The following is a 998,744-nucleotide window of genomic DNA, read 5'->3' on the forward strand; positions in this document are numbered from 1 at the left end:
TGGAGCAATTACAAAATTGAGGCTACCTGAATTACTTTAAAAAAATGGAACTGCTGTATAGCAGGTTCTAAAATACAGTGGTACCTTGGGTTAAGAACTTAATTCATTACGGAGGTCCGTTCTTAACCTGAAACGGTTCTTAACCTGAGGTACCACTTTAGCTAATGGGGCCTCCCGCTGCTGCCACACGATTTCTGTTCTCATCTTGAAGCAAAGTTCTTAACCCGAGGTACTATTTCTGGGTTAGCAGAGTCTGTAACCTAAAGCACCTGTAACCTGAAGCGTCTGTAACCCGAGGTACCACTGTAGGTCTAACCAAATCTGAGTGGATGGCTTTCGCTCAGTATGGAAAAGACAGTTAATGCTAAGTTAGCAAGTACTTGTTTAATTCCATGTGTGGAAGCACCAATAAGATCTCTACCCACAATACAAAATAAGGGAACTGAGCATTCTATGTTCTTGTTTATATTATATATTTTAATGCTTTGAGCTGCCCTGAGATCTAGGTGTATACAAATCTAGGCAGTATACAACTGCATTTAATAAATAATAAAAATGTTGTTGTTGTTTTCCCAGGACAGGTTACAGCAATTTAAATTCCAGTATTGAAAACAAATTACACTCAGAGGCATAGGGTGGGTCCTGAAAACAGGGCAGCCGGGTGTATCTTCATCAGTGCTGAATGATGAGGTCCTCTCCTGGGCTGCCAGCACCACACAATTCTGAGGGCACCAAGATCTGCTGATCTTAATGAACTGAGCATCACTAAAGCCCAGCTGAGTTTAAACCAACAGTTGACTCAATGAATAAAACACTAAATACAGCACAACCAGTTACACACCCAAATTTAAAATTCCATTATGCCAGTTTCTATTTTTAGTTTTCATAACTATAACAAAGCATATAAAAATAAAAACAACGTAAGTGAAACAATCCAGTCTCTCCAACAGAATTCTTACACTGATCTTATAAAATTCCACACATGCCTTGACTAGTGTTATTAGGAAGGTAACAGCTCTTTTCAATCTTATTATTATTTACCCGACCTTCAACCAGATGTCCCAAGATGGATTACAATCTAAGCACAATACTAAAACATTTTAAAACAACTTGCTGCTGGCATCATCCATCCGCCTTGAGGGACAATGGGGCACCCCTCCCAGGGCAAAGTCAAACCACCAGAGAATCACAGCACCCGCTGCGGCTGTAGAGACCGGCAACTCATAACTGCTGCCTCCGGTTTTTGCACTGTAGTGACTTCTCTGGGGTGCAAGTCTGGGCCCTGTGTCTGGAGGTCCTGGGCTGCCCAGATGACAAGTCCCCTGGCCTTGCAAAGCAGAGCAAGATGTTTGGCACCCACTTGGAGGCAAGAGTTGCTGGAAGGGGGCATATAAGGCGCCACCCAACCACTCCACTCCAGATCTGTGTAGGTTTTACTCCTTAGCCTTTTCTTCTTGAGTGCCAAAGACCAGGGCACAGAGCTGTGCCTTCAGCATTTCCTGGGAGCCATATAGTGAAGATGCTACACAGACCTCTGTGGAGAGTGGAACTCACAATTTAGGAGGCACCACAGAGAAGGCCCTCTCCAGGGCCAGCCCCCAGCCTCCGAGGGGGGAGGAACTACCAAGAGGACCCCCTCGGTCCGTCTTTGTACCCCAAAAGGTCTGTAAGACTATCTTGATATCCTTATTAAACAGCAAACAAGAGGACTATACCATATGCATTTAGTAAGACAGGAGGTTTCCCCCCTCTGGTTGCTGTAGAAAAGACTGTTTTATCATTCATATAATAAACATGATCAATGCATCAAAAGCAAGGTTTCAAATCCACAAATGCTGCAGACAATCATCTCTTTCTGCCCTTCAGCACAAAACCATGAAAAGTAGAGAAATTACTATTAAATCCTGCCTGTTCTTCCATGAAGATATTATTTTCCTCATCATATTTGATTTTAACCTCAGCTTCTTGTCATATCAAACAAAATGATCAATTATTCACTGCCATACATTCACTTTCCCCCCTCCAAAAACGAAGGGGAAATGTGTGTGTGTGTCCTATGGGGCGAATGCAGGCTTTTGCTGAACCCTGGAGAGCGAGAGGGGTCAGTGCGTACGGACCCCTCTCGCTCTCCAGGCTTCAGGAAGCTATCCACAAGCCTGGGGAGCCCCAGATAGCAGCCTGCATCCCGATTGGTGCAGATATCGGGCAGCCCCACAAGCTCGGGGGACAGCGGGGAGGCGAAGCGCCGCCACCCCGCTATTCCCCGACCTGGTCTGGAGGCTGATGGTGGGGAGAAGCAAGCTTGCTTCTCCCCATCGCCAGCCCCACAAGCTCCGGGGACAGCAGGGCAAGCCGTTGCCCCACGGAGGCTAGGGAGGCTGTCCCTGAAGGCGGAAGAGGGAGACGGAGCGCTCCGTCTCCCTCTTCTAGCTTGGGGATGGCTGCGCAAACCTGGGGGGGAAAATAAAATTTCCCCCTTAATTTCCCCCCCCCCAAAAAAACTAGGTGCGTCCTATGGGCCGGTGCGTCGTATAGGGCGAAAAATACGGTATATTGCAAAGGAAAAATAATTCTAGTTAATAGTTCCATCTTTAAAGCTACAATTTTGCCTTAATCTTATATTCCATTCTATCATTTCAGCTGTTGTAGTACTTCATCCTTAATGAAAAATACTATTCTCAAATATTTTATAGCTAATCAGAAATCTAGATATTTCTACCAGTCATTTTATTTCTAATTATGATCTTTACATCCAATATTGTCAATTCTTCCAAAACCTTTCAGACAGTTTAAAAAAATTATTCTGCATTAATCTATGTTACAGTCACAGATCTCGATTTCTTGGTCTTACATCTTCTGTCCTAATCTTTTACTATTATTTCTTCCTGTTAAAAATGGTTCTAAATATAAATCAGTTAAGCAGAGGAATGAGCAAATGAACTTTTGCTGTGAAGGGTTCCATTTACACTGCTATGAAGGAAAGCATGGCAAAGAGACAGAATACTTTTTCATTATATTCATTAATTTATACTGTGAATGCTACCTCCCCTCAAGTTGTCGTGTGTGTGTGTGTGTGTGTGTGTGTGTGTGTGTGTGTACAGAAAGAGAGAGATTTCTATGCCACAGTCACACATCTTGACAGATAGTGCTGCCTGCTATGTGCATGATTCACAAATGTTTTGGTTCAAGTTCGAAGAAGGGTCGTTCTGTCCACTGTTGTGTGTCTACTCAGAATTCAGTTCCACCCTGTTAACTTCCCAGGCAGTAGGAACAGAACTGTAGCTGGATGGACACTGTCTGGTGCATTCAACAAATTTTAGGGTTCTTCCAGGGAAGGAAAAGCAAATCTGTTTTGAGCTGCCCAGCTGCCTCCGTTTTTCTCCTCTACCAGACGATACACTCTCTATTCTCTTCTCAGGTGTTCCACATTAGTCACAGATAATGTTTATTGAAAATTTAGCACCAAGTAGTGATGTATTATTATATATTTTCTGACTGATGCAGTTCGCAGAGGAAAGATGACAACAGGGCCTCTGTCTCAGTCTCAAGGGCTTCTATCCCCATCTGGAGGCAGCCTGGAACAGCAAAAACACGGAATGAAAAGGTCAGCCAGCTCTATTGTGATGTCAATATAAACACAGAAACAAACCCTGAAATGCAATATTCCTTTATTATCATATCCTACATTTCAGTTTATTTCCTGTTAATTTTTTATTCTTGGTTCAGTGAAGGAGAGCTTGCAATGGCTGATGATGAGGCTCCTGTGAATTGCTTGGAAATTGCTTTAAAACTCCCAGGACTTCAAAATGGCATGCGTTTTGTAAGCAGAACTCTGAGAGGTGCACCTAAGGGAGGACAACTCCACATAGAAAGAATTGGAGCATGTTTATAATATATTGGTAGGTGCAGTAGAAGTAATTTATTAAAGTCACACACACACACACACACACACACACACACACACACCCTTCTCCCCCCCCCCTTTATCACCCAAGTCATCTACTGCAGACAAGAGAGCCCTCCTCTTTCCTCCTCTCCCGCCTCCAGCCTTGGGCAGGATCTTGGGCAGGGCCGTCTTAAGTATATCCGGGGCTGTGGTGCAAAGATCCCTCTGCCCCCCCCCCCCATTTCCCAAAGTTGTTGACCTTTTTAAGGAAAGGAACAACTCTCCCCAGAGTTGTTGACCTTTGTTTTGGGAGCAGACACCATGCTTACACATTATCTTGAACAAGCCCTTAGAACAAAATAAAATGAAAAGGCAGAAGAAAATCTAATGAAGTCCTCAATTCCAAAGCAAGACTCATTCGAGACTCAGCAGTTCTTCTAATTCATCCTCATGATTCAAATCACCACATATCAAAAAGTTAAAGCAATCACCAGTTTGTTGTTCTTTAAATAAATCAATAAAGACACAGACAATGAAGTTCCCGGGCAATTTGTGTTTAAGTACAAAGCTGACGTTTTCAAATGTTGTGTGTTTGTGTGTGTGTAAAGCAGTGGCATCCTGAACCTAAAAAGGACCCAATACTTGGGTCACAAAGGCTGCAGCCCTAACTGCACTTACCTGAGAGTAAGCCCTGGTGAATCTAATAGGGCCTTACTTCTGAGTAGACAGTAGCAAGACTGCAGCAAGAAACACAGTTGGGAATTAGGGCTGTTTTAAGTCTCAGCCACAGGAAAATATAATATTGGAGATTAGGGAGAAAGGAATATGAATAGACTGGGGGAAGGGGCTGACGAGAGACCAAAAACCACAGGTAGCAAGATAAGGCACACTTTCTGGGGAGCAAGTCTCACACACAGTTGCTTGGGGCGAGGACTGCAGAGGGACCACAGTTGTGCGTGTGTGTTTTTCAGAAAAATGTAGAATTGGAAGAGACCCTGCGGGTCATCTAGCCCAACCCCCTGCAATGCTTTTTAGCTTGCATTGATCTCAAAAACCATCAGTGCCTTTTTGTTTTTTTAGTCGGATAGGCAATTAACAGGCTTGTTTCACAAATAAGGGAGAAGGAGGGTTGCTGGCTTGGTTTGGTTTGCCTTTGTTCTAGTTTCTAGCACGTGCTTAGTACCGTAATTTCAGGCTGTGAGCTGCCCTGATATCTATGGGGGGAGGGCAGTAGTAGTAGTAGTAGTAGTAGTAGTAGTAATAGTAATAGTAATAGTAATAGTAATAGTAATAGTAATAGTAATAGTAATAGTAATAGTAATGGTGATGATATTTTTCGCAGGACTTGGAGTGGGTGATGGCCAGCTGCTGGGATGAATGGGGCCGGTGCTAAATGGTCTGGCTTGCTTTACAACCCCTAGGGACCCTGTTGGTGGTGGTGGGGCACAGAAGGAGCCCACCCCCCAAGAAGTAGTAGTAGAAGAAGAAGAGCGATGGGAGGAGGCTTCCCTTCCCCGGGATAGAGTTGCCCATAACATTAAACACAGGGCAAAATTCCAGGGAGAGAGAGAAACCAGGGCAGCAGCTGGGTAAGGGGACCCTGCAAGCAGAGCTGCAAACCCAGGAGGAAGAAAGGGGGCAAGTGGGGGCACACCTCTCTTCTTCTTCTTCTTCTTCTTCTTCTTCTTCTTCTTCTTCTTCTTCTTCTTCCTCCCTCCTTCTCCTCGCGCTCCGCTTCCCCCTCGCCATTGCCCGCCTCCCTCTTCCCACAGGGCAGGCGAGAGAGAGAGAGAGAGAAAGAGAGCGCTGCACACCAGCCAGCCATATAGTTGGCGGGTGCAGGGAAAGGGGAGGCACAGCTCCCCCACTCGCTGGGGCGCCCGAGAGGCCAGCACCCTGGCACAAGGCACCAGTAAGCCCAATAGGAAAGACGGCTCTGATCTTGGGAAACAGCCAATAAAAGCAGTGCAATGACAGACTAGTGCAAATTTAGTATAGAGAGCTTCTTTTGTACACTCACTCACACACACACTTAAATATTTTACTTATTATTCTTATAATAACTTTATGAGAATTAGAAACAAATTCACAACAGCAAGGGAAATATTGAGCCAGCCGTGGGGTTGTACAGCCGTGGAGGGCTACAGCAGAGAATTTTTTAAGTTTGTAAACAATTAAAGGGAAGTTCACAAAAAGCACAACAGGAATGGATTTGGGAGAAGTATGTAGTTTCTTAGGAATGAAATATTGCAGTGACACCAGACTTAAAGGAAATATTGGTACTTCATCTGGAAGAAATGTCCCCTTTTCGCAAAAAACTAATTCATGTGGAAAGACTTGGAAAGGACTAGTTGTGCCTTTCTAATAGTGGCCATTTGCGTATCACACTGTGGATTCAACGGCATGAGCAGCAGGGAAGCCCGCAGAACCTAAAAATATGGAAGGGATCATAACATTCTGTATAAACCTTCTGCGGTTCAAATTATTTACAATGGACACTTTGCACCAGTAGGTGGTGGCCACGTAGCAAATCTAGAGCATTAGCACCTCTCTGGTGTCTCATCCTGGGAAAAGTCTGGTTTTAGCCAATGGCTGCTTAAAAAGTGGGCAGGGGGCAGTTCTTTTCAGCTGCAGTAGCCTCTGACCAGCTATGGGCCTCCCTGATCCCCATGCCAGCACAAAGTCCCTTTTCTCTTTTCCTTCTGTCCAGGCCCAGGGGGCTTGTGTGGATTCCCTGCCGGAGAGGAGCAGGACAGCCGTGGCAGGGCTCCATCATAAATGGTTGCAGTGCCCCTCAGCAAAATGGCATGGCTACTGAGCCCTGTGGGAAATTACAGAGGTGGCTGCTATATAGCTGCAAATAAAATGTTTTAAATGTGAACAAGAACGTCAAATACATGGAGTAGGCTTTGCTATCAAAAATGATCTTGGGAAGCTCTTGTCAGAAGTCCCTACCAGCATTAATGAACGACTCTCAACCCTTCAAATAAAGCTCACCAAAAGCCAACAGGCTATTATTCTAAGCGCTTATGCACCAATACTGGGTGCCGATGAAGACATTACAGAAAAAAATTACTCTCAGCTGGATACCATCCTATCAGAGACGCCTAAGGAGGATAAAATTATCCTCCCGGATGATTTTAATGCAAGAGTTAGATGAGATTCCGATCTGTGGCCTAAGACTTTTGTGAAAGAAGGAATTGGCAATAGCAGCCAGAACGGAATCTTACTTTTGATGATATGTGCAGCACACAACCTTGTTATTACCAACACACTCTTTCGACAGAATTTTTTTAAAAAAAACTTCATGGAGGCATCCTCGGTCAAACCACTGGCACCTCTTAGACTATGTACCGTATTTTTTGCACCACAACACTCACTTTTTTCCTCCTAGAAAGTAAGGGGAAATGTCTGTGCGTGTTATGGAGCGAATGCCTGCGGTTGGCAGGGGGGATCTGCTGCAGTCGTGAGCAGAGGATCCATGGTTCCCCTTCCTCCCTCCTCCGTGGTTACAAAGCATAGATCCACATGGATCCTCAGGATTTTTGCATTGGGCTACTCCAAACTCACTCAGATCACATGTCTGTGGCCACAGCATGAACCACAAAAATCATATATCCACCATTTCGTTTAGAATTTTTTTTCTTGTTTTCCTCCTCTAAAAACTACGTGCGTGTTATGGTCTGGTGTGTGTTATAGAGCGAAAAATACGGTAATTGTCTGAGCTGAAGATTGCTGTGATGTGCTCCTTACCACAGCTATGACGAGTGCTGATGATTGCTGGACATATCAGTGATTAATACACTCCACGGTGGCTATCAGGATTATACATCAATGCAGGGTTCAAGGAAGGAAACCAAGGCACAAAATGAACACTCAAGCCCTTCAAGATCCTATTAAGCGGGACTGCTTCCCAACAACTCTTAAGGGCCATCTGCTTTTGGAATTCCCTGATAGCATCAAGGGACACAGGACCAAGCTAAAAACATCCATTATTGCAGCCTGTGAACAAACTATTGGATACCAAACCAAGAAACCCCAGGACTGGTTTGATGAGAATGACTGTGAGATTGAACGCATGATTGGCAAGAAAAGGAAGGCCTTTCAGAACTGGCAAAGAGACAGAAACTGTGCCACTAAGAAAAAAACCTATGCCAACGCTAAAGCTGAGGTTCAGAGAAGAACCAGAGAACTAAAGAACACCTGGTGAATAAAAAAAGCTCCAGAGATCCAGCACTTAACCGACACTCATGATGCACAGAGTTTCTTTAAAGCCACAAAGACCATCTATGGGCCAATAAATCATGGCAGATGCCCCCTCTGCTCAACAGATGGTATCACACTTCTAAAAGATAAAGAAGCTATTGCACTGCACTGGAAAGAACATTACCAGCATCTCCTTAACTGCAACTCCCCCGTAGATGCTGAGATACTATCACAAAGTCCGCAGAAACAAATTAGAGATGTGCTTGCAGTATCTCCAAATCTGAGAGAGTTGTGTACACCTATTAACTAAATGAAAAATGTTAAGTTGTGGGTGAACATATCAGACGACACAGCGATTCTTCAACAGCTCTTGTTTATTCAGAGGCCAGAATAGAACTGAACTGCAGGCAGTCAGCTTGCTTATATAGAGCTCCAGAACAATGTAACTGCTGTTGCAACTTTCTAAAACTATCCAATCACTGAACGTCACTTTTGATCCTTCATTTGCATACAAACTATCCAATCACTGAACGTCACTTTCAATCCTTCATTTGCATAACTATCTACAGTATCCCCCTGCTGGCCCAAGGTGAGAACTTCAGTACATAACACCCCTCCCCACCGAGATAAGGCGTTAGTTACAATCGTAATGGTTTCCTTATATACAGCACTACACGTAATGGTTCAATTAGGCATAAAGCATATCGGTTACATTTCCCATACTTAGACCAACAGTGATATATGTCCAACAACATAGTCCTTTAAATAAGTTGGGTGCTTGGAAACTCTGCCAGACCGCCGGGGACTGGTAGCCAAGTCCGGGGGGACACCCAATTCTTGCTGAGGCTGTGGTGCATCCCTAGGTGGCGTTGGAACCAAATCCCCTGGATTCGCTGCTGTGGGTGGAACCTCCACAAGTGGAGTGGTCTGAGTCTGTGGTAAGTCTGGCAGACCCTCTGAAGAGGCTTGGTTCGGCTCCACGCCAGCAGTTTGCGAGAGAGGTGTAGGTGGAGCCTCACCATCTGTAAGTGTCTCTTCCGGAGCTACGAGTGCGGTTGGGGGCACCACGGTCGTGTCCAAGTCCCCAACCCTGTGCCTAAGCTGGTCTATGTGCCGGCGCCACAAACATCCATTTTTGAGTGCCACCTGATACGAAAGAGGTCCAGTGACTCCCACTACTGTGGCTGGCACCCAAGGAATGTCCCCCACAAAGTTCCGGGCAAAAACCTGGTTTCCTGGAACAAATGACCGTGGCGTGTTGGCACAGCCCGGGGGTTCAGCCACGGCAAAGTCCAGGTGCAGCCGGTCGAGCAGAGATCTGAGGCAGCGGCCCATAAGCAGTTCAGCAGGACTCCGCCCTGTGGCCGCATGAGGGGTGATGTGTTGTACGAACAAGTATATGGCGACCCGCTTGTGCCAGTCTCCCCGGGCCTCTTTTGCCGAGCGCACCATTCTCTCGGCTTGCCCGTTGCTGGATGGATGAAATGGTGCCGTTAGGGCATGGCGGATGCCCAGTCCCAAAAGGTACCGCTCAAAAGTGCCTGATGTGAACTGTGGTCTGTTGTCGGAGACAAGGACATCAGGACACCCATACGTCGCAAAGAGGCCTCGCAGCACCCGGATGACGGCCTCGGTAGTGGTGGAGGGCATCAGGGCCACCTCCAGCTGGCAAAATTATTGCAAGGATCTTAGCAAACCGTCTCTTAACAATATCCGAGGTGACCCTTCCTGAATCCCAGAATGGTTTCCGGCCTTCTAGGGGGAAGTGGACATAATTTTCACCACTCAACAGCTTCAAGAAAAATGCAGAGAGCAAAACCAATCCCTGTATATGGTGTTTATTGACCTGACTAAGGCTTTCAACACTGTAAATCGTAATGCCCTGTGGACTGTCCTTCTGAAAATTGGCTGCCCAGATAAATTTGTGAACATTATTCACTCCTCCGTGATAATACGACAGCAACAGTCACGAATAAGAATGGCTCTCAATGTGAACCATTCACAGGGTTGCGTTATTGCCCCAACTCTATTCATTATTTTCATTGCCATGATCCTACCCTTTGTCAAAGGGAAACTCCCCTCCGGAAAAGAAATCATATATCAAACAGATGAAAAGCTCTTCAATCTGAGCAGGCTGAAAGCAAAGAGTAAGGTTACCGTAACTTCTGTCATAGAGCTTCATTATGCTGATGACAACGTAGTGTGCGCACACTCAGAGGATGACCTCCAAACCATCCTAAATATCATCGCAGAAGCTTACGAAAAGCTTGGCCTGTCACTCAACATCCAAAAAACCAAAGTGCTGCACCAACAAGCACAAAACAATCTCTCTGCAGTGCCACAAATGCAACTCAATGGAGTAACATTGGAAAATACTTCTCCTACCTGGTCAGTTACCTTTCCACATGGGCCAACATTGATGTCAAAATCCAAAATTGCCTGAGCTCTGTGAGTACAGCTTCCTCCTGATTGAAGTGTTGAAGCAATGATTCTTCAACATCAACTTCATTGGACTGGTCATGTTGTGCGGATTCCTGATTATCGTCTTCCAAAGCAACTACTCTACTCTGAACTTAAAAGTGGAAAGCATAATGTTGATGGTCAACAAAAGAGGTTCAAAGACTCTCTCAAGGCAAATCTTTAAAAATGTAGTATAAACACCGACAACTGGGAAACACTGCTTGCGAGTGCTCCAGTTGGAGAGCAGCCTTTACCAAAGGTGTCATGGGTTTTGAAGATGCTCGAACTCAGGACGAAAAGGGAGAAATGCGCTAAGGGGAAGGCACACTTGGCAAAACCATACCGTGTTCATCTCCCACCCGGAAACCTATGTCCCCACTGTGGAAGGACGTGTGGATCTAGAATTGGCCTCTACAGTCACAGACTCACTGTTAAAACCGTGTTCATGAAAGACAATCTCACTTGGCTATGAGTGATCGCCAAAGAAGAAAGTGCAATACAAATGTGACACTAGATGGTGACAGTGAGCTAGGCAAAAATTCAATGTATTTTTCAATTTATTTATTTTTATAAAACATATGTGTGTAGATTCTGCCAACGATTCCAAGGGAGCACAAGGCAGTGGTGTGCCCGCAGCAGCTGCCCACTTGCTGACCCTGGAGTGGATGAGCAGTTCTTCAAACCCCTGGAGCGTCTGAATTGAACAGGAAAATATGAGCACCATGCAGCCAACATGAAGCATCTTTAAAGTCTCCCTGGCAAAAGGGAGTCAGTCTGACGCTGCATTTTCCCACTGAGGTCAATAGAACTTAAGGACAGGATTCACCGATCACATCCATAGGCGCCGACTCCATGGGGCCTGAGGGGGCCCGAGCCCCCTCAAAAATTCGTTTGGGGGGGCTCTGCCCCCCCAATAATTTAAGAAAATTATTAGGCACCTTGCCAAAAACCGCGCAGGGGACTCCGGCGCGCGCCTCCCAAAGTGGTCCTAGAAGTCCTGGCAAACAAAATAAGATCAACATCTGACATTCGAGGGATCAAAATAGGATCAAGGGAGTTTAAACTAAAGGCCTACGCAGACGACTTGATGCTATCCTTAGAAGAACCACAAAGAAGTACCGAGAAGGCGCTGGAAATACTAGAAGAATATGGCAGACTAGCAGGATTTAAGTTGAATAGATCAAAGACTAAGATATTAACAAAGAACTTGAGAAACGAGATAAAAGAAAAATTAGTGAGACAACATGGAATAGAAGTAACTAAAAAAATAAAATATTTAGGCATTTGGCTCACACCTAAAAATATAAATCTAATTGAAGAAAATTATACAACGACTTGGAACAAAGTTAAAAAAGACCTGGATGTCTGGAGCAGAATAAACCTTTCGTGGCTTGGTAGGATGGAGGCAATAAAAATGAATATTCTTCCCAGGATGTTGTTCCTCTTTCAAAACATCCCGGTTATTAGAGGAACTAAAATATTCAAAGATTGGCAGAAAGTCCTCTCAAGGTTTATATGGCAGGGAAGACGGCCAAGGATTAGATACAAACTACTTACAGACCGAAAGGAGAGAGGAGGACTGGCGGTCCCTAACCTAAGATTGTACTACGAAGCTGCCTGCTTATGCTGGGCAAAAGATTGGATAACTTTGGAAAACAAGGACTTATTGGAACTCGAGGGGGTAGAAAACAGGTCTGGCTGGCATGCCTACCTCTGGTCAAGCAAAGGAAAAGTTCATAAGAGTTTTTTGAGCCATATTATCAGAGGTCCGATATATGAAGTTTGGGAAAGAAACAAAAAACTGCTAGAACCCAAAACACCCTGGTGGCTATCTCCAACAGATATCCTATCATTTAAAAAAACAAATTTGGAGGAACAAAGCTTAACATATGAAGATCTACTGACAAGCTCCTATGAAGGTTGGAAGTTAAGACCGTATGAGGAGTTGAAAGAAAAGTTGAAGGGTTGGCTACATTACCACCAAATTAATGCAAGATGGACGGAAGATAAGAAAGTAGGAATGAGTGAAAAGAAATCAAAATTCCAAATTGAAATAATTGAAAGTAAATCTAAATTACTATCCAAAATGTATAATATTTTACTAGAATGGGACACAAAAGATGTAGAAATTAAAGAAGTTACGGTAAAGTGGGCAAGAGACTTGGGACATAACATAGAACATGAGAAATGGCTAAAATTATGGAATGAGGGAATAAAATTTACAGCAAGTGTTGCAATCAGAGAGAACCTAGAGAAAATGATATACAGATGGTATTTAACCCCAGAAAAATTAAATAGGATGTATAAGACCGGCAACAAGGCCTGCTGGAAATGCAAAACAAACGAAGGGAACTTCATACATAGGTGGTGGATGTGTGAGGGAATAAAAAAATTTTGGAATCAGATATACGATGAACTAAAAAAATTTTTTAGATACACATTCCCCAAAAAACCAGAGGCCTTTTTACTGGGGATGGTGGGAAAAGAAATACCAGAAAAAGATAAAACCCTGTTCCAATACGCAACAGCCGCGGCTAGAATGTTAATTGCTCAAAATTGGAAAAACTCAACTTTACCAACGGTGAAAGATTGGCAACTGAAACTTTATGGCTTTATAGAAATGGCAAAAATGACACAAAGAATTAGAAATCAAAAAAATACAAAGTTAAAAGAAGATTGGAATAAATTTATGGTATATATCGAAGGCAATTTTAGTAACTTACCAACTACAGTAGGTTTGACCTAAATCTTCCAATGTTACAAACTAAAAATCAACACCAGCTGTATGACGAAATCTTTAAAGGTAGAAATCCGAAATCAGGAGGGAGGGAAGTTGATGTTAGCAAACTGTCGGTGCGTGTTTTTTCCCTTTTTTCTTTTTTTTTCTTTTTTCTCTTTTCTTTTTTTTCTAAATTTTCTTTCCTTTTTTAATGCCTTTTTAAAATGTTATGTTTTCCTTTGGCTGTGTACTTTGGATGTGTATGATGAAAAAACTCAATAAAAAGTATTTATAAAAAAAAAACAACAAAGTGACCGGGAGCTCCTGAGAAGGGACGGGCAGGTCGGTCAGTCAGAAGAAGACCCCCAGCGGCGGGACTTTAGAAAGGAATGGAGCCGCGGGGCCGAGGAACGGCGTATTCGTCGCCGGCGAGGGACCGGGGTGAGGGGAGAATGGAGGGGACGGGAGTTCCCGCCGCCGGAGCGGGGCTTTTTTTCTGGGTTCGGCTAAGGTGACGTTGGTAGGAGGGGGTGGCTGCCTCCCGGCGCAAAGCCTGGGGAGGGCAGGCCGGTTCTTGCATGCAAAAGCACCACTGCCATCCTGCCGCCAGTATGGACCCCGGTATGGGCCCCCCCAATATTTTTTATAAGTCGGCGCCCCTGATCACATCCCATCAACGGAAGCCCTCATCTTCTCCTGCTCTGCCCTCTGCAATAGGCTCTGGGCGGCAGGAGAACCCCAAGAACAGCACACAAGGAAAGGGGGGGGTTGTAATTCTTTTGCAAGCAGAACAATCAAAATAGAGCAGCTGTTACGTCCCCTCTAAGAGTGCTTAAGCCATGCTTAGGAGATTCTGACTTAAGATTAGGTGCCCACTTTAAAGCTATTTCCTTTTCTCCCAGTTTTGGGAAGAGTTGGTTGACACAGACTTTTCATTACTAAAAAAGTTTGTAGTCTTTTGTTTTTAAATAACACCAGCAGCTTCTCTGGGTGACTTTTAGAAGACATCTGAAGGCAGCCCTGTATAGTGAAATTTTTAATGTTTGATGTTTTAATTTGTTGGAAGCTGCTCAGAGTGGTTGGGGCAAACCAGTCAGATGGGTGACATATAAATAAATTATTATTATTATTATTATTATTATTATTATTATTATTATTATCATTATCATTATCATTATCATTATCATTATTATTTTACAGATTCCCTGCAGACAGAATCTGAAGGAAACAGATTGGGTTGCATAACAATGATGAATGACATGGAAGGAAGAAGAATGCTCTGTGGGACAAACCCCTGTCAAAGGAAATGAAACTGTCACTTGTTTGCTAAATGTTGGCTACCAAGTGTATATAAAACTGAATTAAAAGTGACAGAATGAGTTTCATCTCCAGTACAGTATATTGGATTTATTTTTTTTGCTCAATCTCAGAGTCCAGTGCGTTCTCAATAGTTGCTCAGTCAGTTGCTAAGAAGGGGGAAATAAATAATCACTCTAGCTGTTATAGTTTTCATAAAAAGGCTAAAACCTGCAATCTATGGGCATGAAAAAAAAATGTTCCTGTTGGCTGATGTGATTCTGCAGTGCAGTATATCTTCTGTTGGCCTTGCACTTCTCCTTAGTCTTTCAGGTCCAACTCTAACTGCAGAGGATATTGTGCCTGAAACAAGCAAAGCCTCTGTCTTCTTTTCACAGGAAGTCCCTGTCCCTCACCCAAGTGGAGAAGTGAAGTCAATTTTGTAAACAAGAGTCTCCCATGGAACCTTGTCAAAACCCTTGCTGGTATGCTATTTAAAAAGCATTCCTTGATCTACCAGATCTAGTTGCTAAAAGAGAGAGAAGACTGGGCTGACATGACTTGTGATAGAGAAACCCAGACAATGTTGTATCCATGTAGTATGAGGACAACAAAAACCACAGGACAACAAAAATGGCCATGAAAAATGGCCCAGAAGACCTTAATACCTTTGCTGCAGTTGAGCACATTTTCTTTTAATTTTGTTATTTTAAGCTGACACCATTTTAATTATCTCTTTTGCTGCTGTTTCACTTTAACATTTAATTGCTGCTCATTTTATTGCCTTTTGATTGCTATTAGCCGCCTTGATCATTGCTTTGGTAAGTGGGAAGGCAAGATAGTTTTATTTCCCTGGGCCCAGGATCCTTAAGGCCGAATCCTGAGGATTCCCAAGGGCAGCAGGAAGCCAAGGGAGGACAAATGCCTGGAGAGAACTCCTCTGATTTCCTCAACTGCGAAGCAACCGTTGCACTCATCCAAGCTACAAAAATCATTTACCTTCTTTAATGTAATAACCGGGCCTGGAAAGGAATGGGAAAAAATCCCGTCTGGTCTGAAACGGACAACAGTTAATTCCATGGAAGCAGAGGAAGCAGGTTTTCCTATGACAGGAAGAGCTCTCAGAAATAATAAAGAGCAAGTTGTCGTGCTCACCTAGGAGTGCGTGTCTGGAATGTGGAATGGCAAATTCTTGACATTGTATAAACATCAAGGTGGCGCATTCCTGCCCTTCAGATTCTGGCGTGACATCCTGGCCTCTCAACAGTCCTTGTAATACTGTTCCTGTAACCAAAACTGAAAGTCAGCATTTGCACCCAGAGGGTGTGTCATTTTAGGGGGTGAAACTTAGTTTTTGCAATTTTTTTTCAGTGAGAGGTCTTAAAAAGATGGTTTGGGGTGTGAGTAATTCAAATCTGCTATTATTTTTGTGATTGGACAACATTTAGCTTAGTAAATCTATGTTTGATGTTTGATTAAAAAGCACATAAATGGCTTTCAGAAAACCAAATAATTTTAAGTTTCCCTCCTGAAAATGTCAGGTAATGCTATTTTAAACATTTTCTTTCTCTATATAAAACATATCCTACTAAGCACACAACATTAACTTGCAATCATAAAACAACATTAGAAAGTAATGACATCAGTTATTAAGAAATTTAAACAAGTTTAATCAAGTCTTGTTTTGATATCAGCCTCCAACTTGCTTCTTGGCCTCTGATGTAGCCCTCACATTTCTCATGCGTTGCCCTGAAGATATTCAATATCCACAGGGCAGTGGAAAGATCTGTTTGTTTGTTTGTTTGTTTGTTTGTTTGTTTGCTTGCTAATAATAATAATAATAATAATAATAATAATAATAATAATAATAATAATAATAATAATTTATTTATACCCCACCCATCTGGCTGGGTTTCCCCAGCCACTCTGTGCAGCTTCCAACAAAACACTAAAATACAATAACCTATTAAACATTAAAAGCTTCCCTAAACAGGGCTGCCTTCAAATGTCTTCTAAAAGTCTGGTAGTTGTTGTTCTCTTTGACATCTCCTGGGAGGGCGTTCCACAGGGCGGGCGCCACCACCAAGAAGGCCCTCTGCCTGGTTCCCTGTAACTTGGCTTCTCGCAGTGAGGGAACCGCCAGAAGGCCCTCGGAGCTGGACCTTGTTTGTTTCACAGACTTAAACATTGAAATAGTCCACAGCAAGACAAAAATGAGATAAAATACGAAAAGACAGATTCTGAAAACAATAAAACCAGTCCCACAACCACTAAAAACAATAGCACCATTTCTACATCATCATCATCATCATTAACCCACCTTTTTCCCTGACAGGAACGCAAGGACTTAATGTGAAAGGAAAAGAAAAAGTTACTGACATTTTTAGATTATTCATTATCTTTTTTGATTAAACTGATTTGCATTTGGACTCCAATAATGAATTGACACAAAGTGACTGTCGGTGGGTTTTTTTTGTATCTTCAAGGGCTATGCCATGGCAATGTTAGCAATATTCCTATATTTCATTGGACTACAACTTTTGCACTCAGTGCCAAGTCTAAACTATGCAGTAACTTCCCACGCCCAGGATTTTGCCCCACTTTCCTCCTCTGAACAAGCGAAGAAGATAAAACAAGAGCAGAGCAGAACTGGCTTATTGACACCTCATGCTAATGCATGTAAATTCCTTTTCTTGTTTCCTTCCCTTTGGGATTATCTCTTCTGGCAATTGTTTTAAGGTTAATGCTGCTGAATGAGACTCTTTCTTTATACTCCATTCAACCAGAAATATGACACTTTTTAAAGAAAGTCAGCGGACATAATTAAAAGGTAAGGAAGAACAGATTTTGGGATCCAGGCCCAGCGTCCCGAAGGCCCTTGCGGTGCCTTTTTAGATCACTCTCTCTTTGCGCTTGACATAAGCCTGTGACACAAGAGCAATGCAAGTCTTAATGGGCCAGCATCATATGCTATATTGCTGGAGGGCTTTTGTCATTCTGGGTGGGATTCAACTGATAAGTCCCACTAGTGGGAGCCCACACAAGGACTTCTGCTAGCATAAGGGGGCTCCTGTACCCCCTGAAATTGGCTCTGGTGGGGTTGGGGGGGGGAGGAGCCCATTCCCTCTGGAATGCCAAAAAGCTTGCACTGACAGAACAATATGACAGATGAATATATGAATTCAGTTACCTGAAAACTCTTGCCATTAGTTTGGGGCAGCCATGGGGCTTTTGTCCTTTGGCTTGTCAAAGAGCAGCCCAGCCCAGCCCTGGCCCAGCCCCTGGGTGCCCCTGAAGCAAGCTCTCCCAAACGGGAACTGGGTTTGGGAAGATAGGAAAGCTCTGTGGTGACTCATCAGTGGTGGCCATTTCTCCCATCATTATTTGATATTGCTGCCATTTCATAGTAAAAATGCATGTGTTCCCTAAAGAACATTTCTCTCCTTATGGGATGGCATGCTATAAAGCCAATAACACAAAAATTCTTTCCCTATTGTTGGCTGGAGGAACCAACAAATAAAATAATTTCTTTTTGTCATTTATAGCTGACTAATTTCCCCCAATTAGGAGAATAACTTTGTTAAGACCAGCAGAAATGTCACAAAATAGCTTTTATGAGTTCTCCAGAATTGTATATTTTTTTCTTTCTTTAAAGGCCAACGTTTTGCCTAATTTTCCTGTCACAGCAGTAACAGGGAACCGTAATGGGCATCCTATACCTGCCCCTTACTATTGCAAGCTGGAACCTGAATTAAGGTGGGGGGTGAACTCCTGCGCTGTTCCTGCGGCCACTTCAGCTGATGACCAGCCTCCACATTTCATTGGCTTTGTTTACTCCATTTCACTCGTGAGATTCCTGCTGACCACAGGAAAAGGGCGGTGGGGTTAGGAAGTGGTCTTTTGTTCTGTTGAATGTTTTATGTTTCGCACACTTGAAAACTTGAAGCTATGCTCTCTGATCACAGCTTTCAAAATATTTGACCCTTTTCCCTGGACCTGTATTGAATGTAGAAGAGAATCCGATGTGCCTTCTTGATTTCAGGGGGTTTTGCAGGGAAGGTGGGGAAAACCAGGCAGCACACAGAGCCGAGAGATGCACAGCGGCAGGAACGTCCCACAGCCTGCAAAAGAAAGAATAGAGATCCATTAGCTGGGACCTCCGTGAAAGCGGCCTTGGCATTTCTTTCAGGTAAGGATTAATGGAGCAACAACTGTAAATATCATTCAAATCACAATAAAAGGAGGCAACTCTCCCAAAGACCTAGAAACGTCCCACTATCAGCTAATTGTTCTAGGTTAATCCTTGATGAATCCAGTTTTAAAGGAAGAGAGGCCAACACTCCGGCTTCTCCTTTCCCTCCCTCTTCTGTTTTTATAGCTGAGAACAGATAACGCCATCCAGACTCTCTGCACATGTGCTGGGACACATTGTTCTTTTCGTTGTTCCATACAGGCCAGGTTAGTGTCTGGGAAGTACTGAGTGAGAATCTCATGTGGAAGGCACAAGGCAAGATCTGCTGATGTGGTCCTCACTCCCCCCCCCCAAAAAAAGAATCTGGTTTTTTAAAAACAGGATGTGGTTTCTTTGGTTTAAAATAAAGCCCTCTGCACATACCCTTATGTGAAAAAGAGGGGTGATCATTTCATCTGGCGAGCTCTTTGGGGTGTGACCCAAAGGGAAAGGCCCTTAGGCTGACTAATCCCCTCCCCCCGGGGGTGGAGTCATGGACGTTTGTGATGAGTTTGTGGGTGCCGGACTCCTCTCTTCTCTGGATCCAGCAAGTGCTCAAAGCTAATCCAGCCAGGCTGATCCTGAACAAAGGAAAGGGGCCTCTGTGTAGGGTTGCCATGTGTCCAGGAAAACCCAGACATGTCCTCTTTGGGGGGGGGGTTCAACATGCCCACCTGGGCAGATTTTTACATTTTAAAGGAAATGTCTAGGTTTTGGAGTTGGTGGGCTTGGGCTGCTCTGCAGCCACTGCCAGCCTGAGCCAGGGAAAGAAGGGCCTGGGCGCTTGGGCTGGCAGTGACTTAGGCTGCCCCTTTTTTTGCTCTTCAACAGGGGCACCAACTATAGGGGGCTCTGGGTGCCTGAGCATCCACAAAAATGTTGTGGGTGCTCATCACCCACACTGCAGGGCCCCTGGCACAACTCTGGAGATGCTTTCAGAGGTCTCGGAACCCGACTTGCAATGCCACCGGATGTCAGGTGCCAAGGCTGGGTGGCACAGGCTTGACATCATGACATCACATGCACGGGCACCCATAACCGGGGGCCAAGCTCTTCCAGATATGGCAGCCCCACCTGCGTGCCAGATGCCAAATGAGTGGGGTCCCTCCTTTAACTCTCAGACAGTTTGAAAAACAAAGCCTGAGTTTTAAAGCACGGTTTGCAGGGATGTGACCTAAAAAAAGCAAATCAGCAAGCAGAGGATCAGAGAGCAAAGGCTTGATTTCTGTGTGACTCCAAGTCTGCAGTTATGGGAGAAGCGGATGCCGTGCCCTCCTCCCTCGTAGGCTCAGGCTGTATAGATGTGTCCATAAACCATAAGGACATCACTGTCTCTGCTGTGCCTCATTCCCAAAGGAAGTGCTTGGAAGCCCCGGCCTCTCGCACAGCTCAGAGACTGGGGTGGCTGGCAACAAGAAGAAGAACCTGCTGCTTCAGACCAATGGCCCGCCTAGTCCAGCGTCCGGTTCTCACAGTGGCCACCCAGATCATAGAATCATAGAGTTGGAAGGGACCCCGAGGGTCATCTAGTCCAACCCCCTAAAGGGCAGGAATCTCAGCTCAAGAATCCATGATCTACTGGTAGATCCCTGGCTGATCCTAGTAGATCGCGGGATCCTTATTGTGTGGAAAAAGTTATGGGAATAAAGCTAAAAAACTGTGCAATCACCCCCCAAAGAAGCTCAACAACTCTGGGCAATCCCCCCCCCCCCCGCTCCTCCTCCCTCCAGTGACAAGGGGTAGATCACTGCCAGTTTTTTTATGCCAGGAGTAGATCGCAGTCTCTTGGGAGCTGGACAGGCCTGCTCTGAAACAATGACAGAAGTGGAGGTTTGCCTCCTTATTTCGCAGTGAAGATGGCTGGGCATCTGTAGCACCCAAACTGTTCCATGGCGTATCCTTTTATTTTTTTAAATTTTTATTTTAAAAATGTTCAAATAGCTGTAATGTATACAGATAGTTATCCTATCCAGGATCCCCCCCCCAACTTGTTTGGCTCTTTCTGTAAACATATCTGATATGAGTTTAAGAAAACCATTTTCTAATGTCTGAAGTAGAGGCGTGGGAAATTCCTCAAATAAGGCTGAGCTTCCTTTGATTGTTAAAGCACAAAGGAAAAGGCTGGAACTGCAGTCAAGTTCCTGTCTCTCTTTAACCCATTCATCTAGATTGGAAAAACAGGCCCCAGCATCATGGCTGCTTTGGGGTGCAGAAAAATATTTTTGTTAGAGAAATTACAAATCAAGGTCCAGGCAGTGAAGTAATAGCAAGGAGCGGCATATAAGGAGTCAGTGAGAAGATTTCATGAGCAAAGCTAGGAGGCTAAAAGGTTCAGAGAAAGTGCCTATGGGTGTGTTCTGTATATAATGCATATTGTAACAGGTAAAAAAGCATGAGCTGTTGAATAGTGTAGAATATAATCCAATTTTGGAGATATATGCATAGTTCATGATTAATATTTTTATTTATTGTTTTTTCGATAGTGGCTTGTTGCTGATTTTTTTCTCTGGATCTACTTTTTATATTTTATGAATATATCAGGGGAAAAAATAATTGAGACAAAAACCTCATTAAAAATATGTTTTAAAAAACAATATTTAAGAAACATGGTATATAGACGTCCACACAGGGTTCCCTGTCTTTACTTTTCAAAATGAATGTGCTCAGCTTTGCTTTATTTGATAGTTTCAAAGCAACATGAGGCCACTTTTAAATTTCCTTGTTTTCCCCACTGCTTGAATGAATGCAGAATGTGTGATGTGACCATGTTTGCGAAGGATGGCGATTCCCAGGCCTCTGACCAATCTCCTTCTGGCTTATCCCTGCCTGCCCAAATCCTTCCTCCCACTGTGATACGGAATCTGACAGATGGAAGGAGCTCAGCTTGTCTAGCACCAATCTCTCGACAGGATATCCGGTGTCTAATTTTCTTGTCCGGAGGCTGTTTCCGTATCGCTGTAGGATTCAGATCATGGAAATATAGCGGCATCTTCTTAAGAATCACCTGAAGGAAGGGGCCAGTGAATAGATCCCTGACCAAATAGTAGGGGTTTGGACAGACCCCCAGAGTCAGCCTGTCTCCAGCCCTTTAGAGAATTCCACTCTGCCTTCTGAGCGCCTCTGCTCTCTCCACTCGGACCTTACCTTTGGCAATGGCCCACTCTGCCAGATGCTGCAGCAGCCACACACAGGAGAAGCAGAGGCCAGGCACGGACCTCTGGATCTCTCATTCTGCTGCACTTACTGCACGCTTGGTGTCTGAGGTGGGCTAAAATTCTTCTTCAGTCCCTTCCACACTAGAGGATGCATCACTCTCATCCTCATCACTCTCATCAGGACGTTACACCACCACAACTCAAATGAAACAATAAAAACAAACATAGAATAACTGCCCAAACTTTCCCCATGCGAGGGTGAAAGATGGGTAATCCTTGGGAGCAGGACCAACACGCAAGTCCACAGCAGAATAACTGAATTGCCATTTCAATGGGTTGGATTCAGAGTCATGCTGAGAGGTGACTCACTGAGGAGACTTGTCCCATTCTTTTCAATGGGCCTCTTCTCGGTGCTTAGCCACACTTCCTCTTGTTCTTCTGCTTTCCCCCTGGGGAATCAGCTCTTGAGTGCTCAATCAGAGCAAACAGCAATTTGGGTTTTCTCTGGATTGACAGGCCTGTCCACACTGCCGCTTGTCCTGTGCCTAGAAAGTGTGGGTCTGACCAGTTTCCCCCTTGCCCCAATGCTTTCCCAGGGAAAACCCACACTTTAGTGCTAAATCAGAACAAATGTCAATCCAGAGGAAACACGAATTGCTCTTTGCTCTGATTGAGCACTAAAGAGCGGCTTTCCTCGAGGGGAAACAGGGATGAGAGGAAGGGTGGATGAGTGCCCACTATTTAGGTCCAGTTACTATTGTCCCCCGGGTTGTCGTATAAATGGCCTTCAAACCAGGGCCAACTGTATATGATGCTTATGCTTATACAAAAATATTTTCCTTTCCTTTTAGATTTTTTATATATGGAGGTGGGATGGATGTTTGGGTGGGCTTGGGAATTTGTTAGATTTTGATGAATTTGTAATTTTTGCAGTTTTATTTGTATTGTTTTATTGCTTTCTGGGTTGTTTTTGTTTTATTGTTTTAAGGTTTTATTGTTTTAGGCTGCGAAAGAATAACATTAATTGCCATCAATGGAGGCCACTATGAGGCCTGGGATTGCTACCGTGGAGGGGCGAGGGAGGTATGGCGGTGGGGGCAGATGTTATAGGCGAAGGGGATCGAGATATGGATACGCTCGTACCCCTTCCAATCTGCGCCCCATCCCGAGGGACGAGGGTAGGGTGAGCAAGGATTACTCACCTCCGTCACTGGTGCTGTGCAATGCCAGGTCTATAGGCAATAAAACCGCCACGCTGTGAGATTTCTTTATCTCGCAGGGGGTCGACCTGGCTTGTGTGACGGAGACCTGGGTGCGCGAAGGGGCAACAGTTACCTTACGAGAGATGGCGCCCCCGGGTTTCTCCGTCCTCCACCAGTCGCGGACTGTGGGCCGGGGGGGAGGGGTGGCATTATTAATCCGGGAAGATTGTCCTTTCAGGGCTCTACCATCGCCATCGATCCCCGGCATTGAATGTGTTGGCCTAGTGTGGGGCTCCGAGGAGAGCTTGGCTGTCTGGCTGGTGTACCGGCCACCTAGCGCACCAGCAGCCACCCTGTCAGGCCTATTGGAGGCGGTGGCCGGCTGGGCCTTGGAGTTCCCTAACCTATTGGTACTGGGGGACTTCAACATCCATGCTGATGCCACTCCCTCCTCACAGGCTCTGGACCTGGTGTCTTCCATGGCGACACTAGGGCTCTCCCAGTTTGTTTCGGGCCCCACGCATCAAGCAGGCCACACGCTGGATTTGATCTTTGGCGTAGGTATAGATGTGATCATGTCTCCTTCGATGAAGGTGCCATGGTCTGATCACTACGCTCTGAAAGCCAGGATTGACTTTCCGCCCCCACCCTGCTTAGGTGGCAAGCCAATTTGGGCTCGCCCGCGGAGGCTGATGGACCCTGATAGATTCCGTCAGGCCTTGCGGGACCTTGCTCCCCCTGGCGACTCATTGACTGAGCTTGTTGAGGGCTGGAATATCCAGCTCCTGGCAGCCATCGATGAGATCGCACCTAAGCGCCCTCTGCGACCCCGCAAAAACCGGGCTCCCTGGTTTACCGAGGAGCTCCGGAAAATGAAGCGGGACCTCAGACGGCTAGAGCGAGTATGGCGGGGTGCCCGTGACAGAGCCTCAAGAACATCTTATAGGGCTTTTATGAAAACCTACGAGATGGCGGTGAAGGCTGCTAAGAAGTCATACTTCTCGGCCTCCATTGCATCCGCTAGCTCTCGCCCAGCGCAATTATTTAGTATAATCAGGTCTTTAACGTCCCTTGTGGGACAGCCAAATTTAAATAACAATTTGACACTTAGCTGTGAGGCATTTGCGAGCTTTTTTGCGGAGAAGGTCTTGTTGCTCCGCCATGACCTCCCTGCCAATTTGGATACAATAAAGGAACTGGAGGCCCCTCGACTGTCCTCGGGTCCAGTATTGGACCACTTCGACCGGATATCCCCAGCCGATGTGGACAGACTCCTCCGAGCTGGAAAGCCCACCACCTGTCCTCTCGACCCGTGCCCGTCTTGGCTGATTAGAGCGTGTCCAGACGAGGTGCGGGCCCTCCTGGGGGATATCATCAATTTGTCCCTTGGCACGGGGACATTCCCAGGGGAACTGAAGGAGGCAGTGGTGCGCCTGCTCTTAAAGAAAACATCATTAGATCCTTTAGATCTATCCAATTACCGCCCGGTTTCGAATCTTCCGTTCCTGGGTAAGGTGATTGAGAGAGCGGTTGCCGAACAGCTTGGTGGGTTTCTGGATGAAACATCGGCTTTGGATCCATTCCAGTCCGGCTTCCGCACTGGTCATGGGACCGAGACGGCTCTGGTCGCCCTAACAGATGATCTTCGTAGACAGCTGGATCGAGGCGGGTCGGGGCTGCTGATTCTTCTAGATCTATCAGCAGCTTTCGACATGGTCGATCACGAACTTCTGGACCACCGCCTTGCCGACGTGGGGATCCAGGGCACAGTCCTTCAATGGCTGCGCTCGTTTCTCTCTGGTCGGGGACAGAGGGTGGCGCTTGGGGGGGAATTGTCATCGCGCCACTCCTTGGTGTGTGGAGTACCTCAGGGTGCGATACTCTCCCCGATGCTTTTCAACATCTTTATGCGCCCCCTCGCCCAGCTTGTTCGGAGTTTTGGGCTGGGTTGCCATCAGTATGCCGATGACACCCAACTCTATCTGTTGATGGATGGCCATCCTGACTCGGCCCCAGACACACTGACCAGATGTTTGGAAGCTGTGGCTGGATGGTTACGTGGGAGCCGGTTGAAGCTAAATCCTTCGAAGACAGAGGTCCTGTGGCTAGGGCGGGGCGATATGGGATTGGGGGGGCAACTCCCATCTCTTGCGGGGGCGCAATTAGTGCCAGCACCGTCTGTTAAGAGTTTGGGTGTAATCTTCGACGCCTCCCTTTCCATGGAGGCGCAGATTGCAGCTATAACAAAGGCGGCATTTTTCCATCTCCGCCAAGCTAAGCAGTTGGCTCCTTACCTCTCTCGCCCTGACCTAGCCACTGTGATCCACGCGACGGTCACCTCCAGATTGGATTATTGTAACTCGCTCTACGTGGGGCTGCCCTTGAGACTGACCCAGAAACTCCAGCGGGTGCAGAATGCCGCGGCGAGACTCCTTATGGGGTCTTCGCTGCGAGATCACATTCATCCGGTGCTACACCAGCTGCACTGGCTCCCGGTGGAGTACAGGATCAGATTTAAGGTGCTGGTTTTAACCTTTAAAGCCCTATACGGCCTAGGACCCTCGTACCTACGGGACCGCCTCTCCTGGTATGCCCCACAGAGAAACTTACGGTCTTCAAATAAAAACATCTTGAAGGTCCCAGGCCACAGAGAAGTTAGGCTGGCCTCAACTAGAGCCAGGGCTTTTTCGGCTGTGGCTCCGATCTGGTGGAACACTCTGTCACAAGAGACTAGGGCCCTGCGGGACTTGACATCTTTCCGCAGGGCCTGCAAGACAGAGTTGTTCCGCCAGGCCTTTGGCCAGGGCACAGCCTGACTCCCTCCCTCGGCAATCTTCACGGAGCTCTGGCCCAATGGTTGCCAGTGGCCTGAATTAATTAATTTTACAATGAATGATTTTAGAGTGTTGTTTATATTATACTTTTATACTGTTTTATTGTTGTTAGCCGCCCTGAGCCCGGCTTCGGCTGGGGAGGGCGGGATATAAATAAAATTTATTATTATTATTATTATTATTACAAGCTTTCTAAAAGGCTGCCTAAGCTGGACAGTTTTATTTGGAGGTCTCCCCTGCCCTTGTTGCAATAAACTGCTGTAATCCTATATATGTTTGCCTGGGAGTAAGCCTCATTAACTCATGCCTGATACTTGTCAGGAACTGCACGCTAATTTGTTCTCGGATAATGTGGTTTCTAGGTGTGGCAGGAATAAGGTTTGTCGAGGAAACTGCTTCAGTCTCTGCTGTTTGAGTTATGTAAATGTGGAACAATCCACACCTGCACGACCCGCTTCCTCCAAGGCCTGGCTGCCTTGATGTCTTTTCAGCAACTTTGCCGACAATAACAGGAAAAGGGTTTTTGAAAGGTTAATGAGCTGCAATGAGTAGGAAGCATCCTGCCATTGGACTTTCTAGGACTCCAGTGCTTAGCCAAGTATCCAGCTTTCACTTGCCCTAGGAACCTGGTGGACACGCTTTTTCTGTGACTGATGACGTGCAGCTTACGAGTGCAATTTCAGGGCAGGCAGAGTCCCAGGGAGTCTCCAAGGGGCAGAGTGAAGGAACTGGGTCTTTGTCTCAGTTCTGGAAAAGGGAAAATGGGGTGTCTTCCCTCCCATCTCCTGCCTCCCTCAGCATGGGAGCCGCTGGGAGGAGGGTAAGGGAGAAGGACTGAGTGAGTAGATCTAAGATCTGCAGGATGTTCAAGGGGTGCTTGCTGACCCACTTATTCAATATTATATGGTCTCCAAAACAATGTGCTTTAAAAGCATATGTAATAATAATAATAATAATAATAATAATAATAATAATAATAATGCTGCATAGTAACTTTTGGTCGTGGCTACAATGGGGCCAGGGCCAGCTGTTCCCTTACCGCCCCTGCCTCCTAAGGCGCCTTCCTTTCTCCCCAGCTATAGCTCAGTCCTAAGGCCAAGTGACATGATTTGGGAGGGAGTGCTATTCCAGTGCTATTCCCCCACCCCCAACCGCTGCTAGGAGTGCTTCAAACATCAAAGAAATTCGAGGGCATGTGCTTGTAAAATAAATATTAGGGAAAGAGAAGGTTGGTTTTTCTGTTTCTAATTATTCTAATCTTAAGCTCAGTTCTCCTCATTTCTGCATCACTTTGTGCATTTTCATGCACATTTCTTCCTAATACACAATTTTGTATTATATATAATATTTGAAAGTGATTTCCCCTATTAATCTGCAATTTTGTGTTTTGTTTCCAAAAATATATGCATCTTTATGTGCAGTTCCCACAATATACATGTATTTGTACACAAAAATGTGCATATTCTTTCAAGCCCCCCCCCTAAAAAATGCTCCTGGTATTTGTTTAGCAAATGCATGAAAGTTTCCCTTTTTTATTTTTAACCTGAACTTGTGTAAAGACATTCCCCTGTAGTCCACTCTTGTGCATGAGTGGGGAACCCGTGGCCACTCAGACACCAACAGTCCCCAACCCCCAATATCCCTGACCATTGGCCATGCTGGCCATTAAGAAGGGGGGGTACATGCATTATAAATAACAAATGGCAATGGCACCTCAAAATGCACTGTTTTTGGAACTTAACAGTACCATCCTGTCCATTCCTACTCAGAAGCAAGCTCCATTTAACTCAGCAAGACTTACTCCCTGGTTAGTGTACACAGCAGGGGTAAGTAACCTTCTGGTATGACATGGGTGGGCGTGCCTTTGATTGTGAGAGCCTTGCACAAACAAACGTCCCCCTCCCCATAAATGATTTGTGCAAGTATGAAGGGAAGAGTTTATAGCGGACTCAGCTACACTGGCAAAGAAAAAGCGCTTTATAGGCGTTGTTCATGCATTCTAACACTATGACACCAAATGGCGCTGTGGAGTTCCGTTTTTGCCAACCCAATTTCTCATACTGTACAAAGTTTGCAATGTGATTAACTTAAATGCTTCTTTGCTGTGTCTAGATCCAGCCGGCCTCCTCTCCACTCATCCAAAGCCAGATCTGATGAGCAGGGAGGGACTTCTTTGCATCTGCATCTAAACCTCCCCCCTCCAAGCACTGGGTCTTTCTTTTTTCTTTTTGCTCCGGCTGCTGCCCCAAACCATGGAGTTTTGGGTAGTCAGAAAAGTTTGCAGGGTGTGTGTGTGTGTGTGTGTGTGTGTGTGTGTGTGCATCAGGCACTGGGCATTCCCTCTAAATCTGAAATTGCATTCCTAACCCTGTGTGTGTGTCAAAGCCCCAAGTGAAAGCAACTCAGTCCATGTGCAGAGAAGTCACTGCTGTGCCCCATGCAAAGGGCAGAACAACTGAGCTGCTGTTTCTGCCGTGTCTGGAACTGGAGTCTCCCACTGACGACTGCTCTCCTGTTCCAGCACACTGAAGCAGGAAATACGTCAATGCCTGCTTTTTAACCTCTAAATCCTTATCACTGCAAAAGTTGACACTTCAATCCTTAATAATTTTTGCTGTTGCTGTTTATATTAAGCTGCTTTATCTGTAAAGGTCAGCGCAGATTTGCTCTCATTCTCACAGCTTCTCCCCTTGATTCTTGCTTTGTGTAGGGTTTTGTTTCTTACAAGTCATAATAAGCTGTATCATACCCTCCAACATTCCTCAGATGAAAACAGGGACATTTCTCACTCCCCCTCCCAACTGATCCTCTTCAACCCCCTGTTTTGTGCCCCTTCCTCCCACAGAGCATTTCCTATCAGAAGAAGGGTGAGTGCCCCCATCCCGATATCAAGGGGACACGGGACACAGGCCCTCCACCATCCTGAGAAAAACCCATAATCCCAATTTTATTTTATTTTATTCTTTGGTAGATTGACAAAAAGAAAAACACACACCAATAAGCAACTTTTAGAAAGGGGCAAGATTAGATGTGGATGCACACATTTATTTTTAGATCAAGACTCCTTCCACTCCTCTCTGCCCCCTTTCTTCCTGCCTAAGGGGGGGCCTGCCCTCTGTCTGCCCCTCAGAGCCCCCTGCTTGGGGGGGGGGTGTCCTGCATTGGACTCACAGCTGCCTGATGACCAAGCGCCACAGAAAAGTGAGGGGCCAGGAAACAGCCTCTTCCCTTGCCTTGCAAGTGCCTCAGGACCACAAGACCTCAATAACTGCCTCTCCCCTTCTTTGTTTCCCTCCTCCACGTGAGGTCCGGAGGGGGGCAACACGAGAACGGGGCCTTCTCTGCAGTGGCTCCCTGATTGTGGAGTGTTCTCCCCAGGGAGGTTCGCCTGGTGCCTTCCTTATACAGTGGTGCCTCGCAAGACGAAATTAGTCCGTTCCGCGAGTCTCTTCGTCTAGCGGTTTTTTCGTCTTGCGAAGCAACCCTATTAGCGGCTTAGCGCTATTAGCAGTTTAGCGGTTTATTAAAGGCTTAGCGGCTTAGCGGCTTAGAAAAAGGGGGGGGAAGCGAAAAAAATCACAAGACTCGCAAGACTTTTTCGTTTTGTGAAGCAAGCCCATAGGGAAATTCGTCTTGCGAAGCGCATCGAAAAACGGAAAACCCTTTCGTCTAGCGGGTTTTTCGTCTTGCGGGGCACCACTGTATATGCTTAGGCGCCAGGCAAAAATGGGATTGTGTCTGCAAGAGAGTTCTGTGCAGGGAGCGCTCTCTCTCTCACCCCACTGTGCAGCAGCTGATGACAGAGTTCCTGCTTCGCACAACGCGACAGAAAGTTATCAGGCGCGTTGAAAGCTGTGCAAGAGACCTTTGCAGGCCTCCCAATCCGCAGGGCCTACAAAGTCCCTTTACGCCAAGCCCTGCCCTTTCCTGCCCACACCTGACGTTGTGCATGGCATCAAGTGTGGGCTGGGTGGGTGTGGCCTGCCCAGAATGACCTCTGGGGCCAGATGGGGAGCTTCCCCGTGGACTGGAGGTTCCTGACCTCTGGTAACACCTAAAATAATGATTTTTTAAAAAGTAACTTAACTGAAATTTTGGGCATTATATTTGGATTTGTTTTCATTTCTTCCTCTGGTTGTTGTATAATTTTTAAATATTGCTCCATCCTTATTCTGAACTAGAATTAATTTGAACCATTTTTATGTATCTGTGATTGTCCTTATTGCTCAATTAAAATGCCTTACTTTTGTGAGAAATATATTGTGCTTTAATAGTACATGGGAATTATTTTAATCATAGGAAACTAATCTGTTGATATTTTGATACTGGAGTGAAACTATCGGCTATTATTACTCAACCAATTAATAGTGCCATTGACAGAACAACCCTATGCCTGTGTAAGCAGAAGTAACCCCAAACGATTTCAGTGAAACTTTCCGCAGCTAAGTGTGTGCAGGATTGCAGCCTCATAGTTTGTTCATAGGAAATACAATCCTGACCTACAATACAATCAATAATATTTATCATCCTTTTATCTCAGTTTCAGCATAGCATTTACTCACAAAGGAATGAATATGGAAAAAATGTTTGCAGGAAAATCTGAACTGGAGCCAACAAATGTATCCCAGATCTAATCAGATCTTTCCTGTAAAATTCCCAAGAATATGTAATTCCATTGAATCTAGTTTCCATATGCATTCCTGTTGGGGAAACAAAGTATGTATCATTGACAACAAAATATGTCTGGTTTTTTTTGTTCTCATGTTTTAATTTTGTTTAAATCTGCCCCAAGAACCATTTTAATGAAAGAGAGAACAATGATCACACAATTTCCACTAGTCCAGTTGTGAATTTTTTTTTAAGAATGAAAGAAAGACGGAGAGAATACTGAAAGCAAAGGGAGCCCCATGATTCCATCTCTGCTACTTACTGATGACACAACCATCTCCATACGAGTTGGCAGTGAGGGCCGTCAGCTTCACGGAGTGGTGCACAGAAGTCAGCCCCACCACCCACGGGGGGAGGCCAGAGCTCTCCCCTCTCCCCAGAGGGAGTGGCCACCGGTTCTTTCTAACCAATGAAAGACACAGTCATTTTTATTTTGTTTTTATTGCCTGGTAGGTCATATTTCCCAGGTAAGCATCCTAAGGCACCTTGGGGCTTTGAAGACTTGGTGGGAGATACCTGAGATACAGGATTCCTTGGCTTGCAGGAAATGGTGGTGGCAGGAGACCAGTGCCCCGTCTTGCAGGGCTCACCGGATCAAATGCTTCTGGCTACAAAAAATGCCCTGGACACTGAACACTGGCATGTTGGGGAGAAGACGAGGCTTGACACTTTATCCCTGACTAAACAGCTGCAGCGACTGCTAAGTACATGGAGGGGGTTGTCAGGGTTGGGTTCCCCATTATTTTAATTCTTGGCCTTGGAAAAGGGTCTGGAGGTGGGAAAGCTGCAGCGACCGCCCAATGACCCAGGCCAGGAAGGCTTCTAGGGGCAGCTTTCTGGAAAGGGTTACAATACACACAGGTTCTGCTAGATGAACACAATGCGTTCTCAGGAAATGGTTTGTTAGGCGAGCAGTCACATAACAAGTCAATGATTTCCATTCATTCCTATGGGGAAATTTCTAATGCATTCCTGACCCCAAATTTTGACGCCAAAGGACAGAAACCCTGCCCAGAAAACTCCGGGAAAACCCCCTGAAACCCTGCAGAAGGCAAACAAGGAAGGAAAAAAAAAATTGTCTAATCTCTTCCCCCACCCCCAGTTTCTGGCAAAACAGCTGTCACGGATGAGTAAAACATAAAAAGTAAGGCTTGTTGAAGGCTGCTTGTTTTTTGTTTTTGTGTTTTTTACAGTACTACACGCACACCTGACTTTCTGGAGATCTGAATCTGTGGTGCGCAAGGTGAGGTTTGGGTGCTACTTCCTTGTGTTTGGATAAGGGACTTTCCATATAGCAAGTGCTAGTGGGACCCTTGTGCTCAGTCCTGCTTCCCTCTCTGCCTGCACTAAATGACAGGGCTTTAACAGCAGCTTTAAAAAAGAAATGCTGCTATATATTATTGTGCCTTCCCCATTGCTGTAAGAGAATTAAATATATTATTGTGCCTCCCGTTGCTGTGAGAGAATTAAACTATTCAACAATATATTAGTTCTTAATTTAAATATTTGGCATCATGCTTAGAAGCAAATCTGGCAGTAGAAGTCCTCTTTAGCTATGCTTGGAGGCAAGGCAAGGCTGAAGCTTTTCTGCTGGCGTTTTCTCATCCATTTCATTGGTAACAAAAACCCCAAACAAACAAACATGACAAATGCATCTCTCAGAAGTCAAATGCCTGTGGAACATGTTCGCCTGCTTGCTCAGATAAAATAAACTGAAAAGCTTAGATCAGGTGAATGGCATCAGGAAATAACTTTGCCAATCCCACTGAACAGACAGTGAAATTCAACTTCCTCCCTTGCCCAGATCCTGCCTGCGCAGCAACGCGCAGCTCACTTTCTTTAACTTGCTGCCTTGGGCATGACTTCCCTTCAGTAACCAGCAAAGCAAGAGCCCCGGACTGCGCAGGGAAGGAGATGTCCACAGACCCCAGATCTGCCTAGGAGGGCTGCGTCCAGAGAAAGCTGATCAGGTAAAAAAGCAGGACTGTATCTTATGTGCCTTGGGAAGGAGGAATGACATCAGATTGAGGGCAACCCAAGAGACAGCTGTAGCATCACTTTACTAGGCTCTCTCCAGGAGGAAAGGTGAAAAGTCTGAGTAGTGTCTGAATAGAGTATTTGCTCATTGGGAACCATTTGTCAACCCCAGGTCACGGAGTCTGAAATCTACGACAAACGAACTTACCTAGGAATAAGTCTCACTGAACTTAATGGCACTTGTCTGGGCAGCCAAGCCTAGACTTGCTCTGAGATTGTTTGCTTTATAAGAGGAGCTGGATTAAGGAGGAGCAATAGTCTTGTCTTTCTCCGTGAATGAATCCAAAACCAACTTTGAAGACACAGCTAGTACAGTTTTTGGAGAGGAGACACTGCTTTGAATGGTATGTTTTGGGGGGAAAGAGGAAAGGCCAACATTAATTCCATGAAAACATCAATCTACATACCCATTTTTCATTTTCATATATAGTTAAAGTGTTGTGTATCATTTTAAACAAAATATATATATGGCAACAGATTTTCAAAATGGCAATTTACACATGAGTAAAACAATCAGAAGTATGACACACAAGATAACTCAGAACTTCTCTAATTGTTTTCTAAAGTTCAGTTAAAGACCTCTCCAGGAAAACAGATAATAGGTTAATGACACTTTATTGTTTTGATAATATTTCTCATTTGGTGAAATGACAATAAATTTTATCCTAGGAGCAGAATAAGAAGACCTTCAGATAACAAAATTTATGTTGGGCATGCCTGTTACATTGGTCACAAAAAAATGCACCTCCTCTGCCAACGAATGAAAAGAAAAATCTACATGATTTAATTTTATTTAAGATTCATAACCTTAAGCAAATATGATAAGATGTTACCTGAAACTTTTTTACATGCGCCATTTCTTGTGACCAACATAACAACACAATGAGCAACTTGAGTAGCATAAATGTTCTATCGAGTGTGTTCACCACATGCCAGAAATCAAGAAGCCAGGATTCTTGTTGCTCAAAAATGAAAATCACAGGAAATTCCAACAGTATCGGACTGGCAAGTTAAACTTTTTTGAGTATATAGAATTGGCCAAAATGACCTATAAAATCCGAGATCAAAAAGGGTCAAAGTTTGAGGAAGAATGGGGGAAATTTGTTGCTTATATAAAGATAAATTGCAGAAGTTTAAAAACTGTAGCGGGTCTGACATAAATCATGTGATGTGCACAAAAAGGGAATAAGAATAAGGATCTGTAGGAGAAGATATGTATTAAGAAAGCTGATGCAGGGGGGGAGGGAAGTCAAGGCGTGAGTATGCGCTTTGTAAAGAAGACGGTACAAAATGTTGATTTTAAAAGATTGCTTTATTTCTCTTTTTGTTTTTATAATTTGTATCTTATGTTTTTCTTTATTCTCTTTTGTTTGTGAAAATTAATAAAAATATTTTTTTTTAAAGAGAGTGTGATAATATAAACTGTGGCAGGAGGTGGCGGCCGCGGCAGCAGCAGCAGCAGCAAGCCCTGCCATTCCTCCAGAGAGCTTCGGTGCCCTTCAATATTGCAGGAAGGGAGAGCAAAAGGGCTTCTGGACTTCTTTGTGAGGATTATGCTGAACTTAATTCAGCAAATGAAACTAGTGGAGGAGAGGGGTTTCCGGTCACAGTCTTTCCCCCCAAATCAGATCTGCCTCCTGTGCTTTGAGCATCACTTGAGCCCAGACTCTTACCTACTGAGGCCTCATCCCCACTGACCTTTTGCCCCCTGCTTCCGAGGCACAGCTCCACACTTTCCCAGCCTGTGTCTGAGCGCCTCTCGCCAGGGGCGTAGGAAGGGGTGTGTGGTCCGCCCCGGGTGTCACCCTTGGGGGGGGCACTTACTGAGGGGTTTGGCCTGCAGTGCTCCTGAGCCACACGTCTCTCCTGGGAGTGACGCAGTGGCTTGGGGCCCTGCGCTGTCCTCATGCTCAGATTGCCCCGTCCCCGCCCCACCGGTTGCCAGAGCAGCTAGGTATGCCCCTGCTTCCTGCCCCACCCTGGTTTCCCCAGGAAAACCCGCTCTTTAATGCTGAATTGGGACAAACAGCAATTCAGGGTTTCTGTGGAATTGTTTTCAGTGGTAAAAAGTGGGATTTCGCAGGGAAAGTGCTGTGGGGAAGTGATCAGATGCAGAGCTTTAAAGCGTGGACCTGTGCCTAGAAACATGGCTCAAAAGGACGTCTGGAAGAGCCCCGGGGAGGAGCCACAAGTGTCCCACAAGCACCAATTAGTTCCTGTATTGCAACAATTACAGTTAAGCACGTGCTGCAGCTCCAGGCGACATGTCAGTTAGGCTCAGAAGTGGATGTAGAGGAGCGTGAACTGTTTGGTCTCACGGGGTGCAGAGCCTCACGGGTGCCAAACTATGTTGTAGAATGGGAGGTGGGGGGGCGCTGCATTTTGGTGTTGTCCAGGGCGCTGCTAAAATGTGAGAGCCCAAGGTCCACCACTGTCAGGCTGCTTTGCAGAGAGAGATATGGGGCTCCCTCATCATCACAGGGCACTACTGGTCTCCTCCACTGACTGGCTTTCTTTCCCTCCTCCGCTTGCATCACACTAGTTTTCTAGAGCCACTTCAGTCTGTTTTCTGGCCTGGTTTTGGCATCAAAATGCCTTACACCAGACAAGAGGCAGTGTCCCTGTGAGCTCTTCTGGACCTCTTGGTGGCTTGCAATACCATTGACCATGGTCTTCTGCCCGACTGGCTCTCGGAGGCTGGTGGCAGTGAGTTGCAGGGGTGCTGTTTCTCCCTGGGCTGATGGGATCCAGAAGGGGGCTCTGGGGTGCCTTGAGTTAATGCTATGGGATCCTGTCCCCCATGTTGGAAGACTTTAAAGGAAAGAAGGATTACAAACAGGAAGATTGTAAAATAAGAAAAGGAATTTGCCACAGAACAGCAGCAGCAACAGCATAATGAAGGAACAGTGTGTATATAGGATTCTTAAAAAACAAACGTGCTAACTTTCTCTACAGCCTATTCTTCATAGGACTGACTCTTTAGAAGGGAAACTATGTTAATTTTATTTTAAAATAATAGTAGTATATCATATTTTGATTTCCTTGTAGGTTCTACAGCAACAAAACACGGGGAAAATGCTGCCTTGGAAGATAACAATGTTCTGTACCCTCATAGTTGTCAGCACAGCTTACCAAAATTTTAATTTTGGCTCGTTCATCCATTCACCTGTGAGTAATGTTTTCTGCGTGTAGCTTCACAGTTATCTATGAGCACAGGGCTGTTCTTTCAATGCAGAGACACTCTGGAAAGCATGGCAGGGTGGGCCAGAGCTATCCTCCTGTGGCTACACTGCTGAAGCCAGCCATACCACAGGGGGAAGGGGCGGAAGAGCCCCTGCAGAAACCGTATCAGGACTTGAGGTGGCCACCCCAATTCACCCCTGTGGCTTTCTGACTCCTACTTTAGAGAGCTCTGAAAAGGCTCTTCAGATCTTGCTTCTTTCTGAGCACACTCTGACTTTCGAGACTATCGGTTCACTAGGGATGAGTGGGTTTAGCTCTTCTTGGAACCCCTTCCCCCCATTGTATTGCTCTTAACCAATTTTCCTAATGTTGTGATGTTGTGGGTGCATCTCTTTCAGATTTACAGCAAAGGTAACGGAGGAGAGGAAGAGAGAGAGCTGCACAGGCAGAAACGGCAGGGTACGTTAATACTTCTCAACAGTGTGTTTTGCTTGAAGGCAGAATCTTTGTTCTTAGATATGCAGTCAGGGTACTCTGGCCTGAGCACAAGAAATCCTTTTCATCATGAAAGTATTCAGATGAACTGTTTGCTAAGAGCATAGTACAATTCAGGCGGAAGAATGGAAGCATCAAAGATGAACAGGTTTATGCGTGGTTATTTTAACTTTATTTTAACTTTCCACCAGTTTCCCCCAAACAGACACTGAGCTGACTGACTTGTAATTTCCAGGATCCCCTCTGGATCCCCTAAAAAAAAAAAAGGTGCTCCATTGGCCACTTTCCAGATCTAGAACTGTCATTCGCTTTGTCATGCCTGGATTGTTGGGGGGAAAGTGGGGTTTAATACCCAACCCACAACAGTTGGACCTCGGGTTACATACACTTTAGGTTACAGACTCTGCTAACGCAGAAATATTACCTCGGGTTAAGAACTTTGTTTCAGGATGAGAACAGAAATCGCACGGTGGTGGCACAGCGGCAGCAGCAGCGGGAGGCCCCATTAGCTAAAGTGGTGCTTCAGGTTAAGAACAGACCTCCAGAACGAATTAAGTTCTTAACCTGAGGTATTACTGTATGGACAGCTAATAGGATCCAGACTCCAACTGTCAGTCAAAAGGACATTTATATGGGCATTGCAAGTCAATGTGAGACAACCTCAACCAGCAAGTAGCTGAGGGGTGAAGCCCTTACAACTTCTCCAACAGGAACACCTCTGTAGCCAGTCTCTGTGAGGATACCAGGTAACGCCACCCAATACCACAACATTTCCTCCTTTGGACATTTCCTTGATTTCATTTATCATCTCAATATCCCCCAGCATTTTCATCAAGAGGATGACAGCATGTCCTCGTTACTAAATAATTATCACCCAAACTGATTCTGTGACGGAGTCTGCCTTGGGGGATTCCTGGCTTGCTGGACTCACTGTCCTCTTTGACATCCAGAGAGATATGTCCTTCTCTGTCCTTCCTATAGCGCTTATATCCAGAGATAACGGTGTCCTACTGGTTGTCTCCATTTTCCGTTGTGTCCACTATGTCAATGTCATCCTCTAAGACCAAGCACTCCAGTTCACCCATCTGGGCTCAGCGTCTTCTAGCATTAGCGTACAGTGTCTTTGGCACTTGTGTTTTGGCCGCAGGTATTTTGGCCTCTCTAAATTGCTATCCTGTGCCTCTGCAATCATTATTTTCATGGGGCTTTCATGGGATTTTTATGCCTCCCTCATTTGAATCATCATTTTAGAAATCTTCATCCAAGGGCTGAAGGATCTTGGCTCGCCCACATGAGAGAGAGAGAGGGAGAATGAGAATGGAAATGAACACATTCAGGCTCAAAACCGTGGAAATTTGTTGGGACAAGGAGAAAGCCAGCAGCCCCCTGGTCCACAAATGTATTCTCAGGCGAGGCCTCCTTGTTCCTGATCCTGAGGCTGTCTTACGTAGAGAGAGATATAAACGATTTGTGAGAAGGAAACGGAGTTTGTGATTGGTAATTATAACATGCCTAACTTATCAAATTGTTTTCCAGATGTGACATTAGGCATCTCACCTGTAGAATACACGATTGCTGTTGAGATAAGTCTTCCAGATTCCTCCCTCCTGGAGGCCTTCAGAAGTTATTTAAACAGCCTTAGCTTCCCAGTCTCAGTAAATGCTTCTGATCCAGCTGTGAACATTTCAAGCATTGATGTCACCACAGGTGGGTTATATGTCACTAGTTTCCACTTTTTAAATTGGCTTTCTCTGGTTTTAGGTTATTGTTTTGTTTTTAAGAAAAGGGGGGAAAGTCCAATGAGAAGAGGCTAGATTTAAAAAATATCTGAATTAGACTAAATGTAGCTGGCATTTTGTGATATTTCCAGAGAAATTTACAGCTGTACTGTAAGGTTTTCTACATTGTAAAAAGAGATGGCGAGCTCTGCTACTACAGTTTTAGCCAATATTAGAGAAACTGTCCAACTGTCTGGTCAAATAATGTTGACAACTTTCAAAGAACTATTTGTGCAGTGTGAATGTCATGCACAGAGGGAATTATAATTAGGAAGCAGACATTGCTCAGCAAAATACCCTGTCTCACCTGCAGCCTTCTTGTTTCATGCTTTAGTGTGCAGCTCAGGTGGCCCCCAGGGCACCCACTGCTCTTGTGAGTCGGGCTATGAATGGCCGGCCAGCGCATGCAGAGCTACTCCAGCTTGTTCCAGTGCTGCGCCGGCAGGAGAGAGCTGCACCTGCCTTGCACAGCGGCCTCTGCAGGGGACCTACTGTCAACCGCAATCTGCAGGTAGGAGGGGGGGAATGGGCAGTAAATGAGGACAACCATACTATAGCAGCTAGGTGGGAAAAGGAGTATTTCACATTATGACATCTGATTTTGACGTCAGCAGAATTTGAAATTTGCTGGATTTTGACATTTCATTGAAAACACTTTTATCCCTTTCCCCAAGGAATTCAGGGCAGGGCCATCTCATGAAATTCCATTTCAGCTTTAGAATTCAAACTTTGCTTCCCAGTGCTTTTTGTAACATTTGAACCCCTCACTTGTCACACATTTACCATGTGAATTATCTCAAAGATTGACTGCAATCCTATACTCGCTGACCAGGAGTAAACCCTGAATTCAGTGGAACTTGCTTCTTAAAGATAGCCCGGCAACGACTCTGGTCTCTCTTGCCTGCACCATGGATTAGGGAACTCCTTCCTGAGAGAGGTCTTCCGCAGGACTTGCCTCTCCTTTTCCCTGCCCTCCTTTATTCTTATTGCTACACTCTCTGAGGTCTCCTCCCCGATTTTATTTACAATCTTATTCCTGCAGCCAAGCTGCTCTTCCTCTACATGCAATTCCATGTGCTTCCAGTGCTGCGGTTTAGTCTAAGGCAGGGGTGTCAAACTCAAATTCATCGGGGGCCGCATCAGCAGTTTGGTCACCCTCAAAGGGCCGGATGACACCCCCTTTATGCACAAGGAGGAAGATGGTAGCTAAAATATAACTCATTCTCTTTGAAGGCATGCAGGCATAGATGGAAGGGGGTACTAGTTCTCCGCAAAGGTCGAGGACCCCAACATACACTCATGTAAGAAAACTTTTAGGTGAAGCTGCCCCCCATTGAGAGGAACAAGCGTCCTTTCACTATGTACAACCTCCCTCGATTTCCCACTCCTACTTAAACATCAGCCCACAGCCCCACATAAAGGCAAACCACTCTTTAACATTCAAGTGTGTGTGATTAAAAGAAGCAATTTGCTATCATTCCCCTCCACACACACACTTTGTAAATATGGGGAACAGATAAATGACGTCTAAGGGTTAGGTTTCATCCTTTATTCCCCAAGGAGGAGGGACGTAAATACTTAAAATAGGGAGGCGCCTTTTCTCTCTGTGTGTTTCTTTTCTTTTCTTTTCCCTTTTTGGCAGGCGATAGAGCAAGTAGGTCTTAGGGAGTGGGTGGGGTCGGGCTTGACTTCCACACCTGCGAAGGTAAACGGAGGGAGATAACGGGGTGAGACGCGGGGGGGGGGGGGCGTGGAGAAGAAGATATGAGGTTGGAGGGAAAGAAACCTTGCAGCCCAACCAAAGCAGATAAACGTGCTAAGCCTCCAGCTTGCCCACAAAGACGACTCCTCTTCCTCCTCTGGTGTGTGTGTTGCTGCTGCTGCGACACGGCTACTACTTACCCCTTAGGGAATCGGTTGATAAAATGCACATTTCTATGCCACTGAATTCATAAAATCTGTACGGTGGCGGAACCAAAGAATGTAAAAGGAAGGAAAGAGTCTCTCTCTCTCTCTCCTCCCCACCCCCCACCCCCACTTCCTCACCTGGGCACGCAGCTGGGCGAGCTCCGGTCCACCTCCCAAGTGGCGTAAAGGTTCATCTGGACCGGGCGCCCCCCTGCCGTCGCCGCGCCTGACCCGGGAGCCCCCGAGCCGCCTCCCCCCGGGGCCAGAGAGCCTCCTCCGGGGCCGAGAGCGGCCGGCTGAGACAACGAAGGCGCCGCCGCCGCCGCCGCCGGAGGAGCAGGAGGAGGCGCCAGCTGCTGCTGCTGCTGTAGCACCGGCGGCGGCGGCGGCGGCGTCGGCTGCCCTGAAAGGCTCTGTGCAGCCGGGGACGCCGAAGAAGCTGAGGCGCTGGAGGCCGGCGGGTGCAGCGAAGGCGTGAGCGAGCCCCGCTGGCCGCCGAGCGCCCCTCTCTCCGCCATAGCTGAGGAGGAGGAGGAGGAGGACGACGACGACGACGACGACGAGAGTCTCCCTCAATCCCCGCTAGCGCCTCAGCCGCCGCCGCCGCCGCCTTTCCCCTTCAGCCGCGCGAGAATAAAAGGTGGCGGCCGGCGGCCGGCGGCGGCGGCGGCTACACGGGCCACATGATGAGGTCTGGCGGGCCTTGTGCTTGACAGCCGTGGTCAAAGGTCTCTCTTCTTTGCTGTGTGCAAAACAACAAGACAGGAACAGATATTTAAGATTTGAGGACAGATTGAAAGAATTTTATGGTGATTTTTTAAAAACAAAATTTATCGCTGTGTAGTAATCAGCAGTAGTTGCTACTACTAGTAATACTACTTTTCCGGTTCTTTTCTGCACTAGGTGTTCCGTTTATATACATTATAAAAATGTCTGTCCGGCTTGACAAAGACTTTGAAGATGATCTGAGAAATCTGTCCTCTAGCATGTTTAAGCGATACAAAAGTGATTTGGAGAAAGCGGTATGTTTGAGCTGGTTCTGCATGTGGCAGAGATATATTGCATTTCTGTTATTATTACAAGATCACAGGGCAGTTTACAATATAAAAACCCAAAAATACATTGTTGCAAACAAAATGATTCCCCTCCCCCACCACCGTTAAAATGGCCATAGATTGTTTAATTAGTCAAAGGCCTGGGAGAAGAGGAATGTTTTTGCCTGGTGCCTAGAAATAGGTAATGATGGTGCCTGGCGAGCCTCCCTGGGGAGAGCATTCCGCAAACGGGGAGCCACCACAGAGAAGGCCTGTTCTTGTCCTGCCACCCTCTGGGCATCCCACAGAGGAGCCACACAAAGAAGGGCCACAGCCAGTGACTGCAGGGTCTGGGTTGGTTCATATGAGGAGATGCATGTGCGAGATTAGCAGCCAAACCTAACAAACACATATTCTTGCTAGCTAGCATACGGTAAAGGTAAAGGACCCCTGAGACTTAAGTTCAGTCACGAATGACTCTGGGGTTGCGGTGCTCTTCTCGCTTTACTGGCCGAGGGAGCCAGCGTTTGTCCACAGACAGCTTCCGGGTCATGTGGCCAGCATGACTAAGCTGCTTCTGGCGAACCAGAGCAATGCACAGAAACACCATTTACCTTCCCACTGGAGAGGTACCTATTTATCTACTTGCGCTTTGATGTGCTTTTGAACTGCTATGTTGGGAGGAGCTGAGACCGAGGAATGGGAGCTCACCCCGTCACGAGGATTCAAACCGCCGACCTTCCGATCGGCAAGCCCAAGAGGCTCCGTGATTTAGACCACAGTGCCACCCGTGCCCCTTGCTAGTTAGCATAAGAAGGGGCTAATACTACAGAGCTATATTGCTGATAGGCAGCTACTCAGACTACAGAAAATGTACTTGGCAGAGAGGGCTCTATGTGATGTCATTTCCCCTCTTCCCTTCCCTCCCCCTCCCTCCTCTCTCCTCAGCCAGCCATGAGGACAGACGTGTCCTGCACTTGCTCCAGTTCCAGGCACAAGCCTGAGACTGTTTTTACTGTAAATATAAGTATTTCCCCTGCATAGTTTTTACTGATGCTGTAGCTGAAAACTAATGCAATACTATTGAGTAAATAAATCATATTTTGAGCTTACTTGCCAGTTGTCCAATTAAATCTTAAGCAGTGCAATAAAGGGGGAAGCCAGCTTGATTTGTAGCTGGACTTAATTAAAAGAAGGCACCACTTACTGCCAATTCTGACAGGCCTCCATGTTGCTGCCGAGGATGGGACTTCTAAAACTCTGTTCAGCCCATGCATGTGAGACCTGGAGAGGTAAATTGCAATTCATATATCCTCTCCCAGCTATTAAAATACCTCCTACAAGGTGATCCTTGAGGTATGGCAGTCCTGAGGTTTTCATAGGTCAAAACTTCATGGTACATGTTATAGTGCAACATACCTGCTGAGATTATTCTAATAGCTATCTGCAGAAGATAGATTTAATATCTTCAAAAAATATCTTAAGGGATCCTTACATGGGCTGCTTTGGAAAACTGCTCAAAAACTGATTAGTGCAAAATGCAGCTGCCATGTTATTGACTGGGCGCTATTATCATGTTACAGCAGCACTGTGCCAACTGCACTGATTCCGAGGGTGTTTTGGATGCCCTTAAACGGGGCACATTTAGTGAGTTGAGGTGGGTGAAGGTTATCCATTCCAAAATGGTTTGGAAAGGGTCCAAAAACTATTGAGCCCCCAACATACTCCTGATGGTGAGACTGGGATCCTGATATGGCCTGGCGGCCTTGCTGATTTGGAAATGATTTAATTAAGAAAGAGCAGAAGCTGAGTGGAAGTATTTTTAATCTTTAATGGATCATTTCCAAATTGGGTGCAGGTGGGCCATCCATAAACAGATTAATAAAATCAGTAACAGAGTAATAAAGTAATGTAATAGATTCATTTCATTTCATGCATGAAGTAGGCATGTTCAAAGTCTACCAGGTGAAATAAAACAGTCCAGTTTCCTATGAGGTTTTAATTGTCTCATAAAGATGTCATAATTTATATTGTTGGTTTTTTTTCCAGTTTACCAAGGGATACAAATCATTGCCAGGCTTCAGAAGTGTAAAAGTTGCAGGATTCAGGTATAGAAAACATTCACCTTCTTTGCACTCACATGGATTACAGGAGAAAATTAAAAAAATGCTTTGATCTTTGTACATTAGTCAAATTATTGAATTTAAATGTTTTAGAAAAGCACTTCTGAGAAAGAAGTGCAATTTGGAATGGGCTTCCTCAGAAGGTGGTGGACTCACTGGAGGTTTCAAAGCAGAGGCTGGATGGCCATCTGTCACGGAAGCTTGAGCAGAGATTTCTCAGTTGGGGGGACTTGGACTAGATGCCCTCAAGGTCCCTTTGAATTCGACAATTCTATGATTCTGTGGCTGTGTGGCCATTCCAAGTGCTGCCCATCTGCAAAGAGCCCGACACCCTGCGAGTGACCACAGGGCTTTCTTAAAGGATTTCATCTGGACACCTTGTTAATTTTAAAAGGTAGGCGCAGCACACACAAAGACATGCCTGCTCCCACCACATGTCTCTTGACCCCCCTTCCCCTTTTGGGAGGAGGCACCTTCGTTTTGCCTCCACCCCCTCAAGCAGTTGACATTAAGGGTGTTTTTACACTTCTGTTTATTGTATGCTCACTGCATTTCCAGTGCTTACTTTTAAATCCATGTTAATACAATGTTATCCAAAATGCAAGTGAATCCTGCACTTTGTTATGAAATACTGCTCTTGGATGGTGCTGTTCATCATACCAGTTTCACACCAAATGGAGTCCTGCTTGGTCTCTAGCCACAGTGTGAACACCTTTGCATGTAGGTGCAAAGCCAAAGCAAAACATAATATTTATTTGAGTGTAAAATAACCTCAGCACCTACAAATTTTATTCCACATCCTGGTTAGCATGAGGTTGGGATGCCAGAGCCTAATTAAAATAGCTTCTGGCAGGGGCTGCAACTTGCCCATCATCAGTATCAATACAAAAATGCGAATATTTACTAGCATTTAAAATAGGATACGGACAATTTTATTTCAGTTTTAAAGCCTTTTATGTTTTTAATATTTTGCTTTCCTCTCCATTGGCCAGGTGGATAAGGTGACAAAGAAGCTGTAGCTGAAACTAGTTTCTCCTTTTCCTTCCCAATATCTATAAAAATCTTTTTAAAATGTTAAAAACATCATTAATTTTTTCATTATTTATTACATAGAATCCTAGAATTATAGAGTTGGAAGGGACCTGAGGGTCATCTAGTCCAACCCCCTGCATTGCATGAAGACAGATGCAAAGTTTATCAGTTCCACCTTCTCTCTGTCACCCAATCGTATTTCTCTGTCTTCTCCATGCAGAGAACCTGCCACTGGCTTGTTCTTCCTCTTGCTTCAAGCATAGCCAAAGAAACCTTTAAAAAATTGTTTTTAACCTCTCTTGCAAGCCTGAGTTCATCCTTAGCTGGACCCAGCTAACCTGCTCCTTGCAACTGTTTGCTCCTCCTTTGTGATTTCCCCTTTCTTCTCTTTCTTATACATGCCCTTCTTACATCTCAGCTCATCTGTAAGCTCCTTAGATGCCTCCCACTTTTCTTGCTTGTTGGTATTGTCTGCATTTGGGCCTTCAATATTTCTCCTTTAAGAAACTCCCATCGATCTTGGACTCCCTTCTTTTTGAGTATTTCTGACAATATAATAATAATAATAATTTATTATTTATACCCTGCCCATCTGGCTGGGTTTCCCCAGCCACTCTGGGCAGCTTCCAACCAAATATTAAAAACAATACAGCATCAAACATTAAAAAACTTCCCTAAACAGGGCTGCCTTTAGTTGTCTTTTAAAAGTAAAATAGTTGCTTATTGCCTTGACCTCTGCTGGGAGGGCGTTCCACAGGGCAGGGGCCACCACCGAGAAGGCCCTCTGCCTGGTTCCCTGTAACCTCAGTTTTTGCAATGAGGGAACTGCCAGAAGACCCTTGGTGCTGGATCTCAGTGTCCTGGCTGAACGATGGGGGTGGAGACGCTCCTTCAGGTATACAGGATTGAGGCCGTTTAGGGCTTTAAAGGTCAGCACCAACACTGTGCCCAGAAATGTACTGGGAGCCAATGTAGCTCTTACAGGACCAGTGTTATGTGGTCTCGGCGACCACTCCCAGTCACCAGTCTAGCTGCCGCATTTTGGATTAATTGCAGTTTCCGAGTCACCTTCAAAGGTAGCCCTACGTAGAGCGCATTGCAGTAGTCCAAGCGGGAGATAACTAGAGCATGCACCACTCTGGCAAGACCCTGGCAGGTAGGGTCTCAGCCTGCGTATCATGGGATCTCTCATACAGTGATGCTTAAGCTTTTTGAAATTGGCGCTCTTAAAGTTCAGAGTGCATACACTCATTGTTCTCTTGCCTATGTAACATGAAACCCAAGAGGACAGGATCACTTCCTCCCAAGTTTCCGAGTACTTCCACTTGGTCAATTAGTTCCTCCCTGTTGGTGAGGATCAGGTCCAAAATAAATGATCCCATTGTTGTTTCTTCCACCTTCTGAGAAGTGAAATTGTCAGCAAGGCAATGGAGGAATTTGTTGGACCTTTCATTCTTGGCAGAGTTTGAGTTCCAACAGGTATTTGGGTAGTTTTAGTCTCCCATGACTACTATATCTCTTCTTTTTCGAAAGTTGGTAATCTGCTCTAGGAAGGCATAATCTAAGTCTTCAGTCTGGCTTGGCATTCTATAGCAGACCCCCACAGTAAGGTCACTGTTGTTTTCCCACTCTTATCTTACAATTTATAGCCATATACTAATAATGAATCTGAAATAATCAGGTATGATATCCTTTTTGCATAGACCTGGAAGCGTCATGGTTCAATATGAATTAACATCAGCAGTGAATATGCCGCCTGAAAGTGCAAATACAGATGCAGCGGAAGCCTTAGATCGTTCCTACAAGATTGTGCCCACATCATTTGCGGTGTCTTCAGTGGAAGTGCATGGTAATGTCAAAAGCCTGCTTACTGAGATGTATATTATCATTTTAATGGTAGAAATGCCATTTTTCTCCCACACATATAAAACACCCTCCAGACCACCACATTTTGATTATGGAAGGGAGAAGCTGAGCCCCCTCACACTCTGCCTTTAAAGCACATTCCAAGCACATTCTCTCCCTCAAAGACTTTGGATCCCTGCAGTCGGCTAAAGAGTTGCTGGTAATAGTAGCACCCTGAGGAGGAAGCAGCAGAGCCCAGAATCATCTGAGGGGAAAGTGTGCTTCAAAGTTACAGCATGTGTACAGCCTGTGTCCCGGGTGCTCAGTAGCCTCTGGCGTGCTGCAGGGTGTCTTAGGAACTTTTTGGTGGAAGCTTCATGTTCTGGTTTCACAGAGCTCTCCAAATAGTTTTATGCAAGGAACTTGTCGTTCTGTTGTGTGTGCAGACTGATGCACCTTCCCCAATATACGTTTATGAATACATCTGCACTCCAAGGAGGAAAGTTTAACCTTGCTAGGCCAGAAGGATCCTGCCATCTAAAGCTCTGTGTACTCTGCACCATGGCTTCTGGCTGTGGAAGGGGTCTTCCCTGCATCCACACAACAGTAAGAATCAAGTCAAATCTACCTGTCTTTGGTGGACGGGTTTTTAATAGTCATTAGTCAATGGGACGCAGGCGGCGCTGTGGGTTAAACCACTGAGTCTAGGGCTTGCTGATCAGAAGGTTGGCGCTTCGAATCCCCGCAATGGGGTGAGCTCCTGTTGCTTGGACCCTGCTCCTGCCCACCGAGCAGTTCGAAAGCACATCAAAGTGCAAGTAGATAAATAGGTACCGCTCCAGCGGGAAGGTAAACGGTGTTTCCGTGCGCTGCTCTGGTTCGCCAGAAGCGGCTTAGTCATGCTGGCCACATGACTGTACGCCGGCTCCCTCGGCCAGTAAAGCAAGATGGGCGCCCCAACCCCAGAGTCGGTCACGACTGGACCTAATGGTCTGGGGTCCCTTTCCCTTTCCCTAGTCAATGGGTATTAACTGCTGATGTGGGAAAAGCAGGGCTCTAGCTGCTGGTGGAGGAAGGGATAAACTCAGCTTCCTGTCAAAGAGCAATGTTGCCAGCATCATACATGGTTGTCAGTGTATCACATTAGGAATATGTATTTGGGTTGCAATTGCAGCTGATACTCTGCCAGTGAAAAATGGGAATAGAGATTCCTCATTTGCCCTGGAAGGTGGGAAGCACAACTGCCCTTTGGTGCTGCTTTCATTCTAAACATGGAGAGTTTAAACCCACTCAGCTAAACGGCCATTGGTCACTTTGGAAAATCCCACTTATAAAACTCCATGACAGGAAAGCAAGACATGTTCACTTTTGCTGCAACCACCTTTGGTCAAGGCCTTGTCTAGACTCTGCAAACTTTTCCAAAGCTTTCCTGGGCGCGTTCAGAACAACAGCAAGTGAAGCTGTGAAATGAATAGTTGATGCATTAGGTGAGTGGCACTCTGTATATGTAGCAAGAAATAAAGCTTTCTTTTCGTTGGTTTTGAGAACTTCTCTTTTTGCCTTGCAGGTGGAACAAACATCTCCATTTCTCCTGATGACATTTTTGAGGGTGATACAGTAACAATGACATGCGAGTCAAATTCTTCTTCGGGGGCAATCTGGCACTTCCCAGAAACTTTTAGCCGTGGCAGGGAGCTTCTTAAAAATGACACTATAGATGGAAAGTCAACATCAACACTGAAAATTACAAACATTAAATTGGAAGATGCCGGTAATTCTAAATAGAAAAGTATTTAAGTCAAGAGTGTAATAATTGCTATACTGAGCAATTCTATACTGCTATACTGAGTCAGACCTGGGCTTTACAGTCACCTCCTACCAAAGTGAGGACAGGGGAAGTAGTCTGTCACTAGGGAACATGGGGAACAAATACAGATTATTACCCTCTGTAAGACAGTACTCCAAAGAATAAAACCACATCAAGCAAACACTGCAATATTCTGCATCAAACAAGGCTGGGAGTGAATTGGGTGGCCTGCAGTGACCATCATATTCGACAACAATGACCATCATATTCTAGGATTGTAACATACAGAGTGACATGCAATGGAAACGTAGATTCAGAGAAGGGACGCAGCCATGACTGGGGCTCCACAGCTTTCTCTGTGTCTTGTTAAATCAATTCTGCAGGTGTTCTTGCCCTTCTCAAGAGTCATGCACATCTAGTTGTCTGACCATAAAATAGGTGTGTCCCCCGGGATCTCAGGTGTACCAGGAGGGGTCATGCGACCTGATTATCTCTCATGATTAGGGTAGAATTAGAATAGAGATTAGAATAGAGAGGAACCAAAGCTTGGAAACCATTAATGCAGCCTAAAATTGCCCTTTCAGGGGAGCTGCTCCACGCACAAAACAGCTGACTGTTATGCAGATCCTTTGCACATTCAGATCACCGGTGTAAATGTAAAGGTTTTGCTACTCCTTTAATGCTTTGATTCAATTGAGTTAATTTTATCATGGAGATGAGACAAGCTGGAAGGTTCACAGTTGGATCTGGAAATGTTTGAGCACATTGCTTTATGGAGCTAAATACCAGATTTTTGTCTTTTTTGCAGGTTATTACCGTTGCAGCTTTATGGAATGGATTAATAATGTGTCAGTCATACATGTTACTGGGACTAATATAACAGTCTCTCCAATCAAAATTGTGCCCTCAGAGGACGTTGTGATTGTATGCAATGGTGACACTAAAGAACTGAGTTGCTGCACAGACAGAGATATGCAGTTGTTCACATATTACTGGAAAACAAATGGAGCAATAAATATTTCAGGTATGAAGTGCAAGAATCTCTCTTGGCTCCTAAGTGTGCCTAAAATGTTTTCTTTGCCCAACTCCACACATGCGTCTCTCTCACAACATTTGCAAAGCACAAGGAGACCTGTCAAGAGTCAGGCTCTTTCTCCTGCGCTGTCATTGCCGGCTCCACAGAGTGGTGAATCACAGCAGTGGTGGACTTTGGGCTTTAAAATTCCAGCAGCACCCCCACCCTGGCCACTCACCTTCCATTGCTTGTCATTGTGGCTCCCAGTGCAGGTGAATTGGTCCTGTTCCCCTAAATCCGCCTCAGATTGCAGGCAGCGCCACAGAAGCCTCTGGAGTCAGCCAGGAGGGCCAAGGCGATGCTGCTGCCATTCACTGCTGGTATCCCTTTGCCTCCTTCACAAGGAGAGGCCCTTTTTTCCTTGTGAGGAGGGTGGGGGGGGGGAGAGAAAACTGCAAGGGGGAGGGGGGTTATTGATTTGTTTTTGTTCTTGTTTTTATTATGTATTTTGTGTTTTCTATATTGTATTTTTATGTTGTGCTCTGCCCTGAGATCTACAGATGAAGGGCAGCTACAAATTTAATAAATAATAATGATAATAACACTTTGGTTTTGTAAGCATTCCTTGTGAGTCCTTGCAAAACACTTTGAGGGTTTTTGTTTGTTTGCTAGTGTATGCAAGAAATGACCACAAAGCGAACAGCTTTTGATGGGAACTGGGGGTGTTCATTCATTCCTAGTCACAAATTCCTGCTGCCTCTCCTTGTCTTCCAGTGGCTCAGTCAGTAGAGCAGGAGACTCTTCATCTCTGGGTCGTAGGTTTGAGGCCCACGTTGGGCAAAAGATTCCTGCAAAGCAGGGGGTTGGTCCCTTCCAGCTCTACAGTTCTGTGATTCTAAGTGTGGTATCTTTGGCCTAGAGCAGCTTTGGATATGGCCGGGAGCAATTGTCTGGCATGTCCCTGAAAACATCCTTCTGGAATTAAACAGGCCGCTTTGGATAAGTTTGTAGGACATGTTAGACCCAAAGTCTCTACTGGGAATAGGAGCTGATAACATACTGGCCAACTTCTAAATGGGGGTGACATCGTACTCTGACCACCCACCGACACTGACACTGAAGCAACTCTTCAGCTTTGCCTTGAGTCAAGGTGTTGACCAGTTTTCAGCCTCAGTTGCAGGTAGTGCTTTGACCTCTTCTAACTCATTTCCCTTCCTTGCAGGGACCACCACTGCCACTCACAACTGTACCACGTACCTCCTTCAGGCTAATGAATCTCAATGCCCAGCAGACAAGTCTGGAACCAAAACGGATTACACATGTGAGCTGAACACTACCAATGGTGCCTGCAAACACAAAGTTATCAGTGTTACATATTTTCGAGTGGGTAAGCATCTCTTTGGGAAGGACTTTCCTCTTTTGATTTCTTTGTGTGTGTGCTATTCTGATGTTTATGTTTCTGCTATTTTACCGTAAGCCATGTTGAGACAATGTGCAAAGTGGGAGACAATCTCCCTAAATAAACAAAATAATGAACTCACAATCAAATTCCCAATGTTTATGTTTCACCAGCAAAGGTGAGCATATCTTCTAGAACAAGTGGCAAGGTTTCTGAGGGACAACATTTCTCTCTAAGCTGCAACAGTGATGTGAGCAACTTTGACAGCGTCACCTGGCAAATCCAAAGTGGAAGCTCTACTAAGCAGGTTGACAGCGTGTGGTACACCACCAGGCAGAGCGGAAAGGGGGCAGAGTCTGTGCTGACTGTCGGCAGTGCTAATCTGGACTGGGCTGGTGAGTGAATTGCATCCCCACTGTCAGAACCAAAAACAAATAAAGCAATGAAAACCACCTTCACAATACAATTTCCACCATGTGTGTACCTGTATTGTGTTTAATAATAATAATAATAATAATTTATACACTGCCCATCTGACTGGGTTTCCCCAACCACTCTGGGTGGCTCCCAACAGAGGACTAAAAACAGAATAAAGCTTCAAACATTAAACTTCCCTAAATGCGCTGCTGTGGCTGCTGGTGCTAATTTAGAAAGATCTTAGTTAGTTACTTGCTTGCTTGTGCTGTTGGCTAAAGAGCATCTGGTTTGATTGTTTTTAGGCAACTATACCTGCACCTTTTCCCAAAGATTTCTGAACAGCTCTGCACACATGCAAATCGACGTGTTTCCTTTGCCACTGAAAAAAGACATTATAACAGATCCCATAAATGCATCCATCCCTTGTCCAGGGACTCAGGTTCTAAGGTGTTGTACAAGCAAGACAGAAAATTACACCGTGAAGTTCTCTGTTCAACAAAGGCTTCCCTTTGTTCAGGCAGGTAAGCAACCACTGGCTGGGTGGCAACCTGAATGGCAGTGGCGTGACAAAGGTGCGCTCTGGACAGAGGGGCCAGTGGACAACCAGAGGTTCTAGAGCTAGAATTATTTTAATGTTTTCTCTTCAGTCCAGACTTAACTTTTCAAGACAGTCAGTGAAGAGCTTAGAGACCAACTTGCTCAGAGGTTTAACGTGGGTTTTGGGTTAACATAGAGCGGCTTTTTGTAGGGCAGAAAAACTTGTTGATCTACTGAATACCACTGGAAGGCAATGAGAAAACAGGAGGCGACAATAGCAGGCAGCAGCTGCCTCCAGTTTTTTTGCATAGCAGCTTCTGAGCAGGAGTTTACCTGAGAAACGGAAACTTGGATTTTCAGCAGGAGCTCCCTTAAACCATCCTTCAGTGCTGATCCGTTTTGAGTTAGTGCCCTGCCTTGGGCACAGAAAGGACTAGTGAGAGCACATGCCATGTGTGCAGGAGGGAGAAGGTAATTTTGTATTATTTTAAATGGACCACCTCAGCATCACTTGTGCTCACACTGTCACCTTAGTTTTGCCCTGCACCATTCAAAAACGTAAATCAAGCCAATGGCTCTATTTATGTTTACAATATTTAGTGGCAGCTCCTCATTCCAAGCTCCCAAAGCAGTTCACAGAGAAAAAACAGTTACATTTCTGACACAAAAGCCGTCTCTCACTAATTCTACTTGCTGTCTGAATTTACCTCATTCTATACAAAAGCTTTTCCTACAGAAAGAAGAGAAAAAGGCTGCTATCAACACACAGTAAATTTCAAAGAAGGTGACTGCAATTCTAGGGAGCACATTGTGCATTGTGAGTTCAGGAACCAAATTGATGGGCATGTTCAAAGTTCACCAATGGTCCTAAAACTTTTACTAGGTAAGGAGAAAATGTGGGCAATGGTATATGATATCTTTAGAGTTGCCATAGCCCAGTTATATTTGCAAATTGTGCAAAATGTTTACTAATGATGCAAATAAAGTATATTAATTTGGGCATTTTCTGTCAGTTAATTTTATTTATTTACTGTATTTCTATCCCACTCTTCAGACAAGTATTGTCTCTCAAAGTGTCTCACATCAATAAAAAAGGGAAAAGGAAGAGAGACACTTTGCATTTGTAGACGGCTGGTGTCCTTTCTTGGTATTAATTTTGTATTTCAACTGAACAAAAAAAGTAACAATAAAATAAAAAGTGCAGAGGAAAGTATACTCTATGGCTACGTATATATGCAAATCTTATTATTATCCGTGTGTGTGTTTATTTGCAGCTTACTATATTTTGTATCAATGTGATCCAAATGTCCTTATACTTGTCCATACATGACACTTGTCTACACTGTGTGGTGTCCTGATGTTTCAAGAGATAAAACAACATCTCTTCTCCTTTCTTTCACAGCAAAGAAGGTAGCATGCAATTCTTCAGAGATTGGCACCGGAGAGGATGGAGCTGAGCTCACAAGGCCTTGCAGGAACGCGGCAAACCACCCTGTCAGAGGAAGTATCACCTATAAGTGCAAACATAATTTGTGGGAAATCGTGGGAAATAGCTGCCTAGCTGTCCCAGTAGACAACCTTCTCAGCTCTGCAGAGGTAAAAGCATCCCTTTGTCTGGAGCACAGCTTGCCTCCAGACTATTCAGAGAAATAGATTTTTAAAACTAAACATTATACACTGCAACAACTCAAATTAGCAGCTTTGTGCAAAATGAGTTGAGCACATGTGTAAACAGAACATTGCTGGGATATATCAGCATGTTTAATAGCTTTTAAAATGGTGACAGAGAGGGCACAAAGTATGAAGCATTCATTTGGAGGGAACACATAGGAGTAGAACAACAACAACAACAACAATTTATTATTATTTATAACCTGCCCATCTGGCTGGGTTTCCCCAGCCACTCTAGGCAGCTCCCAACAGAATATTATTGTGATAAAACATCAAACATTAAAATATATCAAAATATATTAAAATATAAATAATATAATATATTGTGATAAAACATCAAACATTAAAAACTTCCCTAAACAGGGGTGCCTTCAGATGTCTTTTATAGAGAAGATAGCTGCTTATTTCCTTCACATCTGAAGGGAGGTCGTTCCACAGGGCGGGCGCCACCACTGAGAAGGCCCTCTGCCTGGTTCCCTGTAGCTTGGCTTCTCGCAATGAGGGAACCGCCAGAAGGCCCTCGGCGCTGGACCTCAGTGTCCGGGTAGAACGATGGGGGTGGAGACGCTCCTTCAGATATACTGGACCAAGGCCGTTTAGGGCTTTAAAGGTCAGCACCAACACTTTGAATTGTGCTTGGAAATGTATGGGAGCCAATGTAGGTCTTTCAAGACCGGTGTTATGTGGTCTCGGCGGCCGCTCCCAGTCACCAGTCTAGCTGCCGCATTCTGGATTAATTGCAGTTTCTGGGTCACCTTCAAAGGTAGCCCCACATAGAGCTCATTGCAGTAGTCCAAGCAGGAGATAACCAGAGCATGCACCACTCTGGCCAGACAGTCTGCCACTCTTGCCGCCTCTGCCAACTGGTCCTGCTGCCATGCCCCCCACTGCCACCCTCCACGCTGCCTCTGCCACCTGCAGGGGAAGTGCCTTGGGGGCTTCTGCTGCCCAAGATGCCTCGGCCGGGCTGCCCTGTACCTCTGGCAGGATGAGTGCTTGTTATTTTATTAGTAGTCCAACATGTTTTGTCTCTGGTAAGCTTTCTCAGTGGCTGATCTCACTTATTTTTGTAAGCTCTTCAAAGACTTCAAGGGCTGTATATACCGGGTTATCTCCACTTTATGAGAAATTGAAGACACCTGAGTGAGTTTGATTGCAAGTATAGCATTTTGGGGTTTTGTGTAAGTCATAGCTGTCAACTTTTCCCTTTTCTTGTGAGGAATCCTATTCGGAATAAGGGAATTTCCCTTTAAAAAAGGGAAACGTTGACAGCTATGGTGTAGGCTCTTTAGAAGCTTTGCGCTGTCCCTTAAAACATGGTCTTTGAACAGCTTGCAAAGAAATTAGTGAGATAAGCCCAGGAACAGGTTTGTTTGTTTGTTTGTTTGTTTATATCATTAATATAATAATAAGCATCTATCCTTTCCCACATCTCCCATGACTGTTCAGTGGGGGGGGGGGGAGCCAGAATCATGGGGGAGGGGGTCTTTATTCCTTCGCTGCCATCGCAGTCCCTGAGCTTCTGTGAGAACAGGGCAAAGGGCAGCCTCCAGCTCTGTCCGGGGCTCACGGAGAAGAGTTTCTTGTGGGGCTGCTGCTGCTCATGCATTGGAATGTGGGCTTTGTTTTGCTGTCATAGCAGCCACACAACCTTGTCTGCATCAAAGTCCCAAACTGCTTTTTTTTTTTGCATTGAACCTGGGTTTTCCCTTTCAGCAGAAAATCTAACAAGTTAAAAAGACCTCAGCTTGTGGTATCTGAACAACCCACTTGCAATATTAACCCCCCTTCGGGAAGCCCCCAGAGTGGCAATGGAGCCAACACATTAGGCAGCTGCATTAGCACAAAACTGCCCACCTGATGTGATCTCCAGCTACGGATGTTATGGAAATGAATTTGGCAGTGGGGCTGTATCTACTCTGACCGGTTTTAACGTTATTAGAATGATATTAGATCTATCGTTCTAAAATGTCCCAGGGCATACTTATACTTAAAAATGGTTTATTTATTACTTGCTCTGCAGCGCCCTCTGGTGTCACATTTTAATAACAAATTAAGAATGTTAAAAGCAACAAGTCATTTGTCCCTTTGCGTTATCACAACTCTTCCTTAACCTTTCCTAACATTAAAAACACAAGTGTAGATGTGCCCCAAGTTGCATACTGCTGATTAGTGTTTCCACCTCTCTGTAGCAAGGCTCCCAGGGCATCCAAAGCTTTTCGAACAGAAATCCACTTTCCTCCCCCAGCTCCATCCTATTTCATTGAACAAAGAAACACCAAGAGAATCCTGGCCTGTTCACTGTGTCTCTATCATTTAGCTGCTGAAGCCGCGGGAGCCAAAGCAGGGAAAGATGGTTGTGCCACAAGTGACGGTCACCTAGGAAATCAGGAAATTGCACTTTTGTGAATCAAGATTCCCTTCTTGAATTAATTTCACAACATTCTGTGCCTCTTCCAGCTGGCTGAAGAGAATATGTGGGCTTTCTATTTAATAACAAGCCTTAAGTGCAATTTACTCTGTGTTTAACACATTTAACTTTAATTCTAGTCTTTGGTGTCTAGTCCTGAGCAAAAGAAGAATTTGCCTGAATTCCTCAGCCACCTGAACCGTACTATCAAGCAACAGCAGCAAAGTATGAAAGCTGTTGCAAACCTGAAAGCTGTTGTGGAAATTTTGAATATGGTTTCAGTCGTGCCGGTAGCTGCTGAGCAGGAAACAATGGAAGTAAGTTACAGAAGACTTTGCAGAAGTTGAGAACTCCTTTCTTTTCATCTGCACTCATTGGATATGCTTAGCCTGGAAAAGAGGAGACTGAGAGCAATCTTCAAATATCTAAAGGGCTGTCACACGGAAGATGACGCAAGCTTGTTTTCTCCTTCAACTAGTTTTGTTATGCATTTGAATTCATCCCAGAATTTCTGCCTGCTTCTCACCTTGCCCATCTTGCAAATTAAATGTTTGCATGAAAGTCATCTTAGTGGGCTGTGGCTGAACTGGCTATCTTTTGTCTGCTGACTCCCATTCAGGAGTTGAATAGACAGCTTGATTTATGCAAGGTTTGAGGGTGTTTCTCAGAGTGCCTTTAGGACATGTTTTGAGATGAGGCTGGTATCAGGTTTGTACCAAGGTCAAGGAAGGTTCGTGGTGGAGAATCTCATGTCATATTTCAGTTATGTCAAGCTTTTATTTCAATGCTATTAGATAAACCATAGGAATAAGTTCAGATTCACACACCTATTCACAAGAGCATGACGGAGTAGATCAGGAAAGAAGAAAATGAGAAAGCATCAGGATCAATGTGGAAATATCAAGAGTTTGTTCCAATAATTCTTACAGAAGTTAAATCAAGAACTATACTTTTCCTAAATAATAATGAGCAAACTGAGTCAAAGTTTCAGTTTCTACCATGAAACAAATACCTGTGCAGGACCTCAGACTCTTCTAGAGCACAGCCTCATGGCTTGCTGTGGATGTTCTAGGTTGATTGACTGTTGGATATGACAGCATCACAATATGATAAAATCAGTATCTGTATCTAATAATGTATTTGAAATATGAGAGGAGCTTGAGCTTTCAACCATTTGACCTTCCAAATGGCTAGTGAAACAATCTATGGCCTTTAAAACGAGAGGGTGGGTGGCTGGGTTATTCTTATGTTATGTATTTTGGGATTTATATATTGTAAACTACCCTGTGAACTTTGAATGAAGGGTGATATATAAATTCAATTAATAAGAATAAGAATAAGAATAATAAGAAAAGTTGGTAGGTGGATTAGTGTTAAATGAAAAAAATGAAAAGGGATTGGAATTTCTAATGCACACTGATAATTTTGTTACTGGACTTTAGTAATATCTCTTTATTCTCTTATTATTGCAGAATTTTTTATCCACAGTAGACACGGTTATCAGCAGTCCAACAAAAACTTGGAAGGATTTTGCGAATGGAACTTCTCAATTACTGGCTTCAGTGGAGCAATTTTCTGACTCCCTTCAACCTATTAACAATTCTATTCCTTCCATCAGCTATGACAACCTCCAGCTCAAGGGTGTGGTCATTGACAAAAGCAAGGTTTCAGACTACGACGAGAGCTTTACATTCTCCAAGCCCTCAAACCTCAGTGGTAGAGTGCTAATTAACAAAGCAAAAAATAAAACTGGAGACTCCATCTCCACCATCATCAGTGTGGCTTACTCATCTTTGGGGCCTATTATTCCACAGTATAAGAAGATGGATGCATTCATAGTAAATGGTTTGGTGATGACAACACTAATCAATGCCAACAGCAAACTAAGTGAAGATTTCAGGATCATTATGACATTTACGAAGGATAACAAGACCCTGAAAAATCCTCGATGTGTATTTTGGAATTTCAGCTTCTCAGAAGATGGTGGAGGTTGGGACGTTACTGGCTGTGAAAGCACAGAGAATGGGGACAATGTCACTTGCTCCTGTAATCACTTGACTTCATTCTCCATTTTGATGTCTCCCGGTCACGATCCATGGGACGCGTTGGATTACATGTCTTACATTGGTGTGAGCATTTCTATATTGAGCCTGGTGGCCTGCATTGGCATAGAATTTGTCGTGTGGAAATCAGTGACCAAAGCAAGAATATCCTACATGCGCCATGTTTGCATACTGAACATAGTGATTTCTCTCCTGATTGCAGACGTCTGGTTCATTGTGGTAGCAGCAATGCATGACACAAACACAAAAATGGACCAGGCCTGGCTCTGCATAACAGCAGCATTCTTTGTTCAGTTTTTCTACCTCTGTGTCTTCTTTTGGATGCTAACCTTGGGCCTCATGGTGTTCTACCACATAGTCTTTATCGTACATAATGCAAGCAAGACCATCATGAAAGCTCTTAGCTTCTGCTTGGGATACTTTTGCCCACTAGCTATATCTGCTATCACCGTAAGCAGCACCCACCCACATTACACAAGAAAAAAGGTCTGTTTACTCAACTGGGATGAGAGTAGAGCTCTCTTGGCCTTAGTCATTCCTGCCATGATCATTGTCGCTGTCAATGTGATTGTTACCATTGTGGTCATAGCAAAAATGCAAAGACGTTCCATCGGCGAAAAATCAATAAATAAAGAAAAGAGCTCATTGTATCGCATCACCAAGTGTATCGGTGTTCTGACATCACTCTTAGGCCTCACCTGGTTATTTGGTCTTGCTACAGTTATCCCTGGAAGCCCTAGAGCATTCCACTACTTATTTACTCTTTTCAATGCTTTTCAGGTAAGTAGATAAAAGATACTACCTGTTTGCTATGCTTAACTTTTAATAAAAATATTGTCAGCATTTCTTGGGACTCCTCAGTACCAGTGTACACACGAGGAGGTGATTCATGTAGTTACTTTTCATGCGGTAAGAGTCTAGCGATGTCACTGAATTTGGACTTCTCAGCTAAGCCTGGCCCCATTCTCCTCTTGCCCATCCTAGAGAGGAAATGGCCAAAATCTGGTGGAATACTGTGATAGTGAGCCGTTAACTGAGCCTGGCCCTATCTTTGTTGCTCTATGTCTTAGACTGCTACCCCCCTTACCTTGCCCCCCCCTTCAGGAGTTTGAATAGACTTTGCTAGCAATGTAAGTGCAGGTTCACACACTCCTGTTGACACAACCCAGGAGGAGTGAAGGGGCTGCAGTCTCCTTTCCTAGAGCCTGTGCCATCACATGACCTATGACCCAGGCCTGTTTCTCCTGGGCATATTCCTATTAAACTTACTATAAGTATATATTTCCTGACCTGAGAAATGCTGAGATCAAGGCACTGTAGTGCCAGCCCTGATCCTAAATTAACACCTGTGACTGTGAGTTCAAAGTCACCTCTAGATGGAATCCAGAATTGCATGCGGAGCAAATGTTTGTGAAAGATTCCTTGTTCCATTATATATGTGTTTGTTTGTTTGTTTTTGTTTGTTTAATATACTGCCCTATACCTGGGGAGGTCTCATTCCAGGATCAAATCAGAAACTGGAACTGACCCTGGAAAAATAGGGGTACTTGGAGGGTCTGTTATACTACAATTCTGATCCCACTTAACAGGGACTAAGTCTCATTGAACTCAGTAGGAAACGCATAGGATTGCAATGTGAGGTCTCTTCCCCAGTATGTTGCTTGTTGACCTTTTGAAGCTTGTTATCAGGATTAGTTTGTAATCCCCAGAATGTTATCCAAACCTTCTCGCTTATTTTTCTCCTAGGCTCCATGTTTTCCCCCATACACTTTGGCAATCAGTGTTCAGAAATGCTGATCTTTCTTTGGAATTACATTAGAGATCCTTTGGCCTTTAGATTCAGGCATCTAGGGTGCCGTTTTACAAATGTGTATAATATTAATATGAAAATATTTTGCAGGGATTATTCATTCTGCTGCTTGGAATCCTCTCAGATAGAACGGTAGGAAATGAATTTTAAAATATTAAAGCTTTATTTTATTATATTGAATTGCAGAGATTATTTGATATTGGCTTTCCTCTGTTTCAAATGTGCAGGTATGGGAAGCTCTGTGGAAAAAGTGTTCCCTCTCCAGCTGGAGTTCACAACACACAAAGGTAGTATTATTTCCAGGAATAAATAGTGGGTTGGAGCCAAAGGTGCCCTTCTAATTGCAGAAGATATCCACTGCTAATGGAAGCACTGTACTCTGCCTAATTTTTAATAGACTCTCTCTGATTTTAATCCCTCAACAATGAATGAGAAAACCTTTATTTTATCAACCTTTATAAACAGTATGTGTTTGAAACTGTTCACAATAAGGAAAAGGGAGGGAATGAGGGAATGGAAAAAACATATCACCATCACCACCATCCTCATCAAACAGGATTTTGTAATGGACTGTCTTTCTTATGTTTAAGGCATAATGGTTTACAGCAGGGGCTGCTAACCTTTTTGAATCAGTGGCAACATTTGGATGGCTCCTGTGCGGGCATGGCATAACACACGATTAGACAGAGTACTGTCATGGAGAAACATTTCTCATAGTTGTATTTCCTTACTAAAAAAGGCTTGATCTGTTGAATTTCTGCCTGCCATACAGCCGCTAAAAGCATAAGAACCCAATTCCCCCGCCCCATGCTACCCCTAAACCAAAGGCTAGGCTACTATTCAGCATCCCTGAGTAAACACGCATGCCATTGCACTGTGAGTTACCTATATGGTGAATTCTTAATTTAGCTCCTACATAGCAGGACCTAACAGAAGCAGAAGACATCAAGAAGAGGTGGCAAGAATACACAAAGGAATCTATACCAGAAAGATATGGATGGCTCGCACACCCCAGGTAGCGTGGTTGCTGACCTTGAGCCAGACATCCTGGAGAGTGAAGTCCAATGGGCCTTAGAAAGCACTGCAGATAACAAGGCCAGTGGAAGTGATGGTATTCCAGCTGAACTATTTAAAATTTTAAAAGATGATGCTGTTAAGGTGCTACACTCAATATGCCAGCAAGTTTGGAAAACTCAGCAGTGGCCAGAGGATTGGAGAAGATCAGTCTACATCCCAATCCCAAAGAAGGGCAGTGCCAAAGAATGCTCCAACTACTGCACAATTGCACTCATTTCACACGCTAGCAAGGTTATGCTTAAAATTCTACAAGGCAGGCTCAAGCAGTATGTGGACCGAGAACTCCCAGAAGTGCAAGCTGGATTTCGCAGAGGCAGAGGAACCAGTGATCAAATTGCAAACATGCGCTGGATTATGGAGAAAGCTAGAGAGTTCCAGAAAAACATCTACATCTGCTTCATTGACTATGCAAAAGCCTTTGATTGTGTCGACCACAGCAAACTATGGCAAGTTCTTAAAGAAATGGGAGTGCCTGATCACCTCATCTGTCTCCTGAGAAATCTCTATGTGGGACAAGAAGAAACAATTAGAACTGAATATGGAACAACTGATTGGTTCAAAATTGGGAAAGGGGTACGACAAGGCTGTATATTGTCTCCCTGCTTATTTAACTTATATGCAGAATTCATCATGCGAAAGGCTGGGCTGGATGAATCCCTAGCCAGAATTAAGATTGCTGGAAGTAATATCAACACCCTCAGATATGCAGATGAAACAACTTTGATGGCAGAAAGTGAGGAGGAATTAAAGAACCTCTTATTGAGGGTGAAAGAGGGGAGTGCAAAATATGGTCTGAAGCTCAACATCAAAAAAACGAAGATCATGGCCACCTCCTGGGGGAAGAAATGGAGGCAGTGAGAGATTTTACTTTCTTGGGCTCCATGATCACTGCAGATGGTGACAACAGTCACGAAATTAAAAGACACCTGCTTCTTGGGAGAAAAGCAATGACAAACCTAGCATCTTTAAAAGCAGAGACAGCACCTTGCCAACAAAGGTCCGTATAGTTAAAGCCATGGTTTTCCCAGTAGTGATGTATGGAAGTGAGAGCTGGACCATAAGGAAGGCTGATCGCCGAAGAATGGATGCTTTTGAATTATGGTGCTGGAGGAGACTCTTGAGAGTCCCATGGACTGCAAGAAGATCAAACACATCCATTCTTAAGGAAATCAGCCCTGAGTGCTCACTGGAAGGACAGATTGTGAAGCTGAGACTCCAATACTTTGGCCACCTCATGAGAAGAGAAGACTCCCTGGAAAAGACCCTGATGTTGGGAAAGATGGAGGGCGCAAGGAGAAGGGGATGACAGAGGACGAGATGGTTGGACAGTGTTCTCGAAGCTACCAGCATGAGGGAGGCAGTGGAAGACAGGAGTGCCTGGCGTGCTCTGGTCCAGGGGGTCACAAAGAGTCGGACATGACTAAACAACTAAACAACAACAAAGCAGGAGATGTGCCTTAGCATTTTTTGTAAAGTATTTACATTTGTTGGGGGGTGGGGGAAGGGTGATTATTCAGCATTCATTCACACTTATTGTGTAGCAGTTCTTGCAGGAAATAACTCCTAGGGACTACCTGATCTCAGAGAAACCCACTCCATGGAAGATGCATCCTAGCATCTAGGGGAAAGGAAGGGCAAGCAATGTAGGGTCCAAGAACTTGAAAGTAAGACAAAAGCAGGAAGCGTTCACTACAGATGGGGAGAAATTAGCGGCTCTTGAGGACTCTTGAGCAACTTATCAATTGGAGCAGCCAGCCTGTCTCATTTCACAGAAATTGCCTTGAAGAGGACCTGCAAGTTTTGTTTGATAACTTCCTAAGATTGCTAAATACTTAAAAGAAAGCTAGCAAGCTCAGAGTGGCCCTCCTGCCCTGGGGTGCCAATGAAGGCCTTTCTGAGCACCACGACACCTTTAAATGCCCTGTTGGCAGCCCCCAGTGTGCTTTCAGACAATGTTGGATCCTTTTTCTTTGGTTGTATAGAAAGCTCTGTGTGCAAATTCCTGTTTGTGTGCTGGGGCTGCATGTGAATAAGACCCTTGGACTTTGTCAGGCTACATATGCACCATGGGGAATAGTTAAAGGGAGGAACACAAAGTTTGGGGTGGGACTAAAAGGGCAGCTGCCCTCGGTGGTCCATGTGGCTCTGCCATACATACTCTGGTGCAAGGGACATGTTTGCTATCTCCAACACTTTTCTATCTGTGCTTATGGTTTGCACTAGGACTGTGCAAGGGCCCCCTGATTTGGTTCAGGGCTCAATTTGACAATCCTTAGTTTTAAGTTAGTTAACTTAGTTTTAAGTTTGAGGTTTTTTACAATTGCCAGATTAAAGCTAAGACGAAATAAAAGCCTGTCCTATAGAAAATGCTGCTTGCTCTTCACTAATATGTGCTTGTGTCTTACAGTCAACATCCCAAGGCATGTCAGCGCCTATGCTTTCCATCAGTTCTCCATTCTCAAAAACTTTAAACAACTGGTTTGGCAAAACAGGTACAGTATGTAATCAGCAACCAACTTCCTTGTACAATTTCAAATGTCCTTCTGTATGTTGGGCCTTCAGATTCATGCCATTTCAAGGCACTGCAAGGCCAATTGCTGTGCTAAAACATCAAGAAGCCGGATATGCCGTAGAAGCCAGATGCGCAAAGCATTGCTTGCTGGAAGTGATGCCCTGATGGTGCAGTTCATTAAGAGGGGAAGGCGCTTTCCAAGCATGGTTACCATCAGCCTCCAAAAGCAGTTGGGGGCCTCTGCGATAACAGTGCCTAAAAGGCTGCACTTCAGCAATGGAGACCCACGTACAACATTGTCTTGGATGGCCTTCAACAGCTCAGAATTAGGGTGCAATCCAAACTCCCACCCTTAGAGGGCACCACTGCAGTGGCAGCAGACAGTGAGGAAGGGGAGGGGGCCTGGGCTCTAAACAGACCCCAATGGCCGCATGAGCTTGAGTCTGGGCACAGATCAGGTCAAATGCTGCCACTCAACAGCAGCGAGACAGACTTGCAATCCAGCATATCCTAGGCTGGATCAGCGCCATCCTCTCTCTACCCCAAGACCTGCCCCCCATTTCAGGGTCTTCCTGTGGCTGCGGGGACCCTGGCCCCATTCCAGAGTTGAGCAGAGGGACAGCTCTGCCTTAATCGAAGCCGCCCTTCAGCCAGGCATAAGGTGGGAGTCTGCTGGATGAGGCCCTGCCCAGCTAGACCAGCATCCTATTGCCACGTGGCCAACTAGATGCCTGTGGGAAACCAGGGAGCAAAACATGAGCCCAAGAGCAGCTCCCTCCCCTCTCATGGTTTCCAGCAAGTGGTGAGCAGGAGCATTGCTGTCTCCATCTGTGCAGGCAGAGCCGAGCCATCCTGGCTAGGGGGCCGCTGATAGCCCCCTCCTCTGTGAATATGGCTTTGGAGGATAGAAAGGACAAAGCATACTGTACACGGCAAGGAAACCGATGGTGACTGCAGTACAATTGAATGTGGTTTATTCCTGCACACTGTTCAAGCAGTAATGTTTAACTTTATGCTGTGTTCTCTTAAACAAGCAAGAAGAGCGCTTTCTGGCAACAGCCAGCCACATTGACAGTGGCAGAGCAGGGGTTTGTGTGTGTGATTTACATGTCCAATAATGAAACAACATTTTTTGAACATTACTTTGCCTTTGTGTCCTGCAGGAAAATATCAGGTCTCTTCTACAGAACCAGCATCTTCTTCAGCTTCTGAAAGCACTTCAAAGGCATATTCTTTGCTAAACTGAGAAGCTTGGAAGACCTCCGGGCTCTTTCCCCTGATGTGGCAATAAGCATGGAAATAATTGGTGGATAATGGAAGCATGGACTTCGTATAGGCTGTAAAGAACTGTGGCGTATTAGTTTAACAAAATATTTCTTCGCTATACCATGCACTGTCTGGAAAGTTAATTATAATATCTGCTTGATGCTAGAAGAAATTCAGTGATGAGGGTCCCAACGCCGTAAGAATCTGAATGCCGTCTTGTGCCAGAGCCCTGCTAATCCTTCAGCACATGTCATGTTTTCCCCAGCCCTGTTGCAGTCATGGGACCAGGAGATGTGCCAGAGCAACTGGGCACTCTGGCGTTCAGGGCAGAGTGAGAGATACAGCACAGCAAAGTAGGTATCCAGGACACTCAGACGAGTTCCTTGCTGGATTGTAGCATTTCTGGGTGGGTTTGTTTTTTGTGCTTTTTGCAATGATTGAAGTAAGACCGCCCAAACTTTTCATACATACAAACTTTTCATAGGCACATCTGGAAAATCAGAAAAACTGTTGTGGGCCCTCCTACAAAATGGTGGTTTGAGGACCTTGCTAGTACAAAGCACAAGTAAATTGCTCAAGAAGCTAACACAGTTAAGTTTGAGCCAAACAATGCATTTGTTCTCAAAAAGCACAATAAAATACCAACTTCACTGGAAGAAAACTGATGTTCAGATACGCATGTGGAAACACGGACACACCACAGACAAACCCCAGCAATTTGCATTGCAACAGCCAATTGAAAAATGCGAAACATGTTCTGACTGAAATGAACTGGGCTGCTTTCAGCACTGAATGGCAGGCCCAAGGGGCTGATGTGCATCAGGACCCTCATATGTGGGGCATAATGTGTTTTCACCTTTTGCTCCCTGTTGGAGTCTCAGTCTGGATTGTAATTTGCACTACCATTAAGCCCCCCCCCCCACCACACAGTGTAGAGCCCCCTGCAGTGGCATTTTATGGAAAAGAAATTCCCCCTGGGCTCTGTGGCTTCCCCTCTTCCCCTCCCCAGCTCATCCCCTCTCTCCTCACTCCCTCCGGTTTCCAAAGGTGCTGGGCAGCACAGGCTTTGTCTCCTGAAGGCCGCTGGGGGGCTCCGCTTCCAGGAGCAGCCCAAGGCCAAGCAAAGCGTGGCAGGTGGACAGGAGAAGAAGAGTTTGGACTTGATATCCCGCTTTATCACTACCCGAAGGAGTCTCAAAGCGGCTCCCATTCTCCTTTCCCTTCCTCCCCCACAACAGACACTCTGTGAGGTGAGTGGGGCTGAGAGACTTCAGAGAAGTGGGACTGGCCCAAGGTCACCCAGCAGCTGCATGTGGAGGAGCGGAGACACGAACCCGGTTCCCCAGATTACGAGTCCACCGCTCTTAACCACTACACCACACTGGCTTTGAGGCCTTGAGGGGGCGAGGGAGGGGATTCCTGTAGCGCCCACAAGGGCCGATGGGACACCAGGAGACAAGGCTACACTGACTGCACAGGAAAGAGTGAAGCTGAATGAAGTAGGACTTCTGCTTAAGAAAGAGTACTGGGACTAGCAAGTCAGTTGTGTAAACTGCCCTCTATAAAGCACTTTACTTTTATAGTAGAGAACAATTTCCAGTTATACACCTTGCTTTACTAAAATGAAGGGGAAATTTCTAATTTTTCTGTAAACATGTAAATATATATTTATTTATGGTCATACTTAATAAAAGGTGCTTGCACCATGCTTAAACAAACACCTTGCCCTCCGTTAACCATTTCTTTTAAAACAGCAACTATAGATAGTTGCTGAATTGCTGCTTGCCAGCTTTTGTTTCATGCCAGCAGTTTCCCCTTGAGGTACGCAGTCCACAGGAGAAGCTGCTTCAGGTGGTTCCGTTCTACATGCCACAGCAGTCAGTTCCACAGATAAATTCAGAGATGGCTCTTAACTGGCACTAGACAAGACGGAGTAGGAGTCCAGAAAACATTATTATTCTACTCTGTATTCCTGGTCCAAACTGGAGGCGTACTGGAAACACTGTGTGACTTCTATCTCTTTGTGAACGTTTCTCATGCCAGAACGTCCAGGGCCTCCACGACAGCCGCTCAGGCAGCTTATTTCTAAGTGGGTCACACCCACGTCGCAAAGGTTAAGGTTTGAGAAGAGGCCTTCTTTTGAGAAGCAGAGTGTGTTTTTAAGCAAACCAAACCAGAAACAAAACAAGCTTTTTAAAGGATGAAAACCTAAAAAAGGTGCCTTTAACTTATGAATCCATTTCTGTAATGATAGGAAGCTGCCTTCTAATGAGTCAGACCACTGGTCCGTACTGCCCAGTGCTGTCCACATGGACTGGCAGCAGCTCTCTGGGGTTTCAGGCAAGGGTCTCACCTTGCTCTGCTTAGAGATGCTGTGGCGATGAAGCCTTCGACATGCAGAGTAGAAGTTCTACCGCTGAGTTAGGCACCTTTTTCATCCCTAGTACTCAGTTTGAAACTCAGTTTCATTCCTTTGGCATTCTATAGATAACTATTGTACCACACATTGTGTCACAACTTTAATCTGGAGTTAACAGTAATTCACAAGTAACCTTTCCGCATTGTCTTTGGTGCTGAGGACTACACACCCATAAAAACCAACAGCAAAGCATTTTAGGAGGAAAGGAGAAAGGGTGCTGCAACATTCCTATGCCTGGAATAGAACTCTGCAGTGCAAACGCTCTAAGGATGCAAAGCCAACTTTGAAGAGGTCTCCTCCGCCTTTTAAACCAGGCACATAATATCTGCTCGCATCTCCACAGACTCTGCTTGCACAAGGAAATCAACAGAACTCCAACAGAGGCCATAGTCATGTTTAATGCTCCATTGAGATTCTAAGGGCAGTTATCTGTTATGTCAAGTTAAACCAAGACAAGGAGTCGGGACCTTCTATCACTTCCCTGTTTGGCCTCCAGTTTTGGAGCACATGACTGAGGTGACAGGAGGTGATCATGTTATCACTTTCACATAATTCAGACGATCGAGTTCAGGTGAGTTGGAATTACAACAAAATTCATGGAAAGTATGAAATCACTGTAAAACTACACTCTGGGAAAAGGAAGACTATTGTCTAACTAATAAGGAAATCGTAACTATGGTTAGTGCTACAGCTCCAGCAGCTAACAGACCAAGGGTGTTCCAGTGGACATGTGTCACCTGGCATCTCACTCCTGTGTAGAAGAAGAGGCAGCTTGTAGCACACCTGTAAACAGAAGAAGGGAAAATGTCTATTTTGGAGCTTGGGTTGTAAACAGGAGGCTTCTTTGAACATTGATGTGAGTTCAGGAATTCCCAGTGGAAGGTAGTTTGGAGCTGCTTCGTTGCCTCAAGGAAAGGTTAGCCTCCCTGCCCCTTATTAGTCTTAAAGCCCAGCCCAGAAAATGTGTCACCACCATAATCCCAATATGAGCTGTGACCCAATGCATGTCTCCATGTTCAGAGCAACCAGACTGCCATTGCCCATGTTGGCCCGCTTCAAAGACTGCCAAGATTTTAGGGACAGAGGTAAATGCTAAATTAAGAGCTTGAAGGATGGTGTTCTGGGGCCTTTAATAGCTGCATGCTATTTATTATTGTTATTGTTTATTAAATTTATATACCACCCTTCATCCGTAGATCTCAGGTAGGAGAAAATTCAACAGGTGTAGCTTCTGTTGACATTGCTTCATGGAGAAAAGCTGTACCTATGCTCCCAAAGCACACACAGAGTAGCCTTCCTCTGCATGGGGGGGGGGGGCTAACTGGCACCCCAGGGGCTGTAACTGAGCCCCCGCCAAGTCTTTTGGTGTGTTTGCAAAGACCCCCATAAATTTGTAATTAAGAAACCCCCTTAAATGATTGACTGTTCCTGTGATGCCACAAAGTTTTATGTACCACCCCCATGGTCCCTGCAATTCTTTTTTTTTAACAGGCTGCTCCAATAGATCCCCTTTGTGATACTAAAAGGAGTTTTGGGACTCTTCCTTCGTTCCTTAATAAAAAATTAAAAAACAATTAAATTAATTGTTGCTTTTTACTGACCATGCGTCCCCTACTGCAGTACAAATGGCTTTTGTGCCCAAATTTTCTGCCCAAATTTGTATAGTAGTAGTAGTAGTAGTAATAGTAGTAGTAGTAGTAGTAGTAGTAGTAATAATAATAATAATAATAATAATAATAATAATAATAATAATAATAATAATAATAATAAATTTCTTTTGGCCATGCTCACTTTTACACTTTGGCTGTGCCCACTTGACCTGCAGCTCTTGGCGAGAGGTCCATGGCTCAGTGCAGCCCTCAAAGAAAGGTGAGGCACAAAGTCCCTTCCCTATCCAAGTGCAACATCAATGGGCTGGAATTTTTGCAAGAAAAGCAAAGGCAAAACAGATGATGATGATGATATAATATTATTTATACCCTGTCCATCTGGCTGGGTTTCCACAGTTACTCTGGCTAGCTCCCAACAGAAAACACAAGAAAACATCAAACATTAAAAACTTCCCTAAACAGGGCTGCCTTCAGATGTCTTCTGAAAGTCAGGTAGTTGTTTATTTCCTTGACATCTGATGGGGGGGCGTACCACAGGGAGGGTGCCACTACCGAGAAGGCCCTCTGCCTGGTTCCCTGTAACCTCACTTCTCGCAGTGAGGGAACCGCCAGAAGGCCCTCAGAGCTGGACCTCAGTGAACAATGGGGGTGGAGACGCTCCTTCAGATATACTGGACCAAGGCCGTTTAGGGCTTTAAAGATCAGAACCAACACTTTGAATTGTGCTCGGAAATGTAATGGGAGCCAATGTAGATCTTTCTAGACCAGTGTTATGTGGTCTCGGCAGCCGCTCCCAGTCACCAGTCTAGCTGCCGCATTCTGGATTAGTTGTAGTTTCTGGGTCACCTTCAAAGGTAGCCCCACATTCAGCGCATTGCAGTAGTCCAAGAGGGAGATAACCAGAGCATGCACCACTCTAGCCAGACAGTCTGCGGGCAGGGAGGGTCTCAGCCTGCGTACCAGGTGGAGCTGAGAGACAGCTGCCCTGGACACAGAATTGGCCTGTGCCTCCATGGACAGCTGTGAGTCCAAAATGACTCCCAGGCTGCGCACCTGGTCCTTCAGGGGCACAGTTACCGCATTCAGGACCAGGGAATCCTCCACACCTGCCCACCCCTTGTCCCCGCAAAACAGTACTTCTGTCTTGTCAGGATTCAACCTCAATCTGTTAGCCACCATCCATCCTCCAACCGCCTCCAGGCACTCACACAGGACCTTCACTGCCTTCACTGGTTCTGATTTAAAGGAGAGGTAGAGCTGGGTGTCATCTGCATACTGATGAACACCCAGCCCAAACCTCCTGATGATCTCTCCCAGCGGCTGCATGTAAATGTTGAAAAGCATGGGGGAGAGGACAGAACCCTGAGGCACCCCACAAGTGAGAGCCCAGGGGTCTGAACACTCATCCCCCACCACCACTTTCTGAACACGGCCCAGGAGGAAGGAGCGGAACCACTGTATAACAGTGCCCCCAGCTCCCAGCCCCTATAGATGGTCCAGAAGGATGTTATGGTTGATGGTATCAAAGGCCGCTGAGAGATCCAGAACTAGGAAATAGCTTTCACCCTTGTCCCTAGCCTGCTGAAGTTCATCGACCAGTGCTACCAAGGCAGTTTCAGTCCCATGATGAGGCCTGAATCCTGACTGGAAGGGATCCAAATGGTCCGCATCCTCCAGGCGTGCTTGGAGTTGTTCGGCAACCACCCGCTCAATCACCTTGCCCAAGAATGGAAGATTTGAGACTGGGCGATAGTTGGCCAAATTGGCTGGTTCTAAAGATGTTTTTTTAAGAAGCGGTTTAATGACCGCCTCTTTCAGCGGATCTGGGAAGGCTCCCTCACAGAGAAAAGCATTCACCACCCCACGAAGCCCATCGCCCAGCCCTTCCCGGCTTGCTTTTATAAGCCAAGGGCAAGGAACAAGGAGACAGGTGGTCAGTTTCACTCGTCCAAGCAGCCTGTCCACATCCTTGGAGGTAACAGATTGGAATGCAACTTGAGTAGACAGGACTCTAGCACTCTCCCACCCTGGCCCTGCTCCCATGGTGTAGTCTACCTTTGAAGTTGTTGTTGTGATCTAATCATGTGGCACATAAATGAGAAAGGGAAAAAAATGCCATGAAAGCATAGGATACCTGCAGCTTGTTTTTCCTTTTAGTTTTACACAAATGCCATCATTTTGGCACGGATTTGGGTCACACTGTTCTCTCAGGTAGGACTGCCAGTCTTCCAGAGAGGCTGATCTTTTTTTCCGTTCCAGGGAGTCATTCTGTTCCACAGGCCGTTTTTCTGGGAAAATGTGTTCCGTCTTCTTGAGATGTGTTAAATCTTACTCAGAAAGAGAGAAAGGACTGGTCCAAACAAATGTGGCACATATTTTTTTCAACCAAAATTGAAATGAAAACTTACACCTACTAATTTATTTAATTTTATTTAAAGCAGCAGCAAAAAACCAGAATGCATAGGTTACAGTAGGTTAAAATGAAATGAAATGAAATGAAAATTGTAACTAGGCTGAGCAATGCAGACTAAAATTAAACGTCTTTGTCAAATGTTGCACTAAAAAGAAGTAAATAACCTTTATACACAATTGTAATTTTCTCATAAAATACTAGGTGGCTGTTTGTAAGAATCCTAGTCCTCGGTTGTGGAGGGTGGGTGGAGAGAAACCCAAACATATTGAGAAGCTGGAGCCATTTGTTATATATAATACACACTCTATTGGATAAAAATCTATCTATATAAATGAGAACAGTGGTGCACATTGCTTAATTTCTAAAAATGAGTGTTGTATTGCGTTACCCCTCATTGCGAGAAGTGAGGTTACAGGGAACTAGGCAGAGGGCCTTCTCGGTGGTGGCGCCTGCCCTGCGGAACGCCCTCCCAGCAGGTGCCAGCAGGTGCCAAGAAAATAAGCAACTATCTGACTTTTAGAAGACACCTGTTTAGGGAAGTTTTTCCCTAAACAGGGAAGTTTTTCCCTGTTTAGGGAAGTTTTTAATATTTAATGCTGTATTGTTTTTAACACTCGATTGGGAGCTGCTCAGAATGGCTGGGGAAACTCAACCAGATAGGTAGGCAGGGTATAAAAAATAAATTATTATTATTATTATTATTATTATTATTATTATTATTATTATTATTATTATTATTATTATTATTCCCTTGAGGTTCTTTCTGCTAATTCCAGATGTGTGGCTACTCAGTGATGAATGAAAAACATTATGTACTTATTCACTAACACTTTCTTACTATTACTCTTCAGAGTAAATCCCAGGAACTGAATGCTAGGTTTTGTAGAATCTTAGCTCAAATGGAGCCCCAATATTACTTTACTGTTATTTCCTTTTCCTTACTTAAGAAAAAATAACTTTTTGTTCTTTGTTTTTAATAAGTCAAAACTGAAAAGACTCTGCTTTCCATCTTCTAATAGAATCTTTTTCCATACCGTCAAACTCTGCAAAGATAATAAGATCATCATTTTTCAGATAATTCCTTCTTCTTAGGTGTGCATGGGACACAAAATTGCTCCATCCTCGATCTATGCTCCGGTGGCATTTGCATGAAGGATCAAATTTCCCCAGAAGAGAAGGCTTTCCCCATCGGGAAGAATTGTTTTTTTCTACAAAATAGTACAAATTACGCAGTAACACTGTTTGCTCTCTGCACACAAATTCTAAATTAAGTCGGCGATCCTATGACTGACTATAGTCGTGATGATTGTATCCAGGACTTTTCCCTCCCCAGGCTTCCTGTCTTGCTCCCTCCCTCAGAGGCTTCCTATCAAATGTGACTTGGAAGGCGGGGGGGGGGAGCAACCTCTGCCTTTTAAGCTGCCAACGTGCACATACCCTACTTTGCACTACTGCAATGCTGCCTGCGCAGGCCTTGAAGAGCATTCAGAAACTTCAGTCGGTCCAGGAGGCATCAGCCCAACAGCTGACAGTCTGAGAGACCATGTGATCCACTCTGTGAGGAGCTGCAAGGATTGCAGCTTAGATTCTAGGCTGACGTGGAAGTGCTGCTTTGACACTTAAAGCCCAAAAGTAATCTGGGTCCTGGATACTTGAGGCCTTGCCACGAGTGCCCAGGACACCAGAAATTTGGCGGGCCTTCTGTTTGAGTGCCTTCCCTGTGACACCAGAAGCCAGCTCACTTTCAAAAGGAAACACATGACAACCACTAACAGTTTTTCAAAGCAGAGCTGTCCTGCATTCCCATCTTCGCAGGCTCATACCCTAAGGGTACCAGATTTTTTTCAATAAATCCGGGGACACTTTTCAACTTCCTGCTAAATAGATGGATTTTGTCAGCGGATGGGGGCCACTAGGGGGTGCACTGGAAGATGGCCAGCAATACCATCTCTCCAGACCACATGGGGTAATTAAGAGGCTGTGATGGGAGTAGGCAGCCTTCCTTGTTGCCCCAAGGGGATGGGGAACACTGCCCTTGCCTGCTGTGCTCATAAATCACCCCCAAATTCGAAAGAAGGGGGTGAGGGCACTAGGCAGAATGCCCCCGTGAGGACTTCGGCTCTCCTGGATGCTGTCTCTGATCGCGCACTAGCTGCAGCAATTTGGAATAATTAATTACAAAAGAAGCAAATGCACATATTTCAAGTGAAGAAGGGGAGTGAAGACTGCTAATTGAAGGGACCTCTGTGAAAAGAAGACGACGGGTTGGAGCAACAGGAATATTTTACGAAGAAGATACATCAAAGGCTGGGTATATCGGCAACGGGACTGAATGGGGGCGGGGCGGGAAAACCTTTTATACTTTTCTTCTATGTGATTAACCAAAAACCCCTCCTCATTAGAACCGTTGGTCTAACTGACCCAAGCAGGATGAATAAGTATGCTTTATGGAGATCGAGTAGGAACAAGAGCTTTTGGAATGGCACAGCAATTAATTCAGAGACGCCATCTTGCCGAAGGATTTATAGCCGGGAGGAAGAATGGACTTGTTTTCAGACTGCATTCCTGGTGAATCTCCTTAGAGGTTTGAGAAAGGCGACAGGTTTGTGAAGATTAATGACGCTAAGACTGTTTTGATTTATGGAAGTGATGTTATACGGAAAACATCTGGATATGGCTACTGGATTAAAAAAAAAAAATCCACACAGGATTACAAACTGTTTTAACCCGCTTGGGGAGACTATCAGAGGTCACAAAGAGAAAGGAAAAATATATGAAAATAATAAGAAGAGATGTGGAAAAACAACAAGAAAGGACTGGATAGTACTGTGAACATCATATTGTCAGATTTGTGGACATTAAAACAGCAGCAAGAGGACTTCTGGGGTGGCGCCTCCAGTGATGGCGGACTCCCTCTGAACTGAATAAGAGCCCACTCAGGAAGTAAAACAGGAGCGTGCCATGACAGAACAACTGAGAGAAGAGGATTTTGTTGAATCTAGGGCGCCAGAGACGGAGGGAGCCGCGACCCAGCAGGATTACAAACTTTTGGACTTAGTAAATGAACTTGGAAAAAATCAGACTTGGAAAGGAAAAATCTGGTTTGGTTTGGAAATGGGGGGCTGGATAGACCCCCCACCACAGGGAGATTGGACTTTTCAAGTCTGGAAAGGGGTCGTCAGATGTCTGGAGCTGTGTGGGCCCCTAACTTTGAAGGGAATCTGGAATATGCTTGTAAATTTTACATCGAGTTTGGATTGGACTATGGAAAAGGGATTGTTTTCTTGAAGAAGGTCAAAAACATTATTAAGCTGGAGTTCTCACGAATAAAAGGGAAATATAAAGAAGAGCTATGGAAGGGACATGGAAGTGTCTTAAGAGCCTCGGATATAAGGTTGCCAGGTTAATGTGCTAGATTAACAGGACAAAAAGGACTGACAAACCCGGGACCAGGAGAAAAGGACGTTGGATGAAGACTGGATTCTTTTCTTTTTCTTTTTATTATTAGGACTGTTTTATAAAATTGATGAATGTTAGCAAAATGTTGAAATGAAATTATTTGGCTCTTATAAAAATGTTATAAGAATTAGGCAAGAAGACTAGGGTTTAGGAGAAGTTGATAAAAAATTAAGATTTAAGTTTTAAACCTTAAGGTGTTTTTTTATAAGATAATATGATATCAGACTAAGGTAATGTTATGATAGAATACTATGAATTATGGAAAGGATTTGCTGTTACTGTTATAAAACAAGATACAGGAAAAGGGAGGAGGAGGAGGTCAAGGAAAGAAGGTATTGAAAGTAGAGAATTTGAAAATGATGGTTTCTTTTTTACTTTTTATTTTTATCTTTTTCTTTTTTTGTATAAAATCTTTTTAAAAATCCTTTTTTCAATAAATATCATTTAAAAAAAACAGCAGCAAGAAGCAAGAAGATGATTGGACCCCCTTCGGAACTTGAAATATGGGTACCCCCAACAAAAATTTAAAATTCGGCTGTGTAATTTGGAATTTATGTAATTTGGTTTGATTTGATGTGATTGGCCGGTTAATAAAAATTATTCTTATAAATAGATCTTGCCAGGGGATTGATTTGTAAATCCGGGGACTGTGCCTGGGAAACGGGGACGTCTGGCAACCTTATCATACGCCACTTAGCACTATGTTGAATTCCAGGTAGAGTTTTCTAGCTGGGAGAAAAAAATACCCTTCCTTTGTTAAGCCGTTGTGTTGGTTTTAACTTTAGCATGCTGCCTTGAGAACAAATTTGGTGGGAAAGCTGCAGGAGATGAATCAGATGAAAGAATGAGTGAGGCATTGCAGAGGGAAGCTCTGGCACCAAGAGCAGAATCTCAGCCCCCGCTAGTCCCTCATGGCTTCCTCCTTGCTGCTTTTGCTACTTTTCCAACTGCCCCCTCAGAGCATGTCAAGAGAGAGGAGGAGCAGCAGCAGCAGCTCCCTCCTTTGATTTGCTATATTGCTTTCAGTTGCTTTATGTCCTTCAAATGTCATAGTATTATTATTACCTGAAGGTATCAATGTGCCTTAAAGGGAGCATTTTACACCAAAGATTTGTTCCAGTTACAAACTTGTTTCTGTGACGGGTTTTTTAAAATCACAGTTTATGCTTCATTCCCTGTCTCCCTGGATTGTTAAAGAGCAAATTCGTCCTTTGCTGAATTAACAGCACACAAATAAAGAATTTTACTCTCAGCATCTTCTGTGACATTTGCTTGTAATCTTGAGCAAAGGCTCCGGCATTTTGTATTCCAGCATCTCAGGGAGGCAAAAACCTTGAACCACTCACTCCCCTCTTGCCTTAGCAGGCAGAAGCTACCTACCTGGCAGAACCTGGGATTCATCTGTTGTGAAACTCCTCTCGATGGACCTCCTTTCCTTGATATTGGTGTGCTGGTCCAGCACCTTGATGGTCACCTGCCTGTTCAGAGCTGGCCACTCGAGGACACCATCGTTTTCTCCACTAGCCAGGTGAAAAGAAATCCTTGTGTAGTTTGCCGAAACAGAATCACTCTGGCCTCTGGGATACAACGTTATGCCAAAACCATAGCCTTCAGAGCTATAAAACCGGGGACTGAGCATGGCATAGTCTTCGGGGGCAGTTCTAAGAAGATGAGAGAAGTTGCGAATAAGCCAGACAGCACTGGGGCACCGCGTTTCACTCAGGGTGATGTCATCAATGAAAATTCCTCCAGATGAGTCATCGGGATTGCCTTTTAGGCCATGGAAGAGATACCTGAATTTTATTTTATTTTTCAGAGTCACTTGGGCAATTTTCCAGTTATGGTCGCTGTCTCCTATGGGAAGTAAAGACAGACACTGTGACTTCTGTGTTGGCATATGAGAAAGATGACCATGTTGGCGCTCATATCAGAGTTTTATGTGGAATTCTTCTTAAAAAAACAAAAACTAAACACCTGCACATTATTGCTGAAATTGGACAAAAGAGACTCCAGCCCCCCAAAATATGCAGAAGTGGAATGACCCAGAAATTATCTGAATCATTTATCCCTAAAACCTGCTGTATCTGCTGATAGAAAAAAATGCCATCAATTGTAAAAGCATAACTTATTTCCTGGAACCCAGTGCTGCTTGACTCCAGCTCTTAGTAATGCTGTATTAACCTAGAATAATTCACACATGTGCCACTAACAGAGGCAGTAAACTGATGAGGGGACAGCAGGAAGAAGCAGCTTGCCTCTGTGGCCAAATGGAAGGTGGTTATCTGATGCAGGGTTCTGTGCATTTTAGAACCCTGGAAAATCTGGTGAAACAGACACTTGCACAGTCTGCATAAAGGATGTTGCTCATATTTCCTACATCTTTTTCCTGTGCAGGAGTTATTCGTGAGTGAGAATCTGCTCCAAATATATGACCACCAAAGTCCTTGGCCATTGCAGTCACTGCCAAAATGATATACAATCTTGCTGTGGTCTTAAAACAAGGTACACTGGTACCTCGGGTTACAGATGCTTCAGGTTATAGACGCTTTGGGTTACAAACTCCGGTAACCAGGAAGTGGTTGCTCCAGGTTAAGAACTTTGCCCCAGGATAAGAATGGAAATCGCATGCCAGTGGCAGCAGGAGTCCCCATTAGCACGCCTCAGGTTATGAACCGTTTCAGGTTAAGAACGGACCTCTGGAACGAATTAAGTTCTTAACCCAAGGTATCACTGCATGCTTAGAACACTCCAAAAATCTTTTACTGGTTTTCAACATTACCTTGAAATGTTTTGGCTTTAACCAGCCTGCGGACTTCTCCGGTGCCGTCATCCTTGACCACCTGGATGAAAAGCCTGTCCCAGAGGCTTCCTGTCATTTTGAAGAAGAACTGGAGACACTGGTTTCTCCTCTTTGGGTACAGAATACGGGATTCTAAAATCGCTGTTTCGCCTCTCTTCCCAAAACTGGTGTTAAAGTACATGAAATAGCCGGCATCTGTGGAGAAGAAGCTAGCACTACTGAAGGCGTATCAAGCATTATTATGCATATGCTACCTCTTAGAACCACAGAATAATAGAACTGGAAGGGACCACAAGGGTCATCTAGTCCAACCCCTGCAATACAGGAATCATTTGCCCAACGTGGGGCTTGAACCAGCGACTCCAAGATTAAGAGTCTCATGCTCTACCCAATGAGCTATGTACAACCTGAATCACAATGTCTGTAATTTTTTATAACTTACAAATACTGAGAATTTTATTTTCGCTGGGTTCCAAAATTTTGAAAAAACTGAGCACTTAGGGGCATATCTGCTTCATGGTATTAAAATGGCTGAGCAGTCATTGGCTTTCCTAAGAGTCCTGGTATTATGGCTCTTCGAGGGGCTAAGGGTCTCTGTTAGATTCTTCTTACCAAGCGAAGGCTTCCAAGGCCCTCATTCACTTCAGTTATCAAACGGAATGGAACGAATATTGGCAAGTTATGTGTTTTTTCCTTCTTCTTAAATTGTATGCAATGAAGGCTGCAGCCCTAAAGCCAGCCAAGGGCTGTTGGGTGTGACAAAAGGGCTGCTTTGCTGGCAGAAAGGCAGTGACTTGGCCCTGGTCCCACTTGCAGAGGGAACCAAAGAGGTCAGGTCGGGGGTGTGTGTGTTTGTGTGTGTTGAGGAATAGTAGAGGATCTACCGAATCCTCATCCCCCGGCCACTCCTGCTAAATGGTTCCTCAACTATGCCAACCCTCAAGCTGATGTGGTGAATTCTGACCTACTGGCTGCAATGTGAGGGGGTGAACTGGGAGACAGGGGAGTAAAGGCCCACCCCCCCACCTCACCACTGGCAGGGCTTAAGCCACTGGCTAGGCTCCAGAAGCAGAAGTAGCCCCACAGATCTGAAGTTCAGTGAATTCTACCAAATGGAGGAGGCAGATGCTTCCCCGTTTTCCCTTCTCCAGTATCATCTGGTGCAGCACTGGGGTCACCCAGAATGGAGTCCTTCTGCAAGACGGTTCTCTCCCTGGCATCTCTTTTGTGGAGTCAGGTTTCTGTCCTTTTATTCTTTTGCACACAAATTCTATGCAAAACAATAAATTGATGCAAATCTTGCATCAAGGAGTCAAATTCTTTCACTTGGGGGTTGAACAGGACACTCTGCTGCTGACACAAATGTGGTCCTTCTCCAACACCACAAAAACTTCATGGCATTAAAGCTGCCGGAGTCCAGCTCCTTAAGTGGCCTCACTCAATTCCCTTTCACTTGAATGATGGACACAACAAATCTAGGATCATAGAAGTGCAGAACTGGAAGCAATTGCTCCTGTTGCAAATGCTCCTTACGTTAGTTTTGCACACTTTAATTGACTAGTCTCAGACTATTCTTAGAAGTATAAAATGTAACTACTGGAACCGCTGTCTGGATTAAAGACTCATTTGGCATGTCTTCCACTTCACTTTGGGCCAAGATGATCGGAAGCTCAGGAAAATGGCAAAGCCAAGAGCTGTGACAGACTTTCCACTGAGTCAACAGGAGATGACACAGTGACCAAGAAGCAAAGAACTGGTCCCATGAAAGAAGGAGGGGATTGTCCCCAGTGTACCTTTGCAGCGTCCAGAGAGGGTATGGTCTTGGCCACTCTTCTTACGAATCCAGTTGGTATCTCCACTGGTTTTCTCAACCAGGCCACATATATCAGCTGACTCAAAATCACATTGGTCCAAAAGGGTGACAGTTCTCGCTGGGGCAGGAGTGAGGGGAGAGTAAAAATACAGAAAGAAATATTTAAAAACTAAAGAGAAGTGCCTTTCCCATTTCCATTTAACAAAACCATTTAATCAGTTTTATTCAAAGGCAATGGATTCAGTTTCACTCTGCAAACTTCACTGTCTCATCATGACTTACTGCAGTTGTACATTCGATTGAGTCTTTCCAGGTCAGAAGCGCTGAAATCCAAGCGTTGGCCAATAATGTTATTAAATTCTGGTATTTTCGTAGTAATTGTTTTTAAGCTTTCATTTTTACTAAATGAAGATGGACCATAGTGCATGATGGACTCGTAATCATAAGGAGTATTCAAGTCTGTTATATCGTCATCAACCACTTTCTTAAAGTTGTACTCTTGATCTGCATGCAGAATAAACACCACACAGTTACTTTCTGGAAGTGCTCGGAAAGGGCTTGCAATCCACGCTCTGCCAGCAGACTTGATTATGGAACAGGATGCCATGATTTCATCAGGGCCATGGCTGCCACCTTCGACTCGTAAGATGACTTGGGGGGGGGGGGTCACGCTCTGAACAAATATGTGTAGAAAAATTATGACCTCAACTAATGTGTGCTAGTTAAGAGCATGAACTATGTTGCTAGAGTTCACAGTTTCAAATCTCTCATCAACCATCAACTCACTGCTGTTACCTCTTACGAGAAAGCACTGTTTTTCAACTGCAGAGAAATATGCATGAAAATGTCACGCCAGAACGTTTAAAAAAGTGCACATGGCTTTTACAAGAAAAAACATATAAACAGGAATCTAATACACAGCAGCCTATATTTTTACCATGGTTTAGGGGTTTTCCAAATCTTCTTTCTGATTGCCCAAGAGTTTGGTTGTTTGTGGCAATGAACATTCAGTTACAAGTGGCCTTGGACTACTGAAGGGAGCCAAGCTTCTACTTCTACGAAGCTTGGCTCCCTTCAACAGTCCAGGGCCACTTGTAACTGAATGTTCAGTGCCACAAACAACCAAACTCTTGGACAATTTAGAAAGACCCTCCCACTAATGGGCATGCTCAAAAGGTCTGAGAATTTTGATTCCCCAAAGAATTTTGATTCCTGTTTCGGGAAGCTTTTAATGTTTGATGTATTATAGTATTTTAATATTCTTTTGGAAGCCGCCCAGAGTGGCTGGGGAAGCCCAGCCAGATGGGCGGGGTATAAATAATAAATAATAATAATAATAATAATAATAATAATTATTATTATTATTATTATTATTATTATTATTATTATTATTAATTCCATTGTCCACAATCTCCCACTGTCCAACAGCTCTGACTGCCAGAAAGTTCTTCCTGATATTTAGTCAGAATCTCCTTCCTTGTAACTGGAAGCCATTGTTGGGTCCTACCCTCCAGAGCAGGAGAAAGCAAGCCTTCATTTTGATCTATAATGTATGTTTCCTTGCACACCTGGCTCAAATACAAACCAGGTTTAAATGGCTCTCTCTTCAGGTAGAGGCTTGGGCAAAGTCAAGATTTAGGGGGGGGGGGAGAACAGTTGGTCAGTTAGTTAAATATTTTTATTTATTTACTTGATTTGCTTATTTTTAGCTGTCAGCCACCTTGAGTCCTGACAGGGAAAAAGGCGAGGTGTAAATAAACAATATTTTGAAACAGGGACCGCCAACATGGTGCCCTCCAGCTGCTGTGGGCTACAACTCCCATGGTGGCCAATAGCCAGGAATTAAAAATATGGATCACTTACTTTTCAATAATGATTCCAGGATAATGAAAAGTTGACATTTTTAATTGTCACTAGCCAAGGCATGAATGTACTTTAATTAAGCTAAATGGGATTAATTGTGTTGCAAATGTCAGACTGTTCTTCATGCTAATAATAATAATTGTATACCACTCTTCATCTGAAGATCCTAGGGCCATTCAATTTTGTTTTTAATTTAATTTTTGGTAATTGGTTATGGCTAATGACTAAACTTTTTTTAAAAAATTGACCACGAAAGTAACAAATTAGTTCTTGAAAACATGTGCATCATACATATATAATAATCAGAGAATTGGGATTGTCTGTTGAGTTATACTTAGTAGAAAGCCTGGTTTTGTGGGCATATAATGTGTGAATATTACAGTATATTTAGGGATATATGAAATTAAAGGCGTTTACAAAATATTTAATATTGTATTTTTACATTGTTGTAACCAATCTTGGATAATAATAAGAATAAGAATAAGAATACTACCACTTAGGAAGATGGACAATTGTAAAGCCATTTCAGTAGCTTCAAATTTCTTGACAATAAACCATTTCAATTGTTCTAACTCAGGCATAGGCAAACTCAGCCCTCCCGATGTTTTGGGACTACAACTCCCATGACCCCTAGCTGACAGGACCAGTGGTCAGGGATGATGGGAGTTGTACTCCCAGAAACATCGGGAGGGCCGAGTTTGCCTATGCCTGTTCTAACTGCTGAGCATGCATATGTATATTCTCTTGAATGAATGTTTTGCATAAGGCAGAGGAATAAGACATAGCACCAGAGGCGAGATCAGTCACCCATCTGTTCTCCAAAGGACTTTCCCCCATTTCCCCGGCATCTGCAGGAGGAGAAACAAGGCAGCTGCAATGTCCACATCCCAACCCATTTCAAGAGCCTGAACACCAACCTGGAAGCACGTGATCCCACCAGATCTCGACATAATCATCTCGGTCTGGCCGTGTCTGCTCATGGATACGTCCCAAAGCATGCAAGATCTCATGAGATATGATGCCTTTGGTGTCACATCCTGCACCAACAGAAAGGTTCTGGCCTCCTTTCACATCTCCAATTTTAGACCAACATCTGAAAAACGCAAATGAAAAGTAAAGGTGCTTGACAGAGATAAACTTTCAGCTTTTCATTTTGGACAACATTCTTTATATGTGGAAACCAATAACAATTTGTAACTGAAATATACTTAGAGTCGCAAAGTGATTTCATGCTCTTTATTCAGCTCATAGTGGTGAGGAGGAATGAATGAAAGTCCCCTCAAAGTATCTGCTTTATATACATTATTTACACAATGGGCTGCACATGATTGGCTAATTCTGGAATTCTACTGTAAGCCAATCAGGTTGTGGATTTACTTATATCTGGAGCATGACTGGGTGGTTCCTGCCAACCAATCATACTGCTGCATTGTTCTAGGACCAATCAGACTGCTGCATTCTGAATCCTATTGTTCTAGGACCAGACTGCTGCAATTTGGATCCTATTGTTCTAGGACCAATCAGACTGCTGCAGTTTGGATCCTATTCAACTCAGTACATAACACCCCTCCCCTCTAAGTTCCAGTCCTGCCCGGGAGGTCGCATTCATAGTCCTTGAGGTACGCCGGTGGCCTACGTGTGCGTTGTGGCCTGGGGTGTTCCCTGGTCCGGGGTTCAGGTTCTGGCTCGTGTTCCAAGCATGCTGGCTGTGATGGGCCTGTTTGGTCTGGCGCAACCGGCTCGCTCAGTCGTGGTTCTGGTTCCGGTGTCCTTTCGGCCTCGCGGGTCCTCTCTGTATTTACTGACTCTGCCTCTCCTGCTGGCCCCTCCTGCTCTATGGGCCTCACTGCCCCTCTGTTCCCTTGGGACTCCTCTGACCTTTCCTCCTCCTGGTTTTCTCCCGGGAATCGTCGCCATATCTGGTCGCAGTGGCAGCACCAGCATTGCCCCCCATCCGTTAGCACCTTGTACGACACGGGGCCAGTGACCCTGGTGACTGTGGCGGGTACCCATGCTGGGCCTGCCCCAAAATTCTTTGCGTACACTGGGTCCTGGACCTCGAAGGTCCGGGGGTTCCTGCCTTCCCCCACCACTACCTCATCCTGAGCTCTATCGGGGTGAAGGCGGTCCAATCTGATTGCAAGGCACCGACCCATTAGTAGTTCAGCGGGGCTCCGGCCAGTCGTTGAGCTGGGGGTGCTGTGCTGTGCTAGGAGGAATGTGGCAAGGTGGTACTCCCAATCCCCTTGTGTCATGCAGCGAAGGGTGTCCTTGGTGGTCTGCACCATGCGTTCTGCTTGGCCATTGGTGGCAGGGTGGAACGGCGCCGAACGGATGTGGCGGATGGCGTTCTGTGCTGTGAAGGTTTGGAATTCTCCTGACGTAAATGCAGTCCCGTTGTCTGAGACGAGAGTGTCAGGGAGCCTGTGGGTTGCAAACAGCCTGCGTAGTACCCGGATGGCTGCGGATGTGGAAGTGGACGGTACCAGTGCGACTTCCAGCCATTTGGTGTAGGAGTCCACCACTATGAAGAATGTTTTCCCCTGAAAGGGGCCAGCGAAGTCCACATGCAAGCGTGACCATGGTGCTCGGGCGGACTCCCAGGACTGGACTGGGGCCCTTGGGGGATCTGGGCGGGATTCTTGGCAGGCCTGGCAGTGTTTGACCCAGGCCTCTATCTCTCCGTCGATCCCCGGCCACCACACATAACTCCTGGCCAGGACCTTCATTCTTACTACCCCTGGGTGTGTCTCATGTAGGGCTGTGAGGACCCTTTTGCGGAGGGGCTGGGGAACAACAACCCTGCTTCACCTTGAGACCCGCCGTCTGGAAACGGTGCAGAACGGTGCGGAGGCGGTCCTCAAACTCTGGTGTGGGCCCGGCAATCAACACATCATCGACGAAGGGGGTGACGCTATGAATCCCTTTATGGAGCGAGTCCATTAGATTCTGGAATATGCCTGGTGCCACACTGACACCGAATTGCAGCCGCTTTACCCTGAACGCTCCTCTGTGCATCACAATCGTCTGTGCCTCTGCTGTGGCCTCATCTACTGGCAGCTGTTGATATGCTTGGGCCAAGTCCAGCTTGCCAAAAAATTTTGACCCAGCCAGGGTGGCAAGGACATGGCTGACCACTGGCACTGGGTATGCATGGGCCGTGAGGGCCTTGTTTATGGTACATTTGTAGTCTGCGCAGATGCGGACCGAACCATTAGGCTTGACGAGTGTGACGATTGGGGTTTCCCAGGGGGCATTAGGCACCGGCTCCAGCACTCCTTGCTCCACAAGCCGGTCCAATTCCTCGTCTATACGGGGTTTCAGGGTAAACGGGACCCAGCGGGCCTTGAGCCTGACCGGTCGTACTGCGGGGTCAAGCTGTAGGGCAATGGGGGGGCCGTATACTGTCCCAATTTCCCATCGAAAACCCCTGGAAATTCCTTGCATATGGCATCCACGTCCACTTGTAAGGTAGTGTGGTTCACCCCGTGATGGCTAGCCCCAGTGGTCCAAACCATGCCAATCCCAGTAAGCTAATGTAGGGGCCCTTGACCACAAGCAAGTCCAGTTGGCGCGTCCACCCTCAGTATTGCACCCTGAAGGTCCCCACCCCCATTGTGGGGACCTTACGTTTCTGGAAGTCCCGGAGGGTGAATGGGGCCGGCCTGAGTTTGGGACCCCCAGTAGGACACAGTTTCCTTAAGGTCCTTGCCGAGATTATGGATAGAGTTGAACCCGTGTGAAGCTCCATGCGGCATGGGGCCCCCTCTATCTGTACCTCTACATAAATTTTCTCTACGTTGGGGTGGGGCAACTGGTATACCTGGAAGTCCGTGAGCTCCGTCGAGTTGCCTTGGTGCGTTTGGCCCCGGGACCTGGGGCTCTTGGATTGGTCATCTGATGCCTGGCGTCGGGTGGGCTAAGCTCAACACACCCGGGTGATGTGTCCCGATTTTCTGCACTGCCTGCACTCTGCGTTGCGGAAACGACAGGTCCTCCTCTCGTGACTTTCCCCGCAGCTTGCGCAGTTTCCTCCTTCTCGTCGAGGCAGCTGTGGTATGTGGGCTGCTTGAGTGCGCTGCTGTACTCGGTGCACCTCCTCCCTGTCAGATCCTGAGTCGTCGGTGAGGTCTTCGTGGTGGACCCTCGGTTGGGATGGCAGGCTCGGCCGTGCCTCTTGCGTCGACCTCTTGGCAGCTTCCGTTGCCAGGGCCTCCTCCAGAGCGACCTGGAACGTTAGGTCCTTCTTAGCGTAGAGGCGTCGTTGCAGCTTCTCATCCTTCAGGCCACCGACGAGGCGGTCACGAAGCATGTTCTCCAGCTCTGAGAAGTTGCAGAACCGGGCGGCTTGGCGGAGAGAGGTCACAAACCCAGTTATGGTTTCCCCAGGGGCTTGCCGCTTTGCGTAGAAGGCATTTCGCCGAGCCACCACTGAGGGCTGCGGCAAAAAGTGCCCCTTCAGCTGTTCCATTATTGTTTTGTATGGAACAGTAGCGACGTCTTCAGGTGCAAGGAAAGCCCGGGCGATTTCAAACGTCTCCTCTCCGCAGACGCTGAAGAATATTGCCCTCTTCTTGGCGTCTTCTTCATCGGTGACCCCTTTGGCTTCTAGGAGGAAGGTGAAACGGGAGGCGTACGCTTCCCAGTCTCCAGATGCTGGGTTGAACGGCAAGAAGCTGCTGTCGGTTGCCATTCTGAGTTCCTTGTGTCCCGGAGCTGAAGCCTGGATACACGGTGCGAGTCAGCGGTGCGGAGGTGGCGGTGCTGCGGTGCTGTGTGTGGCAGTCAGCTCAGCGGGATCCCATCCTCGTCGCCAGTGAAATATACTCAGAGTCGCAAAGTGATTTCATGCTCTTTATTCAGCTCATAGTGGTGAGGAGGAATGAAGTATCTGCTTTATATACATTATTTACACAATGGGCTGCACATGATTGGCTAATTCTGGAATTCTACTGTAAGCCAATCAGGTTGTGGATTCACTTATATCTGGAGCATGATTGGGTGGTTCCTGCCAACCAATCATACTGCTGCATTGTTCTAGGACCAGTCAGACTGCTGCATTCTGAATCCCATTGTTCTAGGACCAGACTGCTGCAATTTGGATCCTATTGTTCTAGGACCAATCAGACTGCTGCAGTTTGGATCCTATTCAACTCAGTACATAACAGTAACTATTTTTGACTACACCTTTTAAATTAATTTTAATTATTCCTTTGCCTTCCGGTTCCCTCTTCTTTTTGTATTCAGCATTCATAGGGCCAAACTGCATGTAAAATACAGTTTTTAAAAGAAAAGAAAAGAAAAGAAAAGAAAAGAAAAGAAAAGAAAAGAAAAGAAAAGAAAAGAAAAGAAAAGAAAAGAAATAGTGATGGGCTGTATCAAGGCCAGCTCCTGTCATCTGGTTTTGTTGAATCATAGAATTGTAGAGCAGGACACGGGTCCCAGGGTCATCTAGACCAACCCCCTGCAATACAGATGCAGTAGCTCAATAACCTCTGACATGCGGAGCCCTGTTTGGCCGGATCCAGCAGCCAGACTCTTCCCATGTTCCTTTTTCCTCTGGACCACACTTCCTCCCACCATCCGCACGTCCCCTTCATGGCAAAGTATCTGAAGGGGTGGAGAGTCCTCCTTATGTCCTCTGCAAACTCACTCTCTGGCCCTCCTTCTGCCTCTGTCCTCTTATCATTCCTCTCCATTTTTCTTTTTCCATGAGGCTGCGAGCACACAAGATCCACCCCACCCCCAACACATTCACCTTATCTGCACAACTAGAAGGGTGATGGTACAGCTGGAAATCTTCATTCCACACAAGGCGAGAGGCAGAGGAGGAAGGACCAAAGCAGGTTCAGGAAGGTGGAAGGAAGTACAGGAAGAGGCTTTTTGGTTGTGTTCTGGTGCAGCGCCTCAGGGATCAAGCCAGCATGACCAGCCAAAGCACAGCTACCTTTCAGATTTTGCACTTCTCCAGACAGAAAATGCTTTTGTATATTAGGGGGAAGAGCACACAAAAAAGCAAATACGTGTGAAAATATCATTCAAGCAGCTTCATAGGGGAGCTGCTGGGGGGAGCTGCTTGCAAAAGTGCCTCTATTAGACAAAGGTACATACAAAAAGTGTACAAATTTTCATGCAACTTAAACAAACAACCTCGCTGCTGAAGTTAGATGAATTGAGAGAAAATGAAATTCACAGGTTGCCTATCTCTACAAGATTGTCCAAACAAGAGAGTACTTGAGCAATGATTCACAGCCAAGATTTCATAAGCTTCCATCTCTTTGGAAGAAACTAGAACAATATGATTCACTGCCCCTTACCTAAATGTCTCTGGAAAATGAGGTGATCATTCTGTGGTTTTATGGCAGTGCAACCTTTGAATAAATGTGTTTTTAATTTTAAAAATTAAAAAAGAAAAACCCCAAGCACCAATGTGTTTTTACTTACCCTTCTAACTTCTGAAATATTATATACGACTGCTCCCCATTATATGGTTTGAAATCCACACAGGATTTTAACTGGAATCCTTCAAGCGTTCTAAGAATTACCCCTTTGGCATTCAGATCTTTAAAAAAAAGCAGTTCATGAGAAATCTATGAGAATCAATGAGAAATTGATTGACTGCCACTATCAATCAATCAATCAGTCATTTTTATTGTTTTTAGCCAATGGCCATCACAATACAATATGAGCACAAATCACGCAGCTACAAAACAAAACATGCACCAGACCAGGACAAATCTACTGAGAGGAATGGCCTTAGCTCAGGAGCAGGGCATGTGCTTGGAATGCAGAAGGTCCCAGGCCCAACCCCGAGTGGCATCCCCAGGTGGGGATGAGGCCCACTGCCTGAAACCTGGGGGAGCCATTGCTGCCACTCAGTGTGCAATACTGAGCTCAATGGACCTGCCTAGGACAGGGGTCGGCAAGGTTTATCTTGCCTGAGACGGATCGGTCCCGTGGAGATCCCTCCGTGGACTGGATCGCGCTGGATTGCATGCGCGCATGCACAAGCGAGCGTGCCCATTATTTCTGGCGCTGCAGAAGTGAGTTCCCACTGCACCAGTTTAGTGCAGCGCACCGGGACTCGCTGAGCGGGCAGCTCGGTTCTGGGGTGGCTTGTGGGCCGGTTAAACGGCCTCCATGGGCTGCTTCCGGCCCATGGGCTGCACGTTGCCGATCCCTGGCCTAGGATGTAAGACAGCTCCCCATGTTCCTATGATTACTGCAGTTTAAAGAGGGACATCAGATTACCTTTACGTAAAAGGCAGGGAATTGTTCAGAGGAACTGCTTAACAGGTTGAGTTATTTATTTGTGCAGGACAGGGATCTTCATAGAATAAAAGGATTGTAGTGTTGGAAAGGACCCCAAGAGTCATCTAGTCCACCCCCCTGTGCAATGCAGGAGGCACAGCTAGAGGAATCACAACAGGATCAGATTTTAACCTCGGCAGTATTGTAGTGATACAAAGGCTGTATTACCCAGGCTGTCACCCAGAATGAATGGAATAGGGAACTGCCATCGGTAAGCCTCATCTTTGAGCGCACTACGGCTTCTCTATTGAAAATGGAGAAAGGTTAAGATTAGATGCTTTACCTTTGGGCACACAAATAAGAAGAAAAAATGTATGACCTAAAACAACACCAAGACTTACAGGCAGTACAATATCCCCCTGGAAGAGGGTGAGTCCAGCAGCTGGAAGAAAATTAAAAAAAGATGGCATAATCAAAATGCAAAAGATGATTCATCAGATATTTAAAATAATGTGTTCACTCTTTGAATATGCTTACTATAAAGACTCACAACATGACTAACAATTCTATTCAAAGCGCACCAAACTAATATCTGCAACATGGCCATATGCGTTTAGCAACACCACTCTAAATTCACATATGGCTTCTAACGGGGCCTCTCTTCCTTCCGAGGCAACCTTCCCTGCCAGGTCCTGACTGCTTCGCATTTCCTTCCAAAAAGAAAGTCTTAACTGGAAATGCCATTTCTGTGCGTGTTCATAATCTTCATTTCCTACTCAGAGTACCACTCTTCCTTTCAAAGGTAAGTGGTTTTGTTTTGCTTTGTTTTGATTTGATTTTGCTTAAGAAGGGGGCGTGGGAAACACACACAGACAACTTTTGTTGAAAAGCTCAAAAATATTTGAAGTTTTTTTAAAACTTGGGAGAAAAGAAACACATTCAGAGGAGAGCTGAAAGGAGTTAACCCACGGCTAAAAGAAAATGTCCACTAGGTAAACTTCTTGAATTCTGTTGAGAATATTCCCTTTGGATTCTTTGCAAAGTTTTATCCGAACAGTTAAATTATCTCTTGGCCAGCAAGAACATTTATCCAAGGGGCAGGGAGAGAATACGGTTTCAGCTCTTGGATCTTGGGAGTGTTACCCCAACACACACGTCAAACTGCACACCACAAACCCAAAGAATGCCAAAGAAAGGAGCAGAGCAAAGTGCCAAAATCTTCATAGAGCCAACTTTATTTGAAAAAGAAAAGTTTTTTGGGGTTGGGAGTATGTTTATCCAAGTGTTAACTGTCTCACTGCAACCCACCTGAATTTATTTCAGGGATGTCCTTTCTCAGTTCACCAGCATCGGCATCAGCATCAGCATCTAATCAATACAAGCAATAATATTAAGTTTCAGACACAAAGCGTAAACGAAATAAAAAATGTTTTACTCTGAGCGTCTTAATGAGTTCCAGCATCCTACCATCATCCGGTAGTAAGCGGTCGACCTAAAAAAGAAGGAAAATTATTCATTGTGTTTAGCAATCACCGAAAGAGGCAACGAAGAGGGAGGAGTGTCGCTGGATCGAAACTTACTGAAAATGAGGTGCAATGTGCAAAAAGCACAGTGAGACTGAAAAACTGGAAAGCTGTACTAGAAGCCATGGCAGAAAGAAACAGACCTTCTAATCCCTTCTTGTCAATGCACAAAGCAGCTTGTCGCAGAAACACTTTTAAATGAGGCTTGGAGCTTATCCTCCCACCCCTCATTGAACATTAACAAAACCAGAGGCAGAAACATCTCAGCAAAGCAGCTGAGATGTCAAGGCTTCTCTGCGCTGCTTTGCAGAACCTAGGTGAGGTATGCTAAAAGCAAGCAGAGTTCAGTTAGAATCCATCCTGAAAAAGCCAGCCAAAATATGTTCTGACTATTGCTGCCATCTGCCTGCCTGTCAGTCCCTATTCCACAAAATCAATGGAATTAAAATCTTGTTTTATAGAAGAGAATCCCCTACAAAAAGACTCTGATTACAGCGGTCCTCTTTCACAGAATCATAGAATCGTAGAGTTGGAAGGTCCACCCATGTTAGTAAGTAATAGTGAGTTCAAAGAAGCTAATGAGGACCTTTTAGATGCATGTATAGTTATTGGCTGCCTGGTGCGTTTTACTTGTTTCATTTTGAACTTCTTGCAAAATCAAAATTCAATTAATACTGTAATTACAACACAGAAGCAAACAGAATCCTATAAGATTAAATCTGAACTCAGTGTCCATTGTCGACCTCCAGTGCACTAGATGTCCTGTGAAACGTGATTACACTGGCTGAGTGGGCAGAGCGTCCCACACACTATGTCAGCGAGTTCCTTCTTGATAGTAGGAGAGGGACTAACAGAGAGAGCAATCTCCTCAGGGAGCTTGTTAATAACTACCCTGGAGCTTAAAATCGGGCTCCATTAACCACAGTGCTAAATATATAGTCCAGCTGGGGGTTTAGCTTTCCTTTATGTATCTTCAGGATCCTGATATTCCTCTGAAATGCTTTCTCGGGCTCAGTGCCTCCACGGTCGGCCCTTCTGCATCCTTCGTGCACCTTCCTTCTCCTTAAAAAGTAACAGGAACAACACGGCCCAGTGCTGCCTGCATTTCTCTCCCTCTCTCTTCCCCTTCAACAAGACACGGTTGAGTGATTTGTCCATGGGGGGGGGGGGATCTTTGAAGACACCCATATCTCTATACTTGGGAGTCTGTGGGATCTTGCTATTTCCCCCTGTAATTGATGCATCCTAGCTAGGCTCAAGATTCTGAAAATCAGAAAATCACAGTGACAGTGGGTGTGAAAGTGCCCCATCTGCTCAAGGCTGCACGCTAACATCACAGGCAGCATCTAGCAAGTTAGCTGAATGACTAACAATTAAGGCCGGCATAATACATGCAAGTCCTGCTATCCAAACTCTTGTGGTATGAAACCTTGCCATACAGATACCCAAACAGTCGGACCTGTGTGTGTAAAAGAATAAGAGCCTTAAACAACCTTTTTGTGAATTGCTGGTCCACAGCAGCCAGTCTTCCAGAAACCAGAAGGGAGTGGGGAGGAAGGGGGTGGAGAGATTGGAGCAATAATACAACATTTTTTCCCTCCCTTGTCTGCCTTTTTGAAGGTTGCAGAGGGTTTCCCCAATGTTTCTTTTGTCATCTTGGGGTTAAAATTCTGTGGTCAGGAATGCATTATAAATTTTCCCATAGGATTCAATGGAAAACATTACCTAACAATTTCCTGAGAATGCATTGTGTTCAGATAGTGGGATCTGCATGTACTGTATTATTAGAGCACTGAGGCTGATCTGAATGTATCATTCCTGAAACATGACATATCACAAATCTCTGCTTTAAAACCTCCATGGAGGTCCACCACCTCTCCTGGGAGTCAAGCAGCTCTTACTGTGAGAAAGTTCTTCCTCCATGTGACAGCATTTTAGATATCTGAAGATGGCTCTCATATCTCCTCTCAGCCTCCTCTTTCCCAGGCTACACATGCCCAGCATCCTCAACCGTTCCTCATCAGGCTTGCTTTCCAGACCCTTGACCATCTTGATGGTCCTCCTCCACACACTTTCCAGCTTGTCAACATCCCTCCAAAATTGTGGCACCCAGAACTGGACACAGTATTCCAGGTGTGGTCTGGAATAGAGTGGTACTCCAAACTGCGGGAGGCAGTGGAAGACAGGAGTGCCTGGCGTGCTCTGGTCCAGGGGGTCACAAAGAGGCGGATACGACTAAACGACCAAACAACAACATATCTTGAAAGCTTATATTTAGTTGATCTTTAAGGTGGCACTGGAATTATTTAAAAAGATTTTTTCATCTTTCATCAAGGGAAGGGAGGCAGCAGGCAAGGGAGGCAGAACTAGTAAGGCCAGGGGTGACCCCCAAGGCTGAGCGGCCACAGGAACCAGACCCATGACTCAGCAGACCGGCGGCGCCCGACCAAAAGGCCCCGTCGCAGCCGGCAACCAGAGCCAGAACCAGAAACCCCCGCCGAGGGACACCCCTGAGCACAAGGCATATGTAGGCACCCGGCGTACCTTGGCGACTATGAATGCTAACTCCCGGGTGCCAGGGGGACATAGAGGGGAGGGGTGTTATGGACTGAGCTTGGATCCTAGAACAAGAGGCAGGTAGGATCCTAGAATGCAACACCTGACTGGCCTGCAGGAGAAGACCAATCAGGCTCCAGGAGGGAAGCAGAATCAGCCAATCAGAAGGAACCCATTGTGTAAATAATGTTTATAAAGCCTGAGGTGGGGGGGGGCATGCATTCACTGTTTTAGGAGCTGCAATAAAGAGCATGAAATCACTGTGCAACTGAGTATATTTCACCCTCCCTTAAAGAATCCTGTCTACGCCGATGCCTGCTACTAACAGTTTTTTTCCTTGCCATATTTTCCTCTTGCTCTATATAGGACTCAGAATTTGTTACTCAGGATTTGAATGTAGAGCGGATAAATTAAACTTTTGAACATCACACTTTCTGGTTGCTCAGCAATTTTTGTTCTCACGAACTTGCTTTGAGCCTGCAAATCTGCTTGGGATGCTGGAAGGGATCGGTGCGGGGAGCGTGTTTTTTTTTTTGGGGGGGGGGGGCACTGGCGGAGGAAGAGGAGTGCGGGGGGGGGAGCACCCCGGCCCAGCAGCGCGAACCCGGCCGGCGCCATCGCGGCTGCCTCCCCCCCCCGGGCGGGGGCTCCTCTGGAAAAGAGAGCTCGGCGGCTGCGAATCTCCCCGGGTCTCTGCAAAGGGTTCCTTCGCAATTCCAGAACACGCGGCGCACGTTGGTGTCCTTTGTTTCGAGCTTCTTCCGTGCCCCCCCCCCGGCAACGACTAACCTTGCCTTCCCCCTTCCTCTCTTCTGCAGCCTTGCTTTGGCTCCCCCCGCCCCGCTCTGCGCTTCTCCTGCATCCTCTTCCTCCCGCACAAGGAAGCTCCCTTTCCGCGCAGGCATGAAGCCCCCTCCCTTCCTCCCCTGCGATGCTTCCAACTCTTCCTCTCCCCGGATCCCACCTTCGGCTGCCTCCCCATCATCGTGCCTCCCACTCCTCCTTTGGGGCCGCCCCTCGCACCCCTTTCCCGTCTCCGCTCCTCCTCGCTTTCCTCCATTCGCCCTGCACTCCGATCAGCCCCATTTCTGCGCCTTTCCCTCTCTCTGGCTCAGAGCCCCTGGGGCGCACAGACGCCCTTCACCTCCTCCTTCCTCCTCCTCCTCCCGAGTCCCCCTTGTGTGCAGATGCCCCACTTCCATCCCGCCTCTTCATTCCCTCTTTGTGCGCACTCCCAGGCGAATACATGTTGCTGTAGCTTTAAAATGAACAAACTCTTCCGGGCAAGGCTGTCGGCTTCTTCACTTTGAGAAAGTTCAGTTCAGTTGATGGGCATTGTATGTGTATGAGTGTGTGCTTGTTAATAAAATAGATATTTTAAATTACTACGTTGAATCTGGAATTTCTCATGGAAGACGACACATGGAACCAAAAATGGAATACACTGTGGGAAGGTATGATGGAAGAAGAATAACAGCCACCCCAGCCCCCTTTTTAGAAGTGTTTTCAAATATTTTCATGTTTCAGAAGCTGCCCTGGATAAAACATGTTCCCATTCTGCCTTTCGCTGGATGTTGGAAGCTGCCCTAATCTGTGCACAGAAATGCCATCTGAAAGGCAGCCTGAGCTACGCCACTACCCGGCAGCAAATCAAAGCAAATTAAACTTGTGACTGTAATGGAATATTTCCCACATTTACATGCGTAGTGATGCTAAATGTGGACTAAGAAAACAAATATTCACTCATACAAATACTAGAAATACTGTTTTCCATACCCAGCCTACTGGGTAAAAGCGTTATCACTGGATATTTCTTCTGTTCTGTTCTGTTCTGATGTTGATTTAGGAAATTTGGAACAATAGGGGGAAATGTATCACTATACACTGGTCACAACACAATAAACATTTCTGCAATTTCTAAGGTGAAAGGGGATGCCCAGATGCTTTTCTCATATTTATACTGCTGTCAAACCAGATGTCCCCTATCCTATAGTTGTCTGTCTGATTATCCCTGCCTAAGTGTAGAATCTACATTTGCCCCTATTAAAATTCATTTTGTTTCGTTTGGGCCCAGTTCTCCAAACTGTTAAGGTCATCTGTCTTCAGCGGCATCTGTCTTCAGCATCATCTATCTTCAGCGGCATTAGCTACCCCTCCCAGTTTGGAGTCCTCCACAAATTGTACGAGTATCTCCTCAATTCCTTCATAAAGAGAATCCTGCACTTGTCCCTTTCATCCAGGATAATGAAGAACCATCGGTGAACACTTTTGGGGTCGTGCCAGTCAACCAGCTACAAATCCACTTAATAGCAACCTCATCTAGCATGACTAAAGCCTTTGAACTCCAGAAGCTGTAAGTGATTATTCCAGTCTAATTTACCCAAGCTGAAATGTCTGCTAACAGCAACTATTAGATTCAAGAGCTGGGGGGGGGGGGGATCTACCATTCCACTCTCTAAAAACTTCCATTCATGGCATATAAGGCTGTCCCTTTCTCCTTCTGTGCATCACTCTTGTCAGCCTTGCCTTCCTCCTTCACTCTTGAACTATGCAGAAAGTCAGCCAGGGCACTTGAGGACATCTGGGAGCAGCCTGAGAAGTTTCAGCTGGAAAACTGGTGCAGAAGATGTGCCTCTGGAGTGTTTCCTGGCATAGGCTGGTGTCAAAGCTCTCCCCTGTGGAAAGAGGTCTGAGTGCACCCTTAAAGTCAAAGCCACAGCTCTAAGGAATGGTTTGGCAGCAACCTAGCTCTACCAGCATCACTAAATATTAGGTTACACTTCCCTCTGATATTTGCCTAGGGTTTCATACTATTCTTTAGCAAGAAATAATAGGTGCAAATTGTCCATCATTTTCAAGTCCTGCAGAAATGCATCAGTCTCAGATAAAAATAGAATGCATCTCTACATAACCTTGAAAACAAATGCTCTGGGGATTGTGAGTAAATGTCATGTAAATCATTGCTTTTTTGCCACAAGCTCTTGGCAAAAGAGTTGGTTGTTCTGCACCCCATGAAAAAAAGAATGCAAATCAGAGTGCAATAGGTGCCCTATGACAGCATCACTTCTCAATTTCATGGATAATAAAGCATGTGCTATCCAAAAGTTAAAGACTACAGCCTTTTCAGACTGTGTATCTGGAAGAATGGAAGACCAAGGGTGCAACTATCAAAGAGCGGAGCGTTTTCCACTCCCAGTTATACTCTACATAGTTTGCTCATCAATTGAGGCTGTTGTTGGGATGTCGTTGAATGCTTTCATTGCTGTAGTGAATTGCATTGATGGGATGAGAAATGGACACCTGAAATCCATTGATAAAATCTTGACTGCTTTTGGTGTCTCCAGATGTTTCTACATGTGCTTGATAGTTATCAAGATTTTCTGGATAGCATTCTTTCCTTCGATACTTGAAGAAACAAGTTTATACCAAACATACAAAGCTACAACGTGGTTTCTAAATTGTACCAACCTCTGCTTCACTGCCTGCCTGTGTACATTTTACTGTGCAAAGATTGCTAACTTCCAGCACTACATTTTCTTCCTCCTGAAGACGAGAATCTCCAGATTGGTACCCTGGATGCTTCTGGCTTCTTTGCTTGGATCATTGGCAACTACGTCACCTTTCTTCAAAGAAATTTACATCTTTACATGCCAAAACAATAGTAGTTTTGATATATTAGGAAATGTCACGCTTGAAGGCTTTACAGTAGAAACAGATTTGGTTCCTTTGTTTCTGTGGTGTGGTCTGGGATTCACAGTGGCTTTCTTCATCTCAACCACATCAACTTTTCTCTTACTCTTTTCTCTGTGGAGACACACCCAGCAGATGCAGAACAGTTCAGCCAGTTTCAGCAGCCCAAGCATGGCTGCCCATTTTCAGGCTGTGAAAATAATCATTTCTCTCTTGGTCATAAATGTCATTAATTTTGTGTCTTTGATGGTCCTTCTGTCCAATATATTTCCAGACAGCAGTCTTGCAAGCCGGTTTTGCGCCATCATTCTAAATGCATGCCCTTCCGCGCAATCTAGCCTCTTGATTTGGGGAAATCCTAAACTGGAAAGGGAATTCGGTAGAGTTGTGCATTATATCAGGCACATGTTCTTATTTGGAAAAGGTGTGATGAGAGATGCATTCTGTCTTCCATCAAAAATGATTGGAAGCGTGAGCTGCATCCCAAACACCCATTCATATTCGTGTAATCCAGAAGTGAGACAAGTGACACATGAGGAACTGCATTAAATTAAAATCCTGTGGACGGAGAAGATGATAAAGCAGTTTTGTTGATTGACTGAGCCTGTATTCTAGCCTGATTTGCCTGCTGTGTACTTAAAAAAATCTTGAAAATAAAATTGTGTCCCTATAGAATAAAATGATAGTGGAGTCTTTCGATGAAGTAGTGAGCCAACTGAATCTTTCTGTGTAGAGACAGATTCTTGAACTATGCATAACCTTTCCACTACAGTATAGAATGAGTGAAAATATGCATTACAATTAGCCTATTAAAGAAAACACCAATCATTATGATGGACTGGATGAAAGGGCAAGAAAATTAAGAATATTTGTGTCTGTATGAGGGAGCCTGCCAGGAGCAGAGAGTCAATCTTGTCTGAAAACCTTGGGCCCTCTTGCATAGAAGTTCTTCTTTCGTCCACAGATGTGCAGAGGATAATGGACTTTTAGTCAGTGGCACTCTACTCATGTGAAATCACACACATTCCTGAATAAGTGCTGTGCAAGTCTTCCTTTGATGAAAGCAAAAAGCCCCAAGTAGTCAAAGTGTTATGAGCTGCCACTGACTAGAATATGGGGTCGCACCTATTTAAGCTACTTTGCCACTGTTTCTCCCAGGCTTTGTAATACATACTTCTGCAGTAGCAAGTATATATATTACTAACTTTTGGAATAACATTTTGAGAAAACTGTTTTTCAGAGAATAATTCTTCAGATTATAATGAAAAGAATTCTTCATCTTAACTGGATCATTTAAAAAAAATGACAATTCAATTTACAATTAAAGAACAAATTTAAGAATAACATTCAATAAATAAATATATTGGGGGCTGCTAGGGGCGCATTGGAAGATGGCCGACAATACCATCTCTCCAGCTCACACGAGGTAATTAAGAGGCTAATATGGGAGTAATTAGCCTCCCATGGTTTTCCCAGGGAATTGGGAAAACACTGCCCTCGCCTGTGGCTGCCAATAAATCACTCCCGAGTTCGAAAGAAGGAGGGGGTGAGGGCACTAGGTGCACAGCTCTCGTGTGGGGTTTTTTTTCGCTCTCCCGGACGCCATCTCTGATCGCATGACCTGGTTGCGGGAGCTCAAAATAAACAATTAGAGACCCTTTCTTGAGTGAAGAAAGGGAGTTAATTAAAGTGACCTCTGTGAAGCTGAGCGATGGGCTGGATTCAACAGGAAAATAAATCAAGAAGAAGATACATCAAAGATGTCGGTATGTCGGAACGGGACGGAAAGGGGGGGGAACTTTTCTTTTTTTCTCTATGTGATTACCTAACAACCCCCCCCCAAAGAAGAACCATTGCAACAATTGATAATAAGCAGGATGCTTATGAACTGTGTGTGGAAATGAATTATTAACCAAAGGATTTGTTTGTGGAAGATCTGGAAAGCAATGGAAGGCCTTTGGAATGGCGCAGTTGTAAAAAGAGATTCACCATGACAGTTGCAGGATTGACGATCAAGAGGGGGAGGAAGCCGTGGCTTTGTTATTATATTGGACTCTGTGTCTGACCTGGCAGAACCCCCTGAAAAGATCGAGGTGGGAGTGACAAGCCTGCGAAGATTAATGAGCAGACGCTAAGCCTGTTTTCTATGGAAGTGCTGGAATGGCGTCTGCTGTGTGAATATGACCTTTGGATTAATGCGAAAACACATACAGGACTATAACAATGTTTGTTTTCAACTCACTTGTGGAGTCTATCAGAGGTTACAAAGAAAGGAAAAATATACGATAACAACAAGAAGAGATGAGGAAATAATAGAGAGAGGAATGGACAGAACTGTGAATACTAATTGGATAGAACTATGAACATCAAAGCAGCAGCAATAAAGATGATTGGATCCCTTTCGGAGCTCAAAGCATGGGTACCCCCACAAAAAATTTAAAATTCGGTTTTGTAATTTGGAATTAATGTGATTTGATTGGTCTGTTAATAAAAATTATTTTTAAAAAAACCAATAAATAAATATATTGGGCTGGAGCCAAATAAGTTGTTGAGGTAACAGAAGCCAGTGCAATGACCCCCCCCCGTCTCTTCACATGCCTCTGCACCCTCCTCAAATTGGCTCAGAACCATTGGGAGAACCCCCGAAAAGTGTGTGGCCATGTGGAGTAGCGGTGAGAGTATTGGACTAAGACCTAGGAGACCACGGTCCAAACCCCTGATCAGACATGAAAGTCAGTGGGTGACCTTGGGCCAGTCACTTTCTCTCACAGGGTTGCTGTGAGGATAAAATGATGAGGAATACCCAAGAGGCCCATGTGTGCCACCCTGAGCTCTGGGAGGAAAGGTGGAATGAATAAATAAATATATAAAATAGTGTGAGGAGGGAGAGGAAAGAGGAGAAAACATTCCTTCTAGAAAGCAGAAATGCTTGTGCTTCTGGAACAGTCACCTTAGCACAGAGGTTGTCAACCTGTTTTGGGTCCACAGCTCCCTTGACCAACTACATTCTTTCTGCAGCACCCCTGTGGGGCGCAGGACGGAGCCCAGTTACCGGCATGTCCCCCCTTGCCTGCAGAACTGGCAGCCCCTCAACCCTTTTCGAACACCCTCCCTTGTGGAGTGTTCCCTCTCCTTGGGAGTCCTCTGGGCAGCCGCTGCTGCTGCCCCTGGTCTTTGGGTGCCCCCCTGCCCCAAAGAGAGGCACCATTCGCCTGGGGAGCTTATAGCCAGGGCTGCTGCAATAAACAGCTGTGCAAGCCTTTGAGAATCAGAGAGGCGAGAGGGCATCAGAGGAGGGAGGGACAGAAAGAGGGACAGAGGGTCTACCTCTCCTTCAAATCAGAATCAGTGAGGGCTGTGAAGGTCCTGTGTGAGTGCCTGGAGGCAGCTGGTGGATGGAAGGTGGCTAACGGATTGAGGTTGAATCCTGACAAGACAGAAGTCCTGTTTTGGGGGGACAGGAGGCGGGTGGGTGTGGAGGACTCCCTGGTCCTGAATGGGGTAACTATGCCCCTGAAGGACCAGGTGTGCAGTCTGGGAGTCATTTTGGACTCACAGCTGTCCATGGAGGCACAGGTTAATTCTGTGTCCAGGGCAGCTGTCTACCAGCTCCACCTGGTATGCAGGATGAGACCCTACCTGCCCACAGACTGTCTCGCCAGAGTGGTGCATGCTCTAGTTATCTCCCGCATGACTCTACCTTTGAAGGTGACCTGGAAACTACAACTACAGTAATCCAGAATGTGGCAGCTAGATTGGTGACTGGGAGCGGCCGCTGGGACCATATAACACTGGTCCTGAAAGACCTACATTGACTTCCTAGTACATTTCCGAGCACAATTCAAAGTGTTGGTTCTGACCTTTAAAGCCCTAAATGGCCTCAGCCCAGCATACCACCTCCATCGTTCTGCCTGGACACTGAGGTCCAGCTCCAAGGGCCTTCTGGTGGTTCCCTCACTGCAAGAAGTGAGGTTACAGGGAACCAGGCAGAGGGCCTTCTCGGTAGTGGCGCCTGCCCTGTGCAACCCCCCCCCCATCAGATGTCAAGGGAGAAAAAAACTATGACTTTTAGAAGACATCTGAAGGCAACCATGTATCAAGACGTTTTTAATGCTTGATGTTTTAGTATGTTCTTATATATGCTGTGAGCTGCCAAAAGTGGCTGGGGAAATATTATATTATATTATATTATATTATATTATATTATATTATATTATATTATATTATATTATTAATATTATATTAAAGGCGCCCCAGGGTGCCATGGCATACTGGTTGAAAACCACTGTCTTAGCATGATGTAGGATTCCACACTTTAATTTAAGCTTCAATCCACTGTTACTTATTATTTCTATTTATATTTCTGAATATTTATAAACTGCCCTCTCATGAAAATAACATCACTAAAACATCGTAACACTATAAGATTATAAAACGAAGAGAAATGACCAACATTGAATCAAATTAATTATCCTAAAATGCTTGGTGGAAAAAGAACATTTTCAGCAGGTGACAAAAGGTTAGAATGGCAGCTTCCTGTTTGGCTTCCAGAGGAAGTCTTCCAAAGGTGCCACCAGCTGACCTGCCTGTTGGTGTAAAAACGAAGGGCTCGTCCACACTTCCCTTTCTCCAAGGAAAACCCATGACATAGCGCTGAATTGGAACAAACGGCCAGGGGTTTTTCCGCAGATAGCTGTTGGTTCCGAATGAGTGCTGAAGAGTGGGTTTTCAGGGGAAAGAGGCCGGGCCAAGGCCACAGGGCTTGGACAGGTGGGAAACCGCTCAGACACTTGCTGCTTTCTAGGCACAGGGCAGCAAAAGATGAGCCCTAATAGAAGTCAGGAGGCCTTCTCTCAAGGATCCCAGGGATCCGATACACCATTCTGGATGGTGCATAAGGGACATGGGAGTCCTTCAGGTTAAGACTTTTAAAAGCAACCCTTTAATGAGGCAGTTTCATTCTTTTGCTTTTCTGTCATTTTTCTTTCCTCCCCTTCTATATTGCCAATGGAAGGGATCCCCCCTGCCCCCCAGTGGAGCAGAAATGAAATTGAAGAAGAATAGGAGGAAGGAATCCTTTGTTTAGAAAGACTTCCCCCATTGTCTCACTGCAGCTCTGAGGGAAAGGGTCTACTTCTTGAAACTCCTAGGTCACATCCACAACATACATTTTAATCACATTTAAAGCAAAAGGCTAAAGAATCAAGGAAACCAAGCTACGATTTCCAGTAACCTTAGCAAACTGTGGTTCCAAGGATTGTTTAGGGGAAGTCAAGTGTGTCCAGAATATATCTAAATGATGTATCAAAATGTCCACAAACTTTTGAATATATTTGCTACCAAACTAATTCAGATGGTGAGTCCAATATCAGTTTAATGGTAGCAGGGAATTAAGAAGATTGACTTATTCATATATATTTTCAAAACAACAACAAAAACAATTTTAAACTGTGTGAAGCATAGCAAGATAAGTTTTTGTTTATTATAGCATCTGGAACTCCAACCTTCAGGTTTCCACAGAGTTAATGAAACTCACCATGTTTCTCATATGGTTTTTAAATGCTGTTATCCATGGTACTTCGCTTTTCTACATAAGCATGCAAAACTGAGCATATGACACCATGCCTGTGAAAAGAATACTCTCCATATTTACATTTCTCAGAAACCTGGAGCTTCATTATGATGGATAGAACTCAGTGGGTTTGTTTTCTCTGGACAAGTCTGAAAGCTCAGTGGCTGTTCATCCAACTTCCATTTTCTAAGGATGTGGCATGAAGATTTTCCTCCTGAGTGGAAAAGCTGTTTTAAGGGATAACAGTTGTCAGGAGCTGGACTGAGGAGGAATGATGGGAGCCCACCCCCCTTTTTCTGAACCTTCCCAAGGGCAGGAGGACAGTATTGATTTAGAACAGTGGTTTGCAGAGGGACATAGTCCAGAGGGAAAAGCTGGGAAATACTGAGGGAGGAACAGCTAGAAGAGGAAACGCCAAGAGAGCTGGCAGATTCAGTGTCCTTGGACAGCATTCCTGACCCCCTTCGCCTAAGACCAGACGGGCTCTGAGAGTGATAGAACAGAGAGCTCAGCAGCAACAAGCTCAGATTACCGAACATAGGAGTGACGTAGATTAATGGGGACGGAGGGGTGAAACTTTACTAGGAGCAACGCCATTTTTTAGAGAGATATGCATTCCTTTGTCTCTTGCTGTGATCATTAAATAACTTATTTGGTAAGAACGCTCCTTTCGTTTTATCTGCTTGTTTGCTGCCACAGGGGGAGGGATCCAATCCCCCAAAGTCTGACAACAGTCCATTGTTGCAGTTTTCTAAATTTTGGGCATTGGCACAACCATTGCATTGCTCGTACTTGGAAGTCAAACTATAATTGGAGACACTTGGATTCAGAAAATAAAATATGGGCTGTTACAGCAATCTACATGTTTCTTGCAAAGCTATACAAATTGCACAAAGGTGATCTGATTCTGGACCTGCTTTACAAGCTCTAACCATGTCAATAATCCAGTGCTATACTCTGGTTTTCCGTTGTTCTGACCTCCGATTTGCTGTTTGCTTGAGCATTTCCACAGTGGGAAGGTTTGCAAACTTCAGTCCCTTCCTTTACATTCACCTCCTGGATTCTTTATCTCTGATCACCAGCATCTCTTTCTTCAGTGTGATTTATCCAGCAATGTGTTATCTCCTGTTGCTAGAATTCTAGGGTCCCAAATATAAAATAAATGTTCATAAATGTACATGGCAAACACATACATAAGTATATAAACCTTGTGTCTGGAACATCACCACCCCAGGCACCAACCTCTTGGCATCCTGCACCAGCCGCTCCGGTTTCACCTCTAATTTTTACTAGATATGCCCAGTAAATGGTTTGCATCGAACCAAAAGATGCTGTAAGCGCTGCTCAAAAAGGAAGGTGTCCGTGTCGCTTAGCTAAGGCAGCTGGGCTGCATCTATAGAGCTCTGCTCATTACTTACTCTAGGAGTTGGATCGTCGTCTTTCCCCACATGCTTTTTTGTGGGTTTCTTTTGTGTGTAGGCTTTATTTTTCAAAGTTTCTGCCTTTTTACACTCCCAATCTTCGTCCTCCAGGTCCAGCTGAGTCCCCTTTAATTTTGCTCTCTGACAGAACTCCCTACACTCTACCTCTGCCCTAGATGAAAGAGAAAGGATGGTCATCTTCACCAAATTCAACAAAACCTCTCAAGCCATCTGGAATTGATATGGCATATTTATTCAATAGGGGACGTGGGTAGCGCTGTGGGCTAAAGCCTAGGACTTGCCGATCAGAAGGTTAGCGGTTTGAATCCCCGCGCCGGGGTGAGCGCCCGTTGCTCGGTCCCTGCTCCTGCCAACCTAGCAGTTCGAAAGCACGTCAAAGTGCAAGTCGATAAATAGGTACCGCTCCGGCGGGAAGGTAAACGGCATTTCTGTGAACTGCTCTGGTTCGCCAGAAGCGGCTTAGTCATGCTGGCCACATGACCCGCAAGCTGTATGCCGGCTCCCTCGGCCAGTAAAGTGAGATGAGCACCACAGCACCAGAGTCAGCCATGATTGGACCTAATGGTCAGGGGTCCCTTTACCTTTACCTTTAATTTATTCAATAAAATATAATATTCTTAGTGTGCTGATTGGTTCTTTTCAATCAGTAACCTAAACCACTTATTTCTATATTACATTTTGTTTGTCCAGGACACCAATGGGTTGGGATCTACTTTTTGCTCTGGTGTGGACAAGCCCCTGGTTGGAGTGGGGGTGGACTTAAAATCCTTGATTCAGATCTAGGATGCCAGGAAGGGGAGGCAGGCCATTGCAGAGCTTATGTGAGGCCGGGGTGCGAGTCTTGCTCTTTACATGACAGCAGAGGTCCGGCAGGCCTGGGGGGGGGGGGCGCTGAAAGGAGTCCTGGCCAGGTTAGCTCTCCAAGGCCTGGGGCAAGCGTACCTGGCTGCCTCCCCCCCCCCCCCCGCAGGCCAGAGAGGCATAGTGGAGCCCACCAGGACAGCTGTGTGGATCAACAGCTGGCTTAACTATGGGCCAACCAGCCCTCATGGCAATGCACCCCCCCTATATGTTGCCTGGCCAGTCCGTCCTCCTGGCTGGCACCCCCAGGACTCCTTGACACTCGCCTTCAGCCGTGCACAGCCAGGGCAGCATTACTGAACTCCCCTGGGGGTCCTGAGGCACCTGCACAGGTTGTGGCACTGGAGCTTTGGAATATCCCTCCAGGGGGGATTTGGCTGCCTCTTTATTGCCACTCAAACACTGTTATTTTTAGAGCCTCGTCTTCTTAATCTGATTTTTATACTAATCCCTGCTTTAAATTGCATTCTTTTAACTTGATTTTTTAAAATAACAACTTTTTAATTTTGTTTTGAATGATGTAGTTTCTCTGCTCCACCAGCTGAGGAGTGGGATATAAATCTAGCTAATAATAATTGATTTATCTGTTAACAATTTGTTGATACTCACACCTCTAAGAACGTGACACAATCTTTGTGTCCGTAGATCTCTGCGATCCTCTTTGGTGTGTCCCCATAGAGATCTGCAGCATCAATAGGCGCATGCAGAGAATGAAGGGTTCTCAGCACTCCTAGTTTCCCTGATTCAGCCCCAAAATGAGCTGCAGTCCATCCTGCTTCAGTTCTCAAGCACAGGCGAGCACCATGATCCACAAGTAGTTTTATTATCTTTGAGTGCCCTGTAGAAATACAAGCATGGGAGCAAAGTGGGTGAAATGGATCACAGTGGAATTTCTTCATTATAGACAAGTTCCAGTTGCAGCCACCTGCTACCTGAGGCAAATCACAAAATAGTGTCCCCCTCCCTGCCAGGTAAGAAGGGTGAGGGAAGATGTACAACAGGAACAAGGGCGGAGGAGAAAATAAAGATCTCTATCAGGACCTGCTGCCCGTGGATCCTGCCACCCTTGCCTCGTGAGTGGGCCGGCCTCGGTTGCTGCAAATATGCCCAAGTCTCTGTGGCACCTTAAGGGGTGTGTGTGTGTGTAGTGTTAAATGGTGGCTACCCACATGCTGGCTCTCATCCACCATTCCTGGCCCTCAACCAGGCTGGCTGGGGCTGATGGGAGTTGGAGTCAAAGACCTGGAGGGCCACACGTTCCCCCCACCAGCCTTTAAAACGAACCGATTTATTGTAAGCTAAGCTAAGCTTTCATGGCTCAAAACCATTTCATCAAATGAACAAAGTGTAATGCTGTGTTGATGTGTAGACATGCGCATGAAAAGACAAGAATTGCAAGCAATGCTGTTAAATGGCCAAGATAGGCAACAGATGAGATTTGGGGCAATTCAGTAAATACAGTGACCATTTACAAAAGCAGTAATTGGTCATAGTGCAGTCATCTTAACACTGTTACGTTATTTCCTACTCCTAGTGGAAAAGGAAACCAACAACTCACATAAGGCCGATGTGAACAGAAACTAACCTCTCAATGAGCCGTCATTTGTCGCTTTTCAGGTCAGGTCAGCAGCAGAGAATCTTAGGAGACTGAAATGTTCTATTTGTTTCTGAATTCTGCTGTTTTCTTCTGTGAGATTAGTACCCTCTTTGTGAATGCAGTAGAAGAGATTTATTACTCACCTTTTGCTGCAGCCCAGTGCAGTGGTGTTCTGTCACTCCAATAAATATCTTTGCAATTTGGGTCACACAGCCCTGTCTTGAGAATCTCACCCACCAAGTCACAATTGCCCAATGCTACAGCTTCGTGGAGCTCTGTCATGCTGTTAAACATTAAGCTCTGTGCAAGACAAAACAAAAACAAAAAACTGAAAACCCAAATCCTGCATGATTTTGTACTTTTTTATCCAAATGAGACACAGTTATTAGTGGTACAGTGGTACCTTGGGTTACATATGCTTCAGGTTACAGACTCCGCTAACCCAGAAATAGTGCTTCAGGTTAAGAACTTTGCTTCAGGATGAGAACAGAAATCGTGCTCTGGTGGCGTGGCAGCAGCAGGAGGACCCATTAGTTAAAGTGGTGGTTCAGGTTAAGAACAGTTTCAGGTTAAGAACGGACCTCTGGAACGAATTAAATACTTAACCCAAGGTACCACTGTAGTAAGAAAGAAAATATTTACAGGCAGTCTTTGCTGAAAATGAATCACATGCCTACCGTCTGTGCTCATGCTCCAATCCTATGTCCCCTTGTTTGGGCTTAAGTCCCACTGACATTAGGAGAGAAAGACAACATGAGATTTTGCCCCTGCAATAAAGAAAGCAAAGTCTGTCTGCTGATGACAAAATCCCCCCCCCCCCTCTGTTGTTACTTACTCTCTATGGGAACTGGCTCCTCCCTTGTTAAAGCTGCAGAGCTTTAAAGGAGAAATCTTTACAGGAATGTTTTCAGCAGATGCATGTCACACAGGCTTAGGCATTGAATTTTAGACAGCCTGTGCAAATAAGGTAAAGGTTCAATATTGCACAATAAGAGAATTGGGTTGAAAGGTTTCGTGATGCTGCAGATTTATTAAATATTTTAAGGAAGGCATCTTTTCCAACTGCTCTTCCCTATCTGAAAAAAGGATGGCCTGAACTCTTTTGAAGGATGCTTCCAGATGGGTAGCACCTGAGGCTTCCCAATTGTTGCTCTTCTCTTGCAAGCGGCAAGCGGAATTGCAAGCAACTCTCCATACCAATGAGCATATTGTGCTTTTTAAAATGTGTACAGTCTGCTATGTTCAGTCCTACGCACCAGCAGGCTTGACACGGCTGCTGTCTATGTCAAAGGGAAGGTCCCAGTTGACCTGAGCTGCCCTTGACTCTAAGCCCACATTTGCTGTTGAATGGTTTCTTTAAATGTAAAGGTTCATCATTGTTCCACCTGATGTGTATGTCTTTAAGGGGCCAGAGCAAAATAAGGAGACCCAGCTTTACAGCTGTGAAACATAGCAGGTGCTGCTGAGTTGTATTGATTAAGCTGTGTCAGCAATTGGGTGTAGTATATAAGGAGCAGCACCTAGCTCTCCCATTACCCTGGGAGATGGGTTGGTGGTTGGGTCTGGTTTGTTGTTGGTGTATTTAGTGTAAAATGAGTTTTTGTTTTTGTTATTAAACCTTGTTTAAGTTATTTTTGAGTCCCTTTTTAATGCATGGTCTCCCCAGCAAGCTCTCTGCAGCGCTACCATACTGCAAATAGCCAACATCTGCTACAGTGGCTGTTGTTTTATCAGACATTGGGGTTTTTAATCAATCTTTTAATTAACACAAAATGCTTTTTTAGTTATAATTTTTTTTAATGATATTTATTAAGTTTTCAAAGAAAAAAGTTACATAAGTAAAAAAAATTAAACAAAAAGACAACAATAAGAAAAGAAAAAAGAAAAATACAAAATACAGAAAAAAGATAAAAAAACATTTGAAAAAGAAGAAAAAACACATCAATCTTTCCATATCATATATTCATATCCTTGCTTCCCTGACCTCCTCACACCTCCCTTTTTTGTATTCCAGTTCAGTTAGTTAATTCAGCAGTTTCTTTCCCTCTTTATTTTTGTCTTAATCCTTTAACTTAATATAATATAACTTTGAGTTCTCACCTATTATTAATCCATATTTCATATACCTTTAAAACATTGCTGCTTAAACCGCTTAACTTCATTCTGACATCATTCTAACATTCATTAATTTTGCAATATTTCTGTAAGTAGTCTTTAAATTTCTTCCAATCATCTTCCACCGACTCTTCTCCCTGGTCTCGGATTCTGCCAGTCATTTCCGCCAGTTCCATGTAGTCCATCACCTTCATCTGCCATTCTTCCAGAGTGGGTAGATCTTGCGTCTTCCAATACTTTGCAATAAGTATTCTTGTTGCTGTTGTGGCGTACATAAAGAAAGTTCTGTCCTCCTTTGGCACCATTTGGCCGACCATGCCCAGGAGAAAGGCCTCTGGTTTCTTCAGAAAGGTATATTTAAATACCCTTTTCAGTTCATTATAAATCATCTCCCAGAAAGCCTTAATCCTTGGGCACATTCACCAAAGGTGAAAGAATGTACCTTCAGTTTCCTTACATTGCCAACATTTATTATCGGGCAAATGGTAGATTTTTGCAAGCTTAACTGGTGTCATGTACCACCTGTATATCATTTTCATAATATTCTCTCTTAAGGCATTGCATGCCGTAAACTTCATACCTGTGGTCCATAACTGTTCCCAGTCAGCCATCATTATGTTATGTCCAACATCTTGTGCCCATTTAATCATAGCAGATTTCACCGTTTCATCCTGTGTGTTCCATTTCAACAGCACGTTATACATCTTTGACAAAATCTTAGTTTTGGGTTCTAACAGTTCTGTTTCTAATTTTGATTTTTCCACCTGGAAGCCAATTTTCTTGTCCAAATTATATGCCTCCATTATGTGATAATAATGAAGCCAGTCTCGCACTTTGTTTTTTAATTTCTCAAAACTCTGCAATTTCAATCTATCTCCCTCTTGTTCCAAAATTTCCCAATATTTCGGCCATCTAACCTTCATATTAAGCTTTTTCTGAGCTTTTGCTTCCATTGGTGACAGCCACCTTGGGGTTTTGTTTTCCAATAAGTCCTTATATCTTATCCAGACTGTTTAGTTATAATTTTAAGAATGTTTTAAAATATGGAAATGACATTTAAATGAAAGTATAGAGCTGTAACACTATAATGCTAATTCTGAAAAGAAGGGGGGACTTTCTGGTCACCACCACCTTACAAAGGTAATAAATGACGATGAGAGAAATGGCTTTTTAACAAACATTTTTATAATAGCATAATATCATCATACTTTAATGCTGCAACACTTTCATTTAAGTGGTATTTAACTAATTTTTTAATATTAAAAATTATAACCAGTAATGCACCAGTAATGAAAAGATAGATTAAAATGAACAATACAGTATAAAATGGCGCCCACTGGAAATATTATGGTGAGTGTGCTCTGTGATCGTTCACCTGCCTGATACATTATTGCGCTTCTTCAAACCATGGACTTCAAAAAACACACCTGTGCAGTTAGTGCTGCTCTTCTGAAAAAGGGAGGACTTTTTGTTGCCAGAGGAAAGACAGGAAAAAGTCCAGGATTGCAATGATTGGATGTTGTGTGAGTATCCCATAATAACTGAGCAAATTCTGCACTAAATGCCTAGTGTACAAGATCTGCTTAACTATTGTTGACTGTTGGCTGTTATGTTTTTATGGTGTGCTGCTACTATAAGTTGTCATTTTATTACAGTATTTGTTTTTAATATTAGTTTCAAATAAAGTATGACTATCTTTCTGAAATTTGAAACTGTTGCTTAATCTAATAAAATAAAAGACAACTTCCCTGGATGTCTAGATCCAGGTTTGGGGCTAGTATTTGATGATGATTTAAAATCACAAAACATGCAGCAAAGCATGAGAATATAGGCTGTTAGACCTCTAAAACAGACTATTCTAAGTTAATCCCGAAGCTCTCCAGTTCCCTTAGCATAGAAAGAAACCACACATTTAGTAAGGAACCAGGAGAACAAAAACTTTTAAAAAGAATGGGGAAAATTATAAGTTACCTGGGAGACCACTGTAAGCAGATGGAAACATTAGCAGGATTTTAATTCCACTTATTCTACAAGGAAGGCGCAAGCAAGGTTATGCTTAAAATTCCACGAGGCAGGCTTAAGCAGTATGTGGACCGAGAACTCCCAGAAGTGCAAACTGGATTTCGAAGGGGCAGAGGAGCCAGAGACCAAATTGCAAACATGCGCTGGATTATGGAGAAAGCTAGAGAGTTCCAGAAAGACATCTACTTCTGCTTCATTGACTACGCAAAAGCCTTTGATTGTGTTGACCACAGCAAACTATGGCAAGTTCTTAAAGAAATGGGAGTGCCTGATCACCTCATCTGTCTCCTGAGAAATCTCTGTGTGGGACAAGAAGCTACAGTTAGAACTGGATATGGAACAACTGATTGGTTCAAAATTGGGAAAGGAGTACGACAAGGCTGTATATTGCCTCCCTGCTTATTTAACTTATATGCAGAATTCATCATGCGAAAGGCTGAGCTAGATGAATCCCAAACCGGAATTAAGATTGCCGGAAGAAATATCAACAACCTCAGATATGCAGATGACACAACCCTGATGTCAGAAAGTGAGGATGAATTAAAGAACCTTTCAATGAGGGTGAAAGAGGAGAGCGCAAAATATGGTCTGAAGCTCAACATCAAAAAAACGAAGATCATGGCCACTGGGTCCATCACCTCCTGGCAAATAGAAGGGGAAGAAATGGAGACAGGGAGAGATTTTACTTTCTTGGGCTCCATGATCACTGCAGATGGTGACAGCAGTCACGAAATTAAAAGATGCCTGCTCCTTGGGAGAAAAGCGATGGCAAACCTAGACAGCATCTTAAAAAGCAGAGACATCACCTTGCCAACAAAGGTCCGTATAGTTAAAGCCATGGCTTTCCCAGTAGTGATGTAAGGAAATCAGAGCTGGACCATAAAGAAGGCTGATCGCAGTCCCATGGATTGCAAGAATATCAAACCTCTCCATTCTTAAGGAAATCAGCCCTGAGTGCTCACTGGAAGGACCGATCGTGAAGCTGAGGCTCCAAATACTTTGGCCACCTCATGAGAAGAGAAGACTCCCTGGAAAAGACCCTGATGTTGGGAAAGATGGAGGGCACAAGGAGAAGGGGACGACAGAGGACAAGATGGTGGGACAGTGTTCTCAAAGCCACCAGCATGAGTTTGACCAAACTGCGGGAGGCAGTGGAAGACAGGAGTGCCTGGCGTGCTCTGGTCCAGGGGGTCATGAACAGTCGGACACGACTAAACAACTAAACAACAACAATTCCACTTGTAATGTAACAAATACTATGGATAATATGGATTAATATAAAATTTAGAATATGGAAGAATATGCAGTTGTAAGTGTTGAAAATAGGACCCCATGGGGAGGGGGTCGTGAGATTGAGAGTAATCTCAATATATAGATATGTATGTGGATTGTTGCCTTTGTCTGTTCAAGATCTGTTCCAGAAAATTGGAGATATGAAAGTAACATTTCATACAAAGATTACCATAATAAAAGTGGAAAGGACCTAAAAGAAGCAGAAGACATCATGAGAAGAGAAGACTCCCTGGAAAAGACTCTGATGTTGGGAAAGATGGAGGGCACAAGGAGAAGGGGATGACAGAGGACGAGATGGTTGGACAGTGTTCTCGAAGCTACTAACATGAGTCTGACCAAACTGCGGGAGACAGTGGAAGACAGGAGTGCCTGGCCTGCTCTGGTCCATGGGGTCATGAAGAGTCGGACACGACTAAACAACAATGTGGATTGTTATAATTTCATAATTGTAAAATCAAATAAAAATGTTCTGGGTTGTTTTTTTAAAGGTTTTCAACTCTTCAAAGGTCAAACTCTTCAAAGGTCAAATTTATGTGCTTTTCCATACAGCAGTCTGAAAATGCAGGCAGTAAAACTTAGGTTCCAAAGTGGTGAATGTTTCTAGATTATTTGTATAGAAACACAAGATGGCTTGCTTAAGCCACACTGTCTAAGCTTGGAGCACCCTGCTTAAACCTCCTTACTGGTGGAATCACATGGTGGAATGGCTTGATAACCTTTCCTCCCAAGGCGAGGGGCAGTGACTTAGCTAAGGCTGGCAGGACAGCTTACTTTATGGTCTTAACCCCTTCATGCATTAATTAGTGTTAAGCATGTTGGTTATATGAGGCTGATTTACCCCACAGAAAGGATAACAGTCCATAAAAGTTTTTAAAAAATATGTTGACCATTTAACTAGGGTTGGACAATTTCATCTATTTCACTATTTCATCTCGGGGCTGCTAGATTCTCCTGCTTTTGACATGTACTTTAGCAATCCTTGCATCTGTTGTCAGTACCACTAGGTTTTCACATAAAATATAAGCGAGGGAGGGGGGGAACAACCCTGGGAAATAAGTGTGGACTGCTGTTTACTCCAAGGTTGTTAGTGGCTACATCAGGATGACATCACAATGCTTATGTAAGGGCTTGACTTCCTTCTGTTGAACTGACACCCACAAGGTATTTATAAGAATGATGTGCACATAGGGATAGGGAGCTACTCTTAGCTTACGTATATTTAAATGTAGCAACTTACTGCAGTAAAGTTAGTAGACAAAACAGCTGCAAATATGACACAGGATAAACGGGGGAAGCTTGGTGCCAGAACAAATTATACCTCAGCAAAGTCAAAAACCTGTGATCAAAGGGCCAAGAAGAAACTTTCTGCCACTCTGCTGTAAGTCCAGCATCTTTACTTCTAAGCTGAGGGCAGAGATGGGCCCCACAGCTCTCGGTCCTCGTTGTGTTTCATCTGACCCAAGAACACGGCCTGATCAGAAGCTTGCCACGCTTTCTTTTGGCTCTGACAGCTGTTTCAGTCACATTGTCCAACCCTAGTTAAATGGTCAACACATTTTTAAAAAACTTGCGGTATATATGACTTTTATAACAGAAGCTGCATGAAAAGTCCAAAATCCACACTTGGACAATACTTTTATTAGGACCAACAAGTAAGATGTTACACAAATTGGGAGGGGAGAAGGAAAAACACTAATCCCCCAACCAAAATACATAAATTAGGCTGGATGTAGGAGCTATGAGGTCCTCAGATTGTAATCATCATCTTAAATAAGAACTGCAGATCATTGGCATTATTCCTTTTATCAATCTCCAAACACAGATTAGAAATCAATAGAAAATGTCAAAAATTGTGTGCTGGTTACCTCAATCCCCATCCATTGCCATTTTGTTATGGCTGCACCCTGGCACCTCCATCTTCTGTTGTGTTTTGCTCTCTCAAGTGAGTCCTAGGGATAGGAAGTTTGAGAACCCCTGAACTAGGACACCTGGGGAATGGCAAGTAAAAGAGAAATTCCCTAACCCAGGAGATCTAGGCCAAAGGGGGGCAAGATGTGGCCCTTCAAACGTTGCTGTGCTCCAACTCCCATCAGCCTCAGCCACCATGGCCCATGTGGTCAGGGGTGATGGAGGGCCACAAGGGCCACAACACTAATGTATCCCATCTATAGAATAGTGTGACCAGAAAATAAAAAAATAAACATGTTAAACCAGGCCACTAATATCATTCTGATGGCGGTGGTAAACAGGATGATAGCATTTATTTATTTATTGGAAGGCATTTTATAATTGATTTTGATGTTTTAAGTTGGTTTTGCTGGTATTTCTGTTGGGCATTTTATATTTGACTTTTAGAATTGCCTTTTAAATTGTTGCTATATTTTAATCTTTCTTTTAGCTACTTAACTTATTTGAAAACTGGGGTATATATTATTTAAATACATATCTCTGTTCCTTGCAGGAGCCTTTTGGACACTGAGGATGACCTCTCTAATATCCAGTGGGGATCAGTGCCTTTAGAAGTACAGGACTGGCTGACTGTTACCTTCGCAAGGAAAAAAGAGGCGTACAGTATCAAACCTGAGGATCAGCCAAGCATTCGAACTATTTCATATGCAGTCCAGGCTAGTGTTTTGGTAAAAAGGTAAGCATGGGCCACAGAACAAGTAATGAGCCTAAACTCTGTAGCTCATGACTGGCGGAATTAAAGGTGCATCTAACGCAGTCCCTTCAAGATATGTTACATCCGGAATCTCATTCACCAATTTACACATACATGTGTTCATTATAAGACCATAAACACAGGGAGTCTGGGGGGCCCAGGAGGCCCAGGACCAGATGTGAAGCAGCACCAGCAAGCTCACCCAGCGGGGGCTGGAGTGGTCCTCTGCTTCCTGCTCACTCCAGCAGTGGTCAGACCAGGGTGGTCTGAGCTGGGGCTGCGGGGAAAGGCGCTGCTTCTTCCCATTAAACAAAGGATTTGCAGAGGGAATTATGGCAGGTGTCACTGTGACTGAGAAGATATTCTCTGTGGCACACTTAATGGAATATGCAAAATAAGGTCCGATCGAGAGCTGGTTGTTAACGGCATAATGCAGGGGTGGGGAACATCCCCTCCCACACCAAGAGCCACCAGCACCCGCACATCCGTTGGCATCAGAATCATCACAACCCTAAACCCGTTCTCTATGAAGAGCGAGCGCGGGAGATGGGAGATTTAGGTGAGGCAAGGTGAGGTGACTGCCTCAGGCAGCAGGATCCAGCAGGGCAGCAGATCCCCAGGTCTGTCTATCTTCCCCACTTGCCTCTGATGCAGGACAAGGAGTTGGGGCTTTTGTCTCCATCTCACTGCTCACCTTTCCTGAAGGCAAAGGCTCCAATGCGCCCCACATTCGCCCCACTTTCCCAGCCCAGTGAGAACAAGGAGCCCTGAAGTCACAACACACACCAGCATTAGGCTGGGGAAAAAGCTTCTGCTGCCTCAAGGCTTCTTGCCAGACCCATTCACTGGGAGGAGGGGTGGCAGGACCATGCAAGCTTCTCAGCAGCCTGAGAAATGGCCCAGGGGCAATTAGCTGTCTATAACGCTTGACGGAGCAGCCCTGTCCAGTTGGGGGGGGGGCAACATTTAGAGATCATCCAGTGAACTTCATAGCCATGTGGGGATTTCTACCAGGGTTGCCTCATCAGCCCTAGTCCAACCCTCTTCCTGCTTTGCCACATAGAGTCCCCCCACTACTTGACTTGACCTACTCTAAGGGTCTTCTTAGAAAATAATCTATGGCTTACATATATTTCATTTGTTCTCCTAGGATGTTCCGTACTCCCACCAGTGCAAGTGGTTTGGCTTATCCAGAGAAAGTAATTGCAGCTTTTAAGGTGAAAGTGTTTTTTTTAAAAATAATAAAATAAAACGGTCTCCTCGGGAGGTGGTGGACTCTCCTTCCTTGGAGGTTTTTAAGCAGAGGTTGGATGACCACCTGTCAGAGTTGCTTCATTTTTTAAATCAAAGAAAGAAAGAAAGAAAGAAAGAAAGAAAGAAGCCATTTGTATTGATGGCAGAAGTCATTGGCCAAGAGAGCCTTGTTGGAAGGATGTGAGGATCTTCTCAAGGGAGCCAGGGGGCCTGCTGTGGCTGGGTGTCCAGAGAAGGAGGAGGTCATTTGGTTGAGGGAGTTCATCTCTCTGCATCTCTGGCTTGTAGGTCTGAGGCCCTTCCTGCTCTGAAATAGGGGTTTCGTTTCTTGTGTGCCTTGAATCCCGTGAGTCTCCTCGGCATAGTTAGTGGTGGTGGGTCTGAGAACTTTGCAGCCATAAAATGAAGATCTGTAATAAACTATTATGACCAGCCATAAGAACACCTAATAAATTGCTCTTTTGATCTCTGTAAACTCCCATATCTATAAGCCAAATGTGACAAACAGGTTGACTTTATTTAATGGAAACTGCAGTTGGAGGAAGAGCAGTTTATTATCTACACGCTTTCAATAATCTGTCATAACTACATTCATTGGTATTACATTTTTTCTCACGTGACTTGGGAAACGAAAATGTTTGCATTTATATTTTTACATTTTACGTACATTTTATATGTTGTCCAGGAACCTAGATTAAGAAATAAAAGTGCTTTTTTGTGTGTTTTCAATTACCAACAGGACATTGATAAATGGGATTTTGATGTATTTGCCTTAAATGAAACTTGTGAAGGGCACAGCTTAAAATACCTGATGTGTGATCTGTTCAACAAGTATGATCTTCTGAGACAATTCAAGGTCAGGAACTTATCTAGTTAAATCTTAATATGTTAACAATTCAGTGTTTCCAGACTTTCTTTTAACAGAGCAAATTCCATGTTCTTGAAGGGCAAATTATAATACAGCAGTATCTAAGCAAATGAGAAAAAATTATGATAGGTGTGAAATAAAGCACATAGTGAAGCAAAGGGGCGTGTTCACAGAGTGAGTGTGTGGCTGCACTGGGAGAACGGGGGGGGGGGGGTTGCCCTGCAGAGAAGTTCCCCTTTCCAGATTATCCCAGATTGGGAAAATCCAAGTTTTGTGTTGGAAAGCTGTGGGCTGCCAGTTGGATGGATGATACCTAAAAAATCAATGCACATGGAGCTTCCAATCTACATTAAACTCCCATGTGGACGAGCCCTAATTCTTGCCTTCATCTGTCCATTCCATGCCATGGTGCCACCACGGATGTTTCACTTGCTTCTGTGCATCTGCACCGTCCCCAAATCTGCTCTGGAGGGTTGCTGGAAAGCTAGAAGAGATCAGGGACGGGGCAGGGGGGGGGGAGAGGGGAAGTCCTATTGTGAGTGTGGCTGTTGCTTTCCATGCACAATGGTTTGGTTGGAAACAACCCAGGAACATCTCATTTGACCCCTGAATGTCTGGACCTAAATCTTAAGTCTCCTCTGTCATGTCCGAATGATAATTTCAGAAGGGTGTTTGTCATACAACTGGTCTTGCCAATGGTTGCAATAAAAATGTTTATTTCCAGTTCTAAGCATGTCCTAATTCTTGCCTTCCATAGATCCCAATTACCTGCCTGATTTCATTTGCAAGTGCTCTGGAAGTTGGCTACAGCAAGCACCAAAATCCATATCACAATGTGATCCATGCTACAGATGTTACCCAAACTGTGCATTGCATAATGCTTCACACTGGTATGATGGTAAGAAATGCCCTACAGTGAAGGAAAAGAGCATTTGGGATTCTTAGGTCCTCCTTTTCTTGACCTAGGAAAGCCTTTTGTTGGAATAATTTTAGAAACTCACATATTATAGTTCTTTACTAAGGTCTATATTCATTATTTACTAACACATCAGTAGCCATTTCACTCATAGGATATAGCTGACCCAGAATCATAGAATCACAGAAGTGTAGAGCTAGACAGGGACCCCGAGTGTCACCAACCCCCTGCAAGGCAGGAAATAGAATCTGGGAACCAGTGAATTATACATGGTGTTGCCATGCTATTAAAAAAATGCATTGACTCATGAGATCAATGGAAAAGCTAAGGCAGATGAACTTGTGTTAGTGCACAGGATTCAGAAAGGCTGGCATAAGATTTAGGAGGAACCCTAAGTATACATTACTCAGGAGCGTCAGGCATAGACTCCACCATTGACCCCAGTATTGTGAGAGGAAGCGGAAGCTGCTTGGCCCACAGGACAAAATGTGCACCGTGATCCCAAATAACCCCCCACCCTGGCAGCTGCTATTGCCACTTAAAAAAGAAAAACTACTAGAGGAGATTGTAGTCGTAGACCATTCTGCATCATGTCTAATTGTTAGTTGCATGCAGGACATGACTGACTTTTAATTCTTCTCACTAGCATTGGTTCACTGACCTGGAGATATTAGCAATTCTTTTCAGCACCTCAATCCATGATTATGAACATACTGGAACCACAAACCATTTCCATGTTAGGACAAGGTAAGTCTCTTTTGTCATTTTCCAGTGTGACCATTGCAGCTCCACCTCAACTGAAATGGTAGAACTACCGTAAGTGGCTGAAACAGAAGCCGCTCGGGAGAGCTAGCATTGCCCATCTCTCCCTCTGCTGGAACCAGTGGAGTGCTTGCTAACAGGTGTCAGATCCCCAGAGCACAGTGTGAAAACCAGTACTCTAAAAAGTCAACATTTCCACCCTAAAAATGGTATATTTTCATCTCTGGGGATGACCTGGCACCAGGAAAAAGACTGTGCAGCCCTTCCTAGGTCTGTTCTGGGTAATATGGCTAGTTTTTGTTTTATTCTAGGTCAGAAATGGCACTTTTGTACAATGATAAATCAGTTCTTGAAAACCATCATGTGAGTGCTGTTTACCAACTCATGCAAAATGAAGATATGAACATCTTGGTCAATTTAACCAACGAGGAATGGAGGTGAGATAATATAGGGGTGCTACATAAGGTGTAGTGATGCTTGTGCAGTTACAGGCCTTTCAAGAGTCACTCAACAATGCTATGATTCTATAAGTAAGGATTGCCTTTACAAGCACTCCAGAGTTAACAGGGAGACTTTACTAATTTCCACCTTTGCAGCTATGGCTTATAGGCCACAAATGACAAATACAGTTTTGTATGTGGGTGGCTTTCCTTCTCAGGGTAGCAGACAGCTTAATTCAGATAACTTTGGGCTCTGAAGGAGGGCAGAATGCATGGAAATCCTTGTTTTAGAGAACTCACAGAACTCGCTGTTAAGATGTGGGTGAACATATCAGACAACACAGTGATTCTTCAAACAGCTCTTCTTTATTCTGAGGCCAGAACTGAATTGAACTGAAGGGCTCAGTCAGCCTGCTTATATAGCGCTCCAGTACCTTGTTACTGTAACAACTTTCTAAAACTATCCAATCACTGAACGTCACTTTCGATCCTTCATTTGCATACAAACTATCCAATCACTGAACGTCGCTTTCGATCCTTCATTTGCATAACTATCTACAGTATCCCCCTGCTGGCCCAGGGTGAGAACTTCAGTACATAACACCCCTCCCCACCGAGATAAGGTGTTAGTTACAATCGTAATGGTTTCCTTATATACAGCACTACACATAATGGTTCAATTAGGCACAAAAGCATATCGGTTACATTTCACATACTTCCACATACTTAGACCAACAGTGTTACATGTCCAACAACATAGTCTTTTAAATAAGTTGGGAGCTTGGAAACTCTGCCAGACTGCCAGGGAGCAGTACCCTGGTCCAGTGGGCTGCCCGATTCTTGCTGAGGCTGTGGCGCGACCCTAGGTGGCGTTGAAACCAAGTCCCCTGGATCCGCTGCTGTGGGGGAACCTCCGTGAGTGAAGTTGGCGGAATGTCAGGTACGGCAGTGGTCTGAGTCTGTGGGAAGTCCGGCAGACCCTCTGAAGTGGCTTGGTTCGGCTCAATGCCCGCAATTTGCGAGAGAGGTGTAGGTGGAGCCTCGCCATCTGTAAGTGTCTGTTCTGGAGCCACAAGCGTAGTTGGGGGCACCACGGTAGTGTCCAAGTATCCAAGTCCGTCTTCGAGTGCCACCTGGTACGAGCGAGGTCCAGTGACTCCCACTACTGTGGCTGGCACCCAAGGAATGTCCCCCACATAGTTCCGGGCAAAGACCTGGTTTCCTGGAACAAATGACCGTGGCGCGTTGGCACAGCCTGGGGGTTCAGCCACGGCAAAGTCCGGGTGCAGCCGGTCGAGCGGGGACCTGAGGCGGTGGCCCATAAGCAGTTCGGCAGGACTCTGCCCTGTGTCCGCATGAGGGGTGATGTGCTGCATGAACAAGTATTTGGCGACCCGCTCATGCCAGTCTCCCCGGTCCAGGCGCCCCAGTGCCTCTTTTGCCGAGCGCACCATTCTCTCTGCTTGCCCATTGCTGGATGGATGAAATGGTGCCGTTAGGGCATGGCGTATGCCCAGTCCCAAAAGGTACTGCCCAAAAGTGCCTGACGTGAACTGCGGTCTGTTGTCGGAGACAAGGACATCAGGACACCCATGCGTCGCAAAGAGGCCTTGCAGCACCCAGATGACGGCCTCGGTAGTGGTGGAGGGCATCAGGGCCACCTCCAGCCATTTGGAATAGGCGTCCACCACTACCATAAAGGTCCGGCTGCGAAAGGGGCCGGCCAGATAGATGTGCACCCTCGACCAGGGTGTCTTAGGCATCTCCCAGGTGCATCCCTTAGCTGCCGGTGGCGCAGGCCTTGATTCTTGGCATGCTTGACAGGCAGTGATGGCATCGTCCATGTTAGGCCACCAGACGTAACACCGAGCCAACGCCTTCATTTTGACGATTCCCGGGTGGCCAACGTGCAGAGCCTCCAGGACGCGTTGACGGAGTTTTGGGGGAATCACGACGCAATCTCCCCACAGCACACAGCCGTGATGAGCCGAGAGTTTGTGTTGCCTGGTTGCGAAGGGCTGGAACTCTGATGCAAAAGGCCCTTGTGGCCACCCCCTCCACACCCAGTTGAGCACACGGCTGATGGTGCGATCCTGGGCAGATGCGGAGGCCACCGTGGCAGCCAATACAGGCGCTGCTGGAAGATCCTCAATCAGGAGGAGCGATTACGCAGGAGCCTGGTCTTCCACAAATGCTGGAAGATGGCAACGGCTGAGGGCATCGGCATGGCCCATCGATTTCCCCGGGCGATGGACGAGCCGGTAGTGGTAGGGAGCCAGGAAAACAGTCCATTGCAGCATGCGCGGCGAGAGGACCGGTGGAGTTGGTCGATCACCGGCGAGGAGGCCCAGGAGTGGCTTGTGGTCGGTGATGAGGTCGAAAGTTCTGCCGTAGAGGTATTCATGGAACCTCTTCACCCCAGCCACAAGTGCCAATGCCTCCTTGTCGAGCTGGCTGTAATTCCGTTCAGTCAGAGATAGCGTCCTGGAAAAGTAGGCAAGCAGTGCTTCTCTTCTGTCTGGAAAACGGTGACTGAGGACAGTTCCGATGCCAAAAGGTGAGGCGTCACAGGCAAGGACCAGCGGCCTGGCTTCACTGTACTGTACCAGCACACTGTCCGATGAAAGGAGAGCCTTGACTGCGTTGAAGGCCGCCGTCTCCCGATGACCCCAGGACCAAGGTGTCTTCGTGCTGAGAAGTCGGTGAAGAGGCTCAGCCACCATGGCTTTGTGGGGCAGGAACATGTTATAAAAGTTCAGCAGCCCCAGGAACGCCTGCAACTCCTATATAAAAGGATGTCATATAGAGGAGGGAGAAAGGTTGTTTTCTGCTGCTCCAGAGAAGCGGACACGGAGCAATGGAGCCAAACTACAAGAAAGAAGATTCCACCTAAACATTAGGAAGAACTTCCTGACAGTAAGAGCTGTTCGACAGTGGACTTTGCTGCCAAGGAGTGTGGTGGAGTCTCCTTCTATGGAGGTCTTTAAGCAGAGGCTTGACAACCATATGTCAGGAGTGCTCTGATGGTGTTTCCTGCTTGGCAGGGGGTTGGACTCGATGGCCCTTGTGGTCTCTTCCAACTCTATGATTCTATGATTCTATGATTCTTCTATGATTCCGTCTTGTTCTTTTGGATGGGGGTCTGCTGGATAGCGTGGATCTTGGATGTGGTCGGGTGAAGGCCAGAGGTATTGATAAGATAGCCCAGGAACTCCACCTGTGGAATGGCAATCTGGCACTTCTCCCTCTTTACCTTGAGCCCGGCCTCCTGGAATCTGGTCAGCACAGCATGGAGGCGCTCAAACAGCTGCTGTTGTGAGTCTGCAGACACCAAGACGTCATCAAAATATGGTACAACGCCTGGAAGCCCTTGCAGGAGACGCTCCATAAGGCTTTGGAAGATGCCAGGAGCCACACTCCCCACCGAACTGCAAATGGCGGCAACGGAATGCCCCTTGGTGGGTGACGATCGTCTAGGCTTCAGCAGTGGCATCATCAATGGGCAGTTATTGATAGGCTTGGGCAAGGTCCAGCTTAGCAAAGACCTTACCCTCACCCAAGGAATGCAGCAGGTGTTGAACAACAGGAACCGGGTAAGCGTGCTGCTGAAGTGCCTTGTTGATCGTGCACTTGTAGTCGGCACAGATTCTCACCGACCCGTCTGGCTTGACAGGCGTGACGATGGGGGTTTCCCACTTGGCGTGGACAACCGGCTCCAAAACTCCTTGGGCGATCAGCTTGTCCAGTTGTTCGTCCACCTTAGCCTTGAGAGCAAAAGGAACCCGGCGTGGCTTTAGCTTGATGGGGGCAACTTGTGGATCAAGGCTAAAGGAGATGGGCGTACCTGTATATTGCCCCAAAGTGCCGTCAAAAACCTCGGCAAAGTCTTTGACCAGACCCTCAGTCTCTGCGTTAGAGATGCAGTTGATGCCGGTGACTTCCAGGCCAAGGGCATCAAACGAGTCTAGCCCTAGGAGGCTTGGCCGCTGACCTTCAACCACCACCAGTCGGAGCAGACCCGAAAAACCCTTGAAGGCGATCCGGAACTGGCCAACGCCTACCACGAGAATGTCGTTTCCCTGGTAGTCTCTCAGGTGTACACGGTGAGAGTCGAGTTGCCTTTTGGACACTCTCGGTACCAGTCTTTTGATGGTGCTCCAAGACACGATGGACAGAGCAGACCCGGTGTCGATCTCCATGTCATATGGAGCTCCTTCAATGAGCACCATGACGTTCAGCCTGCGTCGCGTAGGCGAGTCGGTTTGGCCAATCGTGGTTCCAGACGGGCAGCGGCAGTTGGTGAGAGCGAAATAGCTTTCCTTGGCGGACTGGAATGAAGACTTGGACTTGCGAGTCGGTGAAGGGGGGGTGTCAGACGGAGCCGATCGGCAGACCTTAGCGATGTGGCCCCTTCTGAGGTCTGGCCTGGCGAGGAGACGCCGTTGCAGACGGATGTCCTGGACCCCGCAGACGATTCGATCCATCATGGCATCGTCTAAGTCTTGGAACTCGCAATGCATTGCAGCCTGTTGGAGGGCGGTGGTGTAGTTGTTGATTGACTCCCCCTCTGCCTGGTTCTGGTAGTAGAACGCATGGTGGGCAGCAATCTTGGACGGCTTTGGTGCATAGTGGTTGCGGAGCTTCTCTTGGATCGTGTCCCACGGTGTTGCCTGGACTGCTACAGGCGCAACCAATGCTTGGGCTGTCTCGAACACCTCAGGCCCACAGAGGCTGAGGAATAGGCCCTGCTTCCGCTCCTGTGATACTTGCGTCAGATTGTTGGCTTGGAGGTAGCAGTCGAACGGAGCGAGGTAGGAGTCCCATGATTCAGAGGCTGGGGCAAACGGCGGTTGAGGCACAAGTGAAGCCATGATTCCGATGCCAGTGTAGAGGGTGATGGATGGAACACTGTGCTCTAGCCAGAAGAGTCAGCTCTGAATTGGTTCTGTTCAGTGATTTTGCTCAGTTATTCAGCTCAGCTTAGAGGGTAGCTGCATCTGGCTGTGCTCTGATGTCCATCGATTCCACCTTCGTCACCAGTGTTAAGTTGTGGGTGAACATATCAGACGACACAGCGATTCTTCAAACAGCTCTTCTTTATTCTGAGGCCAGAACTGAACTGAAGGGCTCAGTCAGCCTGCTTATATAGCGCTCCAGTACCTTGTTACTGTAACAACTTTCTAAAACTATCCAATCACTGAACGTCACTTTCAATCCTTCATTTGCATACAAACTATCCAATCACTGAACGTCACTTTTGATCCTTCATTTGTATAACTATCTACAGTATCCCCCTGCTGGCCCAGGGTGAGAACTTCAGTACATAACACTCACCATGAACAAATTATTTATTTGCCTTCAGGGAACTGCGCCGGCTGGTCATTGAGATGATTTTAGCTACGGACATGTCACATCATTTCCAGCAAATGAAATATCTGAAACACGTTCTGAAATGCCTTCAGCATGTAAAAAGGTTGGTTGTATTGGGAAGGGTGTGTGCGTGTTGGAAATCTGAATTTTTGTTGGTGGTATGAATTCTTTAAATCATCTCTCATGATTTAATTCTGAAGTAATTCAATAATGCCCTACATTTGACAGGACAGATAGAGATAAACTCATGTCCATGATTGTCCATGCAGCTGACATAAGTCATCCATCAAAGCCCTGGAAATTGCATCAGCAATGGGCAAATGCACTAATGGATGAATTCTTCAAGCAGGTACCATTTTCAAAACTTCATTGGTAGGCTAGATTCCTTTGCATGTTTGAGATAGATATTAAATTCATATCTTACCTGCCCAGAAAATCCCAAATGGCCTAAAACCTTTATAAAAAATATGCAAGCAAACATGCATAAGATAACACTTGGCATTTATTGTTGTATGTAATGTAACATAACATACCCTTGTTTCTTGCACCCATCGTCACAAGAAACCACTGTGAAGCGCTGTCTCAATTCACATGTAGTACTAAACCAAATCATGGCTAAGTGGGAACAAGGCAGCGCACACAGAGCGGACATGGAAGCCACTTCCCTCTTCCCCCTCCCAGAGCTGCTGCCGCTGCCTCATTACTCAGGATGCACCATGGTTTGGCTTAGCATTACATCTGAATCCAGGCTTGTGGTTTGTCTCATGCCAAATAAATTACAAGCTGTTTGCTTTGGGCTTACTGAGCATGGTTTCTCTGAGGAGGGACAAACCCGTTTATGTAATGCCAAGCCAACTCATGCCTTAGCAGTGGGTAGCAGCAGGACTAGGGAGGAGTGTTTTTTTGTTCTGTGCATGCTTCCTCGGTCATGCTAAACCATAGTTGAGTTTAGGGTTCTGTGCAAACCAGGCCAGTGAGTAGCTCCGGCTTCTCAGTCCAAGCCATTGAATGTCAGGCCTGAACGGGAATTAGAGCTGCAGTCTCTCTGGTCCAACATGTTATCTGATTCACCACACTGCTTCCCAAAAACCTTTCCTAAGGAAAAAGGGGCACTTCTCTCCAAATTGGGACACACACGTCCTCAAGAGCTTTATACATACAGTGGTACCTCTGGTTACGGACGCTTCTGGTTACAAATGCTTCTGGTTATGAACACTTCAGGTTACGAATGTTTCAGGTTATGAGCTCTGCTAACTTGGAAGTAGCTGCTGGTTGAGAACTTTGCCCCAGGATGCAAATGGAAATCGCGCGCTGGAAGGCCCCATTAGCAAAAGTGCGCCTCAGGATAAGATCAGTTTCAGCTTAAGAATGGACCTCTGGAACAAATTAAGTTCGTAACCAGAGGCACCACTGTATTACAAAGCTGAATAATCTGGCTAATTATAGTTGTTCTAAAGCTTCTTCTGCCAACAGGCGAAGCAGCATCCACTGTAAGCAAGCAGGACAGGTCTCTCCTGCTGTGCTGCATACTAGTAGCAACCCCATTGGAATGCATTGCTCCCAAATAGCAGGCTCTGTTGTGGCTAAAATATCTTCAGGAGGACTGATAGGTGTGCCCCCATCCCTGTATCTGTATACTTGAGGATCCCTTCTGTTGTGTTTTAAGGATAAATAGGTGTGATTAACAGCTTGGTATGAAAGATTAACACCCACATGTTTCAAACTCTCTGTCAGAATTTGAAAATGTTGCTTTTCAAGATGATTGGAGGAGCAGAATTTTCAACTCTTAGGTTTTTGCTTCACACACTTGCAGGTTGACAATAGGAAGGCACAAACAGTCCCACATTGTGCTTCATATTAAGAATTTGGGGCATGTTCAGCTCAAGGTCAAGTAACAGCTGCAGTGATTCCATTCTGGCAGTGAAGCCAACAATAGACAATTGCAATGATTGCAATGATTTATGAGATTCACCTGCATTCCCCACCCCTGCTGTATGTGGGGACTGGAGGTTTTTTTTACTGATATTGTGACTGGAGAGAAAAGGCTTAAGCAGCACACACTGCGCTCCTGAGGACAATCGTCCTGTGCCTTTATCAAATCCATGGCGTGGTTGCTGATTGTGTCATTTATATTATGTTTCATTTGGCCCTATGTCTCTGAAAACAGGAGTATCTGTTATGTTAGAGGTTCTCAGACTGTGATCTGCAGAACATCGCTGGTCTGTTGAGCTTCATTCAGGTGGTCCATGATTTGTCTGTAGAAAAATAACTAAAAATAATGTGTCATCTAGTGCAGCGCATGACAATTGCTACGGCAAGCAGAACAAAAATATTAAGTGGTCAACCAAGACCCTCAGCAATTTTCAGGTGGCTTTGTGGTAAGGAAAGTTTGGGATCCATTGCATTATGTTATACCAAATACTGTAATGTGTTTAAATAAGGAAAACACCTTGAAATAAAGGTTGTTATTTATTTCTTATTGGGACTTGGTAGAATCTTTGAAATTCCGAGTGGAGGGCTCACACTGCACTCTTATAAATAGTGTCTCTTTTTACACAATTATAAATAAACACACACTTATCTTTTCATATTACATACATTCTCAGAGTGTAAGGGGTGATTCAGATGCAACAATCTTGTATAGCCCATGGTTTTATTAAGTCAGAAATGACTATTGAGCCTACACTCTCCCCTCTCATTTCTCCCTCCCATGTACGAGCTTTAAAGCTTTTATGTTGGTATCTTTAAGCCAAGGTTGCCCATTATGTCTGAAACAATAAACTGTGGTTTAATGCTGGTTTTCTAAGCGGTAGGAAACCTGTGGGCCTCCAGCTGCTGCTAAACTGCAATACCCATCAGCCTCAGCAAGCAGGCGAAAGATGATGGGTTCAGCAACATCTGGAGGGGAATCAGTTCCCCACACCTGTTCTAAGCTGCTTCATAGAATCATAGATTTGGAAGGGACCCCAGGGGTCATCTAGTCCAACCCCCTGCAATGCAGGAATCTCAGCTAAAAGCATCCAGGACAAGATGGCCATCCAACATCTGCTTGAAAACCTCCAAGGGGGGAGAGTTCACCGTCTTGCGGGAGTTTGTTCCACTGTTGAACAGCTCTGTCAGAAACTTTTTCCGAATGTTTAGTCGGAACCTCCTTTTTTGCTCCTTGAAGCCATAGGTTCGAGTCCTACCCTCCAGAACGGGAGAAAACAAGCATGTTCCCTCTCTTCCATGTGACAGCCCTTCAGATATTTGAAGATGGCTCTCATATCTCCTCTGTCTCTTCTTTTCCAGGCTAAATATACCCAGCTCCTTCAAGCGCTCCTCGTAAGCCTTAGTTTCAAGAGTTTCATATCAAAATAGAAGTGAATTTATTGGATATTGTTCACACTGTCTTATATCTCTGTGCATTCTTTCCCCTCCAACTCAGGGAGATAAGGAGGCTGAATTAGGATTGCCTATTTCTCCACTCTGTGATCGTGGGACTACCAATATTGCTGAAACTCAAATAGGTAATGTGAGGGAGGGAGCCAATCTTTAGTCCTTCCTCTCAATCCTTTTCTTTTTGAAAATCAGATGTATGCTTTTCCCCCTGCCCTTTTTAAAAAATATTTTTTATTAAGTTTTCCATTTAACAATACAATCATATCACATTAGTTAATCCGAATTATGCCAATACATATCATAAAATCCAAATATTTTGCCGAATTTTTTAAATTTTTGTTGGGGGTACCCATGCTTCGAGTTCAGTAAGGGTCCAATCATCTCATATTTCTGCTGCTTTAAAGATGTATGCTTTTCTTTCTCACCACAGCAAAACAAAAAACAAAAACAAACAAATATGCCATAGGTGCTAGAAAATGTCCTGGCTGGATCACCATTTCCTGAAGCTCAAAAGCAGATCCAGAAATCACATTGATCACATTATTATTATTATTATTATTATTATTATTATTCAGTGCTATGTCCCTTTCACCACCAAACCACCTGACTCGTTGTCAAATTCCCCCACTGCACTGCTTTGTGACGTTTTTATAACCCCTTGCAAGCCATGTGAATGCCTTTGAGTGCCATGTGAATGCTTCATTTGGGTCTTGCCTTTCTTTCAGTTCTAAGCAGTGCAGATTACTCAGCAGTTTCCAAGCCTACACTACTTCACCATTTTAAAAAATAATAAATTTTGGCTACTGGTAAACTATTTTTTGAGGGAGTTAATTCCATAGTTAAATTATGCACTGTGTGAAAAAGTATTTTCTTTTGTCTGTCCTAATCTTCCAACATTCAACTTTTTTGATGTCCACAAGCTCTCGTGTTATGAAAGGAGAAACTTATCTCTGCCCACTTTCTCCACTGTTTTCATGTATGTGCTCTTTGAATTCTTTAAGGCATCCCTTATTGCCTGGCTGTATTTATTTTGCCAAAGTTTATGTTCCTTTTGGTTCTCCTCATCTGCACAAGTTTCTAAAGGAAACTTCCTTGCCTCTGATGAGTTCTTTGACTCTACAGTGGTACCTCGGGTTAAGAACTTTATTCGTTCTGGAGGGCCATACTTCTGTTCTTAACCTGAAGCACCACTTTAGCTAATGAGGCCTCTTGCTGCTGCCGCACCGCTGGAACACAATTTCTGTTCTCATCCTGAAGCAAAGTTCTTAACCCGAGGTAATATTTTGGGTTAGCGGAGTCTGTAACCTGAAGCGTCTGTAACCCGAGGTACCACTTACTCATTACAGCACCCTCTTGGCGCTGATTGTACCTTTCTTAACCTGTGGTATAAACGCTTATGAGATAAATGCTTAAATGATATGCACTTACTGTTTATCCTTTTATTACAACTGTTGTTAATTTTTTACATCATCAGATACGGGGTTGCACATTTCATGTTGCTTGCTGTGTGCCTGCATTGTCTAATAGATGCTCACTGGGCTGTGCTTCTCGCCAAATGCCAAACCTGTTCTGGCAGAGCTGCACTTCTACCAGTTTTCTGCGCCTCACCCACCAGGTCCCCTGCTTGTGGCCTCCATGCTGGCCTTCGCCACCAAGCTCAACATTTCCACTCAAGGCCTGAGCACCCCAGGCCTTGTCCTGTGCTGACTACTGCAGGGTGACTTGGCCTGCCTCTAAAGTGAACTGGGAGCTACTACTGGGGTTGCAAGCTGTAGGCTGAGCTTTGCCATGTCTGAATCCTATGAATAGGTATTGGTGCTTCAAGGATATGCTGAGGGTTTATGCAAGACATTCTCGCCACTCTCTCATTACTTTGGGAGACCAGGCCTCCGCCAGGAGAAAACTGGAATGGCTGTGGCAAGACCAGCTGAACTTACCATATTGCCCTGGTGCTGACATGCTAAGCCAAACTTGGACTTAGTGAGCTTGTGGAGAGGAGCTCACATCCACTTTGCTGCTCCCAGGATCCCCAAGCTAAGCTAACGTTTGGCTTAGGGTGCTGTCCAAACCGGAACTTGTGGTTAAGCTCCATCCTTATTAGCCATGATGTCTTAGGTCAGTATGGAAGCAAAAAAGAAATGGGAGGAGGCAGGCAGCTGCAAGCTCCTCCCCAGGAACCTGCATGTTCACATGGACTCAGGGCCTGATTCACACATGACCCTAAACCATGTTTATTAAACCATAGCTTAGTGTACTACCACTAGAAATAATAATAGTAATAATAATATTAATAATTTAACTTTTTTTTGGGGGGGGAAACTTGCCTCTTTAGAATCCTTTCCAGATATATCATAGTTTTAGCCAAAATATCTGCACTCATCTCAGACCAGGGCTGGATCTACACAGCTATAAAAATGCTATGAAAAAAAAATATTAAAGCTCACAATGGAAATGATCATTGACTTTGTATTTCAGCTCTACAGAGCTATCTGATGTCACATTGTTATAACACATTTATAACGTTATAAGTACACTAATGTAGCTGAGTCCTAGACCCATAAGCTCTGTACTGAAGAATGTTTCTTCATCTAGGACAAGAAATTGAAGAATTATGTCTGGATGTTTTCTTCTTTTCAGGCTTTATTGATGTCATAGTGAAACCAATTTTTTCTCTTATAATTGAAGCAGCTGAGAAAATTGTTGAGCCTCTTATATATGAAGCTTTTGAAACTGGATGTTCCTCTAGCAGAGATTCTGGGTATTTTTCCGGGTATGACTGTTCTTCTTGCTTTTTTTTTGTTAATGTTATCCTTATTTTTTTACAAATTGCTCTTGTCACCATGGTCTTTGATACTGGCAAGATATTAACTCATTTTCAGTTTTGTTTCAATAATTGTTCTTCATTTAACTCCCCAACCTTTCATTTTTTCATTTTTTTATTTTTTTGTTCTGTTCAGAGCCCCGTACTTCATCTCGGCATTTCTTCTCTTTTCTCCTCCAGGGCTTCCCGATAGCCCAATGAGGAATTTTAAGTTAAGACTGTGAGTTTACTGCATTCCAGTAACTTTCATGTTTTTGTAATGTGAGATTAGTTTTTAAAATGTTGAAGTGGAGTAAAATTTTGATATCAATATTTCACTTTTCTTTCCAGTGAAAGGGTGAATTGGACTCCACTAGCAGATTGATAGGTCTTTAAAAAGTCCCGCAATAGCTGCATTTGATTGTCCCAGTGTTCGTTTCTGTTCCTGAAAAAGAGGGCATTGATTTTTCTCTCATTATTATACTATATATATTTTCTGGTGTTTTAAAATATATGCTTGTATACGTTTGAGGAAAGACGCAAACCCCCAAACCCAAGAAATTAATGTATGCCAGATTCTAACTAATATTTGGGATAGGAAGGGGAAATGCAAGCTGCCAAATTCATGCAAAGCAGCCTGGCCAGGCTAATTAAGTGTAGCTCCATTAAGAACCATTGGCAATGCAAGAGAACTGTCTTTTCCAGCAGGAGAAATGGCAGGTTACCAAGGTGAACTATTAGGAAATAGTGTCTTAACATAAGGTTAGGGTTTTTGGTGAGAGATTTACTGGGGGGGGGGGGAGGACAAGGGCAGAATGATCTTGGCTGCTGACTGGAGAGGTTGCAACCCAGAGACTGGGGAGCCTGGCTGGCTGCTCTGGACTCCAGCCGGCTGGTGCTCTGAGAGAAGCCCAGGGAGATGTGCAGCTGCATATTGGTGTAAAATAAATGCTACAGCCTCTGCCCTAGCCTGAATTCAGAATGGAAACATGACCCTGGGGGAAGCCCTGGAACCCCTGGGTCATGCTACTGCTTGGTACAGATTGGGGTGCCATGTAGCAATCGGTGCTTTTTTCCATGCCAATTTTAGATGTCAGTTGCTTCTCCAGAACTCTAAAAACCTTAAAAATTACTTCAACAATTTGAGCCTGACTCATTACTTATGGTTTTCTTTCCTTTTGTAAAGATCAGGGTCAATTGAAGATGAAAATAAACCAAAACTTAGTGGGAACAGTTTTGAAGAGGAAGAAAACTTTAGTCAGGGAAGCGTCAAAAGTGAAAGCGGGACTTGCACAGAGAGAAATCTCTTAATTTCATTGGATATAGCAAGCTTTGAAGAACACTTGGTGCATAATATTGAAGCAAACAGGAAAAAGTGGAAAGAGAGCCAGGCGCCCAAGAGCAAAGGTAGGAGGATCCATTTCTGCAGACTCTGAGCCCGCCATACACTGCAATAACCATTTCCCACATTTGTGTCCACGCCATTCTTGCTGCTCTCAACAAAGTCCTTTTCAGAAGGAAGAGACTGTTTTCTGGAGCAGAACAGATTGCAATTTATATTTTCCTTCAATAAAAATGTCTTACTATTATTAAAAACAATGACAAGGTCTTAATTTGGCATTTCAATTCTCCTAGACTAGCCCTAACCCTCTGTCCAATTAAACAGAATCAATACTGGGAACAATCTCAGCTCATTGCTATTCTTATATGTACAACTATGGGCTGCTCCCGAGCTCCCTCCCCTCACCCCCCATCCCATAGAGCTCCCCCTTCCCACCCCATGCAGCTAACTACTAACCTTACTTTTTACCTTCCCAGCCCCATTTCTGAAGTCACTTCTTTCTCCTCTTCTGCAGCACTGCTTTGCACCCAGTTTCACCTTCACCACGTTTAGGGAAGTTTTTAATGTTTGATGTTTTATCGTTTTTTAATATTCTGTTGGGAGCCGCCCAGTTAGATGGGAGGCATACAAATATTATTCTTATTCTGATGTCCGTGCCTCCTCCCTCTTTTTGTGCAAGTTGCCTTCACAAGCCACACCTCGGTAACCTCCCACATCTTCCTCCTCCCACACATTGCAACTACTCGGAACACTTGTCACCATTTTTTCTTATTCTTCAGACCCTGCCATGCTCTTGCTTTCATCTCCAGCCCCAGTCCTATGTCTCATACATCCTTGTTTTTTGCAACCGTCTTTAGACCCCTTTTTTCACCTTCACTTTCACCTTCACTTTCCTTTTTCCTTCATCTTCCTCCTCTTCTCAACGCATCACCCCCATTTCCATGCCTTTTCCTCTTCTTTTGTGCAGCCCTCTTTGCACAGGCACACAGTTAATCACCTTCCCTTCCTTCTTCCAACTCTCTTGCATACAAACTGACCCTATCTCCATGCTGCCTCCTCTCTTATTCTGCAGCTCTCTTTGCATGCACACCCCCCATGCTGACACATGCAAATTTATCTTTCAGATGCATTTGCATTAAGAGCAAGCCTGTCAGTTCACCTGTTCAGTTAGAGAAGGTTCGGTTCCCACTGTATCCAAACAACAAAAGTTTGGGTGGGCGGATTCCCCTTAAAGTCTTGGGTACCAGTTTCTCTCCCATAATTTGAGTTAGCAGAAGTAGGAGATGACTAAAAGCTTGAAGTCTTCACCCAGGTGCGAGACAGCTTAGCCGTGTACAAAGGCTGATTCTGATACTTTTGTACATGTAAAAAACAAGAATGAAAGCCTAAAACGAGTGGTCCACAAAGTAGTTGTGCATAAGCCACATTTTTTAAAAAATGAATATTGGGAAATGTTTCATAAATATTTATCTGTCTTTCTACAGATGAAATTATTTTAAGGGGAATATCTTACATTTCCTTTGTTTTTAGAATCACCAATGAAAGAAAGTAACAAGGCCAAAGACAAAGTAAGTAAAGATAAAAAAGAGGGGGAGAAACCCCAGAAAACATCAAAGCCCAAACACCATCCTTCAAAGTCCAATAAACTTTGTATTGCACCACAAAGTCCTACCGTTTGCGATTGTGAGCTTTGCCACAACAGAGCATTTGAACCAATGGATGTCAGCTTCATCGTTTACAACGCAGGGGCATCAGAACTGTTTCAGCCACAGCCAGATGATGAGGTCATGGATGTCACAGAATCATATGGTATTCAAAATAACTTTTCTATCCAGATTGTTGTCTTCATAGATCCATTATTTTTATTTTGCACAAAAATGCATTCAATCTATCTTTAGGTAGTGCGCTCTCTCTCTCTCTCTCTTTCTCTCTCTCTCGCTCTCTCTCCTGTATATCACTCCCCAACCAATTTTCCTTGCATCCTTTCCCCACATTTAACAAATTCCAGTTCTGCAAAACCTCAGATTTTGCAGCACCAAATTAAGAGTTTTGTAATTTGCATTCATTCACTCATTAATAGAGATAAAAGGATTTGTCAGTTTTGGTCCTCTTAGGTTTTGATTTTTCTGATCTTAATTTTGCCACATTTCTGCAGCAATTTGAAAATGAATCAGCATTCTAGTGCAAGTGTTATCTAATAAATACATTTTTGTAATCTATTTTTATTAATGTACATATTTTTGCAAGCAATGTCTCCTAATATAATGCATTTTCATTAATATATGCATTTTTAATGCACACTTTTACCTAAATATGCATTTTTGTAAACATTCGTTGATTGGAGAACTGCATTTCAGTATTCAGAAAAATACAAATTTTTAAGGATGGTTATGTTTTGATTCTCATATTGTTTCAGAAAAGGCAAATTTGAGAAATTCGGCTTTAAATGCAAACTGAATTTTACTTCTCCCCCATCTCTATTCATTTCAGTAACAGAACCTGTTATTTTCTGTTTACAAAAGTGTAGCAGGAACTGATGTAGAAATCTAGACATACCGTCTGCAGTTTCCAGATGAGTGTTGCTTCCTTGAAAAATTGAGTTCCTGAATTGGATTCATATTTTCATGCAGGTTGTCTACAAAGGCACTTGAGATAAGGGAGGGTAGATCTGCATTGATTAAGCCTCAAATAAGCCAAAATTGCAGGCAGTTCCAAACAATGTTCATATGCTTCACAAGTAATTACAAGAACCCAGTGCTTTTGATCAAAGACGACAGTGCATGAATGTAATACCTTATTTTTAACACATCACAGTAATTTAGGAGACAAATATTTTATGGGAGTGGAGTATTAGGATCAAGTTCCTAGCACATGAGCAGCAAGCTGGTTAGATATTTCCAGTTATGTTTCTACTTTAATATTTTTGCTGGTCTCTTCTAGGGAACTAGTTTAAGGAGTTCCTTGTAATGCAAATCCTAAGTTTTTAATTTTTATCAAAAGTTGTCTAGATTACAAGAATGTAAGCAGAAGTGGCATTTTCATTTGAGAAATAGAATTTTTCATTTGAGAAGATTTAGCTGACTGTCCCTCTTTTTGCTTATTTGTTTTGTAGAGGAATTGGTGGATAATAAAAGTTCCTGGAGGAAAGCTGCTGGCCAGGATACAGATAAAAACATTAACGAGATGAGAGGCATGGTTCCAAAAACAAAACCTCTGCGTCCTAATGAAAGCGATGATGTGATCATTGAGGAGTTCATACCAGATGATCCTGAGCCCCCAAAAGAAAGTGAACACCCTGCCGTCCCTGATCACAATGGTGCCCAGCTGTCACCTGGTCTTGGCTTTATGTCAGAGCTAACCAAAAGTGAAGTCAATTTCTTTTCCCTGTGGAACGGTAATTGGCCATTTCTGCTCAGGCTTCAGTGATGATTAATAGGTAGTTTTAGCACAAACCTCAATGAACCTTCAACATTTCACAGATGAAAATGGTCACTTATTGGCTGGTGCCATTGGTGAACTGTGACAAGCCAACATCATACAGGTGGTGGAGGAAATAGCGGTGCCAACACAACCCAGGCACTGTGTGCCACAAATAGAGATGGCAAAAGCAATACATTGCACTTATACAGTGGTACCTGAACCTTAAACCGTTCTGGAAGTCTGTTCTTAACCTGAAACTTCTTAACCTGAGGTACCATAGAATCATAGAGTTGGAAGAGACCACAAGGGCCATCGAGTCCAACCCCCTGCCAAGCAGGAAACACCATCAGAGCACTCCTGACATATGGTTGTCAAGCCTCTGCTTGTGGTCAACCAAGACTCCTAGATCCTTTTCACATGTACTGCTCTCAAGCCAGGTGTCACCCATCTTGTATTTGTGCCTCTCATTTAGCTAATGGGCCTACCGCTGCCGCACGATTTCTGTTCTCATCCTGAAGCAAAGTTCTTAACCCGAGGTACTACTTCTGAGTTAGCAGAGTCTGTAACCCAAGGTACCACTGTAATCTCATTTTACAGTCAAGGAAGACCATCTGGTGACACAGAATTCTTAGGAGAAACAATAATAGAGTACCTCCCAGCCTATACAGAGTTCCTTCCACTTGCCAAAATGACGACAGCTTCTCCCTCCCCTATGCATTCCTTCCTGGTTTAAGGTATGCCCTCATCCGGACTCAGCCTAGAGTTTCAATGCCAAGACTGAAAGTCCTGGAAAATAGCAGTCCAATTATCTGATTATGTGACTTTCATCACCACTGAATAACTGCAGTTTCTTGCTTCCCCTCAGAATTCAGAAGGATGTTGCCTTTCAGCACATGCATGGCAACAAAATTAGAATTTTTGATCATTTTTGACAGTCCTTTCCCTCCACAAATTCTACAACTGGTTCCCCCTTTTCCCATCCCTTCTTCTATCAGTACAACAGACGCGTTGACAAAATAAAGGTGTGTTTTAATGACTTTTAAACATGCTGGAAAAGTATGTTTTTTAAATTTTTTATGTTCAACTTAATGTTTTATCAATGAGCTAAAAAGCAAAATTTGGAAATTGAATAGCTCATTATCGTATGAAAAAGAATAACGGAGAAAGTTAAAAAAAACCTGAACTGAAATCCTTTCTTCAAAGTGGGATACATGTAAAGCTTGAGGATGTTCATAAGTATTTATGGATTATTCATACTTTCAGTAATTTAGTAAGTCAAGGCAACAACAGAAAAATACAAGGACAAAATGAATTTGATTTTGAAATGAAACGTAAGGAAACAGAATCTAAGGAACTTTTTCGCAAGTTTTTAAGAGCAAAACAAAAACTGCAAACAGTAGATACTTATAAAACGTGTAAAAACATGTGCATACTAAACAGAAATGCTTTGAAATAGTAGTAAAAACAGGCAGACTACATGACCTACAATATATATATATATATATATATACACACACCCACACGCCCACACACCCACACCCACCAGATATTGGCACTCGAAAGAAACAATGGTGGCGTACACCCTCAGATCAGGACCGGCCCACCCATGAGGCAAGATCCACTGGGGCAGCAGATCCTGACATCGATCTTTCTTCCCTCTTGTTCCTGTTGTTGATCTTCCCTCACCCCTTTTTCTCTGGCGAAGAGAGGGGTACCATTTGACGTCCGTCTCGGGTGCCATAATGCCTTGGCCCAGCCCTCCCTCAGGTTCACTATATCATTATACCTCTCAAGCCCCAGAACTAGGACAAATAACACATTTTTTTAGAAAAGTCTGAAATTCTGAAATTAATATATGACGATGGAATGTTTCTTGATGACCCTGACTTGAAACAAGTGATATTAGAGACTAATAATTTCCTAAAAGTCAGTTGCGTGTTGAGGTCCCCAGGGCCACCCCAATAACTCACACATCACAATGAATTTTTTGTTTAAGGTTTTTTGGCATAATTTTGGCCACAACTTTATTAAAATACAAAAATGTGAGTGGTTGCTTAGGCATTGGTTGCGACTATCTGCCCCCACCATGGGGACAGACTGACATTCCGCACGCATGCGAAAGTCAGAAAAGGGGAATACACTTGGGGGTAGCGACGGAGCAGGGAACCTGCCCTCAGCCCTCCCCAAATGCAACCAGGAGCTCATTGCTATGGCCCGAGCCCCCTTGACAGAGTGGACAAGCAACAGTTAGCCCCCAATTCCTTTAACGGAATCCCTTGCAGCAGCAGCATTAGAGGGGCAGGCACAGCCAATCCATGCCCCTCAACCAACCAAACCATAAACCAATGCCTAACCACAACCTTACAAGTTGTAACGATTTGCTACGCAGTAGGCAAAAACCAAATGGCCCCAGCCAATCAGCCAGATGGACAAAATTCCTACCGGGCCCCTGCCCCAAGAGCAGACAACCCCATGACAAGCATAGCAAGGTCAAAGCGAACAACCCTAATTCTAGGGAGGGGGGGACGGGCAATCCGATGCACGGGCGATTTCGCCCTAGCCTCGTGCAAGGAGTTTTAGCATTTCTGGCTGTCAATCAACAAATGGCAACATTAACTTCTTCCAACAACAAGGGAAGCCCCAATCGCATCAGTGGCCAATGATCAATTAGCCCGCCCCCAACTTTGGAGTGTCCTGGTGGCCCCCACCGCAACACGTGCTCTCCATGAAGGAGAACACGCTTTGCCACAATTCAACACACAGAAGGATGAGCAGATCTCAGCCTTTAAAGCAGAGCTCAAACATTGAGTTGGGTGAGGATAAAAAATGATGGCATTGCTAAATAGTATGAAAAAACAAAAATAAACTTTAATCCCACATAAAAATGTTGAAAAGTAACAATAAATTTATTAAAATTTAACATTAAATGGACTCATCTATCCAGCTCAATGCCTGGTCAACAAACTAATGTGATAAATACTGGTAATTAATAAATTATGTGTATGAGAAGAGAGAAAAAGCTACATGTGGATCATCTTTTTAAATGGCATATACAGAACCTTCATCAGCACATGTACATGCAATGAAATATGTTTATGTGGACTTGTCAAACATGGATGCTTTCACACATTTCCAATATGCTGTGATTCACAAACTCTAAGCATGGTTTTTCCACTATGTTTTACTCAGAATAGACCTAATTTAAGTCATGTTTGTTAATGTTAATAGATCTACTCTGAGTAACACTTAGTTAAATACCACCCTCAATCAGGCAAAATGCATGCAAACATAGTAATATATTCTCTAACAATATACTTTTTTCTCCCTCTCTGCAGAAGAAATTATGAGACGTGCTGCGGAGCAGCAGAAACAAGACCAAAGCAGAATGGCTGCTGACGCTGCGTTACAGGTGGCAATATCAGCAAAACAAAACGAGGGTTGTCAAGCAAACTCAGCTGATCAAAACTTTGTTCTACAAGTAATCTCTATTGACACCCCTATTGTAACAAACAGGACAGAATCAGGACAACATTGTGACCCATCCCAGGAGGAAGTTGCCAATACTTCTGCCCTAAAGCAAGATATCACCACGCCATCAAATGCATGCCAACAAAATGAAACAACCCCACGTGGAGCTGCAGCTGCAGCTGTATCTGTCACATCCTTGAGCTATGGGGTATTTAAAATTCCCCAGTAGATTATTGATCTAACTGGTAGGCTAAGATTGCACTGTCTTCAAGCTTAACAGAAACCAAGACCTGATCAAATACAAGGCACCTGACTCAAACATAGAACTTATGATTGCTGAATGTTCAAAAGTTAAGGGGGAAATGCTTATTGTGAGATCAGTTGACAGAAATCTGAAACACACATTGGTCGCTACAGAATAGGTAGAGGTAATTCTTAATAAACCTTCTTATTGGTGGAAATGAAACCCACCTCTTCCCCTTCCCCTGAAGATTTTGAGTCTGTGGGACTTTTCAGGAGGCTGAAATTGAAGTGTGAGAGAAAATATACAAGGAGAAGAAAGGCATGTCTATGGGATGGAATTAGTAGCAGTATTGTGTGCTAAAGAAACAGATGTTAAATATTTATCTTGATACCATTTTTAGTCAGACTACAGAGTTTGTGTTTGGGATAGAAGAATGGTGAAGGGGCATAGAAGGGGTATAAAGATTGCACATATGGTCTTGAAGAGGGAAAAAACAACCTTTTCAGGAGCACTTTGAGACTTCCTAGCCATCATGCACACTAGGGACCCATCTCAGGATCTGGCAAAATACACGTGGCAGAGAGAGCACACTCTCAATCCGGTGTTTTGTTAGGGAATGTGATATGTTGGGGGAGCTCTTACTTGTTCCTTTGAGATGGACAGATCATTGCCTGGTCATTCCCAGTGCTGGTGAGAAACATAGAATCATAGAGTTGGAAGAGACCACAAGGGCCATCGAGTCCAACCCCCTGCCAAGCAGGAAACACCATCAGAGCACTCCTGACATATGGTTGTCAAGCCTCTGCTTAAAGACCTCCAAAGTAGGAGACTCCACCACACTCCTTGGCAGCAAATTCCACTGTCCAACAGCTCTTACTGTCAGGAAGTTCTTCCTAATGTTTAGGTGGAATCTTCTTTCTTGTAGTTTGGATCCATTGCTCCGTGTCCGCTTCTCTGGAGCAGCAGAAAACAACCTTTCTCCCTCCTCTATATGACATCCTTTTATATGGAAGAACATGGAAGAACTCTCCCAGATCAATTGACTTACAACTTTTCTAATTTCCTGTGACTCTCAAATGGTGGCTGTTTCTGTTCCTCTTACACAGCAAAAAACAAACAAACACAAATATCTATTTTCAGACACTGAGATGTAGGGTGCGGACTTTGTAAGCCTAGCCTATCAGTGCAGTAAAATCCTGCATCCTTAAAAAAAGTCCTCTTAAGGTTTAAATGTTATGTTAACTTTGCAGGAAGGGTGTGGTATACTATTTTTGTCCATAGTAATTTACTATGGAATTGCTATGTTCCTACATCACAAAGCATCAAACTATGTAAAATATGAAACATAAAAGTCAAAATTCTGCTATGCTCATCTAGAACGACTATTGTTACATCCTAGAGGAATCAGTCTTGAGTAGACAGTTTTCAAATCCATGTGTTCTTTTGAACAGCAATGCCTGGCCATAGTAACTTTCTCAAGTTGCAGTGTCCTCCAAACTAACAAGGACAACTTCATAAATATTTTTCCTACATGGAAAACATATCAATCAGCCTAAGAAAATCTGTGCAACCTGCATGTAATCAGCCATGTGTGGCAATCAGTCGGGATTCGCTTTTACTTAGTGTCCAATCCAGTCGGGATTCAGGCCTCATCACGGGACTGAAACTGCCTTGGTCGCGCTGGTTGATGATCTCCGGCGGACTAGGGACAAGGGTGAAAGCTGTTTCCCAGTTCTGCTGGATCTCTCAGCAGCGTTTGATACCATCAACCATAACATCCTTCTGGACCGTCTTGAGGAGCTGGGAGCACAGTGGTTCTGCTCCTTTCTCCTGGGCCGTGTCCAGAAAGTGGTGTTGGGGGATGAGTGTTCAGACCCCTGGGCTCTCACTTGTGGGGTGCCTCAGGGCTCAGTCCTCTCCCCCATGCTTTTTAATATCTATATGAAGCCGCTGGGAGAAATCATCAGGGGGTTTGGGCTGGGTGTTTACCAGTATGCGGATGATACCCAGCTCTACCTCTCTTTCAAATCAGAACCAGTGAAGGCGGTAAAGGTCCTGTGTGAGTGTCTGGAGGCGGTTGGAGGATGGATGGTGGCCAACAGATTGAGGTTGAATCCTGACAAGACTGAAGTACTGTTTTGGGGGGACAGGGTGTGGGTTGGTGTAGGGGACTCCCTGGTCCTGAATGGAGTAACTGTGCCCCTGAAGGACCAGGTACGCAGCCTGGGAGTCATTTTGGACTCACAGCTGTCCATGGAGGCCTGTGTCCAGGGCAGCTGTCTACTAGCTCCACCTGGTACACAGGCTAAGAGCCTACCTGCCCGCAGACTGTCTTGCCAGAGTGGTGCATGCTCTAGTTATCTCCTGCTTGGACTACTGCAATGTGCTCTATGTGGGGCTACCTTTGAAGGTGACTCAGAAACTGTAGAATCCAGAATGCGGCAGCTAGACTGGTGACTGGGAGCGGCCGCAGAGACCATATAACATCGGTCCTGAGAGATCTGCATTGGCTCCCAGTATGTTTCCAAGCACAATTCAAAGTGTTGGTGCTGACCTTTAAAGCCCTAAACGGCCTCGGTCCTGTATACCTGAAGGAGCGTCTCCACCTCCATTGTTCAAGCCTTGACACTGAGGTCCAGCGCCGAGGGCCTTCTGGCGGTTCCCTCATTGCGAGAAGATAAGTTGTAGTGGCACCAGCCCTGCGGAAGGCCATCCCACCAGATGTCAAAGAGAACTACCAGACATCTGAAGGCAGCCCTCTTTAGGGAAGCTTTTAATGTTTGATGTATTACAGTATTTTAATATTTTTGGGGGGGAAGCCACCCAGAGTGGCTGGGGCGGGGTATAAATAAATTATTATTATTATTATTATTATTATTATTATTATTATTAATCATTCTTTTGAAGAAGAGAAAATTGCCTTTTTATTATATATCCTCAGTTCTCCCTTTTTCATAGTGGCGTTTTTTGTTATAAAGAAAAGACTACCAAACATGAAGGGTGGGGAGGCAGCCCCGGCCCCCTCACTCGCGGCCACTTCAGTCCTTCCTTGGCTGCCTTTCCTGTCAGGAAAAAGGTGGGGCAGAAGCCGAGGAATAAAAGAGGATCCCGCCTGTCCTCTCTGCCTGAGGCGACCAGACCCGGAGCGGCGCCTCCCTCCCACAGGCCCCGGCGGACGCTGCTGGCCCGAGCCCCGGGCGGAGGAAGGAGGAGGAGGAGGAAAGGTCGCTTGCTTCGCAGCAAGACTGCTACGCATTGGTATTCTTCCTTTTCATTTTTATTCTGCGCCTCTGCCGAGGGCGGCGGGGGGGGGGGAGCCGCGAAGGCGGCAGCAGAAGCCGGTGTCCCCCTTCCCCCGGGCAGAGGAGGAGAGGCGGGTCGGGGCCTCTGCTTCGCCTTCGCCGCCGCCCTCCTCCTCCTCCTCCTCCTCAGCCCCGTCCCCGGCGGCGCCTCTGTCCCGGGCTGGGAAGGGCCGGCGGAGAGGGAGGCCGAGGAGGCGAGGCCGGCTGGGCCGGGAGTCCCTCTGGGAGCCGGCCGGCCGCCCTTCCGCGGAACCGAGAGGGTCGCCGGGGGAGGAGGAGGAGCCCCTTTCTGGGTCCCCACATGCCCCGAGGCAGCCCAGAGCCATTGCAAAGCCAGGCCAGTGGAAGATGCCCGAAGGGCTCCGGGATCCGGTGGTCCCTCTTCCCTCCGGGAGGCAGAGCAGCCAAGCCCAGGGGATGAAAAGCGCCCTTGCCCGGCCTGGAAGGAGGGCGTTTCACACCATCCTGTCGTCATTTCAAAACTTAACAGTCAACGTTTGTGATTTAAAAGAAAAAAGTAGCCTTGTGAAATGAAAGGGTAGGATGATAAAGATCATAGTTAAAAGTTATCTAAAATATCTAAAAGTTAAAATAATTTATTTCTTTGTAACTAGCACACTTAATACAAGAGACAATTGGGCAAATAAAGCATAATGCCCTTTTGGCACAGAAGGTATTTAGGATGATTTTTTTTTAGTACTGAGGACATTAATATAAATGTTAAATCCTCTCTTTATTTGAGATGATGCTCACTTTAAAAAATTCATATGTAGAACAGTGGGTGCATTGTCTTGTACAAAACATGGTGCATGTATTCAAGATTCCGCTTAAAAATATGTAAATGTGAGTGACTTTTCTATTTGTTATAATCTTGTCTCATGTGTCTCTGTATGTAGTCAAATTTCTCACAAAGGAAACCGTAGTGCTGCGACTTATGCAACCAAGCTTAGGTCAGGACACAGCCTAGTTTAGGGGGGGGGCATCACTTATTAGCAGAAAAGCACCAGTATACGGAGTTTATTGGTGGGGTTTATTCTGATATGGCTGTGTGCTGTTTGTTATATTGTTATTCTTAGAAGGAAAGGGAATCTGGTCTAGTATCGCTTCCAAGGTCCTGTGTACATTATTCATCCATGTATGCATGAAAAAGGAAATATCAGACCCAGAGACATACCTAGACACCCCCACATCTCCTCCCCTCAAAAAAACACCACACACCCCGGGATGTAATTCATAATCACAAATGACTCTTAAACTGGGTGTTTAAAAGCACACACCTGTAAATGTCTACACATAAGTAAAGCCCACCAAGTTCAATGGGGCTTACCATATTTTTCGCTCCGTAAGACGCACCTGACTATAAGACGCACCTAGTTTTTAGAGGAGGAAAACGGGGGGAAAATATTCTGAACGAAACAGTGGATGTATGATTTTTGTGGTTCATGCTGTAGCCATGGACATGCTATGTGATCTGATGGTGAATTTGGGGTAACCCAATGCAAAAATCCTGAGGATCCATGTGGATCCGTGCTTTGTAACCATGTTTTTGCGCCATTGTGGTCCCAAGAAACAGTGGGTGCATGATTTTTTTGGTGCAGGCTATAGCCATGGACGTGCTATGTGATCTGATGGTGAATTTGGGGTGACCCAATGCAAAAATCCTGAGGATCCATGTGCTTTTACCTTCCCCCTCCCAGGCAGCCTCCTTTATCACTAGCCTCCCTTATCTCCCTCATGTTGCTTGCCGATCAGCTGCTCAGCAGCTTAGCAGCTTGCTTTCAACACCCCCTTCCCTCTTGTTTGCCTTAGCGTCTTTTCCTTAGCTAGAGCAGTTTTTTGCTCCCCCTTTTCTTCTAATTTCTCTCCTCATTGCTTGTTTTAGTATTCCTGTCTCCTCTCCTTGCAGGTTCGCTGTCTTTACCTGCCCCCCTCCCCTAGCAGCCTCCTTTACCCGCAGCCTTATCTCCCTCCCGATCGCTTGCCAATCACAGCTTCGTTTCAATACCCCCTTCCCTCTTTCTAAAAAAAAAAGAAAAAAAGAGCACGATCTGTTTTTTGCCCCTGGGCAATTCGGCTCCAGGGACCATGCATTCGTTCCATAAGACACACAGACATAGAACTAGTCTAAGTCCGGCAGGAACTTTTGACAATACCCTGCTTGTCTGTGCATGACTTTCAACAAGGCGCCAGCAGAAAGGCACTAACTTGAAGGTTGTGCCCCAGAGTTCACTTTACTTAGAAGTAAGCCCTGCTTCAGTCAGTGGCCCTTGCTCTCTGGGGTAAGCATGCAGCGGCATGTGTGCTGAACATTGGTTGAGGCAGGAGAGAAACCAGGGGAAAGCTTGGCTGTCTAGATTAAGAAGCGCCTTGCCTGACACATCAGCTGAAAGGCTGCTCTGGGGCAAGCAGGGGGAGTGGAGGGTGGGGAGTTAAAAAGCTGTGATGTGCACAGGTTGCCCTCTGAATCCTAGCCAAAATGCTCGAGTTCTAAAGTTTCAAGAATTCTCAGCAGAATCAGACTGCTTCACACAGGTTTGCTGCATGTCATGCAAAGCCAAACTAAATGTGTGGTTTTCCAGAAATGTATTGAATTGGAAAATGAGCCATGAAAGTAAATGTCATTCTTGAATTGAGCATCTTTCTCTTCACCTATGAAGAACGTTAAGGATAGTGTTCTCAACACTTTAAATTCTCATATTTCAAAGAATTGGTCAGAATAATAATTTGTGGAGTTAATAATCTCATGAGCTTCCTGTGGAATTTGTTTGGCATAACTTCATTTTCTTTGTGACAGGTTATGATCGATTTTGGAACTGTTGGTGGCTAAAAAATTGTCTTTATTTTTATCAATTCAACATTTGCAGACCTAAGGGGAGATGTAGGGAGATGCTTCCCTGCTGACTTGCTGTGGCCAGGTTGGGAGGTGAAACAAGTTTTTCTTCTTCTAATGTGTGGAGGGTTTTTTTTAAGTCCCAGGAAATTTATCCAGGGATTGTTGGGAGAGTGAGCAGGCTTTGGAACAAGCAGATCCAATTCCATGCCAACACCCAGAGAGGAGGAGAATTAAGCATTCTGTTTTGTTCCTTTCCCATCTCTCCTGGTCTCGTCTCCCTTTTCTTTCTTTCTGCTTCCCTGCCTTCCTTTCCAGTCACAGTGTTTTCTGAACTTTGCCTGGAAAATGAGAGAACTGAAAGAGGAAGGGGGAAGGAGCAACAGGCCTCCTGACAAAGGAGACAGTGAGGGGCAAGGAATGCAGATGCTCCATGGGTGCCACATGGGGGGCACTAGGCCTAGAGGCATGCCTTAAGCGATGGGCACTAAGGAAGTGTATGTATTTGAGGGGTTCCCCGTGCCTTGTCTTTTATCTAGGCCATTGTCGTGGGTTGTTTCCCCCCTGCAGAGATGCTTGTTTGTGTTTTTGTTCGTATTCTGGCCCAGCCCCAAGGTCACCAAAGCAGCAACAGTAGTCCCCTGGAGAAGGAGCTGAAGAACTGTTGGCAGTCACCCAAGGAGCTGGTTTCCAAAGCACAGAGGGCAAAGTTTCAAGAGTACGCCATTCCTAACTCTACAAAAACCAGTAGTGTTGCTGTGGGAAGGGCATGAGGGATGCAATGCATATTCAAAATGTCTCCCAAAACCAAATCAAGGGTGTTGCACATTCACCTCTGAAGTAAGGCCCTTGGTAGCAGGCGAGAGAGGCAAGAATTCTTTAAAAATGGTGTCTTTCCCCAACCAGTTCTCAGTGTGACAAAGACAATGAACATTAGGAATAATCTACGTTGTTAATGTTGTTATTTTAGACCAACTTTCAATTTGAAGTTCCCAGAACACTAGAATAATTGCAGTTAAATATCAGAGCCACATTAAATTTGTAAGATTATCAAGACGCACAAAACTTCAACAAGATTTAAGCAGTGCATGATGCACCGCAAATAGAACTGCTCAGCCATCTTGACGGTCAACTGAGGGCAAATGGAGGAAGGAGGTCAGGGGTCAGCAACCTAAGGCCCATGGGCTGGAAGTGGCCCACAGAGGTCGTTTGACCTTTCCCTGAGCTGCCCCCAAACTAAGTTGCCCGCACACACCACACACACACACACTGCGCTAAACTGGCACAGCACGGTGTGGGGACTCGCTTCTGCGCCCCGGAAATCATGTCTGTACATGCAGACGCTGCAAATTGCATCTGTGCAGACGCAGGAAATCGCAGGTGCACGTGCGCACGCAGTCCGATGTGCCCCAGGCAAGTTAAACCTTCCAACCCCTGAAGTAGGTCTTCAGCAGCTCCTGACTAGAGTAGATATTCTGTGGGCTATATTATCGCTTTGAAGTCCTTTTCAGTTTCAGTAGCACTTTATATTGTTTTGGAGAATCTTTACTGATTTTAAATGTTCAGTTCAGCATAATTAGTTATTAATATTTACTAGCTGCATGGCCTATTTCTTTCAATTGAATGGAAGACAGCGTATTTAGACTATGTCCAGACACTGACTGACCAAGCCTCTTTAGTTTCCGCATGGTTGACAATTTTCTTGTAAACTGCTTTGAGGTGGTTGGTTTTTTATAATCAAGTGGTATATAGATTTTATGAAATAAATCAATAATATGCCTTTGCAACATACCCATAGTTATACCCACACACTCGTAAGATTATCTTGCTTTTCAGACTTGCCTGTCAAAGTGCCAAGGAAATGGGGAGCAACCTTGAGAGGATTCCTGAAGGGAAAGGCCCTTACTCAGTTGGATGCACAGATCTTATGACCGGCCACAGCATTCAGGTATCTGCAGCTGTTAAATCACCAGATTTTCTTTTAGCACCCAAAGCAGCTTACGCAAAACAAAATGAAGGTGATCCAAAGTACAAGTTAATAGATTTAACAGCTATATATGTAGAATTATGTATAGTGCCCCACAGTCACATTTCAAAGGTAGCCTCTCAGTTAACAATGTATACTTGGGGCCCCTCAGCTGAAGGGCCCCTTAAGTCTACACATATTATGCATACCTATATATCTGCCACTGCATTCTTCTCTTTTAAAACTTTTGAAAGCAGCTTTGAATAACTTGATTTTCTTATTCATTGCTAGGGAAGTTTTTTGCGTCTCTATTACCCATCCCAAATTGGTACAAGTGATGAAGAAACAATATGGATTCCCAATAAAGAATATTATTATGGACTATCTGATTTTCTGAACATAAATCGGACATTAGGAGGGTTCTTTTTCACATGCAACTTTGGTAAGTTTTGAAGGACATTTTTAATACAGTTGGACTCAATGAAGAGCATGTTTTACTGCATCCCTTGTGTTTCAGTTCCTTTCTTTCAAGGGAATGCATGTCAGGGATTGAAACTGGGACATTCCACATGGCTTTACCCCTGAACTATGGTCCCTTCTCGGGTCTTCTTCTGAGAAAATAATTTCATGCATTCATTAACATATGTAAGGCCTGAGTTATAATTTCATTTATTTTGATGACATTGTTCTGAAAATTCATATAATAGTATTCTTGTGATCACCATATCTCCTATCAGACGAGTTTGCTTATTTCACTTAATATTTCAAACTTAACTGTAGGGCAGGTTCTTTTATCATAGAATCATAGAATCATAGAGTTGGAAGAGACCACAAGGGCCATCGAGTCCAACCCCCTGCCAAGCAGGAAACACCATCAGAGCACTCCTGACATATGGTTGTCAAGCCTCTGCTTAAAGACCTCCAAAGCAGGAGACTCCACCACACTCCGTGGCAGCAAATTCCACTGTCGAACAGCTCTTACTGTCAGGAAGTTCTTCCTAATGTTTAGGTGGCATCTTCTTTCTTGTAGTTTGGATCCATTGCTCCGTGTCCGCTTCTCTGGAGCAGCAGAAAACAACCTTTCTCCCTCCTCTATATGACATCCTTTTATATATTTGAACATGGCTATCATATCACCCCTTGACCTCCTCTTCTCCAGGCTAAACATGCCCAGCTCCATTAGCCGTTCCTCATAAGGCATCGTTTCCAGGCCTTTGACCATTTTGGTTGCCCTCCTCTGGACACGTTTGTCAGTGTCCTCCTTGAACTGTGGTGCCCAGAACTGGACACAGTACTCCAGGTGAGATCTGACCAGAGCAGAATACGGTGGCACTATTACTTCCCTTGATCTAGATGCTATCTTTAATTCCTTTCAGTGACTCCTGTCCTAGATGCTAAACTCCAGACACAACAGGTTCAGTTGATTTCCCCCCCGTCCGAAACGAATTTGTGCAAGATGTTACAGCACCTATCAGTCTTCTTACTTGAAGTAAACATACTGTAAATAACTGCGGTGACAGCTTCATGTCACACTGCCCAGACTCCTTACTCCACAAACAAATGCAGCTCTTCAACATTTATGATAACAGCTAGCAAGCCATATCTGAAAAACGCACAAGTCTAGTGTCCAGATCAAAGGAAGTCATAGTACCATTCTATTCTCCCTTGGTCAAACTGCACCTGGAATATTGTTTTATTTAGGTAGGAATAAAGGCAAACTCATTTTCATAAACAGATATATATTATAACTCTAGCCAAAGATCCCAAACCTCTTGCAGGTTTGTGTATATGAATACGTGAGTTCTGGACATGCATGTGGCTTCAGATACATACTGTCACAACTGCTGCTACAGGCTCAAACATGTATGAGCTACTGTTTGGGGTGGTTGAGGAAGAGCAATTTCAGGTGTGAAGTACTATTTGCATGAGAGCAACAAATTGACATTTCCCAAATTCATAATACATACAAACGCATATTCTATTCAATTTAGGCTCAGTGACATGTCCTGCAAAATGGAACGCTGCATTCAAGCTTGGAGAAAAATACCCCCTAATTATTTTCTCCCACGGACTTGGAGCTTTCAGGTAGTGTTGCATTTTGGTAGTAGAGTGTTTTCTAATACAGTGGTGCCTCGCAAGACTAAAAGAATCCGTTCTTGTGATTCTCTTCGTCTAGCGGTTTTTTTCGTCTTGCGAAGCAAGCCCATTGACGGATTAGTGGATTAGCACTATTAGCGGCTTTTATCGGCTTATCGGATCAGCTGATAAGCGGCTTAGCGGCTTAGAAAAAGGGGGGGGGGAGGAAAAAAACCCCACAGGAACTCGCAAGACATTTTCGTCTTGCGAAGCAAGCCCATAGGAGATTCGTTTTGCGAAGCACCTCCAAAATGGAAAACTCTTTCGTCTAGCGAGTTTTCCGTCTTGCGAGGCATTCGTCTTGTGGGGCATCACTGTACAGTGGTACCTCGGGTTACATACGCTTCAGGTTACAGACTCTGCTAACCCAGAAATAGTGCCTCAGGTTAAGAACTTTGCTTCAGGATGAGAACAGAAATCGTGCTTCGGCAGCGCAGCGGAAGCAGGAGGCCCCATTAGCTAAAGTGGTGCTTCAGGTTAAGTACGGACCTCCGGAACGAATTAAGTACTTAACCCGAGGTACCACTGTATAGATGATTGCATTTAAGCAACATAATATATCCAAATATGTGTTTCATGAAGTTGACAGTCCTCAATAATGGTTTCAGCCTACAAAAATTATTACTACCTGACTGGGATGTGACTACGAATTGCTGCCATCCAACCCCACCCCAGTTGCTCACCCTCCATCAGTTGGAGAGCGCAGCCTGAAGTGCAGAGCCCACTCTGCCCATGGAGGCTCCCGACATGCGGTGACTAGATCCCTGCAGAACTGGGGTTCTAAAGCATGTGGGGAGCCTCCGTGAATGAAACAGGGGCTCTCCTTCAGACTTTACCTTAAGTTCATTTGTCCCCTGCTCACTGTGCTCACATGTAGGATTTACCTGCAAGTGGAACAATTGGGTTTTTAAATTCTGTGTACAGCATCTAAAAAACTTCATCATCATCAAGATGTAGTATGCACATGAATTATAAATCCTGTCAGGACTGAACTAGTCTGTATAACTAATTTGTCATGTTTTTATTTACAGAACTCTGTATTCAGCAATTTGCACTGAAATGGCATCTCAGGGTTTTGTTGTTGCTGCTGTTGAGCATAGGTATGCTGACTACACATCTTGAGTTTTGTATTAGCTGAAGAAGAAGCATGTACACAAATATCTGATTAAGTACTAACTAGAAACACAGTAAATAAAGAAGATGTATGGACTAGATTTAGAAAGTAGAAAATAGGCACTTTAGAATTAGATTTTAGAAAGCTTAATTTTACTACACAGACTTCCTTTTTCTTTGCGGGTGTTGAATGATACTCAGAGGTGTGGACAGCATGACATCAGAACTGAACATCTTCATGGATCTTTTAGGAATGAGTGGCACTCTAGTTATTTGAGTATTCTCCAAAACGGTTGGCCTAATAACTCCTGGTCAACAGCAGCATGGGCATGCATGTTTGCCTCAAGTGTGCTGAGTTGACTTATGGCCTATAGATCTAATTTGTTTGCTTTTTAACTAGAACCTCAGGATCTACCAGTGAGAGCCAGGTGCAAAGCACATACATTTAGGAACCAAGATTAAGGTGCCTTTGAGCATATTCTGAGCCTGGGATTTGTATTCAGTAGCAAGACTGAACTGAGCTCACTGTCATTTCACATACAGTGGTGCCTCGCAAGACTAAAAGAATCCGTTCTGTGATTAGCGGCTTTTAGCAGCTTATCGGATCAGCTGATAAGCGGCTTAGAAAAAGGGGGGGAGGAAAAAAACCCCGCAGGAACTCGCAAGACATCTTCATCTTGCGAAGCAAGCCCATAGGAGAACCCGGCGAGCTATAGACCAATCAGCCTTCTGCCCATACCCAGCAAACTATATGCCAAACATCTTTATATTAAGCTAACCAGCTGGCTGGAAACTGAAGCTATTTTAGCGGAAGAGCAGGCGGGTTTTAGGCAAGGCAGATCCACCATAGACCATTGCTTCACCCTAGCCTACCTAATTGACAAATATGCCAAAAAATCCCGTGGGGTGCTATACGCAGCCTTTATCGATCTAAAGGCTGCCTTCGATTCAATTCCACGTGCAAGACTCTGGGACAAATTGAGCGCATCAAGTATAGACAAAAGACTATTATTTTTGATCAGCTGTTTATATAAAGACACGGTGTTGTATGTAAGAACTTCGTTAAATGGCCATCTTATAGGACCAGTTCCTGTCAGCAAGGGGGTCAAGCAAGGTTGCATCCTGGCCCCAGTTCTATTCAACTTTTACATCAATGATATGGTTAACTGCTTGTCATCTCCGGACTTCCATGCCCCCAAACTGGCTGACAAATCAATATCCGTGCTTTTGTATGCTGATGATGCGATACTTCTATCTCGAACAAGAATAGGCTTAAATAGGCTCATAGGTGAATTTTCAGCATACTGTAGGAGAGAGCAACTGGTAATAAACTATCAGAAAACCAAAATCATGGTTTTTGGAAGGAAATGCAGACAGTATAGCTGGAGGATGGATAACCAGACAATCGAACAGGTTAAAGCCTTTAAATATCTGGGTATCGTCTTCCAGTCGACCGGGTCCTGGGATGTCCATCAAAAATATGCCAAAGAAAAAGCAGCTCAAAGCATTAAGATGCTGTCGCGCTTCTTTTACACGAAGGGGGGCAGATATATCCCAGCAGCCTTTGAAGTCTTTCAGGCAAAACCTCTGGCGCAGTTACTGTATGGGGCACAAATCTGGACGGGGAACCACTGCTCAAGTCTTGAAACTGTTCAGTCTAAATTCCTAAGGCAAATATTCGGTGTCCCCTCCTGTGTCCCAAACGCAGCTTTACGACTCGAGGCCTGCCTCCCATCTGTAGAAACTCAGACCTGGCAAAGAACTCTCAACTATTGGCTTCGCCTTAATCTAAATCCACCCGGTCTACTGCCTCTAGTAATGCAAGACCCCCATAAAAGCATGTGGTTCAAAACTGTGCATCAAAAACTCCTTACATGCGGTCTGCATTCGCAATCCCTACTATCAATGGGCCTTAGTAAAGCAAAGAGCCTAATAGGCCAGCGCCTGAAAGACATTGAACGGCAAAACAACCTGACTATTCTAAAGAAAATGTGTCCATGGTATACTTACTTTCCCCCTGCCCACTTTGACTTCCCAGCTTCATATTTGTCTAAATTAACCATCCCAAAATACAGACGCGCCTTTACATTGGCTAGATGGGATGTTCTTCCCTCTGCCGTACTCGAAGGTCGTTACCAAAAGACTCCATTTGAAAAACGACTCTGCCCATGCAGAGATGGCAACACGGAAACAGTGTCCCACGTCCTCCTATCCTGCCCCCTTTATAAAGACCTAAGGAATGAGATTATTACTCCACTCATTCTCTCCAACCCCGGCCGTCCACAAGACATTATACTGTTCTTTCTCTTATCTGATACGGACAGTCAGACAACAGAGAAGGTCGCAAGGTACATCGAGAGAGCTGTGAAATTGAGGGCCACCATCTGAGTGACAGACGTGTTCATCTGACGGACCTCCTTTTGTTTGTTTTTATCCCCTCTTTATGTTTATTTTATTTTATTTTTAATTCTTGTATAGCTGTGGCCTGTTGGCTTTGCTAATAAAGTTCTGATTGACATGCCCATAGGAGATTCGTTTTGCGAAGCACCTCCAAAACGGAAAACTCTTTCGTCTAGCGAGTTTTCCGTCTTGCGAGGCATTCGTCTTGCGGGGCACCACTGTAGATTTCCACTCCTTGTTAGCTTTCCTTATTTCAGAAGCCAAATTTAGGTGGGGAAAGTTGCTTGTGAATCAAAACTCCATACCTATATCCTCCAGAGGTCTACCAGTGTGTCCCAATCTATCATCTGACCACCACCATTCTACACTGGCTGGTAGCAGCTCTCCAATGTTTCAGAAGCCTTTCCCAGCCCTGCCTGGAGTTGCCAGAGATTGAACAGGGGACCTTCTGCATGCAAAGTAGAATAACAACCATTTTTAATAGAAGTTTCCTTCAGTACTATAATTCTTCAAGGTAAATTGCGAATTGGTTTTTCAGTATTTCTACTTGAACATAAAGGCAGAATATGGTGCTTGAGAGGAAAGGAGTACAGCTATCTCAAAAGGGAACTCCAGAGGCTTCAGAACAGCATTTTTCTTTTTATTAGAGACCAGTCATCTTCAGCTACATATTACCTGAATGCGAAACCTGCTTTAGGAGCAAAGGGAGAAGCCTCAGAACTGCACAAGGAGTGGATCTATTACAGGAAATTAAAAGCAGGTGAAGATGAAGTTGCTTTACGTCAACAACAGGTATTTGTTTGAAGAAGTTCTCTATCTTGGAGCAGTATGCTTTTGTGGCAGTAGAGAGTTCTCAAGAAGGTTGAAGATGACATGAGAGAATCATTGGCTGTGGTGATTATGTTTGCTTCCCTTGTCCTGGAAAAGGACAAGCTCCTTTTCCAGGTTTTTTTTAGCATTTTAAAAAGGGAAATGTGAACTTACATTAAATGGGGTCTCTGGGGTTTGGGATAGAGCAGTCTTGGAAGCACTTCCTTTTGGTTGACAGGCAGGGCTCTCTGGTAATAATTTACCCCAGAGGAAGGAACCTTTCCACAGATCCCAGAGCAATTCCAGGGCTTTTTTCTTTACTTGGGGGGGGGGGGGGACACTCATTAGTCCTAGAAAGTGAAAATCATGTAAGAAAAACAAGAACAAAAACCAGCCGTGCTAAGTGCCGTAAGTGGTGCACACTGGATAGAAGGAAACAGGAGGAGCTTCTTCTGGATTCAGAATATCTGAGTTGGATGCTGAGAAATTCATATATCCAAGAACAAGTCAGAGGCCGTGGACTCTTGCTTCTGCCTCTGAATGTCAGGTTTTCTTTTCTTATAAAATAGGGTGGGGGGAAGAGTGCCCCACTCGAGACCACATGAGAAGAGAAATTTAAATCAAGCTCAAGGGTTCATTTCTGCAGCAGTTCTAGAGGGGTGACAGTCATTATTTCTGGGATTTTTTAAAAAAACACCCCACATCCATACACCCAGTGAGACTATCATCTTTCATTTGCTAGATAGAACCTTTTGGAGGATGTGGAGAATCCTGTGAACTGTAGTTTGTTTAGGGCGCTGGGAATTGTAGCTCTGCAAGGTCAGTTCCCAGGACTCTCCATGACTGATGAAGTGGCATTATACATGAAAAAGTGTAATATTTCTTTTCATGTATGGTGTGCGTGTGACCTAATTGTGAGGTTCTGGGACTAATGGAAACTAGATTGGAAGTACTGTACCTCTGCGGAGTGATCTGACACTTGCAGTTCTAATGTCAATTAACAAAGTCGACTGTTTCTATAGATGAAGTCCAGTACTTGGTTTAAAAAAGCTTTTGACCACATTTCTTAGGTTCTGTTGATGTCAGACCATAGATTCATAGGAAATTTCCTCTGCTTATCAAATCAGCGTCTTGGTGCATTGGCTGTTTTAAGTCCAAAAGGATAATGATTTATGTTTGCTTTTTGTGTAGGTGCAACAAAGAGCTGATGAGTGTGCTAGAGCCCTTGACCTCATGCTTGATATTAATTCCGGAAAACAAATAGTGAATGTGCTGCCAATGAACTTTAACTGGGCGCTTTTAAAGGTAAAGAAACTTGTGGGCTCCTAATACAAATTGAGTAACTACATGGGCTAAGCTGTTTGCTACAGACTTTCCAATTTCTTTCTTTGTGCTGTTTGCTACACTTCCCAGCTGTTGAAACATGGCGGAACTGCCTTTGTACATGGCACAAATGCTCATTTTTTCAGTCTGCAATGAAGCTGGTTTTGTAGAGCTCTTCAGCAGTGTGTCAAGTAATACCCAGAAGCTGAAACTAGTGCTAGCAGTTCAGCCACCACCACAAGAGAGCTGCGTTGTGTTTTGAGGTGACTGTCAGAGGCACCTACTGGTTTTTGCTCCTTTTAAGTATGGCGATTCACTCCTCTTTTCAGTTACCAACTCTCGGTGCCCTATAAAGAGAAGTGCAGTGCTGCCTGCCTCTCACAGCAATGTCCCACCATTGAAGATTCTTTCTTGACTTTCCCTTAGGAATGAAGACTAAAAGCTGGTTATTGACTCACAATCCTCCTCACATAGGTAAAAGGTAAAGGGACCCCTGACCATTAGGTCCAGTCGTGGCCGACTCTGGGGTTGCAGTGCTCATCTCGCTTTAGTGGCCGAGGGAGCTGTTTGTTCCACAGACAGCTTCCGGGTCATGTGGCCAGCATGACTAAGCTGCTTCTGGTGCACCAGAGCAGCGCACGGAAACGCCATTTACCTTCCCGCCAGAGCGGTACCTATTTATCTACTTGCACTTTGATGTGCTTTCGAACTGCTAGGTTGGCAGGAGCAGGGACCAAGCAACGGGAGCTCACCCCGTCACGGGGATTCGAACCGCCGACCTTCTGATCGGCAAGTCCTAGGCTCTGTGGTTTAACTCACAGCGCCACCTGTGTCCTCCTCACATACCTTTGTACAAATACCAGGGTACTAATACCTCATGATCAGTGCCACAGCAGTTAAGGGAAACTGCTCCCATTGTTTCCTAGAAATTATAATCTATAATCAGCTTTAATAGGGTCAGAGCCAGCTCCCAGCAGGAGTCACCATTCTGAGACCCCATGATTAGCCAAGGGGGTGGAGGCAGAACTGAAGGGGGACTGGACAGGCTCATCTTCTTCTGCAGGCAAGATTCCAGATGTTGTTGGACTTCAGTTCTTCTTCTTCTTAGGATGATGTTGTTGTTGTTGTTGTTGTTGTTGTTGTTGTTGTTGTTACTAAATTTATATTCAACACTTCATCATAAGATATCAGGGCGGCTCCCAGAATAAAGTACAAGATAAAAACACAAGTAAATAATTAAAACAAAACAGTGAAACAATAACCCCCCCCCCTTTCCACAGCCACATATTAAAAAAGGCTGTACAATATTAATCAGCCAAAGGTCTGGTTGAAAAGGAACATTGGGCATTTAAGAGTTGTATGTATTAGCCTCCTGGTTTCTGTAAGTCTAAGCATGTTTAACTCTCAGGGTATAAGGACTAAATTGTTGTTGTTGTTGTTGTTGTTGTTAACCAGCTAGAAGAGCAACAGTTTTTCTTATCTTTTGTATTTTTAGGATTCTATTGATGTACAGAAAATAGCTGTGATGGGACACTCTTTTGGTGCTGCTACAACTATTGAGGCCCTTAGCAAAAATGTCCAGTTCAAGTAAGAACTGTCATCTTAAAAGCCTGTGAATGTTTTCTGATCCCCACCCCCTGCATTAACAACCAAACTCTGTTCAAAAGGTAGGGCTTAACCCCGTGGCACCAAGAGCACACACTGGAAGCGCTAATGGTGACATGTGCCATAGCATCTGGTAAAATCTGTGTAAAAAGCCATTATGGAACTTAAGAACCGGTACCAGGCTTTATATCACTTTTATTATTGTGCGCCTTAGGATTATAAAACTGTGGGGAGAGGTTGTCTTGTTTTTTATATCACTTCAGTGCCTAGAAGATTGAAGGCACTTTATAAAATAAAAACACAACTACTAATACTGGGAGGAATTCAGTGATGCACTCTTCTGATGGTTCTGTGGTGCAAGCATTTCAGTTTGCCAGACAGAACAATCCCTCTCCCCCCCCCCCGCATATTGTTCCCAGGGTTCTTCTGACTGCCCCCCACCCTGGCTGCAGGGCCAATTTCAAGGGGCACACAGAGGGAGGAGGAAGCCCTGTTGCATAAGCAGAAGCCCCTGTTCAGAGCTTTCATGGATAGGACTCATTAAAAATATATATATATATATTTATATCCCGCCCTTCCCAGCCGAAGCCGGGCTCAGGGCGGCTAACAACAATAAAATAGTACAAGATTCTAAAAACATTTCATTATAAAAATTAATTAAAATCAAATTGTTGGCAACCATCAAGCTAAAGTTCTGTGGAGATTGCCAAAGGAGGCAGTCAGGCTGTGCCCTGGCCAGAGGCCTGGTGGAACAGCTCTGTCTTACAGGCCCTGCGGAAAGATGTCAAGTCCCGCAGGGCCCTAGTCTCTTGTGACAGAGCGTTCCACCAGATTGGAGCCGCAGCCAAAAAAGCCCTGGCTCTAGTTGAGGCCAGCCTAGCCTCTCTGTGGCCTGGGACCTTCAGGATGTTTTTATTTGAAGACCGTAAGCTCCTCTGTGGGACATACCAGGAGAGGCGGTCCCGTAGGTACGAGGGTCCTAGGCCGTATAGGGCTTTAAAGTTAAAACCAGCACCTTAAACCTGATCCTGTACTCCACCGGGAGCCAGAGCAGCTGGTATAGTACCGGGTGAATGTGATCTTGCAGTGAAAGCCCCGTAAGGAGTGTCGCAGCGGCATTCTGCACCCGCTGGAGTTTCTGGGTCAGTCTCAAGGGCAGCCCCATGTAGAGTGAGTTACAATAATCCAGTCTGGAGGTGACCGTCACGTGGATCACAGTGGCTAGGTCAGGGCGAGAGAGGTAAGGAGCCAACTGCTTAGCTTGGCGGAGATGAAAAAATGCCGCCTTTGTTATAGCTGTAATCTGCACCTCCATGGAGAGGGAGGTATCGAAGATTACACCCAGACTCTTAACGGACGATGCTGGCACTAATTGCGCCCCTGCAAGAGATGGGAGTTGCCCCCCCCCAACCCCATATCGTCCCAACCCAGCCAAAGGACCTCTGTCTTCGAAGGATTTAACTTCAACCGGCTCCCACGTAACCATCCAGCCACAGCTTCCAAACATCTGGTCAGTGTGTCTGGGGCTGAGTCAGGATGGCCATCCATCAACAGATAGAGTTGGGTGTCATCGGCATACTGATGGCAGCCCAGCCCCAAAACTCCGGACAAGCTGGGCAAGGGGGCGCATAAAGATGTTGAAAAGCATCGGGGAGAGTATCGCACCCTGAGGCACTCCACACACCAAGGAGTGGCGTGATGACAATTCTCCCCAAGCGCCACCCTCTGTCCCCGACCAGAGAGAAACGAGCGCAGCCATTGAAGGACTGTGCCCTGGATCCCCACGTCGGCAAGGCAGTGGTCCAGGAGTTCGTGATCGACCATGTCAAAGGCTGCTGACAGGTCATGAGTTGAATCCCACTCATTGGAACAAGATGTGGCTTTGAACAGAACATCTTCCTAAAGCTTGTATTTGTAACATCTCTGAGAAACCTGTGGAAAAGCTGAATGAGGTGCAGTATATATAGAACTAGTGTCCCACGTCCTCTGCAGATCTCAGAATATAGTCTCACCAAAAGTAAAGAATAGACCTTGTGCAACTAATACCAACATGCCCCCACACTTGCACTTTCCCCCCGTACAGGTGTGGCATTGCCCTTGATGCATGGATGCTACCCCTTTGTGAAGAAGTGTATCCTAGAGTTCGTCAGCCATTGCTGTTTATTAATTCAGAAAAATTCCAATGGGCTTTAAACATTCTAGAAATAAAGAAACTTAACTACAAAGACAGAGAGAGAAAAATGATCACTATCAAGTAAGTGCTAAATTGCAACAGTATTAGTTTATTTTCAGAGGAACTGGAATTGTCTGTGCATGTTGTGAAGGCAGCAAGCTATTGCAGGAAGAAAACAGCACTTTGCTAGATCACATAGCTGATTCATCTTCAAATTCTATTTCAGTCCTACCTGTCCTGTGGCAAAATGGTTCTATCAGACTAGCCCATGCGACAAGGCAGCCTGTGACTATCCAGGCTCTAGCATGCCCTCCAAAAGAGCAGGAAAACTACCGTAAATTTCGCTCCAAAACACGCACTTTTTTGCTCCGAGAAAGTAAGGGAAAATGCCTGTGCGTGTTAAGGAGCGAATGCACGGATCAGAGCCATGGCTGCCGTCAGTCAGGCAAAGCGGGAGCCACTTACACGCTCTACGAGGCTCTCACTTTGCTTTCTTTAAAGCGACCTGGAGCCAGGAAGGAGGGAGGGAAGGAGAGCCATAGCAGCAAAGCCGGCAGCAGCCGCTTACACGGGAGGGAGAGACGCTTGCAAAGGTCTGCGCGCTCTCTAAACAGAGCAATGAGGCTGCAGAGAGACGGCAGGAAAGATAAAATTTAAGCAACCAGCAGCAAAATAAAACCAACCTCTAGCTCTGAGCCACGCAGTGAAAACCAGGAAGTAAAAAAAAAAGGCTGGGGAGGGCATGAGGGAGAGGGGAAAACTTCGCAAATCCCCCGAGTCTCAGCTGATCGGCTGGGATGGAGCAGCTTGTTTTCAGGCAGGATAGATTTGAGCATTGTCTGGGTCCTAGTGCCCCTACCGCTTTTTTGTGCTCCATTCTATTGCTGCTGCTGGTGGCTGCTTACCATTCAGGCTGCAAGGAGGAGCACTTTTACACAGCTAATGGCAAATCCCCTGCAATCCCAAGTCCTCCTCACTTGCTCAAATCTATTCCGCCTCAAAACAAGGAGCGGAAGGAAAAGGCTGCAAACTGTTAAATGGAAAAAAAAACCCAGGCACAGGGCAAATACCTTAAGTATACCTTTAAAGCAACAGTGCTCTTTCCCTCCCTCCTCCCCGCGGAAAAGCTCCTTGTCCCTTGAGTTCTTTTCCTTCCCTCCCCACTTAAAATGTGGTTACAAAGCACGGATCCACATGGATCCTCAGGATTTTTGCATTGGGCTACCCCAAACTCACTGTCAGATCACATGTCTGTGGCCACAGCATGAACCATAAAAATCATACATCCACTGTTTCATTTAGAATATTTTTTCCTCGTTTTCCTCCTCTAAAAACTACATGCGTGTTATGGTCAGATGCGTGTTATAGAGCGAAAAATACGGTACATGTGATGTTAAATGTATAGTTGCATTTATAATGCGCAGGTTCTTAAAAATGTGAATAGTTCTTAGCCCCCACTCCAAGATTTAAGCAGTTTCCTGGAAAGAAATCAATTATTTATTTCCCTGCTGCAGCCCCAAGCAAAACTCTGAAGCTGCGTTGAGAGGAAATTTTCACCCATGGAGCATTTTCTCCTCTCTCTATAAATAAATGCTTCAGATGATGGGTTTTCATCAGGACCACAAGGGCAGAGGAGAGGGAGAGAAAGACTTAAACTCTCCCTATTTTTGCTTCTTTCCTAATAATGATCAGTCCCCTGCTCCAGGTGTTACTATCTGCTTTTAAAAAACCTGCATGTTTCAAAAAACAGAACCAGCAAACTGGAGGGAAAGGGAAACTTTCTTCTGAATGCAAAATTTTGCAAGTTCTGAAGATTCTCAGCACGACAGCAAAACCTAAATAGTGGGCTCACCCTTCTCCTGTCCCTAGAAAATGTTCATGAAAAAGCTCCCATCCACTTCATTCTGTATCCCAGTTTCCGTTGTGTCAGTCTGCAGCGACTTACAGAAAAGAAAGAGTAAAGATTTTAAAGCAAATCCTTTTCAGTATCTGCCTGTCATCCATTGATGAGCAACACATAAGGGCAAAAAGATACAGCAAATTACTAATCTGTAATTTGGGACGCATATTCGCTTGAATAAAATGTTTTGATTGGTGGGGCAAAGATGTCAGGTGACGCTGCTTTTGCACAGCACTGTGCACTGCAACCCTCACTATCATCTGTATGCAGCTGTAATTGATTAAAATTAACCTTATTAGCCTACTTAGATTTAATTGGGTGAGAATCACATGCAGTTGTGATAAGAGGTGCTCCTTTGCCATCCTAAGGAAAAAACCATTATGCTTTACTTTTAACAAAAAAACTTAATTTTTAAAGATGTTGCTTATAACTGTACAATTACCCTTTTGTGGCTGTAATGTAGTTGGGAAATATATTTGCTATTTGCAGAGGAACGGTACATCAGAGTTTTCCAGACTTTACATTTTTGACTGGCAACATTGTTGGAAAGATGTTTGGACTGAAGGGACAATTAAATCCTAATACAGCCATTGATGTTAGCAACAAAGCTTCATTAGCCTTCTTACAGAAACATTTAGGTAAGTTACTACATTTGCTACATGATTTTTATATGTGATTTGTTGTCTACCCCATCCGAATGGTAATATCTGAAAGTCATAAGATGGAATTCAACATCAAGCCATGATGAATGTTCCATCTGCACAAGTATTTCATCTTACCAGGCGGAATGATTCCCCCCCCCCCCGTGCACTGTTCTGAGGTCTCTCCTGACCCCCAACCCTCATAAGCCATTTGGGGTGTCTGTGCAGGAGAAGGGGGGAGCCCCATTGCAGAATCTGAAATCCTTGGGCAGGCGCTGAGGGGGCCTGTTAGCTGAACGTGTAATTCCATTCTCCTGAAGGGGAGAATTGGGATCCATGATGTGGGTTGTCTCCACCCATCTTACCACTGGCAGGAAGTCTTGGGGGGGGGGGAACCTGAGGAATTCTTCAGGGGAGAGACGGGGAAAGCATGGAACTGCCTGGAAAGCATAGGGCAAAAAGTAAGTGTGGAGAAGCCCATTTGGACTTCTTGCCCTTCTGGCTGTTCTAGCCATTCTATACTATTTATTAATATGCGCAGCAGATTGAAAATTTAAAATAAATTTCAACCCCCAACCTAACATTGATAAAAGTCTTAAAATAACTGGTAGGAGCAGAATGTCAGACATCTAAAAGAAGATTAGTTTTAATATAATGCAACTCCAACATGTCACAAAAGCTTGATATTAAAAGGTAACACTGATATGTTATTTCACCATATCTGATTTTAATCATTCTTCTGCCCTGAGATATGTTTTCATTTGATTTACGCCTCTGTTCTGTAGGTCTCAATAAAGATTTTGACCAGTGGGACTCTCTCTTAGAAGGCAAAGGGCATGATGTCATTCCAGGCACCAACATTGATCTACCTCCAATGCCACCTCAGTCCAAACAATAAAGACAGAATGGAAATTGTGGACCCTTTAACAATTGACAAGGAGCTCTTGATTGTTGACTATCTGCAAATTGAGAGCTTGAAGAATAGTTTTGTAACATGAAGGCAACTGTGCAGCAAATTATAATTGGTTTATTGTTACAACAGCAGTATATGAAGGTGCCACCACTCTGCTAATTTACTTTCCAGAGCCAAGAAATATACCAAGTAAACATCAGTTAATAACGTGCCTTCTGTTGCCTGAAGATGCCTTTGTGTAGAACAGATCAGATCAAGGTCTGTGTTCCTAATGTGCACAAACATTGGGGTGGGGAGCTAAACATGAGATTAGGAGGCCTCCATTTCAGTTATTGATAGCACATTTTTTGCCACTCATATGTAATGCAGGTTTTGATACTGTGCAGTTTAAGTCTTTAAAGGACATTATCTCTACTGTATGAAAAACAAAAACAGGCATCGCTATAACACCCACTTCCACACAAGTGGAATGCTTGACTAGGTGGGCTGCAGGCTTCATCCAGCCTCATCATCTTAGGCTCTCTTTATGTTAGCATGTTAGGAGTCCCAGTAGAAGAATCAGACCTATTACGTGAAGTTCAGTGTCACTGTGGAGTACACTACCATGGGCTCTTTCTTCCCACTGCCATCAAGCTGGATCTGCCCAGGAAGGCCTGTATTCCTAGCCAATAAAATTGCATTCCTAGCCAGTGAAGCCTCCTGGGCTTCAAGGAGTAGCCCCAAGCAACAAGCCTCCTCTTTGCAGAGGAAAGTCATGACATCCAGAACAGGTGCACTCACTTCCCAAACTCAACTACCCACAATGGCTCGCATGAAGCTCATTACTTTCCCCAGGTAGTGGTCCAACACCTCAACAGCCTCTCCTGATTCAGATGGCACAGGTAGAGTTGCATGCCAGCAACATACTAGCGTAACATTCTAAAACCCCAGTGGCTTCATACAGATGTTGAACAGCATGAGGGACAAGATTGACTTCTGGGAGACACAACTCCCATGATGTAGCAGTCCCCCACTACTACTCTATGGAAATGATTCCTAAGGTAAGAGAGACATCACTGCAGCACATTGCCTTCCCATTTCCAACGCCCAGCTGCTCCAAGAAGCTACTATGGTTCATGTTACTTGTGCTTGAACTCGTCACTGGTGTCATGAGTGCTGAGGTGGGACCAGGCTCGGGCATGGAATAGGAGGTTGAGAAGAATGAGGGAAGGGCTGAGATAGGGCAACAGAGCCTGGAGATAGTGGGTGCTTCTCCCTTGCAGAAGATGGCTGTCTCAGCTGGGGGAAAGAGCACGGGAATGGAATCTGAGGGGCGGGGGAGAACCAGACGTAGCCTCAACACATGCTCTACCATCTCACAAGTGAGCCAGCCTTGCCTCTTCTTAAAAGTGAGTGCAGCTACCAACCCTCTGGAATGGCACCACTGCTTCTGTGCAGTTGTGAGCTCCTTGCCCTAATCTTGGGACTCCATAAACTTGGATCGCTGCTTCTAGTCTGGCTAGCCTTTTCTTTCCTATTGCCAAACTTGATCATGATGGCTGCTGGGACACATTACCTGTTGCTAAGCCTCTCTCTGTCATGGTGGCCTGGACAAGAGCCAAGAAAAATCACTTCTCCTGCTGGTGGCAGAGGTGCTGGGCCTGGTGTGGGATAAGCATCCTGCTTCCTACTGGGAGATCCCCTTGAGAAAGAGTGGGCCAGATCCTGATTACCTCCAACCCCAAAGACCACTTCAACAGATGGGAAAGGGCTGCACACCTGCCAATTACCTAATGTTAGCTGAAGTGTTTTCCTTTGCCTGTGTTGTGGCACAAGCTTGGCTGCAAACTTTGTTTCCTTTGGCCACAAAGTCTGAAATCAAACCATGTGGGCAGAGGAAGTGCAGCCATCCATCACCAACAATGAGCTAATTGAGCTGCCTAGTGATTGGTGTCACACAGGGCAGGGAACCAAACTTGGCAAGCTGTAACTAACAAAGCTGTAACTGTTATAAACCCACTGCAAACTGGGCAGACTGATCCCCACCTACCATACCCCTAACTCTGCATTGTTGTACAAAAATCCTATACAGTGGTACCTCGGGTTACATACGCTTCAGGTTACAGACTCCTCTAACCCAGAAATAGTACCTCGGGTTAAGAACTTTGCTTCAGGATGAGAACAGAAATCATGCTCCGGCAGCGCGGCAGCAGCAGGAGGCCCCATTAGCTAAAGTGGTGCTTCAGGTTAAGAACAGTTTCAGGTTAAGTACAGACCTCTGGACTGAATTAAGTACTTAACCTGAGGTACCACTGTATACAGTATTATAAGTTATATTACAAGGTTTAGCATAGTTCCACATCTCTGTGTACGGTCAATCATGCATGTAGCCTATTTATAATGGCTGAGATCACACACCATCCGTGAAGCAGGAAAAAGAAACGGCAAGAATGAATACTACCCACACTATAAACTTTATTCTTGTTTCATTAAACAAAACAAAAAAGTAACAAAACACAAAGCCTTTCATACAGCTAAGGCTTAAAAAAAAAATGGTTTGAATGGAAGTGCACTCAAAATACGCAAGGAAGAGTATTTCTCTTACAAAGATGCTCCAAAGCTTAAACAAACTTTAACATTAAAGATAATGAACACATATTTGAGGTTTGCCAAAGGGTACCGTTAGAAAATGAACATACTTGAGTGGAACATATTTTAAAGACTCAGAAGTGGCATTCTGGTTGGAAGAGGACATGCCCATTAAACGCTTGTCATCAATGCCAAAAACAAAAGAGCCTTGTGTGCAAGACTCCTCCATCTCTCAGGTGCAATTTAGTGCAATATCCACAAAGCAGGAAGATCAGCACTGCCATCTGAAACGCCACTCACTTCCTCCACTGTAGGATACACAGGCAAGTTAACTGTTTATGCCATAGAGGGTTGTGTGTGCTCTCAAGTGTATTAAATACACATTTCCTTTACAGGCGTTAATCTGTCAGTAGCAACAGCTGTAAAGAGACAATTTTTCTGATATCAGTTGTCATTGAAATAATGAGGGACTTTATTCACATGACCAGTTCCAATAAATTTAATTCTACTGATCTGAAACTCCAGCAAAATTGAGAGTGGGAGAGAACTCTCGTTCACAAGTTCCACAGCTAACAGAATAGTACCCGAGAATGACAAGGCAACAATCAAGACTGAGCAGAGATGAAAGCAAAGAAACAAAAGCACAGGGGAGACGTAGACCTTGGCCTCCCTGCCAACTGCTTCACAGTTCTGACAACAGCACTTCTCCCCACTCCAATTGATGGGCGAGCGAAGCAAATCCTCCCCACCCCCTGCAGAAAATTAATTTATCATGCTGAATCCCACATTCTATTTTCCTGCAACAGAGGAGGGGCTCCTTGGATGGGATATATCACTGTGGTCCCTTTATAATGGGAGGGACAACTCATCCAGGGATCTTCTCCTCTGCTCCAGGAAAATGAGTGCCAGGCCGATGCAGGCTGCTCCAAAGTTTATGCTTTGCTTCTCTCCTCCTCTTTTTTCTGCCTCAGGAGGTGCAGTGCATTGCCTCTCGAGACAGACAGCTGCCAACCATAAGCTTCCTCAGGTGTCTTTGGGTAAGGTATTTTCTCAAAAGCTTTTAGGCATTCCAGGTATGCTGTGTCAACTGGATCGTCTCTATGTTCTTGTTGACACTCTCAAAGAACTCTTAATAGGTTCGTGAGACAGGATGTCCCTTGCAAAGCCATGCTTCACATCCCACACCTGAGGTGTTTGGGAGGCCCTGTGAATCTAAATACAACCAGACAGTTGAAATTATATGATAAAGGGGCCATGCACTGCCCTTCCATAGCCAGGCAGCCATCATCCCAGCCAGGACAAAACAAAGCACTAGCTCCAAAGTATGTGCTACATGAATGGGGTTCAGTCCCACATGGAGGCCATGGTATCCTGGGCCTCTCAGCCATGGAAACTCAGCCTGAATGCTGAAATCACCCAGTTCAACCAAACTGGGAGACTGAAACATGACATGCAAGACCACAATGGCCAGCCAGCTCCAGTAAGGACACTGTTGAGCAGCAGAGGGGTTGGTGCACCAAGGAGCCACTATTTTGCTCTGACCCCTCACTCTCAAGAACACTCAAAACTTGAAGTATGCTGAATGCACACTTGGTCAAGGAGGAGGAATCCTCACAGACTACAGCAACCCTTGGCTAATGATGCATAACAAACTGTGGCAGGCAAAGCTGGGAGAGGATCACACCAGGTCCATCTGCTGCGGACGCTTGCCCTCCAAAGGACGAAGGGAGGCAGGGCTGGCAGCACGAGAGGCTGCAGCTAGCTAGCAATCCTCACTCTTCCCTCACAGAATTCTAGCTGCATGAAAAGAAGACTTGCAAAAGGACTAATCAGCAGCAAGAGGGAGCGGAAGTGAGGCAAGGATTAAATATACGATACACATAGAAGATTAGATATTATTTCGTACAAGTTACAAATTCAAACATTTTCCAAATATCTTACCTTCTGTGCCAACAGGTGGCTTGACAGTTGAATGCACAGTATCCCTTTTGTTGTCTAATATCTGTAGTGAAAGGAAGGGGAAATAATTATCTCAAGAACAAAATAATATTTTGATAGCTGTTTCCAATGTATTGCTTAATGGTATTGTAAGATAGTACTGAACTACAATTCACTGACAAGTGCAAAATATAGAGAGTGCTCCTCATTTTACTCATTTACGCAAGGGCTTCTGTTACAGGAGAGAACTTGCAGTAAGCCTTTATTAGAAACCAGCATTCAGCAACAAAAATGTTCTTCCTAAACTCTGAATCAGTTTCCTAAACAAAACTTACTTCAAAAGAACTTTACTGAAATCATAGAATCATAGAGTTGGAATAGACCACAAGGGCCATCGAGTCCAACCCCCTGCCAAGCAGGAAACACCATCAGAGCACTCCTGACATATGGTTGTCAAGCCTCTGCTTAAAGACCTCCAAAGTAGGAGACTCCACCACACTCCTTGGCAGCAAATTCCACTGTCCAACAGCTCTTACTGTCAGGAAGTTCTTCCTAATGTTTAGGTGGAATCTTCTTTCTTGTAGTTTGGATCCATTGCTCCGCTTCTCTGGAGCAGCAGAAAACCTTTCTCCCTCCTCTATATGACATCCTTTTATATATTTGAACATGGCTATCACCCCTTGACCTCCTCTTCTCCAGGCTAAACATGCCCAGCTCCCTTAGCCGTTCCTCATAAGGCATCGTTTCCAGGCCTTTGACCATTTTGGTTGCCCTCCTCTGGACACGTTCCAGTTTGTCATTGTCCTTCTTGAACTGTGGTGCCCAGAACTGGACACAGTACTCTAGGTGAGGTCTGACCAGAGCAGAATACAGTGGCACTATTATTTCCCTTGATCTAGATGCTATACTCCTATTGATGCAGCCCAGAATTGCATTGGCTTTTTTAGCTGCCACGTCACACTGTTGGCTCATGCCAAGTTTGTGGTCAACCAAGACTCCTAGATCCTTAGCACATGTACTGCTCTCAAGCCAGGTGTCGCCCATCTTGTATTTGTGCCTCTCATTTTTTTTACCCAAGTGCAATACTTTACATTTCTCCCTGTTAAAATTCATCTTGTTTGTTTTTGCCCAGTTCTCTAATCTGTCAAGGTTGTTTTGAAGTGTGATCCTGTCCTCTGGGGTGTTAGCCACCCCTCCCAGTTTGGTGTCATCTGCAAATTTGATCAGGATGCCCTTGAGTCCATCATCCAAGTCGTTGATAAAGATGTTGAATAAGACCGGGCCCAAGACAGAACCCTGTGGCACCCCACTAGTCACTCTTCTCCAGGATGAAGAGGAACCATTGATGAGCACCCTTTGGGTTTGGTCAGTCAGCCAGTTACAAATCCACTGGCTGGATAACAAGGAACAAGCTCAAGTCTTTTCAATTAACAAATAATGTACATTATTGAATAAGGTTCTAGTTTTTCACACAACAAGTAGTTATATTACAACACCAACACACTTCACAATTCTAAAAACACTTACAGAGAAGCAATATCCTATTTATTATTGCAGAAGCCATGTTAATTCTTCATCAGCAAGGCTATTCCAAATGCTTAATTCCAGGATAGACATTAAGGGTATAGATTAGGGCAGAAAGAAGAGAAGCATCTGAGAAGGAAAATGGGATAAAATATAGATAGAAACAAGTTTTTACCCTCAGCATTCAATGCCCAGGTCATGTTTTCCTTACACCACTGTGCAAGATAGTGAGAAAGCAAGAAAAAGGGTTCTGCTACTTTCACGTCATCCTGCCTCTATAATGAACTCTCTTAGCCTCACCCCTGCTAGCGCAGAAAAAAGGAGGAATTATTGCTGGACATGAGTGAGAGGAGAAATGAGTACGAGGTGTGAGCTACTGCTAACATGGGGCAACTTTGTTGGATAAAATTATATTAATGCAAGGACTTCTGCTTGCACAACTGAACATCCCCATCCTCTCTCTACAGCCCCCCCCCATCTACTGCAGAGGATTGGGGAGCTCCCAAAACAAATCTGGTGGCACACGGAGGAGAGAAAGGGAAAATTAGGTTACACAAGAAGGTCCTTGTGCTAATGAAACAATTTTGTTGGCTACAACCCACCATTCTGCTTGGTCTAGGCAGTGGAGCATTCTTACTGCAAAAGATAGCCACTAGTTTGAGGGAGGAAGAGGAAAAGGATTTGAAATGGAAATATGGGGCAGAGGACATTCAGGCTGAGAGCCAGAGTGCAAAGCCAAGCAGGAGACTTACAATACTTGTAGATGGTACTCTTTGTTGGCTCTAACAGTGTCCTATGCTCTAATAGGTTCACTGCATGCTTCAGAAGCATAGCACACTTGCACCTTCCTGCTCCCTGGTGGAGTCAGAAGTCAAAAAAAGAGCCTGCAGGAGGGCCTGCCTATTTCTGGCCCAATGCACATCACAGCGGGGAAGACCAATTCTATGCCCCAAACAAAAGCGGTCAAGATACCTGGGATTATCTCAGGCTATCAATAATAATAATAATAATAATAATAATAATAATAATAATAATATTTATATCCCACCCAGCTGGCTGAGTTTCCCCAGCCACTCTGGGAGGCTCTCAATCGAATATTAAAAACAATACAGCATTAAATATTAAAAACTTCCCTAAACAGGGCTGCCTTCAAATGTCTTTTAAAAATAGGATAGTTGCTGATTTCCTTGACATCTGATGTGAGGGCGTACCACAGGGTGGGCACCACTACTGAGAAGGCCCTCTGCCTGGTTCCCTGTAACCTAACTTCTCGCAATGAGGGAACCGCCAGAAGGCCCTTGGAGCTGGACCTCAGTGTCAAGGCTTGAACGATGAGGGTGGAGACGCTCCTTCAGGTATACAGGACTGAGGCCGTTTAGGGCTTTAAAGGTCAGCACCAACACTTTGAATTGTGCTTGGAAATGTACTGGGAGCCAATGCAGATCTCTCAGGACCGATGTTATATGGTCCCAGCGGCCACTCCCAGTCACCAGTCTAGCTGCCGCATTCTGGATTCTACAGTTTCTGAGTCACCTTCAAAGGTAGCCCCACATAGAGCACATTGCAGTAGTCCAAGCAGGAGATAACTAGAGCATGCACCACTCTGGCCAGACAGTCTGCGGGCAGGTAGGCTCTTAGCCTGCGTACCAGGTGGAGTTGGTAGACAGCTGACCTGGACACAGAATTGACCTGTGACTCCGTGGACAGCTGTGAGTCCAAAATGACTCCCAGGCTGCATACCTGGTCCTTCAGGGGCACAGTTACCCCATTCAGGACCAGGGAGTCCCCCACACCCGCCCGCCCCCTGTCCCTCCTAAACAGTACTTCTGTCTTGCCAGGATTCAACCTCAATCTGTTCGCCGCCATCCTTAAAGGCTATCTATAAGAAACCAGATCTAAATAATCAGGTCTAACCTAACCAACAGGGGTAGATTGAGGATATGCCAGTTGTCTGAACAACTTAAAAACCATTTGAGCCTCATCATTTTATCAGCTGATTCACTTGTGTTAGAGAAAAAGGGAGACACACAGGAGCAGAGAGAGACAGTCAAATCCTATTTCATTTGAATAGGATTTGGTCTACCAAATCCTTTGGTTTGCAATTTCAGCACATGTGAGAAAATACACTATAAAAGTGATCGGCTTCTTACCCTGACACATGACACAGGCAAGCTCTCTGCCTTCTGGTGTGGCCGGACTGAATGGTGGACTTACAAGCATTTGTGGCAGGACTGTAACTATGTTCATAAATTTGGGGTTTCAATAGTGCAGGGAATTTGACAGTTTACAGGAGAAAGGTTAATGATGGACCCCAGTTTATATTTACTTTCTACGTTTGTCAATGAAAATGTTAATGCAATTTGTAAACTTCTATTTTGGTTGCCGCCATCTGGTAATGGCTCAGGGTTGGAAGGATGTCTCAACTTTTTCTCTGGACACTTGGCTCAAAAATCTTTCTATATTGCCATATCTCATCATCTGTGAGCCATTGGGGGGGGGGAGGCTGACCCACAAGACTTTGCAGCCACTTGGTGGCTTTTTGAGACTTAGATGACAAGACCAACATATGGTTGCACAAAGTAGGATTTTATTTGGAGAGATGTGTAACTTTATTTATTATGTACTACTGTCTTTTTCTTTTTTAAAAAAATAATTTTTATTAACAGGCCAATCACATCACATTATCCAAATCACATTAGTTCCAAATTATACAGCCAAATTTTAAATTTTGTTGCGGGTACCCATACATCAAGCTCCGCACGAGTCCAAACATCACTTATATTACTGCTTTGATTAGACAGTTCTATCCAGTTCAATCCAGATAGTCCTTTATTACTTTCTTTCTCTTCTTGTTGTTATCGTATATTCCTTTCTTTGCGATCTCTGATAATTTTCACAAGAAGATTGAAAACAGGCATCCTCTGTGTGGGTTTTGTACTCTCCAAAGATCATATCGCTCAGGGACAGCCTCTGTTCAACGCTTCCATAAAAAAAATCAAAAAAAATCTTCGGTCTGTCCTTTACTTTTCTCAGGCTTGCCAAATAAATCAAATGAGTCAGGAGGCTCTGTCAGGTCAAGCTTGCGTTCCAACATTCCTTCTCTTTCGAATGAACCTGATTCTCCTCCCCCTGTCCTTCTTTCTCCAGCAAGCCTGTCTTGGCGAGACGCCATTTTTTAACTGCGTCATAAAAATTTTCCTCTTTCTCACCGTTCACCAATCCTCTCTCCTGTTATAATCCATCCCACACAGTTCTTGAATTCCTGCTTGTGATTAGTAAAAACGCAATGATCTTATTTCTATCTGGGGTGAAGGGTTATTAATATCACATCGTGCAAAGAAAAAAAAGAGTTTTTTCCTCCACCCCCCTTCGTTCCAAACATACAGTCTCCTAGTGGTGATTCATCAGAAGATTTACTTATCTATCCGTCACTCCCGGTCACAGAGATCCATTAATCAGCAGTCTTATCTCTCGAACATTACTTGATGTGTGTGCTTCAGCTTCATTCCGATCGTATGTTTCCAATTATAATTCCGAGCTGAAGCTAACCAGCACACGCTAATTGGAATCGGCGTCAGGAAGATCTGACTTCACCGAGGGCTCGTGCCAAGTGTTTGGCACCCCCATCTCTCGGATCAGGGGGTGCATTGTGAACACCGCTGGCAAGGCGGTGGAAGGAAGGACTGGGGGGGGGGTAGGAAGACTGCATACTTCCCATAGCAGCCCCTTAATTACCTCGTATGGGTCAGAGAGATGTTATTGTCGGCCATCTTCCAACGCGCCACCTGGTGGCCCCTGTACTACTGTCTTTTTCAACAATGATATTCGTTTTGCTCTGTGTAACTTTTTGCACAACCCCAGTAGTAGGTCTGGATTTTCTCTATTATTATTATTATTTTTATTGACTACCTTTGGATTTAACAATTCCATTGTTTTGGTTTGTATTATACCGTACAATTCTTTCTGGGTTTTGTGTCTTACTGCTCTTGGGTTCTAATGAAAATGTTTTTAAATAATTAAAATAAAGCAACTTGGAATTTTAGAAAATACTTTACCTCAGTTGGACTTGCATCCTGTTCAGGAATCCGATTCCAAACATTGATAGGACTTACTACCTCTTCATTTCCACTTGAAAGATTCAAAACCTTTATGTAAAAAGAATGCAATCTTTACAGACGTAACTTTTATAGGGCACCTTAATGGACAAGTATCATTGACATAACAAGATCCAGTTACATGTGGCAAATTCATTCACCATGTTCAAGCTGACTTACCTTTGTACCTTCAGCAGATACGCCTAAAATCTGAGCCTTGTACCAATGAATGCCAGACCACACCATGCATTTGGAACCAATATCAAAGCCATTTAAGTTGCAAGTAGTTTCATTTTTTTCTGAAACAGAGAATGTGCACTATTTTTCTAAGATGTCACACTGCAAGGCATAAGCAATTTAAAATGAAGCTCTAGGGTTCCCGATTGCAGTCCAAAGCTATGACAACTCCCAAGCAGTATTGCCAGATTTCAAGGCTTCCCTCCATGTTGTCTTTTTTACAGCTGACTCAATCTATGAACAGACAATTTACTACGTTGAAGGCAGCTTGCTTTTTCAGTATTCCACTGCAACACCTGACCACTAGTCAACAGTCTGAAGTTATCTTAGTTAACAGTTGAAGTTAGGGCAATTTATAATATGCCTGTTGGGCATTTTCTTCCTAACAGAAAAATGGTCACCGCTAGACTGATCAACCGCTGAAAGAAAAAGAAACCAGCAGTGTGGGTGTGGGGCGTGTGCAAGGAAGAGTGAGAGAAGTCCTACTGCTGCATGCGTATGCAAGGAACATGAGCACTGCTCACGTTATCTCTAACTACTGTGCATAAATGTTTTCTCATTCTAAATGGTACTATGCAATCCATAATTTTATTTGCTTCTTAAGCATCTGCTCTGGAATCCAGGCTGTGGAGCTCCTTGTCCTGCAAGACTGGTCTACCTCCACTTGTGTTATTGCTTTAGCCACTTATCTGTTTAGGCGGGCATTTCATGTTGGCTGGCTGGCTAGTCTCTGCAGGACCCCAGAAGTGTTTTTAAGGGGAAGGGAGACAAAAGGCAAACAGGGCATGAATAACACTGCCAGCTTTGGAGGTATATTTTTATGACATCTCTTTTCTGGCATTTCATAACCCCACAGTGAAAGCCTATTCTTTATTATCACTATAGATTTCAAACATCATGCTAGGAGATGAGACAGGACTTCACCCTCTTCTCTTCTCCCTCACCCAGAACTCCCTATCTGCTCCGGAGGCCGACTGCAGAAGGAAGGGAAGGGAAGGGAAGTCCAGTGTTTGTGAGAAGGAATCTGCTGCACAAGTGGAAACACTGCAACTGGATACCATCCTATGGAGCTAGAACTGCTTGTGCAGTTACAAGCCTATTTCTACTTGTTAAAGTTTATCAATGCCAACCCAAAAGAGCCCTGATGATGTTGAAGTGCACAGAAATGAAGCATGCACTTCATAGGTCCAGAGAAGAGTTAAAAACAAAGAAAGCATTAAACAATGCTGCTGTGGATATTGCTATGGATGGAACAGGGAGTAACTCTTGCTTCTTGGTGCACAGACAGAAGAACTTCAGTGGATGCACCTTTTCCCACCACCGTGGTAAAGCTACTGCTGCTGACCTTCTATCTACCTGCAATAATAAAAAAAGGAAGAGCCCTACACAACATTCTATTCAACAACTTTAGCTAGAGCCCACCAAGAGATGACAAATATGAATGGGCCTTTCCCTTAATGCATGTTTTGCATTGTCAAGAATTCCTGTTTTCCAGAAGGGAGCAGCACACCATGTGACTAGAAATGTTACAACAGGTGTATCTCAAAAAGCCAATTTTTTCTTTTACTTCAGTATATATCTATACAGTATTTACTAACCAGCACATTTATCTGAGCCCAACAATTTTACAATGTTTTGTAAAAGGAAAATAATGTCATTACTCATTCTATATTCAATAATACATTTCAGTTTTGACAAATAGTACTCCTAAGTGGTGGTGATTGCAATCCTTGAAACAATTTTTGCATTCATTTCTTTCTGTACAATTCCTCCTCCTAGCGACCACTTATTACAGTATTCTTACATAACAAAACCTGCAAAGTAAGAGTAACTCTCTTCAGCGAGAGACACCATATGCACCACAGGTCACCTGCAACACTTAAAAGTAAGCAATGTAAAAACAAGCACTGTCTTACCTGTACTGTGACTTGGAATGTCAACTGCTTCTTCATCTAGCAGTGTGCTTCTCAAAGAATCCTCTCCAACCAAATTGCTCTCTTTAAATCTTTCACCCGCATCATGGCTCATCTGTGTTTCAATGTGGTTCTTCAGCAGAGTTTGCCTTGCTAGACAACAGTAACCTTCGCTTTCTTGTCCTGTTTCACACACCTCCACAATGTCCTCACGGCAAAAGAAGTCTTGCAGTTTGAATCCAGTTTCTGAAAATGGTAACTGGATTTCATTATCCGCAGGCAGCTCCAACAACATATCCTCCCTGATTTCACCAGCTTGTAAAAGATACACTTCAGGTGTAACAGGTTCCAGCAGTAAACAGTCACTTTTATCCTTTAGTGAAGAGCGCTGTTCTAACTCCCCTTCTGCATGTGTCATGTCAAGCAAGTCCAATTCTGCTCTCTCTCGTGTTTCCTCACACAGGGGAGGGCTCACTTCAACTGTCTCCAGATCCAGTGTGTCTCCAAATGGGTGCATCTTCAGTTGAAAAGGCAGCTGATTTGAATCTGATAAAGTCACCACCTCAACAGGCACCAAATCTGACACACACAGTGTTTCATCCACAGCTAAATGTCCTTCACGTGTATCCAGTGTTAACATTTCTGCTTGGCCTTCAGTCTCTTTCAGAGTTTCAAACAAATCTAGTTCTAACACCTTAGATTCACCACCATTAGGAAGCTGTGTTTCAGTAACATCTGCAAAATTTGGTATATCACTTTCTTTTGCAAATGCAGAATAGTCAGTTCCCTTTTTAAATGTTTCAGACACAGTGTGTTGGTCTCCAATGTCAAGTACTTCAGAAGTGGTTTGGTGGTGCTTGGTTTGAGATTTGGGTGAAGAAGTTGGGGAAAATGCTCCAAATGAATTACCACTCCCTGTAGCAACTAAACACTTATCTGCCGGTTGGAATGCCTCTGAACAACGTAACAGATCTTCTGAAGGCATTAGTGCACAGGCAGATACTTTGGTTTCATTTATAACCACCTTTGAACTATCTGTCCCTACATCTTTAATCTGTTCTTCGGGTTTGTGAATACTATTCGTCAAAGTTAAGGCACAGTCTTCAACAACAGGCTTCCAAAAGGGTTTCATTTGTTCATTGATGCTGATTTTTTGACATTCCAATTGAACAACAAATAAGGGGATTTCAAAAGGGTCATCATTTTGTTTTTCCATGATGGTAGTGTCTAATAGAGAGTCTGCCGTGACATCACAGAAGATCTTATTTATTCCTTCAGCCCACAAACCTTCAGCAGAGTTAAAGCCAAACAAACAACAAAGAAATGCTTGAGGTGGTATTACCAGCAGGTCATCAGGAATTTGCCTGATCATCTCTGCACTGGTAAGTTCCTCGGTTCCATGGTCAATATGAATGAGACTCAAGGTTTCCCCCTCTACACTGCTAATAACTGCTCGGTAAAAGGTATTATCTTCGCTATTCTTTGCTAGACAGGGACAGCCACTTTTTATATCCTCAACATCTATGCCCATAAGCTCTCCAGCTTCCTGAAGCTTTGTTTCAATTAAACCAATATCATCTGAGTCAGCAAACTGGCACCAAAAATATCCTGGGCTCTTTGCAACTATCAAAAAGGTTTTCAAAGTTTGACCCACCTTCGGAATCTTCCAGAGGAAGGATTTGGTGTTTGACATATTGAAAGGTTTGCTATACTTATCAGGAACAGCAACTTCACACAGGTTTATCAGATCAGTGTCACTCTCCATTTTGTCAGATGTTTCCCCCAAAGGAGGTTGTTTGTACTCAAGGAAATTATTAACCAAATCCACTGCTATATTACCATCTTTGTCACAGAGATGAATGTTCCATTTGCTTTCAGTTTTCTCCACAAATTCGCCATTTAGCTGAGTATCACTTGTCCTTTGGGAGAAATACAGCACTGCTTCCTGTGTCCATTCTGAAAGCTCTGTGGTCTTAACTCCATACAATGAACAATGAATGCTCATCACTGGGACTGATGAACAGTCTTCAAGGAGTCTACCTGTTTTGCAGATGCTAACCAGTGCAGTATTGCCATAATCAATATACTGCACCCGCACCAGTTTACCAGAGGGTTTTTCAATAACTGCAGCTCGATACCATAAGCCATCTTCTGAAAACAATGCACACATTATGTCTCCTATGTGAAGCTGTTGCCCATTCAGGCTCTCAATATTTTCAGATTCATTTAGTTTCTCTGAAATGCTGTCAAGCAAGGGCTCATCTTCTACTAGGTGAACATAGAAGTCGGATGGATTATTTATATGAGAAACATACACCAAAGTTTTAAGACCAAGGCTTATGATTTTTTGAGGTAAAGCACAAATATTTTTAAGTGAAAAGTGTGTATTAGTTTCAGATTGATTTCTGCTTTTCATGTTATCAGGGGGAGTTTCTCTGCTTAGCATGGAATCTCTATGACTCCTATCTGTTACAGGATCATTTCCATTATTTTTCCCCCCTGGTCCAGGAAGCTTAATTGTCACCTCTCTTTTTGTTTTCTGCTGAATTGTCACCTCTCTTTTTGTTTTCTGCTGAAATTGTCTTACTTCTCTACATACAACAGTGTGTTTGCTACTGCCTACTATATCCAAATTTTCATTGTTCCACGTCTTGTCCTCAAAAGTTGGTTTATCCATTTCTGTCAAAGATAGCCTTTTTTCAGTGTTTTGTTCCCTGGTGAGCAGATATCTGGATGCTGAAGCTCCATTTTTTGTATATTTGGCCGTCCCTCTGCTGTACTGCAAACTCTCTTTCAGTTTTGCATTGATCTGCATCTTACCATCATATAGTTCAATGATCAGTTTTCCATCAGGTTCTTTTGCTACAATTAAAGCCTTTAAGGGCTTATCTAGTACTGCTTTTTCAAACCACGCAGAAGCTTCTTTTGGAACATCAACAACATCAGATAGAGAGCATTTTATGGCTTGCATTGGCAAAAGCAGTAACTCATAAGCATCATTTGGTACTAGGACCAAGTCTCCATTCTTTAGCAACTGCCTATTCCCAAAATCCACAAAGAAAACTTCTTTGGTATCTTTTGCTGAAGTTACTACTGCCCTGTACCAGCAGCCATCCATATACTTTGCAAGATACACATTTCCAGGGCCCTGTGATGTTTCCAAATTGTACTGCATTTTGCTGAGTTTAGCAATACTAGTAGTTAACTGCCCAATAACATTTGCATTTCTAGCAAGATGGCAGTAAAAGTGACAGGGATCATTAACATGTGTGATATAAACCACCTCTTCACTTCCTATTTTAATGTCATGTGTAGAATAATAGTATGACAGAAGATGAACAGAAGATATTAGAGGTTTTTGAGGCTGCACACATCTGGCTAGACCCTTCTTTGTTAAAAAATGGCACACACTTTCAAAAGGGGTAATCAAGTCCACAATATTGATGAAATCTGTATTGTTTAATGCTGCAAAAGCAAATATGGTGCATTTCAGTTCTAATGTGCTTGCTGAATCCACAAATTCATGAAACGCTTCAGTGGCTTTTTCATCCCACACAAACGGATCCTGACCATTTGGCTGAATTAAGTTGTAAAGGCTACATCTGAAAGCTTGAGCTTTCAACGTCAGAAACTCTGTCTTAGTTGCACGGACATTCTTTAGTGAAACACGCTCTTTGTTCCCATAGTCAACATATGCAACTTCCACCTCTTCAGCACAACATACTTTACTAGTAATAAGAGCTCTGTACCACTTCTCATCCTCAGAATACTTAGCCAAACATACAGAATTTGGCCATTCACGGGGTTGTGCTGAATGCATACAATAATCTTGAATTTTAGCCATAAGTGCTCTCAGGTCTTGGGAACTTTTAGCTAGCTGACACCAGAAGAGACTAGGACTTTCTGTATAAGATACTACCACATCTACTGTATTTCCAACTTCCAGATGCCCTTCACTAGAAAACCCTGGCTTTATTTCAGAGTAGTTTTGCATAACATAGAGTGAAGGGGTTGGGGCAATGCTAGAATCCTCTTTTGCAAATGCTTTGCATGACAAATAGCAACTACCTTCACTGGACTGCTGCTTGACGATCAAAGTTTCGGTAGGATAAGGGGCTGAACTGTGACGTTGTGGCGAGGGTTCATTTTCATCTTTGGGGAAAATTTTTCTCACAGGCTTCTGCCCTATGCCCTCTATTCCAGACGTGCTCCTCAATGGCTCCTTGGTCACTTTCTGGAGATTCTCTAATTCCTCACCCTTATGATGCTCAGCATACTTCTGTTGAGACATAATTTTGCCCAAGTTTTTTTCTCCTGCTAGTGAATGATCAAAAAGTTCCACTATGTACATGTCCCCTTGCATGCCTAAGACCTTGATTACCAGCTCCTTGTTTAGCACGGCTTTCCTGAAATAGTCTACAGCATCTGGGCTCCATGACTGGCCCGGTGGGAAAGGATTAGCCAATGCACATCTGAGTGCTGCAGCAGGAAGTTCTCTGAACTGGGGAAGCAATTCCTTCACCTTATGCAAGTCAATAATTTCAGTGTTTCCTCTGTCTACCAGATAAACTTCAATTCCTTTCCCCAGCATCTTGGTGACAACAGCACGGTGATAGCAGTTCTCCTTCAATGCGACACAGCACAGGGATCCTGGTTTGGGCTGAATCAGAATGCCCTCTAGTTTTTTACTCTGAGAATAGAAGTCACTTAAGTTCTGTATGAGGCAACGGAGGGGTTGGCGGTGCTCCTGCAGGCACACCCAGAAGTCTGTGGGATCCTGGAGGAAGGACACTTGAGCATTGTGGTACTCACCAGCCTTCAAACGCACAACAGGAAGTGGGTCAGCAGCAAGCATGGACTGAACTCCCAACAGAGAGGCACGTTCTTCCTTGGCTGTGGCACCTACCTTCTTTAGTTCAGCCATTAAGTCAGAGGAATGCTCTTGACTGCTGTGAAGGAGGCTCTGCTCCAGACAATGGGCCTGGACCCCATAGAGGCAGTTAAGGTTCAGGCCATCTTCTCCATAGAGAGTAACATAGTAGAGGTGCTCAAAGGGACAGTAGGCTTCAATGTGGGCTTGCACCACCTTGCTCAACAGCAATGTTTTAAGCTGACTTATCTGAGAGCGGGTCCAGCCACAGCCTCCATCGGTAATACCTTGCAATGAACAAGGATAGGTCACCACCGGCATTCGGAAACACTCAGCAGGCAAATTGCGCAGGTTTTGCTTTGTCACAAATTCCTTCCTCCCATAATCCACACAGATCACCTGCGCCACCTCTCCAAGCTGCTCCTCCGGGCCACCCAGAGGATCTACTTTCAGCAGCAGGGCCCGGTACCAGCAGCCATCGATGCCCCGTGCGGCGCAAGGGGATCCTGGGGCCGGCAGGGGGTCCTGCAAGTCTTTCCCAGCGGAGGCCTCGAAAGCCTGGCGCATGGCGTCCGAGAGCAGCTGGATCTCTCTGGAGAGGCTGCGCAGTTGACAATATATCCTGCTGGGGTCGGATACCTGGGTCACCAGCATGGGCTCCGTCACTCTCATCTGCAGCTGCGGGTAGAAGTAGTCCAGGGCGGTGGGGTCCTCCTGGGTGCGGGGAGCGGCAGGGCCCCCGGGCGCCGGCTGGGGTGGGGCGCTGGGGGCCCCGAGGGAGGTGGCGAGCAGGCCGGCGAAGGTGCTGGGGGAGAGGTGGCCGGCGAGCCCCAGGTGGCGCATCTGGGCCAGCAGCCAGGGCAGCTCCAGCACCACCATGTGCTGCGCCACCAGCACGTCCCTCACCAGGCCCGACACCTCCTGGCCCTGCAGGCGGCCCAGGAACTCGGCGGCGGCCGGCGTCCAGCTGCGGCGCTGGGGCGGCGCCAGGTCGGCCAGGACGCAGCCCAGCACCTCGGAGGGCAGCTGGAAGAGCTCGGCGGGGCCGCGCGCCAGGGCCTGGGCGCCGGCGCTGAGCGTGCGGCCCTCGTCCAGCAGGAAGACGCGGTAGGCGGGCGCGGGGCCGGCGCGGAGGAGGCCCAGCACCCGGCCGCGCCGCCAGCGCCCGCCCGCCTCCGCCAGGCACAGCTCGCCCGCCGCCAGGGGCCCCGCGCCCGGCAGCGCCGCCAGCCGGGGCCCCGCCCGCGCCTGCACCTCCTCGGCCAGCCGCAGGTACTCCTCGCGCCGCTCGCCGCGGAGGCCCCACAGCCGCACCAGCGGAGCCTCCGCGTGGAGCTCCACGAAGGACACGCGCAGGGACAGGCAGCTGCCCGGGCTCGGCAGCGAAGAGCACATGGCGGGCCGGCGGGCGGGCGGAGGGAAGGCGGGCGGCGGGCGGGCGGGCGGACAGCGGCGCCCTCACGCGGCAGGGCCAACGGCGGCGGAGGAGGAGGAGGGGGAGGGGGAGGGGAGGAGCCCGTTCCTCGCCCCGCCCACCCGCGCGCGCCCGCGCCCCTCCCTGCGGGAACGAGCCGAGTTACCTCACGGAATCCCTCCGGCGCTTCGGGAAGGCCGTGGCCGGGACAGGGAGGGTCCCGCCAGTCCAGCTGCCGAGGGCGGCCTGCCGGAGCAGCCGAGCTTGTTTGGCCCGCTTGTTTCCGCCCGCCATCCTCCCACCCGCCCCCCGGGCCGGTCTCCTCCAGGGCCGGAGCAGAAGGTGTCCGTCGCCTTCCTCCGGGAAGGAGCGAGCCTTCATTGCCCCCCAGACAACACCTCGGAGAAGTTGGGCAGGCGCTCCCTGCTTTTGTTGCTGAGCTGCCTTCAGAGGGAGCTGACATTTGGGTTGCCAGCAGAAATCAGTCTGTCACGTTGAGGCAAGGAGAGGAGGCTTCATGGGGCCAGGTCACAGGCAGGCTGCAAATGCCCTTTACCCTAAGGGGCAGGAATCTTCGCTGAAGCATCCAGGACAGATGGCCTTCCCTCCAAGGAAACCTCCCAAGGAGACCATTCCGCTGTTGAACAGCTCCTGAAGTTTACTTGGAATCTCCTTCCCTGTGATATGAAAGCATTGGTTCAAAGCCTGCCCTCCAGAGCAGGAGAAAAGAAGCCATGGGACTGCGCTTGAGAGAGCTGAAGATAGCTATCATATCTCAACCTTCTCCTTCCCTGGCTCCTTCAACTGTTCCTCATAGAGCTTGGTTTCCAGACCCTGGATCATCTTGGGTGCCCCCACTTCACATGTACCAGCTTGTCAATAACTTTACATTTTTGTGCCCAAAATTGGACGCAGTATTCCATGTATGGTCTGGCCAAGGCAGAATAGAGTGATACGATGACTTCCCTTGATTTGGACATACTTATCTTGATGCAGCCTAGGGTAGTGTTAGGCTTTTCTGCTGCTGCATGACACTGTCAACTCGTGTTAAGCTTGTGGTCCACCAAGGTCCCTAGATCCTTTTCACATGTAAGCCAGGTGTCCCCCATCTTATATTTATGCTCTTCCTGCCTACTAAGTACAGAACCGTACATGTGTCCCTATTAAGATCCGTTTTGTTAGTTTGGGCCCAGTTCTCCAATCTGTTAATGTCATGTTGATTCCTGATTCTTCTTCTGCGGCATTAGCTACCCCTCCCAGTTTGGTGTCATCTGCAAATTGGATGTGCATCCCCTCAATTCCTTCATCCAAGTCGCTTATAAAGACACTGAACAACAACGGGCCCAGGAGAACTCTGCAGCACCCCATGTGTCACTTTCCCCCAGGATGACGAGGAACCATTAATGAGTACTTTGGGTTTGGTCTGCCAACCAGCTACAAATCTAACAGTTGCCTCATTCAACCCACATTTTACCAAGTTCCTCACAAGAATATCATGGGGGACTTTGTCAAAAGCCTTACTGAAATCAAGATACACTATGTCCACAACATTCCCCTGATCCACCAAGCTTGTAACTCCATCAAAATGTAATGAGATTCATCGGAATGACTTATTTCTGAGAAACCCACAATGGGTCTTAGTAATCAGAGGCTGGCAAAGCATGTAGGACGACATTGCATGGAGGATTCCCCATTGCAGAGATCATGAGAGGGGAAACAGTATTTCTGAAGTTTCATGGAGGAATTATAGAAAAATTAGCTGAAGGCAGATGTGCAGAAGAGGGACCGATAGAGGAAAAGAGAGGGAGGGGCTAAGAAGGGTGGCTGGAAGAAAAAGAACCCAAGAGACCACAAGTAAGTAAAACGGAGAATGGGGCAAGGAAGTTGCATCAAAGGGAGTTTATACCAGTTTGGTTTTTAATTGAAATATTGTCTGGTGTGTGTGTTTTTAAATTGTATTATACCAAATTTTTGGGATTTTAAAATTTACTCATAAGTTTGATAAATGTATTATAAGCAAGGAACAGTGGCGTAGCGTGGGTTGTCAGCACCCGGGGCAAGGCAAGTAATTTGCGCCCCCTAACCTGTGGATTTGCGCCCCCTAACCCTAACCCCCAGATGTTCCGCCCGGTGCGGCCGGGCCCCCCTGCACCCCCCACGCTACGCCACTGGCAAGGACAACAAACAGCATCACATTTAGTAAGCAGACAAATGTTTTGTGAAAAAAATGTAGCATATACTCATTAATGATTAAATAGCCTATAGTGTAGCTTGATTCAAAGGTCATGTCTTATCACCAAACCTTGCTAGGTCAGCATGATACTAACAATCAGCTCACTTTGGGAAGCTCAACTATTCTAAGATGAATCCAGTATTTTTTCAAGATTGCCTATGAATGTAACAACAGTACTTGGATATTATAGCTCCATCTACATGTATGACAGCTTGGAAGATAAACAGATATTTTACTCAGTTCATGGTCAGTTTATTTATATACCACGTTTCCCACAAATATGTATGTGCTGAAAGCAGTTCACATAAAAATGTTTTAAGTACATTATTGAGATGTAATAAAAAATATAATCTCATTACAAAAGAATCCAGCATTAGCATACATTAAAATTTAAGTGAACATAAGTTCACCAATATTAAAAGCAAGGCTTTCCAATAACTTCCTATCCAAAAGTAGCCCAAAAGCTGATGATGCTAGTACCTGGCACCCCTCAACCTGTGCCTCAAACCAAAAGCCCAGGAAGCCCATGGGCGTAGCCAGGATTTATTTTAGGGTGGGCAGGCATTTTGGGGGGGGGTGCAGAATGAGTTATATGCGACGCAGTCAGATAGTTAAGTATTTTTATTTATTTACTTGATGGGGGGATAGCTGCCCCCCGCCCTCCCCGGCTACAGAATTCTTCTGGGAGGCTCTCAGGCCTGGAGCGTGGGGCAAGGCAGACAAAAGCAGTCATTGCCAAATGGCACACACAGAGTTTTTCTCCCCTCACAGTTCTGGAAGCAGGTCCCTCATGAAACACAAGTAGAAACACAAGTGCAAGTGTAAATGGCGAGTGGGATTGCCAAAGTCTTTCCCCCCACAGCCCATCCATTTCTGTCCTCTTTAAAGAATAAAAATTTAAAAATAAAATTTTGCCAAGGGCATAAAGCTGAATGCGCACAAGTTAAATGTGCATGAGTTGCAGGTTTACTGTACACCACGTAGAAAATCTGAATATTAAAAAGTATATAAAGACCTAGATAAATAAATGAGCAAGCCAGCTGCTAGAATCCCTGAATACAGAGACCCAGAGCTCTTTATGAGTACACACTGCTCTTTTCAGCCCCAAAATACAAGGGGAAGAAAAGGGGAATCTTCCAAATATCTCCCGTGGCTGGACACCTGCAGATAAAATGTGGAGAAAAAGCTGAAAGAGCTCAAGTCATCACAGCTAGTCATGTGGTGAGCTTCTCCATAGTCTATGTGATGGTGGATGTGAGGAAAGTCCTGTCCTGTTGAACTACTGGAGTGCACAGAGAGAGACAGAAATGAGTAATGATCAGCAGTTGTGACACATTGCTCCTGGACCTGTATGCATTGTGTCTGTTCCAAAATGTCTGTAAATACCAAATGCGCTCAGGCTCAGGCTCTGTGGCTCCAAAACTATAATACTGTCTATTGATATAAAAAAAAATCAAGGCAATGTATGCACAGTTAAATAACAAAGGATCTATTTTCATTATTTGGAACAGAATAGCTTACAACAGTTAATATTGAATAAGTTCATTGTGCAGAAAGTGGGAGAAGCAACAAGAGGAACAGCCATTTTAGATCTGGCCCTAACCAATGTTGATGACCTGGTTAGTGGGGTAGAAGTGGAAGGATCATTAGGCGCGAGTGATCATGCTTTTCTGAAGTTTAGTATACAGCGGAAAGGAGCAGCCAAGCATACTAGGACTCAATTTCTTGACTTTATTAAGGGAAGTAATAGTGCCACTGTATTCTGCTCTGGTCAGACCTCACCTGGAGTACTGTGTCCAGTTCTGGGCACCACAGTTCAAGAAGGACACTGACAAACTGGAACATGTCCAGAGGAGGGCAACCAAAATGGTCAAAGGCCTGGAAACGATGCCTTATGAGGAACGGCTAAGGGAGCTGGGCATGTTTAGCCTGGAGAAGAGGAAGTTAAGGGGTGATATGATAGCCATGTTCAAATATATACAGTGGTGCCTCACAAGACAAAATTAATCCATTCTGCAAGTCTCTTCGTCTAGCGGTTTTTTCGTCTTGCAAAGCAATCCTATTAGTGGCTTAGCGGATTAGCGCTATTAGCGGTTTAGCGGCTATTAAAGGCTTAGCGGCTTAGTGGCTAAAAGGCTATTAGCAGCTTAGCGGCTTAGAAAAAGGGGGGGCGAAAAAATCGCAAGACTTTTTCGTTTTGTGAAGCAAGCCCATAGGGAAATTCGTCTTGCGAAGCGCATCGAAAAACAGAAAACCCTTTCGTCTAGCGGGTTTTTTTGTCTTGCGAGGCATTTGTCTTGCGGGGCACCACTGTAAAAGGATGTCACATAGAGGAGGGAGAAAGGTTGTTTTCTGCTGCTCCAGAGAAGCGGACACGGAGCAATGGATCCAAACTACAAGAAAGAAGATTCCACCTAAACATTAGGAAGAACTTCCTGACAGAGCTGTTCAACAGTGGAATTTGCTGCCAAGGAGTGTGGTGGAGTCTCCGACTTTGGAGGTCTTTAAGCAGAGGCTTGACAACCATATGTCAGGAGTGCTCTGATGGTGTTTCCTGCTTGGCAGGGGGTTGGACTCGATGGCCCTTGTGGTCTCTTCCAACTCTATGATTCTATGATTCTAAGAAGGAAAATGAAATATGGCTTCATGTTTCAGAGTACAGAGAGAAGAGAAGTCCTGAGTTTGCAGGGCAGCAGTTGAAGAAGGAGCAAAAAGGGTTTTCTTGTGTGTGTGTGTTTCTTTGTGGCTGATTAGCTGTTTTCCCTGTGTAAAGGTCAGAGGGGGCAGGGTTTCTGTTGAGGCAGGGGATTAGCTGTGGGAGGAGCTTATCAGAGTTTGCAGGGCAGCGGCGCGCGCCGCTAGGCGCGCGCAGTTATACCCATCTTTTAGATCTAGGGGAGCTAGTCTCAAACGTTTGTTGGGGGAGACCTAGGTGTTTTTTTGTGGGGGAAGTTATTTGTCCTGTCTTCAAGCTTTTTATGATGGAGGACCTCTGTAGCCACCCCCAACGATACGATCTCAAGATGGAAGGGGAGGGAACAGCTGCAGTCGCCTGCGATTCCTGCGCAATGTTTGCCATCTTGCCAAAGGTTGCAGGCAGCTTTACCTGCAGCAATTGCATGTTGATTGCCCTTTTAAAAGACAAAGTCCAGCAACTGGAGGAACGTGTAGCTACGCTCCAAAGAATTAGAGAGCTGGAGCTCTTCTTGGAAGCAACAGAGCACACCGTCACCACCAAGGAGGAGACAGGGGACTCCCCTGAGACGGAGGATAGTTCACCAACACAGGAGCCAGATATATGGAGAAACGTGACTCAAAGAAGTAGGAGGCCCAGGGTTCACTCTGATTGTTTAGAAATACACAATCGCTTTGAGGTCCTCTCCCCTAGCATGGAAGACGAAGAGCAGACTCCATTTGAGGATCTCTCCCTCATTACAGTCGATCAGGTATATGAAGACGAGCAGCAAAGTCAGTCCTCAGGGAATGTGCAGGCGACCTTGGAACGGACAGCTCACGGAAGAACCCCGACCAAACCCAAGAGGAGGCGTGTAGTGGTGATAGGGGATTCCCTACTGAGGGGAACAGAAGCAGTGATCTGTGGGCCTGACAAGATGTCTCGGGAAGTGTGCTGTCTCCCCGGGGCTAAGATCCAAGATGTAACTGAACGACTGCAAGGAATCATAAAACCCACTGACAAATACCCCTTCCTCTTGGTTCATGTGGGAACCAATGACACTGCAAGCAATAGCCTCCAGAAGATCAAAAGAGACTACGAGGCTCTCGGCAGGAAATTGAAGCAACTAAATGCACAAATTGTCATCTCGTCTGTCCTCCCAGTTGAACAACGTGGTCCAGGGAGAGAGGGGAAAATAGTGGAAGTGAACAGCTGGCTTCGCAAATGGTGTAAACAGGAACGGTTTGGATTCTTAGATCACGGACTGCAGTTTCTTGAAGATGGACTTCTGGCAAGTGATGGGCTGCACCTCACAACGGTTGGGAGAAATGTTTTTGCCAAAAATCTCAGAAACCTCATCAGGAGGGCTTCAAACTGACTAATGTGGGGGAGGGAGACAGTGCTCCTGAAGGTAGGAGTCTATCAATTAATGAAGATGATCATCCAAATGTCATAGACCAAATGGAGCAAACAGCACGTGGACCTAGTGGTGGGAGGAAAAAATCCTTAAATAAGAGACACGGGGAAATGATTAATGGACTTCAATGTCTGTACACTAATGCGCAAAGCATGGGAAATAAACAAGATGAGCTTGAGCTCTTGGTACAGCAAACTAAATATGACATAATAGGCATCACTGAAACCTGGTGGGATAAGTCCCAAGATTGGAATGTAATAATGGGGGGATACAATCTATTTCAGAGAAACAGACCAGACAAGAAAGGAGGAGGAGTGGCGTTATATGTCAGGGATGTGTATACCTGTGAAGAGATCCAAGATTTAGAACCTCAAAGCCAAAGTGAGAGCATTTGGGTCAAAATTAAGGGAGAGAAGAATAACAGAGACCTCATTGTGGGAGTTTACTATAGATCCCCAAGCCAAACGGAGGACATAGATGATGCCTTCCTGGAACAGATGGCCAAGCATGCAAAACGAAGGGAGATAGTAGTAATGGGGGACTTCAATTACCCGGATATTTGTTGGACGTCAAACTCAGCCAAGAGCATAAGGTCAAACAGATTCCTCACTGGCCTTGCAGACAACTTCATTGTCCAGAAAGTGGGAGAAGCAACAAGAGGAACAGCCATTTTAGATCTGGTCCTAACCAATGTTGATGACCTGGTTAGTGGGGTAGATGTGGAAGGATCATTAGGCGCGAGTGATCATGCTCTTCTGAAGTTTACTATACAGCGGAAAGGAGCAGCCAAGCATACTAGGACTCAATTTCTTGACTTTAAGAAAGCCGACTTCATAAAACTTAGGGAAGTGCTGGGTGAGATCCCATGGACAGCAATACTAAAAGGAAAGGGAGTTCATGATGGCTGGGAGTTTGTTAAGAGGGAGATAGTAAAAGCACAACGTCAGGCAATACCAATGAGACGGAAACATGGAAGGTGCCTAAAGAAGCCAGGGTGGCTATCTAAAGAACTTTTAACTGAATTAACATTAAAAAAGGATGTGTACAAAAAATGGAAAAGGGGGGAAACCACCAAAGAGGAATTCAAACAAATAGCCAGCACGTGTAGACACAAAGTCAGAAAAGCTAAAGCACAGAATGAACTCAGGCTTGCTAGAGAGGTTAAAAGCAACAAAAAAGGCTTTTATGGGTATGTTCGTAGCAAAAGGAAGAACAAAGAAACAGTGGGGTCACTCAGAGGAGAAGATGGTGAAATGCAAACAGGGGACACAGAAAGGGCTGAACTCCTCAATTCCTTCTTTGCCTCAGTCTTCTCCGATAAAGAAAACAATGCCCGACCTGAAGAATTTGGAGCAAATGATTCAGCAAAGGAAACACAGCCCAGAATAACTAAGGAGATAGTACAAGAATACTTGGCTAGTTTAGATGTATTCAAGTCTCCAGGGCCAGATGAACTGCATCCAAGAGTATTAAAAGAACTGGCAGATGTGATCTCAGAACCACTGGCAGTCATCTTTGAGAATTCCTGGAGAACAGGCGAAGTCCCGGCAGACTGGAGGAGGGCAAATGTTGTCCCTATTTTCAAAAAGGGGAAAAGAGAGGACCCAAATAATTACCGCCCAGTCAGTCTGACATCAATACCAGGGAAGATTCTGGAGCAGATCATTAAGCAAACAGTCTGTGAGCACCTAGAAAGGAATGCTGTGATCACAAATAGTCAGCATGGATTTCTGAAAAATAAGTCATGTCAGACTAACCTGATCTCATTTTTTGACAGAATTACAAGCCTGGTAGATGAAGGGAACGCAGTGGATGTAGCCTACCTTGATTTCAGCAAGGCATTTGACAAGGTGCCCCATGATATTCTTGTAAAGAAGCTGGTAAAATGCGGTCTTGACTATGCTACCACTCAGTGGATTTGTAACTGGCTGACTGACCGAACCCAAAGGGTGCTCATCAATGGTTCCTCTTCATCCTGGAGAAGAGTGACTAGTGGGGTGCCACAGGGTTCTGTCTTGGGCCCGGTCTTATTCAACATCTTTATCAACGACTTGGATGATGGACTCAAGGGCATCCTGATCAAATTTGCAGATGACACCAAACTGGGAGGGGTGGCTAACACCCCAGAGGACAGGATTACACTTCAAAACGACCTTGACAGATTAGAGAACTGGGCAAAAACAAACAAGATGAATTTTAACAGGGAGAAATGTAAAGTATTGCACTTGGGCAAAAAAAATGAGAGGCACAAATACAAGATGGGTGACACCTGGCTTGAGAGCAGTACATGTGAAAAGGATCTAGGAGTCTTGGTTGACCACAAACTAGACATGAGCCAACAGTGTGACGCGACAGCTAAAAAAGCCAATGCAATTCTGGGCTGCATCAATAGGAGTATAGCATCTAGATCAAGGGAAGTAATAGTGCCCCTGTATTCTGCTCTGGTCAGACCACACCTGGAGTACTGTGTCCAGTTCTGGGCACCACAATTCAAGAAGGACACTGACAAACTGGAACGTGTCCAGAGGAGGGCAACCAAAATGGTCCAAGGCCTGGAAACGATGCCTTATGAGGAACGGCTAAGGGAGCTGGGCATGTTTAGCCTGGAGAAGAGGAGGTTAAGGGGTGATATGATAGCCATGTTCAAATATATAAAAGGATGTCACATAGAGGAGGGAGAAAGGTTGTTTTCTGCTGCTCCAGAGAAGCGGACACGGAGCAATGGATCCAAACTACAAGAAAGAAGATTCCACCTAAACATTAGGAAGAACTTCCTGACAGTAAGAGCTGTTCGACAGTGGAATTTGCTGCCAAGGAGTGTGGTGGAGTCTCCTACTTTGGAGGTCTTTAAGCAGAGGCTTGACAACCATATGTCAGAAGTGCTCTGATGGTGTTTCCTGCTTGGCAGGGGGTTGGACTCGATGGCCCTTGTGGTCTCTTCCAACTCTATGATTCTATGATTCTATGATTCCATTTTGAGGGTCAGTTAGAAAGTAAAACTAGCCTCTCCCAGAGACAAGCTGAACTATGTAATAAACTTGTCTTTTATCATAGCATCCACAAGAAGGCAGCAGTACAAACAAGATTTTTTTGAATACTATCCTGAAGTAACCCCTAGCAGCATTATATCTTACAGCGGCAGCCTGTGTCAGAAAAGCAACTGCTACAGAGGAAAGAAGATGGAAATCATTTTGGCTCTCCTGTTTACAGTGGTTCTAGGTTTTGTTGTCAAGCATATTTTCTTTCCATTCAGAAACGTCAATGAGCCGCCTTGTATCCATGGCTGCATCCCTTGGTTCGGAGCTGCCTTCAAATTTGGGAAAGCTCCTCTGGAATTCATCGAACAAGCGAGAATCAAGGTAATAACTGTGGGAGCCAGGGATGGGGAGGGAGAATGAATGAATGAAACCATTTAGTACAGTCACAGACCAAAGATCGGGGAGGGAGAGGATGAAAAGGCTTGAGCTTGAGCTGAACAAGCCAGGTTTCTAACTTACCGTATTTTTTGCTCTATAAGACTCACTTTTTCTTGCTGTTCTGGCTTCTGAGATTCAGAATTCTTTTTCTCTTGTTTTCCTCCTCCAAAAACTAGGTGCTTCTTGTGATCTGGTGCGTCTTATAGAGCGAAAAATACGGTACTTTGCTTTTTACAATTTAATATGCTTTGTGTTAGCTGACTGTTATCAAACAATTTATATAGTCTGAATTACTATGATAGAATAACATGCTGAGAGAAATGCTAAAACACGTATTTGCTCTCTCTCTCTCTAGCTTTAGGGCCCTGTTCAGAACAATCTGGCTGTTCTTGTCTAACAGGACAGTTCCCCTTGAACAAGCCAAGTGTTAGGTTACTAAAGTTCATGTGTGCTTTTCAAGCTGTCCTGAAAGCTACTCAGTATTGAAAGAATGCATTAAAATAGAATTCTATGAGAGTCTTATAAAATGAGTATTTTCAAGCACTATGTATACAAATGTGTTTTTTATAATAAATTTTGCAACTTCATTGTAATGCAGTCTGCTTTTTTCCCCTTTCACAACAGTATTGATAAGAGATTTTAGATAATACTGTTTTCTGCATTTTCAATGCAGCCTTCAGTGCTGATGGCATAAGTAGGCAGAATAACACCGGACATGTAAAAGTGGGAGGTCTCTCTCTTTCTCTCTGTACTCAGGTGATCCCCAAATTAGCAAAAAATGAAACCTAATAGGGAAAGTTAGAACTGTGCATATGTTCCCACATGCAGGAAAGAGTATAAACCACATTCATAGTGTGGGAAAGATTGTGCATAAGGAGGAAGGAGGAGGAGTAGCAGAAACGCAGAGTGAAACTGGGTAGGAGAGGCAAGCAAGGACAGAGACCAGAGAGGAATTGAGGTTTGTGTGGACCACAAAGCACTTTTAAATCAGAGCCATGTAGGGGAAAGGCGGTGTGCTCGCAGCCCAGCAAGGAATGAATGGCTGTGGCTGCCCGTTTGTCTTACTCTATTTCATCACAACAACCACACTTAGCATTTTGTTTTTTGTATATCTCCCACCCCAACTATTATCCTGCTGATCTTCAGAAATGGGTAACAGGGTGGAGATACCTTATGGGTGCATTGCCTCGCCCTTGTTCAAAATCCATTCCCTAGAACAATGTTTCTCAGCCTGTGTGCCATGGTATGTTGGGGTGCCTTGAATGATAGTCAGGTGTACTGCAGGCAACACTGGCCTCTATCCCTGTTTCCTCCCCTCCCTCCTCTGATGCCCTCTTGTGTCTCTGCCTCCCAAAGGCTTGTGTGGCTGTTTGTTGCAGCAGCCCTGCCTATAAGCTCCCCAGGGCTGGCCTCCTCTGGGGCTGGCCAGGAGGTGCTGGTTGCCAGGAACTGAGGCAGCCTTGGAGTAAGCAAGCAAGCAATTGGGTGAGGCAGCCCAGCCAGCCGGTCTACCAGCCCTTGCTGTTGGGAATACAGTGGTGCCTCGCAAGACGAAAATAATTCATTCCGCGAGTCTTTTCGTCTTGCGATGTTTTTCGTCTTGCGAAGCACGGTCCGTCGCAACTGTGCCTCTTCAAGCGGCTTTAAAAAAAACAGCGCAAGACGTTTTCGTCTTGCGAAGCAAGCCGATAGGGAAATTCGTCTAGCGAAGCAATGCAAAACCGAAAAACCCTTTCGTCTAGCGAGTTTTTCGTCTTGCGAGGCATTCGTCTTGCGGGGCACCACTGTAGATGGAAAAGTGGAACGCTGGGCATGCAGGCAGGTGCTATGATTGCTTTTCTTGTGCTTGCTGTGTGCAATGTCTGCCTGGGAGCTGAGTTTCTGGTGCCAAAGGAGAGCCAATGGGCAGGACCCAATGGCTCCCCCTAAATGTAGTTGTATTAAACTACTTAACTTTTTTATTATAAAAATTACATACCGGTATTTTTATATATAAAAGATTACATATAATCACATTACGTAACATCGTACCCCCTTATTTTATCTCTTTGGCTCAACTGAGCCTAATGACTTCCCTCCCTCTCGTCTGATGGTTTACAGAATTAAACTTTACATCTTTACATTTCGCTTCGTTTCCTATCCTTGTTGTATCAGTACCTAAAATATTATATTACTCAACCTGCATAGGTAGCAATTTCACCTTACAGATCTTCAGATAACCCTGCCAGTGATGTTAACTGCTTACAGTTGTCTTTCAAATATAATATAAATTTGTTCCAGTCCTTTTGGAATGCTTGGTCTCGCTGGTTCCGGATTCTTCCTGGCAGTTCGCCAGTTCTGCAAAGTCCATCCGCTTCATCTGCCGCTCTTCTTTTGTTGGTAACTCCTGTTGTTTCCATCTTTGGACTAACAAAATTCTTGCTGCAGTTGTTAACTTTTTTAACACTATATTTTTCAGTATGGACCAGTATTCACAGTGTATATGCTGGGAAAACGATACACATTTGTAACTGATGAAGAAGGTTTTCAAGCATTTTGTACATCTAAAGATGTGGATTTTGAGCAGGCAGTGCAACAGTCTGTCCAGCGTACAGGTAGGTAAATGATATTTAATTTCAGTGGGGAAATGATTTCTTTCTATTTTAGTTGATAAAGGGTTGAAACATGTTGTCAGGGCTGCCGCCCAGTCCCAGCTCACATAGGACCAAGTCAGCCAGCGTTCAGTTTCAAAGAGTCTTTATTGGATTACAGGTTCCATTTCCAAACTGCAATGTGCAGCCCTACTTCTTCTAGGTCAGAACGACGAAGACCCGTCTGAGTCTCCGCCTCTAGCGCACCAGCTTAATACCCTAGCCTTGCTCCACCTCCTGCGCCTTTCCTTCCGTCTCTGGGTCCTTCTGCCCCCCTGGGTCTCTCCCTTCCTACTCTCTTCAGACGCGGACCCCCCTGACCCTTCCGCCTCCTTGCGGCGGGCTTTGGGACCCGGCTCACTCTCTGGGCTGCTGACTGCGCCAGCTTCCGCTACATTTGAACTTGGCGCGTGCGCCCAACTCTCCACTTTCCTCTTGATCGTTTCATCGCTCCCCGAGGTGGGCGTGACTACTCCTGACTCATGCCCTCCCTCTTTCTGAAAGTCTCCGGAACCCGATATCTGGTCCCCTTTCTCCCCGCTGCTCCCGGCTGGGCACGTGGGTCCCGATCTCCAACTGCTGCTTTCTGATCCCTCTCTGGACCCTTCTTCCTGGGGTGTCCCCCTGCTCTCCCCCCTTGCTCTGGCTGCTGGCGCTCCCTTCTGGGAATCCTCGGACTCGCTAGACAGGCTCGGTGATCTCGGGTCGTCATCCCCGCTCATCCTTCCTTCGTATTCCTCCCCCTCGCTCTCTGTCTCCTCCCTTCTCTGCGTCTCTGCTCCTGAACCCCTGACATCCATCCCCCCCTCGAAGCCCCCCCTTCCCCCCTCCCCGCTCTCAAGGGTGGTTGGTGGGTGCTCCGTCATCACGGGAGTGAATGTCGGATACAGTTCGCTCCCCGTTGCTGGCCGCCAACTGAAGACCTCCGAGTCTTCCTCCCCGCGTTCGTCAACGGTGATCTCCTCCGCCTCCATTTCGGTGCCGCCGTGCTCGAAACCAAGATCCTCCCCGCAAACGTCCATGTCAGTCTCTGCGTCTGTCGCTGGACCTGGTATCTCCTGCCACTTCCGGCGCCACTGCTCCTCTGGCCGATCGTCCCACCAATACGAGTTGTCGGACGCCGAACCCTCCGGTGACCCCTCTGGGGAACGTGTGCGCGGTGCGGGTTCCCCTTCCGAGTCGAAGCCATGGAACGTGCTGGAGGAAAGCGTGGGCGTGAACAACCAGTCGTCGAAGAAGCCCGCTGGCATAGGTCTGTGTGGGAAAAGGGCATGAAACTCGTCCTTGAGCAGGGGTTCCTCCAAGGCGTAGTCCGGCACCCAGCTATTAGCACTGGCCCGGGTGCCCTCCCTTGCAAGGAGATATTCTACTCCGTCTTCCCCCCATCTGGAGTCCAAAATCTCCGTGACTTCGTTGATGGGGTCCTGCTGTGGCAATCTTCCCGCCTCCGTCCGCTCCGGAGACTGACTCGGTGCCGTTCCTGGTTCCTGGAACCTGTGCGGTGCCCTGTAGGGAGTGAGCACCGACCTGTGGAACACCGGATGCATCCTGGAACCCTCCGGTAGCACCAGCCGGAAAGCCACCGGGTTGATCTGCGCTTCGACTCGGTATGGACCGAGTTGCTTGTGCCCCAGCTTCCTCTTGGCTAACGATCGGGTCGGCACCGCGTGGGCTGCCAACCAGACCCAGTCTCCCACTCGGATCTCCTCGCCCACTCGCCTGTGCTTGTCAGCTTGGACTTTGTATGCGTGCTTCGCTAGCTCCAGCTGCCGTCTGAGTTGATCGTGGACCTCTTGCAACTCAGATGCGAAAGCGTCCGCCGTCTGCGGTTCCCCTTCCCCCACTCTGTCCAGTCCCGGGAAGGTTCTGGGATTCCTCCCATTGTTGGCGAAGAACGGCGTCACCCCTGTGGATACGTGTTTCGTGTTGTTGTAGGCGAATTCGGCGAGCGGCAGGTAATCCACCCACGTCGCAGGCTGTTGATTGGCATAGCATCTCAGGTACTGCTGCATGATGGCATTGACCCTCTCCGCTTGCCCGTTGGTCTGCGGGTGTCTTGCTGATGTCAGGTTGATCTTGACGTTCAGGAAGCCCATCAGCTTTTGCCAGAAATTCGAGATGAACTGGCGTCCGCGGTCGGACAGTATAGACCGCGGCAGCCCGTGCACTTTGAACACGTGATCTATGAACAGTTTGGCTGTTTGTTCTGCCGTGGCCACCTTCGCACACGGTATGAAATGTGCCATCTTGGTGAACAAGTCCACCACCACTAGTACAGCTGTCTTGCCTCTCGAGCTGGGTAGATCCGTGACAAAGTCCAGGGCCACTCTCTCCCATGGTTCAAACGGCGTTTGCAGCGGTTCCAGCAGTCCCGCCGGTGGTTTGTGCACCGGCTTGGCCCTCTGGCAGGTGTCGCACCTCGCGACGTAGTCCGCGACTTCCCCCCTCAGTTTGGGCCACCAAAAGTCTCTTGCGACCAATTCCACCGTTTTTTCTGTGCCAAAGTGCCCGGCCGTGGGTGCGTCGTGCAGCTGCTGCAGTACCCGGGCGCGAAGTTCGTCTCCCGGCACGTAGATGGCCCCTTTACGTAAGAGCAAGCCGTCTCGTATCTGGAACTCGTCGCCCTTCGCCGTGCCCTTGTGCACCTCTGCCATCTTCGCCTGCGCGAATGAGTCGTCCTGCAACGCCCGTCGCACCGCATCCAGGTCTACTGTGGCTGAAGCGCACGCCCACGCTGTTGGCGCGAAGATGTGCATGGCTGCCGCTGGCGTCACCTCTTCGAGGTATTGCGGTTTTCGGGACAGTGCATCCGCCATGATGTTGGTGTCGCCCGGGACGTACTCAATTCGGAAATTGAAGTCAGCAAAGAACTCCGCCCAACGTATCTGCCTCTGGTTCAGGAACCGAGCCGTGCGCCAGTGCTCCAGATTCTTGTGGTCCGTGCAGACCTGCACCGTGTGCTTGGCGCCGATCAGGAAGTGCCTCCACGCCTTGAAAGCTGCATGAATGGCAAGCAACTCCCTATCCCAGATGGTGTAGTTCTGCTCCGACTTGCTGAGCTTTCTGGAGTAGAACGCCCCCGGCCTCCAGACCCCCTGTGGGTCCCTCTGCAGCAGGACCGCTCCCACTGCTCTATCGGACGCGTCTGTCTCTACCCGCAGCGGTCTGCTGGGGTCGATATGCAGCAGTTGCTCTTCCGACGCGAAGAGACGCCTGAGTGTCTGAAAGGACCGCTCCGCCTGCTCCGTCCAGATGAATTTCTTTTTCTTGGAGCTTAGCGTGTCCGTAATAGCTGCCGTCTGCATCGCGAACCCCTTGATAAACTTGCGATAGAAATTGGCGAATCCGACAAACCTCTGGACCTCTTTCCGGTTGCGCGGGCTCTTCCAATCCAACACCGCACGAACCTTGGCGCTGTCCATGGCTAGCCCCTTGTCCGACAGCTTGTAACCCAAGAAATCCACCTCCGTCGTGTCGAACTGGCACTTCTCCAGTTTGGCGTACAGTCTATGCTGCTGCAGCCTCTTCAGCACCTCCCGAACGTCCTGGTCGTGTGCTTGCTGCGAGTCAGAGAATATCAGGATGTCATCCAGAAAGCAGACGCACTTCTTGTAGAGGAGTCCCGCCAACACGTGATGCATGAAAGCTTGAAAACAGTGAGAACCGTTTTGCAAACCAAACGGCATCACTCTGTATTCGTAGGTGCCCAGAGGCGTGAACATGGCTGTCTTCCACTCATCGCCCTCCCTCATGCGGATGAGATTGTACGCTCCTCGCAGGTCCAACTTGGTGAACACGCGTCCCTTGCGCACCGTCGCCAGCAGGTCGTCAATCCTGGGCATGGGGAAATCGGAGGGCTTGGTCATCCTGTTTAAGAGGCGGTAATCCACGACCAATCTTTTTTGGGGCGTGTCCTTCTTCTTCACGAAGAAAACAGGACTGCCCCCTACTGCGCTGGACTCCCGGATGAAACCGCGCTGCAAATTGTGATCTATGAACTGTTTGAGTTCCTGTAGTTCGTCCTCAGACATGGAATATAGCTTCCCCTTCGGCAGCGTCGCCCCTGGCAGGAGGTCAATCTTGCAGTCATATTGCCTGTGCGGTGGTAGCTTGTCCGCCTCTTTCTCGCAGAAGACCTCCAGAAAGTCCGCGTATTTGTGGGGGACTGCTTGCAACGTTCCCAACTGCAGTTGTGAGTCCTCCTCCTCCCCCTCCTGTCTGGGCAGGATGCAGTGTTCTGCGCAGTAAGAGGAGCCGAAGATCAGCTGTCTCTGGTACCAAGCCAGCGTTGGACTGTGCCTGTCCAGCCAACTCATGCCCAACACAATGGGCGTGTCCGACAGTCGGGTGACATTAAAACTGATGACTTCCCTGTGGTTACCAAGTTGCATCACCATTGGTGGCGTCTGCTTCACCACCTGCCCCCCTAGCAACTCTCTGCCATCTACTGTGACGACTTGCAGGGGCAGAGTGGCAGGCAGTAGCTTTATAGCGTGCTGCTCCACAAAATCCTGTGCTATAAAGTCTGCGTTGCTTCCAGAATCCACAGAAAGCGGCACTTCGATAGTGACGCCATTGGGTAGCTGGAGAGACGCTGTGAGCTGCACTACTGGTTTGGGTGGGAGGGGGTCCGTGGGTTGCAATATCGCTGGGGACTGCTTCACTGATGCGTCTGGCTGGGCCCCAGTGCCTCTGTCTCCAGCCAGACATCGTCGTTTCCCTGCTGGGCTTCGCTGCATTGCGTGGCCGCTTTCACCGTTGCGGAGGCTGCAGTGTGCTTGGAGCTCCTCTGGGGACACTCTTTCGCCAAGTGTTGAGGGCTGTCGCATATGTAACACTTCCTGGTCCCTCTAGGAGGTTTAGTCTTGACTGCCGTCGGTGCAGAGGCTCTGGTAGCTGACTGAGCCCTGGCGCCTCCCACCTCCATCGGTTCCACCCCCCCTCCTGGCGGAGGTGTGGATTGCGCACGCGCTGCTTCCCTTGGAACGAAAGAGAAACTTCTCGCTGCTTCGCGCCCTCCACGTCCTTCATCTCTGCACCATGGACGTTCTTCCAGCCTCACCCCCACAGTCAGCGCCCTTTGGACCACTTCCTGCGTGCTTCGGGGCCTCTCCCCCCTCGCAATTTCATCCTTCACAGCAGAGCTTAGACCCTCCCAGAACAGGTCCCTGACTGGGGGCGAATCCCGGTCCCATTCCAATGCACTGACCAGCGCAAAAAAGCGGGCGTGGTACTGCCGGACGCTCGCCCTCCCTTGTTTCAGTCCATGAATCTCCCGTCGGGCAAGATCCACATCAATGGTAGACAAAAAACACGCATCCATCGCTTTGATGAAGGCATCTGCACTCTGAAGCGCCGGATCTTTATCCCTCCACAAATTGCGTAGCCACGCTTTAGCTTCCCCATGCAAATGGGATAGTATAAACCCCACTTTCTCTTCCTCATCTCTAAAGTCTTTTGCCAGCAGTTGCAGTGCGCACATTACATCTGCTCGAAAATTGGGGTACTGTTGTAAATTCCCATCGAAGTGAGCCACAAGCCCTCCTGCTCTCCGTGCCAACCCAACCCCCTCCGGTCTGGGTCCTGGCTGCCTGTGCTTAACCCATGCTTCAAACCTGGCGTGGAGATCTCGGTAGGCGGCTGCCGCATCCTCCTCCCTTTTCTTGGATGCCAGTACCTCCGCATTCAATTGGGTAACTGCCTGTTGCAGCGCTGAAACTTTCTCTGCTTCCGTCATCTCTGCCAACCGTTGTGAGCTTGCTCCCAAACACCGATCCCCTCCTCCAGCTGCTTCTGTCTCCGCTGCGAGGTATCAGGTGTCAGAAGCTTCTGAGACGGGTCTTACTGTCAGGGCTGCCGCCCAGTCCCAGCTCACATAGGACCAAGTCAGCCAGCGTTCAGTTTCAAAGAGTCTTTATTGGATTACAGGTTCCATTTCCAAACTGCAATGTGCAGCCCTACTTCTTCTAGGTCAGAACGACGAAGACCCGTCTGAGTCTCCGCCTCTAGCGCACCAGCTTAATACCCTAGCCTTGCTCCACCTCCTGCGCCTTTCCTTCCGTCTCTGGGTCCTCCTGCCCCCCTGGGTCTCTCCCTTCCTACTCTCTTCTGACGCGGACCCCCCTGACCCTTCCGCCTCCTTGCGGCGGGCTTTGGGACCCGGTTCACTCTCTGGGCTGCTGACTGCGCCAGCTTCCGTTACATTTGAACTTGGCGCGCGCGCCCAACTCTCCACTTTCCTCTTGATCGTTTCCTCGCTCCCCGAGGTGGGCGTGACTACTCCTGACTCATGCCCTCCCTCTTTCTGAAAGTCTCCGGAACCCGATATCTGGTCCCCTTTCCCCCCGCTGCTCCCGGCTGGGCACGTGGGTCCCGATCTCCAACTGCTGCTTTCTGATCCCTCTCTGGACCCTTCTTCCTGGGGTGTCCCCCTGCTCTCCCCCCTTGCTCTGGCTGCTGGCGCTCCCTTCTGGGAATCCTCGGACTCGCTAGACAGGCTCGGTGATCTCGGGTCGTCATCCCCGCTCATCCTTCCTTCGTATTCCTCCCCCTCGCTCTCTGTCTCCTCCCTTCTCTGCGTCTCTGCTCCTGAACCCCTGACACATGTGAAGTGGGATATCTTTTTACTTTAATGTAGCTTTGGGGACTCCAATTTTGACTGGAGCAATGTGCTGAGGGAGCAAGTATTTCTCTCTCTCTCACACACACACTCATTTTTTAAAAAAAATATTTAATCATTTTTTCAATATAAAGAGCAACCACAAAAAACACATTCAACAAAAACCACAATAACACTAATAACACAATTTAACAATTCAGATTTGGATACACTGATATACCTATGACTACACCTTTTTAACAATATTTCCCCACCTCTCCTCCCGCTACTTCCCACCACTGTCTGCCTTACCGCTTAAGTATTCCTTCCAGATTTCTTCATAATTATCCATTCTTAATTTGTGTCAATATGCAATTTATTCATATGTCGCTAGTCTGTCCATATTGTCAATCCATGTGCTCAATGGAATCTTTTTGCGGCTCTTCCAATTCATCAAAACAAGGTTTTTTTGCTTCTAATATGGCACGATACATCCATTTTTTTTGACCCCTTGTAATCTCCCACGTTTCTGGTATATAATTTAGAATTAAATTCAAATCCCCTAAATTACAATTTCTTTTTATTACTCTTGCTATATATATCCTCACCTCGCACCAAAATGATGCTATCATCGGGCAGTTAATCATCATATGTACTAAATTCGCATTTTTACTTCCACATCTCCAGCAGTTGTCTGCATTTGTTATTTTCTTCTGGTAAAGTTTTGCTGGAGTCCAGTGGACGCTGAATATTATTTTCTGCTGAATAAGTCTTAAATCCATAGAAGCTATTTCTGTTGATTTTATACTTGACTCCCATTTATCATTTGTTATCTGTACCCCTAACTCTTCACTCCATTTTTGTCTATCATATTCTAAATCATATTTCTTTTTGTTGAGTAGGGTTTTATATAGTGCAAGTATAGAGTTCTTTGTTTTTGTTGCTGAAATTAAATCTTGTAGGTGTTTCCGATACTGCTATAGCATCAGTAACAAACTGCCTTTCCAACATATGTTTCAATTGGATGTATTGCCATTGTGTTTCACTGGTTAATCCATACTTTACTCGCAAGGTCTTATATCCCACAAATTTGTAATTTTCATCAATTAATTGATTCAATGTCAAAATACATTTTTTCATCCAATTTTGCCACATTATTACTTGATTTCCAATTTTTAATTTTGGGTTAGCCCATATTGTTAATTTCTCATGCTGAAAGGGGTCATCCTTATTATTTTTATTTATATTCATCCAATTTTTTATAGGTGCTTTAATAGTCTCCAGGATAATAGGATATTTCATAAAATTGGAGCCCAGTTTAGTCCACCCTACAAGAGGTTCAAAGAAACTATATTTGAGAGTAGCCCAGTTGGGATTCCTGCTAGCTCTCCAGTCGTTAGTCTTACTCAGCAGGTAGGCCTGGCGATATAGTTCCAGATTTGGGAGACCAAAGCCACCTTCCTTAGTTGGAAATTGCATTTTATGTAGTAATATTTTTGGTGGCTTTGTACCCCACAGGCACGATCTAAATAGCTGATTTATTTTTTGGAAATAAAATTTGGGAATATGTATTGGTAATCCTCTGAGAATGTATAAAAGCTTTGGAACAACATTCATTTTGAGGACATTAACCTTTCCCCAAAGGGAAAGGTTTAGAGGTCCCCACCTTTCAATATATATATAAAAAAATCTCATTTATAATTTGATTCAAATTTAATTTTACAATTTGGTCTATATCCAATGAAATCATTATACCCAAATATTTAATAAAGTCTTTGCACATCCGAAATTGATGGTTTCTATACAATGTAGCCCTTGGCCCAATTAGTAAAATCTCTGATTTTGTCCAATTTATAGAATATCCCGATATTCTGCCAAAGGTTTTAATTTTCTCCATAATTTTTGGAATTGTATCTTCTGGTTTTGTAATAAATAAAAGGATATCATCCACAAATAATACAATTTTGTAATTATCTTTGTTGTGTTTTACACCCTTGATATGCTCATCCTGAATTATTGCTCTTGTCAATGGTTCCAGGCACAGATTAAATAATAACGGAGAAAGAGGACATCCTTGTCTCGTTCCTCGATTTAAACTAATCAAATTTGAAATTCTTCCATTTGTAACGACCCGGGACGTTGGGTTTTTATAAATCATTTTAATCCAATTACAGTATTCTATAGGGAAACCAAATCTACATAACACACTCATGTTTTTCACTTCAAAATTATCCTCCCTCAGAGATGTTGTTAGCCTTACTAAAGACAGTTCCAGTAATACAGGCACTATACAGGTAGTGATGTAAGAAGGCAACAACTTCCATTCTCGTCTGTGTTCATAAACATTAGCACTGCTTCCATTCCACAGCAGCTTGTTTCCACTAAATTTGTTGTTGTTGTTTAGTCATTTAGTTGTGTCCGACTCTTTGTGACCCCATGGACCAGAGCACACCAGACTAATGTCTTCCACTGTCTCCCGCAGTTTTGTCAAATTCATGTTGGTAGTTTCAAGAACACTGTCCAACCATCTCATCCTCTGTCGTCCCCTTCTCCCTGTGCCCTCTATCTTTCTCAACATTAGGATCTTTGTGTAGACAGGCAGAGTCCCCCCAACCCCAGGCGACCCCTGAGTGGAATAATGACTTAAGAAATGTGCTATAGGAATAAAATTGGCCACAACTTTATTAAGTTTTAGATGTAGGGAGACCTTGGCTCAGGCATTGCACATTTATCCTTCTCAGTCCCCAGCCGGGGATCTGGGAGACTTCAGGGTTATCCAGAATGTGTGGGGATTGGGCTGGCTCTGGAAAACATATGTTCAAGCAGAGAGCCCGCCCCCTGTTTTGCCGCCTTCGCAGGGGAAAGCAATGACAACCTCTTGGCGTATGGCTAATGCCTCTCCTCAAGACTCCTTTAATGGGGAACCCTGGGATCACTGCCGCAAGGGGGGCTTGGGACACCGCTTCACGCCCCCCCCCCATTTAGGAAGATAGACTAAAGGATTCCACCCAAGGCCTGAAACCGCCAAAGTTGTGGCATTTTTGCTACGGGAAAGGCAAAACCTGCCAATGCAGGAAAATTCCCTTCAACAGTGACCCTGACGTAGCAGCGCCCACGTACCTGTGGAGAAGAGGTTAACCTGCAAAAGAAGGCTTAACTGAGGGAGGGCAGGATGGGAGAAGCTCTGGAGCCAACTGACGCTTCACAGGTATAAGATTCACTTTCTGTTGTGTGGGCAGGACGGTCCCTCCCCCTACCTGGCCGATCCCCTGGCAATGCCTCCCTAGGCAGGATTGGGCGATTGGCTGAGGTAGGCAGAGATCTCCAGGTATCCAGTCTGGGGAGGGTGAAGCCAGCCCATACTACCGGGAGCCTCACTGGGATCCGGGGGCTGCACGCAACCACACAAAAGGCATGTTGGGAGCGATCATTTCCAGGGAGTCTTCTTTTCTCATGAGGTGGCCAAAGTATTGGAGCCTCAGCTTCAGGATCTGTCCTTCCAGTGAGCACTCAGGGCTGATTTCCCGAAGAATGGATAGGTTTGATCTTCTTGCAGTCCATGGGACTCTCAAGAGTCTCCTCCAGCACCATAATTCAAAAGCATCAATTCTTCAGCGATCAGCCTTCTTTATGCATGTGACATGATCCATGCGACGGTCACCTCCAGGCTTGCGGGACTGCCCTTGAAACTGTCCCAGAAACTCCAGCAGGTGCAGAATGCTGCAGCGAGGCTCCTCACGGGGTCCTTGCCATGGGAGCATATTCACTCAGTGCTTTACCAGCTGCACTGGCTCCTGGTGGAGTATAGTTTAAGGTGCTGGTTTTAACCTTTAAAGCCCTATGCAGCCTAGGACCCTTGTACTTACGGGACTGCCTCTCCTGGTACGTTCCGCAGAGGACCCTAAGGTCCATGAATAATAATAGCTTTAAGGTCCCGGGCCCTAAGGAAGCCAGACTATCCTCCGTCACTTTTTCAGTGATGGCTCCGACCTGGTGGAATGCTCTGTCCCACGAGACTAGGGCCCTGCAGGACTTGAGCTCCTTCCACAGGGCCTGTAAGACAGAGCTATTCCACCTGGCCTTCAGTTTGAATTAGCCTGAACCTCTATTCCCTTTTTCCTTTCCTCTTCTATGAAAAACCCCTTCTGGGACCCCACGTTTAAATTCTTCCCTGGTCTCCTTGCTGGCCCTTGTAGGACCAACTTGGCCAGTTAACCCTGGTGATCATTTGATGTCTCCTGACCGGGTTCCCCCCCCAAAAAAAATGACTCCTGAATTTTTGAATTTTATTGATATTGATGCTGTATTTTATGTTGTATTTTATGCTGTTTTAAAGTCGCATTTTAATCAATGTTTTATATTTGCTGTTAGCCGCCCTGAGCCCGGTTTTTAAACCGGGAAGGGTGGGGTATAAATAGAATTATTATTATTATTATTATTATTATTATTATTATTATTATTATTATTATTATTATCCCAGCTCTCACTTCCATACATCACTACTGGGAACTAACTAACTAACTGGGAACTACTTACCTAACTCCCACATGCCGCCTAACCCTGTGGAAAGCAGGATTTAACCCCCACCTATCAACTGATCACTATCTTCCCCACCCCAATGTAAAGGAAACATGATGAACATGCCATTAAATACTTATTGTTTGTGGACTTAACACACACTCCACAACAATGAATTCTGATCCTATTCACTTTACTGGTTCTAGAACACAGATTAATATGCAAACTACAGCAATATGCACTTCCATGTACACTTCCATGACATACAGGTACCTGTATTTTTCCACTGGGGGGGCATGAAATTTAGATGGAAGAAACAGTGTGGGAGTGCCATGGCATCAGACTCGGAGGAGTCTGCCATTCCTATATATGCCATTAAGAAATTCTCAGTTGCTTATTCACGCTATAATGAAGACATATTTAGTGAAGACAAGGAAGCACCCAACTTTACCAGAGCACATTATGTCAAGATTCTGTATCTACACATTTTTTATGTCTAATCAGAAAGAATTGCCTATTTTGAAAGACAACACAACATGAACTATAGAAACAAAAGTGTTCATGATGCCTGCACAGATTCTAGGGTATTTTAAGTAAAACTTTACAGCTTATTCTGACTGATGTTATTTTTCCCACTTGGATTTTGAAGCTTCAATTCCTGAAGAAATATTTTACAAGAATAGGAGCAGGTTATATATCATGATGAAGGGAAGACTGAGTACATCTAATCTGCAGCATATGCCTAGGAGTCTCTGTCAGGAACTTCAGAAACACATGGAGGACTTGGGTCACGAGGGGACTGGGGAGCTCAGAGATCTTGTAAGGTAGGTGATTTTGCAAACCAGCCAGAATGGCACAGGTCTCCATTCATTTCATTAAATAAAATTAATATCTAGAATAAGCCATAAATGTTGTATTTTAGAAGAAAATAAAATATAGTTTAAACACTACAAGAGAAAGCAGAAGGGTAGGGCACTGGTGGAGTTGCCATAAACCCATTTTACTATTGGATAGGATATTCTTGTGAAGCCAACAGTAGCATCATCCTTGGTATGTAATAGCAAGGGAGTGTGATAAATATACTCTTTGAGGCTAATTTCATAGAATCATAGAATAGAGCTGGTGGGGACCCCAAGGAGCATCCCCTTCAACCCCCTGCAGTGCAGGACTAGGCAGATGGCCATGCAGGGATCAAAGCATAATGCATACTTGTACATGGGAACAATTTGACTCTGGATCAGCTTTGGATCCATTCCAGTCTGGTTTTCGCTCTGGTCATGGGACCGAGACGGCTCTGGTCGCCATAACAGATGACTTCCGTAGGCAGCTGGATTGAGGCGGGTTGGGGCTGTTGATTCTTTTAGATCTGTCAGCAGCCTTTGACATGGCCGACCACCACCTCACCTATGAGGGGATTCAGGGTGCAGTCCTTCAATGGCTGCACTCATTTCTCTCTGGTTGGGGACAGAGGGTGGCACAGGGGGGGAGGGAGTTGTCGCCATGCTACTCCTTTGTGTTTGGAGTACTGCAGGGTGCAATTCTCTCCCTGATGCTTTTTAACATCTATATGCGCCCCCTTGTCCAGCTTGTCCGGAATTTTGGTTTGGGAGAATTGGATTCTAACATTACAGTGGTACCTCGGGTTACATATGCTTCAGGTTACATACGCTTCAGATTACATACGCTTCAGGTTACACACTCCGCTAACCCTGAAATAGTGCTTCAGGTTAAGAACTTTGCTTCAGAATGAGAACAGAAATCGTGCTTTGGTGGTGCGGCGGCAGTAGGAGGCCCCATTAGCTAAAGTGGTGCTTCAGGTTAAGAACAGTTTCAGGTTAAGTACGGACCTCTGGAACGAATTAAGTACTTAACCCGAGGTACCACTGTATTAGAATGACATATCCTGATGACATCCAGCTTTATCTGTTAATGGACGGCCACCCTGACTCGGCCCCAGACACACTGTTCAGATATCTGGAAGCCATGGCTGGATGGCTACATGGGAGCTGGGTAAAGTTAAATCCTTCAAAGACAGAGGTCCTTTGACTGGGTCGAGATGATATGGGGTTGTGGGGCCAACTCCCATCCCTTGCAGGGGCGCAACTAGTGCCAGCGCCTTCCGTCAAGAGTTTGGGTGTAATTTTCGACACCTCCCTTTCTAGGGAGGCCCAGGTTACAGCTACAACAAAGACAGCATTTTTTCATCTCCGCCGAGCTAAGCAGTTGGTCCCTTACCTCTCTCGCCTTGACCTCGCCACTGTGATCCATGTGATGGTCACCTCCAGGCTTGATTATTGTAACTCACTCTATGTGGGGCTGCCCTTGAAACTGATCCAGCAGACTTCCGGGTTAGCGCCATCGGCGAATGGCGGAGTTCCTCCGACCGGAGGAACTGGCTCCGTGGAAACTGGGTCTTCCCGCCACGGCGAAGGTGGGGACCCGCTAGAAATCCCAGGCGGAGGAAGCCTGGGAACGTGGGGTTCGGCAGGGTGCCAGGAGCGCCCCCTACTCACGGGGAACCCCATTTCGGATTGAAGTGGGGTGAGCAGCGCGGTGCTGCAAACTGATTGCTACTTTCACGGAGTGAAGCCGCATAGCCATTGCCGGAGAGCGCTGACTTTTTCCTGTGGACAATTGGATTTAAAACAAGTACCCATGAGTAGAAACGGAAAATTGGATCAAGAAATATCTTAATTTGGCACCGAAGCGGGAAGGTTCAAAACAGGAAGTCCGCTTTCCACTTTTTGTACATAGACTGAAGCAAAAACCTTGTAAGTTAAAGCCTGGAAAGTCGTTTAAAAAGTCTAAATTTCCTTCATTTATAACTACTGAAACCCCCTTGGAAGCAGGAGAAAGGGGGGGGGACTCTGAAACTATTAATAATTTATTTTTTTTAAAGAAACTGATCCAGCAACTCCAGCGGGTGCAGAATGCCGCAGCGAGACTCCTTATGGGATCTTCACTGTGGGATCACATTTACCCAGTGCTATACTAGCTGCACTGGCCCCTGGTGGAGTACAGGATCAGGTTTAAGGTGCTGGTTTTAACCTTTAAAGCCCTATACAGCAGAGGTTTATCCACTACAATCTATTTCACCTATTTTTACTTTTTACAGCTGACCATTCCAAGTGGATTCTAACATTATCTTCCTTCAGTCCACAACTATACCTTTTCTCCCATTGCAGGCACATCATGTTCCCATCAACAGTGAACACCCTGTTTGGAAAAGACATATTTTTGACCACCAGGGATAATGTCAAGGAGTTTGAGGAGCACTATCAGAACTTTGATGATGATTTTGAATATGCTACCCAACTTCCAAAATATTTTTTGAAGTAAGGGAGTAGTGTTTCTGTTTGACAATATAAATTTATCCAGAAATTCACGTTCTAGCTTAGACTGTCCACAGATTCCTGTTGCTTATGTCTACAATATTATGGGTGTAATCCATAGACATTTTACCGTATATGATGGCATGCTTTCCCTCCAACTGGCATACTCCTGTAGTCATTGGATCCAAGACTGCTTGCAGTAGCTAGTTGGGGAGCCTAACTAGTGTTCGCAAAGTTCACTTTTGATTTGCTAGATTTACACTACAACAAAGAGGGGACCCTGCATTCTGTGAAGAGGTGTGAGCCACAGAGTCAGCTTAGTGTGATGTTATGGAACAGGGGCAGTGCAACCTGTTTTACCCCTGGAGGAGAAACGTAAATGTGCCACCTTGCTGCCCCACCTCTGATTACGCTCCTCTCCCCCGCCACTGCTGAAGCCTGCCTTACCCGCATTGCACAGCGGCACTCACAAAGCACCAGCAGTTGTGCTGGCTTCTGGCGAGATCTCACTGAAATCTCACAAGTTCTCATGTGCTATGTGAGATCTTTGCAGAAACCATTGCTGCTCTGGGTGCCGCTTCTCCAGAGGTAGCAGGACTCCACTGGGCACTGCCTGGTGGGCTTCTGCCGCTCAAGGCGAGCTTGCCTCATGGCCCTGCTATGGAACCTGCTTGAATGGGAGCAAATTTAGGCCAAGTGCAGTTTTGGCTATCTGGAAACAGATGCTAAACATTTTTCAAAAAATAATTGTGGTCATTTAATCCTCACCTCAATGAAAATAGAGATAGGTAGTAAGGGAAATCCTGGTTAACCTTAACTGCATCATGAGTTGACAAATTGCCTGAGCAGAGTGGAAGGATGTTCCAAAGATGGCTCTTTCTTTCCTGGGAGTTAGCTGTGAGCCAGTCTGCAGTAGCTCACCATGTATTTAGAAGTGCTTTTGTATCCCTAAGAAATCCTTTAGATCCTGGCCTGCAGCAAGCCCTTATTGGGTCTTCCCCCTTCTTGTAAGGTGCTATGTATTTAGTGGTCTGTGTTTGTCTGAGCTTGAGTCTGGACTAAGGATTCTGAGCTCCTGTATTCTGATTCGATACATGATGTCCAATCACAGAACATTTCAGGATTTGGGCCTCTGTCATTGGCCCTTGAACTCTGAGTCATGATTTGCAGTTTGGAAGTTTAGACATCCAATCACGTTGAGAGTGGGAATGGCCCAGGCTTTCAGGAATGTATATACGCAGTTTCTTTGCCCCTGTTTCCCAGTTATGTAGTTCAATAAAGGTTCTTGCTGTTCTCACTGCATCTTGCCTTGTTATCACTGCATCTTGCCTTGTTATCACTGCATCTTGCCTTGTGGGCACCCACCTACACTTCATAAGGCTCTTCTGAGAAATCCTGCAGGGCTTCTCATAAAAGTGAAAGTACTCGCCCTGTGATCAGAGTTGGGATTAGAAGTGGTTCTGCCTCAAGCAGAAAGCCTTCCCTGATTCTGCTGGCAATTCTCCAGGGGCAGTGGTAGTACTATTCCTCCTTTTTCAACGCACCCTGTTCATGAAGGCCAGCATGGCAGGTCCTTTCAATCTTACTGACCAGCATGAACTGGGAGCATCTTTCTTTCTCCTCCTGTGGGGTGCAATGGCTCCATTAATTATTGTGAGGAAAGGGAAAACCCCAGTGGGAATGAAAGAGAATGGGGGGGGGGGAGAGGTGTATTTCTTTTTCCTTTACATATCGTAAAAACATTTAAGTGGTTTACAACAACAGTATCTATATACAATAAAACCACATAAAAATTAAAATTGAGAGACTACCCTCTGAATTTGTCCCCCTAGAGTTTTATTCCTTATATTCACTGACAGGACATCACCACTCTTTCTTCTGGCAGCACGCTCTCTTTATGCCAGCCAGTTAGGAGAAGAACCATTCTTCCTAGCCAGAATAAACAGAAAACAGCACCTTAATGTGGTGGCTTGAACTGTGAGCAGATTTGGTTGCTCAAGGGCTCATCCACACTCAACTTTTGCCCTGATCTTTCCAGGCATAGGTCCACACTTTAAAGCCTGAGTGTTGGATTTTTTGCCCCAGAGTTTTCCCCACAAAACCGCACTGTTTAGTGCTTAATCTGAGCAAATGTCAATTTGGGTTTTCCACCAGTTGCCATTTGCTCCAATTGAACTTTGAAGAGCAGGTTTTGCCTGGAAAGGCTCTAGAGCCAAAAATAAAATGGCACTTGGACATGGGGCTTTAAAGCGTGGGATGAGCCTGGAAAGAACAGAGCAAAGGTCAGTGTTGCTGAGCCCTTATTGCTCAAAAGCAGGGCAAGCACCTGCCACTGCGATCTGCTGAACTTCTGCAACTGAGCATTACTTGAAAGTTAAAAAAATGATGGGAAAATTGTTTAGAATTATTTCCTGAGTACAGATAATCATATATATTTCATAAGGGTTTTTTTTTCCTTTTTGCTTCCTAGAAAATGGTCTAAATCAAAGAAGTGGCTCCTAAAAAGTTTTGAAAAAGTTGTCTTGCATGCAGAGGAAACTAATCCTTCAGATGACAGTTCTAAGGTAAACCTTCCATATGGCTTTTCATGTTAATATTATTATTTATAAAATACTAAGCCAGGTGCTGCGCAAGTCAATGAAGTGTCAAACCTTTTGGCAAAATTTTGGGCAGTTTTGGGAGGGCTGGGATTGAAGTGAGGAGACTGGAGAATGGGAGGACTTTTGAGAAATGTCACAGAGTGGGAGTGAGGCGTTGCTTTGACGCCAGAGAGGGAAAGGGAGCCTGTGGTCTTCCAGCTGGAGTCCAACAGAATCCCTCATCATTGCCTAACAGGCTGTGGGGGGGGCAGTCCCATGGGCCACCTGTCATCTACAACCTGAGGCGTCTTCCTAGACTACAAGGTGGTAACAGGGGTGCCTTTTTTCCTTTTTTTCTACTGGCTCTTCTGTGAGTTTATCTATAATAGCCTGTAAAAAATAAGTTGGTGAAGGCTATACTCCTGTGTGTGTGTGTGTGTGTGTGTGTGTGTGTAAGACTAAACTTGAGCACAGTGGGATTTCCTTCTAAGTAGAAGAGATAGGAGCATGAGAGATATGAGCATGAGCAATTGTACCAATGTTTTAGGGTTCCAGAAGTTTCACTTAAACAGCTATCTGATGTAGGAGCAAGGGGTCCATCTGATGTTATCTTCCTTGCCTCTGCCCCACCAGTCCTAATGGGAAGCAGTCACCACGACTTGGGCATCGGACAAGCTGATAATTAGGCAACCTATAATTAGTAACTCCCCAAGTTACTATTAGTTGGGCAACTAAATAACACTGTGGCTATATGTAAAAGAAGCATATACCATGCATAGCTAAACTAGCTAGGAGCCTGACCCTGCTATCTGTAACCCACAAAGTTCCCCCGCTGTGGTTATATATGAAAAGCAACAGCTGAGGTGATGCCAGTTGGAACTCAGAGCACTGACATCAGGATGAAAGCACCCTTGTGATCTCAAAGGCAGGCCTTACTTCTGAAGGTATAATCCTGCTCTTCCTATTGGCAGCAGCCTGCAAGCATGAAATAAAAACCACAGTCAATATCTAATTCTGGTGACCTCGCTGTAGCTTGGTGGTTAACTCTAATGCCAAAGCAAAAGGAAACTTGGGAATTGCAAGAGCAGAGATGGAGTTTGCTCTTCATAGGGTCAGCCTTATGTGGCGACTAGTGGAATCAAGGTCGACCAAACATTTAATAATAATAATAATAAATAATAATAATTTAATAAGATAATTTCATTTATACAGTGAAAAAAAGGAGGAAAGAAAAAAGTGAGAGAGAATATTAAAAAATACTGTTATATTACTATACATATACCATGCAGATATGTATATTATTATTATCCTAATACACATATATTCGTCAATAACCTAATATATTCTGTGCAAAGTTGCAAACTCATTCGAAATATCATTGTATCTATTCAAAAAAAGTCTGCGTCTATAAGCTGTCTGTTCATATGTTGCCATGTTGTCAAGCCATTGATTAAGGAGGATCGTATCTGTATTCTTCCAATTCATAAGTATCAGTCTAGCTCAACCAACCGTGGGAGCAGCTGACTGTAAGCCTAGTTTATCAGGAGCAACTGGCTGAAGGCTTCACTTTTCTGGCTGCTCTGCCCACCAAACAATGCTCTGGGGATCAGCAGGCTGTCACTATTTCGGCAGAATGCCAGATAGGCCACTAGCCATTCTGCTAACAGAGATATGTTGGTGGAGCAAATGAAGGGGTTGAGCTATGGGAAGCATGCGGGTGAGAAATATGGGGAGGAACACATTTGAATCTAATGCTATGCCCTCATTCCATTGCCACATACCCCATCAATTGCAGAACATTGCACAAGCTCCAGAGCTGCCATAAGACATTTTCCTCACATGGTTTTTGTATGTTGCAGAATCATAGCAGAATCATAGCACTGTGTATTTCCCCATTCCAAGACTCAGCATGTACTGGATCAAGGGTTCTTTCTAGCAATGTCGCAGTGGTGTTTCTTTAGTTTTGGCATAACGAGAGCACAGATTTACTGTACTTTTCCATGTATTAGACGAGGGTTTTTTACTCCAAAATAGTGTTTAAAAACAGAGCTCGTCTAATACACGGGCAGTACATTGGGGGACCGGGTGATTGGTTGCAGCCGCAAGCTGCAGCTTGTAAATGGCGATTTGGTGAGTGATTGGTTGCTGCGTCAAGGCCTGCCTTGGCTTGGCTGCCGCTGCGGCAATTGGGTGTTTGGTTTCCAGCTTGTGTTTGCAAATGGGCAGGTGCTTGTCGGCTTCTGCGACGCGAGCAATTCTGAGCTCTTGTCTTTAGGGTTAGTGATTGCCCCCCATGGGCAATCCCCCCAAAAGCCCAACAACTCTGCACAATCCTTCCCAAAAGCAATCCCCCCCCCCAAGACTCAGCAACTGTAGGCAATCCCCCCCCCCAAAAAGCTCAGCAACTCTGGTAATATAGCCATCTCCCCCCATTTTCTTAAATTATAGCACCCCAAAATAGGGGGTGTCGTATACATGGGGACATCCTATAGATGCAAAAGTACGGTACTCTGTCTGGCAATTAAAAGCAGCTAGCAGCAATAAAACATACAATGACAATAAACAAGGGCGTGTGGGGTGTACACATTTCTTCCCTACTGTCATCTTGAAGATGTAAAATGTACCTATTTCCATTTAACAAATATTTAGAAGCATGGAATCATAAAAAATAACTCTTGTGCTTGGGCTTCTTTGTGGTCTGACCATCAGTGCCTATCTCTCCCACCTGGGTTGCAGTTAGGGATGAAAGAATAGGTCAGTTTCTGAATCAGTTCCCAATCAGTTCAGAATCATTTTGCTTAAGGAAAAAAGTCCTCATGGAAAACAGCCAAGCTTTTAGTGCAAATTTGTTCAAATACATACATGCATGCGATTTTGCCCACTCTAAACATTTCCCCCCAAGAGATCCATAATAATAATAATAATAGTCAATGCATTTTAGTACAATAATATTTTATATGTTATTTTCACTAATATATGCATTTTTATGCACCCCTTCCCTTAATATACACATTTCTGTACACATTATTTGACTGGAGAACTGCGTCACACAATTCAGAGAATTTTTACAAAATTTGAAGGTTAACTGTGTTTTGGCTTGGCTATTGTTTCTTAAAGTGTGGATCAGGCAGGGCTCACATTAAAATCCAAATGAAATTGGTGATGAGCAGAGCACGGGGAAATACCAGCTAGCATGAGGCAACAGATTTGACACTTTTGTATCTTTCCCCATCATCTGTACCTGAAGGAAGTGTGGTCACTTGGGCATTCTAGAAAATGGTGTAAGGAAGGAAGCTTGTGTGTGTGCAGAGCCTCACACCTCTGCAAGAGAAGGCAGGGCCACCTCTTCCCTAGTAAACCTTGCAGTGCATGGGGGAACAGCCACGCACACATCTTCCTCCTCATCCCCTGCCCCATGAAATTTCTCTCACCTTCCCAGCAAAAGAGGCCTTAAAATAGCCTCTTTCACAAGGAGGAAAGATTGTCATTAAAGTTTCATATAAATTGGTTAGAGCATGGTGCACCATGATAACAGGTTCGATCCCTGCCTGGGACAGCTGCCTGTTCCTGCCTTGCAGGGGGTTGGACTAGATGATCCTCAGGGTCCCTTCCAACTCCATGATTCTACAATTCTACAAAATTTAAAATAAAAAGCACTCGATTGCCAGTGGCTGGTGTAAGTCAGCTTGTTATAGAAATAGCTTGGGTTCAAAGTAAAATATGGCTGCTCTGTGAGAATGACTTGTTACCCCATTAGTGTATGCTATTTTTATTTGGTCTGTGTTCTTCTGATTTTTATTTGGTCTGTGTTCTTCTGATTTTAACAGACACTTTGGCAACATGTCCTAGACACTTTGCAAGGAAAGACCTTCAGTGCTAATTATGGCCTCTTACTCCTTTGGGCATCTCAAGCTAATGCAATTCCTGTAAGTATGAGATAGAAAGTATGCTTCCTTCAGTGAGTAAAGTGAATCAAGGAGCCACTGGCAGGCAATTTTCTGAGCCTTCAGTTTCTTAGAAAAGTACCGTATTTTTTGCCCTATAGGACACACTTTTCCTCCTCCAAAAACGAAGGGGAAATGTGTGTGTGTCCTATGGGGCGAATGCAGGCTTTTGCTGAAGCCTGGAGAGCAAGAGGGATCGGTGCGCACCGACCCCTCTCGCTCTCCAGGCTTCAGGAAGCTATCCACAAGCCTTGGGAGCCCGTGGGAGTTCCCGCCGGTCTCCCCCAGCTTGCGCAGAGATGCCTCTTATCCCGAAGCCCCATCGTGCTGAGCAGTCGCGCCGGGGCTTCGGGTAGCTCTGTGCAAGCTGCGGGAGGTCTCCCACGGCTTGCGGAGCACAGCCTGTTCCGGGGGCTGGGGTTTGGGGAAGCTCGGGCTTCCCCCGCCCCAACCTCGCGCCTGGGGGGGGGACAAAAAAAATTCTTTATCCCCCCCCCTTATGGGCCGGAGCGCCCTATGGTGCGAAATATACGGTAAGTCTCTAGCCCTTCCAGGAAGAAAGTTATGAAACAATGTGCAATTTCTATGTATTTTCTTTCAAATGACCTGGGCTAGCTGCTCCTGTGTTGATGTTTATAGCCAGTGAGTGAAGTCAGGCATGTGACTGATAAGGTGATTTGTTTGAACACCAGGAAATCAGAATAATTGCACCAGGGCCCATGCCAGCAACCGGGGCCCCAGACTCTGAGGTCGCATTTTTTAAAAGAGTAAGTCTCTTGTCCTTATAGAAAGAAAGGTATTAAGCAGCCTTCTAAGTTGGGGTCTGATAAAAGCAGAGACTGGTGTAACTTTTTCTCACTCTGTTTTTTTAAAAAAATGATATTTATTGAGAATTTAAAATTACAAAAAAGAGAAGAAAAAAAGAAAAAGGAAAAAAGATAGACAAAAAAAAGGAATTCAACAATACAAGTCAATAAAAAGAAAAAAGGGAAAAAACAAAACACACAATACATCAAAACCAAAAACAAAAGCAGACAAAAAATTTAAAAACCAAATCCAATATTCCCAAATCTTTATCTTTCATTAACTTGTTTCATCGACCTCCTCACACCTTCCTCACACCTTCCTTTTTTGTATTCTAGTTATTAATTATCTCAGCAAATCCTTTCCATCTTTCACTATATTCTGTCATTAAATTACCTTAATTTATTTTAACCTTATCTTACCATAAAAAGCGCTAAACTTAAAACTTAAAACTTATTTATACATAATTCCTTAAAGCATTTCTACTAAAGCCAAATAGTTTCATTCCAACATTTTTTCTAACACTCATTAATTTTACAAAAATTCTCTAAATGAATTTTGTAAACTTTCTTCTAATCTTCATCCATCGTCTCTTCTTCCTGGTCTCGGGTTTTGTCAGTCTTTTCTATCCCTTCCATCTAGTCCATCAACCTGGTGACCTTCTATCCGAGGCTCTTAAGTCTTTTCCATGTCCCTTCTGCAGGTCTTCTTCATGTTTATACCTGCACTTTACTTTGTCTTCTGCTGATCTTATTCTTAATTTCCTTCCTTTCTCACTGAGGGGTAGATCTCGGGGAGACTCCAACTTGACAGTATCTTTATCCCTTCTCGACAGGTCAGCCCATTCTCCATATTCAGCACTGAAATCCAAAAGATATTTGAAGGCATATTTCAAAGTCCCTCCAAGGTTAAGGGCCCCTACAACTCCAAACTCCCCCTGGCCCAAAATCAGATCCCAAATGTCAAAACATCCCTGCATAGGGGGGTCTATCCAACTTCCCATCTCCAAACCAAACAGTACTCCGTCTCCCCAAATTTGACTTTTTCCAGGTTCAGTCGTCAGAAACAACAACTTATGTTCCTGCAAGGCCGCAACTCTCTCCATTTCTGTTACTTGAGGTTCAGCAACAACCTCCTCCTTTGTCTTCTGCACAACTTGCTCCATTTCTATTACTTGAGGTTCAGCAACAACCTCCTCCTTTGTCTCCTGCACAACTTGCCCTGTCAAAGCAAATTCCTGGATTGGTTCCTGCTTGGTTTCTATATAGGTATTCACTGTTTGTCCAAAATTGCTAACTGCAACAGTCATCAAATCCATCTTCTCGTGTAGCTGTTCCAGTAAAGCGCTTGTCTTGCAAAAAGCAAGCACTAAAACTTCTTCTGCGCACATTCTTATTCAAGGTCAAATGTCTGGTTCTCACGATCTTTAATCTCCACAGCTGTAGAATTCCCCAGATCGACTCCGGCAACAGTTTCACAAGCTCCCTCTAGAGGAAACAATTTCTGTTTGTATCCGTCTTTTTAAAAGCAGATCCAGCAACAAAGTTCCTTTCGTTTTTCAGATATTTTGTTCCTTTTAAGTGCAAAAGGAAACATTGGAATCAATATGTTTCTCTTTTTTAACCATTTTTCAAAACACGTTTTCTTCACAGTCAATGAACTTCCCCAAAGCGTCTGTCTCTGACACCCCGTTCCCAGGTTCAAGACGGTGGAAATTTATCTTTCTTTACTCTCTCTCCTGCAGGTTTAAACAGTCTAGGGTTTCCCCCCTCTTCTCCTGCTTCCAAGGGGGGTTGGTAGTTTTAAATGATGGAAATTTAGTCCTTTACAAACGACTTTCCAGACTTTAGCTTGCAATGTCTTTGCTTCAATCTATTTACAAAAAAGGAAGGCGGACTTCCTGTTTAGACCTTCCCGCTTCGGTACCAAATTAAGATGTTTCATAGTCCAATTTTCCGTTCTACTCACGGGCAGTTGTTTAAAATCCAATTGTCCACAGGAAAAGGTCAGCACTCTCCGGCAACAGCAATGCGGCTTCACTCCATGAAAAGAGCAGTCAATTCGAAGCACCGCGCCGCTCACCCCACGTTGCTCCGGATCCCCAAAACCGGGTTTCCCCGCGAGTAGGGGAGGCGCAAAAGGTGCCGGCCGAATCCCACGTCCACAGGCTTCTCCCGCCTGTGGTTTTTAGTGGGTCTCCACCTCGCCGTGGCGGTCCAGACCCTAGTTTCACGAAGCGGATTCCTCCCGGTCAGAGGAAATCCGCCATTGCCGGAGGTGCTAACCTGGAAGTCCAAAAACAGTCGAGTCTAATAAAAATTACATTTGGCTAGATCACGTACATACTGCTGCCAGAACACCAGATATAGTAAACTACTCCCCTCAGGAGGAGATGGGATGGGGGATATCAAATTTAGAATTTTATTATGAAGTGTTCCAGTTGAAATATTTAATAGATATTGTTTATAATGATAAGATCAAATGGTTAGGATGGAGATTGAAATAAATAATGGAATAGGAAGAGAGGGGATCTTTATCAGAGATATACAGATGGCATGTAAGAAGACGACAGGACCTAGGAAAATAGCTCCAGCAATTTGGAAGAAGTGGAATAAGAAATGGATGCCTATATATTCAAAGTGAGCTCCATTAAAATATATAGATAAGAGTGATACTGATTCTGGATGGTGGAAGAAATTAGAAGAACATGGATTTAATAAATTAAAAGATGTGTTAGATGAAGACGGGAAGTTAAGGACAAAAAATAGCATTTTGGAGAAAGTAGGAAAACAATATTGGTTGGAAGTGCAAGGGCTATATAAATTAATAGAAGGGGGGGAAATAGAGGATATGATGAGGTCAGGATCCGTAACTGATGAAATACTTAACAGAGAAAGGGATAGCAAGCATGGTATATAAATTAATGATGAGAAGTAAGGAAAGGATGATAAGGATAATTCAGAATAAATGGGAGCGGGAAGGGCTGTTTCATTTGAATACGGTCCAAGAGATGATGAAGAGTACAGATAAAATAAAAAGAATAAGATAAATATAAAGAATTAAGTAGGAAATTCCTATTGAAATGGTATAGAACCCCGGTGCAACTGGCATATATAGTTAAAGGATTGAGTCCTAAGTGTTGGCATTGTGGTCAAGAGTTAGGGTATATGCACATATGTGATGGGAGTGCATTTGTGTAAAGGAATATTGGCAAAAGATTATATAGGTTATTTCTGATGTATTTCAGGTTAAAATAGAAGTCAATAGAGAAATGCTTATCTCAGGAATACTGGAGAATAGTAAAATAGAAAGAAAAGAGCAAGATTGGTATAAAATTATGATCTTAGCTGGTATGCTTGTTATTGTATTAGGATGGAAAGAAAATGATAAATGGACAATGGAAAAATGGAATGACTATGTTTTTGAATATATACAATCTGATATATTTGAACAGGTAATGACGGAAGATACATGGGAAAACAAATGTCAAAAGATTTTGGATAAAAGGACAAGTTATAGGAACTGGATAGCACGGGGGGAAGCCAACCCAAGCATCCAAATTAGAATGAATAATCTGTGCACATGGTTAAAGATATGAAGAAAGAACAAGTTTTGGGGGGAGGGGTAAAGGGGAGGGAGGAAGGGGGGATAAAAAAAATAGGATAAATGAGTAGGGACAAAAGTATATACTGTTATGTATAACTAATAGGAGGATGGTTTTGATGCATGTTATTGTTAGATTTTCAACTGAATGATTTTTTTTGTAAATTATTCGACATCCCTAGATGAAAGTGTGATCATAAAGAATGGGGGGAAATAATAATAATAAGAAGAACTTTAAAAACAAACAAATGTACATACTGTTTAATCATTAGGAAGAGAATAAGAGGAGTCCTGGCTGTCTAGTCCCATCGTGTACAATGAGATGCTCCTGAAAGCCCACTAGAAGGACATGAGGGTTATAGCCGCTGATATTCAGAGCCTTGCTACCTCTAAATATAGCAGGTTAGCCACTTAGACTAGGAGCCATTGATAAACGCATTCCATGTGAATCTGTCCAATCCCACTTTAAAGACATCTGAGGTAGTGGCTGTCAGCACTCACAGTGACAAATTCTATGGGTTAATGTGTAATTTCCTCAGGTCATTCTATGACCATTTCCTCTGGTCTTTCTTTAGGTTTCATTCTGGACACTAGCATTTATTCTCTCTCAACCTTCTGTTTACAAAAAAGTCATGGATGAACTAGAACCGGTTTATAGAAAATCAGGTGAATATGCCAAAATGCCTTACTATGACATCGGAACTGTTTGGGACAGTCTGCATATCTGCATCTATGTGCATCTATCATAGGCTTTGATCTGAAGGATTTCACCAAATTAATTTAGACATAGCAGTAAGCAGTGAATTGGTATTGGATGCAATCTGAGGATCACAACATGCTTATTGTTTTAGTGTTGAGACATATGCCCCAGGTACTTCTTGATATTGAAGTAGACATTTTTATAACTACACTTATGTTCAAACTGCGATTAATCTACGCACATATCTTAGTTTTGGGTTTTTTTAATCACATGGGGATTGGCCAGAAGAATACGCTTGTGAAGAAGTGTCAAATCCTGCCTATTATTAAACATACATGTCTATTGGAAAACCTTGTGTATGAACTTGTCACCCAAGTATCCCTTTAAACACACCTTGAGAGGAGGGGGAACTTTTGGTAGAGATGAACCAGGCACTGTCCTTGAATGGGTCTGAATAGTTTGTGTGTAACCCAAGAATGTAGGTCCAGACCTGACTAAAGCAAAACTTTCTTTTAGTGCAAGAAAAGAGAGAAACAAAATTATTTGGGTGCGTGGCAGCATTAATTATGAATATTGTAATCTATTCATAACTCTAAACTAAGACATAAAAGGTCCCTACTCCTACAAGAAGTAACAGGTGCCAGAAATTATATCTTCTAGACTGAAGAGTGTAGGGAGTGGTATACAGTAGCATCTGTGAAGAATATACCATATTTTTTCATGAATAAGATGCCCCCATGTATAAGGCGCCCCCTATTTTGGGGGACTCCAAATTAATAAAACACCCCTCAGCACTGTGTATAAGACATGCTCCAATTTTAAACCTTGTTTTTTTGGTAAAAAAAACCCTAGTCTTATACACAGAAAAATATGGTACTTTCTAACACTATAGGCCAATGACTTGTTCTGCTATCTTGAACAATGGGATTTTCCTGCCAAGCATGAGGGAAGCTGCCAAGGAGATAAGATAAAAACTCTTGTCATGAACTCATTGTATTTTGGGGAACTCACAAATTTATTAATTAATTTATTGCAAGTTGAAATGCCTGAATCCTTGTCATGTCAAATGAGTGAAACCCACAGTGGGTAAAAAAAGGAGAAGGGTGCCTGTTATGAACCAAGTGCTGCAAATGAACCAAGTGCTGGTCTGCCAAAGGCATCCACCTAGCACTGCCTTGCACTTTCTAAGCAAGCAAGCAAGGCCCAACCCTCTACTGCAGTTTACAACCCACTTGTTGAGTAAGATTATAGGGCACTTGATATGGTAGGGCTGCCAGAGAGGAGAGTGAATCAATATTGTTTCAACTGTTTAACATTTGTAACTTCTCCTCCAAAATTTGATCGTAGTCACACCATCTTTCTCTCATTATACTTAACCTGAGTTCTACTGCTCTCATTAAGAGTTCCCACTCTTGCATGACTGTGAATTCACATAAAGATATGGGAAAGCTTGCAGTGTTTCAGTAACTGGACTTTTGTATGTGACTTTTGCAGGTAAAGAAAACATCCAGTTATCTGAAGATGACCTAAAAAAGTTCCCATTTATCAAGTGGTGTATTTTGGAAACAATACGATTAAGGGCACCAGGTGCCATCATCAAGAAAGTGATCGCTCCAATGACAATTCAAGTAAGGTTTTCTTAATGACGGTAATAGTGTACCACAGTTCTTCATTCAATAATCTTCAAAATGAATATGTTGTTGAATGTATGAAACATACAGATACACATAGAAATTCCTGTCAAGTCATCTATTTAGCACAAAGGACACCCTCTCCAGCCTCTTTCCCTGTCTTGAAGATAATGAGGGATGCTGAAATTTATGTGAGATTCTACTCCAATGAAGGCATCATAGAGAAAAGCTAGCAAGTACAGTACATCTTCGTGTTTAGGGTCCGGCTAACTATCAATTATTACCTAAGTGCATCACTTTATTAGTGACCTCATATAGACAGGATTATCTGCTGTGTTCTTGTGAAATAATTATGTTTATAAATGACTGGCTTTGTTGGAACAGAGTTTGAAGTGTGCATTAGGCAGCCCAGTTTAGGGAAGTTTTTAATGTTTGATGTTTTATTGTATTTTTAATATTTTGTTGGAAGCTGCCTAGAGTAGCTGGGGAAACTGCCTAGAGTAGCTGCCTAGAGTAGCTGGGTGGAGTATAAATAAATATATTGTTGTTATTGTTGTTGTTGTTGTTGTTGTTGTTGTTGTTGTTAAGAGCATGTTCTTCTGCTTTTAGAATTTTGTTATCCCTGCTGGTGACCTGCTGGCCTTGTCTCCATATTGGATTCATAGAAACCCCAAATATTTTCCTGAGCCCAATACTTTTAAACCAGTAAGTTATAACATGGGAGCCGTTTGTTTTTCTCTTTTCTCACTAGCTGATGTGGAGTGTAGTATGTATGTATGTATGTATGTATGTATGTATGTATGTATGTATTTGATGCTGGTTGCATTTTTAGCCCACCTTTGCCAAAAAACTTAAGCAACCCTGTGAGGGAGGTTAGGCTGAGTGGCTGTGTGTGGTGACATCGCCCCTTTAAGACTGGTTTATGGGAATGGGTTAGGGGCTTCCAATCCCGCCTGCCTTAATGGAGGCAGCCCCCCCCCGACAGCAGGCAAACAAAAAACAAGGATGACAGAGGGCAAATCTTCCTTGCAAATTACCCCAAGGGACGGGGGAATGGACTTCACTTGCAGTTCATCTCAGTACCTGGCTCTCGGTCCAGCATGGAATGTGGGAGGCAGGGAGGCACTGAGTGCAAAAGTACTTCTCCTGGCAAAACCCCTCCCACGCTGCCGTGAAGAAGCAGAGGTTCTCGGTTTCCGGCCACACCCACGATTCATGGCGCTAGCTCTCCTCTGCCCTCTGGGGAAAGCAGGGGAAAGCCAGGATTTATGAGGCAAAATTCCTGGCAATGCTCCTGGGGGGTTCTGGGGAGTTCACTGCATCCTGCGGTGCCGCTTATTCACATCTCTGCCTGGAGTGTGTCCCTGCCATGGACGAGCCGCCATCCATCAGCAGCATGATTGGAGAATGGTTCCTCAAGAATTCAGAATATTGGCATTAATTATGGGGCGCTCCTGAAGCGGCATATGATAATGGGCTGCAACTAACCAGCTACCGAATGGACTGGACGTGAGCTATGAAGGTATCTGAATGACTTTGAACAAGCACGAAATTTCTTACAACAGTAAGGAACAATGATTGGGGGGGGCAATGTTTGCTTTCGTGTTTTTTTAAGGGTCTTTTATTTTCTGACCACCTCCCCACAAAATGGAAGAATCGTGTGCAGGCGTTATGATGTTATCTGATATCAAGAAATGTGGGAGCCATTGATTTATGCTCTATAAAGGGTTTTACAATGCTTTTCTATACCCTCCCCTCTCGAACGTATGGATTTTATATAAATTATTCTTGGACTTGATCTGTAGTGAGATGAGATTTGCAAGGATGAGGGTCTGCTAATTGCACTGGGGCGGGGGATTTTATATGTGTCTTTGATTTTTAACTGTGGGCTGTGGAAAATAATCCCCAGAGTTTTAATGACGGAATGGTCATCTTGTCGGGGATTTATTTATGGCTCAGTGTGTCCTTGAAGAACGGAAGGACTGCTTTCAAAGGAGTCCTTAAAGGAGTAGAATGTGAATGGACAATGAATTATGGCAGTTAATCCCTCTACACACCAGACGTGAGAAAAGAGTGCCTGAAGGGCTGCACATGGGAAATGGACTTTTATGTGTTTGGGAAACAACAGAAGAACTGACTGCAAGGCAACAAGAGCAGATAGCTATATAAATGGATTAAAACGAATAGAAGGATGAAAAGATGATTAAATAAGAACAATGAAGCAGCAACATCAGGAAGAATTGGACATATTTGCAACAGGAGCTGGAAGCCTTTTTTTTAATGTTTAAATAATTTGGATTGATTTGTTAAAATTTGGAAAACAAGTTTAAAAATTTAAAAAGAAGCAGAGGTTCTCCATTTAATTGGATCTTTAATTGGCTTTAAAGTACAGTGGTACATCTGGTTACGTACTTAATTCGTTCCGGAGGTCTGTTCTTAACCTGAAACTGTTCTTAACCTGAAGCAGCACTTTATCTAATGGGGCCTCCCGCTGCCACCATGCGATTTTTGCTCTCATCCTGAAGCAAAGTTCTTAACCCAAGGTACTATTTCTGGGTTAGCGGAGTCTGTAACCTGAAGCGTCTGTAACCTGAAGCGTATGTAACCCGAGGTACCACTGTACCAGCATGTGATGGAAAAGGGTTGCAACAACATACTGCTGAATATACTAACTACAGGGATCAAAGGTTTGAATTAAGATTTTCTGTGGCATGAGAGTCGGTTGGAGAGAAGGAAGCATTTATATATTTATGATCTGGCAACCCTTTGTGTGTGCTACTGACGGAATGTAATCTAAGATGAAGTTTAATTGAGCCATAAATCTCTTGCTGGAAGGAAAAGAATTTAGGAACTGTGATAAGAACACTGCAGAGATTCTGGGAGCTGGAAAGGAGTATTAAATCTTCAGCACATTCGAAAACTGCTCACCTTTTCCGAGGCTGAGGGGGAAATGGCAAAGATCTGTGGCATGTTTTACTAGTGAGACAGAATGGTTTCTAGCAGACTGCTGCCTGTTCCGAGACATCGAAGCAAGGGACGGAGAGATAAGACCTCTGAGAAACTTGGAGATTCAGTTCTGCCCAAAGCCATGATGGGAGAAAACAACAGCTAAGAAGTGAAAGAGACAACATCATATATGGACAGAAGAAATATCCATGGATATAACAGTTTTCACACACAGGGCAGAATAAAGATAATAGTTTGAGTTCCTCACTTGAAGCTTTATAAATTTATATATTACAACATCAAAAATGGAAACCATTAATTATGTAGCTGTTGACTAAGGGATTATTATTATAACTGAAATGTAATTGACAATTAAGTTTATGGGACGCAGTGATATAGGATTGGAAATGCACCCAAACCACCATGCGGGGAACCACTTTAACTAAAATGTATTAATTGGAAGTTGATTGGCACTTTGATAATTGTATAATTTGGGATTTAATTGTTATTATTATAATTTGGCTATTATTGGGGGTATATTGGAAAACTAATTAAAAAATGATTCTTTAAAAATTATATGGAAATGAGTTAGAACCTCAGAGATAATGAGCTTAGATACAGCTGTTTCCCGTTAAGGCTTCAAGACCGGTGTCACAAGGTAATTGGGTGGAAGAGGTGAATGCCCTTGGTCTAAGTCCCCATAAAACCTGGGTTGGTGGGAGCTCTTGGCAGCCAGCCAAGCAGAGGCTGGGCTTCTGACAGCATCTTGTTCCGTTGCTCAGCCTACTGAGATTTAAGTGTGTTTATGTTAATTAGCTGGATAAGTTAGTGTTTGTTGTTTTCTTACCTTTTGAGCTATTTGGAGTTTCTCTCTTTCATAGGGTTTTGTTTTAGTAAAACCTGTGGATGATTTTATGAAATTTGGTCTGGTCTGAACTCCTGAACCCTTTAATTTTGACCATGTTTTTTGGAGCAAGGGTCATCCACCACACCGTGACTGACCCAAGGGAGCCAGGGAGCTTCATGGTTGACTGGGAATTTGAACACTGGTCTTCCAGCTTGTAGTCCAACATGAATGACTACAAGGCACTGACTTTCTGTGTGGACATGGTTCTCATGGAGCAGGCATTTCCAACACACTGATCACGATTGACTTGGGAATCACTGACCAATTTTCATCAGTCGCAGGCTGAGAAAGAAAAGCCTTTCTCTGCAGCCTGGGACGCAGCAGCAGCCGCTGCTACTGTCAGTCTCATGCAAGCCTCAGCTCCTCCTCCTCCTCCTCCTCCTCCTCCTCCTCCAGCCATGGAAGTAGGCTTGCCTTCCTTCCCCAATGCCTGCTCTGCACTGTGCTCGGGGGGGGGGGGGTAGAGCGCCAGTGGTGGTGTGAGGGGGACGCAGTGCCCTGAGGGAGGGCTGGGATGTTTGTGGGGGCAGGGTGATCCTGTGGGGTACTAACTTAGGGGTGGGTGCAATAACATGATTGAATGAAAAGCTCCAGAAGCAGAAAGACTGAGGTGGAGGGAGAGAGTGAGGATGCTGTGTGTGTGGGAGGCAGGGGGAGGGAGGGAGAACAGGGAGGGAGGGAGGGAGGGAGGGAGGGAGGGAGGGAGGGAGGGAAAGAGTTAACACAGAGAGAGAGAAGCTGGTTCCTCAGATCTGTGCAAACTAATATAAAAATACAGTTTGACTTTTCTCACTTGCTTAGTTACGGTACTTGTTCATATTTAATAAACTTAAATGACTTTGGAGGGTGGTAGATCACTGCCAGTTTTTGAGACTTGTTGGTAGACTGCAGCCTACTTGAGGTTGGACTTGCCTACCATAGAGGAACTTGAATGCTTCTCCTTAGGCACGGCTAAAGGTCATAACAGCTTGTACCCCATAATAGTTTGTACTGAGGAAAGTATTGGGGAGAGGAGAATTATTTAAAAAATAACCACAACCATGGGTATTGAAAGTACACCTTTTATTCAAATGAGAGCCAAGTTCTTGTTTACATTGCTATCACAAGGATTCTTGGGATTCTAAGAGAAGCTTTTGAGCGTTAAAACATCTGCAGCCGCACTTGCTGCACTTTAAGCTTCCCTGCTATCTCTCTTCCGGATCTAGAATTTATGAATGTTTAAAATAAACTCACAAAAGTAGCTTCTTACTCCATGCTTAGCCAAATAGAAGGTCATGTTTGTTATTAAGCTTATTTACCACAAAGTTGATTTTGAGAAAGGGAATTTTCATCACACAGGATCGCTGGAAAGAAGCAAATTTAGAGAAAAATGTTTCCTTGGAAGGTTTTGTGGCATTTGGAGGAGGAGGACACCAGTGTCCAGGAAGGTCAGTAAAACAGCTGGAGTTTATTTCTTAAACTCTTTAGAGAGCGACTCTACTCCTATAACTTCATTCCCTCTTAACAACAAAGCTGCACAGATGATTTTGTTTTTTCAAAAAGGATTGAAAAGTTTATTACTGTTACAAGCTATTACAGCAGATACCTTGATGGAGGTCTTCCAAAGTTGAATGGTAAAGGCAATGCTGGATAATGTGGCATGTAGGAATGTCTTGCAGTTTCTCTGAATTTACAGTTTCCTTGCCACCTTCTGAAGCTGTGTAAAGTTAATTTCAGTTGCTCCATACAGTGGTACCTCGGTTTAAGAACAGTCCTGTTTATGAACTATTCGGTTTACGAACTCCGCAAAACTGGAAGTAGTGTCCCAGTTTGTGAACTTTACCTCGGTCTAAGAATGGAATCCGAACGGTGGAAGGGTATGGATTGGCGGGAGGCCTCATTAGGGAAAGCGCACTTCAGTTTAAGAACAGATTCGGTTTAAGAACGGAGTTCCAGAACAGATTAAGTTCGTAAACCGAGGTACCACTGTATACTTATTTCAATATTTGGTCACAATGCATTCTGTTGATGTTGCAGGGCGCAATGTTAAACATTAGCTGAAACAATAGCTTTTGCATCCATTTGTATAGGTGTAAACCAATTTTCTCACAAAGTGCACTGTGTCAACATTCTGTTGTTGATGGCTTTCACTTCTAAGAATTAGAATACAACCAACATTCCATGATGTAACAGTATCTTTTTAAAAATTGTGGGAAAGCTTGCAAAGTTAAATTGCAAAAAAGATGCAACCTTTTTTTTCAAGTTTGAAATTTGAATGTATCCAAGAGCAGGCCTAAGAAACTTACTGAATTTTACTTCTAGTACGCCGGCTCCCTTGGCCAATAAAGCAAGATGAGCGCCGCAGCCCCAGAGTCGGTCACGACTGGACCTAATGGTCTGGGGTCACTTTACCTTTTAGTACAAAACAAGCACTCAGATAAACACACTACTCCTTTTTTTATAAATAATTTTTATTGAGATTTAAGATCACCTACCAACACCAGTAAAACATCAAATCTTATTACATATATCCTACTTTATGCTCCATAGAGTTGTTGACTTCTGTCCTTCCCTTCCATCAGTTTTCCTATTCTATTCTATAGTTCACAGTTTCTTTGATTAGATATTACAACATGACATAAGATTTACTTCAATCCTGCCAAAGTTTTCAAATTTGTACAGTTCTCACTTATATAGATCAAAAATTTACACCATTCTTTTTGGTACTTTGTCTCCTCCTGATTGCGAATTCTGTGTGTCAATTTAGCCATCTCAGTGTATTCAACCATTCTCCTATTGTCGGCATCTCCTGTTGCTTCCACTTTTGAGCTGTCAGAACTCTAGCTGCTGTTGTTGCGTACAAATATAATCTTTGATCAGTCTTCTTAATATCTTCTCCCACCAAACCTAGCAAGAATTCTTCCGGCTTTTGGGGAAAGCTATACTTAAACATCTTTTTTAACTCGTTATAAATCGATTCCCAGAACTCTTTTAATTTATTACATGACCACCACATATGAAAGAAATCGCCATCCTTTTCCTTGCATTTCCAGCAAGTTTTACTAGTTCTGTACATTTTTGCCAATTTGGTGGGAGTAAGATACCAACGATAGACCATCTTCATAACATTCTCTTTTAAGGCAGAACAAGCGGTGAATTTTATACTCTCATTCCAGAGTTTGGCCCATACATCATAGTCTATGTTGTGTCCTAGATCAATAGCCCATTTTATCATAGCCTCTTTTATAAGTTCGTCTTTTGTATTCCATTCTAATAGGAGATTATACATTTTTGAAAGTAGTTTAGACTTACTTTCTATAATGTCTATTTGAAATTTCGATTTTTTTGTCTTCAAATCCTAATTTTTTGTCCTCTTTAAAAACATCATTGTCTTGATGGTATTGCAACCATCCTGTCAATTTTCCAGCAATACAGTCATAAGGCTTCAATTTCCAACCTTTTTCGGCCTTCATCAGAATCTCCTCATAGGTGGCCCCTCTCCCTTCTATGTTCAGTTTTTTAACTGTTAACATATCAATTGGTGACACCCACCACGGTGTTTTCCTTTCCAACAAATTCTTGTTTCTGTCCCAGACTTCAAATAGAGCACCCCTTATCACATGACTTGTAAACCCTTTATGCACTTTTGCCTTACCATACCAAAGATAGGAGTGCCATCCAAATCTATTGTTGTGCACCTCCAAATCTAACAAATCTGGGTTCTCCTGGGTTATCCACTCCTTTATCCAACATAAACACGCTGCTTCATAATAGAGTTTCAGATCAGGTACAGCAAACCCCCTCTTTCTTTCTTATCTGTCAGTATTTTAAATTTGATCCTTGGTCTTCTCCCTTGCCATATAAAACGCGAGAGAGTCTTTTGCCACTCTTTAAATTGTCTTAAACCTCTTATTATCGGGATTGTCTGGAACAAAAATACCATTTTCGGTAATAAGTTCACTTTGATCGCTGACATTCTTCCAGTCATTGACAGCTTTAGTCTGTCCCATATAGAATCATAGAATCATAGAATCATAGAATCATAGAGTTGGAAGAGACCACAAGGGCCATCGAGTCCAACCCCCTGCCAAGCAGGAAACACCATCAGAGCACTCCTGACATATGGTTGTCAAGCCTCTGCTTAAAGACCTCCAAAGTAGGAGACTCCACCACACTCCTTGGCAGCAAATTCCACTGTCGAACAGCTCTTACTGTCAGGAAGTTCTTCCTAATGTTTAGGTGGAATCTTCTTTCTTGTAGTTTGGATCCATTGCTCCGTGTCCGCTTCTCTGGAGCAGCAGAAAACAACCTTTCTCCCTCCTCTATGTGACATCCTTTTATATATTTGAACATGGCTATCATATCACCCCTTAACCTCCTCTTCTCCAGGCTAAACATGCCCAGCTCCCTTAGCCGTTCCTCATAAGGCATCGTTTCCAGGCCTTTGACCATTATGGTTGCCCTCCTCTGGACATGTTCCAGTTTGTCAGTGTCCTTCTTGAACTGTGGTGCCCAGAACTGGACACAGTACTCCAGGTGAGGTCTGACCAGAGCAGAATACAGTGGCACTATTACTTCCCTTGATCTAGATGCTATACTCCTATTGATGCAGCCCAGAATTGCATTGGCTTTTTTAGCTGCCGCGTCACACTGTTGGCTCATGTCAAGTTTGTGGTCAACCAAGACTCCTAGATCCTTTTCACATGTACTGCTCTCAAGCCAGGTGTCACCCATCTTGTATTTGTGCCTCTCATTTTTTTTGCCCAAGTGCAATACTTTACATTTCTCCCTGTTAAAATTCATCTTGTTTGCTTTTGCCCAGTTCTCTAATCTGTCAAGGTCGTTTTGAAGTGTGATCCTGTCCTCTGGGGTGTTAGCCACCCCTCCCAGTTTGGTGTCATCTGCAAATTTGATCAGGATGCCCTTGAGTCCATCATCCAAGTCGTTGATAAAGATGTTGAATAAGACCGGGCCCAAGACAGAACCCTGTGGCACCCCACTAGTCACTCTTCTCCAGGATGAAGAGGAACCATTGATGAGCACCCTTTGGGTTCGGTCAGTCAGCCAGTTACAAATCCACTGAGTGGTAGCATAGTCAAGACCGCATTTTACCAGCTTCTTTACAAGAATATCATGGGGCACCTTGTCAAATGCCTTGCTGAAATCAAGGTAGGCTACATCCACTGCGTTCCCTTCATCTACCAGGCTTGTAATTCTGTCAAAAAACGAGATCAGGTTAGTCTGACATGACTTATTTTTCAGAAATCCATGCTGACTATTGGTGATCACAGCATTCCTTTCTAGGTGCTCACAGACTGTTTGCTTAATGATCTGTTCCAGAATCTTCCCTGCTATTGATGTCAGACTGACTGGGCGGTAATTATTTGGGTCCTCTCTTTTCCCCTTTTTGAAAATAGGGACAACATTTGCCCTCCTCCAGTCTGCCGGGACTTCGCCTGTTCTCCAGGAATTCTCAAAGATGACTGCCAGTGGTTCTGAGATCACATCTGCCAGTTCTTTTAATACTCTTGGATGCAGTTCATCTGGCCCTGGAGACTTGAATACATCTAATCTAGCCAAATATTCTTGTACTATCTCCTTAGTTATTCTGGGCTGTGTTTCCTTTGCTGAATCATTTGCTCCAAATTCTTCAGGTCGGGCATTGTTTTCTTTATCGGAGAAGACTGAGGCAAAGAAGGCATTGAGGAGTTCAGCCCTTTCTGTGTCCCCTGTTTGCATTTCACCATCTTCTCCTCTGAGTGACCCCACTGTTTCTTTGTTCTTCCTTTTGCTACGAACATACCCATAAAAGCCTTTTTTGTTGCTTTTAACCTCTCTAGCAAGCTTGAGTTCATTCTGTGCTTTAGCTTTTCTGACTTTGTGTCTACACGTGCTGACTATTTGTTTGAATTCCTCTTTGGTGGTTTCCCCCCTTTTCCATTTTTTGTACACATCCTTTTTTAATCTTAATTCAGTTAAAAGTTCTTTAGATAGCCACCCTGGTTTCTTTAGGCACCTTCCATGTTTTCGTCTCATTGGTATTGCCTGACGTTGTGCTTTTACTATCTCCCTCTTAACAAACTCCCAGCCATCATGAATTCCCTTTCCTTTTAGTATTGCTGTCCATGGGATCTCACCCAGCACTTCCCTAAGTTTTATGAAGTCGGCTTTCTTAAAGTCAAGAAATTGAGTCCTAGTATGCTTGGCTGCTACTTTCCGCTGTATAGTAAACTTCAGAAGAGCATGATCACTCGCGCCTAATGATCCTTCCACATCTACCCCACTAACCAGGTCATCAACATTGGTTAGGACCAGATCTAAAATGGCTGTTCCTCTTGTTGCTTCTCCCACTTTCTGGACAATGAAGTTGTCTGCAAGGCCAGTGAGGAATCTGTTTGACCTTATGCTCTTGGCTGAGTTTGACGTCCAACAAATATCCGGGTAATTGAAGTCCCCCATTACTACTATCTCCCTTCCTTTTGCATGCTTGGCCATCTGTTCCAGGAAGGCATCATCTATGTCCTCCGTTTGGCTTGGGGCTCTATAGTAAACTCCCACAATGAGGTCTCTGTTATTCTTCTCTCCCTTAATTTTGACCCAAATGCTCTCACTTTGGCTTTGAGGTTCTAAATCTTGGATCTCTTCACAGGTATACACATCCCTGACATATAACGCCACTCCTCCTCCTTTCTTGTCTGGTCTGTTTCTCTGAAATAGATTGTATCCCCCCATTATTACATTCCAATCGTGGGACTTATCCCACCAGGTTTCAGTGATGCCTATTATGTCATATTTAGTTTGCTGTACCAAGAGCTCAAGCTCATCTTGTTTATTTCCCATGCTTTGCGCATTAGTGTACAGACATTGAAGTCCATTAATCATTCCCCCGTGTCTCTTATTTAAGGATTTTTTCCTCCCTCCACTAGGTCCGCGTGCTGTTTGCTCCATTTGGTCTATGACATTTGGATGATCATCTTCATTAATTGATAGACTCCTACCTTCAGGAGCACTGTCTCCCTCCCCCACATTAGTCAGTTTAAAGCCCTCCTGATGAGGTTTCTGAGATTTTTGGCAAAAACATTTCTCCCAACCGTTGTGAGGTGCAGCCCATCACTTGCCAGAAGTCCATCTTCAAGAAACTGCAGTCCGTGATCTAAGAATCCAAACCGTTCCTGTTTACACCATTTGCGAAGCCAGCTGTTCACTTCCACTATTTTCCCCTCTCTCCCTGGGCCACGTCGTTCAACTGGGAGGACAGACGAGATGACAATTTGTGCATTTAGTTGCTTCAATTTCCTGCCGAGAGCCTCGTAGTCTCTTTTGATCTTCTGGAGGCTATTGTTTGCAGTGTCATTGGTTCCCACATGAACCAAGAGGAAGGGGTATTCGTCAGTGGGTTTTATGATTTTTTGCAGTCGTTCAGTTACATCTTGGATCTTAGCCCCGGGGAGACAGCACACTTCCCGAGACATCTTGTCAGGCCCACAGATCACTGCTTCTGTTCCCCTCAGTAGGGAAATTTCTAAATCTCTTTTAATCTCCTTCCAGACTGGTTGGTAATTGTCACTGAATAAGTTTATGTTCTTTGCCGACATCCAAATTCCCAAATATTTAACTTTTTTGACCACCTTGATTTCAGTTTCTTGTTCTAACCTTTCTACTTCACTTTTTTCTAAATTTTTGCCTAACATCTTCGTCTTTGTCTTATTCAGTTTAAATCCTGCCAGTTGCCCAAATTTTCCCATTTCTTCCAATGCTATTTTTACACTTTCTTGAGGTTCTTCTAAGGTTAATACCAAGTCATCTCCATAGGCCTTAAGTTTGAATTCTTTGGCGCCTATTTTGACCCCTTTTATCTCTGTTCTTCCTCTCAGGCAATTTATTAGTACTTCTAATACACTGATAAAAAGCAGCGGAGATAGTGGGCAGCCTTGTCTGGTACCCTTTGTAATGTTAAATGAGTCTGTTAAGGTGTTGTTCACAATTAATTTTGCTTTCTGCTCTGAGTAAATTTCCTCAATTCCTCTTAAAAAGGTGCCACAGATCCCCATCTTTTCTATACTCTTCTTCATAAATGACCAGGATACATTATCAAATGCTTTTTCAGCATTGATGAACATCAGTATGGCTGGCTTATCATTTCTTACTTCCAGGTATTCCAATATATTAATAATATGTCTCACATTATCCTTCAATTGCCTACCTGGCAAGAAACCTCCCTCGTCTTTATGAATTAAATCATTTAATATTGTCTTCAATCTGTTGGCCAAGATGTCCGCAAAAAGTTTATAGTCATTGTTTAACAATGATATCGGTCTGAAATTTTTAACACTCTGATGGTCCGTATCTTGTTTGGGGATCAACGTTATGTAAGCCTCCAGGAGTTTGGTATTTTCCCTTTTCCTTGTAAAATAGCATTCATTACTTCCCCTAGAACCGGTACTAGCTGCTCACCAAGTGATTTATAATACTTAGAGGTTAACCCATCCGGTCCTGGGGCTTTACCTTGTTTCATCTTCTTTATTGACTTTTGGATTTCTTGATTGGTTATTGGGGCATTTAATTGTTCTCTTTCCTCCAATGATATCTGTTTTCCTTTGTAAATTTCCAGATATATTTCTATCTTTTTTATATCTTCTTTTTCTTTCCTGTAAAGTTCCTTATAGAATCCTTGAAAGGCTCTTCTTATTTCTTTTGGATCTTCCGTCAGCTGTTCCCCTATCATGATTTTATTAATTAAATTTTGACTTTGATGTTTTCTCAGCTGCCATGCCAGAAGCTTCCCAGTTTTATTTGCCGATTCAAAGATTTTTTGTCTCATTAACTTTACTTTCCATTCCACTTCTTGATTCACCAACATGGAATACTGAGTTTGTAGCAGATAAATACACTACTCCTAATACAAACTGGGCTAATGTTTGTATTACTCAGGTTTTGAAACTATCCCATCATTGACAAAACTGTCTTACCCATGAAATGAGCCTAGACTACCCCCCTCCCACATTGTGCAACCAAAGGGGGCATTGTGCAAATGGTTATCTACACACAAGTGGCTGGAAACATCTGCTTTAAGATAAATCAAGTCTACTGTATATTTTGGAAAGTTGTTTCTTTGCTATATGCCTCTTTAAAAATTGGGGAGGGGTATTTTTTATTATTGTTATGTTATGCATTTTGTGTTTTTATGTTGTAAACTGCCCTGTGATCTTTGGATGAAGGGTGGTGTAAAAAAATTAACAAAGAATGAAGCATTGTAACAGAATTTTAGATGATGTTTCCTGAGATCAAGTCAGTTTTTATCTACTTGTACTGTTTGCATTTTAGATGGTTTGCTATCATGGAGATTCAAATTCTAGTAGCCATGTTGCTTTGCAAATATGAATGCCATCTTTTGGATCCACTACCAAAGGAGGTAACATATTCATAATGAAAATTAAAGTTCATAGTATGTAACTTTAATTATCTTTCATCTCCTCTGTTAAGCTTTTGTAACTTTTCTAACTAGATAAAAGTTCACCATGTAGTGCCTTTTCTTATGCAGCAGTTTTTTTAAGTGGAGAAACAGACATGAAAAACATTGCAACAGATGTCAACCAATACAGATTTTTGATTTCAGTCTGTTGCTTGTGTATCTTTCCAAAGTCACAGAAAAACATATCACTTGGGACAAGTGCTCCACAATAAGGACTCAGCTTAATCGATTATCAAGCTGATAAGATAAAACAAGATATATAGTCAACATCTATTTCCGGCTGAAATGGTTACATTTCAGTGAGAATACATACATCATATATTAGCTGCACAGTGAAGTCTTAGTAGTAAACAAGCAATAGCTTAGAAAACTGGACAAATCTATAAAGATACAACAAAATGACAATATTATTAGTCTAATTGCAAAATGGTGGGAAGAAACTCTGAGTTTACTGGAACATTGTTTGGGTGTTGATTTACAAGTTGATGTTACTTCTATCAAATACATGAGGTATTGTAAAGAAAAAGATTACGTCTCTGTTGTCTGCTTGTCTGTACTCCTTATTGTTCTTGGTGATATATTTTTCTGTAACTTTGCATTCTGCTGTTATATCACCATCCTCTGTATTGTCTGTTGTGTATCTTTTCTGCAAGATTCTTATGGATTAGGAATTTGAATGTAATAATTTTTCACATATACTCCTCCATAGGTATTTGTCAGTGGAATATTAAGTTGAAGCTGGCACCCTAGTTACTTTAAATGGAAGTTAAATATGCTTACCTGAGTTCTGGGTTGCAGCCATAGGCTACAGGCCTGCATCCAATTAGTCCATGCTACAGTAAATTCTCTTGAAACCTCCACATTTACTAGGTGCAGCCTTATAATCATAGTGGACGGTCTAGCTTCATGGAACTAACAGGAATTTTTTCATGCTCTTTTATTATTTGAACCAACATGCAGCAACCTTGTGATGTCAATGAAGTTACTGTACTGTTTTAACATCCCCTATTATGTTATAACAGACTTTTCTTCCCATAGTTTTTTGAAAGATCCTTAAAAGTATATGTTCATAAAAATTCCACTAAATATAGATAATCTCTATTTAGATCTCTACGTCTCCCTTACAGTTCATGATTAGATAATCTGAAATGTAATCCTTGTTTTAAAATGTGAAAGCTTGTATATGCTCCACTTTTGAATAACTAGCATCCCAGATTGTTAGCTGTGTCCCTTGTTAAAATATTTATGAAAAACATTTAATTCCACTTTTCTGTCCCATTATGAGGCATAGAATCAGAGAATCATAGAGTTGGAATAGACCACAAGGGCCATCGAGTCCAACCCCCTGCCAAGCAGGAAACACCATCAGAGCACTCCTGACATATGGTTGTCAAGCCTCTGCTTAAAGACCTCCAAAAAAGGAGACTCCACCGCACTCCTTGGCAGCAAATTCCACTGTCGAACAGCTCTTACTGTCAGGAAGTTCTTCCTAATGTTTAGGTGGAATCTTCTTTCTTGTAGTTTGGATCCATTGCTCCGTGTCCGCTTCTCTGGAGCAGCAGAAAACAATCTTTCTCCCTCCTCTATGTGACATCCTTTTATATATTTGAACATTGCTATCATATCACCCCTTAACCTCCTCTTCTCCAGGCTAAACATGCTCAGCTCCCTTAGCCGTTCCTCCAGGCCTTTGACCATTTTGGTTGCCCTCCTCTGGACACGTTCCAGTTTGTCAGTGTCCTTCTTGAACTGTGGTGCCCAGAACTGGACACAGTACTCCAGGTGAGGTCTGACCAGAGCAGAATACAGTGGCACTATTACTTCCCTTGATCTAGATGCTATACTCCTATTGATGCAGCCCAGAATTGCATTGGCTTTTTTAGCTGCCGCGTCACACTGTTGGCTCATGTCAAGTTTGTGGTCAACCAAGACTCCTAGATCCTTTTCACATGTACTGCTCTCAAGCCAGGTGTCACCCATCTTGTATTTGTGCTTCTCATTTTTTTTTTTTTTTTTTTGCCCAAGTGCAATACTTTACATTTCTCCCTGTTAAAGTTCATCTTGTTTGTTTTGGCCCAGTTCTCTAATCTGTCAAGGTCGTTTTGAAGTGTGATCCTGTCCTCTGGGGTGTTAGCCACCCCTCCCAGTTTGGTGTCATCTGCAAATTTGATCAGGATGCCCTTGAGTCCATCATCCAAGTCGTTGATAAAGATGTTGAATAAGACCGGGCCCAAGACAGAACCCTGTGGCACCCCACTAGTCACTCTTCTCCAGGATGAAGAGGAACCATTGATAAGCACCCTTTGGGTTCGGTCAGTCAGCCAGTTACAAATCCACTGAGTGGTAGCATAGTCAAGACCGCATTTTACCAGCTTATTTACAAGAATATCACGGGGCACCTTGTCAAATGCCTTGCTGAAATCAAGGTAGGCTACATCCACTGCGTTCCCTTCATCTACCAGGCTTGTAATTCTGTCAAAAAACGAGATCAGGTTAGTCTGACATGACTTATTTTTCAGAAATCCATGCTGACTATTGGTGATCACAGCATTCCTTTCTAGGTGCTCACAGACTGTTTGCTTAATGATCTGCTCCAGAATCTTCCCTGGTATTGATGTCAGACTGACTGGGTGATAATTATTTGGGTCCTCTCTTTTCCCCTTTTTGAAAATAGGGACAACATTTGCCCTCCTCCAGTCTGCCGGGACTTCGCCTGTTCTCCAGGAATTCTCAAAGATGACTGCCAGTGGTTCTGAGATCACATCTGCCAGTTCTTTTAATACTCTTGGATGCAGTTCATCTGGCCCTGGAGACTTGAATACATCTAAACTAGCCAAGTATTCTTGTACTATCTCCTTAGTTATTCTGGGCTGTGTTTCCTCTGCTGAATCATTTGCTCCAAATTCTTCAGGTCGGGCATTGTTTTCTTTATCGGAGAAGACTTAGGCAAAGAAGGCATTGAGGAGTTCAACCCTTTCTGTGTCCCCTGTTTGCATTTCACCATCTTCTCCTCTGAGTGACCCCACTGTTTCTTTGTTCTTCCTTTTGCTACGAACATACCCATAAAAGCCTTTTTTGTTGCTTTTAACTTCTCTAGCAAGCCTGAGTTCATTCTGTGCTTTAGCTTTTCTGACTTTGTGTCTACACGTGCTGGCTATTTGTTTGAATTCCTCTTTCGTGGTTTCCCCCCTTTTCCATTTTTTGTACACATCCTTTTTTAATCTTAACTCAGTTAAAAGTTCTTTAGATAGCCACCCTGGCTTCTTTAGGCACCTTCCATGTTTCCGTCTCATTGGTATTGCCTGAAGTTGTGCTTTTACTATCTCCCTCTTAACAAACTCCCAGCCATCATGAACTCCCTTTCCTTTTAGTATTACTGTCCATGGGATCTCACCCAGCACTTCCCTAAGTTTTATGAAGTCGGCTTTCTTAAAGTCAAGAAATTGAGTCCTAGTATGCTTGGCTGCTACTTTCCGCTGTATAGTAAACTTCAGAAGAGCATGATCACTCGCGCCTAATGATCCTTCCACTTCTACCCCACTAACCAGGTCATCAACATTGGTTAGGACCAGATCTAAAATGGCTGTTCCTCTTGTTGCTTCTCCCACTTTCTGGACAATGAAGTTGTCTGCAAGGCCAGTGAGGAATCTGTTTGACCTTATGCTCTTGGCTGAGTTTGACATCCAACAAATATCCGGGTAATTGAAGTCCCCCATTACTACTATCTCCCTTCCTTTTGCATGCTTGGCCATCTGTTCCAGGAAGGCATCATCTATGTCCTCCGTTTGGCTTGGGGATCCATAGTAAACTCCCACAATGAGGTCTCTGTTACTCTTCTCTCCCTTAATTTTGACCCAAATGCTCTCACTTTGGCTTTGAGGTTCTAAATCTTGGATCTCTTCACAGGTATACACATCCCTGACATATAACGCCACTCTTCCTCCTTTCTTGTCTGGTCTGTTTCTCTGAAATAGATTGTATCCCTCCATTATTACATTCAGTGATGCCTATTATGTCATATTTAGTTTGCTGTACCAAGAGCTCAAGCTCATCTTGTTTATTTCCCATGCTTTGCGCATTAGTGTACAGACATTGAAGTCCATTAATCATTCCCCCGTGTCTCTTATTTAAGGATTTTTTCCTCCCACCACTAGGTCTGCGTGCTGTTTGCTCCATTTGGTCTATGACATTTGGATGATCATCTTCATCAATTGATAGACTCCTACCTTCAGGAGCACTGTCTCCTTCCCCCACATTAGTCAGTTTAAAGCCCTCCCGATGAGGTTTCTGAGATTTTTGGCAAAAACATTCCTCCCAACCGTTGTGAGGTGCAGCCCATCGCTTGCCAGAAGTCCATCTTCAAGAAACTGCAGTCTATGATCTAAGAATCCAAACCGTTCCTGTTTACACCATTTGCGAAGCCAGCTGTTCACTTCCACTATTTTTCCCTCTCTCCCTGGGCCATGTCGTTCAACTGGGAGGACAGATGAGATGACAATTTGTGCATTTAGTTGCTTCAGTTTCCTGCCGAATGCCTCGTAGTCTCTTTTGATCTTCTGGAGGCTATTGCTTGCAGTGTCATTGGTTCCCACATGAACCAAGAGGAAGGGGTATTTGTCAGTGGGTTTTATGATTCCTTGCAGTCGTTCAGTAACGGCATGATAAGATCAATTACAGGCAAAAGAGAAAAAAGCATGCATGAATAAAAACACTTAAAAAACCCAGATTATTCATAAAGTGCAAAAAATAGACAACATCAGTCAAGGAATAAGGGTGATGGTTTGTAGCACACCTTTCCAGTTACAACTGCCCAATATCTACAACCTCAGCCCTCCTACCATGTGAGCCTGCCTTCTTCCTCTGCCCAATATCTACAACCTCGTTTACTTAGGTTTTATCTTGTCAGAAAGTAGAATTCAACATCACTCTCTTCCAGTTGTTCTATCTGTGCAAACATTATGGCTTGCCAGATAGAAAACCCCCTTCTCCTCCCACACACTGTTCTGGGGATTCTCCCAAACTACCCCCCCAGTTAATTTTGGGGAGCGGGGGAAGGAGCCCTGTCACACAAGCAAAAGTCCTTTGGCAGGGCCTCTGTTGACAGGACTGGCTATGTGAGACTTGCCCACAGAGTTTAATTCTAAACTGCTTTGGAGACCGATTCTGGCTCAAAATAATGAACATTTGGGGGGGGATATACTTAATTGTTGGTAAAATTCTTGTTTCAATTACACTTATATTATCACTTGTATTATCACCTGAAGTGTCTGCTTGTAACTTCTTTTCTGTTTTTGCAGAGCCTTCTCCACTTGGTCGGGACACAGCAGCCTGAGGGACCATGCCGAATTCAGTATAAGCTGAGAATATGAAGCTGAGCATTGGTGCCCATCCCGATTCCTTAACTGTCAGACTGAGAATCAGAATTGGAAGGGACTCCAGGGGCATCTAGCCCAAACCCCGCAATGCCGGATGGATCGGCTCCATTCCTTTTTTTAATTTTTTTAAAAATATTTTTTATTAAGTTTCATATTACCAAATTAAACACATCAAATCAATTAATCCAAATTATAACAATACATATCATGTAATCCAATTGTTTTCCAAATTAAATTTTTTTGTGGGGGGTACCCATGCTTCTCGATCGGCAAGAGTCCAATCCTTGAATATTTGTGCTGCTTTCATCTTAAGAATGATATTTCCAGTCCCGTCTTCTCAATCCTTGTCATTCCTCATTTTCCTTTTCATTCACCTCCAAGTTGCTCCGCAAGTGGGTTGGGAAAAAAACAGTCTTATTTGTGTTTCTATGTGGGCTTTGTACTGCTCTCTCGTAAATCGCTCTCATCCAATAATCCAGGCATTTCTGCTCGATCAAGGAATCGCCATTTTGTCATTCCGATGAAATACAGTCTAAAAGCTCGCTCTTTAACTTTCCCGACCTGTTGCATCGTAAATTAGTCGTTTTCCAGGAGGGCTGCCCCTTCCAGATCACAATCTCCTTGTAAGTAATAAATCTTCGGCTCGCCCTCCCCAAGACCAAACCTCTGCAACACAGGTCTCGTATCAAATCTCCATTCTTACCATGTCACAAGAGAGCCCTTCTTCTTTCCAAATCCTTCACAGAGTAAAACCTTTAAGTTCAAATTATTCCCCCACAATTCACATTTAGTCCCATTTGCAATTAGTTGCTGTGACGGATCTTCTAAGAGGGAGGGTTATTAGTTAATCACATAGAGCAAAAAAAATAAAAAGTCATTCCCCCCCCCTTTCAGTTCCGTCGCATTCCATTCCAGATACCATGTCTGTTGTACTTTGATGTAATCTTCCATCTCAGTCTTCTTCATTTCAGTGGTAAAATTGTTAGCAGATAAGAACCTCCTGCCTCTCTTGAAGCATGTGCGTTATCTTTCACCAATTTTTTCCTTTTTAGTAACGCAACTAGTTTCGTACCTGGAAGCAGCTTCGGAGAAGTTCTGAGGCCCGCCGAGGGTTGTGCACCCAGTGCCTCACCCCCTCCTTCTTCCGAACTCGGGGGTGATTTATGGCAACAGCGGGTGAAAACTGCATCTCTCCCCCCAGGAGAGATGAAGGGAGACTGATTTACTCCCCATAATCAGCCTCTAATTACCTCGTGCGGGCTGGATAGATGCTAATATCCGCCATCTTCCAAGGCGCCCCTAGTGCCCCCCCCCTGGATCGGCTCCATTCCAATGTGTCCTGCATTCTCTGTTACCACCTTTGATCATCAGAGGTTTAAATATACCACACAATCCACTTCAATCCACTTCAATTGTTTTTATAGGATGCCAATTATACTTCCAGTTTTGGGCTAGGCTGTCAGGGAGAGGCAAACGGGAAAAGATGAAAGGACAGAAACCAGCAGTTATAGAGAGCCTAAAGAGATCATCATCAGCTTGTTGTCTGACAGTCAGTCTGACGTAGAGGGGGAGGAGGATGAGCCTGGGACAAGTCATGCTGTACACAGAGGAAGTAAGGGGAGGAGTTTTTGCAGAATTGCATGCTGGATGCGGAAAAGGAGGAAGTAACTTTAGAGGGAGCAACTGCGCTCAAGGGGAAGGAGGTTAATGGAAACGCTGGAGATGTACGTTTGAACTTTGTCAAATAAATCAATTGTTTGGAACTGGCTGGGAGCCCGGAGTCTTATCTATGGCCAGCTGGACAGCACTAAGCCTCTGACATTGGCTATCCAGAGAACTGCCAACTTCTTTTAAGTAGACACATTTTATCGTCATTGAAATACCCAGTTAATTAGAAACCCCCACAACCAAGCAAGTTAACTGAGGGCAAATGATTTCTCTCAGCCAAACAGAGTTCCTTTTAAATATACTGTAGGTTGATTAGTTCTTGTTCTTCAGCTGCATGAACGCTGATAAAATTAAGGGGGTGTCAAATACTACCAAAATTTGAAGGGAAATATTTGCTTTGTTAGGTGCAGGGCATTGGTAAATTAGCCTACACCTTCTGTGAGCTGACTGAGTATGATCATTTAGCACAACTAAATGAAAACATATAGTGAACTGCCCCGTGTTTTCTCCTGAACACTGTGTCTTGTAGTGGCATCACTCACCCAAATTCTGGATTGCGTCCATCTTGGTGAGTGGGTATTCTTGTAATGCAGCTTCATCTTTCCACATTGTACAGTCGTACCTTGGAAGTCGAATGGAATCCATTCCGGAAGTCCATTAAACTTTCAAAACATTTGAAAACCAAATCACAGTTTCTGATTGGCTGCAGGAAGTTCCTGCAGCCAATCGGAAACTGTCGAAGCCCTGTCGGACATTCGGGTTCCAAAAGAACATTGGCAAACTGGAACAATCACTTCCAGGTTTGCCGCACTCAGGAGCCAAAATGTCCAAGTTCCAGGGCATTTGGGATGCAAAGTATGACTGTCCTTGGAAACTCACTGCACAGAGCTCTTGTGAGAGACCCTCTAGGCTAATTTCTAGAATACTCTCTGTGGGCATTCCGCCCATCTGGATCTCTTTCTTCAAGAATCAAGTTTCTTACAGCCCACTCTTAAGCATCTTTGTAGAAGTTAAGTGACACTTTGTTCTCTTGAACTTGCTCTTCATGTACACATTTTGGCATAGCTGAGAGGGACCAGCAGAATGTCCACCCAGAATGGGATAGTCTGCCTCCCTTGAGCTGGCCAGGTTGTGCTAACTTGGCAGGAAGCATCTCTTACCTGTGCCTCTTATGCAGGGCTGAATGACAAAGTAAGGTCTCAAGCAGCTGAGGGCAGCAGTATTCCAAGCCCTTTCAAGGGTATGCTGCTGCTTTGCAGCATCTCAAGTTGCAGAAAACTGCACAGCCATACTCAGTACTCAGTACCACTCAGTACCACTAAGAATCTGACAGGAATACACACACACACACACACACACACACACACACACCACAACCATGTATGTTCCAGATAGAAAGCATTCCAGTTAGTTTTTTACAATTACATTTTTTTTTAACCGCAGGTACATTAAAGCCACAAGCAACACGTAAGTAGTGTGTGGAAGTTATACACACAACATTTAGGAACATGTTTCTCTTTTTAGATTGGAACATTACTGTGGTAGCTGGTGCCTCATCCCCAAAGTCTACCATCTGACCTACCTATGCAACTACTTCAAATAAGGAAGTTTAATTTGGCAGATATCTGCACAGCAGCTTTGTGGCTGTGAAACATGACAAGTATGGAAATGGATTAAGGTAGAACAGATTACACACACACACACACACACACACACCAGTATACCTTTATCTCCAGAACATGGAAAACTTAAAAATCACCAGTCCATCAGTTTCCTCAAAACTGAAAATGGAACACCACCAGATTTGGTCATTGAGCAGGAAAACTAAAGGCAGAGTTTGGATTTTATCTTGCCCAGATTATCTGGAAATCATTTTACTGATGGAACAGCTGACTGAAATATTTTATATAACAAGTCATTAAAATAAGGAAAACAGAGACTTGATGCAGGAAAAAGTCTGCAAGGATGTTCTGGTGGTACCAGTACTTGAATATTTAACAGAATAATCACCTAAAGCTGAAGAATAGTTGCATTGACAGATATAAATGGGGATATAGCTAAAGAAATGGACAAGAAAATAATAAAATGATTTGCAGAACTTCCAAATATATTTAATTTAAACACATGGACACAATTAGAGAAATAAGTACCAAGCAAACAACTGATTAAACTATTGAGTCAACCCTTTAGAGATTCCCCTTCATTGCAAAATCTAGCAGCATTTAAGAAGATTCAAATTGTGGTTACACCCAACATCCTTGTCTAGACTTCAGCTTATTTTTCCAAAAACAAAATAAATTACTTCATACTATTCAAATACTATTTCGAACAGAAAATACTATAGTATGTAGGCCAGCAAGTGGAATAACATTTGTGCTGGATGGGGGCAGAGGGGAGCTCTTCTACATGGGATCCAATGAAACTAACCATATTCAGCCATCTTGGAATAGTATTCTACTTAAGTGTACAAAAATATGTGTGCACATGTTGCCCAAGAACTACAATCGTGCTTGATGGATATACTAATACCAATGATCTCCCCAGGTTTTGTCCCTCAACACTGGATAGGCTGGCTGGGGATGTAGTCCAACCACCTATGGGGATGCAGGGTTGACAAAACACTGCAGTACAGTATCAAGGACATGTTGTATAGCAGAAGAGAAGGTCGAGAAATCATATTCACGGACAAAATACAGATTCACAAATTGTTTTCATGCAAGTCAAAAGAAACAATGACCCATCAGTGCACTGACAACAAGCAGTTTACAGTAGCTCAGGCTAATGGTGGTGCTGGTGTTTTGTTTTTCCCAGCAGCTGTCAAGCTAGCTCAGTCCACCAACACTACAGTTGCATGGGAGATGACACCAACCTGTTTCCCCTGCTTTGTTTTCATGTTGCCAGTCTAGCAAGGCATTGTGTTTTTCTGCAGAGCCACCGAAGGGAGGGGAACCAAAGGTATTGAACATTAAAAGTGTCCGGCAGCAGTTTAGTGAAAGAACCTCCAGGGTTTATGGATCTGGGAAAGGATTTCATGTGAGCACATTCATGTACAGTAGTGAATTAATAAACAAAATGAGACAGGCAGGGCTGTTTCTTAGCCACAACACAGCACTAAGGCAAAGTATGTAAAGCCAGAGGCAGTTTGTTGGAATACTAACAAGGGAACTGTGATTAAGTCAGAACATTACGACGATCACTGCTGATATAAAAGAGTGTTAAAACTAAATGCTGATTTAACAAAGCTGGATGTCACAACTTTTAGTATGCAGTTTCTTATGTTAGTCTATTGTTCTCTCTCAAAATAAAATACTTCTGCAGGAATTTTACAGTTTAGCCTTATTTTTACAGGACCATAAACAGTATTGCTTTGAATAAAAAATTGTCCAGTGGCAACCTAGAGACCAACTAAATTTGTACTGGTTATAAGCTTTCGTGTGCATGCACACTTCTTCAGATACACTGAGACAGAAGTATCTGAACTGGACAATTTTTTATTTATTTAGACTTTGTCAGACCAACACAGCTATCTACCTGAATCTAGTATTGCTTTGGTTACTGTTTAAAATTTTTTACAGGAAAATGAACATTTCTGTATATTGATAGGGAAATTATTTTGGTACTTGAATGATTGGCAGAAAGATGGAATAAGATAAAACATATGAGAGCTGGATTCTTAAGTAAAATTGCAACAGAGGTTGCAATGTCATAGTTTCTTTTTTATTGTGTGTGTTCTACTTAAAGTTTGAAATGCTTTTTGGTTTTTCAGTTCTTTTTCAGGATCCAATTGAAGGGCGGTTCAGTAATGATGTGTGCTCCATGGTGTCTGTGCTGTAGCCTAAGCAAAAGAAACAGGAATCTACACTTCAGTTTTATAGTGTCAGATTCATTTTGCTGATGCTGCCGAACCAAAATCTTTGTGCTCCTAAGTGCAACATCAGCATTATGGAGCATGAAAGAGAACAATTGAACCCATCTCCCTGAGCTACTCTCAGTTTGCATTTTATTTTTAATCCCATTGGTCAAAAGGCTTTGAGGACAACCAAGGCACATTCTGACAGACATTTCTGTGCTATAAGAAAGCTGAACGTTTACTATTCATTCTATTACTAAATTCAAGGGCAACTAAGGTATAGAATGATGGACTTTGCAAGTCAAACGAGTCTTGCTTTCAAAAGACAAAGCCTGCAGCATGTGTGTGTTTGTATGAAATATCCTATATTCTACTGTAAATCCTAAAACCTAATAATTAAATTCCTAGTATTTCTAGAGGAGCTGGGTTGTTGTTGTTTTTCAAGACTAGAGACAGGCTATGAAAAGGCTCAGTCATCAATTCAGTAAAATTTATGATGGAAGTACATGACTGGATATAAACACTGCTGTTTATTTGCTGTGAAAATTAATGTTTTCTAGCCTAGAAAGTACTGGATTTGGCCATAACATACAGAGCAATCCTATACTTCTATAACACCAGGATCAGAGATACGCTGCCACTACATTGCCACATCCAGTGCAGGCTCAGGCGAGGAGGGGAGAAGAAAACGCTCAATTGGAACATACAGAAGCAGAGTAAAGATGGCAGACCCACATCCCTGGAAAGGCCCACCTCTCAGGAACTCTTCAGAGACTGCCTGGGAAACCAACCAGGGGGAAAAAGAAGGGCAGGTGTGCAAAGTGGAAGTAAGGAAGAAAAAGGAGTGAGTGGAGTGGCGTCCTTTGTATCTGTTGCAAGCTGTACAGAGCGGCTGGTCCTGTTGCAAGTGCCCGGCCTCAGCCTAAGACTACAGAGCTACATGGGCTACATGGCCGTCCGGGAAGGCATCCAGGTAGTAGCTCATGTTGTCTCCCTGAGCTGATGGTTTCCTCTGCCCCGAGTCCCAGAGCAGCCTGTGACAGGAGCCTGCCTGGTCTGAGGTAAGCCTGTCTTTTGCAGTAGCAGCTTCCTGGGGGCAAGTTTGTAGAAGAGGGTAATTGATCTGAGGCATGGCCCTGCTTTACAAGCATTCAGTGCAATGCCCACCTCTCTTATTCTCCATGATAGCAGAGAAACTTTTGGCATTATCGTAGGACCATCCAACCATATTGCTGAGGAGCTCTCATCTGTCACCACTGGCTCTTTCAGATTCTCCTGGTCAGCCATGTTGGCCACCTGGAAGGGAACCTGGAAGAGGGTTAGGGAGGACTCGTGGGGTCTGTGCATGGGATCCATTTAATTAGGTCATCAGGACATGAAAGCATTCCCAAACGCTTATGGAGATTTGTCTTCTGTGTACCATTATTCTGCCACCATTAATTCTGGTTCAACTTTAATTGCTATGTTGCAGGGAGATGAATATGTTCCAAGCATTGGGGGGGGGGGGATTGCTGAATTTCATGCAGCTATTAAAGACACAGGAATTATGTTGAGGGAAAGTGGTGGCAACTGACAACCCTATCAAAGGGGGATCAGTAGCAGCGTTGCTGCATCACAGGTTGTGGCTGGGACAAAAGATGGGATGTTGGCTTTTAACAATGGCTGAGGGTTCTAGTGAGTATCCAGAAAAGCAAAATACCTTGGAGGACGTTCGTGTTTTGCCAACACAAACTATGATGATTCCGTTGCCAGCCTGTGCTGCCTACATTGATTTAGTCTGGGTTTGTTATAATCATATTCTGTTTGCTTCAGTGTGCTGCCTGGAGTTGATAAAACGTGCGAGTTGGGGGTGAGGTAGCTTGTGTCAGTCCTTGTGGTGATGTAATTGCAATGCGAAATGGAACAGCAGCGCTTGCATAGCTGGAAGTTGTGTTGGAGGCTAGAAACAGCTCAGGCGAGAATTTGCATCTGTGTTTCCTCCACTTTAAAGCCGCTGCCTTTAGCCCTGGAGGAGCCTCCGGAGCAATTAGGAGGCATCAGCTCCGAGGCTGCGAAGCTCCTTCCAGACTGACACCGGGGGAGGGGGGCATGGACTGTGCGGCCGCCTCTCTGGCTGCCTGCGCTCTGGACCTTGAGGTTTTTGCCATCCAAGATGTGAAGGTATGGACCTGCCCCTCCGGGGGAGAGGGGACGGAGGGCAATGGGAGTTACTGAAGGGCTGCAATAAAGCAGATAAGATGCTGGCATTCTAAGCACAACAACTGGAGCGCGTAGGTCTGCTTATATGAAGAGAATATGGGGCTGTTCCTTAGTATGAGCTTTTAAAAACATAGCTTTTGAATTACCTTTGTGAGAGTAACAAAATTTTTTTGCATCTTAATGGGAAGCTGATTTCTTAGCAAAATGTCCTTGTTCTTTATTTACCAGTCTTTTAGCATAAACAAAATTATCTTTGGTTACTCTGCATTTTTTGGACAGCATGATAAGGAAATGAATAGCAAATGCCACGTGAGTCCAGGAGAGTGGGTGGGTCCTCTGGATTTTCTTCCATTATGCCAACTGTTCTAAGCGCCTGGAGCCCTCACTTGGAAAAACCCGTAACGCTGACTAAAAATTATCAATTGTAAAGGGCTAGGTTTTCTGTTTAACCCTGGCGATTGAACCATTATCAACTTAAATATAATTTCCCTTTTTTTCTTGAGCTGCTAAAAAAGCAATCCTAAAAATAAAGATCAATTTTGTGAAAATGTATAATTTTAAAAGGCAGTGAGATAAGCCTTCATTTAAAGAATAGTTACAAATGGCATAATTTGGACCAATGAAGCATCCCGGATGCAGCGAGAGGCGACACAGGGCTGAGGGCGCGAGTGAGTGTGACAGCCCCCCCCCCCCGGTGGGTGGTCACCATCGTATTTGGAGTAAGTAGACCACTATGGGGTATCTTGTGATTTTTACTATTTTATATTATTTTGAAGATTGTCACTGCATTTATTGTACTTTTATTGCACCCTTCTTTGAATTGATATACTGTTCACCTCTTTGGGCCAAAAAGGTAAATATGTAAATGAATCCTTAATGTAGCATATGTTGTGCCCCACATCCCACATTTTGTGATGGAAGAAGAGGCAAAAAGAAAAACGTTGTTGGCTTATTCACATCCTGTGGGTGCTGCACAGTACAGGGAGTCTGTAAGTCAGTCTTTAATATTTTCACCATAGTGTACAACAGAGGATAAAAACAATTAACAATAATTACAAAAAATGATATTCAAAAATCTTATGTACTAATCACATTATGTACAACACAAGTAGAAATTTGGCTTAAACTTTGGCAGCTGCCAAAGCAGATCTTACGGCAGCTTACGGTTGCTTGGTTACAAGATGCCACAGCAGAGGAAGCATGAAGTTTAGAATCTGTCTCTTTAAAGCTTTCCAGTTGAATCTGAGCTGCAGTTCTGAGACTAGTAACAAGCAGAGCCCAGCCAAACTCCAAGGCAGGGTGAGTCAGTGGGGCCCCTCCAGGCGCTGCAGGACCCCCACTCCCATCAACCCCAGCCAAAATGACCAATGGTCAAGGACGATGGGAATTGTCCAACAACATCTGGAAGGAGGCACATTGGTTGCCCCTGTTCCAGGGCATGTGCAGAGTTCAAGCTAAGTGTCTCAGTAACACACAAACACAGTCTTTCCCATTCATTCATGTATATATTGTGTCCAATATCTTGGGCCCAACTTCTCATGACAGCTTTCAGCTCCTCCTCTTTTACTTCCCAATTGAGGAGGAGGTACTTCCGGGTTAGCGCCTCCGGCAATGGCGGATTTCCTCTGATCGGGAGGAATCCGCTCAGTGGAAATCAGGGTCTGGACCGCCACGGCGAGGCGGAGACCCACCAAAAACCAAAGGCGGGAGAAGCCTGTGGACGTGGGATTCTAGGCTGCATCAATAGGAGTATAGCATCTAGATCAAGGGAAGTAATAGTGCCACTGTATTCTGCTCTGGTCAGACCTCTCCCTTTGCTAAGGGAGCTGGGCATGTTTAGCCTGGAGAAGAGGAGGTCAAGGGGTGATATGATAGCCATGTTCAAATATATAAAAGGATGTCACATAGAGGAGGGAGAAAGGTTGTTTTCTGCTGCTCCAGAGAAGCGGACACGGAGCAATGGATCCAAACTACAAGAAAGAAGATTCCACCTAAACATTAGGAAGAACTTCCTGACAGTAAGAGCTGTTCGACAGTGGAATTTGCTGCCAAGGAGTGTGGTGGAGTCTCCTTGTTTGGAGGTCTTTAAGCAGAGGCTTGACAACCATATGTCAGGAGTGCTCTGATGGTGTTTCCTGCTTGGCAGGGGGTTGGACTCGATGGCCCTTGGGGTCTCTTCCAACTCTATGATTCTATGATTCTATGTGAGACCACACATAATCAGGTCAAGGAATTGGCTACACTCACTTACCCAGCAGCAGGCCCTGTTCAGTAGGCCTTAGTTCTGACTAGGCATGTTTTGGGTTGCATCCTTAAGATTGCGCTCCATTGAACTTGGCATGCATGTATAAGATTGCTCTCTGTATACACCTTTGAACAACTGAAACTTGCAGGTTTCCTGTGAAAGTGCAATGCACAGCGTTGCTGGGTGTTTGCTTGGGGTGCTGAATGGAATGTTTAGCACAAACATATTGAATCATACCTAGAATATTCTATTGGTGTTTTAATAAATTTTGACTTGCAGAAATGAAGTCTTAGAACAATATGAAGCTGCTTTTTCATATGCACCTTATTCAGATTTTGTTCCATAGAAAAACAACATCAACAATAACAGCCAAGAGTGATGAGGTACATACTTTTGCTTATGTTGTAAATTAACTGGTATCCATGTTAATCATAATGTTTTTCATTACATTCCAAGTATTTTGAAGAGTTCAAGAGGGTAAGTAGTAAGGCTGCAGGAGTATAGTCATTGCAGTTCATGATGTAGACACTCTCTGCATAAGATTTAAACATAATGTGGCTGTATAACTGAGGTAAATAAAGTGCACTATTGCATAAATGTCTTCAAGATCTTACAAGTAATTCTTATTTAAAGAAAGGGTTTTAAAAATCCCTTTAATCCCTACTAAGGTTAAGAAGGTTTAATTTTCTCTATAGTAGATTCAAGCATGCACACCTATCTTTTAATAAATATTTCACCTCCAGGGCCTTGAAAAATATTTATTAAATGAACATTTAATACACAGAAACCTTGACACAACTGGGGGGGATGGTTAAACTTATAGTTAAACACACAACCCAGTGACTGCTAGAAGTCTACCACCTATTTCCCATCTCTTCAGATACCAACCATAACAGAAATCTTTTTAACCATGATTCATCTCTGGTGGAGAACCGCTTTGGTCCAGAGAGTGCACCAAAAGTGCACCAAGGGAGCGCAATGTGTTGGATCATACTGCTTTCAGTCAGTGTTCATTATTGTGCTTTACATTTCTATGTTTATATTGTACTGTTTTATTTTTCACGTTGTAAACGGTTCATGGGCATATTGGCTGAAGAGGGAGGGAAAGAAATAATAAGTGAATTATTTTATCATTTATTATTATGAAATTACTCTTGTATAATGTTATGCTGACTTAACTAGAATCATATGTCAGTGTATCTTCAAGACCACAGTAGGACTTAATCTTGATCCAATACCTTCCAGCTGCCATAACTGGAGTATAGGATAACCAAAGAAAATCCTAGGCTCCTGTTTGCATTCAGGACAGAGACAGGGGGGAATGATGGGCAGATAAGGGAGATGGCTGGAAGGGATCAGACATGTAGAAAGAAGTAAAAAAGGATAGTGGGACAAACTGGACAACATCTCACTACTACATTTCTCAGCTTCCAGAGAGACTTATCACAAAATGTGGGGTTTCCATTCCTCCCCCCCCCATTTTATGCAATGAACTTCTGAAAAGTGGCTCCACTTAATGGTCATTGGGTGCCAACAAACTCAGTTGGTAGCAGCCCAGCAAAATTCAATATCAATGATATTCTGAAAATGGCATGATATACTGCATTGCTAGCACTTATTGCCAAAGTGCTGTCTTCTCTTCTTTAAAATAAAAAAATTCCTTCCAGTAGCACCTTAAAGACCAACTAAGTTAGTTCTTGGTATGAGCTTTCGTGTGCATGCACACTTCTTCAGTATCTTCTTCAGTTAGTACCAAGAACTACCGTATTTTTTGCACCATAACACTCACTTTTTTCCTCCTAAAAAGTAAGGGGAAATGTCTGTGCGTGTTATGGAGGGAATGCCTACGGGTGGCATGCCTACGGATTTTCCTCCTCTAAAAACTACGTGTGTGTTATGGTTGAGTGCGTGTTATAGAGCGAAAAATACGGTAACTTAGTTGGTCTTTAAGGTGCTACTGGAAGGAATTTTTTTATTTTGACTATGGCAGACCAACACGGCTACCTATCTGTAACTTCTCTTCTTTAGTGAGACTCTTTCTTTCATCCATGTAAAGGTCCGGAGTTCTGAGATCGAAGGGGACAAACTGCATTTGGCTCCAGCACCCCAGCCATCAAAGCAGTTTCTTATCTCTCCTCCAGCCTCTCCTCCTGTAGGTTGGCACCCAATGAATGATGCAACACCTGCTGCTAACTATGACCTCCTTTATGCAGTTTCTAAATGGGAATCAGGTAGGTATTCTGAAATTTCAGGTATTTGAGTTTAAGAAGAGAAGATGAACTGAGCCAATAGAGACATGAATACCTAAATTCTATCTATCGTTAAGTTCACCAAAGTTCTCTTTTTAATCACTTGTGTGCAAATCTTGGGTAGGTATTGTAATAAATCTATATGGATAGCTTCAGTTTCAGCTTGAGGACATTTTCTGTGTGCTCCAAGGACATAAGTTTTCCTACTTCTTGTTCTGAGAGTAGTTCTGAAACTGAAACATGTACAGCATCACAGAACTTAACACCTGCATTTCATGAGTTTTTCTTATCTAAATGAAAAACGTGATGTATGGTTGCATGCTGCAGTTTTCAAGAGAAGTAACCACTGACCGTATTTCTCCATGAGACCTCGACTTGGTCTGAGATCTATAGCATTTCTACTTATATCCACATTTTTTCACAACCAAGGACAACTAGAAAGGTGGCTTAAAAACCCCCAAAAGCTCAGGTTTTGAGGCACCATGTTCTGTACTCTGTTGCATGGCATGATTGTGACTAGAACCACCAGCAGGATCTTTTATGATTAGCTGTGCCCCTTCTGGAATCCTTCCATGCACCCACACAAATAAATGGAGCAAAGCAACCATACTAAACACCTTCAGCAAGTAGCCCAGTGATCTATGCATAAGATCAGCTCATGGCTGCTGTCTGAATGACCACTGGAGAAGTTGAGGAGCTGGGCTGTTGTGTTCTGGAGGAGGGCACAGTTCTTTCTGCTAAGAAACATCTGGCCACCTTTCTTCCCATCTACTGTATTCTATGACATATCCTCAAATACATAGGTGTTTGTGCGCTTAATTAACAGCTAAGAGGATGTGATGGCCAAGTAATGAACCAACTTGCAGAGCAATCCTAACCATGTCTATTTTGAAGTTAAGTCCTGTTGAATTCAGTGGGGCTTTCTGCCAGGTAAATAGGGTTAGGATTGCAACTGTTAAAACAAAATGAATCTCAGTATAAAGGTGCTGTATCTTGGGGGTAGACAACTATGTCGACAGACTCAAACAATTTGCTGTGCGTGTGTGGACCTTTGTTGCAGAGCAGCAGGCATTGACCACCAAGGCCTTGGAGCTGACCAACAGTCATCTCAAATCAGCTGATGCCTGCAGGCAAATAAGCACTTGTAATTTCTCCCTTTGTATTTTATCCTGTCAACAAGCCCATTACTGTTTTATTACACATGAATTAGTAGATAGCAATCCCAAGATATTCTTAAATTTCAAATTTAATATAGGCACTGTGATAAAACTCATCAGGAAGATAGATTTATAGACACTGTCGGCAAAGCTTGCTAATCAAGTTTCCTCCCATCTGCTACACTGAGAGCTGCCTCTTTCTGTTTGAGAATGATCTCTGTTTGGGAATGATCTCTACTTTATAGTACAAAGGGCAACCTAGTATTGCGCAGCAGGTACACAGAGCAGGCATCTCTCGTATTGCCCAAGCGCGCTCTCTCTTCTAAAGGCTTTTACAGTGAAGGAGAAAACACACGCACATGGAACAGCACAAAGGCCACTTGAACTGGTTGCCAGTTTACAGCCAAATATGGCGAGTGCATTTGTGCAAAATGCTCCTCCACAAACTAAACAATCACACACTGCCCCCTGGGGAGAGGTTAGGCAACAGCATGTTCAATTACAGTTTGTGTCCCAAATGGGATACTTAAACAATAGTGGCATCATGAAGGTCTTGAGTCAATGTCCAAAATCCATTCATGCCATTTTTGCATTTATATCCTACATTTTCATTTGATTCTCACCCTCCTCATTTAATTCCCACAACCACCCTGTGAGGTAGGCTAGGCTGAGAGGCAGCAACTGATCCAAGGTCACACAATGAGCTCCATGGCTCAGTGGGGATTTGAACCCTGGTCTCCTACGTCTTATTCCAACACTGTAACCGTGACGCCCCTCTTGACTGTCCAGTTGAGCAGTAATGTATTCTAGTGGGGCTCTATGATGCTAAATAGCATTTAGTCTAAATGTTTGTCTTTGCTTGCAGGTGAGAAATACGAGCTGCACGCGGGTACAGAGTCCACCCCAAGTGTCGTGGTGCATGTCTGTGACACGGATGCAGCAGAAGAGGGAGACCCAAACAATTCACCCAAGCCCAAAATTGTTCAAACTCGACGTCCTGATGTGCCATCTTCTGTGTCTAACTGATTTTCTCCAACAAGAGCACCTCTTTTTTATTCCACTTCTGTAGTCTTCCCATGCATTTTAATTTCTATTGGCTCTGTTTGTCTGGTAAAAATATATTGTGTGTTTCTGAATATTTACCTTATTGGAATACACTCTTTGCTGCAATGAAATCTTACCAAAGAGTATATGTTGTTGTTGTTGTTTGTGGGGGGCTACAGCAATCATATTGCACAGAACAATTGGCATGGGTCAGATAATGCAAGGCTGGTAAGTTAAGTTGACTAGGCAATATTTCATTGCTCACTTGAATGTCAAGCATTGTTCAATGAACAGTACCAGTGATTTGCAATTCAGGATCCACAAGTTAGTCTTCCAAGTAAGCTTCCTTTTCAAACAGGATCCCCATATGCCCGGCTTAACTACACGGCTTATGTTGACTTACAGAAGCCATATGCACGGCTTATGTTGATTTACAGAAGGCAATGGCTTGACAGCCTTTGCGGAGCAGGGAACAAGTTACATTCAACACTATCTAATCATTTCCCCTTCCGATATATCTAGTCCTATCTAAACCTTCAGTTTTGGGTCTAAGGTGGGAGGTGCCGCCACGCAGTGAAAGAACACGAAAAGATGCTATTAGAGGCAACAAAGCTTCCCTTAGGAAAACGGAAGTCTTGTCCAAATGAGAACAAAAGAACTGCAGGTAATTGCAGACAATAAGAGATGCAACAGTAACAAGGACAAAAATCTGAGCAGCACAACGCTAAAAATATTAAGATCAACAGTAAAACAAAAAACAAAACAAAAAACTTTAGATAAATTAGAAGCAGGAATCTAGCTGGACCTTTGGATGACAAAAGCGAGCTAAGGGACAAAAAGGAGATTAATAATGTACTTATTTATTTATACAAATATTTAAAGACCACACCTTCATATAAAATATCAAATACAACCATACATCAAATACCGTAAAAACTAGAAAATAATTATAAAAATGACGGATTCTTCTTGAAAAAGTTTAAACAACTTAATAATTTGCTCTTTTGGCATAAAAATCTTTAAGAGATGCCTGAAAGCTAGCAGCTAAGATGGCCTGCAGAATCTCTGCTGGAAGAGTATTCCACAACATGGGACCATAGAACCAAAGAATTGTGGAGTTGGAAGGGATCCCAGGGGTTGTCTAGTCCAACACTCTGCAATACAGGGCCACTAAATGCTCTACTTTTAGCTGAAGCCCGTTGAGCTTCCGAGTCACGGGGGGTGGCGGGTGGAATGATAGCACTGATTTCAGTGACTTAGCTGGGATGTATGAGCTCAGCTGGCCCTTAAGGTACGGTCACCAGACGTCCCCGTTTCCCGGGGACAGTCCCCAGATTTGTGAATAAGTCCTCGGACAAATTCCATCCCCAGAATGTCCCTGGATTTCATCAAATGTCCCTGGGAAATGCAGCAGCGGCAGTCTCAGCAGCCCGGAGCAGTTGGCTCTGGCTGGCTTCAGGAGCTGCTCAGAAGTCCCCATATGATGGTGGTGCAGGGGCTCAAAGACGCAGCTTCCAGGCTGTCTCCACCTTCCCTGACCCCAGCAACTCAGCTGTGAAGGGAGGCTTCATGCTGCCTATCGGAGCAGCCTCCCAACTCCTACTTGTGTGCAAGCAGGAGTGGGGCGGGGATCTTAGCTGTGAAGGGAGGCTTCACGCTGTCTTTCAGAGCTTGCGTGCAAGCAGGAGGGGGCAGGGATCTCTCAGGAAACGGGAAACCTCCCTTCCCAGCTGAGGGATCCCCACCGCTCCTGCTTGCACGCAGGTAGGAATGGGATTGGGGCTGCTCTGATGGGAAGGGAGGCATTGGGCTGCTGAGCCTTGCTGCCGCTCTTGGACCTCCTTCTCCGCCTTCCACGCCTGACCTGCCGCACCGCTTCCCCACCACCACCAAAGAACCAACAACTCAGGGGCTGCCCAGGCTCATGGAGAAAGGAGATAGAAGCCTCGGAGGAAGGGGAAACGTGGTGGTTGAGGTCAAGGCGGCAGCTGCCCCTCTGCCACCGCCATCACTGCAGCATCAACATCCCAAACGTGTAGTATGTATGTATGTATGTATGTATGTATTTATTTATTTATTTATTTAAAGTGTCCCCGGATTCATTGAAAAAAATATGGTTACTTTACCTTAAGGAATCTGCCTGGCTTGTGCTCTCCCCAAAGCTGCTCTGGCAGGTTAGGGGGGAATGCAGAACAGACTTAGTGGGAGGGGAAAGTCCCATTGCTCAAGTTGACATGGCAGTTACTTAACACTGCAGTAGATGCAGCTGGACACCAGTTGTTCAGGGCTTTATATATAGAAACCTTTAGCCTGGCCTGGTTGCATATAGGCAGGCAGTACAGAAGTTTTAGCAGAGGTGTTCCCTATTGTCGGCTAGCTGGAGCTTCGAGGCAAGGCCAAGGTTCAGCCCCATGTAGAACACTTTGCATTAATCCAGTCTTGAGGTTGCCCATGCACAATCCAGATGCAGATGTAGCTGGCATATACTGTAACAGGCAAAGGTGGTAAAAGGCACTCCTAGCCAGTGTAGTCACAAAGCTGTATCTGGGAGTCATCCCATTCCCTCAAGCTTTCTTTCTTTCTTTCTTTCTTTCTTTCTTTCTTTCTTTCTTTCTTTCTTTCTTTCTTTCTTTCTTTCTTTCTTATACTCTGCCCATCTGGCTGGGTTCCACAGGGCAGGCGCCACTACCGAGAAGGCCCTCTGCCTGGTTCCCTGTAAACTCCCTTCTCACAGGGAGGGAACCGCCAGAAAGCCTTTGGAGCACACACACACACACACACACACACACACACACACACACCCGTCCTGGTGGAACCTGCCCCAGCCAGGAAACAGCCTGCCTGCAATTTTTTATGTTAAGTAGTTGTTATTAATTTTCAATTACAAAAATCCAATATGCGCCAAATTATATTAATACCAAATAACAATACCAATTCAAATACAAATAAATTACATAGCCAATTATACATTTTGTATGGCTTACCATGCGCTGTACTTCAGGTTCTGATTCCCTTTACCATAATTCTGCCTCCAGACTGTTGCTCAAACCAAATACAATTCATTCTTTTTTTTTTTTAAAGTGTTTATTAATTTTCCAATAAGAGCATCCAATTAACATATCAAATCAAATCCAATAAAAAATAAATAAATTTTAAAAAGTCCAATTGTCTTCCAAATAGTAATCTTATTTTTTTTTTACTTCCCACGGTCTGAATTCCGAAGCATTTTCCACATTGTAGTGTGATAGGAATTTTGAGGTCTTAGATATATAGCAATGTTTATAACCGCACGTACATAGATCAGCACAGGAAGACCGACCTGAAGCCATTTTGATTCCTAAGCTGAGCAAATGTTTTCTCTGCATGGTCAAAGTGGAAAAGCCTCCCCATTGTCTTTTCCTTCACAAATCCTGTCTTAAGGGTATGTCTGTGTTTGAATAGGGTGTGAGCCTGTGACCTGGCCCAGGAACTAAGTACAGTATTTATCACTACAAAAGAATGGCCAGGCTCCCCAGGCAATCCAATCAAATAACCTGCCAGACAGGAGATAAACAACAACAGGAGAAAAACAATATTCAAATGTACTGTTTTAGACTGCCTTTTTTGTGATGTAAGTGTGATGTATCTGAGGGGTGGTCTTAGGTTATGCCCCTTCGGTGAGGTATGTATGATGTTTCTGGGGGTGGTCTTGATCTACAGGGTGACAATTTCAAAAGTCTTTATAAGGCCTTGCATGCCTCGATGGCCCTTGTGGTCTATTCCAACTCTATGATTCTATGATTCTACGCCATTTTTCTGGTTCCCTCCTCTCTCCTGTGTGTGAGGAGAGCACCCTGTTGCAACAGATCAATAAAGATCAAGCTTACTAGCTACTTTGCTTCTCAATATTCTCTGGTTGGCCTCTGTTATTCTCTCCTACCAATAGGGAACCTATGTAAGGACTCTATGTGGGCTCTTGGATACCCCATAAGGGAAAAGGGCAATTTTTATTTACAACAGTAGTCCTGCCTTTCATCATCAGTGTTTTCATAATTCCATACCATGATTTTATCCTCCACGTTTGTCTCTGGCTCTGTGATCCTCATAAATACAATCCATTCTTGATAAAACCCCTTATACTACAGCTACAATGATTAACTTCAGTTCACATTAACACATATAGTAATTTGTAAATTCACAAATGAAGTTCTCCTTTCTTCTTCCTGTATGAGGTTTTAATTTCCATCAATTGTTCCTTTGCTCTTTTATCAAATATTATGTCCCCATTAATTATTCCTGATCTCATCTCTTGACTCAGAGTTACTCTGGAGAGGTCTCTCTCTTTCTTCTCAACTTTTCTGATGCAGCTGTAAAATTCCACTTTCAATTTCAAACAGGGAGTCACCCAGCATCCTGCCAAAGTCCTTGCAGGCCTCCAAGTTCTCCTCTCCACATCCATTCAAAGCAATTAATTATAATTATTCGTAGCAGAATGATTGGTGCCCCGCCAGAGCCCTGGCAAGTCTTAAAAGTCCAGTCCCTCCTCCCCTCAATGAGGGGTAAGTGAAAAAATTAACTCCGCAGAGGCTCCAAGCCCTTTTTGTAATTATTCCAAACATTAATTTTTCACTCACACAGTCCCATTTGTCATTATGATCCATATTAGTACTCCCATCTCTTTTCTTCTTCATTAGGTTTAAAGAACAATTTTTTTGGCATTGTCAGGCATTCTTAGGGGTGGGGTGTGCCCAGCGGCGTAGCGTGAGTTGTCAGCACCCGGGGCAACGCAAGTAATTTGCGCCCCCTAACCCGGGGCAAGGCAAGTTATTTGCGCCCCCCCCAACCCCTAACCTGCGAGTTGCCGCTGGCGCTGCTGCTCAAACGACGCCGCTTGCCCGGAGGAGGAGGGGGGCAGAGAGGCGAGGAAAATTCAACGGCCCAGCAGCTGCTGCAGCAGCGGCGGAGGCGGGGCTGTGAGGAGGGGCTGCCTGGCGCGTCCTCCGCGGCGAGCGCTGAGAGCCGCTGCCTGCCGGGCGCCTTCAGCCGGGCGCCGCGAGACATGCGGCTCTGCTACAGCCTGCGCCCGAGGCTCTTCGGCGACTCCGGAGGCAGCGAGCGCGCCCCCTCAGATGTTGCGCCCGGTGCGGCTGGCACCCCTGGCACCCCCCACGCTACGCCACTGGGTGTGCCAAGTCATTGATGTAACAAAAGATTTATAATGAAGCAATTGGCTCCCCCCCCCCCAACACATACCTTCTCTTTTTGGCTTGAATGAAGTCATATTTCCAATTTAAATCTGTGCAGCCTTGTAACTGTTTCAATTTGGCAGTCCTTAATCTTGTCCTGTCATTACCAACACGTTTCTGTGCATTAATTTTAATTAATCCTTTAATGAACAGAAGCACCACTGCTCTCAATGGCAGCATTGGGGGGTTACCGAGAGGCGAAGTGCTTTGCACCCAGCGTCTCCCTGGTTCCCACCTCCATGTAGGAGCAAAAGCCGAGCACTGAGACGATCTGTGAGTGTAGCTCACTCCCCCCAGGCCCTGGGGGGAGTTTACAAAGATATTTACCCTCTTTCACCTTTGTTTATTGCTTCATCCACAGTCTATGCTGTCGTGGGAGCCGTGCCATTAAGGCAACCGGAAACTGGAAGCCCAGCCTGCCTACAAATTGTGCATCCTTACTGCAGGAGATAAAGGTCAGATTCCTATGAGTTACTACGGTAACTTTCTCAGAGACAAGGTTCTAGGCCTTGTTGACAAATTAATGAATTTCTAGACGCATATGGCATCCAACTGAGAGTTCCTAAAAAACTGAATGTGAAATTTCTGATCTTCTAAGAAAAACATGTGACTTATTCCTAGCAACAGCCACCATACCTGAGGACTAGGAAGTAGCTAATGTAACACCATTTTTTAAAGGGGGCTGTTGTTGTTTAGTCGTTTAGTTGTGTCCGACTCTTCGTGACCCCCTGGACCAGAGCACGCCAGGCACTCCTGTCTTCCACTGCCTCCCGCACTTTGGTCAGACTCATGTTTGTAGCTTCGAAGACACTATCCAACCATCTTGTCCTCTGTCGTCCCCTTCTCCTTGTGCCCTCCATCTTTCCCAACATCAGGGTCTTTTCCAGGGAGTCTTCTCTTCTCATGAGGTGGCCAAAGTATTGGAGCCTCAGCTTCACGAGCTGTCCTTCCAGTGAGCACTCAGGGCTGATTTCCTTCAGAATGGAGAGGTTTGATCTTCTTGCAGTCCATGGGACTCTCAAGAGTCTCCTCCAGCACCAGAATTCAAACGCATCAATTTTTCGGCGATCAGCCTTCTGCATGGTCCAGCTCTCACTTCCATACATCACTACTGGGAAAACCATGGCTTTAACTATACAGACCTTTGTTGGCAAGGTGATGTCTCTGCTTTTTAAGATGCTGTCTAGGTTTGTCATTGCTTTTCTCCCAAGAAGCAGGCGTCTTTTAATTTCGTGACTGCTGTCACCATCTGCAGTGATCATGGAGCCCAAGAAAGTAAAATCTCTCCCTGTCTCCATTTCTTCTCCTTCTATTTGCCAGGAGGTGATGGGACCAGTGGCCATGATCTTTGTTTTTTTGATGTTGAGCTTCAGACCATATTTTGCACTCCCCTCTTTCACCATCAATAAGAGGTTCTTTAATTCCTCCTCACTTTCTGCCATCAAGGTTGTGTCATCTGCATATCTGAGGTTGTTGATATTTCTTCCGGCAATCTTAATTCCGGCTAGGGATTCATCCAGCCCAGCCGTTCGCATGATGAATTCTGCATATAAGTTAAATAAGCAGGGAGACAATATACAGCCTTGTCGTACCCCTTTCCCAATTTTGAACCAATCAGTTGTTCCATATCCAGTTCTAACTGTAGCTTCTTGTCCCACATAGAGATTTCTCAGGAGACAGATGAGGTGATCAGGCACTCCCATTTCTTTAAGAACTTGCCATAGTTTGCTGTGGTTGACACAGTCAAAGGCTTTTGCATAGTCAATGAAGCAGAAGTAGATGCCTTTCTGGAACTCTCTAGCTTTCTCCATAATCCAGCGCATGTTTGCAATTTGGTCTCTGGTTCCTCTGCCTCTTATAAATCCAGCTTGCACTTCTGGGAGTTCTCGGTCCACATCCTGCTTGAGCCTACCTTGTAGAATTTTAAGCATAACCTTGTGCTCCTTGCTATTTTTTGGAAATCTGCATTCAATTTCCTGTATCTTTCTCTATCTCCCTCGCATTTTGCTTGCCTTCTCTCCCCCGCTATTTGTAAGGCCTCGTTGGACAGCCACTTTGCTTTCTTGCATTTCCTTTTCATTGGGATGGTTTTTGTTGCTGCCTCCTGTATAATGTTGCAAGCCTCCATCCATAGTTCTTCAGGCACTCTGTCTAGCAAATCTAAATCTTTAAACCTGTTCCTCACTTCCACTGTGTATTCATAAGGGATTTGATTTAGATTGTATCTTACCGGCCCAGTGGTTTTTCCTACTTTCTTCAGTTTAAGCTTGAATTTTGCTATAAGAAGCTGATGATCTGAGCCACAGTCAGCTCCAGGGCTTGTTTTTGCTGACTGTATTGAGCTTCTCCATCTTTGGCTGCAGAGAATATAATCAATCTGATTTCGATGCTGCCCATCTGGTGATGTCCACATGTAGAGTCGTCTATTGTGTTGTTGGAAAAGCGTGTTTGTGATGACCAGCTTGTTCTCTTGACAGAACTCTATTAGCCTTTGCCCTGCTTCATTTTGAACTCCAAGGCCAAACTTGCCAGTTGTTCCTTTTATCTCTTGATTCCCTACTTTAGCATTCCAATCCCCTATAATGAGAAGAACATCCTTCTCTGGTGTCACTTCTATAAGGTGTTATAAGTCTTCATAGAATTGGTCAATTTCAGTTTCTTCAGCACCAGTAGCTGGTACATAAACTTGGATTACTGTTATGTTAAAAGGTCTGCCTTGGATTCGTATTGTGATCATTCTATCATTTTTGAGATTGCATCCCAGTACTGCTTTCGCCACTCTTTTGTTGACTATGAGGGCCACTCCATTTCTTTTGCGGGTTTCTTGCCCACAGTAGTTCACTGATGCCCAGGATGTCAATATTTATTCTTGCCATCTCATTTTTGACCACATCCAACTTACCCAGGCTCATGGTTCTTACATTCCAGGTTCCTATGCAATATTTTTCTTTACAGCATTGGACTTTCCTTTCGCTTCCAGGCATATCCGCAACTGAGCGTCCTTTCGGCTTTGGCCCAGCTGCTTCATCAGCTCTGGATCTACTTGTACTTGTTCTCCGCTCTTCCTCAGTAGCATGTTGGACGCCTTCCGACCTGAGGGGCTCATCTTCCAGCGTCATAACTTTTATATGCCTGTTGTCTTTGTCCATGGAGTTTTCTTGGCAGGGATACTGGAGTGGCTTGCCGGTTCCTCCTCCAGGTGGATCACGTTTGGTCAAAACTCTCCACTGTGACCTGTTCATCTTGGGTGCCCTGCTCGGCATAGTTCATAGCTTCTTTGAGTTCTTCAAGCCCCTTCGCCACGGCGAGGCAGTGAACCATGAAGGGGAAGGGGGCTGTTACCAGAATTTTTATAAAGGTTAGGGGGCGAGGTTGTTTCCAGTTAAATGGGACACTGCACCCCCAGACCATCCCCCCAAACCAACACCATTCAATATTGTAAATATCCCCATAAAACCCACCAGTTTTGCCACATTGTATCTTGTTCAAAGTTACATGGTATTCATCTTCCCTTGTGCAGCAAAACACCATCCCAGCTTCATTTTACTCAGGGAACAAAGGACTGCCAAAGGGGGGACTTGGGAAAACTGGTAAAGACAGCCATACTCCCTGCAACTTGGGATCCTGTACACAGCAGTCTCTTGCAGAAGAGATAATCACTGGCATCCAGGCAGATGGGTGCCAGACGGGTAGCCAGCACACGGACAATAGCAAACCATCCAAGAATGGACTGTGCTTTCGGTCAGGACAAAGAGGTGTGATTACCTGACTGGGAAAACCAGGAACTTTTAAATATTTCCTTTGTATCACTTAATGGATGTAAGATAGAGGGCAAGGGAGGGTTGGGGGCAAAACCTGATAAATTGATTTCTGCCAGAGACCCCTCCCTCATACATACATACATACCCCATATGTATGATGTATCTATGATGTGTGCATGATGCGTCACCAAAGATGTTTATGGGGAAAAGGGAAAATTTATAAGAGAAGGAGCCATCCTTTCTTCAGGACTACTTCCTGCTTCTTCTATGGGGTGGGTGGAAGTCCTGTTGCAACAGTCTTGAATAAAGATCAGGCCTACTGGCTGCTGTTTTGCTCCTATATTCCTGGCTGGTGTCTTTGTTTGGCAATCCAAGTGAGCCCAAGGATTTTCCTTTAACAGGGTCCAGGGAATTACAGACTTCACATCTGTTCTGGGGAAAGCAGTGGAAAGTGTTATAAAATATATGATGACTGATCACATGAAAGAACAAGTTTTGCAGAAGAAGAATCAGCATGGCTTTTGCAAAGGAATGTCCTGGTTAGCTAACCATTCTATGAGAGCACCAACAAGGATGATGTAAACAGGTGATCCAGTTTACATGGTGGCCTTCGATTGTCAAAATAGTTTTTGACCATGGCTATGAACACATAGGGACGTGGGTGGCGCTGTGGGTTAAACCACAGAGCCTAGGACTTGCTGATCAGAAGAAGAGAAGAGTAGAAGAGTTTGGATTTGATATCCCGCTTTATCACTACCCAAAGGAGTTTCAAAGCGGCTAACATGCTCCTTTCCCTTCCTCCCCCACAACAAACACTCTGTGAGGTGAGTGGGGCTGAGAGACTTCAGAGAAGTGTGACTGGCCCAAGGTCACCCAGCAGCTGCATGTGGAGGAGCAGAGACACGAACCCAGTTCACCAGATTACGAGTCCACTCCTCTTAACCACTACACTGCACTGACTCTCACAAGGTCAGAAGCTCAGAAGGTCGGTGGTTCAAATCCCCGCAACGGGGTGAGCTCCCGTTGCTCGGTCCCTGCTCCTGCCCACCTAGCAGTTTCGAAAGCACCTCAAAGTGCAAGTAGATAAATAGGTACCACTCCAGCGGGAAGGTAAATGGCATTTCCATGCGCTGCTCTGGTTCGCCAGAAGCGGCTTAGTCATGCTGGCCACATGACCCGGAAGCTGTACGCCGGCTCCCTCGGCCAATAAAACGAGATGAGCGCCGCAACCCCAGAGTCGGCCACGATCAGGGGTCCCTTTACCTTTACCTTTTATGAACACATGAGCATTTCCAATTGAATTCTGTCTCAGTGTTTCCTGTCCACACTAGTAGGCAGCACTTGATGCATCCTCACCGTTGTCTCTCACCTCTGCAAGGACCTCCCTACCCTCCCCACACCGTAGGGACCTGAGGTCCACGTGTGTGAGAGGTATTTGTTTACATGTGTCCTAGGCCATTTTTAAAAGGAAGCTTTGAGATAACATGTTTTCTGATATACCAGACTTGCACCAAACAGTGGGTTACCTAAAACAGGTGTGTGGTGCCTGGCACTATCACTAGCCCTGGAAACAGCAGGCCAGGGTGGCCATGGGCACAGCCTTCTTTACTAAATTGCTTATTCAAAATAACAGGTGATTAAGCTGAGTTTCTGGCAATTGTGTCTCCATATTCCTTGAAGACGTGCTCCTGTTTCTTAATATGCTTTACAACTGGCATGTCCAACTTGGAGTAGGCTGTGATCTACTATCCAATATCAAAAACTGGCAGTGATCTACCACCCTCCAAAGTCATTTAAGTTTATTAAATAAAGAAATAAATGGATCTTGTGGGATGGCGTCATCGGCTAATGGCGGAGTTCCTCTGACCGGAGGAATCCGCTCCGTGAGAACTGGGTCTCCCGCCGTGGCGAAGGTGGGGACCCCTTTAAAAATCCCAGGTGGAGGTAGCCTGGGAACGTGGGATTCGGCGGGCACCAAGAGCGCCTCCCCTACTCGTGGGGAATCCCATTCTGGGGCTCCGGAGCGAAGTGGGGTGAGCGGTGCGGTGCTTCGAACTGACTGCTACTTTCACGGAGTAAAGCCGCACAGCCGTTGCCGGAGAGCGCTGACTTTTTCCTGTGGACAATTGGCTTAAAAATAATTACCCGTGAGTAAAGTGAAGAATTGGAGTTTTAAAAGCTGAATTTGACAACGAAAGGGGGGAGGTTTAAAACAGGAAGTCCGCCTTCCTCCTTTTGTAAATAATCGGAAGCAAACAGATTTAAGCTAAAGCCTGGAAAAGTCTACTTTAAACGTCTAAATTTCCAGCACAAAAATAGCGAGCCCCCCTTGGAAGCAGGGGAAGGGGGGGAGCTTTTGGATGTTAGTTGCCTGCTAAAAGAGAGCAAGAAGCTAAATTTCCATCGCTCGGAACCTGGGAACGGCAGCCATTAAAACTGCTGCATTTCGGAGCTCCGCACAGACTGTGAACAGACTATTTATTTTGACTGTCAGTGAAGTGAGAGTGATACATTGTTTCAACTACCTTTGCCTGACTCAAAAGTTTCAACTACCTTCTCATGATCTAAAAGTCGAGATTTGATACTAAATATAATGGTGCAATTGTAACTTTCAAAAAAAGGGGGGGCATTTTGGGTTAACTTAATATAAACAGTAACCACTTCCCTCTAGAGGAGGACTTTGAAATTGCTACAAGGAGTGGAATTTTCCAACTTCAAAGATAAGACTCTGGGACTGTATTTGACCTTGAAGGGCTTAAGTGTTATGGCAGATGGGAAAGAAAAAATAGATCCCCCAATCCAAGAAAAAACAAGATCTGGGAAGTCTTGGAGAAGAGCCTCTACATCCGACCCTCCTTCCTCATCTGCAGCTGCATTAATGCATTCTAAACCAAAAGGAATGATTTCAGAAGAAGCTCTGACACTTGCTCTGAGCAAAATTAATGATTCTTTGGAACAAATGAATAAAAAAATGGATCAAAATACACAAAGCATAAATAGTTTGGGACAAAAAGTTAACTCCAATACAGAAGCTATTGAGAAATTGGTCAAGGAGTCCAATTCAACCCGACAGATTGCAGAGGAAGTTAAGGAAAAGGTGGTTACTGTGGAAGCAAAGGTAACCCAACTGGAAACAGAGAGAGTTCCAGACCTGCAGAAGCAACTGGAGGACCATAAGCTGGCGCTTTCTATGATTGAGCTTAAGGAGAAACAGACAAACCTGAGGATTAGAGCTGTACCTGAACTAGAAAAAGACTCTCTGGTAGATTATCTTACGGAGGAATTTACAGTCCACTGGGACTTGGATTTGGGAACAGAAGAGTTTAAAATTGTGAGGGCCTTTAGACTCGGAAGAGGAGGGAAGAAGGAGAAGAATAGAATAAGAGACTGTTTGATTACCCTCCGATCTAAAGAAGAGAGGGATAAAATTTTGGGCTGGCACTACGAGAAGACCTTGGTAATACATCAGTCAAGAGTGGAAATATTCAAGGACATCCCAAAACACCTTCTGGACCTCAGGTTCAATTTTGGAGATCTAGTTGTTTTGCTGAGAAGGAACAAAATTAACTTTAGGTGGGAATTCCCTCAAGGCCTATCATTCAGTTTTAAAGGAAGGAAAATAAAAATAAGATCTGTAGAAGATAAAGTAAAGTTTCTGTACAACCACGAAGAAGATCTACAGAAGGGAATTGGAAAAGAGCCGACAACATTGGACAGAGGATCACTAGGCAGAGGACCAGAGCAAAGTGCAGTGGAGAGAACATCACCAAATAGGGGAACGTTGGACATATTAACATTATCTTTTGGACTGGACCCCCCAGTGAACATGACAACATCATTACCAACAGAAGAGGAGCAAGCTTTGGGGGCAGTGGGGGGGGCACAAAAGTAACTACACGATGGCACTGCAGGTTCTGACTTGGAATGTTAATGGACTGAACAGCCCAGAAAACAGGCGGAGAGTATGTCATTTATTGAAAAAAGAGCATTTGGACTTGATTTGTTTACAAGAAACACATGTGACACGGTCACATAGGAAGTTATTGAATAACAAAAGACTAGGCCAAGAATTTATCTCATCGGATAAAGTTAAAAAAAGAAGAGTGGTCCTCTACACAAAGGAGAATCTAGCACCAAAATTTAAATTTAAAGATGATCAAGGAAGATTTGTAGCAATTGAAATTCAAACGCAAGGAGAAAAATTCCAGATAATAGGCATTTATGCACCAAATGAAGGAAAATCGGAATTCTTAAAAAAACTACATGAGACCTTGATGGACTATATGGACTATAATATGAACTTGATGGGAGACATGAATGGCGTAGTCTCTACGAATATGGATAAGGAACAAAGACAGACACTTACCAAGGATGGAAGACTACCAAAAACTTTCTTTGACATGACTGAAAATATGGACTTAGTTGATATCTGGAGAATGAAGAACCCTTTGGGAAGAGAGGGAACTTTCTTCTCCGAGGCTAAAATGACATGGACAAGAATTGACCAAATTTGGGTAACTAGAGGACTGGCCCCGAAGATTAGCAAAGTTGAAATCTGTCCCAAAACCTGCTCTGATCATAATGCTGTGAAGATGGAAATGAAATTGATGCCAATTGGTTCCTTTAGATGGAGGATGAATGACTCTTTGTTTAGGAATGAAGAATTTATTAAGAAGGCCCAAAAAACTTTGAGAGACTATTTCAAGATAAATATGAACACTACTGTGGAAAAAAGAATAATCTAGGATGCACGTAAAGCTGTTATGAGAGGATTTTTGATACAACAGAATGCAATTAAGAAGAGAATGCAAAATGAGAAAAAAGATAAAATCCTGGAAAAAATAAAGGAAGGTGAGAAGAAATTGAGGGTGAAACCAAAGTCCCAGGAGATCTTGAAAGAGATAAAGTTATATCAAGTACAATACATGAAAATGATGAACCAGGAAATAGAATGGAAGATTAAACAGATGAGACAAAAGACATTTGAATCAGCAAATAAGTGTGGGAAACTGTTGGCTTGGCAAATGAAAAAAAGACAAAAACTTAATACTATCACGAATTTGGAAGTGGAAGGTAAGAATATACAGAACCCAGTGGAAATAAGAAAGTGCTTCCAGAGGTTTTTTAAACAACTTTATACACAGGGGAAGCAGAAAGAAATGGACATTGATAAATTTTTGAAAATCAATGGACTACAAAAAATTTCACAAGAAAATAAATTAATGCTGAATTACAAAATAACAGAACAGGAAGTAGAAGGGGCCATTCAGAACATGCAACTGGGTAAATCTCCAGGACCGGATGGACTGACTTCTAGATATTACAGATCTTTGAAAGAATGGTTAATACAACCTTTAAAGGAAGTCTGTAATGAAATACTGGAAGGGAAAAGGGCACCAGAGTCGTGGAAGGAAGCGTACATCACACTTATACTGAAAACAGAGACTGAAAAGACGCAGCTTAAGAACTACCGCCCCATATCATTGCTTAATGTGGATTATAAAATCTTTGCAGACATTTTGGCAAAAAGATTAAAAAAGGTGCTAACAGAAGTAATTCATAAAGATCAAGTGGGCTTTCTCCCGGGCAGACACTTGTCTGACAATACGAGGAATATAATTAATATCTTAGAAAAACTACAAGTGAAGATCAATACCAAAGCAGTTTTGATATTTGTGGACGCGGAGAAAGCTTTCGACAACATTTCCTGGAGTTTTATGAAAAAGAATTTACTGGGGATGGGGGTTGGTCAAGGTTTTGGAAACGGTATAGGTGCAATTTATTCAGAACAGAAGGCTAAATTAATTGTGAACAACGTAGTGACGGAAGAATTTAAGATTGAGAAAGGAACACAACAAGGTTGCCCAATCTCTCCATTGCTTTTTATCTCGGTCTTGGAGGTTTTGCTAAATATGATTAGAAGGGACCAATTGGTAAAAGGTATACAAGTGGGAGTCAAACAGTACAAATTGAAAGCATTTGCTGATGACTTGGTATTGACTTTACAGGAACCAGAATCAAGCACCAAAAGAGTACTAGAACTGATTCAAGAATTTGGTCACTTAGCAGGATTTAAGCTGAATAAGATGAAAACTAAAGTCTTAGAGAAAAATTTAACTGAAATGGAGAGAGATAAGTTTCAGAAAGAGACAGGATTATCACTGGTTAAGAAAGTAAAATACCTAGGGGTTAACATGACTGCCAAGAATGTGAATTTATTTAAGGATAATTATGAAAAATGCTGGGTTGAAGTGAAAAAGGATCTAGAAATATGGTCAAATTTGAAGTTATCATTGTTAGGCCAAATTGCTGCGATAAAAATGAACATATTGCCAAGAATGCTGTTTTTGTTTCAAACTTTGCAAATCCTGGATAAAATGGACTGTTTCAAGAAGTGGCAGAGAGATATCTCTAGATTTGTCTGGCAGGGCAAGAAACCTCGAATAAAATTTAAGATATCAACAGATGCCAAAGAAAGAGGTGGATTTGCCCTGCCAGACCTTAAACTTTATTATGAATCAGCCGCATTTTGCTGGCTGAGAGAATGGATGCTCCTTGAAAACACGGATGTGCTGGATTTGGAAGGTTTCAACAATGTATTTGGTTGGCATGCATATCTGTGGTATGATAAGGTTAAAGCACACAAAGCGTTTAAAAACCATATTGTCAGAAAAACATTGTTTAATGTTTGGATAAGATATAAGGACTTGTTAGAAAATAAAACCCCGGAAGACACAAGATCTACCCACTTTGGAAGAATGGCAGATGAAGCTGATTGACTGTATGGGACTGGCAGAAATGACTGGCAGAATCCGTGACCAGGGAGAAGAGTCGGCAGAAGAAGACTGGAAAAAAATTAAGGACTATTTACAAAAATACTGTAAAATTAAGGAATGTTGAATGATGCTGGATCGAAATTAAGTGGTTTCAAGCTGTAATTATGATAAAATGGCTTTCTTTTTATAAGTAAGAATTTAAAGTTTATAATAATTTAAGATGTTGGAGAGAAAATAAGGTGTTTCTTTTTTCTTTTTAAGCTGTAATGCTTTGAGATAAGGATTTGCTGTATAAACAATTTAAACTGGATATACAAGAAGGGGAGGTACGAGGAGGTCGGGGAAATAAGTTATGAGAAAATAAGCTGTGAAATTTATGTGTTTTTAATATTTTTATGTTTGCTTTTTCTTTTTGTTTGTAAAAAAATGGAAACTCTAATAAATATCTTTTAAAAAAGAAAGAAAGAAAATAAAACCCCAAGATGGTTGTCACCAATGGAAGCAAAGGCACAGAAAAAACTCAATATGGAGGCCAAATGGCCGAAGTATTGGGAAATTCTGGAACAAGAGGGAGTCAGATTAAAATTGCAGAGTTTTGAAAAACTAAAAAATAGAGTACGAGATTGGCTCCACTATTATCAAATAATGGAGGCATACAATTTGGATAAAAAATTAGGCTTCCAGGTGGAAAAATCAAAATTGGAAACAGAATTGTTAGACCCTAAAGTTAAGAATTTGTCAAGAATGTATAACTTGCTGTTGAAATGGAATACTCAGGATGAAACGGTGAAATCTGCTATGATTAAATGGGCACAAGATGTTGGACATAATATCATGATGGCTGACTGGGAACAGTTATGGACCACTGGTATGAAGTTTACGGCATGTAATGCCTTAAAAGAGAATTTAATGAAAATGATTTACAGGTGGTACATAACACCAGTCAAGCTTGCAAAAATTTATCATCTGCCCGATAATAAATGTTGGAAATGTAATGAAACTGAAGGTACATTCTTTCACCTTTGGTGGACATGCCCAAAAATTAAGGCATTCTGGGAGATGATCTATAATGAAATGAAAAAGGTATTTAAATATACCTTCCTGAAGAAACCAGAGGCCTTTCTCCTGGGCATGGTCGGCCAATTGGTGCTAAGGAAAGATAGGATTTTTTTTATGTACGCCACAACAGCAGCAAGAATACTTATTGCAAAGTAGTGGAAGACACAAGATCTACCCACCAGGGAAGAATGGCAGATGAAGCTGATGGACTACATGGAATTGGCGGAAATGACTGGCAGAATCCGAGACCAGGGAGAAGAGTCGGTGGAAGAAGATTGGAAAAAATTTAAAGTATATTTACAAAAACATTGCAAAATTAATGAATGTTAGAAGGATGTTGGAATGAAGCTATATGGTTTTAGCAGAAATGTAATAAAGAACTAAGTAAAAGCTAATTGATAATGGGCCAAAAAAAATTAAGGTTAGACCGTTAAGATAAATTATAGAACAAAAATTGAGAAAGATGGAAAGAATTTGCTGAAATAGTTAATTGAACTAGAATACAAAAAGGGAGGTGTGAGGAGGTCGATGAAACAAGAAAATGAAAGGTAAAGATATGGAATATCGGATGTGTTTTAATGTTTTTTTCTTTTTTGTTGTATTGCTGTATTGTTTTTATTTTAAGTTTTTTCTTTTCTTTTTATATGTATTGTGATGTATGTTTTGTTAATTTTTTATTGTTTTTTCTTTTTCTGCTTTTTGTAATTCTTAAACTCTTAATAAATATCTTTTTTTTAAAAATAGAAAAGAAGAAGAAGAAATAAATGGATCTTTATTTCACAGATACAGTAGTTATGTTTGGATATCATCATGACAGATCCAAATAGTTATTAGATGGACATGTAACTAAACAAGTGAGAAAAGTCAAACTATATTTTTATATTAGTTTACACAGATCTGAGGAGCCAGTCAGAGTGCACCAGGCTTCTCCATCTTTCTAATACTGTTCCTTTAAATCGCAGTTGACTTTGGGTCAGCACCCCCATCCCTCCCCCCCCTTTCCCCTGCTGTTGCATTAAAGCCTTTCCCTCCCTCAAACTCATGGAGTACTAAGGGGGCTTTCTCCATGTGCTTTGTTCTTTGCCTTCCTCACTGCTGGTGGAGGGGGCGCGCTCCTTTCTTACTCGTTTCTTTGCATTTGAATTTGCATTTGAACTAGCGGGTGAGCAAGTGCAGAGCTTTTCGTTTCCTTCCATATTTTTGTACAAATACATTAGTTCTGTACTTCAGTGGAAAAGCAATATTGAAGTTTGGTGGGAGTGATGATTCTTGTCTACGCTCTACTCCTCATATTATTTTATGCATTCATAATGTTTGTAAGAACGCCTAGGCACTTTGGAAAAATGATCTATACAGGGAATTGTTATGTACTAAAGTTCTCACCCTGGGCCAGTAGGGGGACACTGTAGATAGTTTTCACGCAGGTCCACATATGCAAATAAGGGATGGAAAGTGACGTTCAGTGATTGGATAGTTACAGAAAGTTGTTACTGTTGTGTTGTAGTGGAGCTCTATATAAGCAGGCTGGCTGAACCCTTCAGTTCAGTTCTGTTCTGGCCTGTGAATAAACAAGAGCTGTTTGAAGAACCGCTGTGCCGTCTGATATGTTCACCCACAACTTAATAGGAATGCTGCCCCCCCATCCTGCATCATGAATTCCCTTTTTGTATTGGGCATCCACCACCTTCTCCGCTATAGAGATGGCTGCTTCTTCTTTCTATACAGGAGTCACTGTGCCAGGCGAGAGGAGGCTCTACTAAGGAGGCCGGATTCCATCGCATGAAGCTAGGAGACAAGATGGGGGGAAAGGTGCCATAAAGCACAGCCCCCCCCCCCACGATCCTGGGCTGCGGTGACACTTCCATGGGTGTAGCCAGGATTTTTGTTGGGGGGGCAGAACCTCAGATTTGTATTGATTAGGGGGCAGCTGTTCCCTGCCCCCCGGCTATGCCCATGGGCACTTCTGGGGGGGGGCATAGCACCCAAAATGCCTGAAAGGGCACCCCCCAGCCAGGCAGGGGCCCCAGACTCTGAGCTTTCCTTTACAAGAAAGAAAAAAGAGAGGAGCGGGGGGGGGGCTGAATCACGGGGCAAACTGCCTCCCTCCAGGATGAGACGGGGGGGGGCTGCTGCGTCCCTGCGTAGGGGGGGACACACACACACCCTGTCTTCTCTGTTCAGCATCCCAGCCTTTGCACGCCTTCACGACTGGCTGCGAACTTTCCTCCGCTTTCCTCGCTTCCTGGTTTCGCGAGCTTCTCCCGCAGTCAAGCGCGGGACGCGAACTCGGCCAGGCGAGGGGGGGGCTCCTTCACCGCGCAGGCGCGCTCAGAGGAAAGAGGGGGCCTCCCGGGCGAGGCTCGGGCCCCCAGAGGCCCCGGAGCTTCGCGGGCCGGATCCCGGGCAAGAGGCTTGCAGGAAAGGGCCTGGCGGGCCACGAGCAGCAGGTGGGGCGGGCGCCTCCGGGGCTGAGCGGGGTCGGAGCTGAAGAGAGCCGCCTTGGGGGGCTCCCGGAGCGCCCGTGGCCGCCGAAGGGCTCCGTCCCGGAAGGACAGAGTCGCGGGACTTGGTCGGGATGGAGAGCAGAATGACCAGCCCTTCGCCTGATGCAGCTGTTTCACCAGAAGGAGGCACGAAATGACCATGGCAGAGCATCAGGATCATTTCAAAACCCGTAAGGAATGATTGGATGCAGCATTTTATCTAGAATTAAAAGAACACCTCTTAAAATATTGCAGTTGGGCTAGAAGCTTAATAATAATAATTCATTTATAGCTTTTCAAACTGACTTGTTCAGCAGATTACAGGGAAATTGTTTTGGAACGTTATAGTAACTAGAGCAGTGTCGGGATATTTCGGTGAGAGCCACAAGTATTGCTCGTTTCGAGATTCTCTTCAAAAATCTTAGCAGTGATGTTCATATTTCTGTGGGGGCCATAAGGAATAAGCAAAACTGAGCCCATACCGACTTGGAAAGTGCGTGCCTGCAATTCAGCCATAATCTAGTCCTGCCTTCCCCAATGTGGTGCCCATGGGTGCCACAGCAAAGTCTTCTGCCCCACCAGATTTTTTTTAATTAAAAAAAATAGTGCAGTTTGTGGGACTCCAACCCCCCCCGCTTGCTTTCCCACTTGGGCCATGAGGCATTCTTGGGGAATTGGGGCGGCAGGCAGCTGAAGCCTCTCCAGCACTTTGCTTTGAAGCACGTTCACCTGGCTGCAACAAGTGTTCCCACCCCCTGGCCCCTTGTAAGAAATTAAATAGTGACACTCCCTGCCCCCCCCACCTGTGTTTCATCCGCTTTGCAGAGTGTGGAGGGCAGCGGGTGCCACTGACTTGCTCAGGCTGGGAAATAAGAGTGCATTTGCCTGTGTCGTCCTTGCAGGATGTGTCGCCTGCAGAAAGCAGCTGGCTCCATTCCATGAAGATTGTGCACTTGTAATGCACTTTGAGCTCTTTACCTTTCCCAGCCTAAGCGTAATCCTAAACCTACCCTAAACCAGGGGTCAGCAACCTTTTTCAGCAGGGGGCCGGTCCACTGTCCCTCAGGCCTTGTGGGGGGCCGGACTTTATTTTGAAAGAAAAAAAATGAATGAATTTCTATGCCCCACAAATAACCCAGAGATGCATTTGAAATAAAAGCACACATTCTACTCATGTAAAAACATGCTGATTCCCGGACCATCCGCAGGCTGGATTTAGAAGGCAATTGGGCCAGATCCAGTCCCCGGGGCTTAGTTTGCCTACCCATGCCCTAAACTTAATCTTGAGCATGACTTTCATTTCAAAACAGAAGTAGGGCAGTGCTGGAACACTGTGCATGAAGTGGGCCATCTTTTCCAGTCAGTGTTTTTTTTTTTTTGTTGTGAAGAGAGCACAAGTTTTCTTTCCGTCTGAGTTGGTGACTGAGGAGCAGGCTGACTGCAGCTGTTTTGGCAGAAATGAAAGTCTGGTGACCATGGTAGGCTTGGTCCCTTTAAAGACCAACTCCCTCTTATCAGACGCCAGAGATTGGTCATGGAAGTGAGTGGTGATGGCGTAATGAAGGGAAAGAAGACCTTCTAGGTCTTGGCACCTTCTAGGCACCTGGGGGGAATGGTGAGCTAGTCTTGGCTGGGCTCTGGCACCTGGAAGGATTTCTACCCCTCCCCCAACTAGCAGCACTTCTTCCTCTCGCCCCATGTGTGCGCTTTATACTGGTTGGGGACCCTTGAACTAGTCCATTATTACTACCTGAGAAATACTCGCCTAAGGCTTAACTGGGATACTGGGAGCATGCAACTAGTAATTGTATATGGGTGGCCTGGAATTGCATTTAAAGGGCTCTGAACCTATGCGCCAATATGTATGTTCACAGAATTTACATGCCCCACAGTAAGGCGGGGAACTGGTGTGACATGTAAATGCTGCATACATACAGGCCTGTGTTTATGTAAAAAACCTTACCTATGATGTGTTCTGCTCATCACTTGTCTTGTTTAAATTCAGCTTGAGTTGCGGTTGGTATATCATACCATGAACTGGCCTTACATATTATGTTTATTGTGACACTTCGCTTTATAGCATAAAGCTGTAGCTGCTTAACACTTTATGCATCTGATGAAGTGAGCATTACAGGGGAAAACTGTATAGGTCAACTCAGAAAAAAGCCACATTGAATTCAGTGGTGTTTACTTCCAGGTAAGTGCATGTAGGATTGAAGACTTGGACTATGAAAGCTCATGCCACAATAGATTAATTGGTCTTTACAGTGTTACAAGACTATGCACGTGTGCTTAATATATTATGGTTGCAATGGTTGTCAAGTTGGGCTGCTTAAAATCCTATTGAAATCTGGGAGAACAGCAAGCAACTGACCACAGTCTTGCAGTAGGTGCATTTGTTTATCTATTAGCTACACATTTCTTGACCACCAGCTTCTTCTTTGTGCGTGTAAACCAAACAATTTCTCAGGATCCTTCTATTAAAGCCTTCTTTTTGGATTTTATCTGAAGGGAAATTTGCTGAAGTATAAAATGCATTAGCCAATGTTCATCCTCACATGCGTGTTGATAAGAAGGAGGATATCCCAAGTAGACTGCATTTCCAACACAGCTGTAGAATTCAACCCATTTTAGCAGTTGCTATGAAGGATGGGAAATCTTGCAAAATAAATCTGAATTTGTATGTAAGTATTCTTTCATTCACCTTTGAACCTGCTTTGTGGAAAGAAAAAAAAAGACACCAAACTCACAATTGAAAACCAGTGTGATTCAGTAACTATAGTATGTTGTGCTTAGCCAGAGTTAGGTTATCCCACTTTACCCTACAGTGTTACAGATTGAGGTTGAATCCTGACAAGACAGAAGTACTGTTTTTGGGGGACAGGGCGGGCTGGTGTGGACGACTCCCTGGTCCTGAATCGGGTACCGTATTTTTCGCTCTATAGGACACACTTTTTCCCCTCCAAAAATTAAGGGGAAATGTGTGTGCGTCCTATGGAGTGAATGCAGGCTCCTTGGCTTCAGCGATAGCAACGCGAAGCCTCTGAAGCTTCGCGCTGCTTTCGCTGAAGCCTGGAGAGCGAGAGAGGTCGCCTGAAGCCTTTGGAGTGCAGCGGGACCTCGCGCTGCGCTCTGAAGGCTTCGGGTTCCTTTTGCTGAAGCCGGGAGAGCAAGACTCTCCTGGCTTCAGCAGAGAGGGAGAACTGCGCAGCGCCCCTTCAGCGAAGCAGGAGGAGAAGTGGAAGGGGCTCCGTTCTCTTGCCGCTTCGCTGAAGGGGCGCTGAGCAGAGAGGGGAGAGAATCCCCCCCCCTGTTCTCCCCCTCTTATTGTCCGGTGCGTCCTATAGAGCAAAAAATACGGTAACTGTGCCCTTAAAGGACCAGATGCGGAGGCTGAGAGTCATTTTGGACTCACAGCTGTCCATGGAAGTGCAGGTCAATTCTGTGTCCAGGGCAACTGTCTACCAGCTCCATCTGGTACACAGCTCCATCTGAGACCCTACCTGTCTGCAGACTGTCTGGCCAGAGTGGTGCATGCTCTAGTTATCTCCTGTTTGGACTACTGCAATGTGTTCTATGTGGGGCTACCTTTGAATGTGACCCAGAAACTACAACTAATCCAGAATGTGGCAGCTAGTCTGGTGACTGTGAGTGGCCGCTGAGACCATATAACACCACTCCTGAAAGACTTACATTGGCTCCCATACATTTCCAAGCACAATTCTGTTGGTGCTGACCTTTAAAGCCCTAAACAACCTCGACCCAGTATACTTGAAGGAGCGTCTCCACTCCCATAGTTCAGCCCGGACACAGAGGTCCAGCTCCGAGGATCTTCTGGCGGTTCCCTCACTGCGAGAAGTGAGGTTACAGGGAACCAGGCAGAGGGCCTTCTCAGTAGTGGCACCTGCCCTGTGCAACACCCTCCCATCAGATGTCAAGGAAATAAACAACTATCTGACTTTTAGAAGACATCTGAAGGCAGCCCTGTTTAGGGAAGTTTTTAATGTTTGATGTTTTATTGTGTTTTAAATATTCTGTTGGGAGCCGCCCAGAGTGGCTGGGGAGGCCCGGTCAGATGGGCGGGGTATAAGGTACACCTCAATACAGTGGTACCTTGGGTTACATACGCTTCAGGTTACATACGCTTCAGGTTACAGACTCCGCTAACCGAGAAATAGTACCTCAGGTTAAGAACTTTGCTTCAGGATAAGAACAGAAATTCTGCTCCAGTGGGAGGCCCCATTAGCTAAAGTGGTGCTTCATGTTAAGAACAGTTTCAGGTTAAGAACGGACCTCCGGAACGAATTAAGTACTTAACCCAAGGTACCACTGTACTATAATTGTTCATCCTTCTATTCCCCTGCTAATAATGTAACATTGCTGTAAATTAATGTTCAGAAATGAACTTTGAGAACATGGGACTCTGACTGCAAATGAGATCTTTGGTTATCAACTTGCTAATGTTTCATTAAAAAAGCAAAGTGCCAAGATACACACCTGGCAGCCATGGTAGTAATGTCCAAATAAGCTCTCAGAAGGTTTCTGTTGCTTCAGGAAGCTTTGCAATGCTTCATACTCTAATAATTCTTAGAAATGTGTTGTGCTTTTGTAGAGAAACCCAACAGTGGCCTTGTCTGCCTCTGGAAATATGTAAATTGGTAAATGTTTCACATGTATCTTGTGCCATAGGATTTTATCAGTCATCTTAATCAGTTCAAACTTAATAGCCACATTAAAGTCCTCATATTGTGCCAGTTCAATAACTCCTAGTCATAGTGACACATAGTGAGTTAGTGTGGTATAGAATGGTAGACTAGGACATGTGGAGACCGGGGTTCAAATCCCTCCTCAGCCGTGGATCTCACTGGTGGCCTGGGCCAGTCACAGTTCTCAGTCTAACCGACCTCACAGGGTTGTTGTGAGGTTAAAGTGGGGAGAAATAGAACCATGTACTTGGTGGGTTATAATAAATAACTAAATAATAAAATCTTGATGTCTGAGAAGTTTGGGGACTAAAAACCCAAACATATCTATAGAAGTATATCTGTTATTACTGATATAACCGAGGTCATATGACTGCATGTTCCAGCAGTTGTTGTTTTTCTGGGAAAGAGGTCTAAAGAGTCTAATAGTCTCTTGAAACATAGCTGTATACATATGAATGTCAAAAGATGGCAGTAAATGAGAATTTGTTTGTTCTTTTTCAAGTGAGTAACCACGGATGTGACAATGTGCTACCAGATACGCAGCCTATCTTCTTAGCTCATGGGCCTGCCTTTAGAAAGAACCTCACCAAGCAAGCTATGAATCCCACAGATTATATCCCCTTTTGTGTCATCTCTTGGATATTACTCCACTGCCCAACAATGGGTCGCTTGACAATGTGAAGGATCAGCTTGTTAGTGCCGTCCCAAAAGAGCCACAACATATAAACTCTCAGCAAGAATCATATGCCTGTTTTATTGGAGTTTTTCTTGGCAGCATACTTGTCTTTGTCTTTCTTCTAGTGTTCATAAAACATTTAATCCACAGTGACTTGCCAGGTCTGTGGGTACAAAATGCTGAAATAATTGAGCCATTGCTTCAGACTTAATGCTTTCTTAAAATAAAAGTATTGCTCATAAGAAGCCTTCTTAAAAATTGTATATGTGTATGAACAAGAGCAATACCATGTGAAATCTCCTGTTCAGCTGGGGTAGACAGCAGAACATTTGTGGGAAGGGTTAAAAGCTTTTATAGAGAAACATGGAAGGCTAAGTCACTGGAAATCTGAGATGGAAATAATCTTAAATGCGCTTTAAGCTTCCAGTCTTCTAACTTAATCAAATAATTAATTTTATAACTTGCAGTTCTGCAAGTTGTAAAAAGTGGAAATCACACGTTCTATATCATGCATGCACAGATTGGTTTAAATTGCTATGTATAAGAATTTTTAGGGGACGCGGGTGGCGCTGTGGGTAAAACCTCAGCGCCTAGGACTTGCCGATCGCATGGTCGGCGGTTCGAATCCCCGCGGCGGGGTGCACTCCTGTCGTTCGGTCCCAGCGCCTGCCAACCTAGCAGTTCGAAAGCACCCCCGGGTGCAAGTAGATAAATAGGGACCGCTTGCCAGTGGGAAGGTAAATGGCGTTCCGTGTGCTGCGCTGGCTCGCCAGATGCAGCTTGTCACGCTGGCCACGTGACCCGGAAGTGTCTGCGGACAGCGCTGGCTCCCGGCCTCTAGACTGAGATGAGCGCACAACCCTAGAGTCTGGCAAGACTGGCCCGTACGGGCAGGGGTACCTTTACCTTTACTTAAGAATTTTTATTTTAAAAAATTCTCTTACAAAACGCTAAGGGTTGAGCTATGTAGCAATTGCATATGCTTTAATAAGATCTAAATGAAAATAAAGGCAAACTTTATGTTAAGTTATTGAAGAAATGTGATGGCTTAATCTAATATAAGCAGCAAATTTTCCATTTACTGATTCAAAATTATTTTGTCACAATCCTCTTCCTAGTGTATATACAGCAGAGGAACTAGCAGTAGACTCAGCATATACCGGTAGTTAAAATTTCTAGATCTACTCTCTCCTACATGGTCTCTGCGTTAGAGTACACAAATAGGTGTTTTACTTAATACCTATTATTATACTCTAACTAATTTCCTTCCTGTAAAGCTTGAATGATCACATTCCTAAACAAAGTTATTTCCAAGGAAGTGTCTTCTGATAGTTTCCTCTATCTTCAGTGCATGCTAAAACAAGGAAAAGTGAGTGCCAAATCATATCCATATCAGTTTGAATTTCACAATTTTTTGTGTAAAGCTTTGTATGTACCGGTATATATGTGTGTATATTTAAATGCATTCTAGAGTCTGCTACATTTTGGTTTATGCTGCAGGCTGTCTTTCAGGTTTCAGTCCTGAGCTGCCTAGAGCTTTTTATGTCAAAATGTGAACTATAAATGTGCTTCAGTAGTGCTACTGAAGTCAGTTGGCAGTCAGTTCAGAGCTTTCAACACCTGCATTGTTTGTGAGGTGTCCCCAAAAGTGTTCTACACCAACTGCAGCTTCTGAGCCAGACCTTAAGGCAGCCTTGTAGAGGGAATTGTGCTGATTTCAGCCATGAAATCACCAATAGTAGCCAGACACGGCCTGTTCAGGGACAGCCATACGGGGAGCCAGCCAAAGCTGGTGAAAGGCACTCAGCTGTGGTTTCCACCTGGACTTGCACCAGCATAGTTTTCTCAAACTCTACCCACAGTCTACAAGGGGGAGTGCAGTATCATAGAGAACAGTCCCCAGTTCTTAGAAAAGGGAGTAACCCACCAAGGCTCTGTCTTTTCAAGATTCAGGTTTAGCTTATTCACCATCACCGAGCCCACCACTATCCAGGCACCAAAAAGCTGCACAGTCTCTCCCAACTCAGAGAAAGCTGTGTGTTATCAAAACATCTCAATTGTGATTCTGTTCCCCCCCCACCCCTATCATATGAATGTACCCCAGTCCTAATTGTTTGGGAATGTTTGTAAGAGTCCTCGTGTTTGTCTTACAAACTTGGTTAATGCAGTTTTTCTTGCACACTTGTGGAACACCGTCCCATCAGATGTCAAGGAGATAAAAAACCATGGAACTTTTAGAAGACATCTGAAGGGAGCCCTGTAGTGGGTAGTTTTTAATGTTTGATGTTTTATTATGTACTGGAAGCCACCCAGAGTGGCTGGGTATAAATAAAACTATTATCATCTGAGACTGGCGTGATACTGGGTCCCTACAATGAGATGACAAGGGAATTCATCCTATATCCAGAACAGAAAACAACCCAGCAAACATTTGCTGCTGCTTCTTTCAGTCTTCAAATGGTAAAAGTGTGTGTGTGTTTTGATAGATAAGAGTTCAGTCCCAACAAAACCAGGTGAAAATAATTACATTTTATTAGTCCTCCCATTTTTACAAAAACCATGATGTAAAAATAGAACATTAAATTATTTTGAGAATCGTGTGTAGGTACTTTGAACAGTGCAAGGGTTAAAGGGGAGCAAGTCAGGAGAGTGTTGATTTAAAGCTGTCTGTAAATGATTGCTGGTAATCTGTCACGTGTAACAATGCATTCAGAAAGTATACCACAAACATTGCTTACTCTCACTGTTTATCTGTCACGGTTGCCAAGTTAGTTCCAAGTCTCAGAGATCACCGAAGCAGCTGATTTAACTAACTGCCCAGCATGGAAAATGTGGGAAACACAGAGAATGCTAGGCTGTGTGGAATTCCAAATTCAGAGGAAGCGGAACAAGTTTATGATCAAATCCGTGAAGACCTAGCATGCCTTTCTTTTAAGGCTGTGGCAGACTGCAAGGACATGAGAAGTGGAGAGAGCCTGGAAAATAGCTATGTGGATTCTCTGTCATCTCAGTATAGCTGCAATGGGAAAGAAGAACGAAATTCCTTTCAGAGAGAGATTTTTGCTCTGGAAGGTCAGCAACATCAGGAGGAGGTGCAGCTGCTTAGCTCCTCTGCAAATAAAGCGTCTTCAACCGATCACATTCTAAAGAAGATCCACAGCATGGCCAGAAATGCTCAAAATACCATCAGATTGCCCAGCAATAATAATTCAGAAGAAAACAACTTTCAGAAAGAGGATCTTCAGCTTTTCCTCATCATTAAGGCAGGTTCTTTTTCCAAGTATATACACAATTATGTGAATGAGACTAAGATTTCCCTAACTGGAGGGGGGGCTGGACACGGGGGGAGGGGAGAATGTCTGTATTAGATTTGCTTGTTTCCTTGCTGTTTTGTCTGATGAAATCTTTTTGTAACTCAAAAGCAAGCTACTCAACAATTGCCCATTGCTAACTGGTTTGGACAGTTGATCAACCTGTAAACTACCATAATAATTGTGATCATCTTTGAGCTATTGGAGGACTTGTGCTTTGCAGAAGAAAATAACACACTTTAGAGCTTGTGCTTTCCTACAGTATAACTTCAAATTATGTAGTAGTTATTAGTTATATTAAGTATGTGCATGATTTGTCCTTGTGAATTGCTCAGCCCAGCTTGGAGACGGGTCTTAGGCAGTCTTCTGTCCAGGCAGTTTGCACAGCCAGACCTGATTGGCTTCAGCCGTAGAACTGTACCTGTGTGATTTCAGACTGTCCCTCTGCTCTTTCATGGCTATTCCCAGGGTCACTTTGCTGACAATGCTCTCTTGAGAAAAGCTTATACTTTGCTATGTTTGCCTGGTGTCTGGGCAGAAGTGCTTTCGGGCCATTGTGCATGAATTGAGAAGCCATGGGCTGTGCTGGCTTCCTAAGTGATGCCTCTGTTGCAATCATTCATGGTGAGGGAATGGGCAAAACACTTCACAGATCCCTGATGAAGAGCCTTCTCTCTATCAGAAGACAGAATGCGCAAGGAATCCCCTTCTCCCTCCTTTGAGCACTAGGTAGATTACCACGTAACACTTGCAGGGGCAGGATCCATTGGTGCATATATCACATATAACAGAGTAATCCAAACTATAGGAAATTCTTTTCAGTGGATTACACTGGGGTAAATGATGCAACTTCAAACTTCATTCAGGAGAAGGGCTGCTGCTGAGCAGGGCTGGCCCAATACATTTTGGCACCCGAGACAAACAACAAAATGGCTTTGGCTTCCCTCACCAGGGAAGGAGGAGGGAGTAAAGATCTACATTGGGAGCAAGCAGGGAGTCAAATAAGCCTTAGCTGACAGCTGAAGTGGGAAGCAAAGCCATGGGGGGGGGGGGCTCTCTGAATCGTGCTGGGCAGGTGCAGACCCTAGGAGACCCCAGAGGGCAGCCCCTGCCTTTTCTTGCCTAGTGGTGGAAGGAGACCCACAGCAGCTCCTATTCGCCGAGAGGCTGCTGTGGAGATGGCACTGGGGGCAAGGATGGCAAGGAGGCAGCAGATCTGGGCGCCAAAGAACATTCTGCAGCAGGCAATGCATTCATTGGAGGCCAGCTGTGTTGCCCCTGTGAGTCCTGCCGCCTGAGGCAGTTGCCTCACCTTGCCTTATGGGAGAGCCAGCCCTGTCGCTAAGCCTAGCAGAGGGAAAGCAAGCCTTTAGACACCGCTCTTTTGCCAGTGCACCTTCTGCTGGGTTGCTAGATCGTGTCACCAAGCTGAACAAAGTTTGGAACAGGGGTCTGTCTGCCCCATCCCATCCATGCCCCCTTTTCAGCATTTATCCTGCCCTCGGCTCAGCCTTCTTTTCTGGAAGGAGGACTTATACTGATGCGTCTCTGGCTGAGGATGCAGAACTTCATCCGGATGAGCCCCTTCTGAGCCCAACCAGAGATGTGCCTGTTCCGAACTCCACACATCCTGCTTGATCTGATTTGGATTGCTCCCTTACTTCTTTACTGAAAGGAAAATGTATACTAACAGAAAAAATAGTTTTAAAGCATGCCTATTGTGTTTACTAATGAGAAAAAGTGTTAGGGGAACCTAAGCTAGGATTGTTCATGAAATGTAAAATAAATAAAGACAACAGCACCAACCTGTCGCACTGCTGTCCATTTGTGTACTTAATGGGGACAGAGTGATGGAGCCTTAAGGGGTGGTGCTGGTTCCCCAGCAAGGGGAAAACACCTCCACCAGTGAGCTCTGTCCAACATCTGAAAGCCATGCGCCTTGTGAATGCTTCCTGGGAGATGCACTGTGCTCATTAGTGAACTGGCATGTTGGCAGCTCCCAGTGCCACTCCGACAGAAAATGTATTTTTATTTTGTAGCCGATAAGAGTGCTCTCGACACTACTGAACAGATATGATAATATTGGCAGAGCACCTAAGAGATAATAATGCAAATGCTAATTCACACCAATCATTACAGAAAATCCCTGAAAGTTCTGTGGGCATCACATGCACATACCTGAGATACACTTTTAAATATTTTATATGTAGTGATTAGCAATGTTTACTTTCAAAGTTATTTTATTTATTTAGCATATTTATATGCTACCAAACATCCACAGATCAGAACGGGAAACAATAAAATTCCATAAAACCAAGCTCTTAAAACACATCATTAAAGTGCAATAGAAACAGCAGTTTAACTATTCTCAAATAATAATGGCACTATTGACCTCACTCAGTAGCTTCATATAGTTGTTAAGTAGCATTGGGACAGAATAGAGCCCTGAAGGATCCATAAATCAACTGCCATGGGGGGAGGGGGTCAAACAGAAGTCTCCCAGTGCTACTCTCTAGCACCAGTCTGGTGTACTTCCCTAATAAAACAGGATAGTGAAAGATACATTTTACAAGGAGAAAACTCACTAGGCAATCAAGATTGATGGACCTTGATATACAGATATTTGCATGCGAAGCCTATGCATGTTTACTTGGCAGTAACTTCTGCTCTGTTCATTGGTGCTTACTCCCTGAATGTAGGATTGCAGCCTATGATACCAGTTGTTGAGGGTGGGAAGGATGCCCCTGTGAACATCTCCCCCCACAATATAAGCCTGGCCATTTAATGGCCATTTTTAGCTGACTTGATTTATGGTTCCATAATTTTAACACTGTGTCCCACACACAGGCCTGTCCCATATCACACTAGTTTGCTTTACAAAGACTGTTTCGGGAGAAACCCACAAAGCTAACAAATAGTTTCTGAGTGTTTGTGGCATGTCTGAACTTGCAGAGAATGAACAAAGGTTTCCATGGGGTGTGTTTTATACACAAAATCAAGTGATTTGCAAATCTCTCTATGCTTGCGGATCAGACCTTACATTTTCTCTCACCGGCTCTTATGCATATCATATTTTATGACGGTATGACCACTTTTAATTGTGAGCCACAAGTTTGTATATTGAGCCAGGGTAGGTATTATAAAAATAGTAAAAATTGCTTATGGTGGGTTGTTTACATTAAGCTGCATGCATATTAAGAGCATTGCAGCACTGCCGCATTGTTTCTGCCTGGAGAAGAGTTTTGCAACAGTCTTCTTCTTTGGCGATCACTTGTAGTCGAGTCAGATTGTCTTCCATGAACATGGTTTTAACAGTGAGTCCATAAGTGACTGTGAGGGCCAATTCTGAATCCACATGTCCTTCCACAGTGGGGACATAGGTTTCTGGGTGGGAATTGATCATGGTGAGGGTTTGCCAAACATGCCTTCCTCTTAGCACGTTTCTCCTTTTCATCCTGAGTTCGAGCATCTTCAAAACCCATGACACCTTTGGTAAAGGCTGTTCTCCAATTGGAGCACTTGCAGGCCAGTGTTTCCCAGTTCTCAGTGTTTATACTACTACTTTTTTTTAAGAATTGCCTTGAGAGAGTCTTTAAACCTCTTTTGTTGACCACCAGCATTACGCTTTTCATTCTTAAGCTGGGAATAGAGTAGTTGCTTTGGAAGATGATAGTCAGGCATACAAACATTATGACCAGTCCAATGAAGTTGATGTTGAAGCATCATCGATTCCACACGGGTGATCTTTGCTTCTTCCAGTACACTGGCATTAGTTTGCCTATCTTCCCAAGTGATGTGTAAAAATTTTTGGAGACACCATTGATGGAATCTTTTGAGGAGTTGGAGATTGTGTTTATAAGTGGTCCATGTTTCACAAGCATACAGTAAGGTTGGTAGTACAATAGCTTTGTAAACAAGCATTTTGATTTCCCTCCTCAAACTCTCTGCCCTTCAGTCGGGAAAAGCTGCATTCACAGAACTCTGGCAATGCTGGATTTCGGCATCAATGTTGGCCCTTGTGGAAACATAACTGCCCATGTAGGAGAAGTGATCAACACTTTTGAACGTTACACCATTGAGTTGGATTTGCAGAGGGGTTGTTTTGTGCTTGTTGGTGCAGCACTTTGGTTTTTTGGATGTTGAGCAATAGGCCAAGCTTTCCTTAAGCTGTGAATATATTTAGGATGGTTTGGAGGTCACCCTCTGAGTGTCCACACACTACGTTGTCCAACTGCGTTGGAAGTTATGGTAACCTTACTCTTTGCTTTCAGCCTGCTCAGATTAAGGAGCTTTGATTTCTACCGCAGTGGGGAGTTTCCCTTCGACAGTTGTAGGATCATGCCAATGAAAAAAATAGAGTTTGGGCAATAACACAACCCCATTTAACACCTGATCCCACTGTAAATGGTTCACTTTGAGAGCCATTGTTATCTGTGATTGTTGCTGTCATATTATCATGCAGGAGCTGAATGATGTTCACAAATTTATCTGGGCAGCCAGTTTTCAGAAGGACAGTCCACAGGGCATTACAAGTTACAGTGTCGAAGGCCTTAGTCAGGGCAATAAACGCCATATACATAACCAAGTCTTGACTGTGTAATTGCTTACTCAGAAGAAACATTGAAAGTTCTGAGGAACTATGCTCATTCAGCATAAAGTATTATTTAAATGGCCGCTTCATTGCTTTCACTGCCATTTTGAGGTGCTATATCCTTCCTTCTCATAAACTTGAAGCACACTGAGATGGCAGTAAAGCATGCAGCAGTTTGATCAGAAGCAACTAATTCCTCCGATAAGAGCAATTAATTTCACATATTCATTCCTCTGAACATTGCATTGCTGTTGATTCAGCTGGTGTCCATGATAGGTCTAATTACTGACGACTGTAGCAATAAAGCCTTTTCTTTGGCTCCTTTCTCCGCTGGCTCTGAAAAACAGTTGAGCAGGGAGCAAAGTTTCTCTCAGGCCTCAAGAGCTGATTGGCTGTGTGCTCGATGCTTGATAATATCTCAGAATAGCAAGAGTATAAAAGCTCCAAGCACAGCAAATCAGGGAACTTGTTCAGGCATTGGGTGCTCCTGCGATGACACTCACACGAGAGGAAGCATGAGGCTTCACTTGCTGGCCTTGGTCCGTCACCCCACCCTCGCCTTCCTCGCCCCCCGCTCCACCCCCCACATGGTGTGTGTGTGTAAAGCTCTGCAGAAGGGAGCCTGCTGTGCACGTTGAGGCTTCCTGTGTGATTCTGCGCCCTTGTCAGGGTTCTCCACCATGTGGGGAGTCCCTCTGTCTGCCCACTTCAGAGCATCCACTCCAAAACAGGACCCGGCCAATGGGGCTGTGACAGAGGAGGCCAGCTAGTGAGCCTGGTGCTGCTGTCCACCTCATGTGAGCGCAGTTGTGTGAGCACTGAAAGGTGCTTTTTCAAACATATTGCCAGTTGCATTGTGCTTACTTCATGTCAGGATGCACCCAGGAGTGATGAGCCCACGCTGGAACTGCATCCATCCCATTTTGGGCAGGCCTCAACTGCCTCCATCTTCCAGCTCTGGGGATGCCAGGGGCTGTGGGAATTGGTGGACAGCTGGTCTTTGTGGCAAGCAGTGTGCTGCAGACTGGCCACTGGACCCTCCTGGACAGGAAAGCTCTCCTGTTCCCATTGAGTTGTGATTGAGCAACAAGGTCTTCTTCTCGCCCTGCAAGTTCCTCTTCCATCCTGACTGCTGGCTTTCGGTTTCCAACCTCTGGCTAATCTCGGACTGCTGCCCATGGCTCAGCCTTGACAGTAGAAACCTGTTATTCCTTCCTGAAGCTAAAGGGCTCTGCACTAAGTGGCCTGTGTGAAAGGCCTCTTTCCCCTGTCACTCACTTCCTGAGAAGAAATGACTGTGCTGACTCCCAGAGAGGAACTTGTAGTGTCCAAACCTTCGGCTCACATTTAAGCTCTCTCCTCCATAACCATGACCTCTTATCTTGGCTACAGTTGATGGGACCTTCACCACAATCCTGGGGTCAAACTGCATACTAAGCCAAACCTTGACTTAGCTGCTGCTGCACCTAAAAGGCTCAGTGAGGAGCAGAGTGCCTGCAGTCTCCTCTTCCTTTGGAGCCAGCAGGTTCATGAGTTATTGTTAAGCCATGATTTGGACATGCAAACGCGGCCACAGTCCCTCACAATTGCTACAACAGTCAGAAACATCATTAAGTGGTCCACCAAGACCCTCAATGGTTTTCAAGTGGTCCACATGAGGGGTTGGAGTTAGGGAACCATGGTTTCAGATTGCTTTAAAATGATATGTGAAAAAAGGACTAATTAGACTGGCAAAGTTTGTGGAAACTTTAGCACAAAAGTATCAAGGTGTGACATTAAAAATGAATAAGGGCAGCAGATCTCGAAGGAGAGCAAGAGAGTGATACTCCTCACTAGGTCAGCAGTCAGGATATTATTCATTTATGGAAGGTATGCAGCACTGCCAGCACAATGCCAGTCAAACCCCTGAGCTCGTCATGCTCACTGAGCAGGCTCAGTCCTTACTGGGCTGTCAGGGGTTCCCCTCCTTCGCAGGACTTTCCCTGCTGCGCTTCTGCAAACACCCCAGTTCTCCAAAGGCTACTGGTGCCTCTTCTTCTGGATGGTTGATTCTATTTTGGCCACCAGAGGATCCATACTTGGTCAATGAGTCCTCTTTTAGTATATAGGACCCTGTACACTGGCTCTTCTCCCTCTGTTGGATCTGTGCTGGAAGGAATTGTGAAAGAAGCAGGAGATGACCATTTCTGATCTGCATGGATGTCGATGGTCATGTGATACTTGCACAGACTGGGATAGGCACAAGCCAGGAACTTCAATGTAGCGTTATGTACGTAAGAGAATGCAATGGACTCAATGCTTCTGACTCAAAGGCTGCAGTCCAAGATTGTCGTGTCCATCAGCCAGATCTCTAGTGCTATGCAGATTAGTGCAGTCGTGTGTCATGGAACTGATTGCCTAGTGGGGTAGCTTCTCTTTGTCAACGGCAGTCAGTCCTACGGGACCGCCTCTCCTGGTGTGCCCCACAGAGGACCTTAAGGTCCACAAATAACAACACTCTGGAGGTCCCGAGCCGCAAGGTGGTTAGATTGGTCTCAACTAGGGCCAGGGCCTTTTCAGCACTGGCCTCGACTTGGTGGAACGCTCTGTCACAAGAGACCAGGGCCCTGCGGGACTTGACTTCTTTCCTCGGGGCCTGCAAGACAGAGCTGTTCCGCCTGCCTTTGGTTTGGACTCAGTCTGACCCTTATGTTTCCCTCCCCTTATGGTTTTGATTTATGGGCTACTACTAAAATGAGGCCGCATTTTAAATTGTATTTTAACCCATATTTTAATTAACGTTTTTTCCCTTTTCTTCCTATTATGTTTTATTGTAACTTCATTGGTGTTAGCCACCCTGAGCCAGGGAGGGCAGGGTATTATTATTATTATTATTATTATTATTATTATTATTATATGATAGGACTGGCACTATATGCCTGGCATCCTACTGGGTTCAGATTTCTTCTGTGCTTTTAGTACCCGCCCTTAACATGGGGGGGGGGGGGTTTCAGAAGAAGACGAACTCAGGTGTGGAAATGTACTTCTGTGCCCAAACCATTTTAAACTAGAGGCTCATCCAGACTTCCTTTTGCACGTACTTTCCAAATAAAACTCTGTATCTCTGCCCTTAACACCCCGTTTTCTAAGTGGATCCTTCCTGGAGGGTATTTGGGGGAGCATTCAGTCAAGTCAGCATTCAATCCAAAATAATACATCCCTGCTGCAGGTGAACCACCAGCCCATATTATATGAAAGATTTGCAAAGTTTGTCATCAGGTTTCTTTTCCTTTTCATTCATTCGGGTTTTTGGGCCACTGGTATAAAACAGCAAAATAGCGCCCTCTGGAAGCTGTAACAGGAAACAGCAGGAGTGAAATGAAGACTTGCTGCAGTGCTATTTAAATGCATGTGTATACAGTTAGGTTCTAAATACCGGTAATCACATTAGTAGGTTTCCCAATACATGAACTACAATCTTGTGGCTTCTATATATCATAGAATCATAGAACCGTAGAGTTGGAAGGGACCTTAGGGGTCATCTAGTCCAACCCCCTGCAAGGCAGGAATCTCAGCTAAAGCATCCATGAGAGATGGCCATCCAGCCTCTGCTTGAAAACCTCCAAGGAAGGAGAGGCCACTACCTCGCGAGGGAGGCTGCTCCACTGTCCAACAGCTCTTACTGTCAGAAAGTTCTTCCTGATGTTGAGTTGCAACCTCCTTTCTTGTCACTTGCAGCCATTGCTTTGAGTCCTGCCCTCCAGAGCAGGAGAAAACAAGCCTGCTCCCTCCTCCATGGGACAGCCCTTGAGATACCTAAGACGGCTCTCATATCTCCTCTCAGTCTCCTCTTTTCCAGACCAAGCAAACCCAGCTCCTTCAACCGTTCCTCATAAGGCCTCATATATACTGAGATTCACATGAGCAGAGCCTCTGTCCACACATGCAGAGTGTTTTTCTCTTTCATAGCTGTCAACGCTCCCCCTTTTTAAAGGGAAATTCCCTTATTCCGAATAGGATTCCTCGCAAGAAAAGGGAAAAGTTGACAGCTATGTTCATAGTAGAGAATGGAGAGCCCTTGCGTATATTAGGAGGTCTGTGTGTGCCCCAAGTTACAAGGAGAAGTGGAAAACTCTCAGTATTTGCTAGGCAGGTTTTGCTGCTAACAAGGCATTTACAGACAAACGAGCTTCTGAGAGGCTTGAGAGGTGAGATTTCCCCCTTTCTTTCCTTTTGTTGAAATTGGGCAGGCTTCATCCCCTCAGAAGGGGTAACTATTTGTGTGAATTGCATCCAAATTCTGCAAAAAAAAATCAAAAAGTTATATAGACTTTAGTTTTACTTTTTTAAAAAAATTGAAGGTTCCCTGCACCTGAAGACTTGGAAAGGTTTAATCCATTCTGAAGGGGTGCGTGTTTCATGCACTTTGGCCCCAAAGGGAAAAGCCTCCTTTAGCATCTCCATTATGATGAATAGGTAACACTGAAGCTTGTTTTACATAGAACAGCTTGGAAGCAGAGAGTGGTAAAGAGAGAATTATTTTTTAAATGTGCAGATACAAGGTGAATGGGGGTGGGAGGGCTGTGCTCACTTCATCATATACAGGACTTTAGGTAGTAGTTACGCAACTGCTGAAAAGCTTTAATAGTTTTCTTTACAGTACAGCAAGCACTAAGTGGAGCTGGCCATTTAATCTGGTTTCCCCCTAGTGACCATTGCATGATAACCAGCCCTTGGCCTTGTTTTTAACAACTGGCCAAGGGCTTCTTTTACTGCAGCTTTCCTATCTGTTCTCTGTGAGCAGATACTAGAGCTGACCAGGCTCCCTCCAGGGCTGCCTGCTCCCTTGCTGAGCTGCCGCTTGGTGAATGGGCTCCAGGAAGAAAGGGGTCCACATGGCCCTGCCAGGGCCCCCTGCCAACCCTGCCAGGGCCACTCTTTGCTGTGGCTGCCTCTCCAGCTGCTCTCCCCAAGCAATGAGCAGGGAGAAGAAGCAGTCGCCTCGCCTCCTTTCCCTCTTCCACGGGGCAACGCAGCAGAGGTGCTGGTGGGCTCCATGCACCCTTTGCGTAGAACCCCCAAGCTAAAGGTGGTTGCTCTTTTTTAAAAAAAGAATTTTGTTGTGCAGTGATGTGCTTTATGCTCGGCCTTGCGCTCACCTTATCAAAAGTCTTTGCTGTGAAGTCGTACTTAGCTCAGGCCTATGAAAGATGATCACACCTTAAAGATGAAGTACAATGAAGTTTTCTTGCACAGAATGTGATTATTCCATTTCTTGAGCAGCCTTCCTGTTTTATTAATGTGGTGACATGATCATATTCTGCTGTGTACTTCATAAGGGCAAATGCCGAAGCCCTTGCGGAGCTGAGTTTATATTCATTTATATTGTGTAATCTGAAACCTGGATTGGTATAATAACTAATTGGCCTTGCTCACCAGCCTTTTCTGATGCAGTAAGATGAGCATGCACTAATATTTGTTTCTTAGTAGATTATTCTGAATGCATTATCAAAAGAAAAAATGGTCACCAATAAGACAGATGTGACCGAAGTTTCATCCCTTTGACCCTTGTCCATCTTGGCTGCTTAATGAGTAACTCCTAGGCTTATTTGTTGCAATTTTTAATGTCTTAACATATTTTGCACTTGCTGCCCCTAGGCTTGTGTTTTACTTTGTTTTAAGGGTTAACTGTATTTTGCTATTGCTTTTAGAAATTACTGCATTGCATTTTTAATGCATTACATTATTTGGCTTTATTATTATTGTAGCACCCTGCTTGTGGTTAACGCTTAGCTGGAATGAAATATTCAACGCAGCAATAGAGAATTTAAAATAATTATTTATTTGTCAGACAAATAAATGAGAGGCACAGTGGTATATGGTTACCAAGCTCTGGCCTGGCCTCCTGCCATTATGGCCAGCCCTTATATTCCCTTAATCCAGCCCCCTTTGCTCCTCCTGTGGCTGCCTCTGTCCAATCATCCTGGTTGGATTTCCTATTGGCTGACTGCTAGAACCAATCACAAAAAGATACACCCATATCCTTCTGTCCTTATATGGAAGACAAACAGCTATATATTGTTACATCTATAAATGACAAATAAGTAGTAATATATCTTACATGTGTCTCAACAAGGAATCTTAATTACCAGCTCACCTCTTGCCCTCCTTGCCCTATTGCCTTCTAAAACAAATGGTTAATCTTAAATTTTTATCTTAAACATATGTCAAGGATCTTGAGTTTCACATCAACATTGAAAGATATCCTTCATTTGAAGGTTTCTAAACAAATGTCTGACAGCTAATATATCAGGACAGCATTTGATGGCGTCTTCTTGTCTGGCAAGAGGCTGGACTGGTGGCTGACTTAATTTCAAGATAAATACAACTCTTCTAGCATTTGTTAAATCCTTTGCATAATTACATTTAAGCCAACATATTTAATACACAACACAGATAGCCTCTTAAAAGGAATAAGGCCTTTTTAAAGTAGAGAGAGAAAGAAAGAAAAGGACTCAGTTTAAAACAGTTTCAGAAGAAGCCTCCTCCCCTTCAGCAAGCTGCTTTCCCCATTATCTGTTTAAGGAAGAAACAGCTTTAAAAAGACTTCCCAGCTAGATGCTTTAAAAAGACTTCCCAGCTAGATGCTTTTTTTCTCCCATTTGCCTCTGGCCTTAGAAAATACAGCTCAAGGTTTAAGAGAGGCCCATGGTATCATTTTACTATTTGCCCATTCCTAATTATGTTTATCTCTGCCTTTTTTTTTTATCTTCTGTAACATGTAGGGTCAATGTCCTGCTTTTAGTCTGTAATTTCAGCTTTTATGACTTTGAGAATTGTTTTCTGCTATAAATCAAAAGGGGCCCCTTGTCTTAGGAGAATGGCCAAGGTTTTCTCTGCCTGGCATTGAAACATTTGAAAATCTTTTAGGCTCTCTCTAATATACAAGTCCTGATCAAACATTAATAAAATGCAGGCTTATGCCTGATGCCTCATTATATTCTATGCTGCTCTTCAGTAGAAGTCAAGCCTTGGTTGTCGAATGTAAACAGTTCCAGAAGCCCATTCAGCTTCCAAAGCGTTTGACAACCAAGGCGTGGCTTCCAATTGGTTGCAAGAGCTTCCTGCACTCAAGCGGAAGCTGCGTTGGACGTTCAGCTTCCGAAAAATGTTCAAAACCAGAGCGTTTACTTCCAGGTTTTCGGCGTTTGGGAGCCGAAATGTTTGAAAACGGAGCTGTTCAGGAACTGAGGTTTGACTGTATAAATAAACTGTTGCTCTTAAGTTTAACTGACATTTAAGTGATTCATGGTTGTAATATGACAACACTTGGGCTATCTTCATAGACCGGTCAGGGCTGTCTATGAAGTGTTGTGTACATCACACGGGAGTTGGGATAGCAAAAATGGGACAAAAGAGCTAAGATTTGGATGTTTGTTCCAATTAAGAGTTGTCACCAGACGTCATTCAAAGCAATTTTACCCTATTCTTCAGCTAGAAGTACTCCCAGAGTGGCTTACAGATTAATGAAAACAACACACCTGAAAGCACCTGAAGCAAAAATGTTAACATAAATTAGGAAGTTCCTACTCAGACTATTTGAGTTTTTTGATGTAAGCCAAAAGAGTTTCAACAAGGTTAGGAATATTTCTTAGTAGGGGTCTGCATAGCTCTAGTTAAAATGGGTTTCAGTCTGACAAGGGAAGAGGGCAGGCTTCATGGGGGGGGGTGCCTCAGGTGCCTCCACATTGGCAAAATTATTCTTCTACACCAAACCTTTATCAGGCAATACAAATGTAAGTTATCATAAAACATCCATATATAAATGTTTAGAATATATACAAATAAACAGCCATGTAAAAATATGTAATGAGGATTTTCATTGGACTTTCTTCCCACTAAATAGTGCCATTCACCACTCTAAGAGATACAAATGATATAAACTCTTATTGGCAAAATTCAGGAAAACTTCCATTCAAGCCCTCCACCAATGCACAAAACTGAACAGACAAATGATGTTAAATTATTTGGAAGTAAACAAAATATATGTGTAAACATAGTTATGATTGAGCTGTTAATATGTGGTGTTAAGTATAACTTGAAAGTAAGTTTTTAATACTTTGTATTCATTTATACAATTATTTGGGTGCTGCTTTGGGTGCATAGTCTTCCCCGGGCAACTCACAATATTGTAAAGGCACCGTGAATACAATAATATCAAATAACCAAAAATAACAAAAGCAGCAACATTGACAGGGCCAGTTAAAACAATTAACAGAGCCTGTTAGACCAACTAAGCAGAGCTATAGGCTGTAACATAGCGCTGTAGGAAAAGCTGCACTCAAGAAAAGGTGGTGGTCTTTTTAAAGGTGGGGTTGGAGGCCAGACCCCCCTCTGGGAAGAAAGCCTGGCCTGCTCAAGCTCTGTTGAAACAGGTGGGGCTTTCTTCCAAGTTAATTGTGGCACGAATGGCATTCTTCTGAATATGTTATCTTACAGAGAGGCACCTGATAGCTGTTTCCATTAAGGCTCCATGGAGGGAGGATCCTGGCGTTTCATTATGGCGTTTAGATAACTCCTAGCATTTGAACAACAACACCTTCCAAATGAGCATTACTGTTAAATTAAAAGTCTTTCCAAAAGAAACCGATGCCCCGCAGGAGCATTTTGTCCCCCACGCTTCAGTTATTGGGATTTTGTTGTTCTTGTTAGAAGCAATGGCAGTGAAACATAGTTCAGATTTGTTCAGCCCCAATTCAGATGAGCTCTGCGTTGACATACACAGAGGAGGTGACAGAGAAGGTCGGGGGCTGGAAGAGACCTTGTGTTGACCAGAACAGGCTCACTGACGGGACTTCTAGGCAGAAGAGTTCTCATTCGGCAGGTTTGTACTTCGCACTTGTCTCCTTGTCTCCTTGTCTCTGGCCCTGGTGGTCCCTCTTCCACTTCTTGCTGCCCATCCACACGGCTCTCCAGGTGTTGAGGAAGAGGTCTAAGTGTGGGGCCTGGAAGCTTCCCTGTGACTTCAAACCTGAGGGAGGAGGCAGAGCTTAACCAGCGTGGTGTTGTCATTCACCTTCACTGAACCCTATAACTCTTTGAAGGAAGACTGTGTGAGACGGGGATCATAGATCCACAGAACTGCGCATTGGAAGGGAACATGAGGCTCATGTAGCCTAACCCCCACAATGCAGGGATTTTTCAGCCCACGTGGGGCTCAAACAGACAACCCAGAGATTAAGAGTCTCAATCTACATTTTTCATATGTATACACCCAGAGGACTGCAGGTCACCCATCCCTGCTTTAAATGAATGGGAATAGCCAATTTATACATTCCAGTTGTTTTTCTGTAAAAATGCAGAACACAGGATGAAGTAAGAACAGTATAGGAAAAAACCATTATAGTTGAAATGTAATACCTAAAAAAGATGGATTATGCTCTTATTGCTAAATAAAGTTCAACTAGTAATATGCAATATAAATGGCTTGCAGCCTCTTCCCACCACCACCCGAGAATTCTAATAAATCAATATATCAGTGCAGTTTTGAAAGCTTCGATCTCAAAATGTAAGACAAAAAACTGCAGGAAGATTCCTTGCCCACCTTCCCACTCCCCACTTCATACACACATTCTATGTTCCCCAAGTGGTCTCCTCTTCCCTGCTGCATTGCATTTTATGCATATGTCACATTACTCTATGAGTTTGCAGAGACCCTCTCTATAGCCAGCCTCTGAATAGGAGAATGAATGAAAGGCAGAGAATGACATGTTTTGTTTTTAGCTCTGTGAGCCAGCAAAATGAGCAGCGTCGGCAGGAACCTTGGGGTGCACGTCTTTAGGTCCCCTCGAAATGTGGATAATGGAAATAATATGCTTTGGAAGATAACATTGAGATTTAAGGCAACACTCTGATATCATTTTGTAAAAACTGTGGCAGAGGGAAACACATGGGGGATGGATTTCCATATAATGCTGAGAAGAAACTATTTGTCCTGAGGTACCAATAGCTCTCTGCTCTCCTGTGAGCTAACTCCACCCTCTTCTCTGGCACGGGGCTATTTTGGGCTGGCTGTGTGAGCCAGAGCTCTGACAGATGAGCACTCTGAAACACAACGCAGCACAGTTAGCACTTGTTGCTCCTGTGAACCATTAAACCGTAGCAGAGTCTTCTGATAAGTCCTTTCTCAGCTAGGAAATTTATTTTCTCTGGTAAGAGAAGTTTCAGAAACAGCAAAGAGATGGTTTAGAGGAGGGGAAGAGAGCATTGCAAGCCTTCTCTTTTCCCCCTTATTATAAAAGGAAGCATAGCTGTTGTGGAGCTGGAACCTTTATTGCTTTGTGGCGTAAGCAGAACACCTCCTAGCTTGGGGGGTGGGGGGGTAAAAAATGACAGACTCATCTCCTGCAAATGGAGAAGGAAAGGACCCTGAAATCGAGCTCTTTGTGAAGGTAGGTGAGACATGGAAATGTTTTAACTCTCTTGTCAGCTGGGCTTCCACTGAATGCAGTGAACTCTCCGGCTGCTGCCTGGCAGGGCTGACTTTGACAGCTCGGTGTTCCCTTGGAGGTGTTTCAGTTTTGTGCTTCTGTTCTCTTGCTTGTTCTTTTGTGTGCTGTTTGCCTTCCTTCCTGCTTATTGCACTAGTCTTTGTTGTCTACGGTGCCACGATCTCCTCACTCGCGTGGGCCAGGCATGCCACAAAGAGCCACAAAGAGCCTTGCTTCCGTCTTTTGAATTCTGCATTAGTGTGAGAGAGAACGTGTCCCTCTGAGGAAACAGGAGGGAGGGTCTCGTCCCAGAAACCCCTTTGTCACTGCACACATCTGCATGTGAAAAACTCTGTGAACCCTCTCCCCTTCAATATATATGTGCAGTGTTACCACTGTCCATGCAGAAGTAAAAATATAGGCAGGTTTTGTTATTGTGTGGAACCAGTTCACGCTGCTCGAGTGTTTTGGTCATAGCTTGGTTCCACTTGTGTGAACTTCACTGAAAATGGTACTGACTGGGACAAAATGAAAGCTTTTGTGGCTTTTTATATGTGAAGTATTTTCACACATGTTAAGTCACTACATGTACCTCAGGCAGGTAGAAGAGCAGAAGTTCATCAAGCCGCTCAGCTTGGAAGCAGCAGACACAAGACACCTGCAGGCAGACAGGAGCAGCATGTTCCTCACCCTCCGTCTCCGCGCTGAGTAGGGTTGCACTTGTCACACAGCTTGCAGTCACGGGGCCTGCAGAGAAATGCTACTGGTCAAACCGTGTGCTCCCATGTGGTCTGGGCAAGTGGTGCTGCCCCTTTTGCTGCTAGACAGGGCCCTGGAGAGCAAAGGGAGAGCAGGAAGGCAGCATCAGAAAGCAACCAGCAGTGGCTGCAGCACATGGAGGAGGCGATGGGTAGAGAGTTCTGCCACTTGAGTGCTCTTTCCGTTTCCCTGCCTCAGCCTTCCTCCCTTGGAGCCTTCCCTGAAGAAGGTGGAGTGTGTCTTGGGACTGCTCTGTTCTGTGGGCCCAAAGCAAATGTCTCCAGTCGTTGCAATGGCAGGAGGGGAGGTGCTGTTGTTTACCCGCAGGTGAGAGCACCTGCTTAGCCTTGTGTCTGATGCCTGGGAGACCCCAGTCCCAGCTGTTGGGGGCAGGGCACAGTTTTCACACATGGCAAAGGAAGGGGGACACATCTGCAGCAGTTCTGCTTTGTAGCGTAGCTCCCCCTCTTCCCTTGCATACCTGTGTGGGGTGATTTTTCTTTGACCCCCCACTTATAGGAACGGGGGGGGGGGTCGTGTGTTGGATACAAGGTATCCATAAGCATTCTGGAAGGAGAAATGTTATCAATATGCTCTTATAGGTACAGTGGTACCTCGGGTTACAGACGCTTCAGGTTACAGACTCCGCTAACCCAGAAATAGTACTTCGGGTTAAGAACTTTGCTTCAGGATGAGAACAGAAATCATGCTCCGGCGGTGCAGTGGCAGCAGGAGGCCCCATTAGCGAAAGTGGCACCTCAGGTTAAGAACAGTTTCAGGTTAAGAACGGACCTCCAGAAGGAATTAAGTTCGTAGCCGAGGTACCCCTGTATGTCACGAGACCAGGCTGCTTCTGTCCAGTGCCCTTCTGGTTGCCCCCACCCATGTCTCCCCTTGCGTGGTCAGTGTGCAAGTGAGAGGCCAGAGAGAGATGGGCTCATGCCATGCACTCCGTCCTGCTGTTGATGTACTTTGGTTGGTTTTAGAGTTTGTCTGAATCCTGACAGCGTGGGCAGGGGAGGAGGCAGTGGGTAGCACTATTGAGTTTTTTACCTTTACCACATCCAAAATCAGTGTAATGCCATGCCAAGAATCGGGGCAGGACCAAGGTCTGGTGAAATACAGGAATAGGCTCACGTTGACCCTCATCCTGGCATGTTCTGGCCACTCTGGGTTGGCCTGGTGGTCCACAGTGTGACCTGGCACCAGGGCATTTCTGCTGGTGGGGGCATCTCTAGAGGGGGGTTTTATTGCAGGGCTGCCACCAGCTAGCACTGAGACTTTGGACCCCCTTCCTGGGGAAATATGGCTGGTCCCCCTCATTTCCCTGCTATTCTTCAAGAACCACTTAAGATCTATTTATTCACTTGGGTCTTTTGAGAATTAAATATATCGGGGATCCAGCAACTGTAAATTTGACACTGTCGTTTTTAAGAATTGATGCATTTTTAATTTTTTTGTTATTGTGAAACATTTTGTAATAGTGTTTTAAATACATTGTACACCATCCTGAGCTCCTGTTTGGGAGGAAGGATGGCATAGAATGAAAATAAATCTGGGGTATAGGATTGCACCCACAGTTTCCTGACTCTGCAGTGTGAGCGCAAATCTGTAACTGATATAAAATTAGGGCCGAGACAGAAGTTCTTCTGTCTCCAGTATGGGAGGATCAAAACCGTGCACGCTCCATGGCCTACTTTTTCCACAGTGGCATGTTTTGTGGGCCTGGGGGTGCTGCTGTTCCTGGAGCCCGATGAGCCTGGGAAAACACCAGTGCTTTTTTCTGATTGTACTCAGGGGTAAGCAGTATTGGCACCTTCTTTTTCTAGATGAAAAGCAGTGGAAAACACCATTTTGTTTTCTTCCCAGCAGCCTCCAGAGTGAAGGGAGAATGCTTCCTGTCCTCATTCTGTAGTCTGCTGGAGAGAAAAAATGAGGGTTGCCTCCTGCTACTGAGACGCTGAGGAGAGCAGTAACTGCTGGTGGTACGTTTGGAGCACCTCCCATGATGGCAGCAGGGGAAAGCATGGCTCAGTTTGGGGAGGCATTTCAGCTCATCAGCCCTATTTAAGGTAGGCTCTTTTTAACTGCCCCATCCATCAGTGTGTGAGAGAGGAAAGGGGGTGGGGGGGGGGAGAGGATAATGGTGAGTACCAGCAATGTTTTTTCTAGAAAAGAAGCACTGCAAATACATGTTATGATTCATAGTGCAAGTGATGCTGAAAGGTGCTTTAAACATCATTCGTGGAAATTCTCATATACACTTATCTAGATATTTTGTATGAATGGAGAATGTTTTGGCAGAAACAATAGTAAAATAATCCACCTAGTTTGGGAGACAGATCTGTACAATTGTATATTAAGGCCATTATGACAAACTCCCCCATTGTATTATTGCAGAAAAGCTGCTAAAATGTGGGCAAGACTGTTAGGTGGATTTGTACCGGTAGCTGGTTAACTGACCAAACCCAAAGAGTACAATGGTACCTTGGTTGTTGAACTTAATCTATTCCGGGAGTTCGTTCGACTCCCGGAACTGTTTGAAAACCAAGGCACGGCTTCCGATTGGTTGCAGGAGCTCCTTGGACTCAATCGGAAGCCGTGGAAGCTGCATCGGACATTCAACTTCCCAAAAACATTCACAAACCGGAACACTTACTTCCGGGTTTGCAGTGTTCGGAAGCCGATTTGTTCGGGAGCCAAGCCATTTGAGAACCAAGGTACCGATGAATGGTTCCTTATCATCCTAGGAAAAGTGACCTGTGGAGTGCCGCAAGGTTCTGTTATGGGGCCATTGTTGTTCAACGTCTTTATAAATGACACGGATGAAAGAATTGTGGGGATGCTCATCCAATTTGCAGATGGCACCAAACTGAGAAGGGTTGCTAATGCTGCAGAAGACAGAATCAGAATGCAAAATGATCTTAACAGATTGGAGAAATGGGTCCAAGCTAACAAAATGAATTTCAATAGGGACAAATGTCAGGTTCTGCACGTAGGTAGGAAGAACCAGATGCATAAATATAAAATGGGGTACACTTGGCTTACTAGCAGGACATGTGAAAAGGATCTAGGGATCTTAGTGGACCACAAGCTTAATATGAGTCAACAGTGTGATACAGCAGCATAAAGAGAGAGAGAGAGAGAGAGAGAGAGAGAGAGAGAGAGAGAGAGAGAAAGAAAGAAAGAAAGAAAGAAAGAAAGAAAGAAAGCTAATGCTATTCTAGGCTGCATCAACAGAAGTCTATTGTCTTGATGAAGGTAAGTAATAGTCCCGCTCTATTCTGCCTTGGTCAGATCACACCTGAAACACTGGGTCCTGTTCTGGGTCCCACCATTTAAGAAGAATATTGGCAAGCTGGAACGTATATCATAGAATCATAGAATCATAGAGTTGGAAGAGACCACAAGGGCCATCGAGTCCACCCCCTGCCAAGCAGGAAACACCATCAGAGCACTCCTGACATATGGTTGTCAAGCCTCTGCTTAAAGACCTCCAAAGGAGGAGACTCCACCACACTCCTTGGCAGCAAATTCCACTGTCGAACAGCTCTTACTGTCAGGAAGTTCTTCCTAATGTTTAGGTGGAATCTTCTTTCTTGTAGTTTGGATCCATTGCTCCGTGTCCGCTTCTCTGGAGCAGCAGAAAACAACCTTTCTCCCTCCTCTATGTGACATCCTTTTATATATTTGAACATGGCTATCATATCACCCCTTAACCTCCTCTTCTCCAGGCTAAACATGCCCAGCTCCCTTAGCCGTTCCTCATAAGGCATCGTTTCCAGGCCTCTGACCATTTTGATTGCCCTCCTCTGGACACGTTCCAGTTTGTCAGTGTCCTTCTTGAATTGTGGTGCCCAGAACTGGACACAGTACTCCAGGTGAGGTCTGACCAGAGCAGAATACAGTGGCACTATTACTTCCCTTGATCTAGATGCTATACTCCTATTGATGCAGCCCAGAATTGCATTGGCTTTTTTAGATGCCACGTCACACTGTTGGCTCATGCCAAGTTTGTGGTCAACCAAGACTCCTAGGTCCTTTTCACATGTACTGCTCTCAAGCCAGGTGTCACCCATCTTGTATTTGTGCCTCTCATTTTTTTTTGCCCAAGTGCAATACTTTATATTTCTCCCTGTTAAAATTCATCTTGTTTGTTTTGGCCCAGTTCTCTAATCTGTCAAGGTCATTTTGACGCGGAGAGCGACCAAGATTATCAAGGGCCTGATGAGTAATGGTTGAGGGAATTGCATAGGTTTAGTCTGGACAAGCGGAGACTGAGAGGTGGCACGAGAGCAATCTTCAAGTATCTCAAGGGCTGTCACAAGGAAGACGGAGCAAGCTTGCTTTCTCCTGCTCTAGAAGGTAGGACTCAAACCAAGGGCTTCAAGTTACAAGACAGGAAATGCTGACTAAACACCAGGAATAACTTTCTGATGATAAGAGTCATTTGACAGAGGAACAGACTCCCTCAGAAAGTGGTGGGCTCTCCTTCCTTGGAGGGTTTTAAACAGGTTGGATGGCCACCTGCCATGGATTCTTTATGGAGATTCCTGCATTGCCGGGGGTTCTCACTATGAAGCAAAAGACTTGTAAACATGGCATGGGAAAACTCAGGGCCATGCGATGAAGCAGAATGTTGTGAGATTCAGGAGAGAGGGAGACTTGGGAATGTATGAAGAAGCTATGAATTGCAAGCAGATTGGTAAAGAGGCACCTTTAAAATTTGAAGTTGGGAGAAATTGGCCATGTATTTTAAAGAGCAGCTTCTTACTGCTACGTTCAAGAAAGATAATGGTCCCTTCATATGGGATGCATTTAGCCTTTCCTATGAGGCATTGACATTTTACTATGGTGTGAAAACAGAATTGCCCCTATTGTAATGTTAGAAACTGTTGGGTTATGGGCAGCTGGTGCTCAAGGAAAAGTCAGTAACAATGTTCCTAACATTTGGCTTTTAAATGGCATATAAAAGGCCTGCACAATTTGTGGCCCACGAATTCTAAAAGCATTCTGACAGATATTTATAGGAGCCCAGCAGAAATTCCTCTTGCTGCTCCCCTGGTACTGCAGAAACATGGGCTTGTGTAAGGGATGCTTTCAAGCCATCTGCAGGCCACAGGACAGGGATATCGAGCTTTCTTTCGATTGATGTGCCACGCATTTTACAGACATGCCCCCATCCTGAAGTTGTATACACCAGAGTTCACAAGCCTCTTTTGCTTGACAAGCCCCTCTCCCAATGCAGGAACAAACTCCCAGTGGCTGCATTTCGTTGTGACTGTTTCACCTCCTCTTTCAGAAGCCTCTGCAGGCTGGTTGCTGGGAATCCCAAGTGGGGAGAGTGTTGCTGCACTCGTGGGCGTCTGGTTGGCCACCGTGCGCTGGACTTCCAGAGGCCTTGGCCTGGTCCAGCAGCGCTCTTCTTGTGCTCTTACGTTAAGTGTGTGGCTACTTCTGAAGTGTACACTTAGAGACAAGGCACTTCAGTGCCCCCCAGATGTCGCCCCTAACAATTGCCCTCACTGCCTGGGGCTGATGGAAGGGAAGAAGGGTGGGGGAGGCTGGTCTAGTGGTTAGAGTCCAGGACCAAGGGAGACTCAGGTTCAAATCTTCACAATGCTCATTAACCTTGGACCTGCCACTTTGGCAGCCTGTGTCCTCTGGCTCTCCCCCCCCCCCTCCGGGTTTGGAGATGCCTAAAGAGGATATTATTTCCTTTCCTGTTAAAACACTTCCTACCAACTCTAATTTTTTGCTAATTATAACTGCTTTAATAAAAGCAATAAAATATAGAGGGAATGAATAGGTGTGTAATATCCAGTTGTTTTGAATGAAAACAGCACATCTTCCGCTCATTTCCAACAAATATTGCTGATTTGAATATATGTGGTTTGCCAGTTTTAGTAGAGTCATGCATCAAACAATACAAAATAATGTGGAAATTCTCTTTTAAAGTAATGCATAGATAGATATTTGGCCCATTACAAAAAAATTGTTTCCATTGAGAAATAGAATCTGAAATTTCTGTACCTTGCAGTTTCACTATCTTGAGCTAAATTGGTTAGCCGATCATTCAACATCCCATCCTTGTCTAATGATTTTTCCCTCCCCAACAAAATCATTTCCCAACATTTCTAGCTCTTAAATCTTTATACCTGAAACTCTTTCACTGGTAATACTCTCATTTAACCTACCAGTTAAGTCATTATTATTACTTTTACTTAAGTTTATTATGTCAATGGGCTTGTAATCTTAGTTAACCAAGGTTGTAGTTTTACTTTTGGCCTGAGAACTGAACATTTAAAAGTCATCTCAATGAGTCCTTTGGTCCTAACCCAGTAATGGTTACAGGCTGTGGCTATTTAAGATCTCAGGCGCTGGTTTTTCGTAGCTTTGCTTCCTGTTATCTTTTAACTGAAGAAGCAAGTGACTGAACCAGAGACCTTCTGCACACAGAGTACATGATCTGCCCACTTGAAACCCCGTCCTTGTTCTTGCTGTCCCCTAACTCTCCTGGTATCACTATCTGCCCTAAATCTTATTTGCCTGTTTTGCCGCTAGCCTTCCTCTCTTGCCTAAATATACAGGCCTCCAGTGAAATATTTATAGACCACTTTGGTCATTCTTTTTGGTGTATAATTCAACCAAATTAATAAATAAAGTCTTGCTGGCCAGAGCAGACGGAAGGGAAGGGTTTACAAGGGGACTAGAGAAAGAATGATGGAGGAGGCTCAGCAGCCTCAGGGGGCTGACCTGTGTAAGCAGCATCACTGGACGGGGAACTGGCTTCCCTAGCAGGAGACATTCAGAAGACTTTCATCCAGGCAATCTATTGGTTGTTTTCTTGTAGTGAGAATTACACAGTCAAACCTCGGCTCCTGAACATCTCCGTTGTCGTACGTTTTGGCTCCTGAACACCGAAAACCCAGAATTAACTGCTCCAGTTTTTGAATGATTTTCGGAAGCTGAATGGCTTCCGGAGAGTTTTTTCTTTTTTTCTCCATTGACTTTGCCGACCGCCCTTTGATCCTCGGTTGTCAAATGTTTTGGAAGTTGAACAGTCTTCCGGAATGGATTATGTTCAGCAACCGAGGTTTGACTGTAGTAGTGCAAAGGACAGGTATTTGGCTTTGGATGCAAAGGTTTCAAGACATGGAGAGGTTCCATCCTACTATTGCAATTGCTGCAATCATTCACAGTAGTTTCCAGCAATTTTACTTTTTCTGTGCACACTTGTGCTTGCGTGGTGTCTGTGTCCCTGCTATCTGCATGCTTCTAAACTGTAGTGCCGGTTTTTGTGTCATGATGCTGTAATGGAAGTGAAGCTCCTGGAACTGTAAGAGTCTAAGGAGAAGGCAGAGGTCATTCCACAACAGTAAATGTCACAGGGATCATTTGACATTGCATCCCAAAAATATACTGGGGGGATTTTGCAGAAGGTCAGCAGAAAGCACTCTTTCTCATGATAGGAAGTTCACAGTCACTGTCAGTTTTGTTGACAATTACATGGTCATTTGGTGAGTGGACTACTCTGAAGTAAATGGCAAATGTTTCCTTTGGCTTCAAGTGAATCTCCGGTTCAGCAAATATGCCAGGGGAGAACATTGCTTCTTAACATGCACTTTTCACTAAAAAAACATAGAAAACATTGCTGTTTTATTGCTATAGTGTAGTATGTTTGGCAGACCTGATTTTGCAGACGCTGTCGTAATCTGCAAGGGATTCCCACATGACAGGGTTCATGTTGCTAGCCTTCATGTCACGTTTGCAGACATCTTTGCAATACAGGCTGTGCAGGACTAGCAGGATGCTGGCAAGTGTGCCCTGGGGGAAGGGGGGCTGGAGTCTGACTTGGGAGAGGGGGCCAGGGAATTGTGGGTACCTGTACTAGCCAGGAGGCAAGAGAGAGGCAGGGGAAGCTTCAGAGTTGGAGGATGGAGCCCAGGAGGGGTCAGAAGAAGAGGAGGAAGAGGCAAGTCAGGCTGGGTGCTGTCTCCCAGAACCAGGAGGGGATTGAAGGGGGAGGAGCAGAGGGAACTTCCACGCAGGGGTAGTCTCTGGCTAAGTGCACACAGCCTGCCTGCGGCAGATACATAAACTGGTGGAGGGGAAGTGGCCCCCTGTTGCTGCAACTGCTCCATAGAGCGCAGACCCGGGAATAGCTGCCTAGATGCTCGACGTGTGTGTGTGTTGGGGAGGGGTGTTTGGAGCCATAGGAAATGTCCCCTTTTGGCTATCTGCTGAGTGCATTCCTTTGGCTGGGCAGTGGCTGTGGCTCAGAGTTGGCCTGCCAAGAGGCCTGGTGCCTGAAGCAGCTCCCCATTCAAAGGACATGACCAAAGTAGCACTGGCATCACTGAGACAAGAATGTGAACATGCTGGGAATGTGGGCTTGGGACAAGAGATGGATCTTCAGGGTGAGATTTGGAAGCTGCAGTATCCAGGCAAGATTGATCAGCACCTCTTCTTTCAAAAATTAAGCAAGGATACACTGTGGCAGTGACTTCTCTAGCAGTATTTCGGAAATAAGTGTAATTGCCAACAGCAAAACCTTCATTTCTGAATCCATTGTTGTAAACCATATTTCTTCTGGAGTTACAACTTTCAACACTGCTCTGCACTGTATTGATATATACTGTGCAATTAACAAAGTTCCCGTTACTGTGGTGACAGCTGGTAATGAATGATATATCTTGCAAGGACTCCATGGGAATCCAGTGCATTTATTTATTGTTTATGGGGAAGTCCCATAGTTCATTTCATACAAAAGGTCCCAGATTTGATCCCTGACACCTCCAGGAAGAGCAGGGAGTGTCCCTGTGATGAAACTCTGGAAAGGCCTGGTTAAAGAGGACCATTAAAACCAGCCCTTTGAATTGGGCCGGAAACTACAGTGGTACCTCGGGTTAAGAACTTAATTCGTTCTGGAGGTCCATTCTTAACCTGAAACTGTTCTTAACCTGAGGCACCACTTTCACTAATGGCCCCCCCCCTGCTACCGCCACACTGCCAGAGCACAATTTCTGTTCTCATCCTGAAGCAGAGTTCTTAACCCGAGGTACTATTTCTGGGTTAGCAGAGTCTGTAACCTGAAGAGTCTGTAACCCGAGGTACCACTGTAATGGGCAGCCAGGGCAGTCAGGTCAGGATCAGTGCAATATGCTCAAACAATCTTGCTCCAGTGAGCATTCAGAACAACAGCTGAGTTTACCGCATTTTCCCATGTATGAGACGACCCCTATTTTTGTGAACCCCAAATTAAGAAAGTAATATTTTTAAACATCCACAGAACAACTTTTATATTTTACTAAATATTCAAAGCCCTGGCACAGGCGTAGCAGCCCCTGCAGGCGCCCGAGGTGGGTTGTGTGTGTGCACACGGGGGCAGCAGCAGAGCAGGCCCCACAAACACCTGAGATCGCCCAAAGTTCTGGAAGGACAGTGGCTCCACGCCCCGCAGCCCACCTGCCACTTGGTCACACACACACACACACACACCCTGCCTTCTTATGCTAATGAGCCCCAGTATATTTAGTGGTAAGTGTGATGATTGGCGGTTCCAGCCCCCATGTGCATTCACCATCCGTGTATAAGACAACCCCCATTTTTGACTAATTTTTTTTAGCAAAAACCATTGTCTTATACATGTACAAATATGCCACTTTATCAGAAGCTGAAAGTGGCCAAGGAGATGATGGACTATTAGGTGACAAATGGAAGCTACAGGAGAAGAGAGCAATGGCGTGTGCTTCTTGGGGGTCCATCTGCCCTTACCTGTGCATTGTAAGCGGGCTGCATTCCTCCCTAGAGGCTGACCTTGGACAGAAATGCTGCTATTGTTTGCCCCTGTTTTTCTAGTTCCCTGTTCCTTTTGTGATGGACAACAGGCATGTGGTGCGAATGTTTTCCTTTTTGCTGCTGAAAGGGCAGATTACTTCACACAGATGTGGACGCATATCAAAAGAATAAATATTCCCCCCTCTGTCTGTTGTAATGAGCCATTGTTAGAGATTATTATGCAAACTGGGTTCATTTGGTGTTTTAGTCATAGTGGCTGATCATTTGACACCTGAATAGAAAAGAGATGCACTGTAGAAAATTCTCACAGGTTGTGGGAGCCCCAGGAAAGCGAGTTTCAGTATTTTTATTAATCTCTACTTTCTTTTCAGAACATCATCTCCTGATCATTGCACAGTCAACATCTTTTACCTCTCACTGTATATCTGCCTATTCTCTATTCTACTAAGCTTTGGCTTCAAGCAAACACTAGCTGAGTAAAAGAAATTCGTTTTCCACCAACTTCTGTCCCAACACAAAATGTCATTTCTGGAAGAGGGGGGAGGAGAATCACAGAATCATAGAATTGGAAGGGACTTGTGAGGGCCATCTAGTCCAACCCCCTGCAATGCAGGAATCTCAGCTGAAGCATCCATGACAGATGGCCATCCAACCTCTGCTTTAAAACCTCCAAGGGAGTCCACAACCTCCCAAGGGAGACCGTTCCACTGTCTAAAAGCTCTTACTGCCAGAAAGTTCTTAATGATGTTTAATTGGAATCTCCTTCCTTGTAACTTGAAGCCCTTGGTTCAAGTCCTACACTCCAGAGCAGGAGAAAACAAGCTTGCTCCATCTTCCACGTGACAGCCCTTAAGATATTTTAAGATGGCTATCATACACCGTCTCAGTCGCCTCCTTTCCAGGCTAAACATACCCAGCTCCTTCAACCTTTCCTCGTAAGTCTTGCTTTTCAGACCTGTGACTATATTGGTTGCCGCCCTCTGTGCATGTTCCAGCTTGTCAATATCATTCTTAAACTGTGGTGCCCAGAACTGGACACAGGACTTCAGGTTTGGTCTGACCATGGCAGAATAGAGTGGTATTATTTCTTCCTTTGATCTGGACACTAGACTTCTGTAGATGCAGCCTAGAATAGCATTAGCTTTTTTTTTTGTTCTTGCATCACACTGTTGACTCATGTTAGGCTTGTGGTCCACCAAGACCCTTAGATCCCTTTCACATGTACTACTACTACTAATAATAATAATTTATTATTTGTACCCCGCCCATCTGGCTGGGCAGAACGATGGGGGTGGAGACACTCCTTCAGGTATACTGGACCGAGGCTGTTTAGGGCTTTAAAGGTTAACACCAGCACTTTGAATTGTGCTCGGAAACGTACTGGGACCCAATGTAGGTCTTTGAAGACCGGTGTTATGTGGTCTCGGCAGCCGCCCCCAGTCACCAGTCTAGCTGCCGCATTCTAGATTAGTTGTACTTTCCGCGTCACCTTCAAAGGTAGCCCCACGTAGAGCGCATTGCAGTAGTCCAAGCGGGAGATAACTAGAGCATGCACCACTCTGGCGAGACAGTCTGCGGGCAGGTAGGGTCTCAGCCTGTGTACCAGGTGGAGTTGGTAGACAGCTGCCCTGGATACAGAATTGACCTGCGCCTCCATGGACAGCTGTGAGTCCAAAATGACTCCCAGGCTGCGCACCTGGTCCTTCAGGGGCACAGTTACCCTATTCAGGACCAGGGAATCCTCCACACCAGCCCGCCCCCTGTCCCCCAAAAACAGTACTTCTGTCTTGTCAGGATTCAACTTCAATCCATTAGCCGCCATCCATCCTCCAGCCGCCTCCAGGCACTCACACAGGACCTTCACTGCCTTCACTGGTTCTGATTTGAAAGAGAGGTAGAGCTGGGTATCATCTGCATATTGATGGACACCCAGTCCAAACCCCCTGATGATCTCTCCCAGCGGCTTCATATAGATGAGGACTCCCTGGTCCTCACAGCTGTCCATGGAGCAACAATGGGCCCAGGACTATGGTCCCTGCACATGTCACTTTCCCCCATGATGACTAGGAACCATTAATGAGTCCTCTTTGGGTTTGGTCAGTCAATCAGCTACAAATCCACCTAAAAGTTACCTCATTCAACCCACATTTTATCAGCTTCCTTGCAAGAATATAATGCAAATTTTTGTCAAAAGCCTTACTGAAATCACTATGTCCACAATATTCCCCTGATCAATGAAGCTGGTGACTCTTATCAAAAAAAGAAATGAGATTTGTCTAGCACAGGGGTAGTCAACCTTTTTATACCTACCACCCACTAATGCATCTTTCTTGATGGTAGAATTTCTTTACCGCCCCCCAGTGCTCGATGGAAGGAGGATTCAGCTTGTGGCGTAGAACCCCCTACCGCCCACCCAGAATCCTGAAACGCCCACTAGTGGGCAGTAGGAACCAGGTTGACAACCCCTGGTCTGGCATAACTTATTTTTGAGACACCCATGCTGAGTCTTGGTAATCACAGCATCCTTTTCTAAATGCTCACAGCTATTGAATTATCTGTTCTAGGATCTACCCTGGTATCAATGTCAAGCTCACCGGTCCATAGGTACCTGGGTCTTCTCTCCCCCCCCCCCTTTTGAAGATAGAGACAACACTTGCCTGCCTCCAGTCTGCAGATCCTCACTTGTTCTCCAAGAATTTTCAAAGATCATAGACAAAGTCTCTGACATTACATCCACAAGCTCCTTTAGTCCCCTTGGATGCAGCTCATCAGGCCCTGGAGATTTGAATTTATTTAAAGTAGTGAGGTGTTGCCTTACTGCCTCTTTTCCTATTCTGGGCTGCAGCTCCCTCCTTCCATCATTTATTCTGTTATCACCAGGTTGGGCATTGCTTTCCTTTTGGGTGAAACAAAATAAAAAAAATTCCTTCCAGTAGCACCTTAGAGACCAACTAAGTTTGTTATTGGTATGAGCTTTCATGTGCATGCACACTTCTTTCATGTCTAAACCACAGAGCCTAGGACTTGCCGATCAGAAGGTCGGTGGTCCGAATCCCCACGACGGGGTGAGCTCCCATTGCTCAGTCCCTGCTCCTGCCAACCTAGCAGTTTGAAAGCACATCAAAGTGCAAGTAGATAGATAGGTACTGCTCCGTCGGGAAGGTAAACGGCGTTTTTGTGTGCTGCTCTGGTTCGCCAGAAGCGGCTTAGTCATGCTGGCCACATGACCTGGAAACTGTCTGTGGACAAACAGCTCCCTCGGCCAGTAAAGCTATAGATCCCAGTCTATAGATGAGCGCCACAACTCCAGAGTCGTCCGTGGCTGGACTTAATGGTCAGGGATCCCTTTACCTAAGACACACTTAGGCTGTGTACACGCTACCAACTGGAATCCAGATTTTCCTGAAGGAGCCTCCACGAGCTCCTTCAGACAGTCACAAGGGTGATGGGGATGACAGCTGGAGTGCTTGTTTCTGCACCCTCTCCCTCATGTGTAATAGTTCTGGATTCATAGAATGCCTGAGGGCTGTTGTGTGCAAAGGTTTGGCCATCCTCTAAGGGAGCCTATGTGACATAGCCTCCTGCTGCACAGCCTCTCCTGCGAGGGATGGCCTCATGGTGGGGCTTCCATGTTGCTAGAAATAGGATAGCAAAAGACAACCCCTGCCTGGACACAGCACCCAAGTTATTTTGGCTCCTGAGGCAGAAAATCCCATGAGACTTCTCTGTGGGAGTAAAACTACAACCACAAGACTAAATTAAATAACCAACCATTTGCTGACCTTCATGGCACAGGCCTCAGACAGCTGCCCCGCTGGCTAGGACTGTGTCCAGAATTGTGCCAAACCCTGCTTTGTCATGGTGACAATGAGGGGAGATGGGGCAGTGGGTTTTCAGAACTGTTTCCACCCTTGCTCCATTGAGCTCAGTGAGTGAAATGTGCCTTTTGCCTGACCTGTGGTGGTGTGGTCAGGAGCTCAAGGGGAGTGTGCATACATGCAGCCATCATTTTATTTGTGTGCCGCATTCCCACAGTCAAAACCATGCTCAGGGTGGCTTATAACAAGGGGGAAAATGCATTTCAAAACACAACTAGCCATAAACAATAAATAAAACATCAAAAAGTACACAACCAAACTGAACAATTTCCACATAAATCATAATATACTAAAAATTAATATCAATAACAGCAACACCCCCTCCTCAAACACACCCACCCCACCAGCAATACCCAAGCCCAAGATTCTCTTGAGTGACCTCAGCCTTTGTAGCTGGAGTCAGTCAGGGCAGCCCCTGCCCAAGCCAGCAAGGCAGGGAGGAGATCTTCCAGGACTCACAGCCAAGGTGGGTGTAAGATCTGGGGCAAATCTCCTCCTCCTCCTCTGCTCCATCCACATCTCTGGCCACCAGTGCAGATGTGCTCCCGTGTATCTCCAGTGGTGGTGGGGGGTCTCTCAAGTGCCGCCCACACAATAGGAATCCTATATTCCCCCAGCCAGTTCATCTTTATAGGCATGCACTCTTAGGCTTCAATCCTAAAGATATTACTTGGATGTAAATCCCATTGAAATCAGTTGGACATATTTCTCAGGAAATGTTTCTGACTGGAGTGCCAGAGTCTGTGCTTGTTTCTCCCATGAGCAAAAGGTTCTTGCTCAGTATTTGCACTAGCTGCAGATTCACCCGGCTTCTAATACGGCAAGTAATGTAATGGAATTTCAATAAATAATTCAAGCTTATCTCCAGTTACATTTTCAGGGTTAACTTTCAGCACCTGACTGCCATTATTTTTTGCTAGCTGAATTTTGTGCTTAGAGGTATGGAAATTTGGCTGAGGGTCACCAACATTTATGAGGCTACAGGCATAACCAGATTACTGATCCCAGTCTATAGATTTTAAAGAGAAATTTGAATTCCAGATGTGGATAGCTTTCTATTTTGCATAAACTCAGTTGAAATTATCTTGCAGTAAGTTTTAGCTCCTTGGTATATTGGTATTATTCATGTTTTATGCACCTGGCTTTTTGTGTTTTTACTTGGTGTTTTATTGCTGTTTTACTGTATTGTATTCACAATATGGCTGCAAGGGGCCTTGAGACCATTTAATAAACAAATAAACAAACAAATTATAGCATCTCATTTCCAGAAACTTATCTTAGATTTGTAGCTGTACTTCAATGAAAAATACTGTACTCTTCTTATCATCTGACGATGTCAATTTGCCACATCTCCCATAACAGTAGTTCAATTTCCAAGCAACTGGGCAGTATTCAACTAAATTAATGTGCAAGCAAAATGAGTTCTGCTTGTGCAGTGAGACTTCCCTTCCTTCTTACTGTGCTCACTTGGTACCATTTCCAAATCTGCTGGGGGTGGGGCAGGGAGAGAGGGGGGGGGAGTGTCCTCTTGCACAAATCAAAGTTGTTCCAATTGCACAAACTGCTACTTAACACTATGTTAAGTGTTTAACCTTGGCTTTGAATTGGAAGCATTTAATCAGAAAAAGTTGCTCAGATTTGTTGGTGGGTTGGTGGGGTGGCAGGGAAGGCCAGATCCCTGTGAAGAAGAGACTTAGTGAAAGCTATGGAGAAGATCGTGTTGAGATGAGAAACCTTTGGGAGGGCCAGGAAAGCCAATTTTCTTAAGGAGACACAAATACATGTGTTTAAGAGTCCTGGGGGACTTCTATGCAGAGCCAAATTCACTTCACTGGCCTTGGTCTATGTCTGGAGACTTGCCCAGGACTGCAGACTCAGCTGCCAAGCAACTGGCAAACTGTGTATGTGGCTGGTGGGCGACCTTCACCTGGCAGGGTCACAAGTTGTGCAGGTTCTGCTGTAGTTCCCAACTGTGTAGGGAAGCCAAGGAGCCCCATATTCCCAAAACAATCTGCGTTTGCAGTGGGAGAGTGAAAAGATAAGTCTCTCACCCTTGTGTGTTGCCTTCCCAGTAAGAATGACACCCGCCATGTAATTATTTAAAGAAAAAGAAGACCCAAAGCTGCCATGTCCAGTTTGGCCCTGAAAAACAAAGTACGAGAAGTCTGGGAACAAAGTGGAGCTGAGCTGCTAGGAGGTGGATGGAGATGGAATCAGCAGCTTGGAAGAACTTGACAAGGATTTTGGGTGGACTCAAACTGGCATTGTGATGCTTGCAGTGATAGGAAAAATACACCTCCAGATAATTTTCTTCTCTATTTCTTATTTCCTCTAGGCTGGTGTAGATGGTGAAAGCATTGGGAACTGCCCTTTTTCACAGCGTCTCTTCATGATACTTTGGCTCAAAGGGGTTGTGTTCAATGTCACCACAGTTGACCTGAAGAGGTAAAGGATCTTGATAAAAAATATTTGATGAGACACAATGGCGTTTGTGTTTTCTTGTGTTTATTTATAAGAAATATAATAAGCCTGCCTTTCACCAAAGAATTATGTAAACCTGCCTTTCACCAAATGGTTCTACACCTGGGTAAAATTTAAAGACAGTATGAACAGCCACAAAAACCATGAACCATAAAATTATCAGCATTTAAAGCCCGCTGAACCAGAACTGACTGGCAGACTATTGCTCTGCCAGCAAAACCTTAACAGCCCCACCTCAGAGGAGAGGTCATTCCAGGGAAGTTTGTAATGGTTGATGTTTTCTTGCATTTTAATAGTGGCTGGGGCAACCCAGTTAGATGGGTGGCATATAAATAACAAATTTATTGCTATTGTTATTAAATGGGGCTTTGCCACCCGGGAAGCCCTCTCCGCTGGTGGAGGGAGCAGCAGCAGAGCTCTCTCAGCTGGTCTTAATGCATGGGCAGGTCTGTGAGGGAGGAGATGTTCTTCAGAGAGCTGTACTCTTAAGTCACTTAGGGCTTTGTATGTTAACACCAAAACCTTGAGTTGGGCTTGGAGCATATTTGCAAACAGTGCAATTATTCAAGACCAGTGTCATCCAATTGGCCATACCAGTTAACATTCTGGCCACTGCAATAAGTTCCAGCTGCAGTTTTCAAACCGTCTTCAAGGGCAGTCCCACGTAGAACGCGTTACAGTAGTCTGATCTGGAGGTCACTAGAGCATGGGTTACTGTGACCACATTTATTTCTGACCACAAATGGCACCAGGTTCACAAATGGTGAACCTGTTAGAGCTGGAAACCAGCACTCCTGACCACTGAAGGCACCTGAGCTTCAAGTGTGGGAGGTGGCTCTATGCACCTGCTCCTTCAAGGGGAGTGCAACCCCACCTAGAGCAGGACCCCTTTCTTCTCTCACCTCAGATGGAACAGAGAAGCAGAGTTGAATGTCATCCACATACTGATGACACCTCACCTGAAAGCTCCTGATGAATTCTCCCAACAGCTTGATATTCCTTCTGATCACTTTATTTGGATTTTCTGTTGGGAACTTTAATATTTCTCATACAGACAGCGAATCCTACTTTGCTTATTATTCTGCACTCATATGCACATGAGCAACTACCGATGCAGGCACCGCGTTTGCCTTGGAGTACAACCCTTGCATAAATGGAGAGAGGCCTGTATATCCTATATGTAGCTTAGAAAGCAAAGGGCTAGTTTTCTCAGTAGTACAAAACCAATGGGACTTCCATGGCATATATGATTAGTAATTTATTGAACTTTCTTTTTGTTTCCACAGAAAGCCAGCTGATTTACATAATTTAGCTCCTGGGAGCCACCCACCATTCCTGACGTTCAATGGGGAAGTCAAGACAGATATCAACAAAATTGAAGAATTTTTGGAGGAAACGCTTTCACCTCCAAAGTAAAAAATAAGAGTTTTTTAGAATTATGGTGTAGTTACCACATGAAATGGGTAAAAGTAAAGGGCAAATTGATACCTGCTTTGTGTTACACTGAGCCTGCTTGCCTCTTAGCTAGTCAACCTAGAAAAACACATATTTCTAAAACTTGCCTCTCCTCCTCCTTAGCATGAGCTAAGGACTTTTAACCATGGGACCTGATTTCATGACACCCCCCCCCCTTGTATAGCCCACAATTTGTTCTTTCCTCTCTCCATATTTCCCATCCCGCAAAGTATAACTTCTTAAATGCAGCACTTAAGTTGTACTATATCAGGCTTCCACAACCTTGGCCCTCCAGATGTTTTGAGACTACAATTCCCATCATCCCTGACCACTGGTCCTGCTAGCTAGGGATCATGGGAGTTGTAGGCCAAAAACGTCTGGAGGGCTGAGGTTGAGGAAGCCTGTACTAAATCCTTGTACCTGTAAATATAATTTGTATGACTCTGGGTTGCAGGACTCCCTGCCTGCCCCGCTTTGAATGCAGTGTAACAAGAGGAGGGAATACTATGGGATGGCCTCACCTTCTGTAGCAGGTTTGCCCAACATGTGATCCACTAAACTGAACCCAGCTTGCCAGCCTTGTGTTGAGGTTCGTCAGGTCCTTGACGCCTCCCTCCAGGGTTGTTGCTTTAAGGTAGGGCAGACCCAAACGTGCAGAGGTTCTGATGGGCTGGCTAAAACCTCCCATGGCAATGGATGTGTGGGGAGGTTGCAAGGCAGGGGGAGAATGTTCTGCTTGGGGGGCGGTTACAATTGGACGAGTGGGCTGGGTGGCCTTCCTCCTCACCCATAAGGGAAAAAAATAAGTGTAGACAAGGCGCTGTTCTCTGCAGCTGGCTGCCAGTTACTTTTAAATTTGTTTTTTAAAATAGCCAGGGAGACAGCCATCTTCTTTTTGGTACAGCGTGTTTGGGAACCGTGCCATATACAGTAGTACCTCGGGTTAAGTACTTAATTCTTTCTGGAGGTCCCTTCTTAACCTGAAACTGTTCCTAACCTGAGGTACCACTTTAGCTAATGAGGCCTCCTGCTGCCGCCGCGGCACAATTTCTGTTCTCATCCTGAAGCAAAGTTCTTAGCCCAAGGTACTATTTCTGGGTTAGCAGAGTCTGTAACCTGAAGCGTCTGTAACCCGAGGTACCACTGTAAATATAGCATCAGTCCCAGCACCAACCTTAACGGCCTGCTACTGAGCAGAGCAGCTTGCTGTTGTTTAAAGGGAAAGAGGCGTGTGTCTGTGGGGAGGCAGCCTGGGGGGCTCATCAAATGGTAAGCAACCCCCTGCCCGACGGTGCTGTGGTCTTTGCCAGCTCACAGAAGGTCTCCTTGCCCATTGCTACAGGGTGGAAGTGGTGGTGGCCGAGGGGGTTGTGCCCAGCCCTGGCGCTGAGGCTGGTAAGCAGCTTTCTGCTTCAGGGTCACGGGTTGCCCAGGGCTGTTACACGGCCGTGGTGTTTCCTTATTGCTGGAGGAAGGCATTTTGATTGGACGGACCCCTTGAGGTCCCGACTCACAGAAAACAGAAACCTTTCCAAGAAGCACAATACACTTTTCAGCAGCCTGCACGGATTCATTGTTGCATTTCAGCTCCGTATAGACTCCTTTTCGCCAAGTACCTCTTTATATGTGCCATTATATCCTGGAATGGTTTTCTCCAAAGGCCACCATTCACACAGTGAAGAGAAGCAGCTGCTGCTGCCAAACGCCTCTGCATCTTTTGAAAACATATGACTAGTTCTGATTTAAGGATGCTGTTTCTCGGTTCCTTTCACATTAAGCCCCGGAACAATTAACCTTGTCATAAAACCATCATTGTGTAACTTTTTAAAATTCTTGGCTCCCCACAGTGGTAGCAGTATTCAGTTAGGGTCCTGAGAGGCTGACATGCTGAGATAAGAGACAGTTTTAAAAGCAGTACTTGATCTGCAAGAATTTTGCTTTGTGTTACAAACAGCACTAGAAGTGAGCAACATATGCCTTTTTGTGGTATTTGTGTGCAATTTCTTTGCTTTTAAATTTCCGCAGAGGCCTCCTTTTTAAAACCACTCTTCTGTTTTTGCAGGTATCCCAAGCTAGCTGCCAAGCACCGTGAATCAAATGCTGCAGGCATAGATATCTTCTCCAAATTCTCTGCGTTTATCAAAAACACAAAGCAGCAGGACAATGCGAGTAAGTTTGTGGGTGGTGTGGCTACTCTTCCAGTACATCCCCTTCCTTTGTGGGTGCTGGGAATGGGAGCACTCTGCAGGGGAAAGGGTTAAAGACTGTCTCACCGGGTCCCTAATCAGAAGTGTAGCTGACAGAGGCATAGACCACTTGAGTCAAGTCTGCAGATATATTTGTTTGGGAGGAGGGTTGTATTGCTCTCTGCTGGCCATTATGAAATGTACAGATCAGGGATGGGGAGAATGTGGCCCCCAGGTGCTGCAGGGCTACGACTTGCACCCTTTCCTAGTGCTACTCATGTCAGGAGTTGGAGGCCACAGGTTCCCCACCTTAGGCATTAAAGGAAATAGCCTGAATATTCAGAAGAAGGTTGTGAACTGTAGAAGACATGCATCACACACACCTCACAGGTACACAGGGAACTGCCTCAGAACCCTGGCCCACCTAGCTCATTAATGCTTGTTGTTTTTTGAGCTTAGAAAAGGCTTGTTTCCTTAGATACCTCATTTTATTGCTCCTTACGAGGAGGAGGATGCATCTGCTGGCAGCCTGGCCACTTCCAGGGAAAGGAAGCCCCACCCCTCCCCTGGCCACAGGAGTGGCGCTGGCTAGGGCAGGAGCCAGAGGAGGCCTGGCTTAATAGTCTGCAGTATAGTGACTTTTATATCCACAGGGAAACGAAAACCATTTATGTGATGCGCTTTATAGCCATATTTGCTTTATTGCGGTGGTCTAGAACCTGAAATATACAACCAACCACACTCACTGGTGACTCCACTCCAGTGTTTGGGACAGGGAATGTTTCCATCCCTACCTGGAGACACCTGAGATTGAACCTGGGACCTTCCACATGCACTGAGTTCCAGCCCTTCCTCTCTCCTTCATATTCTGGGCAGGTTATATATATATGGCAGTGGCAAATGTCTTTTGCTCACTTTACCTGAATAGTAATTTATATCCCCATCCCCTGCGCTTTTGGTCCTTTTCTCCCATTCGTTTGGCTAGCTTTCCTGCCTTGAACATATGAAAGGTTTGCAGCAGGCTAGTTGGGGCTGTAAGCCCAGAAGCAAACACATTTCTTCCATATCAAAGTTCCACAACTTTTAAGCATCTTGAAAGAGAAGGAATTGATTCCAGATTCTCAGGATGTGGCAAGCTGTGTTTGAAGAAAGTGTGCATATTTATTATTTCATGCCAGTTCAATTACAGCCAACTTGATTCCTTCTACCCCCAACATCAGCCAAATCATTTTAATAACAGGCTTTCCTCGAGGCGTGATCTTCGCCACGTCCCATCTCAGCACGTAGCGTGACTCTACGCTTCGACTTTTTCCTGCAAAGTCCTAGTACTGTGGTTGACATAGCTAGAATTTAATTTCCTCACATCTGATATAAGAACAAAGAACACAGAGAAGATACAAATGAGAAGGATCTTGACATCCGTTTCCTAGAATCAGCTCTTTGAATTCCTGTCTGATGGAGGCATATCTACACACAGACTAAAATTGACTTAACGGGTATTTCCTCTCCCCTGGGAACCATGGGAACTGTAGCTCTGGAAAGAAGGAAGGAGATTGCCAGCAGGTTTCTCAGCGACCCCTGCAAAATGAAATAAAAGACTTGGGATGCGTTACAGGAAGCCATGGGCAATAAAAACGGCATTAAACTGCTAATACATGTAATGAGGTTGTGTCCATTTCACAGGAGTTATGCAGACTTCTCTGCAGGTTCTGGGCTACTGAAGGTCGACTCTTTATTACATGGCATGGGCCGAGACCAATCTAGTTCTCTGAGGGTGTGATGTCCTGGCCCATCGCTTGCCAGCCCACAAAGAAAGAGGAGCATGGAGGGAGGGGTAGCTCCATGGTGGGGAGAAAGATTAGACCATGGGTAGGCAAACTAAGGCCCAGGGGCTGGATCTGGCCCAATCGCCTTCTCAGTTTGGCCCGTGGACGGTCGAGGAATCAGCATGTTTTTACTTGAGCAGAATGTGCCCTTTTATTTAAAATGCATCTCTGGGTTATTTGTGGGGCACAGGAATTTGTTCATTCCCCCCCCCCCCAAAAAAATAGACTGGCCCCCCACAAGGTCTGAGGGACAGTCTGAGGCCCCCTGCTAACAAAGTTTGCTGACCCCTGGATTAGGGCCTTGCCCCACCTAACGTCTGCTTCTTCCTCAGAAAAGCAGCTTGTTAATCAGAAATTAGAGCCATTTGATATCCTCAGTATACCTGATCCCCCTAGTCCAAATTGGCAAATGCAAAGAATCCAACTGATTTCTGACAATTGCACAGGAGATGCAGGTAAAAGCAGGCATTTATGTGCCAATGATCAGCTGAGTACTCAGGTGCTCCCCGCCCCACACCCCCGGCTGTTTATTTGCTGCTGAAGGAGATGGTGTAGAGAGCAACTAGCTGTTTGCAGCTGACTAATCTTTCCTAAAATTGTACTCACCTTGACTGAGAGAATGAGCCCTTTGATTTCATATGAGGGTTGTTTTTTTAAATTTGTACTGAATTGAATATTTAATGGTGCTCCGTGTTGGTGGCCACCTTCCTTAAGGTGTTCCAATGTTCTGCTCTTCGCTGAGCTGTGAGACCACCAGCATCGATTTCATTCCGTGGAATTTCCAGCCGTCTGCCCAGAGGAATCCACTGGTCTGGCCTGGATTCAGATCAAGGCCCTAAAAATAAAAGAACATTATATCATTAATTTACATATGATTAACCCCCTCCCCCCTCCCCGTTGCTGCATCATGTGGTTAGGTAAGAGAGGCGGGAAATGCCTATTGGCTATATATAGCAAAGAGTATGATGCCAGAAGTCTCTGTTGGATACGATTCCCAGGAATACCTGCATCAGTTTGACTCTAGCTTAGCAGTACTGACGTTGGCACATTTGCAGGAAGGCAAGTGGTGATTTACAGTGCTTGTCGTGTGCGTTTAAGTGTGCTCTTTCCTTTATCAAGCAACCACCAATTTCTGAAAGAATTTGTATTACTTGGAAAGTAGAGTTAACAGGTCTAGCTAGACCTGAAGAGGAAACCTTTGCGTTGAAGAGTTACAGTGCATGGCATGGAGAATTCTCTCAAGTACAACTTCTCCTGTCACTGTGATGGGAAGAACTGTGCAGCACAGGACAGAGCTTAGACATGGGAACCTGACTAGGAAGCAGATGTGCACTTGAAGATGGTCAGAACCTGGTCGTTTATTATTTAAGGAAAAGGTTTAAAGTTACAAGGGATTTGATTTCAGGCTTTGCAAAAAGGAATTGGGTAATTGAAATACAAACACATTTTTCTCAAATACTTTTCAGGGATTTTGTTGTTTCATGTTTCTGAGGATTCTGTGGGAAACTGAGGATTTATTCAGAGGCAGAAGTTGTCACTGTCTGTCAAGCATGGAAATTAATGCTGTGCCTGGAGGCTGCTAGTCAAACTCGGCCAGCACTGATCCTGCCAAATCCAAGGTGAAGGGAATAGAGGAGAGAGGGCAGGCAGGACGGGCCCAAAGAGGGACCACAGCGCAGCATCTCCATCCCAGCTGCGACCTTTCCATGGCTGGATCTTTCACCTTGCTTTGAAAGACGTAAAGGATCGGTACCCCCCCCCCCGTTATATGGCTGAAAACAAGATATGAAGCAAAACTAATGACAAGAAAAGTACAGTGGTACCTCGGGTTAAGAACTTAATTTGTTCCGGAGGTCCGTACTTAACCTGAAACTGTTCTTAACCTGAAGCACCACTTAAGCTAATGGGGCCTCCCACTGCCGCCACACATTTTCTGTTCTCATCCTGAAGCAAAGTTCTAATTCTGGGTTAGCGGAGTCTGTAACCTGAAGCGTGTGTAACCCGAGGTAATAAGTGTTTCTAGTTGGGCTGTCAGCTTAGCCCTGCCTCTAGGATTTTGAAAACAGGCCGATGTGGAGAAATTAACAGAGGAAACTGGCCTGTCATGATGGGGCAAACTTGGAATGCAGAAAGTTTAGAATCAGAGCTCCCCACGCCCGCCCCCCCCCCATTGATGCCATTCACAAATCTTCACCCCATTTCGATTTGGGTCTGGACTGCTTTGAGTCTGGATCTGGCTCAAGTGGGTCTAACCTTCCTCAGTCACCCTTTCCTTACCATTTCAACTGGCTTGTCAGTCAGGGCCTGTATTTAGGCGAAGCCATTTCTTCCTAGTGGACAGAATTGAACTGGGAGGCAGGAAAAACTGGACATGCCACAATCCCAAGATGGCAGTAACCCGTATTGATGGGGCCCCCTCAGGAATGTCATTTCTAAGGGCAGGTCCCACGGGACCTCTGGGGTGTCTTTCTAGCCCTCCCTGTTGCTGACTACACGCCTGCACAGGAAGAAGGTTTTGTTGCCTGGGAAGGAAAGGGACTGGACAAGGTACGCAGGCCATTGGGACTTCTTCACCATCCCTGCCAAATGCTCAAAGCAGCCAAACGGTTTTTTGGGTGTGCCACGGATGGTAGGTGTGTTGGCCTTGTCTCCATGGCAGATCTGCTTAATTTGTGTTTCAGGCTTCTGTTAAAAGACATAGAGAAAAAGGCAAGAAAACATAGCAGGGCTAGTTTCCAGAAATGTACTGTGATATATATATATTTAAGCTTTTAAGGTACAGTGGTGCTGCCTGCCCACCCCATACTTTTTGTGCCTGTCTTTTGGTTTGTGGTCTGAGAGCTGATCCGTATTTTCTCTCATCCCTCTGCGCTCCCGCTGGAAGAAAACCGTTCTTTGGTGCTCAGTCGGAGCAAACAGCACCCTTTGCTCCAATTAAGAGTTGAAGAGCTGGTTTTCCCTGAGAAAAGAGCCAGGCAAGAGGGAAACCACTTGGACCTGTACCTAGAAAGCGTGGGTCAGCAGACGTGGGGGTCAAGCCCTGACTGTATGTGTGCGTATGCCCCCTCCAGCGCAGCATGGTCAAGGCCGACTGGTCATGACTCTCCAGGGGGCAATGGAGCGTTTTGGTTTTGGGTCTCGCTCATGTACTTTTTTCAGTTTTATTCCAGTACAAATCAAAAGCAATTTATAGAGATATCAGTGGTGGTTAAAAAAGTAAGTGATATGAAAGAAGAGAATTTTGTGTCGTCATGAGGAATATTAAGAAATACATTCCGGTAACTGCTGAGTCTGTGTAAGACCTTGCACATACATTTGACTTTTGTTCTTTTTGCAGTTGCATTCTTCTTCAGTGTGTACACAAAATGTGTCTTGTGTCTAGTAATGTGTCATCAGAAATCGTAAGCTAGCGTGTGACATGAAGCCAGTGACAGGATGCTCCCCATGTGTCAAATGTGGTAGTTTTCTGGCATGGGGAATGCAGCAACAGCAAAGCCATCCGCTAAAATATGGAGTTTCCTTTATCAGAAATGGATTCTTTATCAGTTTGCACATAAGCATAAAATAGAATATAAGAAGATGAAACCAATGGGACCTTCTTTTTGCAAATTGTTAATTGTTCTCTAGAACTCCAGGGGGCACTGTAGTCCAGGCCAAGCACACTAGAAGATATTCCATTTTCCTGTGGCCATGGCCTAACACGTTTAGTAAAAATCTGAAATTACTTTGGGATGCCTGGTTTTCGAGGTATCTCCCGCTGCTCTTTGATCATTTAAATTGCACTGCACAGCCTGTGTAAACACACAGCAGCTTAATTTGGAATGCTGTAATGATCATCTTTCATTTATAAAATGTGGCTTTACATTTAGGTCTTGATTTTTCTCTTGCAGCATTAGCAGTCGGTATGTGGTGTAAAGACATTTTTAAAGGAGGCAGATAAAGGGCCTTATCTACTAAGCACAGTTTCTTTCCAGAAAAGAAGCAGCAGTGCTTGCTGGCCCTGAGCATGTGGCTGCTAGAGAAATTCAAAGATTTGCACGAGATGCCTTACTCACTTGTTCCCCTCTGTTTCTGGCCCAGTTTCTGGCCCAGTGGCAGTCCTCACACGAACACGGTACAAGCACAGGAAGGCACTGCTTGTTTGAGGTGGGGCCTCCATGAGGGGGCTGTGCTTCAATGTGGGGTATAAAGTCCTTTTCTACTCATGGTTTTGTTGTTGTTTAGTCGTTTAGTCGTGTCCGCCTCTTCGTGACCCCATGGACCAGAGCACGCCAGGCACTCCTGTCTTCCACTGCCTCCCGCAGTTTGGTCAATCTCATGCTGGTAGCTTCGAGAACACTATCCAACCATCTCGTCCTCTGTTGTCCCCTTCTCCTTGCACCCTCCATCTTTCCCATCATCAGGGTCTTTTCCAGGGAGTCTTCTCTTCTCATGAGGTGGCCAAAGTCTTGGAGCCTCAGCTTCAGGATCTGTCCTTCCATTGAGCCCTCAGGGCTGATTTCCTTCAGAATGGAGAGGTTTGATCTTCTTGCAGTCCATGGGACTCTCCAGAGTCTCCTCCAGCACCAGAATTCAAAAGCATCAATTCTTTGGCAATCAGCCTTCTTTATGGTCCAGCTCTCACTTCCATACATCGCTACTGGGAAAACCAGAGCTTGAACTATACGGACCTTTGTCGGCAAGGTGATGTCTCTGCTTTTTAAGATGCTGTCTAGGTTTGTCATTGCTTTTCTATTTGTTCCTCAGAGTACTTTTTCTGCTTCAGATGAGCCAGTAGAGGAAGTGAGCTAGACTAGGGGAATGGATGGAGGTAGGGCAGGTGGGGGTGTCTGCTTCAGACAGGTAAATAGTAGTGGGAGGGTTCAGCTTCCCCTACCTGCATGTGCTTTAGCTACCCTGTATAATAATGTACCTCCACCTGCTTTATATGTGGGTCAGCCAAACTAAGGTTAAGCAAATGGGACCGTTACATCAATTTGGTCCTAAAAGTCTATAAATTGTATCCCAGATATTGCTTCACCCTGCACATTTTAGGATCTCAGTAATTTCACCCACAATTATATTACCTACATGGAAACTTTTAAGAATTTGATAAATGCCTCTAATGGAAGTATCTTTTCATGTCTGATTTAGTAAGGGCTTTTTCCCCCAGCTGGAACTCAGTTGGGTGCCATTGTCATTATAAGAGAACAAGGGTTCATGGTGAGTTTTGGCACCTCTTTTTCTAGAAAAATATCAGATGATTTAATGTTTGAAAATTATAATTATTTGATTCAATTCTACCTGCATGCAAGGAGGAAAATAAATTTCAGAGCAGTTTGTAAGGAGCAATTGTTATATTTTATTATTACAACTTTATTTATATGTTGCCCTATACTCAAAAGGCTCAGTGTGACTTACAAAGTAAAAAAAAAAAAAAGGTTAAAAACTTACAACAGCAATAACAATTAAAATAACCATTGAAAGTGATCACAAGGAGTATACTTTTCCTGGTTACCATTCTGAGGCGAGCGCTGGACTAGGTGGGTCTTAGATCTCAGTTATATTTATATGTACGGATTACTCGGTTGAGGAGTGGAAAGAGGGGAAGAAACCCCCAAGTAAATCAAGGTGTGTCTGTGCACATGTGCTCCGTAACGGAAGCGCTTTCTGCTGGGTCCTGGTGCCAACTTACTTCTCAAGCTGACTTCTCATGGTCTCCACTCGAGATCTGCACGGCTTCAGCACAGAGACTCCTGAAGCTGCCATCCAAAGCAAGATTAGCCAAGGGTACAAAACCTGCCCCAGGGCAAAAACAATATCTAGACAAGCAGTTTACTTGCTGAAGATGAATTCATAAAGAAAACTAAGGGGGTTGAAATTTGCATTAGGGTATTACTTGTCCAGATTATGTGAAGTTTAACTAAGATGTGGTCTTTAAATCAGACTGCCTAATGAAGCGGAATGGTTTGATTTTGTTGTATTTTACCTTAATTTTCTGTTCCAAAGTAGTGGGAAGAAACCAGAAAAATGCAATAGACCTCATGCAATACTCTATGAATCTGGAAGTGATCAAGAAAGGTGGTGTGTGTGTGTGTGTTCTAAGGAAAAATAAATCTCAGATTGTTTGTGTGAGACTGAATATTTATGTACAGTTTCCCCTTTTCACTCATTGCATATTTCATCCAATTCATTTGTGTGTGTTATGGGATAAATCTTGTGTGGGTGGAAAAGAGCAGTAAAAAGAAAAGGCATCAATCAGTGGCCAAAGGTAGCAGCAGTCACGATTCATTTTGTACACAGGTCATAGTTTGTTAAACATGCCTCCGCGTGACAATTAAGCAGCTTGCAGGTTTACAGAGGTCATTTTGGGGTGGCTTCATATTGCAGCCTGAAAGGAAGTCTGCTTGCCTTAGGAAAAAAGAGAGCTCTGAAGCGTTGTCAGGAGGGCTTCAGCCATTCCCATATGTGGCTGCATGAACTACTTTCCCTCATAACTAGTAAGGAGTTACACAACGGAGGCAGAAGAACTCGCCCTCATTTGTTTGAAAAGTGGCTTCTGTTCTCAAGAATTGTTGGGTCATTGCCTGGAAAGGTATTCTTGTTGGTCCATGATGCTTCCATCCAGCCCTGTCAATCAAATGGTTAACACGGAGGTCCAGACCCTCAAGGCAATGAGTAGCTTTGGGCCAGTTATTCTCTCTCACCCTCTCTTGCCTCACAAGGTTATTGTGAAGATAAAATGAATTGTATGGGTAGGCCCCTGTTGTGCACGCTGCCCTGAGGAAAGGGTTGAATAGAAAATAAAAGAATGGATCAGGCTCAAGGCCCGTCGGAACAAAAACACCTTTGGCTGCTTCTGGAAGGTCTTCAGGCTAAAAAGAGAGGCCTCTCTGGCAAGGAGCTCTGGCCACCGAGAAGTCCTGAAGATCCTCAAATTGGGCTCATAGGACGGAATGTGGTCTTTCAGGGAACCTGCTCTCAAGCCATTTGGGGCTTTGTAGGTTATACCTAGTTATTTGGATTGTACCTAGAAACAGATGGGTAGGAAGGCTGCCGTGCTGGAGTCAGGCGCGTCCTAAGACCGTCCCAGGCAGTTGATGGTGGCAGCGTTCTGAAATTTCTGGACATTCTTCAGACATTCAGACAGAGTGTGTTACAGTCCAAATAAGATGCAATTAAGTTGTATTGCCTCACCATAGCCAGATCGGACATTTCTATACCACTGCTCCCACACTGCCAGTTTGTTTCATTTCTTCCTCCCATAACAGCGTCCCTTTCTTATCCCATTCCTCTCTCTCTCTCTCTCTCTCTCTCTCTCTCTCTCTAATAAATGTTCCCCTTTTATGTCCAATTTCCTTTAACAAGTCCTCCAGCCTTCCCTCCCCCCCCCAAAGGCTATGGCAAAACTAGGGGGGGCAGGCAAGCAAGGGAGAGAGTCCCTGGGCAGACTGTGGGGTCCTGGGTGCTGCTGCCCCCCCCAAAGTGGCCCAAGGTTCAGTGGCAGGGATGCACTGCTCTATCCTGCGTGATTTGGGGGGGGGGAATATGCACCTGTCTTATGCAAATGTCTGAATAGCTGTGCAAGATGCAGTTAATATAATTGGAGGCTTGGTATCTAGTTCCCGGGATAGTGTTGCCATCATAAAAACACTGCTGTTTCTCTAAAATGGGAGTGGCCAGTTGGCGACACGGGGCCAGACTCATCTCCAAAAGCAAATTTTATCTGCCTCTTCAGTGGCACACCAAATTGTGAAAATTATGAAATCTTTACATTTTGAAAAAAGTTACTCACCGGCAGTATTCCTCTTCTGGATTTTATATGCAACGCGTGAGCAGGTGTGCCCCATAGCTTTAGAAACCTTGAGCGCTGGGTGGTTTCATCTCTATTGTGGAGCCAGAGAACAGGTGAGGGCGAAGGAGTCAGACTTGCGTGGAGAAATTTGCACCGTCAGGAGATCAGAGAGGCTCCCAAGAAGGCAGGTGCTGGCCATGCTTGTTCTAGGAGACAGAATATAAGCCGTGCTCTCCATTTCCTCTCCACCACCTCCTCAAATGGGAAATAGGAAGCAGATGGGCAAGTGCAGGCAAGCCTATCTGAAGACGGCCACCACTGAAAAATAGATGGTTGAGCCAGGATTTCAAAAATCCAATTGAGTTAAATTAAGTAAATAACTTGATTTTGATGGGACAGTAAAACAATATTATTCTTTGCTTACCATGCAAGGAAAACCTTTTATTCAATAGGTGTTAATAGGTTCGAAAAATTAAAGGGAATTCTCCATATTTCCAGGGCTGCCCTAATAATAGTGTTCTATGCCCCTGCCAATATTGTCATTTCAGTGTGGCTTGCATAGAAAAACGCAGCCAAAGTAGATTAATCGGGCAGTAGAATATCAAGTGCAAAAATTAAATTTAGGGTTTATTAAATTAGAGATAGTAACACTTTTGTCTGAGAAATGGCAATACTTCAATCACTTTATATCACTGCTTTAAAAAATGATAAATGGGCCCTTGTTCTGGTGTGTGTTATAGTTCCTTAAAAGGCCTGCCTTTGTGCATGGCTCCTTGCCAGCCTTGAACACAAGCCTTGCAGAGTTGCCCAAGTCAGAGGGGGAGATGTTCCAGGAGGGGGGGATGTGGAAAAGACCCTTTCCCACCACCACCTCCAGGAAGACAAAGCTGACAGCCCAATGGCACCTCCTGGGGGAAGAACTTTCATAGGGCACTGGACCGGCCGGTTCACCCTAATGCCTTTGAAGACCTGAAGAAATAGGTTTTTGTCACACACCCCTTTGTACTTGTGCACCTTCCCTGACAGGTTAAGGCCAGGAGATGTCATTGAATCCCATGGAATTCAATTGTGACATGGATTGATTCCTCAACCTGATTCCACCAATATATGATTCATTTCCGGTCATTGGGATACAGAGTTTCATTCACAATTTTTCCAAAATGCTCCCCCTTGCCCATCCCTGGTCTTCCCTGTCATCTCTCTCAGCCCTGAAGGATAAATATTTACAATTTAAATCTAAAAGAAGAACATGGTAAGAGATCATGTGTTGTAGTAGGAAACGGGTTGCTGGGCATTTTCATTAAAGTGATTTCAGCAGAACCAATGCAAAGGGGCAACTTTGGAAGTAGGAAAAGTAGAGCCATTGAGCAGAAACAACATATTCTCAAATTTTAGAAATGGAAAAGAGAAGAGAGTTGTGATGACAGGCAGCTTGGGAATAAGGATCTAATGACAGCTTATTTAAGGCAGGTAATATCATAGAATCATAGAGTTGGAAGAGACCACAAGGGCCATCGAGTCCAACCCCCTGCCAAGCAGGAAACACCATCAGAGCACTCCTGACATATGGTTGTCAAGCCTCTGCTTAAAGACCTCCAAAGAAGGAGACTCCACCACACTCCTTGGCAGCAAATTCCACTGTCAAACAGCTCTTACTGTCAGGAAGTTCTTCCGAATGTTTAGGTGGAATCTTCTTTCATGTAGTTTGGATCCATTGCTCCGTGTCCGCTTCTCTGGAGCAGCAGAAAACAACTTTTCTCCCTCCTCAATGTGACATCCTTTTATATATTTGAACATGGCTATCATATCACCCCTTAACCTCCTCTTCTCCAGGCTAAACATGCCCAGCTCCCTTAGCCGTTCCTCATAAGGCATCGTTTCCAGGCCTTTGACCATTTTGGTTGCCCTCCTCTGGACACGTTCCAGTTTGTCAGTGTCCTTCTTGAATTGCGGTGCCCAGAACTGGACACAGTACTCCAGGTGAGGTCTGACCAGAGCAGAATACAGTGGCACTATTACTTCCCTTGATCTAGATGCTATACTCCTATTGATGCAGCCCAGAATTGCATTGGCTTTTTTAGATGCCGCGTCACACTATTGGCTCATGTCAAGTTTGTGGTCAACCAAGACTCCTAGATCCTTTTCACATGTACTGCTCTCAAGCCAGGTGTCCCCCATCTTGTATTTGTGCCTCTCATTTTTTTTGCCCAAGTGCAATACTTTACATTTCTCCCTGTTAAAGTTCATCTTGTTTGTTTTGGCCCAGTTCTCTAATCTGTCAAGGTCGTTTTGAAGTGTGATCCTGTCCTCTGGGGTGTTAGCCACCCCTCCCAGTTTGGTGTCATCTGCAAATTTGATCAGGATGCCCTTGAGTCCATCATCCAAGTCGTTGATAAAGACGACGGTCAGTCCCTTATATCTTCTAAAAAAATTGTCGACTTCATCCGGTTTTGTCAGTCTGTGCCTTTTCCCTTTATAAGTAAATGCAACACCTTCTGGAAACTCCCATCTGAATTCAATGTTGTTTCTCCTCAACACTTGTACTATCTGTTTGTATTGGTCTCGTTTTTCAAAAGCCTCAGTGGCACATCTTTAAAAATAATTATGAAACTCCCATCTATATTTAGGCGTTTTTCTCTATTTTTTTGCAAAATTAGATTTCTCATTTCTATGTTCTTAAAAACAATTAAACAGTCTCCTGGGAATTTCTTCACTTTAGTCGTCTTTGTTTTAATCCGAAAAGCATTTTGGATCATTTTTTCCACATTCTCTAACCATTGGGCAATCTCCGCCATCAACTTCTCTTTAATCTTTTCACCCTGAACCTCCGGCACAGACCTGAACCTCAGATTCGTTTCCTTTTGTCGAAGTTCATTCATTGCAAACGCGTCCCACAGCTCCTCTTGCGTCTTGTTCACCTCTGACACATCTGCTCTAATTTTTTTTCTCCTCCTTTCGGACCTCTCTCATTTCTAATTTCGTTCTCTTCATTCCTTCTTCCAGATTCTGCGTTCTTTTAGAAATCTCTTTCATCTGTCCTTTTAACTCATTCACTGTAGTATCTATTTTTTTGTTCACTTGTTCCAATTTAGTCTCCATTTGGCCTAATTTGCTCTCAATATTTTTCTCACTGCTCTTTATATCTGTTTTTAATTCTGTTTTTAAATCTGCAAACATCTTTGCTATATCTGTTTTCCAGTCTGGTTCCTGTCTTGAACCCCTTCTTTCCCCCGGTGTTACACCTTCACTCTTTTTCTGCAAATGAGTCGTTTTTAACAATTTTTACTGTTCTTCTCCCACTTACTTTACCAACAGTTGTTGTCTCCCCAATATAAAATACAAAGAAAAGAGAACCAAATTTTACAAATTTAAATTATAGACTTCACTATTATTAAAATCAGATCCTAATTCAATAATAATTTCAACTCTTTTTAAATTCAAACAACCCAGTGAAATACAAAAAAAGAAGTAACAAAATACTCCCCAATTATCTTTAAACTCCAAAATAAAAAAGAGAGAGAAGGGGAAAAGGGGAAGGGGGGCTTCAAAATTTTCAGCTTTAAGCCAAAATAATAACAAATTAAGAGCTGTAAAGTTTACTCCTTTAACAATGAAGGTATAAATATATATATATATATAAAAATACCAAGTGCAGTAATGGTGCCAAAAAAAATTTAAATGCAATAGGAGCTTCAAAAACCACCAAAGTCTTCAATGCTCACTTAATTTTAACTCCCTCAAAAACTTCCAGCCACTTGCATGGCTAAATCCACTTTATCAGTTACGAAATAATCCATCAAACCTAAAGGTTTGAGATTTCTTTTGTCCTGCGGAATCCTCTATACTTTAAGTTAAAAAAAATCAAAAAAATAAAAATAGGATGAAGGAAAAACCCAGAGCTCCAAAAGAGGAATAATCCAGTTAACCACAAGAAGGGGATTCAGTTCAATATTTCCACTAGTTGTTTCTAAATGTAACAGTATTCAGCAACAAGAAGCGAGAGGAGAAGCAACTCCGCCAGTGGCAACAAGGTGGCACATTGTATCTCTCCCTTATAGTCTCAGGTGGGGCGGAATTTAAACCTCCAGAAAGCAAGAGTTTTTGTAGCGTTACAAATCTCTTAAACAAAAACTCCAATTAAGGCAAAGCAATTTGGTACATCCAAAATTAAGTTTCTATTCTTTTTATTGAGTCATACCGTTATTTTAACTTTTCCTCCTTGTCTTAACCCCGATAACTTCTATTGCGCAGTTCTTTTGTTCAAAAGCGAAAGTAATCCGTCCCGGTTTCTCCAACAATCACCCCGATGCGGCCAGCCGATCCTCTGAGACCGTTTAAAAAATGCTTTTCATCTAGTTTTTTTCTCCCCTAAATATAATTCTGGAAATATTCTTGTGAAAAGCCTTTAAAAGAAATAAGTCTTTTGGTATATCCACTAGAACTCCCCGTTTGCCGTCACTTACGATTTTTTCTGTTCCGCGAATTATTCTTGTGTCCAAATATAAATTCCCAGCAAGGCTGACCTCCTTTTTCCCACCTTACCGCCATGAATTAGTTCCAATTAAATCTGTAAATTTATACTTTAAAGTTCCAATTCGTTTTCTTCTTTTTGAGAACAGATCGCTTAGTGCGCAAGCCTGGAGCTTCGCTATAGAGAGCTAGAAATGGCTTCCCGCTGCCAACGTCTTAACCCCGCCACACTCGTCACCTCCAAAAAGGAGGTTACTTGGTGGCTGGAGGAGTGTTAAAATGGCAAAGCTGGGACCCCTGCCTCTCAGATCCCCTTCTGAGAGTATTTGGGGGGCTGCGGTGCTCTTGCAAACCCCCCTTTTGGCTCTCTAAAGCTGGATACGCTCGCACCCGAGTGATCCCGCTTGCATTCCACTTTCGCGATCCACCGGAAGTCCGTATATGGCCATGAACTTTATTGGAAATTCTGTTTTATTTATCTTCTCTTTATTTGTTTCTTGACACAGGCCTGGAGAGAGGTTTAACAAAGGCTTTGAAGAAACTGGATGACTATCTGAGAAATCCTTTACCTGAAGAGATAGATGCAAGTAGCACAGAGGTGGAGAAGGTGTCGAAACGCAAGTTCCTGGATGGGGATGAGCTGACTCTTGCCGACTGCAACCTTCTGCCCAAACTTCATGTTGTCAAGGTGAAAAGAACAGGCACCTCTTTGCCACCATTCCTCTCATGGTTTTACATGCTTTGCATTTGCCTGAGCAGTGAGAAGCCTAGGAGAATGAGCCCTACATAAACCTTTGGATGAGAGGGAGATCACTGCAGCCTTTGGTGACTTGTCTTATTTACAAAAGTCCCAGCAGAGCACACTGCAAACATGGCAGATTGCTCAAGCTGGCAGCATAACTGCTAAACCTGCATGAGATCCCCAGGTTCCCTGCCCAAGATTCACAGGTGGGGACCTCCAAGCCACCTCCGGACATGCTAAGTTCACAGCTGATGCTGCTCAAATTCAGTAAGCAGCCTACATGACTTCTGCCTACACAGCAGACTGCACCCTGCAGGAAGATTTCCCCTTGAGAAAATATCTTCACCATTGAGCCCATTAAGGAATATCAGCTGATCGCTCTTGATAATTAACAAGCAATCAGCTTAGCAAAGGATGGTCAGCAGTTCCTTGGTGCTCTGACCACACTTATCTTTCAGTGTCTACTACTCTGCAGTATCTTTTCAATCAGCAGGATCAGTAGAAACCCAATACAATTATGGTACTCGGGGTCAGGTCAAAACTTTGATGCCAGCAACATAAAAACCAAAAGGGCACTTCTAACTGAATCAACATGGCACGCAGTCTAAACATATCCAGCTCCCTCAGAAGTCTTGGTTTCCAGACCCTTGACCATCTTGATCGCCCTTGTTTCAGCTTGTCAGTATCCTTCTTAAATTGTGGTGCCGAGAACTGGACATAGCATTCCAGGTGTGGTGTGGTCTGGCTGCAGCAGAATAAAGTGGCACTATGACTTCCCTTGATCTGGACACTAGACTTCTGTAGATGCAGCCTAGAATAGCATTAGCTCCCCCCCCTTTTTTTTTCTTTTGCTGCATCACACTGTTGACTCATGTTAAGCTTGTGGTCCACCAAGACCCCTAGATCCTTTTCACATGTACTGCTAGTAAGCCAGCTGTAAGCCACATTAAGCCTTATATTTGTGCATCTAGTTCTTCATACCTAAGCGCATAACCTGACATTTGTCCCCACTGAAATTCCGTTTTTTAGTTTGGGCCTGGTTCTGCAACCTGTTAAGCATTAGTTGCTTCTCCTAGGTTTGTGTTGTCTGCAAATTTGATGAGCATCCCCTCAATTCCAAATCCACCTAACAGTTTCCTCATTCAACCAACATTTTTCCAGCTTCCTCGTATGATGGAACTTGCTTGTTCTTCCTCTTGCTTTGAACATAGCCAAAGAAAGCTTTAAAAAAAAAATCTCTCTTGCAAGTGGGACCTTGTTTTGAGCTTTGGCCCACCTGAGCTCCCCACCGCAACTGTTGGCTTCTTGTGTATACTCCTCCTTTGTGATTTCCCCTTTCTTCCATTTCATATAGACACCCTTCTTAAATCTAAGCTCATCTATAAGCTCCTTATACATCCACACTGGTTTCTTTAGATGCCTCCCACTTTTCTTTCTTGTTGGAATTATCTGTATTTAGGCCTTCAATATTTCTCCTTTAAGAAACTCCCATCCATCTTGGACCTCCTTCTCTTTGAGTATTTCTGACCATGGGATCTCACCCAGTAGCTCCTTCAGCTTTTTGAAATTGGTCTTCTTAAATTCTTTTCTCCTGCCTCTGTATCATGAAACCCAGGAGGACATGATCACTTCCTCCCAAGTTTCCCAGTACTTCCACTTGCATGGCAAGGCTCCGGGTCCCACAGTTCCCTTATATAATAAACACACATGGACATGGATAATTTAGGTTAATGGGCTAAAATAGGGCACAACTTTATTGGTTACAGATGTGAGCAATTTGACTTAGGCATTGGGTAAGACCAGGCTATATCCTGACTCCTGTCCATCTGCAAGGAGTCACACTAAGGGTAGACATACGTCAAATCGCGGCGTCCCCAATGGGTCATGGCATGGTGGCCCTAGCCCATGGATCCTTTTAACAGGATGCCCTTATTGAGAAGGGGCAGGCAGAGGTTACAGCCTCCCCTCCCATCACAAAGGCTTACCTCACAAAGTTGTGACAATTGCTACGAGGTAGGTGAAACCCAAATGGCTGGTGCCAATTTGCCAAGTGGAAAAATTCCTACCTGGCCCCAACAACATGGCAGCCAACCTTAGTCCATAGCAAAGTCGATGTCATAGCAACGCATAAAAAGAAGGTGGGTGGCCTGGGAAATCCGGCAAGGAGGTGGAAGGACACACCCCCCGGCCATGCCGCAGTTTAAACGGCAAGTGGTCACCCCCCCAGCTGTGCCAATTGGTCAGCTGCGGGGCGTGGCACGACCGGGAGTCACAGTGACGCGGGCAGCATCCCTCCACCCTCCTGGCGGGTCACTGGGAGGTCCCGGGTGCCCTCCTGCAACACCGCCCCCCAGGGAAGGGGAGCGGACTTCTCCAATTAGTTCTTCTGTTTGTGAGGACCAGGTCCAAACTAAATGATCCCCTTGATGCTTCTTCCACCTTCTGGGAAATGAAATTGTCAGCAAGACAATGGAGGAATTTGTTGGACCTTTCATTCTTGGCAGAGTTTGCGTTCCAACAGATATTGGTTAAAGTCTCCCATGACTATTTTATCTTGTAGGGCCATCCAAGATCTCCCTATCTCACAAGATCTTGGACAGCGGGGGGGGGGGGCAGTTTTGTCCATATGTTACAAAACGTATTAATAATATTCAAGTATTAAAAGCAGGTTTTGGGGGGGGGGTCTTCATTCTAGATTGTAACGAAGAAATATCGAAACTATGAGTTTCCAGCAGAAATGACGGGACTTTGGCGATACCTGAAAAATGCTTATGCTCGGGATGAATTCATCAACACTTGTGCTGCGGACAAAGAAATTGAAATAGCTTATGCTGATGTAGCCAAACGGCTCAGCAAATTCTAATCAAAATGTATTTCACTGGATGGCTGGAAATAAACTTGTCTGTTCCCTAGAGAAAATGCAAGGTGGCAATGCAGAAGAGGAAACATTACTTCTGAAATGTGTAATAATTCGCTGGAACAAATTTTATCATTTATGACCAGTGTTTTGAAATCACCATGTTTGATTAAATAGCCTCCTGCTAACAGTACATTCTATAGCTAGAAATTTCAAAGTTAAGTAGAACATGAATGTAAAGAATTATTTGGGTTTGTGGTATTTCTACCTTTTTTCATGGACCCTTGATGTGTTCTATTTAAAAATACACCGTCAATAGCATTGGAGGGAAAATAGGACTGACAGTAAGAAAGGGGGACATTGTCGTGCGGGGAGCATAACTTTAGGGAATTGGAAGCATCTTTCGAAGCATGTCCTGCCCTCCTAGAGCAAGGAGAAGTTCTGAGAGGAGTCTCGTGCTTGTGGGGAAGCCTGAGTGAATGCGGGCGTAGGACGCAGATTTGCTCAGCAGAGGCCCCAGCAGTGGGGAAATAGTGAATGCAATAACTTTGTCTACAGATATGATTCAAGGATATTTGGAGGAGCAATAGTAATACAAAAACAGCGTAGGTAATATTGAAAAGAAACTCGGATAATACTGAGATGGAATTTAGATATATATATATATTGAACGGCTCTTCACAGCTAACTCACAATCTATAGTATCCTTTCGAACATCTCAGCATGTTAAGAAAAAAAGAGAGCATGCAACAGAAATCTGATTCCTCATATGAATGGATAAGAAATGGAGTTCTTTGTCTATTCCTAAGTCGTCATTTGGTCTAGAAATCCTGAAAACAGCAGTTTGTTTTTTAAAAAAGTTATTCCCCACTGCCAATACTAGCTTGAAGTTTGGCAGGTATATAACTGCTTCTGAGAGTTGGTGGGTTTCTTTGTGCTGACAGAGGGTAACATCCAATTGTAACTTCCCACTGGGCAGCAGATTCTGTATCCACAAACAGGAATTCCCTTACATTCTCTCCTACAGCTCCCTGCGTGCTCTTAAAAACTATTGTGGGGCTGAAGGGCCCCCCCAGAGCAGATGGGGGGGACAGGGGTGAGGGGGTGAGAAGCAGGGTTCAGAGGAAGGGAAATTCTGCTGTGTCTGTTGGCATGAAGTTGGACTTCACCTAAACTGATTTTATGAAATGGATTATTCTGTGCTCAATCTAGCCTTTGTATTAAGAGTTCTGCTTGAAGCCAATGGATATTTTGTTCCATAAATTACTTTAAAACATTGATTGATTGATTGATTGATTGATTGAAATTTAGGTGTTTTAGCTCATATTTCCTAACATTTTCGAAGGCAAAAGGTTTGGCTCTGAATCATACAGAACAAGTCTGCAAGTAGGTTCAACAGTGTTGCTGTTCTGCCTTTTTCTCCACTGCAGTTCCTTAAAGCTACACCTTTTTAAAAAGAAAGAAAAGGACACCCGGTGCTTGCAAAGAGAAGGCAAATGTCACATTTTGCGATCGGGGTTCTTTAGCATTCCCTGGATCTATTTTGCAGAAATTGGGTTTGCATGGTGAGGTCCCAAACCATCCCGAGATGTAAGAATGAAACCAGTATTTTAGGTTAATGGGCTAAAAAAGGCCACAACTTTATTGGTTACAGAATGTGAGTGATATTGGCTTAGGCACTGGAAGCGAACCAACTATACCTGACTCCTGCCCGCCTGCAGGGAGTCTCAGAAGGGTTAACCTCCAAGAGGGGGCGCCCTGCTGATGCACATCAACTAGGAACTCCCCCAGGGTCACCGCTAGGGGTCGTGCCATGGCCCTAGCCTCCCGCCTGGGGTTCAGACAGAGACCACACCCCTCGGATTCCTTTAACGGAATACCCTTGAATTAGGAGGGGTAGGTGATGGCCACTACCTCCCCTCACTTCCAACCAAATACTCCAATGCCTAACCGCCAAACCTTACAAAGTTGTGGCGATTTGCGGGACTTCCGGGTTAGCGCCACCGGCAATGGCAGATTTCCTCTGATCGGGAGGAATCCGCTCCGTGGAAATTAGGGTCTGGACCACAGCGAGGCGGAGACCTATTAAAAACCACAGGCGGGAGAAGCCTGTGGACGTGGGATTCGGCTGGCACCTTTTGCGCCTCCCCTACTCGCGGGGAAACCCAGTTTCGGGGATCCGGAGTGACGTGGGGTGAGCGGCGCAGTGCTTCGAATCGACTGCTTCTTTCACGGAGTGAAGCCGCATTGCTGTTGCCGGAGAGCGCTGACTTTTTCCTGTGGACAATTGGACTCTAAACAACTACCCGTGAGTAGAACGGAAAATTGGATCTCTAAACATCTTAATTTGGCATCGAAACGGGAAGGTTTCAAACAGGAAGTCCGCCTTCCTCTTTAAAGCAAAGACGTTGCAAGCTAAAGTCTGGAAAGTCTTTTGTAAAGGATTAAATCTCCATCGGCTAAAATTACTAAACCCCCCTTGGAAGCAGGAGAAGAGGGGGGAAATTTTAGATCGTTTATGCCTGCAGGAGAGAGAGTGAAGAAAGATAAATTACCACCGTTTTGAACCTGGGAACGGGCTGCCAGTAAGATTGACGTTTTGGGAAAGTTCATTGACTGTGAATAAAACGTATGTTGACAGATAGTTAAAAAAGAGAAATATATTGTTTCCATTGTTTCCTTTTGCACTTAAAAAGGAGCAAAAAACTAACTGAAAATCGAAACTAACTTTGTTGCTAGATCTGCGTTTAAAAGGATGGATACAAATAGAAATTGTTTCCTATAGATGGAGCTTTTGAAACTGTTGCAGGAGTGGAGCTGGGGAATTTTCTGGAGAGATTAAAGACCGTGAGAATCAGAAATTGACCTTGGACAAGACTGTTGACAGAAGAAGCCTTAGTGATTGCATTTTGCAAGACAAGTGCTTTATTGGAACAGCTTCATGAGAAGACGGATGTGATGATTACAGTGGTGCCCCGCAAGACGAATGCCTCGCAAGACAAAAAACTCGCTAGACGAAAGGGTTTTGCGGTTTTTGAGCTGCTTTGCAAGACGAATTTCCCTATGGGCTTGCTTCGCAAGACGAAAACGTCTTGCGTTTTTTGCAAGTTTGTTTCCTTTTTCTTAACACCCTTAATACAGTTGCGACTTGACTTCGAGGAGCAACTCATAGAACGCGGTGTGGTAGCCTTTTTTGAGGTTTTTGGCGATTTTTGAAGCTTTCCCAAAACTTTTCCGACACCGTGCTTCACAAGACGAAAAATTCGCTAGACGAAAAAACTCGCGGAACGAATTAATTTTGTCTTGTGAGGCACCACTGTACTAAAATTGACAATTTGGGACAAAAAATGACTGATTTGGGACAAAAAATGAATACCTATACAGAAACTACTCAGGAATTGATTCAGCAATCTGTTTTGACATGGCAAGCTGTGGAGAAGACGAAGGAGAAAGTTGTTGTTGAACCTCAAGTAATTCAAGTGGAGAGAGCCCCGGCCTTACAGAAGCAATTTGATGAACATAAGCTGTTGCCTTTTACGATCGAATCTAGAGAATGCCAGATTTGGTGGGATGGAGCCCTGCTTGGATTGGAGAAGGAAAGTTGGATAGATCCCCTTATGCAGGGATGTTCTGGCCTTTGGGATCTGGATTTGGGTCAGGGGGAGATTGGAGTTGTGGGGGCCTTTAGCTTTGGAGGGACTCTGAAACACGCTCTGAAATATCTTTTGGACTTTAGTTCTGACTATGGAGAATGGGCTGACCTGTCGAGAAGGAATTGTTAGGTTGGAGTTTCCCCGAGATCTACTCCTCAGTGCCAAAGGAAGGAAATTAAGAATAAGATCAGCAGAAGATAAAGTAAAGTGCATGTATAAATATGAAGAAGACCTGCAGAAGGGACATGGAAGAGAGTTAAGAGCCTCGGACAGAAGGTCACCAGGTTGATGGACCATATGGTATTGATAGAAAGGTCTGACAGAATCTGGGACCAGGGTGAAGAGACGGTGGAAGAAGATTGGGAAAAAAGTTTTTTAAAAAAAATTATTTAGAGAAATGTTGCAAAATTAATGAGTGTTAGAAAAATGTTGGAATGAAATTATATGGCTTTAGTAGAAATGTTATAAGGAGTTAAGTATAAATAAGTTTTAGGGTTTTAATGGTAAGATAAGGTTAAAATAAATTAAGATAATTAAATGACAGAAAACAGTGAAAGTTGGAAAGGATTTGCTGAAATAATTAATAACTAGAACACAAAAAGGGAGGTGTGAGGAGGTCGATGAAACAAGTTAATGAAAGATAAAGATATGGAAATATTGGATGTGCTTTTAATTGTTTTTGCTTTTGTTTTGATGTATCATGTTTTTTGTTTCTTTTTCTTTTATATGTACTGTATTTGTATTGTTTACTTTTACTTTTTACTTTTTACTTCTTTCTTTAATTCTTAAACTTTTAATAAATATTATTTTTTTTAAAAAAAAAAAACAAAGTTGTGGCGATTTGCTATGAGGTAGGTGAAAAACCAAATGGCCGGTGCCAATTTGCCAAGTGGAAAAAATTCCTACCAGGCCCCTTCAACAGGCGACCAACCGAATCCATAGTAAGGTCAAGGGATAAGGAGCCTGACCTTAGGGAGGGAGGGTGGCAGAACTGCGCAAGCAGGAAGCAAAAGGGGACAAGTGCTTGACCGCATTGGTCAGTCCAAGGGATGATGTGGCCGAGGACTCCAGGGGTGCAGAGGCTATCCCGCCTTGTGACCAGCCTGCAACGACATCTCCCCGACACAGGAAATGGCTTTGTTGATAGCCATGCTAGCTGCTGCTATTCACGCAAGAATATATATAGTCTGCCTATTTCCTTGTGATCTTATACTGTTCAAACTCCACTTCTTGTTATTTTTTGCAAATCCAACTATAGCATTTAAGTGGCACTACAGTTTTGGACCAAAACCTCTCATTCTCCTCCTTTCTAGCCTATGTCTTCCTCACTTTCAGAGCTTTCTTTCCTGAGAAATACTGAGGCCAATGTGCTTGCACTTTCATTTCCTTGGACACTTTCCCAACTTTGCCCACTAGCTGAAGCTTCTGACCACTTTACTTCCTTGTCTCGGCATAATGCCTGCACCCTTTCCAACACTGCATCAAATTTGTTGAGAGAATGGTAACAATTGTGTGATGCAATCCCACTAATTCAGCTTGCAGCTTGAAAAGCACTGGGTGAATATGCTCCCATGGCAGAGACCCTGTGAGGAGCCTAGCTGCAGCATTCTGCACCCGCTGGAGCTTCTGGGACAGCTTCAAGGGCAGCCCCGCGTAGAGCGAATTACAGTAGTCAAGCCTGGAGGTGGCCGTCGCATGGATCACTGTGGCCAGGTCGGGGCGGGAAAGGTAAGGGTGATGTAAAACAATCAGGGTGATGTACAGCAATATTAAAACACAGGGACTATTGAAAAGCAGTGCAGCAGTGAAAGCAGCAATGCGTGGGGAGGGGGGCACAACCAACACACCTTGGCATCCAGGGATGGGGCTGGTCCAGCAGTGCACAAGAAGCTTTTCACGCATTTACATGGGACGCCTGGAAGAAGGCTGTTGCTGGGAAAGGACTTGGATCCTGGTGTCTCTAGCTGTCTCCAGACCTGGCTGCAAGACTGCACTTGTCGCGAGCAGGCACTTTCTGCCAGCACAGTAGCTAAGCCAGCCATAGCTCCAGCCCCGTTACTTCAGCACTGTATATTATAATATACAGAGACGCGAGTGGCACTGCGGTCTAAACCACTGAGCCTCTTGGGCTTGACAATCAGAAGGTTGGCAGTTCGAATCCCCGTGACGGGAGGAGCTCCCGTTGCTCTGTCCCGGCTTCTGCCAACCTAGCAGTTTGAAAGCATGCCAGGGCATGTAGAAAAATAGGTACCACTGCGGTGGGAAGGCAAATGGCATTTCGGTGCACTCTGGTTTCTGTCACAGTGCTCCATGTGCCAGAAGTGGTTTAGTCCTGCTGGCCGCATGACACAGAAAGCTGTCTTTGGACAAACGCCGGGTTCCTGGGCCTGAAGCGAGATGAGTGCCGCAACCCCTAGTCGCCTTTGACTGGACGGTTAAGTCCAGGGGTCCTTTACCTTTATTATTATTATAATAATATAGATTGTATATTGCATATTTTGTGTGCTTTGAAATGGAATAGGATATGATAACTTAATATTTTCACTTTTTTCCTGCTTCTAGATTAGAGCAAAGGTACTAAAAATGGGAATAAACAGTTACTTCTGGTTGGGAGCTGGATTTCTTAAGAGCGACCTACTGAATTCAGTAGGCCTCTGAGGCTTGATAAATAATGGGAAAATCCCTAATGTGTGCTTATTGTCAACTTCAAATGGACTTCAGTCAGAATTTCTTTCTGTTCCATTCTGAATGTGAAGTGTTGTTGTTGTTTAGTCGTTTAGTCGTGTCCGCCTCTTCGTGACCCCCTGGACCAGAGCACGCCAGGCATGCCTGTCTTCCACTGCCTCCCGCAGTTTGGTCAGACTCATGTTCGTAGCTGTCCAACCATCTCGTCCTCTGTCGTCCCCTTCTCCTTGTGCCCTCAATCTTGTGTTAATCATGCTGAACATAGTTTATCTACTTTGGCAAAGTGATTTTTTAAAAAGAACTTAAATGACAAGACAGACAGTATGGATTAGCAATAACTTTGTTCATAAATTTCTCACAAGATGTAAAGAAAGAGGCAGATCAGAAGGAAAAGTAGCCAACAATGTGGATTTAATCATTGATGTTTCAGAAAATGCAGACCAAATGTCTGTAAAAATGTCCATTGTAGTCAAACATTTCTGAGATATTTCTTTCAAAGACACCAGTACTTCACTAAGTACTTCATTCCTATCCGAGATCCACATTGATTTCCCTCTTAATATTAATTTAGAAACTGCTAAAGGCACCTTTTTCTAATAGAGTACTTGAGCTGTTGACAATCCGGTGTATCTGTAAAGCCAAGAAGTTACTAGGATTTTTTAATTGGAACCGTAGCAAACACCTCAAGGATTTCCAGAGGTCATAGCAAAAACAACAGATGCCTCTGATGAAGTAGAGACCACAGAATCCGAGAGCTGGAGGGGTCCTGAGGGTCATCTAGTCCAGCCCCCTGCAAGGCAGGAATGTGCAGCTGGCCCAAATGGGGATCGAACCTGAAACCTTGGCATTATCAGCACCACACTCTATCCAACGGAGCTCCCACAGACTTATCAGAAACTCCATCGTACACCTGTAAAGTCTTTGAAAACCTGCCAGATCCACTTCTACTTCTGCAAGGTGGCCCCTCTGAATTCCCATTTCCCTGCCCCATTGCTGCCTCTGATGCTCCACCCCACTGGCACAGCTCTCCCCACTGCTCTGGGCCAGTGGCTTTGCAGAGAGAATCTCTGCTGTATCATTGAACAGTAGACATTGCTTTGCTTTCTTGGATTTATTCGAAAAACGATGAAAGGAAAGTGTTACAAACTGATGACATATGTAGAGTGATTATGAAAATATGGGACAAATGTTGATTATAACTTGTCCCTGAAATATTACCCATATACTCTGTTATATACTATATACTTGCAATTTAATATTGCAAGAAATGATTGAGTCTTTGGACTTTAACAAATGCTTAGGATAAGAGATTTATCTAAAAACAGTACAATAACAATGTGTTATGCATGAAATTGCCTTCAAAATCTGGATTAATAAGACCCCCTTTCAGTACTTGCAAATCAGAATTCTTTTATTAGAATGGAATAGAAGTGAAAATGCTTATAGGGCACTGGCAACTTTTGAAAATGTATTTTCAGGCAAGATATCACAAAAAGGGTTACCATGGAAAATATGTCATGTGGTTCCATCACTAAGGGCCATGAACTCTAGTTAGAAAAGAAAGCAGTAAGAAGAATCCAGTTGGAATTTATTTGGCAAAAACTTGTCAGAAATATGCACAAATGCAACGAAGAAGTTGCTAGATGTTAGATCTATTGGACATGCGATCTAGCATGCACCTCAAAATGGTAGTTTAAAAAATACACGGTTTTAAGTTAACTCAAGTTGTTGGCAATGTATACAAGCATAACTCAGAGATCTTGCAGGTTCTGCTCCAGACCACCACAATAAAAGTGAATATCGCATTAAAACCTGTCACACAATTTTTTTGGTTTCCCAGTGCATATAAAAGTTATGCAGTCTATTAACCCCGCCCTGCCCCGCCCCCGGCTGCAGGGGTGTGAGGGGTGAAGCCCAGCTCCACTCCTGTGGCAGCGGCTGGGGGGCTTCCTTCCCCTGAAGGGGCCTGGCTGCCTGCAGCTGCACCCGCCTCCTCGTGAGGAGCAATATCTGTGAAGCCCAATAAAGCAAAAAGCAATAAAACAATGTGTGTCTGTAGAGGCTTTGCACATATTTGGTGGTCATGTAAATATGTAATAGCTTTATGGAAACTTATTGTCATAACTATCAAACGGATTATAGGGGAAATCATGTGTTTTAAACCAGAAGGCGGGAGGGGGGGAGCTCGGATTCTTTTAATGATCTGTTAAAAAAAGAACATTGGTGTTTAGTAAACAATTTGTTAGTCTGTATTATAACTGGAAAAAATGGAAGAAACCAAATTACCTTCTGTGGAGAATTGGCTTCAAAATGCTTTGCAAACTTTGGAGATAATAAAAGCTACTCATAAAAGACTTTGGGGACACAGACATTGTAACTCACAGGCACATGGGGACCATTCCTGCACTTGGGAAAATAATTAATCAATAAATACTAAATTCCCAAGAAATACCAAATATTGTGTGACAGGTTTTCTAGCTGGAGGAAGAGAGATCGCCTGACAGTCGTTTGAACAGAGGGTCAGAGGCAATTGTGAGTACGCTTTCGGAGGGGTCTGCATTTATTACTGTTGTTTTTAAAAAGATACCGGTAATTTAGAAACCTCATTTTCCCTCCTATTAAGCACATAAGCACTGGAGTATTTTCTTTATTTGGCACCTGTGGGAACAGCTCTAATGTAGCCTGTCGCGCGATGCCAAGCAGGCTGCCCCAGGTAAATTTCCAGCCCTCCTTATTGCCAACACATGTGCAACTTGGGCTACTGTAGAGCATTGTAAAATCTTACTTAGAAACAAAGTACTGCAGACTGACTACCCGTGAGTCAGACCCCATACGGCTGCAGCAGCCAGCCCCTAAATTGGCCTGACATCAGAAACCGCAGGGTGAGAACAGCAGCTCTGAAGTGATGTTTTTGTCACCAGTCATTTTCTATTTATAACAACAGCATAATCCCATTTTATAAGAACACAATAAAGCACAACAGGAGCAGGCATTGTTCTGCTCAAATCGCTTTTCTCATGCGGGTACATTTAAAGCACTTACCCTTTGGCCTCTTGTCTCACTGCACACACCCCACACAAGCAATTAAGGGGCAACAATGCACACCCTGTTGTGTCTGAATGCACAAAACCCACTTGAGGAACAATCTTCTACTAAACATTTTTAGAACATACTGAATTTTTTGCCTGCGGTGGTCTGCACTCCACCTTTGCAGCCCCTTTGCTAAATTCGCTTGATATTAAGAAAATGGGGGGGGGGCATATTTTGGAGATCATGTCCCATTGTCACTGGGGGGAGAGGATGAGTGGCTATAGTATTTCTTAATTATTGAAAAGTGTGTGCCTTTGATAAATAGTTTTAACGGCTTTAAGCTTGACTGTACGCGGAGGTGTCTTGAGATGCCATTCAAACCAGAAAAGAGAACCTTGAAGCCCAGCATGTTTGCTTCTGTGAGAATTTCTTGTAGGCCCAGTATTTGGGTGTAAGAAATGTCCCTTTCAGTTAAGCATAGGGTTCTCTGCTTTTGTGGGCTACACATTTGAGCAAAAAGGTAATTTGCTGACATTTCAACTACTTGGAAGAAAAGTTCGAATTAATCAAAATGCAGTCTGAAAAGATAGTATTTATTTCATTGCTGAATCATAAAGATAAAATAAGACGGGCATCTTTCGATTTGACCAGGAGCTCCTTGCATGGATGGTCACTGTGCTGCTGCCTCCAAAGTCCAGCTCTGGGTGCAATAGTATTGCTTCACCAGGTGGTAATATGACGTCCCTTCAGGAAGAGGACGGGGCAGCTTTGACACTTGCCTCAGAAGGGGGTAGATGTTCAGTTTAGAGCAGCATGTAAATAGTGAAACATTGAAACTGCAACCTACATTCAGTGCTGTGCTTTTCAGGGAAACGCATAGGAATAAGGAAACAATAATTTATTCATTTTATCTGTGTGCCCATGATATAATACAAGTTCAAGTAGCCACACGCCTAACTAGATTGTTTAAAGCCAAGTGGGTTTTGCTCCTATTAGGCAATTCTGCCTTGTCAGGACAGTAAAGCCTTTGATTTTTAAGTGATCCAGAGTTGTCTTTAAAATTAATAATACATATTTGTATTTTTGAACTCAGTGTAAGCGTGTGACAATGGCAAATAGTCCAATAATAAAACAATACTAAGATTTTTATATTAAGACTTGTCACTTTGTAAGTAAATCTGTTCTTTTGAAGAGCTTTGAATTTTAAAAAGGAGGCAATATTTTTAAAGTATTAATATTTACAAAAAGGGACGCGGGTGGCGCTGTGGGTAAAACCTCAGTGCCTAGGGCTTGCCGATTGTATGGTCGGCGGTTCGAATCCCCGCGGCAGGGTGCGCTCCCGTCGTTCGGTCCCAGCGCCTGCCCACCTAGCAGTTCGAAAGCACCCCCGGGTGCAAGTAGATAAATAGGGACCGCTTACCAGCGGGAAGGTAAACGGCGTTCCGTGTGCTGCGCTGGTGCCGGCTTGCCAGAGCAGCTTCATCACGCTGGCCACGTGACCCAGAAGTGTCTCCTGACAGCGCTGGCCCCCAGCCTCTTAAGCGAGATGGGCGCGCAACCCCAGAGTTGGTCAAGACTGGCCCATACGGGCAGGGACACCTTTACCTTTACCTATTAATATTTACAGACGTTTGAAAGACACAACAGAACTTTCCAAAGTTGAGATATTTTATAACACTTCTCTTGTTCTTGAATAGCACCTGCTGATTTTAATAAAAAGGGGTTTATTGTCTCGTATTAACTAAACAACTGTCTTATTTAAGCTATTTTTTAAAGTCACGTGTAGCTTTCTTGTTCATTAAACCAGAGTAAAAAATGCCATCCTGCTTTTGTGACAACGTTCATAGGCCATGAAGACTTTGGGGGGGGGGGAGGTTGCAGAAACTGCATTTTAAGAATGGCTGTAGGAGGAGGAGCATTGTTTAAACAAACAAACAAACAAACAAACAAACAAACAAACAGCACCTTTCTTTAACTCAGTTTCTCCATTCACCATAACTGGTAATGGATTTTGCAGCATCTGGTGGGCTGCAAGTTTATTCCGAAATGAGGGTCTGTTGTAACCAAAGGAAGGAATAGTGGCCTATTGACTGCTAATCATTAGAGAGTAGTAATAAAGCAATTGTCTTAAAGGAAGTATTATTATTTTTAAGACAGCATGGTAGACACTTTCCTAGTAAGTCACTTATTCCCTGAAAAGCTATTTCATTTTTATCCTGCAGTCTCTTTCTTTTCAGCCCACTACTGTTGCTTTTTCAGATAATGCCTTTGACCTAGCTTTAAGAAAAATGATTGTAGTTTGGAGTTCTTATTAGCAAATCTTTAAAAAGGGTACACTAAACTGAAGAAGTCAGGAGTTAGATCATGCGGACTATTAAAAGAGACCATTCTGCCATTACAGCACCAGAGTTGTCATCTGCTTAGTGGACTTTGTCCTGTGTGCTCCTGGGAAAGAGCTATCCTAGTTCTACCAATCTTCTACAGCCACTTGGAAATTTGAGGTGGATTCATGAGGCTTAATTATGGCCTCCGTGCAGTTCCATTTGACTACAAAGTAAAATATTGTGCTGCTACCTTGTGGCTTTCAGGCATCTGAATCCATCCTTGAAATGCAAATGGGATAGAAAGGGGCATACAATGTATAGTTCATACTGACTTAAAGACAAAATATGACAACTCGGTATCAGAAGTATATTGGAACCAAAGTTCTGGTCAAATCCATCCTTCATATTTTGTGCATGCCTTTACCAGCAGATGCCTTTAATTGCTAGCTACTTCTGCAGGCTTTTTAAAAAAGTAGCCAGGGAACTTTGGAGTCCCTTTGGCATCTGATGAATCAAAGGGGCCCAGCACTGTTATGACACTTCTTGGCAGGGAACTTAGTTCTGGGAAGAACAGAGTCCTACCTCCCTTTAGATAAGCACAGAAATCTTAAGCAGATGCTTGAGAGAGAGAAATGGATGTTCTGGGCCATGGAAGCTGCTGACACTTCTTCCCAAAAGTTACATTTTGCACTTGATGCTTAGTGTTAATGAAATAATAAAAGTCCACTTCCTCTAGCGCTGCTTTCCAACTTCTAGACTCCTGAATGTGTCTGCCTATTCACATCAGTCAGGGTTTGACTTCACCCACAGAGGTGCACTCCATTGTCACAAGAACAGCATGACATTAGTATGTGAGTCGGAAAAGTAGACTTGCAGGAAGGCATAAGCCTTTCTGAGGAACTGATGGTCCAAAGAGTAGGCACACCCTGAGCTGCTGCTTTTTTCTCTTTCTCTTTTTGCCTAGAAAAACTTATTTCATAAGGAATCACATATATTTATTTGTTTCACTAAGTTTCTTTAAAACGTGTGCTACCCATTTGTCATTGCAGCAGGGTGAGGTACATATGAATATTAGAATACAACACAAAGAAAGTAAAAATGTATATAACCTAACATAGCAAAAAACCCTGACAGGCTCAGGCATTGAAGTTCAGTAAATTCCTCAGCAAACATATGTGTCTTCAACTGGCACTGAAAGCTCCTAAGGGTGCTCAGATATCCTAATAGATATGGAGGGTAAGGCCTGTTTGGGCACATGGAGAAGCTGGGCCACCAAGCGGCTGCCCGTTTCACACAAGGCTACCATTCTGCAGGAGCTACTTGAGGTGAACCAGTAATCTGACCCTTCTCTGAAGCCCACCCAACACTTTCAGAGATGAGGCTGGAGAAGGGGACTTTCCAGTAGGGGCCCTCTGGCATGTCCAGGACATTGGCCAAGCACCAAGCTTTTTGACACTTTTTGCAAGCCTTTGTCCCATACTGACTTTTGTATACTTCAATTGGTCCTCACAATGTTTTATTACTCTTCTTTTATACTTATACTGTAGGCTGCTCTGAGAATCCTAACAGATGAAGGAGCAGGGTCTAAAATTATATAAATACAACAAACAGATAATCTGCCAAATCCCTTTAAAGCCCTGATTCAGCCAGGACAGCCTTTTCCCGAGCCCTTTCTTTAAGGAAAAGACCACCATCCAACTGCAATATTGCCAAACTCCAGTCCTGTTTGTTGCAATTCCTTCAGATTGCAATTTTCGTAGAAGCTTTACTTGGTTTGCACCCCCACTGCTTTTAAGCTTTCAGCTTCTCTTTGGGCACTGTATAATATTTGCTCCTACATTCTCATGAACAGAGATCACAGTGGGCAAGTTCAACACTGCGCAATACTTATAGCAACTGAGTTTGAAAAGACTGCAGCCTTGGCTTTTCATTTTCTGGGGATGTCTTCCAGGACTGCTTCCATTCATGGAACACTTCAGAACCTACTGTCACCATGCCTACATTTAGCTTTTATTTCCTCCAGTTTGCAGGGGAGGCGGGGTCCTCATCCGAGTTAAGACATTGTTAATTTTGGCATGTGAGAGTGCAGAGCTGTCATCCTGCAAAGGGGAGCATAATTCAGAAGGAAGGTTGCATGTACATCACTTTCCCAAGTGTTAAGAAGTCCTAGAGAGAGTGCTAAGGGAATCAGCTTCCGCTGAATGAAAGAACATGGAAGTTGGGGCTGGCTCCAGGATTGCATGAGTCTTTGGGCATGCCATCTCCCCATGCCTGTTCCTTTCTCCACCATGCCATGGGCAATGGGTGACGCCAGGCCCTCTCTCTCATCTCCAACCCATTTGTCCTATGACAGTGGTGCTACCAGTGGTGCTACCAGTGGAGGAGGAAGCATGGACGCAGGGCTAAGTTACCAGCATCTGACCAATCATGCTTCCATAGAATCATAGAATCATAGAGTTGGAAGAGACCATAAGGGCCATCGAGTCCAACCCCCTGCCAAGCAGGAAACACCATCAGAGCACTCCTGACATATGGTTGTCAAGCCTCTGCTTAAAGACCTCCAAAGAAGGAGACTCCACCACACTCCTTGGCAGCAAATTCCACTGTCGAACAGCTCTTACTGTCCTGTTGCTTTATTTATAAATACACAAGCAGATAATACATGGAGGAGTTAAAGAGATATCAGATGATCAGAAGGAGGTGCTGGACTGCCTGCCTCTGTCTCTATTGCAAACTGCTTTTTTTTCACACACACAAAGCTGTCCTCTGCCCTTTGCTGTGTGTGATCTTCCCCAAGCTCTGCCTCCTTCAATACCCTCAATAAAGAGGAATCCAGGAGGAATCAGGAGGACACCTCCTAACAATTACCTGTCCTTGGACAACCCTTCTTAGCTGCTAACCCGCCATCTGCCCCATGAATGGTGCTGGAAGCCACAACGTTCTTCAGCGGTACAAATGACCATGATGTCAGTCTGGAACAGCTTTCATATTTGTCGCCTTTGGGTTCACATCTTGACAAACAAAGTTGAAGCTACAACGCCAGTTGCAACCACTCAATTATTCTGGAAGAGTAGAGGAGGATATGCTGGGATGGGAAGAGAAGGATTTGTGGGAATATTGCAGCGTTACACACTTGCTGTTTCCACCACTTGCTGTCAGTTAGGTCTTTCTGTTAGTTACCTTTACCATTATGGATACATTTTAAGATTCAGACTTCCAAAATACATAACTTTAAATCATTAACATCCTTCATAGCCTATGATTTGCTAGTTCCATATGTAGCCTTTTGGCTCATTCATCTGGCTCAGATTCAAGGCTTGTCCTGCCTTCGGTCTAGGGTTTTCCTTCTTTGATGAGAGAGAAAGAGAAATTCACAACAGTTTTTAACTCTGAGTTGAAACTGGTGTGTTATTTAGGATAACAGTGACAACCCAGTCTCCACTTCAAATCACATATAGTGATTCCTCAGGAATACCCGTGGCTCATCTTGGATCAAGGGCAGAACTTTGAACCTTTTGGGAAGATTTCTGCCCGTGACACTCTCTCTCTCTCTCTCTCTCTCTCTCTCTCTCTCTCTCTCTCACACACACACACACACACACACACACACACACACACACAAATACACTCTCACACATACCAGACTTGGCACCTTTTTGTTGTCACCTTGGCTTTGAGGGCATCAGCCATTGTGTGTGTCGGCTTTGAGGTAAACTAAACTACACAATGGCAACAGTAGCCGAATTCAAGTCTGAAGGCTGCTTTAAATACAAACTGCAGCCTGTGGAGAACCCCAGCCTGTGTCCATCTCTGTCCTGACATGTCACTTCCATATGACTATTCCCCCTCATCCCCTCCTCCCTTTCCTTCGATGACCTCTGTCCTCTAACTGCCCCCCTTAAGCTTTTCAGTACGTTTGTGTAGAGTCAGCTGTCTTAAATTTGAGTCTCTTTTGTGATTTACCAGGGCTGCTGATGTGCACCCAGGTGATTTAGTGCTGCAAAAATAGCCAGGAATGCAAGGCAAGGCAATCTCCGCATTATTAATAACAATAATAATAAAACTAAATGTCCCCTCTCAGAGCTTTCAGTGGACATGCCACTCAATTTAGCATTTTAACAGTGGCATGTGGCCTCTACATGGCACCTGATTAGAGCTGATGGATTTGAGCAGGCAAAGAAAAGGTTATTTGTCAAGCCTTCCATGGCAACTGTGTGCTGTTTGGAAAGCTCCAGGTCAGAGCAGCTCCAGCTGCATTCCTGCCCATGACACGGAACGAGACTGAACTTTGTCACATTATTAAGCTGTCAGCGGGGCCAGGGTGTCAGCCAGATTTCTGGTGGGAACTCCATGCGTATGCTGAGGGACCTGGAGCAGAATTATATCAACACTATTGTAAAACAGGCAGAAATGAACTGTGCCATAATTGCCACCTTAAAATCTCCACCAGGAAGACGAGTGGAAATATCCGATAAACACCAATGTTAGGCATCTACCAGGATGTTTATCGACAAGGCAATGCAGCCATGGACAAGAGCTTCAAAGGGAACAGCATTTCCTGGGGGACTTCACTTCCTGGGCCGGCCATTCCGAGTGAGGCAACCAAGCGTCCTATTTTATCACTTTCTAATAAGAGATGTAAAACATTAAGCAAGGTTTTGAAAGAAGTTCATAGAATGATTCATGGAATGATGCCTAGCTATATGAAAGCCAATAGGGGAACATTTTTCTCCCTCTGTCCTAATGCTAGAATTTGTAGACGTCCAATAAGGCTGAATGTTGGAAGATTCAGGATAGATACAAGAAATAACTTCTTCACACAGCTCATTGCTAAACTAGGGCACTCCCTCCCTCCCTCCCTCCCTCCCACAGGAAGCATTGGTGGCCACTAATCTAGATGGCTTTGAAAGAGTTTTCGACAAATTTGTGGAGGAGGAGGCTATTGATGGTTAGTAGCTACAATAGCTCTGTTCCACTGCCACTCCCAGAGCAGGATGACCCTGAACTCCAGGGAGTTGCTGGGAATTGCGGGTGGGCAAAGCACTGCTGGGCTCAATTCCTGCTTGCAGGCTTCCTGCTGGCACCTGGTTGGCCACTGTGAGAACAGGATGCTGGATGGGCCTGATTCTGGGGCCCCTCAGCTATGCCAGCCTAGAGCCTCTCTGCCCACACTTGAGCCAGCCAAACAGTTCTGTGGCACAACTGGGCTCCGGGGATGTGTGTGCTGGGCTAAGGCCCACAGAGGAATGAGAGCAAGAGGGCAGTTTCCGTGGGGCAGGGCCTCCTGCAGTCCAGGGCCTTTGGCCAATGCCCCAGCAGGCTGCGCAATGACACTGGGCCCAAGGGGCAGATGCTGTTTTCTGCCGTGTCCACAGCTCTGCTCATGCCACTTGGCAACCACTTTCACAAAGGGATAAATCCATGATTAATATCACATTTCTCTATCTTAGGGCTAGACACATTTGTCTAAACTATTAAGGAAAGAAATAAAAATATAACGAATTTCAGTAACCAGTATATATATGGGGAGGAACATAAACATAGTCTGGCTGTCTCCATGGCCTTTGATCACATTTGCTACATTCTTATTTGTCTTATACGGGACTATGCACCGATTTGCAGCAAGAGATTTCCACGCGTCTTTCATCCTCTTTTGTTCTTAGGGATATAATATCCTAAAAATATATCCGATAAAACAATGTTAAGTATCTAGATAAATCCAAATTTTAAAGCATCTTTTGAATTCACTGAATAGGAGAAACACCCCAAAACTACTGTGCTGTTCATAATATTGAAGCATTGTAATTTTTATTATCTATCTTGTATCCCAGATGCATTGCTAATGATATTATTCAGAAATCTAAATGTATCCAAATGGAGCCATTCTCCTTATCGCTCACACTTATGTCTTGTAAAGGGTACAACAAATGCAAAATGAAAGTATAGAAATTATAGTTTGCTTTATTGTATTTATGCTTTGCTCACTGGGTGACCCCTTGTATAAGATCTAGTTCTCTGCTCATTCTGCAGGTTCTACACAATGAATGACTACTACTATAAAAAATTCAAAAAGAGGGAAATTCTTGGTCTATAATAATAAAAAATTAAAAATGGAAACCCACGATTCTGCATCTGGTGAGAGTTTGGGAAATGAATTTGGAAGGAGGCAACAGACATTAAAATGGATTGCAGCAAGAAGGATAACACTAGCTAACTACTAATCTCTGGAAAAAGAAGGGATGACTATAACCCAAGCCTGCCTCCATTCTTAGGGGAAACACGCAGATTCGCTGACAGGTAGAAAAAAGGAATATAGAGAAACTTGGTAGTCTCTTGTGATAGAAAGGTGGAAAATATTTTTATGGTAGTGTGTTAAGAGAAGCCAAATTGGGTAGCTTTGCCTAGCAGTTGGAAGGTATGTTTCACTAGAGAAGAAAGTCACATCTTCAGCGGCTGTCAAATCCACCTCCTTTGCTTTGTATTCCAAACTGAACTACCATGCAGAAGTGGGATCCTATACAAAGACAATCACAACAACCTGCCCTGACTGTACCGTGATTTTGCTTCCTTTTCCGCTATGAACTAAGTTCAGTGCTGGGGAAGGGAGGAGGTGAGCAGAGATCAGGTTTTAGGACAGGGAATGTGCTATTTTTCAATCAGCAACAAAATAAACAGAAATAGTTCTTTACAGTGATGGTACATCAGCTTTCCAGAGATTAGACTTTAGAGGCTGCACTTAAAGCAGATGCAGCAGATGTTCAGAGTCTGATGCTGCTGCGTTTAGGATCAGGTAGGGAATTGCCCCAGGCCAGATTGGCTACAGGCTGATGACCGGGGTGGTGATGGGCGGAGACCCTGGGGCACTTGCTGCCCATTGAATTGCTCCAGTTTTTCTCTGCTTATGGAACAATGTTGATTGGTGGCAGGAGGAGGCATAGGTATGCTTTCACCTTTGATGATGGTAGGGCTGGACCTAAATAGTATTTTGGATAGATTTAAAAGCCAGCTAAGCGCTTAAGTGACAACATCTATCCTCTAAAATAGGCTTGGTGTAAGGATTTTCCTTCTGTTCCATCTTTTCTGTATCATTTCTTCATTTCATACATTACTGGAGCAGTGCAGGATACACCCACAGGGAGGGAGGGCTCAAACGCAAGCCGCTTTCCACCCCTCTATCCTCCCTGCCCATGTGGAGAACATGGCAGTGGTTTTATATTGTCTAAGGCTGACTCAATGGAAGGCGCCCTTTTGTCATCAACACTGGAAGCAGAATTTTGCTTTCACGGTAAAAGCCAAACAATCCTTAAAAGGCATAGGAGGGAAATCCGGGTTACAGATGTCAAACAACATTTAACAACCTCTTGTAGCACTGCTGAAGTGAAGCCACAAACCCCTGGTGTCGCACGCAGACTTCTTTAGGAGAGGTCGTGGCTAACGGGGCTCCTTTGGATTTCAAATTGTTCAGTCCCAATTCACTGGCTACTGTTCTCTGCACTGAATTGTATTAGTTAGGTATCAATAAACAGCTGCAAAGTCAAATTAGTACTGTTTACTGTCAAATTAACATGGAAAGCGATATGTTGTGCGTTGTGTTTATAGCTTCTGCACAGGCTGCTCCAGCAACAAAGTGACTAAATGAGAATGGACAACTTCCAGTGCTAGATGCTCTTTGAGATCAAACAGAAGGCAAATGTTGTTTGTCTTATAAAATAAACAGTATCTTTTCAGGTTCATGTGCTCAGAATAACAGCTATTATATTTCGCCAGCTGTTTTTTATTTTCCAACTAATTGTATGTCTCGTTCTCCAGTCGACTTCCAGACCATTGTTTCCATTCTATTGCTGATTCAGGGAAAGAGAGAAGGAATGCGTGCCTATGGATGTAGAGGTACCACTGGGGGGGGGGTAGAGTGGCACACACTCCTCTGTCTGCGGTATGCTGAGGGGCTGAGGACATACCCTGGCTTCTCAACTCTCTCTCTCTGGGGGAGGGGATGTTTTAATTTTTGGAAGAAATTGTCTACAGTTAGATTTCCAGTGCCTGCTTGGTGTCAGGGACTGGCTGGATGACTAAGAGTGGGGGCGGGGAGGGAGACGCCCACCCAGGAATCCCCCAGGGATGAAACAGAGGAAGAAGACTTCGAGCCAGGACAGCGGTGGTGGGACACTGACGATTGGTCTGTGGAAGAGGCAAGCTGGGAGGTGATTGAAGCAGGAGGTTTGCGTGAATGTGGGGAGTCAGAAGAAGAAAACTAATTTGAATTCAGAAGGACCCATTCTACCTCTCTCCTAACTGGTCTATCAAGACTCCCATTGCTGCTGCTTCAACAAACACAAACTATTCAGCCAAAACAGTGTCCTAGACACCAATATGTCATCAAAGACACCTAAATAATGTTGGAAGTGTCAGAGTGCAACACAACTCACATTGCAGCTGCTGTATCTGCATGTGGAAGGGTGGTGGTGGAGAGAGGAACCTCCACATTTCCTAGACTGTCTTTCTTCTGCTGGCATGTTGATCTTCCTTCAGGTTGGACTGATAATTTTCAGGTTGCTGACCCATGTCCTGTTCCCCTTCCTCCTCCTTCTCCAGGCTTCCCCAATGAGAGCAGATATACTTGGAGCCCTTCCTCTTGAGAGGCAAAAGCAAGAGCAGCTAACTGCATCTCCACCTTAGCCAGATAGAACTATATCTTCTATCCTACTGGAATATGTGATATTAAAGCATCTCCATAGCTCTCTGGTGTTCCTGATGCCACAGCTGCTGCCTTTAGTGGCCTGTGGTGAGCCCAGGGGAAACAGCTCTTCTCTAGCTGAAGTAATTCTATCGACCTTATTCACACAATATATAGCCCATCACGTATGCCATTTTCTCTGACAGTGGCCATGCCTCATAGTGTCCTGAGCTTCAACAGTTCCCCCACCTGAAGAGAAAAAAGGTTGACTGAAAGTCAAAGGGAGGGAGCATGGAAGCTACGTTTTAGGTGAAGCTCTTGAACATTTACTGTTTACATGGCACAGAAGTTAAGGTGGGTGTCTTAACTTACAATTTTCATGCTTTGGGGTGCATGAATGAGTTAGTAAGCACCTTAACTCTTTTATTAAAATAGGGCTCTTTAGTTCTAGAATTTCTTTTCATTTTGGATGGAGACAGCTTCAATTACTCAGATTGTTCTTTGGCTCTGAGCATCCAGCTCAGTCCCTGATGTTGGCAAGCTCAAACCTGGTTTGGCTACATCTTCCTACTTTCACATTAGCTCAAAGCTATTACATTTAGAGTGAATATTCAATGTTTTCAGCCTGCATTTTCTCCCCTGGACATTTAATGTTATAAAACTGTAATGGGAGGTGGGGTGCTGATAAACTTACATGAAGTCTTACTGAACTGTTTCATTCCGGGGGGGGGGGATTATTCACTCTTTGGGGCAACTGAAAGTTTCATATATACATTTCAAAAAGTATATCAGTAGTAAAAAAAAGGTGGTTGAACATTTCCAATCCATCATAGCAATACAATTTTTACACTTTTGTTTCTTAAACATTTTTTCATTGCTTTAGAATCCATGTTGTAGTGTTTCCAGTACATCTGTGGGTTACACTATTCTGAAGACGTTTGGTATTCAGCTTTTGTGAGGTACAGGCTTCCGTGAGCCAGTCCTGTTAAGATCCCCCAATCTCAAACTAATTGGAGCCATACTTCACTATTCGTGCTGATTTCAAAAAGGGTATAACGATACCAGCCAGAACTGTTTGCTCAGTGTCAGTCTGAATTTAACTCCACACTATTTTGTTTTGCTTTAATTTGACATTATTTTTGTGTTTATTTTACCTAATACGTGAATCATATAACTGTAAAAGACTCATTCTGGAAGGTTAAGGATGGATTTCAAGAATGGGTGAAACTTGGAATAACCACTGACCTACTCAATTATATTGCAGTACTGTGTGAACAATGATGTCACTGCAACAGACTTGTTGCGATAAATAGACCTGCCACTCTACTCTTGGTGGAACCAAAATCTCCATATTAGCCACTTCATGAGGAGGAGTAAGAGTGAGCAAGCTCGTGATGGAATGAAGATTGTACTGATTCCATTTTCATTTTGGAAAAAGGGGTTAGTAAAGAAGATGGAAGATTTAAATCCCTATATAAAAATTGTTTAACAAGCTGTTACAAAATGAAGAATAAAGGTACCCCTGCCCGTACGGGCCAGTCGTGTCCAACTCTAGGGTTGTGTGCCCATCTCACTTAAGAGGCCGGGGGCCAGCGCTGTCCGGGTCACGTGTCCAGGTCACGTGGCCAGCGTGACAAGCTGCATCTGGTGAGCCAGCGCAGCACACGGAAACGTCGTTTACCTTCCCGCTAGTAAGCGGTCCCTATTTATCTACTTGCACCCGGGGTGCTTTCGAACTGCTAGGTTGGCAGGCGCTGGGAGCGAGCAACGGGAGCGCACCCCGCCCCTGGGATTCGAACTGCCGACCTGACAATCGGCAAGTCCTAGGCGCTGAGGTTTTACCCACAGCGCCACCCGTGTCCCCAAAATGAAGAATAGTCCCATCCCATATGCTAAAAAGATATTCATAAGATATTAGATGTTGAGAAGAATTTTCCCTGGGAGGTTTCAGCTAGGAATGGGGGAAGATTCAATTCAGTTCACATTTAAAAGTGAATTTAGATAACCTGCACTTTCTGAAACATACACAAACCAAAGCACAGCCATCTTTCAAAATTTCTGAATTTTGCATTGTGCTTCTTCAGCCCAGTAATGTATACAAAAATGCATATAGAACTGTATACATTAGTGAAAATGCCTCATATTGTGGGAAAGTGTTTTGCAAATGTGTATCTTAAGGAAAATTTAAAATGTGCATATTAAAAGAAATCTGCATAAAAATGCTGATGGTTTTTTAAAAATTGCAAACGGTTGTAGAAATGTGAAGAACTGAAGACAGGAAAAATGAGAAACTGAGAGAAACCAATTGACAGATTTGCCCATCCCTATTTATAACATTATCCCAAATATAAGATGCCATTTAATAATAATAATAATAATAATAATAATAATAATAATAATAATAATAATATCCAATTATAAACAACATGAATCTGCACATCAAGAAGAAGTTGATTGAACAGAGATCCATTTTTCTAATATGTACAAATATGCCTTTTCCTTGTAGAAAAGTTGGGTGGGTGACTCATCCCCTTATAAGATGACCTGAATTCGGTTACATTTGTTTTTCACGTAGTGATGTTGCCTTGAATTGTCAACAATGCTACACCACAGTAATCTGATTCACAGACATTTCAGAACTGGATATTGGCAGTCAGTCTCACAGTACATGGTGCAGTCCTAGACAATTCTGAAAAATATATCTTTGTGGTTGTAGAAAGAGCATATTACCACATGAAGTTTGAAGGAAGACATTTCTGTGGAGAAATGGACATGACTGCGGTAAACATAGTGAGTTCCTCTAACTCTGAAGACTAGCATGCCTGTTAACAAATAATAATACCCACTTCCTTATGCCTTACTAAATTTGCTCATTGGGCTGTCTGGAGACCCAACAGATAAGCCTCCTCACCGGAAGATTAGCAAGAGACATGCCACAAAATTGGATGTGCCAATATTTATACTGGCCTTTTGTGGGTGTAAAGAAAATATGGCTCTTTATTTTTAAATTATATATATTTTTTCCTAAATATTTTTTGGTTATTTGTTCTCTATGTATTCACTGTAAAGTTATTATCATGTGGGAAACTGTCTTACATGGAATGAAGCCACTGGTTTGATGACCCTGTTTTTATATCACGGGCTTTATTCCCTCAGGGCAAATCTCATGGGAGCTGCAAAAGTGGCCAGGGTCATTTTTATTCATGACTACATTTTGGGTTTGATGGTACACATTTAGTATTTAGAACATCATATATCTAATTACAGGTAGCACACATATAGGTATGTAAGAGCTGGTGGTGACAAAGAGGACCCAACTTATGCCTGGTTTTATTTGTACTTGTAGCAATGATATCTGAGAAATCAATAAATTTCCAGAGGGGTCCCCAATCCTTCATAGCAGATTTTGGGGGTGAATAGAGGTCTGCATGGGGGTGGAGAGCAAGGGGAAATCTATTGTGCAAATGGACTGACACCATTGGTTGGCACCCTGACAAATTCATTATGGAATAAATGTTCATGAACTGCACACAGGCTCTTAAACAGATTCCTGTATGTGCCCAGAGTAATTGAGAGAAGCTGCCCAATAAACTACATTTGCTCTTCAGGACTGATCTGCTGCCTTGACAGTAAATAAAATCCTTGTTACCAGGTTCCAAATTATCAGGGTCCTTCCATCAACCATCCACCAACTTCTTGTGTGTGTAATCCTTGGGCTCAGAGCAGAGGACGCCAAAGGAAAACAGAAGGGGGGAAGGGGGAGGGGGAGAGAGAGAGAGAGAGAGAGAGAGAGAGAGAGAGAGAGAGAGAGAGAGAAGAAAATAAAAAAGGGAAGGGAAGGGAGGAAGAAAAAAGAAAAAGAGAAATAAAAAGGACTTCCATTTTTTTTGTCTGTATGTAAAACATTCACTCCTGGATGACATCCTATTCCGCTTTCCATAAAGTAGCATTTTTCCAATCTTCAAACCCAAATGTCTGAAATTCATTCATTTTCCTTTTCGAACAGAAAGTCCAGAAAGGGTTCTTCTATTATTATTATTATTATTATTATTATTATTATTATTATTAATTAGTCAGCAATGGTTTTTCTCCAATCAAACATATCTATTTTGCCTCCAATAATTTCAGCAACCATGCCTCTATATTAAACAATAATAAGTCTTCTCACCTTTGTCCATATAATAGTCCCTATGCTATGATCATATATTGAAATAGTATTCCATAGTTCTTTTCTTGCTATATATTCCTTAAGTTGCACCCAATTCTGTATCTTCCGTTTCCATTTTCTGTTGTATTTACCATAGTTTCCCAACTTTTTTTCTTTTTTAAAATTACCCCTTCTGCCATTCTTTTTCCAAGAAAAGCACCAGAGATTTGATAGCTTTTTCCTGTAGGTTCATACCAGGTTGTAAACAGAGTTCTTTCTTTATCAGTGCCAGATCAGGATGTATCTCCATCTCTATATCCATGGCTTAAAACCTCTTCTCCAGCATCACAGCTCCACCATTTGGCTGTTTTGTTCCTTCAAACACCTATGTGAAGGATTTTTCCATTTCACCATCTGTTTCATTCAGCTCTACCATTTTACTCTCCTGTTCTGGCAATCCTTTATTGATATTGTTCTTCAAAGCCTCTTTAATTCCATTTTCCATTTCATCCTTCTCTTTGGTCTGTTTTCAATCATCATTTTATCAATTTCAGATCTAATCTCTTTTAATTGCTCATCCAATAATTGCTGTAAGATGTCAACAGTCAATGGAATGTCCAGCAATGTATTTGCCATACTGAATGTTCTTGGTCTTATTAACTGGTTCAGTCTCCAGCTTAATATCTTCACCGACTCCAGCTTAAAATCTTCAATCTCCTGTCTCCCTTTATTGTTCCAAAATTAATTATGAAATGAAGGTGTTTGCAGTCTTACTGTCCATAATAGGATTGCAGCATAGTTTGGGCAATATGATGTCCTCGATTTCTAGTTGCTTCAACTCACAAGAAGAAGAAGAGTTTGGATTTGATATCCCGCTTTATCACTACCCGAAGGAGTCTCAAAGTGGCTAACATTCTCCTTTCCCTTCCTCCCCGATAACAAACACTCTGTGAGGTGAGTGGGGCTGAGAGACTTCATAGAAGTGTAACTAGCCCAAGGTCACCCAGCAGCTGCATGTGGAGGAGCAGAGATGTGAACCCGGTTCCCCAGATTACAAATCTACCGCTCTTAACCACTGCACCACACTGGCTCTTTCAAAGTAATAAGAGCAACTTTCAAAGGAAAAAGAGGTTAATCCTTTCATTTCAACTTCTTCTTTGAAGTGAAAGTTGACAGTAAAACATATGTTTGTCTATCATCAAAACCTACGCTGCAATCTCCGTTGACAAGGAGCCAATAAAAGACCTTGGAACTGTCATGATTCCCTCAATACAAGTGGCCCTTCCTTTTAGCAAGGAGTACTCCCAAAGATAAGAAAGTCTTAGGGACCCTGACATGTGATCCATGCAGGCATGAGTAATGTACTAGTTAGCTTGCTCAGCAAGCTATGAGAGTTGGAAGCACTGTCACGGAGAACCCAGCATAGACCAGGAGAACCCAGGCTGGTGCTAGGTGTCATCTAGCTCTAGGTAGAAGGAGTTCATCTAAGGGTTCCCTGACAGATGAAGTAGTCTGGAGCACAGTATGCAGTGCGTGCTCAGTAGTCTGCCTTGCTTCACTTGATTAGGCTCTGGGTAGGTTTATTGTCTAATACTTGCTGTGCAACCAATAAAACCCATAGTCTTCACCCTTAGCTGTGCTTATTGTCTCCGACTCTACAAAGAATGGCTGCCCTGGGCATAACACTGTGGCCAGACCTTTATGTGTGGCAGAGTCAATAATATTTCAGTCTGTCATCTTCACGTAGTAGACATTTCTTTCTTCAGGGGTTTTTCCTTACACCATTATTTGTAACTGATCCCCTTTCTCCTTAGTACCTGCAGCAGCAGAAATTTCCTTAACAAATGAAATATGGATAATTAATCACACAATAGAAATATAGGAAGCTTCCTCGCCCAGGGAGAGCATTGGTCTTCCTCACTCTGTCTGGTCTACACTGGCTGGCCATGAATCTCCAGGGTTTTTGACAGAAGTCTTTCCCTCCTTTCCCAAGAGATGTCAGGGACGTTCTGCATGCAGAGCAGATGCTCTTCTCCTGAGCTATTCCCCCTCCCCTTCCAAAGACCTCAAATTCATGTAGTGAGGTCATCAAAATGAGTTTTGGCATTGTGTGTTCATCCAGATCCCAGCTTGTTTGAGGCCAAAGCATCTTAAAGTTATGTGAAAGTTTTAGACTTCCAGGCTGCAGATGTGTATTGCAGCCAAACACAACTATGTATTTTGGTAAGCATGATAATGACAGGATGCAGATATGAAGCAACCACGGCTGAAATCACAAGTCATAGTTTTATGAGAATAGAAGACACATGTTTGGGGCTACTTTTATGAGAAATGAAGAGCTGAAGTGGGTCTTGCACTTTCTTGGTGCCAGGAATGACTTATTCCTTGTAAACAGTTTTGTTCAAGTGGGGCATCCAATTACTGCAGAATTTTCTTTGGTATGAAAGCTAACTGTATAGAGAAGTATTGCCTTAGCAAGGGTTAACACGTTGTCAACCCAAACATGTGGCCAAGCATGAATTCCACAGCTCAGAATATATTTGAGGTGCTAAAAAACATCAAAATGTCAAGAGAAGATTATAGTCGTTGCCCCCAGCAAGTCATGGCAACAGGGGCATGTCCAATACAAGCACAATGTGAAAACTGAAGTGCCAGGAAGGAAGGAGCACAAGAGCTACTCTGCCTTCAGAAGTGAAAGCTTGCCTTTGGCGGTGAACCCTAGAAAAGCACCCTTGATGCAACGGCCCGCCCCTCCGGCCCCCAATGTGCAGCCCAGCACATTTTCTCACAGCCTCCTCTGCTGCTTTCTATTTGAGAAACAATCTATAACAGCATAGTATTCTTTTTCCAAATGAGAACTTCCAGTAACTTTTAAAGGAGAAAGTGAGTTTGCATGCATTACACAAAGACTGCTCTTAGCATACCTCAGATATTTTTGAAAGTATGGAAACATTTAACAATTGTGGAATGAAGGGAATTGGCTCCAGTGAAATGTGTATCAAATGAAACATAGAGGAATTAATAATGTTGCTGTTTCAATTTTTAATCCTTTCCTCAGAAACTTGTAACATGCATAATTTGAAATTAGGTGGTTAATGTAGTGGGATTACAGAAAATACATTGAAATTACCTATTTATTCACAGGAGCTTATTCATATATATTCTTGCAAAACTTCATATGTGTGCCTGTCTTCCTCTGATGTTATCAGATTCCATTAAAAAACCAGTAAGCAAACACAGAGAGTTTTATTGTGGCAAAAGTTTTCAGGCAGATGAGCTTGCCAGTTGTGTTGTCGTTACCATAAAAGATGTAGGAAGTTTTGCAGTCCTTCTAGAACTATAGTCTTAACTTCAGTGTAACAGGCACTTTATCCATTTTATATCAAATTGCTTTTAGAATATGCTAGCCTGTCAATTGTTTATTTTAGATGTCACCAAGACAATTGCCCATTGTTTGTTTTTCTTTTATTATAGGTCCCCCCCCCATTTTGTACTTTTAAAAGACTGTGCTGTCCACAAGAAACTAATGATTATAATGATTTATTACAGTAAGTTTGCTTTTATGTCATTAACTTAATCGAACCCTACAAATCCCCCTTCAGTCTTTTTTTCTTTTTTTCTTTTTCTTCCATCTCTGTTTCTCTTTCCAGTTTCCACTCGGTCTCTTCAATTATTTTCCGCAATAGTGGAGAGCCTCTCTTCTCCCTTTCCCCATGTCAACAGCAGGTGGCAGCCTGAATATCTTTTGAACATATCAGCCCCCTTTCTTGTACTATGGGCTTAGTCAACTGTTTTATTTCCAACTACACTAGGACATTCTGTTTCCAGCCCAGGGGATTTTGAGAAAGTGCATTGAACATTGTCACTAAATGGGTGTATTGAAAATTTACTACTGCACCTATTTCACAGAAGGCAAACCAGTGACCCTTAGAGACAAGAAACTCACCTGAGAACAAGCCAAAAGTGACATTTGAGTCCCAATAAACAAAGATACTCCTTTTAACCCACCATTTTCTGCTCCAGCAGTACAAGGATTTCACAGCAGGGAAGCAAAACTGTTTTCCTCAAATAACCTCTAAATTTCTCTAACATTAATTTATACCACCAAATAAACATGAGTTATGCCTCCAAATCCATCCTTTCAGATTCGTTACACACCTGTCTGCCCCCGACTTCCTCTTTAATTTTCAGACCATTCATTTCCACTCTGCCATCTCCTCTAACTTCAGTCTCTCCACCATACAGCAATCCTGCCTCTATCTATTTGTCTGTCTATCTATCTATCTATCTATCTATCTAGTGGTTTCAGCTGTCATCCGCTGGATGGTTAAGATGAACAACTGAACTCATCCAGATGGTTGAAAGTTGAATCACACCATATGTACATTATATTTATTTATATTAATATTTCTAGGCCTCTTCTCTGTCTGTGGGCCTTCAAAGTATAACACAAAAGTTAAAATATATGTAAGAAATGCAATGCCATGACAGTAAAGTAGAATAAAAACAACCCAAAGCAGCAGAAAAATAAGCACACCAACAATCCACTCCCTATACAAAATCAAATAGGGAGCCAGGAGAGTAAATCAGTCACGTCCAAAGCCCTAATAAAACAAGTGAACAGCCCATAGCAGAGGCTGGATGAAGTTCCAAGGGGAGGGCTTTCTACAACCTCCGTGCCACTGCTGGGCAGGTCCTGTCCCATGGCATTGCCAGCTGCACTTCTGATGGTGGCAGGCAGGGCACCAAGCCGGGCATTTCGCCAAAAGTTTGTGTTTGGCCAGGTGAGATGGGGTATGTTCCAGCAGCTGCGCACAGGGGAAGCAGGGGGCAGAGGACGGCACATTCCTGTTTTGCCTCAGGTGGCAAAACGGGATGGGTCACCATATCTTTCTATATGAGAAACATAAATAAATTGAGGGATATAAGTGAAGCAAATGAATTTGTGACCTGAAATGAGCAGCTCATATTGCCACAGATATGGGCATGAGATTATATGCCATTTATGACATCAGCAAACAGTGCTTTTGTAGCTTTGTCATAATTTGCTTTCACCTTCTTCATCTCAAGGCACTTCCCACCTATAGCCACTAATATATTTGTAAAGGGGTGACAGTACATCGAAATCCTTCTCCTCTTCTCTAAGCCTAGCACTGGCCTTGTGGGAGGATTTGAGGTAATCTTCCCTGGCTGCTTCTCTGCCCAGTTCAAATACAGCACAAGAAATTTCATATGCTCCAGGCCTCTTGCAAGACCTCTGGGATCTCCTGTGGCTACTGCTTTGTCTCATTTTTGTTGTGGCAACTGCTCTTTGGCTTGCAGATGTGCCACCATTTCATGTCTGCATGTTGGGAGCTCCAGCAGACTTCTCTACAAGGAGACTCCACAAGGAGCTCATACTTTCTATGCATGCCTACTTAGAAGTAAGCCCCATTGAGTTCAATGGGACTGACTCCCACGTACAAATGTATAGGATTGTAGCTTTAAAGTATGGTCTCTAGCACCATAGTGCAGAGCCACGGAGAAGCATTTTCACATGCCTGATAGTTCAAGAATTTAATTCGAGAACAACATTTCATACAGCTTGGACTATAGATAAAATGTGTTTGCATCACAACCCCTTGTAAAACCAAGTGTCTTACCACATAGTGTCTGTCAAATTTTGAGAGTGAATTTCAGAAACCATCTGGAGGAAGATTACTTTTTCACAAGTAACTTGTTTAATAAAAGTAAAAATTCTCCTACATTTCTGACACAAAACTATAATCATTCTACCCTAACATGCTTTGTCATACTCAACTCGATGAAGTAAGAGGAAATTGTAGACATTTATCATGTCTGGGTTTCTCTGGATTGATTATGACTCACTGCTTTTATCTTCCAAACAGTCACTAAATCTAATTGCCTTGTTGTAATGGATTAACCTTTGCGGTTCTCAGTAGCGTTCATGTTATGTTCAAAGAAAATGGCAAGAGACTTGAGAGATTTCGTAGCTATGTGCTTTTATGACTTACAATTGCTCCTATGATACAATTCATCCAATTACAGAAAGCCGGCAGATGATCTAAGCAGAACCTCAAATAAAGGTTTAAGCAGAACATTAATGCTCTGTAGGCTCAGTGGCAGCTCTGTTCAGGCATTCTATATAGTTGTTAATGTTTCCAACTTTGGCTGGCAATACACTGGAGAACATTGCAGAACTCTTGGCTTTAATGAGCAACTCAGGAACTTTTTGAACTTCCAGGAATATTACTGGTAGCAACCTGTGACTTGAGAAAACAGTTTCCAACCATCTGATTCCAAGCAATGAGATGGAAGAGGCCAATCTACACCGTGCAGCCTGTAGTTTGGCTTGAAGGCTCTAGATGCTTCTACAAATGTGCATCCAGGAACATGTACCAAGTGGGCAGTTCTTTTGAGCAACCCTGGACTGAAACTTGTGGTTCCTAGAATCTGAGGTGACATGTAAGTGTTGTTGAATCAACTGAAAAGTGCTATCAATTCCTATATGCCGAAGAAATCCAATAAAGTCACAGGAACATGTAAGTTGTTTTTGCCTCTGCATAATGGCCTCTTCCTTGCCAACACTGTCACAAACAGGTTTGTAAGCTTTTATTTGTGCTTGGTCAGATTCGCTACAAAATCTCAGATGCCTGTCCCCTTGCCTGGCTGGTGAGCCTGCTTTCGCTCACCTCAGTTGGACTCCAAAATGAAGCAAGTTACATTGAAAAAGCAAGAATGATTTGCTTCATATTTCAAGCCTATCCAAAACTATAAAGAAATAACCAAGCATGTTTCCCCTTAGTAGAACAACACAGCGTCCACTGGAGAGGCCAGCTTGGCCCCCAACACATTTTCCTTGGGGTAGGAGTTGCCAAGCGGGGCAGAATGCTTCAGCCTGGAATTTTCCCTCTGTTTGGATCAAGATGGAGAAGAATGTGAGTACATCGGATGCCTACCTCGAGTTAGGAAATTTCTGAATCAACTGAATCAACTTAAGATGTAATATATAGCAATGTATATTACTTCTCATATTTGGAATGGCTGCTCTGCTCATTCTGTTGAATGGGGTAGTGAATTTCTGCCCTCTAAGTCCTGCCATCATAACACCACTGCTCCCATCTTTTTTGGAGGTGAGCAATAGTCAACTCCCAAAGCTTACTTCTAGGCCAGAGCCCAATGAATGTTGCCAACATTTCTTTTGAGAACAGAACACCAAGTCCACAGCATGTGTTGGGCCAATAATACATGGAGAGGATGTGCCTCAGGGTTGTCATGATAGCCATAAAATCCCATACAAAGCAGCTTCAGCATAGATGTTCAGGTCTCCAGAACCACAGGGCTGGCAGCAACACTACCTTGTCAGTTCAGGCAGGAAGACCATTAGTCGGCAGGGTGGTCTGTACATTCACAGAATCCTTAATCGGTTTTGAATACTCAGCATCAAGCACAGTTGCTCAAAACTGTGGCTCAGCCAGATAGGAACTCTGGGAGATGAGCACCCTAAAGACCACAGCAATATACCACCAGCAAGACCATGTTGCTACATTGGGAAACCAGATGGACATCACTGAGACAGCTATGTTCTTCCCAGTTTACCAAGACTTGGTAATGCAAGTCAATTTGCTGACCCAACCCAGGATCAAAACAGGATCGTGTGTTGTTGTTGTTGTTGTTAACTTAAATGTCTCCCTAGTTTTGCTTCTCTGTATTTATGCTCATCCTCAGAACCTTCGTTCTACTGATACTCTAATCACATACAAGACTTCCTTCTGCATTCCCCTCTTGCATCCCTCTTATTTTTTTTTACAGCTCCCTACCACTGGAATGCCCTTTCACCCAACTTCTATTCCTCTCTTGCTGTAATGTCCTTAAGACACGTATATCACCCCTGGCTTAAAATTTTGCTGTTGTAATGGCAACAACAGCAATAATTAAAATGCAGATTATGGTAGACTCATGGGCTGCTAGCTGGTTAGCCATTGTTCATTTCAGATTATGAAGAATAGGGAATTCTGTAGTCTTTCAAGAGGAATGAAATATTTGGAAAGAATGGTCATCTTTCTACATTTGAGAATTGCCAAAGAACAGTTTTGGCAGGCAGACCTATGCCCAGATGAATAAGTGCAGTTGCGGGAAATTAATTGGTTAGCAGAGGGAGACATACCACAGTGGTTCCAGTTTTTCCAGCTCACAAACTTTCTTACCCAGAATATAAGGAGAGGAGATGCACTTACTTACTAACTGGCAGTTTGCAAAGCTGGTTTATATGAGAATGTAACTGGGAGGGGGTCATCTCAGTTTTTTTATTTATTTTAAAAAATAGATTAGATTATGAGTCTGTGATACACGAAAGCATGCACATGAAAGCTCATACCAAGAACTAACTTAGTTGGTCTTTAAGGTGCTACTGGAAGGAAAAAATTTTTTATTTTGACTATGGCAGACCAACACGGCTACCTATCTGTAAAAGGAAAGGACTAGACCTTAATAACTAATGGTTCAGGAATTCATCCTTAAGAACTAATGGGATGAGAAAACATCCTAGAGAATGGCACTGAATTAAAGTGATCCAAACCCCTGATAGAGAGAAATTATCAGGCCAGATGAGCTAAACTAAACTGGAATAGCTAAGAATGTAACCCTTTTGGTGGAAGATTGTATGATTAGATTAACAGGAGCAGCGAAAAGCTTTTTCTTTTTTCTTTAACAAGCTGAAACCAGCCCACGCTATTTCAAGGTCAAATTAGGAGATGGGAACATCAGACTTAGTAATATATAGACTTATTCATCTGTCACTAGCTCTAGGACTTTTGTCCCTATATATAGTATTTTTAGGTTAATAGGGCTATGCTGAGGGACATATTATGAATGTGGGTAGAACTAAAACATTTCTGTAATCAACAAAATTATCTTATCTAGGACAGGCTTAACTGTACTCCTCACAATCAGCATTACAAAACTGTTTATAGATGTGGATAGTGGGAGAAAAACATTTAGACAGATATGCTCCAGGACCCTCTGCATCACACAAAGTCTGGGTTAAATAAGTTCACGACCTTTTAAGGCACATTTCCCGGTTCTCTGACATGTTGTGCTTTTCTCCAAAAATAAATGAATGACAAATGCTTTATGCCGATGAACATCAACTTATATGTTTTCTCCTGCTCCAGAGGGCAGGACATGAACTCATGGCTTCAAGTTACAAGAAAGGAGATTCCAGCTCAACATCAGGAGGAATTTTCTGACTGTAAGAGCCCTTCAACAGTGAATGGTCTTCTCAGGAGGTGGTGGGCTCTCCTCCCTTGGAGGTTTTTGAGCAGAGGTTGGATGGCCAGCTGTCATGGATGCTTCAGTTGAGGTTGGAGTAGATGGCCCTCATGGTCCCTTCCAACTCTACAGTGCTGTGATTCCAGGAACCCATTGTGATTGTTCTTAGTTGAGCAGCTGGCTATTCATGCCATGGGATTCACCAGCAGGTTGAACTTGGTTGCTTCAAAATTTATGATGCTTCTTTCCTACTCCCAATTTCCTACTGCAGGGGGTTGGACTAGATGACCCTTGGGGTCCTGTCCAACTTTACAATCCTTTGATTCTTAAAATATCCTTGTTTAAAGAATGTAGCTGCCAGGATTCATGTTTTGCTGGACGAGTAAGAGGAATAGCAGGGCCATCTGAGGGTGGAGTCATTCCCTCACACCTCTGTAGTGTTCTCAGATTCCCCACCCCTCAGTTGCTAGAGAAAAAAAAATGTGTCATGCATGCATGCATGCATGGATAGATAGATAGATAGATAGATAGATAGATAGATAGATGATAGATAGATAGATAGATAGATAGATAGATAGATAGATAGATAGATGATAGATAGATAGATGATAGATAGATAGATAGATAGATAGATAGATAGATAGATGATAGATAGATAGATAGATAGATAGATAGATAGATGATAGATAGATAGATGATAGATAGATGATAAGATGATAGATAGATATAGATATAGATGATATAGATATAGATATAGATACAGATATAGATAGATAGATGATGCTAGATAGATAGATAGATAGATAGATAGATAGATAGATAGATGATAGATAGATGATAGGTAGATAGATAGATAGATAGATGATAGATAGATATAGATAGATGATAGATAGATGATAGATAGATAGATAGATAGATAGATAATAGATATAGATAGATGATAGATGATAGATGATAGATGATAGATGATAGATGATAGATGATAGATAGATAGATAGATGATAGACACAGCATTACTTGTTCTAATGGAGATCTTTTTATTTTTTTTAAAAAAAAACAAAACAAAACCCAATAAAGGTTCAAAAGATCCACATGGAAAACATAAAAAAGATTAAAAGAGGAAAGACGGAGGATTTTTTAGCAGGGGTCAGCAATTTGAGGATGCAAGTAATTTGGATGTTACACTGAAACTTTTATGAACTGTACAAACATATATTTATACTGAGGTTATTGCAGTTAGAACTTTTTATCTGGGATGTTTGATGCAGCAACCCCGATGAGTAATTGATGTGTAGGAGATCACATGAATCAGATGACCATAAGGAATCAATACATTTCTAAAAATTCTTCAGATTTCATGGACACTTTTACGGGATTAAATGTAATTTTGTTTCTCAGCATTTATGCTTAAAGTTTTTGTTTCCTTTCCAAAACAGAGATGTTTCCCCAGATGCTTTCATCATTATTTTTAGCTGTCTCAGGTTTTTTATGGACTCAAACTATACTTATTATCAATAAAGCTGCTGCTTAGGAAACGTCTCAAATGTAAACTTTTTACTCAAATTTCTTTTTAAAAGCATGCCCCTAATCAGTTCAGTTTCCAGCTTTTGAAAACTGGAGTAAAACAGTTCTTTATCCTTTTCTCTTCTGAAATCATTTTTGCATTCAAAACAATTTACTCATGGTACAGGCTTTGAGTCTTTCTTCTTAGTTTCTAGCCGTGCCCTTAAGACTGATTAATGCTGCTTCACTATGGCAATAAATTCTCATAAAAGATATTTAATAATATGTCTATGGTAACTAATCTCACACAGCCACTCTGTCATCTGACAGTAACAACTGTCAAATGGTAAACTGTGGCAATGTCAATCAGCCCACTTGATTATGTTCTCAGTTGACTTTGAGCCTTCAGGAAGAGTTTTTCTGGACTGCAGGTGAGATTCAGTCAATGAGTCCCATCAGCAGAAGCCCAGGCGAGGACTTCCACTTGTGCAATGGGGCTTTCCTCAAATTGGCTCAGGGGGTGTTGAGAGAACCCTCAGAACAGAATGTAGCAGCAAGTCACAAAGCTAGGTTTTTCCACAATGACTACTATGAAAACTAATATTTCATGAAAACTAATCTTAACCGTTGGTTAGTGATGATGGTGGATGCTTCTGTGATCAGCAACTTAATGGGATGAACTAGAATGTCATAAGAAGTCCATGGACTAATTATCATCATCTTATGTTCTTAATTTTATTCTGTAATCTGTTTAGAGAGTTTTGTGAGAAAGCTCTATAAATCTTTCTAAATATCAACCAGTCAGTGGTCATATGGCATTTCTTTAACTCTCTTTAATCTTAAGAAAAATGTCACTTGAACATGAATGCTTCACAGACACATTCTACCCTTAAAATGGAACTGGTTGCTGGATGCTTTCTTGGGGGAGAGCTGCCTTTTAGTGGCTATTCTGAACAGCTACTAAGGTAGCTTGCCTCTGAATGACACCCAGGGGCAACCCGTCCTGTTTCACTGCCTGAAGCAAAACGGGAAGGTACTGCCTCACCAAGCTCCCCCCACCTCCAAAGTCTCACTTACCCCTGGTAAGCACCGCAGCAGCTTCATTCAGGATCTTGCGTCACTCTCACAGGATGTTGGCAGAAACTGCTGCTGCCACTTCTCCTCACTTCTCTGGTGGCAGCAGCAGGGGTAAGCAGGCATCCTGCCACCCAAGGCGGCTGCCTCAGTCCACCTCATGGGTGGGCCAGCCCTGTTAAGCAGCAGCAGACAGAGCATGAAAGCTAGCTCTGCTTGTCAATTTCCCAAAAGTATTTGTCTTCTGAAAGCAAAAGGCAAGGCTAGCCTGAACCAGCAAGGCAATTCCTGTTTTTGCAGCCCGTTCTTATGCATGTTTATTTACAAAGTCCCACTATATTCAATAAGGGTTATTTCCAAGGAAGTGCATGCGGAGTATTTAATCTGCTTGTTTCTTAGATATTTAGTGTCCTGCCCTTCAACAAAATGCCCAGGACAGTTAACAAATTTGGTGGTGGTTGTTGTTGTTGTTGTTGTTGTTACCCCACCCATCTGGCTGGGTTTCCCCAGCCACTCTGGGTGGCTCCCAACAGAATATTAAAAACACAATAAAACATCAAACATTAAAAACTTCCCTAAACACACAAACTTCAGAGCTTAATGTGAAAGTGTTCATAGTAAGATGTGAAAATAAATGACAGAATACAAGAAAGTTCTACAACCATCAATTGTAACAAGCAATTCTCCTTCTCAGAACTAAACAGCCTAAACTTTTCTAGAATTTCTCCTCACATTTGTTAGCCTTGTGGGTCCAGGAGCTGGACAGTGAATCTGTGGAAAGATGCCCCCTGCTCCAGCTGGAGCTGTGAACTGTATACACTCTGGGCTTGTCAGTATCTTTTAATTAATAAAGCGCACATGTTACGGATTCCTCCGATCCTTCCTTCATTCTGTTCCAACACGTTTCATTCATTTGAAACCTGTGCCCTCTGCCAAACAGGCCTAAATTTGTGGAAGGGAAGGGAAGGCCTGTCAAAACTACAAACGACTCTCTGTTCTGCTTAATTCAGTTTGGTGGAATTTCAGTTTGTCAAATGACAAGATTCTGTATTTTGACAGTTGCCTATTTATGCTAAACTGGAGGCATAATAAAATCAGTTTGGCGTCTGGCTTGCTCTGTCTGTAGCTTTTACTTAGGAACGTGATGCTCCTCTCAACAATTTGACTGACGTTGGCATTTCAGTTCTGCTTTTCATTTTTAGCAAAACTCCGAGACTGGTAGTAGTTTTTGAGCTGCTCATTTCCAGCTGCACACATGAAGAATGAATATAAACATAAATGGCAGTCTTTTCTTCCTGTTTTATGATTAAAGTTTCATAAAGTGAAGAGCTGAAGACTGCTAAGAAAAGAAAGAAAGAAAGAAAGAAAGAAAGAAAGAAAGAAAGAAAGAAAGAAAGAACATATATTGCATTTCTCTAAGGAAAGCACCAGTTGCCTGGATTTCATCACGCTCTAGAATTACCAAGAAATGGAATCCATAGTGGGACTGTGCAGAGGACGGGTGGGGCATTCAGATTATAGCTTGCTCAGTTTTCAGTGGTCCCCACTGAGAACTGATGCCAGGTGTGCAAAAATCTCTTACCCACATATTTATTCTGTGTACTTGGCATTAGAACAGATATGGACAACTCTGCATATTTCTAGTCTGCGTCCCTTTAATGTATTTTTATCCATAATTCCATTCTGTTTCATTTACACATTGATCTGTTAAGTATTTTAAAAACAAACATTCTTCTCAAAATGCATATTTAAATGGATATTTACTCTCTGAATAATATTTAAATCATAACTTGGTAATTTTTAAACGGTCGAAAACTGCATCTCAGTGTTTGGAGAAGAGAGAGAGAGAAGAGAGAGAGAGAGAGAGAGAGAGAGAGAGAGAGAGAGAGAGAAAGAAAGAAAGAAAGAAAGAAAGAAAGAAAGAAAGAAAGAAAGAGAAAGGAAGGAAGGAAGGAAGGAAGGAAGGAAGGAAGGAAGGAAGGAAGGAAGGAAGGAAGGAAGGCTGATAGCAAAAATCCAATGTTCATATTAATGCAATAAGCACAGATTAGGTCATTTTGTATCAGGATTCTCAAAGACTGAATTCTTTAAGGGTCGCATTCAAACTGGATTTCCAGCACCTGTTTGTTTGCTGCTGACATCACTCAAGTGGCGCATTCTGAGCTACGGATCCCTGGCCTCTTAATGTGTAGGGACCAGGTTGATTCATTCATTTATTCAGTATGTTTATGCCCTATATTAGGGGTAGTCAACCTTTTTATACCTACCACCCACTAATGCGTCTTTCTTGATGGTAAAATTTCCTTACCGCCCCCCAGTGCTCGATGGAAGGAGGATTCAGATTGTGCCGCAGAACCCCCTGCCGCCCACCCAGAATCCTGAAACGCCCACTAGTGGGCAGTAGGGACCAGGTTGGCAACCCCTGGCCTATATCATCAAGAGACTTTTCAAGGCTGGTTACAATAATAAAATAAATACAACAAAAGGTAAAAACAAGAGGCTATTAACAATGAAAACTAAACACTAAAGCAGCAACAGATTAAACAGTCCAGGATAGGGTACTAAAAATGCCCAAAGCAACAGTCAGCACAGGACGCCGCTGAAATTTGAGACTCCAAGGTCTGCCACTGCACTGGCTGTAAGCTAAGAACAAACCTTGGTTACAGCTCATGGTTTATTTGGAAAGAGGCAAGCCACCATGATCCTGGCTTTGGATGTAACACAGTAGTAGACAGTGGCATAGTGTGGGTTGCTGGGACCCCCTCCACCTCTGTGAGGTAGGCTGAGATATAATGAACAGCCTGAAGTCACCTAGTGAGGGAAGTGGGGAGGTGAACAAAGGTTTCCTTAGTCCTAGTCTGAAACTCATTACACTCCGCTGGCATTAAAATATGGGGCACTTAGGAAACTGGAGCATTGGCAAAAGACGGGTGCTGCTGCAGCTTGCTTCCTTCTTTTTACCGTAGCCCAGTGTTTCCCAACCACTGTTCCGCGGCACACTAGTGTTCCGCGAGGTGTTGCCTGGTGTGCCGCGGGAAAAATTAAAAAATTTGAAAGATAGCTTCATATCCGGAGAGGCGGCCTTCAGGCGAGTTTTAATTTTAATTTTCCTTCTCCCACTTAATGCCCCACGCTCGCCCGAGCAGCTTGCAGTCCTCGGTAACCACGGCGACCCGAGGGAGGGGAGGGAACAGGGAAGTCGAGGGCGGCGGCGAGCCGCGATGACGTCAGTGGGCCGCGCCGCCTCGCCCTGGCACGGTGTGAGAGCCCCGGCTAGTGGCGCGAGCTTCGGAATAAGTGGGATCCGCGTGCGCGAGACCGAGATCGCGGGTAAGGAGCTCAGCCCTGGGCAGGAGGAAGCGGGGCCGCGCGTGCGGGCCACATCCCCACAGAGAGCGAGCCTCCCCCGGCCCACCACTTCGGGCAGGTCCACTCGCATGAGGGGGCGGCGATGGCGACGGCTGGCAGCTTGCCTGCAATGCCATCCCTCGAGCAGGCGAGGAGCCCGGAGGCTACCAGATGCGAGTCCTCTTTCCCACCCTGCTCGGGAGTCCAGAGCACTTGGTCGCATTCAGGGTCTAGAGTGGGGAAGCGGGGCTTGTGTCTGGGCTGGACACATTGGGCTGCCTGTGCCGCTCGACCTGCGGGGAGAAATCAGGGTGAGAGTCACGACCGTGAGGCAGGGCTGCCAAGTGTGGCAGAAGAGGACACGGCCGTCGCACCTGTCCTTAGGTAGGAGCTTCTTCCGTGTCGACCTGGTGCCCTAAAGTCTTGGCTTTTTTCTTGGCTTTTTGGCGGTTGGCACAGAAGGAAGGCAAGGGGGAGGGGAAAAAATTGAAACTTACACTTTCGTGTGTCCCTCCCGGCGTGGCGCTGCGCGCTGACGTCACGGGGCTGTAATGGTGGTGTGCCTTGAGATTTTTTTCATGAAACAAGTGTGCCTTTGCCCCAAAAGGTTGGGAAACACTGCCGTAGCCTATGCTTTCTGACTCAGCCATTTCTGCTAAGAATCACAGTAGGCAAGACAAAAACATCTCATTTCCCAGCCTTCAATGTCGAGCCACTAGAGGGTTCCTAGAGCCATTTAGAAATCCCATCCTAGCCAGTCTTTATGAAGCACTGCCAGTTGTAGTTCTTCAACCCAGGTTGAGGGTTGGAGAGATTAACAGGGTGTGAGCTGTTAAATTGGTATATATTAATGAAAGAGAGTTGCTCTGTCTAAACCCATTGAGTTCATAATTAGCTGAAACTGTACAGATAATAATAGAAACAAGGGTCTTTTCAGGTGCTTGTTTTTAAAAGAACTGGGAAGTGGTAAAAAGTTTGGTGTAGGGTGATTTTTAAAAACAAATAACATTAGCTTAGCCATTCTTTATCCACACCTTTCCCTAACAATAGCAAATTTATAATGTTATTACCTTTTACAAGACAGTAATCTTAAAGTGTTAATGCTGAGAGAGCTTAGCCAAGCTAATGACATGCGCACAGTGAAGTCTCACTTTTCTGAAGCTCTACTTGCAGCACATAACCCCAATTTTCTTCCCCAGCAGGTTGCCCATTCCCTTAGCACCTGCAGCACAGAAGGGTTAACCTCAGTGAAGGCTGAGAGGGAGCCTTCAGGTTTGCACATTCAGACCCTCCAACATTTCTCCAAAGAAAATAGGGACGTCCCATTCCATAATGATAATTTTACTATTTATACCCCACACATCTTACTGGGTTTCCCCAACCACTCTGGGCAGCTTCCAACATATAAAAAAACATAATAAAACATTAAACATAAAAACCCTTCCTTATACAGAATTGCCTTCAGGTAGCTCGGGGATTGCATAACTCCATAGCCTCCAACAATTCTCCAATGAAAATAGGGACGTCCTAAGGAAAAGTGGGACATTCTGGAATCAAATCAGAAACTGGGGCGGCTTCTCTAAATCGGGACGTCCCTGGAACACAGGGACACTTGGAGAGTCTGCACATTAATAACCCTTATCTTCTTGGAGCCCAGATATGTCCTCTGCCTCCAGACTCTGGACATGAAGAGAGTCCTGCTCTCTTCCTTCAACTGACTGGGGGTGCAAAATCAACTCCTTCAGCCAAACGCTCATGTCAAGAAGGAATGGCTGGAGGGGATTTTTCCTGCTTTTGCTCTGGCTGACATATTGTGAACATTCTGATCTGGCTTTTTTGTTTTAAACTTGCAAAATCCTTTCTTTTTAAAAACTTCCATTTCCTGGCCAGCTCATTTTCACCCCTACTTTACACACAAAGAGTTGCATTTTAAAGGAGGTGCTCTTTATTGGGATTTCTTGGTCCAGCTGCAAGTACAATACTCTAACTAGGGGTCAGCAGCTGGAAGCCTCTTAGCCAAAGCTGGCCCCCAAAAGGGTATCCTCTAAAAGGGATGTGGAAAGAGAAGCAGCTGTAGCAACAGACCTTTGCTTATCTTGCCCATATTTACACAGAAACAAGCCCCTTCTATTCAAGTGGACTTGCTCTCAAATACAAGTTGAACACTAGTTGTGGATCAGGGAACTAGCCACTACTGTACTGTACATCTTAACATTGTTCTCTAGTAGGCATCAACACCATCATCATCTAGACATGAGCTCTTGGCCGAAGACTTACAGCAGAAAGACGAAATTGCAGCAAATCCATCACATTAAGTTTGCAAGAGGACTGAGGGGTGATGTTGAGTTTCATGCTACTGTATGAAAAGCCAGCTGACAAAAAATGTGAACATTGTATGCCAAATATATGGAAAGATAAGTTAACTCTAGTTCTCCAAGCTAACCCCCACCAAAAAAAAAGAAAGAGAAAGAGAAACGAGAAAGAATGGAAGCCATGGCCTCATTTATTCCCTTACTCCAGCCAGAATAAAAAAAAAAGAGTCTTGACTCAAATATCAACAGTTTTCTTATCAGTCCAAAGAAAATTAGACATGAGAACCTGCTCACGATAGTGTAAGGCGCATGGAATTCTGATGATTAAATGCACACCAAGTTATAACTAAAAGCTTAAGGCATAAAACTCCTGAATTTAATGTACCAAGCTTGCTTTTCAAAGTTGTTTAGAAACAGTGGCAGCTGTTGATGAAAGCCAGACTTTAGGTAACCAAATGTAGAGGGAAAGCAACTTAGAATGACAGCTTTGTTGAGATCTTTTGTCTTTGAATAATTCAGCCTTGATCTCAGAGTCTCCTTTGCATCATATTCACGTCTGATTAGTGTGTTCTTTGGTGAGGTGAAAAGGCCACCCCGATCTAATTCATTAGGTCTGTATAGCATCAGACAAAATATTAACCATGTCCTGAAGAACAATCAAGTCCATTGGGACTACTTTGTGAGAGATATAATTCTGACAAAAGGTTCACCAAGATCCCAGGAAGTCAACCTTGGGGTCAGAAATCAGGCAGATGTACCACAGACAGAGGTGCCAATTGGCGCCCAACATTGGGGGGGGGGGGTGTTGCACACACGTGACATTACACACATTTGTGCATCCTGAATTTGAGAAATAAGCTGTGAGTGTCAGATGAAAAAGGCGGCTTCATCCAGAGCTGAGCAAATTTCACAGAAAATGTTTTCTGACAAATTTCATGGGGTGCAGGCAGACATTTCTGAAAAAAGGTTTTCTGAGAAAAATCTGTTGGGAGAACTTCACCTCCCTGGCAAAATAGTGGCCATTTTCATAGCCCTTGTTTTATGAGCTGCTCTCCTGTGTCCCTGGAGGGTTGTTGTGATGTCAGGCCAAAAGGTCAGGCCCGTGCCAGCTCCCTTGGGCTCAGCCCAGCACTCCATGTCAGGCCAAAATTCCCCTGAGCAGGCAAAGCGCGCACTTTCTTATTGCTAGCCCCTGACAGCAGCAACTCGAGGGGGGTGGGAGAATAGGTTCCAGATTAGAGGGTGTTGTTTTCAGATAGACTTGAGTCCCAGCACCTTGCCCCACTAGAAATTTGACACTGTTTTGAAAGCCCCACTCCTTTTAACACTAAAGCTGTCTCTTCTCCTTTCAACACTAAAGCTGTTTAATCAGCACATGTCCTTTCCTTAAACAAGAAAGAGTGTCAGTATACAATTGTTGCATGCAAATGAGCATAATGTCGATTTTAATTTGCCCTGCAGCTGGATGAGACCAAAGGCTCATCTGGGCAGCCAATGGCCAACCACAGGTCCCAATGGAAAGCGCATGCTTGGGGGACGCGCAGCCCCTGACCCTGGGGGCAGGAGCCACGACCAGTAGCCATGCATGAAGTGATTGCGCAGGATTTGTTATCAAGTGCTCATTGCTGCTTTAAGAAGCCTTATCCCTTTCCACTCTGCTAACTCCTTTTGTTAACCAAAAATAGAGCCACATGATTGTATCTTCCAGCACCCAATAGGAAGCAGATGTAAAGCATCTTGATTTTGGAGTTCTTTCCAAGGGCCTGTTATAAGTTTTGGCATGTATGTCAGCATGAGTCAACATGTTACTTTTTAGTGACAGGTTAGCTTGGTTTCCGATTTAGTACTGGTTGAAATTGAAATGCCGTAAATCTGTTTGGTCACAGAACACTGAATCCTTACAGAAAAATATTCTTTAAAAGTACGAGTGAAATTTTCCAATCCATTTTATGTGTCTTCTCCCAATTTCCTCAAAATTGCAGTGAAAAGGAATTTTGTGATCAAAGTGACTAAGACTGGCAGGGCATGAATCAAGACAAAACAAATGAAGATCCCAATTTTAGTCTGTTTTGATTAAATCCATACATTGATTCTAATTACATTTTCTGTCTGTGAGCTGAAGCTGAACATATCATTTCCCCTTTACTCTACAAAATGACAGTGGTACCTGTCCACTTAAGTGCTGGCAGGTCAGCATTAATTGTAATATTATAAATTTATTGGCTCAGGACAGGTCTTGTTTTCTCATTCAGAACGGAAGCCTTTGAGGGCAAAATCACTCCATTATTAAGCAGAAACTCCATGCACAGCTATACAGTGGTACCTCGGGTTAAGAACTTAATTTGTCCTGGAGGTCTGTTCTTAACCTGAAACTGTTCTTAACCTGAAGCACCACTTTAGCTAATGGGGCCTCCCACTGCTGCCGCGTGATTTCTGTTCTCATCCTGAAGCAAAGTTCTTAACCCAAGGTACTATTTCTGGGTTAGCTGAGTCTGTAACCTGAAGCATATGTAACCCAAGGTACCACTGTACACATTTGACTCATTGAGACTTAAAATAATTTGCTAGAAGGCCTTCTAGAAAAGGACAACAAATTCACAGCACAGCATTCTGGAACCCAGCTATCTTTTTCAAATATGCATTTCTCATTCAGAGAGATGGCATTTTCCCGGCACTCAAGACAACAGTCACTGCAATTGTGATACCGCTGAAGAACAGGCTTCTGCTCATTAATCCTTGACTGGATAAAAAGCACTTACACAAATGGGTGCTGGCTGAGAATCTCTATTCCCAAACTAGGGGCTTGCCGACACTTCCCCTGGGAAAAGCTGCTCTTTACTGCTGGATCAAAGCAAATGTCAACTGGGTTTTCCACAGATTGATGTTTGTTCCAATTAAGCAGTAAAGAGCAGGTTTTCCCAGGGGAAAGTGGCAAGACAAGTGGAAAACCGCTCAGACCCATGCTTTCTATGCATGGGACAAGCGGAATTGTGGACAAGCCCTGGCTACTGGTGGGGCTATATGCATGCACAGTCCTGGTCAGAAAAGCTGCAGTCATGCCAATCAGCTGTTCAGGATGAGGCATGGGCATGATTTGTTCCTGCTCCCTCTTCCCCACCATTCAGCTGATGGGTGAGATTGATCCAGCTGCTGCACACTCTGCACTGGCACCAGGGATGCCTTCTCATTCTTTTATATTCGCACTGGGATCTGCAGGACTTTTCTGAAAAGGACAAAAATGCCCCTGGAGCAAGTTTCGACTGATTGCCTTGATAAACTAAAAATGCTTTCATTGACATTCTATTAAGGAAAGCATTCGACCTAAACAACGAGAAGCCAAATGTAGTTCTTTTGCCTTTCTTTCAATGATTCCTAGGGAGCCAGATCTAATGAACTTCAAAAACTATAATCCTACTTTGAATGCATCCAGTGTGAAAAGTATCTAGGCAGAGGTTCTGCAGAACAAAGATCTGGAAGTTACTCCATTTCCTGGAGCCATTCTTCATAGCTTTTCAGGGTAGAATATTTTTATGACATTCCTCACTGTTTGTTCAAGAAGCTGTTTTTAAGAAATGTGATCACCTCTCAGGAACATGGGGTGTTCAGTAAAGCTAGTCGTAATTCCAGGAGAGGTGCCTTTCTAAAAAAAGGAAAAATAAAGGCAAAGATCCACTACCAGCAAAAACATTTTAGTCTACATGTACAGTTCAGACATTTTCATTCATCCAGATACATCAATGGAGACATTATTTTCTTATCTGTTAAGTATCATAATACACTACTCCTTTGCATAATAACCTTTTCATGCACACCAAAGAGAAGATTTGCTTTGGCAACAATAATAGCTGCATTTGTCCCTCAGTGCCATATAACTGTCTGCTTATTGGGAACTACAAGTAAGGCTCCAATCCTATGCATATTTACTTTGGAGTAAGTAAATTCAGTTGGACTTACCTCTGGGTAAACACACATAGGATTGGGCTGTAAATGTGTTTATAATCAGGATTCAAACTATTTCCCCCTAAGCTAATGCAAACATTAACATTCAATTTGAGCCAAATCCTAAATCACGGCCTTTCAAACAGGGCACACCAATAGTTGTTTTTTTAACCAGTTAAAATTTAGTATAGCTTGATTGAAGCATGTGACTATCAAGGTCTGAAATGTTTTTTTGAGAATCAGTTTTTAATTGGCCCCAGTTGGAAGCAAACCAGATACCGTCAAAAGCTAACAAAATGGGACACTGTGCAAGAGGGACTATCCTGCCGGGGGCAGGAGGAGAAATCTATGGAAATGGGAAGGCTGTGAAAAGGAAAATATCGAGTATAAGTTAAAGGAAAAGATTGTGTATAAGTTAAACTGGTGCAAAAGATAATCAGAAATTTGTTAAACAAGCTTTTGAAGTGAAAAACAGAATATATAAATTCCTAATTTACGGCTATTTTCTTTTCTTTTTCTGTTTGGATGAGAAACTTCAAAAACCCATGTCAGAGTATTGATTCCAACAGGGCCACTGCTCTGATCCAAATTAAGGCACAACTAGTAAAAAGGTAAAGGGACCCCTGACCATTAGGTCCAGTCGTGGCCGACTCTGGGGTTGCGGCGCTCATCTCGCTTTATTGGCCAAGGGAGCCAGCATAGAGCTTCTGGGTTATGTGGCCAGCATGACTAAGCCGCTTCTGGTGAACCAGAGGAGCACACAGAAACGCCGTTTACCTTCCCGCTGCAGCGGTACTTATTTATCTACTTGCACTTTGACATGCTTTTGAACTGCTAGGTTGGCAGGAGCAGGGACTGAGCAACGGGAGCTCACCCCATCGCGGGGATTCGAACCGCCGACCTTCTGATCGGCAAGCCCTAGGCTCTGTGGTTTAACCCACAGTGCCACCTGCATCTCTTGGCACAACTAGTACTATTTGCTAGAAATTTAAATAAATGGAAGATCTAGAGTTAGGAGTGAGCAGTGAGGTGGCCAAGTTTGCTCAAGGCACTAAATTGTCCAGAGTCATTAAAACAAAAAGTGATCACAAAGAGCTCCGAAAGGCCTCTCCAAACTGAATGAACGGGCAGTTAAATGGCAAAAGCACACCAGTGTTAACAAGTGTCAAGTAATGCATGTTGGGGCAAAAAAACCGCCTTACTTTCATGTACATGTTCATGAGGTCTGAACTGGACGTGACAGACCTTGGGGTCATAGTCAATGGCTTGATGAAGACCTTGACCCAGTGTGCAGCAGTGGTGAGGGGGAAAAGTAAATTCCCTGCTAGGGATCATTAGGAAAGAAATTGAAAATAAAACTGCCAATATTCAAATTTATGGTGTGACCACATTTGGAGTACTTATAAACAATTTTCATCACTTCACCTTAAAAAGGATATTTTAGAGTGGGAAAAGGATCAGGAAAGGGCCACCAAACTGATGAAGGGGGTGGAGTGACGCTCCTGAGACGAGAGCTGGCAGCGTTCAGAACTTTTTAGTTTAGAGAAAAGGTGAGAAAGTGGTGACATGACAGTTTATAAAGTTATACATCACCTGGAGAAAGTGGCTAGAGAAAAGGAAAGTCCTTCTTCATGCAGTGCATAGTCCATCTGTGGAACTCCCCCCCAGGAGGCAGGGAAGGCCAACTTGGATGGCTCCTAAAGAGGATTAGGCATGTTCATGGAGCTGGAGGAGGAGGAGGAGGAGGGGAGGGCCATCCAGGGCTACCAGCCACAATAGCTATGCTCTGCTTGCACATCTGGAGGCAGCCATGCTTCTGAGTCCCAGTTGCTGGAAACCACGGGAGGGGAGAGTTGCTCTTGGGCTCATGTTCTGCTCCCTGGTTTCCCTGTGAAAACATGATGCTGGGCTAGATGGGGCGTTGGCCTGATCCAGCAGGCTCCTCTTATATTCTTGTATGTTCTACGGTCCAGTCATGCATTTCCAGTAGATCCATCCATTCATTCTCCTCTCCATATGAAGAGGGAATGGAGCCAATGGATCTTTCCCCCCCCCCCCTGTGCATCCAGGGCCATCTTTACCTGGGGGTGCAAGGGGTGAGGGGCACCCAGGTGCTGAATTCTGGGGGGCGCCCGGCACCCACCACTGAAGCCACCTAAGCTCTTAACGATCTACCTGTTATGAAATAATAAATAATTTTGATCAAGCTAAAAAAAATAATACATATATACCTAGGTATTACCGAAATGTATACCTACTCTTTCACTCAAGGACTTTCGACTTTGTGTGCTCATTTACCAAAGACGCACCACGCCAGCGGCGGTGCTTTTAATTCACAAAAGCGCAATGCACACAAAATTAACTCTTACACCAAAAGATTATGTTACTGCTATGAGCTGCTGTGCGGAGGCGGGGGCAGCGGCACCTTTGACACGACTGATGCTTCTCCTAAGTAGGTGCCCAAACAATACGTGTAAGTTTAAGTGTGGTGTTGTGAGGATAAAATAGGGGTGGGGGGATAAGCCACCATTGAGCTCTGTGGAGGAACGGCAGAATGAAGCTGTAATAAATAATGATTATTTTGGATCTCCTCTCTCCTTGAAACATGATATTGATTTAATATTGTGATAACATTAGCAGGCATATATGCTTGTAGCCACTGCATGAAAGAAGATGCATGTACAAAGCAAATAAATGTCCTGGGGAACCACAGTGAAGCAGCCATGGGTCTCTGCAGGATTTTATCCAGTTTCAAAACCTATACCTGATCTGGCTCTCTGCGTAGCTGTCAACTCCCCCCCCCCTTTTTAAGGGAAATCCTATTCGGAAGAAGGGAATTTTCCTTAAAAAATGGGAAACTTTGACAGCTATGGCTCTCTGGAGCTTGTCTTCATGCTGTTCATGCAGTGAAAAATAGACAAGGGTTTTCTTCAGATAGCATGGGGCAGAAGTAGGGGCATCACAGCATTTTAAAATGTACCTGAAAATGCACCTCTAATCACAGAAATATGAAGTAACATAAAGGGTCCAGAGTTTCTGTTGCCAGAGTAGTGCAAAAGGGCTTTAGCTGACAGAATCCTTAAATGAGAGTTGGACTGCCTTTAGATTTTTCTTCCCCTATTATTTTCAAGGTCACAGTGGTTCAGGTAATTGAGTCATAATTTCTCAAACACAGCAGAAGCTTTCCCCTATGACCTTGGTTGCAGAAGGCTCAGGACTTTTTGGTGGCTAAATGAATGGAATTCAAGGCTCAATCATGTGCCAAGCCGAATCCCTCACACGGATCCCATTTGGAGCCTCAGACATGGGCAGGCGTTGAGGAAACAAGAAAATTCATTGCTGCACTCTTTAAGCTGGCATCCCATGATAGCTCCTGGCTTGGACTGGCAGAGTCCCCACAAGGGAAGCCTTGCAGAGGGGCCTGGAACAGGGATGCTTAGCTGAAGGCAGAGGCAAGAACCACCAGGGCTGGGTGGAAATGAGGCCACAGCCAAGGAGTGAGGAAGTAAAGATTAAAGTGTTTAATGCTTCTCAAATGTATATTCATTACAGAGAGGGAAAATGTCAGGCACACAGAAGTCTAGCAGCAAAAGCACAGCTAATCAGATATAGGTTGTAATAATCATTCAAGAGGTTTGCAGAAATAGCCCGGGTATATTAAAACCCATAGGTTCCTGGTAGGCTTTTGCACAGGCCCTATAAGGACAGGCAGTTCTGTATTCATTGCAAGTATATGTAAGCCTGGCACAGGGCAAGCAGCATATAAGGGCAGATAGACATTATGCCAGCAAGTGTACTCTAGTTTGATAATAACACCAGAAAAGAAATTGCCCTACTTTGGGCTGTAGCCCAGGACTTATTGCTACTGCTGCTGCTCTGTGCACCCAGTGCTCTGATAAGTGGCTGGCATTTTAATTCCCCACAGTGCCCTGCAGCAAGCATTTCAGTGATGGCCTCCTCATACTCTCCAGAGGTACTTCACCACCATTATCCTCCTCCTTTTTCTCTGTTGTTGATATTGTCACTAGGTCCTACTCACCTCTCTTTTGCTTCAGGCATGGGGGCGTGTGGGTTGGGTGAGTATTCACGCCATTCACAGGTCCTTATGTCAATGGTCCCCTTGGCCCTGGAGCCAGCCCAGGGGGCCGGTTATGTAGGTTTGCCATCTTATAACCTGACAAGTTACAGACACTTCAAAAACAGTCTTCAGTAGGCACAGAGAGGACAAGAGTGATGGCACCTGGGAAGGGGAGTGTGGCCAGGACACCAGCAGCAGCCCTGGGCAGTTGCAGCTGCACTAAGCAGGCACAGGAAAGGGGCATGAAGGAGCAGCATGGACATGTATGGTAGCTCTGCAACCTCTGGGTTCAAAAATGCACAAAAAGCTTCCATGGCTGCAAAGGCTGCCTGCTTCGGACTGTCGCCTTCCATGAGGTGGGAGGTAACATAAATGTCTGTGGGGGCAGAGCTAGCACGCTCCTTGATGCTGCTCCCTTTCATAGGTTTATCGTTGCCACTTAGTAATGGCCAAAGCTCTCTCAACATACTGTACTTGCTGAGCTGCAATGTGCGAAGCTGTGGGTCACATGGACGGGGCCACACGAGACCCTCCTCCCCACACAATCAGCATCCTACATGGGGAAAGGCCATGTTTGCAAGAGGCGCCATTGCATGGGATCTGCCAAGGGGCCTCGTGTTATCCAAGCCACACAACAAGGAGTCTCGCTGCGGCAAGTTCCCATGCTTCAAACGTAAGAAACCTCCCCCCGCCAATAAATCACGAGGTGTTCTATATTGTGTAAACTGAACACAACATGATGAAAACTACTGACCTGAGTTACTGAATCTGAAAGAGACACAACCTTTAGTTGTAAGTAAAAATTAGAGAGCCCAACAAGCTTTTTGCCTGAAGCCAACTTACTGAATCGTAATTAATCCCTGATTCAAAGGTATATTATCAAATGTTAATGTGTGTATTTTTTTTTCCTTGGAGATTTTTTTCACTTTCCTTTCCAATCACCTCTTGCCCTTCTTTGGCTCATTTTGAAACTATATTTCTGCCCAAGCAGTCAAAAATGCTGAGTGCCTGAAGCAAACTAGTAGAATGAGCCTGTCTCTCTACTGTTCCCTGGCAGGCCTTCCAGCCCAAGCCCTGCTTTAAATTAAAGCACATGTGGCTTGAGTTTAGCATTATCATGAAAATGAAATTACCACTTTAGAAAAGTCAAGTTATTTTGGAAGTGAAAACTGCAGGTCAGAGCCCACCAAAATCCCCCCCAAACTTGTTCGAGAAACATCTTGCTGAACATTCAGGGCTGCTGGAGCAGATGCTACATCCCTTCTTCTGCGCAGTGATTTATGAAGAGTGCCCCCCCCCCGGTGCCTGTTTCCTACATTTGTTACATCTTTTAAGTTGAAAGGGGGGGGGGGACACCTCCCTTTGAAAATCTCTGTTGCCACTCCAGCTCTGTCTACAACAGAACTCATAGAAAGAAAGGAGTTTAAAGATGTCATTTAAATAGACTGAGGCTCAGTATTTGAGAAACTGGCCAGGCAGCAGTAACTAAAACAGCGCCGTGGTTGATTTCCTCTTGAAGCCTTTCTAAGAAGCAAACCGTGTTGTTGTTGCTCCACACATGTTGTTCTCAGTGTAATGATTCCTTTGCTGTTGCTGTTTTAGCTAATACCCCTTTTGGGTTAAATATTGATTTGCGCTATTATCAGTGCTTTCTGGGGGGACACAGGGGGGGCATACCCCTAAACATTTTGTGAATCTCTGTACTTTTGTCCATTTACTGTATTTATTTTTCCCAATTTGAACTATAAAATGGTGATTTTCTTGAGTCTAAGTGGGACTACCCCTAAACATTTGTTTAGAAAAAAGCACTGGCACAATGTTGGTGAAAATGGACACCAGATGACTCACTATAGTTAGTATCAAAATGTGGTCGGAATCAAGGATGGACTATGCACTCTACCTGAGCGGCTGCAGCATAAACAGCAAAGTGCACTTATTCTGCAACATTCACTTTTTCTATCATGTGACTCACTCATTTATGTGTAAAGTGGGTGGTGCTATGAAAAATGACTAGGGAATTATGGAGGGTAATTATGACAGGTGAAAATTGGAACAGAAGAAGAACATAAGAACCTGCTAGCCCAGCTGGCCTCCTGGTCTCACAGGAAGCTGACCGGCCAGGACCCGAGACCAAGAGCCCGCCCCCCCCCCCACTTTGGCTCCCCTGCGAGGGCTTGTCAGAGGCAACAACATTCATTTATTTAATTTCTATACCGCATTCGTCCAAGGATCACAGGGCAGTTGAGAGTATAAAAACACAAATATGCATAACGTAATGAAAAACAACACACACAGTTTAAAAGGCCATAAACCGTTTAATCTGCCAACAGCCTGGGAGAAGAAGAATTATTTTCACCTGGAGCCTGAATATATGTGGGGAAGGCACCAGGCAAGCCTTTCTGCGGACAGCAGGTTTTTATTTAATCATTTGCTACCATTTACTCTTTGAGTCTTCCCCAGTCGAAGAAGCCCCAGTAGCTGTCGGGACTAGCAGCCATTGACCGCTTTAACTTCAATGAATGAGTCCAATCCTCTCTTAAAACTGTGCTGGGGACTGTCAGCCCATCTTGCAATGGGAAACTCCACAGCTGCACAGCTGCGCATGGTGCAACGACCTTCCCCTCACCAGTCCCGGATCTTGCACTAGTTTCACTGGGATGACCCTGAGTTCTAGTATCAGGACACACAGAAAACAACTTCCCTCTCTCTACCTTCTTCACAACATACATAATTTTATATACCTCAGTCATATCTTATCTTATTTTTAGAATTCACATTGAAAATCGGATTTGATTAATGCTTGAATAACAGCCTTAGCAAAGGTTGAAAAAATAATTTGCTTAATTTGAAATTCATGTGTCATGCTAGTAAGTTAAAAATATTTTTCCCTGAACAGTTTGTGCATGGATGTAAATGGTGTATATACTGAAATAACAAATGATGGAAAAGTAAGAATTCACATAATTCTTGACAGAGAATAACACAACAAATAATAATCAATTCTGAGTTACACACAGATGAGCAGAAGTCAATAAACAGACTGGGCTCTTCAGTTTCAACATCAATCAGGAAGAGGCAAGAGCAATATAGGCAATTATTATATGTTTTGCTTAGTCTGTTAATTCTCTTTTCTTTTCTGGGAAGCCTGTTTGTCAGGCAGAAAAGGTGGGATATTGTTGTTTTAAATAATTTAATAAAATCAGTTGATTTTTTGTTGGAAATTTGTATTGTACTTTTGCACAATATGCTCGGAAGTTGCTTGGGCCCCCAGCTCCGTGCCATTCTCCTTTGGCCCATGGGAAGCCACCTGGCTCTCACATTCGTTGGAGGTGGTCTACTAAACAATCCAAGTATATCTAGCAGTATTTTAATATGAACGGTTAAACAAGTCTGAAATATTTTACAATGAGCTTTGGCTAGTTATTGCCTTTACTTTACGCTGCTTTGGATTTGCAATTGCAAGAGAGAATCAGGCATCTATAGGCTCACTGGAGAAGGCCTGCTATTTGGGGAATGTCCTATAAGCATTTAAGCAAGTCTTTGGTGGCCTTCCACATTGGGATTGGTTAAGCTGTTTAACACACTTTATTGCTGCTGTGATTTATTGTCTGATGAGGACACTCAAACAAGGCTGAGAGCCTCTCTGGGACTCACTGAGCTGGTACATATTTTATGCTGGTTTCAAATAAATCAGTGTCTGCTGCAGCCTAAAAAACAGGAGCGTTGGAAAGAACATTGTGGAGAACTATTTCCGGAGCTTTGTGTTCTGCTTCACACAGAAAGCAAGAGAACTTCATTAGCCTGGAAGCATCTGCAGGGTGAACCTTTAAGCTCTTTATTAATCATTTTGGTGACTAATGCTGGGAGCCCTGTGATTCCCAAATGCTTCCTAAAAGAAGCCATATTTGTGCGATGTTTCCTCAAAGTAGTGACAAGCTTTTGTTTAACAATTTCACTTCTTCACTGAATGGATACCCATTCTGCAAGCATAGGGAACCGTATAAATTACCCAGCCGACACATTAGGGCTTGGGGAGTGGGAAGGGCGTTGGTCACCCTCCAGGTGTCTTGCCGCGCCAGCACTCACTCGTTGGCAGTGGGGGGGGGAGTGTAGAGGGGGAAGGTCACCCTCATCGCCCCCCCCCCACCATGCGCGTGCCGGCCTGGTGGCAAGGGCTGGACAAGTGTGCTCTGGCCCTGCCTGGGGCGCATGTGCATGCACTTGCCTTGGGCTCTGGCGAGCTGCGCTGGCACCTGACCTCAGCATCTGAAGTAGGCTGTTGCCTAGGAAAGCTCATGACCACTTATAATACACATGCTTAATTCAAAGATAGTCTCAAGGTGCCATTAAACACATTTATCATAAAATAAGTCAAGGCAAAACTAGCTTTTGTTTACAAAGTCAGATTCTTTAATGAATAAATTTTATTTATTTAATTATGTTTTAGAAGATAGGTCTTTTGACTAGGTAGCTTGGAGTGTGGGACAGTTTATGGAATGTACTTTTTGAATATATTATGGCCCTTTTCCATCATGGGTGATTTTGTTTGCTTTTCCCCCAAACACCCTCAATATCATCGTAAAATGCCTAATACAATTTTGAAGGATTTAGTTGGTTTCTCAGTACAGCAGTAAGAATATGAGATTTTATGTTCTGAAGGCTTCCTGAGGGATGCTCCGGGGGTAGTATATTACACTCTTCCTCCAGTATTGCTTGAGAGAAACTGCCTGTCACTTCCACCCAAACTATTGTTCCCAAACACAGGGAGGCAAACAGACCGCTCTTTCATACAAAATAGCAGGATTTTGTGGTAACTGGCACTTTTAGGACCACTTAGGTGAGTAGCAAGCAGGGACAGAATATTGTGCTTTCGGCATCAATATATTTAGTTTGCAAAGGGTTCTCAAGATGAAATGTAGCAATTATGGTAGTCTAAGAGTACACTGGACTACTAGTAAACACTTGAAACTCCATGCCAACAGAAGATGCCTCCAATACGTAAAAGCCCGAGTTTGTGTTTTGTTTTAGGACAAAATGTTCCCATTTAGAATCAGAATCCGTTTTCCTTTCCTTTGGGTTGCAAAACTGCAGGAGGACTTGCCAGCAACAAGGCAAACAAAATGAACAACACCATGGATTTAAAATATTTAATCAAGTTCTTGGTGATCACAAATCTTGCAACACATTCCAAAATGATGAAAACGCATGCTATACAGAAACCAGCTGAGCCAATATTTAAAGCACTTTTAATTTAACAGAACCCATTTTTACAGTATTCAGGATATGTTGTTGGCTTAACTGCCTGTCACATGATCTCCTGTCCAGATGTGCTGGTGTGTCTCGAGGAACGGACGAGCCAAACCACAGCACTTTCCCATTGCTTGTAGCTGACACCTCTCAGTTACAGAAGCACTACAAGAATATGAGGTAGAACAATAATAATAATATAGGAGGTGGATTAAGTTAACCATAATATTAGTTTGTTTCTAAAAATAAAAATGAAAAATGAAACTGCCCAGCTCAGACAGATTAATTTGTCAGCCCAAGAAAACCCATCAGATATAAAAACTCCCAAGGATGTAGGCTTGCTTCACAACTTGCACTCCTCCCCCTCAACTGCAACTGAAACCCTTTGCTAAACACGGAAAGCTTCCTTCAGTTTTGGTCAGCAAAGCCGCTAGCCCATTTGTTTAAATCTCAGGATTACAGTACAGAATCATAAAATGTCGCTTTCAGAGGCAATGTGTTTGGCTTCCTTTTGCACAGAATGAAATGGGCACTACACTTCCGTTCCTATCATGAGCATCATTCTCGTGCGCAGTGGTCTGTGACAGAAGACCAAGTGCACTTTTTTTAAAAAAAAAAAAGTTTTTTCCCCTTAAATTACAGGAGACCACCTGGGATTCTAACAAACAGCAACAACAAATTCACAAAGAAGAAGTGTTATACTTCATAATACAAATGTATTCTGCAGGTTAGTGTGAGTGCAGGCACCCCGTCATAGAGAAGGGCTTTCCCAGCCATTTTCTGTCTAGGTCTTCAGGCAGCGATGGACTGGGAGCCAGTGAAATTATTTCAGTAGTGAGCAAAGCACGTTCTCAACATCTGGTCCTAGTCAACAGTTTGATGCCTGCATTTTGAACTAACTGAAGTATCTAAACAGTCTCCAAACAGTCTTCACGTACAAATCATTACAGCAGTACAGTAGTGAAACATCTAACTTGTTTCACTACTGTAGTGAAACATCTAACTTGGCCCAAGCCAAAGGACAAGCCACAGCTGGAACAGCAACCAAAGATGGTCAAATACACTCCTTGCTCCAAAGGCCACCTGGGTTTCTTGTGACAAAGCTGATTCTTGGAGGACTTTGAGCCTTTAGAGGAAGGCAGAGAAATAGAGCTGGATGTCATCAACATCCCTCAAGGACTTCTCCCAGCAGTTTCATTGAGATTTTAAACAGCACAGGTCACACTTCTCTAAGTCCCCAAGTCTATGTCCTCAGACAACAATAGCTGAAAATCATCCAGCAAGCCGTGACTCGATGGAGCTCTGGACACATCACCTGAGTTCACTGCAAAATGTAGAGTTGGAAGGAACCCCAAGGTCATGAGACCCATCCCTGCCAATGCATCCCTGATAGGTCTAGCCTTTGTTCACAGCCTTGTGCTGAGATGAGTCAACACCTGCATCTAGGAATGGGCCTATTTGAAACAAGCTCATCTGATCTCAGTCCAAATCACGAACAAATGGCTTTAAGCAAGCCCATTGTGAACTGAACCTAGAGAACTTTGCCCCAAACATTTTGGAGGCTCAAAAGAATAATATCTAGTATTTTAAAATGAAGGTAGCTTACACTCAGTTATACAACTACAAATTAAACGTTTTAAGTGTGTTGTAAAATGCATTATACAAAAGTGACACTAGAGGGCGATAGTGAGCTATGGAAAATTCAATATATTTTTCAAAATGTTTCTTATATGTGTCTAGATTCCATCTCAGTCAACAAAGGGTAACAGAGAATTTAAAATATTAAGCAGTTTATATAGGCTTTTAACCAGTGCTTTTTTATGGGGGGACGCAGACCTTTAAACATTTTGTGAATCTAACAGGAGAAGAAACTCATTTTTTATTTTTTCTTCTCTAGAATGGTGAATCGTCAGTTCCGTTGGTACCCCTGATGGCAGCTTCATTTCCTGTCATGGTGTTTCCTGAGTCTCAGACAGAAGTGTTTAATGTGTGGAACAGTGTGGAATGTGGATGTTTTACTGACGAAAGTTTGGCCTCATTGAGGGGCAGTATTTCAGTATAGGTAGTGCATGTTCTTTGTACAGTGGAACCTCGTGTTACGGACGGGATCCATTCTGGAGGCTGTTGTGTATTGAGTCAAAGGATTTTATATCTGTATTATTATTGTCTGTATTTGCATTAGGGTAAAGTAACTGCCTTTTGGTTCCAGAGGGTACAGCTACTATTGGTTCATTTAAGCTGCTGTATTTGGATCCTCTGTCTTATTGGTTTCCTCCAAAAGGCAGGACTGTGATTGCCTGATATTGTTCCCTCCAAAATGTATCCTTTCTTGCTAGTTCCCTGTCCCTATAAATGTAGCTTTCCTCTCTCCAGTCTTTAGTCTTGTTGCTTTAATAAAGAAGTGTTACTAGAGAACTGTCTCCAGCATGTTATATCAAGAGAGCTGAAATCACAAACCCCACGTCACAACAGAGGCCCATTCGTAACACAGAACTGAGGCAAGCCAAAGTGCTGCACGGTGTGATTTAGTGCTTCTACGCATGCGCGAGTGGCGAAACCCAGAAGTAACCCCTTCCGGTACTTCCGGGTTGCCATGGGACGCAACACGAAAATGTGTAACCTGAAGCAGATGCAACATGAGGTATGCCTGTACTTTTGTCCATTTGCTTTATTTATTTTTCCCAATTTGAACTATAAAATGCTGATTTTCTTGAGTCAAAATGAGAGTACAGTAGTACCTCGATTTAAGAACAGTCTGGTTTAAGAACAATTCGGTTTGCAAACTATACCTTGGTCTACAAATGGAAGCCGAACAGTGGAAGGGCACCAGCGCCGGGATTCGGTTTAAGAACCGAGGTACCACTGCACCCCTAAACATTTTTTTAGGAAAAAAAGCACTGCTTTTGACTAACTAAACTAGTCTCAAAAATCCCACACTTCTATTTCCCCAAGCTGATACAGAGATTGTGTACTGGATCCTTTAATAACTGGCTGCCTTTGTGGATTTCCAGAGCTGAGTCCAAATCTTTCATCTGAGGGTGGGAGCCAGGATACTTGGTGCATGTTAATTTGTGAAAAGCATTATATATTTGTATCTTGCTTTTCCTCTCAGAAGCTCGTTTGTGTATCCTCCCTTCCTCCCCTTTTACCTTTGCAACAACCCTGAGAGGAAGGCTAGGCTAACTTAATATATGTACTTAAGCATCTTGAAATTAGATTGCCTGGGTGTGCAGAGGCCCCCATCAGACAGTGTGCCAGGCCCAAGAAACCCTGTTGGCACATCAGCTTGATTATGAATAATGAAAAATTTACATCCCTAATTTTCTGTGAGAAAGAATTCACAAGAAAGTATTTTTTTCTAGACAATAGTTACAGACAAGTAATGTTTTTTTCAGATTAAAACTGAAAAAGTATTGTTTCCAGACAGCGTTTATACCAAAGTGTTGTAGGTTTTATATTAAAACTGCATTATTCCCTAGCTACATCGTCTTCTACTCAAACCTATTCTAACACACACACACAGGAAACCTTCTGAGTACAGGATCTAGTTGCAGATAAAAATGAGTCCTGTTGACCGTAAATTTTTATAGCAGCAAGAGATTTCCTAAAAAAAGAAAAGGAAAAAAATACTCAGTTTTGAGCCTTCATTAGAGGTTAAAAGTAATTGTTTTTGAACCCACAAACACATCACAAATCACAGAACAAATGCAGGCTAAGGAATGTTTCTAACCAGTAAAGAATTATTAGGTGTCCTTGAATAATAAGGAGGGTTTTTATATTAATGATTGTTTGGTGTTGAAAGTACTATATAAAAATGAAATCTGAGAGCTAATTTAGATGTTATTTGTTATCAGGAAGAGCAGATGCAAATATTGCACACCCTCTGCTAAAAGTTCAAATCAACAACACAAGAAGCTTGTGTATTTCTTGTCTTGCCTCTTGAATTCAGGCTCCACACAGGTGCTGGTAACTGATTTATTTACAAGGTTATATGTTACTCCCTTTCAAGTCTGCATCAAGATTTCTTCTCGTATATGTGAGGAAAGGGACTGTGGGGTGGGGTGGGGGATCCTGGAGAAAAGATGGCTTGTCCTTATGGGACGGGGCACACGTAATTCACTCTGCCTGAACGCAACACCCTCCAGGATTCATCTCAGGGCAGCCTCTTAATTGATGCAGCAATAACTTCTTTTATGTAACTGACAGACGAAAAATGGGAAGTCCTTTTTATCCACACACACCCCTCTTTTTCCTCTCCTATTTTTTGGTTTTCATTCACTGTTTTCTTTTCTCCTTCTATGTTTTTGTTTTGATTTAAATTAGTTCCTTTTATCTTGTTATATTAGGAAAAAGCTTTAATAAAATCTTGTTTTAAAAGGGAGTGTGAGAGAAAAATCCCTCTTCTTGCCTGATAACTTGAAGTGTGGCTCAGTGGACCTCAAGTTGCTCTCGGCCTTCTCTTCCAGCAAGGCAGCCATCTTGCAGTTGCTGCAGGTGTAGACTTGCACATTCTCAGGCAGCAGATCTTGCAGGTCACAGCAGCAGCAGCAGCTAAAAAGAACTGCTTCTGGCTGCCCTCTCCTCCCGCAACTCTCGTCCTCCTGCAGCCTGGCTTCCTCTCAGCAGTAGCCCCTTCCCCTCAGACCATGGGCAGAGGAGATGACCCCATGCACAAAAAACAACTCTCAATCAAGCCTCCAGACCAGCAGCCAGCCTTCATCCAAGAGACACCGTCTTTTCAGTCTCCTCCGCCAATTCCTCGCAAACAACCCTGCTTACAAGTCCCGATCACAAATCCTGGTCATTTACACCCTTTGTTTACTTCTTGGGATAATCTTTGGATTGCGAGTAGATCTATTAACAAGGTTAAAACAAATTGGAAGTGTGTGTGTTGCAGAAAGAGAAACCCAGTATAGTTAATTATCATTAGCGTGTCCCATTAACATTCCTTAGAAAGTTGTGACTCTTCTCTGTGCTATGATCTTTCTTCAGCTTACTAATATTGCATGCTTTTTCTGGACAATACAGGCTAACCAACAGTATCATGTCTCCTGCATAATATATGCTGTTAAGAGCACGGGTTGCGTGCCTCAGGTTGACTGCAGGGCATATCTCTGCATATCAGAATGCTGATCACTAAACCTAGGTTAACATGTGTATGGAAGGTTTTGGAGAGAAGGACCATTTGTTTGTGCCAATCGCAGCAGTGACTTTGTCAAGGGCAAGAAGGGGAATTTGGAAATGGAGCCAGTGCAGCATGGAGATGAGGGTGTCGGATTAGGAATGGGAAAGGCTAGCAACTTCCCACTTAGTCATGAAGCTCACATGGAGCAAGTCAAATGTTTCTCAACTGAACCTATATCACAAAATTGATGGAAGGGTAAAACAGCAAACGGGGAGCTCTGTTTGTGCTGTCCTATGGAAGGGCAGGATAAGCATGTAATAATGATCCATCTTTAGTAGTAGCTCCCAGAAGGGAGCTCAGAAAAGACTGGATGTGACCCACAGGTCATACGTTTCAAGGTCCACTGTGATGCAAAAGTGCTGGAACGTGATTAGGTGTTAGACCAGTGCAGCTGAAATAAATTTGTCCAGCATGTCTTTTGTAGGTAATGTTTGGTACCTTCCTCCAAAATGGTCATTTTGCAATATTAGAAGCATATCTTTATTATGTTGCATCTTTAGAAGAGAATCCAGCAGAGGGAGGCATTACATGATACATTTCAGCCACAGGTAGCACTGTCTTGTGATTATAGGCAATAATCTGAGTTCAGTTCATAAATAAGTATGTCATACTATCTTACTTTCTTAAAATCTGGTCTGAGTAAGATTTCTGATATGAAAGAAAGCTAGCTATTTTCAATCTCTTTTATTGCTGCATTCAGTCTAGTAAGACATTATTCTAGTAGATAAATCTGAGGAACGGATTCCCCCCCTGCCAAAAGAGATTCCTCCTATAGCAAGAATAATCTCACTATATTGGCCACATTGTCATCTGTTTTTTACAGAGACTGTTGAATGTACTGCTAATAGCCCACCACTCTGCTCCCAAAGGTGACCAAGCTGTTTCAAAACGCACATAGCTTTGAGAGCACATAGACTGCAGAAAAAACACACAGGACCCAAAGAGGACTCATTAATGGTTCCACGTCATCCTGGAAAGAAGAGACCAGTGGGCCTCACTAGAAGAGCTTCTCATGTCTTGTGTTTCACACAAAATAACAGAACTGGTAGGGATGGGGAGTACATTTAAAGGTGAACCTACTTAATTCACACTGGAACGAACTCCCTTGGGAGGTTGTGGACTCTTTTTAAGGCTGGGTGTCCTGGATGCTTTCACTGAGTTTCCTGCACTGCAGGGGGTTGGACTAGATGACCCTCAGGGTTCCCTTCCAACAGTATGAATTGATGATTCTATGAAATTCTCACATCTCTGAGTTTGCAATGCAATCTCTAGGAGAGTAATGTGCACAAAAATGCACACACTAGTATAAGGTGTGCATAATAATGCTTTTATTGATTAAAATTAAAATAATATACAAAAATGGATTATGTTTGGGAAAACTGATTTGCAAAAATGTGACTATTGGGCAAAAATGCATATGTATAGATTAGGAGAGATTCACACTGAAATGCTGACGAATTTTCATAAAGAACGTTTTTAATTAAGATAACAAACTCTTTGAAAATATGGAGAACAGAACTTAAGAGTGGAAAATTGAGAAACTGAAATGGGCAGATTCACCAGCAGCACTTTTTAGGGGGAACTCACTGGAACTCAGTACTGGCACCTCTCAGGCAGGTGCCAGTGTCATTCTAAGAGGAAAAGGGAGGCATTCTTGGTGAGTTCCAGCACCTCTTTTTCTTGAAAAATAGCACTGTTCACCATTCCCTAGGAATTGGGATCTTAAATATCAACATGCAATGTAAACCAACTCATCTGGGACACCACAGATTTGCAAAATGATTTTATTTTGTTTTTTTTATTTTATTTTATCAGGATGAGGGGCAGGTAAATTATCTACTCGCCTTTGCTTGAATCAGATCTCTTCAGGAAGTCTTTGCCTCTTCTGTTATGTAAAGAGTTGAAGTTTGGCCCTGAGGCTGTGGAGGCTGCAACACTCTCATGTGGGTGGTCTAACCACTTGTCAGACCCCTGAAACCGGAGAGACCCTTTGGCCTGGGTTCTGATGAAGGCATGCAAGACACAGGACTTTGTGGGCTGAGGGAAGACTTGACAGGCACATCTGCAGACTCTATCTGAACTAACAAAGGAAAACACGCTGCAGAGCCCCTTAGCCCAAGTCAGGAACCTGCTTCCTGCTAGTTTCCAGCAATGCTAATGCTAGAGGAAAGTGTCCCCAGGCATCTTCCAGATTCTGTTGATTCTTTGGTCACCTTCTTGAGTTGCAGTCAGCTGTATCATATATAGGCCTCTTGTCACCTAAGCTGTTATGGGTAGTTGAGTGGCACATTAAGCAAAGGCATCGTAAATTTTAATGTTTTCAGAAACTAAGGCTGAACAAGAAAGGAAAGGCACAGAACAACCATAACCTCTACCCATCTTTAGTGGTTTTACATGCTTCTTTACATTTTCTTCCAAGGTAGCATGCTTTGGACATAGCCTCTCAGGGCTGATTTCAGAGTTCAAATGTGCTTGTGAAACTCCTCCAGTGTCTGATGTCCACCTGTACCTGGCATGGGCTTCTGTTTACACTAATTATTGCATAATGTTAGTATTCCCATCCTCCAAGTTGCTCAGAGTTTTGCGCATTTTCACCCATCCTGGAAGATAGAGCTCCAGGTCAAGGACTGAGCCACATGGTGCAGCAGAGATTTCTCTGCTCAGAACAGGAATACAGGACTACACTCTCAGAAGCAACATGTGTGCTCCTCATTGCTTGGTTTCCCTGGATTCATTTCTGCCACTTGGTTTTGCTGACAACGGGGACTTGAGCTGGCATGTGAAACTCAAAGCAACGTTCCTTCTGTTTGCTTTGCAGAGGGCAGTTGTGGGAGGACTGGTCACTCCCTTTCCCAAGAACATGCCCCATCCTTCAGCAAATTCAGCTGCAGATAAAGGCAGAACAGGAGGTCAAGCTGCTTTTTCTGTTTTTTTTTTATAATAGTTTTTTTATTGCTTTTTTCCAAGGTCAGAATACATCATCAATAAGACAACAAAAGCGGTTTTACAGAAAAAAGAAGAAATTATAAAGAAAAAATTCACTTTTTCAAGTCTATTTTCATAGTCAACTGGACTTCCCCACGTCTTCCATCCCCTGCTTTCTTCACAATAAAAATAACAGCAAATTGATACCTTATTTTGTGTGTTTTTGTACTTTCATTTAGTTATATAACCTATAATTTATACTTTTCAAAATTTTAACTTAATTTTCATCATTTACAAATCTCAATACCGAAGTATGTTTTTTCCCGAAAACTTAGCAAATTCTCAACATTCATATAACTTATAATGTTTTTGTAGATAGTCCTTAAATTTTTTCCAGTCCTCTTCCACTGCCTCTTCTCCCAGATCTCGGATTCTGCCGGTCATTTCAGCTAATTCCATGTAGTCTATCAGCTGCGAATGCCATTCTTCCAGTGTGGGTAACTCCTGTGCCTTCCAGTATTTAGCTAAAAGGATTCTTGCTGCTGTAGTTGCATATAAAAAGAAAGTTCTATCTTTTTTTGGCACTCTCTGGCCTACAATGCCCAGGAGGAAGGCCTCTGGTTTCTTATAAAAGGTGTACTTAAACACCTTTTTCAACTCATTGTAAATCATTTCCCAGAAAGCCTTCACCCTCGGGCATGTCCACCAGAGGTGAAAGAATGTTCCTTCAGCCTCCTTGCATTTCCAACATTTATTGTCAGACAAATGATATATCTTTGCAAGTTTGACTGGGGTCATGTACCACCTGTATACCATTTTCATAATGTTTTCTTTTAAGGCACTACATGCCGTGAATTTCATACCGGTGGTCCATAACCTTTCCCAGTCTTCAGACATAATGTTGTACCCAATATCTTGTGCCCATTTTATCATAGCTGATTTAACTGTCTCATCTTGAGTATTCCATTTAAGCAACAAGTTATACATCCTTGAAAGCACTTTCGTCTTAGGTTCAAGTAATTCTGTCTCTAATTTTGATTTTTCCACCTGGAAACCAATTTTTTTGTCCTTTTTAAAGATCTCTGAAATTTGGGCATAATGAAACCAATCTCGCACCTTTCCTTTCAGTTTTTCGAAACTTTGCAACCTCCAGGTATCACCAACTCTTTCTATTATCTCGCAGTATTTTACCCAGCCACTCTCCATGTTACGTAGTTTTATGGCCTTAGCCTCCGTCGGTGATAGCCACCTCGGAGTCTTACTTTCGAGTAAGTCCTTATATTTAGTCCAGACAATAAATAGAGCTTTCCTGACAATATGGTTTTTAAACAATTTATGAAGCTTTATCTTGTCGTACCACAGGTATGCATGCCATCCAAAAGCATTGTTAAACCCTTCCAGATCTAGGACATCAGTGTTTTCTAGCAAAAACCAATCTTTCATCCAGCAGAAGGATGCAGCTTCATAATACAATCTTAAGTCCGGCAGGGCAAACCCCCCTCTTTCCTTTGCATCTGTTAATATTTTAAATTTTATTCGGGGCTTTTTGCCCTGCCAGACAAACTTCGCAATGTCCCTCTGCCACTTTCCAAAACATTCCACTCTGTCCACGATCTGAAGGGTTTGAAACAAAAACAACATTCTTGGCAATACATTCATCTTAACCGCTGCAATTCTTCCCGACAAGGAAAGTTTCAATCTTGACCAAATTTCTAAGTCTTTTTTAATTTCCGACCAACATTTTTCATAATTATCTTTGAACAAATTCAAATTTCTCCCAGTCAGATTGACCCCCAGGTATTTCACTTTTGTAACCACATTTAATTCTGTTTCCTTCTGAAACCCATCTATTTCTGAAGGTGTCAAGTTTTTTGCCAAAACCTTGGTTTTTTGTTTGTTTAGCTTGAATCCCGCCACCCGACCAAACTCAGAGATTAGTTCTAAAGCTCTTTTTGTGCTAGCTTCTGGCTCCTGTAATGTCAAAACCAAATCGTCTGCAAAGGCCTTCAGTTTATATTGTTTTTCTCCGACCTGTATTCCTTCCACCAGCTGATCCCTCCTAATCATGTTCAGCAACACCTCCAGGACAGAGATAAATAACAAGGGTGATAAGGGGCACCCCTGTCGTGTCCCTTTTTCAATTTTAAACTCCTCTGTCACCACATTGTTTACTATCAATTTAGCTTTTTGCTCTGAATAAATTGCTTCAATACCATTTTGGAACGCCCTTCCCACTCCCATCCCTTCCAAATTTTTCTTCATAAATTTCCAAGATATGTTATCAAAGGCTTTCTCGGCGTCTATAAAGATCAAAGCTGCTTTCGTGTTCAAATTTGTCTGTAATAACTCCAAAACATCAATGATATTCCTAGTGTTGTCAGACAGGTGCCTGCCAGGGAGAAAGCCTGCTTGGTCTTTATGAATTACTTCATTTAAAACTTTTTTCAATCTGTTTGCCAGAATGTCAGCAAAAATTTTGTAATCCACATTTAGGAGTGAGATGGGGCGGTAGTTCCGAAGTTGAGTCTTTTCAGATTCCAGTTTTGGTATCAAGGTGATGAATGCCTCTTTCCACGATTCGGGTGCCCCCTTCCCTTCCATGATTTGATTACATACCTCCATTAATGGCTGGACCAAATATTCCTTCAATGTCTTATAATATTTGGAGGTAAGTCCATCTGGGCCTGGGGATTTGCCTAATTGCATGTTCTGAATGGCACTTTCAATTTCCTGTTGTGTTATTTTGTAATTCAGGGCTGTTTGCTTGTCTTGTGTTAGTTTTTGCAGGCCATAGCTTTTTAGAAAGTTATTTATCTCAGTCTCTACTTGGGGTCCTTGAGTGAACAGTTTTTTAAAATATCTCTGGAAACACTTTCTGATATCTTCTGGTTTCTGAATACATTCTCCTTCAACCTCCAGATTGGTAACAAAGTTCAATTTTTGTCTCTTTTTCAGCTGCCATGCCAGCAGCTTCCCACATTTATTTGCAGATTCGAACGATCTTTGTTTCATCTGTTTAATTTTCCATTCGACTTCTTGATTTATCAGTTTCGCATATTGTGCTTGATGGAATTTAATTTCTCTTAAAACTTCTTTTGATTTTGGGTTTAATCTCAACTTTTTCTCTCCGTCTCTTATCTTCTCCAAAATCTTGTCCTTTTTACCATTCCAGAGTTTTTTCTTGATAGAGTTCTGCTGTATCAGGAACCCTCTCATAACAGCTTTACTTGCGTCCCAGATTGTTTTCTTTTCCACCAAAGTATTCAAATTTATTTCAAAATAATCTTTCAGCGTTTTTTGGGCCTTCTTCACAATCTCCTGATCTCTGAACAAATAGTCATTCATTCTCCATCTGAAGGATCCAGCTGGTGTAAGTCTTAAGTCTATTTTCAAAGCGTTATGGTCGGAGCAGGTTTTAGGGCAGGTCTCTACTTTTTTTGTCTTAGGTGCCAGTCCTCTAGATACCCAAATTTGGTCGATTCTTGTCCACGAAAGATGGGCCTCAGAAAAGAATGTTCCTTCTTTACCTAGAGGGTTCTTTGTCCTCCAGATATCAATCAAATCCATATTGTCTGTAAGTTCAAAAAAAGTCTTTGGGAGTCTGCCATCTTTGGTCAAGTTCTGATTTTGTGACTTATCCATGTATGTGGAGACAACTCCATTCATATCACCCATCAAAATGATGTTAGTATAGTCAATATAGTCCAACATTGTCTCATGCAGCTTCTTATAGAATTCCGATTTCCCATCGTTTGGTGCATAAATTCCTACAATCAAAAATTTTTCTCCTTGTGCTTGAATTTCAATCGCCAGAATTCTTCCTTGTTCATCTTTAAAAATCAATTTTGGTACTAGGGTCTCCTTTGCATAAATCACTACTCCTCTTTTTTTAACCTTATCTGATGAAATAAATTCTTGGCCTAGTCTCTTGTTGGTTAACACTCTCCTATGGAGCCTAGTCACATGTGTTTCTTGAAGGCAAATGATGTCTAATTGTTCTTTTCTCAAAATATGAAAAATCTTTTTCCTTTTTTCGGGAGAATTTGCGCCATTAATGTTCCAACTGAGAAGCTGTAGAGACATCTCGGACTAGTTATTGGCCTGCTGGGATGTCTCCTTTGTTGTTTTTGTCTGGAGGTGGAACCGGGTTCAATCCAAACGAAGGAGGTGGCCAGACGCCTGCTATTCCTTTCCGAAGGTCCTCCCCGTGGTCGTTTAGGAACTTTTCTTCAAGCTGCTTTTTCTGATCAGTTGTCATTTTTGTTAATGCCTTAAACTCCTGGGAAAAGGTATCTTCCTATATTAATTGCACAATATACAGCCTTTTGAGAAAACAATGGTTTACATAGCAGTTTCCTGTTTGTTTCTTTCTTTCTTTGTTTGTTTGTTTGTTTTTGTTTGTTTTCTTCTTAACCCACCTGCTCATGTCACTCCTTCTTCAAACCCTCCCCCCCCCACTTTATGACGCTCTTCGGAAGGAGCAGCCTCTCAGTCTTGGTCCCAGGTAGCTTCCATGGCAAAGAACTTTGCACCCTTTCCTGCACTTGGCCACTGAGACTCATGCGCTAGTAATCTCCATTTATACTTAAATACTTATTTAAAAACCTATCTTAGCCCAAGATATAAACTGAGCTACTACTAGGGCTGCCACACGTCCGGAATTTCCCAGACATAGCCGGAATTTGACAGTCGTAAACAGTGTCCAGGCAAAAATCGCTGAAATGTCCAGGAAAGTGGACAAAACTAGAAAAGCTCAAAAACTTTTGTGTCTGGATATTCACTTTTGAAATACAGCAACCCTAACTACTACATATTTATAAATGTAGGTTGCACTAAAACATGTATTAGCTTACTCCTTTGGGTAGTTCTTTTGAGCCAAGAACTGTATTGCAAAATTTGGAGAAATGGGCAATCTGAAGACTCATTCTGTTCCAGCCTATGTCTTAGTCCAGGCGATGTGGCTTCACTCTGCTCCCTCCTCCCCCTCTCCACCATCCCCTGGGTCAGATGTGTCTTGCAGGTCACAGAGCCAAGTGGGATATACCCTTTCTTTATTTGCATGGGATTGGGGAACCTTATTTGCTAAGTTTCCATTCTTTCTTTCATTGGCAAGCCTGCCATACTCTCACACACACACACACACACACACACACACACACACAAAACACCTCTCAGCTAACCAATGACTGAAGGAATTTCACTCCTGTGGGAAGATCAAAATAGACTCTGTGAGCTGAAATAGAGGGAAAACTTCCTTTTCGTCTGGAGAGAGTTTCCAGCTGGCATTTCTAACTGTGGAATGAACTTCCTGTTTCTTCGTGGCTTCTTTGTTCTGAGAGAACATATGGCTGACTCTAGTTTGAAATATGGTTATCAAAGGACTGCTGGATTTCACGTAAGGCTATAGCACCCTGCAAACCATAAACCATCTAAGGCCACGCTGGGAGATCGGGAACTTTGCCAAATTAAACTTTAGTTCTACACGTTTTATGCTTTTGTCGTTACTGGTTTTCTGCCCTTTTCTTTTAAATCCCATGTAAACTCTTATTTTCTTACACAAATGACTTTTTGCTGTTAAACTGCACGCTGTGCCTTGTAGGTTCTGATTCTGACTCCCTGGAGAGTTAAGGAGTTCTTCTGACTCTTTTAAAATATGGGAATACAGTAGTGGGGCATCATCAATGGGCTATTGGAATAAAAATGGAATGATGCTGGTAGATGGAGTTCTTGTTTTGAAAAAAACAAACAGTTTTTGGCCATGTGCACTGCAAATGCACTGGGAGCAAGAACAGGAAGCTGAAGCAGTAACTCCGCCCCACGCTCGGTTCAGGGTCGTCTCTACAATCTCAGGATTGTAGGGGGGGGGTCCTCTTGGCCATTACTATTAATTTTGGAATAGGCACTTGCAATACAGTGTTGCTACTAGATCTGGCAGGGGGAACAAAAACTGGTGTGGAAATGTGGAGAAGTAAACTTTATAGTGGAAAAACGAGAAACCGAATGGGAGATTCATCCATCCCTAATCCTGACAAATGTAAAGTTGTAAAATTTAAATGTTACTGTCAGAGGCTGCCTCAGGTCTCAGCTCACAAAAGACCAACGCCAAGCTCTTCTTATATACAAGGATGTTTATTGCAGTTCATTAATGGTTCCACAACCGAGGCGCGCAGCCCCGCGTCTCTTAACGTTAGACATTTGAAGTCCCCTCTGAGTCGGTCCCGCCTCTACACCAGCTTAAGCGGCTTGTGCTAGACCACCTCTTCCTGTCTTTCCTTTTCCGCAGGGTCTTTCTGCCCCCCTGTGTTCCTTCCCTCCTGCTCTCTCCTGAAGCGGATTCCTCAGATGCCTGTTCCCCCCTCCTTCGTGCTTTGGGGCTAGGCTCCTCCTCCGGGCTTTCTCCATTTCCGCGCGCCTCCACATTTGAACTTGGCGCGCGTTCGCTACCCCTGACCTTCCTCTTGACACTTACACTACTCCCTGTACTACTCTCCGCCTCTTCCGGCAGGACGTCCTGCCCCGATCTCCTTCCCCTGTCTCTTTCCTGCTCCGCTCCGTGTCTCACACTGGGAACTCCCCTCTCTTCACTTCGTTCCTGCTGGGAAGCCCGCCCCGATCTCCCACTCCCACTCGGGGTTTCCCTGCTGCTTCCCTGCTCCTGGCAGGTCCCCCTTGTGACCCCCCTTGTCCTGACTAGGGGCGCCCCCTCCTGAGAATCCTCCGATTCACTTGAGAGACTCATGGAAGACCTCAAGTCATTGTCATCCTCTTCCTCACTGTCCTGGGATTCTTCCTCATCGCTCTCCGTCTCCCCCCTCACCTGTGCCTCTGTCTCTGAACCCCTGACAGTTACATACTAATTTTAACAGGCTCTTTGTGTGTTCATGTATCATTCCTTTTCATTTGAAAAATAAAAGAAATATTCATTCTGAGATAATTCTGCTGCTTGAGGCTCTTCATGTGATCCACTTCCCAATTAAATTAAAAAGAAAACAAAGCACAGCAATATTTGATTGGCCAGCCTGTTCACACAGGGGCTTCTGGGGACGCCACCCATGTTCAGGGCCGGCCTTATCATGAGGTGGCCTGTGGCGGCTGCCTCAGGCGGTAGGATTCTGCTGGAGTCCAGAGGTGACATGTCCTGTCGCCACACCCACTGCTGAAGACGCAGCTTGGGAGATGCTGCTCAGGGGGGTGGCTTGGGGGTGAACTGGTCACCAAGGCACCCTCTAAAATGGTGCCGAAGCCGCTGCCAAGGCCTGTTGGCTCCTGATGAAGTGCCCATTGGTGGCCCACCAGCCTTGCCACCATTTTGGAAGGGCCTCAGCAGCCACTTCCTTGCCAAACCACAAGCTGTGAAATAGGACAAGCCATGCCTGCCTGTGGCCTGCGCATTTTTTGCTGGCCATGAGAGGTTGGGGGAGCCAAGTAAAAGTGACAATGGTCAGCTGTGTGTGGTTATGGGGCTGGCTGAGACCTGCTTGGGCTCACTGCTGCTGCACCACCAGCTGAAACCTCAAAGGCCCCACTGGGGAGGGGAGCGAAGGGTTGTGCCCAACCAAGTTATACTCCATCACAGCATTAAAGTTAATGAACCTAAGTTAGTAATGTGCCTTAATCTCTGTGGCTCTGCTCTGAGTTAATTCATGTGAGGGGTGGGGGGGGGGGGGATTTGGTTAAGGACACTAGTAGAAACAAAGCTATCAGATCCACACTTTCTGAAGCCATACAGGAACTGAAAGGCAGCCATCCTTTGAAATGTGTCCCCCTCTGAAATTTACAGCACAATTCCAAAACCAAGCAATGTATACCCAAAAAAAGTATACTTGGAGGTGAAATGTACATTAAAATGCATATTTATGTGAAAATAACATCACGAGTTCTAATAGGGGAAACTGGTTAGCAGAAATGTGCATATTAGACAAAATTGCATGCAAGCATGTGTTCCTTAGGATACACTCAGATGCTGATGGATTTTTATGGGGACTTAAAAAAAACACCCTCAAACGAATATGGAAATGTGGAGATTAGAAAACTGAGAAACAGAGAAAAACTGAAGTTGACAGATTTGACTATCCTTAGTTGTTGGTAATGCTAGCCTCCATTATGTTTTCCCAGGTTTTATTCTCTGGGAAAAGCTGCTTTTCACAAAACTGGGTTTACTACCCATTCATTAGAAGGGCGCGGGTGGCGCTGTGGTTTAAACCACAGAGCCTAGGACTTGCCGATCAGAAGGTCGGCGGTTCGAATCCCCGCGACGGGGTGAGCTCCCATTTTTCGGTCCCTGCTCCTGCCATCCCAGCAGTTCAAAAGCATGTCAAAGTGCAAGTAGATAAATAGGTACTGCTCCGACGGGAAGGTAAACGGCGTTTTCATGCGCTGCTCTCGTTCGCCAGAAGCGGCTTAGTCATGCTGGCTCCCTCAGCCAATAAAGCAAGATGAGCGCCGCAACCCCAGAGTTGGTCACGACTGGACCTAATGACCAGGGGTCCCTTTACCTTTTTTAGCCATTCATAAATTCCTCTCTTAAGATTCCTGTATGTTTATGTTCCTATATGGCAGAACATCAAGTGTACCTTGGTGAACTTAGACATGGTGCTGCCTCCCTTTTAGCCTCATGCCACTGTAACTTTTAGCAAATATATGTAACCCCATGGAAAAAGCACTCCAGTTTATTTTGGATGCCCACCAAGCCATTTGGACAAACTGAGCAGTGTTATAATTTAGGATTAGAAGATACTGTAAAGATACTTTCAGCGTGACTACATAATGTTGTTCATAAATTTCAGCCGGTATCTACAGACATTTAAACACACTTTTTATTGGGTTTATTTAATAATAGGGTGCACTCATTCAGTGTAGCCAATCCCAGTAGCTTTGGGTCTGGGTTTTCAGCCTTTTCTGGTTCTATGTGCATGACTGAGGGGGCTGTTGTCAACATGGTCAGGGGATCTTTTACAACCCTCGGCTAACTCCACAAAGACCATTAGAAGGACTCTTGTGTGGTGTAGTGGTTAAGAGCAGTGGATTCGTAATCTGGGGAACCGGGTTCGCGTCTCCGCTCCTCCACCTGCAGCTGCTGGGTGACCTTGGGCCAGTCACACTTCTCTGAAGTCTCTCAGCCCCACTCACCTCATAGAGGGTTTGTTGTGGGGGAGGAAGGGAAAGGAGAATGTGAGCCGCTTTGAGACTCCTTTGGGTAGTAATAAAGCAGGGTATCAAGTCCAAACTCTTCTTCTTCTTTTTCTTCTTCCTGTATTTCTGTGTGAGCCCTGAAGAGTGTGGTCAAGAGTTGTAATATGGATATTAATGGCACTACACAAGTTACGGATAAATAAATAAAAATGAAATCCTTGAAGTGCAAGACCTTCACACCTCCATTCCCTGTGAGCAGTGGGGCAGGCAGCTTGAGCTGTGAGAGGGGCCTCTTCGCAACCGGCCGTGGGGTCTGGGGAAGCCCTGTTCTCTTCTTCAATGGGGTTGTTTCACGACAGACCGCTACACCTTTGCAACATCTGTGCTACTGACTCACAAACTTGGGAATTGTTCCAGTTACAGATAGGTAGCTGTGTTGGTCTGCCATAGTCAAAATAAAAAAAACTGGAAGGAATTTTTTTATTTTGGGAATTGTTGAAATATATACAACCAAAAATTAATCTGTTTGAGTCGTGCAACTCAAAGTGGGTCTACTGGACTCAAAGTTTTTAAGCAGTTTGAGGTAAAGTTGGTTCTGAGGTCCCTCCAGGATGAGCGACCCTGAAGCTTAAGCTTCATTTGTTTAATAGTAGAGCCACCCTTGACTGTGATTTATTTATTTATTATGCATTTTCCAATTTCCCTGTTTACACAACATATTTCACCATCCAACATAATTTCTATACCGACTTCCCAACCTAACCTTCCATGGCATTCTTGGTAGTCCTAGCTAAGCTGCATATCAGTTTATTAATCCACCCTGCTGTTCTCCTTGTTGTCCCACCTTGTAGCACCCTTGACTCTGATTGCAGAGAAAACTTTCTATATGCATGAGTCTCCTTCACTGGATTGGAATTTACCTTTTCTTGTGGACAAGTAACTACCCACCCCCACAAAAAACAAAAAAACCACTCCTAGGGGAGTCCAATTAAGCCAGTCGGGCATGTTCAATCTGAACAAACTCTTCATAGTGAATGCTTTGGGTTTTTGCTTTTGTAAAGATGGAAAGAAAGAGAAATACTACAAGTTACAGATACAGACTTTATAGATGTTGATACAGTTTTCACATCTGCATTCCAACAGAAGTAAGAAAAGAAATTGAGGAAGCAAGGACATCACCATGACCATTACATTTCTAATGGCATCTCTTTCAAACTCTCCCACATGTATATTATTTGCTTTCCCAATAAAAGTATGTGGCAGACTTTGTCCAAGGAAAAGGTCTGGAAGAGTTCCTCTCTTACAAAGCTGGCGTATTGGTAGACTCCTGCTGGGATGCTAAGGCTGAGGTAAGCTGGCTAAGAGCCCTTGCAATGACAGAAAGGTGGTTGTTCATGGTCTTCAGCTCTGCCAGGATGTCCCCTAGAGTTGCAGGTGCCTGCTCAGAAGGTGGGGGAATGGCCGGGAATGACGGTGGAGGTGAGAAAACGGATTCAGGAGGCTGCTGCTTGATGAACCCTGCCTGGACACTTCCTCCTTCACTAAGGGCAGGCAGATAGGTGCTTCCACTCCTCTTCACATGCTCCGTCCCTGTGGGTGGCTGCTCTTCCTCCTTCCCCCGCTTTGTGCTGGTCATCACTGAAGCGAGGTATGGAAGCCAGTCAATAAGGTGAGGAGCAGGGCTGGGTGAAATGGCTGCCCCCGCAGGGGAGCAAAGGCTCGGTTGCAGAGCTGAAGCAGAGACAGCTGGTGGTGCAGTGTAAGAAAGCCCAGGATTCGGGGAGGAGGTGGAAGCAGAGGTTGGGTTCAGCGTGGCAGAAGCTGTTGTTCGCAGTGGCATTTCAGGATTTAGGGCCATGGTACAGGTGGACAGTGGTGGTGAGAACATGGAGGCCTCGCAGCCATAGGGAGGGGATGGTGAGGGAGGAGCTGTGAGAGTTGCAGGATCTTCAGAAGATGATGGTGAGGCAGTGGCAGAGGGGGTGTCAGGGGTGCAAGGTTCTGAGTCTGTAAGAGAAACAACAATAACCATGCAAGAAAAACAATCATGACCATGCAGGGTAAACAGAGGTGGGGAGGGATGCCGTTGGCTGGATGGAAATAGAAAATCTGAGGTGTATGTTCCTAATATCCTAGCCTATCTCTTTCTAGTTCCATTCCCCTTCCCTTAAATGTGCTCCCCTTGCTAAATTCCTTGTTGCTAAAAAGGACTGCAGCAGCTTATCAGAACTAGGAATAGATGTGCAAGTCTATATATGGTCTGTTTCAGTTTTGCATGTTTCCATTCTATCCCATTTCTGCATTAATATAAGTTATTAAAATAAATCATGTATTTTATCTCAGTGTCTGCAGTTTAAAACACGTTTTATTTTAAAATGCTAATTTTATGTTGTTGTTGTTTTTACTTTTTAGAGTCAATAACCAAATTCTAAAATGTGTACAAAATTCAAAGGATAATTATGTTCTGATCCATAGTAAGGTGTGACTTAAAAATTGTACCTATCCCTAGGACAAAATTCAGCAGGTGTGAGGCTCTCCCTCACCTCTGCCCTCATTAAATGCTGATTAGAAAGTTGAACACCACACCTTTACGTAGAGAGCAATGAAAAGTAGAGGGTGCCACTGTGAGGGGACGTGGTGTGACCATAATGAAGAAATCCTGCACTTTTGAATTTGCCATTACAGTGGTACCTCGCAAGACGAATGCCTCGGAAGACGAAAAACTCGCAAGACAAAAGAGTTTTTCGTTTTTTGAGTTGCTTCGCAAGACGAATTTCCCTATGGGCTTGCTTCACAAGACGAAAAGGTCTTGCAAGTTTGTTTCCTTTTTCTTAAAACCGCTTGAAGAGGTGCAGTTGCGACTTGACTGTGCTTCGCAAGACGAAAAAACTCACAGAACGAATTAATTTCGTCTTGCGAGGCACCACTGTACTCTACTGTGTAAAGTGAATACTGCATAAGGAAAGCACATAGCCCCAAGGAATCCTTGCCTCACATTTTCAAATATAACCCCACTAGTTTCTAGCTATGCAAAACCCTGCTTGCTTAGGATTCAGCTTCACTGACTTCTCCTTGTTTTGTGTCCCATCTATGGTTTGGAACCTGGTGGTTGAAATGTAGAAATTTTACTATTTCTCTCCCTTTGCATATTCTTTTTCAAGGTCTGGCATTGCTGTGAACACCATTCCTGTGAACATTGCACAAGGAAGGAGACAAGCTGGACTTGCTTGGGCCAGGCCAGGCCATCAGCTTCCATTTGACCAGTCCAACCATTCTGGGCACAGGGAATATGCACAAGTGTCCAGTCCAAATTGGCAAAAGGTGGATAAAGGGTAGAAATCAAAAGAAAAAAGAGAGCAAGGGGCAGAATTAAGAAGAAGAGGAAGGATGAGCTACTTAAAAATAATAACTGATTTAACGAAGCTGTAATTTGAAGAATGATAGGAACAGCAACAACAAGCCTCTTATCCTGAAAGGGTTAATTTGTTGTGTGCTGTTCTCAGCTTCTCCTGATAGGTTGAAAAGCTGGTCCTTTGCACTCCAGACCAGCACAGAGGCAGGAATCCCAGTTCCAACAAAGGCATAGTGAACCACACACTATTGGATTTCGTTCATCCATCACTAAAAGCAGCCTTCTGCCTGAATTTTAACTCTTGATCTGTTGGGACTTAATGTTTTGGTCGGCCTGCTTTCATTGCATCATTAATTTTATCTAGCCTGAAGTCAAATCACCTACAGCTGCAGTCTGTGCATATCCACGAATGAGCTCTGGCAGAAAGAGGCCCTTGCATAAAATGTTGGGAGTTGGGACATACTGTGGACTTGCTATCTTGACAGTAGCAAGGCACAAATTCAGAAATAGAGGTTTTTTCATTATTGTTGCTCGTTGCTATTACAATGCAATAATTTTGGAGCACACACTCAAAAATACGTACATTAATTTGCACATATTACTGTATGGTTAGGAAGAATCATCAAACAAATGCAGTGTTACCATTTTGTACCTGCAAGCATTAAACTGAGTAACTGCTCACTCTACAAAGCTTACTACACACAAAGTAGGAGATGCTCACAAACAGGTGTTTTATGCTTCTTCTTCTTAAGTTCAAAGCTCAATGTCACTGTTATAAAAACTGTCATGACAGCTACTAGGAAACTGTGTTGGCCCAAGAGAAATAAGCAAAGAGTATCATCTATTTTCAGCAACCCTTCCGCTGATAGCAGGTTAAAGTCTGCCCCCTTTCTATGTGCTGAAGACCCCTCTGCAACTGTAGGTACCACTGTGAACTGCAAAGGGGGTAGTAGAGGCCCAGGTGGAGAGTCCTCAAGTCATGTCCAGTCAAAGGGGCAGGTTCTGCAGACATAGTAGACGGCGACTGCTGCAGAGAAGCCATATAGGAAGTTATGTTCTTTTTCTATGCTACTAGCAGCAAAGTCCAGCAGAAACCCATCACGGTGTCACTGTTACCCTTTCAGGTGAGAGACATCGCCCTGCAGCTAGGGGCTCTTCAGCTTATCCTGCCACTTTCCCCTGGAGAAACCTGTTGTTTACTACGCTTTCTAGGTGGCAGTTGTAGATGAGCTCTGAGTCTTGATCAAGCATTATTCCTAGTGAGCCCTTGTGGAAGGACTGCTATCAGTTGTTAAACTATTTTTTATTTTTTATTTTTAAAGGTTTCTCCAAAAGCCACTGTGGCTGCTCCACTTGTCCAGGTAAGTCCCCCCACCCACCAAAAAAACTCCTCAACATTCCCCCCCATCCCTGCCCCCCCCAACTATGGTGGACAAGTGATCCTGATTCAGCCAAAGCTAGCGTACCAGATTGTCAGGGAAGTGCCATCGGTTCAGGAGGGAGAGAGCATAAGCCGAAAGGATTCTAGAGAGCCTCCAGGGATCGTGGGAAGTAGCTCCTCCTCAATAGAGGAGAGTAAACATGGAGAGGAGGTGCAGGAGTCGGAAGTGGCGAGGAGGTCCCAGGATTCCTTGCCTGGGAGAAGCGGGGAGGAAAGGGGTCCTCCGCTCCCCACGTCCTCCTTGCACAGAAAGCATCCGCGCAGAGAGGGGAGGTGCAGACTGGGCGTCAAGAAGCTGCTTTGCTGGGGAAAGTTTAGGAACCGCCCACTCACGAATTCTGCTAGCGAGACGAGTGGGGCTCCAGACAGATAAGGTTTATTTTGGCAGCAAGAACAAGGCTTCACAGCCAAGCATGGAGATATTTGCCTGCTTGCTCTCGAGCAACCCCTTGGAAACATAACACAGATGAAGCTGGCAAAAGTAATTTCTAATCATAAAGGTCACTTGGGTCTCTGATGACAAAGATGCGTCTAGGAGTACCCGCAGGTTATGCACTTCCTCCCTTAGGAGGAACCCCATCCAGAACAGGCAATTGGTCTCTCCTCTGGATATGGCAATCCTATACACACAGAATGTCTATCTTCCCAGGGTTCAAATTTGGTTTATTGGCCCTCACCCAGTCCACCACAGCATTAAGGCACTGGTCCAGGGCTTGCACAGCCTCTCCCAATTCCATCATCGTTCTGGAAATACTGAGCTACGTGTCATTAGCATACTGATGGCAGCATGCTGCAAAACTTCTAATGACTGCTCCCAGTAGCTCCATACAGATATAAAGTACCACCACTGTGATGAAATGGTTAGAGGGTTGGACTGTGACCTGGGTTCAAGGTTCAAGTCCTTACCCTGCAGAGCCCCATAGCACAGGTGATGGGGGTCGAAGAGAACTCCCCCAGTGTGACTCTCCAGACTTGACCATGCAGATAGGAAAGGAGTCCTTGTAGTGCAGTGTTTCTGATACCCATCCAATTCAGTCCAGAAGGAGACCATGGCCAATAGTATCAAAAGTGGCTGAGAGGCCAAGTAAGAGAAGCAGTGTTGCACATCCCTTGTCTCTCTCCTGATACAAGTCATCCATCAGGGTGACTAAGGCAAATTCAGGCTTGAAACCAGGCCTAAACCCATACTGAATTGAATCTAGATCAGTCGTTCCCAACTGGTGGGTCTGCATAACCCACCCAGGGTGTCCGTGGCACCAGGCACATAAAAAGAACTACCGTAGAGATATCAACATTTTCATAAGTGGGGGTCCATGACTTGGCTTTTGAAACATCAGTGTCATCCAGGAACAGTAGCATTTGCTGTGCTGCCACCCTGTCTACTGCCTCACCCCCCAAAAGGGTATTGGCAAATGGCCATGGTTATTGGGTCTGGGGGGGGGGGATTTTAAAGAGTAGCTTCACCACCTCCACGTGAAGGGCAGTTGACACCACCCCATCATGCAGTGATGGGCACAAAACACCCTGGGCCCACCCCAGCTGGGGAAGGCTGGGGGAGACAAACCAACCTATGTAGCCAGGAAGGGAAAGGGATGAGATTCTTCCATATGCAAAAAAAAGCATCAAAAAGCATCCAGCTCGCCCAGGAGAGTGTTTTCTTGGTCTGATGGCACAAATTCCCCCCTTCTCACCATTCTGCCAATAGTTATGGCAAACTCCAGTCAGTGCCACCATTTCAGATTCCAGACTGCAAATCTGCAAAGATTTAAGGATCCAGTCGATGGGAGGACTTATGAATCCACCTGTCACTCAGTACGTTTGGCCTGCAAGTGCTTCTACCCCCTGCATTGATACTGAAAGCAAAATAAAAGCTTGTGAACCCCATGCTGCCCTTTTAGGGGTCAAACTGTCTCCCAAATTGTGCAAGGATTAAGTGTTATCCACAAGAATGCTGCTTGCTGTTGAACATCTATTCTGTCCATATGATTGATTTCCTTCACCACTGTCTAGTCTGGCTGAAGGTGATTCCTTCTAAATGAAGATGCCCAAGTCCACGAAAAACACAATCTTTTTCAGATTACCTTGAGCAAGGTGACCGGCTGTTGTTTTATGGAAAGTGTATTGCAGATCAAGACTACATACCACCTAACAATCCTGTCTGAATTATACCCTTAGGCATATATGAGGCCACCACAGAGAATTTCTTCATGATCTTAGGAAATATTTCTAGGAGGAGAGAGTAAAAATCAAGTTGCTTAAAATAGGCATCAGAATATGAGCTCAGGTATCCTATGGAGTGAGAAGGAAAAATACAACTCTATTTTAGTGACCACCATTATTGAAGCAGCAGTCAAACCCCTGATTCAAATCTGAAAGAAAAAGCAATGACTCAACATGGAAATGTTTTCTGCTAATTAATTCTATGAACTACATTTTATAAAGTGATGGATAAGAGAGATCCATAGAGCTGAGGTCAAGCTGGGCAAATTTTATTTTATTTTTATTTAAAATAAGAATGTACAGAACATGTTTTTGAGTCCCACTTAGAATGATTTTTTTAAAAACACACACACACACACACCCCAAAAAACCCCAGAAGGGCCTAAAGTGTGTTATGTGGAACATGAGGTGAGACTAGGATTGCTCAAGTCCGTCTAGGTTTGAGTTTGCTTTTAGGTTTGCTGCAAACAAATTACTTTCCTCTGCCACTTGAACTCTTAGTCACATATCAGCCAACTAACTGGCTGTTCACATTTCATTACAATGTTGTGCCTAAACAAATAAGACATGAGATCAAATTTTTAAAATGACAAGCCCAGATATGTGCCCAGAGTTTGCACACAACATTCAGGCTGGTTTCTGGTTTGGATGCATCTCTAAAAGAACTTCATATTTATTAAAGAAAGGCAAACACCTTGCGAGGCCTGGCTCTAATAGAAGTTTCTCCATTTTCATTGCTTTACCACATTGCCTGAAGAGTAGCAGGGAAGAGTCATTTTGGCAGTTGGAGAGGGAGGGGGGAGGCCTCAGGGTCACCTCTCTTGAAAAAGGATGGCTGCCTGATTAAATCTATGAAACGAAACAGCTGTAATAAGGTAGCATTCTGCCTGGGAGCCAGGAGCTGGGCCAGCTGGGCACGCTTTCAAACTCCCAAGGTCAGAAAAGGTTGGGACACCACCAGGAATGTGAGGAGAGACAGTCTGACGATGAGGAAGAACTGAGGTGCAACTTTCTATTTCCATAAATGAGTCAACAGATGGATGAGGTCACCATTGGGTTTTAGAGAAGGAAACGTCTACTAAGGCAAGAAATAATGGATATTGCCCTGTATCTGATTTTATATATATATATATATATACACACACACACACACACACACACACACACACACACACACACACACAGTTGTACCTTGGTTTTTGAACAGATTGCATTCTGGGAGTCAAAGGAACTATTCAAAAACCAAAGTGCAGCTTCTGATTGGCTGCAGGAGCTTGGAAATTGTGGGGACCCTTTGCCAAGTCCCAGGTGGAATATATAAAAAAATTTTAAAAATTGTCCAGTAGCACCTTAGAGACCAACTAAGTTTGTTTTTTATTTTTTTATATATTTTGACTGCATCAGACCAACACGGCTACCTACCTGAATCTAGATCCCAGGTGGAAGTTCCACTTCTCGATGGGTGCTGCCTGGCTTTGAGCCCACGGCAGTCCCTGCACATGCCCAATGGGTTGGCAAAAAGGCTGTAGCAATTGTCAAAGGATGCTGGAATTTTATTTGCAATAATGCAATGAATGGTCAATAATGCAATGAATAATGCAATGAATAAAGCCTGAATGGTCTTGGGAAAATGATATCATGCTAACTAACATTTGAGGCACACATTAAATTGTTGGTATTTACGGTGGGGTTTCCCCCCACAAAACAGTTTCTTTTAAATGATATGAGAAAACTGATAAAATAGATTGATATCTATTCACAAATCTGTCAGGTGCTCTCCTAGATTATTCTATCAAAAAAAAATTCCTAACAAGCCTTTTGTGGAGATTTTTTTTTTTTAAGCTATTGACCAATGGAACTATTTTTAGAAGAAATAAAGTCTTCCAAGTTTTAAAAAACAAAGTTTTGCTGGAAATTTACTGATCCATCCTCCTAATTATGATGGCTCCAAAGGAGGCCAGAGGGTATTCTGTTGCTATTAAAATAAACAAAAACCTCAAAGGAAAAACCCACAATAAATTTATTTTTAAAAATATAGCATAAAGCGGCAACACAAGACAGCATAATCTAGGATTTTTTGAGATGAAAGTAGGATCCTCACATTGTGGGAGATATTGTGACCTTCCCAATGAGCCCTCTTTTTTGTTACATTTGCCTATTTGTGCTTTAAAAATTCATGCAAGCAAAGTGGTCAAAAAATAGCTGATGTTCCAAGCCTTTATAATGGAAGCAGTGGGAAACATGAAACCCATATCAAGCAAATTTATTTGGTGTTCTCTAGAGTTCATGTGACATCTCTTCTGATTTTTCTGATGTTCTGATACATTTTCTGGCTGCACTTAAAAATGTAGAGAGTGAAAAAAGCTCCACAGAGCACTAGATGTCCCACAAGTCGCATCCACCAATCTTGTAACATCCCAACTGTTATGTACTGAGCTAGGATCCTAGAACAATAGGCACGTAGGATCCTAGAGCACAACAACCAGATTGGCCTGCAGGTCCCAGGAGGAAGCTAACCAGCCTATTAGGTCTGGAGGATCATGGAATGCAACAACTGATTGGCCTGCAGGAGCAGACCAGTCAGGCCCCAGAAGGGAGTCAGCCAATCACAGGACCCAATTCAATGTTTACAAGCTGCAAGAAAGAGCATGAAATCACCACGCAACTCCGAGTATATTTCACTAACACAAGTGAGCAGCGTCACAGGCCCTTCTGCGATGACATTCATATTTCCACAGTAAAAAAGGAAGGAGATACAGAGAAGGAGCCAACATCGTGGACCCTCAGGAAACTCTGCCTAAGAGTAGATTATTAACTAGCTCGTGGAAGTGGAGCTGTTGTCAGATTACGCTGCCACCCTAGGAGAGGAATACAGATTTCATTTACTATAGCCTGCTTACTTTGTGCCGTCCCACAGAAGTGCAGACACCTGCCCCTGGGGCTGATGTTTCCAAACACATTTCCTCAACAGGCCACCATAAACCAATGCCTTTCACCACTGTTGACCTGAGGTACATTCAGACTGTTGACATGGAGTCTGCAAGATCCTTTGATTTTTTAAAATGTTATCTTATGTCCCATTTAAATGAAAAACTAAATATGGTAGGGTAACTACTTTCAACTGCAAGGGGGAGATACATAAAACATGCCTTGCTTGTACTGCTCTTCCATGCTTATCCCAGGCGGGCAAAAACATTTGACCTGGGCTGTTCCAGCCACAATGACAACCACATGCCTTAGAGGTGGCTGCAGTTAGGTGGATACACATCAATCGGACTGATCCATGTTTGCAAAGTGCTTTTATATCCTGAGATGAAAAGGCCATCTGTAAAAGCCATCCCTTATTAAGGCTACTACTGCCCACAGGTTCAGAAAGGGGGATTCCTTTTCTACTGAAAGACCACATAAAGAATTCTCTATTTCTCTTTTTCATCTAATATCAAGGAAGTTGTTGGGATTCTGAACTGGTGCCTGAAGGGCTGGGTGGACGCAAGCAAACTGAAGCTCAATCCAAACAAGGCAGATGTGCTCCAGGCCAGGAGGGAGATGACTTCTTTCATTGGGTAAAAACTCTGAAACGTGACAGCAGGCTAGTTTCTCACAAAGCAAATGGGGAGAAAAGTTCCTGCCCATTTTGTCTCATATCTCAGGTTATGTTCAGAAGAACTGAAAAGTGTTAAGTCAACACTCCTTGCTTGACTGAGGAAGTTTGAGTTCCTGAACAGAAGGGATCTCACACAACAGGCACTGCAAAATGTTCTTCCAGTCCCAACTAATATTAGGGGAGGATGTAGCAGACCAGCAATCTCAGATTACTACACCTGTGGAAAATAGAATTTGATTCTATCCTGCACAACACATTAGATATTCCAGAAATTGCTAACACTGAAGTGTCCACTCACCACACATTCCCATTAGAAATATTACCACTAGCTTTTACTTCAAGTGCAAAGCATGTCGTTTCACATGTAAGAAAAACTCAGCTGCAACTAACTAGCAAACCAACAAAACAATCCTCTACTACGTAAATGTCAAAACCAATAGCTTCAGCTCCGTCAGTCCTGTGGTCCACAGACACGCGTCCCCCTGAGGAGTAGATGCAGAAAAGAGTCATACATGGGGATGTCACTCGCATTACTTAGAGCACTGTTGGAAGAGCATTCATTTCTCATGATAGACCGTGAAGAACCTGACTAAAACAGAAATGGCTGCGCTGGTTCATCTACTGTATATTTAAGTGCTTTGGCATTTATCCTTTATATTTCCAAATAGCTTGTAAGACTTTTTTTGTAGATCATAATGATTTTAAAGAAATTTCAAGTGAATGGAGATCAGGCTGCCTTTGAAAATAAAAAATAAACTGACTTTTTTTAAATGCACATGTGACCAGAATACTTAACTGACAATAATAATCATTCCCAGGTACCAATGTTATTTCAGAACAGATGATACAGAGAGGCAGACTAAACTTCTGTGCACCTAACAGAGGAAATCAAAACTATGATAATTAAAGGCAAATAGGCCTAGAGCAAAAATGCCTCTGTAAGATAAGCGAAAATATATTTCTATCATCTATACTTCATTTGTTTTTCTTGAAGACATTTAATTTATTTTTAAGCTAATAGATTAAACATTCTTCTCACAGTTCCTACAACTTTCTTAAATATGTGAGGAATACCCACCAGGCTAGGACCACCAGCAAATTTTTATGATTTCTTTACACTACAAATATTTGGCAGAACTCAAATTACCCAATAAAATAAACCTGTGGATTCATCTGCAGTTTTAGCTCCCAAGTATTTTTGGGCTTCTTCCCAAAATAACTGATGCCCATCATAGTCCAATATCAAAAGAAAATACATCTCAATTTTCATTTCATGGCCACCATCTGTTATTTAAAAACAAGAGTACACACCATAGCTGTCAAGGTGAATTGAAAGCATCTTATACTGAGTCAAGAATCCAGTTCAGTCAACTTTGACGGGCAGCATCTCTCCATGGTCTGAGCCAGACGTCTCTCCTAACACTGCAGCCTGAGTCTCTTTTAACCAGAGATGACAAGCCCGTAACAGGAGCCCATCACATGAGCTATTGCCCCTAGGAAGGAGTGAATCCATGTAGTCACCCAACAGTCTTTGGTTCCCACAATCCCTCAAACTAGCGAGGTACAAAATTTTGCAAAGTTAGTATTTTGCAGCAACAGGTAATAGAACAGGCTGCTTCATCAAATCACTGCTTCTTTTGGGCTGATAACCCAAAAAGTCATTGGACTCACATTTGGAAAATGTTGATTCAGGAGAGTAGCACAATAATGCCAAACAACTTAATTAAAGTTACCGTCTAGCCTTTTGGGCAAGATATATTGAGTGGAATCTGATTTTTTAAAAGCCCTGTGCTCTTGTATTTTAACTGCAATCGGTATGCTGAGTGCAACATTGATTGCCATTAATTCCCTAAAATGTGTCTCTAAACTGTCCAGTCTGGGATGAAACATTGGCATCATAGAATGCATCTGCGGCCTGGTTCAGCTCTCACTGGAACCAAAGAATTTCCCCCCACCGATTTCAATGAGCTGCCTTTGAATTAAAGTCTTTGCACTTCAGCTCCACAGTTGTGCAGGATTTTCCAGCATAGAAAGCCACAAAAAGGTCAACAGTAAAAATGCTTCTCCTCCTCTGATGACTTTATTTCTAAAACTAGCTGAAACCTGTGGGGAAGGGCTCTCTTAATACCACCTTCAACAATCAGAACTGGCTTTTCTTTCTGTCATTGCCCAGTCAAATCAGATTAGAAAGCTCACCATGAATAGAACTTGACTGAGATCAAGCCAGAAGTTCCAGGATTCACAAAAGCCTTTCCATCCCAAAACCTTGTATTTTTTTTTAAAAAAAAGTTTTTCATACTTTTTACAAATCTCATAAACTACTCATAGGCCATGTCCACTTTGCATAGTTGCCAACAGACAGGAATGTGGCATTTGTTTCCAATTTCAGACTTACAACTTCAAGGCTGCCTTGTTTGATTCTGTGTCATATTATACCTAGGAAGGCTGAGGCTGGATCTACATTGATCGTCTAAACGTTATTGAATGTCCTATAAGTTTCAGTGGCAGTTTCTCATTGTTGGTGGCTCGCAGCCTTCTGGTGTCACATTTTAATACCACATTTTAACATTATAAATGACAAGTGTAGATCCATCCCGTGATTGTCTTATACCATATTTAGGCAAGACTGAAGACCCTGATGAAGAGAAGAAGAAGAAGAGTTTGGATTTCACATCCCGCTTTATCACTACCCGAAGGAGTCTCAAAGTGGCTAACAATCGCCTTTCCCCTCCTCCCCCACAACAAACACTCTGTGAGGTGAGTGGGGCTGAGAGGCTTCAGAGAAATGTGACTAATGGAAACATTGGATGAGCCAAAGAGCTGTAGCTAATCTGACCATTTTGAACCCATGCAATAAACAGTAGCAACCACTGCTGCTGACTGCTATGTGGCATTGGGTGTATGTGACAACAATATTGCCTATTTCAGCATCTGTCAAGATGTGGTGGTAGAGGCAACAGGTGTCTCACCACCATGCAAAAGCACCTGGTGTTAGTCTCCTGGTGATGACAGGCAAGGCGGGTTTTCTCCACCCCTTGGAGTTGCCCTTTAGCAGCAATCAGCAATTCCTGCCAATGAACTGCTTCACTCCCACCATGGAATAACTGGCCTAATCTGCATATCGTTTTGCATGACAACAGTTCATGTCAACTTAGTGATGGCGGAATTGTGGTCTTTATGGCGTGGTGTTCATCATCAGGCACACAGGACGTTTTTAAAATATACAAAGTGTGGGAAAGCTCAAAACTCCCCCACCTAGAATCATAGAATCCTAGAGTTGGAAGAGACCACAAGGGCCATCAAGTCCAACCCCCTGCCAAGCAGGAAACACCATCAGAGCACTCCTGACATATGGTTGTCAAGCCTCTGCTTAAAGACTTCCAAAGAAGGAGACTCCACCACACTCCGTGGCAGCAAATTCCACTGTCGAACAGCTCTTACTGTCACGAAGTTCTTCCTAATGTTTAGGTGGAATCTTCTTTCTTGTAGTTTGGATCCATTGCTCCGTGTCCGCTTCTCTGGAGCAGCAGAAAACAACCTTTCTCCCTCCTCTATATGACATCCTTTTATATATTTGAACATGGCTATCATATCACCCCTTAACCTCCTCTTCTCCAGGCTAAACATGCCCAGCTCCCTTAGCCGTTCCTCATAAGGCATCGTTTCCAGGCCTTTGACCATTTTGGTTGCCCTCCTCTGGACACGTTCCAGTTTGTCAGTGTCCTTCTTGAACTGTGGTGCCCAGAACTGGACACAGTACTCCAGGTGAGGTCTGACCAGAGCAGAATACAGTGGCACTATTACTTCCCTTGATCTAGATGCTATACTCCTATTGATGCAGCCCAGAATTGCATTGGCTTTTTTAGCTGCTGCGTCACACTGTTGGCTCATGTTAAGTTTGTGATCAACCAAGACTCCTAGATCCTTTTCACATGTACTGCTCTCAAGCCAGGTGTCACCCATCTTGTATTTGTGCCTCTCATTTTTTTTGCCCAAGTGCAATACTTTACATTTCTCCCTGTTAAAGTTTATCTTGTTTGTTTTGGCCCAGTTCTCTAATCTGTCAAGGTCGTTTTGAAGTGTGATCCTGTCCTCTGGGGTGTTAGCCACCCCTCCCAGTTTGGTGTCATCTGCAAATTTGATCAGGATGCCCTTGAGTCCATCATCCAAGTCGTTGATAAAGATGTTGAATAAGACCGGGCCCAAGACAGAACCCTGTGGCACCCCACTAGTCACTCTTCTCCAGGATGAAGAGGAACCATTGATGAGCACCCTTTGGGTTCGGTCAGTCAGCCAGTTACAAATCCACTGAGTGGTAGCATAGTCAAGACCGCATTTTACCAGCTTCTTTACAAGAATATCATGGGGCACCTTGTCAAATGCCTCGCTGAAATCAAGGGAGGCTACATCCACTGCGTTCCCTTCATCTACCAGGCTTGTAATTCTGTCAAAAAACGAGATCAGGTTAGTCTGACATGACTTATTTTTCAGAAATCCATGCTGACTATTGGTGATCACAGCATTCCTTTCTAGGTGCTCACAGACTGTTTGCTTAATGATCTGCTCCAGAATCTTCCCTGGTATTGATGTCAGACTGACTGGGCGGTAATTATTTGGGTCCTCTCTTTTCCCCTTTTTGAAAATAGGGACAACATTTGCCCTCCTCCAGTCTGCCGGGACTTCGCCTGTTCTCCAGGAATTCTCAAAGATGACTGCCAGTGGTTCTGAGATCACACCTGCCAGTTCTTTTAATACTCTTGGATGCAGTTCATCTGCCCCTGGAGACTTGAATACATCTAAACTAGCCAAGTATTCTTGTACTATCTCCTTAGTTATTCTGGGCTGTGTTTCCTTTGCTGAATCATTTGCTCCAAATTCTTCAGGTCGGGCATTGTTTTCTTTATCGGAGAAGACTGAGGCAAAGAAGGCATTGAGGAGTTCAGCCCTTTCAGTGTCCCCTGTTTGCATTTCACCATCTTCTCCTCTGAGTGACCCCACTGTTTCTTTGTTCTTCCTTTTGCTACGAACATACCCATAAAAGCCTTTTTTGTTGCTTTTAACCTCTCTAGCAAGCCTGAGTTCATTCTGTGCTTTAGCTTTTCTGACTTGGTGTCTACACGTGCTGGCTATTTGTTTGAATTCCTCTTTGGTGGTTTCCCCCCTTTTCCATTTTTTGTACACATCCTTTTTTAATCTTAACTCAGTTAAAAGTTCTTTAGATAGCCACCCTGGCTTCTTTAGGTACCTTCCATGTTTCCGTCTCATTGGTATTGCCTGAAGTTGTGCTTTTACTATCTCCCTCTTAACAAACTCCCAGCCATCATGAACTCCCTTTCCTTTTAGTATTACTGTCCATGGGATCTCACCCAGCATTTCCCTAAGTTTTATGAAGTCGGCTTTCTTAAAGTCAAGAAATTGAGTCCTAGTATGCTTGGCTGCTCCTTTCCGCTGTATAGTAAACTTCAGAAGAGCATGATCACTCGCGCCTAATGATCCTTCCACTTCTACCCCACTAACCAGGTCATCAACATTGGTTAGGACCAGATCTAAAATGGCTGTTCCTCTTGTTGCTTCTCCCACTTTCTGGACAATGAAGTTGTCTGCAAGGCCAGTGAGGAATCTGTTTGACCTTATGCTCTTGGCTGAGTTTGACATCCAACAAATATCCGGGTAATTGAAGTCCCCCATTACTACTATCTCCCTTCCTTTTGCATGCTTGGCCATCTGTTCCAGGAAGGCATCATCTATGTCCTCCGTTTGACTTGGGGATCTATAGTAAACTCCCACAATAGGTCTCTGTTATTCTTCTCTCCCTTAATTTTGACCCAAATGCTCTCACTTTGGCTTTGAGGTTCTAAATCTTGGATCTCTTCACAGGTATACACATCCCTGACATATAACGCCACTCCTTCTCCTTTCTTGTCTGGTCTGTTTCTCTGAAATAGATTGTATCCCTTCATTATTACATTCCAGTCGTGGGACTTATCCCACCAGGTTTCAGTGATGCCTATTATGTCATATTTAGTTTGCTGTACCAAGAGCTCAAGCTCACCTTGTTTATTTCCCATGCTTTCCATGGGAAATAATCACCTGATCACCTGAAATGCCCTTTGAATTCTGCTTGGCCTGGGTTTGGATGCGGGGAAATTAAAATGCAGATTTATATGCTGCTCATGTTGTCCTGATTCATCATACTCTTTAAAACAAAACCTGTAGCTATGTAACCCATGTACGGCTTCATTAGATCTGCTTCTTGGAGGAGATTCAAGGCTTTCAAGCTTGTATGCAGACTGGGAAGGGAATCCAGAGAATGATTCCACGGTGTTTGAAGCTGTTTTGATAAAGAGCTACAGGAGGAATAAAGGGCAGCGCAGACCCAGCCCTGGAGGAGGAGCTATTATCCTCAACTCCGCTATTATTAGGATGGGGCCTCTCAAATCCATACTCTCAAATGGAGCAGACTTGGCATAGGTTTGTGAGTCAGGAGCTCCAGTTCCCATCAGGCTCACCTGCTGAGACTATTCTGCTTTCCTAGCAATCCTGCCTTGGGGGGGGGGGGGAGAATAGCAGCTCAAGGCTTTGGCTCATGGAAGTCTGTTCCTCTTTGGGACTTTCCCTGTTGGAGCTTTAGAAGCCTTCATTGAAGGAAGTTTGAAACCTTGAGCCTACAAAGGGCTTGCTACTTTTTGCAGACTACAGCTTAGATGCCCAGAGGCTCAGTTGCCAGATAGGAGGTTTTGCTACTCTCTGTAATTGGCAATGTAACAGCTGATTAATATGAGGCATAAGACGGTAGTTGCCAAGGAACCCCTGCTTGCCCACAAGGAAACTAGTGTCAGAATAAGGGGCTCTTCTACAGATGGAACTGAGGGGAAATGTAACTGCTTTAAATACATACATACATACATACATACATACATACATACTCAATTCCCCTAGTTCATCACCCACAACTGGCAATTGGCACAAGAAGTTCAGATCAGGACGCTGGCGGAAACCTAGTGCAGGGCAAAGTCCAGGAATCCAGGGCATGCTGCTGTTTAAGTTATTTAGAAAGTGGTATTTCAGTGAGTTGTGCAATGCCAAGTATAATGGATTCAATTCTAAAACTCAGCTTGGCAGGAAGATATTACCCACTTTATAAGGTTCCTGAACTGTTTGTGGATATTAAATAAGTCCTTTCTTACTTCTACTACTTCTTACTTCTTCTACTAAACATGTGAAACAGCTGAGAGCTGATCCATGTAACATGGGTATAGAAGTAAAGCATTACAACAAGATAAAAATAATAGAGTGAAACTCAACGGCATGATGACCACAGCATTCACTATGCAAAGCCGATCATCATTTGTCTGCAGTCTCTTGTCAAGATGTCTTGCAGGATTGCAGCTTCCAGCCCATGAGTGCTGCTGAGTGTTGCATAAAGTACAGCAATCTAAGTGAACCAGCATCCCTGCTCACAAAGCTCCCCAGAGAGAGGGGATAACTGATGTGTCCCACTTGCTTCTCAGATGGGGTAGCAGGAAGCTAAATGTGTATCTTTCTTTGTTTTGTCTTTTTGGGTGAAGGGTGAAACAAAGTAATCTGGGAGGCAGTTCTAAAAAGTTGTTTTCACTCACATTCTTCAGTGGTTCAGAGAGTGAGGGCTATATGTTTAAAAGTAAGCATAGGCAGAAGTTGTCACCATGTTTTTCCTGCAGCGAGCTGTTAACAAAAATGTGGAGATTTTTGCTTGGAATTTTGAAGAAAGAATTGGAGGATCACCAAAGGAATTTAGAGGGGAGATTTCAGATAGTAAAGCTCCATGTGCCACCACATTTCACTTAAAGAAAAATATCACTGTAAATCTGGAGACTCCAAAATATCTAAGGAACTTTAGGGAAGAGATTGGTGGTTGCTAAGACTCCTCAGCTTGGAATATTAGGAGAGAAACCTTCCTAAACCTTTGGGTTGCCATGATAGAAACGTGGGTCTGTCTATCCCTACCCCAGCTGGGCTAGAGAAGTAGAGCTGGATGAGAAGCATAACCACCAGATTTAATTTAATTTTGATTTTTTTAGTGGTATCAGCTGCTACCAAGGAGATGATCAGCTTTTTCCTGAATTGGCTTAAGATGGCACAACAGTCGCTATAAAGACAATTCTGCCAGTGAACACTTTTGCAATATGTGCCATTAAATCTGAGTTCTGGGCACAACTAGAATGACAGCAGTCTCATCTACTCTTAACAAGGAAGCATTTCAACTCGTAACTGGAGAGTGTGCGCAGCCATTATGGACAAGCAAGACTGTTTACATGCTGCAGAGCGCAGAAGGAAAGAAAGCCAACTGCTGTGTAGGTCGAGATGCTACAGAGTTAAGCACATTGCCCCTGGCCACACAGGGAGTTCGCAGCTATGATAGGAGCTCATATATTCCTGGCTCATGGTTCTAATAACTGTTCTGCCACTCCTAAAAATACAGTGGACTGGAACCATTTCATCAGAATTTGATCAACTTTTGAAGTAAAGTGTGATTTCCCCTTCCTCTCACCTTAAAACAGCAACAACAACTGGATCAACATTAGAGGTATCTGTTTGCAAACTAATTTTTCTTCAGGGTTTTTTTGTGTGTGTATGCATTCATAAATATCTTGCTTTTAAAAGAAAAATCTTCCTACCAGATTCAATATAAATGCCAAGTTTTAGCCCATAACGTTTTGCATTTTCCCCTATTCCCTGCTTTCTTGGCAATGTTTTTAACCCCCGAAAATAGAGGTTTATTGTGGAAATGCTGACAGCTTGTTAAGCAGAGCATCACATTTGCAACACTATAATTATGTCTCCTTCCAACCAATCCAAAGAAAACATGAATTTCTTGTTCAAACAAATCTTTGAATGGTTTTATCCCCAGATTTAAATCATTTGGACCAAAAGGACGACCTCATCATGTATTCTAAACCAGCTCTGTAGTGTGGAGATGTGCAAGAAGATAAATGGAGACTGACTTGACTATTTTTGTGTAACTGGAGCCACGTCTCTGTCTACGCTGGAGAAGTAAAAGCCAGATTAGAATCATTATGAGTATTCCACATATACTTTAGAAGTGATTGAGAAGCTTCATGTGAAAGCGTGTGGGGTTGTCTTTCTGCTCCCCACCACCTTACTCAAACACATCACCCTACTCCACCCTGTAAATCAAATATTAGTTCAATGTCAATTTATCATGTAGTTCTTTATGAATAAAAATTTCCACCTTGATTATATGTATGCATGTTGCATTTTTTCCTTACAGAAAACTCACTCGTCGGGTTTTCCATGGCCTTGGAGATGGTTATGGCTCAGGGCACGAGGCATTGGACTTGCAGAGTAATTATTATTACAGGGTATGTTTCCTGTGAAAATGTTTTCCTATCCAGAAAGATTTCCTGGCGCAAATAAAATGTAAAAATGTAACCTAACGTGTGAGTTACGTTCTGCAAAGACTCCTGGTCGCACAAAACAACCCCGAGGGAAGTAATTCTCTTACCTTTGCATTCTGCATTCCCATTTCCCAATCTCTAAGTGGGGTTAAAAAAAGCAGGGTTCACTCTCTGTTTCTTCAGCATTTGGGTACAAAAGACACGAGAAGAATTTGTGCGCCCGCCCTGTGGAACAACTTCCCTTCAGATGTCCAGAAGATAAAGAACTACGTAACTTTTAGAAGACATCTGAAGTTTTTAATGTTTTAAGTTTTGTTATGTTTTATTTATGCTGTAGGCTACTCAGAGCGGCTGGGGAAACCCAGCCAGATGGGCGGGGTATAAATAATAAAATTATTGTTGTTGTTGTTGTTGTTGTTGTTGTTGTTGTTGTTGTTGTTGTTGTTGTTGTTGTTATTCCATTTTACAGCCCACACCTTCATTTTTCCAATCCTCTTCTGATGTCAACAGAAAAAAGTGAGGACCTGTTTATTTTAGTCTATGCTTCACACTCTCAGACATCCAGATAAACAGCACAGACGCGCACACACACACACATTTCTTTGTGGGGGGCAGTGGGGGGCGTAGCTCAGGAGTAGAGCACCAGACTTGTATGCAGAAGGTGGCTGGTTCCATCTCTGGCATCCTGGAGCAAGTCTGAGGACGTTCTGTGCCTGAGGCCAGCCTGGGGTGGCAGCCCTGACTTGCGTGGTTCAGTATAAGGGAGCTTCCTGCGTCTCCTTTTTAAGGGAATATCCTATGGAACATTCTTGGTGTAACTCAGAATACCATGGCAGCTGGCAGCTGATTTTTTAAAAAAACAAAACAAAACATGAAAATAGTAAAGTGTGTTCTCCCTCATGGAGAGCACAGGTTGCGGGCGGGGCTGACAAGACACCTCACTGTTACTAGGCAAATGGTTTGGCCATCCTGTAAGCAGGAAATTTAGATGTTGCCAATTAGTGATTGACAGCCCTATTTGTTAAATACAAGGCACGCAGCAATGGACGTCCTCTTTCGCTGCGTGCTTCGGATCACCAGGAGCCCTTGGACCGTGGAGTTATCTTCTCATTGTCTGGTTACATTTCTTTATTTCCCCCTTCTCTTTAATCCTCTCTAGTCCCTTAATTAATTTAATTCCACCCCTTTTCTTTTCCTCTTTGATTTCCCACCCCACCCCTTACCCTGCCCTTTGAGAAGATTCTCCCTGTACCTGTGAGCGCTGCCTGTGCATCCTCCTCCTGGGCTTGCCTTTCCAAATAGGGAGAGAGCCCCCGTGAGGGGCTTTCTTTCATAAAAAGGTTTCCCTCATTTCTCCTGTTGTTACTTGTGGGGCTAGTCAGGACTGTTCCCAGCCTAGCTGGAATCACTTTTGTTTATAGTATCCCCAAAGGTGATCCCTACCACTGAACACGCCTCATTCCTTCCGAATAGGGCTGCTGCAAAGGCTGCACACTGGGGGCCTGTCAGTAGACAGGATTGTGAATATGGGTCATTGGAAGGCTGATGCTGACAAGGGTTACATCAGGAAGTGTCACCAATGATCTCTGTGCTGATGCCTGTCTGTTATTTCCTTTTTTCATAGGAGCAGCTGTGCACATTTAGATTGGCGGTTGAGCAGGCCAGAAAGCATGTTAATAAGGCGGTGGAAAATAAATAAAATAAAATAAAATAAAATAAAATAAAATAAATAATAAAAATAAAGCATTGTACACTGGGCTGGCAAGCGCGCTGACGAGTCTGGACTGGGGTGCCATCTCAGTCTTCCTGCCCAAGTGAACATATACTGGGTGTCCAGATGGGGAATGCTTTGGGAGGAGTTCCTTCCTTTGGTGTGGTCGAGTGTGACCTGTACAGGTCTTCCCGCAGTGCTAGTGGTGCAGCTGGATGAGAATGACTTGCCGTCTTCTTACAGCATAAGTTTGTGTTCCTGCATGCAGGAGGACTTGGATGAGTTGATGGCAGCTCTCCCTGGACTCAAAATAATTTAAGGCATTGATTCAAGGTAATCTGGAAGGGGGGTCGGAGCACCTGTCCCCTCCAATGCGCAAAGGTAATCCTTTAAAGGAATCCAAGGATTCGCCATGATTTTGTCGACCCCTTTCAAGGGCTAGGGCCATGCAAGGGTCCCTGGAGCATTTGGGGTGCGCTTGAGTCTGATCCTGGTTCATTGCTCCCCCACGATGTTTGCTTGTACTGACGATATGGTGGGGCCCAGTCGTCAGTGCTGCCCTGCTGAGGTCAGGTGCAGATAGTCGGAACCAATGCCTAGACAAACTACCACCGAGCAGGCCAGAAAGCATGTTAATAAGGCGTTGGAAAATAAAATAAAATAAATAAAATAAAATAAAATATATATAAATAAGTAAATAAAACAAAATAACAGTGGTTCTGTGATATTGCACCCTGCTATTTCCTTCAAGGCTGTTGCCCTCTTTAGGGCAGATGGGGTGCATCTTTCCCCTATGGGGAACGACACCTGTCTGGATGCGGTTGCTTTGGGATTGAAGGAAGGGTTGCATTTGTGAGTGGTTTGGCGGTGAGCTTCAGTGCTCAGTTGGCGGTTAGGCATTGGTCTGGAATTGGTTGCTGGGGGGTATGGATTCGGCTGTCCCTGCCCCTCCAAAATGCTGCTGCTGCTGCTTCAAGGGTTTTTCGTTAAAGGGGCTCCCCCATGCTTTTGTCCGAAACCCCCTGGCAAAGGGCTAGGGCCACGCAAGCCCCTGGGAGCATTCTGGGGAGAGGTGAGGCATGGTTCCCAGTTCCGTCTCTCTCCCCAGGTGACTTACCCTTCCTGACTTTGCGGGGGGTGCGAATGTCAGAGCTGTCCCCGTGCGGGGGCAATTAGTGCTACCAATGCCTAAGCAACCACTCACATTGCTGTATTTGAATAAAGTTGTGGCCAAAATTATGCCAAAAACCTTAAACAAAAATTAAGTGTCAATTGTGTTTTTCTTGGGGGGGGGGTGTATTGGGGACCTCGATGCGCAAAACAGCATTTGTAAAAAAAGTAGTAAACCTGATTTTCAAAAATCCACACTTCCTCAGCCTGGTGCCCTCCAGATGTTGTTCCCTGAGCCCCACCCAGCAGGGCCCAAAGGTCAGGGGTGATGGGAGTTGTAGTCCCGCATCTGGAGGGACCCAGGCTGGGGAAGATGGCCGTGAGCTGCACCATCGCCTTAGAAGCAAAGAGTCACAAATGCTGTTATGTGTGTTGTTTTTAAGAAAAGTGCAAAACATTCGAAAACCATAACGGAGAACAGCTTTTCTCAAACTAGCAAGCCTGATAGGTAGTGGTAGGGTGTTGAGAGAGTTAGCCTCTGCTGCCCACCACAATTCTGCGGCAGAAATGAAGTCAAGGTGTCTGATTTTTTTAGCACCTCTGATTTGTCACAACACCCCATCTTTAAATTACAACATCCTATGAAGCCACCCACATCCAGCCTGGTGTCAAAATTGGAGTTGGTTTCTAACTGGGTGGCACTTGCCCCATTCATCCTTCTTCAAGTCTAAGCCCTGAGATCTACGAATGAAGGGCGGTATACAAATTTAATTAATTAATAATCCTAATTATAATCAGGATGTACCAGGAACTTTCATGTGCTGCTGACAGTATCTACTTAATTATATCTACTTAGTTTTGCTGTCCTATTTGCTAATAGCAGATGGGCTTTATTAATAACACTCAAAGTTAACATATTACCACCGATAATGTTACCAACAGCCTATTGTACGTCACTTAATATTGTATATCACTTAAGCAATATTCTTTCTCTTGGCCAGCATCATTTCACAAGGTAGAGCAGAGCAGTAGTCCAGTTGACTGTGGACACCAAAATTGTCCATTCTGAAATATTTCTTGACTACATACCAATATTCCTCCCTGGAATCTCTGAAAATAAGCAACTACACTAAGTAAACCAAAGCAGCAAATTCTCACAGCGAAGTTGCCAAAGAGCAAGATTTATTTTTGTCTCATGAATTGGTGGTTGTTCAGTCATTTCAATTATAAATTAAGGGGAAGGGCAAAAAGAATAGAAAAAATAAGCATGAGGCAGACAAGAGCAGCATTAATGAAGTCAAACATAGCATTCTGGTGTATTGTCTAATTCTAGTTACATTCTTGCTCAAATAAATCATTTTGGATGTTAGTGGAAATTAGAGCATGGAAAGGCACTATAGCATGATGCAAGTAAAACTGAACAGTTGCACAAGTGCAAAACAACTTACAAACCTCAGGAAAATTATGGAGAACCATTAGAATGCAACTCCCTTGTATTGTCAGACCACTCCTCTGGCCTAGCCAGTGTGGTGCAGTGACCTTTCCAGGTGAGATCCCTTTCTCACACCCTTTTTCTTCCTAATGTAACCCTAATGTCTCAACAAATGAAACTGACCTATGGAAAATGTAACTAGAAAAAAGAGACATTGCACATACCTTTGTAACCCGAGAAAACTTTAATAAAATAGAGAGAGAGAGAGAGAGAGAGAGAGAGAGAGAGAGAGAGGTCCCAAACAAAGGGTGTTACACTGCTAAACAAAAAACAAACATCATGCACCTGAATAAATCATGAAATAATGTCATTTTGTAGTGCAATGCCTCTTTGGGCTCTGCGTGGAGTCATGTTAAATGAGCTGAAGGCTTTAACTCACTAGGGGAGGCAAGATGATATCCAAATAAATAAAGAGAAGAGATGGAGAATTATAAAGAAAGGAAGCCCGTGAGTTCCCTCAGTCTGATAACTCTGTCCCTCCCCACCTTGCTTCAGGCTCTGCACCTTCCGGGGTTTGTAGGTGGTCTGCAGGACTTCCTGTCTCTGGCAGCTTCCCTGTAGCTCATGCAAGGCCAGCCAAAGTCCTCTTCCTGGACCAAGCAGCTCTGGCGTTGCAACTCTGCTTCCCACTGAGTGCTGCTCCACCAGGAAGAGAGAAAAAGGTGTGCTGATTCTTAAAGGGCCCAACACTTTCCCCCTTCCAGACGTCTTGGGCCACTGTAGCCACATTTCAAGGAACAACAGTGGATGGTGAGAGGTGAGACACTCCCAAACAGTGCTTAGCTCTGCTGTTGTATCCAACCCATCATGGACTCAAGAGGTGGAAGCAACCAAAACGCCATCTAGCTCCATCTCCCTGGTGTGAATTCTTCTCAGGCAGATTGACCCAAGGGGTCCAAACTGCCTGTTGCCAAAAGGAAAGAGTAGCTATGCAACAGAATAAAAACAAGAACAACCCCCCCCCCCAAGTCCCCAACAAAAATGCCAGACGAACCAGCCAAGTTATATGTTGAAGGGGGTGCCACTCATGTGATACCACAGTTCCTGTTTAAAAAAGATGGTTTACTTAATATTTGTACCACCGTATTCCCTCTGTGCTGGATCAAAAGGTGAGTGTAAATACTGAGGTTTGGGTTGGAAAATCTATACATTCCGACATCCCCACCCCCTTATTCAGCTCCTAAAGGCACAGCATAAATCTGACCAGCAGTATTTATGTGGCAAAGGGCATGCACAACCTCAATGACCCTCAAGGACTGCCAGTCCAGGCCCTCATTAGAAGGTGACAGTTTCCCATAAGCCACTGCAGCTAAAGCAGCACAACATACACAGAAACACCTTTAGGGAGCAGTATAAGACCATTGTATATCTTGTTGGGGCTGCTTGCATTGTAATAATTTACTTAAACCATGCATTGTTAGTATACATGAATGCAAAGTCAAGGTTTCTAAGGCAACTTGACGCTGCTTGAAAATTTTAGCCATCTTGAAATAAAATAAAATATTCTATGTAAATGCAATAACAATTTCAGTGGGGCGAGTCTGCAGCAGGACTTCGTGCCAAGAGCAATTCTGTTCCCAGCTCAAGGGGCCGTACGCTTTTAATTATCACTGGATTCATCTTTCCTCTCACTATAACAGAACTGTTTCAAGAAATATTTAGAGCAGTTCATTTGCTTTATTAGCATGCCTTGGCATTGTGAATACTCTTGTCTGTACTGCCACCAGCACCGCCTCCTTGTGGAGTCCTCTTGTCTGAACAGTAAGTTGTCAAGATTGGTTTCCCCTCGTGATCACACAGTATGCTATTTTACAAGAAGCATGATTAGAGCGTGAGACGTTTGCAAATTAAATAAGGTCAAAGTAGCAGGACGCCTAAAGCAAACTCCTGGAAAAGGAACAAAGGAGTCAACAGCAACCAGGGGAATAAAAGGATCCGCCCAAGATGCATGAATCAGGTGGGAATTATCCTCCCTCAGCCATTTCTTCAGCTGTGCTGAATGAGTGAATGACTTTTGAAGTGAATCTCAGAATTGGAGAATGTTTGGTACACCTCTAGTATTGAATCATTAAATGTGTGCCTGAAATGCTGAACATAAATCTTACCATCAGATGGTGCCAGCTAGCAGGGGCTGAGGGAAATTTTCAAGGAGGGGGCCTGGCCCACTCAGTGTCCCATGGCAACATGTGCATGCCATACACACGTGCTGCATGATGTGCCCATGTCACGTGTGCATGCTGCGTGGTTTGTGCACATGACATGAGCACATCGCATGGCGCTGGCTCCATAAATCACAAGGACAAGCCAGTGTACCTGAAGCTCTCTGACATATTGCAGGAGAAGCTACCTAATCCTTTCCACACCCTACAAAAGATCAAGGCTAAGTAAATTCTTTCATTCTCTGTCATTGTTTGTTTACATATTTCTTTACATTTATAGAAATATTTATAGACCGGTATTTCATAAAGAATGATAAAGCGGTTTACAACAAAAATGCATTAAACCATATAGTAAATGCATGTTAAAAAGTTTTAAAAAGACATCAATGAAACATTGTGGGAAGACACATCCTTCCTTTGCTGCTTAGGGCTGGTGGAATAGAGAAGTTGCCCCCTGAGTATCGTATTTTTTGCTCTATAAGACTCACCAGACCACAAGACGCACCTAGTTTTTGGAGGAGGAAAACAAGAAAAAAATAATTCTGAATCTCAGAAGCCAGAACAGCAAGAGGGATCGCTGCGCAGTTAAAGCAGCAATCCCTCTTGCTGTTCTGGCTTCTGGGATAGCTGCGCAGCCTGCATTCGCTCCATAAGACACACACACATTTCCCCTTACTTTTTAGGAGAGAAAACGTGAGTCTTATAGAGCAAAAAATACGGTAATTCCTGGGGGCACCTTCTGTGCAAAAAGCTGTTCGTGTTTCTTCTGGTGACAGTCCAAACAGAGGTGGCACATCACTGAAAAACTAGAGCAGATGGTTTGCCAGGAAGCTCTTGGGAAGCAGGGATTCTTCAGCTGTGATTCCTTTCTTGCAGGGTTGGACCCTCAGGACCCCTTCCAACTCTACCATCTTATGATGCTGTGATCCAATGTACGGGGGAAATTTAGGAAGATGTCAAAATGGGTGGGAGGTTGTTTTAGGAAGGTGGATATGACAAGATGCCACACCTCTGCCACTGAACACCACCAGCCTCGCTCTGTGGGAGTCCCAGAGGCCTCTGCAGGGAAAACTGAGGAGCGGGGAGGACTTGGCTGGGCTGCAACTTCTGTGCAACCAAGACAGGCATTTGGAAAGAGTTTGGCTTTCTTTACAGAGCATGGTGGTAAGTTCTTCCTGGTGGAACTGAGGCTTTCCTTTGGAACATTCTCAACAGTAGGCTTTTGCTAAGGATGAAATGCCAAAGCAGACCACAGGGAAGACAATGCCAAACATGAATTAAAGAAAAACCCCATGAATCTGATATATATCCTCTCAGTATAAAGGATTTCATATCTAGGAATACTGCAATGGTATGGCGCAACCATGGCTGCCAATTTCACTTTTCTCATCTTTCAGTAGTTGTTTTGTTTTGTGACCCGAGGAAAGTGAATTTGGGGTTACTGCCTCTGATTATGGTGTAACTGTATGGTGACTGTAACAAAAGAAATGGAAAAGTGCATGGTGCATTAAAATAGTCCAATGATATAATAATAATAATAATAATAATAATAATAATAATAATAATAATAATACAACAACATTGTTTTGAAGATGTGTTTAAAATGAACTGCTCAGAACCTTCAGCTGCCTAACAATGAGCATGTTTTAAACATTTACCTCTTTCTTTAGCCACAGGTGGAATGTTCTCCTGTCTGAAAAATCTGCTTGATAGTCACATTGCTTAATGTTAAACAACATGGCATAACTGGTAGGAAGATGTTTGCGTCCTCAAACAAAGGTTGTCTGTATCATGTATGCTGTACACCGTAAGTTGCTTGGGTATTTTCAGTGTTATTAAGTAGATCATGCTACTTCTCAAATCATACATTTAAAGCACATGGCACCCCCCAAAGAATCCTGGGAATTGTAGTTTGTTAAGGGTGCTGGGGATTGTAGCTCTGCTTGGGTGAAACTGCAATTCCCAGGATTCTTTGCGGGAAAGTCAAGTGCCCTAAAAGTATGTCCATTGGCACAACAATGGAAAATGCACTAGAAGCTACCACCACTTTCTTAACATGACCACACTGGAGGAAACCAAGTAGGCAAGACAGGAATAAAGAAATCGAATTTGGTTAAACACCAGAAATATGAAGTACTTAAGGATGAAGCTAGCAAATCCAGAGGTGCAGTATTTAGAAAGAGAAGCAAGAGAGAGAGAGATAAATAAATATGGACAGACACCATTTGGGGAAGAGTCAGGATGGGGCTAACTTCCATGAAAATGTGGTTAGAATTAGAGTATTAAGAATGCAAAGAACATGTCATTGTTCTTTTTATTTCTTTGTTTCACATTTTTACAACATTTTCCAGGGGCCCGTGAACAGCAGGAGATATTCACCAGCCTTACTTGCTGACTAGTACCATAAATCAGACTTACAACTCTCCCCTGCCTCCCACTTTGTCAATGAGGTGGCACACTAGAGAGTTAGAATTCACATCTCATGGAACACAGCGTGTACTTTCCTAATGCAAAATGTACCTGAACAGTCAGTGAGTCGTGCTTTTCTCTGTGTCTGTGTGAACACACACAGCTAATCTTTAACATGTGTTAAACATTGACTATGTGGGCTCACCTACAAATTATAAATTGCTCAGGTATATTTTAAATGTATGAATTAGTGTGGGAAGCAATATTCAGTTTGGAAGGGAAAAAAGATTATAGCTAATGTGCTACACACATACTGGAGATGAATATTAATTTCCCTTAAAGAAACAAAACTGAAGCAGGCACGTGTTTCACCTGGCAACCATTCTGAAATCATGGGGCTTGTTCCAAGAACATTCTGAATAATCCTTGCCTCCCTTTTCACCTCTAGGAAACTTCCTTTAAATGGAAATGAAAAAAGGAAACAACCCTCCTTCCTTCCTTCCTTCCTTCCTTCCTTCCTTCCTTCCTTCCTTCCTTCCTTCCTTCCTTCCTTCCTTCCCCGCCTGCCGCTTTCAAGGCTGCGGTGAAGTGGAAAAGCAGCAGCAGAAGTGGTGGCTTCTCCCAACTGGAAGCAGGAAACCTTGTCAGAAAAAGGCAGGCTCCCCTTTCCCCTGCGCCCCCCCCCCCCGTCAGACGGGCTTTTTAAATGATGGGCTTAATAAGCTTCCTTTCCCCCTTTGTTGCTTTTAATTTCTTTCCACTGCTTTTGGGTGACATCTCTACAGGGAAGAGATTACGGAGCTGAAAAGGGGGGGGGGAGAGAATAAGTAAATAATGAACAACAACAACTAAATCTTTTCCTTCTCAATGTAATAGTGAATGTATAGGAAGCTTTAAACTGCAGCAGTATTTTGACACTGTGCATAGAACTCCCCCCCCCCGGCTGCCCCATATTCCTTTGAGGTTCATCTTTCAGACCACAGCTCTGTTCTGCTGCCAACTCGTTGGAAGTGTTTAGTGACTGGAGAACTGTTGCCTGCTCTCTTCAGAACTTCACACTTCATTTTTCCAGGTTCCTGCAAGCAGCAGCAAATATTTCACCATCCTGGTTTGCTGGCTACTACCATTAATCAGACTTAGAAACCCCCTCCAAAAAAATCCAGTCCTGACAGGGCATTAAGCTTTTCTTTTCAGGCTGGATCCAGTAGTAAATGGGGGCTTGTATTCCCCTCCCCTGTAAAACTGCAAAAGGGTTTTTAAGGATTGGCAGCATTTGGATGATACAATGCAAAGTGTGACAGGGTGGAAAAGATTGAAGAAGTCTTAAGCATGAAAAATGTTAGTTCTGACCAATGTTTCACAATGCAATGGGAAGCTGCACTTAATTTCCACAAAGAATATGGGAGGGGCATCATGTGTTTGTCCCAAAGACTCACCCAGTTAGAAAGGTGATCCCTTATGCTAGACTAAAACAAATTGGTCCAATTAAGCACCCACAATCCTCTTACCCAAAACCCAATTAAAGGACTTTTATCCTTTAACTTTTATCTGATGGTGGAAGTCAGAGGTCAAACCTTGTCTGGCCCATCTGTATGTAGCAGATGATGATGAAAATGATGATAATTTATTACTTATACCCTGCCCATCTGGCTGGGTTTCCCCAGCCACTCTGAGTGGCTTCCAACAGGAGATTAAAAATGCATTAAAACATCAGTCGTTAAAAAACTTCCCTAAACAGGGCTGCCTTCAGATGTCTTCTAAACATCACATAGTTGTTTATTTCTTTGACATCTGATGGTAGGGCGTTCCACAGGGTGGGAGGCTACCAAGAAGGCCCTCTGCCTGATTCCCTGTAACCTCACTGTCCGCAGTGAGGGAACTGCCAGAAGCCCCTCGGAGCTGGACCTCAGTGTCCAGGCTGAACGATGGGGGTGGGGATGCTCCTTCAGGTATACTGGACCGAGGCCATTTAGGGCTTTAAAGGTCATCACCAGCACTTTGAATTGTGCTTGGAAACATACTGGGAGCCAATGTAGGTCTTTAAGGACCAGTGTAATATGGTCTCAGCGGCCGCCCCCAGTCACCAGTCTGGCTGCCGTGTTCTGGATTAGTTGTAGTTTCTGGGTCATCTTCAAAGGTAGCCCCATGTAGAACACGTTGTAGTAGTCCAAGCGGGAAATAACTAGAACATGCACCACTCTGACAAGGCAGTCTGCAGGCGGATAGGGTCTCAGCCTACGTACCAGATGGAGCTGGTAGACAGCTGCCCTGGACACAGAATTAACCTGTGCCTCCATGGACAGCTGTGAGTCCAAAATGACTCCCAGGCTGTGCACCTGCTCCTTCAGAGGCATAGTTACCCCATTCAGGACCAGGGAGTCCCCCACACCCACCTGCCCCCTGTCCCCCCAAAACAGTACTTCTGTCTTGTCAGGATTCAACCTCAATCTGTTAGCTGCCATCCATCCTCCAACCACCTCCAGACACTCACACAGGACCTTCACTGCCTTCACTGGTTCTGATTTGAAAGAGAGGTAGAGCTGGGTGTCATCCGCATACTGGTAAACACCCAGCCCAAAGCCCCTGATGATCTCTCCCAGTGGCTTCATGTAGATGTTGAAAAGCTTGGGGGAGAGGACAGAGCCCTGAGGCACCCCACAAGTGAGAGCCCATGGGTCTGAACACTCATCCCCCCAACACCACTTTCTGAACACGACGCAGGAGGAAGGAGCGGAACCACTGTATAACAGTGCCCCCAGCTCCCAGCTCCTCTAGACAATGGACTTTGTGAGTCTTTTATAAAGCTGTGGTATTACACACGGATAGCTACCTGTCACCACATCTATTTTGGCTTTTGCAATACAGGGTGATCAATAAGTGAAATGCTAGAAAAGAGTTTTGCCATTTCTTCCAGCCACTTTAAAACATTTCTCATCTTTCTTCCATACACAGAAGATGCAACAACAAAAATAATTCAGATGAATTTCTAGTTATGGTTCTGGGTTGACATCGAGGTGGGGAGTTAATAGTATTTCTACCCAATATTTGAATAGAGATGTTTCTGAGAGTTTATATTAAAAAATTCGGGTTTGTTACTATAATTCCTTGGTGTTTCACTGGTTATACTCTGGAGGTGGGGAGGAGAAGTGTCTGCCTCAGGAATTGGCTTATATCTTATTGTGAAAGCTGGCAAATTTCTCTAGTTACCTAGGCAGGATAGGAAGAGGTCATTCTCTGCTATTTAGCATGGCAGGGTAAATAATGCTTCATATTGTGAATTTTGGCTATCAGCACAAAGTGAATGCAAAAGAAGTGTCTAAAGTGTTACTAAATCACTCCACCCCTTGGTTGGTAAACAACACATAGGGCAGTTTGTATTTTGTCACACATTGCTACAAGAGGCTAGTTTAATGAATAGAAGTAACTATAAAAAGCAGCTGCAGTTTCACTGAGCGTGTTCAGAATACTTTTCACCTCTGATAAAGGCTGTGTTTATTGACGCACACGTCTTCCCCCAGAGAATCCTGGGAACTCCTAGAGATGTAATTCCCAGGATACTTTGAGGGCAATTGTGTGCTTTGAACACACACGGTGTGTGCAGCATGGCAGGGAAGGAGCACTGTGGCAGGGACTGGCACAGTCTTCCCTCAGAGTGGGAGAGGTATGAAAGCTAGTGGTTTTTATGGTAGTGTGGTGGAGAGAAGCAGCTTGCTTGTTGCAGTCCAGGTGTGCACCATATTCCATTTTCCACCCCATCTTTTGTTTTTCATGAGAGAAGCCTCTTCAGTCAATCATCAACTGGTTCCTGTTCTCTCCATCCCTTCACTCTTTTAAAAAATAATTATTCAAGTGAGGAGGCAACTGAGCAGCAATATATATGCCCTCATTACAAACAACAGTTGAAAGAAAATGGTAATAAAGAAATTGGGAGGAAAGCATTGTCATAATTTTAGTAGAATTATAGTTATGCAGTAAACAACTACTCCCCCCTCACTGCCTCATTCTTACTAAACATTTAATTAATTAATTTACTTGCAATATTTAGAGACTGCCTGTCACCTGAAGGTCCAAAGGAAACTAATAAAATTAAAACCAAAATTAAACACTAATATTAAAACAAGCTAACATAAATTCCATACAAATAAAACAGCAGCAGCAATAACAACCCAAATGTTCACGACTGTACGTGATAAACCGTTGTTCTCTGCCGTGGAGACCCCAGCGAGCAGCAAAGGAACTTTTCATTGAGGCAGCCACCTAAAAGCTCACCTAAAAACAAGGGCACCCTTTTGTACTGTCAAGTCTTGGATTCTCCACTCTTCTGAAATAATTTCTCCTCTCCTCAAGGAGAGCAAATGTCAATGGGAGTTAAATGTTTCTGGATTCCTCTTGTTATTCTGTACCCATCCTGCTTGAGTGGGAGAGTAAATTGTGTGCACTGAGAAGTGTGTACAGAGAACTGCACCCATTGTGGACTTGCTTGAGTGAAAGGATAGCACTGAGGTGATGGGAAGTGGCCAAGAGAGAAATCTGGTGGGCTCTTTTTTGCTCCTTGGCATTTAAAGGCAACCCAGATAAGACACAAGAAGGGAACCACAGGCAGCACCCAGGGCAGGTACTGAAGCACTGGAACAAAGGCTGTGTGGATCAAAAACAGAAAACTTGACAGAATATGCATGCATTTAGAAAAATGCAGGGCTTTTCTTTAGAAAGAAATTTCTATGAACTGATTTGAAAGTAGTAACTTTAGCACAACTCCTATTACACCATAAGTATAAATTCTGGAAGCTTCCTGGAACGCATAAACAAATACCTGCATGCCTTGTCTATATTAGACACAGTACAACACATCCCACCATTCATGCATAATAACTTCTCCAATTCCTCCCAGAATTCATGCAGCAACATGGTTTCAAAGAACGACAATGGCGTGAAGAATGTACACTTCAGAGAAAACGAAGATGTTGTCCTGTGGGACACTGCCACCCACACAAGACTTTTCACAGATTAATCATCGGATAAACCCAGAAGCAACTTCTACAAAGTCAGCCTAACTGTGTAAGTGCTATGGGGGGGGGGTGCCCAAGTGGCAGATGGCAAAGTTGATGGAAGAGAGGGAGAAGCTTCAACACAGGGTGCTTTGGGGAGGGGGAGCAATAAAAACAACCACTACTGTACACATTCTATTGTGAAAGGATTTCTGCACAAAGGCAAGGAAAGGCACAGCCTGAAACCATCCTGAGTGACGGCAGATGTATATACAGTGAGGTACCATAAATCCTTCCAAGATGTAGCTCAGAATAACACCAATTTCCCAGTCCCAGTCCCAAACCAGAACACTTACTTCCTTGTTTGCAGTGTTTGGGTTCCATGTTGTTTGAGTACCAAGGCGTTTGAGAACCAAGGTACCACTGTAGTTCTGTTAAATATACTTCAGAGTTCCTTTTAGGAAACTTCTGCTTTGCATTTGTGGAATACACTACACTACACGTGATTAGACAAGCCTTGTCTCCACAAGGTTTTAAGTTAAGGTTACCAGACGTTCCCGGGGACAGTCCACAGATTTACAAATCAGTCTGTATACAAAATCCATTGAAGTTGAAAAGTGTCCCCAGATTCATTGAAAAATATCTGGTAACCTTATTTTAAGTGGTCTTTGAAGACTCATCTCTTCTCTGCAGCCTGATGCGGCTCATCCACCTAGGAAGATCAACCATCTAAGGAATGGAAACACTGATCCTAAACCTCCACTGCCTTGTGGGATATCTTTGGGAGAAGAAAAACTATTGAGTAAACCCTACACAAATAGTGGAGTCCCTAAGACAGTTGAATGATGTCTTGTATGCCTCCTTCTGGCAACTCCTGTAGCCAAGCTGGTGCCAAATGTTTTGCTCTGCTTTCCTTTGGACCACATCAGCGAGGCCGAGAAGGGGGTCTTGTTGTTTGGGCAGCTCAGGCTTGCACCCTGGGAAGGTCACTTTGGCTCTGATAATGCAATGGTTTGACTTCAACCCCAGAGGCGCACTCCATTGTCTGTTGAGACAGATGGATGCCAACAACAAATGGGAGACAAATTTAGTGAATTCAATTCCATTTGTCTTCCTTTACCACTCACCCAGAAACTGGACACTAGACTTTGTAGGGATGCTTTAAAGCCAGAGGCCATGGAAGCATGAGTGACCAGATGTGATTAAGGACTCTGGGGCTTTTAATAGTTGTCTGCTTCACTAGAGGAGGGTGGAGCTTTTCTCACCTCCACATAAGCTGCACCTAGCAAAATTCCATCTTCTGCATGAAAGTCCACTTCTCCTCTACATAGTCTACATTCAGCATAAGAGAAAACTCTACCAATGGTCCTCTACTAGAATGATGCAAACGTTAGGTTAACAATAGTTTAAGTCCTAGGTTTTCAATCAGTGTGCTATGGCACCCTAGGGTGACTTGAATGATGGTCAGAGGCGCCACAAACAGCACTGTCCCCCTTCCTTCCTTCCTTCCTTCCTTCCTTCCTTCCTTCCTTCCTTCCTTCCTTCCTTCCTTCCTCCCTCCCTCCTTCCCTCCCTCCCTCCCTCCTCTGATTAGAAAAAACCCATGGGTTCCAGCACAAAGCTGGAAACTCTCTACTCAAACAGACAAATGAGATGTGATTCTTTACTTTTTCATGTATGACTGTGCTATGTGATGCTGGTCAGTTTTGAAAGACTGCTGCCTCTCTAGCTCATCACAGCTGCTGGTGGGGGGGGGACAAGAGGGGAGCCTGTGAGGAGGAGAGGAGAGGAGGGAAGCAGACGGTTCATGGAGCCTGTGTGGGTTCTACTCTTGAGTAGGACTTTGCTGGGCAAAGCTCATCTTCATCTTCATCATTATTGGATTGTAGGTAGTGTTGGGTCTTGCTTGAAATAGGTGGTTAATAGATGGGCAATGAACTGTAATAGTAGTAATAATAATAATAATAACATCCAAGAGGAGACCTACTGAAATTGGGGGTCACTAGCCTCCAATGGGTCTTCCCTGAGTAAGATAACCCATTTATATTGGGTTGTAGCCAGTGCTAATCTTACTCAGTCTGGGGCCCATTGAAATTGATGGCTATGACTGACGATGTCATTGATTTCCAGTGAAGCCAGTCGGGGTTTAGAATGTAGCAAGATGGAGCTTCTCAGCAACCTTCAAAACTAATTAAGGAAGGGGGGTGTTCCGGTGATGCACACGTAGCCCCAAATGGAGCTTCCATGTAAGTGGGTGTTCTTCTGTATCCCACCATGGAGCCACAGAAACAATGTCGTTGGTCAAGGGAGTCATGGACTCAAAAAGGCTGAGAGCCGTTTGCAAGTAAAAAAGTGTTTTAGTCTCAATATGGTTTCCCCAAGTACATGGCAATTAAGGTTGCCAACTAGGCAACATTTTATTGGTCTAACCTGCAATACTGTGATCTGCTATGCTGGCTAAAGAAACTGGAAAACTCCAGGTTCTGCCAAGCTCTGCCCATAATCTGTCTGGCTCTGACCCTCACCTGCCATAACCTGTATTGGCTCCACTGTGGGCCTGTCAGGATCTGACTCTACCTATTATCTTGACCAGTAAGCTAGTTTCTTTTTAAAACAAAAATTAGCAGCCTTGTGCAAGATCTAAAATGTGACCCCAAAGTGGTTTCAATTATCCTTCACAAGACACCGCTTTCTCATTATTATAGGAGCTGCTTCAAACTCCAGTGCATTCTGTTAGTGAGGATGGTAGAAACCAGATGGGTGCCATTTCCACCTGACTTTGAAATTTTGCAGTAAGAACATGTTGATTCAAAAAGTTCACTTTCAACAGGGTGCAAGGACAATTCAACAGGTAGACACCCGTGAAAAATAAGAAGATCCTCATGAGAGGGCAGACAAGCATCAGAGAAAAGCAAGGCTGGCTTCCCCAGGCACTTCCACAGAGAAGGCCCTCTCCGGAGTCCCTCAGATGCTGGTCCTCTTCGCATGCCTCCTCCTGGCTCACTTTGGCCACACAACATAGTAAAATCCTTCTTCTCCAGGAAAATATGCTTGCTTTGTTGCTTTGGGATTGCTTGGAGAACATATTATGGCAAAGCTCTAGCTCCTGTTCTATGCATACTTACCTGAGAGTAAATCATTTTGAATAAAGTGGCTCTCTTTCTGAGTACACATGAATAGGTCTGTGCTCATATTTAAAGAAGTATTTGAACTGAAAATTACATTTTAATTAACACAGACTACCACTGTGCAATTTACATGACAACACTCCATTGAAATCAGTGCATTCCTTTTGTAAATAATTCTGTATATTCATAAATTCTCTATACACTATGGTTAGTAAAAGAGGAGTGAAATATCAAGTAAATTATGTTCAGTTGTAGGGGTAAAGTCAGTTCCTAGCAAATGGAGAATCAATGTGTTGCATGAGAACAGCATAAGTGATGTTCAGGTTTATTGTTGTTGTTTTTTAAATAGAATAAATGCCGAGGGAGGTCTTTTGCAGAGCAGATGGCATGTCTGTGAGGAAGCTACATAATTTAAGAATTCTTTACATGGTATGAAAGTAAAGAGGTCATTTGCTGGATTCGCTATCTTTATTGCATAAGCAGGTGAAAGCGAGTAGTAACTATAGTTATGGTCGGATCTCTTTTATTAAGCTGGTGGCACTGTCAATAAGAGATCCCCTTTCAGACTCCATTTTGTGATTTCAGTCAACACAAAAATACAACACAAAATACTCCTGGAAGACTATTTCCTCCCTTTTGCTTGTTCTATGTGAACACATTCCTTTTACAGTGCCATCTGTTTACATCTGCCCATATTCCACACTGTTTCATAGAATGGTAGAATTGGGGGCAGGGACCCAGAGAATCATGTAGTTAACCCCCTGCAATGCAGGAATCTCAACTAAAGCACCCATTTCCTTATTCCTTTGCTCCTTGCAAAATTTTCCGTGTCTTCTGACCCTTTTCAAAAGTGCATCTTGTGTGTTCTACAGTAGGCTCTGAAGAAAATACTGGTAATTTACCAAATTATAGCTAACTTAGCAAGCATTCATGAAAGACGGGGAGGCAATGTTCACTGATCCCCCCCCCCCCAGTTCTCTGCACCACTTCACAAGCTTCTCTAGATGGTCCCCCAGCCCCCAGGGCAAATCCGGGGCGGGGGCAGAGAGGTGCAAGAGGCCACAGGGGAAAAGTAAACCATTGGAAATGCCAACCCCACTTTCCACTGGTGGAAAACTCTTTCCATAAACAAAACTCTGTTCACAATAGCATTGTGTGTGGTTCACAATAGCATTGTGTGAAATGTATTTTTCAAAGCTTTCTTTTAAAAAGCATTTTCACAGTGTGTTTTTATATGTGTGTAGATTCCACCACAGACACAGACAGACAGATGTGTGTAGGCATCTCCCTCTGAGACAGAACTTTAAAATCCTTTCCATAGACTTGAATGGGGGTGAGGTTGTTGCTGTTGTTTAGTCGTTTAGTCGTGTCCGACTCTTCGTGACCCCATGGACCAGAGCACGCCAGGCACTCCTGCCTTCCACTGCCTCCCGCAGTTTGGTCAAACTCATGTTTGTAGCTTCGAGAACACAGTCCAACCATCTCGTCCTCTCTCGTCCCCTTCTCCTTGTGGCCTCCATCTTTCCCAACATCAGGGTCTTTCCCAGGGAGTCTTGTCTTCTCATGCGGTGGCCAAAGTATTGGAGCCTCAGCTTCAGGATCTGTCCTTCCAGTGAGCACTCAGGGCTGATTTCCTGAAGAATGGCTAGGTTTGATCTTCTTGCAGTCCATGGGACTCTCAAGAGTCTCCTCCAGCACCAGAATTCAAAAGCATCAATTCTTTGGCAATCAGCCTTCTTTATGGTCCAGCTCTCACTTCCATACATTACTACTGGGATATATATACATCCAGTTCCTATTTAAGCAAATGCAAAGATGCAGCCTGGCAGAAGTTCAGTTTCATTCACTGGTGTGCTTTTTTCATACATTGATTTAATGTCTCATTTGGTTGGTTCACTTGGTTGATGACTGAAACTACAATCTAACACAGATGTTTGTCTCTATCCAACACAGTTAAGCAGTGCGGTGAAACATGCTTATTACTGTGTTGGATTGTGGGCATAATGTCTTGCGGGTGATGAACACTTCCTTGACATTCTCAAGAAGTGCTTTCAGCAATGGTGATACTTTTCAGATTGCAAAACGCTAGAGCTGGTGAATGGGTCTTGAGCAAAATGAGACTAGGCAAACAGCATTTTCTCTATTATATAATTATTCAGTGAGTCCCAAACTTACCAGTAATTAATCCACAAAGTAGCAGTTAAGAATGAAATCTGTGAGCCAGGAACCCACAAACTTACAAAGTAGCCCCAGTGGAGCCACTCACTCTCAGGACACCCCTCTGAAATAAGGAGGATAATTATGTAAGGGATATTGAAATACTGAAGAGAGAAGCAGGGATACCTGCAGCCCTGCTTGCATACGTGACAATAATCGCATGGCAGAAGCCCCTGCTGAGCTCAGCCCCCTCTGGCAGCTCACAGTGGCCTTTCTTTCCAGTCCTGCATGCATTGGGGGCAAATGTTTGCATCTACCGAACCAGGGTTATAAGTTGTGCGGGGATCATGCTCCATCACCCAACTCATGGAGGGCTGGCAGGGGGGAGGCTAGTGGTGTGCCTGGGGGAGCAGGGCTTGGTGGCACATTTCTGCACATCCCTGCTCTCCATCACATGACTGCTGTTGCACCTACAAATAGAGCAGAGCCTAAACAAAACTTGCACGTGAAGCCCTCGCAACACATGAAATGGGCTATATAAATTCTATTAGTTCACATCCCCTTTCAGTTTAATCTGAAATACTTGATCTGTTTTTATTCCTCTTATTTCTGCTTTAGAACAAGAAATCTCTGAATTCAATAAGCCTGTCTCTACAGCTTGGCTTTTAATAATTTGCGTAATTTATGATGCCTCACTTTGTACACTTTCCTTCCACTGACTCTCAGCTGTTCAGGTATCATCACTCAATAAGCATACTGTGACTGTAATGCTTCTCACATGGATTGAATTGGATTTTATTGATGGCAAATGCTGTTTAATGTGCTTTCATGTAAAGAAGAAAAGAAGAAAAAGAAGCTTTTTACTGTGTGCTGCCTGGGAAGCCTTTGCACTGCATTACACTCTTTAATGTTTACACTCGTATGAAGCAGGGCCAGCATTTACAGATACGTGGCGGGGTAGGAGCCACAAAGGGGGCGTTACCATCTCTGATTTGGATGATAAATTCTAATAATCTTGTTGGAATCAAAAGTCCACCACCCTTTCCCAAGAGAGTAATTCCCTAGTGTAAGAAGATGCTCCCAGGTGGACGTTTCAATGGCATTGGATGAGGAGATGCTCTCTCAGTTTATGTCTTTGCACAGACATCATTGCAGAGGTGGGGAGGTGAAAAACTAGACCAGGGGTCAGCAAACCTTGGGCCGGTGTCTCCAGCGCCAATCGTGCGGAGGAGCGTGTGCCCATACGTGTGCGCACACGCTATTTCCGGTGCACGTCCAGGTCAGAGGAGCACCGGAAATAGCTTGTGCACATGTGCACAGGCCTCCTCCAACCCGGATGTGCACCGGAAATAACGCTTGTGCATGCACAAATAATGCTATTTCCAGTGCTCCTCCAACCCAGAATTGGGCAGCCGCACAGCGCCGGTAAGAGCGGGCAGTGGCAGCGGGTGGCGGGGGTCACCGCAGGCTGGATAAACGAGTCCCTCGGGCCTTATCCAGCCTGCGGACCTTAGTTTGAGGACCCCTGAACTAGACCAAATGCAACCAGTGACATTTTCATTTGCACAAAGTGGCATTTTTTGCGGGGAGGGGGGAGGTGTGCTGTCACTACAGACACTCTAAACTTAGACACCCCTTCCTTCCTTTACATGCACCTTTCCCGGCATTGTTGCAACTGCCTCCATTCAGCTTTAAGCTGAGTTTGGCTTCCAGCTGGTATGCTAACAAACCATGCAAAACGATGGGTGTCTCAAGTTAGGACCTCTCATAAGGTGTCACTTACGTGGTTTGTAAGCAAACCATGAAGCTGCACCACCTTTGCAGAAGTCTTTGCGTGTATCAGCATGGAAGCAACTGTAGAAGCAACTATGCTGGAAAATATACAAGTGAAAGTGTCCTTGGGGAAAAGTAGCTGTTTGCCAGGAGCTTTCTCAGCTTAAAGCCTTTTCCCAGGTGTTTGTAGATAGGTAAGAGTTTATAGGCATTCATGTCTTTAAAAATGCTTAGAGAAGCAATTAATGCATTTCACGGCATGATAATTATGTTTTATCAAATCATTGTTGCATTTACACAAGGCTGAAATTTACAGACAGTTCAGCTAGCTTTGTCGTTTTGCAATACAGTGGTGCCCCGCAAGACGAATGCCTCGCAATACGGAAAACTCGCTAGACGAAAGAGTTTTCCGTTTTGGAGGTGCTTCGCAAAACAAATTTCCTATGGGCTTGCTTCGCAAGACGACAATGCCTTGCGAGTTCCTGCGGGTTTTTTTCCCTCCCCCCCCTTTTTCTTAGCCGCTAGGCCGCTTATCAGCTGATCCGATCAGCAGATAAGTCGCTAAAAGCCGCTAAAAGCCGCTAAAAGCCGCTAAAAGCCGCTAATAGCGCTAATAGCGCTAATCTGCTAATCCGTCAATGGGCTTGCTTCGCAAGACAAAAAAACCGCTAGACGAAGGAGAATCACAGAACGGATTCTTTTCGTCTTGCAATGCACCACTGTAATCATTGCTGGGAGCCAGTGTGGTGTAGTGGTTAAGAGCACTAGTCTCTTAATCTGGTGAACCGGGTTCGCGTCTCCGCTCCTCCACATGCAGCTGCTGGGTGACCTTGGGCCAGTCACACTTCTCTGAAGTCTCTTAGCCCCACTCACCTCACAGAGGGTTTGTTATGGGGGAGGAAGGGAAAGGGGAATGTGTGCCACTTTGAGATTCCTTCGGGTACTGATAAAGCGGGATATCAAATCCAAACATTTCTTCTTTTTCTTCTTCTGACCTGTTTTCACCTAAAAGGAGCTTGCTTCTAGTATGCCATCTTATTTTTGAAAAACACTGGGTCTCATTCCCAGAACTCCATCCCATTTCCCTTATCTCCGAAAAGTAGCCGGAGGTCACATATTTCACTAAGAAAGACTGATTTGTTATCAAAATCTGTAGTGTAGTCAGTTGCTATTTAACAACCAAATGCAATTCTTAGATTACAGTCTTGGACAGCTGACTTGGAATTGTGAGGATATACTGAGTGAAACCAATTAACAACAACCAATATTTCAATGAGGACTTATGGCCACATGATATGCATGTACTTACATAATGGATAGAGGGACACGGGTGGCGCTGTGGGTTAAACCACAGAGCCTAGGACTTGCCGATCAGAAGGTCGGCGGTTCGAATCCCCGTGACGGGGTGAGCTCCCGTTGCTCAGTCCCTGCTCCTGCCCACCTAGCAGTTCGAAAGCACGTCAAAGTGCAAGTAGATAAATAGGTACCGCTCCGGCGGGAAGGTAAACAGCGTTTCTGTGCGCTGCTCTGGTTCGCCAGAAGTGGCTTAGTCATGCTGGCCACATGACCCGGAAGCTGCACGCCGGCTTCCTTCGGCCAATAAAGAGAGATGAGCACCGCAACCCCAGAGTCGGTCACGACTGGACCTAATGGTCAGTGGTCCTTTTACCTTTACATAATGGATATATTTGCGAACACATTTGTTTACCTTTTTATGCATAAGGCTATGTCAAAACATCACATGTGTATGCCCAAAATTGGATAGAGCAATGTGTCCTCCAGAGACCACGTGTTCTGCATACACAAAGGCCAGATTGTTCTCTTTTTCCCCGTGGGGAGCTCCGAAAAATTAATAAATATAATTTGGATTATAATTTGGTCTTTTTTATTTTAGTTTTAATTGAAGTATTATGATTGGATATATTAACTGGATGTTTCTTACTGAAAAATCAATTAAAATGATTCTAAAAAATAAATAAATGCCAGATTGTCCTGAAGGCACCAGGAGGACACCACTTGCCAAAACTCAGCCAGACTGGGTTGGGTCCGTCTTGGGAGAGGCAACTGCCTGCATTGGGTTCCATGACATATGAAAGGTGTAAAAAATAAAATGATACCCTGATTTAGCTCACGGAAAAAGGCAGCTACCTCAAGGTAAAAAATTTCCCTTTAAAGTTCCTGTGGATGAGAACATTTTCAGTCCAGAGATGCCGGACTGTTTGGTACTTTTTCACAGTTTGAACTATTGAGACAGATTCTTGCACCCTGTCACTGTGTTTGAAGTTGGTATTTTATGTTATTTGATAAGTTGGTGAACTATCCCTGGCCAGGAGCCCACAATCAGCAAAGTGCAAGGCTTAACTGGGATATCCTGTAAAAAAATCTCTTTCATAGAGAAATATATTGCCTTAAAAACTGAATATACCCTGTTAACTAATCTTGTAAAATGTCCTAATAATTGGAAACATATGTAGATGTTCAAATTTTGACTGAAAGGCACCTTAAGAAATGTCCTGGCAAAAAAATAAGTACACCTACTGTGTTTTGTGAACATTAATGGTAATTTATATTCAGGAGAATGTTTATATCTGTAACTACCTCCAAGATTCTAAAATGGTGTCTTTTGTGTATTCAGTGGTCTGTGTTTGCCTGAGCTTGAGTCTGGACTAAGGATTCTGAGCTCCTGTGCTCTGATATCCAATCACAGAACATTTCAGGATTTGGGCCTCTGCCATTGGCCCTTAAAGTATGAGTCATGATTTGCAGCTTGGAAGTTTAGACAGCCAATCACATGGGGGGTGGGAGTGGCCCAGGCCTTCAGAAATGTATATAAGCAGTTGCTTTGCCCGTTGTCCAGTTCTGTTAGTTCAATAAAGGTTCTTGCTGTTATCACTGCGTCTTGCCTCATGAGAACCCACCGACACTTCAGTGTCTCTTAGATACTCCTTAGCTAAGACCCCTACTCTAAGGGAAAGAAGGGCCAAGCGCTGGGAGATCCATAAGAAGATCTCCCACATAGGGACTGGGTTTTTCCCCTCATGGCATTTTTCTGACCCATATCTCTCACTTCTTTCTCTCTCAAACACAAACCAAAGAAGCACTTTTCTTTTGCTTAACAAACTTTATATACCACTTGATTGTAATAAACCTCCAAGCAGTTCCCTCCTATCAAGGGAGCCGCTTCCCCTGACGCCCGATGTGTGCGATGGAAGTCAGGAAGCCACGTCACATGTTGACATCAGCCGGGTTCACTACACAATGTGCTGACGTGTCGCATGCATGCTGCATGGCATGTGCAAGTGAGGTGAAGCACAGTGACTGCAGAATTCTGAGGGGCCTAGACCCTGCCTTGAAACTTTTTTTGGTCCCTCAGCCTCCCTAGATGGCACTCCTACCTCCTATTGAGAGAAACATACAAATAAAAACGGGCAATTTCTATGGGATTTTGACACTGGCTATAAGGCTACAAGCAGAGGGCACAGTCCCGAGAAGACATGTGCCCGTCTCATGGACATGGGCATGAACCATGCAAGACCAGGGTGCCTGCAGTTCTTGTGCATGCCCCACAGAAATGTGCTAACAAAACAAGCTGGCTCATTTTTAAAAGCCATGTGCTTCAGAACTAGGCAAAATAAGCCAAATGTCACTTGTAGGAATGCTCAGGTGTCAGTCAGATGTGACACACAAGCAAGATCTATCCACTGAGTTGCCACAAAATGAATTGCTATTGCATGTAATGCCATAATAATCAACATCCTATCACCAGGAATGCCATTTAAGGAGAGGTTTGGGCATTTCCCACCTCCACCCCCACCCTGTTTCATGCCACAAACGAGTATTTCTCTGGAACAGGAACACCTGTCTGTCCAACATCCTGACCAGACACTGCAAACTTGTTCCTGCAGAGTGTGTGCAGTGTAGTCTAAAGCAAAATGAACACCTCTAATCTGAGTAGATGAGCCCCTCGCCAGCAGCACCTCCGGGGACTTGAACTTCAGTTCTGCCAGTAGCTTCTGTGGCATAGCAACTGAAACACAACTTTTCCTGCTGCTCCTGCCGCTACCCTGCCTTGCCAGAGGTACTCTGGGAATAGCGCTAGCATTCTGCTATTATGTCCACAATAGCAGAATGACACCAGTGTCTCCATGCAGGTAGGAGGGCAGGTGCCTCAGCTCCACTCAGTGCCACCAGCAGAGCCTGTGGCTTCTAAACTGTATAATGAAGGAAGGGGGGAATGAAGAAGCCCACTACCTCTAATATTGGGAGCCCACTCCCCTAATGGTGTTCCCCTTCCTTCCTCTCCCCCTTCTTCTTGAGGAATCATCTCCACATCCATTTGTCTACTGAAGGACCCATAAATCTCAGCTACAGAATTTCTGTGAAGATTAATCGCTAGGTATGTTCTCTCACACCCAAGAGCTGGAAACACGGACCGTCGGTTGCATATTGCCAGGAAAGACTGTTGTTCTTATCTGCCAATGGTATCTTCTAACACGTGATTGGTTTCTGCTTCTCTTCCCCTCCCCAGGGGAGGGTCTACTGCCTCTTCCAGTTGTGAGGAAGCGGGAGGTAAGGTGGCCTTGTCAAGGGAAATACAACAAACCAGGTGGAGAGGAATTGGGGGTGATCTGGCCATGTCAACAAAATGTTTTCAGAAAAATGTTGGCCATGTCAACAAAATATTTTTAGAAAAAATGGAGAGCAGCAGTCATTCAAGACTTGGAAGGCTTTAAAAACAATATCTTACAGGTCATTAATAAATTATTGGAAATAGTGTTCTAAAGAAACAGAAACCTCTGCATTCAAAATTTTTATAGCCACTTATTTTCAAGGATGATATATTAAAATGTTTATTTTTAAGCTAACCTGATCTCACATTGTTACTGTCAGCCAGTAACTTGAACTCTGATGCAAATAGTGCATTTACACCAGTCTGCAGTAGAGCCAAGAAAAAACAGCACTCCTCTGCTGAAATTCTACCCTCCTTAATACCGCCCCCTCAATTTTAGAAGTTTGATTTCACTCAAAACAGAAGGCAAACCAAAGAAGCGGAGAGAAAAGGTAAAAGTAGTTATTTTAAGAAGAGCTGGGTGAGATCCAAAGGGCTTTTCCGCATGCAGAAGGTGTCTTCTGCTCAGGAAATGTTGTTTTACGCCAAACACTAACTTTGTGTGAAGACGAGTGAAAGGAAACCTAATGTTTTTCCACTTGTGCAAGCTCTTCCATCGCCTCTCACACAAGTGGAAAAATGAATGCTGCTCAGTAATGTACCTGTTGTGTAAGGCTTTGTGAATTCTTCTGGAAGCTCTTGTGCAAGCCTTTGTGAAATGTGCCAGGGCTGCTAATGTTTTGCTCAGAGTTCTTTGGCTCTTGTGGGCTTTAATGTTTGTACAGTCAGCATGTGACTTGTGAAGTGATGCTTTAAAAAAAACCATACAGATTCACAAAACCTAGGTGTCAAGGGCAGAAAACATAAAGGAAAATCATGAGGCTAAGAACTGTGTGGACTATGTGGGGGATGGAGGGGGGCAGGGACACTCTGAAAGCCGAGGTCTCCACTCAGCAACTAGTTCAAGCCGGGATAGGAGCAGCAATGCCGTGCGCTAGGTTTTGCGTCTGGATGCTCTGATCTTGCTGCCAAACAGGGGTTTATAAAGCACAGGCCTCTGGAGATTTCTCATACTTTCTGGCTTATTCTCTTGGTGTTCATCTTAACTGAAGTCAGCTGTTCCCCTTTCTCACTTATCCAGGGTTTAGCAGTGAAGTGTTTAGCATCTGGTCTGGCTATTATTATAAAGAGAGAACATCCTGCTCTGCTGGGAGAACACCACCATTGGCAGCAAAAGGACACAGACCCATTGCAGCCGCCAGGATTCCCAAGACTGGCCTGCATTCAGGTCTCCCACTGGCTTCCCCTCAGCAGACCCAAGAGGCACTCCACGCTCGCCTTAACGGGCCAGAATTTCGTTTTACTTGCATTATTATGCCCTTTATTCAGCTCTCAGACAACGAAAATGTGTAGTCAACATTCGTTTGCTAGAGTATGATGAAATCCAGCAAACCAAGGACAGTAGAAGTTTGTTTTCTGTTTTTATTCCTGACCACTGTGGAAATGAAAAAGGAAACAAAGCTCATGCCTGCATCAGCGTCCGGCCTCTCTCTAAAAACAACCACCACGACCAAGGCCAGATTAAGAAGGATGACACCAACAGGCAAAGGCTGCAAGTCCCACTGAACTTTATGGCGCTTACAGCTGTGCAGGGTTGCCAACCTGAATGGGGGGGGGGGCAGGTAAGCTCTGCCCCACAGAATTGATCACATGACATAGCATACCATTTGACTGCCCATCAATTTTGTTGGGGGGCCAAAGGGACCTTGTTGGCTCCTATGCATCTGGGTGGACATATGTAAGCTTGCACTACAAAAGTGGAGGCCACTTTTCACCTGAAAGAGCTGTTATCCTCATAGAATCAGGGTAAGAGTAGTCAAAACAACAATAACTTTGTTTATGCTTTTATTAAAATCTCATGATTTTGAAACCATTTCCACCTTTTAAAGGAAATGTCCTTAAAATAGCGTTTTTTGCTTTGCCTTGTACTTTCACAAGGACGAAATTAGCTTTCTCTTTGTATTATAACCTGGTTCCATGCACATTTACAGAGAAAAAGGTCCATCAGCTGAACTATATTCCTAATTTAAGTGTTCATAAGATTGTAACCTAAGGAACTGAATGTTGCTTTAAGGGGGGAAAGGTTGCTACCCTCAGTTGTAGGATTGTTACTTCCCCCTTATTCCTTTTAAGCACAGAATGATTAAGAAGGATTGTCTCTCCAGTCTAATTCTAATTCCTTCCTTTTATATAAGCAAGCACCCAATATCTGGACAGCAGTTTGGGCCCTTGAAGCTTCGTGAGATGTGCACCATGCATCAGGATTAGTAGGGGTCTCATGCAACTGTGGTTAACATTTTGACAATCCTATTTTAAAATAGTAGCTTCTATCCTTCAAAAGCAGAAGGCACTCTCAGCCAAAGCGTGGTATGACATTTCAGAGCACACTGGCTCCAGTCAGCTCCAAGTCTATTTACAAATATAAACTAGATAATTATGGAGATGTGGCAGAAGACAAAGAAGCAGGGAACAACATTAACAAAAAAGCAATTTTATTGAAAATGAGATTCAAACCTCAAAATTAATATTACAATCATGAGAGAATGCCAAACAAATTCAATTTACAGTTGCAACATACAATACAAATAATCCCTTTGAAGATAAAGTAAACCCTTCCACAATCGCTGTCTGCAGCACAAAGAAGAATGTGTTTGTACAATATGTGCATAAAAAGCAAATCTTGGGCAACAGCAATTGGAGAAAAAAATGAAAGAAATTAAAGCTTGTATTTACAGGAAATGCTACAAATATCATTTTGTTCCAGCAGAAATTCAAGACTGGTAAAACATATTTAAGTAAAAATAATGTGGAATGTTGCTTAGTGTACCTATGAAACAAAAATTACCGTAAAGATATGGTTTCTGACTGTTCTGTTTAAAAGAATTGCAACAAAAACAAAGCAAGTAATTAAATGTAAACAGGCAAAATGTCAGGTAGAACATGCTGAAATGAAATGTATCTCAGACTTTTAAGATATTAGAAAACTTGGTTTTCTTTTAATCTTTCCTCATTACTTGTATAGGTTTAAATTATTGCTTTTGTTCATGGCTTTTCTGTGATTCCTGATCAATTACTTCACCAGGACTCAAATGGCAGGCCCCAACAAAAAGATGGAGCAGTATTCCGGTAAACTAGACAGTGCAAAATATTCCCCTCTGGAGCAAAGCGTGGGGAGGCAGAGCGGGAGAGGAGGACAAGGAAATCCATGCTCAGGGGGGCTGCCTCTGGGCAGGGCAGAAATCAGTGGGGCGCCTGCACCATTTCCAAGGGCTCCAAGGTGCTGGTGCCCAAGTAACTTTGGCTGCAATCCGACACACTTACACCGAAGTAACTCCAACTTCACTCAGTGGAGATTATGAGATCTAATCCCAACCCTTCGATCAGCCTCATCTAAGGAAGGAGTTTGGAATTAAATTCTTTATTTATCTTTGGTATACTCTTTGAAAAAGCTTTGCACAAGCAGTTTAATACAATGGACTCCACAAACTGGACCAGCATTTCCACTTCTCAAAGAAGTAACTCCCATCCTAGAGATACTAAACACAGCCCCAAGGATCCCATGTTATGAATCGTCACACATTCCCATCCTGAATCACAAGAGAATGCAATTTGCAGGAGGGGTTTTGGGGGGTGGGGGTGAGATATTAAAATGTGTGATATACATGAATAATTGCCAGTTCAAAACAAATGCAGAGTTAGGAGCAAAGATCATTTTGAACTTATTTATTTGTTTTCTTATTTATATTGTGTCATCAAGGAATCAGGTACCATCCAAGACTGAATACGAAGTTCCCTGCTGAGAGCTTAGGTCTAAAAAAAGAAAAGCATACTAAATTAAAATGTGAGAGACCACAGAGAAGGGCCTTGTGCTTATCAAAGATGCTTGTGAATATTTTCCGCTGCCACCCCTTCAATTATAATTAATTCAGATTTGTAAAATGAACCAGTTTTTTTCTGTGCAGTCATAATCACAGGGCATGAAATGGGCATATTTTGGGGCAAGCATAACTGCACACCTGAGTGACGTGGAGTTTCAATCCCAAATGATCCAGTTTTAAAACGTGATGATACAGAAATATTACTGTAGGTACAGAACAAAGCAGGAAAATGATCTGTGCTGGATTAAATCCAGGAATATAAATCAGAATTTTAATTGTACAAGAACATCTTTCTTGCTTTCTTGCTTTTAAAATGTCTTTGGGTTGCTGCCTGCAGCCCCTGTAACAACACAAAAATATCCCTACAAAATTACTTAAGATGCATATAGTAAATCTTTAAAAAAGCCCCCTTTCAGCAATAAAAATAATGTACAAATATAGTACCTTTATTAAATATACAACAGCTTTTGCACTGGAAGTTCATTTTCTTTTCTTTTTCTGGTTTAATAAACGACAACCAGAAACCCACAAAACTTGAAATGTGTAACCAGACACTGGCTCTTTTAAGTGCTGCTGAAATGAACAAACTTATCTTACAGATACAAATAAATTGACAAGGGTATGCTTCAAGCTACCACAAATAATAAATAGGATCAATAATAGCTCCCGTCTTTGAAGGAAAAGTACACATCAGGAAAGTGTCTCTAACTGACAAAAAGGGTACTTGATATATAACCTTTAGAAGGTAAGTATTATTTTTTTCTAAAGAGCAAATGATTCATACCAAATTTTAAGGAATAATCCAGGGGAATGTGGAGTCTCTCTAATGACCATATGTCAGGAGTGCTCTGATGGTGTTCCTGCTTGGCAGGGGGTTGGACTCGATGGCCCTTGTGGTCTCTTCCAACTCTATGATTCTATGATTCTATGATTCTAATGGGCTGCCTTAGCAATCAGCAGATGATGAGTCTGAAACTGTCCAATTATATTACGACTTTGCATAAGTATTTCACCATTTCTTATTGTTGGGTTGGCCAAAACGTAGCCCATACTTATCATTAGTTTCAGCAGCACTGCAGTCCAAAGAAAATTATGTTTGCTGAATGCAGTTGAGGCTAAAAGCAGTGCAAATGAGAACATGGAAAAGGCTAGAGAGACAATGCATTCTGGAAAGCTGGCACTTCCTTTTAAAGGAGTCAAGCCGCAAATGGCTCTGCTTCATCCACAGTCCCACATCCTGCTTCAATTAAGCATGTGCATAAATCGGTTTCTGGAATCGAGTCTAAGGTGCCCAATGAGCTTACTGTCCTCTGAAGTTTAAATAAGAATTCTCCAAACACTTCAGAATGTGCTGGATCTCAGGCACTTGTCAAGTAGCTAATCCTGCTTGTCATTCTGGCAAAAAAAGAGTTTGGAAGTGATGGATGGATGGATGGATGGATGGATGGATGGATGGATGATGAGTCCCAGGTGTAAATGGGAACATGGCCTTAAGAGGACTTTCATTATCCATATTCACATTTGAACAATCAAATATTGATGCAAGCTGGCCCTGCTGAATTTAGATCTGCTTTGCAGTGGTTCATTTGTGCTTATTCTTTTGTAACCTGATGGTTAAAATATCAATTGATATACAGTATATGCATCATAACTAGTATTTGATACTAGATAAGACCATAAGATTGGTCATTAATTTTGCTGGCATTTCATTTGGGATTTTATCCAGAATGCGTTGCCTGGGATCTAAGCATGGAGTACAGGAGTAAGACATCTGGCAGCAGCCCTCACAAAACAACCCCCAGCCTTGGGGAGGGGCTGCAGCAGGGAGAGTGGAGACAAAGACCTTGCACATGAGAGCACCACACACGGCGCATAGGTCCCCACCCATTCAATTTTGAGAAATGCTTTTCACTCATTCTGCTTCTCTTTCCAGTTCATTTCTGACAGATTAAAAAGGCAAAAGGCAACCAAATAACCAATAACATTTAAAACAGTATTTCCTTCATAAATTAAAACAATGTCCTATATCAAAGTTTCTTTGAGATGGAAGCATTTTTTTATATAAAAAAAATTACATTGCATCTGGTTTATATTGGAACTGCCTTTCAGAGTTCAGGCATAGCCTTGAGATTTTGTACCGCTAAAAGTCTGTCAGTATTTTTAAAAAAACAAACATTTTTAGAGACCTAAGTCATCATATCATTACATTAAGAAAACTTTAAAGGGATCAAATATCATTAAATAATTATAAATATTTCTTTAAAATTATATGACAATTCATTTTTTTGCAAATAACCTCAATTTTTACATATTTATAACTTAATAAAATAAAACAAGATAGCCAGACACACATACTACCTAAACTGTTTTGGTTTGAGTAAGATATATTGCCATTATCTTTTGCTTCTTGCATAAGAAATTAGATTTCATTTTATTTTAGGGGGTCTCCCCCAATATATATATATTTTGGTTAACTGATCTAAGGCCAAAAAAAAAAATCACCTAAATGAATAGCACAAAGTAAACAAGGCTGCCTTAGTACCTTGTCGGCTGCTCTTTCAGTACAAAATAAGCCGTGCATCTTAAAAGTTCTTTCATCTGCTGCAAGGCTTTGATAATATGGTTGAAGAGCTACTGTAATCAGAAGATATTTCGGTATAAATAGGAGCACAAACACAAGTAGTGATAAGCACTGTGCATGCATAGGGGCCCTGCATATTGTATGGTTGCAACTGTACCTGAATGGTTTTTGTTTGTTCCAAAAAAGAAAAAAGCACGGGCTTTGTCTTGAAAATTGGCAGGAGTCCATTTCTTCCCTCTTGGCAAAATAACTCACTAATTATTATTTTTTAAAATGTTTTACAAGAGTCTAGACATGGGCATCTTTCTGCACTGGAGTCACTATTTTTTAATATATAAAACTCAGATAAATGTTTCCAAGAGGACAGTAAAATGTGCTTTGATCTACATTGATTGGAACTATGATGCTGGAAGGTCATTCTAACGTTGTATGCATGTACTAAGCTGTTATAACATCCCAGCTGCACAGTTGTACATATCAAGAGAATCTATTCAAAGGAAAAGGAAAAAAACAGGCACTTTATAATTAGCTGACTTTCTTTCTTTCTTTCTTTTTGGCTCACTGACTTTAGGCCGTGCAATAAACTTTCAGTATGGCCTCCAAACGGATTCATCCATTCTGCCACTAGAATTCAAGACTGTGGGGGAACTGCTGTGGCTTCCATCAGCCTCCACACCCTCATTCTGGTTTGGCAAGTTAGGGTTTAAGAGTGCGCTGCCGCCGTTGGAGGTGGTGGTACAGGGAGGCAGCATTCTGGAGGGGGAGCGATCTCCTCCTGGCACCATGGGGAACTGGTATGATCCTGACGATGTGCCGTAGTAGAGATAGGGAGTGCTGCTGGTCTGGAATGGTCCACTTTGATTTTGGGAGGAGCCTGGGTAAGGTGGTGGCAAGTAGGTGTGGTAATGAGTTGTGGATGACATACCCAATGACATGCCTGAGGTGACTGGCGGCGCATAAGTGAAGGTGCCTGGATAGTGCATTCGCGGGTTGGAGAAGCGGCTCTCAGTGAGGGATGAAAGGCTGGCAAACTGCCTGGGATCTGAAAATGGGCCCAGCTCGGAAGCACCTAAAAAATTATAACAAGACATGGGGGAAAGAAGGCTGTAAATATCCAATTTCTTTTTTTTCCCTCTGAAAAGTGATGATATAACTTTTTTAAAAGAAAGAAAGAAAGAAACCCATTTCTATTCTTGTTCCCCACAAGAATAGCAAATCATTCTATAGAAGCACTGCAAGGAACACTTCGCGCCTTTTATTTCCAGTCTGTGGTCATGAGAGTCCACTGTGACCAAATAGAGGTGCTCTCCATGGACAGATTTTTAATATTTATCAATGTAGTAAATTTCCTTCCACTACACTTCTGGTCAAAATGCACACAAACCTCAATAGGTATCCATGAGAAATCTTGCAAATACTGAGTTGGTACCTACCGCTGCCCGTGGCACTCCCAGCCTTCCCCTGCTATAGACCTGGACTGCCCCAAAGTATTTTTATAAACAGACTGTGGTGTACAAGTCCATGTCATCCTCATATCTTAGCATTTATTATAGAGGGTAAACACAGTTTTGTCTGTGTGATGGAAACTGAGCATGAGTAAAGTAATTTTGGGCTCCTTTGAAATGGAAGGTTAAGTGCAATGGATATGGATTCTAGTTAGGAAACTGTCAGCAGCTGTTAACAGGCCGTTAACAGGGTTAAAATTCGGTGAAAAACCACCATGGGTCATTTCATGTGATACAATGTGCAGATGTGATGTTTTTCATTCCTTAACCATAGTTAAAGGGTCAGAAAAGAGTCACGAGTCTGTGTGTTCTTTCCACGTTCATGCAGATATTCTCCTTTATTGTAGTTTGCTATTATGTGTGCCATCAACATTAACTATGGTTAACAGCAACCAGGTTGCGGTAATCCAGCATTTGAAACCCAGGTTCAAATCTCGTTATGAAGTGAGGAGCACCTTGGTTTAGTCATAGTCAACAATGTAATGAACTGTGCTTAAGAGGGTGAAGGCTGGAAAGCTATCCAGGAGGGAGAATGTAGGGAGAAGGAACATAAGATCATTGACCCTCACACAGTGGAGGGGTAGAGTTTTATTTCTGTACTAGCCCACCATAGGAGAAAAACAAGGCCAAAAGGGCAAGAGGGCAAGTGTTTCATGAAAAACTATCAATATAGGTAAATTGTGTAGAAAATCACTGGCTAGTACCAATATCAAGAAGCTAAAAGAAGATTAAGAGAAAAATAAATTCAAATAGGCTATCTTTAAACTCTTGGTAAAAAAAAAAGTATTTTTCAGGATACTTCAGGGTTATTTCCCCACCATCAAAATAAAAAGGCAATGCAATATGTCTGATCGACCATCTTAGACACAAGGGTCCAACTTTGCAGCTAGGAAGGTGGAACTTTCAATTAGTCAAAGAATACAATGTCAATAATTCTTGGCTTCATGGAATAATTTACTGTGGTCAAACAAGAAGCAGTCATTCAGTCAATCATTTTATCGGTTAACTGACTGCTATCCCAACTGTGGTAGGTTTCTCTGTGGTAGTGCCGTCGAGTGAAAAGTGTTTTCAAGGTTCACTCCTTGTCTGCCACTGTGGTGGAAGCTGGAGCATTTGAATGGCTTGTTAGATAGAGCTGTCATGGGCAGTTATGTAGTGAAGACAGGCTAGGCTAGCGGACTAATCTAGTGGCTGCCCAGTCTAAATTCATGCCTGGTCCTTAAACCTGGGGGCAGGAACACAGAGGATCAGACCGTATAGAAATGGTTTTCTTCAGGGGGTGGGGGAAATGGGTATTGAGGGTTAATCAGTTACAGGGGCATTCAAGTGAGGAATGCAGATGGGGAAATGGAACCCATATAGTGAGAATCAGTTTGGTAGAATCTGGATAGAAAATTACACTGGTTTGAGATCTGGGAGGAAAACTAGTATTTGAGGATAAATTAATTTAAGGGGAATGGATTAGGGTTTGAGGCTCGAATCTCAGCTCTGCACCATGTTTGCTTCTTGCCTTGTGTGGGTCATTTGTCATTCTGCCTCACTCGTTTTCTTTCTTCAAAATGCATGTTGTGGCAGCAAATGTGTGGTCAAAGAAGGGTTTTGGTGTTTGTGGCTTTGATTCCACTTCTTTCTTGCACCTGTATACATGTAATTCAACATCCTACTACCAAGAGGGGCCAAAAGAGTGTTACAAGCAGGACAAAAGGGCAACAGCCCTCTCCATTTGCAGATTCTGGTGTTCAGAAATAGGGTACATCCTCTGAAAGGTGGAAGTTCCAATCTGACTGAAGGGCTTTAGAAGGGATGGTTGGACAGGCAAGGAAGAGCTTTAGGTGGGTAGAGGCAAGGGAAAGGGAAATAAGAGCGGCATAGCAGAGTACTGCCCACTTTTTGAAGATTTGAGCCATCTTTGCTACCTGGCTACTTGCAATGTGGGAGAAACATCTAGTTCATAAACAGGTATTGTTTAATGCAGAAAACAGCAACCAGTTCACCTCAGCAAACAGTCATCAAAACCTGAGGGTTTTGTGACTGTTCTTCCCAACGGCCTTGCTTGACAGTGGCATGAGATCATTACCAAGAGATATTGCCCTGAGAGTGGCAGCAGAGGATACATAGAGAACTATATCGTGGGACAATAATTAAATATAAATAGTAATAAATAAATAATACTCTGATGCCTGCTGAAATAACTTTGCCATCAGACTTTAAATGCCAATCCAAATGTAAAACCTACACTGCTTTCAATATGTAATGATATCTCTCCATATTCTCTGTCACATCACCAGGATCCACATGAGGCAGGAAAGGAGAGTCTCAAATGATGATCCCAGTGACACACATGAAAAGTGTCCCGCCTCCTTTGACTTCTAAGCTACTGTAGGTGGTTTGCTGCTGCTTGGTTCTATAACGTCCTGGACATTCTGGTTTGGCCCAGTAAATACTTTAAGGCACTTAACCTTTTAGCAGACAAGAAGTAGGACTTCAACAGGCAAAATGGAAAATATACGTAGTCGTGTCATTAGCTACAGTGCATTTAGGCATAAGAAAATGGGCATCATCCAGTCTGAATCTGAAAATGCAGAGCCTGACCATGACTTGAAACAACTTGTTCTGAAATTGATGTAAGATTCTAGGTTTTCCCTCCTTGTAGCTGGTCCTAATCTCTCCTCTATCTCTTCTGTGGCAAACCCTCTGCTGGGAAGGGACTTTCCCCTTCATCTCTGCCAGAGGCAATACCACCCAGAAACAAAGTTGTTATTTTAAAAGCAAAGCACATTGCTTCCTCCTTCATACTATGAAAAGGAAGTAATATTTATTGGGAAATTTAAAGTTAGTGAAAAGATTAATAGTGATCCATTTCTGCTTACATTACTGTTAAATTAATAAGGTAAGCAGAACAAGAATCACAATTTTCTCTTTTCTGCGTCTGTTGAAATTATGCAGTAACTATAGCACATAGGTAGAGCATATGTTTTGCATGAAGGAGGAGTCTATAAAAGTTAGAAAGCAAAACACGGAGGCAGCATTATAAGGCTTACTGGAGGAAGATATGAAGAAGCTGCTCTTGCAGAAGACACGTAACCACAGTTGCTAAGCCATCAGGATAAGGAATGCTGACCTGGGACTCAGAAGGGAACTGGGGTATATTTGTTTAAGTACTTTTATCCATCTCCACATTATTTTATTCACTCCCCAAGTGTGCTGTCTTTATAGCATAAAACACAGTTGGCTAGCTTTGGTATGGTAAAAAGGTAAAGGACCCCTGGACTGTTAATTCCAGCCGATTTTGACTATGGGGTGCAGTGCTCATCTCCGCTTTCAGGCTGAGGGAGCCAGCGTTTGTCCACAGCTAGCTTTCCAAGTCATGTGGCCAGCAGGACTAAACAACTTCTGGTTGGAATCACAACTTCACAATGGAACACCATGACAGAAGCCCAAGTGCACAGAAATCCCATTTACCTTCCCGCCGCAGCGATACCTATTTATCTACTCGCACTGGTAAGTTGACAGGAGCTGGGACAAAGCAACAGGAGCTCACCTCATTGCACGGATTCAAAATGCTGACCTTGCAATCAGCCAGCCCAAGGGGCTTGGTGGTTTCGACCACAGTGTCACCTGCAACCCAGCAGGAATATTTTACTTGGAAGCAACTCATTTGAAATAAATGGGGCTTCCTTTCTACTGAGAAAATACAGTAATTTGCAATGCCCCCCCACCTCAGTTTTCCATATCCATCAAGCAGCCAGTACTAGTCTGCATTTAATCACTGAGCTGGTGAGCAATTAGTGAGAAAAAACTGAGGCTGCAATCCAGTCCACAGCTACCTGAGTCTCAGCCTCACTGAACTTAATACGGGTGGGAGGCTGCAGAAAGCAGTATGGTCTGCTTTCATTTGTAAAGCCATTGGTTTACACAAATACTTACTTATTTAATAAAATAATAATATTTTAATAAAATAATAATAATATTTTTATAAAATAATAATAATAATAATATTTTTATATAATAATAATAATAATATTTTTATATAATAATAATAATAATAATAATAATAATAATAATAATAATAATAATAATAATAATATTTTTATAAAATAATAATATTTTGTTGCAGTTCCCACTTTTGTGAAATTGCTGAGAGTTACTCCAGAGCTGACTGCTGAGCCACGTTTACCCTCAACCAGAAGCAAAACACACTGGGGGGAAGGAGAAAAAAAATATTCCAGCCTCTGAAGTGGTAGGACTTTAAACTTGCATCACCAAACTGTTCTTGTTCGGCTTATGCCCATCAATGTAATACTTCAGGACCAGGGAAAGAAATATAATAGGCATCGGTAATATGATTCCAGACTTCTCATGAGCTTGAAGATCTATTTTTATTTTAATCTCAATATGGGGACCACCCCAGAGACCTTAGGTGCATAACATGTTTTTGGTACAAAAAAGTAGTGAAGGATAACCTAATTTTACTAGAACTCAACAACATACGTTATCTTATTGGGTATTCACCACTTATGTATGTAAATTTATATGGTATTGGAATCAAAATTTAAAAAGTGTTTGATTATTTAATTTCTAAAAAAGTAAAGGACCCCTGGACGGTTAAGTCCAGTCAAAGCGGACTATGGGGTTCATCTCGCTTTCAGGCCAAGGGAGCCGGCGTTTGTCCACAGATGGCTTTCCGGGTCATGTGGCCAGCAGGACTAAACCCTTTCTGGTGCAACAGGACACCATGACGGAAACCAGAGCACACGGAAATGATGTTTACCTTCCCAACACAGCAGTACCTGTTTATCTACTTGCACTGGTGTGCTTTCAAACTGCTAGGTTGGCAGGAGCTGGGACAGAGCAACAGGAGCTCATTCCATCATGCGGATTTGAACCGCCGACCTTCTGACAGGCAAGCCCAAGAGGCTCAGTAGTTTAGACCAACAGCGCCACCTCTCCCTAAGTACATGTACCCTGCCTTGGGCCAGTAAGCGGAGGAAATAGTCCCACCACAGTAAATTTGGCAAGCCAATTTAATTTCTGTACTGCTTACTATATTAAAGATATCTCTAAGCAGTATACGAAAAAACTGAAGCCACAACAGACAACTTACAGAAATATTACAAAAATACAGTCACATATAGAAATGTTACACTAAAACAAAGTTACCAATATATATAAATCAAGGCCCATTCATTTTCCTTCCGACACACCTTCCCTCTCAGCCTCCCAGGATACAAATAAAATCTCAGCGAAAGTCTCACAGCAAGAAGAGATCCTGGAAAAGGCGGACGCCATCCTTGCCTCTCCCTCTAGACCTGCTTTTTATCTATAGGCCCAGGTGGAGGGTCCTTCCCCCGGCTGCATCCCATTCAGCCACCCTTGTCCCTCCCAGCTCCAGGTGCCGCAGGGGTCCAGAGGATGAGGAGAGGGTCCCCTCCACTCACAGCACTTTCTTCCCCCCAGCCCTCTCCTCCTCCTCCAGCTGCTCCCAGCTATTGGTCAGGGTGGGGCGGACTTTTATATTTCTACTCTTGAGACTCTGCTGGGGAAAGTACAATTACTTGCAGTGCACTGGCAATAGGAAATATATTTTAGTTCAATTTTGACAGGTTTTTTTTCTTTTACTTTTTGTTGGGAGATATGAATACTAAGGAAAACATGCAAGAAGTTTCTTGAATAATATTTTTGTCAGAATTACATTAGGACTTAGAAGACAGTTTAGAAACATATTTTGCCTATGAACTTATTCCTCAGAGCTGCAGACATCTTGCACTCATGCAAAATGTTAAGAATAACGGGGAGGCTGTCCTGCCCTGGGGACTGGAAGGATACTTCGTTTTATTTTAGAAGAAAACACACACAGTCCTGCCAATTTCTGCCCTGCTTTCCAGTGTTATAAATTGTACTTGTAATATTTGCCAGTGCAATCAAATACTATCCCGTCTCCACAAACTGGAGAATAAACTATTCCTTCAGAATACCATTCAAATAATACACTTCTACTCCCTCCACCCACTTCCCCCCTTTTTTTGGAAAAGAAAGAAACCTCCTTGCTGTTTAAGGGCTTTATTAAAAACTTTTAAGCAAAGGGAAGGAAGATACTCTTTGAAACTGAATCTACTGTAGGACACAAGCCAACATGAGAGGCCACCCACAGCGCATGGGGCCATGTGACTTCTCTGTCACATCCTGAAGCCATTTCCAGCCTCTGCACGAGTTTGTACTCCCATTTAGAAGGAGCCGGGATATATTGGGAACACACATATGGAAACACTTTCCTAGAATCCGTTTCCATGAAATCCATAAGGAGCCAAGTAGCTTCAGATGTGGTGGTGTGCCTCAGATTAGCCAAAGGGTGGCAGAGGAAAGATAGAAATCCACCCTCACAGCACTTATTTCAATTCCATTAAATACACACACGACTTTGGGCTACCAAACTACTGGAGCCATAAATAAATAAATAAATAAATAAATGACTGCTTTTCTGTTCTAAAAAAAGCAGCATGAATATTCAGTATTCTTATCATAAATCAGGGAGAGCCATTAATGTCACAACAGCTGCCTGTGGTGTTTTAATTAGCTCCCCCCTCAGCCACCCCCTCTCAGAGATCTATGGAGAAGGAATATGTGCTGCGTGGGTGTAGGTTAAGAGGCAGGAAAAAACTCTTTATTCAACATGTGTGGCCAGAATCATTTTCCAAATTGCACATAAAAATATTAATTGATGGTCATGTGAAGCTTACAAAAACTCCCTTCAGATGGTACACCTTCCTTCAGCCTGTCTGTTGCAGTTGTGACACATTAAAACCAGAGATTGCAAACTGGATAAAATCCAGCACACTGCTTTGAGATGGCTGGAAGGCATCTCTCAGTGCCATAGCCTGCTTTGGCCAGGAGACCCCAGGCCCAAACCCAAACCCCCCCTTCCTTCCTTCCTTCCTTCCTTCCTTCCTTCCTTCCTTCCTTCCTTCCTTCCTTCAGAAGCAGAGGCATAGCAGGGATTATATTTCCCCCCAGAAGGGACAGTTTCAACAATATTTTTTTTAAAAAACCAAGAAAGAGTTAAGTTGCCTCTTCCAATTTCAGATTTCAGTCTTGGGAGAAACAAAAGGCAACCTTGGGGAAACATCCATGGGGCTGAGCTCCATGTGCCCTATGTCCGCTATGAGAGGCTCTCTGGATGCCACTTGCTGGGAACTGCAGAAGAAGGGGGTAGAAGAAGGGGGCTGCGACCGCGCCCGGCGTCCAGGATTCCCACAAGCATGAGAAGAGGGCGCTGGGCCAGATGGGCCTTTGTCCTGAAGCAGCAGGTGAAGGAGTCACCTGAGGTCCTAACACGACAGAGTGTATTAGTGAAGACTTCTGCCCCAGTCTTCACCCCATCCATCCATTCGTCCTTCAGTACCTTAATATTCCACTTTTTCTTCTGCATATTATGATGTCTCCCAAATCTCATTCTGTATCAAGGTAAATGAAAGTAAATGCTTTTGGAGACGAGAGCTATGCAGAAGACTACAAAGCTTAAATAGTAGCTCCTGTTCCTCCAACTGCAGATTTTAACATTAAATGTGATTTGGGGTGGGGGGGGAGGAGAGAGGTATCGTCATCCTCAGAGTTCTATACAGAAACAATAAATATACAGCTGGTATTTAGTTGTTATCTCCATCTGCAGTCCACCATCCCACCTTAATTGCACATTTGTTTCTGGTGCAGTGAATACGTGGTTGTGTGTGGAAACTATGTTGAATACATGAGATACAAAATTTATCTTCTTCATGCCCAACATTTATTTTGTGGCCATTATTATTATTATTATTATTATTATTATTATTATTATTATTACTATTACTATTACTATTATTTACTTAGTTCAAAAGCCTCTTTAGTTCTGTTTGTGTAAATGTCATCTGACATCGGAGGGGCTCTCTCTCCCTCTAGCAGCTACAGATTACCATTCACACAAGTTTTGTACTTCAGACCTTATATAGGAAGCACAAGAAGAGTAGAAGCATAAATCACTTGCACTTTCACCGTCTCCATACAGTATTTGTAATGACCGAAGCCACAGCCGAGCCATTACTAGCAGACATCAGCGGGTCAGTGTCATGCGGAAGGCGCTGAAATAATGCAGCTCAGTGCAGTACTGTGCTTGTACAGCAACCCAGACACTGCCGTGCCATAAAGCCGTACATTTATGCAATGCAGTTATGAAGCCAGGGGCTAAAATGGACAGAAAATGGGTTGTGTCAGGGAAGGAGCAGAGGAGCAGCCAGGTCAGTCATGGTTTTATCTAATATTGAAGGCATAGCTGTTAACTTTTCCCTTTTCTTGCGAGGAATCCTATTCGGAATAAGGGAATTTCCCTTAAAAAAAATGGAAACATTGACAGCTATGATTGAAGGACAGCAGCCAGACAACGTGCACAGAAAATATCTTTTTAAAATGTCAGCCCATGACAATAGCTCTCCCTACATTAGCCAGCCCTATTGGCTAGAATTCAATCTAGCACAGCAACCAATCATGGCAAAGCACCGAGCATATATAAACTACAGCAGAACTCAATTCACACCCCCAAAGTGCTGCAACACGCGACTCCCATGCCTACGAACCCATGAGTCTACAAGGTGGGAAAGGGGGCATTACTGGGAAACAATGGAGAAATGGCCCTTAGCTCAAAGGAGAATACACTTGCGAAACAAAAAAATACCCAGCAGCCAAAGATAACGAGGGTTCCTATGAACAAAGTACCCCTGCCCTTTTCTCCTAAGCCCTTTCCATGTGTTCCGCTGAGGCACCCAGTCCTGACCCTGCTGCACCCCTGGGCTTTGGCATGTCTGCGTTGTGCCTACAGATGTAGACGATTCTCCAGGCAATCAGAAATCCTACAAAAGATTAGTTTTCTAAAGAATGCAGCACTCTCTGCATGTTGGCAATCCTGCAGTAGATACAGTTTCAGAGACTATCTTCCTTAGCTTTTAAAAAATGTTTTGATCGAGTTTCTAAGCAATAAGGAAATTTCTTTATTTTCCACATACAAAAAAAGGAAGTGGATGGAATGGAAACTATATTCCCGTTTGTGGGGATCGGATGGTATTTGATTTCACTAGCAAATACCACAGTATAATTTATAATGCTGGAAACCAGTACAGAAATGGCAATGGCTGTTTTTCATGCAATGAAATAAAATAGACTTCTCTTATTTATTTATTATTTCCATTTATACACAGTTAACTATCAGGAGATCCCAAGCCACAGTGCATATTTATTTCTTTTTTATTAAATTTATATCCAGCCCTTCCTCCCAAAGCTATGATACTGTTAATCATATTCTGTCCCCGCACAGGACATCTGCACTGCATGTCTGTAATACATGTTCACGGTAGGATGCAAAGGCAGGATTCCTTCATGTCCCTACGCCTGTACAAGCATGTGCATGCAGGCACATTACAGATGTGCAAAGGTGTGTGCGCGTGCAGAACCATTACCATGATACTGCCCCCTGTGTGCTCACTGAATGACCACAGCACTGCTGGACCATGTGAAGAGGCCAAAAGGGAAGAGGCGTTGGAAAGCTGCTTTAGCCAGGCTTCCCTTCAGCCATGTTTCCCTGTTTCCTTTTCCTTGTAGCTGCTTGCTGAGACGATCAGAAGCAAGGACTTTGCAAAACAGCCAGAGGAGGAGTTTAAACCCAACACATACCCAATGCTTGAAGAAAATAAAATCTGAATAAAAAGGACAAACAGACAAGGAAAGAGAACAAGCATCTCTTCCATTTACATCAGAGGAAATACATTTCACATACCAAAAGAATCCTGTGAACTTCCCCCCTTTTCAGTTTGGGCATGCTGCAGAAAAATGACAAATTATCCCCTCCAAACCAAGCCCCTTTTATTTTCGTTTTATGGGGAGGGTTGTGTGTATGTGGACAGATTATTATTCTGATGCTGTTTTCCTGCGTGTGAAGGAGGAAAAAGACAGAGAAAGACAAAAACAAAAACAAAGGGAAACACAGAAACACACACACAGAGAGGGAGGGGACTCAGCTATACAGCTGCAATTAAAACACTTTCAATGTGTTGTAAACTGCAAAATACAAATGTGGCACTAGATGGCGAAAGTGAGCTATGCAAAATTCAATGTATTTTTCAAAGCTTTCTTTTAAAGAGCATTTTCACAGTGTTTTTTTTATATGTGTGTAGATTCCACCACAGGCAGACAGACAGATGTGTGCAGGCATCTCCCTCTGAGACAGAACTTTAAAATCCTTTCCATAGACTTGAATAGGGTCGAGATTGTTGTTGTTGTTTAGTTGTTTAGTCATGTCCGCCTCTTCGTGACCCCATGGACCAGAGCACGCCAGGCACTCCTGTCTTCCACTGCCTCCCGCAGTTTGGTCGAACTCATGTTAGTAGCTTCAAGAACACTGTCCAACCATCTCGTCCTCTGTCGTCCCCTTCTCCTTGTGCCCTCCATCTTGCCCAATATTAGGGTCTTTTTCAGGGTGTCTTCTCTCCTCATGAGGTGGCCAAAGTCTTGGAGCCTCAGCTTCACGATCTGTCCCTCCAGTGAGCACTCAGGGCTGCTTTCTTTCAGAATGGATGAGTTTGATCTTCTTGCAGTCCATGGGACTCTCAAGAGTCTCCTGCAGCACCATAATTCAAAAGCATCTATTCTTCGGCGATCAGCCTTCTTTATGGTCCAGCTCTCACTTCCATACATCACTACTGGGAAAACCATGGCTTTAACTATACGGACCTTTGTTGGCAAGGTGATGTCTCTGCTTTTTAAGATGCTGTCTAGGTTTGTCATTAGATGGGGAGGGGGAGAGACAAAACACTATTACAGATCACCAGCTGGAGGAGGAGAGGAAGAGTGTGAACACAAAGGAGAAGAAGGGGAGGATGGATGGAAAGCCTATATGTAAGTAAGATGGGGAAAGTGAACGATGAAGGAGAAAGGGGGAAAGGGGCAAATGATGTAGGCAGAAAAGGAATAGTGTAAAGATAAAAAGGTTGGAGTGAAGGGGACAATTCCGGAAATGGATGGAAGGAGAAGGAGGTGGAGGAAGAAAGGAAATGAGCTGAGGGAAGAGAGTGAGGAAAGAAGAGCAGACGAGGGAGGGGAAAAGGAGCAAGGGACATGGAAGGCAACCAGAGGATGGATAAAAGGGATGGAGAATGAAGAGAAAGGCAGGAGGAGGTTGCGCTCTAGCAAGCCCAGAAATCATTTCTCTTGCACTGCTTGGCTCTCTGCTTCTTCACAAAAGGAGGAACTATTTACTGCTGCATAATCCTCATATTCCTCATAATTGTTTTTTCTCTCTCTTCTCCATCTCTGGGGCCTGTTGTGGGGGGGGGGGTTAGTGGGGGAGGCGGGAGGCGGGGGGAGGGAGGCAAGAGATGCCATACTGCAAACTACCTCACTGCAAATAATTGTGCACTCAAGAGAATAGTCTGAGAATAATTGCCATCAAAACTCAGAGGTGAACTTTAAGAATCTAAATTTTGTACAGAATTTTTCAAGTGACTCATGTTTATTGATGAACAAATTATTTCATATGCCTAAAATGTGGAGTAATAAATGAATGAATAAGGGTGCAAGTCTTAAGTCTGCCTGCAGAAGGTGAGATGGCCCTTTAATACCTGATAATTACAATTAACTTTTTGTTAGGTTTAATCCCGATCTGAGTTTTATTTGACTAAAGAACTCTAGTTGAAAAAGAGAGCTTCTCAGTTCTACTTTATTACTTTTTTATTTCATTACTTTATCAGACTTTTTAAATACAGTGGTACCTTGGTTCTCAAGCTTAATCCATTCCGGAAGTCCGTCCCAAAACCAAAGCATTCCAAAACCAAAGCGTTCCAAAACCAAGGCACACTTTCCCATAGCAAGTAATGCAAAATGGATTAATCCATTCTAGACTTTAAAAAACAACCCCCAAAACAGCAATTTAACATGAATTTTCCTATCTAACGAGACCATTGATATATAAAATGAAAGCAATAAACAATGTACTGCAGTCACACAATCAGCCAGTAGCTGAACTGGGTTCCACACAGTCACACACCAAAAAGAGGAGATTGTGCAAAATCCGACAGACCTCAGCGTAACACTCCAAACGAAAGTGTGGCACTCAAATTGGAAGCGTAACACTCAAAATGGAGCATGTTCGACTTTCAAAAAAAGTTCGCAAACTGGAACACTTACTTCCGGGTTTGCAGTGTTTGGGTTCCAAGTTGTTTGTGAACCAAGGCGTTTGAGAACCAAGGGACCACTGTATATAAAAAGGCTTGTCAAATATTCTGTCCACTTTACTGTTCCTCCTAGATACAAAAATGGAACATATCTACCGTGTTCAGAGCTCCAACACTGTAGCCTCCCATGTTGAACAACCGGTTGAATTTAGTTTTTGAAACTAGGGTGGTATGATGCGTTCCTTTTCGATGTCTGGAATAAGACATTTTGTTGTCCCCCATTAAGAATTAGCATATTGTTTACCCAAAAGCCAAAAAGGCCAGTTAGAAATAAATCATTACAAAAGCAGTTCAGGCTGCAAGGCATTATTCCAGTTTAAGTTAATATAATTTTAATGAGCACTTCAGAAAAGGGATATGGTGCTTATGGAAAATGTCCCTAATTAATATCAGACCTTAAATTAGGAATAACAAAAAAGGCAGTATCATTTGGTCTCAAGCTGGAACTCAAGTATATTTTGGCATCATTACTAACTGTTAGCAGCAAGTTCTGAAAACAGATGCAAATCCTGATATGTGCCCTAAATATAAAACACATTGCACAAAAAAGCTCAGATAAAACATATATCTGTGCACTCACACATTGATTATAGTGTGCTATTTCCTGTACTAGCAACAAATATATTCCATTTAAGAAAGTTTCAGCAGTTTATTTTCTTCCGCTAATAGTTTTTAAACGTAAACTGCTAAGAGCATATGAGTTCTCTCGTCTTTTTCTGTCACAGATTTTTTCTGGTTCTCCCCCTCTTTGTCGAAAGTATTTTTTACAGATGGAAGTGATTGTAGCATAATATTAAAATAGTCATCGTCAACAACAACAACAACAACAACAACAACATATTCATGTTGTCTATTTTGGGGCTTGAATCTGGTTGTTAGAATGAGGCTAAATCTATCCAAAAACCATGACCACAATTACTGAGGCTAGAGAGCAATCTTAGAATCCTAGAATTGTAGAACTGGAAGGAATCCTGGGGGTCATTTAGTCCAACCCCCTGCCATGCAGGAAACTCAACTCAAGCATCCATGACAGAAGGCCATCCGAATGCAAAGCAAGTGAAAACATGTCCGGAGCCATTCTTGGCCACACTTACTTTTCCTCCACTCCTTCCAGGCACAGCTCACAATTTAAAACTCCATGTTCAAGCGCCCTTTTTTATCTTGGGAGCTTTCCCCATGAAAACCTGCTCTTTAAAGCTCAACTGGAGCAAACATCAATCTGCGGGAAACCCAAATTGACATTTGAGCACTAAAGAGTGGGGGGGGGGGAGTTCCAGGGGGGTGGATCCTGGACACAGAGCTTTTAAACACAGACTTGTGCCTGGAAAGAGCAGAGCAAAATTTAAGTGTGGATAAGCCCCCTTTTTATACTTCTGAAATGTATAAACTGCTCATTTTAAATATGCATTCTAACCTGCCAAATGATATGATTCAAACAGCAATCTGATAAAATCCTGCTGACTAGTCCTGCTGCTTTTCAGCAAGTTCCTTCCTATCATATTAACACTATTTTTACTTTCCAAAGTGCTTTATAGTCTTTCATTGCATTTGCTTTCACAGCCATCCTGTATTGATTTGCCAGTCCACTCAATTACAATGCACTAGTGATGTCATGAGGAATAAAAAAAACTACGGGAGCCTATTTTCTTTTTGAAAAGTGTATTGTGTAATCATAACATAAATATGGTTGAAAATCCCCAGATAAAAGGTCAATTGAAATATTAATAAAAATCCTTGAAGTTTGGTAAGTTAATGTTAAAACGTGACAAGCTCAGGTGTATTCTCATCACCTATCTTTTTTATATTAAAAAATATCTCTTCAAACATGTACAGTTTAACACTGGTTTTTATTGGCCCAAAATAGGATTAAACAACAATTAAAATTCAGTCACATTTAGCAGCCAAGCTGTGACCAACTTGTACATTACTGACTACTAAGGGCAAACTTTGGGTGACATTCTGGCTCCACTGAAATCAACTCCAGAACTTTTCTTTATTTCGCTGGGGCCAAAATTCTCCCCTTTACTTTAGTTTTTACTGGACTGGATTCCATTAGCTTTCCTATACTTCCTCCCTGACAAATGTACAAGGACTCTAATTGTTCACATGCATCTGTAAGTTCAGAGTTTGTTCACATACGAGCACACAAACACCATAACATAATTTTTCCAAACTATATATACACACACACTGTGGTTGCCAGATGTATCATTTTAAAGATTCTTGCTTTATTCTGGAGCTTCACAGTTCAACAAAATAAAATTGATCTACCTATCTTATGTTGCGACACTGTGGCTTTCCAGGTTACTATAGCTCTGAACGAACCTTTTAGTTTTCACTAAACCAGCAGCACATTGTTTTCTGTTATGCATACACAGTGCTATTTTTCCAGAAAAAGAGGTGCCGGAACTCCCCACGAGCCCCCTCTGGTTCTCTTAGAATGGCAATGGCGCCCACCTGAGAGGGACCATGCTAAGAGAAGCAGCGTAGGCCAGGATTGTGCAAGAGCCTGCCTATAAGAGAGTTTCTTTTCCCTTCCCAGTGCAGCTCTGAAGTGCTTCTACTGATGGAAAATGACAGGGAGAGAATGAAGGACAGGGATCAAGCAAATAACACAAGCTACTGGATGAGAAGGTAGAGCAGGTTAGTTCAGCAATTGGGACTGAATATGAAGTTGCTGAGCACCAAGGCAGGTGGCCAACACAGTGGCAGAATGAGACCCCAAGAAGAGCTGCTTCACACATTGGAAGCTTCTTGGCATGTCCCCAGGCATCTGAAGTGAAAGAGGATGCATGTGAGCTGTGGTGGGAAGCGATCAGGATATTTAATAGGGAGAATAGCCCAAGCTCTTGTTTTATTTGAAACGAATTTAAAAACAGCAACCCAATATTGTTATAAATATACCTAAGTTTCCCAATAAATATTGTAACCACTATCAGGAATAGGAGTAAATCGGAACAAGTCTTAGAGCCTCTCCTAACACTGCCATAGTGGAACAGGGTTTACTAGTCCTGGCGCTTTCCCCTCGACACAGTGTTAATGTCAGAAGTTGACATTAGCAGTCAGGCGCGGCGGGTTCCATCCCACATTGGGGCTGCCCAGTGAGCATGTGTGACGTCATGCCCATTGCACATGTGAGATCACCTGGGGTCGCAGCATGTGATGTGTCATACATGTGATGTGTTGAGTCGCCCGGCCGGGCACCAACAGTGAACCTTTAGTGGTGCCTTGGCACCCCAGAACCCCCAGAGATGGCGCCAATGTTAGCAGTACAAACCACAAATGACACAAGTGTTTCCATAGTATGTTAATAACTGTGAAGACCTACCTGCGCAACATCTGAATGGCTGCTTCTTCCTGGCCTTGTTCCTTATTTACTGTATATTGGCTGCTTTCTCTCTGCTCTCCTTTTGACCCCCAGTGTCCAACAACCATTAATATTCTTATTAAACTTTGTGGGGGGTTTTCTCATCTCTATGCTTGCTTTCTTATGGCTTCTTATATGTGGAAATTCCTATTTTTATAATATTAAGCTGGCCTCGTCTTTGTTCCACTTTAAGAAATTACCAGAATGCCATCTTTCTTCTTGCACTTCATTTATAGTTCCCTCTTTTCCTCCAGCTTCTCTCTCATTTTGTCTCCTGATTTTGCCTCCCCTCTTGCATATTAGGACCTTTTAAATCATAAATGCTGGCAATAAAAAAAGATGGAAGTGGGGTCAAATACTATGCTTTCCTCACCCTTTGTGAACTCTGTTTATCTACTCTGGAATTTGTATCATCTCAGATTTTACAAATACCTGTTCTCTGTTTTTAAAAAGTCAATCCTGACTTGCTTTTGGTGTAGTTCTGTGATGCTCCCTGCTCCGTGAAACTCACAACCCTGCTGCGTGAGCTCCGCATTCATCCCCCCTTCTTTTGGAAAGGGGGGAAATATATGGTGAAGAGACCCACACAGAAGAATCAAGGAAAGTGGTTAAGAAATTAAGGATTTGAAATTATATATGTTTGTCTTTGTGTTTGTATGTCTGTATTGTGTATTGTGTGTGTTTATATAAATTGTGAAAACCAAAAAAAATAAAATAAAATAAAAATGTTCCCCCCGAAAGGTGTGGGTCGGACAAGGGAGAGAGCTGGCTTGCTTCTGGCTTGCTTCTGGCTTGCTCTGCTTTGACGGGAGCACTTCTAGGCACTCTGCCTCTTCCGCATGTTAGGCACTCACGTCTGAATGCATCCTGACAAGCCAGGGCTGCAGGGCAAGAAGCTCCCACAGCTGCTGCGGCCCCAGCCAAGCCGCACCCCGCAGGTATTGCCAGTGGCAACGCTGCAAAAATAACTGACTTGACAGCCCAACCCGATACAGGCTACCAGGAGACATGAACTGAATGAAGACGGTCGAAAGCTAAAACCAAGCATTTGGGGTTCAGTTCAAACAAAAACAAGTTTCACAATTAGAAGACAGAAATGGCTGGCTGGTGTTTCCAGAAGTCATGAATTCAAAACTGTCTAATTTGGACATGAATCCTAATGTTTGATGGAACACTAAATAGCTAAGATGAAAAGGATGGGCTGTTTTTTTGCGTGGGGGGATTATCCACCCCTAAGTTAAAAGAAATGAAAGAAACCAAGCTAATCAAATTGTATAGGTATCTTGGCTGGCGTTCAGCCTGTCAGAGATTCAGTGAAGTGAAGTTAACATTTTTTTATAGCATTGAGCTTTTTAGAGAAGGGAAAAACAAGCTAGGTGTTCACTTAGCTGGCTGGGAGTCAAACAGGTGTATGAGACGAGAGTGTGAGAGACAATTACTGAGCCTTGCAAACTTGATGTAGGGATAAGGACAGTCTACATTCTGCACACCTTAATAATGAACCATAGTGTTCCCCTTATGTTACACATAGTTCAGGCAGATGGGCTACAACTCTGTTTCCACAACTGTCTCTTTAGAGCTTCAGGGTAGCAGGTAGCAGGATCGCCACCCTTTGTTTAGGTTCACCACATATGATAAAATACAGTAGATGACGATATGCCATGGTATGTTGCATTACAATACAGCATGAAGACTCTTTTACCTAGAGATGGATCACAGAGTGCATAAACTACTACTACTACCACTACTACTCGTAATAATAATAGCACTCCACCCCAGTCACTCTGGGCGGCTTCCAACATAATAAACGCACAGCAAAACACACAGCACTAAAAACTTCCTGATACAGGGCTGCCTTCAGATGTCTTTGTAAAGTTGCATAGTTGTATATCTCCTTGACATCTGATGGGAGGGCTTTCCACAGGGTGGACACCACCACCGAGAAGGCCCTCTGCCTCGTTCCCTGTAAATTCACTCCTCGCAGGTCAATTGTATTTACATTGCAATTCGATACTGACTTACCTGGGAGTAAGTCCCGCTGAACTCAATGTAATTTACTTCTCAGGAAGCATGTGTTGTGTATTTCCACAAATATTTTGCTTCCTTTTTCACGAGACAATTTGTCTAATCCATTCTATAACTGCATTCTACCCCTAAATAATGCAGGTGCTGATATGGATCTGAAGTACACAATGACTAAGCTAAGCAGCTTTCTCAAACTATTGCCTTTAGAGGAACGAATGTGAGCCTTGTACCAAGCTATTCCAGTTATGGAGACTTTTGGCTGTAATGAACGAACTAATTTATGGGAGTGAAGCAAGGCTTTCATCAAAAAGAAAGAAAACGTAAAGCTGTTTACGTAACCCACACAGGGCAAAGAAACGCCAGCTGAATACAGTGTGAAGCAGAGCCATGAGATATTGCGCCTTCAAGGGATCATCAGACATTCAAACCACAAGGCCAAAGGAAGACAGGTTGTTTTTTTAATGGGGGGAGCTCATACAGCAACCCCAACAGTTTTTGCTAGCCTACAAATGAGAGCAAAAACACTGCAATAGGTATGTCCCTTTTAAGCAGCCTTAGCCTTCCCTGCTTCTACCTGAGATAACTAGTGGAGTTCAAACATGGTCTTTACCTGAGAGCCGCCTGGGCACATCGGTGATGGCTGGAAGCCCCGTGCCTCTTGAGGAGGACAGGGGGGTTGTGGAATGAATGGAGGGTGAAGTCATCTGGCTCAAGTAGGAGGGGTAAGACTGGTCATAGGACCATGGAGGGGATGACTGTGCTTGTCTGGGGTCTAAAAACAAAACAAAAGAGAAAATAATTTAAAATGAAAGACTTGTCAAGAGGAGCAGCTGGTGAAATTAGAAAGCCTAAGCACCGTTTTCTCACAAAGAATGAGAATGAGCAAGTAAAAACTCCAAACATTTGGGTTGTGTTTTCTTAATGTCTCCATGGCCTATCTAATGCTGTTTGGAAGCGGCAGAATTAGTGAGTCTTCCAAGGAATGAAAGCAACAGGGGGATCCTATACATGCCTACTCTGAGTACGTCCCCCTGAGATCAATTAAATGTACTCCCAGGTGAGTATGTATACAATTGCGACTGAAGACACTGGAATTGGCAGGGGTGCTAACCTCTCCTAGGATCAGATCTGGGTGAGAGAATAAGGATGTTCCATAGGGGTGTTCATTTAGCCAAGATTTCCATTAAATATTCATTGAGAAAGGATGTGCAAGGAGATGATGGAAAGTGCAAGTAATTGTGGAGAAAATTGCTGGTTACTGGGAAAACTGACGTGAACATCTTCAGGACCACAGAGAAGCTGAGAGAAGAGATTTCAGAGTTATGTTCAGTCACTGTTCCAGAAGTGTTTGATATCTTGACAGAGTTTACTCGCAACATGGATACTGTAGATCTCCAAATGGAATAACACTTTTATCCGAAAGAACTAACTCGTATCTCGGCAGAATAATTTATATTAGAAGAACTACAGGTGTGGAGATAAGAGAGGCAAAAGTCTAGGCTTCCCGCTCCCACTTAAGACAACCCTCTGGGGAAAATATCTACCGTATTTTTCGCCTTATAGGACGCACTTTTCCCCCTCCAAAAATGAAGGGGAAATGGGTGTGCGTCCTATGGGGCGAATGCAGGCTTTCGCTGAAGCCTGGAGAGCGAGAGGGGTCGGTGTGCACTGACCCCTCTTGCTCTCCAGGCTTCAGGAAGCTATCCCCCCAGCCCGGCAAGCTCCCAGAGCGATGCCAAAGCTGCGCGCAGCTTCGCCATCGCTCTGGGACCCGTTCTGGGGGCTGGGGTCGGGGGAAGCTCCGGCTTCCCCCACCCGCAGCCTCACAAGCTCCGAGAGCTATGGCAAACGTGCGCGCACCTTCGCCATCGCTCTCCAACCCGTTCTGGGGGCTGGGTTCGGGGGAAGCTCGGGCTTCCCCCGCCCCAGCCCCGCGCCTGGGGGGGGGGATTTTTTTTCCTTTCTTTACCCCCCCCCCAAAATTCCTTTTCCTTTCTTTACCCCCCCCCCCAAATCTAGGTGCGTCCTATGGACCAGTGCGTCCTATAGGGCGGAAAATACGGTAACTTCTTGGAAGCCTATCTTCAGCCAGGATTCCTGGAGAAAGCTACAATGCAAAATCAAACTAGTAGCAATGTTTTGGAAATGAATGCTTCATCCAAAAGCTGGATCATGTGGCAAAATAAGATAAAAGCAAAAAACATTCTAGATCATGCAAAAGCATACATTAACTTATATTGCTGCTAATTCAAATTTTGTATGAGAAGCAAGGATGTTTGATGTACAATGTTTTTTGCTACGTATTGTTATTAATCAAATGTTTTCTTTAAGAAATAATATAATAATATGCCCAAACGTAAACAGATTTGAAGTTTCTACCACAGCAAATTGTCTTTCCAGTAAAAATGTGGCTTGCCTCTTCAAGCAGTTTAAGGAACTGTGAAAAATTAAGTAAAACACAAGGCTAAGCAAGTTCTCCATCATGCATATATACAGTATATACACAGACTGCGGGCAGTATTACAATTTAACCATCTACATTTTATTTTGCTCTTCTGCTGCTAGCTGAAAGCTCTGTTAGTATCAGTATTATCTTGAGTTATTTCCTTTGAGGGTGGAAGATGGTGGGGAAGTTATCAGCATAATACGAAAGGCCTTCCAGAAGTGTTTCCACAGAGTCCTCTCACTCAGTCGTGCCTATAAAGGCTGCCTAGTGGGACTTCTCCAGGGATTCAGACAAGGGTCTTTGCAGGCCCCCCCCCCCCCCCGGAGATACTGGGAACTGAGTCTGGGACCTTGTGCAAGCAAAGAAGGTGATCTGCCAATGAGCTATACCTTTTCCCACAAAAGTCATTCAGATAAGAATGTGCCATTAATTCCTCTAGTTATTTGACTGGGGGAACAGTCATTTCTGGATGTACGCTCCATTACCTATCACTCAGCGTAAGGCTGATATACACCACCCTGGTTTCCACTAAGAACTCCAAAGGGGATTCCCCCTGGTAATACCCACTAAATAAAGGTAAAGATAAAGGTAAAGGACCCCTGGACAGTTAAGTCCAGTCAAAAGTGACTGGGGTTGTGGTGCTCATCTCACTTTCAGGCCAAGGGAGGCAGCGTTTGTCCACAGACAGCTTTCCAGGTCATGTGGCCATCATGACTAAACTGCTTCTGGCACAACGGGACACCATGACAAAAACCAGAGCACACGGAAACGCCGTTTACCTTCCCACCGGAGCGGTACCTATTTATCTACTTGCACTGGCACGCTTTCAAACTGCTAGGTTGGCAGGAGCAGGGACAGAGCTCACCCCATCATGCAGATTCAAACCACCAACCTTCTGATTGGCAAGCCCAAGAGGCTCAGTGGTTTAGACCACAGCACCACGCATTAAATGCCCTGCTTTGAACTGAATGATTCTTAATATGTATTTTCTACATAGATATATATTTATCTGGGTTGCAGTGGGTAAGAGAAGGAAGAATACAATGAAGTTGGCAAACAGGTTCTTTTGCAATGTTATCTAGTGATTTACTGATGGAAACAGGATTTCCTCTTCAACATTTATGTTGTTTACTTTATATTGCTTACAAATCAAAAATATGTCCTACTTTCAAGAGAAATTGCTTTCTGACATCTGTGCCTCTGGAGTCTTATGGGCATAGTAAACACGTATCAGTCTAGATACTCGTACTTTCTACTCTTTGTAAAGCAGCAAACCAATTCTGGCTTAACTGTATCTTTGAACAGAGGTTTCCAGCCTCTGTTTTGTAAAATAGTAATATGATAACTAGATGGCAGAAGAAACAAACCCTTGTCGGGAAATTCATCTAATTATAACAAAATCCTCTTTCTCCCCTTCTGTATAGAAAAACCTTGATGTTTCTGCCATTCCCCCCCCCCCTCCGCCCCCGTTAAGACATGATTTGTTTGAAGAGATGTCTGGAACTCTGATACTTCCCAAAGCAAAAAATAACTGTATATCAGATATATGAAGGAGGCAGGGAAGCCTTTTATTTTAATTTTGTTAGGATTTAATTTACAGTAGGGCTATCTCATATAAATGCTTGACCAAGAAAAAACACCACTCCCAAAGTCAAACGGGTGCTTTCTAAATGCAGTGAACTTCTTCAAGCGCGTAGGGACTGGCATTATATTTACTCTTAACTGCATATTATTTTACAGCACAACAATAACACAACAAACTATCTAGAGAAATGTAAATAATTTTACATTATTTTTTAACAGATGTTCCTCTGATTTGGCAGAGAATTATTCTGGGCAACGAAAGAAAGCTGACAAATTAGCAATGGGCCGCAACAAGCATTTAAAGGGATTTTAGGGACCCACAAGACACTGAGGTCCAAACTGTGTATTCTCATTATGACTTCAAGCCAAATAAAGACCATATAGGAATCTAAATTGCACCGCAGGATGTTAAGTATAGTGATTTATTTTACTTAAATTGGGAATGCTTAAATGCATTGCTGTGCATTTAATTCTGGAATGTTCCCCAGTAACTCTCGTGGGATTGGTTACCTCTGGTCACTTGGGAGGGATCTTACTACATTTTCCACTTTGTTTTCTGTGTGAGTAACTGGACTGTGTTGGCTGCATTTCCATGAACACTAGAGAAGAGACAGTGTTAGATAACTCTCTCTCTCAATGCAACACAGGAGTGCTGATGTTTCTGTGCAAATGGATGTGGCAGAAAGAAGTACGGAAGTTGATGTTCTCCCAAAGAACCAGGAAGGAGAAGCCCCCCCCCCCGGGGTGCTCAAGTGTACGCAGTACTGGCCCCGCTTTTTGTTGTTGTTAAAAGGTGTGGCACTCACTGCAGCCACTCCATGGTGAGTATGGACACCTATTTTTCTAGGGGGGAACCTTTTGCTCTCCGAAGGCTGGGGCATGTGCCCTGGGAGCAGGCAGACATTGATTCATGGAGAATGAGTGTGAATGAGAGAATGGCAAAGTGGAGCCGACCTCACCTCAAGCAACATGTCAGCCCAGTGTGCGCATCAGCCTTGCAATGTGTCCAGGAACAACCCTCAGCAACAGAGACGTAGCTTCTGTGCAATAACCTGTCCCCTGATGGCTGCAGTCATGGCAGTTAACAGACAGCCATCATAGCCCTTCTGACAGCAGATGGATGCTACCGTCTCCTGACTGGTACCTTGCTGCACATTTGATTCTTCACAGACAAGGGAAATATCTGATGATTTCCAGTGTAAGGCTTCAGATAGTGGACTTCTTCATTCATACTTCATTGGGACATCCAGCATAAATCATGGGTCAAATCTGTTTTCAGTATGATATGTGTCATCTGTACACCAGGAATGGATTGGGGGGGCAGCAAAAGGGGGCATGTCACATGGTGTCCATGTGACAGGTTGCTGCGGGGGGGGGGGGGAGAGACCAAAATTTCCAACTAGCTGGGAAGCAGTAAGAAGCTTTCCCCAACGGACTAGCTCATTCCAAGGGCAGGGAGCTGCTTCTCCTCATCCAGAGGGAGGTCAATGGTTGTTGCTGCTCAGCAACTGGGATACAGGAGTGGCAGGGCTGAGCAGGGCAAACATGCCAAAGGGAGGTGGAGGTGGAACTAAACTGGCTTAGACTTTGTGATGATTCTGCTTTGATTTGTTATTGTTAATTATTGCATTTTTTCCTACTACACTACTGTTAGTATACACCTGTTTTTCTAGCTTCCATATTTATTATTTATTTCAAACATACAAAGTGCTTCTAGCTGCAGTCCTTACAACAACCCTGTTAGGCAGGAATGAGGAACCTCTGAGCCTTCAGCTCCAGCACCCCTGACTATTGGCTGTGATGGCTGGGGCTGTAAGGGGAGTGCAAGACTCATTGGTTCCCTAGCCCTGTTGTAAGGCAAGTCAGTATTATTACACACACACACACACACACCCATAGTGCAGGTTGGTGCTTGTGTTGGGGGCTGAAGCTGACAGAGAGCATCTTGTCTAAGGCCTCTGAATGAAATCATGGCAGATCCAAAATGTGAACTGTGGACGTCTTGATTTATAGCATGGTCTCTTTTTAGCACAAAAATTCCTAACCCTGACCACTTCTGACCTCCTGCAATGGCGTGTTCATCCCCACCCTATTTTTTTAAAGTCATAAAGAAAAGTCAGCACCACCCTATTCAGCTATTTTGTTAAATCTTCATTTTTAATTGCTTTGTATTCTTTAGAATCTGTGCTCTCTCCCATCTGGAGCACACATTTATTTAAAAATTATAAATATGTGCGTGAATAGCAAACAAGACTCTTTCCCCTATCCCTCAAACCTTTGTTGCGGGGCATGGGAACTTGTGACCCTCTAAATGATCTGGGAGCCGTGTGTTCCCTACAGATTAATTCTAGGGCATAAATATGGTACTGGGTTGTGCCTGAAGAATGGAAGTGTTGCGATATGGCAACACTGAAGATGGGCCACACCTGTTTGTGACTGTGTGGCCTGGCCCCTGATGATGTATAGATGTTAAGGTTCAATATAGCTGTTTAGAATTGAGCCAAACAGAACCACTCAAGGTTTATAGATAGACTGAGAGATCCATGTAACTTACGTCTCTAGATATCTGCCAATTAACTGATATAAATGTACTGTGTGAAGTGGTTCTAAAAGAATAGCATTGTACAGCAAGTTTTGCAGGCATTGCATTTTGCATGCATGTCTACTTCGCTTGGATGTCTACTTTGCCAAATTTATTTAGCTGTGTAATATAAAGAGAGTAATGGCCACTGGGGAATTGTTCAGGTGGCTTTCCCCTGTCCTTATTCTCTTGCTATTTCAAGTGGTGTGTCTGTGAGACCCAGTCGCGTGTGGGTCTCTGTGGGCCAGAAGCTCCAAGCTCACTCACAAATCATCATGAGTTCTGACAAGCACAGCATGCTTTCCCACTTGTTAAAGGCAAAGAAAACGCAAGAACCCCCAGAGCTGTTTAATCGGAAGGAGACGGGTTTTGCCCAGAGGAATGCTCAGTGCCGACATGGGAGGAGGGCAAAGCACCTACAGATGCTAGAGGAGCAAGAAAAGAGCCTGCGACTCACCCATCCTTCCTCTGCCCTATATAGCAGATAGTCAAAAGCAGACTAACCAGTGGAGAAAACTATTAGTTTCTGAACAGAAAAACAGGGCCGCTAAAAATATTGGGGGGTAATTACTAACAGCAGCCCTCCTTCTGTAAACATTTCTGCCCCCCCCCCCCCCTGCATGAGATAGACAAAAACTGCTGCCTTCATAGCATAGGGAGGCATGTTGCTCACTTCATTGCTTAGCTTCATGCATAGCTTGGCTGCAACAAGTAGCTAAAGGGGTGAAGCCTTAAATAATATGCAAACTGCAAATTCCCTACCATGTAGGTTCTATTAGAACAGGAAATGTCAAAGATTGCTTATTCATTTCTTCCATGAGTTTACTGTTATTACAGGCTTGCAAGTTAGGCGACCCTTGCCTTCACTGTTTTATTCAAAGAGGCTCAATCAACATGCAGGCAGGGTGGGAGTGGCGGCTGTTGCACAAAAGTCACATTCTCTTTAGTGTTTCACATAAGCAGACACAAATTCAAGTTGCACTCATAATAGTCTTTCTAGTGTCCCTTCAACTAATTTTTAAACCGCTTGTTGCCTCTCTGCCTACCTGCAGCACTTTCACAGGTGTGGTCAAGCTGCTGAGATGTCATGAAATGGCCACCAACATACCAACTTCTGAGAGGTGACGCAATGCGGAATATTTAGAAACAGCAGTTTCCATGAGGAAAAGTGTGAGTGCAAATTTAGAAATATTTTCTAGATAATTTAAATAGAAATGCAATGCATCTCATCATAGCTGGGAAAGCACCAGCTGACTGGTATGCCTGTTCAATCTGCTAACCAAGCACTGCTAACTGTTGATGGGCAACTTGAGGGCTCCTGATCTCCCTTTTTATAGTTGTTTATCTTTAAACCAGACTTGGACCAGACAGTCCTCAAGCAGAGCATGCCTCTGAGAGCCCTTTAAAACAGAGGACAGTCCTCTGTAAAGTAAAAACAGACACCTGACCGCTCTTGTCACACAGGTCCATACAAAGGCACAAAGGAGACAGGTGAGCAGGTAAGAAAGATGAGATGTCCCAGAGGAATCTGTGCAGAGTGGATGAAAGAAAGAGGACAGAGTATGCTGTGTACTTTGAACCAGCAACTGGAAGAATGATTATAGATAGAATCATAGAGTTGGAAGGGACCCCAATCTAGTCCACCCCCTGCAATGGAATCTCAGCTAAAGCATCCCTGACAGATGGTCATCCAACCTCTCCTTAAAAATATCCAAGGAAGGAGAAAGCCTCCCAAGGGAGACCATGTAGAGGAATAAACAGGCACGTACTAAAACACCAAGATCAATACAAAATACACTCTAATTAAAGTATATATATGTGTATATATATAGTGGTACCTCAGTTTACAAACTTAATCCGTTCCGGAAGTCTATTCTTAAAGCGAAACCGAACGATTGGAAGACTCATTTTGTTAGAAGTCTTTTTTATTTAAGTGTTTAATTAAGTATTAATTAGGAAGACTAATTTTTTATGTAAAATTTGCTTTTTCTTCTTTCTTTTTTCTGTATTTTCTTCTTTTTTCTTAATTCTTTTTCTTTAATTATCTTTTTGTAGTATGAGATTGTAAATTCTTTGTATAAGTATGTAATTTAAATGAATAAAGATTATTAAAAAAATACAAAAACCCGAAACCGTTCTTAAACCGAGGCGCGCTTTCCCAACAAGGCCTCCCACCACCGGTGCCCTTCCACCACCCGGCTTCCGTTCGTAGACCGAGGTACAGTTCACAAACCGGGACACTACTTCTGGTTTTGCGGAGTTATTATACTGAAAAGTTTGTAAATAGGGATGTTCTTAAACCGAGGTACCACTGTATATACAACAAAAGAACCCCATTAAAATATTAAAAAGTAAACATCCATTATTAAAATAGGTGATAAAATTCCATTAGATAAGCACAGCAATTAAAGCAGTAATTAGAGTCAAGAGGTCAAGGGAATGCCTGTGTAAACAGGTGCATCTTCAAATAATAGATTAAGAGTGTTTGCCTGGCCTTGAAGCAAAATCAGGTGCCAGTCAAGTCTCCATGGGGAGTTAACCATCCTTGGGACATGATTACAGTTGTGTTGCTCTTTACAACCGACTTGCTTTCTCCCACAAAGATCAGCAGAGGGGTGTGACACAAAGCAAGTTGGCTCCTCCGGTTGACAAGCAGAGCGCAAGCTTACCCCAACCCTTGCTGCCTCCCTTTGCTTTCTCCCGTGTACCTTTTCTCTCCCTGAACCTCACCGGCAAAACCATGAGCCTGTGAACAGGAACCATTTGAAAATCTAACAAGTGGTTATAGCAGTATGCAAAGCCAGGTTGACAGGCCAAGACAGGGGTGGCTAATTTGTGGCCCTCCGGATGCTGCAGAACTTCCTCTCAAACAAAGCCAGTTTGGCCAACAGCAGCAATGATGGGCATTGAAGTCCAACAACATCTGCAGAGCAACAGGTTAGTTGCCCCAGGGCTAAAAGCAAGGGTCCTTACTGGTCCTCCATATGGACTGCTCTCATGCATAAGGAAAACTATAGAATCAATATTTTCCAAGCTTGTGAAAAGAAATAATTGACTGCTAGCCTTAAGAACAAAACAAACAATGGGAACAATTTTAGTGACAAGCCACCAGAACCCTTGTTCCCAAAGGGTCACAACAGACAGTTGCCAACAACCCAAGACTGTCATGTATTTGCATTTAAAAAGAGCACTTTGAAGCTCCCTTTGTTTCTGTACTCCAGAGAGATGACAGTCTTGAGAATGTACTTTATTCCTCTCCTCTGGAGAGTCTGCTTATAGATCCAAACATCTATAAGCAACTGCTCAGTATAACACTGCAAGACAGCTACTGACTACAATACTCTGGGCAAACGGCTGAAACCCACAAAAATCTAAGAAGAATGTTCTGGAGAGCATGGGGAAAGTGGTGGGACTACAAATCCGCCCAGGGCCGTGACACCCAGGGAAGTGGCTGAGGCTTGTACAAGCACTTGTGTCAGTTACAGGGTCAGAGAGAAAAGGCAACTGCAGGAGTCCATAAAACACTCTACAGATTCCCATGAAACACAATGTTGGCTAGACAGCATTAATATAGTATGTTAATATTCTCCAAACCATGGCGTTTCATAAGGATGGTGGAGTAGCAAACACACCAGTATAAATTTTCACAGATGCATAGAGTACTCCAGTGACAGGTGAACAGATGGCAACACCTAAGCTCATAAATAGACAAATATGAATTTCCCTCATTTTCTTCAGAATGTATATTCAAACCTTCTTACAACAATAAAATATACCGTACATACTGTACAATAAAACCCATTAAACAACCATCACAAAATACCAACATCTTCAAAACAAAACAATCTAAATACCAACAAGAAAAGCCCAGCGACTCATAAAAACCTCTTTAGCTCCAGCCAACATGACCAACAGCCCCTCAAGTCTCAGTGTGTTAATGCATTATCATATGTGGTGGGATTGTAATGTAATTTTAAAATTTTGGGAAATGATATACAACAAATTGAAGAAAATGTTCCATTTAACACTTGTTTAAAAACCTGAAGCATTTTTGTTAGGGATTGTAGGGAAAGATCTGCCAAAAAAGATGAAAACCATCTTCATGTATGCGACAACGGCCGCGAGAGTTCTGGTAGCACAAGGATGGAAGACGGAAGAAACCCCAACTAAAGAATCATGGCAAGAAAAATTGATGGACTATGCAGAACTGGCAAAACTGACAACAGCTACGGGACAAAGATAACTGTGACTTTAAAGATGAATGGGAACCCTTTACGAAGTATTTGAAGATGCAACAAAGCGAACTGGACTCCTTGGCTGGCTTTGAATAAACATTCACAAACCTTTTATTGATAATAATCAGCTAAATAGTTTGAGGATCTATACAACTTTGTAACATGCAGAAAACAGCATTCTCAGAGAAACCAAGGACTAGAACTGAGGGAAGCTGGGGGACTGGGTGGGTTTTGCGGGGGAGGGTGGGGGAAGGGAGGAAAAATGGGGGGGGGGAAATAAGGATGATATGTTTTAGGATAATATGTTTTGTTTTAATTTTGAATAAAAAAATTAAAAAACACACAACAACAATAAAATATACATACTGTACAATAAAACCCATTAAACAACCATCACAAAATACCAACATCTTCAAAACAAAACAATCTAAATACCAACGAGAAAAGCCCAGCAACTCATAAAAACCTCTTTAGCTCCAGCCAACATGACCAACAGCCCCTCAAGTCTCAGTGTGTTAATGCAAATTAGAATATATGAATTAAACACACCAAGGTCTTGGGAAATAACATTTCTCCCATTTGTTAATTTCCCCTGCTGCCGTCACAGAATTTATGTGATTTCATAGTTTCGCTCATAACACTGTCAAAACAACTTGAACTGACAACAGCACACACTCCACATCAGGAAGCGTGGCACGGCAACAGACTTTGCTGTGGTCCTAAATACGCCAGCCAAATATCTTTTAAACTCAAGCATAATGAATTAATAGGGTATTTCCCCAGGCCTGAGAAATGAAAACTGTGTGCTGCTGAGGTTTAAAAAACTGTTTCTCATGGTTCAGACCGCTTGACTTTGCATGCTGTTATTTCGGTTACTGAAGTCACAGATTGCCTATAGATCATATGTTGGCATAGTGGTGATGGAGCATGAAACCTCACTTAACTCCCACTTACACTTCCTACTACAACTCCTCCACTGAAATTCCACCAGGCACACTGACCACATTCTTACCACCAGGCCTTTGGCTTTTCCTGTCTCATATAGAATAATCCTGGCCAGCTGTATTTTAGAAGGGGGGGGGGGAATCTAAAATATATGACAGAGGTGTCATATATGCAGACATGTTTTGTGAGGGTGGGGCTGGTGGAGTAGCACAATACCAGCATAAAATTTGGATTTGAAAAGGTTTTTTATTGATGATCAATGTACTGGCTTTCATTTGGGTCTGTACTTCCTCAGGAAACATCAAACCTTTTTGGAGAGTTTGTATTTCATGGCCTTTCGGTGTTGCTTCTGCAGTGCACTAGTTAAAATGCCCTGCTGAATAAAAATGACCTTCTACCAATCCATATCTGCATTGCCAGATTCTGCATGTTTCACAGAGGGTTTTAAATCATTATCAATAAATACAGTGTGTGTGAGAGAGAACTAAATGTGTATAAACTAGATGTGTGTACACATCTAAATACAGTACAAATGCATGCTGAAAAGGATTAAGTGGGGACTAAAGTATGGAACATGGAAAGAAAATAAAATGTAATACTTGGGTCAACATCTACTTCATCATTATTCAGAAGGGATTTGATAGGGATACTAAAGGCTATAGTAAATCATGCATTACCTGTGGAAGAGCATGCCTGGAATAAAGTAAGCAATTTAACTGAACAAACAGAAATGAAGCAACTGTGTTTATGTTTGCTTTGTAGAAACTGATGCATTTCTTGTCTTAATTATTCCAAATACCCTACTGTAATTAAGCCAAAGTACCCGCAGTTGAAGTAATCAAATTTCCCTCTCCTCGTGTTGTTTCCTTGTGTCTATTTTAGCAAGGAAGCCTCCAGGAGGAGGAACCTGTCAAGAAGTGCTACATAATAAAGACATAATGCAAAATCAATAAACATAACTAATATCAAAGTTCTGATTACAGTATTCTGATTCTGGAGTAATTTCTCAGCACAGCATTTTTTTTTTTTGTGGTATGCCAGAATACTACCTGGGCATGATATTATGGAGTACTACTACTCCTCCCTGTGCAGAGCTACCTCTGACACTCAGAGGAAAGGTTTTTTTCCTGCCAAACTAAATGCTTGACTGATTGCACATTATGAAGATTAGAGCTGGTAGAACTCTATAGCTGAAGACCTTCTACTATAAAACTCTGCATGTTCACCACTACTCCCAATGGGCAGAACGGGCGAGATTCACTCAAAGAATCCCATTAGCAGAAACGGTGTGCATATGGGCTTCTGCCTGAGCACGGGGCTACCGCTTATCATCTGCAGACTTACACTTCTTACTCTCTTCTAAATGAGATATTGTAATATTTCCACTGCTGCCTCTTTAGCTACATAGAGTGAACTGTGAACTCCTAACATTCTCTATAGTAGTCAATACCCTCATTAATTTGAACAGCATCTACCATTTATAGGCTTTTAATGTGCGGCTCTTGACTCAGAACAATCATAAGCCAGCAGCAGATTGTTCTATGGAAAGCATTTATGTGAACAAGAGGAGTATGTGACATTTCAAAAGTTACAGGAGAATCTAGGATCCATCCGTGTGACAACATAAAATGATCACCATATGGAATCAGGAAGAAAACTTGTTCTCAGTCACTAGTCTAGTATTATATAACAATCAAACAAAGAGTCAGTGCAGAACGGGGGCCACCTCCTCATGGCGAAACCCCACCTTTCTGAGATATGAGCAGGAGACTCCAGTGGGCAGGGCCAAGGAGATGGCTCCGGTCTGCTCAGCCATGAACCTCCCTGCTGGGCAACAACTAAGTGGGAAGGAGCCAGAGGATGAACGCCAACCACAGAATCCAGATCTTCAGACATGTACCACAACAATTTAGGATCACATCACTTTATTTACTAATTTAAAAAACTTATCTCCCTATTGCCTGCCTGCCACGCTGCACTTCCAGTGCCTTTGCATCATTCAATGTGGCTTGAAGCAGTTAAAAACTCATGTCCCTAGTAGTATGTGTAAATGGGCCTGAACTCAAGACATGCCTGTATAGACTCAGCCTTCTTTTTTTAAAGGATAAAACAAAATTGGGGCTTGCACTGAAAAAAGGGCTGCATTTCATTAACATTTCCCGCTCCCCACCCCACACCCACCAAATGGCTTTCCACTTTTTATTGGGATCTTTAGAATAAAATTGTATATAAACAAAGAGAAGTTCACCCAAGTGTGTGTGTGTGTGTGTGTGTGTGTGTGGTAACAATTGGCCTAGGTTTGCTGCTGTTTCTTTTTATATGGACCTCAGCGCTTTAGATTTTCTCTGCTTTCCCTACACACATTCTGTTTTGAATAGTGAAAGCAATCTCTTGGCTTGAAAATAAAATGTATGCATCTCTCAAAGTGACCTGGTTCATAGTTTACTGAAACAGTGATGCATAGCTATGGATGCTAGAGAGAAGCCACAATATCACATAATAAACGTGGTAAAGGGGGGGGGGGCAGAATGACAATGCTGTGCAAACTATCCTAAAGAGCAATCCTAAATAAACATGTATAGCTGGAAAATTTACATATTTTTATCATTGCGTGTAGACCAATTCCATGAATGAGACCGGAAAGATGAGAATTTCCTCTCCATTTCATCCCACCCCCAATTTTGACTGCAAACAAGAAAGAAGACTAAATGATTTTGTCATGAATGCTACAGAAAATTCTATTCCCCACTAGCTTACATTTGCTTATACCGCTCACTTTGCAACAGTTATTTTTCTACATTTTGAAACAATAAAAGGCCTACTATAATCAGTCATTCCCATGGCCCATACAAGCCCATGGTTCTGTCTCTTACCTGTAATCTGACTCTGTCCTTGTGGATTAAAAGGGCTTGGTGCAGAGTTCAGAGAGGGCCGTGGGCTCTGAGTCGGGACCCCTACTCTCATACTGGGATGAGGAATGCGCCCTAAATCACTGAGCCGCTCAGAGAACAAACTAGGTTTAGAGTCATCAAGCTTCTGTCTGTGCCCTGGAAACAGCAAATCATAAAATAAAAGTGTTGTTAGCATGACTGAACAATGTAGTATTAATTTTATTTTATTTTACTGCAAGTACCAAAGAATTTTTAGCTTTAACCTGGATCTGGTGCAAGGAGTGAACTACAGACTCTTTCACCCGTCACAATAACCCTACATGGAATATACTTGTGTCATTTTCCTTATACATAAGTAAATCGCTTACATGAGCACAAGAATGTTGCATGTGAACGTAAGAACTCTGCTGGATCAAGCCAAAGGCCCGTCTAATCCGGGATCCTGCTCTTACAGTGGCCAACTAGATTCCTATGGGAAATCCACAAGCAGAAACAGGGTGAGAAGGCGCTCTCCTTGCTTGTGAGGCCCAGCAACTGATATTCAAAGCAATACTGCCTCTGACAGTTGAGGTACAACATAAGCATCATGACCAGAAGTCATTCATAGCCTTATCCTCCAGGAACTTGTTTAATCCTCTTCTAAAGTCATGCCGGCTGGTGGTCACGTTGGTTGCAGGAGGAAATTTCATAATTCCTATTTATTTACAGTACGTATTCTTTATGCACTGTGTACTTTCTCTAATCCTGAATCTTCCAACTTTCAGCTTCACTGGATGGCCCTGGGTTGTAGTATTACAAGAGAGAGGGAGAGAGAGGGAGAGAGAGAGAGAGAGATGGTCCCTGTCGACTTTCTCCATACACAACAATGCATAATTTTATAGGCCTAGAGCTTGTCCCTCATTTTACTCACTTTTTTCCAAACTAGAAAGACCCAAATGTTCGGGGGGAGCCAAGCAGCACTCCACACTATTCCAAGTGTGGTCCCGCCACAGATTAGCATAATGACACCATGACATTGGCAGTTTAATTTCCAATCTCTTTCGTAATAATCCCTAACATGGAATTCTCCATTTCTGCAGCAGGATCAACATCCTCATCAAGCTATATCCACTACAACCTAAAGTTCAGTCACTGCCAGTTGAGACCCCAGGAGGGTATAAGTGAAATTAGGATCACTTTATCCTTGCTTACATGGGTTTGAATTTTCCATTTTAAAGCCCACACACCCAATTTGGGGAGATCCTTTTAGACTTTCTAATAAGTGCTTTTTCTTTAACCACCTTTAACAATTTGGTGTCATCAGCAAGCCTAGACACCTCACTTTTCACCCCTAACTGTAGACAATTAATGAACAAGTTAAAAAGCACATGTCTCAATACTGATCCTTAGGGGACTTCATTTTCTACATCCTTCCATTGGAAGAACTGCACTTTTATTCCTACTTGCTGCTTCCTGTTCCTTAACCAGTTAACCATGACTGCTAAGCTTACTCTGAGTCTTTGGTGAGATATTTTTGAGATATTTTGTCAAAAGCTTTTTTTGACAAAAGCTTTCTATGTGCAGGTCTGAGCAGTTGTTCCTTTGCTCCACCACTTTCCCCCAGAAAACCCATTCTTTAGAATCAGAGTAAACGTCAATCCAAAGAAAATCTGATTGACATTTGCTCTGATTCAACGGTAAAGACCGGGTTTTCCCTTGGGGAAAGTGGCAGGGCAAGGGGATTTCACAGTACAACAAGAAAAGGTTTGTATCACTGCTTATAAACATAGAACCCAAACCGTTACTGAATTGTTAGGCTACTTAACAAATCTCACATGCTGGTCAAAATTCTGAAAACTCATAAATGTTGCCACTTCTTCCCTACAGAAGCACAATATGTAAGAGATGCATGTAGAATCACAGGATTGTAGATTTGGAAGTTCAACCCCCTGCAATGCAGGAATCTCAGCTAAACATCCACGGCAAGATGGCCATCCAACCCCTGCTTAAAAACCTCCAAGGAAGAAGAGTCCACCACCTGCCAAGTTGGAATCTCCTGAGGCAAACCCCAAAATGGTACAGCCCCTCCCCGACAGGGAAGAAGGGGTGATGGAAGCTCTACCTCAGAAACAAGGAGGGGAAGAAAGTTTGACAGCAGGATCGGCTGCCCCAGTGGATCCTGCTGCGTCACCTTGCCTCATAAGCCCTGCTAGCACCAAACTTATCAATGCTCAAAAGGTGTTTAGGGAGAATGCTCCTTGTGTAGGCAGAGAACAAGGAGTTTGATGTAAAGTGAGGCCATTCAAATAAATTCTGGAAGTTTGCAAAATTGATGCATTGAGCATTCTACCTTAGGAATTTAAACTACTTTCCTTCCTCAGTAGAATTTTTAATGAAAACTTTATTTTCTTCTTCTTAGAAAGGGGGACTTGTGAAGAAATGCATAAAATCCAAACCCAAGTAGATGCTCTATAAGTGTAGTTAAGTGGCGAGAAGCTATACACACAAAGATACTATAAAATGATTTCTCAATTGGCTTTTAATGAGATTGTAATAGTGGTTTCATTAATACTGTAAGTTCTCAATTACCGTATTTTTTGCACCATAACACTCACTTTTTTCCTCCTAGAAAGTAAGGGGAAATGTCTGTGCGTGTTAGCGAATGCCTATGGGTGGTGGGGGGGATCTGCTGCAGTCGTGAGCAGAGGATCCATGGTTCCCCTTCCTTCCCTCCTCCGTGGCTCACTTTGAAACAGCAAAGCGGGAGAAGAGCCGCTGAGTGGGGAGGAGAGAGGGACAGAGAGCCTGCTTGCTTTAAAGGAGCAAAGCAGGAAAGGAGAGGAGCTGCTTACACGAGTGTAAGCGGCTCCTGTCCGGTTGGTTCCTTTAAAGCAAGCAGGCTCTCTGTCCCTCTCTCCTCCCCACTCAGCTCACTAAATAGCAGCAAAGTTTTTCAGCTCAGGGATGAGCATGGAGGAGGGAGAAAAGCAGAGCCCGCTTGCTTTAAAGGAGCAAAGTGGGAGAGGAGAGGAGCCTTCTCCCCTTATACCCCTCTTCTTCATTATTAGCAGCATCCTTCTCCACCCACCCCACGCATGCTTCTTCTCCCCTTAAACCCTTCTTCTGCATTATTAGCAGCATCCTCCTTGTCCCTTGAGTGCTTTTCTTTCCCTCCCCACTTAAAACGTGGTTACAAAGCACGGATCCACATGGATCCTCAGGATTTTTGCACTGGGTCACCCCAAAGTCACCATCAGATCACATAACATGTCCATGGCTACATCTTGCACCAAAAAAATCACGCAACCACTGTTGCCTGGGGCCGCAGTGGTGCAAAAACGTGGTTACAAAGCATGAATCCACATGGATCCTCAGGATTTTTGCATTGGGCTACTCCAAACTCACTGTCAGATCACATGTCTGTGGCCACAGCATGAACCACAAAAATCATACATCCACTGTTTCATTTAGAATATTTTTTTCCCTTGTTTTCCTCCTCTAAAAACTACGTGCATGTTATGGTCGGGTGCGTGTTATAGAGCGAAAAATACGGTAATTCTATTCAATATTCTTTCTCTGTGTACGTACCTAAGTCAGATATTTCTCCTTCCCACTTTTTATACTGGCTTCTATTTACAGTGGAACTCTCTTCAGCATAGAAATCTAAATAAATATTGCACGCATTGATATGAAATCCATGCTTAAATATGAAGTTAATGTTCCCAAATCCTTCCTTCAGAATCCCAAAACTCTTCACAAAACATGAAGCAAACCAGGGTACCCTGCCACTGCCATCACTGCCCTTCCCTCTTTCCCTACACCTTTACTCCAAACCTTGGCATTAAACTGTTTAATGATATGTTGCCATTACTATAATGAATCCATAACTCTCATGCTGCTTCCAAAATTCTCCTGCACTAAAGAACTGGGTATAAAACTTGAGAGAGAGGGAGGGAGATAAACAAGAGATCTCAGAGGAGCAACAGTGGTGCCCAGCAACTGAATTCTTAGTATTCATAGGAGGACCAGCAGCCCAGTTTCATCATTATATAATAGGATAAAAACTGTTTGCCAGTTGCCATTGGATTAGCTACTGGGATGTTACGGACTGTCCACAGCTATTCAAACAGATGAGGTTAGACAACTGTTCTTTCCACCATTAATATAAAAATGTGCCCACACATCATGAAAATGCTCACTTTCACTACCTGTAGACAGGGTATCATTGGAAGATCTTCCCACACTGAGATGGTTCATTCCTCCCCAACTGCCAGCCTCCTAATACCTTCTGTCTTGGCCCAAGCCTCTTAAAACAGTCCAGAGGGCAGAAGTTACAGATATCTCTATGTATGTGTGAAAGGAGAAATCCGCCTCCCGTGCAAATGGGGAGAATAGAGAGAATTTGAGGTCAGGCTGTGCTAAGAAAGACACAACAAACTCCATCTCCTGGTGGTACAAAACAGGGATGAGTAGTAGAAACTCCTGTAAATCCACTGGAGAAGAAGGATTGGACTTCACACATTAACTCTTCTTGCTTTGGTGCCATGATGACATGATGTGTGTAGGAAATGGGAAGTCAGTTTGACTGAGTGAAAACACTTTGCAAAGAGTGTACAAATAAGGTGGATTCTGTGCACATGGAGTTCAGTCACTTCTGAGGAAGCTTGAGAGCAAAGTGCTATGATGCCAGGATTCATCTGGACACAAGGGGAAAGAGCAGAGAACTTTGGGAAGGATAGCCATATATAGCAGGGTAATGAATACAGCATGCCGTCCTAATAAAGGAATTGTCTACACCCAAATTCACGGTGGGTAATCAAGTGTGGAGTCGAATCTGATTTACATCACAATCCTAACCATTTTTACGTAGATGCACGTCCCTCTAAGTTCAATGGGAACTGTTCTCTATTAAGCATGTTTAGGATTTCACCCTTTAGTCCACAGCTGTCCAGAATCAAGTAATATCTTGAAGTGATGTAGGAACCATTGGGTTTTGATCAATTTTCACTACTTGGAAGAGGAGCAATGTTTATATTGAAATTTCACATGTTACAAAAGCACTCAATAAACTCAAGATAATTATGTGGTCACAATCATTTTGTCTGCTTTTCATGTTTCTAATTCAATTTCCAAAAAGCGAAGTCACACATTTCCCTTGCGGTGACAAGTCTTGGCACAAGCGCAGGCACACCTCGTACATCTTGCCAGACTGGAAATGCATGACTTCTCCTTTTGCAGGGTCAGCCGGCAGTGTTAAAAATAGGTGTGCAACCCATTTTTACTTCTCCTTTCTTTATGATGGGGATGGGGAACCTGTAGTCCTCCAGATGTTGCGGGACTACAACTCCCATTATCCATGGCCATTGGCCAAGCTGGTTGCGGCTAGCAGGAACTGGAGTCCAACATCATCTGGTGGGCCATAGGTTAGACACGGAACCTACTGTATTTTTTGCTCTATAAGACTCACTTTTTCCCTCCTAAAAAGTAAGGGGAAATGTTTGTGCGTCTTATGGAGTGAATGCAGGCTGCGCAGCTATCCCAGAAGCTAGAACAGCAAGAGGGATCGCTGCTTTCACTGTACAGCGATCCCTCTTGCTGTTCTGGCTTCTGAGATTCAGAATATTTTTTTTCTTGTTTTCCTCCTCCAAAAACTAGGTGCGTCTTATGGTCTGGTGCGTCTTATAGAGCGAAAAATGCGGTAATTCACTCCGGCTTCATGTGTATTGACTAAGCCTTTCCATTTTACCAGGCAACCAAAGTAGCACATTTTTTTTTTACAGGGTTAACATAGGTGTTCATGTTTTCTTGCTTGCTTGCACAACAGCACAAAGCTGCAGCATTAGTGAGAATGTGCAGTTGCAAACTTTTCTCCAGAATTGAGAAATAAAAATAGTTTTTTAAAAGAAGACCTGTGAGGGTGGCAGGCAAAGGAAAAAATCATTAGAACAGGGATGAAAACCATACCAAAAAAGTCTGGAGGCAGCTTTTGGGTTTTTGGCAAGGAATGTTGCACTGCTGTGTAATACACATGCAAAACACATGGTTCAAATATAATTTGGCAGCAATTAAAGGAGCAGACAGTAAGATGCAATGGTAGAGCCAGTCTGCAAAGCTACCATTGCACAAGTCTTAAAAGCTATAGGCTGCAGTGAAGACAAGCCCTAGGTTATATTTTTATCAGGAAATTATTGCAGGTGATAGATTCATAAGCAAATATAGCATCCTTCGGGGTGGGGTGGTGGAGGAAATACAAATGCTTTATCTGAAGAAATCTCATCCTAGCTTATGTAAAAGGTGTAGGTGTATTTTAAGTTCCTAATCTAGCGCACTTTTACAATATGCAGAGAAAGTGGTTAGAGAGAAGCACTTCTTTCACTAGAGAAAACCTTTTCTCTCACAATACAAGAATCCAGCATCATCCAATGAAGATTTGGGTCAGACAAGAGCAAGAACTTCTTTACACAGCACATACTTAAACTATATGCCATATGTCCTGATTTTCCTGGACATTACCAGGTGAAAAGTGACGTCTGGGGAAAATTTCCAGAAGCCGGTGGTTTGTCCTGGATCTTTGGCAAGTAAACCAAAAAATCTCAATTTTTTGAGGGGGAAAGCTAAACAACTTTCAGGTTTTCCTAATAATGCGAGGACATGGAGGAGTCATGATCACTGCATTCTCTCTCCAGGATCCAAGGTGCACCTTTGAGCACTTAACACTGGGGAACAACAGTTAGCAGAGCGCCCCATGTGCTCTGTCTTTCTTGTGGCTTCCCATCTTTCTCTGGCTGGCCCTTGTGGGAAGTGGGATGCTGGATTAAAGAGAGCTAATCCCCAGGGCTTGTTTTAGGTTACAAAAATAACCATAAAGAATTGTTATCAAGTACAAATGGGAAATACAGGTGACTATTCTCTGTCAGATGAGCTTTTATCTTCTGGGTAGCTTCTATGTTGCAGATTTTAAAAAATACCCTCAAAGCAATTTGTCCTGCCCTACTATAACAACATGACAGCGAAGGCCAACCTAGCCAAGAAGTTACAGAGAAAATTATTAAGTATGGAGAGGAGCGGGGGGTGGGTGCGTGAGGCATATTCCTGTTTGCATTGCCATCATATTACTATGGCTCTGACCAGCCAAACTACTAACTGTGGGCCCTCTTAATAGCAAGAATTCGCAGTGGCTAAAACCACTTTCCCTTTCAGGTCTCGTGAGGGTGGTTCACTCAGTCACACATTTATGATGTACAAAAGTAAAAGGTCCACTTCTTAAAGCTGCAAAATGCAACTAAATTTGAAACATCTTTGGATCTGAACCTCTTTGCCTTTGACTCAAGGAGGGCAGCCTGCAAAGGAACTCCAAAGAGTTTGCCACCAGGAAAGGGGGAAATAGCTCCATATGACTGAGAGCTCCTCTGGTTCTCAGCCAATTCCTCTTTGCAGTTCCACTGAAGATCACAATGCATGCTCCCAGGAGGACTGGATCAATAAAACATCAGACAACAGGACTGCTGTAAACAAAATCCCCAATTGGTGTGGGAACATTGGACTCCAGTATCAATAGATCTTCCACATTAAATGGTAGATGCCTCAGTTAGCCCTTGAAGGAGGTGTGTGAATTATCTAGCCCCTTTCACCAACAACCCCCCCCCCACTTATTTTCAGAAAATTTTGACCAAAGATTTGAGGATGGCATCTATTGGAAACAGCCTGTTGTCCCTGATGCCTGAATGGGCTTCTCTTTCTTTCCCTGAAAACTATTTTGTTTTACATCTGGACTCTTTGGTCACTTTGTACAAAGGATCTGCACCTCTGTCCCCCCCCCCCCCCCCCGCAATCCTGAGCTGAAAGCAACTGCCTAAGCTTCTCAGGACAGACTATCAGCAGACGGGGTGAGCTAGGTCTGCTCAATGCCATCTGCAATTCACCTGTTCACAAAACTAAAATAAGGATCTACACCCAGAAAGGGGTGGGTAAAGGAAAGCTGCAACTGAGAGATATCTTAGTGTCTACTGCACAGCAAATAGTGGCTCTAGAGCCCAGACCAGAACTTATAATTTGCTTGCATTTCTCCTTTGCCCGTCTTTCATCTATGTCATCAGTGCATCCTTTCCCTATTGGCATAAGTAGCTCCGGGGGGGGGGGGGGAGGCCTGTTGCAGAAGCGCTGCCTCAACAGTGGCTCATAGCTCCTCCCAGTCACACAGGGCCATCTGCAATGCAGAACTGCCTGCTTTCCCTCCAGCTAGCCATGCTCCCACACTTTCGAGGATTTGCAAAAACTGTGGTTTTCCCAAAGTTCTGGACTTAGTGCAATGAAGGCATCCGAACATGCTTGAAATCTCCACTGCCAACAAGAACTCTGTACATGTGCAGTCGCGTGTTACGTTTGCTTCAGGATGCGAATGGGGCTCCGGAATGGATCCCATTCACATCCAGAGGTACCACTGTACATGCTTCTAGCCCTGAGCCCGGTCTTGGCTGGGGAGGGCAGGGTATAAATATAAAAATATTATTATTATTATTATTATTATTATTATTATTATTATTATTATTATTACTATTATTAGCTACCATCCATTCTTAAGGAAATCAGCCCTGAGTGCTCATTGGAAGGACAGATCCTGAAGCTGAGGCTCCAAGACTTTGGCCACCTCATGAGAAGAGAAGACTCCCTGGAAAAGACCCTGATGTTGGGAAAGATGGAGGGTACAAGGAGAAGGGGACGACAGAGGACGAGATGGTTGGACAGTGTTCTCAAAGCTACCATCATGAGTTGGACCAAACTGCGGGAGGCAGTGGAAGACAGGAGTGCCTGGTGTGCTCTGGTCCAGGGGGTCACGAAGACTAAACAACAACACCATCCCAAACATACCAAGCAATCCATTGTACATACCCAGGTCCTACGTTATAGCTGCATCTCTTCCAACTCTACAGACAGAGACTCTCACCTAAGAGATCTACAGCAAACCTTTTTAGAACTAAAATATCCACCTGATGAAGTTAAACAACACAACAACAGAGCCCGACTGGTGTCCAGAAAGAACTTGCTGCAAGACAGACCCAAAAATGAAAATAACAGAACACCACTAGTAATCACATAAAGCTCCCCAAGTAAAAACAGTTCAATGCATCATCAGAGATCTACAACCTCTCCTAGACAATGACAGCTCTCTTTCTCAAGCTCTGGGAGGAAGACCTTTCATTGCCTACAGTCAGCCACTCAATATTAAACAGCTCCTCACCCACAATTATACAACAGCCAGACTTAACATGGACACTGGTACCAGAGCCTGCAATAAACCCAGATGTCAACTTTGCTGCCACATACACCGGACAACACCATTACTGGCCCCAACAACATCAAACATACCATCTCAGGACTATTTAATTGCTCATCTTCTACCATTGTGTATGTCATCAAATGCCAACAGTGCCCTTCAGCTCTCTATATTGGACAAACAGGCCAAACCCTACACCAAAGGATAAATGTACATAAATCTGACATCAGGAATCACAAGACAGAGAAACCAGTAGAAGAACACTTCAATCTCCCAGGACATTCAGTAAAGGATCTCAAAGTAGCTGTCTTACTACAGAAGAATTTCAGAAATAGACTGGAAAGAGAAGTTGCTGAATTGCAACTTATTGCCAAACTTAAAACCATGGAGAGACCTGGTCTGAATAGAGACATTGGATTCTTGTCTCATTATACATGATAAAGCTATTTTATCATTGCTTTTTCCTGTAAGACCGATTGCAGTCGTTAACAGTCATCAACAGGTTTACCACACCTATCAGCCAAACACCCATGCCCACCACCCTTCTGAGTAATACCCCTCCCCACCCTCTCACTGTATATAGGGGTCTGGTGACTTCTGTAGAAGTGTGCATGCACACAAAAGCTCATACCAATAACAAACTTAGTTGGTCGCTAAGGTGCTACTGGAAGGATTTTTTTTTTATTTTGTTAAGATATCTGTATGACATTGTAAACAAAATAGGTTTCCCCCATCCTATCCCTAAATCAGAAAATCCAATGGAAGAGTTGCACTATTTCCCTGGTTGTAAATGGTCTGTGGTGCTACTATTATGGGCCTGCACAGATTGCTCTGGCTCAAGGGTGAGGAACCCTTGGCCCTCCAAATGCTGCTGGACCACAACTCCCATAACCTTTGGCCATTGGCCATACTGGCTGGGGCTGATGGCAGTTGGAACCCAGCAACATCCTGAGAGCTACAGCTTTTCTCCATCCCTGCTCTAGCCATTTTCTTCTCTATGGTCTGTCTTTCCCTTCTAGTAATTAGCTCTATCACTTTAGCCCTTCCCTTTCCTAAAAGGATTGTCTTATTATCCATTTTTTTCTCCCTCCTCTCCTCCTTTTTAAAGGAAGTCTTTGGAGGTATCACCTAAGGTATTTGCAGTGGCAGTTTGTTGTGATGCCAGTAAGTGATGTTATTACCACTGCACCAGGGCCAGGCAATTCATCTTTTGCTCTTGAATTTCATGCAATACATCATATCAGAAGGATTCTGCTCCAAATCAACCACCTAGCTTAAGTTTGAAGAGAAAAATAAGTGTGTCATAAATCAACTGCAATCAACAAAGAGTAAGTTAGTGCCTCCCTAACAGGGTTCCAGAAACAAGGCAGAAAAAAGAGCTACTGTTTATAAACCCATACTAATATAAATGTTTATTTATGATAAACTGTTGCTCTCCTTGTTAGTTTCCCTGTGGAACCCTCTTGGTGAGCCAGACTATTCAAGGTTGCTGTTTTTATTTTAAAGTCAACAAAACATAGCCAAACCATTTTTATCACAGAAAACAGAAATCTTGGAGTCCTTCCAGTCTATTGGGTAGACATAATTATGAGAAGAAATATATAATCTACCCAAGAGACATAATTACATAATTAAGCCCTAGGCTCTATGTAAGAAAAGTTCTTACAATTCTCCAAACAAGGCGCTGCATAGTCCTCATAACTTTTACTCACTTATTGAAATAAGGGGGAATATGTTGGTTTTTAAATAGCCCAGGGCAGAGTTTCTGCTACAGATGGTATCATTCTAGTAGGAGAGTAAGGACATTTCCCTACATAATCTGGGCAGGGAGGAGAGGGAGGTGAACTGGTAGCAACCAGTCCCAAACTGGTGGGGGGGACTAAATAAATTGCCCTTTTTATATATTAAAAAACCCACCCATTTTTGCACCACTTGCCCCTTTCTTCAGGACTACAATTGACTGGTGAAAGTTTTCAGTGCAGTTCTACTTCCCAAACATCCCCAATTCATCCTGCAAACTTGCTGGACATTATTTGCCAATGAGAAATCAAGGGCTCTGACGGGTGACAGTTTCAGGACCAAGCGCCCCATCGCATCACTTATTGTCAGGGCAGAGGAGGAATGGTGGAGTCTGCCTCCCCAGCCTGGCCCTTCCAGAGAAGAGGAAGACAGTTCAGAATTACAAGGGGGCTTTGAGGGAGGTCACAGCTCAGAGGCAGATGAGGGGGAAAGCTGGGAAATAATGGAAGAGGGAGAGGAAGCACGCAGGGGTTGACAGCTGACAGACACAGTGCCTTTAGAAAGCAGGATGGATAAAATTGGGCTGGTTTCTGCATCGGTTTGTGCTGTGTGGGTGAGCCAGAGTGAGCTCAAGCAAACTATGCCAGTGGAAATTAATGCACTGAGTACAGCTATACCTTCCAGAAAGAAAAAAGGCATGGAAGGCGGAGGACAACAGAAAGCATCCCAGGAGGCCCTGAAGTGAAACCCTAAGGTTTCCAGGCTGCTTCTAAATATCGGATTTTTTTTCTATTTAAATTGGATTTTTAAAATAAAATGCTTTTGGAGGAAAAATCTTTCTAAAGATAGTTTTCTATTTAAGTTACATTATAGTCCAAAGGCTATTCATCAGGAAATAAGGATTTGAGTTTTTCATGTGTGCTAAAACTCAGTCTAAGTTTTTTTTTTAAAAAAATGTTTAACCACATCAGTTAACAAACATGGATACATAGGCTATAATGTTATTGTTTTAGTTAAATAAATTATTTAAATTATTATTAAGGAAATGATTATTTTTCTCCTTCCAATAAAGTACAGCAGAAAAGTTGTCCAAATATAAAGTTAACTTATTAAACCTCACAATAATTTCATAATTATATGTCAATGTATTTCTAATAGTATAACCAAATCAGTAATTTTTGATATAACTGTAAAAACTACTTTGAAAATTTATTATTCCAAAAATGAAACCTTCATCTGGTTGTAAATATTAAGATTATACCAGCAAGAATGAGTCTTTCTGTAAAAAAAAAAGATTTAAATCAAGTCTTACTGGCTAGTGATTTAAATCGTGATTTAAACTGATTTGATTTAAATCAAATCCACCCTGTTAGACAGCATTCCAACCCCCCAACCCCATTTCAGAACCTGGAGAGCCTTGGAAGTAGGAGAGCAAAGAGCCCCAAGGCAGAGGGCACTTGTCAGCCCTTGTAGGGAGGACTCAGGAGGAAGTGGGAGAGACGGAGGGGGTGGAGATTCACTTGGGACAATGCCATTATTCCAAGAGGCTGTGTTCCAAGCCTCTCTACAAGTATGGTAAGAAGCTTTTCCTTGTCTTTGTATGATCCTGGCAACTGGCCTTGGGAGTTCGTTACAGCCACCTGACACTTATTTAGGTGAAAAAGATAAAGGACCCCGGATGGTTAATGGGGTTGCGATGCTCATCTCGCTTTCAGACCAAGGGAGCCGGCGTTTGTCCACAGACAGCTTTCTGGGTCACATGGCCAGCAGGACTAAACCGCTTCTGGCACAAGACACCATGACGGAAGGCAGAGCACACAGAAATGCCGTTTACCTTCCCACCGCAGCAGTGCCTATTTATCTGCTTGCACTGGTGCGCTTTCGAACTGCTAGGTTGGCAGGAGCTGGGACAGCAAGAGGAGCTCATTCCATCGAGCTGAATTGAACCACCAACCTTCTGACAGGCAAGCCCAAGAGACTCAGTGGTTTAGACCACAGCGCCACCCATGTCCCTTATTTACATTATTTATTTACCTAGCAACCTACCTTCCTACCTACCTTATTTAGTTATCACTTATTTACCACACATAAAACATGTTTGGTCCAGATGGTATCATATTGAGCTTTACTGTATACAGAATTCCACTGGCCTCCTCTCTATCCCTCAAGATCACAGCAATGTTGTTCCAAACACCAAGCACTCCGACAACACTACGTTCATTGGTGACATTCATTTTGTCAGGTATTAGAGGTAGAAAGTACAAAGGGAAGTTGTTGTGATTTTTGCTTATGGTAATAGCAGGAGTAATACCACGACCATGCATTGTTCTGTACTTTTATTTCGATGCTGTTAATCCAACGTAGGTCCAATGAAGCAGATTCCCAACTTAAGGGATCCAACAAATGAGTTTCACTCATTTGTTTCTGAACTGGAAAGAAGAAAGAAGGAGGGGAGGCAGAAGGGTGGTTTGGGGGGAACTTACTGGAGATGTTTTGCCATTTGCAAGTTCGTTTCTCCTTCATTGCTTCTTTTCTACCTGTAAGACTTCATTGACGTCTGGTGTTCTCAGTGACATTTTACTTCACTTTCTTTGTTGCTCAAGTCCAGGCCCAGCCTTCATGAAGCTGCTGCTCCAAACAGGGTCAGCCAGTGCTGAAACATGCTGTGGACTGAGCCCACCCTTCTCCCCTGGCTCACTTTTCCTTGCAGTGCATGAATGTGAGACACCTGCCATTTTAAATTGTCCCCAAATACATAGGGGCATTCTGGAAACTGAAAATAGGGGGCAGCTCCCTACCATAGGCACAGCCATAGGGCTAAGTTTGCTGAGCGCCCGTGTTGATGTCAGGGAGTACTGTAGATATACTGTAAGCAAGCTCACCAAAATTGTACTTTGTTTTGCCCCCCTCCCTGCATGTAATGCTACCTGTAATTTCAGCTGTTTCTGGAAGACAGAGGTTGGCTGTCTAATGATGTCAGTGAAATAGGCAAAGTGGGTGGCATCACTGTACACAATAACTTCGTTATCCCTTAGCATTTATCACTTAGTAGGAAAAAGTGTGTTCACCATCATGTGCAAAAAGAATGCACATGCGCCCATGGGTAGTCACAATTTGCATCATATTAGTTTTGTTTAATTGATCTGCAAACTGCATTGGGTCATTGTTTTAGAGAAGAGCAGGTAAGAAATATTTAAAATGCATAATTTACAGGAGAAGGCGGTCAACCTGAACTTCAAAGCCAGAGGGAAGACTTTGGGGAAGTTATTTCTTTCCACTTCAATAGGCCTATTTAATAGAACAACATTATTCTCACAAGAATGCTTGCATTTTCTCTCTTGCGTACACAGTTACTATTTTTATTTACCTTGATCTCTTTCTTTTTCCCTTTAAATGAAAGTGCCACTGTGAGTTTGCAAAAAAGCCCAATCGAGACAATTATTTACTATTGTTAAAAAGCTGAAGAAACAACTTATACAGCATCATGCAATTCCCATTCTCTAGCTTAATTCCTTTGATATATTGTAGTATCTAAGCAACTCCCTTCCTTAAGCCCCTTCCTCTTGCCTCTCAATGTTTAGGGAAGTGAGGTTATAGAACAATTGCAAAGGCACATAAGGCTTTCATTATGGCTTCATCAATTTATTATCATTATGCAATCGATCTAAAAAATGGCAGTCCTTTAAAAAAAGAAAAACCTGCAGTGAACACACCAATCTCTTTAGCCTAGTCTTGCTACACTGTGTTGCAATACATATCAGAGGATGAGGTAGGCAAGTGAAGAAAATCTCTTGCTTAAACTGGAATGCCTCCAATTCCTGGCAGAATGAGACAGTTCTCTTAACGCTTGCGAAACATGATAACTTTGAAGGAATGAAGAGTGAGCGAGAAATATAAACACAACCATTATAACAGATTTGAGATACTTATTTTTAATCCAGTCTAAGACCCTTCCAATTGTATAGTGCTTTGGAATCCTTTTATTGTCAAACATCAATAAGGTGCATTTTAATTTCTTTCCAAAATCACTGTGGTTAAACTGGAGGCACTGAAGAAACAACAGTTAAACAGAATAAGGAATGGATGGATGTGTGCATCTGCATTGCCTATTTCAGCAGGCAGCTTTCCTGAATGTGCTCCTAACCATGAGATAGATTTTCAGCTGTTTTAAACTCTTAAGCAAGCTATGGTTCTAAAACACTCATAATCACTAAAAATATTCAGGCCGTAAAGAAAGCTGGAAATGAAGAAGAGAAGAAGAAATGCAATTTCCTTCCGTTTTGATGTGCTTGGAAACAACACAGAAAATAAAGTGGTTATCTGAAGAATCTGAAGCTTCAGCTCAGGAATCAGGACCTCTGCAGCAGAACAGCAGTTTACCCACATAATCCCAGAGTTTAAAGCTGCTGCACAATTTACTACAGGCTTTATAGAAGGATAATTGCTGTATCCACCCATGAGTAATAAATGGAGTCTACCATGTTAATCTTTGTATTCTTATTGTTTGTAAATTATAGCAGACCTTAAGAACCCTTCCCTTTCATTCCAAGGAGGAATTAAGTTACTCACACTCAAACCTGCAAAGCTAAGAGATAGAAACTGCAATCCAGTCGAGAGATGAGTGCCAACTAATGTGAACAGAATTGTGTTATTGTTACATAAAGAGTACCTAGAATTAGACCAACAGCACATGAGATTAGTGGGTCTTCCTCCCCAGAAAGTGGGGGGGCGGGGGGCGTGTTGCAGCCAGAGTTTGGGAAGCAGGCAGAAGGGCAGCCACAGTGTTTAAAAGAAAAGAAAATCAAGCAAAGCTTGTTTTCGGATCAGTTCCATAGGCTAGACAGACTATTATTTGTTCTCAGTTATAAGGCAGAAACTAATTAATTTGAGCTTTAAGAAAGAACCTCTAGCAAGCTAGAAGAATAAAACACCTTTTAGCCATTGCCTATTAGGGTTTTCTACAAAAATCTATAAAACCCTTAAAAAGAAAGGAAAAAAAAGAGTCAAGACCAGGCATAGCTTTTAAAAGGTTTACAGATTCCTGGCAGCTCCACAGGGTGAGGTTTGTGACATCTAATCTGCAATGACAGCTTGATGGATGTCTCTCTTTCTTCCTTTTGAAAGGTATAAAGAATTGCTGGTTTCCTCAGTAAAAATTATGCTTAACACACTTCTTGCTTTTACACTTCCCATAGTCTGATTAAAAGGCTAGAATATGATGAAAGCCTTGTGCTCCTGGTAATATATGGGATTAATAGGATTAATAGGGCAGCAGGTATGTCACAGATTCCACTCATAAGTTGCTTTGGATAAAATTTGCCCTCGGGGAAACCCACTTATGGCAGCAAATGCAGGGCCTTTCTCCCGTGACATCACTAGCCTTCAGATCTTCCATTCTAAAGCAAAACCTCCCCAACCGAGGCACATTGGTTATTCTGATCTTCCATTTAGGCAACTCCTATTCTCATTCTATCCTGGCCAGGGATTCTGTTGACTTATTAAGGTGCATCTTCAAGATCAGAAGGTATTTCTAAGCCTCTGCTCTGTTCAGACATAAATAACATTGAACCATAGTTTATATTACTCTGGGTATATTTCCTTAATCAAATTACTGTAATGGAAGCATACAGGCAAATCAATTTTCCATTTGGTTAGTGAAGAGCTGCTGCTGCTGCTGCTTCATCCATGATCCCAGTCCATCCCATTGCACACCCTATGGCTTCCTAAATAAGGTTAATAAACCTTTATTGGGGGTGAATTATGATTGGGTAAACTAGGGTAAACAACATCTGTGAATTGAGAACCCAGTTACAAGGTAGACTCTTACAACCAAAATTATATGACCAAAATTATATCTTATCCAAGCATAACATTCAACCTAATATGAGAAAAATAGAACTATATTTAGGTCATTTCCGGATGAGCATAAACTGAGCAATCATCCTGTTTTATTTTCCCAACATTTGTACAGAGCTTATACAATATCACTGTCAAGTGGCTGTTATCCAGCACTTTTCATTGTTGTTGTTTGTCCAGGGTTTGGGTTTTCTTAAGTGGATTTCATAGAATGATAGAACTGTAGAGCTGGAAGGGCTCCCAAGAGTCATCTAGTCCAATGTTCTGCAACACAGGAATCTCCGCTCAAGCCTCCCTGACAGATGGCCACCCCACCTCTGCTTAAATGCCCCAAAGAAGGAGAGCCCACCTCCTCCCAAGGAAGACCATTCCACAGGCATATCTCCTGAAGCTGATAAAAGTGTTGCCTTCTTCAGGGGGCGGGGATGCATGTAATATGGGGCTGCCATTAAGTGGTGACTAAGGGAGGGTGGCGCACCCTTACCTGCAGTTGCGTGTTTGTTTTATTAATTTAATACTTTCATATACTGCTTTCCATCATAACTGACCCCAAGGCAGCTTCCCTACAACAGCAGGAGATGACGCTCACGGTCTCTTCCAACTGTACGGTTCTATAACTCTATGCTTCTATGGCGCAGAATACCCAAGTCAGGCTGTGAGTTGCCACCACCCACCTCCCTCTTGGCTGCTGTTGTTGTTGCCATTTATTAAGTTTGTATACCACCTTATACTGACAGGTCTCAGGGCAGTTCACAAGATAGCAGCCACATACACACAGTGTTCCGTTCCTCTGAACAAGATGCCATTGCTCTTGTGAACCTGAGATTCTATGTCACGTGTTGATGCTGGTGAACCACTCAGAAAATGCCTAAATGGCAGCATTGATGGTTCTGTCTTCTTAAATTGAATTCATCAAAGCCAATTGTAAAAAAAACATAAATCGCCTCAGAAGAATACACGCGCGCACACACACACACACACACACACACGAAATGCCATGGAAAGCACAAGCTGTTGAGAAACTTTAGAAAGAAACCAGTGACAGCAAGCCATATAATTTCCCCCAACAAAAGAAACATAAAGGGGGGTTCATTTGCTCCCTCATCCTTTCCCATCAACTGGTTGGTGTCTCTGTCCCTCCCCTGCCTCCCTCCCCTCTACCCTTGCCTTGCAAGCTGGTGGTGCCACCGCAACATTTTTTCTTTTACCTCTTATGGAACTTGCTCATAGAGGGTAAGGTCCAAAACTAACTCTTTGAAAACTTGGGGTGAGCAACTGCTAAGCAATTAATATCTTTGGGCTTTAGCAGGATGCTGCTCTTGGCATCAGGCTTGACGCTCTTTGCTGACTAGTTGTGAAGTTTGTTTAGTAACAGGGAGCTTCCTGAGAACTTAAAAACTACATGAAAACAGATTTTCTCCCCTTCAGAGATGGCTATGCGCTTGGCTACCAGTAGGTAACACACTCTGAAGAACCTGCAGAAGAGAGAAGGAGGTAGCCCTAGGCGCTGAGGTTTTACTCACAGCGCCATCCGCGTCCCTGACAAATAATTATTAAAGTCCCTGCTTTAATAAATAGAGCAAAAAAGGAATGCAGATTATCATGGCTTTCACAAGTTCTGTTCTGCATTCTGATTAATCAGTTTTGTTTGCTGGAAATTTAGTTGATCCCTCATCAATCCTACTTGGTTAGATATCTGCCCTAGGCTCTGATCTTGATACATTTCAGCATTGGTGTACTAAGTGAAACATTCACAGTTCATTATGAAACTACCAATTTATTACTTTTCAACATAACCCACTTGAACATGCATGTAAACTAAAGCCAGTGTGTTCCCAGGAAAAAGCACCTCTGCATCTCAAGCCTTCAATAGTGCTTCAAGCCTATTTTTAGGAGGCAAATGAACATGTGTGTGTTGTTTGGCAAGCTGTGTGTGCATGTGAATGGCTGTAGTAGGTGCGTGGCTTTGGTACATGCATGGTGCTCACAACAGTCTCTGATTTGCAAATGCACCCATGTGTCCCAAAAGGTTGCTTTGTAACCACTGAAACCGGCAAAAACAGCAGCAACTCACTTGCAGACCAATCCTATGCGCATTCGCACAGAAATAAGCCTTGCCGTTTATGCTTATTCCAAAGTAAATCCCGCTGTATTAATAAAGGCTTACTCCTTAGTAAATAACTTTAGTATTTTTTTGCAGCCCAAATTACTGACGCGGGTGGCACTGTGGTCTAAACCACAGAGTCTAGGGCTCCCATTGTTCGGTCCCTGCTCCTGCCCACCTAGCAGTTCGAAAGCACGTCAAAGTGCAAGTAGATAAATAGGTACTGCTCTGGCGGGAAGGTTAATGGCATTACCGTGTGCTGCTCTGGTTCGCCAGAAGCGGCTTAGTCATGATGGCCACATGACCCAGAAGCTGTATGCCAGCTCCCTCGGCCAATAAAGCGAGATGAGCGCTGCAACCCCAGAGTCAGTCACGACTGGACCTAATGGTCAGGGGTCCCTTTATCTTTTAAATTATTTAAATGTTACATTTGTGCTGCTGCCACTACAAAAAGCAACAACTCAAAACAAGATTATGTTTTTCTTTTCTTTGACATGAAGTCCTATTTTGATTCACATGGAAAACAAATATTGGACTGGCAGGACTAGCTTGGGGGTAGGGACGTTGGAGAATTCTGATGGAAGCAGGAGAGGAAATTGCCAGCGTTCACTTATTTGCCCCATGTCTGAAACAGAAATCAATCCACCAAATGAAATCAGTATTCACTGTTGTTGCTTTCAGACTGTAACAATATATAACTGACAGGCCCCCCTCCCCATTTGAACTGTGTTTCCTTTGGATTGAAATGAATGGGGTTGATTAACATAATTATACTGAAGTTAATTACATAATTATTGGGGGGGGGATATCCCCACAGCAGACAGGGAGAGAAATAACATCATTTCTGTCAGAAGCTGAACTGCTGTGGAATAAAAATGGTGCTGTGTGAAACCACCGTTGGTCAGAAGAGAAACAGATGCCTCCTTGCACCCCCACTTGAGGGCCCCATTCTTGCTCTTAAATACAGAGGAACACCTTTCACTACAACATACTTAGTTGGTCTTTAAGGTGCTACTGGAACATCTTTCAATATATATTTTTTTCATCTTTCATCATTGTTATTTATTACAACAGACCAAGATGACCTGAGCCTTTCACTCCAGTTGGGGCCAGGCCTACTTCTACTGAACAGAGCCCAGGACTCTGGTCTTCCCTGCTGAAGCATATTAATATAATTCTCTATTCTGACAGCAACTGTCCTGGAAAGGAAGAGGAGCACTGAGAAAGGAGAAGCGCCTCTTCCTAAGAACAGTCAGAGCTGTCATTGCTGGACAACTTTTTATGTGCACAAACCTGGTTCACAAGGAGACAATGGAAAATTCCTTACAGTGAATTCCTATTCACTGAAACTCCTCCTAGAAGCAGCCTTGAAACCTTAGGGTTTCACTTCGGGGCCTCCTGGGATGCTTTCTGTTGTCCTCCGCCTTCCATGCCTTTTTTCTTTCTGGAAGGTACTCAGTGCATTAATTTAATGTACTCAGTGCATTAATTTAATGTACTCAGTGCATTAATTTCCACTGGCATAGTTTGCTTGAGCTCCCTATGGCTCACCCACACAGCACAAACCGATGCAGAAACCAGCCCAATCTTAACTGAGACTTTAAAGGTTTTCCTTATTTATTCAATTAATAGAACTTTTCAATTACAGAGTTGCTTCACCTACACATGGCAACACATTTGCTTTATGAGTTAACTCCTGCAATTGAGTTTTCATCCATTTAACTATTGCAAAATACAAATGAAGCAATCTATTCCGTTGTAGATGTACAAAGGTGAAAGTGACTACTTTCTGCCTAGAGAAAAGAAAAGGAAGTTGATCTGTAACTACTTTTCTTCGGAGAATAATGCCACATGTTTAAACAGCATTTTCTTTCCTGAAGCAAGGGAAGACTTCTCAATCCAACCAAAATAATTATGCAAACAATTTCACTATTTCTTTCAGTGGAACCCAATCTGTGTGGTCTTTTCATGCTCGAAGACACCTTTATAGAGACATTTAGGGCATTGTTACATAAAGTTCACTTAATGTGAGGGATATTGGATGAATTTCCTGCAAGATTAGCACTTGTCACATTGTATAAGGCTTGCCTTTAACTGGTGCCGCTAATTCCCCTGAGCTAGCAGAGAGCGAAAGCTAAGAATGCAAAATGGTACAATAGAAAACAGACACATTCGGAATGGACTTCTGAGTTTAGGTTAACAGGAATTTATGAGGAAAAGCTTGGAGTTTAATCTCATGTACAGGGTACACATATATGGCTATTTGGGGAGTAGTCATGAAACTAGCACTTCATCTCATCACAGCAAGCTTTTCATGACTGAACTCTTCCATGTGTGGTATACACACTGAGGGAAACAGATCCCAGGGAACTGTTGTGTTTTGGCAGCAGGAAAAAGAAGTAATCTACAGCAAAGGGTTCCTTAGATGTAGTCCTACTGCTGGTACACTTGAACATGGTTGGGGGCTGTGTGGATGCAGAGGGCGAAGCAGCAGATTGGTTCTGCTGGTGTGCCTGCGCTACGCTGCCCTCAGCACTGCTTTCCTCTCCTCTCTATGGTTATAAGGGAGTGATCCTGCTGCCAGCAGGTTATTGTTGCAGCAATTGTTCATGTTTTCCAAAATAAATTAACTTGTTTAAAGACCTAACAAAATAAGAGCCGGGTTTAAAAGAACATGAATTTCTGTCTTTGGCACTACCTTGCATTTTGTGAGGGGGAAATCTGCTTCCCAATCACAGTATTTTCCCAATACCGGAAAAAATCCAGAGTTTCCCATTATCTTCTATGACAGTCCTCATTATTTTTCAAGGAGATTTAAAAAATCAAGGAATTTCTGTCCCTGGACGACTGAATTGTAACTCCTGTCATTGTTTATGTTATATTGATTTATTCTTATTTAATTAATTAGATTAATGAATTGCTTCCCATGATACAATCTGAAGCAACTTAGCAATAAAAACCCATATCAAACAATTCCAAATCCAGTATAAAGACTTAAAAGGCTTGTTTGAAAAGGAAGATCTTCAATAGTAAACAGTAAATATCATGCCTGTCCGAAATGCCATGGGAGGGCGCTTCAGATGGCAGGTGGCGCCTCGCTAAAGGCCTCGTTTCAATATTGTGTGAATGGGCTTCCTGATAAGATGGTCCACATCATCAGACCACATCAGCTGAAACTGATCTCATGATGTCACAAGCAGACATTGTGCTGGGCATCTCACTGGTAACTGTAACAAATGTGGTGCCAATAGAAATGAGCGACATTTTTCTCCAAGTGCCTTGCAAATAAATCACAGTGGGCTTCCAAATGGCATAGAACTCCGTTCCATGGAGCAGATACTGACAATACAATAAAGCTCTGCTGGATGCCTAGTGATGATGGTCCTGAGCTGGAACTAGAGGCAACTGCAATGTGGATAATGAAATAATACCTCTGGTGGGGGAAACGTCATGTGTCTTCTGGGGTAGTTGGTACACCTTTGGTCCCTATCCTGCACTCAGCTCTTACCTCTGGCTCTCAGAAGCTGTAAGCATGGGACAGTGGCCACACCCTGGGAAATAGCTTCAACTGGCCAGCTAAACCAGCTGAGGGTAGCTGGTGGGTCTCAAACCTTTGGTGAGTTAGGGACTTCCCCTGCATGCAAAGACAGGCTCTGGCAGATTGTGTGGATGAGGTCAATTGTGGATGCAAAGGTCACTAAAGCAGTTTCTGTACATGCTGTGGAGGGAAGTGAGGGACAGATGGGGCATATCAACATGGGAAGGTAGCCCATCTAGGAGAAGGAAAACTCCGATCCCAAACCTCCTCTGCCTTGTGGGATATCTTTGGGAGAAGAAATGGCTAAGGAGTAAAGCCTAAGACAGTTGGACGGCGCCTTGTACGTCTACTTCCAGCAACTCCTGCAGCAAAACTGGTGCCAAACATCTTGCTCTGCTTCCTTTGGACCACATAAGCAAGGCTGAGAAGGGGGTCTTGTCCTCTGGACAGCCCAGGACCTCCAGACAGACTGCCCAGGCTTGTGCCCCAGGGAGGTCACTTGGTTGCTGCTAACACAGCAGTTTGACTTCATCACTGGACCTGCACTCCAGTGTTTCTCGAGACAGACAGATGGCAACAACAAGAACTATTGAACTACTGCTGTTTCCAACACCCCACCCCAGGCTGCCTCCGTTAGAGAAGCTGCTGGGCAACAAGATGGAGTGTAGACCAGCAGCAACCACAGCTCACTGTCTCCTTTGCCCAACACCAGGTGCAGGCCCTCAGAACCAGCTCCAGGACAAAGGAGCACAGCAACTTTTCCCTCCCTCCAAACCCATCCCTGCAGCCTGCACTGATGCTGTACCAAGTCAGATCAATTCCTCCCAGCTCACACACCAGGTCTCAGTAATACATGCCAGATCAACACGTTTATTGTGCATTAAACAGCAGCACACAACAGCCAAGCAACCAGGAACCTGGCAATGGGGGGTGGGAGCAAAGAACAGTATTTAAATAGTCTCACACCTTTACCTTCTATGATGTCTTATTACCTCCCCATGACTATGTGCTATGGGTGATATCCAATGCACCTGGTTCTGTTAGCGCAAGGATTTATGCTTGTGCAATGGAACTGTCCTCCCTCTCCTCAAAACAGATTTAGGGGGTGGAGGAGAGTTCCCTTGTGCACATGGAAATCCTTGCATTAGAGGAATGAGTTACTTAGCACCACATTGGACGCAACCCCTTGTCTCCACCTACCCCGGTCACTGAAATTGACACCATCCATCTAGCTCCCTCCGCAGACTTCCCCCAAACACGTGGTGTACACAATAGAACCATCCAACCCACTGCACAAATTATACACACAATAATAGCCCACTAACGTGTTCTAGCAAGATCTACAACCCATAATTTATTCCCAGCTGACAAAGCAGTTTTATTAAAAACACCTGACTCACCCAGCCCTACCCCACATGACAATATCTACTCCCACCCAGCAAGGGCCATCATTCCACCAATTCCAGGCCCCCCTTAAGAGAGCAGCTTCCCCCATCACACAAGGCACTGCGCAGGCTCTCACCCTGCGCAGGAAAGCACATGCATCGCAATGCCCTCCTAACACCAAAGACAACTCCCACAAACCGAGTAACAATGCACAGGATTGTGCCAGAAGCCCCTTGAGGAGTTCCTTGTGAAGCAGCTCCTGCCTACTGAAGATCTTAAGCATGTTGTTAAGTGTGGAGCTCACCATCCTCAGGCTTTGTTGAATTTTCTCTAAAATTCTTTCTATGTACCAAACAGACACATCCAGATTTGACTCGTTTCACTCACAAGTGGTGGTGGTGGGTCAAAAATTCAGACAAAATTCAATGGATGACTTTGAAGCAATATTTTAATTAAATTTAATCTCTCACTGCAACTTTTAAATAAAAATCAGTTTCTACATCTTAATATCTGATAAAAACAAGACTGTGGGCAAAGAATACTCTGATTAAAAATACTTAGAAATATTATTTTTATAATGAAAGTAAGGGGAAAGGAAAAAACAAAGCATGTTACAGGTTTCTGTCATTTGACTTCATGCAGACCACTTACAAAATCATAAGCAACTATATTTCCAATAACTAAATCTAATCTCACAGAAAAATGATATTCAATTGTTTGCTTCTGATTTCTCCATCATTAACTAAATTACTAAAAACAAAAGAAAGTTACTTTCCCCCATCATTTGATGAATGAAAAGAACTATCATTGGATTATCACACAACTTTACTGAATTTAATTTAAGGTGCATTTTTTCAAGCTTGTAAAATAAACCATTTGAAAGAAAGCAACACCAAGGTGCATGTGATCAGAAATACAATCCAAGCTAGCAGCAGCAGCAAGCACATCATCATTTGATAGACATGAAGCTGCTATTATTACTTAATTTATATACTGATAACATGCCAAAATAACTGCTAAGTGGTTTACAGTCATAAAATCCATACATAATTAGTATGCATAATAAAACCATCACAACACTGAAAACACCTATAATTAGAATTGACAATAAAACAAGCAGGTTAAGTAAACCACAATTAAAAGAGTTAAAAGAACAATTAAAACAATCAGATCAAGGAGGGCCAAGTTCAGGGGACTGCTTCCATAAACTGCTCTTCCATCTTGAAGAGTCCTCTCATATTTCAGCAGGGAGGGGAGGGCATTCCACAACTCTGGTGTCACCACGGGAAAAAGCCAGCCTCCATGTTACCACAAGATGATAATCGTCAGACGGGGGCAAAACCAACCAGGTTCCATTTGCTTCCCTTAATGGAAGGGAGCACAGCTTTCAGGTAACCTGGTCCAGAGATGTGTTGGGGTTTATATGGAAGTAGCAGGACCTTAAAACTGGTTTGGTGGGCTGCTGAAGCAGGTCCCTCAGCCCTGACACATGGGCCCCACAAGGAGCACCGCTTGCCGGCAGCAGCCATGGCTGCTGGACCAGCTGCATGAGTTTGTCATGGTATAACAGCCTGAGAAGCCTTAGTAGCAGGTGCTACTAATCACAGACTCAGAGTAGGAATGCGCATCTCTTACAATGGGCATCTGAGTCTGAAGATGCTCGACTGTTCTACTTTCTTTATAAGCCAACCTCTCGCCTATAGAGGTGGGATTTGTTTGCAATGTAAGCACCAAGAATATGTTAAGTCCCATTAATAGAACTGAACTATTAAAAAGGTATGGACAAGTTGTGCCTGCTGTTTTCACAAAACACAATTTCAAACCAGAATCAGTACCTTGTGAAAATTCAAAATATTCTGGAACCAAAGTTACAGATGAATGAACTATTGGCATTTTCTGGCAGAGGAATGAACGTTTAGTTTGGCCACAATGTAACGCAAACAAATGTTGATGTAAATCTATAAAGATGCACTCGTTCCATTAGCGTAAGGATTTATGCTTGTGCAATGGAACTGTCCCTCTTTTCCTCAAAACCGATTTAGGCGGTGGGGTATGGCCACTGAAATTGACATCAACCATATAGATGTAAATATATATCTATATAATGAAATAAAAATGAAGAACACCTGGATTATTTCCGAGGGGCAAAGCACTAATCTTAACTGGGGCTTGACAAAGCAACCTCCTTTTCTGGGTTGTATGCTTCTCATAAACTCGTCTCAGACCCATCGCCGTCTTAATGTTATCACTGAGGGACATTAACTGTGTGAGATCCCTCGCACCACAGGGGGGCTTCTGCTTGCACATGTGCCCCCAAAATCTGCTCTGGAGGACTGTGGGACTTCCTGAAGCCAATTTCAGAGGTGCCTGGGTTTTCTGTAGCATTTGTTTCATTCATCCTCTTTAGAAGAGTGGAAGGAAGCTGATTCGATATGTAAATGAGTTATTCCCACTTACCTAGGAATACACCTCATTGAACTCAGTGGGACTTGCTTTGGAGTGCACATACACAGGCTTGCCTGAATTACTAGTATGGCTGACATTAGCTGAAAATAATATGCTCAAATATATTTAGCAAGCTCATGTCTGAGCAAGGATAATGAACTCAAGTCACCCAGCTCTAAGCCCAACGTCCTCTATCCACTCAACGGCAAGGCTTTCCTGTGGTGGGGCATCTCCCCTCTGGTATTTTCTTTCTTTTAGTTAAGCAGACTCCGAGGAAGAATCTCAGCAGGGAAACTGAAGCAGGAGGTTTGATCAACCCCTTCCACCCCATTCATTTTTTCACTTTAAAATCATCCTCACGCCCCAAAAAGCTGCCCTGTAGTCACCCTGCTGAAGCCACCATTACTGAAAGCCACCTCAACATACAAGGAAAAAATACCAAAACATCAAAAGGAAAGATGTCTGCACCTGCATGTAATATGCAGTGGGTTGTTTAATCATAAAAATAGCATACAATTTAATGTCAATGACAGTTTCTCCTGTGGACGGAGTAACCACTTTGGAGGAACAATTTTAATTGCAACTGTGGCATAAGGATCACTCAGCCTGCCAGAGTTGGCATCCTGGCATTCTGTGTCTACTGAGCACGCTCAGTCCTATTGGGAACCTGGTAGCATTTTTTCTAAAGATTAGTATATACACATTCTGCAAGGTTCCCCCAAGCCTGCTGATACCTCCCCTCCTGCGTGGAACTGACGCCATTTTGGCTACAAAAGCACAACCCTCAATGAACTGAGTCAAAATTAGAATACAAGAGAATATATTGTCTCTCAGCTATATAGTCAAGGCACACATATTGGGGAAATGGATGTTTAAATAAGCATCTATTGGAAGAGAGGGCATTTGAGGGCAAAACAAGGGGAATGCAGCCTATTCCCAACTGCTGTGATAATTTCTGCATAGGAGATGTGAAGGCTGAGCTCTCTGGCAAATCATCCCAAGTGTCTGTGAGTTAAATTACTGCCATGCAGTCTGTTAGGCATGGGATGTTTCGTGTATCGCCTTGCATCAGTCCCACAAAATGTTGCACAACACAAATGCTTCTTGATGTGTCATTTCCTGCTTGGCCCCCAGCCCAGTTCCTGACAGGCAAGCATAAAAAAAATTAAAGAAGAGGTTTAAAGCTTGTGTATTCATAAGCACATTCCACAAGCCATCAGGCAGCGCCCCTCCCTGCACTTTGGAGGAAATCATAAAGGAGACAGGGCAGCATGGAGAGAAGGAACCTCCTCAAAACCGCTACAATGGCACCACAGCAGAGAATTTGAATAATCTCAATCATTATGCAGTTTGGGGCATCCTGCTTGGGGAGCGTCTGCTCATACCCTTGACTGTATACCTCATTTTTTTTTGGGGGGGGGGAACAATAAATACTCCCAACCCAAAGCAGCTGGAACTAGGAAAGGGAAACCCCCACTCATTTGCTTGGTGGTGGTGGGGAATTGTTGTGTCTGACTGGAACATCTAATAAGGCTTCCCCCCACTTCCCAGTGCCCCAAACCCACCCTTGGGGAAGGTGACTAGCATAGTGTGTTTCCCCACCAAAGACAGGCAGAACACTGGTTCCCTGTCAGTGATTCTGTGTCAGGGAATCCAAGTCCCAGTCCTTGAAGGAAAGGGTGCTCTGCCTGGCTGCCCCCTGCTGCCTCTAACCTCTCCTTCACCAAGGCAAGTTTTTTGGCCCTTGGGGAGGGACAGGAAGAGCTGGCTGCCGTTCAGAAGGGTTCAAACAGAGTCAAGGGAGGCACAGGCTACTCACAGCCAGTTGTACTGGGCTTAATTCCTCTCTCAACAGGCGCTTGTGTGATGACCTCTGCTCAAATTCTCACAGCATCTGCAATGAAATGCTGAGACGCTGCTTGAGGTCACTTTGTTTTGAGCTGTCAGCAGAACTGTTACCTGGATATGAGTTTGGGGTGAACTGAACTGCTTTCCCTACAGTGACAGTGTGGAGGTGGAAGAATGAGACTGCACATGTGCCAGCCCTGCCCACAGGATTTCACATCCAGCTAGCCCCCTTGCCACCTTTTGCTTTCAGAACTCGCAAATCACTACGGAAAACTGGGTGTAAACTTCCATGCGTGATAAACATACCTTTATCCAGTCTTTCATCCCTTTACATATGGTGTGTACACACATTGGGAAGCAGATAAGTGTGGTCTCATGAAAAAAGCATGTACAGTCAGGAAACATCATGGGTAAAACAGCCACAGAATAAATAATCTTAACACAACAATAGAAAGATAGGCACACATACGCCATCCAATGTCAGGAAAGGGATAGCTTTTAAAAGTACAGCCTTCCAACATGTTCATTAAATTCTTGGGGGAAAGCAAGAATTTTAGGATCCCTAAAAGCCTAGAACTACAATTAAAATACCATGCAAAAAAATTTCTCCCTTTAAAAATACAATTTTCTGAGACTTGCTGCTGCATTCAAAGGTTTGGAAACAAGACAAAGAGGCTCAAGAACCATGGGGCAAGGAATAAGGGCAATATTTGACGGCTTTAAAATGTATCACTAAATACGACCTTTGGGTTTTATTTTAAAAATCTTCTTCCTCCTTAAATTTCATGTCTTGCTCAGTGCCGATTGTAACAGGGATAATTATTTCAAAGTTTTATCATGTCCAGCATTAACAACCTATGTAGAGAACTTGAATAGAGCACGATGAATCAGAGAGAAGTGAGGGATGTGGAGGTGCAGCAGCTTTCACAGGTGCAAAAGTGTTTCAGGTAATAAGCCCACAGTGTGCTTCAGTTCCTACTTGTAACTGAGAGGTGAATTATAATGACAGAACAAGTGAACTCACTCTTCCAAGCTGACTGCATGAGTCCACCCCACTCACTGGATCATCACCTCATCGTGGTGAGTGCGCTTGCACATTCCGGTGACCCTTGTGAGTGAAGCAGTAAGGTCAAAGGGGAGGAGCTAGACAAAGAATGGTCCAAGAAGTCCGCAATGGAAGATAACAAGCGGTATGTTACAACAGTTGTGAAGGCGGATGAAGGCTGCAGCAGATAAGAGTCTACTGGTCATCATGATTACTCAAGCCATTGGAATAGAGCCTTACTGCAAAGACTGTGCGTTGGTCAGCGTCCACTGATCTACACACATAAAACAAATTCATGCACAGGCGTCTTCCAATTGGCAAATGGTAATGGGGGCAGGATCGTGAAATCTGGAAGCCTATAATCATGAACCAGCACATGGGCGGTGGATACAGATTCAGTCATTCTGACTTAAGGAATGAGGCAGTTGAGCAGCTCGGCAGCTGTATCCATGACTGAGCAGCCCTTTTTAGGATCCACTCTGCTCACCCTGAAAAGGGGGAGGGGCTAGAAATGGTGCCCTAAACATAGTCTGCCTCCCCTTTTCCCTGACTGGATTACTGCGCCCAGTGGGGTCACCACCCAGTGGTCATGAAAGACAATTCAACTTTGGGACATGGAATGTACGGGAAACTGTAGCTCCTGGGGTCCTCTCACAAATCCCGCAAAAACAAATTAGAGATGAGCTTGCAGTATCTCCAAATCTGGGAGAGTTTTGTACAGCTATTAACCAAATGAAAAGCAACAAAGCCAGTGGACCTGCTGAAGTGGGCAGAATTGAAATTACACAACAACTTCACATGCTCATAGAAAAAATCTGGGAGAGAGAGGAGATCCCAGCAGACTTTAGGGATGCCAAAATCATAAATCTTTTTTTAAAAAGTGATAGAACAGACTGCAGAAATTATCGAGGCATCTCTTGCAAGAATCTGAGCAAAGAGTCTCCTAACTATATCTAAGGATACCCTTCCTGAATCCCAAAATTGTTTTCAACCTTCAAGGGAACAGTGGAAATAATTTTCACTGCTCAACAGCTTCAAGAAAAATGCAGCAAGCAAAACCAATCCCTGTATATGGTGTTTATTGACCTGACTAAGGCCTTCAGCACTGTAAATTGCCCTGCCCTGTGGACTGTCCTTCTGAAAATCAGCTGCCCAGATAAAGCTGTGAACACCCTTTGGCTCCTCCATTATAATATGACGGCTCTCAAAGTGAACCAGTAATAACAATGGCTCTCAAAGTGAACCATTCATAGTGGGATCAGGCGTTAAACAGGAATGTGTTATCACCCCAACTCTATTCATTATCTTCATTGCCATGATCCTATTCCCATTTTAAGAATGGAAAGCAAAATACTGGTGGACAACAAAAGAGGCTTAAATATGCTCTCAAGGCAAATCTTTTAAAAATGTAGTATAAGCACTGATAACTGGGAAACACTGGCCTGCGAGCGCTCCAACTGGAGAAGAGCCTTTACCAAAGGTTTTGTGGACTTTGAAGAAGCATGAACTCAGGACGCAAGGGAGAAACGTGCTAAGAGGAAGGCATGCTTGGCAAACCCTCACCGTGATCAACTCCCACCCAGAAACCTATGTCCCCACTGTGGAAGGATGTGTGGATCCAGAACTGTTAAGGCCGTGTTCATGGAAGACAATCTCACTTGGCTAAAAGTGATGCCAGAGCCAGGGGCCCACTTATGAATGGTTTGCTGATTAGAATACTGTACTGGGTAGCACCTTTTCCACATTTCCCAGGATGTTGCTGTCCCTCCTGCCCAGAAAGCAGGCAGAGGAAATCTTTGGGATGATTCCAGTGATAGAAAAAAGGTGGGGAAGATATTCCTGTACCACCAAATAAAGGCTCAAATGGGGGCTGTCGGTTAATCAGAGCTCTATGAATGTAAGTGATGGTACATTTTTGCTGCATTAACGCATTACATTTTAAGTGTTCACATAACATGTGTGTGTGTGTGATGGTTCAAATGGCCCTAATTGCACATTGGTAAATATATAGATAAAAGGTGTGAAATGGCAATTTATAAAGATCGATTTTTTTAAATCAAGTAGTCAAAACTCCAAGCAAGGTGAACTGGAGGTCTTCCCTTATAAAGGTTTAGCTAATCCATCCATGAGCATCCAGGACAAGGACTGCAGCTCCAATTTACCAATGAAAATCATGCAGCATTTGTTCTGTCAGCTCTCCTTGCCAAGAGAAGGTCAAAGTGCCTTTCCTATAAGGAAGCCTTACAAATCCAAGATCTCCAGCATGATGTCATGTCTTAAAATGATAAGCTGGCAGCCCAAGTAACTCACTTTCTGTAAAGATGCACACAATGTTATGTTTATGTTACTTACGATGAAGGTTCTAATAAGTCATCGTCTGTGTTCCTTTAAAGAGGAGTTTTATAACCGAGATGAATCACAGCGGCAAAAGATCAAAGTTTAAAAACATCAATGATGCCATGGGGTATTTTTTAATCTTGTAATGAATGATGATCATGTGCTCTTATGAAGTTGGTCCAACTGCCAATTCCAGATGTGTATATTAAGAAGTTGTTTGTGATGTGACAGGCTCTGGTTCAATTGCCAGAGAAAGGGAGAGAGAGAATGAGGAACATGGCAACGTGCTTCAGACGTCCTAGTGAAATAAATACAGGTCCCAGCAGAAAAGGGAACTGTCTGTTGATGTATCAACTTACTAAGAAAAAATATATACAAGTATTATCAGAACTCCTCAATGGAGAGGCCCCACAGATTCCCCTCAGATGCCTCAACTTCTTTGTGCTACGCCAGTGCCAGCTGCACTAATTTACTGCAGTAACTAATTGCCGATTTACTAGTCTAAATTGGTCCTGGAATTCTCAGGAGGAAATGAAATTTTAACACACTTCTGCACACAGGTAGATGACTGACAAACTGGAACGTGTCCAGAGGAGGGCAACCAAAATGGTCAAAGGCCTGGAAACGATGCCTTATGAGGAACAGCTAAGGGAGCTGGGCATGTTTAGCCTGGAGAAGAGGAGGTTAAGGGGTGATATGATAGCCATGTTCAAATATATAAAAGGATGTCACATAGAGGAGGGAGAAAGGTTGTTTTCTGCTGCTCCAGAGAAGCGGACACGGAGCAATGGATCCAAACTACAAGAAAGAAGATTCCACCTAAACATTAGGAAGAACTTCCTGACAGTAAGAGCTGTTTGACAGTGGAATTTGCTGCCAAGGAGTGTGGTGGAGTCTCCTGCTTTGGAGGTCTTTAAGCAGAGGCTTGACAACCATATGTCAGGTGTTAAGTCGTGGGTTGACATAGCAGCCGGCACAGCGATTTCTTCAAGTAGCTCTTTATTCTGGTAAGCTGGAGTAGAACTGACCGCGAACAGCTCAGCCGGCCTCTATTTATAGGGAGCTGGCTGTCAACATTGTAACCACAACAGCCCAGAGTTCCCGCCTAAAATAACTGCCGCGGACCTGAGTGAAAACTATCTACAGACCTGAGTGAAAACTATATACAGTATCCCCCTGTTGGCCCAGGGTGAAACTACACTACATAACACCCCTCCCCACCGAGATAAGGCGTTAGTTACAATCGTAATGGTTTCCTTATATACAGCACTACGCGTAATGGTTCAATTAAGCACAAAAGCATATCGGTTACATTTCCCATACTTAGACCAACAGTGATACCTGTCCAACAACATAGTCCTTTAAATAAGTTGGGCGCTTGGAAGCTCTGCCAGACCGCCGGGGACTGGTAGCCAAGTCCGGAGGGCCACACAGTTCTCGCTGAGGCTGTGGTGCGACCCTAGGTGGCGTTGGAACCAACTCCCCTGGATCCACTGCTGTGAGTGGAGCCTCCGCAAGTGGAGTGGTCTGAGTCTGTTCTGAAACGGCTTGGTTCGGCTCCACGCTGGCAGTTTGCGAGGGAGGTGTAGGTGGGGCCTCGCCATCTGTACGTGTCTCTTCTGGAGCCGCAAGCACAGTTGGGGGCACCTCGGTAGTGTCCAAGTCCCCAACCCTGCGCCTAAGCTGGTCTATGTGCCGTCGCCACAAGCGTCCGTCTTCGAGTGCCACCTGGTACGAGCGAGGTCCAGTGACTCCCACTACTGTGGCTGGCACCCAAGGGATGTCCCCCACATAGTTCCGGGCAAAGACCTGGTTTCCTGGGACAAATGACCGTGGTGCGTTGGCACAGCCTGGGGGTTCAGCCACGGCAAAGTCTGGGTGTAGCCGGTCGAGCGGTGACCTGAGGCGGCGGCCCATAAGCAGTTCAGCAGGACTCCTCCCTGTGGCCGCATGAGGGGTGATGTGTTGCAAACAGGCCTCGCAGCACCCGGATGACAGCTTCGGTAGTGGTGGAGGGCATCAGGGCGACCTCCAGCCATTTGGAATAGGCGTCCACCACTACCATAAAGGTCCGGCCGTGAAAGGGGCCAGCCAGATCGATGTGCACCCTCGACCAGGGTGTCTTTGGCGTCTCCCAGGTGTGTCCCTTAGCTGCCGGTGGTGCAGGCCTCGACTCCTGGCACGCTTGACAGGCGGACACCCAGGCAGTGATGGCATCGTCCATATTAGGCCACCAGACGTAACACCGAGCCAACGCCTTCATTTTGACAATTCCCGGGTGGCCAACGTGCAGAGCCTCCAGGACGCGCTGACGGAGTCCCTGGGGAATCACGACGCGGTCTCCCCACAGCAGGCAGCCACGATGAACTGAGAGTTCATGTTGTCTGGTTGCGAAGGGCTGGAACTCCGATGCAAAAGGCCCTTGTGGCCACCCCCTCCACACCCAGTTGAGCACCCGGCTGATGGTGCGATCCTGGGCAGATGCGGAGGCCACAGTGGCAGCCGATACAGGCGCTGCCGGAAGATCCTCAATCAGAAGGAGCGATGAAGCTGGAGCCGGGTCTTCCACAAATGCTGGAAGAGGGCAACGGCTGAGGGCGTCGGCATGGCCCATCGATTTCCCCGGGCGATGGATGAGCCGGTAGTGGTAGGCAGCCAGGAAAACAGTCCATCGCAGCATGCGTGGTGAGAGGACCGGTGGAGTTGGACGATCACCGGCGAGGAGGCCCAGGAGTGGCTTGTGGTCAGTGATGAGGTCAAAAGTCCTGCCATAGAGGTATTCATGGAACCTCTTCACTCCAGCCACAAGTGCCAATGCCTCCTTGTCGAGCTGGCTGTAATTCCGTTCCGTCGGAGATAGTGTCCTGGAAAAGTAGGCGAGCGGTGCTTCTCTTCCATCTGGAAAACGGTGACTAAGGACAGCACCGATGCCAAAAGGTGAGGCGTCGCAGGCAAGGACCAGCGGCCTGGATTCACTGTACTGTACCAGCACACTGTCTGAAGAAAGGAGAGCCTTGACCGCGTTGAAGGCCGCCGTCTCCCGATGACCCCAGGCCCAAGGCGTCTTAGTGCTAAGGAGTCGGTGAAGAGGCTCAGCCACTGTGGCTTTGTGGGGCAGGAACATGTTATAAAAGTTCAGCAGCCCCAGGAATGCCTGCAACTCCGTTTTGTTCTTTGGGGTGGGGGCCTGCTGGATAGCGCGGATCTTGGATGTGGTTGGATGAAGACCGGAGGCATCGATAAGATAGCCCAGGAACTCTACCTGTGGAACGGCGATCTGGCACTTCTCCCTCTTTACCTTGAGCCCGGCCTCCTGGAACCTGGTCAGCACGGCACGGAGGCGCTCGAACAGCTGCTGGTGTGAGTCTGCAGACACCAAGACGTCATCAAAATATGGTACCACGCCCGGAAGCCCTTGCAGGAGACGCTCCATAAGGCTTTGGAAGATGCCAGGAGCCACACTCACCCCGAACTGCAACCGGCGGCAACGGAAAGCCCCCCGGTGGGTGACGATCGTCTGGGCTTCAGCAGTGGCATCATCGACTGGCAGTTGTTGATAGGCTTGGGCAAGGTCCAGCTTAGCGAAGACCTTACCCTCACCCAGGGAATGCAGCAGGTGGTGGACAACAGGAACCGGATAAGCGTGCTGCTGAAGTGCCTTGTTGATCGTGCACTTGTAGTCAGCGCAGATTCTCACCGACCCATCTGGCTTGACAGGCGTGACGATGGGGGTTTCCCACTTTGCGTGGTCAACCGGCTCCAAAACTCCTTGGGCGATCAGTTTGTCCAGTTGTTCGTCCACCTTAGCCTTGAGAGCAAAGGGAACCCGGCGTGGCTTTAGCTTGATGGGGGCGACTTGTGGATCAAGGCTAAAGGAGATGGGCGTACCTGTATATTGGCCCAAGGTGCCGTCAAAAACCTCGGCAAAGTCTTTGACCAGACCCTCAGTCTCTGCGTTAGAGATGCAGTTGATGCCGGTGACTTCCAGGCCGAGGGCATCAAACCAGTCTAGCCCTAGGAGGCTTGGCCGCTGACCTTCGACCACCACCAACCGGAGCAGGCCCGAAAAATCCTTGAAGGCGATCCGGAACCGGCCAACGCCTACCACGGGAATGTCGTTTCCCTGGTAGTCTCTCAGGTGTACGCGGTGAGAGTCGAGTTGCCTTTTGGACACTCTGGGTACCAGTCTTTTGATGGTGCTCCATGACACGATGGACAGGGCAGACCCGGTGTCGATCTCCATGTCACATGGAGCTCCTTCAATGAGCACCGTGACGTTCAGCTTGCGTCGCGTAGGCGAGTCGGTTTGGCCAATCGTGGTTCCAGACGGGCAGCGGCAGTTGGTGAGAGCGAAACAACTTTCCTTGGCAGACTGGAGTGAAGACTTGGACTTGCGAGTCGATGAAGGGGGGGTGTCAGACGGAGCCGATCGGCAGACCTTAGCGATGTGGCCCCTTCTGGAACACTTCCTACAGATGGCGTCTCTGAATCGACACTTGGCACGGGAATGGTTGCCTCCGCAGCCAGCACATTCCGGTTGGCCCTTGGACTTCTGTTGGAACTTCCTGCGCTTCCGCTTTGTCTGGTGCACGTCATCGTCTTCACTGGAGGATGCCTCCTCACTGCTGGCCTCTTCATGATGCACCGGAACTGGCTCCCTAGCAAGACGCGGGCTGCTGGACTTGCGGATCTCCTGGGCGGAGCGTTCAGCAGCTTCTGAGGCCACAGCCTCCTCAATGGCTTTCTGTAGCGTGAGGTCTGGCTTGGCTAGGAGGCGCCGTTGCAGATGGATGTCCCAGACCCCGCAGACGATTCGATCCATCAGGGCATCGTCTAAGTCTCGGAACTCACAGTGCATTGCAGCCTGTCGCAGGGCGGTGGTGTAGTTGTTGATTGACTCCCCCTCTGCCTGGTTCCGGTGGTAGAACGCATGGCGGGCAGCAATCTTGGACGGCTTTGGTGCGTAGTGGTTGCGGAGCTTCTCTTGGATCGTGTCCCATGGTGTTGTCTGGACTGCTTCAGGCGCAACCAACGCTCGGGCCATCTCAAACACTTCAGGCCCACAGAGGCTGAGGAATAGGCCCCGCTTCCGATCCTTTGATACTGCTGTCAGCTCGTTGGCTTGGAGGTAGCAGTCAAACCGAGCGAGGTAGGAGTCCCATGATTCAGAGGCTGGCGCAAACGGCGGTAGAGGCACAAGTGAAGCCATGATTCCGATGCCGGCGTGAAGGGCGATGGATGGAACACAGTGCTCTAGCCAGAACAGTCAGCTCTGAATTGGTTCTGCCCAGTGATTTCGCTCAGTGATTTCGCTCTGTGATTCAGCTCAGTGATTCAGCTCAGTTCAGAGGCTGGCCGCATCTGGCTGTGCTCTGATGTCCATCAATCCCACCCTCGTCGCCAGTGTTAAGTCGTGGGTTGACATAGCAGCCGGCACAGCGATTTCTTCAAGTAGCTCTTTATTCTGGTAAGCTGGAGTAGAACTGACCGCGAACAGCTCAGCCGGCCTCTATTTATAGGGAGCTGGCTGTCAACATTGTAACCACAACAGCCCAGAGTTCCCGCCTAAAATAACTGCCGCGGACCTGAGTGAAAACTATCTACAGACCTGAGTGAAAACTATATACAGTATCCCCCTGTTGGCCCAGGGTGAAACTACACTACATAACACCAGGAGTGCTCTGATGGTGTTTCCTGCTTGGCAGGGGGTTGGACTCGATGGCCCTTGTGGTCTCTTCCAACTCTATGATTCTATGATTTGTAGAAGGTAAAAACACTCTGTGGAAAGCTGCATTTGCCCACCTTTTTGTACAAATACTCACAGGTAGTGAAATGGGAACCACAATTTCAAGACATCCTCCACCAAGACTAATGGTACTTCAGAACTGTTGCTGTAATTTTTCCTAAAATATTAGGGCACACTGAACCCCTATTCAAATTCCTATATACTATTATAATCTCAAGGTGGAGCCCTAAAAATTCGTCTATACCAGCTCAATCAAACCAAACAATTATTGAGACACAAAGACAAAATTTGGTGAGATCTTTCTGGCCATACCAGCTTCTACTGGCTTTTTTCTTTGAACAAATCTAGAAATTATAATAAACTAACCTAATCAAGTAGTTTTGACTACTTGATTTTTAATGCCATTTTAAAAAATCATTTTCACTGAGGATCCAAAATTTCTGCTTTGATTACTGAGAGTGGCAAGAACAGGGCATTTCTGAAATGCAAGTGTTATGCCTATCGGGGTGGTTGCTCGAGAGCGGGCAGGCAAGATCCCTCACTGGTCTTTTCAAAGGCTTTATTATTGGTGCAAAAACATTCACAATGCAGAGCGCCTCTATTCCATGTCTTGCTCAGTCACTAGCAGAATCTGAGAGTGGGCGGTCCTTAAACTTTCCCCAGCAGAGTAGTCTCTTGACCCCCATCCAACGCCTCCCCTCTCTGCGCGAAAGCCTACTGTGCAGGGCAGGCTTGGGCAAAGAGGGGTCTCCCCCCCTCCCCCGCTTTGCTCAGGCACGGTGCCTTGGCTCTCTCTTGCATCCTCCGAGCCCGGCAGCTCTTCCCCACTAGAGGCAGGGCTTCCCTCCTCTGCGGAGGAAGTGCTGCTTCCCACGATCTTTGGAGGCTCCCTGTACCCCAGCTGCCCTTGCACTTCTCACCTCTGAGCCGATGGTAGTTCCCTGACAGTAAGTTAATCAAATTAAAGAATGTCCTTAGTTGGTTTAATCATAATATAAACAAAACAATATTGCCAATTCACTGAGCTAAGTAGTCATAGCCCTGTTCCCATATTGTATTCTAAGGCTGCACATTTACCTTGGAGTGATTCCTTTACACTCACTGGGACTTACTTCAAGCATTTTGGCCCCATCCTAAAGCAGCTAATACTAGTCAGGATACCCACATGTAGAACCAGAAAACCATAGAATTGCAGAGTTCGAAGGGACCCCAAGGGCCATCTTGTCCCACCCCCTGCAATGCAAGAGCCTCAACACACGGTCCCCCATCCAATTTGAAACCAAACTAGACGCTGCTTAACTTGACAAATGTGCTAGCGCCACCCCTTATTCTGGACTTGGATCAAGACCAAGGAAAGGCTCGCTTACCACCACCTACTAGCAACAGTACAATCACATTTCACTCACAACAATTCATAGAGCCCAGTAGTCTTCACAAACTGTCATAAACTCTCCACTGAACCCCAGAGAGTGTTATCCTGGAGGGCAGCCCCCACAGACAAATCATTGACTCATGGAATTGTACCATAGGAAGGGACCCCAAGGGCCATCTAGTCCAACCCCCTGCAGTGCAGGAATCTCTTGCCCAAAGTGGGGCTCGAACCCATGCACAGTGAAGGGCCTGTGTACCATAAACAAGCCCACAGAACATGTTCCACCATTTCCTCCGCCCCAGAAACTTCACAACATTCAGTGTCAATCCTCCCAGCCCTGCACAAGCCACTCCAAAAATTGCAATGCCCCATCAAAACGCTGAACTTACTAACCTGCCCTGCCTCTTTTTCAGTTTAAAAATCCAAAAATGATGGGCAAAAGGCATGGGCCCCCAAATCAGTACAAATCAATACAAATCTGAGGTTCTGCCTTCTCCTAACAAAAGCCGGCCCCTCGACAAAATCCTGGCTACACCCACGACAAAAGGGAAACACCCTCCTACCTACAGAACCCATCTCCCACTGCCCTTGCCATTTAGCTATGTTCAAACCAGCTTTTTATCTTCTGAAGAAGAACCTCAGTTCTCATCAGCTACAGCCACCATGGCCCAATTTGGGTCAGGGATTATGGGAGGTGTAGCTCATCAACATCTGGAGGGCCACAGGTTAGGCCCTTCCATTTATTGTTGATTTTGTCCACATCTTCCATTCATTTTATTTATTTATAGTTTAAAGTAATTGTTCTTTGCCACAAGCATTCCCACAGCTTAAAACGAAACAACACAATAAAGCTCTTCTCAATAGTACCATGCTAATGTCTGCTATATGTTGTCATGGGAAAGGAAGCTCCGTTAATGCCCAGGACTGCTTCCCCTTCTCATTGATAAGGCAGTTCTGCAGAATCACCACCACATCACAGGGGAACGTTTTGAGAGCAGCCATCACTCAGAGCAAATAATACCATAAACAGGAAGCTGTCTTCCATAAAGTCACATTGTGTTTCACCAATAGCTGTAGATCAAGGTTCACTAACTTTGCACCTGAGGGCACCGTGACACCTGTGGAAGCCTTTACTGGCACACCTGAACAGGGTCCCCAGGGTCTGAGCTAGCCCTCCTAGAAAGAAAGTTATTCAGGAAAATGTGAAAGGTCCCTTCTAAGCAATTTATGTGAAATAGGCTAGTCTGGCTGCTCTTGCTGCCTGTCAATCTTTGTAGCCAATAGGAATACTTGAGGTCCTAAAGAGGTGGTGTTTCCCACCTTCCACTTAGTGCCCTTTTGCCACTTCTGTGTTATTTTCTAGTCCTTGGCGTCTCCCTTTTCCCCTAGCAACCCGGATGCATCTTTCCTATGGTAGGTTCATCTGAGACCAAGTAGTCTTTAGAAGTTATTCTTTTCCAAATAGCACCGAACAATCAGTGTGAGTGGATGTTAAAGAATCCCTCCCTCCCCCAAGGCAAACTTTGCAAAGTGTCTTAGGTATTTTGATGTTGTTGGCATCCATCTGTCTTGAGAGGCAATGGAGTGCATCTCCAGTGGTGAAGCAAAACTGCTGCATTAGCAGCACCAAAGTGACCTCTCCTGGGGCACAAGCCTGGAGGTCCTGGGCTGCCCAGATGATAAAATCCCCCTCTCTGACTCCCTGATGTTATCCACAGAAAAGCAGAGCAATACAGTTGGTTCCAGCTTGACTGCCAGAGTTGCTGGAAAGAGGTGTAGAAGGCACCATGCAACTGCCTTAGGGACTGTACTGCAGATTTGTGAAGGGTTTACTCCTTAGCCTCTTCTTCTCCCCAAGACACCCTGCAAGGCAGCAGAGGTTTAGGACCAGAGTTTCCCTTCTCCTGCACGGGTTACATTCCCTGACTGACAACCCCCATTTGCCCCTCACTTCCGTCTAGGGCATGTGCAGAAACTGCTTTATTGGTCTCACCTGCTCAGTCTGCCAGAGCCTGTATTCACGTGCAGTAATACAGTTATGGCAAAAGCTTCACCACGACTGTATTCTCTTTGTGTGTCCCCATGCTCCCATATGGCAGCCATGTTTTATTTTCATTCTAATCCTGAAAATCGTTTGTTAAGCGTTTGCATATTAATTAAATTATTTCCATTGATTCCTATGAGAATATTTCTATCGTGTTCTCGACCACAGAATTCTGACCTCCAAATGGCAGACAAAAGTGAAACCCAGGGAAACCCTCTGAAACCCTGCAAAAGGCTAACAAGGAAGGGGAAATGTTATCTTAATTGTCTTATCTCACCTCCTTCCCACCCCCTGGTTTCTGGCAACCTCAAAGCAATAGAACACAAAAAGTAAGGTATGTTTAAGCCTGCTTATTTGTTTACACACAGATCCAGCTGTTTGGATATCTGAATCTGTGGTGTGTATAGCGAGACTTGGGTACTAATTCCTTGTGTTTGGATAAGTGAATTTTCCTACAAGTGCTTGGATAATGGGACCTACGTGCACTAGCAAAATTTCATACATGAATGTACTTGCTACTGAAATGTTTGCTGCTTGCTAAGCATTCATATGTTGTGCTGATGGGCAAATTTAGGCACAAATCTGTTCCTTTTGCTGCGCTTAAATATTGTCTGCCTGTTTGGAAATTTCCTGTTTCAAAGGTATATCAGCACAGTGTTGCAGACTTCCAAACGGGAAGAACCAAATTAAATCCAGATGTAGAAACTTGTCAGTGTTTCACAAAGGACAAAATGCTTTCAAACTCACTAAGTGCTGGCAGTTGCAAATGAGAAAAGGGCCTTTTTCAAGAACAGCAAATTTAGCAAAGATGAATGAAAAAGACAGGAAGCTTCTCTGATACAAGGTGAAAACAGTCTTCAACATGCGCAGGCAAATTCCATATAGTTCAAGAACAGAAGAGACCCCCAATATTTCTCCATTGTTAATCAGAGGGAAACATGAAGAAGGCGGCAGTTGGTGTAACACTTAAACAACTGAATTTGCACTCCTGTCAAGGTTTTATCAGCAATTACTCATCAAATGCAAATAAATGACTAAGATACTTCCATCAGTAGCATTTATCTGATATTAATGTGATTACTCTTCAAATAATCATTAATTTCTTAATACGGTTAACTGTTAGTATCCTTCCATAATTCCAGTCCGGGACAAATATTAGGGCCAAACATCCTTGCCTTGCCCGGCTCCACGGCAGTCCCCCTTTCCCTTTCTGCATTGGCTTGGAACTTCAGTCCCAGGTTATGTTAAACCAGAGCTCCTAATTTTATCTGAACCAAGGAAGTCTGCCTTAATGACAGTTAGCAACCAGAATAATAAGCCTGGCTTCTCGTTCTGGTTAGTTAACTGAGATTCACCTGGATGCCTGAAGGATCCTGTTCCTCATTCCCACTGTCTCATTCTTTGGCAGCTGAACCAGGGATGGTCACTTCACAAATGACTTCTTCATTTTACACATGGCAGTCCACCTCATTGTTTTCTTTCTTCAGCTGGGATTAAGCTATCATTCCCAAATTCAGATGTAATGGGAGACTCTGTCTTAATACACTCTGACAGAGTCCGCTCATGACAGCGGGCAGTTGTGGTGGGGAGCAAATTAGGAGTACTTGGTTCCCAACACTCATTCTTGGTGTCATAAACCTCAGCTGTATAAAGCCAGGAAAGATCATCTGAGTGCAGACAATTCCTAAGCATCAATTAAAGGTTGCTAGTTCAGTCCTATTACAGTATATTGCCATGTTCTTTATTCCCAAGGGCTCTATCATGATTCCACTCTTAAAGCTGAATTCTGTACTAAGAAAATCTAATTATACATGACATAATTAAGTAGTAGAAGAGTAAAAATAATTGCCTGTAATAGGGGAAAATGTATTCAGAAGCATACAACGATGTTCGTGCCACGTTCCACATATCTGAATGCTTTTTCCTTTACAAAACAGTGAACATATTTGCTCAGGTTCTGGAAAATGGCATCTGAAGGTGCATCTAAGTAATTACAATTACATTAACACAACCCTATAAAGACTTAACCTCAAACAATTCACACCTCATTAATGAGATGCAAAGTAAAAACCCTTGCTTCCTGGTCTCACTGAATTAAGCAGGGGGTGAGATCTGCCTGACCTTCAGTGCCAGCCCTTCTAGGCCAGGGGTCAGCAACCTTTTTCAGCCGGGGGCCGGTCCACCATCCCTCAGATCATGTGGGGGGCCGGACTATATTAGGGTGGGATGACCGAATTCCTCTGCCCCACAAATAACCCAGAGATGCATTTTAAATAAAAGGACACATTCTACTCATGTAAAAACATGCTGATTCCCGGACCAGGAAATCAGCGAAAGGGCCCAGGCGACTGAAGTCTTGGGTTCTCAAAATATTGGACTATTTATTGAATACCCTCTTCACTTGCCTTACAACAGACTATGGGAACCTAATTCACACACGCACTCCCCTCAGCATTTTGCAAAGCAGTGTCCACACAGTATGGGCAAATTTTAACCAAGTTAGGAAAACCACTAACCAAGGGAAAGTGGGCATGGATAAAATTGGCCAGAGCCATGTGGATGTCACTTCACCCAAACAGCAAACTAGTGAAGACACAGCCTGAATTCCAGGAGGAAAACACATTGCTTGGATGATGCAAGAATTCAGTCTGAGCACCATGAGCTTCCAATGAAGTCCTCTGAAGTCCCATTACTGGAATGGCCACCTGTGCTCTAAACTTGGAACAATTCGCCTAAATCACAGCGAGGTCTCCACAAGAGAGAGAACCGGGCTTGGAATAGGAGATGAAGAAATAGTATCATACACGGAAGGTGATGGCAGCCATTTACTTCCACAAATGAAGAGCACCAGACTCCAGATCACAAGCAGAGAACAGTGTACTTACTCCTTGGTTCTCTGGGTCCATCCACTGTCACCTTGATAGCTCTGTGGTACGTAGCCACTTGGGGGGGATTTGTAAGGACTGTTATTGTCAAGGTGAAACTCTTCCCTGTAAGGAACAGTGAAAACAAGGGGAAGGGGAAAGGAAAAGAATGAGTATAGAAATATGGTTGCTTGAGAAACCATCTACAGCACTCAGAATCCCAATCAGCAGAAGATGGCCTGGTGGGATTGAGCCACTTACCTGGCCTTCTGGCAGGTGGGTCCCACAGTGGTGCTAGGAGTACTGAAGCTGAGGCAGTGGGAAAGCACCAGCGAAACCAGTTGCGCACTCCTTTTCATGCAGCTGCACCACCTTGCCCCTCTGCCTCCCCCTAAGCAGCAGTGATGCTCTTGCCAGGAGGTCAAGTAGGTGCCTCTGTCCCGTCAAGCTGCTACTGAACCCAATTATCATCAGACACGAAGCCCCAGTGGAACAAGGAAACATTATGCTGCTGTGGTTTCACTCTAATGTTTGGAACTCATTTTTTTAAATTGAAATATCAGATAGTGAAATAATAGTGGAGAAATTATTACAGGCTTCTTCTTCTTTTTTGCAGTGAATGTCAATCAGCAGGCTTTATGCCCATTACTGCTTTCAGGCAGTAATGTCCAGACAGCAGCATTCAGCAACATAATACACAACTAGCATAAGAGGAGCTGAGCAGAGAAAGGCAGGTTTGGCAGGTCTCCTCTGAGACACACGCCTGGGATGAGTCTAAGAAGTCACCTACCAGTCCAGCAGCGGCTCTGCCAACTATGGTACCCAAGGTAGGCGAGCACTACCCCAGACCCTCCAAGTGTCCCTATTTTCCAGGGACAGTCCCAGATTTACAGAAGCTGTCCCGCTTTTCCTTAGGACGTCCCTATTTTCATCCGAGGAATTTTGGAGGGCATGCTAGCCCTCATACTCCCAGAGGAGAGGACTGCTGAAACTAGAGTCCTCTGGGTGTTTCCCAGGAATGTTTTTGCTCACGTAACAGGGCCTCTGACAAAGATAAGCCAGGAATATAAACAGGAACACTTCAGAAATGGGGCAAACATAATTTCTTTTACATAGAGTATGGTATACAAGGTGCGTTCCATGCTGTTCTGCAAAATAACATAAGCAACTAGCGGGCCCCTGCTAGAGAAAAGGTTTGTCCCAGCCTGAACAAGACCAGGAAGAGGAGCTGCATGGGGGAAATCCCAGTGGGAAAGAAATAGAAAAGAGATGTCTCCTAATGAAGCAGAAAGGTGCCATATGATGTTTGGTGCTGCCTGATCATGGCACTAAAATTGCAAACCACAAGGCAAGAAAGAGCTTTTTTCTCAGTATGGAAGGTAGTTGACAGACTCCAGGAACACCAAAGGCAGCCCCTCCTCATTTTTATAATTCAATCCAAGTGTGGGGATCGAGTGAGCAGAGAGCAAGCGGGCAGGAGGGGGGCTGCAGGCAAGGAAGCTGCTCAACAGTTGGGCAGCCAAGGCTCTCTTTTCACCAGTGGCTCTGCTTTTAAGAGGAACAAGCATTGCTCGGGGTTCTTATGCAGAGGGGCTGAGGAAGACTAAACTTTACCATATTTATTCCCACAAGTCCTGCCTTACGTCTTTCTGAACGGGGAACAAGGCATGGGATTCAGTGTAGAAGGTCATGGCCAGCGCTGATTGAACTGCAATAACTTACTCTGAGCAGAATGCCAAGTTCCACGCAAGCATTTACACCAGTGTAAAACTCTTGAGTAGAATTACTGTTCACTGCACTGTGCAGCTGAAATGAATTTTATGTTATTTTACATCACATTGTTTCATTATTTAATTTGTCCATTACAGTATGTGAAAAGAATAAATATCTCTCCCGGGAGCCATCAAACAGGGAGCTAGTGTCTTCTGCTTTTTATATGCCTGTAGTCATAATATGATATCATCATTACTGGAACAATCTATAGAACTCTTCTTTCTTTCTTTCTTTCTTTCTTTCTTTCTTTCTTTCTTTCTTTCTTTCTTTCTTTCCTAAATACCTATCCAGTGTGAAGTTGCTTTGCATGTATAAAATGTGATCTATTTCACAACTGCAAGGTAGCATGCAATGCAGCGCAACCTTGCAACTGTTAAAAAGACAAAACTATACAGAAAGGGAGAAAGAAAAGGGGACAGAATCTGAATGCACCTTCAGTCATGCAAGACTGTGGTCTCTGTCTGTTCTGCAGAGTCACTGCTCTAATCACTTAGATATGCAACTGTTAATCATTTCAGATAGTCAAAACTGCAAACTGTTTCAAGACAGGAAAAGGTGGGCGTGCAACAGTGACTCAATAAAGCCGTCAGCAGTCTCATGCCTATGGCTCATTTAGGCTTGACTCTTTTTACCAGAATCTTAAAAGGGTCTTTTTCTCTTTAAACGCTCACTCTTTTCCTCCCCCCTCCCATCCTGCCTTGTCAGTATTAAATCAAAACCCAACTCTTAAACAATATGTAGCAGCACAAAACTTAACAGAGTCTTTTCAACGTCTAATACAAAGCAAGCAGGCAGATGCGTGTCTGTGTGTTCATTTCATATTAGGGTACGTAAATAAAACAGAACAGGTCTGCTGCTGTCAACTCTAGTAAGCAAGCTTTCCTCTACAATCCACCTCTCTAAACTTGCTTCAGACCTACAGCATTCGTTAACAGACATGTGCTTCAGAACATCCTGGACATATATACATAGAGAGGAGAGAGAGAATGAATATGACTGTAAATCTTTCAAGGGAATGAAATATTTCTATCCCAGTACTAGGACACAGCATTTTCAGGAAAATCTGTGATTTAGAACACAAATAATGTTTATTTCGCTCATTACAGAAATGGAAGACTTACGCAGAAGTGACCTATCACTCAGCGACATCCTCTGAGAAGTACAAAGCTGGAGGAGAAACAGATATTCTTTTAATCTTAACTATTCCGTTTTTCAACAGATCAGCCTTTGGGCATGGCTAACCTTATTGTTGACCACTGGTTTGTGATTGATGTTATTTGTGGTGTTTCATTTAATTCCTTATTTTAAATTTTCATCTTCCAACAACACCACTCTTCCACACGCCAGAGGCAAGCAAGTCTTTGATCCTGGCTAGTAAGAACAGCCCCTGCTGTCCAGAGGGAGGCTCATTGCTACCACTAAACCAGGATGCCAGCAAAACCCTCAGTGGATTTTCAGGAGAGGGGTTTCCTCTATTTACCAGTAAACTAAGCTGCCAGCCCAGCCTCTCCTGCCAAGTTCTTTCCCTTGCCCCCAGCCCTGCCATTATCCCCCATCCCCCTATTTTTTTACAGGAGAATCAAGGATGCCATTTTAAAATGCCTTCCTTGCGTGTGCTGCCTCCACCTACGCCTCCTTATGCCCAAGAAGAGAAAAGGGAAGCTCCCATCACCTTGTTCCAACCACTTTTTCGATCCTGGCTAGCCAGAACTGATTTAAAACAAACAATATTTTTGTCAAAAATTGCTGTACAAGGCTTGGAAAAAGACAGGCGTTCGTATAACTGGGGTGGGGGTTGAGGGGACTGATCCTGCCCAAAACATTTTAAAAACAATGCTGCATTCTCTGTATCCTAGTGTAACTGAAAGCTCCCTGCACCATCTTAAATGTTGATCTTCTTATTCTGATATTGTACTCAAAAGACAAGTAATGAAAAGTGGGAATATACTTTAGCTGGACATCTTTTTTAAAAGACTGCTAATAAATTTGGCTTGGAATTCAGGAACCTGGCTTTGCTCACATAAATGAAAGAGTGTTGGGGTTAAAAAAAGAGAAGCGATGGGTCTAAAATGCAAAAATACCTCTAGCAAAGGCTTAAACATAAAATATTAAGATGCTTGGTGTGTTTTGATACATTCTACATAATCAAAATAAATATTAGTATACACATTTGCCAACTGTATTTCTCGTTATATCAGAGAAAACACTGTGTTTTATGAGGATCTATAGTCATGCAAAAGATAAAAGTCATGATCCAGCCCAAAGCTAAGCACTTTTTAGTCCCATTGGAGTCACTAAAGGCGCAATCCTAACCCCACCTACTTGGAAGTAAGCACCATTGACTTCAATGGGACTCACTTCTGAGTAGACTTAGATTGCATCATAAAGCATTTGCTGAAATCTCTCACAGTAAAATCACTGTGACTTTAAAAATGCCTGACTTTTGCTAGATCCTGACCAGATTCTCTCCCCACCAGCTCCTTCCCACATTCTTTTTACTGGTTCCTCTGTGGCCTTGAAATTTACTTCTGGTAGCTAATTACTAATTTTAGTGTTCTTTTTATGAACCTCGCTGGCTCAGAAGTCATCTGGCACCACTCCTTTCGTGTACCCCCATCCTGGACATTCTTCGTCGTTAACACATCTGGGTGTAGTTGAACCTCTCTGCTGAAGAGAGAAACGACCCTATAAGCGCGCAGGACAGAGTCTGCAGTCAGATGCTGTTGCAATTAATTTACAGACCAAATCTCTTAATCATAGGTATTTGCACCGATATGTGTGTCCACAAGTCAGGCAGTAACTCTACAAAGATGGTAGAATGTCTTGCTGGTTGCAGCAGTAAACACTCCAGTCTTAACCACTTATCTACCAGTGCAGTACAAGGAAGTTAAGTAATTACATCCACTGAGCCACCATTCCCCCTCCACAAAGACTCCTGGAAACTGAAGCTGATAAAGCTGAGAATTCTCTGTTAAAGGTTCCTTGCCCCTCTAAGAGTGCTACGGTTTCCTGAGGGGAGGAAATTACTACAAAGCTAGCATATATTATATGCCATACAGCAGAGCTGGGGGACCATGACCCCTCAGCTGTCTTTGGACTCCAGCTGCCAACACCACAGACCACTGGCCATGCTCTTTGGGGGTGACCAGGAGGTGGCGTCCCACAACACCTGAAGGACCACAGTTTCCCCACCCCTGCTCTGCGGGAAATCAAGGAGGATCTCCTTCTTGACTCTGAACAATATTGGGATATCTTCTAATTAATGGCCTGCTGTGTTATAAAACATCCTAGGAGGTAAAGTGTCTGTGGGCAGCAAGGCTGGGAGACCATTGTATAGACCTTCCTGACTACAGCCAGCAGCGTTTGAAATGAATCCTAGAGTTGGAAGGGACCCAAGAGCCATCTAGTCCCACCCCCTGCAATGCAAGAATCTCAGCTAAAGCATCCATGGCAGGTGGCAATCCAACCTCTGCTTAAAAACCTCCAAGGAAGGAGAGTCCACCACCTCCCAAGGGAGACTGTTCCACTGTCTAACAGCTCTTACTGTCAGAACGTTCTTCCTGGTGTTTAGTCAGGAACCTTGAAGCCATGGGTTCGAGTCCTACCCTCCAGAGCAGGAGAAAACAAGCTTGCTCCCTTTCCCATGTGACAGCCCTTCAGATATTTGAAGAGGCCGATCATATAGCCACTCAGTCTCCTCTTTTCCAGGCTAAACAGACCCAGCTCCTTAAGCTGTTCCATATAAGGCATGGTTCGACTGACGTGGCCATTTGCAACTCACCACTGCTCCTGGACTGAGTCACCTGGTAAAAAGATGAGCGGCACATGCAATCTGCCTCTCCCCATCCCTACCCACTTTCTTTCACTCCTTGCCTCCACTGCAGCACCCAGGGGGCCACATCAAGCGGCTGAGACAAAGATGTAGTGGCAACAGGAAGCTGGAGTAGGGAACAGTTGGGCAGACCTCCCTAACTAGATAATGAAGCTGAAGAGTCTGTGGACGGAGTCTTTGGCGCTGCCCAAAGGCTGCAGAACGCACTACCCTTGGATGCTTGCACGTGCCTGGTCCTTTTCTGGAAGTATTGCAAAGCTTTCGAGTTAGTCTGATCTTTGGTTGCCAGGGCAATGTTTTCAACTGCGTGTGAAGTTCTAGCTCATGTTTTATTTTGCCTTATTTTCATTTTCATATTATACATGTGTTTCATATTGTTACCTGCCCTGCTCCAATAAATAGAAACGTCTCCTTAGCCCAGAACATTCTTGCTATGTTTATAGCACATGAGCTCCTGTTTACTACTACTGTTTCCTTTCCTTCTATTTTAAGCAGTGCTATAAAAATCCATCATTAATGATAACTTTTTCTTTCGTGCTCTCTGCTCTGTGTCTGAGAGACAAGTCTGGACCAATTTCTCCATCATGCCTCTGGCAGCAGAATGGAGCTAGCATTTCAGATCCTCTACCAAATCCCGGCTGCTTCAAAGGAAAAACCCTACTTTCTTCCGTTAAGATCATAAGAAATATAGGAGGAGGGGTCAGCTCTGTTTGGACATAATTACACTTCATCAAAAGAAACTTTCTTCATCTTCCATGCGTGAAAAGTCTGCAAGCAGTTAAGTCTGTCTCTCTCTCCCCCCCCCTTTCTTTCTTTCTTTTTTTAATATAAAAATTGCTATTTGGGAAAGTAGCCAAAACTTGGAAAGCCAATATAGTAAAACTTTGCACATACCCTTTGTTATCCTTTGAAGTTTCTTAAATAAATATGTTGAGAGTTTGTAAAATACACTATCACTTTTCGTAAATTTTACTCATTGATCACAGAAAGCTTCTCATCCATGGGAGGTAAGAGTGAGGGAGACTCACTGTGATTTTTTTATATACTCACTTCATTTCCTACTGTTTAATAAATGTATATCATAGGTTTCAAATGAGTTTTGGAGCAGACAAGGGCTACATCAGATTTCTGTTCTTTTCCAGCACCAGTCTTGTGCTGTAACTACTGTACTTCTGTTGCAGGCTATCTTGAAATAGATGCCAAAAAACCTTCAAACTCAATCAACCAACATAAAGACAAAACAGAATTTTAAAACAATACATTAAAATAAGAAAGGGAAAAAATATTTTTTATCAAATTATCCGTGCAATAGAAGTGTTCTTTATTATATAGCATTGAAATAGATTTAAAAGATTACATGATTGGCCACATTCCTAAAATAAAAACCATTCACTGGGAACAGCCCTTGCTAAATAACTTTTACCATTTTTTTAAAAAAAAATTATTTATTGAATTTATATACCGCCCTATACCCTCAGGTCTCAGGGTGGTTCACAAATGGTTAAGATAGTAACAATGACCCCTCTGATTGGCCAGAACAGTGATTCTGGCTCCTCTCACAGATTTGCATTTATGTTAATTACATGCCTCAGAAAAGCCTGGTTCCTATTTTTGCACAACTTGTTTTGTTTTTAAATGTGGTTCCTGTAGGGCCCCACAGAGCGAGAGTGCTGGGCCAAGGTGGCCAAAGGACCCCAACCCCTGGGCTGAAGCAGCAGGCTTGCCTGGCTAGAGGGGAGGGAAGGGTCAGTCTTTGCCCAGCCAGGTCAATTTTGCATGGACTCATTTGCAAGTCAGATCCAATCCATTGCAGCACCAGTATATGTGGACTTCTCCACTTATCTAAGTAATTAAAAATTTAATGCTTATTTCATCTCAATGAATGTATTTCTAAACATAGTTTATCCTAAAATATTCATTCTTTACACATTTTGGTATACTTTTGAGCCAAGAACTATATCACAAAATTAGGAGGAATTCACAATCCAAAGAATACTACATATGTTCTATAATTCTATGATTCTATGTTCTGATCTGTGTACTAATTTGGGAGATGCAAATGAAGCTCATTTGCTTTTTTAAAAAATCATCCTTCACTGCTGCTTTAAGGAAGGCACAAGAATACCACATGCTGCTATCTCCCAGAGTAAAAATCAGAACGTGTCTGCTGTCAAACCCTTCTTTCCCATGCTGAGACTTCTTGGGTAACAGCAGAACAAGCAAGAATCCAAGTCTGGAAAAAGGTTTTTCGGTTTTTCCTGCCTGAGAGAGAAATGGGATGGAGCAACCCAGCTGTGCCCGGCTAGCATCACATCAGGATGCCAAAGATTTATTGCGGCGTAAGTTGTTGCTTGTGCTACAACTGACAAAATATTGAACAAATTAATATATTTTGACCTACTTAAACCTCATATAGCTAGCAAACTCATTTTGCTTTGGGGATTTCTGTATTTTAAAAAAATGTAAATCAGCATTGTTTCAAACATCTATTTAGTCACTAATTTCAATTTTGAAGCAGTTACAGGGATTTTCAGTGGAAATTCTCTTCAGTCTTTCTATTGCTATAAAAAGTTTTTACGACTGGAGACTAAATTTCATATTACAGAGAGATCTTTAAAGGGCAGAGGAAACTTCAGAGCTGAATCTTCTGGGAACTAGAAAGTCATATTCATTTCCATTCTAAAGTAAACAATACTTGATTCTCACTAATTTAGCAACTGTACTATGTATGGAACCTGATCCAAAGTTTATTGAAACCTACAACAGCTTTTCAGTCTCAGTAAGCACTGGATCAGACAGACCCAATGCTAAATAAAAATAACATAATTTTAGAGATAAGCAAAATCTCCCCACCTCAGTTTGGAATGGGCTTGGAGGAAACTCATGCATTTTTCTGAGAGGTGACCTAAAATTTCAGAAAATTTGGGACATTCCATTTTCGACCATAGGAGCCAACTCCTAGGGGCCAAGGACGCTTTGCCCCCCCATACAATATTTGAGGAGTCAGGCAGCCCCCAAAGTTGATGGACATTGCCATTTAAATGGGGTGTGTGCTGCACACCTTGTGGTCGACTATGTGGGGCAGGGCTTACCTGGGCCTCCCCAATATTTTATTCAAGTTGGCACCCTTGTCTTCAACTGTCCTTTTGTAGCTGAACATCCCCCATTTCCTGGCCTTGGAAAATCACTATCTCTAATTTTAGCTTTTGGAGTTGCCTTGTTTTTTGGTTTTTTGTTAATATGTATAGTTGATATTCAAAGTTCAGCCTCCTTCCCAGGTCCCTAGCAATTAAATCTCTCAGAAGGGAGAGACCCATCTTGCTTTTAGGCACACATACAAGACAATGCACACTCTTCAATGCAACAACACACAGCACACAGCCTGCTGTTCCATACACAGTGGCTGCTGACGTTAGAGGTTTCAGCATCATGTCATGGTGACAGGTGATGTCTCTGGAATGAGAACAATTGTGTCCCTATTTTTGTCTGTAGGATGCTGTTTAGGATGCCACCCCGTCAGCATGTCCAGCTTTCCATGCAGGTGCTCTCCCTCTCTGATAGGTGCCCCTTCTCCCTTCCTTTGGCCTAAAACTCCCATTACTAGCAATGGAGTAGAGAGAGCACAGTAAGGAGAGCTGTTACCTGGCTCTTTATTAGGCATGAAAGCATGGCCAGCAGGAGGTTCCCTGGGAACTGTAGTTTATCTGTGCTTCTGGGCCTTTCGCAAAGGAGCTCAAAGTCACAGCAAATTGTATTTCCCAAGTCTCTTTATGCTAGGAACCTTTTGCTGGCAAGGCTTTGGGGCAGGCCTCCCCATCACTGCTGCTGGAAGACATATTGTAGAGAAAGAAGAAAGGGTGGGAATGGTCCAGGCTTATTTACAGGTGAAATTAAAATTCAAGTGGATTTTGGTTTGGATTGCTAAAGCCTTGTTGTTTTTGAACTAGGGGGCTTCATTTACAAACATCCAACCTAATCCTGACACTAGGCCACATCATATTAAAATGCTTCCTGCAAGAGCCCGGGCAGCTGCTTCACAATAAAGACTAGAATCTCAGAATCCTTTGATGCTTCCTTGAGAGAGAACTCAGGTAAATATGCTGAGGACTTGGCTGCACAGCTAAGATGAAACATATTCTTTTTCTCAATACCATTAAAGTGAACTTCATTTGCCTCTATTCCACAACAGAAATTCCTTCATGCTTCTGTAAAGGTAAAGGTAAAGGGACCCCTGACCATTAGGTCCAGTCGTGGCCGACTCTGGGGTTGTGGCGCTCATCTCGCTTTACTGGCCAAGGGAGCCGGCGTACAGCTTCCGGTTCATGTGGCCACTAAGCTGCTTCTGGGGAACCAGAGCAGCGCACGGAAACACCATTTACCTTCCCGTCGAAGTGCTGCCTATTTATCTACTTGCACTTTGATGTGCTTTCGAACTGCTAGGTTGGCAGGAGCTCGGACCGAGCAATGGGAGCTCACCCCGTCGCAGGGATTCGAACCGCCGACCTTCGGATCAGCAAGTCCTAGGCTCTGTGGTTTAACCCACAGCGCCACCCGTGTCCCTTCATGCTTCTGTACTACCACCCATTTGTTGGTACCAACAAAATTAGAACTATTTTGAAATATTTCTTTCCAAAATTCAGATATCATAAAAACAAGTAGTTTGGGTGGGGCATGTGTGCTTTGTACCCTAGAATGGCAACGTAGTCTGAATAAATACAGAATTTTGCAAACCAGCATTTATCTTACAAATGAAAGGCTGGGCATGATTTGTTTATAAAATAATCAGTATTTTTGTGTGGAAACATTTTCAAATTGGGGCTTTATATTTGTTGATAGAATAAATGCATAATAATAAAATGATGTACCTCTTCCGCTTCTGCCAACGAATCTCAGGTCATTAAAGCGTGCCACTTGATTCTTCATTACGGCAGACGCATTCCTCAGCTCTGCAGAATAATTTTCATCATTCCCAGCCATGACTGTGACCACTGTGCCATCAGGGACTTCTCCTAAAGCCACCACCTATGGCGATAAAGACACAATAGAGTTATGTGGCTTCAATCTCAAACCCACCTATGAATTTTGAGATGAATTGGGACATGCAAATCGTGCAAAGAGTAATCACAAATACCAGCGTTATCTCTCACTGGGGTGTGTGAGGCCCCCTTCCTTGTGCTGAGGGTCAATGTCTATAGTGGGAAGCAAGCTCTATACATGTAGACTCCCTTCAACATGTGGAATCTGGCATCCACATCAAGGTGGAGGAAGCCCACATGCGTCCTGCACTCCCAATTACAGATCCCTCCAATGCATGGATGGTCAGAAACAGGGCCAACAGAGTTGCCTTGGCAGCAGCAGGACCAACCTGGAAAAGTTCTAGAACAGATAATTAACCAGTCCATCCATGTGCATGGGGGACGGGGACGGGGACTGATCACTAAGAACCAGCATGTCATGCCAGATCGACCTGTTTGCCTTCCTTTGACAGAGTTATTAGCCTTCAGGGAAATGCTCTAGACATTTTAACTTCAGGAAGGCTTTCAGCAAGGTCCACAATGGTAGTCTTGATGACAAGCTGGTAAAATATGGACCATTCATAAGTGCATTCTTAGCTGGTTGGCAAACTATTCCAGGTATGTTAGCCACCGGTTCACATCAACCAGGAGAGAAGTAACAGGTGAGGTGCCACAGACCTGTCCCAGACCTGGTAATGGTAAGCATCTTTATAAATAATTTGGATGATGGAATGGAGGGGATGCTAATCAAATTTTCAGATGACACCATGCGCAGGATAGCAAATATATCGGAAAAAAGAAGAAACAGGACAAAAAAGGATTTTGACATGATTTTGAACTGGGCCAGAGCAAAATGAATTTCAACAGATATAAATGAAAAGCTCTGTATTTAGGCAGGAAGATTCAGATCCAAAAATAGAATGGGCGACTCCTGGCTCAAAAGCAGTGCATGTGAAAAAGATCTGGGGCTTTTAGTAGACCACAAGCTACACATGAGTCCGCAGCGCAATGCAGCAGCAAAAAAGGTGCAATGCACTTCTAAGCTGCATCAACAGAGACCGAGTGAGGATGCCACTTCATTCTCCTTTGGTCAGACTTCAACAAGAAGACTGTGTCCAGTTTAAGAAAGGACACTGACAGACTGGAATGTGCCCAAAGTAAGGCAAGCAAGGTGGCAAGGGCCCTAGAAAATAAGTCCTATGGCTCCCAGTACGTTTCCGAGCACAATTCAAAGTGTTGGTGCTGACCTTTAAAGCCCTAAACGGCCTCGGTCCAGTATACCTGAAGGAGCGTCTCCACCCCCATCATTCTGCCCGGACGCTGAGGTCCAGCGCCGAGGGCCTTCTGGCGGTTCCCTCATTGCGAGAAGCAAAGCTACAGGGAACCAGGCAGAGGGCCTTCTCGGTAGTGGCGCCCGCCCTGTGGAACACCCTTCCAGCAGATGTCAAGGCGATAAACAACTACCTGACATTCAGGAGACATCTTAAGGCAGCCCTGTTCAGGGAAGTTTTTAACGTGTGATATTTTATTGTATTTTTGGTTTTTATGGAAGCCGCCCAGAGTGGCTGGGGAGGCCCAGCCAGATGGGCGGGGTATAAATAATAAATTATTATTATTATTATTATTATTAAAGGTTTAAGAAGTTTGGTATCTTCAGTCTGGAGAAAAGATTATTAAGAGGCAATTGAAATAGCCATATTCAAATATCTGAAATGCTAGCACTTAGACAATGAGCCACTTTTAATTTCCAGTGTTCATGAGACAAGGACTTCAAGAGACAAGGACCAGTTAATGGGTTCAAATGACGTGGTGGGGATTGTTGTAGCTTTAAGAAATATGATTTATTCACTCATTTACACTTGAGTTTACGTGGAGTCCAAATCTTGCAACACGGTCATCTCATGAGGGGCTTTCCCCCCACAGCAGTGCTGCACTCAAGGCCAAGGCATCTCTCCTAACCCTGCTGTTCCTATAAATTAAGCCTCTTTTATTCATTTGCCTTCTAATGGTCAGTTCTTTTGGCGCTCTTCACATGCTAGGCGCTGATGCTCAGAAGGAGGTCCACACATTCCAATACACATGGATCTTGATTACATTCTCAGGAGTCTGGCACACAGTCTGTACACATAAACACTAATTAAACAACTCAATCCCGTTACATAATCCCCTTCTAATATGCATTGAGATTGTCTTACAACATATCCCAGTTATAACATACAAGTTCTAATTAAATCCTAATATTTACTGTAATATTTAATATTTACTATTTGGCTGAGTGTCAGGCCTAATGAGCACAGCAGCTCATCCCCAGCAGGTCTGACCCCATGAATCAGTTGCTGAGACTGAAAGTCCCCACCTCCCCACAACTGTCTAAGTCCCCTCCTCTGCAGGGCCTTTTCCAAGCAATCAGAAACTATGTCTGTGTGCAGCCTACCTCTCCTCCACCCACTTCAGCCCTCTTCTAGTTCTGGGAGACAAGAGGGGAGGGGAGCTGGCTGCAGCAGGAGGGGGGGACACCTGTGACTCTTCATCTGGCCTGATTCATCTCTGCCTCTTGGCCTCCCTCCTCCAACCCACCTGCTTCAGCTTCAGCCTCTGATTCTGGACTTTTCTCTGCCACAGACTCTCCCAGCTCACTAAACCCGTTACTTCTTCAGCTTCCAACACCTCCTCCCAGCCTTCTCCCTCTTCCACCTCTGACCACTCATCAACATCCCACCACCCCGGCTCTGAGCCTTCTTCCTTTGGTGGGTCCCAAGCTGGCTCCTCCCACCGCTCCTCTTCATCCAACAAGTCCATGACAATACTCTTATCACATGATTAAATAATTCTGATCTCCAATGAATACTTTTTAACACTCTAGAAATATGCAGATTCCCCCATCCCTAGTAGCTGATTAAAAGCAGACTACAATATCATTGCAAAGTGCACTGAGAAGCAAAAACCCAGATGGCTCCAGTAGTGAATATTAACCTATAAATGTATCTGGAGGTGAATTTGTTTTCAATTCTGCTTTGAGTTCACTTTATTCGTGCCCGTGTCTGTGTTTTAGCCACACCACACACCTCTGAGAATCCATGATTCCAAGGCAAAACTCGCATTGGCATAAATGGATTCAATATTAAATATCCTAGAATCAACTCAGTTGAGGCAAAAAATAATTAACATGAAAGAAATCCACATTCGGCATAGAGGGAATCAGTGCGCCTGTATCAACCAATATGTCAAATCAGTCATTAGTCTGAATGTTTATTTGCCAGAATAGAAACTGAAGACACAATCCGCTTACAGTTTCTCTTTACACTGGAGTTTGTATGCAGGAAAGTTCCAGAAGGATTGTGCCCATTATTGAAATAAGAAATAATCACAGTCAGGCAGCCTGAATCTAAGTGGTGAATGAAGTTGCAAGGGTGCAATCAAGGTCCAGTGTTTCTAAAGCCAAAGCAGCCTGCAGGGCCCCTGTGCTAAAGGTGTCACCTTGCAAACCACCATGGCCTGGGACAGTAGCAATGGCCAAACAAGCGTGCTAGGGCACAGCTACAAAGTTGCAGTCGTGCGACCTGGAGCTAAGCCATGGCTTGGCTTGGTGCTACATGGAGGGTTTGTCTCCCCCATTCAAACCACAAGCAGGAAGCAAAGAACAACCCCTGGTTACATCGTCGTTTGTTTGGAGCCTAGCTTTGCACGTAGTGCTTAGGCAAGCCGTGCCTTATCTCCCAGTACCAGAACAGCAACAGGAGCAAACTGACTGCATTTATTTAATTATTAAATTTATATATTTCCTTCCTCCCAAAGGAGTCCAGGACAGCAATTTCCTCACTGTGGCCCAGTGTGCTTGTTGAGTTATCATCAGCATTTAACTCTTATAGTCTGTTTCAGAACTTCAGAGGAGAATGCTCCAAATGGCAGCATCTATGAACGAGGAGGAGGAGCCTGCTGACTGGGAGGAGACGCATAGGTCTGCTGCATTACAAAAAAGATTTGGGAGGGGAAATCCTAAGGAGGGACTCCCCCCCCAACAGGCTAATGGGATCTGAGCCTGCTCAGTGGGCAGGGAATGCCAATTGATTCTTGGGGGGAGGGCTGAAAAATGGGGTAGATGGAATGGCACATCCTGGGAAAGGGTCTGGCTGAATGAGAGTCTTCCATACCACAACGTTCTGCCGCAGGTCTCGATTGTGCACATTCGAATGTTTATGTAATTGTTCAGATTATTTTATGTAATTAAAATTATTTCCAGATTATATTAATTGTTGTCTTGCTTTTATGTAATAAATTGAAGAAGTTTTTGTAACATATATTATGGAACTTATTTCTGTTTTTTTTCTTGTTCTTTTATCATTTTATATTGTTACAGGAAATTTGAGAGATGCATCCAGTGCTGGCATGAACAGAAGGAAGCCTTAAGCGAGGAAATTCACCATCTCCTACGCCCTAGAACATGTTCTGGAAGGGGCTGCCCTCCCCTTAAAGGAGCAGCTGCACAGCTTGGGGAACTTTGGGATCCATTTCTGTCACCGGAGCCATAAGGAGACTCAGTGGCACAGACTGCTTTGCATCAGCTTTGGCTGGTGGCCCAGCTGCAACCCCATCTCAACACTGAGAGTCCAGCTTCTTTTCTGTTCTCCGGTAACCTGTAGGTTAGATTACTGCAATGCATTATACATGGGGCTGCGTCTGAAGACAATTTGGAAACTACAGCGAGTGCAGAATTCAGCAGCCTGGTTATTGACTGGGACCAGAGGGTCTGTGCATGCTATACAGATTCTGGCCTCACTGCACTGGCTACTAATCAGTTTCCAGGCTCAATTCAAAGTCCTGGTTTGGTCCTATAAAGCTTTATGTGTGCATGTATTATGTGTGTGTCTTACACACACACACACACACACACGAAAAGGCAAGCCAAGAATGCATAATGAAAATCACGCCAAAGCATGTGTTCAAAGGCAAGCACTTCCTAAACTTGAAGTGTGTTTGAAAGGAGGAGCCTGCAGTTAGTCAGTGGCAAGGGAGAGGCATTGGACATATGTCCACAGGTACTTTTCTTCTGATATTTCTGGACTCAGTTCTTGTACTGAAAACAAATTCCTTGGCTGAGTCAAATTAAGCCATTATGAAAACAACCAAAAAGAGATTGCCTGGAACAAGAAAGTCATAAAAAGGACCTTGATTGTGTGAAGATTTGTTGAAGGAAGGAAGAGGAGTGATTCTTGCATGGAAGGAACAGAATTGTCTGTTCTCTGGTTGTAGTTTGCTAGCAATGAAAGTAAATGCCATGGATAATTTCTAAACAACATAAAAAGAGCCTACTGGATCAAACTAAGCATTATTGGCCAGCATTCTGTTCTCACAGTGGCCATCCGGGTGTCTACAGGAACCCACAAGTGGGGCATGAACTCTCCTACTTGCTAAACCCAGCATATCACTGCAGATACCAAAGGAAGGGCACAGCCATCCTGATTAGTACAGCAGCCATGGCTAGCCTTAACCTCCATGGCAAGTCCTGGGGCTTTAATCTACATGGAAGATCACACACAGGGCTGTCTTAACCATAGGCACTAGGGGTGCAGGGAACCCGGGCGCTGGGTTCTCAGCGGCGCCAGGCCGAGAGTCCGGGGCCCGAGAGTTGGAGTCTGGGGAAGAGCCCGCCCATCAGTCGGAGTGCAGCGGCGGGTTTGGGGGAGAGTGAGCCAGTGAGGCACTCAGGCAGCCAGCCGGCTCTGCCCTCCTGCGCACCTGGGATTGGCGTAGGGCCGAGGAGAGGCCCACCCAGCGCATGCTGCTTACGCTACGAGGCGCCCGGCTTCGCTCAGTCACCGACACCTCGCTTGGGACCAATGTTCTATAAATGTTGAAATGTGCACATATGTGTATTAATCTACTTGAATTGTTGTGTAGCTTGTGCTTTTGTCAGTTAGAGCTACCCATTTACCTGCACATTTGGTTCACTTTCTACTTGTGGCACATTTGAATCTGGACTGAGCTGTCCCCGTCCCCCCCACTGTTCCCCACAAGACAAGGCCACTGGACAGCTAGACTTTGTCCTTAGCTCAGACACCAGCATGCCTCCACTGATATCTCTGAACTCTTGGAGTGTGGTGCTTTCTTCAGTGATGATTGTAATGCACTGCCTACCTCAAACATGATTTGGTCTTATAAAACAGGGTAGAATGAACCAGGATGAAAAACTGGATTTACTATTACTGTTAACTATATTTGTATGGTCGCCCAATGAAGTATATGTTCTGAGTGACTCACAATACAGTAGAACCTCAGTTTTCAAGCGTCACAAGAGCTGAACGTTTCGGAACCTGAACGCCCAAAACCCGGAAATAATTGCTTCCATTTTCGAATGCGCCTAGAATGCACCATTGAAATCCATATTTTCTAATTATCTAATTTCCAAAGATGCCATGTCATAAGTAGTTGTGTTTTTTCCATGCAAATGGCTCAGGAGAAAGTCTATGACAAAATGAACAAGCTTCTTAAAACTTTCAAATTATTGTTTAATAAAAGCTATTTTGGTTATAATATACAGTATGATGACTGGATGAAATTATGGAATGAAAGGTTAAAATTTACGGCATGTACTGCGTTGAAAGAAAATGTAATGAAAATGGTTTACAGATGGTATATAACGCCAGTTAAACTGGCTAAAATGTACAAAATATGCAGCAAGTGTTGGAAATGTAAAGAAAAAGAAGGTACTTTCTATCATATGTGGTGGGAGTGTAAAAGGGTGAAAGGCTTCTGAGAAATGATATACAGTGGTGCCCCGCAAGACGAATGCCTCGCAAGACGGAAAACCCGCTAGACGAAAGGGTTTTCCATTTTGGAGCTGCTTCGCAAGACGATTTTCCCTATGGGCTTGCTTTGCAAGACAAAAACGTCTTGCGAGTGTTCCGATTTTTTTCCGCTTCCCCTCCCCTTTTTCTAAGCCGCTAAGCCGCTAATAGCCTTTTAGCTGCTAATTCGCTAAGCCTTTAATAGCCGCTAAGCCTTTAATAGCCGCTAAACCGCTAATAGCGCTAATCCGCTAAGCCGCTAATAGGGTTGCTTCACAAGACGAAAAAACCGCTAGACGAAGAGACTCGCGGAACGGATTAATTTTGTCTTGCGAGGCACCACTGTACAATGAATTGAAAAAGATGTTGAAATAGACGTTTGTTAAAAAACCAGAGGCCTTCCTATTAGGAATGGTAGGAAATGAAATTAATAAGAGAGACTGTAAACTGTTTCAATACGCAGTGACTGCTGCAAGGATACTTCTGGCCCAAAGATGGAAGCAGGAAGAAATTCCAACAGTGGAAGAATGGAGAAGGAAATTGACTGAATATGCAGAATTGGATAAAATGACTGGGAAGATTCGATATCAGAAAGACCAAAAGTTTATCGAGGACTGGGGGAGATTTACAGAATATCTGAAAAACATATGTGATGTACAGACAACGCTTGTTGGTTTTGAAGAGACTCTGTGAGATAGTAAGAAATAGTGCAAAAAAGAGAGTAAGAGGAAAAGGAGTTCTAAAAGGCAATATTATGTTTCGAATTACGAAAGATTGACAGAGAAACTGAGGGAAGTCAAAAATTGAACAATGAGTGTTAAAATATTTGTTGACTGTATAAAATTGTTTGGAAAATGAATAAAAATTATTTTTAAAAAAATTAAAAAAAGCTAACTGAAAGTAGGGTGTCATGTCACTGGGAAGCAATACCATATAAATAAAAAATATCATAAAAAGATTATTTGGACTAGAACAAGAATAAATCCTTCAAAAACTCTTTTAAGGCTATTACTATTTGTAATACTGGAATACATTTCTATAAAAATAGCATCCATAATCAAATTTAATTACCCTAAAATCTTCTGTATTAAAAATAACTTCTTGCCTAGCTATGGCCGAAAGTACATTTAATATTTTTCTTTAAAGTGTAGCACCTCCCTGTAGCTTTAAAAAGAGCAACATGCCTACACTATGCTTTGTTCGATTTAGAAATGCATGTGTGCCTACAATTTGTACACCAAATTTCAGCTTGAAGCTACTTAAACCAGCTGAGTTATAAACTCTGAAAACTGGGGGTTAGGTGGAAATGCTGACCTTTAACTTCTGCAGTGCTACTGAATAGCTATACCCACCTAAATGTATTTTTTTGCTGCTGTTGCTATCTTAAAAACATTTTGCTAGTATTACTGTTTTCAGAGTCGGCAAAAAGATTAGACACAATTTTCTAATAATTCTGACTACAAATCCTTCAACCACTTACTTTCATATAGTCCCACTGACTTGGTAGACCTCTCTCTCACACATACACACACACTCCCTCTCTCTCCTATTTGTGAATGCTCAGTTAGTGACCATACAAGATACAATAAAACATTACCAGTGGGTTAAATGGGTCCAGTCCCACCATACAGAATGAGTCATGCCATGGGAATCTGATGGAAAGAGGTGGCCTCAGCTTATAATGGACTTCATCTACTTCACCTGAGCTGTGATGAGATACGGCTCCAAATTTCAGCAGCAAGTTTAAGCCCTTTCAAAGCAAATGCTATATATAAACACTTTGATCTGGTCAATGTAATTCTTAGGTCAATGTGTATTTTTATTAGGCATTCTAAATATATAAGATTACTTTTAAATTAGTGACAAATTTGAAATACTCAGATGACGCAGATGCTACAGCAGAACTGTATGCAATTTCAGTTTCTACAATTAAAACCAAAATACTTTACAAAAATGAATGTACGTCATTCTGTACATTGTGTATCTTTCTATGCAATTTTCAACAGGTGTTTTTTCCTCAGAAGATAAATTAGGAATGATATGCAATGAGCTTATATACTAAACACATTTGTAAATATATATTGGAGGTTTCAGCACAATCTTCCTACAAATCACTTGAGAGGCTTTTATCAGTGGCATCTAGGAAAAGCATTTACCAGGTTCTCTCTCCCTGCCTGACCTCTCACACACACCCCCCCAGCACCAGATTTAGGGCAGTATGGGAGGTTCTTCTCCCCAGGGAGCCAAGCCGGGGGGGTGGGGAGGCAAAATTATACACACACACACACACACACACACACACACACACTGGGGGGGGACGGGACGCAGCAAGACACATACCCCTAAACAGCTAACGAGAGAAGAAACTAAAAGAAAATTTGAAAATTGTTTCTTCTCTAGTATGGAGAATCGTCAGTTCCATTGCTACCCCTGATGGCAGCCTCATTTTCTGTCCCGGTGTTTCCTGAGTCTCAGACAGAAGTGAGCGTTTAATGTGTGAAGTAGGAGTTGGAAGTAGGAGGGAGGGTGTTAGTGCACACAACCTCATGCCAGTGTGGAACTTACTCTGAGCTGTGAACTGTGTAATACGAGGTAATGCATGTTCTTTGTACTTTTGTACAAACATTTTTTTTAGAAAAACGCACTGTGTATATATATAAGCTGCGCCCACAAATAAGCCGCTCCCTTAAAATTTGGCAGGCACTCACACCCATTCTGTTTTACCGTATGTCTGTTCCAGCAGCGATATTGTAAAAGCCATTTTTTGTAAGGTCACGAATTTAAGCCGCACTTCACGGTCGGAATTTGGGGGGAAAGTGTGGCTTATATTCGGGCCAATACAGTATATATTTAAAAACCTATATTTATACAGGTGCCTACTCAAGGCACCAACAGGAACTATTGTGAAAATAAGAAGTATTAAGGTGGGGCACCAAATTTTGTTCTTGTTTAGGGCACCCTATTACCAAAGTCCACCTCAACCAACACCATGTGCCCTCATTTACCTCTAGTGCCACACCATGCTATAAACAAAGTACACTGCTCTGTCACATTATACAAGTGAAAGCTCTATCTGCATGCTATACAAAGATCAGGAAAATGTTCAGGGCACAGGTCAGTATATTTGACACCTCAGCCCTGGTTGTTTATACCAGCCTTCCACCCACATGGTGCCCTCCAGGCCTTTTGGTCTACAGCTCCCATCATCCCTGATCATTGGCTATGCTGGCAGGAGGTGATGGGAACTGCAGCCCAAAATATCTGGAGGGCATCTGGATGTTGCAACAGGAAGGTATCTATTGCATATATATAAGGCACAAACCACAGTAGCATCTTTATGCAGTCAGCACTGAATTGAGTCACCCAAGTTAACTGGTGCAAGTATGAATACCTGACCATGGGCAGACATGTGATTTATGGGTTTTTAAAACAACAACAAAAACCTGTCCTATTTGTCTAACGGATATATTCTTCACACATATTGCCTGTGCGCATGCATTTCAAGATTTCTTTTGGAGGCTACCTTCAAAACACTTCAGAACTAAGCAGACAAGCATATATTAATTGCAATGGAATATAATGCTTGCCTCTGTGCATTACAAACCCAACATCAGGGTAATTTAACACTGATCAAAAGTACAATAAAAACTTCACCCTTTCCTATCAGCGCTCTCTGCGAATGAAAAGTATTAAGAAGAACTGACACGGTTCTTGAGAATGTTGGCAGATGTACAAGAGAAAAAAGGACTCCCTGAGAGAAAGTCTACTTTTCCAAGGCTCTATCGCAACTTGCTATCTGCAAGCTGCATCATGTAGAGCCAAGACAGAGAACAATAATAATCACATCTGAGGCACAGATCTCTCGCAGTTTATGAAGAAAGATTGCAGATTGCAGATTGCATAGTAGGCTGCTGGCGAGTTCAAATAACTGGATTCTGCTACCCTCCAAAAAGGGGTGGGGAAGCAACCTTCAATAACTTTTTCAATCACCTTGTAACAAGTGTCCAGTAAAAACAGGTTACCTGGAGGAATCCAAAATTCCATGGACTGTTTGTTTGTCCATTGAATTTTGAACAAAGTATAGAACTTTACTAAACACTAAAGCTATTCAACAACAGTAGAATGCATGGCATATTATTACAGCCATCATCAAAACTGAAACTACTGGATTTCCAAGAAACCTACAGCTGAAAAAGTCATTGTTTGTTAGAGGAGGGGAATCCAGCAGACTGAATTTACCTTGTCAAATTTCTCCACAGCTTTAATAATGTCTTGTTTTCCATTTACAAACACAGCACCATTTCCTGCACTTTGTGAAATGTACAGTCCATTCTCTGGAGAATCATTATTTATTTATTTATTTATTTATTTATTTATACCCCGCCCACTCTGGGCGGCTCCCAACAGAACATTAAAAATGTGATAAAACATCAAACATTAAAAACTTCCCTAAACAGGGCTGCTTTCAGATGTCTTCTAAAAGTCAGATAGTCATTTATTTCCTTGACATCTGATGGGAGGGCGTTCTACAGGGCAGGTGCCACTACCGAGAAGGCCCTCTGCCTGGTTCCCTGTAACCTCACTTCTTGCAGTGAGGGAACCACCAGAAGGCCCTCGGCGCTGGACCTCAGTGTCCAGGCTGAACGATGGGAGTGGAGACGCTCCTTCAGGTACACAGGACCGAGGCCGTTTAGGGCTTTAAAGGTCAGCACCAACACTTTGAATTGAGCTCGGAAACATTCTGGGAGCCAAAGCAGATCTCTCAGGACCGGTGTTATATGGTCCCAGCGGCCGCCCCCAGTCACCAGCCTAGCTGCTGCATTCTGGATTTATGCATCCTTCTGTCTGTGCACGATTTTCAACTGAGGGTTAAGTGTATGGCTATTGACAAACGCTAAGGGAAAGGGCTTGGTCCTGAGGAAATGGTTGGATTGATTCAATTTACATTCCCTGTACATATACCTGATCCCTATGTGCCACTTTTAGATTTTTTAAGTTATCCACTGCTGGGACAATAAATGCCTTGGGATGTCCCACTGTGGAAAAAATGAGTAAAATTTTTGCAAATATAACTGAGTACTGTAAAGTATGCACAAGAAATCAAAGTGGAAGGGGAAAACACTCTACCTTTCCTAAAGTGAGAAGGGTGTGAGCATGTTAGCAGAAAATTAAAAACATTCCTGATTTAGATCTGGGTGGTACTTAACTGATGTGTGAACCGTCTCATAATACAGCCTCTGTTTCTCCTGGCAAATCCAGCATCTTCTGGGCAAACACTTCCTAATTCATCCAGCAGGAGTCCAGCACCATCTCCCACAGGAAAAAGGAAGTGCCCGGCTCCCCCATTTCCCCATCTCTAGACGCTAACCCATAGCCCATCCTTTCTGTCACTCTTTCAAGGCCCTTTTATCCTTGTTTCTCAGTGAATCAAGATACCGTATTTTTCGCTCTATAAGACGCACCCAACCAAAAGACACACCTAGTTTTTAGAGGAGGAAAACAAGAAACAAGAAAGAAATGCAAAACCTCTTCAGCGAAGAGGGAGCGCTTCTCCCTCTTCGCTCAGGAGGCTTTGCGGGGCTATCCCTGAATCCAGGAGAGCAAGAGGGATCGGTGCGCACTGATCCCTCCTGCTCTTCTGGCTTCAGCGATAGCTGCGCAGTCTGCATTCACTCCATAAGACGCACACACATTTCCCCTTACTTTTTAGGAGGGGAAAAGTGCGTCTTATAGAGCAAAAAATATGGTAATTCCCTATATGAAGTATGCACGTTTTGACAATTTCCAAACAGAACTTTAAATCTTATACTTTGGACTGATATACTCAACTGCAAAAAGAAACTTCCCACAACTGCAAAAAGAAACTTCCCACAAGAAGTTCTGTTAAATTCTTTTTTTTTTAATCTAGTGCATCAAAAGTAACAGCATAACGCAAACACCCAATTTCTATCGGTGTATATATATATATATCAGTTGAAATAGCTTTAGAAGCTGTAAGTAAGGGAAAGATGTCTAGTACTGGAAGTTTGAAACATATTAAAGGAAACATGGGGGGGGGGCTAAACCACCACTTTCTTTCATTCTGAAAAGGGTAGCTCAAATGTCCCCCCAAAAGACCCTGCCTGATGTTTTTGAGGGTATAATTGACCCTGATCATCAATTAGATGCAACCAACGTTTGTGGTTAAGCTGGTTATTAGCTGAGAGATTTGGAAGATAACTTTGTATGGCTAGGGATATTTTACTAAAGTGGGGAGTTGCTGTATTGTCTCTTACAGTCTGAGATGCTTTGTCATCTGTGGGGTTTAAGGTGTCGCGCAATAAGGAGAGTCTATGTTATTGGGGAATGCTCTTGCAAGTAGCAGTGGACTGCTATGGCTAAGAGTGAAGTGACCAGAGGGGGTTGATTGTTCATGGAGAACTGACAAAAATATCAACAGGGATTCTAAATATGGTGAAAAAGTGAGTGCCCACTGACTTCAGTCAGGTTTATTCATAAACAAATAAGTTTGGGACAGAGCCATTATTGTTAGAGTTATCCAACACCCCTATAAAATCCCCTTGAGGGTTAACCATAGGGAATAGAGGGCTCCTTTTTGTGGGATAGGTATGGATCTATACTAAGTAGCCACATCCATATGGATATATGGGAGTTGTGAGTCGGCTGCTCCAGGTTTGTGGAGAGGCAAAGCGTGTGTGGCTTGTAGTTCAGGGAAGCTGCTTGTGGTAAAGGTCGCGGAGCAGCGAAAGAGGCAGGGAAGTTGAGGGACGGGAAGGCTGCCGCCGGCGAGGAGCTGGGACAGGGGACCAGAAGAGAGCCAGGGCGGGGAGCGGGGCGCGCCCGGGCGGAGGGGCCGAGACCCCGGCAGGGCCGACCTCCGCGCGCCCCGTCGAGGTTTCGCTTTCTACCCCGCGGGGCCAGGAGGGCTTCCCCGGGCGCTCACGGGGGCCACGCGGCTGCTCTCGGTCCGAAGGGAGCAGCTCCGCCAGGTGAAAGCAGCACCTGAGGAGGAGCGCGGCCGGGCCGGGCAGCGGGGCCGGGGGCCGGGGCGGGCGAGGGCGTCTCGCCGGCTGCTCTTACCTTGAACGCCACCGGGAGCGTCTTGTTGCAGCGCCAGTGCGAGGGCAGCACGGAGCACAGGAAGTTGGGGCTGTCGGTGCGCACCAGCTCGGCCGGGTGGTCGGCGATGATCTCCACCATGGTGCGGTTGTCGTGCGGGCGCAGCCGGGGCACCGCCGCCGCCGCCTCCTGGTGCTGCTGCGGGTGCTGCTGCTGCGGGTGCTGCTGCTGGGCGGCCGCCGCCACCACCACGGGGCTCACGTCGCTCATCTTGCCGGGCTGCAGGCTGCTGGAAGGCGGGCTGAACCTCCGGCTGGTGCTGGGATCTACGGGAATACGCATCACAACAGCCACAAGTTAGCGCGTTTGGCAGGGGGCTCGGGGAGGGGGCGCTGGTCCGTCGAGGCGGCGTCGGAGCGGGACTGGGACGGAGCAGCGCGGGAGGAGAGCCGGCCGGGGCCAGCGAGGCGGGAGGGGACGGGGGAAGCCGGGCGGTGGCGAGGGCGGAGAAGGGCTGCTGTGCTGCCGCCGGGGAGACCCTGGCGCGGCGGCGGCGGGGCGGGGCAGGGGGTCCCCGGGCTGCGCTCCGAGCGCCGAGGCTCCCGGCAGTGGCGGCGGCGAGTCTCTCGCTTCCTCGCGGCGCTCCAAGTCTCTCTGCTCGCTCGGCCACCTCTGGCGCCCGCCTCTTCGGCGATTGCTACACGTTCGTGTCCGTCCCCGTCCCCCCCCCCGCGCCCGCCGCTGCCGCTTTATTTCTTCCTTGGCGGGGTGGGGGCGGGCAGGGGGGTGTGATCGGGGTCTCTCGGCGAGGAGGGGAAGGAGCTGTCGGCCGGCGAGTGGATCGCCCAGCGCGCCCGGGGCGGGGGGGGGCAGCTCGGCGGGACAGGCTCGCTCCCCTCCCGGGAGGTCTTCCCCCGCCGGCCCCCCTCCGGCCGGATCAGACTCAAGATGCCAGAGCTGCTCGCGTTTCCCGGTTACTGCTGCTTGTTTTGTCGCTTCTGCCGCGGGGGAGGCGGGGGGGGGGGCGTCCTCGCTCGGCCCGCGGAAGCCGCGCGCTCTCCGGGTGCGGAGACGCGGCAGGCAAAAGAATCCGGCGTCGGGCAGCGACTGCAGAGGGAGGGAGCGAGGCTTCCTCGACTTCCAGCTTCCGACTCCCGGCAGGATGAGCCGGGGCGCAGGGGGGGGGGGGCTCGAGCGCCTTCACAAACAAGTGGCGCGCGGGGGGGGGGCAGATAAAACTTCAGACTTTGTCAGAGTTTTTGTTGCTGAAGAGACACCTCCGCGGGGGCGTCCCAGGGAGACTCGCCCTGTGAAGTCGGGGGCTGCTTTGGGGCTCCTGAAACGGCGGGGAGGGGCGCGCGGCAAAGCGGGGTTTCCAATGACCCGGTTTGGCGGCGCTGATCCAGGCGCGCGCGCGCGCAGAGACGGAGCCCGAGCCGCCCCGACGCGGACGGGAGGCGGCAGCACGTGGCGGCGCGGCGCGTCCTCCGGCTCCAGCCGCCTTCAAAACAAGCAGCGCAACGTGCGCCTTGGCCGCCGCCGCCGCAGAAAGAGGGGGGGGGGGTCCTCGGGCTGCGGCTGCTGCGGAAGCGCCAAAGGCCCCCCCCCCCGGACAAGGGCTGAGGGCAAAAACAAGAGCTGCGCTGGGGGGGGCACGGTCCTCCCAGTGAATACTTTACATTATAGACATTTCTGCGCAACCACTTTGCTATTCACCAAAGTGCAGACCCGAAAAGCCCTTGCTAAGGACCCCCCCCCCCGACACCCAGCGCCGCCTCCTGCGCCCTCCAAGGAGTTCATGATGCCCTTACTTCAAAAAGAAACAGCTGGTTTGGCTTGCTGTCTTTTGCACCCAAGTGGAAGCAAATTGGGTTTGTCTTCAAAACGCCCGACGCCCCGCGCAGAGAGCTCGCCCTTGGCTCAATGCTGCTTCTGCCCGCGAGCTGCCCGGCGGCCGGCGAGAGGAGGGCGCGCCCGGCCAAGACCTGCCAAGCAGCCCTCGGCTCCTTCTCCCGAGGAAGTGTCTCTGAGCAGAACACGGGGCTCGCTTGGGTTTCTTCTTTCGTGTCCCCCCAACACCCCCCCTGTCTCCCGGGGGCATTTTAAGCAGACAAAGCTTGTGTCCGGGGGGGGGGGAGGCCATGGCGCTGCCGGCCGAGGGGCCGATGGTGGCGGAGCTGCATTGAAACCAAAAGCAGCCACCGAAAGCGCCGCTCCGAGTCCTGGACCCCCACCAAAAGCAGCCCAGGTCGGACTCGGCAGTGAACGGGCGACGTTTCCCACCTAGAACGTAAAAGACTGAGGAAGCAGTAACGCCTGTTGTTGGTTTCTTATACTGGGAGGAACTGGGTTGTGGCTTTTGCTAGCTTATGATTTAGGCCATCCCAACCAAAGGCAAAAAAATAAATAAAATAGTGAAACTGCGCACACAACTAACAATATAAATTTCTTAATGACAGGAAGATAGGTTAGCTCTCAGCAAACCAACTTGTACTCTAAAACATTATCTGCCGAGTAAAAAATAATGTTTAGATGTTTAAAGAAGCTTTTGGAAATGACCAGCTCAGAGCTACTTAAAATAGACAACACTCAATTTTAATGTGGAAATAAAAAATTTCCACCAAATGCTTCCACAAAGATAGGCTTTTGGCAAAACTGATCTTCTCTCTTCTTCTTTTTTATAAAAGCCTCTCTACTGATCACTTTCCCCAGTTAATAGTAACTTGTGGGATCCCAGAAGGAGATACAACTCTTAAGCATTAGTATTATGATTATCTTGACTAAAAAGTAGCTGTAGGTTAGAGCCTAACTATTTTTACTTGGATTGCAATGGGATTTGCTCCTATGTAAAGAATGCATAGGACTGTAGCTGTAATATTTATGGAAACAAATAAAGGCTGTATGGCTTTTACATATACTGCATGCTAGAGTTTACATCACCAGAGCCACAGACATGGCTGTGTAGATCCTTGAGCTTTTTTCTGCTGTTTCTTCATAAATTAACTGCACCAAAGATGTAAAAGAGATCAGAGAGACATAAAATGTTATAGGAAAGTGTACAGCAGGAAACTAACCATGATTCCTGGTTCAGGTGGTGGTTGTGCTGGTTCTGAAGAGTGAAATCTAGGGCCCTAGAGCCACAAAAAACTGCCGGGGTTGGCTATCTTGGCATAGTTGCAGCTGCTCATTTTATTATTTTATAATTTGTTATTAATTTATTTTCCCCCTTTTCTACAGCAAAACATATTCTTAAGCAAATGTGATTCTGTACAGGATAGTGAATTGAGTTAAAATGTGAACTGCACATGCTCAGAGTTCATTTTTTAAATCAGGTTTGGCAATCTGTTTTAGTTTTTTATCTAACATACCAGGAATGTATCTAAATAGGTGGGGCTGTAAAACTATTTAGGGGTCTAAAATTACCTAGCATTATCCCTGGTTAGAATCCGGGCAAAGCTGGAAGCACTTCTAAATCTCACTGATTTCAAGGGAAAGAAGCATGTGGTTAACAAGGTACTAGATTGTACCCAGGATAGATTAGCTTCAGTGTATAAAATAAAATAGTTTAACCAAGCTTAACACAATATTAAATAAAATGATAACTGTAAATAGAGACTAACTGTGTAACATGAATGCTATTTCTTTAAACTGACAAACTTTGTTCAGATATAAAAGTAAACATCTCTAAACCTACTGTCAGAGTGGTGTTCTATTTTGGGTGTTTCTGTAGTGGTCAGTGCTGTAGAATCATAAAATGGGCAAAAGCAAAACTTTTATCTCAGCAAGGGAAAGGGATTCTCACCATATTTATTTGTGTGCAATTATCTAGAACCAATACTACTTTTATTCCAAATTTCACCCGTATAACATGTTTTAACAACCATGTGCTGGTTGAATGGGTGCCAAGCATAAATTATGTTTGTTAAATATATCTGATTCTCCATAAAAAACGAGTAAAGTATAAATGGGAAATATGTTTGATTTTATGAGCATGTTTTTATTGGTATTCCTAGCAATTTATTAAATTACTGGTATAATCAAATGATACAGTTGCATTTTCCCCATACCAAGCACACATATCAACAATTTTAATTAAGTCATGAGTTGCCAAGTTAATTTGGTTACCTGTCCAGATCTTGACATTTCTCAAATATAGACTATGATTCAGAAGTTAAAGAATTGTGTATTTGATGGAAATGGTGTGGAATCACTTGAACTATATAATCATTTGGTTATCAGACACAATAGGCCATGATACAATACTACAAACATTGTGAGAGTCTGGTTTTTGATCCTGCCCTACTGATTTATGATCTGGGGGCAACAAGAGATTCATTGATCACTATCCTAAAATGTGAAACAAGAATATATAGCATGATCCATCCAAAACTAAGCACCTTTAAAGTCCAACTTGTATCAACTGTAGGTGAATTAAGTGTATGTTTAACTTGGTCATTGAAATCAGATTGTTTTCAAATTTTTTATTTTTTTGCTTTGGTTGAATGATACCCATAATTACCTAGCATCAAACAATGGGTTTTGATAATGGAGAAAGATATAAAATGTTCAAATGACATTTCAGCACAGCAAAAGGCAACCAAAATTATCAGGGAGCTGGAGCAACTCCATCATAAGGAAAAGGGCTGGGGGGGGGCTTTATTGTTTAGAATGAAGGTGAGGAAGTGGGGACATGATAGAAATGTATAGGATGGTGCATGGCTTGGGGAAAGTGCACGAAGAGTCCATATTTTTCTCCCTCATAACACTAGGACCTAATTAAGTGGAATGGTGGGAGATTCAGAGAAAAAGAAAGTACCTCTTCACAGAGTGCATAGTAAACTGACCTCCCCTCCACCAAGTCTGGCCTTAAAGGGAATTGGACAAAATATGGTGGAGATGGCTACCAGTGGATACTAGTCCTGACAGCTGTACCTGCCTCTGACCTCAAGCCACAGGGAAAGAGGGATGGGGGAGGGAGTTCATGTCCTGCTTGTGAACTTCCCATAGGCATATGATTGGACCCTGAGGGACTGGACTTGATCTGATCCAGTCAGGCGCTACTTACGCTCTTATGAATGTCAACAACATTCTCTCACAGATTTTCCAGTCAAACAATGGGATGGATCAGTGGTTCACCAGAGTGTTGGATTTAGAGCAGAAAGATCACGGTCCAAATCCACACTCAGCCTTGAAGCTCCTTGAATGACCATGGACCACCACTCATTCTAATATACGTATCAGGATCATAGAATCATAGAATCATAGAATCATAGAGTTGGAAGAGACCACAAGGGCCATCAAGTCCAACCCCCTGCCAAGCAGGAAACACCATCAGAGCACTCCTGACATATGGTTGTCAAGCCTCTGCTTAAAGACCTCCAAAGTAGGGGACTCCACCACACTCCTTGGCAGCAAATTCCACTGTCGAACAGCTCTTACTGTCAGGAAGTTCTTCCTAATGTTTAGGTGGAATCTTCTTTCTTGTAGTTTGGATCCATTGCTCCGTGTCCGCTTCTCTGGAGCTCTGAGGAGAAAAGTTGACAACCACCAGGGCCTACAGCTTCTTGGAGTATGAGAGGGATTTGCAAGCCTCCCATTGAGGTGAGAGTGTTGAGGTTGCCTTTTCCAGAAACCACATGCTCTGCTGTTGAACAAAAGTATAGGAGCGGAGACCTAGTAGTAAGGGGGAAATGCATTCACAGACATATTCACTTCACGTGGACTTGGGTGAAGGCTTAGCACTGAAAATAACTTCCAGGGATGACTCTTCTCTTAAAGGCAATGCCCTAGGAATATCCCCTCGGTGAGGACTGCCATCTTCCCCCACCCAGAGACTGCTGCTGCTGCTGCTACAGAAGCAAAGAGAACGGCAAAGACTACTGCAGGGACGAGGTCCTTGGGCAGGCAGGCAAAGTGGGAACAGCTGCTGCCCCAGCTGGGTGTGGTCCAGCAGCTGAGGCAGCATTATAAAGCCTGCCTGTCTTTGGGGGTGAGACAAGGACGAGGGCCAGCCCTCCTGTGTTAACGTTATTAAGTAATTATTTAAATGTTTTTAGGTGTTTCAAATAGTCTGTGGTGTTTTGAATTTTGTTTTTGTTTTTTTGTTTTTGTTGGGGGGTGGGATGGACATTTTGTTGGGGCTGGGGAATGGTTTAATTTTAGCATGATTGTAAATTATTATTATTGGTTGTTTGTTTGGTGTGTTGTTTTCTTTGTTTGTTTGTTTCTACTGTTCTATTGGTTTGTTGTATGGTTTGTGTTCTGATCTGAAGGGGAGAGGGTCAGGGCTGCCTAGGGGCCCCAGCCAACAGAATGGCTGGGGCAAGTTCCACGGGGTGTGTGTATGTGTGGATGCACTGGGACACCCGATCTCAGTGATCACGGGCAGGAGGAAGAGCTAAACTAAGACTAGACCATGTCATTACTGAGGAGGCAGGCTTAGTCATTGTTTGAGGACTATCCCTGTCTCCGGGTCTGGTCTTGACCAGAAGGACACTGGAACACGACCTTAAGGTGCTGCTGTGCAATGCCAGGTCAATGATTCACATGACGGCTGTCATCCATGACTTGATTGTGGATGGAGGACTTGACCTGGCATATGTGACAGACACTTGGTTGGATGAAGCAGATGGGCCTGTTCTTGCCGCTGCTTGTCCACCAGGTTTCTCTTAAGCACAGCCACCCAGGTCATGTGGGTGGGGAGTGGTGGTTGCAGTTATTTTTAGGAAGTCACTAGCTTACACTAGGCCTCCTATTGGGAAGACCCAGTTTTTTGAGTGCATGTTCTGGAAGTTGGGCAATAGGGGCAGTACAGGATTCCTTTGGGTGTACCAACCTCCCCGCTGCACCAAGGACTGCCTGTTTGAGCTGCTTCAAGTCATGGCAGATGTTCCCATGGAGACATCTAGTTTGGTTGTCCTAAGGGATTTTAACATCAGTGCCAACACAACCTTACAAGGGGCCGCTCGGGACTTTGTGGAAAGCATGGCCTCCATGGGGCTGTCCCTGAATGAGTTTGGCCCAACTCATGGTCACGGACATGCCTTTGACCTGGTGTTCACCTCTATGGATGTGGGTGATCTGACACTAAGTAAAAGCGAAACAAAAGAAGTGCCATGGTCAGATCACTTCCTGGTGCAATTGGACTTCTCTGCATCTCTTCCCCTCTGCAGGGAGGTAGGACCAATTCGGATTGTCCTCCCCCATCACTTAATGGATCCAAATGGTTTCCAGAGAGTGGTAGGGGATGTTTTCTCCCATGTTGATGGCCTTTTAGCTGGTGGCCGGCTGGAATGCGGAGTTAACCAGGGCTATCAATTGTCTGGCTCTGAAGCATCCTCTCCGATTGCATGGAGCCTGGACAGCTCCATGGTTTTCCCTGGAGCTGAGGGTGATGAAACAATCACTGAGACGCCTAGAGCGCTGGTGGCAGAAAACTCATTCTGAATCGGACCAAGTGGCGATAGCAATCTTACAGAACCACCTTTGCCATTGGGGCCTGGTAAGGACTCCCAAGATCTGCTGCAATGATTTTGCAAAGTTTTTTGCAGATAAAGTCGCTCAGATTTGGAGAGGTAGACTCCACTGTGGGAGCAGGGCCGGGGCGGGAGAGTGCTAGAGTCCTGTCTAGTCAAGTTGCGTGGGATCTATTGCAATCTGTTACCTCCAAATATGTGGACAGGCTGCTTAGACGTGTGAAACCGACCACCTGTCTCCTTGATCCTTGCCCATCCTGGATCATGAAAGTGAACCAGGAAGGGCTGGGCGATGGGCTTCACGGGGTGGTGAATGCTTTTCTCTGTGAGGGAGCCTTCCCAGACCCATTGAAATAGGTGGTTATTAAGCTACTACTTAAATATATATATATATTTAGACCCAGCCAATATGACCAACTATTGCCCAGTCTCAAATCTTCCATTCTTGGGCAAGGTGATTGAGCAGGTGGTTGCTGAACAACTCCAGGCACACCTGCAGGATGCGGACCGTTTGGATCCCTTCCAGTCGAGATTCAGGCCTCATCATGGGACTGAAACTGCCTAGGTTGCACTGGTCGATGAACTTCAGCAGGCTAGGGACAAGGGTGAAAGCTGTTTCCTAGTTCTGCTGGATCTTTCAGCGGCCTTTGATGCCATCGACCAATGACATCCTTCTGGACTGTCTTGAGGGGCTGGGAGCTGGGGGCACTGTTATACTTCCTCCTGGGCTGTGTTCAGAAAGGGGGGGGGATGAGTGCTCAGACCTTTGGGCTCTCACTTGTGGGGTGTCTCAGGGCTCAGTCCTCTCCCCCACACTTTTTAACATCTATATGTGGCCGCTGGGAGAGATAATCATATACCATATAACACCGGTCCCAGTATGTTCAAAGTGTTGGTGCTGACCTTTAAAGCCCTAAACAGCCTCGGCCCAGTATACCTGAAGGAGCGTCTCTGTCCACATCATCCAGCCCGAACACTGAGGTCCAGCTCTGAGGGCCTTCTGGTGGTTCCCTCACAGTGAGAAGCGAGATTACAGGCAGTGTTAGAAACTGAGATATGAAAGCTGTCTGTGAAACTGAGATATGAAAGCCAGTGTGGTATAGTGGTTAAGAGCGGTAGACTCGTAATCTGGGGAACCGGGTTCGCGTCTCCGCTCCTCCACATGCAGCTGCTGGGTGACCTTGGACTAGTCACACTTCTTTGAAGTCTCTCAGCCCCACTCACCTCACAGAGTGTTTGTTGTGGGGGGGGGGGAGGGAAGGGAGATTGTGAGCCGCTTTGAGACTCCTTAAAGGGAGTGAAAGGCGGGATATCAAATCCAAACTCTTCTTCTTCTTCTTCTTCTTCTTCTTCTTCTTCTTCTTCTTCTTCTTCTTCTGTACAGTATGTAACCATTGCAAGCCTTTCTATCACATCACAAGGATTCTCTGCAATACTGCCAAATACAAACTATTTCTTCCCAAATTTCCTAAGTGCATTTTTTTTATTAATTCAATTCCTTCTGAATATGTTATGACTTGCATCAGAAACTGATGTCATGGTTCTGTGGTTCTACACATGCTTAATTAGGCCTAAATTTGTGTATCAGAACATGGAACTGCAGCTTCGAACCTATAATCATTTGATTGATTATAGAAAGGGTTAAAAGGTTAACAGTAATGAAAGAATGAAAGAGATCAAGGATGAGCCTTTCACATCTCCCTTAAAAGGCGTGTTGTGAATAAACATTGCATTAAATATTAAATTAAGTTATCTGGACAGGTGATATTTTGCAGGAGTGAGTTATAAATTATGGGCCGGCAGAATGGACAGCTTGTTGCTTTCTGATCAGAATTGCTGAGTTTTTCTCCCTATAAAGATATAAATGTTCCACATGTGTAGCCTGTCTGGATGAATGATTATGATCAGCTGAGGAGATCTTCTTGAGTATTGCACGTGCCCAAATGAAGTGAAAGTTTTCAAAAGAACAATATGCGCAAACTTGTGATCCACTTGGTTGAAAGCAGCCCCACCCATCATGTATGACAACCCAGCCACCCCTCCCCCTCCTTTTGGGTCTGGGTTTTGGGGGCTATGTTTTGTTCAGTATTCCAGAAAGTCATTGCACTGGGGACTCTGCCCTCTACCAGGTTTAGGGGCTATAGTGGCATCTATAGTGTGATTGCCCCCTTTCCCAAGTCCTGCCCATTTGCCCTCTATCCTTGCCCCAAGTTTACATTGTCTTCCAGCCATTTTCCATAGCAGTGGAGAAGGGGTGCAGTAATTTATATATTTAATCTCACATAATTGGATCAATAAAAGAAAAGTAGATGAACTGTCAAAGGTAGTTATCACACCCCTTTTATTCAGTAACTTCCTTTACGGGTTCTATACTGGTGTTACATCTGTTGAGCAAGGAGAGTGCCACGCCTCAGCCGAAGGATAATCTGGACCACCCTCCCTGTTACTGAGCGAAGCCCAAGACCTGACTGGATCTGAGGATGAGGAGGAGTCGGGATTCTCGGAACAGATGGCCTGGAGGTCATCCCTTGCTCAGCCTCAGAAGTGGACGCTGATTGGCCCCTGAGCCCCTGTGAGTGACAGCACCATAACCAGCAGGTGGAAACCCAACCAACAGCACCACCTCCTGTTTAGGGTTTGCGGTTTCTCTGTCAGATAGCTAGTTAAGCTTCAGCAAAGTTAAGGGAACCCTCCCCTAGCATTCAGCCCTCCTGGCTGTTCCCAGGCAATGAGGCTTCATGGTTTAAAAGGAGCCAGGCTCCCTGCAATGTCTCATTGTCTGAACAATTGTGGTGCAAGGTTGTGGGAGTTGTGTGGTGAGATGGAATTGCTCCTTCTTTTCTACTGTACAGGCAGCACACAGCCCCAGGAGTCATGGATGTTGGAATGTTTTCTGTCTGTTTCGCTTTGGCACCCTTTGCCAACTGTGGTGTCCCTTTGCTGCAAGGAATGGATGCAATGGCAACTGTGCTACACATACTTTACACTTGCACAAGTGGCTCCCTGGCATTGTGGGACAAGAGGATCAGGTTACTTTAGTGAGTAAAAAGGGGAACTAAGTGCTTTAAAAAAATACCGCAACAAAATAATAAGAAATTGTTAGGGGTTGTGTCCAACACGGTTATACTCGGAGCAAGCCCACTGAAAGTCATGAATTTAAGGTATTCATGCCCATTGGTTTAAATTTATCTATTTAACTATACTCTCTCTCTCTCTCTCTCTCTCTCTCTCTCTCTCTCTACTTGATTGAAATATAACCTCTAGGCTGTTTACAAAAAATATTAAAATTATCAATTAAGAATGGGTCTATTCTGAGTTGAACTTAGTTGGCTACAATTCATGGCTTTCAAAACATTGCAGAGCTGGACGTCTCTTGCTTCCTCTGCTTCTGAGCTGGGCTAGAGAATGTCTAGCATTGCACAAGATCCTTTGGAGCCCCAAACAGATGAAACAAAGAATTAATACAGACGCTGCCATGACTCCCTGTCCCTCAAAGTCCCTTTACAATGGCATCACATCCCTGCTCCCCTTTCAATGTATGGGCAGATGGGCAGGAACAAGAAAACAAAGAAAATCAGTGGGTAGCAGGGTAAACAGGTACCACAAAGAAGCAATGGCAGAAAGGTTTCTAACTACGACAGAACCTTCTCCCCCAGAACTTGGAAAAGAGCCCAAGAGTCTTGGATACCGTCTTCCCTGGATCTTGTTGCAACATGTTTGAAAGTTACTATTTTATTTTACAGTGGTACCTCGGGTTACATACGCTTCAGGTTACAGACTCCACTAACCCAGAAATAGTACCTGGGTTAAGAACTTTGCTTCAGGATGAGAACATAAATTGTGCTCCAGCGGCGTGGCAGCAGCAGGAGGCCCCATTAGCTAAAGTGGTGCTCCAGGTTAAGAACAGTTTCAGGTTAAGGATGGACCTCCGGAATGAATTAAGTACTTAACCCGAGGTACCACTGTATTTATATACTGCCCTTCATCTTAAGATCTCAGGGTGGTTCAGATAATAAAACACAGGATAAAAACAAATAAATAAAGCAAAACAGCATAACAATACCCCCCACAGACACATTTAAAAGGCTGTAGAATATTAACCAGCCATAGGCCTGGTTTTCACCTGGTGCCTAAAAAGATGTAATGAAGGTGCTAGGTGAACTTTCTGCCTTAAAGCATCCTGGATTACTTAAACTAGAAGGCTAAAACTCGTACACCTGAGCTTCCCTTTTAAGCTGCAAAGAGATTGCTGAGCTCACAAACATGAGGAAGGAAGGACAATATCTAGTAAACATATCCTCTTCTAGCATATATACACATCCCTACACATGACTCTCCCAATCCACTCTGGAGGGTTCGGAGAACCCCCAGAACAACACAAGGGCAGGGGGGAGAGGAAAAGGTGAGATTGTCCTGTAACAAGCAGAAATACTGATGCTGGTGGAATAATCGTATTAGTGTGACAGTGAATTCCACACAGTATTTGGGAACTGAGCCGAGTGAAACAGCACCATCACACAACTGGCAAAGAGCAAGGAGAGAGCCTCTCAGCGTGACGGGCACATACACCAATGGTAACTCTCTGGTGTATGGGGTTGCCCAAGTGGTGCCCACCAGTATCTCCTACTGTATCCACAAAAGATCTCAGTATATATATATTCTCTCACAAATCTACAGTGCACAAAGGTCTGTTCTCCCTGCTCTGGTCAGCCTCTCCTCCACTCCTCTCATGCCACCTCAGCCCTGCCCACATTTCGTTGGCTGCCCCTCCTTCCATCTTGGCTGCTGATGTAGGTGCGTTTTCCTCACCAAGGTGTGGACATGCCTGTAACTTTTTGGGTGGGTGGGGGTCCTGTCTCTTTTACTGCTCTTTTAGATGTGGCAGCAGTTTTATGTTATGCCATTTTGTGAAAGATGCCCACAGCGTTTTATCAAAAGTTCAAATGTGCCCACTGGCCTTTAAAGGTTGCCAACCCCCTGCCCTAACAGGACTACCTGTTGCCTAGCCTCTCCTTCAAGAACCAGCCAGGCAGCCCCATTTCCATTTGGATGAATGCCAGGATCTGCTGGTTAATGTGCCAGCATCTCTCTCTTTTGGTCCCACACTTATGTCAGCAACACTCGCTTGCTTTATCATCACACCAGCATTAGTTGCGAGGGGTGGGAGCAATACAGTAAGTGTTGTTTGTGATACTTCCTAGGACGGTATCCAAAGAATAGAAGCACAACTGGCAACAGTAGTGACTTTCATTAAGCAGTTGTAGTCACAGACACATGGGATTGCCAGACTTCATGTTCTAACTTTTATGTATGACAAAGCAAGAGGCCCATTCTCCTCATCCTGCGGCTGCCCTTGTTCAGCTCCCTTGGCATGAAGTTCTGGAAGGCACAGCAGCCCAAGGAGAGAAGGAGTGGCTTTTATGGCTTTTGAGATACCAGAGATATTAGAAATATTGGTCAAATCCTTTGAAATGAAAAATCCCATGATTACTTTTTAGAGATATTTGCTATCAGTAAATCAATTTGATATGCAGATTTCAAGAAATGAGTGGAACGAAGAATTTGAGGTTCCTATATTACCTAGACAGTGGAGAGTGTTTCAGCTTCTGTACCAAAGGTGTCTATGGATCTTACACAACAAAAAATATTTAGAATTTATTGGACTCCATTGCATTTATACAGAAAAGGTCTGTCTAAAACACCATGCTGTTGGAGAGGGCAGCCAAGGCTACTGCCCCCATGTCAATTCTGTCAGTACCTTCCTGAGCTCAGCTGTCTTCTATTTGGGACAGAAGATAAAGACGCAGATCCTGCAACATTTGGAAGAGTCTCCAGGACCCAAGCCTACTACAATAATAATAATAATAATAATAATAATAATAATTTATTACTTATACCCCGCCCATCTGGCTGGGTTTCCCCAGCCACTCTGGGTGGCTTCCAACAAAAGATTTAAAATACATTAAAATATCAGTCATTAAAAACTTCCCTAAACAGGGCTGCCTTCTTCTAAGTGTCAGATAGTTGTTGATTTCATTGACATCTGATGGGAGGGGATTCCACAGGGTGGGTGCCACTACCAAGAAGGCCCTCTGTCTTGTTCCCTGTCTGGTTCTCGAAGTGAGTGAACCACCAGAAGGCCCTTGGCACTGGACCTCAGTTGTCCAGGTTGAATGATGGGGGTGGATGGGGCTGGAGACACTCTTTCAGGTGGAGACGCTCCTACTACCATCACACCAGCTCCGGAGTATGGCAATTGCACAAGGCAGACTCTCTCTCCTCCACTCAGCCTTCCTTTCCATGGATATCTCCTCCTCCATGGGCTCCAGGAAGGTCACCTCCTCTTTCAGATTCCCCCTCTTGGGACTGGGCCACTGTCTTCTCCAGCTAAGATGTTGCCCAAGCTACAGGCACTTTGGACTCTTGCCAGCCTCGCCAGCTGCAACCACCCACATGTGAAGACCGTGGTGAATGACGTTCTGAAATAATTACATGTCTACCCAGTTTAATTATATATACCTGATTTTAAAACTGATGATTTTATCCATATTTTTATAATTTTATTAGGTCTGTTTGTTTCAAAGTCTATTTTCATTGCTATTTGAAAATAAGCATGTTATGCTATTTAATGTAAACGATATTTTGTTTTTACTAATATAATAATATAATAATAGCAAAAAAAAATTTGTGTGTGTGTGTGTGTGTGTGTGTGTATATATATATATATATATATATATATATATATATATATATATAGTTCCTCACTAGGATACCTTTTTAAAATCCCCCCCTCCCTTCTCTGGCAGTCCTGTTAACAACAAGCAGTAAAGACGCAGAGATTTTACCAACTGTGGTAGCACTTATCTGGTACACACAACCCAACGATCCTGTGACAAACTGTATGTTGCCCAAACCACTGGTAGAAGAAGAAGAAGAGTTTGGATTTGATATCCCGCCTTTCACTCCCCTTCAGGAGTCTCAAAGCGGCTAACAATCTCCTTTCCCTTCCTCCCCCACAACAAACCCTCTGTGAGGTGAGTGGGGCTAAGAGACTTCAGAGAAGTGTGACTGGCCCAAGGTCACCCAGCAGCTGCATGTGGAGGAGCGGAGACGCGAACCCGGTTCCCCAGATTACAAGACTACCGCTCTGAACCACTACACCACACTGGCTCTCGAATTGAATGGAGTATCCTGAAGGCCTGGCTGAAATCCTAAACAGATGGACTCATGTTGGGAAGTGAGGCTACACTGCAACATTTTATTGCAGGTCCCACTGGTTTCTTTGTAGTGCCCAAATCAGAAAATATAAGGCACCTGGGATTATACCCTGATAGAGATGACTGTGCAGTACATCCATGGTCCATAGCTTACTGGTATTAAGCTTATTTAAACCAGGAGTGGGGAACCTCCAGCCTGCTGGTCCACCTGGGTCCCCAAGGGGGTCCAACCCATGAGGCCATTTCGCCAAAACCTTGCCCACCTGTCAATCAGCTGTCATCACCCAATGGTGGTGATGTCAGCTGGCAGGAGGAGGAGGGGGAGGGGTTCGGTGTTGGTCTGCACCCACAGAGAACTGGTGAGCCAAGTCAAAGCAGCAGGATTTTAACCTTCACCCTCACTCATCAGCTGATGAATGGCAGGTTAAATCCTGCTGAGAGTTCTGCAGAGAGCAGGATGGAACCCGAGGAGCAGAGAAACCAATCCTGTTGGCGCTTCTTCGCTGCTTACCACCTGTCCCAACTCCTGTGCGTTAGCTCTGACAGGTGCACACATTAAAAACACAGGTCAGCTAAGCAAACGATGACTTAGCATTACATGTCAATGCAGCCGGAGGTAATTTATTCCTGAGGAAGACTATCTTTGAAATGCATTGGACCATTAAATCTGTGTTTAGTGCCTCCTTGAGACACCACTGTTGGTACTTATGCCTTCTCTCTGTTTCACTGTCAGGTTGAAATATAGCCCTGCCCCTCCCCCCTTGCAAAAATAAGTTTTACCACAATCTAAACCAGTGGCTACATAACTGCTAATGTCGTAGGGTGCCCATATGATTTTTTTCCATTGCAGGTTTCCTATACAATGCACTTCTGTGGGGCTACATTTTAAGCAAAAAATGTGTTAAAGCTGAATTCCTGTAGGAGAGAAAATCTATACCACAAAATAAAACAGCATTTGTAACTGATATAGCCTGCAATTTAACATGTGCAACATTTTTCTATAATTTATACAGTTGGACAGAAAATGAAATAAAATTGAATGCAGAAAAACTCTGTAATTCCAACATTCCTTCTAAATTGTTTCTATGGTGACAGCAAAGTATTAGTAACAGCAAAGAAAGCTACCAAGAGCAGAACAATATTAAGCATAAAAGAGTTTGCCTCTATTGCAAACCATCAACAAAGATAACTATTTGGATGCAAAAAGGGCATAATTTATTGAACAGAGAAAGTGGATTTTCTATGTTGGCATTTGCTTTTACTTCCTTGCAGGAGGAAATAAATCATTGTTTCTTTGCAAATGGCTCCATATTGGTTGTGGCTTTTACACAGGCACATTCCCCAAGCATGGAGAATTTCATGTGTTATACAGTTGTAATCCTTTCTTTTCAAAATTAGTAGTAACTCCCCCATAAAAATGCAAACTCCAGGAAAGTTTGCCACATAAACATTGTATCTGAAGAAGTGTGCATGCACACGAAAGCTCATACCAAGAACTAACTTAGTTGGTCTTTAAGGTGCTACTGGAAGGAATTTTTTTATTTTACATAAACAATGTTAGTTATAAGGTGCCATTTGCTGCAAGAGACTAAAACGATACAAACTCCCTTGATAGGAGTGTTGTCCTTTTGTGCAAACAGACGACAATCATCTCAAGCAGCTTTGCTTCATGTTCATTTAATGACCCTATTGACAGGCTAGAGATTTGTGTGATGAATTTATGGAGGCTCCCATTGTGTTTTCGTTATATACTTTAGATTAGAAACTCTCCCAGTCCTCTGTTCAGACAGGAACTGTTACTATCTAGTTTCAGTGTTTGAGTAATGTCCAGCAGTACTAAAATGTTAGTGAATGATGTGCTGCAAGAATAAAAAGTTACTTTTCCCATTTTCTATGTTTTGAAGAGCCATAAAAGTTAAAACAAGTGAAAGAGTAAATCAGGCCTATTCTAATGTGAAGTTTGGTGCACATTATGGTTTGGGGCCCCTCCAATGTGTGGAAATTCTGAGACAGCTCATAATGGCTTAAGTATCTTAAAGGTGACCTACAAAGAGAGAAAGGTTTTTTATGGCCTTTATTTGGTGCTGACAAAAACATGCTGTAAAGTTTAGAAAACCCTAATAAGGCTTGGTCAGCAGAGACAGCATTCTTTTGCTACAGAAGCCCTCAACTACTGTAGTAAGAAAGCAAGAACCTTACCGAATGAGACTGAAGCCCCCTTTGAACATACTGGGACTTACACCTAGGCTTGGGCTGTAAAATAAATCTAATCCTGCATTGTGTTTTCGTTCAACCCCCTCCTTCAAGCTTTGTGCCCTTGATTAATTCTCAGAAACTACAGCTGCTTCAAAATGTCACCACCTGATTATTGACTGGAACAGGCCGCAAAGAGGCCAAATTCAAGAGAGCTGGATTTCATGATTTCTGAGTTCAATTCAGGGTGGTACCTGTATTTTAAACTTCCAAATAGTCACCATAACGCCAGACAATAGAAGCCACCTGCACATAGTGTAACTGTCTTGTGTCAGTCATGTCAAGACCTGGCCACCAGCTAGGACAATGGCTGCCCATGTGCTCCATCGCCCCCCCCCCCCCGACCCACACATAAGGGTCTTGTCAAGAAGCCGAGTTCCATTTAGTTTACACACATTCGCGACACCTGGAGGCCCTCAGCCCCATTTGATGGGGGGGGGGGAGAGAGACCAAGCGGTGCGCCTCCTGCCCCCCCTGGGTTCTGCGTGTGGACTGATGAGGGCGGTGCTGGCCCCGAACCAAGAGGCACGACAGAGAGCCTTCCTCTCGGGGTGCCAAAATGCTGGCCCCACGCAGCGCACCACATTGTGCAAGACCCCGGGGGGGGCGGACCAAGACCCTTCGGAGGGGCTGCTTCTCCCGCCAGGCCTTCGTTCGGCGGCGGCGAGAAGCCGGGCGAGCGGGAGGCCCGCCCTCGGCCCCGCGGCGCCTCCTCCCGCCGGGCGCCGGGCAGGCGCAGAGGAAGCGGCCGGGCGCCCGTCCCGCCCTCGTCGCGGGAGCAGGCAGGCCGGCCCGGCAGCCGCCAGTCCGGGGCCGCAGGAGGCGGAGCGGCGGCGGCGGCGCTGGCGAGGAGGCGGAGCGGCGCCCCTGAGGCGGCGGCGGCGGCGAGGTCAGCGGGGAGGGCGAGGCGGCGGCGGGGCTGCCCGGCCTGGAGCAGCGCGGGCCCGGGAGGGGAAGGCGGGCGGGCGGCGGGGCCTCCGCGGAGCCGGAAGAGCTGCTCCTCCTCCTCCTCCTCCTCCTCCTCCGGCGGCGGCAGCAGCCTCTCCCGCGGACGGGACTCCAGAGCCCTGGGCAGCGCTGCCTTCCTTGCCCCGGAGCGCATGGCAGCTTCGGTCCGGTTCCATCCTCACTTTTGTGGGACGAGTTTCCACGCGGAATCGCAGAACTCTAGAAAGTTGGAAGGGACCCCGAGGGTCATCTAGGCAGGAATCGCAGCACGAAACGCCCCCATCCCATTCGAAACCACTCCAGATCCTGCTTGGCTTTGCAGATGTGCCAGCAGTTTCGTTGCTGCAGCACCTTCCGCAGCCAGCCGAGGTGAGCAAGGAGCTGGCGCCCAGGTGCCCGGCCCCTTGACCCAGACCCGCCTGGCTCGTGGGGCTGCCCGTTGGGTCCAGAGTGCCCTGAATGCTTTGCTGTGTGAGGGTGATCGGTGCTGCATTGAAAGAGGCCGCGATGCAACCGCTTCTACGGAAACCGGCTCCGGGCCCTTTGGCTTGGACCATTGACCAGTTGGCAAGACCCCCTTTGGGGGAAGGTGGTGGAGAGAGCCATGGTGGGGCAGCTACAAGCATTTTTAGGGCCCAGATTATTTAGAGCCATTCCCGCCTGGGTTCAGTCGGGGCCACAGACCTGAGTCGCCCTTATTGCCCTGATGGATGACCTCTGCAGAGAGCAGCGCACAGGGAGTGTGACCTTGCTCCCGCTTCTGCACTCAGGGAACACCATCCGCCATCCTGGACCCATGGACTGGGGACAGTGTATTACAGCGGTTCCAGTCCTACCTTCAGGTCCAGAGACTAGCACTGGGAGAGTACCTCTTGGCCCCCGCGGGGGCAGCTATTTAATATATGCCAGTTGGGGTTTCAGGGCAATGTGCCACCAGTCTGCTGAGGACACTCGGTTCTCTTTCTCCATAACATCTGAATGTTACGGAGAGACCACACAGTCCTGGGCTCATTTCCTGCCTGCCTCCCAGTGCCATCGCTGCCTCCCATGGGAGCAAGTTCCATAGTTCACACTATGCTGTGTGAGGAAGAACTTTCTTTTATCTGTCCTGAATTTTTCAGCTTTTGCTTCCTTCAGTATCCATGAGTTGTTGTGTTATAAGAGAGAGAGGAAAACATTGCCACCCACTTTTGCTCAGGTCCTGCTTCCAAGCGTCCCATGGGGTCCCTGGGAGAACAGGAGGCCAGATGGGCCTTTGGATTGATCTTGCAAGGCTTTCTTGCGAGGAATCCTATTTGGAATAAGGGAATTTCCCTTAAAAAAAGAGAAACGTTGACAGCCATGGGCTCTTACTATGTCTTATTTGATAAACTTCAAATGTGACTATATTTTTTCATGTGTAGTATATAAATTGCAGATGTTTTGTTTGGGTATGATGCATTTGTTTGTCAGTATTAGCGCATAGGCTTTTGTGGGCTACGGTCTACTTCAACAGATGCATGAAGTGTGATCCTCAGTCAAAGTACATATACAGACAATTGTGAGTTAACCGCAGACATTGAGATCAGGGAAACGAGATGAAGAAAAAGTACAGACCTGATAATTACATAATTATTTGTGGTCATTACAGCTGGTAACAGAGACATCCTCTCATGGTAAGCCAAGGTGCTCTTTTTAAATTTGCATTCCTGATTATTGATGCTAATGGTATTGAGGTGGTTATATGCACCCCACTTTTAATGTGGCTTGTGCCTAAAAAAGGTTTTGGGTGAGTATACTGTTTCATTTCTAATTGGCGCATGTCTTCTTGCTTCCTGCTGAAATTCTGTAAATTTCACAAATGTTCTGGAGCAGGGGCCTTTGACCTGCTTTTGTTGCACTATATTTAGTTATTACATTTATACCCCACCTTTTATGAAAGACACTTAAAGTGGCATTCATGGTTTTCCTCCCCACTCTTTCTATCCTCTCAACAACCCAGTGGGGTAGACTAGACTAGGCCGAAAGCTTTGGAACCTGGCCTCCTTCATCCCTGTCCAGCCCTCCAGCCACTGCAGCACACTGGCGCTCGTGATAGAGGCAAGAGGGCCTCTCTGGACAGCCATCATGCTGGAAGCATTTGGGAAGCATTGTAGAACAGCTAATAAAGCAAAATGATGTTTGGGTGACCCGGTATAAACCCCCCACTAATGCACATGGAAGATGAAGAGGGGATATGAGAGCCACCTTCAGATATCTGAAGGGCTGTCCCATGGAAGTTGGAGCAAGCTTGTTTTCTCCCACTCTGGAGGGTAGGACTCAAACCAGTTCAAGTTACAAGAAAGGAGATTCCGACTAAACATCAGAGAGAACTTTCTGACAGTAAGAGCTCTTTGACAGTGGGAGATTGTGGACTCTCCTTGGAGGTTCTTAAGCAGAGGTTGGATGGCCATCTGTTGTGGAGGCTTTAGCTGAGATTCCTGCATTTCAGGGGGTTGGAATGGACCTTGGGGTTCATTCTAGTGCTACAACTCTACGTCATTCAGGCAGTGACATGTTGCAGAATACCTGTGCAAAACCCCCGCCAGTCTGCAGGGCTGCCAAATTAGCACATGTAGAGTGATAAACATCCACAGTGATGATTCAGTCCCCAAAGAGTAGGGTCAGATCTCTTGATGTGTCTGTAGTAGCAGTTCCTCTGCTTCAGTTTGGCCCAGACTCTGTGGCAGACCCAGATGCAGACTCTGCCCTCATGGCAGGACCTAATAATTTCCCCACAACAGGAGAGGATATTGCACCTGCTCATCTTCCAGCATGACATAAGCCATAATCTACCAGCAATACCTTTCTGCATTCTACATAGGACAAACAGGCAGTCTCTGTGCAGAATAAAAAATGGACAGAGATCTGATATCAGAACTGGCAATACTGAAAAACAAATGAGGGACATTTTAACTTTGCAGGGCACTGTAACTGGTCTTAAGGTGGCCATATTGGAATGGAATAATTTCAAAGGCGTTCAATGCTATCCGTTCTGGGTTCATGGATTATTATAGCACTGTATGTGTTAATTGGCTTGTCCTGCCAGGATGCCAGTGTTCCCAGCACCATTGTTCATTAACAACCAATTAATGACATCCGTACTTCTTTGCATTTCATTTCCCTCTGACCTCACGATTAGCAGTCCCTAGTACATGCCATGTGTGGGTATTTGCCAACTGATTATATCACTTCATGCAAATGCATAGGCTGCAAAAGCTAAATTCTTAAGGTTTTGTTGTTACCACCATTGTGTGTGAAGTGGGGAACATTTGGGAGGAATTTAGAAATTACATACTCTTACCCCCGCTCCTTCGATTTCACCCAGTAGTTTGTGTATATCTGGGACTACATTCTGTACATAAAATCCACACATTCTTTAAAAAAATCACACTGCATATGTGTAAAGCATTTGGCTTTCCAGAAGGAAACATTTGAGAATGTGTTAAGGCAAAATGTTGAAATATTAAGGGTGCATTGTTAATTTCAGAATGTTTCCAAGATTGAACTTACTAGATGGTTTGCAACTTAAAGTTAAATGGAACTGGTCAGTGAATGTAGTTGATGAGGTGTTTTATGGAATACCTTGTTTGGAATTCCTCCCAACCCCCACCCCACCCCTAAAAGAGGTTCTCTTGCTTCCTGTTTTGAGCATTCTTCTTAATACCATAAGTCATAATAATATAGTACTTTTACAAAACATTTATAAACTTCCCCTTGGAATTTATTGCATACTTTTTTCAACAGTGGTCCCGATTCACGTAATCAATCTTTGCATTTGCTGCACTTGTTTTTTGACTGGGTGATTTATGGGCCGGCTTTTAAGATTCTCTTACGTTTCTTCCCCTGTTGCTCAAAAGATTTTTGTAAGGGTTGCCAGCCTTGTTTCAGATCAGTGTCAGTGTCAGAAGCTTGAAGAATGACTTTTGTGGGCTTACTAAACGCAGAGGAAGTGTCTGAAATGTGATTAGTCAATTAACTACATGTTAACATGTAGCAGTGTGCAATTTAATAAACGTATATGTTTTAGCAATTATATTTGCATAATAATCTTAGGCACGGTTGAAAGTTAGGGGCTAATGACATTTCTGCATGAGCTCCTAAAGCAATAAGACATGCTAGACGCTGCATTCCCTGTGATTATATGCACCCCAAGGGCAACATTAAGGCACAAGGCCAAACCCAAGAAGTGTGATAATCCCCCAGAAATTAATTGAGTGGAATGTTGGAGGCTATTGAGAAATGTAATGCACACAGAGGGGTGGGGAGGAAACTAGTTAGACCTCTGCTTCCACTTGTGCTCTCTTCTGCTGGCAAGAGGGTGATCGCCTCAGGCAGCAATCTGTTCAGTGTGAACTACAGAATTGTAGAGTTGGAAGGGACCCCATCTAGACCCCATCTAGTCCAAACCCTGCAATGCAGGAATCTCAGCTAAAGCATCCATTGACAGATGGTCATCCAGCCTCTGCTTAAAAGCCTCCAAGGAAGTAGAGTCCACCACCTTCCGAGGGAGACCATTCCCGGTCAAGCAGTTATCACCCTCCGAAAGCTGTTCCTAACGTTTAGTCTGAATCTCCTTTCTTGTAACCTGAAGCCATAGGTTCAAGTCCTACCTTCCAGAGCAGGTGAAAACAAGCTTGCTCCATCTTCCATCTGGCAGCCCTTAAGATATATGAAGATGCATGGCTTATTCCCTCTCAGTCCCAAGAATGGAGGTCTTTAAGCAGAGGCTCGACAACCATATGTCAGGAGTGCTCTGATGGTGTTTCCTGCTTGGCAGGGGGTTGGACTCGATGGCCCTTGTGGTCTCTTCCAACTCTATGATTCTATATGTTTCCGGGCAAAATATACCCAACTCCCTCAACTGTTCCTCAGAAGCTTGATTGTTTTGGAGTGACATACTCCACCAAATGATCATGAAAACACCACAGTTCATTTGGTTATGATCATAACAGCATAATTCTAGGTTGAGAATTGGACTAGTCAAAAAAGATTTGGGCCAAATATTGTCACAAAATGGTTAAGTATTTTAAAAGGAATAACCTTTTGAGAGCAACAGAATATTATCAACATAATTGATGCTTGTGCTACTTATGACAGTAAATTATTTTCTCTCTCTCCCCCCCCCCCCAAGGAACTTAGCATAATGCACATCAGCCTTTCTCCACCTTGGGGTCCCCCAAATGTTGTTTGACTACAAGTCCCATCATCCCTTGCTAGCAGGACTGGTGGTTGGGGGTGATGGGAGTTGTAGTCCAGCAACATTTTATATTAATCTATTCATGGAGTTGTTCCGAGGCTGACAGTATGCGACTGGCCCAATGTTGCCATGGAGCCTTATGGTCAGGTGAGAATTCGAACCTACGCCTGTCTTCCTGGTCCTAGTCTGGCCTGCTGCCTGCTAGACTTTTGCCTCTGTTTAGAGATGTCTAAAATTATAGAGCTTTGCTTCACTGCTTGTTTTGCCCCAATTGCTGCAGAGCTAGGAGATAACTAGCACTGAGGTAATGACACCATAATGACACACAGAAGTATTCATTAAATGTTTGACTGGGGTCAAATAAGAGTTGACAATATTTGACTTCCTTTCCAAGCCTAAATAATTTTCTTCAGTTTAAGCAAGGGATTATTCTGTCCTCTACTCCTTGCTTGCATATACTTCAGAGCCCCTTCCTTACTTTCTCTTTCCACCTCCTAGACAAAATTGTCAGCAAGGCAAACCAGGGATTTATTTGACCTTCCATTCTTAGCAGAATTCTATGAATTCTAAACTACCGCACTTTTCCGTCTATTAGACGCCCCCATGTGTAAGACCCCTCCTATTTTGGGGGACTCAATTTTAAGAAAATGAGGGGAGATTGCCCAAAGTTGTTGAGCCTCCCCCCCCCCCAGCTGCGGGCAGGAAACACTCCCTAGATCATTTCCCACACGCAGGTAGAGGGAGTGTTTCCCTCGTGCAGCAGCAATCGATGTTCGGTTTCATAGATTTCCAGGTTTGTCACTGGGGGCCCAAGTTGTCTCGATGTCTAGGAGTGCCAGAGTGCCTTTCACTAACTTCCACTCGTATGATAGCTGTAACTGTTAAAACGTCTGCAAATCACAACTTTCTGTGCTGCTCTTGAACTTCCTCAGCAATTACTGTTGTTCTTCTGTGAATTCAATTTAGTTACAGGCCCAAACAACATTATTTAGTTTTTCAGGCATGTTGTTAACTTACTATGAATGCCCTCATATCTACTGACCTTGTAATATAATGCTTCTCTATATTGAGCCACAAATGCAATTTGTGTGGCTTGCAAAGATGACTTGATTTGAAGTGCAGTTATGTTTAGATAGGTGCTGAATGGCACAGGTTCTGATCAGTAGAATTAATTTTGTTAGACAGTCCGAGGATGGAATTCCTTGGACAACCTGAAATGGTTCACTGTGGCCATGGCTAAGAAACTCTCAAGCACTTCAAAGATGTAGGTATTACTGGTACCTGAGAACTGGGAATATTTATTCAACCCTGCATTGACTATCACCTTAGGTTTCCAAGGGCATCTAGGCATGTAGAATACTTTTCCTGGAGCTACTGTTAGTGAGATCTGATTTGTGTTGTGAGTACAGAAAACAGTGTTCTCTTGAAAAGAACCGCCTCTTGCTATAATGATAGAGAATCTTATATTCTTAGAGAGAGCTTCACCATGAGACTCCAGATTAGCTGTGCTGATACAATTCAGTATGTTCACAAATGTGTCAACATGATTTCAGAAGTTCAAGTAGATGTTGATGTGATTTTGATTGCTTCTGCAGTCAAATTATGCTGATTCTGCTGTTTTAGTGAAGTATCCAATAAAGTTTAAAAAGCCCATAAGATTCTTGGGCAAGCATAAGAAATGACATAATTTGACATAGTGCCATTTTTCACTGCTAGGCTTTCACTACTTATCCGTACCCCAGCCAGCCACAAATATTCTTCTCCTGCTGCTCCTTTTTAAGTTATTTGTGTCATAATGAGCTGCCTCAGAATTTCTACATACAAAGCATAATTCACCCTAAATCAGAATGTCCTTATTTACCTCTATTTTTTCTGTAAAGTTATTACAATATTACATCTCTACCCCCAGTACAGCTTTCCTAATGTCGGCTGCAACATCAGGGCAGCAGCTTGCAATCTGTGGAACCACGATGTCATGCGCAGTGCCAGAAATGATACTGCAGAAGCCTATGTATATGTTTTATTTACACACACATGCACCTATATTCTATTTATAAAATTATTTCTATACTCCCATAACATAAAATATAAGGGTGGCATACAACAATAAAACACTATTAAAACAATGCAGATAATCATTAAAGTGACCGGCTAATCGGTTTCAACAACTGCAAAGGCCTGCTGGCATTTAAAAAACCCCACTCTTCCAGAGATGCCGCTGAAAATAAGAAAGCAAGAATGCCTTGCCCAGTCTCTCCCTGACACTAAATGCCCAGCTTCCAATGGAGGTCAGTTGAACTTCTGTAGCGCAGGGGACAGCTAACAGCAGCGCACCTCTACTACCTGCTCTGAGGGCTCCGGGGGTCTTTAAAGTAACCAAGTTGTGTCAGCGCAGGAGCCACACGCCTTGGCTTCTTGGAAGACATGGGAGCTGTGGAAGAGCCTGACGCTTTGCTAAGTTCGCATTCATTTCCGTGAGACCTTTGCAAGAAAATGGCTCAGAGCTGGGCTGTCTGTCCCTGATGGCATACCCAGTCTGCAAATTGAGCTGGTCACCTCACATGAGTTCTTACACTTTAAGCGCTGGCCATGCTGTTCCTGCCAAAATAACAATATCAAATATAATGGCTTGGATCCAGACCTGTTCTTGTACACGTGGAATAACTTTTCTAAGTTTTGCCTCTTTCCCCTCCCTCCGTAGCCCAACCTGTATCACATCTCATACTATTCTGGAGGGGCTACATTTGGGAGGAGACCTCATGTGTAAACTTCCTGCCATAGACAGGCATTCTATAGTGGACATCTGGGAAAATGACTTGCTTTGCAATGTTTTCTTAATGGAGAAAACTATTTGCATTAGCAAATAGTAAAAATCCTGCTTCTTCCTTATAATGAGTGAGTGACAATAGGTTGTAAAGAAGGATGAGCATCAAAATTTATGAACTTAAAGGCTCTGCAATGTATCCAGGGTCATGAATTCCTTATGGCACTTCTTAAATAGGAAAGCAAGCAAGATTTGTTGCTTTTGCTTATATAATAGTAGAGTATTAATCACCCTCCCTTGCACGTCTTGAAGAATAGAAACACAAGTAGCAGCAAAATAGGAATCTCTACAACATTCTGTTTTATTGTAATAAGAAAATAACAGTATTTCCTGTGGTTCCTGTACACATTACCTGTTGTGATGGTTTGTAAGGGAACTTGAATTGATTCACACATACATCTATGTCACATATTGATTTAATTCAGATATGGCATCAAGCCATGTTTTGATGCTCTTAACTATCATAACATCCATATTGACAAAGCATGACTTCTGACCGTCTAGCTAACGAAAATAAGAGAATGTGGGTTGAAGCATATTTTTGAAACTATGGTTTACACAAGCTAGTTTGATGAGCTATGGTGATAGTCTCTGCTCCATCTTCATAAGCTGCTATGTCCTAGAGAGCAGTGATGAGGAGATGGAAGCCTAAAGCAGTTCTCTCCCTGGTAGTTCCCTAAGCACCCCTTCCTCACCACTGGTCTTGCTCTGGCTGGTGGTTCCCTGTAATCAAAGACCCACAATGCACCCGGGTTAAAAAGCATATATTAGTATACAGAGGTTACAACGGCAGTAATTAAAAAACCTGATCTCTATCTGAAAACTGTTATCTATTTCATTGAGCCCGTAGCCTTGTTTTCTCAGTCTCCAAATGCATCTCAGTCCTCTAGCTACTCTTTCACCATCAAACGTGAAGCAGGTACAGAGCAGATTACTTCTGCTTTTGAATTTGTTGTTGTTTTCATGTCCCAGGTCTCTTCATGGGTTATGAAACTCCAAGGCACGTTGGTCAAGATCATGTCTGTGAAGCACTGGCCAGGAGTGCAACCTTTGGTTGCAGCTCATGTCTGCCTATAGGTTTTTTGCACCTCTGTGGAAAACAGCTTCAGCTGCTGTTTTCATGGTTCCAGAATGCCCGTGAAGAGCTTTTGGGCAGCTGAAGGCAAAACGTGCTCATTTCATTCTGGGAAATGGCATTGCGAAAACCTGCCTATGCCAGACACACAAGGGGTTTCTATCCCGTGAAGTCATCTGATTAGAACAAGGACTTGCTCCACTTGTGCATCAGGACTCCCTCTCTTCTCAGGCACCCCTTGCCCACACCCCCAAAATCTGTTATGGGGTTTCCCCCACCTATCTGGAGAAGATTGGGGTTGCGGGAAGAAAGATCTGCTGGAGAGGCAAAAGTCCTTGTGCTAACAGAACAGCTTGGTTGGATACAACTCAAGAAGTGTGTTGCTGAGGAATCAGCAGGGTCAAACCTTTACCCAAATTATTCTGGCAAAAAGAGGGAGGAAGGCGGGTTATAGCCAGTGCTTTTTTTCTGGGGGTACTCAATGGTATGCAACACCGGCACCTTCCCCCCCAAATGTCAAAGTGTGGCACTTGCTGTAACAATTTTATGGTGAGTATCAGTGCCTTTTTTCTTTTTAAAAAAGCACTGGTTATAGCTGTATAAGAAACTATCATTGCTATGGATTTTCTCACCTACCCATCACCTTGAATAGTAGACTTCCTTGCCATACCACAAATAGTAGTGTACTAATCTGTGCAGTTTGAAAGCAGGTCAAAGTGCAAGTATATAAATACCCTATTTTTCGCTGTATAGGACACACTTTTTCCCCTTCAAAAATGAAGGGGAAATGTGTGTGTGTCCTATGGAGCAAAGACACCATAGCCCCGCGACCCTCTCCTGGCTGGGAGAGGCAGGAGCCTCTCCGCTGCGCCTTTCCGCTGCTCCCTGACCTGCTCTTTGGGGCTGGTGGTGGGCTTCCCCCCGCCAGCCCCAAAGAGCAGGTCGAAAGGAACCTGAAGCCTGGAGAGCGAGAGGGGTCAGTGCACACCGACCCCTCTCGCTCTCCAGGCTTCCAAGGTAGCCGCCTGAACGCACCTTAAACGGCACCTTGTTTTAGAGCGGGAAAACAAGAGGGGGAAAGTTCTCCCCCTCTCTGTGCAGCGCCTCCTGCCGCTTCGCTGAAGGGGCGCTGGGCAGAGGGGGAGAATTATTTTTTCTTGTTCTCCCCCCTCTAAAACAAAGTGTGTCCTATTGTCCGGTGCGTCCTATGGTGCGAAAACTATGGTAGGTTCCGCTCCAGCGGGAAGGTAAACGGCATTTCCATGCGCTGCTCTGGTTCGCCAGAAGCAGCTTAGTCATGCTGGCCACATGACCCGGAAGCTGTACACCGGCTCCCTCGGCCAGTAAAGCGAGATAAGTGCCGCAACCCCAGAGTCGGTCATGACTGGACTTAACGGTCAGGGGTCCTTTACCATTTTTAAAATTATTATTAAACTGAAGTTTCTGAGTAGATTTGAGGTTGAGTGCAAAAGGTATATAGCTGAGTTATTCAGAGAAGCTATGAACTATGCCGAGCACGGCTGCTTCTAACAGAATATTAAAAACACGATAAAACATCAAACATTACAAAATGTAAGACATAGCTATTGTGGCAAGTGTTAATGGTAAGGATCAATGGGGCAATGGCATTTTATTGCCCCATAATAAAGTGCCTGGCATGCTCTGGTCCATGGGGTCACGAAGAGTCGGACACGACTAAATGACTAAACAACAACAACAGGAGCAGCCCAGGAGTACTACTACTATTACTACTATCACCACTACAGTCATACCTTGGGTTGAAGTAGCTTTGGGTTGAGCTTTTTCAGGATGTGCTCTGCGGCGACCTGGAAGTAATGGAACGCGTTACTTCCGGGTTTCACCGCTCAGAATGACGTCACGTGCGTGCACGGAAGCGGCAAATCGTGACCCGCGCACGTGAAGACGTGCAGATGTGGGTTGCATTCACTTCAGGATGCGAATGGGGCTCCAGAATGGATCCTGTTCGCATCCAGAGGTACCACTGTACTACTATTTGTATTTTGGAAAAGGTGGAATACGCCACTTGGTATAATGAGTGTAAGTGCTGAACGTCAAGGAATTTAGTAAGGAATCCTTTCCTAGGATGCGCTTTATTACTATCCTATGTTTTGCTTCACATTACTTCCCGATTAATTGGAGAGAGCTCATATAAGTTGAAGATATCCTCTGCTTTGAACAGCAGCATTATTGCCTGCTTACAAGCGGGTAAATAACCCAGAGGGTCTCTGCCAAGGTTTCTTCCATCTTAAACACTGATCCTTTCACATTTCTTTACTATAAATAACATCTTTGAAAATGGTTGGCATTGGTGATACTTACGTCTCCTAATGTATATGCATTCACATGATCTCTCAAGGAGATTATTTTCCATCTGTAATGCCACCATGAATGCAGATAGAATGTGGAAGTGGTTAACCACTAGAATGGGCCCACTGCCTTCGCTGTGTGGTGCTAAGGAACCTCACTTTCTTAAGTAACGCTAAATAAGATTCAGTACCACTCACCCCGATATATGCTGACCTGGGCTGGAGTGGAAACTGCTCAGCATTCAGTGTGCAAAATAATAGATTACAGAGAAAGTATGATAGCTTTCATACAGATGACTATAAATGAAAGCTTTTTTAAATTAAATGTTATGTTTTTCATTTCATTTTAAATTATTTTTATGCATACCAGACTTTCCTTTAGAAGAAAGGAATTTGGCAAATATTACGTAGATTTAGCTAGAACCTCATAATTACTAGTTTTAAATAGTGTTAATCAAATATTATCATCTTCTTATGGGGGTTCATGTATAAACTACAGCATGTTGAAATAATCTGCATCTCCATCTGAACATCTGAATTCATTTTGTAGAATATGGCATGCAGCTGCATTTAAATTCAAAGCAAAAACAACTGCAGTACATTGACCTACTGAATATTACAGTAGGTTTTGAATTTCATGTTAGTTGGATTTATTGGAGAAAATTGATTTGAGTGCTTCTGCTTTTGGCTGAGATTTTTTTAATGTCCGGAAGAAAGGAAATGGGACATGCATATGATCAGACTTTGATGTGTAAAGAAGTTAATTATCTAAGCCATCTAACAGATCTTAGCTGGGGAAGTAATTATTTTAAACGGTACAGGGTGGTCTAATGAGGTGCAGGGTTCATCTAAATAAAATGTTCTACACCTACTTAGCTTATAAGCGTAATAACGTGGCCATAGAAAAAACGTTGCTAGCTGGTTGGAACGTTCAGCATTCTTTTTCTTTTTGTTCATCATCATTATGTGCACATGTATAGAGAGGGACTCGCTGGGTTTCACGCGCCTGCTTAAAAGTATTTACATGACCCGAAGTTAAGAGGCCAGAGGGAGTGGGCACCAAAAGGTTGCCCACTCAGGCCAAGGCAGCTTGCCAGCTTGGGGCAGAGGGAGACGTGGGGAGAATGGGTCAGTTGCCTTTGCCTTGAGCTTGTGACTGAGGGAAGTCTCTGCCGTAGAGAAATTCCTTCTCCTCCATAGTTCTTTCCAGTCTATTGGAACTCGCAGTTTCTTTCCCTCTTAGCTTTTGAGGATTTCTGTAAAAGGGGCAGAAAGGAGGGCAGGCAGCTGCCAAAGCAAATAGGGTTTTGATCGCTCAGGTTTTAGACTGAAAGCAGTGTCGTTTCTGCAGTCGGCCTGAGGCTGTGGAAGGATCTGCCCCTCCCCCACTGTTTTGCTGATTTTTGGAGAGGATGCAAAACCTCCCTCTTCCGAGAAGCCTCTTTCTGTTGACATGCCCCGTGTCCCTGGGTTGCTGCTGCCATCGATTTTTAAAATTGCTTTTAATTTATTTGGTTTCTTCTTCAAAGTTTATTTGAGTCACAGGGTACATTTGTTTTCACCATCTTCTATGAATAATTTTGCCCTCCCAGAATTAAATGAGGGCACTGTGGGTAAAGAGATTCAGACACTGGCCCAATGGCCATGTTCACAAGTGGGGTGCAGGCGGGGCGGGGGGGGGAGTACTGTTGTGCCCAGGTTCTATCTCTGGTTTCCCACAGTCATCTGGTTGGCCATTGTGGGACCAGGATGCTTCCCATTCCCTTTGTTGTTTGAAAAGTATTCCAAATACACCGATAATAACAGCACAGGGCCTAAAGCTCAATCTCATCTATGAATTGTGTAGCTCAGTCCTATGCATGTGTACTCAGAAATAAGTTTTAGTGGGTTCAGCATAGCGCAGCAGCCAAACTTTCCCATGAGCAGGAAACCTGTGATTCCCCACCGGCCACGTCTGCTCTTATGGCTGTTTAGACTTCTGAAGTTCAGCACAAAGAATTGATTTATGAGAGATGTGGGTGTAGGGATGGGAATCAAGAGGATGAGAGTCAATAAAAGACCATTAAAATTATCTGGAGGAAGAGACAAGTATTACACCACACCATGAACAAATTGCTGTCACTCAAATTCTGGTTATTCTTTTAATAATTGCTTTTGCTAGTTACCTAGTCTGAAAATTAATTGCATTTTGGTTCCCCTTCCTTTGTGTTGTCATCTTTAAATTGTATTCTCCTTATAAATGAAATATTAATAAGCCAGTTTGGATTAGCATACAAATACTGTAACCCCTGCCTTTTAGCCTCATCTGCCATAGCTTAAAAAACAACACCACATACTAAAATGTCATGCTATCTCTAATACACTGTTGACAGAAATACGGGACAGCGTCTAAGAACACGGCAATCCATCTATACTCTCCAGTTTCTGGGAACTCAAAACTACAGAATTAGTATTCGAAATTACAGAAAATGACTTTATTCAAACCCAAACTGCCTTCAGCATATTGAAAAATCACAGATCGGGAATCCCTTGTTCTGTACTGCCGGGCAATGGCAGAAGAGTAGGATCGTGTGATGAAGGAATTCCCTTCTGTGGGCAAAAGGACACTAGAATATTGCCCAGAAATCCCCGTGACCACACATGTGCACACCACTGCATATGAATAATTGTACCTACGTACAGATTAGCAACCAGTGTACACTGTAGGTAGACCGTACACATGTTGAAAGCTACATGTGATGCACACCTATGCAAGCCCGTGCAGAGCTTGTCCAATGCCCATGGCGAGAGTCTTGTTAGAATAACATAATAACTCTAACCCCAAAGCAGCCGGTCCCTGGCAGGCCCCCCAGCAGGGCTTCGCCCTCCGAGGCCTGGGGCGAGTGTACCCAGCTGCCGTCCACCGCATGGGCCTGCATACCAGTGGCAGAGCGTGTGCTACTGCCACGCAGGATGGACATGGGGTGCCGAGGGAGCCTGCTGTGGCCGTACTGGCCCAGCCCTTGCTGCTGCTTTAAGTCAGTCCAAGTTTCCTAGAAGGCCTTTAGAGGAAAGATGGGGCCTAGTGGATGAAGACTCAGCTTGCTTGCTTGCTTGCTTGCGGTGCTTGCATGTGCCTTAGAGTTTGGAACTTTGCTAGAAACTGGACTTACATGAAAAACTGAAATGTCATTTCAAAAGGTCAGCTGAGAAATGACAATATTTTATATCACGTTTCCCACCAATACCTTGTGGAATATAGTTTAACTTCAAGACCTGGTCTATCACTTCCTGTTCATCTTTGCTTTTGGGCAAAAGAAATCTATATTACCATATTTTTCGGCCCATAGGACGCACCGTCCCATAGGACGCACCTTAGGGTTTTTTGGGGGGGGGAATAAAGGAAAAAAATGTTTCCTTTATTCCCCCCCCCCCAAACCAGGTCGGGGAATCCAAACCAGGTCGAGGAACAGCGGGATGGCGGCGCTGCGCCTCCCTGCTGTCCCCCGAGCTTGTGGGGCTGCCCGATGTCTGCCCGAAGCGCGGGGTGCTCTGCTTCAGTGCGCCCGGCGCTCTGGGAAGCAGGCTGCTATCCGCAGCCTAGGGAGCCCTGCAGGAACTCCCACGGGCTCCCCAGGCTTGCTGATAGCTTCCTGAAGCCTGGAGAGCGAGAGGGGTCGGTGCGCACCGACCCCTCTCGCTCTCCAAGCTTCGGCGAAAGCCTGTATTTGCCCCATAGGACGCACACAGATTTCCCCTTCATTTTTGGAGGGGGAAAAGTGTGTCCTATAGGGCGAAAAATACGGTAATATAAAATCTCCTGTGTGATCAAGGAGAAAAATTGACTCGTCCAGTATTCAGAGCAATCCATTTAAAATAAGACTTGTGGATAATTATGGCGTGAAATACAGCACTAGTTAACCATAGTAACAAAAAACTTGTATAAATTTTGTGCTTTAGGAAATGTGTATAGGTGAAAGGTAAAACTATAATAGGCAAATGTAAGAGTGCTGACTGAGGGCAAATGATGCTAACATCTGCTTTTCATTCTTTAAAGCCACTGTTGCTAATAATAATGTAAGAAATGAGTAGATCATGGATAAATGAAGGCTTACCAGATTTTTGCAAGTCAGAAAGATTAGTGGAGGGGAACCAGCAACAATTCTGTGGGTACTATCATTTTAAAATGTTATCTGATGACAGGAATCAAAGACCAAAGCATTTGTATGAGTTGGTAGTACATTAGCTGAAAATTCTCCTGATTCCCGTTAGAAGATGTTATATAAAAATAATTTGGGTTTTAAGTCTAATAATTAGTTTTGTTCAGAATATGGTGTGTTGCTCATAATGCTTATAGTGTTTGTTGGCAGCATATGAATATTACTTGTGTAATATCTGTGGTTCTGTGTGACAGCAAGAGCCGTTCCACCGTGGAACAGGCTCCCTCTCCTTCCCACTGGCGGAGGAAGAGACGTGCGGGGGGAGCGCACCGCCCTGGCAGCGTGATCCTGGCGGGCTGCCATCGTGGCTGTCCCCCCTGCCTCCACTGGGTGCCACGCCCCTACAGGCGGCACACCATGCCCCTACGGGTGGCCTGCTATGCCCCAGGGATGCGCGCCAGCCCCGCCCCCTCCTGCTCTCCGCCCCCCGGTGCCGGAGCATGAAGCTCCGCCACTGCTCCTTCCTTGGAGGTTTCTGAGCAGATGTTAGATGACCATCTGTCATGGATGATTTAGTTGAGATTCCTGCACCTAGGTGAGACTAGATGACTCTCAGGGTCACTTCCGACTCTACAGTTCTAGGATTCCATGATAGTATTTATAATTGTGGCCTTCCCTGCCACCTGTAAAGCTTAGAGCACATTACCCAAATATGTTACGAAAAGTAAGACTTATATGACAGGAGCCATGATAATCTAGTAGAAATGTTAAAAGACTAGCTTTGACCTTTCCTTTTAGATTGCGCCAGTTGATGCCAAGAACCGCTTCATGTTGGCTCATTTTTTCTAGGCTTTTGTTTTATTAAGGATCTTTGTAGATGACTGTGTTTTTCCTTTGTTGACAAAGCATAACAATGAGTATGTGATGTCAGTAGCATGTTTTCTTATTAATATATTCTTACTAACCCCATAGCTCAGTTGGATAGAGTGTGGTGCTGATAACGCCAAGGTCGCAGGTTCGATCCCCATACGGGACAGTTGCATATTCCTGCATGGCAGGGGTTGAACTAGATCAGGCACCCCCAAACTTGGCCCTCCAGCTGTTTTGGGACTACAGCTCCCACCATCCCTAGCTAACAGGACCAGTGGTCAGGGGTGATGGGAGTTGTAGTCCCCAAAACACTTGGAGGGCTGAGTTTGGGGATGCCTGGACTAGATGATCCTCAGGGTCCTTTCCAACTCTGTCATTCTGTGATCTGGGAGAAAGCCCCAACCTGTAGTTCTTAATTCTGAGCAGATGTGGTTGGGATTGCAGTATTAGGATGCAGATACATTAGTCACTTATATGCCTTATTCATTATTTTTAATGTATATAAGCAGTTTTAGTGAGAGAAGGGGTGAGTGAAAGTTAGTTCTGTATGATAGGTAAGGTCATTTAAAGTAGCTGTAAAGGTGAAAAGCCTGATTATGTACAGGAACTGCATTCATGTAACTGGAAAGAATGGGAGTTTGCACTTGAGTAATCCAAGTCCTTCAGTCGGTCAGCGAAATAACATTCACGGGTATTTTCCCCAGGTTGTGGTGTCTACTTGATACTGTCTTGCTGAAAGTTCTTAAGGGTTACAGTTTAGGAAGTGAAAACTGGTTGTATACTTCTTAATAAGTGACTGGGAGTAGCTTATGGGACCATATAACACCAGCCCTAAAGGATCTTCACTGGCTCCCAGTATGTTTCTGAGCACAATTCATAGTGTTGGTGTGGACCTTTAAAGCCCTAAACGGCCTCATTTCAGTATACCTAAAGGAGCGTCTCCACCCCCATCGTTCTACCCGGACACTGAGGTCCAGCTCCCAGGGTCTTCTGGTGGTTCCCTCACTGTGAGAAGAGCAGTTACAGAGAACCAGGCAGAGGGCCTTCTCGGTAGTGGCACCCGCCCTGTGGAACACCCTCCCATCAGATGTCAAGGAAATAAACAACTATCTGACTTTTAGAAGACATCTGAAAGCAGCCCTCTTTAGAGAAGTTTTTAATGTTTGATGTTTTGGTGTGTTCTTTTATACTTTGTACAAGAAATAAATTGTTGTTGTTGTTGTTGTTGTTGTCATTATCATTATTATAGCAAATACAGTCATACCTCGGGCTAAATGTAGGATTGGAAGAGACCTCAAGGGACATCTAGTCCAACCCCCTGCAATGCAGGAATCTCAGCTAAAGCATCCATGACAGATGGCCATCCGACCTCTTCCCACCTCCTCCCAAGGGAGTCCACTCCACTGTCTAACAGCTCTTACTGTCAGAAAGTTCTTCCTGATGTTTAGACAGAATCTCCTTTCTTGAATCCATTGGTTTGAATCCTACCCTGCAGAGCAGGAGAAAACAAGTGTCCTCCACCTTCCATGGGACAGCCCTTTGAAGATGGCTCTCAGACCTCCTCTCAGTCTCCTTTTTTCCAAGCTAAACATGCCCAGCTCCCTCCACCGTTCCTCATAAGGCTTGGTTTCCAGATCCTTGACCATCCTAGTTTCCTTCTGCTGCACATGTTGCAGCTTGTCAACATCCTTCCTAAATTGTGGTGCCCAGAACTGAACACAGTATTCCAGGTGTGGTCTCACCAAGGCAGAATAGAGTGGACTATTATTTCCCTTGATTGGGACACTATACATCCGTTGATACAGCCTAGAATAGTGTTAGCTTTTTTTGCTGTTGACTTAACTCATGTTAAGCTTGTGGTCTACTAAGACCCCTAGATGCTTTTCACATGTCCCCCATCCCATATTTGTGCAGGGAGCATTCGCGCAGCACACCTACACACTGCAGCCAACACACTAATGTGTCGTGACACAGTTTGGAAAGCTCTGGTCTTTGGCTTCCCTGAGTACAAGACTTCGTTAGGACATGCGCACTGCTGTTTGTAACGTAGAAAATTGTTGGCCTACAAAACCATGGCCATGCACTGCATTGTGTGGCAGACCACAAAACTTCACAATGATACTTTGTGACTTCTTTCGCCCCACACCTCAGACACTATTGTTGACATACACACAAAAGTGTGTTTTGTTCTGTTGATGACTGTGGAGCTGAACATTTCAAAAATAAACTAGGGCACTCTGCCAAGGGTTAACACAACATAAAAATAGGCATTTTTAGATGTTTGAGAATGCTCAGGATAAGAAGAAGTATATTGGATACACTTTACTTTTGTCAGAGGAACATTTTAAATCAGTGTGTAAGACTGAAGAGGTAGATAAAATGAAGGAATTTATTACATATGAACTGAGCTTAAAGCTAAACTTAAGCCACAGGTTGTGAGGAAGAGTGAGGTGGCAGCAAGTTCTATTGTCACTCAGTTTGAAGACAAGATCCCAAATTTGGAAGGTAAGAAAAACAGCGTTAGATTTGAGAGAGTCTGCATAAACTGCAATAAAGTCATTTATCGCCCCCTCCCCCATCAGAAACGTTAACATAAAGGACATGGAAGAGAAAAACAGTTTGTGACAGAAAGGGGAAGGTTGCATTCGTCTAAAAAATAGTTTCAGCATTAAATGGTGATGCATTGTATGGATGCAGATACTATGCAGAAAACTTGAAAAATGTTTTACTAGGTGGGTATATTTTTGAGTGGGATGAATTTCGAAGAAGTTCCAAGCAATTAAGCAGTCTGAACTTGTTTGATTTTTTAAAAAATAGAGCTTATCAAACCATTTCAGACTGTTACTTGCCTAAACACTAAAATTAGGAAACTGCTTTCTATTAGGGAGAGGCGTACAAGGGAAACAATCTTTCTATAACTTTCCAAAATAATTTAGACAGCCTAAGAGCCATATTTGAGTGAGAATGTGTTCATCTTGGTCACCGGTGGCTATAAAGTAAAAAGTAATTTGGCAGCAGCTTGGTGAACATGCAGAAGGTTTGCTCTGCTTTGCCTTATATTAAGAATAATTCGCTATATGCAGAGTTAAGTTTTCACAGTGATCTAGTGTTAGATTTTAAACAGGTTAGTGAATGTAATAATCTTAAAAATAATTGACCTTTCTGAACAGGATATGTATCTACACACAAAAGATCCTGCAGGTGATAATATCAAATTGTATCAGATGTCAACTACTGATGATTCTCTACTCAGTTTCGGGGGGGGGGGGACTTTAGAAGCAAAGTGCTTTCAGGACTTATTTCCCTTTGGTTCAAGAGGTATGCATGACATCAGGTCTGAGGAAATAGGAGGGAAAAACTTCAGTGTCAGGATTCTGCAGAAACCACAAAACCTTTTCCATATCTTTTGAGAGAATGAGCTCAGTGCTTGGTCCTCCTGCATCACTATGTGTGTAAATCTTGTAGGCAGGTTTTGAGGAATTGCTGCAGAAAAAAATCTAATCTAATCCAGACCCTGTGATTGAGGCAGATTTGGAAAGTATGGGACAGTTCTTTCTAGGCACGACCCACTTTTAAAGGTCCTTGTCCAAGCGCCCTTGCTTTTTTCTGCTCCAGAGCTTTCCCCGCAAAAACCTGCTCTTTAAAGCTCAGTCAGAGCAAATGGCAATCCATGGAAAACCTGAATTGATGTTTGTTCTGATTGAGCACAAAAGAGCCGGTTTTTGTGGGGAAAGCTCTGGGCAAAAAGCCCACAAATTCTCAGAAACAAAGCTTTTAAACACAGATCTGTGCCTGGGGCAAAAGTGAAGCACTGAGGGGGAATTTGAACCCTGGTCTCCCAGGTCCTAGTCCAGTGCTCTAATCACTGCACCACACTGGATTGAAAACGAACACATAGAATTGAATAGAAAATCTGAGGGAATTCAATACTTCTCTCTGTCTTTCAGGCAAAATAGGGAAACAGTTTTGAAGTTCAAGAAAGAATGAAAAAAGCTAGCTCAAATGGATCAGATACTATTGACATTATCCAATGAAACATGAGTGACATATATTATCCCTCAAGTTCTCCTGTTTTGGAGAATTGGTGCTTAATTGCTCTGTGGTATGACTACCACTCAGGTTTCAGGATGAAAAAGGCTCGCTTCTATGCAAACCAAGCCTTTATTGCTAATAATCATAAATGAGATTTGCATGGTTTACAGTAGCATGCATATGATTGCAATAAATTGTAAATAAAGTTTATGGCGCTCTATTGGAGCAGAAAGAAGTTGCTGGGTTTGGCGAGAAAATAAAAGATAAAATAAACTTTGAGCAGAGATTGAAGTGAAGTGTGAGGAGAGCAAGATACTTTTTTCTCAATAAAGAAAGTTTATTTTGCTGTGTGCTTATGGCAGAAATGTAGTCAACTCCGTCAAGTGAGGTTAAGTAAAGGAGGGCATAAATGAAAAAGAGGTAATAGATGCTATAGATAGTCCTAATGTCACACAATGCAGATGCAGTATACCGTATTTTTCGTCCTATAGGGCGCACCGGCCCATAGGACGCACCTCGTTTTTTTGGGGGGGGGAATGAATAAAAAAAAATATTTCCCCCCCCAGCCGCGGCTGCAGCCCCAAGCCTTGCGGACACCCGCCCGAAGCACGCGGCGCTCCCTGGCGGGCTCCCCGTGCTTCGGGCTTGGAAGGCTTGTGGATAGCTTCCTGAAGCCTGGAGAGCTAGAGGCATCGGTGCGTACCGACCCCTCTCACTCTCCAGGCTTCAGCGAAAGCCTGCATTCGCCTCATAGGACGCACACACATCTCCCCTTCATTTTTGGAGGGGAAAAAGTGTGTCCTATGGGGCGAAAAATACGGTATGTATGAAAAGCGTAATAAGAAAATATGTAAACTGAAACATGATGTTTCAGTTAACTGCAGATTTAGAGGCTGTTCTGAAAGTGAGCATAAATGCTCATGTTATGCTCAGGAGAAATCTACATATGAAAGAGGATTAGTTTATGGTCCTATGGGATATATTGTGGGTTTGAAATATGGCATATTCTAAAAGCAGGTGAAACAGATAATAGTCAAATTTGATAGGGCTGCTGAACTAGAAGGTTGCTCCATAACTGAGGTTGAGTTTCCATTAATAAGGGACACACATGTTGTGAGGAAGCTGTTTCCTCCCGTAACATTATATGGTTTACCATTCATAAGTCTCAGGGACTTTCTTTTAACCGAGAAGCGCTTTTCAAGGCAAGCGTGAGTTGTGTAGCTTTATCTAGGCTATGGAAGTTAACTGGTCTACATCTACTGGCATGTGATCCTTTAAAAATACCCTGTGGCACAACGTGCATGAATACAGATGATGAATGCAGATGATGAATACAGTAGACCAGCACAGTTGATTCCTACCTCATCTGCTTCTTCTAGAAAGGCCACCAAACAAGGGACAGACTGTTTCGCCATCTGTACGTCAAATAGGAAACTGGGCCCAAACCATAAAATGTGATGTTTAAACCATAGAATGTGGGGGGGCACTTCCATGGGATTTCTGTAATGACCCTGGAAATTCAGAATTATTTGGGCCAAAGATACCTTAAGGACTACTTAATCCATGGGTGAGCAAACTAAGGCCCGGGGACTGGATCCGGCCCAATTGCCTTCTAAATCAGGCCCGCAAATCGTCCAGGAATCAGCGTGTTTTTACATGAGTAGAATGTGTCCTTTTATTTAAAATGCATCTCTGGGTTATTTGTGGGGCATAGGAATTCGTTCATTTTTTTTTTGTTTTCAAAATATAGTTTGACCCCCCACAAGATCTAAGGAACAGTGGACCGGCCTCCTGCTGAAATAGTTTGCTGACCCCTGACTTAATCCTTTCTATCCCTGCCCAATCAGCAGGGCCGGGGGGGGGGAGTCACAGTTAGTGGTCCCCCGTAGCTTGTATCCCCCAGGAACTTTATGGAACTTTCTAGTTTTATGGAACTTCCTTCCAGTTGAGGGCCGGCTGGTCCCCTCTCTATTGAACTTCAGCTGCCCACAGAAGGCTTTTTTTATACTAGCAGGCATTTCAAGTGAAGTTTGCTTTTATAGTTTTAACTGATTTTTATTTTTTTGTATTGTATCTTTGTAAACAGCTTAGAGACTATTACAGCTAGGTGGTGTTTAAATAAACAAATTAGCAGTAATTTCAAAATAAGCAACATTTAAGCAAATAACATTTAACATTTTAGTTGAATTCTGTCATTCATCTTAATTGCTACTATTACTAACGGTGCTTGCGTACTTTAGTCAGCTATGTTGCTTCAGTTGCCTGGGGAAGGGAAAAATAGTAATTTTTAATTATGCTGAATAAGGCATTGTGAATGTCTGAATGGAACAGCACTAACTTGATATTTTAAAGCACGCAGACATTGTTCATGGGTTTTGATTTGCTATTTTTCATTATGTGGTGTTTGCTCTTGTATACCTGCAAACATTGTGGTTTTCTTTGTTTACTCAGATGAGTGGTACTGGATCTAGTCCAATGTCGACTATTGCTCCATCAGGCAGCGGAAGAGGGACTGGGAAATCAACAAACTTTACTCCTGAACTGCAAAGTATGATGTAAGTATCCCTTTTGTTTCCATATCTTACTACATTCACAATTCCACATAACTAGGAAGCAGAATTAATAGAGGGCAGGGCAGATTTGTCCCATATATGCTCATTAATTAATTTTGCTCATTAATTAATTAAGTTTGGAAATGGTTTTTAAGATTTATTAAGCAACTTAGCCGGCACTCTTGTTGTTGGATTTGAAATCACGTGTAGCTAAAATAAACTTACATATAGGAAATATAGGGTATGCTATATATTTTTCACTGTATATCATAGGGTGCTTGATCCTAGGATTGGAAGGAATATTTTCTGTTCGTTAAATTACTTTTCTTTCTTTTTAAAAATGTATTATATTTTAGAGTTGCTTTTTCATGATGCACAGTGGTATGTTGTGATACAATAATGCTGTTTGTGACAGAATTAACATGTGGACCATTTGGAACTGATTAGTCTTTGCTCTTGACAAGAAGAATAATTTCTTACAAAGAACAGAAATTTACTGTAAAATGACATAGTGATGCAGTTCTAATTTGTGACAAGACTGGAACACTGTTGTTGTTTTATCTCAGAATACCTAGATTTTCATAAAGTCGTTGGCTTCATATTTTTAAAGTTCCATAATTGGGAGGATTCCATACTTAAAGCTTGATTAGTTGCCTTCTACAATGGGCCAGGCCACAAATCTTGATTTGGTGGAAGGCAACCTATTAATCAGGGAGGCTGACCTGCCAGCACATGCCATGTTTTCTTTTATATAAATCCAAGATGTATTGGTCTGCAGAAAGTGGAGAGAACTCAAGCTAATGAGTTCTTTCTCTATGGATCATTATTTCTGATTTATCAAGGAGTTAAAAGAGAATGTTGAGCATAAGACTTAGGATTTTACTCTTCTCTCAGAACTGCAGATGGAGAGCAGGGCAGGTCCATTTTTGTATTGCATTTGTTTAGTTTTATTATGAATGCACCCCCCCCCCAAACTCTTTAGTGATAGTAATTGGCCATACACCTACATAATTTGCTGCTCTTGGGAGTGCTGTACAGCAGTTATGGTGCTTGATTTTGTATAGCAATGAGGTAATATGCTTAAAGAATTTTTACACCCATCTGCTGGAAAAGAATTGTATACACTTTAAAGAACAGCATCTGTCTTCAAAGAAGCAGACAATAATTATAACCATTCAAAGCTTATTCTTTTTCAGTAAAAAGTTCAGTTATGTCAGAATTACTCATGTAAACACAGTTTGGACCACTTGGACTGCTAATGTTTGCTAGCCTCAGAACTAAATTAAGTTTGAAAGTGGTGTCGTTATAAATAGATATAATGCCAACTGACACATTGTCATATTTAGGGGCTGAGAACAGGCACCTGGAGATATTGCCCAAATGTGTCTGGGCGTGACTGAGTCTGTAGTTATTCAAAACATCTTTTTCGGTATAGATAGCCATTTTGGATTTACTTTTGGAAGGAAGAGCAGGGTCCTCTATGTGACATCCTTTTATATATTTGAACATGGCTATCATATCACCCCTTAACCTCCTCTTCTCCAGGCTAAACAAGCCCAGCTCCCTTAGCCGTTCCTCATAAGGCATCGTTTCCAGGCCTTTGACCATTTTGGTTGCCCTCCTCTGGACACGTTCCAGTTTGTCAGTGTCCTTGAACTGTGGTGCCCAGAACTGGACACAGTACTCCAGGTGAGGTCTGACCAGAGCAGAATACAGTGGCACTATTACTTCCCTTGATCTAGATGCTATACCCCTATTGATGCAGCCCAGAATTGCATTGGCTTTTTTAGCTGCCGCGTCACACTGTTGGCTCATGTCAAGTTTGTGGTCAACCAAGACTCCTAGATCCTTTTCACATGTACTGCTCTCAAGCCAGGTGTCCCCCATCTTGTATTTGTGCCTCTCGGTTTTTTTTTGCCCAAGTGCAATACTTTACATTTCTCCCTGTTAAAGTTCATCTTGTTTGTTTTGGCCCAGTTCTCTAATCTGTCAAGGTCGTTTTGAAGTGTGATCCTGTCCTCTGGGGTGTTAGCCACCCCTCCCAGTTTGGTGTCATCTGCAAATTTGATCAGGATGCCCTTGAGTCCATCATCCAAGTCGTTGATAAAGATGTTGAATAAGACCGGGCCCTTAGAATACTTGCACACTGGCTTATTCTTGGCTGTTTGGTATAGGGCGTCTCTGCATGACAGTTTCTAAAATACTAAAGCAGAGGGTTTCAAAGTGCATCAAAAGCACGTCATGTATAGTAGTGGCACAGAGAAAAGCTCATAATGGGGTTCCATAATTTAGAAGTTCCAATTAAAAAAAAAAAAAACTTTGCGTGACTGGCCTGTATATTAAGGACTGTGATCCAAACACCCATTGCCCCAGGTATTCAGTAGCCTGCACATAAATATCCAATTATATGGGAAACCCAAACACTATTGGCATAGTAGCACTTAATCAGTGCCATGCTGGAAAAAATATGCCACAGCAAAATATGTCAATAGGAAACTCTAGGATTCACTCATAAAGTTTCTATGACTTAAGTGAGGCTCTGACGCCTTGCTAGGAAATGATACAATTATGTTTCATTTCAAATACATTTGTTATCTTAGGTTTCCTTTCCCTTGGCAATTCTTGGACTTTTTAAAGTTAGTTTCCCTAAAAGCGTTTATCTAAATTGAATAATTCATATTTTGATATTCAGACTGGGAGGAAATATAACAGAACATTACTTGGGCTTGGAAATCAAAGCAAGGACATGAGTCTAGTGAGCTGTTGTAGGCCAAACTGATTCTTTGGGCAAGTAGCAGAGAAGCTTTTATTTTTATATAATTGCTGACTTCCTGATTAAGCACTTTCTTAACTCCCCTCCCCGCCAGTATACACACAATTCCTGTCAGTGCAGAAGTTATTATTGGCTATAGTAGTAGATAGGTAGCCGTGTTGGTCTGCCATAGTCAAAATAAAAAATTCCTTCCAGTAGCACCTTAAAGACCAACTAAGTTAGTTCTTGGTATGAGCTTTCGTGTGCATGCACACTTCTTCAGATACACTGAAATAGATCCAGCCAGGCACTTCTTCAGATACACTGAAATATCTGAAGAAGTGTGCATGCACACGAAAGCTCATACCAAGAACTAACTTAGTTGGTCTTTAAGGTGCTACTGGAAGGAATTTTTTATTTTGATTATTGGCTATGTAAGTGAAGAGCTAGACATCTTCATACTGTTTTGAACCTAGTGCTGTTTCTCCTTTTAAAAGCAATCCAAACAAGTAGACTTTCATTCTGAGATACATTTCACCAACTCTTCTGTTGACTTCACTGGAGCTGGTGGAATTCTTCCAGTAGGTTTATTTGTGTGCATTTTTCTTGAAAAAAAATATACTATTAGCAAATAATAATTACATGTCAGGAATAGACTGTGGACATAAATATTAAAATTGTTTCCTTTGGCTTCCGCTCTATAATAGGTTGCCACAAGAACTTATCTAGAATCCTTCAGGAACTTAAAAAAAACTGCACCACGTAATTTACAGGCTACTTCAAAAATGCATTTATTTGAGGTATATTGATTTCACTGAAACCTTCCTCTATCTTTGCATCATTTGGAAGCAATATTGTTCTGTATAGAACTAATTTTGATCTTGTTCACATACGATTGACCATTAGTTTATTTTAGGCCTGTTGCTTGCCAGACCTGCTAGCCACCCCATTACTTAATTACTTACAAGCCAGGTTTGGCCATAAAAGTAGGGTTTGATTAACCATATTGTGCACAAGCTTCAAGCCGGTGAATGCAGGTCAAATGCTGCTACTTCCATTCTCTCTCAGTTGAAGAGGGACCAAACCACAGAGCGGCTGGCTTAGCTAGCGTCATGTCTGAACCAGCACTCAGGGCTTGTTTCTCCAAACAGATCACAGCTGGGAAGCCAAGGTTTGTTCTTGGCTTCTTGCTATGAAGGACACCTGGCTTGCCAGTAATGCACGTCAAATGTTTCAAGAAAGGAGATTGCAGCTGAACATCAGGAAGACCTTTCTGACAGCAGGAGCTGTTTGACAGTGGAACAGACTCCCTCAGGAGGTGGTGGACCTTAAAAACTTTCACTGGAGGTTTTTGAGCAGAGGTTGTATGTCATGGATTCTTTAGCTGAGAGTCCTGCCTTGCAGGGGGTATACAGTTCTATGATTCTGTGAGCTAAATATTTGGCTCCATGGCTGCAGTAACCAATCAAGGACACAAGGCATAGCAGCAAAATATCTGTGACTGGATTTCATGCTGTTTTAAAAATAAGTTTAATAGCAACTGGGGGTGCTCCATTTGGGACTGCAGCAGTTTGGAAGATGTACTTTAACTCTTCCCTTGGGCTGGTTTGATGATTTAAAAACCCCCTCCCCCCACTACTATTTGTCTTGTGGGATGAAATGTACATTGAGTGATGAAACCAAATAAAGAAGTTCAAGTGAGTTTTCTGATTCTCTCCCTCTTGTTTTGCAGTACAATTTTGGCAGGCATCTACTAGAATTACAATTTAATGTTTAGTCTTCAATTGTCATTAATTGTGTACTACAGGCAAAATGTGTGGGTATTAGTAAATTAAAACTCAAGCCATATTTGATTCTACTGTGTTAAGAGGCTCCAGGTTTTTAGTCTTATTTCAGATTGTCCTTTCGTGCTGAAGCATCACATTAAGTAAATGGCAAATATAATGAGAGTATTTTGTGCTTTCATCAAGCTGGTTATATGATTATATTATAATCAGCAGGATGAAGCCACAACATATCCATCCTACTATGCTAATATTCCTACAACTTTTAAAATTGTACCCACAGTAGATATGGAGGTGCTGGGGTGTGTATGTCCTTTGGCGCAGGCATCCTTTTGCTCCTGTGGAGCCGCCCATTAATTGACGTGAATAGGAAAACTCTTCTAAGTAGCAAACATCTATGTGCAAATTAATTTCTTCACCTGGAAGGAACCTCTGAACGAGGGCATGTGGCTGTTAAGTCATGGCCAAGGTGGGGTTTGTTTGTTTTTTCAGGCAGAGGGCATCTTCCATGGGGCTCATGGCAATGGTGGGCACGGACAGAGGAAAAAGTGGGCAGACCAACTCCCACGTGTAGGCAACAACCCAGTCAGAGGTTCCTGTACAAATGTGGGCACACACATCAGTCACCCCCACCTTGATGTATGTGGACTGACACATTCCAGCCAGGCAGAAGGCCCTGAGGAGCATGTGAGGGTTATGGCCCGGGGTGAGTTAAAAGGCTAGAGAAAGGCCTGGAGTCAGACTGCCGTTGGTCTGAGGTCCCCCCCCCCATGGGCTAGACCAGCCTTTCTCAACCATGGGTCCCCAGATGTTGTGGGACAGCATCTCTCTTAGGCAGCAAGGACAGTGGTCAGGGATGATGTGAACTGTAGCTCAAGAACACCTTGGGAACCTGAGGTTGAGAAAGGCTGGGTTAGACTGAAGTTGCTTAATGACAAGAGAAAGAGAATGGGGGACTGTTAAGCTATCTGCTGTTTATAATAGTAGTTACCATATTTGTGTTAACTGCATTTTACGTTATAAAAAGTTGAAATCCAGATGTAATGTACTACTTTTTGTTGCCACTAAAAATATATATACTGTACATTAAAATCAGTTGGAGATGGACAGAGGCTAATATAGTCAATTTAACATTGGATTAATATGTTTTAAAATGTTAGTTCTTCATGTTCTTGTGATGATTAAAACAGTTGTTTTCCTTAAAGTATTTACATATGCTGAGTTCTCTATCCTAAGAATCTCAGTGTTTTGTCAAAAGAACTTCCAAAACGAGGGGCTTGGGTTTCAGTAATTTCTACTGGGGGATTAAGCCAGAAGACGCAATAACATCCAAAACAGAAGAAACAGTATCAACTGCTAGAACAGTTTTTGAGGCCAAGGAATGCACAAACATGGGAGCAAACATTATACTAACACATCCAAGACGTCACAATAACTGAAGGAAAGGAACAAGGGTAGATTACACCAAATAAGAACAGCGCAAGCTCACAGCAAATATTACTTGTGCCTTTCAAAAAAATATTGTGTAATACTAAGTATTTGCTTATAGCAACTTCTGCCTTTTTCTCTTGCAGGCTTTTTATTCTTCCCTAGTACTACCTGCTGTTTTAAATAAGAGTTTAAATTATTGGTTTGATTTTTATCATTCATTGATTTTTGTGCATTAAACATTTTGGTAAAGTAAAATGTTCAAGTCCCCCATCCAGTGTAAAAAAAGAATTCTAACCAAAACTGAATGAAGATTCTGGAGTCAGTCATCAATTTGCCGACTTTCTCTTTGTGGTGGGTGATTTCCCAGCAACCTCAGGAATAGCTCAGTCCTTTTAACTTTCTAAAGTAGAGGTAGCCAATGGATTGGATGTGGAACCAGTTCTGACCCACATGGTTACCAGATAGAATTTTCGTTAAGCTGAGATAGGTTTGGCTTAAGTTTTACTCATAGAGAGGAAAGAAACCCTGTGAAATTCAGAGAGATTTCTTCAAAAATTTGTATGCAGTGCCTCAGTCATATCAATATGCATATTTTCCATGCCCGTTGTGGAGCATTTATGACTAGGTGGTGACTTTATTGTGCAGATTACCCAGAAAATATCTTGGTCGTGGAGCAAAATATACTTCAACTATGAAAACGCATAGGTTGCCAACCCTGTACCACTGGCAACCCATCTTCTAGCTTAGATGTGACCTTCTGTGCTTTAGCTTTGCTAATTCCTCATTATGCTTCCTAAAATTGAAACCATTGAAATCTGTATGTCATTTTTGTTATGTCCATCAGTAACATCATCTCCCTCTCTCTCTTGAGTTAATTTTGGATAACGTTGGAAGGAAATGGCAGTAATGATCTTGCCCATGAGAGTGTTGGTTAACCAGGCTGTAATTTGAGGTTGTACAGGATTTCTCCATTCCATTCTGTCCTTGTTTACCATGTTTGAACCCAGAAGCTTTGCTGAGACTGCATTGTGCAAAAATAACTTAAAGTCTGAATGAGTTGTTTACGACCTTTTTCTTGTGCTTATAAAGAGACATGGGGTCAGGGAGCAAATTTGCTTGGAATTCCCCATAACATCAACTAGGGTCTATCAGAACAGGCAAACAATTTTACATGCACATTGGGGTGTTGGCAAATTTTGTTTTCCTCTCCAATCTCCTTTTTTGAAAACATACTGTGGAGATCGAACTTTTACAGATAGCAGCTAACTCAGCTGAGATGTGGCTTACTTTGGTTTAGAGTTGCTTCTCTGGTAGAATGAAAGTTGTGTAGCCTCCACTTGTTCTGGTTCTTTTTCTAACTTCCTTTGTTTCACAGAAACAGTGGGCACTTCAAAATTGCAATTTTATTAACACATAGCCCCTAACAGAGCTTTAGTCCAGTGCTTGCTGTCATGAGTGTACACAGAGGTAAGTCATACCTCCTCAGCAATGAATAGAAACCCAGGTCTCTGCTCCTTCACCAATGCTCTCTCAGTTCTGGTTTTAAAAAACCACTGCACACGCACAAACAGTGAATGAGTTGTGAAAAAACTAACATTATTTAGGCACCACAAAAGGCTTTAGCCCTGTGCTTACTCTCAGGAACAAGCCTCACAGAAGACAACGCTTACTTCTGAATAAACTGAATAGGATTGTGTTAGTAATACCGGTGCTAGGAAAGTTTATCTTAAAAAGGAACAAAATAGTCCTGTTCAAGCTCACCCAAATGCACTTTTTTGTACTCCATAATATTTGCCTGACACATACCTCTTAAAGGCACAAGAGTGCTTCTCTCCCTAATCCAAGCAAAGGACACCAATTAAGAGTAAAAAGAAAAGAAAACACATAACTTGGGCAACTTGATAATGTATTTTTAAATGTAAAAATATTTAAGATGAGCATCTATATTCGTAAAAATGTAATAATTTGAGTGCTGGGCTAGGGCCTGGAAGACTAGGGTTCAATTCTATACCTACTTAGAATCATCGAATCATAGAGTTGGAATAGACCATCGAGTCCAACCCCCTGCCAAGCAGGAAACACCATCAGAGCACTCCTGACATATGGTTGTCAAGCCTCTGCTTAAAGACCTCAAAAGAAGGAGACTCCACCACACTCCTTGGCAGCAAATTCCACTGTCGAACAGCTCTTACTGTCCGGAAGTTCTTCCTAATGTTTAGGTGGAATCTTCTTTCTTGTAGTTTGGATCCATTGCTCCGTGTCCGCTTCTCTGGAGCAGCAGAAAACAACCTTTCTCCCTCCTCTATGTGACATCCTTTTATATATTTGAACATGGCTACCATATCACCCCTTAACCTCCTCTTCTCCAGGCTAAACATGCCCAGCTCCCTTAGCCGTTCCTCATAAGGCATCGTTTCCAGGCCTTTGACCATTTTGGTTGCCCTCCTCTGGACACGTTCCAGTTTGTCAGTATTTGTCACTTAAATGAACACAGTATGGCTTACTGCTCAGTAAAAGGAGTAAGATTACCGTATTTTCCGCCCTATAAGACGCACCAGACCATAAGACGCACCTAGTTTTTGGAGGAGGAAAACAAGAAAAAAAAATTCTGAATCTCAGAAGCCAGAACAGCAAGAGGGATCGCTGCGCAGTGAAAGCAGCGGTCCCTCTTGCTGTTCTGGCTTCTAGGATAGCTGCGCAGTCTGCATTCACTCCATAAGACGCACACACATTTCCCCTTACTTTTTAGGAGGGAAAAAGTGAGTCTTATAGAGCAAAAAATACGGTATGTTAGTAATCACAGCTTAATGATGCCTACTCCTCAGTATAGTTGACTATTACATGTGTGAAACTGTATCACTCCTATGGAGAAAACAGCACATACTCGATTCAGTAATATTCCTTTATATTTCAGCTATACCTGGCTTATTCCCTGGTATGCAAAAAGAACCTCCTTGATTGGCAACAATGGGTAATAATCATTGGCTAAAGATCTCCAGACTTTATCAGCCCCCCCCCAAAAAAAAACTTTAAGCTCCTATTGCTCAGAGAAACAGATACGGCTGATGGGGAAAACCAGGAAGTCAGAATCTAAAAAACCCAAACTTTTCACACCTTATGATCACTTCAAAATACTTTGGAAGCAAGTTCCCCCAGTCCTCCACTGGGGCAGGCACCCAGACCGTCACACAGAGGGAAGGATTCACCTCACAAATCCCTTCGGAGGAAGTAAGGACTGCTGTGTCCCCCCCTGCACCCCTCCAGATGAGCTATGAAGGGGTCATAGACACCCCCAAAGCACAGGAAAGGGGGGGTCATTCTGTTTGCCAAGCTGATTTGCTTTTGCAGACAGAACAGTGGTAATAGTGTGAGGCTGAATTCTTTAAGTTGTCTAAGTTTCTTGAATTTAATAAAAGAAGGTATTTGCCTAACTCGGAATTCCTTCACCTTTTGACCAACTGCACCTACCTACTCAAAGCTGCGTCTGGAAGTGTGCAACCACCCCACACAACCCCTGCTATTCAGGTTACCAGTGCCAGGGTCCCTCTGTTATCAACTACTCTCCTGCCCCCTTATGAAATACAAAGTCCTGGACTCAGAAAGAAAATTAACTTATGGTCCTCTTCAAACTGCTGCTAAGTTTTTTGTTTCCTTAAAAATAGTGAATATTCCTAATGGCAGTTAATTAATTTGCAGAAGCCCATATCAAAATTTAATATACGTTAAATAAATAAATAAAACAAAGAAATAAAAATAAATAAATAAAACAGGACAGTCCAAGCCAGGAAGACACCAGATTCCTCCTTGCCCTTTTATGATGCCACCGAAACATTTAAGGAGGCAGCTTGCCACCAAGAGTCTCCTTTCCTCCTCTCACTATAAAAACCTCACAGTCCAGCCGCAAAACCAAATTCTGCTCCCCCCCCCAACTCCCATGCCAACCGAATGCTCTTCGCGGTCCTGCCCCAATGCAGTGCAACTTTCAATGCATTTCTGAGAGACTCCTGACTGGCTGGAGTTTCTTCAAAGAGAAATAAAATCAAAATGGTGGTTCAGAGGGTTCCCCCAGGCCTCCCTCCCATGCTCCTGCTGGGATTCATTTTTTAAAAACATGCAAACTTAGTAGTTATATGGTGTATTTCAGATATTCAGAGTGCTTCCTTTTTATAAATTTAGTAATATGTAAAAGTCTGTGTCAATATTAGCCCTGTATTGCAGACAACCCAATTTGCCTGTGTACACCTGCAGGCCATTTTCGGACCCAGAAGAGGGCGTAATGGGGCACTTGGCCAACGCACACGATGACCTGGAACGCAACTCCAGCGCAAATTGGGGATTGCCTGTAGTTGCATACCAGTTTTCCCAAATTAAAACCATGCTCAAGGCGGCCCACAGCACAAAAATGTATAAAACTACAAGCATAACAAAAATAGTCAATAAACAATAAACATCAAAAGTATACAACCAAACTGATCAATTTCCACACAAATCATAAAACCTAAAATGAAGATACCGAAAGTTAACAGCAACAACCTCTACCCAATAGAACCCCCTAAACCAGAGGCTCCCAAACTTATTTGGCCTATCACCCCCTCCTCAGGAAAAAATTGCTCAGTGCCCCCCGAGAAATCTGCCTCCTTTAAGTGAACAAACGGAAAGATGCCGTGACAAATGTGCGTTCTTTCATGTCTCTATTATTACCTGCGTACTACAACACAGTAAATAAGACACCTTGAAGCTTGAAATTACAACATTATTTATTAAAATCAACCATAGTGACAGATAATGAAGGATAATATTAAAATAAAAATTAGGCTTAACGTTAAAAATAATCCTAATGAGAAGGGCGAACCTGGTCTGCAGCTATCAATTTATTAGTGTATTTATTATTTGGCTCTAGTTTTGTCTGCAGCATTCTTAAATCACCATAATTGGCTATTTGCAGTCCAATCCGCCCCGGGGGGGGGGGGGGGAGCATCGCAGCCCACCTGCCATTGGTCAAATAGGCAAGCAAGCTGTGATCAACTTCCCAGGCCTGGGAAGTGAAGCTGACAAGGGCTTACCCAAGCCCAGGGAAAACCCTCGCCTCCAGCACAACTGCCAGAGAGGCATTGTCGCTATCCTGCATTGGTGCCCAGCCTGGCGGAAAGCATCATTACAGAAGAGATGAAACATGTATGAATGGTTTTCAAAATTTTCTTCTCTTCTCATCTTTCTTTATTCTTTCACTACCCCCTTATTTATATTCAATGCCCCCAAGGTCACTACCACCCCAGGGCACTAAACAATACCCCAGCCCCAAATCAGAGAAAGAAAAAACAGATGTAAAAAATTATAGACCAATCTCTTTGCTTAACAACGATTATAAGATCTTCGCCGATATCATGGCAGGTAGACTTAAGAAGCTTTTAACAAAATATATACACAAAGATCAAGCAGGATTTCTCCCTAACAGACACCAGAAAGAAAATGTTCGCCACATACTAAACATCATCGAATATTTAGATATGAGAATAGACGTCCCTGCAGCATTGATCTTTATAGACGCCGAAAAGGCTTTTGATAATGTCTCCTGGGAATTTCTGTCACAATGTTTGGAGAAGGCAGGTATTGAAGGTCCTTACATGAAAGGTATCAGGGCTATATATTCGGAGCAGCAGGCCAGACTGATTATAAATGATAACCTGACTAAACCCTTCAAGATTAAGAAAGGTACGAGGCAAGGCTGTCCTTTGTCCCCCTTGTTATTCATAATGATTTTGGAAGTAATTGCAAACAGAATAAGAGAGGCAGTAAATGTGAGGGGGATAAAAATTGGAAAGAAAGAATTCAAGCTTAAAGCCTACGCCGATGATCTGGTCCTGTCCGTGGAGAACCCAGTGGACAGTACAAGTAGGGTTATAGAACTTCTAGAGGAATTTGGCAGACTGTCGGGCTTTAGATTAAACAGGAAAAAAACAAAAATTCTAACAAAGAATATGACAGAACAGGATAAAATCCAATTAGAAGAAAAAAGTGGTATTAAAATTGCGAACAAAGTCAAATATTTGGGAATTTGGATCTCACCAAAAAACATAAATTTGGTCGAAGATAACTATAGTAAGGCCTGGCAGGATATCAAAAAAGATATGGATACCTGGCACAGACTGAAACTATCATGGACAGGGAGAATGTCTGCAATTAAGATGTGTATCCTTCCGAGACTATTATTTCTGTTTCAAAATATCCCGATTATTAAAGGCACCTCCCTCTTTAAGAGCTGGCAAAAAACCCTGACCAAGTACATCTGGCAGGGAAAGAGAGCCAGAATAAAATTTAAATATCTGACAGATTCAAGAGAGAGGTGTGGTTTTGCAGCCCCGAATATTAGACTCTACTATGAAGCATCCTGTCTATGCTGGATAAAGGAGTGGGCCACCCTCCAAAACACAGATTTATTGGACTTGGAGGGCTTTAATATTAGATTTGGGTGGCACGCCTACCTCTGGCAAGAGAAAGGGGAAGTTCATAGAGGCTTCTCCAACCATGTAATTAGAGGCTCATTGCTAGAGGTGTGGAAGAGGTATAAAAAATTGATTGAAAAAGGCATTCCAGGGTGGCTGTCTCCAACTGATATTATAATAAGTAAGAAAATAAACATGTCTGATGAAAGATGTACATATGAGGACCTTTTAGTGAAGACAGAAGCAGGATGGAAGGTGAAGCCCTATGAACAGCTGAAAGATAGGATAAAAGAGTGGTTGCTTTATCATCAGATTAATGCTTTATGGGGCGAGCACAAGAGAGTGGGCTTTAGTGGAAAAAAATCAAGGTTCCAGGTGGAAATTTTGGAGAGTAATGAAAAACTCCTCTCCAAAATGTACAAACAATTATTGGAGTGGGACACTAAGGAAGATCTGGTGAAGGGAGCGTTGGTAAAATGGGAAAAAGATCTTGGTCACAACATAGAGTATAAAAATTGGCAGATATTGTGGACAAAAGGTGTAAAATTCACAGCATGTGTAGCCCTACGTGAAAATTTAGAGAAAATGATATACCGCTGGTATCTGACCCCAGTAAAGCTAAGAAAGATGTATAAAAATGTTGATAATACCTGCTGGAGATGCAGGGACAAGGTTGGGACCTTTTTTCATATTTGGTGGACCTGTGATGTGGTGAAGGAATTCTGGAAGCAAATACATGATGAATTGAAAAAAATTTTGAGATATAATTTTCCTAAAACCCCCGAGTTGTTCCTTTTAGGAATGATTGGTAAAGAAATAAAGAAAATAGATCAAACCTTTATTCAATATGCTATGGCAGCGGCGAGAATTCAAATTGCACAAAAATGGAAAACTCCTGATTTGCCCACGGTCGGAGAGTGGCAAATGAGGGTATACCAATATATCGAACTAGCGAGATTAACTCAAAAAATAAGACAAAATAACGCAGCTAAACTCAAAGACGAATGGAATAAATTTTTAATTTATTTTGAAAGCAGTCAGGGAATAAATAATTTATCAATCGACGATAATTAAAAGCATTGACGTATAACGTTTTAATAATACTGCGAGTTAATTGTAAGATTTTGTAATTCCAAAACCGAGCTGGACGGAAGTTTTTGTATTTGTAGTATTGTATGTTATCTTTTCTTTTATCTTCCTCCTTTGTTTTTTCTTTTTCCTTTTTCCTTTTCTTTTTCTTTTTTTCTTGCTTTTTACTATGATGGAAACTTTTGTGCATGTATGTGTCTGAGCGATGATAAAGAGTGTATCTTTTCTAAATAAAGTAGAAAAAAAAACAAAAAAAAAAACAATACCCCAGCCCAGGCGTCTGTTCAGCAGCCTTAGCTTTTGTAGCTGGAGTCAGTCCAGGCCCCGCCCTCCCAGGCCAGGTGGGAAAAGGCCTGCAAGGCAGGGAGCAGCTCTTCCCAGACTCACAGCCAAGATGGTCTCTGGCCACTTGTGAAAATAAAAACGGGGGAGAGACTAATAATGTGCCTTACCCTGAGCTTCTTGGGGAAATGGGCATAAATGCAAAAAATACTTTACTGATCACAATTATGCTGAAGACGCTCTGGGGCCAACTGCACTGCTGGCCTCTGCGCTGGCCCCTCCTTACCCTTTACGGGCGGACTGAAGTGAAGGCTGCTCACTCTGGGTCTGCCCCCCTTTGCCCTGCCCCTCAGGCTGCCACGGAAAGGCTACTTCAAACCCAGACAAAGCAGCCTTGGCAATCATTGGCAGCAGGGCAGCAATGGCCAGCGGAGCGGTGGGGCTGCCGGAGGAAGGCGGTGGGCACATGCTAGGCCGCAAACTTGGCCCACTGATGGGACTGGTGAGCAGCTATTTTCACTCACGTTGTTGCAGTAATTTTTCGCCCTCTTTTTTGTTTTTTCTTAAAGTAAAAGTTGACATCAAACCATGACATTGCATACTGGCAAATGCTTCTGCCTACTGTTCTCTCCCTTTTGTTGTATAAGGGGGAGCAGCAATTGACACCCCCTCATCAGTCGTGGCGCAGAGTATCCCAGGCCAGTCAAGTTATTTGGCACCTGAGGCAGCAAATCCCACAAGTGCATCTTTTCCCCACTGGCAGCCAAAGTGAAATAACAAATAGAATATCATGCAATTTATTGCCCATTCCTAGCACTCAGTGCCACCTGCAGGGCTAGCCCCCTCACTTGGCCTACCAATAGGCCTGGAAGTGCTCTCTTCTGACTGATAGTGTTCATCTCTAACTTCTTTTGGCGCAGTCTGCTTTTCTTCCAGATCATGTGATTTTTTTATACATAAAAAAAATACTTGTTATCATTTTCAGTCATTCTGCCACCCCCTCTTAGGAGGGGGGGGGGAGTCACTGGCTTTCTAGTTCTAAAAATAGGTTTCAGTAAGGGGAAATCGTGCTGACCCAAAGTCTTCAAGGGTCGTTCATGGAAGGGGACCCTTAAATAATCATTCTTTTGTTGAGTCAATCTTGCATTGTTAACAGATGTTCCATTGTCTCCCCCTGATCATGATTCAGAGTCACTGGTGAAAAAATACTTTGAAGTGCTGTACAGAACAAAACTTGAGAACCAAATCTTCTTGTGACATAATTAGTTATGAATCAGTTTGTATTTGTTACATTGAGCTGAATGCAGAGTCAGAAGTGTGCGTAATAGAATCATGCAACTTTGCGCTTGTGAGTAACAGGCTGGCTTGGGTTTCAGAGTACAATGTACTTCTTTGGCTTTAAATAGCTCAGTGCACAAGTTAACGATTATACCAAATGCCAACCTTCTATAGCTCTTCTGGTGCCCAGAGTGCTTTACATCTTATCTAATATATTTAATCACAGCTCCATGAGGCAGATAATTTAGTTTCCCATTTTGCAGATGGGAACTGAAGCTGAGGCACAGTGACGAAGTCACCCTCTGAGTAAGTTGCCAGGTCAAGGCAAGCACACTTAGGCACACTGATATTTTTGTTGGTGTTACAAGGCATTGCTCTTCTGTCATGAAAATGTGTTTAAAAGGCTGATATCCTTGTCAGTCTGAACTATTTGTACTTATATAATCACATTGGTATCTTAATGATAGGGCTCTATAGGCTACTGCAGCGAGGCTGTAAGTTGCATGATCTGCCCTAATGAGGATTTATGGCTCTACCATGCCTAAGAAACAAACTAGACAAAAAACCAAATAAAGTATGCACTAACATCTCCTTCGCAACTGAATGCTTAGTCTGAACCCCACAAGCCAGCTGAAATGTAAACTCTTCTGAAAGAGGCTCTGGCCAGTCGCTAACAAAGGGCATTGTGGGCAGGCAATCCATGTCTTTCTCGAGGCGCCCTTGTTGGGTGGTGGAAGTATTAAGGGGGCAGGAGCAGCTTGTCTTAAAAGAAATTGGGTGGGCCCTAAGGATACAAGCACAAGCCCTGAGCCAGGACTAAAAGAATCTTGCCGTTTCACACTTTTCCAGTCTTAACCTTGCCATGTTTTTGTAGCAATTGGCAATAATAATAAAAATCCTCATGAAAGTTCTTCAGCATTTTAGTGTGAATTTTTCCTAATGGACAGATTTTTGTTTGTAGTTTTGACTGATGTACACATTTTTGGAAGCAACTTCTTCTGATATAATGCATTTTTGTATGTTATTTTCACTAATATATTCATTTTTGCACATATTTTCCCTTAACATATGCAAACATATAACAAGATTTGGATAAGTGTGAATTTTCCAGGACGGCTGTGTTTTGATTCTCATATTGTTTTGGAAAGGGCAAAGTTAATTGTATTTTTCCATGTATAAGACTAGCTTTATTCCCTAAAAAATAATGTCAAAATTTGGGGGCATCTTACACTCTGGGCCGCTTCCCCCATTTTCTTAAATCTGAGTCCCCCAAAATAGGGGGTGTCTTATACATGGGGGTGTCTTATAGATGGAAAAAAATATGGTAATTCACCTTTAAATGTGAACGGAATTGAATTTCTCCCACAACCGTATCATGAGCAGAATCTGGGTCAGAAGAAAAACTGGTGCTGTTATTTTTTGTTAAACTGTAGTGGGAGTTACTGAATTGATGTAATGCATTTGTGTGTGGGACCTTGTGTTTTACCCCTGAGTTGTGATCCCTTTCCTCAGGTGTGATGTCTTAACTTGAGTCACTGAGATTTTTCTCAAGGCCAGGTGCCACTCTGTATTTTGGAAGCACTGCATGCAAGAGGTGGAAGTTGCAACAATAATGTGTCCAGATTCCCATAATAATGACATAAAATTGGAAAAGCTCACGGGGAGGCAAATTAAAATGCTAAAGGGTTTCTAATACATGAAATATGGAGAAAGATGAAACATTCTGGAACATTCTGGAAGTGTTTATCTTGGAAGGGTACTACTGAGTAGAAGTATATTGTAGTGCTGCTGTTGATTAACATAACTTTCATGCTGCCATCCATGATAAGTACAATAATCTATATTTAATAGCTTGCACCCTTTCAGCAGTATTCAGAAATAGCTTATTGTTCAACATAAACTCAACTGTTGGCACTGAAAGACGCAATGAATTTGGGCTTCATCTCCAGGTTGTCAATTCTGTAGTATTGCTGCCAAATTTGTTTTTAATTTGCAGGGGGAGGGGGGAGCCATGAAGGTTAGAAATTTTTTCTTGACTAAATGACTCCTCAATCATGGGATAGGCCATGAAGAAGGCAAAGAGCGGTTTATAGGACAGTTGAAGGTGCAGCAGAGCAGGTTTATCAGAAAATGTTGGCAACAGATTTAAACTGTAAAGAAAGCTGAGCATTATAACAAGTTGACCAGGAATCCTGTGGCATCAGTGAAGATTATAAGAGGAGACAAGGCATTTGTTGAGAGTTTTCTTCATTATCCTTCTGCTGGTTGACCAAGGTATCCATTGATGGGCCCTCAGTTGTATAGTACCTAATGCTCCTAATATGTTTAATTCTGACCTGGCCTTCTTTCTTGAATGCCAGTCCTCTCAGTTCCATGTGATTGCTGCAGCAATGCTTTGAGATGGATTCTAGCTTGTTAATTGCTGCATGCCTTTAATGGAGACAAGAGACAGATTGCACTACTGTGATTGCACCGTGATTTTTTCTGGCCTTGGTCTCTTGCCACTCATCTATAGGCACCTGCATAATCACCTGAATGATTGGGTAACATGTTATGTTTGTTTATGAATTTTCCAATACATTCCAGATAGGGTTTTTGAAATACATTAGCTCTATGTATTTCATGCGGGTGGCGCTGTGGGTTAAACCACAGAGCCTAGGACTTGCCGATCAGAAGGATGGCGGTTCGAATCCCCACAACGGGGTGAGCTCCCGTTGCTCGGTCCCTGCTCCTGCCAACCTAGCAGTTTGAAAGCACGTCAGAGTGCAAGTCGATAAATAGGTACCACTCCGGCAGGAAGGTAAATGGCGTTTCCGTGCACTGCTCTGGTTTGCCAGAAGCAGCTTAGTCATGCTGGCCACATGACCCGGAAGCTGTACGCCGGCTCCCTCAGCCAGTAAAGTGAGATGAGCACCCCAACCCGAGAGTCGGCCACGACGGGATCTAATGGTCAGGGGTCCCTCTACCTTTACCTTTAGCTCTATAAAGTTTCAGTTAACATGCTCATTTATGTTCCATTGGAAAGCATACAGCATTGAACCCAGATTAAGTTAGTTGTAATTAAAGGTAAAGGGACCCCTGACCATTAGGTCCAGTCATGACCGGCTCTGGGGTTGAGGTACTCATCTCGCTTTATTGGCCGAGGGAGCCTGCGTACAGCTTCCAGGTCATGTGGCCAGCATGACTAAGCCACTTCTGGGGAACCAGAGCAGCGCATGGAAACACCGTTTACCTTCCCACCACAGCGGTACCTGTTTATCTACTTGCACTTTGATGTGCTTTTGAACTGCTAGGTTGGCAGGAGCAGGGACCGAGGAACGGGAGCTCACGCCGTCGCGGGGATTTGAACCGCCGACCTTCTGATCGGCAAGTCCTAGCCTCTGTGGTTTAACCCACAGCGCCACCCGCGTCCCTTAGTTGTAATTAGTTCCCACTAAAAACAATGGGAACTAACTCATGACTTTTCATTGGGATCTCAGTTTAACTAAGTAGCTCACCTTAATACAGGCAACAACCCATTTATGTAGGGGTTATGTTCCGAGGCACTGCACGTTTATGTGAAATTGTGTATATTGTGAACACCATTGAAAAAGCTTGCAAACATCCTCTAAAGCTATGGAAACCATTGAAAATCATTTAAAAAACAAAAATTCCACCACATTACTCCCTCCAAACCTCCTTGCTCAAATTCCAACTCTCCACAGGCCTCAAAGGTCAGTGCAAAGGCCCATGAGATTGCTAGGCACCATTTTTGCCATTTTCACACACTCTTTTAGGGCCTTTCCCCCTCTTTTCATGCCACTTTCACAGCAGTGTGTGTGCTTCAAACGTGCATAAATGGGGATCTGCCTGTACAGAACATGGAGCAGGGCCTCTGGGGATGTTAAAGCAAGGGCAAGTTGACACAAAAGGATGTGCTCCTTCAGATATTTGGGGCCCAAGCTATTTGGAGATCTGAAGGTAAGCGCCAGAACCTTAGAGTAGCCTCAGTAGTGAATAGAGATTTAGTGTACAGTCATACCTCGGGTTACAGCCGCTTTAGTTTGCGTTATTTCAGGTTGCTGATCGCCGAAACCTGGAAGTACCGGAACGGGTTACTTTCAGGTTTCGGAGGTCACTCATGCGCAGAAGCGCTAAATTGCGCTTTGCGGATGTGCAGAAGCGCAACCCGCACGTGCGCAGATGTGGGTTGCGAACACTGCCGGTTGCGAACGTGCATCCTGCACAGATCACGTTTGCAACCCGAGCGTCCACTTTAGTTACTTCAGAACTGTGGTAATGGGGCTCCATCTCGGTAAACCACCCAAAATTCTAGCAGATGAATTTTGCTATAGTTTGAGCTTCTGAACTATTCTCAGTGGCTGGCTCACATAAAATGCATTGCAGTAGTTAAACCTAAAGGTTGCCAACGCATAGCTCACACTAGCTAGGCTATTTCTGTCCAGGAAAGGTCACAGCTCCCCAGCCAACCCAAAAAGGTTCTGCAGGGCCACTGAAGCCGCTTGGGTCACTCTTGGTAAGGAGCCCCTCCAAGCTCCTAGAGGCAGGGTTTGTTAGTTGGTTTTTGTTTTTTAGAACTAATTTTATGAAAATACTTTTTTTGATACAATGAAACATTTGTAAGTATTCTCTTGTCTCAAAATTCAAAAGTTATAGAAGTAGAAATGGAATATAAATTTAATTTCTGTAGTTTTAGGGAGGACCAAATGAGCTTATGGCAGGGAGGCTCTGGGAGGGATCAGCTGATGAGTGGGGGTTAAATCCTGCTGCCTTAACTGTGAAATCCTGTTGCCTCCTAGGAACAGGGTCACACAGCAACTTTAAGATTAAACCTGGCATCACAGTTGATGGGTGGGTTCCCATGGTTTGGGGGAAATGGCTTTATGGGGCAAGATTCACTCAAGATTCACAGACTGAAGATTAGAAGGGTGATTTTTACATTGTTAGAGAAATAATATAAAATGTCTGTATTCAACAACATCAACACCTGGAGCTGAGGGGGTTGTAAGAATTGGGCAGCTGGAAACAAACAGATATCCCAGAAACACTTCAAATGCACAAATGTGGTACACTTGTACCTCTCCATTAAGGCCAGAGCTAGAAGCCTGGGATCCAAAGGCCAGAGCTCAGGCCTCCAAGAATCTGCCACGTGTTGGAGGAGCATTGCATGAAGCAGAAATGGCTGGTTGGTGCCGGGGCATCTCTGCATCCCAGCTATGGTTTATATGCTGAATTAGGAGAAGTTTGGGGTTTGTCTTCTTGCTAATCGTCAAAACCCTGCACTTTTCAATCCCCTAGTCTCATGACCGGGAATATCTTAAATTGTAGAAATATTTAAAAAAATGAAATTTTGAGCTATAACTCAAGTGTTTTTGTAAGAGTAGTGGCCTTTCGTATTGCTATTGTAAGCTGCCCTTTTCTGTTTTCCTTTCTCGTAATTCTTGTAATATGACTCTTTGATACAGTGCTGTCAAGAGTATTCTCGGAGTGGGGATGAGGACTTTACATAAAACTCTCAATCGCACCTGGCATTTTCCTATTTTCCAATGCAGCTGTGATGTTTTATAAAAATGGAAACAGACAGGTATCAAGAACACTTGGTATCTTTTTACAGTACAATATGGCTAATCTCTGCAATAGTTTTATTTCTTTGGCATTCATAATGTATTGGTTATTTCCTTACTGTCTTACGAGGAGAGGAGGCCGGCATGGGGCCTGATGGCCTGCTCATCGTCTCCTAACAATGGGTTGAGAGCATGTTTGCACTGGCTCATAGAAAACTACCCTGCTGGCCAGAAATCTATGCTACTACAGCCTTTCTTCCTGATATGCTAGTTTTCTATGCAGAGAAAAAAATGGAGAACTTATTTACTGTATTTACTCCCCCCCACACACACACACTAAAAAAAGGAAATATGCACGCCTTGAGGATCCATTAAAGAGAAATGATAATCATGCCTGGGGTGGTCCCATTCCACTGGAGAGCTTTGCAGTTTGACAATTACTCTAAGGTAACAGTAAATCCGTACCACTGATCATTTACATAGAGCTTTTAGGATGCAAAGTGGTATTCAATGACCCTGTTCCTGTGGCAATGCTTTGTTTTTAATACTGAATTTCAAAATGTTCTAACCCAGCGGTTCCCAAACTGTTCTCCGCGGATCATCTCCAAGTGCTCCACTAAGAGACTGGAAAAGAAAAAGGAATAGGTGCCTTTGGCATAAGGGCAGCAATGAATTTCTCTCCTGAAAAGTGCTCTGTGACTCAAGAAGTTTGGGAACTGCTGTTCTAACCTGACCTGGGACCTGCTGGTGAAGAGTGGGGAATAAATGTAATAGCAACAACAGCAACACACACACAGTTCATTCCCATAATATCCCAGTGAATCAAACAACATGACAGTGGCAAGACCACAAATTAATGATTCAAGAAATTTTTTCAAACTGCCCACGTCTGTCCTGGATTACAAACCTGGGTCCACATGCAATACATGGGCTTGATTTACACAGTGCCATTGCAACACAACTGATGTCAAACACACAGAGATCCCTGGGAAGCCAAAGCACTAACTGCAACTTCACAACTGCATTGTTAAGCGAGCAGGTTTGGAATATCCTTGGTCAGCACTGCACCATCCTTGCTAGCACAGGCACATCATCAACTTTCACACCGTTGGCAGATATTTCCATTGCTGAGGGCAGTCCCACCTCCCACCACCACAGCCAGCACAAGAATTAAGCCTTCTTCCTGTACCATATCTGCCTAGTAACTTTCAATATGTAGATTTTACTGTATCTTGGTAAAACAGATTTGCTGTACATTGACTACTTGGAGCAAGAACACGAATAACTGTTGATTTAAAATCCAGCTTTTCTAACCTTCTCATACACAGGGTGGCTGAATCAGCAAAACAAAAAAAAAATGGTACAAAGTTGATAATTAAGCAGTGTTGGGGTAAACGTCATTGTAAAGACCCACAGCCAAGATTGAGGCAGATTCCCTTTGACAAGATAGGCAGTTGCTGGGGGAGATGGGCTCTCCACACTCCTATCCAAGATAGTCATAGTCTGCTAAGAGACCAATTGTTGTTGTTGTTGTTTAGTCGTTCAGTCGTGTCTGACTCTTCGTGACCCCATGGACCAGAGCAGGCCAGGTACTTCTGTCTTCCACTGCCTACCGGAGTTTGGTCAGACTCATGTTTGTAGCTTCGAGAACAAGGAATGGAGAATTCAAGCTAGGAGACCCATGCCCTCAACACAAATCCCACTCCCAGGCTAGGCTTCTGTGTGCTTGCAAGGGTTTTGGCCTTTGTGAAGCTCGTGTTTCTTGGGGTATCATTTATTAGGATTGAGGACAGCGCTCCCTCTTATCTAACTGACTGCTCCTGCCCCACTTGTACATGCAGATAAATGTTGATCTTAACTACTAAGGTGTGTTGCATCCACTCCAGAATATATTTCAGAGAAAGATTTGCTAGTATATGCAACTCAATTTTAGAATTGCCTAGAGCAGGGGTAGTCAACCTTTTTATACCTACCGCCCACTAATGCATCTTTCTTGATGGTAAAATTTCCTTACCGCCCCCCAGTGCTTGATGGAAGGAGGATTCAGATTGTGCCGCAGAACCCCCTGCCACCCACCCAAAATCCTGAAACGCCCACTAGTGGGCGGTAGGGACCAGGTTGGCAACCCCTGGCCTAGAGGGAAAGTCCCATTAATTTCAGTGGACTTGTTTCCAAAGATTAGACTTCTTTCTCTAGGGTATATTTTCAGGGAATTTTTTTGCTGCCCTGCTTCAATAAGTGGGAACACGAGAACTCCCACTTCTTGTGCAAGGCAACATGGAGCCTCATTCTAGATGTGCCAACTAAAAGTGTATCAGTGCCCTGTCTGCCATCTGTTGTGCACGGGAGTGGAAGTGCTATACAGAGCACAGCTGGAGAACCTGTGGCCCTCCAGATATTTGCCCTATCAGCCACAGCCAGCCTCACCAGTGGTCTGGATGGATGGTGGCAGTTGGGCTCTAACACCTGGAGGGCTGCATTTCCCCCATCCCTGGCATAACCCTTCCTCTCCTACTGTGATATTGACCCCCAATGTGCTGTTTGCATTGGAAAAGGTTCCCACTGGAGGAAATGGGAGCTCCTGCAGCAAAGCAAATTGCAGATGTATCAGCCTGATCAGGTAAATACGGGCTCCTTTAAGGGACAAAAGCATAAAGGCTCCTTTGCCCCAGGTCACTCTCCCTACACCTGTAGTTGACGTTTTAAAAATGATTCATACAGTTGCTGAATGTCACTGTGCCTAGTTTGGCTCTCAGTCATGTTTTTATTGTCTCTTCTTATCGTCACCATTTAGGAAATTTAGATACATGCTCACTGACAAACTGATTAACTGAATACTTGGCCTGTTACCACCCTTGCCTTCTTTAGCCTGTCTTTCAAATGTCATAAAATTTGAGGCGTTCAGAAATGGACCACATTTCTGAGACAATTCCAGGGGTGCAGGGGCCTCACGGGGAGAGGAGAGAGAGAGGAAAAAGCCCTCTTTCCGCTGAGGGGGCATCTAGGATGCCATGCATGACCACTCTTCCGAAGGATAGCATCTCCCCTTGCTTTGCTTGCCAGGTTCTTAAGGACTTGGCCAAAATGCATTGACTTGGGGTCACAAGTTGTGAATGCATTTTGATTTCTACCTATGCGCTTAATCTACCAATCACTACCCCGACTAGCTTTTAGTTAAGTGGTGTAGAAATAGCATTTGGTGGATTACTTTCCTGTGTCTGTCCATTGAAGCTAAATGTAGGCTTAAAAATTGTGAAAACTTGTTTTATCAACCTATTGGAAAAGTGAACATAATCTTGAAGTGTGTGGGGGGGCTGCCTTATTCTGTTAAGATCTTTTTTCTTTTTTAATTTAGACTTCTCAAAGGTGTATCATATTATAAATACATTAGAAATGTTTTACTCAGAGGATATGTAGCATTCCTGTAAAGGTTAAATCAATAAAAATGATTTCGCCACATTCCTGAGCATGGCTAGAACAGGTAGCCTGTTGTTTAAGGTACCCTTGAGTTTTTGGATCGCATCATTATGGTGCAGCAGAAAGGGTTTGCTCAAGGCGTGTTACTGTGTGCAGAAACCCTGTATTTCTTCTGGAAGGTCTCATCGGACTGAAAATATCAGATCACACAGGCAACTAACAACATTATCTTCAAACCTTGCATAGATGTATGTAAATTGTACTGTGCTTGCTTTAAGTTGAATAGGAATGTTAGCATCCAAGAGGATGAAGATGCTTCAGTAGTTGATAAGAACCAGGTATGTGAAGGAGAGAAAGGGGATGGGGGCAGGAGGAGAAACGAAAAAAGAATATTTTGAAACATTTTAGAGATGGTGAGAACCCTGGAAACAGATTTTGTTGCATTTTATCACAGCCAGAAAGCTATTTATCGATTCAATTATTTTTCATTTTTTGCCTGAGTAAATATAACTGCCATTCATCAGCAGTTTGTCTAGTATGTCTTGTGAGCTCTGTAAATGGTGTTTACATTTTTACTGACTTGTTTTTCTGTAATATGCAGGGAGTATTAAGGCAGTATTGACACATTTCCTTTGTGTTGTATTGAGTGGCTGCAGCGTTTGTCTGCTGTCATAGAGTTACGTACATATATTCAGATCATACCACTATATATTGTGTTATAGCCAGATCATAATTCATTGATTACTGCCTCGATTGTACTAGTGTTTTACAAGTGACCTTTCCATCTTTCCCCCTTCCATCTCTTTTAAAATCCATCTACATTTTAGGCTCACATATTTTAAAAGTAAGTGTGCTAAAGTTGAAGGAGGTGGAGAAAAATTAATTGGAGTTGCTCTTTAGATGCATATGGAAAAGAAAAGTAAAAGAGAAAATAGTACTTTGCAAGCTTTGAATAAGCCACTAAAATATCTGTTTCTACAAAGAAAGTCAAGGGATAACTTTATTCAGAATTGGAATGTTTCATCCATGTAAGCATAGAGAACTATCAGTGTCTGTGTGAGCACTGCAAATTTGCCTTAAAATAAACAGGGAATTAATGCTATCACAGACCAACACTATGCATGTTTACTCAGAAGTAAGACCCACTGAATTAATGGGGAAGGATCTGTAGGATTGCAGGCTCGGTCTAACGTTTACCAAAAATATATTTAATACTTCTTTGTTTGTACCATTAGAAATGAATGAATGAAAAATGTTTTATATACAGTACACAAACTTAAGTTACTCTTCTCATTATGCAGAACATCATTAGAAAATCCGTTTCATGTATTATTTTTATAACAGACACAGCGGCACTTTTTACAGGAAATTATTATTGCAATGATTCATATGTTCAGGTTTTGCGAACAATTTATGTAACTTTCTAAAATAAGCACTTCTTTGACTGGATTAATCAGTCACTTTAATTTACAATTCCTTATGGATTTTTGGAGTCTGAAAACTGAGCTTTTTTTGGTTTAGTGTTCCCTTCTTTGCTAAATAACTGTATGAAGCATGTTTTAAATAATAAAATGTCAATAAACATCCCTGCTTGTCTTGGGTTTTTTATGTTTCTAATTTTGCAGTTTAGGGTTAGATAGGAAAAGTTTACAGGTCACTGTGACATGATCTAGATGATGACAACAAATTCTGTATGCCATCCTGACCTCTGAATTCACTGAATAGGAGTGAATTTGAAAGAAGTGAAATGAACTGAGAGCCCGTCATTGAAAACTCCTCCGGGAGGAAGAGGAGGGAAGCTAGGCTCCCCCAGTGAGGAGGCCTGGCCATTTGGAAGAAGGCCGTCACTGTTGTAATGGCTGCAGCTCTTGAGGCAAAAGGTCCTTTGAATGGAATCCTAATATTGCTTGCAGCAAAGCTGGGAAGCTAGAGGATCCTTTTGTAAATATAATTTAGTGAAATTTTACTTCAGGGAAGCAAATAGCACTGATTAGTTGGGGAAATAAATACAGGGCCAACACTTGCTACCTGTGTGTCTCACAAGGCTGCTTTTTATAGTCCACATTGTGCATTGTTGACCTTCTGTTTCTCCAGTGCTTCACAGCGCTGCCCTAGGAAGAAGCAGTCTTGTAGTGCTTCTCCGATTATTCTGTGTATCATGAAAAGGAAAGGAGTTTCTCAGAAGAAAGGACACTTGGAGAACTTTTCGCTGCAACATGTATTCTAAATGAATAAATTATTGTTTGGTGCAGCATATTTATAGATCATTTCATTGTTGTGCACTTGAAGGTAGCAGAATGCTTTTCTTACCATTTCCCAGTTAGATACTGAAAAGCCTGTCCTCTTCAAAATGATTGTTTCTAAACACCAGTCCAACTGCAAGTATTTCATGGTGCAATCCAGCACCTGGGTACTCAGCGGTAGGTCCAATTGAATTTAATGGGGCTTATTCCCAGGTAAGTAAGTGCAGAATTGCTGCCTAATATTCAACTTTGGTTATGTTTGCATCTCTGGTTTCTATACCAACCGAAATAATTGCAACCGTGATAACACCATTAAAGGTTTAGTGCAGTCTTACAGTTCTTCACACAAGAACATTCCCTTTATAGGTGAAGAAACAGAAGTGTAATAACCTATTGTATTTTGACTAAAAATAAATGAGTTATGTAGCATTTTGTGTAAACTCTTTAGTTACCATTGAGTTTAATTATCATTACTTTAGAAGATTCCTATAACGTATTCTCAAGAAAATAAATCCTAACCAGGTAGCACAGCATTGCAATTATTAACAATTTCCTGGAAAAACAAAATGAAGTGCACTTTTTTGTTTAATCTATAGAACTTTTTTAAAAAACAACAACAAAACTTGGGGATAGTAACTTCCTAAGTCACACACAGAGTGAATGCAAGTTCTTGGTATGCCCAAAAGAGCTTTTTGGGTTGCATCCTAAGATTAAGGATCCTTCAGTGATTTGCTTATTTTTCACTGAAACTATCAGGGTAGTTTGCTATAACCTCCATGTGAACTCCTAGAACAGGATTGTGATGATGTGGGTCCTTTAGGCCAGAAGGCCCCTGATGCAGCAACCTTGGGCCTGGGCTTTGTTGGTGCCAGACTTGCTGACACTCAGGAACTCAACCTACGCTGCCTCAAATTCCACGAAAAAAGGTAGTACAGAAATAGTGAAATGAAATAAACTTACTTAGCAACATTGCTGTGTGTTTGTAGGTGCAAAAATAAATGTTGAATATGGATCCCATAATAAAGATTATTGTTCTAGTAAAATATGCCAAATTTACTTATTGAGAGCCTTTTTCCTTTCCCAGTGCCTGGATGGACCTAGGGTTGGTTCCATAACATTGCATATGTATATGTTTCATATAAGTATCCCCTCAGCTTACGTGTGTAATGCATGGCTGTTCATTTTATTTGGCACACAAAGGCTTCAAAATAACTGGTGTTAGTATTACTGATAGTCTAACCTGCCCTTTTTCTGTAGTGTGTTCCTAAGTGCACTCGTAGTAATTGTGTGCATGGCTTTCATGAAGTGATTTAAATACAGAATGTCTGATCATAAGGAGATAGATAAATAATATTACTTTATGGTTTGAATAAATATGGGAGAAATGACTGTTGTCTTGCAGGCAATAGCCTTTTTGCAAGATGCTTTCCAATTAATTTTAGGAGGAAAAATAATTAAATATATTGTGTGTGCAAAAAGCCACTTGCTCAGGGATCCTCAATACATTTTATTTGGAAACCAGTATTATTGGTTATATGAAATTGCTTTCAGGTCCCTGTTCCTAATCAGTTGGGCTGACTTCCAAGGAATGCATTTGAGCTTGGCGTGTTTAGCAATGCGCCTAAACCTATGAGTTGGGGGGTGGTGGTAAATCCCATTGATTTCAAATGGGAAAGCGCTTGGAAGTGTGCATTTATGATTATGGCCCATGATGTATCCCATGTCTATATCAAAAATACACAGCAACAAATTCATTATGTTTGAATGTCTGCCAAAACATATTTGCCACAGGTTTTTTTTGTTTTTTACTTTAACACATTGAAAGTTAAAAGCTATTTTTAATTCTAAAAGTTTCTGACTTTAATTATTGTATCACATCTAAAAAACAGACAGCAGAGGAAATAATAGTTTTAAGCTTCACTTAAAATAATTAAGATTAATTTTTTCAATTATGATAAAACATTTTTTGACAAACTTGAAAATACATAAAACTTAATTTAAAAGTGCAGTGTGGATAAACTTAAGTTGAGAGAGGATTGAGATTCTTCATCTGACACAATGGACAAGTAATTCTTAGCTTTAGAAAAAGTGAGCTGAGATAAAATCGAAAATATCTTTGGTACTTTTCTCATACACTGATCAAATTGGAAAACTAGATTTTGTAGCATAACTATTTTAAACATATCATTTAACCTAAATAAATCCTGCCATTTCCCCATGAATTGGAAATTACTCTCTCATAGTAAGTTAATCGTCAGAAGTCCGTACAAAGTTGCTCTTTCCCATCCCCCTTCTCCATATCTCCAGGGCAAGTTTGTAACAAAATAGGAAGCTAATAGCTGCAGGTTGAAGCCCAGAGCAGCCGGTTGGAGGGTGACATGGCATTCTCTTTTGGGGGTGTCTGGTGTGCGTGTAGGAAACATGCAGGAATAATGGATACTTCTTGTAGGGATGGTGTTAAAGCAGCTTTATGCTGCAGTAACTATTATGTAAAAACCTATTTTTACTGATGCTGATCTTTAAAATGTTACTCTCTAAAATGCATGTGTGAGAGCTCTCTGCTAGAATCCAGCGCAGCGTTAAGTGAGCGTCAGCTCAGTAGCTTCTGTGGCTTAACAACAGAACTCTCTCACACTAGGTTGTTCTTTTCTTATGCTGTTAGGGTATTATTTTAATTTTCTGTTGATGTTTGATGTTATAAACTACCTTGGAGTGTTCCTTATGATGGGGTAAAAATCCGTTAAATAAATTAAATTGTGACCACTATTACTAACGGCTTGTTCATGAAAGGAAATGTCATTAGTCTAAAAACAAAACACCTGAGAGACAGTAAATAATGAGCTTCAGGTGGAGGGAATAAGGATGGAGACGCAACTTGGGAGCTGCAGTCAATGAACAAGTCATCCATTGAACTCCCACGGATTGTGGAGAATGGCAGCCCTGCTCAGTGGTATAATTCAGATGGAACTGGTACAGCTTTGTAACCAGAGACTGAGAGTGAGAGAGGCTCAAAAATTATGTGGCTCTCTCTTATCTGTGGACAAAAGCCTGTGGTTACAGAAAAGCCCGACATTTTTGGAGGAAAAAACTTACTGGAGAAAATGTGTTTCCTGATTTGTCCTTATAACCAGGACCCCAGTCACCACACACATGAAAGTAAGTCAGAGCTTGTCTAATTAAACACCCAAGTCAGTCTGCATAGGATTGCACCCCGATACATACTTTTCAAAAAGTCTAATTGGGAGTATTAAAACAAAAATCCCGAGAAGAATATGCATGTTTGAAGAAGAATACTTGGCATTGGTGTTTTTTTTACATTAAAAATAACTGCCCTGGGAAAGTTGGATCTCCAGAAGCTTAAACCGTGACAGGTTTACCTTTCCAATTTTGCTGTTACCTTGAACGTCCTCAGTAACTTGTGGCCCTGCAGCTGTTGTTAGATTACAACATGCTGAAGGGGCTGCTGGGAGTTGGAGTCTTATCAACCTCTGGAGGACCACAGATCCCCCCCCCCCGCTATAGGGCATAGCAAACGGGCTGGTTATTGTAATGCTTTATTAATTATGCATATTCAACGAGTTCTCTTAATTATGCAATATCACCTGCAATAGCCAAAGTAGGATTTTCCTGGATACCAATAGCAAGAATATTATTTCTGTGATTCCATATCGTGATTATTAGCAAAGCTTGGAAAGGGAGAGGTTACAGTACAGTATGTCTAGTGCCTATAAAAGCTTGTCCTCAACAGTTCCTTCAGGATGCTTTTCATTGCCTTAAAAAAAAAATCCCCATGCCGGCAAAGCATTAGGAATTATTTATGCAGTTAAGGTAATTTGACACATGTAGCCTGAAAATTTTAAAATGAAATTGAGCCTTTTATGCTGCAAACTGAAACACACTTACTAGTGGGTCACTTCCAGGGAACACAGTGGGACTTGGGTTAACATTCATAGGGTTGTGCTGTTAAAAATGTGAATAAAATACTCCATCCCACTGAAGAAACAAAACTGGAATATTGTGCTAAATGCATGCTGTAACAACATTATTAGACCACCCCCTATGAAATTACAGTGCATATCAGGATTTTCAGTGGTACTGTAGGGGTGGCAGAGTCTTTTAAATATTTCTGGTCGGCTAGCTAACACAGCCTACCAGCTTTGACGTTTGTCCATTTTATAAAGGAATTTGAGGTGTTACCCCTCCTTTGACTTCAGTTTTCAAGTATGCACTGGTGCATCATTAATCATAGGAAATGCAAAAATAAATAATATAGTTCCCTTGGATTTTTCATGTGAATACTTACCTTTTCCCTTTCCCCCCTTTTTTGTATATACAGTTGAGGTATTTTGATAACCCCTAACCTTTACTTCAACAAGGAGGTACAGTATAAAAATATTACCACAGTCTTCATATGAGCAGCTCTCTCTAAGAAAACCTCCAGATGAATATTTATTGGGAGGGGGGAGCAAATGTTTCTATACAGACTGACTTAGCTGAGCCTCATTTCTATATTTTAGACCACCAGTGTATAAAATTAAAAGCACATGGATTTTGAATCACTAGAAAAGGTTTGTAATTGATTAGCGCTGTATGAAAGTACTGGGGTAGAGTAAGTTTTGATTTGTGAATGGTTCTATTCAATAAAGATTAATCCTGTATGCCTGATAAAATCTTAGTCTCTCCTGTGAATTAGCTTTTTTCACTTGTTTATTTAACTGTCAAATATTTTGGTGGTTTTTTTTTTATAAACTAACTGGAACATTTCTCTTCTTTACGAATTTTACATCAGATTGCACTATAAGGAAACTACCAATGCTCATGGAATCATTAAATCAATTCATTTTGTTGCTTATACCGTATTTCAAATCTCTGTACATGAAGAAAAAAAAGATGGCCTGTATGGATGCAGAAGCAGATGAGGCTTCATTGTTAAATGTCTCCCCCACCTTCCCCCACCCAGATCTCTTGGGTATACTATATGCCATAGGCAGACTTCATTTCATAGTAACGAGGTAGGGGATTTAAAAATACTAGAATGGCTATATTTCCCTTAAATTGCCTGAAGTTTGCATCTGAAAGTACTGTTTTATTTCAAGTATAGCAGCACATTCAGGTGCCTACTATCTTTTGGGAAAGCATGAATAGTACCCTATTTTTTGCACCATAACACTCACTTTTTTCCTCCTAGAAAGTAAGGGGAAATGTCTGTGCGTGTTATGGAGGAAATGCCTACGGGTGGCATGCCTACGGATTTTCCTCCTCTAAAAACTACGCGCGTGTTATGGTCGGGTGCGTGTTATAGAGCGAAAAATACGGTAATCAGTGGTAACTCATTGTTTTTCGTTTTTCAGGGAATATGTAACTTTCAAAGGAATCATTATATAACACCTGAAAAGTAAATAAACTGGTGATTTATTTTTATTTATGTATAAGCAGCATGTTGTGCATGCTGACAGATGAGCTGTAAATTGTGAGCATACTCTGGCAGGACATTTCTGCAGCACAAGCCCCATTGAAAGGAATGGGAGCTGCTTAAGAGCACTAGTGTGCTCCATTCATTTGAATGAATCCCAGGGTATAGGCCGCCACAGATGTAGGATATATTTACTACTGCTGCTACATGTACAATAAAGTAACAAGCTCTTAATTTAAGATAATATAACCCGAGGCCAAAACACTGCCTTTACATAAGATGATGATTATGTGGAATATTTCTAGCATAGGATGCAGTTACTGGCATATTCAGACATGACACCTGACAACATGTTTTAATGGTTGCATGGAACTGCCATCAGTTGCAAACGGAGGAAATCGGATGCTTCCTTTCTATCCTCCATATCGTCTTGGGTTAATTCTATAAATGATAGCTGATAATTAGGCTGATGAGGAAATGGTGGCCGATTGGAGCAGCCCAGAAGGAAATATTGTGGAACTGAATGCAGCAAGAATAATGCAGGGCCACCAGATGATGACACAGATTCCCGGAGGTGGGAATCATAATAATTCTGGAATGCATATCTGCTGCCTATATTTCTCCTTTAAAAGGCAGCAAGTTAAACAGAAACAAATAGTGTTCCTCTGTCTAAGCGCTGTGCCTGTCAAATCACCTGGAGGAGTTAATATCTTTCCCCCTAAATAGAATGGCTATTGCTTGTTCCTGTGTGTTCTTAGTCAGCCTTATTTGAATGCGCTGCATGTGGAAGGATGTTTTGCTCGTGTCCCCAGACCTTCCAGGTAGTTTAAAGATCCACCCAAAGTAGGGGAATTAAGTAGCCAGCCCTACATGTTATGAAAACTTTAGCCAACTATATTTCTTGTAATCTCATTTGGGATGTTAAAAGCAGAAGAAAGTTCACATATATGTGTTTCCTGTTGTAAACACTGGGATAATGTGGTCTGTCTACACTTGCGCTGTGCTTCATTAAGGCAGAGGTTTGGGTGAGAAGAAAAAACCTTGCCGCTTTTAAAAGCCTCAGGTTTTTCTGTTGCTATATTTTAGCATGCTGGCTATCTAATTACAGTGTAACTCAGTGTGACGAACTTCCAGAAAGCAGGGTTCTGAAGCATAGGACTATGTAATGCATCAGATGTGTTTGTATATCAGAAATGAAGTCGGTCCCTCTCTTGCATGAGCAGAAGAAGCCTTGCTTCGTGTCTAATTGTGCTCACAGATGGCAGTGGATTCAGCAAGAGCCGCTTGGAATAATGTGTGAAGTAGGAGGGGGAAAGGGAACTCCAGCCACCAGCCAGCAGATACAATGCAGCTCAACGTGCCTTTCCAGTAGGAATCAGGGTGGTGCTTTTTTCTTCTTTGAAGGAGCAAGGAAATTCAGTTGCTTACAACCCAACATAGTTTTGAACTAAAATGGACAACGTTAAGAAACTACTGTAAGTGATTTGCATTTCCCACCTCATATATGTTATTGCTGTTGTTTAGATACTTTTGAACAGGTAGTTTTGTAGCATTTCAAAGGAGGCAAAACATCTCTGATCACTGGTCAAAGGATGACGAATGGCCTTTGAGATTGGGCAGTGTTTTACTGCATCTTTGAAAGCTAAATCTCAGCTGCACTATAAACTCAGTAGTTTCCCAGCTTCCTTGCTATATTATGTATTTTTTAAAATAAATAAAAGTGGCCATTTTTATTTCATGTGGTATTTATGTATGTACTGACATAATTTCAAAAACAGATCTTAGACAGGAAAGTTCAAAGGGCTGTTAGAGGTGCTGTTTTACAGCTTGAGAACTTTCTTCATGTTTTGACATTCACATAGGTGGACTATATCTGCCGATTAAACTTATTATCCCAAGATGATATTTTAAGATGTCTACTTTAACAGGCATGCTTTGCAGAGCTTCTTTAAACGTATTACTACTGTGGTAGAATCGGCCTCATCTGCTGCCCCTTTCTTCTCTTCTGCTACTTCCTAGTTTTGATGCCAAGGGGTTTATTAGCTTGTATGCATGCTTATTTAGAACAGCACAATTGAGTCCTTGTAACCTGATGCATTTGTAAAATTGTTTTCTTATGTAGGGGGGGAAAACACAACTCTACAGAAACAAATACTAAATATATTCGGTTCTATATACACAAGTTGGAAAAGACTATGACCTTGGAAGTAAGTTTCAATTGAAAACAGTAAGATTTACATACACTTAGAGCAAAAAATTGAGATGCCAGCTGGTATGTGCGTGAATGAAAAATTATATGGCTATTTTTCCTTGCCTTAATAATTTTCGTATGATATTGAGTACTGTGGAAATCAACCCCAATAGCCTGCTGTAATGACTTTTGTGACATTAGAACTCTCAGAGAGCTGGGGCCTTTCTTCTAGGTCCCAGGGTTAGCATATATTTGCTCTAAATTCTGAATTCTGATTTTACTGCTTGGTCCATATACACAAAGCGTAGTGAATCACAGAAAGGTGAGCACACCTGCTATCTGAGCAATAGTGGGTACAGTAAAGTATATTAACTCCCGACTGTGCTTCCCATTTTAAAAAAAATAAAAATTAAGTATGTTGCCATCATGTTTATTTTCACTTCATTCAGATAGTGGTTTTAAAGAACAAGGTAAAATGTAAACAGCAAACTATTTGTGGCAATCAGTAATATTTTGTAATATGTGAAAAAACAAGCACTTACCCCAGAAGAAGTTTTGCTGACAAGGTGTCACTGAGCTGAAGAGACTGTTTGATGCCATTGTTTTCCCCTCCCCTCACACAGCCTGTGTTATCTTCTGGTGCAAATACTGCTTGAAGCCTTATACTGAAATCACAAACCATAGCCAAACTCTGTTTCAGTTTTATAGCATGCCTGGAGTACATAGGTTCTATACTTTTCTCCTCTTATCAAAAAATTCTGAAACGCTGGTAAGATGTGAAAAGCAAAGCAAGGAATGAAAAAAAGAGAAGAGAAAGAAAATAAGCAAATATTTGACAGATCTACTATTACTGAATAGACTGTGGTTTGAGAGCACTTACTGACTCTGTTGGTCTCGGTGGCTGCTGGTGACCTGTTGAGATTAACCATTTAAAAACCAAAGGCTTCTTGCTGCGTCCTTCTGGAGAAAGTTTGCACCGCACTTGTGGTTCTGTGGTTGTTTGTGAGGCGAATGAAGCATTCACACAATCCAAAAAAGCAAAAGCTTTTAAAACTCCTTTTTTTTGCAAGCACTGTTACTGGAGAGACAGAATCATGTGGTTTGTGACATCATAGTAGTCAAGTAAAGTGGGACTGCCCAACACTGTGGCTTTTCCTTTCCTCCCCCCTTTTAAAGTTTGACAAAAGCCCCGTGGTAAGGCCCTTCCTGGCATCCAGAAGGATATAGCTTTTTAATTTTTGTGACTCATGAGGATTTGGAGAGCATACAAAATGCTGAAAGAGCATAAACTTCTGTGCCGTTTAAAGCATATGGACAGCAGAACTTCATTTATACTCTCCCAAGTTTTCCTGCCTCTCTCTCTCTCTCTCTCTCTCTCTCTCTCTCTCTCTCTCTCTCTCTCTTTCTCTCTCTCTCTCTCCCCCCCCTCTCTCTTTCTCTGTCTCCCCCCACCCCCCTCCTTATTGTGTCTGTGGAGAAGTATACCAGAATTGGCACAAATGTCTGTGTGAAATTCTGAACAACAGTGATGATTTACAATAATTTACATCTTTGGATTGTATCACGATCTTTGGGTCTGCTTCATATTTGCTGGTTCGCTGGATTCCCTTCTGTTTTTCTTTTTCTTCTTGTCTTCCTCTGCTTGTGAATCTGTAACTCATTGTAAGAAACTTTACCTTTCCTCAACTTCTACCAGCAGACTGCTTACTGGGGGCTGTGTTTTTGGGGCTATAATTGGCTGTCACTGAAGTGTTAGTCTGGGGATTCCTTTGCAAACCTTAAATCATGTCTGTCTAGGTTACGTGCTCCCAAGGCTGGTTGGCAGCTTTATGTAATGAACATTAAGTGCAATTATATGTCAGCCTTTTCTGTTTCGTAGAGATCCTGTCATCTGCATATTGTGACTTACACATTTTAAAGCAGAGACAGGGAGGATGCAATATACGAGATATTTGATACAACTTGTGATAGTAGTTAAGGGGAACTGTACTTAATGCATTTGAGAGAAAAGGAACAGTGCTTGCTTTTCCAAAAGGAATTTCTCTTAACAGATTTCGGCAGTCAATGGGAATGCTTGCTTTGAAAGTGAGCGCAGATCTGGTACATATGCTCAGGGTGGGCACTTAGGCATGCACCTTTCATATGGTCTCTTCAGATGTGTCAAAATACAGTCGCCTACCAGAAACTTCAGCTATGCTAGTGCACATAGTTAAAATGAATGTGGTGTTCTGAGTGTAATTTGGGCTTAAATTTTTTTTAAAAAAAACATGCAGGATGCTGTGCGCACTACAGAATAACATGCAGAGACACTAGCATGGTAGTGTTTTGATTTGATCATTTGTGTTAAGAACAAAATTGGAAACATCTTTGAGAAACTGTATGTTCCCTGGCCTTGTTCATTTGTTTTTATAGCTTATTTTGTTAAAATGGTCACAGGCTATTGATAGTTTATTTCCATAGATTTAGCAGCATTATTGGAGGATTGAGCTAATTGTGGCAAAATACTGAGTGGTGTCCACTTTCTAAGTGTTTTCTAACATTTGGCTGTGACATTTCTCAGATGCATAATATTTGGCATCCTTTCTGTTCCACTTGCTCTCTAAACAGGATAGGAACTGGAAATGCCAGACAGGAAAGTGATGCTGGGGGTGAATTGGGCTTGTAAAATTACATGGGGTGGGGGTGATAATGGATCAGGGAGAGCGAAGGGGGGCGGGGGGGGGGCAAAAACAGGACACCTTGGAGGGAGGAAATGGACATTAGATTGTAAACATCTTATATTGACCATAATTTATTACGTATATTTATGCACATCATTACTTTTCCTCTCTGTTTTTAGAATGAGGTACATTGAATTGTTCTTGGATTGCCTGTGTGCTTATGGCAATCTCTTACCTCCCCTCTTAAGACCACCATCTAATGCCTGAATTAGCCTGCATAAAGAAAGTCAAATCATTTGAATAGTGACACAATCAAATGAAGTGATAGAAAAAATAATATAAATGATGTAAAAGATATGTCCTTGTTACTGCTCGAGCCTATGCATGGTTACTTGGAAGTAAGCCGCACTAAATGTGCCCAGGATTTCATTCTGTACCCTGCTATCCTAAACATGTCTGTTCAGAAGCTGGGCCCATTGAATTCAATGGTGTTTATTCCTAGGTAAGTGTGTATAGGATTGCAGACATAGTAAGCAGATTTTATTTGTGAGCATAAATTGTGAGTGTTGCTTTGATTGAAATTTTTGATAAAGTTGTAGCTAAGCTATATCCTGACTTATTAATGAAATCCACAGTTCTCACAACAACCTGACTATATAATTTTTTAAGAACTTGCATTATATAATTGCGCATCAATATGAGTGCCGCTGTTTATGTCACTTCAGTGTATTTCTTCATATTTCCTTCTGTATACTTTGCCTAATGTTATGGCTTTGAAAATTCGTGCTCCCCCCCCCCCCCTCGCTGATGATATTGCCCTATTGAGTTGACTTTCTCCATAGTCTTTGCTGAGGGAGGCAAGATGGGTGTAAATAAACATAACAAAAAATCACCTTTGTGCTACTGTGTAATTGAAATATGTATTTCAGTGTACTTTTTGCAGTTGTATTTTTCATTCATTTGTTGTATGAATGGATTGCTTATTTGCCCTCATCAAATCAATAACTATGCTGAATAAAATTTTATAAGAGCAATGGCAAATTATCTGTTGCACTTAGATATAAGCACTACTTTATGATTTGTCTCATCAAAAATGGCTTGTGCTTCTTGGAAAGGAAGAATGAGAGACATCAATATGTAGGGAAAAAAATCTTCATAATTCAGCTCATTTTTATTTTTAAGAGAGCTTTTCAGTGATAAATATATAATTTTATTTCCAAAGTAGAAATACTTGTGAACCATCATCAGTGATGGTTTCATTGTTTCATTCAGAAATCATCATGAATGATTTCTCTAAGAACTCAGAGAAATTCCAGAAATTTCAGGTGCAACTTAGTAGCAGCAACTGCAAACATGGGCTTTTTGGTATCTCTATTTTTTCTTAAAAATTAAATATTCATTTTTATTAATTGAATTGGCCTGTTGGTGTGTTTGACCATAAACGGAGGCATGTGGTCGACGGGTGGAATGGAAATAGCGCTCATTCCAGCAGGTAGAGGAGTCGGGGGGATCATCTGCCACCTGGAGCTAAAAGCAAAGGCAGAAAAGTGACTTGTTCAACTGGATTTGCTCTTTTGCTATGAAATCATGAACAAGTTGACTGTTTGCCACTTATATAGCCACTTGAACCACAAAATGTTCAAAATTTGGAAAACCTGTAATCTTCACTTTTTGCATGGTGTTTAAACATTCTCGTGTGTTCACTTTAAACAGTATGTGTGTTGTAAATGCTATGTTTAAAAAGTTTATTTGTCCCAAATAAGTTTGTTTTTATAACAAGTTTAGACAGTTTTTTGGGCTACTTATCCTTGTTTTAATATCATATAGACGATGATTCCAATTTTGCCACAATAAATAACAGAGACACAAACTAGCAGACATGACTGTTTAAGTTCAGACTCCATCAGAGTTGACTGTTTAAAGGCATCAAATGACTTTATCACTTTTCTTTGTACTCTAGCATTCTCAGCAAATGAAACTCTTTATCTTATAATTGTCTCTTCTTAATTTATTTAGCATACTGCTTCAAGTTGTAATGTATAATTATAGTATTTCAGCATTTTGCATCAACATGTTTCTGCCGGGACTTGAACTGACAATTGTGGAATAGATTAGATATTGCCAGCGGTGTGTTTGTCACAGGGAAATAATACTTCACCCCAAATACAAGACAACTAACTGGAGTACTTCTGTTACGATTAGTTGCCTAAATCAGCGGTGGCTGATAAGAGCTCCCTCTGCCTTTGAAGGTGTTCTGGGCATTCAAGGAATCTTAGGGCATTTTCTCTCCTGAGAGGGCTCTTTCATTCCTCTTAATTCTTTATTTCCCTTTCTGCTTACATATTGAATAGCCTAGCACCACTAAAAGGTTAATTTCAGAAGCTGAATGAAATGTAAATTTTTAGAATTTCTCTCTAGTGTAAGTAAGTATATTGACAGGAGCTTGGGCTTTGTTTTGTTTTTTTGCTGTGCATTCTTTTCTTGTTATTTTTATCACATTTGTATCCTTCCAGGGAACTTAGGGTGGCATAAACTGAATTTTTCAATGCTTTTATCATTGAAACAGCACTGTGGGATGTTATGGTGAGAGTTATGGCCCAATAGCACCCATTAAGCTTCATGGCTGCCAAAGGGATTTGAACCTGTCTGTCTCTGGTCAGTATACGATTTTTTTGAACACCATTGCAGTGACATCCTCACTGCATCACATTAACAATTTGGCATTAAAGATTAGTTAAAATGGGTATCCCTAAAAGAGATCAAGGTCTCATTCAAGCAGCAGTCCTTTTGGAAATTATTGGGGGGAAATGCCGGAAAATGCCGCCTCCTCTCCTAGTCCGACCCCTGGTCTGTTGAGCTCAGCATTGCCTACTCTGACAGGCAGCAGCCTTCGAGGGATCCAGGCAGGAGTTTCTCCCTGCTCTGCCTGGAGATGGTGGGGGTTGAACCCGGGACCTTCTGCGGCTGCTGAGCCTGGGCTCTTCCACGGCTCCTCCTCTCCCAGGCCATAGTCCATCCATTGGCAAGCGCAGAATGGATGGGAGCCCTGTCTGTTCTTTCCCCTCCAACCTGACTGCTCTTTGAGGGAAATTGGAGATAGTATGGGGTAATTTTTGTCCCCTTGTTGGAGGAAGGCTTGAGATCTTTTCTCCCCCTTTTGACATGCTCTAAAGTATAGCTGAGTCTGGGAGGAGGAAGGCCTCCATAAAGCTTCAAATCTGCAAATTTTCTATCCTTGTGTTCAGTCGGTGCGCAGAGAGGAAATGGAATCATGCTTTTTGTTCCTACATCAGAAGGACAGGATGTGAGAATGGGCTCTTAGCTCATCCAGCTGCACATACCTAGAGGCCATTAAGACGTTCTGCTCACCTTGGTCATTCAGATGCAGCACTGGGTTGAGGCTGCACCAGAGGCTGTGAGAAGGAAAACTCTCTCTGCCTCCTGTTATATTGGGGATGTGACTGGGAGACAGCTTGTGTAATCTGCTAGATCCTCTGGAGAGAGGGACTTCTGAGGAAGCCTCCAAGTTCCTGTGTCCTACTAGGCTGTGGTCAGCAACTCTGACATCTGCTTCCTCAAGACTCTTGGCTCCCCAGCTGAAACTCAGGAGTTGAGGCTGGGGAAAATGTCCAGCTTCTCCTGTGTTTTCCTTGGCTGCAGCATAAGTGGGGCATTCACCCTCACATCATTTCCCAAAGGAAAGGAGCCATCCTTATGAACTTTCCAGCTACTGGAAGAGAGAGAAACCGTTTGGCTTCTGAAAAGCGCAAGTGAGACACGTGAGGATTGTAACCTTAATTTGCAAGGAGCACTTCTTTTCTGTTAACCTGACATTTCAGGGACAGAGTTTATTATTAGATGGCAAACATTTTAACCCTTACCGCCAGACCTGCTGCATGTGGTTCAGCTTGCTGTGTGGTTTGTGCTGAGCCATTTTCTCATCTCACAGGTTCACTGTGAAAATCACGCTGCATGCTAAATGTGCACTAGAAACAGTGGCAGAAATTCCACATTTTCTTGTCATTGTTCTTGCAAATTAATGCATTTTTCTGTGCGATTATTTTTCAGGATTTGTAGATTGTGTTAACATAGATTTTTTATTCAAATACAGCCCTACTGGAAGCAGTTAGTTGGTTCAGGCCACTATCTTTTTTGCTTTATCCTCCACTCTTATTTTTCTTTCAGACAGAAAATAAAGTCAACTTTGCACAAAATATGGGAAACTTTTCTCTCATAACAGTTGAGGATGTGGCTAGGTTAAGGCAGGAAACTGCTACCCACAATGCAATGTTACTTACACTACCACTTAATAAAATTTATTTCAAACATGCTACTGACAAAACCAAAGAAAAATAATATCCAAACTATGCTAGTTACTACTCTAAATATATCTTGGGAAAGTGAAAGTAATCTCTGGAGCCTTTTAGCTCAGTGGATAGACTACTGCCAATAATTAAAGTACAGGAGTTTTCTCAGAAACTGGCAGACTGAACTATTTTTAGATAGCCGTGTCCCTAGAAAATTGGGCAACCCTCTTAACGTTCTCTGTGAGCATTGTACTAATTGCTGGGTACACAATTAGTATGTGATTGTGGCTTATGGGAGGTATGTGATGGCTTATGGATATTTACATATAATTTGAATTTGCTTTTTGAATCTATGTTTGCATTGTTTTTTGATTTGGTACTTGGAATTTATTTTCTTTTGCCATAGTCAGTTCCCCAACATCTTCAGTCCTGAACAGGTTAATGTTTGAACATTTTGGCCAGTTTGTGTTCTGACATGGGATTTTTTGTGTTTTGTGTTTATGTTCAGAAGGAAGATTAAAACATCCACTTTTATTTTTTCACCCCCTGCCCCAATAATCCTCTCTAACCCTGCCATCATCTGATTCTACTAGCAGATATTTTTTAATAAGATAGTTGATGCAAGAAGTGTCTTCATGTCTGTTAGTGATGCCTCCAAAAGTAGTGTTCCAGTGTAATCTCTGCGAATAAATGTGAAGTTACAAAGATGATAATTATAGAACTGGCATGGTTTTTCTGCATAAGTTTGTGTGCACGTTAAGGGTGATTCTCTTAAGGAAGAATTTTGAAGTGTTTCTTCTATAGTTAAGAGGTCTTATCAAGAACAGCTGCTGCTGTTCTGTGGATCACACCCATGGACTCATGGTGGTCTGCTGCACAACGTTCTTCAGCTTTGACAGGTGAGACAGAGACTCTCCAGTGCCACTGCTTTTGGATGACTCTAGCTGTGGTTGGAGAAAGTGCATCATGCCAAAATATATGGGTAAGACCACACACAGTCTTTAAAATAGTCATTGTAAGCTTATTTTTAGGCAATATGGTTCTTGACAGTTCTTTAAGTTGCATGCCAGTTTCACTGCTGCTTATAGATTTTTTTCATTTATTTTAGTAATTGCAATTGCAGATTTCAATCTGCATTTGTAAATCTACCTCACAGCATTTGCACAGGGGAAAAATACAAGCTAATTCCTTTAAAGCCTTGATAGAGATTCAGGTTGAAATATTATAGCTGAACGTTCATGTTACCCATAGTTTTCTGTCAGGGATTTAACGTTGAAGCCCTTCCTTGCAGAGGTGTAGTTAAGCAATAAACATTTGTTCCTGGCTTCAGATTTATACTTGTTCCAGATGCTTCAAGTGTATTGTAAAAGATGCATAGTTAGGACACAGACATGAAATCTGTTCAATAGAATTAATAGAAATCATTTTTAAGTGTTCTAATGGTAGATACTGTAGTATCACAAGAAACTCCTTCTGAATTGCCTATGGCATATTGAGACTATGCTTGACAGCTGATACATGTTCTACCTGGTAGATGTATTGGCAGATGGAACTTATTCTACCCCCCCCCCCAAAAAAAACAACCCACACCCCATAATACAATGATTTAAATGTCCCAGGGACGTTTAATAAGATTTTGAGATGTGGGTAGCAGAAACTACTACAGTGGTGCCTCGCAAGACGAAAAGAATTTGTTCCGCGAGTCTTTTCGTCTTGCGATGTTTCTCGTCTTGCGAAGCACGGTCCGTCGCAACTGCGCCTCTTCAAGCAGCTTTTAAAAAAAAGCGCAAGACGTTTTTGTCTTGTGAAGCAAGCCCATAGGGAAATTCGTCTAGCGAAGCAACGCAAAACCGCAAAACCCTTTCGTCTAGCGAGTTTTTCGTCTCGCGAGGCATTCGTCTTGCGGGGCACCACTGTATCCATGACTGTCAATTAACAATTGTGAATGTGTAACTGATTTTTTCCCTTCACTTGTAGTTCTGAAATGATTATGGCATCTGAATAATCAGCAAGTGGTTACTTACCAGTCAAACACTAAATTTTTTCAAAAAAGTATAAATGTTGGGGATGCTTTGTGAATAATGTATCAATGTGAATTATTCAACTAGTAGAAAAAGGAGACGGGGGCACAAAATCATTTGACTATAATGAAAACGGTTGTTGGGAGAGGAAGAGATTAATTTCAGTTTTTTGCTTGGACAGTTTCGCTCATTAATCTGGAAAGGCAGACGTCTAAAAGATTTTGAATTTTAGCAAAACAAGTAATTATATGTTTTGCCTTATGCTATCACTAATTGTTCTGCTAATTGTTACAAGGCAGTAGGAGCACTGGTTTGATATTCCTCGTCTGTTTCACTAAGCAGGACTGCACCTGAGTTTCACACTCAATCAGCCATTAAGTTTGCTCAAGGCACCTTCTGCCCTCCTCCACAGAGGAATCGGTCAACCCTTTCTAAAAGGGGTTTGTGGTCAACAGCAGACTCTTGAAGCCAGTTCTCAGTTTGGGAATGATCTGTCTGGGTGATTCTCAGATTGGAGCAACTCATTTCAAAGGGCTTGGTGCTGTCACTAAAGAAGCACCATTTAGTATCCCAGTTGCTGGGAATCACATGCGGACAAAACGGCTCTCGTTTCCTGCTTCCAGGCTTCCCACAGGTCAGTCACTGGACCAGATGGGCCATTGATCTGACCCAGGATGCTTGTCTTATGCTCTTCTCTGCCCCAAACAGTTCTGTTTTCCCATTCCCAGTTCTAGGTGAGCGGGATGGGTGGATGGATCCGCCCCTTGAGTCGAAGGCAGGCGGCAGCCTTTTGGGAGGCAGAGATCCAACATGCAGTTCTGCTTCTGCCTTAGATCAAAGTTCAGCCAGTAGCCATGTTTAAAGATGCAAGGTGCATTTTATTTCTCAACTAAAGTATTAATTGCCCTGGACTGCCATACATTTTTAGCAATTTCCTCACCCCTAAGCTTTCTGTCTACAAAGATGCAAAATTCCAGAGACCTCTGCAAGCTCCCATTTCTTGATGGTGGGACCACCTGGAAGCAACAGAATAAAAAAATGAAGGCAAGACAGTGAAGCTGTGAGAAAGAGAAGCAAATCACAAAGGAGAGAATTCTAACATTCACTGCAGGGGGAAAAAAATCTGTGTAAATCCCACTGGGTTAAATGGGGCTTACTCTTGGCCAGGCAAGTATGTCTATGATTGCAGCCTCAGAGAATCAAAAAATGTATTTGCAGTGGAATGAGACAGAAGAAGAATGAACTAAATATCTTTGTATCTAAAAGGGGACCTGAGATAAGCAGTTCCATGTTAGCAATATTACTTAGTTCTGAGGTCTCCAAGACAATGTAAATAGGAAACCAGGAATGCAAATAGCCAATGAAGTAAAGACGGCTGCCAGTGCCCTGTGATCAACTAAGGAGGAGGAGGAGGAGGAGAACGTCATTTTCCACGTTGCACTAAAGGGAATGCATAAATTGATGGATGTGCACTCCCCCTTTCAGTGCTCAAAAATGTGAATAGAATATTTAGTGAATCGCTAGTTCTTTCTGCCAGCAGTCTTCAAATAGAATAATATAAGAATCAAAGGATTAGGGTGAAGACGTTTCCACACCTTTTTCAGAACAAAGATCATCTTGGTCTAAAAACTGAACCCTTTGCTCTAAGAAAGCCAACATTAAAACAATGACTACTACCTAGAGAACAGGCAGTTTTGGACCTCAGTTATTTTACTTTCTACACATAACAAATTTATTAAATGATCAGCTGAGGTGGCAGAGGGGCCACTCTTTGTGGAATTACAGTAATGAGTACTAAATATTAGCAATTTAAAAAGAAGAGGCTATCTCGAGTATAACAGATACTATTACAATTAGACAAGCCTCCAAGCCACATGTATAACGGGGAAATGAGTGCTTTATTTTTTGGTGGTACTCAGCGGTGCACAGTCCTGGCACCTCCCCCCCCCCAATCCTGCGATGTCTGCAACAGGGCAAGGCTTTGCAAGTGCCCTGGCGCAGGTGCCTGGCTGTAGCACATGTGCACTGCCTTCCCAGCCTTTTGCTGGGGGGCGTGGAAGGAGGGGGGGGAGGCCAGGAGGGGGAGGGGTGGGTGTGGCCTCTGTGAGCCTGTGCTTGCGTGCCTGAGCGGTGTTGCGGGTGCAGTGCAGCATTGCCACTGTGAGGGGGCAGGACGTGGCGGGCAGCAGGCATTTTGGGGGTGGTCCCACAATGCACCCCCAGGTGAGTTCCGGCACTTTCTGTTTTTTTTGTTTTTTTAAAAAGGCAGCTCTTCAGATCAATAATGCCTCTGGACATTTGGAGAAGTATCCAAGACCTCTCCAGTTTATAAATTGAGAGAATTGTCAAAAGAAATATTGACACAACCATATCTCATGCTTCATAGATTGTCAGAGATTTATAGGAGTAGTTCAGATTAATGTCAGAAGAGTAATCAATAGAGCAGTGATCCACCAGCAGTTGTCAAACTCTCCCAGCAAAAGGACTTTGACTGGGAAGGGTGATATTTGAGATCCTAAAGTATTCTTTTTAACACATTTTGAACCACACCTTTCAAATAACAGAGGGGTTCTACTTCTCCATATGATACTGCAAGCAAAATATTGAAGAAGAAAGGACTGCGTTCAACAAAGCAATTTAATAAATTGCAATAATATAACTGAAGCAGTTGCAGTAGATAAAAATGATTAAAATTGACAGTAAAGTCAAGCAAGCAAGTAGAAAGTCTCTCTGATCCGTTTTCAAAGTATTGCTCGGTAGTGGAAGGCAGGAGCTGGCCCTCCTCCCGAGGAAGAGAGTCTCTCCGTTCAGGTGGGGCCAGAGAGAAGGCAGGCCTGCAGGCTCCACTCAGCAGTCATCAGCCCAGGGAGTCAGTGGGGCTTGCAGGAGGGCACGATCTTTTAGGTAGCTATGGCTTAGGAATCTAGAGCTTGAAAGGTAATCACCAGAACCTTGAATTGTGCCTGGAAACAAATTAGTAACCAGTGCAACCAGTGTAACACGGGGGCAGAACACTCCTGCTACCACATACCTATCAGCACCCTTGCTTTTTTGAGCAAATGAAGTTTCCAGAAGTTTTTCACAGACAGTAATTCAAGCTAGATGCATCTAAGGGATGTGTCATTCTCTCTCTTTTTACTTCAATAAGTGTAAAAAAGCCATTTTGCCTTTTTATGTTGTCTTAAGCATTCTCAGGCATTTTAGGTCATTTGTTGTTTCTTTGTTGATTTACATGATCTTTTACTTATTAAAATAGGCTAAATATCATTTTGTTACTTTGTGGTACCAAATTTTGTTTAGGGTGGTTTGCTGCTGCCCTGGAGCAGAATTGTTTATATATTCGTTTCAAGAAAAATGATACCAGGCTTTTGAAAAATGAAACACTTGTAAAAGTTTGTGGCATCTCTACAAGTTAAACATATATTGATGAAAGCACTATGAAGAATACCTAATTTGGATATACTTCAGACAAATTACAAAGAAATCACTGAGGGTTTTGGATTGTGGGCAGGAAGAGAAAGGTTGGTAGTTTAGCATTCAGTTTTATCCCCCACCCCCTGTTCCGTCTAAAGAGCTTAGGCAAATGACTTCTGTTTACAAGTTATACTTTTTCTGGCATTGGTGGAAGATGATATTCTACTTGCTTGTATATATGAATGCAGTGGTTTGTTTTCTTAACCGTGTTTGGAATATTCTTTGTACCTGAGGTGTCAGTATTAATTCTGTTGCATGAATAGAAATGGTTATGTTCAAGTATTATAGTTTTGGTTTCATAAAATACTTTATAGCACCCCAATGTGCTGTCCTGAACGTGGGCTGTATTTTTGCATTTCAAACAATAAGCAGAATTGGCTTTATTTGACTAAATCACTTTAGACTGCAGGGGTAGAAACAAATATTTGAATGCTTTCCGGCAAGAACAACCCCCCCCCCTTTATTATTAAGGGAAGGCCTCTGCCTAGTCTTCTTCCAACAAGCTGTTTCTCTCTGTCAAGGATGGGAGACTCACCCCCTCCAGATGTTGGACTTCCAAGCCCTTATCATCCACAGCTTGCATGGCCAAAGGTCAGAGATGATGAGAGCTGTAGTCCCCCAGCATCTGGAGGGTCTCGGGTTCCCTCTCCTGCTCAGGGACATTCTAGTAATGTGGGAATATTCCCGCTCACACCTGCAGCCTCAGGAGCCCAGGCTAGGGAAAGCTTTACCTCTTGATTCTGCTGATTTGTGTAAACTGAGTAAGAGGACTGTGCCCATGTCATTCTGTCACATCTGATTTCCTTCATTCTAGCTCTTGTACTTTATATACACGTCTCTTAAATCCAGCAAATTTAACCTCAATGAAACAGGTGAAAATGGACAAGCTAGAAGATTTCTATGCAGATGAAATGTTTAGCTCTTATTTTGCCACACGTTTTGCACACGATGTCTATGTTTCTTAAATGCTTCCTATTACTTGAAAGGCTAATGCAGGTGGCCCAGTTTTCCTTGGCTGAGAGAGTTCACCAGGAGCTAGTTTGGTCCTCTCTAGGGTCTCTTCCATAATTTGGCATTGTCTGAAGGTTAAAGAATTTTTTTTATTTGTTCTTTGATCTTTGTAATCCGGAAGTGAAGTCATTCCCTTCTTTCTGCTGCAGGCTTCCAAAAACACCTTGACTTTTCTTCCTCTTTCCCAGTTGATGAAGTCTTCTTTGCTCCAGTCCTTTGTCTGTGCTTAAGAAGTTTCTTCACATTCTAGATTTCACTGCCCCCACCAGGTCTCTCCTACTGTGTAAGCTTGTAAGCAGATGTCTTGCAGGGGATGAAGTGTCACTTTAATTCTGTTTACTAAACTTTGCCTATAGACTCTTTCAAAGTGTAGTCACAGATCTAATTTTGTGCTGTGCATTCATTCCTGTTTATTGCCCTATAAAAAGCACCGCTTTGAAAAGTGCTTAGAAGTCTTTTTGAATGCAAGACATTTTGACTGAGATCAACATTTCGTTGTTAACAGCTGTGATTCTGTAAGCTACTGTTAGTGGTTTCTAGAAGCTAATTTGTCAGCTAGCTGGCACACTGAGCTCATTTGCCAAAATTAGTGCTTGTCATCTGCCCCATCATAATTTATGAAAAGGGTTGGGAGAGAAATTTGTTTTGCTTGCATTTTTATCTGGACGCACCAAATTTGCACTTCTTGAATTAATATATGAACTGAAGCACACCTCTCATGCTGAATACTGTGACACAGTTCTCCAACCAAAGGATGCACAGAAAATGCATATGTTAGTGAAACGTGCATACAAAATTGTGTATATTGTGAAAATGATGCACAAGAATGCATTTTATTACAGAAAATTGCTTGCAAAAATGCATTTACGAGGCAGAATTGCATAAAAAAAAGAGTATATTGGGGAAAATGTGCCGAGGGAGCTGGCGTACAGCTTCCGGGTCATGTGGCCAGCATGACTATGCCGCTTCTGGCAAACCAGAGCAGCGCACGGAAACGCCATTTATCTTCCTGCCGGAGCGGTACCTATTAATCTACTTGCACTTTGATGTGCTTTCAAACTGCTAGGTTGGCAGGAGCAGGGGCCAAACAACGGATTTGAACCACCGACCTTCTGATCGGCAAGTCCTAGGCGCTGTGGTTTAACCCACAGCGCCACCCGCATCCCATAAGTGCAGGTTAAGGTAAAGGGTAAAGGGAACCCTGACCATTAGGTCCAGTCGTGACCGACTCTGGGGTTGCGCGCTCAACTCGCTCTATAGGCTGAGGGAGCCGGTGTATGTCCACAAACAGCTTCCGGGTCATGCGGCCGGTTCTGGCAAACCAGAGCAGTACACAGAAACGCCGTTTACCTTCCCGCCAGAGTGGTCCCTATTTATCTACTTGCACATGACGTGCTTTCGAACTGCTAGGTGGGCAGGAGCAGGGACCGAGCAACGGGAGCTCACCCCATCACGGGGATTCGAACCGCCGACCTTCTGATCGGCAAGTCCTAGGCTCTGTGGTTTAACCCACAGCGCCACCCGCGTCCCGCTAAGCGCAGGTTAGAGAGAAGCTAATTGTAACCCTCTGTGTTCAGAATGACCAGAAGTGTTGTTGATTTGGAATAATTAATTTGAAAACCTGTCATTTTGTGGAATATGTCAAGTTGCTCCCATATATAGGGCAGGCCCTCCTGGGGGTGCCAGAGGATCAGGAGTGTGTCATCTGCAAACATGTTGGCTTGGTGTTCTACACCCCTTTTACTGTAGTGTTCCCACAACGTTTTGCTGCAAGCACCTCTATAGCCACTGCAAACAGCAGCAGGGATAGAGGGCAGCCTTGATGTGTACCTCAAAGCAGGTCAGTTACCGGGAAATCAAAACCATTAACCAAAATGACAGCTTGAGATGTAGAATAAAATTGTTGGATTAAGTGTAAAAATTTGGAGCCAAATTGCAACTTGAAAAGTAGACATTTAAAAATGACCAGTCGACTCTATCAAAGTGGACCAGATGCCTTCCATTTGTGAAGCTCATTGACTGTATTCATCGCTGTTCTGATTGAGTTGGCAATGATATATTGCCCAATAAATATATTAAGACTGTTCAACATTATTCCTGAGAATAACTTTGCATTGACATTAATGAGCACGATCAGTCTGTAGGACTACTCTTGTTGGGTCTTTACCTGGTTTCAGTGGTAGAACGAGCATAGATGTATGCCAAGTTTGGGGCACAGAGCATCTTTCTAGAATAGAATGGCATAGTTTAGTCAACCATGGGGAAAGTTCCTTTAAAAAAGTAACTAAATTGTTTTATAGAATTCCCCAGTGATACAGCTCGGATGCCATGGACTGGCTGGATGCAAAGGAATGATGGGCGGCACCAGCTGGGAACCCCCATGGGAAGAAGGCTCCGAGCCAGGGGAGTGGTGGTGGCATGAGGATGATGATGATGAGGAGGAGGAGTGGTCAGAGGGAGAAGGAGCAAACTGGGGGGAGGGGGAGGCGTCAGAACCTGAAGAGGTAACGGGGTTTAGTGAGCAGGAAGAGGCTGTGGCAGAGAGCAGTTCAGACCCTGAGACTGAAGTGTTGCCATCTGTGAAAGGTTGAAGGGAATGCATCTGAGGATGAAATGGATTGCAGGTCTTCTAAGGAGCCTGTTGCTCTAAAAATATCAGGCCAGGGAAAGAAAAGGCCTCTTGGTTCAAATTATTTTAGCTGGACATTGCTCTGTTACACTGGCAGTAACAGGGTAAAAACAACCTTGCAGGCCAGTGGTACAGAAAAAGTATGTGCAGGGATTTCATTGATTTTTGGCATTTATATGCTACCCAACTAACCATACCCTCTAAGTCACTTATAAATTTAAAAATTAAAATACAAATATAGTCAATAAGATTAAGATTTTCATTCTGTTGAGCTGGGCTTGGATGCTGGCACCTGCCTTTTCTGAGATCGTCACCTCTCCTTTGTCCAGCCTGCCTTTCAGTCTTGCCCTCCACAATTTCTTTTCTCCAAACTTTACCGCTACCCCTTTATTCCAGTTGGGGGGGAATAAAGGCAGTTTAAAGTGGACTGGATGCATCTTGTGTCTGCATTTTTTCCATCCAATTGCCAGTCCATACTCCCCCCCCTCGCTTCAGTATGGATTTTCCCATTCTGGAGATAATCTAATTAGAAAAAATAAGATGTTATTGTCCACAGTCACTGCTGATGTGGATGCTCCTTTGTGCTTTTTTTGTAGTGGGAATTTTGCCATGTGTGAAGAGTGACTTTTGTCTGGGTGTTCTCTGTCACCACACTGCTGCTCATGTTGCCTTCCCACATTTTGCTTTGGGTGGCCTAAAGGTGAACAAAGAGAGGGGTGTCCGTATGTTTGATAGATGCTCTCCTGGCCCCTCCCATTAAGGCACAGGGGTTTTCTGTGCAGGGCTGTACTACTTTGGCAGTATCAGCAGTGGGAGATAAAAAAATTATATATGAATGAACAGCACAATAGGCGCAGTGTTTGGTATAAATCTGAAACAGTAAGTCGTAAATTCCTATAGGGCATTCCATTCAATTTTTTAAAGCAAACTGTAGAAAAATCATATTTAAATACTGGGTCATTCCAGGTTAAACTAAATAAATAATAATGAATGGCAGCTTAATGCTAGCCTGTATGTTGAAAAAAACTGTGAATAGTTGGAAATTCATATACAGTATTAGTTTAATCTCTAATAAAAATCAGTGGAAGGGCTCAGCAGATCCCTTCTCATCCAGCCAAACTGGAGAATGCTGCTCACAAGCTTGACTTTACAATCTGAATCCATGGGCTTCATTTTTTCTTTTCTTTTCAATGGCGCTTCATGTGGCCTGAATTCCCTTCTTCAAAATGGGCAGGTTTCCCAGAGAAAATATGATACTACTTTACTAATCAGGATGGAGCCTTATCCTGCAATGGGACCTACATTTTGCTCTTTTTACCACATCATTTTTGTTTTCTATGCAGACGAAAATAGACACAGAGTAAACCAACCCCAGAAGTCAATTACAGGGTTTTATAGTGATGTACTGTGAAAAATTTGGTCATGTTTTTCATTATACGGAATGTTCTTTCCGAAGACATAAACAGAAAAGCACATATGTTTGATTTTTTTTAAAAAAACTTTGCTTAGCATTTTAAAAATGTTGAAGATGGTTTTGGACCATTCCAAATGATCAACATCTTAATTACAAGAAAATTTTGTGTGTAAAAGCAGTTATTGATTATAGTTATCCTACTGTTGGATTTTGGTGCTTGATTCCTGTACCCCCCCCATATAAGTTTGAGTATTAGGTAAATTATTTTCTGTTCTTTTCTAATCAGAATCTAAGAGTACAACTAGTCTCTAGCTTACAGGATTATTTTTTTTTAATTTAAATTTAAGATGAGAAGCAGTGAAATGTGAAGATAAAATATTTTTCCCCAGGGGTGTGTTTAACTTAACAGACTAATAAGGTGGAACTGAACAACTGTTGGAATTATATAATGTCACATAATGTCCTCTGTGGTATTTCATCTTCTTTTTGTAGACAGCTGCTTATATGGTGAAAACTTATAAACGTTTGCTGTACTGGGACGTGGCTGTGGGTGATAGGCTAGAAAGTCAAGGGAAGAGCTGAGCTTCAACAGGAAGAAATATGATTTAGAATATGATAGACAAAAATGGAGTGAAGAGTTAGGGGTACAGATAACAAATGATATATGGGAGTCAAGTATAAAATCAACAGAAATAGCCTCTATGGATCTAAGACTAAGACTTACTCAACAGAAAATAATATTCAGAGCAAAACTATACCAGAAGAAAATAACTGCTGGAGATGTGGGAGTAAAAATGCAAACTTAGTACATATACTGTCTGATGATAAGATCATTTTGGTGCGAGGTGAGGATATTTATAATAATAAAAAGAAATTGTTATTTAGGGGAATTGAATTTAATTCTAAATTATATTCTGGAAACGTGGGAGATTTCAAGGGGTCCAGAGAAATGGATGTACCGTGCTATATTAGAAGCAAAAAACTTGTTTTCATGAATTGGAAGATTCCATTGAGCACATGAATTGATAATATGGACAGACTAGCTACATACGAACGAATTGCATGTCAAAGCAAATTAAGAATGAATAAATATGAAGAAATCTGGAAGGAATATTTAAGAAATAAGGCGGATAATGGTGGGAAGTAGGGGGAGGAGAGGTGGGAAAATATTGTTTAAAAAGGTGTAGTCATAGGTATATCAGTGTATTCAAATCTGAATTGTCAAATTGTGTTATTATTGTTATTATGGTTTTTGTTGTATGTGTCTTTTGTGGTTGTTGTTTGTATCGAAAAAAGGATTAAATAATTAAGAGAAGAGTTGAGCTTTAATGCAATAGCAAATGAAGGCCTGAATTTTAAGTATTTAGCAACCCAAATAAAGCAAGCTGATACTCGTTACTCTCTGATTTGATTGTCTGTTCATGAAGTTAAAGCTAGCTTTGAACAATCTTTTAGGGCCTTTGTGGAGAGACTAATGAAATGTCAAATTAAAGAACAAGCCAGTTTTCCCGATGCATATTAATTCAGCAAGAGGGCAGAAAACTTGATAAATAGAGGCTTCATTCTTAAACCTGACACTTTTGCTTCATTATAGTGAAATGAAGCTCCTCTACAGGCCACTGTCCATTTACCGAACAGTCCATAAGAAAAACTTTTGAGCAATTGGCCCAGTTTGCCCAGGAACAGGGGTTATAATCCTAGAAGAGTAGAGTTGGAAGGGGCCACGGGGGTCATCCAGTCCAACCCCCTGCAATGCAGAAATCTTTCACCCAACCTGGGGCTTGAACCCAGGACCCTGAGATTAAGAGTCTTTCCCATGACATTGATTGGGAGGAGCAAGCTGCATAATTGCACTGTTAGTGAAACGTTGCTCTCTCTGTTTGTGCTGTGTATGTAAGATGTTTATATGCACAACTTAGTTAATTAATACATGTATAGATTGCTGTTCAAAATATGCTCTCTCTCCAGGGTGGCTTGCAACTTCTGTAATGTTATGATTGTTTTAAATGTTTTAATGTACTGACAATGTCTGTACATTAACCTGGGATTCTCTGGCACAATTCTGTGGGACGTGAGAAAGATAGATAAATTATTATAATTCTCAGTATTTGAATATGAAACAAAATAGCTATGTTTTATTTTATTCTTAACAAACTTACATTTTTCTTGCTCTGTGGCAAAACCAAATGAAACAGAATATGGAAGCTAAAAATTAAAGGTAAAGGTAAAGGGACCCCTCATTAGGTCCAGTCATGGCCGATTGTGGGGTTGCGGCGCTCATCTCGCTTTACTGGCTGAGGGAGCCGGCGTCCAGCTCATGTGGCCAGCATGACTAAGCCGCTTCTGGCAAATCAGAGCAGCGCACGGAAACTTGTACTTGGACGTGCTTTTGAACTACTAGGTTGGCAGGAGAGCTAAAAATTAGACCCCTAATAATATGACCAACAGCAAAAGTCTGAGAAGTTTTAGATTAAGGTTTTGAAGAGGGAGAAAGAAGGAGGACTCTGGCAATGGAGTAGGAGACCAGAGTGAGGGACATGGACATCTCCTATTCAGCATACTAAGGATATTTTGTGAACAACTCCTTGAAGTGACTGTTCTCATGTAAAAAAATATCTAGAATTAGAATTCTAATAAACATAAATTGTATAATGGATTTTGCCAGGATTGCAGTATTTCTAGATACACATAGTATGCAGTACTAAACTGATGATGCTGTTATTCAAATGTAAGGATTCTATAAGTTGTTTCTGCCCAATATAAGAGATTTGACTTTTTCCCCTCTCACCATAAATACTTATTGAGGCTATAATGCTGCGAAACACAACAAACATATTTGTCATATAGCTTCATTGTTTTATAAGTAGCAGTATACTGCGTGAATAGAAGTAGATCATTCTTATTGTGGTTAATCTTTATATTAGTCATTCTGCCCAGTAATCATGGGGCTTTCTATAATTTTCTGCAGAATTTTGCTCTGGAGGGTGCTTCTTGCCATTCTGAAACAAGGGAGAAAGATTTAGTTCTTTAGTTGTGCATATACCTGATCAAACACCACTTCTGTCAGAACAACAGATACGTCACATACACATACCCACCCACCCACCCACAGTTCAAATACTCTCCCTTTGAAGGTGACTTGGAAACTATGACTAATTCAGAATGCAGAAGTTAGATTGGTGACGGGGAGCCACCATCAGGACCGTATAACACCGGACCTAAAGGATCTTCGCTCACTCCCAGTAGGTTTCCGAACACAGTTGGTTGGTGCTGACCTTTAAAGCCCTAAATGGCCCCAGCCCATCTCCACCCCCATTGTTCAGCCTAGACACTGAGGTCCAGCTCCCAGGGTCTTCTGGTGGTTCCCTCACTGCGAGAAGTGAGGTTGCAGGGAACCAGGCAGAGGGCCTTCTCGGTAGTGGCACCTGCCCTGTGGAGCAGCCTTCCATCAAATGCCAAGTAAATAAACAACTGTGCAACTTTACAATGACATCTGAAGTCAGCTATGTATTGGGAGGTTTTTAGTATTTGATGTTTTGCTGTGCTTTTATTATGTTGGAAGCCATCCAGAGTGGCTCGGGCAACCCAGTCAGATGGGAGGAGTAAAAGTAATGAGTTGTTGCTGTTGTTGTTAGGGACCTTGGAAAAAATTGGTCTGAATCAAGGGGCGGATGACTCTTGCCCATTATGCCAATTGTTGTTGTTGTTTAGTTGTTTAGTCATGTCCAACTCTTTGTGACCCCATGGACCAGAGCACGCCAGGCATTTCTGTCTTCCACTGCCCCCCTCAGTTTAGTCAAACTCATGCTGGTAGCTTCGAGAACACTATCCAACCATCTCATCCTCTGTCATCCCCTTCTCCTTGTGCCCTCCATCTTTCCCAACATCAGGGTCTTTTCCAGGGAGTCTTCTCTTCTCATGAGGTGGCCAAAGTATTGGAGTCTCAGCTTCACGATCTGTCCTTCCAGTGAGCACTCAGGGCTGATTTCCTTCAGAATTGATAGGTTTGATGTTCTTGCAGTCCATGGGACTCTCAAGAGTCTACTCCAGCACCATAATTCAAAAGCATCAATTCTTCAGTGATCAGCCTTCTTAGAATCATAGAATCTTAGAGTTGGAAGAGACCACAAGGGCCATCGAGTCCAACCCCCTGCCAAGCAGGAAACACCATCAGAGCACTCCTGACATATGGTTGTCAAGCCTCTGCTTAAAGACCTCCAAAGAAGGAGACTCCACCACACTCCTTGGCAGCAAATTCCACTGTCGAACAGCTCTTACTGTCAGGAAGTTCTTCCTAATGTTTAGGTGGAATCTTCTTTCTTGTAGTTTGGATCCATTGCTCCGTGTCCGCTTCTCTGGAGCGTTAAGAAATTGGAGTTCTTGTGGAGAATGCACTGAAAAGGATAAACCAAGAACTCTGGCCACAAGTTTCAATGTAAGGATTAATTACTACTCAAGAGTTGAAAAGAAAAAACGTGTATATTCTGCAAAGAAGACAGGGCCCTGTTTCGGAGTAAACGCCTTCTTCAGCTCGGTTTTTTGAGGACTATAAATCTGTTGGAAGTCTATATCATATCATATAGTTCTTTTATGTTTCTTTTGCAACATGCGTCTTAGATAATTGAATCCAAGTTTTCTTGCGTTTCTCTGTGCGTTTCTCTGTGCGTTTATAGTCCTCAAAAAACCGAGCTGAAGAAGGCGTTTACTCCGAAACAGGGCCCTGTCTTCTTTGCAGAATATACACTTTTTTTCTTTTCAACTCTTGAGTAGTAATTAATCCTTACATTGAAACTTGTGGCCAGAGTTCTTGGTTTATCCTTTTCAGTGCGCTTCTCTGGAGCAGCAGAAAACAACCTTTCTCCCTCCTCTATGTGACATCCTTTTATATATTTGAACATGGCTATCATATCACCCCTTAACCTCCTCTTCTCCAGGCTAAACATGCCCAGCTCCCTTAGCCGTTCCTCATAAGGCATCACTTCCAGGCCTTTGACCATTTTGGTTGCCCTCCTCTGGACATGTTCCAGTTTGTCAGTGTCCTTCTTGAACTGTGGTGCCCAGAACTGGACACAGTACTCCAGGTGAGGTCTGACCAGAGCAGAATACAGTGGCACTATTACTTCCCTTGATCTAGATGCTATACTCCTATTGATGCAGCCCAGAATTGCATTGGCTTTTTTGGCTGCCGCGTCACACTGTTGGCTCATGTCAAGTTTGTGGTCAACCAAGACTCCTAGATCCTTTTCACATGTACTGCTCTCAAGCCCCCATCTTGTATTTGTGCCTCTCATTTTTTTTGCCCAAGTGCAATACTTTACATTTCTCCCTGTTAAAATTCATCTTGTTTGTTTTGGCCCAGTTCTCTAATCTGTCAAGGTCGTTTTGAAGTGTGATCCTGTCCTGTGGGGTGTTAGCCACCCCTCCCAGTTTGGTGTCATCTGCAAATTTGATCAGGATGCCCTTGAGTCCATCATCCAAGTCGTTGATAAAGATGTTGAATAAGACCGGGCCCAAGACAGAACCCTGTGGCACCCCACTAGTCACTCTTCTCCAGGATGAAGAGGAACCATTGATGAGCACCCTTTGGGTTCGGTCAGTCAGCCAGTTACAAATCCACTGAGTGGTAGCATAGTCAAGTCCGCATTTTACCAGCTTCTTTACAAGAAGGTGGGGCACCTTGTCGAATGCCTTGCTGAAATCAACAAAGTGAAGTCCCCCATTACTACTGTCTTCCTTCCTTTTGCATGCTTGGCCATCTGTTCCAGGAAGGCATCATCGATGTCCTCCGTTTGGCTTGGGGATCTATAGTAAACTCCCACAATGAGGTCCCTCAATTTTGACCCAAATGCTCTCACTTTGGCTTTGAGGTTCTAAATCTTGGATCTCTTCACAGGTATACACATCCCTGACATATAACGCCACTCCTCCTCCTTTCTTGTCTGGTCTGTTTCTCTGAAATAGATTGTATCCCTCCATTATTACATTCCAATCGTGGGACTTATCCCACCAGGTTTCAGTGATGCCTATTATGTCATATTTAGTTTGCTGTACCAAGAGCTCAGGCTCATCTTGTTTATTTCCCATGCTTTGCGCATTAGTGTACAGACATTGAAGTCCATTAATCATTCCCCCTTGTCTCTTATTTAAGGATTTTTTCCTCCCACTACTAGGTCTGCGTGCTGTTTGCTCCATTTGGTCTATGACATTTGGATGATCATCTTCATCAGTTGATAGACTCCTACCTTCAGGAGCACTGTCTCCCTCCCCCACATTAGTCAGTTTAAAGCCCTCCTGATGAGGTTTCTGAGATTTTTGGCAAAAACATTCCTCCCAACTGTTGTGAGGTGCAGCCCATCGCTTGCCAGAAGTCCCATCTTCAAGAAACTGCAGTCCGTGATGTCTGGCTCAAGGTCAGCAACTACACTACCTGGGGTGTACGAGCCATCCATATATGCTAATAGAAGGATCCTAATCCTAATTGCAAAAAGGGATGCGGGTGGCGCTGTGGGTTAAACCACAGAGCCTAGGACTTGCTGATCAGAAGGTTGGCGGTTCGAATCCCCGCAATGGGGTGAGCTCCCGTTGCTCGGTCCCTGCTCCTGCCAACCTAGGAGTTCGAAAGCACGTCAAGTGCAAGTAGATAAATAGGTATCGCTCTGGCGGGAAGGTAAACAGCGTTTCCATGCACTGCTCTGGTTCGCAAGAAGCAGCTTAGTCATGCTGGCCACATGACCTGGAAGCTGTACGCTGGCTCCCTCGGCCAATAAAGCGAGATGAGCACTGCAATCCCAGAGTCGGTCACGACTGGAACTAATGGTCAGGGGTCCCTTTACCTTTACCTAATCCTAATTGCTGGGGATTAGGGGAAGAGTGTGTGCACTTGATTGAAATGTGCACATGTAGTTTCTCCAGTTTGCACATGTGCCCAAGAAGGTAGGTTATCCCCCCCCCCCCCCAATTTGGCTTAAGGCCTGAGTCCATTCAAGTGTATATGTTCACATTGTGTTAGGGTCAGGGCAAGCATTATGTTGTGCCACCCCAAATCCCCACAAATTCTACAGCAATAACAAACATATTTCAAGCTAAAAATGAATTATTTTATTATATTTCATGCAACATATTTCATGCTATTTTCCCTAATAATGCATGCTATGGCGTACATGTGCAGTATTTCAGTGCATTAATAGTCTAGTATTCACGTTCCCCATCTCTATCATGATATCACAGAATACAGGCCACATTGCATATTATTGTCATTCCTATTCAGATATTCTTGCCATACTTCAATGTATTTCCCTGCAGTTGAACACTCTAGTTTTGATAGCATAATCAGAGGTTACCAGGTCTTGTAGTGTTTGGATGTATTAATCTTCTGGAAATCCAAAATCGTTTGTATGTGTTCATAACCCTATCACTTACTGAAATGCTCCAAGTTGTTGCAGAATTTATAGCACATCATTAAGTATAACATTCCTGGTACCTTTCCTTGGCAGGCTTAGTCTGTGGTTAGCAAAATGGTGAAAGGTGATAGGAAATTGGGAGGTCTGTGTTTTTTCTCTATAAATTCTTTTAAGGCCAGAGGACTTGCTGCTTTTGCTTTTGAACATCCTGTATTTCTAAGCTGGATAAAGAGGACCATGTGATCGAACTATTAGCATGAGTCAAAACAAATTAATTCTATGTTCCCAGGCACACTGCTGCATTCTGGGGTCAGAATGGCTCTACTCAGGATCATGATTGTTTGCATGTAAATAAACCAGGGTGCCAATATGGGAGGGAGGGAGGAAGGAAAGCAAGCAAGGAATTGGTTCAATTTCACAACTTTCATTGATAAATGAAGGTTAAAATCTTTAGAAATTCTATAGAACTTGCTATTTTGATCACAGTTGCATTGATTAATAGCTTGATACAATCTGACCACCTGCCTTGATTGGCAGGAAGAGTGTGGGATAATTTCTTGCAGATTATACTTTGCATGTTCTGCTAAAAACCTAATAAATCACTGTGTTTCTTTTTATTCCTATATACATAATTGCAAATGGCAGCTAATTTGCCATGGAACTTAACTGCACTGAAGAACTGTATTTTATATCCTGTTTTAGAGATGGTACAAAGCAGATGGTACAATAAAGTGTGTGTGAAATAATAATAATAATAATAATAATAATAATAATAATAATAATAATAATAATAGCAGCCCACCCATCTGGCTGGGTTTCCCCAGCCACTCTGGGCAGCTCCCAACAAAATATTAAACAGAATAAAACTTCAGACATTAACAATTTCCCTAAACGGGGCTGCCTTCAGGTGTACGTTCTTCTACTTTAAAAAATCATTGGATGAAGGCTTTTCTGGCATTTCTTCTTGGTTCTTTAATCTGGAAGTGAGGGCATTCTTTGGTATACATATTGATTTGGTTTTTATTCAGACCAGTTTAATATGTTTTGTTTGACCATTATGAAGACATTGGGGGAAATATTTTTTTGTCCTCCTCCCCCATTCCCAGCCAAATACAAATGAATTTGTGTTCAGCTATGTGATCACACAATGCTGTTTCAAAGGATAGTACAACATCAGCTACAAACATAGCAAAACTAAAATAAAATAAAAATCTTAAGCTGCTATTATTAGTAATTGTCTTTGAGTTTTGTCATCTTTTTAGTTTATATACTGTATACTTGTTAATCTTTCCTCGCTTTGACAGGTGTCTCTGTGCGAAAACAATTTGAATAGCACGCCAAGCAGGCTGAAGCCGTTTCTCGTTTGGCCGCCCAGCATCCTTGAGACCCTGGAGGAGGCAGCTCTGTCCTGTCAAGCAGCTTATTCATTGCACTCTGAATTAAATTACTTATTGTGGTTTTGGGAGCTAGTTTGCTAATTTAGAAAGCATTGTAAATTCCAAACCTAACAGGAATCATTCTGTTTTCAACATTTCAGTTTTTATATTCATCAGCAGTCCCCCAACTGAGTTGCCACCATTTTTGTGATAGTGCAGATTAAGAAAACAAAGCTTTGTTTGGTCCAAGCTCCCCTAAGAATCCTGACAACAAGAAGAAATTAATTTTATTTGTCTGGGGTTGTTGTTTTTTATTGCTTTTGACAGTTAGGTAATTCAGCAATCAAAGACCTTTTGGCAAAGCAACATTTTTGTTGTCTTAGTGGTGTGCATTCCCAACTTTTCTTTTTATGTTGTGGTCTGAGATACTGTTTGGTGATAATTTTGATGTGGCCACAGTACTGAGTTGGAACCAGACTGAAGCTTCTTTGCCTGTTGCATCTTTGACTCTTCGTTTACCACACCAGCTTCCTCAGCTGGCTAGAACGTGGTGTTGATAATGCCAAGGTCACAGGTTCAATCCCCGTGTGGGACAGCTCCATATTCCTGCATTGCAGGAGGTTGGACATTTTAAATTTGGTAGACTACATGGAGAGATGGCAAATCATCTTATTGATCCTTTCAGGCATCTGATACCATCAAAATACTAAGTTGTAATATACCTCTTGTACCTACGGAGTAAGCTATTATAGTGCTTTTTTGTTCCTGAATTATCATGCCAAAATCTTTCCCACTGTAAAGGATTGTGCTCTTGAACAGTTGGCCATGGAACCAACTAGAGGAATGTGGTGGCCTGGGCTTCATCTTCAGCGGTGCCCAGGATGTGGTGCAAGATGGAAGTGCTGAATGAATCAGGAACAGTGAGCATAGTGTTATTAAATTAAATATATATGTAAATGGCCATTCTCTAAGAAAATCCAACACAGTCACATTTGAGTTCAAAAGATAAAACTTTTAAAAAATGAGGGAATTGATAAAAAGAAAACACAAAGTCAGGAGAGTCAAAACTTGACCAAAATATGTGGGAGTTGTTTAAAAACACAATTTTTGAGAATCAGCTGGAATGTATACAGCAGATCAGGAAAGGTATCCCCAGAGTCCGGAATTGGAATCATACAATGGAATCATAGAATTGTTGAGTTGGAAGGGTCCCTGAGGATCATCTAGCATAGAATCATAGAGTTCTTCTCCAGGATGAAGAGGAACCCTTGATGAGCACCCTTTGGGTTCGGTCAGTCAGCCAGTTACAAATCCACTGAGTGGTAGCATAGTCAAGACCCCATTTTACCAGCTTTGTCACAATTAGTTGAGTGCTTGCATTTCCAACTCCTGATTAGTTAAATAATCACATTTCATCTCTGCTAATGGGATCAGTGTGCAGGAATGAAACAAAACGGTCAAATTAATTTTGGTGCATGGTGGTTATTATTTAATATTGCTTGTTTTTTTAATTAGTTTTTTTTAAAGTTTTTGTCTTATGAATTAAACAAATAAGCAGAGAAAGCTACATCTATTGTCTCCACTTTTAATTTATAGTATTTTTCACAGATTGTTTACATATCGTGAGAGACACTTTCCTCATAGAAATTTTGCAATTGGGCACAAAAAGGGGGGAGGGGGGTATTGTTCTTTTGTTCTATTGCCTATTGTTAGTGTAGGGATTTGTGTCAGCATCACATGCGCAGGTCCTTTGTTTATGTATTCATTTATTTTTATTGATAATGCAAGAGATCAGGGGCCTCCTGAAGTTGGCTGGTTGCATTCAGTTGATTGCAGTGCGGCTTCTTTGTGCGGCGGGGGTGGGGTGGGTTGTTGAGTCAGGTTAATATTGCTTGTTTTATCTAAGCAACTTTCAAAAGGAAAAGTGGTATATAAATGTTAAAGTAATAAAAATTAAAGTAATAAAGGCAGCAGTGTTAATATGAGTATTTAACAACGTAAAAGATTACTTTTCTGTGGATGTGTGTGATGGTGTTTTCTTAAAGAAATATCATATTCCATGGGTGAATATATTTGTATTTGCCTTTAATTCCAAAGTCACAGCTTTTATTTCAGTCATGTATTTCTAAGTGAAGTTAATAGGTTATTGAAGCTTTCCATTTTCATATTTAAACAGCTATCTATTAGAGGAAATGTGGCTTGAAAACTCTATCAGAAAGCTTGTGTGGTAGTTGTTCCTATAAGAAAGTTGATTTATTATACTCTCCTTAATAATGGCTCCAGTCCCTGAGTTGACCTCCCGCTCCTGTGTCTGCAACCCCAACCTTTTAGACATTGAAAATTGCCACCAATTATTTAAATGGTAGCTTAAATCCATTTAATTTCCATTGGTATCCTTCTCTCGCACATGTGCTACCTAAAGATAAAGCTTGGTGGCCTGATAAAATGCTTAATATTTTTAGGTCTTCCGAAATCTACTTTAATTTTAAATTTCCTTTTCCTTTTCAACAGGTAAATCTATCATCTTTCCGCTTATTTTAAAATATGTCAACCAGTAACTTATTAAATGTTTATCTTAAGATGTGTGTGCTTTTTAAAAAACACTTAGGTTAACCTAAGTTTTTTCTTTCCTCCTTTCAAAAGGTTTTTTCTATAAGGGTTTTTTTTTTTTTTAGTTCCCTATCTTTAAAAAAAATCCCAGGAGAGGGATTTTCACTTTGTGGACTTGAAGGCATAGCTTTGCAAGACGCCGAGTCTATTTGAGTATTTCCATCTTTAATAAGAGAGGCTTTATGTCTAGTAAACCACTATTTCTAGGCTTTTATTGAATTGGGCAGTGCCCAAGCCCATAAAAACCCCTGTATCATAGGTATAAGGAGTAGTCAATCTTTACGCAGCCGTTTAAAGCACTCTACATTTATTCACTGAAAACCTTTTGAAGATGTTTAGGTGTTGTGATCGGCAAGACATGGGCCTTGGATTGTTGTGCAAGCCCAGTCCTTTTCGTTTGTGCACTGCAGATTTCTCAGTTCCACTTTCCGCTTTGATTTGCCCTGGCATCTGCTTCTGAAGATTCCCACACGCCAAGCAGCCCCTCTCTTGTTTGCAGGGAGGGGTGGGGGAGGCAGATGGGGGAGAGGATCTGCAGAAAGATGACTGAGAAGAGCCACACACAACCCCAGCCTGGACACGGAAGTCTTCTCTGGCTCCTTGCATCACACTGCATTTGTTGGTGAAGCACTAACTAACTAAGCTAAGGGTGTGTTTTTTAATGTAGTTTAATGTGCAAGTAGATAAATAGGTACCACTCTGGCAGGAAGGTAAACGGCGTTTCCATGCGCTGCTCTGGTTTCATCAGAAGTGGCTGAGTCATGCTGGCCACATGACCCAGAAAAACTGTCTGCGGACAAATGTCGGCTCCCTCGGCTAGTAAAGCGAGATGAGTGCTGCAACCCCAGAGTCGTCCGCGACTAGACTTAACGGTCAGGGGTCCCTTTATCTTTTATGTGTGCTGTTGGTTGCATTGTTCTTTGCGCTTAAAAAATAATAATTAGGAATTAGTCTAAATAAGTTGACATATATTACATATATTACAATCCAGTCTCTCTCACTGATTTCAAATGGAGAAATCTTCTTTTTAAATTTATCTTCTAAGAGCAGAGGAAACTGAAAATGTTCAACTTTGGCTGGGTCGTGCTGACAATCAATTCTTTTCGTAAGCTGCAGATATTTGCTACGTTTTTCTATCACAAGCATTCATCTGGGAAGATAAAGTTTAAATGTAAAAGGCACACTTGAAAACTTTACTATGGGATAAACGCAGAGTATTCCTATGTTTTCTTCCCATTGGTGAACTGTGCAGTATTTCAAACAAAGACTCTTTCATATTAATATATCACACGGGCAATTACTGAGCGCTCTTTCAGCTCCTCTAAACTTTCATGTGAGTTACACTTGGTTCGGCTCCTTCTGCTTCCGTATTTTTGCAGAAGTCTTCAGTTCATATAAATTCATTCCTATGACTGCAATATTGGCGAGCTTTGGCCAGGACTATTTGGTACTAGCCTGGCTCTAAAGCTTTGGAGCTGCTTTAGGGCTTTGCTGGGTAGGGGGCCAGCTGTCAAAGCCTCCGTCTCCATTCTGCCGCCTGCATCTTCTTTCATCGTTCGCAGACGTCTGAAGCTTTAGGAAATTGAACAGAAAACGGAAACGGCTCTTGACTGAAGAAAAGCACTCAAGAGGTTTCTAGTCTATTTTGTTCCTCTCATGATGAGCAAACATAATCTATTCTTTAAAAATATGTAAAAAGAAAAGCTGAATACTATGACGTATTATACACACATTAAGCAATTTTGTATTCTCTCTTCTGCTAGTGGGGTAGCAAGGAATGAGACTGGCCACTGGAAATTTCATTTGACAATTTCCTGGCTACTGAGGCATCACTATATTTTGCAGCTGCCACACACTATCAAGTGCATCTTTTCACCCATAAGAGACATTAAAAATGAAAAGAATTGAAAGTTTAAAATGTTGGTAAGCAGAAGGTAGTATCTAACTCTCACATTCTGCTAGCACAGAAGATTTGCACTAGCAAAATGGAACTAGCCCTTGCTCTTCTCTTCCCTGCAGCCACCTGTGTGCCGTGAAAATTGGCTCTGGGGGTTGGGGGGGGGTTTCTCCATAGAAGATTTTGTGGGGTGCATGGGGGGAGGAGAGATGAAATGAAAGTGCTGCTGCGCTGCTGGAACTCTGCTGGTGCTGCTTTGGATACAAGCCTTAATACCTTGTCCGGTGTGCAGACACCCAGGGCTAGATCAAGATGTAATAATGCTTAGAGTAGATGCTTTGAAAGCAGTAGAGCTTAAAGTTAGTAATTAACCTGCTACTTTCAAATCACGTTGTTTTCATGACATCTGCATAGCATGGCTAAGCCTGACTTCAGCTCACAGTGTATGTGCTTGTGCATGTGCGTTCATATACACAGACGCGCATGCACACCCTTCCACAAGTACAGTGGTACCTTGACTTAAAAACACCTCAGGTTACAAACGCTTCAGGTTACAAACTCCGCTAACCTGGAAGAGTTACCTTGAACTGAGAACTTTGCCCCAGGATGAGAACAGAAATCGTGTGCAGGCGGCGCAGCAGCAGCAAGAGGCCCCATTAGCGAAAGCATGCTTCTAGTAAAGAACACTTTCAGGTTAAGAACAGACCTCCGGAACAAATGAAGTTTGTAACTAGAGGTACCACTGTACTATACAGAACAAGGAAAAAATGAACTCAGGGATGTTTGTTATATTTTGTTAGTATACATGCTTTTCCTGCTTGCCAAGCAGTTATATGGATCCTGGAAAGATTCCATCAACACTGTCTCTGGAAAATTTTACATATCACATGGGAAGATAGGCAAACTAATGACAGAAGAAGCAAATATCACCAGTGTCAAAGCAATGATTTTTCAACTTGAACTTCATTACACTGGTCATGTTATTAAGATGCCCGATTATTGTCTTCCAAAGCAACTACTCCATTGTGAACTTAAAAATGGAAAGTGTAATGCTGGTGGTCAGCAAAAGAGGTTTTAAGACTTTCTCAAGGTAAAACTTAAAAAATTAGCATAAACACCGACAATTGGGAAACACTCGCCTGCGAGCGCTGCAATCGGAGAACAGCCTTGACCAAAGGTGTCATGGACTTAGAAGACGCTTAAACTCAGGATGAAAAGGAGAAACATGCTAAGAGGAAGGCACGCTTGGCAAACTCTCTCCGTGATAAACTCCTGCCTGGAAACCAATGTTCCTGCTGTGGAAGGACTTGTGGATCCAGAATTGGCCTCCACAGTCACTTACGGACTCACTGTTAAGGCCGTGTTCATGGAAGATAATCTTACTTGGCTACGAGTGATCGCCAAAGAAGAAGGAGAAGAAGGACTGTTTTTGGAAATGAGTGACTGATTAGTTGCAGAAATATTTGTGTGTGTGTTTGCTTGTTTTTTTAATATAATCGTGTCTAAAATTGCATGTTTGAGGACAATAAACATTTGGAACACTAGATTGGTGCACATCTTCCAAATTTGAAGTACTAATTTTCCAACTCCCAACAAAGAGCTAATTAAAGTTGTGTACTTCAAGCAGATGTTTCATGTCTCATCAATTAGTACTTTGAACAAGAACAGAGAATGTTTGTATACATGTTTTAATAGAGATGAAAAGATCCTTGTGTAATTATTGTGGTGATCAGACTTCTGTCCCAATTTTACATATCTATTAGTTATGCACCAATGCGGATTTTCTTTTCTCAGAAGTTTTTTAAATAAGCTTTTTCACAATACTGTACAATACAATAACAAGCTAATGTAAATGAAAACAAAATGGAAGAAAGTGAAAGGAAAATGCAAAGTCCTCTCTCAAAGGTAGATATTAACCCTTGTCTCACACAGAAAAAGGGGTGGTCCCTCCCAGCTCTCACTTGAGATCTTCCCTTCTCCCATCCTCCTATCCTCAGAGTTCTTCCTTTCCCTGCCTCTCACACAGGGTCCTTCAGCAACCATCCATCACCGCCCAATATTGACCCCAAATAGAGGACACTCCCCCCCAAAAAAAAGTAAAGAAAGGAAAAAAGAAGAAAGAAAAAGGGAGATAATAATAAAATAATGACTTAGTAGCCTTTTAATCTGAATTTACTTTGGCTAAATTTACTATTTTAGCTTTTGCTAAAAGCCTCCAGTGAAGGAAAGTCCACTACCTTCTGAGGGAAGGTATTTGTCAAAACATCTCTTGTCATCAGAATGTTCTTCCTCATGCTTAGTTGGAATCTCATTTCTTGTAATTTGAATCCATTGGTTCATGTCCTGCCCTCTGGAGCAGCAGAACACAAGGTTGACTACAAGCATCCATGTGACAGTCCTTCAGGTACCTGAAGAAGACTCCTCAGCTATAGAAATGCTGTCTGTAATTATCATGAATAGAGCAAGTTGAGAATGCTGTGGAGGAGCTTTTGCACCCAGGGTATGTGGAACACCCAAGCACAATGCTGTTATTAAGCCATCACTAGATGATGAAACCTGAGTTATAACCTTGTAAATGTGGTGTACAGTTGATATGTTTGCCTGCAGCAATAGTTGTATTTTTACCCTGAAGACAACTGGAGAGTTAAATACCTACATGCCCACTTTTAGTGGCACTTGATGACCCCCACCATGACATGACAATTAATTACATTTATTAGTTTGCATTTAACATAGATTCAGGTCCAGAAAATAGATCCTTTCCATATTAAAATTGGAAATTTTAAATTATATTTTAGAACTCTTTATTTTAAGGGTGGATTTTTTTCCCATTCTAGATTTGGCACGATCCATGCTTCCTTAAAAGATTTCTTAGCTTTGTATGAGTTTCAGCTTGTTAAATTCGTATTATGAAGTTAATGTTGTTTCCCAAGCCTTGGGGATATCCTAACTCTGTAATTAGAGGTTTATGCAGCAGCTATGCAGACGTGATTATTACCAATAGTATGAATAATTGCACCACTTGGCTGCCTTGTGGTCAGGTACTGTCTAGTTACCTGGATGTGGCACAGTTAGAACTAAAACAAAACATCAAAATGTGAAGATGTTGCTAAAATACCTTCAAGGCATTGCCTCTAAACAAGTGTGCTTTCCTTTTTCATAAGTGTGTGCAGTAGTGAAGCTTAATGGATAGCAAATCCTTTTAGATAAAACATATATATATATTGCTGGTTACCGTAAGAACATGTGAAAGTGTTTCACAACTTCATTGTTAATATACCTGTTTCCCACCCTGTCTAGAAATGTTAATTCCTTTCTGGAGAATGCGAGCGCTGTGTGCTGCATCTCCCTTGGAAAGAGTTGCGATTAAAAAGCTATTGTTCAGATCAAAGGATATTATGCTGCAGTTTATTTCCTTATAGACAAGTGTTACGCACAGCCCAGTCAAGGAGGGCTTAACCAGATCAGTTCAAAGTCTGTACTCATCTCACCCCCCCCCTTTGATATTTTTAAAAGTATAATTGTAATCTGGTGATATTATTAGATAGTCCACATTTTTTGGTATAATAAAAGACTAGTTGAGGTGAACTCAAGTAATTGGGTAGTGGAATTAGATGGGAGCTGAAATTTAGTACAGTGGTACCTCAGGTTACATACGCTTCAGGTTACAGACTCCGCTAACCCAGAAATAGTGCTTCAGGTTAAGAACTTTGCTTCAGGATGAGAACAGAAATCGTGCTCTAGCGACGCGGCAGCAGCGGGAGGCCCCAGTAGCTAAAGTGGTGCTTCAGGTTAAGAACAGTTTCAGGTTAAGAACGGACCTCCGGAACGAATTAAGTACTTAACCCGAGGTACCACTGCATTCTCAAGGCAAGCTTTGAAGGTTTACTGTGGGGGGGGGGCAATCCGAGAGGGAGGTTGCCCTTTTCAGGTGCTGAGCTAACCTCTTTCTAGGCCTGTTCTGGCCCCAACATAAAGCCTTCTGTGGAAAGACCCCCCCATGCCTTCAGGTCACTTCATGTGCCGAAAATCCGGGATAAGTTCTGCGTCTTTTTTGGGGTTGGAATTTTGTAGATGGCAGCGTATCATTCTCTTTGGCTCTGTGTGACCTCTAGAAAAGGTCAGCATGAGATTTGGAGGAGCAAAATGGAGCCCCAAATGTTACACTTTGTTCCTGACCTTAAGGCAGTCGTTCTTAAACAGATGGACTCCAGCATGAGCAGGGTGCAGTAGAGACCCCTGGGGTCTGAACAGAGAGAGCAATGCTGAGATTCTTGTTTTATCACGCTGCTGGGATGGGTCACTCGGCTTCTTTGGAAAACTTTAAACTCTTATTTAGTTATCATAAACTTCATTTTTTAAATTCCATTGCCATTTGCCTTTTGACACATTTCCCCCCATTCCCCAAGCCTTATTATGAATTGGTACGTCTGGGAGAAGGTAGGCGAGCCATCGTCAAATAGCACATCATCTTGACCCTGGAACTTGTGTTGCAGCCCCAAAGCCAGCTGCAGAATCACATGGAAACTTTGGCTCCATTGACTCAGTTTTGGTTCCATTAGAGGCAGCAGAGTGTGACTTTCTAGCAATGCTTTTTTGGGGGGGGGTGTAGGAGGGGAAACTCCCTGGGCCTGGGAAAAGTCGTTCTCCGCTCCTTCCTTCAGGGGCCTCTGAGGCCATCTCCCATTTCTGGGTGGAAGGGGCACCCAGCCACCTCCTCACAACTGTCTCATCCTTCTTCCAGCCTCCGCGGTGCCAAACAGTTTCCCCATCCAGAAATGGGACTTAGCCTCGCATCTTGGAAAGGGAAATCGGCCCTTGAGAGTTGCCCAACCAGTCTGATGTGGCTGCCAGCCCTGCAAATCAACGCTGGGACTATACGAGATTGGGCAAGACTTGTCAGCTCTTTCTACTGTCCTGTAAAGAAGCTGTAATTGTGATGATTTTAATTGGCTTTTTTATCCTTGGATTAAAAAGAAAAGTCACAGAAAGCTCAATAGGCTGCAAAGTAAGGTGTGGTTGCTGCATTGTCTGTGTTCAAGTGATTTCAAGATGATGCACAATTGTTAACTTCGTGGAATAAAGAGTTGAGAAACTTAAGAGTTCTTTAAAAGGCAATTGAAATTGTAAGTCACTTTGATAATTTTTTTGTAGTGAGAAATAGAATAATAATAATAATAATACTGTTGTCACTTTATGCTGATATCTATTTATCGGCCAGTGTTTCCCAGGTCCCTCCCTGGAACCGGGGGGGGGGGGTGAGGAGTTTTAGAGAGCAGTGGGAAGGCAGGACCTTCAGTCTTTGCAGCTGCCTCCCTGGGACAAGGCTCCCTAGACCTGGACGGTCTGGGTTTCTTTGGATAAAGAGGTCATTTCCCGGACATCGGGTGCTTTATTGTTTTCTTGCTGACCCCTGGCTGACTCCACCTCCTGACTCCCGCTATGCAGAACTCTTCATTGAAGCCCCTTGATTTGGGGAGTCTGAGCAAGGCAAGAGCCACCTGGGGAAAGTGGCCGTGCGCTCCCTGCCTGCCCCCCCCCAACCAGGCATCAAAAGCAGGTGCCTCCCCCCAAAGAATCCTAGGATGGGAGCTCAGTGAGGGGTCAACTACCAGTTCCTGAATTCTGTGAGGAAAGCTTTGTGCTTTAAGTATTGACCTTCAGAAACTGGCTTTTGAGTTGACTTTAATAATGAGGTATTTTTGACTGTTAAGAACTTGCAAGCTTTTCAAGTTCCCGAAGGAGTTTTCTTACTCTCAAATGGGTTGAGCTGTTCAGTTTCTGTTAATTGGTTCTTGTGGGAAACTTGCAGATTCTAGCTTCACCAATTAACTCAAGCTGGTGTCAATTTACTCTTGGCAGAAAGCCCAGGTCTGCTTGACCTAGAAACTACTCACTCTGATTGGTTAACGACCAGCACTCAACTCTGTTATCAAGGGATTGTTAGCTCAGTTTGATGTGAGGTGTGTTAGGAGTTAGAAGTGCTGTGTATGGTTATGAGAGAGAGAGAGAAAGAGAGGATTTATTTTGCTTTTATTTGTATGCAGAAACTCTGCTGGTTTTATTTTTCCTTTTTAATAAATCCTGTAAATAGTTATTCTGAGTCTAGCTGACTAGTCATTACTGCCGCAACTAGCTTCTTCGCTGTGCAGGAAAACTCTGCTACGTTTGGGCTAAAGCCAGTAGGGCTATGCCTGACACTTCAAAGTTCCATGAGGTTATGGGCATTGTGCTGCCAGCCTGAGTTGTGGTGGTGTCAGCATCAACGGTGTTGGTTCCAGTAGTCCCAGAAGTTGTTGTTCCTGTCGGTGCAGCAGATGGACACTGGCTGGTTCCTGACTGTGGTGAGCTGGTGACACAGCGGACACAAGGACAACAGCTGCAGCGTGTGAGTGCTGGGTGCTGTGGTTCCTGTTTTCTCTCTCGGTGGTCGTGAGTAGCTGGTTCCGGGTTCCAGGGACATCGCTCTCAAGATGACCTCACAACCAGTTCAGATGGCTTTTGAGCGTCTGAATGACTCCAATTACTTGCTGTGGTCGGAACGCATGCAGGCAGTGCTGCAGAGGGATCGTCTCTGGCAAGTGGTGAGTAAGTTTCCTGCGAAGCCTGATGATGAAGACCTCGATAAAGACCAAAGAGCAAGGGCCACAATTGTCTTGGGGCTGGAAGATTCCCAGTTGCCGTATGTGAGGGGAATCAATACAGCTAGAGGTGTGTGGCAAGCACTTAAAGAACTCCATGTGCGTGAGACAGCGGTTTCCAAGCTGTTCATTCGCAAGGCATTGTACAAGGCAATGTTACAGCCTGGGGTTACAATGCAGGAACACCTACACAGTTTACAGTTAAAGTTTACTGCGCTACAGGAAAGAGACAGTGCGTTAGACCAGCAGGAGAAGGTGGCTATTATTTTGAGTTCTCTCCCGGAAAGCTGGGATAATTTAGTTTTGTCTCTAGAAGGCATACAGGAGCGTGATTTATCAGTCAGTTACGTTACTGGGCGTTTGATTGAAGAATGGCAGAAGAGGCAAGAAAGGTTGTTGGCTGCAGAGGCTTCTACAGGTGGACGGTTTGGAAGGAGTTCTCATGCCGTGCCAGAGGTGAAGCAAAAGCAGCGTACCGGTGAGGAGTCAGCGTTTGCTGTTAGGCGTTGTTTCCGATGTGGGTCTTCAGCGCATCTAAAACGACAATGTCCGGAGTTGGTCAAGTCTCAGTTGCCGGTGCAGGAGCAGAGACGAGATCAGCAGCAGCAGCAGCGTAAAAAGAAATTCTTCAAACAAAAACAGTCGGCTCAGCTGGTGACCGGCGAGGTCAAGATTGCTGATGAGAAACAAACGGTCTGGGTGGTCGATTCGGGAGCGTCTCGCCACATCGTGGATTCAGATGAATTGTTTGTTTCCAAGAACTCAGCACAGCGCAGCCAGGTGGCTCTAGCAGACGGAAGTACTTCCGAAGTGATTTCGGGGGGTGCAGTTTTTGTTCCTTGTCTTCGTGAATGCCTGCAAAATGTACTTTGTGTGCCGTCATTAAGGAGCAATCTGATGTCTGTAGATTGTTTGCTAAAAGCTGGGTTTAAAGTGTATTTTGAAGGAGACAGTTGCATTATTAAGAAGGCTGGTGAGATTTTAGGCACTGCTAAGTCAGAGGGAGGCTTGTTTTGGCTTAAAGCAGGATCTCAAGTTGCAGCAGTAGTCAGTAAATCTCAGCCTGCAGTGAATAACAAAGCTATACATGACAACTGTGTGCACTTATTGCATAGGAAAATGGGGCATGCTTGCTGGAAAAGTGTACTAAAAATGTCTGAATTGGCTGATGGGGGTAATTTAAAGAGTTGTAACAAGTACCTTGATTGTAATGTTTGTAAAAAGGTTAAAACCCACAGAGTCTCTTACCCCAGAAGTGACAGAGTTAGTGAGTCACCGCTACAGCTGGTTCACATGGACGTAATTGGTCCATTTGCTGTAAGCAGGGGTGGATCGCGCTTTTCATTAACAATTGTGGATGACGCCACGCGTTACTCTTGGGTTTTTCCCATGAAGAATAAGGGTGACGTGTTCACTAAGTTTAAAGGCTGGGTGGCATCTGTGGAAAGATTTCTGTCCATTAAACTCAAAAGGATTCAGACAGACAGAGGTGGCGAATTTATGTCAAATGCCTTTAAAGATTGGTTACAAAAGCGTGGCATTGGGCATAGAAAAACGAACGTTTTTTCCCCAGAGGAGAATGGCGTTGCAGAGCGAAAAAACAGATCTTTACAAGATATGATGTTTGCCATGCTTGATGATGCTGATTTACCCATGTCTTATTGGGGGGAGAGCATGCTCACCGCGTGTTATCTCCAAAATAGGCTCTTTCATCAAACAATAGGTACAACCCCGTACTTCAAATTGTTTCAGAAAAAACCCAAAATTGACCATTTGCATGTGTTTGGATCAAAAGCCTGGGTATTAATTCCGAAACAAATGAGAAAGAAGGGAGATCCTAAGACCAAACAGTTAGTGTTTGTGGGTTACCAGGAGCTGGGAAAAGGTTTCCGCTTTGCTGAAGGGACAAATGGCATTGTGATCTCCAGGAATGCCAGTTTTTGTGAACATAGTGGCTGGGAGAGACTACATGCCAATACTGAGGTTTGGTTTGAACCTTCCCAGGAGCTTCATGACTCTGAAGGTAGACACAGAGAATCAGAGTCTGAGGGGGAGGAAAGTTCAGATAAGAGCTCTCAAGAAAGTGGGAGACCAGTTGCTAAGCAACAAAAGAGAGGTCGTAGTTCTGAGGAGGAAAGTGGGTCAGAAGAAAAATTTTCTCCCAGAAGATCTAAAAGACAAAACAAAGGAGTGCCTCCGGTGCGTTTTTCTCCAGATACTACAAATGTGTTTAGTGTAATTGCAGAACCCAAGAGTTTTCAGGAGGTGTTAAAGTTGCCAAAAGAGGAGGCAGAGCTCTGGAAACAGGCAATGGAGGAAGAGATGTCCTCTCTGAATGAGCACAAGGTTTTTACACCAGTGGCAGCGCCTGAGGGGGCAAAGATTGTAGGCTGCAGGTGGGTGTACAAACTTAAACCTCTGGTGACAGGAGAGTACAAATACAAAGCTCGTTTAGTTGCTCAAGGATACTCTCAGAGGCCTGGAAAAGATTATGACGAGACTTTTTCCCCTACTGCTAAGGGGGACAGTGTAAGGCTGATTCTAACACTTGGAGCAAAGAGAAAACTCCTGTTAAACCATTTTGATATCCAGACTGCATATTTACATGCATCAATATCAGAAGACCTGTATCTAGCCGAACCGCCTGGTTATGAGACAGGTTCCAATAGAGTGTTAAAATTAAACAAAGCTCTATATGGTCTCAAACAGGCTGCAAGATCTTGGAACAAATGTTTCCATGAGGCCTTAGTGTCTTTTGGTTTTAAGCAGAGTACAGCTGACAATTGTGTTTATGTACGTGGTACAGGCAGTGATCAAGAGTTTTGTCTGATTTATGTAGATGATGTTTTGTATGCTTGCAAAACAGATAAACAAACTAAAAGGTTTGCCAAGCAATTGTCCAGTAAGTTCAAAGTGAAGGACTTAGGCCCGGTTAGGACATATCTAGGGTTGGAAGTGTGCTGGGCCCAAGATGGCAGCTGCCTAATTAGTCAGCAGAACAAAGTTAAACAACTACTGACTACATACAGGATGCAGGATTGCAAAGGGGCAGCGGTGCCTATGGATCCAGGTTTCATAAAAACACTTCATATAGATGAGAGTCCTGAATTTGAACATCCTGATGTATATCACTCTGTAATTGGAAGTTTATTGTATTTAGCACAGTGGTCCAGACCTGATATTAGCTATGCAGTAGGCATATTAAGTAGATTGGTCTCAAAACCCACACTAAATGCCTGGAAAGGGGTAAAACAAGTTCTGAGATATCTCAAACAGACAATTGGCTATATGTTACAATTAAATTCTTCCGAGGATGAAATGTTGAGTTGCTACTGTGATAGTGACTGGGGAAATTTGCCAGATAGAAAATCTGTCACAGGACTAGTCATAATGGTCGGTGGAGCTTTAATCAGCTGGCGGTCACGCAAGCAAGACGTTGTAAGTGTGTCATCAACGGAATCAGAGTATGCCGCATTGAGTGAATTGTGCAACGAGGTGATTTATTTCAAGCATTTGTTAGCAGATTTAAATGTAAATTGTGGAGAACCAGTACGAGTTTACAGTACATTGATAATCAAGCTTGTATAACCTTAAGTAAAACAGAGGGTTTCAAATCGCGTTCCAAACATATCTCTGTAAAATACCAAAATGTACGTTGCTGTGTACAAGACAATGTAATCACCTGTACTTATGTGTCAAGTGAAGAAAATGTAGCAGATGTGTTAACTAAACCATTGGCAAAGATAAAGAACAAGCGAATGTGCAAGGGTTTAGGTTTGCTGGAAAAATGATCTCCTACATAGGTGTATTTGATGTTAATTGTTCAGCAGAATCTGTGAGGGGGTGTTCAGTTTCTGTTAATTGGTTCTTGTGGGAAACTTGCAGATTCTAGCTTCACCAATTAACTCAAGCTGGTGTCAATTTACTCTTGGCAGAAAGCCCAGGTCTGCTTGACCTAGAAACTACTCACTCTGATTGGTTAACGACCAGCACTCAACTCTGTTATCAAGGGATTGTTAGCTCAGTTTGATGTGAGGTGTGTTAGGAGTTAGAAGTGCTGTGTATGGTTATGAGAGAGAGAGAGAAAGAGAGGATTTATTTTGCTTTTATTTGTATGCAGAAACTCTGCTGGTTTTATTTTTCCTTTTTAATAAATCCTGTAAATAGTTATTCTGAGTCTAGCTGACTAGTCATTACTGCCGCAACTAGCTTCTTCGCTGTGCAGGAAAACTCTGCTACGTTTGGGCTAAAGCCAGTAGGGCTATGCCTGACACTTCAAAGTTCCATGATGAGCTTCAGTAAAGAGTTTTGGATCGGTGAGCCTGTTCTTTTGTTTATTCTCCTTATACAGCAAGTTTGGGGATAAATGCTTCCATTTTGCAGATATCGTGTCTGCAGCACTTAAAAAAAAAAATATCTGAATCTCTGCTAGTGGTTCCTGATTCAGTTTAGGGCACTTTAGAGAGACCTTGCTTCAGTACAAACCAGTCTTGAATTTGCCCAATGTGGCCTTGCTTCGGTTCTTAATTTGGGATTTGCCCAAATCCTTTGCACATCTCTAGTGGTCATTTTAGGCGCACTTACTGTGGATTAAGCCCTGTGGAACTCTGTGAGACTGCTTCCAAGTAAACAGGCATTAGACTAGACAGCTGTTACACATAGTACAATGGCCAGCACATCGTCTCAACAAGCAGACAAGATCAAGTACAGTGGCACCTCAGGTTACAGACACTTCAGGTTACAGACTTGGCTAACCCAGAAGTTAAGGTTAAGAACTTTACCTCAGGATAAGAACAGAAATCACACAGCGGCGGCAGGAGGCCCCGTTAGCTAAAGTGTTACCTGAGGTTAAGAACAGTTTCAGGTTATGAATGGACCTCCGGAATGAATTAAGTTCTTAACCAGAGGTACCACTGTACAGGATTATAATTTTAAAATATAAGGGGTAAAGGGTTGCAGCAATTCCTGACAGATGGTGGATAAAGAAAGTTGGGTGGAAAAAAGCCACCTTGAGCTAGAACGGCAAGATGCAGAGCCCTCAGGTCTGAAGCTCCTGGGTCAGGATCCGCGGAAGCCCTGTGCAAGATCTCCCCCAAGGCAGAGGAGGTTGGAGGTGGGAGCTTCCCTCCTCCTCCTCCGTGGGCTTCTTCCCAGGGTGACGTGCCCCATCCGCCCCTCAGGGGCAGAAAGTGCCTTCTTGACCCTTGAACGCCCCTGGGTCTCGTCCACTCAGTGTACCAGAGAGGAGGTTGCCCCCTCTGAACGTGCGCACGGCCATCCTCGTCGCTCGTCTTACATATCTGATATTCCAAGTAGTGAGAGGATAATTCAGAATAGTGTGATTTTGGAGTTAGTGTTTTCAACTCTGTAATATTCAGTATTTCAAACCATTATATTTAAAGACTTTGCAATTTTTAACTTGGCTTTCATGACAGAAAGTTTGAAATGCTTTTTCCCCAAACAGTTTCTACTGTTTTATTATACCTGGACTGTTCTTTGGATAGTTGGATATAATATTTATAAACGTAATCAGGAGGCAAGTACACCATTTTAGAAAATATTTAAATTTCTCTTGCCACATGGTGTGTGCATGTGTGTGGCCATATTTTTATTTTAAAAAATGTTAAATGAAGCATATTACTTCTTATTTTTTCTATGCATGGGTGGTCACTTGCTTCGTCCTGTAAGTGTGAGCCCCACTCATTCATTTCTATGTAGCTTTATTGTTTCAAATTTCTTCCTGTAGTTAATTGCTCTCATTATATAGTCATTTTTTTTTTTTTTTTTAGTTTCATAAAGTTTAGTTTTCAGGATTCTGGAGCTTTTTGACTGCATAATGTCAACAGTCTACTGATTTAAATGTTGCTCTCTCAATAAATTCTAGCAAAGTATTAAGAAAACTCCTGGTGTTTTTGGAATAAACAGAATCGTGAACTTCATCTTTCAGCTTTTGTACACTTTGCCCAATTTCAAAAGTTGTCAAGTCATTGTAAATTATTTTTTCTTTATGTAGAATGTCTAATGTGCCTATCATCTCTTCCGCTCTTGTATTGGTATGTGAGCTTCAAATTGATTGCAGTCTGGACTCCACGAAGCTTTATTCCTCCATTTGCAAAACCCCTCAAACTTCTGTTCTGAAGGATGGTAAATCTGATATTCAAGAAACAGACTTCCTTCAGAAAGGAGAGGAGCTTCATGAGTGAGCAATGCCCCTTTACCGTAGGAGGCAATCTCTTAGTTTTGCTGCAGAGAGTATTTTCCAAACAACCATAAAAGAAAATTTACAGAATGTACCCCCCCCCCCCAGGACTCTGGCAAGGTAAGCGGAAGGGAATTAATTGCCTTCCTGCCCGAGAGCTGTGGGCAGGGCCCATAGTTTTGAGGAAAACTTGGGGGTGAGCTCTGCCTAAAATGTCTTTTGTTCTCAATGCAGCACAAATACAGTTGGTACTATATAATAGTTGGTGCTGTGTAACCCTAAAAGCAGCCTTTTATATATTGGGAGTTTGGTTTGAGGCAGGAACTGGAAACGAAAAGCATTCATGGTTCACAAACCTATCAGTTATTATGCTGCATGTTACATGGTTAGGTCACAAACCATTGAATTCAAGTTACAGGAAAGGAGATTCTGAAATTAGGAATAATTTTATGACGGTGAGAGCTCTTCATTAGTGGAATGGACTCCCTGTGAACTCTCCTTCCTTGGAAGTTTTTCAATAGAGGTTGGGTGACCATGTCAGCAATGCTTTAGTTGAGATTCTTGCATTGCAGGGGGTTGGACTAGATGACCCTCACAAGTCCCTTCCAATCCTAAAATTCTTTCATCTGCTTAAAAAAAACCTAAACGTGGCCATTTTCAACTGGTCTGGGAGGGGGGAGTTTGGGAACCACTGGACTAGTAGATCAGAGTAATCTTGGCACTGCTTTCAGTGGAGAGCTCCTAGTAATGGGTTAAAGAGGCAAAGGAATTCATTATATTGCCAGTTTCTTTCCCTTTGTCCAGATGTTTTAGAATTCCTTCGAAGTGGGTGTTTCAAACACCTCACGTTAGCAGCTGTGCTGATCTTGTTGAATGGCCCTGAGTGGAAGGGATCTTGTCCGCTGTTGATGGCGCTGGCGTATTGGGTGCTGGTGTCTGCACTGCTATGGACAAAGTGAAGGGCCTGGAATACATTTCCTTCCCGGATTCGTTCCCATCCCTCCAGTTAAAGGAGGGTGAAAAATGAAATGCCAACGTGGGTATTCTACCATTCTAAGCCTACACTGGCAGGAGGCTTCTGTCAATGATGCCCCTGACTAATCATTGTGCGGGGATTACAGCAGAATTGATGGGGGGGCCACAGTGGTGGTGGTGGCCTTTGCCATGGCCTCTTGCGAGAGAAAGATCCCTCCTGCTGCAGGAGCTGTGAAGCGCAGCCATCACAGGCTCATGATTTCTGTTGACATGGCCTTGTCTTAAAAACGGGTGTCAGTTTTGTGGAAGCCATGAGGCTGCTTGTTTCCCCAGACGATAAATGGCGGCCGCCTTCAGCCTTGTAGCACCAGCCACTCCAGAGCCTTGGCTCCACCAGCTGCCTTATCATAGACATTGTTGTGTCTCTGTAATTTTACAATCTTTCGGTGTAATCTGGTGGAAATAAGTTGCTACTGACTACTTTTTTCAGCATTTGAAAAATAACTGAAATCATAATCCTAAAGGTTATTATATTTGCTCTGTGAAATATAGGTGCTAAGAGCAATTTTTGGTATGTAAAACTTTTAAGGTACTTAGGAAGTTTTCATTGCCCAAACATTTAAGATATAACTATTATATTGGATCAAATGAGATCTCCATTATTTCAATATATTTAATTTAGGCATATTATATAGCAAATATTACCATGCCAAAATGTTAAACTTGAAAATAAAATCAATGACAATAGGATACCATATAATTTTGTCCACTGTGCTTTCCTTCGATGTAGCCATATTTTTCTCTGCAACATTAAAAAAAAACAACCCTTAGGGAATATTTACTTTTTTACTTTCTTTCAAAATACTCAGATCCTTAATAAAGCTATAATCATATTTTGTAATTTAGTACACCATTTGTATTTGGTTTTGGTTTTTTTAAATTGTGATGGAGAGTGTCTGCATTATCTGAACCCGCATACTAAAGAGCACCTAAAGAAAAAGAACATTTAAAAAGGACTGGGCTTTTTTTGGCGGTTGCTGTTAATTTTGAAAAGTATAATAAGAATAAAATAGTGTAACTATTATTATATTAACTACTGTTATGATATACACGCAAACTAATGCTAACTAAGGCCTGATATGTTGGGATTAGTTTGAGGACTTCTGGAATTCTGCCATTTTAGATGCAGGTGTATTATGCTGCTGCTGCTAGAGTTTCTAGTCATAACTTGGTGATCCTTGTGCAATGTTGTAGAAACTGCCAATATTGCACCCGTTTTATTCCAGTAGGAACTGTTTGGAAAGGGCTAGTGTTGTGATGTTTTGTCTTCTAATTAAATGTATTTTTATTGGGGGGTTTTATATTCTTCAGTTTAGTTAGTGTTCAGTTGCTTTTAAATGACTTATCCTTTCTACATTTTTAGCTTGTTCTATTATATTTGTAAGCTGCCTGGGAAAAAGGCGGGATATAAATAAATAAATAATAAAGCAATAATAATATGTACTGTCACATTCACTCAAAAGCACTAGATGGCTTTATAGTCAGATTATTATGCCATTTTACCTATCTAAATTCTTGGACTTCATGGATGTGTATCAGAAGAGTGGTAAGGCTGTGCCATAATAAACTCAAATTTCTTATATGGTAAATTGCAAATACCACTGTGAAAGGATGTATAATTAGTTTTCCACTATGAAAAGCCAGATAATTCAAAAGACAAGTTGAGTTCTGATGGCAGAGTGTAATTAGTTATGCACAATGTTATACAACTTTGAAAGGAAGGGGGAAAACATTTCGGATTTTGTTAAATGTGAAAATAACTACATATTTAAGAATTGAGCAGTACCCTTTTTATAAAAGGAAAGCCTGTAAATTAAAACAAGAAGCTGTAATCTTCTGGAAATTCAGCTCTAGGCATTTGGTAAAAAGCTTTGAGAACATTAATGTTTTAGTTGGAACTGGTGTGGAAGAGGTATTATTTTAAACAAAAAAAGTCTACAGCTATCTGGTTGTGAATGTTTCTCAATTACAGTGGCGTCCATGATCTTTGGGTCTGGATGAAGATTTGGCTAGAACTGTTCCACATCCTAGTCTGCTGCCTCTGAATTAGAAACAGCATGTGAGAATTATATGTCCTATAATCCACTCCATACTGCAGAATAAGAAATTCTGCGAAAAATTATAATGTATGGTATAAAATTACAGTGGTGACGTATTCCCTTCTGTTTTAGTTAGTTGTATGTAAAGAAATTCATGAAAAATGTATGACTGATGAGGCTAGAATTAATCTGTAGTTACAAGCTAAAGACAACCATGTTTCATGTTTGGTGCTTCCTGCATTTAATTCAATAGAAAACCTTGAAAGTGGGAATTATTTGTTTTTTCTGAGCATGCTACCAGGCAACTGAAGTAGATTTTTGCTTTGACTGTTCTAATTTGTATTTAGCTATTTCCATGTATGAACCTAAAGCTTATAAATTCTTGGAAGAAATTTGTACAGTTAAAGCAGCATCTTCAGCTACTTCTTGTAAAAAAATGTACACATCTTAGACACTTAAAAAATATTAAGTGATTTATAAATGCTTTAAAATAAATGAATAATTGGTGAAGCTGAAGCATTTGAATCAGTTTGTTTCTTTTTAAAAACAAGTTTAATATACTTTAGTTGAAAAATCTCTTCTCAAAAAAAGTTATCTACTACATTTACTTGAATCACAAAAAATATTCTTGGGTATGTAGGTGGTACAGTGGTGCCTTGCAAGACGAAATTAATCCGTTCCGCAAGCCTCTTCATCTAGCGGTTTTTTCGTCTTGCGAAGCAACCCTATTAGCGGCTTAGCGGCTTAGCGCTATTAGTGGTTTAGCGGCTATTAAAGGCTTAGCGGCTATTAAAGGCTTAGCGGCTATTAAAGGCTTAGCGGCTATTAAAGGATTAGCGGATTAGCGGCTAAAAGTCTATTAGCGGCTTAGAAAAGGGGGGGGAGCGGAAAAAAATCGGAACACTTGCAAGACGTTTTCGTCTTGCAAAGCAAGCCCATAGGGGAAATCGTCTTGCGAAGCAGCTCAAAAACGGAAAACTCTTTCGTCTAGTGAGTTTTCCGTCTTGGGAGGCATTCGTCTTGCGGGGCACCACTGTATTTGACAAAGCCCTACTCAGAGTAGACTTATTGAAATTAGTGTACTAAGTGAAGCCAATCAGTTTCTATGAGTATGACCCTATCTATGTATCTAAATCCTATAAAATGAATATAAAATCCAATGTGGATTCATCTATTAAAGTACCTTAGCCTTAATGCTGATGCTTAAAATCAATTGGAAGAATAAATATTGGTGAAACTTGTCATATCATAGGTTAGCTTTGGGGATTTGCAGCAGTCCCCTCAAAGGAGAGGCAAGGATCAGAATCTTGAATGAAGATCCATCCTGCACGGCTCCTCTGTACCCCTGGCCTACCCAGCGCCAGCAGGGCGTTTTCTGGCCTTGAGAAGCGGTCAGAGGTAGCCAGGGATGGGAAGTTTGCAAAGCCTGCAATTTTCGCAAAGGGAGCCAGGCAATCTGTGAAGCATTTGGCATCCTGGCCTGGCCAGCAGAAGCTCCTCTGTCTTGGTACTTCTAGTCAGCTGTGGGCGGCCATTTCAATCTCCATGATACCCAGCTGCAAATAACAGTTTTGGGCAAGGGGGGAAGGTGGGGGCACATTTGATGGGGCTATTTTCTCTTTTGAGAGAATACGTTGGCTTATTTCCTGGCCAATTCAGTGTTAACTGTGGGAGATTAATTGGACACTGGAAACAGGATATTTGTACATAAACCTAGAAATGGCCAGTGTCTTCTTTTTTCTTTTTCTGTCGCAGTTTTTTGGGAATCTTCAAAACATAAATGCAGGTGACAGCTGAAAGCCTCTTTTCAAATTGGTTGGGTAAATAATAGGTACTAGCACTGAGGATTCAATCCCAGTCTTGCAAAAAATTCAGCTGAAATGGAAGCTTCTAAGTTTCTGCCCATCACTGAAAGCAAGTGTAATTCCATGCAGCTTGTTTTCTTGTGCAGGAAAGTATTGACAAAAAAGCTGAAACTTCAAAAGAGAAAAACCTGCCTGGTGGGCATACAAAATAGGGAGGTTTTGTGCAATACATTAAGGCTTGTACCACTATAATTTTACAGATATGAGTCTAATTTGGTTGGCTAATTCAAGATGTCAGGCTCTCAATGGTAGCAGTTAGGTTGTGGTTTGATTTTTAAAAACTTTTTATTTTGTTTTTCTCTTGGAATAGCTGGGAAAACTTAAGGAAGCAAAGTGTGTTTTAATGCTAAAGGGAAGTTGCCTTATATAAAACTTCCCCCCAGCATCACAAAAAACATGGATATAAAGTATGATGATGAGATAATAAAAAAGATTAATTCTTTATGAGGGGCTATCCTCTGTATTTCAACAAACATCTGTGTAAGTACAATTATGCCATGGGGGGGGGGGGGGATGGGACAGTTTCACACTTTCATATAGCAGAGTGGGGGAAATGCGATACTTAGAGGACGTAAACCATCATATCAGCACAATTGTTAATTCATGTTCCATAGAGATGACGTTCTTTTCAAAGCTGTCTTCTTCACTAGCTCAGTCTAGTGAAGGCCATAGTGATGCCAAGTCTTGTCCTCAGATCCAAATTATGCAGTAGTTCATGTTAGCTAACAAGTGTAAACCACATATTAAAGCTCACATATTTACAACATGATTTTTCCTACTTAAAATTATCCTTTGCAAACAGCATTAAATTTTAAACCAATATTTTTCTTCTAATGAGATTTTGGCATTAGTTTTCCATAACAAAGCATAATGTCAGAGGCAGGCAGCCCATCTAAGTATATGATTAATGCAATGAGCTAACAAACTAAGAGATTTAAGGTTGCTAAGCTACAATTATTTTTAAATTAAATGAAGAAACTCATCAGACTAGAGCATGATTACTTCAGTTATTCAAATGGGAACACGTGTCTTAAGTTTTATTTTGCCTGCTTTGCAGTGAGTAGAAAAGTTTATGTACTGTAAAAACTGGCAGTAGTCCTTAAGAAAGGAGCGATTCTCCTGCCCCATCCCCAAAATCCTACCAATGAGTGCTTGGCGGAAATAATATTTTGGTGTCAAACCAGTTAAAGAAAGAAGGGAAGGAAGTACTCAGAATTTTCACTTTCTGAAAGAAATCAATGAGCACTAAGTTAAACAAATAAAGTGAGACGTCTGCATTATTATTATTCCAACATCACCATCATTATTCTAAAAATGTATGCCCTGCTTTTCACTACCTGGGTCCCTAAGTGGCTTACAAAAAAATCTGCAAGCAACTGCAGACAGGTAAGCAGCAGTAACTGCTCCCCCTTCCCCCTTTTCATTTATCAGTGTCCTGAGGAATCATTTATTTATTCATTTTGGAAATTTATTCCCTGCTTTTCTCCACCAGGGTCCCTAAAAGGCTTGGGAGATAAAAACACACAATATACAAAAATGAAAACATTAATTAAGCACTAGAGATTAAAAAACATAAGAGTAGCAAGGCATATGTCTTATTTCTAGTGGGAGGCAATTAGGCCCAGTGCACAGAAGCGCCTGGTTGGCCTGAGCGGTTCTTCTGGTTGCCTCTGATGATATTGGTGATCAGTTTGGGACTTAATGCGGTCTGGTGTTCCTTAAAGCACCCTGACTGTAAGTTGTTCAGGGATTCATGCACTAGTACAAGAAACCAGAACCTGGCCCAATAGCAGTTGGCGAGCAAACATTATCTTGATTCAGGCCACAGATTATAGAATCATATTTTAAAACGAATTCAGCAGTTTGACATTGGATGTGATGGGAGCATGCAGGGCAGGTTTCTCTACTGTTGCTAGAAAGAGCCCATAAATAAAAAAATTGGAATAGCCAAAACCTATGAAAAATAGTTGGGCATGTGAGCTGCCTTCATGCTGCCAGAAACAGTAGATGCTAAAAGCTACCCTTGAACTAGGAAGAATAGTGTTGGCGAAGGGTCATCTAGTCTTCAGATGTCTGGTCAGAATCTCCTTTCTTGTACCTTGGATCCATTGGTTTGAGTCCTACCATCCAGAGCAGAAGAAAACAAGCCTGCTCCCTCCTCCATGGGACAGCCCTTGAGATATTTGAAGATGGCTATCATATCTCCTCAGTGGCGCTGTGGATTAAACCACTAAGCCCCTCGGGCTTGCCGATCAGAAGGTTGGCAGTTCGAATCCCCACGATGGGGTGAGCTCCCGTTGCTTGGTCCCTGCTCTTGCCAACCTAGCAGTTCGAAAGCACGTCAAAGTGCAAGTAGATCAATAGGTACCGCTCTGGCGGGAAGGTAAACGGCGTTTCCGTGCACTGCTCTGGTACACCAGAAGAGGCTTAGTCATGCTGGCCACATGACCCAGAAGCTGTACGCCGGCTCCCTCGGCCAATAAAGCGAGACAAGCGCTGCAACCCCAGAGTCAGTCATGACTGGACCTAATGGTCAGGGGTCCCTTTACCTTTATCATAGCTCCTCTCAGTCTCTTCCAGGCTAAATATCCCTCAACCGTTCCTCATAAGGCTTGGTTTCCAGACCCTTGATCATCCTAGTTGCCCTCTTCTGCACATGTTCCAGAACTAGCAAGGTCTCTTGCCAAGTATGGTTGCTAAAAATATTAAATTATCTGGAACCTTATGAAAGCATGTTATCATATACTGCAATGTATAAAATGGGTTATAGAATAAAATGGCATATTAGCTAATTAGAAAGAAGTTGCATCCCCCCCCTCTTTTTTTAGACCTTATAGTTTGAAACCCTGTTTGGAGCTTGGCATTCCTGTGGGGGGTGTTTTATGACGCAGTCCTTTGACTGTGTACAGTGGTACCTTGGGTTACAGACGCTTCAGGTTACAGACTCCGCTAACCCAGAAATAGTACTTCGGGTTAAGAACTTTGCTTCAGGATGAGAACAGAAATCACACAGAGGCCCCAGTAGCTAAAGTGGTGCTTCAGGTTAAGAACAGCTTCAGGTTAAGAACGGACCTCCGGAGCGAATGAAGTTCTTAACCAGAGATACCTCTGTATTGTCTATGCTGAGTAGCAGGAGTGCTCCAGGATTTCAGACGATATCAGGGACTGACCTTCCTGCATGCAAAGCCTGCGCTCTCCCATTGAGTGTATTAATGCCAGGGGATATCTAAGGTGAAAGATGTTTGTGTAATGCTAAACATAAGTGTAGAGAGTGGTTTTAGTAAAGGTACCACTGCTGTATTTTATCAAGTGCCAAAATCGTATAATGAATGCCTTTCATTTTTTTTTAAAAAAAGAGAAACATATAAATGCAAAAATGCCACCCAGCTAGTAGAGATCTTCCTAATTTTACCTGATTGTATTTCTGAAGAAATATGGCAAGATCGTCGTAAATTTTCAACATGAACTGCATTTTTGTTGCCAATTTCCATATCCTTCTAAAAGTGCTGAAGCGTGCATTTGCTATTTATGTTTGCAGTAGACTGAGTACACTTTTACTATTTGTGGTTTTAGAAATTGGAAACAACCAAACAGTGGTGCTATGGTCTAAAAAAATAAATTTTAAACAGCTGTGGGACAGTATTTTTAGAATGGTAGGAGTCCCTATTAAGACAGAGTGGCAAGCATTCCTGTATGTGCAGCAGTGTTACCCAGGGAGACCCAAAGCTAGAATTCCATTATCTTCAAACTCATTTTCAGATTATTTGAATAAATTTTGACCAATGGAGAGCAATATTTTTGGAGATGAAAGTGACACAAATGCTGTTTTGTCAAGAGCTCTTGTGTTCTTGTCTAACTTTCCCCCCCTCCTGCAAGAAATGCCAGATTCTGCACTAAGGATAATTTTTTAAAATTACACTGTGCAAATGAAAGTTGCATGCAACCTTTTCATCTAATTATGCACTTTTACACTCACTCCAGCTGTTTGAAAAAGCTACAATTAAGAAAATGTGTAAAGACTTTTAAAAAATCACAAAAATCATTCTCGTACAATACTGTAACAATTCATTATATTACAATATAATGCAGGCATAGGCAAACTCAGCCCTCCACATGTTTTGAGATTTCAGTTCCCATCACCCCTGACCACTGGTCCCATTAGCTAGGGATGATGGGAGTTGTAGTCCCAAAACATCTGGAGAGACGAGTTTGCCTATGCCTGATATAATGTAATATTACAATTAATAAATAATCATAGATGGTGCAAGATGAGCAATTTACAGATCAGTTTCCATTTTGGGGCACTGAAGGTACATGTATAATTTGCCTTTGTCTTGATGGCTAAGATTCCATTGAAGCTTCCACTGAAACATACAAGAACCTCATCTAATTGCAAAATAATTTTCTATCACGAATATTTGGCTACTTGTATCTTGTGAGACAGGGGTGGAAAACGCATATAAAAAACGCTGTGAAAATGCTTTTTAAAAAAAGTTTTGAAAAATACATTGAATTTTGCATAGCTCACTGTCGCCATCTAGCTTCAGATTTGTATATTGCCCCTTAAAACACATTTAAAACGTTTTATTTGCCACTGTTTAGTTGAGTGCGGGGTGTTTCATTATTAGGGAGCCTGTACTAAGTGACTCCCATCCAGGGAGGTTGAGTGCTGCCCCCATGAAGTGCCCGGCAGTGGCTCTTAGTAGCACGCTGCCCAACCTGGGGGCTCCTGCCTTCCCTTGCGATGGGGAAGTGATTTATGAAGGGGGTTGCCTTGGTTTCTCCTAGAGTGGTCCACTGGTTTTGTACTTGGAATCCAAATTGGGTCCCTTTGGGGGGGGGTGCTCCCATAGATTCTCATGGGTTGAAAAACCTGACCTTTAAGACTGTTTTTGTGGGCCTCACTTTGCCCAGTGGGCGTCATCTTCTGATTCCTAGCTCTGTGTGTTCCACCGGGGAAAAGCGGTGTCATGCCTAAAGTGACGTCTGTTTCATGGGTCCCAAGATGTGGTGTCGCCCTCCTTTTGCTCCCGCCTTTCCTATTTGCATAGCTGATATTTGACCAGTTGGGCACCCCCTCACCATTACACCAAGCATTATAGAATTGGCTTTCTGCCATCAGCTGATGCAATGTTTGGCAGGAAAGTGCTTGGGAGAGTTTTGCCACTTGAGGGGTAAAGGGGCAGATGAAGCTCTGCTCTGTTATATCCCTATGAGGAATGTCATCCCCCCTCCATCTGGTAAAAATAGAAATTTTACTCTGGGAGTGGGGTGGGGGATGTGAAAAGTTCTGATGCCCCTGCCTGTCTCCAGTAGGGGTGGTCATCCCAGTGAGGAATGTCATTGCCCCCCCCCCATCTGTAAACTGAAATTGACAACAAGGAAAATTTCAAATATTTTTCACATTCCTTATGCTAAGGCTTTTGGTTGGTTACTTCTTAGGAAGATCTGAACATTGAATCTAAGCAAGTTCTATAAATCATTCTAGAAAGAAATATTTTATTTGCTTCTAGGCCTATGGTTTATATATTTTTTTCTTTTTATATCAAAAGCTAGAGTTGTTTGGTTTATTTAACTTGGCCAAGGTGTATGGGTGGTGATTTGATGGTCAGTTAAGTATAATTGCTGGATTATTAAAGGGGATTACATTGTCTGTCTCTTTATTTTACTACAGAGTAGCTGCTCATGAAAGATAAACAGATGCCTTATCACTATTTTTTTAAAGGTAATATTCATTTTGTGTGAAGGGGTTATGCACGTGAATAATCAGTTTCAATAGACCTCTCTTAGGAGGGTTTGAGCTCTAAGAACCTTAGTTAAGTTTGTCCCACAAATAGCTGCTCCTGGAAAAAGTTGTGTTTTCTTTGGTCCACGGGACTTCCTCTTGGAATTTCTGAGCTTTGACCAGTTAAAATGTCTTTGTGTGGTCTGCTGCTTGAGGGCTTGAAAAGGGGACCTCATCCTTACAATTTTTTCCCTGAGAAACAGCAACACCAGGCTTCCTTTTAAAAAATCCCTTTTAGAAAAGAAAAGAAAACCCCATTCCTTCTAAAATTTAGCCCAAAGCTTGGTATGTACACATAAATATCCACTTTTTAAAACATTGTTCCACCCAAAATAGTCGTCAGATGTCATCTTTGCTTTTTACCACCCTCTTCTTCATTAAAATAATATGCGGACTTTTTATATAAAAAGAATACTATGTTTCACCCTTCTTGAAGTGTTTTCCTAAAACATCAATTGAAATAGTCAAAATAGTAGTTTGAAATAAATAATAAATTTCTTTACTAAAATTATTAATATTTTCTAACCATTCCAGTATACTGGAATGAAATAAAATACTGTACTGTGAGTATGACACATTTTGAAACTTTTAAAATAGGTCCTTTATTTAGAATATGGATAGAACTATGTAGTATCTTCAATTCACATTGCAAATGTCTCAGATTCAGAATTAACTATCTCTAGAATCATAGAATCACGGATTTTGAGGGACCCCAGGGGTCATCTAGTCCAACCCCCTGCAATGCTGAAATCTCAGCTCAAGCATCCAGGACAGATGGCCGCCCAAGCTCTGCTTAAGAACCTCCAAGGAAGGAGAGTCTGCCGCCTTCCAAGGGAGACCATTCCAAGGTTAAACAGCTCTTACTGTCAGAAAGTTCGTAATAATGTTGAGTTGGACGCTTCTTTCTTCTTACTTAAATCCATTGGTTCAGGTCCTGCCCTCAGGGGCAGCAGAAAACAGCCTTGCTCCACCTTCCATGGGACAGCCCTTTAGATATTTGAAGATGACTCCCATATCTCCTCTCAGTCTGCTCTTATCCAGGCTCAACATACCCAGCTCCCTCAACTGTTCCTCATAAGGAACTCTTGAACACCCTCATTCATGGTGTGCTTTGTAGCAAAGCACCAGATGTGTGCGTCATGTCTAGGTGCGCATAGACAGCGGACGTCATTAAGGTTTTCTGTTCGTGTGGCAAAGCGTCTCTCATTGACCCCAAGTGAAAGGCACCTTCGGACAGGGGTGGGCAATGTTGCTGGACTCCTACTCCTAACAGCCTCTAGCAAGCCCGGCCAGTGGCTCAGGGACAATGGGGGCTGTAGTCAAGGCCATCCCTGATCTAAGAAGTAGCATGCAAGAGATGGGAGAATGTCTCTTTGGGGAAGAGGCATCCCCTCCCTCATGAGAGAAAATGGAGAATGCCTCTTCTTAGATTGGGGTGGGGAAGCTGTAGCCCTCTAAGTGCTGCCAGACTCCAGCTCCCATCAGCCCTAGCCAACATGGCCAACAGCCAGGGATGATGGGAGTTCGAGTCCAAGCATATCTCAAAGGCCACAGTGAGACAAGGAAAGAATGTCCTTTATCACCCCACTTTTTTGCAATAGTTTTGGAATCCCCTGGCTAGGGCTGCTAAAACAGTCAAGAAATGTAAAGGAATTAAAGGTAAAGTAATTCAATCATCTTAAAGTATCATTGTAGAGCTGTGCTATGGTGAATAAGGTTAAAAGGTGAATAAGGAGGTATCAGGGTTCCTTGCCTTCACTTAAAGGAATGTGAGCTCAGATAAATTAATGTTTTGGGCTTGCTGTTTTTATTTAAATTGAATTATATTGTAGAATTGTTGCACATTGTAGATATTCAAGATTTTTTTTTGTAGAAGGATACATTTGCTTTGAAGTTTATTGCTTTGTAAGATTTGCATAATTCAATATAACTCCACAGCAATTGTTGTTTGTTATTTTCAGTTCTTTTACAGTTTGATTCTCAGTAGATTAAAAGGTGGGAGAAAATAAGGAATTAGATATGCACTGGAAAGCATGATAGAGTAATATATGCTGCGGAAACCCTCTTAAAGAGGAAAGTTTCACATTTTTTAGATGATAGGAAGTGATTTCCATATTGAAATTTTGTAGAGATTCTTGCAAAATACTATTTAGAAGGGATCTAGGTCTTGAAATATCAGAGATTCTCTGGGGAAAGGTTCATAATATGATTTGAGTTTTCCCCATTTTATTCCTTTTGAAGCAAAGCTCAGTAGAATATGATGTTCCCATGGCTTGTGACTTCTGTTAAATTAAATAAGATCTTGAAAATTAATGTGGGGTGTGTGTGTGTTATATAATTTGTTTCAACAGCATCATGCTTACGCTGTGTCTAGCTGTGAGCCAGTTTCATCTAGCTGTGAGCCAGTTTCATCTTTGCATAATATTTGCTCCAGTTATTGTACCACTGCTTCTCTTTTTTTATGCATATCCCTTTGCCAGTCTCCTATAATAAAATGCCTAAACATTTTCTTAAAATTATCCCTGATACTACACTAATCCACTGTGCGCTTACATGCGTGCTCCACGCTGCAGCCTTGGGAGCGGCTCTGAAACAGCTGGTGCAAATTTAGAACACAAAACTCTGTACCTTAAGCCCCTGTGGCTGAAGGCAGTCAAAACCAATAAGGATAAAAATGGGAATGACAAGTTTGGGAAATCCTTATTAAAAAGAACTTGAAAAATCCAGTGTGAGATGAAAAGGCTCTGCTTGTAGTCCAAAGGAGAAGCACAACTGATATACCTAGGTTTTTTGAAATTAAATGACAATTTCTCATGTGGTTTGGGCATCCGTTGCTTCTTGGATCTTCAGGGGGTGTCTGCTATTTATATATTGGCCTGTGTCAAATTCAATAAAACAGGAAAAATAGAAAGCACCAGACAACATATAATCCATTGCTGTAGTCCAGCAGAAACAGGAGCAATTAGCCATATACATTTGTGAAGGGTTGAGATGTAGGTGACCACTGTGAGCTTCCTAAGCAATTTGCTTCATGTTTAAAACTTGTTAAATGTTAAAACTAGCCCTAGATAATTTGCAGTTGTGATGGGGACAACAAAACTCCCATTAAGCCTAGCCTTGCCCCCCTGCGCTGGAATGTCATGCTCACTCGCAATCTTCACAATGCAACAGCAACCTGTAGCACTCCTGCCATTTGCGCCCCTTTAGCCCAGTATTTTTCATACTTGTCTTGTCAACCCCCCCCGCAAAAAAATAATAATAAAAATATTGCACCTTTGCTTTGCTAGTTTTTACAGTGTGGACAAACTGTGCTAATCTAACTCTTAATCAGTGGGATGGGATTCATCCTGTTGCAGCCCTAGGGCAGAAGCCACTACTCAGAAGCAAGTATCATTGGCTTTAAGTGAAATGAACGTCGAACTACAGCCTAAGTGCGACATGGAGGACTTGGCTTTGTGGGGACAGCAACTGTTTCTTCCTGCCGTGGTAGAAGATGCGCTGGAAGGAGAAGGGAAGAGGAAAGAGAGGCACTTGATACATGACCGTGGTGGTATCGTGGGAAATGAAGTATTGGATTTCCTGTTGATTTAGAGGGAATGAAAAATGTTTTTTATTAGAGGGGAAGGGTAACGCACAAACACCCTCGGAGAGGAAAGGGAAGGGGGGAGAGATCAAAGGCAGAGACTGAGGCATGGTGGAAGCCACCGTAAAGCAGTACAATCAGGTTGCAGTTCTGTAGGGAACCAGCTGCCGTGGGATCCAGGGGGTGCAGTGGGGGGAAAGCTGCTCCTTGCTGTTTTCTCTGAAGTGCACAGTCCCTTTGGGGGGATGAGGGAGTTCACCTGTGGGTAAAAACCAACATAGTTGGCTCCATGGGTAGCTAGCACTGCACTTTGAGAGGTACAAATTAGGTCAGTTCCCTTAAAAATGCAGACAAAACTAAATGCTGTGCTGTTCCTCTGAGGAAGTACACGTTGTGAGGAAGTTTGCAGTGATCTACCATAAGCTTTCTGGATTTGTGCACCCTCCTATAGTAGAGAGCGGTATGCAACTAAATAGTTGTGCTAGCGAGAGCCCAGTGACGTTTCCCCCTCTCCTCCCCTGCATGTGCCCCCCCCCCCAAAAGCAGCTCTGTAGGGTTGGTGGAAATCCTCAGAACAGATTTGGGGAGCCTGGAGGGAGAGGAGAGGTGGAAGGGTAGGTAAATTCATGTGCCCACAGAACATTAGATCTACATCGCCTAGAACCCTCAGTCTAAAAAATGTTTAAGGACTTAGAAATTCTGTTGGCTTTAGTGGAAGTTATTTAAGTGCATGCTTTATTCTTCCATTGACATCCATAGGATAGAAAGGTGATCAGTGCTGGCCAGGTGATGCCCAAAGTATTTACAGTAGCAAAGCTGCTTATTTCACATATTTGAGAGGTGGCAAAAGCTGAGACCAGGAGTGGTTTGGTAAAACATGGGGTGTACTCATTATGACTAAGTTATAAATTTTCAGACGGTCGGTATCCTTGTTAAACTTCTACATAGATACCCCCAGGACCTCATAAATAAAGTCCTATTTTATAGCAAGGTAAAAAAATTCAAATGATGTCTGAATAAAAGGGCACTTTCATAACTTCTCACTCTAGGACAACATTCAAAGCATACAGTCCACCAATATCAGGATAAACTGCTCTGAATAAGTTGAATTTCATTATTTTATTATTGTTTATAGAGAGTTTCAGTTTCATTTTTTTATAATCAGCATTTTTGTAGGTTAGAGGCAAGAAATAATTTACATTCCAATATCATTATTACTTTAAAAAGGTAAAGGGTAAAGGGACCCCTGACCATTAGGTCCTTTGTGTTCATATCAAAGGAATTATGTTTTTAAAAAATCAAATCTTTTACTACTGTATCATACATAGAGCACATTTGGGTTCTCAGCACTGCTTTGTGAATTATCATGGTAATTATTTTACATACATTTAAGATACAGTGGTACCTTGGTCTACAACCATAATCCGTTCAGGAGGTCCGGTTGTAAACCAAAACAGGTTGTAACCCAAGGCGCGCTTTCGCCAATGGGGCCTCCCCCACCAAATTGGTTGTAATCCAAAAAAGGGGACACACACTTCTGGGTTTGACGTGGTTGTAATCCAAAATGGTTGTAATCCAAAGCGGTTGCAAACCAAGGTACCACTGTAATATATTTGTCTTAGTCTGTATTTTTTACGTTTAATTTCCCTCTGACCTCCAGCTTACTTTTAAAAAAAATGTCATGTGCAAATTAGGATATTTATCCAAATTAGAACAAGTGCTTCATGCACCTGATAAAATGGATGCTAATGCACAAAAATCCATGTTGTTAGTTGCTAGTATTTAAGGTGCCCATGCCTGGCTCTTTGTTGCGTTTTGTTGCAACAGAACATCACAGCTTCCCTCCAGAAAATGCCTGCTTGTTTTGTTATTGAATACCAGAAAAGGAGATGCATGAATGATGGTGCTTCACTGAGCATTTTAATTTAGTGAAAAGTGAATTCCCATCATCTGAGAGAAAGTTACTGTGTGATTTGGACCTGCACAACGACACCCCCCAAGGTGAGCACAGCTCCACCCATCAGGAACTTGATAACATATTTCAGCTGCCTGTCTGGAACTGCAGAAACTGGGAGCATCAGGGCGCAAAAGCATCTGACAGTCCATAATAAGTAGCTGTGTGGACTTTGCTGGGCAAGCCTGGCAGAGATGGTGAGCCATCTAAGAGAGTACAATTGCTCCCGTGTTTCCGCAGCAGCTAGTAAATATTACAATTATCACCCACCCTAGAGATTGCTTAGGTTCTTTTCAATTGCTGGTATTTGTGCTTAATTTTCAGATCCATTTCAAGAACAATTTTCCTTCTCAGCCTCCACCTCCTTTGAGAAACGTTACAGATGTCTAAACACACATGCACAATTTTCTAATTCCAGTGCTTTTTTCTATTAAAAAATGTTTAGGGGTATGCATACCCCCACATCCCCCCAGAAAAAAGCACTGTCTAATTCTTTTCGAAATAAAAATTGTGGACAGCAGGAAAACCCACCATAATTCACTTACATGTGCAAAAACAGCTGTTTTCACAAGCTAAACCAATATTTTTAGTTTCTAGTTTTGCTTATACTTGCAAAAACTGTCTATGTTGTTCATCTTAACGGAAAACTTTGCATCTAGATTTTCATATTTTAGATATTATTTGTGTTAATGCAAAGAACCTATTTTTAGCGTACTGTAAAAAAATAGTGTACTGTAGATGTATTCTTATTCTTATTAATTAAAAAAACAAACTTCAGCTAAACTTTTCTGTACACTATTTTTATGTTTTATATTTTTTGTTGTTTCAGAGCTTTCTAGTCTGCTGCTCTGTTCACATTTTCCTGGTTCATGCACATAAAAATGTAGTTCTCATTTCAAATAGTGCTTTGAAATTCTAAGGGCAGGCTCCAGAGGGCAGCAAGGTGGGGGCATTTACCAGGACCCCCGCACAGTGGCGTAGCGTGGGTGCAAGGGGGGCCGGCCGCACCGGGCGCAACATCTGGGGGGGGGCGCGCTCGCTGCCTCCGGAGTCGCCGAAGAGCCTCGGGCGCAGGCTGTAGCAGAGCCGCATGTCTCGCGGAACCGACGAGCTGTGCGCGCGTCCGGGCTGAAGGCGTCCGGCAGGCAGCGGCTCTCAGCGCTCGCCGTGGTCCCCGCACGTCAGGGCCGCGGAGGACGCACCAGGCAGTCCCTCCTCACAGCCCCGCCTCCGCCGCTGCTGCTGCAGCTGCTGGGCCATGTTGCATTTTCCTCGCCTCTCTGCCCCCCTCCTCCTCCAGGCAAGCAGCGTCATTTGGGCGGCAGCGCCAGCGGCAACTCGCCTCAGATCACCTGACGCGGCAGGTTAGGGGTTAGGGGGGGCGCAAATTACTTGCCTTGCCCCGGGTTAGGGGGCGCAAATTACTTGCCTTGCCCCGGGTGCTGACAACTCACGCTACGCCGCTGCCCCCACAAAGGAACCATTGTGCCAACAGCACTGTCACTGTCAGTTTGCACAGAATATTTAGCTAGATAAGAGACAGCAAGGGGAAATCAGCCCTTGCAGATTAAGAGGCAGGGGGCTCACTAAGGAAGTCTGGCTTGAAGGTCCCTCAGCTCTGAACCGGCACTGTTGCGCTTCACCTCTTTACCTGCAACTCCCTGTATTTGGGTAATGGGATGCAATATGGTGCTTTGGTCCATTCATACATGCAAATCACGTTTTCATGCTGCTATTTTGCATTGCTGGACATTCATGTGTGTATTGTTATAGGAGTTCTAAGGTCTCATATATATAAATCATATGCTCATACATTTACAAGGCTCATAAATCATATGCTCATAAATTTACATAAGTATATAAATCACGTGTCTGAAATTGTACAGGAGAGCAATCCTGAAGTCATCTTGACTCTTCCATGACCTCAAATACTCCTCTGCAGTGAGGAAGGAAAATGGGAAAGCCTCCCCCTTCTCTCTTTGCTCACAAATCCTGTGTTGTGTATGAATAGGGTGAGCCTGTGACCTGGATTCAGGAACTAAGTATTTAGCATCTCAAAGAAAATGGCCAGGCTGCCCAGGTAAAGTAATCAGTGACCATTACCAGGATCCTGCCAGACAGGATTTCTGCTGTAGTCTGCCCTCTTCCGTCATGCATGCATGATGGTTTTTTTTTGGGGGGGGGGGTGGTGGTCTCGAGCTACAGAGTAGGCAACTTCAAAAGCCAGTATAAGGGCTTGCACGCCATTGTTCTGGGTTCTCTCCTGCCTCCTGCGTGCGGTGAGTGAGAACCCTGTTGCAACAGTCTAATAAAGATTAGGCTTTCTAGCTGCTCAATATTCTCTGGTTGGCCTGTTATTTTCTCCCACTGATAGGGAGTCCACTTAAGGACTCTATACGGGCTCTTGGATACCCCATAAGGGGAAAGGAGCAGAAAAATGGTCAAATACAGTCAAGCGGTAGTGGCAGTTCTCTTCATAAACATCAGGAAATGCTTGGTTTTGTATGATGCCTGAGGCCTAGTGCTCACCGAAGTGGTAAAAGCCTGTTTCCAAACTGTATCACTTCAGGCCACAGATGGGTGGTTGCATGACTGTAGCCTAGTCTTGACACTAGCACAGCAGTTTTCCATATGCAGGGGGCACGGAGGAGCATGCAGTCTGGACACAGGTTTACTGCCTCCGTTGCTCTAACCTTCCACAACAAATGTTATTTTGGCAGTGAAGCTGCATGAGTATTATGCAGTATTCTGGAATGTTGTAGTTTTCAGAGCACAAAATTGTGGTTCTAGTATTTTATCACAATGTGCTTGTTTTCTGGGTTACTTTTCAAAAGATGCTGAAATGCCAATTACTGTATTGCTCAGAGCCCCATCTGCAAGACTTCGGTCTGTGGTCCTGTGCAAGCAGCTGATAACATTAAGCACATTAAGAGTCTAGACATTACTAAAGCATGGGTCATCTTGCTCCCTGGCAGGTTAAAATAACAAGAGGGCAAGAATATAAAGTTGTTTCCTAGATTTTGGAAGTAGGATGTCATGTCCTGTTTAGTAAGCGGCTTTAAAATTATCCAATTTATGCTGTGTTATCTGTAGTTCTTCTGGGCTCCATTTGCGCTCTAGAAAACAAAACACATTCTTGGGTCAGTTTACCCAGGTTAGCAAGTTTTGATATTTTCCCGTTACAAACGAAATTAGAAATGTAAAAATCTTTCAGGCATAGAGTGGTACCTTGGGTTACATACGCTTCAGGTTACATACTCTTCAGGTTACAGACTCCGCCAACCCAGAAATAGTGCTTCAGGTTAAGAACTTTGCTTCAGGATGAGAACAGAAATTGCATGGTGATGGCTCGGCAGCAGCAGGAGGCCCCATTAGCTAAAGTGGTCTTCAGGTTAAGAACAGTTTCAGGTTAAGAACGGACCTCTGGAACGAATTAAGTTCTTAACCCGAGGTACCACTGTGTTTATTAAGTGGATCCAGGCACACTACTTTTCAGTCCCAATCATTCTGTGATGGTAGTTACAAAAAAACTGAAAAAATAACTGAGCATTACACTTGTAACCACCCTTTTGCCATGCCAAGGCTCCCTGGGCAACAGCACTGCAATCTCTTCATTTAATCCTCTCAGTGACCTGGTGAGGCCATCCTGTGAGGGTGACAGATGAGCAGAGATTTGAACCCAGTGTCCCAGGTCTAAGTCTGACACTCCATCCACTATGCCACCCTGGCTCATTTATGTTTTCCTCTTCTTCATCATCATTATGTTGCTGTTGCTGTTGTTGTTTCAGGTTGGAAATTAAATTTTAAAGGAAGGATCCTCACTCTGACAACTGGAATGGCAATGAAATCATAGGAAATGTATTAGTGGCTACACAAGAGAAGTGAAGGGGCAAATGGCCATTCTGGACTTTGGTCGCTCTTTCAGTGTAACAGAACCAGGCTGTCAAAAGAGCCATGGGATTTTTGCATTTGGCAGCTGATGGCAATAGGGCTCTGGAAGGAAGTTTCAGTTTTGATAGTTAAAAAACACTATACAAATGTTGAGGATGTCTACCGGACATGATCAAATTTAAAAGCTGTTCTCCTGTATGAAGAGCGTGCCCAGGTGTCTGTGGCTCAGGATGTGGCTTTCTTCAGGCATGGCTTGTCCAGATGCCGGGAAGCAAGTGCAATAGGCAAATGGAGCAATATTCCTAAATTTCCCTGTATTCACGCCCTAATGGGTGTTCTAGGCATGTGACATACTAGTGTTGTCTGTCTCTTCCCTTTTCATGTTAGGAGAGCTCAAATTTCTTCCCAATGTTTTCACAGATAGTATAATGCCTTTGTGTGAGTGCAGGGGGGGGGGGGGGCTTCAGGGTGTGCTAGATAAGCTCCGTATCATTTTGTCACATGCAGAATGATTATCTCGTGCTTAGGAAGCTGCTTTTGCTGCAGTGAGAGGGGAAAGGAGATGGGAGCTTCCGTGGCCAGGTCCTCAGTTTCTTCCCCCTCTAACCTGTAAAGCGAGAAATCATACATATGCTGTAAGGATATAGGTCTATACAAATAACCAGGGTGTTTCAGGGAAAGCCTGCAAAGGAATTTTTTACCACAAATAACGTTCGGATGATTTTGGCCCACAGGCCGGAGGTTACCCACTCCTGAATTGAAAGCCTCTAGGAAATCTCTGGACTCAGAGAGTGAAATACATGTATCTGCAACAATAAATAATGGCTTGTCCAGGCTTTGCATATGGGGGAGAGGGGTACAACAGTCATGACAGGAATACCTTGGCTTGAACTAAAATGGAAATGTTTTGTAATTTATTTCTTTACTTGCCGTGTTCTTACCCCGCCTTTTCTCCAAGGAGCTTAAGGCAGCCTGCATGTTCTTCGCCCTCTGTTCATTATCAGAATTACCCTGCGAAGTTGATGGGGCTGAGAGAGATCACCCAACAAGCTCTGCAGCCAAGCGGGGAGTTGACCCTTGGTCTGCGCCGTCCTAGCCCAACACTCTAACCACTTCACCACACTAGCTTTTGAATTCAGGCTGCTTTTATTTCCTTCACTTTCTGTACAGGTTCAATCATCTCCATCGAGAAGTAGTCCCCTGTCCTTACTTAGTGCTGAATTGCAATTGTCCCCACAGAGGGGAAATATTATGTACAAACACGTCCCGAAAATCCACTTATCCGAATACAAGGAATTTGTGCCCTATCTGTTAAGTTGTGGGCGAACATGTCAGACGACACAGCGATTCTTTAAACAGCTCTTCTTTATTCAGATGCCAGAACAGAATTAGGCTGAGGAGCTCAGTCAGCCTGCTTATATAGAGCTCCAGAACAATGCAACTGTTGCCATTTTCTAAAACTATCCAATCACTGAATGTCACTTTTCGATCCCTCATTTGCATACAAAACTATCCAATCACTGACCGTCACTTTCGATCCTTCATTTGCATAACTATCTACAGTATCCCCCTGCTGGCCCAGGGTGAGAACTTCAGTACATAACACTATCCTCACTACACACACCACAGAGACAGATATCTCAACAGTGGGCATTTTTTATTTCCTTGTTTGCCTTTTGCTTATTGGTTGAAGAAAGGAGGGAGGGAGGAGTGATCAGTCAAATCCGAGAACATTTCCCCCCTGTGTTTTCCTATTTATTCTTTTTCTGGCTTTTGGCAGTCAATATTCAGTGATTGGGAACATTAGAAATTTCTCCATAGGAATCAATGGACATCATTAACTCGTTATGTGAACGCTCACCTAACGAGGTACGGTACGTCCAGGGAATGCATTGGGTTCAGTAAACTGGACCTGCATGTATTTTAGTTTGACTATGAGTTGTTGACTTAGTTGTTGATGACAACATAGAAAACAGCTGCAGAGTGCAAAAGACACTGTATCCAAGACACCCACTCTTTCATACTACATTAGACTCATTTGAGGTTTTCCCCCTCAACTTTTTTTTATCCTGGGTTTTTTGTTTTGTTTATGTATTTCTGCACTTCTTAGGGTTCACCTGAGCATCCTGGTACCTCTCCCTTGCTTCTCAGTGACCCCATTTTGGCTACAATCCTGTTGGCACTCATCAGCTTAGTTTGCCATTAGAAGAAACATTACATGATGTAATCCGATGCACTGGGATCACTGCCTCTACTCTACAAATACCCAGCTAAGAAGCACACACACATTTCTGTGCACACCCACACCCATCTATATTATTGTATTATACTATATTGTACAATATCACATTAGTTGGGACTGTTTCTCAAAATTGACCTAAACAACATTTGTAAAGAAGGTGAGCCTATTTTAGTGCGCACTTTTATAAGAGAATCCACCGTGTGCTCTTGGCCTGCCAAAACCAAAACCAGTTGCATTCCAATCACAGGTCTAAGCATGGCCTCTCTGCACGAAGGTGAGGTGCTGTGAGGGAAGCAATGTGTTCGTGTCTCTGCCTTCAAGAGCTCTACTTTCATACTTTGTTTAAAAACGGTTCAGTTTAAAAAAAGAGAAAATGACTGTGTATACATATAAAAGTTGTCTTCTGAATAATTAACAGGATTTTTATTTAGTCTTAGTCTTTTATCAAGGTCATCTTTGGTTTTATTTGGAAGAAGGGATGGTTTATGCCTAGAAACATGTCTCTCCCCCCCCCGCAACCCCAGTTAATGCACATTTCATTTTGCAAGCTGTGTTAGGTACATAAAAACTTCACACATGAGCCAGACAATGAGAGATATTATAGAAGTGATTATTCGTAAATATTTAGTGACCTGTGGCTAAGAATCTTTTAATAGAAAGTGTCAATGTTTTCAGTTCCAAGAGGTTTACTGTTTAGTGGCTACATTTTATAAGGTACTATTTCATGGCTTGCAGTGTTTTACAGCAAATCTTTTTACTGTTTTTTTTCTGTAGGAAAAGTAATGGGAATTTCCTGAGTAAAATTCTTAAGGGTGGGATTGCTATACTGTTCCACCCCTGGAGACCTGGATTCTAGATATGCCACCCCAAGGCAGGTGGCAACACTGGATGGCACGGATTCCCAGCTTTAATATAAAAATGCAAGTCATGACTCTTCGTAGATCCCCAGATCTCAGGCAAAGTGTGTAGAAAGCACCCTGCACATTCATTTCATGAGAAATTTGTCTGCTCCCACTTTTTGGTGTTTTCAGCCAGTGAGTGTTGCCATAGCTGTTGTTGACATTTAGGGCAACAGTGATATCCACACATACACCCCCCAAGAAAGTCTGGAGTGGCACACATTGTCTGGAGAAGAACCGCCTTAGTTCATTTTGCAGCCTTTTTTTGTTTGTTTCCTTCTCCTTAGAGCAAGAGAGATGGCGGCTGCATGGAAAGCAGTTCACAAATCCAGTGTTAGCATAGCTATAGTTGAGCAGCAGCAAGTCAAGGGCAACTTTGTTGGGCTGACAGCAGACTTTGGGGGCTTATTCTCAGAGAAGCCTTACATTTCCTGCAATATATAATTGTCTACATTTTTATTCAACCTTTGAGGGTTACATGTAAAAGTATTTCAGAATACTTCTATAGGTTTTCTTCCCATAGAACAACTTTCAAAGGAATAATTTTGAGTGGGAAAGCAGAGGGTTGGGATTGCGTAACACACCACTTCTTTTGCATAATTAGCAAATAGCTTGCATAATATGCAGATCTGGCCCACTTGGTTCCTAGGAACTGGCTTGTGGTAAGCTTCCTTAAGGTACACAGTATAAACACTGGAAAAAATTCCCTATGCCTGGCATTTTCTTATAGTGGTTATTCTAAGGAGTCTAGTTGGTGCTGTGTGTCCAAGGCAGTGTTAGAAACTCAGATATATAAGATAGGCACCAAATGGATTGCCTAGTTGCCATTTTGGGTCAGATGGGTTGAAAGCCATTGTGCAGATAAATATAACAACTAGAATTCTACAGGATGTGTTGCTAGTGTGTGAAAACAGTCAGGATCCAAGGATCCCCAGGCGTGCTTCTCCAGATGGTCAAGACATCAGGTGGGATCCTGGCGCCCAGGCATCTTCACTTGGTTGCAAGTGGCTGATAGCCATGTGCAAAATGTGCCTGGCAGCTAGCGAATTTCAAACACTGGTCCAAGGTCATTTTCTGATGTTAATAAAAAAAAAATGCCTATGTGCTTATAGGGAAGAAAAAATGAGGGCTTGCTCCCAGTGTGTAAATGGGTTCCTGTTTTATTCTCACATGCACAGTCCACTCTCTCTCTCTCTCTCTCATACACACACATCTAGTTTAATTTGGCAATGAGAAAGAAGGACATTCGACTGTTGTCTGCTTGGTAGAGGAGACTAGGATTGAGGCAGAGATCAGGGCACACTGGCAATTGCCCTCCCTGTGCTATGTGGCTTTTACTGCTTCTCAACTGTAAGACAGGCACAAGGCATCTTCTTGGCCATGCTTCTTACTCCATCTCTGCCCAAGTTGCATCAGGACATGACGAGAAGATGAAAAGCTGAGGCTTTCACGGACAATGAGACATCTCAGTGGAAAATTCCTTCCTGACCCCTACAGCCAGAAGCCAGACTTGGTCCCCAGCAATTCCCATGCAGCAGATTTCCAAGAAGGGAGGGTTGATAGGCAATTATAAATTATATCCATATGATGCTGTGTCAAAAGGTGATTATACAGGGCAGGGACAGGGGTTTACTGTGCATCTGGATTTTAAAAGATAATGTTTTCTATATAATTTCTCCCTATTCTCTTAAGGTAACAATGACAGGCTATTACTAGATTTACAGCAACTTTGCTTGTTTCACAGTGATTTATTCCCCTGCCCCTCCTCAAACGATGCTTCAAGGCAAATGACATAGCTTTGAGGGACTCGCTCAGTAACCAAAGTGTAATTGATAGATGCAGTCATCTTCCAAACTTTGTCTTTGTTTTTGTAGCAAATTGATCAAAACTCAAGTGACTTTAAAGCATTTTTTTCAAAATCTTCTTTTCTTGTTCCAAAATTTCTGCCAAATTGCAGTTAAATGAAGAAGCATGTTTGAATTCTTAACTTTAAATATGTTTTTGTGATTTTAGGAAAAATGAGGTATTTATAATGGCTTGAACTAGACCTTCTCTGTTCTGTTATCTTTATAATGTTTGCCACAAAATACTTCCAGGCGACATCTTCCAGGCGTGTGTGTGTGTGCGCGCGCACACACACACACACTCTGAAGTATTCTGTTAGAAAGCTGAAGAAAGTATTGTAGAGTATTAATGTAAAAATAAGCTGTTTCTCTTGACAATTTTATCATGTAATATTTCAGTTATTTTCACTAGGAAATGGTTTTAATTACAGCAGTTAAAAATATATTAAGATCTTTTTAGCCCATACAAACCTCTGAGAATCACTTAATTTTATTACAGTGGAGAACTTTGTTGCAGAAGTTATTTAACTCCTTAAATACCTGAACTTAAATATTACAGTTCTCATGACCCATTCCTATTGATCAGCCATGATCAGCCCACAGCCGAGAGAGGCTTCAGGACTGCTTTTAGTTCAGCCAAGAGCAACCAGAGGTCTTTGAGGAGAAGCGTGTGAGTGTCTTTTGCCCTCTTTCTGCAGCTGCCAAAGGCATTGGTGAGGCAATGACACCTTACCAGCCCTTTGCTTCTGCAAAGCACATCAGTAGAGCAGCTGTGGCTTCTTTGACAAATTATGTCAAAGAGTAGGGCGTACTCCACCCATTAGTATACTGCAGGCTGCTGGTGTGGATTATGCTACTTATAAAATCTAAGATTACTATTCCCAGGGATTCAAAGAGTTCTTGTGGCTGGCTGCTGCTATTGAAGATGGGAAATAAATATTAGTAATTTTTGTTCTCTTTACAAGTCAACCTATTTTATAAACTCATGAGGATGGGCTGTCTATCCCTGCTAAAGACTCCAAGACTATTCAGTCAATCTGCACCAGCAAAGTGCTTGGTGAAAAGGGAGCTGGGCATGTTTAGCCTGGAGAAGAGGAGGTTAAGGGGTGATATGATAGCCATGTTCAAATATATAAAAGGATGTCACCTAGAGGAGGGAGAAAGGTTGTTTTCTGCTGCTCCAGAGAAGCGGACACGGAGCAATGGATCCAAACTACAAGAAAGAAGATTCCACCTAAACATTAGGAAGAACTTCCTGACAGTAAGAGCTGTTCGACAGTGGAATTTGCTGCCAAGGAGTGTGGTGGAGTCTCCTTCTTTGGAGGTCTTTAAGCAGAGGCTTGACAACCATATGTCAGGAGTGCTCTGATGGTGTTTCCTGCTTGGCAGGGGGTTGGACTCGATGGCCCTTGTGGTCTCTTCCAACTCTGTGATTCTATGATTCTAAGTCTTGGCATAAATTCAGCATAGGTCTCTGCAATACAGCTTCAAATTGGCCATAGACATCAAACTATCAAATCCAATATTTCCTATTGTGCAAAAGCAAGCATTATTATTATTATTATTATTATTATTATTATTATTATTTATATACCACCCTATACCCGGAGGTGTCAAGGCAGTTCACAGAATAAAAGCAAAATATAAAACCACAAAATACATAATCAAAATAAAAACAACAATCCAACAGTATGCTATATAGGCAAAACTTTACAGAGCTCTTTGTGGCAACATAATGTTATCAGTTCAGCTTATTCCAGATAACTTTTGCAGGTAAAGTTATGGAGGCTGAAATTCCTGTCACATAAAGGCAAAGGAGTAGCCTGAGCAATAACCAAATGCCAGGCAGAATATGTACTCTGAAATGTTGCCTATGTTAGCACACCTGTGGAAATTAAGGTGCTTCCTCTGCTTGTTCTCAGAATTGCTTGTTAAAATAAAAAATAAGGTCCCCATGTTAGAGGTAAGCAACATACGGTATATTGTCCCAGCTACTGTTAATCTTCCTTATGTTAACCCAGAAAGAGGCAAGACCTTTAACCAAGGCCGTAACCTCTTAATCCAGGTGTATCCACCCTGACCAACAGACAGGAAAATGGGATTGTTAATCTTAGTTTTCATTTCAATCATTAAGTCCCCATCCTGGGGCATAAAAACAGCTGCTTTCTTGCTTTAGCATCTACAAATACTTTTGGATCCCAAAGAGACATCATTTTCCAGCACAGGAACTTTTATATAACCTTGTGTTCTTCCCAACCCTCTAGCACTTTCCGTTGCCCTCACCTCCATCATGTCAAGAAATCTCCACACAGAAATAAAGACAGGTGCTATAATGCACACACACACACGAAAGCCCCATAGCTGTCAACTTTTCCCTTTTCTTGCGAGGAATCCTAATCGGAATAAGGGAATTTCCCTTAAAAAAAGGGAAACATTGACAGCTATGGAAAGTCCACCAGCTGGCCAACCGCTCCCTCCTATGTTTTGCTTCCTCTCCCTCCTTTACTCTCAGCCCATCCTCTTTAAGACTTCTTCTTGGCCAAAACCTTTTCCAAATCCCAACAGAGTCCACCTCCTTCCACTGACAACCTCTCCTGCTTTGACCAGTAGGCTCTAATCAGCAACTTCCATTTCTGTTCTGATATCACCTCCACTTCTTCAGACAAAATCTCCCCCCTTTCTTGACCAGCTTCACTACATTCTCAGAGTTCTGTGTGTTTTCATTCATGCTTTTAGAATGAGTAGCTTGAGTGGTTAGGCTAGTTTTAAGTAGTGAAACCTGCTGTTGGTATGCTTTGAAAATCTGTGTCCGTTGACTGTTTAACATCTTTTTTAATGAATATGCTAATTCCAACTTACTGTAACAAATTGCTTGAATGCCCCTTGGTGGTATTCTCAGATTCTCTGGTCTGAAAGTCAAAAGTCACAAAAAGGAGTGACTGGGTTGCCTGTAAGAACAGCAGGCTTGTGTGCAATCTGCACACATCCTAACAGCCTTGTGAGATAAATCAGCTGAGCGGACACCACATGGCGTGACACTTGGCGCAGCTGACCACACTTGCAAGAATAATAAAGATCCGCTGAGCCATCCGAGGGCCAAGGGCCAAGCAAACTGAAGCAGTTGTGGCTTTAGGAGCGCACTTGGCAGTGGCAAGGCAGCCTGGAGAGAAGAGGAGGCGCCCGGCCCTCAAAACGAGACCTCCAGCTAGTTTTGTGTATATGAGAGAGAGTTAAGCAAAACAACAAAACTTAATTATGTGAGTGCCTTAGTGTGTGGCCTTCAGTATGTGTGGAAAGCTTCCTGAACATTTTATCTTCCGAATGATAGCGCCTAAATGAAAGACATTTTACATCATTTACTTCCAGAAGTGTTCATATCTTCCTGTGTTTTCTACTGAACATTTACATGGCTGGAAACTGGGGTTTGTTCTTTAGTATCCAAGTAAGGATGTGGTCTTCGAAAACAACATTTAACTCAAGCTCCTCTGTGTCTTTTGAAAGTTCTATTGCTTTAAAATATTGGTTAATTTATTGTCAGAAATTTGAACAGAATGTTTGAAAGTGGTGCCTAAATAGCTAAAGACTTGCATTTTGTAGCATTTATGTTTCTATTAAAGTACTCTTGCAGTTTTAATTTATATTGAAAAAATAGCTTCGGATTTCCACATTTAGTTAACACTTACCATGTATACACTGGGATTACGTTTTGACTTCCTCTTTTCTTTATCTCTTTTTCATCCTATTCCCTTGAGAGAAACATTTGAACATTCGTTTTTTCTGGGCTTGCTAAATTCCTTTATCACTGAATGGTATTGTTGAGACTGAGTCAAACGTATTCCTTATTTTACAGAAATGATTGATCACAATCCAGCTTGCATACTCTAGAAAGTCTATTGTCTCGTTTCTTTCTTGATCCAGACTGAAGCTGTCGGTGCCAAATGGAACGTATTAGATCCCACAACTGGATTGAATTATGTTATATGTTTTTTGTCAGTCAGTGGATTTATACAGTTAATTTACACTGAAAGTGCTTAAATTGAAATGCAACAATTTTTAGGGGTGACTGAGGTACTGCCTGCTCCTGTTTTAGGTTGGTATAAATCAAACAAAGCAAGTATGTTACTGCTTATGTACAGAACACCATTCAGTGTGATGGGGCGGCTAGTATAAAGTTGTCTGCAGGCAAATGTAGAGAAGTGGTCTAAGCAGAGAATGGCTTGGTTTTGTCCGTATCAGAATGAAACAAGTACCCAGAATGGAGGCCTGCTAGAAGCTTCTACTGACGGAGCTCGACTCAGAAGGAGAACCTGCAGCAGAACTGCTCCAGATTCCAGTAGGCTAGAACTGCTGGGAATACATGGAGTAGATTTCTCAACCTAACAACAACAACTGAATAGCTTTCTAGCGTTTTATCATTTCTCTGAACTAATTAGTACTTGTTTTAATGATACTTTCAGTTACAGTCTTTTCAGTTCATTGCAGCCAGGCAGCTAAACCAAGGTTTGGCTTAGCATGTTGTCTGAACCTGGGATCGTGGTTAACATCTTGCCTGCTTAACCATGAACTATAGCCAAGGTTTTTCCTATGGTTAGCCACACTGAACGAAAAAGCCTAGGAGGGGTTGTGCAGCTGAGATAAGCTCCTTGGGAGCCAGCACTTTTGCATGCTCCTGCGAAGTCAAGTTTTGACTTGCATGTGAACAAGGCAATTGCAGAAACTAACCACAAAGCACAAAACTGAGATGTGCCTTTTGACAATTCTGTGCATATTTTCACCATACATCACTAGTCTGTTTCAAGCATCCTATGGTAGACAATGTGAGATTACTACTTCTGTTTTATAGGAGCAAGTGTGGCTGAAGAGTAACTACATCAGATATGATGGTGATGATGATGATCATTCATTCATTCATTCATTCATTTATATACCACCAAAGATTGCAGCATGCAAGCAAATAACTTACACTGGGTGCAATGAAGAGGTAGAAAACCGGGGGGGGGGGGTGTTAGGGCCTTCTCAGAGTAGACCCAGTGAAAATGATGGATCTAAGTTAGCAAAAGCCATTAATTTCAGTGAGTCTACTCTGAATTGGACTGGCATTGGCTACATCCCCGAATGTGCAAGGTAATTAATCAAGTTTGATTTAGGAACTTCCGGGTTGGCGCCTCCGGCAATGGCGGAGCTCCTCCGATCGGGAGGAACTTGCTCCGTGAAAAGCAGGGTCTGACCGCCACGGTGAAGGCGGAGATCCATAGAAATCACAGGCGGGAGAAGCCTGTGAACTTGGGATTCGGCTGGCACCCTTTGCGCCTCCCCTACTCGGGGGAAACCCTGTTTTGGGGATCCGGAGCGACGTGGGGTGAGCGGCGCGGTGCTTTGAATCGACCGCTTCTTTCACGGAGTGAAGCCGCATTGCTGTTGCCGGAGAGCGCTGACTTTTTCCTGTGGACAATTGGATTTTAAACGACTACCCGTGAGTAGAACGGAAAATTGGATCTTGAAACACTTTAATTTGGTGCCGAAGCGGGAAGGCTCTAAACAGGAAGTCCGCCTCCCGTTTTTGTAAATAGGTTGAAGCAAAGACGTTACAAGCTAAAGTCTTTGAAAGCTTTTGATAAAGGATTAAATTCCCACCGGACAAAAATATATAACCCCTCTTGGAAGCAGGAGAGAGGGGGGAAGTTTTGGATCTAGTGTGCCTGCAGAAGAGAGTGAAAATCAAACTGCCACTGCTCTGAACCTGGAAAAGGGCTACCAGATGACGTTCGGGGAAGTTTATTGACAGAACGGATTTGACAGCTAGCTAAAATAAGAAAGGCACTGTTTCCATTGTCCTCTTCTGCGTTTAAAAATGGAGGGAAAAGTAACCGAAAATTGAAACTATTGTTATTTGATCGAGTCGTGCTTGAAAGAATTGATACAAACGGAGACTGTTTCCCTCTAGAGGGAGTATGTGAAACTGTTACATGAGTGCAACAGGGAGATCTCCAGCTGCAAGATAAAGATTCTGAAAACTAGAGTCTGACCTTGGACCATTCAAAATGTTGATAGGAGAAGCTATTGTGACTGTATTATACAAGATAAACTACTCGCTGGAACAGCTCCATAAAAAGACAGATGACACGATCTCTAAAATTGACAACTTGGAATGGAACATGACTAATTTGAGTCAAAAAGTGAGTGCTAATACAGAAACAATTCAGGAGTTGGTACAGGAACATATCTTGGTTGGACAAATGGTGGAGGAAAAGGAGAAAGCTGATGATGTGAAAATGGTGGAGGAAAAGGAGAAAGCTGATGATGTGAAACCAAAAGTAGTACAAGCGGGATCCTTAATTTCTCAGAAGCAAATTGAGGATTATAAATTGAGGTCTTTCATGACTGAATCTAGCAAAAGTCAAATTTTGAGGTTAGGATCCCGGCTTGGATTGAAGAAGGAAAGTTGGAAAGAACCCTCTATCCAGGGATTGACTGACTTTTGGGACATGGACTTGGGTTTGGAGGAGCCTGAAGTTTTGGGGGTCGCTAGAATTGGAGGAATCCTGAATTACGTTCTGAAACACTCTATGGACTTTATTTTTAACTTTGGAAATTTGGCTGAACTGTCCAGAAGGAACAAAAGTATTGCTAGGCTGGAGTTTTCCCGAGATTGGCTCCTGAGCATCAAAGAATATGAAGAAAACCTGCAGAAGGGACTTGGAAGAGATTTAAGAGCCTCGGATATAAGATTACCAGGTTGATGGACTATATGGAACTGACGGAAAGGACTGGCAGAATCCGAAGCCAGGGAGAAGAGATAGTGGAAGATTACTAGAAAATTTAAAGCGTTTATTTAGAAATATTGTTAAAGTAATTGTTAAAGTTAGAAAAATGGTGGAATGATATTTTATGGATTTAGCAGAAATGCTATAAGAAGTTGGGTGTATATAACTAATTTATCTTTAATGGGAAATAAGGTTAAAGAATATGTTATTTATAATATGACAGAAAATAGAGAAAGATGGAAAGGATTTGCTGAAACAAGTACTAGAAGTGGGACACAAAAAGGGAGGTGTGAGGAAGTCGAGGAAACAAGGGAATGAAGGACAGAGTATGGAAAAGGAGAGATGTTTTTAAATTGTTTTTGTTTTGCTTTGTTTATGTGTTTAATTTAATGGGTTTAGGGTGGGTTTGTATTGTTTTTCTTTTTCTTTTTTATTGTTTTTTTTCTTTCTTTTTTGGCTTTTCTCTCTTCTACTTTTTTGTAACTTTTAAAAGTAATAAATATTATTTAAAAAAAATAGATTTAATGGATACATTACTAGTTCATATAGTGACTTGAAGAGAAATAGTTTTTCCATGTTAATTGTGCTTTATGTTTCAGTGTTGAAAAATTGACATGTTAAAACAAGTGTGTTAAATGCAGAGAAGACTTCTTATAACAACTTTTATCCAGTTGAGCTTATAGTTGTGTGTAATAAACCTGAATTCCTACCCCTCCCCTGCAAGCAAGCCTGTTATTTCATCATAAAGTTGTTACCTTTGGTTACAGGAAAACTACTTAAACTACCTAATAGTAGGTTTATTTACCCAAAGAGTGGTGGTGGAGGAGATGGAGACAACACAGACTTTCTGAGAACTGAGATAGAAATTAAATTTTAGGGGAAAATTGCCTAAATACATCCTTGAGCTGCAGTGTGACACTGAGTTTATCTCTCATATGAGGAGAAAATAGTAAAGACATGTGAAGGTTCGTAGAAAAAGTTTAAATAAAACATGACTGAAGAAAGTAAACAGAAAAGAGGTGTGAAATTATCACAGCAAAAGAAACTAATTATCCAAGTTGAATAATTCAAGACAGAGGAAGAAGAATTGATAGAAGAGGCAGCGAAGACTAGTAGGAGTGGTCAGTCTGAGTGAACAAATTAGTGTGAGTAGCTTTGAAAGAGAGGCTGGTACAAATTTCCTAGATAATTAATGATAAAAAACAGATTTCACTAAATTAAATACAAATACTATGGGCTAGAGGAATAGATAAAAAGGGATTACCTAGTAGAAGCAAACTTAATTGTGCAGGGGCAGGGAGAGAAAGAGAGAAGGTCCGTTTTATCCAAATTCATATTCAAGAGATGAGAAGGTGACCAGGAGGAATGAGGAGGGAGCATATCAGAAATCTTAAGAAGGAGTAATTTCAAGGAAAGAGCAATAATAATCAGCTTCGTCATGTACTGAAGATTTTTTTAAAAAACAAACAAGAGCTGAGAGAGACGATGTATAAAGTCCCTGGGCAGAACCACAGAAAACATAATCAGAAAAGTGTTATTTATAGCATTATAGTCTTGTGCCATCCTGAATACTATAATGCTATTATTATTATTATTATTATTATTATTATTATTATTATTATTATTATTATTATTGGCTGAGGTACCTAATAATGATGTGATCTCTTGAGATCAAGGGCTTCATTGGGAGAATGGGTTCCAGTTGCCAATGCCTAATATAAAGTTATGTTTTTGCTTTTTGTCTTTCGCTTTTTTCTTTTTTGTTTCACAGCAATATTTTCTCTCTCGCTCTCTCCACACACAGAGAGAGTGCTTTTTTCTGGGGGGGACACAGGGGTACTCATACCCCTAAACATTTTGTGAATCTAAGTTTGGCCTCATTGAGGGGCAGTATTTCCATATGAGTAGGAAAATGAGAGTACCCCTAAGCATTTTTTTAAGAAAAAAAAGCATTGTTCATATTCATATATTTACCAAATGTGTCAATAACTTTTTGTTGACACACTTGGTAAAACATTTTATTTTGTCATATTTGCTGTATTTCATTTGGATTGGTACTTTTATGTGACAGATCAAAAGAAGGTATTAAAAGGTAACATATTTTATATTACAGAGGCATAGGAAGTTCTTTCTTTCCATTTACAATAATTACATCTGGAAGCATTTTTAAAACCAAAAGACAGTAACACAAACATTATGATTAAAAATAAGAAAACTGAAATGCTTTTAGATCCATTTGTATACAGAACAGAAAAGCAAGAACTCCACAAACTACCTTGATGAGAGTGTGGAAGTAGCTAACAATGGAGTGAGGTTGTTTATTCCATTTTAACTCCTAAAACGGAGTTCCCTAATGGGGACTCTGTCCTGAAATGCTCTTTTCTCGGATGTTTGTTGCTGGCAGTGAGGCTCAGCTGGAATAACTGGTATTCTCCAATCAGGGTTTATCTGTGTTAACACACTTTCCCTTGAGGGAGCTTCTGAGAATGTCTTGCTGTCAGTTCAATCTTCTTAGGACAGATCTTATTCCATTTTATATTGCCAACATTTTAAAGCAATGTTGTGACTTTGTTCTGTCCAGTAGTACTACTGCATTCCCTCCAACCCTTCTCCCATGAAAATAGGGACGCCCTAAGAAAAAGGAGAACATTCCAGGGTCAAATCAGAAACCGGGATGGCTTCTGTAAATCTGGGACTTTCCCTGGAAAATAGGGACACTTGGAGGATCTGCTACTGATTAGTACTACTGGTCAGACCATTAGAAGCAGATTGGGCGATTAGGCCGTTCATCTTTTCAAAATAGGAAAAGAACAGTTTCAGCTGTGGAGTGTTAGACGAGTCAGTTAGTTTATTAAACTGCGTCTTCTTCTTCTGAACGCATATTTATATGTTGGGACCTTGATGGAGTTGTGTGCCTGGGCCGCCTTGTGGGTGGCTAGGACTACACTTGAAGATTTTCACTGTGGGGGGGGGGGGACACAGCATTGATGTGGAAGACGCCAGTGGAAGGACCTCTGATTAAATTTAATGAACCCCCCACTTTCCAGTTCCTGTGCAACCCCCATCCACATCCTGTCCCCCATCTAAAGCCACTTCCCTCCCCCATTCCAGCAGCTTCCAACTCCATGTGCTGCTATTGGCTTGCTAATCAAGACACCTCTTGTCCACTACGCCCTCCCCCGGTGGTGGCCACTCCCCACAGAACCTCATTCCACAATTTTCTCCTTGACAAAAATGTTACAGCTTTGGTGTTCTGCTCCAGTCCAGTCCCTCCTCTTTCCTATATATCTGATGGGACTCCAACTCCCATCAGCTCCAGCCAGCATGGCCATTGGTCAGGAATGAAGGGAATTGAAGTCCTGCAATATCTGTAGGGTGCCACATTGACTACCCCTGCCCTACAGGAAATGATGAGGCATGCAGAATCAGCCTTTACTTTGTCAGCAATTCTGCCTTACATAAGGACATTAGTTGTTATTTTTCATTTAATTCAGTTATGAAAGATAGCTCAGTATGTGGAAAGTGGGTTGTTGTTTTTAATGTTTCTTCATTAATACTTATTTTGTTTATGTGGCTCCTGAAAGATTTCTCTCAAGGGATTGCAGTAATTAACATAAAAAGGTTCCATAGGCCAGATCTATAGGAATTCTTTCCCCAGGCTCCTCTCTGAGTTGGTGCCAGTTTTGAGCGTCCCTGTCTTGTGTTGGGACACTTTGAGATTCTGCTGGTGAATCACCCACCTTACTTCCCAGCAGTCTCCTGCCCTGGGCAGATCTAAGTTATCTCAGATTTTATGCTGAGGACCTGTAAGACAAGTTGTTCTCCTGGAAGTCCTCAACACCTGTGCCACGTTTACCTTTTCTGGGGTAACTCAGGCCTTGATGGCCCTAAAGTTGTCCCATTAGCAGAATGCATGTAATAGGACACACTCTTGGTTTTCTCAGCAGAATGGAAGGTGGCTGGGTGATTTCATGGTTTGTCATGATCCATTTCCTGTTGACAAATGGCAGCCCTTCCTCTCTGAAGGATTAGGGTGCCTGTTAGAATAGTTTCCCCTAGTGGCTGATGACGTCCAGTGAAAATCCCCATGAGCCCCAGGGAGCTTGTGGTTGCCATGGCCCCGGAGTAGAGAGATTACTCGGGTGGTTGACATAGAAGCTCCTCAGTGCCCTTTCCCACAGAGTAGAATCTGCTGCGCTCCTTGGTATAGATCTGAGTTAAGGGCAATGAAGCTCTCTGAAAGTCTGAACAAGCACAGATGAGTTTGTTATTGACCGTGATGGCAGAAAGCAAACAGTTTTCTGCCACCATTTTGTACTCGCAGCAGAGCTTTTCAAAGTGGTTTGCAGCCTTTTTATCTTCTCAGGCCAAACCGTCTTAATTTGATGCACCTTCTACCTCGACTCCAAGTCATTTTTTCTGCTTTTTTGGTTGTGTATTTTGATTATGTAACCCTGCCTGAGAACCTGTTGAAGAGTAGAGTGGGAGATAAATGCCCAAACCCAGTCTATGACTATGAAAAAATGGCCCGACTTGTACTTGGGAGTTCATTTGTGCAATAAGGTCACATTAAGCTCTCCTGTTAGTTGTGATATTTAATTTGTAATGTGATATAATCTTACAGTCCACTTGTATTGTGTGCCTTACCTCCTCTTTGCTACTCTTTTAGAGCACGGTGATTTAATACCTTTTAAAAAACTTTTTGGTAACACTTAAGTAACTTTCAAAATAATTGCCTTTCAGGTTTTCCTTAGGAGATGCTCGCAGGCCTCTCCACGAGTCGGCAGTATTGGTGGAAGACATTGTCCACACTCAGCTGATTAATTTGGTAAGAAGATTGTTCTTTTTGTTTGTTTTTTTTAAAAAAATAAATTTGATTTTACTAGTTTCATAAAATGTATATACCTCTCGATTGTAGAAAACCTCGAAGCTGATTACAAAAAGAATGAAACAATATTATTAATAACAGCAATTAATACATTAAAACAATTTAGAAACAGCAATAAACTAAAAACACATTAGCATTCTAAATATCTGAGTAGGCTTTGCTAAACAGACTCTGAAAAGAGCGCAGGAGCGCACCTGCCTGAGGCAGGGAGTTCCAAAGTGTAGGTTCCACCACACTAAAAGATGGATTTCTCACAAATGCAGAAGTGTTATAAGCGCATGAAACACTGCCAGTTGTCTATCTATTTCATTCAAATACCAACAGGAGTCAAACCGAGGAAGACATAATGAGAATTAGCCAGGACTTTGCTTAGAGGGCGCAAGCTTTTGTTGGAGGTGGGCAGAACCTCAATTAGTTAAGTATTTTCATTGATTTTTATTGTTGGGGGGGGGGCAGCTGCCCCCTTGGCTATGCCCATGCTGTTACAGACAGGTCAAAGTGGGAGAAACTCCAGTTGCTACATTCAAAAGATGCAAAACTCAGGCCGGCTCTCTCTCTGTGCCTCCTGCACGCAAACCCCATTCAACTCTCACATGCGCAGTCACATATGTTCTCTGAGAAATTAACATTAACAACACTGGCCTTCGGGAAGTGAGAATACACATGTACCCTTCTGAAAATGCAGGTCAGCGGAAGATAGTTCATCAAAGACATCAGACTAAGAAGCATTTCTTTTCAGTTCCTGCTTTAGGAGTATCTAATAAGTTCGTCTTACTTTTTGTTGCTGTTCAGTCGTTTAGTCGTGTCCGACTCTTCGTGACCCCCTGGACCAGAGCACGCCAGGCACTCCTGTCTTCCACTGCCTCCCGCAGTTTGGTCAAACTCATGCTGGTAGCTTGTCCTCTGCCATCCCCTTCTCCTTGTGCCCTCAATCTTTCCCAGCATCAGGGTCTTTTCCAGGGAGCCTTCTCTTCTCATGAGGTGGCCAAAGTCTTGGAGCCTCAGCTTCACGATCTGTCCTTCCAGTGAGCACTCAGGGCTGATTTCCTTCAGAATGGAGAGGTTTGATCTTCCTGCAGTCCATGGGACTCTCAAGAGTCTCCTCCAGCACCAGAATTCAAAAGCATCAATTCTTCGGCGATCAGCCTTCTTTATGGTCCAGCTCTCACTTCCATACATCACTACTTCTTACTTTAAGCAACACTTAATAGTTCCACATGCGTCTCAAAACCTCTTGCAAATAATAAGAAATGGCCTCCAAGAAGCCTCAAAATTCTCAAGAGTAGCTTTACCTCTTTGTTACTTTTAATGATGTGTTAATTTTTATGATACTGCTATAAATAATAGCGTTTCCCACCATACCTCTAAAGTCACATTCTGGGTAATCCTTCTAGTTCTGGTTAATAACCAAATGTGCAGCAACCAACATGAAATGTCGATTTTCCAGATATTTTCTCTGGAAAGTTCCCAGGGTTAGCCATGTTGGCACCTGCTATACTGGGTTTTTTGTTTGGAGACATTTCCTGCTCTTTGCAATTCAGTCTGGGACTTAAGGGGTGGCTCCCCAACAGAGGAGTGAAGTCTAGAGGCTGCGCTGCCTCCTACTGGTGGTCAGAGGGAAATCCAACTTACAGTTAGGGAAAAAATACCATTTTTGTCTGATTCAGCTTTAGAGGATATCTTTTAATACTTTAAAATATGAGTGGCTTTTCTGTTCTTGTTAAATATCTATTAGGCTTTTATTTTTCATCTAGATCTTTTTAGAAAAGGAGCTCAATGTGTTAAATTCATCACCAAAATTTAACTAGCATTAAGCAAAACATGAGTAATCCTGCTCAACTGTTGTAAGAAAGTTATTTGCAGCTGTCAGTTCTTGCCAACCCAGGACCAGGAAAAGTCCTTGTTTTATGAGATTGTTTGAAGAAGTAATAAAGCTTCCTGTGCAGGACATTAATTAAAGGGGTTATCAAAATAGGACAAACTAATATAATTTGTGATTGTATAAAATAAAGGAAGTAGAGATCCCATAGGGATCTAATGAATCACAGGATGGAAACAATCTTCTGGCTAACTAAACATTCAGGCTTAGTACAAAGTCGTAGAGTGTATATACAACTCAGCAAACCGGAAAATATGGTGTGTTTACATGAATGGATGAAGGAGGTCACAAAAACCATCTGGGCAAAACCCTTGGAGTATTCATTCTGCTCCTACCGTACAGTTTTAACAATATAACTGCAGTGATGAAGACCTAGGCTGCACCTGTCATGGGGCAGAATCAACCCAGCAGGTTTGGAAACCTTACAAAAATAAATATTTTCATTTGTCAAGAGGTTGTAGCATTCAGGGTTATATTTTCACTTGGATTGTGCTATAAGTTGTATTTATCAGTTTTTAATTCAAAATAAATGAAATAATTGATGATTTCATACCTAAAGGTCAAAATTAAGTCATTGTGTTGTTTATATTTGTACTATGGCTAAACTGTGTAAAGCACATATTGTTTTTTTAGGGGGCTTTAAATCTCTAGATGGCATCAAAATGACTAATAGGTTCTCAGCCAAAGTTGCTAATTGTTTGGATAATGCTTATTACCTATTGCAACAGTCCACTTCAGGATAGGTTAAACTTATTTTCTATGATATAATGGAAGTGTAATCTAGCTTTTCTTTCCCAGTCCCAAATATAAAAAACAGAAGATCTCTTAGGGAGGGAGGGAGAGGTAGTCTTCTATTCCTAAACCCGTAAGAGCTGCACATTACAGTGGTGCCTCGCAAGACGAAAAGAATTCGTTCCGCGAGTCTTTTCGTCTTGCGATGTTTCTCGTCTTGCGAAGCACGGTCCGTCGCAACTGCACCTCTTCAAGCGGCTTAAAAAAAAAAGCGCAACACGTTTTTGTCTTGCGAAGCAAGCCCATAGTGGAATTCGTCTAGCGAAGCAACGCAAAACCGGAAAACCTTTTCGTCTTGCGGGGCACCACTGTATAAGAAATGTGGGGTTGCTGTTGACAGTGTCAGCCCTATCCCAAGTTATCCCCCTCCCTTCTTGGTCCAGTTCCTTGCCTCATTACTCTGCTGTTTCCCTGCCTGTGCCAGCTGCAGCCAAGAGGGTGTAGCAGGGAAGCGCACATGGGCTTTCATTAGGACATGGCAGAAGTTGTGCTACAGATGCAGAAGGGGCAACTCTGCCCAGTGCTACCATTTTTGGACGTACCCTCATCTTCCATCTGGTGTGTAAAGGTAAAGGGACCCCTGACCATTAGATCCAGTCGTGGCCGACTCTGGGGTTGCGGTGCTCATCTCGCTTTATTGGCCGAGGGAGCTGGCTTGCAGCTTCCAGGTCATGTGGCCAGCATGACTAAGCCGCTTCTGGCAAACCAGAGCAGCGCACGGAAATGCCGTTTACCTACCTGCCGGAGCGGTACCTATTGATCTACTTGCACTTTGACATGCTTTCGAACTGCTAGGTTGGCAGGAGCAGGGACCGAGCAACAGGAGCTCACCCTGTCACAGGGATTCGAACTGCTGACCTTCTGATCAGCAAGTTCTAGGCTCTGTGGTTTAACCCACAGCACCACCCGCGTCCTACTTGTGCCCAAATGGAGATCTTGCACTCACTATAGCTAATGTCATTTCAAGACTGGTAGTTTTTCAGATGGACAGTTTGGCAAAGTTAGGTTCACCGGACCAAACTTGGACCCAGGTCAGCAGGGGTGATAGGGTAGCATATTCCACATTACCAGCTAGAGTACTGAGACAACTGTGTCACTGTTCTCCCTCAACGTAGTTTCCCCCTCAGTTCCTGTTTAGTGCTATAATGGTAGGATCCGCTGCCATCTGCATGCAACCTTGACAAGTATTGATGGATTAAATTAATACTTGGATGTATTTTTAGCAACCACTTCAGCGGCATTTAATGGAGAGAAATCATTGTAGCTTCTAATACTCAACTTATCTGATTTCAAGTGAACCTGATGGTTTGGGAATCAGTTTTTCTAAGGAAGATTGGCTTGTTAACAGTATTATGCAGTTACAAGCAAATGTGGTCACAGCTGGTTCTGGTTTTTTAGCTTATCCACCTGATTGGAAACAACAGGTTTTTGGTATTTTTCCATTTCTTACACTGACACCTAGTGTTCACTATTTCTGAGTTTCTTGCTAATGAGTTGCTGGCATGGTTAAGGTAATAGCGTACTCAAAACAATGCTCCCTCTCACCCTTTAAAAGTGCACCATAATTACATTGCTTACTGATTTGCTCACCTACACTGAAAGAAAAACTCCATTATTTCTCAAAAAAATAATGTTCATGAGTGTAAAAAAAATTAAGTCCTATGTATTGCTGGTACAGATTCATCTGAATTTCCTCAAAAGGGAAAAAAATAAAAATGGTGCATAAGGAAGCCGAGTTCCATAATGGGGTGTTGAAGGTGTGGGGAGAGAAGCAGTTATACTATTACTATTATGGGCCACTTAAGAGCGATACTTTTATTTTGTCCCCAAGGTTGAATATCTGCCTCTGATAACACTGAGTAAATAAAAGTCTGTATTATATGTAGTAATATTTGGCTGTGCCTGCGGAAAGGAATCCACTGGTGTTGGGCAAGGCTGCTGACGACCCTGGCAGGCCCTGGAGTGGGAAATCCCGTGGGAAAGCCGTGCAGGGGAACCCAGGGGCGGCACATGCAGGCAACGTGCCCGAGTCCCCCTGGTGGATGACTCCCTGGGAGGCAGGCGCGGGTGCCTCCTTCTGAGTAATGGTAGGGCACCCAGTGCTAGTTAAAAGGGAATTAAAGTCCAATGCGGATCCCTCCTCCACATGTGAGACATATCATTTCCATTATTAGCTTTCTCCTTGCATCAGTCCATTAGGCAGTAAATGAACACAGCTTTCTCTCGCCTCTCTTTCCTGCTCTCTTCTGCGTTCTGCCTGCTGTGGAGCCGAGCTTGCTAGCTTCTCCCTCTCCGGTTGTTGGGCCTCTGCCTGGCCAAGGGTCAGGGACACGCTGGCCATCCCTGCTGCAGAGCAACAGCACAACGAAGCGTAATGTAGAAATCAAACCTATTTAGATTGCTCCAAAACATTCCGCTTGATGTTATGAAATGTCTTATGGTTACTTTGGGCCCTTTTATTATAATTATATTTATAATTATTCAGAGCTCTAACTTTAAAAGGAGATTTGTGAAACTGCAGTAGTACCAGAATATTTTACTCCTGGGCTTGATAAAACACTGAACCAAAAATTGCTTTAAAATAACTGCCTGGCGCAGCAATTTCAGCAGGCTCTTGCACCTGGAGCATGAAGGGGAAGGGGGGAAACCGCATCAGCAAAACGAACTTTCATTCATTTGTTGCATGTCAAGTTAAATATGATGCCTTTCTTCTGTTGTGTGAAGGTTTCTAACTGGAAAAGACAACTAGGCTAAACTTAGCAGCCAATCAATTTGTAAATTCTAAGAATGCAATAAAATTTGATACTGAAAAGGGTTCTCTCTTAAGAGACTAAGGAGATTAACAAAGTTATTTGAAATATTATCCCTCTTTCTTCTTTCAGTAGGACAATTACTTGACAATTCAGCCAAATCAGCTGAGGAAATTAAAAGGGACACAATTAAACTAGCATATATTTGGGAGCAGAATATATCCTGGAAGGGCCTCTATTTATTAACCTTGATATTCTTATTCCTTTCAGTATTTAAAAAATAAATAAATTATACATTCAGTCAATGCTCTCACAGATTTAGTATAAAATAGCTTAGCATGGTTCATTGCTAGAGTGAAACATCTTCCTTCTTTCCTCTCTTTGTTGTACCACTACTACTAGAATGCTAACACAAGCAAAATATTTTTATCCAACTTTTCTGAGCCAGGGAAATACTCAGAGCAGCCAATAAAATGAAAATTCACATTGTAATAATTACATCTACGAATTGTAAACATGGACAGCTAAAAATAAAATCAGTCATAATTTAACACTCTTAGTCCTGTTGGATATAAACAACTTTATTCAGTAAGCACAGGGCAGATAGGGAAAAGGCACTTTGCAGTTTCCCATCAAGTTCTGCCCCTTCCTATTGTTCTCCCTTTTCGTTCCTTTCCCTGCACAATGCAGCCATAAAGCAAGCTTCCACCATGAAGGCTCAGAATCCAAAGCCCTCCTTGTTGATTAATAAGAAACTGTAAATAAAAAAACCTTTCCCCCCCTTTTCCGATGGGAGCTCTGTATTTTTTTTATTTACTTACCTTTCGGAGCAATGCTAGTGACATGTGAATGAGGCATAACAGGCTTGGGGGTTGGGACTAGCTAGATCAAGCTGCCAAGCTTTTAACTCTTCAATATAAACCTACCAATTTTATTTTTAAAAAACTTGAGAAATATAGCACAATAACCCCCAGTTCCCCCTGAAAGAGTTGTGTGTTTATAGCTCACTAGAAAGTGAGCAGAGATGGAGCCAAGTGGGCCTTCCTTGAGAGCGAGTTCCATAAACTTGGTGGTGCCACAAGAGGAAACTGTGTGTCCCTCGTGCTTAGTTACTGCATGTGCAGCAAAGGAACCCATAGAAATTGTAATAATAATAATTATATATCTGGGCGGCTTCCAAAAAAATATTAAAATACTGTAATACATCAAACATTAAAAGCTTCCCTAAACAGGGCTGCCTTCAGATGTCTTCTAAAAGTCTGGTAGTTGTTGTTCTCTTTGACATCTGCTGGGAGGGTGTTCCACAGGGCGGGCGCCACCACCAAGAAGGCCCTCTGCCTGGTTCCCTGTAACTTGGCTTCTCCCAGCGAGGGAACTGCCAGAAGGCCCTTGGAGCTGGACCTCAGTGTCTGGGCAGAACGATGGGGGTGGTGACGTTCCTTCAGATATACAGGACCAAGGCCGTTTAGGGCTTTCAAGGTCAGCACCAGCACTTTGAATTGTTCTCGGAAACGTACTGGGAGCCAATGTAGGTCTTTCTAGACCAGTGTTATATGGTCTCAGCGGCTGCTGCCAGTCACCAGTCTAGCTGCCGCATTCTGGATTAGTTGTAGTTTCCGAGTCACCTTCAAAGGTAGCCCCACGTAGAGCACATTGCAGTAGTCCAAGCGAGAGATAACTAGAGCATGCACCACTCTGGTGAGACAGTCCACAGGCAGTTAAGGTCTCAGCCTACGTACCAGATGGAGCTGGTAAACAGCTGCCCTGGACACAGATTGTAGTCAGAAGTTGTTCATTAAAAGAATATTTTAGCACAATTACCGGTATATTTGACCTTTCTTCCATCATGAAACTCAAGACAAGGTACATTGTATCTAATTAATGTAATGTATCTGCTAAAATATGTACATGAGGTGAAACCCCATTTTAAAAGCTTCAGAACATCTCCATTGTCTTTTCTTTGTCCCTTCCATTCTCAATCTATGATGGCTCAAACTTTAAAAAGCTTCTGAGATTTTCTGCTAAATTCTTATTCCCAGCAGCCCCCCACCCTCCTCCCGATGACCAGTGTAATAAAAACTCATAATCAGAATCTCCAAATTTCCAAGCTACAAATAAACTTTGTTTACATTCCTTATTGCCTGCTTTTATTAATCTATTCTCAAGTGTTGGTCTCTCCCCCCCCCCCCAGTTCTAGGTAATATCTGGCTAAGTTGTAAACAGAGTGGACTCACTGAAATAAATGGACTTAAGTTAGTAGTTATCCAGCCTGTCATAATTTCTAGGCACTGCCGCATAGCTGGGACCACTGCATGTGGGATATCAGAGTGAAGAAACATAGACTCCTACTTGAGCATTGATTCATCCCCATGCAGCTATGGTTGTGGGGGGGGGGCGTGCTTGCAGGCCTGCCACCTCTGCTGCATCTCTGTCCCCCAGTCCCCCTGCAGTTCATACATTTGAGAGGAACAGATCAGATTCAAGTAAGAAGCCTGGTCTCCCTGTGTGATATATAATCATTCGTGACCAGGCTTCTAAACCGCATAAGGAACCTAGATATGTGAGGAGGAGGCTCCCTGCTTCAGATCTTCCTTCTCCAACGTGAGGAAGGCAACGGCCTCTCCTCCATTTCAGTTTAATAGGTTTTAAATAATACAAGGTGAAAGGTGGAGCTCTGAGGAACCCCACAGGACAGATCCCATAGAACAATTGGCAATGGTAGACCCCTGGATCTCCGGAGCCCCTGCGAGGCAGAAGAACGGAGTTGCCCAGAGTGTCAGAAACTGGTGAGCTGCCTAGCAATGCCATTTCTCCTATCATTCTTCAGATGAAGATAATCCACCATCAAGAGCTGGGAATGGATCCAGAAAAGGAGCAAGATAACATGCTGCAATGTACATCCACAGCACTTGGGCTTGTGGGTAGGGGACACTCGCAAATATTGGCAATAGTTTCACTAGAGAAATAAGGACATCATTGGAAAGTTAAAAGGGGCCACTGCAGAAAACTGCTTGGACGTGGTGTGAGGCAAATGCCTCTTTGCTTCAGCGTATTTTCTGTGTATGTGAAGAAAAGAGCTGCAGCATTACCAGGAGCAAGTCAACTTCAAGGTCTAGGCCAAGGTGCTTGTTTCACAGTATATTCTTTATGATATTGAGCATGATGTTCAATAAGAGCATCCCATCTGGATGCTATTACCTGTAGGATGTGCAGCTTGTATATGTCTTCTGGAGGTTAGTTTCTAATGTTAAACAAAGGAAGCTGATTAAAACCAGCTGTAAAACATTTTCATAGTTCCTCTTTTTTACAGTGGGTATTGCGTTACCTTGCACATGACTGCATGTCTGAACTAAAAATAAAGTAAATCTTTCCCCTCTTATTAAAATTAGTATAATATTGATTTTTTAAAGTTGAACTAAATGTAGCTGTTTCCTAACTTGGCACTAGAATTTAATACTGCTGACATCACTACATATTTTTACATGCTTCTGAGAAATAATTGTCCATTTATTCATGCAGTGTGCTGCAATAAGCACATTTTTAGGTGCAGACTAAAATGTAAACATTATAATAAAAGCATATTAAACATTTTACATGCAGCATTTATTAAATTCAGCAATGAAGACTTGCCAGAGAAATGCACAGTGTTATTGACTAAAATGTAGTGTGAGAAATATTATAGGGAATATTATATGGAACTGTCATATAATTAGAGCAATTCCTGTTTAAATATTTGTTTATGGTTCATTTAGAGGCTCTTAGTACACCTCCAATTGCCAATTCTAATTTTTAGCGTGATTAGGACATTATATATGAACATATTAAACTACTTTATTCTCACTTTGTCCAGTATTGTCTCCTCTGACCAAGAGTTTCCCCAGCCCTGCTACCCGGCATTATTTATCACTGTCTACCAAAAAAGCAGGTGTGATCTGCTTCTGAGCTGAATCCCTTTGCTCTGCTGATTTTTCAAAGGGAAAGATGCACTTTCCCCACTACCAAATTCCCTCCTTTGTCCTGTTCCTCTTCTGTCTGTCCCTCTCTCTCCCCTCACGCTTTTTCTTCTGTCTCCTTGGGGGTTAGAGTGAATGTTTCAGGAGGTGGGATCAGGTAGTTGGAACAGATGGAGGGGAATTGAAATGGAAGGGGCTAAAATGTGTGCCTGTATACGATTCCTCCATTTGATGTTAATTGAGCAAGTAGAGAATTATCCTTAGAAGACTTTGTTGTCACACTGACAACAATTTATACCCTAGGACACCTATTTATGCAGTGTTAATGTTATTTCATGATAGTAAACATTCAAGATTTCCCATTTCAGTTTGAAAACACTAAGTAGTATAAATCAAAGCCCACAAAAAGTCTGTCATTGCTCAAATGTGTCTGTTGGAACAGAAAGTGACAAATATGGTTCTCTGAGGTAAATATTTGGAAATTCTGAAAATGCTTTGGGAACGATTAACTTTGCTGTTTGTTGTAAACTTTCTCTCAGGAAAGCCAAGTCTTGCTCATAAATACCACACCGAGCAAATAGCCGAGGGCATTTCTCATCCTTAATAAGCACACTGCAGCTTTATCTCCAGCCAGTTCTATCTCATCTTGCTGGGTTTTTCTCCCAGCATGTTCTGCGGTACCAACTACGTAATTTAAAATAAAAGGCCTGGTATGTGCACACAATTTGAACATTCATGCAATGGTACAAAAGCAAATGTCAAAGCCCTGGAACAGTAAGGCTTTTTTATTTCACCATTTAGCAGATGATCTTTCCCAGACAGATAGTGTATCTCTTGCGCGTGTTCATAAGGCAATGTGCTGTTCTATCACCCAAGAGTTAACAAGACATCTTGTGCCACGTCAGTGAGATTTACAAGAGCTGATGTTCATCTCAGAACAAAGGCTTGTGACTCCTGGCAGATGATGTGTTGTGGTGGTGCTTGCCCTGTCTCATCTTGCCCTGCTGGATCAGACCACAGTCCTGCCAGGTCCAGCCTTCTGTTCTCCCAGGGGCAGCCCGCTCTCTCTGCCCACAAGCAGCATGAGCAGCACAGGCCTTCCGAGGCGCATCTTCAGAGGTGTCGTGACGCCTCTGGTGACTAGGAGCCATTGACTTCTTTCTTCTCTATTAAATGGTCCAGTTCTATTTGGAAGCCATTGAATTTGGCAGCTACCTGTGTTTCATTTGTTTATCACCCTTCATAAAAACCTCAGGGCAGTTGCACAGTATAACCATAAAAGAAATTTATTTTGAGTACTGGTACTGAATAGCTCTCAGAACCCTTCCACACAAAAACCCAGACCTTGTTAGCCAGAGCTTTCTTCATTTCAGAAGTATAATTTTGATCCTGTTGTTACACAGTTGAGAGTAAAAAAATAATTGAGTACAGTGGTACCTCGGGTTAAGAACTTAATTTGTTCTGGAGGTCTGTTCTTAACCTGAAACTGTTCTTAACCTGAAGCACAACTTTAGCTAATGGGGCCTCTCACTGCCGCCGCGCAATTTCTGTTTTCATCCTGAAGTTCTTAACCCAAGGTACTATTTCTGGGTTAGCGGAGTCTGTAACCTGAAGCTTCTGTAACCCAAGGTACCACTGTAGTCCCTTTGAACTCCAGTGGAATTATTCTGGGCTATGCATCATTCCCAATAGGCTAAGGATGCAATCCTATCCCCTCTTAACTGGAAGTAAGCCCCACTGGTTTCGATAGGGCTTACTTCTGAGTAGACATAGTAAGGGTGCTGCTGTAAAATACAAGCAAAGCAGCTAAATTGGTTTGTGGAGCAGCCATTTGGTTTCCCTGCCTTTCAATCCCATTTGAGTTAAGTGAAGTGGACTAGTACCTAAGTAAAGGTAAAGGGATCCCTGACCATTAGGTTCAGTCATGGACAACTCTGGGGTTGCGGCGCTCATCTCGCTTTATTGACCAAGGGAGCCGGCGTACAGCTTCCGGGTCATGTGGCCAGCATGACTAAGCCGCTTCTGGCAAACCAGAGCAGCGCACGGAAACGCCGTTTACCTTCCCGCCGGAGCGGTACCTATTTATCTACTTGCACTTCGACGTGCTTTCGAACTGCTAGGTTGGCAGGAGCAGGGACCAAGCAACGGGAGCTCAACCCGTCGCGGGGATTCGAACGGCCAACTCTCCAATTGGCAAGTCCTAGGCTCTGTGGTTTAACCCACAGCGCCGCCCGCATCCCAGACTAGTACCTACATACCTACAAATTCTCTAAACATTCAAACCAGAAATCTATATATTGGAACTTGCTTCACCAGAGAAAATCAATCTGCTCAGCAAGCCTGTGAAAGCAATTTTTTTATTATTTTTATTATTATTACATGAAATGTTTTCTTGAAATCAACAGAAGGTAATTATCAAAACTTATAGAAAGTAACCTCATTAAGCAAAGTATGGGGGAGGAAGGAGAAAAAAATAAAATACAACCTTGCAGAGAATTATCTTTTAATATGTTCTCTTCCATCTATCATGGGGGGGGGGGTGAGGCAGGCAAATCAGTGCTCACTTTTGATGTCCTTAACTGGTGTGTATTTTTTGTTGCTGTTTTTTTCAAGACACATCATTAAGTCATGCAATTTTGTTGTTGTTGTTTAGTCATTTAGTCGTGTCTGACTCTTCGTGACCCCATGGACCAGAGAACGCCAGGCACTCCTGTCTTCCACTGCCTCCCGCAGTTTAGTCAAACTCATGCTGGTAGCTTCAAGAACACTGTCCCACCATCTCGTCCTCTGTTGTCCCCTTCTCCTTGTGCCCTCCATCTTTCCCAGCATCAGAGTCTTTTCCAGGGAGTCTTCTCTTCTCATGAGGTGGCCAAAGTCTTGGAGCCTCAGCTTCACGATCTGTCCTTCCAGTGAGCATTCAGGGCTGATTTCCTTCAGAATGATCTTCTTGCAGTCCATGGGACTCTCAAGAGTCTCCTCCAGCACCAGAATTCAAAAGCATCAATTTCTTTCTCCCTTTAAAACAATTTAGGGGCTGTTGTGACTCTTCTCAATTTGGAAAAGAATCAAATCAAAACAAAACAAAACAGAAGCATACAGAGCAATGGAAGCCACGATGCAGCATTCATGCCAATTTGCTAAGATGATTTCTAAAACAAACACACCCAAAAAGGATGGTGGCAGAAAAGCTGAACACTTTTTCTGAGAGCAGTTGGCAATTATCTCTCCCTGCTGGTTGTTTCTCCCTCTCTTTCCCTCCCCCCCCCCTCAAGTGGTTTGAAATGGTGACAAAAAGGTTGTGTGTGACAAGCAACCTTTTTGTCACCATTTCAAACCACTTGAGTCACCACCATCAATTCCAAGCTTTATTAATAACAAAGAAGCAGCTTTAAAAAGCAGTGAATACTATAAAAACAATGATTTCTAAACTTTCAAAGGCAAATCTGCTCTGCCCCTATCCTTGCTTCTGCTGCTTAGGGCCTGTCGCCCTGCAGCCAACGGATCAGTATGGTAGGCAAGCAGGCAGCGCCAGAACCTCTGAATGGGAGCGACTGGCTCCAGTGCACAGTAGTTGCCTGCTGTAAAATGACCCAATATGCAATGCACAGTGCACTCCCCCCTCCCCCCCCCATATCAGGCTTATGGATTTGGGAGACTCCTGGGTCTCACCTTCCTTCTGGGTGGGCCAGAAACAGACGGTAGCCAGGAGGACCTTTGAACACCTTCTGCTGGGGTGCCATCTTCTCCCTTTCTTCAAGAAATGAGATAATAATACTCTCCTCAGGCACTCATTTCCTAATTACTTTGAGGTGAGATTATTATGATGCATTTTCTGAACTGAACACAGCTTGGAAGTTGTGCTTGTTCCCAGAATATGACTTAGGTGGGCATTAAGTGGAGCAGGCAGACTGAACAGAGAACACCAATACCATCGACTTTTGTAATCATTGTTTTTTCAATTGTGATTAATTCTAAGTGCTGGCCTTTGTTGTTTGTTTTACCTTTAAAGGCCCCACGTTGCCCTATTGCTTTTGCTGCTCCATTTTCCTCAGTACTGCCTTTTCATGTCTCAGTTGAAATCCTAAGAGAACGAGAAGGGGTGTTGCATTCTCTCACCAAAATGACATGCAATGCTATTTTTCTAGAAAAAGAGGTTCAGGAACTCACTCCAACACCTCCCTAGCAGCTAGCATTACTGACATCATTTTCTTCTTTGGAAAATTAACCTACATACAGATATTGGCTCTGGAGGCACCAGGACATTTTAGGCAGAATTTGCTGATTTTCCCCATGTGCCTCTCAAAAGTATTTTCACTCATCTATTATTTCTCCTCCTCCTTAAGTTGCATTCCCATGCCCATCCCCCAACTGCCATTCCCCCCCCATCCAACCTTCCTGCTCCTTTTACATTCACTTCCTCCTCCCACAACAGCTTCCTTCTTTGTTGTTGTTGTTTACTACTACTGCGACTCCATTTGGAGCTGTTGCTGATGGGGTCTGTTCAACCAAAAGCTACAGTAGGACCTCCTTCGTAGGCTGCAGTGCTGAGGCCTGCTAGGGATCCCATCCCTCACCCACAGTTTGAGAAATATTGCTCTCACCTACCATATCTCGTTTCCCCTCTTATAATTAATTAATTATTGATTGACTAAATAAATCAATCAATTTATAGTTCTTCACAAGTGTGCCCTTTAGAAGTCCCTGAAGAGAGTGAATGTTTTGGGGAAGCCTGTTGACCAAGAGCCTACCCTGTTATTTCATTGTGGTCATGCTGCCTCGTGCCAGTCCAAAATAAGGCTATACTATATCATCAAAGGTTGCCCATTTCCCAAAGTGCTGATTTTCACACACCAGGTAATGTTCTTAAGCAAATTAGAACACAGAACACCTGAGCAGGTTATTACTTCAATCAAAGATGCTAACATTTCCTGAAAGACTTCTGAATCCTTGTGAAAGTTAGAGGCACAAAATAGTGCACCCCCCTCTCCAAGCTGAAGGAGGAGATTTTAGGGCAGAGATGGGGAGCCTGAGGCCTTCTAGTTGTTGTTCAACTGTAACTTCCATGATTACCGAGATTGACCATTACAATACTGTTAAGCCAATCATATTTTTGGTGAAAGGCAAATGTGAAAAACTTGCAAGCCCTCCCAAGGGAAACCCACATGTACGGTGGCCCATCAGGAGCTCATTAAATTGTGTTCTTGTTTTAATTCACATGCAGTGCGCTCACGTGGTGAGACTGGAGTAGGGCTGAACTGCTAGCGCTGCCTCTGGCACTCTTTCCTCAGGCGTAGTTCTGGCAAGGAAGCCTCTGCCAAGGAACTCCAACATGTAAGCAGCTGCACATGCAAGAGGACACACAGTTGCATGGTGCTACGGAGCACATGGAGTCCATGCATAGGCAAAAGAAGTTGCTCCCATGCTGGGGTTCCTTTGCAGATATCCACATGTGATGGGACTAGGTTTCATAGGCTAAAAACACGCAGACTTCTCTGTGGAAGTTGAACAGGGAAAATGAATTTAAAAGCTAGTGTGTAACAACACTGAGGCACAGGGTTTTTTTGTGGTTCTGTATTAAAATAATGAAGGGCCTCAAGGTAGCGATGTGTCTTATATTTCACTCTTGGGAATTAGCTTGATGAACTTTTAAAATGAAAGTTGTATGTATCCTGCTTATTGAAAAAGACATCTGAACTAGCTTCTTGATAGTTTGATCCTAAGTTGCTTGGACAATTTTATTTCATATGTTAGAACCTGAACTAAAAGTAGTGCAATAATTTATTCTTATGGGGTTGCTTTGGCTTTAGTATTCCTTTCCTTTCCTGTTGTTTGATCCAGTGTAATTGCATAATAGATTTCATTACATATTTTTTGCGGTTGCAGTAAAGAGGAAACACCGTTCAGCAAGTTCCTTTGTTTTTTCTCACCATCCTTTCACAATGTAAATGTTACTACAGTGGTACCTTGGGTTACATACGCTTCAGGCTACATACACTTCAGGTTACAGACTCCACTCACCCAGAAATAGTGCTTCAGGTTAAGAACTTTGCTTCAGGATGAGAACAGAAATTGTGCTCCAGCGGCGCGGCAGCAGCAGGAGGCCCCGTTAGCTAAAGTGGTGCTTCAGGTTAAGAACAGTTTCAGGTTAAGTACGGACTTCCGGAACGAATTAAGTACTTAACCCAAGGTACCACTGTATTTCTCCTTGTTCTAAGTCAAGGCTGTGTCCCACCCCATGACCAGTTGAGGGAAGGGGGTGGCTTTGGAATTTCATAAGTTTCACAAATTCTTCTTTTTATGAGCATTCTGCAAATTTTGGTCCAGTCTCTCAGGCTGGAGCTGCAACAGTAAGCAATTAAGAAGTGTGATTGTTAAAATACATAATTTATTTGTTAACTGATATAGATACTGGTATATGTTGGCAATTATTTTATTATGACAAGGGGCCTCATGAATTGGAAGTTGTATGGGCCACTCTGGAACTCTGAGTGGGTCCGGATCTACCAGATGTTGGGCTACAACTCTTATCATCCCTGACCGTTGGGGCTGATGGGAGCTGAAGAACATCTGGAGGGCCACAGGTTTCCCACATGTGCTCTAAAGTGGTGGGAAATAGGAGGTCGGAAACCTGCGTGCTGGTTTCCCACAGGCATCTAGTTGGCCATGGTACAGTCATACTTCGAGTTAAAGTAGCTTCGGGGTGAGTATTTTCGGATTGCGTGCTACTTCCAGGTTTCGGCGAATGCGCAGATGGTCAAAATGACGTCATGCGCGGAAGCGGCGAAACGCGATCCGCAGACGCGTGGACGTGGGTTGCGTTCGCTTCAGGATGCGAACGGGACTCCGGAATGGATCCCGTTTGCATCCAGAGGTACCACTGTATTAACCAGCTGTTTCCAAATTGGCCCATGGGCCCCAAAACACAGGCATTCCATTTTCTAACTACTGTGACGTGCTGTTTTCACCAATAATTTCACTTTCACCAGAATTAGGCCCCTTTAATTCATGTTTTCAAGAAACTGGTGATACAATTTTTAAAAATATTAAGAGTACCATATATAGAGTACCTCGTCAAGCATTCCCATGTAGGCCAACAAATGGCCCCATCCTGATATCACACACACTGAGAAGCCCCTTCTCAGTCATCTGCCTGTGCATCTGTAGGAAGCTGGATTTTACACATAAAACATGGAAGGCATGTAGCTCTGCCTGCAGCCCTTGTCTAATGGTATTAAGTGGCTAAATCACAGTGGTGTTGCTTGGCACCCTGTGGCCACAGATACACACAGGTGTACTAAAATAGTGGGCATAAGCACACCCTACTATGTATTGTGTTGTGGCCTTAGTGTATTGAAATTGTGTTACCTTCTATCCAACAGAGCTTTATATTATCTGTTTCGTTTGAAGGCTTCTGTAGATCTGTGCGAAATTTGAAAAAGATGTGTTGTATTATCAGCATACTAACATCAATTTTCTAAGCGCTTATTGAGTAAATGCATGCTGGATGTAAGTCCTCTGGGTTCATCCAAATTACACCAATGAGGTATTCATCCTGTTCTTTGTATTATAATTTTACCCAGCTTTTCTATACTTTATGCTGGAAATTTAAGTACCTTGTGTATCCTTAAACTAATCAGAATAAGAAGCCACTTTTCTGTGCCAAAGAAAGAGAACTATCATTTTTCACATTCTTATACTTTCCAGTTCAGTTTCAAGGAAGATTATGTTACTGTGACTTCTGAATTCCTGAAAGTTCTCTTGTCTTTGGAGCTGCAAAGGCCTCCTGAGCATTTCAAAGGAAATAATGTGAATTTTTTGTGTGCAGTATGTTTTGTGTTGTGCATACCAGATACAGTCCACATTTTGTGTGCATGTGATTAGACTGGGGGGGGGGGAATAAAGCAGTCCAGTATTATGATTTATTGACTGAATCTTTTTCCTGCTGAAAACTTGCCAAAACTGAAAGCTTGCCCCCACCCCACTTCCATATTAGAAACAGCTACTGTTTTTGTTGATCTTTTTAACTTCTGAATAGGCCTATTTCAAGTCATACCAGCATGAGATCTTAGATTAATAATATACTTATTCAGCCACTACTAGAGTAAAACCATTGGCATATGAAGGTTAGAATTTCTTAAAATTGTTTTCAGGTGCATTTTGTGAAAGGTAAGATATATGTCTGTGTGTGTGAAATTATTTCTATTTATTGTTTCATCTTACAGATATGAAAGTAAATTTTAACATAGCTTAGGCTTTCCAAAAATTAAGTCTGCACCAGCACCCATTGTTCATTTTGCATCTTTCATCTTCCTAAATCCACACACACACACACACACACACACACGGTGAGAGAGAGAGAGAGAGAGAGAGAGAGAGAGAGAGAGAGAGAGAGAGAGAGTGTCCTTACAGGAAAGAAGCCATTGGGGAATGAGCATTGCCTGGACAAAAAGAAGCAGGATTGAACCTTACCAACTTACTCTTGGCATATAGAAGTGTTTTAGATGTGTCAACTCTGCAGCCAAGCTGGTGGCAAACGTTCTGCTCCGCTTTGCTTTGGACCACATCAGAGAGGCCAAGAGGGGAGCCTTGGTGTCCAGGCAGCCCAATATCTCCAGACACACTGCCCGGGCTTGAGCCTCGGGAAATTCACTGGTGCTGCTAACACAGTGGTTTGACATAACCCCCAGAAAAGCACTCCATTGTCTCTTGAGAAAGATAGATGCCAACAACGACCTTGTGCCACAATGGAGGGTTCTTAGCCTCAGCACTCAAAGAGGGTATCCTTTGAATTTTTTTTAAATGTGAGTGTGTGTGTGTGTGTGTGTGAGAGAGAGAGAGAGAGAGAGAGAGAGAGAGAGAGAGAGAATGAGAGAGAGAGAAAGAGAAAGAGAGAGGAAGGAAAATTAGCATTGGGTTGCAGTAGTGTATTTGTGGGTATTCTATAAACATTACATTTCTCTTTTTCTTTTTTTTTTTTGCCCCATTGATGCAAAAGCTAGATTCTTCCCTTCCATGTTACAGGATGTTTCACACACTATGATTGCTTGTAGGATACCATGAATTTTCCTTGAGGTGAAGACCCAAAATGAAATGTTGCAATAGCAGCTAGCAAATCAGAAAATCCCAAACAGATAACGAAGAAGGAGTTTGTAATTTAGCTGGTGTTTTATTTTGTTACTGAGGAATCATGCTTTGGCCTGGAATTTTGAGGTCTCCCCAAGCCATAATTTCTGTATATGGCTATATTTTATGTCTAATGAATTTCAGTAAGCACCTTCAAACAAATGCTAGTGCTGTTATAACTCTTCTTGTCCTGCCTGTTTGTTTACAGTTACAACAAGCCTCTGAAGTTTCTCAAATGAGAGGAGCAAGAGTAATCTCTGCAGAAGATCTTATTTTTTTGATGCGCAAAGATAAGGTACAGTTATTAAATGCAACTATTAAAATAATGGTTGGAAAAAATATTCTGTTAAAAGATATGGCTACCATGTTTTAAATAAAGTATTTATAGACAGAATTTTATTATAACTAATTATTCTGCATCTCGCTTCATATTGTACATTTGTTTCATATTGTACAAATGACATGTAATTCCATCCAGATAAATTATTTCTTTGTGGGAAAGCACCTAGCTGCACAGCCCAGTTAGTCCTTTCTGATCTGCCAAGAGTTTAAAGCATCCTCGATTCTTCAGCTTCTTGACATCAATACTTTCCCATTTACAGTTCCTAAATAGTCCAGATCTTGCTTTAAGCATGCAAAACAGATCAGAGAATTAGAGAACATTAGTTTTGGAAGGAACCCCAAGGGTCATCTAGTCCAACCCCCTGCAATGCAGGGATCTTTTGCCCAACGTGGGGCTGGAACCCACGACCCTGAGATTAAGAGCCTTATATTCTACCATCTGAGCTATCCCAGTTGGAAGATTATATCTCCCCCCCCCCCCCCAGTGCATAAAAGGTGCTCAGATGTGTTCATTTATGCAATTCTGGAGCCTATTTTAATCAAAATTATGAGACACAATTGTTTGGTGCCTTGAGTAGGACCTGGGGCAAGCAGCACATGAAAACAAATTTGGGAGAATGTCAGTTAATTTACAAATGTGCTAGTAGAAGTAGAGGTCCTGATTTTAATCAATATAGCAGCACATAGTGGTGGTGGGAGTTTGAGCTTTCTGGAGAACCCTGTTCACACACACACACACACACACACACACACTGCCATTTTAATATGGAATGTGGCTGGAGAATGAAGGGTTAAGCCTTCTCCAATGTGCTACAGTCCCAATGAAAATCCCTTACCACTCCTACTGTTAAATGAATGACCACAGTGTGCTTTTTAATGACATGATCATTGTCGCATATAGTTTGTCAATGAACTGGTTGGCAGATTTGCCATGTGAAAATACTAGGTGAATGTACTTAAGTTAAACAGAGGACTTGTGCAAGTGCATGTAATTTTTTTTTCTAAACCAAAAATTACAGGTAATTTTCTTTTCAAAAGCACGCTATTCTCTAAATCCTGCTTATTAATAGATCTTCCACTTTTGAAGTACACCAGGAACACTGAAGCCAACAGACTTCGGCACTGGCAACCTAATGACACCTTTCTGTGCACCCTCCAACTTTGATTATCAATGAGTGTGTTTGTAATTTTGTGTATGTGTTCTAAGGTAGCGGCTGTGTCTCTCAGTTGGAGCTATGTTTCTTACTCTGGCAGGCAGTGTTTGTATCCATTGTAATTAGCACTCTTCTTTCTCCCTAGAAAAAGCTTAGAAGGCTACTTAAATATATGTTTTTCCGAGACTACAAATCTAAAGTTGTCAAAGGCATTGAAGAAGATGATCTTCTTGAAGGTAGGTAAACTTGTAAATAAATTGTGTTTCTGGTCTAAAACTCCCTTTAAATCCATATCAGCAAAAAGAAAAGAACTCACTCTGAAACTCACTTACAGGTGGTACCTAACACCACAGGAACTAATGCTAATACACCCAGGAACCTCACCAAAACGCTGGAGAGGATGCACCTCCACAGGCATGTACCTCCACATATGGTGGGAATGTCCTAAAATCCAACTCTTCTGGACATCAATCATACAAGAAATATGCAAAATAACTAAGCAAATATTAGAAGTCACTCTAGAACTGGCCCTACTAAACATCTTCCAAGACAATAATGCCACTCACAACACAAAGAACTCATAACCCACCTACTCTCAGCAGTCAGAAACATCATAGCCAGGCGCTGGAGAGACCTGTCAGGAGTAAGCATAGACCAATGGTATCAAACAGCCTTATTAGAAAAACTAACCAACAAACTAAAACTGACATGGGGACAAACAGAAGAAGACGCCTTCACCCTGGTATGGTTACCCTTCATCACATACACAGCCCAACAAGACAGTGACAAGAATCCACCAACAGCGTACAAATCAATCTGGCTAACCTGATCCAAACACACCCCACTCACACACAAAAAGAAAGTTCACCACAGCCAATCACAAACAACCACACCCTAGGCCAACCCCAACCTCTCTCACCACCGAAGGAAGACAAGCAAATAGTAAAGAGAACCCACACAAGTGATTCTGAGACAAAACCCCAGACATATGCTAAGTAGAATAGAAGCATTACCCCCCCGACCCCACCCCTCTCACCATTCCCCCTTTTCTTCCTAATGTAACACTAATGTCTCAACAAATGAAACTGATCTGCAGAAAGCGCAACTTGAAAAAGAGACATTGCACATACTTTTGTAAACCAAGAAATATTTAATAAAAATATATTTTAAATAAATAAATAAATAAATGTATTTCTTTGGGGAGTATTCAGCATACAAACTGTATACAGTGGTGCCTCGCAAGACGAAAAGAATTCGTTCCGCGAGTCTTTTCGTCTTGCGAAGCACGGTCCGTCGCAACTGCGACTCATCAAGCGGCTTTAAAAAAAAAAGCGCAAGACGTTTTCATCTTGCAAAGCAAGCCCATTCGTCTAGCGAAGCAACGCAAAAACGGAAAACCCTTTCGTCTAGCGAGTTTTTCGTCTTGCGAGGCATTCATCTTGTGGGGCACCACTGTATACTAAATGGATACCCAAAAATATTTACTTACTTGGGAACTCCATTTAGCCTTGTGTTTTTCCTTTCAAATTATTTATAAAAGTGCAGTATGGCAGTCCAGCAACCAAATGATAAGTAGATCTGTTTAATGTCAAGAGCTGTGTTGAGCTAAGGAACTGGTGCTGATTAAAAGGCTTAATTGATTTCAGCATGTGTAATTTACGTGTGGCAGCCTCCAAGTGGAAGGGGGAAGGTGGTTGGCTTCAAAATTAATTTGAATAGGCATTTTGTTAATTTATTATCAAAGAATCTGACATATTTTATGAAGCAACCATAATCTAAAATCACTTAATTCTGATATATAGCTTGGAGGTGTTTTAAATTGTACACCGGCAGTGGACTGAAAAAACTTTCTCCTCTCCCTTCTCTATGGGCAGTGGCAGCTGGTGTCTTCCCAAAAGTGGTGATGCTTGAAGCGCAACTCAGCTCTTCATATTTGTCTCACCCCCCTCCACCCCACCCCAATCCCTTTGCCCCCCCCCCCTTAACAGGGAGGAGAGAAATGACTTGTTTGCGGCTAGATGATCAGGCCATGGCAGAAAATCTTTAAAGACAGCATGCATGTTACTTATAATTCCCAAGTGCAGACTTAGAACTGAGGCTGACAGAAAGAGATTTGACCAAGGCCAGACAATGTCTGTGGTTGTCTGAGGTAAAGCTATAGAGGCTTTTCTGTCCCATAAATAGTTGTGTTTTGGCGGAAGCAGCATTGCTCATCTTCTTGCTTAAATACTATGTTTTGAAAATGTGAAAATAGCTAAGGTGTTTCTGGGAATGTATGGAATGCACTTCTTTCACCACTAAGTAACCATAATCAGCAACACTTTATCTGAGATTAGAGATGAAATTTCATAAATGTGAATCCCAGCCTGACTGGAACTCAGGAACCTCCTTAAAAATTAAAAAATGGGGGTGTTGGAAGACAGTGCAGATGGAAGGAGACTAGGACTGATGCAGATACACGCGAGGAAGGACAGCAGCAGAGCGATGATGGTGGAGGAGTAGCGAGATGTGAGAAAGGAGAGCCACGGGAGAGGTTGCTGCTGGAAATGGCAGGCATTCCCTTGACACTTGGACAAGTTTAATGGAACTTACACACAAAGAACTATGAATGCCTGGACATAATCCCATGTATTGGGTTCCAGCCTAATAATATTAATTTTTGTCAATCAAGTAGTCATATACACTGCCATCCTGTCAGGTGAAAGTGACTTCTACCACACCCATTTCACATTTGAGATCTATATGATTCATGTGATTGGTTTTACAGTCGTACCTTGGATCCTGAACGCCTTGGTACTCGGACGTTTTGGCTCCCAAACACCACAAACCCAGAAGTGATTGTTCCGGTTTGTGAACATTCTTTTGGAAGCTGAACGTCCAACGCTGCTTCCACGGCTTCCAATTGAGTGCAGGAGCTTCCTGCAGCCAATCGGAAGCCGTGCCTTGGTTTCCGAACGTTTTGGAAGTCGAACGGACTTCTGGAGTGAATTCAGTTTGACTTCCAAGGTATGTCTGTATTATGTTTCCTGAGTCCTCCTTAAAACTGAGGCTTGTTGGGATATTGTGGTAGATTACATGAAGGACATACCTCAAAGTAAGTTTGACATGGATCTATGCCAGAAAGGGGTGAAGAGACTGTCATGTCATTAGCCGTTATGGTATGCCATATTATGATGTTGAGCATGATATAGTGAACAACATTGCACCAAATTTGAATCGGCCATAAGCAAGATGAATGATTCCTGAGAAATTGGAGACCATATTAGAAACAATGAGTCTTAGAACTTCACATTTCTTCAGTGCCTGGGTGTTATCTTTTCATATATATTATGTATTTCGTCAATGATAACACCAGGGTCAAATCAAATTGTTTGTTTCCCCCTTCAATTTCTTTCAGACAGACTCAGTAGCAGCAGCACCAATAAACGTCAGAAAATTGCTCAAGATTTTCTTATCTCTATTGATCAGACTGGAGAGCTGTTGGGCTTGTTGGAAGATGATGAGATTGATGATGTAAAACTAGAGAGAATGGAGGTAAATTCTGGACATTTTTCCTGTACGTGGAAGGTTAGGTTTACATAGCCCAGCTCCTTGATGTCTAGCAGGATCCTTCACCTACAGCCCCCATTTACACGGCAACTAATGGACTCACATCAGTGTTCAGAGAATGGGGAGTGCATTCCATTTGGAAGGTGCCTTGGCCAGAAATTAATATTTTAATTAAGCAGATGTTCCAGGCAAGTTGCAGGAAAAGGCAAAATAGCAAACAAACCCAGATTTGTTCCCAATTCAAAAATAGCACTTAACATAACCCTAAAAAGTGTAAATACCATCTGATCAAAGCTTTCTACCAAGAGACAATTTTAGTGGGATCCCAATACCAAATGTAACTTTGCAAATAAATAAATACATCTTAAAAGCTTGATATGCATACTACTTGTTTTAGAAGCAGCAGTTTATGTTCCCAGAAATGTTCAGAGTGTTACACTCACCGAGTTTTGACAGTGTTAAATGTATTTTTTTAAAAATGATATTTATTAAAGGTTTAGAAATTACAAAAAAAGACAACAAAAAATTTAACAGGACATACATTACAATACATAAAAAGAAAAACACAGAAAAACAATACAACAAAGAGAAACAATAACACTAAAGCACAGATCCAATATTCCCTATCTTTACCTTTCATCTGCTTGTTTCATCGACCTCCTCACACCTCCCTTCTTTGTATTCTAGTTCAATTAATTGTTTCAGCAAATTCTTTCCATCTTTCTCAATTTTTGTTCTATAATTTATCTTAACAGTCTAACCTTAATTTTTTCATTTTGGCCCATTATCAATCAGCTTTTACTTAATTCTTTATTACATTTCCACTAAAACCATATAACTTCATTCCAGCATCCTTCTAACATTCATTAATTTTGCAATGTTTTTGTAAATATACTTTACATTTTTTCCAATCTTCTTCCACTAACTCTTCTCCCTGGTCTCGGATTCTGCCAGTCATTTTCGCCAGTTCCATGTAGTCCATCAGCTTCATCTGCCATTCTTCCCGGGTGGGTAGATCTTGTGTCTTCCAGTACTTTGCGATAAGTATTCTTGCTGCTGTTGTGGCGTACATAAAAAAAATCCTATCTTTCCTTAGCACCAATTGGCTGACCATGCCCAGGAGAAAGGCCTCTGGTTTCTTCAGGAAGGTATATTTAAATACCTTTTTCATTTCATTATAGATCATCTCCCAGAATGCCTAAATCTTTGGGCATGTCCACCAAAGGTGAAAGAATGTGCCTTCAGTTTCATTACATTTCCAACATTTATTATCAGGCAGATGATAGATTTTTGCAAGCTTGACTGGTGTTATGTACCACCTATAGATCATTTTCATTAAATTCTCTTTTAAGGCATTACATGCCGTAAACTTCATACCAGTGGTCCATAACTGTTCCCAGTCAGCCATCATAATATTATGTCCAACATCTTGTGCCCATTTAATCATAGCAGATTTCACCGTTTCATCTTGAGTATTCCATTTCAACAGCAAGTTATACATTCTTGACAAATTCTTAACTTTAGGGTCTAACAATTCTGTTTCCAATTTTGATTTTTCTACCTGGAAGCCTAATTTTTTGTCCAAATTATATGCCTCCATTATTTGATAATAATGGAGCCAGTCTCACACTCTGTTTTTTAATTTTTCAAAGCTCTGCAATTTTAATCTGTCACCCTCTTGTTCCAAAATTTCCCAGTGTTAAATGTAAAATAAATATTAGGCATGCAAATGTTGACCACTCTGTATGTTGGCTGTCTGCTTGTTGTGTAAAAATCAGGGATTTCACCTGTCTTACGATAGATGCGATACCGTATTTGTTTGCCTATTAACCAAAATTGTCAGAGAATTTGGGATAGGGCCATCTGTTGTGGATGCTTTAGCTGAGTTGCCTGCATTGCAGGGGGTTGGACTAGATGACCCTTGGGGTCCCTTCCAACTCTATAATTCTATGTTTTGTCTTATGTTTGAAAATATATATTTTACATATAATTCATGGTATGGAACCAATTCCTATATTCCAATATATGCTGCTCTATGTGGCATCTTCCTCACTGGATGAAGCTGAAAGCTGTAGCTGGGAAATAAAACCATCTAGCAAGCTAGCCATATGTTTCACAAAATGCTATCTGACTTTGTACCGCTTTCCTGGCCCCTAGGCTAATTTGTGCATGTGCCAATCTCTCTCCACTTTGGGAAGTGCTTGTTAAGATCTTCATAGCATAACGTTTCCTCTCCATTCTTTTCCTACGCAACCTCAAGCGCCACAATGCAGACATCTTGGTTCATTCTTGTTGCCATGGAGGGGCAGTTTTGTTCCATTGAACGTTTTCATGTTCTGAATATTTTCCTCCTCAAAATATTTTTATTTATTTTTTTAAAAGGTTGGTCTTTTACTTAAGCACTTTAGCATAGTACAAAAGGATTAAGATGTTCACTTATATCATTCTAGTCTTCTTCTTCTGCCTCATTAGAGCATTGCTTCCAAGACACCCTATAGTAAGGTTCCAGATTTTTTTCAATGAATCTGGGGACAGATTTTCAACTTCCTACTAAATAGATGGATTTTGTCAGAGGACTGATTTGTAAATCTGGGGACTGTCCCCGGGAAACGGGGACGTCTGGTGACCTTACCCTATATCAGTAGCACTGATGTTGTGATGGCTCTATATTAACTCCAGAATCAAATTACAGATAGGTAGCCGTGTTAGTCTGCCATAGTCAAAATAAAAAAGTTCCTTCCAGTAGCACCTTAAAGACCAACTAAGTTAGTTCTTGGTATGAGCTTTCGTGTGCATGCACACTTCTTCAGATACCTGAAGGTATCAGGTATCTGAAGAAGTGTGCATGCACACGAAAGCTCATACCAAGAACTAACTTAGTTGGTCTTTAAGGTGCTACTGGAAGGAACTTTTTTATTTTTCCAGAATCAAAGGCAGTCTGCCTCTGAATGCTGGTGTCCTGCTTGAAGGTTACTCATAAGCTCCTACTTGGCTGTCGTGGGAGCAGAAAACTGGACTGCCTGTAGTCTGATCTTCTTCTATTCTTATGTCAACTATAACATTTACTTAATAGGTGCCAGGTGGTTGTTTGGTTGCTCGAGAGCAAACAGGCAAGACTCCAGCCTGTCTTTTCCAGGCTTTCTTATGAGAGCCCGTGTGGTGTAGTGGTTAAGAGCGGTGGACTCGTAATCTGGGGAACCGGGTTTGCTTCCCTACTCCTCCACATGCAGCTGCTGGGTGACCTTGGGCTAGTCACACTTCTCTGAAGTCTCTCAGCCCCACTCACCTCACAGAGTGTTTGTTGTGGGGGAGGAAGGGAAAGGAGAATGTGAGCCGCTTGGAGACTCCTTAAAGGGAGTGAAAGGTGGGATATCAAATCCAGACTCTTCTTCTTCTTCAAAATATTTACAGTGAAGTGCGTCGCAAGTCCATGTCTAGCTCAGTCGCTAGCAGAATCTGGGAGTGGGCGGTCCTTGTACCTTCCCCAGCAGAACAGTTGTGTGACCCCCATCCTTCTTCTCCCCTCTTCCGCCCAAACCTACTGCACAGAGTGGGCGCTGGCAAAGGGGCGCTTGCCTTCCCTCCCCTTTGCTCAGGCTCGGTGTTGAGGCTCTCCCTAGCATCTCCTGGTCCCGGCACCCCCTCCCCACTAGAGGCGGGGCTTTCCTTTCCCACAGGGAGGAGGAACTCCCTGTAACACAACTGCCCTTCCACCTCTCGCCTCTGAGCTGATGGCAGTTCCCTGACAATAGGTTTTTAACTACTTCAGGATAAAAACTATGTTTTTGTTTATAGCAATACGCTCCCCTGTCTACATGGCTTCCTTGTGGCCCTGACCCTGTAGAAGAATTTCAGGTGTTCCTGATTCTCTGCCAGCAAGAAACTTCTGACATGCTGAAATGCTGCATTTCAAGTATAATGTTATTGTTATTATTTATTAAATTTGTATACCACCCTTAGACCAAAGATCACAGGGCAGTTCACAACAAAAAAATACAAAATGAGAACACAAAATACATACCCCAAAAAACAAAATCAAACCAATAGCCCCCCTCCCACAAACACTATTGATTGATTAATCAGCCCTTGCCCTTGCTCCTCCCTTAAGGGGCGACCCCCACTTCGCTGGCCAAAGGTGCAAAAACACCGGCTACCTCAAGAGAAGAAGGAATTCCAGTAGATATGAAGGAGGGCCAGATGATCTGCTCAAGTCCTCCACTGGTGGACTCTGGCTGCTGCTACCTCCAAGACACCTCCAAGTGTTATGGTACAGACTGCTTCCCATGTACAGTGGTACCTTGGTTTTCTCAAACAGGCAAGGGGTGTTGCTGCCACCCGGGCCCAGCCTTTCCTCACTCAGTGCCGGGGCCACCAGAGATGGAGGAGAGGATGGTTGCTGTTGTGGCAGCGATGGCGGAGGGACCCAGCACTGGAGGGTGGCAGGTGCCCGCTCGCTTGCCACCTGGCCTGCCTTCCCTCACTTGAAAAACGGAAGTGTGGCACTCAAAACGGAAGTCATACTCAGAACAGAGCATGTTCGGCTTCCAGAAAAAAATCAGAAACTTTGGGTTTTGGTTCCAAGTAGTTTGAGAACTAAGCTGTTAAAAAACCGAGGTACCACTGTACTTCTCATGGGGGCCTTTCAACACCAACAGTTTATTGACCAGAGTTGCAAAATCAGGAACATCTGTGGACTTGCCACTCTTTCCACTCTCTAATGTGAATTCCCAACTCCCCTTCCTTGTTCGCTATAACCATAGTGTGACCAGCCATGGTGGCTGTGTTCTAGGCAGTGAGCTTCTGAATACAGTTGACAAGTACGACAAGCAATTGTTGAGTCACATAAAAGTTGTTGTTCTATCCTGGCAGAGGAACAGCATGGACTTCAGGGAACATGGCTCCAACTGGAGCCTGGAAACCAGATAATTCCTTAAGTGAAAGACTAGCAAACATGTAAAACAGATTGCAGGGCCACTTCTGCCTCTGTCCGGATGCTGCATCCTTCCTAATCCCAGCCCCCAGTGCTGGACCTCTGCAAGGGAAAGCCTCGCATATGGTCTTTCCCCATGGCGAACACCACACCTGTAGACTTCATCTAACTCATGGATTTGGGAGCAGGGGTGGGAGGCCCAGCAATGTTTCCTTTCTACATGTTATGTTTATTAATAGGTGAAGGGAGTTACTCCCTGCTTCTAAGAACTTAACTGTGAAATCAGCACAGTGGCATGGTTTACCGCAGGTTATTAGGCAGGGTAAAACAAAGATCTACCTCAATTTCCACATGTCTCCCAAAGAAAGACGATTTGGCACGGGACCAAATGTAACAAAAGATCAACCTTATGCAATTTCTACAATTTTGCCCCTAACTTCTCAACACATCACACATGGTTTAACATTACATCTGCAAATATCTATTTTATTTGAAAGTATTTATACACTGCTTTGTATTTCAAAAATCTCTAAGCAGTGACAAAGTTCTTATTAATTTGGGTGTGCAAATCCATTTCAAGCATATATCTGCATTGGTTAAACCAAGAAGGAAGAGGAGAAGTGAGTGTGTGTGTGTGTGTGTGTGTGTGTGTGTTGGCATGCACAGTTTTGAAGGAAAGATTCAGGAGAATGATCTTGCTTTGTTGTATCTGGAAACCTAAAATCAACTAGGAAACTGCATTCTGCTTTCTCAAATGTTAGTTGGTCAATAAGAGTTTTTATTATTGTGGACGCTTTTCTAAAACAAGAAGTTGGTCTGGGTCTTTTTAAAAAATACTGCAGGCTTTAAAAACGCAGGAAACATGTTCTGTTCCTGAAAAGAAGATGGTAGTTAGCATATAAAGTAGTATAGGATATCTTATTTGCCATGTTTAGTAGACTATGGTTTCTGCAAGCTAAGTTTTGGAGGAAGTCCAGTGCGCTCTTTAAAATCTTTACAACCTCCTTTAAAGAATTAGTGTACTTAAATCATGAGCTGTGATCTAAAGGCTATGTTCCTTTTAGGTATCAATTACTTCAGAAATGTGTGGTTATCTTGGTTTGGCCAACTGCAAATGGTTTCGGTTCCACTTTGCCCTGGGCCAAAAACATGCTAAGTTGTCCAAAGCAGATGATAAACATGTATTTCTGATGTCATTACGGCCCAAACAGGATATGATTGTTCAGTGGTATGGTTTCACTTATGATGAATTATACAGAAAGCAAATATTGTTTATGTTGTATTTCTTTAAAACTGTATTTTTGAAATAATTGTGTGTGTGTGTGTGTGTGTGTGTGTGTGTGTGTGTGTGTGTGTGTCTTTAAACAGAATGGTGTGTATTTGTTTCCAGGGTGCATATCATATAGTTGTATAACTAATATAAAGAAAAACACTGGTGATTTAAAAATATTAACAGAATGTAATCATTTTTTACTGAAAAATATCAGCTTAACCCTTTGACTATCACAAGGAGAGTATCTTTCTGTTAGCTTTCATTTTAAGATTAAGGAGATTTGCCGACACAGGGATGAGAATCACTGTGGGAATAAACAAAAGTCAGATAATGAGCTGTTAACGCAACAAAAAACAAAAGCCTCTTTGTTGATTTGAAACATAGTGTTTTACTTGATGTTAAATCCCACTGATTTTAAATACTAACATTCAGTGGTATTGAGGCGAGATGTATAGCAACGAAAGCTGGCTTAGCTCCTTCAGAAACTTTGTATTGTCCCAAACCTAAGATCTCAAATATCTATAATATGGGTCTCAGCTACTAACCAAAATATATTAGCAATATCATATTTCAGATACCTCTTGATTGTCGGCAAAAGACAGTACAGTTCTGACGTACCATGCTTCTGTTTAACCTTTGTAGACAGAACCTAAGAAACTGACATAAGCAATTTCATGAGTTATTTTGCTACTCGAAGCTGAATCCTAGTATTGTAGAACATCCCAAACAAAGCCACATTTCTTGTATCAGAAGAGCACTTTATTCTGCTTCCGTCAATCAGTTATTGCTTGAAAATAACTCTTGGGATTTTTTTTTACCCCAATATGCTAATTCTTAAAAGAGAAACTAAGAAAATGATGTAGGCAATTTTATGGTGCATTGTGTTACCCCAAGCCAAATTTCAACATGTCTTCTGTTTCTAAGATGTCCCAAAGCAAGGCCATGTGTGTCATGTCAGAATAATGGAGGCTGGGGCATTGTTTGGAGGTGTTGATGTGGGAAATGTGCCCTTCTTTTACATTTCGTTGTGATTTATATGAAAACTGTTCATTTGGGGTTTGTATTTTTTCATGTTTAATGGCATCCAGACATTTAGGTATTTGCAAATGGAGAATCTTTAGGTGCAAAATGTGTCTGGCGCCTGCTAATTTCGAACCCAGGAAAAGAGGACCTTTTCCTGCCTCCCCACTTCTAGCCACTCTCTGAAGATTGGAAAAGGGACCCTCATAAGAATATGGGGGGGGGGGGGCAGGGCGAGTATAGCTTTGTTTTTTGCACTCTTCAAATGAGGACTAGACCATGTGAAAAATGAACATAAGATTTTAGCTGCAGTTCATTCATTTTCAGCTTTGTATTCTTGTTATAAAAAAAGCACGCCTAGACACTCCTTTGCGTTACGCATAACCTTGGTTTAAGGTGCCATTTAGCTCCTAGCTTTCATATCTCAGTTTCTAACACTGCCTGTAATCTCACTTCTCACTGTGAGGGAACCACCAGAAGGCCCTCGAAGCTGGACCTCAGTGTCTGGGATGAGCAATGGGGATGGAGACGCTCCTTCAGATATACTGGTCCAAGGCCGTTTAGGGCTTTAAAGGTCAGCACCAACACTTTGAATTCTGGTTGGAAACGTACTAGGAGCCAGTAGGTCTTTCAGGACTGGTGTTATATGGTCCCAGCGGCCACTCCCAGTCACCAGTCTAGCTGCCGCATTCTGAAATAGTTGTAGTTTCTAAGTCACCTTCAGAGGTAGCCCCATGTAGAGCACATTGCAGTAGTCCAAGTACCACTCTGGTGAGACAGTGCACAGGCAGTTAGGGTCTCAGATGGAGCTGATAGACAGTTGCCCTGGATGCAGAATTGACCTGTGCCTCTATGGGTGCCCTTGAGGGCTAGCCCTGGAGCCCATGAAGCCTAATGAGGTGGTGACAGTGATTACCTTTTCTCCTTGGAAAGTACGTACATAGAGCTGACAAAGGAAGATGGAAGAGCAACTCCTTTTGCACTTTCTCTTTAAGCTGTATGTGCTTTCCAAGATTTATACGAACAGAAAGCAGAGCAAGCGAGAAGGTAGGAATGCAAAGGACCTAGCTGGGAAGCTGGTGGAGAGAGAAAGTGGGGTGCCACAGAAGAATGATTGGATGGCTTGAGGATTAGACAGATTCGTGGAGGAAAAGGCTATCAGTGGCTACTATTCATGATGGCTGCATTCTACCTCCACAGTTGGGGGCGCCACTTGCTGTTTGCTGCCTGGGTAGCAGCCACAACTGGAGGAGGCAGCAGCCCAGGAGCAGCGACCTCATTCCCAGCCTCAGCCATGGTTTGGAGGATCAGGAACATGACCCCTGAATGCAGCCCAAATCCAACTGAAAGTCAGTGTAATTTGTGTTCTCGTTATATGCCCTCTTGAGAGCTTCCAGTAAACAGTTCTAATACAGCATTTCCTAGCTTTTCCATATAAAAGATTCTTTGTCTAATATGTGCTTCACATGTCGTGATAACATAGAGAAAAAAGATCTTAAAATCTGTATTCTTTTTCAGTTGAAGTATTTTAAATATTTTAAACACATTATTCACAAAGTAAAGTCTTTTTTTCTTTTAAATGAAATCAGTTGCCATCATTTGTTTTATAATGGGAATCTCTCTTCCTCTCTCTTCCTCTCTCTCTCTCTCTCTGTGTGTGTCTCTCTCTAACACACACAGAGAGAGAGAGAGAGAGAGAGAGAGAGAGAGAGAGAGAGAGAGAGAGAGAGAGAGAAACCCCTTACCATCAGAAATCTGAACTGGAATGCAAACAATATTGCACTCTGAATGCTGCGTTTCAGTTGTTATTCCCAGAGGATTAAAAGGAACACTATTCATCTGTCACTCCGCCTTCTAGTTTAGGGATATATTTCCAACTCTTGGGTGTTACATAGCAATAATTCAGCAGCAGAGGCACCATGCTGCTTTCATAGTACATTTCATGTTTGAATAAACAGTGGAAAGCCAATAACATGAATAGAAGAAAATAGTGCCTCAAAAATAGGCTTCTTGCCAACCAAGATTGATGCTAGATTCCTTTTGGAGTCAGCTAGATGAGGAAGTGTGTGAATTTTTAAAAGATACTGCAAAATTCACAAATAAGATAACTAAAAAATGCATTTTGATCACCACCTTTCCTAAAATACAGTCTTCCAGTGAAAACAAACAACTTTCATTAATGTGTCACTTGCCTGTTAGTTAGACAAGGAAGCTATTGATACTAACAGAAGGATTACTATGTCTACTTTGATGGTTGTGTGGTAGCTAGACTTCTAAATATGTTGATCTAACAATAGTAACCATTGCTCCTGAGATCTTGTGCTAGACTGTTTTCTCTCTGGTTCTGCTCATTAAACGTTTGCAGAATCTGGGAGCATGTAGATTGCATCCCATGCATGTCCTTTTAACAAGCACAATCTAGACTCCCTTTGTTTTAAAAGCATGCTTTTCGACCTCATGGTTTTGCAAATATGATTGGAAAGGCGCAGGTGGTGTCTAAAGGTTTCACTGTTCAGAGGTGGGACTTCATGGCTGTTTGACTTTCTTTGTGTATTTTTGTTGCACACCCACACATGACTACAACTAGTTCTTTATAGGGTCTTTGAAGGCTCATAAATGTGTTCTGCACCTGCTCTGAGGAAGAACATTTAGAACTTTCTAGAACTAAAACCCACAAGGGTATGAAAGAAGATATTTATTGATATTTTCTATTGACCTCCCCTCAGGGTACCTTCCAACTCAACAATTCTGATACTACAGTCATATCTCCGCTTACATATCCCTATGATTGCATAAACTTCAGGATACGTAAGTGGCAAACCCGGAAGTATATTTCTGGGTTTTTGCCACGCGCGCATGTGCAGAAGCGGTCTCTCCAGTTGCGAAAACCTCGGGATCTGGCCGGCTCTCAGGCACAGATCCCATCCACAACCAGAGGTACCACCGTATAGAGAAAGTGAGGCACATCTGAACAATGGCAGGCAGCTGCAAATTGATACCACTGGGAAATTGTTATTGCATAAAATAATTTTGCAAACACGGGGGAGCAGGGAGGAGAAGGGTCAGAATTAAAACCTGCTGACCCCAACCAAGACATGAGAGTGGGAAATTTCACGCTTTGCCAATGGATCAATAGGATCTGTTTCAAGGAGAAAATCAAAGTGTGTGTGTGTGTGTGTGTGCCCTTTGGTCCTTAGATGAAGGACGGTATAGTAAATCACCGTCATTGTCAATCAATGATTAAATTAAAAAACGCTGCCTATAATGTTCCTATTGGATTCAGGGGGTTATGAGAAGCTGGAGTCTGGTATTATGTGGTATTTCTTCTTCCCTTCTCCAGAGGAGACATTCACAGGCATTGAGGCATAGACCTGCCCATATAAGGGTATGTCAAAATATATTTGTTAGTTGATGTTCGTTGCTAGTGTAGTCTTTATGGGTAGAAGTGTAGCCCTTGAAATCTATTCCTGTGCAGTGCAATCCTATATATATCCTATTAAAATGCTGAACAAGGTGCGGTAGGGAAGAAAATTAAAATGCAAGATTTTATAAATGTTGAACATTCAGAAACATGCTGTGTTTCACACTAGGCTCCTAAGCATGCTCCTAAGCAAGGGCCATTTTTCACATTGCCGGAGAAATCTATGTTGTGCCAGTGTGGTCTCCCCAGGCAGAACCCCTGTATTCACTCATGTATGTGCATTTCTTTAATGTGATTTTTAGCTTCCTCTCATATTCTGGTTTTATTGTAACCACTACTATAATGTGTGAAAGAACCCCCAATGGATTGAGATGTTCTTCCAACAAAAAAGGATTTTGAATTACATTTATAAAAGGAAAGACAATGTATCCTAAGTAGTATTTAAATGCTGGCAAAATCTTTTCCTGTGAATTGTAATTAAAAATAGGGTTTTGGTCTGATCAAAGGAAAGAAGGATGAGTCTTCTTTTCTCCCAGTGGCCTGGATTTTATTTCCTAACGCTAACAACCATTTCCAAGGCTTTGCAAGACTTTCCCCCTCACCCGCCATCATTGTCAGATGGCATTATTTAAAGTCTGTTCATCCACTTGTGTGGGATTCCTATGCTATAATATACAGCACCGATGACAAGAGGGCTGTTATACTGGGGGTGTTATTCAAAGCGCTGCTGATTGTCACAGGCTGCAGACATCTGTAGGAAAAGCATTGTGCTACTCACAGCATCTGGCGATGGAAATCCTTATGAAAACCAAATCAAACAATTTTTTTGGAAGAAGGATGCACACATTACATCCGCTTTGAAATAATTAAAAATATTTATATATGCCAGCCATGTCAGTTTGCATCAGATGCTAATGATATATTACATTATAATGCTGTCTTCAGATTGACTGTAGTTAGACAGATTTCCGGATGTTTTAATCCCTCAAAATTAAAGGGCCAGTCACTAGCAATGGAACATTGTCACAGTCTGCATCCCACAGCTGGTGGATTTAGCTCCTTGAAAGTTGGAACGGTCAAGGTAAATAAGATACGTTTCTTGGTAAAATACAGGTGGGTGGACAGGGGAGTTGGCATCAGGAGTCAGCTCCGTTGGACGCCTGCTGAAGGGCACAGCTCAGAGCTGCCTGCTCCTTGTGGCTGCAATGGGCAGCAGGGAGAGTGCCGGCTTCAGATGTGTTGGGATGAGGGCTTGTTGTCTATCTGTAGGCCAGACCCACACCACTGTCTTAGAGCAGCCTTTCTCAACCATGGGTCCCTAGAGGTTGCTGGGCTGCAACTCCCTTCCTTCCTAGCTAGTGGGGCCATTGGTCAGGGATGATGGGAGCTGACAGCTGGGTTCAATTATATAAAGGTTGATACAATTGCCCAGAGGGAGAAGGCAAAACAACTGGAGTTGCTTCCTTTCTTGCTCTCATTACTATTTTGGTGCCAGATAAGACAAGTGAGGAGGCAGCGACATCAAGGAGCAGGAGGAACAGTAGCAGGCCCAGGGGGCTCGGAGGGTTGGCAGTGGACTCGCTGCTGGTGTATGGGCCTCAGCAGTTGCCTAGAGTGGTGCTGAGCCCTGATGCCAGCGCTGGTCATGAGGGAGATGTGGAATTAATCAGGAAGGGACTCATATTGAAGACATCTTGCCCAAGGATTCCAAAAGCCTGAAATGAGGGGCAGCAGCTACACAAAGTATTTTATATTGTGTGGGGGTTTTTTTGGTCAGTCAGTTCATTGGCTGTCTGGGCAAATGGAGAGATGGCACAACAGGGATAACCTTTAGAATGAGGATGGAGGAAAACTCACAAAGAATCCTCCTGAAGGATGACTAGAACCCCATGTAGAACTTATTCGACTGTGGTGCCAGAGAAATCTTACATTCCTTCCATCCATCACTACCTCTGCACAGAGTGGAGCTATTCCAGATTAGGAGAAGCCTTTTTTGCATTCTGGCTCTCAAGAGAAGTTTCCCACTGTGATTGGTTTGCAAGACAAGTTGCAGATAAAGTCAGCTGTATCTATTTCTGAACCTGACGCTGCATTAATTACAGAATCTGTGGGTATACCCTTTGCAAGAACTTGACCTTTTGTGGATATTCTAATGCTGTGCAGCCTAAGGATGTAAAGGGAATCCTTAAGGATCTTCTACCTGCCTGATTAAAACAGCTGGCCTGTCCTGGCCTTTTGAATGGAAGAGGCAATAATTCCTCGTTGAGTGCACAATGCACTGACAATTGCTGTCCTCATTATAAAAAGTGATATGTATGAGTGACAGTGGGTGTGGTGAAAAGTGAGATTAAAGGTTGCCATTGCTGGGAATATTCTGGAAGAATCTGTCCTGAGATGATTTTACCTTTTGAAAGCGGATGGGATCTCACCTAAATGTATGGCTTCTATGGAGTGTTCTTCATAGAATCTTTAAAACATCTTGTCAAAAATGTATATTTTAATGTGTTGTTTTAAAATAGTATATTACTTAAGCAAATATTTAAATATTAAATTAGGTTTTCTGTAAGCTTGATGTGAATATAATTCTGCCTGCCTGCCAAGTATGTCAAAACCCCAAGCCTACTTTCGTTTGCCAGGGTAAATGTTTATTTTGTTTTCCCACATAATGTGCTCTTTAAAGTGTCACCAACATACCAAATCTGATTGCTTTTTAATAGAGACATGGTGGGGGGTTTTTTGCTTTCATTAGGAAACAGGATAAATTATCAGTAAAGCTCATGCTAATGAATCGACGTAAAGTTGATTTTCTTTGCATGTCTTTTTTTGCCTTCCAACCCCTTTGGCATCACCCCTGCATCCCAGAAAAAAACATTAATCAGAACAATTGCATTTGTTATGCCAGTGCTGGAATGTTACTTTCTCATATATTTGGAACATTATCAAACAATGGATTTAGCATGTGAGCCATGCAAACTTTTGCTTCCCATTTCAGTCTTTCAGATTCATAACTTCTCTGTACATGGTAGGTAGTTTCAAAGTTGTTACTTGAGAATGGGGTGGGATAATTATGAACACAATAGGATGAAAGCAGCTTTATAATTTTCTCCTTGATTTTGGCTTTGCATGGCTTTGCTTTTTTGTGGGTTTTACTTTGCATAAAGGTAAAGGACCCCTCACAGTTAAGTCCAGTCGTGAACGACTCTGGGGTTGCAGTGCTCATCTCGCTTTATTGGCTGAGAGAGCAGGCGTTTGTCCACAGACAGCTTCCGGGTCATGTGGCCAGCATGACTAAGCCGCTTCTGGCAAACCAGAGGAGCACACGGAAACACTGTTTACCTTCCTGCTGGAGCGGTACCTGTTTATCTACTTATACTTTGACGTGCTTTTGAACTGCTAGGTTGGCAAGGAGCAGGGACCGAACAATGGGAGCTCTCCCCATCGCGGGGATTCGAACCGCTGACCTTCTGATCTTTTGCATACCAGGTTGTAATAAACCGTAACAATTAGTGCTCTCCAACCTCACCTTCCCTAACTTGAATGAGGTTATTATATATTCTTTGATGTGAATTGGGCTAGTTTTACCTAAACACTTAAAAACTTTGGCAAATGTTTTCAGTAAAGTTAATATTTAGAACTTTCAGTGAAACTCAGCTTGAACAAAATTTGTTGGTTTGAAATTATATTGATGAAGCAAAAACCACAGTAATATTAGGTTGGTCCTAATATTTAATCAGACATTGGAATAGGAGTGTAGCAGCGTCCACCACCTCCTTCACTAGCCAGCCTTAATCTCTGCTATTCTAGGTGGGAGGTAGGATCCAAAATTGTTATTTCTGTCCAAACAGGAGAAACCACATCCCTGGTCCTCTAGTAATGAATAGAAAGATTAAATTGAGCAGACCAGATTGGAAGCAGCTTTTGCTATCGACAATATTAATGCTAAGATGTTGCTCTCAAACTTTTCCAACTTACCCCCAAGTCCATTTGAATTCACTCTGTCTTTACAGTAATCCCTTCCACAAATGTGTGTGCAAAAATTCTCAAGTGCTTACTATCCCAATGTTGGGCATCTCCAACTGTTTTCTAAAACCACATGTAGGGAACTTCCTTCTTCCCAAATAAGGTCTGCAAATATTTTAAAAAGAAGTTGAGAATTGCTCCAGGCTTTAGGGGTGGTGGTAGTATTGTATCAGGAATTGGAGTGGGAAATCTTCAGAATGGAAAGCTCTTTTTCCCCCCCAGCCGTCCTTCAGATGATATGGCAGATACAGTTCTACCAGATGCGCCAGTGTTATGCTGGTGTTTTCAAGAGCAAATATGAAAATTGCAGGTGAACACAAACATTTGTAAAAGCTTGCATGTGCATGTCTGGCAGCCCTGAGTAAGCCAGGGTGTAAACTGGTGTTTAATGATGAGAGTATGCTTGCTAACCGCCTAACGGCATAATCATTTCCGTTCTATGAAAAGTGAGGAAATTATTCATGGGAAATTGTTCTAAAGAAGAACAAATCCACATCAGGTGGGGTGAGTCATCTCTCTCTAAGGTTCCATGAGACCTCGAGGAGCTGAGCAGCGGTGCATTCTTCAGCCTACGGGTCATGCTTCCATCTGGGTAACCTGGGGGCCGGATGGCAGTGGCAGGTGGGACCAGAGGCAAAAGTGATCAAAGCAATCGATGCAAATGTCACCTTTGCACAGGAGGCTTCTCTTTACGCAGAGCCATCCAACCCTCTCTGTTCTCCGTCCAGGCAAGGAAGAAGCATCACCACACCAAGAGCACATTTCAGCCAGGTTCCCCATTCCTGTTATCGAGGACACTGAGCCATGGAGTGAGTGGTGAAGGGAGCTTCAGCAGTTTCTCCTGAGGAAGAAACAGAAGGCTGAAGAACCCATTTGTGTTTCACCTGGCTGAGTTCTTCCTAGGGTACCCTAAGAACTTCCACAGAGGAAAAAGATACTTCAGGTAGAAGGGGAGAGAAAAGAGGCTTTTGTGCTCCACCTTCCTCCTGACGCCCTTTTAGGTTGAGATCTTGGCTTGTCTTCTCGTTACATTGGAAGATTCCGGACAACATGCATAAACCAGCTGCATGACTTCAAAGGCTTCTATGTCTTACATACTCATTCAAACTAATGGATAGGACAGAAAGAACAGTCTGCTTCATAATGCAGGGATAAGTAAGATAACAAAGAATTCTCTGTATATCTGCTCTTTATTGTCAAATCTGCAGTTTTATCACAACATCCATCAATCTGTCATAAAAAGGTTTTGTTAGCTTCAGCACAAGACCCAAAGGGTGTCTAATCTTTAAAATGGTTCATGCCCTACTGCCCTCTTTTTCTTTGGTTTCCACTTAAGCAAAAAGTGGATTTAAGAAGAGCAAGTTGGCTAAATTTTATAATGAAAGTCCTGAGATAAGTCTTAAGACAGCTAGGATTTGGAACAGAATTTTCAACTCTGTGATATTTAACTGCTGTATGGTACCGTTTTCATTTTTTCTTTTCATTGGAGGCAGATCTTCTTTACTTAACTAGGAGCTGGTTTGTGTAAAATATATTCTTTGTGGTCTCTGTGAAGCCCCATAAAGTTTTGGAGCTTTGAGAGGAAGTTTCTGCCGATTGTCCTGGCTTGCACCTTTTCTCACCCCGCACATAAGTAATGAGTGGAGCTTGTGCTTTCCTGCTCAATTTCAGAATTAATTAATTCAAATATATGCAATAGAATTCATTGCTTGTGGTTCTTTTGTATCTTCATATGTGTCTTTAAACCTGTGATTCCATTGGTTAGACCAGGTACCACAAAAAAAGTATTCTGTTTTCTTCTGGGATAAATCTTCACATCACAAGATAGATTTCCATTGCTATTCTGGCATGCAGTATTTCTTTGTTAGGCATTTGTGTTGCAAGCCATGGAGGAGGAGGATAAATCCACTTTTAACTTAGGTTAATCTCGAGTTGCTTGATTATGCAGGGTACTCTGTCAGTGGTAGATGATACGACATCAAGATTTCTTCCAAACGTACCAGGGTTCTAAAACTAGAGGACTAAATATAAACTGTTGCTTCTATGCTTACAAACTAAATTAAGCAAAATTAATAATTACTACTTTCTCCTTTCTGGATTTATGCATGTTCTGTCAGGTTCCTAAGTGTTAATTATCTATTTGTGTTGCTATGAGTCAAGTGTGTTCCAGTTTTGGCTCCACTGAAGTTACTTGCTTTTGTGTTCAAAAAATGCATGTGGCAATTTCTTGGAGTGTTTTGATGCTGTTCTCAGCATGATTTTGTCCTCCTTTCATCACTGTCCTTGACAAAATTTACCCAGATATGGGCAATTAATCCAGTGGTCAGTGTTCTGCCAACCAACTGATTCATTAGCTCTGATAGCCAGTTGCGTTAATCAGCAATAAGGGCTAATGATGCTGAGGAAAATGAGAACAAAAAGAAGGGAAATGGCACTAGAAGTTTCCCCAATCTTTTGTGTTAAAATGTTGCCCACTTATAGGCAAAGTTCCCATATAGATATGCTAAGGAAACATAGGAGTAAGGTCCATTTTAAATCACCAGCATTTCCTTCAGTGTAAATGTGTTCAGAATTTCAGGGTCAGTTGCACATAATTTAGGCAAGGAGCATTGCCTTTTATGTTGAATAATGAGAATAGAGCAGATGAAGAACCTAAGCAAATAATAATTAATAATGTTTATACCCCGCCCATCTGGCTGGGTTTCCCCCGCCACCCTGGGTGGCTTACAGTACATATAAAAAATTGTAAAACATCAGACATTAAAAACTTCCGTAAACAAGGCTGCCTTCAGATGTCTTCTAGAAGTCAGATAGTTTATTTCCTTGATTTCTGATGGGAGGGTGTTCCACAGGGTGGGCGCCACTACTGAGAAGGCCCTCTGCCTTCAAGCAGATCAGAAGATGGGCTTAGCAGTTTGGCCAGTTTTGTCTTGTCAGTTTGCACAGGCAGCAAATAAATGAGTAACGTAAAGAGAACAACCTGGATTACAAGCTGGCCCAATGAAGAGGCCTCTAATTTCAGATGTTTTAAAACCAGTATCATAATATCTGCTGTGGAGTTGATGCAGTAAAGGATAAAGAGCAAAGCCAGGGGATATATGTCATATGTAATAATTTCCTGTGAAGACAGCAATGCAATATGCATTGATGAGCATGGACTCATCAATATGCATTGATGCATTGATGAGCATGGAGCTTTGATGAATTGATGCATTGATGAGCATGGAGCTTTGATGAATTGTCAGAATGTTCAATATCATCAACTTTTGCTTGCTTGCATGCTTGCCAGCCACCCATCTGTCTAGATTGCCCCAGCTACTCTGGGTGGCTTCCAACAAATTATGCAACCACAGTAAAACATCAAACATTAAGAAACATTGAGAAATTAGTAGTACTAATTTAGTGTTGAGAGTTGCTTTCAGGCCTACAGTTGGAAGGGTTTTGTGATGCTATGCATTTGGATCTATGAATAACAAGTGTCATTTATATTGTTTTGCAGAGGGCAGAAAGACAAGCACGAATGATGGACTCTGCACAATATGCAGAATTCTGTGAAAGTCGTCAACTAAGCTTTTGTAAGTGTTATGCCATAATAATTATGCTGTTCCAGACTGTAATTTTACAATATATTGTAATCAGACAGATAAAGTATGCAACACCCCCTTAATTTTATTTCTGAGTTGCAAGAGGGGGAATGCACTCCAATGCACTCCAAACGTCCTTCTCATGGCATGGATCCTCTGCAGGAGGTTTTGCTTTCCTGTGCTTGTGGCAATGTGGTCTCATTGGTGCACGTGAGGATGTGTTACATCCAGGGCTGGGCGATAGCAGCTTTCCAACATTGTGGTGTAGCATCATGATGTTGAAAAGGAAGGAGCGTCCTTCGGCCCCAGCCCTGCGAGGCACTGGGGTGAAAGCCCTGCCGCTCCCTCCACTGACAGCACCCGGCGGCGCGCAGAGGGGAGGAACAAGCAGCACCAGCCCTGGCCCCGGGTGGCACCAGGGTGAAACTGCTGCTGCTCCTGTTGCTGCCAGCACTTGACGCAGGGAGGAAGGAGGCAGCGCAGAAGGAAGGTAAGGCACAGGCAAGCCCCACCCACTGCTGGGTGAAGGTGCCTTCATGCTCTGGCCATCAAACCGGTCCCGGACGATGTCTTGATACATTGCCCAGGCCTAGTTAGATCTGAGATGTATGCAGCTGTTGCATCGTATCCAGGAGCTAAGAATTGGGAGCAGAGACCATGGCATCACCATGACATCAGGTGAAGTGATTCCCTTTGCCTGGGTGGTTTGAAGTCAAACCATGTGGGCAAAGGTATAGGGGGTTGCTACCCCCCCCCCATACAGTGGTCCCTGCCTATCAGCTGCTAGGAGGTGTTTGCAAACCCTTCTACTGGCAGGGAGCCGTCCCCTCACCTGCCACAAATCTGCTACCCTGTGTGATGTCAGGTATAAGGCAGGTGGCTGTGGTTTGGGGAACCAGCTTTGTGGCCCAATTGGGAACCGTGTTAAGGCTTTGGAGGCCCATAGTTCTCCAAGTTTAACATCTGTTCTGGATAACTTGGTGGTAGCATTGTTGCATTAAACAGTTAAGCCTTGTCCCACTAACCTTTTAGAGTTCTTTGAGAGTGTCAATAAGCTTGCAACTATTCATGTGGGTTGGCAGTTATTGTTTACTTGGATTTTCAAAAAGCTTTGAAAATTCACACTTCTCTGACTTTTGTAATGCAGTTGTCCAGTCAAATGATGTACAAAAAAAATGCTTATAGAATCATAGGCTTGTAGAGTTGGGAGGGACCCTCACCAAGACTGCAGAACAAACAGATAAGAGAAGCTAGTAGCCATGAGATAAGAGGGGTTAAGGACAGCATGGCTGTGAATACCAGCTGCTTCGGAACAGGAGTAGGAGAGCGATACAGTGCTCATGTCACGCCTGTGATCTTCCCATAGTCATCTGACAGGCCACTCTGGGAATGGAATGTTGGACTAGGTAGCATAGACTTGGTGGTTGTTCTCCACTGTCTCCGAAATGTGTTCAGAAATGCAAACAAGTGAATTGTCTCGAACCATTCTGGAACATGAGAGAGCTTTAAGTACAGAAAATGAGATGTCTAAACAGTATTCTTTTCTATTATGGAAAGAGATCATCCCCCTTATCTTAGCATTTTCTAAACTTTTTGTCTTCCTTTCTAAATCTGTTTCTCTGCTGGAGCAGCCCAGACGTCTCTCCTGGAATCCCAGGGTGTTGCAGAGGGCTCTGCTGATTTCAGAGCACTGGTCATGCCCATTGGGTCTCAGCATCATTCTGTGCAAATTAAGGATGAATACACATATCATATTTTCTGAGCAGTGAAGCCGCTTTGGAGGCCTCCCCCCCCCCCCACATTCATTATAAATGTACTTGGTTCTCTATGGAGCTGAGCCCTGGGAAAAAATGGTTCTGAACATTTCACATGGAAGCTGGCGTCACATGTTATTGACTGACTAGCGCGCCCCCCCCCCCACATTATCAAGAAACCACCACCACTTTGGAGCACGTTTCCTCCTTTAAAAAGCATTTAAAATAAATGATAATATATGAACATTGCTTTGTTTTATTTGTGTTCTTGTTTTATTATGTATTTTGTGTTTTTATATTGTATTTTTATTCTGCGAAGTGTCTTGAGATCTTCGATTAAAGGGCAGAATACAAATTTAATAAATACAAATAAAATAGAAAACATTCCACCTATTGGGTGCAACTGCTGTCACACTAGAATTTCAAGCAGGGAAAGGGAAAGATGGATCGCAGTTCAGTAGGATCATTAGCAATGGAGGATAGTTCTAACGAGATTGTGGTGTAGCTTAAGGTTCACTCTAAAAATTTACTTATACAATGTTTCTGTGAGAGGCAAGACATGTCAACTGCCTGCTTGACCCCTGACCTGGATGAAACCTATTTGAGGAAAATATTAAGAACTTTATATTTTTCAGAGTAATGGTCTGCACCTCATTAGTGAGGTCTGTCACACAAGGCAAGAAAGTTCAGCTGCAGGTGATGAGAAAAGTACGTGATCATCAGTTAGTAGTTATTTGAAGTTAGCGAATGTTAACTAAATTACCGTATATTTTGCTCTATAAGACTCATTTTTTCCCTCCTAAAAAGTAAGGGGAAATATGTGTGCGGCTTATGGAGCGAATGCAGGCTGCGCAGCTATCCCAGAAGCCAGAACAGCAAGAGGGATTGCTGCTTTCACTGCGCAGCGATCCCTCTTGCTGTTCTGGCTTCTGAGATTCAGAATATTCTCCAAAAACTAGGTGCGTCTTGTGATCTGGTGCGTCTTATAGAGCGAAAAATACTAACTTAATTTCCATTTCTGCCCAACATGTTTTCTAAATTAATATTTGTAAGCTTCTTTCTGTGCTTGTTTTAAATTACAAAAATCATCAGTGCTGTCAGGGCCTCAGGAACAGAGGCACAGGGGAGAGAGGAAATGGAGAGCGAAGGGGAAGAATCGGAGGGCAGCGTAGGGGGGTATAGCAGTGACCCGAGAGATTCCATGAGCCTCTCCAGTGAATCAGAAGATTCCCAGAAGGAGGCGCCGATGGTCAGGGCAAGGGGGGCCAGCGGGGACTCCCAAAGCAGCAGCTGGAGATCAGGGCCAGCTTCCCCACCAGAGCGTAGTGGGGGGGAAGAGTCCCAGGTGTCAGGGCCAGCGTCTCCTCCAGCAGGGAGAGAAGATGAGTCAGGGCTGACCACGCCTCTATCGGAGAGTGGGGGAACGGAGGGGAGGTCAAGTCCAGCTAGCCTCCCCAAAGGGGGAAGCAGTGACGGGAGCAGTGTAACGGTCAGGAGGAAGGTTGGTGGCTGGGCGCGCGCGCCAAGTTCAAATGTACAGGCGCGCGGGACAGCAGAAAGCCCGGATTGGGAACCAGGTCCTAAAGCCCGCCGGAGGCAGGGGGAAGACTCAGGGGACTCAGCGTCAGAAGAGTCGAGGAAGGGCGAAACCCCAGCTGACAGGCGGACCCAGAGGAGGAAAGAGCAAAGGAAGAGGTGGAGCAAGGCTAGGGCCTTAAGCTGGTGTCTGGGGGGAGGAGACTCAGACGGAGCTTCAGCGGTCTAGAGTTTCAGACGTAGAGCTGCACGCTGCGGCTGTGAAAACGAAAATGAACTTCAATAAAGACTTTTGTATATAACAACGAACTGGCGTTGGTCCTTTGTGAGCTGGGACCTTGGGCAGCTCTGACAAGTGCATACTGTTGTTGTGCCAAATAACATAATGAAAGCATTAGAGCTTTAACAAACTTAAGAAACAACCCATTACAAAGATTTGTGGGACACAATTACAGTCGGCTTCGTTATACAAAAAGAGAGCACTGTAGAAGCAGATGATACTTACGAGTTACAAGTTGGAGATAAAGAGACTGCACTGAAAAGCACGACAGAAGAGCACATGGCATTGCATTAGGAAAGCACAATGGTGTTCCATAGCAAGCATTAAATCTGGAGAAATGAGTCATTTGCTTATGGATCACAATGTGAAAAATAAATGACACATCCAAGATTGCGCCCTCTGTAAATGTCAGACAGTGGGGAAGCTGGTCTTGTGAGTAGTGTAGTTACTATTTCAGTGCCTTTTTGTGAGCTTAGTTTTTAGACCATTGCATGACAACTGTAAATATTTGTGCTGACAATTTTTTCATATTAAAGTAATGTCAACATCTGAGAAGGTTGTGATGCACTCACAGTTTGCACCAAATAATTATATATTTGAGACCACACCAATATGAATCTTCAATATGCAAAATAGTATCATTGAAAACCCTTGAACTTGAGAAGCATTGGGGGGGTGGGACACAGTACTGTACTATTATTCACACACTGAGGGCAAACAAGAATAATGGCTATATTTTAATAATCCTATTTAAATCTGCTAACCTGAGAAGTACCATATGGACATAAGGATACCTACTCGGAGGTGCAATTGAAGGCTGGGTTCAGTGGACATGGACTTTGGTCTGACATCATAACACAACACAGAACACTCCTTAATGTCATTACATACAGGCAGCTCTCAATTTGTGCATGTTCAATGCTCCTGGGTGCTGCTGGAGTTGGTGCTACATCTGGATGTTCATGTGGCCTTAATATTAATGAGCTTCAGTCAGCATGCCAACTAGGAGCTTCCTGGAAGAAGCAGACATGTTTATTGGTAATTAATGCCACATTCATAACATTCTGGTTCTCCTAGATCACAGCCACTGTGTTCAGGATCCAGAATGGCAACAACTTCTGCTCCTTATGCCAAAGGGTTATCATCTCTTGCCGTTTGTGAATAGTGAAATGTAGAAGAGGAGTCAACATTAACATTGCACCTCTTTTGTGTTTTATCTGCCCAGCCAAGAAGGCTTCCAAGTTCCGGGACTGGCTGGACTGTAGCAGCATGGAAATAAAACCCAATGCTGTTGCCATGGAAATTTTGGCTTATTTAGCTTATGAGACTGTCGCACAGGTAAATGAGTGCACTGCGTGGATCAGAGAATTTGCAGTGGGGAATGCCCTTCCCTTTTCATGTACACACACACACACACAGTGGTACCTTGGGTTACAGACGCTTCAGGTTACAGATTCCGCTAACCCAGAAATAGTACCTTGTGTTAAGAACTTTGCTTCAAGATGAGAACAGAAATTGTGCTCCGGCGGCAGCAGGAGGCCCCATTAGCTAAAGTGGTACCTCAGGTTAAGAACAGTTTCAAGTTAAGAATGGACTTCCAGAACGAATTATGTTCTTAACCCACAGTGTGTGTGTGTGTGTGTGTGTGTGTGTGTGTGCTGTGGAGTGTAAAATGATGCTATAAACTAATGCAACACAATGTGCAAGATAGGTTGGAAAACTCTGCATGTATATCCAGTATACCTGAAGGAGCGTCTCCACCCCCATTGTTCTACCCGGACACTGAGGTCCAGCACCGAGGGCCTTCTGGCGGTTCCCTCACTGCGAGAAGCCAAGTTACAGGGAACCAGGCAGAGGGCCTTCTCGGTAGTGGCGCCCTCCCTGTGGAACGCCCTCCCTCCAGATGTCAAAGAGAACAAGAACTATCAGACTTTTAGAAGACATCTGAAGGCAGCCCTGTTTAGGGAAGCTTTTAATGTTTGATGTATCACAGTATTTTAATATTTTTCTGGAAGCCGCCCAGAGTGGCTGGGGAAGCCCAGCCAGATGGGCGGGGTATAAATATATTATTATTATTATTATTATTATTATTATTATTATTATTATTATTATTATTATTATTATTACTATTTGAAAGGCAAAGATCCAGACCTGTCCAAGCACATGCCACATAATGGCTGTGATATTTTTCAGAATGAAGTTGAAACCTAAACTTTACGGTGCATATCTTTGTTAATAAAGTAGCCAACAAGTAAGTAAGACTGGCTCTTCCATTTTTTCCTCAGCTGGTGGACCTTGCCCTCCTCGTCAAGCAGGACATGACTCCCAAAGCCGGGGACCCTTTCAGCCAGGCAATATCTGCTACTTTCATTCAGTATCATAGTTCTGCCGAGGTAAATATGAGACCAAAGATGAACTTGGCATATCAGCACAGGGCCATTCTTTCAGTGGTGCTTGTGGGTCTGTCTCGACCCAATCCTCTCCCTTCTAGGAGAATGAGTACAATTCCGCTTGCATTTGCTCCTCTGTGTCCTAGTGGGCTATTGTGCTGCTTCTTGTATGTGTGATGTTCATAAAGAATCACGCTGGCAGGCTTGCTCGTAAGAGGGTCCATGGAGAGAGATTGGCTCCAGCCCATCCTTCCTCCTTACAACAGATCAAGAGGAGGAATATATTATGTATATTTTAAATATTTTTATTATGTCTACTTGTTGATTTATCAGTACTTTTTTCATAAATAATCACACTATTTTATGCAAACAGTTTTGAGTTTTTTAATATTTGATTAAGCCATCAATTTTTTTTTAATTATACAAATAAATGTCATTCACTTACCTGGTGTGCCCCAGATTCTAAACTAGAGCTCTGGAAATGTTCTGGGTTTGTGCTTCTACTGCCTGGTGACTATATTCAGAGAACAATAGTAATAGTCAATTAACTCAGTTTTAACTGCTGTTGGTCTATTTAGATGCATGTTTTGGGGCAAGCAACAAGTCTGAAGACCAGTCCAGACTCTCCTGAAAGCACCCCGCCACCAACGCCCACCCCTCCAGCTGCAGGCCCACAGCACCTTGGGAAGGCTCCGTCTGGATCCATGGGCAATGGCAGCATTGGGCAAGACTCCTCAAAAGCCAAGCAACGAAAGAGGAAGAAAGTGGGTTTGCAAGGACAGGAGGAATGAATATTGCAATTATAAGTATACCGTACTGTATATTAGGGACATTTAGAAATGTTGCTGTTGTCTTTTAATGTAGACTTATAATGTTAATTATCTGTTCAAAAGGGTATTCTCAGGTGTACCTAGGGGTTGCCTAGGTTGGCCAAGGGAACAGGTGGTGCAAAAATCACACCTCTGCTCACTTCTGGCAAGGGCACAAGGTACGGGGGGGGGGGGGCGACACAGCTCCTTGCCAAGGGCACAAAGGAGCCTAAGTACACCTCTAGGTATCCTGTACCTATAATCTGAAGTGTTACAGTCCGTTCTAATACCTCAGGATGCTACCATCTTTCTCTGCAGCATGTATGGATTGACCAGGCCTTCGAGTGGTTCCTGAAGGATTAGACACCAGGCGATGGTTTAGGAGCATAGAATCATAGAGTTATCTAGTCCAGTGCAGCAAATTCATGACCAGAGCATTCTCAATACATGTTCCACTTCATGCTGTCAAATGTGTGATTTCAAATGACAATTCAGTATCCTTTGGAGAATACAATTAGAGATCTTGCACATTCCTATTTGAATTACTGCTATCTTTGAGGCTGCCTATGGGAAATGCTATGTAGATAGTTCAAAATATAGCAACTAGAATACTAATTGGAACTGAGTCACCTCCCATGACTTTTAAAACAGCTCCCTAAAAGACCAGAGCCCTATGCAGAGCCCCCAGGTGCCCAGAGGACTGCCCCCTCCCACTTGAACCTGCTCTGAGGATCCTCAGAAGCCTTTTTCCAGGTTCCATGCAATTTTTAAGAGAGGATATTCCCAAAGAGGTTCACTTGGCACTAGGTGTGGTTTTTCCCTTTGAGACAACTGAACTATTTTTTAAATTCATTTTAATTAAATTTTCATTCATAACAATCCAATAGAGGCCACATTAATACAATGCCAAGCCATACCAAATCTCAATACAATCAAAAAAGCCAATTAAACAGTTCCGAATTAAACAATTTTGTCTGACTTCCTTTGTTCCGGCTATCAGGAGTTGATGTTATTTCCTTGATCCTGCACCAATTCTTTTAATTAGTCCAAGTTCCACCATTCCAATCTTAATCCTTTGTTCTGGCAGCCACTGATGTAATGGATCTCATTCATATTTTTATAAATCCATATCCATTAATTTGCAGGGGGAGTTTTTGCCCTTTACTGTGTGGAATATTTATTTTCCTTCTTCTTTTCTTCATGTTGGAATCAGTCATCTTTCATCACCCTTGCCAATTCTTTGAGAGGTGATTTGAAAGTATGCCACAGCTCCTCCATCTTGCTTTGAAACCGAAAGCTATCCAGGGTCCGGCTTCTTTTATCTCCTTGCTTTTAACGAGCTGGCGTCTTATCAAAATCACAATAGATCCAATTGCACTCTCTTTAATTGGCAATGTACAAATCATCACAAAATTCCACACAGTCTCTTATTTCCGGTATTCCATAGATAAAACCATGAGTTAAGTTCCCCTGCATTCCATACATAGCTGTAATCCATTAATAATCCCACTCCATTAATAATTGATTCTTTTTCAGTGAAGGTTTGCTGATATGTAACACAGCAGAAAATAATGCAATGAAAAAACAGGGCCTTCCTTCACTTACATAGTACTCCAATTGCAATGATGAGAGTCCTCTCCAGTTCAAAACCTTGGCACTCAGTGGCAGATTCATTTCGCAGGTTATCTTTCTTCCTCTCCCGAAACATGTCTGCTTCTTACGTCCAAATTCAGATGCATCTTATAAGAAACAGAGATACCTCCGCTCATGGTGACCACCTTGGGGAGTTTCCAATACGTGCAGTGCTATACCCGCAGCGTCCCTGCCCCCGCATTCCATCAGAGCGAGAGAAAGTTATCGGACGAATCACAAGGGAAAGCTCTCCTCCCCTGACCGGGGGAGAGGGGGCTTGCAAGGATAATCACTCCCAGATTATCTTTAATTAATGCACAGCTGGCATCCACTACCACGGACACAGCTGTCTGCCATGGCGTCTGCGCTGGAACCTATTTTTTAAATATTAAGCCCATTCTAGTTTGGTATTATCCTATATTTATCACTAAGATTTTTATCTGTTTTGTTCATAATAGGTGCCCCCCCCCAAAAAAAATTAGTCATTGTTTTGATTTTATGGAAGCTGGCGGTAGGAGCCCTTTTCCCTTGAAGAGAGGTAATAATGTTTCGGGGCACAGCTGGTAGAGCAGGAGACTCTTAATTTCAGGGTCAGGGGTTCAAGCCCCAGGTTGGGCAAAAAGATTCCTGCATTGCAGGGGGTTGGACTGGATCATGGCCCCTTCCAATTCTACACTTATTTCATAAAGCTACCTTTCTTATCATTAACCACTCCTCCAAATATTATTTATCATTTGTGATAACAGTGTTGGGGATCTTAATAATCATGAATTGTTAAAAAATATTTCTTAGACTTTCAAATCTGGTGAGAAATGCTGCTTTAAAATGAAAGGGTATATAAGTTACAGAATTAAAGATAAGTGACGTGTCAAAGTGCAAACATTGCTGAACAAACATTAGGAATCTCCTGGTAGAATTTTACCAGCCTTTGAGCAGGAGATATACACACACACACACACAACCTTGGCACAACAGGTACATAATACAAGCTATTACTTTCTTTGGCAGTGTGCACATTTGTGAGCAAACATACCTGACCACAGAGAGTGCAAATTAGATCTCAATTAGTCATTGACCACCGCCAGAACATTAGGAGAATTCAATTTTTTAAGTTTTGCAATGGAAAGTGGTTATCACAAAACATGTGACCCATCAACTGGCAGGACCCAGGATCTGTCATAGGTCAAGATATGTGACTAACGTGGAAATTGGAGCTGACCATTTTTAGTTTGGCAAATATAGTTTTAAGCACTCAGGCGAAACTACACTTCCTGATTATTTTGAGAAGCTAACTAATACTGCAGTTAAAATCCCCAGAGTTTCCACAGAATTTCATTTGGGGAAGGGGGGAATTAGGCAGATGGGGGGAGGTCTTACTAAGGCCAAAAAAGATCTCAAGGAAAGTTAAAATAATTTAGCTAGGACTGGTGATGGTACATAAGGAATCCATTTCTGATTTCCTGTCATAAAGAATTCTGATCTTAGTTATCACAGGAGGCAGCAGAGCTCATATGCTGGGACTAAGCCTACTGGAATAAGGACTCCTACATCTTCTCTGGCATGGAGAATTGAATCAGCTGATTCTGTTGACAATTGAGTAAAGAAGGGAGACAGGGCTGGGGGGTTCTGTTTGGCCCCTAGTAGCTCTTCTAAGCATTTTTGCAGTGTCTTGCACCAGCTGAGACAACCTGCTGGAAGGTTGCAGCAAGCTGTCATTCCCTGATGCTCTTAGGCACTAAAGCACTTGGTAGAAGAACTCATACAGTTTTTCCTTTATCTTATAGGAAACAATCATTTTAAAGTCCCCTTTGATTTGCGAATAGGTGTTTTGGTTGTATTTTCATACAACGTATGTGGCAACCATACTCAAAAAGTGGGGTGGGGGACAGAGAGGAAAGGGAGAGCATCCCCTTTTGTAAAGGTTTATTATCTTAATTAATGGACTGTGTGTGCTTGTTATATGTTTTTGATTTAGCCTCGCTGAATGTGTTTTTCTCTTACAGAGTTCTGCCGCTTGTGGTGCAGAGGCTCAGAGTGATGCCATCCAGCCTTCCCACATCAGAGAGGCCATTCGGCGCTATGGCCACAAGATTGGACCCCTTTCCCCATACACAGTATGTAATAACAGAGTCATAAGAAGCTATATTTATAATGTTAAAGCACTTTGATTTTCAAGTGGTCAGCTGAAGAAGCTTTGGAATTGTTGAGAGCAATTTGTGGCAACCATAATTTTTCTTTATAAAATGGCATAATTATTTGGGGAAATAAAACAGCATTTTCTGTCTGTTTTTGGAAGGACAACAAAGTTTCCCCCCTTTTAAATATTATTCCCTTTTAATTATAAATTATTCTTTTTGTTTGTTTGAATGTTCAGAGTTGCTACAAAGTTTGAGTGTATAGTTATTTTAAATTATAGGACTGCAGTATTGTGAAGACTGAATACTCCGAAGAAGGTTGTGTGCCAGATTTTGTCTCTAACAGAGAATTCATTTCTGATGTGACATATTCAGAGAGACTGGCTTTTATGGTGCCTTCACCTTCTGGTTAAGTTCTAACCTAAGAAAAATCCACAGTGGGCTGTGGGGCCATATGCCCAATCCCCCAAGCTGCTCACCATTTATAGATGGTTATGGCTGCCTAAGCCGATCCCATTGGGAGGGTGTATGTGAAGAGGAATAGCCGGGCCTGAGACCTGAAATCTCATTGTACTGAAATCTCACGTTTGGTGTGGGATGTGAACTGATCAGGATATTCTAAGCATAAATGAAGTTCACCAAAACAATGGTACGGTCATTGTACTGCTCCAGATGCACACTTGGGGCTCTTGTACCTGTGGACATCTGCATTCATTTCAGTAGAGGGTACAGCACTGACCTTTGGCCAGAAGGGATTGCAAGGTTGGGGCAAAAAGGGAGCTTATTGTAAGAGGAGTGAAAAAGGCCGATAGGCATTTTACTTCAAATGGTTGTTAGCCAGGTTGGTCATTAGCCAAGGTACTTTAAGGTCCTTCCGGTTGCTGGTTAGACCTGGACATTGATGCCCAGTTCCTAGTGGCCAGGAGTGCATTTGCAGAGTTAAAGCTAGTGTACCAGCTGCTCCCATTCCTTAAGATGCCTGATTTGGGCATAGGGACACACACCTTATTTACGTCCTGTTTGGATTACTGTAACACTCTACGTGGGGCTGCCTTGGGAAAGTGCTCAGAAACTTCAGCTGGCTCAAAGAGCTGCAGCCAGATTGTTGACTGGAGCTGGCTATCGGGAGCAGACGGGTCCGTTGCTAGAGCAGCTCCACTGGCTGCCAGTCTGTTCCTGGGCACAGGGCAAAGTGCCGCTTATTACTTAGAAAGCTCTATATGCTTAGATCTTAGCTGTTGGAAAGACCATACAGTGGTACCTTGGGTTACAGACGCTTCAGGTTACAGACTCCGCTAACCCAGAAATAGTACCTCGGGTTAAGAACTTTGCTTCAGAATGAGAACAGAAATTGTGCAGTGGCGGTGCAGCGGCAGCAGGAAGCCTCATTAGCTAAAGTGGTGTTTCAGGTTAAGAACAGACCTCCAGAACAAATTAAGTACTTAACCTGAGGTACCACTGTATTCCCTCATACATACCTGCACAGGTCATGAGATCTTTCGGGGAGGCCATTCTCTCAGTCCCACCTCCCTCACAGGCAAACTTGGTGGGTCTTATTTTTATCTGTAAGCCACCTTGAGTCCTGCCAGGGAAAGAGGTGGGGGATAAAGAAATATATAATGATGAGAGACTAAGACGTTGCTTCAGCAGTAGGTACTCCTAGACTGAGCCTTGTATAGGAGCGGCAGCTTTGTATTAACTGCTAGTCCACCTTCACCAAAAGCTGCCTCCTCATTTCACGGAGGCCAGGCTGGCTTTGGAAGATGGAGTCCTCTGGGGCTGCGGAGGGCAAGACGGCATCCTTGCTTCCACAGGCTCTTCTTGGGGAAGTACTTCCCCTGCGTTTGGGGTTTCTGGATCTGGCCCTGAGAGAAGTCCCCCGTCCCCCGTCCCCCCCGGCTGCACACTGAATCACCAGCCGCACCCTCTGAAAAAAGTAATACGGTCGCCTAAGTTAGTTAATGCTTAAAATAAGTTATCCCCATTCCTGAGGATTTTGGAGGGAAAGAAATTTTCATTGATGTTTTGGACTATAGATATTTATTTCAAAAGATAAAAAGATGTTCTGTAAACAATTTATTGATTAATTTGTGGTCCTGATTCTGAATTACTATTTCAACCTATCTCTTTAAAGGGGTTTATGACTGCAAAGTTTGCAGTTCGGGGGGGGGGTTGGGTTCTTTGTCCCATTTCCCCTCATGTACAGTATGTTGCTGATTTAAAATTAATCTGCTTGTGTTGACAATACAGTCATTCAAAAGACAGTGTTGTTTTATGCTGAAGCATTAAAATATGACAAGCTGTGAGTTTCTGAGAGATTACTGAGCACCTCAACTGAAGTTGCCATGGCAGCATGCCAAAAAGTGTCCCTAACTACATGAAAAATAAGCTTCTAAATGAAAAATAAGTTGGCATTCTCTACTGGGGATAACTTGATGCTATGGGATGGAAACTCTTTTAAAAGAAATATGTAGTCTTACGCAGTTGTAACTATTTTCTTCATTGGCTATTTGCCCAAGTTAAAATTTCCTATCACTTTAATTTGGATGTAACACAGAATATTAAAGCAAAGGGACATTGCACCCTGTATGACCACCACTTGGCATTTAGCTTAAGGGCATTAAGCAGAGCTGGTCATGAGCATTGCCTATCCACTTCAGGATATTTTCTCCACGGACATAAAAATAAAGGAGATACAAGTGCTTACAAATGTCTTGTGGAAAGCAGTTTAAAGCAGCCTTCGCTTGGCCATAATCATGTTCAGGTAACTTTATATTTTGTGTGTGGCAAATCTAGGCTCATGGGGTAAGTTCCCAACTATCTTGAGAGTTAGCAAAAACCAAAACAAAAATTGTGTGTTAAATATTCTACCATCACTATGTATTCGGTTCCATTTCTGTTTAAAACAAATGTCCAATATAGCAATTTAGCAAGGTAAATTGCTCGGATGCCAGCAAATGTGCATTGCAGAGTTTAGAAAGTTTTAAATAGCAGCTCGATAGCTTTGGTGAGTAGCTGCAGCTATAACAAGCTGTGAAATTTAAAAGGTAGTTGGTGGTTCACTGCATTTGTTGGCTGCACTTGGGGAGGAATATAGTGTGTGTGCATCAGTGGCATTCATATACAGTTGCACCTTCAGGTTACAGACTCCGCTAACCCAGAAATATTACCTTGGGTTAAGAACTTTACCTCAGGATGAGAACAGAAATCACGCAGCCCACCCCCCCAAAAGCAAAAGAACACGAAAACTAATTTAAATAGAGGCTGGGACTTAATCATACTTAGTGTTGTTTGTTTTGCTGAAGGCCATTGTGTGAAGTTCTCCACTGCAGCAGCATTAACAACAACAGCAACACAATGCACATACTGCCCTTCATTTCAAGAAGAAACATCAAGGCTGACCACAAACAAATAAAACAACACAATAACAAAAATAAACCCATTTATAAAAATACAGTTACCCATAATTAAAATACATAACAACTACATTAAAAACATTGCTAATTAAAATATACAATGAACCAGCCCATTACAACATCATGATAGCTGAAAACAGTTGAAACAGTTAAAGCAACAATATAAGAAGGTGATTCAAGTCTGGAGATCAAGGCAATGCTTGTCTAAACAGGTGTCTTCAAGAGTTAGCAGAATTCCAATATCGATTGGATCTCCCATAATTCAGCAGGGAGCCCACCTTTGTGTTCCCACAAACCAATAATAATCAGATGGACAAATGCCACTTCACCCATTTCAAAACATTAGAAATAGTCAAAGCCCCTCCACTGTTAATATTTTGTAATTAAATCGCATTGAAACTTTTTCTGCATTGATTTAATCACTGAAAAATCATTGCCTACCCTCTGCTGCTTAATTTTGCTAACAGTAACTGCCTAGTCCATCTTTTGGCTTCATCTGCTCTTGATGGAAATTGTCAATAGCAGCATAAATTAGAAAAGATGTCGCTTGGCACAGTGTAATATTCTCTCCAGCAGTGTGCCCTTGAATTCAATGTAACTGCTCTTCTTGGTTTTATGGTTTCAAATCAGAAATATGATGATGATTGTCACAGATAATTTTAATACATCATTGATTTTTACATGTGGGGATTTGCACGTGCCCATATTAAGTAGTGGGTGATGTACATAAAGTTTGCAGCAGGTGGGAGTTAGAGGCCCAGTTCAATGCTCACACGAGGAGATAGGGTGCAGGCCTTCATTGTTTCTTCCTGTTCCAATTTGGTGCCTATGCTTTTGCTAATGGCCATTCCTCTGGACAGTTTTTTCTGTTTTTCCTGGAGTACGTTCAACAGTGTCTGAAGGCTTAGGTCAAGAGAACTGATATTGTGAATAAGATGTTGCCGTAGTATTAGTTTTATGAAGGACTTCCATTCTTGTAAGGTGGTGACTATGGTTTTATCATTTATAGACCCTGGCATATAAATAAGAACATAAACATTTCTTATTACATTTAAGTATTTAAAACCATAAATATTGTAAACCAGAAGTTCCCTAGTACATTTTTTTGATACTTCAAAGTTTTTTCATTTAAATGTAGAGTGCAAATTGCTATGGTAAGACACTAATATAATTTGACATGGCCATTATTTTATCCCAAACATTGATTTAAATGTTTCCAGTAGAACCATGAAAACACAAGTTCTATTTCCCTCATGGATATTAAGGAACATACTAAGATTTTTCTTCTTTTTCTTTCCCCTGCCCACCTTTACTCCACTTGCGGTGAATAACCCAGTGCTCCACATATTGTTAAGCCGCTGGAGATGTAGCTGTCCACTTACTCTACCTGTGGCCAATTTTTAGCCCTTGTTTCTTGAACACTTCCTTACCCAGAAGTTGCATCTCGGCTTGCTGCTAGCTAAGGTTGGATTTCCTTCTGGCTGGGTGCCGCTTCCTTCTTTTATTTCTTCTCTCTCCCATAAGTTCTTGGCAGCCATATTAATATTCTTATATAATCCATATAAGGGAATTGGAAAAGCTCAAGTACCCTCTGCTTCCCCCTGCTCTCTCTTAGGCCTCCAGGTGAGGCATTCTGCTTATGTGGAACACTCCCTTGGAGGCTGGAGCAATGATTCATTTTTAGGTCATGTCTCCTTTATCAATGGCCAATAGTGCAGCACTGATCTTGGTAGGCAGTGACAGGTGCAATATTAATATGCACCTGTATGCATATGCTGTATTTCCATGTCTTGAACTGTGCATGTTGGTTTTCTGTGCATGCCTACTTCTCTGTGCATGTGTAGTTGAACTAGACTATTGCAAGGGAGAGGTAGAATCCAGCTGGATTCTTGTCTGGACGTTGGAAGCTACTTCAGGCAGGATGGAGCTGAGGAGACGGGCGCTGGATAACGGAGCACCACCACTTGTTGCATCTGAGTTCTGTGAACTGTTGCATTTCACAGTTGGATGACTTCTTTGAGAAAGAAGAACATTCCCAACAAAGCAAATGAATCAATTCCTAAAAAACATTGTTTAGTATGAATAAAATAATATTAACTCATTGTTTCTGATTAAATATTATCAAGCATATTAAAGTGTGTAAGGCTTACTTTACACAGACGTATGATAAGCCTAACACAAACTTGGATGCCTTGTATTTGTTAAAACTGGGTCAAACAAAGCAACGTAACACAGCCTGTCTTAACAGTCTATGCTGTTCAATATTTTTGGTTTGAATGCTGGAAATGAATTCATATGTAATTTACATAATTTATAGATGGAGAAAAGTCCTCAGGAATTTCTGTTTTCTTTAAATACAAAATTCCTGCCATGGAGAACATTAGCAGGAGCTGGGTTTCAAGTCAGTGAGACCACATCAGTTTTAAGTACTTTATAAAATACTCCAAGGTGCTCTTTTTTGATACCAAAACATTGACATAGTTAATGTTGTGTTTCAGGATATTGTTTTCTTGTATGTTACATTTTGTATTGGAAAAAATGAACAGTTCCGCAAAAGCAGTAGGAAGTCAGGTCACAGTATGGAGCCCTTGTTTTCCTCTCTGCTTTACCCAAGGTTCCTCCCTTCAAATTTATGAAAGAAAACATTTCTTTCTGTGAAAGGTTTTTGTACACCAGCATCTGGAAGTGTTTATTTCAGTGGCGTGTAATCTATCTGTGGATTTAGTTAGCACCAGACCCCCTTTTGTGTATTCCTGACTTAAATTTTTTATAAATGATCTTGTTGAATTTGTGCCAGTGCGCACATGGCTTGGCTGATTGCTGAATATATCCTTTACCTGCCAGTCACCTTTGATTTATATTCCTTCCCCTCTGCTTTTGCGTTCCAAAACTGGTGCCATTGAACTGTCCCCTAAATCATCTTATTGGATAAATTACTCCAAGATGGAGATGGTACTTTTTTGGCTGCCTGTGGATCAAGATACATTCCTACTGTTGGTCCTCACCCGCGTAGTGCTGAACCACTTAGGAAGCTGTTCCATTGAATGAAAAGAATCAAGATATTTGCTGCTTTATTTCAAACACAATACTGAATCCAAGAAGAAAAATATGCAGAAATGGATGTTGAGAAATGGCTTTAAGATACTAGTTTGGAATTTATAGGCGTTTTAGTTTTTCTTCAGTAGTAGAGTTTTCATTTTTAAAATGGGCTCATTACTTTTAAAAGATGTTGCTACAGAATTATATGCTGAAAAGCAGTGCAAGTGTATTAAGACTGATGTGAAGAACTAATTTAAAAGCAGATTTACAGCACCATTATATACATGCCTACTCAGAAGTAAGCCCTATTGACCAGCATGGCCTATGGTCAAAGATGGTGGAAGCTGTTGTTCAACGACATCTGGGGGGCTGGAGGTTACTCTCTCATGCGTTAAAATGAATGTTCTGATTCAAAGAGCTGACTAAACAATATTTGGAGTCTTGACTGCCGCGTGTCTGGGTTCATGTCTGCCTTCACTTCATAATCTTTTTCTTACCATCAGTTTGAGTGGTTGTAATTCCACAAGGGCACTCTGCATATTCTCAAAAATGCAGATTCTGGAATTGAAAACTGGCTCTTGATTTCTTCCTGCCACAAAGGAAGCCCTTCATTTCAATATTTAATATACTGCTTAATTACAGTTGTTTCCAAGCAGTAGTATAAGTCAATACAATGGAAATAAAGCTGAGTTAAAACTATAAAATCAGAATTCATTTAAGATGTCTGTAGGAACAGGCGGATGATAACAAGTGGTATGTTACAATGGCTGTGAAGGCGGATAAAGGCTGCGGCGGATAAGAATCTACTGGTCGTTGTGATACTCATGCCATCAGAATAGAGCCTTACTGCAAAGACTGTGCGTTGGTTAGCGTGCACTGATCTACACACATAAAACAAATTCATGCACAGGTGTCTTCCAAAAACCCATCCCAAACGCAACCCCCAAAAGTCTCATGGCGGTCGGCAAATGGTAACGGGGGCAGGACCATGAAATATGGAAGCCCCTAGTCACGAACCAGCACATGGGCGGTGGATACAGATTCAGTCATTCTGACTCAAGGAATGAGGCAGTTGGACAGCTCAGCAGCTGTATCCACAACTGAGCAGCCCTTTTTAGGATCCACTCTGCTCACTCCGAAAAGGGGGAGGGGCTAGATAAGGTGGTCTAAACATAGTCTGCCTCCCCTTTTTCCTGACTGGATTACAGCGCCCAGTGGGGTCACCACCCAGCGGTCATAAAAGACAAATGAACTTTGGAACATGGAATATATGGACTATGTTGGATAACACAGATAATGAGCGTCCTGAACGAGAATTGCCATCATTGCAAGAGAGCTGCGCCGTTTTAACACTGATATTGCAGCACTTGAAAAGCAGGAGAGGGACTACTGAAGGAAGACATGTAGGAGGCTACATATTCTTCTGGAAAAGGTCTACCTGAACAAGAAGTTCAAATACATGGAGTAGACTTTGCTATCAAAAATGATCTTGTGAAGCTCTTGTCAGAAGTCCCTACCAGCATTAATGAGTGACTTTCAATCCTTCGAATAAAACTTGCAAAAAACCAACAGGCTACTATTCTGAGCGCTTATGCACAAACACCGGATGCCGATGAAGACATTAAATAAAAATTTTACTCTCAGCTGGATACCATCCTATCAGAGACGCCCAAGGAGGATAAATTTATCCTCCTGGGTGATTTTAATGCAAGAGTTGGGTGAGATTCAGATCTGTGGCCTGGGACTATTGGGAAAGAAGGAATTGGCAATAGCAACCAGAATGGAATCTTACTTTTTGACGATATGTGCAGCACACAACCTTGTTATTACAAACACACTCTTTCGATATTTTTTAAAAAAACATATTGGAGGCACCCTTGGTCAAACCACTGGCACCTCTTAGACTATGTAATTGTCTGAGCTGAAGATTGCTGTGATGTGCTCCATACCACAGCTATGATGAGTGCGGACGACTGCTGTGATTAATACGCTCCACGATGGCTATCAGGATTATACATCAATGCAGGGTTCAAGGAAGGAAACCAAGGCGCAAAATGAACACTCAAGCCCTTCAAGATCCTATTAAGTGGGACTGCTTCCCAATGACTCTTAAGGACCATTTGCTTTTGGAATTCTCTGATAACATTGAGGAACACTGGACCAAGCTAAAAACATCCATTATTGCAGCCTGTGAACAAACTGTTGGATACCAAACAAAGAAACCCCAGGACTGGTTTGATGAGAATGACTGTGAGACTGAACACATTATTAACAATAAAAGGCAAAGAGATAGAAACTGTGCCACTAAGAATAAAACCTATGCCAATGCTAAAGCTGAGGTTCAAAGAAGAACCAGAGAACTAAAGAACCTCTGGTGGATACACACACGCTCCACACGGCTCTTTAAAGGGAGCTCTGAGAAGAGCCTCCCGGCTGCATTCGCTCCCTAAGACGCACACACATTTCCCCTTACTTTTTAGGAGGGGGAAAGTGTGTCTTATAGAGCGAAAAACACGGTAGTATAAACATCAACAACTGGAAGGAGTGTGGTGGAGTCTCTTTCTTTGGAGGTCTTTAAGCAGAGGCTTGACAACCATATGTCAGTAGTCAGGAGTGCTCTGATGGTGTTTCCTGCTTGGCAGGGGGTTGGACTCGATGGCCCTTGTGGTCTCTTCCAACTCTATGATTCTATGGAAAACACTGGCCTGCAAGTGCTGCAATTGGAGAACAGCTTTTACCAAAAGTGTCATGGGTTTTGAAGACGCTCGAACTCATGATGAAAGGGGGAAATGTGGAACAAGGAGCCATCCATGAGCAGAGGGACATCACTCATACCGCCCAGTGATTTTGGCATAGGCTTACTGAAATTAGAAAGCAAACAGCTAATTTTCACGGAGCAGTGTGTGTCTTTACAGTCTGGATATTTGATGATATTCTATGCTTGAACCTTTAAAAAAACGACAGCAGGCAACCATTTAATCCCCTTCCTGTGGCAGGACCCTGCGCCTCTTCCTTCTCCCTTCATTGTTTTCAAAATAACTGCATTTGAGTTTTCTGCTTTTTCAACTGTTCAGCCATATGCCCACTCACTATGGGTCAGCAAAAACTAAGCCTAGCTGCTTTATAAATCCGACTGCTGACTGCTTCATGATCTCTTCTCAAGGTCTCCACTTTCTTCTTTTTCCTGCCACGTAAGACTAACAGAGGATGTAGGATGCACGAAGGCGACTGTGTAAATTAAGCATTATTTAAAAATTAAATTTAAAAATCCAAATCTTGTTTGTGGAGAAACGTAAGCACCTGCGTATGAGAAAGTTCTTAAGCTTAGTACTGAGAAAGTGGGAGACACATTTATAATGAGATGTGTCAAGAGTGCTTGTCTGTCAAGACAATACACTCACCAGGTTTGCATGACATATTAAACCATAGTGTATAACTTACTAGGAGAACACAAATATGTGGCATTCCAGAGAGTAGCTTGCAGCTGTTTAGACTGAGCTAAGCCAAGGTTTGACTCAGTGTGTTGTCTGAACCCGGGCTTTTGGTTAAGCTCTTTCCTCATTATCCATGAGATGGAGCCAAGGGTTGCTCATGGTTAGTGAGGGAAGAACTGAATGGGGTTCACACGGGTTCACACTGAGCTAAACCTTGTCTTGGCTCAGCACAGAGCAACAGTAAAAAGGGCGACTGTAAATCCAGTCCTGGTAAGCCATCGTTTGGCTTATTGTGTTGCGCAAAACAGGTCAGTATGTGAATGGTGGCTGTCCCTTTCAGGATGTCCAGGCCTTCATAACACATGTATGTCAGAGCACCAGCTGCATTCCTTGTGTGTCAGATTCGTAGCGCTAGACTGAGAGGACAGCATTAGCAATTGACCTGAATTGCTTAATTCTTAAGCTCTATTTTGCTTATTTTTAAGAGCTTGAACTTTTTCACATCATGCCACTGCAGCTGGAGAGCACCCATATTGTCCCTGAACCAATATTAAAATGGCAAACAGCACCCTCTCTTACTGTAGTACAGTATTTCCCTAATACCTTAAGCATCCTCAGAAACAATACAGATAAAACCAAGTTAGAAAACAGACCACCTCCGAAATGGCAGAAGTCACCTACTGATTAGTCAGGCTTACAGACACAACTCGGAGCAAATATTACTACTACTACTACTACTATTTAAATTTATATCCAAAGGTCTCAGGGTGGTTCACAATAAAAAAACCCCAGGATAAATAGTTAAAACCAAAACAAGACTAAAACAATACCCCCCCCCAAGACATTTAAAAAGCCATTGAACCAGCCAAAAGCCTGGTTGAAGGGGAACACTTTTGCTTGGCCTGTAAGGATGTATAATGAAGGCGCTGGACGAACCTCCCTGAGGAAAGCACCACAAAGGCCCTTTCTCGTGTTGCCACCCTCCGACCTCCCATGCAGGAGGCACACGAAGGAGGGCCTCCGATGATGATTGCAGAGTTCAGGTTGTTTTATATGGAAAGAGGCAGTCCTTGAGGTACTGGAGACCTAAGCCGTTTAAGGCTTTATAGGTCAAAATCAGCCCCTTGAATTGGACCCAGAAGCTAATTGGCAGCCAGTGCAGTCAGGCCAGGATCGGTGCAATAGGCTCAAACCATCTTGTCCCAGTGAGCAACCTGGCTGCTGAATTCTGCACCAGCTGAAGTTTCCAAACCGTCTTGAGAGGCATACGTATAATGCATTGCAGAAATCCAACCTAGAGGTTACCAGAGCATAGATGACAGAAGTTAGGCTGTCCCTGGGCCACTCGCCGAAACTGATGGAAGGCATTCTGCACCACCGATGTCACCTGAGCCTCAAGCAGCGGCAAAGCATGTTCCCAAGTGTTCTAGTTGACCCTTGAAAGCTTGCTTCTACTCTCTCCCAGCTTTCTCCTTAAATGTTGTTGCATTATATATATTTATGCATGTGGAGCACTAAAGTGTGAGGCACAATATTTTAAATGTTATTTCAATATAAAAATAATCCCCACTTTAAAAATGACTGCTAGTGTGTAAGTTTGCTACAAATAAGCCTTAGTAGTTCAGTTTGATCTGTCAGCTATCAAACTGGCTGCCAAGGAGGATTCAAAAGGTCCAGTCTTGGTAGGCCAGTTGTTGAACGCTGGTAGGCCAATTGACTAGCAGGTGTGGAGATACTTGTGGCGATTGGTGAGATACTGTATAAAAGGGCCGTCACCATAGCATGTGGCAGTTCAGGGTCACCTTCTGCCCAGAGTGATAGCAGAAGGTAGTTGGCCTGAGGAACCTGGAAGACCTAGAGTTGGGTGACATCTCATTGGTGAGATCCAGACTCTAGAGGACGTCAGGGGAAGCTTGAGCAAATCTGCCTGAGAAAGAGCAGAGCTCTGTCCCCAACAGAGGAGTGGCAGCTGAGGGACTCTCTGCAACTTGTAGTCCTCTCATAAGTCCCTGACCAGAGGAAGAACTTTGTGTCTTCACCTATGGGTCTTTCTCACAGAACTTACTGTGTTGGAGTTAGGAAAAGGCGAACTGGTGTATGAGTTTTTGTTTAGTTAAGGATAAACTGCTTCCATAAAATGCAAGAAACTATTAAAACCTATTAATAGTTTCTAGTCTTACATATTCTCTGTATGTGTGTGTGCATAAAATTTGTAAACAAGATATTATATTATTTTTATAAATATATTTGTTTTAACTTTCAGCAATTCTACATCTCATCACCTGCTGTCCATATTGATGTTTATGTACCAAAGAGTTTAAACTTAGTAAAGTTTCATGGTGGCAGCAGAATTATAAGAGGATTTAAGAACCACGTTTATTCCACAGATTTGTGGCAATCATTCACATCTGGTCTCAGCATGGAGACAACCAGCATTTTTCACAATGTCTGATAATTGCTGTGATTCTTTAGTTCTGCTGCCTTACCTGAAGAAAAATGCATTTGTGTTGGTTTCTGTGTTATATAAGCAGTTGTCACAGTTTTTAACCCCATCCTTCAGCTTGGAGAAGTGCTGATACACATTTTTGTGGCTTCCCCCCTTTTATATTGCTGTACAGCTGTGAAAATATTTGCTTGAGATGACTATTAAATATACTTAAAATATTTGGAGTATAAATAGCTGCAGTGATTGCCTATATTAAAATGCAGAAAAGTGAAGAAAAATAGATAATATTTATGGAAAAAATAAACTGGGTTTGAAGATTTACACCCTTATAATTATAGTGCCTGCATCCATTGTGAGTTTGTTGTATGTGAGCTGTAATCATACCCACCGAAAAGCCACTGTGGACACAGTGCACAGTTTGTATCCTGCTGTTTGTATGTTGTGAACAAAACAATTTGAGTTAATTTAAATGAGGAGAAAGAAAAATCAAGTTTTGAATGTTATTGTCCCATTTCCAAATATTACAACTGAGTTGTAATTGCCCAATAATTACCACATCTTGGCACAATGGAAAACTAAAATAAAAAGAGCTGAGCAAACTTAATATAAATTTTAACTTTACTTTGTTATAAAATGTTACAAAACATGTCCTTTTATTACCTCTTTTTAATGATGATGATGATAATAATAATAATAATAATAATAATAATAATAATAATAATAATAATAACAACCGATAGAGCTACTTATGCTGCTTCCTTGTTTTCTATATATTTATCCCCCCCCCCCATGGCTATGTTAAAAGTAATAAATACATAATATTCTTCAAAATCAGGTCATAAATGGGTAATTTGGAAAACTAATATATTTTATTATTAAGCAGCTATGGAAATATGGGTATTAAATATGCAGGTGTGGGGATGTCTGGGTCCAATGTAATGGAAGCATTTGCAGTATCAAATTTGTTCATGTCTCATTATCCACCCACATATTCCCACAGGCACATATAAAGATAAACATTATCCATGTATGTAGCTATTTGTTTGTTTGTTTGTTTGTTTGTTTTCTATACTGCCCTTCATTTGAAGATCACAAGGCAGTTTACAATATAAAAACACAAATATATGTTCCTCTGAGGGTCACGTCAAACCACTGGAGAATATAGTAATAGTAATAATAAATTTTATTTATACCCCGCCCTCCCCAGCCAAGGCCAGGCTCAGGGCGGCTAACAACCAATAATAAAAACGAGTTGAATGAATACAACTTAAAAACAAGATTAAAATACAACATTAAAACATTAAAATGCAGCCTCATCACAGGAGGAGAAAGGAAAAAAGAACCGCAGAGCCTGCTGTAGTTGCAGAGACTGGTAGCTTTTTGCTGCGTGAGCAGCACCTAAGGCCGCTCCCCAGGACGCAAGCCTGGACCGTGTGTGTGGCGGTCCTGGCTGCCCATACAACCAGACCCCCTCTCGGCCTCGCTGAAGGGGTCCAAAGGAAAGCAGAGCCATATGCTTGGCCCCAGCTTGGCTGCAGGAGTTGCTGGAAGGAGGCATACAAGGCACCATCCAACCATCTTAGGGACTCCACACCGGATTTGTGTAGGGTTTACTCCTTAGCCTTTTCTTCTCCCGAAGATGTCCTGCAAAGCAGTGGGTGCCTATTGTTCCTCAGGGTTTACTCCCAAAGCGTTTCTCAAAAGGAGTATAGCCATAAGGCGGCAGAGGTTTAGGATCATTGTCTTCCTTCTCCCAGATGGGCTACCTTCCCAGGTTGATGACCCCATCTCCCTCTCATTCCTCTCTACCACACATGCAGAAACCACCACCTTGACCATTGGATCCACTATTGGTCTCATCCACTCAATCTGCTGGAACCTGTCTTCACACGCAGGGGGAATCCCTAACTCACTGAGAGTTTGAGACCCATCAGCAACCCACATCTGGTTTAGCCAGGCAATCAAAGCCATTTTCCAGGGTGCAGCCACTGTCTCATGCTGACAGCTTCTAGGAGCCACAAGTGAGAGCTGAGTGCAGGTGGGGACCAAAGGTGAACAAGCTACCCCAGAAGGAGCACCAGAAGTACTATCCCTCCCCTAACAACCCAAACATACAAGTCAGGAGTTGTGTTTGTTCTGAAATGTCATGTGCCATATTATATTACCATTCTTTGCACATAAAACAGTTTCAAGACCTTGATGATCAAGGGCTACTAGTGAGGTTTAAAAAACAACAACCAAAAAGCAATCTTGTAAATGTTTGTGTATCTGGGAAAGGACAGTTTTGCGCAAAAATATTTTGAAAGGTTATGAAGTGTTTTCCCCTGGAGGGGTTTCATAGATCCTACACTGGTGCTCGTAAGTTCTGTTGCTCCTTTATCCTGTGATAAGGTATCTTATGACTCATTCCTTGTTGAGGCTGATTTCTTAAAATAACTTTTGAGATAGAATGTTCATAACAAACATTTACGCAGAGGAACGTGGTAAATAGTCACCCACACACTGTCAACTTCAAGGTTACTTTCTAGATGTGTTCTCATGATGAATAATTTGGAATGCTGTTTCATAATATTTTCCTCTTTCTGCTTCTCTCTAGCCCAAACATGTATTCCCTCCTACCCATGCACAATTGGATTTACTTATTTTGGCCTTAACTTGGAGGATGATATTTAAACTTTTAGCTAAACTTCTTACAGCACGTAGGAACTCTCTCCTTCCATCCTTCATAGTGTTGAAGCTGCCACCTTGGCTCCCAATACTTGGTTCAAGCTCCAGCTTTTTACGGATGAAGGCAGAAGTCAAAATGCTCACCTAATTAAATTTTAGCTTAGTTCTGGCTTTTAAAAATTTTGGTCCCACATGTTCTATCCTACCAGCATTATGTCATTACTGTGACCAAGGAAATGAGCCCTGGGGTGGGGCTATGCAGATCAGGGGGCAGCAAGGTTTACCTTGCCTGGGCCAGATCACTCCAGTGGAGATCCCTCTGTGGATTGTGCGTGCGCATGAGCACCCGCGCCCGTGATTTCCAGCATCTGTGCAGACGTCATTTCTGGCTCCACTGAAGTGAATCCCTGCACTGCGCCGGTTTAGTGCAGCATGCAGGGACTCGCTGAGCAGGTGGCTCATGGGCCGGTTAAACGACCCCCGTGGGCCACTTGTGGCCCATGGGCCTTAGGTTGCCAACCCCGATGCAGATAGAAACAAGTTTGGTCCTTAATGGATGGTGCCCTGAGGGAAGGAACCAGTGATCTCTCCTGGTGTCACAAGGAGCGTGTTGCTAGCAAAGACATTGCCCTGGGTGCTGCAAACGAAATTTTAAGTATTTCAAACTTTTTACTGAAACAAAATTTAAAAATTCCTTCCAGTAGCACCTTAGAGACCAACTAAGTTTGTTATTGGTCTCTAAGGTGCTACTGGAAGGAATTTTTAAATTTTGTTTCAACTACGGCAGACCAACACGGCTACCTACCTATATCTAAAACTTTTCACTGATCATATTGTATGGAATAATGATTAAGTATGCTGCTTTTGGTATTTTTAGTGGAAGAGTGGGACTCATAATCAAGTAGTAGTAGTAGTAGTAGTAGTAGTAGCTATTGTTATTATAGTAGTAAATAGATATTTTGAACCTGGTAGAAAACACTTGCTACATAAAATTCAGAACGTCATAACACTGCCTGCAGTGCAGTGCACATATTGTACCTGTAATTTCCCCAGCCTACTTTCATGGAAAGAACAGATTCGCTTGGGATCGCCTCTCTGAAATGAATAAGGCATTTGTGAGTAGATGATTCCCATGCAGAAGACAGGGCTCCCAGCAGCAGCAGCAGCAGCAGCAACAGCCTATGTTCATCAGCTTGATAGGAAAGCGTATGTGTGTGTATGTATGTATTTCTTGCAATCTTTCACTATTTGTCCTGGATTAGTGTGGCATTTTTACCCATCTTATGATCTTTGCAGTCTTCCAATAACTGGTCCTATACATAGTTGGAAAGTATCCAGTCCCTTTGCAATATTTTTGTGCTGTTGGGTGAGTAGACATTGTTCGTGGTCTAGTAGTACCAAAGTACTGGAATGTAATCACATGACTGCTTGCTTGTGTGGAGGTAACTTAAAAGTTTACAAAGCGGCAGCTCTGACTAAATGAAGAGGCTGTTGTCTAGTCTCTGGTCATGAGATGAGTGTTATTATATTATGGTGCAACAACCACAGGAGTCAGGTAACTTTGGAGGAGCATGAAAATACTGAGTTTACTGTGTGTGGTCTTCTCTCTGTGTAGAAAACGCTGGTGTGATTCCCTTCTAAGAGGTCCCTGCAAGGCCCCAGAAGAATTCAGAACCTTCAGTAAATATGAGATATTGGGCTGTGTGTGCGCACCTTGTGTGTATTTGTATTTTAAACAGCATATTGGTGTCCATTCAGAAGCCTCAAAGTAAAGCTTCATGTAAAATCTAAAATCTACAGGCGTGTCCCCACCCCCACCCCATCCCCATTTGCACAGGGGTTCTGCTCCAGACCCCTGCATGCATAAGTGAAATCACGGAAAGTGGGGAGCACCTTCTCAAAACCTCTAAATGCCCCCTTTTGTCCTGCTCCCAAGTTCTCTCTCTCCTACTGTCTCTCCACACAACTCTCTCTTCAGCGGATGGAGGCTGGAGGACGTTGCACATGAGAAGAACGCCGGTTGGGGGGAGGGGAAGCCCAAATCAAGTGATGTTCTGACTAGTCACCTCAAACAGAGAATGAATGCCATCAAACACTCAATTCATTGTAATGGCACAATTGTGTGGGCTGGGGAGACAGGGAGAAGGCCAGTTATTGCACTTTTCTATACAGAGCCATGCCTTAATAAGAGCACCTTTTTAGTTGGCATGGGGCTTAAAAGTAGTTATGATGATAAATGCTCTACATTTCTGCTTGCTTTTCATTTAGGACAAAAAGACCATTTTTACTGAATAAAACTGATTTTCTGCCCTGAGTCCTGAGAGGCCTGTTGGCATTCCTGATCAACACATTTATCAGAATATGTTCATTTATTTCAAGGTCCTTCTATGGGTCTCTTAGGCACTAACTACTTAACTACACATTTTTGCCATTCAAGAGTGTAATGGCTGCACTACAAGGAGCTGCTGCATATTTCAGTGGGCAGGATATGTAGTAAACAGTAAGTCTTCTGACTGAAAAACCCCGACAACGCAGAGGCAGTTTGGACATAATTTATTCCAATTGCTCGAGCTTTCCATCTGAACATTTATAGAGACAGGGTGTGTGGGGAACCTATTGAATGTGGAGATGTGCAAATAATTAAAAGTGCTACTCTGAAAAACCAGCTCTATTTCTTCTTGCAATCATTATTGTTCTGTGGTGTAGGATATCTTTCCTGTCCAATATTTCATGGATATTTTTCCTCAGAGGGTCACAGTATCACCATCACCCATTTTTGGTGTGAAACAATTTTTTTAAAAAAATTCTGATTCTGTGGTTTGCTCTCTTGGAAACAGACTGCCAGTTGTGCTAAATTAATGTGGAATATTTTCACATCTATTACCAGTTCCTTTTTTTTTAGGCTGCAGCAGGTTAAAGTTAGAGCTGTGCAAACTTTGAAATGCCAACATCCAAATTAAGCCTGGCAAACTCCCAGAAAAGTTAGGAGTTGGCAAATTTAAATCATTTTCAACTCCAGACTATTTTTTCCACCTTAGCTTTATGTCATCACATGGAAGTTAAAACCCAGAAATACCTGATTGTAACATTTCCAACTATTCCTGCCTCCTGGTTTAGTTGAGAAAATTATCTTTTGTTTCAAGGTTTTTAAAGATTTCCTGGTTGTGATACTGCATGAGCCCTTTTCACATGTTCAGAGCAGGTGATGTCCATAGGGGTACATTACCAGCTGAAGTTTTAGCAGTTAAAAAGAGAAATATGAAAGGAGAGTGGCCTAAGTATTGAATACTATTAGAAGTAGACAAGGATAAGCCAACTTGAAAAAATATGATGAAATTAAAAGCCACCTGTTGGATTGGCTACAATATTTCCAGCTAAACCAAAAATTGGGTATAGATAAGAAAGAAGGTCTTGCGAAAGAAACATCCAAATTTGAAATAATAATAATAATAATCATCATCATCATCATCCATAAAAAGGAAAATATATTTCACGAATCTATGATTACCTTTTAGAATGGGAAGTAACAGAGGAACAAGTTAAAACTGATGGTAATGTAGGTGCAAAACTTTGGGTACAATATCTGTATGCAACAATGGGAAAGATGGTGGAGGGTAGATATTAAATTGTTATAATCTATATAAACAGCATGTTATAATCTTGGGGGAAACACCATGAAGATGCTATACAGATGGCACCAAACTCCTTTAAAACTTGCTAAAATGTACAAAGGCAGGTCACCAACTTGTTGGAGATGTAAGAAAGATATAGGGTCATAATACCATATGGGGTGGACCTGTGTAGTTATCTGTGAATTTTGGAGTAATATCTACAACGAATTCAAGAAATTATTTAAATTGACCTTTAAAAAAACCCCAGAGATTTTTCTACTAGGTATATTACCAACAGAAATTAAAAAGAATATAAGACCATTGTTCATGTATGCAATTACGGCAGCGAGAAACTGGAAAAGTGAAACAACACCAGTGATAACAGAGTGGCAGACACTTGCAACTAGCAAAACTGATGGGAAGCGTTAGAGGAGCTTTAAATCAGAAAGTATAGGAGAATGGAGAATATTTAAGACTATACTGTACAAATAATACCATACTAGCAGAACGTGAATGATACCTGTAGGTGAAAAAAATGTAATAAATATTTTGTCGGATTATATGAAAATAATAAGATATAACGTAAAGCTGTGTGAGAAAACAATGACAGCATAAATAGTATAATGAGAACGATTGGAAGTTTTATATTCATAATTTTTATTTAATTGTTATTTGAAAAGATGTAGTTTCTTTTTGTATACAGTTTTTTCTTTTCTTTCTTTATTTTGACTCTTTCCCCCTCCTTTTCTTTCTTTGTTTCTGCTGTAAACGATCTTTTATGTCTGTATTTTAAACCAATAAAGATTATTATTTTTAAAAATGTTGAGAGCGTGTGTGTGAATGTGCCTGAGCAGGATGCGGGGGATCAGAGCAGCAGCCCTGCCTTCTGACCTACGTGAGTTCACTAGACTGTCTACTCTCACATGGAGGCTTGGTCAGGAAACCTCCAAGAAGTTGTTTGCCCAGACAAGCTTACTTGTGTATTTTATGTGTGTAAGGACAGTGCAGGAAGTCTGGTGCAACCTGCCACCTGATGGTGCCAAACACAAAACCCTGTGTTGCAAAATGTAACAATCAACACAAATGCAAACGCAACACGCCGGCTAATAACTGGTAGTGGATATATAATTAATTACAATGTCATTCAAAATATACTAATACGCCACGTCAAATGAGAAGTCAAACAAGTCAATGAATGGCAAGGAATGCCAAGCCGTCTCTCAAAGGAAGACATTCTATAAAAGTCTCAAAGGAAGACATCCCTCAGAAATCTTAAAAGGAAGTCTCAAGAGGACAGTGTGTCCGGAGTAGTTCACTGTTTCGGAATAAAGTCTTCATCAGCGAATAATTATCAATGAAAAATTTTCATACTAATGGGAATCTTGCTAGTGGATCAGGGCTCACTGGATAGCAGCTCACTGATCAGCAGCTCCACTTATCCAGTGAGCACTGATCCACTAGTAAGATTCCCACTAGTATGAAAATTTTTCATTGATAATTATAGGACGTATTCCTTTGAGAGATGGCTTGGTGTTCCTCGCCATTCATTGACTTGTTTGACTCTTCATTTGACTCCTATATATACAACAACTTACAGTCACTTGCATATTTTGTGAGATGTACTATATGATATATACATTATTTTGAAGTGGCATATTGGTATATTTTGAATGACATTGTAATTAATTATATATCCACTACCAGTTATTAGCCAGCATGTTGCGTTTGCATTTGTGTTGCCCTGATGGTGCCAGGCAGGCCTCCCTGGGGGGAGCATCCACAAATGGGGAGCTACTGCAGAAAAGGCCCCTTCTCATCTTGCCCCCCTCCAGACCTCTCATGGACCCTCCTTTTATTCTGCATCCTGTATTCAAGATGGTGGTGTGATAAAAGTGACTTTAAGATGCAGAACTGCAGAGAGAGAGAGAGAGAGAGAGAGAGAGAGAGAATAAATCAGGATTGGGGAACAGTTTTGTTTTTGCTTTTTGCTTCAACTTATCAGGAATGTAGAAACAGTTGTAGAGCATTTAAGGGTTGGGTAGGGGGAGAAAAGAGGTGTTCATGGTGTGCCCTCTAAAGGAAACCCCCAATAAGACCATCAAGTATGAGGTTTAACATTTCCTAGCTACATCACTGCTCTAGAACATAAGATCTAGCATTAACAACATCATTCAGTGTTGCTTTTCACATGTCAAATAAAAATGCCACCAATATTCTCAGAATGAGAAAGTTTAATCTTCTATATAACATTCCTTGCATTTTAGATTGATTGCAATTTCCCCCCACTTTGGGATTAAAGTAGCAAATTCAACATCAGATGAAACATTATATTGAATCCTTTCCCAACTGAAGCTGAAAATAAATTCAGTAAGATGACTGTTATTTCCTTTTGGATTAGATCCTCTCACCAGAGGCATCCAGAGCATCAAGCGTACTATTACTGCGCCTGGATGAATGATGGTTTGGCAGTGCCGCTTAGGGGTTTGCCTGCTGGTTACAGCACTACCCTTGTGGGCAGAACACCCGTCTTCCACAGCAGAGGAAGATGATGGAGTGTCGAGAAGGATTAGGTGCCTTGCACAAAAGCAAAGAAAACAGGCCTTTGCAGATTTGCATCCTGGTGCAATTGAGGAAAAGGATAGTTGCAATTAAAATATTTTTCCGTAGCTTTAACATATGTATTGAGCTGAAATGCCTTTTTCCTACAGCTATTCATATGAAAAGTTTGCTGGTAGATCGCCATTATCTAATAGCAGAATTTCTCAGTTTGCATACTTAGCTGTTAAATTAACTAGGTCATCACCTTGGCCTTTTAATAACCACAGCAAAAAGTAAGGAAAGCAGAGCTGCGCACTGATAGTCCTAGCCAAGGTTTATTTCACTGTACCATACATCCAACATTACCCACCCCCACTCAGAGCCGTTATTTTCTAAATGTAATTTATAACGACTTTCATTTTCATCAGTGTTTGTTGCTTTCCTGCTGCTTGTTAGCTGAAATTAGGCTGACATGTTCTCCACTGAATGGCCAGAGCTAAAGCCACCCTCTCTCTGTTTCTAAAATACAATTAAATTTGAAATGATATAGTAGAAGAAGTTAGATGTTGAAAACAGAGGTGAAAAAAAACGAACATCATGAAATGTCAAGCCACATTTTTGCAGGACTCTTTTTACTATATTTCCATAAATACTGAGGGAATTATGTTGCATATACTTGAAACTGTTTATTTTCATATTTGGCTTGATTTTCTAGCATTGAGAAAACCATGTCTAATGATCTTGAGCATTCTTGAAGAAAAAACCCCTTATATTTTACATAATGGTTTGCATGTGTGAGTTCCCTCTGGCAGGAACACTATAATTAGCTTGTCGTCTTCCTGAGAGGAGACTATCTGTCTTAAAGATACAGTGGTTAGTCTTGCCTGCTGGAATATTGCAATTCTATTTAAAAGCCAGAGAGCAAGAAAAGCATCCTTTTTTCACTGATTGGTTGCTTTACATTGTGACTTGTTTTTGTCTGTTTTTTAAACTTAATCCTTTTTCACATTCATCTTTATTCTCTTTCTGTTTCTGTGGCTTCCACAGAACCAAAGAACGACTGAGTACTAACAGTTTTCTTTCTTTCTCATTCAGGGCAAAAAGATCTTGGTTTCTTGAGATTAATAACGTAGCTTCATCTGAACTTGTAACTGTTTGAGCAGGCATTCAGAAATACAAAGTATAATAAAAAGGTTCTACATAAGTCATAAAGTAGCAGATACATCTAAGACTCACTTTCCTAGGGGAGTGTCCATACTCTTCCCCATAGAGTAAAAAATGTGGAACCTAATTTACTTGCATGTCTTTTGCTGTAGCTATTAAAAGTCTTGCTTCCCAGCAGTAACTTGGAATGATCAAATCCTTTCTGATTCTGTAAGCGCTATGGCACCAATCCTGGCTCAGTTGCACTGGCTACCAATTAGTTTCTGGGTTCAATTAAAAGTGCTGGTTTTGACCAATAAAGCCTTAAACAGCTCAGGACCATAGTACCTCCATAATTGCCTCTCCCCGCATGAACCAGCTCAGGCCCTGCAATCCTAGTCTGTGGCCCTTCTCCACATGTCGCATCCACAGCAGGTGGCAACCCAAGAACAGGCCTTTTCAGTGGTGGCTCCCACTTGTTGAACGCCCTCCCTAGAGAGGCTCCCCTGGTGCAATCTTGGTCTAATGTTAGGAACCAGGCAAAAGCATTCCTTTTGGCCCTTAGTTTGGAAGGCTTTTAAGTATTCATGGCCTATTTTAATGAGTCAGGATCTGCTAGAACTCTCTTTTACTTGCGCAGATGTGTTTTGTGAGTGTATTTATTGTAATTGGTTTTAGAATTTCGAATGTGTTTGTAAGCCACTTTGAATATTTTTTATAAGTAAAGCAATTAATAAAGAATATCATTGTTGGAATCTTGAGAGACAATGGGGGGTGTTTCTGGGGGTGAGGTCAAACTGCTGGAGAATCACAGCACCCGCTGTGGCTGCAGAGGCTGGGAGCCCCTGCATTGCTTTTGTTGTGTTAGCAGCACCAAAGTGCACTGTCCGAGATGGAAGCCTGGGCAGTGGGGGGGGGGATCCTGGGCTGCCCAGAAAACAAGACCACAACACAATAATACTCACCACCGCAGCAGCAGCAGCAGCAATAAGGGAACCCCAAATTCTTCTCTGAAAACTGTTAGTTTTTACATAGTCTAAATTGTAAGGAAGTGGTTTTAGGATGGAACATTGTACAACTGTAGCTTTCCAATGTGTTTCATGCAGAATATAGTATAATTTTTCGAAGAAGTTGATGATGATGATGTCCTTCATAATTTGTATAGTTCCTAAGAGAAGATAAAATCTGAGTTAGAAAATGTGAAATTCAGTAATCTTAAATATGATATTGATCTGTGAATACCGAAAATTTAATGTAATCTTTCAATATTCCACTCAAGTTCTCATTCACAGGTATTTGATTTGTAAATTGCAGATTTTCCATTTCCTTTAGCTTTTGCAATTTCCCATTGTAACTTTTTTTTTCAGGCAGGAGTGTTTATGTTTTTTGAAATGTTTTATTTGGAAAAAAACTACATTGTATATTTTGTAGGAAATCTATATGGTGTGTGGGTGGGTGTATGTATATGTGTGGGTGTGGTGTGGGTGGGTGTAACTGTGCCATGGGAATTGTCATGCAGGCAGTGTCCTGGTGGATTGAGCCCCTGAAGTTCAATGCTCTAGCAATGGCTGTAAAGTGGTACCTCCGGTTAAGTACTTAATTCGTTCCGGAGGTCTGTACTTAACCTGAAACTGTTCTTAACCTGAAGCACCACTTTAGCTGACTTCCGGGTTAGCGCGAAAGGCTAATGGCGGATTCCCTCCGAGCTCCGGAGGGAATCGGCTCCGTGGAAGACGGGTCCTGCCGCGGCGGCGACACGGGGACCCTCAGAAACCACAGGCGCTGAAGCCTGTGGACTTGGTGACTCGGCGGGCACCATTTGCGCCCCCGACCCGCGAAGAAGCCTTTTTAAAGGCTTCGGAGCAGGGGACAGAGAGTGGCGTGGTGCTGAGAGTAGACCGCTTCTTCTACGGAGTGAAGCCGCAAGCCATAGCCGGAGAGCGCTGACTTTTTTCCTTGAACATTTGGACTGCAAAAGTAACAACCCGTGAGTACTACAGAAATTGGATTTAAAATTCTCTTTTTTTTCTTGAATTCGGCACGATCGGGGGAGGTGTTAAAAGGAAGTCCCCCCCCCCCCGTCCTGTACACAATTTAAAGCAAGAATTGGATAACTAAGGTCGAGAGACCACTTCTCTCTTTGTGAGACAAAAGTTATTAATTTCACGATTTGGTAATATAAGTACTGTGCTGGAGGATAAGAATTGATTTTTAAGAGCCGATCTGCAACCCCCCGGGATCTGGGAGCGATCCGCAAGAGAGCTGTCTGAGGAGACATAAAGAGTTTGACAGCTGTCAAACGAGCTGTCAAAGTTAGAAAAATCTGCCTTTTGCTATTTCTGCTGGTTATTTTTGTTACATTTGACTTTAAGTCGTTGAAAATAAAGAAGAAACAAAAACAAAGTAACTTGACTGTTGGAGAAAGAACACTAAGTAACTAGAATCCCTCTAGAGGGGGCTGCAGATGGAAAAATACAGGCTGAGCTGGATAGAATGTTTTTTCTCTTGGGAAAGTTACAAGATCAGAGTGAAGCTTTGGCTACAGATGTTACAACCTTGAATTCTAAAGTAAATAAACTTGTTGATTGTACCAAGAACTTGACTCAAGAAAATTTTGCAGCTGAACAAGAAGAGATATGTGTTGTTTCAGAGGAGTGGGAAGGAGGAGATGAAAAGCTGCTGGTGAAAAAGGACAACCAGAGGCCTGTAAAAATGGATTATAAGGAAAACAAGACCTGGATGATCAGAATTCGGTTTGAAATTGAGAATGAAGATTGGAGAGATTTCCCTATGGGGAGATCGGAAGACCTATGGATTACAAATTTGTATAAGGCGAAAGTTGGAGGTTTTGGGACATTTGGGACACTTGGATTTAAAAGGAATATGAAACATGATTTGGGCTCCACTTTTGAATATGGAGGTCTGGTTGGAAGAAATATAGACCCTATTGGGACAGAGCTTCTCCGAGACACGATGTTCAACATAAAGGACTACCAACAAAACCGGCTGAGAGGGACTGAGAGAGATTTAAGGGCCTCGGACGTGAGGGATCCAGGCTGAGAATTGATAGGTTGATGGACATCCTTTGGGGAATGAAACCGGGAAAGGGGGGGGTGAGAGTTTTGGAACGCAAAGGGTGTATAATTATAAGTTGTTTTTTGTTATTTGCTTTGTAATTAATATAAAAATTGGGAAATTTGTGGAAGGGAACTTGGGTCGACCTTAGAAAAGGGTGTAATGATGAGTACTGTGGTTTAATCTAGGTATATAAGTTAAATTTGGTTTATTAAGACGCATTAAGTAAAATATTAATAAGGTAAAAGTTGGAGATAAGAACTTGCTGAATTAACTATTGGAATTGGGATGCAAGAAGGGGAGGTGTGGGGAAGTCAGGGAAAGTGGTTAAGAAATTAAGGATTTGAAATTATACATGTTTGTCTTTGTGTTTTTATGTCTGTGTTGTGTATTGTGTGTGTCTATATAAATTGTGAAAACCCAATAAAAATTTTATAAAAAAAAAGAAGCACCACTTTAGCTAATGGTGCCTCCTGCTGCCGCTGAGCCACCAGAGCACAATTTCTGTTCTCATCCTGAAGCAAAGTTCTTAACCTGAAGCACTGTTTCTGGGTTAGCGGAGTCTGTAACCTGGAGAGTATGTAACCCGTGGTCCCACTGTAGCTGTTTGGGTGGTCTTCTCACTTAGTGCACTAACCTTGTAGGACTCTAATACCAAAAGAGTAAAGAAGGAATCACAGAGGAGGCAGAGGGAGGGGAAACTGAAGAGCCCAATGCTCGCCATAGGGGCCGGGCCCCAGGGGCCCTGGGTGCTCAAGCACCCACAAAATTCCCAGTGAGGTCGCTGGGCACCCACAAATTTTGGCAGTGGGCATTGTGGGGCAGGGGTGTCTGACATCAGCATGCCCAGTGCTGTGTGGAAGACAGTTGTATGCAGCAAAAACACATGTGTCATGTTTTGTCTAAAAATGTTTTAATAATGTCTGCTAGTATTATACACTCTTTCTGACCCCATATCAGACCCCATATCTCAGTCCTAGGAACTTCCTGTCTTAATCATATTAATAACCATGTGAAGTTAAGTGAAATAGGAATTCTAAGCTGTCCATAGTAGGTCATGTCTTGTAACATTCAGATAACGTTTTTAGCAACTTTCTCCCAGGGTCTTGTAAATGATCTGAAAAAGGTGTTTTTCTTCTGGCTCTTGAGCTCACCCTGGTTCTAAAATAACATCTTAAATATAACATGTTCAGGTTCAAAATCCAAGTCTACATACACATTCTCAAAAAAGACACCCATTTTTTTGCCATTTCAGTTTGTTTAGGAGCACAGCTTGTGATTTTTATATTTTTATTTTTTAAGATTTGGCTCTAAGGAAAAGGCTATGCTGAGCATTTTCTTCCTTGCTAAGCCATGGAGAATTGGCGAGTCCTAAGCTGCGCAGTATTAGCAGAGGCTGCTGTCGTGACCAGTTAGGCTATCTCTGGATACAGTCTACCATGTAAGAACAATGGAGAGTGGCAGAATGGCGTTGTGCTCTGCATATGGAAAGCATCTGCTGTTGGCATAGGATCTCCTCATAAATAAATGACTGCTGTTTTCGTAGTCACTTTAAAGTGTGTAATACAGGTCCAATGTATCAACTTGAGCTTGCAGAAATGTTGATTATCACCAGATTCTAGACATGGGCTACTCAAAGAAATGCCAAAATAATTGTTTCAGCCAGACAGACTTTAATGCTTTGTACTGTGCAGGGGCAAATTTAATGCAAGCAAAACTGGGAGAGTCTATGGCAGTTAAAACTTTTCCAAAGCTAAAAGGAAACAAAACAATCCCTTACCATTTTATTGTGAACCTTTCAGCTGCAGTCCTCTGAGAGCTTCTCAGATTGAAACCAGAAGTGCAACCTGAAAATTAATATCAATTACTGAAAACAAAATGCCACATCAGTAATGTTAAAAGTCTGTTTTAAAACCCACAAACCCAAGGTAATTCAGAGCTACTGTGGGGCTAAAAATATGAGCTTGACATTCAAGAGTTACCACAAACTGCTTTGCAATCAAAAGCCAACAAGCAAAAAGGGAGCTGCAGTTTGGCCGAGATCGGTGCTGTTGTAGTGGCGATGCTTTGTTCTGTGGTCCTGAACACACCAAGACCTCATGTTTCAGCTCGCGACAGCAGGATTCGTAGAAGGGTTGAGAGTGACGTTGTGTTACAAAACATACATGGAATATGTGATTTTCATTTAGTTCTGCAATATGCTTCTTTAAATCCTTGTTCTTGGGATTCATCACATTCTGTTATTATATTAACAGAAGTGCTCATTTTGGAATTTAATGTATTTGACAATATGTTGACTGCACTGTCTTGATGGTTTTTGCTTTATTTTGCTTCCTAGTATCAAGTGTGCAAAAAACACATGCTTACTGAGTTTGTTGTTTTAACCAATTCTTGCATCCTATCGCAGCTCATCACATTTCAGCACATGTTCACCTGGCAGAGGTAAGGGGTGGGGTACAAGTCTCTTTCCTCTATTCTGGGAGTAAAAATGACAAGACCATTTTGAATGTAGGCCCATATGTGCCTCCAACACACATTTCAATCAGAGTGGTTAAAATAGCTCCTAACGCTCACTGCATAAAGAATGGGGTGGATTGAATAAATTAGCAGAATCACAAAAGGAAACCACTCTAGGAAATAGTTTACACTTCATAATCACTGAAATACTCCAGCAAATGTGTCAATCTGTGCTAAATAAATATATTTGTTTATAGACATGTTCTGTATTAGCTTCCACTCTTGCCCAGGACTTGCCAAACAAAATCCCACTAGAAGTAGGATGTTCGCACCCGAGTAGGAGTTTCTTGGATAAATATTTTTTCTATATTGAGACCAAAACCACTTCTACAAATTTTAGACTTTGATTGAAATAGTATATTTCTTTTGGTTTTTATTTCTTCCCATCTCCGCCACTGGCAACCCCTGGTGCATTACCTTAACTCCTCTTACCTCCCACTGCTCTGGTGAACAAGAGCTTCAGTGGAAACTGAGCACATGGGGCATTAATGAGCCTGAGCAGTAAAAGAACGAGACACACCCCAAGACTCTGCCACTCAAGGGCCATGGGGCCCAAGAAAAGCTTAGTACTGGGTGAGTTATTTTCCCAACAAACAAGGCTTATCAAATGTGAAGGAAAAAAGTAGATGCAATAATGTGGACACACCTTTCATAGAACATATGTGAGATAGGAAATTATATGTGTTTGCTTCAATATATAGGTGTTTATCCTGTCATAATATTAAAAAGAGGAATCTTTGCCTGAGTAGCCAGTAGCTGCAGCATCTAATGGAATATATCTATTTTTCTCCAAACTTTTTTCAGTTGCTTACATGAAAATTCCACTCCTGTCTGGAGTCCAGTAGCTGCCTATTTCAACATCCACTTCAGTAATCCTGGTATCTAGCCATAAGAAACAATGGGGCGAAATGGCCTAATGCAAATAATAATTATACGACATGCTATATTTTGAAAGCATTAAACAAACATTCGCCTTGTAATCCATTGAAACACTCTTGGGAAGTAATAGTATTCCTATTTTAAAGACAGGGAAACTGAAACGCCATAAAGGGTGAATGGTCTTTTGGAGGCCACACAGCAAGTAATGCAGTGCAGTTAATATTAAATCCCATCATCTTCTGGCTCTTTCAACCCACCCCCTCCCACCCAGCTCAGCTTTCTGAACCACACTGTTTCTCTTCCAAGCAATTTGCCTTAAAATACTCAACAGAGTCTGTCAGGAATAACAATAATCTAGGACACAGACTCATTTGTCTGGCCCTGGCCAGAGCAGAAAACTCCAAATAAATGTTTGTAAGCTAAATGAAACTTGTTGTATGCAGCCCTATTTAGTGGAGGGTCTAATCGGGCCACTACATACTGTGCTAATAATCTTCAGTAATACTCTGTGGGAGGTCTTAATGTTAGTAGGCTACATGTTTTTAGGCTCTGCCCTGATCCTTAAACAAAATCCAACTTTACAGTTTGCGTTCTTTCTCTGCTTCTCTCCCTTAAGGCTTCCAGCCTAACTTTATTTCCAGAACTTCTCTTACTCTGAAAAAATAAGTCTATTAAAGTTTGTGGCAGTGATGGGAAGAACTTTGCATAAGTATGTTTGTTTTGCAAAAGTGACTGCCAAGTATTGTTTTAGTTTCATTTTTTTAAGCTTCCCTCACCATTGTTTACAGTAGCCTCTGAGAAACTTACAATGATAGTCCACTCCATACCAATTTTCTTCTTTCTCCTTTTGGCAAACGTTTATGGACTATTCCCACACCTCAAGTTTTTACTGGAGCAGATGCCTTCATTCTTTCACCTTCTTTTCTTTCTTCTTCATGATGATATCAGACAAATTCCAGGAAGTGGGAACAGCAATTTGTTAAAGGCTTTTTGATGCAGTGTCATAAAAGGGAATTGAAGAACAACTAGGAAGCAAAATTATGCTATGCTTGCCTTAAGAGTTAATACAATATCAGTGGGGTGACGCAGATCATTTAAATAAACAAATAATGAGAATGTTATTAATTGTTACAGAGAAATGAATACGAGTATGATGAAGGTATTCTGTGATTGTGCATATCCCTATTAGGTAACATGTCCCCTTGTGTTGACTCTTCTGATATTAATTCCCAATCCTAGTGGTATGTTTGCAATCAGAATATAATAGGTTAGATCCACTTTGAGATGACTCCCAAATCTACACTCACTTGCACTTGATCTGCTTCCATGTGCAATTTGTGACCCATCAAGGTGAATGTGGCCCACCAACCATGCGGAGAAAGGCAGAAGCAACCCGGTGGCTTTGAGTTCTCCGATGGGCCATCAGCCATGGCTCAGCCTGGGGCACAAGTTGTACAGACCTGACGTGTGCTACCAGCTATTGCTGCGTTAAGCCCAGCCTCCTTTTACTGCTATGAAAGTGTTTGCTACCTTATGAATGAAGAGGACCTGCATGGGTAGAATTGTTGGAGGTGGGCTCGGCAAGCCTGCCCCTCCCCACTGTAAGCCAGCGTAGGCTCATGAATAAAGCTTGCATGAATAAGGTGATATTATTTATTTAATAAAATTTTATTTCATATAATTTATATACTGTTTGATAAAACCTCATTGATTAGGAGAGAAGGCAAGAAATAGATCCCAGCAAATGTTGACTTTGACCTCCTCCTCTTCTCACTTGTGTGTTCTTTGTCACACCTGCTCATGTTTAAAGTCCAAAAGTGATCTGTTGTTCAATGGTGGTTGCACACTGCCCAGGTCATTACATTTCTATTAAAGTTGATTGTTGCTGAGTAAATGTGTGGTTCGCACCTACTGAAGCTGTAACTGACTGAGATGCACAGTAAAACAGAATGGCTCTGAGGCCCTCTTCCAAGCAGGTTCAGCTCCTCTGCTGGCTAGCAAGACCGATGTTACACCTTAATATATGCTATTGTTGTATGGTGTATTTTGGGTCTATGGGCCACAATAAAGCTGTGCGTGTGGTTTTAAAGGGGGCGTAGGGTAGACTGGATTCTTTATGACCTGAATCCAACTTGTGTTTGTGTGGCTGCCAAAATCTCATCCCCCAAACTGTGGAGAATTCAACTGTTTAACTTTAATCTGAATCCAAGTTTATTCTCAGGTTCATTTATCTCAATATAGGCTGCACAGTAGCTTTAAAGGTTTTATTTGTGTGTTAAAGGTTGTTGCTGTGGTTATAAAACTGTTTAAATTTCAAGGTCAAGAAGGAAAATACGTTATTTTGCATGAAATTCGTAATGTGAACTCCAATAGCTTGGGCAGGCTGCAAAGCTATGGCATCTTTGGACTTGTGGTTCTTGTGGTATATTGGATCTCTTTTAGTCATTTAAGGTCTGGCCTGTGTTTGACTATATCATTCTCGGCTCTTAATTTTTATGACATTGTCATGCTATTTACTTCAAAAAATGCTCTTATGTTCAAGCTTATATTATTTGCCATGTAGTGATTAATTAATATACTTACAACAGAATTCTGTAGGGCTTATTCCGAGGTAAGTGTGCATAGAATTTCAGTTTTAAAAAGTGAATACTGAAGCTTCACACATGCATTCTCTACCCATCCTTGGAAAATAATAGAAAATGTGCCCTACACATATAATAAGATTTTAAAAGATACAAAAAAAATGAATATCAACAACAGCAACAACAAAAAACCCATTGGTTGGCATCCGTCTGTCTCAGGAGACAGTGGAAGAGTGTTCCTTCAGGGGTTGGAGAGTTACAGGGCCTGTTGTGACTGTAGAGACCCATAACCCCAACAGTCCCTCCTAAATAATATCCCAGCCCAAGATTCTGTTCAGCAGCCTCAGCTTTTGTAGCTGGAGTCAGTCCAGGCAGTGCCATCCCAGGCCAGGTAGAAAAAAACCAACAAGGCAGGCAGCAGGTCTTCCAGGACTCACAGTCAGTATTCAAAACCCTTTGGCGCTCTCACCCCAAGGAGACTTTCCTAGTGCCCACAATGTCGAGTTTGCACCAGCCAAAACCTTTATTTTATTATCCCAGCTACTTTGCAATAGCTATTTTGTCATTGGATTATGATTGTGTGCTTTTATATTTTGTTACATTTTTATATTTCGGTAAATGCCCTGAAAACATTTTTGAAGGGTGATATACAAATCCACTAAATAAATAAATACATTTTAAAAAACAAGCAAACCCTGAGCATTCCACCCCCTCATCATTAGTGACTCAGGCCACTTGTTTCAGTCTAGAGATCAGAACAGAGAAATGCAGAAATCCCACCTACTTCCAGAGTGGTCGACCCTTGTCTTCCTTGGTTGATGTGTTGAAGAGCATATGGACAGGTTGTCTTGGAAGAGGCAGATGCCTCTCAGAGAGGGAGGACCCAGCAGCATTTATGCTAAAAAAAACTCTGTAGAGCTCTGTTTTGTCCCTTGTTATTCAAGATCTATGAAGAGCTGCGCAGATGTCCCACTGGGGTAAAGATTCATCAAGATTCATTCTGTTCAGTTGAATCAGTGAATATTTTAAATCAGTGTGCAGAATCAGTAAAGAATTGAATGGAGACTCATAAATGGAAGCGAAGTCCTACTCTTGGTTGGCAGGCTGTTTGACATGGAAGTGGTAGTCAACCAGTATTGGCTGGTGTTGCACTGCCCTTAGAGCTCAATGGCTGTCTTTGGTTGGGACTGCCTCCAAAAAGTGCTTTGAAACTTCACTTGGTCCAAAATGTTGTAAACTGGGACTCACAGTGGGGAACATGTTTCACCTTTTCTCAAAGACCTTCATTGCCTTCCAGATTGTTTCTGAGCACAATTCAAAGTGATGGCTTTAACCTGCAAAGCTACCAAAGGTCAGGGACCAAATGAGCCAGTCTGTCAACTAAAACGAAGTGTGCATGCACACGAAAGCTCATACCAAGAACTAACTTAGTTGGTCTTTAAGGTGCTACTGGAAGGAATTTTTTTATTTTGACTATGGCAGACCAACACGGCTACCTATCTATCTCTGCTTGTGTTGCCTTTAGAGCTAGCTGCTGCAAAAAAGGTGGCCACAAACGTATTTGAGATGGTGATTAAATTGTGCACTTCCTTCCTCTAGCAAATCCAGTCAACTCTTTTGCTAGCTTTAAGGCAGCAGATAGTCTGCCCCATTTCCCCAACCTTTTAACATCAATTGACTTTTTGATCTGCTCATTTGATTTTTATCCAACTTTTTTTAACCATTGTTGATGCTTTTGTATGTTTTTAATTGGTTTTGTAAGCTGCCTTAGAGGACCTTGTTGAAAGTTGGTGTAGAAATCACTTGATAAAGTGTGGCTGAGGAAGGGGAGGGAGGGGAGAGAAGGGGCCTGGAGGGAGAAAAAATAAGCACACAGACATCAACTATTTCACCTTGATGAAAGTCTCAATACAGCTATGGAAAGCCTAAGTATTCTTTTACAGTACACTGGGTGCTGGCTGCAAAAAAAAAAAAAAAAATGTATTCACTTCAGGCACAACTTTTTAAATTTTTTATTCAGTAAAATAGACTGGGTTTAGAAGCTGCAGTGTTCTAAGCAGCAGCAAATTTGTGCATTGTTTTAAATATCTTTAAGTTATCACACTGATGGCACACCTCATCCTTATGAAATTCTGCACTGTGCATGCTAATTGAAGATAATTACAAAAACTATCAAGTCTACTCTGGAAGATACTTTCAATGTGATCTAGGAGATAACGTTGCTTGCTATATGGACTTTAGTTTAAATGAGACATACAAAACATTTTATTTGTATGTTATTTTCTTTGAATAGAGGGCAGTACTGTGTTTTTTCCCATCTTCTATTCTCAATTTAGGGTTTTTCTTCTCTGGGAGATGCATTATCTTTGTAAAACAAACATTGCTTTCTCCAATTTTTCTGTTAATGGCGAAGAATGGAAATAGAATAAAGTTTTACTGATTTTGGAAAAAAGAAAAAAAAGAAAGTTGGTGTAGAAATCTTTAAATATACCAGTCTTCAACATACAGCTTATCTATTTTAAGTGTGAACAATATTAAAAATATGAAAACCAAGGTGGATGGATTTGAATCTAGGAGACTAGGATTAGTTCCCATGAAGTCTCTGTCAAGGAGAGTCTCCTGGAGTGAAGAGATTGCATGGATTTATAAAGGACAGAAAAACTACAATAATAGTCGTTCTGACCCCCGTGTATTGGGCAATTAACAAAACAGGATGTCATATTTTTGCACATGTCCTGGAATAGTATCACTAACCACTTGTGAACCACACTGAGCTTTTAATAGAAAAAGTGGTTGCTTAATGCTTCCTCACCAGAAATATTGTGGAAGCATTCTAATGCTTGCTGTTAGATTGCAGCCAGAATGGTCTACAAAACAGGAAGAAAGCCTTGCTCTGCTCTCTGCCTCTTTTCCTTGTTTAAGTTGATGTGATAATTCATTACAGATTTTCTTTCTTTGACAGAGCGCCTACCGCAGAAATGGGATGACTTTTCTTGCTTGCTAATATGGATGTGGCTACAGCAACAGGAAAGACCATGTTATATTAAGGTGATTCCCCCTCCCCGCATGACACCCTTCGGGGGGGGGGGTAAATAAATAAAAGTTCCAGCCAGCATGTGTCTACTGGTGAGTGGGCTGGTTTGTTGTGACTATCAACTGGCTGACTGTCTCTTTTTTCAGCCCCCACCCATTGTTACTCTTCTTTCCTAAATGGAACATTTAGGCAATTAATGGCAGGATGTTTGGGCTATTGTGTAGGTGGATGAGAATGCAGTATCCCTTTTGTTAATTTTAGTTCATCGCTATATATCCTTTTACATAGCAGGGCAAAAAGAAGCCAGCATATGGTTTATTTTTTGTCCATTAAACGGCAACTGATCTTTATTTTCTATTTTCTTTCCTTCTTGCCAGGAAAATGTTTTTAGGGGTGTCAGTTAAAGTATTGGGGGGGCAGAAACTCCTACTAATTAAGCATTCAGTGTCCGTTGAAAACTGGGGTACTGTAGCAGTTATGTCCATGAGCTGTGAGCCAGGAAGTCCTTACTGTGACCTTTAAGCTGAGCTAAGAAATCACCAATCTTAGCTTCCATCTGTGATCATTATAATAATACTGGTTTACCTTGTTTGTTTTTTTGAAAAACAGTCTTTTCCAAACTGTGAGAGAATTGCTATTGTAGCATGACAAAATTATTATTGAATAAATAAAGCCTCCTGCGAGGCCAAACCACACACCCACTATGGATGTTCTTAGGCGAAAGTAATTATGGTGCAGCACTGTATCAGGTGTAATTGAAGCATTTGTCATCATTCCTGGTGCGGAAATGCTGCCTAGTTTTCCACCATCAGAGAAGGCAGCCCATTATGTCTCTAAGGTGAGGCTCCTTCAATCAGGACACACACTCAGAGTAGCAAGCCATGCATAGACACAGGGAGTGGACTCCTTGAATGCTCTGTCACACTTTTAGAACACATTTTCAGTTGCAAGAGTGAAATGTGCATACAATTTTAATACAGAATAATAGAGGGGGGGAACTATGCTTCTATTCTTAGCATCACTGCTAAGAAGAAGATAATGGAAGTTCTTCAGACACTTGAGGGAAAGCTTGCACAACCTAGTAGAATGATTTTAGTGACTTCGTATTCCAATGGGGACTGCCTCCTTCTTCTCATCCAGCTATGGAATGCAGATTGCCAGGGAAGATGTGGAGCCTCCCATGCACATTCCATGTTAAAGAGCTCAAAATGATGTGCCAGTGGCACTTTGATGTGTGCCATTTCTGCTTAAAAAAATAAATGTTTAGAGGTACTCTCATTTTCCTACTTGTATTGAAATACTGCCCCTCAATGAGGCCAAATTTAGATGCACAAAATGTTTAGAGGTATGCGTACCCCTGCGTCCCCCCTGAAAGAAGCAGTGCCTAGGACCATGGCAAGGGTCAAATGGATGGCTTTTCTATTTGAGGTAAACAAGGCCAAGTCACAGTGACCTTCAAAAATCAATATCAAGATTTAAGGTTTCCTAAGGAATGACACTGCTGAAAGCAATCAATCTTACTAGGCTTACTTTGCCTCAAATGTCCCATTCGTGTTTTCAGTATTTTTTTCAGTGAAATGTATTAAGCTCTATGTCTATTGAGCAGCAAGTGTGTTAGAGCCAACGAAATGGAATTCATGAGTTCACTATCTGCTAATTTGTCTGTACATTCATACAGTAAATCTGTGGTCTTCATGACGACTATAGCAGAACATAGTACAAATTCTGGAGTGAGGTCTGAATGTGAAAATTGTTCTGGTTATCGTTTTGGATGGGAAGCGCATTGAATGTTTCACTTAAACTCTCCAATATCAACCCATTGGCAAGCGCTGCTGCAGCAAACTTAATCAAAGGACTGAGAAAGATTGCAAACAGAGGACATTCACAATCAACTAAAGGAATGATTTATTATATATACCAACCTTATCACTGGACAGTTTTCAAAACTGGGTATTCTTGTGAATTGTTGCAGTTGATACAGTATTCTACTGTACGAACTGGCAGAGTTGTAATTTTAAAAAAATCCATGTCATTTTCCTGGAACTAATCTGCATGTTAAAGAACTAAAAATAATATGTACAATAAAGAAGAAGAAACATTTCTGATGTTCCGTCTATGCTTGCTGAAATGTATGATTAAACTTTTCTTTTTATCATGATTTCTTATTTTTCTTGGCGTCCATAATGATGGAAAATTATATGCTTGCTGTAAACATCCAGACTATTTAAAAGGACACCAGCATTTATTGTATTTGGTTTCGATCTGCAGGCATATAAGCAAATGAAAACATTTTGGGCCAAGAATACTGGAATAAAAATTCCTTCTGTAGCTGTATCTTTCCCAGATTTTACGTTTGTTTTTTAAAAAAATGCATCAGCAGAAAAAGCACTGGCATGTCTTTCTTACTGGTACACTTACAACCCCAGAGAATGAAAAATCAACATATATTTCTCTTAGAAATATGACAGATCATGTTTTTGTTGGTCTGCTGTATATTTGTCTGTCTTGAACAGTCTGACAGGCAATTATTTATAAAATCTAGGTTTGTTCAAGAAACCCATATAATAACCTTTCTCTTCTCCAAGAAGCAAAAATTATAAGGAAGCCAAGAAGCAAGAATTATAAGGAAAACAAGCTACACTTTGTCTCACTTTCTTGGACCAGCCTGTATATATTCGCATAATGGGTGAATACAGCATTCTTTCAAGTTTTTCCTTTTCCTATACTTCCTGATATTCCTATTCTTTTGATCACATCCCTTTTAGCTTGCATCCTAAGCTTCATTTAGGGTGAAGGTGCCATTCACAGTCATGAGATAAGCTTTGAGGTGATGTTGCTCACCCTACTTTGTAATAATCAGCCACATTCCAGCCTATTTAGGTGCAGTCCAGCCCACTGAGCTCAGCCAATAGAATATGCCAAAGGCTGTGTTGAAATCTGTTCAGAAGGATTAAACAGCAGAATCAAGTCTTCAAGAAGGACGTTGTGTTCAAAAAAAGCAATGCAAAATAATTCACTGAGGATCAAGTATCCTATATTATTGACTTGTGCTTATATACTTGGTTTGTAGATGACATTGATTCCTTATTGTAGATGCACATAGTAGTATGGAGAGGCATTGTGACTCAGTGCAACCTTATTATCTCAACTCAGAAGTTAAGCCTGTTGAATTCAATGGGATCTGCACCCAAGTACAATAAATGTGGTTCAGTGATTGAATGTATAATCCCCTACATCAGTGTACTGTCGGAGAATGCACAGAGTGGGACTTGCTTGTTAGGAAGCCTGCAACCTTCAGAATGAGCCTAGAGATAAGGTGGGATGTGAAATGTGAGTATCATTTAAAAGCTTCCAGATGATTTGCTGCATAAGGCATGAAAGTTGCATGTTTGAAGCAAGTGGAATACAAACATGCTTAGGTGAAGCTGTTATTCATTAGTGCGCCAGGACTTCAGGTAACTTAAAACAGTTTTATTAGAAAAGAGATCTTCCCTTTAATGGTGTGAAGTGTAGCTTGCTAGTTTCCTTCCTCTTGCCTTCATTTCGGTCAGCCGGCCCGTTTATGTTACTTCCTAGGAGGCTCTCGGGCTTACATGGCTTGGAAGCGGTAGAGTGCGCTTTGGGGGTCAAAGCGGGATTGTTGTGGGGAAAATTCTTTTCTGGCATTTTTCAGAATGGGACCAAATTTGCATTAAAACTGCCGTCAGGCATGTGCTGTTCTCATAAAATATTTTACCGTTTCCTGTCTAGCTCATGTGGAACGTTTCATAGTACATAAACACTTCCACAGATAATTTAAGGATAAATAGATAGTGACATTTGTCACAGGTCTAGCCCCAAGTTGAAGACTATTCTATTACAGTTCATTGGCTGAGTGAATCTTCTTTGGTTTTGGTTTTGGTCTAGGGACCAGGTTAGGCTCTTAAAGCGCCAACTGTACATCTGTACAGAGCAGCAGTTCAGTTAGGGAAACTTGGTGGCATGCATTAAATCCTTGACTTTTCGGAGGGCAACAAGCCAACATTATGCAACAAAACCATCCCTGGAGGAACTGAACGTACATTTGGTGGCTTAAGTAAGGCCAGATGGCTTTAAAACCAGTAAAAGGGTAGCTATTCTAATATAACTTTTATGGTCCCTTAAGATAATGACACTCTAAAAAATCCCATATATCATGGAAGGACAAGAATCAGATACTTGAACTTCCATGAATCATTGATGGAAGCAATAGAAACAACCCTTTAAAAGACAGAGTACCGTGTATTACGTTGAAATCTTCATATCTTATTCCCAGGAATGATATTAATTACAGGGGAGCATCAGTTGTCTTTTCTCTATAACTGGGAGAAAAGTACAGAGATTTCTCTGTGTTGCTAGCAATAAGAGATATAGGATGACCAAAACTAGAAATATAGAGGGAAAATATAGCTATAAACTATACAGGTATGTTTTGTTTTTGCCATATATAATATCTTACAATGGTCATGGGGGAAACTATCTTAAATGGTAATGCTGTGTATGTGCAAACACTGACTCCAAACATTTTTTCTTAACACTGCCAATTTACAAAACACAAGTCAGACGAAAAACATCATACCCTTTGGTTCAAGAGAGTTACTTGAAGTGGGTCTGTGCTTAATGGAGATCTCTCAAGATGCCCAAGCAGTGCCAGTTATAATCTATTGAAAAGAGATAGGCCAACTTTTGAGATGTAACCAAATCAGCCACTTCTTAATGAAAACGTAGTACAAAAATGTTATTAGGAAATATTCCCAAGTCAAGGCACCAAGCTACCAGGCAAGGCAATCTGGTTCAACACCAGAACTACTGTATTACCCAATAAGAAACTGATGAGAGAGGAAGTGAAGCCTTCTCTTCCTGTTCTCATTTTCTCTGTGCCATGTAACTGACTGTGGAAGATGTATCTAAGCAAACTCCAAGCTTAGAGCATGTGCTTGAAGCTATTTTTTTTTTGTATTTTATACCCAAGAGGTATCTTGCTGCTGCTTGGATAAATGCATGAATTGGACCTTTGGAACATTGTGTGAGTAAAGCATCTTAAACTTACTTAACAGTCTCTGGGCTGTTCATTGTAAGTTGGGTAGAAGAGATGAGCACTGTTTGCAAGCTGACTAAATGGGATAAAAGAGTCTAAGAACTTAATTTCTAACATTATACTGCTGCTTGACTTTTGTATCTTTAAACTCTGCTACCGGGGGCTCTCTCCGGCTGGAGAGTGAATTTAGCCCAGCATTTTGAATCCTGGCACCCAGCCAGTTCTTTTATTATTTACCTCCCACAAGTGGGTGACAGGGATTCAAATTTTCCTCCTCCACATTTCACATTGTCTATGGCCAAGGGGAAGGCTTACTGTAGATATGATGGTCACCTCTCCCTGACATCTCGGTGATATTTTGGAGGTAAAAAAAACCCTCCCACAAAACAAGAGAGGGGGGGGGCAGCAGCAGCCATTTTCCCTCTTCTGCCTTTCTTTTCCTATTTCCTGTGGCAGCCTTCTCAGTCTGGCACTGGCCATTGGGAGAAAGGCAGGAGAAAGTAATTTCCATCCAGGAGACTCAATTTGCTAAACTGGATGTTCTCATAGCTTGTCCTAGTGAAATTATTAATTATAATTTGAACTTTCATTTTAAGAAACTGAAGGGACCACTCCTGCAATATTCTAGAATTTGTAATATCATGTAAGTGGCAAAAGGAGAATTTGAATAGTGGGCATTTTTAAAAATTTATTTCTTAAAACCTGGTAAATCTTCTGTGCTAACTTTCATAGTGAAGAGACCAAACATCTTGGTTTATTACAGAGGCTTATAGCCTTATAATGACATAAGTGTTCTAAGTTTGTAATACCTATGGGTGTCAAAGACTGAGGAAATCCTTTATTTGAACTCTGGAGACCTGCCCACCAACTCAGAACTTTCTGTCTCGCCCCCCACCCTGCCACTCAAATGCTGGCAATTGTCTGTATTTAAATTCTGGCCATGCTGTTGTTGCTGATTCTGGCAGGGAGTTTTCCTAGCATTTCCTACAGGAGTGCAAATAATTTTTTTGAGAGGAGAACACCTGGGTAGATAACATCTCAAAGCAAATTTCTTCCAGTGACTGGGGATGCCTACAGAATAGAGAACATACTTTATATTCCAGTGGAATCACAGCCAAGACATACAAATATGGTGCAGTTTTGGCAAACTCATCATGAGTTTCCTTTTACGCAGGCAGTATTTTTAATTGTGTCCTAAGCTTATGGACCCAAATAATACATATGCAGTTTGAAAGAAGTTGAGAATTATATGCTGTAGAAATAGATGGTTAGAGGTGAAAAGGTATTAAAGGAGCTTACAAAAAGGTATTTTAAAACACATTCTAATTATTTGAAAAGCAAAGTACCAACTTTAAATAATTTCCTGGTTTGTGCAGGGAGGGCAATAGTTAGCATTTTTATGATACTTGTATATTGAGCAGAGGGAGGGGGAAGTTGTCAAAGCTGGATGCTGAACAAATACCTCACTGCTTGCTGAAATTATATTTGAAACTTCCTTGAATTTTATTATACATGGATTGTGCACTTGGCTGCCATTTGCTTCCTCCAGACTCCCAAAGGTAAGTCTATTGTGCCCTCTGGGGGTTCTCTACTGCTTCAACTTAGAACTCAATTTCATTTTTTATTTTTTTGCTTATCATAAAATATTGCTACATTTTTTCTACTTTGGGCTTGATGAACAAAGAAATTTATTGCCTTCTTTACATCAGGAAGTCTAGGTTTTCCTGACATTTTATTACTTTGAATATTAGAAACATTTCAATCCCAGACAATAAATATTACATGATTATTCTTTCCAAATGGATAGGCTATTCCTCCCCTCTCCTCCATGCCCCTGCTCCAGGTTTTACTATGCAACACAATATTACCAAGCAACACCCAAAAATTATATAGACACTTCAGATTTTTGATATTAAATTGATCTTGAAAAGCCAGAGATGCTTCCCAGAGTTTGCTTGCAAGTTACGGACGAAACAGTTTGAAACAGGAGATGACCCAACAAAATGTATGAAGTTTTAAGTTCACTGATTTCAGTGGGATAGCTTGATAAGCGCATGTATGGACAATTTGACTAGATTGTGAGATGTCCCCTTGTTAACTGGGACACTGTGCCCTTTGAGAAGAGCATCACAGCGCCAGGCCTGCTGTGGGCAGCCGAAGCCTTCGCTTGAAGTGGCGGCAAAACAACTGTCAACACTCCCTCATAGCCTCTCAGTCCCTTGTGTGTTTTGTGAACTGACCACAGGACTTGGCTGAATGGCTGTATATAAATGCCAGCCTGTCCGCCCATCAACTTAGGCTGCAGGCGACATGGGGCTTGTCCACACTTCTGCCTGTCCTGCCACAATCTTGGGGGGGGGGGCTCTCTTTACAGCTGAATCAGAGCTGTAAAAAGCGGGATTTCCAGAGGGGCAAATGTGACCAGGACCCATGCCTAGAAAGCATGGGGCAAGTGGGGAAACTGACTGGATCCGTGCTTCCTAATCACTGGACAAGGGGAAGTGTGGACAAGACCTGAGCCTTGAGCATAGTGGCAGGGATGCCAACAGGAATTCCTGGACCTGATGCACTGCATATGGATGGAAGTGGAAGAACACCGTCACCCTGCAATCTATTGGTGGAATCTGCTGCATATATATGTGCATATAATAATTTTGCCTATCCTCCCTCTCTGGGCTGTTACAAAGATAAAAGGAGGAATGGGGAGGTAAGAGACACAGCCTTGAGCTCCTGGGAGGAAAAGATGCAAATATATAATGCCATTCCTGTCATGAAAAATAAACATACACAAAGCCAGGAGAGCATCCTGCCTGCCCCCAACATTCCACAATCGAAATAATTTACAGCAAAATAACAAAACAAAAAGCTTGCCAACACTGGAGATGTAAAAATGCACACACCACATGTAGCAGTTTATTGTCAAAACCAGTTGGTCATTGCAGGGTTTTTTTCCTAAGCCAAAATGGTTTCCTGCCAAATAGCAATGATACTTCAATAACCCCTGCCTAATTGCTTTAAAAATAGGATTGGAATGGAAGAGAGAGAGAGAGAGAGAGAATAATAACATAATTTACTCAATATTTACTCAAAAGTAAATCCCATTGATTTACAGCACAATTTTAACCATGTCTACTCTAATGTAAGTCCTATGGAATTGCAGCCCAAGACAAATTAAATTTGCATAAACACCAGCACATTTTAATAGCATAAATTGCATGTTGGCTGGTTGACCTGGCAGACAATGGAGGAGTATTGGAGAGTTACAGCGCCTGCTGTGGCTGTAGAAACTGGTATGGGAGAGACATATTGGATACAGCTGGGGCAGATGAAAATGTCCAGTTTTGCACTCCTTCTAGTGGTCCTTTCTCCTCTGCTGCTGCTGAAATCCATTGTGTGCAAACACACACAAACCACTATATGCCGTATCTGGGGAGCAATGAGACAGAAGCAGGAAAAGGTATTCCAAATTCCTAGCTCTGCCTGGTAGTGTCCAAAATGGCAACTTTCCAGTCCAAGCTCTGACTTCACTTGTCGACTAAAATTCTGTAAGGTGGGGACGACTACAAACCAGGCTAGCTCATTTCACAGAAACTGCAAAGAACGGGGAGCTCACTGAAAATCCCTTCCATTTAATGTTTATGTATTACATGATTTAATTGCACTGACCTACATATCACCTGCCCTGGGACCTCATGATGAAGTGTGGGCTGTAGACCTGCCAACAGACCAATTGCTGAACATACTTTTTCTTTTTCTTCTTTATGATAAGGAGGAAAATTTCCCATCTTGTCTTTGGGCATAGCAGCCATTCTCCAAGAATTCTTTGAGATTATGGCTGGTGGCTCTAAAATAACACCCTCAAACTCCTGCAATCCCACAGAATGTAATTCACCTAGGCCCTGGAGACAAACCCATTCAAAGTAGATAAGTGTTCTCTAATCATTTCCTTTCCTTTCCTGGGCTGCAAGTCCTTTCTTACATCATTTGTTCTATTCCCCTCAGGTTAACCCAATGCCCCTTGCTGAAGAAGACCAGGGGATAATAAATTGGGCAGTTCCGCCTTCTCTTCATCTCCTGCTAACACATCTCAAGTAACCAGATCAATCGCTTCCTTGTTCTACTCCTTGCTCCAAACGTAGCCCAAAATGTGCCTCTTGTTTTTAATATCTTTTGCAAGCCTCAGCTCAGTTTTAGCCTTCCCAACACCATCATTACAGGTCTATCACTTTCACAGAATCATAGAATTGTAAAGTTGGAAGAGCCCACAAGGTTCATCTAGTCCAATCCCCTGCAATGGCAGGAATCAACGTGGAGCTCAAACCCACAACCCTGAGATTAAGAATCTCATGCTCGTCTGATTGAGCTATCCCAGCAGTTGTAAACATTTCCTGGGTTTCAGCTGGTTAGTCATTCTGGCAGGCGGAAAAACCAACAGGCTAAATAAATGAAACAAAAAGTGTATCCTATTTGTGATTAACAAAGATTATAAACGGATAAGAATGCTCTGGTTGTTAAGAATCTTCATTTTACATTATTTTTATACTCTGTCCTTTTGTGAACTGCTGGCTCCAAAGGTGAAACTAAATTCCTTAGCGTGGGAAAGGAATGCACTTTTTTATTAAGGAGACAGACTTACTCAAGGCAGAGACTGTTAAGTTAGAGACTAACAATATGGCAAAGATACTGTTGAGCACTCCACTGACTGTTGGTATCATGTGGCAATTATTGGATGAGCAATTGAAAGAGCTCAGAGCTAAGTTATATAAAATGGTAAATGAAAATAGATCAGAGAAAGATCAGACCAAATAATACACAGGACCTTTTTTTTGGGGGGGGGAATACTGATAAAGATCTGCCTGAACATGAGAGTGCAATGGTAGAGCGGAGGCAGGAGATGATGAAATGGAGAGGACCTCCACACAGGTGCCTGGAGGGGTGAAACAGACAAATGATGGAGTTGTGATGCTGGAGGAATAGAATGAAACCATTGACAGAAACATTAAGAGAAACATATTGAGATGGCAGAGAGAGAGAGCTGAGAGAGAAAGGATCCTGTGTACAAGTTGAAGTGAATTCAGAGGAAAAAGCCACCAAGCCTCTGGTGATTCTTCTGGAAGTCTATTCTTGGCATTTAGCAATAATAACAATTGAACCTTTGGACTTTTTTTGTGTGGAAAGGAAAATGAATGAACTTTAGGTGTCTGGGGTTGAAGATTGGGAAAACACCGCCTCGCAGATTGAGGAACAGCTGGATGTGAACACTTTGAATATTTTGAATAATTTTTATATACATAATTGACAGACAGAGAATCAGAATTCCTCTTTATTTCTTTTCCTTTTATCTCTCTTTTTCTCCTCTTCATTTCCTGTGTTTTCTTTTCTTCTTCTTCTTCGTCTATCCACTTTTGCCAATTTTAAAAATGTTTTTTGATGTCCTCTACTCTGGGTTAATGAGGGTATGCATGGCAAGGTGATGGATGGAAGGTGAAAGACCCTGTGTGAGAGGCAGGGAAGGGAAGATCTCCCAGAGTGGCAGGCTGGGAAGTGAATGGGAAGCTCCCAGGTGAGAACTGGGAAGGTCCACACCCTTTGGTGTGAGACAAGGGTTAAGATTTACCTCTGATAAGAGTGCTTTGTATGTTTTCCCTTCTTCCTCTTCCTCTTTTCTTTCCTTTTGTTGTTTTCTTTGTTTTTGTTTGATTAGTTTGTTTTTATTGTATTGTAAGCTGAATTTTTTTAAAAAAATGAAGTTTGCAGTTGTGCTTCCAGTTTTCCATAGCATCTCCTTTCCTCAAATGTTCATCTCATCTCCCCTCAAATGTTCTCATTACAACATCCTACCCAACTCTTTTTTAAACTCCTCAAAATCCACTTTCGAAGATATGCATCCACCTATGTTTAGTTTTTACATCCCTTGCTATCGCAGATTTCAAAATGACTTCTCCCTTTCACCTAAGGTTCTTGCCACTGCGAATTCTTCAAGCAGTTTTTTATCTGGTGCTCAGTATTAGGTCAAGAAGAGCAAGTCCCCTTGTGCTGTTTCCTACCTTCTGAGAGATGGCGTTGCCAGGCAAGGTTGGTCAGGAATATACTGAATGCCCCAGTATGCTTCCAGCTGGTGGCAGGATGGTTGAAATTCCCCACTGCTTCCATTGTTCTCTTCTGTGCTGTAACCTGTGTTTAGGAAAGCATCATCCATGTCTTGTGGCTGGCTGGGCAACTTGTTGCCATCACAATATCCATTTTGTTTCGGTCTTCTGTCCTCACCAAGAAACCCAAACAGACAATTCATACACATAGTTAATATCATGTTTAGTTTACCATTATACTCATTTACACAAGGCCATAGGAGCCAGTCCGGGGGGGGGGGTATTTGACCCCCCCCCAATAAAATATTTTAGGGGGCCACCTCCCCCAGTTGATGGGCATTGCCATTCAAATGGTATGCATGCTTTTGGTGTGCATTGTGATTGTGTGGGTTGGGGCTTACCTGGGCCAATATTTTATTCAAGTTTGTCCCCCTGCAAAAAGCACAATGTTTTCTTCCAGGATAAACAGGTGGCAGCCTCTATAGGACAGAATAGGGCAATTGCATTACTGTTGCTTAGAAAAAGGAAAACTAAGAGGAAATAGATTGACTAATCAGTTCCTAGAGAATGGAGATTGGCCCTAATCCACTGGAAGAAGGTGGTCACTTGGGCTCAGAGATGGTTTCTAGATGGGTTTTGTGTAAATTGGGAAGGCCTTGCCTTATGCAAAGCACCCATGGATCTTAGGTGGAACAAAATAACATTAAGAAAAGGCGAAGAGGAAATGTCACTCCTTGACAGGCCCTGCAGTGTCCCTGGGCTGAGCCTGTTGCAAACTTTTGGGTTGCACAAGATCCACTCCTTTAGGAGCCCGAAAGGCAGCTCAATCTCAGGGCAGCTGAAACTGGGTTATGACAGACTGTATTTTAATATTTAGAAATGGAGCTTTTCTCAGAAGCTAGTATGACTGATATAGAAACTCTATCTGGAAGATGAAAGCATGTCTTCTGGAAGAAATAATAACCTGTGCAAAAACTTCTGCTACACTGACCTCAAATGAAGTGTAATATAAAATTATTCATAAGAGCCATTAAGGCACCAGACCTGCTGTGGTCTATGAACTAACATACAGCGACAATTGCAGGAGAGATTATGGGCGAGAGGGCATCTTGAAAGATCATCATAATCTAAAATTGTTTGGGGTGAAAAAAATGGAAATAACATTTAAAATAATTATAAAGTAAAATGTTTTGGCTTTGATGCAGACAAAATTAAGCACTTTTAAAGCCCATGTCTTTGACTGTTTCATAGAAGCCATTGGAACTTAAAGGTGCACTCTTGAACAATTCATACCTGACAGTAAGAAGAACAGTAAGGTAAAAAGATACTGCTTTTAACGTGGGGGGGGATCAATGGCTACAAGACATGCAGAATTATTTGTGTGTTGCAAGAAAGTGAGTAGAACTGGATCTCTAGGACAACACTGTACCCCCAAACTTACAATACCTATGTGACTTTAAAATGCTCTTTCAAAGCCCATGGGACAGAAGCCACAAGTCCTTTTACAGCCCCATTTCAGAAAGTCAGCTGCTCCACTCATGTGTTCTCCCCTCCCTCCAGTTTCCCATTAATATTTCACAGCAGCCTACGAATGTCAGAAGTATTACCAAACCTATATTTAATATAGCTTTAGCAGCAGCTGCCTCTGTGGAAAATTAAATGCAATAGAAAATCTCATGCGGATGTCCTGTGAGTCACATTTGAGTAGGGTTCTTTAAGTTAAAGAGCTAGCAGAGACATCATTTTCTGAGAGATGGGAAACAGATCTGCAGTAATATATTAGTGGTCCAACTCATTTCAGCTCTCCTGTCCCCTAGACAAGATGAGCTGATGTCAATAGCTTTACTCAGTTTCAACGCCAAACTACTCCCACTCCGCTCAACCCCATCACACAGTAGGCAGGTTAGATGACCGTTTGTGGTGTAGTCACTGCTTGTAAACTCACGGCTGGGCACCTGTGGCTGAGTGCCAAGGTGTCCTCCCACAAAGTACAACTGTGCTCCAGCATCTGCATGGGAATGTGGCCCAGGGGGACCATGGTTAAACACATGGGAATGTGCCTTTAGTCAAAAGCGCTTGCTACAGAAAATGAAGACTGAAAGAATCCGTGATACTCTCTTGATCACCACAGAACTTTCTATATGCAGAGAATGTGGATTGCATAAATTATTTCAATTTCCATGTTTCAGTCCCAAGGAGTAGAGAAGAAATAAAATCCCAAATAATTCCTCCCCTGCTTCTATGTAAAATGACAGCTCTGCCTTTTTCTGAAAGAGCAGAATATGTGAAGCTGCCCTAGTTTTGGGAATTGTCCTATGAACTGAGCATAGTGTAAGTGAGAGTGGAACAAGTCACTTAGCAATTGGTTGTGATCAGGAAATGGTTAGAGATGGGATTCTTGCTGTATGAGAAAGCAATCCCTAGGCTGGCTACATCTTGAAACATTTTTAATGTAAAGAATGCAAATTTCTGCACACGCCTGTTTGTTCTTTTGCAAAAGTTGTTTCTAGCTGTGGCACAAAAGGAAATCCAGGGAGACAGGCTAATAGACATGGAAGGCTGTTAATGAAAAGATTAGGTCCCTGAGCTGTCAAACTTGTCTTCCTTAAGCACATGTTTATGCTTCAAGTCAAACAAACTGATGGGGGTATTTTTTGCACATATACTAACATAGGGCTACAGCCTGCACCACAGTCCATGCATGTTGTGTTCGGCAGATACAACCTTTTAGATGGCATGTGTTTAAGCACATGTCCACACAAAACAAGCCAAAGCCAATGTGGATGTGCTGATAGGGGTTCCATGTGCTGACGATGATTTCTGAATGCTCATGCTGCAGGACAGAGGAATCTCAGCTTCACCAGAACACTGGCTCATGTGTTGTATGTTTCATTTCCAGGTCTTTCTAGGGAAGGTGGTGGAGGGGATTGTGGCAGGGCAGCTGCAGGCATTCTTGGAGGACACTGCAATCTGGGTTCTGGCCTGGCCATGGGACTAGCCAGCCTTGGTCACCCTGATGGATGACCTTTAGTGAGAGTGGGGCAAGTGCAGTGCAACTTGCTTCTGAACCTCTCTGCAGCTTTCAATATCATTGATCATGGTATCCTCCTGGACTGGGGGCTCCATATTACAGTAGCTCTGATCCTATTGAGGTGGTTATGTCCAGATTGCAGCACTGGCAAAATTATGTTCAGTCCCTTTCTGGCAATTAGGATATAGGGTGCTTTGAAAGAAACTATTTTATTAGTGAGAAGTGAGAGCTGGACCATAAAGAAGGCTGATCGCCGAAGAATTGATGCTTTTGAATTATGGTGCTGGAGGAGACTCTTGAGAGTCCCATGGACTACAAGAAGATCAAACACATCCATTCTTAAGGAAATTAGCCCTGAGTGCTCACTGGAAGGACAGATTGCGAAGCTGAGGCTCCAGTACTTTGGCCACCTCATGAGAAGAGAAGACTCCCTGGAAAAGACCCTGATGTTGGGAAAGATGGAGGGCACAAGGAGAAGGGGACGACAGAGGACAAGATGGTTGGACAGTGTTCTCGAAGCTACAAACATGAGTTTGACCAAACTGCGGGAGGCAGTGGAAGACAGGAGTGCCTGGCGTGCTCTGGTCCAGGGGGTCATGAAGAGTCGGACACGACTAAACGACTAAACAACAACAACAATTTTATTTCCAATGCTATTTAGCATCCATTTTAGCTTTTATTTTTCTATCTATCATCTATCTATCACGATTAATACACAACTTGATTTTAGCAAAACCTCTATATGGTGCCATTGGGAGTGGTCATTAGGCGCTTCAGTATGCTGATGATACTCAGCTCTCTTTCTCCATAGCATCTGAAGGGGGAGGGGGGCTGTGCGAGACCTGGGCTGATGCCTGGGCATGGTGGTGGGTGGGATGAGGGAGAATAAACAGTGTGAATCCCAGCAAGACGGAGGAGTTCCCATTGGCATATTTGTGGGATGTGAAACACAAGAGCAGTCAAGTACAACATCCCTAGAGTGGACATAAAAGGGGATGTCTGGACCAGCCAGTCGGAACTTCCTGTTTCTCCTAGGCTGGGACAGACTTCCTTTGCATGTGCCTAGAGGTGGGCGTGACCTCACCTGCCCAGGTAACAAAACAGCAGGACTGGTCAGCCATCCCTCTCTCTCTGACTGCATTCGTCGAAGAAGCAACATCTGCTTAGCCTAAGATGCTCACTTGGCTAGCAGCCAAGAGAGGACAAAGGAGCTGTCTCCTTATGGGATAGTTTCCAGGTGTATATTACTTTTGTAACTTTAGTCTGCCTTCTGGGATCCATTTGTGAACAGAATGTGAGTGAGTAAACTTTTTATACTTTTATAGAAGACTGTGTCATGTCTATCTTTTTATGAGGGACTAAAGGGGAAATTACCAACGAAATTTATTTTAGAGGCTTTAGCGAGCCTGAGCAAAAGCCTCCGCTGCACAAGTTTAAAAATGGGAATGTTACTCTGCTAAATTGTAGAACTTGTTAACACAAGTTTGAAAGGCAGGGTGAGCTCCCATCTTTCGGTCCCAGCTCCTGCCCACCTAGCAGTTCGAAAGCACCCCTAAGTGCAAGTAGATAAATAGGTACCGCTTTCTAGCAGGAAGGTAAACGGCGTTTCCGTGTGCTGCGCTGGTGCTGGCTCACCAGAGCAGCTTCGTCACGCTGGCCACATGACCTGGAAGTGTCTCCGGACAGCGCTGGCCCCCGGCCTCTAGAGTGAGATGGGCACACAACCCTAGAGTTGGACACGACTGGCCTGTACGGGCAGGGGTACCTTTACCTTTTAAGTAAGGTGATGGTGCCGGGCATCATTTTGCCATGGTATGTTTATTGTATGTTCACAGAATTATTGTATGTTTACAGAAGATTAGATTGGCTAGTGACGCTGCCCCTTCCTTTATCTCATCTGTTCATTTTGGTTCCCTTGCTTGAGGCCTTTGGAGCCACTTGCTTCCCAGGCCCCTTACGGAGCTCCAGTATCCCTGCTGTGTTCTGACACCTGCTGGTATTTGAAGATGGAAAGAACCAGATCTTCTGCAGGATTGAATAAACATACTACCATTGAAATGAATGGAAACAGCTGGACTATAATAGCAAGTAATTGACAGTGAGACGCAAGGAGCATTGGAGTAAGGCTTTCTCTCTCACACTGTAGTGTTTCTATTATTACATAATTTTTTTAAGAGGGGGGAAATTATGCTTCTTAGGATAATATGTTACACCTACAAATGTTCTTCAGCCTTCTTGGGCTGCTTAGATTCGTTCCTCACTTATGCAAAAGCTTCTCCCATTCCATAGATCCATTTGCTTAAAAGCAAAGGCAGTGGTATATTTTAGGAGGTGTCTGTGCTCTTGCTGGCTGCTGCACAGCCATATCACAAGGATTTCCCTCTGGTAGGAAACACAGAGACTTTTCTGTATTAGAGTGGAATGCAGTAGCAAATCGCTGTACAGTGGCCCATAAGAATGCCAGCTACCCTTATAAACTTTTTATAGCTGGAGAAAATAAACATGTGGTTTCAGACCTCTACCTAGTCAGTGGTAGGAGAGATTGAGCTTGCTTTCCCTGAAAATACTAGCAAGGCTAATGCACTGATGAGACCGTCAACGAACCGAGTTTGGAAATATTCAGGGACAGTTTGAAGGCTGGGTGTTGTTTTGTTTTTATATTATTCTGAGTATCACTGTATCTCCAGAATCAGAATTCCAAACCTGCTTTAGACACATGAATAAAATGACCTCTCAGTTCCTGCTGCCGTTGAGAAGATAACCTCTGGTTCTGTTTGCTCATTTGTCATCTGTCAGGGGTTTAGGAGCAGAAGCACGGGCAAGGGAGGAAACAGAGAGCGAAGGGGAGGAGGCAGAAGAAAAGATGAGTGACGACGACGACCCGAGATCTCCTAGTCTTTCCAGTGAATCAGAGGATTCACAGAAAGGAGCACCAGTGGCGAGGGCAAGGGGGGAGTCTAGGGGGGCACCCCAGGAAGATAGAGCCAGAGGGGACTCAGGGGGGAGCAGCTGGAAATCGGGACCAGCGTCACCGCCAGGAAGCAGGGAAGAGGAAGGGAGCCAGGGGGGAAGCGCTGGCAGCTCACCACAGGAGGGAGGACATGAGTCAGGAGTGGCCACACCTCCACAGGAGGGAGGACATGAGTCGGGGATGGCCACACCTCCATCGGGGAGCGAAGAAACGGTTGAGAGGAAAGTGGAAGGTTGGGCGCGCGCGCCAAGTTCAAATGCAGAGGAAGGCGGCGCAGTAAGCAGCCCCGAAAGAGAGCCAGGTCCTAAAGCCCGGCGCAAGGAGGCAGGAGGGTCTGGGCCAGCGTCAGGCAGTACCAAGCCCGCTTTTTCGCCTTGGTCAGTGCCCTGGAATGGGACAGAGATTCGGCTCCTGTAAGAGACCTCTTTTGGGAGGGGCTGCATAACTCGATTAAAGATGAGATCGCCAGGGGGGAGAGACCCCGAACCACCCAGGAGGTCGTTCAGAGGGCACTGGCAGTGGGGGTGAGGCTGGAAGGACGTCCGTGGAACAGGGACGAAGGGCGTGGAGGGCGCGAACCAGCCGGGGGCCCCTCCTTCTTTCCCAGGGAAGCAGCGCTGGCGCAATCCACGCCTCCGCCAGGAGGAGGAGCCGAACCTATGGAGGTGGGAGGTGCAAGGGCTCAGTCAGCAACCAGAGCCCTAGCACCAGCAGCAGTGAAAGCGAAGCCTCCTAGAGGGAACAGGAAGTGTTACGTCTGTGAGGAGCCAGGGCATATGGCGAAAGAGTGTCCCCAGAGGCCCCACAAGCTCACTGCAGCCTCAGCAATGGTGACTGCAGCAACACAGCAAGGAGGACCACAGCAGGGAAACGAGGCTGTCTGGCTGGAGGAAGAGGCACTGGGGCCCAGCCAGACGTGTTAGTGGCGCAGTCCCCAGCGATTTTACAGCCCGTGAACCCCCTCCCGCCCAAACCAGTAGTGAGGCTCACAGCGTCTCTCCAACTGCCCAATGGAATCACCATGGACGTGCCAATCACCATTGACTCAGGCAGCAATGCGGACTTTATAGGGCAGGACTTTGTCGACAGGCACGCTGTGCAGTTGCTGCCGGCCACACTGCCCCTGCAGGTTGTCACGGTGGATGGCAGGGAGCTGCTCGGGGGGCAAGTGGTGAAGCAGACGCCACCAATGGTGATGCGACTTGGGAATCACAGAGAAATCATCAGCTTCAACGTCACTCGACTATCTGACACGCCCATTGTATTGGGCATGAGTTGGCTGGACAAGCACAGCCCAGCGATGGCTTGGTACCAGAGGCAGCTGACCTTCGGCTCTTCCTTTTGTGCTGAACACTGCATCGTGCCCAGGCAGGAAGGAGAGGAAGAGGAGTCACAGCTGCTGCTAGGCACGCTGCAAGCGATTCCACACAAGTACGCTGAATTTTTGGAAGTTTTCTGCGAGAAGGAGGCAGACAGGCTACCCCCTCACAGACCATATGACTGCAAAATTGACCTGCTGCCGGGGGCGGCGCTGCCTAAAGGGAAACTGTATTCCATGTCAGAGGACGAACTGCAGGAACTCAAAGAGTTCATTGACCATAATTTGCAACGCGGCTTCATCCGGGAGTCCAGGGCAGTGGGGGGCAGTCCCGTATTCTTTGTTAAGAAGCGGGACACGCCCCAGAAAAGACTGGTAGTGGATTACAGGATTTTGAACAGTCTGACTAGGCCATCGGACTTCCCCATGCCCCGTATTGACGACCTCCTCGCAAAGGTACGGAAGGGCAGAGTGTTCACCAAGTTGGACCTGCGGGGGGCGTACAACCTCATTCGCATGCGGGAAGGAGATGAGTGGAAGACAGCCATGTTCACGCCACTGGGGACCTACGAATATAGAGTTATGCCTTTTGGATTGCAAAATGGCTCCCACGTTTTTCAAGCGTTTATGCATCACGTGTTGGCGGGACTTCTCTACAAGACGTGCGTCTGTTTCTTAGATGACATCCTGATCTTTTCGGAGTCGCAGCAGGAGCATGACGGACACGTCAAGGAAGTGCTGAGCAGGCTAAAGCAACATAGGCTCTACGCCAAGCTGGAGAAGTGCCAATTTGACGTGCCGGAGGTGGATTTTCTGGGCTACAAGCTGTCTGACAAGGGGCTCGCCATGGACAGCGCCAAGGTTCGAGCGGTGTTGGATTGGAAGAGTCCGCGCAACCGGAAGGAGGTCCAACGGTTTGTCGGCTTTGCGAACTTCTATCGCAAGTTTATCAAGGGCTTCGCGATGCAGACAGCGGCCATCACTGACACGCTTAGCTCCAAGAAGAAGAAGTTCGTTTGGACAGCGCAGGCGGAGCAGTCCTTTCAGGCACTCAAGCGTCTCTTCGCGTCGGAAGAGCAGCTGCTTCATGTCAACCCCAGCAAGCCGATGAGGGTGGAGACAGACGCCTCGGACAGAGCCGTGGGGGCGGTCCTGTTGCAGAAAGACCCGCAGGGGGTGTGGCGACCGGGAGCGTTTTACTCCAGGAAGCTCAGCAAGTCCGAACAGAACTACACCATCTGGGACAGGGAGTTGCTGGCCATTCACGCAGCGTTCAAGGCGTGGAGGCACTTTCTGATCGGCGCCAAGCACACGGTGCAGGTTTGCACGGACCACAAGAATCTAGAGCACTGGCGCACGGCACAGTTCCTGAACCAGAGGCAGATACGTTGGGCTGAGTTCTTTGCAAACTTCGACTTCCGAATAGAGTATGTCCCGGGGGACACCAACATCATGGCAGACGCTCTCTCCCGTAAGCCACAGTATCTGGAGGACGCAACGCCAGCGGCCGCCATGCACATCTTCGCACCAGCAGTGTGGGCGTGCGCCGCGGCGACCGTGGACCTAGAGGCGGTGCGACGTGCGTTGCAGGAGGACTCCTTCGCACAAGCAAAGATGGCAGAGGTGCAAAGGGGCAAGGCAGCGGCCGACGGTTTCCGGCTACGAGATGGATTGCTCATCCGAAAAGGGGCCATCTACGTGCCGGGAGACGAACTTCGAGCCAAGGTGCTGCAGCAGCTGCACGACGCGCCCACGGCCGGGCACTTTGGCAAGGAGAAGACGGTGGAATTAGTGGCCAGGGATTTCTGGTGGCCTGGAATGAGAGGGGAGGTCGCAGACTACGTGGCGAGGTGCGACACCTGCCAGAGGGCCAAACCAGTGCACAAACCGCCGGCCGGACTGTTGGAACCGCTGCAAACTCCGGTCGAACCTTGGGAAAGGGTGGCTCTGGACTTTGTCACGGATCTGCCCAGCTCAAGGGGCAAGACGGCAGTGCTGGTGGTGGTGGACCTGTTTTCCAAGATGGCGCATTTCATTCCGTGTGCGAAGGTGGCCACGGCGGAGCAAACCGCCAAACTGTTCATAGACCACGTGTTCAAGGTTCATGGTCTGCCACGGTCTATTCTGTCCGACCGGGGGCGGCAGTTCATCTCGAATTTCTGGCAGAAGCTGATGGGCTTCCTGAACGTCAAGATCAGCCTGGCGTCGGCGAGACACCCGCAGACCAACGGGCAAGCGGAGCGGGTCAATGCCATCATGCAGCAGTACCTGAGATGTTATGCAAATCAACAGCCTGCGACGTGGGTGGATTACCTACCGCTTGCCGAGTTCGCCTACAACAACACGAAGCACGTGTCCACGGGGGTCACGCCGTTCTTCGCCAACAACGGGAGGCACCCCAGAACCTTCCCGGGACTGGAAAGAATGGGGGAGGGGGAGCCGCAGACAGCAGATGCGTTCGCGTCGGAGCTGCAGGAGGTCCACGATCAGCTGAGGCGCCACCTGGAGCTGGCCAAGCACGCATACAAGGTACAAGCAGACAAGCACAGAAGGGTTGGAGAAGAGCTCCACGTGGGAGACTGGGTTTGGTTAGCAGCCCACGCAGTGCCGGCCAGGTCGTTGGCCAAGAAGAAACTAGGGCATAAGCAACTGGGGCCCTACCAAGTCGAAGAGCAGGTCAACCCGGTAGCTTTCAGACTGGCACTTCCGGAGGGTTCCAGAATGCATCCGGTATTCCACAGATCGGTGCTCACTCCCTACAAGGCACCGCACAGGTTCCAGGAACCCGGAACAGCGCCGAGTCCGGTCAGAGACAGAACAGGGCACGCGGAAGTGGCACAGAAGGAGCGCATCAACGAAGTCACTGAGATTTTGGACTCCAGATGGGGGGAAGAGGGGGTAGAATACTTTCTCGCCAAGGAGGGCACCCCGGCCAGTGCGAACAGCTGGGTGCCGGGCTACGCCTTGGACGAACCTCTCCTCAAAGACGAGTTTCATGCCCTCTTTCCCCATAGACCTATGCCAGCAGAATATTTTGACGACTGGCTTTTCACGCCCACACTTTCGGCCAGCACTTTCCGGGGGTTCGACTCGGACGAGGACCCGACACAAGACGTCCGTTCCCCGGAGGGGTCACCCTCGGGATCTGCATCAGAACCCTCGTATTGGTGGGACGATAGGCCAGAGGAGCAGTGGCGCAGACGGTGGCTGGAAGGCCCAGGACGAGCAACACCGACAGGAGGAAGTGAGGGAGAGACGGACATGGACGTTTTCGGGGACGACCCTGGTTTCGAGCACGGTGGCACAGAGATGGAAGCGGAGGTGACTGTCGTCGACGAGAGCGGGGAGGAAGACCCGGGAGACTTCAGATGGAGGCCTGCCACGGGAAGCGACCGATACCCGACGTTCGTCCCTTTGCAACAGCAGCCCCCAGCTCCAGCACCGGAAGGAGGGGAGGGGGGAATGGGGGGCTTCGAGGGGGGGATGGATGTCAGGGGTTTAGGAGCAGAAGCACGGGCAAGGGAGGAAACAGAGAGCGAAGGGGAGGAGGCAGAAGAAAAGATGAGTGACGACGACGACCCGAGATCTCCTAGTCTTTCCAGTGAATCAGAGGATTCACAGAAAGGAGCACCAGTGGCGAGGGCAAGGGGGGAGTCTAGGGGGGCACCCCAGGAAGACAGAGCCAGAGAGGACTCAGGGGGGAGCAGCTGGAAATCGGGACCAGCGTCACCGCCAGGAAGCAGGGAAGAGGAAGGGAGCCAGGGGGGAAGCGCTGGCAGCTCACCACAGGAGGGAGGACATGAGTCAGGAGTGGCCACACCTCCACAGGAGGGAGGACATGAGTCGGGGATGGCCACACCTCCATCGGGGAGCGAAGAAACGGTTGAGAGGAAAGTGGAAGGTTGGGCGCACGCGCCAAGTTCAAATGCAGAGGAAGGCGGCGCAGTAAGCAGCCCCGAAAGAGAGCCAGGTCCTAAAGCCCGGCGCAAGGAGGCAGGAGGGTCTGGGTCAGCGTCAGAAGAATCCCGGAAGGAAGAAGCCCCGGGGGGTAGAGGGACCCAGAGGAGGACAGTCAGGAGGAAAAGGTGGAGCAAGGCTAGGATATTAAGTTGGTGCACACAGGGCGGAGACTCAGACGGAGCTTCGCCGACCTAGCTACTAGGCGTAGAGTTGCGCGCAGCAGCGTGAGAATGGAAACTGTAATTCAATAAAGACTTTTACTTAATGACCGCTGGCTAGCGTGATCCTCTGTGAGCTAGGATCTTCAAGCAGCTCTGACATCATCTTTCTGATAAAGCAAGGAAAAAGCCATCTTCTTTCCTGATTAGTCCTGCAAATCGGTCTGTTCAGCAAAATATTAGATACTTTCTGAATGAGAAAGAAAAAATGTTGCTTCAAAGGTGGCCTCTTCTTCCCAAGAAACTCCATATGATTTGGGTCTGTAGGGTCTGGGATTCTTGTTGACAAAAACTGAACAGTAAATTTTAAACTTCTGTCCATCTATATTTTGAATGTTTTGCATAAAACTGAAGGTCTGCAGTCACAGATTTGGATGGTGAGTACCACTCATTATTTGAGGTTCTTCTCTGAGGAAGCCCTGCGCAGCTTCCAACATTCCCTATGTGAGCTGCTCCCCTCACATGCTGCTAAACACATCCTGTATCTAGTGCAGCCTTTCTCAGCCTTGGGTCCCCATAACTGTCACCATCCCTAGCTAGCAGGACCAGTGGCCAGGGACAATAGGAGTTGTAGTCCAACAGCATATGGAGACTCAAGGTTGAGAAAGGCTGTCCTAGACTCAGGCAAGGCTTTCCTTCAGCCCCACTTTCTCACAGGCCATCGACTTATTGCCTATGCCCCCTTTGCTTCACACCTCTCAGGTGGTGTTGAATGGCAGGACGAGGAGAGAGCATGAGGACATCGTTAATGACATCAGTGCCCTGCCAGGGTAGAGTCCAGTGCAAGCAACTACATCTTAACTACACAAAGCACTTGTGGATTGTTGACAGATTCTAAAAACCATTATTCGCCCAAACTGGATTGGAGTCATAGAATCATAGAATTGGATGGGAGGGTCATTAGTCCAAACCCCTGTGATGCAGTTAGATGTTTATTCATTTTATTAGATTTCCTACCCACCCCTATGGTTCAAGAGCACATGACAACAATATAAAAACAGAGTATTAAAATCACCTAAAACAGTTTGCAATCAGAAGTTTAGGGTGGGTTCTAAAAAACACCAAGTTGAAGAAATGTTCAGAGTCAGACAAATATACATAAATCTTACCAGAGGAAACCTGAGAGAAGCAACACTAAAGCAGCCCCCTCTACTTGTCTCATCAGAAGTTAGTCTTGTTGGATTCAATAGGATTTGCACCCAGGTAAGCAGGTATAAGATTGTGTCCTAAATTTTACAACTACATATATGAGGCACCAAGGAAATAAAAGTCCAGTTGAGAATAGTTTATCTCCAGATTCAGATAAGGACTGAATCAGTACGAATTTGAACACTAGCCTTGCTAGGACTGTCTGTGAATTGACTAAATGCTGACTAGGAAACCTGTGTCAAAACAGATAACTGAAACATATCTCTTGGATTCCCTTCTAGAGCTTTAATGTTGACAATGTCTCCTTCTTTTGTACACTGTTCTTTGCAATTGTCTGTTCATAATGAAAGTGAGAGGGATCCTGTTAAACAGCTGAATGAAAGTCTTGGCTAATACGGCTCAGGATGTGGTTATTCTGTTTAGGTTCATGAAAATCTTGATCGTTCCATTATAAATGTATCAGTGATTTAAACTAAAAGTGAAAGGATCAGTTCCCACACACATACTGCTTTTCCAAAAAGCAAAAGGGGAAATGGCGTGCATTTATAAAATTGATTCAACAGGGAGCTGAATTACTTTTTGGATTTAGAGCCTGCAACATATCAGCATAAACATTACATCCGATGTTTAACTTGCATGTTCCTGTGCCAGCAGAAAATGTCTGCCTTCGGTGAGGTCTTCTGGGCTCTAATTTGAGAATTCCAAAAAGCCTGAGCACATATCTGCTTTAGAATGAGGTAACTGACCTGCCAATAAGTGATTTGCAATATGTATTCCCATGTTTTACATTTTCATCATTTCATGTTGCAATCCAATACTAATAATTTGAAATGCAGCTTCTCTGACTAACTGAGAATGAAAGCATAGACGACAGTGTGTTTCAGGCAAGGAAACTGTGTGTGTGTGTGACAGAATCTTAGGTGCTTCAAACACATTTCCCTTGAGACTTTTAATGCAATTTGCTAGGCAAAGCAATAACCAGAGCCTTGTTTGGACAAGTTTCCTACTGACAGGCCATTAGGATTTGGATATCATGTAATATATATCTGACCTACACCATGTGCTCAGAAGGCACCTGAAAATCTGTGTAGAAAGTGGTACATGATATCAACACACTGGGAATGTAAGGGAAGAAAATTCCAGGCTCAGTCCATGACATGCCAATTGGCACATCATAATAAGCACATTTTTATATGCACTATTTATCACTAATGTGCACATTTTTGCAAGCTATAGCACATTTTGGTGTATTTTCACCACTGTATTCATTTTATGAGCACTTCCTCCTAATGCAGTTGTACCTCAGTTTATGAACTATGAGGTACCACTCTATATGCATTTTAAAAAACAATGACTGGGTGACAAACAGCATAGCAAAATTCAGATAAATGTGCATTTTAAAGAATAGCTGTGTTTCTCTTCACATATTGTTTCAGAAATGACAATTTGATAATAATGAGAACTGAATAAAATTTCTCCCCCGTTTATAGTCTAGAGGGACCAGACTTACCCAGTACACACGATGCAGCCTCAAATGTTGGAAATTAAACCTGTATGGAGGGAGATTGGGGGGGGTGCATGGGGGGTCTGCTATGCAGACTGCAGAATTGACACAGTCCCTGCCTGGTGGAGTCTCGGTCTATTCTAAAACTGGGAGCCTGGCAATGCGATGTGTAAGTAGCATAAAAGGTCAGTAACATGTTAGGAATATTCAGGTGAGTCTCATCCCCACTTGCTTTGCACTCTCCCACTCCCGGTTTACAAATTGCAACTATAGATGCATAAGGCACCACATTGGCAAGCTGAACTACTGTGACCAATCCAGTGCTCACGTTATCCCTAGGGAGACCACCGGTGTATGCCCATGTTGACAGATTGCATAGAGGCTATGGGGCAAGCCTAGGGCTGCCATGTGCCTGGATTTTCCTGGGCATTACTGGGATTTCAAAGGCAGAATTGACGTCCGGGGGAAATTCCCAAAAGGTGGCACTTTGTCCTGGATCTTTACCGTTTTTGTAAAACAACTTTGGGGTTTGTCTAGAAAAAGCTCAGCAACTTTCAAGGTGTCCTGGTTAGTACAATGATGCACACATTTAGAGTTCCTTCATGTGAGGAAGGGCCCTGACTCAACCATAGTCTCTTCTTGTGTAGAGCTATTTCCTCTGCGGACCATGCGAGGGGACCGTAGAAACCTTGCCAATGTCACAGGCATTTGGGGCAAAGCAGGACCAGAGCTGAGTGTGCTGAGAAGCCATGGAGCCCGTCAGGTCCCTCAGCACAGGCACATCTTAAGAAAAGGTCTGTCATGTCAACATGGCTATTTAAGTCTTGCAGACATTTGGAAAAGTTTGACCTCTCTCTTGAGATTTATGTTTTTACATGAGCCCTATTCATGCAGGAAATTATTAAAACCTTGAATTATATTGCTCAGTCAATGTCTATAGCAATTGATCTTTCTGAATCAATTTTTATTGAAAGTTTTCCACATAAAATACAATAAAAACCAAATGAATCTACTGAAAAGAAATAAGAAAAGGGGAAGAATAAGAAAGTGAAGAAAAGAAGAGAAAGTGAATACAAGGCCCCCTATCACAATTCCACACACAGAAGAGTGAGCCCCCCCAGCTCTCCCCTGGGAGCTTCCCCCAGCCTCTCTCCCTGGGTGACCCTCTCTACCTGCCCCTCACATAGGGCCCTCCATCGTCCACCCACCACCTTCCTGTATGTATCATCATTCATCCAAAACAGGGAACTTCAAAAGCCAAAGCATAAATATAGATAGAATTAACAGAGAGAAAACAAGAATTAAAGATCATAGAAAGATAAGAAGAGAAACAAAGAAAAGAAAAAGAAGGGCTTCTGATTCTCTGCCAATTATGTATATGACAGTTATTCAAAATATTCAAAGTCTTTAGCAGCTGAGAAGAGCTTGCCCTATAGGGATTACAATCCAAATTTTGAAAGTAGAGCAGAGAACAGAGAAGCAAGAAGGAAAAAGAAAGAATTGAAATATTTAATTGCTGTTTTTTTTAAAAAATCAGAATGCTTCCCTACATATGACTTGCATTGGCCATCCCAAGTCCTTTAATCTCAGAGCCTGTGTTTATCATTTATAAAACAGGCACAGCAACCTTCTCTGTGGCTCCTTTAGCCTTATCCATTCTCCATCTTGTTTGTGTGTTTTGTTTTATTTGCACGATGCTGCAGCTGATGTCTCTGCAGACTTTGGCAACGACAGCACAAGCCTGGGTAGTAAGTCAAGCTACCTTGGAAGCTGAAAACTGTAAAAAGAGTTCTGCCCTTAGGACAACTCTCACCTGGTGTGAGTTTTAAATTGCTTTTGGGCTAAGAAAGCAAATCCTTCAGCATCAATCAAAAAATTGTATTTCTGATTTATTCTGTTTACATAAGGGGTTAAGGAGACTGATTCAGAGTGTCTTTGTGCTCTGATGTGGGTGGAAGTTTACTCAGCCACTGAAATAGACCTGTTACCCTCTCCTGCTCCCTTCCCCAGTGTGCGTTTTCTCTGTGTTACTAAAACATATGGGCCTCATTCAAGCTGGAGACTAAACCCTTTTGCTAAAACTCTGGTTAAAAATTATGGCCTTGTATAATGAAATCTTTGTTGATGAGAACTTGAAATAGCATCTCAGGCTGAGACGTATAGGCAGAATGATGATGGAGATCAGTTAATCATTCCACTTCCCCAAATCTGAGTGAGTGAGAGTGAACCTGAATCAAACGAAAAACATCATATTCAGTGAATGAGTGCAAATATAGAAAGGCTGTGGATTTTTTTTTAATGAAAAGAAAAGAAAACAGTGAAGTGATAGAGCAATAGATCTTGTTTCACAGCAGGCTTGCTCTTTACTTTCTCCCAAAAGGATTTCATTGCAGTTGCTGCAAATTATTATAAGTCTGGCGAATCTGGACTGTAGTCCTCTGTATTTTAAAAGCAGCATATTGGTAGGATTGTATGGGGAAATATGCAGGATGTCAGGCAGGGGGAGAGGAAAAGTCACATTTTGTCAGGATCTTTTATTGAATTGTAGATATGGAAATAATGGCCCGTGTAACACTGAACTATTGTGTGCACCCCCTCTCCCATCTCGTGCAGCCATGAGGCGGTCAGATTGTGATTGTCATCTAATCCAAACTAGGACAAACTGTGGTTAGCTTTCACTAGGGGTTGACAGCGTGGCCCCGTGAGGGCAATGGGCTGCTTGAGGCCTTGCCTTGCTGCTCATGAAAGCACTCTTCTGGGGAGGAGCCATCAACCTCTCTTGTCTCTCTGCTCATGTGATGCGCACCCTTCCAGTTCCTGTCTTTGCTGCCTGTCCGTTGCCCAAATCCAGGACGGGCAACTTGTCCTTGCTTCCAAAGCACCCCATGGTCTTGCACCCCCCCCCCCCAGCACCTTCCCCTTTGCATCCCTGCCTGGGACGTTTGTTCCTTGTCTCCACCACCTTCTGCCTTTCACCTTTCCTATTCCTTATGTTTGGAATCGCCTTCCGGAACACCTGTGTGATGTCACATTCAAATCTCTCACATTTCCCAGGAAGCCTTTGGCCACCCGCCCCCCCCCCCCTTGCTCTACTGCAGCCAAGCTTGCAACTGAATGCATGCAGCCGAAATAGTCATACTTTCTTTCCCTGCTTATCTCTCCCTCCTGTTTCCTCCACTTTGCATGTACTTTCCCCCTCTGTGAATTTTGGATAGCAAGCTCCTGAGGGCAGAGTGCTGCTATTATATTATATAAAGCACTGTGCATATTGATACTGCTTGTATAAATGATGGTTGAATTGATATGGTATTTTGAGTGGCCAAACCACAGTTATGACCAAATTCTCTCTCCAGAGGCTGCAATTAGCAACTGGAATTAGCACAGGTGGAAAATGAAATACAGCATGCCATACTAAATGATGGTTTATGTGCACATTTGACAGCTCAAAACATTGCTTGGGTTCTGATTCTTGAACTATGGTTAGTGGAAATGATGGTTTGGCTTAATTTGTCTCGGAGTAAGCATATTTCCCTCAGGTCTGTTCAGACATTTGGGTTTGCTGTAAGCAACCCAGTCATCCTGTAGGATGCAGTATGGCAGATTCAAGAAGCTGGTTTTCACAGAGCTCGATAAGTTGCAGCAGCTCAATTGATGTTCATCATGCTAACTATGGTTATCTTTACTTCCTGACAGTGGGAATAGCATAAATTAAAATAAGGAGATGAATTGTTTGGGGGGTGTTGCTCTTACCTAGCATAGGAACAGCTGGCAGTGCTTAATGGAAGCTGACAGCTAAATACCCTGCCACAGCAGTACAGTGTCGAACAATGCATACGAAAATAAACAGGCCAAAGGAAAGCTATTTCTGCAGAGGCCACTGGCATGCTTTCTCAACCCTGGGCTGGTTATTTGAGAAGGTAATTGCTGCCAAAGAATCTTTTGTTTTCTTTTTTAATATACCTTATGAGATTTACCTCAAGGCGAAATGGAGTGCTTTTATGGATATGCTTAACTTCAAAACAGGCAAAAATCAATACCAGAAAGCGAAGAGCTGTCTTACGCAGCTTAGCCGATACCTCGTGTTTGTATATCTCCAAAACCTCAGTTTCAGTTGACTGGCAGGGCTGAGAAGAGCAAGGAGGCTGGGCTTTTCAGAGGGCATTTTAGAGATAGGCATTCATATCACACTGACTTGCAAGTGAGTTGGAGCCAAGTCTGGCTTGGCTACTTATTTATTCAATTTATGCTGTGCCTTTCGGGCTCAAAAGGGCCCACAGTGTGGCTTATAACATAATTCCTTATGTATCAAGCATGCAAGGCTTACTTGGGACCATGTCCCAGTGTAATCAGTGGGACTTAAGTCCATATGAATATATATACAGTGGTACCTCGGTTTAAGAATAGCCCTGTTTATGAACGATTTGGTTTACGAACTCTGCAAAACCGGAAATAGTGTCCTGGTTTGCGAACTTTACCTTGGTCTAAGAACAGAATCCGAACGGAGGAAGGACACCTGCGGAGGGAGGCCTCATTAGAGAAAGTGCACCTCGGTTTAAGAACGGATTTGGTTTAAGAACAGAGTTCCAGAACTGATTAAGTTCGTAAACCAAGGTACCACTGCACAGGATTAGATGGAGTGGGAACCAAAAATCTTCAGTAAAAAAACACATTAGTCAAGTAACAGAGTAATATCACAAGAAAGCAACAGAGCTTGATGGAATCATAGCTCTTGCCATTTAAAAAGAAAAGGGGGAAAGTCCTCAAGAGAATTCATCAGCATTTTAGTGTGATTTTTTCCTAATATTTCAGGGGATTGGACCACATGACTCTCAGGGTCCCTTCCAGCGCTAGGATTCTAGGATTCTACCTTTGCCAAGTAATTTCCCCTAATATTAAGCATTTTTGTATTTTGCTATTTTCACTAGTATATACAGTGGTACCTCGGGTTACATATGCTTCAGGTTACATACGCTTCAGGTTACATATTCCACTCACCCAGAAATAGTGCTTCAGGTTAAGAACTTTGCTTCAGGATGAGAACAGAAATCGCGCAGCGGCGGAAGCAGGAGGCCCCATTAGCTAAAGTGGTGCTTCAGGTTAAGAACAGTTTCAGGTTAAGAACGGACCTCCAGAACGAATTAAGTACTTAACCCGAGGTACCACTGTACCTTTTAATAATGCCAAGACTGGACCTAATGGTCAGGGGTCCCTTTACCTTTACCTTTACCCTAGTATATGCATTTTTGTCCACATTACGTGGCTGGAGAACTGTGTTGCAAAACTCCAAGGATTACAAATTTTGAATGCTGGCTCTGTTTCAGGACCCATTTGAAGGTAGGGTCACCTTTAAATCTCAACTGAATTGATAACTCCCCATTTTTGTTTTGTTTTTATAGAAAAATTAAAAGGTACAGTTACTTTGCGAACTAGTCTGCTAAAATGAAGGAGGCTGCGGGTGGAGGGGAGGTGGGGAAGAAAATAGGCCTGGGTCTCTTTGTGGAGGGGAAGTGCTCTTGAGTCCCTGGTCTGAACTCTACCTCTGGGTCCAATGGTCCTCCATTCCAAAATGTGCTTGCAGGGGCAGCCCATCCCATTTCCCCACCTGAGGTGAAATGGGAATGGGCCACTCCACACAAACACACCCCACACGTCAGCCACCACTGGAATGCCCCTGAGCCATGGCATTCTGCAAGGCGTTGCCACACCTTCTGTCTTTCCCAGGGCAGCAGTGGGGCAGGTGGAGCTTCTGCCACCTGAAGCAGGTGCTCCACCCACCTCCTTGGTGGGCTGGCTCTGTGTGCTTGCCCGGGAGAAGCCTGGGCTATAACACTTCTCCTTGGCATTTAGTTTTCTATGTGGATAGGGTTTTTTAGTGCAAAGGAATATTCAGGCATGTTGCTGCTTCTTTGTAGTTGTAGTTGTTTTTCATTCCAGCAATAGTATCAGCATTTTGTGATCTGACTTCCCTGAGATTATCTTCTCATGTTGAAAAAGGATGATACCGTATTCTCCTTTTCACTCCTGCCTAGTTGCACGCCCCCTGTGGCCTTAGTGATGTATTATTTGGTTGGGCAAGTCAGTGGGCACGCAAACGCCCTTTTCAGCTACCCCAGTTGAGTAGCAACAGCCACTTGCTCTTTTGAAGCCAAGCCTTGCATTCCGGCAAGGACTAAGTACTGGAGCTGAGGCCCACCAAGGAGGTAGCTGGGAAGAGGGCAGAAATGACTGGTGGTGGCTGCAGAGACATTTTGAACTGTACTTCATAGGAAAATTGTCTCACTTAGCTATCAAGTCAATGTTTTACCATATTCAGAATTCCCATGGGTCTTGAGAGGACTAGACAGTGAATGTGGGCACACTGCTGGATTGATGGCACATATTGTCCGCCATGCAGTTGCATACCCTCCAACATTTCTCTGATGAAAACAGGGACATCCCATTTCATAATGATAATTTTACTGTTAATTAATTAAAAAACTAATTTGAGGTTATCTCATAGGTATCTACACATATTTAAAAATTGAAGAAAATCTGAGTCGTGAGAGAACGGTCGAGTATTAAAATCAGGTGATTTGGCGTGGAATGACCCTGCTTTTACCCCACACATCTTACTGAGTTGCCCCTGCCACTCTTGAGCACCTTCCAACATATATATAAAAATAATAAAACATTAATCATCTTAAAACTTCCCTATACGTCCCTATACAGGATTGCCTTCAGATGGCTCAGGGGTCGGATAACTCCATAGCCTCCAACATTTCTCCAATGAAAATAGGGACATCCTACGGAAAAGCAGGACATTCTGGGATCAAATCAGAAACTGGGACGACTTCTCTAAATCAGGGGTGTCCCTGGAAACTAGGGAGAGTTGGAGGGTCTGCTGTTGTGGGAAAGAGGTTTTCAGGCCTGTGGAATGTTTTGCAAGTCAGAGTCATCCTAGGGAAACTCGTTCTCCTCAAAATTGCAGCCTTGTGAGAAATACTTGCAGCACTCCAAGTTGTGTTGTGTCCCTCATATAGAGCTAACCATCATAGTCATTATCCAAAATCTACCAGGCGGTTGCAGTCCTGATCAAGGATGAGTCCACAGTGCAGTCTGGACAATGGCAGGGGCTTGGCGCGTGTGTTCTAAAAACACTTAAAAATAATGACGTAGTTCCCTTGCACTTAAACACAGACATAAATGTGTAAATCAGTTTTAAAAACTCAAACCAGTATTGTAAGTATTGGTTTGCATAATAAATTGAGACTGAAATTTCAGTTTTGGGTCCCAAGGAACTATTCCTTGGCCTACATGATTTTATTGTGAGCCATGCCATCATCTTGCCTTACAAGAATTACAGGGCCAGGGGGTTGGAGACTCAGGGATTTGCCATTACCCAACCACAGTTTAAAAAATAGTTCTGCCAGTGGCAAAGAATGTGTTTCATTCTTGAGTGAAATTGGCCTTTGAAGAGTGATGACACGCAATAAATATTGGCATCATCCGCTCAACAGGTGCGTTGCCTCAACTGGCTGGCTGTGTTTCACAAGGACCATGATCGAGGGTGGAGCTCAGCTTCTTGTCTTCAAGAGCACATGTTTTGTATATAAGTCTGCATGCGCACACCAGACCTTCCTTTGGCAAATTCTTTTTGTTCTATTATATTTCCTCATAAAAGAAGTTGTCAGCATACGGCCACCTACTAACTGACCAAGCAGACAAAGCAGAGGACAAGGGTGCCAATGTTATATTTGAATGTCCTTGAAATCGTTGTTTGAGGAAGGGCAACTATTTTTTTAAAGGGGTGACTTCCATTATATTTCAGATGGAAGGAAGCAAGTGTTTGTTAAACTTAGTCTGGATTGAAACGAAAAAAACAAAGCAAAAATGGCAGGGTCTTTCCGCTTCCACTGTAACACTATAGGAGTTTGTACTCTCTCTTGAGTAGTCTGGTTATTCTCCATGGGGATCTCCATCTATCTGGCTGGCAGGTCATATTACTGGCCCTTTGCTTGTGTAACTGATCTGCTCACGGGCTTCTACAGTAGAAGGGCTGTTGATAAATTACTGCACATGGCAGTGAGCGTTAAGTTGCAGTGTCATTGCTTTTCATCTTGGGAGTTTTCTCAGGAACTTTCCATGATGAGATGGACAGCTAAAGAGCTTTGGGCAAGATGCAAGAGACATAACTCATTCCAACCAATAAAGCCAGAGAGAAAAAATGGATAAAAACAAGTTCAAGATCAAATACACTGGTTGGATAAATGTGTCTGCAATTATGCTCTTTGTGAAATTCATCTTACTATAAAGATGCCGGAAAGCAGAACAGCTGACTGATATCAAGGTTTCAAGCAGTAACATGAGGCCCCAATGGCTCTTGTGTCCTTGTGGAGAGAGCCTGACATTATCCCATACCAGCACCTTGGCGGCAGAAGACCAGGTTTTATCTTTTTGTTTGAGCGGTGCTGTATAGAGGAGAGGTACTCTAAACCTCACCCATGTCTGAAAGAATCAGTCGCATTGCAAATTGCAGTCCGATCTCTCCAAACCCACTCATACAATATAGGAAGCAGGACCTGCAGTTCTATACAACGTCAGAAGCTTGTCTCCCTCTCTCGTAATACTGGAGCCCAGGGTCGTCCAATGAGGCTGAACGCTGGAAGACACAGGACAAACCAAAGGAAGAACTTTGTCACACAGGGCAACAATCAGACCAACGCAGGTAGGGTCAAGCATAGGTCAGTTTCCAGTGATGCAAGATCAAATACTGCAGAAAGTAAATAGGGATGAAGCAAACAAAGGACCATCTAGGCAGCACCTAGGAGAGCTCCATGCAGAACCTAGGCTGGACAGCAAGACTAACTACGGCTTCCAACCACCTGCTCACTCAGACTGAGCCTTAACTAGGCCGGCGGCTTTTTTGAATCACTAGCCTGTGCTGCTGAAGGAGCCTAGCCTGTTTTAGGAGCCATGAACTCCAGCAGTGCAGAGGAGGATCTACTGTAGCCATTGAGCTGGAGTCCTCTGAATCTGAGGAGGGGCATGTGTCTTCTTCACGCCAGAGAAGTACTGACATTGTAAGCTTCTCTAGTGCAGAGATGACACAGGCTGTATTGGAGGGCACCCCCCCCCCAGCTGTCCCCATGGCCTCTTTCCCTGAGGATGAGGAGTCTGCGTTGTGCCACAAGGACATACACTGCCTTCTAGATTCCAACACATAATCTACTCAGACAACCAAAGCTGGCTCAGTCCCAAAGTCACACCAGAAGCCACAATGAAATGGATGTAGATGATGATGATGATTTTATTTGTACATTGTCCATCTGACTGGGTTGCCCCAGCCACTCTGGACGGCTTCCAACAAATATAAAAAACATAATAAAACATTTAAAAACTTCCCAATACAGGGCTGCCTTCAGATATCTTCTAAAAATTGTATAGTTATTAGATAAATAACTATACAGTTTTTAGAAGATATCTGAAGTTTGGCATCTGATGGGAGGCCATTCCACAAGGCAGGTTCCACCACTGAAAAGGCCCTCTGCCTTGTACCCTGCAGCTTCACTTCTCACAGCTGAGGAAACCACCAGAAGGTGGACCTCAGAGCTGAACCTCCTTTAGGCATACAGGGCCAAAGGCCATTTAGGGCTTTAAAGGTCAGCAGCAACACTTGGAATTGTGCTGGAAGCCAATGTAGATCCTTTAGGATCAGTGTTATATGGTCCCAGTGGCCTCTCCCTGTCACCAGTCTAGCTGCTGCATTCTGGATTAGTTGTAGTTTCTGAGTCACTTTCAAAGGTAACCCCACGCAGAGCACATTGCAGTAGTCCAAGTGGGAGATAGCCAGAGCATGCACCACTCTGGCAAGACAGGGAGCAGGCAGGGAGGGTCTCAGGTGGAGCTGGTAGACAACCGCCCTGGGTAAAGAATTGACCTGCACCTCCATGGACAGCAGGGAGTCCAAAATGACCCCCAGGCTGCACACCTGGTGCTTTAGGGACACAGAGATAATGTTTCACCAACCTTTCCACACACTTCCAGGTCTTGTGACTGTTTCAATACAAACATTTTTAGAATCTAGTCCTGCACAGATGGCTGTGTGTGCCGGGGACAGGGGGTGACGTTTGAAGCTGATATGACTGACAGGAATTTGTGGTGAACCAAAAGGTGGATCTCTGCGGTCAGTTAACCCCTAGTAGGGAAAGTGTATGTATGAATGCAACCTCACACTGCCATTTGCTGCTAATGACACAGTGTAGTTTCTCGTGTGGGGCAAAGCCTGGATGGGAATGTAGTTTTATCTCGCCTTTGAGCCACGCCTGCCTCTTCATTCCTAGCCAAGAAGACAGGCCTTTTCAATCAAGGCTTCTTCTGTGTTTGATTTCTTTGGCTGCGTCTCTAATGAGTGTCTAGTTTTTGAGTTCTGCCTTCTCATCCGCTGCTGCTATTTTGACAGAAGTGTTGTTCAGTCTAGGTCCCTGCTCTCCCATGTGCTTCAAAGCAATCGTAGTACAATTATACACCCACTTCCAAGACTATGGAAAATCCGCTCCCCAAGCCATGACCATATTGTTAAAATAAGGATGTCTGGCAGCAAGTTACTCACTGCTTTGTAAAACAAAACAAAACAAAACAGCACCAAGTATTGGTGGCCTTGTTAGGCCCACAGAGCAAACGGTTTACAGAAGAATCCTATGCATGCTGACTGGGAAATACCTCCTAATGTGTTCATTGAGACTTATTTCCAGATAGGTTGGTATAGGAGGGTAGCTTTACTACAGTAAATGTCTTCTGTGGGATACTTCCTGAGCATTCCTGGGTTACAGCCTAGCTGAGAGTAGAGAATTGTGTAAACTGATGATTTAGGGCAGGGGTAGGCAACCTAAGCCCGGGGGGGGGGCAGATGCGGCCCATTCACCTTCTCAATCCGGCCAGCGGACGGTCCGGGAATCAGTGTGTTTTTACATGAGTAGAATGTGTCCTTTTATTTAAAATGCATCTCTGGGTTATCTGTGGGGCCTGCCTGGTGTTTTTACATGAGTAGAATGTGTCCTTTTATTTAAAATCCATCTCTGGGTTATTTGTGGGGCATAGGAATTTGTTCATTTTTATTTTTTTCAAAATATAGTCTGGCCCCCCACATGGTCTGAGGGATGGTGGACCAGCCCCCTGCTGAAAAAGTTTGCTGACCCCTGATCTAGGAACATACTCTGAAAAGTTATGCTAGGAAATATCAAGAGGAATCAATTACAATTACAGGGTCACATGTGTGAACTGGTTCTTCTTAGATATCCTTAATCGAATCAACCAGTATTTCCAGCTTCAGTGGCACTCTTGGGCAGACAAAATTGAGTATTCAAAGCTTAAAACAGCGGCATAGATCTATTTTGGTGGGTTTTGCTGGCAAAAGCCACTTGGCAAAAGGTAGGTTTCAAAATGGAGAAGTTTCTTAGAAATGCGAATGATGGAGATTTTGAAAAGAAAAATCCCTGTTGTTAAATGTAATTATGCTTGATTTTAAAAAGAAACAAATGAGAAGCCACCACGACCTGCACGCCTCTTGACATTTGCCACATATGAGTGTCATAAAGAGCTGTCCTAAGGCATTTTAGCTGTTATAAAGCTGAAATGGAACTCTAAAGCCTAGATACTTAATCCACTACCATCAGCCTCTGCTGGCCTTTATTGAAATTATAATTACATTTCGACTTAAGGAGTAGACAAAGAAGGGAATCTCAGGGGACCCCAAAAGGAAACAGCAAGCCAACTTGAAATATTTATCAGTATAATGGCTGTGTGCGTTTCTTTTCAAACTGTCCCTTTGGACTAGTAGAACAATGTGACTACGCTAACTCCTCAAGTGTTTTAATACAAACAGTGAGTGCATATTACCCATTCCTAAATTGTGGCCCATGAAGAAAGTAAAGTTTAGCTGTAAATAAGATTGCAACTGTTAAACTGAGAAATATGCAGTAGGCTGTTTCTTTCGGACAGCAGCTGAAGTTACAAGTACAAATGATGACTGTGAGTTATGATGCGACTTCCTCCCGGGCAGCAATAAAATCGTCTCACAGATCGCACACAACATTCTGTATTCTCACCTGCTGTTTCCTCACTCTGTTTTCCTTCCACTGCTGAAATATATTAAACTGGCCACATCAACAGAGGACAAATGGCATCAATGAATTCAATTCACCTCTTCTGCTGTGTGACATGATATCATGCTGTGGAAGGCCTCTGGGGTGGGAACAATCATTATTCCTACTCCACTAGTTCCAGAGACACATGGCATTTTTTATCATGCTGAATACACATCAAGCTCCTGATTGCCTCAAATCAGAATAATTGCCAGTGTTTGTTTAGGTCTCAGTCAGTGAAAAGGTACATGGAAAAGAACTACACTACTGAGTAAACGAACAGAGTGGCAGAAGCTAAGCCGGCCTAGTTTGAGTGTGCACAGTTAAAACTAGTGAAAAATTGTTCATTTACACAAGCTCTGTGCGCTATTTGGCTACATCACCACCCCCTGTGTTAGCAAACTCAGGTAATAATAATAATAATAATAATAATAATAATAATAATAATAATAATAATAATAATAATTTATTATTTATACCCCGCCCATCTGGCTGGGCCTCCCCAGCCACTCTGGGCAGCTTCCATAGAAACCAAAATACAGTAAAATATCACAGATTAAAAACTTCCCTGAATAGGGCTGCCTTAAGATGTCTTTTAAATGTCAGGTAGTTGTTTATCGCTTTGACATCTGCTGGAAGGGCGTTCCACAGGGCGGGCGCCACTACCAAGAAGGCCCTCTGCCTGGTTCCTTGTAACTTGGCTTCTCGCAGTGAGGGAACCGCCAGAAGGCCCTCGGCGCTGGACCTCAGCGTCCGGGCAGAACGATGGGGGTGGAGACGCTCCTTCAGGTATACTGGGCCGAGGCCGTTTAGGGCTTTAAAGGTCAGCACCAACACTTTGAATTGTGCTCGGAAACGTACTGGGAGCCAATGTAGGTCTTTCAAGACCGGTGCTATATGGTCTCGGCGGCCACTCCCAGTCACCAGTCCAGCTGCCACATTCTGGATTAGTTGTAGTTTCCGAGTCACCTTCAAAAGTAGCCCCACGTAGAGCGCATTGCAGTAGTCCAAGCGGGAGATAACCAGAGCATGGACCACTCTGGCAAGACTGTCCGCGGGCAGGTAGGGTCTCAGCCTGTGTACCAGATGGAGCTGGTAAACAGCTGCCCTGGATACAGAATTGACCTGCACCTCCATGGACAGCTGTGAGTCCAAAATGACTCCCAGGCTGCGCACCTGGTCCTTCAGGGGCACAGATACCCCATTCAGGACCAGGGAATCCTCCACACCTGCCCATCTCCTGTCCCCCAAAAACAGTACTTCAGTCTTGTCAGGATTCAACCTCAATCTGTTAGCCGCCATGATGAGTGCCAGCAAGCCTGGAGCTAAAACTAAAAAGCAAGAGGGAGGTTTCAGCCAACCCAGGGAACCCCCCCCCCCCGCACTGGTTTACAAAAGTACAAAAAGCTTTAAAAAACCAAAACCTAAAGGGACACCCACTCCAAATCTAGGACTCAGCTATACAGCTGCAAATAATACGTTTTAAGTGCATTCAAAGTGCAATATACAATGTGACACTAGGTGGCGATGGTGAGCTTTTTGGAAAATTCAATACAGTGGTGCCTCGCAAGACGAAGTTAATTCGTTCCGCGAGTTTTTTCGTCTAGCGAATTTTTCGTCTTGTGAAGCATGGTGTCGGAAAAGTTTTGGAAAAGCTTCAAAAATCACCAAAAACCTCAAAAAAGGCTACCACACCGCGTTCTATGAGTTGCTCCTCGAAGTCAAGTCGCAACTGTATTAACGGTGTTAAGAAAAAGGAAACAAACTTGCAAAAAACGCAAGATGTTTTCATCTTGCTAAGCAAGCCCATAGGGAAATTCGTCTTGCGAAGCAGCTCAAAACCCGCAAAACCCTTTCGTATAGCAAGTTTTTCGTCTTGCGAGGCATTCTTCTTACGGGGCACCACTGTATTTTTAAAAACACTTTTTTAAAAAAAGCATTTTCAGAACGGTTTTATATGTGTGTAGATCCCACCCCACTCCTATGGAGACTGAGCATGCTTCGTAACTATGGCATGTTGGCTCTCAGTTGGAAAAGAAGGACAGAAAATGGGCTGGCCTTGAGTATCCATGGCTGTCTGGAACTTATAAGGTGGGAAGGAGACAGCGGCTGCATTTGTTGCCCTGAGCCCAAGGCAAAGCTGGGACAGATGAAGCAGTTTGAGTTTAAAATGAGCGTACATTTTTATTAATTGTCATTAAAGATCTGCGGAGAGTAGATGCTTATTTGTTTATGATCAGTGCAGTCTCCTATACATCTGAGTCCCATGGATATTAAAACAACTCAGATTGCTGAGTGAGCTGCCTCAAGGCCCCACAGTAATAAACTACCAGCTCCCAGCCCTTCCTTGCCAGCACATTAACGGTGCTGAGGCCGTTCTGTCCAGCTTGCCCTCCTCTCTAACCTGGAGACATGGAATGTGTGAATTGGCCCTTCCCCAACTCCCAGTGTTGAGACATTGATGGATAGGTCCTGGGTGGTCCCATTCACGTTCTAGAATGTGCCACAAGGTCTTTCCCAGCTTTTATATTAAGCCCATTTCCCCTAACCATGCACTGACTCTATCCTGGCGAGCCTTGGAACTCAGCTAGCTACATTAGCAAAACAACAACAACAACCAGTGAATTGAATGCATTACAAACATGCAACAGCAGGTGGCTCCTGAGAGCAGGAATTGTTTAAAGGTGAGATTTTCTATTGGAATTTTTTTCCCTATTGTTATAATGATCTAATTTCTGACTTATTTATATCAGTGTTTTCCTGTGTTTAGATCCACCCTTGCTTAGATCACTTCACCCCTACTGAACATTAAAACAACGCATTAATTAAAATCAGGCATGCTGGTTACTGGAGTCTGGTCTGCAGTATCTTGGCCCAACTCTATTTCTTTCTGCTTTATTATTTTCTTTATAATGTACATGGCTTTTGTGGTATACCAAGCTGATAATGAGTTAGAACCAGACTTACAGCATAATCCTTGCCAAGTCTACTCAGGAGTAAGTCCTATTGAATTAATTGGGGCTTACTTCCAGGTAAGTGAGGTTAGGATTGCAGCCTTGATTATGTTTAGGGTAGACCAGCTGGGCAACTTAAGTCCCCTTCATCTCATTGGGGTTCTTCTCAGTGTGTCAAGCAGACTGGATGCATCCCGTTGTAAAACAGAACAAGTGTAACTGAAAAGGATTCAAAAGCCGCTGCATCCCATGAATGTTTTACACTCTAGGAGTTAACCAGATTTGCCTATCTGTATTTGAGTCTGAAAGGAGTTGCCAATCTGAATTACCTTTTTCAATAATTACAGTACTTACATTTTAATAATTTCTATATTCTGTTAAATATTCTATTCTATATTATGCTGTAAATTTTATTTTATTTTGAAATACAACCTTGAGCATCTACAGAAAGGGAAGCTACAAATACAGCTGAAGCACTGCAGTCATCATCTCTGCTATGCTAAGAACAAGAGGGAACGCGTCATGCAGACACAATGCACTCGTCATCTGCTGTGAAAGGGAAGACCTTGGAAATCCATCCTGCTGAAGTTGGCAGGGAGACAATGGAACCCTAAATATCTTTCAGGGCATGCTTATTTCCCTTCTCCTTTCTTTCTTTTTGCAGATATGTAAGAAGCTATTTTGCCTTTCCAACTTGGCTTCTCACCTGCCGAGTGTTGCTGATTTAATAAGGGCTGAGGGATTGTGAACTTCTTTGCATCCTAGTTGATCTAGTTGACTGGGACTAGCTGCATGGTGCTTAAAAATATTATTGGTTTGGGAGGGGGCAATATGTTTTTCCGTATATGGTTAGTATTTGGCTACTGTACTACATGACAAAAAAGGAACCTAGATGGGAGGTAGGATAGAACTGAGAGTCTAGAAAAGAGACTAGAGAAAGAGAGGCATCTATAAATAGGGTGAATTGGGAGTTTCCTAGTTCACACAGAAACAATTTTTAATGCCTCCGGGGACAGTTGAAAGCTACCCATAGAAGTCAGTGAAGAAATCCAATATTTAATTACAGTGAGGACTAGACACAGATGTGTCCCCATCAGCCCCCACCCCACAAAACCCCTACTGAATGCTATTTTGAGCACCCATTGGGGAGCTTGTATGGAAGGTCCTTGAAAATCTGGCACATAATCCAAATCTGACTTCTAGCCTGACAATGGGACAGAAAAATATTTGGAATGCAGGAATCTCAACCTCTGCTTAAAAACCTCCAAGGAAGGAGAGCTCATCACCTCTCGTGGGCGCCTGTTCCACTGCCAAACAGCTTTTGCTGTCGGAAAGTTATTCCTGATGTTTAGTCAGAATCTCTTTTCTTGTAACTTGAAGCCATGGGTTCGAGTCCTACCCTCTGGGTAGGAGAAAACAAGCTTGCTCCATCTTTCATGGGACAGTCCTTAGAAGATGACCATCGCATCTCCTCTCAAGCTCTTCCTTTCCAAGCTAAACATACCCAAATACCTCAACTGTTCCTCATAAGGCTTGGTTTCCAGACCAAGACGTCACCCTCCTCTGCATACATTCCAGCTTGTCAATATCCTTCTTAATTATTTTTTTTAAAAAAGACATTTATTAAAGTTTCCATTTTTTTGCAAAACATAAAGAAAAAACAAACATAAAAATATTAAAAACACATACATTTCACAGCTTGTTTTCTTATAACCTATTTCCCCGACCTTCTCATACCTCCCCTTCTTGTATTCCCAGTTTGAATTGTTTATACAGCAAATCCTTATCTCAAAGCATTACAGCTTAAAAAAAGAAAAAAATAGGGAAAAGAAACACCTTATTTTCTCTCCAACATCTTAAATTGTTATAACTTTAAATTCTTGCTTACAAAAAGAAACTCGTTTTATCATAATTACAGCTTTAAACCACTTAATTTCAATCCAACATCATTCAACATTCCTTATTTCTCACTAGTGGCTTGAAAAACATTACAAGAGGTGAATAGCCAGTGTTCCTTCTTTTATTATACTGTAGCAATATTACAGCAACCACCTTCTGTAAATCTTGAACTGTCCCTGGAAAATATGGTCACTTGGAAGCTCTGGTGCCATGTTTGCAACCCCCAGGTCTAGAGAGGTCATGATGAGAAGAATGAAGAAGGGATCCTGCAAGGAGCAACAGAGCTAGCCCCCTTAGGTATGAAAGCCAGTGCTCACAAGCCAGGCAAAAACCATCGAGGCTGACTGTTGCCCAGGCAAAATCTAAACCCCTTTACACAGAAGCTTTTGTAGCCCTACTTATAGGATGTGAGAGATCAAGGAGTCTCTCTGTCAGTAGTTTAAAGAGTATTTGCTGCAAAGATAGACAAGCACAAATCCAGAGGTTCCTGGTTCTAGCCCCAGCAATTCCTGACAGTAGTTCATGTGAAATAAATTAGGAGTCTTGGTGCAGTTCCTGGCATGCTTGCTAGTATTCTTGCCAAAGACACTCAGGAATGACTGGGCCGGGAGAATGAACTAATTGCAGGGTCCAAGAAGAGAGAAAGAGCCACAACTTTGCTTGATTGGAATAAAAGAGTTGTAATGGCATCATTTCTTCATTCTGATTTTTGCAGAATTCTTGGCTAGCAAAAGAGGTGTTTCAGGAACATTGAATGGCGCTCTTAACACATTTTTCTACCATTACTTGAATGAAGCTCAAAGCTCATCATTTATTTATTTTTTATCCAGCTTAGCCAAGACAGCTTCAGAGTACTTGACTAAGAAAATGCAAAGCTGAACTGTCTTTTTTCCTCCCTCTGGGACAACCACAATTTGACATTGTGGCTTCCAAAATGACCAGTAAGTGATTTCATGTGCTGGAAATGAAGAGAGAGAAAAGTGGGAGGGTTGTGTGTGGATTTTTGTTTTTTCCCTTCCTCCTCTTTAAATGGATTTCTTATAAATGTGTAAGTATGTTTCTGTTCCAAGCCACATCAAATCATTTCTAAAATCTGAACTTTTTAAAAAAACAAAAAAACTGGAATGTGTATGATATGCGCAGCAAAGGAAACAAAAGGCCAAAAGGATGTTTTTGCTGGATGGTCAGTTGATGGAGACAAAGAGGGCGCCTATAACACAACCTAATCCCCCTGCCCAACCCCAGGGCATGAACCAAATCAGCTCATCATTTTGAGGAGCAAAGCTTCCTAAAAGTATCACTGCAATGAGAAGTAAATTGAACCTCTTCACTATATAACACGAGCTTATGATTCCATAACTCTGCAGTTAAGCATTCTGTATTATCTCCTGCTCTATAAATTTTAATGAGGTCCCTTGGAGCCTGGTGGCCATAGTCTTATGGTGTGATTATCCTGAGAGTGAAATGGATTCATGGCTGCTTTGCTTAGAAGCAGTGAGTAATTTAGGATAACATTATGCCATCATTACACACAGCAAAGAGAAATCTAGCCATCTGCAAGGTAGGAAGAAAAAATGGCTTAGGTACACATTATGTTAATTGTTGGGTAGACTTTTCTGTAATGTTTTATCATGGTTCAGCCAATTTGCCTTCAGCATTGGTGTTTGCAGGTGTACGAAGTTTGAAACCATATTATTTGCAGATTCCAATGCAGTGTCTTTGGGGATTTTCTTGCTAAGATGTTTGAAATGTTGTGCATCGTACAGATGTACTGTGGGCGGTCTCCTATCCCTATTCCACTGCTCCTATCCCTATTCCACTGCAGAGAAACTAGTTCTTTTTCTGCTTGTGATGAATATTAAGGGGGGGGGGGGTGATGTTCTTTTAAATTGTTACCAACTCTTGTAAACAAAAAGTTCTGATACCTGAGTGGCTCCTGGTTTCTCACACATCTGCAGTGAGAACGCAGAGCAAGAGCAGCAGATTCTCTTAAGTGGGTGTAAAAAAATCAGCCTTGTGCCTGTCTTTCCTTGTAAAAAACAACACCTCTGCCAAGTTGGTTGGTGGTCCTGTTAAGAGGGCACACCAAGCAAAGCAGAGTCATTTGGTCCTCACATTTTCTTGTTTATTTCCAACGATGGTTTTCTAAGAATAGTTGGAGTTACAGCATTATCTGAGTCTAGGGCTGATACAAATATTCCATCAGCAGAATGCTCAGTAGTTTTGGGCTGGGGGTTGGGGGGGGGAGAAGGGGGTAAGGTGGATTTTCAGGCAAGAGGGAAAAGTTTAGGGTGTAGGAATACATCATAATCAATTGTCCAGAGGAGGGCAACCAAAATGGTCCAAGGCCTGGAAACGATGCCTTATGAGGAACGGCTAAGGGAGCTGGGCATGTTTAGCCTGGAGAAGAGGAGGTCAAGGGGTGATAGGATAGCCATGTTCAAATATATAAAAGGATGTCACATAGAGGAGGGAGAAAGGTTGTTTTCTGCTGCTCCAGAGAAGCAGACACGGAGCAATTGATCCAAACTACAAGAAAGAAGATTCCACCTAAACATTAGGAAGAACTTCCTGACAGTAAGAGCTGTTCGACAGTGGAATTTGCTGCCAAGGAGTGTGGTGGAGTCTCCTACTTTGGAGGTCTTTAAGCAGAGGCTTGACAACCATATGTCAGGAGTGCTCTGATGGTGTTTCCTGCTTGGCAGGGGGTTGGACTCAATGGCCCTTGTGGTCTCTTCCAACTCTAGGATTCTATGATTCTATGATTCTATAATCAATGTGGCTTTTATTCTTCCTTCTAAAATCTTAAACAAGGGAAGCTGCTGAACCCAGCTGCCACTCATGTTAAAAACTTCTTTGGAAATGCTGCCAGGTGTATCATGACACAGTTGTGTTGTGCCTGCAGTGGTCTGTGATCACCAGAGCCCAGACTAGGATCCTGAGCCCTGTGTTTTGGTTTGATACAAGATATCAAATCACATAGTATTGCAAATCACATAGTATTGCAAATCACATAGTATTGCAAATCACATAGTATTGCAAATCACATAGTATTTCCCTCATCACACACCCTAGCCAGCCAATTCGGGGGGGGGGGTTAGCTGTTTAAAAACGGCTGTGGGCACACGAGCGCTGTCTTGTTGTTCCTGCTTCCTTGGATCACCCGCCCCCCTCCCTCTAGGTTTTGCTTCTGCACCTGAGCTTGCTATGGGCCCTGGTTGGTCGCCCTGGGTGTCCAAGGGGCCTGGTGGGGATTTTTCCCACTTGGCAGATTGGCACCAGCCACTTGGTTTTTCACCTACCTCGTAGCAAATTGTAACAACTTCATAAGGTTTGGCGGCTCGGCACTGGAAATGCGTTGTGTGTTGGAGGGGAGGTTGTGGCCATCACCTACCCTTCACCTTGAAGGGCATTCCATTAAAGGAATCCAGCGGTCGTGGTTCCTAGGGCCATGGCACAACCCTCCCGTGACTCGAGGGGAAAGCTTCCAGTTAATTGCATCAACAAGCTCCTCCTACAGGTTGTTAACCCTTGTGTGACTCCCTGCAGAGCGGGCAGGAGTCAAGTATAGACTGTTGATGCCAATGCCTAAGCCAATACCACTCACATTCTGTAACCAATAAAGTTGTGGCCTTTTTTAGCCCATTAACCTAAAATGCTTGTGTCCATGTGTCTTATTTCATCACAAAGCGGGGAGCGGGGGCCTCAACTCACAACTCCTTTTCCGTTGTGATGCCGCAGTGTATAGAATATCCTCCTGAAGGAGGCCTGCCTGACCCACCCATTGCTTGCCTTATGGTATTAAACACACAAACACAACCATTAAGAGATACCAAGGCTTTCAGAAGTTGCTTGGTTTTGCTTTCTTAATGCTGTGCTTTTCTATATTTTATCTGAGTTTCATTTTCATATGTACCTTCAGGTGTTTTTAGTATATATTTTTAAGCTGCCTTTGGTGTCTTCCACAAGTGGACTTTTGGGTTAGTAAATGCAGTAAAGAAATAGCATCTGTTGCAGCTTCTGATTTATCTGTCTATGGGTCAGGCCCACTGCATAGAAAAAGTTTCATAAGAAGCTGAGAAAATGTGGAAGTGGGACTCGCCCTTTACCCAGCCCAGACTGCCATAAAGAAAATGCTTTCTGTGCCTGGCTGGAGGGAAAGCAACAATATTTTTCCTTTCTTCATTTGGATGAAGGTTGCAGAAATTTCTGCAAAACCAGAATAAGGGAGCCCAAGCTCCTTCGTGCCTGCTATTTTTTAGTCAGTGCATTGGAATGACCAATAAATTGGCCCTGGGTGATCTCAAAGTATGAGGACCTTGGTAAGAGAAGCTCGTTTTAGGTAAGATGGAGCAAGTGAGTAAGTCCAGTAGCACTTGAGCCAAACCTTAAAGCAGATTCAAAAGCAGAGAGAGAGCCAAGCTTTGGGATTTCGGTGCAAGAGTGATGTCATGATTGACTGCAGTTCAAGTAAGTAATCCAGTCATCTGTTCACAATTTTGAATTACGGCTGATGTAAAGCCTGCCTGCAAGCCAGCAATAACCGAGAGCGGGAACTGCAGGCTCTGAATCATGGCACTGGTGGTGCTGATTAGCATCTTGGCATCTGCCTCAAGGGGCAGAGATCTCTTGAAATGGCAGCTCACAGGACTCGGATTTATCTATTTCAGCTTGGAGAAGCACAGGTGACATTTTAAAAACACTTTTGGAGAGGCACTTATCATTTGGGAGCCCCTCTCCCTCTCTCCCTCTTTTAAAAAACACTAACTTTGCCCTAGCCTGGCAGCCACAATTTTTCTGTACTCCAAATGCCCTTGAAGCAGCGCTGCCTCATGATGTACAGAGCCAGGGAAGAAGTGGGGACTAAAGATCTCCATCGGGATCTGCTGCCTGAGGTGCTTGCCTCATCTTGCCCCACGGGTGAGCAGCCTTGATGACACAGCATCCTGCGGAGGAGGGTTCTGCAGCCTGCCACTCCCCCCACCAACACCACCTTGAATGCAATGGGTGACCGCCAGATCGCAGCCCCCACCTGAAGCTCTGCTGCCAGTCGCCAGAGATGGTGGCAAAATGTAAAGCAAAAGAAGAGAGCAAGTGCTCCCCTTTCTCACTATCCCTGCCAAAATGAAATGGGAGGCATTTTGTCTCAGCTGTAGCTCAAAGTTTCCAGAACAAAACATCTCTTTTTTTGAGACAGAAAATCATCACAATACTTGGCCCTGAGTTCAGTGTGGACCCCAAAGAAAGTGAAAATCATGGGTATATTGTATATTCCCAAACATTTCTTCACTCTGAGTATGTTCAGTAGATTTTATTGTAGGCCAATGGCCATCACAATACAGTATGAGCACAAACCACACAACTACAAAACGAAAGACTTTACTTTGAGTATCATTCTGAAGCTGTGCTTCATGATTGTGTTGTGTGCGTTTTTTTTATCTTTCACACAAAGGGGAAAGCATGCTAAATGAGGCTGAGTACCAGATGACGAGCACACGCCACTTAGACAAATATACTGTTTGAATACCACTTAAAATATGCTTGACCTCCACAAACCCACAATGGTAACCCATAAACCACAAAGTTGGAATCAGCTACACAGGAGAAAGGCATCTATCAAGTGGATGATGTTTTATTTATTTTATTTATTGGATTAGATATACCCCACTTTTCCACCTCAAAATACAGAAACAGCTTGCAATGAATAAACAATTATGTGACAATAATATTAAAGAAGTACAACTTTCATAAAAATATAAGAGCTGCAGTCCTTGCCCTTCTTATTGTACTGCTGGATGAGCATTTTAGGAATTTTGTACTGCATTTTAAATTTGGCTTTTAATTGATTGTATCTGTTTGTCTTTTATTTTGTTAAGTCACTTTGAGACATTTTGTTTTGTGTAAAGTGACTAAAAATGTCGGAAATTTGTTCACTGTATCCTGACCTAGTGATGGGGTTGGACCTCAGCAGTGGGGCTGGGCCCTATGGTAGCCGTGGAACCTTGTGGTTAATCCAGCACTGTGCATAGTTAAATGCTCCCTGGATATGGAATACAATCGCCTTTGGTTTTAAAGTTGCCCTATGCTATATCCCTGCTCAGGATTAGAACTAGTTTTTGAGAGGTAGCTATATACCATGTAGGCTCAGCCCCTCTTGCTTCCTGTATCGCTGCTCTAACACTTATTTTTCCAATGCAGCAGACAATTCCATTGTGTCTCTTGCTGTACCAAGAGTGAGAGCTTCCTCTGCTGCTCTGAACCGGCTTTCGTCTTTTCTTTCCTTCCTTTTCCATCCTGCCATTCACCACCAGTTCTAAAGTGGGGGTTTCTCTAATCCTGTCCAGATGAGCAGTGGATTCCAAGAGGAATCTATTTTTGTTCTTGGGCTTTCAACTCTATGCTACTGTTGGGCTTGAGTTCATTCAGAGAAATCTCTTTGGCTGCTGTGCAGATTCCTATACCTCAGCAGAACAGAGGCTGCTAAGGTTTTGCTAGATGCTGCTTCTGTGTGAGGCTTCCAGGGCTGATCGTTTTCAAACAACAGCCGATTTCTTTTATTAATGTTCAGGCCTGTTTTTGAAATCAGAAGCAAACTTTCTATCAGCCTCTGTGGAACTATGATTAGCAATGAACGCTGGCAGTGCAGCAGCAGCCTTGCAAACCGGCCAAGACATGGACGCTATTGTGCTGGGTGTAGTACATGCAAAGGGGGGGCGGTCTTCCTCCTGCTCCTCACACTTCAGTGGTTTAAATCAGTCAGTGGGTTTGCTTTGGATTATTTTCAAGGTTGGAACTATCATGCAATCTGATTTATTATGATAGATTTAATCATCTTGCAGATGAAAAAACTGAGAGTAGAAGGGCAGCTTTCAGATACAAAAAAAGAACTACCTTTTTGGTGCAGCTATTAAAAATAGCTCTGTAAGATTCACTTTCTGCTGCCTGTGAAAGACTCACTTTCTGCTGCTGATCTAGAAAACTATTTCAAAGTTTTCAGAATTTATATCTGCAGATTTTATGATGTGTCAGTTAAAAAGTAATTCCCATTTCCCTTTTATTTCACAGGATTTAAAAATTATATTTTACAGTCAAAGAGCTCTTTTAAAAGTGTGCCAATGTATTACGCACAGGGCCATTCCACACATTACAAAGGAGCAAACTTGGATTTCCCACTGAGTGAACCTCCCTATTGTAGTGCAAACGCGGCTCGTCTGATGTTGGGGTCAGGCCGGCGTCTTTAAACTTGAGCCTCCTCTATTCTTTTGTAAATTGGGGGTGCAACCCAAGTGTTATGGACTGAGCTTGGATCCTAGAACAAGAGGCAGGTAGGATCCTAGAATGCAACAACTGATTGGCCTGCAGGAAAAGACCAATCAGGCTCCAGGAGGGAAGCAGAATCAGCCAATCAGACGGGACTCATTGTGTAAATAATGTATATAAAAGCCTGAGGTTTGGGGGGAATTCAGTCACTGTTTTACAAGCTCAATAAAGAGCATGAAATCACTACAGGACTCCGAGTATTTTTCACCAAGGCACCCAATGAGTATGTGGTTGGGGAAGAACGATGGAAAGAGCTGGGATGTGTGCAGAGGCCTTTTTAAAAGGCTGCATAATTATGGACACATACAATAGGAAGTACCGTATTTTTCGCCCTATAGGACGCACTTTTTCCCCTCCAAAAATGAAGGGGAAATCTGTGTGCGTCCTATGGGGCAAATACAGGCTTTCGCTGAAGCTTGGAGAGCGAGAGGGGTCGGTGCACACGGACCCCTCTCACTCTCCAGGCTTCAGGAAGCTATCAGCAAGCCTGGGGAGCCCGCGGGAGTTTCCGCAGGGCTCCCCGCGCTGCGGATAGCAGCCTGCCGCCCAGCGCGCAAGGTGCCCTGAAGCAGAGCGCCCCTCGCGCCGGGCAGACACCCGCAGAGTGGGGAGCCCTGCGGGAGTTCCCGCAGGGCTCCCTAGGCTGCGAATAGCAGCCTGCTGCATGGAGCAAGGGGCGCCCCGCGCTTCGGGCAGACATCGGCCAGTCCCACAAGCTCGGGGGACAGCAGGGAGGCGCAGCGCTGCCATCCCGCTGTTCCCCGACCTGGTTTGGGGGGGAATAAAGGGGGGGAATTCCTTTATTTCCCCCCAAAAAAACTAGGTGCGTCTTATGGGATGGAGCGTCCTATGGGATGAAAAATACGGTAACTCCCACTGAACTCAGAAGAAGTTACTTTTGAATAAGGCACACTGATTTCCACCCAACATTGTAGGTGGCTCATTGCACGCGCATGTGTGATGTCATGTGTATCAGGAGGAGGCCGCAAGGCTGGCGAAACCCAGTGCCAGTGTGAGGAGGACCAATGAGGCTGGGCCCCTCCAGATTGGGGGGCGGGGCTCAGCCCCATCCCAGCTTCATTGGGGGTTGGCACCATAGAGTTGGCACCTATGTTTTGAGTTGACATTCTGGAAGGCTTTGAACAAATTTTGGAACTCATCTTGTTGTTTTTTACTTTTTGTGTTTTAAAATCTGTATGATGAGTGTGAGAAGTACAGCCTAAATTCAGTGCTTTGATTGAATCCTTCGAAATGTTGGCTCTATACTGTAGAAGGATAGATGAAGGAAGAAACAGACTGCAGACTGATGGCTCCCTCTCCTTCACCTCTGAGGTAATACTGAACTGGAATAAAGGAGGCTCTTAACCACTATTGTGGGGTCTGACTCTAAGAACCATCTTAATGATGCAGAAGCTCATCAAGGGCGGTGCAGGGGAAAATTTCCTTTCTTTGTGAAATCCTCAGATTACCCAACAATTTCTACTGAGTGGGTAACTTACTCATTCTCTCTCTGGGAGCCATGGTGACCATTTCAGTTGGGTGTTTTCTCATTGCAGCTAAGTGCCTGGAAAATGCAGTGGTCACAGAAACACACGTACTAGTGGTATGTGCTTAGTGGAAATAAACTGCCACGTTGACCAAATGGGGGGACATTATGTCTCACCAGCAGCAGTTTCTGTTCCTCATGGTCTAATTAGAGAAGCAAGTCTTGGATTTCTCTTTTGGGAAGCAGATTTGTCCTGTCAGAAGCACATCTTCCAGAAAGCAAAATGAGGTCTGTTTGAAATATATTCTAGAAACAGTGCAGCTTGACTGGGAGCAGTCAGTGGACTCCTTTCTTAGTGCCATAAAGGGCCATGACAATAGGGGGGGGGCTGATAGATAGCGGAGTTGCCTTTTTATTCCTTCCTTCCTCACTACAGTAACTTGCAAGCGACATGCCATCAACCCCAAAATATTTATATACATGTTATGGGTTATGCTGTGTTCCTCTCTTTTATTTTTCTGCTCTGTCCTGTGGCAGGTATGCTGTGGGGTTCCACAGGGTTCTGTTTCATCTCCCATGCTAATCTCCACCTCCATTGAACTGCTGGGACAGGATATCCAGGGATGCAGCTTGAGATGTCATAAATATGGTGATGGCTCTCGACTAGAGCTACGTCTCTTTTTTGTTGAGCCCAGGTGAGACAGTAGCCATTCTAAATCTCTGCTTGAGCTGGGTAATTCTCAACAAACGGAAACTGAGTATAAGAAAGAGGCAACAGGACAGGAGAATGTTATTGATAAGGAGTTTGGACATATTGAACAGAGGAGAGATTGATGTGTGTTCATGGGATTTGGAGGGAACAGGGTTTGGTTAGGGCATGGGAAGGAAAACTCAGGCCTGGTGGCTGAATGCTAGTCTCTCCATCTGGCCTTCAAAGAATCAAAGAATTGTAGAGGCAGAAGAGACACCAAGAGTCTTCAATTCCAACCCCTTGCAATGCAGAAATCTTTTGTCCAACGCGGGGCTTGAACACACAGCCCTGAGATTAAGAGTCTTATGCTTCACTGACTGAGCTGTTCTTCAGAAGTCTCCCAGCCCCCCGCCCCCCCATAGATCAGATGGCCCTTAAGGTATGTTGGGCTTAAGTTCTTTAGAGCTTGTGAATTAACACAAGAATGTAGACCCTAACCCAGTAGCCAGTTGGCAACCAGTGCAGCTCTCTCAGCAGAGGAGTCACAGGTTGCCGGTAGCTTCCTCCTGTGAGAAGCCTGGCAGCTGCACTCTGTGCTGTCTGCAGCTTATAGACCAGTTACAAGGGGAACCGCATAAAAAGGGTGTTACAGTAATCGAGTCTTGAGATTACCAATGCATGGACCACAGTGGTCAGGATGTTGTGCTCCAGGAACAGTCCCGTCTGGTGTACCAGCCAGAACTGGTAAAAACAACTTAGCCACAGAGGTCACTTGGACCTCCAGTGACAGAGATGGATAGCTCTGAGATTTTGTCATATTCTGTTGCCTGTGCATTTGGCACTTTCTGGCTATAATTATTTCAACCTTCAACATGCCTCTGAAGGACCCTACTATAGCCAATGGCAAGGCACTCTGGATGGCTGCACATTCATGCTGGAGTTGGCTTGAACAGCTTTGTTGCAGCCATAGTGAATGGTTGGTTGGTTGGTTGATTAAATGCACATCCCCTCCTTTCTACCAAAGGTGGTTACCTAGTGATGCTGCTGTGTGAAGGTTTGAGACCTGCCTAGTAAAGACGGATATCAAGCAATATTGTTCAGGAGAGGAGGTATTCAGTTACTCTGGGATGCTTCTCCTATAATACCTGCTAAACCACAAATGCATACACTCAGCAAGTCTTGCCCTGCTGTCTTAGAATAGCTTTATCATTTCATGACTAAAACCATCAGCCAAGAGCACTGACACTCAGTCAATGCTGTGCCCGTGTAGCTGAAGAGAAAAACAAAGAGGAAGGAAAGAGTTGGAGGAGAAATTGCCAGGTAAATTTTCTTCGTTTTTGCTTCACAGAGGTTTTCTAAACTTGCCTCTCTCACTTTCTCTCCCCTTTTTAATGTTAGAGTGAAAGGGTTAACAGAGAGGTCATGTTGGTTTAAAAAATTATGGTTTACCCTTACAAGCTGGGTTGCCTTAGGTCATGGTGATACAATTCCTTCCCCTTGTCCTGCGAACTGGTGGTTCACAAAAATTTTACTAACACAAGGAAGGAAGGGAGGGGCGACTGCCAAGTCCCTGAGCCATGCAGAACAGACTTACCTGTTTTTATACACTGTTTAACTAATTATTTTAAAAAGAAACAGCCAAGTTGGAACAACTGCCTTTTTCTTCAAGAAGGAACTTCCCCCCTCTTCCTCCCCCCCCCTTTAAAAAAAAGCCTCTCCTCCAGTGCTTGCTTTGGCATTTGGAAAGGGTTCTCGATACCTGACACCTCTTGAAAGTGTAGTTTGGAAACAGAAATTGCGATCAGCTCCAAAAGGGCCCAGCATTGGGACTGCTTTGAAAACACCTGGGTGTCTCTTGTGCCGACAAGAACCAGACCCCCTTCTGTACAAATAATAACCCTTTTCTGCTTCCCCATCCGATGACCACCAGTCTCCTGCACTGCAATCATACAAAGAAAAATATAATAAAATGCTAGCACTGTTCCTTTAAAAGCAGGTGCCTTGCAAGACTGAAGAGCATTTCAGTGGGCAAGGAAAAAAGACCCCCCCCACACACACACACACAAAAAGGATTTTTAAAATGTCTTCAAGAAAGGGCTTTGCTTTGCAGAATTTACATCTGCAACTAGTTTGCTCAAGCCAAAATGAATAAAGAAGCGTCTCACAATTAGAAAGCTTCCAAGAGCAATCAGTAGTTCTCGGTGGAATGGCCTAGCCCTAGGATAACACAGTTTGCATGCTATGAGTCCCTTTCTGCCTTCACGATGTGTTTTCCAAGGCCAAACTATGTGCTGGTTTTCAAGAGCATCATATAAAATAACAAACATGTAGTCTTAGGGAAACAGTTTTCAAATCGCAGTGGAACTCACTTTAATGCATGAAATGGTTTAATGCGTCACCCCCTCACTCCATTATAGCACACTTGAGAAATGTGCAAGAAGTGTGAATGGTTAAATCAACAAAATAGTTCACACATGCAGGGCAAGAAAGAGAATGAGGAATAACAAGGCAGGAAAGTTTCCTAGCTGTAATCTGCAGCCCACTGTAGTGTTCACACTTGGTCAGAATCTGTTTTTTCCTAAAGTTAACAAAATATAGCAGAAAGAGGACCATTAATTTATACATGCTCTTTTTAAGCTATATCAGTCCAAAGAGTAACTCCTTAAAGTCAGCTCTCAGAGAGCTGCCTTTGAATCTACTGGAGGCCGAGGCAACAGGTTTCTCTCATGGTGTAGGTAGGAGCAGGGAGAGAGAATAATAAGGAACCTAAAATTTAAAGCGAGTCTTAATTTATTGCTGAACTGTGAAAAGTGAGGTCAGGGCCACCCACACCCACATCTTCCCTGTGCTTCTTGGTTTTGAACGGATATGGCAAAACCGAAAAGTTGGAAGCTTCCCCCTCCCCCTTCAGATTCCTCTGAAGGTCTGGAGGAAAAGCCTGTTTCTAGGAGATTTCCACATCAAACGCTGATGGATGAGATTCTAAACCTGTAGCTGCACTGGCATCTGTTACTTTGGGAAAGAAGTAAATAAACTAGGGGTGGTAAAAGAATCTGCTTCAGCCAAATTCTGACCTGGATTTGGCAGCTCCAAACGTTCAGAATGATTTACAGATCAGAACTTCATCATGCTTCTCCAGGGCTCACAGCATCGCAGGTGATCTTTAGTTTCCTTAGGGACATGACCTTCTGGCTTGCTTCCCCTTAGACCCCAGAGCCTCCTCTTGGGCTTTCTCCAAAGTCTCAGTCTGGTGTGAAGCTGGTGGCTCTTTGTCCAAAGACTGGATGAGGAGAGGCTGCCTAGTTGCGGGGTGATCTCCAATGCAGTGGCCAGTTGGAAAAGAACTAAATTGTTTACGATAAAAAGGTGGGCTTTGTGTTCAGGGGCTTGGAAGGACTCTCCACAAAACTCCTCACAGTGCTCCTTCACCTGCTGAGCTTTAAAAAAAATAAACATCAAAAACCTTGTCAAAACTTCAGAAAGAGTGACAGATATATCTGAATGGGCTGATACATTTTGGTCCATGGTAACTGTGATTGAGCTAACATATTTATAAAAGAATACATATAAACCAGCCTAACAAATTGGTATTTTTTGTAATGTTTTAGAGCAAGTTTCAACCTGTTGTCAAAGCATTACTTTATGCTCTTTATCTTTGGTTTATTTCGTTTAATAAGTATTTTTTTAATAGCAAATAAAAGAGTGGTTGTCAGGGGTTTAGGAGCAGAAGCACGGGCAAGGGAGGAAACAGAGAGCGAAGGGGAGGAGGCAGAAGAAAAGATGAGTGACGACGACGACCCGAGATCTCCTAGTCTTTCCAGTGAATCAGAGGATTCACAGAAAGGAGCACCAGTGGCGAGGGCAAGGGGGGAGTCTAGGGGGGCACCCCAGGAAGACAGAGCCAGAGAGGACTCAGGGGGGAGCAGCTGGAAATCGGGACCAGCGTCACCGCCAGGAAGCAGGGAAGAGGAAGGGAGCCAGGGGGGAAGCGCTGGCAGCTCACCACAGGAGGGAGGACATGAGTCAGGAGTGGCCACACCTCCACAGGAGGGAGGACATGAGTCGGGGATGGCCACACCTCCATCGGGGAGCGAAGAAACGGTTGAGAGGAAAGTGGAAGGTTGGGCGCGCGCGCCAAGTTCAAATGCAGAGGAAGGCGGCGCAGTAAGCAGCCCCGAAAGAGAGCCAGGTCCTAAAGCCCGGCGCAAGGAGGCAGGAGGGTCTGGGTCAGCGTCAGAAGAATCCCGGAAGGAAGAAGCCCCGGGGGGTAGAGGGACCCAGAGGAGGACAGTCAGGAGGAAAAGGTGGAGCAAGGCTAGGATATTAAGTTGGTGCACACAGGGCGGAGACTCAGACGGAGCTTCGCCGACCTAGCTACTAGGCGTAGAGTTGCGCGCAGCAGCGTGAGAATGGAAACTGTAATTCAATAAAGACTTTTACTTAATGACCGCTGGCTAGCGTGATCCTCTGTGAGCTAGGATCTTCAAGCAGCTCTGACAGTAAGCTCCGTCTCCACTTGTGGGCATCTACAGCCTCGAGGAGGGGAGAGACACAGGTGCCTACTAGCAAGCTCACGAACGGCAGACGACATGACGGCTGAGCAGCAGATAGAGGAACTCAGAAACGCGGTGGCACAACTGAACGCCGAGGCTCTAGCATCCAGGAAGAGGGAGGAGGAAGCAGCCGCAGCCTGCAGGGATCTCCAGGTCAGGTTAGACGTGCTGACAAAGCAGACACCCCGGCAGGAGGGCATTGGGTTGGCGAGACGGACAGGCGGGCTGGTCTCTCACTTCGATGGGAACCTGCAACAGTATCCCAACTTTAGAGCCGACGTACTGTGCGCACTGCAACTGCTGCATAAAGACTTTAGAGATGAACAAGAGAGAGTGGGGTTCATCATGTCCCATCTGCATGGGGATGCGAGAGCATGGCTACGCAATTTATGGAGAGATAAGGATCCGGCGCTACAGAATGCAGATGCCTTTATTAAAGCGATGGATGGGTGTTTTTTATCAAGTATTGACGTGGATCTTGCACGGAAGGAGGTGCATGGGCTGAGACAAGGGAGGGCCAGCGTCAGGCAGTACCATGCCCGCTTTTTCGCCTTGGTCAGTGCCCTGGAATGGGACAGAGATTCGGCTCCTGTAAGAGACCTCTTTTGGGAGGGGCTGCATAACTCGATTAAAGATGAGATCGCCAGGGGGGAGAGACCCCGAACCACCCAGGAGGTCGTTCAGAGGGCACTGGCAGTGGGGGTGAGGCTGGAAGGACGTCTGTGGAACAGGGACGAAGGGCGTGGAGGGCGCGAACCAGCCGGGGGCCCCTCCTTCTTTCCCAGGGAAGCAGCGCGGGCGCAATCCACGCCTCCGCCAGGAGGAGGAGCCGAACCTATGGAGGTGGGAGGTGCAAGGGCTCAGTCAGCAACCAGAGCCCTAGCACCAGCAGCAGTGAAAGCGAAGCCTCCTAGAGGGAACAGGAAGTGTTACGTCTGTGAGGAGCCAGGGCATATGGCGAAAGAGTGTCCCCAGAGGCCCCACAAGCTCACTGCAGCCTCAGCAATGGTGACTGCAGCAACACAGCAAGGAGGACCACAGCAGGGAAACGAGGCTGTCTGGCTGGAGGAAGAGGCACTGGGGCCCAGCCAGACGTGTTAGTGACGCAGTCCCCAGCGATTTTACAGCCCGTGAACCCCCTCCCGCCCAAACCAGTAGTGAGGCTCACAGCGTCTCTCAAACTGCCCAATGGAATCACCATGGACGTGCCAATCACCATTGACTCAGGCAGCAATGCGGACTTTATAGGGCAGGACTTTGTCGACAGGCACGCTGTGCAGTTGCTGCCGGCCACACTGCCCCTGCAGGTTGTCACGGTGGATGGCAGGGAGCTGCTCGGGGGGCAAGTGGTGAAGCAGACGCCACCAATGGTGATGCGACTTGGGAATCACAGAGAAATCATCAGCTTCAACGTCACTCGACTATCTGACACGCCCATTGTATTGGGCATGAGTTGGCTGGACAAGCACAGCCCAGCGATGGCTTGGTACCAGAGGCAGCTGACCTTCGGCTCTTCCTTTTGTGCTGAACACTGCATCGTGCCCAGGCAGGAAGGAGAGGAAGAGGAGTCACAGCTGCTGCTAGGCACGCTGCAAGCGATTCCACACAAGTACGCTGAATTTTTGGAAGTTTTCTGCGAGAAGGAGGCAGACAGGCTACCCCCTCACAGACCATATGACTGCAAAATTGACCTGCTGCCGGGGGCGGCGCTGCCTAAAGGGAAACTGTATTCCATGTCAGAGGACGAACTGCAGGAACTCAAAGAGTTCATTGACCATAATTTGCAACGCGGCTTCATCCGGGAGTCCAGGGCAGTGGGGGGCAGTCCCGTATTCTTTGTTAAGAAGCGGGACACGCCCCAGAAAAGACTGGTAGTGGATTACAGGATTTTGAACAGTCTGACTAGGCCATCGGACTTCCCCATGCCCCGTATTGACGACCTCCTCGCAAAGGTACGGAAGGGAAAAGTGTTCACCAAGTTAGACCTGCGGGGGGCGTACAACCTCATTCGCATGCGGGAAGGAGATGAGTGGAAGACAGCCATGTTCACGCCACTGGGGACCTACGAATATAGAGTTATGCCTTTTGGATTGCAAAATGGCTCCCACGTTTTTCAAGCGTTTATGCATCACGTGTTGGCGGGACTTCTCTACAAGACGTGCGTCTGTTTCTTAGATGACATCCTGATCTTTTCGGAGTCGCAGCAGGAGCATGACGGACACGTCAAGGAAGTGCTGAGCAGGCTAAAGCAACATAGGCTCTACGCCAAGCTGGAGAAGTGCCAATTTGACGTGCCGGAGGTGGATTTTCTGGGCTACAAGCTGTCTGACAAGGGGCTCGCCATGGACAGCGCCAAGGTTCGAGCGGTGTTGGATTGGAAGAGTCCGCGCAACCGGAAGGAGGTCCAACGGTTTGTCGGCTTTGCGAACTTCTATCACAAGTTTATCAAGGGCTTCGCGATGCAGACAGCGGCCATCACTGACACGCTTAGCTCCAAGAAGAAGAAGTTCGTTTGGACAGCGCAGGCGGAGCAGTCCTTTCAGGCACTCAAGCGTCTCTTCGCGTCGGAAGAGCAGCTGCTTCATGTCAACCCCAGCAAGCCGATGAGGGTGGAGACAGACGCCTCGGACAGAGCCGTGGGGGCGGTCCTGTTGCAGAAAGACCCGCAGGGGGTGTGGCGACCGGGAGCGTTTTACTCCAGGAAGCTCAGCAAGTCCGAACAGAACTACACCATCTGGGACAGGGAGTTGCTGGCCATTCACGCAGCGTTCAAGGCGTGGAGGCACTTTCTGATCGGCGCCAAGCACACGGTGCAGGTTTGCACGGACCACAAGAATCTAGAGCACTGGCGCACGGCACAGTTCCTGAACCAGAGGCAGATACGTTGGGCTGAGTTCTTTGCAAACTTCGACTTCCGAATAGAGTATGTCCCGGGGGACACCAACATCATGGCAGACGCTCTCTCCCGTAAGCCACAGTATCTGGAGGACGCAACGCCAGCGGCCGCCATGCACATCTTCGCACCAGCAGTGTGGGCGTGCGCCGCGGCGACCGTGGACCTAGAGGCGGTGCGACGTGCGTTGCAGGAGGACTCCTTCGCACAAGCAAAGATGGCAGAGGTGCAAAGGGGCAAGGCAGCGGCCGACGGTTTCCGGCTACGAGATGGATTGCTCATCCGAAAAGGGGCCATCTACGTGCCGGGAGACGAACTTCGAGCCAAGGTGCTGCAGCAGCTGCACGACGCGCCCACGGCCGGGCACTTTGGCAAGGAGAAGACGGTGGAATTAGTAGCCAGGGATTTCTGGTGGCCTGGAATGAGAGGGGAGGTCGCAGACTACGTGGCGAGGTGCGACACCTGCCAGAGGGCCAAACCAGTGCACAAACCGCCGGCCGGACTGTTGGAACCGCTGCAAACACCGTTCGAACCATGGGAGAGAGTGGCCCTGGACTTTGTCACGGATCTGCCCAGCTCAAGGGGCAAGACGGCAGTGCTGGTGGTGGTGGACCTGTTTTCCAAGATGGCGCATTTCATTCCGTGTGCGAAGGTGGCCACGGCGGAGCAAACCGCCAAACTGTTCATAGACCACGTGTTCAAGGTTCACGGTCTGCCACGGTCTATTCTGTCCGACCGGGGGCGGCAGTTCATCTCGAATTTCTGGCAGAAGCTGATGGGCTTCCTGAACGTCAAGATCAACCTGGCGTCGGCGAGACACCCGCAGACCAACGGGCAAGCGGAGCGGGTCAATGCCATCATGCAGCAGTACCTGAGATGTTATGCAAATCAACAGCCTGCGACGTGGGTGGATTACCTACCGCTTGCCGAGTTCGCCTACAACAACACGAAGCACGTGTCCACGGGGGTCACGCCGTTCTTCGCCAACAACGGGAGGCACCCCAGAACCTTCCCGGGACTGGAAAGAATGGGGGAGGGGGAGCCGCAGACAGCAGATGCGTTCGCGTCGGAGCTGCAGGAGGTCCACGATCAGCTGAGGCGCCACCTGGAGCTGGCCAAGCACGCATACAAGGTACAAGCAGACAAGCACAGAAGGGTTGGAGAAGAGCTCCACGTGGGAGACTGGGTTTGGTTAGCAGCCCACGCAGTGCCGGCCAGGTCGTTGGCCAAGAAGAAACTAGGGCATAAGCAACTGGGGCCCTACCAAGTCGAAGAGCAGGTCAACCCGGTAGCTTTCAGACTGGCACTTCCGGAGGGTTCCAGAATGCATCCGGTATTCCACAGATCGGTGCTCACTCCCTACAAGGCACCGCACAGGTTCCAGGAACCCGGAACAGCGCCGAGTCCGGTCAGAGACAGAACAGGGCACGCGGAAGTGGCACAGAAGGAGCGCATCAACGAAGTCACTGAGATTTTGGACTCCAGATGGGGGGAAGAGGGGGTAGAATACTTTCTCGCCAAGGAGGGCACCCCGGCCAGTGCGAACAGCTGGGTGCCGGGCTACGCCTTGGACGAACCTCTCCTCAAAGACGAGTTTCATGCCCTCTTTCCCCATAGACCTATGCCAGCAGAATATTTTGACGACTGGCTTTTCACGCCCACACTTTCGGCCAGCACTTTCCGGGGGTTCGACTCGGACGAGGACCCGACACAAGACGTCCGTTCCCCGGAGGGGTCACCCTCGGGATCTGCATCAGAACCCTCGTATTGGTGGGACGATAGGCCAGAGGAGCAGTGGCGCAGACGGTGGCTGGAAGGCCCAGGACGAGCAACACCGACAGGAGGAAGTGAGGGAGAGACGGACATGGACGTTTTCGGGGACGACCCTGGTTTCGAGCACGGCGGCACAGAGATGGAAGCGGAGGTGACTGTCGTCGACAAGAGCGGGGAGGAAGACCCGGGAGACTTCAGATGGAGGCCTGCCACGGGAAGCGACCGATACCCGACGTTCGTCCCTTTGCAACAGCAGCCCCCAGCTCCAGCACCGGAAGGAAGGGAGGGGGGAATGGGGGGCTTCGAGGGGGGGATGGATGTCAGGGGTTTAGGAGCAGAAGCACGGGCAAGGGAGGAAACAGAGAGCGAAGGGGAGGAGGCAGAAGAAAAGATGAGTGACGACGACGACCCGAGATCTCCTAGTCTTTCCAGTGAATCAGAGGATTCACAGAAAGGAGCACCAGTGGCGAGGGCAAGGGGGGAGTCTAGGGGGGCACCCCAGGAAGACAGAGCCAGAGAGGACTCAGGGGGGAGCAGCTGGAAATCGGGACCAGCGTCACCGCCAGGAAGCAGGGAAGAGGAAGGGAGCCAGGGGGGAAGCGCTGGCAGCTCACCACAGGAGGGAGGACATGAGTCAGGAGTGGCCACACCTCCACAGGAGGGAGGACATGAGTCGGGGATGGCCACACCTCCATCGGGGAGCGAAGAAACGGTTGAGAGGAAAGTGGAAGGTTGGGCGCGCGCGCCAAGTTCAAATGCAGAGGAAGGCGGCGCAGTAAGCAGCCCCGAAAGAGAGCCAGGTCCTAAAGCCCGGCGCAAGGAGGCAGGAGGGTCTGGGTCAGCGTCAGAAGAATCCCGGAAGGAAGAAGCCCCGGGGGGTAGAGGGACCCAGAGGAGGACAGTCAGGAGGAAAAGGTGGAGCAAGGCTAGGATATTAAGTTGGTGCACACAGGGCGGAGACTCAGACGGAGCTTCGCCGACCTAGCTACTAGGCGTAGAGTTGCGCGCAGCAGCGTGAGAATGGAAACTGTAATTCAATAAAGACTTTTACTTAATGACCGCTGGCTAGCGTGATCCTCTGTGAGCTAGGATCTTCAAGCAGCTCTGACAGTGGTAGATAGAGGTGAAGCCTCGGACAGGAGGGAGGAGCAGGCAGGAGCCTCTTCTCTTCCTTTCCATCAGGCCATGTGCTTCTCGGCAGTTTCTTCATTTTCCCCATGGGCTTGAAAGGACTGGGGCTCCTTTCCAGGAGGTCCTGGCTCCTTAGAGCTCCTCCTTTCACCCCTTGAGGCAGCCTCTCCGGTCCCTTCTGCGCATCTTTACTCAGAGAGAAGGGCAGGGGGAGTTCCACGGCCTTTAGGGTTTCAAAAGGATAAGTTTTCAAAAGATTTTAAAAACAAATAGTGCCTTGGGCCATTGCCAGATCTCTCGTTTCCTGACTTTTCTTCTTTCCTGCTCATTTTGGGCTGTAATGGATTTGGATAGTTAATTATTTATTTGAATGGATTTGTTCTAGCCTTTCTCTATTTTGGGCTATGGGAGCTTTATTGGAGCTTTGAGTTTCACAAGGGAGTCATTTTTTGTTGAGGCTGATTGCGATGTTTCTTTTGCAGGTGGGGGCATAGGGGACATTGGCACACTTATTCTGGGCCACAGCATCATTTTCTGGGCAAGACTGGGAAATATGGGGAGTTTGCTGAGGACCAGCTCAGCGCCAGGACTGATCAGCATGGTTGTCAGAGCTAAGCTGTAGAACCACATCCTACATCTTTTCTGCTTCAACCCGTTTCATTGGCTCAAGTATTTTTGATTCACCTCGGTGACAATGACTTGTATTTTAAGAAGAATGGTTAATTTCTTAGTGAACAAGCAAAGCAGTATTCTAAATTACTTAAGACTAGGCTCCCTACAATATGTTATAGTGTTGTCTGAAATGCCTAAGACACATTTGGAAGGATTGTAAGTATCCCAGGTGTACAGATGGCTCCCCATAGATGGGTAAAATAAGAATATGGGGTTTGATGGGGGCATGTCATTCCCCACTGGGGAATACCTCACCTGATCTCTCACCTGTTTCAAGGAGATGCTGCTCACCTTTTAGTGGTGTGGCATAACATTTGCATCAGTATTCATAAATAGATTAGGAGATTATGCAGCCCGTTGGGAGAAACAAGAACACTTTACAACAGACTGGAAAGGCCAATAGATTTAGACATCAGAGAGAAATTTATTCAGTTGACTTTTAAATGCAAACCTACCAAATTTGCACTTCCTGAACCAATAGGTGAAACTGAAATGCAGCTACCTCAAGTTTCTACCTTCCCTGAATTTTCCATGCAGTTCTCCAGCCTAAAAATGCATACCAAAATGTGGGGAAGGTGTGCACCGAAAAATGTTTTTATTAATGAAAATAATGTTTAAAGTGCATTATATTAGGAGAAATTGCCTGCAAAAATACGTATTTTAAGAGAAATACACACAAAAAGTGCACGCAGCTTTGCATGCTGGTTTTAAATATATATATATTAATAATGAAATGATGTGAATTTAAGATTGGAAGAATGAGAAACTGAAAGAAACAGAAATTGATAGATTCCTCCATCCCTAAACAGAATATAGGCTTTTAAAAATGAATTGCAGGCAAGATATATCTTTCTCCCCTTCAAGCCTGTTCTAATTTTGTATGATATCATACTCCTGGAACTGAAAATCCTATAATTATTACAGTCCTATATCCAATCATGTATTCCATATCTTTGATCTCTGCTCGTATATCAGCTTGTTGAATTCAGGAAGTGGGAGTGACATTTTCTGCTTTATTCTCATCCTGGTAATTTTGGGAGCTTTAGAGGCATATTCTAAGATCTTAGATTTACATAAAGATGTCTGTATCTATTTACAGATTATTGGCACACAATTCATACTATAGCCTGTAATTGTGCTAAATGGAACTCTGGAAGCTACAATATACCTGTGAAAAGTCTGAGGAAATTATGCCTATGTGATAGTAACAAATGTACAGGGGTTTTTTGGACGTTATACAACTGATATTTTTGTTACTAATTTCTTTAAAAGGAAATGCAGCTTTTCCCCCATCTCCCAAGAAAAGTTAAAATGTTATTTTACTTTTGCCTTTTACATTTCCCTTTTTAGAACTTTCTGGAATTATAGGAAGGACAAAACTAAAACTGACAAAGTAGAAAGTTATTGATTACAACAGCCATCTCACAATTTTTATCAAAATCTGATGGGAGAAATTTTACCCCAAGCCCAGCTTGGAAACCAGGTTGAATGTGGGAAGTCATTGGGATCAGGTATTCTTGTTCCTCATCACTCCTCTGGAAGCAGCCCTTGAACTGAAAAGGGTACCATCAGGCTTTAAACGGGTATTTAGAGCAGTTTGTTTTTTATTGTATTATGAAAAGTCTTTATGAAATCTAAATAAATAAACAAATGGATTATTTAGATACTAGAATGGCATAATCAATTGGAAGTCCTCATTTTCACCTCTGAAAATGGTGTCCTGGATTATTTTTTGTAAATCGGGCAAATGTGCTAAAACAACAATTTTGGAATGTCCTGGTTTTTAGTTTTTGCAATATGGCAACCCTAAAAACATGTTAACACTATTGTTAGAATTGGTACTTTACACCTATCAAGCGGGGGCACATCAACCCAGCCCTCTCTTCTGAATGTTGCAGGGCTGCCACTGCAGGGCACATACGGTATGGGCCCGAATATAAGCCACACCAGCAAATAAGCCACACCTTTAAAATTCAAGGGGGGAAATGGAAAAAGACAATACCCAAATATAAGCCGCTCCCTTAAAATTCGGCAGGCACTCACACCCGTTCTGTTTTACCGTATGTCCGCTTCAGCAGCGATATCGTAAAAGCCTATTTTGTAAGGTCGCAAATTTAACTTTTCACGATTGGAATGTGGAAAAAGTGAGGCTTATGTTCAGGCCAATATGGTATGTGATGGTTGTGCCCTGTGGTGCGGGGTTTCTGGAGCCGTGTATTTCAAGAGATCACAGTTATTATCTCATGTTTTATCCCACCTTTCCCTCAACTGGTGTCACCATCCACCTTTCCAGAAAACATGCAAGGGTTAACATGTAAGCAGCTATTATTGTTCTTGTTGGTTGCGGCTAAATTAGAAATAGCACACCACTGGACACATGACGCCCATTTTACATTTGAAGGTTAGTGGAATCAAGTTGGGTATCTGATGCGTAATCCAGCAGATTAAATTCAGCAGTTTTTGGCTCGGATCAGAGACATTTGCAGGCCTGGGATGGTCTCCTTGGACTCTTCTGAATGTTGCAGAGCACACCCAGCACCCTCAAGACTCCCGACTATCATTTTGCACTGATGTTATTAGACATTAATCTTCATTCCATCTATTTTATAACTTTTGTAAATTAGATATAACTCAGCCTTTCACATTTTCTCCAGATTTGTGCACTTACTGCTGGCCAGTGTTAGATTTCAGAGGGGAGGTTTTTTCTGTTTTCTGCTTGTTTGTATCTGCTGTAAATTTGCATTTGATCATTGCTCATTCTGTATGGGATGCTTTTGCTTGCTATGTCCTGATCTGCGTGTGTTTGTTTAAAAAAGAATAAAGCATTTTAAAAACTAAAACGTATCTGACTGGAATGTACAGTACTGCTGCAGAAGCAAGTAGCTGTGACTACAAACTGAACTGTGTGGCTGTGGAGGTCCCTGATGCCATCTCTTTAGAAAGCTTCTCCCAAACAGGGAGTGGGGCTGGGATTTCTCTAGCTGCTCTTCAAATAGCTCTTCAAAAGTCTGTCCAGCTCCAAGTAAGAAAGAGTTATGTCTGGAATATTTCACTTCAGCTTTCAGAGAGCAGCTTTGTGTATCGCTTGATGTGTGAGCCCTCGATGAATAGCAATAGCAGTTTAAACTGTTTATTCCTTTCTTAGCAATAATGTTTAGGTTGGGGAAAGCTTTCCAAGATATATAGAATTTCTCATGCTGAGTAAGGGCTCCTTCACTTTTTGCTACTGCTGCTGCTGCTTTCCACACTATGGACACTATTATTATATGTCCGTTTCCATTCATACCTCGATAGTAGAAGGACTCTCAATGTTTTTATAATAATATAAGCCTCTTATTTTTCAGGGTGTATAACTCAGCTGTTAAAAAAAAGCCCTAGGCTGAAAGTTGGCACCTGAATGTCAGCAGGGAAAATTAAGTCTATGTATGTGTTTTCAGAACTTTAAAAAAAATCCATTCAGCTTATGATGATATAAAAGGGAAGAATGGGGGGGTGAAGTTTGATGTTTTCATATTCTTTTCTTAGGCTTTTAAAAATAAAATAAGAATAATAGAAGAAAGCTTTCTTTTCTAAGCTGAAAACATTTGATATACAGGTATCTTTAAATAACTTGAATTGTCTTGTTTTTCAGTATTACATGTAAAAAGAAGTAAAATAAATAATTTTAGTTAATAAGCTTGCTCCATTTCCCCCACCCTTTACTGTTCCTTCGGACATTTCTTACAGAATCAAAATAAGCCCCAAGTAAACCTCCTGTTCCCTGGATCCCAGGGTTCTCCCGTCCCTACCGGCCCTTGACAGTGCCTGCACCAAAACTTTCCAAAAGGACTCTGTAATAGTAATAGCAATAGCATTTATACTGCAGTTTGAGGTGTTGAACATGCTTTATTCATTCCGCGAGTTTTTTCGTCTAGCGAATTTTTCGTCTTGCAAAGCACGGTGTCAGAAAAGTTTTGGAAAAGCTTCAAAAATCGCCAAAAACCTCAAAAAAGGCTACCACACCGCGTTCTATGAGTTGCTCCTCAAAGTCAAGTCGCAACTGTATTAAGGGTGTTAAGAAAAAGGAAACAAACTTGCAAAAAACGAAGCAAGCCCATAGGGAAATTCGTCTTGTGAAGCAGCTCAAAAACCGCAAAACCCTTTCGTCTAGCGAGTTTTTCGTCTTGCGAGGCATTCGTCTTGCGGGGCACCACTGTATTCAAAGCAACCTGGACAGACTCTAACCACACGCAAACCTAGAGGGAGCTTCTAAGCTTCTTGAGAAGGTGTGCTGTGAAGCCATATCTTTCAGACAAATAAAAACAGCTTGCATCTGGATCTTGTGTTTTTGAAACCAGGGGGGTGGGGGGGTGGGGAGAAGACTGTGCTCCCAGCAGATCACATTTTGTTTTGATCTGAAGCACAAAAGGAAGGTGGTGATAATGATGATTGTAATAAGTCATTCTTTTTACAAATGCAGTTCAGCTCTTCATCGGCAAATCAGCCGAGAAGAGAATTGGGGGAGTTCCTACTGATGTTTCCAGTGCAAATGGCAGGCCAGTCTGCCTATTTATTTTTAAAACATTGTTGATCCAAATTCATAGTAGATTAATGGAGACATGTATTGACTTCCGCAGAAATGGAAGATGACAGTGTGCTTGTTAGGAACCTGAAGAGATTATGACCCAAGTCTTGTTTTATTTCTATGTTTGTCATTAAAAATTTGACAACATTTTTGTGAGTTTTCAAACTTCATATCCATATAAGTGGGATCAATGTTTAGTCTATGCAGCTATAGGCTATGCGTATTCTAGTGGGCTGCTGAAAATAATTTCATTGTGTAAAATAGGAAGGGTTAGGTACGGTACGTGTCCATGTGTGTCCATGATGTGATACCATCAAATAGATTATTGTTATGAGTTGGGGGCGGGGGAGGCTGTATGCCCAAGACGGTTCTAATTCCTGGATCCAGCAAGGACTAAACTCTAAGCAAGGATTCAAATTGTTGAAATAGTTTTGCCCTATGAAATTTTGACCTCTAGGCCTTACATAGCTCAGGACCTCCATACCTTAAGCACTGCCTCTCCCCATATGAACCTCCCCATACCCTGTGCTTGTCATCCCGCACCCTTCTCTGTGCCCCCCCCCCCAGGTTCAGAGGGTGACAATGCGAGAAGTGGCCTTTTCTGAGATGGCTTCCCATTTGTGGAATGCTCTCCCCAGAGAGGCTTGCCTGGTGCCTAAGAATCTGCAAGGGTGACGCCAGGCAAAAGCATTCCTCCTTCGGCCGTTAATCTGTGGCCTGTTAAATGTGGAGGGACTGTCTTGTGATTTTTTTTCTGAGATTGTTTTATTACCTTTGCATTATTATGCTATGTCAATTATGTAAATTGTGGGAACGCCAGATCAAGGGCAGTATATAAACTGAATACATAGTAATAATAAATAATATTTTAATTTTAAGACTCCTGTTACATTTTTTCACATAGGTTCAGAACAGGTTACAATATTCTCATCTCATTTTCTCTTCAGAACAATGTTGATTAAACTAACAGATCTTGAATTACTGAAAGCTGGTGCATGGATTAGTGAGAATTGGTTTTCAGGAGTGTGAAACATTTGCTTCTCAAATCCAAACAATTTATGAAATCCAACAATTTCTTAGGCTACCATATCACCATATCCTATGGCATCGTTCACATGCTTATTGCTCAGAAGTCTGAGTAACTGCAAAATTATCACACAAACCAATGCCATAAAAGATGCCAAGTCTTTTTACTTATGAAGAAAATGTATTTTGCTGGTGTTGAGTGGGTCCTTTGGTACTGTTTGTGAGTAGCAAAAATGTACCTTTGCTTAGGGATATCCTTGAAAATGGAATATCAAAGAGGTTTTTTTTATCTGCCTGTTTGTCCTCCCATCGCAACAAGGAATTTTGCTATGAATGCTTTTTGCTTTCCTTCTTTACAACAAAAGGTTTTTGTTTTGATTTTAACACATGCATATGATATATAAATAGATACATAATTTGCTTTCCAGTTTACATATTTATCATAGCTTCATAGCTTTCCTTTTTTCCTGAAGTGTTGTTTCTTGACTTTGTTTTTAAGGTGCTACAAAAAGCTAAGACGGATAATTCTCTGGTAATTCACTAACTCAATTTGTAAATCTCTGCTGATGGCTTGACATATGCATGCCTGTCATGCGCCACAATAAAGAATTACACATCAGTTGACAAAAATATAGAAAAGACTTGTGCAAAATAAGCCAATTGCACCAAAATGGAAAATATGGAAAAAGGAGAATAAATGTCCTAATGGATTGAGGCACATTCATACTTCCCTACCAGTGTTAGTGTCCTTGGGCAATCATTAAGTACCAAACTTCTGAACTTAACAGTTCTTGGTTATTCACTTGAAAAATTAAGATAGTAATGTTTCCTTCCTTTCAAGGGCTGTAGGACTGTTCCAATTTGTTAATGTTAGTTAACTTGAAAAATGAGAACTGCTACTGTTGGAGACCATGAAAAAGGCTAATATATAATATGACAGGGCTGAGGGGGTTTTTTTGGGGGGGACATAAATGCCAAATGCAGAATCTTAAATTTCATCATATTGTTAGACTTGTATTCCTGCTGGCAGCTAGGACAAGCTCATTATCATACTATGTGATAAATTTGCACAAATTGCACAGAGTTGAATTTATCCCTGGAAACCACAGGTCGGAGAGCCAGGAACGTAGCACATCACTGCTATGATTCTGCCCGTTCCTTGAGAAAAGGTCTCTGTACTGGGAGAGACAGTCCTCAAAATTTTTACATTAGGATCCTCCCCTGAATCATGATTAGCCACCTCTTCTAATCAGTGAGCAAAATTTATTGCTACTGATTCTCGGATTTCCCCCCCTTTCCTTTCCTTTTTTTAAAATGGTGCTTCTGTGATTATTGTCTGTTTAAAGTGGACTCTTTCCTGCAACTGGACATCTTTTCAAATTGGAAATATTAGGTATAAATATAAAATAATAACTATAAATAAATGCAAAGAATGAGGACAGAAGCCCTGTATGTGGAATTTAAGTACACACGGAAGTCCAGAATTGTAACTGCTGTCCCAGCTCTGGTGTGTAGCCTCTGTCCCTGCAATCTCCATCCTCCTCCCAAAACAGGCAGTGTGGCTTTGGAAGAGCAGGACGGGCACCAAGGACCTCTTGCAACCCAGGGTACTTGGCCAGTCTCTCATACCCTGAGAGCAGAGATAATGGTGCCAGAGTCCCACAGAGAGACCCTCCCATATGACAAACAACTTCAAAAGCAAACCGTCCTAAAAGGCTCTGTAAATGAAGGATGCAAATTGACTTGGAGAACATTGCTTGCTAGCTGGGCTTAGCCTTAGCCACAATCCAGAACCCATTTCAAGAGATTGAAGACTCGGCGTCACATGCTGCATTTTGGTCTGGGTCTAAGTGTATTCATAATGCCTCTATTTTTGTCAATATAAGCAAGTAAAATAGCTCTTTAAAAAACCCCATATCTTAAAGTGCTTTTTACCCAGCAACACTGAAATATACAGAGTACTGTGTGTGTATATATATATAAAAGCATAGCAAGGTGAAAAGGAGAATAGCTTTTATTGCGAAGACGGCATGCCACAGGGATATCAAGTTCTCCTCAAAGTAGCCAGATTCTTTGCAGCATACTGCAAGTTCTAAAGCTCTGTTGCCACCTTGTGGACTAGGCTGGTGAGGCTGTATTTATGCATGTACGTGTGTTTGTGCATACGTCTAGTTTCATCTGCCTCATTAGCACATTTCAGTGAACTGCGTTAATCTTTTGTAAGAATCTGAAGTAAGAAACAGCTATTATTCCATGTGGCAGCAGAGCCCCATAAGCTTCTGTGTGGGGTTCTATGTATCTCAAAAGGAATACTTTTTGACTCCAGGAGAGAAGTCCAGGGAGGCAGGGAGAGGGTAGGGCTTGGCAGCCTCGAAGGTGGAAGGCAGCCCCGTCTCTTATTGGCCTCAGAGCATCCTACCTGGACACAGAGGGCTGGTCTCCAGGAGCTGTGTGGAGCACTCCTGATCAGCCAGCATGCAGGCGCCTTCCCTGGGCTTCCTCCCCTTCCTCCAGCAGCTACTAGTGCACCCACGTTATGCTCAGGTATCCCACCCCACCCCACCTTCCTGGCAATGTCTCCTGGAGACAGTTGCCTTGGCTGCCAATTTTTTGGGGAAAAAACTAAACCTACACCTGTTCAGAGTCCCTGGGGTGCTTCCGGAAAGCCACACTTTTGTGTGGAACTCTCAGACATTATCTATTATTTTAAATTTATAACCCACACTTTCTCTCCAAAGGTGACTCACAAAAATATATAAAAACATTTTTATATGATGTTATAGCAACTTGCAAAGGCCAAGCAAAACTAGCAGTGTAAAATATTCATAAAATTGTCAGCTAAAGGCCTGCGTGAATGGATGGGTAGCTAAAAAGTATTTATATCCTTCCTGAATGCAGGTCAAGGTGAGGACTGTCTGATTTTCCACAGCCAGGGGGCTGCCACTGAGATTGTCCTGCTTTTCCACCCCCAACTGATTACAACCAGCCTTTCTAAAATATGTTATCTCTGTGCATCTCCAGTTCCCAAAGCCACACCTCTGGGGTTTCTTCACTGGAGCAAGGTGGGATATTGCTCATTGGCTCTTGGTTTCTAAACAGAGAATGGCCATGGCTCAAGCTTTGTTGGAAGTTTCTCGTGCTGCCTAGAAAGACGGGCTCCCTCATTTCTGGAATGTGAGGGCTTTTTGTGATAATTCAGTTTGGAGTCATGAAACGCCGACAAGAAAGCAAAACAGGGCAACGCTCGATTTTAAAGGAATGAATAGGGGACTACATAATTTACTTGGCATTTGAAACATGAATTTCAGTTCAGTACTACAACATGGATAGCTCTTGATTTTAAACGTGTGTAAATGAGACTGGAATTAAAACTCATAATGCAGTCTTAGCAGGGGAATATAATTATGTAGACATTTTTTAAAAAATCATCACAGTTTCTAATCTCTTTGCCAAGTTGCTGTGACCTATAGGCAGGAAAAAGATCAATTTTATGCGTTGCTATTGCAAAAGCAAAGAAAAGGGAAAGAAGGAAAAGAAAAGAAAAGAAAACACATCTCCTTGTCTTCACAGCCTCTACAATAGTTCATTAAATTTAGCAAACAAATTCTTAGCACCTTTCTTTTCTTTTCTTTAAATTTCGGAAATGAAATCCTAAAAACAAAAATTGCAAGGAAAATGCCAATCATCATAAGAAACCGAAACAAGGGAGAACTGTTCTGAATGGCGATGCTTTCTTATTGTGCAAGCGCATCTGTGTAATACATGTGCAGAGTGACTTGGTGGGAGAGTTTTGTGTGTCCACTGTCCCCATGTGTACACAAAATGTCTGCCATCTACTGACAATCAGGGTAGAAAAATCTGCATTTAATTGCTGATGTTGTGAAAATAATCAGAAGCATAAACGGACATCCGAAAAGCACATTCCTGACTTGTCTGGCTGTTGAACATTGTTCTGTTAAAAAGTTTATCAAAACATTAAACGATAAGTAAAAAAAAAAAATCACTACAGTATCTTTTTTAACTTACAGTAGTTTTAAATTTGAGGGTGTTTGCTACCTTTGCCAAGAAAAAGGTTTGATGAGGACCGTTGGGCCTTTTTGACAAGAGAGCTTTGTTTTTAATTATTCCTACGGCAGAAAATCCTTTGGGTGTTTGGATTCCCCCCCCCAACTCCATGCAGATAAAATTCACTGCATCTCAGCATTTTCCTCTGCCCCCCCTAGCTCCCCCCCCCCTCATCTGAAGTGTTATTTATTGTCCCTTTGCTACCTTTTATGCAGTTAAATGACTGGCCACATTTCATTTCAAACAGAACCCAGTGGAATTCCATTTTATATATTTTTTTTATTTCAAAAGCATGAAAGATCATCACAGGACTTTCAGCATCAGCAATGGGGAATTGTTTTTGCTGCCTTCCTCTTCCCTTCGCTATTTTGTATGTTGCCCTGTAAACATCCCCTCAGTCCCACCAGGGGGAAAAGGTAGTTTGCTCGTTTGAAATGGGCTTGCTGTTGCCTTTTAAGTACCTTCAGAAACCAGGAGCCAGAGCCAAAAGGAGGTCTAGAGCAGAATGTTTCCTTTCTGTGGGACCAAACACAGGAGAGGTGCCAGTAGGTGGTCACAGTTCAGAGGCTTCAAAATGCAGATTAAGCCCAGCTGAGCCTTGCCAAACCTTTTTCAACCCTGTCGAAGTCCAAAATAAATTCACACCTCCTCATTTCTGTCCTATTAATCAATCAATTCAAGAAACTACAGTCTGTGGTGGGTATCGGTCAGAGGCTAGTCTGTTCCTTTGGGCTGATGAACAGAATGAATGTTTTCATATATTTTAAAATTAATTTTATTTCCTGCATCTATACTTTTAATTCCACCCACCCACCCAAGAATGCAACTGTGACTACCTGTTGTCAGGGAGGACATAAATTCAAAAAGTTAAAATAACGACATATTCCACTATTTATTTATTTTTAAATCAAAATAGCAATCTTAAAAAAAAAAAGGGAGGGAACTGTGAAGCCTGCCTGGTATAAATGTACAATAAGAAGATTTATTTTTTTCATTTGGTTCTGTGAAGCTTCTAAGATTTCAAAATGGTTTAGGAACACAAATTTAATTGTTTATACCAGCTATTTGTGATGGATCAATAAAGTCATAAGATGAAATGACCTTAAAAATTATGTCAGTTTGATAGTCCTGATTTTTGGTTTTTGAAATGTTCCTACTCACCTAGTCAGCAAGTTGAGCTTATGAGGTGACTGATCACATTTGGCCCCTTGATGTAGTACATATCCATCATAACTCGTACCCACTGGTAGCATCATCTTCCAGAAATTTGTGTTGTTGGCATCCATCTGTCTTGGGAGACAATGGAGGGGTGCGCCTGTGGGGGTGAAGTCAAACTGTTGGAAGAGCCTGCTGTGGAGAGACATGTTTTGTTGCAGCTGGGGCAAATGAAGGCATCCTGTTGTGCTGCTGCAGTTTTTGGTTGTAGTTTTTGGACTACAATTCCCATCATCCCTGACCACTGGTCTTGCTAACTAGGGATGATGCAGCTGTCCAAAAACAGCTGGTGACCCACCCAAGGTTGGGAAACATTGATCTAGTCCAACCCCCTGCAATGCAGGAATCTTTTGCCCAACCTGGGGCTCAGTCCCACAGCCCTGAGAGTAAGATTCTCATGGTCTACCGAGTGAGCCATTTTACTGATGGGAGAATTCAGAGGGAATTCAGAGGAAGGAATAAAACAACATTGGCCTGAAAGTAGGGCATTTATATCATCTCCCTGGCCCTTACTGGACTTTCTAGGCATGGGGGAGCCTGGTGAAAATGGCAGTGTGATTCCTTCCCCTAACATCCTCACTAGCTGTTTGATAAGCAGCACAGCTTTTTAAAAAGTGTTTAAAAATATTCCGGGTGGAATGTACGATCTTTATGCCCTGGATTGAAACTAAGAAAATATACAGCCATGGAAGCTGGATGCAATGAATACTGCACTGTCCATAAAGCCAACATCAGCATTCAGATACCAAGGAGATAGGTGTTTTATAAATACTTGAGGGAAAGAGACAGACAAACTGTTTATACAAGCAACAGCCGTTTGTTCTGACTCAAAGTTTTAGGCTAAATAGCAATTATAGATGAGTCCCTAGAAGCTCCACACACACTCCAGCTGAAATATGCTTGACCGACTAAGTGGTCAAAAGGTTTGGGGAATGTGTGCACTTGACTACTAGTGGGCTCATCCCACCCCACCCTAAAAAGGACTTTCGCCTTGGACATTAGTTTTGTTTAATTTTTTATTATTCATATCTCATTTTTAGGTAGAAAATAAGTAACTTACTGGGCAAAATAAAAATGCAACAATAGAAAAGCAAAATAATTCGTAACACTTATTAAAACAATCAGCACAGCCCCTCTGCTATATGTGCCCTAAATGGCCTCGGCCCCATATGCCTGAAGGAGCGTCTCCACCTCCATCATCCACCCCAGACACTGAGGTCCAGCTCTGAGGGCCTTTGGGCAATTCCCTCACTGCAAGTTATAGGGAACCAAGCACAGGGCCTTCTTGGTGGTGGTGCCCGCCCCCCTGTGGAACGCCCTCCCGTCAGATGTCAAGGAGACAAAAAACTATACAACTTTCAGAAGACATTTGAAGGCAATTTGCACAAACAAGTCATCATTTGATATTGCAGGTGTGCAACCCCTCAAGTTGCACTTAAAAAAACTGAGGCATTTGTTTATTTATTTAATATGTATATTGCCCTTCATTATAAGATCTCAGAATAAAATACAGGATAAAAGCAAGTAAATAAGTAAAACAAAACAGGGGGGGAACCCCTTCCCACAGAAACACTGAAAATGCTGTAGAGTATTAATCGGCCCAAGGCCTGGTTGAAGAGGAGTGTTTTCACCTGGCCCCTAAAATATATATAATGAAGGCGCTAGGCAAATCCATGAAGGATCGGCATATCAGTAGGTTCTTGCCATCTCTCTACCTGGGGCCTCCACTTCCTGAGGCAGCAGCCATCTGATTATTAGATGCCCAGGCAAACAGCAGGGGATGGCAGCCTCCGCCCTGCTGTGCTTGTGGTATTGTTGGAAACATAATACTAGACTAGGTGGATCCAACAAAGCAATTTTATGTTTTTACACTTTTGATAGCAACAAAGGGAATAGGAAACTTGTGGCCCTCCAACTGCAGTCAGCCCAAGCCAGAGTGGCCAAAGGGGAAGGCTGCAGAGAGAGGCCGTCCCCCAATATCTGGAGGGCCACAGACCTCCCATCCCGGGCGTATGGCACCTTTCCCTTGAAACGTAGCTCATGTTTACACCGACTAAACATAGTGTAGCTCTGAATGGCTACACAAACTGAACTGGATGAACAATTAATCTTTGGAAGAATTCCATTTGATTTTGATATATTTCTGTAACGGAATGTGGCCGAGCAGCCCCAGAGTTTACGCTACCTTTCCCAGAAAGTCATTATGCCTCATTGCTCACCCTCACTCTTCAGAATGAAATATGGTGTCTCAGGCACTTCCCTCAAAATGGTTACACCATACTCTCAAGGTCAAAAAGGACTGGAAAGCGAGAGATTAGAAGCAGCATTCCACACAGCCTCTTGTTCCAGACTTTCCAGTATTACCAAGCTCCTCAAAGAGACTGGTCTATTCAGATAAAAGGATTTGCTGTAAATGGTTAATGAATAGCCACCTAGTGCTGTGATGATTTGTTTAATAAGGCTTGCATACTGATTGGTTTTGCCAAAATCATCCTTAATTATCCTTCATTCTAACCACAAAAGCCTTAATGGATTGACCTAATAACTTCATTCTGAGTTGTTGTTATTTTTACCTACAGAGTTCACCTACTGAAAAGAGGAAATGCCCTAGAAGGAAGGCAACTGAACACAAGCCTCTACAACACACCTCTGAGGCTCCAAAGAGCCTCCATGACAAAAGGTAGTCCTGACACCACCAAGACAGGGCACAGAAAGGAGCATATCAGATCTAAAATACAAAAGGAAGTGAACAAGGCAAGAGATGAAGAGAACCTGAACTTGACAACAGAGGGTGGGGAACTGAGTCAGGGTTGGAGCCTGGGCAGCTGCTGGCGTTGTGACCTGCCCAAACCAAAGGTCAAGTCCCAAGGCTCAAGTAGGAGCACTGAGGGTGGACAACCATGTCAGTTTCAGTTTCTCATTTTTCTAACGTTGGGTTCACTTCTCCGTGTTTCCACAGCAGTTTGCAATGTTTTTAATTATGAAAATTGCCAGCATTTTAGTGCGAATTTCTCCCAAATTTTGTATGCAGTTTTTGAAAGCCATTTCTGCTGAGGTATTTTTGTATGTTGTTTTTCACAGATATATGCATGTTTATGCACACTTTCTCCTAGTCTATGCATTTTTGTGCAGGTTCGTTGCATTGCATTATGACTTCAGAAAAGAGCAAATTTCAGATAAGAATTGTGTTTTGTCTTTATTGTGGTTCAAGAAGTGTGAATTGGGAAATGGCAACGCAAACAGCATCAAGCAGAGCCCTCAGGGTTACCTGTGTCCTGGAGACCACCAGACAGGTTCTTCAGGTGCCGGGAGTGTGGGGAATCCCCTCTCCCTATTTGAGCTGACCCCAATTAATCTTTCTGTAGTTGTATATTACAAAGGTTGAAACAATATGCCTTCCATGGTGTCTGCCTCTTTCTTGTTGCCACAGGAATTTCTTTCTCATATGTTTTTAGTCTGGTTTCTGGAGGCCTGATAGAGGCTAATAATTACTTGTCCTCATTTAACCTCTGCATAGCTTCTTTTGTGGTAAAACCAAAAATGTCTTGAAATGTTTGTGAAGAACTCAGCAAGAAGCAAAAATTATAACTGTGAATGGCTATTTGCATCACTGCTTGTGAGCTGCTCACTGATGTTGCACAGGAACATCATAGCCCAGTGCCCTTCTAGAACATGCCATTACATCACAATTTCACGTGAGGTTTACCTTGTCCCAAATGAAGAGTGCCAATGTGTTTCTGGTCAAATTTGGAATACTAAACGGCCTCGGCCCAGTATACCTGAAGGAGCGTCTCCACCCCCATCGTTCTGCCCGGACGCTGAGGTCCAGCGCCGAGGGCCTTCTGGCGGTTCCCTCATTGCGAGAAGCAAAGCTACAGGGAACCAGGCAGAGGGCCTTCTCGGTAGTGGCGCCCGCCCTGTGGAACACCCTCCCATCAGATGTCAAAGAGATAAACAACTACCTGACATTTAGAAGACATCTTAAGGCAGCCCTGTTCAGGGAAGTTTTTAATCTGTGATATTTTACTGTATTTTTGGTTTCTATGGAAGCCGCCCAGAGTGGCTGGGGAAACCCAGCCAGATGGGCGGGGTACAAATAATAAATTATTATTATTATTATTATTATTATTATTATTAGGCTGATGACAATGAGAGCTGAAGTGCTTCTATCTTTCCTTCTACTAAACGAATCTCTAGCAATAAGATTCTATAATAGTGTGATTCTGTGCCATGAGAATTTGACACACATGGAGCTGTAACACTGTTAAAAGCATGTTTCTTCATGGCATTCTTTAGCATAGGAGCCATTTTTGCTTGTTAATTACATATTGCTTCCATACAGACAACAACTGTGGCCTAACATATAACAGACAAAGCCCTAAACAACTTTTGGATGTCATTTCCTTGAAAGAACACCTCCGCATGTATAGATCCCTTTAGATCACTAGTCTTTGGAGGAGATCCGGTTGCCCATATCACAGCCTTCAGAACTTCATCTAGCAGTAACAGGGAGACGGACCTTCTCCACAGTGAGCCCACTTCTGGAATGAACTCCCCTGTGCACTACAACCGGCGCCAGCAGCTGTGTGGTTCTGGTGCCCATTGGGAACACATCTCCTTGCCCTGAAGTCCCAACATATCATTAGAGGGAGCAAATCAAAAGGGCAATTTGTCATAATGAGAAAGGAGGAGTGAAATGAGGCTCAAGGCCTGCAGGTCATTTAACTTGTCAATATTATTGCCTTCACCAGCAAAAAGGCCGAGGGGGGGGGGAGTGTTCCTTCCAGTGTCGTTGCTCTATTGCGGCTTGAGGTTTCACTAAAAATAAGTTGGTGTAACTCTCATGCTTGCCCTGAAGTACAATGGGAAATGTATTTTTGTGAGGGCAGAACTACATGTTAAGCCTCTCACGTGGATGCAGTGAAAAAGCAACGTTCTGTGTCAAGGTTTGCGCTGTAACATTTAAGAATACTTACCCCTGGATTGTAACATCATCGCATTGTGTGTTTACTAGTCCTGCCACTGACAAGAAGTGTGGGCAGGAAAATGCACACGGTTATGATATCATAGCACAGGTAGTGTCACATGCTGTTCTGCCCTGATGTTGCTGGAGATTTCAGAAACCATTGCCACCACAGCCTACTATAGTCTTGAACTGTTTTTACAGAAAATAGCAAACAAGCCTCCAAGTTTTATTATAAAGTCATTTTGTAGTACTGATGAGCCTTTTGGATGTAGGAACCAGCCTGAGAAGAGGGATTCTCTAGAACGCAATTTCTAGGAGCAAGCGAATTTTTAACACACCAAACTCGCTGCCTTGCAGGAGGACAATTTCTCTCTCTTGCAGTGTCTTGCTTTATATAAGAACAATCAGCCTTATAATCTCCAGAAAGAAATCATTTTAAAGAAAGATTGAGAGCAACCTTTTGAACTTGGCTAGTTACTCTCAAAGCTCCAGGTCTCACAAAGAGAAGATGGAATCTATATCAGTTCAGTAAAGAAGACTTAATAGTTTATTTGAAAGAAAAGAGGTGCCAAGGGACTGGGCTGAAGTAAATGCAATCCATGCCACAAGACTAGGACTGAGATGATGTCAAGGACTAGCAGATCTGCAGTAAAATTTGCTTTTGACAGTAGGCAAGGTCTTGGAGTCATTAGTAAGGGATGAGATCACAAAACATCTGGAAAAATATGAGCTGATATAAAGTAGCAAGCAAGCTTTCTGGAAAGAAAACTCTTGTTTGACAAATCTGATGGAAATTTCTGAGGACATAAAAAAAATCAACAAAAGAATGACATGTTGAGAGTAATCTCCTTGGGTTTCACAAATGTATTCAGCAATCTAGAAGACAGTTAACTGATACATGCTATTGCATATGCGTGCCTAGAAAGCACAGAGGAAAGACACCTCCTTTGAATGAATCAGGGGCATATACTGTGATTAATCGCAGGCTGAAGAGTACTAGGTAATGGGTCACATAGAAAGGAGATTATTTAGCCCTACTAGTGTTTGGCAATGCTTTTCATATTGGATGCATTGGCACTTCCCATCACAGTCTAAAATGATTTTACAGAATAAATAATTTTGAAATTGAATACAATATTCAAGATTTTAAATATGAATTGGATTATTTATTTGGATATTTGCTAAACTCAAGTGAAAAGCCTTTACTTTTTGCACATACTCCCAGTTAGCACTTCAAATACAACCCCCCCCCCCCAGCAATAAGGGGGGAAGAGAACATTCTGGAGCAAGAGGAAGCCGGGCTTCACATGCTGTATTAATCCCAATCAGAAAACAGAAATATTCTATATTTCTAAGGAAGCTAGTAAGTTTAAAGTAAGCATTCCTGCTATTGAGACTGTAGCGAGACTTACTTCAGAGTAAGTCCCATTTAATGCAGTGGGACTTACTTCTGATTAAACACACAATTTTGGGCTTTTCATACACTTCTACGTTTGTTTTAATAAGTAACTATCTCATGTAACCTATCAGAGGTGTATTGCTCTTTGTTACAACAACTCAAATGTAGAATTAAGACCATCAGCCATTTGCTATATGTCAGGGGTGTTTATAAATGATGATCTGACATTGGGGCAAGAATGCAGTGTGTCTATACTATTAGTTACTGTTAATATGGAATCATAGAATCATAGAATCAGAGTTGGAAGAGACCACAAGGGCCATCGAGTCCAACCCCCTGCCAAGCAGGAAACACCATCAGAGCACTCCTGACATATGGTTGTCAAGCCTCTGCTTAAAGACCTCCAAAGGAGGAGACTCCACCACACTCCTTGGCAGCAAATTCCACTGTCAAACAGCTCTTACTGTCAGGAAGTTCTTCCTAATGTTTAGGTGGAATCTTCTTTCTTGTAGTTTGGATCCATTGCTCCGTGTCCGCTTCTCTGGAGCAGCAGAAAACAACCTTTCTCCCTCCTCTATGTGACATCCTTTTCTATATTTGAACATGGCTATCATATCACCCCTTAGCCGTTCCTCATAAGGCATCGTTTCCAGGCCTTTGACCATTTTGGTTGCCCTCCTCTGGACATGTTCCAGTTTGTCAGTGTCCTTCTTGAATTGTGGTGCCCAGAACTGGACACAGTACTCCAGGTGAGGTCTGACCAGAGCAGAATACAGTGGCACTATTACTTCCCTTAACAGCTTGGGAACAGTTTACCTACAAGGTGGTCTTACCCCAAATGTGCCCACCTGACTGCTTCAATCAGCAGAACTGGCACGACTGCAAGTGCCCCATGATGCGTGGACTGCGTCTGTCGGAACTCGGTCATTTAGTGTGGCAGCACCTGCACGTGGAACTCCCTGCCTCTTGAGATCAAGCAGGGGCCTTCACTGGACTCTTTCTTGCACCTACTAAAACACTCTTGTTTAGGCAAGTCTTCCCAGATGCTTAGAAAGTTTAGGCAATTTTAACCCGTTTTAGCATTTTAACTTTTGTATGTTTTAAAGTAGGGTTGTAAATTTTTATTAATGTTACTGTTCTATCTTTTATAAACTGCTTTGGGGCTTTTTTTTACAATCAAGTGGTGTATAAATTTTATGAAATAAATAAATAAATAAATAAAAGAGTTGCTTATGATCTATCTTCACAGAGGAATGCTTTATATTGGATCTTCCATTTAAAGCATCCCAAGATTGCCTTCAAATGTTATGTTTTCCTGTTTGCGTTTAAACGTGCATGTAGGGAAGCGGCCGGAAGATGCACATCTTATGTAATGATAAATATATCTGCCATAGCCATGAGACGTGCATCTTTTAATGTCAGCGGGGTCTTCAAGAGCTTCTGCATATGTGTGGTCTGAGCCTTGAAAAGGGGTGAGGATGCACATCTTTCAGTCATGACCGGACTTTTCAAAGGTGCACACGGAAATGGGAAGCTGGCTCTGGGGTTGAGATTGCCAGACCAAAACCACGGCAGGACTGAATGCAACTATGTTGCTACAATATAGAGACACATTGATAACCATCTCTCAACATTTTTAGAGAGCACAGCACTGCATCAGGAAAGTGAAGGCCATGAAACAGTCCTCCTTAATGCCTGATAGCAACTTCTTGGTTGCCACGTAGTGAACTTTGTGGGTGAGTTTAGTGGATCATATTTTCACTGGGCAGGAAGACTCAAGGATGCCTTGGAATTCAAAGCAGCTTACCTTTCATAGCTGTCAACCTTCCCTTTTTTGCAGGAAATTCCCTTATTCCAGTGCCATTTCCCGCTGCTATCCCGGATTGTTAGATATCCCATAGACTGTCCCCGGGACAGGTGAGGCTGCTGATCCCTTATTTTCAAATCTGAAAGTTGACAGGTATGTTACCTTTTGAGTGTAGGTATTGCACTGGAGAGTCAGTCAGTTTTGAGGCAGGCCACTAAGGAACTTGGACAAACATAAAAGTGATAAAAACATATGCAAGAAAGGTAACTTTTCCACAGCAACCAGAGTATAGTTCAAAGCAAAGTTAATTAAGAACTGCTGGTTTCACTGGGAGTGTCAGGCTACAAATCTTACCTGGGAATATGTTACATTTAAGCCAATAGGATTTACTTCTGAGTAAATATTGCCCTGTAAAGCACATACTGAAATAAATGACGCTTAAAAGTACTCAGCTTTGGCTGAACTGTGCCCACTGTTTTTTATTGTTATGTCACTTTTACAATGGCTAGATTTTATTTTCTTCAGGGAAAATTTCTCCCTAGCTAAGAATTGGGGTGGAATCTACACACATGTTTAAAACATTGTGAAAATGCTTTTTTAAAAATCATTTTGAAAAATTCATTGAATTTGCGAATGTGAGCTATATCACAGTCACCATCTAGTGTCACAATTGTATATTACAGTTTACAACACATTCAAAATGTTTTATTTGCAGCTGTATAGCTGAGTCCCAGTTTTCAGACCTTCAGACTATTGATTTTTTTTCAGGAAAAGTTATAAAATGTTTCATACAGGGCAGTTTATATAATGAAAGCGCTAGCTGCAGCGTTTCCAGATGTGCAGTCAGCAGGGGTGCCAATAAACTGTTGCAAAGGGCCCAGTGTGCCACCAGGGGCCCAGACTGAGCATGCTCTAGATGCTGCAGAATAGAAGTTAGGAAGCAAAATGCGCAGGCACCAGCACAAGCAATTGCTATGTGAGATGTGAGCCTGCTTCCATCCCTCACTGAAACTGGAGCTAGAGAGCAAATTTAGAGTTCTACAAGTCCAAGGTGAAGAGACTTCCTGATTCACTTTGAAGCCATTTCTGGGACCTCCCTGGTGCATGAGTCATTCTAAAGAATTCTCTCTATGGAGGACTGCCAAGTTCATTTTAAAGCTCCCTACCCCCACAATCTTCCCTGGTAGAAATAGGATGGTTCCCCAGAGAAATCAACTGAGAAATCGTGAGTCAGGTGTAACTGTGCCTGGGCAGTAGTATTTTCATCTAACACCAAAAAGTAACGGCAAAGTTAATCCTCTTTCAAACTTTGGTTTAATTTCCTGCACTAACTCTTACCATTTTATGAGTATGTAATATTAAAACAAATTAATGCAAATACAGCCCATCACCTGCTGAGAGTCTGAGGGCCCTGCTCCTGCCTCTTTCCACCTTTTGGAAAGCGAGATGAGCGCCACAACCCCAGAATCTAGGGCAGGGCCTGAAAGACTACAAAAGGACAGCTGCTGCCCAGCAGAGCGTTCTGTCTGCATTCTTTTAAACTGCTTTTAAATTGTGTTTTTTATATGTATTTTAATGTTGTAAACTGCCCTGGGACCTTACGGTGAAGGGTGGGTAAATAATAAAAACAACAACAACAACATATCTATTAGAAGCTATTCACACTAAAACACTGATGAATTTCAAACAAGATTGACTCTATACCGCATAGTGAGAAATTAAGCCATACCACACGGCATAAGTTTTTGAATTCATGTACTGATCACACCTACACATCAGTTGTCCCCCCCCCCAAAAAAAACCCACCAAGGGTTCAATTGCACATTAATCTCCAAGAGGGTGGGAGGTAACCTTTCCTTTGTTTCCTTGGTTTTAAATGGAGCTAAGCTGAAACATCTTAGTTTTCTTTTGCATATTTAATATTTTTCCTGACAGCATTAGTTTTAAAAACATGCTTTGTAACAGAAATTGACTTGGTAGGCACTTCCACATGTCAGCTTTCCTAGCAATCATACCAAAAGTAGTGCCTCATTGAAGTGGTACCTGTGATGACTGGGGCTTGGAGCTTCTGCCACAAGGCCTCTTTCTCTACTAGTACAGACCCTGTGAGCAAATCTGGACTGGCAGCAATCAGCACATGGATTTCCACAGACATCTTGGGCTGTCAGGCACCAGCATCCCTGTCACCTGCAGAAGCACCTCAATGGCTGAAGAAAGCAGTTTTGATTTCAGGAGGCCCAACAATAATTTCTATGAAACGAAAGCAGCAAAATCTAAAGCTGGAAAAAATGTACCTTCTAAATCCTGAGAACAGCCCATTCTTCTCAATTTCGCACTTTCAGCTTAAGAACTCTAGATATTTAGTCAATGTGCCTGTTTTCACAGCTGTTTTTGTTTTCCCTAATGTACTAGAATTAAAATCTTGATTGGTGTTATAGTCTCCCTCCCTTTTAAGAATTCAGAAAAGACTTTCACTCTTTAAGTAGGACAATGCATTTCATCATTTTCTTGATGGAAAAACACATGGCACCCACTTCCTGGATGTTCAAGATGGGAGGGGAGCAGTGCTATTTCAACTGCAGTACACACTTCTCCCCAGTCTTCTGGTGGGAGAAATTCCCACCAACCCCCTTGCATATGAAAAGAAGGCGACCAGGTTTCATCAATGGTGTCTCTCTTTATAACACCTTTTGCAACCCTTCGAAGCTCAGGTAGTCGCTCTGAAATCCAGATATTGTTGAACCATGCCTCAAGGAGTAGCCCAGCCTGAGATTTCCAAAAATACACTATCAGCAATAGTTTTCCTCTTTCCAATGTACAGTGGTACCTTGGTTTACGAACTTAATCTGCTCCAGAAGTCCTCTCTTAAACCAAAGTGCACTTAAACCAAGGCTTTCCCATAGAAAGTAATAGAAAAGAGATTAAACCATTCCAGACGATGAAAAGCAACCCCTAAAACAGTGATTTCACATGAATTTTAGTATCTAACGAGGCCATTGATCCATAAAATGAAAGCAATAATCAATGTACTGTACTATAAAATAAATAAAAGTATTGTAGATGATAAAAATTAAAATTAAATTTTTTTCTTACTAATGATGGTCATTGTTTGGATGGGGGGCTTTTCTGCAGTCACACTGTCAATCAATCAATCAATCAATCAATCAATCAATCAGTAGTTGAACTGAGGTCCACACAGATTCCGTGCACCCCCCTCCCCACGCTGCTGTGGGAAATGCTCCCTAGAGCTTGTAGGCGAGATGCTGATTATTCCACTCTAAGTCGCTCACTACCATCCAGATTTCAAGGAGCTGACAGCTCCTTAGTCTCCCAAAGTAGAAAATGGCTTTTTCAGAGCATCAGAGTTAATCCCCCATTCATTCTTGTCTCCGGAGTGAATTCAGTAGCCAAGACTGATGTCTTGGCTATCATCAATCAATCATCATGTAATGATCTCCATCAGCAACCTGCCAATAGAAGATGTTCTGTCCACCATGTTCCTCCTCCAGAAGCTCCAATAATCAAACTTTTTTTCCAAAACATATTTTCGTTCCTATATTGCCTATATTGGGGCAAGTTATATTATTATAGTGTATTCAAAACTGTGAGCTTCATCCACATATGAGTGCTTTCAATTTTATGCCTCCAGAATCTATCTCAAAAGTAGTGGGTGGTGTTTGATGGAATATAATCACACCATGTAATATTGTTCCCTCCCGTCTGTTAATACTTAGCCACCCACCATAAGTTCTGAAAAATTGAGTTCCATTGCAGCCATGTATGCAGGTATTTGTTTAGCTGTACTCAGCCTACTCAGCCTGGGCCAGCAGGGCCAATAGTCAGGTACAGGGGGAGCTGTAGTTCAGCAACACCTGTCAGGCACAAGGTTGGGAACTGCAGATCTAGACCAACACTGTTGCTAGCATCATCTAGCCAAACGACTGGAAGCTCGGAAGGAGAGTATGATGCTGTTTTGCCCTCCTGCTCCCCACAATTTGTTATTCAAATGTACTCGCTCTTGAGCTGGTTTTATAATAGGCATTGAAGGAGAAATCATCATGCTTCATTCACTCACAATTTCCTGGGACTGCAATTCATTTGAAATTCTCCAATGTTTTCCCAGTGTTTCCATCCAACTTCTTAACAACAGTAAACCCTCTCTTTTTTAAACATTTGATGGGTTGTATCGGGCAGTCATGCTTAAATAAGCACTTAGCATTAAACAAATGTACATAAGGATAATTTGGAAATCCACCCTCCCAAATGGCTGCTCAGGTGAATGAGAGCATATGTACTGTAATAATAATAATAATAATAATAATAATAATAATAATAATAATAATTTATACCCCGCCCTCCCCAGCCAAGACCAGGCTCAGGACGGCTAGCAACCAATAATAAAAACAAGTTGATGTAGCCATGCCATACCTAGTGGATGTGGATGGAACACAGCAAGGCAAATGTCCATTAAAAGTGCAACGTCCCCAACAGTATGTAAAGCCAATGCCAATTCCACTTCTAGCTTGCAGCAGGAGAGCAATGATTTATTAACAGTGGGGATTGCTTGTCTGGAAGCAGCTTTGGCCCACAGAGCTGCATGTGGGTGCCCTTCTCAAGACTGGGATTCAAAGGGTGGGGTGTTATACAACTGAACTGAACTAAATTTGGCTAGTAGCTGTTTCTAGACCTATTCTTCATGAACTTGCCTAACCCTTCCAGCCCTGACCCTTTCTTCACTTTTTCCTCCAGTTATAATGGTGGGAAGAGAATCCTGCTGAGGCGTAGATGCTCACTGCTGGGATTAGCACTCTCATGGAATCTGGTGGCTGTTGCCAACACCCATAATTTGTTTGGTTATTTGCAAGACTGTGTGGATTAGAAAGCCAGGCGATACTTAGAATAAAGATGATATAAAGGGCAAAGTGAATGATTGAAACAAGATGGAAAGCATGGCATCACATTTAAGCACCATTGTAAGATTAGAAACAACAGCAAACAGAAACCTGTTTTGCCAGAATCATTTTTTCAACAAACATGTGGCATGGCATTTGGAACATGCTGTGTTGAGGAGATTGAAGATTGATTATGGTTTCATATCTAGCATTCCTGAGTAAACTGAGAACTACAGATATCACTGACTGCTTAGGGCGGGGGAAGTCTGGCTATTTTTCATTCAAGTCCTGGACAAAGGGACTCTGCCTTACAGAGACATGAACAGCCCTATAGGAAGCTCCACAGGGTCGTTTTCAAGGCTTGTGGGAGCTGTGGAAATCCTGAGCTGGTCTCACAGGGGAATTGCAAGCCTTGAGAGTCAGGAGCGTGAGCAGTTTGTCAGCTGGTTCTCAAGAATCCCTCCCTGGGAGTCCAGTCAGTGTCCCTTTTGTGTCACCCCTCCTCCATCCATGTCACTGCACAGTGCCAGGGATGCAGGTATAGTTGGAGGGAAACACAATCCGAAGATCGCTATCACAGGCAATATTGCCATAATGGTGGAACTTCAGCTCCTGTTTCTGATACCTGCCACCTTCAAGAAATGATTTTACTCAGGTTCAGGAGGACAAAATGAACGCCACACCAATTTTTTAACTGATAAGAAATACATTGGAAGACAACAAGAAAAAACTCCTAGCAGGGCTTGAGTTTGAAAAGAATTCATATTCTGCAAATAATTTGATGTTATACAATACTACAATGCAATGTTTAAATGTTTCTTTGGCTGTCCTTGAAATGTCCCACCACATTTGCCATCCTCTCCTGCCACACACTCTGAGAACCACTAAGTTATAGGGATGGAAAACCAAAATTCTAGTAATACTTGGTAGGCAATGAGGCTCGCTGAACTCAGTGGAAGAACTCACTTCTGCATAAATGAATTACAACTTGGCATTTTGTATACTTTTTGCTTTCCCAAAATGCCCAGAATCATTATGCACAACAGAATCCTTGCGCAAGCTTTGGATAAATAGAGCTCTGCTGTAGAAGATTAGGATTAGTGCAGAATTGTGCCATTTCCTGAAATTCTGGGTCTTTGTTTTAAACTCCAGTAAATCTGTGTCGCCTATTTTTCTTGAACTTCATGAAAACAAAGCCCCTGAGCTCTTGGCTGATATACAGCAGATGATTCAGCTCCCACCATTGATAGTATTTTTACCTGAACAAAGCCTGCTTCAGAAGGGTGAATGTGGAACAGCTGCTTCTGCCTACATGAGCTTCATACTTTCAGTTGCCTCACTGGGCAGACCTGTGCATCTGACCCCAACATCTGGCTCCCTATATTCTCAGCAGCTCAGCCCATATTCTCTACTGCTCAGCTTGCAATTTCATTTAAATCATTCCTTAAAAATGCTTCCCAAGAGCCCCAGCTTAAATGGGGTAGTGGTGATTTCTTATAGGAAGATCCCTCCTTTACTGCGCCTAACATGGCATTTGCCTGCCAAACGGCTCTTTCTCCCAGGCTGTCATGAAACGTGCCCTTTTCTTTGTGCCAAGAAAACTTCCGCGGTGGGGCTTGATCCCGTTACAGTAACAAGCACAATGCAGCAAAGCGACATGGAGGATGTGTTCAAGACACTATGAGACCCTGCTCCCAAAAGTTGCTTTGCAAAATACCTACACTTATAACTCTGAACAATAAGATGCAATTCCCTATTTACAGTCCATGGTGGGTGAGTGTAGCCCAGTTGGGTCAAAGTCCAGGGCTTCAGCTGGAATACCAGAGTTCTCAGATCCAAGCTCACCTCCGTTCCCCTCAGGATGCCATGGAGACACCTGCAAGGGCGGGGGATGGGCGGATGACTTGCTTTACCCTTTGAACTGCCTGATGACCCCCCTCCCCCTGGATACATTTCATTCCAATTATTCATTTTTATCTAAAAGCATTAACGCTTCAAAAATCTCTAATCAGTGTTTTACAATCTAAAAAGTAGAATTTCTCCAGGTGGTGCGATATTACGGTAACCTGGTCCTGAGTTGTGCAGGGCTTCATAGGTTAACAACTCGACCTTGAACATGGCTTAGGACCCGGCTGGCAGGCAGTACAGTTCCCTCGGCACAGGTGCAATATGTGTGTGTCCATGCGCTCCATTCTGCAACCTGGCTGAGCCATAGCTTCTACTCCCAAAGGAAACCCCACATAGAACACATTGCAATAGTCCAATTGCAAGGTTACCAACATGTGAGTCAGAGTGGCCAAGCTATCCCTGCCCAGGAAAGGGCATAGTTAGCACACCAATCTTTGCTGGTAACAGGCGCTCCTCACCATAGAGGCCGTGTGAGCCTCCAGTGACAAAGATGCATCTAGGAGCAGGCCAAACGATGTGCCTTCAGAGGGAGCGCAGCTTGACTTGGGAGCCCCGTTGTAGCAGGATTCAGTTGCAGGCAGAATTCACATTCCATTTCCATGATATTTCCCATACGGTTATTTTCCACACTGCCACCCTCTGGACCACTCAGGGGCATAGCGGGGGAGGGGGGCTGCCAGGGTGATGGCCCCGGGTGCATTTTTCTGGGGGGTGCTGCTCACCATTACTAAAGATGCCAACTTTCACTCATAACATATAGGATGTTGTTCCCTATGGTACCTGTAATATTCTCCTCAGATATTGATTTGTGGCCAACCAGTAACTGGGTTAAACTGCAGACACTTTTTTCAAAACTGAATATTCAAAAGATTTGTAGAATCAAATCTTGTTTGTTTCCAGATTTTGTCAGGTCTTGGCATGTGTGAACATGTCTGCTTAAGAACTGATGATCTGCAGGGAAGTGGATGCTGATGATTATATTATTATTATTATTATTATTATTATTATTATTATTATTATTATGCCACCCATCTGACTGGTTTAGCCCAGCCACTCTGAGCTCACACACATTCAGCTGTGTGTGAAAAGAGCACATCCAGTTTCCTCATTAACAGGCTAAAATACATCTTGGGTTATTTAAAGACTTCATAATCAGGGAATGTTGATATTACTTGTAGCATGTTTCACACATTAGAAAAATGAAGGTTGGGGATATTCAAGTTACAGGCTATTTTCATTGATCTACTAGTAAAATATCTGGCAATCATTAACTCCAACACCCAGTGCAGGATCCCCCTGCTGACTCCCATTCATACCACAAAACACACCCCACAAAATACTCCTGGCAACCAGCTGCACTTCGATTCTTCTGCATTATTGAATGAGCTTCCAACTTCTAAAGGAGTAGATAAAGGTAAAGGACCCCTGGACAGTTAAGTCCAGTCAAAGGCGACTATGAGGTGTGGCACTTATCTTGCCTTCAGGCCCAGAAGCAGGTGTTTGTCCACAGACAGCTTTCCAGATCATGTGGCCATCATGACTAAACCGCTTCTGGTGCAATGGAACACCGTGATGGAAGCCAGAGCATACGGAAATGCCGTTTACCTTCTCGCTGCAGCAGTACCTATTGATCTACTTGTACTGGCGCGCTTTCAAACTGCTAGGTTGGCAGGAGCTGGGACAGAACAACGGGCGCTCACCCCATTGTGGGGATTCAAACCGCTGACCTTCTGATCAGCAAGCCCAAGAGGCTCAGCGATTTAAACCACAGTGCCACCCGCTACTTTCTAAAGGAGTAGACAAAGGCAACAGGTTTGTTGTGGCTTCAACTTTCATGAAGCAGACCTCACTTAATCAGATCCAAAATAAAATACAATGTTATAATAAGTTATTTTCAACCGGCAGCTGATGGAAACAGTTTAACAGAACAACCCTAGACAGCTCAAGCCAGTGAGCCATGTTGTATGCTCCAGAACTCACTTTTGCCTTCCAATGCCAATGTAACCAGGTGAAAATTCTTTTCCCATCAATAATTCAATAAATAACCAGTAATGTTGTTCATGGAGCATTTCCAAGAGAGACCTTGCTTGAACCTCTACCAACTTCACCCCCACCATACATCCAGTCTTCAGCCATAAGACCTGAGACCATCCTGCTAAAGCCCAGTTCTGCTTCTGACGCTAATAACTCAATGCTCCCATGGTAAAGAAAAGCCAACAGACAAAAGTGCTGTCCTCAGCGTCAGGCAACCCTATTGTGCTCTTAAATTAGGTTGGCGGGAGTGAGGTTCAAATACGTTTGAGCCTAACATTTCTCCGTTTCAAAATAAAAGTTTCACTAAGCAAGAATGCAATCCAGCCCACTAAGCACCACAGGGAAGATCTCTGAATTATTTCAAGAAAAGGCTAGGTGCACATAAAAAATGGTAAAGGTAATAGACCCCTGACAGTTAAGCCCAGTCGCGAACAATTCTGGGGTTGCAGCGCTCATCTTGCTTTACTGGCCAAGGGAGACAACGTTTGTCCGCAGAAAGGTTTATATAGCTATAAATCTTCTAAACAGGCTTATGTTCAAATGATATCATCCCTCAGGCAAAAAATATTATTGATGCTTGGACTCTAAAGGAAAAAAACTACCTCTTGAATTGGATTGATCAGAGATCAATTTGCTGTTTGCATGTTGTGCAGGGAAGTAAGCAACCTTATTTTGCACCAATAATCAGCAAATATCAGTGTTCTTGCACACAAACTGGAGTCATAGCACCACCTGTTGACAAATAGAAAATGTTCCCTTAAGATGTAGCACCCATGTCAAAAGGGTTTGTGCTCCCTACCAACTGCAGAGTCCAAGCTTGTTATTCGTTTTTCTACATAAATGAGTACTAGCCATTCCCACATGGGCTTATCCAGACCTCCTCTCATCCCAGGCCTAGAAGGTGGTTTTCCCCTTGCCCTGCTCCTTTCCCAGGGAAAACCAGCTCTTCAGTGCTGAGCAACCTGCAATCACACTTTGCTCCAATCCAGTGCTAAAGAGCGGTTTTCCTCAGGGGAAAGCAGTGGAACAAGAGGAAGTGTGGGTAAAATGTACATTAGCTTCTCTACCCACTTTGCCTTTGGTCCTGCTCCCCAGCTGTGTCTGAACATTTCCTCAAGGAAGACCAACACACCAGGGCCATCATGGATCTGGACATCAGAAAGTCAAGCAGCTTCTCTTAGGTGTGACTCAGGGTGTGTTCCCATTGGTGCCTCAGAGTGCAGTGCAGTCCTCATCTCCCACACCCAACTCATGTAGAGTGACTTTATTTTATTGGTATTGTTACTGTGTTTTTCAAAATGTAGTGTTTCTTGTCAGCCACCTGGGAAGGATTTGTATCCTGAAAGTTGGGAGGTAAATAATTGTAATAAATACAGGCAACTCCTCATTTACACAGGGTTACGTTCCGAACCCACACGCATGTCAGTGAAATTGCGTAAAATCAGGAGTTGCCTTTACAGTGGTACCTTGGTTGTTGAATGGCTTACTTGACGAACAAATCGGCTCCCAAACACCGCAAACCCAGAAGCCAGTTTTTCAGTTTGCGAATGTTTTTTGGAAGCCAAACGTCCAGCACGGCTTCCGCGGCTTCTGACTGAGTGCAGGAAGCTCCTGCAGCCAATCGGAAGCCGCACCTTGGTTTTTGAACTGTTCCGGGAGATTAAGTTTGACAACCAAGATCCCACTGCATTCCCTTTCGGGACAAAGCTCTGCAGCCCATCCAGCTTGCAGGAGCCGGAGGGGCAGCAGCGCTTGCACAGCTGACTGATGGGGAAGCTTTTTCCTTGTGCATCAACTGAGCTGGTCAGAAGGGGAGCCAGGGGGTGGGACTTGCTTTTCCACAAGCCAGGTGAGCAGTCTCAACAAGCCTTTGGCTCTTGAGGAGACCCTCCCCAGAACCCAAAGAGGATGTCCCCCTCTGGCTCTGGAGAGGGCCTCCTTGTGAGCCGGAGGTGCAGTGGGGCTTTGCTGAGGCCCTTCAGGACTCCCCCCCCCTCTTCCAGGTTTCTGGTGCCACATGTATGCACAGTTACACATGAATTGAATATGCCTGTGAATATTACCTCCATTATCAGAGGCCATGAATCCCAGCTGCCATGGGGTGTTAAGGGAGGGGCAGTACTTCTGGTGGGGGACACGTCCTGCTCCTTCTGGGGTAGTTTGTTCACCTTTGGTCCCCACCCTGCACTCAGCTCTTACCTGTGGCTCCTAGAAGCTGCCAGCATGGGACAGCAGCCACACCCCAAGGAACAGCTTCAACTAGCATTCTAAAACAGGCGAGGGCAGCCGATGGGTCTCAAACTTTGGGTGAGTTGGGAATTTTCCTTGCATGTGGAGACAGGCTATGGTGGGTGGAGCAGAGGAGACCAAGAGTGTCTGTTGGTGGTAGGCACAACCTGTAAAGAGAACTGCAAATGTGCTCAGTGTAACCATAGCAGAGACAAATACAAAGGCTTTAAAAAATATCTAGACAAGACAACTACAGGAGTAGGTGAACTTATTTCCCCTTGTCTAGCTCTAAATTACATAAAAGCTACTTAAATCTGACCCAGCATTTTGAGAGTAAAATGTTAGAATGTTGGGCAATACGGGCAGTACAGGATTCCTTTTGGTGTACCAACCTCCCCGCTGCACCAAGGATTCCCTGCCCGAGCTGCTTCAGGTTATGGCGGATGTTCTCCTGGAGATACCTAGTTTGGTTGTCCTAGGGGATTTTAACATCCACGCCGACATGACCTTACAAGGGGCCGCTTGGGACTTTGTGGAAAGCATGGCCTCCATGGGGCTGTCCCTGAATAAGTTTGGTCCAACTCATAGTTGTGGACATGCCTTAGACCTGGTGTTCACCTCTAGTGACGTGGGTGATCTGACACTAAGTAATAGTGAAACAAAAGAAGTGCCATGGTCAGATCACTTCCTGGTGCAACTGGACTTCTCCGCAACCCTTCCCCTCTGCGGGGAGGTGGGACCAATTTGGATGGTCCGCCCCTGCCACTTAATGGATCCAAATGGTTTCCAGAGAGTGGTAGTGGATGCTTTATCCCATGTTGATGGCCTTTCAGCTGATTCCCTGTTGGCCCGCTGGAATGCGGAGTTAACCAGGGCTATCGACTTTCTGGCTCCGAAGCACCCTCTCCGATTGCATGGAGCCCGGACAGCCCCGTGGTTTTCCTCGGAGCTGACGGCGATGAAACAATCGCTGAGACGGCTAGAGCGTCGGTGGCAGAAAACTCACTCCGAATCTGACCGGACACAGGTTAGAGCTCAACGTCGAGCCTACCAAGTGGCGATAGCGACGGTGAAGAAGACTTTCTTCACCGCCTCTCTTGCATCTGCAGAAAATAGTAGCAGGAGACTCTTTCAGGTGGTCCGCAATTTAACGGAACCACCTTTACCACCGGGGCGTTGTAAAGACCCCAAGATCTCCTGCAACGATTTTGCAAAGTTTTTTGCAGATAAAATCACTCATATTCGGAAAGAGCTAGACACCACCGTGGGAGCAAGGCTGGGGCAGGAGAGTGCTAGAGCCCTGTCTGGTCAAGTTGCATGGAATCAATTTTAATCCGTTACCCCCGAGGATGTGGACAGACTGCTTGGACGCGTGAAACCAACCACCTTGATCCTTGCCCTTCCTGGCTAATAAAAGCAAGCCGGGAAGGGCTCGGCGATGGGCTCTGCGGGGTGGTGAATGCTTCCCTCTGTGAGGGGGCATTCCCAGACCTGCTGAAATAAGTGGTCATTAAACCGCTTCTTAAAAAACCATCTTTAGACCCGGCCAGTATGGCCAACTATCGCCCAGTCTCAAATCTTCCATTCTTGGGCAAGGTGATTGAGAGCGTGGTTGCTGAACAACTCCAGGCACGCCTGGAGGATGCGGACCATTTGGATCCCTTCCAGTTGGGATTCAGGCCTCATCATGGGACTGAAACTGCCTTGGTTGTGCTGGTTGATGATCTCCAGCGAGCTAGGGACAAAGGTGAGAGTTGTTTCCTAGTTCCGTGTTCAGAAAGTGGTGTTGCCGTGTTCAGAAAGTGGTGTTGCCGTGTTCAGAAAGTGGTGGTGGGGGATGAGTGTTCAGACCCCTTGGCCCTCACTTGTCGGGTGCCTCAGAGTTCCGTCCTCTCCCCCATGCTTTTTAACATCTATATGAAGCCGCTGGGAGAGATCATCAGGGGGTTTGGACTGGGTGTCCATCAATATGCAGATGATACCCAGCTCTACCTCTCTTTCAAATCAGAACCAGTGAAGGCCGTGAAGGTCCTGTGTGAGTGCCTGGAGGCGGTTGGAGGATGGATGGCGGCTAATGGATTGAAGTTGAATCCTGACAAGACAGAATTACTGTTTTGGGGGGACAGGGGTGGGCTGGTGTGGAGGACTCCCTGGTCCTGAATAGGGTAACTGTGCCTCTGAAGGACCAGGTGTGCAGCCTGGGAGTCATTTTGGACTCACAGCTGTTCATGAGAGGCGCAGGTCAATTCTGTATCCAGGGCAGCTGTCTACCAACTCCATCTGGTACGCAGGCTGAGACCCTATCTGCCTGCGGACTGTCTCACCAGAGTGGTGCATGCTCTAGTTATCTCCCGCTTGGACTACTGCAATGCACTCTACGTGGGGCTACCTTTGAAGGTGACTCGGAAACTACAACTAATCCAGAATGCGGCAGCTAGACTGGTGACTGGGGGCGGCCGCCGAGACCACATAACACTGGTCTTGAAAGACCTACATTGGCTCCCAGTACGTTTCCGAGCACAATTCAAAGTGCTGGTGTTGACCTTTAAAGCCCTAAACGGCCTCGGTCCAGTATACCTGAAGGAGCGTCTCCACCCCCATCGTTCTGCCCGGATGCTGAGGTCCAGCGCCAAGGGCCTTCTGGCGGTTCCCTCATTGCGAGAAGCAAAGCTACAGGGAACCAGGCAGAGGGCCTTCTCGGTAGTGGTGCCCGCCCTGTGGAACGCTCTCCCATCAGATGTCAAAACGATAAACAACTACCTGACATTCAGAAGACATCTTAAGGCAGCCCTGTTCAGGGAAGTTTTTAATGTATGATATTTTAGTGTTTTTTGGTTTCTATGGAAGCCGCCCAGAGTGGCTGGGGAAATCCAGTCAGATGGGCGGGGTACAAATAATAAATTATTATTATTATTATTATTATTATTATTATTATTATTAGATTTTGGGCAAGAGATGTGGGACATAATATAATGATGGAGGATTGGGAGAGGCTATGGAAGAAAGGGGTTAGGTTCACTGCATGTACGATGTTAAAGGAAAATATTATGAAGATGATGTATAGATGGTACTTGACCCCTGTAAAATTAGCAAAGATTTATCACAATAGTGATAACCTCTGTTGGAAATGTAAAGAAGAAGAAGGTACTTTTTTCCATATGTGGTGGACTTGTCCCAAGGTGAAAGACTTCTGGGAGAAGATTTATAATGAACTGATTTTTTTATTAATATTATTATTTTTGAAATATACATTTATTAAGAAACCAGAGGCATTTCTTCTTGGAATAACAGGCTTGGAATTGCCCAATAAAGATGTTAAATTATTTTTGTATGCCACAACAGCTGCCCGAATATTACTTGCTAAAAATTGGAAAACACAAGAACTACCAACAGTGGAAGAATCCGCGACCAGAAAGAAGAGGAGTTTCAAGAGGACTGGAGGAAATTTAAGGACTATTTGAATAAATATTGTAATATAAAAAAATAGAAATTACTTGAAAGAAACAAATAGGCCAAGGATTAAACTAAGTTATAATTAAATAAATGAGATTTAGAATATTAAGAAAAGTGAATAAGATGGGATATAATTGGAAATTGTTTTAGTTTAATAATGATATTGGAAAGCTGTTACTTTCAACTACAAGGAAACTCAGAAGGGAGGGACTAGAGGAAGTCAACCAAGATGTTTAAAAGGTTGGATTTGTAAAGAATTAAGTTTGTTGTTATTGTTTATCTGTTTATTGTTCCTTTTTTCTTCTTTCGTTCATTGATGTATTTTTCTTTTTTCTGTTTTTGTGTGTTATTCTGCTTTGTGGTTTTTGTTATAATTGTGGAAAATCTAATAAATTTTTAGATAAGAATAAACATTTGATTTAATAAGGTCTTACTTCTGCTTTCTCTCTTATATTAAATAATACTTGAACGTTCCACAGGACAAAGGTGTTTTTCATGTCACTTGTGAAAATACGCTTCCTAACCAATGTGAAACTTTTCACACCTGTCCAAATCATAACATGGGTTCAGTTTCTTCTGCCACTGAAATCCCAGGGAAATGGTCCATAGAACATTTTTGGAACTCAGTGCTATAATGAGCCACAAGAAAGTACCAGTACAAAACCATGAAATAGGTGGGTGGTTGTCCCTCCCCCTTTTTTTCTGTGACAGTAGCGTAAGAATTTCCAGGATGAATGAGTTCTCCCAGCTGCCAGGGCTCTGGAATAACATCCACACCAAGCTTCCTAGGGTGCCAATCTGGAAGGTCTGAAGGGGGATGCTGACAGGTGGATTTGTCCAATGCCCTGTGAATCACCAGACGGGTGAGGAAATGAGACAAGGAACAGCCAGAGCAAAACATCCTGACGCTGTTGCACTGGCCAGCTGCTTCTCCTCCAAGGTGCATCTCAGAGGCATGGATTATGGAAAGGCTATTATTACCTAAACTTGGGTGGAGGGAGGCTCTGCTGCCAGCTCTTCAAGCTGAGAGAGCCAGCTGAAATGACAATAAAACAGAAAACTGGGCAGCCTTGTTGTGTGTCCTCCATTTCCATTCCTGACAATGCCAAGCAAGCATGTGCTCTATCCAGGCTCTTTGGCTGTGAAATAGGAGGGTCTGTTTGCAAGGTGGCTTTCAGCCAGTTTGTGACACGCACAGTGCAGAGAGAGGGAAGAGGCAAGCCCACCCCTCGCTTTGAATGCAGCGCAGGAGCAACAGAGGAAGCACATAGCCTTAAATCACTGCTGTCTGGCCAAGAACAAATGATCACACCTTTATTGCAATAGCAGATCAGGGAAATTTCCAAGTAACAAACTGTTTATTCTGCAGGAATTAGGAAAGAGTTGAAGGATGACCATGCTGCCCAAATACGCACAAAGTCAAGATGAATAGTCCCTGAAGGCTGGACAAGTTATTGTGGCACCTGACACAGGAAATCCTCCCCCTCCCTATGGCAGTAAAAACACAACAACAATAAATTAAACAACTAACAATTTACATCCCTTTCATGACCCCAGGGTCAGTGGCCTGCTTAATGGCAGGGTCTGTCCTGCTAGAGATACTGAACACACACGGCGGGGGGGGGGGGGAGCGGCATAAATAGGACTGCAGAAGCAGCCTGGTGCTTATGACCAAGCAAGCATGCAAGCCCAGCGTCCTGCCGGAATAGACTGGATGTGCAAACTGCATGCATGCTGCATGCTCAGTGCGCAGTCTGAAGCCCCACCCTCCACAAAAGCAGGGGCTCTGTGCTGACAAAAAAAACCAAGTATATCTGTGTGTCTATGTGTATATCAGTTGTAATAATTGTTCTTGATTTTTAAAATTTGTTAAATTATTTTTAGTTGTTTTAAATTGTTGGGTTACTTGTTTTTACTATACTGTAAAAAAATACTAAGTGTGGGTTTTTTAAAAATTTGATTGTTTCATCACTGATGTGCTTACTACCCTAGACTCCGTTGGGAGGAAGGGCAGAATATAACTTTAGCAACTAGAAACCACAAAAACGCTGGATGAGCATTGGCCAGGACTCGCATCTGGAACCTGCTCCCCCAATCCTGCATGTCCATAGAATGACAGGATCATAGAGCTGGAAGGGACCTCAAGGGCCGTCTAGCCACCTCATGAAGGCTGTTCCCCAAAAGGTGGTTCAGAAACAAGTAAATAAGTAAATGGTGGTGATCTGCCTCTCATGAATTTAAGAGAGGCCAGCCTCAGCCTACTAAGTTCCCAGCCCTTGGAAAACAGGTGAGATTTTGTTAAATATGCCATCTTCTTCAAGGGCAGTGGAAACGACTTGAACAATATAATTATCTCTGCCTTAAGAAGAATTACTGACCTGAGCTAGGCTGTTTTAGACAGGAATGGCCGGTCAGGATTCGAATGTAGTCTTAATATCCTTACAACTGTTTCTCCCCTGAACATCTACAGTATTTGAATGTTCCCAGTGAGCATTTCCAGTATACGCAATATTGTACTCTGCTGAAGGGTTGTTGTTTTAAGAAAAAGGAAGGTAGAAAGAAAGAAAAAGAAAGAAAGAAGTAATGCCACTGCAAAAGAAAAACAAATACACAATAAAGTGCGTTGCTTGGATCCGCTCCTAGTCCAAACCACCTTTCACATCTCATTACAGCAACGTGGAGCCCTTTGGAACGGAGGTGCCTGCCTGGTGTCTGTTTTCAAAGAAAACTGCTCAGAGTTTTCTTATGGATGAAAAAATTGGAGTGTTTTATAAAAACCAGAAAGACAAGAATTCCTCACTGCCGAGCAATTGTTTTATTTTAAATATGATATTAAAGAATCTATTTCTCCCTCTTTCCTTGCATCACTGGGGATACGTTTCAATGTACATCTTGAACTGGATTTTATAGCATTCTGATTTCCAGTGGCATTTGGTTTTGATAAAGCCATATATATATATATATATATATATATATATATATATATATATACACACACACACATGCCTTGAAGCAGTTCATTCCTTTGGCAGGCATACAGAGGCTGGCAATTGTGAATCCCTCCTTCATTGTTGCCAGGAGCAAAGGAACGTTTGAACTCTCTTTCAGCTGTAGCAGTTTTGGAAGTTTGGAATCGGAGTAGTGAAAAGAGGTGGGGGAAAGAAGGGGGGGACCCCTAAATCTGTTCTCCTCTCTACTGTAAATTACAACCCTGCTTTTTTAATTTCCGTTCTCAGCACAATGTTATTCATTCACTTCCAAAGTAAACAGGGGGCTTAGAGACGGAACAGCTTGGGAGAACAAACTGTCCTCTTTTCACAGTCTTTACCTGTCAAGAGCCTGATTAAACACATATATCTTGATGATGGCAAATATCAAAAGGTATGGTGGCCAGCCACGAGCTTTCGCGTCTCGAGGGACGCATGACACAGTCTCGATCCTTCAGCCAGATCTTAGGAGAACTGAGGAATTTTTGTTTGAATCAGACCCCAACTGAGACTAAAAATATGAAATTCTTTCCTCCGCTAAAAGGGTATGGACTTTATACACACCGACTAAAAACCCTAGGTTAGAAGCTTGGTACTACTGACTTCCTAGTGCAATAAAAAATGTGAAGCCTGAAGTTTCAGTTTGTAACTGTTTTCTTTCCTAAAAGGTGTTCCAAATCTTGATTGTAAAATTGCAATTTGATGAGTTGGACGTAAAACTCTTGCTTCCTGTCTTTCCCTTTAGGTTAAGTTTGTCCCCAGTGAAATTTATCTGCTCTGATACACTTGCATTAGTAAAGGATTTTTAAAAAAAAGGAAAAAGAAAACCACAACCCTCTGTGCTCCTATTAAAAAGTTTAAACACATGCAGATTCTGGCCTCTGACTTGTGTTCATTGATCTTTTCAAACTTTACACATCCAAGCTCATTTTTGCAGGCTCATGTGTGGACTCTATGCTGTAGAACTTGAGCACGCAAGGGTTTTCTTCAGAAGGCGCAATCCATGTGCATATGCCAGCCAGGGGTCCAACTATCAAGTGAACCTGTCCCTGCTTCTCACCTCTACAGGTTGTCTGCGTGGGGCTAAAGTATTTCTCCTCTTTCTCTCACTTTCTCTTAAGTAGCACAGGTACTTTAAGGGAGTTAGGGAGGACATGATCTTGAGTATTTGACACCCATTATGGGACCAGGCAAGATTGAACACTGGCTTATAAAAATAATATACATTCAGGAGAGCTGAGGAGCAAGCTTGAATTAAGATTCTATGAGTTGTATTATATTTCTAAACTTAAAATAGATAGCCTTTATATTTTTAGACCAAGGTACTACAGAACACTTTAATCTATTATCCAAATGGGCTATCTGGACAGGGTACGTGTTTGTGTTAGCAACAAAGTGTTCTCCGGAGCTTCAGCTTGTCTCCTTCTCAGACACACACACACCTCAAAACTGGCCTATTTAAATTTCAAACAATACGTTTTGCAGATTTCACCCTACCATCAGGGTAATATCCAGCATGCAACGTTTGCCTCCTGGTTGGATTTCATAGCCTGGTAACCAGTGAGTCATCTGCCTCACTTCAGGAAACCTTGAACTGCCCTGTGCCTTCACTGCCACTTCCTTCAACATCCCAGCTGACTTTCCTTCTTGGATGGATGTGATTCTAGCACTCAAAGACAAACCCTCAGGGTATCTTATAGTCTTGTCCTCACTTTATCTAGTTAAAAAACCATGGATGCAATTACCAATATTGCATTTTACACATGTGGAAAAGTGAGTAAAGTCTTTTCACTACAAATAAACTGGATTTTAGAATGCATTTTGGTTCCTGGAAGGATTCCTGAAAGTTTTCTTGGGATATTCTTCTTTCTGGCCAACAGAAGGGGGTTGGGGGGGGCGTGCAAGGGAGACTTTGTTGGTAAATATCAAGATTAGCCTGAGACTTATCCCAAAGCCATGGGATCAACAGAGTATTTCTTTCAATTTAGAATAGTGTAAGGAGCAAAAGTTCCCCTTTCCAGTTGGAAAAGGTTTGTGATGTGAACTCCTATATTTATTTTGAGGACATAAAAAGAGAAAGTGGCTATTTTATGGTTTTCCCCATTTGTTAGCTTCACAGAAAACTGCAGACATGTTGAAGTCAGCTGACATTTTATTTGTTACAAAAAAGAAACCAGGATCCTGGATGTCTTCGCAGACTTTGCTGTTTTATATAAATGGAGCTCTTCCCCTTCTAAGGCTGGAATACACAATAATGATTGGTTTGCTGGGGGGAGGGGAGCGGAACCGGGACAGACAGATCCTCCTTTTAGCCAGTCCCATCAGTCAGGAACTAAAAGGGCAAAGCTCAGGTCAGTTTGACATGCAGCAAATTTTAAATGAATGTGAGGAAATACTTGTGTTTGAAGCATATAATCAACCGGAGGAGTTCCTTCCCACAGGAAGTAATTGAGGTAAAGAACACAGGGAGCTTATACGGTTAAGGGGACAGCTACCATTATGTGTTGCATCACATGCCACCAGGAAGGTGGGTCAAAAGGTACATGGGAAATGGTAAGGGCCACATCATACCATGAGACTCCAATGCATCTGTGGAGCTCTGTGGGAAGAAGGAGGGCCCTATCATCTTCAGGAATGTGGCCAGCTCACCACCTAACCTGCAACCCACCAAGCTGAACACAGTCTAACTGCCATGTATTATGGCTCGCTGAGTACTTAAGCATTTCTCTTTTGGTTGACGTTCTAGGCCTACAGAAAAACAGGACGCCTGTGTTCAGCTAGGTAGTCACATTTTTTGCAGTGCATTATCTGCACAGTGTTTTCCTTGGTACCAAATAAAATGGCACAGCCCAACCTTTCATTAATCTTCAAGGAGTATTAGCTTTCCAGTCTTCACACACATTGGAGCATGTTCATAATAACTGCCTGGTTCTAAGCAGTTATTGTTATTTATTAAATTTCCGTACTGCCCTTCATCCGAGGCTCACAGGGTGGTTTTCAACATAAAAAGACAAAAATGCATACCATAGCAACAAACAAAGCAATAAGCCCACCACCACATACAGAGTTTGAAAGGCAGCTTAATCTGCCAAAGGCCTGGCAGAAGAGGAATGTGAATTGTAGAGATGTCAGCTGGACTAGTTGATGTTCTAAAGGAAATGAAGCCAAGCCACCTTGTCTCTACAGTAGATTTGTGGACAATATTAAATATTTAGAATTCTAAATTATAGTTATACATAAATAAAAATAAAAGCTTGCAATGCTATTATTTAATTTTGAAACTACAAACTTCCAGAGTTCCCCCAAATCCATCAAGGAAGAAGACAGCACCCAAGAGAAAAACAACCGCTTTCTATGGATGCATAAAGGTGTATGGCATAACTTTCAGAATACGCAGAATAATTCTTTTCCTCTGATGGAAAGGGTCTTGCTGTCTCAGTCACAACCCCATTTGGTGCAGCCAATTTCAAGGTGGCTAAAATGCCGTTCAGGTGCCGCACATGTTTTGTTTCCATCGAGGTGCTAGAAGTCTTGTGTCACTGTGGGCAGGCGGTTCTGCTGTGGATAAAGGCAGAAACTCCATGTAGATGAGATCGAGGTGCTGCTGCTGAAGAGTTCTGACAATGGAGACGGAGTCTGCATTTTGGCTGATTCCTGAAGAATGAGGTTTGCAGTTTGGGGGCTCCTCCTGGACTATAGATCCATTACTGTATCTGTGAATGCTCAGGTGACATTTGATGACTTGTTGTTGTTTAGTCGTTTAGTCGTGTCCGACTCTTCGTGACCCTATGGACCAGAGCACGCCAGGCACTCCTGTCTTCCACTGCCTCCCGCGGTTTGGCCAAACTCATGATTATAGCTTTGAGAACACTGTCCCACCATCTCGTCCTCTGTCGTCCTTTTCTCCTTGGGCCCTCCATCTTTCCCAACATCAGGGTCTTTTCCAGGGAGTCTTCTCTTATTTGATGACTACAAATGCCTTTTGTCCTAAAACTGTCAGGTCTTGTTCTCTGGCCCATCTCTAGTAAAGATCAGACTGGTACATATCATGGGCAGGACCTTTTCTATAGCACTTTCCCAATTTACTGAGGCCCCTAGACAGGTCTGCCACGCCCCTTGTTCCTCCTGCTGTTATTGTATTTGTTTATTTCTTTATCTATTATAGATATGTATAACCCAAAGGTACCAGAGTCAGGAACACAGACTCTTAAATTCTGCATTACATTTGACCATTCAAAACAATGTAAGAGCCACTTCCAGAAATAAAGCAGAATAGAGTGCAAGATGATAAACTTATTTCCATGGTGTTTGCAAACAGTTTTTTTTTCCTGGAAGCAAATGACACAGAAATGGGTTGTACTATATTCCACTATATTTCTGGTTTTTATGTCTAACCTGGTCCTGGGACATAAATGGGAGGAAAGGGGGAAATCCATGCCAGGGGTCTCTTCATGCAAATTTCACCAACCTCCCTGTTGCTGACTGAGATCAGACAAGGCCTCACCCTTTTGAATCTCAGGTGCTTGATAAAGACCTTGAAATACACATTTTAAGGAAGGTTTGTGTTTTTCTGATGAATTTTAATTGATTTTATCCACTGAACGCTTTTTTGTAATCTTTATGCACACTGCTTTTAAGAGTTAAGCAATGCCTAAAATAATTAAAAACCATCTTACCAAAGTGTGATCTCTTCCAAAGCTGAAGCAGGAGTCACAGCCAGGCACATGTGTTTTGCAGAATTCTTTCCTCTTCTTTCACCACCTCTAGTCCAGAGTCCACTTTCACTCTATTTCCTTTCCTATCTGCATTTGTTTGGAATCTGCAGGCTGTTACACCTGATGCTGCCTTTCAGTTAGGAGCCTGTCTGGGCCTGTCAGCATTCTCTGCAAGGGCACCAGCTTCCAGCAGGGACTTGGTGGTCTCCAGGAAGTGGTCCATCAGAACTTTACTTTGTCCACCTCTGTTATATATTGCTAATTTAACGAAGCAGTTGAAGAAAACATCTTCTTTCTCCAAAATGCAAGCACAGAGATGTAATGCTGAGGGAACGTTGCATTTCTGAATGTTGCCCTTCATCACATGACATTGATGCCCAGGTTCCCCCTTCAGAATCTCAGCTTTAACTTTAAGCTAAAGGTCAGCAACAGGAGGGCTCTGTATCAGTTCTGACCCCCCCCCCAGGTACCACCCAGCCATTCTGAATTCAATACAGAGAAAAGATCCCAACTCTACTGAGGATCTTTAGGCTAAGAGGCTACTCGATGAGGAATGGGCTTTTGCTCCTCAGATCCATTTTTCCAAGGTCAGCTCTTCAAAGAAGTAAACTGGGACATCTTCTCGATCTTAGATTTAAATCCAAGGTACAAAAGAGGCCTTCTAATGTTGGCCTCCCCCTTGAGGCAAGCGTCACCAAGCCCCTGCAAGCTTGTTTCCAGGCCCGAGTCTGGTGAACTTCAGCACCATCTCTGTCACTGAACTTTAAAAACCAGGCTGCTGGAGAGATGAAAGATGGAACAAACTGTGGTTTCAAGCTGCCTGCTTAAAATGAGAATGGGACTCAGCAAGCAGCAGTGAAAGGGATCCTCCACTTCCCCTTCTGTGTCCAATCTGTGAACACATAGATTATCGTGTAGTCTGCAGTGAGGTCTATCTGGCACTAAAAATGTACACACACTTAAAAAACAAATAGTGGAAACCATCATTCTGTGCTTTTTTTATTCGCTGATGTGCAGCATCAGTATACTAGCTTAAACCTTCCCCTTTAGTAGTCCAATATTAGAGCAAATGTGATATTTTCCATATTTTTAATGTAAGATGCAACTCAGGGACGTGTGTAGCGCTGTGGTCTAAACCACTGAGCCCCTTGGGCTTGCTGATCAGAAGGTTGGCAGTTCGAATCCCCGTGACGGGGTGAGTTCCCGTTGCTCAGTCCCTGCTCCTGCCAACCTAGCAGTTCAAAAGCACGTCAAAGTGCAAGTAGATAAATAGGTACCGCTCTGGCGTGAAGGTAAACGGCGTTTCTGTGCGCTGCTCTGGTTTTGCCAGAAGCGGCTTAGTCATGCTGGCCACATGACCTGGGAAAACTGTCTGCGGACAAACGCCGGCTCCCTTGGCCTATAGAGTGAGATGAGCGCGCAACCCCAGAGTAGTTTGCAACTGGACTTAACTGTCAGGGGTCCCGTTACCTTTTAAGATTCAACTCAGTTTGAAGTACATATGTTTGGTCCGGATTCCATTCCAGCTGCAATGTCATCATGGCTCTGGAGAAATAGAGAAAGGGAGCTTCCGCCATACTTACTTGTATCCTACATGGCAATGAGTTGGCACCAAGATATAAAAACGTGGACTGTTTGGTATTTCCATAGAAAATTAATAAATCATGACATTCAAATGATCAAGGGAGGACTAGAGATACCATATGTTGTCAAGAACGGTGATTTGTCTTTATTTGGCATGAAGCGTAACATATTCCTAACTGAAACTACTAAACCTTAACAATAAGCATAGCTAAGAAATTAGTGTAGACTAATTATTCCATATGGCTTTGCTCAGCCTCAGCTGTGGCAAAGTACAATTAAAGGCGTCTCCTGAGAAAAGCTGGGCTGCTTCTGTGAAACTCTGAGGGTCATGCAACCTTTCTGATCAGATAGCTACATCCAAATCAAATCAATGACTTGCTGGTAGTCGTAGCAAGAAAATGGACAAGTCTTTTTTTGGTAGGAAAACTACAAAGTCTCAGCTAGCTGACCACTAAGGTACATATGGACACAGGAAAGGCTACTGGTGTTCAGTACAATTCATGTGACCAAAGGGCACAGACTGATCTGTTGAGATTCCCCTTATATAGAGCCACCTACCCACTGGACCTTCACTGATGCTACTGCAGTGTCGCCTTCAAACTTATGTACCCAGCCTTCGCTGATGGTCAGTTCCAGAATCTGATCTATTTAATTCCTGCCCATTTCAATTGCAATTGTATTATTACAATGAGTGTTTATTAGTCTATTATATTTTTAATCTTGTGCACTCTTTAGATCTCCTAATATGTCCATACGTAAATATATGAATACTGCTAGGGCTTTAGCCAGGAGTCATTGTGTCACCCATTTGCCATTTTACTGTCCCTTCACACAGGTTGGAGAGAGCCAATTCTTTCACACATAGTTGATGCCATTCAGATCTGATGATCTGGCAGTTTGTATTTTGTCAGTTAGGTCTAGAACTTTGTTTCTTGTTGCCTCTGTTTGCCTCAGTTCTCCAGACTCCCTTCACGTGAAAGTGATTTCAGGCACAGAGATCAGCATATATTTCCGCATGAAGACAGATTCAAAAAATTCCTCCATTAGTACACCTTTTACTCCCTTGTCATCCAACAGTCCTTCTGCCTCCCTCGCATTTAAAGATATTTTTTAGCTGTAAGTCTTTATGGTTTTAGTAGCAGCTCTTCAAATTCATTTCTAGCATTTATTTTGCCCACATTTGTGTTCCTTTTTATTCTCATTTGGACCAGGCTTCCATTTTCTGAAGGAATCCTTCTTGCCTCTAACAGCTTTTTCCGCTCTGCTCATTTAATCACACAGGCACTTCCTTGGCCCCGATGGTTCCTTTCCTGATCTGTCCTAAATGTTAAGGCTGTGAACTGGATTTGGCCAAAACATGAATCCTGAAAACCGAATCAGGCCGATTCAGGTGGCACCTGGTTATTGCCAAATTGGGTTCAGACAGCTGAAAATTGCCCTGGGTCTGGCCAGCCACCCCTGCATGATCCAGGACTGTCACAAGGCAGGGTGTGGGGCAGGAAGAAGGAAGGGCAGGCACAGCCTCTGCAGCACAACGCTGTTTGCAAGAGGGCTTTTAAGCAGCCCCTCACTGTGCTTTGTCTGTGCACACCTGTTCCCAGCAGGGGGACACAAGCAGGTCACAAGCCACATTTGCAGGGCCCAGAACATTCTGGAATAATTGAATGGTTATTATGGGAGCCATTAAGTTTTAAACCACACCTGACAAAGGGTTCTTGGCATGAACTATTTAAAAAGCAATTCACCTTTGCTGGATCGTGCCCACATGCTACTTGAAATGAGACATCTTTTGCAGTCCTTCTGCTGGAGGCAGCATTCTGGAAAGTTTCATTTCTAACAAAAACACAGATAATATTACTGCCTCTTTGGTTTTTGAGGCAATTATGCTTAAATATACTTGTGCTTGACTTTAATTTTCCCTCTGAATCTTCAGCTATCATCTTCAATCAACAAAATCGTTCCAGAATGCTGTTGATAGCAACTGTAACTATGTGAGGAGATATATATATATATATATATATATATATATATATATATATATGGGGAGGATGTGATGGGTTTTCTATTCTAACCCTGGAAATGAGGTTAGATTGAGTTCCTCATCAAGTTGCATAAACAACACAAGGAAACATCAGAACTGTGCTGTTTAAAGACAAACAAAAAACCTTCATGTTGTGTAGACTGAGTCTTAGGCATATTTATTTCTGAGTAAATCTAGTTCTGTTTCATTAGATGCATTCTTGAGTAAGTATGCTAGACATGCCCTTCACCGTGTTATCTGGCCTTATTCCATTATGCTCGTAAACGTTTCTGGTCCAGTGCGCCATGACTCTCAACTGTGGCCGTGTCTCATGCTTCCTTTAAGTGCGTCTCCTACCATTCGTTCGCTCATGTCCCCTTAAGGGACGCGGGTGGCGCTGTGGGTAAAACTGCAGTGCCTAGGGCTTGCCGATCGCATGGTCGGCGGTTCGAATCCTTGTGACGGGGTGAGCTCCCGTCGTTCGGTCCCAGCTCCTGCCCACCTAGCAGTTCGAAAGCACCCTTAAGTGCAAGTAGATAAATAGGTACCGCTTTAGGGGGTTGGACTCGATGGCCCTTGTGGTTTCTTCCAACTCTATGATTCTATGATTCTTATACCTGTCCTCTTGAACACCTATGAGGAGGCTGGGCCGTTGGGGCAAATGGGGTGCTGCCCCACCCACCTTGCTGTGCCCTCAGCCAGCCTCTGTCTGCCTGCTTTCCTGCTTACAACCAATGGGGGGCACTGCTTGCCAGCTTCCTCTTCCCAGGTCTCAATGACCTTTGTAGACCTGAGCACAGAGGTGGATGAAGACAAAAACTATAACTAGATGGCTCTGCCTGTCCGTGGATCTGGCACTACCTACTATTGGGCTCCCTGCCCCCCCTGCCCCACCAGTCCCAAGGGGCTCCAGCCCCCACTACTTTCTCTGCTTTCTAATCTCTCCTGAAAATCCACCTTTCTGTCAAAGATTTTAGCTTAACTCACTACCCCTTGAAATGGTCCCACCAATTATTACTGTTTCTCAGCTATTTGCCTCTTGCCTCTCCTGTGACATCCCTTGCATATTTTTATTGTAAACTCCACAGGGCAGGGATTTTTTGAAAAATGTTTTGTCGCTGTGTAAGCAGTGCCATGTGCAAGCAATCAGAGTTAGCAGCAGCAGAAGTGGTTACGCTTCACGTGAAAATGCTTCAAATCAGGACTCAACATCTTCTTATCTGAGATACTCTCTGAGCCAGAACTTCATAGCATGAAGTTGAAATCTCTGAACTGGAGTTTTTTGGTGTGCCTTATGCGCGCCACGAGGGTTTAGCATTGTGATCTCCTGTGTCCTTTTTAAAGTCCGAAAGTGATCACATTTCCCCCCTACCAAAAATGAGGTTTCATCAGGGAAAGTGTAATTTTCCATATTGATGAGATAATTATAAATGAGTACTTCACTCGCCCCTTTGCCAAGATTCTAATTTTACTGTTGTTCAAATGAAAGATAAAGCATGTTCTCATTAAAGGAGAGCACGTGTTGCGGATGGGGCCAAACAAAACACCCCACGGTTGCCAGGCAGGATAGATTCAAGGGGCTTGGATCAGATTGGTGGTTGGTGTTACTGGGGTAAATTTGATGTTGCCAATTTAGGGGTGGGATCAGAGGTTATTTAAACAAGGTCCACAGCATGTTCCTTTCTCTTTCGCTGTGGACACCGGATCACCCGCCCGCCCTCCCTTGATTGGGCTTGTGCTTTGACCTTGCTATGCCTGTCATGGGGTCGTCCGCCTTGGTGCGGGGGCCTGGTAGGAATTTTTCCTTTTGGCTGATTAGTGTGTACCAATTGGTTTTTGCCTACTGCGTAGCAAATCGTCACAACTTGTAAGGTTGGTGGTTAGGCATTGGTTAAATTGGTTGGTGGAGGGGTATGGATTGGCTGTGCCTGCCCCTCCAATGCTGCTGCTGCAAGGGAATTCCGTTAAAGGAATTCAGGGGCTTACCATCCTCTCGTCCAAACCCTTGGTGCAGGGTGCGGGCCGCGTAAGCTCCTGGGAGCATGCGGGGAGTAGCTGAGGGTCTGTGCTGCAGCTCCAGTTATCCCTGATCTTGTTCCTCCACACTGGCTCTCGCTGGAATCCGGGAGTCAGTGCTGTCCCCCAAGGCGGGGGGGACAGCTAGTCATAACCAATGCCTAAGCAACCACTCACAATTTGTATGTTAATAAAGTTGTGGCCAAAATTATGCCAAAAACCTTAAACAAAAAAATTTGTGTGTTGTGTGAGTTATTGGGGTGGGGGTGTTTTGAGTATTTGAGAGTTTCAGGCAGAATGTTTAATATAAACAGTGTTTTTTTCTGAGGGGTATGCAATGGTATACAACACCAGCACAGTTTTTTCTGAAAGAAAAGCACTGCATATAAGCAACCCATTCTTTCTGGCCCCCTGCACTCACTGGAATTCATTCCATTGTGGCCTTTTATCTGTTACGAGAGAAACATTCACTGCAGAGCAGTAATTAGAATGGTTGTTGGGTCGGGGGGGGGCGTGTCTATGCACAGTAGCCTCACATGCGTAGCCACCACTTTTCCTACTTCTGTGCAACATGCAAATATTGGGAGGTGGGATTTCACTTGCAGATACTTCATCATGGGATAATATCATGGATCACAACCACCTGGTTCAACCCACTCTGCAAAAGCTTTCATGAAGCTTATATTACTAGGAGTGCCAGCTAATCAGGCCCAGTTGTTGGGTCTCTTGAGACTTTTCCTCCTGAGTATCTGGACCAACACCTGAAAACTCAAGTAATGGTTCACTTCTCCTCTTTAGCCTCTTTGCTAGATTTTGATTATTTTCCACTTAACTTTTGGCATGCAGGTTTCATGGCTGGTAGTCTTATCAGTTAAACCCACAACCTTATGCAAACTTTTGGAATTGATGGGAATTAACTCACCCTAAATGCTGTGCCTGGTGCACATAGCTTTGGTATAATTTATTAAATTTAAAGATATTAAATTTATATAATTTATTATATTATATTGCTCACAAGTGTGTTTTGTCATTGCATCAGCTTGTAAGTGATAAGCAGTTATTGCTTCCCACTAGACCCATGGTGTAATTGTCAGGGGTCCCTTTACCTTTCTTTACACCCATGGTGAGCTTTGGGCTCCTGGTACTGAAACATCTTGACCCCCTGGCGAAACGCCTGGTGACCACCCTGATGGAAGGGGAAGAATGGTCATCTCAGGATACAGTGGAACCTTGGTTCTCGAACTTAATCTGTTCTGGAAGTCCATTCGACTCCTGAAACAATTCGAAAACCATGGCGCGGCTTCTGATTAGCTGCAGGAGCTTCTTGCACTCAAGCGGAAGCCGCGTTGGACGTTCGGCTTCCAAAAAAATGTTTGGAAACCAGAACATTTACTTTTGGTTTTTCGGCATTTGGGAGCTGATTTGTTCATCAGCTAAGCCATTCAAGAACCAAGGTATACTGGTGCCATTCCATACTATCAACTAGGCAATCTTTCTGAATTTCCTTACTGGTATTGTGGTGGCTCCACTCGCCTACAGAAGGTGATAGTGGGAACATTTCTCAATGGAAAGGGTTCAACCCACCTTCTTCCATTTTGTTTCTCTGGGGTAAACCCCCTTCCCTGTATTGTACCTGTATTTTGTGTCCTCAGCTTCAGGTACATGATTCCATCAGAGAAACAATGTTTTATTTAAAAATTTTAATACGCAAAAAGCAACAATAAAGAAGAAAGAGATCAAAGCAAGAAAGAGAAAGAAAGGTCAGGGAGGGTACAGGGAGAGAGAAGAGAGTGGTACTATTCTAAAAACAGCATTATAACTCCAAGCATTTGTCCTTCATAAGCATATGATTCAAGAATGTTTCCCCAAAGGAATCTATGAGAAGAGGACGGCTGCCAATCATGTTCCTTCACTTTAATATATTCAGTAAACAGTTGCCAAGCCTTAGAAAAATTGTCTTGCACTTTCAAATTGCATAGGATCCAGGTGTAGCTTGTTAATTTTCCATTAAAATAATGGCCAAGATCTGGACATACTAGCAGCCTCGCAAGTCACCTGAAGCTGACTTCCAATGTTTTGCCACCATGAGTCTGGCTGCTCTGTACTGACTGCTGGGTAGGTCTGTACTGGAAACCTCCATTTCTGAGCCAGTAGATAAGGATAAAAGGGGGGTGGAAACTGGCCTATTCCATAAAATATTTTCTTCCAGAAAGACTGACAAACAGGGTAAGACCATAACCACTGCCCCACATCCCCTCCAGCAAACAGGACTCATGGTTTTAGCAATCCTCCTCAGGGTATGTGCAGTTTGGGGAATAGGTACCATCTGTGGACAACCTGATCTGCATTCTCTGCCAGTGCAGACTGATGTGGTGAGAAACTGGGTGTTGTTCCACAGGGAAGCCACCGCCCCATGGGCAAGAATGATTTCTCTTATTGGCAAGCAGTGCCCGGTGTTTTACTGTCTGCTGTGTGACTTGTGCCTGATCAGGGGACTCTCTTGTAGATGCAGATGAGGAAAAGCTTTGTTTTTTCAACTGAAGAGTAAATCATCCTTCCAACCCAACCCAGCCACTACTGACTGGCAGGGGAAGTTCTGTTTGGGACTCTGGAGACAGCTCAGTGCAGGGTCTGTTGCTGTTTAAGATATTCAGAAAGTGGTGTTTAGGTGAGACGCACAATACCAAATGCTGAAGGACATGCAAAATAGAAAAAAACAAAGAATTTAAACAAGCTTCTGCAAAAGGCTTTAAGTCGACAAGCGCATTTTCCAAGTAGTCGTCACTCCTTGCTGTTGTGACCACTGTTGTCTTGGATGACAGTTCCATCCCCTAACAAGACTTGGAATTACACTGCCAAAAGAAAGATACAAACCAGACCAGCCGAGTGGGAAAGAACCAACAACCACTGAAAAGGGAGCACGGTTTTTAAATCAAAGAATAAAGCTTGTAAAATGATTTTGAGAATTAGAATCATTTGAGGCTACTAAGAATGGGAAGATGTGTGCATGTTGCTAGTAGACTGTGTTGAAAATACACAGAGGAAGCAAAAAGAAGGAATCCAAGAATGGTACTGTACGAACTGCAAGTGGTGTGAGGGCTGGTGGAAAAGTTCGTTTAAAAAGAATTGCCTCAATCAAACGCAGTTAATGCCTGGGTAAACAGAGCTCTGGATGGGATTGACACAGCCTATTACATTCCATGGTCGGCTGTTGTCCACTTTATTTCAACCAGAGACAGGAGACAATGTCAGCCTGTTCCAGAGATTTATGCTCAGCAGGATTTTGTATTTAGTTACATTTAAAATGCCAAGTTCCTTTAAACTGCAATCATTTGCTTTCAAAATACATGTTTCATGACATTACTTTATGTAAATAAATGTGTGTTTAATTATTGAAAATGAGGATTAGAAATGCCTTTTTGCATGATTTTGAAGTTCCTTCTGGAGTTCAGCCCCCTAGTGAAAAGGTGCTGCTACCTCCCCAAACTCTGCATTAACTATTTCCTTACATTCTGACATGAAAAGCTGCAGCAGCTGCTAAGCAGAGCAGGGAAACTTGATCTAAGCTACATGCAATGACAAGAGTATTGCCAGAAAAGGTGTGTGTGTATACACAGGGTGGCCCACCCATGGGACAAGGTGAGGCAACAGCCTCGGGCCCCAGGATGCACAGGGGCAGCAGAGCCCAATGTAGAGCTTTATTCCTCCCTTGTACCTGATGTAGATCTTCACCCAGCCTTTCTTCCTGAGAGGGGGTGCCATTTTGTGGTTCACCTCAGATGCCAAAATGTATTGGGCTGGAGAGGTGCTTCCAGCAACCTGAATTTAAAGTGGGAGGGAGATTACTGGGATGGCGCATCTATTGTCCTATGTCCTATGCTCTCCTCTTTTGCTGAGGCAGCATTCAATGGGAGCTCCTGAGCATTGCTATGCTCACTGCTCTGGCACCCCAAAACATGTTTGCTTTTAATCCTGTCCTAATACTCAAGCGTTTGACCAAACTGCGAGAGGCAGTGGAAGACAGAAGTGCTTGGCGTGCTCTGGTCCATGGGGTCACGAAGAGTCGGACAGGACTAAATGACTAAACAACAATACTCAAGCATGAGGGAGAGGGGAGAGGGACAGAGCAGTAGATATGGGGACTAAATAAACTCACAAGCCTTTGGAACCCCCAATGCTCCCCAATGCTCCGTAGCGTAAGTTCAGGGGCCCCATCTAGTCCAGCCTCCTGTTCTCACAGTGACCAGCCTGGTGCCCCTGGGGAGCCCACAAGCAGGACCTGAGCACAGCAGCATGATTGCCACTTTTATTCCCAGCAGCTGGCTTTCAGAAGCACACCACCTCCCACACTGGAAGGGATCAGGCAGTTTCCATAGGTAGCTGCCCCGGCAGCCTCCGCCTGATCCTCTTTAAAATCCATCAAGGTTCATGGCCATCACTACTTTGTGTGGGAATGAATTCCCTATGTGTACCCGCCCGTCTGACTGGGTTGCCCCCGTCACTCTGGGCAGCTCCCAACAAAAAATAGTAAAAACACAATACAGCATCAAACATTAAAAACTTCCCTAGAGAAGACAGATGAAGGGTCTTCTAAAATACAGTAGTTGTTTATCTCCTTGACATCTGATGGGATGGGCACCGCTACTGAACCCTCTGCCTGGCTGCACATCTTGCAATGAGAGAACTGCCAGAAGGCCCTCGGAGCTGGACCTCAATATGTGGGCTGGATGATGGAGTGTAGACGTTCCTTCATGTATTAGTCTGAAGGCAGCCCTGCTTAGGGAAGTTTTTAATGTGTGACATTTTAATGTATTTTTAATCTTTGTTGGAAGCTGCCCAGAGTGGTTGGGGAAACCCAGCCAGATGGGCAGGATACCAATAAATAATAATAATAATAATAATAATAATAATAATTAACATCATCATCATCATCAAAGCTGCATGCAAAATTTTGTTTATTCAGATAAATTTGAACTAAAATGCTAAAAATGTTTCATTAGGATTTTTTTTAAGATCACAGATTGCTGCAGAAATGTGGAGAACTGAATTGAAAAAATGAGAAACTGATAGAACAGAGAGAAGTTGACAGATCCTTACATCGCTAGCCGTCCCAAACATTCTGCAAGTGAGGGCTAAATGAAGAACTTGTATTTTCTTCCCTGTAATGTATATAATGTGACTTGATTGGGGAAGTAGTATTAAAAGTGCAATGTACCCCCAAAATTGTAGGCATTCAAGAGTAAACATTCCATTATCCTAAGTGGCTGCTGACATTATTGCATGGGCAAAGACAAATAAGCAGTTGGCCTGAGAAAATACTGATGGAAAGGAAAGTGTGTCCTTCTCTGGCTTCTGTCAGCTCCACCCCAGCTGAAAAAGCAACTGTAGTTGCATATAGGAGAAGAAAAAATCAGTAAACAAGACAAAACATACCTAATTGGAAACAGGTCCCAGATAGTGCTATGGGATGGAAGGTAACTCAAAGATTGGGACAGTTTGAGAGATTTTGAAAACAGTAAAGCGCAGGGTGAAATCCCAGGGGAATTGAATGAAAACATCAGCTGGCTTACAAAAGTAAATAGTGAAGGAAGCGAGAAAGAGGCAAAGGAAAAACAGATGCCAGCCCAGACAGAGCATCAGTGGGGTGAAGAAAAGGAAGCCCAGTATAAAAACAGGCGGGGGGGGGGAGTATTTTTTATGTATGTAAAATAGAAAGAAAAATCTCCACTTTGGCCAAAAGGGGAAACTCTGCGTGGCCTCCATTAGAATTCCACAAGATCTTACAGGATTCGTAGTTGGTATTTAATAACCTAACACCTGCCAATATCCCATATACTACAGAGCTACTTTAAATCTTTTTTTGTCTTGCTTTTCTTGCTGTCATCTTGAACAGTAATTTAGCTTTGACAAGGAAAGCTGGGTTTCCTCAGCCAGGCTTCTATGCAGGAAGCTTTGTAAAGCAAAACCCCTTTTCTCTATTATAACAAATGGCTGATAGCACAGTAATTGAAAACAGGTACAGAATATTTCTGTAGTCCACCGTTGCACTGATGGCTTCCATTTCTTTCCCTGCTAGAGAGAAGCACATAAAATCCAGGGGGCTTAGATTGGTAAACAGAACCAATCCATGTCTGAAGGAGTGGAGTTGGTTACTGCTGGCCCTATTAAAACAATTGGGCTGGGAGGTGGGGATGAGTGTATTAGCTCTGGTCCTGTCACCATACGCTCCACGGCACGAGGCAAAATCCTGATTTCCCAGGGTCTGAGTAGCATGGGGAGCCTTTGTGGGAAGACCAGGATCTCTGCTGCAGAAGTTGTCCTTCCAGTTCATAGAAGATGGCGGGGGTGCTGGCAGAGCAAAGACAGCATACTCTTCCTTGCTCTCTCCTCTCATTCATTGATTTAACTCCAAAGAAAAATACTTGGAGTATACTTTCAGTTATTAAAGTGGCATCAATAGGCAGGCATCCCAAAATATGGGTACTGCAACACTAAAAGATTGATTTCTTACAAATAAAGTGAAACCCATACAGCCTGCCATTTCTAACAGTCTTAAGATGGTGTTGTGCAAACTTAACTATGCAGAACAGATTTCAGGTTGCATCAAATGCAATACCGGTTTGGTGCCATGGAGGAGGCTGGAATTCCATTGCAGCTGTTTGCACAGGTAATTAGAGGCTGAGTAATCAGTCTCCCAACTCCCCCAGGGTTGGGGGCAGCAGTCTCATCCACAGTTCGCCCAACACCTGGCCCCAAATCCGGAAGGAATGAGGGGGCAGGGGGCACTGGATGGAAAGCACCGTGCATTTCTTGGCAACTCTCCAAAGTCGCCTCTGTGAGCAACAAACTTCCATTTCTTAAGATGAAAAAATGGATTTAAGTCATGGACATGTTATGAGCGAGGGAGGAGAAATTACTCTGCTAATTAATTCAGCAACTGAGCAGCCCGCTGCTTTCAAGATCCTCCAGAAGCCCCTCCAGACAGGTCCCTATTAGCGGGACCAAGATGAGCTTTTCTTGCTCCAGTTGCTGAAATGGCCAAAGTCAGGCTGTCTGTTCAAAGTGAGAGGGCTTCTCCCCATTAGAGACTGCAGAACTGGGGGCAAAGACCTCGAGCAGCAGGGGGCAGGTCTGAGGGATCCAGTCCCTACTCTTGTTTTCTCCAATACTCGCCTCAGGTGCTGGGGAGACTTGGAAGATCTGTGGCACAACTGCAACAAGAGAAGGACATGGAGACAGGTGAGTCTCTTGCAAAACTATTACAAGAGTCTTCTCCTTGACTTCCCTGCTTCTACTCTTATCAAAGTCCTACTACAGGGGTGGGACAAAGGGCTGCCATTGGCCTTTTCATTTAAAAAAAAAAGTCCTACAACTATGGGGTTTTGCTAAAAAACAACAACAACTTTTGACTTTTTGAAATATGGCAACCCTCGTGGGACCCCCCAGGCCTTGGGTTCCAGTCCTGCCCTGCGGCCCCCAGAATGTGGCTCACAAGGGAAGGTGGCCCTGTAGCCGACAACCATCCCCCAGCCCTGTCCTCTCAGCTGCCTCTGCCACCTTCTTCCTCCATAAATGCCTTCTCGCCTCTTTCAGTCAACTGCATCCTCAGTGGACCCCACACAACTGGAGGGCCACTGCACCAGATGGACCTTGGGTTGGATCCAGCAGTCTGGCTCTTCTGATCTTTTTACTAACTGCCGCCCCCCACTCCAGATCCTGTACACTGAGCTGCCATCCTAGCCTATTGCTGCCCTTCTCTATCCAAAAAATGAGGGGCATTTGCTCACCTGGTGCCACAAGCTGCTCCTAGCCTTGGAGCGGGACCACTCTGTTGCTCCTTCTCAATTACTTGAGCATAGAAGAGATGAGGAGGGCAGAGAAAACCAGTCAGAAGCCTGTAACCAAAATTATTGGGTGTGCTTGTGTGTGTGAGGAGGGGTGTCTAACGAAGAGGGGGAATCACTGCAGAATAGACAGAACAGAAATACGTTTAGCCTAATAGATCATAGCAGGCCCATCCTGACCAATTCCTTCCATATCTCTGCAGTTAAGTGAACTGAAGGGCGTCCCAAGAGCTGGAAAGAGGCAGCCCAGAGCACAAAGGGCTTGGAGCAGTACAGCTGCTACGGGTCTGACAGCTACGGCCATGCCAGGACCCAAAGAGCCTGGCCACCCCCAGTCCTGCCCTGGCTGCTTCGAGACTGGATTACTGCCACGTGCTGAATGTGTTGGGCTTCCCTTGTGCTTGACCTGGAGCTGCAGTTAGAGCAGAATGCTTCAGCACAGAACGCTGACATGCGCCCATGCAACTGCCTCCATCAGCCAAGTTGGTACTGCTACAGGTGCCCCATAATACCTGTCCTGCATTTGTAAGAACTCCATTGTCACCTGCACTTTGGAACTCCCTGCCTGTTGAGATCAGTCCGGCTCCTTCACTGTACTCTTAAGACATTCTGGTTCAGACAAGCCTACCAAGATGCTTAGAAAGTTGAAGTAATTTTAATCTATTTTCGTATTTTAACTTCTGTATGTTTTAAAGTATAGCATTTTAAAATTGCTTTATCTTTTTGTAAACTGCTTTGAGGGTTTTTTGTACAATCCAGCTGTGTAAATTTTATGAAACAAATAAATACAATCAATAGGTAGAAGGGAGAGGTTTCACCCCCCCCCCTCCATCTAATACTAGAGCTTTGGATAATTCATTAACATTGATGGGGACTTCTTCACATAATTTTTAATTGGTATGTGAAATTGGCAGTCACGAGATGCGGTGAGGACTACAGGCTTGCAAATTTAGAAAGGGGGGGTCACATCTATTCACAGAGGAGGAGAGTATCTATGGTTATAATCAGAAATGGCTATATAGAACTTCCAGGTTCAGACGCAGTCTACCACTGAAGCCACCTGTGAGAGAAGCCCCAGGAGTCGGCTATGACTTGTGGGCTTCCTAGAGACATCTGGTTGGCCACTGGACTAAACAGGCCTCTGGTGTGAAACCACTTTTCCTGCTATGTTATATCCAACACTCCACCCCAAAGAAAAGAGAAGCACTGCCTGCATTTAAAGGGCTGCTCTGCCTCGTCTTCTTAGGACAGCCTGCCCTGCCCTGCCTGGAGAGGGAGGGGACCCCTAGGAGGGTCCTCCAAGCATCAAGGTGTCCCAGAAGAGGAGCAGAAAATGTTGGGCAACTGAGAGAGGAAGGTAGTGGAGTCTTGCTTAGAGCCAGAGAGACCCCCAGGAAGGGGGAGAATGCCTATTGCATTTGACGGAGGCATGGAAGATGGGAAATGGAGGCAGGGAGAGGTGTGGTGGTTAGAGGGCTGCACTAGGAGGACCTGGGAGACCAGGGTTCAAATCCCCACTCAGCCATGAAGCTCACTGGTTGACCTTGGGCCAGTCTCTTTTCTCAGCCCAGGCTACTTCGCAGGGTGGTTGTGAGCTCCTGGGAGGAAAGGGGGCTATGAATGTAACAATAAATGTAAATGATGAGATGGAAAGAAAATGGGAAGGCAGGGAAAGAATGTGGAGAAGCTGAGCTCTTTTGAAGGGGAGTGACTGGCTGAGACGATTTCAAGAGAGCCAAGGCTGCGCAGGGGACACAATGACACCCCCAGGAGACTAAGAGAAGGAATTCTACTCACAGTATGCTGTCCAGAAAAAGTCCCCTCTCCAATATACAGTGGTACCTCTGGTTACAAACTTAATTGGTTCTGGAGGTCCGTTCTTAACCTGAAACTGTTCTTAACCTGAGGCACCACTTTAGCTAGTGGGGCAGCAAATCAAAATGGAAAACGATCAAATTAGAAAATACCAATGAATCAAAAGCCTCTCCTGAACCTCTTCCCACCAACTCCAACCACACAGCTCTCTCCTGACCTCTCCTCACTAACCCACAAGGGACACCTGCAGTTGGTGACTTTTAAGGGAGAGATGTCACAAGGGAGGGCAAGACATTGTTACCACGGCAACCCACCCACCTTGCCCCTCCTGAGTGGTGATGCTTCTTCAGAACTTTGGCGCACCTGCTTCTCTGTCTGAAGCTTTGCTGCATCTTCTCTCTTCAGGTTCACGTCTGTATTTCAGATCATTCTTCTTCCAACATTTCTAAAGAGAGACCATCTCCACAACCTTTAAGTGCAGAAGAAGACTCCCAAGTCTAAGGTTGTCCATAGCACAGGATTAGACCATCTGCTTTACATGCTGATGTTCAGTCCTGGCGGCATCTCCAGGTGGGGCTGCCCCCCCCCCATCTGAATCCTGCTGCTGCTGCTGCTGCTGAGGTAGATAGGTCAACACACTGACTCTGTCCAAGGCAGCTTCCTATGAATAACCTTAAATAACCTATAAATAACCTTAGGTTATTTAGCTGAAGACAAGCAAACTTACTTTTCCACAAAGCCTAAACAACCTCACAGGGTTGTTGTGGGACTAAAAAGGGGAGAGCTTTGTACACCTTGGAGGAATAGTGGGATATAAATGCAAAACTAAATAAAAACAAGTTGTGGAGTGAACAGGCAAAGGCTGCAGTCCTGACCCCATTTACCTAGCAGCAAGCCTTATTGTATTCAAAAGGATAAACTTCTGAGTAGGCCTGGCTAGGACTGTGCTGTGTGCTAGCATACCCTCCAACATTTCTCCAATGAAAATAGGGACGTCCCATTCCATAATGATAATTTTACTCTTTATACTTCACACATCTTACTGGGTTGCCCCAGCCACTCTGGGCAGCTTCCAATATATATTAAAAACATAATAAAAAATAAAACATTAAAAAAACTTCCCTATACAGAATTGCCTTCAGACAGCTCGGAGGTTGGATAACTCCATGAAAATAGGGACATCCTAAGGAAAAGTGGGACACAGGTGGCGCTGTGGGTTAAACCACAGAGCCTAGGACTTGCCGATCAGAAGGTCGGCGGTTTGAATCCCCGCGACGGGGTGAGCTCCCATTGCTCGGTCCCTGCTCCTGCCAAGCTATCAGTTCGAAAGCATGAAGTGCAAGTAGATAAATAGGTACCACTCCGGCGGGAAGGTAAACGGCGTTTCCGTGCAGCTTAGTCCTGCTGGCCACATGACCCAGAAGTTGTATGCCGGCTCCCTTGGCCAATAAAGCGAGATGAGCGCCGCAACCCCAGAGTCGGTCACGACTGGATCTAATGGTCAGGGGTCCCTTTACCTTTTTAAGGAAAAGTGGGACATTCTGGGATCAAATCAGAAACTGGGACAGCTTCTCTAAATCAGGAATGTCCCTGGAAAATAGGGACCTTTGGAGGGTCTCAGCTACATACCTGGGGGGGTCCCCCGTTCCAGTCTCTGCCCTGGTGTCATTCGGTGTCTTTAGCCAAGACCCACCTCAGCCTCAGAAGTCCCTACAGCTGCAATATGGGGAACGTATAGCTCTGGCCTACTTTACAGGGTTGTTGTAACCACACAGGGATACTGAGCATCTGAAAGCACCTGACAAATGATGAGCCCTAAAAGGCCTCAGCCCAGTATACCTGAAGGAGCATCTCCACCTCCATCGTTCTGCCCAGACACTGAGGTCCAGCACTGAGAAGCGAAGTTACAGGGAACCAGGCAGAGGGCCTTCTTGGTAGTGGCTCCCACCCTTCCATCAGATGTCAAAGAAACAAACAACTATGTGACGTTTAGAAGACATCTGAAGACAGCCCTGTTTAGGAAAGTTTTTTAATGACTGATGATTTAATGCATTTTTAATCTCCTGTTGGAAGCCTCCCAGAGTGGTTGGGGAAAGTAATATTATTATTATTATTATTATTATTATTATTATTACTATTATTATTATTATTATTATTACCACCATCATCATTGTGGTTACCTGCAACTCCCTTCTGTGGCTTTCCCCCCAAAGTTAGAAAACTACAGCAATAGAAGATGAGATCAACTGCTGCTCATTCTATAAGCACATTCATTGCTTTTTCTTAATGTTTTCAGACCTGTCTAAAATACCACACCGTTTTGACATCTTAAAGCGGTAAATCTGAAAACATCGGCTCTATTCTGTCTCCATGGTCAGAGGCGGTATGCTGCTAAATATTAGCTGCTGGAAACTGTGGGAAGGGAAGAGGCTCTTGGGCTCTGCTCCTGCTCCTGCCATAGGCACTGCTGTTGTTGGGCCTCTGTGGGCGATTGTTGAAGGAGAAATGGTGTTAGGGCAAGGCTAAAAATGTGGCTGCGCTCCCAAGCAATCATGTTTATGCCCTACACACAAGTGACGCATAAACATGACTGTTTACAAACACGTGTTACTTACCTCCAGACTATACCTATTTTGCAGGAGGAATTCAAGTACATACTGGAAATTTGGGCTTGCGCAGTTGAAGTGGATTAAAACACTCCATTGCATTAGTGCAACAAATCCACTTTAAAACAAAAACAGGCATTTTGTGTTTAGGAAAGTGATGTGGAGATGACCTGAAAAGTGTGGGGGGTAGACAAATGGTTAACAGGAAGTGGTATAAATGCCACACAAGCAAATCAGGATGGATGTTCATTGTCATATCTTTCTGCAAACCAATCAGAACAAATGCTCAACAAAGACCAATCAGTCCTGGCAAAATCAGGATGGATGGTCAGTAGGCAAATCATTCAGAGAAGCCCATAAGTCCTCTTTGCTATGCAAGCTGAAAAGCATTGTGGGTGAAGTGGTTGTAAGGTCCCAGTTTTGTTTCTGCTTATGGGTCCATATACCAGTTGCGGAAAGGACAAGATGCATATGGCAGAGGATAAAGACAAAGCGTTGCTTGAGCAATTTCCCAACACCAGCAGCCGATGAAGCTCCTCTGGTTTTGTGGTCTGCACTCTGGGATTTGTCTGTGGGTGCCTGCAGGGGTGTTGCAACCTGCCACGGCCAATAACCATCCATTTCAGGAGCAGAGTCTTCCTGAGCCAGCAATATGAAAAGAAGGAGGAAGAAAATGAGCAGCAAAATGTGAAGTTAATAAAAATACTTTATCCAATCAGGCTTTCAAAGCAAAGCGAGCCCAGCCTGGGCTTGGAAGCAGCAACCAGGCACGCTGGTTTTTTACTCCACTTAGTGGTCTAATAGCTTGCAGAGCTTCTCTATTTAGCTTTATGACTTGCACATTTGCTCTTTTCATTTTCCAATTCAGCTATGGTGCCTGAGCCCCAGCATTCCCAGGACACTCTTGGTTAGGCTACTGCTCTAATTGTAGGACCTGGCTCTGAACTACTATTTCTGAATTCTCAGCTTCCAGGCTTGTATTGGTCTTACCTGCTGTGTAAATAATTGACAGATAAATCTTAACACTGTCAACCCCCCAAGATGGTAAACTGGCTTCCCTTTGTACATGTTTCATCAGTTACACCAGCAATGGCATTGGCTTTTCAGTCGGTGGCACCAACCAGGGGCCTTTCTGGTGAAAACCCAGATTCAGATCTGTGGGAATGAGGCTCTAGTTCCCATTTGCAGAGTATGTGGGAGGCAGCGCTGGGTCGTTCGACCCTTGGATTAGTTCACACTCACTTTTAAAGTTTAAAGCAACATCTAATTTTTGCTTAGTGTGCTTGCAGTTGCAGATTAAATATGCAATGCATATTTACTTAAGCTGCTATAGCGTCTTACATAGATTAAACTGTTACAGACTAATTAACTCTGAGGCAGACAGCAGCACAGCATAACATGTACCTGCTACTCTGACCATTAAGTCTGTTCCCAAACTGCCATAACTGTACCAACTGCCACCATAACTGCCCCTGACTGTGCAACACCAGCAGAATTCTACAGCTCTTGCCATTAACCCTTTGCATGTGCATTTTGAATGCTAACATCTCACAAGATCAAGTGACTATCCTGATTACTTTAGGATCTCAAGCATAGTGGAACGAAGCAGTAGCATGTAGAGCTGCCTTTAAAGGTAATTTAAAAGCAGCTGCAAACAGTGCAAAACTCGGGCTTAGGTTGCTGGAGAATGCATGCATGTGTTTCCGTGTGTGGGAATGCAGAGACACACTCACAGCTTCCCTCATTGCCTTATGTATATAATTCCTTCCAATTTAGGTGGCAACTGTGTCTTTTATGCCTGCTTAGTTTTATGATGTTGTATAGCCTGCTCAGAGCTTTCATAATTTGAATTTAAATCATTGAAAACCGTGAAGCATAACTTAATTGTTGTGAGGGCACATTAGAACATATTTTATACAATTCTTCATGTATGGTTTATAGTCTTTGTGAACCACTTAGAAGTTTTATTTACAGTTAAGCAGTATGAAATTTGCGTTAATAAATAAATAAATAAATAAAGTCAACTCATGCAAAGGGAGGGAGGCAGCAGACACTTGAGATCAGCCCATTACTTTGTACCTACAAAAGAGAAGTGGCAGCTAAAACAGATGAAATATGCTGAATTTGCAAGTTTAACTTAAAATTAGAGATCAAGATGAAGAAGAGTTTAAGGAGGATTGGAAAATGTTTGTAGATTATTTAAAAGAAACATTGCAAATATGTTAAAACACAAGTAGCTTAAAATAAGGGGGTTTGGCAAGTTGCCAGAGTAAATGGGTGTCAGGTGACAGGAAAAGGGAATCTTTAGCAAGGGTTGCTGGGAAGAAGGAGGGGGAGGAAAAAAGACCGGTATCCATCTTGGGCAGATTTTAAAATGCTGGGGGTCGGCAGCGAACGCTTCGCTCCCGACCCCCAGCATTTTAAAATCTCCCCGGGACAGCGGAGGCTTTGCTCCCGCCCGCCAGCATTTTAAAATCGCCCCGGGACAGCAGGGGCTTTTAAAATGCTGGCGGTCGGCAGCAAAGCCCTCCTGTCCCCGGTGCTTGCGGGGCGGGAGGTGGGAAGAAGGGCTTTTCTTCCCAGCGCCAGCCTTCAGAACAGCCTTCTGAAGGCTGGGGGTGGGAAGAAAAGCCCTTGTCCCCCCCCCAGCCTTCAGAAGAGGTCAGGGGACAGACTGTCCCCGGACCTGGTCTGAAGGCGGTTTCCCTAGGAACGCATTAATTGATTTTCAATGCATTCCTATGGGAAACTGTGCATCGCAAGACGAAAAAACCGCAAGACGAAGAGACTTGCGGAACGAATTAATTTCGTCTTGCGAGGCACCACTGTACAAGCTCATCTTGAAATGACCATACTGTAAGATCTGGACCCCGCCCCCATGAGAGGTGTAAATAGGTGAATAAACCATATTTCTTAAAACTGTGACAGTCTCCACTGTGTCCCATTCCTCCAAAGGATTGGTGGGGAAAGACGTTACAGAGATCTGTTTCCCCACCGCTCACCTGGTGTCTCGTGGGGCCCAAATTCCAGTTCCCACAAGACTTGGATCTTTTCTGAGGCTGAGAAAAAGATCACTTTCCCACCCTCAACAACAGTGACTTTCTCCTCAGGCTACACTGTGAGGGAGAGGACAGATCCATATATTTACTTCACAATCTTTCCCCTGCTTTTAGCATGTGCCAATAATAAGGGCATTGGCACAGGATATTTTCTGGCGATTAATGAGTAGTTGGAGTTAATGATTCTCAGCTGCACTGTGAGCCATTAGCCGTCCCTCCAGATGGTGGTTAATCCCCAACATTTATCCCCACATCATTATTGTTGCTATGAAAAAAGTGAGAAATGCCTTTCAGACCTCTCTCTATAGAGAGACTGCTGTTTGCAGTCAAAGCCATTGAGGAAGATAATTCCACCTACAGAAGAGAACCCCCTTCCTGGCTTCGGAAAGGAAGTGTCTAGAAAGGATGGTCCTATGGAATGATTTGCAAGCACATCGCTTGATGTCTCCTTATTCTATGGCTTTCATAGAGTGGAAACTCTGACTGAGCGCCCACTAAGTGATTCTGGAAACTTTTCTATGAAAATGAAAACCAACCAAGTTCTCCTCACTGACCAATGTGTGAATTTCTCTGGCATTGCTTATCAGTATGTTCAGAAAGGAAGGTTTTGGGCAGTTTATAAAGTCTCTTAAGTGAATCGATTGGCTTTATTTGAGTAAAAGACAGTAGTCTATAGCTACAATAAAGTAGCTATAAACTGTCTTGTTGTCTGGGCAGCCCAGGACCGCCGCACACAATGCCCAGGTTTGCCCCCCGGGGAAGCCACCTTGGTTCTGCTAACACAGCAGTTTGACTTCACCCCAGAGAAAGAATGGAGAAAAGAATGCACCATCTTAGTGATGGACTTACTCAATTATTTTCTTTGCATTTTGAGTTGTGGAACTCCTATATTCATTCAGCTCCATCAAGCCAAACGCACTGAGAGACTCACCTATGCAAGTGTCCTTGGCATGAGGAGATGCTTAAGAGCACTCATGCAGCTCTCATTTACCTCAACTGGGGCTTGCACAGGGGAATGGATTGTGCCCACAGATTTTGAAGGCCAATGAGTAGCCTTGAAGTAGAGAGATATTCAACAGATTCCAAACAATATTGCTTTGATCTCCCCTCTGTGTGGCTGGTAGTGGCTCCCTTTGCCAACTCCACACCAGGCTGTGTCTGCCTGCCAACATGCCTTGTGTGGAGCTGAAGTATTCCTACTTCCTGAGATCTTGCTGTGCAAGGATTTCTCCAGACAGGGAAGATTTGTGTGCTCCAAGTGTATTCAGGTCACCAGAAAGCGACCGTCCATCTGTCGCTAAGTGTGCACTTATATGTATACTCCCCTGTGCGGACTGCTAGTTCTTAACAGACTGATCAAAATGGCATAAAACAAGATTAGTATCCAAAGATCAGATGGAATTCCCTGGTGTTGCCCTTTAAGAGTTTCAGGTGGGGAATAAAGAAAACCTTGTAACTCTATACCCTATGATGTCCAAATTGTTATGTTGCATAGGAAATCTCCTTTCTCTCTTATAGCCCCCAGGGGACTTTCACTGAGGAGTGAATGGGCCATCTGTTCAATGTCATGATTCACATATGTGGTGCACGGCCACAAACACTTTCCCCTCAGCGCTGTCTGGCTGCCCGTCTCCAAGTGGAGCTGATCTCCATCCAAGCACAACAGCAGGGGACAATTAATAAGGGACTAATGTTGTGATAATGATAAGTTCCACAGTTCAGTATGTGTGGCTCCCTCAAGCTTATTATGTCTCTGTATCATGGCTAGTTTCAGGCACACATCTTAAACCTATTTACACGTAAAGGAAGTTATATTAAAACTTAGCTGATACTGCAGCTCTGGGCACAGACAGTGTCCAAGTGTCCGCAGACAACATGAAGTGGTTCCCTCAGCTGGGTGCCACAATAGATCAGGGTGCTATGAAAGGGTAACACATGGTCAGCTATGTACCGTAATATATTACCTTTTTACCATGGCAGGTGCAGTTCCTTGGGCGTGTTTTGATAGTCACAGTGCCATATTCTGTTGTTGTCCTGTCAACCTGTGCACTTCCATCCTATGCTAAGCACTTAGCCAGTTTTAGGATTGAGCTGCTACATGCTGATTAATTTGTGGAAACAAATGACAGCAATAGCTGCTTCAATGGCATTTAGATTTTATCTTCTTTCATTCAGATAGCTAAATTTGCCCTCTATTGGCCATTCGGTCCACAGGAGGATGTTACTTGCATTCAGTAAACACATCAGAAACAGATCCAAGGAACTGCGTGACACGGAGTCAGAAAGATGTCTCTGGAAGTTGCAGAGGAAACAACAGAGTAACAAATGCAACTTTCCACAGTTGTCCCTGCTAGGTATTTATTTATGTAAAAGCATCTATAAACTGCTTAATGTTTCAGAAATCTCCATAGTTCTTCATGTTAGGTAACATATTGCCAAGCAACTTACAAAAGTTCAGGAACTCTGAGCAGAAAGGTGTCAGTGTTAAACAAAAACAGCTGGATTCACACTGGAAACTGGTAGTCTTTCCGTTTTGCTTCCATGCATGTGCCCAACAGGGACATCTTTGCCTATGTACCTCTGGAGATCCATGTGGAAAGACATTCTGGAAAGTTCTTTTCAGAAAGAGACATGAAAGACACTGGCACAGTCAGGAGTGAAGATCCTGACTGCAAGAGTCACCAGTGAGAGCCAGAGTGGGGCAATGGTTTGAGAACTGAACCAGGGCATGGGAGGCCCTGGTTTGAAACTCCCCTCAGCCACAAAGCTCACTTGGTAGCCTTGGGTCAGTCCCTATCTCTCAGCCCAGCTGCCCTCACAGGGTCGTTGTGAGAATAAATGGGGAAGGAAGGACAACACCTTGAGTTCCTACGAGAAAAGCTAGGATATAAATTAATTAAATAAATAATAAGAGTAGCAAATGAGTGATATTGAGAGAGGGGGCTTCTGCACAAGTACTTTTCCAATTCCCTCATCTTGCACTACCCCTCTCCATTGATGGCACCCCCAATATCTACAAATATTTAATAATAATAATAATAATAATTTTATACCCCGCCCTCCCTGACCAGGGCTGGGCTCAGGGAGGCTAACACCAAATATGAATTACAATAAAACATAATAGAAAAAACAACAAACAAACAAACAAACAGTTACCTAATTAAAATATGGCTTAAAATACAGCTTAAAATGCAGCCTCATTTAGCCCATAAATCAAGACCATAAAGGGAGGAAACATCAGATATTCACCCGAGCCAGCTATCCATGCTGGTCCTACATGGGCCAGTAAAAAGCCAAGGGAAAATTTATATACCAAATCCCATATAAGGGGTCAGAGTGAGTCTAAGCTGAAGGCCAGGCAGAACAGCTCCGTCTTGCAGGCCCTGCGGAAAGAGGTCAAATCCCGCAGGGCCCTGGTCTCTTGTGACAGAGCGTTCCACCAAGTCAGGGCCAGTACTGAAAAGGCCCTGGCCCTAGTTGAGACCAATCTATCCACCTTGCGGCTCAGGACCTCCAATGTGCTGTTATTTATGGACCTTGAGGTCCTCCATGGGGCCTACCAGGAGAGGCGGTCCTGTAGGTACGAGGGTCCTCCCCCATTTTCATTTTGAAGGGGCATATTACAATATAATTGTTCTATTATTATCCCAAAAGGGGAGGTTTCTACACCAACCAGAAGGACATGCTTAAATGTTACAGTGCAAATGGGCCTCTCGTTGGAATGTCTAGCTTGGGCGGAGAGAGATAAGGAACAAGGATTTATTGTAATACCAGGATGAGGGAGGTTGCAGGAAGGAGGGAGGGAAGACCAAAACCTTACGTGGTAATAGGAACTTATTATAAGTTTCGATTTCCCAGAAATCAGGTGGTTTACAAGAAATCAGGTGACTTACAAGAGATCAGGTGGTATTCTATTCTGCAAATCTATATAAAGGGGGCGCACCCTGACTGGGTGTGCAGGTTGCGTACTTATCGCCCTGCACCTTTGCTTTGCATATGCACTTCAAATAGAATCCTGTTAATAACCTGCAAGGACGTTTTGCCGCTTTGTGTGAATCTGTGCTTCGGGGACCCAATAGCAGATGCGGTTGGTCCTTCAGTTTGAAATGCTGCATCACTGTAAGTTTTAAGATGTTCTTGAAAACTCTCTGCTGTTGCTTTCCTGAAATTTCAGGATTGCACTTAGGCCTTGATAGTTTTGGTGTTGTTCTACCCTTGTTTATACTGTGATTTTACTATTTTACTGGGGTGAGTGCTGTTTCAGTAGTATCACTAGCTATTTGCTGTCTATTACCTGTTTTGTTGTTGCCCATTTTTTCAGTTATGATGTTTTATGTATTGTTATAAATTTCCTTAACTTATATATTACTGTACACTGACATAAGAAAGCTTTTTTCTATTTAAAAATGATGTTGTTGTTTAGTCGTGTCCGCCTCTTCGTAACCCCCTGGACCAGAGCACACCAGGCACTTCTGTCTTCCACTGCCTCCCGCAGTTTAGTCAAACTCATGCTGGTAGCTTCGAGAACACTGTCCAACCATCTTTTAAAATTGATATAAATTCACTAGTAAATGAATACATTCAGAGACCAACGTGATGGGAGAGGCAGTGTGGCTACTGAGACAATACTCGTGCAGCCCACGCAGAGAAAGGCACCCACAGGACAGATACACAGCGCCCCCGCCCCAGATGATCCGTGCTCAGGATTATTGACTCCTCTCTGCTCGCATGACTGATCCAATGGCCAAGGAGGGAGGGAGGCATTGACATCCCCATCGGGGAACTGCCCGCCCTAGTATTTTGGGTGCTGACTCAGACCCTTGAACTAGGGCTTAATTTGAAAAGCAGGGGGCAACTGGAGTATATGCAGAATCAGGTGAATGTTGAACTTCCAGTGGGTCTTTTCCATGCAAATGTGTTGCTTGGCATGGGGAAAATAGAATTGCCAATGAAAATTCTCCCTGTGGATTTCACCCATCCCTAACCAGTGTGCTTGATCATACTGCACAATGCATTTAAAATACTTTCCTTGAGGTGGCATTGATGTTCAAATTATTATTAATGGGCTTTCTAAAGTGCAAAACCTGCAAAGTCCAAGGAGGAATAAATTCCAGTTAGGCCATAAAAAGGAAATGCTTGTCTCCTAAGCACAAAGAACCAGTCTATGCTTCCTGATTAGTTCCCTGGTATGCAAGCCATGGGCACACGTCATTAAGTGTTTGCAAACTGACAGCAACTAATCACTTACAGAGCCCTCTAGTCCATCTGAAAAGAATGTGCCAAGAAAGCTCACATCCAGGGTTTCACAGACACTTTCCCGGTGCCAGAGGATGATCTCTGAACATCTGTTTCAGCTCTGCACATGAAAGAATCATAAGCGCATTAGCTTGCATATTCAGTTATCCTCTCTCCAGGGGGAATGTGCTTGTCAACTTACAATCGTATCTGTAAGGTGTAATCATCTGTGCTGCAGCAGATACTTGGCACGCATACCTGCGATGATGATCTTGGCATCGTACCTGCTTTGCAGAGAATGGGAAGGGTGCAGACGGTGAAGTGAGACCTAATTGGGGCTGAACCTCATTTCCTTTTCCATAAATAGAAAGGGAAGGAAGTGAGGGAATCTGAGAATCTTCTACTCACTTGCTTTAAATACATTATAATGGATTATCACGGTTTGAACAGTGGTGTCTCTTTCCTTATTATTCTCAAATATTCTGCAATCATGCTGCATCAAACCATGCAGTAACATGTAAACACAGTGCAGATCAGTAGGAAAAATAAATGGACTGAGTAGGTCTAAAGCAAACTGCTCTCTCCCATTGCTCAATCCATGGGGCAGTTGTGATCTGGAAACTTTCACAGTGATCAGAAAGCATCTCTGTTCTGATCCATTTCGGATGAGGTTACATCCTTTGGCCATGGGTTGATGACATACAGAGGTGTTGCATGAACAGATAAAACTGCCTTGTGCCGTATCAGGTCACTGGTCCACCTTGCCCTGTGCTATCTCCTCTGACTGACAGGGGCTCTCTAAAGTCTCAGGGGCGAGTATTTTCCATTCCTAAAACCTGAGAACTTTTTTGGAGGAGGTGGCTGGGATTGCAGCTCTTCCACCGGACTGTCATTCTTTGACGCCACCCCCTCCCCCCCCCATCACTGCTGTCCCCTCCGCCACCTGACACCCATCAGATGTAGACAATGGTGCATCCTCATGAGCAAAGGTCACATGAGAATGGCTCTTGGCCCATCACTGAACATCATTCCTAGACTCTAATCTCTCCAACTTCACTCTAGTTTTTTGTGGGGAAAGTGCCTCCCACAATGGTGCTCTTATCCAAGATGGTGCCACCCAAGAAAGGGAAAATAGGATGCCACTCCAGAAAAACAGCATGTTATGTACAGACTTAGTGCCATCATTGAGACACTTCCCACAGTTGGAGAAGTTGCCCACCAGATTGATGGTGGATAGGGATGGGTGAATAGATCAGTTTGGGTTTCTTTTAGTTTCTCCTGTCATTGATTCTGCTCCATATTGATCCAGAGCGGCCCCCAATGTATAGTTAGCAGAGTAAACACATAAACACTTTGCAGGATTCCCAAAAAATAGACCAGAGGCAATTAGCTTCATCCAGCAGAGTTTACTATTGAAGGCAAATGAGCATAACAGTCACAATTCCATACATCTTCAGGATCGGCACAGTCAGTAAGAAATCCAGTTGCAGCAGACTTAAATTTACTTAACACTTAAACACAATATGTACAGAACACCACACCAGAAGGAAAGAGAGACAGACAGTGAAACTCAGGTTCCTTCTGGCCTGTTCTTATAATCAGTATGACCTTGAAAGAAAGAGATAACAGAACCAGCTGTTCAGCTTCTCTGAAGGAATAACCAAAACATCAGGATCCTTCTGCTTGTTTCTAGGCAGAATAGAAGCTTGCTTGCTTGCTTGCTTGTTAGCTAGAAACTTCCTGCTTGCACCAGCTTGTATCACACAGAGAAGCTTCCAGAACCCTCTTGAATTAGTTAGAATAGAAAAGATCTCTGCACTTTAAACCAATACTTTCTGTACCACAAAATGCAAAACTGACACTACCACTTTGTGTCATTGAACTGACCACAAGGGATGCAGACAGGGAAGTTGACTCGCTCTTTTCTCACCGTGGAAAAACTGGCTGTCAACCAAAGTTTGTTTCAACAGAAACATGCTTATTGCTGTAAATAAATGGTTGTGTGCCTTCTTGCATTATCTAGTGGCTTCCACTGTAGCAATATCTCCATACCATTAATACAAGCAGAATACTCATTCATAAATGGAATTTTCTTTTTCCACCACTAAACATTATTTCTCCAGTGTGACCTTTGCTCACTTTCAAAATCACTCTTTGTGTTGGTGGGTTGAAAAAACAGATGAGCAGACACATCAGATATCGATCCATAAATAAGCACAGGTGCTGTTCCAAGCTCTTTCAGTCTACAAAAGTGCACTGGACAGTCCCTTGGAAGAGGTGATACTTTAAGAGTTTTAGTACTTCCTGATCTTCTTGAGTCAGAAATGTTGCAGTTTCACACAATGTGTTGGCATGTATAATCCAGAGTCCAGCCAAAAACACATGGAACATGTATACAGCATGGAAATTGTATCTAAAGGTCTCTTCCTCCTACTTTCTTCTTCTTTTTAACCTCACCCCTTACTTGACATCAGTTTCAGGCTGTACTGCAAAGCTGCCTGGAAAGGAAGGTTCCGGCACCTAATCATTTTGGCACTCACTCATTCAGGGCCACCATGTCTGTGGCTGAATGCTGTATGCAGGAACAGCAAGTCGTGGAGGTGGGACAATGGTGTTCTCGGGCATACAAAGGTTATACAGTCATACCTCGGGTTGCAGACGCTTCAGGTTGCGTTTTTTCGGACTGCGGACCACTGAAACCCGGAAGTACTGGAATGGGTTACTTCCGGGTTTGGGCGGTTGCACATGCACAGAAGCACTGAATTGCAACCCATGCATGCGCAGACACGCTGCTGCGGGTTGTGGACGTTGCGGGTTGCGAACGTGCATCCTGCACAGATCACGTTCGCAACCCAAGCATCCCCTGTATTTGCCCCCACAGGCATGCCTAGCTGTTTCTCATGTTTCCTTTGTTCCTCAGGACAAAAGATGGCGTTCATCATACGCTGCACACCAAATCATCCCTGTCAGGGTTGTAACTGAATATCACTACTGACACACTGCTGGGCTGAATCACCAGGAGGGCCCCGAGTTACGGCTGAGGGGTGATGAGCCCAGTGGAGTGGAGCCCTGGATCTGCTGGTGGAACAACTGGGCAAGAACAGTCAGAAGAAAAAGTCCCGGTGAGAGAAGAATGGATACAAAAACTCATGGACGATGCAGAAATGACGAAACTTACCAGAAGAATAAAAAATCAAGATAACAATTTTTTTACAAAAGAATGGAAATGGTCTGTTGACTTTTTACAAACAAATATGAAACAGATAAATACATTGTCAGGATTATTGTAATAACCTGCAGTTTCAAAAGAATATAGAATCAAAATAGATGAATAACGGAATAAGTTAATTTAGAAAGAGGAGGAAGTTGAAGTTTGAAATGTTACAACTATTGTTAAGCTATTGAAATGTATATAAATGAAAACTATAAATAAAATTTTAAAAAGAACAGTCTGTGTACCTAGAAAGGCCTCAACATGGAGCGAGCAGAACAGAGGAGGCCAGCCTTAATAGCCTGGTGGAAATTTCCCCAACGATGGCCTTGGGATGGTTGGTGTGGCTGCAAAGGTGCTGCTGGAGGGGTTTGAATGACTCCTCCCAGGCCAAAGTTGCCCATAGAAGCTTGAGTAATGTACTGGCAGGCTTTGTGAGGGCCAAGACGACGACCCTCTAAGAGGTAATGGTCTTCTAAGTATGGACCACTAAGGTATCAAAGGAAGTGTCTTTGCACCAGATGAAAAATAGGTGAGTCCCTTTCCTTCAACTTGCTGGTAGAAGCTGTAGAAGGCAGGGAGAGCTGTAGAAGGCCATGCCTGATTTCTGCTGGAATCCAAGGCTGTAGCTATCAGAGAAGTAAGACCCTCTTGGGGTGTTAATGCTGGAAGCCCCTCCAACGTAGGCTCAGGTTATATATATGACATGTGTAAATAGACCTTATATCCTAAAGACACCACAGTCCCTGCTGCCCCTCCTTCCAAGAAAAGCGAACCCTGGGCAAGAGCCCAGAACCCCTGGAATCCTGTGCCCCTCGGAGTCAAGGGTGGGGTGCAATAACACGCCGTGCAATGAAACCCTTGTCTAAAACAGCTATTCTTAAAATGGTTGTTCAAACCTGGGTGCTGTTTCAAACCGCTTTTGTTTTATAACAGCTGCCCCTTCCTTTGTTCTACAGAAGACTGGGAAGATTGAGCAATGATAAAAGGAAGGACACAGATCACTTTGTTGAGTTGTAGGAGACTTTAAACAGCTGGCATGATAAAATATCCACATATCCCTTGATAAATCTAGGACATACTAGTAGCTTTTAGAAAAGTGATTCATGCTGAGGTAATAAAGGACGGCTGGGGAGGGAGGGGGAAGAGTTTTAGTGATGTGGGGGTCTTCCCACGTTTCACTTGGATCACAACATATATATTCATCCAGAAAACTATTATCTCGCAGGTGCAGGTGCATCAGTCAACATCAAACACCTAGGACAACTAATCAGCTCAAATATCAAGAGCAGAGTTCAGGGTAACTTTGAGGACATTGCATCAGGCTTGGTGATTCTCAAAATGCACACACAAATGCCATCTGAATCCCATCTTTCTGTCCAGTAGGAGAATCTTATTTTCTGTCAAACGGAATAGTAAGCATCCATCTTCATTAGCAGGCAATTGTTAATTTCCTGCAAGCTAATGAATGGAATAATTGGGCAGGTGCTTTGGTTCAAAATGACCCCAGTACAGAAATGGCAAATATGTACACAATCCCTTTTTCTTGTCATGGTTTATGTAGGCTGGCATGCAAGAGGGTTGTCATGGTCACATCTGGTATCAATATTTGTGAACTAATTCTGAACTGTTTTAATTCATAATGTCTGTTTGAGGGTGAGGATTGACCTGCAAAATGGCAGTTTTGTACAGCAGACGGTTTCATTATCCAGTCACATGGGAGTTAGTGGTATTTGTTTATTGGCTGTTTGTTTATTTATTTATTTCCAGCACTTTCTGAACTGCCCTTCACCCAAATGGATCCCAAGGTCGTATGCAGTAATACGAAATAATAAAATCTTGCCCCAAATCAAAACGTAAACCACCATAAATGCCCAAACATACGGTAAGCTACAGTGACCAAAAGGCAATGGCTAAAAACGAAAGGCAACAGTTAAAAAAAAAATACCAAGGCAAAGAAGAAATCCTTAAAAGATCAACGCCAGCTGAGGCAGGACTCCCCTTGGCCCAAGAACGACTATGGTTGACGCAGTGATCTAGGGCATTAGAATACTGAGATTACTCTCCTCTGGTATAATGGGGCCTTTGTTTTGTGACCTTGTCTCATTATATCTGTGGTATATATGGTTTTAGTTGCTACCTTCCCCACACTCTCATACCTGTGGTTTATTTATTTTGCTTTTGTTTCATGTCTGTATTTGTTCAACAGTGATCTAGAATCATGTATGGACTATGTATATTGTAATCAGATCCTGTTTGATAACACTGTTTTCTGCAGATTTTTGTATAACTTTTTTAACAGAGATTATTTTTAAGAAGCACACACTACTTGAGTGTCTCTTGGGAGGCTATTGCCAGGTGCCACCACAGCCAAGTGCTTTCCTTTGGTCAAGCATAACACACTTCATCCAGGGTAGTACTCTAAGGAGGCATTCTGGAAAGAGGCATTCCTCCAGGAATGCCATTTAGGCTGAGATGGGACCTTGCGCTAGAATATGTCAGAGGTGAAGACTGGAGAGTTATCATTTCAATCAATACAGTCACTGTATTTAGCCACTCTACTAGGCAATCAATAGTGGAAAAAGATGGAGGTGGCCTGAAAACACTGAGTCTAGATTCCAACCTCCACTACGATCACCATCACCACCACCACCACCACCCCCCCAAAAAAAATAAGGATAGCAGATACCTTTGGGTTCAACCTGTGTCAAGTGGAATAAAAGGAACTGGTCCTTCCCATTTCCTTTTGTCCCAAGAGAAACACAAACCCCTACATTCATATACTGGTTAGAAAAGACTGCAAATGTCAGGTAAATTTAATCTGAGTTGCAAGTATAAAGCAAAGGCAGCTTCACTGAAATTCGCAAGGGGTAAATACTGATTCATAAGCTTTGCTGGACTAATTTGGTACAGAGAGTTCAAATGTTTGAAACAGGCTGTTAACCAAAGTGATGCACCTTTGTAAAGGAGCATGTTTTGCTCTCCCCCATGCCCCAAATCAGCACACCTCCAAGGCTTCAACCTGATTATTGTATGTTCAGATGCATAAGTCTCAACTGTATTCAATAGAGCTCATTCCCAGGATGGTCCCCAATTTTGTACCCACTTACCTGAAAGAAAGCCCTAAACTATTGTATACATGTCTACTCTCTGTGTGTACTGGAAAGTTAAGAACACATTACATTCTTCACAAGTGCAATTATTTGCCTGCCTATTTTGCTTTGTAACTATTGAGCTGGGGGGGGGCAATTAACTAAACTAAAAACACAAAATAGCAAGAGTCTGGGGGGCCCTGCTGCCTATGGTACCTGGCAGAGGGTCTTCTTGGTAGTGGAGTCCACCCTGTGTAACACCCTCCCATCAGATGTCAAGGAAAGAAACAACTATCTAACAGCAGCCTTGTTTAGGGAAGTTTTTAATGTTTGATCTTTTATCGTGTTTCTGTTGGGAGCCACGCAGAGTGCCTGGGAAAACCCAGCCAGATGGGCGGGGTATAAATAAATGATGGCGATAATGGTGGTGGTGATATCTGTGCCCGCCATACTCCCCTGCCAGTAGTCCTGGTTGCCATTCACAATTTCATCTTGTACACCATGTCATGTAAACATGGACTTGCAGAATTTGATTACTGATTTACTTGTGATGCTTTCCTGAAAACATATAGAATAGTAATCAACCAGGACAAGATAGTATTTCACTTTGAATTCACATTTCCATTCTTAGCTTCAGCCAGGATCTCTTTGGAAACTCATGAGACAGCATAAGTACTTTTTGGGTTTGACATCTGGTATATTACTGTATAAAACTGTTAATTTAAGCATGCCTGTCTGACCAATAAACTGCTTTTTGAGCTGTTATTTTACCTAGATAAATTCCCAGGTGACATTCTCGTTTGGCGTTCAGTATTTCTTTTCTTAGGTCTTGTAGTACAATGCATGTGCCATGCATTCTTCCTGATCGTTCAAATGAGAAGAGGTGAGGCCTGATGAGATGAACAGATTTGTTGCTGCTGCCACTGCTGCCATTACTGAACTGCTATTTAGTGGGTTAAGAGCATCAGAACAGTTTGTTGGATCAGGCTAATCCCCCAGCTTGTCCAGCACCCTGTTCTCACAGTAGCCAGCCTGATGCCCGTGGGAAGTCTGCAAGCAGCACCGGAGCACAACAGCGCGTTCCCCTCCTGCAGTTTCCAGCAACTGGTCTTCAGAAGCATTACTGCCTCCAACCCTGGAGGCAGAACATAACCATCATGGTTCAAAGCCACTGAGAGCTTCATTCTCCACGAGTTTTTCTAATCTTCTTTTAAAGCCATCCAAGTTGGTGGCCATCATTGTCTCCTGGGGAGGTGTGAAAAAATACTTTCTTTTGTCTGTCCTGAATCTTCCAACATTCAGCTTCACTGGATGGCCACATAGCCTGTAGATATACATAGCCTAGGACTCCTCTTCTCTCTAAACTAAGAAGCGTCAAATGCTGCAGCCTTTCCTCACAGTGTAGGTGCTCCATCCCTTGGTCATTTGGGTTGCCCTTCTCTGAATCTTTTCCAATGCCACGATGCCCTTTATATGGTGAGGTGACCAGAGCTACACACAGTGCTCCAAGTTCAGTCGCACCATCAAATCAGACGGAAGTTGGTTTGAGGAAAAGTGCATCCATTTCCAGTATTTCTCAAAAAAACTGCACGATAGATATGGATTGTGGCTAATGTCATGTGTGCATGGCTTCAAGTGGGAACACACCGGGGCCACTGGCCAGATTAAACAGTGATGTGCATACAGCCTTAATACCTCACTTTCCATCTGGATCTTGATTCAATATCTAGAAAAGGAGTTACGGGACACACACACAAAATTTAGTCGAGCAAAAGTTGTGAGTCCAATACCAACTGCTCATGGACACATTTTGGCAACACTGGACATGCTCAGGGTTGAGACCTGCTACAATCATCCAGTTAATATTCCCATCTTATTCTCAATTTCCGTCTACATCCAGTAATCCAGAAAGAAAAGGTGTGGTAGCTTTTTGCATTGTGTCTTTATTGACTGGCTGTTTGCAAATGTTTTACAACATTTTATAGCAAACAGCATCCTTGTAGCACAACCATCTGATGTTACAATAACACATTCTGCTGACTGACTCCCATGCGGCACAAAGGTGTTGTAAAAATCTTCAAGTCAACTCAAGGCAGCTGGTTGAATCATTTCCCAGTTTTTCATATGACTCATAAAATCTGTAACATGGTGAGGAAATTCCCTGAAAGCTTTTTGGCAGACGCCACCAGTAGCTAAGAATCACATAACCTTCAAGTTAGTTGGGAAAGGAGCAACATGTGCTGAGGGTTTAAATGGGGGGTCACTTTAAATTGTATTCCTGTCATGAAGGTCAAAACAGTTCTTCTGGAGGACCAAATGATTGAGGAATACCTTTGCAGGCCTTCTGCACATCATAATGTTTCCTTCTCTGTGCTTTTACATGCACACAATAGGTGGCAGACATTCCGCTGGTGTGGAATCATATAGCCATGGAATGGTAGAGTTGGAAGGGACCCCCAAGGTCATGTGGCCCTGAACCCCCTTCAATGCAGGAATCTCAACTGGATCACCCCGACAGACGGCCATCCAGCCTCTGCTTAAAAACCTCCAAGGAAGGAGAGTCCACCGCCTCCCAAGTGTCAAACAGCTCTTCCTGATGTGTAGCAGAATCTCCTTTCTTGTAACTCCAACCTGTGATATCTGTGGGAAATACTTCATTTTCTGTGGCCTAGTTTGCTGACGAATGCTGAAGTGGTAGCCCATGCTTATGCCTTCTAAAACCCATTTATGTGTGTTATGGATTATTTTAAAAAATCACTTCTTGGGTGGTTTTCCATATTTATTTTAAAATAGTTAAAACTAAGGAACTAAGATGAGACTCCACATTTTGCAGTAATATAAATCCTGTGAAAATAGTTGACACATATGCATATTTTTCCAATATCTGGGGTCACTTAAATATATAGATTGACTGCTTTGCTTTTTATATAAATATACAAAAATAAAAGAGCCAAGAAGTCCATCTGATTACTGTGGCATTCCTTCAATACCCACACCTCTCTTAGGGATAGGGGCAGAGGATGCAGTAAAAGTGGCAAGATCATTTCTCCTGCACACACACACACAAAACCTGGCTCTAGGGTGGCGCTCATGGTGCCCTAGAGTAAGTTGCAGTTGTGCAGTGTGTGCCACCTTTAGCAGGTCGGTGCTTCTGCCCCCTGCCCTCCACTTTTCCAGACAACAAGGAGGAAAGTATTGGATAAGGCTGATAAAGGTTGTGGAGACTTGGTGTCAGCCATCCCATTAAACAGACAGCATTGGATATGATCTATTAAATGGTGGCTCTCAAAGCATTCTTGGAAGCCTTGGCTGCTGTTTCTGCCCCCAGACAGACATAATCACAAAAAGCAGTAAAAACACCGAGACAGCCTTTAATAAGTTCCTTCAACATCCATCCCAAAAGCACTGTGATTGGGAGAAAAAGGGGAGCCCTGGTAAAGTCATTCTGTGCTTGAAAGTTACAGCTGTCAGTCACAGAACTACACTCACCCACCCTTGGAGTCTCCCTCCTGCCCAGTGTTTTCTGTTTATGGAGAGCTTGGAGACATTTGTGGGAGGTTAAAAACAAGTATCCACTTGAGATGAGGTGGGGCCTCAGAACTAGCCTGCTTAACCTTGGACCACTTCAGACCTGAATCACTTTGGATTTGGAAGCTGTCTGAATACATCAGGAGTGGGAATGTTTGCCTCGGATTCATGTCTCATCTGAGGTTTCTCACACAGAGATAATCATGTACACATATAGCCTCTGTTTTGCAGGAACACACAGAAATTGTCTGCAAAACTTTTCTCTCTGTGTGTTTTGTTAATAGGGTTGTGATAAACTTGCTCCAAAATAGACGTGAATGACATGTCTTTGGAAAAAGACAGGAAAACATTTCAACCAAGAGGACAGACTGTATTTCAATGACTTGGCCTCATTTGTGCCTGCAAAATTCAAAAGGATTAAGAGTGTTGGAGAACATTTGAAAGGAGGCTGCTGTGCTTTTGCCTGTGAAATGCATTTCACTAGAGGAGACAGACAGCCGACGCCTCATATAAGCTCATCAATGAGAAGGGAAGGATTTTAATGCCTCCGCCAGTACGTAGACAATTAAAGCAGATCAGGCATTGGAATTGGCTCAGAGCTGCTTTTACTAATGGCACACAACCCCATGGAAAGCTTCCTTCTAGCTGCCTTAAACTGATCGCAAACTTGGCTTTACAATGAAGTATAAAATTCTGTCCAATCAACAGGTTTAATAATAACATTCAAAAATATTCACTGTGCCCTCTGCCCCCTCCCTATTGTGTTCATTTGGCAAATGTAACAGTTCATTACAACCACATTCCAGGGGGGTTGGAGCAGGGTGTGTGTGTGTGTGTGTGTGTGTGTGTGTGTGTGTGTGTGTGTGTAATTTAGTAGAGGAAGCAATGGCAAATAGTTTAATCACAACCATCCCCTGGGCAATTTAGAATAATTTTCTCATTATAAACTATGAGATGCAGTATAATGAATGTTCAGTCATAAGGTAGCTACAAAGCCCCATTAAGGCAGCCAAATGCTGATGTGAACTGCACTTTCCATTGCTGAGAAATGCTGCTATTAATGTACCTAACCGCTTTGTGTTTGATTGCTTGGATGTGGTAAACATTTTTTTTAAAAAACCTTCATGGCTATGCTCTCTTTCAGTAACAATAACCATGTACTATGTAAGAGAGAGAGAGAGAGAGAATGTAGGGCTGGGAGATTCCCAGGGTGACAGTAAAATGAATAAGGGGCCAGGGGAAGGAAGAGCTGGCGCGCACACCAGGAGGTTGCTCATTGGGAACAAGAGACTCCTTCCTGCACAGAAGGTTCCAATGATTAACTTAGGTCAGGACTGGGGAACGTCAGGCTCAGGTGTTGAATGTGGCCCTCAAGACTCCTCTGTTTGGCCCTTCAAACTCTCACCAGGTTATAGCCCTCACAGGTCATACTCTGTATCCTCATTGCCTGGCTAAAATAGGTCCTTGAACTATGATAGCACCTCTTGCTTGGCCTGGGGGGGGGGAGCAGAGGTGCATTAGGGCAGCACAACCAGTTCCCCCGCACTGGACACTGAGCCTGGCGGGCACAGCAAATATCACATGGTGAAATGAGCAGAAGGTGAGAGGTGGGGGTGCCAAATGTTGGGCTTGCACACGGTGCCGCTGAAATTTGAAAGACTGAAGTCTGCCCCTGAGTGGAGAGGGGTAGAGGCGTGTGTCTTGAATGGCTACTGCACAAAAGTAGGAGTCCTATCCAATTCTCTGCCCCCATTTGCCCCTTGCCTCACCATCACCAGCATACAGCCCAGAAAAGGTTGTCCACGTGGCCCTCAGGCTGATAAAGGTCCTCCACCGTGGCCTAGGTGAACAAAGTCAGTCAAGAAGAGTCTTCACTGAGCAGCTCAGCTCTTGACCCTGCTGGGAAGATATCCTGCTGGGGAGCCTCTGGCTCATGAATTTGAACCAGAAGGCAGCGCACTCTAACCCCCTGCTCCCTGGCTGGCATTTCTTCCATCATTTCCAGTTGAGGAGAGTCTGGCAAGTCCACAGCAATCAGATGACTTTGAATCATCTCTTAGCACCAAACAAAGCAGTGTAGTGCCTATCAATCATTCCTGTCACTAAAATAAATTAGAACATTTTTGTCTTGGATTTAAAAATCAGAAGATTTGATGGGGGGCATCTATTGAAATATAATGCAAGCAAAATATACAATGGTGTGGGTGTGTGGGTATGTGCGCGCGCGCGCATTTGGTGCATGCTACTTGAAAACATTACCCAGGGAAAAATAAACTAAGAACTGTTTAATGTTTTCCATTTGCCCTATGAGGCAAAACCTACTTTCCATAAGGTCAGATATAGTTTACATACACAGACAAGCATACACTACCCTATTGAGTTAGCAGATAGCTGTGTTGGAAGGAATACATGACACAAGCCAAAATGTGTTCAGAACTGACATATGTAGCCTGCTAACCATTTATATCAAAGAAAAATCAGAGAGAAAATGGGGTAGTATTAAACGATTATTAGTAGTATTAAAGCCGACTTCATAAAACTTAGGGAAGTGCTGGGTGAGATCCCATGGACAGTAATACTAAAAGGAAAGGGAGTTCATGATGGCTGGGAGTTTGTTAAGAGGGAGATAGTAAAAGCACAACTTCAGGCAATACCAATGAGACGGAAACATGGAAGGTGCCTAAAGAAGCCAGGGTGGCTTTCTAAAGAACTTTTAACTGAGTTAAGATTAAAAAAAGGATGTGTACAAAAAATGGAAAAGGGGGGAAACCACCAAAGAGGAATTCAAACAAATAGCCAGTACATGTAGACACAAAGTCAGAAAAGCTAAAGCACAAAATGAACTCAGGCTTGCTAGAGAGGTTAAAAGCAACAAAAAAGGCTTTTATGGGTATGTCTGTAGCAAAAGGAAGAACAAAGAAACAGTGGGGTCACTCAGAGGAGAAGATGGTGAAATGCAAACAGGGGACACAGAAAGGGCTGAACTCCTTAATGCCTTCTTTGCCTCAGTCTTCTCCGATAAAGAAAACAATGCCCAACCTGAAGAATTTGAAGCAAATGATTCAGCAAAGGAAACAGCCCAGAATAACTAAGCAGTTAGTACAAGAATACTTGGCTAGTTTAGATGTATTCAAGTCTCCAGGGCCAGATGAACTGCATCCAAGAGTATTAAAAGAACTGGCAGATGTGATCTCAGAACCACTGGCAGTCATCTTTGAGAATTCCTGGAGAACAGGCGAAGTCCTGGCAGACTGGAGAAGGGCAAATGTTGTCCCTATTTTCAAAAAGGGGAAAAGAGAGGACCCAAATAATTACCGCCCAGTCAGTCTGACATCAATACCAGGGAAGATTCTGGAGCAGATCATTAAGCAAACAGTCTGTGAGCACCTAGAAAGGAATGCTGTGATCACCAATAGTCAGCATGGATTTCTGAAAAATAAGTCATGTCAGACTAACCTGATCTCGTTTTTTGACAGAATTACAAGCCTGGTAGATGAAGGGAATGCAGTGGGTGTAGCCTACCTTGATTTCAGCAAGGTATTCGACAAGGTGCCCCATGATATTCTTGTAAAGAAGCTGGTAAAATGCGGACTTGACTATGCTACCACTCAGTGGATTTGTAACTGGCTGACTGACCGAACCCAAAGGGTGCTCCTCAATGGTTCCTCTTCATCCTGGAGAAGAGTGACTAGTGGGGTGCCACAGGGTTCTGTCTTGGGCCCGGTCTTATTCAACATCTTTATCAATGACTTGGATGATGGACTCAAGGGCATCATGATCAAATTTGCAGATGACACCAAACTGGGAGGGGTGGCTAACACCCCAGAGGACAGGATCACACTTCAAAACGACCTTGACAGATTAGAGAACTGGGTCAAAACAAACAAGATGAACTTTAACAGGGAGAAATGTAAACTTGGGCAAAAAAAATGAGAGGCACAAATACAAGATGGGTGACACCTGGCTTGAGAGCAGTACATGTGAAAAGGATCTAGGAGTCTTGGTTGACCACAAACTTGACATGAGCCAACAGTGTGACGCGACAGCTAAAAAAGCCAATGCAATTCTGGGCTGCATCAATAGGAGTATAGCATCTAGATCAAGGGAAGTAATAGTGCCACTGTATTCTGTTCTGGTCAGACCTCACCTGGAGTACTGTGTCCAGTTCTGGGCACCACAATTCAAGAAGGACACTGACAAACTGGAACGTGTCCAGAGGAGGTTAACCAAAATGGTCAAAGGCCTGGATACGATGCCTTATGAGAAACGGCTAAGGGAGCTGGGCATGTTTAGCCTGGAGAAGAGGAGGTTAAGGGGTGATATGATAGCCATGTTCAAATATATAAAAGGATGTCATATAGAGGAGGGAGAAAGGTTGTTTTCTGCTGCTCCAGAGAAGCGGACACGGAGCAATGGATCCAAACTACAAGAAAGAAGATTCCACCTAAACATTAGGAAGAACTTCCTGACAGTAAGAGCTGTTTGACAGTGGAATTTGCTGCCAAGGAGTGTGGTGGAGTCTCCTACTTTGGAGGTCTTTAAGCAGAGGCTTGACAACCATATGTCAGGAGTGCTCTGATGGTGTTTCCTGCTTGGCAGGGGGTTGGACTCGATGGCCCTTGTGGTCTATTCGAACTCTATGATTCTATGATGCTGCCCAGTTGAAATTAATGCACCCAACTTAGTCCTGTTTGTTAATTTCAATGGGTCTACTATGTGTAAGACTTAGATGAATGCTACTACCCATGTGAGGCAGGGAAGAAACAACGAGTCTTCTAATTTTGTGTTGTGCCATGGATCTGATGGCAGCAATGTTGGTGCGAGTTGCACCCCCAGCACTTTCTCAAAACTTGAAACGTGCCTGCTGGTACAAAAACGTTGATGAGCCCTGTCCCAGTCCTTGGGATTTCTGTAGTTTCTTTTCTTTCACTGTCCAGTCAACTCACAGTCTACATTTCTACAAAGGAAGTCTCTTGGTGCTTAGCAGACTGACTCCCAAACCCACGAGCAGCCACATTCCTCCTCTCTTCCCAAGGTGGGTACAGGATTGTGGCTCTGGGCAGAAGGGTTTGTGGCAAGGAATTTGGTATTAATGCAAAACAATTACCATATTTTTTGCTCTATAAGACTCACTTTTTCCCTCCTAAAAAGTAAGGGGAAATGTGTGTGCGTCTTATGGAGCGAATGCAGGCTGCGCAGCTATCACAGAAGCCAGAACAGCAAGAGGGATTGCTGCTTTCACTGCGCAGCGATCCCTCTTGCTGTTCTGGCTTCTGAGATTCAGAATATTTTTTTTCTTGTTTTCCTCCTCCAAAAACTAGGTGCATCTTGTGGTCTGGTGCGTCTTATAGAGCGAAAAATACGGTACCTTTAAATATATATGTGTGTGTTCAATTCCCCTGCTTCCGTAAAACATATCAAAATCAGTCTGGGTTAAGGTTGAAGACTGAAGCCTTGGAACTTCACTAATCTGCCTCAAGCCGATGCCTCTGATGCAAGACCTTGTTCCCCTCAGTGCAGCCGGTTTGCATCTTCTTCTGCATCTTCTCAACAGCTGCGTTTGGCTGAGAGCTGGTGACTGACTGGCCCAAGGCAGGAAGGGAGCAAAAACAATGATGAATGAGTTACCTGAGTTTCTAATGTGAAACTGCACAAGCTCAGAGTCTTTTCTCTTTGTTGTCAGTATTAGCAAAATGCTTTTGCTACAATAAGCTTTGTGAAACTGCACATACAGAGACTATTCTTTGCAGTCCACAGAAACTTATGTCCTAATAAATTTGTTACTCTTAAAGATACCACAAGACTTATTTTGTGGCACCTTTTTCATGTGTTCCTTTTTGTGGGGATTAGCAGAGGAGGCATACATTTAAACGAAATTATGTACAGCATCTTTAAGTATCAATTGTTTGGCTATTTTCAGGTGGTCTTCACTGATGTACCATGACATATGCATCATGAGGTGCATCAAGATTTTGTTGCTCTCTCATGTTATGCCTCTGTCCTTAATTTATTCACTTTTAAAAGAAAAGATTGAGTGCATATAGAAACTTGCAATCCAAAAATAACATTATTATAACAGTGAAAACAAAGTGAGTGTTCACTGTGCTTATTGCTCAAATAACAAACAATGTGTAGTTCTCTGTGGAATTATCTGTAGGGTGGTATCCTTCACTGGCTTGAATATATTTTGTAAGTTTAGTAATTCCTGCAGCTTGTCAAATTCTAGTAAGACAATAATAAACTTCTGTAAGTTGTAGCATGTTTCCATTTGGTTGCCAGATTTATCTTTGCTTGTTACAAATTCCATGCCGCAGTTTTCATCCCTCTAAGTCACACCATCAGGAGGTCATTTGATCCCAAGGCCATTCGTAAACTTTAAAGTGCTTCAGAAACCGCCCGCCCGCCCGCCCCCACTGCTAATCTTTGGTTAGAAACAGCTCGTGGCCAGGGACGACTTTTGACTTTCCTCCCTGTAAAAAGCGCACCCCCCCCCCCCACCGACATGTCCAAAATTCTAATGTTTCAAAAGCAGTTTGCCATCTGGCACAAAAGGCAGCTATTACAGGGGGTGGAGGGAATCAAAAATGAAAAGCTTCCCAGTTTGGTGTGCAGAACCAGTTATGCAGTTATTTGAATCTTGGTGGTAATATGTAAAATCTTCCTTAACTTTAAAAAATGTTTTGACAAACATCTTCTGGGAGAGGGGGGAAAGGGAGCATGTTGTAATATGTCAAACTATTAAAGGGCTTTACTTTCCATCTCTATACTAATACCAAGTCAAGTCTCCCACTACAGGCTAAGTTTAGTTCTACTGGCTATGGCTAGAGTGTGTTATTTATACTGTCCAACTTTTGAACGGGGCAAAATAACCTCATACCAGCTCACCCAATGTAAAAGGAATAAATTACAGTATTCCCTTTGATTTGGCCAGGTGTAACTTCAGACATGAGCACTGAAAATTGCTGTCAGAGCAGAGATCCTTGTCTTGTAAAATAATATTGTTATAAAGTAAGAATGTCTAATTAAAATTCGGTCCAACTTCATAGATCCAAATCATTTCCGGGAGACCTGAGCATATGGAACATCAGAAATGTGAATACGTAGAAATGTTACTTGCAATTGTGCAGTAAAGGCGGCGGGGGGTGTTTTAAAATGAAGGTGTACAGTGAGTGATATACCAGTATTTTGAAAAGAGGAGATCTATAGCATGGGGGGGGGGGCCTCTGGCAATTTCAGTTTCTCTAAGTCTCTCGTGTTTCTAAATTTGGGTTTGCCACATTTCTGCAGCAATTTGCAGATTTCCTGTTTAAAAATCCTCGTGGAAATTATTCAGTGTGTGGATTCCCCCCCATAAACACACTTTTGTATGCAGTTTTTTGACTAATGAACACTTTTTCAGAAGCAATTTCTCCCAATATAATACATACTGTGTACTCATTTTTGTGCAAAGTTTCCCCAAATAAATGCATTCTTTGGTTGGAGAACTGCATCACAAATTTTAGGTAAGTGCAGTTTTCAAAGGAGAGCTGTATTTCCCTGTGTTGTTTTGGGATGTGTGAATTTGATAAATTTGCTTTAAATGCAAACTGAATTGAATTCCCCCCACTTTCCGTAGGTGTCAGTCACATTAACATGTACGCGCGTGTGTGTGTGTGTGTGTATGTGTGTGTACCTATGCATAGGAGGCAGGGAGGAAGCATCTACATGTTATGTGGGCACCACAAACTTAATACGGTTCACTAGTCATTCACTTTCTCCAGAGAACTGAAGTTCTTTGAGGAGACACAGGTTAGCGCACACCGATACAGAGTTTTAAGTGCCCTTGCCAGAGGGAAAGCCATGACAGATACACTGGTCTGAAACTGATATGCATTTTATGTAAACTGCTAAGAGGTTTTGATGATTAAGCTGCATATAAATATTGTAAAATAAAAATAAAGAATGAGATAATACAGGGGGTTCTTCTTTCTCACCAAGGCTGTGTCCGTCCCTTCTGCTACTGCAGTGTTGCCTTTCGATTTGTTTTTATTCTATTTGTTTTCTAGATCTTCACCCCACCTTTTTTTAAAAAAAAACTTCCTTACATTGCAGCTCACGAAAATATATACAAACAGTAGAATCACCATTAATGATGAAACATCAATAATATCCCAGGTGCCAGGACTTTCTCTGGAGAAAAGAAGGGCTTTCTTCCAAAGGTATCCTGCAGATTTCTGCATAGCATTTTAAAAAATCAAATAAATAAAAAAGAATCCACAACTTTCCTCATTCTTTGACTTGTGGTAGCTTGCTCAGTTGCCAAATGCATCATTGGGTGAAAATAGATGATATAGCATCAGACTCATAGGTAAGAATTGGACCACTGCTGAATAAATGTGAACTGTACTCTATACCACCTGCATTTAATCTGAGATTGGCCATGCTGCCATCACCTCGCTGCTGTTAGGAAATGGAAATGTCACTAGTTCAGCAAAGTTCACAACACTCCTAGAATTTAATTCAATTTAGTGTACATATTGCAATGAATGACAAAATGTGAAGCGGTGATATAGCATCAACCAACTCTGTGTCTTGTATACAGAATTCCCACATCAAAATATCCCTCTCCGCATTGTCCCAGGGTTCTCCTGATCAGGTTTTTAAAATGTTTTCCTCTGCAGACATGAGAAAGTGACTCCAATCCCACAGTCCACATTCCATTCCATTTTATTTTCCCCGAGTTGTGTGGAAGCATTTTCTCCACCAGCAACATCAGGGAGGTCCTGGATGTGTTACAACTCATTTGCTCAATAGATGTGGCAGCACACTTTTGGGAGAAAGGCAATGCAATAGTAGGCTCTAAATATAAGTGGAAATAAAACACAAGCATACATGTGCAACTTCCTAAGGTGAGAAATGCCTCGTAGTCTCTCCTTTTTCATGTCAGATCTTCTATATGTTGATAGTTCTACAAATGGCCAGTAGCTTCTCATTTAGCCTCCCACGAAGACTCAACAAATATTGGACTAAGAAAAAGCCAGTGTTGTGTGAACAAGAGAACTACTCCCCACAATCCTGGTAGAGATTTTTGCTTAAGCAACTCTAAGTCCTGGACGTGGTTTTTGGGGGGAGAGTCATCAATCAAAGTCTCAGGTAGAGAGTATGCTGAGCAAACATGTAGCTATACTATTGGCAAGGAAATGGATATTTTAAAATGCAAACTCAAAATGTTTGAAACTGATTCAAACCATGTTATAAAAATAAATCACTGTAGTGCTGTGGTCCGGTCACTCCAAGCATCGAACGGCAGTAAAAGGCCATCTTTTATGAGAGGAGATGAGTTGATCATGAATTAATCATGACCTCCTACATCACAGGATCTGCCCTGTGGGCAGACCATCTTCCGCTGGGATCTCTGGGGGATCTCGCAGAGCCTGACCTGCTGCAACCAATGCTTTGATGGGAGGACTGAAAGGAAACCAGATTAGGACATCATATACAAATCAACTCAGCAGGGGGCACTCTCTTTTTTAAGGCAATGAGGTCCTGGAGTCCATTCGGGCATATCTGAAAGTACCTCAAATTTGAGCAGAGCAGGGATTTTCCACACCTGCACAGCTAAGAACTTCCACTTAATCACTGCAATGGTATTATATTGGGAAAAACCATACCTTATAATATATAATTAATATGATATAAAATGTCTGTGGGGGAGAGGTATTTTTTATTTTAATTTCATTTTTACTTTTTTGTTATTATGCTGATAAATTTTGTGTTTTTATATTGTGGTCCATGTGATCTTCAGAAGGACAGCATATAAATTTAATAACAGCACAATCTTCAGGAGAAGAAAATCCATATTGGAGTCCCTAAGGCAAGCTTGGATGGCACGGTGAACACTTCCTTCCGGCAGCACAGCTGGTGCCAAATGTCTTGCTCTGCCTTCCTCTGGACCACATCAGTCAGGCCAAGAGGGGTCTTGTCATCTGGGCAGGCCGGCCCCTCCAGACACGCGGCCCAGGCTGGCGTTCCAGGAAGGCCACTTCAGCGCAGCTGCTAACACAGTGATGTGACTTCACCCCCAGAGAGACACAAGGATGCCAACAATATGGTTTCAGTGTCCCCCCCAAAAGGTTACTTCCCAGAGTGGAATTATTATTATTATTATTATTATTATTATTATTATTATTATTATTATTATTATTGAAATGGAACACTCAGTAAGAACACCAGCATTTGGTAATGGGTCATGGGATATATAGAAATAATGGAGTTACATTCCTGGACGCACAGCACAAAAATAAGAGGCAAGGGAAAGCTGGAAAATAGGAGTGGTTTTCCCTTTAAACCTTCCCTCCAATATTGTATAATAGGGGCTATATTATTATTATTATTAGTAGTAGTAGTAGTAGTAGTAGTAGTAGTAGTAGTATTTGTATACCACCATATATCCACAGGGTGGTTCACAGGATAAAATCACAATATAAGAACACAAAATACATAATCAAAACAAAAACAACCCAATAAACGCCCCCCCACTGCACTATTCATTTAAAGCAGTATGATTTCACTTTCAACAGTCATGTTTAAACAGTCAATAATTCTGGATGCAGTAATGTTAAATGTAAAGGGACCCCTGACCATTAGGTCCAGTCGTGGCCGACTCTGGGGTTGCGGTGCTCATCTTGCTTTACTGGCCGAGGGAGCCAGCGTACAGCTTCCTGGTCATGTGGCCAGCATGACTAAGCCACTTCTGGTGAACTAGAGCAGTGCATGGAAACGCCGTTTACCTTCCCACCAGAGTGGTACCTATTTATATCTACTTGCACTGGTGTGCTTTTGAACTGCTAGGTTGGCAGGAGCAGGGACCGAGCAACGGGAGCTCATCCCGTCGTGGGGATTCGAACTGCCGACCTTCTGATCAGCAAGCCTTAGGCTCTGTGGTTAAAACCACAACGCCACCTGCATTAGGGGACCTCTATTCCACTCAGAGATATACTATTCCTAGAGTTCCTTTGAAAGAGATATTGGTGATTGTTACAATTTATGGGAATCGTAGCTTAGCGAAGGAAATTGGGGGCCTCCTATCAATTCTCAGAACTCTTAGCAAACTACAATTACCAGGATGCTTTGGGAGAACCCATGACTGTTGAAAGTGGTAGGATAGATAGTGTAGATGGGGCCTGTTATCCATGTGTGGGATGCCAACAGGATTTCCTGGGTGTAGCACACTGTATGTGGATTGGGGCCCCTGCACCTGACCCCACCCAAGTATCCATTGGGCAAGAACTGCTGCTAAAGTACAAATGCTGACTTAGCCTAGCCTACCTCACAGGGGTGTTACAAAGACGAAAAGAGAGAGGAGAGGGTAATGAATACCACTTGACCTCGTAGGAGGGGGGGGGAACCCCACCAAGACACAAATATATGATGCCATTTGTGTAAAGAAGAATGAGCACGCGCAAAGACAGGAAAGCAGGTCCCTTTGCTTTAACTGCAATATTTCATAGTCCTGATAGTGACAGCAAAATACCAAAACAAGGTTTGCCAAGCCTGATAAATTAAAAACAAACGAACAAAAATCCTCCTTAAGTATGTGCAGCCATTCGTTTTGGAGAACATTGCCAAAGCAAGCTGCAAGTTGACAGCAAAGAAGCAACAGGGAGGGCTACAGAAAATGCTTAAGTGTTGCCAGCAAGTTTGACTTTATAGAAGCAACAGAAGCTGCAAGTTGCTCTTCATCTGTTCATTCCTAATGTGTTTCTGCAGCCCTGGCCAAGTTTCAGACAGCAGTCCGGAATGAACATCTACCCTGGCCTGGCTTTTTCCTGATACTTTCAGCCTCAAAGATCCCTCAAGGAAGAGGGAGGTGTCAAATCTTTCAGGAGAAGAGGATTTAGAGGGATAGCAGAGGACAAAACCAGATCAGCAGAACCTCGTCTTCTGGTGCTACCAGTCTTGAGAGAACTTTGAAGTAGGCAAGACTGAGCTCTCTCTCTGCTGAGGTCCTCTCTCCTTCCCCCAGAACTGCAACAGGAATAAAACTGCCTGGCACCCTGTAGAGGCAAGACCTCCATCTAGATTGTCCAAAAGGATAGCAGCCCCCCTTGAAATGGCTGGGCTTACTGGCATACGCTTGGGGTGGGGAGTCGTGGCTGCCCCTAGAGAAGGGAAGACTGGCTAGATTTGCCTTAGGTGTTAGCTTCCTTGTTAAAAAGCTGAAGCTGCCATGATCCTGCCCCAAGCTGGAGGGTCTTTGGCCATCCAGATGTGGAGGAACTGCAACTGTCATAATCCTTGGCAATTGGCCATGCTTGGTGGAGCTGATGGGATTTGCAGCTCAGCAACATCTGGAGGGTCAAAGACTGCACAACTGCCTTAAGGGATGTAGAGGCAGCCTTGAATCCAAGATATGGTATGACCCCCAATCACCTACACTGCATCACTGTGGGCTTTAAAATGAGGGCCGTACCTGAGGCATTCACACTGCATGTGGGGTGGCCAGACCAATCACCACATCACCTTGAACATGATAGAAATGATCACACATGTGATGGCAAGATTTTGTTTGATGGGTATGAATATACTTCATTGAATTAAAAAATATTATAAGGAGCCATGAAATCTGAATCATTGTAGAACTCCTGCATCAATTTATAACTTCTTTTTGTGGCTGGCAGTGCTACAGGCTGAACTGTAGTGAGATAAATGTAGTTTGTATACATTCCTTTTCCTATGCAGAAATAATTTCTCAGAAACAGCATAAACAGTTACACACAAAGTACAAAAAACATGTATGTAGATGGGGTAGCTGCTGTGCATAACCGCTGCCTGACCAGTGTATTTGAAGCACATGAGACCCATGTGTGTACACTTTCCCCAACATAGATATTATTTCTATATAGAAAAAATATCCTGCATGAGTGCATATCTCCCATGACTGTGGCAAAGCCAACTATTAGCACTGACTAACAATGGAACTTTATTAGGCAAGTTATTCTCTACTGCTAGACAGACTCGGCAGATATGATCATGTATTAAATTATTTTAAGTATTACCAGAACAACGAAAATGCGCCCCACATGTGTGTTGACTGGAAGGTGGGGGGAGATGTTGAAGAGTTGAAGGGGATGCAGAATAGAAAAAATGCTCTGTGGAATCCCAAGAGGCATCTACCTGACGCACATATTTGGCAAAGATTCCTAACAGCATATGAACTGAATAAATAAGAAATATAGTCTGCATTTCCAAGCATCACAATTCATAAATGCTAGTGATGGACACCATGAATTTAAATATTTCTGCTTCCTTTGAGGAATTCTTTAGTAATTTGAATACATCAGAATTTCTGTTTTAACCTGCAGACATTAAAGGGATCTAATGAGGCAGGTGCTGTCTAAGCTGATATATTGAAAACCTTGTGACTTAAGCCGGAGAGATTTCTACCAGAGCCCAAGCCTGGCAAAGCTGTACGCTTTAAAAACCAGAGGCTTGGGGGGAGGGGAGAAGAAAAAGGAATATCCTTGTACTCAATGTTTGGATAAATCAGATGCAGGTGATCCTCTTCCATCAGCCATTGTTCACTGCTGTCTGAGAAACCTGCTGGAATGTATTATGAGCACCTAATTTCAGTTATCTGCAAATTTAACCATTAAAAATCCCCAATACCACTGTAGCATTCCAAATTGCTAACAGCAAAATTTAAGTTTGCTAGGTAGCACTCATTGTTCATTAATATTGTTGAGGCCACTTTACAAACGCATAACGATGTTCCCTTAACTGCCAAGATGCTACTCTCATCTATTCATGCATTTCATGTTCGTGTAAATGGAGAGAAGTTGGTAGCACCCTCACCGGGTCTCCAGCAGAAACAAAGCCTCCTGTATCTATGGGATTTCTCTGGTGCCCCAAGGAGGGTTGACTTCCCTACTGGTTAGTTCTCCTCTAACCACACTCAAACATTTTTCCTGAATCTCTAAAAGATAATGACTACTGACGCCAATTAAAAGGAGACTTGTAGCATGACTGACATAAAACGTGAGACAAGAACCCAACTGCTTTCTGGAAGTTTTCCTGAGCAAACAGTGGAGTGTGGTGAAATTTTTTGTAGGGGAACCATTAGGGCCAGAGGCACCAGTTTGCAAGGGCGATTTGTTTTCGTGGGGGACGACGTTGCACGTGTGATGTTGCGACGTCACACATGTAAGCACTGAGACTTCCTCCCTAAGCCAGGCAGAAACTTCCCAGGCTTTGGAAGGAGACACCAGAGGAAGGTTTAGGGGACTGGCCTAAACCCCCAGTCCACTCACCACACGTCACGGGGAGCAAGGCTCCTTGGAATGGATGGGAGCTACAGTAAGCAATGTGGTACTTTTGTGCTGCACACTTTCCTTTCATGGCACAAAGGGCTTGTGCAGGAACGCTTCCCAGTGAATTCTTCCCTTTGCCATCTTTGGAACCGACTATTTTTCACCTTGCCAGTCTTTTTGGTTTTCAGGGCACATTCTTTACATAAATAAATCTTGTGTTACAGGCAAATAATTTCAGATTCCATTCAAGCTACTGGACACAAACACAGTTTAATACATTGCTTTACACCCCAAATTCACAGTACATAGCCGCTGGCACACAGACAAAAGTGTTTGGTTCTTGTGGATCGTAGCAATGGTAAAATAACAATTTAGCAAATGATGTGATTTAAAAGAATCTGCTGGTTTTTCCTTTTAGTATCAGAATATCAGTTTGTAAAGGGTCGGAAATGTGGATGTGGTCAGCAAAGATCATCACATAACCAATCCTAGGTGCTGGAATTTCTACCCTGGACAGCACCCCTTAGTGCGTGTCAATTATCCTCTCTGTATATGTTTCAATCCACCTCTCCGTCATAAAGATGCATGGCCTTCAGTCTTACGTAAAACACAAAATGGATTTGGGACCCAATTTGCTTATGTTTGATTTGAGACATAGGAGGCAAAACCTATCTATTGCATTTGAGAAATGTTACAAAACATGGCTTAAGCAAGATGTGTGACTTAATATTTCGACTGAAAAGCTTCCTTGTCCAGCATGAACTCTGCAAATCTCTGCTGAAGTTCTTTCTCTCGTTCCTGTTGCCGCTGAACATCTTCCTTTAGACACTGCAACAATAAAAATGGTCAGCTGATAAAAAGGCACCAGAAGTAGCAGAATGCAAATTATTATACGATCAGGGAGTCTCAGATTATGCAACACAAGCACACATCCCATAACATACACATAGGAGCCTTTTCCCATGATGTACCTGCACATTTATGTTAGAGAAGCTCGTGCAACTCTGTGGATAGGATCAATTGTTAAAAGAAAAAGAAAAAGAAAAAAGAAGACTCCTGATGACATGGTGATAAGCAACACAAAATCATCTAAATAAAATGGACTAAAGTAATATACTATTTTTTAATGCTGATTTTCTACTCTAGGGACGCGGGTGGCGCTGTGGGTAAAACCTCAGTGCCTAGGACTTGCCAATCGCATGGCCGGCGGTTCGAATTCCTGCGGTGGGGTGTGCTCCTGTCGTTCGGTCCCAGCTCCTGCCCATCTAGCAGTTCGAAAGCACCCTTAAGTGCAAGTAGATAAATAGGTACCGCTTTATAGCGGGAAGGTAAACGGCGTTTCCGTGTGCTGCTCTGGTGCCGGTCGCCGGAGCAGCTTCGTCACACTGGCCACATGACCCGGAAGTGTCTCCGGACAGCGCTGGCTCCCGGCCTCTAGAGTGAGATGAGCGCACAACCCTAGAGTCTGTCAAGACTGGCCCGTACAGGCAGGGGTACCTTTACCTTTATTTTTTTTTAAATGCTGATTTTCTACTCTACTTTTTTTTTAAATTAATGGATGCAGCAACCTCTAATAAAATTACATGACTTAACACAACTTTTGCCACCTTCCTTCTTTCTAGATGGCCAACAGAATTTCATGACTTTACCTCTAATCTCCTAGGAATAGCAGCATCTTCATGTTTCTTTAATTCCTCGAATGTGCGCAATTCAAGATGAGCTTGTTCAATTTGATCCCACAAGTCATTTAATTGCTTTATGAGCCCCATCGCTCGAGACTGATAACCACCAAGCAATATCTTCAGTTTTTTCTCCATCTTGGCAGCCCTCTTAGCTTCTGTAGTCATGTGACCTCTGTTAATCTATTGAAGAAATACAGCCTGCATATTATTCACGGAGCAAAACTGTGCTAACAGTTACATTTCTGAAATGTATTCTGTCATGAGCTGTGGAGCTGTAATTCAGGAACAGAAGAAATGTTACACTATAAAACATTTTGCCTCCAGTACAGGAAAGTAAAAACAAAGACTTTTCTGTTACACTGGAGCAGAGGTCAGCAACCTTTTTCAGCTGGGGGCTGGTCCACCGTCCCTCAGACCATGTGGTGGGCTGGACTATATTTTGGAAAAAAAATATGAACAAATTCCTATGCCCCACAAATAACCCAGAGATGCATTTTAAATAAAAGAACAAATTCTACTCATGTTAAAACACCAGGCAGACCCCACAAATAACCCAGAGATGCATTTTAAATAAAAGGACACATTCTACTCGTGTAAAAACACACTGATTCCCAGACCGCCTGCGGGCCGGATTTAGGTGGTGATTGGGCCACATCCGGCCTACGAGCCATAGGTTGCCTACCCCTGCACTGGTGGATCTGTTAGGAAGATAGGTTTGGATTTAAGGAGTTTGGATGTAAGGCTCTCAGGAGTTTGAGAAGTGACACACAACAGATAGCAGAGGCACAAAACAACAGCAAGGGGAAAACAGAACACGACACTGGATGGGTAGCTGAAAACCATAAAGACAAGACGGAAATGCTGGATACATCATTCAGGGAGCTGAGGTTCCCTCAACACAGAATGGTTGCTACTTGGGAGTCTGCTTGAAATTGCATCCACATGCTTCACACAGCAAGCAATTAGCATACAGTTGCTTGCCAAATGGGTGGGATGCTCCCTTACGGTCTTCTGAATACCGCTGCAAAAGAAGCCCTTTTAATGCCACCAGTTGATCAAACATGATCAAATAGGGACCAGGAGAGGTATTCAGCATCTTTATTAAAATGGCACATGGACTTGCTTCTTTTTAAAGGCTATTTTTATGGGAAAGCATTGTGCAAAACATATCAAGTAATTGATAAAAATTAAGTATTTCAGAAATTAAATAACATTTGGATATTAAAATACTATGGTAAGCCACAGTTAGAAGAGTATATTTAATATTTCCTTTTTTATTCTTCATTGGAGCTGCACACTGCAACTAATATACCACCAATTTTTTGACAGTACAGTACATTTTCCACTATGCTATTTTTTCCTATTTTGTAAAATTTAAAAATATATTGTTTCATAAAAGTAGTGTCATCATGAATGAATACAATTCAAAACAAACTGGGCAACTGGAATGGATACAATACCAGAGAAATCTAAAATCTAAAGTTAAATTAACTTTTTCAGATCACTCACTCTATGAAGGACATTTTCTTACATACACAACTCTTCAGGCATGCTTAATTAGTATTTTAACAGTTTTGCTGTGGGCCTAAATTTTGTTTCATAAAATTTGAATAATGTTAGCAAAATATATGCAACTATGTTGCCATCTCTCAAAATATTTACAAGTATTTCAATAAGAAAAATCTCCAAGTAAATCTTTGAATTTCTCTAATTATCACATTTATAATTGCTAAACCATTGAATATAACTTTTCAACCATTTACATTTTAAATTTATGAATATTTCAGTTCAACTACTTTTGGCTGTTAGAAAAACTGTTGAGGTATTTACATAGCCTGTAAAATTAACATAGTAGCTTTGTTTACTGAACATGTCAGATAAGGGCAGTGGAAAAATTTCCAGTTCTGGAACACTCACATCACATTCAGCAGTTGCTGAATCCTCTTTGGTAATTATAATTTGACCACTTTAAACTGGTCGATTAAATGCTGCAACTTTAGCTTTACTCCCTGATCACTGTAAACACCTTTTTCCACTGGAAACATTGGAAATTTTGGGGAATGCCTAAAAAACCTCTCCTGCAAAATATGCAGTATGAGGAATTTTTATTTAAGACAATCTACAGCCTTAGGAAATGATAATCACACCACTGAATCAAAGCTGAAAGGGACCTCAAGAGGTAGTCTAATGCATTCTTCTCCAGACACAGGAAATTTACAACTGAAGCCAGGGAGCATCGTGGATAAAGTGATGCAGGCATTCCCTGTTCCTGGTTTGGCAGCCCTAGTCATTTCCACAATGAGACAGAAAAGGAAATCAGATTACAGATATTCAGAGTTCCTCTAGGGACCACGAAGAACTGGGAGAGGCCTACCAGCTGTCCACAGGCCTTGTGTGTGCAACCTGCCCTACAAAAACACTTTCATACTTATCTGACTGGTCAAGCCATATTTATGGTTATAAACTGCAGCTATTTAAATAGAGCTTTTCATTTAAACAGTGGACAAAATATGAACAAAATTGAGTAGTTCAGCGCAAGACATTTTTACCAACTTCTTATTCCATTTAGATAGCCAGCACCTCCAGGGAATTTCTGAACACTCAAGGAATCAGAGAATTGGAAGGGACACTGGGAGGTGCAAATGCATTTGCGAAAAGGTGTTGCACAACACTGAACAGCCTGCAAACTTTACATAATCTAAAAATAATAAATACTTCCAAGTGGGAGAGGAATGAGCAAGAGGAAACTGAAAGATGGTATCAAGGTTTTACTTCCTGTGATCAGTCATTTCCTCCTCCTGTCTGAGATAAGGTGAGGCTCTTCCCTGAAACAGAACCTTTGTGATTCTTTCAAAAACATACCAGTAAGACCTTCCCTAGAGAGATGGGAACCATTCAAATTTTTACACTCTCACACACAGAATCCATGTCTATCTATATTACATTGATGCCACACAGTAGTTTTGCCTTTTGCTCCTCAACTGCCTCTGTCTAGGTAGTTGCCTTGGTGCAGCCTTGCAATGGCCTGGGGCCACCAAGGGACCACCAAGCAGGTTGCCTGGGAGAGCAAGTTGCTTTCTGGTGTTAGTGTAGACAGGTACAATCCAAAAGCTATTTACTGACTAGGACAATATTCAATACTGAGATGCTCTCCTGCCTTGGTGTTAAAATGAGGAGAGGGGAAAGGGAAGCAACACTTTACAGGAAATAGGTGGCGGCTTCCACAATGGGAAAGGTTAGAGCAAAGCAGGAATGGTGCAACACTGAGGCAGAAAGGGACAAGAAAAACAACAGCAGAACTTTGAGTAGTGAGAAGGGAGAGCAGTTGTTCAAAAATAGTTTTAGCAAGAAATAGAAGAGAGAGGTACAACATAGAAGTCAAGATCTAAAATCTTACATGGGCACAAGGGAGCCTTTCCTACTTCCCTTCTTGCTCTACTCAAAAGTTCTTCTGTTGTCTAAATGGGTGTGCGTCCAGGGGGCTGATGCATGGGATGCAAAAGGGAAGCTCCAGGGGGCTAACATGGGGGTGGGGGGTGGGAGGGAACTGAGGAGCTGGTCCCAATACTTGATTTATAATGCTCTATTCGAAAATGCACTCTGAGACATTACTGCCTTTTGCTTACGAAGTGTACACTAATAGTTCCTTCTCTCTTCACTACTAAAGCCCTATCAAATCAAACCTATGCATGCTGTACTTATCCAAGCGGCAATATATTTCAAAGTGCATGGAATGGAGAAGTGACTGCATTTGGAATATTAAATGTAACTGATTCAATTTGTCTGGCATTATAGATGCATGTTTTGAATATTTATAAGGTAAAGCATGCAACTGATATGATAAAACCCATCATAATAAAAATAAAAATATTTGGACACGGTCAATCAGTAGTATTGAATTTCTCTTGTAATGTTTGTAGAAAAACTGAATTCTAAGTTCTAAAATGGAAGAAAACAACATTTTCAAAGGACCTCCTTCCGACTGTAAGAAAAAAAGTTTTCAACCAATATGCAGTATTCTAAAGTCAACCTTTCAATGAATAAGCTAATGGGTTGTATCCAACAAAATTATCCCTTGCACGCAAGAGGCACCCCCCCCCCACCAGAACCCCCTCTGCTTCAGAGAGCTGAAAAAACCTCCAGAAACTGAGGGGGGCTCACGAGGGGAGGAGAGGGAAGGAAAGTTCCATTGTGCAAGTGGAAGTCGTTGCATGCAAGGGACAACTTTGTTGGATACAATCAAATGTCTTGAATAGCTTACATCTGAAATAAGGGCAGAATAATAAATAGGTAATTTAATAATAATAATCAAACTTTATTTATTTATACCCCACCCATCTGGCTGGGTTTCCCCACTCTGGACTGCTCCCAACAGATTAAAAACACAAGAAAACATCAAACATTAAAAACTTCCCTAAACAGGGCTGCCTTCGATTGTATTCTAAAAGTGAGATACTTGTTTATTTTCTTGATATCTGATGGGAGGGGGTTCCACCGGATGGGAGCCACTACCGAGAAGGCCTTCTGCCTGGTTCCCTGTAACTTGGCTTCTCGCAGCGAGGGAACTGCCAGAAGGCCCTTGGTGCTGGACCTCAGTGTCCGGGTTGAACGATGGGGGTGGAGATGCTCCTTCAGGGATACGGGCCAAGGGCCGTTTAGGGCTTTAAAGGTCAGCACCAACACTTTGAATTGTGCTCGGAAACGTACTGGGAGCCAATGTAGGTCTTACAGGACCAGTGTTATATGATCTCGGCAGCCACTCCCAGTCACCAGTCTAGCTGCCGCATTCTGGATTAATTGTAGTTTCCGGGTCACCTTCAAAGGTAGCCCCACTTAGAGCACATTGTAGTAGTCCAAGCGAGAGATACCTAGAGCATGCACCACTCTGGCCAGACAGTCTGCGGCCAGGGAGGGTCTCAGCCTGCGTACCAGATGGAGCTGGTAGACAGCTGCCCTGGACGCAGAATTGACCTACACCTCCATGGACAGCTGTGAGTCCAAAATGACTCCCAGGCTGCACACCTGCTCCTTCAGGGGTACACTTGCCCCATTCAGGCCAGGGAGTCCCCCACGCCCACCCACACCCTATCCCCCCAAAACAGTACTTCTGTCTTGTCAGGATTCAACCTCAATCTGTTAGCCCACCATCCATCCTCCAACCACCTCCAGACACTCACACAGGACCTTCACTGCCTTCAATGGTTCTGATTTGAAAGAGAGAGCTGAGTTTCATCTGCATACTGATGCACACCCAGCCCAAACCCCCTGATGATTTCTCCCAGCGGATAGATGTTAAAAAGCATGGGGGAGAAGACAGAACCCAGAGGCACCCCACAAGTGAGAGCCCAGGGGTATGAACACTCATCCCCACCACCACCACTTTCTGGATACAGCCCAGGAGGAAGGAGTGGAACCACTGTGTAACAGTGCCCCCAGCTCCTCTAGACGGTCCAGAAGGATGTCATGGTCAATGGTATCAAAGACTGCTGAGAGATCCAGATGATCTAGGAAACAGCTTTCACCTTTGTCCCTAGCCCGCTGGAGATCATCGACCAGCGTGGCCAAGGCAGTTTCAGTCCCATGATGAGGCCTGGATCCTGACTGGAAGGGATCCAAACGGTCCGCCTCCTCCAGGCATGCCTGCAGTTGTTCAGCATCCACCCGCTCAATCACCTTGCCCAAGAATGGAAGATTCGAGACTAGGTGATAGTTGGCCATATTGGCCAGGCCCAAAGATTCTTTTTTAAGAAGCGGTTTGATAACCGCCTTTTTCAGCGGGTCTGGGAAGGCTCCCTCACAGAGAGAAGAATTCACCACCCCATGAAGTCCATTGCCAGTCCTTCCCGGCTCACTTTTATGAGCCAGGATGGGCAAGGATCAAGGAGACAGATGGCTGGTTTCACTAGTCCAAGCAGCCTGTCCACATCCTCGGGGATAACAAACTAGAAATGGTCCCAAGCAACTTGACTAGACAGGACTCTAGCACTCTCCCGCCCCGGCCCTGCTCCCACGGTGGAGAATCCAGGCTTCCCCAGCATTGCATCCAAATTCTCCTAAACAGTGAGAGAAATGGTGCTAGGGCTGCAAGGAGAAGTATGAAGCTACTACTATTAATTACATTTAAGGTCTCCGAGCAATTTACTTTTTCTTTAAAGGCATGTACACACAAACAAGCACCCTCCACCCTGAGCTGAACTCAACCGTACGTCTTTGGAAATGGAAAAAAAAATAAGTAAAATTGTATACCGTGCATTTCTCATCACTCCAAGAATGATCTCACACAGCTTACATTTAAACTTTAATAGGTAGCCTTCTCTGGACTTCTGCATGAAATGCAGTATTTATTTTAGCAATTTCATACACACACACACACACACACACCCTTTTTTTGATGGTCTTTTGTGACATTGGCCAAATAGTGAATCCAGCTAAGATTATGGAATTTCCTCCCCAAATCCATATAATAGGCACTGCAGTCATATAAACAAAACAGTTTTGTCTTTTTTAAACAGAAAAAACACCTTTTTGATCAGTCTTTTAATTGGTGGGGCTGCACAACAAGAGTATTTAAGGTACTATATCATTCCACTCAATAAAAATATTGAGCTGAAGTGTAAATAGGAAAGCGACTGGCAGTTCATCATTCCGTGCCACCTGAAGTATTCCACAGAGCAATGGTGCCTTCTGCTGGCCAACACGGAGTACAAGTTCATTCTAAGGCAGAACTAGGCTCCTTGGCCAGGAAAATGAGCCAGCTCTTCTGCAGGAGTTGCCTTTCTTTTCTATTCTACACACAGCACTCATACCCAAGGATGGGTCCATCAGGCCATCCTTTACGTTCCCCAAACATTCAGCTCCACATATCTGCCCAACAGTTCCCTTGCCTTTTGGGGTGAAACTGATGTAGCAAAGATGATCACCATGTAACTTTGAGATGGCACTAGTGCAGATAGTAAGCTTGTGTGACACAATGTATTGCACAGGGCTTGTAGGAATCCCCTTCTTGTACTGTACACTTGAATATATAAATATTTTACGTTAACATTGTGTTGCTCTGCCCAACTTTAAACTGACAAAATATTTTTAAAGTGTATGCTGTCAATTTACATTCAACATCCAGCTCCTCAGCACACAAACATAGAAGCCAGATTTGCCAAAACAGATATGAAACACTGGAATCCATTCACTGCATCCCCCAACCACGAAGCTTAGGCAGAAAGAACGACTACTACTTTCTTCCAGCTATCAGGAGGGCAAGTTGAGGCCCACCTCTAGTCACAAAACTGAGCTAGGTAACCACAGGATGAGCATAATGTTGGAGCGTATCAGGATACATTAGCATGACCAAGAAGCACCACTTCCTGTTTTTGGATTCAACTTGATTTATCCAGTATATGAATGATGCCAATTAAGGCCAAGTGTCACTAGACGTTTTTCTTTAAAGAAATATTTATTTTTTCAGTTCTATGGAATTCCATTGAAATAGCAGTGCCCCTGCTTCCAAATTAGGGATAAAACACAAGACAGAACACACGGTATAATGTCAGATTAAGCCTGTTTCTCAAAAGGAAATGTATACCAACCTCAAGTCTCTTCTCTAGGGATTCAATTCTGTCTTTTTTACTGGCCAAGTTAGCTCGTGTGTAGCGATTCTGCCCAGGAAGGAACAACACCTGGCTGTAACATTCTTCCCACACTTGATTATAAGCTTCACTTGAAAGCTCTCCATGCCCCATTCCTTGCTTCACCACTTCCATTTCTTGGGCCAGGAGTTCTTCAGCCTGTTTGAAATGAGGAATTAGTTACAACTTCACCTTTCTTGCTGTTCTTGAACTATATATATATATATAACAATTTACAGGGCAAACTTCTCCATTTGAAGAAAAGCATTTTCTATTGTTTGTGTCAACACATCTTACACAGTCACATAAAAAACATAAATCATCAGTGGCACTTTCCCCTGTTTTCACATTGCATTTGCTGTACAGAATACAGTGATACCTTGGTTCTCAAACACCTTGGTACTCAAATGCCGAACACCTGGAAGTGTTCCGGTTGTCGAACGTTTTTCGGAAGCCGAACGTCCGATGCGGCTGTCGGCTATTGTTTCCAGGCCACCTGCACCAATCACAAGCTGCGCCTTGGTTTTCAAACATTTCGGAAGTCAAACGGACTTCCAGAATGGATTAAGTTTGGCACTTTTGTTTTGAGGTTTTTTCAGTTCTTTTGTTTTGACTGTGGAAATGGATAAAAGCCCCCCATCCAAACAATGACTATCATCAGTGCAGGTAAGAAAAAAATATTTTTATTTTTATCATCTACGATACTTACTTATTTTATAGTACAGTACACTGATTATTGCTTTCGTTTTATGGATCAATGGTCTCGTTAGATAGTAAAATTCATGTTAAATTGCTGTTTTAGGGGTTGTTTTTAAAAGTCTGGAACGGATCAATCCGTTTTGCATTACTTTCTATGGGAAAGCGCACCTTGGTTTTGGAATTCTTTGGTTTTGGAACAGACTTCCGGAACAGATTAAGTTTGAGAACCAAGGTGCCACTGTATACAAAATGAGTATACACACATCACCCCTTCTAATTCATTTTGTTGTTGTTTAAGTAAGCAGTCCATGTGTGTATTCATAAAGACACTTCCCACATAACAGCACCAGCCTATGTGATTCTGGTCTTAGAACTGGTTCATAGAATTGTAAAGCTGGAAGGGACCTCAAGGGTCATCTAGTCCAAACAGATTCAAAACATTTTGGAATTGTGGGCCAATGTGAGGAAGATGAAAGAATGTTCTGTAGAACTCTGTTCAACTTCAAGCATTTGTTCTGTAGAACTTACATTATTTTATACTCAGAGTAGGGAGTAAAGAGTTCAGAATCCATGTGGATCTACACTACAAGGCAATTACATAAAGCCACCTTAAATCCAGATTGTGGAATTTTATGTGTAGGTATTCTGGGAACATATTCTAAGATATGCACTATTCATTTAGGATGCCAGTTATTTCTCTAAAGCCTCACCCCAGTGAAGTAGGAATGCACTCAGTCCCTCGTACGCAATAAACATGGTCTTGTCACTGCACATTGCAGGGAAAGATCAGTAATGATAGATACAGCTACATTTTGGGCAGCTTGTCTGTCACTACCAATCTTCTCCCCCATTTTTAGCTGTGTTAAATGTAAATTAATTATGGAGAACTCAAACTGTAACTACCAGGCTAAATATCAGGTGCTTGTGATCTACTGGGTCTTGGGCAGAGAGGTATAACATCAGATGCACCACACCACATAGTTTTTTAGCTCCCTCTTTTCTAATAAAGAGAAACAGAGAGACTGGAGGGAAAGTGAGAACATGTTTAGACAGAGTCAGCATAGCACAGTGGCTAAAATGTTGGACTAGGATCAAGGAGACTTGACCATGAAGCTGAGTGACCTTGGACCAATCACTTGCTCTTGCCTAACTAAAATGAAAGATGAAAAGAACCATGTACACTGCTTGGAGGACGAGTGGGATGGAAGTATGATCAACACACACCACAAATTTATATTGGTTCTATATCATTTGAACTGTAACTGCTTATCCCCTAAACCTCTGGGAATTGTAGCTTTGTGCCTGTGCTAAGAATTCTCTGTTAGAGATCTCTACCCCCCAGACACACAACTACTGTTCTCAAGGTTCCTCAGAAAAAATATCTGAAGCATGGACTTTCCCCAAAAAAGGAAGAGGAAGGAAGAGGCACACATATGCTTAAAAAAAAAAAAACTAAAATGTGATCCCATTTTTCAAGTTGGAATTATAGTGGGCCCTGGGTTTAAAAAGACTGGTAATGATTGCTGTAAACCACCAGAATATAATTCATAAATTTCATCTAAAAAGATTCTAATTGCCATTCAGTATTGTCCTATCATAAATCTGGGTGTTAAGCAGAGAGAAGCTTACTGAAACACCATCAGTACTCCCAAAGCACTCCCAAAAGAAAGTTTTAGAAATTTTCCAATCATCTTAAGAATAGAATTAGAAAGTTTAAACCTTGCAAAATGTAGTACTATGGCAGGCAGAGAACATAAACAATGCAGAAAAATAGGAGATATATATATATATATACCTTTTTGATGTCTTCCTTTGAGTATTTCTCATAAGGATTGTGTTCAAGATAAGACAGGTGTTCTGTGCTACCGGGTCCAAACCCTGGGACTTTCCCCTTTTTGCCTCCTGGGAGTTCTCCATAAGGGTGATGCACAAGGTCAAAATGAAGCATGGTAATCATCTCTTTCTTAATCAGCTCTTCACTCTTCTGTAAATCTGTTAGAGGTGGCTCTACATTTAAGGGTCTCAGGATTGTTTCATTTACCTAATCCAAAAAAACACACAAAAAAGCCAGCCTTTTAAGAGCAGCCACTGCTGCTAGTCATGTAACACTATATATAGCTGTTGCATGTGTTGCTATTGTTAACAACTCAAAGCAGGTTAAAGCAGTGTCTAAGTCAGAGACAAAGACACAACAGAGAGTAGCTAGCCAAGGTAATGCAGAAGCACTCATTCCTTGGAAGCCAGACAACCAGAGAGGTACACTGGTGAAACCAGTGGTGGGGAGTTCCAAGGGTGGAACTGAAACAACAGGGGACTGTTATATGTATAACAACTGTTTGTTCTCTTCTCTGGATCATGTTTTGCCTATTGATGCTTTTGGGGGAGGTTGTCAGGAAAAAGCACCAAGGCATGTGATAATCAACTGTTGCATTACATCAAGAGGTGCTCGAGAGTGCCAAGACACACTTTAAATCCACAGAATTTGACAAAATCAGAAAATAATGTGCTATTGTCTTTATTAATTTCACTTAGCATTATAACAGCTTGGCCAGCAACCGGCTTTCCGGAATGGCTATTCTGAAAAGGAAGTGAGGGGTGGTGGACCCTGACCTACACTTCCTACTGGCCAGCAAATCCACGTGTCTTAAATGGCATTTCCCCCACTTCTCAGGGGACAGACTTAGCTCCAGGCCTCCAGTTGCTAATACTGATACTGCAGCTTACAAATATTTATTATTCACCATTTTACTGCTAGCATTCCCTCCCCTCAGCTTTAAACTTATTTTATCTTCTTCAGAATTAGGAACAACTTACTTCAGAGGGTCTTGGCAAATCTTTCTGAACTGCTTTGTGCATCCGCTTTAGTGCCTTTATACGCTCCATTTCTCGAATACTCTAGAAAGATATTTAAGACATGAATTAGGTGAAGTTCATGGGGGAAGGACACAGTATGTTACACTGCTTTATAAATCTAATAATTCATTCTACCTGCTTGCGAGCATCTGCATCAGCTGCATCCTCTATATATGTATCATCTGCATTATGATCTTCGAGTTCCTTTTCCGCATTTTCAGGTAGGACAATCTCAAAGTCATTCTTTGGAGCAGGAAGACCCATAAGTCCGAGACGCAAATTTTCACGGGATTCTCTTTCCTGTTGAATGTTAAAGTAATTTAATACACTAAATGTTCACTTTCCTAAAAACAGCAATAAAGCAAGCAGTCATTTTATTTTTAAGCCTGCCTGATGATTTCAACTACTTATGGACCAGCTTTGTGTCCTTCCTTTCACACTGGGCTCAGAGTTATGAAATGACTCAATTCTCAAAAGTAATGAAAGGTCTTGACAGGCAATCGTCAACAAGTCACTTTGGGATTTGAGGGCGATCACTGCGATTGCTCCCGTCTATTTCTGTGACCACAGTGGCTGCAATCACAGAACTTGAGCTGCTGCCCAAATGATGTCTACAAACGTGTGCACCCACAAAAAGCCACAACTGCTTGCCTTGATGTGATCAAGTGCTTATTCTTAACTCCAAATGCACTTCCTTAAATTAGAGAATACTTATATAATCTACGCTGTAAAACTGAGCTGAGGAATTTGTTCTCCCGCCTCCACCCCCCGGCAATGTTGTCAACTCCCAAAGTAGCTTGGTGGTGGTGGGGATTTAAGATTAGGAAAATGGGTGCAAGGAAAAAGAAACAGTTAACATGTATCCCCTTTGCTTGTCACTACTCTAATCAAAACTAGAGCACCCATGCTTTAATTTTTTAAAAAAACAGCAACCAGGAAATCTAGTCAGTGCCCGTAATTATGTTTGTAAAGATTCAAATGAATTCATATTTGTTTTTTGGAAGACATAATGGTGGTGGATGGATCCATCATCATTTCTGAGAGCCCCCACCTGTGAAATGCAATGGATAAAATTGTGGAAATGAAAATAATTTCCTACTTACTTACCATATGTTTTGTATAGGATGGATCACTGTAATCTGCCATTCCCTCCTCAGGATTAATATTTAGTTTATCACGCAAGGGAGTTCTCCCTGGAGTCACACCTACTACCGGCTTAGGAGTCATTCCACTATGAGGAGTCAGCCCTTCAGCTCCATGGGAAGGTGTCCTAGAAAAAAATTATTTGCTCCAATATGAGTGCGGTAGCACAATTTTTGTGCTCATCTTTAACTGTTTAAAGACTACCAGCCTACAAGTCCCTGTTTTGGATTTGGAATTTATTGTCAGCAATTCATCATGGAGAGGAACCTGGGAAATCTGGTGTCCAATACATACACACCCACACCCACCCACCCTTATTAAAGTAAAAGAAAGCTCAAATGTATCTTTGCCCTTCCCCAAGAGCTCAAGCAGATGACTTACCTGAAGGGTGTGGAAAGAACTGTATTTGGCGTCTGAACAACTTGCCTCTGAGGTGTTACTCCAGTGAAGTCACTCTCATGGAGAGGGGTATTCAGACCACCTTTCAAGGGGGTATCAACATTTGTAAGAGCCATCAAATTCTGGGCTTCCTGCATAATAAGACAGATAGATAGATAGATGATAGATAGATAGATAGAATCATTTTCCAAACTAAAATTCTTCAAATATATATATATATATATATATATATATATATATATATATATATATATAAAAAAAACTAGGGGCTGCACTTCCTGCTTGCTCCACTTGCTGCCCCCTGCCATTCCCCCCACATTAACTCCCTGGAGCTTCCCCTTCCCACTCCATGAAACCACTAAGCTCAACCCATTACCAAAGTTATTTCTCTCTTCTATTCTACAGCCATGCTTTGCACCCATTTTCACCTTTGCTCCGATGTCCATGCCTCCTCCCTGCATCCTTTTGCACAGCACTCTTATAAACAAACCACTCCTGTGGTAACCTCCCAAATCTTTCTCTTCCAAGACGTTTTCCTTCATCCTCACATTACTGAAATCTCTGCTGTTGTTTAAAAGAGCCACTTTCCCCCCTTGTTCTCACTAGACTGAAAACTTCTCCCATTCCTCAGCTACCTTACAAGAGCGATAAACAAGGCAGAGCCCTCAAATGCTTCATACCTGCTTTGTTCAATCTTCTGCTGTTGTTTTATACTGCCCCTTCCCCCCCCCCCGTTTCTCCCTTCTCCCTCTCATGCCATAGACACCCGTGTTGTGCGACCTGCCTTCTATTTTGCTCCCCTCCCCCATGACTTCATGCAAACACAGGATGGTGATGAGGCACTGCAAATGCTCTAAATGTGCAATGACAGCCTTAAATTTTTATGTATATAGAAAGATATTCCAATGTCAAAAGATACTACCTATTGATGGGTAGGAGGAAAAATAAACCACTTTTTTCCTTCTGCAATTACCCACAAACCACCAATACCAATCCAATGAGTCAAGGTGCAATTTTCAAAAAGGAACCAAATGTTGCTCAAATATCAACTAACAAAATTGGATGAAAAGTTAGTATTTTGCTTCTTTCAAGTCATGAATACCAATTCAATTTAGTCATATTGAATATCTAGTATAATGGACTGATAAAAATGTCTTCCACTGACATCCTGGGCTTTGTTCCTCTTGCAGGTAGGAGAAAGGATGGCTTGTTCAAGTTGAAACAAAAGTCTATCTTTGAGCTTCATCTGCCATCTAGCCTTCCTGCTATGCAGCCACCCGCAAGCCATGTTCCAAGCAGGGGCTGGTAGCTCCCATTCCCAACAAGCCATGCAACACAACGGAGCAGAGGTGGAAGATTGATTACTTACTTCACTTAACTACAAATAAAATACGAAGCTGCAAAGGATACCAGTGCAATGTTAAAATGAAACCGTATTTAGGCTTTACCTGTAGGATCCTGTCCTGTGCTGCCGGCGTTTTAGGTGTTCTAAGAGCAATGCTATTGTTGGTAACATTGTATTCTGACAGGAGTGTGCTGGATGCCGAGTTTGTGATCCCAGATTCCTCTGCTGTTTGACGTGCAATCTCACTTGCTTGGCCAACTTTAACTACTTCTTCAAGTTCTGTATCTGAAATCTTAAGAAGAGGAGATAAATCCATACATCGCAATGAATATGACAGGATTCCTAATAAACTGAGAAACACCCAACAATGAAAAGTTGTCTTAACATCAGAAACACTAGCTGTTAAAACAGTGCCATAGGGACTGCCCTTAGTCAATATACCAACAGGAAAAAGGCAGTTGCTTCAACTGGTCAAGCCTACATCATTTCCCCTCCAACTTAACTGGGGAAAGTGGTACAACCTTTGCTAGTTTTGCAATGCTAAAAGCATTTCCTGCAATACGATGTGTCTGGCACAATGAAATAGTGCTAAAAAGGATGGTGCTTCCAAGAAGAATATGCAAATGAATGGATATAAAGCTACCCTGAGAGACTCTCGCACTGCAAATCTGGGATATGAAAAGGGGGCTAAAAAGTAGGAGCCCATGGGCAACATGCATCGGGAGGGGGGAATGCAGATTATATGTGCACATTTGAGCCTTAATTTCTGAAAAGCCTCATGATTTGGGCACATCACATGCATCTGCAGTGACTTAAACAAATCACAAGGCGGTGACAGGAACAAGCAACTTACCTGAGGAGCTGGAAGCACCAGCTTGCTTCTTTTTTTTGTGAATTCTGACACACCACTAGTCTGAAGAATTGCTGAAGGTAAATCAGATTCTTTTTTCCGTTTCAGCTGTTGCCTATCTTTCTTTCGCTCTCTTCCTTCCTTTTCCCTATTAAAACAGAAGTGCCTCAATTAAGTACCGATGATTGATAATTCAATAAATAGTTCAGAAAGGCGTGGGGTGCTTTATCTATTGCACAAGTGGAGGTTTTTAAAGTCACATCATATTGACAGATGAATAAAGTTTTGTTGTTATTTGCAAGACAACTGTATTAATTTGAAGAGAAAAGTGGCATCAGGGTGGTGAATAACAAAATAAAAACTTTTAGAATCAATAAAGATCCATCATTAAAATGGCTGGTTTCTTAAGAAGATTTTAAACAACTTGAAAAGCTTGTTGGCTTAAAAAGCCTTCTGGACACCTGAAGGCCAAAGTGAGGATGCCTGCTGAAAGTGATCCACAGGATGCAACCGATAACATTACATGCCAGACTTGTGGCTGAGGCCAGTTGGGCCTCTGAAGCATAGAAAACAACCAGTACTCTGCTGCTTGTAGCATTTTATTGTCTCTGAAGTTATGCTTCTATTACATTTTTATTCCTTTCTATTGTACAGCACCTTGATAAATTATTTCATAAGATGTCTAATAAAGGGTAATATCGTTAGCTATACTCAAGGTAGACACACTGAATTCCATTGACTGAAGTTACAAAAGTGCACTGATTTCAATGGCTCTACCATCTACTCCCACGTTTAACTCAGCAGGATATCAGCCATGACAAAAAAAATCTTGGTGTATCTGTCCAAGAATGGTTAATTTATTGATTAAATTTGGTCTTTCATAATTATCCTTACCATTTATCCTAGAGACCTCCATCATGTCATTCTCGCAAGCCTTAAAAATACATGTTAATCAGATTCCTTCTGTGAGGTTTTAGGATTAGTTGTCAAGGCTATGTCACCTTACTTATTTAAAATTAAATCTTACTTCTTCTTTTTACCAACAGAGACTCCAGTAACACCAATATTGTCTCAAATCAATATAGTTAATGGTCCAACAGCCATCACAAATAGGACTGCAGATAGAGGACCTCTAGGAATTTTTAGATGGCAAAAAGGAGATGACATATGCCCATCAGTTAAAGAAACATGACTTTTTGCTGTACCACTCTCAGAGATAAGGAGCAGATCTGTGTGAACTATACACTAATGCCTCTGTTTAGAACCAATAATTCTGTGCTACATTTAAAATATTCTTGATGCAAGATTTGGATTTTGTTGCATGACAACAATTCCTAAATTAAATGGAAAATGGGAGCAGAGCAATCAAAATTAGGAACAGAACAATATTACTGTCCAAGCCACCAAAGTGTCTTCCTTTACCAGCTCCAACTTAAGTTTTCAAACAGCCAACAGAGAAGCGCTACATATTTTAATGATTTTCATTCCACAAAAACAATAGTTAGAAACTCAGGTTACCTATTAAAAAAGCTAAGACATTCAAATTCTAAGACTTGTAAGAATTCACAAAAAGTAAAGATAAGCAACAGTACACAAATGGATGGAATGTGTCATAGCACATACTGTTGGCAACATTATACAAGACTTTGCTCTGTGCCCCTTTTGCCCCATTTAAACGTAACTTTTCAGTCAAGAACCAACTTACGATCTCAGCTCCCCATCCAAGTCTTGTTGCCTTAACTTCCTAAAATCTGCATCCAGGGCCTGGTAGTTTTCTTCTGATGTGTCATAAAAACCTGCAGCAGGTTTCTTCTCAAATGGGATTTCTGCATTGTAGTCTACTCCCCTTTTCTTCTTTCTTTTCTTCTGGATCTCAATCCCTGCAGCTCGAAGTTCTCTCCTCTTCTGGAGGGCAGCAAGGCGCCTGCAAAGGTGTGATAGATTAACACAAATCTGAACAGCTGTTATTAGCTTTGAAAAACAGGCCACTTCTAGAGGAAGCATTAACTGTGGTGTACTGTGTAAAATGTTTGCAGTCCATACTGAAAATTAGTTCCACGCGAGACATCAGTTTTGAGTCATGAGATCAAAGTCTCAAAAGGCTTTAACACAAAGTTTCAAGGATCTGCTTGATTTTACTTCTGCTGCTGCCAGTTTGCAGAGCAGGGGCGGAGGAAGAGAAGAATCTTTCTTGAACTCCAAATCTGTCAATTTAACAAATCATCCCGAGTTTCTGGACTTCTCATAAAGAATGCCTGAAAATTCAGAAATTATTAAGAAAGGTGCATGGTTTGCAAGCAATTAAAACAGCTTCTTGTTTATTTCTTACATCTGAATCCAAACCTTACACTTCAGGCTTTTATCCTCGCAACTCTGCAAGACTGGCCAGATTGAGAAATATTTACTTGCACCAAACCATACCTTCATCGCCAATGCTGAATTGAACCTGGATTTCACCCATCAAAGCTCAGCATTTTAGCTGCTTAAAGTTTATTATTTACAGTCATTTTAATAATTAGAACAGGTAACTAACAGCATCAATAAAACCTGGTGACTTGGGTCATTAATAAAAGGGGAGAGGAAAATAGGTGGGAAACACAGGAGCACTGCATTGAGATTCGAGATCCCATCTCAATCTTAGCCCAATATTTATTTATTTATTTTCCCAACATTAGACTCCAACAGATAGAAAACAAACCATGTGCCAAGCATGTCTGTTATCATCTTAGGGAGAGATGCAGAATCTGGCAGTGTTTGTGCAAATCAATTAGGGGTTGCAAGGAGTAGAATTAACCATTCTGCTGCTATCTTATGACAAGACAGCTATTCCATCTCTTGTAGAAGCGTCCTGCCTCGACTGGAGCTCTGCCAATTAACAGTTTTAGCTGAGTCAAGTAATACCTAGCTTCTTCCAGCTGCTTCTCTCTTGCTTTCCTTTTGGCTTTCTTTCCCTGAGTGTTCGCCAACCGAGCTCTAGCTTCAGAAAGCATCTCGAGTTCATCTGCAAAAGGAATGTACACAGTTCACACACTCTCATTTACACCTAGCTCTATGAAATACGTAAGAATGAAATGCTTCTCAGAAGTGGGAAAATCTGTATGTTAACAGATCCCAGGTCACTTCTGCCTTTTCTGAATGTGTTCAAAACATGATTTAGGCCAGCAGGAGTCTCTATTGTTATCTCTTGTATGAATACAAGAAAAAATAAATTCTATTTCTATAGGTTTTTAAAAAGTGTAATCAACAAGTTTCTTCCTATATTCCTGAGGTTTCAATCCTATGCACACATATTGTTAAAATGATGGACCATGTCCACCAACAGTTTGTATATTATGACTTTTTCTTTAACATGATAGCAATAAAATTTATTTCTTCCTATCAAACTGGAGTCACTTCAAAGTTAATTAATTCATTCCCAGGCAGAACTTTAAGGGGGATCCTTTGGAAAAACCTCCAGCCTGCAGACTTAATCCAGCCTGCAATACCTCTTTACATGCCCCTCAGCACTCTCCTTAAGACTTGCCCTTTGTCACTTGGCCATGCCCTTTCCCCAAGTTTCACTCTGCAGTGAACTAGCCAGGCAGTCAAATATCTCTTCCTGTAAGGCCAGTTTACTTCATTCCCCAAGAAGCGGAAATGAAACCAATGATTGGCTTGCTACATTTAATCTCTGAAAAGGAATGCTTTCTCAGCCATGCAGGAGTGATGTTTTGTATCTCTGGGCAGCTTTAGCCTGTGAGCTAGAAAAGGGGAACTCTTTTTCTTTGCAAAGATGAAACACAAGCCAAGCTCTATTCATGTGTACATGGCGTGTCTGTGTTTGTGAGAGACAAATAATGTGATGTATGCTAACAGAATTCTGTGCTTGGGGGAAGATTCTTCAGCCTTGCAATAGCTGACTGAAACCATAAAACAATTGATGGGCTAATGAAGGAAAGTCACAAAAGGAAAGAATTGTGCTATATAATGAATGTGTCAAAGGATGGAGTGGGGGGAAATTCATAAAACTGTTTCAAGCATACCCTCATCCATATCAATAGGGTCTGGCCTGGCTGGCTTGGTTTCTGGGTTTGGGTCAATTTCTCCGGGTTTAAGTTTTCGAGGATCATCAGCAGTTTCTTCCTCATTGTCTCTTTGAGCAGCCTTATCCCTGAAAAGATAACATGTAGAACAAGTGCAAAAATATGAAGCAAATATATACCAATATAAGACATTGAATGGACTTAAGTTATCCATATCTATTGATATCAGCGGTTCTCCTCTCAGTATGACTTAGTTGGATACAAACCAAAGCCAATACAACCAACACAAAGAAAATCAGGAGCTATCAACATGGTGCCCACCAGTACTTCCTATGGCACAACCGAAAAGCCTCAGTAAACATCCCCTCAAAAATCCAGAATACAGTTCCTGCTCACCCACCCACTCCTATACTGAGCACGACCTCCTTAAACATGTTCACATTTCATGGATGCCAGGACTGAACACCCATCTTTCCATCTGTTCTGAACAGAAGAGAGGTGCAAAGAGTTTGTGAGTGTGCAGGTGACTTATACAGTCACTTTCTTACTTCACTGATGGGACAGGCATTTTGTGATGCCCTATCTTTTTCTGCTTTTTAAGAGATGGCAGCAATAGGTCATGCCCCACAGCTGTCATTTTGAGTTTGCTGCCCATATTTGTGTTTGATGCTGTACACAGAATGGAAGATGGCAGGATCCCCAAGGACGTGCTCCACGGGGAGCTGGCTTCCAGTACCAGGCCCGCTGACAGACCAAAGATGTCTGCAAACATGACATGAAGGCTGGCTACATTAACCCCATCATATGGGAATCCCTTGCAGATTATCAGAGTGTCTGGAGACAGAAAGTCAAGTCATGCATCTACAGCAGTGACCAGATGAGGAATGACTGCTGGAGGAGTGCAGAGAGCACACACACTATGGTGCATCTGCAGCAGCACAACAGGACACCTTCATCTGCCCCAGCTGCAACAAAAAATGTCTCTCCTGTAACAGTCTCTACAGCCACAGCAAGCCTCTAACGGTTTGACTTCACCCCCAAAGGTACACTCCTCAATTGTCTTGGGATGCAAACAACAACTCTTAAACACCTAAAAGCTTTCTTCAGAAATCCTGAGTTAGTTCTGTAACTAGGTCTCTCAATATCAAAAACTAACTTCATTATAGAGCAGAATTACTCACAGGAGAAATTCATAGTGTTCCAAGCACTGGGCAGCTGTTCTCCCAATAATTGGTGCGATTGTCCTCCACTGGGTTGGCATAAGTTTGGCCAAATGCAACAACTTCTCCTCTTCTTCTCGTGACCATTCTGTTTTCTTGATACTTGGGTCCAGCCACTCATACCTTGTTCAAAATAATAAAAATGAGAATTTTTTCAAGATGCTGTTAACATGATTAAACACCTATAAATTAGCTCCACAGAGGATTTCACATAGCCTTTCTTGAATCTTCTATAGTATATAGATACATAAAGAAAATGAAAACAGTCCCAATTTTGCCAACTTTATTTCTCATAATTACTGCATCTATAAAGGTAATATATAGGCTACTTTCAAAGTATGAACTGTAATCTACACTGAAAAACTAACATGGCCCAGGCAAATAAAAAAATGCCCTAAGCCAGAGGTTTCCAACCTTTTTGAGTCCACGGCTCCCTTAACCAACTACCCGTATTTTTTTGCTCCATAAGACGCACCTGACCATAAGACCTAGTTTTTAGAGGAGGAAAACAAGAAAAAAAATATTCTGTGCAGGGCATGTAAGCGGCTCTCGCTTTAAAGCAAGCAAAGCGAGAGGCGCTTACATGGCTTCTGTCCCGCTTTGCGCAGCTCTCACTTTGCTTACCCATCCCTCCTCCCGCCTTGCTGTAAAGCACAGCGATGCCGGAGCAAGAAGAGGAGGGGGAGACACCAGGACAGGTGCTTTGCTTGCTTTCCAGCGAGGCGAGAGGAGCCATGGCTCCAGCTGCGGAGGCATCCCACAGCTCACGACTGCAGCAGCAGCCGAAGGATCCCCCTGCCGTGCAGTGCATTCGCTCCATAAGACGCACAGACATTTCCCCTTACTTTTAGGAGGGGAAAAATGCGTCTTATGGAGCGAAAAATATGGTACATTCTTTCTGCAGCACCCCTGTGGGGCTCAGGAGTCCAGTTATGTCACCCCTTGCCTGCAGACCTGGCAGCCTCACACACTTTTTCGAACACCCTCCCTAGTGGAGTGTTACCTCAGCATCCTTTTCTCTCCCCTCTCCTTGAGAGTCCTCTGGGCAGCTGCTGCTGCTGCTGCTGTCCCTGGCTCTGAGTTGCTGCCCCACCACCCAAAAGAGAGGCGCCTCCCAGTGGCACCATTCGCCTGCAGAGCTTATAGCCAGGGCTGCTGCAATAAACAGCTGTGCCAGCCTTTGGGAGGCAGAGAAGCAAGAGGGCATCAGAGGAGGGAGGGACGGAAAGAGGGACAGAGGCCACTGTTGCCCACAGGACCCCTGACCATCATTCAAGGCACCCCAGGGTGCCATGGCACAATGGCTAAAAATCACTGACCTAAGCAGTCATATATCAGTTGGTATGACAAAATTAGGATACACCTGACAACACATTACATACTTGTGCTTACTCTCCCCCAAACTATAATATGAGCTGGAAAGTTCCACTTGAAATTTGTTTGATAATGTAGCTGAACTCTGTAAGCTCCATCTTACAAAATACACAACTTAAAAAAGCCACTCTTGTAAGAAGAATATCAAAGAATGTAAGCAGCTAAATGTAAAGCATGAATCATTATTAATAAAGGAAAATTTATCTCACTTGGATTTCACTTAGCCTCTGGATATATTTGTGCGATCCTTCTCTGCACAGAAACAATTACTGTACACAAATTTACTTATTTTGACTGCAGAATTAAGATGTCTGTGGAGTATTGTGCAGGAATTTCTGACACAGACAATATGTAGTCCCCACTTCACCTGCCTTGACTTGACAAACTCTGAAGAAGTTTCCCAATAACAATGTATCAAAATTCCCCCATAGGTTATTTTCTGGTACCTACCATCTGGCTTTGCACTGCTTTGCTGATTTTCTGTGTAATAAAGAGGCAATACGAGACCATTGGTTTTTGCCATATTTCATTACAGCTGCTTTAAGAATTTCATCCTTAAAACGAAAAGAGAATAAAAGTGTATTAGTCATTAGCACAATACAGTGGTACCCCGCAAGACGAACGCCTCGCAAGACGGAAAACCCGCTAGACGAAAGGGTTTTCCGTTTTGGAGGCGCTTCGCAAAACGAATTTCCCTATGGGCTTGCTTCGCAAGACGACAGCCCATAGGGAAATCTCCGGGACAGCGGGGAAGCGCAGTGCGTCTTCCCCACTGTCCTCGGACCTCCTCCCGCCGCCCGGCATCGGAACGAAGCTCCGATGCCGGGCGGGGGGGAACGCCTCCTCCCGCCGCGCGGCGTCGGAATGAAGCTCGGATGCCGGGCGGGGGGGGGAACGCCTCCTCCCGCCGTGCGGCATCGGAACGAAGCTCGGATGCTGGGCGGGGGGGGGAACGCCTCCTCCCGCCGCCCAGCTTCGGATGGCTTTCCTGAAGACTTGGGGTGGGAGGAGGGTTTTCCTTCCCACCGCCAACGTTCAGAATGCTGTTCTGAATGTTGGCGGTGGGGAGGAAAAACCCTCCTCCCACGCAAGCCCCGGGAACAGAGGGAAAGCGCTGCGCGCCTTCCCCTCTGTTCCCTTACCTGTCCTGAAGGCTTGCGGTGGGGAGAAAAGCCCTTCTCCGCACCGCCAGCCTGGCAAGCGGTTTCCCTAGGGACGCATTAATTGATTTTCAATGCATTCCTATGGGAAACCGTGCTTCGCAAGACGAAAAACTCGCAAGAAGAAAAAACTTGCGGAACCAATTAATTTCGTCTTGCGAGGCACCACTGTACCCTATGCAAAAAAAGGCAAGGCAAGACAAGCTTTTTTCATCCCAACAATGATGCTAAAAGAATGCATCCCAGGGGAAAAACCTTTACTGCTGCTACTAGAGTAGGCACACCTCACTCAGGTTGAGTAAGAGAATTCCATCACAACACTGCACAAACAGCTAAAGATAAGATAAACTCCAGTATTTGGGGGGTTTTATTGAAGACTAATGACAGTGTGTCCAGGAACCTGCACACATGGTTTTAGTATGTCAAAGCCTGCAAAACTGACTAAAGCATAGGAAGAATAGAAAGTTGTGTTTTAAATGTCTCCTGAGTGCCATAGCCTGCTTACTATGACTACAACCACAAGCAGAAGGTTCATGCACTTATCTGTGCCTACAAATATGGGGCTTGTTTAGGATGTTGTTGTTTAGTCGTCTTAGTTGTGTTTGACTCTCCGTGACGCCATGAACCAAAGCATGCCTTGGAAACTCTCACTTTCTTCTCAAAGCGTCTCCTTTTTTATGTCCATGGAGTTTTCTTGGCAAAATACTGGAGTGGCTTGCCAGTTCCTTCTCCATGTTTAGGATGTACACACACTATTTCTCCCCAGCTAGAGGACTTCATGTAACAACTTCTCATTCTGGGTATGGAGAGGTTTAAAAGGCAATAGTGCCATCCTGTATATCAGATATGGGAACCTTTGGCTCCCCAGATGTTGAACTGCAACTGCCGTCAGCTGCAACAAGCCTGATCACCAGCCAGGGGTGATGGGAGTTGCAGTTCAGCAACATCTGAAAGGCCAAACGTTCACTATACCTGTCACATGCCTTAAAAGCTGATCCCCAGCCATCCCCACCCAGTTCTTTCTACCTTTTGACAAAGACATTTTAAATTGCTACCAAGCACTCCAGGACCCCAGGGTGAAGGGCAGGCATCCAAACGAAACAATGGAGAGCAAAATCCAACAAAGGGAAAGTCTTGCCCGCAAAGCCCAAATAGAAACTTTTCATTCTGGGGCGCTAAGTTCCAGCGGGAGGAGGGGCGTGCCAGCTCCTACTTCCCGGGAGGATTCACAGCAAGAGGAGAAAAAGTGAGTGGCAGGCTGCTACAGACAAACATGTATTATTATTTATTGATCGGACAAGACTGTGCCTCTTGCAACCTTGGCATTGCTTCCTACTTTTTAAAAAATGTTATTTTTTTAACGTTTATTAGGCGCCATCGCCTCCTACGCAGAGACAGAGAGCGCGCTGCTGGTGCGCAGGCGCCGTAGCCCACTAGGCGCAAGCGCACTGCTCTCCTCCCGCTCGCCTCAGAGGGGCCTCCGGAGAGCGAAGGGACGGCGGCACTCGGGGCGGGGGGGGGCGAGGGGGGCTGCGCCACCTACCTCCGTGTTTCGCCACACGCCCCCCTTGATCATGATCCGCGGCATCTTGGCGGCGGGAGGGGAAACGGCAGCCGGCGGCGAGGAAGAGGCGCGTCAGGTCGCGGGCGCGAGGCGGGTGCAGGAGGGCACTGCGCAGGCGCAGCCTTGGACTAGCGGAACGCCGCCGGCCAGCGGGATCGAACTCCGCTTCTGGTTGGAGGAGGAGGAGGAAGGAGGCGGTGCTCCCTTGGGTTTCCGGCGGCGCTTGCGGAGGGGCGTTCCTTCACGGGGGGGGGGGTTGCGCGCATGCGCCTTTGAAGCCGCTCCACTCTGGAGGCAGGAAGCTTCCGGGTTCCTTGAAAGCTTTTCCCAAAGCGGAAGTGAGAGTTGCCCATAGAGCGACTTCCGGGATTTCAGGGTCGGATTCTGTTGAGGATCTTCCTCTCCCGGGGCCGGGGGAGCAGATTCCTCGGGGATGAGGCCCCTTCGCCCCCTCCCTGTGGGACGCCCCCCCCGTCAGGTGCCAGGGAGATGAACGACTTCTAGGCAGCCTTTTAACGTGTGATGCTTTGTTAATATTTTTACACGGTCTATGGGAAGCCCGGCCAGGTGGGCGCGTACAAATAATAAAATGGTGGTGGTTGTCGTCCTTGCTATTCCCAGAGTGTGTGCGCTCAATTACGCGGCGCAGGGCTTCCCTCCCCCCCCCTCCATATTTTATTCAAGTTGGCGCCCTCATTTCGTCGGGGGGGGGGGGAATTAAGATGCGTCTTTCAGTTTCCCAGGTCGATGCCTGTCTAGGGCAGCGGGTGCGGGAGGCGCCTTTTGTGGGTGAAGCGACCACGACGATGAAGGAATGTCTGCGTGTCAAAGTGGGACCCGGGTCAAACGCGCAAATCTTCCATCGGCGATGAAGCCGCCCGAGAGCCACTGAGGGCCGAGCTCCCTCTCTTGAAACGGAGTCGGGCTTGGAAGCTCCTCCTGCTCCTGTTTAGCCCCTTGGCCAAAGCAGCCTGCCATGAACATTGCAAGTGAGAGACCGCTTTGCATAGCCTGTGAACTACCTCTAGTCAACGTAGCACCCCATGCCTCCGTTTCCACCGAAGATTAATCTGGTGAATCAAGTTTAGAAGAAGGTGAAAGCAGCATGCTGCGGTGCTCCTAGCGTCAGACTGCAGAGTGCTGGTGCAACTTTCATGTCAGGCCATCACCTTATTACAGGGCCTCTCATACTGCCACCTCAAATAATTTTTGGACAGTGAGGGCCAAGAGACTCTGCTGTCCATGAATTGCTGTCCAATTATTTGCTGATACTTAATTTTATTGTGTACTGTTATATTCTAATGGATTATTGAATATTACTTTATTTGATATAAAGTTATATTTTAAAGTTATGTTTTATTGTGACATTTTTGTATTGGATCAGATTGTTATAAGGTGTGCAATTGTGTACAGTGCTACCTCTAGTTACGTGCTTAATTCGTTCCGGAGGTCCGTTCTTAACCTGAAACTGTTCTTAACCTGAAGCACCACTTTAGCTAATGGGGCCTCCCACTGCACTGCCAGACCACGATTTCCGTTCTCATCCTGAAGCAAAGTTCTTAACCCAAGATACTATTTCTGGGTTAGCGGAGTCTGTAACCTGAGACATATGTAACCTGAGATACCACTGTATAGTAATATAGAAAAGCGGTATATAAATTGAAAGTGAAATGGGGGGGGGGGGATGAGCCAAGTAGATCAGACCAGCAGCCATAGGAGAAAAGCGGAGCTAAGTACAGAAATTCAGTTCTGTAGATAACTTTTGTAAAAAATCCGGAAGCTTTTCTGTTAGGCATTTCAGGTGCCAAAAGAGAATGCCAAAAGGCATTTCACCTGCCAAAAAAGAAGAAAAAACTTTTTATGTCTGCTACAACTGTGGCTAGGAGATGGATCAATGTAAAGAAATGGACTCACTACCAGGGTTTGATTAAACACTTGCAATTAACAAAATGAATATAAGAAATATAATGATGATGTCAAAATGTTAAGAGAATAATAATTATTATTTTAAAGATTTTAAAAATTAAGACATAATAAAAGCAAGCATAATAAAAAGAAGCTAATATGCCCCAAAACAGAAGAGGAAGTTGAGGGAAGTCATGGGGGGGATTGGGGAATAGAATTCTTTTTTTATTCTTGTTATATGTCATGATATTTTGATGGAAAACATGTAAAATTCAATTAAAAATATTTTTTTAAAAAATAAATTCAGTTCTGTACACCTTTCTGGAAGACCCAACACCATCCATTTTTATAGCTGTCCAGTGTGAGTAGCAGCCCTATTTGCTCTGAGATTTTCCTGAGAGAGCTTTCACTGAAATGTTACACACGAACATTTTTTTATAAAAACAGTAGGTGTGACAGCTCAACTACAGGGCATATAATAAGTCTAGAATGAAGAACCTAAAATGAAGAGTGAGGTAAGAATGTCTCTGAAGGAGTCCTCATAAAAATGGAAATGGAAATCTCTGTGCATTTTACTGAAAATATCTGAATGCAGGTTGCTGACTCTGCAGGAAATTCTATCAGAAGCCTCTCCAGGTGGGTTTTGTCTTCTGCCACAATGTTTCCTACTTATATTTCACAACAAAGGGATGAAGGTACAGATCACAGAATGGATCGTGCCTTTAGTTGAGACAGGCATCTTGTAACTCTTGTAACTCTAAACCAAGTTGTAACTGTCATTTGATAGAAATACGATTTGTTTGTATTAGCAGTGAATTACTGTATTTTTCGCTCTATAACACGCACCCGACCATAACACGCACATAGTTTTCAGAGGAGGAAAATCCGTAGGCATGCCACCCGTAGGCATACCCTCCATAACACGCACAGACATTTCCCCTTACTTTCTAGGAGGAAAAAAGTGAGTGTTATGGTGCAAAAAATACGGTAATTTTGACACACCAGAACAAAGGATTGGAATTTATTCCAGCTTATGCTGAGATGCAACTCATATCAGCCTGCAAACAGTGTTAAAAAATCCCCTGGTGCCTTTAGTTTTGGGTATTACTCAACTGGTGCAGGACTGTTAGTGTAAATGGGTTTGCCTCTGTTTTTTGACACCACTTTCTTGTTTTCCTTTCAGCTTGGCCTTCTCTTTCCTTCCTTACGTCTCCCCAGACACAACACTAATACAGCTATGAGAAGTTAGTAATCTCTGAGGGTGGGAACAACACTTTCTCCTTATGTGACAGACACTTATATAGTCTGGCTTTTTCCAGGAGGGTCCCTAGTGTTACAGAAAGCATTAGCAACTATAAGAACATTTGTTTGGTATTTTTAGAACCACAGTATTCGTAGTGTGACACTGGTGAGGAAATTTGTCTTGTGACTGGCTTCTAAATTTTGTCAGGAGATCTGGCATCTCTCTCCAAACATTCAGGCCTGTTTTCCAAACACAAAGTAGTTTGGCCCCAATAGGAACATTGTTCCAACCACTCCACAGCGCAGGAAGCCAGCCAGTATGTGCTCATGCCATGCAAGGAAGGGTATCTTCTCTTCTGTTCCAGAGAAAGCCAGTAGCCAAAGGTGTGTGAAACAAGCTACTTCTGAGCCTTCAAGCAAGCTCATCAGGTATAGAGGGTGGCCGTCTCTCCAAGACTTTAGGTTATGTCCTCCTCTGCCCCTTGCTTCATTTTCTTTTGCCTCCTTGTGTGCTGCTTCCATTTTCTGGTGTTACTATCTGGATGTGCTCTTAGGGAAGAGCAGCATATTGTTTCTCATCAGGATAGGCTTACCAGGCTGCAGCCCCAAGACCACCCCTTGTTTTAAATCTGCTGCTATATCTGCAGCTATATCTGCTGCTAAATCTGCAGCTTCTTCTACCCGATTTCCCTTGGTTATGCCTAGCAAAGTTGCTGTAACAAACAGCGCTCCAGAGAGGCTGCACAGGAAGGGGAAGCGGGATGGAGATGCACACTGAGGATCCAGGAGAACAAAGGGCAGGAAACACTGGAGCAGCTTTGTACCCCAAAGCAAGAGCAGGCAATGGGAACCTCTGGGTTGTAGTCCAGTGACCAATCCAGTGCTGATCAAAATAACTAAAAATAAAGGAGTAGCTCTGGATGCCTTGCTGACTCACACACAAGTTACTGATGCTCCCCTGCGTGAGTGCCTAAGGGCCCCGCTCCTGCCACTCACCACCTGGCCCAGGGCGGGGTCCTACAGGCCTCATAAGTACGGTTGCTGCTGCTGGTGGTGGTGTCCAGGAGGACTGGGAGCGGCGCAGAGTTCTTTTTAAAATGTTTTACAATTTTCTTTTTTCCCTTTTGAATTTTTTTTTTGTGGGGGGTGGGGGTGGGATGGATGTTTGGTTGGGTTCGGGAATTTGTTTGATTTTGATGTGTTTGTAATTTTTACAGTTTTTTGTTTGCATTGTTTTATTGTGTTGTTGTTTTTTATGGTCTTATTTTGTACTTAAGGGGCGGGGTCAGGGCTGCCGGGGAGTGGGTCCCAGCCAACAAAATAGTTGGGGCATGTTCCACAGGGGGAGGGTGGACTGGGACAACCGATCTCAGTGATCACAGGTAGGGGATGCTTTATCCCATGTTGATGGCCTTTCAGCTGATTCCCTGGTGGCCCACTGGAATGTGGAGTTAACCAGGGCTATTGGCTGTCTGGCTCCGAAGCGCCCTCTCCGATTGCATGGAGCCCAAACAGCCCAGTGGTTTTCCACAGATCTGAGGGCAATGAAACAATCGTTGAGACAGCTAGAGTGCTGGTGGCGGATGACCCATTCTGAAGCTGACCAGACACAAGTTAGAGCTCAATGTCGAGCCTACCAAGTGGCGGTAGTGACAGCGAAGAAGACTTTCTTCACCGCCCTATTGCATCTGCAGAAAACAGCAGCAGGAGACTTTTTCAGGTGGTTCGCAATTTAGCGGAACCACCTGTGACATTGGGGCCCAGTACGGGCCACATGATCTCCTGCAATGATTTTGCAAAGTTTTTTTGCAGATAAAGTAGCTCAGATTCGGGAAGAGGTAGACTCCACCATGGGAGCAGGGCCAGGGCGGGAGAGTGCTAGAGTTCTGTCTAGTCAAGTTGTGTGGGATCAATTCCAATCTGTTACCTCCGAGGATGTGGACAGGCTGCTTGGACGAGTGAAACCAACCACCTGTCTCCTTGATCCTTGCCCATCCTGGCTTATAAAAGCTAGCCAGGAAGGGCTGGGCAATGGACTTCGCGGGGTAGTGAATGCTTCCCTCCATGAGGGAGCCTTCCCAGACTCACTGAAAGAGGCAGTTATCAAACCGCTTCTTAAAAAAACATCTTTAGATGCTGCCAATATGGCCAACTATCGCCCAGTCTCAAATCTTCCATTCTTGGGCAAGGTGATTGAGCGGGTGGTTGCCAAACAACTCCAAGCACGCCTGGAGGATGCGGACCATTTGGATCCCTTCCAGTCGGGATTCAGGCCTCACCATGGGACTGAAACTCATGGAACTTTGAAGTGTCAGGCATAGCCCTACTGGCTTTAGCCCAAACGTAGCAGAGTTTTCCTGCACAGCGAAGAAGCTAGTCGTGGTGGAAATGACTAGTCAGCTAGACTCAGAATAACTATTTACAGGATTTATTAAAAGGAAAAATAAAACCAGCAGAGTTTCTGCATACAAAACAAAGCAAATAAATCCTTTCTCTCTCTCTCTCTCTCTCTCTCTCTCTCTCTCATAACCATACACAGCACTTTTACTCCTAACACACCTAACACCAAACTGTGCTAGCATTCCCAGATAACAGAGTTGAGTGCTGGTCGTTAACCAATCAAAGTAAGTAGTTTCTAGGTCAAGCAGACCTTGGCTTTCTGCCAAGAGTAAATTGACACTGCCTTGAGTTAATTGTGTGAAGCCAGAATCTGCAAGTTCCCACAAAATCAATTAACAGAACTGAACACCCCCTCACAGATTCTGCTGGACAATTAACATCAAATAACACCTATGTAGGAGATTATTTTTCCAGCAAACCTAAACCCTTGCACATTTGCCTGTTCTTTATCTTTGCCAATGGTTTAGTTAACACATCTGCTACATTTTCTTCACTTGATACATAAGTACATGTGATTATATTGTCTTGTACACAGCAACGTACATTTTGGTATTTTACAGAGATATGTTTGAACGTGATTTGAAACCCTCTGTTTTACTTAAGGTTATACAAGCTTGATTATCAATGTAAACTTGTACTGGTTCTCCACAATTCACATTTAAATCTACTAACAAATGCTTGAAATAAATCACCTCGTTGCACAATTCACTCAATGCGGCGTACTCTGATTCCGTTGATGACACACTTACAACGTCTTGCTTGCGTGACCGCCAGCTGATTAAAGCTCCACCGACCATTATAACTAGTCCTGTGACAGATTTTCTATCTGGCAAATTTCCCCAGTCACTATCACAGTAGCAACTCAACATTTCGTCCTCGGAAGAATTTAATTGTAACATATAGCCAATTGTCTGTTTGAGGTATCTCAGAACTTGTTTTACCCCTTTCCAGGCATTTAGTGTGGGTTTTGAGACCAATCTACTTAATATGCCTACTGCGTAGCTAATATCAGGTCTGGACCACTGTGCTAGATACAATAAACTTCCAATTACAGAGTGATATACATCAGGATGTTCAAATTCAGGACTCTCATCAATATGAAGTGTTTTTATGAAACCTGGATCCATAGGCACCGCTGCCCCTTTGCAATCCTGCATCCTGTATGTAGTCAGTAGTTGTTTAACTTTGTTCTGCTGACTAATTAGGCAGCTGCCATCTTGGGCCCAGCACACTTCCAACCCTAGATATGTCCTAACCGGGCCTAAGTCCTTCACTTTGAACTTACTGGACAATTGCTTGGCAAACCTTTTAGTTTGTTTATCTGTTTTGCAGGCATACAATACATCATCTACATAAATCAGACAAAACTCTTGATCACTGCCTGTACCACGTACATAAACACAATTGTCAGCTGTACTCTGCTTGAAACCAAATGACACTAAAGCCTCATGGAAACATTTGTTCCAAGATCTTGCAGCCTGTTTGAGACCATATAGAGCTTTGTTTAATTTTAACACTCTATTGGAACCTGTCTCATAACCAGGCGGTTCGGCTAGATACAGGTCTTCTGATATTGATGCATGTAAATATGCAGTCTGGATATCAAAATGGTTCAACAGGAGTTTTCTCTTTGCTCCAAGCGTTAGAATCAGCCTTACACTGTCCCCCTTAGCAGTAGGGGAAAAAGTTTCGTCATAATCTTTTCCAGGCCTCTGAGAATATCCTTGAGCCACTAAACGAGCTTTGTATTTGTACTCTCCTGTCACCAGAGGTTTAAGTTTGTACACCCACCTGCAGCCTACAATCTTTGCCCCCTCAGGCGCTGCTACTGGTGTAAAGACCTTGTGCTCATTCAGAGAGGACATCTCTTCCTCCATTGCCTGTTTCCAGAGCTCTGCCTCCTCTTTTGGTAACTTTAACACCTCCTGAAAACTTTTGGGTTCTGCAATTACACTAAACACATTTGCAGTATCTGGAGAAAAACGCACCGGAGGCACTCCTTTGTTTTGTCTTTTAGATCTTCTGGGAGAAAATTTTTCTTCTGACCCACTTTCCTCCTCAGAACTACGACCTCTCTTTTGTTGCTTAGCAACTGGTCTCTGGCTAACTCCACTTTCTTGAGAGCTCTTATCTGAACTTTCCTCCCCCTCAGACTCTGATTCTCTGTGTCTACCTTCAGAGTCAAGGAGCTCCTGGGAAGGTTCAAACCAAACCTCAGTATTGGCATGTAGTCTCTCCCAGCCACTATGTTCACAAAAACTGGCATTCCTGGAGATCACAATGCCATTTGTCCCTTCAGCAAAGCGGAAACCTTTTCCCAGCTCCTGGTAACCCACAAACACTAACTGTTTGGTCTTAGGATCTCCCTTCTTTCTCATTTGTTTCGGAATTAATACCCAGGCTTTTGATCCAAACACATGCAAATGGTCAATTTTAGGTTTTTTCTGAAACAATTTAAAGTACGGGGTTGTACCTATTGTTTGATGAAAGAGCCTATTTTGGAGATAACACGCGGTGAGCATGCTCTCCCCCCAATAAGACATGGGTAAATCAGCATCATCAAGCATGGCAAACATCATATCTTGTAAAGATCTGTTTTTTCGCTCTGCAACGCCATTCTCCTCTGGGGAAAAAACGTTCGTTTTTCTATGCCCAATGCCACGCTTTTGTAACCAATCTTTAAAGGCATTTGACATAAATTCGCCACCTCTGTCTGTCTGAATCCTTTTGAGTTTAATGGACAGAAATCTTTCCACAGATGCCACCCAGCCTTTAAACTTAGTGAACACGTCACCCTTATTTTTCATGGGAAAAACCCAAGAGTAACGCGTGGCGTCATCCACAATTGTTAGTGAAAAGCGCGCTCCACCCCTGCTTACAGCAAATGGACCAATTACGTCCATGTGAACCAGCTGTAGCGGTGACTCACTAACTCTGTCACTTCTGGGGTAAGAGACTCTGTGGGTTTTAACCTTTTTACAAACATTACAATCAAGGTACTTGTTGCAACTCTTTAAATTACCCCCATCAGCCAATTCAGACATTTTTAGTACACTTTTCCAGCAAGCATGCCCCATTTTCCTATGCAATAAGTGCACACAGTTGTCATGTATAGCTTTGTTATTCACTGCAGGCTGAGATTTACTGACTACTGCTGCAACTTGAGATCCTGCTTTAAGCCAAAACAAGCCTCCCTCTGACTTAGCAGTGCCTAAAATCTCACCAGCCTTCTTAATAGTGCAACTGTCTCCTTCAAAATACACTTTAAACCCAGCTTTTAGCAAACAATCTACAGACATCAGATTGCTCCTTAATGAAGGCACACAAAGTACATTTTGCAGGCATTCACGCAGACAAGGAACATAAACTGCACCCCCCGAAATCACTTCGGAAGTACTTCCGTCTGCTAGGGCCACCTGGCTGCGCTGTGCTGAGTTCTTGGAAACAAACAATTCATCTGAATTTACGATGTGCCGAGACGCTCCAGAATCGACCACCCAGACCGCTTGTTTCTCATCAGCAATCTTGACCTTGGCGGTCACCAGCTGAGCCGACTGTTTACGTTTGAAGAATTTCTTTTTACGCTGCTGCTGCTGCTGCTGATCTCGTCTCTGCTCCTGCACCGGCAACTGAGACTTGACCAACTCCGGACATTGTCGTTTTAGATGCGCTGAAGACCCACATCGGAAACAACGCCTAACAGCAAACGCTGACTCCTCACCGGTACGCTGCTTTTGCGTCACCTCTGGCACGGCATGAGAACTCCTTCCAAACCGCCCGCCAGTAGAAGTCTCTGCAGCCAACGCCCTTTCTTGCCTCTTCTGCCATTCTTCAATCAAACGCCCAGTAACGTAACTGACTGATAAATCATGCTCCTGTATGCCTTCTAGAGACAAAACTAAATTATCCCAGCTTTCCGGGAGAGAACTCAAAATAATAGCCACCTTCTCCTGCTGGTCTAATGCACAGTCTCTTTCCTGTAGCGCAGCAAACTTTAACTGTAAACTGTGTAGGTGTTCCTGCATTGTAACCCCAGGCTGTAACATTGCCTTGTACAATGCCTTGCGAATGAACAGCTTGGAAACCGCTGTCTCACGCACATGGAGTTCTTTAAGTGCTTGCCACACACCTCTAGCTGTCTTGATTCCCCTCACATATGGCAACTGGGAATCTTCCAGCCCCAAGACAATTGTGGCCCTTGCTCTTTGGTCATTATCGAGGTCTTCATCATCAGGCTTTGCAGGAAACTTACTCACCACTTGCCAGAGACGATCCCTCTGCAGCACGGCCTGCATGCGTTCCGACCACAGCAAGTAATTGGAGTCATTCAGACGCTCAAAAGCCATCTGAACTGGTTGTGAGGCCATCTTGAGAGCGATGTCCCTGGAACCCGGAACCAGCTACTCACGACCACCGAGAGAGAAAACAGGAACCACAGCACCCAGCACTCACACGCTGCAGCTGTTGTCCTTGTGTCCACTGCGTCACCAGCTCACCACAGTCAGGAACCAGCCAGTGTCCATCTGCTGCACTGACAGGAACAACAACTTCTGGAACTACTGGAACCAACACCGTTGATGCTGACACCACCACAACTCAGGCTGGCAGCACAATGCCCATAACCTCATGGAACTTTGAAGTGTCAGGCATAGCCCTACTGGCTTTAGCCCAAACGTAGCAGAGTTTTCCTGCACAGCGAAGAAGCTAGTCGTGGTGGAAATGACTAGTCAGCTAGACTCAGAATAACTATTTACAGGATTTATTAAAAGGAAAAATAAAACCAGCAGAGTTTCTGCATACAAAACAAAGCAAATAAATCCTTTCTCTCTCTCTCTCTCTCTCTCTCTCTCTCTCTCTCTCTCTCATAACCATACACAGCACTTTTACTCCTAACACACCTAACACCAAACTGTGCTAGCATTCCCAGATAACAGAGTTGAGTGCTGGTCGTTAACCAATCAAAGTAAGTAGTTTCTAGGTCAAGCAGACCTTGGCTTTCTGCCAAGAGTAAATTGACACTGCCTTGAGTTAATTGTGTGAAGCCAGAATCTGCAAGTTCCCACAAAATCAATTAACAGAACTGAACAGAAACTGCCTTGGTCGCACTGGTTGATGATCTCCGGCGGGCTAGGGACAAAGGTGAGAGCTGTTTCCTAGTTCTGCTGGATCGCTCAGCAGCCTTTGACACCATCGACCATAACATCCTTCTGGACTGTCTAGAAGGGCTGGGAGCTGGGGGCACTGTTATACAGTGGTTCCGCTCCTTTCTCCTGAGCCATGTCCAGAAAGTGGGGGGGGTGAGTGTTCAGACCCCTGGGCTCTCACTTGTGGGGTGCCTCAGGGTTCTGTCCTCTCCCCCATGCTTTTCAACATCTACATGCAGCCGCTGGAGGAAATCATCAGGGGGTTTGGGCTGGGTGTTCATCAGTATGCGGATGATACCCAGCTCTACCTCTCTTTCAAATCAGAACCAGTGAAGGCGGTGAAGGTCCTGTGTGAGTGTCTGGAGGCGGTTGGGGGTTGGATGGCGGCTAACAGATTGAGGTTGAATCCTGGCAAGACAGAAATACTGTTTTGGGGGGACAGGAGGCAGGCAGATGTGGAGGACTCCCTAGTCCTGAATGGGGTAACTGTGCCCCTGAAAGACCAGGTGCACAGCCTGGGGGTCATTCTGGACTCACAGCTGTCCATGGAGGTACAGGTCAATTCTGTGTCCAGGGCAGCTGTCTACCAGCTCCATCTGGTACGCAGGCTGAGACCCTACCTGCCCGCAGACTGTCTTGCCAGAGTGGTGCATGCTTTAGTTATCTCTCGCTTGGACTACTGCAATGCGCTCTATGTGGGGCTACCTTTGAAGGTGACCCGGAAACTACAACTAATTCAGAATGCGGCAGCTAGACTGGTGACTGGGAGCAGCCGCCGAGACCATATAACACCGGTCTTGAAAGACCTACACTGGTTCCCAGTACGTTTCCAAGCACAATTCAAAGCGTTGGTGCTGACCTTTAAAGCCCTAAATGGCCTCGGTCCAGTATACCTGAAGCAGCGTCTCCACCCCCATTGTTCTGCCTGGACACTGAGGTCCAGCGCTGAGGGCCTTCTGGCAGTTCCCTCGCTGTGAGAAGCCAAGCTACAGGGAACCAGGCATAAGGCCTTCTCGGTAGTGGCACCCGCCCTGTGGAATGCCCTCCCATCAGATGTCAAAGAGAAAAATAACTACCAAACTTTTAGAAGACATCTGAAGGCAGCCCTGTTTAGGGAAGTGTTTAATGTTTAATAGGTTATTGTACTTTAGTGTTTTGTTGGAAGCCACCCAGAATGGCTGTGGAAAACCAGCCAGATGGGCAGAGTATAAATAAATAAATTATTATTATTATTATTATTATTATTATTATTATTATTATTATTATGCTCTGCCTCAAGAGGAGCCACCCAGAGTGGCTGGAGAAACCCAGCCAGATGGACAGGGTATAAATAATAAATTTATTATTATTATTATTATTATTATTATTATTATTATTATTATTATTATTATTATTTAGTTTGGCCCTCCAGTTCATACTGGATGCCTAGCAAGTATTTTAAGTGTATAAGACTCCAATGAACCATCTGGTCCTCTAGTTATTCTGAACAAGCAGGTCCCAATCTACATGTGGTAACCACAAACTATTCACAGCCAGTACCCCTTGGTACAGATTCATATCTCCTTCACATTAAAATATGTGTGCAGTCAGAATAGGACTGGGAAGTACAATATGCCAACACGGATCATTCCTACTGCCTCATCTGAAATGCTTCTCAAAGGGGGGCGGGGACACCAAAATCCTTGTTGCTGACGAAAGCATTGAACAATGTTTGATTTTGTTCTTCCAAAACAGAAAGAAAATGCTGTAGATAATTGTAATTTGCCAGGGCTACTTTACTTTCAAAACACATAAGGCAGAAATTCCACCACTGTTTTCTGGTATATACTAGTTTATAGACTGTAACCAGTTCTGGTATTTTAAAAGGTTGATACTTTAAAAGTTTCAAAATACACTGAATATTTGACCTTATGAAATAAAATAAAAAGTGGGTTTTCCCCCCCTTATCTTCTCTAACAAAATAAGGGCTACATTGGTTTGTGAGTGTATAAGTGTACATCTGGGAATGTGGATGGTGCTGTGGTCTAAACCACTGAGCCTCTTGGGCTTGCCGATCAGAAGGTCGACAGTTTGAATCCACGTGACTGGACTTAACTGTCAGGCGTCCTTTACCTTTTTACCTTTTTTTAAGTGTGCATCTAGGGTTGCATCCAGTTCTCTCTGCATGAGCAGAAGAGATGTCTGCTTGCAGAACAGGACTTCTCTATCCTCTCCCCATCACTGCAGCCCTCCCCACACCCTCAATATCTGCCCTGGAGTGTTGGGTTTTGGAGGTGGGCAGGGGGCTGGAGGAGGGGGAAGAGGAAGGGAAAGTCCTGTTGCAAAAGTGGAAGTGGCCTTTGATGGCACATTCCGGATGACAGGCAAAGGAAGCAGAAGAGTAGAGCACTTACACACAAGTTGTTTGAACTGATAAATTGTCCTCTTTGCAGTTTGCAAGGTTTTATTTTTATACAGGGTGTGTGTGACTTCAGGCTGGGGTGTCAACTGGCTCTCTTCAGGCTGGAACTGTGAGTACCTAATGTGTTCATCTTCTTAGGGAACCAGAGTCCTGGTAATGCAGAAGGGAAGGCTTGCTTGCTCAGGACACATCCAGCCCCTGTTTGATGCCGTGCAAGTCTCTGTGTGGCGACACTCACGAGTCCAGGAGGCGGATTAAAGTGCCAAAACAGCAACAGTCCAAAGATCTGCCAGCATCGTAATGCATTATGCAAATCTGTGATGCAACCACATTTGGAGCACTGTGTACAGTTCTGGTCGCTTCACTCAAAAAGCATATTGTAGAGTTGGAAAAGGTCCAGAAAAGGGGATGGAGAGACTCCTCTGTGTGTTTGAGACTTTTTAGTTCAGAGAAACAGCAGGTAAGAGGTGCCATGACAGAAGTTCATAAAATTATGCATAGCATGGAGCAAATAGAGAAAAGCCCCCCCCCCAATAATACTAGAACTTGTGGCTGTGCAGTGAAGCTGAATGTTGAAAGATTGATGATAGATAAAAGAAAGTCCTTCACATAATGCGTGGATAAAACTATGGAACTTGTTCCCACAGGAGGCAGCAATGGCCACCAACCTTACTGTAATTAAATCATTAATTAAATTTCTATACCACCCTTTATCCGAGGATCACAGGGCGGTTTACAATATAAAAACACAAAAATGCATAACATTGTAACAAAACAAAACAAAGCCCCTAACACAGTTTAAAAGACTATAGATAGTTTACGTAGGACAGACACACACCGAGCCAGTCCGTGTAGCACGCGTGCAATCTAAAGGCATCACAGACCTGTTATTGTTCAATCTGGAGTGGCGGAACGCCACTTGTCTCTATATAGATAGTTTAATTAGCCAAAGGTCTGGGAGAATAGGAATGTTTTCACCTGACGCCTAAAGGTATGTAAGGAAGGCACCAGGTGAGGCTTCCTGGGGAGAGCACCCCACAAACAGGGAGCCACCACAGAAAAGGCCCGCTCTCGTCTTGCCCCCCTCCACACCTCGCATGGAGGAGGCACATGAAGAAGAGTCTCAGATCATCCAGGGTTGTTGAGCTTTGGGGGGGGGGGATTGCCGAAAATTGATCACCCGCACACATCGCAAAATCCACCTCCCGTCTGTCCCATTGCCAGCAGAAGCTGCCAATCGCCCACCCAACTGCAGGAGCGTCAGCCAATCACACCACCCATTGATGCAGAAACCAATAACACGCACAATAGCTGCTGACAGCCATGGAAGCAACCAGTCAAACGTCCACCCTATGAACTACCCATGTATAAGATGACCCCCACTTTTTAGCATTATTTTTACAGAGAAAAACATAATCTTATATATGGGAAAGTATGGTATTTTCTTTCACAATAAAGAGCTCTCTGCCTTTTGTGTTCCTTTGGCTGGGAAGCTCCTTTGACAATGTCCCACATGCAAATCAGGATGAATAGTCATTGTTGTATAACTGCCCCATAAGCAAATCGGAACAAATGCCCAGAAAAGACTGGACAGAGTCCACATAAGCTTTGTGCAAGCATCTCAGGATGCATGCTCAATAAACAGGTCGCCTGGAGGAGTCCTGTGAACGTCTCCCTGGGCATGGCGGGAAACAGATAGTTGAACTAGATTATTCCAGTCTACAGTGATACCTTGGTTTACAACCATAATCCGTTCCAGAGGTCTGGTTGTAAACTGAAACAGGTTGTAACCCAAGGCGCGCTTTCGCCAATGGGGTCTCCCCCCCCCCAATTCGTTGTAATCCAAAAAAAGGGACACACACTTCAGGGTTTGACGTGATTGTAATCCAAAACGGTTGCACTGTAATCAAAAAGGGTTGCAGACCAAGGTACCACTGTATTTGCAATTTGCTGCTCCAGGAAAGTTCCCCAGTGGCATGAGGAGAGCACTTAAGTACCACTGTCTCTTAGGGCTGGTTTTGGGAGGGGAAAGCGAGAGAATCCCTCACAATAGCAATCAAAGGTTCTCCTGCTCAGTATCTTACTGAAAAACGGCCACAACATCCTTGCTAAAGAATGAAGAGATGCAGTTTGACATTCATTGCACACAATTCAATGTAAGATGGCAAATCTCTCTATATATTCCATGCCTGGTTTCCTTCTGTGTTTTGTAATGATCCTTAAATGGCTTCATTACTCCATTAAAATGACAGTTCATCATATAACCAGGATACCTTGTGTTGTGTTTTAACTTTGGCTGCTGCTCTGAGGCTTTCTGTAGGAATAGCTTTGAGTTGGGTAAAGAGGTCAAGATGGAATGTGTAAAACACAAAATCCCATTGATTGTGTTTGCCATCCTTCTAAAATTCATTCTGCATGAATGCTAGTCTATATAATACTTTCTTGTTTGTCACATTCCTCGTGAAGAATTCAAAGTCTTGTGAATGTTCATGTGAATGTGCTTGTGCAACTGTTTTGGAAAGAATCTTTTGCATCTTCCTAACTACCTTATTTCCCGCCGCCTATTTATAGACATTGCTTGCTTTCCAAAATCCATTAAGCTGCTAGATAAACAAAAAAGCATGTCAAGTTCAATACAGCATAAGAATTACTGTAACAGACAGATTTGGAGGGGTGCAGGGAGAATGGGGCGTAGCTGAGTGTCAGAGCATCACTTTGCATGCAGAAGCTCCCTATTCAATCCCTGCCATCTCCAAGTAGGGCTGGGAGAAAACTGCTGCCTGAAATCCTGGGGATTTGAACCTGCCTCTCTCTAACCCAGGGATGCGGGTGGTGCTGTGGGTTAAACCACAGAGCCTAGGACTTGCCCATCAGAAGGTCGGCAGTTCGAATCCCCGCAATGGGGTGAGCTCCCGTTGCTCAGTCCCTGCTCCTGCCCACCTAGTAGTTCGAAAGCACATCAAAGTGCAAGTAGATAAATAGGTACCGCTCTGGCAGGAAGGTAAACGGCATTTCCATGCGCTGCTCTGGTTCGCCAGAAGCTGCTTAGTCATGCTGGCCACATGACCCGGAAGCTGTACGCTGGCTCACTCGGCCAATAAAGCGAGATGAGCGCCGCAACCCCAGAGTCGGTCACGACTGGTCCCTTTACCTTTACCTCACTAACCCAACACCAACTTAGTTGTTTGTTAGTCACATTTTCCCCTTACCTAATAGAGAATAAAGTTTAAAATGAACCCACCTTTTACTCGTTTGCATTTTAACAGCTTTTCAAACCAATCTAATTGCATGTAAGGCTGTCCCTACTAGTCTGCTTCATGCAATGAAACCAGCTATGTGTTTAGTCTAGTTACAAGCTTTATCTCCTTTCCTCAAAGGTGCATTGGGCAGCATACAAAGTCCCCCACCCCTTTAGCCTCACAATAACTCAGAAAAGTAGAGATGGCTGAGAGAAAGAGACTGGCCCAAGGGACACCCTGGGAGCTCTGTGGTTGAGCAGGGAGTTGAACCTGCCTCTCTCTAACCCAGC

The 998,744-nt window shown here is 43.5% G+C and overlaps 13 protein-coding genes and 6 long non-coding RNA genes across 67 annotated transcripts in view; 11 read left to right on the forward strand and 8 right to left on the reverse strand.

Moving 5' to 3' along the window:
* Nucleotides 1–18,410: 18,410 nt before the first annotated feature.
* On the forward strand, nucleotides 18,411–65,794 carry ADGRF5 (adhesion G protein-coupled receptor F5). 16 transcript variants are annotated; one of them, XM_083495041.1, is made up of 24 exons: nucleotides 18,470–18,756; nucleotides 31,851–31,900; nucleotides 32,462–32,627; nucleotides 32,807–33,038; nucleotides 35,743–35,862; nucleotides 36,276–36,336; nucleotides 37,909–38,079; nucleotides 38,485–38,661; nucleotides 40,962–41,080; nucleotides 43,142–43,200; nucleotides 45,951–46,096; nucleotides 47,660–47,863; nucleotides 48,708–48,923; nucleotides 50,137–50,301; nucleotides 50,487–50,708; nucleotides 51,033–51,251; nucleotides 51,992–52,150; nucleotides 52,670–52,863; nucleotides 55,489–55,665; nucleotides 56,821–58,191; nucleotides 59,312–59,353; nucleotides 59,449–59,508; nucleotides 62,706–62,790; nucleotides 63,974–65,794. In XM_083495041.1, the coding sequence occupies exons 4-24, from the start codon at nucleotides 33,036–33,038 to the stop codon at nucleotides 64,054–64,056; spliced, it is 4,053 nt and encodes a 1,350-aa protein (XP_083351167.1). In that variant the 5' UTR covers nucleotides 18,470–18,756; nucleotides 31,851–31,900; nucleotides 32,462–32,627; nucleotides 32,807–33,035; the 3' UTR covers nucleotides 64,057–65,794. The 16 variants fall into 16 exon arrangements, with proteins under 16 accessions (XP_083351182.1, XP_083351167.1, XP_083351176.1 ...); XM_083495050.1 differs by having other exon boundaries at nucleotides 52,004–52,150; XM_083495051.1 differs by lacking the exon at nucleotides 32,807–33,038.
* A 1,081-nt stretch (nucleotides 65,795–66,875) lies between these two features.
* Nucleotides 66,876–92,874, reverse strand: MEP1A (meprin A subunit alpha). 2 transcript variants are annotated; one of them, XM_083495062.1, is made up of 14 exons: nucleotides 92,748–92,874; nucleotides 89,172–89,196; nucleotides 89,013–89,072; nucleotides 88,106–88,146; nucleotides 87,933–88,008; nucleotides 86,898–87,015; nucleotides 81,371–81,546; nucleotides 78,873–79,094; nucleotides 78,571–78,708; nucleotides 76,757–76,972; nucleotides 75,358–75,831; nucleotides 71,553–71,726; nucleotides 70,240–70,432; nucleotides 66,876–67,278 (listed from the first exon to the last, which is right to left on the reverse strand). In XM_083495062.1, the coding sequence occupies exons 1-14, from the start codon at nucleotides 92,841–92,843 to the stop codon at nucleotides 67,140–67,142; spliced, it is 2,148 nt and encodes a 715-aa protein (XP_083351188.1). In that variant the 5' UTR covers nucleotides 92,844–92,874; the 3' UTR covers nucleotides 66,876–67,139. The 2 variants fall into 2 exon arrangements, with proteins under 2 accessions (XP_083351188.1, XP_083351187.1); XM_083495061.1 differs by lacking the exon at nucleotides 92,748–92,874 and adding an exon at nucleotides 89,285–89,844.
* Nucleotides 92,875–100,926: 8,052 nt separating this feature from the next.
* On the reverse strand, nucleotides 100,927–105,752 carry ANKRD66 (ankyrin repeat domain 66). Of its 3 annotated transcripts, none has more exons than XM_083495096.1 (4): nucleotides 105,623–105,752; nucleotides 105,089–105,243; nucleotides 103,958–104,186; nucleotides 100,927–102,638 (listed from the first exon to the last, which is right to left on the reverse strand). In XM_083495096.1, the coding sequence occupies exons 1-4, from the start codon at nucleotides 105,679–105,681 to the stop codon at nucleotides 102,419–102,421; spliced, it is 663 nt and encodes a 220-aa protein (XP_083351222.1). In that variant the 5' UTR covers nucleotides 105,682–105,752; the 3' UTR covers nucleotides 100,927–102,418. The 3 variants fall into 3 exon arrangements, with proteins under 3 accessions (XP_083351222.1, XP_083351223.1, XP_083351224.1); XM_083495097.1 differs by having other exon boundaries at nucleotides 105,588–105,752; XM_083495098.1 differs by lacking the exon at nucleotides 105,623–105,752 and adding an exon at nucleotides 105,349–105,417.
* Nucleotides 105,753–111,516: 5,764 nt separating this feature from the next.
* LOC310703098 (dual specificity calcium/calmodulin-dependent 3',5'-cyclic nucleotide phosphodiesterase 1A-like) lies at nucleotides 111,517–137,524 on the forward strand. Of its 4 annotated transcripts, none has more exons than XM_083495150.1 (15): nucleotides 111,517–111,753; nucleotides 112,837–113,019; nucleotides 114,188–114,254; nucleotides 115,031–115,147; nucleotides 115,917–116,057; nucleotides 116,722–116,822; nucleotides 117,149–117,274; nucleotides 122,640–122,750; nucleotides 122,876–122,996; nucleotides 126,075–126,156; nucleotides 129,030–129,069; nucleotides 130,015–130,235; nucleotides 131,701–131,979; nucleotides 133,283–133,564; nucleotides 136,926–137,524. In XM_083495150.1, the coding sequence occupies exons 1-15, from the start codon at nucleotides 111,647–111,649 to the stop codon at nucleotides 137,285–137,287; spliced, it is 2,340 nt and encodes a 779-aa protein (XP_083351276.1). In that variant the 5' UTR covers nucleotides 111,517–111,646; the 3' UTR covers nucleotides 137,288–137,524. The 4 variants fall into 4 exon arrangements, with proteins under 4 accessions (XP_083351276.1, XP_083351273.1, XP_083351274.1 ...); XM_083495147.1 differs by lacking the exon at nucleotides 129,030–129,069 and adding an exon at nucleotides 128,666–128,798 and having other exon boundaries at nucleotides 111,518–111,753; XM_083495148.1 differs by lacking the exon at nucleotides 129,030–129,069 and adding an exon at nucleotides 128,714–128,798 and having other exon boundaries at nucleotides 111,518–111,753.
* A 3,595-nt stretch (nucleotides 137,525–141,119) lies between these two features.
* PLA2G7 (phospholipase A2 group VII) lies at nucleotides 141,120–160,625 on the forward strand. Of its 3 annotated transcripts, none has more exons than XM_083495259.1 (11): nucleotides 141,120–141,142; nucleotides 145,271–145,382; nucleotides 145,692–145,842; nucleotides 147,392–147,485; nucleotides 148,568–148,636; nucleotides 151,697–151,841; nucleotides 153,051–153,164; nucleotides 154,678–154,769; nucleotides 156,871–157,041; nucleotides 159,350–159,498; nucleotides 160,287–160,625. In XM_083495259.1, exons 1-11 carry the CDS (start codon nucleotides 141,135–141,137, stop codon nucleotides 160,397–160,399), a joined length of 1,218 nt encoding a protein of 405 aa, XP_083351385.1. In that variant the 5' UTR covers nucleotides 141,120–141,134; the 3' UTR covers nucleotides 160,400–160,625. The 3 variants fall into 3 exon arrangements, with proteins under 3 accessions (XP_083351385.1, XP_083351386.1, XP_083351384.1); XM_083495258.1 differs by lacking the exon at nucleotides 141,120–141,142 and adding an exon at nucleotides 143,038–144,152; XM_083495260.1 differs by lacking the exons at nucleotides 141,120–141,142; nucleotides 156,871–157,041 and adding an exon at nucleotides 141,330–144,152.
* A 2,223-nt stretch (nucleotides 160,626–162,848) lies between these two features.
* Nucleotides 162,849–178,953, reverse strand: TDRD6 (tudor domain containing 6; the record flags this gene model as incomplete). Of its 3 annotated transcripts, none has more annotated exons than XM_083495106.1 (5): nucleotides 162,849–163,401; nucleotides 164,924–164,984; nucleotides 170,500–170,589; nucleotides 170,719–170,837; nucleotides 172,692–178,953. In XM_083495106.1, 5 exons carry the CDS (start codon nucleotides 178,951–178,953, stop codon nucleotides 163,355–163,357), a joined length of 6,579 nt encoding a protein of 2,192 aa, XP_083351232.1. In that variant the 3' UTR covers nucleotides 162,849–163,354. The 3 variants fall into 3 exon arrangements, with proteins under 3 accessions (XP_083351232.1, XP_083351231.1, XP_083351233.1); XM_083495105.1 differs by having other exon boundaries at nucleotides 162,849–164,194; XM_083495107.1 differs by lacking the exons at nucleotides 162,849–163,401; nucleotides 164,924–164,984; nucleotides 170,500–170,589; nucleotides 170,719–170,837 and adding an exon at nucleotides 170,919–171,009.
* Nucleotides 178,954–179,717: 764 nt separating this feature from the next.
* On the forward strand, nucleotides 179,718–252,288 carry CYP39A1 (cytochrome P450 family 39 subfamily A member 1). 8 transcript variants are annotated; one of them, XM_083495225.1, is made up of 12 exons: nucleotides 179,718–180,826; nucleotides 188,550–188,655; nucleotides 191,171–191,306; nucleotides 203,108–203,282; nucleotides 205,644–205,793; nucleotides 208,261–208,354; nucleotides 212,197–212,295; nucleotides 217,296–217,386; nucleotides 218,915–219,048; nucleotides 219,661–219,756; nucleotides 249,749–249,923; nucleotides 251,964–252,288. In XM_083495225.1, the coding sequence occupies exons 3-12, from the start codon at nucleotides 191,195–191,197 to the stop codon at nucleotides 252,122–252,124; spliced, it is 1,287 nt and encodes a 428-aa protein (XP_083351351.1). In that variant the 5' UTR covers nucleotides 179,718–180,826; nucleotides 188,550–188,655; nucleotides 191,171–191,194; the 3' UTR covers nucleotides 252,125–252,288. The 8 variants fall into 8 exon arrangements, 6 of the variants coding, with proteins under 6 accessions (XP_083351351.1, XP_083351348.1, XP_083351347.1 ...); XR_014523947.1 differs by lacking the exon at nucleotides 179,718–180,826 and adding an exon at nucleotides 224,243–224,331 and having other exon boundaries at nucleotides 188,272–188,655; nucleotides 251,964–252,094; XR_014523948.1 differs by lacking the exons at nucleotides 179,718–180,826; nucleotides 249,749–249,923; nucleotides 251,964–252,288 and adding exons at nucleotides 224,243–224,331; nucleotides 232,208–233,640; nucleotides 237,007–238,603 and having other exon boundaries at nucleotides 188,272–188,655.
* LOC310703208 lies at nucleotides 237,843–240,546 on the reverse strand. Its single transcript, XR_014523992.1, has 2 exons — nucleotides 239,551–240,546; nucleotides 237,843–239,181 (listed from the first exon to the last, which is right to left on the reverse strand). It is a non-coding gene; the product is annotated as an uncharacterized lncRNA (long non-coding RNA).
* A 19,312-nt stretch (nucleotides 252,289–271,600) lies between the features above and the next one.
* ENPP5 (ectonucleotide pyrophosphatase/phosphodiesterase family member 5) lies at nucleotides 271,601–277,204 on the forward strand (the record flags this gene model as incomplete). Its single annotated transcript, XM_083493914.1, is given in 6 exon segments — nucleotides 271,601–271,637; nucleotides 273,958–273,974; nucleotides 273,978–274,086; nucleotides 274,089–274,130; nucleotides 276,655–276,762; nucleotides 276,765–277,204. Coding segments are annotated over 6 exon segments (588 nt in total). The 3' UTR covers nucleotides 277,040–277,204.
* Nucleotides 277,205–279,559: 2,355 nt separating this feature from the next.
* Nucleotides 279,560–334,706, forward strand: CLIC5 (chloride intracellular channel 5). Of its 2 annotated transcripts, none has more exons than XM_083495290.1 (6): nucleotides 279,560–280,091; nucleotides 311,973–312,082; nucleotides 313,405–313,530; nucleotides 315,636–315,742; nucleotides 330,336–330,517; nucleotides 333,267–334,706. In XM_083495290.1, exons 1-6 carry the CDS (start codon nucleotides 279,651–279,653, stop codon nucleotides 333,432–333,434), a joined length of 1,134 nt encoding a protein of 377 aa, XP_083351416.1. In that variant the 5' UTR covers nucleotides 279,560–279,650; the 3' UTR covers nucleotides 333,435–334,706. The 2 variants fall into 2 exon arrangements, with proteins under 2 accessions (XP_083351416.1, XP_083351417.1); XM_083495291.1 differs by lacking the exon at nucleotides 279,560–280,091 and adding an exon at nucleotides 294,800–295,160.
* LOC310703236 lies at nucleotides 316,897–320,314 on the reverse strand. Its single transcript, XR_014524026.1, has 3 exons — nucleotides 319,863–320,314; nucleotides 318,192–318,420; nucleotides 316,897–317,337 (listed from the first exon to the last, which is right to left on the reverse strand). It is a non-coding gene; the product is annotated as an uncharacterized lncRNA (long non-coding RNA).
* Nucleotides 334,707–407,041: 72,335 nt separating the features above from the next.
* On the reverse strand, nucleotides 407,042–636,114 carry RUNX2 (RUNX family transcription factor 2; the record flags this gene model as incomplete). 10 transcript variants are annotated; one of them, XM_083495173.1, is made up of 9 exons in its annotated part: nucleotides 407,042–407,961; nucleotides 458,950–459,093; nucleotides 477,780–477,941; nucleotides 491,834–492,007; nucleotides 535,451–535,555; nucleotides 545,900–546,056; nucleotides 559,915–560,219; nucleotides 635,253–635,375; nucleotides 635,591–636,107. In XM_083495173.1, 8 exons carry the CDS (start codon nucleotides 635,308–635,310, stop codon nucleotides 407,255–407,257), a joined length of 1,812 nt encoding a protein of 603 aa, XP_083351299.1. In that variant the 3' UTR covers nucleotides 407,042–407,254. The 10 variants fall into 10 exon arrangements, with proteins under 10 accessions (XP_083351299.1, XP_083351303.1, XP_083351301.1 ...); XM_083495174.1 differs by lacking the exon at nucleotides 407,042–407,961 and adding an exon at nucleotides 454,041–455,375 and having other exon boundaries at nucleotides 635,591–636,101; XM_083495177.1 differs by lacking the exon at nucleotides 491,834–492,007 and having other exon boundaries at nucleotides 635,591–636,113.
* LOC310703244 lies at nucleotides 530,019–539,065 on the forward strand. The gene is made up of 3 exons (XR_014524034.1): nucleotides 530,019–530,096; nucleotides 536,046–536,256; nucleotides 538,309–539,065. It is a non-coding gene; the product is annotated as an uncharacterized lncRNA (long non-coding RNA).
* On the forward strand, nucleotides 577,579–878,894 carry SUPT3H (SPT3 homolog, SAGA and STAGA complex component). 6 transcript variants are annotated; one of them, XM_083495286.1, is made up of 13 exons: nucleotides 577,860–577,950; nucleotides 600,723–600,826; nucleotides 714,994–715,078; nucleotides 733,844–733,930; nucleotides 735,277–735,367; nucleotides 738,529–738,665; nucleotides 756,844–756,919; nucleotides 761,724–761,836; nucleotides 762,784–762,891; nucleotides 763,467–763,652; nucleotides 767,333–767,443; nucleotides 801,774–801,859; nucleotides 878,082–878,894. In XM_083495286.1, the coding sequence occupies exons 1-12, from the start codon at nucleotides 577,939–577,941 to the stop codon at nucleotides 801,813–801,815; spliced, it is 1,152 nt and encodes a 383-aa protein (XP_083351412.1). In that variant the 5' UTR covers nucleotides 577,860–577,938; the 3' UTR covers nucleotides 801,816–801,859; nucleotides 878,082–878,894. The 6 variants fall into 6 exon arrangements, with proteins under 6 accessions (XP_083351414.1, XP_083351413.1, XP_083351415.1 ...); XM_083495285.1 differs by lacking the exon at nucleotides 878,082–878,894 and adding an exon at nucleotides 803,524–803,945; XM_083495288.1 differs by lacking the exons at nucleotides 577,860–577,950; nucleotides 878,082–878,894 and adding an exon at nucleotides 577,579–577,727 and having other exon boundaries at nucleotides 801,774–803,945.
* On the forward strand, nucleotides 671,091–695,222 carry LOC310703235. Its single transcript, XR_014524025.1, has 3 exons — nucleotides 671,091–671,159; nucleotides 688,963–689,013; nucleotides 694,484–695,222. It is a non-coding gene; the product is annotated as an uncharacterized lncRNA (long non-coding RNA).
* A 36,818-nt stretch (nucleotides 878,895–915,712) lies between the features above and the next one.
* Nucleotides 915,713–926,137, reverse strand: LOC310703204. 2 transcript variants are annotated; one of them, XR_014523987.1, is made up of 4 exons: nucleotides 923,787–925,175; nucleotides 919,300–921,616; nucleotides 915,955–918,723; nucleotides 915,713–915,911 (listed from the first exon to the last, which is right to left on the reverse strand). It is a non-coding gene; the product is annotated as an uncharacterized lncRNA (long non-coding RNA). The 2 variants fall into 2 exon arrangements; XR_014523988.1 differs by lacking the exon at nucleotides 915,713–915,911 and adding an exon at nucleotides 925,182–926,137 and having other exon boundaries at nucleotides 916,451–918,723; nucleotides 923,787–924,416.
* A 3,737-nt stretch (nucleotides 926,138–929,874) lies between these two features.
* LOC310703206 lies at nucleotides 929,875–939,137 on the forward strand. The gene is made up of 2 exons (XR_014523990.1): nucleotides 929,875–930,955; nucleotides 934,992–939,137. It is a non-coding gene; the product is annotated as an uncharacterized lncRNA (long non-coding RNA).
* Nucleotides 939,138–956,441: 17,304 nt separating this feature from the next.
* CDC5L (cell division cycle 5 like) lies at nucleotides 956,442–982,256 on the reverse strand. Its single transcript, XM_083495151.1, has 16 exons — nucleotides 982,103–982,256; nucleotides 979,850–979,953; nucleotides 977,987–978,148; nucleotides 976,806–976,933; nucleotides 975,685–975,784; nucleotides 974,489–974,707; nucleotides 972,787–972,931; nucleotides 972,037–972,225; nucleotides 970,571–970,719; nucleotides 970,154–970,316; nucleotides 969,182–969,346; nucleotides 969,008–969,088; nucleotides 967,989–968,234; nucleotides 965,456–965,653; nucleotides 957,840–958,052; nucleotides 956,442–957,018 (listed from the first exon to the last, which is right to left on the reverse strand). Exons 1-16 carry the CDS (start codon nucleotides 982,145–982,147, stop codon nucleotides 956,914–956,916), a joined length of 2,412 nt encoding a protein of 803 aa, XP_083351277.1. The 5' UTR covers nucleotides 982,148–982,256; the 3' UTR covers nucleotides 956,442–956,913.
* Nucleotides 982,257–985,575: 3,319 nt separating this feature from the next.
* LOC310703158 (opsin-5-like) overlaps nucleotides 985,576–998,744 on the forward strand; it is an 18,053-nt gene continuing 4,884 nt past the window's right edge. The window contains exon 1 of the mRNA XM_083495296.1: nucleotides 985,576–985,654. Within this exon, the coding sequence (XP_083351422.1) occupies nucleotides 985,603–985,654 (52 nt within the window). The 5' untranslated portion in view covers nucleotides 985,576–985,602. The remainder of the gene's footprint in view (nucleotides 985,655–998,744) is intronic.

This window comes from Podarcis liolepis (assembly GCF_965112155.1).
Source record: "Podarcis liolepis genome assembly, chromosome: 3".
Taxonomy (NCBI): Eukaryota; Metazoa; Chordata; class Lepidosauria; order Squamata; family Lacertidae; genus Podarcis; species Podarcis liolepis.

Coding starts and splice junctions, on each gene's coding strand:
- ADGRF5 (XM_083495041.1), top strand. Junction 43,201..45,950: donor GTAAAAGTTGCAGGATTCAG/GTATAGAAAACA, acceptor CTTTTTGCATAG/ACCTGGAAGCGTCATGGTTC. Junction 52,864..55,488: donor ACCTTCTCAGCTCTGCAGAG/GTAAAAGCATCC, acceptor CTTTAATTCTAG/TCTTTGGTGTCTAGTCCTGA.
- PLA2G7 (XM_083495258.1), top strand. CDS start 144,007: ATGCTTGTTTGTGTTTTTGTTCGTATTCTGGCCCAGCCCCAAGGTCAC. Junction 145,383..145,691: donor TGACCGGCCACAGCATTCAG/GTATCTGCAGCT, acceptor ATTCATTGCTAG/GGAAGTTTTTTGCGTCTCTA. Junction 151,842..153,050: donor TTGCTTTACGTCAACAACAG/GTATTTGTTTGA, acceptor CTTTTTGTGTAG/GTGCAACAAAGAGCTGATGA.
- ANKRD66 (XM_083495096.1), bottom strand. CDS start 105,681: ATGTCAGTGGGACTTAAGCCCAAACAAGGGGACATAGGATTGGAGCAT. Junction 104,187..105,088: donor GCACTGGGCTGCAGCAAAAG/GTGAGTAATAAA, acceptor GTATTTCTACAG/GGCACTCAAAGATAATAAAA. Junction 102,639..103,957: donor TGTGTCACGTTCTTAGAGGT/GTGAGTATCAAC, acceptor TCTTTCATCTAG/GGCAGAGGTAGAGTGTAGGG.
- CLIC5 (XM_083495290.1), top strand. CDS start 279,651: ATGGAAAATGTGGGAAACACAGAGAATGCTAGGCTGTGTGGAATTCCA. Junction 312,083..313,404: donor ACCACAGTTGACCTGAAGAG/GTAAAGGATCTT, acceptor TTGTTTCCACAG/AAAGCCAGCTGATTTACATA. Junction 315,743..330,335: donor AAAGCAGCAGGACAATGCGA/GTAAGTTTGTGG, acceptor TTCTTGACACAG/GCCTGGAGAGAGGTTTAACA.
- CYP39A1 (XM_083495221.1), top strand. CDS start 188,476: ATGGAAATCATTTTGGCTCTCCTGTTTACAGTGGTTCTAGGTTTTGTT. Junction 205,794..208,260: donor CTTCCAAAATATTTTTTGAA/GTAAGGGAGTAG, acceptor TTTGCTTCCTAG/AAAATGGTCTAAATCAAAGA. Junction 249,924..251,963: donor AGTTTCTAAATGGGAATCAG/GTAGGTATTCTG, acceptor CTTTGCTTGCAG/GTGAGAAATACGAGCTGCAC.
- LOC310703098 (XM_083495147.1), top strand. CDS start 111,647: ATGACACAGGATAAACGGGGGAAGCTTGGTGCCAGAACAAATTATACC. Junction 111,754..112,836: donor AAACTTTCTGCCACTCTGCT/GTAAGTCCAGCA, acceptor TGTTCCTTGCAG/GAGCCTTTTGGACACTGAGG. Junction 128,799..130,014: donor GATTCTGGGTATTTTTCCGG/GTATGACTGTTC, acceptor CCTTTTGTAAAG/ATCAGGGTCAATTGAAGATG.
- SUPT3H (XM_083495286.1), top strand. Junction 733,931..735,276: donor TTTTGATGCGCAAAGATAAG/GTACAGTTATTA, acceptor CTTTCTCCCTAG/AAAAAGCTTAGAAGGCTACT. Junction 756,920..761,723: donor AAGTCGTCAACTAAGCTTTT/GTAAGTGTTATG, acceptor TTATCTGCCCAG/CCAAGAAGGCTTCCAAGTTC.
- MEP1A (XM_083495061.1), bottom strand. CDS start 89,458: ATGAGGGGTGGGAGGATAAGCTCCAAGCCTCATTTAAAAGTGTTTCTG. Junction 88,147..89,012: donor CATCCCTGAAATAAATTCAG/GTGGGTTGCAGT, acceptor ATTTTCTTCCAG/CTGCTGGACTCACCCTCTTC. Junction 67,279..70,239: donor AAAGGAAAAACAAGCTGCAG/GTATCCTATGCT, acceptor TTCTGTTTACAG/GTGTGCTACAAGCTGCCTCT.
- CDC5L (XM_083495151.1), bottom strand. CDS start 982,147: ATGCCGCGGATCATGATCAAGGGGGGCGTGTGGCGAAACACGGAG. Junction 979,954..982,102: donor GCGTGTGGCGAAACACGGAG/GTAGGTGGCGCA, acceptor TTTCGTTTTAAG/GATGAAATTCTTAAAGCAGC. Junction 965,654..967,988: donor CAAAGGAAGACATCAAAAAG/GTATATATATAT, acceptor CATTTCAAACAG/GCTGAAGAACTCCTGGCCCA.